Source organism: Peromyscus maniculatus, chromosome 5 (genome assembly GCF_049852395.1).
Source record: "Peromyscus maniculatus bairdii isolate BWxNUB_F1_BW_parent chromosome 5, HU_Pman_BW_mat_3.1, whole genome shotgun sequence".
In the NCBI taxonomy this organism is placed as follows: Eukaryota; Metazoa; Chordata; class Mammalia; order Rodentia; family Cricetidae; genus Peromyscus; species Peromyscus maniculatus.
Genome location: NC_134856.1, coordinates 30,917,390 through 32,000,020, shown reverse-complemented (window position 1 = coordinate 32,000,020; position 1,082,631 = coordinate 30,917,390). Strand labels below are relative to the sequence as shown.

The 1,082,631-nt window shown below is 40.0% G+C and overlaps 4 protein-coding genes, 2 non-coding genes and 5 pseudogenes across 17 annotated transcripts; 7 read left to right on the top strand and 4 right to left on the bottom strand.

Moving 5' to 3' along the window:
* Window positions 1-26,255: 26,255 nt before the first annotated feature.
* On the top strand, window positions 26,256-32,846 carry Hmox1 (heme oxygenase 1). The gene is made up of 5 exons (XM_042277516.2): window positions 26,256-26,413; window positions 28,138-28,258; window positions 29,314-29,805; window positions 31,039-31,138; window positions 32,152-32,846. The coding sequence occupies exons 1-5, from the start codon at window positions 26,391-26,393 to the stop codon at window positions 32,283-32,285; spliced, it is 870 nt and encodes a 289-aa protein (XP_042133450.1). The 5' UTR covers window positions 26,256-26,390; the 3' UTR covers window positions 32,286-32,846.
* A 5,691-nt stretch (window positions 32,847-38,537) lies between these two features.
* Mcm5 (minichromosome maintenance complex component 5) lies at window positions 38,538-59,984 on the top strand. The gene is made up of 16 exons (XM_006974952.4): window positions 38,538-38,929; window positions 39,075-39,201; window positions 39,282-39,410; window positions 44,766-44,938; window positions 46,762-46,917; window positions 48,424-48,590; window positions 49,610-49,781; window positions 50,894-51,005; window positions 52,556-52,699; window positions 52,997-53,062; window positions 53,303-53,479; window positions 54,778-54,890; window positions 56,157-56,285; window positions 57,219-57,361; window positions 58,579-58,706; window positions 59,510-59,984. Exons 1-16 carry the CDS (start codon window positions 38,763-38,765, stop codon window positions 59,609-59,611), a joined length of 2,205 nt encoding a protein of 734 aa, XP_006975014.1. The 5' UTR covers window positions 38,538-38,762; the 3' UTR covers window positions 59,612-59,984.
* An 18,901-nt stretch (window positions 59,985-78,885) lies between these two features.
* Rasd2 (RASD family member 2) lies at window positions 78,886-154,999 on the top strand. Of its 2 annotated transcripts, none has more exons than XM_076571987.1 (3): window positions 78,886-78,961; window positions 148,880-149,159; window positions 152,382-154,999. In XM_076571987.1, the coding sequence occupies exons 2-3, from the start codon at window positions 148,889-148,891 to the stop codon at window positions 152,909-152,911; spliced, it is 801 nt and encodes a 266-aa protein (XP_076428102.1). In that variant the 5' UTR covers window positions 78,886-78,961; window positions 148,880-148,888; the 3' UTR covers window positions 152,912-154,999. The 2 variants fall into 2 exon arrangements, with proteins under 2 accessions (XP_076428102.1, XP_006975015.1); XM_006974953.4 differs by lacking the exon at window positions 78,886-78,961 and adding an exon at window positions 143,147-144,089.
* An 88,755-nt stretch (window positions 155,000-243,754) lies between these two features.
* On the top strand, window positions 243,755-243,880 carry LOC121829900 (small nucleolar RNA SNORA24). Its single transcript, XR_006072953.1, has one exon. It is a non-coding gene; the product is annotated as a small nucleolar RNA SNORA24 (small nucleolar RNA).
* A 21,213-nt stretch (window positions 243,881-265,093) lies between these two features.
* On the top strand, window positions 265,094-265,730 carry LOC143273153 (E3 ubiquitin-protein ligase makorin-1 pseudogene; annotated as a pseudogene).
* A 122,411-nt stretch (window positions 265,731-388,141) lies between these two features.
* LOC102915664 (protein S100-A11 pseudogene) lies at window positions 388,142-388,563 on the bottom strand (annotated as a pseudogene).
* A 1,481-nt stretch (window positions 388,564-390,044) lies between these two features.
* On the bottom strand, window positions 390,045-390,419 carry LOC121829677 (dynein light chain Tctex-type 3 pseudogene; annotated as a pseudogene).
* Window positions 390,420-420,670: 30,251 nt separating this feature from the next.
* On the top strand, window positions 420,671-892,420 carry Iqcm (IQ motif containing M). Of its 11 annotated transcripts, none has more exons than XM_042277514.2 (14): window positions 420,671-421,028; window positions 431,013-431,149; window positions 536,765-536,842; window positions 543,292-543,374; window positions 545,306-545,570; window positions 588,786-588,876; window positions 592,701-592,780; window positions 647,300-647,415; window positions 667,509-667,564; window positions 691,327-691,522; window positions 709,639-709,783; window positions 715,927-716,061; window positions 832,233-832,394; window positions 892,094-892,420. In XM_042277514.2, exons 3-14 carry the CDS (start codon window positions 536,806-536,808, stop codon window positions 892,195-892,197), a joined length of 1,470 nt encoding a protein of 489 aa, XP_042133448.1. In that variant the 5' UTR covers window positions 420,671-421,028; window positions 431,013-431,149; window positions 536,765-536,805; the 3' UTR covers window positions 892,198-892,420. The 11 variants fall into 11 exon arrangements, with proteins under 11 accessions (XP_042133448.1, XP_076428096.1, XP_076428093.1 ...); XM_076571981.1 differs by having other exon boundaries at window positions 420,677-420,771; window positions 431,043-431,149; XM_076571978.1 differs by having other exon boundaries at window positions 420,677-420,771.
* On the bottom strand, window positions 431,017-431,218 carry LOC121829941 (small nucleolar RNA U3; annotated as a pseudogene).
* Window positions 892,421-902,141: 9,721 nt separating the features above from the next.
* Window positions 902,142-986,072, top strand: LOC143273515 (non-histone chromosomal protein HMG-14 pseudogene; annotated as a pseudogene).
* On the bottom strand, window positions 967,983-968,089 carry LOC121829946 (U6 spliceosomal RNA). The gene has a single exon (XR_006072985.1). It is a non-coding gene; the product is annotated as a U6 spliceosomal RNA (small nuclear RNA).
* Window positions 986,073-1,082,631: the final 96,559 nt, after the last annotated feature.

Genomic DNA, 1,082,631 nt, shown 5'->3' with positions numbered 1-1,082,631 from the left:
TGCTCTTAACCGCTGAGCCATCTCTCCAGCCCTAGGGCACATTCTTGCACCCTGGTCCCACCCCTAACAAGGGGAAATAAAATGGACTGTGGAGAGTGTTATGGGTAGCTGTGTAGCTAGAGTTTTCCTGCCTTGCCCACAGTCAGGACAAATCTTTGTCACCCGCTCAGACCCAACCAAGTAAACACAGAGACTTATATTGTTTACAAACTGTATGGCCATGGCAGGCTTTTTGCTAACTGTTCTTATATCTTAAATTAATCCATTTCTATAAATCTATACCTCGCCACGTGACTCGTGGCTTACCAGCATCTTCACATGCTGCTTGTCATGGTGGCGGCTGACAGTGCCCCTTCTGCCTTCCTGTTCTTTCTTTTTCTCCTCTCTGTTAGTCCTGCCTATACTTCCTGCCTGGCCACTGGCCAATCAGTGTTTTATTTATTGACCAATCAGAGCAATTTGACATACAGACCGTCCCACAGCATAGCTGTTCCTACTGGATGTAGCCCTTACCAGAGCTTTGGGAAATTGCATTTAAAGATAAGTGAGGTTGGTGAGGCTAGCTAGGTCAAGGTCCAGTTTTTGCCTCACTTCAAGAAGGAACACTGGGAGCTAGAGAGATGGCTCAGTGGTTAAGAACACTGGCTGTTCTTCTGGAGGACCCAGGTTCAATTCCCAGCACCCACATGGCAGCTCACAACTGTCTGTAACTCCAGTTCCAGGGAATCTAGCACCCTCACAAAAACATACATTCAGGCAAGACACCAATGCACATGAAATAAAAACAAATCATTTTTAAAATTTTTTTAAAGAAGGAACTCTGAGGGCATTGGGCTGGTATGTTCTAAATTCTGGGCCTGGGCCTGTGCATAAGGCTGCATTCCTGTGCACTTTTTTTTTTTTTTTTTTTTTGGTTTTTCGAGACAGGGTTTCTCTGCGTAGTTTTGCGCCTTTCCTGGAGCTCACTTGGTAGCCCAGGCTGGCCTCGAACTCACAGAGATCCGCCTGCCTCTGCCTCCCCAGTGCTGGGATTAAAGGTGTGCGCCACCACCGCCCGGCTGCACTTTTGTATTTTTGTCTGTATGATATTTCAATATGTTGAGCAGTTACTGTTTCTCCCTTTTGCAATTCAGTAATCAAACTGGGTCCAATATTACCACAGAGACACTCCACCTGCCTAGCCTCCATCTGTGCAGCCCTGCTGCCTGAGGCAGAACCCCTGACCCAAAAGGACAGGAAGTGAGAATAACCAGGCTCACTGGGCTACAGGCTCTGAGACGCTCTTGCCAACCTTAACTCCAGCCTCGTGAACATGCTCATTCATGAACCCCTAGGCCCACACTGTCCTTGAAGGCTTTGCTCCGGCTCTGCAAACTGCTGAGCCTATGCCTTTCACTGTCTTGCTTTACTGATATTATCTCTGTTATCCCCTCCTGGTACCCATGCCCTCACCCCTCCTCTGTCACTGCTGTGCCAAGAGCCCTACCCCTCGTCCACCAGCTAGCTACAGGTCAAGAGCAGACACCTGTGTTTTCTCTTGTATTACACAAAGTGCAATGACTTGGAGGAGACTGGAGCTGAGGATCAGGGATGCATTCCTGCCTCTGCTCTTCTCTCAGGCTCCTCCTCGACCAGCCTTGGCCCGTGTGCCATGCTGCCACCGTAGATGTGGCACACAGGCACGCAAGCCTGCACACCCTCCAGTCTCAGCACAAGAAGAGGGTATTCGTGAGATCTGAGGTTAAATTTCCAAGATTTGACTTTTTTAAAGATTTATTTTATTTATGTATGTGGATGTGTGCCTTTGTAAGTTCATGCTCACTATGTGTGCAGGTGCCCATAGAGGCCAGAGGGAATTAAAACTCCTGGAACTGGATTTGCAGGAGGTTGTGAACCACTGGTGTGGGTGCTAGGAGCTGAACCTGTAAGAGCAACAAATACTTTTAACCTCTGAGCCACCTTTCCAGCCTAAAGGCTGAATTTTAAAAATTCATTTATTTTTTATGTGTATGGGTGTCTTTGCCTGCTGTAGGTCTGTGCATTACTTACATATAGTGCCCATGGAGGCCAGAAGAGGGCTGGTCTTCTGGAACTGGAGTTATAGATGTTAGTGAGCTACCATGTGGTTGCTGGGAATCCAACCCCGGTCCTCTAGAAGAGCAGTCAGTGTTCTTAACTGTTGAGCCATCTCTCCAGCCTCTGTAATTTTTAAACAGTTTTTTAAATTATTGTCATTACATTAGATGCACACACACACACACACACACACACACACACACACACACACACACACACACCTGAGTGCACATATGCTTAAGTGAGCATGTGGAGGTCAGAGAGGAAGGCTTAGGAGTTGGTCCTCTCTGTTCACCATGTGGGTACTGAGATCAAACTCAGGATTTCAGGCCTAGTATCTACAGGCTAAGCCATCTCACATGCCTGGCCATTGTTTGGGGTTTTGTTTGTTTGTTTATTTTGTTGTTGGTTTTGTTGTTTGTTGTTGTTTTGTTGTTTTCCTTTTTTGAAACAGGGTCTCCTGTAGCAAAAGCTGACCTCAAATTGACTGTGTAGGGACAGGCAGTGGTGATGCATGCCTTTAATCCCAGCACTCGGGAGGCAGAGGCAGGCAGAGCTCTGAGTTCAAGGCTAGCCTGGTCTACAAAGTGAGTTCCAGGCCAACTAATTGACTGTGTAGCTGAAGCTGAGCTACACTCTTGACCCTTCCTCCTCTACCTCCTAAGTTGAGGTCACAGACATACCACCTTGCTGGGCTGAGGCCAGAACTTCCCCTGCACAAAAGGAACAAGAAAGTGAGTGGCATTGCATGAGCTATCACGAAGCAGGCAAAGCAGTGGGAACTGGCTCAGCATGTCCAGGGCAGCTACTGGACGACACGGAACCAAATCTCCCCAAGTTGTGAATTACGCTGTCAGATCTGGAAACTCAAGAAGGGAAGAGCTAAAGCCTATACCAGGAAAGGGGCAATGACCACACCATCCCTGTGCACCCTGGAAGAAGGGCAGCAGAGCAGAGAGCCAGAAAGGAAGCCAGGCGTGGTGGCATACATCTTAATCCCAACTCTCAGGAGGCAAAGGCGGGTGGATCTTGGTGAGTTCAAGGTCAGTCTGATCCTCAAAGCGAGTTCCAGGACATTGAAAGCTGCACAGAGAAACCCTGTCTTGGAAATTCAAAACAAAAACAAACAGAACCAGAAAGGAGGAAAAGAGAGAAGAGACAAGAGAGCACCAGTGAGCCGGGACCAGGCAGAGCCCGCAGGCTCTGAGATGAGCTGTGGATGGGAGAGAAGATCAAAGCCAAACAGAAAAATATCTAAGGTGCCATGTCACTTTGTCCTTTAAGTGGCTTGCTGTCAACCCTCTCAGTGTCCCCAGATGTACTGCCTACAAATATTTGTCAAGAGCGGCACTTTGTGGAACTGGAGAAGGGTGACAGTTCATTTCTGAGTCAGCACAGCACAGAACAGGAAGCCCTGTGAAGGATTGGGGTACTGGGGCTCTATGGTGAAAGCAGAAGTTGCCCTCCCCTCTCCAGACCTCCAGACCTCCTGGAGGACTTGCATAGACACTGGGCACTGACCTCCCAAGATGGGAACCTCCATGCAGTCAGGATGCTCTTTTTTGGGAGGAGGGGGTTTCAAGACAGGTTTTCTCTGTCATGGAACTCCCTTTGTAGATCAGGCTGGCCTCAAACTCACAGAGATCTGCCTGCCTCTGCCTCCCAAGTGCTAGGACTAAAGGCATGTACCGCCACACCTGGCTGCCAGGATGCTCTTTTAAAAATATATTTTATTGGTATGTATATATGTGTATGTGTGTATATGTATAGATAGGTGCTTGTGAGCATAGTGTATGTTTGAAAAGGCAATTGATTGCCTGGAGCTGGAGTTACAGGTGGTTGTGAACCACCTGATGTGGGACCTGGGTGATATGAACCAAATTATGTCTTCTGGGAGTGCAGCATGCCTTCCTTTAAAAAAAATAATTTATTTAACTTTATTTTATATGCATTGGTGTGAGAGTGTCAGATTCTCTAGAACTGGAGTTACAGACAGTTGTGAGCTGCCATGTGGGTGCTGGGAATTGAACCTGGGTCCTCTGGAAGAGCAGCCAGTGCTCTTAACCTCTGAGCCATTTCTCCAGTCTGCAAGGTGACTTCTTGTAATGACTGAGCTCTCTCTCTCTCTCTCTCTCTCTCTCTCTTATTTATTTATTATGTATACAGTGTTCTGTCTGCATATATGGCTGCAGGCCAGAAGAGGGCACCAGATCTCATTACAGATGGTTGTGAGCCACCATGTGGTTGCTGGGAATTGAACTCAGGACCTCTGGAAAAGCAGCCAGTGCTCTTTTTTTTTTTTTTTTTTTTTTTTTTTGTTTTAAACAGTTGTATTGAGGTAGAATGACATAAAAAATTAGAATATCTTTAAAACAAATAACTTGGCAGCCGGGCGGTGGTGGCACACGCCTTTAATCCCAGCACTCGGGAGGCAGAGCCAGGCGGATCTCTGTGAGTTCGAGGCCAACCTGGGCTACCAAGTGAGTTCCAGGAAAAGGCGAAAAGCTACACAGAGAAACCCTATCTCGAAAAACCAAAAAAAAAAAAAAAAAACCAAAAAAAAAAAAAACAAATAACTTGGCAAATTTTGATACATAGATACATTTGACATTTGTGAGACATCATCTTAGCCAATATAGTAGACATTGTTGTCATTCGCCAAAGTAACCTTGTGTCCTTCTCTAGTCCTTCCTCACCCCAATCCATCTTCTGCTGACCCCCACACTCCACTATTGAATTTTGAGGGACTTCTGGATAGAAGTCTTTTTTTTTTTTAATGCCCAATGTCGTTTATTGAAGGAGGGAAGAGGTCTTAAATACAGGCTTACAGCACAATGGGAGAACCCCAGAGGGCAGAAGTTCGCTACTGATGTTTTACAATCTTGCATCTAAGCTGTTAACGCCCATTATGCAGACTACACAGACAAGGAACTTCCCTTAAGCATTCAGGAGGGTGGAACCTGGCAGGGAGCAGCCAGTACTGTTAACCACTGAGACATCTCTCCAGCCCCTGAGCTATCTCTTAAACCCCCAGGATGCACATCTGACCATGTTTAATTTTAAAATTGCATTTATTTATTTATTTATTTATTTATTTATTTATTTATTTATTTATTTATTTATTTATTATTACTCACTTACTTACTTACTCATGTGTATGTGTGCATGCCTGCTACAGGAGGCCAGAGGACACTTTCCAGGACTCAGGTCTCTCCTTCTGCTGTGAGGATCCCAGGGATCCAATCCAGGTTATTGTAAGTCATCAGGCTTGGCAGTGGGAACTTTAACTAACTGGGCCATCTCACTGGCCTTAACCATGTTTTATAACACCTAGTCTTCAAACCTCAACAAAATCAAATCTTTTACCCAAGTTAAAGACTCAAGTTCTGTCCTGGCCAAAACTTCTGGGTCTGGCTCCTGTAACACCCAGAACACAGGCCGTTTTCCTCACACAAGCCTCAAAGTCCTGTGCCCCCACCTTATGGCCTCTGTACAAGACATTTGTTGTTCCCTGTAGAACATGCCCCTCCCACAAATTATCTCACCTGTCCGGTGTGTCATCTCCTCCAGTCCAGTCATTCCTAACCTGCTGACCAGACATTCACCCATCGTGGAATTCTCTGTAGTTACAATAGCAAGATGAACGGAAGGATCATAAGATGGCTTGTGTGACTCATCGTGGCTCTGTGCCACCATCCCTGAACCTATTGTCCATAGGAAAACAAGTTGGAGGCCCATTGTGAAGAGGAGGAGGTGGTAGTTGGGAGCAGCGCCTGTCCTCTTACCAAGTACTTCACACTCACAGACTCACCTCCCATGCAGGGAAGAGGGCTGTGGACAGTCTAAAATGTGAAGACATGGGTAAGAGAGAGAATGAGCTCCCTGTGTTTGTCATGGACCTGGGTTGGCCTGCTGAGACTTAGGGCCCTGGGAGTCAAGGAGCCTGATTACTGCTCTGCTGGTTTTTAATGCAGGGAAACTGCAGGTCCAAACATGTCCCCTGAGAAGCACAGAACCCACCCTCACAGCAAAACTATCTTCTCAGGAGCAACCAGAGATCGGCCTCTGCCTTGACTGGCAGCTGGCAGAGATTCACAGTCATAGGCTGGCATAGCACAACAGCCAACCTTGGAATCATAAGCCTAGGTCTTATTGGCACACTCCAATGTCAAGGCATTTACCATCTACCTGGGAGTCTTTCTCCCAGAAACCACCAACTCTGCCCACAAACTAAACCATAAAGGTCGGTTGATGTGATGTTTAGTGGTGTCCATAGGGTTCTGGTGTGGGCTTCTGGGAAAGCTCTAAAGATGGACAGTATGATTATGTGTTTTACCACGAGTTTCCTTTATTTTACTTATTCCTGTGTGTACCTGTTCCTGTATGTGTTCTTACGTGTATACATGTATATGCATGTGTCTCTAGAGACCAGAAGTCAATGTCTAGTGTCTTATCTAATCACTCTACATCTTATTTTTCAGGATAGGGCTTCTCACTAAACCTGTAGCTGGCCAATGGGGCTGACCTGGCTAGCCAGTGAGCTCCAGCCATCCTCCTGTTTCTGACTCCCAGCACTGGCTTTAAAGACATTTTTGTGTTTAGATTTATTTATTCTATCTTATAAGTATGAGTGTTCTGCCTATGGGGATTATATATATCACATGTGTGCCTGGTGCCCACAAGAGGCCAGAAAAAGTTATCGAATCCTGTGGAGCTGGAGTTACAGAAGGTTATGAGCCACCATATGGGTGCTGGGAATCAAACCCAGGGCCACTGGAGGAGCAACAAGGGCTGTAGACCACTGAGCCACCTCTCCAGCCAGCTGGCACTGGCTTTTTACAAGGGTTTGGAATCCAAACCTATGTCCCCACGCTTGCCCAGCGAGTGAGTACCTTACGACCAAAGCCATCTCCCCTGACTCTTTACCATAGTTTCCTAATGCACAAGCTGCATGAGTTGTAACAGGCTGAGACGAGGTCTCACGTTGTCACCTTGGCTGGTCTGCAGCCCACAGAGATCGGCCTGCCTCTGTTTCCTGAGGGCTGGGATTAAAGGGTACTGCTACTAGGCTGACAGAGACTGGGGGTGTGGCTTGGAAGAGGAGTGCTTACCCTGCTTTCAGGAGGGAGAGGCAAAGCCCTGGGGTCCATCCCCAGCACCATGGGCAGTGGGCAAAGAGCACTAAGCCAGTGAAGGCCTACCCCACCTCTTCTGTCCTGCTTCACCTCCTGTGCTGTGGTCTAGTGTGCTGTGTTCTGGGAACAAATTCAGGGAAGTCACTGTCCTTGACTCTGTAATTGATTGATCCATCAGATGATTAACTGATTTATTGATGGAAACCTGTAGAGCCCCTGTCCCCATGAAGGCCATCCGGGATGCCGACCCCCTGGGGATTGGCCCTGATGACCCGCCTGACCTCTTGAATGACAACAGCACAGGATGATGTAAGGTCAGTCTCTACTGGCCTTTGGGGGTCAGATGACAGAGTAGCACATGCTGAAGAAGAGCGAGATGGTAGGAGTCGTTATAACTGAAGCCACCACCACTCCAGGACCATACCCCATGGACACAGCCAATTAGAGGGCACAAGGCATAGGCTAGCCCAGAGCTTCTACCAGCCCAGACTATGCCAAGTCATTTAGAGGGTTTCTGTCTTCCTCTCTCTTTTCTTCTCTTTCTTTTTCTCCTTCTTTCTTTCTTTCTCTCTTTCTTTCTTTTTCTTTTTTTTTTTTTTTTGTTGTTGTTGTTTGTTTTTTGAGACAGGGCTTTTTTATGTAGCCCTGGCTGAACTGGAACTAGCTTTGGACACCAGGCTGGCCTAGAACTAATAGAGATCTGCTTGCCTCTGCCTTCCAAGTGTTGGGATTAAAGGCATTCACCACCACCCAGCTTGTTTTTTTTTTTTTTCTTTAGTTCAATCTATTGTATATGTTATATGAGAGACTTCTAATTTTTTTTATTAGAAATTGTAAGGGGGGACTAGGGATGTAGCCCTGGCTTTGATAGAGGCAGATGGATCAGAAACTCAAGGTCATCCTTGGCTATCTAGGGAGTTTAAGGCCAGCCTGGGCTTTATGAGACTTTGGCAAGAGTCTGTTGGAGCATGTGAGCTCCATCAGGCCATAAAAAATAAATCATTCTGGTCTATTTTCAGTGTGATGTACATTTACAGTTCATCAATGAATAACAGAGAAGCAGGAGGCACTGGGCCCCTGTCATCCTCATCTAGTGCTGATATTGCTTGCTTAGGTTGGAGATGAAAAGTTACAGTCAAGCCGGGCAGTGGTGGTGCACGCTTTTAATCCCAACACTCGGGAGCTAGAGCCAGGCGGATCTTTGTTGAGTTCAAGGCCAGCCTGGGCTACAGAGTGAGATCCAGGACAGGCACCAAAACTACACAGAGAAACCCTGTCTTGAGAAAACAAACCAACAAACAAACAAAACCAGAAGAAAAGTTACAGTCAGTTACATGACTAAGTTCACTAGGAGGAAAGGGGGGAACTGGACCCCCAAGAGGATGGGGGATTTGAGGTGGAGGCTATGCCAGGTGAGTGGGAGAGACTGTCACTCTCTAGAATATCAGCCTGTTGAAAAAAGAGGGTAGAGTTGCTTGTGATTTAGGACTATAAGAGCCACTGTTTGTGCGAAAGTGGTGCCAGCCATTTGCCTTTTCTTCAGGTTGATGTTCAGCTTTGCAAAGGTGAAAAATAAACTGCTTTGGTTTTGCCGCTCTGTCTCCAGCACTCAACTTTTGGAGGGGGTTGGGGGGGCTTGAGACAGGGTTTCTCTGTGTAACAGTCCTGGCTGTCCTGAAACTCACTCTGTAGTCCAGGCTGACTTCGAACTCACTGAGACCCACCTGCCTCTGCCTCCCAAGTGCTGAGATTAAAGGCGTGCTCTGCCACCACCAACCGGCTGCAAAGTTGAAAAATCTGCTACTTTGGTTTGCCGCTCTGAGTCAGCATCACTCACTTAAAAAAAATTTTTTTTTGTTTATTTCATGCATGATTGCTCTATCTGAATGTTCAACTTTATGCCAGAAGAGGACATCAGATCCAACTATGGATGATTGTGAGCCACCATGTGGTTACTGGGAATTGAACTCAGGTCCTCTGGAAGAGCAGCCAGTTCTCTTAATGGCATCTCTCCAGCCCCTCCAGCACTCATCTTATGAAGTGGGGATTACTGTTTTTCATAAGGCTACAGTCCCTGCACACCAGCACCTGTCACATGGCCTGTCCTCCCTTAGGGCCCCTGAATTCTAATCTAATATTCTTGTATCACTGATCAGTTTGATGAACAAGCAACTTCCCCAAGGTCACACAGATAGTAAGTAACTCATTTGGGATCAGAAAGATCTAGAATCTCTGGGGGTACCCAGCACACACTCAAGTCCTCCAAAAATCTCCCAGGAACCTCTGCTGTTGGGCACTAAGGTGGGCACAGCTGTGCAGGGAAGCCACCTAGGACACCGGAGGGGACAGCCCCAGGCCTCTCAGAGCACGGTGGTGATACTGCATAGTTGATACCTCTCACCCCATCACATGACATCATCCACACCACTTGGGTTTGATCCTGGCCCAGGTTCTGCCCCCAGCTCTCTGAGCCTCATGTCCCATCTGTAAACAGTGTGTTTATAGTGGGAAGAACTGAAATATCCCCACCCAGGTTGCCTGCCCAAACTGTGGGAGCTGAATTGCGTCTGTGGAAGGGAAAGCAGATGGGCTGGTGAGGCTGAGGAAGAAAGAGGAAGTGCAGAGAGGAGGAAGGGGTGGTGACGCAGCACTGAGGGGAAGAGCAGGCTGTGTCTGTGCCCATCAGGGGCTGTCTCCAGAGGGCTTAGGGCTCTGGGCTGCTGAAGCTGCTGCTGACCCCAAGCAAAGCCTTGGTTTTGAGTTCTGGCAACATAAAGGAAGAAGAGGGGCCGGCAAGATGGCTCCCGGAGCAAGGGCACCTGGCACCAAGCCTGACATGAGTTCAGTCCCCAGAACCCACATGGAAGAAGGGAACCAACTCCAAGTTTTCCTCTGACCTCCACATGCATAAATGTAAAATAAGGAGAGGAGAGGAAGTCATGTTTAATCCCACAGTTTATTACTAAAGGATTCAAAGCCAGGTCTCGGGTTGGTTTTTCTTCTGTTGTGTTTTCTGCTTGGCTGGTTGGTTGGTTGGTTGGTTGGTTGGTTGGTTGGTTGAGACAAGATCCAGCTGTTTAGTCACGCCACTCATCGCTCTCATCTCCTCCTCCAGGAGCCTTCACTATGTCCTTCACACCCACGAAGGCCTGGGCCTGAGTCTCGTGAGCAGCAGAGTTTGACTGAGGATGCAGGTGAACACTAGTGTGCTCATCACAGGCAGCTAGCTGTGTCTAGTTTAGTTAGCCCCCTCTGCCTCCAGCTCAGGGCCCACATGCCTGATGAAAACTGACTCAGCACTTCCAGTAGCCTCTAACTGCCCATAGCTCCTCAGGCAGAGGTGGAACTTCCTGAGTCCCTCCCCAGTGGTGCTGGGATCTTGGGCTGGTTTGGCCTTGTGCAAATCATGTTCCAGCTACTGTGAGTCTACATGTGCAACTGAATTGTAATGCACAGCAAAGACTATTCTTCCACAGACATCCACTCCCTCTGGCTCTAACAATCTTTCCAACCCTTCTTATGAGATGAGTCCTGGGATTGGGGGAAGGGCATCCCATTTAGACCTGAGCATTACATAGTCTCTTATTCTCTGCTCATTAACCTGTTCATAGTTCCTGTGTTAATCTCCATCTCCTGCAAAAAGAAGCTTCTCTGATGAGAGTTGAGTGATGCACTAATCTATGGTTATAAGGATAAGAAATTAAGAGGTAGGCTGAGGGTGGTGGCAAAAGCCTTCGCTCCTAGGACTCCCAAGGAAGGTGGATCTTACCCACTGAGCCAACTCCTCCTGAGCCCACCAGGCATCACTTTCACAGCAAGTGGGTCTAAAATGTTTTTGTTTTGTTTTGTTTTCTCTACCAGAGATGGAACATGGAGCTTTGTGCATGCTTTAAAAAGTACGACTTAAAATTTTTATGTAAAAGCCAAGGATAGGATTAAGTGGAAAGAAACGTCTTGTTGAGCAGTCTTTTGTTTTGTTTTGTTTTCAGCTTACACAAAGCCATTGGTTAACAGAAAATAATTTGAGAAGCCTTTTTCACAGACAGCAATCATAACGACCCTCCTTCCATCAGGTGCTGTCAGAGGGGTCCAGGGGTCTTGGTCCTGTTTCCTCCTGTGGCCCGGTGTTTGATATGCACGGCAGTGATGCCCAGCTCTTTGCACCTCTGGGCCACATCCTGGGCAGCCACATGGCTGCATACAGAGAAGACTCATCTGTCAGCCTTTACCTTCATTCCACCAGTCATTCGGCTGTTTCTGAATGTCATCTCCAGACTCCTCCCTGATGAGCAGGGGTTTGGGGTTTTTTGGTTTTTGTTCTTTTGAGACAGGGTTTCTCTGTGTAGCCCTGGCTCTCCAGGAACTCACTTTGTGAACTAGGCTGGCCTCGAACTCAGAGATCCGCCTCCAAGTACTGGAATTAAAAAGGGGAGTGACGGAGAGGCCTGGTAGTGCACGCCTTTAATCCCAGCTCTCAGAGGCAGAGGCAGGTGGACCTCTGTCAGTTCGGGGACAGCCCGGGGTACAGAGTGAGTTCCAGGGTAGCCAGAGCTACACAGAAAAATCCTGTCTAGGAAAAACAAAACAAAACAGCAAACAAAAAAAGGCGTGCGCCATCACGCTCGGCCTGTTGATTTCAAGACTAGCAAGTGTGTGTGGAACTGCAGCTGGTTCCCACGCTTCTGAGGCTCTAAGCAGGGTCCCTAGACAACTTCTCCTACACAAGCTTCCAGGGCTCAGAGAGGGGTGGAGGAGGGGCCAGGGTGCAAAGTGAGCCGGCTGCTCCGGGAGCAGCAGCCTGAGCCGACCCCTGCCCTCACTCTGCAGTCCTCAACAATCCATTAGGACTGAGCAATCCAATCTGGGGCTAAGCCTTTTCTGCTGAGTCAAGGTCCGGGACAGCGTGGTGCTGAGTCACGGTCCCGGGCAGCGCGTTGCTGCTGCTGAGTCACGGTCCCGAGGTCTGTTTTCACTGAGTCATGGTTTGAGCTGCCCGGGATTGAGCCCCTAGAGGCGGAGTCCTGGCAGGAAGGAGAGCGGACGTGCTGGCCTAGCACGGCTGCAGGGCTGCCAGGGCCACCTCGGTTCAGGCTCAGATCCGGCAGTTGGAGGCGGGAGCTATGGAGGGACACAAAGCAAACAGCTGGCTTGTGTTTTTGAGACACATCAAGGTGACAAAGCAGAGGTAAAGGAGATCACAGAGGACAGAAACGGCAAAGCCATCCCTCGAATGCACAGGATTTGGGTGCAGTCTGCGCTTATATAACGTGTGTATGTAGAATTTAAAAGAACAGTTCCCTAGTGTTGTGAATTGAACCCAGGGCTTCAGACACACTGTTACGTACTCTACCATCCTTCTGCACTGACATCCCGGAGCTTTACAGTTAGAGTCAGTGCTGAGGACACAGGTCCGTTGGCAGAGTGCTTGCACAGTAAGCAAACCTTGGGTTTGATCAGCACCCACCACCACTTGTGGTGATACAGCCCTGTAATCCCAGGACTCAGAGGATGGTAGCAAAGTCCCTCTCCTGTGGTTACATGAGACCTTGCCTTTAAATTAATAAATCAGTTTGAAACAACAATCCCCAAGTATGCTTTTTTTTTCTTTCCCAACACAGGGTTTCTCTGTGTAGCTTTGCCTATCCTGGAACTCACTCTGTGGACCAGGCTGGCCTAAAACTCACACAGATCAACCTGTCTCTGCCTCCTGAGTGCTGGGATTAAAGGAGTGTGCCACCACCACCCAGCCAAGTACGCCATTTTTGCATTCTAAAAATGTTTTAAATTGTATTTATTACTGTGTGTGTGTGTGGGTGAGAGTGAGAGAGTGAGAGAGAGAGAGAGAGAGAGAGAGAGAGAGAGAGAGAGAGAGGTGGAGGGCACTCAGTGAAGGTCAGAGGACAGTTTTGTTGAGTCAGTTATCTCCCTCTAATTTTCAAGGGTTCCAGAGGTTGAACTTGGGCGGTCAGGATTGCAGTTACACCCCTGAGCCAGCCTCCCAGCCCCTTGACGCAATTATTTTGTGCTAAAGGCTAAAAAAAAAAAAAGAAAGAAAGAAAGATTGGCTCTCACTATGTAGCCCTTACTGTCCTGGAACTCAATTATCTCTGCCTCCTGAGCACTGGGCTTAAAGATGTTCACCACTATTAATAAATAAATAAAATGCTTAGTTGAGGGGCTGGAGAGATGGCTCAGAGGTTAAGAGCACTGATTGCTCTTCCAGAGGACCCGGGTTCAATTCCCAGCATCCACATGACAGCTCACAACTGTCTGTAACTCCAAGATCTGATACCCCCACAGACATACATGCAGGCAAAACACCAGTTCATGTAAAAAATAAAAATAATTTAAAAAAAAAAAGCTTAGCTGAAAAAAGACTAAGGTGCCAGGAGGTGGTGGCGCATGTCTTTAATCCTGGCACTTGGGAGGCAGAGGCAGGAGGATCTCTGTGAGTATAAGGCCAACCTAGTCTACAAAGCAAGTTCCAGGACAAACAGGGCTACATAAAGAAATCCTGTTTTGTCTAAACAAAACTATACACACACACACACACACACACACACACACACACACACACACACACACAAACAGTAACAAAGACAGGAAATTCAGCCTTCATGCGGAGGAAACCACCCACAGGCCAGGAGGAAATCAGTGGCCTCCTGGAAGTGAGGAAGCAGAGCCAAGCAGATTCTATCATCTGTCTTTTCTGGTATACGGACCCTCTCTTCCTGGTGTTCCTTCACCCAGCTTACCCATAGCCTCGTTGCCTTATGATGGAGTCCCTAACCCCTTAGCATAACTCACATAAAAGTGCGTGGCTCCAAATGGTTCTTCTTTTGTTTTTTGTTTTTTCTCAAGACAGGGTTTCTCTGTGTAGCTCTGGCTGTCCTAGAACTCTCTTTGTAGACCAGGCTGGCCTCAAACTTACAGAGATCTGCCTGCCTCTGCTTCCCAAGAGCTGGGATTAAAAATATGTACCAACTGCCCAGCCAAAGAGTTCTTGCCTCTACTTTCTTGAGTGCTCCTGCATTACACACTACTTCTCCCTGTTAATCTGCCGCATCCTTTAACTCACAGACCGGAATAAGAGCTCTGTACCTAAAGCACTTTGCCTCCACTTACAATATAATGAACCAGCCAGGCAGTGGTGGCCCACGCCTTTAATCCCAGCACTCGGGAGGCAGAGGCAGGCGGATCTCTGTGAGTTCAAGGCCAGTCTGGGCTACAGAGTGAGTTCCAAGAAAGGCACAAAGCTACACAGAGAAACCCTGTCCCGGGGGGAAGGTTGGGATAACAAACAATATAATGAACCATATCAGTTGACTTTCCTGTTGTTTGCAATTGTACAGTAGTGCAAAGAAATTGTCACCTAGGCATAACTTAGTAAAGAATTTAAGGGTCTGCAGTTTACTCTTTGGTGAGGGTAAATTCTTACTGAATGAAGTATGTCAACACAGGATATGGTTTTTGTGCTTAAAAGCCCACCCTGAGAAAGGCTCAGGGCTATGCTGGGATCCTAAGCACCCAGCATGTGAACTGGCTGGTTAATAAATCCATGTGTGAGTAGTTTTCTCTGGAGGATACTTGGATACTTCATAACTGGGGGAGGTCAGAAGACAACCTTGTGGAATTGGCTCTCTCCCTTCATCTGTACATGGGTTCCAGGGATCCAACTCAGGCTGTCAGGGTTGCTTGGCTTCCTCTTTATCCATTGAGCCATCTTGCCAAATAAACAAAGGAAAGGAGACATAGGAAGCTGGTACTCACAGCTTGTGGTAGAGGACAGGGTTTGTCAGATGCTAGTGACTTTCCCATCCTAGTGCAGAACCCTCTGGAAATTTCTAGATTAGAGAAAAACTGGGACTGAATGGTGGAAGGAGAACTGGTTCTCCCTGGCCATGTGTCACAGTGGACACTTCCCCTCCTCTTCCTCTGAGCCATGCCCAGTTCTGAGCTTCTCACAGACACTCCCGACCCAGCCTCCCCCACACTGAGTGGATGCTATTTTTAATTCTCATTTTGTCAAATGAGGAATGAAGGCTCAGGAGGTTCAAGTGTGCAGTTACTCGTCAGGACCCTGCTTTGAGCTGCACACCCTGCTCGAAGTTGGTTTCGCTAGTGTTTGCATTGTCCTAGGAGTTCCTCCTTCATGCAGTCAAGAGAAGCCAAGACTTGGAGCCACAGCCAGGTTCCACATGGCTACACAGTCCTTGTGGTCTAGGGGTCCAAACAGCAGACCCCCAGCCTGTCTGATGCTGAGGGAGGCTGGGTGATGTCTAGAAAGGGCATGGCTCTATCTACACCCTCAGTGTTTAGGCTCAGTGGGTTGCTCTGAAGAGGAACATGCAGGATGCCAGGCACACCTGGCTCCACATTTCAGGTGAGTGTGTGGCCTCCAGGTAGCAGTTGAGCCCAACTTTCTAAGCCTCCTACATTAAGTATGCAGACAATTCCTGTGTGGTGCCACCAAGCTCTGACTCAGGCACGTGATGCCTGTGTCATCTTGCTGCTCAATATTGGGTTGCTTATAGCTAGGTGGGGTGGGGTGTCTGGAGCACTGGGATCTGAAGCGCAGGCCCCCTAAAGTGACTGGGGATAGGAAAAAGCAGGGAAGCCTTGCTTCATGGAGCTATAACTGAACTGTAACAAACTTTACACATGTACAAAGTGTGGTGAGTTCAGGCCCCATAATTTTCAAAACCATCCCCACTGCCAAGGTTCTAAGCATATTTATCACTCCTAAGGGTTTTCTCACCTTGGTGAGCCCGGCTTTCTACCAGGTAGTATATCTGATTAATTTACTTGACATTTTCTAAATTTTTTTTTTTTTTGGTTTTTTTGAGACAGGGTTTCTCTGTGTAGCTTTGTGCCTTTCCTGGAGCTCACTTGGTAGCCCAGGCTGGCCTCGAACTCACAGAGATCCGCCTGCCTCTGCCTCCCGAGTGCTGGGATTAAAGGCGTGCGCCACCACGCCCGGCTGAAATTTTTATATTAGCTTAACACATGTTTTATTTTATATATATATAGTGTTAACTTATATTAGTTATATATTTTTATACATGTTCTTATGTAAATGGAATTACACGGCAAGTGCCTTTTTGGGTTTTTGACCCAGGGTCTGTGTAGCCCTAGCTGTCCTGAAAACTGAAGTATAGACCAGGCTGGCCTTGAACACACTGAGATCTGCCTGACTCTGTGTCCAGAGTGCTCGGATTAAAGGCAACACCTTTACACCAGCACACCTTTTTGTCTTTATTCAGCATAGCTATTTTGAAGACTTGGGTGTTGAAGCATAAATCAGTAGTCCCTTCCTGTTTATTGTGTTCATGTTTACATGACAATCTGTTTATCCAGTCACCTGCTGAGGGATATATAGGTTATCTCAGTTTGAGACTATGACAAATAAAGATACCATGAATGTCCCTAAACAATCTCCAAAATCTAAGTCCTTGCTTGGGCAGTAGGTGTACATTTCATGCTTGAAGAAACTCCAACAGAGTGGTTTGGTCTAGGAACTTTTCCCCTTTGCCTCCTACGCTCTCTGGCTGGAAATAAAACAACAACAAAAAGATAAGTGAAACTGTACCTGGGGAAGCAGGGCTTTAGTCCCTCCCAGCACTCAGGAGGCAGAGGACTTGATTCCCAGCACCCACATGGCAGTTTACAATAATCTGTGACTGCAGTTCTAGGGAATCTAATACCCTCTTCTGGTCTCCTTGGCCACCAGGTGCTCATGTGGTAAACGGACATACCTGCAAGCAAAGCACTTATACACCTAAAATAAAATAATTAAAATAAAAGACACCTTAGGGAGCTTTCTCTAGGGTTGGAAAGATCTAATATTTGTATTCATTACGATGATGCTAGGCCTGCTTTGGGGCAGGTGAGGGAGATGAAAGCACAGAGCTTTTGGGGACCTTATTATCTTCAGTTCAAAATAATCATGTGCTAACACAGCATGTTATTAGGGCAACATTCTAATCACCACAATGCAAGAGTTTTCAGTATTAATAGGAGTCATTCATCTTCTTAATTAAGCCCTTCTTGTAAGTGTAGAGTGATCTCACTGTGGGCTGAATTTGCATTTTGGTGTCTCTTCTTATTCCTAGTGGGTATATGGGTGGTAACTTGGATATTTGTACACTGTATGAAGATGTATTGCTGTAACTGGTGTAATAAAAAGCTCAACTGCCAATAGCTGGGCAGAAGAGCATAGGCGTGACTCCTGGGCAGAGAGAGGACTCTGGGAAGAAGAAAGGCAGATTTGCCATCCAGACATGGAGAGGAAACAGGAGGTGTAAGATACGAGAGCAGTGATGCCACATGCAGAATGTAGATTAACATAAATGGGTTAATTTAATTTAATTTAATTTAATTTATAAGAACTAGTGGGACAAGTGTAAGCTAAGGTCAAGCTGTCATAATTAATAATCAGTCTTTGTGTTGTTATTTTGAGCTGGCTGTCCCAAGGAAAAAGCTTCCTACATATGATGCCCAACTTGGGCCACATACATCCACATAAGGCCTGAAAAAGCCAAAAAAAGTTCCAAACACAGAAGATGCTCCTTTCCAGCGGCGAACACAGTCTCTCTGGTAGGTGCAGTGGCATACAGAGGCACAGTTCTTTTCAGAGGCCCTGCTATGAAACTGAGCACTTGAACAGCTGGCACTGGGTACAAATACCTGCCCCAGGTGGACACAACAAATTGCCAGAGTTGGCGGTGGGTAAATTCGGCCCCAGGGCCAGTACTCACCAGCATGAGGCTAGGTTCTCATGGAACTGAGGGGGCCAGAGCCAGCTACCACAGCCTCGTGGCAGTAACCTAGCAGTTTAAAGTTTGGCTCACACAGTCAGGGAACACTGCAGAGGAGCAGAAAAGCCAGGTCCAGACACAGAAAAACTCTAAGAAGGTACAAATGCTTTAAAAGGTGCTTAGGTGCTGAAGAAAGAAAGAAAGTGGATATAGAAAGTGGTAAAAAATAGTTTAAAAAAATAAAGTCTTTAAAGAGAAAGAAAAGTAATATAAAAAAGAATAAGCCACATAAAGATGGGAAATACACAGGGTATCTGGATCCTGTATGGTGTTTTGTTGACTTTGAATTTTTTAAATGCTAGTGAACAAAAAATGACAGCTACTGAGAGATACTGGATTATGGAAACTGCTGAATTAAACCAGCCTGTACATTTAAAGATGTCTTGACTTCAGAATGTAAGTCAGGAAATATATTGCATTGGGGGAGAGGTTATACCTTGAAACAAAAAGTTAATGGATTTATCCAAAATTAATAAGGATCAGATTTGACTGGGGGAGACCACCTGAGGATCTTGGCTGTAGACATGAGGGAGAAAGCCAGGAAAGACTATAGGACAGGTAACGTGTATACTGATCTCTCTGCACGAGAACAGCTCTGAGACTGGATGAGACATGGTAAATTTTGTTGGCTAAGTCCTCATGACTTTTTTTTTTTTGAGACAGGATTTCTCTGTGTAGCTTTGCGCCTTTCCTGGAACTCACTCTGTAGTCCAGGCTGGCCTCGAACTCACAGAGACCCGCCTGCCTCTGACTCCCAAGTGCTGGGATTAAAGGTGTGCACCACCACCGCCCAGCATTTTTTTCTTTATTTTTTTCTCATGACTTATTATTACATGCCATTCTTTCATATAACATAGATAAAGATTTATATTACAGTTTGGTTATGCAGTCCAAGTCGACTTATAAAGTTGACAGATGCCTTTTACCTGCTAAAACATAAAACAAAAAATCATCTTTAGTGTCTAGAGAGATGGTTCTGCATTTAAGAGCACTGGCTGCTCTTCCAGAGGACCCTGGTTCAGTTCCAAGCACCCACACGGCAGCTCACAACTGTCTATATAGTTCCAGTTCCAGAAGCTCTAATACCTTCACACCAATGCATATAAAATAAATAAGTTAAATAAGCAATAAAAAATTATTTTAAAAACTCGCCTTTAGTTGACTTTTACACACTGCACATTCCATACTTGTATTAATACATACACACACACATACACACACACACACACACACACACACACACACACACACACACACACACACATATATATATAGATAGATATTACCTTTAAAAGTTTATGTGTTTTAGCCGGGCGTGGTGGCGCGCGCCTTTAATCCCAGCACTCGGGAGGCTGAGCCAGGCGGATCTTTGTGAGTTCGAGGCCAGCCTGGGCTACCAAGTGAGCTCCAGGAAAAGGCGCAAAGCTACACAGAGAAACCCTGTCTCGAAAAAACCAAAAAAAAAAAAAAAAGTTTATGTGTTTTAATGCCTTTAATACCAGCACTCAGGAGGCAGAAGCAGGCGGATCTCTGTGAGTTCGAGGCCAGCCTTGTCTACAGATCAAGTTCCAGGACAGGCTCCGAAGCTACACAGAGAAACCCTGTCTTGAAAAAAAAAAAGTTTCTGTTTTCAGGGGGAAAAAAAGGACCAGACACTAATACTGACAAGTAAGCCAGGTGATCAAGCCTCTCAGAATGCCTCTGTTGCAGTTTCCTTAAAATTCTGCATCCAAAACAACTTCAAAGCTGCTAATTGGGATGGTTCAGCCTCACAGACTACCTCTAGCCAGGACTTCAGATAAGCCCTACAATTTCCCATCACAGAGAGACTAAATAAAAAAATAACAGCTAGCTCTCCCAGGACTTTATTATTATCCCAATTTTCTCAGGGTCCCCTAAAGATGTCATTATCCAGGCCGGAGAGATGGCTCAGAGGTTAAGAGCACTGGCTGTTCTTCCAGAGGTTCTAAGTTCAAATCCCAACAACCACATGGTGGCTTCCAACCATCTGTAATGAGCTCTGGTGCCCTCTTCTGGCCTTCAGGGATACATTCAGGTAGAACACTCTATACATAATAAATAAATAGATTAAAAAAAAAAAAAGATGTCATTATCCCCAGACAACAGGAAGAAATCTAGAGAACACAACACCCACATTCTCAAGAGTTGAGGTAGGTGGTTTCTGGTAATTTGGTGAATGTTTGTCATTGTTTAGCATGAGGTTAGTTACAAGTTATTATTGGTCATAGTCAGGGGAAAAAACTAAACACAGGAGGTTAGAATCAAGGATCTCATTCTGAAAAGAAAAAGGGGCATAAACGAATGGTAGAAAAAGAAGGGTAGATTATTGAATCTACTTTTAAATTAAAAAACAACTGTTAATCTCAAATACTTTACACTGGCATGGATTTTTGTATATTGATAAATATTTAAGGTTATTTTTGTTATACTGTATATATGTTTCTACTCTTTTTTAAAATATTATACCTATGTGGGGCTGGAGAGATGGCTCAGAGGTTAAGAGCACTGATTGATCTTCCAGAGGTCCTGAGTTCAATTCCCAGCAACCACATGGTGGCTCACAACCATCTGTAGTGAGATCTGGTGCCCTCTTCTGGCATGTAGGTGTACATGTAAGCAGAACACTGTAGGCATTATAAAAATAAACCTTTAAAAAAAAGAATGCACACATTTATAAAAAAAACATTATACCTATGCAACTCATTTTAAAATGTAAAGTTCTATTCCTTAAAGGTTATTATTACAAACTATTTAGGATAATTTAAAAATATATGTTAGTAGTTAGTCATCTATAACAATCAAACTTGTAGTCATGTAGGTACATTTTCAAGGTTTAACAGATATGTTTTAGATAGATAAATGGTCTTCAAACCATCTATCTACAGAGACCTACAGAAGATGGCATTTAAGTTGTTTTAATAACATAAGGCTTTTCATGATGAGATAAGCTTGCTCCTGATAGCACCAATCTACTTCAGAGAAGATGGTGGGCATCAGGGGAACTCCATATGGAGTTTACTTTCTTTGTGGCAAAAGTTAGCCACTGGGCAAAGAAACTGCCCTTGCCTCAACTGCTGACAGTATGCTATCTAAACTGGATGAGCAGGACACAAAAGAAGGCAACTGCTGAACTTTGCCAAGACAAGGCAGGACAGTCCTTCAAAATTTCTGTATCACATGCTTCACAGAAAAGTCTGTCAGATATTTTAGGCCTGTAGGCTGAAGATGGATGCCCCAACATTGCAGAGGAAACTTGGGTGACTGTCCATGAAGCCAGCTGTCTTTGTCATTTCTATAGTCTTAGAAGTTGTTTGCTCTGCACTTCCTGTTTACTCAAATAATATTTTATCCTTCTTGGGTCTCTGATGGGGATTGAAGACTAGATATACAGTTTTCCTTGTTACCAAATTCGGAAAAAAGAACTTATGTAAAAGATGTAGTTAGTAAGGTTGAAAACATAAAAGTTTAAGTTGTTTTTCTAAAAAGATGTTTTAAGGTCTAAAAGATATTTTTAGGATGGCAATATAAGTTATGATAGAGAATGGTTTAGCTATAAAACTTTGGACTCATCAAGATAAGATAGATAATTAAGTAATTTCTCCAAATTTGCCAAATACAAATGGATTGGACATTGTAAATGTAATCCTTACTTGATAATAGTTTTTATTGTATATAGTTTTACTGTGTTACAGTTAAAACCTTCCCTTTTAATTTAGACAAAAAGGAGGAAATGTTTTGGGATATTTGTACACCATATGGAGATGTATTGCTTGTGATTTGTGATAAAAAGCTAGGCAGGAGAGTATAGGCGGGACTTCTGGGCAGAGAACTCTGGAAAGAAGAAAGGTGGATTCGCCATCAAGACATGGAGAGGAAACAGGAGGTACAAGATGGAAAAGAGCTTATGCCTTGTGGCAGAATGTAGGTTAGTATAAATAGGTTAACTTAAGTTATAAGAGCTAGGGGGACAAGTGTAAGCTCAGGTCGAGTTTTCATAATTAACAAGTCTTCATGTTATTTGTGAGCTGGCAGTCCTGACACAAAAGCTTGCTACAGTAACTCTTACATCTTTGGTGAACTGATTGTTCTTCCCACTTCCACTTCTGGAGTGCTGGTTTACAGGCCTGGGCAAAAGTGGTATTCTAGGGGAGGCTAGCAATCCTGAAAATAACAGTCTTGCTGGTTCAGGGCTGGAAGGTACTCCTCTGAGTCTGGAATACTTGATGTGGGTGGCAGTGAACAGAGTGAGAATCCTCTGCAAGAGAGGTGGGCTTGGCTAGATCTCCAAGGAACAGGTGTCCCCAGATAAAGGCCTTGCACTTCACCCCAGGGGCAGCAGGGAGCCATTGACAGGTGTTGAGCAGGGGTGGGCAGCTCCCTCTGTTACCATCTCTGTGATGTCCTGGGGCAGAAGAAAGACAAAGTGGGGATGAAGAGGAGGTCCGCTTCTCTGATCCAGCTGTCCACCTGCTGTCTATGTGAGCGTTTGACATGGGGCTACGTGGACAGCTGTTTCATGAGCAATGCTCTTTTTCTGTCCTCCATCTGTGGCAGCATAGATCTGTCTGCCCGTCAGAGGGTCTCTACCTTACTTATGGACCCTCCTGTCATTGGAATTCCATGTCTTGGTATCAGGCTATTGGGAGTTTTTCTGGCTTCGGGCTGTCTGCCCTGTATATCCTGTATACTAAGCTGAAGAGCCCCACTAGAGTCCCTCCTGGTCTGTCTCAGGCACGTCAATATGCGCTCTGTGAGGATTCTTGCTTGAAGATACCCACACAGATCCCCTCACTGTCATCTTACTGGGGCAAAAGACACAAAGAACTCCATCCCTGGCCCAACACTCCAGCCCCTGCTGGAGCCTGGACTTTGTTTTCCACATCGGCCTGAAAGCAGAACCCAACCCGGACTCCCCCTCCCGCTCCCCCTCCCGCTCCCCCTTCCGCTCCCCCTCCCGCCCAGAATGCTGAGTTGCAGTTTCCTCATTGCTTTACAGCTGCTTTTATGCTGTGTCATGGTTGGGAGGGGGGGTTTCACACAAAGGGAAGGCAGATTTTGCTGAGTCACCCTCAGCTTCCCTCTGAATAGTTAGTTGGTACAAAGGGCAGCTTTAGCCTCAGGCAGGAGGAAATGAGAGTTCTAGCAAGGTACAGAAGCCTCTTGTTTGGTTCTAAATTGTAAAGCCCTGTCTGAAACACTTCAAACTGCGCCACTGCAGGAGCCTGTGAAATCGGCTGGGGGAGGGGGGGTGTGGGTAAGGCTGGGCACTCCTGTAGCAGGAGTTCCCCAACTTTCTAGCTTCCTGAGGCTGACTGTGCATGTCAGCTTGCGGCTGTGTCCCCCATCTTTATAGGAGGTGGGACAGCATTTTCCTGTCCTCTTCCCCCTTTCCTCATTCCTAAACTGTGTATGGACCCATCATGCACTTTGTAATGACCCTGGATCCTGAAGGATGGTGCAGGACAGTCTCACATCTGCCTTCGGAACTTCATTGTGGTCTTGATGTCAGAGTGTAGACATCTTTGAGGGGTGGGTATTCATCTAGCCACTGCAGCAGGAAGAAGGGCATGGATTGGGTTTTTTTGGGTGCATGAGGCAAAGGAAGTCAGGAAGCTGAGTCAGTGTTGGCATGGTTGGGGGGCAGGGGCTGGGAGGGACCAGAACAGCCTGGTCTGGTTGCTTCTGTCCCCAAATTCTGAGTGGCCGATCTTCTAGCTACATCTGGGGTTCCCAGAGAACAAGTCAGGCCCCAGGAGTCAGAACCTCAGGGTAAACAAGATTGTGTTGCTAATGGGGCCACAGCCTGGGTCAGTGCCTCCTGCTTTGAGTGCCCCAACTCCCCATGTTGAAAAGGAGATTCATGTTGTTTCACTTTCTGCAGTCCTTGGAATAACAGAAAAATAACAGAATAATCTCTATATCTACAGAGTTTTCATTATTCTCCCCCAAAACTCCTGGACCCTCCATGACAGGGCTTCAGGTGGGGTGGTCAGGAGGGAGACCTGGCTTCCTCTTACCAGGGCTAGAATTCTGGTTCTGCTGTCAATATAGCTGAGTGACAAGGAAATCCCTTGACTTCACTGTTCCTCATGAGACTCAAGCAGACAGAAGGGAGATGCGAACAGCTGGACAGACCTGTGGGCTGCTGTTGGAATGAACCGAGCTTCTGCACTCAGAAAGTACTTCATTTGTGATCACAGCTTGGTTTCACCCTTTCTAGCAGCTTGGTGCCATGACAGCCAAACAGCATCCCCATTCCCTCAGGAGCCTTTGTTCATCCTCCTTCTTACAGTTAATATTAACCATCTGACACGTGCCAGTCACAGGTCCAGCCCAAAGTGGACAGAGTCCCTGCTCACCTGCTTTCCACCCTCCCTGGGGAAGATGGCCCTCTCCAGAACACCTACAGAAGCACCCGCTGGTTGGCAGTAGTCATAGCCACTTGTCCTGTCTACATCATTCGCAGGCAGGAGATATGCCACCTGCTCTCCAGGGACTGTGGAGTCCTCCAGTCACAGTGAATTCACATCCTATCTTAAGCCTCTGTCCTGGTCTGTAAAGTGGAGTTCTCGAGAGCGTGCAGTAGGTCTGCAGTTCCTGGGGCTGCTCTTCTGTTGTCACTGCTCACAGTGGCACAAGTGACAACAGGTTCTTGGGCACATGCAGGTGAGGCTTGGCCATCCCTTTCCCTCTATGGGGGAGTCCACCCTTGGCAGGCAGTTGCCAACATTCATTCGTCTTTTTTTCAGAGCTGATAACTTGCAACCACTATTTCTAAATGATATCCTTAAAGATAGAAGAAACAAACAAAGAACGGAATCCTTGTTAACATCAGAAGTCAGTTTTCGGCTGGAGAGGAAGGTGGCTCAGAGGCTGACAGGACTTGCTGCTTTTCCAGAGGACCTGCATCTGGTTCCCAGCACCCACATGGCCAACTCACTACCTCCTTAACTCTAGTTCCTGGAGATCCCACGGCCTCGTCTGCCCTTCTCAAGCATTTGTGTGCATGTGGATGAATGCATTATACTTGGGTCCAAACACACACATAAAATACTTTTTTTTCTTTTGAGGCAGGGGTCCTCCGTGTAGTCCTGGCTGTCCTGGAACTCACTGTAGACAAGGCAGGCCTCCAACTCACAGAGATCTGCCTGCTTCTGCCTCCTGAGTGATGGGTCTAAAGGCATGAGCCACTATTGCCTAGCAATAAATATTTTTTAAAGAAGTCATTTTTAACCCAAAACAGGACAACTAGAACTCTGAGTGCTTTGAGGAACCACTCAGTACTGAGGGGGCCACATCATCAGGAATTCAGGTGATTGTCCAAGCCCTACACTGCTAAGCCTCAGTGGGTATCTGTGATGATGGATGTGTCCTGAGACACACTCGTAGGCATCAGGAAGTCATGGTGTAGACCAGGTTCTAGAACAGTGCCGAGGAGGCAGCCAGACACTCAGGTGCTGCTCTCCATGAGACCCTAGGCAGCACACTTCATCCTCTGGCTCAGTTTCCCCACCTGTGAAATTTGAGCCATCTACCCAGCACTATGATGTATAGGGATGAACCATGGAAAAGTCAGTCTCAGCAGGTGCCAGCAAACCAAGCAGGACTGAGTGTCCATAAGAGAGATGAGAAAACCAGCTGTCCTCCGAGTTCTGGGAAGACAGATTCAGGGAGACTCAGGACCCTGTGGGTCAGTCCCTAGGGTTGCCCACCAGCATCTCACCTTGACAAACATTGTCTCTTAGTTCTGGAACCTTCTAGATTGTTTGTTTTTTCTGAGACAGGGTTTCTCTGTGTAGCTTTGCGCCTTTCCTAGAACTTACTCTGTAGCCCAGGCTGGCCTCGAACTCACAGAGATCCGACTGCCTCTGCCTCCCCAGTGCTGGGATTAAAGGCGTGTAACACCACAGCCCGGCCCCTTCTAGATACTTGAGGGGCTACTCCTGTCCTGTCACTGAGAAGAGGATTCTAGAAAGAATCCAAATTCTGCCCAGAGGCAACTTGCATTCAGAGTTCCTTTTTTTTTTTTTTTTTTTAAACCTTTTTTTTTTTTTCAAAGATCCTGGGGCAGTGCTTGCCAGGGTCATATGACTTATCCCCTTGCAGACCAGGCCAGCCCGCCCGCCCGCCCGGGGGCAGGGTGTTGCAACAGGAGCTCAGCTGGGCGGCCGCCACGTGACCCGCTTACTTAAAAGGCCAGTTCGGGCAGCTGCTCACAGTCCTGCTTCCTCCAGAGTTTCCGCAGACAGCCATTGAGTGGAGCCATCCGAAGCGGAGCCATCCGAAGCACATCCCGGAGCCTAAAGCAGACAGAATCAGCCTGAGCCAGCCCAGCCCGGTGATGGAGCACTCACAGCCCGACAGGCAAGCAGCTGCGTGGGGACGGGAAGTGTGGCGATCCTCGTGCCCTGTTCAGCCAGGGAATGCTGTGGGGTCACGGGACGAGTTACCGCCCAGTCTACCTGTAGCCATGGGCAGCTGGAGGGAGATGATGTGATTCACCCCCTCTGGCACCCTGTGGGATGGGAGTGTCCTTGTGGTATCCCGGTTTGACGGCTGGTGAGCACACTGCGGAGTCCTAGATCCTGGATTTTATGCTTGGCTCTCCCGGTGGCGCGGAGTGCTCACTTGTCAGGATGGACATACCCTTGGCTGTGCAGTTTTCAACCTTACAGGAGAATTGCAAGACAGCAATAGCAGAGCTCGAGGGTGTTTAGGCTGTTTTTTTTTGGGGGGGGGGTGTTTTTTGAGAGAGAGGGTCTTAGCTGTCTTGGAGCTCGATATGTAGACCAGGCTGGCTACTCAGATTGGCTTCCCTTTGCCTTCTGAGTGCTTGGGACTAAAGGTGCTCCACCATACTTGACTTTTCTTTCTCCTTTTTTTTCTTTTTCTTTTCTTTTCTTTTTTTTTTTTTTTTTGAGACAGAGTTTCCAGGCTATCCTGGAACTTAACTTTGTAGACCAGGCTGGCCTCAAACTCATAGAGACCTGCCTGCCTCTGCCTCCCAAGTGCTGGGATTAAAGATGTGCGCCACCACCACCACTATGTTTTATTTATTGTGCATATAGAGTGGCTACATATGTGCCATACTAAACATGTAGAGGTCAGAGGACAACTTGAGGGGATCACTTTTCTCCTTCTACCATATGAGTTCCAAGGAAGGGGGGTTATCAGGCATGGTGGCAAGTGCCTTTACTGGCAGAGCTAGCTCACGCTGTCTACCTCTAACTCCTGTTCTTTTAGTGTTAAGGATTGGACTTAGGACTTCAAACATTCCAGACAAGCACTCTACCACTAAGGTGCAACATCACCCCTTTTTTTTATTTAAAGGCGGTGTCTTAACTAAGTCCTCCAGGCTGGCCTGGATCTCTCAATCCCCCTGCTACAGAACTCCTTTGACTGCTTAATGCAGACACTTTGAGTGTAATCTGGGTGTGTGTGCAGGGTTGACTTTCCTTCCTATGTAGCCCTGATGGTCCTGAAATTTACCATGTAAACAGACCAGTCTTCAAATTCACAGAGACACCCCGCGGGCCCCGTCTCTGCTCCTGAGTGCTGGGAGTAAAGGCTGGTTATGAAATTTGTAATAGAAACTTTTTGAAAGAAACCTTCACATTAGCTCTAAAAGCTTATCAAGGTATCTACCCTTAGCCAGGAGTGGTGGCGCACGCCTTTAATCCCAGCACTGAGGAGGCAGAGGCAGACAGATCTCTGAGTTCGAGGCCAGCCTGGTCTGCAGAGTGAGTTCCAGAACAGCCAGGACTACACTGTCTTGAAAACCAAAATAAAATAAAATAAGATAAATCAACCCTTGAGCATGGTCCTCGGACTGGTGTGACTCCTCGGTGGTCAGGCCGTACTTTCCCTCGCCTTCACTGGGAATTATTAGGGTAGGAATTCTCCCTGTGGCTTGGGACTATATCCCATAGTATTTAATGACTGGTGATTATTTGCATGGTTAAGGCCATGGCTTGGCCTAGTAAAGACATTGGACCTATTCTGTAGGTCCAACATGTGAAGATGAGGCCCCAACATTCTTGGTTTAGCTTGAAAAGCCACCCCACTGACTCTCCTCCCTTCCTCCACAGCATGCCCAAGGATCTGTCTGAGGCCTTAAAGGAGGCCACTAAGGAGGTGCACACCCAGGCAGAGAATGCTGAGTTCATGAGGAACTTTCAGAAGGGCCAGGTGACCAGGGAAGGCTTTAAGGTATGTGACATGTAGGTTGGCCAGGGCATTGGGGAGGGTGTAGCAGGTATGCCCAGGGCTCATGCTAATAATTTAATGGAGCGGTTGGAGCCAAGGATGATGAGGGCTTGTCTAAGGAAGTCATCCTACTAATTTTGACACTAGCTCAGAGAAGAGAGGAGAGGGTCACAAAGCAAGTTCTTGGCCTGCTATGTGATGCTGACAGAGGAGCCTGGACAGCAGGATGGTGAACACTAACTCTGTGTTGGTAACTTTAAACTCGTCTCAACCTTACGAGTAGATAAGGGGGAAGCCCAGAGAGGTTAAGAGGCCAAACAGTCAGCTTAGGTGGAAATGACCAAAACCAAACAGATGGCCTAATTTCAGAACATGTACTCTTGACCTGGTTAACCCAGGGCATTGCTGGGTTGGATAGGTTCTCTCCCACTGACCTACAATCCTAGTCCTTGGGTTATTGGACAGGGTCTCACTACATAGTTCAGGAACTCTGAATGCTCCTGAGTCAGTCTCCTGAGTATTTGGACCATAGGCGTGTACCACCACACCCAGATCTTTTGACTCAATTTCATTTTGCTTCTGAAGGCAAGGAGAAGTTTGCCTTAGCCTTGCAATGTCCTGTCCTCACGGTGAAATTGTCTAGCTCATTTAACTTCCCAAGCTCGTCTGAGAAATGGGGTTTTGACAGAGGGGCTTTCTTTATTGTGTACCCAGCATACACAATAGACTGGTTTTGCTGTTTCCTGGCACAGTGGAATTGATGTCAGTAGAAAATACCAGATATGGCTTGATGGTGATGATGCACACCTCTAATCCCAGGACTCAGGAAGCAGAGGCAGGCAGATCTCAATGAGTTTGAGGTCATCCTGGTCTACAGAGAGAGACTAGGACAGCCAGGACTACACAGAGAAACCCTGTCTCGAGAAACCAAAAAGAGAAGACAAAGAAAGACACCAGATACACAGTGGAGAACACTGAACTGGGTGGAGAGGGGACTTCCAGAAGGCAGTCATGTAGGGGTCTTCTAGGAACCTGAGAAACTGGCTTTGATTTTTCAGCTGGTGATGGCCTCCCTGTACCACATCTATGTGGCCCTGGAGGAGGAGATAGAACGCAATAAGCAGAACCCAGTCTACGCCCCGCTCTACTTCCCTGAGGAGCTGCACCGAAGGACTGCCCTCGAGCAGGACATGGCCTTTTGGTACGGTCCCCACTGGCAGAAGACCATCCCCTACACACCGGCCACACAGCACTATGTGAAGCACCTCCACGAGGTGGGGCGCACTCATCCTGAGCTGCTGGTGGCCCACACGTACACCCGTTACCTGGGTGACCTCTCAGGGGGCCAGGTCCTGAAGAAGATTGCGCAGAAAGCCCTGGACCTGCCCAGCTCTGGTGAAGGCCTGGCATTTTTCACCTTCCCCAACATCGACAGCCCTACCAAGTTCAAACAGCTCTACCGTGCTCGCATGAATACTCTGGAGATGACACCTGAGGTCAAGCACAGGGTGACAGAGGAGGCTAAGACCGCATTCCTGCTCAACATCGAGGTGAGCTTCACCACTCCTCCAAGCCACACTACTGTTATGGGAGGGAGGGTCCCGGAGTCACAGTTAAATACAAGGTTTTCAGAGGCTGAAGTACTTCAGGTGGCATTTGCTTTTGGAGATTTTCTATACAGCCACAGAGGTATATCACAACTTTCTGAAAATGCCTCAATACAAGGAGGAGGAAAATGTGGGTCTTGTAATGATTTTATTTTATTTTTTTAATGTTCATTGATGTTTTGCCTGTATATATGTCTGTGAGGATGTCAGATCCCCTGGAGCTGGAGTTACAGACAGTTGTGACCTGCCATGTGGGTACTGGGAATTGAACTGGGTCCTCTGGAATAGCAACTGGTGCTCTTAACCTCTGAACCATCTCTCCAGCCCCTAGCTAGGAAAGTGGGTTTTGAGCAAGGCCCTGAAAGATAGAGCTGTAGGGGTATAGTGTCCTGTTGATTGGGATGCTCTGGTGCTTAGGGTTCTAATTCATGACCTCCTGGCTCCCCACTTTCAGTCTGGGATTCCTTAAAAGGTCCACCAGGCAAGCACCTGTTAGAATTATCCTTTCAAATCTCTAAATCCAACCACATCTAGACCACCCATGTCCTTCTGAGGATATGAAGCTGGGGGTGGGGTGGCACATGCCTTTGGGAAGCAGAAACAGGTAGATCTCTGAATGAGGTCAGCCTGGTCTATAGAACGAGTTCCAGAACAGTTAAGGCTACACAAGGAAACCCTGTCTGAAACAAACAAAAAGACTCAGCCCAGTGGAGAGCTGGATCTCCATCCTGACTCTTAGTCAGTCTCAAGCAAGCCCTATTCCAGGAGCTGTGCTTTCCTCACCTGCAGAAGCAGTCTGAGGCTCTCCATGGCATACCCCTTAGCAAGGATGAGAGATAGCAGGTTGTATGCTGCTCAGCGACCACACAGTCATGTGTTGTTTCAGAGGAGGCAAAATGGCTCTCCTAATGGGCATACATAAAATCCTGAACCCGATTTAGGACAGCTGTTTTAACTGGGGACCAGGTGGAGGCACAGACACATTAGGAAAGCACAGGCAAGGAAGCTAACTAAACCTGACTTATCTCTCATAAGGCAGGTGGAAGACACACGGGTGTGTGATAGTTTTCTTAAGTTGTGTCATTTCCACAATATTTCATAACATGCTTCAAGCTCTGCCTTCAGCTGGGGTCACCACTGGGTCTCATTAACATGGCAATATGTCTTATTTTCTAGCTGTTTGAGGAACTTCAGGTACTGCTGACACAGGACCACAAGGACCAAAGCCCCTCACAGATGGAGTGGCTTCGCCATCGGCCTGGTAGCCTGGTGCAAGGTAAAGGTGCCCTCTTGCCTCTGGCTCTTCATGGCAGGAACATGGCTGTCTCTGGGATTTTTTTTTATTCTCCTCTTTTCTGAATGTTTTAAATTAGAAATAGGGTACAGACAAAAGGACCAAGGGTCATTCTGTAATGTGTGACTGGGTGAGCTGTAAGGCTTTTCTACCTCAGTTTCCCCACATTGGGAAATCAGGTGGTTGGGTTGTAGTATATTGGCTGAGGTGTACAGAAATCCCTTAGAAGTCACTGGCACAGAAATCCTTTCATTTAGGACCATCTCCCCAAGCTTTTTTTTTTGAGGCAGTCATATTGTGTTACCTAGACTGGCCTCAAACCCTGGGATCAAACAATCCTCTTGTCTCATTCACAAATAGCTGGGATTGTAAGTGTTTCCTTTTTCAGATCCACTAAAGGCTCCTGGAAGGGGCACATATGAGGCAGGGCTTTGGGGACCTATTTTCAGTGCTGACCCTCCAGGGGACACTAGGAAGACATCTGGACCTTGGGTGCCAGCCCCTCTCTCCTGTGCCTTAGCTGGAGCCATAGTAAGACTTCCAAAAAAGGCCAGTGACACAAAATGTGCCTTCCCTGAGTCTGTCACCCCTGGGACAGTGTGTGGCACAGGGAGTGGGTGACCAGAGGATGGGCAGGGCAGGTTACATGAAGCTGTCTTTCTTGCTCGATGCCATCCTAACCCACTTTTTGCCTAAGGCTTTCCCACCTGGGACAGGATCCCATGGCCCTGTCGCTAGAAGCATTTCTGGTGGCTGAAATGTGACCAGTCCTGATGGGAGTTAGCTACCTGGTTGGGTCAGGGGACTTTTCCCTTGATAGGACATGGTTGAGCAGGGAGGAATGAAGAGCTTGGAAGGTGTTCAAGCAGTGGCTAGCAGACACTGTGCTCTAACAGAAACGTGTCCTTGGACAGACGCTGGGTCTCCTTCACTCTGTACTTTCATGTCATATAGCCCAGGCTGCATGTGTTTGACCTTTCCTCTTTCTCTTTCAGACCCTACCCCTGCAGAGACACCCAGAGGGAAGCCTCAGATCAGCACTAGCTCATCCCAGGCACCACTCCTCCGATGGGTCCTCACTCTTAGTTTTCTGATGGCAACAGTGGCAGTGGCAATTTATGCCATGTAAATCAAATATGCTGTGAACTCTATCCATGAAGGGCCTTCTCTCTGTTGGGGAGAATCTTGCCTGGCTCTCTTCTCTGGGGCCTCTAAGAAGCTTTTGGGGCTCCTAGCCAGCCCCCACCCCGTGTCCTCTTTCTCTCTGCAATGAAGGGAGACGCTTGACACATTTTCCCCTCACCAAAATCACATCCAGCCAGTGGCCTGAACTTTGAAACCAGCAGCCCCAAGTCCTGCAGCAGAGCCCAAAAGCCGTGGCCTGAAGGGCAGCTGTTATGAGCCTGGTGCCCTTGGTTGTTGGCATCCATGTTAACTGCCATGACTGCTTTTCTCTGGTGTTATGGCCACTTTGATATCAGTGTGTAGAGATGTTCTGTCTTGTGTTTCTGTCTCATCCAGTTCCCCAGTTCCACCTGAATGGTGGTATTTTGTTGTGTTGTTGTTGTTGTTTTTTTTTTTTTCTAACAAAGTTGGGCTGTCTTGAGGGGTGGGTGGGGAAGAGGTATTTAATAGTTGTAACCTTGGTCTCCAACTTCTGTGTGAAATAATAAATGACATCTAACAGTCACTGGAAGTGTCTTCATTTCTCTGCTGTTCGTGAAATGGGCCTCTCTTTGTCTCTTCAGTACCTGGCAGGAGGCAGCTGATGGTGGCATTGGGAGCTGTGATGTTGGCTGCTTTGACATCTTGGAAGTGAGCTTTAAGCAGTTGGGCAGATCATACTGACAGTGGGGTGGGGGTATGTGTTTGTGTGTGTGCAGGATGCTTGTGTGTGTGCATGTGGAGGCCAGAGGTCAATCTTGGGTTTTTGGGTGTTTTTTAAAGATTTATTTATGATGTATACAGTGTTCTGCCTATGTACATGCAGAACACAAGAAGAGGGCACCAGAACTCATACAGATGGTTGTGAGCCACCATATGATTGCTGGGAATTGAACTCAGGACCTCTGGAAGAGCAACCAGTGCTCTTAACCTCTGAGCCATCTTGCCAGCCCCAATCTTGGATTTTTAAGGAGTAACTATAGCAATAGGAAAAAGATCCAGCATGAACTGAGTCCCCACCTTTCTTTTCAGTGGTGGGAATTAAGTCCAGAGCTTTGTTCATATTAGGCAAGACTCACTGAGCTACATCCTCAACTTCTACTTGTGCAGTGGTGAGTGAGTGTTTTACATTCCCGTGCATGTGGTGCTGAGACCAGATCCAGGACCCTGCACATGCCAATTTAATGCTATCCTCCTAAGCCACAATCTCAGCTTGCCCTGGGCCCTTTAATGGTAGGTGGAGATGGACTAGAAGGGGGTTAAGATACTGAACGGAGTTAAGGAAGTGAGAATCACAAAGGTTAGACGTCTTGAGACCAGCTATATCTGCCAGCAGGCAATTATCAAAGTTAGAATTCTATCTTCTTACAGAGACTAGGCAACAGGTCCTATCCTCAGGGGCTGGATGAAGCAAACAGTGACCATGATTTTGTCACCTTCAGTTTTCTCTGGCTAGAGATACGGCTTTGAGCCATTTCAAATATTAATGGTTATTCAAGTCTTTATAGATAGACACAAAGCAGGGACAGGCAAGAAAGCAGCCCAGCCACCCTCACCTGTCTGGATCTGGCTCCCGTCTCTTGCCAACTGGTCAAGGGTTTCAACATAGGGTGCTGGAGAGTTTTTGGCTCAGTTCCTAGTACCCACACTGTGGCTCCCAAACCATCCATTACAGGGGTTTGTTGTCTTTCTTGAAAACTGTGGCTGCCTTTTAAGCAATGGCTGTCCTAATCAGCAACTGCAACTCCACTGCTACCAGCAGGGAGATGGGCTACAACACCTGCAGCCTGGGGGATTCTGTCCCCTCGGGCACTGACTCTTTCGAAGCTAGAAGGGAACTCATTTAAATCTCTGTCCCTCTAAAGAACTCAAGGTTTAAAGGCTGAGGTGGCATTCTGCTCCTCAGGGAGGCTGAAGAGCAAATAGCCTTCTCTCCTTGCTCAGCTTCTCCACCTGGCTCCTCCCTACCTCTTTCTGTCAGCTCGTTGCTGACTCAGCCTCCTGACCAAAGGTTAATTTTATTTAATCAAACAAATGTAACACATCTTTGCATCATTAAACAAATGTTCCAAAGCATAAACAAAAGTAACACACCTTAAAACAATATTTTACCACAGGGGCTCTCACACCTCCTGATGCACAAAAAATCATGCAGGCAAAACACTGTAATATAGATAAAATAAAACAAATATCTTAAAATTAAAACAAACAGTTGGGTGATGGTGGTGCACTCCTTTAATTCCAGCACGCAGGAGGCAGAGACAGGTAGACCTCTGTGAGCTGGAGGCCAGCCTGGTCTACATAGCTAGTTCCAAGAGTCTTGAAAAACAAAAAAGCAAAACAAACAAAAAAGAAAATCTTTTGATAAGGAAATGAGTAGACCAACACATTCTTCTCTCCTCCCACGTTAGTGAGTGTAGGTTCACTCTACAGGTGACTAGAGCAGCTCAACTCCAAAGGCCCCAAGTTGCCTGTCTAACTAATCTGAAGCACTTATGCCCTCATTTGGCTCTCCTTAAGTGCATCTGTCCATTTATTTTTTCTTTTCTTTTAAGATTTATTTCTTTATATTATTTTTATTTTTGTTTCTCTGTAGTACTGGCTGTACTGGAACTCACTCTGTAGACCAGTGATCTCTGGAATTCACAGAGATCAGCCTGCCTCTGCCTCCCAAGTGCTGGAATTAAAGGTGTGTGCACCACCTGGCAATTTATTCATTTTAAAAGATATATTTATCTTGTATAATATTAGAGGGACCAGCCTTAATATTATATATCCCAGGGGCTCAGGAGAGAGAACTACTAACGGCGAGGACTATTTTTGGGAAAGAGAATCTCAGCACACCGAGCTCTTTATTGCTTTAATTCCTCTGGGATAGCATCCTCTATACACAGCTTCAGTTCTGTTCTCGTGTCTAGCTCCTTTCTTGCCTGATTTCTCTCTATATCTATCTACTGCTCCCTCTAAGTTTTATCTTAATTCTCTTATCTTAATTCTGCCTCAGCTAGGTCCTTTTCATCTTGTTCTTACCCAGCTGGCTCTTCTTCATCTTCCATCTCGTTCCTCTAGTACTCTCTTCTAGCCCTCCAATCTAGTTCTTCCCCATCTCAGTTTGTTCCTCTCAAATTCTTACTCATCTAATTCTTCCATTCTCTTTTCTCTTCTCCATCCTCTCGTGCCCTGGGAGTCCCGGTATATATACACTTACAAGCAGTAATCCCTTGGCAGTGCAAAGCCAGGCTTCCAGGGTCAAACGGAGGGCTGATAAGAATCACATAGAGGGGTAATAACCATTAATTATCATTTGCAACCCCAAAGGGAAGTGACCAATGGGGAAATGAATTAACTAAAGACTAAACTCAGGTAATATCTAAGAAGAGGGTAGAAAATGTTAAAAATCTGTAAGTGACTATGTCAATGGGAGAAAATAAAACTGCCTTCTTTTTTCCTGTGGCTCCTATCTGTTCAAGCTATCTGCTGTTTTTTTCTGCAGGGTGGGGGAAAGTGTGCTTGGTCGCTAGGCAACCTGTGTACAGCTAGATGCCTCTGGCGATAGTTATAGGGAGATCTGGAACTAGAGGTAAGATTTGGGAAAGGAGGAAGTTAGGCTTAATTAGCACATCCACCAGGCCTTCTCAAACAGGTAGCCTGGATGCTTAAGTCTGTTCTTAGAGATTACAGAGGTATCTCTGATAAGGTCCTTTCCTCCATCTGGGGATGGTCCTGGCTGGATGCTGCCAATGATGATAATTACAGGGAGGCTTGAACTGGGGTTCCAGCTGAGCATAGCCGTTAGCCCAGAAGGTTATCTAAATATTCCTAGATAGTGGTTAGGTAAGGAGTTAGCAGTCTATAAAGTTAGTAAGGCTGTAAAAAAGGAGGGTCCAAGCTAAATTGTGTAAAGCTATTACTTAACGTCCACCTGACCTAGGTGATGTCTCCTTGTGGAATTTACCTTAAATCAGGAGACTTGCATGTGGACTGTTATTAATGATAGTCCTTGAAAGTGGCCAAGGGAGATATCTGATTCAGGAGAAAGCCTTTCCTGAAGCTGTTCTCCAAATACCTGGAATGTGTATGTCCAAAGAGTGATCAGTCCACACTGTTAGCCCTTCTTAGGAAAAAATCAACTGGGAAAACTATGAAGGCACACATGATTTTCATAACAGAATACAGCTGATATATAACAAGCCAAATAACACCAGAAACTCCTTGGAATTTGGCTTCCTCTGGAGGAAATCCTTGATTCCTCCAGGTAGTGACTTTGCCATAACCAGCTGAGTTCTTATGATATATCCCCGTGGCCTGCAGCATATTTATATTTATGTGTATGAATGTTTTGCCTGCATCTACATATGTTCACTACATGTATGTCTGGTGCTTGTAGAAGTCAGAAGAGGGCATCAGATCCCCTGGAGTTAGAGTTACAAATGGTTGTAAGCCACCATATATGTTGGGAATTGAACCCAGATTATCTGCAAGAGCAGCCAGTGCTCCTAATTGCTGAGCCTTCTCTCCAGTACTGAACTTGCTGACTCTGCATCACTCTGACTCTTCCTAAATTTCTTTTCTGTGCAGCATGTCAAGTATTCCATCTGCACCCGAGGGAGGCCCCAGCCAACCATGTGGAATTACATTTCTGCAGTTGGTGATAACTGTTGAGAACAGACTCAGAGCTTAGATTTTGGTCAAAAAGAGAATAAAGTACTTAAAATAGAATATGCTAAATCTCTTGGCACACAGGGATGACCACGAAATGTTGAGAAAGCCAAGTCTTAGATTCACTTGATTTTTTTTTTTTATAAACTGCAAAAATGCCCATACTTTATTCTCTGCAAATACACATTTGAGTGGCTGTGCACGGAACAGGTTTCCACCTGTTCATGTGGACAGTAGAACTCAACCAAGGAGAAATTATACAGCTAGTGTTGCTGTGCCAAATTTCCATTTGGAATTTGGGCGTGAATTTCAAATGCTTTAAGCATTGCCAAAGAGTTAAAAACTTTCTAACATCATCATTCACCTGGATCTGGATGAAAGGAAACACCTTTGGCATCTCAGGTTTGGTACCATCTGGCTGTAGGGCAGGTTAGGTGTCAGAAACTGACCTGTACCAAGAGCTGCCTAGGACAGCACTCTGGCACCTCCTGCTGGGCTGGGACAAGAGGACACCTCTCAGGCATACTACTTTCTCCCAGTAGCTCTAAAAGGGGTGCTTTTTCTCATACAGTATCTACATATTTAGCTTTTTAAAAATTTACTTAATTTTATGTGCATTGGTGTTTTGTCTGTGTGAAGGAACTGGAACTGTAGATATAAACAGCTGTGAGCTGCCATGTGAGTGCTGGGAATTGAACCCAGGTACTCTGGAAGAACAACTGCTGAGCCATCTCCCCAGCACCTCTTTCTCCTTTTAAGGCAGTTTCGTTCAGTCTCCTGAGTGCTAGAACAAATCACCACACTCAGTGGCATGGAGTGGGGTTAAGAAAGTCTACCCTTTATTTATGTGTGTCTGTGTACACCTGTGGGAGCCTTACGCGTACCCAGTTAGTAAGCGCTCGTGCCTGCAGAGAACATCTCATCTCCTGGAACTGGAGTTACAGGCCTGTGAGATGCCCGATATGGGTGCTGGGAACAGAACCCTGGTCCTCTGCGAGAGCAGCACGCTCTTTACACCGCCGAGCCATTGCTACAGTTCATTTTTTTTTAAACTTAAAAAAGAAATACATACATACAAATATCATGTACATGTTCCCAGAGGCCAGAGAGGACGCTGGGGCCCTGGAGCTGGAGTTACAGGCAGTTGTGAGCCCTGACTTGGGTGCTGGGAACCGAGACTGGGTCCTCTGCAAGAACAGCAAGCGGGGCTCATCATTGAGCCATCTCCCCATCCCCATCTTTTCACTTGAGACAAGGGCTCCCTAAGTCGCCCAGGCTGGCCTTGAACTTGCGATCCTCTTGTATCGGGGCTGACAGACCTGCGCTACCAGGTTCAGCTTCCTCGCAAGACCTAGAAGACTTAAGAAGCGAGCACAAAGCCCCCGTGACGCTCCGCCATCTTTGCACGGCTCGGCTCGGGCCGCAGCGGCAGCTTCCTTCTTCCTCAGAATTTTCGCGCCAAAACATCCCGCTCACAAAATGGAGGCCGGAAGGAGGTGGCGCGTGACGTCACCAAGAATCACAGCCAATCGTTTTGGGAACCCGTCCGGGGGGCGGGACTCGCCGGGCGCAGAGCGGCCCAATAGCGGGCCGCGCGGCCGGGCCAGCCAATGGGAGTGCAGACGCCGCGGCGGACGAACGCCCAGGCCGGTTTTTCCCGCGAAAGCCGGCCGCGTCTGGGAGGGCGCGGGGCGCTGTGCGCGGGCGGTGAGGGCGCCGAGCACGGTCCGGGAGGCCAGGGAGACGAGCCGCCACCCAGCGCTGTCCGCACCCCGGTGCAGTCATGTCGGGCTTCGACGACCCCGGCATCTTCTACAGCGACAGCTTCGGGGGCGACCCGGGTGCCGACGAGGGCCAGGCCCGCAAGTCGCAGCTGCAGAGGCGCTTCAAGGAGTTCTTACGGCAGTACCGCGTGGGCACCGACCGCACGGGCTTCACCTTCAAGTACAGGTGGGACGCCGTGGCTGGGCAGCCCTCCGCGGGGCCGGAGGGTGGAGGCGTCCAGTGAGGCGGGGGCGGGGGCGGCGATGCCGAGTGAGGGCCGAGGCCGGGTGCGTGCCGACTGCCCGTTCTCACGGCCCCCTGACCGCGGCAGGGATGAACTCAAGCGGCATTACAACCTGGGGGAATACTGGGTCGAGGTGGAGATGGAGGACCTGGCCAGCTTTGACGAGGAACTGGCCGACCACCTGTACAAACAGCCGGCCGAGCACCTGCAGCTGGTGAGTAGCACCCGTGTCAGAGTCTCCTGAAGCCTGGCCCTCTCCCATCGCCAGCAGCTTATGCCTTTCCTCTTCTTCAGCTTGAGGAAGCTGCCAAGGAGGTGGCTGACGAGGTGACCCGGCCGCGGCCTGCAGGTGAGGAGCTGCTGCAGGACATCCAAGTCATGCTTAAGTCAGATGCCAGCCCATCTAGCATTCGGATTCTGAAGGTGAGTCCGTTGAGTGGCAAATCAGGGTGGCATGGCCGCTGTGTGGTGCAGAAGGCTTCTGAGACAGGTAGCCTGGGGCACCAGATGTGTGACCCTGAGCAAGACACTTGACTTAAGTAAGCCTGTAAAATTACCTCAGTAGATCGATGTCCTAAAGGAAGGCAGAGTTGGATCTTGGAGAAACAGCAGTGACTTCCTATCCATTGGGGTGACTGAAAAACCAGTAAACACCATCTGTAACTGGGAGGCAGAGACAGGCAGATCTCTGAGGCCAGCCTGGTCTGCATAGTGAGACCCTGTCTCAAAAAAAAAAAAAAAAAAAAAAAAAGACCAAAGAAATGGGGGACACTGGCTGGCCATTGCTGAGAGGGGTGGAGAGTTGATAAAGAATACTTTTGAGGAAGTAATGTTGGAGCTGAAGCTGAATAATGTGTAGCCAGCCAGGTCAAAACCTGGAAGGACATTCCACCAGGCTCAAGGGACAGGTACAGAGGCACTGGGGTGACAGTGGCAGCCTGTTTGGAGGAATGGAAAGAAAGCAGTGCAGCTGGAGCCCCTGAGCTTGAATGTTGGTAAAAGAAGAGATGGGCATGTACATGTGTGTGGAGAGCACAGGATAACTTGGGAGTCCACATCTCTTCCACATATGTGAGTTCCTGGAATTGAACTCAGGTACTTAGGTTTGGAGGCAAGCAATTGCCTTTACTTGCTGAGATATCTCACTGGCCCTGGTTCTGTTTTCTTTTTATGAGGCTGGGGATTAAACCCTGGGCCTTCTGTGTCAGCCAGAGCACTCTTGAACACCAGCCCTAGACCCCGATGCCTGAGTTCAAAAGATCCTTAGCTGCTATGTAGAAGAGGATTGATAATGTAGGCAGAAATGGAAGGAGGACATGAGAGTCATTGCTGTTCTGTCTTAGGATTGTTGAGAATCAAAAGAACAGTGCGTGTGGCAGTGCTTTGAGAGTAGTGTGGTGACGTCCAGCTGTCACCAGTCACTTGCTGTCACCTACCATTGTGCACTATACCCAAAAGGCTGTACTTAACTTCATTTTGCTTGAAACTGTAGAGCTCTGTCCTTTGGAGTCCCTGTCAAGTTGTTCTTGGTTAGCAGGACAGCGTATCTTCTGCAAACAGCTCTAAGTCCTCTATGCAGTCTCTGGTGTTGATTTCTTGAGTCTCACGGTCTAGAACTGAACTGCATCTTAGGTTCTGCCTGTGTGATGGTGGCATTGCATTTGAGTAGGGGGTTGCTGTTTCACAGGAAAGACAAGCTTGTCCCTCTTCCAGGGACAAGGCCACACACCTCTCCCACTCTGGGGAAGTACTGCGAATACTATAGAGCAGCAGTTCTCAACCCGTGGGTTGCAACCCCTTTGGAGGTCACACATCAGATACCCTGTATGTCAGATATTCACATTACAACTCCTAACAGTAGCAAAATTAAGGTTATGAAGTAGCAACGGAGATAATTTTGTGGTTGGGGGGGGGGTTGTCACCAAAACATGAGAAACTGTATTAAAGGGTTGTAGCATTGCAAAGGTGGAGAACCAGTGCTCTAGAGAGATTACCCTGTTAGGGATGGCTGAGACCTGGGGCTTCTTTTCCTCTGTGGTATTAGGGCTGGGATACCTGCACCCCTGTAATTTTTCAAAAAATTTGTGTATGGATTGTTTAAGGGTTCTAATGTCTGGGTAGGACTTTGTGGCTCTAGAGGTGGCCACCCTCTCCTGTGTTTCTCCTTCGAACAGTTTTGGAAGGAGGGCCCAGTATGAATCTAGTCCCTTTGTTCCAGAAAAGCTTGGAATGGAAAGATGGAGAAAGGAACTTTGCTTGTTAATTGTTTTAGATTTATTTACTTTATATGTGTGAGTTTTTTGCCTGTGTGAACTGTGTAAAATTATGTGTGTTGCCCATGGAGGTCAGAAGTTCCTCTGGAACTGGAATTATGGATAGTTGTGAGTTACCATATGGGTGCTGGAAACCAAACTTGGGACCACTGGAAGGACAGCCAATACTCTTAATTAACTGCTGAGTCCACTCGCCCATTGTGAAAGACTTACCACATGCAGAAGTGCATAGAGAAAAGTATAATGAGCTCCATATACTGTTACTAAGATTGAGTATTAATATTTTGTCTTGTTTCCTGCTTTTTCCTGTTTATTTCTGAAGATTTTCTTTTTCTTTTTCTTTCTTTCTTTTTTTTTTTTTTGGTTTTTCGAGACAGGGTTTCTCTGTGTAGCTTTGCACCTTTCCTGGAACTCACTTGGTAGCCCAGGCTGGCCTTGAACTCACAGAGATCCGCCTGGCTCTGCCTCCCAAGTGCTGGGATTAAAGGCGTGCACCACCACCACCTGGCAATTTCTGAAGAATTTTAAGCTGAATATTGTGTATGCCTTTAATTCTAGCGTTTGATAGGCCAAAGGCAGGATTACATATTTTCTGCCATTCTGGGCTGTATAGTAAGGTCTTATATTGTAAAACAAATAACCCAAAATAAACTTAAAGAAAAAAATGAATTTTTTTTAAGTCAAGTTTCAGTACATTTTAAAAGACTAGTATGTCACAGAATATGTTGATAATCACAGGATGATTAAATGAGAAGTTAGCAAAGAAAATGCTATTTGAATATCCTCTGGAATATCCTAATATGGTTGAAAACTAAGCAACATGCTTTTTTATTTTATGTGCATTGATGTTTTGTCTGCATGTATATCTGTGGGAGGGTGTTGGATCCCCTGGAACTGGAGTTACAGACAGTTGTGAGCTGCCATGTGGGTGCTGGGAATTGAACCTGCGTCCTCTGGAAAAGCAGCCAGTGAGTGCTCTTAACAGCTGAGCCATCTCTCCAGCAACCAAAAATTACACATGGCATTTTATCCACATATACTTAAATATGCAATTTTTATTATATTTGTTTATTTTTGTGTGTTGCAATGTTGTGGTCAAAGGATAACATGAGGCAATCTGTTCTCTTCTTCATGAGGGTCCTGGGGATTGATCTCAGGAAGTCAGGCTTGGTGGCAAGTGCCTTCACCTGTTGAGTCATCTTGTTAGCACTCGCCCCCAGTGTGGAACTTTTAAAAGGGTTCCTTACATGCTTAGTAAAATAAACCAGGAGTCCATGACATTATTGAATGTGTAGTCCTAGATTCAATTTCATAGCTTGTGTTTCAGGAAGGACCAAATATTGTATTAAGCCGCTATGGATCTTAAGTCTCTTATTCCAGAACAACCTTCCTTGCACTTGTGAATGGAATTCCTTCTCAGTCAGTAGCTTGTGGAAGAAGTTGGGCTGGTTGTTCTGTAGAAGGACATGTGACCTTGTAGATTTATCCTGTGGCCTGCTTGGCTGTATTGAAGCACATCTGTATTATTTTGAACCTGGATGTTGGTTCAAAGGTCTAGTTGCCTTCTAGTTTGACATACTGAGCAGAAATGTTCATGGGTGATGTGCTACATCCTATCACTGGCATTCCCGTAGCCTCTTCATAGGTTAAGAGCCCCAGTTTTGTGCGTGTGTCCATTCTCTTATCTAACCCCAGCTGCCCTGACGTGGAGAAACGGTGGGGAGACTGTCCTAGTCCTGTAGACTCTGGTGAGGCTGCCACAGAAAGCACAGAAGGTGGGATAGTGTCTCACTGCAGAGTGTAAAGATCTACAATTTAAATCTAAAGAGAATAGGATGAGAGTCCCTTGGTATTTGTCATCCAGCTTAATGACTAGTAACAGGCCAAGCTTTCTGTCTCTAGAAGGCTGTGGAGTTCTTTTTTTTTTGTTGTTTTTCAAGACAGGGTTTCTTTGTGTAGCTCTGGCTGTCCTGGAACTCACTCTGTAAACCAGGCTGGGCTCAAACTCACAGAGATCCACCTGCCTCTGCCTCCGAAGGGCCGTGGAGCTCTTAAAACAGGTCTGATCATAATGTCATTTCATCTGAAACTGTTAGCAATATATATCCCTGAAAGATAAGGATTTTTGTTATTGTTGTTTTTGGTTTTTTTTTTTTTTTTTTTTTGAGACAGGGTCTCACTGTGTAGCTCTGGCTGTCTTGGAACTCACTATGTAGACCAGTCTGGCTTTGAATTCAGAGACCTACCTGCCTCTGTCTCCTACCTGATGGTATCAAAGGTGTGTGCCACCATGCCCAGCTCAAGAAATCATTTTTTAAGGCATGACTAGAAGGCCCAACACGAATATATTCTAACAGACAGTTTACCTATTGGACTATTTTAAAACAATGGACCCAGGAAATTGGAATTTGCTCAGGAATCTCATACTGGGAAAAGAAAAGCTTGGACCAGCATTGCAAACTCTCCTCTCCGGGAAAGAGGCTTACATTATAGGAACAGTGGTGGGCCAGTGGTGGGTGGGACCACACATCTTGGTCAAGACTGCTTACATGGGCATAACCCTGGCTCTCTATTTAAACTGATCTCATTTCAGGAAGGTGGGGTTCCACTCTTACCTCTTTGTTCCTTTTTCCAGTGTGGTGTTATTGAGTAAATCTCCCTTTTCTGTTTTTTACTATTAATTTCGCTATTTTAATTGTCTATTTTAGGAGGGGTAGCTAAACCTGACAACTTGGTATATATGTGTGACCCTAAGTTTGGTAACATGACCATAGTAACATCACACTATTTATGAGTTCGAGGTCAGCCTGTTCTACAGAGCGAGTTCCAGGACAGGCTCCAAAACGACACAGGGAAATCCTGGCTTGAAAAAAAAAATTGGTGTTAGTACTCAATGAGGTGCAGTCATTAAGATGGGAATTCAGTGTTAGTACTCAGTGAGGTGCAGTCATTAAGATGTGAACTCAGGCTGGGCGGTGGTGGCGCACGCCTTTAATCCCAGCACTCGGGAGGCAGAGGCAGGCGGATCTTTGTGAGTTCGAGGCCAGCCTGGGCTACCAAGTGAGTTCTAGGAAAGGCGCAAAGCTACACAGAGAAACCCTGTCTCGAAAAACCAAAAAAAAAAAAAAAGATGTGAACTCAGTACTCAGTGAGGTGCAGTCATTAAGATGGGCACTCTCGGCTGACAAGGTCCATAGGTTCTGCTGACAGAATCTGAACTGGAACCTGGGGCTCTGTCCGTGTTTGTCCCCTGTGGCACAGCACAGGAAGTTCCTGTCAGCTGGGGCTCGGTCTTGTGGTTTTGTCTCCCCAGCCTCCTGCCATTGTTCTGCAGGCCCCTGGAAGTGAGGGCCTGTGCCCCAGGCTCCTGACATTAGGTGGGTGCCCTGCAAAGTCTGAGCTAAACTATGAGCCATGGCTGTGTCACCTCCTCCCGGACTTGTCCATGTCATTCCTCAGCACTGGTTCTCTTTAATCATCAAGCCTTCCTGTGTCTCTGTTACAGTCAGACATGATGTCACATCTGGTGAAGATCCCTGGCATCATCATCTCGGCCTCTGCAGTTCGTGCCAAAGCTACCCGTATCTCCATTCAGTGCCGCAGCTGCCACAACACTCTCACCAATATTGCTATGCGCCCAGGTCTAGAGGGCTATTCCCTTCCCAGGAAGTGCAATATGTGAGTGTATAACCAGAAGGGGCTCTGGGGAACTTGACCTGAATCACTTCAGGTTAAAAAGCAGACAGCCCTGGCAGGTGCTGCCTGTAGCTGCTTCTTACAGGACTTCTGTGAAGGGCTGGGTAGCACTATATCCTTGGTCAGACAGGAGCTATGAACCAGGCATGGTGCTCTTTTTTTTAAATTTGTTTTTATTTTATGTATTTTATTTTATTGGTGTTTTGATATGGGTGTCAGGTCCCCTGGAACTGTAGTTACAGACAGGTGTGAGCTGCCATGTGGGTGCTAGGAATTGAACCCAGGTCCTCTGGAAGAGCAGTCAGTCCTCTTAACCACTGAGCCACCTCTCGACCTCGGCACAGTGTTCTTTCATGTGGTTGCCCCACCTTGATGTCCACACAGCCTATGTGGGAGACCCAAGGTTGGGGAGTCCAGAGGATTGAGCCTATATGGAATCTTGAGGGGAGGGGGTTCCTCTGTGTAGCCTTTGTTATTCTGCAGCTGACCTTGAACTCAGAAATCTGCCTGCATCTGCTTCCTGAGTGTTGGGTGGCATGTGCTACTTCCTCCCGCCCATATGGAATCTTCTAAAGCAAACTAGACCCAGTGTACCCACTGTACTGCCTGAGAAATGGCTGTACAACTTACAATAATACAGCTTAGCGTATTGTTTCACTACAGTGGTAGAATGCATGGCCTTTCATTTCAGTTAGCAGAACTTAAAATACTGTATGATTTTTTTTTTTTTCTCGAGACAGGGTTTCTCTGTAGCTTTGGTGCCTGCCTGGGATCTTGCTCTGTAGATCAGGCTGGCCTTGAACTCACAGAAATCCGCCTGGCTCTGCCTCCCGAGTGCTGGGATTAAAGGCGTGTGCCATCACTGCCCGGCCTGTATGATTCTTAATAGTAGATGTTTGCTGACTACTATTTAATGAACCCTACTTGCATCCTGGCTGCTTTTGGCTTTCTCTTCTGGTTTCTTCTCAGCTTCCACGTTGCTTGAGGCATACTGGCCTTGTCCTAGGCTGTTGCCTCTCCTCACCTGCAGCCACAGAGTAGCTTCTCCCTCTCCCCATGTCCCACCTTCACTGCTCCTCAGTCTGTTTTCCTATCCAGGAGCAGGGGAGCTTAGCCCTTCCATAGGCTGCCTTGCATCTAGTTTCTCTGTCTTCTCTGCCTAATGGTCTTCCCTCAGGCTGCCACATTGTTCCTGTCTCTTCTTCAGGCTCCTTACATGTCCTCTCACCGAAAGTGCCTTCCTGATCCTGTGCTTGCATTTGGTACATACATGACTGCTCACACTCTGACCTGTTTATTTGTATTGCATGCCATTATACTATGCAGATAGTTTTCAATCCTGATGGGGACTTAGCTTCACAGACCAGGGACTTTTGGTTCACTGCTGTGTCTCCTCACCTATATTTGTTGAGTAGACTTATTGTATAGGCCTCAGAGTCTGCACCCTCAGAATGGTCTAGAGGTGATCTTTTCTCACTGGAAAAGATCCTGGACTGTGGATGGGGTTTAGTAAGGGATTTGATGATATAGCTCCTCTTTCACATGTGGGGACACTGAGACCTCATGAGGGAACTATGAGTGTGACTGCCACCTCAGTGTGCCATGGAGAAGCCAAGACTCCTGAAATTCTGACTTTGGATATAGCATCCTGCCATCATGGAAACTGTCCTTCCAGGCCTTTTCCCAAACTTATCCCGGCTCTGCCTTATATTGCTGCTGCATCCCAAAGCTGATTTCTTTGAATAGAGGAGCCCTGCCTTTGGGTTCTCAGGGTAGCTCTGGTGACTACTTCTTCCCCTGCCCAGGGATCAGGCTGGGCGCCCAAAGTGCCCATTGGACCCATACTTCATCATGCCTGACAAGTGCAAGTGTGTGGACTTCCAGACCCTGAAACTGCAGGAGCTGCCTGATGCAGTGCCTCATGGTGAGATGCCCAGGCACATGCAGCTTTACTGTGACAGGTAAGTTGGCGGGGGCCACTCAGGTGCAGCGTAGAGATCATCTGGAGCAGAGTGCAGGGTGGAGCTTTTGTGTCTGATGCTTCTCATTGACTTTGTCATCTCTTGTCTCCCAAAATCCACAAGGCATGTCTACCCATATTTTACATGGGAACTGTAACTGAGTGAGGTCAAATGACTTTGTGAGAGGAACCGAGGTTGGGTCCTTTCAGTACACAGCAGGATAACCAGCAGCAGTGCTAGCTCTTGCTCAGCCTGCTGTCCTACCCAGGCTTCCTGTTAAGAATCTGCCTGTGGGTTTTGTTGAGTAGTTATAAAATGACCCGGGGTAAGGTTTACAGGTCCCTGAGTGCTTATCCTGGGCTCATACACCTGAGGTCGAGTGCAGATATAAAGCTTTCTGGGGAGCAATGGACCCACAGTTGACAGTTTTATTGCTGGCAAGAATGTGCAGACTCAGAATCTTGGGAAAGGTACACCTTAAGCCTCAATTTTTTTTTTTTTTTTTTTTTTTAAATCAGTAAAATGGGGGTCTGGACTATCTCATACTGCCTGAAATGAATGTCACGAGTTTAACACAATTCCTTAACTGTATTTACTAGAGTATTCTCTGAGTATCAAAGGGATTGAGAATCAAGGTGTGGAATATGTAGGAGGTTAATAGGACAGACAGTATGGGTGGTAGGAATAGTCCTGTGAAGCTGTGATTTGATAGTGTATAGGAACCCCCCCCCCCCACACACACACACAGGATATCTCTGTGTGTAGCCCTGGCTGTACTGGAACCTGTCAGTAGACCAGGCTGGCCTTGAACCCACAGAGATCCAGGTGGATCTCTGCCTCTGCGTCCCAAGTGCTGGGATTAAAGGCAAGAGCCACCACTGTCCACACCTTTGTTTTTCTTACCTTGCTTGATTCCCAACAGTTGAGATAAGTCAGATTAAGTATCATCTCTTCAAGCTCAGAGAGGCATAGTGACTTCTCTTGAGTTCACAGAGCTACTCTCTGGTCCTTTAAGCCACACTGGTTCTCGGGAAATGTGGAGACTAGTAATCACTTACCATCTTGTTTTTAAAAGAGGTGACTAAAAATTTAGAGGCAGATTGACTTGGTTGAGTTCGGGGAGTGTGTCAGAGGAAGAAATGGAAAGTGGCTCTTGCAAGGAGCCGGGGAGGGTGTGAGGAGAGACTGTCCCCTAAGGAGGCAAAAATGAGACACCAAGTAAGCCTAGCCACAGATAAAATGGAGCTAGGGCTTCTAAAGGCTGGGCTCCACTGGCACAACATGTGGCCTGAGTTCAGTGAGAGTCAGCCCAGCAGCATCATAAACACTGTATTCACCATCCAGACAGATGTGGGTGGGTAGCAGAGTGGGGAAAGTCCCTTCCTCTAGGCCTGTGAGGATTGAGCCAACTTGATAGTGATGCCTGGGGTGGAAATGCTAAGCTGACCACACTGTCACCCCTGGATTTCACTTGCTTTTCTTTATCCTTTCCTGCACTTTTCTCAGGTACCTGTGTGACAAGGTTGTTCCTGGGAACAGAGTCACCATCATGGGCATCTATTCCATCAAGAAGTTTGGATTGAACTCTAGCAAGGGCCGGGACAGGGTGGGTGTGGGCATCCGGAGTTCCTATATCCGGGTCCTGGGCATCCAGGTGGACACAGATGGCTCTGGTGAGTTGCTCAAACCATTAGGATGTACTTTTCTTTTTCGTGGTAGGGCTGAAACCCAGAGCCTGGTACATACCAGGCAAATATTCTACCACTGAGCTATATTCCTAATCCCAGGGTGTTTATTTTTATAGTAAACAAAACAAACAAAAACAACAACAAACAAAAAAACCCATTAACCAAAATGTCCACATATGTGTTGGTATAGTTGTGGCTCCTGCTTTAGGGTTGTTGCCTAAGTGCATCTTTGAGTTGCATGACTCAATGCAGTAAATGTGATGTGTGTGCTGTGCTGCATCTCCGTAGCTAGAGAGGAAAGAAGTGAACGAGGGTTGAACAGTCAGGATGTAGTTGAAGAAAGAGCCCCTAAGGGACAGTATCTGACACTGAACTGCTTGAGTCCATTGAGGTACTGAAAAGGAGCTAGAGCGTTGTCAGAAGGCTTCCTCTTATCAGGTGTGTCAGCACTGGCTTTGAAGGATGGAGGTGTTGTGGAGAAGGGCCTTTTAAGCAAGAGGAGAGCTGGTGGGAACTCAGGCCTTGTGGGAGTTGAAGTAACTGGGTCTCCAGTAGGAGTTGGATTGAAATGGCAGGGGCCAAGTAAATAGCCTCTACTCTCACATGGAGTGGAGAGCTCATGTTTACACCCTGGGGCAGTGGGAGCCACCTGGGCTAGAGTGATGGAGTTCTGAGATGTTTTCTCTATGTATCCCTGACTGTCCTGGAACTCACACTGTAGACTAGGAAACCTAGTGCTAGGATTAAAGATGGGTACCACCACTGCCCACTCATGATCTGGCCTTCTGATTGTTTAGAACCTTCTCTTCCTCACTGGACCCTTGAGATTTAGAAGACGGGGATAGTTCTGTGCCCCAACTTTCCAGAGTGAGACTGCCCTCCTGGTGCTGAGGGCCCTGTGTGAGTGTGTTGAGGTGGTGAGGAGGTTCCTGATCTAGGGCTAGGCCCAGCAGTAGGCTGGAGGAGATGCCTTTTGCTCACTATGCACCTGTCTGCCTTTCTAGGCCGCAGCTTTGCTGGGTCTGTCAGCCCACAGGAAGAGGAGGAATTTCGTCGCCTGGCTGCCCTCCCCAACATCTATGAGCTCATCTCCAAGAGCATTTCGCCCTCCATATTTGGGGGCATGGATATGAAGAAGGCTATAGCCTGCCTGCTCTTTGGGGGATCCCGGAAGAGGTGAGGGGCCTGGGAGGAGGGTATTGATGACAGGGCTGCTGCAGGAGAACATCTGTGTTGAGGACCTGGTGCTCTTTCATGTCTCCCAGGTTCCCTAGCCTGCTGGCATGAGGCCACAGTGGGAAAACATTGGGCTAGGACCAAGGATTTGATCTCTGCTCTAGACTGTGTGGCTTTGAGTGAGAGATACTACATTGAAACAAAGTTTCTGTGTATGAATAAGACATGTGAAACATCTGACACTTAGAAGGTGTCATATATCCTTTTTTTTGTTTTTTCTTTTTTCAAACAATTTTTTAAAATGTTTTTTTCTCATAGTCAGGCTGCCCTTGAATCTCATGATCCACCTGACTCAGTCTCCCAGATTCTAAGATCCAGGTTTCCTGTGTCCTTTTAAAACTCTAAAATAATAGAGCTGCAGACAGTAGCAGCAATGAGAGTGTACTAGTGGATATTGTTTAATACACCTTTTGTATGTATTTATTATGTATATAGTGTTCTGCCTGCAGATATGCCTGCAGGCCAGAAGAGAACAACAGATCTCATTATAGATGGTTGTGAGCCATCATGTGATTGCTGGGAATTGAGCTCACGACCTCTGGAAGAGCAGCCAGTGCTCTTAACCGCTGAGCCATCTCTCCAGCCCTCAAAGCATTCTTGTAAGTGCTTAATGTGTCCTGAACCAAGCCATGTCCTCTCAGCCTCTAAGGATGTTACTGTTATGTCCATTTCATAGATGAGGAAACTGAGGCACAGAGAATGAAGGGTTTGCTCCAGGTACCATGTTGGGCTGGATCCTGCCCTGTAGGTCTATTCTCTGCAGTGTGCATAGCCCTCTGTGCCATTTTCTTTATCTCTCTGCCTGGGAAATAAGCCTTGCCCTCCAGTGTCAGGCTAAGACAGAACTGGGTGTGAACATGTTTCTGGGCCAAACTGTCATTTCCACCTGTTCTGAGACTCTTAGATGACCAACCCACACAAAGCCAGGGGTGGTGATGTATAACTGTAATCCTAAAATCTGGAAGACTGAGGTGGGAAGATTGTGAGTTCAAGGACAGCCCTCAAATAGATTCTTTCTTACTCTTTGTCTTCCACCTGCCTCTTGTGGTTAGGCTCCCTGATGGACTCACTCGCCGGGGTGACATCAACCTGCTGATGTTGGGGGACCCTGGCACAGCCAAGTCGCAGCTTCTGAAGTTTGTGGAGAAATGCTCTCCCATTGGGGTAAGTGGCTGGGGACAACTTTCTCCCTGGCTTGGATGTCCCAGCAGGGAAGAAGGCTGGACATCCATGAGATCTTGCTCAACCAGGACCTCTTCCTCATGAATATCTTGACTGTTGTCAGGATGGCAGAGGGGGTGTGAAAAGGGGCAACAGGTGTGTAGGTTAGGGGTGGGTGGTAAGAGCTTTGGACTGAGTCAGGCCTAGTTTGTTTCTCAGCCTGGCAGTAGTCATGTGGACTTCAGAGAGGTAGCCTAGACCCCCTGAGCCTGTCTCTTTGCTAAATAATGAGAACGTTAATGCTGATGATAATAGCTGGTATAAAGAAGGGCCGGATGCTTCCTGAAGTGCCTGCCAAGGTTTTACTTATTTAACTGTCTCCTCATGAGTGCTGCCACCCATGTTACGCATTAGAGGTAGGAATGAGCAATAGTGTCTTGCTCAAATCCCACTGCTGGGGAACTTAAGAACAAAGTTCAAGCCAATGTGTCCAATGACCCAGGTGCCCTGGGTCTGGGAGGATCAGGGTAAGGCTTGATGTGATGACTGGTCAGTGGTCTGAAGTGGGAGGTGGTGGTTTTAGATGGAGAGGAGGTGTGGTAAACTTAGGGCACCATCCCATAGAAGTACTATGGCCTGAAATGTGAGCTCTGTCATTTAAATCTTGTAGTAGTCATATTTAGGAAGTAAGAATAGGTGAAAATAACTTGTATATCTGTCTAATTACAGTTCAATGTAAATAGGTATAACAAGAAATCCATGGGAGTCTGCTTAAAGGGTAAAAGAAATTAATTAGGAAAGAAAACTCACCAAACAGAATAGGAGAATCTACACAGGGTCCTGGAAGGCTGAGGTTCTGTCCCACTCTGTTCTGCCGCCAGAGTCAATCCGCACCATCCAAGCCCACGAGGGAGAGAAGAGAGGCTTGTATGTGCCTCTCTAGTCCAAAGGGTAGCCCCGAGGCCACGCCCCAGGGGCTGGTACTTCAAGGTCATAGGGTAGAACATATATCCACTACAAATAGGTTTTTTTTCAGTGTAGATGGAACCCAAAATCTTGTGCATGCCAGGCAAGCACTTTATTACACTAAACTGCATCCCAGGCCTACTATAAACAAGTACTTGGCATTCTCTTTATTACAGTCTGATCTGAGTATGTCTCACTTATAATACAAGCATCTCGGATAGGTCCTGTATTTAAAGGGGTCTGTAGCATGTAGCATACAAGTCTTCACAGATGATGGACTCAGGGTAGAGGCAACCTGTGAGCCGGGAGTTCCCAGCCTCGAGGCCAGCTTGAAATATGTCCTTCCTTTTCTGGGTCTAAATGCTTATGCTGTAGTTCAGGTGAAGCATTTTCCTTCTAAAGAGACTCATAAGCTAGGCTGAGGCCCAGGATGGCCTCTTTCCTTTCAGAAGAAAGAATCTTCAGTTGGGCCTTGAGTTCTGTGCTATATAGCCAGCTTTACAGTGTGATGTGGAGAAGTCAGCCCTGTGGGCTCTTGACCTTTGGGGCTAGCACTAGGTGCTAACACCTCTCCTCTCTTTACCAAGGTGTACACATCTGGAAAAGGTAGCAGTGCTGCTGGCTTGACTGCCTCAGTGATACGGGACCCCTCATCCCGAAACTTCATCATGGAAGGTGGAGCCATGGTTCTGGCCGATGGTGGGGTTGTCTGTATTGATGAGTTTGACAAGGTGAGTCTTCTAGTTACAGGACTGAGGTATGGCCTCAGGTGTGCTAGCACACACTACTTCTGAGAGACTTGTATGTGTTCTTGTGCCCATTATTCTGGGGTAACTTAGGATAAGTTGCTTTACCTCTCTGAGATACTCTGGAAATTGGAGAGAGTGAAAGCCAAGCTCATGTGATTGTCTACAATTGGCTGACTGACCTAACGTCTGTACTATGGAATGGTAGCAGTTCCTAGTTATTCTCCTACCACTCTCCACTGTCTGGGTAAGGGTTCTGATAGACATGTCTTTCCAATGTAGATGCGGGAAGATGACCGTGTGGCAATCCATGAAGCCATGGAGCAGCAGACTATCTCCATTGCCAAGGTGAGTAGCCCTTCCATCCTTCATCAATTCAGCCTGGTGGTCTTCAGGCTGCTCTGATGGATATACAGAGTTCTGTTTGCCTAGGACTGTGCTAGCAGCAGCAGGCCTGGGAAACGCATGCACATATGCATGTAGTGTATGCATATGGGTGTATGTATGTGTATGATCATGTATGAAGAAGGAGAGTCCTGTCCCAGGATTGTTGATTATCTCTTCCCTATATTCCCCTTTCCGTCTCAGGCTGGGATCACTACCACCTTGAACTCTCGCTGCTCTGTTCTGGCTGCAGCCAACTCAGTGTTTGGCCGATGGGATGAGACAAAGGGGGAGGATAATATTGACTTCATGCCTACCATCTTGTCCCGATTTGACATGATTTTCATCGTCAAGGATGAGCACAATGAGGAGAGGGACATGGTATGTCTTGGGCTGGGCTGATGATGGCTCCAGTGGTTTCATGGTCCTGGGGTTGAACAAGAGATTTTGCCAGGGAAATGCTGGTGCTCAGATAGGCTATGAATGGGAAGCACATGAAATGACTGTTAGTGGCTTGCAGAGTACTGGAGAGGAACCTGGAGTCCTGTGACCTACTTCTGCCTCAAGGGAGATGCTGTGTGATTTTAAGCAAGAAGTTACCACTGAGCTTTAACTCCCTACCCTGTTAGTAAATTGCTGAAAGAAAATAGTTAATGGAATTTGGTAAGGTCATAGGTTTAGTGTGCAAGTGGAATTTAGTAAGGCCATAGGTTTAGTGTGCAAGTGGAATGGATTGTTGGCCCAACTATGTCTGTTTCTGTTTCATTCTCAGGCAGTTACTCTGTGATGGTGTCTTAGGTTTTCTGTTGCTGTGAAGAGACACCATGACCACAACAACTCTTATAAAGGAAGACATTTAATTGTGGGGGCTTACAGTTGAGAAGTTTAGTCCATGGTCATGATGGGAAGCAAGGCAGCATTCAGGCAGGTGTAGTGCTAGAGAAGGAGCTGAGGGTTCTACATCTTGACTCACAGGCAACAGGGAGCGATCTGAGACACCTAAGTGTGCCTTGGTCATATATGAGAACTCAAAGCCTTCCTCTGCAGTGCAACACTTCTTAATAGTGTCACTCCCTTTGGGGGCCATTTTCTTTCAAACCACCACACATGGTAAAGGGTGTCCAGGCTGAGGGGTTCAGGCCTGTACTTTCAGTGGAGGCTAAGATACAGGAGAATTGCAAGTTCAAGTCCAGCTTGGGCAACTTAGACCCATATCTCAAAATAAGCAAAGTAAAAAAACAACTGGGGGGTTTTGTTCAGTGGCAGAGTAAGGGGTCCTTAGCGTGTAAGGGGTCCTGGCTCAATCCAATGTATCAGTAGAATCAGTAAACGTACTCAGCTTATTAGCTGGTGATTTAACTGTCCCTAAAGGAAGAGGAAGCCTTTTCCAGTAGTTCTAGTAGAAGTCCCAGGATGGACTCCCATTGGCTTGGGTATGTCCAGTGTTCCACTGCCAAGACAGGATTTCTGTGTGTAGTCCTGGCTATCCTGGAATTCACTGTGGACTGGCTTAGCATCAAACTCAGAGACCCATTGCCCAGCTCCATGTCCATCCTTAAGTAGGTACTTGCCCACAGTAGACAGGCCACAGGGACTGGAGCAGAAGCACTCAACACATCATTATTTCTGCCCTGTCTGCTCAACCTGTGGGCTGACCCAGGATTCCCTCTGCTCCTTAGATGCTGGCCAAACATGTGATCACTCTGCATGTGAGCGCACTGACACAGACACAGGCTGTGGAGGGTGAGATCGACCTAGCCAAAATGAAGAAGTTCATTGCCTACTGCCGAGCGTGAGTGCTGGAGAAGACCCTGTGGGGTGACATCATGGGCTTCGTGGGTGAGGGGCGCAGACTTGTTCTGCTCCTTACCTAGGATTACCTGGCAGCTATGTTCTGAACTTTGTTCTGCTCTCATCTACCACTGTGACCCACTCCATGAGTGTAAGGTTATTTGTTTCAAAGTTATCGTTGTGGAGCCCACAACAATGGGCAGGTTGCCCAAGCTTTCTGATCCTCAAGTCTCCCAAGGTTGATATTTTATTTTATTTTTTAAATATTTATTTATTATGTATATAGTGTACCGCCTGCATGTATCCTTGCAGGCCAGAAAAGGGCACCAGATCTCATAGATGGTTGTGAACCACCATGTGGTTGTTGGGAATTGATCTCAGGACCTCTGGAAGAGCAACCAGTGCTCAACCTCTGTGCCATCTCTCCAGCCCCTGGTTGATGTTTTATAAGGACTGCTCAAGATGATTAAATTCTTGGCATCTCCCTGAACTCAGGATTACATCTCACTGCTCAGGATTACAGCTGTAACTGTCATCAGAACCATGCATATGATTTCTTCTTTCCTAAGCATGGTTCTCTTTTTTTGGTATATAAATGACCTGTAGCTCTGTTCTAGAAAGCTGAGGTGGAAGGTTAGATATCTTGTCTGAGGCCGTATGTAGGAAGTAGTGGGAACAGACCAGTGTACCTACCCCAAAGGTTGTATGCTCTTAACCTCGTTCAGATTCTCAGTGTTTGTTGTCTTTGAAAGGCCTAGGCCCTAAAGACAGGGCACTGGTTGATCATAGCAGCTGAGTGGGCTCCCAGTTCATACACCTCTGCCAGAGAGAGTGGGCCTCATAGCCTGGTGGTTCCTGTGTGTTTGAGCTTTGGGAAGCCTTGGGGGGACATCTTCAGTTTTCTTATCTTAAATCAGGGAGGTGGAGAGGAGGAGCTGGAGACTGCTGAGAAGTGTGCTCCCTGGTGGGCCTCCTGCTGCTGTGAAGCCTCAGTGCTGAAGGAATGTATACCTGGTGGCTAGACTGTAATCAGCAGCAGGAAGAGGAGTTTTCAGCACATCTGCTCAGACTCCTGACCAGCTTTCTCAGAGAGATGCCATGTAGATCTCTTGACACCTGCTCATAGCCAGGCCAAGTTTCCCTGTCTTTCAAATGGCTTGCCAGCAGGAAACTGATGTGGGGACATTCATGTCTGCAAGCCAAACAGAGGCCTGGGGACAGGGAGATTCCTTCATGGTCTCACTAGAGTTCACTCTGCAATCTGCAGAAGATGTGGCCCTCGGCTGTCGGCAGAGGCAGCAGAGAAGCTGAAGAACCGCTATATCATCATGCGGAGTGGGGCCCGCCAGCATGAGAGGGACAGCGATCGCCGTTCCAGCATCCCCATCACTGTGCGGTGAGCAAGTGGGCCTCATCTCACAGAGTAGGGCCAGTTGGCCACTGCCACCCTCATAATCCAGGCCCAGGGTGGGTGGACAAGGGGGCCTCTGGGAGTGTGTGCTCTGGCCTCCTAATTATCTATCTGTCTTTGTTTGAGTCTGGGGGTGACTGGGTGGGCCTCACTTCTATAGTTTACCTGGCTTCCCTCTCTGAGAGGCAGATTGAAGTGAGGGGAGGACCCTGTCCTGGGAGGTAAGCAGGGCCTCTGTTCTAGCCTCTGGCCAACTGTGTAACTACAAGGAAATTGATCTTCACTAGGTCTCAACTTTTTTTTATATTTGTCCCACTAGGGTAGTGCATTTGTAGACAAAATACTGAATAAGAGCTAGGGTCTACCTAAGTTGAATCTTGCCTCTAGCATTGATTAGTTACAAGTAGATTTGGCTGTGTATAATGAAACCCAAAGAGTAGCTTACATTGGAAATTTATTTTCATTATGAAACTTTGGGGAATAGGTAGTTTATAGTGGTTTTTCAGAGCTGTCAGGCTGGGTTCCATTATGTCCATCATTGCCAACCTTTCAGTCCCATATGGTTCCTGAAGTTCCAGCTGTCATTTCCATGTTTGGATATCAAGAGAGGCAGAAGGACATGCTTTTTAAAGGACACTTCTGACATTGTCATATGATGCATGGATTTAGATCTCATTGGCCACGTTTTGGTCACATAGACACACCTTGACCAAAGAGGCAGAAAATATCCTTTACTAGGCAGCATGTGCTGGAATAAAAATTGGGTTCCAGTTCTAAGAATATAGGGTAATAGATAATGGGCATAGCAGTATCCAGCAATCTCCCCTAAAGTTCTAACTACCTTGACCATGCTGCTTCCTGGAAGATCAGGGGAGGAAAAGTGGACTGAGGCCTTTGAGTATTCTCTCGTTCCAACAGGCAGTTGGAGGCTATTGTGCGCATCGCCGAGGCCCTTAGTAAGATGAAACTGCAGCCTTTTGCCACTGAGGCCGATGTGGAGGAGGCTCTGAGGTTATTCCAGGTGTCTACATTGGATGCTGCTTTGTCTGGCAATCTGTCAGGTGAGTAAGTGCTAGACTGTAGTCTTGACCGTAGGGTAGAGATTCAGTTAGCTGGTGGCCTGCAGGGTGCTACCTGGATATGGTTTTGATAATAGCCTTGTCCCTACTTCTCCCTTGGCTATTTTCACTATTATGGGATCTACTCCCTAGACTTCTTGAGCTAGTTCATTAAAAGTAATTGTAGGCCTGTCACTAGTGAAGAATGGCTGTCTCCCTTCTATGTTGAGCTCAGAATTGTTGTCAAGTTTCCCAGTCCGTGGCCTCATTTTTCTTACAGCCACATTTGGGACACCAGGCTGTCAGTCCTTCCCATCGTGGAGATGAGACGTACACAGAGCTTCCGTGGTGCCTCAGTCACCTGTCTTAGTGGAACACAGACACAGGCCTGTTGGCCCCTGAGCCCTGATGTCTGCTGCCTGCTTTCAGCCAGTCTTCTGAGACTGGTGATATGCAGGCCTCTTCATAGTTAGGTCCACCCCGATGCAGCAGGGATTCTGGCTTAGCATTTGCTAGTCACTGTCTAGGTGCCAGAGCTATAAGCAAGCTGTTCCTGTCCTACCCATTCCATAGGCTTTCTTACCTTTCTTGGTGAGATACAGTGAGGAGGTAGGTATAGGTGGTGAAAGGAATGGGGGAATTGGTGACACCTGGGCCAGGTATGTTGGAGAAGGAGTGATCAGAACTTCTCATGAATGGCACCTCCCAGATTTGGACCCCAGTGGGCCCTGCCTTCCCTCCCTTCTTGCTCTGTAACTCAAAACTTCCACTGCACGTGATGGTGCAGAGGCAGGAAGATCTTTGAGTTTTGAGGCCATCCAGGGCTATACAATGAGACCTTTCCTCAAAAATAAATAAACCCAATCAAACAAAACTCTGCTTCTGTCAGAGCTTTTTTGTGGCTAATCCTGTTGCCTCAGTGTGTGTGGCCCATAGGGCCTCATGGTACCTGGCTCTCAATTATTATGGTGGCTTTCTCTCTGCCACCTGGTGCTGATGGCGTCTGTTGCATTCCCCTCTGCCTAGAGCACTCTTCACCATATTTCTTGGTTCTCACTTCCCTGGTGAGGCCCCCACTGTCACCTGATGCACTGTTCTGTCTTTAATTTTCTCTCTGAGGCCTGGTTCAGGCCACTCTACTTAAAGGCTCTTATTTCTCTGGCCTGCCCAGTATGGATGAACTGGGGTTTCTAATACCCAACTCTATTGCACTCTCACAGGGGTGGAGGGCTTCACTACCCAGGAAGACCAAGAGATGTTGAGCCGCATTGAGAAGCAACTCAAGCGCCGCTTTGCCATTGGCTCCCAGGTGTCTGAACACAGTATCCTTCAGGACTTCACCAAGCAGGTGAGCCTTCCTAAGCATGGGAGGCCTGTAAGCCATGCCTAGTATATAGAGGGTGTTCTGCTGGTTCCCTTGGTCTGTATTCTGTGCTCAACAGTGGGGTGCTGGAGTGGGGGGTGTTTGAGTCACCATTCCTTCCCTAGAAACTGCTACAGTTGGGGTTGACTATTTATATATCCCATGAAGTGGGAAAGGTAGAAGCCGGGTCTGGAGAAACCACTATCTAATTTCCCCATCTCTTAGTCTTTCCCTTATTGCTTGGCTCCTTAAAGGGTAGGGAGCCAAGAACCAGATGAATGAGCCTTGTAGCCCATTGGGCAGAGGGCTACTGATCCCATGCAGAGGAGATACTGTTTTTGGATTCCAGGAAGAACCTGTACCCTTTAAAATCATGAGAATAGCCCTGGTTCTTGGCTTCCTTCCCATTTTGCTCCTGGAAATAATTTACACAGTAGCTGGTACTGGACCTGCCCTATAGGTGAAAAGATCAGCATTTACTTAGACTGGGGCTGGAGTAGGTTTGGTTTCTAGGGTCTCGGGGACTTAAGTGCTAGCTCACTTAATTGCTATATGACCTGTTTTTTCCTCTGTAAAATGAGATAATTCCTAATACTGGTTACGTAAAGTTGATGTAGGACTTGCCTGGTACACAGGAGGCATTACGAAGGATAGGCCCTTCTGAAGTCAAGGGAGAATGAAGGTAGAAGCTTTTTTTCTGTTGTAAAGTTGTCTATGAGCAAGGGGGTTCATGGGCTCCCTTGGGTCCTGATGATTTACCCCTGTATCTCTTCTACTCCCTCTTACAGAAGTATCCAGAGCACGCCATCCGGAAGGTGCTGCAGCTCATGCTGCGCAGGGGTGAGGTCCAACACCGCATGCAGCGCAAGGTGCTCTACCGCCTCAAGTGAGCCCGCCGCCCGCCCACCAACCCTCAGACCTGAATGCTGCTGCTCAGTCGTTGTTCTTGCACTTCTGCCCACCTCCATCAGGAGGAGGATGTCCTGCCTCACCGCCTCTGACTGCGCTCTGCGGTGCATCTGCAGCCCCTGGAAATGTGCTTGGTCTGTTGGCCTTATATACTCTGTTTGGGTGTCTGAAGGCTTTGCTGTAGGTACCTAGTCTCTGTCCTGCCTCCTCAGTAAGATAGGTCTGGAGCAGGAACAGGCTCTGTATAGGTAGACAGGTCTATACATTGGCTCCTGGACTGCCTGACTGCCAAGCTTCTTCATGTGTTCAGAGGAAATAAATTAAGTCTTCGGCTGCTAACAGCAGTGGAGTCAATGTGACTGTGGTTCTGTGTGAAGTGTGGCAGTTGACTCGGCTTTCTCCAGCAGCGCCTGATGTGAGAACTGAATCATTCACTAAGCCTATCTGTGCCTCAGTTTCTTAATCTGCAAACAAATTTAACATTGCCTCACAGGGTTGGACTTTAGCTCAGTGAGTGAGTGACTCAGTGAAAAACCTAAGTAGGCTGCAGTGTAGAAAGCCTCCAGTGATGTTTAGGGTTTTATTTATAGCAAAGTGGGCTGGCTAGGTGAGTTTCTGAGCCCTCCATGCTGTGTATCCCTGGGAAGGAACCAGACTTCAGGATTTATCAGTAACAGCTGGGAGGACCCGACCCAACCCCAGCATAGGAGGAAGCACTGGGAAAGCATTGTTAGAGGAAGATGCCTCAGCACTTGAATTATCAAAATGCCACAGAGTTTTGTTATGCTTTTAGAAATCTAGAATTCACAAAATTAAGGAAAGGTGAATGAAATAAAGGATCTGTTATATAAAGTGTGTTTATAAATGGGAATCATCAGATGAATTGAGCAGTGCTGAAGAAACACTTGAGTCGCTGACAGTAAGCCACTGTAGGAGTGAAGCTGCAGAAAACAGGTAGTGCAAACAAGCCTTCTCATAGTGTGTCCTGTGCTGAAATCACTGCTGCTTGAGGTATTTGCCTCTTTTGTATGCCTCCTGGAAATGTGCTTGCTCCTGACTTGTGTTCTGAGTCAGGATTGATCTGCAAACTTGGAACCGAGTGCGCTTGTCTGGAAGGCGGGCTTGGTGAGAGCATTTTATCAGGGATACTTGAGGCCTTGAGTAGAATGCATGGACATGTTGGCCTGCAGAAGTGGTTGGTTGAGTGGAAAACACCAGTATGGTACCCATTTCTTAGTAGACCATTCCTGGCAAGGCACAGTACTAAGGGATAAGCTTGACTTGCAGGGAATCAGGGAGCGCTTAGGGAGTGTGGAGCATTATGAGGAAAAGTGGCCAGGAAAAGTCCTAGGGATTGGGAGTTAGTTGGTTTCTGGATCCTAACCCTTAGTTCTCCAAGACACTGGCCTGAGCTGATGTGGCCAAGCAACTGTAGCCCTGCACATATGGCCAGGATAGTCTGAACCTCCACTGTCCCCACCTCTTTTCTTCCCATGTTCCCATGATCCTCTGTGTAGTACTTGAAGCGGTGCTCTGATGACTTAGCCAAGGAGAGCATCGGCCCTGCTCCCTGCTGTGCTAAAAGGGGCTGGCTTTCATTGCTTCTGCCAGTAGCCTGATTTTCATCTTTTCTTACGTTGGCATGCTTGGGCCTCCTGGTGATATAGACATTGCCCAAGATACCGACATTTCATATTCCTGGTTGATCTTTCAGCTTAAATATTTGTCCTTAGCCATATGTGGTGATTCCCCTGCAGACTTTACAGAAGGCAGGGAAAAACAATCCACGAAGAGACAAGAATGGAACTTGGCTCAGCTTGATTTTTATTGTAACAGGGGCTGGACCAATACTGTCTGGCCCAGATATTTTATTTTAGTCATATTTAAGCACAGCACAATTTTGAAAAGAAGTATTCAGATAACAACCCAGTGCACAACAATTAAGACATGTTTACATTGAGATTCCTTACAAAGTACATCTGATTTCTTTCATAAGAATGGGTACTGTTGACTCAGTACCCAAGATTGAGAGTCTAGGGAGTTCGTCTGAGGTAAACATAATGCCTGTGGGTGTTAAGATTGGCCTGGCCCTAAAATAATGTAGAAGTCACCTAGGTTGTTTTAAAGCACAAGTGACCTCATAAGAGTGGGCTTTATGCTGAGCAGTGATGCAGGTCTTTGATCCCAGCACTTGGGAGATAGGGGCAGGCAGATCTATGAGTTTGAGGCCAGCCTACAAAGTGAGTTCCAGGATAGTCAAGACTTAATACAGAGAAACCCTGTCTTAAAGAAAGAAAAATTAAGGATGGGTTTTATAGTCTAAAAAAATGCTCAGATTTAGGGGGGAGAAGTCTGGGATAAGTGAAAACAAATTCTGGGAGATATGTTAGAGCCTGTCTCATCAGACAGCAAAGGATCACCAGGTTGTAAAATTACCTCATTCCTGGCATTCCAGGAAGAGCGGCTGTGATCCTCACTCCATTGAAGAGGTAAGCTGTGTGTTTAACTTTCCTGGCTTCTCCAGTGCTTAGCTGTGTGCACAAGGCCTTTTTGCCCTTTACAGTTGTATATTCATGTCATGTAGTGACAGGGTTGGTATGAACACAGATGAGATGGTCTGTTATACTCTGGGCTCTCCTGCATCTGTCATCACATACCTGTCTGACCCAAACTGCATGTAGGAGAGGGATCTCCTGTGATTTACACCTTGAGGGGGGATGTGGATCTCCTGCCCGAATTCTAAGCAGCTGTTAATGACAGAAGCTGTTGGGGATCAGACACTGGTCCCTGTAGCCACTATGAAAATGTTTGTACCCATGCTTAAAATGCAGTTACAGTGACAATTATCAGGCTAGGCATGGAAGCTAACATCCCTGTAATGCCAGCACTTGGAGGCCAGAGAATCAAGAATTCAGGGTCATCCTTAGCTTCAGTGTTAAAGGTTACAAGTTGGGGTACAGGAGGCTGGCCCTGTCTAAAAAATAATGTATATAATAATACTAGTGAAAATATTTTAGAAAAACATTTACAAGTACCAGAATAAAACCCATTTTTTAAAAAGTTTTTATTTATTTATTACGTAAACAGTGTTCTGTTTGCATGTGTCCCTGCAGGCCAGAAGAGGGAGCCAGATCTCATTACAGATGGTTGTGAGCCACCAACTCAGAACAAATCTCTCACCTGCCAGTCCCCCAGTCGCTCAGACCCAACAGAGTAAACACAGAGACATATTGTTTACAAACTATATGGCCGCAGCAGGCTTCTTGTTATTTAGTTCTTATATCTTAAATTAATCTATAAGTTGCCATGTGGCTTGTGGCTTACCGGTATCTTAACATCTCATGGCGGTGGCTGGCAGTGTCTCTGCCTCAGCCTTCCACTTCCCACAGTTCTCTCTGCTAGTCCTGCCTATACTTCTTGCTGGCTACTGGCCAATCCACATCAATGTGGGTGCTGGGAATTGAACTCAGGACCTCTGGAAGAACAGCCAGTGTTCTTAACCTCTGAGTCATCTCTCCACCCCCATTCTCTTTTTTTAAATTAAATTTTTAATTGATTTTTTTTTTTTTAATTTCACATTATGCACCCCAATCCCACCTATTGCCCAGCCCCTTCACATCTGCCCTCCACCCCTGCAACCTCCCTCAAAAAGAGAAAAAATCTGACTGACCCCTCTGGGTACAACCTATTCTTCCAGTTCTGTGCATGTACCATTCGGCCTTTGTCTCTCCCACCTCTATCTTTCATCATAGTAACATTGGAATTGGAAGTCGCCATGTGACACATGGTATACCGTTTTGCCCAAACAACTTGCAAAGGTTCATTGCAATGAGTCATTGGTCTGGTTCGAGGCCTCTGGCTTCTGCCACACCAATACTAGACACTCACCAAGACTCTTCTTGGTTATCCTACTGTTGCCCTGAGTTGTGGCCTCAGGTGGCAGTGCAGACCTCTCAAATCAGGCTGTTTTTCACCACTAGGATTTCCAGTTCTGCCGCTCTTCACAGTGCACAAACTGCTTTGCTACTCTTTCTCCTTTCTACCACTCTCTTAAACAACAACGACCAGGTGGTGGTGCACACCTTTAATCCCAGCACTTGGGAGGCAGAGCCAGGCAGATCTCTGAGTTCGAGGCCAGCTTGTACTACCAAGTGAGTTCCAGGAAAGGTGCAAAGCTACACAGAGAAACCCTGTCTCAAAAAAACAAAACAAGGGGACTGGAGATGGCTGAGAGGTTAAGAGCACCAGCTTCTCTTCCAGAGGTCCTGAGTTCAGTTCCAGCACCCACATGGTGGCTCACAACCATCTGTAATGAGATCTGGCACCCTCTTCTGTATACATAATAAATAAATCTTTAAACAAAACAAACAAAGGCATTTCAAAAATGCAAAAAATAGGCTGAAAGAGAAGTTTCCTCAGCCTCAGAGTACTGGGATGATGGTAGGAGATGAATAGTCCACAGGGTATTTTTATGGTTTTAGATGCATAATTTGTGTGTGTGTGTGTGTGTGTGTGTGTCCTGAATGCCATGGCACATGGGTGAAGCTCAGACAACAACTACTTGAAGTCTGTTCTCTCCTTCCATGTTTATATGGGTTCCGGGGAAAGAACTCTGGTCTTTGGGTATCGATTGCAAGCACCTTTACCTACTGAACCACACAGGTCCTTATGTTTAAACATGAACAGTGCCAGGTTGGTATTTATTGGACCAAGGGTTGCAGCTCAGTGGTTGAAAGCTTGCCTGGCATGTGAGAGGCCAGGGTTCTGTCCCTAGCACCACATAAAACATGGTGTGGTTCAAGAGGGTATTAAGGTGGTTGTCAATGAAATCAGAAGTGAGGGTTTTTCTTTTACTTAAAATATAAAGCAGCAAGGCATAGTGATGGTGTAAGTGCACGTACCCAGAGCCAGTTGACCTGGGTTCAAATTGTAACTCAGCTGCTTATTGTTACCTATTCCAGCCTTAATTTCCTGTTAAGAAATAGGGGTGATGTGAGCATCTTTTCTAAGGATGAGGCAAGGGCACTGGGTGAGGCAGGCTCTCCTGGGGACTGATGAGCTGTCCTGACAGCAACAAATTTTGGAGAGTTATGGAACTAAGTTCCATGCAACAGGCAGTTTAGGATTCTTTTTTTTTTTTTTTTTTTTCCTGAGACAGGGTTTCTCTGTGTAGCTCACTTGGTAGCCCAGGCTGGCCTCAAACTCACAGAGATCCGCCTGCCTCTGCCTCCTGAGTGCTGGGATTAAAGGCGTGCGCCACCAACATCCGGCCTTTAGGATTCTTATGATTGTTTCCCAGTTCTTAGATTGAGAAGTTCAAGAACAGCCATGAGGGCAGGTTAGTATTACCACTGTCTTAGGATTCTATTGCTGTGAAGAGACACTATTGACCATGGCAACTCTCATAAGGAAAACATCTAATTGGGGTGGCTCGCTTATAGTTCAGAGGTTCAGTCCTTCATCATTGTGGGAAGCATGGCAGCATTCAGGCAACAGGAAGTTGACTGAATCACTGGGCAGTATCATGAGCATAGGAAGCTTCAATGCCTTCCCACCCACCCCCAGTGACACTCCTGCAAGGCCATACCCACTCCAACAAAGTCACACCTCCTAATAGTGCCACTCTGAGATTATAGGAGCCAGTTACATTCAAACGACCATAAGCACCTTCCCCAGAGTCCAGCAAAGGGTGATGTGGACAAGTTGGAGTGGACTGTAAGGCAGAGGGTGGACAGGTATGGTGCAGCTATGGTTTGCCAGATCAGATGTGCACTGACAGAAGCTGAAAGTATGGTTGACTGGGTTGGTGTCTGAAATCTCACCTGTAGTGTAGCATCTGTCTTCATGTCATCAGTTCCTGGTGTGTGTGTGTGTGTGTGTGTGTCCATGTTAACATAACTTTTTTAAAGGTAGAGTTTCACTACATATCCTGGCTGATCTGAAACCTGCTTATGTAGACCAGGCTTGTAGTGGGTAGCCATTCCAGCTTGGTTCTGGAAGTTCCAACCCCCATTGAGACTCTGGCAACTGTCACGCCTACGAGGCGGGGCGAGGGGAGGCGCCGGGGGACCGAGAGCTGGGGAAGGTGTAACGCAGTCCAGCGGTGTTCTCCGGAGCTCTGCACAGTCAATCTGCACCGGTCAGCATCCCGGCACCGAGAGAGCGCCCAGAGAGAGCGCTGACCCATCCAGCTCTCGGGTCCCCAGGCGCCTCCCCTCGTGGGGACCTGTACATGGAAGCTGTGTGTCCCAGGGAGACACTCCATTTCTGAAGATACATGCAGAGCTTCTCAACATTGGCATACTGGGTTGGGTGCTTTGAAGCAGCCAGTGAAACCTCTTATCTGTCTCTAGCCTTGCTCCCTTTTTTCTCTTTTAGTTTACTTTTTTCTTTTCTTTTCTTTTCTTTTCTTTTCTTTTCTTTTTTTTTTTTTTTTGAGGCAGTCTGACTAGACCTGGCTGTACTGGAACTTTCTAGGTAGACCCAAATCTACAAAGACCTGTCTGCTTGTGCCTTCTGAGTGTTGGGATGTACTATGCCTGATGGCCCCCTTTTCAGACTCCCCTAACAGGACATTTTGTTGAAAGTGGATTCTCTTGACTCTGTCAGGGGTGTTAGAAGGATGGTGTCCACAAGGCGGCGACAGAGTACAGGCATGGCCCAATTTGGCTTGCTCCAAGGCTCTGCTGCAGCCTCCCTGGGGCCTCAGCTAGAATCCAGCCTTGGGAATCCAGATGCTTCCCTGATGGGTCTCAGCAACCTAGAGGTCCCTGGAATTCACTACTGGCTTTGTGATCACGGGCTTTGTCATGCACTGGGATATACCTGACATACTGTTGTTACTATTAACCACCGTAGACCTAAGGAAATAGGTATCCCATCACAGAACAGGAAACAGGCACAGTAAGGTTAAGTTCACAGCACTGAATGAAACTGGCATCCAAACAAAGGGCACCTGTTCTCCAAGTTGGCTGACTACCTTTGAGAATCCCAGGCTTAGTACAGTCTTAATGATCTTAGAGGCTTAGAGACAATTTAGGAATTTTTGTTCAAATCAAGTTTAACATAAATTGCAAAATATTTGATTTATATGCATACACATATGTACACATATAGTAATACATGGATGAAAAAACAAAAGTAGAGACCCACCTTACTTCTTTCCAGGCACCCCCAAATCCCTAGTTTTTGGAGGTGACTTAGTTTCTTGGATATCTTGACATAGACCCATAGAGTCTTAGAACTGGGCACAATGTCTAAAGCCTGGGCACCTGGCCCCAGATGGATGTGGAGCCCAGCCCTTGAATTCCAGCAGGTGCCATGGACAAGACCTGGTGATCATCACCTCTACCCATGACATGTTAGGGTGGCATCCTCTAGTAATAGAGGCTGAGCTATGTCTGGCCTTAAGACTTTAGTTGCCTCTCTTACTCCTTTCTCCAGGGTTCCCTCATTTTAGAGAGGCCCAGCTGATCCTGCAAGATCCATTTTTGTTTTGCCTCAAGAGAGGAGAATGAAGTATCCAGAGCTATGGGGATGCTGTAAGCAGACTTTCCCATGAGGGTGCCCTGGGAAGGAGGGTTCAGAACTGATGGGACCCCATGGGAAGGCTCTAAGATCTGGGCAGCTCCTCTCTGAGGTTATCATAACTCCAGCAGGTTGCTTTCTGTCTTGCCTCAGCTGCAGTTTGCCCTTATTGTTCCCATCTAAAAGGAGCACTGTGGTGGAGAGGGCTCTGCTAAGTATCCTGCCTCTGGGCCCAGCACAGACCAAACCCTTAATGTCTAGCCATTAATCTTTCTCCAGAACCTACAGTCCCTTAATCTGGGCCCACTAAAGACTGCATATCTAGTGATCTAGTGACTAGCTCTGGCCAATGACTGCGTGGCAGCCTGTAAAAAGTGTACCATTTCTCTAGCTTCTTTTCCTCCTCAGCAACCAGAGACATTCCAGGTAGGAATGTCTTTCTAGGTTCCTAGAAAGGACAACATGAGCAGAACCCTGTCTTTACCCCTGCAATAAGCCTTAGTTTTATGTTGCTGAGATAATGGGTTTTTTGTTACTTAGCTTAATCTCATCCAGCCTGACTGATACTGATCAGAAATGGGAAATTTGTCAATATTTCTGAACTTTTGATTCCCTAGACTATTGCAATAATCAAAAGACATGTTTGTGATGGAATAGTTTATTTTTTGTTACCTACACTTGCACATCCTGGTATTCTGTCCAAGGATGGGTTTGATTTCTGGTACAGTGCCTTTCCAGGGAGAGAATATGGTATCTGTCTGTCCACTTGCCTGTCCATGCATGCATGCATGCATCCATCCATCTGCTCATCAGTCTACATCATGGGGCTAATACTTCCTACACTGGGAGTTTAGGGTTAAATGTGTCAATGCTGGGCCCAGGGCATTTTCTCTCAGGTGTCTTAGTACTACTGATACTTTTAGTTCATTCATCTTTACTTGCCTGGCTGGCATGTGTGTCCTGGATATTGATGATAACAGAGAACAAAGCAGGGGAGAAAGATCCAGAGAGGATGTCAGTGTTGCCACCCAGAGCCTTGTGAATCCAAGACAGTGAAACTCCATGAATGCTCGCACTGTGGGTTCTTGGTGGCCCTGTGCTTTGAGATGCAGCCAAGGGGCTGGCAGGGAGTGGGGGTGGCAGACTGCATTATATAAGTCTGCAGCCTGAGAGCCAGGGTACTGTTTTGACAGTTCTGTTCGCAGCCCCCACATGGACATGCTCCTTAGCTGCAGAGCAGGGCGGGGAAGGGAACATCATGGGAGTAACATCATGGGAGTCTGGAAGCGTCTTTCAGACTCCAGTGCTAAACCTGGCAGCTCTCTAGCCCGGGCCCAGGCCATCTGCTCAGTCCCTTGCTCAAGCCCAGCCTGTCTGGCCTCCTCTGGCTGAGTCAAGGAGGGGCTAGAGGAGAGTAGAAGAGGAGCTGGCAGGGCTTCTTGAGAAGAGAGATGGCAAAGGGAGTCCAAACTTAGGAGGGAGGGAAGGACAGGACTGCGGGGGCAGTGCCTCTGCGGATGGTCCTCATTCTAGCTCCCCTGACATTTATCTTTATGAGGAAGGGCCTGTGAAGGTGCAGTTCTATGGGTATGGGGTGGGGTGGGGTGCTCCTTGATCTTGGAGTTGAGCAGACCTGGGAAGAATCAGATTGCTATCCTGGGTTGCAAAAGGAGAGACTAGTAGCTTGAAATGGCGGCTACTCATTGCCATTGTTTCCTGGGAGTTGGCTTGGCACAGCCTAGCTGGGACCTCTGTCTCTGCAGTTATCAGGCCATGGTCTCCTAGGAAAGCTAGGTTGAATAAGGACTATTTCCCATCTCCCCCACATGGCTACTGGTACCTAGAGAGAGCATGTCATTTGGTCAGATATACAATCCTTAGGACCAGAAAATGAATGAAAGCTTTTGGGCTTCTTGAGCGACACCACACTTCCTTTTGGGGCCCTCACTTTAGTGTGGAGACCCCTACAGCATCATTTATTCTACTTCTGTCCTGCCTTTCTGTGGGGTGGACCTGCAAGGGATGGAGTGGTGGCCAAAGAAGTCTTCCTGTGAGCTTTTCCACCAGCAGTGGCAGGCCTGGGCACATTTGGTGCAAAGAGCTGAGGGCATTTTTTCTTTGGCCCACCTCATCCCTTTTGTCTGCCCCTTTCTGCAAGGCATGGGCCAGTAACTATAGCCTGTGGTGACTCTTCTTGGCTCTGGTCTGGACAGCTCTGGTCTGGATCACTGCTCAGCAAGTCATAGAAGTGCTTCCTCCTGGTCACTATACTTCCTTGTGAGTAAGTTGTTCTTTTTTCTTTTTTTTTTGGATTTTTCGAGACAGTTTCTCTGTGTAGTTTTGCGCCTTTCCTGGAGCTCACTTGGTAGCCCAGGCTGGCCTCAAACTCACAGAGATCCGCCTGGCTCTGCCTCCCGAGTGCTGGGATTAAAGGCGTGCGCTACCACCATCTGGCCAAGTAAGTTGTTCTTTAGTGACTAGAATCTGGCAGTAGAGGAGCACTGTAGAGGGATTGGGGAAGAGATAAAACATCTTGAGAGCTGGCATCAGGCCCTGTTCCCTCTCTGCTCTTAAACTTGCTGAGGTGAGCATCCTCTGCCCACAGCAGCCATGTGAGGGAGATGGGAAATAGTCTTTCAATCCAGCTTTCTTAGGAGATTGTAGCCTGATAACAGCAGAGAGAGAGGTCCCTTCTAGGCTGTACTGAGCCAACTCCCAAGAACCAAGGGCAGTATTTGCCACTTCAAGCTACTAGGACATTTGCTATGCAGCCATAGAGGCCTCTATATCACTGCCTCCTAAGGGTCACCTGTCCTCTCCTCCTGCTTCTCGTTGCCCTAAGACCTGATCAAGACTTACAAGCTCAAGTTCTAGGCTACTTTTTGGCTGAGGAACTGACCTTGGATGTGTCATCTTGCCATCTCTGGGTCCATTTTCTTTTTGAGTAGAACAGTCTACTGAATAATAATGCTTTTCCCAATGCCCAGCTCTTTAGAATATGCAAAGCCCTTTTCTCCTATTATTCTGCCTTGATCTTGACTACTCTGAGAGGCACTGATGACAGGTCTGTACATCTCAAATGGCAGATGAACAGTCTGAGGCCCCAATATGAGAGATGGTGTGACAGGGGACTTGTAGTGGGGTCTCTATGATAGTTGTAGGGCAGCATGAGGATTGTGACCACATTGAGAATAAGTAAGGTTAGCCTCTGTCTATATGCAGGCCATATAGCCACACCCTTCACTCTGGGTGCTTGCCTGGAAAACTTCTTGACTACTTTTCCAAGATTCCTGTGCAGCTAACATCCTGGATAGCATGTAAATCATGCAGATGCTCTCACACAGGCAGGACTTTAAAATTGATGAGATTTGTGGAGAGAGAATCAGGGAACCAGAGCATCATGTGGTGGGGACAGGAGTAGCCCTGAAAGTAGCAGCCATCATACTGGCTTCCCAGTGCCACAACTTTCCTGTGGCAGTTGGAGCCTCTTATGGCAGCCCAGGTCTGTTTGGGGCCATTGATACTAAAAGCATAGCCACTTAACATCTTGTTCAACTGGCCAGAATGGACTTAGTTGACTCCCTGAATGCTGACTGAAGTACCCTCTTCTTAGGGTGTGACAAGATAACTGGAAATTACAAGATGCAACCAGAATAACCCCTTCTTCTCTCCCCCAGCCAAGAAAGTGGTGCTTCATTCTGCATCACCTTTGCTTGGGTCAGTCATTTCTCTTGGACTGGTCAGAACATTTAGTAGAGAGATGAGTCACAACAGTGGACTGATCAAGTCTAGATCACTTATAATTATTGTGGGCAGACAAGGAAGGGCTTGTCCCTAGAGTAATGAATGTATGAGAAATCTTGGGGTATATGTGAGGCATTAACTGACAGACTGATTGACATCATCACCCTACAGGAGGGAATGACTAATAGACACGGCAGGGTTCATTGCTGTCACTGAGCCTGAGGACAAGGGATTGTTATAGCAGGTGGTGTCCCTGCCAGCATGAGAGCATCACTGCTCCCCAAAGCTGCACCCAGGCAGGATGAAGAGCTGCTCCTCTCCACCTCAGCCATGCTTTGGGTGGGGAGGGACACAGGCTCAGAAGGAAGGAGGAACTTGAATGTAGGGAAAAAGAGAGCTTGGTCTAGGCCTCCCAGGGTTGTTGGGACCTGAATCCAGGCAGCACTGGGTTGTCAGCCAGGGCCTCTGTCTCAGAACCTCTGAGCTTACACCTGCAGGCTGAATGAGGGTGACCTCAGAAGACCCCAGTGGAGCCTCAGGACAACGTGTATGAAGTGCCTATGCTTGTGCTTGGCCTAGGCAGGCTCCTCCTGGAGACAGCAGGTTAATTCCTAGGGAAGGGAAGAAGTCTGCGGGTGGTGAGTCTTTCAGATTATGCAGAACAACTTTACTGTTGCCATGGTGACCAAACACTGTGAGTGGGGCTTATTTTGGAACTTGGTCTACACAGCCATGGCTTTGTCCCTGGCCGTGTCTCTGGCACCCCTGCTGTAGCTTTTATCCCGTGAGCCTGTCCCCTGATGGCTAGGCACAGCAGTATGAGCTGGATGCAGCCCTGTCAGACAACGGTCCTCTCGATCCCTCCCACTAGCCTCCCAGCGTGGCCCCTCTCTTGGGCTGGAGGTATGATGTGATGCCTGTAGTCTATTCCTACCCCTAGCATAGGCCCGCTGGCCCACCTTTTGGGCTTTTCTTCTTGAGAGTAGGAGAAGGGCTTGGCTACCCCCCGTTTCCTGTGCATACATCAGGAAGCAGTGTGTGAATAAGATGAAAAGGAGGGATGTGATGGCTAATTTTATGCCAACTTGACACAATCTAAGAGTTATTGGGAACAGAGAGAGCCTCAATTGAGAAAATGCCTCCATAAGATCTGGCTTTAAGGCATTTTCTTAATTAGTGATTGATGAGGGAGGGCCCAGCCCACTGTGGGTGGTGTCATCTCTGGGCTGGTGGTCCTGGGTTCTATAAGAAAGCAGGCTGATGCCGGGCGGTGGTGGCGCATGCCTTTAATCCCAGCACTCGGGAGGCAGAGCCAGGTGGATCTCTGTGAGTTCGAGGCCAGCCTGGGCTACCAAGTGAGTTCCAGGAGAGGCACAAAGCTACACAGAGAAACCCTGTCTCGAAAAACCAAAAAAAAAAAAAAAAAAAAAAAAGAAAAAAAAAGAAAAAAGAAAGCAGGCTGAGCAAACCATAGGCAACAAGCCAATAAGTAGCACCCCTCCATGGTCTCTGCATCAGCTCCTGCCTCCAGGTTCCTGCCCTGCTTGAGTTCCTGTCCTCACTGCTTTTGAATAAGAACTGTGAGAGAAATAAGCCCTTTCCTCTCCAGGTTGCTTTTGGTCATGGCGTTTTGTCACTTATCATAGTATTCCTGACTAAGACAAGGGAAGACAGTCGTCTTGGTTACCTTTTTCATGCTGTGACAAAATACCTAGCGAAAGCAGCGTGATGAAGGAAGGCTTGGTTTTTGCTCACAGTTCCACGGTACAGTTTGTTACAATGGGGCAGCCTTGACAGCAGGAGCTTGAGGCAGATGGTCACATGACACCTGCAGTCAGAGAGAGAGTTGAATGTTCAAGGTCTCCATTTTAATCAACTCTGCACTTCAAGTCCATGCAATGATACAACCTATACTAGGGTATGTCTTCCCACCTCAACTACCCAATTTGGAAACTCCTTCACAGACCTGTCCAGAGGCTTGTCTCTTGGTTAGAATCTTAGTGATGCCAGATACTGTCGTGTGGACAACATTAACCATTGCAAAAGGGGAGGCTTACCTGGAACTGCCCATAGCTACGTGCCACAGGCAGTTTTTCACATCTGTCCAAAGTCCTAATTCCTCCAGACAGTGTTTCTGAAATGGTGATAATACAGTGTGGAATGGGGCTCTGGCATGCTCCTGAACCTCATGTCATGTCAGGAGGACTTAAATTGGTGGTAATGGTATTTGCAGAAAATCCCAGGAGCAGTGGGGGCCTTAGCTTGGAGACAGAGGCCTGAGCCACAGCAGTGGCCTTAGGGACTGGGAGGCTAACCAAGGCCTTTTGGGGAAGCATGAGGAAGGGGGCTGCACACCAGCAAGATGCTCTCCCAGACCCTGGCTCCTGCATGAGATATGGGAACCTGAGACGCCTTATTCCCAGTGAGCTTCAGTGACTGTGGCCCAGGACTGACTGGGATATTTCAAAAATGCTACTGCCACAGGGCCAGAGGGAAGATGTAACTATGTCCCCCTGGCACTGGACATGGCCAGACCTACTGTGTGACACAGAACCTTACAGTCCACTCAGGCCCTGTGGGAGTGGCCTACTTCAAGCACAGAGTACTATTAGAGTATAGAATCTCATGCCTCAGTGGAGACAGCCACACTGAGCTCACCTTGTTTGTGGGTATCTCTTCATTGTCTAGGTGTCCCCAGAGCCTGGCATTGAGCAGGAGCCAGAAGCAGTGGCTCAGGGCCTGTGTCAAAGGGCCCGGGAAAGGGAGTGGGCTTGTGCAGAAGATGGCAGTGTCTGAAGAGGTGAGGACAGGGATCAAACTGCTCATTATGCAGGTAGGATAGCTCGGGGACAAAGCCACTGCCTTGAAATATCCATGGGGCAGCATGTGAAAGTTCTGTGGCCCAGGGGCGCTCAGCCCAGGAAGGCCAGTCCCCAGCAGCAGACCATGATGCCTTGCTGGCTGTCCATAGTGTCTGTGGTACTGGGCTGAGGCTGTTCGTGTGGTGGAGGAAGCCATGCCACCAGCGTTAACCATACTCTACCACCACTGATGCTGACATCTTGGCAAGTTACTAAGCCTCTTGGTGCCTCAAGTGCTGCATTTGTGAAATGGGGATAGAGATGGCACTTAAATGAGATGATGCTATAAAAGATACCCAGAGTGGAGAGATGGCTCAGAGGTTAAGAGTACTGACTGTTCTTCCAGAGGTTCTGAGTTCAATTCCCAGCAACCACATGGTGGCTCACAACCATCTATAATGAGATCTGGTGCCCTCTTCTGGCCTGCAGGCAGACATGCAGACAGGACACTATACAATAAATCTTTGAAAAAAAAAAGATACCCAGAGTTCCTGGCGAGCAACACAGGGTACCATCCCATCTGTGCTGGCATTAGTGCTGTGGGTTAGAACTAGTTAGAGGTAGAGGACAGAAGAGAGGGAAGAGTTGGAGAGAAGGGAGAAGAGGTTAGGGGAGGCTGACAGATGGAAAGCTGACAGAGAGGGGTAGAAGGCCATGGATCCAGGTTTCAAGGCATGTGACTGGAAGGCATGGAGACAGAGAGGTCATGTTTCATGTATCTGGACTCAGTGATGAAGAGATAGTCCTGGAACTCCAAAGGACAAAGCACTTCTGGCTGTGCTCCAGAGCCTGCTGTTTGGGTGACATAATTCTGTGTCCAGTGCATTTGGCCATGCTTGGAAAATGTTTGGTATTAGTCATGGTTCATCCCACTGAAGAGCTCCAGACCCTATAGCTGAGGTGGACTTGGGGAGCCCCTCTTGAGTACCTGAATGCATGTAGGTGGGGAGGTGTGGGGAATTGCCAGGCTGGCATGGGTGGTCATTGTGCTAGAGACAGGCAGGTAGGCTTCATAGTGACAGCAGCCCCACCAGTACCAAGTATAAGGAGAGACGGAGCAATCATCAGTCATTGCAACCGTTCCTTTCAGATGGGCATGTCTGGGGCAACCCAGGGAACATACTCCCTCCCGGCTCCTTTGCAGTGGGAGTCCCCATGTGACGGCCTTCTGCCAATGAGATGGAAGCAGGGGCTCCGTAGATAGACTGCTTTACTAGGAGGGGCTGGATTGTCTGTGTGAGAACCTCAACCCAGGGGTTATGTTGGCCTTGCCCCCCAAGACCACTACTTTTTGGTGCTGTGACCATCCTGAGCCTCGGCTGGCTTTTCAGTGAGGCTAATAGCAGCTACTTCTGCTGCAGACCCTATTCTGTTCCACAGCCCTTTTGGGCTTTGGGGGCAGCAGGGAAGGTTACAGAGCTGTGACAGATTTATGTGGTGGAGCTTGGGAGATGTTCTGGGCACTCCTAGAATAAGATGGGACACCCAGAAACCTGGAGTGACCACTCAGACGGCCACTCAACCACATCTCAGCACCCAATATGAGTCTGTCGCCAGCTCTGATCCTGAGTTCTTCCTCAACAAGGATGTCTCTGGTGTCTCCATGCTTCCACTGCCTGGCACCCTGCAAGCACCAGCTTACACATTGACCCATGTATGAATTCTAAGGGTCCACTCAGCAAATACTTCTTCATGCCTGGCTCTTCAAACAACCACCACCACCACCACCACCACCACCACCACCACCACCACCACCACCACCACCACAACAACAACAACAACAACAACAACAATAAACAACCAATCAAGCAGCTGAAGAAACGACTGAGCAGTTAAGAGCACTTGTTGCTCTTGCAGGGGACTCAGGTTAGGTTCTCAGCACCAACATGGTGGCTCACAATTCTCCATAATTCCAGTTTCAGAAGAAAGCTGCCTTCTGACCTCTGTGGACCAGACATGCATTTAGTGCATAAACACACACATGTAGGCAGAACACTCATACACACAAGTACATCTTAAAAATTAAAAAGTAAAAACTAGGCAAAACTAAGGCCAGCAAGATGACTCACCAGAGAAGGGCACTTGCCCCCAAGCCTAAGCCTAATGACCTGGCATTGATCTGGGAACCCACATGGTGGAAGTGGAGAACTGACTCCTACAAATTGTCTTCTGATTTTGGCATGTGCACCACAGCAGGCATGTAATTCTGCACACACACACACACACACACACACACACACACACACACACACACACACACCATTAAAACAATTGTAATAACATCAACAAAAAGATTAAAAACAACAACAAAACCTGGCAGAATGGCCAGGGGAGGTACCCCAAATTCTGCTTTGGGAGCATATCTGAGCAGAATAGGAAGTGATTTTTTTGAGCAAAGGGAAGCAGCAGCCTGTGAGGGAGGCAGGATACAGGGGGAAGGAAAGATCACCTGCTGTCCTCCCACAGAAGGGGCCCTTTATAAGGACCTGGCTGGAACAGTTTACCACCTGCATTCATCACCAACAAACCCCAGTGTCTGGATGTGGGGCCAAAAGGAAGCCTCTGGTTTGATTTTAGAGCTCAGTCTCACGCCGGCAGCACATAAGATCTTGTTTTCGGCCCAGTCACTGTGTTGAGTACTCAGGGTGCTCAGATCTGTATAGATGAATGGCTAATGGGGATAGATGACTCCACAGCCTAGAGTGCAGGACAGACACAGGACTGTCTAAGCAGAATGCCACCTGTGGACACTGGGGGGAATATCCAGGGTAGCTGAGGAGAGAGGCTGTTGCTCCAGGAAGCTTGAAGCTCCAGGAACTGAGAACCTTCCTGGACTCTGCCCTGGAACATTCTGGATTGTTTTGTCCTTGATTCACCAGCCCACAGCAATTCCTGTTCAGCTTGAAACAGGAGGCTGAAAGCAAGGGTGTGTTGGAGGGTTAGCATGGGACCTCCAGGGCTGCTCCGGGCGGGCTTGCAATCTACCCCTTGTTGGCTGTTGACCTGTGTCAAATTTCAGTCCTCCCTTAACCACAGAACCATCTTTCTAGATCTTTGATTGTGTTTTTGGAGACAGGGTTTTGCATTGTAGTCCAGGGTGGCCTTGAATTCATTATGTAGTCCAGGCTGGCTTAGAAATTATGACAGCCCTCCTTCCTGAGTGTTCTTTGTGCTGGGATTATAGGTATGTGTCATCAAGCCTGACATTAAAATATTTATTGTGGGAGGTTTCAAACATAAGGAAAGGCAGAAAGATAGAGGAAGGAACTCTATGGAGTTATCATTCAGTTTGGCTATCCCTCTATGTTCATCCTTCCCTTGTTCCCAAACAACTAGGCATTTCAGGTACACTGGGCCTTGAGTGCTCTCTGAGCAGGCTCTGAGTGTGGAAGAAATCTGGATGAAGAGTGAGGCTCATGGCAGTGTGTGAATGAAAGGACCACAGCAGGGCTATGTGAGGGATAGAGGAGAGGAAACATAGCATTCTCTGTAGCCTGGGGGTGTTCTGGCTGCTGAGAAAAAAGATTGGGTTTGGGTCCCAGGTTGCAAGGCCCTTGGTCATGTGAAGCTTTGGGTGAGTCACTTAATGGAGAGAACTGTGTGCTTCCATAGCTGCATATTCTCAGGAGTTGAGTGTTCCCAGGTGAGCTGTGTGTTCCCTATAGCTGCATGCTTCCAGGATCCATGTGCTCCCAGGTAAGCTATGTACTACTGGGATCTGTGTGTCTTCCACAGCTGTGGGCTCTCCATAGCTGCATGCTACCATGTGAGCTGCGTGCTTCCTGTGGCTTCATGCTCTCAGGAGCTGAGTGCTCCCAGGTGAGCTATGTGGTCCCCATAGCTGTGTGCTCCCTGTAGGGTGTGCTCCTCATATCTCTATGCTCCCAGGTGAGCTGCATGTTCCCAATAGCTTCATGCTCCCAGGAACTATCTAAGCTCAGATTTGTTTTCCTCATCAGCAGAATAAGGATAATGCAGTCCGCCTCCTGGGATGCTGGTAGAATTAAATGAGGAAATTTAAAGAGAACCAGCCCACGGGTGGATTCCCGTCAGCAGTGTACTTGTGGGTGACCTCATTCAACCTTCTGAATCCCAGTTTTCTGATATGTAAATTAAGGGAAGGAACTTCTGGTGAAGCTGTTAGGAGAGTGAAAAGGACAGCCCCTGGACCCCTTCATACCTGATGGACCTGGGGAAGAAGTGCCCTTGATCACAAGTTCACTGCCCACCCCCATCTATCCTCTGCTCGGTTTCCACCTTGGTGTCTTCCCACTGCTCACCCTGAGGATTGGCCCTTTCACCTCATGGAAGCATCACACCTATGCCTGGGATGAAGGACCGTGCCTCGATGTTGTGTGCTAGGGTCTTAGACAATTGGCCCAGCCATGTCTTCTGAACATCTTCAGACACAACTGTGTTCCTAGGCTCTGTTCCCAGATAAGTCCAGATGAGAAACTGGCCTGAGTCCCAAACCAGCATTCCCTCTTCCTCTAGGTGGAAGTGCTGCATATGTTGTAGGGGCTTCTACCCTCCATCCACCTTACCATCCGGTAAACACAATGGATGCTTAGCTAGCTGAACTTGACAAGTGAATAAATGAATAAATAAACGACACCCCCATGAAGGAAAGATCAAATGAGGAGGTTTTGGAAGTCATTATCCTCTCTTCCCCAAAATGCCCCTCTCACCCTCACATTACCTTCTAGAAGTTCACCTGGCCAGATCATTGTCCATTTTGGACCAACAATAGACAAATCCATCCTTCCCCTCACCTGAAGCCCACCTGCATCCCCAGGATGCTGTAATGGGGCCTTGACAACCATAAATTTTAAACTGAAGCAAAAAGTATCCACCACTGTTTGAGAAGAACCAGCTGAGATGGTTGCCAGAGCAACAGAAATATTGAAGTCAAACTTTGTGGGTCTCAGTGTGGAGACAGAATCTGTGATGGTTTGAATGAAAATGGCCACCATAGGGTCGCAGTGAGTGGCACAATTAGGAGGTGTGGCCTTGTTGGAAGAAGCATGTTACTGGGGGGGCTTTGGGGTTTCTAGTGCTCAAGCCAGGCTCAGTGTAGCTCTCTTTTCCTGCTGCCTGCCAATCCGGATTTAGAACTCTCAGCTACCTCACCCGTACCATGTCTGCCTGCACACCAGCATGCTGCCTGCCATGATGTCAGTTAACTAAACCTCTGAATCTGTAAGTAAGCCCCAGTTAAATGCCTTCCTTTATACAAGTTGCCATGACCATGGCGTCTCTTCATAGCAATAGAAACCCTAACTAAGAAAGAAGCTGGTATCAGGGACCGGGATATTGCTGTGATAGACCTGAGCATGTTTTTATTTGGAGGAATATGGGACATTTAGGGACTTTGGACTAGAAGAGCGGTTGGATGCTTTAAGTGAGGTTTAATGGGCCATCCTAGTAAGAACATAGAAGACAGTGGTACTGACGATGATTTGAACTGTGGGGGCCTGGAACAAGAGGTTTCAGAGGAGAATATTAGTATGTTAGACCATTCTTGTGGTATTTTGGTGAAGAGTGTTGTTGGTTTCTGCCCTTATCTAAAAACTGCCTGAGGCTAAATTGAAGAGTTATGGATTAACAGCTTTGGCAGAGGGGATTTCCAGACAGCTTAGTATTGACTGAGTTGCTTGGCTATTAGTGGCCACACTTATGCAGATCTATACTAAAAATGAGCAATCTGAGAAAGGAAAAATACAAAATGTACAGTTTAAGGAGAAAAGGGGCACCAGGAAGTGTAAATAGATTAAGGAAAAACCTGATGCTAAGTGGAATAATTCATTTCAGAATGAAAGTCCACCCAGCTAAGCTTCCAACTTGTGAAAAGGAATTAAAGAAAAACTTAGGGCCAGGCGTGGTGGTGCACACCTTTAATCCCAGCATTGGGGAGGTCAAGGCAGGCAGATTTTAGAGTTCAAGGTCAGCCAGGCCTACAGAACAAGTTCAAGGACAGCCAAGCTTAGGCAGTGAAGGAAACCATCAACAAGAGAAAGCTGGTGAAAATGTATTGGAGGCCGGCGGTGGTGGCACATGCCTTTAATCCCAGCACTCAGGAGGCAGAGCCAGGCGGATCTCTGTGAGTTCGAGGCCAGCCTGGTCTACAGAATGAGCTCCAGGACAGGCACCAAAACTACACAGAGAAACCCTGTCTCGAAAAACCAAAAGAAAAAAAAAAAAAAAGAAAAAAAAAGGTATTTGAATGAGGGGGCCATGTTCCAGTCCTAGCAAACAGCAGAACCTGGCAGCTTCAGCCACATGGTTCTGGCTTTAGAGTCAAGGATACAAGAAAGTGGTTATGGAATTTCCCTTTGAGACTAAGAAAAGCCGCTAAGGCCAGGCATAAGTCAGGGGTATCCCTGTATGGAGGCCTAGAGAGGCCATGTGTGAAGGTAAAACCTGGATTGCCTTGGAGAATCCAAGATGTTGGAGATGCCAGAGCCATGGGATACCTGTTAAAGAGATACATTATGTGTGGAACCAGCCCAGAAGAGAAAAGTGTGTTGCAGTCAACAAAGCTGAAAGGAGTTGGAGATCTGAAGAGCATTTTGACATTAGACATGGAGATGCAGAGTTTGGAGTTTGTCCAGCTGGTTTCTGGTCTTGCTTTTGTCTAAGTATTTCCTCACTATGATCCCTTTCATCCCTTTTGGAATGGTAATATATACTCTGTGCCACTGTATGTTGGAAGTATGTGATCTGCTTTTTGATTTTTATTTTTACAGGGGAGTACAGTTAGATTGCCATGAGTCTCAGAAGAGACTTTTAAACAGGGTTGAGACTGATAGACTATGGGGACTTTTAAAGTTGGACTGAATGCATTTCTGAGTTATGATATGGCTACCAGCCTATTGGAATCAGGGAGTGGAATTGTGGTGGTGTGGATGAAAATGGCCCCCATAGGCTCACAGGGAGTGGCACTATGGGGAGGTGTGGCCTTGTTGGAGGAAGTGTGCCACTGGGGTGGGCTCGCTTTGAGGTTTCTAGTGCCCAAGCCAGGCTCAGTGTCACTCTCTCTTTTTGCTGCCAGCCAATCTGGATATAGAATTCTCAGCTACCTCTCCAGCACCACGTCTGTCTGCATGCTACCATGATGTTAATGGACTAAACTTCTGAACCTGTAAGCCAGCAATCCTGGGCAAATCACAGCTGGCCAACCTCCCTGCAGATGTCAGATCCCTAGTCCAGATGTGGAGACCAGGTTCCATGGGCCAATGATCAGAGATCTGGTCCCTTGCTATGTCTGAGTGCTGTCCCTTCAGGCAGGACAGTGAAGACACAGATGACAGACAAACAAAGACCACTGGAGACAGAGACAGGCAGAGCTGAACACAGAGAACGAGAGAGAGAGAGAGAGAGAGAGAGAGAGAGAGAGAGAGAGAGAGAGAGAGAGAGAGAGAAGAGAGAAGAGAGAAGAGAAAGGAGAGAGGAGAGAGGAGAGAGAGAGAATGGAAAGGGTGAGATTTAAAGACTGAATCAGAAAGAGGCACAGGGGAGAGAGGGATGATGATGGAAGGGCAGACCCAGAGAAAGCCAGGCCTTGAAGAAGGTTGGCCCCCACATGGGTTGTCATCTCCCCCACCTCTTCCTTATTGTCTCACTGCAACCCATATCATCCTAGACCCAGAAACACCTGCCTGAGGTTGGGAGGCTGCATAAGGAATTACAGGCAAGTGCCACAGTACCCAGCTGTTTAAGTGAGTGCTGAGCATTTGAACTCAGGTCCTGTGTTTGCAAGACAAGCACTTTAATGACTGAGCCATCTCCCCAGGTCTAGACTGATTTTTTTAAGGCCTCTGAGAAGATGGTCATAGTGTTGGGAAGCTGACCAGCTATGTGCAAAGAGCATGCCCTTCCCACAAAACAGCTGCAACACAGGATAACACAGGGACTTGGAGTGAGGAGACCCGGGGGACACTGTAGTGTTCAGATGGGTGAGCAGGCATTCTCAGTCTGGGCTTGAACTGCCCCCAACCCCAGCTCTCCATCTACCAGTGGTTCCAGTGACATATTTACTACCTTACACTGTAATCAGAAATCTCCCACGAGCCAGGCTGTGGCGGCGCATGCCTTTAATTCCAGCACTCAGGGGAGACAGAGGCAGGTGGATCTCTGTGAATTCAAGGCAGCCTGGTCTATAGGTCTACACAGAGAAACTCTACTCTTGAAAAACCAAAAATAAAAAAGAAAGAAAGAAAGAAAGAAAGAAAGAAAGAAAGAAAGAAAGAAAGAAAGAAAGAAAGAAAGAAAGAAAGAAAAGAAATATCTCACAACTATGTTGTGGTGGGTATTACCTCCAGGTTTTCAGAGCTGCTTCCTGGCCCTTCCAGTTGCCTACACTCCTTGCCTGGTGGCCTCTTCTATCTTCAGAGTCACCAATGGCTGATGGGAGCCTTATATTCATCTTTCTGTGACCTCTTCTGCCTCCCCTTATGCTGCAGAGCCTTGTGATGACACTGGGCCCCCTGGATATGCCAGGAAGTTCTTTTAATCATTTGACTGATTTATTCTGTGATAGTGATCGAATCCAGGGTTTCAAAATGTTAGGTAAGTGCTCTGTCACTGAGCCACACACTTAGTCTCAATTGCCATTCTTTGTTGTTTGCTTTTGATAGTCCACCTGTTGCCCAGGCTGGCTTGGAACTTGCTGTGTAGCCAGTGACCTTCTGCTGCTCATTCTTTTCCCTCTACTCCCAAGTACTGGGATTACAGGCATGTGACCAACCGGCTTATTCAAGCACATGGTGATGAATTGCAGAGTAGCAGATGTGTGTGCGCAACCTGGGCACACTGATCTTCTCTTTATGAGCCCCACTCCCTCTCTGAAAATTGAGGCAGTGAGTGCAAGGATCTTGCAGGACATAGGCTGCTGCGCCTATCCCCTCTGGCAGGGCAGTGGCTCCAGCTTGCTCTTCAGTTTCCCAGATGAGTGGCACCCAAAGGCTCACATGGCATATAGCATGTCAGTCACGTTGACATCTCTCTGCCCCCTCCGCCCAGCTTGTCACTGTATGTGAGTAGGATGCTGGGTGGGTGCTAGGTACCAGCGGGGGCAGCTCCTAGGAGATGTGTGTTGATAAGCACAGTTCCCAAGATCATTGCCCTTCCTGGACCTAGAAGAGACCAGGCAGATCCCCTCTGGGGCAAGGCTGCCAAGTCCCAGCTTTGAGGAATTTAACAAGTGTAGGATGGATGCTGGGCACTTTGCATGCAATGAAAGCTGCAGCTTCCAAGGCCTCTTCAAGTTCATTCTCTGTGCTGAGCTGCCTTCAGCTGTCAGCCTCCCAGGGCACAGAGTAGGATTCAATTAGCAGCTTCCAGGGAGCTTCAGGAATGTCCCCACGGAGGGAGTTCCCCCGGAGTCTCCTGGCCTATATAGCCACATACTCTCCCTCTATTCTCAGCAGCAATCTAGGGAGAAGCACAGGGCACTCAGTGAGGTAGGCAACTGGTCTGGGGTCACATGGTGAGGAGGGAGTAGGTCTGTGTGCTTCCCAAGCTTGGCACGTCCCATGTTGCACTGCAGGAACACAGCTCTGGTAGAGACCAGAGTCCCCGAGGGTCAGATGTGCAGAGGGGAGGCACTGTAGACCCAAAGAAGGTTCTCAGGGGGCACTGGCCACAGCAAGCAGGACAACTCCTTCCCTAGGCATCACTCATCACTGAGTCTCATAGGACCAGTGACCACCCTGCACTGCAGGCTTCCTGGGAATTTGCTCTCTGAACCTTGGGGAGAAATTCCCTTCAAGGAGAAAGGCCACACCAATGTCCTGACCCAAACTCCTCAATCCTGTGGTGAAACCCCAGATCACAGAAAAAGCAAGGTTTGGAAGGAGGAAATAACATGGGAATGTACATGGGTTCTTGTGCACACAGCCGCACATCTCTCTCTAGTAGCCCCCATAGCATTTTGTAGGATAGGAATAATGACTCCTCATATACATGAATAAATAGACTCAGAGTGGTTAAGGAAGATGCCTAGGCTTGCACAGCAGGTGGGTGGCAGAGCTAGACAGGGTCATGTCTTTCACTGGCCCTGGAGTATGAAGATTTGGTAAGGCCAGCTAGCTTGCCCCAGGGTCCTCTGCCTCTACTTCCTGAGTCTATGACTAGGGGTGGGGTCCTGTGCCTGCTTGGCTTTTAGGTGGGTTCTGGTCTCCTTGCTTGTGTTGCATGAACTCTGCCCACTGAGCCCCTTCTGGCAGTATTTCATGGTGCTTGTTACTGCCGAGCAGAAACTTGATTTCAGGCTTGGGGAACTGAATGCCCTCTTGGAGCCTTTGCTCCTCTGGTTACCATGGTGATGGTGAGAGCTGGCCTTTGCCCTAGCATGATGCTAGACTTTTTTGTCCTATTTGTATTCACAGAAGACTGTAAGGTAAGGCCCTGGCCTTTGCAGGGCTGGGGATGGGACCCGGAGCATTAGCATGCTCTGCATGCACTCTAGCCTGAGCTGCACCCATCAAAGAAGACTCTGAGGGTGGGAAGGAATAAATCACTTGCCTCACGTGGTTAAAACTGAAGGTGAGGCTCCATGGGCTGGAACAGTTAGCCCACAGTTCAACTTCTGCAGCTCTCAGCCTCTGCTAGCAGGTGACAGGTCAGGAGGAAACTTGGATTTAGGGTGGCTAGGTTCTGTGTCTTCAGGCTGAAGCTAATAAGGGTGGAGCAGGGAGCATGGCAGGAAGGAGGCCTGAGTCGGCCTCCCATGATCCCTGCCACATGATCGAGGGGCCTTGCATTCCTCATGGACTCACCAGCACCATCATAGCTCCTTAGTGCGTGGGGAGGAGTGGAGAGACAGTCAGGTTGAAACCATGGGGTCGATGTCCAGGGATGATGCTGTGGCCTGTGTGGAGACCCTTAGCTGTGGGGCAGGTTGTGTGCAGCCCAGGCATGGAAAGCAGCTGTGTTCAGACCCTATTTTTCCTGCTGCCTGTCATGACAGTGAGTGAAGGAAAGGCCAGGTGAGGAGTAGGAGAGGGATGGCAGAAGTGCCTACCTAGCATGAGCTCCATCTCTCTGGCTCCCTAGGTCTCTCATGTAGAGATGAAAGGGCTCTGTGGTGAACACTCACTCCACTATGGTATTGTTCAGGTGGTGTGAGACAGGTCCCCAAGCTGCACTGTGTGCCCATGGATCCTTGGATTGATTCTATTGTTTTTGTTTTTTGAGACATAGTCTCACTTTGTATCACAGGCTGATCATAAACTCTGGATCCTTCTGACTGAGTTGTCCATGTGCTGGAACTATAGCAGTGTGCCACATCCAATCACTGATTAAAACCATAAAAGTGGAGTTGGGGAGACAGTTCAGTCAGTGCATGAAAACCGAGTTTAATAGGTCTAGATTAAAAGCAGGGTGTGGTGGCATGTGCCTGTAAACCCAGTGCTGGGGAGGCAGAGCCAGACAGGTCCCTGGGCTCACTGGTCAGCCAGTTTCATTGAATAGGAGAGTTTCAGGCAAAAGTGTGAAATCCTATCTCAAAAACATAAACTGGAAGTCAGACTTAGTGGCATATGACTTTATGAGTTCAGGGCCAGCCTGGTCTATATATAGAGTTCCAGGCCATTCAGGGATATACAGTGAGACCCTGTCTCAAAAACAAACAAACAAACAAACAAACAAACAAACAAACAAACTCACAAGATACAGATTAAGGAAGACACCTGACTTTCACATAAACATGCACATACCCACTCACATGAACACAAAAAGACCTTTGCACATGAACATGAGCAAGCTTGAGCACACACAGACCCACCCACACCAAATCTCCCTCCACACATACTCTGACAACCCAGTGGCCACTGTAAGATCTATCTTGGTTCTGAAAGTGCCCAACCATGGACAGATGGTACATTTTACATCTAGAGAACCTCGTGATACTGGGTGTTGCTGTTCGGTGTGCTTACCTTTAGTAGGTGCTTTGCCACTTCATAATTCTAAAGTGTCTTCCAAGCATCATGTTCTCACAGTATCATCCTTGTAAGGAAGGATGAATGGGGCCAGACAGCATTGTGTGCGTGGGGAGTATGTAAGAACTTTTTAAAGAAGCAGACATGGCACTGGCCAGAATTGGGACACAGGATTGTTGCTGCTGGGCAGGTTGGGAAAGGATTTGGGAAAGTAAAATAATGGTAAATGGTTTAAAGTATTTCTAACTCCTGTGCTGGGCACTGTGATATACTGTCTTGCATACGAGTTCTGTCAGTGAGAACAAAGTCACCAGTGTCAAGGAGGCTAAGTGACCCTCAGCCACAGAACGGACTGTCAGACCTCAGTCGATCCATGACCTTTAGGCCTTCAGTGTTGTTGTTTCTCAAGAGTTCCCAGGCCACCAGCTGAACCTCAAACAGGGCTTGGGCATCCACTCTGAGTAGAAGTTGCTGTGGTGCTGACAAGTGCTGACTAGCCTTGAGCCAAAGATCCCTCCAACTAGCAGCCCCCCTTTACCCTCTTCTGGCCTTTGCAAGTGTGTAGACATACACTCACACAAGTAAAATAAGAATAAATCTTTAAAAAATTGTTTCACTTTGTTTTTATGTGTATGAGTGGGTGTTTTTTTTATTTTATTTTATTTTATTTTTTGCCTGCCTGCCTGCATGTCTATGCACCATGTGTGCACAGTGCCCATGGCAGCTAGGAGAGGGTATTGGATTTCCTGAGCCTGGAGTTATAGATCATTGTAAGCCACCATGTGGGTGTAGTAGGTAGCTGTTCCAGCTTTGACCTGGAAGCACTACCCCTAGTGAGGCTTCTGGTAACTGCCATGTCTGCCTATGACGTGCCCCTAGGGTGGGGCTGAGTCAGCAGCCCTTAAGACCTGAGATCCGAATGTGTTGGCTCTCTTGGTTCCTGGTGATTCTGGATGCTGGAAGACAGACTGAGTCAGAGTTCTCCAGAGAACCCCACTGGACTACACCTCACCTCTCCTGGATCCTGTAACCAACCCCTTTACTGGCTGTAAGTTATCCTAAAATAAACCTCCTTTTTAAATACATGGAGTTGCCTTGACAAATCCCCACATTATGTGGGGGCTGGGAATTGAACCCTGGGTCCTCTGCAAGAGCAGCCAGTACTCTTAACGTTTTTTATTAGCACACTATGATTATTTATGGACCCAGTTGGGGTATTTCAGCATTCCTTTTGTTGTTTTACTTTCTTGAGGCAGAGTCTTACTACGTAGCCCAGTCTGGCCTTCAACTTCTGGCAGTCCTCCTGCCTTAGCCTCCTGAGTGCTGAAATTACAGGGCACATTCCAGACTGTTTTATGAGTTTCCATGGCCAGTGTTCATTAGGCCAATTTGTTCAGCAGCCTTCCCCAGGGTTGAATTTTGTTGGTCGTGTCCCTCACCTGAGAGGCCTCCTGGGCTCTGGGTTGGCTTTGGGAGGCCCCATGTGATGATGGAGCCCTGCTGACCTGCCGGTCCTCCCACTGGTCTCACCCAGAGCTGGGAACCTGTGATGCTGGGACTCTGCTATGAGGAGCAGGCTCAAGACAGACCTCAGAAACAGGAGGGTGGCAAGGACAGAGCTCCCAGGCCCAGTTGCTGCCCAGATATGTCCATACGCCTTGGTTCTGAGCTCCTCCTCATTCTTCATACTGCTGGGTCACAAGTCTGGAAGGCCTCTAGTCCCCAGAGCTCTGGGTGTACCACTAGAACCCTGGCTTAGCCACGCACCAGCTGGGCATCCTTGGGAAGTGGTTTAGCCTCTCTGGACCTCAGTTTCCTTATTTGTAAAGTGGGGTTATTTCCAAGGCTGAAATGACATTATCTGTCCAGAGCCCAGCATGTGGAATCTTTACCATAAATGAGTCCTCGCTGTTTTCTGATTGGGGCCACACATGGGGTTCTATTGGTCTGCCTCTGCTGGACTGCAGCACAGGAATGGGAAAGGTGGGAACGCCACCCCGTGGACTCAGGGAAGCCGGAGTTTGGCATTTACAGGCAGCAACTCCCAGAAGGGCAAGGAGACATCTAGGAGATGACATGAGTTGAGAGCCAGAACAGCCCCTCTAGACCACAGACATGGTTTTCCAAGATGGATGGACCAATGTGGATAGAACAGCATCTCCCTCAGCACAACTCTGATATGGGGTGATGAAAGCAAGACCCAGAGAGGCCAAGTGACTTGAACAGCAGCTAGTCTAGTGTGGGGGAGCAGCCCTACCTTTACCTGGGTGCTCTTGAGGAGTGAGGGATGAGATTTAGATAGAAGGATGGAGGGGAGAGAAACACAGGATAGCATCAGGAGGGCCTGGGTCCTTATCCATTGGCCCAGAACTTTATTCAAAAGAGCTTTTTGTAATAATGCCAAAGGGCAAGGAAAAAGACCTCTCCCTTGCTAGATACAACCAAGAGTAGACCCTTCCAAATACCTGGTACCCAGGCCCATGGTTCAATCATCCTCTTATGCTGTCCTGCTGGGTAAAGCATGCTCAGATCTCACTAGGAAACCTCTGTGGGATCCCACAGGTCCCTCTTCTTAATATTTTAAAAAATTCCCCATTAAGAGCTTGCAAGTAGCTGTAACAACCACAGCAATCCCACAGCTGCCACACCTCCCAGTGAAGGAGTAGAGGATGATAAAGATGGTATGTCCTTTTGTAATGGGTCTAAGGTGTCTATAGAACTCTTAGCTGCACCAAGCCCTTTGTTAAATCAATAAACTCCTGATACAAGTGCATCAGATAAATCCAACTCCAGATGCAACTGCATCAAACTTAAAGGCTCCCTTAGCTTCACCAAGCATTAACAGGTTAACATAATTCTAATATTAATATTACTATACATAATTACAATTCTTTCAAACTTACATCCAAAAGCAAACTCTTAATAGAACCATTAACATTTTAAAAACTTCAGTAAAATTCCAAAAGCAATTTTTTAGTAAAACTCTTTATACTTGAAAGCAATCTCTTAATATAACCATTTTTATTTCTTGCTAACAAAACATAGAATAAACTTCTGAAGCATCCTCTTCAAACTTAAATAATCCCTTAACTTCACCAAACATTAACAGGTTAACATAATTCTAACAAATATTACTATACATAATTACAATTCCTATAAAGCTACATACAAAAGCAATACTCTCAATATAACTATTAACACTTTAAAAACTTTAGCAAACATCCAAAAACAATTTCTTAATAGAGCTACATAAAACATAGGGCACATTAACATAACTTACCATTAATCCACTCAAGGATAAGAAAATATATTTTTAATTAAATTAAATAGACTGAGGATTATTAACTCCCTCTTTATAATTTTTTAAACTGAATCTTGAGCCTAGTTAGAAAAAACCCAACTCCTCCATTTAAACAGTTGTATTTTTTAACACAAAACCAGTTCCATAAGCAGTTCCATAAACAGTTCCATTTTTTAACACAAAAGAGTTCGTGAATAGAGTCTATATGCATAAGTAAATTCAAAATTGTCCCATTGCAATGGAATCACTCCTGTCCATCTCATTTCTTATGTCTGAAAAGTTAAAAAACACAGTTCTATCACCAGTCTTAAAGTTCCAGAAAGTTTTCTGATATCAGTCTTAAAGTTCTTCTGAGCACTCAAAATCAGGGCCTGGCTCATCAGCTGCCCATAAGTCTGCTATAGTTGTCAGAGTCGTAATGACTCTAAAGCAAATAGCTCTAAATATGAGGAGTCCCATAACCAAAACTTTTTTCAGTTCAAGCAAGCCTCCTTGAAACTTTCAATCTCTGCTACAGCTGCGCTTTGTTTGCAGGCCATAGCCTTCTCATAAGGCCATTTTTACTCCAGGACAAAAGCCATTAGCTGGCTGGGGCAGAGTCCTTTCAAAAGAGACTTTCTTACAGCCAGCAGATAGAAACGGTGTGGCTTTTGGCTCTTGGCTTTCACATCTGTAGCTAGAGTTTTCCTGCCTTGCTCACAGTCAGGACAAATCTCTGTCACCCGCCAGTCCCCCAGTTCTCAGACCCAACCAAATAAACACAGAGACTTATATTGCTTACAAACTGTATGGCCGTGGCAGGCTTCTTGCTAACTGTTCTTATATCTTAAATTAACCCATTTCTATAAATCTATACCTTGCCACGTGGCTGGTGGCTTACCGGCGTCTTTACATGCTGCTTGTCCTGGCGGTGGCTGCAGTGTCTCTCTGCCTCAGCCTTCTGATTCCCAGAATTCTCCTCTCTCCTTGTCCCACCTACTTCCTGCCTGGCCACTGGCCAATCAGTGTTTTATTTATTGACCAATCAGAGCAATACAGACATACAGACCATCCCACAGCACACATCCCTGTCTGTCTGTGCTTCCTGTAACTGGCTGTTCCCAGGACCCCTGTGTCCTGAGGTCTTGAGGGCTTTCAATTGCCTCATGCCACATGGACTCAAGAGGCCACACCCTGCATGAGCTGCTGTTCTCAGCACCCAGGTCCAAGAGGAAACCTAGCCATGGTCAGTCATAGCCACTGCACCCTGGCTGTGTTACCTGCTCTGGTGGTGGTCCTCGAGTCCTATGCTCTGCCAAATGCTGCCTCAGGCTCCCTGGTGTTCCCTGAATGCACTCAGATTCAAAATGCCTGTCCCCTGGCCCTCTTGGTGTGTGCCCCAAGTGCATCTTTCTATGGAGGCTTTGTCTCTCACACAGCTGCCATGGTACTCTCACTGCCTGCACTCTCACTGTCCAGCTACCCACTTGGCTCTCCACCTCTCCCACAGTGTCTCTGCCAGGCTCCAGCCTCCAGGGACTGTGGCTTCAGGAGACAGACCTGCTGGGGTGCCAAGTCTTTGCTGTACTCTAAGCCTCTGCCTGCTGTTTGCCTCTCTTGAAGGGCGGTGTCTCCACTCCTCACCTTGGCTTTTTCATGGCAGAAAGCTTGCAGACTATCGATGCTCACACTGCCTTTCAGGCATCTGTCACCTGCACTATGCTGATGCCCCCTGGCTGCTGTGGCTTGCGCTGACTCTGGTGTTCACCATTGTTGACAGCTTCTGGAGCTTCTGAAGCCACTCAGACTGCCAAGTTCGCAGTTTACTAGGTCCTGGATGCTGCCCTGTGCACCTCAGGTCCCATCCATGCTCAGGGGTGAAAACTACTCTACTCTAAATTTCTATTATACCTAAGTCTTATTTTACGTTAATATACCTAAGCCTACACAATACCGTTATGCCTAAAGCTCATTCTATCCTAATATACCTAAGCTAACATAATTCTATGACTTACTTATACTATCATTTTAAACCTAATTTTAGTAGAGATTTGAGAGAGAAGAGAAGAGGAGAAACTTAGACAAAGAGATATGCAATGAGCCTCAATTGGGCATCTTTTAGTCACTTTATTTTCACTCCTGAGAATAAAATACCATTGCCTTCATTTTTCAATTTCTCATTGGTATGCCTCCTTATATCCACAATGCCCCTTCTCTCCTTTCACCAAGTCCTTGTTCATGGCACCATTTGTGGGGGAGCAGCCCCTACTTTTACCTGGGCACTCTTGAGGAGTGAGGGATGAGAGATTTAGATAGAAGGATAGAGGGAAGAGAAACAGAAACACAGGATAGCCTTGGGAGGGACTGGATCCTTATCTACTGGCCCTGAACTTTATTCAAAAGGGCCTTTTATAACAATGTAAGGGGCAAGGTAAAAGACCTCCCCTTTGCTAGATACAGCCAAGTATAGACCCTTCTAAACACCTGGTACCCAGGGCTCGTGGTCCAATCATCCTCTTATGCAGTCCTGCTGGATAAAGCTCAGTTCTCACTAGGAAATCTCTGTGGGCTCCCACAGTCTAGACTCCCAACACTTTCTTCCCCAAGAATGTGTTTCCACCATGGCTTTCTCTGTGGGATGATTAGATGTAAGCCACTTCATTCTCTTGGTTGTATAGAGCCTCTACCTCTGGCCATTTTCCCAGACCCATTAGGGAATGGGAAAGGGTAGGGAATCCTCTGAAGAAGAGGTCTCAGTGGGGCTCTGTGGTTGTGTCCTTTCTTCTGGGCCTTTGCTTCGTCCCGAGCTACACAACAGGCAGGTGACTCGACCACTTCATTCCACAGATGTCCAGGAAGCAACTGCTGATGCTGGATAGAGCCAGGCCCTATAGGTCACTCCAGGCAGTGCCACCATATGCTCTTAGTGTTCAGCACCATAATAGGTTTGATGACAATATGCACTTTTTTTTTTTTTGGTTTTTCAAGACAGGGTTTCTCTGTGTAGCTTTGCGCCTTTCCTGGAACTCACTTGGTAGCCCAGGCTGGCCTCAAACTCACCGAGATCCGCCTGCCTCTGCCTCCCGAGTGCTGGGATTAAAGGCGTGCGCCACCACCGCTCGGCCGACAATATGCACTTAACAGCAGAGAAAAATCAAGGCTGAAATGAAGAAAGTGTAGCTAGCTCAGACCCCTGGCTGGTAAAGCAGCAGTGCAAACATGCTTGAAGTTAGTGCTTGAAGCCCACAGGAGTCCTGCTGGAGTCCACATAATGGATGCACTTAAAGCATAGTCACACAAACCCAGTATCCTCAGTACCATCCTGAGAGGTAAGGTGAGGAGGGATCCCTCTATCGGAGGCAGTAAGGACACATTTCTTGCCCAAAGTTATCTGGACATTAGTGACTGGGACAGGGCTTAATCCCACAGGCTTTTGGGACCATGCTCCTCCAAGGGCTCCTTCCCACAGTACTCAAGTTCCATGCCCTGAGCATCCAGGAGGAGTGTTGAGTGGAAGATGGTGGCCGCATGTGTCCTCAGCTTGGGAGGTGCACAAAGGCCAGGTGGGGAAGGGACATGGCTGAGATACTCTCACAAGTCAGCATTGACATTCTCCTCTTCAATCTCATGTTGGGCCCTAGTCTAGACTCTGACAAAGTCAGAGGATGGATGAGAGGAAGAGGACGAAGAACAGGATGAGAGAGAGAGACAGAGAGAGACACAGAGGGAGACACAGAGACCTTCTTCTCCCCTCCTCCACCTTCCCAGCTCTGGACTGGGTTGTTGTAGAATATTATTTTAAGGTGTGCTGCTTTTGTTTATGTTGCATTTGTTTTAACTCTGTGAAGCTGTGTTACTGTGCCTGTCTAAAACACCTGATGATGGTCTAATAAAGAGCTGAATGGCCGACGGTGAGGCAGGAGGGAGAAATAGGTGGGGTTGACAGGCAGAGAGGATAAATAGAAGGAGAAATCTGGAAGGAAAGGAGTAACCAGACAAGGAGGAGGACTTTGCAAAAGAGTGAAAAGCAAACAACAACACTGGACCTCCCTTCTTCTGAGGTTGGGGACTTGGTGAATTATGTGTCGGAGGACCTGACAAAGGGCCTGGGCACAGCTAGAGAATGTCCCCTGGGCATGGAGGTATGAGGCTGCACTCTCAGCACTTGGGAGGTAGAGGCAGGAAGATCAGGAGTTCAAGATCAGCTTGGCATGCATGAGACTATCTTAGAAAAGAAAGGGAAGAGAGGGAAATCTGGAAGCAGTTCCACAGATGCCAACCCCTGGAGCGGAGAGGCCCTGTCTGCACAGTGCTGAGGTGCGGAGCTCCGGGGCTGTGCAGTGTCACACACACACACACACACACACACACACACACACACACACACACATCTTCCATCCCTCGACTGCACCACAGCTCCTCAATCCCCCCCCCCCCCCCAGCATGACCTGGCTTTGAGGCCCAGAGTCCTGCAGGGCTCGGTGGCCCCCATGGCTCTGCTGTTGGCGCTCACTCAGCCACAGGGCTTCTGGTGTTAGCATTTGAATGAAATAAATGAAGACATGACTGCTCCGAGGTATGGTTGGAGATTTAATTGAAGATCTTTTGTCATCAAAATAAAACTTTTTAAGCCATCAATGCAGTAAACTAAACCATAAACACAGTCCATAGGGAGACTGGGAACGTTTTTGATCCTTTTTTTCCCAAAGATAATACAGGCAATCATTGAACAGTGAGGGTGAAAGAACAACATGTGAATTCAAACCTCAGATGACAACTTTTTAAAAAAGATTTATTTATTTATTTATTTATTTATTTATTTATTTATTTATTTATTTAATGTATGAGTGCTATATCTGCATATACACCTTTATGCCAGAAGAGACATGAGATCCCACCATAGATGGTTGTGAGCCACCATATGGTTGCTGGGAATTGAACTCAGGACCTCTGGAAGAACAGCCAGTGCTCTTAACCACTGAACCATCTCTTCAGTCTCAGATGCTTTTTTTTAATAGCTCATCATTACAGAATAGCAAGTTTCTTAAGACTCTGTTTGTCCAAGTAGCCAAAGCTTAATGAAGTTAGCAGAGACAAAGAGGCTAGTCATAGATTTTTAAGTCATCCTTGTTAACCTGAGGAGACCTTGGTAATTTATAAACCGTATTTATCAAATATCTAGAAGTCTGGTGTTGAAAGGTTAGCAGAGACATAAGCAGTTAGACATAAGTCAGTTTCTGTTAACCTGAGTATACTTTTATAACCCTAGGAATTTATCATCACATCAAAACCCATCCTAACCCATAACAGTTTGGAGGCCTGCTGTTGTCGCCTCAGTCTGAGAGGGAGATATAGTCATAAGCAGAGAGCTCAGTAGGACTGAGAAGTTTATAAGTGCTGCCTTAGTTCATACCAATCAAGATGGTGGAGAAGTCATAAGGCATGGAGCCTTTAATCTTAGTAAAGATGGCTGCCAGCCACATGTTGCTTCCATCCTAATGAGGTCATTAGCCAAGATGGAGGCAAGTCATGTGATTGCTTCCCCTGCACCCCCCCCCAACCCCCAGGGTTTTTCTGTGTTACAACTCCGGCTGTCCTGGAACTCTCTCTGTAGACCAGGCTGGCCTAGAACTCAGAGATCCACCTGCCTCTGCCTCCCGAGTGCTGGGATTAAAGCTGTGTGCCACCACCACCCAATTGTGTGATTGCTCTTTTAAATATCTATTTTTCTAGTAGGTTTATTTTTAAATGTTACATATACAGTATATTCTAAACAAGAATTGAACCATATATATATATATATATATATATATATATATATATATATAATGTTGTAGCAAATTAAGATTACCTATGTATAGATTTTTAACTATAATAATTTGTTACTGTTTTAGGTTAAATTTTATTACAGATTTTTTTTTTAAACCATGTCCAATGAACTCACAAAATCTGGGATAGTTTACAGCATAGTCTTAAAAGATTTTTTAAAATTTTTATTTATTTATTTATTTTAAAGCAGAGAGCAAAGAAATTGTAGAGATTCTTAAGAGTGGAAAGTATAAAAGCCTTAGAGATGAGAGACTTTGGGATTGGGGAGCAGTGAAAGTTTAGGTAAAAGAGACTTGGGGATCACTTGTTTGTGTGGCAGCAGGAGTTGTCATCATATGAGAGAATATGAAAATCTGGTGTGCCATCTTTGGCCGTTGACCTGTAGTGAAGCCAAGCTGTTTGCAATAAGTCAGCAAGGCTTTAACAAAATATCTGAGTCTGTGGAAGAAATTGAGTCTGAGAGACTGAGGGAAGCCCTGGGGCTTGTGGGGTGTGTGGAGGTGGGGAGGTGGGAGGGCATGGAGGAGCCTGGGACTCCAGGAGGAGCTGTGAAACAGGAGGGACAGGGTGGCGGAGGCTCAGAAGGGCTTCAGGAAGAGACTGAGCTGGCAGGTCTGAGGGGAGGAGAAACTCCAGGAAGGAGCTGAGAACAAAGGCAGCAGAGGGGGGGGGTAAGTGTCATGTGACATGAATTCAATCTGGGGTGTCCCCAAGCAGACTAAGAGACTTGCCATAGAGAAATGTCCCAAATCTCAGAGGAGGCATCCCGTTCCAAGTGGCAGGGGCCAGGAGGGTGAGAGGAGCCTTCTGAAGTACCAGTATGGCTTTTGTAATAATAGTAGACAAAGCAGGCGGCTCCGGTGACACCCAGTAGAGGAGGAGAGGAGAGAGCAGCTGAAGAGATGGATTGGGAAAAGGGAGAGGGTAACTGTCTTTAGTAGACAGATGCTCATGTGGGTGTAACAAGTGCCCAGGAGGCATAGTAGGCTGTAGGAGGCAGAGAGGCACTTATGGAGTAGATGAGGAGAGATGAATGGTTAGAAAGCAGCTGAAGAGGCGGACTGCAGAATTTGGAATCAAATTTGGTAGGTGGCAGAAGCCAGCAGAAACAAATGATCCATACATACCTCAGAGTCAATTCAGCAGCTTGGTTTGGAGACGTCAAGTCCCTTGTGGGGAGTTCATATATGCTACTCCTGTGGTTTTGGCATCAGATGAATGAAAAAATGAAGACATGATGCTCCCAAGGTGTGGGTTGAGGAGGTTTATTGTAGAGAGGAGAGAGAGCACAGCCAGAGGCATCTGGAAGGGTCCAGACCGAATAGGGTCAGCAGACTGAACCAGGCCATGAGAGGAGAGGAGGGGATGGGGGGAGGAAAAAAGCCAGGGACCAAGAGTACTAAGAGACCATGAGAACATGCAGCCAAAATGGCTGGGTTATATGGGGAAGAGAAGCTAAGGGAGATGAAGCTCAGGCTGGAGTAGGGGTGGGGTATGCCAGCCAGGATGACTTTGTAAGAGGTACTTCTAAGTAGACCCTGAGGGAGACTGGCTGCCTGAGTCCACACTGGTGTATTAAATAGGCACCTCAAGCTTCTGCCTGAGTTTGAGATCTAACAGCATTAGTTTGCCCCTGAGGGGCTCCTCCCATGACTGTCCATTGCACATCCTGGATGGAGGGATTTTTTCTGTTCTTTGGGGTCCTTTAGGGGACTTGCAAAGCACACTCAAGGGCTTGTGCTCTGGGCCCATCGCTGACTCCGGGACTAGTCGCCATCCCTCCCTGTTGTCACCCCAGCCTTGCTGCTTCTTTCCCGTGGTCCTCTCATGCATTGGACACCTGCCCTGAGCCTGATCTTCAGGAAGCTTCCAGAAGGAGCTGCTCCACCTGAAATGGCAGGCTGAGGTCAAGGCTGTCACACTGAGACGGCATTTCCCTGGCAACCTTAGGCACCACCAGTATGTCACCTCACTGGACAGAGGACACAGAGGCCCAGGGGGAAGAGCTGTTTTGCTATAGCCCATGCATTGAGTCAGAGGGTCAAGGAACCCAGGGACTTGGCTGTCCCCTACCTGATATGCAAAGCATTTATTGAGCACCTACAACACAGACAGCACTGTGGTGCCTGGCTCCCAGTTTTGCAGGACTCTTAAAGATGGGAAGTTCTTGGTATATGTGTTTGAAGGTAGCCAGGGGACACCTCCTCGCTGATCTATAACTCAGCAGAAGGCTTCCAGAGTTCTGGGCAGGCACCACTGAGCTTCCAGCCCATATTGTCTTCTCTTTCTCACACTGAGCCCCCAGCCATTGTGGCTTTCCTAACCTTTCCCCATCTCTCTCCAGCCTGTACCCCCCCTCTTCTCCCTCTGTCTTGTCTCATAAATTCTTCCCCCTAGGGTTCTTGCCAAGGCGCTGAGTAAACAGGAAGGGACATGGGGATAAATTAGGAGGCTCTGGAAGGTTCCTGAGTCTGGATACCATCACTGATGAATGGCAGCTCTACTCTGGGAGTCAGAGCTATACCTGCCAGCAAGGGAGGACTGTGGGGTGGGGTCAGCTATGTGACCAGGAAGCCCCTCCTTCCCCGCAGATTGGGGATGAGGAGGCTGGGTTCTGCTGTGACCCCACCACTGTCCCTCTTACCTCTGAGCCTCAGTTTCCTATTCTATGGCAGGGGGACCAGGACCGGGTGGCTGGGGTGCCCATGGACCTTTCACCAAAGTCTCTAAGAGCTTCTCCGATAGTGGCACCCTGCTAACCTCTAGCTTTTTGGTCCCTCAGGTCTCAGTCACAGCCTCAGGGTACCTGAGGTGGGAAGACCTGGTGGCTGGGGCGTGAGAAGGCCAACATCTGGAGGCCTCAAGCTGCTCTGGCTCTCCAGGTGACTGCTGGGCTCTAGCAGAGGCTTTCAGTCAAGTGACTGAATAGGCTGCGGAGTTTTGGGAAATAGTCACAAATAAGTGTGTGATGGAAGGAGAGAAGAAAGGGCAGAGGACAGAGGGGTTGGGGCCAGAGGGCTTGGCTGCATGCAGCACCTCTATGCATGTGTACATGCGTGTGTATATGTGTGTGTGTGTATATGTGTGTGTGTCTGTATGTGTCTATGTGTGTACGTGTGCGTGTGTGTATGTGTGCACGTGTGTGCGTGTGTGTATGTGTGCACGTGTGTGCGTGTGTGTGTGTGTGTGTGTGTGTGTGTGTGTGTGTGCTTCTGTGCCTGTGCCTGCCCCTGTGACTGTTGTTTACTCAGCATTATCACACTTACAAACCATCCTGTGATTGTATGTCCCTTGAGGAGATGCTGGGATGTCTGGATGTGGCTGCGGGTACCAGCTCAGGAGTGAGGAAGCAACCAGAGCCTCTGTGAGTGCTGTAGGGCCCTGGTCTAGAGGTCCAAAGACCGACCCAAACTCCTTGGTAAGTTGCTGAGGAAGCTGTAGCCCTCCTCAGGCACATGAGCCTGCAGGGGAACAGCAGCAGCAGCCGCCACCTCATCGCTGTCTCTGTGTGGCACGTCCTGGATCTGTGTTCTATGAAGGTTCTATTCAATTTTGAGATGTGGACACGGAGGCCTGCATCCCAGGTGGCACACTTGAGTCAGCTCTGAAAGCCTTGCTTGGACCTGGATCCACACTGGCCCCTGGGGTAAGAAACCTCTAACCACAGTGACAGACAGCTGTCAGGCCTGGTGTGCTGCCTGCCTCCTGGAGGCTGCAAGCCTGGGCTACTCTCTGGGGCTCTCAGCATTCTCGGACCAGGAATTCCAAGTTTGAAACTTGTACTCCAGGACAGCAAATGTCAGAACAGGAGGAACACTGCCAGCTACAGAGGGAGGAACCAAGATGCTGGGTCCAAACCTCCCATCTCGGGGCCCCTGGAACCCCAGAGCTGTCAGCCATATTGTCCTTGCTAGCACAGGCTGCCAGCTGCTCAGGACATGGGCTTGAGCCCACCAGGCCCTGAGGCCCCTGTTCCCCCTGTGTGGTGATGGCAGGCCGTCTTCTGCGATCAGAAACTCATCTTCTCTCTGTGCTCCCTAACCCTGTCCCTGGACAACCTGACTGTATCTGAAGAGAAGGGAGGGGCTGGGGCAGTGGGCGGGAAGTGGAGTCTGGCTTGGTGACATTAATGAGGATAGTTGTAAAGCTCTGAGCAAACCCAGACCTGGTGCAGGCCCTGAAGGCCCAGCCTGCCCACCCATTGCTGTGTGGAGAGGCAGAGGGTCCATCCAGGCCTGGAGCCAACTGGCAGCATTGTCCTAGAAGTGGTGATTAGGTTGAGCAATGCTTTCCAACTTGTAAAAACCAGCAGCTTCAGGCAGGCCTTGCCTTGAGTGACTCCATCTTACAGCACTCCATTCTGAGTCATCAGGCTCCATTCAAAATACACATTCTGAGGTAGCATGGCTACATCTTGCCAGCACAAGTGAACAGCTTCTATCTGCCTGGAGCAAACTTGAGCTACACACCAAACATGAGTCTACACAAATGACCTCCTAGTATTGATGAACTTGTCAGACTAAGTCAGGAGCACATGTGTGTTATTGTATGAAATTTACTGTGTGTCTGAGAATTAATATTAGTGACTAAGATTAGAATAAAAGAACCTCTGGTGGTCAATGGCCGTGTCTGTTGAGTTAAATCTATAGTGCTTGGTGCTGAAGAAATGGCTGAGCTCTTAAGAGCATGTACTCCCCTCGCAGGGAAGTTTGGTTCCCAGAACCCATGTTGGGCAATTCACAACTGCCTGTAACTAGCAGCTCTAGGAAGATCCAACACCTCTGACCTCTGAGGGCATCTGCGTTTTGTGCACATATTCTGTACCCCCACACACATACAACACACACAAGTAAATAAATAAATCTTTTTTTTTTTTTTGATACAGAGTTTCTCTGTGTAGCTCTGGCTTTCCTGGAACTTGCTCTATAGACCAGGCTGGCCTTGAACTCAGAGATCTGCCTGCCTCTGCATCCCAATGCTGGGATTAAGGGTGTGAGCCACCACATCCATCTAAACATAAAATAAATCTTTAAAAAATAGTACTTGGTGAATTAAAACCAACAAAATTGAGGTAGTGTATGAATTTATTATTCAGTAAATTCTGACACTGTGGAAAAACATAAAAGTGCTCAGGACACCAGCACAGCACCAAGAGGACTTGTTGGTGCTGACTTTGCAAGGAGCCAAGGCTGGGTGCTGAGGTAGGAAGAGGAGCTAGGCTCAATCCCATCCACAGGGAGTCAAGGGTCTAGAACAGGCATGCATGCGTGGGTAAGAACGGAGGTGATAGAGAGGCAGCTGGGGAGGCTTCAGGACTTGGGGTGCCCATCTCTGTAGGAGATGCCCCTTCTTGAAGTGGAAATCAGATGGACTGCTTTCCAGTCTCCCCATCCTGCCCTTCAGGTGGCTTTGCCTTCTCTCCTCATCCTCTCCCTCATCCCCTCCTTCATCCTTTTCCTTTTCCCCACTCCTCCCCTTCCTCCCTTTTCTCTGCTCCTTCCTTCTCCTTCCTCCTCCCACTCCCCTCTCCTGCTCCTCCTCTATCTTTCCTATCTCTCCTCTGCCCTCTCTGGCTAATCTACCTTCTTTTAGTTCCTCAAACACAAGAAGTTTCCTCCTCTAGACCTTTGCCCTGACAATACCTACTTCTTTGAAGTCGTACAACATGCATTTTGCACTCCTGCAGGCTGCTAATGAGATGCCACCTCCTCTGGGAGGCCATCCAGGACTGCTACACCCCCAAGGGCCCTGTCTTGATCTTGGTGCACATTTTTCAGTGTACAAAGCTCTTCTCAGTTTACCACCAGGGCTTCAGTTGTCCATGTAACTTTCATTGCTCTCTTCCATTAGCCTGCAGCATAGCACCTAGCTGAAGCCATATGGTACTCAATAAATATTTGTGACTGTGAGCAAACATTTATTGAGTGAGTATATTAAGGTGATGATGGCTGACTTGGCCCTAGAAGGTTGAGTAGGGCCTTTAAAAAATGTTTGACTTACAGCAACAGAAAGCCAGCCACCAGTAGCTTGCGGATCTGCTGTTTACTTAGCAATGTTTCTGTATGTACATTGTAGACTATGCAGCTCCACAATGTACTTAGTGTCTGTGGTTCTTTTTTTTTTTTTTTTTTTTTAAAGATTTATTTATTTATTTATTTATTTATTATACAGCATGTATGACTGCAGGCCAGAAGAGGGCACCAGATCTCATTACAGATGGTTGTGAGCCACCATGTGGTTGCTGGGAATTGAACTCAGGACCTCTGGAAGAACAGTCAGTGCTCTTAACCTCTGAGCCATCTCTCCAGCCCGTGTCTGTGGTTCTTGCAGACCTTCAGCATGCTGTCATTTGTCTTCAAGCTTGCCACGTCATGGTCACAAGATGGCTCCCATAGCTTCAGCCATCATAGTCATATAACAGTGTCTAAGATAGGAAGAGAGGTAAGGAAACAAAAGGACCCTTTTGAAGCCTTTTGAATTCATTGGATTCTAGGAAAGCCTTGACTATGAAGTACACCTCCCAGTGAGATCTTTTTATATTATTGTACATGGCTACCCACTAACAAGATTTGTTTTATATTGTTGTAACTCTAACTAGATATATGCTCACTCAAGACTAATGAATGGCAAAGGACAGAGGCTACCACGACCACCTAGGACCAGTTGACAGTCATCTTCTGGGCTGGATGCAGTTCTACTTAGAAGAATTTGGGAGGGCCTGGCTGCTTGCCTCCTCTTGGCAAGGTGGGAGGGCAGGACCACCTGTTCCAATCTCTAGGGCTGTCTTCCTCCTAGTTACCACACAGAAGGGAGGGTAAGTGATGCTCAAGGTCACATAGGAAACTGGGGCTCTCCTGGGGCACCCCATGTGGCCTTAACCGCTCTCATCCTTCATGCTTCGTGGCATGCTTCCCATGAGATGTTCTATTCTCCAAGGGCAGGGACCATATGCCTACCCACCAGTCTCTCTTCAGCACCCAGAATAGAGCTCAGCACTATTGAGTGAATGAATGAGTGAATGAATGAACAGGTCTCAAGGTGTGTAATAGGCACAACCTTGCCCTGGTTTATCTGCTTGTTAATTACTACAAATCTGAAGTCCTGGGGACCTCTGTTGGTTAAGGTCAACAACAATGAGGATCAACTGTATGTGGGTAGAACTACAAACTGGAGGAGCAGGCAGAAAGGGGGTACAGGCAGCCCCAGGGCAGAGACCCTGGGAAGACACCCCATCTCTCAGTCAGAGCTATCTGGACATGAGCTGGCCTCTTCAGGCAAGCTGGGGCAGCCTTGGGGCATGCACAGACACAAGCACCACAAACCACAAGTCCCTGGAATCAAAGACCCTGACACACTCTGCTTCTAACAGACTATCTTAAGAGCACTAACTAACAGCACCCATGGGACTCCTGGTTCCCATAACTGGAGAAACAGAGTCACAGAGAAGGGAAGCAACTTGCTTGTGGGTCACACAGTGAGTTGATGGTGAATGTTGGCTTTCAACACAGACATTAGGCTCTTCCCTCTACTCTGAGATCACATTGGCTTTCCAGTCCCTTGGTGGTGGAAGACTGTGACTGGGGATTTTGATTCTAGTTTTGCCTAAGTCTTTCCTCTCAAGTTCTAACTCAGATCTGGCTCAGGGATTCCAAGATGTTCTTGCTGTGACTTCCAAAGCATTTGATATCACATTTGATTGGTGACAAGCCAGCCTGGCCCTTGAGATCTGTGTTAAACTTGGCTTAATGACAACTTTCCCAGTTGTTTTGATCTCATATTTTAGTTCAGGCCTGTTTCTCCATTGTGGGCTGGCCACCCTCTTGGTGCCACAGTCAGGGAGTTACATCTGGGGAAACACTTGCCCCCTGAAGGTCCTGCCCAGTTCCCTCTGAGCAGCCCCCTGAGGAGCTGGAGCTCCCTGTAGGTTCTCCACTCCCAGAGGCCAACATGGTTGGAGGTCAGCTGCTCTGCTGATGAGAATAAGGAGGGAGGGAAGAACGGTGGGAGAGGCTGGCACATGGTGGTCTTAGCCCCTGTATTCTGTCTCTAGACCTAACAGAGGCCTGGAGGGGTTGTTACCACTCCAGGCTTCTGGTGAGAGGATGCTCTGGGCTCCCAGATAACAGATAGGAAAATGGAGCTTCAGGAACCTTCTGTAGCTACCATGGTGCTGGTTGTTTTATGGATGAGGTATTTTCACCCATTATCCTGTCTCAAGGATACCATGTTTTCCTACGATCTCTAAAGCAACTGGGCTCTGTGTGTGTGTGATTGCTTCCCCAGCTTGCCTTCCCAAGACATCACCATGATCCTACCTTGTCAGAACACAGTCCAAGAATGGAGTCCTGTGAGGAAATGTCTGAGTGCTTGTGAGAAAACTCCAAGAAACCAAAGGCAAGAGTCTTGTGATATCAGTTTCTTCAATACAGAATTGTTCTTGGATTGTGCTTTCGTGCCCAGGGTATCATATAAGAGTAAGTTTACTTCAGATTATTCATCACAACTGGCTATTGTTATTTGTTTATATGCCTCTATGGAAAAACATGTTTTTGTGGCCTGTGGCTTGCCCACCATGTGAGGCTTGCTCGCCACACACGCTTGCCTTTGTGTTTGGACACTTGATTCATGTGTCTTCTCTCTCTCTCTCTCTCTCTCTCTCTCTCTCTCTCTCTCTCTCTCTCTCTCTCTCGCTTTCTCTTTTTGAGACAGGGTTTATCTGTGTAGCTTTGTGCCTTTCCTGGAACTCACTCTGTAGCCCAGGCTTACCTCGAACTCACAGAGATCCTCCTGCCTCTGTCTCCCAAGTGCTAGGATTAAAGGAGTGCGCCACTGCCACCACCACCCGGCTCATGTGTCTCCTCTTTTTTTTTTTTTTTTAAAGACTTGTTTATTTATTTTGTATGAGTGCTCTATCTGCATGTATACCTTTATGCCAGAAGAAAGCATGAGATCCCACTATAGATGGTTGTGAGCCACCATGTGGTTGCTGGGAATTGAGCTCAGGACCTCTGGAAGAGCAGCCAGTGCTCTTCACCTCTGAGCCATCTCTCCAGCCTCATGTGACTCCTCTTAACCTTGAGCATATATTGTCTGATGTTCTGAATAAAGTTGGCTATTGCATGAGATTTTAGTCTACTTCATTTATTGACTCCATTCTCCCAGATTCTACTGTCTCTAGAGTACTAAACACTGCCTCATTCTTTCTCTCTCTGCTACAAGCTGCAAAAATATATAAAGTAGGATTTCAGCTGATTATGACAAAGCTAATACCTGGAAGAAGCCAAGGGTCTTCCAGAGGTCAATCTGAGGCTCAAGGAACCTTGGTGATATTTGGCTTTTGATTATTAGCTGTTTCCTGCTGAGTTTCTTGTGTGCTATTGTAGCTTTTCCATCATTTATTGGGCACCATTTCCTCTCTACTAATATTCAGATAACCTTCTGTGCTGACAGCTATGCACAGCCAGAACCCCAGTTCAAGCCTCCCTGTAATTATCATTATTGGCAGCATCCAGCCAGGACCATTTCCAGATGGAGGAAAGTACCTTATCAGAGATGCCTCTGTACTCTCTAAGAACAGACTTAAGCATCCAAGGCCAAACAAAACAACACCTGTCTCCAAGGTCAGTAGGATAGCTCTATTTGTGTAATTTAGGGTGAGACCCTCCTTCCTTACAGCCTTACTAATAGACTTCTAATTTCTTACCTAACCACTTCTAGGAATGTAGATTGAGCACATAAATTCCCTTCTTGATATACTAACAGATTATTAGATCTCTAGTGAACTCCTCCTCTACCACTCCCCTTTTGTGTTGTAAAAGAAAGCCTGGTGGTCACTGCCTGAGGAAAACTCTTGCCTGCCTTTATGACCTCGTAAGAGTTCAAGCCTGGTGACCTTGCTCTGCGAGAGGATTGCTATTGGTTGGGTTTATAACTGGATTCCTGAGAGAATTAGGGAGACCTGAGAGAATAAGGAGAACTGAGAGGTAGAAGGAGAGAGAGAAGGATTTTTGAAGAGAGAAATTGAAGACTAGACAGAGAAGAGACAAAAGGACAGAAGAACTAGATGAGTAAGAACTAGAGAAGAACGAACTAGATGGGAAGAACTAGATTGTAGGGCTAAAAGAGAGTACCAGAGGAACAACATGGAAGATGAAGAGACAGATAGGGAAGAACAAGATGAGGAAGAACAAAATGAGAGAGAAGGAGATGGGAGAGTAGCTGATATGGGAAAGAACTAGATGGATGAGAACCTAGATGGGACAGAACTAAGATGGAGGAATTAAGATAGAACTTAGAGGGGACAGCAGATAAATGTAGAGAGAAATCAGGCTAAAGATGACCTAAATATGAGAGCAGAATAGAAGCTTGTAGAGAGAGAACTGACACAGAATAATAAAGTGTGTGGACTAAGGAGTTCCGTGTACATAGATTCATTTCTTTTCTTTTTTCTTTTTTTCTTTTTTTTTTTTTTTGGTTTTTCGAGACAGGGTTTCTCTGTGTAGCTTTGCGCCTTTCCTGGAGCTCAATTGGTAGACCAGGCTGGCCTCGAACTCACAGAGATCCGCCTGGCTCTGCCTCCCGAGTGCTGGGATTAAAGGCGTGCGCCACCAACGCCCGGTGATTCATTTCTTTTCATCCAAGATTAAAGTATCAGCTGGTTGTAGATCCTTCCCGGACCCTGGGAGGGGACTATTGAGGGGCTGGACCTCCAAAGTCCCCAAATCTATTTCTCTCTCTCTCTCTCTCTCTCTCTCTCTCTCTCTCTCTCTCTCTCTCTCTCTCTCTGCCAGTTCCAAAAGAACACAAAGGGACCCTGGTCTCCCTAATGGGAGAGAGTCCAAAAGACTGAGGATCAGGCCTATCAGGACAGAGAGAATGCCCATGTCCTCCTACTCTCATGGAGCTGGCCCAACAGTCCCCTGCCTCTTAGTGAATCTGCTTCAAGCTTCATTCATTCATTCATGGCTCACCTCTGCCTTCTTCCATCTGGGACTGTGCCCCAACTCTAAAGCATTATATAACTGCTTTCATTATTACCCTGGGTGACCTAAAAAGGCAAGTTTTCATGACACTGCGGCCCCTCTTCATCCCATCCTTCCCCACTTATCCCCTGCCTTGGTGGCTTCCTTCCTGCCTTTATGCTTAGGAGTCAAGGTGTCCCATGTTTCCTGCACTGGCCCAGCCTGCCTGGGGTCCCATGTGGCCCCTTGAGTCTGGCAGGCACAGATGCAGACCCTGCTGTTCTTTGAATCCACATGAGTGTGTAGACCTGGTAGTGGGAAGCCTGTCACCACCAAGGAGGCTCTTTTGCAAATATGCTATTGAGAGAAACCGAGATGACAGAGCTGTGCAGTAACAGCTCAGCGGTTCCAAGCTCTTGCTGCTCTCGCAGGGGACTCCAAGTTTGTTTCCCAGTACACATCTGGGTTGCTCACAACTGCCTGTAACTTCAACTCCAGGGGATTGGATGCCCTCTTCTGGTCTCATTGGGCACCTGCACTCACACGCTCATAGCCACACACATATATACATAAATAACAATAGTAGCATAATCTTCTTTAAAAAACATGAAATTAGGAATATTCCAGAATTGCTGGAGACCTGACTCCAGTTCTCATTGGGAAAAATTCAGTGAAGCCAACATTAGTGAAATCAAGGTTATCTAGGGCTTAAAGTCCCTTAAAATGATAAAGTTCTGAAGCCAAAATAACTGGAAATATTTCATGACACCACTCATTCATTCATTCACTCACACTGCTGTTTCCAGGTTCCTGTCAGGTACCAGAATGGGAATGAGGGATAAAATGGCATGAAACCTGGCCAGTGCCTGCCCCTGGGCCTCGCCTCTGACACAGGAGACAGGACAGGACAGGTGGGTGTCTGTGGTATCCTGAGATCTTCCCTGCAGAGTCTGTTGAACTGTATGCGTACTTTTCTGCGCACACTCCACAGGTCAGGCACCTGGAACACAGAGATATGATATTCCTGGCCCAGGCCACACAGCTGGCAGAGGAAGATGCGGGGAGGCAGGCAGCCAACTTGAGTCCGTGCTTCTGACCTCAGCTCTCAGAATGCAAGCAGGGCTATGAATAAGTGGTTTAGAGCTGCCAAGATGGCTTCGCATGTAGAGGTGTTGGCCTCCAAACTTCAAGACCCGTGTTTAATCACTGAGACCCACGTGGCATAGAATCTTGCAAGATGTCCTCTGCCTTCCACACATGCCCTGTGGAGATCTACGTGGGGTCTACACAGGAACTCATAATGAGAAAATAAATGTAATAAAAATTTGAAAGTACTTGAATGTACAATTGTAAATTGGGATGATATAGACTACATTTTAGGAGTTCTAGGAGAGGAGAGGAGCCAGAGAAAGGCATCTTTGAGGAAGTGATGTCTCATGGAGACTCAGTGTGAGAAGATATGAACCAGTCAGAATCAGAGAAAGGGCACTGCCCAGGAAAGGGCCTGTGCAAAGGCCCCAGGGCAGATGTATGCAGCCCAGAGAGGACATTAAAGCAGTGCAGCAAAGGTGGGGGAGGGGCGGGATGGGGGAGGAGAGGGGTGGGGTGGGAGGGCTCTGAAGTTAATGAAGTTCAGAGATGATGGAGCTGGAGCCACAGGCACCAGAGTCTAGATTGTCCCCACAGGGTGGGGACAGGTTGGATTTATGTCTAGAGGGTAGATGTGGCTTTCCTGGAGCTAGCAGGCCTGAACTTCTCCTCAAACTGAAGGTCTACTATGACTGACCTGGCCCATGTGCCTGGGGAAGGCCAGACACCCCTGGGAGGTGTGATGCCTCGAGCCTTTGCTAGCTCTGTATCCCAAGTGAGCCCTGCTCTGGCCAGGCAGCTGCCACACTCTGAAGCAACAGGCAGAGAGACTTAAACTGGGTCTTGGCTCTTAGGTCCTCTGGGGCGGAACACTGGCAGGACCTCACCTTTGAGGACATTCACTGGGGGTCCAGAGAAGCTCAGGGCTTAAGGTATCTCCCAGCTGCTCTCTCCTGCTGCTGTAATCAGGTTTATCCATCACACCCCCTGGGGCGGCTGCCTGCTGGCAGCAAGGCCACTGCAGACTCACGTCATCTATATTTCATCAGCCGAGGGAGGAGACAGCCAGAAGAGCTGGCCACCAACCACTCTTCCAGTCAGGTGTCCTTGGAGGCTCTGGGGTCTGGCAGGAGGGCTCAGCAAATGGCGGTGGTCGTGGTGATGTCTCTGCCTGGCTCCTGACACTGTGTGTGCAAAGACACAACCTAACCCTCTCAGTGACCCACCAGGGTCCATCTCCTCCCCACTCTATGGAACAGGAAATCGAGGCACAGAGTGGTAAGTGGCCCACCCCAGGCTCAGGCAGGACGTGACTGAGATAAAATACATCTCTCAGGCCCATTGTCCTCAATTGGACTTGGGTGTGGATCCAAGAGCCTTCACTTGTTAGCCAGCAGCCTGAGGTTACGCTTTTAGCAAGTCTCAGTTTCCTCCTCTGTACAATAGCTGCCTCACAGCCGTACCAGGAGCCAGGGGCAGGCTCAAATATCACTACCCTTCAAGTCCTATTTAAAACTGCAGTCGCCGGGAGTGGGGTGGCGGGGGGTGGGGGTAGGGTGGGGTGGGGTGTGGCACACACCTTTAATCCCAGGACTTGGGAGGCAGAGGCAGGCAGACCTCTGTGAGTTCAAGGCCAGCCTGGGCTACAGAGTGAGTTCCAGGAAAGGTGCAAAGCTACACAGAGCTACCCTGTCTCCAAAAACCAAAATAAATAAATAAATAAATAAATAAATAAATAAATAAATAAATTGCAGTCACCACTTCCCCTACCCTGCTGCATGTCAAATGGCCTCAGCTCCCTGCAGGGTCACCTCTGCCTCTGCCCGCACCCAGGAAAGTGGCAAACAGGACTCTTGCTTATTTTAAGTCTTTTTTGTTTGTTTGTTTGTTTTTCAAGACAGGGTTTCTCTGTGTAGCTTTGCGCCTTCTTCCTGGAACTCACTTTGGAGACCAGGCTGGCCTTGAACTCACAGAGATCCTCCTGGCTCTGCCTCCCGAGTGCTGGGAATAAAGGGTGCGCTGCCACCACCACCCGGCTTTCTTAACAGGGACACAGCTATCTAGAGCACAGTTCATGTCTTCTTGGGGGATGGATCCTTGAAGGAGTTCTTGTTCCCCTTGCAGGACCCGGGCTGAGGGTCAGCTGTCAGGGTTGGCCTAGCAAGGCAGTCTAGGAGGTAGGAAGTGAAGCCATGCCCTAGAACAGTGGTTCTCAACCTATGGATCTCGACCTCTTTGGGGGTCATATGTCAGACGTTTACATTACTATTCATAACAGTAAAATTACAGTTATGAAGTAACAACAAAAATGATTTTATGATTAGGGGTCTGTAAGAATTGTATCAAGCATTGGGAAGGTTGAGAACCACTCATCTAGAAGGATGGGAGGGCTTTCGGGGTGGGGTTGCCTCCTAGACCCTTGCAGTCCGCTGTAGAGAGCTGCGTGCAGCCGGGCCACAAAGATAGCGCTGGCTTCCGCCTTCCACTCTCCCGACGGTGAGTGCTCTCTGTGATAAAGAACTCCTTATTTGGCTAAGGCTAAGGATTTGGCTTGCTTCCGCGTACCTGGACCTATCCGAGGTACCCACGTGGAAGATTGGGGTTGGCTGCCCAAAAGCTATTTAGGTTGTGGCTTGGCTTTCCCCGGGGTCAGAAGATTGTTTCAAGGTTCCTGAATAAACTGCTTGGAGAAGAGCCTGGTGTTGCGTCTTCCTTGCTGGTCGAGGCAGACGTGACAGTCCGCCAGTCTGGGACAGCCACATCTTGAGTTCTCCCAGCCAGCTGTTTCCCCTCTTCCACAGGGGCTGTAGCCTCAGGCTATCCAGGCTGTCTAAGCCATCCCACACCAGCAGCTTCTCACAAAGCTGTGGATACAGGAGAGGAGGTCAGTTTACCCCTGGTCTTAAACTTCTGGGCACTATGGCTCTGACAGGTTTCCATTCTCTGACCAGGGAAGCAGCCTGGAAAGAAAAGGCAACTGCTTAAGTCAAGGCTGCTCTTCTCTCCCTATTTCAAGGATTAAGAGTGTCTGTACCCTTTCCATCCCTGCATCCCCACCACCTCCAGACCCCAGACTGTAGCCCAGCATCCTTGCCAGATAGAGGTTGCACTCTCTCCCCTCAGTGTCATTTCAGCTGTGATTCCTGTCTCAGGTGTGACCCCTTTCCAGATGTGATCCCTGCCCAGGTGTGGTTCCTGCCCCAGGTGTGATTCCTGTCCCAGGTGTGACCTATGACCAGGTATGATTCCTGTCCAGATGTGATCCCTTCCTAGCTATGAACTCTATCTTAGGTTTGGTACCTGCCCTGAGTGTGATCTCTTGAAGATTTGATCATTGTTCTTTGTGACCTCTGTCTCAGGTGTCACTTCTGCCCTAGGTGTATTTCTTGCCCCAGGTGTGCTTTCTGCTCCAGGTATTATCTGCTGTAATCACTTCTAAGTATTCTGTGGCCTCTGGGCCTACACATGACCCTTCTACTTCTACTGTGATTCTATTCCCATGAAGCTTTGTGGGTCCTCCCTGCCGCTGGGAGGGCATATTTACTCATAGGTGTTGGTATTGTAGGCTAGGATCATCTCTGAGTTAAGGAACATGGAAGCTTTTTTGGAAGAAGGTAAAGTGATAGGCAGTCCTCTATTTGCTCCCCCAAAGTCCCATGACTAAACTCTCCTGAGCCCTAGTTTTGTTCTTATACAGGATGATGAGGCTGGGAAAGACCCTTCTTCAACCAGCTCATGGAGAAGACGGGGGACTATGGTCCCTGGGGAGGGCTAACTTGTCTGCAAGGAGTCTAGAGAAAAGACTTGTCCTCTTGGCTTCCTGACCAGCACCTGTGTGGAGGAGATGCTGTCTTGGCCCTTTAGCTGACACCAGATTCCACCTCACACCTCACCAGTGAATTGATCTATCACATTGTCCCTGGAGGTTCCAATCCTCAATGTAGCCATAGCTTCTTTCTGCTAAAGTCTAGATCTGGTTTCTATGCCTCCCTCACACTGGCACCATACACACTCTTAAGTCTCTTCTAGTTCAGAAACTGCTGGCTAAAGAGTAGGCCACTCCAACATCCCCAGACACCTGGCCCACCCCCTCCTCCCTGCTTCCCAGGGAGTCCTCCCCTCACCAACCTGAACAAGGGAGAAGATACATTCTAGGAACTGAAGGACAGCTGGTCCTATGACAATGCCTGGCAGAGGTCAGGCTCTCACTTGAGGACACCATGTGATGGAGTAGGGGATGTTCTATATCCAGAGAGATCATGCAGAATGAAGAGGAAGCTGGAGGGAGGTCAAGGCCAGGAAGCAGGTGACCACAGGAGTTACCAAAGGCTTTTTTTTTTTTTTTTTTGGTTTTTCGAGACAGGGTTTCTCTGTGTAGCTTTGCGCCTTTCCTGGAGCTCACTCTGTAGCCCAGGCTGGCCTCGAACTCACAGAGATCCGCCTGGCTCTGCCTCCCGAGTGCTGGGATTAAAGGCGTGCGCCACCACCGCCCGGCCCAAAGGCTTTTAAGTAGAGGACAGATGTGAGCATAGGGCACTGGTGGCCTCAGAGCACTGTTGCTACTGCAGGGAGAGGAGATGGCGTGCTGAGTGAGGGATTTCAGATGTTATAGGGTTTGAACCAAGATGGTAACTCATAGACTAGGGGACAAGACTGAGCCCATCTATGGGCCAGGTGTGAGATGGAGTTCACCCCTTTAGAGAGGATGCCCCTTCTTCCTCCAGGGACTGTCTTCTGGCTGTTACCCTTAGTACTCTGTTTTATATTTACAATTTTACTCTGGAAGAAAAGAATATCACCACTTCACTTAATTATTCGAGCATGCCTGCTTAACCCATGGTGTTGCTTCTCTTTTTCCTTTGTATCCAAGTTCCACATCTGGGCACCATATGTAGGAGTCTGTCAGAGTCCAGCTCCAACCTGCTGAAGGGTTCATAGGGGGACGAGAGAGGAATGAGGAAGTAGAAAGATAGAAAGATATGATAAGAAAGACAGAGACACAGGATAGCTTTGGGAGAGGCCTGGGTTAATACCCAGTCACATCAAGGTTTATTCCAAAGGGCTTTTTATACAATGCCAAGGAGTGAGGCAAAAGACCTCAGAGCTCCAAGACTGCCCAGTTTCTGAGTTACTTAGTGGGAGCTGGCAGCCCTCTGTTGGCAAATGAAACCAAGACAGAGCCCTGGCTGCTTGGTGCATGGCCTCCTCATCAGTTAGGCACCGCCCCCTCATCAGTTAGCTAGGAGTAGAGTTTAGGTCACCTTCATGCAGTCAGGCTTTGGAAAGTTTCTGAGTAGACAGTACTACAATGGCCATTTTATAGATGAGGGGACTGAGGTACAGAGATGGTGTAAGTAACACCATAGAGATTCAAGTGCAGATTCTTGATTCAAGCCCAGGCTTTGAGTTCCATGGACTTCATTCATCTTTACCTTCAAGGCTCAGTTTCAGTCTGGAGCATGATAGGTGCTCTGCCAGCTTGCTGAGCAAGAGCTGGGGAATAATGACACTTATTTTATGGGCTCATTATGAAAATTAAGCTGGGCAGTGGTTGCACATGCCTTTAATCCCAGCACTTGGGAGGCAGAGCCAGGCAGATCTCTATGAGTTTGAGGCCAGCCTGGTCTACAAAGTGAGTTCCAGGAAAGGTGCAAAGCTACACAGAGAAACCCTGTCTCGAAAAAAGCCAAAAAAAAAAAAAAAAAAGGAAAGAAAGAAAATTAAATTAGTGACTATGAGTGAAGACATTTGGCATAGAACCTGAAGGTGAGCAGAGTTGAGTACACACTGGCTAATTCATTCATGGATCCATCCACTCACACCCCCTCCTGCTTTGTGGACTGGAAACTGTTTGGACCTGCATAGCACAGACAGCCTGGGGTGCTCCCTTTCTCCCTCCCTCCTCTTCCCCCTCCTCTCTCTCTAATTCCCTCCTCCCCATGTGAAGTATCTGCAAGCTCTATCCACCAAGGTTGATCTAAGTTCTCTGAGTGGCTTCTTTAGACTGGCCCCTTTCCCTCTGTGGCCCCTGCTAGTCGTGATGTGCTGCTGGGATTTCAGGGTTCCCCTCTCCTGCACTGCCCACATTGACCCTGTTCCTACAGGCCTTCCTGCTCAGCCTGGAGGCTCAGGTCTGGAGAACTGTCCATCTCAGCTGAAGCCACCTTTCTGCTCACTGCCCACCCTTCATTCTTTCCCCACTTCCTAATGTATGATGTTTTGGGAGCACTGGAATGTTGGTCTGGACACATCCAGGCAGAGCCACAGGTGCTGTGTGTCTCGGGGAAGTGACCTCATCTCTCTAAGCCACATTTCTGTGTGTTAGAATTGTGGTGCATGACTGGCAGATCAAGATCCAGTTCTCCAGCCTGATATGGCTCCAGGGGTGTTGCTTGATTCTAATGGCTCCCTTGGGGGAGGGGGTGAGAAGGTGCAGTGTCAATGACACAGACACTGGGAGTCAGTTGAAGGTAAACAACAAACTTGTTTATTTAATAATGAGGAAGGCCTTATATACCCTCCTCCCAGCACCCAGTCTGTGTTGCAATCTGGTGGCATTGCATGGTCATCCCTCATTGGCTGGGCATGATCAGGAACTCTGACAATCCCTGTTGCTAGGCCTTCAGGCAGACTCCAGTTTGGCTCTTCAAAAAGTACATTATGTGCATGCCTTGATAACTGGTCTGAGCCAATTTCCTTGACCCTATGGGCCCTACTACACAGGGGAATGTCAGAACAGAAATAGTCTCACTCTGTATTCCAGACTGGACTGGAACTCACAATGATCTTGCCTCTGCTTCCCTGGTACTGGGATTACAGGTCTGAATTACTACACTATGCTCCTGAAAGGGAGTTTAAGGAGCCAGGACCTTCCACACTGCTTTGAGTTGTACCAGTTCCCAAATAGCAGGGTGAACAGAGGTGCCTTGTCTCAGGGGAGCTCAGAGCTTTGTTATCCTCCCCTGAGCCTGTGACACTCTTGGCAAGGAAGGGCCCTTCCTCTTAAACCTTCCGGCCTTCTGCCCACGTGGGGTCTCTGTGGAGGACTATGGTACCAGATTGGGGGACTCAGGGGTGCAGAGATGGGGCCAGAGAATAAGAAAGGAGTGAACCCCACTGGGGCATGGGGTGAAAGGTAATGAGCAGCACCTGGGCAGTGTGGTCACAGACTCTGACAGCCTTCCCAGTCTGAGATCACCAATCGAAGAGTGGTGGGTTTCTGAATGTAGATTGTTGTGGTGTCATTTACACAGCAAATTTCATGTTTGTGGGCATACAAATCGATGTGTAAATGCACGGGTGTATGTGTTCCTTGCCTGGGTTTCTGAGACGGGGTCTCTCACGGAACCTGGAGCTCAGTGTTCAGCTAGGTAGGCATCAAGCCTCAAGGACCCTTGTCTCTACCTCCTCAGTGCTGGGGTTACTGGGTGTGGTGGTTTGAAAGAAAATGGTCCTTATAGGGAGTGTGGCCTTGTTGGAGGAAGTGTGTCACTGTGGGGGCAGGCTTTGGGGTTTCTAGTGCTTAAGCTTCACTCAGCGTGACACTCAGACTATTTTTTATTGCTTGCATATAGCAATAGAAAATAGCATAGCAGCTTCTTCTTCAGCACCATGTCTGCCTGCACCCTGACATTCTACTTGCCATGATGATAATGGAATAAACCTCTGAAACTGTAAGCCACCATCTCAATTAAATGTTTCCTTGTAAGAGCTGCCATGGCCATGGTGTCTCTTACCAGCACGAGAAACCCTTCGATACTGGGAGACCAGGTGTGTGTTGCGTCTGCGTCCTATGTGGGCGCTGGGGACTGAACTTTCACGCTTGTGCACAGGCATTTTACCTACTGAGACGTCTCCTAGTCCCCACATTTGTGGGTTTTAAGGATTGCACATAGTCACGTTGGCCAGTCACAGTCTAGGCCCCTCGGTCCTTTTGCACTCAGATGCTCACCATCTGGCCCAGGCTGATTTTGTGAGGCTGCGTCATGGGGCTCATGCTTTGCTCATGTTCTGTTCTTACACTGAATGGACTATGCTAGCCATGTCTCTGCTGCTATAATAGACACTCAGGATGATCAGCTTGCAAACAAAAAAGGTTTAGGTCAACTCACAGTGTTGTAGGTTTCAGTCTGAAGCAGGTCACCCTCATTGCTTTGGGCTGATGGTGGCACGCCATGGCAGAAGCACATGGAAGTTTGTTGACTGTTAGATGGCTGGGAAGCAGAAAATAGAAGTCTAGTATTTCAGTCTCCTCATATTCCCATGACCACTTCTTCCCACCAGGCCCCACCTCCTAAAGGTCCCACTACCTCCCCTAAGAACAGGGCTGGGGATCAGGCCTTGAACAGTAAACCTCAGGGACACTCCAGAGCCAAGCTGTGGTGTGAACTATAGCTTCTCACAGGTTGCCTCAGCTGTGTGATGTTTGCATCTTGGTTAGAAGCATTCTCCAAGCTTCAGGTTAGAGCCTTCAACTTTGTTTTTGTGGGAATGGACCCATAGCCCGCACGTAGGAAGTACTTTCCTCAGGCCAAGGGAGGTGGACTGCCAGGTGGGACTCTACAGCACCAGGTATTTGCTTGCAGCCACAGGGAGATGGGTCCTCTGAGGCATTGAATAGCCAGAAACCTGCAAAGCGGTAGGCAGTGGGGGCAAGTCCCACAAAGGAGAAGGCTGCCAGACGGTCCTCACTGATGGTGTTTTGTGCCTTGGGGCTCTGTCTCACTATCACCATGCATGTTGGAGGACAGCTCTCCAGGGAATATCTCATCTCAACCCCTCTATCAGACAGGCACTGATCTGAGAGCTCAGCTTTCCATCCTGGCTGCCTTCCACTCCCTCACCTCTCCACCCCCATGGTCCAGGCTCCTCTCTCCTGGTGATGACTCACACTCTGCTGACTCCACTCAGCCCATCAGCTGCTCTCCACTGCAGCTGGAGGAGCTGCTGTCTCGATTATTTATTGAAATTGGCAAACACAAGGTTCTGAATTTAATAGGTACAAAAGGGTGGCCAGAGGAAAAATCCCCTTCTCACCTCCTTCCCCAGCTTCCCTGTAAAGGGCTGATTCTATGCATATGTGAATATGCAGATATATAGAATCTCTCCTTTCTAGGTGTTTTGCACAAATGTTAGCCCTTAGCTACAAGAAATACCAGACGCGATTGATTTATAAGGAGGAAAGGTTGAGCTGGTGCACACCTGTAATCTCAGAACTGGGGAGATTGAGGCAGGAAGATTGAGAGTTCCAGACAAGCCTGGGCTGGGCTACATTACAAGACAACATAAAAAACAAGAACAAAAGATAAAGACACAAAAAAGGAGGAATTTTTGGGGCTCATGATTTTAGAGGTCAGTGACCTTGTGGCTTAGAGTTTGTGGTGTGGCACCTCGTCATGGTGGGAAGATTTGGTGGAGTTAAGTCTGCTCCATTCATGGCTGAAAATAAAAGTGAGAAGAGATCAGAGTCCTATTATTCCTTTGATGGTGCATTTTTAATGACCTAAGGCTTCCCCTAGGACCCACCTCTTCAGGGTTCCATGCCTTTCTCATAGCACCACAGACTGAGGATCCAGCCTTTAACACATGGCCTTTGAGAGGACATTCCCAGTGTAAACTCAAGCAGTGGCCAACAAGAACTTCCATTTGTGGTTGGGAAGATGTCTCAGTGAGGAAGATCACGTGCACAAACATAATGGGGCCTTGAGTTTAGATCCCCAGCACCCAGCCATATATACCTCTGACTGCAGTGCAGGAGGATTGCTGGGCTTTGCCAGCCAGTCTAGCTGAAATGATGAGCCCAGGGCGCGCGCTCTCTCTCTCTCTCTCTCTCTCTCTCTCTCTCTCTCTCTCTCTCTCTCTCTCTCTCTCTCTCTCTCATGAACGTAGTACAATTTTGCTTCAGTTATTATGTCTTGATGTCTGTTCTCTTTCAAAGCAGAGACTCCCATCCACAAACAGGAATGCCAAGGCCTCTCTGGAGAGGAGCCTCCTGTCCAGACCAGTGGTGGGGGACATAGCAGTGTCTCACCGGGTGGCCAATGTTCCCCATTAGGCAGCCTGGGCCTCCCAAACAGGGTTGCCTTGGGAGGAAGCCCTTGAAATGAGCAGTGCCTCTGCCTGGTTGTTTTCCTTCCAATCTGCAGGATTCCTCTCATCTTCCCTAGAGCTTTTCTAAAACTCCAGAAGCTTCCTCCGTTCCTGAGCCCTGACTTCCGGCTCCAGGCTCCCCAGCGCCAGCCAGCCCCCAATGAGTCAAGCCCTATCCCCCTTCCCTCCCTTCCTCCTCCTCTCTTCAACACACAGCCCCGTGTGCTGCCGGGAGTTCCTCTCTGATTCCCTGAAATCAGGGTGCCTACGATGGATTGTGGGACCACAAGTGTCTCTCATCACTGCCCAGTCACTCTTCTTCAGGAGAGACACTTCTCCAACAACCAAAGAAGTCTCTTCCGTAGGTTCTCCCTCTCTGACATGCTAGACTCACACTCCTGCCTCACAGTGGCACAGTTAGTTTGCTGATCTTACGGCCATGTGTGGGAGGGATTGTCCGGGTGCTCTAGGAGCGGTACTGGAGTAGGTTTAGTGTCCAGCCTATGGAGTATCATTTCTGGTGACCTAATTGCCCTGTGTCAGTGATTGATATAAGAGTGACTATGTGACCTGGCTCTGGTCATTGAGATAGAAACAAAACATTTCCTTCTTCATTGAAGAGAAGGGTACTCTTGAAGAATGTAGTCTTTATGTGGAAGAGATATGAGGACTTGATATCCAGATCTGTGGCATCCATTTCGTGATGTGAGGCAAAGACCTTGAGAAGTCAAAAGACAGAGTGGCAGGGTGGGGAGAGCTGGTTCCTTTGCCCTCCAGAAGTCTCACATGTCCTTATAGTTGATCAGTCAAGGTGGTCAGGTAGATACCATACCCTTCACTACTGACCAGATGTGGGTGCCGCACCCCTTCTGCTGCTGACCAGATGTGGGTGCCGTGTTCCTTCTACTGACCAGATATGGGTGCCGTGCCCCTTCTGCTACTGACCAGATGTGGGTGCCATGTTCCTTCTACTGACCAGATGTGGGTGCCATGTTCCTTCTACTGACCAGATGTGGGTGCCATGTTCCTTCTACTGACCAGATGTGGGTGCCGCGCCCCTTCTGCTGCTGACCAGATGTGGGTGCCGCGCCCCTCCGTTACTGACCGTGGGCCTAGAGCAAAGCCACTTCCACTGTTCCTGTCCTCCCTCCATGAGAGGTTGTGGGACACCAGGGACATCTTACAACAGTGACTCACAAGCCCCTAAAGCCCCAGAGACTTTTTGAACTTCGATTGGTGACAGGAACTGGTGGATGGGTCCACGCTGAATCGGAGCTGAGTGCAGGTGACTCAGCTCAGATGAGACGGTCCCAGTGCCTTTGTTAGCTCCTCTTCCCCATTTGTCAGCCACCCTTCATCGTGCCCCAGTTTCAGGGTATATTTTTAGAGGAAATAAACTCTCACAGCCCAGAATTACACAATTCCTCCAGGAGCTTGGCATCACCTGCTAAGGGAGCGAGCCACCAAACAGGCACGTGGAGACCCTGGCCAGTTCCCTGGCAGCCAGGAAGGCTGCCGACTCAGAGGGGCAAGCAGATGGGCCCACTAGGGAAACAGTCCACTTTTCCAGAAAGCACCATTTCACCAGCTACAGTCTCAAGAGAGAGCACTGTGGTCCAAGATCCGGGGCGTGTGAGTCTTCTCTGCAGACGTAGGATTCAGTCCACCCCTCCCTATAACTAAACACCAGTAACACTCCTGCCCCATGGTACAGCTAGCAGCTTAAAGGTCCTCCCACAGTTTTGAATCCTCCTGGGCTTCGGAGGGCACAGAGGGGCCCTGTATCTGGGGCTCCCACTCCAGTGACATGGGGTGGCATGTCCAGCACGTCTGTGGCTCTGTTCTTATCCCTAGAGGTAAGTGCCTCATTCTACCTGCCTGTCATTACCCACACAAGCGAGGACTCAGGGAATGTTTGTTTTACTTGCCCAAGGGCTAATTTGCACTGGTTGTCTGACAGTTCTTATAGTATTTGACTTTAAACATTCTCCACAAATTCTTAAAATATTCAGAACAACTGTTGAGAGGAGTGAAGCAAGCCCTCCCTTGCTCGGAACAATTCCATATACTCTATCTGGGCTCTGTGCTGTTTCTTACATGGAAGCAGCTTCTCATTAGCTCTAGGGTGGGACTTTCCCCAGAAAGGAGATCTTCAGCAACCGATTTGCAGGATGGTCAGGGCACGTGCCATCAAGTACCCACTTGGCTCCTGGTTGCGTCGGTGAGTGGTTCTTGTTTGTGGCTTGAGTCTGCTGGAGCATGAGGGCTTGGCAGAGGCAGATGCTTTGTGCTCTGCATCAGGACTTCTGTGACAGGACCCTCTTCAGTGAGTTCCTGAGTTAAAACTGATGCCGCTAGCCTGTAGCAATGTTGTCTTCCTTGCAATCATACAGCTTTTATTTATTTATTTACTTTTTAAAGATTTATTTTATTTTAGACTCTGTATGTATGCAGGTGTCTGCAAGGGGGCACATGCACCTGGGTGCAGTATCTCTGGAGGCCAGAAGAGGGCATCAGATGTCCTGGAGCTGCAGTTACAGGCAGTTGTAAGCCACCTGATGTAGGTGCTAGAACCAAACTTGAGTCCTCTGAGAGAGCAGGAAGTGGTCTTAACTTCTGAATCACCTCTCTGGCATGTGCCTTATTTTAAAAACTTTCCCCCATTAATCATTTAGAAGACACACGTCTTCCTGGATATACATCCACTTGAGAAATTGTGGAGCAACTGCTGAGTGCTGCAGTCAATTCCTTCAGTCTCCGCCTTGGTGTCTTGCACATAGCTGATGTCCTAGCAGTCAATGGTCCCAGGGTGACACTGCAGCACAGGGCTGGGGATGTAGCTTTGTGGGTGCAGTGCCTGCCTAGAGGGCCGAGACCTGGATTCCATCCCCAGCACTAAATAAACATGGTGTGGTGGCACACATCTGCTACCCCAGCACTGGGAGCAGTGGCAAAGGAAAGCTCAGTGTCATTATAGGCAACATAGAGAGTTCAAGCCAGCCTGGGCTACAGAAGACCCTGTCTCAAAAAAAAAAAAAATATAATGAAGGGGTGGAAGTACAAGGAGGAGCATAAAGCATGGAGGGGCAGAGAACAGGGGCAATATTACTTCGCTACTTCAGGGAGAGTGGCTGTTTTAAAAGGCACAGTGAGGATGTGAGTAGGGCCAAAAGGGTGCTCCAGGTGGAAAGGGCAGCCAGGAGAAGGCCTGGGCATGAGTGACAGGTGATGTGTCAGTGGGCAGCTGGGACAGCAGTTCCTTAGCAGAACCAGCAAGCAGGGTCAAGGGAGGAGAAAGAGCATGGGAGGGAGGCCAGACACGGCAGGTCCACTGGGGCACCTGGAGGAGCACTTGGGTGTGTGACCCCACCTGGTTTCTGTTTTTAAAGGGGCACACCAACTCCTCTATCAGGGATTTCTGAGTCTATTCCGCCAGCTGGGACTGCTACCGTCGTACAACTGGGAAACATTGTGGCCAAGTGGTGACTGATGGACAGGGACAGGCTTCGTAGGATTTGTTGGTGACTTGAATGCATAGAACAAGGATGAGATCAGAGTCAAGGGTAATTATGGATTCCCTGCTTGGACCTTGGGGTCAGCCACTCACAGTGCTGGTCTGGTTGGGAAGGTGACAAGGCCAGGCTAGATGTCTCCAGTATATAGTGGCTTAGAATGATCAACAACAAATACCGATGGAGTGAGGAGAGATAGCAAGATCGTTCCCTGAGCAGGGGAACCCTAACTCTGTCAGCTGGTCCCATCAGGGAGAGCCCACAGGGCTCCACTTGGCAGCAGGTGTTATGGAAGGAGCGACTTGGCATGCAGGACTCAGGCGCTTGGGCATCCCCGCAGGTTAGAGATGGGTGGCTTACAAACCACCACAGCTAGAAAAAGCCAAAGAAATTTGGGGGAGACTCAAGACAGCATTGCCAATGAACCTTACACACATGTAATGGGTTTCATTATAACACATTTATACATGCCTATAATGTATTTTATCACATTCACCCCCATTATTCTCTCTTGTTCCCCCACCCCACAGGTCCCTTTCCTCTTGGAAGCTAAATTCTCTCTCATTCTCTCTCTCTCTCTCTCTCTCTCTCTCTCTCTCTCTCTCTCTCTCTCTCTCTCTCTCTCTCTCTCTCTGTGTTTCAATAGGTTTGCATGAGTGAGAGGTTATTTACAGTATCCTGGGTACCTTACCAGAGGATATATCACTGAAGGAAATGTCTCTTCCTTTGAGTTTCAGTCTTGAGCGGCTGACTGGCTGATAAGGTATGGGCAGATGTCTTTGATTTACTTAGCATCTTCACTAATGGTCAATAAACAGTCAGCAATTCCTATTTCCAATAAGCAGCAAACTCCCTGCCCGTGAGAGCTTCAAAAGTCCCCATGCACAGCCCAGTCTCTAACCCTGCAGCACACACGGGTTTCCCCAGTGTTTGGGAGGCAGAGTGGGACTCCCACCTTTAGGATAGCCAGGGATGCTGCTGGTGGCTTCCCTTGTTATGGTCTTGTCTTATACCAAGATGGTAGATGCCAACCAACCACACATCCTCTGTGTCATTAGCAAGGGCCATGTGGTCCTGTCTTGGGTGGAATTGTACTCTAGCTATGTGGTAGCAAACGTAACTAAAATTATTCCAGTTTCTCCTCTTCTCCCTCACATCCAACCACAGAGAGCCGTTACCCCAACACCTGTCGCTGGAATAGTTCCCCACACTGCCTGCCACTTCTTGCTCACAGTCCCACTGACTCTGATGCCCCTTGATGCAGCATGGAAAGGAAAAGTTATGGGAACACAGAAGGGAGGGGAGCCCCTCCCCAAGAAGCACGCAAGCCTCTTGCCAGCAGAGAAGCAGTTATCAGCTGTTTAAGGTCCTTCTCCTTTCCCAGCTGTAAGCCTGTAGTTCTAGACCTGTCACCAGAAACCCCATTTATAGGGAAGGGCCATGTACTAAGCCTTCTGTAACTCTGATGTCTCCTGGCTTTACCTTATAAAGTATATAATTCTATCAAAGGCATCTCCAGAGCCATCCTATAATCTCACTTATCAAAAGAAGGACTGACAAGATGGCCCAGTGGGTAAAGGTGTTTACCATCAAGCCTGATGCCCAGAGTTGGAATTCCAGGATCTCACATCATGGAAGTAAAGAACCAACCCCTGCAAGTTGTCTTTTGACCTCAATATATATGCAGTCCCAAATAAATAAATGTAATGACCGAATGAATGAACGATAGGAAAAGGGGAAAAAGGTTTTCTCAGTAACCTTTTGAGATATAATGTGAGAGCCACCAAAATAGTATATACAGTGTACTGGCTAGTTTTATGTCAGCTGGACACAGGCTAGAGTCACTGGAGAAGGAGTCTCAATTGAGAAAATGCCTCCATAAGATTGGGCTGTAGGCAGGTCTGTAGGGCATTTTCTTAATTAGTGATTGATATGGGAGGGTCCAGCCCATTGTGGGTGGGGCCACCGGACGGGTGATAAGAAAATAGGCCAAGCAAGCTGTGAAGAGCAAGCACCTCCCCATGGCTTCTGTGTCAGCTCCTGCCCTGACTTCCTTCCTTGATGGGCTATGATGTGAAGTGTAATCCAAATAAACCCTTTCCCCCACAACTTGCTTTTGGTCATGGTGTTTCATCACAGCAATAGTAACCCTGACTAGGACATAGAGCTAAAGCTGAGATGTTCAGTTGAGGCTCCTCCTTGAAGAACCTGTACCCATGCGTGTGTGTCCCTTTCTCCTGACTCTCATGCTTAAGCCTGTGATAAATAGCTTTAGTAAAATCTCTAGCTCTGCCTCTCACTGGCTAGCCTGAAATTATTCTTCTCGTCAAAGGCATAAATCCTCATGTGCCCACGTGGAGGCCTCTACAGAGTCAGGAGAACGTCTCAGGTTGCTGAGAATGACATTGTAGGACTATGTTGATACCCCTTACTTGTCAAACTTCTTCCAAGTCTGATCCCTTACCTTCAGCCCCCTAGGCCACTTTTATTTTACATTTCTTCTTTTTTAATCACAAAATGCCACAAAAGGCCTGTACCAGGTTTGATCTATGTTAGAGTACAGCTTTATTGTCTTTGCTTTGAGGATCTCTCATATGGGTCTCAGGCTGTCCTTGGACTTGTTATGCTGTCTAGGATAAGTCCTCCTGATCCTCTTGCCTGCATCTTCTGAATGCTGGGATCACAGGAGTGTATTACTGCACTTGGGCACACTTGGCTTTTCCCAGTGCTAGGGATCAAACCTGGGGCTTCAGGCAAACACTCGACCAAATGAATTATATCTTAGGCCATTGTTTCAAAAATTATTTTTAAAATGGTGTGTGTGTGTGTGTGTGTGTGTGTGTGTGTGTGTGTGTGTGTGTGTGTGTATGTATGTACACATGAGTGTGCATGCCTGAAGTGTCCAGAGGCACTGAACCCCCTGCAGTTAGAGTTACAGGTGGTTGTTAGCTGTCTGACCTAAATACTGGGAACCAATTCAGGTCCTCTGGAAGAGCATTATGAACTTTTAACCAATGAACCACCTCTCCAGCTCTGTAGGCCACTTTCATTTAAAATTTTTAATTACAAAAGGCCACAAAGGGCCTGTACCCTGCATTAGTGTGCATGTGTGAGAGTGGCCGACCTTATTAAGTTTTTACACTTGGTCCCTCTATCAACCTGATTACTGATGGTCATTTTCTTTATCTACCTATGGTCTTCCCTTCTTCTTTCATACCCACACCCCATGAAGGGATATGAGCTCAAGTGGAGAAAGGGAGCAGAGAGGAGGCCATTTTCATCATAGAAACACAAGTGGCTTGATGATGGTGATGATGGTCATAATGGTTGGTAGTGATGAGAGTGATGATTGTGATAATGATGATGGTGATGGTACTGATGATGGTCATAATGGTTGGTAGTGATGAGAGTGATGATTGTGATAATGATGATGCTGATGATGGTGGTGATGATTGTCTTAGTTAAGGTTTCTATTGTTGTGTAACCACCCTGGCCATCCTGGAACTCACTCTGTAGACCAGGATGGCCTCCCATGGCAACTTTCATAAAGGAAAACATTTAATTGGGGCTGTCTTACAGTTCAGAGCTTAAGTCCATTATCATCATGGCGGGACATGGCAGCGTGTAGGCAGATATGGTGAAGGAGCTGAGAGTCCTACATCTTGATCTGCAGGCAGCAGAAGGAGACTACCACACTAGGCCCAGCTTGAGCATATCATACCTCAAAGCCTACCTCCACAGTGAAATACTTCCTCCATCAAGGCCACACCTGCTCCAATAAGACCACACCTCCTAATAGTGCCACTCCCTATAGGCCAAGCATTCAAACATGAGTCTATGAGGACCATACTTATTTAAGCATCCACAATGATGATGGTGATGGTAGTAATAATGGTGGTAGCAGTGATGGTGATGAGAATGATGATTGTGATGATAATGGTGGTAATGATGTGATGATGGTGTAATGATGATGGTGATGATAATGCTGGTGGTGGTGATGGGGAAGAGAGCTGTGATTGCGATGATGATGATGATGATGATGGTGATGATAGTGACCACTGAATCATCATTACCAGCAGCAGCAGCAGCAGCATCTCTGGCCCTCCACCACACCCTCCTAGGTGGCACCTCTCTTTTCTCCCATTTCCCAGATGAAGGAACAGAGGCTCTGAGAGTGGAGACCACATATTCTGTTCCAGGGCTTGGGCTGACACTCTGTCCTTGAACACAATGACAAGAAGTATCTCCAAGTGCCTACCAGCACCTGAGCATCCACAGGAGTTGGTATTTATTTATTTTTGTTTTTTATAGACAGGGTTTCTCTACAGTGCCCTGATGTCCTGGAGCTCATTGTGTAGACTAGGCTGGCCTTCAACTCACAGAGACCTGCCTGCCTTTGCCTCCTGAGTACTGGGATTAAAGGCACGTGCCACCATGTCTGGCCTGGGAGCTGGTCTTTACGGATGGCCTTCTCTGGGGCTTAGGGAGGGCACTGTGACAATACTGTCCACTTCTTCCCTTCCATGTCCTTCCATCCTCCTTTTCCTTTCCTCTCCTACGTGAAGCCATATGCAGGCAGCAGGGACACCAGCAGACAGCAGAGTCCAGTGAAGCTGCCCGGTTGGGGTGAGGGTTCCTAGCCCTCCTGCAGTGTTCTTGTCTGGGCTAAAGCAAGGTGGAGCCAGTGGGGGCAGAAGGAACCGTTTCCAATGAGAGGCTGCACCTCTCCAGTTGGGCTTCCCGTTATGTGTGGGGAATGTAAAACTCAGTGTTGCTATGGAAACTGCCATCTCCTGCTCCCTCTGCCATTCTCTGAGAAGTTTCTGTGTGTGCGTGGGGTTGGAGACTCTCCTCCTGCTGGGTGCTGGTATGCAGAGGGCATCTGGTATGAGGGCCCTAATCCTGGAGAGGTTGTAGAGTTTGCTGCTGAGGGAAGGTGAGGTCAGGTGCAGCCCTGGGTTGGGGCTGTATCTCTGGAAGAGTCCTGGTGGTCACACACCCAGAAAGGTAAATGTGGTCCGATGGGCCACTAGGGAAAGCTTGGGCCTTACATTGGCTGAGCCCCCAGGCCTGAACCAGATCAGTGCACTTGCCCAAGCCTTAGTTTCTTTCAGTTGGGCATGTGAACATGCCCAGTGACAGCAACCTCTCAGAGGTGCCTGAAACCATGACTTTTGCATTTCTGGCTCTGCCCGGTGTCTCTATAGCAACCAATTAAGGGGTTCTTTCTCCTTCCTCTCCATCCCCTGATCCCATGCAGGTAGGCAGTTGAGTGCACTCCATGGATGAAGGACAAAGGACGGAAAGGAGAAAGGCGCTCAAAGTCTGCTGGCTGGCGTTGGCCCTCAGTCCTGCTCAGTGCCCCTTCCTCTTATCGCTGGCTGCATCTAGTGATGCCCTTGATCTGCAAGCAACGTGACCACAGGCCTCTGCCTTCTGGGCTCGTGCTGAGCCATAACACCACTCCATACTCATTAGTGGTCTGGCTTGTGGTAGAGAGAACTCTTTCTGTGTTTAGCGTCAAATCAGCACAAAGTGCTTTACTTCCTCTGGGGGAGAGATGAGGGCAGGGTGAAGAGCACCCCTTAGCCCCGTGGGTGACACCCAGCACCCAGCACCCAGCCTTCCCAGGTGATTGGAGAGCTCTTTCTGGGGCAGAAGGAGGAAGACTAATTTTAACTTGGCAGGGATGTTTTTAGCTTGTGTGTTTTCCTGGCCAGGGCAAGGATGTCAGGTGCTCCTTGGTCCACTGTATCGGGACAGAAGGAATCTGGGAGTGATGTTGCCTCCATCAGAGAGCCCTTGTAGATCCCAGATGGGTCAGGATGCTAAGAAGGATGCAGTGGCCAGTCTTTCCTCAGGAAAACTGTGACTTCTCCCTCAGATCTAGAGAAGGGCTTCTTGAGGGTGGGAGGCTGGGGCTGGCTACATCAACAGATGAAATCTGAGCATTGGAGGCCTGGTTTCTAGACCAGCCCAAGGATTTGCTGCATGGCTTTTAAGCAAGTCATGTCTGTCTCTGGGCTGCCATACCTGTTCCAGGGGGACAACCAGAGTCTTGCCCACTTTTCACAGACTCAAAGCATGCTGGAGGACTCTTTGGATATAGCAAAGCAGGAAAGGGTCCACAAAGAGTAGTTAAAGGGTCTCATCTTGCCTACCTGATAAGGAAAAGCAAGGGATTGGGCTTCAAGCCCAACATGGTGGTACACATCTTTGATCCCTGCACCTGGGTGGTGGAGGCAGGAGGATCAGGAGTTCAAGGCTAGCCTCAGCCACATAATGAATTTGAGGCTCTAGATCTGTTTTGTGTGCCATGCAGTGCCTGGTCTGTGGGGGGGCTGTTCACGCTCATTTATGAATGGCCCATCAGCACAGCTCCCACTGGGAGTCTGGAGAAAATTAGCCTGGGAGGACCATGGGAAATCAGCTAATTGATCTCTAGGCAGCAGAGTGGCTCTGGAAAGTCTCCGGGGTTGGTGATTAGAGACAGTTCCTAGGGATAAATGAGAAGAAGATGAAGACAGATTTCTCTGAGGGTGGTGGGAGGTTGTTCGGGTCTGGTGACTGCAGTGAATCTGGGAACTAAATGGCAGTGCTGAAATGTTTGGCCTTTGCTGAGATAATAAAGACAGGATGGGAACCTGCCTTTGGAGGCAGTGACGTGGGTTCAGATCTCAGTTCTACTCCTAACAGCTGTGTGATCCTGGGATGGTTCCTTTTCATCTCTGGTCTCAGTTGGTTCTCCTATGAACTTGGGATAAAACAGTGCTTCCCTGGCCCAGAATTCACCTGTGTCCACATATGCTGCAGACAGTTCTAGCCCAGAGCCTGGGTAAACAGTAAGCGTCTAATGGGTAAATTCTGACAATTGTTAGGAGTGTAAGCTGCTTGGCCCTGAGCTACTCGGAGTCTTTTCATCTTCACACCACTCCTAGGAGAGATGCTGTTGTCATTCTCACCATCAAAACTGGAAACTGAGGTTCATCTAGATTCAGCAGTGTGCCCAAAGTCACTCTGGAAAGTTTCAGTAATCAGAGTGGAATCTGGTTCTGCTGTCTTCCAAGCCAGCATCTGCTGTGGCTGCTCACATCATCCCTCCCACCATGCCTTCAGTACCTGGTCCAGAGAGGGTAAATTCATAGTCAATGGCACAGACTGCCAGACAATTCAGGTTGACTCCAAAGCCTTAGGTTTGCTTTCCACTGCTCCACCCTGGCCTGACCACGGTTGACACTCAGGGCAGGTAGACTGCCTGGGGGTAGATGAGCTGAGAGGAGGCCTTTCTACTTGTTTGTAGCCCTGAGGGCTCACAGCTCACTGGGATGCATGCACAATGGACCTGTGTGTAAAACTGCTGGGACTGCTCTTGGTAATCCCCGGCTGAGGCTGGAAGCCTAGGGTTCTGGTTACAAGGGGCAGGGAACACATGGACACGTGTGCTGAGTAAATTTGGCTTCCCCAATCCCGGATCAGCTATGAAGAGTAACTAATTCTCCAGCCCTGTCCTTTTCTAGCCTTCTCAGGTTTTGTTACTTTTGGCCCAGGAACATTGAAGGAGTTGACATCCAGGGTAGGTTACACTCAGACTGATTCCTTCACTCGGAAGTGAGTTGCATTCTAAAGGTCATCTCATAAAAGGAGTTGCTGGATCAATGCACTACCACGTCAGCTTGATTGCTGAGTTGATACCCAGAACCTGGCAGGACAGCTCTTCAGAGGAGGTGGTTATTTGCCCTTGCTAGGTGACAGGCCACTTGTCTTTTATGGATTTAGTGAAGACTGCTCTCAAGGCAGTCTGTCTAAGTAAGAGCCATTGTGGGAAGATGGGCTAGCATGAAGGTTTCTTGGAGATAAGAGGAAGTAGAGAGGTTTGTAGGTCATTAGTGTTTGCTTTTTTTAAAAAAAAAAAAAAAATTTCACTTTATTTTATGTGCATTGGTGTGAAGGTGTCAGATCCCCCAGAACTGGAGTTACAGACAGTTGTAAGCTGCCATGTGGGTGCTGGGGATTGAACCCGGGTCCTCTGGATGAACAGTCAGTGCTCTTAACCACTGAACCATCTCTCCAGCCCCACTAGTGTTTGCTTTTTGAGGCAGGGTTTCATACAGTCCCGGCTGGCCTCAAGTTTGATATGTAGTCATGGTTACCCTTGAATTTCTGATCTTCCTGCCTATACCTCCCAAGTTCTGGAATTACTGGTGTGTGCTACCATACCCAATTTATGTGGTGCTGGGGATGGCACTCAGCATGCTAGGCAGGCATTCTACTGATAGAGCAAACCCCCCCCCCCAACGTCATCTGTTCTTTCTTTCATTTGGGACCAGGGTTCATATTCTTATAGGCCTGGGCAATTCAAGAGCCATAGGGACAGATCTTGGTTAGTGTGGGAGTAGGTACTGTCATCCTGAGGCAGCGTGGCAATTAGAGTGGAGGGTACTGTGTCAGGGACCAACAGGCTGGGCTTCATGGAAAGCTGCAGAAGCTGGCTCCAACTTGGGAAATGTAAGCCTGATCAGTTGGAAGGCTTGCCTGTGCTTGCCATCTGTTGAAGAAGGGTCACAGACACACCACCTGGCTTCTGAGGGGTGAGGGGATAGCATCTGGGAGACAGGCTAGTTCCTCTGGGAGATGCTTGGCTAGACTCAGTCATAATTTATTCAACAGTCTTAGACACCTGTACCTGAGGCCGGTGCCGGCCTTGGCCATCAGCCAGAACTCAGTTCTGGATGCACATGCCTGTCTGTTTATCTGACCTGGTGATGTGGGATGTGGGACAAAGGCCATCCAGAGAGAACAAGGGAACTACTTTGAGCTGCTTGGGTGAAGGTTGGAAGGGGGAGTCTGGCTTGAGCCCCAGGCATACCAGTATGGCCCAGCACGCACTGCCTGATGCAGAAAGGACAGTAGTGACCTTGAATCCAGCACCTGTACTGTCCCAGGAAATCCTCTCTGCAAGCCTTCTAGTGGTCTCAGGACAGACTCACTCCACCGGGCTCCTGACATACCCATTCATGCTGAATCTGCACACCTGCACCTTCAGGATGTGCTGGGGTTGGAGACTACTGCATTCTGCCAATCTAAGTGAGGATCAGATCCACCGAGTAGTATGTCTGAAAAACACAGCTGGCATCTGAGGACATGCACCACCTCTTCATCTGCTCACAGCCATAATTTCAGTATTGTCACTCTGATCCTGCAATATCAGAAACATGGTTATTAGGTGGCCAGAGGAGGGTTTCCAGCCTTGGCGGGTAAGCAAGAAGCCACTCCATGCTCCTATAGTGGTTAGAAGAGCACAAGCTTCTTTGGTCATTTGAGCTACAGGTCTGAGTGCACACTCAGGTGCCCAGGGGCAGCTTTGAACACGCTAGTCTAATGACAGTTTGTTTACCAGTTTTTTTTTTGTTTTTTTGTTTTTTTGGTATTTGTCTAAAGGTTGACTAGTAAGCTAAGAACTCGGCATTTGGCACAGTGGAACCTGATGCTCTTTCCTTATCACATCCGGCTTCCTTTTCTTGTGTGGCAACTCCCTCTTAGCTCAGCTACTCTCATTTTCCTAATGATAACAACCTTTGTGCACTCTTGAGCACACACACACACACACACACACACACACACACACACACACACACGCTACACACACACACACACACACACACACACACGCTCACACACTCACATGTGCACACATGTACATGTAAAAGGCCAGAGGTAAACATCAAGTGTCTTCCTCAATTGCTCTCCATCTTATTTTTTGAGGCTGGAAGAGTCTCTCACTGGAAGCTTGGGCTCACTGATTCAGCTAGCCTGGTTGGCTAGCAGGTCTAGGGATCTGTCTGTCTGTCTCTACCTCTCCAGCCTTGGGATTATGAGTGTGCATCATCAGACTGGTTTTTCTACATAGTTTCAATGAATCAGAACTCAGGTGCTATGCTTGGAAGACAAGCACTTTCCCGACAGAGCCACATCCATGCCCTCTCCTTTTTTTTTTTTTTTTTGTTTTTTTTTTTTTTTTTTTTTTTTTTTTTGTGGGTAGGTCCTGAGCTAGGCATCTTTTGGGCAGGATCTCAACAAATAGTGACAACAGATCTAATGAGATCAGCATTATTTTCATTTAGCAGGTGGGGAAACAGCTCAGAGAGGCTTCTGTGTATGTATGTGTATACTTAGAGTTGTATCAGCAGGAGGCGATGGTGCCAAGATCCACTGCCAGGTGGTCTGTCCCCAGTGCCTGGGAGAGCAGCCCTCAGCTCTGCTGCACCACATCTCTCCCACTCCGGCTCCTATCCCACATCAGGACCATGCACTTCAAGGTTGATGGGAGTGCAGGTGAGCTGTGCATGTGTCCAGGGCAGTCCACACCAAGCTGGTGGGTCCCGCATCTGCATTAGGCTTCCCGTGGCTGTGCTGACTGCAGCTCCATTATGATCCTTAATTATGAGGTAACAGCAGTTCCTGCACAGAAAGAGGAAAGTGGCATTGCCAGCATCTAGATGGCCCCTGGCAGGCGTGGGCTTCATCTGGTCTTTATGTAAGAGTTGCCCCGATTCCCAGCTTGCCTTTGGGGCAGACATTTGAACGCTTGTTTTGTGTTTATGATACAAGGGGGAAAGAAATTAAGGGCTCCCAATGGAAAGGAGGAAGAGCAAGAGAAGCCAGGAGCACCTCCAGGGCCCGTAGAGCTCCATGGGAAAAGAACAGGCTCTGGACTAGTTTCAAGATAAAGAGGAGCAGGTGGCTTCCCAGGGCATTAGAGGCTGAGGCAGGATTCCATGGCAGTGGGGACTAGGGGAGTCCCCTCTGTGACATCTGTGAGAATGCAGGGCCTGGCATGAGTGTGTAGCTCAAGCTCCGTGAGCCTCTGCTCTCAGAGTCCTGTTGTAATCATAGGGAAACCAAGGTCTATGGAGGTTTAAAGACTTAGCCAGTACCAGCTGTTCACATATATTGACCTGGCTTGGAATGGCTTGGAGTGCATTCTACCTGGGGGCTCTCCACATCTGACCCAGCTCCTGAAACATCCTTGATGAGCCAGATGCTGGAGAGACACAGCAATTTAAATACCACCCCCCCCCCCAGATGCAGCTCCTGAACTCATTGTCTTACTGAGTCCAACATCTGGTTATTCTAGAACTTTCCCCAGGTTCCTCGAACCTGAACTGGAGAAGGCCTTAATGAGGTCTTAGGCTCATGACCAAGGCCCATGACACATAGGGAGTACCAGGTAGGCTCAGAAATCTTAGGGAGATTATACAAAGAAATAAAGGAAGAAAAAGAAGAAGGGAAGACTGAGTTCTAGTCCTATCTTTGCCCTGCTTGTGATGTGACCGTAGTTAAGCAGGGCCTGGCCAGGCCTTAATTTTCCCATCTGTGAGAAGATCCGTTCTGTGGCTTTGCAATTTTTCTTATCCTCTTGCCTCAGTCTCCCACACATTAGGGTCTCAGGCATACAACCCCACACCTGGCAAAAGCCCCGGTCTCTGCCCCGGGGAGGGCCGGGCCCTCCACCTCCAGTTCTTACTTTCTGACCTACTCCAGTGTTGTTTGTGTTTCTGTGGCTGGTAAATGAACGACTCTGTACGGAAAGAGAAGACATCTCCCACAGGATAAAGTGGCCCTGTTCTTTGTTAGAGAGGCAAGTCATGGCTAGGCCCATGCCCAGGTTGAGGCATATGGGCCATGTGGGCTGTGGTTACTGATTTCCACAAATTCATTCATCCCCTCATTCATCTACTTTTTATTAACTGTTCAACTGTCTTCTCATTCTCTCTCCCAGGTCATTCACCCAGGTGCTCACCCATCAAGCTGGAGGCAGGTGCTAAGATACTGGGTAGGTGTGATGAGACTGGGGAGGAGCAGGGAGCAGGCCCTGAGCTCCTCTGAGACGACACAGACCTCATGCAGCCCCTCACCTCTGACTCTGTGCAGGCCTAATGGATTCATTTCACCCCAGTGAGCAACATATCTGTGGACTGGTCTTACCACCATTGCAGAAATGTGTCACTTCTAGGGCAGGGTGGAGGCCACCAGCTTTCGAGGGACTGTCCCCAACCCCGGCCGGTTGTTCCTGTGAGGTGGGAGGCCAGCTCCCACCTTTCCAAGGGTTCTTATGAGGAGGAAAAAGGGATAAGAAAATATTAGAAAGAAAAGATAGCGAAGAGGAGAAAGACAAAAACACAGGATAGATTCGGGAGGACCTGGGTCAATACCCAATGGCCTTTTCTGTTCATTCAAAAGACATTCTTATAACAAAGCCAAGGGGTGTGGCAAAAGACCTCCCCCTTGCTAGATCAAAGCATACCACACAGTCAAGTGCAGACCCTTTCAAACACCTGGTAACCACGCCTGTGGTCAAATCATCCCCTTATGCAGCCCTGCTGGGTAAAACAAGCTCGGATCCTGGGACCTTGAGTAATTTCTCACTAGGAAACCTCTGTGGGTCTCTAAACTGTGGCAAACAGGGTGCCTCCTGTTGCCCCCATCACATATCCCCACCCTCTGCACTGGGCTGCTCTCTTGCTGTGCTTTGGAAGGTGGTGAGAATCAACACAAGAATCACCCCAGGCTCTTGTAGCCTCGAGCAGGTCTCACATCTCTACTCAGAACACAAGCTAAGAATATTCTAGAAGACAAGCAGACCACCCCCCCCACACACACACACAGGCCTTGTGTAACTTCTTGAAAGTCCAGCCAGGATGCTTGCCGAGTGTGTATGGCCAAAGAAGATTACAGGGCTCATTAGGGTGTTGTAAGCAGGGATGAGCCAAGAGGCTGAGGACACCCCAGACTCTTCTAAGGCACAGCTGACACAAAACATTAGCAACTTGGTGCCAAAAATAAGGTTGGTGCTGGGAGAGCACTACAGAGCAACATGTGGCAGCTTCTAGAGCCCACCCAGAGGCACTCAGCACCATCACTCTCCCTACAGGTGAAACTGTGCTATGGTTAGGTGAACTTGTCCCTGTTACAGATACTGTGGTGCCAATAGAAGCCCAGACAGATGGCTATTAGTCAGTTTTACTCTAACGAAGTGCCCGAGGTCATGAACTTATGAAAGGAGAAGGTTTAGCTCAGAGTTTTGGAGGGTATAGTCCAAGACTGGTGGATTGGTGGTTTGAGTTCTCCAGCAAAGGCGGGGTACCCAGCAAAGGCGGGGTACAGTGGCAAGAATGCCCAGCAGAGCAAAACACCTACAACACAAGCCGGGAAGTACAGAACGAGTTCCAGCCATGAATATGGTCCCCTTCAGGACCACACTAACCATAATCTAAGGACATCCTGTAATGTCCCACCTCCCACAGCCATACCACATCCTGGTAGTGCTACCCTGGGACCAAGCCTTCAACACATAGGCCTCTGGGGAATTTCAGTGCCCAAGCCACAGAACAAGCCACCGCCTTGACTTGGCAGCTTCAAACACCAATGTTTTCCGAGTTTCCTCCACTTTGTGGTGGACAAGGTAAGCTACTGCTGTACACCATCACGGCTGAGCACACATGTAACTGTGTTCAGCTGCCGGCTGGAAGGTTTGGGAAGGTCTTCTCCCTGAGTCATTTCTCACGATGTGGTCTTTCCTTCCAGTAGGGCAGGCTTTGCTTGTATTCGCCAGTGTGGCTAGATTCAAGGACCCCAGGTCTCTCAGCCTCAGCCTCGTTCCTCCTATGTCTACTGGCCAATGCAAGGCCAGCAGCCTCCAGGGCTCCAGGCAGCGGAAATCAGCTCCAGCTCTCTACCAGAGAAGCCACCGGTGGCCATATATACAGATAACTTTCCATAGGAAGTGATGGGATTGGGGACCGAGGCTGGGACAGACATGTGGATTGCCCCAAAGCCAAGTGGGCTCAGCCCCAGAGCAGCATGCTTAGTCAGTGTGGTCCGCCCTGCTTCGACATGGCCTTGGGGCAGAGAGACCTCTGTATGCTGTACACCACAGGGAGCCTGGTGCCAATGAGAAAGGAATGGCCTCCTGGAAGGTAGCGAGGCTTTGTCTAGGTCTGGCTGGGTTTCAGCTCTAAGGTCAGAAGGGTTACTTGCATTGAGCATTTACTGTACTCTGAGTTCTGTGCACTGGGCACATCTGCCCTTGCTTTCCGTGGAGCCTTACCTTCTAGTCTCTGTTTCCCAGTCAACGTGGAAGAGTTTTGCTTTTACAAACAGGCCACTCTTTCTGTCCCAACTTTACATGTTCTGTCCTCTGTCTCTAGTCTTGTGAACCCCAAGGTCTCTCTGGCCTCTTTTAGATCCCAGGCTCTCTATCATCTTTGTTAGATGGTGGATCCTAGATAGAGTTGGAATACATCTCTTGAGCTACTGTTTGGTTGCTAGCCCAGCAGTCTTTGCTTGTTACAGACTGAATGATGAAATGAATGAGTGATTCCCATCCCAGCCCATTGGACAGATGAAATCATTTAGGCTTACAGAGAACTAGCTTACCTATGGCAAGGCAGGGTGAGAAGCAGAGGCTGGATTTGAACCTAGAGATGTTTGATGGTCTAGTTTGTACCTTTCCTGACTCTCAAGGGTAAAAGCAAGGGCTGGAAATAGTGATGGGGAGCCCAAGGCTTCTTTTTGTGCCATTACTCATGGGCAATGATACTAGAAGTGGGGTGAGCCTGGGGCTGCCCACTGAGGCACCCAGTGACTGAGATGTCCCATTGTCTCTGGAACTGAGGGCTTATGGACACCTGGTCTGCAAACAAGAGGGGCGGTCAACAGCCCACCTGGCTAGCAATGTTTGCAGGGATAGACTAGTTTTCAGGTCATAAAAACTGTCTGGTTACAGGGGTCTGGGAAAGACTCCAAGGCAGAACCAGGCTATGTGGCTCCCAAGAGCCACATGGACACCAGCACCTGTATCAGAGTGCTCGTTTGGAGTCTCAGAGAGACACTGAGACTCAGTCCTACCAGATATTGTTGAGGGACCTCAGGCTGCTTACTTCACCTCTTGGAGCTTCAGTCTCCTTGGATGAAAAATTGAGATTATCAGACTCTCCTCATGAGTGAGTTAATGTGCACACTGTGTTTAGAACAAAGGCTCTCTTAGCTTTGAGTTCAGCACAATGGAAGAAATCAAGAAATATCAAGCTAGAAGCTTCATGTTCTTCCCTGCTATAAAGTCACACTTGCCTCAGCTCTAATCTGCTTGTTTCCCTGGGCTTTGAGGAGGAAGGAGACACACAAAATGCTCTTCCTAAAGGGCAAGGATTAAGCAAGTCATGTTTCATTTGTTTCTCCATCTGGACCATTCTAGGTCAAGGTCTGGGAGCCTGAAAAATGCCAAGAGAGAAGTGGAAGTGCCAAGGGCTAGGGATACAATGATGCCAATGATGGAGGTGAGAATGATGGTAGTGGAGGTGATGGAGGTGATAAAGGTGATGGTGGTGGTGGAGGTGATTGAGGTGATAAAGGTGATGGTGGTGGTGGAGATGAGGGATTTATGGAAGGTGGAGGGGGTGGTGGCAATGATAAAGGTGATGGTGGTGTTGATGGTGAAGATGAAGGAGATGATGATGATGGGGAGATGATGAGAATTGTGGTGATGGTGGTGATGATGATGATGATGGAGGTGCTGATGAGGAGATGATCATAAAGGAGATGAAGGTAATGATGATAGAGATGATGATAAAGAATAAGATGTAGATAATGGAGGTGATGATGGAGAAGATGGGGATGGTAAAGATTATAAAGATGCTGATGAAGGAGAACATAGTGATGATTATAGAGATGCTGATGGAGAAGAAAATGGAAGTAATGAAGGGGATGGAGATGATGAAGGTATTGATGGAGGAAGAGATAATGGAGATGATGAGGTGATGATTATGCAGATGGGGATGGAGGAGAGGATAGAGGTGATGGAGGTGAAGATGATAGAGAGGATGATGTTGATGGGGGTGGATGGATGAAAGGAAGGGAGAATGAGAGGCCTCTTAGATCATGTTCAGACAGATCTTAGCTGTGAACAGTGTCATAAAAAAGATCCAGTAACTAGTTCAAAGACCTGGACATGTTTTTGGTACAGGCTTGGTCTCTTATTAGTCAGGTCACTTTAGGAACTGTTGCACATCTCTGAGCATCAGTTCTGTCGCTTACAAGAGGTAACAAACCCTGCCCAGACAGCTACATGGAGTTTCCACAGGGGTCCTGTGTAGGTCTCTTTACAGCAGCTGTTTTAGAGCTCAGCAAAGCAGATGATCACTCAGTGCAGGCTGTCAGTTCCTTGCCCAGGTGTCCTAGGGCAAAGGGCTGTCTCTCAGCCTCAGTTTCTTCCTCTACAAGTGAAGCTAGTAATACCCTTCCCACATAGAGTTGTGGCCTGACTAGAAAAGGTTCATGCAGGGCTGAGAAGATGGCTCCACGGTAATGTGCTTGCTGCACAGGTAGGAGGTTCTGAATTTGGTCCCCAGCATTCACACAGAAAGCCACACACGGTGGTGTGAGCCTGTAACCCCACCACTAGAAGGTGGACGGTTGGATCCTGGGGTTTGCTGGTCAGTCTGTTTAGCCATTTGGTGAGCTCCAGGTTCAATGAAGGACCCAAAGATCTAACTTTTCCATGGTCGTGGTGAATGTGAGACAGGGTCTCATTTAGCCCAAGTGGTCCAGGAGCTGGTTGAAGCCTGGATAACCTTGAACTACTGACAGGCTTATGTGCCAGTGCCCTGGTTTGGGAGGTGCTGGGAAATCAAACCCAGGTCCTTTGTTGGGCTAGGCTGGTACTCTACCCACAGAGTTACATTGAAAATTTAAGGTAGAGTCATCTGACTTAGATTCCTGGCATTTGCAAATGCATGTAACCATGCACACTTATGCACACTCATGCACATATATGCATATACAACACACACACACACACACACACACACACACACACACACACACACACACATGCATACACACATTTATGTAGATACAGGGACCAACCCAGTGTCTGAAAAGAAGAGAGCCTCCATGCACAGTCCTTGTGGTGATTTAAATTCTCTAGGCCACTCCATTTACTCAATCATCTTGGCCCTTTCTGGTGTCATGATCAAACCTCTCTGGCCCCACAAGTCTGTCCTGTTGCATGTTGAGGAAAGAATAAGGGTGCAAGGAGTTGCCCTATATGGTGATGCTGGTTGCTTACTGCTAGGGACATTCAGTTGAGGAAGCTGGCTTGTGTCCCCCTAAAAGCTTTGAACCTCAATGTAGTGCTGCCTCTGCCCAACACAGGGCCTTTCTCTGCCTTGCACAGACGTTACATAGGGGCTGGAAGACATCTGTGTAGTGTGCAGTGCAAGTCATGAAGACCAAGATGGGGCCTTGGTGCCTGTGGTCCAACATGCCTGCCTGATGGAGGAGGAAGCTTACAGCTGTCCTCTTCCTCATGCTTACAAATAACAGATACTCTCTGCTTTCAAGATGAGGTGTGTGACAGATCATCATCTGTATGGACAGTGACTCCAGACACCAGGCATTCTGACAATAAGCTTAGGGAGGACACTGCACTGTCCCTATGTGTTTCAGGAACAAGTAACAGAAGTTCAGAGAGCAAAGGTGTGCCCCAAAGTAAGAGATGCCATAATCAGAGCTCCTCAGCACACAGGGAGGAAACGTTGGCCCCTATCAGCAGCCCTGCATGCGAAGGCCAGGAACCATACATCAGCAGCCCAGGCAAGAAGCAGTATGTGCTCTGGGAAATGAAGACCAGAGAGGTTAAGTAGCTGACTCAAGGGGTACAGAGCAACATTGTCTTGCTGGGCTTCTGATAAGTTGGAGTTTGTAGGGACCACGAGGCTTGTGGGGGCTAAGACAGTTCCTGAAAGGAGAGCCAAAAGAGTGTATACAGGAATATATATATCAATTTATTAATGGGTGCTATGGAAAAACAGACTGACAGATACAGGATAAGGTAGACCCAGTTGCAGAGTGTTGTTGTTTTTTTTTTTTTTTTTTTTTGTTTTTTTTTTTTTTTTTTTTGGTTTTCCGAGACAGGGTTTCTCTTGTGTAGCTTTGCGCCTTTCCTGGAGAGTGTTGTTGTTTTAAAAAAATAATAAGCGGCCGGGCGTTGGTGGCGCACGCCTTTAATCCCAGCACTCGGGAGGCAGAGCCAGGCGGATCTCTGTGAGTTCGAGGCCAGCCTGGGCTACCAAGTGAGCTCCAGGAAAGGCGCAAAGCTACGCAGAGAAACCCTGTCTCGAAAAACCAAAAAAAAAAAAAAAATAATAAGCGGCGTTGTTACTTGGCAAAAAGGTCATAAGACACGACAAAACCCAGTATCAGAGCTTTATTAGGAAAAGCAGGGGGTGGACAAAAGAACCAGGCCTGGGGAAGAAGCATGTGCAGAGGAGAGAGAGAGAGAGAGAGAGAGAGAGAGAGAGAGAGAGAGAGAGAGAGAGAGAGAGAGAGAGGATGCACCCCATCCTCAGTGTTAAGCAGTCGCATACCCAGAAAAAAACCACGCCTCTATCAGGCTAGATACCACAGGTCATTGGTGGAGCGAATTCTCACAACAGGTTCCTATGCAGTCAGTTGGAATAGAGGAGAGGGCACATGGTTTTCCTGCTGATCCCTGGTGCAGGGCACTCCTGTATTGTTTATACCCTGGGAATGTGTGAAGGATCTATGAGGCCAAGCACAGCCAGTCCACCAACCAGCTGCTCTCTGCCTTGACAGCATCTGACCCAGGGCTCTGGTCACCAATCCATCTACTTTTGCCCAAGTTCAAAACTGATCCATGTGCCTAGCCATGGCTGTCCAGCAGGAATACTGTGCATTCAGTAGGAAGTAGCATTGTGCTGGGAGCCATCCCTGCCTTCTGAGGTTAGGTCTCATCGGCATGTGATGAACTCAGTCTTTACAGAACAGGAAGGCTGGGCCAGGTGACTTCTAAGGCACCACAATTCTGCCTGATCAGAGGTTCTCAGGCTGGGGCATATCCAAGACCCCAGGATGGCAGGAACCTCACACCAGGCAGGTGAGTGGGGCTGGATTTTGCATCTCCGGCAAGCCCCAGCTGGTCCTTGAGAAAGGCTGCTCCAGCAAGCCTGGCTGTGCTGGTTGTGGGCTGGGATCACTGGGGTTTCTGCCCAGTGCTGGAGCATTTAAATTAGCTGTGGAGCTGGCACCTAGATCTGCTTCATTTTTAAGTACCCAGGGTTAGGAACCAGTGTTCTAGAAAACCAGCCAGGGCCCGTGTGTGAGTGCACATTTGGTCAATGACTTGTTTCTCTTGGGGACATTTATCTTGGCTCCTAGCTCAGTCTCTTGTTGGCTACCAGGTAGAACAGCTTCCCCCAGTTTCCCTTTCTGTAAGGACGTTGGGAGGACACAATGGAACTGCCTCTCTGTGTTCTCCTCCCTTTGTCTCCAAGGAGAACGCATGTGTTCAGTTGAGTACAATTCGATAAGCATTAAAACAAACAAACAAACAAACAAACAAAAAAACCCACGATGGTGCCAGGCATGGTGATGCATGCCTTTAATCCAAGTACTCAGGAGACAGAGACAGGAGGCTCTCTGTGAGATTGAGCCCAGCCTGATTTACAAAGTGAGTTCTAGGACAACTAGGGCTACACAGAGAAACCTTGACTTGAAAACAAAAACAAACAAACCAAATCAACCAGCCAAACAACAAAAGACCCATGATAACAAGATGAATCAGGATCCATCCTCACTCCAAGGTGCTCACATGCATACAGCATGTGTGTGTGTGTGTGTGTGTGTGTGTGTGTGTGTGTGTGTGTGTGTGTGTGTGTGTGTATGTGAGTGGGGGATGAGGCATGTGTCCAAAATGTGTGGTAAGATGAGACAAGGTCTCTAAGGAAGTCATCTTGGTTCAGTCCACTCTACAGTTTATTTTAATCCAATCCTATGAGGTCACTACTATTCTAATATCGACTCCATGGACAAAGAAGTGAGATTTAAAGAACCAGGCTTCACTAAGTGTGGTGGTGCATACCTTTAGTCCCAGCACTTATGAAGCAGAGGCAGGGGGATCTCTGTGAGTTCTAGGCTAGCTAGGACTTCATAGAGAGACTTTGTCTCCAAAAAACCAAAGACCTTTCCCTGAAGAAAAGAATCAGGCATTGATGGGGGCGAGGCTAAGAGGACCAGCAGGTTCACACCACCAGCAATACTGGGAGAAAGCTGCATGGGAGAAACAGTTCAGAAGTCTGTTTTGAAGGATGTGTAGAGTTCAACCTTGAAAAAGTGTTGCTAGAGGTGGTGGGGACCCTCATCCACAAAGCTTGGAGTAGTGATAACCTGTGTCCTTAGGAACCTGGAAGTGATGTGATTTGCTTTGTGAGCCAGGCTGAGAGGCTTAGATTTTATATCTCAGGTAATGGGAGCTCTTGAAAATCCTTCAGCAAGGGTGGCATTTTAAGAAAAGGCTTTAGCACGGCCCACAGAATCAACTAAGGGCTCATAGGGGCTCACAGAGACTGAAGTGGCAATCATGGAGCCTGCATGGGTCTGTGCTAGGACATGCTGTGGATGTTTAGCTTGGGGTGTTTGTGGGACTCCCAACAGTGGGAGTGGGGGTGTCTTTGACTCTTTTGTCTGCTCTTGGGATCCTTTTCCTGCTACTGGGTTGCCTTGCCCAGCCTTGATGTGAGGGTTTGTGCCTGGTCTTATCGAGTCTTGTTAAATGCACGTTTGGTCGATATCCCTGGGAGGCCTGTTCTTTTCTGAAAGGAAACAGAGGAGGGAAGATGTGTGTGGGGAGCATGGAGGAATGGAGGGAGGGAGGCTGTGGCTGGAATGTATTGTATGAGAGAAGAATAAATAAATACATTTTAAAAATGTTATGTGTTCAAAAAGAAGAAAGAAAAGGTTTTAGAGATCATGGTTATGGGAAAGAGGGAGCTGCAGGGCATATAATGGGAGGGAGGATGCTTTGGTGGCAAGTGGTCCATCTGGAGATACCTGTGTGTAGGGAAGGGTAAGAAATTGGGTACACGTGGGTGGGGTTCCATGGTTCCATGAAGTGTCCCCGGATGTGGAGTTCTTCTGTTGACTGAGCTGTTTTTTTTTTTTTTTTTTTTTTTTTTTAAATCAGGCTGAAACAGGGCCAGGTGGGTCCACAGGGCTACCCAGCAACACATGCACTGCTAGCAGCACACTGGGATCTGGTCAGTGGTCACAGAGGACTTGGCTGATAGCCCGAGTGTTGGGTTCCTGTGCCAGCTTTGAGCTGGCCACTTGCCACACTCCCAGGATGAGGGTGGAGAGCTGGCCTGGTGGCCTGAGTCCTCCTGGCTCCAGCCTTCCAGCTGAAGCATGTCACTCTGCCTGCCTCCCACTGCCAAGCTGTGCGTCAAGGCTGGTGCAAACCCTCCGGGCTGAAGCCAGTTCCTAGAAGTCAAGTCTGGTTTGGGAAAGGGCACAGGGCTAGGATCTTGCCACTTGCCTGTGACTGGTGACCTTGGACATGTTCCTTAGCCACTCTGAAACCTAGACTGGGACCAAACGGGCTGACCAGCCACCTCTCCCAGCCCTCCTCTCCCCAGAACCTGTTGCATTTTCCCTCACACAGTATCCCTGGGGAGCGTCAAGATGGTTTAAGGTTGGATGGAACAAGCCATTACCTATGTTTTAAAGTCCAAGGCCAGGTTAACAGTTTTTAATCACTCTATGAACTTGGCAGTATTGATGCCCATTTTAAAAATGACACATGTACGGCCAGAGTCTTCCACGACTGGTCCAGGATGGAACATTTGGATGGTGAGAGCTAGGACTGGAGCAGAGATCTCTCACCCAGTCCCTCTGCCGAGCACACAAACAGTCCCTGAAGGAGGCTGTGCCACAACGGAGCCACCCCCAGGCTCTGGAATCAAAGGGTAGACAGTACCTACCCTTTCCCGGTCCACACAGAGAATTCAGCAGAAGAAAGTGCTTTGGCCTAATGAACTTCCATCTCTTCCAGGCCTCACTCGCCTCCCTGCGTGGAGGCAGACTCCAGCTGGAGTTCAGAAGCCTTGCTTTGTTTTCCGGCTTGTTTTATACTAACCTTCTATTTATGGCCTGGGACACGGGCTTCCCATGTAAGGCAATGACATTAATGAGACTCTGAAAAATGTGTTGGGGGTAGCGGGTCTGGGAGTAAAGAAAACATTAAGAAGTATGTGGTCTGTGGAAACAAGAACGCCTGGTGTCTGGCCTGGCTCAAAGCACTCCCTAGCATTGCATGCCCTGGCTCTGTCCCGGATAGGCAGGGCCAGTGTCCCACGACACCGTAGGCCAGGGGAGGTCTCCCTGGACAGTGTCCTCTGAGCTGCATCCATTGAGCAAGGTGAGTCAGGGCCCCTCGTGGCTGCACGTGTGCCACCCATGTGCTCCGCAGGCCAAGAGCCCGCAAAGGAAGCGGCGGCCTGGCTTGGGCTCCCGGCGAACCGAGGTGGGCATCTGAGGGTGTATGGGGGTGGTTCACCGAGGGCAAGGCTGGGGGGGTCAGGGGCAGGTTCCCACGGCCTGGTCTGGCGTGCGGACGAGTGCGTGCGCAGTGTCAGCCTCCTAGGCCCGTGCCGTGCGGCCTTCCGGTCACGGTGCGTGCAGCCGAAGCCTCGGGACATCCCCCCGCAGCCCCAGCCCCACGCGCCGGGGCACGCGCGTAGCCCTAGATTGCCGCGGCCCAGAGACCAGGGCGGAGTGGGGGCGGAGCCTGGCCTCGGGACCATCCGCTGATTGGCCACTTGTGGCGGGGGCGGGGCGCAGGAGGCCAGACGCCAGCGCTGGGCAGGTGGGCTCAGGACGCGTCGCGCGAGAGGGCCCCAGGCAGGCGCAGGAGGTACCATCCGGAGCCAGAGCTTGGGCTATAAGGGAAGACCCCGAGAGCTCGCCCCGACGCGAACAGCCGCGTTCGCCTGCGGGAGAGGGCGAGGGAGGAGCCAGCCCTAAGAAACTTCTCCTCCCTCGGGGAGAGGAGGTGCAGTGTCGAACCGTGCGGGCTTCGGGAGAACTTGGAGCTGCTGAGCCTTAGGGTGGCGTTCAAGGCCCCCTCCTACACGCGCGCTGAGCTGAGCTAGCGGCGCCTGGCGAGGAGCAAGCAGCGGTCCTTTCCACGAGGGTCGAGCTGCAGGACCGCAAGCAGCTCGGAAGGCCACTGCCGGGTGCGCAGCCCCTCTGCCCTGCCTACGGCCACCCACTTGAGGGCTGGAGAAGGAGGCAACATAAGGGACCAGGCGGGTTCTCAGGTTGGTCGACACCTCCAGAGGACCCTCTGAGTCTCCGGGGTCCGTTCCTTCATTCCCGGAGTCGTCCTCCTCTCACCCGCCCGTCCCCCCAGAGCGGAGCTCTAGGCGGGGACACCCCCGTATTGGACGTCCCCAAACCTCCGTGCACCTGGCTCAACCGGAGTCCCCGGTGTCGGGGCAGGGCAGGGCCGCCGGCGGCGAGCCGGAGCCAGCCCAGCGCCCTGGCCCCGCCGAGCCCTCGGAGCCCACCCATGGGGCTCCGCGTACCTCCTCGCCCGGCCGTACTCAGCCCAGCTCCGAGCGCTGCGCGCAAGAGGATCCGTACTCAGTGACCCTGGAACCCCCGCAGACGCCGGGAGACTCGGGGGCAGGAGCGGCAGGCGGTTCCCCGCTTCTCCAGGAGCTCTCAGGCAGCCCTCCAAGCCGTGCTCGGGGCCAGGCCCGCTGTTCCCAGGTAAGGGAGACACCCCAGTGGAACGGGGGAGCTAGTTAGGTGGAGTGGGGAAACCGGCTAGGCAGAGGAACGCAAGCTGGGTGACGCTGGCTGTTCATGACAGGGAAACTTAAACGGAACCTACTACCTGTCCCGATGCTTTACCCACGTAGAGAGTTAAGCTCACAAGAGGCCTAGCCTACATCAGGTGGTTTCTAGCCTCTTGCATAGCCCAGGGAACAGGGTTTATAGAGCTCTTGTGTGCTCCATTTGTTTCTGGGAGCTTTTGTTTAGATCAAGAGCCAGTCCATTTTAAAAGGAGGCAACAGAGGCACTCACCTTCCCTAGACTTAACCTTTGCAGGACCCGCCCTGGAGGAAGAAAGATCAGGACTCACCTGCCTCGAGTGCCCTGAGCTTTGGAGCGTTTCCTTTCAAGATACCCTTGCCATAAGGGCTTCCTGTAGTCAACTGGCCAGTGTGTGTGGACCTCTGACAGGCCACAGTTTCCTGCCCATCCCTGCAACCAGTCCCACGAGAATGAGGAAGGGACCTTCTGGGAGCTAGGACAAGGTCTGGAGCCATGGCCTGCTTTGGAGCATCTAATTCAGGTTTCCCCTAAGCCCCAGAGGGACAAGATGGGGTCCCCACAAGTCCTCCACTGGGCTGGGAGCAGCCAGGTGGCCCACGGCTACTCAGAGAGACTGCCCCAAAGAAAAGAGCCCTGTGTTGATTGGAAAGGCTTCTGGGTACCTGACCAGGCTGGGTTTGTTTCTACCTGATGTTTAGGAGGGGTGAGCAGACCAATTCACTCAGAGTTGCTGGGCTGGCACAAAGCAGAATTAGTTAGCCAGAAGCAGATTCCCCTTGCTCTCTGCCGTCCTGAGCTTCCCAGGATGGGAAGGGTGGCTTTGCAAAGCCCCTGGGACTCACCAGAGTGTGGGGGAAAAGCCAGGACTACAGTGTGTGTCCCAAGAGGCTGCGGTTGTGCAGGCTGGTGGTGTGGTGAGCCTGGTCTGGGGGCATGTGCAGCCGGCTGGTGTGGTGAACCTGGTCTGGGGGCATGTGCAGCTGGGTGGTGTGGTGAACTTGGTCTGAGGTGCACCCAGGGAACTCATTTAGACTCATCCAGTCGTCCTTACCCATCTGACCTGCCCAGCTTCCGTCAAGCCCTGGGGCAGACCTAGGGAAGGTAAATGGCCCACAGTTTGCACTGCCTGGGAGCTGGCTGGCAGGGTATGCAGAGTCCTGGGCAGAGTGCCCATCCCAGCTGCCTGGAGGGAGAGAGGAAGAGGGACGTAACAGGAGTCACAGGGTCATTCCCTGCCCAGTGCCACCTAGGGCTTCACTGAGTCAGAGCTGTTTGAAGAAGACTCCAGTTTAGGCCGCTAGAGGGGTGGTGGTGGCTTTTTGTAGAGGTAAGAGGTCAGGTTTTACAGCCGAGGAGCCCACTTGTAATCCCAGCCAGGCACCTGCTGTGTGGATTCAACCTTTCTGAGAACCAGAGTCCCCGTCTGTCCTCTGGAAGGCTCCTCATTGGAACAAGGCAGCTCCTGCGTGACAGATGCCTGCTGGTGGTGGGTGCTGTCCCTGGGGGACGACGACTCCACTCCCAGTACCCTGCTTACATTCAGGTCCCTATCCTTACATACAGTTTCCGACTTCTCTAGGCCACCAGGAGGGGCTGCTGGGAAGGAGGGCCTGCTCTGTGCTGCCTGTCCTGCACTTTGGGGGGCCACCTCCCATCATACATGTGCTTTTCTGCCCAGGTCACTGGGGACTGTGGCAGCTGCCCACTGGTGAAATTCTGGTCCTAAGGCCCTTATGTCCCCCCTTGAAGGCATACCTAAAGCAGACTGTGAGTCTGTGCTTTGGGGCTGCAGCACTATGCACACAGAAGGTGCTCAATAAATGACCCCTGAATGAGAGAAATTGCAGCTGCCTCTACCATCAGCCTCACCCACCCTCTCACTCCCTTCCCCGTAACCTCACTCTGGGGTTTGGGATCTGCCCATTCCCACCGTTGTTGGGTTAGCCTGGCTGGAAACAGAGCGACGGGCAGGCAGCAGGGGAGACTCTGTCCTCAGGGCCTTAGGGCTTCCTTCAGGGCCTCCTGGAGGGTGGAGTCAGAGGCCCTGTCACCTGGCTTCTAGGTATCTGGGTGTCTCACATAGCCCCACGTGGCTCAGGCCATGTGAAAAGCCTAGGTCTGTCACAGATAGCCTTGGGTCCTCCTCTGTCTCCACCCCTCTCTGATCCCCTGTCTTTAATTTATGACGCCCTGCCCTGCCCTCTCCCTTGGCTTCCTCTTTCAGACTCTCCTGGCTCCACTTCCTTCATGCCTCCTCTCTCACGCCTTCCTTTCTGCCTGCCTGCCGCCCTGACCCCCTGCTTTCAGTCATTGTGTATTGTGAGGTCTGGATTAGAAGATGGGGCAAGGAGGCTGTGGAGGCAGACTGCATCCCTGGTGACTGCTGGCTCACGCCTTCCCCTCCCATTTAGAGAGGGGGGCTCCATCAACAGCCGTCCTCCCTGCAGAAGGACTGGGGTGGGTGCCTCCGGGGAGCAAAGCCACACTTGGGGACCTTCAGCGGGGCTGGGGTGGGGTGGGATCCTTATCAGCACAGCCAGCGGCCAGGCAGGTAGACTGGGTGAAGGGAGGAGGTCTGCTAGCCAGAGTGGGGCTGGGGGACAGGAGTGAGAGGGTGGGTGAGGCTGATGGTAGAGGCAGCTGCAATTTCTCTCATTCAGGGGTCATTTATTGAGCACCTTCTGTGTGCATAGTGCTGCAGCCCCAAAGCACAGACTCACAGTCTGCTTTAGGTATGCCTTCAAGGGGGGACATAAGGGCCTTAGGACCAGAATTTCACCAGTGGGCAGCTGCCACAGTCCCCAGTGACCTGGGCAGAAAAGCACATGTATGATGGGAGGTGGCCCCCAAAGTGCAGGATAGTAGCCCGGGGCAGGCCCCCCTTCCCAGCACCTTGGCTTCTCTGTGCCTCAGTATCCTCATCATCTACCTTCTCAGTCACTGAGGATTGGAGCAGATGTGTGCCTGGCACTCACAGCACTGTGACATATATCAACTGCAGAGCAAATGTCATTGGTATTATTATTCTATATTTAGCCTACACTTGGCACATGCCTTGGCTTGGCCCAGGAGTGACGGTTCCAGGGCTAGGCCTGGGTCCACATTGTGCTGAGCTGGCCAATTGTGCGTGTGTCTGCCATTCATTCTTGGAGGTCATGTTGCAGACTGTGAGCTGGGAGAATTTACACCATGGAAATTGATGAATGATACCAAACAAGCTTTTTTGTTTGTTTGTTGTTTTTAATTTTTGTTTTAGGAGACAGGGTTTCTTCGTGTAGCCCTTGCAGTCTTGGAACTAGCTCTGTAGACCAGACCAGGGTGGCCTGGAACTCACAGACATCCACCTCCAAGCAGGGCTTTTAGGAAAGTGGAGGACCTCAGGCAGGCAGGCAGGCATGAGCAGAGTGGGTGCATGCCTGGAGACTTGTACCCAGGAGGATGTCACTTAGCCCTGGTGGCCATCTCAGACCATGGCCCCCTGATAGTCTCATCATGAGGCTGTGGGCAGAGCTTCAGTGTGTGCCGCGCACACACAGGCAGCAGAGCCTGCTCTGAACAGATGCATTTCAAGAAGACGCCCCTTGTGTGGGGATTCAGCCCCTCCTTGCTTACTCAAGCTGTGTTTTGTGCAATGCTCAGCCTACACAACCAGTGGTGGCCAGCCAGGAGCACAGTGTTTCTCTGCAGGCCTGTGTCGACGTGCAGTTCTGGGGTTAGTTAGCTGTGCTTTGTATGTGTGAGGTGCGAGGGAAGGACCAAAGCCTTTAGAGGTGGCATTTGGGATGGACTCTGCGACTAGAGGAGAAGAGTGTTCTGGGGAGAAGTTGTGGTAGCAAAGGTGTGGAGGCAGAGCTCAGTGTAACCTGGGCCTGGGGGACCCTAGCGTGCTGCGCCGGCAGAAGAAGGGGGCGCAGAGAACGGCCCCTTGGTAACCTTGTTGGAGCAGAAGTATGCGTAGGTCCACCGAGATCACAAGCCCGAGTCTTTTTAAAATCTTTTCCACGAGACTAAGAAGCTCCCATAGAAAGTTTCGGGTTTTCCTCCAGAACCTCAGTCCCTGGAGTCATGAGGCTTGAGCCTCCTCCCTTCATTCAAGCTCAGGTTGCTCAGAGGCAAAAGTTACTGAAGCCAGTGGTGGGCCGTGTGTGAGAAGGAGCCCACGTTGATGCAAATCTTGGGTCCAGGGTGTATCCCGGGAGGTGACTAGGGGATTGGCAGGAAAGTGGCCTGCACTTTGCTCCTTGTTAGAGCTACAGAGCCATTGGAACCCTTTGCTTAAGAAATGTAGGTTGTCAGCTGAGCCATATGCGGGGAGACGCTGGATCCAGGCAGTTGTGGCATAAGGAGTGGGCGCTGTAAGAGAAGGCTGCCCCCTGGTGGTAGCTGCGCCTTGGGACTTTCCGCCGTGTGGAGCCCTGTGCCATAGTTGATTTGTGTGGGAGAGAGAGGCTCCGAGGTGAAGCTTCCTGCCCAGTGAGCAGCAAAGCTGTGGCCCTGTGGTTGGTCCTGTGCTCAAACATGTGAGGATGATAAGAGAGCAAGTTGAGAAGAGGACTAAAAAGATCAGAGGTTGTGGATGAATGAACAAACGGGGGGGGGGGGGGGGGGGCGGGCGGTGCGGCTCCAACCCTGAGCTCCCTCAGGAAGCCCGGCCAGTGGCTTCTATTTTACACTAGAGAGCAGGCCATGAGCCCCCTGACACCGCCTCGCTTCTGCCGCAGCCCCGAGCCATGATGAAGACCTTGTCCAGTGGGAACTGCACGCTCAGCGTGCCTGCCAAGAACTCCTACCGAATGGTGGTGCTGGGCGCCTCGCGCGTGGGCAAGAGCTCCATCGTTTCCCGGTTTCTCAATGGCCGCTTCGAGGACCAGTACACGCCCACCATCGAGGATTTTCATCGAAAGGTGTACAACATCCACGGGGACATGTACCAGCTGGACATCCTGGACACCTCTGGCAACCACCCATTCCCTGCCATGCGCAGGCTGTCCATCCTCACGGGTAAGGCGACCGAGGGCACAGGACAGCTGGTCTGCACTTCGGTTTAGGGAAGTTGCTTCTTGCCAGACATGTGGGGGTGGGGCCCACAGCACCATCTGCCTATGGCTGCCCTGACACTTCAGTGATTGACACTCTGTAACAGCCATGGGCCTGGCCCTTGCATAGAGCTTGGCATGTGTTTACCTTTTACAGCTAGCCTATGGGACAAGTGTTTGCTGCCATTTTACAAGGGGGAAACTGAGGCAGAGAGGTTAAGTGCCTTCGCCCAGGTGGAGGCACAGCTCATGATTGCTGAGGGACCTACCCTGTGGCCTGTCTTCCCTGCTGGGAGCAGCATCTCGAGCAGGGCAGGAGCGAGGGCCACCAGGAGCTTTCTGGGCTGTCGTGGTTGTTCCTTGAAGGCAGTCTTCAGTTGATGATGTCTCTAGTGTGACCACTGTGGGCTCCAGCCATGCCTTGAGCTGCATCCCTGGACAGAGACAGGAGCAGGGAGCCCCAGGAAAACAACCCTCGAGGACTGGGGCAATAACTCAGGAAAGTTGCTGTTTAAGAACAAGGACCAGCACTTGACCCCCAGCGCCCACACCAAAGCTGGGTACGGTGGTGAGTGCCTGCCGTTCCAGCACTGGGGAGGCAGAGACGGCGGGTCCATGGGCCTTGCTGGCCAGCCAGCCTAGCCTGATCAGCAATCCTAGATCAGTGAAAGACTCCCAGAAAATAAGGTGGATGGTGCCACAGGAGCAACACACAATGCCCATCAACATGTGCACACAGACACAGATGCAAAAATGACAATTGGTGAAACATTCCCACGGAGAGCCCCACACACTGCCCCCTTTCTTCCCACTCGGGCTATTTTAGATCCCTGTGCTAGGCTGCCTTCTGGCCATGGAACTCCCTCTTCGGGTCACCTTTTCTGTCCCAGACTGCTCATGGGGCCCCCTCCATCCCAGATTTTGAGAGGGAGCATCTTGCTTAAGGAACCCAAGGTGGGCCTGGGTTCAAATCCTGAGCCTGCCTCTGTAGCATAGTGGTGTCATTGTCAGGGTCTTTGTGACTTTGCTCCACATGTGGCTTTGAAGACAGGAGGGTGTAGGGCAGCTCCTTGGAATAGGTGAGTGTCGTGTGGGAGAGCTCTTCCTATGTGGGAGGGGATTGGATGCCTCCCCTGGTAGAAATGTGCATGCGTCAATGTTAATTTTCAGTTACACAAGAGGTACAAAGGCACACTTTCCATCAGATAACGCTTATTGGGTACACGTCCCCCACCCCGGCCTCTGACTTACAGGTGGCCACGGAAACCCCTGCCAGCCCCAGTGCGTTGGCGCTCCTTCTGCACCCTCTGAAGCAGCGCTTTGCCCTGTTTCCTGTGTACTGCATTCCAAGCACGTCTATCTGTTGCTTTGCTTGCTCACCAGCCCAGGCAAGGCCTCATTTTCCAGCCTGGTTCTGGGTACAAGAGATGCTCAGGGCTGCCCATTCCCACCAGCTTCTCCTGCAGCTGTTGGCCTGCTGGCCGGGCCGCGCTCCAATGCCCGGCATTTGCAGTCTCAAATTTGGACACTTGGAGGCTGCGAGCCCTCAGGGGCAAGGCTTGGCAGCAGGAGCCAGAGCAGCTGGCAGTTGAGGCCCCCGTGTTATTCTTCATCCCAGCCCTTCGCTCACCTCACTAGAGACCGGGGTTTGCAGGCGGGTGGGCTAGACTAGGGTGCTGTGCTTCTGAGCCCTACCCACTAGCTCATGCTGGGTGTGTGTTGTCACTGTAGGAGACCAAAATGTGCTCGTAGAGGCCAGAGAGGAGGCAACAGTCACAAGCTATGATGCTCTGCTGGACCCAGTGGCTGGTCTGCAAATCAGGGACCTCAGACCCACACTCAGGGCTGAAAGCTGAGGGGAAAGGTAAAGACGGAAAGGTCTTGGAGGATGAAATTGTTACTCTGTGGCGATTGACCTTGAACTGCAGCTGGAGGCTGCTTCACATACCTGTGACCCTCCCAGGGGGGTTCCCTAATCGCTGTCAGACTTAAGGCCCCATTAGTGTGTTGCAGTGGATGAAGTGTAGTGGGTAGCCATTCCAGCTTTGATCTGGAAGTTCCAACCCCCATTGAGGCTTCGGTAACCGTCACGCCTACAAGGCAGGCCAAGAGAGGACCCTGAAGACCCGAGATCCGGATGTGCCGGCTCTCTTGGTTCCTGGACCCTGGACACTGGAGGTAGACCAAGCAGGGTTGTCCAGAGAACACTGCTGGACAGTGCTACACCTTTCCCAGACCCTGTAACCTATCCCTTCACTTGTAAGTTACCCCACAAAATAAACCTCCCTTTTAACTATATGGAGTGGCCTTAATAATTTCACCAATAATGTAGTGTGGGCCACGATCTCTTACTTATTGATGGTTTACCCTAGAATCAGAGTATATCCTATGTGCCAGGCATAGTCCAGGTGAGGGACAAATCGGGTCACAGATTTGGCCCAGCCACATTTGAGTTGTGTGACCTTGGGCAGGTTGTTTGCCTTTTCTGAGCTTCAGCTGGCTCACCCATAACAGAAAAATAATAAAATCTTCCCCGTGGAGGTACTACGGAGTGCCAAGGAGACAGCAGGTGTGCACAGTGCTCTGCTCCCAGCAGGTGCCTGTTCTCATGAGCATTACTGATGCCTGACAAGGCTGAGTGTGTGCCACCCCACATGCATTGACTCTAATCACCCTCCTGCAAGGCAGCTTCATTCACATGATGTGGGCGGGGAAATCCAGGAGCTCAGAGATTAAACAGACCCTTCAAGGTCACACAGTTTCTAAGTTGAGGTAAGATACAAACCCAGACCCCCTTCACCAACGTCCTCTGCCACACAGAGACACCAGTGCTTGCCGAATTCCTACTGTGGGGCAAGGTACTGGAGCCAGCTTTTGCTGTGGCTGAGTAAGGCCAGTCATACCTCCATGTGCACAGGAGCTCTCTGAGTTATTGTGTAACTCCACACGATGGCTGGCCCTGCACAGTCCTGTAAGGAGACAGGAGGAGGACTGGTCATATCTGAGTCTGGCTAGGTGTGCCGCACATACCTGCAAGCCCTCTGAGCCTTGACTCTCTTCCCAGCAGATGCCCTGAAGAGCCTCCCCATCAGGGTTTGCAGGATTCCTAAGTGGCAGCTGATGGGACCCGTGCTGAGGGGTACCAGGGCAGCCTGTCAGTTGATTGCCTGCCTTGTTCCCTCCACAGGAGATGTCTTCATCCTGGTGTTCAGCCTGGATAGCCGAGAGTCCTTCGACGAGGTCAAGCGCCTCCAGAAGCAGATCCTGGAGGTCAAGTCCTGCCTGAAGAATAAGACCAAGGAGGCAGCAGAGCTGCCCATGGTGATCTGTGGGAACAAGAATGACCACAGTGAGCTATGCCGCCAGGTCACTGCCATGGAGGCCGAGCTGCTGGTGTCTGGGGATGAAAACTGCGCCTACTTCGAGGTGTCGGCCAAGAAGAACACGAACGTGAACGAGATGTTCTATGTACTGTTCAGCATGGCCAAGCTGCCCCACGAGATGAGCCCTGCCCTGCACCATAAGATCTCCGTGCAGTACGGTGACGCCTTCCATCCCCGGCCCTTCTGCATGCGCCGCACCAAGGTGGCAGGTGCCTATGGCATGGTCTCACCCTTTGCCCGCCGCCCCAGTGTCAACAGTGACCTCAAGTACATCAAGGCCAAGGTCCTACGGGAGGGCCAGGCCCGAGAGAGGGACAAATGCAGCATCCAGTGAGAGGCAGGGACATTGGGGAGGGGACTTGGGCAGTGCCTTAAGGGAGGTGGCTGAGGATTCCCACTGCCCACTTCCCACGGGGGCCCTAGGCATGTAAGCTGTGCTCGCTCTCCTGATTCCTAGCCACCTCCTGTGAGTCCTTATGTCTGTGGCTCCTTTGTGGTAGGACAGACACGTTTGGGGACGTCAGCCCTCAAGCTGAGACAAGCTTTCAGTATTGTTAGAGTAGGAGGAATGCAGAAGGACCACGAGTCTCGCGTCAACACAAGTCACAGGACGAGAACATCCCAGCCAGATGTCCCAGCCAGATTCCCTGGTGGCCTCTGCCCCCTCTGCGTCGTCTCTATGCTTCTGGAGAAATGGCCCTCCTGGGTCTTCAACTCCTGCCCTCTGGCCCAGCTGTGTACACCACCCCTCCAGTTTAGCTGCTGGCCACCGTGACATTGAGCTGAGGGCGAGAGAGGGAGAGGGAGAGAATGTGTGTGTGTGAGAGAAGAGAGTGTGTGTGTGAGAAAGAGTGTGTGTGTGAGAGAGAAGAGAGAGAGTGTGTGTGTGTGTGAGAGTGTGTGTGAGAGAAGAGAGTGTGTGTGTGAGAGAAGAGAGAGAGAGAGAGAGAGAGAGAGAGAGAGAGAGAGAGAGAGAGTGTGTGTGTGTGTGTGTGTATGAGAGAGAGAGAGAGAGAGAGAGAGAGAGAGGTGTCCATGTCCCTCAGACCACTGCCTCCTGGCTCCTCTCCCAGACTCCTCCATATGACATTGCTCTTTGTTTTGAAGTTGTTTTCTGTTCTGTTTGCAGTAGACATGAAGTCCTTGTATGGTAAGAGCCCAGTGACCTGCCTTTGGCCGGGCTCCCCAGTTCACACCCGTTGCTTTAGCTGGGGTCCCCTTCCTCCATGCTTCCAGGCAGGCTGTGCAGCTAGATCCTGCCCTGTGTTCAGCGGCTTACAAAAGAGCCCACAGTGCCATGGTCACAGAGGTAAGGGTGTCTCCCCTGCCCTCAGGAGAGGATGACTGGGCCTTGGGGACAGTGACTCTCTAACCCCCCCACATGCCTAGCTAGATCAGGACAGCTCTGCCTGGATCCAGCTTGCTTCTGCTGCAGTTCCTCAAGCACCTGCTGAACACCCACTGGATACTGGGTTCCTTGTGTGCTAGGTAACAGAGAGTGACAAGTCTGTGTGTCCCCAGCTCTGGCCTCTGCCCACCTGTGGTGCCCCTTCTACTCACAGCTCTTGGAGGAAGTGGAACAGCCGAGAGCCCAAGCCGAGCTTACGTAGACTGGCAGGAAGACTTCTGGGTCTTTCCTTAGTGCTCAGGCTATGCGAGGTACTTCTGTCCCCAACATAGGTGTGGCAGTGAGGGATGAATTGTGACCCTGAAAACCAAAGGCCCTGCTCAGCTCGTAATACACATGTTGCTTTAGTACTGAGGCTGGCCCGTTGAGACGCTCAGTGGGTAAAGGCGCCTGCTGCTGTCTGAGCCGTTCAATCTGAGTTCGATCCCTGGAATCACATGGTGGAGGGAAAGAACTAACTTCTGTAAGGCATTCTTTGAGTTACATGTTCTTCATGGTACCCACATACACACAAAGTAATGAAGCTAATGGTTACTAAAAACCGTAGGAATCTTCTAGTGCATTCCCTCAAGGCCCAGGAAGCAGGAGTGACCAGCCCCAGGTCACATACTGCAAGCTGGGCCAGCCACGGGCCTTCCACGCACACCGTGCTTCACCTCTCTTCCTGGAGCTCCCAGTGGCAGGGATTTGACCATGTTACACACCCCTCCCCCAGTGATCACAGGTTACCCATGGATGCTGTGTACATCGTCATCCTTAATGCACCTCAATTTCAGCTCTGCACACCAACCCCCAGGCCTGGTCCTGTGTCTTCACATCAACACCTGCTGCTCAGCACAACTGCCCAGTACCTGCTTCTGTCCTGCAGTAAACACCCCCCGCCCCCTGCCCACCAGCCCCAACCCTGAGAGTATACCAGGTACTTGTCCAGGCAGGTGTATGGCTTGGTCCCACCCGGTCCACTGCCTGGACCTCTGTGTACACTATCAATTAAAGTTGGTTTGTTAGCAACCATGCCCTTGATGTTTGTTTTCTGTGTTTCTATGGGAGGGGCTTTTCCCTAGGCCAGGGTCTCCACTGTCTTCAAGTTCGAATTTGGAAGAATGAAACCCAATTAAGGAGATTGGTCCTGGACCTGCTATGGTGTGTGCTCTGAGTGGTCATTAGCAGTGATGTCTCCAGGGGTTATTGACCAGTGTCTGCAAAAATTGTTGATTATCCAGACTGCCTGAGGATCCAGGCATTGTGGCATATGCCTATTGTCCTGGCTATTTGAGACTGTGGCAGGAGGATTGCTAGACTGACTAGTCTGGCAATGTGAATCTGCTGTTTCTAAATAATGAAAAAGAGGATTGCTCCAGGTCTCTGCTGGGAGGGACAGAGATGCTGGTCAGCATCTTCCAAGACGCAGGACACACTCCATAGGATTGGTGGGCAGTGTCACCCAGAAGGCCAGCTTGGGGCAGGGCCAGCACCTGTCAATGTGTGGCTTTCTGAATGGCAAGAACAGTGAGTCTTTGTGAAGTGAGAAGGGATGGGATGTGGTTGGGACGGCACCTGGAGGCACAGATGCCCGATCCTGAATGACCCATGAGCGGTGTTTTGTGTGCCTGAGCGCCCCTCTCTGGGCAGAGGGAAGGGCAGGGAGGTGGCTGCTGCGCACTCACCTCAAGCACATTCTTGGCCATTTCCATTTTCTGTGGCCCGTATGTTCTGTAATGATTTGGGCCCAGAGCTCAGCTGCTTGCCCAATAGACATGTGAATGAAGGTTCTGGACCATGGTTGCTTGACCCCTGCATGGATGAGGACGGAATTTTGTGTCTGGGAGAATGGTTTTCAGCCTGACAGGTGAGCACAGCAGGGGGCCAGAGCCTGAAGGTGGAGATCAGAGACTAGGGCAAGGGCTCGGGCCACAGGGCCAGGAACCCAGCGAGGAGCCACAATCCCCAGAGAGACACTTGTGAGCGAAGCAGGTTGGGCTGTGCTGGGGTGTGGGGAGTGTCTTGCCTACTTGCCTGGGTCCAGCTCCTCCAGCCCTTGCCCACACTTCACACGGTTCTGAGTGTGGCACAAGCCCCCCTGAGCACTTTCTAGGTCATGTCTTTTGTCAAATGAGACATGGAAGCGACCACTCCCTGGTGCTATAGTCACTGTCTCTGCTATCCCATAGGAGAGCTAGATAAGAAAGAGGTGCTGTGCCTTGAGTGTCCTGTCCCGTGTGTCCCATTAAAGCTCGCCCATTGCCACCATTGCATATCCTCCATGTGGGACTTTGGGCAAATCCCATCTCCACAAACACCATCTACAAACAGGTGGTGGGCAGGGACCAGCTGGGCCAGATGTGCACAGAACAGCGCTCCAAGCCCTGATTCTGCAAACATTCCCATTGCATAACCAGAACCTGCTAGCTCCATGCCCCACTTCCCTCCTCCCTCTTCCTACCCATGCTCCCTCCTCCCTCTTCTTTCACTCCTCCCTGCTCCCAGTTCTGGCACTAGAATGAGGTTAACAGTGAGGAAGATGTCTTCAGTCTATGACAGGGTAACGGTCAGGAGGCTGCCCCTCCTGGAGAGACTGAGGCTGGCCTGAGAACTTCATGCCAGTTAAGTCCCATGATCTCTAAAATGAATCCTGAGAATCAGGTTTTGGAGAAACCTGTACCCTGAACAGCGAGTACTTGTCTGTTCCACCTCCTTGAACCTGTCATTCAGGAGAAAATCCAGTCTGTGTCATGGCCTGGTGGAGGCTGATGAGAGCCTGCCTGCAGAGGCTGCTGGGAGTTGGGAGGGGAAGGGATCTGACGGTTGCTGAAGACCTACTGTTCACTAAGCACATGCTGACCTCTGACCTGTGTTCTCTCATTGGATCTTCCTGGCAAAGCAGCATAGAAGGACTGGATCCCTTCCTGATAGTTGAACAGAGAGGTAGGGTTGCTTGCATGATGTTATACAGCAAATAAGCAGGAAAACTGGGTTCATATAACCTGATTTCAAAGCGATTTGTTCTTCAGGACTTCTGTAACTGGGTGGCTGAGGGTCTGCTGTCGGGAGATGGAAGGGTTGGCAGGTGGCATCAGAGAGGTGACGCACCTGGTCAGGTAGTGCCGAGGCTCCTTCCGTCCTAGGCTCCCCATGTCCATGACCTTGTCACTATTTGTGAGGCAGAAGCCACATTCAGGTTCTGCTGGGGCACCAGGGAAGAGAACACAGGAGTCACATGCCTGCACATCACCTGGGGACTCATACATCACTGCAAGCCCTTGTTGGGAAGGTCTTTGTCAAAAGCTTCAAACTCTGGTGACATTCACTGTGGAGCAGGAAAGAGCCCTAGGTGGCCTGCCTGCCATGGCCCAGTGCCATAGACCCAGACCCAGGACACTGTACACAGTCTGAATTCCAGTAAGATCTCAGCTCCACCATCACACAGTAGACCCTGTCCTCTGCGACTTAAAAAACTACTATCATATATGTGGGAACGTGTGCCACAGCCCATGTGTGAGGGGTCAGAGGACAAAACAACTTGGTGGATTGGTTCTTTCCTTCTACTTTTGCGTGGGTTCTGGAGATTGGTTGCAGGCCATAACACATGTGTGGCAAGCACCTTTACGGGCTGAGCCATTTCACTGGCCCTCCTTATTGTGGTTGCAGGTGTGTATGTACCCGTGTGTGGAGGCCTACAGACCACATAGGTTGTCAGGTGCGGCCTTAGTCAGGGTTGTTGTGTGAAGAGACACCATGAACATGGCAACTCTTAAAAAGGAAACATTTGATTGTGGTTGCTTGCTTACAGTTCAGAGGTTCAGTCCATGATGGTGGGGAGCATGGCGGCACCAGGCAGCTGTGGTGCTGGAGCTGAGAGTGCTTACATCTTGACTCAGAGGCAACAGGAAGTCGACTGACTGTCACACTGAGTGAAGCTTGAGAAAAAGACCTCAAAGCCTGTCCCTACAGTGACACACTTCCAACAGAAGGTGTGGCCCAGATTAAAAATGTGCCCTACAGCCTCAACATCTGGATTAAAGGCATGGGTCTTCCAGCTTCCTCCAAGAAGACCACACTTCCTCCAACAAGTTCACACCTAATCGTGTCACTTCCTTTGAGCTTATGGAGACCACATACATTTGAACTACCACAGGAACCATCCCCCTTATTTTTAAGTCAAAGTCTCTCACTGGCCTGGAGATCTCCACATGGGCTAGGCTTGGCTGGCCAGTGAGCCTCAGGAAATCTGTCTCCACTTCCCAGTGCTAGAATTACAAGTATGTGCAACCACACTTTTACTTGGGTTCTAGGGATCCAACTCAGAGCCTCGTGCTTAAATGGCATGCTTTACTGACAGCCATCTTCCCAGCCTCTACATAGATTTAAAAAAACTGCATGGAAATACTATGATAGCCTTGTTCCTCTCAAGTTTGCATGGGTGCGGTTGCTGCTCTTTTTTCTCTGTAGTGTCTTCATGACTCAGTTTCCAACTTTGTAAAGTAGGCAGATTATATTGTCATGCCTCTGGATGATTATGTTGGTTGAAAGAATTAATACTTGTAAAAGGCTTAGTTCAGTGCTGGTGGTGAGACTAGAGCCCAGCTAGGTGGCCAGTGATTCCAACAGGACCCACACCTGACCAGCATTGGCTCTAGGTGGCCATGCACGTGTTGCTGTCTTTGAACTTTTGTTTCTTCCTGAAGGGACTAGCTTCAATCAAAGGACCAATGAGAAGGTTTGGGAAGTCAAGCTGGGCAGGGGCTTCAAGAATGCCCTGCCATCCAAGGCCACAGGCTTTCTGCTGTGGTGGTGGGTGGCTAAGGTGCCTATTTAATGTTTCAAAGTGGACACTGGCCACTAGGTTCTCTCAGAACACAAGCACCTGTTGCAGAGTCCTGGCTCCTCTTAACACTTCTCCCCCTGCCCCCACCCTCTCCAACCCAAGCTTAGTCCCCTTCCTCCAGCTTCTCTTCCTATATACTTCAGCCATTTGGCTATTTGCTCTCTTGGTGCTGCTGTTGGCCTCTTGGTCTCCTCTTTGCCACCCCCCCCCCAGGAGCGGTCAAGTCCTTACTTTTTTATTCATCTGGTGCCGAAACCACAGGAGTAGCATATTTGAGCTCCCCACAAGGGACTTGGCCTCTCCAGACCAAGCTGCTGATTTGACTCTCCTAATGTATGTACAGATCATTTGTTTCTGCTGGCTTCTGCCACTCACCAAATTTGACTCCAAATTCTAGAGTCCGCCTCTTCGTCTGCTTCTTCCCTCCACCTGCTCTAACCATTCCTCTCTCCTTGTCTGCGTGTCTCTCTGGCTCTGGGCCGGTTTGCCCACCTGCTGTGCTCCACTTGGGCATCTCTCTACCACACACTTACCTCCCTCTATTGGAACCTTCCCTTTCCCCACAGCCTCTCCCAGTCTGCTCTTCAGCTGCTTTCTCCTGGCCTCCTCCACTGGGTAAGTGTCACCCTGGGACTGCTGCTTTGATACCAGTGTGCCAGGATGCTCCTTTTGCCCTACTGGGCACCTGCCACTTGGACACCTGTCCTCTGTGATTTCTCTATGACAAGTCTCTCAGTCTGCTCAGGATTGAAATTCTTGTCACATGACACTTACTCGCTCTGCTCCTTTTGTTCCTAGCTCCCTCCTGGAGCATCTTTGCCTCTCTATAGGAGCTGTCTGCTAAGTCCTGCAGCTTCCTTTATGCCCTCCTGGGCCTCTGCAATATTGGAATCCTTCCTGGGCAGACAAATTCTTAACTGCAACCCTCTTCTGGGTCTCTCAGCTCCCTCTTGGGGCTGATAGGAACTCCCTCCAGCGGAGTTCATTTTGTGACCCTTTCTCCTTTTCTCCTTAGACTAAATTTCCTCCACAGACTCAGAGATTCTGTTAAAGCTTTGCTGTCTTACTGCAAACGGCTTGGCCTCAGTACAGCTCAATGGCCAAAGATAGCACACCGGATTTTCAAATTCTCTCATGTGGTAACAACTCCTGCAGCCGCACAAACAAATGATCCCCAAGTCTCTTTCATCTAAACTTTCTCTACTGTACACCCCCAAAGTCTCATCTCCAAGGCTTTTCTACTTTCTACTCTTAAGAATCCTTTATCTCTACAATTTTTTTTTGCTCTATGCTCTAAAACAACAACAAAAACAACAAAACAAAAACAAGAACAAACCAACTCTTAAGACTATGCTATCAAGTATCTCAGGATTTGTGAGTTCATTGGTTATAGTTAAAAAAATTTGTAACAAAATTTAACCTAAAACCTGTAACAAAAGGTTGATAATTAAAAATATCTATACATAGGTAATATTAATTTGCTACAATATTTATATATGTGATTTAGTTCTTGTTTATTAAAATAGATATTTTTAAATAGCATCCATGTGGCTCACCTCCATCTTGGCTGGTGATCTCATCAGGATGGACCATGTCGCTGGCAGACAACTTTACCAAGGTTACAAGAGAGTAATAATAATGTTTACTGACTTAGAGATGTATGTCTTTGCTAACTGTTCAACAGCAGGCTTCTGAAAAATTTAAATAAGGAACAACATATGTTTGATGAGAAAGACATATTTAATAATTACGGTTTGTGAGTTCCTAAGGTCTGCTCAGACTAACAGTAACTGACTTGAGGATGTGTGTCTAGCCTCTTGGCTTTTGCTAAACTTTGGCTGCTTGGAGAAGTGAACATATACACTCACTCATCCCTCACCCAGAAGCCAGCTTCAGTTGATAGACAGTCACAATGAAAATTTAGTTTTCTCCTAAGGAGTCTCACCAGGGAAACAAACTATGCTTATGTGTAGGCCTTGTGCTCAGCAGTAGATGGTCAACAGAAAATGAACTTAGCTGAGGCCAGGCCAGCCTGGTCTACAAAGTGAGTTCCAGGACAGACAGGACTGTTGCACAGAGAAACTCTGTCTTGAACCCCCCTCCCCCCAAAAAAAAAGAAAGAAAGAAAGAAAATGAACTCAGTGGCATCTTTGCAGGTTCCTTGTCTCATTTTTTTTTTTTTTTTTTTTTTTTTGGTTTTTTGAGGCAGGGTTTCTCTGTGTAACAGTCCTGGCTGCCCTGAAACTCACTTTGTGGACCAGGCTGGCCTTGAACTTACTGAGTTCCGCCTGCCTCTGCCTCCTGAGTGCTGGGATTAAAGCTGTGCTGCCACCACCACTACCTGGCTTTTCTTTCTTTTTTAAAAAAATTTACATCATTTTAAATTTTTATTTTAATTTTTAAATCCCCACTCTTTTCTTTACCCTACAGGTTCTTTGCATATAGATTATGGCTTTTGGTTTTTGTTTTTATGGGATTTCTGAGTGCAAACTAGTGGATCTCTGTGTCTGTAACTGTTTCTTGTTCCTTTTCTTGGGCTCTTCCTTCTGTATATTTATATTATCCTATTCCAAGGTATTTGTTTTTGTTCTATCTTATTTTATTATTATTCCTTAGAATAATATTTATATTTTATATTTATAGAATGTTTATATTCTAATGACAGACAGAAAAGGGGGTGGATCTAGATGAGAGGGGAGTGGGGGAGGAACTGGGAGGAGTAGAGGGGGAGATAACACAGTCAGGATAAAAATAATATATTTTCAGCTGGGTGGTGGTAACATACAGACGCATGCCTGTAACCCAGCACTCGGGAGGCAGAGGCAGGCAGAGCTCTGTGAGTTTGAGGCCAGCCTGGTTTACAAAGTAAGTTTCAGGACAGCCAGAGCTTTTACACAGAGAAACCTGTCTCAAAAAACCCAATATGTATATTTTTTCAATAAATAAAAATAATTTTAAAACTAAATAAGTAATAAACATTTAAAAATGCTATAGACTTCAATAATTAACCTATTAATTGCATGTAACTATTTATTGTCATACAGCTTACTTATATATATTTTGATTTTACAAGATGTTATCTTTTGAAGTAAAAACATTTGGAGGCAAGATTTTTGAAGAAAGAATTACACAACTGATTTCAGTCATCTAGACCCACAATTAAAGCTCAAGATTTTGTCATCTTTCTCTTCAATGTGTGTGTGTGTGTGTGTGTGTGTGTGTGTGTGTGTGTGTGTGTAGAGAAATGAAATTAGCCCATATCTATCACCTTCCACAAAAAAACTAACTTCAACTGATCAAGGACCTAGATGTGAAACCTGAAACTCTGGAAGAAAACATAGGCAGTACCCTACCATGAGTTAAAAATGGACTTTATGAATAGGATTTCTTTTGTCCAAGAATTAAGTCTATCTATTGACAAGTGGAAAATTTAAAACTTAAAAGCTCCTAGATAGCTAAAGAAACAATCACTTAGGTTAAGTGGAAGCCCATAGACTAGGAGAGAATCTTTGCCAGCTGTACATCTAGCAGAGGACTGATATTCAGAATATACAAAGAGCTAAAAAGTAAAAACAATCATATAAAACAAAGAAACAAACAAACCCAAATAGATCATTCAAAAAGTTGTTGTGATCTGAACAGAGAGTTCTCAAAAGAAGAGATAAAAATGGCTAAGAAATGTGTTTAAAATTTTCATTATCACTGGTAATTAGAGAAATGCAAATCAGAACAACTTTGAGATTTCATCTCACTCCATTCAGAATTGTAAAGGTCAATGGAATAACTGACAAACATTTGTAGGCAGAAGTTTCTGTTTTGCAAGCTGCTCCCAATTACCAACATGGAGACTTAATATGAATTATAAATACTTGGCCAATAGCTCGGGCTTGTTACTAGCTAACTCTTATATTTTAAATTAACCCATATTTTTAATCTATGCTTTGCCATGTGTCTTGGTAGCTTTTCTCAGTACAGTATGCCCATCTTGTTTCTCTCTGCATCAGTTCGCCACTCCTGACTCTGCCTTTCTTCCCATCATTTTCAGTTTGGCTTTCCCACCTAACTTTATCCTGTTCAGCTATTGGCCAGTCAGCTTCTTTATTAAATCAACCACATAGTTTAAAGGAACATCCCACATTTCCCCCTTTTTGTCTAATTTTGGGGTTCTCCCTCATTGGAAGCTCCTACCTCCAAATCCACATATGAGTATATGACCTGGAGTAACTACAGAAACCAGGAAAGTAGAAAGGGACCATCATGGGGAAGGGGAGCAATGGACAGAGGAGTAGCAGGGTTTAAGTGATCTGAAGGGGAAAATGTACCCATTTTAATTGTGGGGAGTGAGATAAATATAGAAGGAGATCAGAGGGTAAAATAACAGTAAGGATGCCTGGAAAAGTCATAAGATATTGTACTATTAGTTATCTGCCTGAAAATACCTATAGTGCATATAAGCCTGTGTATGTATAAGCTATATAGTTATAGTTAAATGAAAATTTCCCATTTAAGCTGACAGTGTTCTCCCCAAGAGCCATAGACTATCTAAAAAAAAAAAAACCCAACAACAACAACAACAAAAAAACCCCAATCCTATTACCAGGCATGAAAAGCGCTCTTTTGTGTTGTTGGTCAGGGTTGTCCAATAGACTTCCAAAATATTATAGGCTATTGCTGTTGCCTTGATTGTTACTCAGAGGTGGAAGTAAGTCTCTATTGCACTCTGAACACAGGTCCTAGAGAACCCAAACTGGATACAACCTGAATGCTCCCTCCCTGAGCACTAGCTTTCATGGCATCAGAAGGCACCATATAATCTTACAAAGGAGCAAAGCAACCAATAATCCTACTTAGCTGTGCTGATCAGTTCTATGTCAACTCCACACAAGCCAGAGTCATCAGAGAGGATAGAGTCTCAGCTGAGAAAATGCCTCTCTATAGTCAGGCTTCAGGAAGGGCTGTAGGGAATTTTCATAATTAGTGATTGATGTGGGAGGGTCCAGCCCATTGTGGGTGGGTTCTCCCCTGGGCTGGTGGTCCTGGGTGCTATAAGAAAGCAGGATTAGTGTCTTAGTTAGGGTTTCTATTACTGTGATGAAACACCATGACCAAAAAGCAAGTTGGGGAGGAAAGGATTTATTTGGATTACACTTCAGCATTTGTGTTCATCATTGAAGGAATTCAGGACAGGAACTCAAATAAGGCAGGATCCCAGAGGCAGGAGCTGATGTAGAGGCTATAGATGAGGCCATAGTCATCTTTCCTCTGATGACTCTAGCTTGTGTCAAGTTGACACACAAAACCACCCAGTACACTGAGAAATCCAGTAAGCAGGACCCCTCCTTGGCCTCTGCATCAGCTCCTGCTTTCAGGTTCCTGCCCTGACTTAACTTCGAAGATTAACAGTGATATGAAAGTGTAAGTCAAATAAACCCTTTCCTCCCCAAGTTGTTTTGGTCATGGTGTTTCATCATAGCAATAGTAACCCTAACTAAGACACCATATCATCTATGATGCCTATGAAACACAATAATGACCAGCATGGCATGATAATCCTAAAGGTGCAATAATGGTACATATACCTTGTTAGTAACCAATAGGTCTCTGAACTTGCATATATGACACATACACATGCCCACATGAACACATATATATACATATGAACACACATACACATATAAACATATGAAACAACTATATATTGTAACATATATCATTAAATGGTCTTATTAAATAAAAAACCCAAAGCCAAGTATTGGGGTGAATGCTGAAAGATCAGAGAAGCAGAACAAGTCACAGCTAACCTCACCTCACCAATTTCTTTGCCTATCTTGTTTTCAACAAACTGGAAGCCTCTGAGTCCTTACCTGAATGGATCTCAGCTGAACTGCTGCTAAAAGCCTAAAAGCTTAAAAGCCTCTAGTTACTGGTCCTCACACCTTATATATCTTTCTACTTCCTGCCATCACTTCCTGGGATTAAAGGTATGTGTCACCATGCCTGGCTCTATTTACAGCGTTGCCTTGAACCCACAGCGATCCAGACGGATCTATGCTTCTGGAATGCTAGGATGAAGGCGTGTGCTACCACTGCCTAACCTCTATGTTTAATATAGTGGTTGTTCTGTTCTCTGACCCGCAGATAAATTATTGGGGTGCACAATATGTGAACATATGATCACATGTACCTATGAATCTATACATGTACATAATAATGCATACATATGTGTTTTAGTGCATTTTCGTGACCTGTGATATTGTCTCTCAAGGCCACACTAATTGATTGCAGTTTACAGAGGAAACTGTTCCATTCTCTTTTTGTGTTTTCCTGGGCAGTTATAATCGAAAGTGGCTCCATACATTGTAGAAAGGAGGATATGAAGGAAGAATAGACTTCTCCAGTGTCCAAAGACAGGTATGTGGTGATATTGGGTTCCCCAATATATTGTGCACCTTAATAAACTTATTTGGGGTCAGAGAATAGAACAACCACTAGATAGACATAGAGGCCAGAAAATGATGGCACACACACCTTAAATCCTAGCACACCAGAGGCAGAGATCCATCTGGATCTCTGTGAGTTCAAAGCCACACTAGAAACAGCCAGGCATGGTGACACACGCCTTTAATCCCAGAAGTGATGGCAGGAAGCAGAAAGGTATATAAGGTGTGAGGACCAGGAACTAGAGTCTTGTTAAGCTTTTAGGCTTTTGAGCAGCAGTTCAGCTGAGATCCATCTAGATGGGGACTCAGAGGCTGCCAGTTCGAGGAAACAAGAACAGCTGAGAAACTGGCGAGGGGAGGTGGCTGTGGCTTGTTCTGCTTCTCTGATCTTCCAGCTTTAACACCAATACCTGGCTCTGGGTTTGATTTTATTAATGAGACCTTTTAAGATTTGTGTTACACAGGTATATCTTCCTCCACTTCTCTTATACTCTTCTCCTTTTATTTTTAAATTTTTCTTCTCCTGCATCCCTTTTCCTTCTTTATGGTTAAGTCATTAGTCCACAGATATTGATATTTCTTAGTATTTTGGGGTTGTGCATACACACACACACACACACACACACACACACACACACACACACACACACACACACACACTGGGGTTGGGGCAGGTGAAACATATACATTGTGACAGGCAAAGGAAGATTAGTAAAAACCACAAGGCAAGAATACCCTGGAGAGGAAAACCTGAAGGAACCCAGAATGAATGCAAACCAAGTAGAGGTATTCTTCCTCACTTGGACACCAGATAGGTCTGTGGGAAGAAGTAAAGGGAGGAGGTTATATACTGGAGATGGTTGATCCTAGGTTGTGCAAAGGGGAACATGGTTAGACGAAACACCACCAATGCATGAGTGTGTGTGCCTTGCTCAAGCAATGGAGCCCTATTGAGCACACCTGGAGTTGCCTAACCTCTTACCTTCAGGTGAAAATCTCTTTCAGCTGTTACCCACAGGCCTGCCCCATGCAGGAGAGCCCTCAGGTTACCTGGCCTCAGATTACTTTTGGAAGTTTTCAGAAGTCTCTGTTTCATTATCATGCTTGCTTTGAGTCTACACTATGGAAAGTAAGGCTCTGTGTTAGAATAACTTGCCACTCCCCTAGCCACACGACCACGCATGTGCTGCCCAGTAGCCAGGCAAGATGCTTAGTCACCCTAGGGCCTTACATCCTACATAATCCGTGTGCTGCGTGATCACAAAGTCTATGTGCATGCGTGGCATAGCTACATAAACCCATATGCACCTGAGCGGGGGACACCAATAAAAGCAGGTTCCACCTATTCCTTCTCTCTCTTCCTGCATAGTCATTCCATGGGCCTATGCACATATTTTCTATTCCTTCCCTTAATAAACTCTTATAGTGGGTTTTGTTGTGCTTGTGGCTTCTCTCACACAGTAAACAGTGCCACTTAATAAATAAATAACACTGGTGCTGAGATGAAGATGTGCCCAGGATCCTATACCAACGTTTGCTATACCTACAACTACCCACTTTTCCATTTGCCTGGCTGCCAGAATGCTTTTGCATAACACTGGCTGCTTTGACTGGTGAGTTTTCCCTTTACCAGCCAGTGTAAACAGTTCCCTGGACCCTTGGGAACAACCATTGATTGTCCGGCATTTCTCTGGTGTCCTTGGGACTGGGGGAGCCTTCATTGGCTATGGTTGGCTTCCATTGAAGGCTTAAATCTTTAGCCATTTCCCATGACTGTGGTCTGAGATATCATTCTCGTTATTGGACCCTCATCCTCAGGCTCCTTATGCCCTGACTCTCATTCTCTTGCTTGACAAAGCATTGAATGACTTGTGCCAATTGCTGATCCTCGCTTGATCTTGGGGATGCCTGAGATTGTAGCCTTTGGATCACGGTTTTTTTTTTTTTTCCTCCTCTCTGCCACAGCCATGGGAAACAAGGCTTCCAACCCCATCAGTCCTACCTCTCCTTTAGGATGTCTTCTAGAAATTCTTAATCTTCTCAACTTAATGCCTTACTTAAAAACCTCTAAACTTGCCCACCTGTGCACTAAAAAAATGGCCTAAATCCCTTACATAACAATAAAAAGGGCCACCTAGTGGCTTGGTGGACCCCAATATTTTATGGGAATTATCTAACTTCTGCCAGTGAATGGGCAAATGGAAAGAGTTACCTTATATCCAGGCTTTTTCTATCTAAGCTCTAACCCTCCCTTCTTGACTCCTTCTCTCCTGCCATGTGCTCCTAGCTATGCAACCTGAACCTGAGGAATCTCTGACTCCTGCTCTGGACCCTGCAAATGAACCTCCACCTATCCGACCTCCCACCCCCGCTCCTTGGGCGTCTGCCCCTTTGGCTCCTGCTCTAACCCTGTCCTGCTCTCCGATATAGGGCCGCTTCAACTGTCCAACTCAGGCTCCCATGTCCACTCCTCCTGTCACACGTTCTCGAGCTGCTAAGGGACCCAACTCCAGCCATGCCAACCCAGCGACCATTTTCCCTTTGTGAGAGGTTGCTGGGGTGGGTGGACTGGTTAAGGTTCACATCCCTTTCTCCCTCATGGAACTTTCTCAGATAGAAAAAAAACTGGGTTCTTATACCTCTAATTCTTCCCCAATCTTACAGTTTCACCTTTCAATATATATACATATATATATATAACTTATTTATATATATAACTTATTTATATCACACACACACACACACACACACACACACACACACACATATATATATATATAAAATACTTGCTAATAATCTACTTCCTGAGGAGTGCAGATTCAGAACAGGCTAGAATATATGCAGATGAGGTTCATCAAACTAACGCTGCCCATCCACCTAGGGCTGAAGCAGTTCCCAATCAGGACCCATGTTGGCATTGCAATACCCCAGGTGGCTCTCTAGCTAGGGATCAGTTTATAACCTGCCTCCTGGCAGGTCTTTGTAAGGCTGCCCTCAAACCAGTAAACTGTGAAAAGCTTAAAAACATAATTCAAGATAAGGAAGACAATCTGTCTCATTTTTTAGAATGGCTTACAAAGGCTCTCTTACAATATACTAGTCTGGAGCCTGAAAGCCCAGAGGGCAGACAGCTCTTCTTGACCTGTTTCATCTTGCAGAGCTTCTCTGATATTAGGTCTAAACTTAAGCCTCTGGAGAGGCCACAGGCAGAAGTCTTAGCAGTGGCATTTAAGGTGTACCATAGGGGAGATGAGAAAGCCCGTAAACTGAACTGCCAAATGCTGGCACACACTGTCTGTCTGGCTGCCCAAAGGCCTCCAGGTCCCTGTTGTAAATGTGGTAGAGAAGGCCACTGGGCTTGTGCCTGCCCTGCCCCATGTGGGCCACCATCTGGGCCTTGTCCAAAGTGCCACCAAGAGGGACACTGGTTGGTTGACACCTTGGGCAGATACCACACTAAGTAGCTGTCTTGGAACCTGCTTGGGCTTCTATTGTTCTATGCAGAGGAGTCAGCCTCACATCTGAATCATCATTGTTGGCAAATTTGGTGAGTCAAGTAAGATTTCTTAAATGGAGAAATTAGTTAAAAGAGAATTTTTTTAAAACATTTTTTCAATGGAGGGAATTTGGTCTCTGTTTGATAACACATTAGGCAGTCTGAAAATGGAACAATTAAATGAGAGGATAATTAATGCACTCCCCTCTACTAAACAGGAGATGCTGTCCTTTCTGGGAATAGCTGGCTTCTTACGGTCCTGAGTTCTATCTTTTTCTCTCCTTGCTCACCCCTTATATGAGGCAGCTCTGGGATCCCTTCATGAATCCCTCCTTCACTCCATTACTAAACCCTTCCAGAAGCTCCAACAGGCTCTCCTCCAGGCCCTAGCACTTCATCTCCCAGATCTCACTTGTCCCTTCTCCATATATGTAACAGGAAGAGAGGGATATGCCCTTGAGACCCCAAGGCACCAGCTGGGACCCTCCTTTGCACCTGTAGTAGACCTGTCCAAAAAACAAAACAAAACAAAACAAAAAAAAAAACTAGAAATTATCACTCAGGGGTGGACACCTTGCATTCATGCTTTAGCAGCTGCTGAGCTCCTTATTTGGGAATCAAAGAAACTTGACATCTCACTTCTCATGGCAGCGGCAGCTGGCAGTGTCTGCTCACTCAGCCTTCCACCTCCCAGCATTCTCCTCTCTGCTGATTCTGCCTATACTATACTTCTTTCCTGGCTACTGACCAATCAGTGTTTTATTTGTCAATCAATCAGAGCAACACATTCACAGCATGCAGAAAGACATCCTAAGCAATAACCTGTCCCATCTCTTATCTTATAAACGCTTACAAACTTTACCTCCTTCCTGGGTTCTTTCTCTCCAGGTGGCATTACTGGAAGATGCCACACTTTCTTTCCAGACTTGCCCACCCCTTAATATTTCAAGCCTCCCCCATCAACCTAATGCTGACTACTCTCCATCTCATTCTTGCACCGAAACCCTAGGGGAACTATTGCCCCATCCTTCACACACACAGGAGGGCACATTGCCTCAGGGCACTTATGCCTGGTCTACACATGGCAGCTCCTTTTTACAGAAGGGGACCCATAAAGCAGGCTATGCCATAGTGTCAGATACTGAGATGATAGAAGCACAGGCATTACCCGCACACACCACTAACCAACAAGCTGAGCTGACAGCTCTCACTCATGCCTTCCAATTGGAGAGAGGCCCTCTGACTCCACAGGCAGAAGTGTTAGCAGTGGCATTCCCTAAATGTTTACACAGACTCCAGATATGCTTTCCATATCCTCCTGTCCCATGCTGCTATCTGGAAAGAGCGTGGGCTCCTTACAGCAAAGGGAGGATCCATATCTAACTCAGGCCAAATCATGGCCATGCTAAAAGCCTCCTATCTCCCCAAGGCTATAGGAATTGTCCACTGCTAGTCTCATCAGATAACAGCTCCATCATCTCTAAGGGAAATAACTGGGCTGACCAGGCAGCTATGACAGTGGCCCTCCATGGCCCAGACTCACCCCACTCACTGCAGGGAATCCATACAGTACAACCCACACCCTCACAGGCAGCTGCTGACACTAGGCACATTCTGTCCCATTACACCAGCTCTTTCACCCTAATAGTCTCATCCTGTCTCAATTCATAAAAGCCCACCTGCAGCCTACTTCTGAGGACTTACAGCTCTTAAGAACTATTACTGCCTCCTGTGAAATCAGATCCCAATTTCAAATATCAGAGCCAACCTTTTCCCACCCACCAGGCTAAAGGTTCCCTTCCAGGGACTGACTGGCAGCTCGACTTTTCCATATGCCCACTGTCAGATGAATTAAATCTTTTCTTTTGATGGTGGACTCATTTTCAAATTGGGTGGAGGCATATCCAGCTTCTAATAAGTGGGCTCAGACAGTTGCAGATCTCCTTCTCCTAGAAATTATTGCCTGGCTTGGGATCCCTGCCTCTCTCCAGTCTGACAATGGTCTGGAATTCACCTCCAAGATTTTCCAGACACTAGCTAAGACTTTTAATATTCCTTGGCATTTTCATATCCCATACTGTCCTCAGTCCTCAGGGAAGGTGGAGCATACCAACCAGTCTTTAAAATCCATTCTTACTACGATGTCACAGGAACTTCACCTTGACTGAGTAAAATTATTGTCTCTATCTCTTTTTAGGCTCCAAGTCCCTCCCAAGCGGCCTGTTTCAATCTCCCCATTTTAACTGATGTACGGGAGACCAGCTCTAACACCGGGCCTCCTATCCAAACCTTCACCTCTCCCTGCTCACCTCATAACTACTCCACTCTGTCATCTTCGTTCTCTCCCGTGGAATTTTGCTGACCATTCCTTACCTCAACCATGTGATAACCCATATCCACCTCAAATACACATTGGGGATCAGGTCCTTCTTTCCCCTCCAGACCAGCACCCCATACCCCTTTCCCCTAAATGACAGGGACCCTTCAAGGTAATTCTTGTAACCCCCACAGCTGCTAATCTCGAATTCTCTCCCCACTGGATTCACCTGTCTCACCTGAAGCCTTTTTTATCTTATCCTCACCCCAGGAGAATTCCTCCTCATACACAGTGACACAGACAGGGCCATGCTCTCTCAAGTTCCAGAGGTTTCATCCTACAACCATACTCAATTCCAATATGTTTTTCTTTCTGATTCCCTCTCTGACTTTTCCTGTCTCTACTGACCATATTCTGCTTAATCAATTTCCCTCTGTGGCTTTAATAACATATTCAAACTTCTAATTAATCACTCAGCTAATTGTTACAGGACCACCATAGAGCTGGAGGCCAAGGAACATCAAATATACCCAGGTGTTAAGGAACAGTAACAGTCCAGAGGTATTCACACCCCTAGACTCAAAAAAGTCTGGACTCTGCAAAAACAAAAACAAAAACAAAAACTGACTTTAATATAGCAATCTATTACTGTTAAATTCCCTCAGTAACCCATCACCTGCATCTCCTGGGTGCTAAATAATAAAGGAAACAGGCACATTAAGGTTTGTCTCAGGTGAAGATAAAAAGTCTAATTGATAATAATAAAAAGTTAAAAGCATGTTCCAGATTTCTCTCTCTCTTACTAACACTAACCAATAAAATTCTGATAGCAGAGTACTAAACATTATAATATCATGGCTACCAGCTCAAGATTTTAAATTCCCAGTGGCTGCTTCTTTATATGTTTAAAAATTCTTCTGAGCTCCAGAGCCAGTTTGAATCCATCTGGACAGCACCTTGTCAGACCCAAACAGTCAGATCCAAGCAGCGACAGATGATTCCACAGAGCCCGAAGCAGCAGAAGTCGATGGATGATTCCCAAAGCAGCAGAGGACAGTCAACAACCTGAGGATGTCCAGCTACCTTAAAAGCCCCCTTCCCTACCCCCAAAAGTTAACCAATGCCCACCGAGTCAGCTGGAAGCAGTTTTGGGAGACACAGTGCCCCCATTCCCGTTCACCCACCATTTTTTTTATAAGAATAAAGAGTCTGGAATAGTAGAATTCCTAGCCACTCCCCCAGCTACATGACAATGCATATGCTGTCTAGTAGCCAGGCAAGATGCTTAGTCATCCTAGGGCCTTACGTCCTAAGTAACCCATGTGCTGCATGATCACGTAATCTGCACACAGTGTGATCACATAATCTATGCTCATGTGTGGCATAGCTACATAAACCCATATGCACATGTGTGGGGGGACACCTATAAAAGCAGGTTCCACCTATTCCTTCTCTCTCTTCCTGCACAGTCATTCCGTAGGCCTATGCACATCTTTTTCTATTCCCTTCCCTTAATAAACTCTTACAGTGGGTTCTGTTGTGCCTTGTGGCTTCTCTTGCATGGTAAACAGTGCTGCTTAGTAAATAACACTCTGCTTTGTTCTGGAATGTTTTTCTAAGGAGTAGACATCACTATTTAGTTGTCCTGGTGACCAAAGCTTTTTACTACCAAAGAACTTCTCTGAGGATGTTTACTGGGAATTTTGTCTTGTTTGCTTTGAGGTCTGTATTTTGTGGTGATTCTACTGCATAGATTACTGGAGTGGCATCAGTCTGTCTTGCTTTAGGGTGTGCAAGAATGTGACATTAGAATCTACAATACAAGCAGCAGCCATCCCCCTTCCATAGATACCTACAGACAACCTATAGTGAGACATTGTCTGAGTCTGTTGGAGGATATTTGATCACACTGTGAACCCCAAGATTGCATTACTTAAATAAAATTAATCATAGGCCAAGAGGCAAAGCAAGCAACCAATTGACTGGAAGTAACCATAGAGAGTGAGGGGAAGTTGGGAGGTTGGGGAGAGAGAGGCACAGGAAGTAGAAGGAGGAGGAGTTTTTGTTTGTTTGTTTTTTTTTTCCCCTCAGATGGGATAGGCGAAAACTCTTGGGGATGATGGTGGAAAAGGAAGGTCAGCTAGCTGCTTTCTCTGCCTCTCTGTGCTAGCAGGTTTTTCACCCCAGCATCTGGCTCCCGAGTCTTTATTGGTAACATAAAAAGACAGAAACTTAGAACATTTGTCTCCCTACATGGAGGCGGCCGAGGTGGCAGCAGGCTGCAAAAGCTTCCCCAGCTCACTGCATCAGCACTGAGGCAGTGACAGGGTCAGGTGCCACTGCTGTCCTGCAGATCAAAAACAACACGAGTCTCTAGCCAAGAGCGCCTCTCATCTTGGGAAATAACTTTACATCATTGTGGGTATTCGTGGCCACATGTCCTGCTCCCTGCTCCTGCCTCCCCCTTGCCTTGGGATCAGTGAGAAACCACTTCCAACCTGAGAAATGTGTAGGAAGAAACTCTCAGTTCTGCCTCTCTTCAGAGACCCTGGCATGCTGCTGTTTATCTGTCTGTCTCTTCATAGCACCAATAACTCACTTAGTAAATCCTCCCACAGTCTGTCTCAGCGCCCCTCTTTTTTCCGTGTATTTGTTCCACTCTTTGCATGCAGTGCCTACAGAGGCCAGAAGAGAGCACCAGATCCATCGCAAAAGGAATTACAGACATTTTTTTTGAGCCACTGTGTGGCAAGAGCCACAAGTGCTCTTAACCACTGAGTCACCTTCCCAGCCTCCTCAGTGCTTGTTCTGAACCCCATCTGAGGCCTTTCAACTCCTGCTCTTAACCACTGAGTCACCTCCCCAGCCTCCTCAGTGCTTGTTCTGACCCCATCTGAGGCCTTTCAACTCCTGCCCCAGTGATGTCTAGTTTTATATAAAGTTCTGAATTTTCCCTTTGGACTTCAGTGGTTCATGAAAAGTAACTAACAAACTATCAACTATTCTCACTGGTAGTTCCTCGTGTGTGTGTGTGTGTGTGTGTGTGTGTGTGTGTGTGTGTGTGTGTGTGTGCATGTGTGCATGTATGTATGTGTGTGTGAGTATGTGTGTGTGCGTGTGTGCATGTGCACAAACTACCAACTATTCTCATTAGTGGTTTCTCCTGTGTGTGTGTGTGTGTGTGTGTGTGTGTGTGTGTGTGTGTGTGTGTGTTGGTTTTGCCAGACACGGTTTCTCTGTGTAGTTCTGGCTGTTCTGGAACTCACTCTGTAGATCAGGCTGGTTTCTGCCTCCTGAGTGCTGAGATTTAAGGCATGTGCCACCACATCTGGCTGGCTTCTCCTGTCTTAATAGTTATGGGATGGACTGAAAGTCCTCTGTCCTGGCCTGATGTATATGTGTCTTTCAGTCCCTTGTTTTGACTAAAAACCTGGAGTTCAGATTTAGACAACCTGACTAGCAAAGAAGGAAAGCCATGGCTGTGGCATCTACACCAGCTGTTGAAGAATGCTGCTCTGAGGCTAGCGTCTCTCTTTCATCAAAAGGGCTTGTTGCTGTTGAACCTGTCAGAACTGGGCGTTTCCAGGTTCTTGCTTATTTAAAGAATTGAAAAAGGAGCCAGACATGGTGTGGTACATATTTAATCCCAGCACTGGGGAGGCAGATCTTTGTGAATTTGAAGCCAGCCTGTTCTATAAAGTGAGTTCCAGGACAGCCAGGGTTACATAGTGAGACCGTGGTCTAAAAAACAAAATAAAGAATTGAAAAAGCACACAAATCTCAAAACAGTAAGAAGTTTTATTTAAAGAGACCGTGTAGGAGGAACTGCAGAGGAGCAGTGGGCTGGTTGAGCTAGGTGCCCAAGAGCCTCTGTTGTCTGAGGTTTCCTTTAGTCCAGGCCAGGAGGATGAGTGGGTTAGGTATGTGGATGGTTCTCTGTTTTGATTGAGAGACTTGTGTTATACAAACCTTTCCCAGGATACATTTTATTTTAATTATATGCATGTCCAATTGTGTATATACAAAAGGAAGTAAATTGGCCATTTTTCCTCCTAAAAGTTCACTCAGAGGAAATAGTTTGCGTTACTGCACGTGGACCTAAGTCAGTTCAGGCTGGATTGAGCCCATGCCTGTAGCTCACAGATAAGTTCAGGGAAATAGTTGAATGGGAACTAACCACAGAAGGGGAGTTAGCAAAGGGCCTCTAGGGGTGAAGTGACCTGTTGCCTTGTTTGGAGCAGAGTGTATGAGCATTTTTCATGTAGGTGGGGCCAGGGGTTGCTAAGTGCGTTGTTAAGAAAGGGTGTGTGTATAGCCAAAGTAAAAAGTATGTATTAGATCCATACTGGACCCCCAACACGGCACTGCTGCGGACAATGTCCTAAATGATAGTCTGGGCCCAGTCCAGGCAGGGCTCTGACTGGGTAAACAGAAGAATTGGTATCAGGTAGGCAGAAATGTAAATAGCATTCTTCAGGAATCTTGTGAGGCGGTTCCTCTTTGCCCGGAAAGCAATTCCTTCCCTTTTCCACCCACAATGGCCAGCTACCTTGCCAAAGAGCACCTCATTCCTGATTAACCCAAATAGCTGCAACAGATCAAAGGCCCCATGCTCTTCTGGCTGCTCTGGCCCATACTCCTTCTCTGGTGTTGCTCCCTGACCCCACGACACTGACAGGGCTTTCCTGCCAAGAGATGGCCTGGCACTTTGTTTCCCCAAATAGACTGTCTTGCTATGGAGTGGTCCACCTGCTTCAGATTGACTTGATTGCCTGGTATATGGTATGTATTGCTACCATGTGGCCCACCTCACTGACAGTTGGACACATGTAGAGGAGTTGCAGAAATCCCATCTGGCTGTTTGGTGTGGATAGATCCGTTGTAGTGTTTGAATCCAGTGGATTCAATTACAATTTAGATTAAATGAATTTGTTCTTATTGTTAACATAAGGATGAGAGCCTTAGAGACAGACAGCATGCCGTGCAGAAGGGGCGTTAAGGTAAGGTTTTAAGGCAGACATCAGATAGTATTACAACTATCCATGGAATGCACAGCAGGGCAGGAACTGTCTTACTTCCCTCAGCTGTTTCTGACTTTTCTGCTATATAGCAATAAAAAGACCATTTCTTCCCTTCCCACAGAGACGGCAAGTTTGACAGAAGTAACGGAGTGGTTTATTTCTCACAGCCCACTGTCCTATTACTTCACCTGCAGGCCCCTAGGACCACCGAGGCCGTCCAGAGCAAAGGTCAAGGGATCATCAGGGATGCCCAGCTCCATATCAAGTTTCTTTAGTCATTACTGGCAGCCTGTGTAAAATATTACTCAGGTTTGAGCACCTGATGACTAGGATAGAGCGGTTCATTTCTGGGCAGGCAGTGACACCAGCAGGTTAGGGCCGGATGTCACCTCCGCTCATCTCTAGTGTTCTAGGGTCTAGAATATGGTTGTGGTCTCTTCTGCTGACTATTATGTCCTGTGATCTTATGTATGAGTGGTAAGCCCTAACAAAATTCTTTTTGTGTGGAGGGCAGCAATGTTGCTAGAGAAAAGCAGATCAATCTTTAAACTCGAGGCTACAGTGGAGAACTGAGTAGGTTGTAACTGAAAGGAGCCAAATCCCAGCTATTTTTAGCTTACCATTGTTCAGTCATGACAGTCTGAGAATCTTTCATCACCATGTTCAATGTATGGCTCAGCTCCACGCTAAAGGCACAAGTCTGCCCTTTCTGCGTGGTGTGGAAGGCACCTTGATGGGAGGGATGGGGGATGCAGCTTCTATGCCCTCTTCAGTAGACCAGATCTTCATCATCCTTGGCTGTATCTTTGGTGACAGATTGTGGAGGGCAACCTAAATCCACATCCCTATAGAGCCTCACTGGTAGCCACTTGCCTGTCTGTACCCACGTGTCTTGGGATAGTCCAATTCTAGCATGAGAGCTGGGTCTTCCCTTAAAGCCTATTATCGCCATATTCTGGTCTTTCAGGGGGGAGATCACACCTTACGAATAGCTGACAGTCCTCATAAGCCTTCCTCTCAGTGTCCTGGGGTAACTATTGATCTCTACCCATTTCATGTCCTGAGGGCCTAGGTCAGGGTGATCCCAGTCTAAAATCTAATTCCTTCAAGAATTTCTGTTGATCAGATTCCATTGAGGGCTCTCTTGTCCCATGTCTAGCTAAGGAGTGTGATGATAGAGCTTATCTGCTATCCTATAATTCGGAACCATCTCTGCCAAGTACTTCTCTAGTCAGTATGTGAGTGTTTCCTGCTGAAAGACTACACTTCCCAGCTTCCCTTGCGGCTAGGCGAGGAAGGGAGGGACTATGGGAGGGAATACAGGTTGCAGCCAACTTCTTCAGTGCGGATTTTCTCTCCTCCACTAGTTTGGCATGTATTGCCTTTCCATCCACGTGGGTAAGGTGTGAGAGGACTACCTTGCCATGTCAAATACAGTCCTGCCTGAAGGTAACACTCGCCTCTCTCTGCCCTTTCTGTCTTCGTCAATCTGCCCGTAATAATCTAACAGCGGAGGCAGGGACAGAAGCTACTGTTGGTAGCCCGAGGAGTGCCATTCGATCTTTCAGGGATATCCAGATTCCTGACTTCATTACAGAAAAGAATTCCAGGATGAACCTGTGAGAAGCAGAGTTAGAAGAGAGATTTTAAATAGAGTTTAAGCATGAGGGTTAAGAAATAAGCAGGCATTCAGGGAAAATAAGATATTCCCGAGAGTGTGATTGTTAGGAGTCTTTGCAAATGATATGTAGGATATTGTGGATTTAAAGTTACATTGATTAAAGGGTGAAATTTCAAACAAAATTTAAAGATGAAACAAGGTTTAAAATATAAGTTTAAAGATTAAGTAAGACAATACAAGCTGGTCTATATATTGCTTTTATCTTAGAGAATTTCCTTCTGTAAGTAAACTATAAAGTGGTTTTACAAAGTGTATTGTTTAGGTTTAGGGATGAGAGGGGATTACTGACATGGGAAAACTCAAATTTACACACATTTTGGCCCTAAGTGTGTATAGCTGTTATTTTTAACATCCTTGTTTGAGATATGTTTAGGAATGCATGCATTATTCCTGTAGCCAATTTTGACTTCATTAGTGGTGTTTCAAGTTTCTTGATTCTTTGAGAGGAAAGTCAAACTAGATCCGAGGATGAAGGGTCTCTTTCCCTTCCCATGTTCCTATCAGTTTTCTGCGTTTTTTTGTTTGTTTGTTTTTTTGTTTTAGTTTTTTTAAATCTTGCCTCAGTCTCAGCATGACCTAGATAGCAGAATATGAGTTTGGATTCCTGATATGGGAGAACACCCAATGAGCCTTGAAGGACTGCCCCAAAGCTTTGTTGTGTATCTCATGTTGTCCACAGTTTCCTATAATGTGGATAGCTGTTTTTTATTTCATCCTGGTTTCTGACTCAGGTGAACAACCCGGTAAACACAGGCAGGTCTCAGTCTTGCTCACAGAACCTGAACAGTATGGCTAATGAAGTCACAGTCCTGAAACCCCTCTCCATAGGAATTGTCAGTGAGTTTCTCAACTGCAAGTATCTGTTTAGAACAACAAACACGTCTTCTCAGTTCTTCCTTCTTTTGTTTCTCCACTTCCCCTGTTCTTAGAGACTTACTGCTCCAGTCTCCACCATTCTTGTAGATTTGCCCAGAAGCATGGGCAGTTTTAGATGGCCCTGAGCTCAAATCATGCTTTATAAAACAAAACAACTAGGAAATCAAGGCAGTGAATTGGAAGTGAGCTTTTTACTGTAGGATAGATACCTAGCGCCTACAAAAACTCTCCAGTAAGTTTAGGATGACTTTTCCTTTCTTGTGGTATTAGGTTTGATCCCCCCATTCCTAACCACCTTTTTGAGGTGTAGAGAAAAATCACTTGTGCTGACTAGTTTTATGTCAATCTTTACACAAGCTAGAGTTATCTGAAAGGCAGGAACCTCAACTGAGAAAATGCCTCTGTAAGATCCTGCTGTAAGGCATTTTTTAATTAGTGATTGATGGTGGAGAGACCAGCCCATTGTGGGTGGTGCTATTTCTGGGATGGTGGTCCTGAGTTCTATAAGAAAGCAGACTGGGCAAGCCATGAAGAACAAGCCAGTAAGCAGCTCCCCTCCATGGTGTCTGCATCAGCTCCTGACTCCAGGTTCCTGTCTTATTTGAGTTCCTGTCCTGACTTATATAGTGAACAGTGATGTGTTAATCTAAGGAAAATAAACCCTCCCCTCCTCAAGTTGCTTTGGTCATGGTGTTTCATTATAGAATAGTAACCCTGACTAGGACATCACTCATTGGCTTTCTTTTATCCAATTAATTAATCTTCTTTTCATTCCTCATCACTACTTAATTTAATAGGTAACTGACAAAGCTCCTATTGGATTTTATTAGCTCCTCTCAGAGAAACCTAGTGTGATCCAAAAAACTGAATTCCCCTAAATATGTGATGGCTCTCTGTTACCAAAATACCTTTATCTAGATTCACATTCTCTGGTAAGACCTGTCCTATGCTCCCACCACTACTTTGTTATTAATATTCTCCAGCAGGGCGATGGTGGCACATGGCTTTAATTCCAGCACTTGGAATGCAGAGGCAGGCCCACCTTGTCTACAGAGCTAGTTCCAGGACAGCTAGGGCTATAAAGAGAAACCCTGTCTTGAAAAACAAACAAATAAAATTTCTCCATCTGGGCTAGCTGTTATAATTTTTAAATTTTTATATTATTATTTTTTATAATGTGTGTGTGTGTGTATATATGTGTGTGCACATGCATGATCATGTATGCCTAAGCACATTTGTGGAGGACAACATTGTGGAACCTGTTCCCTCTTTCCATCCTTACATGGGCTTAGGGCAGTCATTCTCAACCTGTGGGTCACAACCCCTTTGGGGGCTAATGACTCAGAAAACACAGATATTTATATTATGCCCTCAGAAAACACAGATATTTATATTATGGTTCATACAGTAGCAAAATTACAGTTATGAAGTAGCAACAAAAATAATTTTATGGTTGGGGGTCACCACAACATGAGGAACTGTATTAAAGGGTTGCAGCATCAGGAAGATTGAGAACTATTGGTTTAGGGGACCAAACTCAGGCTTGCAAGAACAAGTGCTTTTCCCTGCCGAGCTGTGCCAGTCACCATTACTTTAATAATTGGCACGACCCAGAAGCCCAGCCTAGCTCATCATCACTGGCAGCTTGTCAGCTATTTTGATTTCAAGTCACATTTGTGTCTTGCCCTGTTCTATGACTTGTGGCTTAAACCCTCATTTATTGTAACCCCCTTTCTTACAGTGGTTTGGCTTTGCTCCTTCTGATTGGCCTTCCCTGCTTTTCAACTGGGCAGACATTCCAGAGACCTTTTGTCACATCCTTTCTGGAGTCTCAGCGGGAGAACCCTGGGATCCCTTCAGCAAAGAAGTGTCCTCAGATGGCCTCCTGGCCTACTAGAAGGCTTTGTCAGTTCCAGAGTCCCGGAAGGATCCTGATGTCCTGGTGTGTTTGTTCTAGGATTCCTTATCTGGAAGTTCCCGTTTAGTTTGCTGCCACCTCCTGGTCAAAGGTGCCAGTTGCACTGGAAAGCATGTTGAGGATCTAGGGTTTTTTGTTTGTTTTGCTTTGGTATTTTTAGGTCTTTATATCTTTGATAATTTACTCCAAGTGCCTTTTGAGCTCTTAGTCAACACCTGTCTGACTGTCACCTTGCCTCACCTCAAACTCTTTGTGTGAGATTATAACCAAGTAATGTGCAGGGGCTGTGACTGTAGTGTTTATATGAGCTGGGTTGAAGGGATGTTTAAATTTATGGTGGGAAAAACAAAACAAAACCCAACAAAACTGTGGAGGAATTTGTAACATGAACAATTCTATAAAAATAAGTCAGAGACTTGTGAATTTCAATAAATAAAGAAGAAAGAGAGACTTGAAAAACATGTTAGTATAAGGTCTCTATCTACCTATGTTACCATGTCAATAATTCAACCTCACCACGCTGCATTTCAAATAATTCTCCAAAGCTACCTGTTTCCAATTTGTATATATATTTAGCCTGTTCCTGGGGCTGTAACAAAGTCCCTTTTGTGTGACCAGTTGAAGCTTCAAGTCATTTTGAAGTGCAGGTGAACATCTGTTTATTTTTGTGGTGTGTCCTCATGTTGTAGAAGAGAATGAGCAAGCACACCCCTCCATCTTTTTAGAAGGGCCTTGATACCATCACGAAAGTCAGACAGTCAAGACTTACTAAAAGCTGTTACTGTTGTGAGTTTGGGTTGTGATGTCACCATTCAGGTCATAACAGTCTATTAGTAGTGTGAAAAGGTAAGCCCACCCTGAGGATGTCAACATACTGCCTACTGGTTTTGAAAAGTAAATCTAGGTTTGACTCAGTTCTTTATGATTGCATTATTCCCTAAGATATATTTTAAGTAGGTGACAAACTGAAAGCATCAAGTATTATTTTAGGCTTTAAAAATGTGGAATGAAAGCCATGTATATGGCACATGCCTTTAATGCCAGCACCCAGGAAGCAGAATCAGGCAGATCTCTGTGAGTTTGAGGCCAGCCTGGTCTATATAGAGAGTTCCAGGATAGCCAAGACTACGCAGATAAACCCTATCTTGAAAAATGAAAATAAAAACAAACAAACAAAAAAAAACCAAAGTGGGATATAAAATAACACAACTGGTGCTGTTTTATTATTGATTTATTGACCTGGGGAGTAAACTGAGGTCCTCACATTCTAGGCAAGTGCTCTCCTAATGGCTACATCCTTGTCACCCCCTTTACTTTATATTTTGAGGCAAAGGCTCACTAAATTGCCCAGGCTGGCCTTGAAGTTATGATGATCCAGGCAGGCTTTGAACTTGTGAATCTCCTGCTACATCCTTCTGACTAGTTGGGATTATAATCCTGTGCCAGCAGGCCTAGTGTGACACTGTATTTCTGATGTTGTTTGTTTTTTTAAATAATATAGCAAATAAATTATGGTGATATTTTGTTTGTGATCTAACAAATAAAGTTTGCCCAAAGAGCAGAATTCAAAGCTAAGCCACTAGATAGCCATAGAGGCCAGGCAGTGATGGTGCACACCTTTAATCCCAGCACTTGGGAGGCAGAGGCAGATGGATCTCTGTTAGTTCAAGGCCAGCCTTGATTGATCCAGTCTAAACAAGAAACAGAGCCAGGCAATAGTGGCACAACCTTTGATCCCAGCCCTTGGGAACTCACGTCTTTAATCCCAGCACTAGGGAGGTGGACACAGGAAATGATATGGCTGGATGGAGAGAGGAATATAAGGTGGGAAGAGACAGGAAGGAGCTCATGCTGAGTAGTCATAGAGGTAAGAAGTCTTCCTAGTGGCTGGCTGCTCTGCTTCTCTGATCTTTCGGCTTTCACTCCAGGTTTTTATTATTAAGACCAATTAGAATTTGTGCTACAATAAACTTTCAATTAAGCTTTCATTTATATTATATTTAAGCATTGTGCTGTGAAATCACTGCTGTCTGTGTTTATACGACAGGTTTACTCGTCATCTGAGTATTCATGTCTATCTCTGCATTATTGTATTTAGATAAACTTCAAGATACCAGAAAAAAAAACCCTGCCGTTTTGGTATTGGTATTCCTCAGCTGATTTTCACATTTATTTATTGTGTGTGCATGTGTGTGTGTCAGAGGACAACTTTCAGGAGGCAGGTCTCCTCCACCATGAGGGTTCTAGGGGGTGGAACTCAGGTCAGGCTTGATGGTAAGCACCTTTCCCCACAGAGCCATCTTTCAGATCCTTTCTTGATAGGAAAGGTCATTTACTCCTCTGAGTAGAGCTCTTGACTTCCTAACTAAATATGTGACTTTTGGAAAGTTGTTTAACCTTTCTGAGCCTCAGATGTCAATCGTAACATTGGGAGAATTAAGGGCTGGAGAGATGACTCAGCCTAACGTATGAGCATGTATTGCTCTTCCAGAGGATCTGAGTTCAACTGGCCTGTAACTCTAACTCCGGGAGTTCTGACACCTCCTGCCCCTTTGGCATATGTACACATAATTTTAACTAAATAAAACTAGAGAACTAAGTTGGAGGTTTTTAAGAATTCAATAATTGTGTGCATTTAGCATTTAGTATTTAATACTTCAGTAAAAGATAGTTAGAGAAAATTAGCTTTATCCGAGTCCTTTTATCCATGTGAAAACAAAGGCATGAATGTAAGTCACTCCTGCTTAACTTAGGTACTTTGAGTCTTAGTTATTATAACTGTAAAATAGAATGTGGTGATTCTAGTAATTAGATTTATTTGACACATAGTTTATGGATTTTAAAATTTAATATTGTGAATTTTGAGTCATTTGGCTTTTGTTTTTCATATCTTATAAGAGTAAAATATTTCACCTGAAATGAAAATCACAAATATACTAGAAATCTCACAGCTTTTGAAACTACAGGTTTCACAGGAGTTCCATGTTGATGGGTAATACACTTTGTTTTCCTTAGATCTTTAATACTTTCCAGGATTTCTTGATATAAATGCAGATTGATGAACCCAGTCTCAGAGAGTTTGGAGCCCATATATTATAACTCACTGGGTTCTGAAAACAACAACAACAACAACAACAACAACATTTGCATTGTTTCTAGTTGTCTCATTAACTATAGTTTGATCACCGATGCTGGAAAGATGGCTTCGTCGATAAGAGCACCTGCTGTTCTTCTGGAGGGCCCTGGTTCAATTTCCACCATTCACATAATGGCTCATAACCAGCTGTAACTCCGTTTAGCGCCCTCTTCTGTCCTCCACAGTTATAGACACAAATGGGTGTTCAGAGATACATGGAGTGTGAATTCTAATTGGTTTAATGATAAAAACCTAGAGTCAGATATCAGGGTGAAAGCTGAAAGATCAGAGAAGCAGAGCAGCCATCCAGTAGAAAGACTTCTTACCTCTACGAATCCTAAGACTGAAAGGGTCAAGCTTCTGTCTGAACCCTGCCTTATCACATCCTCTCTCCACCCATCCATATCACTTCCTATTTCCTTCTCCCAAGTGCTGGGATCAAAGGCATGAGATCCCAAGTGCTGAGATTAAAGGTGTGTGTGACCACTGCCTGGCCTCTAGTAGCTAGCTCTTCACTCTGATCTCCAGACAAACAAAATATCACCACATTTTCCCCTTGTTGTCTAAAATAAAAAGGGTTATAACCAATACAAGAAAAACAAAAAGTAAAATAATTATATACAATATATTCAGTCAATAAATAAATAAACAATGTCTAATCCATTAACAATTGACAAATTAACATAAAATACTCCATATCTGTCCTATCCTGATGAGCCCAAAATGTTGTACCTAATTCACTTTCTATCCTAACTTGAATTACCAAAACTATCTTTTAATATCTCTCAACCTTACACACTTTACACCTTTTTAGTGAATTTCTTTTCTGTATCTAGTAACAAGGAAAACTATAACTATAACTATAAAGTTTTCAACTCCATCAGAGACCTAGAAGGAAATAATATTACCTGAATAAACAGGAAGTGCAAGCAAGTGACTTCCAAAAAATGTGAGAAATGACAGAAACAGCTGACTACCTAGACAGTCATTCAAGGCTCCTTTGCAAAGTTGGGGCATCTATTTTCACCCTACAAGCCTAGAATATCTGACAGACTTATCTGTGAAGCAGAATTTTCTGAAGGGCTTTCCTGCCTTGTCTTGACAAAGTTCAGCAGTCCTTTCTTTTGTGTCCTGCTTGTTTTGTTTGGACAGCATACTGTCAGTAGTTGAGGCAAGGGCATTTACCTGCCCAGTGGCTAATTTTTGCCACAAAGAAAGTAAGCTCCATATGGAGTTACTTCAGTGCCCATCATCTTCTCTGAAGTAGATTGGTGCTGTCAGGAGCAGACATATCTCATTGTCATAAAAAATGAACATATGTTATTAAACACCTTAAATTTAATATTCTGTAGATCGCTGAAGTGTTTGAAGATGACCTATCTATCTAAAATATAGCTCTGTTTGACCTTGATAACACACCTAACATGACTACAAGTTTGACTGAGGTGACTAACTACTAACTTGCATTTCTTTTCCTAAGTAGTTGGTAATAATAACTTTCAAGGACTAGCAATTTGTATTACACTGTTAAATGAGATGTATAAGTACAATACATTGAACAAGATTAGAAATGTATGTATAGCATGTTCTAAGAAAAATAATGTCAGCTTTGTATCAATATAAAAATTGATACATATCATATGTAAACTATTTAAGACTATTAGTTGCCTTTTTAGTTTATCCTATCATATCTATACCCCCTTTTTTTTTCCTCAGAGGAGATTCAATAATCTACCACTTCATCCCATCATTTCTATATCCCCCTAAATCTAATCTCCTTTGTTCAGCATTTTTTCCTATTACCAATAACAACTTGTAACCAACCTCCTAAACAATGACAAATATCCATGACCCATTGAACGACCAAAAACCTTTCACCCCACCTCTTGGGAATGTAGGTGTCATGTTCTTAAATTTACTTCCTGCTCTCTGGGGGTGATGGCATCTTTAGGGGATCCTGAAAAGGAAAATTTGGGTTAATTGTGAAGTCTTCAGAGAGGTAGCTGTATCATTTGTTGTCCAGTCTCTGTGTAATGGAAAAGTGCAGGGCTTGTCTCAAGTCCTGGCTAAAGTAGTCTGTGAAGCTGGATCATTTCATCTAGCTAACTCAAAATTGTCCTGAGCAGTTTGTAGACCAAAGCTGATCTTTGGGCGTGTTTGTCAGCTTAGAGGCATTATCGTAGTGCAGGTGGAATTGTCATTGTGGGGCCCCATCCTCCTTTTGGAGACTTCAAAGGTGGTCATGGTTCACTGCAGAAAACTTAAACATTTTAAATGTCATAAGCAGCAGATCTCAAAGAGGTTAAAGAATCAATATTTGTTATGTACATTCAGAGTACAAAAACTTAATTCCTAGTTACCTCATAGAGACTCAAACCTGAAATCATTTACAGGAAGCTAGATGAAGCCTTTTTCTAGAATTAGTTAGTACTCTATATGACCATTAATATCATGAAAAAGCCATATATATATGTGTGTGTGTGTGTGTGTGTGTGTATATCTTTTAAGTGTTGGGATAATATTTATATCATAAGAAAAATGTTAAAGAGTCAAATAAAATCAAAGGAATGTGCGGTTAGTGGCAATAAATAGCCCCTAAATTTTGGTATTTCTTCTGTCCCATATCAGGTGGCTCTTTGAAATCAGACAGGGATTTTGGATTTTACGTTAACAAGCATGCTTGGGTTTAGAGAAGGAGAGAGCCACATTCCAACTCCAAAGTCAGCTTTAATTTTCAATTGAACTGGGACTACAAAAAGACTATTTGCATTGTATGTCTTTATAGAACTGTAGAAACAAACATTTGGGAACATTTATGAAATTTTACCTTGTTGAAATGTGATATATCAATATGCCAATTTACTCTTTTTCTTGGGACTTTTTTTTTCTGGATGATTTGTTCTTTTCTTCACATGTCACATTTGTCCAGTGGTCTTCAGATTCCTTACCTGGATGGCTTTGTGGTTTTTCCTGAAATTTTTATTCTTTCTTCTATAGCTATTCTATCATCCATAGCAGTATGGTTTGTTATAATAGGCATTAGGTTCTTTAAATGCTCTGGGAAGGAGTTTCCTCCATGATGAAAGGAAATGACTGAACAAAATTTGACATGGGGGTGTGTGAGAGGACCCTCAAAATGTTTCCCAATTGCAAAGGGTTACCTTGTCTGTCCCATTTTGATCTACATTCATTAGTCCAGTATCTGCCTTTGCCATACCTTCTGCATACTCCAAAAAGGAGGGGCATTCTGTTGGGATTATTCATAGAAAAAAACATTGTTTACAGGAATGCCCTGTTTACAGTCCCTTTTTAGGTGATTGTGTTTGCCACAATTGAAACACCTGACATTTCAATTTTTCTTCAAACCTCTGGAAATCACCTCTCCTATCCAACTATCATCATGGTTATGAGATTCAGTATTGACTGTGTGTCGTATCCATTCCTCTAGGGATGCTGATCTTGCCTTTAACAGACTAATTACCCTTTTTCATTGTGCATTATCATTTTCAAAAGCCAAAGATTCTAATTTTCCTAGCTTCTGAATTTGGTACCATTCTATTTACAGCTGAAGTCAATCTTGTAAGAAATCAGTGAAGGTTTCCTTTGGGCCCTGTATAACTTTAGTAAATGACTCAGTTTTCTTTCCTACTTTTTCAGTTCTGTCCCAAGCATTCAAGGCTGCTGCATGGCATAAAGCCAGGGTATGGTCATCATACAGAGATTGCATTTGTACATTAGCATACTCTCCCTCTCCAAGAAGTTGGTCTTGGGAGATTTCCATACCTCTAGCCCTACTTCATTGTTCAATGGTCTTAGCCTCATCTTTTCACCAGGTTCTCCACTGTAATTGAGGACCAGGCTCCAAGACTGCTGTAACCAAGTCTCTCCAGTCTTTAGGAATAATTCTATTACAAGTTGACCACAGGTTTAACATCTCCTTCACAAAAGGTGAATGTATGCCATATGAGATGATCACTTCCTCATCCAACATTGGCAGAAGAGTCCAGTCAGTTTTTAAATAGCCTTGGGAATATGTATCATTTGGCATTTCCTGTAAGGTTACTGGATAAATTACACTTGGTTGTTTGAAAACCTTAGGCTGTAGATGAATTTCTAAATGGTCTTACTAAATAAAAAAAAAACAGAGTCAGATATAGGGGTGAAAACCTGAGGGATCAGGGCAATAGGGAGAGCCACAGCTAACCTCACCTCATCAACGCTGCAGCTTCCAAATGCGAGTTACTTTCTGTCTACCCACTCTGGTATGCCTTACTGTTCTGCCATCTGATTTGCTCTCTCTGTTCAGCTACATCACTTCCTCTTCCTGCCCAACTCTGTCACTTCCTGTCTGTCTATATAGGCCTCTAGACCCCCATGGTTAACTAGTGTTGGAATTTAAGGCATGTGCCATTACACCTGATTGTTTCTGGTGTAGCCTTGAACTCACAGAGATCCAGGCAGATTCCTTCCTGCCAAGTGATAGGATTAAAGGCATGTGCTACCATTGCCCGACTTCTTTGTTTACTTATAATGGCTGTTCCTATTCCTCTGATCTCCTGGCAAGCTTTTTTTTATTAAGCACAAATAAAATACCACCACATTAGGCTGTTCCTCTCTAACCTTATAACACAATGCTGAGATTGGTTCTCCTTTAAATTCCTTTGTCTGGGTCTGAATATCTCTATGATCTGTTTTAACAAGTTTTTCTAAAACTTGTATCTTGGCACTCATATTAACCAACTTTTTTAGTGATAACACAAAAATGATAAAACTGATAATATTTATAATTGACATTACATAAATCCCATCTAAATTAATTATCCTCTCATTTAATTGTTCCATTTCCATTCCATCCAGCGTATTATCATATGGAGACCTAACTCTCTCCATTGTAATAGTGTTTCCCACTTTTTTAATGTGGGAAAAACTCTCTTTTAACTAATTTCTCCCTTTAATAATTCCAAGTTGTCTCACCAAATCTGCCAGTGATGACAATTCAGATGATGGTGAAATGTGGGGCTGACTGCTCTGCATAGAACAGTAGAAGCCCAAGTGGTTTTCAAGTCAGCTACTTGGTGTGGCAGCAGCCCAAGGAGGGGTCTAGGAGAAGCCGAAGAGCCAGCTGTCTGATAGGGGATGTGCAAAAGCGGCCGGCTAACTCCTATCGCATTTGGAGCCCAAGGCCTATGGAATTTGCTGCAGAGAGGCTGCAACAGAAAAATCTCCAAAGCAAGGAAAATTTAGCTGGTTTTCCAGCTAAGTGACTCTGGCCTTGTGTGGCTCTGGCCTGTGCCAGTGGCTGCAAAGCCACAGGCAAGCAGCGTTTTTGTCAATTCATGCTTCAAAAGTTGGACGCCGGATGTAGTGCGAATTCTAATTGCTCTTAATGATAAAAACCTGGAGTCAGATATCAGGGTGAGAGCTGAAAGATAGAGAAGCAGAGCAGCCAGCCACTAAAAAGACTTCTTACCTCTAGAATTCCTCAGACTGAAAGGGCCCAACTCCTGTCTCCACCTTGCCTTATCACTTCCTCTCTCTGCCCAGCCATATCACTTCCTGTTTCATCCTCCCAAGTGCTAGGATTAAAGGTATGTGCCTCCCAAGAACTGTGGTCAAAGGCATGAGATCCCAAGTGCTGGCATTAAAGGTGTGTGCCACCCTGCTTGGCCTCTAGTGGTTAGCTCTACACTCTGATCTCTAGGCAAACTTTATTTGTTAGAGCACAAACAAAGTATCACCACCACACATATGTGTGTGTAAAACATACAGTAAAAAAATCTATTTTGCTCAGGAATTACAATTTTTATTTTTATCAAATATTGGTCACTCAGTGATGCATTTACCTAAGGATTATCCTCTGAGATAAGCATCCCAGTGTACTTTAAATTAAAGTGTATATGATTAGGGGATCTGGAAGAGTATTGAAAATGCCATTTATATTTATGTAAGATGAATTTCCACTTATGTCAAATAGACTGAATAGACAGCAGTCTTCCCTGGGCCTTCTTGTCTGATGTGTAGACTCAAGTGCAGTGAGAAGTGGTGGTAGGTGCTCGTGGGCAGGGCAGGGTAGTTGCTGGGGTCCCTTTTTGGCTTTCAGTGAGATGTTTTGTGTCTGGTAAATGGGTTTTTATTATATGATCCCCAAACTACTTAAAGATAATAATTCAAGCCCCAGTAACCAACTATGGATGAGAAAAACTGATTCTGCTAGATTCTGTCTTAGTTGGCCATAATTTAAGTAAAAGCTAAGACTGTCTACTCAGATCTGACAGGAAGTCTATTTCCTAAAGTAAAAGTAACCACAAATGGCCTGGAGACAGGGCTCCAGGGTAAAGCAATGCTGTGCAAGGGTGAGGATATGAGTCTCTTAAAAATCTCTTTTTCAGAATCTCTTAAAAAGCTGGGCATGGGGATGTACCATGTTTACCCCACGGATGTTGGGAGGGGCAAATGGAACAGGATCTCTGGGGCTTACTGGATATCAGCCTAGTTAGGTTCTGTGAGAGATTCTGTCTCGTAGGAATAAGACAGAAAATGATAAAGCAAGACCTGATCTCTTCCTCTGCTTTTGTGTGCATGTGCACCTCATACATGTTCACATATGTGTCTGCTAACACACACACACACACACACACACACACACACACACACACACACACACACACACACGATTATAAAGACTATGTGAAATTAAATTTATATGTAGCCTATCCATTTTTTGGGAAGTATCTTTTGGTCTTTCATAGATTTATAACATGAAACCATCAAATAGCAAACCATTTTAAAATGAAATTTTTTTAAAAGTTTTTTTCCTGTGAAGTTAAGGGAGACAGTTTTAAAAGATTGTTGTATTACAGTCCATTAAATGTCACACACCGCATGCCACTAGCCAACTCAAATATTTTTGTGCACTCCAGATCACATTTCTTTTTTTTTTTTTTTTTTGAGAAAGAGTTTCTCTGTGTAGTTTTGGAGCCTGTCCTGGATCTTGCTCTGTAGACCAGGCTGGCCTTGAACTCACAGAGATCCGCCTGCCTCTGCCTCCTGAGTGTTGGGATTAAAGGCGTGTGCCACTGCCACCTGGCCCAGATCACATTTCTCTACTCTTTTTTTTTGAAAAGTATATTGCAGGGAGAAAAGATCATCCTGCAAAGTAAATAGGTCTTCAGCCCCAATAATAAGCAAATGATTTTGGAAGGTTAATGCTTCACTTGTTAAAATGCCATGTGTCACAAATAACCCAAAGCTCACAGACCTCTAAGTCACAGAAATCCTCCTGCCTCCACCGTTTGGGTGCTAGGATTAAAGTTTTGTGCCATTACACCCCATATAGAGATTGCACATGCTAATAACCCTTTCTCTAGGTCTTGAGACAGACCATATTAAGATAAGCTGCTTAGAAATAAGTGTTTTGCTCCTTTATATCTGCTCAAAAAAAAAAATCTCCTTTTTAACTGGCTTCACTGAGACTTTCTTCCCTGGTGACTCTAGAGTGTGTCAAGTTAACACTTAAAGCCAACCATGACTGTAATTAAACAACAACAATGAAGGGAAGCCCACTAAATGCTTTTATTTCTTTCTGCTGACAAACCTGATGATCTGAATACACATTGTAGGAGAGAACTGTTGTCCTCTGAGTGCCACATGCATGCCTCACCCAAATTAATTAAATAAATGTTTAAAAAATTAATAAGGAGGAGTTGGAGAGATGACTGAGCACTTAGGAGGACCAGGGTTCAATTCCTATCACCCACATGGCACCTCACAAATGTTTGTAACTCTAGCTCTAGGGGATTCAACACTCTTACACAGAAATATGTGCAGGAAAACACCAATTCATATAAAATAAAAATAAATAAATCATAAAAAAGAGATGGAAATTCTACTTTAAAAAAAGAGAATAAAAATCAGTACACCAGGGATGGTAGACTTATGTCTGGGTTCTTGACATTAATGAGCAGCAGAAACGATGCAATTCCCTTTGTCTGGTGGCTTGACACTGTGAGAAATATGTTTGTTTTATGTTACTGGCAACTAACACTGGTGCCCCAGCTAACTTGGCTTCTGCTAAATTCTCTGCTCCTGTAAATCCCCCTGCATCTGATGAGCAAGATGCCAGGATGTGGATTTTGCCTTTAAAAACCACATGCTCTGGACACTGGCTACACCTGGGTCCCTGAATACCTGAATGTAGTTCCAGCCAGATGGATTAAAGACTTTCAAATGGGTATAAACTGTGTCTGAGTCGTCATTTCTGGTGGGTTCCCTGTAACAATAGCTCATTGGCCAGAGCAAGTAGAAAGAACTGAAAAAAGATTTTTATGCTTTTAAGTGCTTGCCTGCATGCGTGCTTGTGTGCGTGCGTGCGTGCGTGCGTGCGTGCGTGCGTGCGTGCGTGTGTGTGTGTGTGTGTGTGTGTGTGTGTGTGTGTGTGTGTATTGCTGTGGTTTGACCCCAAGGCCTTGTGCAGGTTAGGCAGATATTCTGCCACTTAGTAACACCATTTGCTACCTTAAGAGGTTTGCCTAATTAAATAAGTGAATGAATGAATAAATAAATAAATAAATGACCACATAGGCATAAAGCTGAAAATATTTATTATCTTGTCATTTACAGAAAAATCTTGCCAACTCTTGCATATAATACAAAGTGATGCCATCTTAGGAAAATTGAGATAAAGGCTTTACTAAGGAAAGGGCATTTAGGTCAGCATTTAATGCTTTTGAAATTTATTATAGGTGGCCTTGTAAAGCTTTTCCTGTAGAGGAACATGAATTTTATCTTTAAATCCAATCCCCTTTCATTGTAGTTCAGTTTATTACATTCTATTGTTAAAAGGTTATGAAAGGTACTGGGGTCATGGTATGAATGAGACAGGGTCTCAGTATAGTTGAAAACTACTCAGGGAGTCATCGATCCATGCAATACATCAATGAAGATAAGGGCCTGTATACATAAGATTGCATACATGCATGTGCATTTGTGGTATTAGAGATGGAGCCCAGAGTCTCTAGAATACCAACCAAGTGCTATGTCACTGAAATATGGAGCCAGCACTTAAATTTTTATATTTATCTACCTTTTTCTAGGGAGGGTTGGTTAGTAGATAGTTGAAAATGTGTTCTTGGAATTCAAGAGTAGAGGAGAAGGGAATGAACATGGAGCAACCACTTTCTATAATGTAGTTTATTTATTTATCATCCCCAAAGGTAGATACTGTTTTGTAGCTTCTACTTGATGTTATATTCCAGCCATATGCTTCTTACAGGGAAAATGTTAGTATTCTGATGCCACCCTGTGGCACTACCCTATGCCCTGACACAGAAGCCTATTCTTAAGGGAAAACTGCCCCCTCCTCTCTCTTCTTCTCTCTTCTGCTTTCCTCCCCTCCCCCTCCCCCTCCCTCTCTCTTCCTCTCTGCCCCCTCCCGGTCTCCCTCTTGCTGTCTTTCTGCCTCTTAATCTCTTTATCTTATAATAAACCATTTATCTTATAATAAACCATTTTCATGCAGATGCAGCTTCTAGGTTGTGTATCTCCACCCACTGCCCAGCCACCATGCCCACATGGGCTGGGCTGCCTGCCAGCCTGCTGCTGCATCTGGGGGTCCAGACGCATAAAATTCCTAACATAAGTCAGGGCTGAAATTACTATCTTTGTAACTGGTGATAGCAGACTAGAAGAGGCTACAGTAAAGAGAAAAAGGTCAAACATAAAGCCCGAGGGAGGAACGGCAAACTCTGAAAGTCAGGATCAGAGTATATAAAGATAAATAAAAGAGAGTACTTTCATGAGGGCTTAGAACTTTTGGAAACTCCCAAGATGAAGGAATTGGACTGGGACAGCAGGAAACAAATGGCTCTTTACAGTTTTGTTCAATTTGGTAGTCAATAGTCATGCATGGGTGTTTTAATTAAGAGTAAATAAAACATTTACAGTTCAGGATTCCTTTATAATTGTATTAGTTACATTGAAATTGCTCAAAAGTCATATTTTACTAGAGTCCACCACATTCAACAGCTCAAGGTGTGAAACATTCCATGTGTGCAGAGAGTTGTTGGGAGATGGTTTTGGAAGCACCAATAATGCAGATGGTGGAACCCTCATGTTCCCTGCACACTTCCCTCGCAATGTTCATGTACTTCTAGTTTTAATGCCAACTTGACTCAAGCTAAAGTCATCTGAGAGGAGGAAACCTTAACCGAGAAAATGCCTCCATAAGATCGGCTGTATGCGGGCTTGTAGGGCATTTTTTAAATTACGGATTGACTGGGGAGGGTCCAAAACATTGCCAGTGTGGCCACCCATGGGCTATTAGTTCTGGGTTCTCTGAGAAAGCAGGCTGAGCAAGCCAGGGGAAGCAAACCAGCAAACAGCATCCTCCACGGCCTCTGCATCAGCTCCTGCCTCCAGGTTCCTACCCTGCTAACAGAAACTATTGGGGTCCAGTCTCAATAGTCTCCTTCCCAGGGGTCCAGAAGAGATGCTACCAACAGTGAGAATAATCTGAGGGAATGAATCTAAGTATACTGAGTGCTACACTCCATTCACTTTATTCCTCTGAGACAAGATTCTATCTACACAGCTTCAATTCTGTGCTCATACTTAGCTCTTCTCTGTCCCTCTCCTCCTGTACTCTTGTGAGGCCAAAATGAGCCATCTTAGAAATAAGCCCAAAATGCTTTCACCCTAAAATTAAGGCCTAAGATTTCTCCTTTTAGGAATAGGCCATTAGTTAATGAAACCAGTCAGTTCAGATTCCAGAAACCAGGAAGTGTAAAAGTACAGAGTCACAAGATAGTCACGAGGTAATGCCTGCCAGACTATGGAATGTCCTCTCCCTGGTTTCCAGGGTAACTGACCACAGAAATGCCCCCACCTGAGGGCAGCCAATGAGAAATGGTGGTGGGTAACCACTCCCTTAGAAGTAATTTCTAGAAGTCCCTAGAAGGGAGCCAATCAGAATTGTACCTGTACTAGCACCCCTAAATGATGTGATTTTTCTCTTTAAAAACTGAGCTTGCAGATAGGTGGGCGCTTCCTCCAGCCTCCACTGCGTTGGATGTATTGGACGAAGTCCCTGCCTAGGCTTGTATATCCAGAATTAAACCTTGCTTTTGCATTCCGGCATGCTCGTCTTTGGTGGTCTCTCTGGGGGTCACGATCTGGGCACAACACTCTCCTAACTCAAATAGGTTCTTTTCCATTTCCATCCTCATCTTCATCTTCATTTTTCTCCATCCTCATCCTTCCTGGTCCTCTTCCCATGACCGGTCTCCAACCTTGCAAACAAGCTGTAACTTACTTATGACACCATGCCAGACTTCCACTCTGCCAGGACAGGGTGACTGCTCAGAGCTGGGAAGCCTGCCTCATAGCTTCATTGTACCTGGTATGCAAAAATCCCTTTTGTTCTGAGTCAGTTGCTGGAGGGTCTAAGCTTAATTTGCATAAGAAACAAAGCTTTGCACCTAATATCTGCCTGGCCTAGGTGGTGTCTCCATATGGATATTTACTTTAATTCAGGAGACCAGGTGGTCTGAAATGCTTTGTCCTTGGATATTAGCCAAAGAAGATATCTGATTCTAATGCTAAAAAAGAAAAGCAGAAGGCCTGGAGGCAGGAAACCTTGCCTATGTGATTGTATCCAATTACCTAAATAGTATATGCCAAAAGAATGATCAAGCTACACTGTTTAGTAGTTTCTTTTCTTTTTTTTTTCTTTTTGGTTTTTCAAGACAGGATTTCTCTGTGTAGTCTTGCACCTTTCCTGGAACTCACTCTGTAGCCCAGGCTGGCTTTGAACTCACAGAGATCTGCCTGCCTCTGCCTCTCAAGGCCTGTGATTAAAGGCATGCACCACCCTAGATGTAACCAACAATCTTATTAAATAAGAAATACAGAAACAATGTAAAAGAGAAAGCCGAGAGGTCAGAGCTCAGAGCTAAAATCTCACCCTTCCTCCTGCGGTGTCCCAGCTTCCCGAAAAGAGAGCTATATCCTGTCTGTTTGTCTTTTTATAGTATTTTGTTCTGCCTCCTCATTGGTTGTAAACCCAAACATGTGACTGCCTCATCACTGTCTGAATGTACAGCCACCTAGGTCTTAAAGGCATATGTCTCCAATGCTGGCTGTATCCCTGAACACACAGAGATCTATGGGATTAAAGGCGTGTGCCACCACCACCACACTCTTGCTATGGCTCTAATAGCTCTGACCCCCGGGCAACTTTATTTATTAACATACAATCAAAATCACATTTCAGTATAATTAGATTACCACCACACACCACCACCACCTGGCTCTGTTTAGTAGTTCTTAGGAAAAAGAATCAATTGGGAAAATTATGATGAAGTGCACATGAAATTCATAGCAGGAAACAGCTGATACATTAAAAGTTAAATAACAACAAATACTCCTCAAGATTTGGCTTTTTCTCTGGAAGAATTCCTTGATTCTTCCAGGTATAGCATTATCATATTCAGCTGAATTCTTACTACATTTCTATGGCTCATAGCATCCTGTTTGAATTCTTGTCCTGGCTTCCTGTCATGATGAACTGTGATGTGGAAGCATAAGCCAAATGAGTCCTTTCCTCCCTAGGTTTCTTTGGTCATGGTGTTTCATCACAGCAATAGTAACCCTAAGACAGCGTGGTTGATTTTGTCTTTCCAGCTTGTACTTGCTGAATCTTTTTAAAATTTGTGTTTAATTATATATACAAGTGTGTCTGTGTGGGCATATGTACATGTAAATGCAGTTGCTCTAGGGTCAGAGGAGGGTGAACTGTTCATCTAATTATTCTTTATCAGTAGAGTCAGATATCAGGGTAAAAACCTGAATGATTAGAGAAGCAGCGGAGAAGTGATCTGCTCACTCTTTCTCCTTCCTTAATCCAAAAACTTCACCCTACTACTTCCTGTGTCTCTCAATATGTCCTTGTTCCTGCAAAGTCTCTATGGCTAATTTTGCTCAGCTAGTTGTTAGCTCCACCCTCTGATTCAGAATAAACTTTATTGCCAGTCTCAGGAATGTCAGAGTGTGATCAAAATATCCCACAACTTTTTCCCCCTTTTTTTGTCTAAATAAAAATGGAAAGTTTTAACTCTAACACAGTAAACTATATGCAATCAGAACAATTACTAGGTAAGAATTACATTCGCAATATCCAGTCCATTTGCATTTGGCAAATTCAGAGAAACTGCTCCATTATCCATCCTATCTCGGTGAGCCCAATGTTTGCACCTAATTCACTTTCCTTTTGGTTTTTTAAGACAGGGTTTCTCTGTGTAGCTTTGCACCTTCCCTGGAACTCACTCTGTAGCCCAGGTTGGCCTCGAACTCACAGAGATCTGCCTGCCTCTGCCTCCTGAGTGCTGGGATTAAAGGCATTCACCACCACCACCACCACCACCACCACCACCACCACCACCACCACCACCACCACCCGGCCCTAATTTACTTTCTATCCTAACTTGTTTTACCAACCCACCACTCTCTTTTTAGACCTCAAAACATTTTTCTTAGATAAACAATTTAAGCTTTTATGCCTTTCAACCTTATATTCTTGTCACCTCTTTTGTGAGTTTCTTTTTTGAATTTGGTAACAAGGAAAACTGTAACTTTAACTATATGGTTATAGTTAGTGACCATCAGAGACCTGAGGAGGATATCATATTACTTGAGTAAGCAGAAAGTACAAAGCAAGCAACTTCCTAAACTAAGAAATAACAGAGACATTTGGCTGTCTGGACAGTCACCCAAGGTTCCTCTACAACATTGGGGCATCCATCTTTGGCCTACAGGCCTAAAATTTCTGACAGACTTTTCTGTGAAGCAGGAGTTTTGAAGGACTGGCCTACTTTGTTTTGGCAAAATTTGGCAGTCACTTTCTTTTGTGTTCTGCTTCTCCAATCTGGACAGCATCTGCCAGCAGTTGAGGCAAGGGAAGTTTCCTGCCATGAAGAAAGCAAACTCCATGTGGAGGTTCTTCAATGTCCATCATCCTTTTTTTTTTTTTAAGTAAATTGGTGCTGTAAGGAGCAGATGTTTTTCACTGCTGTGAAAAGCTTATGTTATTAAAACATCTTAAATGTCATATTCTGTAGATCTCTGAAGTGTTTGAAGACCATCTATATAAAATATATCTTTGTTTGACCTTAAAAACATACCCAACTATAGATGTAACTAACCGTCTTATTAAATAAGAAACACAGAAACAATGTAAAGGAGAAAGCCGAGAGGTCAGAGCTCAGAGCTAAAATCTCACCCTTCCACCTGTGGTGTCCCAGCTTCCCGAAAGAGAGCTACTTCCTGTCTGTAAATCGATTTTCCAGTCATTCTGCCTTCTCATTGGTTGTAAACCCAAACACGTGACTGCCTCGTCACTGTCTGAATGTACAGCCCCCTAGGTCTTAAAGGTATATGTCTCCAATGCTGGCTGTATCCCTGAACACACAGAGATCTATGGGATTAAAGGCGTGTGCCACCACCACCACACTCTTGCTATGGCTCTAATAGCTCTGACCCCCGGACAACTTTATTTATTAACATACAATCAAAATCACATTTCAGTACAATTAGATTACCACCACATTTCCCCTTTTCTATTTTAATAAAAAGAAAAAAAGCAAAAGGTTAAACTAACAAAAGAAAAACTATATATAAAAATACAATAACTATATACAATATATACAAGTAATAAATACCTAAACAGGTATTTGACAAATCAGAGAAAATAATTCCATTATCTATCCTATTTTGGTAAATCCAAGATGTATCTAATGCACTTTCTATCCTAATTAATTTTCAACTATAACTAACTAATCTTCAACCATAACTAACTAATCTTCAACTCCCTCAGAGACCCAAGAAGGGAATAATATTAGCTAACAAAAATAAAAACAGGAAGTGCATGCAAGCAACTTCCAAAAAATTTGTGAGTTGACAGAAACAGCCAGCTGCCTGGGCAGTCACCTGAGGTTTCTCCGCAGTGTTGGGGCATCATTTTCAGCCTATATGCTTAGTGTATCTGACAGACTCATTTGTGAAGTAGGATGTACACAAGGTCAACAGTTCAACCTCACATTGGGTGAGGGCATTCCACGTACCAGAAACACCTGAATTCCACTAGTGTCCTGTCATGATTCAGGATTTTAAATTCTGGAAATTGTTGACAGTTTTTAAATTCAGCTGTCCATTCTTCTTGGCTGTGTGTGTATATATGGCTTCATCTCAGCATCCCCTTCTTCTCCACATCCCTCTATTAAATGCCAGTCTACTTTTGAGAGGCATGAACTTTCAGCTGCTGTTCCATTGCATAACAGAAGCCATCGGCCCTCTGCCTGTTAAGCTGCCTTCGAAGAAAAGGGCACCGTACCTTTTCCGGATGCGAAGGCCACTTCAGGGATGGGGCCATATTGTCCTGGCCTCAGAAGATGCCTTTTGATAAAGCCATAACCACACTTGTTTTGGCAAGAATCAGTAGTCCCTTGTTTCGTGTTCTGTCTGTCCATTTTGTCCTGTTGATTCGAGGATACTTTGTTGTCAAGTGGCTAACTTTTGCCACAATGAAAGTTGGCTCCATATGCAGTTTCTTCAATGCCCATATTTTCTCTGAAGTAGATTGGTACTGCCAGGAGCTGACATGTCTCAAAAAAGAAAAATTTTATAATTTATTAAAACATTTTAAATGCCATATTCTGTAGATCTCTGAAGGGTTTGAAGATGACCTGTCTAAAACATCTCTGCTCAATTTTAAAACATATCTAATATGGCTACAAGCTCTATTGTAATGTCTAACTACTAACTTTCATTTCTTTATATCCTAATAGTTGATAATACTAACATTCAAGGATCAGAAATTTGCATTACATTGTTAAATGAATGGTATAAATACAATTAGAAATATACATATAGCATTTTCTAACAATATCAGTTTCAAATTTGTATACAATATAAAACAATCCAATCCAATGTAAAGTATTTAAAATTAGTAATTGTCTTTTTCTTTTCTTTCTTTCTTTTTCTTTTTTTAAACAAGAACCTTAAATCTAATCTCCTTTGCTTAGCCTTTTTCCTAACCCTTGACAATAACTTATAACCAACCCCCCTAAACACTGAAAATTATCCCAGACCCAAAACCCATTAAAAAGACCAAAAAACCACCCGCCCCATGCCACCTCTTTGGGAATGTGGGCGTCGTATTCTTAAAATTGCTTCCTGCTGGGTATGGGTGAAATTTTCTTTATCCTGAAAGAAAAATTTTAGGTTAATTGTCAAATTCTAGGAGAGGTAACTATATCCTTCATTATCCAGTCTGTGTATAATGCCAAAGTTCAGGGTTTATCTCAAGTCCTTATTCAAGTAGTCTTTGAGACTGGATCATTTCAGCTAGTCATCTCAAAATTGCTCTGAGCACCTTATAGTTCAAAGCTGATCTATGGATGATGTTTGTCAGCTTAATGATATTATTATTGTCCACGTGGAATTGTTGTTGTTGTGGGGCCCCATCTTCTTCCTGGAGACTTCAGTTGATGTTAGGCCTGGCCATGATTTCCTGCAGAAAACTGATAAGAGACTCGAACACAAAAACATATATATGCAGCTAGCCTTTTTTCTAGAATTAGTTAGTACTCTATATGACCATTCATACCTTAACAAAGTTTAAAATGTATATATATATATTAATCTTGTAAATTTTGATACAAAATTTATACTTTGAGAAAAGTTTAAAGAATCAGAATAGAATCAAAGAGTTGAGATTAGTCTATTAATAGAATTAATACTAATAATTCTATTAATAGAATAGTCCCTTAATTAATTTTGCTTTTGTCCTGTACCATAGCAGAAAATGGCTCTTTTATTCTGGCATGATACAGGGAGTTTGCATTTTCCTTTTAACAACATGCTTGATTTTAAAGAAGGAGAGAGCCATTCTGCAACTCCAAAGTCAGCTTTAAATTTTAATTGAACTGGGACTATTAGAAGACCAATAGTGTTAAATCTTTAGAGAAAAGCAAAAACAAACATTTAGGAAGACATAAAATTTTTTAGATAATATATACCCATTCATCGTTTCACTCTGTTTCTTGGGATAGATGATTTGTCCATTTTCTTCAGTTGTCTCATTTGTCCAGTGTTCTTCAAATTCCTTAACCTTCATTCTCCTAAAAGACAAAAACAAAAACCTTTCCCCAAGACTAATTTTGGGGATGTTTCCTTTTGACAAGTTATTATCTGATTAAATGAAAAGGCATGTGTTATTGATACAAGTTAGTTTAAATTGGATGATCATGCTGGTTGATGAACTATTACCTCCTCTAATTAAGAGGTTTCTCTTGTTCAAATCGAACCTTTATCAATTTTGATGGTACCCACAGCTTATCTTCTCCTGTAGAAACAAAAGCAAAACCTCGTCCCCAATGTAATACATACCCTGGTTTCCATTCTGAGGTCAGCACATCCTTAAAGTATATAGGCTGATTTAATTCTGTAGTTTTTTTCTATTATCCAATGTCTCTCTGCAGCTGTTGTTCCTTTCTCATTGGCATTCAGAAAATTCAAAGTTAGAAGAGCATTATGCAGTCTATTTCTGGGAGTTTTTGTTACCCATTTCTGTTTATTTAACATATCCTTTAGAGTTCTGTTTGATCTTTCTATAACTGCTTGACCTGTAGGATTATGTGGTATGCCTGTAATATGCTTTATATTGTAATAAGCAAAAAACTGTATCATTTTAACAGAGACATATGATGGAGCATTGTCAGTTTTGATTCGTGCAGGTATACCCATGATGGCCATAACTTCTAGCAAATGAGTGATTACAGAATCAGCTTTTTCAGAACTCAAAGCAGTTGCCCATTGAAATCCTGAATAAGTATCGATGGTGTGGTGTACATATTTCAATTTTCCAAATTCTGCAAAGTGAAACACGTCCATCTGCCAGATTTCATTTCTCTGAGTACCCTTTGGGTTATATCCTGCTGGTAATGGCGTTTGATTGTAGAAGAAACAAGTAGGACATTTCTTTACTATTTCTTTGGCTTGTTGCCAGGTTATGGAAAAATCCTTTTTTAAACCTTTACTATTGACATGATGTTTTTAATGAAATTCTGAGGCCTCCAGCACATTTCCTATCAATAATTTATCAATCTCATCATTGCCTTGTGCTAGAGGGCCTGGCAGACCAGTATGGGATAGAATGTGAGTTATATATAAAAGATGATTCCTTTTCCTGATTGTATCTTGTAATTGAATAAATAGTGAAGTTAATTCTGAAGCATCAGGGATAAATTCTGCAGTCTCAATATGTAACACCACTCTTTCAGCATACTGAGAGTCAGTTACTATGTTGAGAGGTTCTGAAAAATCCATTAGAATCCAACAGAATAGCATACAATTCTGATTTTTGAACTGAATTTTACAGACTTTGAACCACTTTACTTAAATTTTCTGATTTGTAACCTGCCTTTCCTTCTTTGTTGGCATCTGTATAAAATGTACGAACTCCAGATATTGGTTTTTGCCGTACAATTCGAGTCAAGATCCAATCAGCTGTCTTTATAAGATCAATTCTATTGCTTTTGGGATATTTGCTGTTAATTTCTCCCAAAAAATTACTGCAAGCTCTTTGCCAAGGTTCACTTTCTGTCCATAATTTTTCAATGTCCTTCTTAGTTAATGGTACGACAATTTCTGCTGGGTCTATGCCTGCTAATTGACGAAGTCTCAATTTTCCTTTGTAAATCAAGTCAGAGATTTTTTCCACATAAGTTTTTAATTTTTTATTTGGTTTATTTGGTAAAAATATCCATTACAATATAATATCTTCCCTCTGCATTAATATTCCAGTAGGAGAATGCCTAGAAGGTAAAATAACTAAAATGCAATCCAGCTTTGGATCAATACGATCCACGTGTCCTTCATGCACTTTCTTTTCTACCAAGGCCAATTCTTTCTCAGTTTCAGGTGATAATTCTCTTGGACTATCTAAGTCCTTGTCACCTTCTAAGGTTTTGAACAAATTAGTCAGGTCATCATTTTTTACCCCAACAATAGTTCATAGATGAGAAATGTCTCCCAATAATCTTTGAAAGTCATTAAGAGTCTATAGTCTATCTCTCCTAATTTGCACCATTGGGGTCTAATTTTTTGTAGCTCTATTTTATATCCTAAATAATTAATAGAATCTCCTCTTTGTATCTTTTCAGGAGCAATTTGTAATCCCCAGCAAGGCAAAATTTTCTTTCATCAAACATTCTTTCTAAAGTATCTGCATTTGAGCAGCTAGTAAAATATCATCCATATAATGATAAATTATAGATTTAGGAAATTTTTTACGTATCACTTCCAATGGCTGTTGTACAAAGTATTGGCACAGAGTTGGGCTATTCAACATTCCCTGTGGGAGGACCCTCCATTGAAATCTTTTAACCGGTTGAGAATTATTATAAGTAGGCACTGTAAAAGCAAATCTTTCTCTGTCTTTTTCTTGTAAGGGTATTGAAAAGAAACAGTCTTTTAAATCAATAACTATGAGAGGCCATCCTTTTGGTAATAGAGTAGGCAAAGGCATCCCAGATTGCAGAGAGCCCACTGGCTGAATTACTTTGTTAATTGCTCTAAGGTCTGTTACCATTCTCCATTTACCAGATTTCTTTTTAATAACAAATACAGGAGAATTCCAAGGGCTGGTTGATTCTTCAATATGCTGAGCATTTAACTGTTCTTCTACCAGCTCTTCTAAAGCCTGGAGTTTCTCTGTTGTTAAAGGCCATTGCTGGACCCATACAGGCTTGTCTGTTAACCATTTTAAAGGTAGAGCTGTTGGTGTCTTTGGAAGATCATCAGTTATTGTGCCCTGTTCTTGTATAATATGGATGGCTGGTGACCACTCATTAGAGCAATATCTTCTAATATTTCTCTCAGTAACATGTGTTAGTTTATGATTTGTTTCTGAGATTGGAGGGATGTTAATCTGAGTATTCCATTGTTGCAACAAGTCTCGACCCCACAGGTTTATAGTTATGTTAGCCACATATGGTTTTAATTTTCCTCTCTGTCCTTCTGGACCTATACATTCGAGCCATCTTGCACTCTGTTTCACCTGAGATAATGTCCCAATTCCTAACAGTTGAACGTTTACCTCCTGAAGAGGCCAAGTTGGATGCCAAAATTCTGGTGCAATTATGATAACGTCCACACCTGTGTCTACCAGACCAGACAACAAAACACCATTTATTTTTATTGTTAATTTTGGTCTTTGTTCATTAACAAAAGTTTGCCAAAAAATTTTCTATATGTTTTCTCCTGAATTTTCTATTCTCTCTGTTTCATCATCCTGACGAGCATGATTTATTCCAATAGGTATTTGGTTATTTAATCGCTCAGAGCAGGGATTTCCTCTATGGCTGCAGGAAAGGTTTGAACTGGATTTGCAACGGGGGCCTGCATGAGGCCCCTCTGGGAGTTTCCCGAAGACTGAGGCAAAGGATTACCCTGTCTGTCCTTTGTTGATCTACATTCGTTGGTCCAGTGTTTTCCCTTACCACACCTTCTGCATACTCCAGAAGGAAGGGGCATTCTGTTGCCATTGTTACTTGAAGAAACATTGTTTCTGGGAATGACCTGTCTACAGTCCCTTTTCAAATGTCCTTGCTTTCCACATCCAAAACATCTAACATTTCTCAAACCTTTTGAAATTGCTTCTCCTACCAACATATCATCATGCTCATCAGCTTCAACATTAACTGTGTCTCTAATCCAATCTTCCAAAGGTGCAGATCTTGCCCTTAATGGCCTGATTATTCTTTTGCATGCTGCATTCGCATTCTCAAAGGCCACAGATTCAATTATTGCCTTACTAGCTCCTGAATCCGAGACCATTCTCTTTACTGCTGAAACCAGTCTTTGTAAAAAATCTGTAAAAGACTCTTTTGGGCCTTGCATCACCTTTGTAAATGATTCAGATTTTTTTCATGGTTCCTCAACTCTGTCCCATGCATTCAAGGCTGCCGTTTGACATAAAATTAGGGTTTGGACATCATATAAACATTGTGTTTGTACTGAAGCATATTGGCCTTCTCCAATAAGCTGATCCTGGCAAACTTGTATTCCTTTATCCCTCCATTGTTTTTCTATGTTTTTAGCCTCATCCTTAAACCAGATCAGAAACTGAAGTCTCTGGTTGTGTTCCAGAACACCTTGTGCAAGGTCCCACCAGTTTTGTGGTATAATCCTATTATATGTTGACCAATATTTAACATTTGCTTTACATATGGGGAATGCATGCCATAAGATACTATTGCCTCCTTAAACCTTTTAAAATCCATCAGTTCAATTGGAGCCCAAATATTTTGTGTAGCCATTTGATCAGGCATCTGCTGTACGGTTACAGGATAAATTAAGGGTGACTGTGTAAAAACAGGCTTTCTTTCTGTAACCTTATGATCCAAACTTGAACCAACTTCACTGTTAATTTCTTCTGTCTGAATTTTTTACAGGTTTAACAAGTTCTTCTAAAGCTGTTATCCTGGCACTTACATTGACTATCTTTTTAAATATTAAAATGTGGATTAGTATAGTGATAAGCTGCATAATTCCACCAATACTAATATTATATAGTTGTTCCATTATCAGACTGCCTAAAATTTTGAACAAAACCCAATTTTCTTCCAATGTACACATAAAACCCATTTGTTTTTTAATGTGGAAAAAATTCTCTTTTAGATAGTTTCCTTTAAAACATCTGATATGTTATGACTTACCAAATCTGCGTAGAACAGTAGAAATCCGAGGGGATTTTCAAAGCAGCCACCTAGTGTCCCAGGTGTAAATCCAGAGAGAGAGAGAGAGAGAGAGAGAGAGAGAGAGAGAGAGAGAGAGAGAGAAAAGAGAGAACACACAAGAAAGCGTAGCCGGCTAAAGCTTAAATCCAGCCACGTGTTCCCTCTTGTGCCGAGTCAAGGCTTGGGTCTGGCTTCCTTAAGCTCTGACCACGTGCATTGGCTTTACAGGCAGGGCCCTGTTCGGCAGGGCAGGTCAGAGTTGTTTGTAGCACCAGCTTGAAGCAAGCTGCTCACAGACCTAGGCCCGGGCTAGAAGCTGCCACCTGGACTAGGAAGTCGGCAGCTCAGACTAGGAAGCTGGCAGCTCGGACTAGGAAGCCGGCAGCTCGGACTAGGACGCCGGCCGCTTCCTGCCGCTTCCTCCGCCGCCTGCCGCCGCCTGCCGCCCTTGTGGGAAAGCGGACCTGCTGTCAAGCCAAGTGGTTTTTAATGGATTCTTGTCACGTTGGGCGCCAGATATAGATGTAACTAACCGTCTTATTAAATAAGAAACACAGAAACAATGTAAAGGAGAAAGCCGAGAGGTCAGAGCTCAGAGCTAAAATCTCACCCTTCCTCCTGCGGTGTCCCAGCTTCCCGAAAGAGAGCTACTTCCTGTCTCTAAATCGATTTTCCAGTCATTCTGCCTTTTCATTGGTTGTAAACCCAAACACGTGACTGCCTCGTCACTGTCTGAATGCACAGCCCCCTAGGTCTTAAAGGTATATGTCTCCAGTGCTGGCTGTATCCCTGAACACACAGAGATCTATGGGATTAAAGGCGTGTGCCACCACCACCACCACACTCTTGCTATGGCTCTAATAGCTCTGACCCCCGGACAACTTTATTTATTAACATACAATCAAAATCACATTTCAGTACAATTAGATTACCACCACACCCAACATGGCCACAAATTTGATTGTTATATGACTAACAACTAGCCTGTATTTCTTAATTATCCTAAATAGTTTGCAATAATAATTTTCAAGGACTAGAAATTTACATTACATTGCTAAATCAGTATAGGTATAATACTTCAAACAAGTATAGAAACATGTATATAGTATAACAAAAATAACCTTAAATTTGTATCAATATATGAAAATCTATACCAATGTAAAATATTCAAGACTAGTAGTTGCTTTTATAGTTTAAAAGTAGATCCAATAATCTGCACTTTTATCCTATCATTTCTATATTCCCCTTTTTCTTCTCAGAATGAGATTTCTGAATCTAATCTCTGTTGCTTAGTTTCCTCCCTGACTATGACCAGCAACAACTAACCTCCCTAAATGATGACAAACTTTCATAATCCACAGAATGACCAAAAACCACCCACCCCTCGTCTTGGGAATATGACCATCATGTTTTCTAGACTACTTCCTGGTGTTTGAGGGGTGACAGCATCTATAGGGGACTGTGAAAATATTGAGATAGTAATCAAATCTTGGGGAAACTAGATGAAACATTTGCTGTCCAGCCTCTGTGTCATGGGAAAGTGCAGGGCTCCCGCGGGCCGCAGGAATATATCATAAGAACTCAGCTGGTTATGGCAAAGTCACTACCTGGAGGAATCAGGGAATTCCTCCAGAGGAAACCAAATCCCAAGGAGTTTTTGGTGTTACTTGGCTTGTTATATATCAGCTGTCTTCTGTTATGAAAATCATGTGTGCCTTCATAGTTTTTCCAATTGACTTTCCCCTAAGAAGGACTAACAGTGTAGACTGATCACTCTCTGGACATACACATTCCAGGTATTTGGAGAACATCCTCAGGAAAGGCTTTCTCTGGAATCAGATTATCTATCTCCCTTGGCCACTTTCAAAGACTACAGGAAACACCACCCAGGTGGGCGCCCATTGTTAGTCCCAGGTGGACTAACAATGGTAACAGCCCACGTGCAAGTCTCCTGACTTATGGTAAATTCCACAAGGGGACACCGCCTAGGAGAGGTGGATGTTAATAGCTTTACACAATTTAGCTCGGACCCTCCCTTTTATATACCGGGACTTCCAGGGCACAAGAGGGGAAGAGAAAAGAGAATGGAAGAACTAGATGGGTAAGAACTTGAGAGGAACAAACTGAGATGGGGAAGAAGTAGATTGAAGGGCTACAGGAGAATACTAGAGGAATGAGATGGAAGATGAGAAAGAGCCAGATGGGGAAGAACAAGATGAAGTAGAACGAGAAGAGGAGAGAGGAGACGGGAGGGGAGATGTTATGGGAAGGAACAAAGTGGATGAGAACCTAGAAGGGGCAGAACTAGATGAAGAAATTAAGATAGAACCTAGAGGGGATCACAGACAAGTGTAGAGAGAAATCAGGCTAAAGATGACCTAAATATGAGAGCAGAATATAAGCTTGTAGCTGTCACAGAATAATAAAGTATATGGACTAAGGAGTTCCGTGTACATAGATTCATTTCTTTTCATCAAAGATTAATTGTCAGCTGGTTGTAGATTCTTCCCGGACCCTGGGAGGGGACTATCGAGGGGCTGGACCCCCATAGTCCCCGATACAGGGCTTATCTGAAGTTCTGGCTGGAGTAGTGTATGAGGCTGGACTCTCTCAGCTAGCAGCTTCAAAGCTGTCTTGAGCGGTTTGTAGTACAAAACTAATCTCTGGGTTATGTTTTCCGCTTAACAGTGTTACCACAATACAGTGGAATCATCCTTGTGGGGCCCCATCATCTTTTTGGAGACTTCAAAGGTTGCTGTTAGGAATGCTTATGGTTCACTGCAGAAAACTTAAACATTTTAGATGTCATAGTCAGCAGAACTTAGAGAGTAAAGGACCACAATTTGTTAAAGATACATCCAGGGTACACAAACTTAATTCCTAGGTACCTGCTTCAGACTCAAACCCAAAGTCACCTATAGGAAGCAGGGTGAAATTTATTTCTAGAATTAGTTAGTACTCTATATGACCATTAATATCATGACAGAAAGTTCATATATATATATATATATATATATATATATATATATATAAAATCTTATAAAAATGATATAATATTTATATCTTAAGAAAAAATTTAAAGAGTCAAAATAAAATCAAAGGATTATGAGATTAGTGATAATAGAATAGTCCCTTAATTTTGTTTTTTCTTCTGTTCTATAACAGGTGACTCTTCTGACATGAGACAGATTTAGAATTTTCTTTTAACAAGCATGCTTAGGTTCACAGAAGGAGAGAGCCATGCTCCAAATCCAAAACCAGATTTAATTTTCAATTGAATTGGGACTAGAAAAAGACTGTTTGTCTTATATGTGTGTAGAGACCAGCAATATTATTATTATTGTCCACTTGTAATTGTTGTTGTGGGGCCCCATCATCTTTTTGGAGACTTCAAATTTGATGTTAGGCCTGGCCGTGATTTCCTGCAAAAAACTGATAGGGACTCAAACACAAAGACATGTATAGGTAGCTAACTGAAGCCTTTTTTTCTAGATTTAGTTAGTACTCTATATGACCATTAATATCTTAACAAAGTTTAAAAAATATATATTAATCTTGTAAATTTTGGTATAAACTTCATACTTTAAGAAAAGTTTAAAGAATCAGAATAGAATCAAAGAGTTGAAATTAGTAATAGAATAGTCCCTTAATTAATTTGGCTTTTCTCCTGTCCCATATCAGAAGATGGCTCTTTCTTCTGGCATGATACAGGGAGTTTGCATTTTCCTTTTAACAACATGCTTGGGTTTAAAGAAAGAGAGAACCATTCTCCAACTCCAAATCCAGCTTTAATGTTTAATTGAACTGGAACTACAAGAAGACCATTTGTGTTAAGTGTCTTTAGAGAAGAGTAGAAACAAACATTTAGGAAGACTTATGAAATTGTATAGATGATATACCAATAGGCCATTCTATTATTTTTCTTTGGACATTTTTTCCTAGATGATTTTTCCTTTTCCTTCAGATGTCTCATTTGTCCAGTGTTCTTCAGATTCCTCAGCTTTCATTCTCCTGAAAGACAAAAACAAAAATCTTTCCCCATGACTATCTTTGGGGAGGTTCCCTTTTGGCAAGTTATATCTGATTAAATGAAAAGGCATGTGTTAATTGTATAAGTTTAAATTGGATGTTCATGCTGGTTGATGAACTATCACCTCTTCTAATAAAGAGGTCTCTCTTGTTCAAATCGAACCGTTATCAATTTTGATGGTATCCACAGCTTTTCTTCTGTAGAAACAAAAGCAAAACCTCATCACCAATGTAACACATATCCTGGTTTTCATTCTGAAGTCAGCACCTCCTTAAAGTATATAGGCTGATTTAATTCTGCAGTTTTTTTTATTATCCAGTGTCTCTCTGCAGCTGTTGTTCCTTTCTCATTAGCATTGAGAAAATTCAAATAGAGCATTATGCAGTCTATTTCTGGGTTTTTTTTGTTACCCTTTCTGTTTAATTAGCATATCCTTTAGAGTTTGATTTGATCTTTCTAGAACTGCTTGGCCTGTAGGATTATGTGGTATACCTGTAATATGCTTTATATTATAATAAACAAAAAACTGTTTCATTTTAACAGAGACATATGATGGAGCACTGTCAGTTTTAATTTGTGAAGGAATACCCATGATGGCCATAACTTCTAGCAAATGAGTGATTACAGAATCAGCTTTTTCAGAACTCAAAGCAGTTGGCCATTGAAATCCTGAATAAGTATCAATGGTATGGTATACATATTTCAATTTTTCCAAATTCTGCAAAGTGAAACACGTCCATCTGCCAGATTTCATTCCTCTGAGCATCCTTTGGGTTACATCCTGCTGGTAATGGGGTTTGATTGTAGAAGGAACAAGTAGGACATTTCCTTACAATTTCCTTGGCTTGTTGCCAGGTTATAGAAAAATCCTTTTTTAAACCTTTACTATTGACATGATGTTTTTAATGAAATTCTGAGGCCTTCAGCACATTTCCTATCAATAATTTATCAATCTCATCATTACCTTGTTAGAGGTCCTGCCAGACCCGTATGGAATTGGATGTGAGTTATATATAAGGGATGCTTTCTATTCCTGATTATATCTTGTAACTGAATAAATAACAAAGTTAATTCTGATTCATCAGGGATAAATTTTGCAGTCTCAATATGTAATGCCATTCTTTCAGCATACTGAGAGTCAGTAACTATGTTGAGAGGTTCTGAAAAATCCATTAATACCAACAGAATAGCATACAGTTATGATTTTTGAACCAAATTATAAGGACTTTGGACCACTTAAATTTTCTGATTTGTAACCTGCCTTTCCTTGTTTGTTGGCATCTGTGTAAAATGTATGAGCTTCAGATATGGGTGTTTCCCATACAATGTGAGGCAAAACCCAATCAGCTCTCTTTGTAAGTTCAGTTCCATCGCTTTTGGGATATTTACTGTTAATTTCTCCCAAAAAATTACTGCAAGCTCTTTGCCAAGGTTCACTTTCTGTCCATAATTTTTCAATGTCCTCCTTAGTTAATGGTACGACAATTTCTGCTCGTCTATTCCTGCTAATTGACGAAGTCTCAATTTTCCTTTCAAAATCAAGTCAGAGATTTTTTTTCCACGTAGGTTTTAAATTTTTTATTCTGTTTATTTGGTAGAAATATCCATTACAATATAATATCTTGCCTCTGCATTAATATTCCTGTAGGAGAATGCCTAGAAGGTAAAATAAGCAAAATGCAATCCAGCTTTGGATCAACATGATCCATGTGTCCTTCCTGTACTTTCTTTTCTACCAAGGCCAATTCTTTCTCAGTTTCAGGTGATAATTCTCTTGGACTATTTAAGTCCTTGTCACCTTCTAAGGTTTTGAACAAATTAGTTAGTTCATCATTTTTTACCCCAACAATAGTTCATAGATGAGAAATGTCTCCCAATAATCTTTGAAAGTCATTAAGAGTCCGTAATCAATCTCTCCTAATTTGTACCTTTTGGGGTCTAATTTTTTGTAGCTCTATTTTATATCCTAAATAATTAATAGAATCTCCTCTTTGTATCTTTTCAAGAGCAATTTGTAATCCCCAACAAGGCATTTTTTTTTTTTTTTACTTCTTCAAACATTCTAAAGTATCTGCATTTGAGCAGCTAGTAAAATATCATCCATATAATGATAAATTATAGATTTAGGAAAGTTTTTATGTATCACTTCCAATGGCTGTTGTACAAAATATTGGCACAGAGTTGGGCTATTCAACATTCCCTGTGGGAGGACTCTCCATTGAAATCTTTTAACCGGTTGAGAATTATTATAAGTAGGCACTGTAAAAGCAAATCTTTCTCTGTCTTTTTCTTGTAAGGGTTTTGAAAAGAAACAGTCTTTTAAATCAATAACTATAAGAGGCCATCCTTTAGGTAACAGAGTAGGCAAAGGAATTCCAGATTGTAGAGATCCCATTGGCTGAATTACTTTGTTAATTCCTCTAAGGTCTGTTACTATTCTCCATTTACCAGATTTTTTTTTTAAGTAACAAATACAGGAGAATTCCAAGGGCTGGTTGATTCTTCAATATGCTGAGCATTTAACTGTTCCTTTACCAGCTTTTCTAAAGCCTGGAGTTTCTCTGTTGTTAAAGGCCATTGCTGGACCCATACAGGCTTGTCTGTTAACCATTTTAAAGTAGAGCTGTTGGTGTCTTTGGAAGATCATCAGTTGTTGTACCCTGTTCTTGTATAATATGGATGGCTGGTGACCACTCATTAGAATAATATCTTCTAATATTTCTCTTAGAAACATGTACTAGTTTATGATTTGTTTCTGAGATTGGAGGGATGTTAATCTGAGTATTCCAGTATTGCTGTGACAGATCTCATCCCCATAAATTCATAGCTATGTTAAGCCACATATGGTTTTAATTTTCCTCTCTGTCCTTCTGGACCTATACATTCAAGCCATCTTGCACTCTGTTTCACTCGAGATAATGTTCCAATTCCTAACAGTTGAACGTTTACCTCCTGAAGAGGCCAAGTTGGATGCTAAAATTCTGGTGCAATTATGGTCACTTCAGCACCCGTGTCTACTAGACCAGACAGCAAAACACCATTTATTTTTATTGTTAATTTTGGTCTTTGTTCATTTATAGAAGTTTGCCAAAAAATTTGCTTTATGGTTTTTCCTGAATTTTCTATTCTCTCTGCCTCAGCTGTTGTATCACCCTGAGCAGCCTGGTTTATTTCAATAGGCATTTGGTTATTTAATTGCTCTGAGTAGGGGTTTCTTCTATGATGGCAGGGAATGTCTGAACTGGATTTGCTGTGGGGGCCTCCCTGAGGCCCCTCTCTGATTTTCCCAAGGACCAAGACAAAGGATTATCTTGTCTGTCCCTTGTTGGTCTTCATTCATTGGTCCAGTGTTTTCCCTTACCATACCTTCTGCATACTCCACAAGGAAGGGGCATTCTGTTGCCACCGCTTTTTGAAGAAACATTGTTTCTAGGAATGACCTGTATACATTCCCTTTTAAAATATCCTTGCTTTCCACATCCAAAACATCTGACATTCCTCAAACCTTTTGTAATTGCTTCTCCTATCCACATATCATCATGGTCATGAGCCTCAATATTAATTGTGTTTCTGATCCAATCCTCCAAGGGTACAAATCTTGCCTTTAATATCCTGATTATTCTCTTGCATGCTGCATTCACATTCTCAAAAGCCAAAGGTTCAATTTATTATCTGGGTAGCTTCTGAATTTGGGACCTTTCTATTTACTGCTGAAGACAGTCTTTGTAAGAAATCTATGAAGGATTCTTTCGGGCCCTGTATTACTTTTGTGTATGACTCAATTTTCTTTCCTGCTTCCTCAATTCTGTCCCATGCATTCATGGCTGCCATTTGACATAGAATTAAGGTTTGGTTATCATATAAACATTGTCTTTGTATTTCAGCATATTGACCTTCTCCAAGAAGCTGATCCTGGGAAATTTCCACACCTCTAGCTCTCCATTGACTTTCTATGGTCTTAGCCTCATCTTGATACCACATGTGCCACTGGAGCTGTTCTCCAGGTTACGGGACAACAGCTACCAGTTCTTTCCAGTCTTGAGGGATAATCCTATTACAAGTTGACCATGAGTTTAAGATTTGTTTTACAAATGGGAAATGCAGGCCATAAGAGACTATAGCCTCCTTAAATCTTAAATCTAACATTTCAACTGGAGTCTAGTTAGTTTGTACCTGCCTTTGATCAGGTAGCTGCTGTATGGTTACCAGATAAATTAAGTTTGATTGTTTGAAAACAGGCTTTCTTTCTGTAACCTTATAATTCAATCCTGAAATAATTTTACCCTTAAATTCTTCTGTCTGAGTCTGAATTTCTCTATAATTCATTTTAACAGGTTTTTCTAGAGCTTTTAGTCTGGCGCTTAAATTGACTATCTTTTTAAATTGTAAAATAAGGATAAGTAAATTAATTATATGCATAATTGTTGTTACACACATCCTATCAACATTGGTCCTCTCATGTAATTGTTCCATTTTCAGACTGCCTAATGTTTTATCAAACAAAGACCAATTTCCTTCTATTGTACAGCTATTACTCATTTTTTTATGTGGAAAAAATTTTCTCTTTTAAGTGGTTTTTCCCTTTAAGGTATCTGATATCTTAATTGACTTACCAAGCCTGCATAGAACAGTAGAAATCTATGGGAATTTCAAAACAGCTACTTAGTATGGTTGCAGAGAGAGAGAGAGAGAGAGAGAGAGAGAGAGAGAGAGAGAGAGAGAGAGAGAAGAGAGAGTCTACTCTCCACCAAGAGAAGAGAAAAAGGCTACGTGCCACATGCTCCGGCTTGAGCCAATTCGGGCTTCCTTAAGCTTCAACCATGTGAGTTAGCGATCTGGCTGCAAGCAACTCCAGCTGCAGCTGCAGCTGCAGGCAACCACTTGTAGCTATGGTTATGTGCAGCTCTGACCATGTGCAGCCAGATAGTTAGCTCCAGCCGGGCCTGGGGTGTGGTGGTAATCTAATTGTACTGAAATGTGATTTTGATTGTATGTTAATAAATAAAGTTGCCCGGGGGTCAGAGCTATTAGAGCCATAGCAAGAGTGTGGTGGTGGTGGTGGCACATGCCTTTAATCCCATAGATCTCTGTGTGTTCAGGGATACAGCCAGCATTGGAGACATATGCCTTTAAGACCTAGGGGGCTGTACATTCAGACAGTGATGAGGCAGTCACATGTTTGGGTTTACAACCAATGAGAAGGCAGAACAAAATACTATAAAAAGATGAACAGACAGGATATAGGTCTCTTTCGGGAAGCTGGGACACCGCAGGAGGAAGGGTGAGATTTTAGCTCTGAGCTCTGACCTCTCGGCTTTCTCTTTTACATTGTTTCTGTATTTCTTATTTAATAAGATTGTTGGTTACATCTACATCTGGCACCCAACGTGACAGGAATCCATTAAAAACTGCTTGGCTTGGCGGCAGGTCCGCTTTCCCGCAAGGGTGGCAGACCGGGCGGTCGGCTTCCTAGTCCAAGCGGTTAGCTTCCTAGTCTGAGCGGCGGCTTCCTAGTCTGAGTGGCAGCTTCTGAGTCCAAGCAGTGGCTTCCTAGCCTGGGTCTAGGTCTGTTTGACCTCAGGCTGGACTATCTGTGAGCTACTTGCTTAAAGCCGGTGCTACAAACAACTCAGACCTGCCCTGCCGAACAGGGCCCTGCCTGTAAAGCCAACGCACGTGGTTGGAGCTTAAGGAAGCCAGACCCAAGCCTTGACTCGGCACAAGAGTGAACACGTGGCTGGATTTAAGCTTTAGCCAGCTACGCTTTCTTGTGCATTCTCTCTCTCTCTCTCTCTCTCTCTCTCTGGATTTACACCTTGGACACTAGGTGGCTGTTTTGAAAATCCCCTCGGATTTCTACTGTTCTACGCAGATTTGGTAAGTCATAACATATCAGATGTTTTAAAGGAAACTATTTAAAAGAGAATTTTTTTCCACATTAAAAAAAATGGGTTTTATGTGTACATTGGAAGAAAATTGGGTTTTGTTCGAAATTTTAGGCAGTCTGACAATGGAACAACTATATGAGAAGATTAGTATTGGTGGAATTATGCAGTTTATCACTATGCTAATCCTCATTTTAATATTTAAAGAGATAGTCAATTTAAGTGCCAGGATAACAGCTTTAGAAGAACTTGTTAAACCTGTAAAAAATTCAGACAGAAGAAATTAACAGTGAAGTTGGTTCAAGTTTGGATCATAAGGTTACAGAAAGAAAGCCTGTTTTCACACAGTCACCCTTAATTTATCCTGTAACCGTACAGCAGATGCCTGATCAAATGGCTACACAAAATATTTGGGCTCCAATTGAACTGATGGATTTTAAAAGGTTTAAGGAGGCAATAGTATCTTATGGCATGCATTCCCCATATGTAAAGCAAATGTTAAATATTGGTCAACATATAATAGGATTATACCACAAAACTGGTGGGACCTTGCACAAGGTGTTCTGGAACACAACCAGAGACTTCAGTTTCTGATCTGGTTTAAGGATGAGGCTAAAAACATAGAAAAACAATGGAGGGATAAAGGAATACAAGTTTGCCAGGATCAGCTTATTGGAGAAGGCCAATATGCTTCAGTACAAACACAATGTTTATATGATGTCCAAACCCTAATTTTATGTCAAACGGCAGCCTTGAATGCATGGGACAGAGTTGAGGAACCATGAAAAAAATCTGAGTCATTTACAAAGGTGATGCAAGGCCCAAAAGAGTCTTTTACAGATTTTTTACAAAGACTGGTTTCAGCAGTAAAGAGAATGGTCTCGGATTCAGGAGCTAGTAAGGCAATAATTGAATCTGTGGCCTTTGAGAATGCGAATGCAGCATGCAAAAGAATAATCAGGCCATTAAGGGCAAGATCTGCACCTTTGGAAGATTGGATTAGAGACACAGTTAATGTTGAAGCTGATGAGCATGATGATATGTTGGTAGGAGAAGCAATTTCAAAAGGTTTGAGAAATGTTAGATGTTTTGGATGTGGAAAGCAAGGACATTTGAAAAGGGACTGTAGACAGGTCATTCCCAGAAACAATGTTTCTTCAAGTAACAATGGCAACAGAATGCCCCTTCCTTCTGGAGTATGCAGAAGGTGTGGTAAGGGAAAACACTGGACCAACGAATGTAGATCAACAAAGGACAGACAGGGTAATCCTTTGCCTCAGTCTTCGGGAAACTCCCAGAGGGGCCTCATGCAGGCCCCCGTTGCAAATCCAGTTCAAACCTTTCCTGCAGCCATAGAGGAAATCCCTGCTCTGAGCGATTAAATAACCAAATACCTATTGGAATAAATCATGCTCGTCAGGATGATGAAACAGAGAGAATAGAAAATTCAGGAGAAAACATATAGAAAATTTTTTGGCAAACTTTTGTTAATGAACAAAGACCAAAATTAACAATAAAAATAAATGGTGTTTTGTTGTCTGGTCTGGTAGACACAGGTGTGGACGTTATCATAATTGCACCAGAATTTTGGCATCCAACTTGGCTTCTTCAGGAGGTAAACGTTCAACTGTTAGGAATTGGAACATTATCTCAGGTGAAACAGAGTGCAAGATGGCTCGAATGTATAGGTCCAGAAGGACAGAGAGGAAAATTAAAACCATATGTGGCTAACATAACTATAAACCTGTGGGGTCGAGACTTGTTGCAACAATGGAATACTCAGATTAACATCCCTCCAATCTCAGAAACAAATCATAAACTAACACATGTTACTGAGAGAAATATTAGAAGATATTGCTCTAATGAGTGGTCACCAGCCATCCATATTATACAAGAACAGGGCACAATAACTGATGATCTTCCAAAGACACCAACAGCTCTACTTTAAAATGGTTAACAGACAAGCCTGTATGGGTCCAGCAATGGCCTTTAACAACAGAGAAACTCCAGGCTTTAGAAAAGCTGGTAAAGGAACAGTTAAATGCTCAGCATATTGAAGAATCAACCAGCCCTTGGAATTCTCCTGTATTTGTTATTAAAAAGAAATCTGGTAAATGGAGAATGGTAACAGACCTTAGAGCAATTAACAAAGTAATTCAGCCAGTGGGCTCTCTGCAATCTGGGATGCCTTTGCCTACTCTATTACCAAAAGGATGGCCTCTCATAGTTATTGATTTAAAAGACTGTTTCTTTTCAATAACCTTACAAGAAAAAGACAGAGAAAGATTTGCTTTTACAGTGCCTACTTATAATAATTCTCAACCGGTTAAAAGATTTCAATGGAGGGTCCTCCCACAGGGAATGTTGAATAGCCCAACTCTGTGCCAATACTTTGTACAACAGCCATTGGAAGTGATATGTAAAAAATTTCCTAAATCTATAATTTATCATTATATGGATGATATTTTACTAGCTGCTCAAATGCAGATACTTTAGAAAGAATGTTTGATGAAAGAAAATTTTGCCTTGCTGGGGATTACAAATTGCTCCTGAAAAGATACAAAGAGGAGATTCTATTAATTATTTAGGATATAAAATAGAGCTACAAAAAATTAGACCCCAATGGTGCAAATTAGGAGAGATAGACTATAGACTCTTAATGACTTTCAAAGATTATTGGGAGACATTTCTCATCTATGAACTATTGTTGGGGTAAAAAATGATGACCTGACTAATTTGTTCAAAACCTTAGAAGGTGACAAGGACTTAGATAGTCCAAGAGAATTATCACCTGAAACTGAGAAAGAATTGGCCTTGGTAGAAAAGAAAGTGCATGAAGGACACGTGAATCGTATTGATCCAAAGCTGGATTGCATTTTAGTTATTTTACCTTCTAGGCATTCTCCTACTGGAATATTAATGCAGAGGGAAGATATTATATTGTAATGGATATTTTTACCAAATAAACCAAATAAAAAATTAAAAACTTATGTGGAAAAAATCTCTGACTTGATTTACAAAGGAAAATTGAGACTTCGTCAATTAGCAGGCATAGACCCAGCAGAAATTGTCGTACCATTAACTAAGAAGGACATTGAAAAATTATGGACAGAAAGTGAACCTTGGCAAAGAGCTTGCAGTAATTTTTTGGGAGAAATTAACAGCAAATATCCCAAAAGCAATAGAATTGATCTTATAAAGAGAGCTGATTGGATCTTGACTCGAATTGTACGGCAAAAACCCATATCTGAAGTTCATACATTTTTTTTTTTTTTTTTTTGGTTTTTTGAGACAGGGTTTCTCTGTGTAGCTTTGCGTCTTTCCTGGAGCTCACTTGGTAGCCCAGGCTGGCCTCAAACTCACAGAGATCCGCCTGGCTCTGCCTCCCGAGTGCTGGGATTAAAGGCGTGCACCACCAACGCCCGGCTCAGCTCATACATTTTATACAGATGCCAACAAACAAGGAAAGGCAGGTTACAAATCAGAAAATTTAAGGAAAGTGGTTCAAAGTCCGTATAATTCAGTTCAAAAATCAGAATTGTATGCTATTCTGTTTGTATTAATGGATTTTTCAGAACCTCTCAACATAGTAACTGACTCTCAGTATGCTGAAAGAGTGGTGTTACATATTGAGACTGCAAAATTTATTCCTGATGCTTCAGAATTAACTTCACTATTTATTCAATTACAAGATACAATCAGGAAAAGGAATCATCTTTTATATATAATTCACATTCTATCCCATACTGGTCTGCCAGGCCCTCTAGCACAAGGCAATGATGAGATTGATAAATTATTGATAGGAAATGTGCTGGAGGCCTCAGAATTTCATTAAAAACATCATGTCAATAGTAAAGGTTTAAAAAAGGATTTTTCCATAACCTGGCAACAAGCCAAAGAAATAGTAAAGAAATGTCCTACTTGTTTCTTCTACAATCAAACGCCATTACCAGCAGGATATAACCCAAAGGGTACTCAGAGAAATGAAATCTGGCAGATGGACGTGTTTCACTTTGCAGAATTTGGAAAATTGAAATATGTACACCACACCATCGATACTTATTCAGGATTTCAATGGGCAACTGCTTTGAGTTCTGAAAAAGCTGATTCTGTAATCACTCATTTGCTAGAAGTTATGGCCATCATGGGTATACCTGCACAAATCAAAACTGACAATGCTCCATCATATGTCTCTGTTAAAATGATACAGTTTTTTGCTTATTACAATATAAAGCATATTACAGGCATACCACATAATCCTACAGGTCAAGCAGTTATAGAAAGATCAAACAGAACTCTAAAGGATATGTTAAATAAACAGAAATGGGTAACAAAAACCCCCAGAAAAAGTTGCATAATGCTCTTCTAACTTTGAATTTTCTGAATGCCAATGAGAAAGGAACAACAGCTGCAGAGAGACATTGGATAATAGAAAAAAACTACAGAATTAAATCAGCCTATATACTTTAAGGATGTGCTGACCTCAGAATGGAAATCTGGGTATGTATTACATTGGGGACGAGGTTTTGCTTTTGTTTCTACAGGAGAAGATAAGCTGTGGGTACCATCAAAATTGATAAAGGTTCGATTTGAACAAGAGAGACCTCTTAATTAGAGGAGGTGATAGTTCATCAACCAGCATGAACATCCAATTTAAGCTAACTTGTACTAGTAACACATGACTTTTCATTTAATCAGATAATAATTTGCCAGAAAGGAACATCCCCAAAATAAGTCTTGGGGAAAGGTTTTTGTTTTTGTCTTTTAGAGAATGAAGGTTAAGGAATCTGAAGAACACTGGACAAATGAGACAACTGAAGAAAAGGGACAAATCATCTATCCCAAGAAACAGAGTGAAACGGTGTATGGGTATACATTATCTAAAAAATTTTATGTCTTTCTAAATGTTTGTTTCTGCTTTTCTCTAAAGATTTAACACTATTTGTCTTCTAATAGTCCCAGTTCAATTAAAATTTAAAGCTGACTTTGGAGTTGGAGAATGGCTCTCTCCTTCTTTAAACTCAAGCATGTTGTTAAAAGGAAAATGCAAACTCCCTGTATCATGCCAGAATAAAAGAGCCATCTTCTACTATGGTACAGGACAAAAGCAAAATTAATTAAGGGACTATTCTATTACTAATCTCAACTCTTTGATTCTATTCTGATTCTTTAAACTTTTCTTAAAGTATAAATTTTATATCAAAATTTACAAGATTAATATATATATATACATTTTAAACTTCGTTAAGATATAAATGGTCATATAGAGTACTAACTAATTCTAGAAAAAAGGCTAGCTGCATATATATGTCTTTGTGTTCGAGTCTCTTATCAGTTTTCTGCAGGAAATCACGGCCAGGCCTAACATCAACTGAAGTCTCCAGGAAGAAGATGGGGCCCCACAACAACAACAATTCCCCGTGGACAACAATAATATCATTAAGCTGACAAACATCATCCACAGATCAGCTTTGAACTACAAGGTGCTCAGAGCAATTTTGAGATGACTAGCTGAGATGATCCAGTCTCAAAGACTACTTGAATAAGGACTTGAGATAAACCCTGAACTTTGGCATTTATACACAGACTGGATAATGAAGGATATAGTTACCTTTCCTAGAATTTGACAATTAACCTAAAATTTTTCTTTCAGGATAAAGAAAACTTCGCCCATACCCAGCAGGAAACAATTTTAAGAATACGACGCCCACATTCCCAAAGAGGTGGCATGGGGCGGGTGGTTTTTTGGTCTTTTTAATGGGTTTTGGGTCAGGGATAATTTTCAGTGTTTAGGGGGGTTGGTTACAAGTTGTTGTCAAGGGTTAGGAAAAAGGCTGAGCAAAGGAGATTAGATTTAAGGTTCTTGTTTTAAAAAAAAAAAGGAAGAAAAAAAAGAAAGAAAAGAAAAGAAAAAGACAATTACTAGTTTTAAATACTTTACATTGGATTGGATTGTTTTATATTGTATCCAAATTTGAAATTGATATTGTTAGAAAATGCTATATGTATATTTCTAATTGTATTCATACCATTCATTTAACAATGTAATGCAAATTTCTGATGTTTGAATGTTATTATTACCAACTATTAGGATATAAAGAAATGAAAGTTAGTAGTAAGACATTGCAATAGAACTTGTAGTCATATTAGATATGTTTTAAAAATTGAGCAGAGATGTTTTAGACAGGTCATCTTCAAACCCTTCAGAGATCTACAGAATATGGCATTTAAAATGTTTTAATAAATTATAAAATTTTTCTTTTTTGAGACATGTCGGCTCCTGGCAGTACCAATCTACTTCAGAGAAAATACGGACATTGAAGAAACTGCATATGGAGTCAACTTTCATTGTGGCAAAAGTTAGCCACTGGACAACAAAGAATCCTCGAATCAACAGGACAAAATGGACAGACAGGACACGAAACAAAGGACTACTTATTCTTGCCAAAACAAGTGTGGTTATGGCTTTATCAAAAGGCATCTTCTGAGGCCAGGACAATATGGCCCCATCCCTGAAGTGGCCTTCGCATCCGGAAAAGGTACGGTGCCCTTTTCTTTGAAGGCAGCTTAACAGGCAGAGGGCCGATGGCTTCTGTTGTGCAATGGAACAGCAGCTGAAAGCTCATACCTCTCGATAGTAGACTGGCATTTAATAGAGGTATGTGGAGAAGAAGGGGATGCTGAGATGAAGCCATATATACACAGCCAAGAAGAATGGACAGCTGAATTCAAAAACTGTCAACAATTTCCAGAATTTAAAATCCTGAATCATGACAGGACACTAGTGGAATTCAGGTGTTTCTGGTACGTGGAATGCTCTCACCCAATGTGAGGTTGAACTGTTGACCTTGTGTACATCCTACTTCACAAATGAGTCTGTCAGATACACTAAGCCTATAGGCTGAAGATGATGCCCCAACACTGCGGACAAACCTCAGGTGACTGCCCAGGCAGCTGACTGTTTCTGTCAACTCACAAATTTTTTGGAAGTTGCTTGCATGCACTTCCTGTTTTTAGTTTTGTTAGCTAATATTATTCCCTTCTTGGGTCTCTGAGGGAGTTGAAGATTAGTTAGTTATGGTTGAAGATTAGTTAGTTATAGTTGAAAATTAATTAGGATAGAAAGTGCATTAGATACATCTTGGATTTACCAAAATAGGATAGATAATGGAATTATTTTCTCTGATTTGTCAAATACCTGTTTAGGCATTTATTACTTGTATATATTGTATATAGTTATTGTAATTTTGTATATAGTTTTTCTTTTATTAGTTATAACCTTTTGCTTTTTTTTCTTTTTATTAAAATAGAAGAGGGGAAATGTGGTGGTAATCTATTTGTACTGAAATGTGATTTTGATTGTATGTTAATAAATAAAGTTGTCCGGGGGTCAGAGCTATTAGAGCCATAGCAAGAGTGTGGTGGTGGTGGTGGTGGTGGCACACGCCTTTAATTCCATAGATCTCTGTGTGTTCAGGGATACAGCCAGCATTGGAAACATGCCTTTAAGACCTAGGGGGCTGTACATTCAGACAGTGACGAGGCAGTCACATGTTTGGGTTTACAACCAATGAGAAGGCAGAACAAAATACTATAAAAAGACAAACAGACAGGATATAGCTCTCTTTCAGGAAGCTGGGACACCGCAGGAGGAAGGGTGAGATTTTAGCTCTGAGCTCTGACCTCTCGGCTTTCTCTTTTACATTGTTTCTGTATTTCTTATTTAATAAGATTGTTGGTTACATGTACACTGGGGCCTGTAACCCCTGGCAGAGCTGGGGTCTGTAAGGCCACCAGTGGTTTTTAAATGAATTCTTGACATGGGGGTACCAAATGTAGACGAAATTCTAAACGGTCTCATTAAATAAGAAACACAGAGTTAAAAGCCCAAGAGATCAGAGCACGAGTGAATAGCCTTTAGCTTACTACTCACTGCTGTTACTTACCCAGAGAGAGAGAGCTTCTAATATCTAACTTGTCTTTTTATTACCTTTCTCTTCTGCCTTCTCATTGGCTCTAAACCCAGCCACATGATTTCCTCATCACTGCCTGTCTATACAGACCTCCAGGTCTTTATGGTTGGTACTGAGATTAAAATTTCATGTCACTGCTTGGCTGTGTGCTTGCCTACACATGTGATCAAATTAAGGGCATGTGCCACCACCACCAGACTTCTGCTTAATGGCTTGCTCTTATCTCTGATCCCAGGCGACTTTATTTATTAACATACAAATAAAATCACATTTCAGCACAAATAAAGTATCACCATACTATTGGCTCTCCTAATCAAGAGGTCTCTCCTGTTCAAATCTAATCTTTATCAATTTTTATGGTATCCATAGCTTTTCTTTTTTCATGGAAACAAAAGCAAACCCTCTTCCCCAACATAATACATATCCTGGTTTCCATTCTGAAGTCAACACAGCTTTAAAATATATAGCTTTTTTTAATTCAGCAGTTTTTTTTCTGTTATGCAACATCTCTCTGTGCAGCCATTGTTTCCTTTTCATTAGCATTTAAAAATTCAAAGTTAATAAAGCGCCATGTAATCTATCTCTGGGGGCTGAATTTTCACTGTTTCACACAACAGTTTGCAGACAATTGGTGAAGAAAGAGTTAACAAATGACTTTGGTACTGAAGGTGGTTTTGATAGTTCCCTGGGGCTCATTGGAAATGTAGTGCAGTTGTCTGCAGCATGGCAGTGCCCAGATATGGGTGTGTGAGAGCACTTGGCTATCTCTCTGGGCTGCAGCAGGCCTGCCTAGTGGTAGAGACAGCAGCTGGGAGGTGAAAACTTCTCCTGTTGCAAGGTAGAAGTGTAAGGCACCTGTGTTTGGTGAGAATGGAGAGGAGCGTCACAAACCTTGGTTTTCTCATGTCAGCTCCTTGTCTGCTGTCCTGGCCAGTATGGGTTGACCCTGGCCACACAGGGTGCAGTTTATGGGCTGCAGGATTCTGAGATGCTGAGAGTCCTGGTAAGGTCTAGGGCCCACTTCTGTGTGGCATGGGTGCCAGAGGGTGTCTGTGTCAGCTGCCTTCTTTGGAGTTGGAGATGGGCACTTGCTTCTAAAAGGCGTTTTGCCTGTGTCAATTCTGTGAAGCACAGGCACCCTAGTGGCCATTAGCTCATGCATCTGCATTTTATACTCTTGGTTGTCTGCCTGTGGTTTTGATGATTTCTTGTGTCCCCAAGTAGATTAGAGTTTTCTCTCTGAGTCCAACACATGCAGGTAACTTGGATGCACTCCTATTAATGGAAATTGTTGAAGATGGCTGCCCAATTTGGAATTCTGGAGAAGAAAAGTTTAGGAGTTAAAATGGCAAATTCCACTTAGGCTTTTAAAAAAATTAGAAATAGACATCATCTCTTGTATATAACACAGCAGATCCCATATAGGTCTACCTGGCCCTCTAGCACAAGGTAATGATGAAATTGATCAGTTATTGGTGGTAAATGTGCTAGAAGCCTCAGAATTTCATAAGAAGCACGATGTTAATAGTTACAGTTAATAGTTCTACTTTTTCTTAGTATAACCAAACTCCACTACCTATAGGAAGTAACCCAAAAAGTACTCAAAGAAATGAAATTTGGCACATGGATGTGTTTCATTTTGTGGAGTTTGGAAAATTTAAGTAGGAATAGGAAGCGATTGCTTTTGGCTTTAGAGAAATGTGGACTCGTAGAGGCTCTTAATTCCACCTTATACGCTTATCAGCTTGTAAGATACAAAACTATTGATGAGTCTAAGAAAGCTTATGCTACCCTCAGTAAAGAAGTCATTGATGCTTTGGAGCAGAAGATAATTATGTACTTGGATTTTGTGAAAAAAGGTATCATAAAATTAGCTTCTAAACTTACTCTTTGTGTGTTTCCTTCTTACAGTCATGCTGGGGGAGGTCTCTGTAGTTGTGAAGCAAAAGAGTCTCAGATAAACAGTCTTTATCAGTTATTATTTTTGTGTGGGAGGATGGTGGTGTGTGTGTGTGTGTGTGTGCATGCACATGTGTGTGCTGGCTTGTGCTGTCCCTCTGGAGGCCAAAGGTTGATGTGGGGAGACAGGAGCCCTAATTTACTGCTGGTGGGAATGTGGATGACTGTGATGATGACAGCAACAACAATAACAACAACAACAAACGACAACAACAGCAAATGGAACTTGCTGTGATCCAGCTTTTCCACTCCTGGGTATAGACCCCAAATAAATGTTTAGTTTTACTTTTTTATTGGATAAGGATATGAAACATTTTTTCCCAGAATTTTAGTTGTTTTTATATTTTATTTTTTTTTTTTGAGAACTGGCTGTTCTACTCATTTGTCCATGAAAAAGATTGTTTCCCTCTGATTTCTTTCTCTTCTACTTCATTATTACCATTCAGAAAAGCTCATGATTTGTGGATGTTGTTCTTGTATTGTTATTTTGCTGAACATCTTTATCAGGTCTAAGAGTTTTCTGGTGGATCTTGGCTTCTTTCTCTAGGTGAACCTTTGTCTCACTGCTGTCCTGATGTTAGAGGAAGTGAGTTCAGTTATACTCTGTTCAACATAGATAGTGATAGGTTTCTTGTATATGTAGCCTTTATAATGTTGGGTAGGCTACTTAATAGTTTCTCCAGAGCTTTTATCTTGAAGGGATGTTGAACTTTGTTGAAGCCTTTTCTATATTGAGTGACATGATTATGTGGTTTCTGTTCCTATTTTGTGCTGTCTTTCTCTTAACTTCTTTTTTATAGCAGTTCATACAATGAGTAGTATGCAAAGCCTTGTCTCTGAGGTTTAGAAAGTGAGTCAATCATGTGCAAACAGAAGACTTAAGTGCCATTCTTTGCTGAAGAGGACTATGGAGAGTAATGTACAGTACAACTCTTATCTTGGTCTTTGCTTTTACATTTTGTGTGGGTCTTTCAGCATTCTTACTTCTGAAAATGACAGTTAAGAGCCTTGATGCCCACCTTCATTAATCTCAGCACTTGGGAGGCAGAGGTAGGTAGATTTCTGTGAGTTTGAGGCCAGCCTGGTCTACAGAGTGAATTCCAGGACAGCCAGGGCTACAGAGAGAAACCCTGTCTCAAGAAACAAACAAACAAACAAAAAAAACCCCAAAAAACAAACCAAAACAAAAAAAACAAAAGAAAGAAGAAGTACAGCATCTTATCTTAAATACAATGTACAGAGGTAAAATAGGGTAGAGTCAGCAGAAAGCTAATCCAGCAATGTTGCACAAAGGAACACAGGATATCTCACATGTGCCACAGACTGAGACTTGAGACTAATAACTCCAGTCTCTTCATGGGGGAAAGATTAGGTTCTCATAAACTAAAACCTTCACTCCTTCAAGGCCCTGGCCCCAGCTCCAGAGTGGACCTTGCCAGGTCTGCCAATAGGCAAAGACATGGAACTAGTGTTCCCTTAGTCCTTTCATCAGGACCTCCCTCAGTCTTCATGAGAAAGCCTTGGATCAGCCTGTCTCCCAACAGCTCCTCTCTGCCCTGAGGATTCCTGCAAGCACTCAGTAGTGCAGGACACCCCATAAGCTCTTCAGATTTTGGAAATATTTGAATTTTGGACTTTTAGAACAGGGAGGCTCAACCTGTAGATTTTATGTTAGAAATAAGTTTGAACATTTTAGCAAAATTTTAAAAGTATTCCTGTATTAGGGTTATTATTGCTGTGAAGAGACACCATGATTACAGCAACTCTTATAAATAAAAAACATTTAATTGAGGGGGCATGCTTACAGTTTCAGATGGTCAGTTCATCTTCATCATGGAGGGGAGCATGACAGCATGCAGGCAGATGTGGTGCTGGAGCTGAGCACCCTACATCTTGACTCAGAAGCAACAAGAAGTTGACTGACTGTCATACACCGAGGGAAGCTTCAACAAAAGAGACCTCAAAGTCTGCCCCTATAGTGAAACCGTTCCTCTAACAAGGCCACACCTAATAGTGCCATTCCCTTTGAGGGGCATTGTCCTTCAAACCACAATTCCATTTAGTTCAAGTATTTTAAATTATTATTATTTTAAAAACACATGCCTTTCAAAGTGGAACTCTTACAGGGTCGTAAATGTAATTTCACATGTTATGAAAGCCTTAAATACAGCCATGGTCATGACAGGTAAATTTAGGACTGAGAGGTGGCTCAGTCAGTGAAATGTCTGTCTTGCAAACACAAGGACCTGAGCCAGATCCCACAGACAGTAAGCCGGGCATGGTAATGCTTGTAGAAGCACTGTGGGGGCAGACAGGCATTCACTGGGGTTCACTGGCTAACCAGACTGGTCTTCTTGGTGAGTTCAAGGCCAGTGACACCCTGTCTCAAAAAATAAGATGGACAGAGCCTGAGGAACAAGCTCTGCCTGAAGAGCTGCTCTATCTGTCTCCAGATCATTTGCAGCCCTGTGAGTGGCAGTGTATGGACTTCTCTCATGTTAATAGGTGAAACTCCTGAAGTGTTTTAAACACAACAAAATAAACAATATAAGCAAAATGGTTCATGCTATTAACACAGTAATTTCACAATTAACAGAAGTTGCCACTACCTAGCAATTCCTTATAATGTTGAATTTATTTTCTTTATGCAGTTCAAAAGTTCTTAAAACCCAAAATTGTAAAACATTTTGGTTATGAATTCCATTATGAGAATAATATTGTGGATAAAGATAAGTCTTTACCTGGGGGTGAGTATATATTAATACACAGTCAGTGCTGGCTTGGAAAGAAAGAAATGATATATTGGAAGTTTATCATCGTTGAGGTGCATGTCATCTGTAGGTAAACCATTGAGATGACTGGTTAAATTTAGTGCATTTTAATTTGGGAAGTGGCCCAGTTTTTTTGCAAAAGTTCAGACATACGGATGAAGTCAAAGCTGCTGTTTGCCTCTACCCTCCTCCTCTGTTTCCCTCTAGAAGTATGCTCTTTTATCAGTCTAGCACAATGATCAGTCTATATAAAATTCTTTTAATTTTTTTTTTCCATCACAGGCAATTTATTTTGTTCTATTCATTCACAGTTAATACAGAAAATACTTGGAAACATTTCCATATTATATTTGACACAGAAATCATCAAATAGAAGTATACAATGTTGACAGGAGGTTGTACATTTATAATTTATAACCCCAAATGTATTTATAAATTAGAAATGGAAAGATCTACAAATGAAATTATGAAGGTTCACCAAAGTCATTTAATCTGTCAGTTCTCATTCATTTTTATGTCTTAATAATATTCTCTTGTATGAATAAGCCACATTTTATTTCTCTCCAGTATTTGATAGCTATTTGAGTTGTTTTAACTTTTTTACTATTAGCAACACACTGCTGTAAACCTTCATGTATATGTTTCATAGGTGCACATTTTCAGTAGTTTGAGGTTATATTCCTAAGGGTAGAATTGTTGAGTAACAAAGTAACAATGTTTTGCATTTTGACCAACCACCAGACTGTTTTGCCAAAGTGGCACACCATTTTACAATCTCACCAAATCCTTGTTTTTTAAGGCTCTGATTTTTGTACAAAAGCATTCAATCATTCTGTCAGACCAAACCAGGAAAAGTAAGCTATAGTTCAGAGCTGTTCTATTCCATTTACTATGCAAAACCAATCTTGGCGTTTGCAACTCTCAGCCCTTTTGAGTATTCTTGCAGTGTTCACTTTTTCCTCCACCACTTTTTTTTTCTTCTTTTTTTCTGGTTTATTTCTATCTATTACAAATGTATAAAAAATCCTCCATCAACACTGCTGATAGCAGCAGAACTTTGAGAAATATACCTTTGGTTTGCCTCAGAAAAGGAACACATATTGTACTGTAAAGTTTATAAAAGTGGCACAAAACATTGTAATAATGTTACAATACCAGTTTTAAGAGTTTAGTGACTAATGGGGAGCCGATGGGATACATGCAGAACTGTGAAAGTGATCTCACTTAGCCAGCTGTACACGTAGACTGTAATTCTACATTCAGATCATTTCTGAACTAAGACTATCATCTCAGTTTATCTGTTGAGGTCAACCAGGAAACCCTAGAATATACCTTGATTTTTGCAAAAGAACAAAATAGGGGGAGGGGTTTCTTCAGCATTTCAGTCCACGAGTAACAGTATCCTAACAGGCAAAGTGTTCTCTCACTGTCAACATAGAATGAACTGCTGCTGGAGGCCAACTTGGGCTTTAATTTGCATTAGCACTTACATGCATAGTAGTCCAAGTTGTTGACCTCATGACTTTAAAAAGTAACTCTAAAAAAGTAAAATGGCCCTTCTTGGAAGACTAAAGAAAGACATCCAGCCACAGTTGTAAAAAGTCTCATCAAAACAATATACCCTTTTATGAATTACGCCTCAATTTAAAAAAAAAAGTAGCCCCAAATAAGAAGCAGCTCTGAAAAAGAAAATATAACTTAAGATATTTGAAAAAAACAAGGTGAATACAGGTTCAAAAGTAATTAAGATATATTTTCTTAAGGCTATCTAGAATTAGGCTTTAAAGAATTCTACCATTTCAAGTTTTACTACTAGTTACTAGATACCTATTTACAAACAAGATGTTCACCTTTTTTGTTCCTTTATCAAGAGAAAAATCTACCTTCAGACTATGAGGGTGGTGATGGGGAGGGACTAGAAAACAAGATTCAAACAATCCCATGCAAATATCACATTTTTCAAATGGAAGAACTCCAAACTGCACTAGAAGATCCAATCACTAAGACACTTTCCATTGAAATGATTTAAGTACAACTACATGGCACCAAGGTTTAGGCCTAATATAGGCCTGACAACCAAGTCCTTCTTTTCTGGAAGAAAGGCCTCAAAAGTCCCACTCAATTCTGTATAACAATACTTCAAAGATCAATTAGGTTTTCCTTTCCTTAATATTTTTGTTTTTGACTTCTAATCCTAAAGACTAGATTAAAATTTAGCTCATTTCCCAGAAGGCATTGCTTCCCTTTGCTCTATGAAAGAGTCCACCAAGACCTCTTCCTCAAAACCATCTAGCCCCCAGCCTCCAGTCTTTGCTTGTGATGCATCTTTCTCAACATCCTAAAAAGGTAATGTAGGTAAAATATGCTCATAAACATTAAAACTAGTTGTTAGAAAGACGTAACTAGCTTTATAATTTAAGTTTTAAAGCATAAATACTTGCAGCTTAATCTGCACTGACAATGATTGTCGAAGCCTAGAATTCAACATTTACAAATTCTCATTCACACACACAAAACACACTATTATCACACAACTTGTGTCTTGAGAGAATCTTATGCTTTTTAAATCTTTAAATCTTAAGTCAATCCCAAATTCAACCAACTTTTCCGAGTTCTGGTAGTTACCTGGACCACTGAGGCATTGCCACAAGACTTCTTCTCTTTTGAAACATCCTTTTTCTCTAGATATTAGGATAGCTACACCAGCTTGTTTCTTCTGTGGTGTATGTTGGTGTGGGATTATCTATTGCTTGATTTTTCATGGATGTATTTAGCTTCTTTGGGTTGAATTTTCCCTTCTAGTGCTTTCTGTAGGGCTGGGTTTGTAGACAGGTATTGATTAAATCTGGTTTTATCCTGGAATATTTTGTTTACTCCGCCTATGGTGATTAAGAGTTTTGCTGGGTATAATAGTCTGGGTTGGCATCCGTGGTCTCTTAGTGTCTGCATGAGATTTGTCCATGATCTTCTAGCTTTCATAGTCTCTATTGAGTAGTCTGGTGTTATTCTGATGGGTTTACCTTTATATGTTACTTGGTCTTTTTCCTTTGCGGCTCTTAATATTTTTTCTTTGTTCTGTGTGTTTAGTGTTTTGATTATTATGTGGCGAGGGGACTTTTTTTTTGGATCCAGCCTATTCGGTGTTCTGTAAGCTTCTTGTATCTTCATATGTATTTCTTTCTTTAGGTTAGGAAAGTTTTCTTCTATAATTTTGTTGAATATATTTTCTGTGCCTTTGAGTTGGTATTCTTCTCCTTCTTCTATCCCTATTATTCTTAGGTTTGGTCTTTTCATGGTGTCCCAAATTTCCTGGACGTTTTGTGTTATGACTTTTTTGTCTTTAGTGTTTTCTTTGACTGACGAATCTATTTTCTCTATCATGTCTTCAGTGTCAGAGATTCTCTGTTCCATCTCTTGCAATCGGTTTGTTATGCTTGTTTCTGTAGTTCCTGTTCGTTTTGTCAGGATTTCTATTTCCAGCATTCCCTCAGCATGTGTTTTCTTTATTGTCTCAAATTCATTTTTCAGATCTTGGAATGTTTCTTTCATCTGTTTAATTGCTTTTTCTTGGCTTGATTTGATTTCTTCCCATTTTTTGTTCGTTTTTTCTTCCATTTCTTTAAGGGAGTTTTTAATTTCCTCTCTAATGGAGTTTTTCATTTCCTCTTTAAGGGAAGTTTTTATTTCCTCTTTAAGAGAGTTTTTCATTTCCTCTTTAAGGAAAGTTTTTATTTCCTCTTTAAGGTAGTTTTTCATTTCCTCTTTAAGGAAAGTTTTTATTTCCTCATTGAGGGAATGTTTTATTTCTTCTTTAAGGGCCTCTATCAGCTTCTTAAAGTCATTTTTAGGGTTGATCTCTTCTGTTTCTTCTGTCATGGTATGTTTAGGTCTTGCAGGTGTAGAATCACTAGGTTCTGATGTTGCCATATAGGTCTTTATGTTGTTGCCTGTATTTTTGCACTGGCGTCTACTCATCTTTTCCTCTGTGCGGTGCAGGTGGTGTCTGTGTCTGAGAGTGCCTCTCTTGTTCTAATTTTTAGTCTTGGTTTAGTAGGGGTTCTTGGTTAAATTGGTGCTATTGGGCTGTTTCTTCAGGGACAGCTGATTTCAGTCGGTGAATTATATACTTATGATTCTTGTGATCTGGTTTGGTGACTGGGTAGCGCCTTCTTCTGTGTTCCCAGGTCACGTTTTGTTCATTTGTCAACTCCTCAGCTGATCTTGTTTCTTCAGACTTCAAACTGTAGGCATCTGAATCCTCTCCCAGATGGGTTTCAGCTGAGCAGGGTAGTCTCACCAACACCTCCAAGTTGTTGGGTTTCACAGGATCAGCAGCTGGGCCCTGCGTTGTCCCCAGACAGAGTGTCCAGACTCGCCCTGGTTCTGACCCACGGAGATAGCCTCTTGTTGGGGCTAGGGGCGTCCCCGTTCCAAGCTGTGTCCGCCCCTCTCCGTCCCCGGGCCTGTCCACCCCTGTGGCCCACCGGCACAGGCCCACCTGCGTCCACTTGTCTCTACCGCTGGGCCTGTATGTCCCTGTCAGCTGCCGCTGGGTCTGTCTACCTCTGCGGGCGGCCAGTGGGCCTGTATGTCTCTGCCAGCTGCCGCCGCAAGCCTACCTACCTCTGCTTGTCACTGCTGCCGGGCCCATCCACCTCTGCAAACTGCCACAGGGCCTGTATGTCTCTGCCGGTTGCCGCTGGGCCTGTATGTCCCTGTTGGCCACTGCCACTGGGCCCTTCCACCTCCGCAAGTCGCCGACCTGCGTCTGCCTGTCTCTGTCGCGTGGCCTGTTCACTTTTGTGGGCCGCTGCCAGGCCTGAATGTCTCTGTCGGCCGCCCCCGCCGGTCCTGTCCACCTCCGTCTGCTTATCTTTGCCGCAGGGCCTGTACACCTCTGTGGGCCGCCGCTGGGCCTGAATGTCTCTGCCAGCTGCCGCTGGGCCTAAATGTCCCTGTCAGCCACTGCCGCTGGACCCGTCTACCTCTGCGGGCCGCTGCCACAGGCCTACCTGCATCTGCTTGTCTCCGCCCTAAAATTCTTTTAATTTTATACAGAGTTCATATCCAAGTGTGTATACCTACTCCAGTCTGGTTGGCCAGTGAACCCCAGTGAGTGCCTGTCTGCCCCCACAGTGCTTCTACAAGCGTTACCGTGCCCAGCTTACTGTCTGTGGGATCTGATTCAGGTCCTGTGCTTGCAAGACAGACACCTCACTGACTGAGCCATCTCCCCAGGCCTAAATATATTTTTTATGACCATGGTCATATTTAAAGCTTTCAAAAATTGTGAAGTTACATTTATGACCCAAAGCATGTTGTTAAAAGGAAAATGCAAACTCTCTGTATTATGCCAGAAGAAAGAACCATCTTCTGATATGGGACAGGAGAAAACAAAAAAATTAAGGGACTATTCCATTGCTACTAATCTCAACTCTTTGATTCTATTAACTTTTTTTTTTTTTTTTTTTTTAAAAAGATTTATTTATTTATTATGTATACAGAAGAGGGCGCCAGATCTCATTACAGATGGTTGTGAGCCACCATGTGGTTGCTGGGAATTGAACTCAGGACCTCTGGAAGAGCAGTCGGTGCTCTTAACCACTGAGCCATCTCTCCAGCCCTCTATTAACTTTTTTTAAAGTATGAATTTTATATCAAAATTTATAAGATTAATATACATTTCGAACTTTTGTTATGATACTAATGGTCATGTAGAGTACCAACTAACTCTAGAAAAAAGGCTTCAGTTAGCTGCCTATACATGTTTTTGTGTTTGAGTCTCTATCATTTTCTGCAGGAAATCACGGCCAGGTCTAACATTGAATTTGAAGTCTCCAGAAAGATGATGGGGCCCCGCAACAACAATTCCATGTGGACAATAATAATATCACTAAGCTGACAAACATTACCTACAGATCAGCTTTGGATTACAAATTGCTCAGAGCAATTTTGAGATGACTAGCTGAGATGATCAGTTTCAAAGACTACTTGAACAAGGACTTGAGATAAGCCCTGAACTTTGGCATTATGCAGAGACTGGACAACAAATGATATAGCTACCTTTCCTAGAATTTGACAATTAACCCAAAATTTTTCTTTTCAGAATAAAGATGCCTTCACCCATAACCAGCGGGAAGCAATTTTATGAACATGATGCCCACATTCCCAAAGCGGTGGTGTGGGGGAAGGTGGTTTTTGGTCTTTCAATGGGTTTCGGGTCTGGGATAATTTTTATTGTTTAGGAGGGTTGGTTACAAGTTATTGTTGTTAATTGTTAAGAAAAGGGCTAAGCAAAGATTAGATTTAAGGTTTTTGTTTAAAAAAAGATATATAGAAATGATAGAATAGAGGATAGATTATTGAATCTACTCTGAAAAGTAAAGAGAATATATAGATAAAAAGATAGATTATTGAATCTACTTTTAAAAGACAATTACTAGTTTTAAATACTTTGCAATGGATTGGATTTTTGTGTATTGTATACAAATTATATATATATTGAGATTGAGATTATTAGAAAATGCTATATGTATATTTCTAATTGTACTTATACAGTTCATTTAACAATGTAATGCAATTTGCCAATCCTTGAATGTTATTACCAACTATTAGGATATAAAGAAATGAAAGTTAGTAGTTAGACATTACAATAGAAATTGTAGTCATATTAGGTATGTTTTCAAGGTCAAGCAGATATATTTTAGATAGGTCATCTTCAAATGCTTCAGAGATCTACAGAATATGGTACTTAAAATGTTTTAATAACTTAGATTTTTTTCTTTTTTTTTTAATGACTATGAGACATGTCAGCTCCTGGCAGCACCAATCTACTTCAAAGAAGATATGCATTGAAGAAACTGCATATGGAGTTAACTTTCATTGTGGCAAAAGTTAGCCACTGGACAACAAAGTGTCCTCGAATCGACTGCTGACAAACAGGACAAAATGGACAGACAAGACATGAAACAAAGGACTACTGATCCTTGCCAAGACAAGTGTGGTTGTAGCTTTAGCAACAGGCATCCTCTGAGGGCAGGACAATATGGCACCATCGCTGAAGTGATTTGCAATCTGAAAAAGGTACAGTGCCCCTTTCTTTGAAGGCAGCTGAACAGGCAGTGGACCGATGGCTTCTGGTATACAGTGGAACAGTAGCTGAAATAGTTATTCTTGAAAGAGTAACTAGGCTAACAGAGTCTAACCTCTCAATGGTAGACTGGCATTTAATAAAAGAGATAAAGCTACCCACAAGCTGAGAAGAAAGGTATGCGGAGAAGAATGGGATGCCGAGATGAAGCCACCCACAAGCCAAGAGAAATGTACAGCTGAATTCCAAAAACACCAACAATTTCCAGAACTTAAAATCCTGAATCATGACAGGACATTGATGGAATTCAGGTTTATCTGGTACATGGAGTGCTCTCACCCAATGTGAGGTTGAACTGTTGGCCTTGTGTACATCCTACTTCACATATAAGTCTGTCAGATATGCTAAGCCTATAGGCTGAAGATGGTGCCCCAACACTGCGGAGAAACCTTGGGTGACTGTCCAGGCAGCTGGCTGTTTTTGTCAACTCACATTTTTTTTTTTTTTTGGAAGCCTCTTGCTTGTACTTCCTGTTTTATTAGGTAATATTATTTCCTTCTTGGGTCTCTGAGGGAGTTGAAGATTAGATAGTTATGGTATAGTAATTTAGTTGAAAATTAATAGTTATAGATTTCCTTGTTAAGAATTTCAGAAAAGAAACTCACTAAAGGGGTGTAAGTGTATAAAATTGAAAGACATTATAAAATAGTTCTCTGTTAGTAATATAAGATAGAATAGAAAGTATATCAGGTATATTTTAGACTTACTAAAATAGGATAGATAATGGAATACTTTCTTTGAGTTTGTCAAATGCAAATGGACTAGACATTGTATAGGTATTTATTGATTGTATATATTGTATATAGTTAGTGTACTTATTGTATATAGTTTTTCTTATATTAGTTGTAACTTTTTTTCCTTTTTCCTTTTTATTAGAATAGAAAGGGGAAATATGGTGATATTTTATTTGTGCTGAAATGTGATTTTATTTGTATGTTAATAAATAAAGTTGCCTGGAGATCAGAGGTCAAAGCGAGCCATAAGCAGAGTCAGGCAGTGGTAGCACATTCCCTTAATCTGATCACATGGCAGGCAGAGTCTCTGTGTGGTCAAGGACATAGCCAAGGTGACACGAGCCTTTAATCCCAGTACCAAACATAGAGACCTGGAGGTCTGTATAGACAGGCAGTGATGAGGAAATCATGTGGTTAAGCTTAGAGCCAATGAGAAGGCAGAACAGGAAGACAGTAAAAGCGAAGGTTAGGCAGGAAGAGGTCTCTGTCTCGGGGAAGCTACGTGGTGGGAAGCTAAGCTAAGCTAGTCGTGGCTCTGGCTCTGATCTCTTTGGCTATTAACTCTGGCTCTGTGCTCCCTATTTCATAAGACTGTTTAGAAATTCGTCTACATTCCACTTTGAAAGGTGTGTTTTTAAAAATAATAATAATGTAAAATATTTGAAGTAAATGGAATATTTTTAAAATTTTCTGAAAGTATTCAAATTTATTTCTAACATAAAATCTACAGGTTGAGCCTCCCTAATCGCAAAGTCCAAAATTCAAATATCGCCTACATCTGAAGGTGTTTGAGAGCCGTCATGATGCAACAAGTGGGAAGTGTCTGCATCTGAGGCCATGTGACGAGTCAGTCAGAACGCAAGCACACCACAAATACGGCACAAAAGGACCCTCAGCCTGTGCTGTAAGGTAGATATGAAACAGGGAATCTGAATAGGGCAATTCAATGTATATTATTTTGTTATCATTTTATGAAATGACAAAGTTGCTATTAGTAAAATTATTATTTTAAGCTTTTTATTTGATAGAATCAATGGTGTAATTTTAAAGGATTCTTACAAGTTTATTTTTTAATTTGTTTTGCCTGTGGGTTTGTCATTTTTATTTGCTTTGATTGTGATACTAAACTGACCACTGTCATAGTGTTGTTGGAGAAATGTTTGGAAGAAAGTTACATTAAACATAAGCCTGGTCATTTGACCATATGAATGAGTATGAGCCTGGACATGGTCGGTTTTCTTTTTTAAAAACATTTTTTTTCTTTTTAGAGTATTTATTCTCTTTTTTGTGTATGAATGTTTTGCTTGCATACATGTCTGAGTATCACATATGTCTCTAGTGCCCTTGGAAGTCAGAAGAGAGTGACAGATTCCCTGGAGTTATGGATGGTTGTGAGCTGACATGTGGGTGTTGGGAACTGAACCTGGGTCCTCTGAAAGAGCAGTTAGTACTCTTAACCACTGCGACATCTCTCCAGCCCCAGATGTTTCTTTTTAAAAAATCCCAGTTGTATGTTTCAGAATTAAGAAGGTTATGTAACCTTTGGAGATGAAAAGTTAAAGTTTAGTATTTTTAAAAAAATTATCTTAGCTGGGCGGTGGTGGCGCACGCCTTTAATCCCAGCACTCGGGAGGCAGAGCCAGGCGAATCTCCGTGAGTTCGAGGCCAGCCTGGTCTCCAAAGAGAGTTCCAGGAAAGGCGCAAAGCTACACAGAGAAACCCTGTCTCGAAAAAACAAAAACAAAAACAAAAACAAAAAATACAAAAACAAAAACAAAAACCAAAAAACAAAAAATTATCTTAATTTTTTTAGTTCCAGCTGTTTCTTAGGCTGCTTTGTTTGTATTTAATATTTGTATTTTTTTTAACTGCAGTCACTTGCAGCCTGTGCCTCAATCCCTCGAGGAGCTTCCATTACACAGTGTAATTAAATGGACATAAATTGCTGTCTGTGGTTTTTGTTTGTTTTTGTTCCTTTCTCAACATGTTAGTGAGGGAGATGGCAGCTTGGAAAACAGCAGATGTGTAATGGAAGATGCAGATAATTCACAGAAGGGACAAAGACTAATTGGTTGGATGATTTTTTTTTTACTCTTCTGTTTTCGAATGTGAAAGGTAATTCTAGGGGTACATGCCAGTTAAAATCTCAAGTATAGATCAGTTTCCTGCACTTACTAGCCATATTTCATCTAATATTTGTAGCAAATGGTTGTTATTTTATTTTTTTATTTTTAATTTTGGTTTTTTGAGACAGCATTTCTCTGTGAAATCCTGGCTGTCCTAGAACTCACTGTGTAGACCAGCCTGGTCTTGATCTCAGAGATCCATCTGCTTCTGCTTCCTGAGTGCTGGGATTAAAGGTGTGTGCCACCACTGCCCAGCTTTTTTTAGGATTTTATTTATGGCAATAGCAGAAGTTTTCCCACCTTGTCTTTATCATGCTATGTTTTATTTTATTTTTATTGTGGTGCTGAGGATTATACTTACGGCCAAGTACCTGCTAGTCGCCAGCCCTGTCACTGTGCTACAATCCCAGCTCCCAAAGCCGGGCCTTACTGTGTAGCCAGACTGACTCAAACTTGAGCTGCTCCTGTCACAGGCCCGCCAGGGTTAGGACTGCAGATGCACGTTGCGGTGCCCACACAGTGAGTGCTGTGACTGCAGGTGTGTGCTGTGCCCACACAGTGAGTGCTGTGACTGCAGGTGTGTGCTGTGTCCACACAGTGAGTGCTGTGACTGCAGGTGTGTGCTGTGTCCACACAGTGAGTGCTGTGACTGCAGGTGTGTGCTGCTGTCCACACAGTGAGTGCTGTGACTGCAGGTGTGCACTGTGTCCACACAGTGAGTGCTGTGACTGCAGGTGTGTGCTGTCCACACAGTGAGTGCTGTGACTGCAGGTGTGTGCTGTGTCCACACAGTGAGTGCTGTGACTGCAGGTGTGTGCTGCTGTCCACACAGTGAGTGCTGTGACTGCAGGTGTGCGCTGTGTTCACACAGTGAGTGCTGTGACTGCAGGTGTGCGCTGTGTTCACACAGTGAGTGCTGTGACTGCAGGTGTGTGCTGTGACCACACAGTGAGTGCTGTGACTGCAGGTGTGTGCTGTGCCCACACAGTGAGTGCTGTGACTGCAGGTGTGTGCGGTGTCCACACAGTGAGTGCTGTGACTGCAGGTGTGTGCGGTGTCCTCACAGTGAGTGCTGTGACTGCAGGTGTGTGCTGTGTTCACACAGTGAGTGCTGTGACTGCAGGTGTGCGCTGTGTCTACACAGTGAGTGCTGTGACTGCAGGTGTGCGCTGTGTTCACACAGTGAGTGCTGTGACTGCAGGTGTGCGCTGTGTCCACACAGTGAGTGCTGTGACTGCAGGTGTGCGCTGTGTCCACACAGTGAGTGCTGTGACTGCAGGTATGTGCTGCTGTCCACACAGTGAGTGCTGTGACTGCAGGTATGTGCTGCTGTCCACACAGTGAGTGCTGTGACTGCAGGTGTGTGCTGTGTCCACACAGTGAGTGCTGTGACTACAGGTGTGTGCGGTGTCCTCACAGTGAGTGCTGTGACTGCAGGTGTGTGCTGTGCCCACACAGTGAGTGCTGTGACTGCAGGTGTGTTCTGCTGTCCACATAGTAGTGCTGTGACTGCAGGTGTGTGCTGCTGTGCCCACATTGTATTTGAACTGTGTATGTTCCTGTCTGGCTTTCCACTGGTCTATACATCCTTGAGGAGGATGGATCTTTCTTCTTTGTATCTTTTCTCTGAGTTACAGTTTCTTTACCAATGGTTGCTCATTTTACCAGACCAATGAATGGAAGAAGTCATGTCTTAATTATTAATACATTTAGTTTACACGTGGTCTCTCCTCTCCACATTCTTGAGAATCTCAGTGTTTAAAGAAAAAAAGACTTGTATTTGTCTGCCACATTGTCCTTATAGGTTGTGAATGAAAAGTGTCCTATTTAAGCAGTGTCTCCTAAGTCTTGATTTTTTTATAACAATAATCAAGTAATTATTTAGAAATATGTGATATTAACACACACACACACACATATATATTTTATAATTAACTTAATTTCACATATCAGCCACGGATTCCCCCATCCTCCCTCCTCCCACTCCCCAGTCCTCCCCCCAATGCACCCCCCATTCCCACCTCCTCCAAGGCAAGGTCTCCCCTGGGGAGTCAGCCCAGCCTGGTAGACTCAGCTGAGGCAGGTCCAGTCCCCTCCTCCCTACACTAAGGCTCAGCAAAGTGTCCCAGCATAGGACCCAGGCTCCAAAAAGCTGGCCCATGCATCATGGACAGGTCCCACTGAGCCTTGATTTTTATATCATCTCGATGTCATTTTAACTTTAAGTTGAGATATTCTGGTTTAGATTTAGTTTAATTTTGTTGAGTTTCTGTTTCCCTTTAACTAAGATTATAGGACCTTCTTAAGAACCAACAGTCTTTTCACTGTAATTATGTGAGACTATGTGCATGCATACCCTACATCTACAACAGATGATGAAGTGATGTTGTCATGTGTTCTGTCTCAGGAACGCTTACCTGTATCGACACATTCCACTTTTGAGGATGAGATCCTGTCTGTCAGTTTGGGGTCAGAGGATAAGTGTTGAAGCACTTTAAAAAAAAATCAGCTTTCGGCATATTTTACTTTGCACAGTGCCTTTTTCATGGGACTATACACATTTAAATGAAAATGAATTAAGATTTTAAAGGAAAAGGACATTATTAGCATCTTAATTTCTTCCAGAGTGGGAAATTTTCTCAGCTTCTCTTTTTAGATGTCTGAAGTTTTACCTTGTAGCCCATCATATGCTAGGAAAAATCTATGCATTTATTTACACATTAGCAGGTGAAATCCAGACTTTTCTCTGGTTCAGGTTGGCAAACTGATGACTACCTTTGCAGCACACTGCCACCTGGTGGTGAACATGGTAGCTGCAGGAAGTAGGGTAACTAGACAACTGAAAGCCACATGCTTGGGAACTCAATTCAGTCATTTATTTAAATTTTAAAAGACGTTTTCTCTCTGGCCTTGAGTTTGCTTTGTAGACCAGGCCTGCCTCTGTCTCCTGAGTGCTGGGACTAAAGGCATGTGTTATCACAGCAGGCCACATGCCTGGAGTTTTGACGACCTTTTCACTCAGGTAACTTGAGTCAGACCTTTCAGGAACTTTAGCAGAGGATCATGTCTGCACCCCCAGGTGACGGAAAGGTCCATGTTTATTCAGGGATTAGTTCTGTACTTGCACTTTGCTTGAGCTGCTAAACATGTAGAATCATGATTTAAAGTGGGATATTCTTGTGTACCACTAAAAGACCAGCCTTAATAATATACTTCCCAGGGGCTCAGAAGAGAAACTATGAATGGCGAGATTTATTTTCGGGAAAAGAATCTCAGCACATTGAGCTCTTTGTCCATTTACTTTAACCCTCTCTCAGTCTCTAGCTTTACAGTTACATACCCAAACAATCACAGTCCTTCCCCTCCAGCCAGGTCACCAGGCCTGAATTCCTGCAAGGTCATAAAGGCAGGTAAAAATTTCCTCAGGCAGTGACCATCAGGCTTTCTTTACTACCTGAAAATGGAGTGGTTAAGGCAGGAGGTCAGCTGAGAGCTGATATCAGTTAGTATACCAAAAAGGGAATTTATGTGCTCAATCTACATTCCTAGAAGAGGTTAGGTAAGAAGTTAGGAGTCTATAATGTTAGTAAGGCTGTATAAGAAAGGAGGGTCTCACCCTAAATTGCATAAGAAATAAAGCTATCCTTTCTCACCTAGGAGACAGGTGCTGTTTCGTTTGGCCTTGGATGCTTAAGTCTGTTCTTAGAGAGTACAGAGGCATCTCTGATAAGGTACTTTCATCCCTCTGGGGATGCTAATGACAGCAATTACAGGGAGGCTTGACCTGCCTGTGCATAGCTGTCAGCACAGACGGTTATCTGAATATTCCATTAGTAGACAAGAAATGGTGCCCAATAAATGATGGAAAAGTTACAATAGCACATGAGAAACTCATAGCAGGAAACAGCTAATAATTAAATGCCAAATATCACCATGGCTCCTTGAGCATCAACTTGAGCTCTGGAAGGCCCTTGGCTTTGTTATAATCAGCTGAAATTCTACTTTACATATTTTTGTGGCTTGTAGCAGGATATGTAAATTTCACTTTTTTTTTTTTTTTTTGTTTTTTGAGACAGGGTTTCTCTGTGTAGCCCTGGCTGTCCTGGACTTCACTCTGTAGACCAGGCTGGCCCCAAACTCAGTGAAATCAGCCTGCCTCTGCCTCCCAAGTGCTGGGATTAAAGGCATAAGCCACCACAGCCCAGCTGCACATGGGCTTTTAGACAGAAATAAAAATGTAAATCCAGAATAATTCTTGAAATATTGAGGCCATCTAACTAGAGGTTGCTTCAAAATCTGATGTCTCTACTGGAGGCAAATACTATTTCCCTCTCCCTCTCCTCTCCTCCTCCTCTTCTCTTCTTCCTCTTTTCTCTCTTCCGCTCTATCTATATAGCACCCATCTTTATAGCTTAAGCACCCGGGCTTCTTCACCTCTGTTGTATTCATGTGAGCCTCTTGATGCTGTGGTTAAAGAACCAACACTATTTGTTTGCTGCAGTAAAGCAATCTTATCATTTACATGTATGGATTTTTAGTAGAGGGGTTTCATAGATGATGAGCATGGGAGAAGAAACAAAAGTTCTTTTTCCATGTTGCTGATTCTTGCTTGTAGTTTTAGGGGACCAGTGAGTAACATCCTTGACTTTTCTTCCCAACCTTGTAAGTAGTTGAGAAATGAGAAAATAAATAAGTAAAGATCAGCTTGTCTTTAATTTCCTACTGAGAAAAGTCATGACAGACCTCTCTATAGGTCTGTGACCAAGTGGACATTTCACACTTCACCTCTGAGTTAAAGAAACGGTGTCCTTGTTCCAGCACAGACTCTCTGCTCAGAGAAAGAGGCTGCCCTGTGACATAGGACCTGGAAGAGAACATTAGATCCTCCAAGGGGGCTTGGTTCTGAAAAAGATTGAGGAAAATGGCAGAGACAGTCAGCCTGGCTGCAGGGTAAGGGGTCAGTCAGCTTTGCTGCTTGTCTAGGAAGCTGTAAGCAAGGGGTAGGTAAAAGCCCAGAGTGTAGTTCCTGCTTCTCCTAGAGAAATTTGCTTTCCTCCCCAGGAAGTATGAAAAAGGAAGGACCCGGTATCCTCCCAACACCTATGAAGTTATTTGAGGTTTTAATTAAATGTTGTAAGGCAGGGAAATCCTGCACTTTCATTGAACTGAAATCTGGTCAATAATTATTTCAATTTGTTGTCTCTGGAGACGTTGTTTTCAGCTTCCGGAGGAATGAGTGTTTTTGGTTAAGCATTCCTTGTAATAGCTAGAAAGCATGCATGTTATAGTTATGGCAGGGATAGGTTTTACTTGAAAAGATGGTTTGAGGGCACATAAACTGTTGAGATTTTGAAAGTTTCAGAACTGACATTTCAGATTATCGTGGTATTTAAAATAGGGTTCTAAAGCTGAGCTTTTATTTCATCTACCAAGTGGGATTAATAACATCACTTTCCAAAGTACTATGATGGGACTGAATGAGTTAATCTTGCAAAAATATAAATAAAGGCTCAGGAGGGCTTGTCTACTGGGGTCCTTGCTTGAAGCCTTCATTTTTGGCAGAAGGGAAGTCCTTGTTCCCATGGCCTGGAAGTAGGTTCTCTTCTTTCCTCCTTGACATCCTCAGTGGTTTTAAGATATTTCCATGTACCTTTGGGACTTGCCTGCTGTGGCAACCTCCCGTTCTAGCCAGTGAAGAGCAGATTCTTGTTTATTGGCAAAGCTGTCACCATTTAATTGATATTGGTTTCTTTTTTTCTGTGTTTTTTTTTTTTTGAGATGGGATTTCTCTGTATAACCTTGGCTGTCCTGGAACTCAGAGATCCACCTGCCTCTGCCTTCTAGGTGGTACAATTAAAGGCATGCACCACCACCACCAGGCTTGGTATTGGATTTTAACTTGCACAAGTAACCTTTTTAACTCTGATGAAGCTACAGGAATGCCATGTTATTGGGCATGCTTCTCTAAACTATCATGAAGCTCTTTCAGTGCTTATAATATAGTGTATAGCTGCCTATATATAGTATAGTGCACAGCTGCCTATAGAACAGAGTACAGTGTCTATATCAGCATCTCCTTCCATTGGGATAACTTTTTTAGTGGCATCATTGTTTTGCTTTGTTTTGCCTTGTTTTTCCCTACCTGAAATCTGAGAGGTTATAATTATATTACTTTCCTCCATTTCCTGGGAAATTCTTGATATTGCTTTTAATGCTTAAATGTTCTAACTCAAGGTGTTCCTGTGAGGTTCTCTTTATTCTGAGTCATGAGTTTGCCATGAATTTGAGGCCAGCCTGGGCTGTATAGTGAAACTCTGTTACAAACCAAACCAAACCTAAAGCAAAACAAAACAGTAATGAAATTTTGTAGGGAGCCAAAATAGTCTTACTTTTTTAAAGATGTATTTTGTTTTGCATCTACAGTTAAATTGTGGTTGCCTTAAATACATTTCTACCTCCAAAAGTGCCTCACATATGTATGCATATATTTTTCAATATGTATTCATGTGAACATACTTTTAGCCATATGAAAAAATGATTACATTGTAAACTAAGTAGATGTCTCAGATAACAAGATGCTTCTTGAGGACTAGTTCAGGCTCCACTACTTAAGGTCTATCTCAGTATCAGCAAGGGGTAGGACACATCAGGACATGTGAGAATAGCAGACACCCTGTATAGTTGCTTAAGGTTTCATTTAAGTGCTCCATCACCAATAGGTTTGTTCTGTCAGATGTTTCAGACTGTCTTTTTCTGGTCAGGAGTGTTGTAGGAGATGTCCTTACCATAAACCTCTTGTGATAATGAGCCAGTAATGTGGGCAGGTAATCACTTCAGCAAAGGCCATAGGGACTCTGTGGGCTGAGGGTGACAGCTACCATGTAATGTGCAAAACATGTACTAATTTTTTTATTATAAATTAAAAAAAAATGACCAGGGCATAATTTGAAAACTGAAACTAGAAATTATGAAGATTGCTATTTTTCCCCTCAATAATATTTAGTTTATGTTATAATTACTAATTTTTAAAACAATGAGTTATATGGGCTTTGTTTTGGGCTTTGTTTTGATATTGTTTTTCTGATAAAACATTATGGTATAGTAAAAAGAAATCCTTTATATGACTTTTATAGCTTGATTGTGCCCACACAAATTATTGAAATTTTTGTAATTTTTTGTTTGTTGGGGTAAGGTCTTACACTGTAGCCCAGGCTGGCTTTGAGTTTGTGGTAACCCACTTGCCTCAGCTTCCTGAGTGCTTGGATTACGGGTGCGGCCAGCAGAACTGGCTTTCCATGAGCCAATCTAGCTCTCTGATGTTCATACCATGTTTAGAAGCTCTAATTGTGTTTTGTGGCCATGTTATTTTCTCTTCCTTGTCAAAGATCTGATTTCTAGATTTTCAGATATGAAGTGGTGTTGCTGATGGTTGAAATCAGTGGTTCTTAACTTTCCTAATGCTGCAACACTGTAATACAGTTCTTCATGTTATGGTGACCCTCAACCATAAAACTGTTTTTGTTGCTACTTCATAACTGTAATTTTGCTACTGCTAAATCATAATTTAAATGTCTAATATGTAGGATGTATTTTCATTGTTACAAAGTGAACATAATTAAAGCATAGAGATTAATCACAAAACAATATGCAATTATATATTGTGAAATATTTATTTCTAGTTACAAATAAATTAACTTTTTTCTTGCAGCATTGGTGTAGCAATGGGTAACAGTCTTCACGTAACAACAGCAAACTACGTAGCTACATGTTGTGACAGTATGGGTTAAAATCAAGAGTCACTGTGGAGCCTGAGCTTGCTTCTTTCTCACCAGATCAGAAATTCTCGGGACAGCCTTTGCAAGAGCACAGTGAAGATCCTCTTCCACAACAAGTCTACCTTTGTATTAGACTCGATAACCAGCAAGCTGAATAACCCTGTTTCACAAAGATATGTTGTTGGAAGAGGAAGAGAAGGCACAACACAGCCTCAGACAGAATGGGATATGACTGCTAACACTTGATTCAGAATCTTCTAATTGGCATCGCAGAGAAATAAGTTTTCACTGCATTGCTGTGGAATAGTCCTTTACACTGTGTGAATATATGTTACTGTGATTGGTTTAATAAAGAAGCTGAAACCGGGCAGTGGTGGCACACACCTTTAATCCCAGCACTAGGAGGTAGAGGCAGGTGGATCTCTGTGAGTTTAAGGCTAGCCTGGACTACAGAGTGAGTTCTAGGAAAGGCGCAAAGCTACACAGAGAAACCCTGTCTCCAAGAATAAAAACAAAAACAAAAACAAAACAAAAAAAAAAAAGAAGAAGAAGAAAAAAAAAAAGAAGCTGACTGGCCAATAGATGAATAGAATAAGGTTATGCAGGAGAGCCAGACTGGGAGAATGCTGGGAGGAAGAAGGATGGAGTCTGGAGTTGCCAGCCAGATGCAGAGGGAGCAGGAGATGAATGTGCCATGTTAATAAAGGCACTGCCACATGGCAGAGTGTAAATAAAAAAATATGGGTTAACTTAAAACATAAGAGCTAGTTAGTAGTAAGCTTGAGCTATTGACTGAGCATTTATAATTAATATAAGACTCTCTTGTGGTTATTTGGGAAGCAACTGCCAGGACAGGAAAACTCTGACTGCAAATGGTAGTCAATGTCCATGGCAACGTGCATCCACATAAAGCCTGAAAAAACTTAACAAAAAAAAAAAAGGTTCTAAACACACAAAAATGGAGCCAGACTCAATTTCCTACTCTGGTGTCTCTTATGTTGGCTGTGGTACAGAGACACATCTCCTAGCAGCTGCCAATATGCCATGAGCTAAGTCACAAGGAGGCTTCCCACAGTCTCTCACATGGGCCATGGTGGAGAGAGGTGTCTCCCAGCTGCACATTTTGTGATGGGTTTAGGGTTTTTTGTTTTTGTTTTTGTTTTTAAATCGAGACAGGGTTTCTCTGTGTAGCTTTGCGCCTTACCTAGAACTCGCTTTGGAGACCAGGCTGGCCTCGAACTCACAGAGATCCACCTGGCTCTGCCTCCCAAGTGCTGGGATTAAAGGCGTGCGCCACCACCGCCCAGCGGGTGTAGGGTTTTGCTAATGCAGACCAAAAAGGTTACAGATATGCAGTAAAGATAGATTCATATGGAAAAGCCTCTAAATTGGTTACAGTGAGTTTAAAAGTATACATAGGCTTGGGAGAGAAAAGAGAAGGTATAAACAGTCATGAAAAACAAATATATAGTTTTAAAATAATAAAATGAAATCTTTAAAAAGAGAGTAAAGTAATATAAAAGAAAAAAGCCACACAAAGATGAAAAATACACCGAGTCCAGATCCTATATGTTATTGTGTTGTCTTTAATTTTTTTGCCTGCTAAGAGACACTGGATTATGAAAGATGATAGATTAAACCAACCTATATATTTAAAAAATATCTTGACTTCAAAATTTAAGTCAAAAGGTGTGCTACTTTGGGGGAGAGGTTTTGCTTTTATTTCCACAGGAAATGAGAAGCTGTGGATTCATTTTGGGTTAAAGAAAATCAGGTTTGATCAAGGAAGATTCCCTGAAAATTCTGACTACAAACATAAAGAAATAAACCTACAGACTACAAACACATGATGTGAATATATATATATATATATATATATATATATATATATACACACATATATATATATATTTTTGGCTGATGTGTGTACAATATATAGTCTATACTTGTATTAAAACAAAAATATATGCTACCTTTAAAAGTTTATATATTTTTCCAAATAAGGAGACCAAACACCAATGAAAATTGATGGCCCAGGCAATCCAGCATTTCAAAATGCCTCTGTTACAATCTCCTCAGAATTTTGCATCTAGAACAGCTTCAAGGCTGTTGGCTGAGATGATACAGCCTCACAGAATACTCCTGTCAGGACTTGAGCATAATCCTAAATTTTCTCAGGGTCCCCCAAAGATAAAACACCCCAAAACATCAGGAAGCAGTTTAGAGAACTATACCCACAATCCCAAAAGATGTGTTATGGATATTAATTATCATTTAAGGAGGTGGTTGGTTATAAATTGTTATTGGTCATAGTCAAGAAAAAAGCTAAACAAAGGAGTTAAATTCAAATATTTCTTCCTTAAAGAAAAAAGGGGGATAGGATATTGAAATGATAGGATAAAAGGGTAGATTATTGAATCTACTTTATTCCTAAAAACACGTATTAATCTCAAAATATTTTACATCGGTATGGATTTTAGCTTATTGTTACAAGGTTTAAGTTATTTCTTTTATACCGTATATATGTTTCTACTCTTGTTTGGGGTATTGTGCTTATGCAACTCATTTAAAAATATAATATATAATTAAGCAATACAAATTAATAGTCATCTATAATAGTCAAACTTATAGTCATGTTAGGTATGTTTTCAAGGTCATACACAGATATATTTAGATAGGTAGATGGTCTTCAAACACTTAAAGACCTATAGAATATCCATTTAATATATTTAATAACCTAAGGCTTTTCATGACAGTGAGACAAGTCTGCTCCTGGCAGCACCAATCTACTTTAGAGAAGATGATGGTCATCAAAGAAACTCAGTATGGAGTTTGTTTTCTTTATGGCAAAAGCTAGCCATGTGGCCAAAGAAACTGCCCTTGCCAGCCATGTGGCCAAAGAAACTGCCCTTGCCTCAATTGCTGACAGTTACTGTCTAAATTGGACCAGCAGGACATAAAAAAAGGCAACTGCCAAACTTTGCCAAGACAAGGTAGGACAATCCATCAAAGCTCCCTGCTTCTCAGAAAAGTCTGTTAGATATTCTAAGCCTACAGGCCGAAGATGGATGCCCCAATGTTACAAAAGAACCTAGGGTGGTTGTTCAGGCAGCCAGATGTCTCTGTCATTAGGTAACATTTTAATCTTCTGGGGTCTTTGATGGAGTTGAAGACTAGATAGCTATAATTATAGTTTTCCTTAGTTATGATAAAAAGATAAATTAGGTATAAAACTTTAGACTCACCTGCCTCTGACTCCCAAGTGCTAGGATTAAAGGCATTTGCCACCATCGCTTTGTGAGTTGGAGGCCAGCCTGGTCTACAGAGTGAGATCCAGGAAAGGTGCAAAGCTACACAGAGAAACCCTGTCTCAAAAAACGAAATCAAAACCAAAAACAAACAAAAAAAGCAAAAAAAAAAAACCAAAAACCAAAAAACAAAAAACAAAAAAACACCAAAAAACTTTAGACTCACAAAGATAGAATAGATAACTGAATATTTTCTCTAATTTTGCCAAATACAAATAGGATGGATACTGTAACTGTAACTCTTACTCAATAACTATTTTTGTTGTATATAATTTTGCTATGTTAAAGTTAAAGCCTCCTTTATTATTTAGACAAAAAGGGGAAAATGCTGTGGAATATTCCTTTATACTGTGTGAATATATGTCGATCTGATTGGTTTACTAAAGAAGCTAACTGGCCAATAGCTGAACAGAATAAGGTTTGGCAGGAGAGCCAGACTGGGAGAATGCTGGGAGGAAGAAGGGTAGAGTCTGGAGTTGCCAACCAGATACAGAGGGAGCAGGAGATGAATGTGCCATGCTAATAAAGGTACCACCATGTGGCAGAGCATAAATAAGGAATATGGGTTAACTTAAGATGTAAGAGCTAGTTAGTAATAAGCCTGAGCTATTGAAGGATCATTTATAATTAATATAAGACTCTTTTGTGTTTATTTGGGAAGCAGCCACTGGGATGGGAAACCTCTGCCTACACTGCATTACTGTTAACAAGTTTAACAAACTCTTCTTGTGCTGTCTCAGAAACATCTTTGACTTTGACTGTGAGTGATATTTTGGCAAATGGGGTATAAGTGGGGTATCAGAAAGATTTTGAAAATATGATGAAATTTCATATGTAAGCATGTGCAAGTGCTCTCTCACAGAAATCACTGTAATCATTTTGTGGGGTTCAAAATCATGTTCTTCAAAGAAAGCAGATAAGATAAACAACATGTAAATTTTTTTTTCATTCTTTTTTTTGGTTGCAAAACCAAATCATTCATTTGGAATGATTGAATCTTTTCAGACAAATCAAGGTACATTGCATTTGGTCTTTGAAGTGATAAATTTAACTCATTCAAGATGTCAATGATGTCCACCAAGTAAGCTGTTTTTCACTATTCACTTACAATTTTTATTTATTCTTCTCTCATAAATACATCCTGACTGCAACCTCCCCTCCCTTCACTCCTTCCAGCTGTCCTCCACCTCCCCACTCCCCCAGATCCATTGTTCCTCCATTTCCCTTCAGAAAAGAGCAGACCTCCCAGTGATATTAACCAAACATGGCATTTAACATGATGCAATAAGACTAGGTACCTCTCATCACATCAAGGCTGGACAAGGCAACCCAGTAAGAGAAAAAGGGTCCTAAGAGCAGGCAAGAGTCAGCAACACCCCTGTTCCCACTGTTAGGAACCCCACAAAAACCTCAAGCTAAACTACCGTAGCATGTATGTAGAAGACCTATTGAAGACCATGCAGGCTCTCTGATTGTTACTTCAATCTCTGTGAGCTCCTATGAGCTTTGCTTAGTTGATTCTATGGTCCGTATTCTGTTGTCCTCAACTCCTCTGGCTCCTACAGTCCCTTCTCCCCTTCTTCCATAGCACTTTTATTGCTGAAAAGTGCTTCAAACTGAGGTCTTGCTTTCTGATTAAAAAGGTTTTGAGTTCATCATGAAGCTCAAGAACACATTTTAAACTCTTCTTCTGGACAATCATCTCACTTAAGTGTGAAATAGCAGAGCTTTGTTCATGAATCCAACTTGTTACACAGTCAAGAAAACAGTTGACTGTTTAAAGTGCTCATCTTTACAAAACTGACAATTTATGATGCTTTTCATTACTTCTTGTAACTCTTGTGGCATTATCTTCATTGCTAACATTTGCCGATGGATCATACAATGAGTTCCAATGACTTGTGGAGACCCATTCAGTACCAAACATTGAAATCTAGATCGACATCCTAGCATAGTTAAAGCACCAGCTGTGCAAACACCACAACTTTCCCCGAGACATCTACTCATTCAGATGAACCAACCGTGTCAAATATACACACAAAAAAGAGGTTTGCACAAAGGAAACTCATCTTTAAAATCATCATTATTAATTTACCTCACATAAATTAGTAACTGTGAACAACTTGCAATATCTGTAGATTCATCATGCTGGATACTAAATATTGGAGTGGAGCAGATTTAATTTCCTGAATTATCTGACCGAGAATATCAGCAGACATGCCATCCATTCTTCTGTCGACTGTCATTAAATAAGGAAAATGCTCTCAATTGTGTAACAAATTCATCTCTGATCATAACTCCAACACTGTCACTGGTGGCTGGCAACAGCAAATCCTCAGCAATGGTGTGAGGTTTCCTAGCTCTGGTGATTCTGAGTGCCTCCAAATATGAAGCTTCAATGGCTGATACATTTTGTTTCTGGTACTTGCCACCAGTGTCAAGTCTGCGTTCTTGAGTCCCTCAGCTTTGTTTCTAAAATAATTGGTATCCTTGCCATCAAAGCTGTGATGCTTGCTATCAAAATCATATTTAGTTTGTTTCATAGATCCGGCTGGTAGAACTTCACAACAAAATCTTACATTGTGGTTTCTCAATTCCCCTTGTAATTATTGAGGTAAAACTATACTGTAATAATTCTCACTATATTTTATTTTCTTACTGTTCCTCTCTATGATCCATTGTCATGGATTTTTTAAAAATGAAAATAACATATAGCAGTAGCTTTAATAATACGAAAGATGATACATGGTATAGTTCAGTCAATACAGTTCATTAAAGTTTCCTATGATTTACCATTGTGTTTTTTCTTCATACCTGTTAATACCACAAGGGGGCAGTACTCACATCAACAACAGCTGACTGACTATAAAAGACCGATCAGCATCCAGATTAAGTTCCCATGGTACAGATATTTATTTTGTACCACTTGATGATTTTATAGTACATGGTTTTGCATTTACCCAGTAATTATAGTTCATGAAATGTTGTTTTACCTCCAATACTGCTGCTTTCAACATAGCTGCTGCTCTCTACACATGTAGACTGGTCTACATAAGTAAATTATGGTGCCAGCCCTGTCACATATTTGTTGGGGGTATATGTGATGTGTTTGGCATGATGATGTCATCACTCAGAGTACTTGTATGTGGGCATATCTAAATGTGGGTAGGCCTGCCTGGAGACAAATAGAGGAGTGGCACCTCAATTTCTAAGACCAATGGAAATATTTATTTTCTCATGGTCTTAGGAGACCCCTTAGGGGTCGCAACCCACAGGTTGAGAACCCTTGCTTTGATTCATAGACATCCTTTTTGTCAACACCAGAAAGTCTTATAGTATTCTTTGTTAGAATTGTGATTTCAGTTTGCTCACATGCCTTCACTGAAAGACTGAGAAAGGAGGCAGAGGTCGCAGCTGATGTTGAACATACAGAAAGCTCTGGGTCATTATTAACTTTATAACATTGGTTCATCAGGAAATATTAACACCCCCCCCCCCAGTGCTGGGAACTAAGCTGAGGACCTTCACACATACATAGTGCTGTGCCACTGAGTTACATCCCAGAACCCTTCAGTAAATATTTCTCACTATGAACTTTGCAGTCCAGTGGTCTGGAATAATCAGATGAATGGATAATGAAGGTCCCATCTACTGAACATCCACTAGGGGGCCACATCTGTCAATGTACTGTGCTTTGTTATTTTCTGATTTTCAGCACAAACTAGAAAGAAACACCAAGATACTGTCTTTATACATCTTAAAACAACAAATATAAACTGCATATTAATTTCATCTCTAGTAAACAAAACAGGTCTCTGTTTCCTCTGGTTTTGCTTTTTAAGTCATGATCACTTTAGAACCTGGGAACATTCTTGACATATATTTTTAGGATTATAACTTTTTATGGTGCTGGGATTTGAACCCAGAGCCTCACTCATACTAAGCTGTGCCCCTGAGCTATGTCCCTGTAACTTTGCTTTGAATCATGATTATTGCATCCCATGCTCTCTTCAGAACCAGTTTTATAGAAGGGAGGTTAATACAATGAGTTCCAGTGTTAATCTCCTAAAGGCCTCTGACACTGGAGGTAGTCAGTGTAGTCAGCCCTTCCCAAGTCTCTTTATGCACTGTTTCCCCCAGCAATGTGAGAGAAAGGAAAATGTGTGCAGTCTTGGTTTTTTACAATGTGATGTTCTAAAAGTATTTTAGCTCGTCTTCCTCAAGATTTCATGTATTTCTGCATTATGCCATTGGTCCTTTAACCATTGAAGGTGATGGCTTATTTCAATTTTTCCCCTTTTATCTTTTGTTTTTTACAGGTATATTGTGTTGGATTTGCTGGTAGGTTTGTTTGTTCTCTGTTTGGGTTTGTTACACCCATGGGTTGGTTTTATCCTCTAGTTTAACACAGTTGCTAGTCACTGTCTCTTCACCATTTCTCTATATTCTTAATTTTCACTCTTCCTTGTTTTCTATATTTTGTCTCTCCACACTTCACTCTACATACTTTCCTCTGTTAACATGTTTTAAAATGTGTTTATCTATGTGTATGTAGGAGCAAGTGCAGGCCTCATGTACCATAGCACACATAACGATGAATAGACATGTGAGGTCAGAAGACAATTCTTGGGACTTGGGAATCAGTTCTTTCCCTGCCAGTTTTTTTTTTATTCCTGTGTAAGTTGCAATTAAATTTATTCATTGATGTCATCATTTGTGTTGGCATTTTTCTGCTTTGGAAAATCTGTTTGGTGTTTCTCTTTGTTTCTGTTCCCTGGTCAAGTGTTTAAGCACGGTATCTGTATTTGAGCATGGTGAACATCTCTGTTTTACAGCCTGAGTTTGATAGTTGTTGATTTATTTTTTAAATTTCTTTTTTTTCTTTTTTGTTCCTTTACAGTTTCCCTTCCCTCTACTCCTCCCAGTTCCTCCCCACCTACTTTCCCACCAGATCTTCTCTCCTTCTGTCTCTCATTTGAAAAGAACAGGCTTTTAAGAGATAGCAACCAAATCCGACAAAATAAAATAAGATAAAAACTATAATATCAAAGTTGGACAAGACAAGCCAATAAAAAAGAAAAGTGCCCCAAGAAAATGCACAAGAACCAGAGACTCACTCATTTACATGTTCAGGTGTCCCATAAAAGTACTAACTGAAAGCTATAGTATATGTGCAGAGGACCTGGTGCAGACCCATGTGCTTGCAACTTTAGTCTCTGGGAGTTCATGTGAGACCAGCTTAGTTGATTCAGTGGGCCATGGTCTCCTGGTGTCCTTTATCCCCTTTGTCTCCCCCAACTCCTTCCACTCCTTTCACAGAGTTCCCTGAGCTGTGAGGAGAAGGATTTGATGGAGGCATCTCAATTAGAGCTGTGTGTTCCAAGGTTTTTCTCTGCATTATGTCTGGCTGTGCTGTGGGTCTCTGTATTTGTTCTCATCTGATGCAGGGGAAGCCTCTTTGATGATGGCTGAATAAACTGCATATCTATGAGTACAGAAGAATATCCTTAGGAGTCATTTTATTGTTACTTTTTTTGATAGACCAGTAGAATTTGGTTTTTACCATAGGTCTCTGGGCTTTCTAGACTCTGATTCTTGGCCACCCAAGCAGCATTTGGTATGGGTTCCCTCTCATGGAGTGGGCCTTAAGTCAAATCAGATATTGGTTGGTTACTCCCACAAAGTTTCCTCTTCTTGCAGGAAGGACAGATCGTAGGTCAAAGATTTTGTGGTTAGGATGGTGTTTGCTTTTCTCTTTTGATTCTCCTTCCTGTGTTATAGACACTAGAACATGGTGGTGAAGGTTCTATGTAGTTACCAGCTTGACCTCTCCATATTCAATGAGTTTTGTGGATGTTGTCTTTAGCAATGGGGCTTTGTTGTCATTTTGTGGAGAGCTACCTATTGACTTGGCAATAGCCTGGGTTGTTTGAGGATTTCTATGGGACACTTTTGGCCAACAACTTAATGGGATAAAATCCAGTCCCAGTACTGGAAGCTTTGTTTGGTGATAAGATGGACAATCTTTTGGGATTTGGCTTGCAGGTATTTTATTGAGTATTTTTGCATATATGTTCATAAGGGAAATTGGTCTGTAATTCTTTCTCTTTGTTGGGTCTTTTTTTTTTTAAAGATTTATTTATTTATTATGTATACAGAAGAGGGCGCCAGATCTCATTACAGATGGTTGTGAGCCACCATGTGGTTGCTGGGAATTGAACTCATGACCTCTGGAAGAGCAGTCGGTGCTCTTAACCTCTGAGCCATCTCTCCAGCCCCTCTTTGTTGGGTCTTTATGTGGTTTGGGTATTAGGGTAACTGTCGGCTCATAAAACAAATTGGACAATGTTCCTTCTGTTTCTATTTTGTGGAATAATTTGAGCAGTATTGGCATTAACTCTTTTTTGAAAGTCTGGCAGAATTCTGTGCTAAAACCATCTGGCCTTGGGCTTTCTTTGGTTGGGAGACCAAATGATGGTTTCTATTTCACCAGGGATTAGAGATCTGTTTAAATTAATCATCTGATCTTGATTTAGCTTTGGTAAGAGATAATTTTTGAGAAAATTATCCATTTCTTTCATATTTTCCAATTTGGTAGAGTATAGGTTTTTAAATTATATCCTTATGATTCTCTGGATTTCCTTGGTGTATGTTGTTATGTTCATGTTTTTGTTTCTAATTTTGTTAATTTGGATATTTTCTCTCCACCTTTTAATTAATTTGGATAAGGGTTTGTTGATCTTACTGATTTTCTCAAAGAACCAATTCTTTGTTTCATTGATTTGTTGTATTGTTCTCTTTGTCTTTTTTTTTTTTAAATTGATTTCAGTCCTGAGTTTATTTCTTGCCGTCTACTCCATTTGGGTATGATTTCTCCTTTTTGTTCTAGAACTTTCAGGTGTACTATTAAGTGGAGATCTCTCCAGTTTTTTTTTTCTTTTGGTCATTTAAATTTGGGTATGATGCGTATTCATTTTCATCCACTTCTAGAAAGTTTTTGATTTCTCTCTCTCTCTCTCTCTCTCTCTCTCTCTCTCTCTCTCTCTCTCTCTCCCTCCCTCCCTCCCTCCCTCCCTCCCTCTCCTCCTCCTCCTCCTCCTCCTCCTTCTCTCTCTCTCTCTCTCTCTCTTGACCCATTTTCCATTTAGTAGAGAGTTGTTCAGTTTCCATGAGTTTGTAAACTTTCTGTTGTTGTTGAAATCCAGTTGTTGTCCATGGTAATCTGAGAGGATGCGGAGAGTTATTTCAATCATCTTATAACTGTTGAGATTTGCTTTTTGTCTGAGTATGTTGTCGATTTTGGTGAAAGTTCCATGAGGTGCAGAGAATGTGTATTTTTTGTGTTTGGGTAAAATGTTCTGTAAATATCTGTTAGGTCCATTTATTTGGTTTATAATTTCTATTAGCTCCTGTATTTTTCTGCTTAATTTTGTCTGAATGACTTGTATACTGGTGATAGTGGGGTATTGAAATCTCTCACTATTAGTGTATGAGGGTTAATATGTGATTTAAGCTGTAGTAGTATTTTTTATTTTTATTTTTTACAAACATGTGTATCATTGTGTTTGGGGAATAGATTTTAAGAATTGAAATGTCATCTTGGTAGATTTTTCCTTTGATGAGTATGTAGTGGCCTTCCCTATATGTGATGATTAGTTTTGTTTTGAAGTTTATTTTGTTAGATATTTAAATGGTTACACCAGCTTGTTTCTTATGTTCATTTGCTTGGAATATCCTTTCCCAACCCTTTATCCTGAGGTAATATCTATCTTGTCTATTATATCTATAATGATGTTGAAGTTTTTTTGTTTTTTGTTTTTTTGGATGCAGCAAACAGATGGGGTTTATTTTCATATCCATTCTATTATTCTGTGTCCTTTTTTTTTCTTTTTCTTTTTTTAATTTTCAAGATAGGGTTTCTTTGTGTAGTCTTGGCTGTCCTGGAACTAGCTCTGTAAACCAGCTTTGCCTTGAACTCACAGAGGCCTGCCTGCCTCTGCATCCTGAGTGCTGGGATTAAAGGCCTATGCCACCTCTCCCCCGACCCCCAGGCTAATCTGTGTCTTTTTTTTTGGTGAATTGAGAGCATTGATATTAAGAGATATCAATGACCAATGTTTGTTGATTCCTGTTATTTTATTGTTATTATTAGTGGTGATGGTGATGGTGATGATGATGATGATGGTGATGGTGATGGTGTGTGTGTGTGTGTGTATGTGTATTCCTTTGGTTTTGGTGGTCTGGGATTATTGATTTCCTGTGTTTTCATGGTTGTAGCTGACTTCCTTAGGTTAGAATTTTTCTGCTGGCATCCTCTGTAGAGTTGGCTTTATAGAAAACTATTGCTTAAATTTGGTTTTATCATGGAATATCTTAATTTCTCAATCTATGGTGATGGAAAGTTTTGCTGGTTATAGTATTCTAAACTGACATCTGTGTTCTCTTAGAGTTTTTAGAACATCCATGCAGGCCCTTTTGGCTTTTAGAGTCTCCATTGAGAAGTCAGGTGTAATTCTAATAGGACTGCCTTTATATGTTATTTGGTATTTTCCCCTTGCAGCTTTTAATATTTTTTCTTTGTTCTGTATGTGTAGTATATTGATTATGTGTCAAGGGGTGTAGTTGGATCTTTATGTCTGGACCTCCAGCTCTCCAATAATGACACAGAGACTTATTATTAATTATGAGAGCTTGGCCATAGCTTAGGCTTGTTACTGACTAGCTCTTGCAACTTAACCCATTTCTTTTTTTTTAAATAAATGAAATACTATTTTAATGTTTTAATTTTTTCTGTGACAAAACAGGAGTAAAATACAAGTGACACCATGAGAGATCAGGTCTGTAAAAGGTGTCCATCCATTGTATCATTAGAAAACAATTCATTTTATCTTCTTTTTTATTATTAAGAAATTTTATATTCATTTTACATACCAACCACAGATCTCCCTCTCCTCCCTCCTGCTACCCCAAACCTTTCACCTCAACCCACCTGCCATTCCCATTTCCTCCAAGGCAAGGTCTCCCATGGGGAGTCAGCAGAGCCTGGTACATTCAGTTCAGGCAGGTGTAAGCCCCCCACCACAGCAAGGCTGTGTAAGGTGTCCTGCCATAGGCGCTGGGCTCCAAATAGCCTGATCATGCACCAGGAATGGATACTGATCCCACTGCCAGGGGGCTCCTCAAACAGTTCAAGCTAAACAACTCTCTCACCTATGCAGAGGGTCTAGATCAGTTTCATGGGGGCTCCTCAGCTATTGGTCCACAGTTCATTAGTTTCCACTAGTTTGATCTGGTTGTCTCTGTATGTTTCCTCATCATGATCTTGATGTCCCTTGCTCATAGAATCCCTCTTCTCTCTCTTGGTTGTGGATCTCTCCATCTGCTTCCATCAATTACTAGATGAAGGCTCCCCAGTTTTCTCATGGAGATCTCACCTGTTTCTCCTTAGCAGGGCAATCCATATGTCCCTCTTAGGGTCCTCATTGTTAGCTTGCTTCTATGGAGCTGTGGATTGTAGTCTGGTTATCATTTGCTTTACATCTAATACACACTTATAAGTGAGTACATACTATGTTTGTCCTTCTGAGTCTGGGTTACCTCACTCAGGATGATGTTTTCTAGTTTTGTCTATTTGCCTGCAAACCTCATGATGTCATTTGTGGGCCCCGGCCCCCAACTGTGAGTGGCTGCCGCCTTGCTTGCCGACCTTGACCAGATGTCCTCCCTATTCAGATTCCCTGCTGGTTTCCTTCTCACCTAAGGATCACCTGAGAGATCACCAGAGGTTCATTGTTCCTGTATCCTGCATTTGGTGTAAACAACTTAGATGCAAGTATGTAGAACATTCGGTAACAGGCAGTGAACTTCTGCCCTCCAGGGATCCTCTATTGTGTTATAAGCCTGTATTCAAGGTTTCCTCCCTCTTTAATAAATGGCATTTGGCATTCGGCATTTCAGCCATGGCAAATAAAGCGCTGTCTCTTGTCTCTATTTTTAATCTACAGCCCCTCACTCAGACATGGTGAACAGGTATTGGTAACGTGGGCGTTACCGCTACAGTCATTGTTTTTTACTGCTGAGTAGTACTCAATTGTGTATCTGTGCCATATTCTTTATCCATTCTTTAGTTGAGGGGCATCTAGGTTGTTTCCAGGTTCTGGCTATTATGAATAATGCTGCTATGAACATAGTTGAGCAAATGTCCTTGTGGTAAGACTGAGCATTCCTTGGGTATATGCCCAGGAGTGGTGTAGCTGGGTCTTGAGGTAGATTGATCCACAATTTTCTGAGAAATGCTATACTGACTTCCAAAGTGGCCGCACAAGTTTGCAATTCCACCAACAGTGGAGAAGTGTTCCCCTTGCTCCACATCTTCTCCAACATAAAGTGTCATCAATGATTTTGATCATAGCCATTCTGACAGGTGTAAGATGGTATCTCAGAGTCAATTTGATTTGCATTTTCCTGATGACTAAAGATGTTGAGCAATTCCTTAAGTATCTTTTGGCCATTTGAAATTCTTCTGTTAAGAATTTCTGTTTAGCTCTGTAGCCCATTTTTTAATGTATTGTTCAGTATTTTAATATCTAGTTCAAGAAACTAGAACTTCTAGTTTCTTGAATTCTTTATATATTTTGGAGATCAGCCCTCTGTCAGATGTGGTGTGGTGAAGATCCTTTCCCATCCTGTAGGCTGTTGTTTCATCTTATTGACCATGTATTTTGCCCCACAAAAGCTTATCAGTTTGAGGAGGTCCCACTTATTAATTGTTGCTCTCAGTTGTCTGTGCCACTGGTGTTATATTTAGGAAGTGATCTCCTGTGCCAATGTGTTCAAGGTTACTTCCTACTTTCTCTTGTATCAGGTTCAGTATAACTGGATTTATGTTGAGGTCTTTGATCCATTTGGACTTGAGTTTTGTGCATGGTGATATATATGAATCTATGTGCAATCTTCTACATGTTGACATCCAGTTATGCCAGAACCATTTGTTGAAGATGCTTTCTTTTTTCTTTTGTACAGTTTTGGTTTCTTTGTCAAAAATCAGGTGTTCATAGGTGTGTGGATTGCCAGGTCTTCAATTCAATTCTATTGATCCACATGTCAGATTTTATGCCCATACCAAGCTGTTTTTATTACTATAGCTCTATAGTAGAGCTTGAAGTCAGCTACCAGAGAACTCCCCTTTAGTCACTCCCCTTTTGGCTTGTAATTGGAAGCTGACATTTATTGCTCTATCTGTGGATCCTTATCAGCTCTCTCTGAGACCCTGAAAACTTCAAGACTACGGTTGCTTTGCCAAAGAATTACTGCATATGTATATATACTGCTTCCCACACAGCACTTGGAAATTGATTGAGAAGAACAAAGACAAGGAGAGAGGTAGAAAGAACTAGGTAGAATGATGAGCGAACAGCAGAAGGGACTGAGAGGAGCTAAGTATGAGAACAGAAAAGAAGCTGTGTAGATAGAATTGATTTAGAAGAAAAAAATGAATGGACTAACGAACTCTGTGTGCTTAGATTCATTGAATATTCCCCAGATTAGAATCCTCAGCTGGTTGTTAGACTCTTCCACAGACCCTGAGAGAAAACAATAAAGGCTGGACCTATTATTGTTTTTGGTAATAGTCCTCACAGGCTCATAGAAAGTGGCACTTTTAGGAGGCCTTATTGGAGAAAGTGTGTCACTGGAGTGGGCTTTGAGATTCAGAAGCTCAAATCAGACCTAGTAGTTTATTGTCTCTTCCTGCTGCCTTCAGATCTGGATGTAGAACTCTCAGCTACTTCTCCAGCACCCATGTCTACTTGCATGCCACCATGCTTTCCCATCATGATGACAATGGACTAAATCTCTGAAGTGTAAGTCAGCTCCCAATTAAATGTTTTCTTTTATTAGAGTTGCCATGGTCATAGTGTCTATTCACAGCAATAGAAACCCTAAGACAGTGGATTTCTCCTCCTTCTCTCAACACTTTCTTATAAACATTTTCATACAAAGACATTGGAAGAATTGTAAATACCCATAAACCTGCTGCCTCGATCTTGCAATTAACATTTTAATATATTTGCTTTAGTCAGATACCTTTATCTCCCCATTTCTTCAACAGTTTGTTAGTTCCTTTTATATTTTTATATTTTAAGCCTGTCACAAATAAGCATTTGTAAAAACCAGAGTTCTGTAGTGTTTATAAACTGAGTGAATTTAGAGTATGGCTAAGTGAACTTGATTGTGGACATTTGGAAAAGAGCATTACTAGGAAATAAAATATTGTCACCTTACTTGTTGAGCAACACACTTTTCTTAAAGTTTTTATGAGAATAAGACAAGGGATGTGTGAAACCTCAGTAAAAATCCTCCACTCTATCCCCTACAGACAAAGAGAAGCTTAAACCAGGATTCCTAAGTGTAGATAAGAACTTAGACCCCTTTTTCCCAGGCGGCTGTATCAGCTACAGGGACTTAAAAAAACACAGAGTCAGGATATTCGACCGTCTGACAGAAGCTAAGTGATCATAAAACATCCCAAACTCTCCGAACCCCCGAGACAGCTCATAAAACTCCTAGACACAGTTGCTGAACAAACGAGAAATAAAGATAACATGAAAAGGGAACTGATACGAACCAAAGGAAGGGAGGCGGGTTGTGGGAAATGAATTATGTGGTCTGTGCCTTTAAGAACTAGCCTCACAAAGAAAGGGGCTCGCTCCTTCCAACCTCCAAGCTGGTGTTAGAGATTTGGAACGAGCCCCCCTGCCGAGGCTTGTAAACTTAATTAGAATAAACCTTGCTTTTGCATTCTGTACCTAAAGTCTCCCGATGGCTTCTTTGGGGATGTGATCTGGGCATAACAGGATGTTTCTCTGATGACAAACAGAAACCAATCTGGTCACAGGAGATGGCCAGTTCAGGCTACTTATCCACTATTGGTAGGGTTTAAGCTGGGGTCCTCCCCACAGATTCCTGTGAGATTCACCCTACCCTGAAATGAGCACCCAAGCAGCCCCCTTCAGAACTTTCCCCCTCTGTCCCCCCTCAACCTGATTGCTCATATTTCCATCCCCTCCTGCCCTCAGTCCACTCACAAAATCTCTTCTACTTATCTTTCCCAGGGAGATCTGGGTGTCCCCCCATGAACTCTCTTCATTACTTAGTCTCTCTGAGTCTGTGGGTTGTTATCCTTTATTTTACAGCTAATGTCCACTTATAAGTAAGTACATACCATGTTTGTCTTTATCGGTCTGAGTTACCTCACTCATCCTGCAATTGTTGGAGGCAGATTCAGAGACCCACAGCCAAACATTAGGTGGTGCTCAGGAATCCAGTAGAGGAGGAAAAAGGAGTGTAGGAGCCAGAGGGGTCCAGGACATCATGGGAAGGCTCACACAATCAACTAACCTGGGCTCATAGGGGCTCAGAGAGACTGAACTGACAACCAGGGAGCCTTCATGGGACTGACCTAGGCACTATGCATATATGTTATGGTTATGTATCTTGATCCTCTTGTGGGACTACTAACAGCAGGAACAAGGATGTCTCTGACTCTTTTGCTGACTTTTGAGACCCTACTTCTCATACTGGGTTGCCTTACACAGCCTTACTACATGGGGAGGTGCTTAGTCTTACTGCAATGCTGTGTTTTATTGATGATCATAGGAGATCTGCCCTTTCCTGGATGGAGATGGAAGAAGAAGGGATTGGGGGGTGGGGGAATGGGGGAGAGTCACTGGGAGGGGAAGGTGGGGGAGGCGTGGCTGGGGTGTAAAATAAATAGATGAATTAAATAAAAGAAAAAGAAAATAAAACACAATGCCATATAAAATTTTAGAGAGAGGTAGAGATAATTGCTTAAGCCCAAATATTTTATCAAATAGTTTTGATACATCAACAAAATTCTGGAATTCACTACTACTTTTTCAGCTCCAAGTTTTACATGTGAGGAGAACACAGAGTGGGCAAAAGCATGCTACCCTAGCAACCTTCATCCCATCAATATTGTAAAATTTCCTTCCTTCCTTCCTTCCTTCCTTCCTTCCTTCCTTCCTTCCTTCCTTCCTTCCTTCCTTCCTTCCTTCTTTCTTTCTTTCTTTCTTTCTTTCTTTCTTTCTTTCTTTCTTTCGGTTTTTTATAAAAAGGTTTCTCTGTGTAGTTTTGGTGCCTGTCCTGGATCTCACTCTGTAGACCAGGCTGGCCTCAAACTTATAGAGATCCGCCTGGCTCTGCCTCCCCAGTGCTGGGATTAAAGGCATGCGCCACCCCTGCTCAGCCTATTAAATTCTTAACAACCACTCAAGCATAAAAAAGAAAAGCAAACAAACAAAAAAACCCAAAAGCAACAAGATAAGGAATGTTGCAGTTGCCAATCTTTTATGTCATTGATGGATTGATTTTGTTCTCATGGTGCGGTCCCCATTCTGCTAGACATTTAATATGTGAAGGAAGAGGCTAATCCCAGATCATGAAACCATGCAGTGATCCTGAAACATCCTCTAAGAGAAATCGGTGTCTTAAATTAGGAGAAGTGATATTTTGTTTTTAATGTAGAATTGAAAAAGATACAACATGAATCTAGTCCAAGCTGTTTAACAAAATAGTTCTAGTTTTCCTGAACTTCACCTAAGAGTATAACATGTGGACAAGATAATCGTTAATCCGTCAATTCAGGTGCCATTTAATAGTAACATTCACATGATGAAGGGGTTGTCCTTTGACTGTTCGGTTACACTTTCAGTGGCAATGTTGGTGTTGTACAACCGTCACTCCTGTCCATTTCACGAACTTTTCACTGTCCCATGTAGATTTTCTGTACCCTTTAAGCAGTAGCCCCGCCCCCGTCTTTCTCTCTTCTGTCTTGTTCCCAGCTTCACCTTCTCTCTGAATTTATACCTACTAGGTAACATTAAGTACTGGTCCCTTTGGATCTGACTTTACTCTGGATGTTTTCAAGTCCATATTGCAGCATGTATCAGCATCCCTTTCCTTTTAAAGACTGAATACAATGACTTTGCTCTTTACTCATTAACTTGTTGACAGGCATTTTAGGTTTTAGGTTGTTTCCTCCTTTTTGTCATTGTGGAGGATGCTCTGTGGGTGCTGACATCCACGAACCGAGTCTCGGCTTTCAGTTTGCAGGAAATAACTCAGAAGTAGAATTTCTGGATCCAATGATAGTTCTGGTTCAGTGCTTTTTAGGGATACCACATTTTTCCACAGTAGCTGTATAATTTTATATTTTCAATAGCACATGTAAGTGCTCCAGATTCTCCACATTTTCATCGTTTTTTTTTTTTTTAATTTATGTTTTACAAATATAGCAGTAGAAAAGAGTGTGAAGTGCCATCGTAATCAAGTCCTGTTTGATGGCATGGATACTTTTCAGGATTATGGAACATTTTTCTCAGATTCTCATATAATTTAAATTGTTGATGAATTGAGTGTACTGGTTCAATAGTGTGTCCGTTTTTCTTTTTGAGGAAAAAGAGAGTTCAGAATTATCTGAAATTTGTAGTTCTAATGAATTTAAGGGCTTAGAGTTTCTGTTTTATTATTTTTCTTTTATTGAAAATAGATTTTTTTCATACATTACATTCTGATTATAGTTTCCCCTCCCTCAACTCCTCTGAGATTCTCCTCCCCTCCTCTCCCATTTGAATCTACCTCCTTTCTGTCTCTCATTCAAAAACAAACAGGCATCTAAAGGACAATAATAAAATAAGCATAAGATAAACCAAAACCAAACACGTTGGAACAGGACAAAACAAACAGATGAAAAATAGCCAAAGAAAAAGCACAAGAAACAAATACAGTTACAGAGACACACATGTTCACCCACACAGCAATTCCATAAAACACAAAGTCTGTAAGGCAACATCAGGAGCAGGAGCGGCAGCGGCGGCTGTGGGTGGCAGCGGCCCCCCTCACCCCTGTCCCCACAGTCGCTGCCCTGTCCCCAGGGGTCGGCGGAGGGGGCGGCGGCAGCGACGGCAGCGGCGGCGGCTGGACGAAACAGGTCACCTGCAGATATTTTATGCATGGGGTTTGTAAGGAAGGGGATAACTGTCGATACTCTCATGACCTCTCTGACAGTCCATATGGTGTAGCGTGCAAGTATTTTCAAAGAGGGTACTGTGTTTATGGAGACCGCTGCAGATAGGAACACAGCAAGCCACTGAACAGGAAGAAGTGACTGCTACAGATCTGAGTGCGAAACCGTCCCTTGCCGCTTCAAGTCTCTCATTTCGGGTCCGGAAATGAATCCAGGCAAAGCTGAGTCAAGAAACCCAAACTTTGCAACTGTAGGAGCAGGTTCAGAGGACTGGGTGAATACCACTGAGTTTGTCCCCGGGCACCCTGCTGTGGCCGTAGTAAGTACGTGAGGACCCTGTAAAATGCAGTCAGAGGACTAATGACAGGCCACAGTGAACTCAGTTTCAGTTCTACTGTTTCTAGTGTTTGAGTTTAACCAACTGTCAACACTTTAGAGTGGGTTATTTAAGGTTTACAGATGAAGTAAAAGACATTTTTTGAACTCCAATAAAGTGAATTCATGTTTTTTTAAAAAAAGGACCTGTAAGGTTAACAAAATAAAAATAAGCTTTAATCGTAGCACTTAGGAGGCAGAGACAAGTGGATTTCTGTGGGTTAGAGGGCTGGCCTGGTCTACAGAGTGAGTTCCAGGACAGCCAGGGCTACATAGAGTGACCCTTTCTTGAATACACACACACACACACACACACACACACACACACACACACACACACACACACATACATATATACAATTAAAAATAAATAAATAAATTCTCTGACTAAACAGTATGAGGCAAGGAACCTCCAGAGATACCTCTGAGCTCTTTTTGTGTTGGCCGTCTATTGCTGGGCTCCTTAAGAGTGGTTTGTTTCCCCAGTGAGACTGTTGGAGGAAACTACTTTTTCATTTGCCAATGGTTATCAATTGGACATAGTTTCTGGGTTAGGGATGAAGGCGTGTGTCCATTTCTCCTCTCAGCACTGGGACCCATCTAAGGCAGACTCCAGCAGGCCCTGCGCATATTGCCAGTCTCTGTGGGTTTGTATGTGCATTGGTCCTGCTGTGTTTAGAAGGCCTGTTTTCTTGGTGTCCTCCATCACCTCTGGCTCTTACAATCTTTTTGTCTGTCTTCTGAAATGTTCCCTGAACCGAAGGAAAGGGAATTGATGGAGACATCTCATTTAGGACTGAGTATTCCAAGGTGTCTCATTCTTTAAACATGGCCTGGCTGTGGGTCTCTGTATTTGCTCCCATCTGCTCTAGGAGGAAGCTTCTCTGACGATGACTGAGCAGGGTATATGCATTAGGGTGTCATCAGGAGTCTTTTTTTTCTATGTTCCTTTAGCAGAACAGTAACATTTGGTTCTCTCCCAGGCCCACATTTCTCCTACTTAACATCTAATATCAGTTTTACGAAACAGCTTTCTCCTGCTCTGTTCTTTTGGGCTTCTTTATTTTTCTTGTTGATACTCTTCCCAAAAGAATATCTTCTGGTCTGGAGCCAGGGTTCTTCGTCTCTGGCTCACAAGTGTACAGAGTTGTTATAGGTCATCTGACTGCATTATTATTATTTTTTTTTTACCCATTATTCTTCATTCTTCTACCTTTTGTTCGAAACTGTCTTATCATCACCCCAACTTTATTGTTCTCTGCTTCTATTTACATTTCCCTCTTCTGAGTTTTAGAATCATCTTACTAATATCTACAAAATAACTTGGGATTGTTTTGACTCCATGTTGGGAAGAAATATCTTTTCAATACTGAATCTTTTTTCAAAAATAGATCTTTTAAAAATGATTTATTTATTTTTATTTTTTGAGCATTGATTGGTGTTTTGTCTACATGTATGTTTGTGTGAGGGTGTCAGATACCCTGGAACTGGAGTTACAGACAGCTGTGAGCTGCTGGGAATTGAACCTGGATCCTCTGGGAGGGCAGTCAATGCTCTTAACTGCTGAGCCATCTCAGGATCACTGAGTGTAGCTGTAAGTTTTTCTGGTTCCACCTGGCCCCACAGTCCCATCCAGCCTCATGGTCCTGCAGCCACTTACAAAATAATCACTCAGAGGCTTAATATTAATTACAAATTATACAGAGGATTGATCTCCACAGTATATAAAGAACTCAAGAAACTAGACATCAAAATACTGAACAGTCCAATTAAAACATGGGCTAAAGAGCTAAATAGAGAATTCACAGAACCAGAAATACAAATGGCTGAAAGACATTTAAAGAAATGCTCAACATCCTTAATCATCAGAGAAATGCAAATCAAAACGACTCTGAGATACCACCTTACACCTGTCAGAATGGCTACGGTCAAAAACACCAATGACAACCAATGTTGGAGAGGATGTGGAGCAAAGGGAACACTCCTCCACTGTTGGTGGGAATGTAAACTTGTACAACCACTGTGGAAATCAGTATGGCGGTTTCTCAGAAAATTAGGAATTGAACTACCTCAAGACCCAGCCATCCCACTCTTGGGCATATACCCAAGGAATGCTGATTCATACCATAAAGATACATGCTCAGCTATGTTCATAGCAGCACTATTTGTAATAGCCAGAACCTGGAAACAACCTAGATGCCCGTTAACGGAAGAATGGATGAAAAAAATGTGGTACATATACACAATGGAGTACTACTCAGCAGAGAAAAACAATGAAAGCATGAAATTTGCAGGCAAATGGATGGAACTAGAAAAAATCATCCTGAGTGAGGTAACCCAAACCCAGAAAGACAGTCATGGTATGTACTCACTCATAAGTGGATTCTAGATATAAAATAAAGAACAATCAGACCACAACCCATAGAACCATGGAGGCTATATATATAGCATGGAGGTCCCTAGGACGACTGTGGCTTATAATAAGTTTCGGTTTTACTCAATTATTGAAAAAAATAGCCAAACGAATGGAAACACATGAACTATGAACCAAAGGCTGAGGGGCCCCTAGCTGGATCAGGCCCTCTGAATAGGTTTGACAGTTGATTGGCTTCATCAGTTTGGGAGGCAACTAGGCAGTGGGACCAAGTCCTGTGCTCATTGCATGAGTTGGCTGTTTGAAACCTGGAGCTTATGCAGGGACACTTAGCTCAGTCTGGGAGGAAGGGACTGGACCTGCCTGGACTGAGTCTACCAGTTTATTCGCAGTCCTCGGTGGAGGACTTGTCCTGGAGGAGGTGGGAATGGGGGGTGGGCTGGGAGTAAGGGGAGGGAGTGGGGGGGGGAGAATAGAGGATCCTGTGGCTGATACATAGAACTGAATGGTATTGTAAAATACAATAAATAAAATTAAAAAAAAAATCAAGTTTAAAAAAAAAAAACATCGCTTTGTGTCAAGTCAGCATGCTACCCATTTCGTTTTCTTTTTGCTAGTCCTCCTGCAGGACCATGACTCATTATGTTTTTCCAGAACTAACAATATGTTACTAAGTTTCAATTTTCTTATTCTGGTCTACATATAGGTAATTGGATGGCCTTTGTATGCTAATTTTGTATCATGCCACTTTTCTACAATTGATTTTTAGTTGTAGGGATTATTTTTTTCTGTTACTTCAACTTTAATATATAGGTAAATTTGTTATCTTCAAATAAAGAGAATTTTGTATCTCTCTTCCCAATACGTATATCTTTCATTTTCTTTTACTGTCTTAGGGCCTGTATAAAGCCTGGCAATGAATGATTCTGATTTTTAGTTGTTGAGCTTTTCAGCCTTTTAAAAAGTTACTTCTGGTTTATACTTAAAAAAAAGGTCTTATGCTATTTCAATAATAAATTTTATATTTTCCTTAAATACTTTTTGTTTCTATTTTCCTTCATTGAAAACTTTATCCATATAGAATTTATGATGTAAAATAGATTATAAAACTGCATTTTCTGTATGTACTCAGGCTTTTTGGTTGCTATTTGAAGGGATATATTATTCTACAAGTCATTTTTGCAGGTGTTTGGACTTCTTTTAGGCATTTCTAATCTGGTCAATTACTGTATCGGTCCTTCAATATCTCATCTTTAATTACTATTATCATATTATATATACACTAGAATAGATTTTAGGTTAGCTTTCCTTTATCCATTATGTTTTGCAGAATTATCCTGGTTATTTTTGTACACTATTTTTCCCATGTGAACTTTAGATATGGCTTGAGTAGTTCAGAATTGTTAGAATATTTTAATGATACTGTATTAAATTTATGTGTACTCCTGTAAAAGATATTGTGACTTTCTAGTTCTTTAAGTCTTTTTTCTTTTAAACTTTCAGGTCTTAAATAATTGAAAAGGTTTAATGATCAGATCTTGCACATCTAAAGACGTTTCTGTGGTAAAATGTTTTGATGCATTTTCTAATTACTCTTTTAGAAGTAAGAACTACAAATTTCCAGCTATTCATTACTTTGGCTCTCTCATTTTAATCATTTTTCTTGTTGACAAACACTTTTTAAAAAAACAAATTTTATTTTTTAATATTTATTTTATGAATATTTGTGCTTGCTTGCATGTATGTTTGTGCACTGTGTCTGAGCCTGGTGTCATGGAAGTCAGAAGGAGTCAGATTCCCTGTAACTGGAGTTACTGATGGTTGTAAGCTGCCATGTGAATGCTGGGAACTGAACTTGAACCCTCCACAAGACTAGCCAGTGCTTTTAACTCAATAGCCATCTCTTCAGCCTCTACAGAAACTCTTTTACTCAGTTCTGTTTGGTCTTCCAAGCACACAATCATGTTTGGAATAATTTGGTTCTTCTTTTCTGACTTATATGCTCTATGACTCCCCCTCTCCATAGCCTTAGTTATTACATTATGCACAGAAAAATACTGAAGAGCAGTTCATTGGAACTGGAGGCATAGGCTTTATTATGTTGACAAATGTGTGTTCTATACACAATTGTTTTATTAGAGGTTTCAGTTTAATATGAGGTGTTAAAGTCTATAAAACTTTTCGACATAACTTTAGAGAATTGAGCTGAGTGTGATCGCATAACACCTTTAATCCCAGCTCTTGGGAGGCAGAAGCAGGTGAATCTCTGTGAGTTCATGAGTTCAAGGATAGCCTGGTCTACATAGGAGTTTCAGGACAGTAAGACCCTATCTCAACAACAACAACAACAACAACAACCCCAACAAGAAAAACAACTACACACACAAAACCAAAACCCAAACAAAAAAATCAAACAACAGAAATCTTTGAAGAATACTAAGTAACAAGGTATACCTATTAATATATTTGATGAAATTAAAATTGGAAAAGATTCTTTAAAAATGAATTATGATCTTATGTTTTATAGCTGAATAAAAATCTAAAGTTGCTTTAAAGAGGTACACTTGAATTTGGAAAACATACTTTTCTGTAACTTATATGTCATCTGTCTAGAACAGAAAAAATGTAAAGAAACACTACACACAACCTTATCCTCAGCTGAAATTATATTTTGGCTTTTCAATTTTTATCTATATGCTTTAGAAAATAGTTTATGTACAAATTCTTTCCAAGGTAAGAGTATTTGTGGTGAAACTCTAGGCATCTTTTGATGTTTTGTTCCTTTCTGCTCCCTTCATAGCTATCTCAACTCTTTTATTGCAGTAGCATAAATATGCTTTACAGGTTTCACAGTTCCCCAAAGTCATATTAGAATCCAAATAAAATTGTGCCAATACAACAGTAATAAGATCTTGAAACAGTAATATATCATAGCAAAGCTAAAAATGTTTCCTTTAGACTGTTGAGACCTGTCTACATCCTAGTGATAAAGGAAGTAGATAAAATAATGGCTTTGGAGTCTTTGAGAGTGATTTGCTGGCATTAGGAACTTTGGACATTACACTTACAAAGTACGTTTTCAGGCTTTAGAAGAGAAATCCTGTCTTAGGTATGGAGTATCTAGGACAAATTTGGTGGATGTAAGAGGGTTGCCAGATAGGGATAGGCAAGCAGGTGAGGGGGGTCTAGATAGGGTCAACTTAGAAGGTGACCACGAAGACAGAAGTAAAGGAAACAACAGTGTGTGAATAGAAAGGACTCTGAGGTGGAACATGGCTCCCCGAGAAGGACCATGCCCATGTATAAACATACCAATGTAATTCCATGGAGGCTTTGCACATAGGACCATGGGTTCAGTTTATTTTGGTTACTTATTAGCTTTTACCTTAAGAAAGTTACTTCACTTTTTCAAGTCTTGCTTTTCATGTATTAGGATGAGGAAAAGAATGCTTAATACTAAGTGCATTGTAAAGATGAGCTGATGATATGCTAGGGCCTGGTACCAAGTGAGCACTTGACAATGTTAATTTTCTTTCTCATTTCTGAGTAACCTTCTTGTCCTTCCCCAAATCCCAGGAGTTAAAGGAGGCAAATGCAGAGTTTGATTGCTTTGCCATTTGCATGTTAAGTATGGCCTCTCTGTGGCCTACATTCTGATAGAAACAAACTGGGTTGATGCCTTCTCAAGGACTGTTCCAAGAACATAGCTGGGTTCAGTAAATGAAGCACATGGTGATTTTATAGGTGCTCAGGCTCACTGCCTCATTCTCCTCCACCCCATGTCCAAGATCCTCATGGGTCAACAATACCATTTCCCCCTTGCTTCTATTATCTTAGAACATATCAGTTGCATACCCTTGAGTCCTTCATGCTTGCTTCAGTTCTCTGTGCACAGCCAATTTTGATATCTTCGCTGCTTTCCAGTTTACTAGACTTGGGGCAGCACAATGTTAAGTATCATTCTGAAGAGGCCCATGGGTTCTAGAGCACTGTATTCTCACCAGTCACTTTCTCTTAGAGACATGTACCAGAGAATGCTCTTGAACAGTGTAAGATGTAAATAAAGGACCAAGAAGCTAATAGCACTTCTTCTTGTACAGGCCCTGGGTTTGGTTCCCAGCACCCACTTGGTGACTCACAACTGTCTATAACTCTGGTTCCAAGGGAATCTGATGTCCTCTTCTGACCTCCAAGGATACCAGGCATGCACATGATACATATAGATAGATACATATAGGCAAATCACCTCTGTATATAATAAATAATACATTAAAAAGAAACCTCTGTGTTAATCACTAGAGCTTTTCTCTCACCAATATGAGTCTTAGTCTAACTATGAGAATAATATATCCTGTGTAATTATCACCAGAGATTTGAGTAGTAGATAGTTTTTGGACCAGTTCTTTTAAAAATGTACCTTGCAGAACTGACTTTTACTGGGGACAAAATTGCCTTCCTGTCACTACAGACTGCAGGGTGAAGACACAGAATAGGGACATAATAGGTGCTGAATACATGGAATCTTCTAGTCTTAGAGAAATCCTATCGCTGAAAGAGAACATAATTAATTTCCAGATAACATGAAGCACTGTGTGCAAGTCCTTGTTGGCATATTTAATTAATGATGTTATTTTATTTCATTTTCTTATGTAGGCTAACAGGGATGATTGTAGGTGGGATCTAAACCCAGAAAACACAGTATCTTTCTTTATGACTTGATGTCTGTCCCTTGGCTGGAGGGTACTGGGCTTTTCCTCCTTCATTTCTGTCACAAGCCTGTACAGTTGCTAAGCTCTGGGCATCTGAGGACTTTTCCCCACTTACATCAAAATACACAAATGCACACATCTGAAGCTTCACTCTCTCCAGGCCATTCTCATTACTTCATTGAAATTGGCTAATAAGATAAATGGTAGACATACCATTTGTTTAATAAAACAAAATTCAGGCTAACATATTCTTGAGAAAAGATTGAGACTCCTTTCCCATCTTCAGAAATTCAAGCACACTCACTGTTTTCTTAAGACTGCATAAACTCAAAGGAGTGAGCTGTCTATCAAGACATGAAGTCATAGGAAGGGGCGATGGTGGTCTCCTGACAGTGAAGGGAAAAAGTAGGGGTGATGTTCTCACTCATTACAGTTGTTCATGGACTTGCTTCGGAATCTAGTGAGTCTCTAAGTACTGACAGCTCCCACATTCACAAAGGGTTGCAGGCCACTCTGGTGAGTCATTTGGAACCCTTCCAACTTCTTGCCTGTGAGTCCTGTGCTCACTTGGAGTTAGATATTTTTTTTCTGGGCACCATACACAATTGATTTCATTAAATCTTCTCACTAGCCTTGGGAGATGTCATATTTTATCTTGTTATTAAATATAAGGAAACTGAGATTCAAGGCAGGTTAAGTAACCCCAAATAGGAGGATATGATTAGAGAACAAAACTGGAGTTCACTTCCCTTGATGTATGCTGAGGTTGAGAGGCCAAACCATGAGAAAGTAGCAATAAGTACAGACAAAATTAGATCCAAATTCCAATAGCCAGGCTGCCCTGGAACATGTGGCATCCCTATCTGTCTTCTGTGGGATGGCATAGAGGCCACACCCTTCTCCTGGACAGTAGCTATGTGCTACAGCAAAGGTTGTCTGCATGTGGTGAGGGTGTAAGCACCTTTCTCACTCTGACCCATGTGGATATGCAAGGGGCAAAAAGGGTCCCTGCATCATTGTGGAGAAGTTAAAGTTCAGTTAAAAGAAAGGCATTGTCTCTTTTTACTAGAACACCACCTTAGTTGGACAAGAGGGTGCTTTACATCCCAAAGAAGATAATGCTGGGTAAGGTTCATGAACACTTGAACCAAGGATAGTGAGGACTACGCCAACTTTAAACAAGAGGCAGAAATTATCTCATCGACTCCATTCTTCTGAATGCATGGGCTCCTGGAGATGTGACCTTCTTCTCACTCTATGACCAATGCTTCTTGCCCTAAACAAGTCACCTGTAGAGGAACCGAAGATAGTCAGATGACAAGGGTAGTGGTGGTGTGACAAACAGGTGACCCTGTCTTCCAACACCGGGTTCCTCTTCAGTTGCCTTGAACTTCATCTTGGTTTAGAGAAGTATAGAGGATAGTAACATCCAAGTGATTGGAGGCTCTGGAAAGGGGCAGTGACTTCTCTGTCTCTCTTGTCTCTCTGCCTTGTCTTAGATAAATAGACAAGAGAGGCTTGAATCCTGAAAATAACACTGATAGCAACATTGGGAATCCAGGAAGGCACAATCATATGGAAACTAAACACACTGTACAAAGTATTGTGGAATATTAGTTGAAGATGTGTTACATTCATTTATGCTGTAGAATATTTGTTTAATGATGCAAAGGTGTGTTGCATTCTTTTATGTTGCATTTGTTTAACTCAGTGAAGCTGTGTTTCTTTACCTGTCTAAAACATCTGATTGTTATAATAAAGAGCTGAGCAGCCAATAGCTAGGCAGGAGAGGGATAGGCAGGGCTGCCAAGCAGAGAGAATAAATGGGAGAGAGAGATGAGGGAGGATCGAGAAAAGGAGGAGAGAGGATGTTAGGGGCCAGCCACTCAGCCACCCAGCCAGCTATGGAGTAAGAAGTAAGGAAAGGTAAATAGAACAGAGAAAGGTAAAAGCCCAGAGGCAAAAGGTAGATGGCATAATTTAAGTTAAGAAAATCTGGCTAGAAACAAGCCAATCTAAGGTCGGGCATTCATAAGTAAGAATAAATATCTGTGTATCTATTTGGGAGCTGGGTGACAGGCCCACACAAAGTAAAAGAGTAAAAAATCCAACTAAAATAAAGTGCTTCAATATACACTTTAATTGCATACTTCAATTGTTAATGTTTCACAGATCTACTTTATTATTAGCAACTTTGGGAATTTTTGCAGAAAACATTTAAGTTTTTCTTTTTAAATTTTTATTTTATGTGTTTTGATGGCTTGTGTGTCTGTGTACTGTGTGTGTGCTTGGTGGCCAGAAGAGGGTTTCAAGTCCCCTGGAATTGGAGTTAAAAATTGTTGAGCGACACCATGTGAGTACTAGGAATTGAATTTGATTCCTCTGGACGAGCAGCCAGTGCTCTTAACTGCTGAGCCATTTCTCAAGCTCCAGGAAAGAAAAAAGAAAAGAAAAAATGTTTAAATTTACATTTTAGCCTTCAAGAAATTCAGGATGTCCAAATTCTTGAAACAACTTATATATGATAAATGTACCTTAAATGAATGACCTTATAAAATCTCAACTACTACTTGGAAACCAACACACAGAAATTAAGGAAAGAATCCTTTTTAGGAAGTTGGTGACTCTTTCAGAAGACATTCAAATCTTTATCACTAAATGCTCTTTGTTCTCAGCAAGGGTTTTAGGATTCTGTACTTTGAGCCCAAAGGAAAAGTCCTTCTGGATCCTTATATCTCTGCCTTTTGATAGATACTCAAGTGTTGCTGTTTTTGTGTTTGAACTGAAATAACATCTGCCTGCTGCCTAGTTTCTGGGCCCTTTCAACACCCCCTGCCTCAGTCAAGAATAAACCATCCTCAGAGATTCCCTCTTATCTAAGTGATATCCCTTCTGGGCATCAGATGGAGCCTTTACATTATGTTTTGGTGGAACAGGTGGGGGGAGCAGCTGGTGTGAGAAATGAGCAGCCTGGCACCAGTGTAAATGAGAAAAGTGTGTGAGAGAGAGCGTGAGTGTGTGTGTGTGTGTGTGTGTGTGTGTGTGTGTGTGTGTGTGTGTAAGAAGAGAGCAAGTGCTACAGCACGATAATTTACCCAAGGAAATTTAAAAGTAACTGCCTGTTTCAGGGCTAACAGTACAGTTACTGTGCCAGGTAAAGTGTCAGAAAGTCCCAGACATCATGAACACCAGAAAAGCTGTTGGATTAGTATACAAAATGGTTTGCGATGGATTTCAAAGGCACATTGTGGCATTCCTTTTTTTTTTTTTAAAGCTGTTTCTTTTAGTTATAATTCCATTTTGGTCTTTATTTTTGTGACTCTCATCTGCTTCAGGTAGGTAAAACAAAACCCAGGCTCTGGAGATAAAGACTAAGAAGAAGAACCCATTCTTAAGGAATTTACTAACTTTCCTTAGATGGAAGGACAAGACAAAGTAACATTTCTTTGTGTCAGATTTCAATTATTAATAAATTATTATAACATTTGTCTGCTGCACCAACATTGAGTAGAGTTATGGAACTTAAGCCTTTCAACTTTTGCTTCAAATGTTCCTTGACACTAAATACCTTTTTCAGAAATGTCTATTATTCTATGATTATATATTTATTTATTTTTTGAGAACATTTTTTTCAAACACTATAATTTGATCAGTTTTTCCTCCCTCATTTCCTCCCAGATTTCCCCCACCTCCCAGCCATCCAACTCCATTTCTTCTTCTTCTTCTTCTTCTTCTTCTTCTTCTTCTTCTTCTTCTTCTTCTTCTTCTTCTTCTTCTTCTTCTTCTTCTTCTTCATCTTTTTAACAAACAAACAGGCAAATAACAAACTAACCAGAATAAAACAAAACAAACAAAAAAGAACAAAGTAAAAACATAAGAAACACATAATCCACCCTAAGCGCCCCCTCACCACAACACACATATCCCATAAAAACCTCAAAATCATAAACCATAATATACAAGCAAAAGACCAGAAAGGTAAAAATTGCCCAAATAAACCAATATGAGACAAAAAATGCACAAAAATCATATTGAGTTAGTTTTGTGTTGGCCATGTACTGCTGCATGGGGCCTGCCTTAAGCATGGTTTGTGAGACTCCACTGGAGAAAATGAAACTTTCTTTTGTGAGCAGTTATCAGCTGGAGAATGGTTCTTGGTTAGGGATGGGAGATCATGTCCACTTCCCATCTCAGAGCTGGGACCCCTTTTGGCTTGGACCTGTACAGGACTGTTTATGTTGCCACAGTCTCTGTGAGTTCATCAGTCCTCTTGTGTCTGGAAGACACTGTTTCCTTCATAACTTCTATTCCCTCTGGTTCTTAAAATTTTTCTGCCTCCTCTTCCACATAGTTCTCTGAGTCATGAGGGGAGGATTTTGAGGGAGACATTCTATTTAGTACTAAGTGTTTCAAGATTGCTCATTCACTGTACATTGTCCAGCTATGGGTCTCTGTATTAGTTCCCATCCACTGCAGGAGGAAGCTTCTCTGAGCAAGGTACTATCTATGAATATAGCAGAATGTTGTTAGGAGTAAATTTTTTACTATGTTCCTTTAGCAGAACATTTGTATTTGGTTTTCCCCTAGGTCCATGGTCCAGCTAGTCTTAAGTTCTTGACCACCAGAGCAGTGTTAGGCATAGGTTTCATCTCCTGGAGTGGACCTTAAATCCAATCAGATAGTGGTTGGTTACTCTCACAAATTTTGTGCCACCATTGATCCAGCATATCATGCAGTCAGGTCTCCATTGTAGATCAAAGGGTTTGTAGCTGGGTCAGTGTTTACCTTTCTCCTCTGGTAGCAGTGTGTAGAGTACCTTCCAGTAACATGAATACTAGTCAGTAGGGGTGAACACTCCAGTTAGGTACCAACTTGATTTCTATGTGTTCAATGAGTTATGTGAATACTGTCTTCATCAGTAGGACCTGATCATCAGATTGCAGAGAGCAAACAATAGCCTTGGGAACAGGATGAGTTGTTTGGGGTTTTCCATGGAGCTCCGTTGGCCAACAACTCAATTAGGTGTGATTCATTCCTAGCACTGGAGGTTTTCTTTGGTAGAATAAGATGTCTAGTTGGGGCTTTGTTTCCCTCATTACTTGGTGACTCCATTTAGATTTCTTTCATATATGAATATATTCTAAGATGCTTCTATTGTATTAGGCTCCATATGACCCCTCAGATGGTCCTTAGTGTTGTCTGTCCCTCTCATATTCCTTTCCTCATCCCTCTTTTCATAGATATAATTCTGAACTGTTTTATTAATTAAGAAACACAGAGCCAAATGCAGAGTTAAAAGCCCAAGAGGTCAGAGCAGTAGCTAAGAGCTAAACAACCTTTTTTTTTTTTTTTTTTTTTTTTGGTTTTTCGAGACAGGGTTTCTCTGTGTAGCTTTGCGCCTTTCCTGGGACTCACTTGGTAGTCCAGGCTGGCCTCGAACTCACAGAGATCCGCCTGGCTCTGCCTCCCGAGTGCTGGGATTAAAGGCATGCGCCACCACCGCCCGGCTAAAAAACCTTTCTTATCCTTCGCTGCCACTGCCGTCCTTTTCCTCAGAAAGAGTCCTACTTCCTGTGTACCTGTCTTTTTATTGACTTTCTGTTCTGCCTTCTCATTGGTTGTAAACCCAACCACATGACCTCCTCATCACTGACTGTCTGTACAGACCCCCAGGTCTTCTATGGTTGGTATTGAGATTAAAGGCGTGTGTCTCCATGCTGGTGGTGTCCTGGAACACACAGAGATCTGCTTGTCTTGTAATAGGGATTAAAGGTGTACACCACAACTGCCTGGCTTCTGCTATGGCTTGCTATTAGCTCTGACCTCCAGGCAACTTTATTTATTAACATACAAATAAAATTACATTTCAGCACAAATAAAGTATCACCATACTTTTCTCTCCTTCTCTCTGTTTAACCCTTCTGTTCTGCTCTTCTTGTCTTTCTGTAACTATATATCCTATTTCCCCTTCTTTGGGAGATCTGTCCTTACCCCCTAGACCATTACTTTATATCTAACCTCTGTGGTTACATGGATTGTGGCATGCCTATCAAAGTTTTGAAAGCTAACCCTAGGATGATATATATAATTAGACATTATAGATTTTAATTTTTATATTTTCATTGTGTGACTGTTTCTATTTCATTATTTAAACTTGATTAAGTAATTTGACTAGATAATATATGAATAATAATTTATGAATTTGTAGGATTTGTGATTGTGAATTTGAAGTCTCATGTTTCATTCTATATTCTTTAGCTGTAACAGAATTGATTGGATAATTTATTATAGTCAGAAATGTATTTGGCCTTTTTCTGGAGGCTGAGAACACAAACAGCATAGCACTGCCATTTGGCCAGGGTCTTTGTGCTGTGTTAAATCATGCAGAAAGGAGAAAAGAGTGAGATTAGAACTGTAAAAAGGAGCCACTGTGGCTTCTGTAACCATCTATTCTCACATAATCAACACACTCAGATGATGACATTAAACCCTTTAAGAGAACAAGTGCTCAGGCTGCAAAAAATATATGAACTAGGAATTCAGCTGATTATGACAAAACTGTACCTGAAAGAGGTAAGAACTCTTTCAGAGTTGAGGCCAAAGCTCAAGGAGTCTTGGTGATTCTGGGTTTTGATTATTAGCCATTTCCTGCTATGAATTTCTCAGGTGCTATTGCAGCTTTTCCATCATTCATTGGGCACAATTTCCCCATACAATTAAAGTATTTGTGTAACTTTCTCCAACTATGCTACAATAGACACAGTCAAAATCCCTAATTCCAGGCCTTTCTATAATTATGTCATTAGCAGCATCTGGCCAGGACCATCACTGGATGGACAAAAGTATCTTATCTGAGATACCTCACAGATTCTCTAAAAATAGACTTAAGCATCCAGACTATCTGTTTGAGAAGTCCTCGAGGATGTGCTAATTAACTTTCTCTTTTCCAAAGTCTTATCTCTAGTTTTAGATCCACCCTCAACAATTAACTCAGAACTAATTTCACTTACAGGAAAATCTAGCTGTGGCAGAAGTTGCCTAGCCAAGTTGCCTAGTGAAGGAGCACACTTCCTTTGCCCTGCCAGAAAATGGCAGGAGCAGAGACAGCTTGGAGAGATAAGGGCCAAAGGGATAAAAGGCAGCTTTATTTTCAGAACAAGAGGATGAAGAAGTAGAAAGAGAATGGAAGAACTAGATAGGTAGGAACTGGAGGGGAATGAATTGAGATGGCCAGAACTAGATTGGAGGACTAGAAGAGAGAACTAGAAGGACGAGATGGAAAATGAGGAAGAATAAGATGAAGAAGAACAAGATGAGAGAGAAGGAAATGGGAGAGGAGCTAAGATGGGAAAGAACTAGATGGATCAGAGCTTAGATAGGGCAGAACTAGATGAAGGAATTAAAATAGCACTTAGAGGATACAGCAGATAAATGTAAAGAGAAATCCAGCAAGGAAGGAGCAAGGCATGAGCGCAGAACAGAAGCTGTGTAGAGAGAGAACTGACTCAGAAGAAAAAAGTGAGTGGACTAAGAGTTTTGCATATGTAGATTTATTAGAGTATCCCTCAAATTAATCCACCACTGGTAGCATCTATTCTGGGACTCTGGGAGCAGTCCATCGAGTGGCTAGACCCCAATAGCTTTTGATAGACAAGCCCTCATAACCAGTCACCTATTACTAGGCACAACTCCCACACTGTTACATTGGCATGAAGTTTCTAACACACTCTGAGGAATCACAGACCATTCTATATCCTTCATTTCCCCTCTGCTGGCCTGCTCTTGCTCCCTGGAGGTACCCTATACCTTTGCTCTGATAGTCCAGTGAATATTAGGGAATATTCATCACATAAGCAAACCACACAGTGCATTTTCTGCTTTTGCAAACACAAATAATAAGATACAAATTTCACACTCCTTTACTTTTCATCCCATAATTAGCACCCAGGGAATTCATTTTAGCAGCTGCATAGGATTTCAGTGTAATATTGTACTGTATTTATTTAAGCAATTCTTATTGATGGACATTTAGGTTCTTTTCTGTCTTTCCAGTGACATATATCATTGTGCATACATCATTTGGTAAGTGTTTGTGTGTGTTGTAGAATGAATTTCTTAAGTGGAATTTTGAGTCAAAGGTTATTCACTTGTGTTTTATATACATAATATATTCAAGTCTGTATAGTCAAATTATGTAATAGTCAAATTGTTGTACTGTATCATAATGTTACTTAGTAATACCTAAATATCTGTTCCCTCAAAGCTTTGCCCAAAAGACTATATTATCTTCAGTTTTTCTTATTTTGCTGATTTGGTAGGTAGACAGTGTTAATTCTTAGTAATTTAATTTGTATTTATTATGAGGAAGGCTAATTGTCGTTTCATATGTTTGAGACTTACATCAGCACAGTAAACTGGATTAAATCAGTGCTGACCTGGTGTGTTATTGTTTGGAGGTCAGAAGCCCTTTTCACATTTCCTTTTCTATAAACTGTTCATATTTTTTATTTGTAACTTCATTAATTTATTTCATTTTTACATGTATGGGTGTTTTGCCTGCATGCATATTTGTGCACCATATGTGTGCCTGTACCCGTGGAGGACATTCAAGGGCATCTAGAAGAGGGGTCAGAATTCTTGAGACTTGAATTCCAGACAGTTGTGAGTTGTCATGTGGGTGCTGGGAATCAAACCCAGGTCCTCTGCGAGAGTAGCCAGAGCTATTAACCACAGAGCCATCTCTCAACCCGCTGAACCATTCATACTTATTTCTAGCTTTGCTTCAGAGTTATTCATTGGTCAATACTTAATATGGATAGTAGGATTCAGTCCCAGTCTAAAATGTGTTTGTCCATCATAGCTAGATGTGTTGGCTCCCATGGAGTTGGAGTCGCAGGCAGTTGTAAGCTGCCCAACATGGGTGCTGGGAACCAAGCTCAGGTTCTTTGCAAGAACAGTAAGTGTTGTTGATCTCTGAATCCCCTTTACAGCTCCTGACACAGGCATTTTATCCAGTTTATTGATTCCTTTTAACCATATCTATGGCACTTTGTTTTCATATGGAATTTTATATATAGTTGAATTTACCAATCTTCCCTTTTCTGTTATTTATCTAGCCTTCATGTTCATGTGTTCGTTTAGAAAGGGGTTCTTACTTAAAAACCATAAAATAATTCTCTTTCATACTTCATAGTTTTTTGTTTGACAGGGTTTTTCTGTGTAGCTGTGACTGTCTTGGAACTTATTTTGTAGACCAGGCCGGCCTTGAACTAGGAGATCTGCCTGCCTCTGCTTCCTGAGTGCTGGGATTTAAAGGCAGGTACCATCACTGCCTGGCTTATACTTTATAGTTTTATTTTTAACATTTAAATATTTAAGCCTCCTGAATTTGTTTGTTATAAGAATGATATTATTGCAAAATGAGCTTTACTAACCACTATATTCATCTGAAAATAATAAATAAATGTACAGCAGTGATGTAGTAGACAAAACTGAGGTTTGTATCTTTCTTCCATGAGTTCAGGATTTGTGAAATCCGTGAAGATGGATTGCTGCTCCATGGATCTCAGTTCGCACTCTGAGGACTCTCTGCTCTGAGCCCACTGCATGGTCCAAGATGGTTATGGGTGCTGTAGCCAAACTGAATTCTCACTGGCGCGCAAGGAGAGGTGGAGGAGGCAGAGGCTTATGTTTTAAGGCTGTTTCTTGGAAATGTTCATACCAGTTTTTGTATATTCTATTGACTAGTAGTTGGGTTCCACAGACATGGTGAACTAAGGGAGGTAGGGAGTGAGCCCAGGAACCTGACTGAAAATCAGACTCCATGACAGAGGAAAAAGGGTGCATGGAATTGAGTGGTAATTGATAATCTGTGCCACAGACTCCAGTCTCTCTCATTTTTTAGGTGCTTGTATATTTTTTCCCAACAGTATTTATGGTAATATTTTATTTGTACTGAAATGTGATTTTATTTGTATGTTAATAAATAAAGTTGCCTGGGGGGGTCAGAGCTAATAGCAACCCATAGCAGAGTTGGGTGTTCGTGGCACATGCCTTTAATCCCAGAACTTGGTAGGCAGAGCTGTGTGGTCAAGGATACAGCCAGCATTGGAGACACACGCCTTTAATCTCAATACCATAGAAGACCTGGAGGGCTGTACATATAGGCAGTGACGAGGCAGTCATGTGGTTGGGTTTACAACCAATGAGAAGGCAGAACAGAAAGACTATATAAAGACAAACACACAGGAAGTAGCTTTCTTACGGAGAGGTCTCTTGGCTTAAGAGGCTAGCTGCAGCAGGCAGGTAAGGCTCTTAGCTCTGATCTCTTGGCTTTCTTCTTTGCATTGGTTCTGTGTTTCTTATTTAATAAGACGGTTGGTTACAAGTATTAACTGATTCTATTTCATTCACTTATCTGAAATGCTATTTATTAATTTTTTGTAAATGTTGGGTTTATTTTTAGATACCTTATTTTATAATATTGCTTTGAATCTATTATCTCATGTTATCAGAGAATACCGTTTCTACTTATTTTTCTCTTTTTATTTGCTGTTTTTCAGGGCTCATTATCAGGCTTTCCTGACCCTCCCCCTTCCTCCTCCACCTCTTCCTACCCCTCTTGCTCTGTCCTTTCCTCCATCCTTCCCTCACTTTTCATTTTCTACCTCACCTTGCCCCGCCCCATCCCACCCCTTCCCTCCCTCCTTCCCTCCCTCCCTCCCTCCCTCCCTCCCTCCCTCCTCTCCTCCCTCCCTCCCTACCTCTCTTTCTCCCTCCCTCCTCTCCTCCCTCTCTCCCTTCCTCCCTGCTTCCCTTCCCAATGTTGTAGTTCTTGGATATTTGAAAGAAGGAATTACATCTCTCTGGGATATACAAGTGATTTTGTTTTTTATTTTTGTTTTGAGACTGTGTCCAGGCTGGTCTTGAATTCTCAGTGCTCCTACTGCATCCTCCTTAGCTTAGAAGTGTATGCCACCATGCTTAGACTTTCAAAAATGTACAAAAATATCTTTTAAGGCGTGTTTTCAAATTCACTTCAGCTTTCCTCATCTAGAAAAGGAGAATTTAAAAGTTCCACTGTTATGTATTTTTGCACATTTCTTCTTGATTATGAGACTGGTGCAGGCCTGCTCTACCAAGAGGGCTACACACATTTCTTCTTGAGATTCCTGTATCTTTACTTAATGAATGTGGATTATTGGTTACTTTGTGCTCAGACAAATATTAGTTTCAGATAGTCAGTGTGGAATATATCCTTTACTATGATAAAATATTCTCATTGTTTTAGATAAGTAGTTTGGCCTTGAGTTCAAGTATATCTGGCAATTAAGATCATGATTACTTTTTTTTACGTATACATATGCACGTTCCTGGCACATTTTTGCCCATTATTTATTTCACTCAACTGATGTCAGACTTTTTTCTCTCTTTGTCTATATCTCCCCCATTTGTCTCATTTTCTCTCTCTCTCTCTCTGTGTATGTGTGTGTGTGTGTGTGTGTGTGTGAAATGTATTTATTTATTAGTTATATTAGTTCCTTTTTTCTTGTGATGAATACCAGGACCAAAAGCAATGCAAGGGAGAATTTATTTTGTCTTATGGTCCCAAAGGGAAACTATAGAGAGGAAGGCATGGCAGCTGGGCCAAGTAGGAAGCTGAGAGATCACAGGAAGCAGATCAAACAGGAAGTGGCATAAGGCTATGGCTCTCAACGTTGACTGCCCCATGATGTACTTCCTCCACAAGACTGCTTGCACTGCCTAAAAGTTCCATTACCTCCCTGAACTGTGGCACCAACTTGGCACCAAGTGTTCAAGGACATAAGCCTTCGGGGGCTGTTTGTCTTTCAGACCACCTCACTGGTTCTGTTTATTATTTTACTTACTGTTTGTGTAGCTTAAAAACTCATAGGTGAATGAATGAATGAGTGAGTGAAAACATAGCTACTAGAGTAAGGCTAACAACTGAACTATCACATACCCGCAGGGAGCAGAAAACCAATTTTCTCCAATAGACTGACTCTGGGTATATCCACCCCTCCAGGACAGGCCTCAGGTTCGGCAGTAGTTCACCAACATATAATGGACTCCACAGGTTTTTTGTGTGTGCTTTTATTTGGTTACAGTTTTTTTTTTTTCTTTTGGGGCATGGTTTTATTTTTATTTTTTTTTGGTTTTTGTTTTGTTGTATTGAGTTTTTATTTCTTTTTTGAGAAAGAACTTGAAATTGGGTTGGTAGGGAGAGGGATAAGATCTGGAAGGACTTAGAGGAGGGAAATAATGTAATCAATAATATTTAAAAATTGTTTTAAATAATAAAAATAATATAATTAAAAAAAGAAAAAACTCTCACAAATAACCTGCTTTTGCTTGGCTCTTAAATATTTTTTTTTTATAGTTTGAAAGATTGATATTTTGTTTGATTGGTTTTAGTTTTATTGAAACTTTATTAAAGTGTGTGTGTGTGTGTGTGTGTGTGTGTGTGTGTGTGTGTGTGTGTGTGGCCAAACGCTGGAGATTGAACCTGAGACAATGCACATGCTAGGCATTTCAGTCTTCTGGTGTGCCTCACCTCTTACCTGTTTATTTTTTTAGGAAATAATTCTTGATACCATAAAATAAGTAGTGGCAAAATAAGTATATATACTCATTTCCACTTCCTGTGTTGACCTGTACCCCACCACTTGGTTTTTGTTGTTTATAATCTTTTTCTAAGTGTTTCATACATCTGTTTTAATAGTGCCTTTTGTTCTATGATTTACCTATCCGTGGTTCTACCATCTGTAATTCCACTTTCTGTGCTTTACTGTAGCCAAAAAATGAAGACAGAAACATCAACTGGAAAATTCCATATGTAATTTTTAAGTTTCGAGCTGTGTGGTATTGAGTAGTATATTCAACTATCATGCTGTCTTTCTTTGCCCCACCAGGATGTGGATCATCCCTTTGCCTGTCACATCCTAGCAGTGTGTGCATTGTCACTTAGTAGCTGTGCTGTTGTCCTTTCGATTAACACACCACAGTGCTTGTAACCAAGTAATTATCATTTTACTCAAGCATGGCTCCAAATTCAAGAGTTCTGGTGTTGTTAGTTCATATATGCCAAAGAAAATCTGTAAAGTGGAAAGGTGAATATTTCTATTTAACAAAGAAGAAATATCTTGTGCTGAGGTTGCCAAGTTTAGCAAATTCATCCATAAAATTATAAAGAAAGCAGAAAAAAACTTAGTTTTTCTGTCGGACATTCAGCTCTGAAGGTTACTATCACAGCGCATTAATGTTTAGTTAAGATGGAATAGGCACTCCATTTGGAGTGGAAAACATGGGCAGAAAGTGTGTTCTAACTGAATACACATATAAGAAAACACGGACTGCCCCAAGTGCAGGCTGGACTACTAGCCACGCTTCCGGCATCCACTGGCAGACTTTGGCTACATCTCCCAAGATAAATATGGACTGGTATACTTGACTAACTTGATTTAAATGATCTCTTTTGACTTCTGGCTGTCAGCACGAATGTAAGCACCACTTTCAACTTCCTTGGTCATTTAATTCTGGGCTGAATGACTGAAGCCCACGTTCTCTTTCAGTTCATTTTCACTGCCTGCTTTCTTTCCATTACTCAGTTGGTCGCACTGTTCTCTAACAGTATCTTCCAGAAAGACTCAGGAAGAAATATATTCCTTAACTTGGCTTTCTGAAAGTCCAGGAATTAACAAAAATTTTATATTTGAGTCTTTTTTTTTAAATTGGGGGGTTAAATCATTGGATTGCTATAAAATTATAACTGTTATTGAATAATATGACTATATATATGTAAGAGCTTTGGAAATTCTTACAGCTTTTCTGGGCAGTACAAGTGTTAGAGGTATCTTTTGTTCTAACATGGTCCTTGATTTTGGTTCTTGAAACACAGCATTAAAACTTCCTGGGCAAGTTAGGCATGGTGGTGCATGCCTTTAATCCCAGCAAATCCTTGTGTTGTGGTAATCTTTCTGAAATAAGCATCCAACACTGATGAGAATGGAAGAGAGGAGATGCCACTGGTGGACTGAAGCCAGAATAGCTTCTGAGAGGCTTTGTTCCCAGGTCCAGTTTGTATTCTCATTTTATACTCTAACACCACAAGGTGGGGCAAGCAAGCAGGATTTTACAGAAGGGCAAATGGCAGTCAGCAGGTTGTTACGGGCAACAAACCCATTGTTTCAGCTATTTTTCCCAGTCATTCTGTTTCAGGTAACAAGTGAAGCCGTGCTTGCCAAATAGACAGTACAAGCAGTGCTTTAAATAAGTCACTAAATAAACAATAAACCAATACATCTTAAATCAGTACCCAATAATTGGTCTTTTTTTTTTTTTTTTTTTTTTTTAACCTTATTCTCTTTCTCTTGAACTACAGGATTCAGAAAGCTTCAGGGTTGGTGAATTTATCACATGCTGGATGAGCTGGGTATTCTTTCCCACTCCATGGGGACAGAAGATGCCAGGCTCAGGATCCTCCCACAAAGACTTGTTCTCTAAAAAAAAAATTATGTTCTCATTTCTTTTTTCTTTTTCTTTCTTTCTTTTTTTTTTTTTTTAGAATTCTGTACAATATACTTTCATCAGATTATTTTCCTTCCACAACTCCTCCCAGATTCTCCTCATCTCCTTGCCTACCCAGCTTTATGTTATTTCTCTTTCTCAGAAACAAAAAGAAAAATCCAAACCCAAAACAAAACAAGAGCACAAAATTACATGAAGTCTGATTTATGTCAGCCAGATACATACTCTCGAGCACAGGACCTGCCCTGCAGTATGACATCTCTCTTCTAGCAACTATCAATTTCAAATAGTTAGGGTGGGGCTTTCTCCTCTTCCTCTTCCTCTTTTGTATGTTGGAATTTGCCCAGACCTCATTCTATGTGATTTTTTTTTTTTTTAAAGCAAGGTCTCACAATGCAGCCCTGGCTGGCCCGGAACTCACTTTGTAGACCAGATTGGCCTTGAACTATAGAGATCTTCCTGGCTTTGCCTCCCAAGTGCTGGGATTAAAGGTGTATGTCACCTTACCTAGGCCTACGTCACTGTTTCTTGGTTGTTTATATGTAGCCACAGAACCAATTTTGTCCAAGCTTACATAATTGAAAATCCAAGGAACAAATAAAGACTTATAAGAATTCAAAGTAAGGATGTAATATATCTCTTATTGATATATTATATATTTCTAAATATTTCTTACTAAGTATTCCTCTGACTTAATAGAGTTGTCTCTGGGGTATGGTATAGCATCTTCCTTCAAGATTAAATAAAACCTTTCATATTAGAAGAAAACTTGTTAAGACACAAGATATCAGAAAGGAGGTGAAACAACAAGATGTTCCAAGTGGAGAGTGGGGGTGTGGGGAATGTGGGGTGGGGAGATTGGGTGGGGAGGTGTTGAACAGTCCACCATGCAGGGAGCACCTTAAGCTTAGATAGGAAGTCCCTGCAACTGACCAGATACGCTATGCCCCTCCCCTCCAAGCGTACATAAAGTTGTAAGGACTGCTTTATAGCTTTCAAAAAGTCTTATGTCTTTGCTTTGAATTCTTACTTTACAGAAGTCTTTATGGGTTCTTTGATATTTTATAGATGTTATTGAGAGTGTTGGTCACAGTCTTCATTGGATTTGTGGAATATTTATCAAATATTTATCAAGATATCTTATTGAGATTACTTAGTCAAAACCATCTTTTTTATACTCTGTCAAGGAAGCTCTCAACACGTGTGTTTTATACACTGAAGTTGCTCACTTTGTCTGGAAAGATGTGCTTATGTTTCCTGGCTACTTTGAGGTAGTTAACCCCACTGTTTTCTTCTGTTCCTTTCATGGTTGACCAGGGAATTTGACACTAAAATGTAGCAAAATGAAATATTCAGGAGAAATTAGAATCTGAAGTTCCTGATTCCTTTATCAGCTAGTTGTGTGATTCTTTTTTTTTTTAATTGTGCCTTACTTCCTTAACTGTGAATGGAAGTATAATAATACAAACTTATAAAGTCATTTAAGTAACTATAAAATATAGTGATACATGCAAAATGCTCAGAAGAGGAAAGGAAAAAAAGGGAGTTGAGTTTGACAAGATTTAAAAAGTAGCTGTAGAATGAATGCTTTCCTTTTCTATTCAGACTCTTTGTGCCTGTCTACTCTCCGGCTTGCTTCTTCTCTGGAGCACTGTAAAACATTTGCATTTTGGTTGAGAAGTTAGTTTGAACATTTCCTTCTAGCCTGTTTGGACTGACAGCCTTCAGCTCTGTTGCTAAGCAGCATTTTAGGTGCTCAGAAGAGAGTAAGCAACTCTTCAATTACTGTACCTCTTAGGATCTCAAGTCTCTTCTGTTCCTCTGGTCCCTTTCTCGAGCATCTTCTTAACAACCTACTTTACTTTCTTGCTAACACAGATACAAAATATAAATAAACAGATCTCATTTAGTAGAATAATTTTTATGACTGTTCAAAAAAGGGATTTTTAGGAAAAATGTTCTCATATAGCATTCATAGCATTCATAGGTGCTAAAAACTGCAATAAGAGTTGTAATTTCTTGTTCTAGAAATAGCTTAATCAAGTTTGCTTATTTGTATTTTCTAACTTTCTATAATACATACAGATAATTTTTGTAAAATACTGTTAAATCAAAGGAAAACTGGATTGCAATTTTTGTCCTCTACAAAAAATTATGTAATTTAAGTATTTTTCAGTCTGAATGCAGAATACAACAAAATTGAGTTTTCAGCAAATCCTCTCTTTGCTTCTTTCTCTGTCTGTCTCTGTTTCTGTCACTCTCTGTCTCTCTAGCAGGATTTCACCTGCATAGCCCATGCTGAACTTGAACTCATTTTGTGATTCAGATTGTTCTTAATTCATAATTATCTTCTTCCCTTGTCTCCTGAATTCTTGGATTGCAGGTGTATATCACTACATCAATTTTTTTTTTGCTTGGGGCCCAGAAAAATGTAACCAAGAAGTTGAGGGTTAAGATATTGCATCCAATTCAAACTTACAACTTTAAAAAGCAGTAGCAATTGTTGTTCTAGTCAGGGACCGTTGCACTGATTTGAGAGCGTTACTGTTCTGGGGAAAATGGGTGAATTTCTTGAGACAGATCAGTATTTGAATATTAACTTTATCATTTTCATAGTTTTGTAACTTGAGGTCAGCTGTCTGTCTTAGCTTCTTCATCTCTAAAGTATGAAGAACATTTAATTCTCATATAAGTAGAATTGTTTCTTGATTTCCTGATAGGCAGTTATTAGCATAAAATGCAATTGATTTTTATGTTGATTTGTATCCAGCAACTTACTGAATCATTAATATAATCTTTTAATTCTATGGACTATAAGATTCTGGGTCATTGGGCTGTTAACCGATTGCTAAAGCCAGGGCTTTTAGTACTAAGTCGAACAGAAGTGGAGGAGTTTGTGAGTTGGAATTCTTGCTTTGTTCTGAGTCAAAAGTCTTTCAGTTTTCCTCCATTGATTATGGAATCGAGGAGATAGATACTTTTCATGGAGACAGGGACAGGGGCCTTTCAAGTGAGCAGTTCTGATTGAGATACTGATTCATGTCTTGGTTTTAGTTCTGCCTTGGTAGGAGACAGACATGCCAGAAATGTTCCAGCCAGAGACATTGGTATTTACCAGAACCCCCAATCAAGCACTGGGATGGAGAGGCCATAAACATATCTGGGGTGGGCCAGCTCACTCATACCCAGTTTCTGCTATGAGACCTATGAAAAGTCTCTAGACTGGTGTCTGGAGAGCCCCTGTCTCTGGCACGCACTCCTGCTACATGTGAGAATTGCTTGTTTGCTTTCTCTTTCATTCCCACATAACCTACTGTGGTAATCTGAAAGAGAATGGCACCCATGGGCTCATACATTTGTGTGTTTGGTCCTGGTTGTGGACTATTTAGGGAGGACCAGGAGGTGTGGCCTTGTTCGAGGAGGTATGTCACTAGGAGTGGGCTTTGAGGTTTCAAAAAGCCTCGCCAGGCCCTGTGTCTCTCTCTGCTTGGTGTCTGCAGATTGGATGTGGGCTCCAGTGCCATGCCTGCCTGCTGCCATGCTTCCCACCATGAAGATCATGGACCTAACTCTCAAAAACTGTAAGCAAGCCCCAAATTTAAATGTTTCATTTTATAAGTTGCCTTGGTCATGGTATTTTTTCACAGCAATAGAACAGTAACTAAGACACCTATAATAAACTCCCTTTTCAAACTCATTTCCTTTGGGTCTGTAAAATTCATTCTTTGTGAGAGGAGGATCCACCGCCACTGACTCAGTGGAAGCTTTGTGTGACTGTGAGGTACTGGCATATTCAACTCCTGTTAAGCTCACCTGAGCCTACAAAACCTTCACTGCACTCAGGGCCAACTCTTTCCAGTTTTAACATTAGGTGTGCACTTCTTATAAATTTATTATGCTCTTCCGTTCCTGGTGCTGTGTACCAGTAGTGGAAAGAGCAGCATGAGCAGTCTCAGGAATGCTGTCAAGATCGATGGTTGTTCCATGGTTGTAAGGATACTGTCTTGTTTCCTTGTATTTAACATCCTTATAGGACAGAAGTTTGACCATACTCTTGTGTCCTCTGCCAACCAGGCTTTGAATCATCTTCACAACCAGGTGGAGAGTTTTTCTAATCTGTGTTGTGTTTTCCTTTTGATCACAGACGTTTCTTCACATTTGTTATGAGTGGCATGGGAAGCCAAGCAGTTCTCTTGTCCCTTCTCTCCCTTACCTGTCTTGCTGGTCTCAAAACATGAGAAAATCATGAGGGGAACTTGCCCATCACAAGTGACAGCAAGGGCCCCCTTCCTTCTTTCCAGGTGAACTAAGTACAAAGGGCACAAAGGCAAATTCCTTGATCTTGACCTCTCTGTCCTTGTGAGCTGGTTTCTTGTGAAAGTCGGAATGTGAATATCCTACCACAGTCTACCTATTTTCTGCCAGGATAACTTATTTTATTGTTTCCTTAAAGCACTTTTTTTTGTGCTGGAAAGATGGCTTAATTATTAAAGTGTTTGCAGTACAAGCATGAGTTTGGATGCTGTGGTGGTTTGAATAGGAATGGCCTCCATTCCTGTTCATTCATTCATTCCCATGGCCTCATGTGGTTGAATGCTTAGCCGACGTGAAGTGGCACTATAGGAGGTGTGGCCTTGTTGGTTTTGAGGTTTCATGTGCTGAAGCTATGCCCAGTGTGGCGCAGTCTCCTTCTGCTGCCTGTGGATCCAGATGTAGAACTCTCAGCTCCTTCTCCAACACCATGTCTGCCTGCATGCCACCATTACTTCTTTCCATGATGGTAATGGACTAAACCTCTGAAGTGTAAGTGAGCCCCAATTAAATGTTTCTCTTTATAAAAGGTGCTGTGGTAATGGAGTGTCTTCACCGCAATAGAAACCCTAACTAAGACAGAAGTCTTTAAATCCATAGGAAATGCTGGGTGAACATGGAAGTCCACCTGGAAATCCAGAAACAGAAGGGGATTTCCAGAGCAGGCAGGCTCAATAGACTAGCCATATTGATGTGCACTGGATTTGATTGGGAGACCTTGCCTAATGAATAAGGCAGAAGAGTGATTAAAGATGATTTCCAACAGTTACGTTGGACCTCCACATGTATACACCCTCATGTGCATATGCAGCCACACATGTGCACTAGCACATGCAAAAATGCATGCACACATGCAGAAAAAGAATACCTTTTTACTCCCTCTCCCTGCCCGAGCATAGCTGTGCATCTGGCTGAGCTAGTTTCCCCTTGGCCACTGGTCTCATCATCATAGTCCTGGTTAAACTTCCGCATTTCAAAAACCACAGTAGATTATGACTGTGGATTTTTCAGGATGAATTGGTTACTAGTGAGTTTAATTTATTTGTGCTTCTCTATTATCTTCAACTTCCACATAGAAATAATATTTTTCCAGTTAGGTAGAAAAGTTATTGAAAAGAAAGGATGATTATCAACTTGCCCTGAAGAGTTCCAGTTATCTTTATTTAAACATTTGAACTCATACTCAGTTTAACATCTTAACATAGAAAATCGACACCCCGCCTGCCTCCTGAGACATCAACGTGTTATACCACGCAGTGTTGGGAGGAAGCAACTCTCCAGAGAGTACAGGTTGGAGGTTACTCAAGCTTGGTTTGATTTATGTGAGGTGAGATCACTGCTCCATCTGAGGGTTCTTCACAGTCCAGAATGTTCAGAGATGCAGAACTTGCTCCAAATGCAACTCAAGTCTGTGTGCTGTGACCCAGCAATCACATATCCCAAGAGGGGCTCTGGATATATTTTGAGAAGCCAGTTGGTATTAATTAATATGACTATTTTCTTGTCAGCTGCTTTTGACACTTCATAAAATTATTCATTAGTTTTCCTTCAATTCTCTTTCCAATGTTTGCACTAATTTAACTTGGAATTGTTATAATTGTTGCCACATTTTCTTTGTAGCTAAATCTTAATCATTAAACCCAAGGACCTATGCAGTTCAAATACCTGTGTTGGACAATGTTTAATATGCCTCTCAGGTACAGCAGATGCTGATTACCCAGAATTCTATTTTTACCTGTTCCTTTTAAATCTCTGAGAGCCAACCTACCTTGTGGTAGAATGTTCAGCCTTAAGATGGATGGAGTGTTGAGATGTCAGCCGTGGTTAAAGTTGCTTTCCTCAGAAAATAATATTCCTCCTCTACCAAGGCTACTTAGCTGTTTACAATATGTTTTGCTTTAGACTTCACTATTTTTTGGTGCTAAGGATTAAACTTCAATTTTAATTATACAAGGAAGTAATATACTTAACATTTTAATATGAATGGTCCTTAAATTATCTTACAAGGAAAACCCCCAAATAACAAGTTAGCGCTTCCAGGTAACAGGTGAAACACATTAACAGGTTTACTGAGTTGTTCTGTGTCTACATGAAGAGGATTGCCTGCCAAGCAGTATTGCAATGGGATGTCGTTCTTCTAAGTTTGTATCTGGCACAGAAGAAGGCTTCATTCTTTTAGATAAATGGATGCTGGAGTGAGAGTAGTGATTTGTGAGAAGGTAGGAGTTTTTAAGCTAGTCTTTGTATGTTAGGATGGGGAAACAGATTGTCTTTTATAATTAAATCAGATGCTTACTTAACACACAGGTCAAACTTGTGGTCATTAAAAGCACTGTTAGAAACCTGACTACCCACATATAAGACATCTACAGATAGATCTCATGAAATTTTTAGAGTCCTAACAGGTGGGCTAGAAAGAAGGGAGTAGAAGTGTGTAGTGGGGTGAGAAACGTGCCCAAGAGCACAGAGCTGACAGCAAACCTGAGATGTGACACTGAAGGTCCTGTTCACCCCACCACACTGTGAAGAGGGAAACAGATTTGGGGCATGTGATGGTTTGGATCTTGAATGTTTCCTACAGGTCCATGTGTTAAAGTTTTGGTTACCAGGGTAGCCCACAGAGAGGTGGTGGAACTGTTAGTAGGTGTAGCCTAGAGGAAGGGCTTTCAGTTCTTGAAGATGTGGCTTGAAGGGAGCTGTGGACTGCAGTTCCTCTTCCCACTTTTGTTCCTGGCCATGAAGTGAGTGGGTTTGCTCCACCATGTGCCCCTTGTCAGCATACCCCAGCTCACAAGCAATGGGGCCAAGCAATCACAGACCTGAGCCTCTAAAACACAGACAAAAAAAACCCCTTCTTTTTCATCAGTTGATTGCCTCAGATGCTTTATTATAGGCATAGAATGCTGATTAACAAACAGAATCAGAGAAGCAGCTTGTAAGGTCAACCATCCTTTATGGCACCTGCCTATTCTCTCCTTTTTAGTTGTAGGTCTATTCTCCAAAACCGAGTTGTTAATTCAGAGACTCCTCTGAATCCTGGTGTCTTAGTTACGGTTTCTATTGCTGTGAAGAGACACTATGACCATGGCAACTCTTACAAGGAAAACATGTAATTGGGGTGGCTGGTTTACAGCTCAGAGGTTCAGTCGATTATCATCATGATGGGGAGCATGGTGGCCTACAGGCAGACATGGTGCTAGCTACTTCGTGACCAGAAGGCAACAGGAAGTTGACTGAGACACTGGGCAGTATTTTAAGCATAGGAAACCCCAAAGCCCGCCCCCACAGTGACACACTTCCTCTAACAAGGCCATACCCACTCCAACACAGCCACATCTCCATTATAATAGTGCCACTCCCTATGAGCTTATGGGGGCCATTTTTATTCAAACTACCACACCTGGAATGGAGGAAATCACAGGACATATATGATGACTGGATATGAATGTCCCGAGAGGAAAACACCCATGGAGACTCAGTCTCTGCCCACACTCCGGCTAGCCTCTGGCTTCACTTATACTTAATGGTTTGTCCATCCATTACAAACTGAATTAGTTGCTAAAAGTTTTTCAGTCTTATTTTAGTTGTTTAAATATGTAACATTGTATTGTTTTGGTAATATTTTCTTCCTCTTAGGGTAGATAGATATAGTAGACACTGGAAATTGAAAGAAGCCTGTGAATAGAAGTGAGAAGATTTGGGACAGTGAATCAGGTGGCAGACGATCTGGAAGCTTCTTACAGACACAGATGGCTGATATAAACTGTTGTGGCAGGGAGTTTCTGCCAGACATCCCATGGCGTTTATTACTAAATGTGGGCTCAGTAAACTTTTAAAAACATACTGTGCATGTAAAATCATGTAAAATACTGAGAGTGCAAAATCTTCTTGTTTCAGTGATACCTAATCTTCCCCTTCTGCTTATAAATAATTTAAAATTTCAGTTACACAGTTTTATCTTTTATGAACATTTTGAGGGATCACTAGGAAAAGTGAAGGTTTGAATATTTGGTGGCTCCTGTTTCTCAGATAAGTTCATTTGAACTTTCTTTTTTTAGTCAAAAATACCATAAAGGACAGTTAAGAAATATAAAACTAATGCAAAAACTGGAATACAATGAAAAGATACTTTGCCACAAGGTGTGGTCTGAATAAAAAAGCATTAAAGTTGAGGCAGGTGCTAAACTTAGTACTAAAGTGTAACCGTTGATTTTATACTGTAGGAAGCAATCATAACGAGGGAATGCTTGTATCTTCAAACTGTAGCACAATGTAGTAAAACTAGGCAACTTTGCAGGTGGAAGCAGGGATTTTATGGAACATTAAAACTATTTCAGTCCTGGAAGTCTCAGCTGTAGCACTTGGTAATTGAAATATAAGCTGTTTTACTTTTGCATACACAACCGAATACTTACAGTTTTATACATTTTCAAATGGTGTCAAATTTTTATCTTTGTACCATAAAAGGCACATGAAAGATATAACTGCATTAACACTGTGGTGGTTTGAATGAAAATGGCCCCCATGGGCCCATAGGGACTGGCACTATTAGAAGGTGTGACCTTGTTGGAGTAGGTGTGATCTTGTTAGAGGAACTGTGTCACTGAGGTGGACTTTGAGGTCTCAGAAGCTCAAGCCAGGCTTAGTGGCTCACTTTCTCTTCCTACTGCTTGCTGATCAAGATGTAGAATTCTCAGCTACCTCTTTAGCACCATTTCTGCCTGCTTGCTGCCTCTGAATTATAAGCCAGCCTGTCTTACTTTGGGTTTTATTGCTGTGAAGAGACACCATGACCACAGGAACTCTTTTTTTTATTTGTTTATTCTGTCTTTCACACCATGTAGCTTGATCCCATTCATTTCCCTGTCCCTTTGCATCTACCTTCTGCCCCTGCATATCCCCCAAATGAAACAAAATTTAAGAGAAAAAAGGAAAGAGAAAATAAAGGGAAAAACTTAAAAATCTCTTCATGAAAGCTGCAGTTTTACACAGTGAGTCACACCCTAAATCCTTTTGTCCATATATATTTACTTGCAAGTGTTCATTGCAAAGAGTCATTGATCTGGTTCAAGGCCTCTAGTTTCTACTACACTATCGATGGTGGCCACGCACTTGGGTTCCTCCTGGATATCCTGCTGTTGGCCTCTGTTGTGGAGATCCTGCAGCTTTGGGTCTGCAGGTCAGGTCCCTTCATGTGCTCCAGCAGATAGATGGGGTGGATGCTGCAGTGGGCCAAGTCATATCCTTGGGTCTGGGCCTGAGCAGCTGTAGGATTGGTCTACCAGATGTGAAAAGGGGACAACTCTCCCATGCTTACAACTTTGGGGCTGACACTCATCCACCCCTGCACCAACAGGGTTGGCTCTCCCACTCTTATGATCACAGGGCCAGTTCTCCCACCTGCCCCAGATGTTGATGGTCTTCGGGGAGGAGGAGGGCAATTCTTCCCTGCCCACACCACCACAAGACAGATGAGTAATGGGGACAGCTCTACCATGCTCACAGTTTTGCTCTTGTGCTAACAAGGTTGGCTCTATTGTGCTTCCTTGGCAAAGTGTAAGGTCTGCTGTTGTTGTCTCTTTTTATTATTTACAGTGGCTTCCCTTTAAGCAACTGCTGTCCTAATCAGCAACTGCAACTCCCCCATACTCAAAGGCCGCAGCCTGAGGGAATTCTGTTTCCTCAGGCACCAGCTCTTTCAAAGCTATTATGGGAAACTTTATCTAGATCTCTATCTCTGTAAAGAACTCACATTTCAAAGCTTGAGGTGGAATTCTGCTCACTCAGAGAGGCTGAATAGCAAGTAGCTCACCTTCTCCCTTTGCTGGAGTCTTCCAAAAAACCCTCATCCTTCTGCTCAGCCCCCACTTAAGAACCCTTGCTACACATTGTTCCTCCCTACCACTTCTTGTCACTTGCTGACTCAGACTCCTGCTCACAGGTTAGTTTTATTTAATCAAACAAATGTAACACATCTTTGCATTGTTAACAAGAGCAATAGAAAGAATACAACACACTTTAAATAATATTTCACAACAGCCTGCCCTCCTGTGCTGCGGCTGGTGGGGACCAGGGATAATTCTCTCACTCTATGATCGCTCAGCCATCTCTCCCACCAGCCACAGGCCATGCCACCACGAGACTCTCCCAGTTTCACAGCTCCAGGATGACTCACCCCCATCTGAGCTAACGGAGTTGGCTCTATTGTGCTGCCCTGACAAAGTACAGGGCCTGCTCTCCCAAGCTTTGCAGTTTGGACCATGTCAACTCTTTTTTTTTTTTCATTTTTATTTATTTATTTATTTATTTATTATTCTATTATCAGCTTGATACACTACAAATTCTTACCCTAATAGTGAAATGTTTCACTGAGGCTTGCCCAGTGATTGAGTAAAACCAAAACTTACTATAAGCCATAGTCATCCTAGGGTCCCCCCTATTATGTAGCCTCCCTGGTTCTGGGGGTTGCAGTGTGATTGTTCTTTGCTTTATGTCTAGTATCCACTTATGAATGAGTACATACCATGTTTGTCCTTCTGGGTTTGGGTTACCTCACTCAGGATGATATTTTCTAGTTCCATCCATTTGCCTGCAAATTTCATGATGTTATTGTTTTTCTCTGCTGAGTAGTACTCCATTATGTATATGTACCACATTTTCTTAATCCATTCTTCATTTAAGGGGCATCTAGGTTGTTTCCAGGTTCTGGCTATTAAGAATTGTGCTGCTATGAATATAGTTGAGCATGTATCTTTGTGGTATGGTTGAGCATTCCCAGGGAACTATGATCAAGAACACTAATGACAGTCTATGTTGGAGAGGATGCAGAGCAAAGGGAACACTCCTCCACTGTTGGTGGGAGTGTAAACTTGTATAACCACTGTGGAAATCAATATAGAGGTTTCTCAGAAAATTGGGAATCAATTTACCTCAAGACCCAGCTGCTGTGGATATTGCTCTATATAAGTAAAACACCGATGGCCAGTGACCAGGCAGGAAGTAGGTTGCCAGGCAGGAAGTAGGTGGGACAAGGAGAGAGGAGAATTCTGGGAAGCGGGAGGTTGAGGAGAGACATTGCAGCCACCATCAGGAGAAGCAGCATGTAAAGACGCCGGTAAGCCACCAGCCACGTGGCAAGGTATAGATTTATAGAAATGGGTTAATTTAAGATATAAAAACAGTTAACAAGAAGCCTGCCACGGCCATACAGTTTATAAGTGATATAAGCGTCTGAGTGATTATTTTATACGTGGATTGTGGGACTGCGGGGCTTGGGGAACCTGGAGAGAAGCCCTCCAGCAACACCCAGCCATACCACTCTTGGGCATATACCCAAGGAATGGCAACTCTTATAAAAGAAAACATTTAACTGGAGCTAGCTTACCGTTCAGAGGTTTGGTCCATTATTGTCAAGGCTGGAATTATGGTGGCATGCAGGCAGAAATGGTGCTGGAGAGGTAGCTGAAAGTTCTACACCCATATCTGCAGGCAGAAGGAAGACACAGTGAGCCACTAAGCCTACTTGAACTTCTGAAACCTCAAAGCCCATCCCCTAATGACATACTTCCTTTAACAAGGCCACACCTCATAATAATGTCATTCCTATGTGCCTATGGAGGCCACTTGTTTTCAAACCACCACACAGTCCCAATTAAGTGTTTTATTAATAAAAGTTGCTGTGGTCATGGTGTGTATTCCCAGCAATAGAAACTCTAAGACAAACATCTTCATTTCACTTAATAATTTTATTACTTACTATGCACGATTATGGAATACATTATTGTAGTTCAACAGATCTATTCAATAAATAATGAGAAATAAAGCACTTATAACATATAGCTCTTTAAACTTAAAAAATGAATAACAAATAGTAATTGTATATATTTATGAGGTAAAATATTATATTCAATATGTGTATACAGTGTGTACTGATCCAGACAGGGTAATATTTCTATATCTTTATCATTACTTTGTGTTTGTAGCTTGTAGTGGGTTATTGGCCTTACATACTTTATTGTGTTGAAGAATACTACTACTATCATTAATTACTATATTTGTGCTTTGGTCCCATCTTTCCCATTCATCCTAGCCTCTAGTAATTACTATTTACACTGTTAATGTTTTCAGTGCCCACATATGATGGAGAACATCAAGTATTGTCTGTTTCGAGACAGTGTTTCTCTATGTAGTTTTGGTGCCTGTCCTCGAGCTTGCTCTGTAGACCAGGCTGGCCTCAAACTCACAGAGATCCACCTGGCTCTGCCTCCCGAGTGCTGGGATTAAAGGCATGGGCCACCACCACCCAGCCTCTCCAGTTTCTTCTAATTTGCAACAAATGATAGGTTTCCATTTATTTTTATGGCCAAATAATATTCTATTATGTAAATACCATTTTTAATTTCTGTGTTCATGTGATGATAAGCAGCTTTGTTAATTCCATATTTACCTATTATGAGTAGTATTGCAACAACATGGGCATCCAGATGAACAGTTTTACTTTAAAGATGAAATTAAACTTCAGACAGGCAGATGACTTGCTGGGGTGAAAATAAGTGATAAACAACACAGCTGGTACTCAATCTTGCTTCCATTGTGAATCTTAACAATAATTATAATGGAGAGCACACAGTAGGATTCGTTTTGTTTCATGATATCATATAGAATTGCAGAAGGGGGATAGGGGACAGAGAGAATATGAATGGATTTTCCTAAAATTGTAGGCTTGGGAAATGAATATTTGGTGGGACAACGGCAAAATATAGCCCAGTCTTCAATTAACCAATCTTCACAGACCTGAGAGTAATAGGAGCCAAGGCCAGTGAAGAGGAAGCCAGGTGTGGGTATACTTTTGGGAGTTTTAGGGAGGTAGTCAGAATTCCACCAGAGACACTGATAGAGCCTCAACTCCATCTGGATGTTAAAGAATGATATGATTCAATTCTAAAAAGTTTGCTGTTTCTCAGTCCTCACTAGCAGAGATGATTTTGCAAAGTCAGATCTTCTCATTAGTTATTTTACTCTACTCCAGTATCTGTTTATCTGGAATACCATGTAGATGTTCACATTATAAGGAAGGGAGGCAGGCAGGGAGCGATGGAGGAAGGGAAAGGGGAAAGAAAGAGAGGGGATACCCATTCAGAGAAAATTACCCTGACCTCTAGATTATTTTGATGAGATTTAAGTGCCTGGATCCAATGTTCTTGAGACTCAGTCCCATTCCTCAGTTTGGTCCTCAAAGGATGTATTCAGGGGTAGGAAAGATGGCTCAGCAGTTAGGGGCACTGGTTCAATTCCTGGCAGCCAAATGATGGCTTACAATGGTCTGTAATTCCACTCCTGGGGATCTGATTCCATCTTCTGGCCTCCCTGGGCACCAGGCATATACATGGTGCACATATATACATGCAGATAAAACACATTTATTAATTTTATTTTTATCAAATTTATTTTTATACATCTGGAATTTTATTTATAACATTTATAATTTTATTTATAAAAGAGATGTATTTAATAAATTCTTCTTTTGTAAGCTAAATTGTACTGCTTAGTATTTAAAATAGACATTTTAGCCAGGTGTGGTGGCACACAACTTTAATCCTAGCAATTGGGAGGCAGAGGCAGGCAGATCTCTGAGTTCAAGGTCAGTTTGGTCTACAGAGTGAATTCTAGCACAGCCAGCTACACAGAGAAATCCTGTCTCAAAAAAATCAATAAGAAAAAAAAGACATTTTAGACCCATATTCGGCATCTCACATAGTATAGAAGAACCCTAGTATATGAGATAGGAAACCTAAGGCTGACCTTTATGTTGTTCGAATCTTAGATGGTCTTTTAATAAAAAATCCAGAGCCAGATATCATGTTTTTTTATTAAACCTTTCTCTGCCTTGTCATATTCCTTCCTGGGATTAAAGGTGTGTGTGCTTCCCAAGCAAAGGCTTGAGATCTCAAGTGCTGGGATGAAAGGTGTGTGCCACCACTGCCTGGCTCTGTTTCTCTCCTACACTGGATCAATTTCATGTAGTCCAGTGTGGCCTTGAACTCACAGAGATCCAGACAGATCTCTACCTCCTGAGTGATAGGATTAAAGGTGTGTACCACCATTGCCTCACCTCTATGTCTAATTTAGTGGCTGGCTCTGTCCTCTGATCCTCAGGCAAGTTTATTAGGGTACCACATTTCCCTTATTTAATCTAAAATAATAAAGGAAGATTATAACTAATATAAGAAAAACTATATACAATAAGTACAATAAGTATATATAATATATACAGTCAAGAATTACATTAACAGTATTCAGTCCATTAAAATTTGACAAATTCATACAAAAACTCCATTGTTTATCCTATCTTGGTGAGACCAAAATGTTGCACTTTTATCCTAACTTGTACTACCAACAGAAAACTATCTTTTGATGTCTTTCAAACTTATATACTTTACACCTCTTTAGTGAGTTTCTGTTCTGAATTTGTTGACAAGGAAAACTATAACCATAACTATCTAATCTTCAACTCCCTCAGAGACCTGAGAGGGAAATAATATTACTTAAGTAAGCAGGAAGTGCAAACAAGCCACTTCCAAAAAAATGTGAGAAATGACAGAAAACAGCTGGCTGCCTGGACAGTCACTCAAGGTTCCTCTGCAATATTGAAGCATCCATTTTCAGCCTACAGGCTTAGCATATCTGACAGACTCATCTGTGAAGCAGGATTTTTTGAAGGGCTGTCCTACTTCGTCTTGGCAAAGTTCACCAGTCCTTTCTTTTGTGTCTTGCCTGACCATTTTGGACAGCATACTGTCAGCAGTTGAAGGAAGGGCACTTTCTTGGCCAGTGGCTAACTTTTGCTACAAAGAAATTAAACTCCTTGAGGATTTTCTTCAATGCCCACATCATCTTCTCTGAAGTAGATTGCTGCTGCCAGGAGCAGATATGTCTCATTATTATAAAAAAAAAAAAACAACCTGTGTTATTAAAACATCTTAGGTGCCATATTCCATAGATCCGTGAAGTGTTTGAAGATGACCTGTATATCTAAAATATATCTTTTTGACCTTGAAAACATACCTAACATGACTACAAGTTTGGTTGTAATAACTAACTACTAACTTGTATTTTTTATATCCTAATTTGTTGGTAATAATAACTTTCAAGGACTAGTATTTACATTACATTGTTAAATGAACTGTATAGGTACAATGTCTTGAACAAGATTAAAAATATATGTACAGTATTTTCTAACAAAATCAATCTCAAATTTGTATCAATATACATAATTTGTATGCAATATATAAAAATCAATCCAATGTAAATTTTGAAAACTAGTAGCTGCTTTTTAAAAGTAGATTTCAATAATTTACCTTTTTTTTAAAATTTTTTTTATTTTACTTTACAATACCATTCAGTTCTACATATCAGCCACCGGTTCCCCTATCTCCCCCCTCCCACTCCCACCCCTTACTCCCAGCCCACCCCCCATTCCCACCTCCTCCAGGGCAAGTCCTCACCCAGGACTGCGATCAACCTGGTAGAGTAAGTCCAGGGAGGTCCATATGAAGTTGAGTATTTTTCTTTCCAAGTCTGTGAAGAATTGTGTTGGGATTCTGATGGGGATTGCATTGAATCTGTAGATTGCTTTTGGTAAGATTGCCATTTTTACTATGTTAATCCTACCTATCTATGAGCATGGGAGATCCTTCCATTTTCTGATATCTTCTTCAATTTCTTTCTTTAGAGATTTAAAGTTCTTGTCAAAAAGGTCCTTCACATGTTTAGTTAGTGTTATCCCAAGGTATTTTATATTATTTGTGGCTATTGTAAAGGGTGATGTTTCTCTGACTTCTTTCTCAGCCCTTTTATCATTTGTGTATAGGAGGGCTACTGATTTTTTTGAGTTGATCTTGTATCCTGCCACTTTACTGAAGGAGATTATCAGCTGTAGGAGTTCCCTGGTAGAGCTTTTGGGGTCACTTATGTATACTATCATATCATCTGCAAATAGTGAAAGTTTGACTTCTTCCTTGCCAATTTGTATCCCTTTGATCTCCTTTTGTTGTCTTATTGCTCTAGCTAGAACTTCTAGTACTATATTGAATAAATATGGGGAGAGTGGACAGCCTTGTCTTGTTCCTGAATTTAGTGGTATCACTTTGAGTTTCTCTTCATTTAATTTGATGTTTGCTGTTGGCTTGCTTTTATTGTGTTTAGAAATGTTCCTTGTATTCCTGATCTTTCTAAGACCTTTATCATGAAGGGGTGTTGGATTTTGTCAAAGGCTTTTTCAGCATCTAAGGAGATGATCATGTGTTTTTTTTCTTTCAGTTTGTTTATATGGTATATTACATTGACTGATTTTCATATGTTGAACCATCCTTGCATCCCTGGGATGAATCCTACTTCGTTGTGATGGATAATTGTTTGGATGTATTCTTGGATTCGGTTTGCCAGTATTTTGTTGAGTATTTTTGCATCAATGTTCATGAGGGAGATCGGTCTGTAGTTCTCTTTCTTTGTTGCATCTTTGTGTGATTTGGGTATCAGGGTAATTGTAGCCTCATAAAAAGAGTTTGGTAGTGTTCCTTCTGTTTCTATTGTGTGAAACACTTTGAAGAGTATTGGTATTAGTGCTTCTTTGAAAGTCTGGTAGAATTCTGCACTGAAACCATCTGGTCCTGGGCTTTTTTTGGTTGGGAGACTTTTGATGACTGTTTCTATTTCTTTAGGGGTTATTGGTCTATTTAAATGGTTTATCTGGTCTTGATTTAATTTTGGTATATGGTATTTATCCAGAAAATTGTCCATTTCTTCCTGGTTGTCCATTTTTGTGGAGTACAGGTTTTTGAAGTATGATCTGATGATTCTGTGGATTTCCTCATTGTCTGTTGTTATGTCTCCCTTTTCATTTCTGATTTTGTGAGTTTGGGTGCTCTCTCTTTGCCTTTTGGTTAATTTGGCTAGTGGTTTGTCTATCTTGTTGATTTTTTCAAAGAACCAACTCTTTGTTTCATTGATTTTTTTGTATTGTTCTCTTGTTTTCTATTTCGTTGATTTCAGCCTTCAATTTGATTATTTCCTGGCGTCTATTTCTCCTGGGTGAGTTTGTTTCTTTTTGTTCTAGAGCTTTCAGTTGTGCTGTTAATTCATTAGTATGGGATTGTTCCATCTTCTTTATGTGTGCATTTAGAGCTATGAATTTTCCTCTTAACACTGCTTTCATAGTGTCCCATAAGTTTGGGTATGTTGTACTTTCATTTTTGTTGAATTCTAAGAAATCTTTAATTTCTTTCTTTATTTCTTCCTTGACCCATTGATGTTTCAGGTGGGCATTATTCAGTTTCCATTAGTTTGTGGGTTTTCTATAATTTTTGTTGTTGTTGAGATCTAACTTTAAGGCATGGTGGTCTGATAAGATACAGGAGGTTATTCCAATTTTTTTGTATCTGTTGAGATTTGTTTTGTGGCCAAGCATGCGGTAAATTTTGAGAAGGTTCCACGGGGTGCTGAGAAGAAGGTATATTCTTTTGTGTTAGGATGGAATGTTCTGTAGATATCTATTAAGTCCATTTGAGTCATAACATCTGTTAGGTCCTTTATTTCTTTGTTAAGTTTCAGTCTGGTAGATCTGTCTTTTGGTGAGAGTGGTGTGTTAAAATCTCCCACTACTAATGTGTGGGGTTTGATGTGCATTTTAAATTTTAGTAGTGTTTCTTTTATGAATGTGGGTGCTTTTGTATTTGGAGCATAAATGTTTAGAATGGAGACTTCTTCTTGGTGGATTTTCCCCGTGATAAATATGTAATGTCCATCCTGATCTCTTTTGATTGATTTTAGATTGAAGTCTATTTTATTAGATATTAGGATAGCTACACCAGCTTGTTTCTTAGGTCCATTTGCTTGGAAAGCCTTTTCCCAGCCCTTTACTCGGAGGTAGTATCTGTCTTTGAAGTTAAGGTGTGTTTCTTGTATGCAGCAGATGGATGGGTCCTGTTTTCTTATCCATTCTGTTAGCCTGTGTCTTTTTATAGGTGAGTTGAGACCATTGATATTGATGGATATTAATGACCAGTGATTGTTAATTCCTGTTATTTTTTGTGGTTGTGTTGTGTTGTCCTTCTTTGGTGTATGTTGGTGTGGGATTATCTATTGCTTGATTTTTCATGGATGTGTTTAGCTTCTTTGGGTTGGATTTTCCCTTCTAGTGCTTTTTGTAGGGCTGGGTTTATGGACAGGTATTGATTAAATCTGGTTTTGTCCTGAAATATTTTGTTTACTCTGCCTATGGTGATTGAGAGTTTTGCTGGGTATAATAGTCTGGGTTGGCATCTGTGGTCTCTTAGTGTCTGCATAATATATGTCCATGATCTTCTAGCTTTCATAGTCTCTATTGAGAAGTCTGGTGTTATTCTGATGGGTTTGCCTTTATATGTTACTTGGTCTTTTTCCTTTGCGGCTCTTAATATTTTTTCTTTGTTCTGTGTGTTTAGTGTTTTGATTATTATGTGGCGAGGGGAGGTTTTTTTTTGGATCCAGCCTATTCGGTGTTCTGTAAGCTTCTTGTATCTTCATAGGTATTTCTTTCTTTAGGTTAGGAAAGTTTTCTTCTATGATTTTGTTGAATATATTTTCTGTGCCTTTGAGTTGGTATTCTTCTCCTTCTTCTATCCCTATTATTCTTAGGTCTGGTCTTTTCATGGTGTCCCAAATTACCTGGACATTTTGTGTTATGACTTTTTTGTCTTTAGTGTTTTCTTTGACTGACGAAACTATTTTCTCTATCGTGTCTTCAGTGTCAGAGATTCTCTGTTCCATCTCTTGCAATCAGTTGGTTATGCTTGTTTCTGTAGTTCCTGTTTGTTTAGTCAGGATTTCTATTTCCAGCATTTCCTCAGTATGTGTTTTCTTTATTGTCTCAAATTCATTTTTCAGATCTTGGAATGTTTCTTTCATCTGTTTAATTGCTTTTTCTTGGCTTTCTTTGATTTCTTCCCATTTTTTGTTTGTTTTTTCTTCCATTTTTTTAAGGGAGTTTTTTTACTTCCTCTTTAATGGAGTTTTTCATTTCCTCTTTAAGGGAAGTTTTTATTTCCTCTTTAATGGAGTTTTTCATTTCCTCTTTAAGGAAAGTTTTATTTCCTCTTTAAGGGACTGTTTTATTTCTTCTTTGAGGGCCTCTATCATCTTCTTAAAGTCATTTTTAGGGTTGATTTCTTCTGTTTCTTCTGTCTTGGTATGTTCAGGTCTTGCAGGTATAGAATCATTATGTTCTGATGTTGCCATATAGGTCTTTATGTTGTTGCCTGTATTTTTGCACTGGCGTCTACTCATATCTTCCTCTGTGCGGTGCAGGTGGTGTCTGTGTCTGGCAGTGCCTCTCTTGTTCTAATTTTTTTCTTGGTTCAGTAGGAGTTCTTGGTTAAATTGGTGCTATTGGGCTGTTTCTTCAGGAGCAGCTGATCTCAGTCGGTGAAGTATATACTTATGATTCTGGTGATCTGGTTTGGTGGCTGGGCAGCACCTTCTTCTGAGTTCCCAGGTCACGTTTTGTTCATTCATCAACTCCTTGGCTGATCTTGTTTCTTCAGACTTCAAACTGTAGGGATCTGAAACCTCTCCCGGATGGATTTCAGCTGAGTGGGGTAGTCTCACCAACACCTCCAAGTTATTGGGTTTCGCAGGATCAGCAGCTGGGCCCTGGGTTGTCCTCAGACGGAGTGTTCAGATTCGTTCTGGTTCCTTCCCACAGAGATAGCTTCTTCCCCAGGTGTTGGGGTTAGAGACGTCCCTGTTCCAAGCTTTTGATTAAGAGTTTCTTTTCAGTAGCTCTGTTTCTGGTCTTTATTGCCACTGTGTTTTGGCCGCCGCCTGCTGTACCTGCCTGCCTCTGCACCGGGCCTGCCTACCACTGCTGGTCCAGTCTACCTCTGCCGACCGCCGCCACGGGCCTACCTGTGTCTGCTTGTCTCCGCTGCCGCTGCCGGGCCTGTATGTCCCTGCCGGCCGCTGCCGGGCCTCTATGGCAAATAGGAATTTAAAGGACATTTGGATGCATAATAGTAGTTATTAATAGATTATGTTCAACCATGTAAAATATAACCCTAGACTCAAATATCTTTACAAAGAGATAAGTTCAATTGAGAACAGATCCACTTACACTTATACTAATTGTTTTACTAATTTGGGGAAGGGGCACAGGTACCCAACTCACTTCAAGAAATAACCTTGATTCAAAACCAAGGGAGAATTATTGTTTACTCTCATCATCATGGACATAAAAACCCAAACAAATTATTGTCAAGCTGAACCAAGCAGTGTCTTTAAAATAACTATCTATTATTTATAAAAAAATAATAATAATGTAAAAATGAACAGTAAGAGTTAAAAAAAACACACTTGCTAATATTTATCCTATCCATAACTTGTTTTAAACTAGGAGCATAATGCTATAAAGGAGACATCATTAACCTGAAAGGATATGTACTCAAAGCTCAGAGTCCATCTTAGATTTCTTCATAGAGAGTCAGAAGCATTGCCTTCAAAGTTAGGCAAGAAACAATAATGTATTTATCACTGGTTCTTCTTGCCTTTGTACTGAAAGCTTGACCAGCCCAGTAAAATAACGATTTAAGAATAGGAAAGGAGTAAGCACAAGTATTTCCTACTTTGTGTACAATATTATTATGGGGGGAGGCTGAAAAACTCTAAGAAAATCTGTAGACAATTTCTAAGAAAGTTTAGCAGATTTCCAATGTTGAGAAAATGGAGCAACATATTAAATCTGTAGTATTCTTAATTATAAGTAACAATTAAAAATGGAGTTTTGTGACCAGGTATAGTGGTGCACATCTTTGATCCCAGCATTCAAGAGACAAAATCAGGCAGTTCTCTATGAATTCAAGGGCAGCCTGGTGTACAGAGTGAGTCACAAGTCAGCCAGGATTAAATTAGTGAAATTCTGTAGATAGGAAGGAAGGGAGGGAGGGAGGGAGGGAGGGAGGGAGGGAGGGGGGAGGAAGGGTGAGAGGGACAGAGAGAGGGGGGATGGAGGAACGGAGAGTGGGAAGGAGGGAGGGAGGGAGGGAGGGGAAGACTTCCATTTATAATAACAGTAAAAACTGTAAAATATAAAGAAATTGCATTTTTTTGGTTGTCAGCCTAGCCTTTAATGGCTGAGCCATTTCTCCATCGAGAAACAGTATTTTTAAAAGATGTTTTAAAATGCATGTGTATGAGAGCAAGTACATGCTATATGTGTGCAGGTGCCCAGAGGCCAGAGAGGGCATCAGATCCTCTAGAGTTGGAGTTCTTTGCAGTTTTGAGCCACCCTACAGGGGCTCTCTGAATTGAACTTGGGCCCTCTGGAAGGGCAGCAAGCATTTTTAACCAGTGAGCCATCTCTCCTGCCCTTAGAGATGGTATTTTTAAAGTTGGGTAACACTGGCCTGGTTGGGGGAGGGGAGGTAATTATAGACATAATCTGCAGATTGAGAAGCTGTCCAAAATAAAGGAAGAAAAACATGGATCCTTGAGCAGGAGTTAGTCTATAAAGATTATCATTTTGCTCACCTTTATACATAAAGTCTATATAATTCCAAACAAAATCTCAACAGAGATCCTGTAGAATTTGAAAATTTGAGCCTAAAATGTATTTGAAAAAAACCACTGGAACAGTGAATGCTGAACATTGGAGGCCTCTGCTGATGGGAGACAAAAGCCTACAAGGCCTTGTGTCACAAGTCAGGAGGCTGAGGAAGAAACTGACCATCTTGGAAATTCACCACCTTTACTGCCCAGCAATGGCACCTCTACCTCTCTGTCTGTCTAACTTCTAGTCTCTAAATATTAAGACTCTTTTTCAAAAAACGAGCAAAACTATGAAGAATATACTGGGTTTGGGGACACACTAGTAGTGCCATCTACTCAGTAGGTTGAAAAGGATTACTGGAGCTTAAAGGTTTGAGACCAGCCTGGGCAACAGAATAAGACCCAACTGAAATTAAAAGAAAGAAAGAAAGAAAGAAAGAAAGAAAGAAAGAAAGAAAGAAAGAAAGAAAGAAAGAGAGAGAGGAAACACTTATATTGATAACTGAATTTTTTAATTGTGATCAATTTTTTTAACAGCATGTTCAAAATGAAATATGGCAAATATAAGCACCAAGGAGTGGTATCAGAATTGAACAAACACTCAGAAATATCAGAAAAAAACAGTGTAAAGATATGCCAAGAATATGAAGAGAAAGAAATTCAAACAGATGTATTAAGCAAGTGAAAAGATTCATCCCAACCAGTAATCTACAAAATGTAAATTAATACCATGCCATGATGCCATGTCATGCTCATCCAGTCAGAAATAAACTTCAACAAAAAACTTTCAACAGTGCCAAGAGCCAACCAGAATCTGAAACTTATAAACTGTTGGTGGAGTTATAAATTAGCGTAATGGTGGGGAAACTGGTCATTATCTAATAACACTGAAGATACACATTTAGGTCTCCACCAACCTACTAAGAACAGGAGATTTAGACACTCTCGTGGTGTTAACCAAAGAGACCTGGGTGTGTCGATCTTTGCCCTGCTATTTCTAAGAGTAAAATACTAAACAGAATCACATCTGTCAACAAAAAAAGAGAATGAAAATGTATAGCTAAACTATGGGACATTGTTTTGTTATATAGTTTTCTATGCTTTTCTATATTTGCAATATTACTCTTTTCCAAATTAGCAAGGAGGTACAAACAGTAAGAACATCTGAAAATGAAATTTCTTAATATTTCAAATCCATGAACTATGTTTGAAAAGTAATTGAAAAAATCCTTAGCCAATAATTCACAAACAGCCCAAAGGCATCAGAATGAACTGTTTGTACATGGCACCCATGTCTTCAGACTTTTGTAACATGATAAAATGATAGATCTGGAAAAGATACAGTGTCCCAACTTCAACAATAACTCTTTGTCATTAAAAGGAAGAAAGAAAAAGAAATAGGAACAAGTAAAAAACAAAAATAAGGATAACAGAGACCCAGACTCCAGCCAGTAGCATGTTAGACAGCAAGTGTGGTAGTTAGTTCTGAGGGTCACCACGACAGGATTTAGAAGCACCTGGGACACGAACCTCAGGGGATATTTGAAGTAGATATTTACAAGGAGGTTTAGCTGAAGAGAGAAGACCTCAACATGGGTGGCAATATCCCATATGCTGACGGCCCAGACCAAATAAAAAGCAGAAAAAAGCTGAACATTCATCTCTTTGCAATGCGATCAGCCACCTCACATTACCATTGCCACATCTTCCTATTAAGATCAATCCACATGAGTCTATTAAATGGGTAGCAGAATTCATTAAGATATAAGTTGAGGAAATATACTCATGAATACAGAACAGAGTAGACAGCTTAAGTCATCCTCTGATCTGACCAGGAGCAAACCCACCTCACAGGCAGGAACAGGGAGAATGAACCTTCTCCCTCCCTTATAATAGGTCACAAACAATGGCAGGAAGCACCGACTCCTTCAGGCCCTATAGCCCAAGGCCATGGGTGGAGCAAAGACCACTACATCTTCTACCAGGACAAACTGTATTGCTCTTTAACTATGAACCAAAATTAACTCTACCTTCTTTAAGTGGCTTTTGCTGGGTAGTCTGTCCAAACAATGAGGAAAGTAGCTAAAACAGCCCCTATAAATGAGGCTAACCTTTCTTCCTTGAGGCCCATTATAAAGCAACAGTTAGCTACAGGCAGTACTAGCTTCACTGGAACTAAACAAAGACAAAAGGAAATAAGATAAGTTCTGTAATATGGTAATGCATTTAGTGAATGGAGCAAGCAGTCAAACTAACCTAATGTTAAGAGAGAATGACAAAGAAGTAGTTTTGTAAATATGGGGATTAATATTCTACAACAAAAGGGAATTGTTTTGTAATTGCTAAATAAAAACCATAGTTCACAGTCCTTCGTGTGAGGAACAGTATTTTAAAAATTGATGATTTTTCATGATTCAACCAGTGGCAAAAAAAAAAAAAAAAAAATACTCTTGTGCCCAGATCATAACCCCCAGAGAGACCACCAAAGACAAGCATGCCAGAATGCAAAAGTAAGGTTTAATTCTGGATATCCAAAAGCAATACAAGCCTAGGCAGGGACTTCGTCCAACACATCCAACTCAGTGGAGGCTGGAGGAAGTGCCCACCTATCCGCAAGCTCAGTTTTTAAAGGGAAAAATCACAAGGTTAGGGCTGCTAGTACGGGTACAATTCTGATTGGCTTGCTTCTAGGGACTTCTAGAAATTACTTCTAGTTGTCCGCCACCATTTCTCATTGGCTGCCCTCAGGTGGGGGCATTTCTGTGGTCAGTTACCCTGCAAACCAGGGAGAGGACATTCCATAGTCTGGCGGCGGGCATTACCTCGTGAATATCTTGTGACTCTGTACTTTTACACTTCCTGGTTTCTGGAATCTGGACTGACTGGTTTTAGTAACTCATGGCCTATTCCCAAAAGGAGAAATCTTAGGCCTTAGTTTTAGGGTGAAAGCATTTTGGTCTTATTTCTAAGATGGCTCATTTTGGTCTCACAATACAATGATAAAAGACACACAGAGAGAAAGGACCTGGGTTCTCTCTTTATGTGTATGAAGGAGATGGGTACATAGGTGAGGGGCACACGAATGTGGAGACCAGAGTCTGTGCCCCTTAAGCACGGGGTGACAAGCACGGGCCACTTGCCCAGCTTTTTATGTGGTACAGCAGACTGAACTCAGGCCCTCACACATGCACTGCAGTCACCTGTGTTCCTGACTGAGCTAACGCCCATCCCCAAGGATCTGGATAGTCTACAGTCCATCTCTATGATGTCAGGGAAGGCAAAGCCACCCAACAGCCAACTGCATGCCTACAGGATAGTGAGTCTCACCTGCTCTGGCTGACGAGTTGGGAGTAGAATTCAATTTAGAGGGACATCAAACTGACCATTAAATATTATATATCATTGTAATCTGAAAGTCAATCACAGTACTGCAGTAGAAATAGGAAAGCTGTCCCAACCATTTGTCCAGGTGCCCTCCATGCTGGCTCCATGGTAGGTCAAATTCCATCTCCACCATTTAAAGGAAGAGATGTATATCAGAAATTCTTATAATCAACAAGTCATTTGTAAAATAATGTTTCTGGGAAAAATAATTCTAAAATCCAATTTACAAGGAAATTTCTTAAGTCGTTTCTCATATATAAAGGTCCTCACCCAGAATTTGGTGGCTACCTGAACCTTGTAATAGAGAAAATAAAATAAAGATTCAGATGTGAAACATGGGAGACACAGATGAAAAAATTTAATTCTCATGACAGCAGCTGATAAACCTTACATGGGATTTATATGAGAAACTGCAGAACATCCTTTTAAGGAGGTATTTTTTAAATAAACTATATCCTATTCTGCTCAGAATAATTCTCTCAAATTTCTGTCAGCTCTCAAATAAGAACCTTCCCATAAAAAGATTACTAAAAAATTGTTTAAAGAAATCTCTTACAAGGAAAAAAAGTTACTATAAATTAAGTACTTAGGAAAGTAAACTTTTCATTGTACAATAAGGTGTTTTACCTTAAATTATACACCCACGTTTTAAAGCAAAGATCACCATTAATGCTTTTAAAACAACTAATGCTTCACAGAAAAATACATAATCTCAGAAACATCTACCCAGGAGTCACATTCTCTTTGTATTTTCCTTGGGTTTTCTTAACAATTTTGTTAATGTTTGCATAAATGCAGGACCTTACTTTCAGGAAAGCAAATGTTTATGATGCTTCATAGTTGAGAGTATGCTGAACAAAAAGCATGCATGTGGTTCTGAGGCACCTGAGTGCTAAACATGTAAGCATTCCAAGGTCAACATCATACATGCACTCATTCAAACCAGTTAATGCTAGGGCCTCTCTGTTCTCCACCTTTTTAACTGAGGAACAGTCTATTTTCACTTTTGAGGTAGAGTGGTAAAGTGCTGAAGTGTGCAGAGGTATCATGGAGCCTCCATCTCAATGACACCTGTTCTGGCTGTCTTAAGGAGCAAGAGCAGGTCACTGAAAACCCCAAACACATGACATACTCTGGACTGTTGTTTTCCACCTGAGATTTAGAGCAGCTGCCTTGACCAAGAAGTGTGACTTCATAGTACAACCATTTTGGGTCTTCACATCAGTAACTCTATCTGCTAGGCCTGATTTTGCTAGTCCAGTAAGCTACTGGTGTATGTGCATACACAAACTATCAAGACTTCTTGACGCTTAGCATGGCCACAATGGACATGTTGAATTTAGAAGTATTAAATCACCTCCAGATCCAACCATCACTCCAAAGCTCAATTACAAGAAACTCAAACAACAAAACACTCAAAACATTTTTAATTGCTTATTTTATCACCTAATACATGTGCTTACTTACCCGAAGCTAAATGTTTTTATAAAGGGTGCATTATTATGTCATTGTTTATCTGTAATTTATAAGTACTGATGTCAGCACTACACACACTTGGTCTCAAATGGCACCTATGCCCAATAGACCACCCTCTCTATTTTTCCTGGATCCCACTTCTTGACTGGCTGAACACGGAGCTGCATAGCTACACAACATCTCCAGATACTTACTCATCTACTAACACAAACCAGAGTGTTCCAAAAGGTGAACACTTGCTACTTGTGGTGAGCATATTAAAGAATGATTTACTGAGTAATAAAACATCCTTGTCCCTTCCTGTGCATAAAGTATATGAAGTAGTCAAAAAAAAAAAAAAAAGGAAAGAAAAAAACACAGAGAAACTTAGTAAACGGCTGAAAGTAACAAGGAAATTATAAAGAGAAAATTGTATAAGTAGGATTCAAAAGGAATAAAGTTTCTAAACTCCAAGGAAAAATTATATTTCTTCCTTAGGTTCACAAACCTTGGTGGTTGAACACAAAAAACAAACCCTTGGCTTAGAACAGCCATAAATATGTGACTGCTGTGAGACAAAGTCCTGTGGACAACCAGCCAGCCAGTAAGTTCCAAATAGGCCAGGAAAAGAGACACTTTTAATAAACTTATAATACTTTCATCTATAGATCTTGCTGGCATTACATATACATGCTAAATAACAATTTCTATACATACTTCTAAAACTCACCACCCTACTTAGAAACTGTAGATACCTCTGAAGTCCATAAATACCTTTTAAAAACAGAAAATAGGGTCAATAGATAAGTATGATTTTGTGAATACATAAACACAATTTCCTAACCAGCCCTGAAATATAAATGCCCACCAAATGGAAATTAGATATCTAAAAAGGTATATAACTTGTCACACATTTCTTTAGGTTTAGTCACAGAAACCTAACCTGTGGTATAAATGCTTGAAAGTCCACATTCTAATGTATTCAGACTTTTCTCTCAATATGTCAAAATTATGACAAGAAGATACCAATCATTTTTCATTTGGAAGAGCGGTGGTGCAGGTTCCTGGCCCTGACCCCTGACTGCTTTCATCCTAGAAAGATTAGTATTATGCTTAGCATGTGCAGCCCTGAGTTTCATTCTGAACACAAACAAGAGAGAGAAATGGAGAAAAGAGACAGAGGGGGGGAGGAGGGAGGAAGGGAGAGGAAAAGAGAAAGAGGAAATATGCCAGGAAACACGAGAGCAGCCGTGAAGTGGGGGTTGCATTGCTATTCTCTGCAGGACAGAGCAAAGATACAGACGGAAGCTGCCACCATCAGGATGCAATTCAGCTTAAAGAGAAGGATTTGTGAAACCAAATGGTCAGTGTGTATTTGTGTGTGTGTGTGTGTGTGTGTGTGTGTGTGTGTGTGTGTGTGTGTGTCTGTGTCTGTGTGTGTGTCTGTGTGTGTGTGTCTGTGTGTGTCTGTGTTTGTGTGTTAGGGAATCTATTGCTGTGAAGAGACACCATGACCACAGCAACTCTTAAAAAAACATTTAATTGTGATGGTTCGCTTCCAGGTCAGAGGTTTAGTCCATTTTCATGATGGCTAGAAGCATGGTGGCATACAGGCAGACATGGTGCTGGAGAAGGAACTGAAAGTTCTTACATCTTGACTCACAGGCAACAGGAATTGGTCTAAGACACTTGTAGCTAGAGTTTTCCTGTCTTGCCCACAGTAAGGACAAATCTCTGTCACCCAGCCAGTCCCACAGCCGCTCAGACCCAACCAAATAAACACAGAGACTTATATTACTTACAAACTATATGGCTGTGGCAAGGCTTCTTGCTAACTGTTCTTAGAGCTTAAATTAACCCATTTTCATAAATCTATACCTTGCCATGTGGCTCATGGCTTACCGGCACCTTCACATGCTGCTTGTCATGGCGGCGGCTGGCAGTGTCTCCCTCCGCCTTCCTATTCTCTCAGTTCTCCTCTCTGTTAGTCCTGCCTATACTTCCTGCCTGGCCATGCCACCGGTCAATCAGTGTTTTATTTATTGACCAGTCAGAGCAATTTGACATACAGACCATCCCACAGCAGACACTGGGCATACATTAGCATATATGAGACCTCAAAACAACCTCCACAGTGACACACCCTCCAAGACCACACCTATTTCAGCAAGGCCACACTTCCTAATAGTGCCACTCCCTTTGGGAGCCATTTTCTTTCAAACCACCACAGTGTCTTTTCATTCATTTTTAATATCAGACTAATGGATCAAACAATTTATTACACACACACACACACACACACACACACACGTAAAAATAAATCTTTTTAAAGAAAAGAATATGGCTTAAAATTCAACACTTGGCTTTGAGTACTATATAGACAGCATCATGCATATATTTCATACCAATCCTTGCCATTCTACATTGCTCCCCCCCCAAAATTATTTTACTTTCTTATTGTGTTAAAACACATATAACATGAATTTTGTCTTTTTAAGTATTTGAAGTAGGTGTTTCAGTAGCATTAATTACATCTAAAGTATTATTATTCAGCTATCATCATATCAGTACATAAAACTTCCAACACCCTGTGCTGTGGTTCGATTCTGGAATGTCTCCTATGGGCTTGTATGTTCAAACTCTTGGTCCCAGCTAGGGATGGGTCTTGACATGAAGCCTAGCTGGAAGAAGTGAATTACTAGGGCAGACTTCATTTCCTGTGCTTTCTGCTTCCTCAACTGCACATCAAATGTGATGAGCCATTACAATTTATGAGAAAAAGTAACTAATATAAAAAGTAACTAATACAGAAGAAAAGTAACTAATATAGAAGAAAAGTAACTAATATAGAAGAAAAGTAAGTAATACAAAAGTAACTAATACAGAACTAAGATAGCCCAATTGGAAATTGTATCTATTAAGAAACAAGTTCCCAATCCCACCCATGGAGCTTCTATTTGCTTCTGAAACTATGGATTTGCCTATTCTAATATTTTATGTAAGTGCAATCATACAATATATTCCTTTCTGTGCCTCATTTATTTCACTTCAATGTGTAGCATATATCAGAACTTCATCCCACTTCACAACTGAATAAAATTCTGTAGTGTATAGACATCACACTTCTTCTGACATTCTCCATTAGTCTTCTGTTGGTGCTTGCTCCTTGTTGTCGCCTTCTGACTATTACAAGTAATACTTGGTGTACAAGTATCCATTTGAGTTCCTGTTTTCAGTTCTTCAGGTTTCTAGATTTGCATGAAATGATGGGACGCATGGGAGTTGTGGCTTTAACTCTTTTGAGGAACCTACAGACTTTATCAGAACCTGCATGCCAGAGGTTGGTTTGTTGCTGTGTGTGTGTGTGTGTGTGTGTGTGTGTGTGTGTGTGTGTACATGCGCACACATGTATGTTTAAGTCTCAGAGTAGCCATGAAAAGGGAGTAAGGAACTGGCCCGTGTCTCAAGAGGCTAGGCTTCATAAACTTTAATCTTGTCATTTGTCCCCTGACTTTGATAAACAGGCTGCAAGATGGCCCCCATTCTAACACTGGTTTTGTTGTTTTGTTTTCTTCTTCTATTTCAAATCATGAGTGATTAAGAGCATATTTCTTCACTTAGTTCACTAACTCACATTATTTTCATTTTCCATGGAAGGCCTGTGGGAAAACATTATTTTGGTTGGATAGAAGGAAACATGTCCAGAGCCTATTATTAGTTGCCCTCCATGTATGCTGGGAATTACTTTTTGCTCCCCAAAATACCCAGCACATTCCACCTCAGCAGACTGTGGTTGTGCTTTCCAGTCTTTTCCCTCCTCTGATGAGTTTTCCCATGTCATTTCCCAGAGCAATTGCAGATGGATTGTCTCATTCAGTGCTGTGGTTTTGCTTTGCCCATAGGAAGAATTCGTGTTGCATCAATCTTTTGTCTTAAATTTTCAGAAATAATTCTACATTGTGTACAATATAATGGTTGTTAGGAACATGAATTGCATGTGACTGCGATGAATGGTACCTTGAATGGCAGTTTTTAAAACTGTACTGGATAATGCAACTTTTCAGTTCATTACATGTCTTCAGTTTATATATAGTCAGACAACTGAGCCCATAGAGAACAAAAGCCTCATGAGAAGGCATATTATCTTGTCATTGTTGACATACTTAGCCCACAGTGACCTCTTATTAATGAATGGCTAGTAGGCCCAAGATTGGGGAGTCAAAATTAATGGTAATTGTAATAAACAGCATTTTAGTGCAACACGTTTAAACATAAAAACCAGTGCAAAAATATCTGTAAAAAACAACATCATTTTTTTAAAATAACGGTGGTATTTGTCTTACTGATTTTTCTTGTTTTATCTGGCCCCATTATGGCTCAGCACAGCATTGATGAGTAGGAAGGTGTCCCTCATAAGAAAATAAAAACAGAATCACTGTCACATTTATATGGCTCCATTGATCTACTTTCTCAAATCTTTCAACTATGAGGACCACAGAACCTTGGGGAAACTGTACCAGCAAATGTTTACTCTATGTGGCCTCCATCTTTTTGACAAATGATCTGCTGGTGCCTCCTGATCTTTTAGGGTCTTCCACTTAGGTACATCAGCTGGACCTGTTAGCTCCCCCCAAAAAAGTTCCAACTATGCACATTCCTATCCTTCATGGAGCCTCAAAGCAAGAAAAATCTGTCCGGGGGGGGGGGGGGGAGAAAAGCTTAATATCAAACTTAATTTTTATTTAATATTAGTATATTTTGATTTTCAATATATTTAAGTATCAAGTGCCATTGATTCTTCATAATAGAACTTTTGGTTGCTAATGTGGCATTTTCTGGAATAAGTAGAAAATGTCAAAAACCAGTTTCAAGATGTCACATTAAACCTAGAGAGAGAGAAAAGGGAGAGAAAGAGAAAAGTGAGTCATATAATCTCAAAATAAGGTTACATATAACCATCAGGCCAATGACATTTATTTTACTAATACAGAGAATGTACCAAAGGAGATTCAAAATTATCTGTGCAATTAGCTACTAGATACATAGTCAAGACTAGAACTGTATCTATTTATTGTCATTCTACCAGACAAAGTCAACAAGGCTTACTTAACCTTTGCTCTGGATTTTGACATTTATAGCTGAATATTTAAAAATTCAGAAGCCACTGAGACATAATATCTTAATCTTTTGGAACTTCCCACACAGTCATCATAAATAATTGATTTATCCAACTATTGAGGATGGATGAAAACTTGAAACCTTGGCCTAGAGAGTGAAATTTCAAATAATTCATAAATAAATTTAGGAAGAGTCCATAGAAAAAGAAACTGGGAAAGCTGAGAAAAACAGGCAGTGCATGAGTCTGCAACAATCCTTTTTTTTAATTTTATAAACTTTATTATCAAAAATTGCAAATAAAAAAACACTGCCACACACCAAAATTGACCATACCCAAAGTCTATACATCTCAATAAACTTTGATACAGTTTGAAGAGTGATTCTGAGGATGTCAAGCTTCACATGGGATTTTACACTCTATCAAATGTATTTTTATATGCTTGTCTATCACCAAAAGACCCTCTTAAAAACAACATTTAAACAGGTTAGAAAACTTAGTCAACTAACCTCAGTCATCAGGCTCTCATCAATATTTGCCTAGAAAGGCAAATGGACTTTCTGACAAGTATAACTTGTGCCAAAGGGAAGCCTAGCTTTAGACATTTTACCCAGCTTCTCATCATATGAAATATAAACTGAAAATTAAATAACTCAAAGTTAAATTTAAGTACCAGTAGCTTAGAAAATCCATTACAGTTCAGTACAATCTGTGTAGGGAAAAGCAAACTGAGCAGACCCAATTTGCTAATTTGGTATTTTGGAAAACTGAACAAAAATGTCAACAGCTAGTTTCTAGATGTCACAGCAAGCCTGGAAATATAGCTTAGCAGTTCATCCAATTATAAATACTTGAGTTCGTCTTTGGTGGGCAGGTGTTCCTAATCAGTGGTTGTGAGGTTGTGAGGTGAACTGCAGGGCGATGTTTCAGCAATGAAGTGACAGAGAGGCTGAGGCAAAATTACTTTTCATTTCATCTTTCATTTAAAGCATAAATGGTAAAAGATGAGTCAATGACTACTCCTTCACAATCAATGTTTTCCAAACTGCATTCTAATATGAAAAAATTATAAGGTTAAGTCTAGTAGACTTTAAGTGAACCAAAGCACTGGAGAAAATGAAAATGAAAATAACTTCATATACAGCTGACGTGTAGATTAATTTTTATTCAAATAAAATATTCCTGGAATCTTACTCCCAAATACTCAGTTCATAAATCACACATAGAAATACCCGAGTGGTATTTTCTGATAGTATTGGTCATGGTTATATAAAACAGGGTAGCATCATTAACAAAATATAGAAATGCTTGAACAGAAGGCATTCTATTATTTTTCCTTCTTTGGATGAAAGCCACTCTCCATATCCATGGTTTCCACGTTCATGAATTCAGTCAACCTCAGTTTTCTATCTATATTAAATATATACATATTTTTCTTATCATTCATTGAATAATTATAATTACTTATTTACAATGTATTACATAGCATGATTAATCTATAGCTAATTTAAAGTAAATCATGCATGACATAATGATATTTTAGCCAATGAAAAATGGCATAGATAACATTAGTTCCATATGACTTCCAAAAATCTGAAAATGTTCTATTGCCTATTGATGCCATTGTGTCATATCATATGACACATTATTTATGTTTAGAGTGGTACCAGAGCAAACAATCCTACTGTGCTGCCCATCATATAAAAACAGCATACATCCAATCATGCACAGCACCTACCACTTGATAAATTACTTAGTTGCTAGTTTATGTATTTACTATCATGCTCCAGTATGCTCTTTAAAAAAAAAAGGTGTGGAGTAGTGGTGGCCCACACCTTTAATCCCAGCACTCTAGAGACAGAAGCAGGTGGATCTCTGAGTTTGAGACCAACCTAGTCTACAAAGCAAGTTCGGGGAGAGCCAGAGCTACATAGAGAAACCCTGTCTCGAAAAACAAAAGAAAGTAAGGCCATTGACATAGGTCAGCAGGTAAAGGCTATTTGCCTGACAACTTAAGTTCCATCCCTGGGACCCACATGGTAGAAGATGGGAACTGATCCCCTGAAGTAGTCTTCCAACCTCCACAGATACACAAAGTTACCCACTTTCCCACACACAAAATACATATACAAATAAATAAATAAATAAATATAAAAAAACCACCGTGTTATACTGACATCTTCATGTGTCTTACATTTTTTGATCTTTTGATTACATCATTTTAACTTGTGTTTGACTTTATCTTCTGCTGTTTTGTTCATCATTTCCCCTAAGCACACAAAGTCCACCACTAATGTTTCCACTAAGAGGGACGCATCAAGCTATTGACCCAGAAGTGAAACCAAAGTAACTGAGGACTATAAAGGCAGGTGTCAACAATTCTCACCAAGCAGGTCTAGCCCACATTGTATCTAAAATCTTGACAAACAAGAACAAAGGGACAGAAGCTACTGGAATCTGCTGAATGGAAAGCAAGAAGACTAACAACATTTTAGGACGGATCTTTATCAGAAATGAAGAACATTTAGCAACACAGATTGAAGACTAAACATTGATGAGTCTCCCTCTATGCACTGTGATGATTGTGGACAAAAAGAAGGAGTGTGATAGTGGAGGAAAAGGCTAGATGATATTGAATCCACTTTTAGCTCCAGTCATTTCAGTCACTCGAAGGTCACTTTTCATTATGTCATGTCAAAATAATCAATGACTGTAGATATAACCAATCGTCTTATTAAAATAAGAAACAAAGAACTAATGTACAAGAGAAAGCCGAGAGATCAGAGCTCAGAGCTAAAATCTTACCTCCTGCAATGTTTCTACCTCCCAAGAGCTACTGTCTTAAGAGTCTTTCTGTTCTGCCTTTTCATTGGTTGTAAACCCAAACACATGACTGCCTCATCACTGCCTGTAAGTACAGCCCTCCAGGTCTTAAAGGTGTATGTCTCCAATGCTGGCTGTATCCCTGAACACACAGAGATCTACCTAGCTCTTCTACCAAGTGCTGGGATTAAAGGCGTGTGCCGCCGCCGCCGCCGCCGCCGCCGCCGCCGCCGCCGCCGCCGCCGCCTTGGCAGCCACGCTCTTGCTATGGCTCTAATAGCTCTGACCCCTTGACAAATTTATTTATTAACATACAATGAAAATCACATTTCAGTACAAATAAAATACCACCATATTTCCCCTCTTCTATTTTAATAAAAAGAAAAAAGGCAAAAAGTTATAACTAACAAAAGAAAAACTATATACAAAAGTACAATAACTATATACAATATATACAAGTAACAAATACCTCAACGATGTCTAGTCCATTTGTATTTGACAAATCAGAGAAAATAATTCCTTTATCTATCCTATTTTAGTAAGTCCAAAATGTATCTAATTCACTTTCTATCCTAATTAATCTTCAACTATAACTAACTAACCTTCAACTATAACTAACTAAACTTCAACTACCTCAGAGACACAAGAAGGAAATAATATTAGCTAACAAAAATAAAAACAGGAAGGGCATGCAAGCAACTTCCAAAAAATTTGTGAGTTGACAGAAACAGCCAGCTCCCTGGACAGTCACCTGAGGTTTCTCCACAGTGTTGGGGCATCATCTTCAGTCTATAGGCTTAGAGTATCTGACAGACTCATTTGTGAAGTAGGATGTACACAAGGTCAACAGTTCAACCTCACATTGGGTGAGAGCAGTCCATGTACCAGAAACACCTGAATTCCACTAGTGTCATATCATGATTCAGGATTTTAAATTCTGGAAATTGTTGATGGTTTTTTAATTCAGCTGTCCATTCTTCTTGGCTGTGTATATATGGCTTCATCTCAGCATCCCCTCCTTCTCCACATCCCTCTATTAAATGCTAGTCTACTATTGAGAGGCGTGAGCTTTCAGCTGCTGTTCCATTGCACAACAGAAGCCATCGGCCCACTGCCTGTTCAGCTGCCTTTGAAGAAAAGGGCACTGTACCTTTTCCGGATTGCAAAGGCCACTTCAGGGATGGTGCCATATGTACTGGCCTCAGAATTGCCTTTTGATAAAGCCATAACCACACTTGTTTTGGCAAGAATCAGTAGTCCTTTGTTTCATGTCCTGTCTGTCCATTTTGTCCTGTTGATTCGAGGATACTTTGTTGTCCAGTGGCTAACTTTTGCCACAATGAAAGTTAACTCCATATGCAGTTTCTTCAATGCCCATATTTTCTCTGAGGTAGATTGGTACTGCCAGGAGCCGACATGTCTCAAAAAAGAAAAATTTCTAAGTTATTAAAACATTTTAAATGCCATACTCTGTAGATCTCTGAAGGGTTTGAAGACCTGTCTGAAATATATCTGCTCAATTTTTAAAACATATCTAATATGACTACAAGTTCTATTGTAATGTCTAACTACTAACTTTCATTACTTTATATCATAATAGTTGGTAATAATGTAAAGTATTTAAAACTAGTAATTGTCTTTTTCTTTTCTTTTCTTTTCTTTTTTTAAACAAGAACCTTAAATCTAATCTCTTTTGCTTAGCCTTTTTTCTAACCCTTGACAACAACTTGTAACCAACCCCCCTAAACAAGGAAAATTATCCCAGACCCAAAACCCATTAAAAAGAACAAAAAACCACCTGCCCCATACCACCTCTTTGGGAATGTGGGCATCGTATTCTTAAAATTGTTTCCTGCTGGGTATGGGCGAAGTTATCTTTATCCTGAAAGAGAAATTTTAGGTTAATTGTCAAATTCTAGGAAAGGTAACTATATCCTTCATTATCCAGTCTGTGTATAATGCCAAAGTTCAGGGTTTATCTCAAGTCCTTATTCAAGTAGTCTTTGAGACTGGATCATCTCAGCTAGTCATCTCAAAATTGCTCTGAGCACCTTGTAGTTCAAAGCTGATCTGTAGATGATGTATGTCAGCTTAATGATATTATTGTTGTCCACGTGCAATTGTTGTTGTTGTGGGGCCCCATCTTCTTCCTGGAGACTTCAGTTGATGTTAGGCCTGGCTGTGATTTCCTGCAGAAAACTGATAAGAGACTTGAACACAAAGACATACATATGCAGCTAATTGAAGCCTTTTTTCTAGAATTAGTTAGTACTCCATATGACCATTCATATCTTAACAAAGTTTAAAATGTATATATAGATACATATATTAATCTTCTAAATTTTGATATAAAATTTATACTTTAAGAAAAGTTTAAAGAATCAGAATAAAATCAAAGAGTTGAGATTAGTAACAGAATAGTCCCTTAATTAATTTGGCTTTTCTCCTGTCCCATAGCAGAAGATGGCTCTTTTATTCTGGCATGATACAGGGAGTTTTCATTTTCCTTTTAACAACATGCTTGAGTTTAAAGAAGGAGGGAGCCATTCTCCAAATCCAAAGTCAGCTTTAAATTTTAATTGAACTGGGACTTTTAAAAGACCAACATGTTAAATCTTCAGAGAAAAGCAGAAACAAACATTTAGGAAGACAAAATTTTTTAGATAATATATACCCATACACCGTTTCACTCTGTTTCCTGGGATAGATGATTTGTCCCTTTTCTTCAGTTGTCTCATTTGTCCTGTGTTCTTCAGATTCCTTAACCTTCATTCTCCTAAAAGACAAAACAAAATCCTTTCCCCAAGACTAATTTTGGGGATGTTCCTTTTTGGCAAGTTATTATCTGATTAAATGAAAAGGCATGTGTTACTGGTACAAGTTGGTTTAAATTGGATGTTCATGCTGGTTGATGAACTATCACCTCCTCTAATTAAGAGGTTTCTCTTGTTCAAATCAAACCTTTATCAATTTTGATGGTACCCACAGCTTATCTTCTCCTGTAGAAACAAAAGCAAAACCTCGTCCCCAACATAACACATATCCTGATTTCCATTCTGAGGTCAGCACATCCTTAAAGTATATAGGCTGATTTAATTATGTAGTTTTTTCTATTACCCAATGTCTCTCTGCAGCTGTTGTTCCTTTCTCATTGGCACTGAGAAAATTCAAAGTTAATAGAGCATTATGCAGTCTATTTCTGGGGGCTTTTGTTACCCCTATCTGTTTTTTTAGCATATCATCTAGAGTTCTGTTTGATCTTTCTATATCCTGTAGGATTATGTGGTATACCTGTAATATGCTTTATATTATAATAAGCAAAAAACTGTTTCATTTTAACAGAGACATATGATGGAGCATTGTTAGTTTTGATTTGTGCAGGTATACCCATGATGGCCATAATTTCTAGCAAATGAGTGATTACAGAATCAGCTTTTTCAGAACTCAAAGCAGTTGCCCATTGAAAGCCTGAATAAGTATCGATGGTGTGGTGTACATTTTTCAATTTTCCAAATTCTGCAAAGTGAAACACGTCCATCTGCCAGATTTCATTCCTCTGAGTACTCTTTGGGTTACATCCTGCTGGTAATGGTGGTTGATTGTAGAAGGAACAAGTAGGACATTTCTTTACTATTTGTTTTTGGCTTGTTGCCAGGTGATGGAAAAATCCTTTTTTAAACCTTTACTATTGACAGGATGTTTTTTTATGAAATTCTGAGGCCTCCAGCACGTTTCCTATGAATAATTTATCAATCTCTAGCCTTGTGCTAGAGGGCCTGGCAGACCAGTATGGGATCGAATGTGAGTTATATATAAAGGATGACTCCTTTTCCTGATTGTATCTTGTAATTGAATAAATAGTGAAGTTAATTCTGAAGCATCAGGGATAAACTCTGCAGTCTCAATATGTAATACCACTCTTTCAGCATACTGAGAGTCAGTTACTATGTTGAGAGGTTCTGAAAAATCCATTAATAGCAACAGAATAGCATACAATTCTGATTTTTGAACTGAATTATAAGGACTTTGAACCACTTTACTTAAATTTTCTGATTTGTAACCTGCCTTTCCTTGTTTGTTGGCATCTGTATAAAATGTACGAACTCCAGATATGGGTTTTTTTCCGCACAATTTGAGGCAAGATCCAATCAGCTCTCTTTATAAGATCAATTCTGTTGCTTTTGGGATATCTGCTGTTAATTTCTCCCAAAAAATTACTGTAAGCTGTTTGCCAAGGTTCACTTTCTGTCCATAATTTTTCAATGTCCTCCTTAGTTAAAGGTATGACAATTTCTGCTGGGTCTATTCCCGCTAATTGACGAAGTCTCAATTTTCCTTTCCAAATCAAGTCAGAGATTTTTTTCCCCATAAGTTTTTAATTTTTTATTTGGTTTATTTGGTAAATATATCCATTCCAATATGATATCTTCCCTCTGCATTAATATTCCAGTAGGAGAATGCCTAGAAGGTAAAATAACCAAAATGCAATCCAGCTTTGGATCAATATGATCCACATGCCCTTCATGTACTTTCTTTTCTACCAAGGCCAATTCTTTCTCAGCTTCAGGTCTAAATTCTCTTGGACTATTTAAGTCCTTGTCACCTTCTAAGGTTTTGAACAAATTACTCAGTTCATCATTTTTTACCCCAACAATAGTTCCTAGATGAGAAATATCTCCAAATAATCTTTGAAAGTCATTAAGAGTCTGTAGTCTATCTCTCCTAATTTGGACTTTTTGGGGTGTAATTTTTTTGTAGCTCTATTTTATATCCTAAATAATTAATAGAATCTCCTCTTTGTATCTTTTCAGGAGCAATTAGTAATCCCCAGCAAGGCAAAATTTTCTTTACTTCTTCAAACATTCTTTCTAAAGTATCTGCATTTCAATCAGCTAGTAAAATATCATCCATATAATGATAAATTTTACATTTAGGAAATTTTTTACGTATCACTTCCAATGGCTGTTGTACAAAATATTGGCACAGGGTTGGGCTATTCAACATTCCCTATGGGAAGACCCTCCATTGAAATCTTTTAACCGGTTGACAATTATTATAAGTAGGCACTCTGAAAGCAAATCTTTCCCTGTCTTTTTCTTGTAAGGGTATTGAAAAGAAACAGTCTTTTAAATCAATAACTATGAGAGGCCATCCTTTTGGTAACAAAGTAGGCAAAGGCATCCCAGATTGTAGAGAGCCCATTGACTGAATTACTTTGTTAATTGCTCTAAGGTCTGTTACCATTCTCCATTTACCAGATTTCTTTTTAATAACAAATACAGGGGAATTCCAAGGGCTGGTTGATTCTTCAATATGCTGAGCATTTAACTGTTCTTCTACCAGCTCTTCTAAAGCCTGGAGTTTCTAGGTTAGAAACGGCCATTGCTGAACCCATACAGGCTTTGTCTGTTAACCATTTTAAAGGTAGAGCTGTTGGTGTCTTTGGAAGATCATCAGTTGTTGTGCCCTGTTCTTGTATAATATGGATGGCTGGTGACCACTCAAAATAATGCCTTCTAATAGTTCTCTTAGAAACATGTGATAGTTTATGATTTGTTTCTGAGATTGGAGGGATGTTAATCTGAGTATTCCATTGTTGCAACAAGTCTCGACCCTACAGGTTCATAGCTATGTTAGCCACATATGCTTTTAATTTTCTTCTCTGTCCTTCTGGACCTATACATTCAAGCCATCTTGCACTCTGTTTCACCTGAGATAATGTCCCAATTCCTAACAGTTGAACGATTACCTCCTGAAGAGGCCAAGTTGGATGCCAAAATTCTGGTGCAATTATGATAACGTCCGCACCTGTGTCTACCAGACCAGACAACAAAACACCATTTATTTTTATCGTTAAATTTGGTCTCTGTTCATTCATAGAAGTTTGCCAAAAAAATTTCTTTATGTTTTCTCCTGAATTTTCTGTTCTCTCTGTTTCATCATCCTGACCAGCATGATTTATTCCAATAGGCATTTGGTTATTTAATTGCTCTGGGCAGGGATTTCCTCTATGGTTGCAGGAAAGGTTTGAACTGGATTTGCTGTGGGGGCCTGCATGAGGGCCCTCTGGGAGTTTCCCGAAGACTGAGGCAAAGGATTACCCCGTCTGTCCTTTGTTAATCTACATTCATTGGTCCAGTGTTTTCCCTTACCACAGCTTCTGCATACTCCAGAAGGAGGAGGCATTCTGTTGCCATTGTTCCTTGAAGAAACATTGTTTCTAGGAATGACCTATTTACAGTCCCTTTTCAAATGTCCTTGCTTTCCACATCCAAAACATCTAACATTCCTCAAACCTTTTGAAATTGCTTCTCCTTCCCATATATCATCATGCTCATGAGCCTCAACATTAACTGTGTCTCTAATCCAATCTTCCAAAGGTGCAGATCTTGCCTTTAATGGCCTGCTTATTTTTTGCATGCTGCATTTGCATTCTCAAAGGCCAAAGATTCAATTATTATCTTACTAGCTTCTGAATCCAAGACCATTCTCTTTACTGCTGAAGCCAGTCTTTGTAAAAAATCTGTGAAAGATTCTTTTAGGCCTTGCATAACCTTTGTAAATGACTCAGTTTTTTTCCTGGTTCCTCAACTCTCTCCCATGCATTCAAGGCTGCTGTTCGACATAAAATTAGGGTTTGGACATCATATAAACATTGTTTGTACTGAAGCATATTGGCCTTCTCCAATAAGCTGATCCTGGCAAACTTGTATTCCTTTATCCCTCAATTGTTTTTCTGTTTTTAGCTTCATCCTTGAACCAAGTTAAAAATTGAAGCCTCTGGCTGGGTTCCAGAACAGCTTGTACCAGCTCCCACCAGTCCTGTGGTACAATCCTATTATATGTTGACCAAGAGTTTAACATTTGCTTTACATATGGGGAATGCATGCCATAAGATACTATTGCCTCCTTAAACCTTTTTAAATCCAACATTTCAATTGGAGCCCAAATATTTTGTGTAGTCATTTGATCAGGCAATTGCTATATGGTTACAGGATAAATTAAGGGTGACTGTGTCAAAACAGGCTTTCTTTCTGTAACCTTATGATCCAAACTTGAAACAACTTCACTGTTAATTTCTTCTGTCTGAATTTTTACAGGTTTAACAAGTTTTTCTAAAGCTGTCATCCTGGCACTTAAATTGACAATCTTTTTAAATTGTAAAATGAGGATTAGCATAGTGATAAACTGCATAATTCCAACAATACTAATCTTCTCATATAGTTGTTCCATTGTCAGACTGCCTAAAATTTCAAACAAAACACAATTTTCTTCCAATGAACACATAAAGCCCATTTTTTAATGTGGAAAAAATTTCTCTTTTAAATAGTTTCCTTTAAAATATCTGATATGTTGTGACTTACCAAATCTGTGTAGAACAGTAGAAATCCGAGGGAATTTCAAGACAGCCACCTAGTGTCCTAGGTGCGAATCCAGAGAGAGAGAGAAAGAGAGAGAGAGAGAGAGAGAGAGAGAGAGAGAGAGAGAGAGAGAGAGTAGCTGGCTAAAGCTTAAATCCAGCCACGTGTTCCCTCTTGATCCTAGTCAAGGCTTGGCTCTGGCTCCCTTAAGCTCCCACCATGTGCGTTGGCTCTACAGGCAGGGGCCCTGTTCAGCAGGGCAGGCCTGAGTTGTTTGTAGCACCGGCTTTAAGCAAGCAGCTTATGGTTAGTCCGGCCTGAGGCCAAGCAGACCTGGGGCGGAATTACGGAGCCAGCTGCTCGGACTAGGGAGCCAGTTGCCCAGGCTAGGGAGCCGGCTGCCCTTGCAGGAAACCAGACCTGCCACCAAGCCAAGCAGTTTTTAATGGATTCTTGTCACGTTGGGTGCCAGATGTAGATGTAAGCAACCGTCTTTTTAAAATGAGAAACACAGAGCCAATGTCAAAGAGAAAGCTGAGAGGTCAGAGCTCAGTGCTAAACTCTTACCTCCTGCAATGTTTCTACCTCCCGAAAAAGAGCTACTTCCTGTGTGTCTGTCTTTAAATAGTCTTTCTGTTCTGCCTTCTCATTGATTGTAAACCCAAACACATCACTGCCTGTAAGTACAGCCCTCCAGGTCTTAAAGGCATATGTCTCCAATGCTGGCTGTATCCCTGAACACACAGAGATCTACCTAGCTCTTCTACCAAGTGCTGGGATTAAAGGCATGTGCCACCACTACCACCACCACGCTCTTGCTATGGCTCTAATAGCTCTGACCCCCGGGCAACTTTATTTATTAACATACAATGAAAATCACATTTCAGTACAAATAAAATACCACCATAAATGACTCTGCAAGGGCTGACATAAAGGCAGCTGAAGAATTTTTATAGTTTAAAGAAGCTGTGAAGACCTTTGTGAAGACCAGAACAAATCTTAAGTCTGGATACAAGCTCCCTGTTCTAGAAAGAGATGTTTAAAGGACTTTATTACATAAGGACTCTTGGTCAGTGTTACCAGAGAAATCAGGGTTCCTTCTTTGGATTCTTGTTCCCATTAATCAAAGGATTTAGAAACAGAGACAGAGGGAATCAAGGACAATTTTATCTAGATTTGACAGGAAAACAACTGGGAAGGTAAAGTGCACGTGTTGGAATCTGCCAGGAGAAGAGAGAAGGAAAAGGGCCATGCCTTGAAGACAGCAAGCAGGTTCAATTATGGGGAACAGCAACTGCCGAGCAGCAGAGAAGCAGCTGAGGGTGTGCTCCACAGAAAAAAGGAAAGCATGCCCAAGATTTTGCCAAAATCTGAAAAAAAAAATGCATAGAAGAAAAAGGAAAAGTTATGATTTTTCTGAGGAACTCAGAAGAGTGTGCAGACCACTATGCTACATGATGGAAGCTCAGAGAGTAACTGCACTGAGGGGGATTCTGGGAAAGACACTGTTTCATTGCAAGGATAATTAGTCCTACCCTCTCCTTAGCTTGTCTTCAGGTGACTCAGATTTAGGGTGCAGAGGTGAATTCCTGGCAAAGTGATTGAAAGGTCCAGAGAGAGTGAGATAGGAACCAGATATCAAGAACAACCTTCAAAAGCCCACCCTTAGTGGCCTATTACTACCAACCAGGCCCCACTTCTTTATTTTTCTTATTTTGAAAATAGATTTTTTCCATACAATATATTCTGGTGATGGTTTCCCCTTCTCTACCCCATTCTTCCCTCTCCCTCCCCATATGATCCTCCCATTCCAGCCTCCCACATACCTCACCCATCCATAACTATTTTATTTCCCTTTCCTAGGGAGGTGCATTATAAAATGAATTGCTAAATGGTTTTATTATTAAAAAAAAAACAAACTTGGAGCCAGGTGTTGGGGTGAATGCTGCAAGATTAGGGAAGCAGAACAAGCCACAGCCAACCTCACCTCACCAACTCCTCAGCCAATTCTGTTTCCTCAGATTGAATGCCTCTGAGCCCTCACCTAGAAGGGATCTCAGCTGAACTGCTGAACTGCTTAACAGCCTAAAAGCTTAAAAGTCTCTGGTTCCTGGTCCTCATGCCTTATATACCTTTCTGCTCCCTGCCATCACTTCCTGGGATTAAAGGTGTGTCTTTCCCAAGCAAGATATGAGATCTCAAGTCTTGGGATTAAAGGTGTGTTCCACCACTGCCTGGCTCTGTTTCCTACTGTGGCCTTGAACTCACAGTGATCACGGAAGGATCTCTGCCTCCCAAGTGATAGGATTAAAGGCTTGTGTCATCACAGTCTGGTCTCTGTATCTAATCTAGTGGCTGGCTCTGTCCTCTGATCCCCAAATAAATTTTATTAGGGGACACAAAATATCACCACTATCCATCCTTCTCCCTTAGTCCATTACTCTATCTACCTAACCTCTTTGGTTATACAGACTGTAACTTGCTTATCAATGAATTAACAGGTAACATCCATATATAAGTGAATACATACCATATTCATCTTTCTGGATCTGGGTTACCTTATTCAGGATGATTTTTTTTCTAGTTCCATCAATTTAACTGAGGATTTCATGATTTTAATTTTTTTAATGGCTGAACATCCATTGTGTAAATGTACATTTTCTTTATCCATTCATCTGTTGAGGGATACCTATATTGTTTCTAAGTTCAGGCTATTATAAATAGAGAAGCAATGAACATGGTTAAGGACATTTCTCTGTGGTAGGATGGAGCATCCTTTGGGTATATGCCTAAGAGTGATACAGCTGGATCTTTGAGGTAGATCTATTCCCATCTTCCTGAGAGATTGCTACACTGATTTCCATAGTAGCTGTACAAGTTTTCAGTCTCACCAGCAATGGAGAAGTGTTCCCCTTGCTCCACATCCTTGACAGCATGAGCTGCCATTTGTTTTATTGATATTGATCATTCTGACTGCTATAAGATGAAATCTCAAAGTAGTTTTGATTTGTATTTCCCTGATGGCTAAGAATATTGAACATTTTGTTGTTTCTCAGCCACTGAATTTTCTCTTTGAGAATTCCTGTTTAGAACTGTACCCCATTTTTAATTAGGTTGTTTATTTTCTTCATGTCCAAACACTCTTAATCTAATACTGCTACCTATAATATATATTTACTAAGACTGAAAATAATGGAGGATAATTAAAGTTAGAAATTCCTTAGACTAGGCGTTAACAAGCAATTTCCCTAGCAAGTATTTGACTATTCATTCTCTGCCACAGGTAAATTTCATTAGTCTCTGACATTCATAGGTAAGTAAGCCCAGTCTTTTCTCCATTCTACTAGGACATCAGTCTAGACTTACATGTGTGTGGGTACAGGCAGATAAAATAAATGGAAAAAGCCAAATAACTTCATAAATAGTTTCCTCAAATACATGATTTTTTCAGTCTTGCATTTCCAAAACTTTCATCTTATTTAAAGTTACTATTCAATAAAATAAGTATAAGTGAGTAAGTGAGTAGACAATGAGGAATGGAGACTGCTTTGGTCTTTTATCAAATCAGTTTGAGATGGTGAGTCCTGAGAACACTACCAAACTCTTTTTATGAGGCCACAATTACCCTGATACCCAAACCACACAAAGATGCAACAAAGAAACAGAACTACAGACCAATCTCCCCCATGAACATTGATCCAAAAATACTCAACAAAATATTGGCAAACCGAATCCAAGAATACATCAAAACAATCATCCATTACGACCAAGTAGGATTCATCCCAGGGATGCAAGGATGGTTCAACATACCATAATCAGTCAATGTAATACACCATATAAACAAACTGAAAGAAAAAAACCCACATGATCATCTCCTTAGATGCTGAAAAAGCCTTTGACAAAATCCAACACCCCTTCATGATAAAGGTCTTAGAAAGATCAGGAATACAAGGAACATTTCTAAACATAATAAAGGCAATTTATAGCAAGCCAACAGCAAACATCAAATTAAATGAAGAGAAACTCAAAGTGATACCACTAAATTCCGGAACAAGAAAAGGCTGTCCACTCTCCCCATATTTATTCAATATAGTACTAGAAGTTCTAGCTAGAGCAATAAGACAACAAAAGGAGATCAAAGGGATACAAATTGGCAAGGAAGAAGTCAAACTTTCACTATTTGCAGATGATATGATAGTATACATAAGTGACCCCAAAAACTCTACCAGGGAACTCCTACAGCTGATAAATTCCTTAAGTTAAGTGGCAGGATACAAGATCAACTCAAAAAAATCAGTAGCCCTCCTATACACAAATGATAAAAGGGCTGAGAAAGAAGTCAGAGAAACATCACCCTTTACAATAGCCACAAATAATATAAAATACCTTGGGATAACACTAACTAAACATGTGAAGGACCTTTTTGACAAGAACTTTAAATCTCTAAGGAAAGAAATTGAAGAAGATATCAGAAAATGGTAAGATCTCCCATGCTCATAGATAGGTAGGATTAACATAGTAAAAATGGCAATCTTACCAAAAGAAATCTACAGATTCAATGCAATCCCCATCAGAATCCCAACACAATTCTTCACAGACTTGGAAAGAAAAATCCTCAACTTCATATGGAAAAACAAAAGACCCAGGATAGCTAAAAGAATCCTATACAATAAAGCAACCTTTGGAGGCATCACTATCCCTGACCTCAAACTCTACTATAGAGCTATAGTAATAAAAACAGCTTGGTACTGGTATAAAAACTGACATACAGACCAATGGAATCGAATTGAAGACCCTGACATTAATCCATGCACATATGAACACCTGGTTTTTGACAAAGGAGCCAAAACTATACAATGGAAAAAAGAAAGTATCTTCAACAAATGGTGCTGGCATAACTGGATGTCAATATGTAAAAGATTACCAATAGATCCATATCTGTCACCATGCACAAAACTCAAGTCCAAGTGGATCAAAGACCTGAACATAAAGCCAGTTACACTAAACTTAATAGAAGAGAAAGTAGGAAACACTCTTGAACGCATTGGCACCGGAGAACATTTCCTAAATAAAACACCAACAGCACAGACCCTGAGCACAACAATTAATAAATGGGACCTCTTGAATCTGAGAAGCTTTTGCAGGGCAAAAGACACAGTCAATAAGACAAAAAGACAGCCAACAGAATGGGAAAAGATCTTCACCAACCCCACATCTGACAGAGGATTGATCTCCACAGTATATAAAGAACTCAAGAAACTAGACATCAAAATACTGAACAGTCCAATTAAAACATGGGCTAAAGAGCTAAACAGAGAATTCACAAAACAAGAATCACAAATGGCTGAAAGACATTTAAAGAAATGCTCAACATCCTTAATCATCAGAGAAATGCAAATCAAAACGACTCTTAGATACCACCTTACACCTGTCAGAATGGCTACGGTCAAAAACACCAATGACAGTCAATGTTGGAGAGGATGTGGAGCAAAGGGAACACTCCTCCACTGTTGGTGGGAATGTAAACTTGTATAACCACTGTGGAAATCAGTATGGCGGTTTCTCAGAAAATTAGGAATTGAACTACCTCAAGACCCAGCCATCCAACTCTTGGGCATATATCCAAGGAATGCTGATTCATACCATAAAGATACATGCTCAGCTATGTTCATAGCAGCACTATTTGTAATAGCCAGAACCTGGAAACAACCTAGATGCCCGTTAATGGAAGAATGGATGAAAAAAATGTGGTACATATACACAATGGAGTACTATTCAGCAGAGAAAAACAATGAAAGCATGAAATTTGCAGGCAAATGGATGGAACTAGAAAAAATCATCCTGAGTGAGGTAACCCAAACCCAGAAAGACAGTCATGGTATGTACTCACTCATAAGTGGATTCTAGATATAAAATAAAGAACAATCAGACCACAACCCATAGAACCATGGAGGCTATATATATAGCATGGAGGTCCCTAGGATGACTGTGGCTTATAATAAATTTCGGTTTTACTCAATTATTGAAAAAAAATAGCCAAACGAATGGAAACACATGAACTATGAACCAAAGGCTGAGGGGCTCCCAGCTGGATCAGGCCCTCTGAATAGTTAAGACAGTTGATTGGCTTGATCTGTTTGGGAGGCAACTAGACAGTGTGAACGAGTCCAGTGCTCATTGCATGAGTTGGCTGTTTGAAATCTGGAGCTTCTGCAGGGATGCTTGGCTCAGTCTGGGAGGAGGGGACTGGTCCTGCCTGGACTTAGTCTACCAGTCTACCAGGTTGATCTCAGTTCTTGGGGGAGGCTTTGCCCTGGAGGAGGTGGGAATGGGGGGTGAGCTGGAGGGAGGGGAGGGAGTGGGAGGGGGGAGAACAGGGGAACCCGTGGCTGATATGTAGAACTGAATGGTATTGTAAAATAAAGTAAAATAAAAAAAAGATTAATTAGAATTATGCTTCAGCACGGGTAAAAAAAAAATTCTATTTGCTATAGAGAATCATGTGCGTATATGCGGATATGGCATTATTCAAATCTCTATATGACACAATTTTTATTGATTATCGTATTTATTATTTATATATTAAACTAAAGATTATACATATTGCTTATGAGAGGGATTTAGCCTGGGGGATTAGTTTAAATTCTGAACCCTTTAACATTTGGAACTTCTTAGACCAAGTATGTAAGGGTGAGTACAAGTAGGGTGCTCGTTCAGTGCCAGTTTACCTGTTCTTTTAAACATATAGAGCTTGTCAAAGTTATATGAGCTGGCTAATCCTATTAGCACAAGTGAGTTGGGGTCTAGAAAAAAGATCTTATGCACAAAATCTCAAGGTGAGTGTGTAGGAAATTTGAGATTTATACTGTCCTGAAGGAAAGTTGGGTTCCTTCTACATCTTTACTGGGCAATGAATGCTGATTCCAAACCTGTTTTGAAAAATAAGCAATTATAGCCTTTTATTGTTATTACTTTTTGATATTGAGGCATGTGATATAGGACTGTAGGAGAATTGACCAGGTAAATATAAATACTACAGTGCCTATTATGTACTGTTACGTAGCTTGTATACTGCACACCACTAGGGGGGCACCATCCACATGGGTTACAGAGTGATGATACCTCTTTGGATTTGTACCACATGATGGCATGTGATACTGTAGATAGGAATGTCTAGGTTCTGAAGAAACAAAGAAACCATTCTAATGGGGCTACACTCACTTTACAGTTAGCTAATGATGATGATGATGATAATAATAAATTGCAATGTTGGTCCGAGTTTTAGGATTCCTACTAGCAATACAGAGTGTGAGGCATGTTCAGGGTACATCCTGTAACATTCATAGTTTTTATTTGTTATCCCCACTTTGTTTTATTATGTAAAAGTGAGAAATGTATTTCAGACTAGGAAAACCTCTTAGCCTCCAAATTTTAATCGGGCATTGGCTATAGTATTAAAGAAACTTTTTGTAAAGGAAAGACAAGATTTGACGATTACCTTATGGAAGAATTCTTGCAAGGCAACAGAAGAAGGGAGCAAATGTTCTCTCAAAGTATTGCAGACTTTTTTCTTGTTTAATTATTATTTTTCCTTAGCTTAATGCAATTTAGAGTTCTAGTAATTAAAGGTAAATGGTACATACGGTGCATATGATTATCTGTTTACTTGTGATGTTAGCTTTGGGAATTGTGAGCATACTAATAAGATGGAATTTCATTAACAAACACTTTATAGACACTAAGAGTAACAGAAGTGTTTTCCCATTGTTTATTTCTGGCCAGTATCATGTCTATTTTATTTTATGTTCTGAATGCAAAACTGCAGTATTTTGTATTTCCCTGACCCATTCATTCTTCTGTGCTTGTTTCTATGCTTTTCTTTTCTTTTCTCCCCAAGACAGGGTTTCTCTATGTAGCATTGCAGCCTGTCCTGGATCTCACTCTGTAGCCCAGGCTGGCCTCAAACTCACAGACATCCTCCTGCCTCTGCCTCCCGAGTGTTCCGATTAAAGGTGTGTACCACCACTGCCCGGCTGTTTCTATGTTTTTCAACTGCTGTTTTCTTTTCTTTCCCCAGGAGAATTTTTTTTTCTTCGAATCCCTTTCTTCCCAGCAGTATCCATTCTCCCTGCTGGAGGTCAGTTCCTTTTCTATCAAAGTCATTTCAGTCATTGTTCTTCATGGCTCTGAAAGGAATAAATAAGAGCTGGTCTTGAATTATTATTTCCCTTTGAAGCAAGGAGAATGCAGAATATATTAAAATTCACTTTAATTTAATAAACTTCCTCCAAATACATTCAGTTTTTCTATTGCCATTAAAATTTTTATTTACACTGTCACTTTTACTTTATAATAGATTATGAAAACTTTGAACATTTTACATGATATGCACACATGCCACTTTTCTTTTTTGGACTCACTTTTATATAAATAATGTCTGTAACTGTGGCAAAATTTCTGATATTTCAAAAACAAAAGTGTTACTGAAATATTTCTATTCAGTGAAGAAAAGCTAAAAAAAAAAAAGTCAACATTTTCTCCTTGGAGTTAAAAAACTATTGCATAGATTCCCAGGGAATTCTTGGAGTTTCTCTTAAACACCACACTCCTATGCATCTGTGCATAGGTTCCTCAACTTATGTCTTGAAGGCTAAATTGCTAGACCTCTGACACATTTCCCTAGAATAACCATAAATGGTGGAGAGTGGTTATATCTCTTTAGAGACTCTGGCATTTTCATGTTGGTATGTATCATCATGCCTAATTTCTATGACCAGGTTGCTTAAATGAGTTGGACATCCTGTGATAGTTAACAGGGCGAGATGAGGGGGATCTGTTGTAGGGCATGACCTTGAACTTAAATGTGAAGTGGGTGTGAAGGAAGCGTAGTCACAGTGAAGCTAGAATGTGAAGGGAGTGTGAAGGAAGGTGTCACAGTGAAGCTAGAATGTGAAGGGAGTGTGAAGGAAGGTGTCACAGTGAAGCTAGAATGTGAAGGGAGTGTGAAGGAAGGTGTCACAGTGAAGTCAGAATGTGAAGGGAGTGTGAAGGGGTGGGGTATGAAGGAAGGGAGTCACAGTGAAGCTAGAATGTGAAGGGAGTGTGAAGGAAGTGTAGTCACAGTGAAGCTAGAATGTGAAGGGAGTGTGAAGGAAGGTGTCACAGTGAAGCTAGAATGTGAAGCTAGAATGTGAAGGGGTGGAGTGTGAAGGAAGGGTGTCACAGTGAAGTTAGTTGGCCACAGCAGATGTATATAAATGCAGCAGACTTTAGTTTAGTTGCTAATCAATCCAGAGCACAAAACACGCCTTTGCTCTGGAAGAGCAGAACCAAACCAAACCAAACCAGAGCCATACCTGAACCTCTGTTTGTAGCAGAAATGAGAAGAAGGACTAATGTGACTGGGCCATGGGTTCTTAGGCACACTAGAAGCAAGCACGGCAGTTAACTCACAGTTTAACAGACGTGCCGAGGAGTTCTCTGAGCAACACACCGCTACTTTCAACACTGACACTAATGCCCTTAGTTTCTTCTCCTAGTCAAACTAAACTATGGAACTAAAGGATACAGAGATTTACTGTCTCTAACAGAAATCCAAGAAGGTAGGAAGTGCAGACATATCATGTCTTCTTCATTCTTCGGCCTACCTGTTTTCCAAGTCTGACCCCATACTCCCTACCCTGGTCTTATTTACCTCATGGTACTCTAGAATTTGGGTTAAGGACATCCTTTCCCTATTCCTCTTTCTTTCTCTATTACACATTTCTGCTGTATTGATTATCTTTTCTACCCACATCTGAATACTGTTCCCGGAGTCAACTGCATTGGAGCTCTTCATTTCTATTTTGCGTAAATTGGGCGGTGGTGAACACAACACATTATTTATGAATCAAAGTGTATTTTGTTTCCCTCTGGGTCTGAGGCAAATAATACTCAAAGCTTTTTAAGTTGTTATAACAGCAGTACTCAGGATTCCTGTGTTTGTGAAACTGGCTTTGGTCTACTGGCATTCAGCCTTGACTCCTAACCTAAATTCTGTAGCTCTGATTTTTAAGTTTGCTCTTCACTAGAAAGTTGAATTCCAGAGTCCCTTCATTCTGTTTAAAATGAAATCTCAAAAAACCAATAATTAAAATAAACTGTTATTTTTCGTTTAATCTTTTATGAAAGGATCAATAGTATATTATTGGTGAGTTATTCATATCTTGTTCAAGATGTTAAAATGCTGGGAAAGTGGCAGCAAGATCAATATCTTTATTTTTACTTCACTGACTTGGTTGGAGGAGATTTCAAGATCAGTTTATCTCAAGTAATATGTGGTAAGAGGAGGACTCATGCCATGAGAGCTAGATGGCAGCTTAGGATCCAAGGCAGATCTAGACATTTGGGCAATAGGTGTTTGTTGATTTTGGGTTACGTTACTTCACCAGTGCCTACACCCATGTCCCCACTGTCCAATGGTGTTTCTTATGCTCTGTTCCTCTCTGTTCTGATGCCTTCTGCTTACTCAAATTCAGCTTTCACATATTCCTCTATCCTGTACTCTTCTATAAACCTTTCTTGGCCTTTTCTGATATTTATCTATATATCTCTAACTATGTATAAATTTATAGATACATATAATATATAACAAGTTTTAAATTCCAAAGTAGCAGTTGATTTTTTTTTGCATATCAAAAAGTTTATTGTAGACTACTGATTAGACTGTGGATTGGCTTCTGTGAGCCAAGCGTCACCTTGGTCCAATCATCAAAGGCTACCCTAACTTTGCAATGGGCTGCCTTAGGCTTGTCACTATACATAATCTGTAAGCTTGGAGCAGTTTCTGTTTGAAGAGGCTGCTGGCAATGTGGGCACAATGAGTCACTGTTTTGTAGAATCTCTAATTTCTTATTTATATATACATATTTAAACGTCTAACCTAAAGACCCCTGCTGTTTACAGCAATGACTTACAAGTACATGATTCTGATGTACTTCAACAAATTATATTCAGTAGAATTTCGGTGTTAAGTGAATTTTATTGTATTTCATTAGCTTGAAAACTGATAATTTCTCTAAGTAGTTTGTCTGTCAGGACATATGATCCCCAACAGCAATCAGTCATTTCTGTGGTAAGAGATCTTGGAGTTTTAGAGCTATGTCCACCCAACCCCATTCTCTTGGGATGTGAAAGAGATGGTGAAGGACTTCTGCACGTTACCATCCAGGATTTTGTACTGTGTTTTAAGTTAATAGTTGGAGTCAGTCACATTTCCATTGATGGACAATTAACTGTCAAAATGTATACTCATGTTAGGAAGAAAAGGTGTGATCAGCTCAGTATGATGAACTTTTCCTTAGAAGCAGGCATAGAAGTAGAGGTAATCACACAGGAAGAATCTGTGGAGATTTTCACACATGAATTTAGTGATGGCTCTTTAGGATGCAAGTTGTTTAATTATAATGCAATTAAATTTCTAGAAGTAAATACTTCATAGTTCTTACTATCATATTTTCCCTGTCCAACCTTAATAAACTTGCTGGCTACTGGCAGCTGTGATAACGTGGTGAATATGGGTTGTTCAGTAAGTAATCAAAAAACTTATATTATGCAGAATTTATTCTATGATCACAACTTAATTAAGTGATCCATAAACAGAGAAACACTTCAGAATTCAGGAAAAAAAAACAACTCACTGTAAAAAATGCCAATCTGTCTAGGAATAATTCATAAGAGCAATGAGCAAGTAACACTGAATGTTAAGGAAAATACAATATCACAATTTGCAGAATGTAGCCGAAACAGGGCTCAGAGATCCATTTCCTTTTTTGGTTTTAAAATTTATTTCTAGTTTTCAAGACAGGGTTTCTCTGTGTAGCCCTGGCTGTCCTGAAACTCGCTCTGCACACCAGGCTGGCCTCATCTCAGAGATCTACCTGCCTCTACTTCCCGTGTGCCACCATGGCTAGAGCCCATTTACATTTTTAAATGGTTATAATAGAAGAGTTCTTTCAATTCAGTGATCTGGGCTTCTACCATCAGAAGTCAGAGAAAGAAGAACCCAATATAAATGTAAAGAAATAATAAAGGCCAGAAATAAATGAAATTAAAATCAGACAAACATATAAAGTCAATAAAAACCCCAAAGCTGGTTCTTTGGAAATACAAATAATGGTTATAAACATCTGACTAGACTCACCAAGACAAATATAAGAAGTCAACCAGTGTCAAGACTGAGAGAGGAATCAGTGCAGACACTGCTGAGTGAGAACAGTGCATGTTTACCAGCTTTATGTCACCATATACAGCGGTGTTCTCAACCTTTCTGCGACTGTGACCCTTTAATACAGTTCCTCTTGGTCTGGGGACCTCCAGCTATAAAATTATTTCATTACTACATCATAACTGTAATTTAGCTAATTGTGAATCATAATGTAAACATCTGATATGCAGTCTATCTGATATATGACCCCCAAAGGGTAAAAACTGCTGGTTTAGGTGAAGCAGACAAATCCTTGAAAGATTACCAAATTACCAAATGAACCAAAAGATAATTAAAATGATTAGTATCTATTAAAGCACTCGAATTCATAAATTGAAATTTCATTAAAAACTCTATAAAACATAAAAAGAAACACACTCAACTTTACAAAAACTACTTCTAGAAAAAAAGGCCAAACCCACAACACAGAGCTTATTATATTAACAAGTTTCAAAACCAGATATTACAGAAAAGGAAAGTACAGATCAATATGACTTATGAGGTAGACATACAAATCCTTAACAAAATATAAAGAAACACGAGGTTAGGCATGTAATGCATCAAATGATGTTTATACTGGAAATATTAATTCTATTTACACCCAATTGAAGCAAATAAGGCATTATAAAACCTGCTGGAGGCAAATTTATTAGCTTTAAATTGCCTATTTTTAAATATATATGTGTCTTTGTTAAACATTAGTTTTCATAACATAATTCTTGTAGTTTACTTCTACAAGAAGTTTGATATATACTCAGGATGAATTTTCTCTCATTTAATTTTTTTAAAACCTTCCCATTAGCATTGATATTAAACTCAATTGAAAAGCAGTTTCATAGCATAAGAAAACAGAATAATGGAAAAGAGGTCACTATTTGCTTTTCGGTTCTGGAATACATTTTTGGCTAAAGCCACACTCTGAACCAGTACACATCTTTTGAAAATTCAAAGTGTAATTGCTTGATCATAGTATAAAATGTAAGTTATGCAAACAAGCAAAAATATAGAATAATGTAACCCAAATCTCATGTGAGGAGAAAATGGTAATCAAGTTCTTTGTGTTGTAATTTAATAGGAGCTATGCCAGGGCAAGTGTTCCAGACCAAATCAATTGCTTGTGAGTTGTGACTCTGAGCAACACGGACTCAGGATGTTGACCATGAGAGTAAGACTCCCGAGTCCCACTTTCTCTCTATAGAGAATGTGGAAACCAGGTTAGACTTCCCCATGGTTCCTTCCAGCTGTGTCTACGAATCCATGCCTGATGGTGTGGAGATAAAGATTAAGTCCACGCTGAGCAGAAGGTGGCAGTGTTGCTGAAGAAAATGCCTGGGTTTTAATCCTATTAAAGCAGGTGGATTGTTATACATCGTGTCTCTACCTTGATATAATTAGTACTGTGGCAAATTAGAGACAAGCCACTAATTTAGCAGGATTATGATATCTGGATACAACAGGTACATGTTTTCTGGAGACCGATAACATCATTATCTATGACACTGCTTTACTGTGAAACGAGACGGAATCAAATGTGAGCACAGAAGGCACACACAAATGCAGCGGGCCTGCTAAGTCCCACACTTCCAGGCACGTCGTAATTAGTACTGTGTGTTAGTTCAGGTGGTTTTGAAACGGTTTGCCTGTCTACTAGTAAGTGACAGCTTCCTTATATTATGTACTTGCAGCAATTCGTCATGGATATTTTTAGCGAGGCAAAGTTTTTCATTTGTGTTTTCCAACTTCTTGAGGTGAAGGAGCATTCAAGCATATATATTTTAATGGACTCTAGACAGCTTATCTTTAATACACTGTAATAAAATTTAACAATTTGGTCTTTTTTCCTGTATCTTAAAATTATCTAAGTCCAGGTGTGGTAGCTACCACCTTTATTCTCAGCACATGGAAGGCAGAGGTGGGCTGACTTCTGTGATTGAAGGCCAGTCTGAGCTACATAGAGTTTGAGGGCATGCAGGACTACATAGTAAAATCCTGTCTCCAAGCAAACAAACAAACAAACAAACAATCTTAGCAGGATTAAGTACTTAAAGTGGGGTTAAATCTTACATTTAAATGCACATTGTATGTAGCAGAACATACTAGAATATGATAATTTGATAGCTGATTGTAAGGGCAATTTTTCTTAAGGGCAAGATTTTCCTAAAGCTGCAAAAAAAGTAATGTCTTATTTGTATCAAACCTCAGGGTCCTTCGTGTTCTTAGGTTAGGTATACCCTGGTCCTAATCTCTTTGGGCTTCTGTGATGGAAATCTGGATATTAGGATGTTTATAAATCCACATTTATTTCTCATATTCTGGAGGCTGGGAAGGCCAAACTCAAGGTGCCCACAGGTGAGGTGTCTGTTGAGGCCTTACTTTCCTCATTCATGCTCAGCACCTTCTGTGCCCTTCCGCAAAGGGTAAGGGAGTGCCCTCGAGTCTCCTTTTTATGGTGACTCTACTCCTGTGTTCCAATCTACTCCTAAAAGCCTCAATTTCTCATCCCATCACCTTAAGGTTTCACTTCATGAATTTACAGGAGGCACAAACATTTAGATCAGCACAATTAGTTTTATGGTGATATACTTTCCTCTGAGCAGTTCTGGGAATATAAGATAACACACACACACACACACACACACACACACACACACACACAAACTCCAGATTAAGTTGTCTCTTTGGCTCTCTGGAATGATCAAAGATAATGGCTATGCCAATCATAAAGCATGCACATTGTATATGAATGCTTATGCTCTTACAACCCTCTTGCATTGTTTGGAGTGGTGCCATCTCCATGAAGCTTATAGGAACTTGGCAGAATCTGTGCAGAGGATGTGTAGGGGCCCCTCCAACTTGAAGGTCAAGCTTCCTTTCCTCTCACCACTTGGCTCTACTCTCTGCAGGGCTCCATTTACTTCTCAGTTGCCCTGGCTCTTCTAGAGGGAGCACTATTGTTCCATCTTAGATAACACCTTGTTTCCTCCTCTGTGAAGAGGACTCTACATTTTGGTATTCGTTTATAGAATCACTCTATATTTAAATTACATATTCTCCTATCTGTGTAACTTCCTATTTTGTTCTATTTGTTTCATTCAAACAAGCATCAATGATGAATGAAAATGGCCCTCATTGACAAATGTACTGTAATGCTTGGTCCCCAGTTGGAGGAACTATTAAGAGGTGTGGCCTTGTTGGAGGATGTGTATCACTGGGGGTGGGCTTCGATGTTTTGAAAGCCCACACTATTTCCAGTTAGCTCTCTTGCTTGTGGATCAAATGTAAACTCTCAGCACCATGGCTGCCTGATTGCTTCCATTTGCCCTACCATGGTGGCCATGGACTCACTTTGAAACTGTAAGCCCCAGGTATTTTTTCTTCTATATATTGCCTCGATCATGATGTCCTCACAGACATAAGACATTAGCTGAGATACCTTCCTTAAGGCTTCCCATTTTGGCTGGTGGCACTTGACTGCTGAGTCCTTGCTATAGTGTAGATGAACAGTCTTATTAAATAAGAAACACAGAGCCAATTGCAAAGTTAAAAGCCCAAGAGGTCAGAGCAGTAGCTGAGAGCTGAGACTAAAATTGCCTTTCATACCCTTAGCTGCTACTGTTGTCCTTCCCCTCCTAAAGAGGCCTACTTCCTGTCTGTCTGTCCTTTTATTGACTTTCTGTTCTGCCTTCTCATTGGTTGTAAACCCAATCATATGACCTCCTCATCACTGCCTGTCTGTACAGACCTTCAGGTCTTCTATGGTTGGTATTGAGATTAAAGGCATGTGTCTCCATGCTGGCTGTCCTTGAACACACAGAGATCTGCCTACCTCTGCCTCCCAAGTGCTGGGATTAAAGGCGTGCGCCACCAGCTTCTGCTATGGCTTGCTATTAGCTCGGACCCCAGGAAACTTTATTTATTAACATAAAAATAAAATCACATTTCAGTACAAATAAAATATCACCATATTTCCCCTTTTCTATTTTAATAAAAAGAAAAAAGGAAAAAAGTTATAACTAATATAAGAAAAATATATACAAAAGTGCAATAACTATATACCATATATACAAGCAATAATACCTAAACAATGTCTAGTTCATGTGCATTTGACAAATTCAGAGAAAATAATTCCATTATCTATCTTATTTGGTAAGTCCAAAATGTACCTGATTCACTTTCTATCCTAACTTATATTACTAACAGAACTATCTTATAATGTTTTTCAAATTTATACACTTACACCTCTTTAGTGAGTTTCTTTTCTGAAATTCTTAACAAGGAAAACTATAACTATAACTAACTAATCTTCAACTCCTTCAGAGACCCAAGAAAAAAATAATATCACCTAATAAAAAAAATAAAAACAGGAAGTGCATGCAAGCAGCTTCCAAAAAAAAAAATGTGAGTTGGCAGAAACAGCCAGTTGCCTGGACAGTCACCTGAGGTTTCTCCGCAGTGTTGGGGCATCATCTTCAGCCTATAGGCTTAGCATATCTGATAGACTCATTTGTGAAGTAGGATGTACACAAGGTCAATAGTTCAACCTCACATTGGGTGAGAGCAGTCCATGAACCAGAAACACCTGAATTCCATTAGTGACATGTCATGATTCAGGATTTTAAATTCTGTAAATTGTTGATTTTTTTTAATTCAGCTGTCCATTCTTCTTGGTTGTGTGTATGTGTGTGTGTGTGTGTGTGTGTGTGTGTGTGTGTGTGTGTGTGTGTCTTCATCTTGGCATCCCATTCGTCTCCACATTCCACTATTAAATGCCAGTCTACTATTGAGATGTGTGAGCTTAGTTACTCTTCAAGAATAACTGTTTCAGCTGCTGTTCCACTGCACATCAGAAGCCATCGGCCCACTGCCTGTTTAGCTGCCTTCGAAGAAAAGGGCACTGTAACTTTTCTGGATTGTGAAAGCCACTTCAGGGATGGTGCCATATTGTCCTGGCCTCAGAAGACACCTTTTGATAAAGCCATAACCACACTTGTTTTGGTAAGAATCAATAGTCCTTTGTTTCGTGTCCTGTCTGTGCTGTTTGTCAGCAGTTGATTTGAGGATACTTTGTTGTCCAGTGGCTAACTTTTGCCACAGTGAAAGTTAACTCCATATGCAGTTTCTTCAGTGCCAGACATTCTACAGGACACAGAGAGAAATAACTGAAAGACTCTAAGCCTGTGGGTTGAAGACAGATGCCCCAACTTTACAGAAGAACTTCGGATGACTGTCCAGGCTGCCAGCTGTGTCTGTCTACCCTGCAAGACTCCTGAAAATTGCTTGCATTGTTCTCCCATTTCTTAGGTAGTAGTATATCCTTTTGAGGTCTTTGATGTAGTTGAAGACTAGAGATAGTTATAATTTTCCTTAGTTATGATAAAAGATAAGTTAGATATGAAACCTTAGACTCACAAATATAAGATAGATAGGATATCTTCTTTAATTTTGCCAAATAGACTAGTTATTGTAAATGGACTAGATATTATAACTATAATTCTTGCTTGATTTTTTTTGTTATATGTAATTCTACTATGTGAAAGTTAAAATCTTTCTTTTTGAGAAAAAGAAAAGGGGAAGTGCTGTGGGATGTTCTGTATGTCAAATGTGTTGCTCTGGTTGGTTAATAAATAAAACACCGATTGGCCAGTAGCCAGGCAGGAAGTATAGGCAGGACAAGCAGAGAAGAGAATTCTGGGAAGTGGAAGGCTGAGGCAGAGAGGCACTGCCAGCCGCCACCATGACAAGGGAGATGTAAGTTACCGGTAAGCCATGAGCCACATGGCAAAGTATAGATTAATAGAAATGGGTTAATTTAAAATAGAATAAGTAGATAACAAGAAGCCTGTCACAGCCATACAGTCTGTAAGCAATATAAGTCTCTGTGTTTACTTGGTTGGGTCTGAAAAGCTGTGGGACTGGCGGGTGAGAGAGATTTGTCCTGACTGTGAGCCAGGCAGGACCAGAAAAACTCCAGCTGCACTATTGTGTTATTTGTCACCTCAAGGTGGTTTTTTCTTCTGACAGTTAATGCCCATAATGATTTTCATGCTGATTGCACATTGCCAACTTGCTTAGTGCCTCCAGCTCTCTTCCGCCACTCTCTCTGTGATGACATTCTGATCCTGGTTACCACTCTCCTGCCCCTCCCTACATGCTCCCTACTTCTTATTTAATTCACAGCACTCACTGCCTTCTAATAACTACACATTGTTCTTACAGATTTTGTTGTTGCTTGTCTTTCTCCATCAGGATACAGACCCCATGAGGGCAGGACACTGTCCTTTTTGTCCATGTCTCCATTTTCAATGACTATAAAGCACTGTTAGAAGGAGAATTTACAGTGACTGCTGAATGAAGATGAGTGTGCATTTGCTCAAGGGTGTTTCCAAATGGTTAGAAAATTTTTTATTTTTTATGCAGTTTCTTCAAAATATCAGAAGAAATGCACATGCAGTAAAGACTATGACACATTTAAGGCATGATAGAAGTTTAAAAAATATTTCAGAAATATTCCTTGTATTACTAGTGCAACCAAGGCTGGGGATATAGTTGAGTTGCAGAGTGATTGTTTAGGATATACATGTCACTACATTACTTCTCCAGTACCACAAAACAGAACAATACAACAAAGCAATAACCAAAATCCTGCTGCCCAGAACAATTAATGAAAAATTAGAGAAAACTATGAGGCAGTTGAATTGAATTTCATAGCTTGCTGTTACTTTTTTTGATTTCTTAATTTTTGTTTTATTTTAATTATTTCAATTGTAACATTACTTATGGGTTAGTCCAAGATATGTATATAATTGTGTGATGATAAAATTAGGACTTTTATCATTTCCTTAAACTTTTGTTTTAATTTTCAGCCAACATGTAGTAATCATACATATTTATAAAGTATATACAGTATATTATTTCAGTTACATAAACAGGCATACTTACATGTTAAAGTGTAACATTAATACAAGTACAGAATGTTTACTGATTAAATCACAGCAATTAATATATGCAGTTTCTTATCATTACTTCAGGTTTGTACCATTGTAATTCTTTCTTTCAATTATTCTTTTTTAACATTCTTATTATTATTCTTTGTGTCTTTCACATCATGCATCTCCATCCCATCCATTTTTCCATCCCTTCATATTCGACCTCTGCCCTTGCAACCTTCCTCCCAAAATAAAATAAAATAAAATTTAAGAGAAAAAAAAGAAATAACAAAATAAAATGAACAAAAAGGAAAAAATCAACTTTATCATGGAAGCTGTAGTGTGACGCAGTGAGTCACACAGTTTACCCTTTTATCCATATGTTTTTACTTGCAAGTGTTCATTGCAAAGAGTCACTGGTCTGGTTCAAGGCCTTTGGCTTCTGCTACACTATGCTGGGCCCTCACTGGAGCTCCTCCTGGTTATCCTGTTGTTGCCCTGTGTCATGGAGATCCTGCAGCTTTGGGTATGCAGGACAGGTCCCTTCTTGTGTTCCAGCAGAAAACAGATGGATGGATATTGGGGTGGACCAACTCATAACCCTGATTCTGGGCCTGATAATTGCAAGGTTAGTCAGCCGGCCAGCTTTCCCTTGTCCTCATCACCAGGGTGAACTCTCCTGCATTGCCCTGGCTAGTTCATCCCTTGCAGGGATGAGCAAGGGGCGGGGCCAGTTCTCTGAGTTGGGGTGTATTTCGGGGATACTAGGGTTCCTTCAGTTGTAAACTTTCTGGAGCATAGAGCTGAGGCAGGAAGATGCAGGACCCAGGGAAAGATTGCTAATGAACAAGCAAAGCTAAAGCTGGTGGTAATGGCACAGTTGTCTGCTTTCATACAAGTCCCGGGTTGATAGGTCCACAGCTACAAAAAGAAATCCGAGAAAAGCTTTCCTATTAGAGAAAGGACCTTTCTGGGAAAACAGTAAAGCTGAACTGTGTCTGAAGCAGTCGTTCTGCCGACGCTGTCTGGGGAAAGAGCCCAGCCAGGGCAGAACAGAACTATCCAGGAGTAAAGCTTTCTTTTCTATCCGAGAAAGCACCTCTTTGAGAAAAGCTTTGTTTCAACTGACTCCCGATGAGAAGAGGGAGTGTAGCCCTGAGGGGTGATTGCCTCTGGCATACGCTCTGTCCTTGAGCACCCAGACAAGCAAACACAACCCACTGGGGGACTGGGCCAGGTAAAGGCCTGACAAGGCAAAAAACCTGTCCTAATGGGAGTTTAGAAATGACAAAAACCTCCCTTGTTAGATTTTCAGTCTGTACACAAACCACACAGACCCTGAAAACAGAAATGGACAAAAAACCCCTACTTTCAGTAGCAGGGAAAGCCGCCACTGTAGTGTCAGAAACTGTTTCTGGGGTAGAGGGGGTAAATTGAGACCCAACTGGGAACTGTCTGGGAGAAAGACTCTGAAGAAACAGAGAAGGGACATAATCCTCCCCAGAAAAATATATGACCTGAAAAAGCTGCTAGAATTTGAGGCAGATTCGGTGGGAGAAAAAAAGCCCCTACCTCCAAAGGCAGCTAGCAGAGGTACAGAGCTGCAGACAGATACCTGAAGCTCTGCATCTGGGAGGGGCGGGGGAACAAGCAAAATGAGAATAAAATCAGTGGGAGAAAATCTCTCTGAAAGAGCTATGGAAAAGCTGTTTTAAATGTTTTTCACTGACTGGCTAAGGCAAACACAAGCTCCAAGGAAAGTTGCTATCAGGAATGCCTACCTCAATGCGTGCTAACGAGGCAGGTGCAGTTTTGATTTGGGGGCCAAGTGTCAAATGAAAAAGAGACACCTGTTAAAGCCTGCTGAGGAGAGACCAGAAATCTCCCAATGTGCCATAGCTGAAAATGTAAAATGCTTGTTGAAATCTCCTGTTGCAAAAGCAAAAGACTTTGTTCAAACCTCCCAGGCAAGAATTTGTAAGCAAGTCTGGTAAGAGAACCAGTTGACTCTCAGACCCAAAAAGAACTATGGAAAATGACTGATATAAGGGAAATGATAGAAGGGACTGATATTATTATGGACTGATATAAGGGAAATGAATTCTGGGAAAGGTAGTTTTTCCGCTAAAGATGGCGACATTGCCCTGAAACACTTTTGTCAGTTCGAAAATACGTTCATGGTAAAATACAGCTTCTAAAAGAATAAGGAGGAAAACCATCTAAGAGATTAAGTGTCAGTTCCATTGAAAAATTGAAAGGATACGGAACTAGGTGCTTCGTGGTTTTGGGCTCTGTTGGTAAAATGCCTTATTTACCCTAAAAGCTGTGCAAAGTTTTTACGGTAGTTGGATGACAAAAAGCTACCTTTAAGAGAAAACAAGCCACTTTAAAATCCTTAAGAAAGCAAGAGAAAGCAGTTCATTCACTGAATGTTGTCTTAGATATGAAGAAACTTATGTTGAAATTAAAAAAGTTCTTTGCCTTTTGAATAAACTGCCTGCAATGAGTAATTTCTTTGCAAATCTAATAAGGAGACAGGGAAACAGGCATTCAAAAAGAAATGACTGCTTTATAGATGGGAAACAAACTTCAGAAAATCTAGCTGTCTTACAAAAGAGTTGCTTCACCTGAAAGCTCCTTATAAAAAATCAATGCTAAATATTACAGCTGCTAATAACATCAGGAGTTAAAGCTAATGAAATGAAAATACTAAATCCTGAAAATGCTTTTTCTCAAAGTAAGCTAATGAAGGATACGTTTCATGAAAGAATATCTATGTTCTTGACTCCTTTGAATAGTAACAGTTTTGGGAAAATATTGGAACTAACAACAATCAAGTCAAATTGTTTCAACAAATTCAAGACGCTATTCACAAAAGAAAGCTGCCATGCTTTGTGGGCCATATTAGAGCTCACTCTAATTTTCCTAGTCCCTTATCTGAGGGTAGTGCAATTGCTGAGCATTATCCCAAGTGGAAATGGCTCAACAGTCACATGATCTTCATCAAAATAGCAAAAGTTTAAGAAAGCAATTCAGCCGGGTGGTGGTGGCGCACGCCTTTAATCCCAGCACTCGGGAGGCAGAGCCAGGCGGATCTCTGTGAGTTCGAGGCCAGCCTGGGCTACCAAGTGAGCTCCAGGAAAGGCGCAAAGCTACACAGAGAAACCCTGTCTCGAAAAACCAAAAAAAAAAAAAAAAAAAAAAAAAAGAAAGCAATTCAATCTTACCAAAGAAGCAGCTTGTCAAATAGTTAAATGATGTGGGGTATGTCCAAAATATTTTTCTATCCCTCACTTAGGAGTAAACCTTCAACGTCTTCTTCCCAATCATCTATGTCAAATGGATGTTACGCATATTGCAGAATTGGGCAAATTAAGATATGTACATGTGACCATTGACACTTATTCAGGATTTTTAATGGCCAGTGCACAACCCGGGGGAAGCTACAAAACATTTAATTATGCACTGCTTGAAGTGTTTTTTTGTATATGGATATACCAAAAATTATTAAAACTGATAATGGTTCTGGATATAGTAGTAAGGCATTTCAACAATTTTGTACCCAATGGGAAATCGTACATAAAACAGGCATTCCTTGTAATACTCAGGGACAAGGTATTGTGGAAAGGGCTCATAGCAGTCTTAAAATACAACTTCAAAAAATAAATATAAAAAAGGAAGACATTTACCCTCAATTGCCACATAATGCATTAAATCATGCTCTTTTTGTTCTGAACTTTTTGAATGTGGATGTCTATGAACAGTCTGCCGCAGATAGATTTTAGCACAGTGGCACCCAAGCGACTTTTGCTCAAGTGAAATGGAAAGATCCCTGCTCGGGATTATGGAAGGGTCCTGATCCTGTTTTATTATGGGGTTGAGGACATGTTTGTGTTTTTTCACAAGAGGAGAATGAAGCTCGGTGGTTACCGGAGCATTTGGTAAGGAGCATGGAACTAAGGAAGGTCAGCTCCAATGACGTTCCTATAAAGGAACCAGAATGAAAGTGGCTCAATTAGTATTTCTGAGGTTTTGTCACTGGTTAATGCAAACAGTGAGGAAATAGAGTTCGGAGCTGTGCCACTTTTGGCTTTACTAGCTCCTTTAGAAAAATACTTTATATCACCTAATAGCTGTGCAGTTTTTGGTGAAGAGCTTTACAGCAGCTAAATATGGTAATTTCACCCTCAGTGTGAAGTGAAGTTTTTAGGTAGAACAAACCAAAAGTACTGCTGTAATAGAAACGTTTGTCTGAATTGAAGCACTTAGGGGAGCTATTATGAATTTGGGTGAAGGGACAGCCTCTAGTTAAAAACCGCTTACTGCTGACAGTGCATCTCTGCCAGTTCCAGAATGGCTGAGAGCACTTGGCAACTTTGGGATGTGGCTTTGTCTGGAGAATGTTACAGTCCCTTAGCAACAAGTATCACAACTCAACACTCACTAAATCCCAGTGTTGTTATAACAAAGCTGAATATAAACTCTAAACTTTAGAAATGATGTACATACTTCCTGTCTAGTTAAGAGAATCTTTCTATTAGAGATAGTGATAATAATTGAGAGTAAGAAGCAGAAAAATATAAAAACAAGATATGTGTTTGTAAAAATTCTGTCTTGTTAGATCTCTGTGTTAAGAAATCTTTAGGTGTTTGTCAAGTTAAATATATGCTAATAATAGCCCTATATAAGTTTGTAAATTAGATCTATAGAGTTCCTTTAAGAATATAAGCTTGCAAGAAATATCTAAGGTAGTCTTAAGACATGTAGTAATAAGCTTGTAAGAAGTAAAGATACTAGTTGTTAATGTAAGTTTAAATAAGAAATAAGATAAGAAGTATATAAGAAGTAATAAGAAATATATTTCCTGAAGTAGATCTATAGTTTTCTTAAGGAGTATACATAAGTAAATGTTAATAGGTTATATGTGAGTTTGTAAAATGTAAATGTTGAATGTGAGTCTCAATGCTTTGCAAGGCATAAATGTTATATGTGAGTTTGTAAAGTGTAAATGTTAAGTGTGAGTCTATTCTTAATGTATATGGTGAAAGAACCTGAGACACATAAGGTAGTGTCCTAGTAGAGTGCAAAGTAGGCAGTCTGAATGGTTTCAAAAGCTCCAGAAGCCACTTAAGAAGCTAAGAATGGCAGACACCAGAACCAGCACAACAAGGCATCCGCAGCTGAGATCCGTGGAAAATCGATGCAACACAGAAAAACCTGAGCTAACATCAAAAATGGTACGGTTTAAAATATTACTGTAACTAAAAATGTCTCCAGCTTGAGAATGAAAGTTGGAGATATGCTTGTTTTAACTAAAATTGTTAACTGCAAAAAGTTTTGGTTGTAAAACGTCTCTTCATATTTGGTAGTTGACGTCTGATATCAGAATTTACTTATTTGGAACTTAACAAATTCAGATAAAACTTTAAAAATGTTTTATGGATTTCTTCAAATTTGAAAGGCTTTATTATTTATATTTTGAAATGAAATGAACAATAGAGATTTCATTGCAATGGGACAATTTTGAGTTTATTTATAGTAATGACCTAGGAACTGTTTGCTGGAATTGGGTTAAAAATGGAACTGTTTAAATGAAGAAATTTATTTCTACCTAGAATCAAGATGCAGTTTTGTGTATGCATATATGCTTTATTAATTGGTGATTCATGAATTGTTTTGTGGAACTGTTATGCAAAAATGGAATTACATACAGAGCTGGTTTTGTGTTACAAATGGAACTGTTTAAATGAAAAAAGTTTGGGTTTTCTAACTAGGCTTAAAATTTTGCTTAAAAAATTATAAAGAAAAGGGAGAGTTAATATTCCTTAGTCTAATTTCAAAAATTGTTTGAGTGGATTAATGTCATGTTTTGTTAGTAAGAAATGCAAATGGGGTATACTAAGACTACTTTTAAAGTGTAAAGAGTTTTACTAAGAAACTGCTTTTGGATGTTTTGCTAAAAGTTTTCAAAGTATTAATGGTTAGATTGAGAATATTGCTTTTCAATATGGGTTTGTAGGAATTGTATAAGTTTGGGTTTTTTCTAACTAGGTTTGAGATTTTGTTTAAAAAATTATAAAGAAAAGGAGGAGTTATGAGTGAATTAAGGTTGAATGTATGTTTGCAGAAATTATGTTTAACCTATTGGTATTAATGCACCCTGGTTTTGTGGAGTTAAGGAAATATTTAAGTTTGATGTGAATACATCGAAGTTTTTCCTATGTTCTGTTAGCAAGAAAATTCAAATGATTAAGAGTTAAAATTGTAAGACTGAGAAAATTGACTATATATATATATATATATATATATATATATATATATATATATATATAATATATCACCATATATGCTAATTCAAATGGTTTTGTTAAGAGTTTGCTTTGAGTTGTAAGATTGTGAGAATTGTGACTATGTATAGCAATATTTATGTTAACATTGTTAATGGTAATGATGAAGCTAAGGAATTCTTTAAGTTTGCGATTGCGTTAAGTTTTTGGTTTAGAAAGGGCCTGATGCAGCTAAAGACTGCTGTATGTACCTTGGATCTAATTCAAAAAAGAAATGCCATCTTTATCATCCTCTACTCCCTTCTGGGAGTTGTAACAGTTATGGAGATTGCTGCAAGCCATTAATAATGAGTTATTTTTTATATATTAAGAAGGGGGGACCTGTGGGAGCCCGTTTTCAGGTTCCTTGTGGCTTTACCCAGCAGGTCCAAATAGAGAGGATGATTAGGACCACGGGCTTGAGTGCAGGTGTCTGAGATGGTCTGCACTTGGTTGTGCTGGGGGGAGGTCTTTTGCTCCACCCCTTGATGTCTCTATAAATACCCTGAGGCAGAGACAGTCAGGGCCCATTGGAAAAGGTTCCAGGCCCTCTCGAGGCTATCCTTTATTTTCTTCCTGTTTATCTCCACAAGATTCTCTGCAATAAATCCTTCTATCTAATATTTCCTGCTGCCCACACTCAAGAAAACTCTGGGAAGCAGTGGTGTTGGTGGGTAAATGCCCCACACTGAGAGAGTTGAAGATTAGATAGTTATAGTTTTCTTTGTTAAGAAATTTCAGAAAAGAAACTCCCTAAGAGCTATAAAGTATTTAAGCTTGAAAGACATCAAAAGATAGTTTTCTGTTTGTAATTCTGTTGGAATAGAAAGTGAATTAGGTACATTTTGGACTCACCAAAATAGGATAGAGAATGGAATATTTTCACTGAATTTGTCAAATGCAAATGGACTAGATATTGTTGATGTATTTATTGCTTATATATATTGTATATAGTTATTGTACTTACTGTATACAATTTTTCTTATATTAGTTATAATTTTTTTATTTTAGACAAAAAGGGGAAATGGGGTGATGTATTGTGTCCCCCAATGTACTGTGTCCTCCAATAAAAATTGCCTAGAGATCAGAGGAAAAGGCCAGCCACTATATAGAAGTCAGGCAATGGCAGCACATGCCTTTAATCCTATCACTTGGGAGGCAGGGATCTCTCTGGATCTCTGTGAGTTCAAGGCCACACTGGAGAACAGAGCCAAGGGTGGTGACACACACACACCTTTAATCCCATCACTAACCATAGAAGTCTGGAGGTCTGTACAGACAGACAAGAAGTAACAGAGCTGGGCAGGAAGAGGAAGTGATATAGCTGGGCTGAGAGAGCCAATGAGAGGACAGAACAGAAAGACATATAGGCGTGGATATACAGGAAGTAGCTTGCTTTGGAGACTGAGGTGTCGGTGAGGTGAGGTTAGCTTGTGGCTTTCCCTATTCCTCTGATCTCTCTCAGGCTTTAACCCCAATTTCTGGCTCCACGTTTTTTATTTAATAAGTCCATTTAGAAATTCTGCTACAAGATATGTTCACCAACAACAGAGAATGTTGACTACTAAGGAAGGTTGATATGGCTCATGGGCAGGGCTGAGCTAGAATGCTACCATTAACAGAACTAGACAACTAACTGGTTGATTGGGTAAAGAACAGTGGTGTTGTGTCCAGGTTAGTGAAAGGATAATGTTCATTAACCAAAGCTAGCATACTGTTTTTCTGGTGCAAGATGGTTGCTTTTCGTTGGAAGAGGAATAAATGCTGAATTTGATGTACTTTTAGGTGTGCACCAGAGAGCATATTTCTAGTAGGCCATGAATGTCACCTTTTCAAGTTTATGAATGTTGTTATATAAGCCATAGAAGGTGAGGAATGATGTCTGAAGTCTTTTGTTCTTCACCTTTCATGTCTTCCAAGCCCTAGTAAAATGCTGAGCACATCATAGGTATTTGTGGTGATATTTTGTTTGTTCTCTAACAAATAAAGCTTTCCTCGAGATCAGAGAGCAGAGCTAGCCTTAGTTAACCATAGAAGCCAGGCAGTGGTGGCACACACCTTTAATACCAGCATTTGGGATCTCATGCCTTTGATCCCAGTACTTGGGAGGCACACACCTTTAATCCCAGAAGTTGGGAGGTACAGACCGGAAGTGATATGGCTGGGCAGAGAGAGGAATATAAGGTGGGAGGAGACAGGAGCCCCCTTTCAGGTGAGGAGTTGGTGAGGTAAGAGGTGGCTGTGGCTTGCTCTTTTGTCTCTCTGATCTTTCAGCATTTACTCTGATATCTGGCTCTGGGTTTTCATTCTTAAAGAACAATTAGGATTCCCACTACAGGTGTTCCATAGATATGTATTGGCTGATAAATAAATAGATGAAAATATTTATTATGGTAGCCAGGTTCCGAGTGAGAAAGTATGGTTTAATCCTAAAATTGCTGATTAAAAAGCCTCCAAGTTGCAAGCATGAGGGATCTTATCAGATCCTTAGCACCCATTTAAAAAAAACAACAAAAACAGCAAGACACACTGTCGCATACTTGTAATCCCAGAGCTAGGAAAGCAGAAACAACAGGATTACTGGGTACTATTTGCCAGCCATCTAGCTAAATTGTATGAAAGCCTATTTAAAAATATAATGTGCAGAATAATTGATGCAAACACTTCGACCTCTACACACCTGCTTGCATTTATGTATGTGCATGCATGCACATGAACACACACACACAGAGACACACACAGACACACACAGTATCTAAAATTTCCTTCCATCTGGAAGAATGAAATTCCCTCAGTTGAATCCTTTGGATTACTATGACAGATATGGCTATTATCATGTAGATATTGACAGCTAGTAACATGTAATGATGTCTAGGTGAGTGGGTGGAATACACTAAAGGATCAGGCTATTATTAGTTAACATATTCTTTATTTAATTAGATCCTTAGGAAAGAGCTACAGTTTAATATTTCAGTATACTCCAGAAGGATGTGCAATCCTTAAAAAGTAAATAATACAGAAATAAAAAGAAAGGGTAAATGGGTTTTGAAGGGAGAAAACAAGGAAAAGGCTTGGAAATCTGCGTCAGTGACTGCTCAGTACACTAGTGATTCTGGGTTCATGGGACGTGAAGCGGGGCTGGAAGGAAGGTAGGAAGGGTTGTGCTGGGCAGACAGAACCAAGAGGCATTCACCACAGAGAATGAACAGGGTGATTTACAGTGTCATCTGTCTTCAGTTAAGAATAGTTGAAAGTGCAGCATCATTTACAGTGGAAAGGCTATGAGGCTTGGAGTCAGGTGACCTAGCTGCCCCTCTTACTGCTACAAGAGACAGTCATGTGACCTCACAGCACCTCTGTGAGGCAAGCTGGCATGATGGAGAGATGGTGGAGATACTGAAAACCTTGATTAAATCTTGGCACTTTTCTTTTTTTAAAAAAGAAAGCTGTGTACCCTTAGAGAACTTACTTAAATTTACTGATCTTAGTTTCCAAACTGAAAATATCATTGTCTTGCATTTTCTAAAAGGATACATGTCTCGACAGATTTAAAGCAGCCAGCAGATACCAAGATCTCACTTCATATCCATCCTCCCCTTGATATTCCAAATTTGTGAACAAGAGAGCTAGCCTAGGTGCATTGCACCTCCACCCTCTATGCTTCTTTCAAGAAATGATTCTATGAATCCTTGAAATCCTTCCTCCCACTTTCATGCCAAAAAGTTTTCAGGAATCATAAATTAATGCAGCCAGGAAAATGAGTCAAATAACTGATTTCCTTCTCTTCCCTCATTTAACACGTGTGTGGTCCCTTTATCCTCCCCTTCCTTTCCCTGCACTTTAGATACTGCCAAAGAAAAGAAAATTCAGACTTTACTCAGGACCACTGAGGCACGGACAGGGCCCATAGCAGTGGGATTTTGCAGTAGAGAGAATGAGGTTAACCTTGAACAAACATGAAAGTGGGTATTTATAGCCGAGGAGCAGGAAGGGAGTCAGTGACTAGAAAGTCACTAGGAGGAAACACCAAGGCTTCAGCAGGGTTCTCACGGGGACGGACGAGAAGAGGGTTAAGGCCAAAGTTGGGGGTGGGAGAGCTGGCAGAGGTGAGAAACCAGTGTTTGCATTTCAAGGTTTCCTTATAAGCCAGGGCATTTTTGTTCAAACTAGATTTTGTAAGATGGACCTCAGAAAAGGTTCAGGAGCCTGACTGATGTTTGATCAAGCAAAGAACCTTTGTCAATGTGCTAAAGGCAGATGGCAATTGTGCCTTTCACAATGGGCTAAATGTGAAAATAAGACTCCACCATAGATGTTAGCAAGACAAAAAAGCAAACCACATTTCCTTTGGAGATGATGATTGAGAATTTATGTCCCGGGGTGTGTGTGGGAACTCTTAGTATCTCTTGAGGAAGAAATGGTTCATGTAGAAATCTACACAAATGCAGGTGTCAGGGACCTGCTGAATCCAGTCATGGGGTACCTGCCAGGAAGAGGCACTCAGAGATTGCTTGGTATGGTGAAGCAGAAATTTTCTACAAAGTTCCTGAAGCCAGAACTGATCTTTTCAGGATGCTCTTCTCATTGCCCAGTTTTGACTCTTGAATCCCAGCTATTGAGACAAAGAATGACCTGGGACTCACAGCTGCCTCTGATTTTAGGCTTATTGTGCCTAAATATCTGGGGCTTCCTTATCTTTAATTTTATGAGTTTGTCTGTATTCTGTCTTTGATGAGCTCTGCATCTGGGGCTTCTTATTATCTTTAGTTTTTCTTGCACATACTCTTTGGCTTTCCTCTTCTTACTTGAACAGAATTATGGGTGTACTAACGTTCAACTTTGGTCCATCTCAGAGAATACTCTAATGGGAATACCCTTTATTGGTAGGAGTGGTTCTCCCTTGCTCTTTGTTCTAAGGGTTGGCCTTTGGTAGCATTTGGGATCTCCCTTAAATCTCTAGGTTGCTTTAATGTGTTCTGGGTGATGTCCACTGGAGATGATAACAAGCTCCAGCTCATAATACTGAGATGAAGTACGCTGCCCTCTTTCTCTCCATATTAGTTTGCTGTTTTACTGAGGGAACAATGACTTCCAGGTTCATACTAGAGAATCAAAAAGTGAACATAGTTTTCTACTACAATTTAATAATTCTCTGTTTCAGTCAATCAATTAGAAAATCACATGAGAAGGCTAACAAATGAGATTTGATATGATAATTGTATACTGACTGAATGTAAGAAGAACCACAGACCACGCTCCAACATTTCTATAGTCTTGATTTTGGGATCAAAGTTTTTATTGATGAAGACAAAGTTTTTCTTTACAGAGGGCTCACCTGTGTAAAGTAGTCAAAAGCCAACTCTTAAAGAAGTTGTATAAAATATTCTGTCATCCCTTTTACTAATTTCTTATTGATAATAATGGCACCTATTGCTATTATGAGATATTTTCATAAATTTGATTATTTCTGAATACAGAACTGATATGAATGACCCCAGGGAATGAAGTAAAGAATTCATACTGAGATGGGTTTTATAGAATGAGGTAGAAGAACAGAAAGTGAGAGAAGACATACTGAAGTAATGGTGTAGGCCACCAGTTTGAAATGGAGCTGATACCTCAGAAATACATGGAGGAAAAGGTGTTAGGCAAGGACCAGAGATTCCAACTAGGTAAAGAATTTTACACATTGAGCAAGCTGACACATAGATGTTTCAACCATTCAGGGATGAGATTAATATATCAGAGAGGATAAATAAGAAGTCCTATGTTATATCAATACTTTGCTTTAGGAGTGTTGAATGATGGAGTATACAGAGCTGACTCTCAAACTTTTGCACACCTATTTAAGGGACTTGAACTTTATCAGAGGGCAGCTGAGACATAATAATATAGGCTTTCATATAGGCAGGGCCAGCCATTGCTTTTAGGATCGTGTTTGTAAATGCTTGCTATGAAAGTGATAAATTGCTAGCCAAAAGAACAGTAAGAGGCTATTTCATCAATCCATTTGACAGATAAGGAGTGGCTTGTCTCAGGTTGGAGTGATGTTTATGAGAAAGAGACTGGATCCATAAAATATTTCTGTGATGGAATTCATGAGCTTTGATGACTCACTGTGGTACCAAGGGTTAGAGGAACATGAACTACTTTTGGAATTTTATAATATCAGATATAATATTAGAGATAGAGAAAGGTAGATAGGTAGATGATAGATTGAAATATAGATAGATGATAGATAGATAGAAAGATAGAGAATGGAATGGAGTGATGGCAGTGCTGATACAGTGTGAGGAGAAGCTATAAAACATTAATATAGCTAGGTAGCTCTGTACTTCTGGAGAGACTGGGGCTGGAGGTGGAGATTTGAAGTTTTCTGATGAAATAAGTTAGATCATGATGGAAGAGGAGGTATTGTGATTAGAGAAGACTTTACATAAAAACATGGGAACTGAAAGACGTGAGCATAACTGGTTAGAAGACATAGAAAAATAATCAGAGAGATTAAAACAAAAGTAGCAGGAGGTAGTGAGTCTCTGGAAAGTAATGGAAAATGTGAATAATAGCAACACACACCATAGAAATTCAAAAAGGGTGAAGAGTGAGAAGAAACCGTTCCAGTTAGTTTTAGCTGTCACCTTGATGCAGCCTAGAGCCCTCCGTGAAAGCAGTTTTCTTCAGGGATTGCTCTGATCGCTTGTGCATGTCTGTGGGGGACAGTATTGACTGTTAACTGATTTAGAAGGGCTCAGCAACATACCCCATGGTTTGTGATATAATTCTTGGTTGAGAAGTAAGATATTTTGTTAGAAGAAAGGCTGTGTGGAAGAGCAAGTGAGTTGCCTTAAGTTCCTACCTCAATTTCCTCAGTGATGGACCATGATCTAGAAATATAGGCCAAATACACCCTTTCTTCATGATGTTTTTGGTAACAGTTATTATCATAGCAACAGAAAGGATGCTAGAACAAAAAGAGCTGGATTTAGCTGTGAGAAGGTGACATTATCTCAGTTATAGCCATCCTAGGGGTGTTGAGATATAAACTAAGGAATTTCTTTGTAATTCGCCAAATGTAGATGAATTTCTAAACAGTCATATTAAATAAGAAACACAGAGCCAAATACAGAGTTAAAGCCAAAGAGATCAGAGCAAGAGCCAGCTAGCTTTAACTTACCACCAGCAGTAGCTTCCCCCGAGAGAGCCTTTCTTCCTGTGTGACTTGTGTTTTTATTGCTCTCCTGTTCTGCCTTCTCATTGGCTGGCTCTAAGTCCAGCCACATTACTTCCTCATCACTGCCTGTCTATACAGACCTCCAGGTCTCTATGGTTGGTACTGAGATTAAAGGTTCCTGTCACCATGATTGGCTGTGTCCTTGACCACACAGAGACTCTGCGTGCTATGTGATCAGATTAAGGGCGTGTGCTACCACCGCCAGACTTCTGCTTAATGGCTATATGACCTCTGATCTCCAGGTCAACTTTATTTATTAACATACAAATAAAATCACATTTCAGCACAATTAAAATATCATCACATTTCCCCCTATTATTCTAATAAAAAGAAAAAAGGAAAAAATATAATTAATATAAGAAAAACTATATACAATAAGTACAATAACTATATACACTATATACAAGCAATAAATGCCTCAAATGTCTAGTCCATTTGCATTTGACAAACTCAGAAAAAATACTTCATTGTCTATCCTATTTTGGTAAGTCCAAAATATACCTGATTCACTTTCTATCCTAACTTATATTACTAACAGAAAGTTAAAGCATATTAGCTACTTGCCTCATTTCTGGGACAGAATACCTGGAAGAAGCAACATAAGTCAGGCAAGGTTCTTTGGTTCACAGTTTCAGGGTGAAGTAGTTTATAATGTTGAAATCATGGCAGCCAGAGTGTGGGCCGCTGGTCACATTGCATCCGCAGTCAGGAGACAGAGGCAGGTGAACACTTGTGCTGAACTTGCTTTGTTTTTCAGTTGGTCTAATAGTGTTTCTTTCCACTTCAATTAAGTCCTTCACAGATAACCAGAGGCTTAGCCCCTTCATGAGTCCAGATCCTGTCAAACTGAAACTAAATACTAACTATTGCATGGAGGAAAAGCAGATAGTGAAGACAGAATTTGCATTTGAGAATTTGGTGACAAAATAGGTGCAGATTAATAAAAAAGAGGTACTACATTGAAAGTCATCACTAGGTATAAGTACCTAGAAGGCTGTAACTGTGTAGAGTTATGAGACAATCTGGTAAACACAGTCACAGGAAACCCCTTCTAAGCTCATGTCTCCTTGGGTTTTATGTAATTCTTATGACTTAGCATACATTCATTTGATCTAAATGAGTTTACCTGAAAGTTGTAGTATTATGCTGGCTAGTTTCATGTCAACTTGACACAAATCTAGAGTCAAGGGGGGAACCTCAATTGAGAAAATATCTCTATACAGTCTGGCTATAAGGCATTTTATTAATTAGTGATTGATGGAGGAGGGCCCAGCCCATGGCGGGTAGTGCCATCTGTGGCCTGGTGGTTCTGAGTTCTATATGAAAGCAGGCTGAGCAAACCAAGAGGAGCAAGCCAGTTAGCAACACCCCTCCATGGCCTCCGTATCAGCTCTTGCCTCTAGGTTCCTGACCTGCATGAGTTCCTGCCTTTACTTTCTTCAGCAATGGACTGTCACCTGAAAGTGTAAGCTGAAACAAACCCTTCCCTCCCAAATAGCTTTGGTCATGGTGTTCCATCATAGTAATGATAACCCTAACTAATACAGGTATCTAGCAACTCTGTATTTGTTTGTTTTGTTTTATTGAGATAAGATCTTGCTATGTGACCTTTGTTGGCCTAGAACTTGCTATGTGGACCAGGCTGGCCTCAAACCTCCAGAGATCTTATTGCCTCTGCCTTCAAAGTGCTGGACTTACAGGTAGGAGTCAGCATGCCTGGTTTACTGACATTATTTTAAAGATAATTAAAGTTAACCATTTCCCTCATTCACTGCAAACTCATGTGTGTGTGTGTGTGTGTGTGTGTGTGTGTGTGTGTGTGTGTGTGTGTGTATGCACAAGCATGTGCTCATGAACACAAGATCATGTGTGTAGAGGGTAGAGCTTGATGTCAGATGTCTTTCTTGTCATTCTCTACCTCATTTTTTGGGAGAAGTCTCTTACTGAACCTGGAACTTACTCATTGGTTAGTCTGAATGGCCGGCAAGCCTCAGGGGTCCTTCTGTGTCTGCCTTCCCAGCGTTGGGATTGCAGATATGTCACTATACCTGGTTATTTACTGGGTTGGGGAGAACGGAACACGGATTATCATACTTACACAGCCAGCGTTTTACCAACTGAGCCATTCCAAACCTTTCCTTTTTTAAATGCAGAGTTGATCTGTGATGATAACTCATGTCCTGTGCCAGGCACAGGTTATAACACCCCCTTTTCTAGCCAGCTGTTGTCAAGTCTTCTCCAGTTGTTTGATATTTGTGGTAGTTTGAATGTAACTGGCCCCCAGAATCTCATAGAGAGTGGCACTATTGGGAGGTGTGGCTTTGCTGGAATGGGTGTGGCCTTATTGGAGGAAGTGTGTCACTGTGGGGGCGGGCTTTGAGGTTTCCTATGCTCAGAATACTGCCCAATGTCTCAGCCGACTTCCTGTTGCCTACAAGATAGAGGACTCTCAGCTACCTCTCCACTCCACTACCCGTCTGCCTGCATGCTGCCATGCTTGCCACCATGCAGATAATGGACTGAACTACTGTAAGTGAGCCACCCCAATTAAAATGTTTTCCTTAGAAGAGTTGCTATGGTCATGGTGTCTCTTCACAGAAATAAAAATCCTAACTAAGACAATACTCCATGGGAATGTGTGTTTCTGTATGGGACAGTCAGATGTACCTAGTCCCTTCAATTGCTCATCAATTTGAGTCACAGCCAGACCCATAGCCTTCTGTGGAATTACTGCCCTCATTTCTTTGGTAAGTGATGTGTTAACAATGAAGAATATTTTCAAGTTATTGTTTTAATAGACCTTTACCCTCAGGCTCAAATAAATCATGACTTCATCACACAGGTTAGAAGACAAGTTTAGACTTAATGGGGGATCACAACTAAATCAAGTACAATACTTGGAAAATTTACCTCCTTTTAATGTCATATTTCTTTCTAAATGGCTGTGATGAGTGGCTTTTATAGAAGGCTCATGAAAGTAGTAGAGTATTTAAAAAAGTTAAGACTTTATGACAGGCTTCAAAAATATCTGAAAGTCAGTATATATGCTCAAGCTTAATAGTTCCATATCATAATACCCATAATAGATTTCAAAAACCTTTCTTGGCAATTAAAAAATTAACTAGTGCTAAAGAGAGATCAAAAGAACTTAAAGCCAAATGAAATGTGTCAAGATTATGAAGTAGAAGTTGAAAATGAGTATGTGGGCTGATGAATAAGGGCAGCCTCTTTATTTAAAGCTATCTAGAGTTTAGACAATGTGAAATTTTTGAAGAGGCTGCTTCCCTCCTTCGGCAACCAGGTAAAATAGTTCTGCTCACAGTGGTTACAGATGTGCCTCCTTCTGCTGTGGCAAGGTGACCTCCAAAACCATGGAAGATAGGGTAAAGCTTGATAAAATACGGACCGAGGGAATCTGCTTTCAGTGCTTACAAACCCCCTTTCCTGGTTCTCCCTGACGTGTTCTCTTAGACTTTTTCCTGGCAATTTAACCTGCTTAGTCCTCTCCCCAGAAAAATGATTGGATAAGGGCAATTCATAGCTTACACAGAATTTATCCATCTTGTATTTCTTTTTAAAGGAATTTATGTTTGAAACTTGGTTTCTAATTTTCGTGTGATAACAAGGATTTGTTTCATGTTAGATTCCCAAGCATTAATCAATTTTGGGAAAGGCATTTGGAGTTTCTTCACACCCGTGGATACACCATGTGGAAAGCAGCATGGTGGTGTTTGTTATTCCAGAGTCTTGCACATGCCAGGCAAATGCTCTGTCCTGGGAACTAACACCCTCAGCCCCTACAAGCCCAGCCTTCACTAAGAAGATGAAGGCAGCACCATGCGTTTTGGTGTGCATGAAATAAGCTGCATGTCCAGGGAGAACTGAGTCTGTTTACTTTCATCTGCTCAGCTTCCTATTTAACCATGACTCATGAAAACTAGTATACTAGTCAGCTTTCTGTCACCAAAATCCCTGAGTTTTGGAGCTCTCAGCCCATAGTCAGTTGGTACCATTGTATGGGGTCTTTTGCTATACAGCACATCCTGATAGACTGTGGTGGGGGAAGCTGCTTACCTTATGGCAGTTCAATGTATAAAGACAAAAAGAGACATGATGTCACAATACCCATATAAGGGCACGCCCTCCCATGACCTATGATCCTCTACTAGACCTCATTTCTTAAAGGTTCTGTTACATCCTCCTTTGCAGCTTGGGCACCATAGCCATCATGAATGACAGAAACAATTTGGAGCAGGAAGTTCATGACTAACCCTGTCTGTTTTAGAGGAATCAGCTAGTCATTGATGTCCTTCACCCTGGGAAGGCAACAGTACCAAAGACAGAAATTTGGGAAAAGCTAGCCAAAATGTACAAAACCATGCTAGATGTCATCTTTTGTTCCGATCAGAACCCACTTCGGTGGCGGCAAAACAACTGGCCTGGCATGATCCATGAGTCTCTAGATTATGCAAAGCAGAAGGAGCCCAAACACGGACTTGCAAGACATGGCCTCTGAGAAGAAAAAGAGCTCCCTGAAATGGTGAAGGGAACTCCAGCATAGAAGGAGGAAGGCCAGGGGACGGCAAAGGCCAATGGTGGTGCTACCCAAAGCCAAAGGAGTGGACCTGTGGTGACTTGATCTGCTACGATGTGCAGACAATTTCCGAGAGGACAAATAAGCTAAAAGCTTATGTGAAGAAAAAAAAAAAAAAAAAAAGGATCGTTACCCTTCCACCAGCACTATATACTGGGGACCAAGTCTTAACAGGCGTTTTGGGAGATTTTCCAGGTACAAATGATATCATAACAACCCTCAGATTCACCAATGACACATTAATTGTTAAAGCCAGCAAATATTTATTTTCCCATGCTTTTGCATGTCTTGGCGGTACCATTTGGTTCAGGCAAACATGGTCTATTCACTTCCTGACTTTGAGCCTCTCCTTAGGAAATCACCTTGTGGGCTCGCTTGTCCACGGCAGGCATCCTCCTTCCGGTCTGCTCTTCTCAAAGCCATTTGATTTCGGATAAACTCATTCATGTATGTGTTGGTTACTTTTTGTCAGCTTGACACAAGCTAAGGTCATCTGGGACGAGGAACCACAATTCAGAAAATGCCTCCATCAGATTGGCCTGATCTTGATCGATGACTGATGTGGGAGGGCCCAGTCCACTGTGAGTGGTTCCATCCAAGGGCGGGGTGGTCCTGGGTTCTGCAAAAAGCCAGCTGAGTGAGTCAGCACCAACAGTCCTCGAGGACATCTGTGCTTCAGTTCTGTCCCCAGGCTCCTGCCTTGAGTTTCTTTTTATGAGGGACTGTAAACTGTGAAGTAAACAAACCCCTTCCTCCAGAACCTGCTTTTGGTCCTGGCGTTTATCACAGCAACAGAAAGCGAAGTGGAATGATGGTTTTAACTGCCCTTTCCACATCTCTCTGTCCCCTGCTTCTGTCAAGGGCTTTCTCCTTTGACTCACGGCAGAAACTGTGGCATTATTCTTGATTCCTGACTTTTCCTCATGCTTTCATCCCCAGGATTATCAGATTCTTTAAATTCATAGGAAATGTGTATTTCTCCATCCTCTCATCCTCTTTGCTTCATTTCAGTCACTCACCATTTCTAGCCTGTAGTTCTCTCTTTTATCCCAACCTGGCTTAGCACAAGAGTGCGAGTGACCTTTCCAAACCTGAAACTAGTTAGAATTAGTGTCTTTGACACGTTTCACTGGGTGCCACTATAAACTCCCAGAGTTAAATTCTGGAGCCAGATATAATTGATCCTGTAGACTACTCTTTTCAACCTACTTTTGAATCTCCACTTATAGTTCACACTCAGAAATACTAATCTCTTCACTTCGTACAAAATAGGATGCTCCTTCATGCCTCCGCACTTAGGCTTGGAATGTTCCTTTTGCCTGGAATGTTCTTTTGATCTTTTATCCTTCCCTAACTAATGAAAAAGTTCCTGTTTTGGTTTTTGCTTTCCTTTGGGTAGTTTGTGCCTTTTTTTTTTTTTTTGATACCTCCAGTGTAATGTTGGTTTGTGGAGCCATCTTTCCATTGCACTATCAACTACAAGCTCCTTGATGGCAACTGTGCATATTTTCCCATGTCTCTTTTTGTTTCCTGTATCATGCTTACATATATATGCACACACAGTAGGAGAATGTATGAATTAATTAAAAAATTTAAAACATGTTTTTCTCTTTTTTAATATTTTTTTCTTTGTGGACACTGTTAATAGGTTGACTTCAGTAATTTATAAAAATTAGTTATTCTTCTCTCATACATACAATACAACTCAACCATGGTTTCCCCTCCCTGCATCCCTCCCAGTGCCTGTGTCCTGTGTCCCCTGTGTTGTGCCCCCATTTCCCTCAGAAAAGAGCAGACCTCCCAGAGGACATCAAATGAACACAACACAACAAGATACAAAAAGACCAGACACAAACACTCATGAAAAGGTTGGATGAGGCAATTTCTTGAGGTCCTATTTATTAATTGCTGATCTTAATGCCTGTGCTATTGGTGTTCTGTTCAGGAAGTTGCCTCCTGTGCCAATACCTTCAAGGCTGTCTCCCACTTTCCCTTCTATCAGGTTCAGTGTCGCTGGACTTATGATGAGGTCTTTGATCTAATTGGACTTGAGTTTTGTGCAGGTTGATAGATATGGATCCATTTGCTTTCCTCTGTATGCTGACATCCAGTGATGCCAGTACCATTTGTTGAAGATGCTTTCTTTTCTCCATTGTATAGTTTTGACTCCTTTATTGAAAATCAAGTGTCCATAGGTGTGTGAATTTATGTCTTGTTCAACAATTTGATTCCATTGATCTATGTGTCTGTTTATATGCCAATAACATGCTGTTTTTTTTTTAATTACTATAGCTCTGTAGTAGAGCTTGAGGTCAGAGATGGTGATATATCCAGAAGTTCTTTAATTGTACTGGATAGTTTTAGCTATCCTAGATTTTTTTTTGTTTTTCCATATGAAGTTGAGCATTGTTCTTTCAAGGTCTGTGAAGAATTGTGTTGGAATTTTGATGGGGATTGAATTGAATCTGTAGATTGTTTTTTGTAAGATGGCCATTTTTACTATGTTAATCCTACAGATCCACAAGCATCTTTCCATCTCCTCATCTTCTGGCATCCTCTCCAGTTTGCCAGTGTTTTATTGAGTATTTTTGCACCAATCTTGATAAAGGAAATTGGTTTGTAATTCTCTTTCTTTGTTGGGTCTTTATGTGGTTTGGGTATCAGGGTAACTGGCCTCACAAAACGAACTTGGCTTCTGTTCTGATTTTGTTGAAACTGGGGAATAGATACAACTTGTTTGTACTGGAGATCCAGCTCCAAAGCTGCTCAGAGACTGGTGCCTGTATTGGAATTTCATCCCCACCCCACCTATCTTCTAAGTAGAGCTGCTCATTTAGAAGTCAGAGTTCTGAGCCCAAGTGGATCAAAGACCTAAAATTAATACAGTCACACTGAACCTGATAGAAGAGAAAGTGGGAAATAACCTTGAGCTTTGGACACAAGAAACAACTTCCTGAACAGAACACAGTAGCATAAGCACTAAGATCAACAATTAATAAATGGGACCTCATGAACCAGAAAGGCTCCTGTGGGGCAAAGGACACTGTCAATTAGGCAAAACAGCAGCCTACAGAATGGGAAAAGCTCTTTACCAACCCCACATCTGACAGAGGATTGATCTCCAAAATATAGAGAGAACTCAAGGAACTAGACATCAAAAAAACAAATAGCCCAATTAAAAAATGGGGTACAGATCTTAACAGAGTGTTCTCAGTAGAAGAATCTCAAATGGCTAAGAGACACTAATAAATTGTTCAGCATTCTTAGCCATCAGGAAAATGCAAATCAAAACAACTCTGAGAATCCATTTTACACCTGTCAGAATAGCTAAAATCAAAAACACTAATGACAGCTTATGCTGGAGAGGATGTGGAACAAGGGAAACACTCCTCCATTGCTGGTGGGAGTACAAACTTGTACAGCTACTTCGGAAATCAATATGGCAGTTTCTCAGAAAATTGGCAATCAATCTACCCCAAGACCCAGCTATACCACCCTTAGGTATATACCCAAAGGATGCTCAATCATACCACAAGGACACTTGCTCAGCTATGTTCATAGTAGCATTATTCGTAATAGCCATTACCTGGAAACAACCTAGATGCTTCTCACCTGAAGAATGGGTAAAGAAAACGTGGTACATTTATGCAGCTGTTAAAAACAATGAAATCATGAAATTTGCAGGCAAATGGATGTAACCAGAAAAAAAAATCATCCTTTGTAAGGTAACCCAGACCCAGACAGACAAACATGGCATGTACTAACTAATAAGTGGATATTAGCTGTAAAGTAAAGAATAACCATGTTATAATCCACAGACCCAGAGAGGCTAAGTAACAAGGAGGGCTTAAAGAGTGACATATGGATTTCCCTGGGAACAGGAAATAGAAGAGATTTCCTGGGTAGAGTGGGGGCCGGTGGGGATCGGAACATAGGGGGTGTGGATGGAGGGGGAAAGTAATGAAAGAAATGTCTTGATGGGGGAACATTTTGGGGTCAGGTAGGAATCTGGTACAAGGGAAACTCCCACAAATCTATAAGGATGACCTCAGCTAAGACTCCTAGCAATAGTGGATAGGTAGCTTGAACTGGCCATCTCCCATAATCAGATTGGTAACTATCCCAATTGTCATCAGAGAGCCTTTATCCAGTGACTGATGGAAACAGATGCAGAGATCTACAGCCAAGCACTAGCCCAAACTGGGGGAATCCTGTTGAAGAGAGGGAGGAAGGATTGTATGAGCCAGGGGAATCAAGGTCAACACAAGGGAACCCACAGAAACAACTAACCTGGACTCATAGGAGCTCATAGACTCTGGACTGACAGCTAGAGAGTCTGCATGAGACAGACCTAGGCCCGCTACATATGTGTGACAGTTGTGTAGCTTGATCTACTTGTGGGACTCCTAGTGGTAGAAACAGGGTCTGGCCCTAATGCTTTGGCTGGCTTCCAGGAATCTCTTACTCATACTGGGTTGCTTTGTTCAGGCTTAATACAAGGGGGCCTGTTGTAGAATATTATTTTAAGATGTGTTGCAGTTGTTTATACTGTGGAACATTTGTTTTAATGATGCAAAGATGTGTTGCATTCTTTTATGTAGTATTTGTTGAAACTGATTCTTTGCCTGTCTAAAACACCTCATGGTCTAATAAAGAGCTGAATGGCCAATAGCAAGGCAGGAGAAAGGATAGGTGGGGGTGGCAGGCAGAAAGAAGAAATAGGAGGAGAAATCTGGAGGAAAGAGAAGGAGGAGGACACTAGGGACCAGCCATCTCGCCAGCTACAGAGTAAGAGTGAAAGTAAGATATACAGAAGTAAGAAAAAAAAAAGCCTAGAGGCGAAAGGTAGACAGGATAAGTTAGGGAAAGCTGGCAAGAAACAAGTCAAGCTAAGGCCCATCATTTATAATTAAGAATAAGCCTCTGTGTGTGATTTATTTGGGAGCTGGGTGGCAGGCCCCCCCCCAAAAAAAAGAGTAAAAACAACAACAGGGAGGAGCTTAGTCTTACCTCAACTTGACTTGTTGATATCCATGGGAGGCCTCTCCCTCTCTAAACAGAAAGAGAGGAGGAGTGGATTTGGTGGGGGGAGGAGCTGGGGAGAGGGAATGGGAGGAGAGGAGGGGGGAACTGCAGTTGGGATGTAAAAGAAATGAATAAATTTAATTAATATTAATTAAAAAAATCAAAGGTTTTTTGTTTTTTTTTTGCTTTTGGCCAGGGTAGAACAAAGGACTTTTCCTTCTGTGAGTCAAGGATGAGAGTTCTCTTTCAGGTTCCTGCCCCTAAGTCTGTATGACTTCTAACTCCTGTCCTCGTCAGTTTGACACAGGAGGAGTCTCAGGCCCACAGAGGTAACAGCTAAATGTAAAGGATCCACCTCGCACTTGTGGTTTTAGGTAGCACGCATGCACCATGTGTGGATTTGGTGGCCAGCCATCAGAGAGGTGCTTTCTCACGGCCAGTGTCAGCTCTCATGACAGAAACATGTTTAGAGCAGTTTAGAGTGATAAAAAAGCCCCAATACAATTCAAACACCCTTGAACTGGCCATTCTTAGCTAGCGGCTCTCTGATCATTTCAGGAATACAAAAGAGAGCAGAAAACTTCCAAAAATGCTCCCATTACAAAAAGACACAGACATTTATAAGATTATTCCCGAGACTGATTATATATTTTTTTGAAAATTTACTTTGATTCAAAGCTATTTCATATCCACTTCTTCCTTATTTCTAATGCGAGAGCTTGGATTCCTAAGTCCCTGGCCTCATTCTGAGAAGCAGTCTGCCCATATGGGGTGGCACGTGTCAAGTTGCTATGTTCTGGGTTGGAAGGCTCATGGAGAAAGCCATTGCACTATTTTCTGTGGGGATTACAGAAATAATTGTCACTGGTTTTGTATCTTTAAATTAGAAGTTCCTTGTGGTGGTGGGCTATTCTTTTAGCAGCATGTTTCTACTTACTGAAAAGCATTGCCGAACACAATATACCCACTTTGCTATGTAAATAAAGACATTGTTGTTTGAATAATGCAGTACAGGGGATGCCTCTTCTAGAAGGCTTATCTGTCAATCTATGTTTAGTCGCCTTTTCAGCCCACCCATTGTAATTACTGCTTTTCAGTCTTCGAGAATAGGGATCTAGGAAGGGGATTTGTTACAACTGGGTTATTTAAATGGAATTTTCCAAATATACAGTATCTCCTCCTCAGACCACAAGTTCACTCCCCCATTCTTTCCTGCTTGCTTTAGAAGCCCTTGGCAGGCTATTATTATGAACTGAAGGGCAGGTTTCGAGCACCCTCTGTTTATGAAATGGTGAGGGCTATCAGTAAGCTGCATGCATTTCCAATTGTTGCTCTTTGTTCTAATTTTGCTTTGAATTGTGCTAAATTTAAGAGTGTGAATTCTTCCAGGGGATGAGTTGGCAAATGCTGACTATTAGGTCTGTTGCATGTCATCTGGCCTTTTTATAATCCGAGTTTGCACGGACACTATTTAATATGATAATTTGATGAGTATCCTATCTAAAGATTTTATTAAATATGTCATCTAGACTGTTTTGAGGTTCTAAGGGTGTAACCAAGGACCTTGTGCATGCTAGGCAATCATTCTTTACAGAGCCACACCTATAGCTTTATTTTACTTTTTAAAAGATGTCAAAATACTAAATACAAAGGAAAACATTACCATGAAAGGATGGTGGACATTTATGATCTTCAGTAAGAGGGTATATATTTTTGCAATAACCTTTCCTTTGCTCTCAGAGCTTGTGGCTCAGAAACAGATATTTAGAGTCTACAAGTGAAGGCCTGTGTCACACCAGTACAGATTTCTCTGTAGTTTCTTACTTAAGGGAACTGGCAATGTATCTATCATATTGTGGTAAATTTGTAAGGAAACAGAAGCACTGGAGACAGCTTTTCTTGCTTTATAAATGGTTCCTTCCCACTCCTCTTAAATGGTGCAAACTTTACATGGTTCCTAATCCAGTTAGGAATTCCTTTTTATCCAGTATTTTCCCTCGCAAACTCTTCCTTCTCAGCACTTACCTGCAGTTCCCACCTCCTGCCTGTGTTGTAAATTTCTGATTAGTTTCCACTCCTACTTCAGAATGACATTGATGAGCTCACGATGACACTGGGAGCATTTCCCGAACTCATGCCTTTTAAATGTTACATCATCTCGTTTTGTTGACCTTTCCCCTGGCTTTATATTTCCTTGTAGGAAGTATAACAGTAATAATGATCAACAAAATTATTAATGGATACAATTGTAAATTATGGAATATACTATTAATATTATTATCATTTTAATTCTCAGTGCTGGAAATTGCTAGCTGTCTTTTTATTTTAAAGTCAATTTTCTCCATCTTTTTATAAAAACTTTTATTTATTTTTCTCTCATATAATACATTAGCTGACCTTAGCTTCCCCTCCCTTCCCTTCTCCCAGTTTCCCCCAACCTCTTCTCTCCTCCAGATCTACTCCCATTCTGTCTGTCCCCAGAAAAGAACAGGCCTTCCATCTTCCTTAATGGCTATTCTCTTTGTTGTCTACCATTGGAATTTTCCGGTTAACTTAGCCTGGAAAATTCTGAGTCATTTTCACTTCTTGCTTCCTTTCTCTTTCTCCTTGTTTAGTCCGTTAACAAATCTCTCTTGTCTTCCCATGTGGTGTCTTCCTCCTCACCCTTTCTTCCTCATCGCCGCCCTCCACTCTTCATTATTACCTATTCTGTAGCCTTTTAGTTTTCTTCTTTCCTCTGCTGAAGAAACTCTGAAGTGAATTAGATATTGTTAACCTAACTAGTGCACAGAGAGGTTTATCTACAGATTAAGTTCATCTGGGACTGGTACAGCCCTGCAACAATATGTGTACCACAGCAAACTTGTGTGTGTGTGTGTGTGTGTGTGTGTGTGTGTATGTGTGTGTGTGTCCATTCAGTGAAAATATGCACACCACAATAAACTATGTTGTATATTCAAAAAAAAAAAAAAAGAGGTTGAGGATGAAGGTGCTTTTAAAGGTAAAGCTAGAGAAACTTCTATGAGCACTGATGCCCTGGTTGGCATGAGCCTGTCGCTAGTGGAGGTGCTGTTGGATGCTGGCTAGATGTCTGTGTCATTGTATCTGGTTTGCTGTAGTCCACCATTATAGAATCGTGCATATGTGTGAGGAATGACAGACATGGGGAGTGTGGAGTGTGAAGGAAGTTCTTTTTTATAGAAAGTCTCTGACAAAGTGTTCCTCTCAGACTGAATCCTCTCAGATGGGTGGGTTTTCCACTCTAACTCTTTCTGGACTCTAGTTTGCGTAGGTCTGGCAAGAATGATTTCATCTTGATATCAGTAACTTCCACACTTGTCTGAAACAGCCGTCTTTTACAGGTGGCTAAAATTTTTGAGCCTCATGGTTTATATTTAATAGTACTTCTTGCTGCTCCCTTCTGACTGCTGTACTTCAGCTAAAACATGCCATGACTATTCCTTACATTTTAAATGTCTTTTATTTAACTCCTAAATGCACTTAATTCTTCTACTGTACCAGGCTTTTTCTTTTGGGCCACCAAACAGCTCCCAAATCATGACATAGAGACTTATTAGTTTTGAAGTACCTACCTTAGGTACTTGTTTCTGACTAGCTCTTTTAACTTAAATTAATCTGTTTCTCTTTACCTTGTGCCTCGGGGCTTTTACTTTTTCCCCTTCTGTATATGTTACTTTCACTGTCTCTCATGTCTGGCTAGTGGATACCTGGATTCTGGCCCTGGGTATCTCCCTATTCTCTCCTTCCCCTCTTGTTCCTCTTCTCAAGCCTAGATTTCTCCTCCTATTTATTCTCTCTGCCTACCAGTCCTGCCTATCCTTTCTCCGTGTAGCTATTGGGTATTCAGCTTTATATTAGAACAATCAGGTGCCTTAGGCAGGCAAGATAAAACACATGCAACACGTCTTTACATCATTAAACAAATGCAGCACAAATAAAACTAACACACCTTTGCACAGTAAAAGTAATATTTCAGCATAAACAAAAATTACACATTTTCCCTAGTTAAAATAATATTTCACAACATTCTACCTTTATTTTTTTCCTCTTTGCTATTAAAGAAAAAACAAAACAAAGCAAAACTAAAACAAAAGTAAGAACTCTGCACCCATGAATGAAGCCCTTTACATGGGGAAGGCATTGTGTAGGTCCTAGAGATATACAAACAATTCAGTTGCATCTCCCTGCAGGCCCACATAATCAGAACTAACATGTAAACTATTATGCTAATATGATAAAAGACATAGTCAAGTTCTGTTTAAAGAGTTTTGGCCTGTAGAGAGTTAATAACCAATATTTGTAGTTTCAGAAAGAGTCCTACTTAGAATATGACCATTCAGCTGAACTCTAGAACCAAAGTGGAAGAAAGATCATTCCAAACAGAGGAACAACATACATCTATGAGAGACCATGATACAATCTGGACATTGGTTGGTGTAAAAAGCTAGATCTAAATGGAGATGAGACAAAAAGACAGGTGTGTAGATGATAGAGCTTCTTGTATTCTCTCATCCTTGGTTAGATGATGGGACAGCTTCAGAACATTTACGTAAGAATTAACAGTCTTATTTGTAATTCAGTTTGTTCTCACCTCCACCGTGTATGTGAATATGTGTGTGTCTATCTATCAGAAAGAGTCTCATATAGCTCAGGTTGGCCTCAAATTATGTAGTCAGAGATGTCCTTGAACTTGTGCTCTCCTTGCCTCTACCTCCTAAGTGCTGGAATTATTGGCATCCACCATCATGCCTGGTTGATATGGTGCTGGGGATTGAACTGAAGCTTTTGGTATACTAAGCAAGTGCTGTCAACTGAGCTACACCCCCAAACCTTCATTTGTAATTTAGAAAATGCTGTGCTGGCTCCTGCTTTCAGGAGGCCAACAGGATTCCATAGCAGAGGCTCTGAGAAAACAAAGAGGAGAGGCAGTTAGGATTCATAGGACTAGGAGACTCATTGGGTCCTTGGTATAATGGAGATGAAGGACTTGAAACAAGCATCTTGATGTTATTGTATGAGACACTACAGGAGAACATGCGTTCACTGTGGAAAGGGAAAACAGGATAGAATTTTAATCCTGAAGAAGAGACATCTTTTTCTTCTATTGCAATTAAATCCCCCAATTTCAACACACTTACTCAGATTTGTCAATGGATTAGGCAAATCTAAAAATAGAGCTGCTCACACAGCAGCCTAGCCTGAGCTAGCCACCCTTCTGTGGTGGGGCTCAGAGTCAGGAATTATCACAGGGAAAGCATAGTAAGGCATGAGACAGCAAAGTGCAAAGTTAGGCAGAGCAGGGAAGGAAATTACAGTCCCTGAGCATCTCTTTCTGTACCAGGCACTGACTAGCCTAGGCGCCTCTTACGATGACCTAGGATTGTGACTGAGGAGGGTCTTTAGGAAGACAGTTGGAAGAAATAATTTTTTAAGATATGCACAATTACTACCAAGCAAATCTTTCCAAAAGTACCCTAAATTTCTCCATAATATTTGAAATAGGCCTATGTAACTGTCAAATCACAGAGGCAAAATTGGTAAATCAAATGCTTTTATTTGACCCCAGAAATTCTTAGATGCTTTTCAAAGAATGTTTCCTGAAAGTACAGATGTTCTATGTGACTGTTGGTAATTATGCTGATGAGGAACTATTTTGCTAGGTTATTTTAGTACATCTGGCAAATTTATTTTGTTCTCTTTTTATTCTTATGGGCTATAAATGACACAGCACAAGTGACTCTAAGATATGTGTTGTATTTACTTTTCAAAATCTTCCTTTACTAACATCACTAGAATATTTTGAGAATTTAAAAATGATGAAAAAATTGGTTTGGCAGTTTCCAGCAAGTGAGCTATTAATCATCTTGGTATATATTGAAAAGACTTCTCGACTTCTGTTTGTTTGAACAAATACAAGTCTGTGCTGTGCTCACACTATACTGAGGTCACTCTAGCTCTGCGTTGCTCTGCTTTATCAGAACATACCAGCTGTTTTAAAATAAAACTGCTTAAGGAATTGACTTGCTATGTATTAAATTTTAAATTAATTATAACTCCAGTCTACCCTTTAAATGTATTAGTTTACTTCATGTTTTGCCTCTTGATTTTGAATATGTGATTAGATTCTTATGGATTTTCTCATGAAAACTGTTTATAATTTTTATTAAAATAATATATTGTGTTTCTGTGAGATCTTGTGATGAGTTGAGTCATGAACAGACCTTTTTTTTGTACACATACCTTATGCCCAGAGATTGTAATAAACACAAAGTGATGCACATACTTAAAAGATTTGATTTTGTTTCCAAATTAACAATTTAAAAACATGGCTTTCAGAATTTACTCTCTGAGGAAATGCCTTTTTACTTGATAAGCAATGAAACTTTTAAAATAGATCTTTCATATAGAATTTTAATTATTTACATTTTGATGAGTTGCTTTTGGGAATAAATATTTTATAGTAAAGAAACACAAGCTGACTTTAATGGATCTGAAGCTACTTAATTGCACAGCCAAGGGCCTAAGGATTTTGTTTGTTTGTTTGTTTTATTTTTTTTCTGGTGAAATATTTAATGCACTGCCATTGTTCTCTTCATTGTTGGGTTTACTGTGACCTAAATAAGGAAGTCTTTTGTGATTTTACCCTTTAATTTAATTAGTTAATGATTTTGTAGTCAGGAGATTGCTGGAGACAGCAAATTTATTGATACTGTAAATCAACCCCTGGGTGTAACTTCATGCCGCTTGTTTCATTGTGGGTGGATGCAGAGGCCATTTAGAGTATGGCAAATGCTAATACTGTTAAAAGGAAAAGCTTCCCTGGCTTAGGTCTAGTTTGAAGAAAATAATAAAAATAAAAAATTTAAAAAAAAGTTGAGATAGTTAATTTTGGTTGCCAGCTTGACTGGGCTGAGAACTGCCTTGCCAGTGAGGTGCACTTCTGGGCGTGTCTTTCATGGATTTTTCCACTGACGCCTAGAATATGAAGATTTGGACTTTCAGTGGATCCGTACTTTGATTGGATGGGTCATATAGCACCACTGGCAGGTGGTAAAAGTGGTTGGTGGTCCTCTGGAAGAAGAAGGTCACTGCAGGCATATGTGGTCCATTGTGTTTTGCCCTGGACTTTCCTGTGATCCCCCCCCCCCCCCCCCGTCTTCCTGGCCTGTTATGTTGTGAATTACACTGCTTCACCCTCCCTGCCATCATGGAATGACACCCCTGCCACCAGGAGCCAGTGAACCTTCCTTCCCTTAAGGTGTTCCTGTCTGGTGCTTGTCACAGTGGTGAGAAGAACAACTAACACAGCGATCGACCAGGTGAAGTTCCATAGAGGACCAAGAATATTCTGATAGTGTCTAAACACAGGTGATGACCACATTACATTTTATTTAATTATGTGATGGTATGGGGTGGTTCAAACTGATACTAATGTAATTCTTTAACTCAGGAAACAGGGCTAGGAATATCTTTATCTGAAAGATAATGAGCTACTGCAATCTTCTGTTGGTGCTGACATTTAGTTTCTTGACCATATGGTTAACTCTTGAACTCTAACCTCGACTTTGCTCCTTTGCATCTTTGAAAACATTTTTAGATTTTAACAACACGATGAGTATTTCTGCCGAAACAGTGTTTCAAACCTTTTTTCCCCCATCATAACCTTCATTAAAAATGTCACAGAATATTAATAAATTAAAATTATATTTTGCTGGAACATATATTTTCTTTTTTCTTCTTATCCTTTTACTTTTTTTATGCCATGCTGAAGATCAAAACCGGAGCCCTGTAGGTGAATGGTAGGTGTGAGTTCTACCCTTGAGTTAAACCATTAATTAATTTCAGAATATATGTCTTTAGATTCAAACTTTATGACTAGCAACAAAAGGATTCAGAGGGAATGAGGCTAATTATACAAACAATTTAAAATTGGACATTACAAATAAAAATTATTGTTTATCTGAAATCAACAAATTTTTGTGTTTTTTAAAGGCAAAGTAAGGTGAAATCAATGATAAACAGACAAAAGTAGTTACAAAGAATAAACTGGTGGCTGTGTTTATTGTTTTCCTTTCTTTAAATTCTTCCCTTGATTCTTCTGAATATTCTTTAACTAAGGACAACTGAAAACCCAAAGGAATGGAATAATGAGCTAAAACATGACAGTGGTTTTCTGCAACACTCATCCCTTGGAAATAGTGAAAGAAACATGGTAAGTACATGCTGGTTACCAAGTTTACTGTGTAGAGAGAATTCCTAGGCTGCAGTTCTGGGAGGGGGCATCCAGAAGCCTCTCTTGAATTGAGATGTAGCTGAGAGTCACAGATGACTAAAAGGGTTGGAATCAGAAAAACAGTGAATATGAACAGGAACAGAGACAGATTCAGAAGTGTGTCATGGCTTCCTCCTATTTGAACTGGATACCAACAGAATATGTACATGAGAAAAGTAGTCAAGACCAGGAAAAGACTAGTTAAGAGGCTCCAAGGAAACAGTCTGCATATGGTACAGGCTAAGAATTGTTCTTCCTTCTATTACAGCACAGACAGCCTTGCAGTCCTCAAGGGGCACAGAATAAACACCAGGGCCTTTTCTTGAGAATGGGGAGATGTCAGCCCTGAGGAGAGGTTAACAAACTTTCTGCTCAAAGGTCCAGGTGATAAACATTTTAGCCTTTTGTGTGTGATGGCTTTGGTTGTTTCTCTTCACCTTCCTTCCTTCCAGACCCCCAGATGACACATATGCCCCTCCTAAAAACTAAAAGCCATACTTAGTTCTTGGGTAATATGAAGAAATAATTTGTGATCTGTGTTTGGTCCATGGTTATAGTTTGCTAACTCTTAGAGATTGTTCTAATCTTACCTAAAAAATATTTAAAAGGAAATATAAAAGTATCATATAATTTCCTAGCAATTCAACTTTATGTAAAACAATGTTATAGTTATTTAAAGGAATACAATAACATAAAGCATCCAAGAAAGAAAATTTATGTTTTTCATCAGTTAAATATTTCTAGGCATACACAGAAACAGGAAATTTCAGCCTTAAGGTGAGAAAAGTTGGTTACTAAAATTGACTCAGAAAGCTGGGCGTGGTGGTGCAAGCTTGTAGTCCCGGAGCTCAAGCGAAGGAGGTAGGAATATTCCAAGATCAGCTTGTACAACAAAGCAAGACAAAACAACTAAAACCAAAAAACTAAAACAAAACAAGAAATCCTAGAATTAAACAAAGCAAAAACAAATAAATAAACAAAAAGCAAGTCAGAAATGATCAAGATTATAGAATTAGCAGACAAGGTTATTAAAATGCTATGACCATGTTGAGCACAACTAAGGAGTTACATAAAACGATGCTACCTATGTAGGAATTTAAAAGATAAAATGACTTAAATTTGTATATAAGAAAAATAAAATATCTAAGATAAAAAGTACTATGTGGGATCAACAGATTAGAATCTGTAGGAAAAAAACTGGTGAATTTGAAGACATAGCAATAGAAACTAGCCAACATGACAGAAAACTAGGCTAACCTCACTCCCAATCTACATCATCAAAGTCAAAAGACAGATGACATGGAGTCAACACTGCGTAGATGGTGAGGCTGGAGGGGCAGGGGCAGGAGCGACGGCTCAGGAGGAAAATGCTTACTGTGCAATAATGAGCACTTGCGCTGGGGTCCCAGAACCCATGTGTATTTCTAGTTTTTGTGGCATGTACTTGTAATCTCAGGCTGGGAGCCAGAGCCCAGGAAGATGCTAAGGTCTTGCTGGTCGGGAAGTCCATGCAACTGGAGAGCTCAAGCTTCATTAAGAGACTCTGTCAAATAAGATACAGAACCACAGACATGACACTGAGCTCAGGCTTCAACAGGTGCATGAACAGGTCCACTCACATATGTGCTCACAAATGCATACTCCACACAAACACACTTCATGTCATGTCATAAGTGGATATGTTTAATATTTTAAATGATCATTCAGTATAACTGACCACATTCATAGGACAAAAATAAAAACCACAAGACTATCTTAGTAGACATGGAAAACTGTATTTAACTAAAACCTCACACCCACACTTGACGCAAACTCTTGGAAAACTAGAGATGTAACTTCCTCAAGTTGATAAAGGCATTTATAAGATACCACAGATAGTAACATAGTTATTGGTAGAAACTGAGTGCTTCAGTTTTTATCAGGAATCTAACAAAGATGTGCATGTTCATGTTCACTGTTTTCTTGATGCGCTATTGAATGGGCAGAATTAATAACCCAACTTAAGCTTCAAGAGCAGTAAGCAACAAACAATTGTGCTTTTAGTACTAACAAAAAATTAGACTGAAATGGAAAAAAATGACCATTTCTAATATTACAAACAAGAAATACTTAGTGATAAATACTGCAAAATACATTCAAGTGACATTGGTAGAACATCAGGTGGGGAATGTAAAGAACCATTATAAAAATGGAGAGTTATGTTCATGGGTGAAAAGATTCAAAGTTGAAGATGCCACGTCTCTTCAAATAAATTCAATATAATCTCATTGAAAATTTCAATTGTTTTCTCTCATAAATTGATAAAGAAGTAAAAAGAGAACTCTTACAACAGTCAAAGCAACTTATCAAAATTTCACAGACTAATGATAAATGTACAGTAATAAAGACAGTGGGATAATGGTATAGACCTACACAAACAGATCTTTCCCTCACATATGTGGTTGTTATGGTTTGGATCTGGAATGTTCTCCAAAGGCACAGAATTCAAGGCATGGGCTTCAGATTAGTATCACTGGTAGAAACACTTAGTAAGTGGGGCCTTATAATAGACTTTAGGTCATCAAGAGAATGACTTTAAAAGGGCTTGTGGGAACTTGGTCTCTTCTTCTGTTTTCCAGTCAACATGAATTGAATAGCTTTCACTGTTTATAATGACTCAAGTTGAAACAACCAAAAGCCAAATAGGAGAATTAATAAGCAAACTAGTATATTCATACAATGAAATATTTGTCAGCAATAAAATACCTTAAAAATGCAGAGCCTTACTTTATAGTTCAAGCTGGCTTCAAACTCACTCATTATATAACTCAAGTTGGTCTAGAACTCATGACAACCCTCCTGTCTCAGTCTCTTAAAGACTAGATTACAGGTATGAGCCATCATGCCCATTCTCAGCAATAAATACTGATATATTCAAAGTGGTTGGACTTTTAGAATGAGTATGTGTTAAGCAGAAATTCAAATAAAAGAGTACCAATATGATTTCATTGACATAAAACTCTAGTGAATGCAAATTAATCTTTAGTGACCAAAACAAATCAACCATTGCCTTGCTACTGTAAGGAGACACAGGGGAGGATTATCTAGTGATATAGAAAAAATTTTAGGCAATAGACATGTTCATCATTTCGCTCTAGTACTCATATACATTATTAAGTACATAGAGTTGTAAATATTTATTTAATTTTATACTTGAGAATATATGGTGTTTACACTCAATAAAGGAAATGACTATAAATATTTTGAGGCTAATTCATTCATACTATATAGAAATAATCTGTTTAACATAAACAAAAGATAAAAGTAGCCAACTTGTATAACCAGTATTCAAATAATCTCAATACAATCCTATTTCTGTGCTCTATCTTAATGTACTCATCTATTTTTATAAAATTGCATATCATACCTTGAGAAGAGTAGACACACCTACAATATTGCAGTGTTTGCACTGAAAATTTTATAAATGTACATATATGTAACCTGGCATTTTTAGAAAGAACATTTGATTACCAAGTGAAAATAAAAATCCATGTCTCCTTAGACTCATATTCAAATATACACACTATTCAAATAGCTCCAACTGAAGAATGAATAAACTGATAGTGATATATTTGGGCAAGGGTATGTTGTATGTGTGTGTGTGTGTGTGTAGTGCTGAGCATTGAAATGAGTGAATGCATGTAACAACATGTGTGAATCTCAAAATTATTCTGGTAAGTGAAAGAAGTCAGGCATATTGTATTACATACTGTGCACTTCTGTGTATATGAAAATGGCCTAGTGGCTGGTGAAGGTCAGAGGGCAGGATCTGGGGATTGATTGCAAAGGGACAAATGGGAATTTAGGAAGGTACTGGAGATTAATAGCATCATTGTGGTGGTAACACTGCTGTGTGTATTTGTCAACTCATATCCAGTTATTCAATTAAAATGGTGAATTTAATTGTGTATAGGTTAGACAACAACAAAACAGACAAAAACAGAACACCAAGTCTATATTTAAAGGAAGTTAGTATATATTCATGGGGTGGGAAAAAAAAGCTAAGGTCCAGTATTTGAATAAAATGAAAACAAGGCAGTGACGCTAATCTAACGTCTTCCATGTGTTAAAATTGCATTTAGTATATCTAAGTGTCCATGTAGACTGGATTATAGGTTTTAAATATATTTTTAGAAAGGAACTAAAATGTAAGTTGACCTTGATGTAGTATGGAAGCCCATTCTTGTGTTCTTCTTGCACGCTGTTCATCTCTTCTCGTAGTTGTAGTAATTCATAGTTGGGCCACGGAGTATGTTACTCCACTAGAAGAGCAATGAAATATATTTATTCTCCTATTTGCCATTAATACATCCTTAGGCAATGAGAATCTATTGTTGAGCAGAGCTGTACAGAAAGGAAGGAGAGTATGGGCATTCTCTAGGACAATGGTTCTCAATCTGTGGGTTTTGACCCCTTTGACAAACCTTTATCTCCAAAAATATTTATATTAAGTTTTATAACAGTGGCAAAATTACAGTTATAAAGTAGTAAATAATTTTATGGTTGAGGTGGGGAGTCACCGCAACAGAGGAACTGTGTGAAATCGTCAGAGCATTGGAATGGTTGAGAACCACTGCTCTAAAAAGATCACTGTGGCTCGCATATGCTCTTCACCTCGGATTTAAGAAGCTTTGTATGCAAAATGATTGTTTTGGAAGAGCACTGAAGAATAATGTCAGACAATCTTATTTCAAAGACTCATATTCTGGTAGTTAGAATCAAACAATTTGATACTATCTTGATTAGAATTGTATTACACCATTTAAGGGTTTTACAACTCACCAGGTAATATAATGTACTTTCAACTTTATTTTAAAGATATATACAATTACTTGCAAACCCATAGGACTATTGTAGGAACAGTTTTCATCAGTGAAATCAGCAGAATTCTGAGACAGAACTGTTACAAGTAGCCTTGGCATATTGGTAAAGACAATTCTTTAAATATTTGAGAGTAACCTGGATATCATCTTAGGTTTTCTTTGGATGTGTTTTAAGATTAGAAGCTGCAATTTTGAATAAGCTATTTATCAGATATAGGTACTTTACATTCAAGGTGGGTCTCCTCTAGAAGCAGAGAAAGAATGTAGAAGTGGAAGGAGTAAAGGTCAAGGTTAGGTGGTGACAAACACTTTCTCTTTAAATCTTCCACTGTCATTCTTGGGTCTCCATCAATATCCTAAGGAGGGAAAGTCCAGCGAAGACCGCAGAAATGTGAATAGCAGGTGTAAGATTGTAGTGTTGTTTAGAAAATGCAAAAAAAAATATATATATATTTTACTAACATAAATATTGGTCTGTCAAGTTAGACAGGGACAGGAGATGAGTCCTGAAGATAGACAATGGCCACGACACACAGGACTTTTCAAGATAAAGGCTAATTCATTTTTCCTTTTCTTCTTTTCTGAGTTAGATGACAGAGCACTCGGTGCTAAGCTTCTGAAGAAATGCAAAGCAAGTGTGAATAGGGTGGTAAGAATGCATGGTCCATAGACATGGAGATGAAGACAGTCACTTTTATATTTAAGTGAATAATAGAAAATGAAATAGTGGAGTAAAACTTGAATTTTGTTGAACACCACCTCTATAATATCACCACAGTACCAAATTGCCTTTCAGATTAAAATATAGTAATATCTTAAACATGAATGAGTTCCCATGTGCTTGGCCTGCTTTTCAAAAACCCTTCAGAATATAGACACATCCAACCACACATCTCAACCTGAGCTATTAGTGCCTGAAAGTTGTATCCTTTTCTATATTCTAGCCCTTGTAGATATATCTGTCCAGAGTCCCCAGATGTTACCCTGATTGCCCCTCATCTTACAGATGTTCTGGGCAGGATGTTTATCAGCAGGTTCAGCATCATGCAATGAGGATTAGAACTGAGTCTTAGCTTCCACTAGTTTTAAAGTTCTGGGGACTCAGAGAAGTTCTTATAAACCCAGCTGATAATTACTGAGTCTTTGCACTATGCCTTGGATTGGGCTTTACCTCCTCTCCACATCAAGCCAGCTGTTTTGTATATCACCTCCCATGAGGATTAGACCTGATGCTCTGATCGCAAAACTACTTCTCTCTATTCTTGTTATTATTCCCTAACCTGGACACAACTTCCTTTTTCTTCCTATGCTATAGATCTTACATGGGTTTACAGCCAATGAGAAGGCAGAACAGAAAGGCAATAAAAAGACAGGACACAGGAAGAAGGTCTCTCTCTCAAGGGAAAGATAGCAGCAAGTGGTAAGATAAGGTGGTCTTAACTCTTGGCTACTGCTCAGTCTTTGGGCTTTTAACTCTTTATTTGGTTCTGTGTTTCTTATTTAATAAGACCATTTAGAATTACATCTACACTGAATGGTCCTCAGTGCTCTGCCTGTGGGTTGGCAGAATTGAGAACATGAGAGGCAAGACATTCTGAGTGGCTCTTACATTCCAAGGACACAGTGGAAAGACAGTAGAAATGGAAAATCACCTGGAAGGTTGTGAGAAGGAAGTTGAGGAAAGATGAAATGAAGATCTGCTAAATCAGCAAATCAGGATTCAGAGATAGGCACACTGTAGCTGGAGAGTTTTCTCTCCAGGTCCGCCAAGCCCCAGCAGTCTGACAGCCCACTTATAAAACAAACACACAGACGCTTACATTATTTTAACTGTTTGGACTAATGGCTCAAGCTTCTAGCTATCTAGTTCTTACATCTTAAATTAACCCATTTCTATAAATCTATACCTTGCCACATGGCTTGTGGCTTACCAGTATCTTCACATGCTGCTTGCCATGGTGGCAGCTGGCAGTGTCTCCCCCCACCTTTCTGTTCTCTCAGTTCTCCTTTGTTAGTCTCGCCTATACTTCCTGCCTGGCCACTGGCCAATCAGTGTTTTATTTATTGACCAATCAGAGCACACACAGACCATCCCACAGCAGCACACTGTAATCAAATCTATTGCAAACAGTGGCTTAAAGCTGGAGTCATCTATGAAGCAGCCAGGAGTAATTATCCCTAAAATCATAAAATGAAAATGAGGACATGACTGTTCCAGGTATAGTTGAGAAGGGTTTTGTTGTAGATATGAGTTGAGAGAACAGCCAGAGGCATCTGGAAGAGTCCAGATTGAACTGGACAGTGAGGGGAGAGAGGTCAGGGAAAGCAAGAGAGGAGGAGAAGAGAGGAGAGAGGCAAGCAGGCAAAGAGAGGAGCTGTGGACTTAGAGGCCAAGAGAGAGTGCATGGCTACGGTGTCAAGATTATACAGGAGCTGCTGCTGCTGGAGGGGTGTAGAGTAGGGGGCAGTGTGAGAAGTGCTGGGAGGAGCCATAGGTACTCAGTGAAACTTGTCCCAGTTTCCTGGGACCTGATGAACATCAGGTTGGTAGATGAGATGTTAATATCACCTTTGATATTTGGTCTTCCCAAATATCCATTTATTAATTCCTGGCTCTACTCCTGTTCTAGTCATTCATTCTTGAAATAGTCAAGAAACCTTTGACTAGTCCATAAACATTGCCCCTCATATCCAGAAAAATCTTATTATCCCCATGAATTTTATTCTTTCTCCAAGTATCAAAGTTACAGCAAATATTGCCTTACTGTGGAGGACTGATTTCCATATTTATTAGACAAACATATATCTGAACATCTCTCCCTCTCCCTCCTTCCCTCCCTCCCTCCTCTCTCTCTCTCTCTCTCTCTCTCTCTCTCTCTCTCTCTCTCTCTCTCTCTCTCTCTCTGTATGTATGCTTTTGTACATACTGTGGAGGCCAGAGTGTAACCTCAGGTGTCATTCTTTAGGGCTGCTCACCTTCTAAATTTTAGATAGGCTCTCCCATGAGCAGCACTAGGAGACAAGTGCACACCACAGCCTTTTCACGGGGCATCTGGGGCTCAAATGCAGATTCATATGCTTGCATGATATTTTACTGACTGAGCAATGTTCCCAGCTCTATATAACTTTTTGTTTTATAGCAAGGGAAGATGATCTTTAACCAGAACATCAAGTAGCACGCTCAGGAGGTATGATTTGTTTATTTTAAAATGAGGCTTCAAAAACAATAATCAAAAACAGCCTTAACTGCACAGATAGTTTGGTCACTGTTATAATCTCCAGAGGCACAAGAGCCAGCAGCATAAAGCCACATAAAAGTAATGCCAAAGGATCCCGCTCCCTTTTTTACATTAAAAAATGACACTTTTATTTCTGCTGGCAGGAGTAGGCTGTATGTTGTGGTGGGTGTGGTTGGTTTAGTGCCCATGTGGATAGGGGAGGAGGTGCCTTGTGAAGACTTGGTGGCTGGGAAGGAAATGGGAGGGTTAGATGTGCTCTGGGAAGCCTTTTGAGGAAGAACTGATGGCATGCTATAGCTAAGCCACCAGTAAAGTTGAGAAACTCTTAGAAATCTAGTTGCTCATCATTGTTGAGATCCAGTCTCTTCATCATGTGGTCAAGGACACCAGAATCCTGGATTTTTGTGACATCAGCCAGCTCTGTGCTCATGAAGCCGAGGAACTCAGTTTTGGAGAGTGAGTAGTTGTTCCTATCCTTCCCACTGTACTTTTAGAAACAGCAGTGAGGGACTTGATGTATCATTCAGTCTCTGTAGGCCTGGACATTTTTGCCAAGTTGGTGAGGAGTGAGGCCCAGCTGAGACTGTGGCTGATGGCAGGAGGGACAGGAGTGGTTAACAAAGAATTTCTAATGTGCCAATGCTATAGATCACTTCATTCAACTCATTATTTGGCAAATATTAACTGTGTACGTGGTGCTCATACAAGAATCTGTCTTAAAATTGTTGCCATTAATAGTAAGCTTTCCTTTCCCCAACAAATTCAATGAATCATGCTTCCAGTTCTCACATGGATTGGGTGTCAGTGATGGTATTCAAAATTGATATCATTTTCAAGGTTAAATGGCAGACCGACTTTGCATTTGGTGCATTTGGTGACTTTGCATTTGTACCCTAATTTTTTCTTTGATTTTCTTAATAAATTTAGCTATATTTCATAAGCCCTGAGATATCAGATACCTGCCACTGATTGTTCACTTTTAGTGTATATTTTACTCCACTCAGCCTCAACTCCACAAAAGTATTTTAAGTTATTCACACAGGATTGTAACTAAAGCAATGATAGAAGATATTACTTGTAGAGCTAAGGCTGCTAATAAGGCCTTTAAGTAAGAGATGCATATTTTATGTGTTTCACTTTGTCAAAAGGAACTCAAAAACTTACATCTATAATTCTGTCATCAATAAGTGCTTTCCTTTTGATTAGTTTTCTGTGGAGGCCCAGACTATTTTCCTTTTACTTGTTCTTCTTCAAACATAGCCACTAGTTTCCCAAGTGAACAGCTGCCAAAAGAAATTGAGCACTTGAACAGCACGTGGAGAGCTGCTGTGCCTGGCAGGGAAACATGCAGACCACATATTCAGCAGATACCTGTTCCTCCTGGAATGAGTGGACTGTGAGGCTATTATCTGAGTCATATACTCTTGATCACATGTTTATCTAATACTCAATGAGGAAATCTGGGTTATCAGATTTAATTTGACTTCAAGTGTAAATGCAAGAAATAAGACTTTTAAAAAATGGATTTACCATTTCTCAGGAAAACTAAACAGACTAGTCAGTGTTGCTACTATAACATGGAGGGGGCAGGTCAACATTACTGTCCATTAAACATTACATACAGTTCAATCAAGGGAAAAGATGAAAATAAACTGGGAAAATATTAGCTAACTCATACAATTTTCTCTGCATTTACCCTTGCAGACTATTGTGCGCATATTTATCCCTGTTAGGTTTTCTAGTTTAAAGATAATGTATTATCTAAATAGATTCCCCCATTGGTATATAATGCTAGTGAAAGGCTTGTATAAGATTCTTTTCTTATGTTAGTTCATATTTCTTCATAACTTTGGGCTAACATTTACATCTTTAAGTGGTGCTTTATATAATATGACATAATCTGACAATTTTCTATTCATTAGACTTTTGCTTACAATATTCATTTTTTTGTTGATAGTTTTGAAGCACATTGCACACTTGTCATCTAGTACATTAAAAAGTAATATTACTTTTTTTTAGAAAGAATACACTCACAAATATAAGTTAATAGCTTTAGTCCAACATATTTTGTTGGTTACAAGACAATTTGTGATTTCAAAATCATTAATGATGCAATTCATAGTATGGTTCTCCTATCTTATAGCACAGGTTCCATCAGATGGAACCAAAACATGAGCTGACCATGTGAAACCTATATGCACTCTTGTAGAGCACTGTACAGGTCACATTGTATTTAAAAGCTTTTCCCAAATTAACCCAATTGTTCCACTGTTTGCAGTCCTCTAGTTGATGGTATTTGGACTGTAATTCTCATCTAAGTCTCTATCAACATACTCTTTGACTATATCATGTGTTTCATCAGCATTGAAGTTGACTTCATCACAGGGATGGTGGCATTCTTCCATGGTGCCTTTGGTCACAGAATTTTTTAAAAGTGCTTACCATGTGTCAAGAAATATTCTTTGTGTTGGTATTACATTGAATGATATTGTACATGGCCCTCTAATATATTCTAAAGAAGAAGATAGATGTTGATTACATAACAATTACATAAATCAATGTAAAATTGTAACTGACAGAGAGGTAAAAAGTTGTCATTATTATAATAGGCAATTTTGGTCTTGTCAGGGATGGTAGACATGATAAACAGTCTTTAATTAAGCTAGGAAAGGAGGGAAGTTTGTTTTCAACAGAAGAGTAGTTTGTTTGAAGACTCCTGGTGGGAAAGAACATGGAAAAATGAAGGAATTAGAAGAGAGAAGCTAGAATACAGGAAATATGAGGTAGGCACTCTGTCTTCATTTAAAGAGAACCATTGATGTGTCTACTAGTAATGTTCAACAAGATGGGTGTTTTATGTTGAACAGTTTTGTGGCTGTTGTGGAGGACTGGGTTGGAGAGGGTGGTCAGAGTACCAGTGGATAGGGCATTTAGGAAGTTCTTGTCCTCATGACTGATCAGAGTATCAAGGCATTTGGTGGCTGTGGTGAAATGGGAAGGAGTGGAAATATGCCAAGAGATACCAAAAACTTTAAATAGCCATAGCTTTTGTGATTGAGTCAGGAAGACAAGAAATTATTTAAAGATGCTTCTGACGCATCATGCTTTTGTGGTTGGATGAAGTATAGTAACACAGAAAACAAGAAACTTAAGATTTTGGCAGGGAAAGTCTTATGCTAATTTTTGACATACTGAGTTTGAGTTATTTTTAAAAGAAATTATTAAAAGTTATTTCCAAAAGAAAAAAAAATAACAAATAAAGTAGATATGCTGGTGAAATTGACAACTGGTTTTATTTGTACTGAAATGTGATTTTAATTGTATGTTAATAAATAAAGTTGCCTGGGGGTCAGAGCTATTAGAGCCATAGCAAGAGCATGGCAGTGGTGGGGTACGCTTATAATCCCAGCACTTGGTAGGCAGAGCTAGGTAAGTCTCTGTGTGTTCAGGGATACAGCCAGCATTGGAGACATACACCTTTAAGACCTGGAGCGCTCTACAGGTAGTGATGAGGCAGTCACGTGTTTGGGTTTATAACCAATGAGATGGCAGAACAGAAAGACTATATAAAGACAAACACACAGGAAGTAGCTCTCTTTCAGAGAGGTAGGACCACTGCAGGAGGAAGGGTGAGATTTTAGCTCTGAGCTCTGACCTCTTGGCTTTCTCTTTTACATTGGTTCTGTGTTTCTTATTTAATAAGACAGTTGGTTACAGCTACATTTGGTGCCCAACGTGACAAGAATCCATTAAAAACTGCTTGGCTTGGCAGCAGGTCTGGTTTCCTGGTTTCCTGCAAGGGCGGCCTGCTCCCTAGCCTGGGCCCAGGTCGACTAGGACTCAGGCCGGACTAACCATTAGCTACTTACTTAAAGCCAATACTACAAACAACTCAGGCCTGCCCTGCCGAACAGGGCCCCTGCCTGTAAAGCCAACGCACGTGGTCGGAGCTTAAGGAAGCCAAAGCCAAGCCTTGATTCAGCTCAAGAGAAAACACGTGGCTGGATTTAAGCTTTAGCCGGCAATGCATTCTTGCGTTCTCTCTCTTCTCTCTTCTCTCTCTCTCTCTCTCTCTCTCTCTCTCTCTCTCTCTCTCTCTCCCTCCCTCTCTCTCTTTCTCTCTCCCTCTCTCTCCCCCTTTCCCTCTCCCTCTCCCTCACTCTCTCTCTTTCTCTTTCTGGATTCACACCTCGGACACTAGGTGGCTGTTTTGAAATTCCCTCAGATTTCTACTGTTCTACGCAGACTTGGTAAGTCACAACATATCAGATATTTTAAAGGAAACTACTTAAAAGAGAATTTTTTTCCACATTAAAAAAAAAGGGTTTTATGTGTACATTGGAAGAAAATTGGGCTTTGTTTGAAATTTTAGGCAGTCTGACAATGGAACAATTATATGAGAAGATTAATATTGATTGAATTATGCAGTTTATTACTATGCTTATCCTCATTTTACTATTTAAAAAGATAATCAATTTAAGTGCCAGGATGACAGCTTTAGAAAAACTTGTTAAACCTGTAAAAATTCAGACAGAAGAAATTAACAGTGAAGTTGTTTCAAGTTTGGATCATAAGGTTACAGAAAGAAAGCCTGTTTTCACACAATCACCCTTAATTTATCCTGTAACCATACAGCAGTTACCTAATCAAATGACTATACAAAATATTTGGGCTCCAATTGAAATGTTAGATTTATGAAGTTTTAAGGAGGCAATAGTATCTTATGGCATGTATTCCCCATATGTAAAGCAAATGATAAACTTTTGGTCAACATATAATAGAATTGTACCACAGGACTGGTGGGAGCTGGTACAAGCTGTTCTGGAACCCAGACAGAGGTTACAGTGGCTAACTTGGTTCAATGATGAGGCTAAAAACACAGAAAAACAATTGAGGGATAAAGGAATACAAGTTTGCCAGGATCAGCTTATTGGAGAAAGCCAATATGCTTCAGTACAAACACAATGTTTATATGATGTCCAAACTCTAATTTTATGTCAAACGGCAGCCTTGAATGCATGGGACAGAGATGAGGAACCAGGAAAAAAAAAAACTGAGTCATTTACAAAGGTTATACAAGGCCCAAAAGAATCTTTCACAGATTTTTTTTTTTTTTTACAAAGACTGGCTTCAGCAGTAAAGAGAATGATCTTGGATTCAGAAGCTAGTAAGATAATAATTGAATCTTTGGCCTTTGAGAATGCGAATGCAGCATGCAAAAGAATAATCAGGCCATTAAAGGCAAGATCTGCACCTTTGAAAGATTGGATTAGAGACATGGTTAATGTTGAGGCTCATGACCATGATGATAAGTGGGTAGGAGAAGCAATTTCAAAAGGTTTGAGGAATGTTAGATGTTTTGGATGTGGAAAGCAAGAACATTTGAAAAGGGACTGTAAACAGGTCATTCCTAGAAACAATGTTTCTTCAAGGATCAATGGCAACAGAATGCCCATTCCATCTGAAGTATGCAGAAGGTGTGGTAAGGGAAAACACTGGACCAACGAATGTAGATCAACAAGGGACAGACAGGGTAATCCTTTGCCTCAGTCTTCAGGAAACTCCCAGAGGGGCCTCATGCAGACCCCCACAGCAAATCCAGTTCAAACCTTTCCTGCAACCATAGAGGAAATCCCTACTCAGAGCAATTAAATAACCAAATGCCTATTGGAATAAATCATGCTGGTCAGGATGATGAAACAGAGAGAATAGAAAATTCAGGAGAAAACATGAAGAATTTTTTTTTGGCAAACTTCTATTAATGAACAAAGACCAAAATTAATGATAAAAATAAATGGTGTTTTGTTGTCTGGTCTGGTAGACACAGGTGCGGACATTATCATAATTGCACCAGAATTTTGGCATCCAACTTGGCCTCTTCAGGAGGTAAACGTTCAACTGTTAGGAATTGGGATATTATCTCGGGTGAAACAGAGTGCAAGATGGCTTGAATGTATAGGTCCAGAAGGACAGAGAGGAAAATTAAAACCATATATGGCTAACATAGCTATGTCCCTGTGGGGTTGAGACTTGTTGCAATAATGGAATACTCAGATTAACATCCCTCCAAACTAAAAAACAAGTCATAAACTATCACATGTTTCTAAGAGAACTATTAGAAGATATTATTCTAATGAGTGGTCACCAGCCATCCATATTATACAAGAACAGGGCACAACAACTGAAGATCTTCCAAAGACACCAACAGCTCTACCTTTAAAATGGTTAACAGACAAGCCTGTATGGGTTCAGCAATGGCCCTTAACAACAGAGAAACTCCAGGCTTTAGAAGAGCTGGTAGAAGAACAGTTAAATGCTCAGCATATTGAAGAATCAACCAGCCCTTGGAATTCTCTTGTATTTGTTATTAAAAAGAAATCTGGTAAATGGAGAATGGTAACAGACCTTAGAGCAATTAACAAAGTAATTCAGCCAATGGGATCTCTACAATCTGGAATTCCTTTGCCTACTCTGTTACCAAAAGGATGGCCTCTGATAGTTATTGATTTAAAAGATTGTTTCTTTTCAATACCCTTACAAGAAAAAGACATAGAAAGATTTGCTTTTACAGTGCCTACTTATAATAATTCTCAACCGGTTAAAAGATTTCAATGGAGGGTCCTCCCACAGGGAATGTTGAATAGCCCAACTCTGTGCCAATATTTTGTACAACAGCCATTGGAAGTGATACGTAAAATATTTCCTAAATGTATAATTTATCATTATATGGATGATATTTTACTAGCTGACTCAAATGCAGGTACTTTAGAAAGAATGTTTGAAGAAGTAAAGAAAATTTTGACTTGCTGGGGATTACAAATTGCTCCTGAAAAGATACAAAGAGGAGATTCTATTAATTATTTAGGATATAAAATAGAGCTACAAAAATTAGACCCCAAAAGGTGCAAATTAGGAGAGATAGACTACAGACTCTTAATGACTTTCAAAGATTATTTGGGGATATTTCTCATCTATGAACTATTGTTCGGGTAAAAAATGATGAACTGAATAATTTGTTCAAAACCTTAGAAGGTGATAAGGACTTAAATAGTCAAAGAGAATTGTCACCTCAAGCTGAGAGAGAATTGGCCTTGGTACAAAAGAAAGTACATGAAGGGCACGTGGATCGTATAGATCCAAAGCTGGATTGCATTTTGGTTATTTTACTTTCTAGGCATTCTCCTACTGGAATATTAATGCAGAGGGAAGATATTATGTTGGAATGGATATTTTTACCAAATAAACCAAATAAAAAATTAAAAACTTATGTGGAAAAGATCTCTGACTTGATTTGGAAAGAAAAATTGAGACTTTGTCAATTAGCAGGAATAGACCCAGCAGAAATTGTCATACCTTTAACTAAGGAGGACATTGAAAAATTATGGACAGAAAGTGAACCTTTGCAAAAAACTTGCAAGTAATTTTTTTGTTGAAATTAACAGCAAATATCCCAAAAGTGATAGAATTGATCTTATAAAGAGAGCTGATTGGATCTTGCCTCGAATTGTACAGGAAAAACCCATATCTGGAGTTCGTACATTTTATACAGATGCCAACAAACAAGGAAAGGCAGGTAACAAATCAGAAAATTTAAGTAAAGTGGTTCAAAGTCCTTATAATTCAGTTCAAAAATCAGAATTGTATGCTATTTTGTTGGTATTAATGGATTTTTCAGAACCTCTCAACATAGTAACTGACTCTCAGTATGCTGAAAGAGTGGTGTTACATATTGAGACTGCAGAATTTATCCCTGATGCTTCAGAATTAACTTCACTATTCATTCAATTACAAAATACAATCAGGAAAAGGAGTCATCCTTCATATATAACTCACATTCGATACCATACTGGTCTGCCAGGCCCTCTAGCACAAGGCAATGATGAGATTGATAAATTATTCATAGGAAATGTGCTGGAGGCCTCAGAATTTCATTAAAAACATCATGTCAATAGTAAAGGTTTAAAAAAGGATTTTTCCATAACCTGGCAACAAGCCAAAGAAATAGTAAAGAAATGTCCTACTTGTTCCTTCTACAATCAAACACCATTATCTGCAGGATGTAACCCAAAGGGTACTCAGAGGAATGAAATCTGGTAGATGGACGTGTTTCACTTTGCAGAATTTGGAAAATTGAAATATATACACCATACCATTGATACTTATTCAGGATTTCAATGGGCAACTGCTTTGAGTTCTGAAAAAGCTGATTCTGTAATCACTCATTTGCTAGAAGTTATGGCCATCGTGGGTATTGCTTCACAAATCAAAACTAACAATGCTCCATCATATGTCTCTGTTAAAATGAAACAGTTTTTTGCTTATTATAATATAAAGCATATTACAGATATACCACATAATCCTACAGGTTATAGAAAGATCAAACAGAACTCTAAAGGATATGCTAAATAAACAGAAAGGGGTAACAAAAAATCCCCAGAAATAGACCGCATAATACTCTATTAACTTTGAATTTTCTCAGTGCCAATGAGAAAGGAACAACAGCTGCAGAGAGATATTGCACAATAGAAAAAACTACAGAATTAAATCAGCCTATATACTTTAAGGATGTGCTTACCTCAGAATGGAAACCAGGATATGTGTTATGTTGGGGACAAGCTTTTGCTTTTGTTTGTACAGGAGAAGATAAGTTGTGAGTACCATCAAAATTGATAAAGGTTTGATTTGAACAAGAGAAACCTCTTAATTAGAGGAGGTGATAGTTCATCAACCAGCATGAACATCCAATTTAAACTAACTTATACCAGTAACACATGCCTTTTCATTTAATCACATAATAACTTCCCAAAAAGGAACCTTCCCAAAATTAGTCTTGGGGAAAGGTTTTTTGTTTTTGTCGTTTAGGAAAATGAAGGTTAAGGAATCTGAAGAACACAAGACAAATGAGACAACTGAAGAAAAGGCACAAATCATCTATCCCATGAAACAGAGTGAAACGGTGCATGGGTATGTATTATCTAAAAAATTTTATGTCTTCCTAAGTGTTTGTTTCTGCTTTTCTCTAAAGATTTAACACTATTGGTCTTCTAATAGTCCCAGTTCAATTAAAATTTGAAGCTGATTTTGGAGTTGGAGAATGGCTCTCTCCTTCTTTAAACTCAAGCATGTTGATAAAAGGAAAATGCAAACTCCCTGTATCATGCCAGAAGAAAAGAGCCATCTTCTGCTATGGGACAGGAGAAAAGCCAAATTAATTAAGGGACTATTCTATTACTAATCTCAACTCTTTGATTCTATTCTGATTCTTTAAACTTTTCTTAAAGTATAAATTTTATATCAAAATTTACAAGATTATTATATAGATATATAGATATAAATATATATTTTAAACTTTGTTAAGATATGAGTGGTCATATAGAGTACTAACTAATTATAGAAAAAAGGCTTCATTTAGCTGCATATATATGTCTTTGTGTTTGAGTCTCTTATCAGTTTTCTGCAGGAAATCACAGCCAGGCCTAACATCAACTGAAGTCTCCAGGAAGAAGATGAGGCCCCACAACAACAACAATTCCATGTGGACAATAATAATGTCACTAAGCTGACAAACATCATGTACAGATCAACTTTGAACTACAAGGTGCTCAGAGCAATTTTGAGATGACTAGCTGAGATGACCCAGTCTCAAAGACAACTTGAATAAGGACTTGAGATAAACCCTGAACTTTGGCATTATACACAGACTGGATAATGAAGGATATAGTTACCTTTCCTAGAATTTGACAATTAACCTAAAATTTCTCTTTCAGGATAAAGATAACTTCGCCCATACCCAGCAGGAAGCAATTTTAAGAATACGACGCCCACATTCCCAAAGAGGTGGTGTGGGGCGCATGGTTTTTTTGGTCTTTTTAATGGGTTTTGGGTCTGGGATAATTTGCATTGTTTAGGGGGGTTGGTTACAAGTTGTTGTCAAGGGTTAGGAAAAAGGCTAAGCAAAGGAAATTAGATTTAAGGTTCTTGTTTAAAAAAAAGAAAGAAAGAAAAGAAAAGAAAAGAGGAAAAAAACAATTACTAGTTTTAAATACTTTACATTGGGTTGTATTGTTTTATATTGTATACAAATTTGAAATTGATATTGTTAGAAAATGCTATATGTATATTTCTAATTGTATTCATACCATTCATTTAACAATGTAATGCAATTTTCTGATCCTTGAATGTTATTATTACCAACTATTACGATATAAAAAACCAAAAGTTAGCAGTTAGACATTACAATAGAACTTGTAGTCATATTATATATATTTTAAAAATTGAGCAGATATATTTTAGATAGATAGGTCATCTTCAAACCCTTCAGAGATCTACAGAATATGGCATTTAAAATGTTTTAATAACTTAGAAATTTTTCTTTTTTGAGACATGTTCGCTCCTGGCAGTACCAATCTACTTCAGAGAAAATATGGGCATTAAAGAAACTGCATATGGAGTTAACTTTCGTTGGGGCAAAAGTTAGCCACTGGACAACAAAGTATCCTCAAATCAAGAGGACAAAATTGACAGACAGGACACGAAACAAAGGACTAGTGATTCTTGCCAAAACAAGTGTGGTTATGGCTTTATCAAAAGGCATCTTTTGAAGCCAGGACAATATGGCACCATCCCTGAAGTGGCCTTCGCAATCCGGAAAAGGTACAGTGCTTTTTTCTTTGAGGCAGCTGAACAGGCAGTGGGCCGATGGCTTCTGATGTACAATGGAACAGAAGCTGAAACAATTATTCTTGAAGAGTAACTAAGCTCATGCCTCTCAATAGTAGACTGGCATTTAATAGAGGGATGTGGAGAAGGAGGGGATGCTGAGATGAAGCCATATATACACAGCCAAGAAGAATGGACAGCTGAATTAAAAAACCATCAACAATTTCCAGAATTTAAAATCCTGAATCATGACATGACACTAGTGGAATTCAGGTGTTTCTGGTACATGGACTGCTCTCACCCAATGTGAGGTTGAACTATTGACCTTGTGTACATCCTACTTCACAAATGAGTCTGTCAGATACGCTAAGGCTATAGGCTGTAGATGATTCCCCAACACTCCGAAGAAACCTCAGGTGACTGTCTAGGCAGCTGGCTGTTTTTGTCAACTCACAATTTTTTTGGAAGTTGCTTTTGTGCACTTCCTGTTTTTATTTTTGTTAGCTAATATTATTTCCTTCTTGGGTCTCTGAGGGAGTTGAAGGTTAGTTAGTTATAGTTGAAGATTAATTAGGATAGAAAGTGAATTAGATACATTTTGGACTTACCAAAATAGGATAGATAATGGAATTATTTTCTCTGATTTGTCAAATAGAAATGGACTAGACATCGTTTAGGTATTTATTACTTGTATATATTGTATATAGTTATTGTACTTTTGTATATAGTTTTTCTTTTGTTAGTTATAACCTTTTTCTTTTTTCTTTTTATTAAAATAGAAAAGGGGAAATATGGTGGTATTTTATTTGTACTGAAATGTGATTTTAATTGTATGTTAATAAATAAAGTTGCCCGGGGTCAGAGCTATTAGAGCCATCGCAAGAGTGTGGTGGTGGTGGTGGCGTACGCTTATAATCCTAGTACTTGGTAGGCAGAGCTAGGTAAGTCTCTGTGTGTTCAGGGATATAGCCAGCATTGGAGACATACACCTTTAAGACCTGGAGGGCTGTACTTACAGGCAGTGATGAGGCAGTCATGTGTTGGGTTTACAACCAATGAGAAGGCAGAACAGAAAGACTATATAAAGACAAACACACAGGAAGTAGCTCTCTTTCAGAGAGGTAGGACCACTACAGGAGGAAGGGTAAGGTTTTAGCTCTGAGCTCTGACCTCTTGGCTTTCTCTTTTACATTGGTTCTGTGTTTCTTATTTAATAAGACAGTTGGTTACATCTACAGCTGGATGTGTGAGCCTGGAATTCAGAGTAGATATCATATCTTCACTGGATATGAAAGACGTCATGACATATTGGTGTATTTTCGTCAAGGAAGAGAGTCAAGATAAGAGATGGTTTAGGTTGAGATTTGAGGAAATCTAACACTTAATGAACAGGTAGAAGGCAGAAAATAAATGGATATTATTTTAAGGTATGTTACTTTTGTTTATGTTGCAATTGTTTAACTCTGTGAGGCTGGGTTACTGAGCCTGTGTAAAACACCTGATGATCTAATAAATAATTGGGCAATAGCAAGGCAGGGAAAAGGATAGGCAGGGCTGGCAGTCAGAGAGAATAAATAGGGGGAGAAATCTGGGAGGAAGAGATCTAAGATCTAGGAGTCAGAGAAGGAGGAGATCTCCGGGGCCAGCCACCTAGCTACACAGCTAGCCATGGAGTAAGAGTAAGATACAGAAGTAAGAGATCGGTTGGGATTGCAATGCACTGTGAAACTGTTGTCTATCACCAGCCTTAGCAACTGTACCTCCCGTGATGCCTTGATAGTTTTTGTTGTGATATTATGAATTTTTAACTTCCCATAGCTTTGAATTAGAAGTGTTTTAAATGCTCTAAGTGTCAATATTCATGCTTCTGCTTGATTTTACTTGAATAAAATACTTTTGGGGATCAAAAAAAAAAAAAGCTTAAAAAAAAAAAAAAAAAAAGAGATCGGGAAAATCTCAGAGACAATAGATAGACAGGATCACTTCAGTTAAGGAAAGCTGGCAAGAAACTAAGTCAAGCTAAGGATGGACGTTCATAAGTAAGAATAAGCCTCAGTGTGTTATTTATTTGGGAGCTGGGTGACGGGCTCCCAAAAAAGAAAAAGTACAATAAGACCTATTAAATGTCAGGCAGGGCAAGAGAGGCCACTGGTTGGAGGAAATGCTGTCATTGTATTTATGGATACAAATTGTACAGATGGTCTTAACTGAATCTGTTTTGTTAGAATCATAGGAGTAATGAGTGATGAATGAGATGAAGACTGGGCTGTCATTGACTAAGTTTGTGACCTCTTTGGTGAAGTTATCCAAGGATAGGTAGGAGGCATTGCATGTCAAGTGAAGTGGAATGAAGCATTAATAACAGATTTGGCTTTGTGATAAAGGAGTGTGAATATAGCATTGTGAGATATTTTAAAGGAATACAAGCCTAAAGAAAAGCATCAGAAAGATGAGGCATGGCTTACATAACTATTAAAATTAGTAACATAGATCCATATTCATTGCAAGTGATAAATTTCTAAGATATATTTTTAAGAATAACACTTCTATCTATATTTCTATTTCCAAATAAATTTGTATATGAATATTTCTGTGTAGGTCGATATTTAGATTATGTCCAAACCTTTTTTGTCCCTTTTTTACAATCACTTTTGCAATAAACACTAATAGTCATATATGGGTTTTAAGATTTATTTTTATCTAAGAATTATATGCATGTGTATCTGAATGTGGGTATGTCTGTGTGAATGCTGGATGCTGTGAAGGTCAGAAGAGAGTGTTGGTTCTCCTGGGGTTTGAGCTACAGGTGGCTATGGGCTGCTTGATGTGGGCACTAGGAACTCCCTTGGGTCCTCTGAAAGAGCTGGGAACTGTTCTGCCAGCCCCGTCATTATACTCTTGTAAACACAGATAGACATATAGATATGCGCAGTTCTCAGAAATAGAATTTGACTACTAGTTTTTCACTTAGAAAAATTGAAAGTAATGTCACTTTGTCCTTCAGAAGAACAGTTTCAGTTTACATACACCAACAAATGGGGGCATTTTTCCCTATGTTCAGTGCTGGCCAAATATCACTGAATGAAGAACTATCTGTCAATTTCAAGTTTTATTTATTTAAATTTGATTGAATTTAGACATTTTGCACATATGCAAATTATGTTTGTGCTTCTCTCTGCATGTACATATAAGTATAAGTGCACATAGAGGTCAGGAGTTAATACTTGGTGCCTTCCGAAATCCCTTTCTGCCTCATTTTTTTTTTTTTTTTTTTGAGAAAAAGTCTTACTATATTGTCTTAGCTGGCCTGGAACTAAGTATGTAGTACAGATAGCCTCGGACTCACAGAGATTTGCCTACCTCTGCCTCCTGAGTGCTGGAATTAAAGACATGTGCCACTGTGAGAGCCAAAGTTACATTTTAAGTTTAAATTACTATACCTTGTAGATGTAACCAATCGTCTTATTAAAATAAGAAACACAGAGCCAATGTAAAAGAGAAAGCCGAGAGGTCAGAGCTCAGAGATAAAATCTTACCTCCTGCAGTGCTCCTAACTTCCCCGCGAGAGCTACTTCCTGTTTGTCTGTGTTTAAATAGTCTTTCTGTTCTGCCTTCTCATTGGTTCTAAACCCAACCACATGACTGCCTCATCACTGCCTGTAAGTACCGCCCTCCAGGTCTTAAAGGCATATGTCTCCAATACTGGCTGTATCCCTGAACACACAGAAATCTACCTAGCTCTTCTAACCATCACGCTCTTGCTATGGCTCTAATAGCTCTGACCCCATGGCAACTTTATTTATTAACATAAAATTAAAATCACATTTCAGTACAAATAAAATATCACCATATTTCCCCTTTTCTATTTTAATAAAAAAAAGGCAAAAGGTTATAACTAACAAAAGAAAACTATACACAAAAGTACAATAACTATATACAATATATACAAGTAATAAATACCTAAACGATGTCTAGTCCATTTGTATTTGACAAATCAGAGAAAATAATTCCCTTATCTATCCTATTTTAGTAAGTCCAAAATGTATCTAATTCACTTTCTATCCTAATTAATCTTCAACTATAACTAACTAATCTTCAACTCCCTCAGAGACCCAAGAAGGAAATAATATTAGCTAACAAAAATAAAAACAGGAAGTACACAAAAGCAACTTCCAAAAATTTTGTGAGTCGACAGAAACAGCCAGCTGCCTGGACAGTCACCTGAGGTTTCTCCGCAGTGTTGGGGCATCATCTTCAGCCTATAGGCTTATCGTATCTGACAGACTCATTTGTGAAGTAGGTTGTACACAAGGTCAACAGTTCAACCTCACATTGGGTGAGAGCAGTCCATGTACCAGAAACACCTGAATTCTACTAGTGTCATGTCATGATTCAGGATTTTAAATTCTGGAAATTGTTGACGGTTTTTGAATTCAGCTGTCCATTCTTCTTGGCTGTGTATATATGGCTTCATCTCAGCATCCCCTTCTTCTCCACATCCCTCTATTAAATGCCAGTCTTTCTAAAAAATCTGTGAAAGATTCTTTTGGGCCTTGCATAACCTTTGTGAATGGCTCAGGTTTTTTTCCTGGTTCCTGAACTCTGTCCCATGCATTCAAGGCTGCCATTCGACATAAAATTAGGGTTTGAACATCATATAAACATTGTGTTTGTATTGAAGCATATTGGCCTTCTCCAATAAACTGATCCTGACAAACTTGTATTCCTTTATCCCTCCATTGTTTTTCTACGTTTCTAGCTTCCTCCTTAAACCACGTTAGAAATTGAAGTCTCTGGCTGGGTTCCAGAACAGCTTGTGCAAGGTCCCGCCAGTCCTGTGGTATAATCCTATTATATATTGACCAAGAGTTTAACATTTGCTTTACATATGGGGAATGCATGCCATAAGATACTATTGCCTCCTTAAACCTTTTAAAATCCATCAGTTCAATTGGAGCCCAAATATTTTGTGTAGCCATTTGATCAGGCATCTGCTGTACGGTTACAGGATAAATTAAGGGTGACTGTGTGAAAACAGGCTTTCTTTCTGTAACCTTATGATCCAAACTTGAACCAACTTCACTGTTAATTTCTTCTGTCTGAATTTTTACAGGTTTAACAGGTTTTTCTAAAGCTGTTATCCTGGCACTTAAATCGACTATCTTTTTAAATAGTAAAATGAGAATAAGCATGGTGATAAACTGCATAATTCCCATAATACTAATCTTTTCATATAGTTGTTCCATCGTCAGACTGCCTAAAATTTCAAACAAAACCCAATTTTCTTCCAATGTACACAGGAAACCCATTTTTTTTAATGGGGAAAAAAATTGTCTTTTAAATAGTTTCCTTTATGACTTACCAAATCTGCGTAGAACAGTAGAAATCCGAGCGAATTTCAAAAGAGCCACCTAGTGTCCTAGGTGTGAATCCAGAGAGAGAGAGAGAGAGAGAGAGAGAGAGAGAGAGAGAGAGAGAGAGAGAGAGAAACAGAGAGACAGAGAGAAAGCAAAAGCGAAAGTGAAAGTGAAAGCGTAGCTGGCTAAAGCTTAAATCCAGCCACTTGTTCCCTCTTGAGCCGAGTCGAGTCAAGGCTTGGCTTTACAGGCAGGGCCCGGCAGGCCTGAGTTGTTTGTAGCACTGGCTTTAAGCAAGCAGCTCACAGTCCGGCCTGAGCCCAAGCAGACCTGGGCCGGGGCTAGGGAGCCGGCTGCTCCGGCTAGGGAACCGGCCCCAAGCAATTTTTAATGGATTCTTGTCACATTGGGCGCCAGATGTAGATGTAACCAATCGTCTTATTAAAATAAGAAACACAGAGCCAATGTAAAAGAGAAAGCCGAGAGGTCAGAGCTCAGAGATAAAATCTTACCTCCTGCAGTGCTCCTAACTTCCGAGAGAGAGAGAGAGAGAGAGAGAGAGAGAGAGAGAGAGAGAGAGCGAGAGAGAGCTTCTTCCTGTTTGTCTGTGTTTAAATAGTCTTTCTGTTCTGCCTTCTCATTGGTTCTAAACCCAACCACATGACTGCCTCATCACTGCCTGTAAGTACCGCCCTCCAGGTCTTAAAGGCATATGTCTCCAATACTGGCTGTATCCCTGAACACACAGAAATCTACCTAGCTCTTCTAACCATCACGCTCTTGCTATGGCTCTAATAGCTCTGACCCCATGGCAACTTTATTTATTAACATAAAATTAAAATCACATTTCAGTACAAATAAAATATCACCATAATACCTAAGAGATCCATGAAACAAAATGCCTGTGATCTGCAAGCCCCTTGTGTGAGGACAGATAGATAGTTCCTGAAATGCTGGGGGCCATTGTTTATGAAAGACAAAAAGCACTGGGGTTCTGTCTATCTCTATGATGTCTCTCTCTATCATGATGTCTCTTTCATTGCTTTCCCCTTCCCACCCTGTTCCAGCTCATCCATCCAATTCCCTGATGTTCTCATCCCCCATCCTCTACCCTCCATTGCCCATCTCATCCCCAGCTTACTCATGGAGAGTTTATTTATTTCCCCTTCCTAGGGCAGTCCATGGTCCTTCCCTCTTTGGGTCTTCCCTGTTAGTTGGCTTCTCTGGAGTTGTGGGTTGTTGCATGATTACCCTTTGCTTTATATCTAGTATCCACTTATGAATGGGTACATACCATGTTTGTCCTTCTGAATCTGGGGGATAGAGAGAAACCTGGAAGTTGCCAGAAATCTCCAAGGATGACCCCAGCCTGGGCTACTAGCAATAGTGGAGAGGGTGCTTGAATTGAACTGTCTTGCCCCAGAGATCACACGGGTGAATACCCTAACTGTCATCACAGAGCTTTTCTCCAATGATTGATGGAAGCAGATGCAGAGATCCCCAGCTAATCATTAGACAGAGCTCCAGGAGTCCAGTCAAAGAGAGAGAAGAGGGATTCTATGAGCAAATGCATCAGGATCATAATGGGGAAACCTGCAGGGATGACCAAACCAAACTAGAGGGAACTCATGAGACTTGGATCAATGGCTGTGGAACCTGCATGGGACTGGACTAGGCCCTCTGCATGGTGAGACAATTGTGCAACTTCATCTGCTTGGGAGGCCCCCTGGAGGTAGGATCAGAATCCATGTCTAGTGCATGAGCAGACTTTTTGAAGTCTGTGATGGGACACCTTGTGCAGTCTTGAGGCATGGGGAAGGGCTTGGACCTGCCTCTACTGGATGTGCCTACCCATGGGAGGCCTTACCTTCTTGTGGGTAGGAGAGGTGGGTGGGTTGGGAGGAGGGAAGAGGGGCATCTTTTATTGGTGTGTAAAATGAATGAAAAACATTTCTTGATTAAAAAAATGAGAAAAAAAGATAAAAGCCACAGGTTTTTCATTCCCCTAAACAAGTTGGTTTGGCCCAATTGCACTGGATGTGCTTGATAATATGTGGAGGTACGTCAGGATGTTTGCTTGTTCCTGATTGGATCTAGTGGGAAATGAAATGAACTATGGGTTTCCCATCTTAAGCCACTACAAACTGTGATTCTGGGCCATTTCCCAAGGACCTGTATATGGACTTGGCTAGATCCCACCTACTAGGCCAGAATTTAATTAAAGCTTGCTTCAAATTTGGATTTCAACTGTGGTAGTAGTCTTATTCTCCATCAGTGGAATTAACACCACCATGCCTGGTTCCACTATTTTTGGGACAGGGTGTCTCACTGAACCTGGAACTTAACAATTTAGGTAGATAGACTGGTCAGAAGCTCCAGGGATCCTCTTGCCAAGTGCTGGGTTTACAGATGTGTGCAGCAACATCTGCCTTTTATCTGGGTTCTGGGGATTGAACTCACTTCTTCATGTGTTTGTGTGATAAGTTCTTTACTGATTGAGATATCTCCCTAGTCATATGTATGTTTCTTCATAAGTGTGGTATTTTTTCATAGTCTCTCTCTCTCTCTCTCTCTCTCTCTCTCTCTCTCACACACACACACACACACACATACACACACACACACATTGCAGTTTGGTGGTGTTAGGTTATGGGATTTGTATATTATCTTTCTTTGTAATTATTTTAATGCATTATTTTGGGTAAATTATGGTTTTATTTAACCTTTATGTTTGATAATTTGAGGTAGAATCCATTTTACCAGAAAGAATGAGTTAACAAGACAACATGTATATTTCCAAATGACCAGGCAGTTTTGCCAAAGTAATTTATTTACTAATTTATCTGACTAATTTTAAAGTGACATTTAATTGAACAGTATGGGTCACTTCTGGACTGTTTCTTTAAACTAATCAAATTCACTTTATTATAATGTTTTCATATTTTGTGGCTCTAAATCTGGTGAAGACATTTAATCTACTTTCTTCCTTCATTTGTTTTTTCATTATACAACATGCCTTTGTCAATTCCTTCACTACAGGAGTTGTTTAGAGCCTTCTCTATCCCATGCAAATCTTGGGATTTTATAAGAATGTTGATAGCATGAAAAGCATTTGGGAACAGGAATGTCTTCATGGTGGAGAAGATACAGGGGCATCTAGAGAATTTCCATTTGTTATTTTTCATGTGTCATTTTGAGGCATATCTGAAGAAGGTATTTCAGCATTATTCCAGGCTTAGCTGTTTTGACAAGTCCCTCCCTCAAGGTCTTCCTGCACGAGTGCTAGATGAAGAGACATGAGGTGGGGAAAACAATCTGTGTGACTAGGAGATTTAGAAATGTAGTCAGACATTTATTTTTTAATTAATAATTCTTCTCAACACAAAAGTCATAACACAAATTGTCTAAGCAATCTGGAACACTATGAAAAGACCAAACCTAAGAATAATAGGGAGAGAGGAAGGAGAAGAATACCAACTCAAAGGCACAGAAAATATATTCAGCAAGATCATAGAAGAAAACTTTTCCAACTTAAAGAAGGAAATGCCTATGAAGATACAAGAAACCTAAAGAACACCAAACAGACTAGACCCCCCAAAAAGTCCCCTCGCTACATAATAATTAAACAACTAAAGGTACAGAATAAAGAATATTAAGAGCAGCAAAAGAAAAAGGCCAAGTGCCTTATAAAGGCAAACCCATCAGAATAACACCCAATTTCTCAATGGAGATTTTGAAAGCCAGAAGGACCTGGACAGATGTAATGCAGATGCTAAGAGACCATGGAAGCCACCCTAGACAAATATACCCAGCAAAACTTTCGATCATCATAGACGGAGTGAACAAGATATTCCAAGACAAAACCAGGCTTAAACAATACATATCCATAAACCCAGCCCTACAGAAAGCACTAGAAGGAAAATTCCAACCTAAGGAAGTCAGATACACCCATGAAAATACAGGCAATAGATAACACCACAGCAGTAAACCCCAAAGAAGAGAAGTACGCACACACTACCACCAAAAGATAACAGGAATGAACAATTACTGGTCATTAATATCCCTTAATATCAATGGACTTATTTTACCCATAAAAAGACACAGGCTATCAGAATGGATATGAAAGCAAGACCCATCTTTCTGCTGCTTACAAAAAAACACACCTCAAGCCGGGCGGTGGTGGCGCACGCCTTTAATCCCAGCACTTGGAAGGCAGAGGCAGGTGGATCTCTGTGAGTTTGAGGCCAGCCTGGGCTACCAAGTGAGTTCCAGGAAAGGCACAAAGCTACACAGAGAAACCCTGTCTCGGAAAACCAAAACCAAAAAAAAAAAAAAAAAAAGAAACACACCTCAAATTAAAAGATAGACACTACCTAAGAATAAAAGGCTGGGAAAAGTCTTTCCAGTCAAATGGTCTTAAGAAGCAAGCTGGTATAGCCATCCTAATATCCAGCAAAATAGACTTTAAACTAAAATCAATCAAAAGAGATCAAGAAGGGCATTACATACTCATTACAGGAAAGATCCACCAAGATGAAGTTTCAATTCTGAACATTTATGCCCCAAACACAAGGGTACCCACATATGTGAAAGAAATATTTCTAAGGCTTAAATCACATATAAAACCCCACACATTAATAGTGGGAGACTTCAACACCCCACCCTCACCACTGGGACAGATCTGCCAAATCAAAACTTAACAGAGAAATAAAGGACTTAACTGATGGTATGATTCAAATGGACTTAATAGATATCTACAGAACATTCCATCCTAACAAAAAGAATATACCTTCTACTCAGATCCCCATGGGACATTTTCTAAAATCAACCACATACTTGGCCACAAAGCAAATCTTGACAGATACAAAAAAATTGGAATAGCTTCCTGTGTTCTATCAGACCACCATGGTTTAAATTTAGATTTGAACAATAACAAAAACTATAGAAAGCCTACAATCTCATGGAAACTGAATAATGCTCAACTGAATCACCAATGGGTCAAAGAAGAAATAAAGGAAGAAATTAAAGAGTTCCTAGAGATCAATGAAAATGAATATACCACATACCCAAACTTATGTGGGCTTTTAGTGCTATGAATTTTCCTCTTAGCACTGCTTTCATAGTGTCCCATAAGTTTGGGTATGTGGGACACTATGAAAGCAGTGCTAAGAGGGAAATTCATAGCACTAAATGCCCACATAAAGAAGTTGGAGAAATCTCACACTAGTGACTTAACAGCACACCTGAAAGCTCTAGAACAAGAAGAAGCAAAGTCATCTAGGAGGAATAGATGCCAGGAAATAATCAAATTGAGAGTTGAAATCAATGTAATAGAAACAAAGAGAACAATACAAAGAATCAATGAAACAAAGAGTTTGTTCTTTGAGAATATCAACAAGATAGACAAGCCCTTATCCAAACTAACCAAAAGGCAGAGGAGAGAGCATCCAAATTAGCAAAATCAGAAATGAAAAGGGAGACCTAAGTTAAATCAAGACTAAATAAACTATTTAAATAGTCCAATAACCCCTAAGGAAATAGAATCAGTCATTAAAAGTCTCCCAACCAAAAAAAGCCCAGGACTAGATGGTTTCAGTGCAGAATTCTACCAGATATTCAAAGAAGAGTTAATACCAATACTCTTTAAATTGTTCCACACAATAGAAACAGAAGGAACATTACCAAACTCCTTCTTTGAGGCTACAATTACCCTGATTCACAAGCCAAACAAAGATGCAACAAAGAAAGAGAACTATAGACTAATCTCCCTCATGAACATTGATGCAAAAATACTCAATAATATACTGGCAAACAGACTCCAGGAACACATCAAAACAATTATCCACCATGATCAAGTAGGTTTCGTCCCAGGGATGCAAGGGTGGTTCAACATGTAGAAGTCTGTCATTGTAATACACCATATAAACAAACTGAAAGAAGAAAACCACATGATCATCTCACTAGATGCTGAAAAGGCATTTGACAAAATCCAACACCCCTTCATGATAAAGGTCTTGGAGAGATCAGGAATACAGGGAACATACCTAAACATAATAAAGGCAATTTACAGCAAGCCAACAGCCAACATCAATGGAGAGAAACTCAAAACGATTTCGCTAAAATCAGGAACAAGACAAGGCTGTCTGCTCTCCCCATCCTTATTCAATATATTTCTTGAAGTTCTAGCCAGAGCAATAAGACAACATAAGGAGATCAAGTAGATACGAATGGGAAAGGAAGAAGTCAAGCTTTCACTATTTGCAGATGACATGATAGTATGATTTAAGTATGATATAAGTGACCCAAATATTCAACTAAGGAATTCATACAGCTTATAAACACTTTCAGCAATGTAGCAGGATACAAGATTAACAACAACAACAAAAAAGTAGCCCTACTATATACAATTGACAAATAGGCTGAAAAGGAAATCAGAGATACATCACCCTTTACAATAGCCATAAATGATATAAAATACCTTGGGGTAACTCTAACTAAGCAAGCAAAGGACCTGTATGACAAGAACTTTAAGTCCCTGAAAAAAGAATTTGAAGTTGTCAGAAAATGGAAAGATCTCCCATGCTCATGGATAGGTAGGATTAACATAGTAAAAATGGCAATCTTACCAAAAGCAATCTACAGATTTAATGCAATCCCTATCAAAATCCCAGCACAATTCTTCACAGACCTGGAAAGAACAATACACAACTTCATATGGAAAAATGAAGAACCCAGGAGAGGCAAAAGAATCCTGTACAATAAAACAACCTCAGGAGGCATCACGATCCCTGACTTCAAGCTCTACTATAGAGATACAGTAATAAAAACAGCTTGGTACTGGCATAAAAACTGACATGTGGACCAATGGAATCGAATTGAAGATCCTAACATTAATCTGCACGCCTATGAATGTATGCTTTTCAACAAAGAAGCCAAAACTGTATAATGGAAAAAAGAAAGCATCTTCAACAAATGGTGTTGGCATAACTGGATGTCAACATGTAGAAGGCTGCAAATAGATTCATATCTGTCACTGTGCACAAAACTTAAATTCAAGTGGATCAAAGAACTCAACATAAGTCCAGTTACTGTGAACCTGATAAAAGAGAAAGTAGGAAGTAGTCTTGAACGCATAGGCACCGGACATCACTTCCTAAATATAATACCAGTAGCACAGACACTGAAACAATTAATAAATGGGACCTCTTGAAACTGAGAAGCTTTTGTAGAGCAAATGACACGGTCAATAAGACAAAGTGACAGCCTACAGAATGGGAAAAGATCTTCACCAACTCCACATCTGACAGAGGACTGATATCCACAATATATAAAGAACTCATGAAATTAGACATAAAAATGTCCAATAGTCCAATTCTCAACAGAGGAACCTCAAATGGCTGAAAGACATTTAAGGAATTGCTCAACATCCCTAATCATCAGGGAAATGCAAATCAAAATGACTCTGAGATACCACCTTACACCTGTCAGAATGGCTAAGATCAAAAACACTGAAGACAGCTTATGCTGGAGAGGATGTGGAGCAAGGGGAACACTCCCCCACTGTTGGTGGGAATGCAAATTTGCACAGGCACTTTGGAAATCAATATGGCGCTTTCTTAGAAAATTGGGAATCAATCTCCCTCAGGACCCAGCTGTACCACTCTTGGGCATATACCCAAGGAATGCTCAATCACACCACAAGGGCACATGCTCAGCTATGTTCATAGCAGCATTGTTTGTAATAGGCAGAACCTGGAAGCAACTTAGATGCCCTTCAACTGAAGAATGGAAAAAGAAAATATGGTACATATACACAATGGAGTACTACTCAGCAGAGAAAAACAATGACATCATGAGGTTTGCAGGCAAATGGATGGATCTAGAAAAAAAATTATCCTGAGTGAGGTAACCCAGATTCAGAAAGACAAACATGTTATGTACTCACTTATAGGTGGATGCTAGATGTAAAGCAAAGGATGACCAGACTGCAACTCACAATTCCCGGGAGGCTACCTAGTAAAGAGGACCCTAAGAAAGACACAGGTATCACCCAACAACAGAGAAATGGAGGAGATCTACATGAGCAAACTGGATGTGTGTGTGTGTGTGGGGTAATGAAGGGCAAGCGTCGGGGGAAAGAGAGCTTAGGAGAGTGGGACATCCCAGCTGGATCAACAACAGAGAGTGAGAACAAGGAAAAAGATACCATGATAAATGAAGACCCCATGGGAATAGGAAGAAGCAAAGTGCTAGAGACATCCCCAGAAATCTACAAAGATACCTCCACAATAGACTACTGGCAATGGTAGAGAGAATGCCCGAACTGACCTACTCTGATGATAGGATGGCCGAATACCTTGTCATGATAGAACTTTTATCCAGTGACTGATGGAAGTAGATGCAGAGATCCATGGCCAAGGCCCAGGTGGAGCTCCAGGAGTCCAGTGGGCATGAGAGAGAAGGGATTATATGAGCAAGATATATTGAGAGCATGATTGCAAAAAGCACAGGAACAAATAGCCAAACTAGTGGAAGCACATGAACTATGAACCAATAGCTGAGGAGCCCCCATGGCACTGGATCAGGCCCTCTGGATAAGTGAGACAGTCAATTAGCTTGAACTGTTTAGGAGACCTCCAGGCAGTGGGACTGCGACCTGTCCTTAGTGCATGAGCTGGCTTTTTGGAACCTAGGGCCTATGCTGAGACACTTTGCTCAGCCTTGGTGAAGGGAGGAGGGGACTGAACCTGCCTCAAATGAATGTACCAGCCTGAACTGAATCTCCAGGGGAGTCCTTGCCTTGGAAGAAGTGGGAATGGGGGGTCGATTGGGAGGAGGGGGGAGGGGAGGAGGAGGGAGGACAGGGGAACCAGTGGCTGATGTGTGTGTGTGTGTGTGTGTGTGTGTGTGTGTGTGTGTGTGTGTGTGTGTGTGTGTGTGTGTGTTTCTCTTCTTTCAGTTTTGCTGGTGTGAGATTATTTCCTGTGTTTTCATGGGTATAATTAGCCTCCTTGGGTTGGAGTTTCCCTTCTAGCTCCCTTTGTAGGGCTGGATTTTTAGATAGATATTTGTAAATGGATGTTTGCTGTCCTGACCTCCCAGTCCCAAATAACTGACTCAGAAGCTGAATATGAATTAGAAATGCTCAGCTGATAGCTCAGGTTTGTTACTAGCTAACTCTTATACTTAAGCTAACACATAATTCTTATCTATGTTTAGCCATGTGGCTTGGTACCTTTCCTCAGTACAGCATTTTCTTCATGCTTCTCTGTTTGCTGATGATTCTTTCACTCTGCCCTTCTTCATCCTATCATTCTCAGTTTGGCTTTCCTGCCTAACTTTATCCTGTTCAGCTATTGGACAGTCAACTTGTTTATTAAACCATTCACAGTGTACAAAAGGATTTTCCAAAGCAGAAATTGCTTAAATTTGAGTTCATTGTGGAATATTTTATTTTCTCCATTTATCGTGATTGGAAGTTTTCCTGGGCATAGTAGTCTAGGCTGGCATCTGTGGTCTCTTAGATTCTGCAGCACATCTGTCTAGGCCCTTCTGACTTTCAGTCTCCATTGAGAAGTCAGGTGTAATTCTAATAGGTCTGCCTTTATATGTTACTTGGTCTTTTTCCATTTCAGCTTTTAATATTCTTTCTTTTTTTTCCTGTATCTTTAGTGTGTTGGTTATTATATTTCTTTTCTGGCCCAATCTATTTGGTGTTCTGTATGTGTCTTGTACCCTTATAGGCACATCCTTCTTTAGGTTAGAAAACATTCTTCTGTGATTTTGTTAAAAACATTTCCTGGGCTTTTGAGCTGGTATTCTTCTCCTTCCTCTATTCCTATTATTCTTAAGTTTGGTCTCTTCATAGTGTCTCAGATTTCCTGGACGTTTGTGTTGGGAATTTTTTAGTTTTAACATTTTCTTTGACTGATGTGTCCACTTTTTAAATTATATCATCCATACCTGAGGTTCTTCCATCTGTGTATTGTGTTGGTAAAACTTGTCTTTGTAGTTCCTAATTGCATTACTAAAATTTTCATTTTCAGAATTTCTTCATTATATGATTTCCTTGTCACTTTTATTTCTATCTTCTGGTCTTGAATAGTTTTATTCATTTTCTTCAACTGCTCTTTTTTTTTTTTTTTTGCTTTTTTTGAGGGATTTATTCATTTCCTCCAGTTGTTTTTTTTTTTTTTTTTGTTTTTTGAGACAGGGTTTCTCTGTGCAGCTTTACGCCTTTCCTGGAACTCACTCTCTAGCACAGGCTGGTCTTGAACTCACAGAGACTTGCTTGCCTCTGCCTCCCAAGTGCTGGGATTAAAGGCGTGCACCAACACCACCCCACTTTCCTAGATTTCTTAAGGGATTTATTCATTTCCCCTTTAAGGACCTCTGTCATCGTCATCATCTTCATCTAGTTGGTCTTAAAGTCTATGTTTTGGGCTTCAGCTTCTCTGGACTAGCCAGGGCTTGCTATAGTGGGACGGCTGGGCTCTGGGACAGCTGGGCTCTGGGGGTGACATGTTGCTTGCAGTGTTACCAAGTTCTTATATTGGTGTCTAGGTATCTGGGTTTGGGGTGATTAGAGGTCTGATTTCTGGGTGTATTTGTTGGGTGGGTGTTTTATTCCCTGGTTTCTTTTTCCTCTCTATATTTTCAGAGAAAGTTTTAGCTGTGTGTTGTCTATTTTACTGCTTGACTGGTATGTTCACAGGGAATGCTTCTTGGTCATGGAGGGTTGCAGAAATGGAGGCCAGGGAGAGATGGTCTGTTTTTGTGCTAGGCATGATCCTGACTGTTGGTTCTGAAGAAACAGAGAGAGTGGAGAAGATTGGTGGGAAGCCTTCCTGGTCATCTGACAGGTATAGCCTGTGGTTGAGCAGGGGGTGTCTGCCTGAGTTGAGGGCTGGTACATATCCAGCAAGGTGGGAAAGGAAGGCCAGATGCTAAGTATTTGCTTTTAAGGATTAGACTGACACAAAAGATTCTGGTTATTAGGAGCCAGAGCTTCTAAAGTTTATATCATGAAAGCTAGTGTAGCAATAGAAGCACTCATAGAAAAAATGGTAGAATTCTAACAAAGATGAAACTGGGTGCTAGTTGACTACCTGTTTCTTTGAATCCAGAGGTTACTCGACTTCTCCAAGGCTGAAATGCAGTTATACACTTCCTAAGGGTTGGTCATGTATGGAATGATAGTCCCATACAATTCTCCTATCTCATGATATCATTGCCATCTTAGGTTGTGTAAGTACACTCCATCATGCTCACACAAAGAAGAAATTACCCAAAGATGTATTTCCTAGAACATATCCCTGGTGTTAAAAAACAAGACTGTCCTTGGATACCGTGGCAATTCAGATAAGAATGACTTAGTCCCCAGCTGATGAGCTGTCAGGGCAGAATTAGTAGGTGTGGCCTTGTTCATGTAGGTGTGGTCTTGTTGGAGGAGGTGTGTCACTGGGAGTGGACTTTCAGCTTTCAGAAGCCCATGCCAAACCCAGGGTCTCTTACTCTCTAAGGATCAGGATGTAGCACTCAGTAACTTCTCCAGCACCATGCTTGCCTGAAGCCATGGTGCCTGGCATGATGATAATAGACTAAGTCTCTCAAACTGTAAGCAAGCTCTTAATTAAATTGTTTCTTTTGTAAGAATTGCCTTAGTCATGGTATCCTTCACAGCAATAGAACAGTGGCTAAGACAGACACCATACCTTTTATTTAGTTAGTATTCTTCAAAAACAATTTTACTTATCTGAAACCAGGCTTTAAATTGTACTCCTTACTACCCTTATAGCAGACTCTTCATTAGTCAAAGATGATATCCATTTATATCCCTTTATATACACATTATTTTTGTTTTACAAAGGGCATAAGGAATTTAAATGAAGAGCTTTGGGAAAGCAATATTTTCATCTGTGAAAAGGCTTGAGATTTATAGATGAATAGGTCCAGAAATTCATAGACCTAAATAATTTTTTTAATTGGGGATAAATAGCTGTTCAGATACAGGAGACCCAACTGACAAAATGTCAAACATAGTTGAACAGGTTGTCATTTTTTTCTTTCAGAAGATATGCATAATAAACCTGGTATTACAGAATTGGAGGTATTTGGCATCATGTTGTAGAGCTTGGAGTTCTAGTGATGGACACTGTAAAGAGTGGTTCTTTCTTGGTGGTTTTATGGCAGTGGACATAGATAAATTAGAATTAAAACAGTGACAATAGTGGCAGAAAGAGTAAAAAAAAAAACAAAGGCAAATTTGAACAGAAACATTTCTACTAATGAGTTTTTTAGGACTTGAAATTACCAAAATCTGGCCTGTAAAGGTAAACATAGATTAGAGAAGCTTTGATCACTTGTGGGAACTCTGGAAGGGTTTTTATACTTCTGGGTAGTGTATATCTGCAAAAACTACATTGCTCATAGACAATAACCATTACATTTTAGCAAATTTTATCCTTAAAAGCAGGTTGTGGGAGCTCTTTCACTCTGTGACTCCCTGACAGCAACAGGAAGAAGTAGGGTCTGTATAGTTGTCAGTCTAGAAGCCCTATCCTTCACTTTATACTAACATTTGATCTATCTTAGCACTCTTGTCTGAGTCCAAGTGGCCTCTGGCCATCTTTTAGTGCCAACATGGGCTTTGTGGTGGTTTGAAAGAAAATGGTCCCTGTAGGGAGTGGTATTATTAGAACATATGGCTTTGTTGGAGTAGATGTGGCCTTGTTCAAGGAAGTGTGTCCCGGTGGGGGTGGGCTCTGAAGTCTCCTATGCTCAAGTTACACCCAGTGTGAAACACAGTTCACTTTCTGTTGACTGTAGTTAGAGATGTAGGACTTTCAGCTCCTTCTCTAGCACCATATCATCATACTTCCATGATGATAATGGACTAAATTTCTGAAACTGTAAGCTAGCCCAAATTAAATAAGAATTGCCATGGTCATAATGTCTCTTCACAGCAATAGAAACCCTAACTGAGACAGAAGTTGATACTAGGGACTGTGATATTGTTGTGATAGGCCTGACCATGCTTTTGTTTGGAGGAATTTGGACTTTGGGATATTTAGGTTAGGAAAGCAGTGGAATGCTTTAAGCACTGCTTAATGGGCCTTACTAGTAGGGATAAGGAAGGCAGTGGTACTGAGGGCTGTTTGAACTGTGGAGGGTCTAGCTCAAGAGATTTCAGAGGAGGAGAATTTTAGTACCTTTCTAGAGATGATTCTTGTGATATTTTGGTGAAGAATGTGGCTGCTTTTTGCCCTTGTCCAAAGAGTCTGCCTGAGGTTAAAGTGAAGAGATTTGGATTAATTCCATTGGCAGAGGAAATGTCAAAGTAGCTTAGTATAGACTCTGTAGTGGGGTTATTAGTTTTAACTCTAATGAAGATTTATAATGAAGAAGAGCAAGTTGAGCAAGTAAAAATATACAATTTGAGGAGAAAAAGAGCATCAGGGAGTGAAATGGAGCTAAGACTTATGCTCAAGGAGATAAACAGATTAAGAAATGGAATAAAGGAAGTGGTGACCTCAGGGCAAGATCCTACCCATCTTTGCTTCCAACTTGTAAAAAAGGAATTAAAGGACAGATTATGTCAGGGTGTGCTAGTGCATATCTTTAATCCCAGTACTCAGAAGGCAAAGGGTGGCAGATCTCTGAGTTTGAGGCCAGTCTGGCTTACAGATCGAGTTTCAGGATATCTAAGCCTAGGAGGTAAAGGAAACCATAAAAAAACAGAAAGCTGGTGAAGATGTAATTGAACAAGGGGGCCATGTTCCATCCCCAGGAAGCAGCGGAACTTGGCAGCTTTAAACACATGTTTCTGGATTTAGAGTCAAATATAGAAAGGGGTTATGGAATCTTCCTCTGACTTAAGAAGTGACTGAAGAAAGCTGCTGGAGCCAGGCATGTGTAAGGGGTATCATTGCATAAAGGCCTAGAGAGGCCACTGAGTGAAGCTGTGAAGTTGAAGCCTTGATTGCCCTAGACCTCCAAAATGTTGGAGATGACAGAGCCATGGGATACCTGCTGAGGAAAGCTGCTAATAAGAAGTAGAACCAACCCAAGAGAAACAAGTGTGTTTTAGTCAACAAAGCTGAACAGAGTTGGAGATCTGAAGATCACTTTGACATCAGACATTGATATGCAGTTTGGAGTTTGCCCAACTCGTTGTTTGGTCTAACTTTGGTCCAGTATTTTCTCACCATGCTCCCTTTCCTCAATTTTAGAATGGTGATGTATATTCTATGCCATTATAAGTTGGATGTATGTGATCTGCTTTTCATTTTGGTTTTCAAGAGGATTACAGTTAAGAGTTTGCATGAATCCCAGAAGAGACTTTGAACTTTAGACTTTTAAATAAGTTTGAAACTGTTATAGACTATGGGGACTTTTGAAGTTGGACTGAATGTATTTTTGAGTTATAATATTATTACAATTAATATATTAGGAAAATTTCTTGGTTTATTTCCTCTAAAATGCTTCTAAATATAGATTTATAACTGCATGCAGTAGGACAAGTGGAACCCCACTACATTTTTCTACAGATAGAAAATGAAAATAACAATTACGTAATTGGATTACTTGTTCAAAGCATTAGTCAGTACTAGTGAGCTGGAGCAATATTGGAATAAATAGAAAAACAATCATGTTCAAGTGAAATGACAAATATAAAGATCTATTTGGTACACCAATAAATAAGTGCCTCACAGATAATTTGAAGACATGAGAAGAATTATGTCGCCTTCAGCACAGTTGTATAGCATCTTAATAAATCACAGTTGTACTTGTTTGGGTCAATTCAGAGACAAGAACCAGATCTTGTGTGAATTACATATGACTTAGTTTTGTACTTGGCACAAATGATCCTCTAGTAAAGTATATCCATTTAATTTAAATATGCTTGGAGCTTCAACCAAGCAGTAATGTATTATTTTGGAATGTGTGAATGATCACAGCTTGAAGTGTTATCACATTATATCCTATGAGTTGTACTCAAAGTATCTTTCCCTTTAATGTACAGGACTTTTGAGATTGCTCAACTGAACATAAGTCAGGGCTATAGATAGTAAGTAAATATATTCACTTACTTATTATACTCTCATGGCTCTCTACAAAATAATCTATAACAGAATTCTAAATTAGCTTTGATATTATAACATTGTTTTAATTTGGTAATTCAAATTTGTTGGCACAAATGACAAAGAAACCTTATAGTCTAGTTATGTGCAAGGAATAATCATGTATAAAATAATTGATAATCTTCCTTGATAATTTTCTCTTTAAGTAAACAGTAAGTTAGATAGTGAAACATGGAAGCAAGAAAGCCATGCCTGCATATAAAGAAGTTTCCTACCTAAAGGAGGAAAAAGGCCTCAGAGGAACAAACAGTATGGAGAAACAGTATTTTATGACCAGATGTACTGGGCTGGAATGACATCAGCTTATTGTGAGAGTGAAGAAAAGGATCAAGAAATCAATGCATGTCCTCCTATCTATATAAACAGAAATTGAACATGCATACACCCACATTGGATAAATATGTCCACAGCTTCATGTTAATTACAGTTTAAGACTCATTTTCTAGAAGGTAGCAACAGCAAAAAAACAGATCCACAGCCTTACTTGCATGATGAACTAAGCTATCTCCTACGATGTTTTTGTAAACTAGTCAGTTAATAAATAGTGGCTGCTGGGAAAATTGGGAAAAATGCTCTGATGCAAAAAAATTAGAGCATCTTTTTACTGTTTTTTAAAGAAATTCTTTCACAATTAAAAAAATTGAGATTAATATAATATATCATTTTCCCTTCCCTTTCCTTTTTCTAGTCCCTTCATTGTATACTCCTTGCTCTTTTTCAAATTCATGGCCTCTTTTTAATTGTTGTTACGTCTATCTATCTATCTATCTATCTATCTATCTATCTATCTATCTATCTATCTATCTATCTATCTATCATCTATCTATTCTTAAATATAATGAGTCCTGCCAGCCAGCTGCCAATTATTATAAAAACTTGGTCTATAGCTTAGGCTTGTTTTTAACTAGCTCTTATAACTTTTTTCCTTTTATTTTATTTTACAATACCATTCAGTTCTACATATCAGCCACAGATTCCCTTGTTCTCCCCCCTCCTGCCCCCCTCTCCTTCCCCCCATCCCACCCCCCATTCCCACCTCCTCCAGGGCAAAGCCTCCCCCGAGGACTGAGATCGACCTGGTAGACTCAGTCCAGGCAGGTCCAGTCCCCTCTTCCCAGACTGAGTGGGAGTGGAGAGACGGTGGTGTGGCTCCATGAAGAGCTAGGAGGAGGAGTGGGGGTAGAGATGATTAATGGACATTGTATAGAATAAGTTCATTGTATATGAATAAATTCTCAAATAATAACAATGTTATGTCATTTTTTAAAAGGTAGAAAAAACCCTCTCTTCTTCGTAGATCTGTGGGTGGTCTTCATACCACATCCCACCATAACCTGACCCTGGTGAAACCACAGATTTGGTCCCTCAGAGCAGGAGCTCCCCTTCCCCACTCTTTGGCTACGGAATACAACTGGACTAGAACCTCTGGTTCTAGGCTAACTGCGGAGCAGGATAGGGAATTTACAGATTCGGTAACACGTGACACTCCTCGACGTCATAGTGGGAAGGATTCTTCTCCAAGCAAACCTTCTGGTGGTTGTCCAGGAATCTTGCCAGGCCCTGCAGCTCACCCCGGCAGGAGGTCTTGGCCCTCAGGGGTACGCTACAGCAAGGGGTCTATATCCCCCACAGGAAAGCAGGCCTGTGAGTCCACAGTGCTGTGAGGAGACAGAAGAGGGAGAGTAATGGGGCCTGGCAGGGCCACCATGGCTGGGAGAGTGCTCTGGGGGTGCAGCTAGGGATCAAGGAGGGCGTGGCGGGCGCGGCTGGCTGGCGTGGCTGGGGTGGCTCCACAGGCAGTACAGAGGCTTGAAGTTTCTCTAGAGCAGGAGGTGAGCCTGAGTCTGAAGCTAAGGTGAGCATGGTCCTGGGATTTTGGGCTCCTCTTGGGTGAGGGTAGGAGAGCATTTGAAAAAATGCATATTTACATTTCCCAGATAATAGCATTTTACACAGGACTATGCACATAAAAAGTCTGGACAGCATTCCAGTGTAATAGAAAATAGAATGTGTGGATATTTCAGTTTTTTTTCTCTCCTGTGCATTCTTGTATATACTAACTAGACAGATAGTCTCTGATTGATCTAGGTACTCACACTCACACCCGACATGTGGGTGGTGCTTGAGGCTGAAATAGTAGGTTGTATGCTGTGGTCCCAGGAGTTCTCACACCTTCATATCCTGCATGACCGCGCCATTGCTAACTGATTCTGAACACGCACTTTCCTCCGTGTTTCTGTAGATAGGCCTGGTTTCGCCTAAGTCTGCAGTGAGGAGGCATTGAAAACAGCGAAGACAACTCTGTAATAAAACCCTGCAGCAAAGCAGTTGAGTGGGGGATGAGACTGTGGTTTGTTTTGTTTGTTTGAGCAATATTGGTGATGTTTAGGGACCAGAAAGAGGTTTTAAAGGCCTCAATCCTAAAATGATCCCATGTTAATTATGAAATTCCAGTTTGAGTGCTTTAGTTTCTATGTAGGAAGTTGAATGACGTTATTTTTTCCATTTCAAATAATGCAGGTTGGTGAGCACTGGTGTGAACAATAGTCAGTTTCCAGGGATTACCAGTGCATTTAGTATCCAGTCTTTATATGGAATATGTGGGATACCATAGTATAGATATTACTTAGATCTGTCTTGCATGTTAGTAAACTGAAGTTCAGAGGAAGTAATTTGCCAAGGTCACACAGCTATTGATGACAGAACCCAGACTTGATCTTAATAGACCTAGTCACTGTCCAGTGTTTTCCCTCTTAGCTACAACTCAATGTGGTTGCTCAAAAATGGCTTCAAAATGATTTTGCTAAATCTGCAGAAGAGATAATACTCAGAACAGTCGCTTTCAATGATAAGAATCCAACATGTGAAGAATTATTTTTTCCTCATCATCTTCAAAGGATTAGCCATTTTGTTTTCTTTACTGGTTTACCTCATTACCTTTCAGAATCACAACCCTGTAGGAAGCAAATCCTATATTTATGCAGAAGGAATTTGTGCTCTGTCAGCTATTTATTGCCTTTCTTTTTTCTTTTTTTCCTAAGGCAACAGATCTTTAGAAACAGTGAAGGTCTGGATAATAAGTTTTCTAGACTTTACAGACCTATGATTTCTGATATAGGACTTTGCTATTTTTGTATCTTTGTTTGGAAATGGACACTTTTTGAAGAAAGAGAGATTTATTTAGTTTAACTATAAACTGATCCATATAGCATGGTGTTGGTATTTATAGTGTGGTCTCCTTGGCTGTATCATAACATTGTAGGGAAGCAGAAAAGAAAATTCCTAGAGGGACCATGGACATGGTTTGCGCGACCAAACAACTATCACTAAGTAACTGAATCTTGTGAGAACTACATCACCTCTCTTGGGAGTGTGCGCTATTAGTTAATTACCTTTTGTGCCTCACTCTGTGTAGATCCAACATGTCAGCACTTGGTCCACTGGGTATCAGGACTCCATCCCATGAGCCTGTTGGGGACAAACCATGGCCAAACCATCACTGACGACCCTAGACAATATGTAAATGAATGGTGTATGGCTGATTCATAGGAACAGAGACAAGTAGATTTGACTCACTGACTTGATGCTCATTTGCCAGTTTCCTGTTTAGACTTTGCAGTCATTCTGGATCATGAAAAATTTGGTCATCGTAATGGCTAGTACATATTATAGCACACGCTCTGTGTCAGAGCCTATGCAAACATAATGCACATGAGCAGACCTGGGGCTTTGGAGATTTCATTAGTAAATATTGTATTCTACTAATTGGTCAGAACTAGGTTTGAAGTGTGCCACTACTATTTTATTTTGACTTCATTGCTCACTGAAACACATGGAAACTTATCTTTTACCAGCTTTGTTATCTATAATTGCTTTTCGAATCTTCAGTTTTTTATTGAAGTTCTTGCATGTTTAAATTTAAATAAAAATCATGATTATTTATTTTTCCTGTGATGCTAAGCATGTATTAACTTATATAAGACCATGGCTTCCACTACCATGGCTGTTTATAATTAGGAACATGAAAAACCTAATGGCTCTGAAGAATACTCAAGAACAGTATCCAAGAATTCAGAAGCTAAGGCTACTTTACTGAAAAGGACGAAGACAAAAGGCCACTCTGGGCATCTAAGAAGCTTTTCAATTTTTTTCTTTTCAAGTGTGCAGGTGCCAGCTGAAAAAACCAGAGCAGACCGAAGGCTGTAATTCCAGGCACACACTGAAGTGCTTATAAGGTTCTTTGATAATTTCTAAAAGGGCTGTCAGGTCCTAGTCCTGGTGACTATAGTGGTAATTATGACGCAAATATTGGAAGGCATCAGGAAAAACCCTGCACATACTCAGATATATTTTCTTTTGAGTTAATGTTTTAACTCAATCAGAAAAGAAATTTAGCCATATTGTATAAAATGTAGCGAGAAGGGACAGTTATTATTTTACAGGATTCTCATAGGAAAAATGGTACCATAATTACATAGAACCAAGCATTAGTTTGAACATTATGACATTTCTGCTCTGGAATGTATACAAAATTATTGTACTTTATTTTCTTGTAGGTTATGCAGGTATTAATGTAGAAGCTGATATTAATGGAGTCATTTTTTGCTCACATCATTAGCTCACTAAAGTCAAGATAATTTCTTGTGACCCTAAAAATACAATACCAGAGAATGCTAGAGACAAAGGAAACTTAAGAGATTATTTACAAGAGGATTTCTCATCAGCAGCACTATTATTACCTTAGACTAGATCACTCATCGTGGAAGATGGTGGTGCAGGATGGAGACAAGCGCATTGGGGACAATCCCCTGTGCTGTGGACATCTAGCAGTGTCCATGATCTCTGCACACGGAGCTCCATCAGTGTTGACTATAGCTCACTTATATTGAAGTGTAGCCAATAATAAAAATGTCTTTGTGTGTTGAAAAAATGCTACTCAAAGGATGGGGTGGTGGGAGTCACCTTTATTTAGAAACCTCTGGCTTGGTACAATTTGTTTGCTATAACAATGTTAACCCTTTACCTCTGTTTCAAGTATTAAGAAGTTTATTTTTCACTTGGTAGCATAGTCTAGTATACTGGAAGTAAGAGAGGACAAAGAATAAAGCTATAAATATAATTCAAAGCCTCCTTATTTTATTATCTTATATTATGGTCCTTTTTATTCTTTCTTTTTGTAAGACTTTCAGATTGTACCATAGATCAATGGCACTAAGAAAATCACTAAACAAATTATTTAATTTGACTGCACACACACACACACACACACACACGCACATGCATGCACACACGTACGCATGCAAGCATGCACACATACATTGACTCACACAGTGAGACAGGGTCTTGCTGTATAACCAGGCTGGTCTTGAACTCTTTAGCTCAAATACTCTTACTGAAGTACCCAACGCTAGGACTATAGGTATGTGCTACTCTGTCATGCTAGTTTGTTTATTTACAAGACTTTTGCAATGAAGCAAACTGCGTGGATTCTGACAGAAGCACTTAATCTTTCCAATGTCCTGTGACAGAGTTTACTGGTCAACCTCTGGTCCCCGTTTTGAAAAACCAGTATATAGACAAGCACTGTCTTAGCATGAGCTCCTTTCTAAGTCTGCATCTATGCTTGATTCTCTACTAGGAACACATTCTCTCCAGACTCTGTTTTCTCTCTGGCATATTCACAAAACAGACTATATTACCCCCTTCCTTAAATTCATTTTACATAAATAATTCTATTCAAATATCTCAAAATGCATGTTTGATTCTTTTAAAAAAATGTCCTAGTAAGAGAGATATTTTGAGACTATGTTTTTGATGGCAATATAATTCTACCACGCAATGATAAATTCCATGTATTCTTATTGTGTAACAGAGTTTTCCTGGGAGACACAACACATGCACACACTCACATGCACACACAATGCACATGGACATGTACACACTTCTGCTCATCTAAGAGAACCCATGAGATATCAAAGTAAGACCTCACCAATGTCCATTTTGGTGAATCAACTGCAGTTCCACAGGTCACTTTTCTTTCCCTGTAGTTGTTTATTCCTTTTTTTTTTTTTTTTTTTTTGGTTTTTCGAGACAGGGTTTCTCTGTGCAGCTTTGCGCCTTTCCTGGAACTCACTTGGTAGCCCAGGCTGGCCTCGAACTCACAGAGATCCACCTGGCTCTGCCTCCCGAGTGCTGGGATTAAAGGCGTGCACCACCACCACCTGGTTGTTTATTCCTTTTTATACTGCGGGGGTGGGAGGGTCTCTCAAAAATCTCCAAGTATTTCTTCTCGCAAACATGGGACTTTTTATTTACTTCCTGAGTCACAATGAGCTTCTCCTTCTCTCCTAGAGGGAATATTCCAATTTGGAGGAAAATGCCAAACAGCAATGAGTGTGTGTGTGTGTGTGTGTGTGTGTGTGTGTGTGTGTGTGTGTATTGGGTGGGAATGGGGATACTTTTAGAGTGTTCAAAGACAAAGGCAGGCAAGAAAGAACTTGGAGTCTCCTACAATGTGAAGAAATTCACTGATTTGGAGGATAGACTTCAATGGGGAAACATGGCCTTGGAAGAGCAAAGCAGAACACAGATGATGGACCACAGTATGCTAAACTAAGTAATTTTGATTTTTATACCAAGGATAATAGGAAGCTAGGGTATAAACCGATCAGATATTACCAATAAGAAATCTATTTCCACAACCGTGTGGTGTCGAGTCTTTGTTTCCTAACTGTTCTTCAAAGTGACATGTGGTGGTGGAAGGGATAGAATGACAATAAACAAAAAACAAAACCAAAATGACCCGTGAGAGAAGACTTAACTCAGAAGAACAAGGCATTGTTACTTTCTAAATGTGTTTGTGGGATTATGCTTTGCCAAACATACATATCAGTTTCAAGTGTTAATTTCATACAAGAGGATATTTGATTGAGAAACTAACAGTCAGGAAAAGAATGTAGGAGTATGACCAGAACTTTCAGGCAAGAGAGAAAAGAAAGTTTCTAAATTCAACTTAGCTGGTGACCAAATTAACTTCTATTAGCATTTGAATAAATAACCTTAGCCCTAACTAGAGCATGCACATTTGGAAAACAGTCTCAGTTTTAGAGAAAGCTGCTACTGCTTCTGCTGATAGAACAATCTGTCCCTATTATGACGTCCTGCTACCTCGATGAAATAGAAAGATTGCAAGCTGTACGACCGGGAAACCAACCAAGTCAAGCTGTCCCGACTTGTCTAGTTTAGCCTTTGAATTGTCACTTACCCAGAAACTGGGATATGTTTAACACAGGAGGAGGCCTACATTGCTGCCCCCAAAATGTAGGACACTTATTACTTTTTCCAGATTTAATTAAACATATGATTGTTGTGTGCAATATAAAGAGTTTGTGGCCAATATGAATTAGAGGATGACTAAAATAATATAATGGCATTCTTTGATGTAAAACCAGAGTTCACATGAAACAGTGGGATCTGACAATAGTGCCTGTCACTGCTCAACTTTTAGAAAGTAAATCTTAAGGTTTGGCTTCTTTTCCTGTCCCTTCATACAGAAGAACAATAAGTTCAGAAAAATTATTGACAGTAAATTCAACTTAGTACTTCCTGTGAAGGTATTGGGCAAAATTTATTTCATATCATGAAGAAATAAGAATCTATTATTTTGTTCATATTACCTCCCAGACTGAAAAGCGGGCCATTTTTTTTTATTGTAAGTTAGAAAAATTATTCTTTCCAGGATTGTTTTTGGACATGTATACAGTTAAAGTGTTATTCAAAAGATTTAAAAATAAATGTTAAGTATTTGGCATAATATTTTGAGATGCTTAGTTAAACTCAAAGGACTTCTGTGAATTTCCACATTAAAATATCAAATTCTTTTCAAATGAGGCTTTGGAGAAATTATCTTGTTCACATTGGCTTTGGTAATAATTCCTTTCATTCAGTATGCTTTATTTTTTTAAGGTACTAATTTTGATTCTGAGAAAATTAAGAAAGGCAGTGTGATAAAGGCAATTTTCCTTTTATGCAAAATATAAATTCTTACTGATTTTTTGCCTCAATTTTGCTTTCCAAGTGTGATGTTTTTTGTCTCTCCAAACATTCATATTTTGCTTTCCTTCTTTGGAGAGGAATCGGTAGTCAGCTCATGATTGGAACTTTCAGCAATGTTAGTTCTTTCTGCACTATTTCTTGAAAATAATAGGGAAAATTTCTGCATATGAAATAGAACAAAGAGATTGCAAGCTAGAAATACTACAATAATTTACAGTGCATCAGAGAAAGAGGAGGAGGACTGGCCGTGGAAGAGCATGCCACTTAATGCTGACAAATGTCCACAGAGAGAGTACTGAGCAGAAGAAGGATTACTCTGATGGACAGTGAATGTTTAGAATTAACTATGATCTCCAGAGAAAGGTGTATGCATTTTAGTTGAAGATCTGATTCATTATTTATGCTATGTCTTTTTTAAAAAATTCCTACTAAATAGTTTCTGTATCCTACAGCTGTTTTTGAATTCAAAATTACTGTACTTATTATACACTATTATACAATCATATTACATTTTGTTATGTACATTAAAGCCAAAGGATGACTTGCAGGAGTTTGTTCTCCCCTGCATTTGTGTGTGTGCCAGGGATAAAACTCAGGTCATCGGGCTTGGCCATAGATGCCTGTATTTGATGAGCCATTTCCCAGCTCCAGTTGCCTGTTTATAAGAGAAAAATTTCCAGTGCCAGTCCTATCTATTACCACCACGAACATTAAATATGAATAATTCAGGCAGACTGACAGTAGTTAAAGACCCCAGGAGTTTCCTAAACTGAAATATTTTAGTAGTCTTCCATTTCTGCTGCCCTAGTAGACTGGGATTATTGATTCTCAGGTTCTATTGTTAGTTAACTTTTTTCCTATGTTGAGGACTGTTTGCTTTTTGTCATTCTCATTTAGCTAACTAACTCATGGGTACTTAGGATGGTCCACCATAAGTGTCAGATTTGGCTCATTCTTTATTTCTCAAACTTCTCACATTTTGTGCAGTGAGTGTGAACTAGCCCCATTTGTATTTTGAACTTGATTCTTACCCCTTTTAGTACCATCCTCACTCCAGTTGAATATGAAGGCAGAGTAAAAGGAGTGTGTCTTCATGGAGATTGTCCTCAGTTGAGTGCAGAAATTTTACTGACGTGCTCACAGGAGTTACTTCTCTAATGACAGGAGAGCTTTACCCTCTGTCAACACTGCAGGAAGCTACAGGTACAAGAAAGTCCTTCAGGATTGTCTCCAACTGAAGCATGTAAGCCAGGTGTCTGTATCAGCCAGGTGTCACTTGTTCATACCTCCTGGGTGGGGCTTTGACCCTGGTTGAGGCAGTTCTCCATGGCAGGCTTTAATCAGCGATACAGCATTAAGCCAAGAGTCAGTGATAGTCTCAGAAACTGAGTGGGTGCATTGGCCTTGAAAAGGGCATCTGGACACTGCAGTTGTTTGTTTTTTATTTTTTGGAGATTTATAGGCATCATTAGCATGTAGTGTTCCCATCTTTTACCCACTAGGGCTGTCAGACAGGGTAACAATTCTAAATAATTCTTTGGGATCTTGGTTGAAAATCATTGGTGATCACTGGGTTAGAAGACTGCTTATATCTACTATGGCTTTAGTGTTTGTGAACAAATAAGTGTGTTGTGGGTTAGAATACCACCTGGTCAAAGTTTGGAAAGATCTAGCAAGCAAATCTGTTGTAACACAAATAATACTGGCTTAATACAAGTAGTTATATGGAACTACTACTCCAAGGTGCATGAAGGATATTTAGAATGTTACTTATTGCCTTGTAGAAGAACTGACCAGTTTATATTCTCATTAGCAATCTAACAACCATGTGCTTTTACTTCAATGCCTACTAATTCGAATCTCTGTAAATTTAATTGATATTGTGGATGAGGCCCAGGAAGACAGGTATAGAACTGGGGCTTGTGTGACCCAGACTGTGCCGCTGGGCCTATTTTTATCCAAGTTTCTCTAATGTTTCTAATAAATGACAGCACAGGAGAGAGCTGGACACCGTATCCATAATTCACATTTAAGAAAAACTAGAGCACTTAAAAGAGAGAAGAACATGGAAATACTTTAAGTTTTGACTGTGCAACTTAAATTCTCTTGGAGATAACCTTTGTATTCCAATGTAATGAATTTAGATTAGTTCAACTCAGTCCTTTTAATATCTACTAACAGTTCAAAAAGGAATACCTGCTGTTAACTTAGCCCTGTTCCCAAGGCCAGCTGGTGATGGCTTTGGCAACTTCCCAGGAGAAAGAGTGAGCATGGAAACTAAAATAGCAAACCATTTTTCAGGGTGTGTGCTTCCAGAACAGGACTGAAAATCTGAAAAATTAATTGTAAAGTACCCAACTATTCCGTATGTTCCAAAGGACCTGCCGTGGTCCACAAAATTTGTGGTTAACTTCAGCATCTCTTACTTTGCTTTAGTTTCTTTTTATTATTATTATAATTTGTTCAGTAAATAATGTGTCATGATATTTTGGTATTTGTAGATGTCATGGTATTTTCTTCATTTTTAGAAACAGCCAATTTAATAGAACATGTTAGATACTGAGCTACCCATATTTCTTCAAACAGAAACCAACCTATGTAATGATTTATAATTTATAAAAACCAGGTCATGTATTTTGTATTTTGATAATAAAATAACCATGTTAACTTTAATGTGTTCTTTCAACTTCTCACTTTTTATAAAAAGATATTATTTTTAGTTATGTGTATGTGCTGTGTCCTCATGTGTGCATGTGAGTGCAGGTGTCTGTGGAGGCCAGGGGACCTTAGATTGCCTGGGGCTACAGTTGCAGATAGTTGTGAGCTATGTGGCCAATGTGAGTCCTGCGAAAGGAACCCAGGTCTTCTGTAAGAGCAGTGTGTGCTCTTAACCATTGAGCAACCTCTCCAATCCTTCTCATGGATTTTGGATATACTTTTCTGGTTTTTAAAGATAGCATTATAAAAATTGGGGTAAATAAGTTGTATTATGCTATAAAGTTATTTTGTACTCCATTTCAATACAGCAGTAATACATCAAGAACAGTGTTCTAAATACTGGTACACTGTTCTTCCTAAGCAAGTGGATAGTATTTCTTAATACTGAAACAACATAATTTGATCAATGCATAAGTTTCTTAAAAGCCATCATTTTTTAAAATAGCTTTAGGTAAATAACTGCACACAACTAATTGTTACAAAATTATTTCCTTAGATACATCCCTAATGCTGAAGTTGCTATGTTTGAAAGCACACAGATTTTGAATTTGATACAGCTTGCCAGATTCTTTTTCAGAAAATTTGTGCCAATTTGCACTCTTTAATAATGATGTGAAGGTACCAACTACATCCTCTTAGCTAGGCATCAATAGCCATATTAATATTTGACAAACAGGTGAAAATTTCATGTTGTTTTGTTATCTTTTGATCATTAGTGAGATTGAAAATATTTTCCTTGGTGAACATTTACATTATTTTGTAAATATTGGTCTTTTGATAGTTTTAAAAACTGAATTGTTCATTTTTAATAAAAATAGATTCAAAAGTATGTGGTAGTGATTAAATATATTAACCCTTAGACTTACTTACTACAAATTTGTTTTCTGGACTTTTATTTTATTTCTGATATATTTTCTAGTGTTAAAGTTGTAATTTAAAATATCCAATTTTTAAATATTTTCTTGTATGATTTCTGAGCTTTAAGCAACCTTAGACTAATCCTAATATAAAAATATTCTGATTAAAAATGCTTTCTTTTTTTCTTTTTCTTTTCTCAAATATAAAGCCTTTCATATTGGGCTTCCTCTCTCCCAAGGGGAAAGAAGAAAGATCACCAATGGCCGAAGACTGTTGCAGCACAGTCACAGGAAGAGCTTGCTTTGTGCTTAGAGAGACCACCACACCTCATCCTCCTGATTTTAGGTATGCTACATGTTCACAGAAGTTCCTTTGCTGATGAGCTATAGAGATGGTCTTTGAAAGTACAGTCTTTGGTACCAGACATTTGTTCACAAACTTCTATTTTCGTAGTGGGTTTCTTGTGCAGAATAATAGGAAGGCTGGTGTGTGTGTGTGTGTAGGTTAGTTTTTGTCTACTTGACATAGAGCTACCTAGGAACTTCAGTTGAGGAACTGCTTTTATCAAATTTGTCTGTGGGAGCAGTTTTATGGGAGGACCTAGCCCATTGTGGGTGGGGTCATACCCCAGGGCAGGTGGTGTCCTGGGTTTGTATAAGAAGAAAAACTGAACAAGCAATGGGAAGCAAGCCAGTAAGCAGCATTTCTCCACTGGTCTCTGCTTCAAGCCCTACCTTGGATTTCATTGATGATGGACTGTAGTCTGTAGACCAAATCAACCCTTTTCTCTTCAAATTGCATTTGGTCATGGCGTTTATCACAACCAGAGGGAAGCAAACTAGGAGAGTGTCCTTCCAAATGAAGGTTATTGTCCCAATTATATTTACCACCCTGATTATTTGCAGTTATTCTTTTATCTTGTACTTAGATCTTCATTACTTTTAGGTGTTTCTCGGTTTTTAAAAACTATACATTGTAGCAGGAATCTTAAAGGTTCTTATTAATAAAATCAAACCTGAGGCGAGTTATTGGGGTCCATGCTGGTAGATCAGAGAGACAGAACAAGCCACAGCTATCTTACCTCGCCGGCTCCTCAGCTGGTCTTGTCTCCTCAGACTGGAGGCCTCTGAGTCCTCATCCGGAATGGGTCTCAGCTGAATTATTCCACAAAAGCCTGAAGCTTAACCAGGCCAAATGCTTAACCAGTCAAAATACTTCTAGTTTCTGGTCCTCACGCCTTATATTTCTGTTTTCTACCACCACTCCCTGGGATTAAAGGCTGGCTTTCTGGGATTAAAGGTGTATGTCACCATGCTTGGCTATTTCCAATGTGGCCTTGAACTCACAGAGATCCAGAGGGATTTCTATCTCTGGAATGCTAGGATTAAAGGTGTGAGTGCCACCATTTTCTAGCCTTTGTATTTAGTGGCTGTCTGTTCTCTGACCCCAGATAAATTTATTAGAGTACACAATATTTTGGGGAAAACAATACCACCACAATACATTAATATTTGTTTGTAATGAATGAAAAGAAAGTTTAATAATTTAGCTTCTGTGGGAGCAATGGCAGTGTTTATTGCTAATCTAGCATCTGGACTCACCTGTGGGTAGACCCTTCTCTGCATAGTGCCTTTGACTGTGAGCCACTGCTAGGCTCCCTGCTTGGTATTTTCTGCTTGTAATGTGAGAAAATTCCACAATACTTTAACCCATGGTTCTAGAAGCTGCAAAATGAGAGTACTAGTGGATAATCAATGTACTTGTTGTGTCTGATACAGTACCTTCTATCATCATTAGATGCTGTTTTTCAGTGGACTAATTTCTTACCCAGCAGTTAGCAAAGCTCCACAATTGTCATTCTGGCCTGTCTTCAGCACCCCAGGTTGTCAAGGAGTGTGGGATGCTGGCCTGCTCTGTCTCTGCTCTTTGTCCTCTGAAATGGAGCCATTATTATCTGTTTTATTAGAGAGTTAGTAACCAATGCTATAAAATTTCTTGCATAATATGTCTTGGACTCCTTGCCTACATTAACACACATAATAAAGAGAAGAAAGATGTAAAAACCCGTATTTCATAGGTAAACACAAGACCAAAACGGAAACAAACAAGAACAAACTCAGTGACTTTGGGTCACATACGACTCGCCTCAAGCTTTGCCACAGAAAGGCTCTTTTCTGGTTGGGGTTGATTTGTGTCTTAAAGGCAGGGTGTAAACTATGTGGCTCAGGCTAAACTTGAACTTTTGGTTCTCCTGCCTGTTTCCTCAATGCTGAGTTTACTATTGTATGTTACTCTTGCCCACTCTCCAGAAAAGATCTTACGTCAGGATTTCAATTCAGGCGTTTTAGTTTATATAACTTTTAAGCTACTGAAAAATTTCAATTCTAATCTCCTATGTAATTGACCTTTTGTTCTAAGGAAAAAAATCTATTTAAATATTTAAAAGGTACTTTCTCTTCACTTTCACTCCAATTTCAATAGCCAAGCTGCAAGTTTGGTAAATAGACCCTGACATCTCGTTAGATCACCTCACTCCCTCTATTTTGTGTTCTTTAAGAGTTTTGTAGTATTTATTCCTGGTTGAGCTCTGAGAAGCCTGAGAAGTTATCATCATCTTGTGTCACTTTCACTTTCTTGGAAAGCTTTGTGGCCACCAGGCGTTCCCATCAGTGAGATCAACGCAGAACTTGTAGGCAAAAGAGGCTGGCTAGAGAAATCCACCCTGACCCTGGAGCCCAGAATTAGGGAAAGATGGCTCAGATAAAGCCAGTGAGAGAAACACAGTTTAGCTCAGATCAGAGCCATCTCTGCCCCTGTCCAACTGACTTGTGAAATCAACCAATCACAAAGCAGGACAGCAGAATCCTGGCCCTAGGGTTCAGGACTAGAGAAAGAAACACAGCCTGTGTTTGGGACCTGGGCCAGAGAAATGAACCAAGGAAACATGCCCTGACTCTGAAACCAGTACCAAAGAAACTCTCTTGGCCCCTAGAATCAGAGTCAGTGAATGAAATGTGCCCTGGCTTTAGAGGTAGTATCAAAAAGCCAAGAAAGGCCAGTGAAAGAAATATGGTTTGGCCCTGAAATCAGGGCCATCTATGCTCCTTGCTCACAAAACTGGCCAATCCCTGGACAGAAAATAAACTAACCAGTTGACTCCGCCCCCTAGACATCTTATATAAACCACCCTACCGGGTCAGTTGTGAGCTGTTCTCTCCACCCTGGTAGAGGCAGCTACTCTCCTGGACTCCTCCTTCCCAAATAAACCTCTTTCTCAAAAGAGCATTGGGTGAAGACCTTCATTGACTGGTGAACAGAAGAATCTTGCTGGGATGTCCTATAGTGGACTGAGTGAGAAAGAGCTGCTAACACTGAGCCAGAGACTGAGGCTCTCCAGGAGAGGAGCAGGATTGTTGTCTCCTGCGGAGAGACCATCTCCCATCATACCAGGTATATCCTGACTTTCCCGAAGAGTCAGGATAACCCTTCCTTGCTGAAGCAGTTCCAGGCCTGACTCTCTCAAGAAATCAGAGAACCTTCCTTTCCAAGGTTGGGCTGTTTCTTTGCAGTCCCAGCCATCACAGCTGTGCTAAACAGCTCCAGGTGTCCAGGACACCTTCAGGGCAGAGCTCTTGTTCTAAGTAGCTGGAGGTATCCAGGATACCTCACCCTCTAGGGTTGAACTGTCTCCTTGCAGTTTCAGCCATCAATTTACTTACATTTTGGTGCCGAAACCTGGGACACCAAACCCAGAGTTTTTGCAGTTTACTTACAGAGCTCAGGAACATCTCCAACTTCTTTCAACCCCAATGATTTTCCTTCTTGCTGCGTTACCCCTTTGGCATGAAAACTCTAACTGCAAGAAATGGCCAGATTTAAGAGATAAAGTAATTACTAAAAAGGTGAATATCTAGGGGCTTCATTTGGTTCCCCTCAGATTTCTAGCCACCTTTTCATGTCTAGAAAAATCTCTAAGACATCGAAGCCCTGCATTCCCCAGTTTTCTATCTACTAGTCTACAATGTTTACAACTTTTGTACCAAATTCTAGTTTCTAGTGTCCAGAAGAACCATCATATTTACACACACACACACACACACACACCACCTTTCTCTCTCTCTCAGAGGTCCCAGCTCTTGAAATCATTTTTTGAGGATGATATAATGTTGAAAAGCTGTAAGTTGTGAGTGTTGGTGAATTATGATCAAGGTCATGGGAAGCACATTGCTTTTTCTAGTGGCTGCATGATTATCAGGCTTTGATTATAAATCTGTACCCGCTGAAAATGCAGTTAACTGATCTTGGTGATTTTGATTTATTAGCCTTGCAGTGGACATGGTTGTCCATTTGTTGGTGTGTGTTTTTTACCTCAGTGGCTGGGGAGCTTTATCTTGAGGCATAACCTAAGGTTGGTTTAGCTATGTCATATTTCACAGGAAGCATCTGGTCAGAGCTTTTTTTCCTGACATTTCTATGTGATATTATATTGTCTTTAATATAGAGAGGATACCTAATTTTAATTTAAGAGTACCTCCCTGCACAAACAGTATTGTGGTTTCATAGAACTCTGGAAATACAATAGAGACATGAGAATTGCTAGTGAGCAATCAGCTTCATTTAGGTGTTCATAAGTTAAAAAGTTTAGATAAAGGACATCGAATAAATAGTGACTGAAAAGATGTATTCTGTTGGATAAGCTTTTCTTCAAGATAGGTCAATGATTCCAATAAATTTTATTAAAAATTATTCTTAATTTTAATTTTACAGAAGAACCTTTCAGCATTTCTCTGATTCAAAGAAACTTCTTGAAAGGCTCTTACTTGAATGAGAGCTGAATGAATGTGGGCTTCAAGTGACAAGATTTACAATAAATTCCAGGGTTAAATTGACCACTGAGCAGCCGTGTGTTAACCCAAGCTTTCCTTTTTTTCTGTCTTATTGTAACTTGAAGCTTCATGCATCAGTAGGAGCTCTGATCTTGGGTCCTAGTAGCACTGTTTTTCAGACTCCACAGTATTGTCATCTTAGACTGGACAATTCTTGATTCTGGGGCTATTCTGTGTATTTTGGTGGGGTTAGCGCCATCTCTGGCCTGTGGCCACTATGTGATAGTAGGGCTGCCCGCATTGTGAAATGTCTCCAGGGGCAGGGGAGACAGTTCAGCATGTGAAGTGCTTCCAATGTAAGCGTGAGGACAGCTGTTTGTATTTGCCAGAATCCGTGCAAAAGTCAGATGGGCGTGGCTGTCTGTAATCCTGGTATCCTGGAGGATTTGCAGGGGGTCCCTGGAACAAGGCTGATTAATCAGACTAGTTGAAGTGGCAAGCTTTTGCTTCAGTGAGAGGCTCTACCTCAATATATAAGGAATAGAAGAATTGAGGGAGACACACACGCGCACACACGCACGCGCGCACGCGTCTCCACCACCCCCAAATATACTGGGAATGGGTGTTTAGGAGGTAGTGATGGTAAATGCACTCTTGAGTAATGAAAGATACAATTTTTTTGTGGTGTGTGTATAATAGGAATCATTTTTTAAAAAATGACAAAGTTGTGTTCACAGAGTTTGTTTTGATTGAAATGTATTCTTTTTTTAGTTGTTTTTTGATTTTTGTAAAGACATGAATATAACCCTGACAGATTTTACTACAATTTTTTTCTCTGAGACAAGGTTTCTCTGTGTATCCCTGGCTGTCCTGGAACTCACTCTGTAGCCCAGGCTGGCCTCGAACTCAGAGATCCACCTGCCTCTGCCTCCTGAGTGCTGGGATTAAAGGCGTGTGCCACCACCGCCCAGCTACAAATTATTCTTAATTTTTAGTTATACAGAGGAATTTCTCCACACATATATGTAGTAGCAGCAAGACAATTATTGAAAGAAAGTATCTGAAGAAAAGACACACACACACACACACACACACACACACACACACACACTGTAAGATATGAGAATGTTGTCAATTAGTTTGGAATTCTGTGTTTCACATGAAGGGAAGAAAATAAGGTAAGAGTAAAAACACTTTACAGTGAAGGGTTCTAATACACCTCATTGTCTGTATGAATCAAAGGCTGATGTCCTGTTTTAAGTACCATTGCATCTTCCTGCACTCTGAATTATAAACTACCTCCATGAAGTTCTGCAAGTTGATTTACTTATTTGATCCTCTTAAGATCTTACTTCTAAGAGTTGAAGGCCCTTTCTGTATTAAATATCTTCACTGTTTGTGCTGACATAATGACTAGTGTCAGCAGAGACTCGTCCTGCTTGGGGAGGCATCTTCTGAAGAGAATAAGATCATACTAGCTTCAAAGAACTAGACATTTCATTTTCTTTTTAAAATCAACTCCATCACTTAATCATGCTTAGATACAGCTTTTCAGAGTTCCCTTGAACACAGAAATATTAAATATCTTGAGACTAAAATTGCCATCAGAAAAACCTGTGATTTTAATTGTATATGATTCATATTCCAGTATAGTAATATATAGGATTTTTATCAGCATTATACATTTCTTACTCTTGATGACCTCTGTTCTTTGGGTCAAATGCTAATGCTGGACTCAAGAGATAGATCACATAAATTATTCTATAAAATTATTCTTAAATTTTCCTAAGGGTTCTGGAATAGAGGTGAATGGTTGTTTTTGTGATAATCATTTTAATCTAATCACCTTGGGAACCTGGTTGATATTTGCCATTTATAATGAAAAAACTGTTATGAATTCTACAAACATACTAAAAATGATGAGCTTATTGTTTTGGAACAATAAAGTGTAAAGATAGCATTGTTCCCTCCATGAGATAAATGCCCTATCCCTTTGATTGAAGTAATTATCTTGGTATAAAGACTGCTTTGTTTTTTGAAAATACAGTGCAAACAATTCTGGTGATGAGAGATTGTATTTTCTTGAGCTGCTTCTAGCATAGCATGACTAACTTCATGTTTTCAAGGGGAGAGCATTAGTTGTAGACATCCAACATGATTTTTAGTATGGCACTAGCTGTAGAAATGGTCATTTACAGTGTAATTACCTGACCAATATCTGATGGGAATTTGTGCTTTAATGTTTTTCTTTGGAATGTCTTACAATTTTAAAACACATTTCTTCATGTCTGAGAAGTTTGGCCAGTGAGCATAAGGTTTTATTTTGATAAGTATTAAAGAACCTGTTTTTAAAAAATGTGGGTGACAGGAACTCACACTGAGGTCCTCATGGTTCTGTGACAAGTAAGCACTTTGCCAGCCGAATCATCTTCCCTGACCAGAAAATGATCAATTAAGAATTCATTTGGGTTATAGATACCACAACTAAGCCTTGCCCGCCCCCCCTCCAGGATTTCTCTGTGTAGCCCTGGCTGTTCTGGAACTCACTCTGCAGATCAGGCTGTCCCCAAACTCATAGACCCACCCGTCTCTGCCTCCCTAGTGCATCAGCACACCTGACAAAGAAGCCTCTCTGGTGCAATAACTTTTAATTCCTCACTCCCTTTCCAAGCGAATTTCAAAGACTCGGATTAGATGTACTGTTTTAATGCAGTGAAGAAGTGCTAAATATTTATTTTAATGCAGTGAAATGTTTATTAGAAGCCACGTGTAGCCTCAAATTTCTTAAAAAATGTTTATATCGTTGAGATATTAATGTAGTTGACTGACAATCAGAGTTAAATTTTTAATTAAAAAATGCAAGGGACAGTGGCTTTAATTATTGCCAGACACCTGGTAATTATTGTCACCTGGGGAGGGCAGAATTTGTAATTAGCTAGAGCAGAGGATCTGCCTCACTTTAGGTCAGAAAGAAAGGCAAATAAAATTACTTGGGAAGCAGAGGCAGGCGGATATCTGTGAACTCAAGCACTGCCTGGTCTATATAGTGAGTTCAAGGACAACCCGGACTTTATAGGGAGACCTAATCTTAAAACAAAACAAAACCCACCAAACCCAAGCCACTCCCTCCCCAAATAAACCCAACCCAACTCAACACAAACCAAACCAAACCATGAGGCAGACAGAGGCTGGAGAGATAAATCCATGGTTAAGCAACCACTGCTGCTCTTGCAGAAACATGGTCTGGGTTCACTTCCAGCACCTATGTGGCAACTTCCAACCATCTGTAACTCTGGTTCCTGCGGATCTTATGTCCTCCTCTGGCCTCTCCAGGGTCCTGCACTACGATGAATGCACACACACTTAGGCACAGATATATACACATAAAATAAATAAACATATTAAAAAAGAAAGGCAAACAATAAACCATTTCTCATCTCTTCATTTAATACATGTAATCAGCCAGGGAAAAAAATTACACAAAAAAGTTGTTGTAACTACTAATCAATTTTTACCAACAGTACTATTTAAACCATTTAATTATAAACCTTAGAAGAATGTTTAGATGATGTGTAGCTAAATTTTAAGAAGACACTGAAAATATTTGAGGAATAGGTGTTTTAGAAAAGAGAAAGGAGAAAGGGAAGGGGAATTGTCTAGAAGGTGGAGTTGCTGAGAGATTGAAATCTAGTGTGACTCTTGTAGAGGCTCCTTTACATCTGTGTCTTATATGCATCTTTGCAATATAAAATCGCATCATACATTTCTGGTGACCTTTCTCATGCTCCAGTTAAGAGTTAAAAGCATGTAGTTAATCTTAAAAGACTACCTGTAAGGTCACTTCCACATGACAAAGGATTTAGCCCTGTCATAGTGATATTTGATGTTTAAGGATGGCTCTTGAGAATTTGGCACAAAGTTAAAAGAAGCATTTGAATTTATCAGTTCACCCAGAGGAGTGTTAAACCATACTCTGACTTCTGAAGTCTGTTTCAAAGTCAAATGCTTTCCTTTGACAGTGCTTTGCTGCTCACTTACAGAACTGGAAAAGGGCATTCAGCCTCTACTAGAGTTAGGAGCAGAGGCCACCAACAGGGGTAATTTAAGGGCCCTTCAGAAGGCTTTTCTATCAAAACATATCAGCCTGAATGAAGCCTACTTAGTTCTTTTTGCTTTCTTGAGCTGATTGAAATTCTGCCTATTGCACATTCACTTACATTACAGTGTCCTCTTTAAAAATATATATTCCAGGGAGGGTTAAATAGTCTATTAATCAATCATTCAGTGTACAGTGTGACTTAGTTTAATTAAATTGCTTTTCTCTAGGTAATGGAAGTTTTTATGAGGGTCAAAATGAGAGAAAAGGGAAGTAATTTTGTCCCTGGGGCAAGCCTGAGCAGAGTGCCAGAATGGGCTCACTTTTGTCATCTGAAGGGCAGTGTGAGGGCACCGGACACCTGGGATCAGGAAGAGAAGATACAGAACTACAAAAGGAAAGAGAAAAAAATGAGGAAATGTTAAAATGTCCAAATATTAAAGACTCTGGGTTAAGTTACTGAATACTCCGCAGAAACAGTTTTTTATTTAGGTTATTTTACTAACTCCGACTGTCCTAGAATAGCACTCAAAACTGCATATAGATGTTATCCACCTGTATCCACTTGTTGCTTTGAGCATTTATGGTGGATATTTATTTTATTTAATATTGATTTCATTCTGATGGGTGCTTTTAGCTGCGTGCGCGCGCGCGCACACACACACACACACACACTTCTGGGTTAGGGCATGGAAGAGTATGTAGTTTAAGATTAAATCTGTGTGTTGAGCTTAGGTTGTAAAGGCTGATTACATGGGGGATTCAAGGCATAGTAAGGTTGGTTACATTATTCCCTTCAAAACAGGTTAAGTTTAAATAGCTGAGCACACAGCAGGACCCCAGATTGGATACATAGTTTTAAATGATCTCAAGACATATTATTAACTAGCTTGCCAGGTCCAGAAGATTAGTCTCTTTGAAGGCAAGAGGTATTTTCAAAAGAAGGTGTCACCACACTCTTCAGCAGTGCTTATCTGCTGTTCCATAATGTCTGCTCCGTCCCACTTACGTCTGCCTTCTCCAGTTCCACTAAACAGCGAAATGCTTGCTCATGGTTTCCTGGCCATTCTTCTTTTGTAGTTTATCCACTTTCTTTTGTTCTATATTTTCTTCCTTTACTTTAGGTTTATTTGATTGTGATTTGGGAGAGGGAAATGTGAGTGTACTGATTCTGATATTCTCACTCAGGAGTAAGTAGCATGCATTTAAAATGTTACACCACTTAAAAATATCATTGTTTGTTTGTTTGTTTGTTTGTTTGTTCGAGACAGGGTTTCTCTGTGCAGCCCTGGCTGTCCTGGAACCTGGAACTTTAGAAAAGTCTGGCTTCAAACTCACAGAGATCCTCCTGCCTCCCAAGTGCTGGGATTAAAGGTGTGTGCCACCACTACTCAGCCACCACCACTGTCCAGCTTAAAGAAAGTCGAGTAGCAGAAACTTAGGTTTAAGTGTCTGGTTAGTTTATTGTTTCTTCCTCGTTATCTCTTATGGGAGTCTGTCATGAGTGAAACACTGGACAGACCCAGTAAATTCTTAATGAATGGGTAATTTTGAAACCTACAAACATGTACCATAGCTGAATGTGTTATAGCAGAATGTGTAGTTTTGTTGTGGCAAATTTGTATTCTGGCAAAAGTAAAACAACTAAACCCAAACCCATCCATATTTAAAAGAAAGTATGGTTTGAATAAAATGGCCCTCATAGGCCCATAGGGAGTGGCACTATTGGAGATGTGGCCTCGTTGGAGGAAGTGTGCCATTAGGGGACATGCTTTGAGGTCGCAAATGCTCAACCCAGGTCCAGTGTGGCACTCACTTCCTGCTGCCTGCAGATCCAGATGTGGAACTCTCAGATCCTTCTCCAGCACCATGTCTGCCTGCATGCTGCCATGGTTCCTGCCATGATAATAATGGACTAATGTAGCTGGAAGTTTCTCTGGTCCCACCTGGCCCATGGTCCCACAGCTGCCTATAAAGTAATCATTCAGAGGCTTCTATTAATTATGAACTGGATGGCCTGTGGCTCAAGCTTCTTGCAAGCCAGCTCTTATAACTTAACCCATTTCTATTAATCCGTAAGTTGCCACATGGCCGTGACATTACCAGTCTGCTGGCATCTTGCTGCTCCTTGAACGGTGGCTGGTGTCTCTCCTTCCTCTCCTTTCTTCTCTCCATTTATCTGTTTAGATTTCCTGCCAGCCTCTAAGCTACCTTGTCATAGGCCAATACAGCTTTATTTATCAACCCATCAGAGCAACACATATTCACAGCATACAGAAAGACATCCCACAACACTTCCCCTTTTTTGTCTAAAAAAAAGGAAGGTTTTAACTTTAACATGTAAAATTACATATAATAGAACAGTTATCAAGCAGGAGTTACAGTTAAAATGTCTAGTCTATTTGTATTTGGCAAAATTAAAGAAAATATTATCTACCCTATATTTGTGAGTCTAAGGTTTTATATCTAATTTATCTTCTATCATAACCAAGCAAAATTATAACTAGTCAACTATATCAAAGTCCCCAGAAGGATATAATATTACCTAAGTAAACAGGAAGTACATTGTAAATGAATTCCAAAAATCTAGAATGACAGAGACAGCTGGCTACCTGATGAGTCACTCAAAGTTCCTCTGTAACATTGGGACATCCATCTTCAGCCTACGGCCTAGAGTCTCTGGCAGACTTTTTAGTGAAGCAGGAAAATTGAAGGATTATCTTGCCTATTGGCAGAGTTCATCATTTGCTTCTCCCTGTGTTCTGCAGAATGTTTGACAGTCTTCTCTGTGAAGTAGGAACCTTAAGAACCATCTTGCCCTGTTTTGGCAAAATTTAGTGGTCACTTTTCCATGGTTCCTGCTAGTATAATCTATACAGCGTATTGTCAAACAGTTCAGGGAAGAGCAGTTTCTTGCCCTCATGGTCGGTCTTTGGTTCTTGTCTGATTTTGTAGTTACAAAGCAGGAAAGGACATAGGAAGTGAGATAAAAGCAGGTGGCATTAGAAGAAGGGACAATAGATGGGCCAAACTAAAGGACTAACAAAAGGGAAGAAGGGTACCTGAGGATGAAGAGTCAAAATTAAACTTTCCCATCACCCTGCTCTTGCTGCCTTTGGTTTTAAAAGAAAAGCTTAGGATGGGTGTGACACTTAAAACTTCAGATTGAGAAAAAAACAAAAAAACAAAACAAAACAAAACAAAACAAAAAAAAAAAAAACAAATCCCAGACCTTGGGAATTCTGTGGATTCCTTGTTTTCCTCTGTCAGAAGGTAGCTTATATTATCTAAACCAGTGGAATGCTATGTAAACAAGCAAATGAATTCAAACCTCTCAATATTTTTTAATTAGGTAATCAAAAATGCCACCAAGAGGTTTGTGCTGACCTTATATATAGTGACTGTGGAATTTAATGTTTCAAAGTCATAGGTGTATATAGTTGAGGACATAGACAAGTTTTATCTATTTTCAACGTAGTTCAGTGTGTGTGACATTGCTCCAGTACTGAAATACATGGGGCTCAGGGAAGAGCCTGCTTTGGCATCAGGATGGGAAAGTTCTGAAAGCCTTTGGTTCCTCTACACACTTTGGAGGCCAGTTGGAGCATCATTCTAATCTTGCAGCATCACTTGTGTTTTCCATGACTACATTCGAGTGTTTATACAGTTATGGTGCTATGTATAAACACTCCAAGTAACAAAAAAAGATAGCTGGAGATGAATCAACATCACAAGTGGAGATTACTTATGTGTTAAAATGTTCTGCTGTTTGAAACATATCAGTAATGTACTTCAGGGAAAATTTAACAGAAAAATTATTTTTAAAAAATCTACATCTTTCACCCAAGAATGGATATATCACTTTGTAGTGATGAGCTGGGATAAACATGTGACTTTATGAATATTACAATTCTTAATTATAATGCCTTGCAAATTAATATCATATAATATCATGTGTTCCTGTATGAAATATTTGTATTTGATTTTAATCTTGCTGAATTACATTGCAATTGTATAAATAGTCTTACACTATCAAAAAATAGGTTTCAAATGCATATTTCATTTATACATATGGTAAAATTTCTCAAGTAAAATAAAATACTGCTAATCTTTCCATTGAATCTAAATATGGGCTCCCTTCTGATATAATTAATGTAATCCATACTGTTCAGTAGAGAACAGAAATGTTAAGTCAAACATAAAAAAGTGGCTAAGAGTACTTCATTATCAAACCAGTTCTGCAATTTCCACAGACTTATGGGAAATGTTATTCACCTCCCAGGGAAAACTTTGGCAGAAAGCTAGGTTTTGCTTGGCACCCTCTTTCCATCAGTTTGGTCTCTGGTTTGTTTGTTCTCAGTGTCAATTGTATACACACATTTTCTTCACATGTTGAAGAAAATGAATTTCAGTTCTCAACCCTTATTTATTTATTTTCCAGTATTTGATCTCTGTGTTTAGCTTACAATTTAGAATTAATGTGTGATAGCTTAAATATATGCTATTTGCTGTTATATAGGATTTAGAGTTTTGCTGCTCTTTCTATGATAGGCTCTTTATCTAGGCTTCACTGTAGTATAAAATAGGGATGTATACACAGAAAGGTTATGGTTTTGTACAGTGAACTTTTTAGAATTTTCAGTCATTCAGAAGCATAGCTATACAATATATATTAACTAATTTCAGGGTAAAATGATAAAGAGAACCAGAAAAAGGAAGATGGACAAAAGCAAAGAAAGGTAGTCATAAAATTTATCAATAAACAGCATTACCTACAAAATGATTAATTTTTAATAAAATATGAAGAATACATGACACTGTTGATGCTTCTATTGAAATTTTGTACCTAAATAAAATTATTTGCACTTTATATTACTTTTCTTTTTAATGACATACGGTTTGAATTTTCTAAAACAAACATTGCTGTAAAATTAGGTCAATGATCTAACATATAAGTGGGGATTTGTATAAATTAATATTTGTCTTTATGTTTGTATTGAGGATAATTTAAAATAAACACTAAAATTAAGTGATTAAATTAACTGTATCATCCCTAGATTTTATTTCCACAACAAAATCTGTCTTGGGTGTCTATTAATTTGGTACCAGATGGAAGTGGATATGCACATGGGTGTATGTTTTACCTTGATAGTGGCCTGACCCTGAGTAGTCTCCAAATAGGACTTAGAGTTAATGAGCAGTTCTAGTTCATTATCACCTTTGTTATTAAGAATTTGGCTTATGTTCTAGGGAGAATTTCATCTTTAATTATGCAAGAATTCTCTTCTTAGCCTTTAACTCTTAACTTAAGGACCAGGTCACTATTGCTTAATTACCATCTCAAGTTATCTCATGAGTTCTTAAACTCACCAAGCACGTCAGGGTTTCTTGCATCAGAAAACATGCATTGAATTTATCTTCTTATTGTACTGGATTCATAGTAGAAGTTGTATGCGTGTGATTTCATTCTTAAGACTGTAATTAAAGCAACATTTATTTTCTGTATTCTTCAGGTTTCTCAGGGATATAGACCTGATAAAAGACCCACAGATATAAAAGATTTATTATAGGAATTGATTCTCACTATTCTGGAGGTTAACAAAAAGCAGAGACTTAAGAATGTCAAAGATGTGTATTTTAGTCCAAGGTCATGAGGACTGTGCAGGGAAACAGACAGTTGAAAGCCTGAGAATGGGCTAAGAGAGGAGCTGCTGGTGAAATTCAGAGTCCAAAGGCCTAAGGACTCAGAGATCTGATGTCTGAAGGCAGGAACAATGCATAGCCCAGTCAAGAAGAGAAGTAATGGAAGGGAAAAAGCATGAGCAATGGACAGTGACATGTATGAGAATGCCATAGTAAAACTTATTTGTATGCTAAGTTTAAAAAGTTGAAAACATTAGAAAAAAGCATGAATTTGCTTTTCCTCCACCTTTTTGTTTTACTTGAGCCCTCTACAAATTGAATAATGTCTACTCACTTTAGCGAGCATAAATCTTCTTTACTCAATTTACTGATCCATAGCTTCGTGTCTTCTGGAAACACCCTCATGTAACATTTCATTATATAACTTGCCTCCTCTTAGCCCTGTCATGAGGATGCCTGTATTTAAATCATTACCCCTTCCTTCCAAATATAGTAATATATTGGAGATGGTGGTAGACAGTTGAAAAGAACTATGCATTTATGTTTGCCTTCTATGTGGTTTAAAAATATCTATAACCTGTGGTCTGGTTAGATAATTATTATTTTTACTATAAAAATAAACCACCAAAACTTAAAAGATTAGGTGATCAGTCTACAATCATAAGAGTGAGCAAATGTAGAGACAATATTTGAATCTAGGTCTTTCTAATTCCAAAAATCTTGCTGCTAACCTAGTAACATATGCCAACCCATTGAAAACCAGTGGATCCCAAATTCTATAAATAAATAGTACTTGGTTCTGCGGACAAAGTGATGAGTAAAAATAGATACATTTCCTCTTTTTATTATATTTATAGTCTTATTGGAGATAATTGATGGTTTTAAAATATTCATAATACTGAAAATACAGCCAGAACAAATGCATTCAAGGACAGAAAACAGCTCCACGTGTCCAAGTAGTGTTAACTGAAGAAGCCTTACCAGAGATAGGAAGGACACACAGGAATTAACTAAGCACCATGATGGAGGGGTACTCCAGAGAGAAAAGCAAGTGGAAGATCTTCTGGAAGGAGAAAGCATGGTGTTTTGGACATTGAAACTGAAGACAGTAGAAATGAAGTTTAGTTAGCGATGAAGCAGAAATCAAGTCAGTTTGAAGAGTTGGGAAGACATACTAGCTACAGCTGGGTAACACTGTAATAACCAAACATTCATAACTGGCCTTTCAACTTTTTTGAAAACTATTCATTATAAGAACAGTACTAAGACAGGAAGAATTTAGACTCTGCCATGATTAAATTTGTGATCAGTAGAGATGAGTTTTTTTTTTTTTTTATGTACTTCATCTCTTCAATGATCATCAAAGATAGGGCAGACATTTTCATTACAGACTTCTGCTGAACATGCTTATCAAAGAGTCAATGACCATCAAAGATGGGATAGACATTTACATTACAGATTTCTGTTGAACATGCTTACTAAAGAGTCAATGACCATCAAAGGTGGGATAGACATTTTCATTACAGACTTTTGTTGAATGTGCTTACTAAAGAGCCACAGTTGGTTTGGTTCTCTCTGTAGTTGCAACTTGCCAACACTTTTGTGATGTTTTCAGATTGTCAGTTGAGATACTGTGTGCAAATATCCTTTGTAGAACTGTAAAGCACTATAGATTAGGCAGCTTTATAAGCTGTAGCTTAGTATTTAATGTTAATCCAATATAATTATTCTTAACACAGTCTTAAGGAACATACACACACACACACACACACACACACACACACACACACACACACACACACAGAGTTTTTCTGACATCTCAAATTCTTTTTTTTTTTAAAAGATTTATTTATTTATTATGTATACAGAAGAGGGTGCCAGATCTCATTACAGATGGTTGTGAGCCACCATGTGGTTGCTGGGAATTGAACTCAGACCTCTAGAAAAACAGTCAATGCTCTTAACCTCTGGAAAGCACAGATTAATTTCTTGGTGGTTGAACCAAAAAGACAATAGTGAGGGCCATAATCTGTGTAATAAAAATGTATCTTTTATTTGTTGATCTTGGGATTGAGGCCTATGCCTGCAAGATTTCAAGGATGTAGAATTTACTAGAAGAAATGATATTTACATATAAGGCACATACCAAAGGGAGTAAGAAGCAACCGTAGATTGCTAGTATTTGAAGGTATCCCTGAGGCTTAGGTTTGGGCCTGTCAGACTGCCATGGATTTAGTAAAAGCTTATATTGTAGAACATTATTTTAAGGTGTGTTACTTTTGTTTATGCTCTGGAATATTTGTTTAATGATGCAAGGATGTGTTTGATTAAATAAAATTCACCTGTAGTCAGGAGGCTGAGTCAGCAACCAGTTGACAGGAAGTGATAGGGAGGAGCCAGGTGGAGAAGGGGAGTGAGGAGGAGCGCAAAGGCTTTTCAGAGGACACAGCAAGGAGAGGAGGTGAGCTACTTGCTCTTCAACCTCTCTGAGGAACAGAATTCCACCTTAACCTTTGAATCTTGAGTTCTTTAGAGGGACAGAGATTTACTTAAGTTCCCTTCTAGCTTTGAAAGAGTGGGTGCCTGCGGGAACAGAACCCGTCAGGCTGTGGCTCTTGCGGCCTGACTTCTGCTGTTAGCAGCAGAGTTGCAGTTGCTGATTCGGACAGCCAAAGCTTAAAGGGCAGAAACAATTACAAAAAAGACAACAGGCTCTTTAGACTTGTTGATAATGTTTGTTTTGTTTTGCCCTGGAATGTTTGATAAGCACTGCATGAATACATGCTTACTGATTTCTATACAGTTTCCATTCTAGTGCATAGGGAAGACACAGACACAGTGTGTTAGCTGCTGTTGGTGCTCCCTAGGTCACGTGTGAAGCAGGCATTCAGGTGGTGGGTGTCAGGACGGACACTGTTAAGTCACTGTCATTCAAGTGGTCAACAAAGTGTTATTGGCTAAAAGAGGTTGAAAATAGGCAGTAGCTGCAGCGATGACATCCGTCTCTACAATGCCTGACGCAGTGTCTAAGTGCGTAATAAATAGATATTTAAAGAACAAATAGGTGAACTGCAGGTGGCTCAGGGGCTAGGGTTATTCAGAAAAACAAACTAAAATGCAAAGGAGGCTTGCACCTGCAGTACAAGTGGGGTTTTTGCTTTGCAGAATGCACTAAGAGTGTATTAGGCTCAGGAACAAGTAGCCAGACTGATTCACATAGAATTGCTCCTCTGGGGTTCTCAGTTCTTCAAGATTGGGAGTCTTTTTTCAGAGCTGGACTTGTAGTTGGGTGATAAGTGGATGAAGGTTTAGGAGTTAGAGGAGTGAAGGATTTTCAGGCTGAATTAGTGCTGTTTGTTCCTCCCTCTCTCCTCTTCCTCTCCTTCTTCCACTCCCCCCCATAAGCTCTACAAAGGGCAGTAAGTAGCACTGAGTCTAAGCAAGAGTTCTGTCATCTTATTACATAGTGTGTTACACAGAATGTTTGGGTTAACACCTAGGGTTTTTTGTTTGTTTGTTTGGTTTGGTCTTGTTTTTTTTTTCCTCTTCTGACAGATTTTATCAGTGAAAAATGTGGTAGTTTCTAATAGAAACAGTATGTATTTTGAGCACATAGGAACCAGATAGTCCAACTTGAAAGAATATTAGTATTGCAGTGGCTTTACAAAGCCTACATCTTGATCTGTATATAAATGTGGCTATTTATTCTGGGGCAGTTTCTGGTGAGCCACCTTACACACAATATTAGTGCTTGTTGAATGATTCAGGGCTTTCAAAGTATCCTTTCATTATCTAACAGGTATCCTTATAAGAGTGAGGTTAGGCACAGTGATACAAGTCTATAATACTCAAGAAACCAAGGAAGAAGTATTGTGACTTCAAGGCCAGTCTAGGTTAAGCTGTGAAACCTTGTCACACAAACCCTAGGGGAGAAAAGGAGCCACGTGAGGTAGGAAGCATGGTTCACATTTGATAGCTAGGGGAAGTAAGGCAGGAAGACAACAAATTCTGTACAAGCAGTGAGAAAGTGATCTAGAGTTTGAACTCAAACTCTGTATCCTAATACACCTTTAAATATACCACCTGCTCTCATTATAGCATGTGCATTTGTATATAAAAAACAATGTGTATAGACAGATTTTTATATACTTCACCAGAAAAGTCTAAAACTCATGTCCTACTGACTTGGGCTTCTTGTTTCTTGTACTGATTTTTCCTCATCAGCACCTGTCCTTTTAATATACTTTCTGTGATACCAGATAGAGAATGACATGCCAACCATTTTTAGTCCATGTGATTTGGATATGTCTCTAGTGTGTATGAAATTCAAGTTTAACTAAGGAGAATATTGCTTTTTTTTAAAATTTGGTCCAAAATGATTGGTCATAGATCTACTGTGCTCCAAGCCAAGACCTTCTGAGCTAATAATTATTTGTAGACCTTTGTTAAAAGTAAAGCTATGAGAATAAATCAGAAGTGTGGGAAACCATCTTTTTATCATCCATAGGGATCTTATAGGGATGATGCCAATTTAAAGGTGACAAATGCTGAGAAAGAGAGAAACTAACGCTTTATGAATTATTCAGGCCTTAGATCTATACATGCCTGAAGCAAGTTGTACTTTGGACTTTTAAATTGCATGAGGCTATTAATCTTCCTGTTTACAAAGCATCACTTTTTGAAGCATGCTATAGGGAGAGATCTCAATGCAGATTTCTTTCTGTGGAAGGTACACAATACAAACTTTGTACGTGGTGAATATTAAACAAGAGATGAAAGTTAAATATCACCAACTGCCAAATCACACATCTCCAGAATGATTGGAATGACTCTGACAGTGTGTGTGGACTAAGGCAACAGTGATATAAGAATGACTGATACAAGGGACCTTATTGATTTCATAAAGGTTTCTTTTACAGGCAGTACCTTTCTCTCTCTCTTTCTTTCTTTCTTTCTTTCTTTCTTTCTTTCTTTCTTTCTTTCTTTCTTTCTTTCTTTCTTTCTTTCTTCCTTTTTTTCTTCTTTCTTTTTATTTTTTAATGACACAGGGTTTCCTTGGCTATCCTGGAACTCACTGTATATATCAGGCTGGCCTCAATCTCAGAGGTCTGCCTGACTCTACCTTCCAAGTACTGGAGTACTGGGATTAAAGAAGAGGTGCTCCACCACCACCTGGAAGCCACAATTTTTTTTTTGGACAGGGTTTCTTTGTGTAGCCTTGGCTGTCCTTGAACTAGAACCAGGCTGGCCTTGAACTCATAGAGATCTGCTTACTTCTGCCTCCTGAGTGCTGGGATTAAAGGCATGTGATACCACTGTCTAGCAAGTGAATTTTTTAATGAATAAGTTTAGTGTACAAGTTGATACACTAACCATGTAAAGCTGGTTGAATGTGCAGAGGATACTCCTGCTGGGTACTGAGAGGAGCCTGTGGAGTGCATAGAATGTTTATCATAGAGGAGAAGGCCCAGATGCATTTGTCCATCTTCATTCCTTTCCCCACAGAAAAGTCAGAGAGACAAAAAACATCAAAAATTCACATGGTCTTTCCTAACCATCTATAATGTTTGGTTACAGTAAAGAGTTTTCTAGGGGAAAATGCAGTTAGTAAATTCTGATTTAATCACACATGTAGATAAATGAGTAATGTGACAAAGGACATTTTCATTGGTGATAAATATAAATTTACTAGTCATTTAGTAGTTTTTAAAAAGATGTCTAAATATAGCCCGACATTTTGAGGTGTTTAAAAATGCCTACATGATCAGGATGTTAAGATGATGCACCTGAGAATTTTTCACATGGACTGAAGTCAGCTTACCTATATCCTTGTTTAAGAAGTGAAGCCAAAAGATGATTATTATCAGGATGTAGCAAGGAGTGTAATTTTTGTTGCATCTACAGTAACATATTTAAGGAACAATTTGGAATTCTATAGATAAATTTTATAAGGCATATTTAATTGTTGGGAGTTTTTGGTAATATATGCAGAAATTCTTGTAAAGTCTATAGGATCTTAATGATACAGAAAAACTAATTTGATCAAGTAGTTCTCTACATTTAATTGACTGCTTTTAAGGTATAGTTTTTGTGTCCTTCTGAGCAATTTTATTTTGTGGGTGAAAATTACTTCATTCTCAGGGCAAATATACTCTCACCTACTTTTCTTTTGATGCTAGAATTATCTTTCGTTGCATATCATTTTCAGTCCCCTAAATAAGGACAAAAATTTATCTCTCCATTTCTGGATGTTGGCTTCATGTTATTCTCTTTTCTAATTATTATATGAGGTAATTAGATAGCATGACTTAGCCTGTGTGAGTCACACAAAGGTCCTTGTTCTCACAGATAAGCAGCAGGGAAACTAGGAATATTAGACTCAGAGTTGTTTCTTCAGAGGAAAAGATATCTCACCTGTTTTCTGCCCAGGAGGCTGGGAATGGATGTGGTGACAACCTGGTGAATTTGTGGTACTTGTATGGCCAGGCCACACCTGGATCCCCCCCCCCCCACCGACTCTTTTGTTTATCTCAGTCATCCTTCCCAGACCCTTATTTTGAACATTGTTTCTCAGTCAACAGAATTCATCTTTGTGTGAATTGTCGCAAGTACTTTACAAATGGGAGTATAGGTGTTTAATAGCCTGGTAACACTATGTGTATGGCCAGATAGTTCACTTCTGGTTCCCCCAAACTCTTATGTTTATCTCATTCACCCTCCCTAGACCCTTATCATGAACATTGTGTCTCAGACAATATATAGAACCCATGTTTATAGAACAGGTCCTATGTTCTTTCTAAAGAGTTTCAACGTAAACATGTCTTAAACTTGTACATGTTGTACTTGTTATAATATGGGATTAAGTTAATTATCACCAGGAAACTTTGTTTTCAAATTGCAATGTTCTTAAATATGCCTGAAATAAAGTACTCAAGGTCAGACTCCTGAAGTTTGTAACAAAGCAGCTACTGAGTCCTGTAGAGCTGGCTTTCCTTCTTGCCTCTTGTGGATCAATACTCTGCTGGCCATGGTGTTTGCAGAGACCCCCACAATTCTATTTCTTTTTATTTAGTAATAAAATTGTAATCATCTTCCAACTTCTCTCTGATTGCACTGTGTACAGCTACTACCTTTTTCAAATCTCACTTTCTCAAGTAAGTGCTTAGTCATTCTTTGTGCTGCTTCTTTTCTTCCCATGCTTATCACCCCATTAGGTATCAGCATCCCCACTTTGGAGATGCTGTGTTGTAGCAGCTGTATACTGACTTCCCATGTACTAAGCCAAATGGTCATTTTGCTGCTATTTGAAGAATTTATCCCTGTTAATCACATATTCCTTTTTGAAATACTCTTGTCCACTGTTTTTATGCTGTTCTGATGATATGTTTTCAGTCTTTTTTTCTAAAATAATAATGATTTTATTCTAATAAAATGTTTTATAAAAATGATGCACACCAACTTTATGTAGTTATTAATAGCATTCATTATTAAATGAACCAATGTTACAGATGGGTTAGAGTCAAGTGAGTAAATGATGTAAAGATGAAAATAGCTCCTTCAAAAAGGATTATACTATATGTTAATTGAGACAGATGACCCACAGTTTTAGCTGAAGACTTAAGAGAACACTTTTTGCACATTTCTAGACATCTTTGGATTTTTCTGCAGACTCTTTCTATTCCACTGCTCTGTTTCTGGATATTCCACTTCCCTCATGGCCTAAAAATTGTCTCCAAGTAGGCTGGTCCCATTTTCAGGCTAACTTTTTTTTTTTTTTTAGTAGCAAATGATTTATTGGTTCAATTGTCAGTCATGGAACTCCTTGATAACAATATAAATGGGTAGATATTTCACCAGAAACTGGCTTGGAGATACTAATTTCAATTACCGTGAAACATTATTTAGGAACAAATGTCTAAGGAGCTCCCATTATAAGTGTTAGACAGTGAAATCAGCATTATGTGTATCTGATCAGCTACGCAAAGCTCATTAATTTTTCTTTTGACAGTAGATAGTAGAAATCCCAAAGTACAGGTGAGCAACTACTATTGAAAAGTTCTGTTTTTTCATGCAGCATTATAATTGGACCTCTCGAGTCCTGGAAGGAGGATATGGGGAGAGAGAAGGATCCTGGAAATAACAGTGTGACTCTTTTATTACTTATTATTATTTATTAGGGAAAGCTTGTATCCATCCTGAGAATGTGTCTACTAGCACTAAAAGATATCTAAACCGTCTAATTGTGGGCATATTAATAAAATTGAGCTGTCAGTCTGATCGAGGGAGGGATCCTCTGGCTTGGTGAGTGGGGAAAGGGAGACTCCAATGCCTAGAGGTGGGATTAGAGGTTTGGAAAATTTTACATGAAGCTGTGATAGTCTTTAGAAAGGAAGATCCTCAGTGGTAGGCTATAGATAAGTTTTGATAAAGTGAGACAAAGCCTGGCTATTGGGGTGAAATACCTGGTGTAAACAGGACAAAATTTGTTGAGTATCTGGAGATGATAATGAAGAGGTGGGTTGTAAAATGAGGGTATCTCGTAGTGTGTGAGAGGGATCCAGGTGTGTGTGAGAGGGATCCAGGTGTGTGTGCGAGGGATCCAGGTGTGTGTGAGAGGGATCCAGGTATTCATGAGAGGAACCCAGGTGTGTGTGAGAGGGATCCAGGTGTGTGTGAGAGGGATCCAGGTGTGTGTGCGAGGGATCCAGGTGTTCGTGAGAGGGATCCAGGTGTGCATGAGCTTCCAAGAGCTGCTGCTCTAGCTGCCTCATCAGCTCAGTCACTTACCTTGCAAATAATGGAATTGTTCATTTGGTGTGATCGACAGGGGACAATTCCTATGGCTGTGGGAAGATGAGAGGCCTCTAATAGGGCCATGATTTGGTCTACATTAGTTCTGGATCCTCCTTTTGTTGTTAATAGCCCCTGTTCTTTCCAGATAACTGCATGTGACAAGAGAATATGGAAAGCATATTTGGAATCTGTATATAGGTTTAGGGATTGTACCTTTACTAATTGACAGGCATGGGTTAGAGCTATGAATTCTGTCTGCTGATTTGTGGTGAGGGCTGGAGGAGTCCGTGCTTCAGTCACTATAGTGTCTGAGATGATGGCATATGCTGCTTTATGTACTCCTTCATATAGGAAGGAGCTGCCATCTATATGTCATGTAACATTGGTCTGATGTAGTGCTCCTTCCTGTACATGTCATAGGATAAGGTAATAACTCTCTGGGGTCTCGATGCATGAGTGTGATGGGGAGTATTCCAGGACTGGTCAGGGAAGAAGACTTGAAATGTTAAAAAGTGGACATAGTTGAAAAGTCAGTATTGTGTCCTCTACCAATGCTACCTGAAGGGAGAAAACTCAGGAAGGAAGTAATGTTTGAAGGCTCTTGTATGTGAAAAGGTGTGAGAAGTGGTGAGAAGAAGGGAGAGTAATGGGTGACCCAAAGGTTAACTTCTTTGATTCATGAATAAGAAGTTCAGCTGCAGCCAGAGCTCACAGACAAGGTACCCAACCTAGATAGTCTTGTCTAGGTTTTTTAAAGCATGAAACAGGTATAAAGGAAGGTCCCGGGTGGTGACCCAGGACCCCAAGAACATACCTCTCCTTTTCAGTAACATATATAGAGAAGGGACAAGTTAAGTCTGGAAGGTGTAGGGATGGAGCCTGGAGGAGGGCTTGTTGAAGCTTATGTAGGCTATATAAGCTTGGTAATGGGCTAGAAGAGTTTCATGTGAGGGGCCAAGGACTGCTCTATATAGGGGATGAGCAAGAAGAGAGAAGGAAGGAATCCAAAGCATAAGAAGCCTGTGGTGATATTTTATTTGTGCTGAAATGTGATGATACTTTATTTATGCTTTAATAAATAGAGTTTTCCTGGAGATCAGAGGAAATAGCAAGCCATTTTATATAAACAAAGAAGTTGGGCAATGGTAACACACACCCTTAATCCTATCACTTGGCAGGCAGGATCTCTGTGTGTTCAAGGCCACTGGGAACAGAGCCAGGTATGTTGGCATATGCCTTAAATTCCAAAACTTGTTAATGTGGAGGTCTAGATGGATAATAATTGAGTCTTTGGCTCCTGAGAATGCAAATGTAGCATGCAAAAGAATAATTAGGCCACTAAAGGCAAGATCAACACCCCTAGAAGATTGGATCAGGGACACAATTAATATTGAGTCTCATGACCATGATGATATGTGGATAGGAGAGGGTGATTTCAAAAGCTTTGAGGAAGAATACTAATGTCAGATATTCTAATTGTGGTATAAAAGGTTATTTGAAAAGGGAGTATAAACAGGGCATTCCTAGAAACAATATTTATTCAAGGAACAATGGCAACAGAATGCCCTTCCCTTCTGGAGTATGCAGAAGGTGTAGTAAGGGTAAACATTGGACCAATGAAAGTAGATCAACAAGGGACAGACAAGGTAATCCTTTGCCTCTGCCATTGGGAAACTCCCAGAGGTTCCTCATGCAGGCCCCCACAGCAAATTCAGTCCAGACCTTTCCTGCCATCATAGAGGAAACCCCTTCTCAGAGCAATTAAATAACCAAAAGCCTATTGGAATAAACCAGGGTGCTCAGGGTGATAGAACAGCTGTAGTGGAGAGAACAGGAAATTCATGAGAAACCATAAAGTGATTTTTTTGACAAACTTCTATAAATGAACAAAGACCAAAGTTAAAAATCTGAATAAATGACGTTTTCTTGGAAGGTTTAGTAGACAAAGGTGCAGATGTGACAATAATTGCACCATAATTTTGGCATCCTAATTGGCCTCTTCAGGAGGTAAATGTTCAGCTGTTATGGACTGAAACATTATCTCAAGTGTAACAGAGCAAAAGATGGCTTGAATGTATAGGTCCAGAAGGACAGAGAGGAAAATTAAAGCCATATGTAGCTAATATAGCTATGAATTTATGGGGCTATGATCTATTACAACAATGGAATACTCAGATTAACATTCCTCCAACCTCAGAAACAAACCATTAACTAAGGCATGTTTCTGAGAAAAATATTAGGAAGTATTATTCTAAAGAACAGTCACCAGCCATCCATATTATACAAGAACAGGGCACAACAACTGATGATCTTTTAGACACCAACAGCTCTACCTTAAAATGGATTCATCAGTGGCCTTGAACACACAACAAAACTGCAGGCTTTAGAAGAGCTGGTACAAGAGCATTTAAATGCTTAGCATATTAAAGAATCAACCAGCCCTTGGAATTCTCCTGTATTTGTTATTAAAAAGAAATCTGGTAAATGGAGAATGGTAACAGATCTAAGAGCAATTAACATAGTAATTCAGCCAACAGGTTCCCTACAATCTGGAATTACTTTGCCTATTCTGTTACCTAAATGGTAGCCTCTTGTAGTTATCAATTTAAAAGACTGTTTCTTTTCAGTACCCTTACAAGAAAAAGTCAAAGAAAGATTTGCCTTCATGGTACCTACTTATCATAATTCTCAACTGGTTAAAAGATATTAATGGAGGGTTCTCCCACAGGGAATGTTGAATAGACAAACCCTGTCCCAATATGTTGTATGACAGCCATTTGAAGTAATATGGAAATAATTTCCTAAGTCTATAATTTATAATTACATGGTCAATATTTTACTAGCTGATTCAAATGCAGATAATTTAGAAAGAATCTTTGAAGAAGTAAAGAAAATTTTCCTTGTTGGGGATTACAAATTGCTCCTGAAAATATACAAAGAGGAGATTCTATTAATTATTTAGGATATAATAGGTCTACAAAAAATTAGACCCCAAAAGGTGCAAATTCAGAGGGATCGATTATGGTCTCTTAATGACTTTCAAAGATTATTTGTAGACATTTCCCATTTGCGAATTGTTGTTGGGGTAAAAAATGATGAACTGAGTAATTTGTCAAAACCTTAGAAGGTGACAAGGACTTAAATAGTCCAAGATAATTATCAGCCAAAGCTGAGAGAGAATTGGCTTTGGTGGTAAAGAAAGTACACAAAGGACATGTAAATCGTGTGGATTCAAAGCTTGATTGCATTTTGGTTATTTTACCCTCTAAGCATTCTTATACAGGAATTTTAATACAGAGGGAAGATGCTATATTGGAATGGATATTTTTACCAAATAAACAGAGTAAAAAATTAAAAATTTATGTGGAAAAGATCTCTGACTTGATTTTAAAAGGAAAATTGAGACTTCGTCAATTAGCAGGAGTAGACCCACCAGAAATTGTAGTACCTTTAACTAAGGAGACATCAACAAATTATGGGTAGAAAGTGAACCTTGGCAAAGAGCTTGTAGTAAATTTTTGCAAGAGATGAACAGCAAATATCCCAAAAGTGATAGAATTTAACTTATAAAGAGAGCTTATTGGATTCTGCCTCATATTGTATGGGAAACACCCATATCTGGAACCCACACATTTTATATAGATGCAAACAAATAAGGAAAGGCAGAATACAAGTCAGAAAATGTAAGCAAAATGGTTCGAAGTCCTTATAATTCAGTTCAAAAATCAGAATTGTATGCTATTCTGTTGGTATTAATGGATTTTTTGCAACCTCTCAACTTAGTTACTGACTCTCAGTATGCTGATAAGATAGATTTCTGTTGGTAATACTGTCAGGGATGCTGCCCTCACTCTGGCACATGTGCACCTTGGGGTCTTGTGTCTTACATCATCAGGGGCACTGGTGACTATTTATGCATGGCATGGTCATACAACCTGTGCCTTAAAAAGCCAGACGCAGACTCCACCCTCCCTCTGTACCCTGCTCTGCTCTGTTCCCACCATCTCTCTCTCTCCAGGCCTGGCTCTCCTCTCTCCTATCCCCTCCGTCCTTCTAATAAAGCTCTCTGTAACTCTAGTAGTGGTGGCCATGGCTCATGACTTTTCCTCTGGTAACCAGTGCCACCAACATCGCTGTTTACCTATCATTTGGTGACGTGACTCAGATAGGAAATTCCACTCAAGCCAAGAGGGACAGACGGCTCCAGGGCAGCAGGACATCCCACCATCCCAGGATGCCTGTCTACCTGGAAAGGCTCCCTTTCCTACCTTCCCCCCCAAGAGCCAACCAATGCCCACCAAGTCATCTGGAAGCAGTTTTTCTGGGAGAAATGACACCCCTTTTCCTATTCACTCACTTTTTTATAATAAGCAAAAAGTCTGGAATGTTAGAATCCCGCCCTCACTCCAGCACATGCACAGCCTGGGGTCTTACATCTTATCTCATCAGGAAACACTGGCTGGCTACTACATACTCGTGGTGTGGTCATGCAATCTGTGCCTTAAAAAGCTGGATGCAGACTCCACCCCCTCTCTCTCTGCTCAGCTCCCACCATCTCTCTCTCTCTCTCTCTCTCTCTCTCTCTCTCTCTCTCTCTGTCTCTCTGTCTCTGTCTCTGTCTCTCTCTCTCTCTCTCTCTCTCTCTCTCTCTCTCTCTCTCTCTCTCCAGGCCTGGTTCTCCTCTCTCTTTCCTTCTAATAAAGCTCTCTGTAACTCTAGTAGTTGTGGCCATGGCTCATGACTTTTCCACTGTTAACCAGTACCGCCACCAGCACTGTTTACCTATCAAATAAAAGATAGGATAGAAAGTGAATTAGGTACATTTTGGACTCACCAAAATAGGATAGATAATGGAATATAATTTTTAAAATTTTTTATTAGACAAAAAAGGGGAAGTATTGTGATATTTTATTTGTGCTTTAATAAATAAAGCTTTCCTGGAGATCACAAGAAATAGCAAGCCATTTTAAGTAAACAAAGAAGAATGGTAGCACATGCCCTTAATCCTATCACTTGGTAGGCAGGATCTCTGTGTGTCCAAGGCCATACTGGAAACAGCCAGGTGTGGTAGCACATGCCTTAAATTCCAAACTAGTTAACCATGGAGGTCTGGAGGTTTGTATAGACAGATAAGAAACTGACAAAGCTGTGTAGGAATAGGAAGTGATGAATGGAAAGAGCAAATCAGATGGCAGAACAGGAAGGTATATTGACATGGGTAGCCAGGAAGTAACTTGCATTTGGAAGCTGCAGAGTTGGTGAGGTAAGGTTGGCTGGTGGCTTTCCCTTTTTTCTGATCTCTCTAAGGCTTTCACCCCTATATTTGGCTCCATGGTTTTTATTTAATAAGACTGTTTAGAAATTCATCTATAGAAGCCTGCCATTCATAGGAAAGATAGGATTTCATCCTTTGTAATAGGGACTGTGAGTTACTGGATTAAGTGTTTTCTATCTAGGGTAATATCCTTATGAGTTGGAGTAATGGCTAATCCTAGATATGTAGCTTGAGGAGTGGACAGCTGGATCTTAGTGGGTGAGACCCTGTATCCCCAACTGGACAGAAAGTTTGATAAGGTAGAGGTGTCTGCCTGGCTAATCTGTAGGGATGGACTGCAAAAGAGAAGATCACTTACATATTATATGAGTTTGGATTTAGAAAGAGACAAAGAGAGTAAGTCAAAGGCTAAAGCCTGGCCAAATAAATGTGGGCTGTCACAGAATCCTGGGGTACGATGATCTAAGTGAGTTGGCTAGAGATTTGGGTATCTGGGTCAGTCCAAGTAAAGGCAAAGATATTTTGTGACTGGGGGTCCAGGGGAATAGAAAAGAAGGCATCCTTAAGGTCAAGGACAGAGAAATGGGAGGTTTCTCGGGATAGTGGAGACGAGAATAGAAGGATTGGGTACTATAGGGTGAAGGAGAACTACTGCTGAATTAATAAGTTGGAAGTCCTAAACCAAGTGGTAGGCTCCATGGGTTCTTTTTTTACTGCTAGTATAGGAGTATTAAAGGAAGAGGAGGTAAGATGCAGAAGATTCTTAAGAGATCAGAAATAAGGGGCTTAGGTTCCCCTAAGGCTTTGGAGAGAGAGATAGTTGATATTTGGACCTTGTTATATATTTGGTCAGACTTTGTAGTTGGATGATGACAGGGGTTGATATGGCTACAGAAGGGTTTTGGGTGTTCCATACCTGGGGATCTACCTGGGCAACTGGTAGAAAAAAAGGGGTGTCAGGTGTGGTTTGAAGGAGGAGAGTAATGGATGGTGAGCCTGATGTTAGTCAGATGGAGGGAGCAAAGGAAATAGAGGCTCCCATTTAGGTTAGAAGGTCCCTTCCTAGCAAGAGGACAGGACAAGTTGTTACTAGGAAAGAATGAACGAGGGGTCCAGGCTCCTGATCAGGGACTGCCCTAGCCCTCACTGGGTAGGTGTTTGATGGAGTTCACGTGCATGGGCCCTAGCCTGATCCCAGACTTACCTATGCTCTTTTGAGAGGAGATTGTTGGTAAGAATCATATAAACATCATGAAAAGTAAGGTCAAAGGATTGGGTAATATTCTAGGATTCTTTAATAAAAGTGGAAGAATTGTCAGTATAGGACCCTAATCTATTTTCTACTTGAGAGAGTTCAGATACTGAGAAGGGGACATTTACTCTGACTAAACTGCTGTGGATATCATTCTATATAAATAAAACACTGATGGCCAGTGACCAGGCAGGAAGTAGGTTGCCAGGCAGGAAGTAGGTGGGACAAGGAGAGAGGAGAATTCTGGGAAGTGGAAGGCTGAGGGGGGAGACACTGCAGCCACCGCCAGGATAAGCAGCATGTGAAGACGCCGGTAAGCCACCAGCCACGTGGCAAGGTATAGATTTATAGAAATGGGTTAATTTAAGATAAAAGAACATTTAGCAAGAAGCCTGCCACGGCCATACAGTTTGTAAGCAATATAAGTCTCTGTGTTTACTTGGTTGGGTCTGAGCAGCTGTGGGACTGGCGGGTGACAAAGGTTTGTCCTGACTGTGGGCAAGGCAGGAAAACTCTAGCTACACTAAACCATCCACCCCAGCAACCTCTCACAAAGGGAGAACTGGGGCTGGTTTAGATCAGGGAGGTACAGGAGTCCCAAGGCAGAACAAGAATGAGTAGTGGGAGGACTATGGACTGTCAGTGGGCTGAAAGTGGGTGCCAGCAGAGCTGGCCTAGTTGACTTGTCACTGAGGAGGGAGAAAGGGGCACTGAAGGGACCAGAGGAAAGGGAGCTGTGGGCTTTGGTCTATAAGAGGGAGGCTCATTAGCTGGATCAAAGAAAATAGATTCATCCTGTTCTGACTTCATAGCTAGCAGGAGCTGGATGAGAGAACAGGAGGCACAGAAAGAAGGCTTGGAGTGAAGGTAAGAGAAAGCTTTAACATAGAGGGTCTCTTTCTGTTTCCCTGATTGCTCACAGTTGTAAAGATCCCGAATAATATTGGGATCTAGTGTGCCGTTATGTGCCCATTTAGACTGGTTATCTGGGGGATATTGAGGTCAAACTTTATTGCAAAGGTGAACAAATTTAAGGCCTTTCAAATCAGGTGGCAGGTGTAAAGGCTTGAGATTTTCTAGGAGGCATCCCAAATGAGAATGGGAGGGTATGGAGTGCAGTGTTCCCATGGATGAGAGGCAAGGGAAAGGTCACTGTAGCCTGTAGTCATGTGCATCCTCTGGACTCATGGAGGACCGAATGGGGACAAAGCCATTCAGAAGGTTGTCACCCAACTCAATGCAGGTCCAGTGCAGCAATCTTAGCCTGGCTAAGCCAGTGGAGAGACTCAGGTGCCTGGTACCAGATCTTCTGTAGAAGTGAGAAGCTCTAGGGGGAGGGACTCATTCAGATGAAAGGGCTGGAAAAAGGGAGACTTTTGTGGCTCCTTATTGTGGGAAGACAGGAAGAGAACACAGGAAAGGATGCTACAACCTAATTGGGCCTAAGGAAACTGCCTGATTGAAGCTCTAAGGGTGGGGGAGCATAGTCAGGTGAAGAGGGCCAGCCATAACCTTAAAGATGGTGGCTGGGGGTACCTGATCGGGGAATGTCTTTCTGTATGCTGTGAATGTGTTGCTCTGATTGGTTGATAAATAAAATGCTGATTGGCCAGTAGCCAGGCAGGAAGTATAGATGGGATAAGCAGATAAGGAGAATTGTGGAAAGAGGAAGGCTGGGTCAGGAGATGCCAGCTCTCCATCTAGGGAGCAGCATGTAACAGCACACAGGTAAAGCCACAGAAAATGTGGCAACATAATAGATTAACAAAAATGGGCTGAGTTTAAGTGTAAGATTTAATCAGTGGTAGGCCTGAGCTAATGGCCAAGCAGTTTTAATTTATATAAGCCTCTGTGTGTTTACTTGGGACTGCATGGCCATGGGAGCTGGGCAGGACCAGAAAAACTTCAGCTACAGGTACCTCCATTTCCAAGAGTACTAGAGGAGTGCCAGACACTCAGTAGTCACTTCCTCAGACCCAGGAAAACGTTTACACTGACCAAAGGGGGAACTCACTTAATTGCCATTGTTGGATGGAATGCTGAGCAATTGGTGAGCCTAAAGTTGGGCCCATTGCAGATGGACTGGAGATAAAGGATAGGGTCCCAATGTGGCTCAGACCACAAGGGGAGAGCACAGGGACCAAGGGAGTCTGTCTCAGTTTCAGCACCAAAATGTGTGGCAACTCTTGGGGAAAAGATATCTTGAATGCTTGGGGGAGTCACGTGATACCTTGAGCTGCTAGGGCAGCTCTGGTAGCTGGAGTTGCAATGGGACAGCTTAGCTCTGGAGGGAAAGGTATCCATCCTTACTGTTCAGGGGATTCAAGCGATACCTGGAGTTAGGGTGTTGTGGGGGATGATCTCCCTGCAGCATATAGCAATCCTGTTCCTCTCCTGCAGAGCTGCTACAGCTGAGCTTCGCTCAGCCCCCATTTAAGGGGGCTTCCCAGCAGAGCTCGACTTCTTCAGCACAAGATGTTGCTTCTTTTGTTTTACTCTGCTAAAGGGAAACCCGAGCAGAAATGTAGCAATCTCCTATGGCTCTGGCAAAAAGTTGTTACTTTTACTGCTCCACCTTGCTCAGTTCCCTAAGGGACATCTTAGCCAGGTTCTTAGTGCTGGTGAATGAAGATCTTCACACCCAAGACTCTTTTGAGATAGTGATTTATTTTGGAAGGAGGAGTCCAGGATAGTGGCTGCCTCTACCAGGATGGGAAAGAACAGCCAACACCTAAACAGGCCTGGTGGTTCATATAGGATTTCTTTGGGGTGGAATGTCTCCAGGGAGAAGATTTTCTGTCCAAAAATTGGTTAGTTTTTTTTTTCTTTTCTGCTCAAGGATTGGTCAGTTTTGTTGGTCATGGCCAGAGATGGTCCTGATTTCAGAGCCAAACTATGTTTCTTTCACTGGCCTATTTTAGCTTTTTGGTTCTAATTCTAAGGCCAGGGCATATTTCTTTCATTGGCTCTGATTCCAGGGACAAAGTGTGTTTCATTGGCACTGGTTTCAGAGTCAGGGCTTGTTTCTTCAGTTCTGAGTTCAGGGATAAAGTGTTTCTTCCTCTGACTTGGGTCCCAGATCTAGGCTGTATTTCTTTCACTGGTTCTGGGCTCCAGGGTCAGGGTGGGTTTCTTTAACTGGTCCCCTTTCCCTACATATTGTCCAAAACAAATCTGAGCAGGAACTGGTACATGATGTCCACAGGGAGGGTGAGGAGAGTGTGAAGTGCTCTCAGGTTGCTCTGGACCTCCTCCTCCAGGTTAGGGTAAAACCGTACCAGGCTGACTTCTTTCTGAGTCTTCTGTCTCAGGGTTCACCAGTCCTTTGTTGCATAATTTCTAAATCTTGAAATGGTTATGTGTTTGGTTTAGTAGTTCACTTGTTTCAAATACAGAGCAAATTCAGTATTTGTAATTAAACCTCAGAGTTGGAAATCCTAAATGTTATGGTATGATTTTGTGGTGTAAAATAATACAATTAGTTTAAAGCAGTGTATTTCCAGGTTAGGTTACATGTCGTGTCCATGGTGTCTGGGGTGGGGGTAGTCACTCTTTTCACAGTTATTTAATTATGTTTGAAATCTTTGTGATAAGGTTCATTGAAGAATATGGGGAGAGCTTTGTTTTCAGACTGATCTACCAAACAATGTCATCAAAAACATGTCCTTCTGCCCACAAGTCTAATGTCCAAAGTTTGAGCAGCATGGGTTCCTTTTCTTTATAGCTTGGACAATGATGGTATTTCTAGATTGTTTTTCTTGTGAGAAACACTATTCAACAACAGCTTTTTTTCCTTTTAGTGTTTCATACTGTCATATTTAATTTTGTCTCTTTCTTATCATGCTGACATAGAATTAATGTCTTAAAGCTATCAAATATCTTGTTCAAGATAAGGATTTTCTATTTTGGGTACATAATACTTTTCATCTTTCAAGTTCATTTGCATTTGTATGTTTTATATTTCCTGCTGCCAGAAACATCAATTAGATTTTTTAGTTTTTCACTCTTGTACAATAATGAGGTGAAATTAAATACAAATTCAAATATCTGCACAACCAGCATATTGTAAAGGCTCTACTAAAATTGATCTGTTGTCTGATAGGCAATGACAGTTCAGTGCTTACAAATTAATATAAGTCAGTACATATTTGCAGGATGTTCAATATCAAATACATATTTGGAAATTCAATACCAAAGTATTTAAATAAACTAGGAAGTATAGGTACTATAACATAGATTCATAAACCCACCATTTGAATAGCTGTATAACTTATTTCTTTCTCTGAGTGAGTTGCCAACTCATTTGTATTGGCTATAACTGATTCATTTCCTAGTTTTGAGTTCCCAAACCTATAATAATTTCATGTATAAATTCATTTATTTGAGTAACTTTCTTCAAAGTTATTGAGGATCATTTACTTTGTAGTTATTTGGTCATTTTAGCACCATTTTTGAGAGGCTTGACTTTTATTGAACTAATTTCATTCTTGTCAAAACTGAGTTGGGAATAATTTTATATTTCTGTATAAGTACACTGGTATTTATGTCTAAATCAATACCATATAGTGATGGTCATCATAGCTATATAATGAGTCTTGAAACTGGGTAGATTCTTTTCTCCAAATTTTCCTCATACAGTACTTTTTTTTTTTTTTGATATAGTATATCCCGATTATGGTTTCTTCTCCTCCTACCCCTACCAGTCCCCACCCCATCCAGACCCACCTCCTTTTTGTCTCTTTTTAGAAAACAAATAGGCATCTAAGGGATAACAATAGGATCAGATACAATAAAATATAATAAGATACTGGGGATGTCTTTCTGTATGCTGTAAATGTGTTGCTCTGATTTCATTGATAAATAAAATGCTGATTGGCCAGTAGCCAGGCAGGAAGTATAGTATAGGTGGGGTAAGCACAGAGGAGAATTCTGGGAAGAGGAAGGCTGAGTCAGGAGATGCTGCCAGCTGCTGCCATAAGAAGCAAGATGTAAAGATACCAGTAAGCCACAAGCCACGTGGCAAGGTATGGATTTATAGAAATGGGTTAATTTAAGATGTAAGATCTAGCTAGCAAGAAGCCTGAGCCATTAGGCATACAGTTTGTAATTAATATAAACCTCTGTGTGTTTAATTGGACTTGAGCTGTTGCAAGACTGGCGGGTGAGAGAGATTTGTCCTGGCCATAGACTAGGTGGGATACAGAAAAACTCCAGTTACAATAAGATGAAACAAAAACTAACACATTGGGATTAGACAAAACTAACAAACAAAAGGAAAGAGCCTGAGAAAAGGCACAAGAAACAGACAGATATAGATGCAGGGATTCATTTGCACATTTAGGAATCCCATAAAAACATAAGACCAGAAGCCACAGCATTTAAACAAAGAACCAGTAGTTTAAAGGGGAAAAAGAAAGATAGAAAAAGAAAAACAAGCCCTGACACGATGCTATGAGACTAGGAACCTCAGAGGATGCTGTTGAGTTCATTTTCTGTTGATTATCTACTGCTGGGCATGGGCCCTACCCTTAAGAGTGGTTTGTTTTCCCAGTGAGACTCCCTTGGAGAAAATGAAATTTTCATTTGCAAGTAGCTATCAATTGCAGCTAGACTCTGGACTGGGATGGGGGCATGTGTTCACTTCACCTTTCAGCTCTAGAACCCATCTGGTACAGACCAATGCAGACCCTATGCATGGTGTCTAAGCCTTTGTGTGTTGGTCCTGTTGATTTAGAAGGCCTTGTTTCCTTGGTATTCTCCATTTCCTCTGGCTTTTCCACCTCCTCTTCCATGGGGTTCCTTGAGCCCTGAGGGGAGGGACTTGGTGTCGACATCCCTTTTAGGGCTGAGGTCTCTCACTCACTGCCTAGTATCTGGTTATGGGTCTCGTATTTGTTTCCATCTGCTGCAGAAGGAAACTTCTCTGATGATGGCTGAGCAAGGCGTATGATCTACGAATATAGCAGAAACTCATTAGGAGTCATTTTACGGCTACCTTCCTTTAGCAACAAAGTAGTATTTGGTTTTACCCTAGGTCCTTGGGCTAGCTATTCTCAGGTTGGGTAGTGGTTACATTTATGTGGAGTGAAGTGGGCCTTATGATAAAGTAGACATTGGTTGGTGACTCCCACAAGCTTTGTGCTGCGGTTGCATAGCATATAGTGCAGGCAGAACACTGATCCAAGGATTTCTCCTGGGTTGGTATTTATGTTTCTTTGTGGGGAGTGGCAGAATATCTTTTGATATCAAGAACACTGTCCAAAGCGTGTAAAAGCTCCAGGTAGGCACCAGCTTGACTCCTTTGTGTTCAATGAGTTGTGTAGGTGTTGTCTTCAGTGATGAGCTCTTGCTGTTGTTTGTGGAGAGCAACCTGTAGTCTTGGCAACAGCCTGGGATGTTTGGAGTTCCTCATGGGATCCCTTTGACCAACAACTCAATTATATGTAACTCATTACCAGTACTGGAAGTTTCATTTGATGACAAGAGTCTCTGTCTCCCCCTTTACTTGGTGATTTCATTTAGATTACCATAATATATGTATATATTTTAGGAAGCTTCTACTGTATTAAGTTTCCACAGTAACCCTCAAATGGCTCTTAATTTTAGTTGTCTTTCCCTGTATTTCCTACATTATCCATCTCTTCTCTCTCCCTGCTTACTTTATCTTCCTGTTCTGTTTCCCCCAACCCATCTATTCATAGCTATCTATTTTATTTCCCCTTCCTCAGGAGATCTCTCTCCCCTAATTCTTTACTATTTACCCAACATCAGTAATTTTATAGATTGTAACTTGCTTATCATTGATTTAACAGCTAGTATCCACATGTAAGTTAATACGTACCATATTTGTCTTTCTAGGTATGGGTTACCTCACTCAGGGTGACTTTCTTCTAGTTCCATCCATTCACCTGAAAATTTCATGATTTAATCTTTAATGGCTGATAATATTCCATTGTATAAATGTACCACATTTTATCTACTCATCTGTTGAGTGACATCTATGTTGTTTTTAATTTCTGGCTATTAAGAATAGAGCAGCAATGAACATGATTATGTCTGTTTATGGTAAGATGAAGTATCTTTTGGGCACATGTGGGAATGTGAATGTAATTGGCCCCCATAAGCTCATAGGAAGTGGCACTATTTTGGAGGTGTGGCCCAGTTGAAGTAGATGTGGTCTTTTTGAAGGGAGTGTGTCACTGTGGGGCAAGCTTTGAGGTCTCTTTTGCTTAAGCTTGACTCAGTGTTACAGTTGACTTCCAGTTGCCTTATAATCAAGATGTAGACAGCATCATGTCTGCCTGCTATGATGATAATGTACTGAACCTCTGAAATTATTAGTGAGCCACTCCAATTAAATGTTTTTCCTTATAAGAATTGTGGTCATGGTGTTTCTTCACAGCAATACAAATCCCAACTATGACAGTATATGTCAAAGAGTTGTATAGCTGGATCTTGAAGTAGACTCATCCCATCATTCTGAGAAACCACCATACTTTCCATAGTGGATATACAAGGGTTTTTTTTTGTCCCACCAGCAATGATACTCCATATTTTTGCCAGCATGAGCTGTCACTTGTTTAATTAATCTTAACCATTCTATCAGGGATAAGGTGGAATACCAAAGCAATTTTTATTTGCTTTCCCTAATGACTGAACACTTCTTTAGTGATTCTCAATCATCTGAGTTTTCCTTATTGAGAATTCTTTGTTTATATCGTATCCCATTTTTTAAATTGGGTTATTTTGTTTTCTTGATATCTCATGTTTTAAATTCTTCACATATTTTAGATATTCATTTTCTATTGGATGTATAGTTGGTAAAAATCTTTTCCCAATCTGTAGGCTGCTGCTTACATCCAAATGATGGTGTCCTTTGCCATACAGAAGCTTCTCAGTTTTGTGAGGTTCTGTTTCTTAATTGTTGATCTTAGTGCCTGTGTTAATGGTTTTCTGTTCAGAAAGTCATCTCCTGTGCCAATGAGTTCAAGGCTGTTCCTTCTTTGTCTTCTAATCACATTTATTATATCTGGTTTTATGTTGAACTCTTTGACCTATTTGGTGTTGAGTTTTGTGTAAGGTGATAAGTATGGTTCTATTTGGATTCTTCTTCATGTAGACATCCAGTTTGACCAGTACCATTTGTTGAAGGTACTATCTTTTCCCCAGTGTGTATTTCTGGCTTCTTTATAAAAAAAAATCATGTGTCCATAATTATGGGGATTTATGTCTTAATCTTCAGTTTGAGTCTGTTGATATACATGTCTTTTATGTGCCAATGTCTTACTGTTATTACTATAGCTCTGTAGTACAACTTGAAATTGGGGAAGGTGACACCTCCAGCTGGTCTTTTATTTTTCAGGATTGCTTTAACTATTCTGTTTAATTAATTAATTTTTGGTTTGTGTTTCCATATGAAGCTGATCAAGATCTGTGAAAAATTTCATTGGGATTTTGATGGAGATTAAATTGAATCTGTAAATTGCTTTTGGCAGGATGGTCATTTTTACTATATTAATCTTATCTATCCATGAGCATGGGAAATCTTTCCATCTTCTGATATTCTTCAATTTCTTTTTTTCAGAGACTTGAAGTTTTTGTCATACAAGTCTTTCACTTGTTTGGTACAAGTTACCTGAAGACATTTTATATTCCTTGAGGTAATTGGGAAGGTATTATTTCCCTGATTTCTTTCTCAATCTGCTTGTCATTTGTATATATGGGGGCTACTGATTTTTGTGAGTAAATTTTTTTTATCTCGCTATTTTGCTGAAAGTATTTATCAACTGAGGGAGTTTCCTTGTGGAATTTTCAGTTTATATATATTCAGATATCATCTATAAATGGCTTCTTCCATTCCAATTTATGTGCCTTTGATCTCAGTTAATTGTTTCACTACTCTAGGTAAGAATTCAAGTACTATATTGAATAGATATGGGGAGAGTGGACAAATTGTTTTGCCCCTCTTAGTGGAATTGCTTTGAGTTTCTCTCCATTTCAGTTGATGTTGGCTATGGGCTTGCTCTAAACTCCATTTATTATGTTGAGGTATGTTCCTTGTATCCCTAATTTCTCCAAAACTTTTATAATGAAGGGGAGTTGAATTTTGTTAAAGGCCTTTTCTGTATCTAGTGAGATGATTATATGTTTTTGGTCTTTCAGTTTGTTTATATGGTAGATCATTACATTTATCTATTTATATATGTTGAACAATCCTTGAATCTTTGGCATAAAGACTACTTAGTCATGGTAGATGATTTTCTTGATATGTTCTTGGATTTGGTTTGCAATTATTATTTGAAAAATTTTGCATCTGTGTTCACAAGGGAAATTAGTCTGTAATTCTCTTTTTTTGTTGGGCCTTTTTATGGTTTGAGTATCAGGGTAACTGGCTTCATAAAATGAATTGGACAATGTTACCTCTGTCTCTATTTTGTGGAATAATTTGAGGAGCATTGGTGTTGACTCTTCTTTGAGAGTCTGGTATAATCCTGCCTTAACACCATCTGGTAATTTTTTTATTGTCAAGAGTGTAATTATTGCTTCTATTTTGGTAGGGGTTACAGGCCTGTTTAAATTGCCTATCTGATCATTATTTGACTTAGCAAGTGTATGTATAGAGAACATTATTCATTTCTTTTAGATTTTCCAATTTGGTGGAGCACAGGTTTTTAAAGTATATTCTATGATTCTCTGGATTTCCTCCATGTTTGTTATGTCCCCCTTTTCATCTCTAATTTTGTTAATTTGATCTTTCTCCTTACCTTATAATTAGTTTGGCTAATGGTTTGAAAATCTTACTGATTTTCTCAAATAACCAACTCTTTGTTTCATTGATTCTTTATATTATTTTTTTAATCTATTTTATTGATCCCAGCACTGAGTTTGATTATTTCTTGCCATTTACTCCTTTTGGGTATTATTTATTCTTCTGTTTTAGAGCTTTTAAATGTGCTGTTAAGTTACTCATATGAGATCTCTCTAAATTTTTTCATGTAGGCACTTGGTGCTATGAATTTGCCTTTAGAACCATCATAATTATTTTCCCCAAGTTTAGGTTTAGGTACGTTGTGCATTTGTTTTCATTCAGTTCTAGAAAGTCTTTAATTTCTTTCTTGACCCATTTTTTTTGTTCAGTATTGAGTTTCAAGGTTCCATGAGTTTGTAAGTTTTCTGCTACTGATATCTAACTTTAGTCAGTGGTGGTCAGATAGGATGCAGGCTGTTATTTCAATTTTCTTATATCTGTTGAGACTTGCTTTGTGTCTGAGTATGTGTTTAATTTTAGAGAAAGTTCCATGAGGGGCTGAGAAGAAGTATATTCTTTTGAGTTTAGATGAAATGTTCTGTAAGTAACTGTTAGGACCATTTGGTTTATAACATCAGTTTGCTCCAGCTTTTGTCTGTTTAGTTTTTGTCAGGATGACCAGTGGGATATTGAAATCTCCCACAATTAGCATGTAAGAGTCAGTATGTGATTGAAGCTTCATAGTGTTTCTTTTATGAACTCAGATGCACTTGTGTTTGGTGTATAGATGTTAATAATTGCAATGTCCTCTTGATGTATTTTTCCTTTGATGAGTATACAGTGTCCCTCTCTATATCTTCTAATTAGTTTTGGTTTAAAGTCTATTTTGTCAGTTATTAAAATGGCTATACCAGCTTGCTTCTTAGGTCTATTTGCTTGGAATATCTCTTTTCCTCCTTTACCCCAATGATACCTTTTCTTCCTTTATCTTTGAGGTTAAGATGTGTTTCTTGGATACAGCAGAAGCATTGATCCCATTTTCACATCCATTCTGTTAATCTGTGTCTTTTATTGGGTAATTGAACCCATTGATGTCAAGAGATGTTTATGAGCAGTGTTTATTGATTACTGTTATGTTGGTGGTGGTGGTGGTAGTGGTGAGTGTGTGTTTCTGTGTGTGTTGTGTGTGTATATGTTTTCCCTATTTTGATTTGCTGGTCTGGGTTTTCTGTGTGTGATTAACCACTTTACTTTGGAGTTTTCCTTCTAGAAAGTTCTGTAGAGCTGGATTTGTATATAGTATTGCTTAAATTTAGCTTTATATGGAATGCCATATTTTCTCCATCTATTTTGATTGAAAGTTTTGCTGGGTATAGTAGTCTAGGCTGGCATCTGTGGTCTCTTAGAGTCTGCAGAGCATCTGTGCAGGCCCTTCTGGCTTTTGGAGTCTCTGTGGGGAAGTCAGGTGTTATTCTAATAGATCTGCCTTTATATGTTACATGTTCTTTTTTCCTTGCAGCTTTTAATTTTTTTATTTGTTCTGTACATTTAGTCTTTTGATTATTTTGTACCAATGGAAATTTCTTTTCTGGTGTTTAAGCATATGTGATCAGACTCTTTGGTGTATGAATACCATATAGCTTTTGGTGTTCTGTTTGCTACTTGTGCGTGGATAAGTGTGTCCTTCCATAGGGAAATTAAGGAAATTTTCTTCTATGATTTTGTTGACAATATTTTCAATGCTTTTTAAGTTTGATTTCTTCTTCATCTATTCCTAGTATCCTTAGATTTTATCTTTTCATAGAGTGCTAACTTTTCTGAATGTTTGATTTAATTTTTCTTGGAGCAAGATACTCACTTGTCCTGTTACATCTTCAATGCCTGAGGTTCTCTCTTCCATTTCTTGTATTCTGTTGGTGAGGCTTGCCTCTGAGGTTCTTGTTCAAATTCCTAAACTTTTCAATTCCAGATCTACCTGTTTATTTTCTTTATTGATTCTCTTTCCACTTTCAGAATTTGAACTGTTTCATTTATCTTCTTCTACTCTTTGTGATTTCATAGCTTTCATAAGGGATTTTTTAGTTTCCTCTTTAAGGACTTTTATTATATTCATAAAAGATGTTTGAAAGGCCTCTTTCTTTTGGTTCAGCTATGTTGCAATACTCAGAGCCTACAGTGGTGTGGTTGCTGGCCTCTATTGGAGACTTACTGTCCTGGCTGCTATTGATTGTGGCTTTTTATCATAATTTTTTTTTTTTTTTTGATTTTTTGAGACAGGCTTTCTCTGTGTAGCTTTGTGCCTTTCCTGGAACTCACTCTGTAGCTCACAAAGATCTGCCTGGCTCTGCCTCCCAAGTGCTGGGATTAAAGGAATGAGCAACCACCGCCCAGCTTAACATAATTTTTTAATTGATTCTTTCAGAATTTCACATCATGCACCCCAATTTTACTCATGTTCCATTCCCCTTGTATCTGCCTTCCACCCTTGTAATCTCACTTCACAAGAAAATAAATACATCTCACCAACCCCTCTGGGCAGCCCCAACCTGCTCCTCTGTCAATCACAGCCCTTTCTCACACCCGTCACAGCTGTTGTACTTGCGTCACTTTGCTCCTCTGCCCTTCTCCTCTGTCCATCACATACTCGTTTGTTGTAGTGGCATTAGGTACGTGGTATAGTCACACAGTATGCCCTTTTGCCTAAACAGCTTTCATTGCTGAGTCATCGGTCTGCTTCAAGGCCTCTGGCTTCACCATTGACCCCCATGGAGACTCCTCTTAGATATCCCGCAGTTGCCAGAGTCATGGAGGTCCTATGCCCATGGTTCTGCGGGAGAGTGAAGATCTGAAGCGCCCCCCACCCCCCATCTGCTTTGCGATTCTACTAGATTCTCTGGCAAGGATGGGTGTCCCAGATACTGAGACTGGTTCCCAGGGAATGCATGCTGGAGTTTGGGGTAGAGATAAAGGGGTGAATTGGGGGGAGGAAGGTTGGAGAAGATAAGTGTAATCCACTGGAGTGGAGGCAGAGAGGGAGGGGAGACAACAGCAGGTGGTCTGCTACAGAACTGGGGATGAGGTCGGGAGGAGCAGGGGAAATGCAAGTTGAAGGAGAGGAAGAGCTTCTCCAACTTTTCCACAACATTTCCTTCAGTGATTCTAAATCCCTTCTGTTTTTATGTAAATTTTAGCAGAATTACATCTGTTCATGCAGGCTTTCTTAGCAAGTAATTTCATAACAATTGTGCTGTTTGTGAATTTAGTATTTTGAATAAAATTTGCCCCATAGGCTTATATATTTGAATGTTTAGTTATCAGGGAACAGCACTGCTTGAGAAGGACTAGGAGATAGGTCTTGCTGGAGGAAGTGTGGCCTTGGAGGAAGTGTGTCACTGGGAGTAGGATGTTCAGGTTTCAAAAGCCAAAGCTAGGCCTAGTATTGTTCTCTTCCTGTGGATCCAGATCTACATCAGCTGCTTCTCCAGCACAATGTCTGCCTCTGTGCCATCATGCTTCCTGTGGCAATGATAATGGACTAACCCTCTGAAACTGAGCAAGCCCCCAATTAAATGCTTCCTTTTATAAGAATTACCATTGTCATGGTGTCTTCACAGCAACAACATTCACTAAGACAAGGGATAATTGACAAGTAAATCTTCTATTACATGACAATGATCTATCACTCCATTTATTCAGATCCTTGACTTCTTTTATCAACCCAGTATAATCAGTCCTATGTATCTTTTGTTATATTTACATCTATTTATTTAGCTTGTTTTTGAGTGATTATAAATTTTGTTGTATTTTAATTTTTGGTGTTTGTAGTTTTATCACTAAATTATAGATATTCATTTCTTGATCTTGTATAATGTGATCTTTCTAATTTAGTTTGTAGCTCTAGGAAAGTTTTGTAGCTATGTTAGAATAGTTCTTTGGACATAGCTCGTCAACTATAAATAGTTTTATGTCTTTCTTCCCCATCTGTATATCCTCAGTTTTTATACATTGTCTGATTGTTGTGGATGGAATTTCTATTTATCATTTGAGAAGGGTGACAGAATAGAAATTATTGACAAATTTTTCCAATGTAGGGAGAAACATTATATTCACCATTAGTCATGTTAATTACATACTTTTCATATGTGCCCTATATCAAATTGAAAGGATTCTCTATTCCTCTATTTTTAGTTTTTCTTTATTATGAATGTGTATTGAATTTTGTCATTTTTTTGGTGTGTCAGTTGATAAGAGCATGCATTTTTCTACTTTAGTTTGTAAATATAGTGAATCTAGTTGCTTGATTTTTGAACATTAATTCATCATTGGATCTCCGGAGAAAGTGTCCTTGGTCAGGTCTTATAGTCTGGAAATACTTCCTAAATTCCATTTACTATTATGCTAAGAGTTTCTGTGTATATTCTTGGGGACTATGGTGCTTTTTTGATATTGTTGTTTATTATTACAGCTGACTGTTTTCTGGTTTGGTAAACAAATGTTGCATATTAATGCTGACTTTTAAAAATACTCATTAGCATTTTTCAGTGAAACCAATAAGTCTGAAAATTTCTTTTCCTTGATTGATTTATAAATAGTCATATTCTTATAACTGATAATTTCTTATGAATTGTCTTGTTTTATGATTTCATATATGTATGGAATTGCTCTTAGTATTTCCTTATTATTTTTTATGCCTTTAGGACCTGTATACTTGTTTTACTTGTTTTGTTTTTTATTATTATTATAATTTTTTATTTGTTTTTTTTTGAGATAGTGTTTCTCTATGTAGCCCTATCTGTCTTGGAACTTGCTCTGTTGACCAGAACTCACAGAGATTCATCTGCCTCTGTCTCCTATGTGCTGGGATAAAAGACGTGCACCCCAACACTTAGCATATCTTCTCTCTTTTTAAGTTTATTCTTTATACTTGTCAGTTCTATTAATCTCAAAGAACCAGCACTTTACTTTTGTCTTTTGCCTTTTTTCTAGAGTGTAAGGTAGAAACACAGATTCCCACTATCTGTATCTGTCTCTCTTTTCTCCCCACTTTCTTTGTGATAGGTTCTAACTCTGTGGGTCAGGTTCTGGAGTGCTGGGACTGTAGATATGTAGCAGCAGGGAAGTCCTCTTTTCTAAAATAGGGATCAGTGCTTTACCTCTCCCTCCCACAGTTCTTCAGTGAGTCAGATACAGCTTTTTGGGGGGAGGGGGTTAAAATGTTTTAATTGTTTGAGGATTTCATACACAGATATAATATGTTGTGATCAAATCTACTCTTCATCCTCTTCATTCTGATTTTCCCATATCCTCCCGCATTCACCACCCCCTCAACATCACGTGCTCTTTTTAAAAATTCACTGAGTCCACTTTGTGCTGACAGTGTGTACATGAGTATAAGGCTATCAACTTGGATTGGTAGGATTAACATAGTAAAAATGGCCATCATACCAAAAGCAATCTCCAGATTCAATGAAATCCTCATTAAAATTCCAACACAATGCTTTACAGACATATTCAGCTTCATATGGAAAAACAAAAAACCCAGGATACTAAAACAATCATGTACAATAAAGGAACTTCCAGAGTTATCACCATCCCTGATTTCAAGCTCTGCTACAAGGCAATAGTAATAAAAAACACATGCTAGTGGCATAAAAACAGACAGGTTATCAGTGGAATCGAATTGAAGACCCCAACATAAATCCACACACCTATGATTTTTTGATAAAGAAACCAGAAATACACAATGGAAAAAAAGATAGCATCTTCTACAAATGGTGCTGATCTAACTGGATGTCAGCATGTAGAAAATTGCAAATAGATCCATATCTATCACTCTGCACAAAATTCAAGTCCAAGTGAAATAAAGACCCCATGCATCTTAATATGCATATATTCACATTATCTATAGCTTTAACTTAGTGCATTACAGTTGTACATATTTGTGGGATTTGGGATGATAATTGAGATAATTAGCATTTAGTTCCTTAAACACTTACTGTTTTTTTTTTTTTTGTTGTTGTTGTTGTCTCCTAGCTCATTGAAATATGCAATTAGTTTTTGTTAATTATAGTCACTCTTACCTGGGTGGCCGTGGTGCATACCTTTAATCCCAGCACTGGTGAGGCAGATCTCTGGGTTAGAAGCCAGCCTGGTCTACATAGGAAGTTCCAGGACAGCCAAAGCTATGGAGAAAAAAAACCTGTCTCAAATACCAAAAAAATAAATAAATAAAAATAAGAAAAAATATTTATCTTTTAAAAATTATAGTCACTCTGTTGTGGTTTTCAATAATATACTATACTATATTAAATATACTATATTAAATCACACTTTACAAACCTTTTATAGCATTCCCATTCTCCTACCCCTATTCTGTGTCCTAATTCCATGATGTCAACTTATTTTTTGCTTCTGCATAAAAATGAGACTATGAGTTTTTCTTTCTGTACCTGTGTTATATCACTTACATACTGCCATCTAATTCCATGTACTTTATAACAAATGATAGGATTTCATTCTTTCTTGAGTGGTTCCATATCTTGGTAATTACTAATAATGTTGTAATAAATTTTGGAGTGCAGTTAACTACTCACCATATTTGTTTTCTTTCTTTGGATGTATACTTAGTAATATCTAGATAATACTGTGGTTGTATTTCTAAATTTTATTTTGAGGAATCTATATTGTTTTAAATAATGGCTTTACTAATTTAAATTCCTTCCAATAGCATATAATTTTTATAATAAACTTACATTTTAATTAATACCTCTTTATGTACTGGAATTTTCCCAGGGGTCTGCCCTGAGAAATTCTTTCCCAGAGTCCTGGGGAAGATGATGTGTCCATGTGGGATTATCTGAGGGAAAAGAATCTATGTACACCAAAGCTCTTTCATCTGTTTACTTTATTTCTCTAAGATAAAATTCTATCTACACAGCTCCAGCTCTGTCCTCACACTCAGCTCTTCTCTGTGCCCACTTTTCCTGTCCTCTCATAGTCCCAACTAAGCTCCTGTGCTTTCAACCTCATCTTCGTCCTCTGTTCCTTTGTCCTCCGTCTTTCCATCCTTACTCTTTACTCCTGGCTCTGAGAAACTCTGCTCTCTTCTCTTCTCTCCAGCTATGCAGCTCTGCCTGCCCAGGAATTCTGCTCCAGTCCTTACTGCGCCTGGTTTTGCAAAAAGTCCTATTGTTTTAAATCAATAACTCTGCAATACTAGCCACAAGGTCTGAAGGCAAGGGATAATCTGAGCTTCATTTGCACAAGAAACAAACCTATGCATCTATAGTTTGCCTGTCTCCTAGGCTCTGCAGGGGTGTCACCTCATGGATCAGAAGTAGGTCTGAAAAGCTTAACTGTATGCCCTATGGCCTAGTAGTATATGAGCACACAAGAATTTCATAACAGAAGACAGCTGATATATATTAAAAGCTAAACAACCCCAAATATTCCTTGAAGGACTCCTTCCTTTTTCATTGGTAGTGTTTTGAAATTTTTTTCATGTATATTTTGGTGACTTACATATCTTGTTGGGGAAAATAGCTTCAGAATATTTGACTAATGGGATTTTCTATATTAATTTTTATTTTTGCTATTGCTTATGTTCTCTATACATCCAAGACATTAATTTAATTCCTTTTAAATGAATGGTTTGTGAACAGTTTTCCTGTTCTATAGGGTTTCTCTTCACTCTGTTCATAATTCCTTAAGTTGTGTAGAACTTTCTTAGTTTAGTATACTCCTGTTTGTGTATTTCTACATTTTTTGTCTTCTGTGTTTTATGTAAGAACATACCCCCCCCCACCAGTATCCTGAAATAGGTTATATTGTGTTTTCTTCAGTGTTTCATAGTTTAAGGTCTTGTATTTAAGGACTTGATCCATTTTGAGTTGGTTTTTGCATATGGAAAGCTAGAGGGATCTACTTCAGTTCTGCCGTTCCCATCATCATTACTGAAGAAAGTATCATTTTCCCCATATTTGTTCTTGTCAGTGTTTCTGAAACCCAGTTAAGGGTTTATTTTTGGGTTCTCTCTGTTGTTCTGTTGGTCCATGTGCCCATTTTTTTTTAATGCCAAGACTATGACATTTTGATTCTTACAGCTTTGTAGCACGTTTTGAAGTCTGTTGTGGTGATGATTCCATCTTTGTTATTTTTGTTCAAGATTGTTCTGCTTATTTGGGAGCTGTAATGTTTAATATTGGTTGTCAGTTTGCTGGAATTATATTCACCATGGAAACAAATCTTTCAGCATACCCAAGGAAGTTTCTAGATGGAGTTAATTGAGGTAGGAAGACTTGCCCTAAATGTGGATCATACCATTTTAGTTGATAAAGTTCTGGAGTGAATAAAGAGTAGAGTGAGCTGATCACCAGGATCTATTTCTTTTTGCCTCCTGGCTGTAGATGTCATGAGATCAACTGCCTCAGACTTCTGCCATGAGTGAATGAACCCTCAAACCACAGGCCAAAATTGCTAGTTTATTCCCACGACAATTAGACAGCAATGAAGCTGTCAGACACATGAAACTGTCCAACAATGAGTGAGAAATGCAAACCTCCTCTGTCACAGCATCTTAACTTGCTACATTGGAAAGAACTCATATGCGTATGTGTCCAAACCCTTTTAAATGTATACTTTCCTCCTTGGAAAGATAGAAAATTGCAAATATTTTGCTTCATCTTTCTGAGTATAGTTTTTTTTAAAGGGAGTAAAAGCTTTTTATTTTATTCCAAAGCTTGTCACTGCTTCAGGTTTGAAAGTTGAGGAGGTGACATATATTATACAGTTAGCCAACTTGTTCAGCTAATTATATTCTTACTATATTTGAACAAAGTGAGAAGAAAAACCTACTTAAATATCTCATAGATTTTTTTTCTCCCTTAACTACTTTCTAGGTATAATAAGAAATCTGGTGCAGCTTCTGTGATCTAACAGTACAATTTTTTTGGCGTGTGTGTGTGTGTGTGTGTGTGTGTGTGTGTGTGTGTGTGTGTATAGTTTTATGATTCTCTAAAGATCCAGCAGTTGCCTGCCAAGGACCCTTGTGCTGCCCCACATGGCTTGCAGACATAGATCTGTGCTGTTGTGAATTACCACCAAGGGAGTGGCCAATGTAGTGACTAGGAACTGTTCCAAGTGCTGAGAGTACGTGGCTGAGTGCCAACCATGGAACATCTGTTATCACCCCTAGAAGTTCTGGGGGTGTCTCAGAGCAAGGGATCATTGGAAAGGAAGAAGAGAGCTTCTGGGCAGAGAGAGAGGGTAATCAGGTCATGTGACATAAAAGCAGGTATGTTATTGGAGAGAGGAGTATGAGGATAGGCAATAGCAGGATGAGGATCAATAAATACAAAGCATATCTGAATATTTCATAATGAGATTTATTACTTTTGTCTGATAATTTAGAAAATAAAAAGGGGACTGAGTGATGGCTCAGCAGTTAAAAGTATTTGTGCTCTTGCAGAGGACCCAGATTTGGTTACTGGCACTCACGTAGGGGCTCACAGGTGCCCATTAATTCTAGTTCTGAGGAACCTGGTGCCCTCTTTTGGCCTCTGTGGGTATTAGGCACAGACATGCGTGCAGGCAAAAACTCATTCATATGTAATAAATCTTTAGAAATCTTTTGAAAAGAACAAAAACAGTATTGAAAAAGGGAAATGGTTATTTGTGTTTACATTGCACATATAATTGTATTAAAACAACATCACTGTGGCATTAGAGGAGTCTTACATTTCAATACTGACTGGATATTTTAAAAAAGATCTTGAGATGAGATTTTAGTTTGTATCTCTCCCCATTTTTAACACATACTAAGAACATGAGAAAATGGAAAATGCAATGCCTACAAAAATAATCTTAAAAACAGAAAGAATATTATTTACCAGTTACTCACCTTAGGCCAAGAGAAAATAGAAAGTTGTTATTTAGCTTGTATAAATCATCTGTTCTATAATATAAAGTGTTTGAATGAGGAACCCAACCAGAAATCTAGAATAACTAAACCTACAGATCATAACACAGAGACTTGTTAGAGTAAACAGTATTCACTTTAGAAGCTACAGCAAAGTGGAATGAATGATTCAGTATTTGTATAGTGTGTGTTCAGTCCTGATAAAGTCTGAAACCTCAGTTAGTGTGCTGGTGAGCTCAGATAGTCACATTAATATTGCTACAAATTGGCACTTTAGAAAGTTGGGATGATAACTGCATTCCAAATCTTTAATTACATGGTTGGATAACTAGCAAAATCCCCCATGTAAAGGGAAATCAGTACCAGGGATAGGGTTGAGGGAGTATGGACATAATGCCAATTAACCATTTTGGTCAGTGATGTTAAGCTAATGCCTGAATCCTCATTCTAACTTTTAATATGCTCAGCCTCAGCCATTTGCATGAACTCTTCTCTTTTCCCTCCACCTCTGGTAGGAGTGCTAATGATCAGTAAAGTAGCTGAGAAGAATTAGTAAGTGGCTATTAAATGATGGCATAGCAGTTTTATCCTACAACTGGATGTAGAAAGAAATGTGAATTAAGTCTCAGTCATATTAGCATCCTATTGTGCCAGATTTGAAGGGATCATTAGAGAAGTCAGTTTGAACAGGGAGCTTGTTGCCTATGGGAGATCCCATGTCACTCTTACTTAGCAATGGCCATTAGTTACTTTTTCATAAAGGGGTGTAAGCCCTATGCCCATTTACATTTTCCCTTCCTAGCCTAAAGATTCTCAGTGTCTTAGTTTTCTATATTGTATGCTTTAAAAAGTCTTTTAAAGATCTCACCAGTTGTATTTTAAACAAATTTGATTAAGAGAGATGGTTATTTTTAAAACACTCAGAATATAAGATTCTTTTAGATATTATTTGATTTAAAATAGTAATAAAAAGGATGATAGCATTGAAAAAGACCAATGTTAACTGGTATTATGTGGTTTTTCTTTTTGTTTCTCACACTTCAGTTGGACTCCATGCTATTAAAACCCCAAGCTGGTGATTGTTTATCTATCTACTTTTCTTTTCCTTATGTTTTGTTTTTATGTTCTTGTGGTAATACCTACTGTTTTCATTATTTTGCATATTTCTCTTTCTCCAGAATGACGAATGTATATGCATTAATATATAAAACATATTTAATAGCAGAGGAGTATAAGCACATTTTGTATGTTGTCCTTCCCCCTCCCATCTGTGGGGTATTATTATTTTTTCTTTTAATAAAAATTTATTATTTAAGAATTTCATGCAGTATGTTTATTATAATTTTTCCTGTCCTCCAACTCCTCCCAGATCTCCCCTTCTCCCTTTATACCCAACTTTATGTTTCTTCTTCGCTTAAAAAAAAACAACCTCATCAAAACAAAAGGGCACTCAAAAACATCGAGTCCATTTTGTGTTGGTTAACTACTCCTGAGTATGGAGCCTTCCCTGGAGTGTAGTTGATACACCCAGTATTACTCCATTGAAAAAAATTGATCTTCCTTCTCCCAGAAGCTATCATTTGTGAAATGCTTCTTGGTTAGGGGTTGGGCTTTTGTCTGTCCTGAGTAATGCATCTTTCAAACCTCAACAGCTTCTTTTCTCAGTAATTATCATAGAGACCTACAACTGGACAATGTTCAGAAAGCTAGACTTTGGAGTGACCAACCCTGAATGGGATGTCCTCTTCATATCCTCCCTCAAGATTTAGGGACATTTGCATAAGGGGGATGGAAAGATTTTTAAGAGCCAGAGGTGTGGACAGTTTTAGGGAAACTGCATTTTCCCTGAGATACAACAAGGCAGATGCATATATGAACTCATAAAGACTATGATAGCTGGGGGTAGGTTGGGGGAACGACTGGGTGGTGGGAGGAGGAAAGAGAGGGGAATCTGTGGTTGGTGTGTAAAATGAATAGAAAATCTCTTAATAACAAAAAAAGGGAGAAAAGATTATGATAGCAAGTATGCTATCTTTTCTATCAATATTAGGTTTTCAACATTTTCTAGCCATTGAACATTTTAAAAAGGCATACAAGCCCTGCAGAATACTCCATTTAAATTGTTTATAGATATATGTTTATAAATAATCCCATAATGGACATATTAGCATACAAATATACATATTTGAATCTGTGCTTATTTCCTTGTATAGATTCCTTGAAAGATTAATGGATCAAAAGATATGATTATTTCCTAGAGCTTAGAATGTCTCTTTAAAAGGTCAGGTGATTGTATATTTAATTGCATATTTAATCGGACCAAATGCTCAGACAGATGGAATGTGGTTCTTAGGCACAAAGATTTAAGGCATTGAATTGGGAAACAGGGTCATCATACTAAAGAAGTACCATTCTATTGTGCCAGGCCACAGAAGTTTTAGATCAGGATAGATTTAAAGGATGAAATCGATACAACACATGAATACAGAACAAAGTGGAGCCACTGTTTCTTTGTCCACCAGGGAGAGAGGGTGAAACTCTGGAAAAGGTCACCAAGCCATGACATCAGGGAGCCTTCCACCATACAAAACAGGGAATATAACCCTTCTCTTCTGGTTCTTACAGAGTCACATATCTTCAGAGAAGACCACACTCATCAGGCCAACCTGCTCCATTCATTAGACCAAATGGCAGAATTCCCACCTTTCCCCCTTTTTGTCTAAAATAAAAAGTGTTGCTGATCCTAACAGCTCCCTCAGGGGAGGGAGGGAGAAGAGGCTGCAGCATCAATGACACAGACACCCAATGTCAGTTGAAGGCAAACAACAAACTCCTTTATTTAATAATGGGTGTGGCCCTATATACCCTCCTTTCAGCACCCAGCCTGTGTCACAATCTGGTGGCATTGTATGGTCATCCCTCATTGGCTGGACATGATTAGGAACTCTGACAGCACCTGTTTCTAGGTCCTCAGGCAGACTCTGCAAGTTTAGGAACTCGGACAGTGGCCAAGAACTATGACAGTACCTGTTGCTAGGCCCTCAGGCAGACTTCAGGTTGTCTCATAAGGAAATATGTTATGTGTATGCCTTGGCAACTGGTTTGAGCCAATTTCTTTGATCCTATGTGCCTGTCCTACTACAAAAAGAAAGGATTTAATCCTAACCTAGTAAAAAACTATATACAATAAAAACTATTAGCATATATTTTCCAGAAAGAAGGAAAGGTAATAATGTTAACAAAAATTGAAACTACATGCAACAAGAACAATTACCAAGTAAGGAATAAATCCTAGATGTCCAGACTATAGGTAATTGGCAATTTTTATAGCAATTACTCCAATAGTTTTCCTTTCCTGAAGAATCTGATTTGTACCTAATATGTCCTTGGCTAAGATTCAGGAGGATTGTAACTATAACTATTGAGTCGTCAACCTCATCAAAGATCCAAGAAAGAAAATAATACTACCTAAGTAAGCAAGAAGTACAAGCAAGCAACTTCCAAAAAATGCAGGGAATGACAGAAACAGCTGGCTGCCTGGATAGTCACCGAAGGTTCCTCTGCAATGTTGGGGCACCCAACTTTGGCTTATAGGCCCAGATTATCTGACAGACCTTTTTCAGAAGCAGGGAATTTTGAAAGACTGTCCCACCCTGTCTTGGCAAAGCTCAGCAATTGCTTTTCTTTGTGTCCTTATAGTCCAGATTGGACAGCAGTTGAGGCAAGGGCAGTTTCTTACCCAATAGGCCAGTTTTGCCAAGAAGAAAACAAACCCCATATGGAGTGTCTTTGGTGCCCATCATCATCTCAGGAGTATATTGATGCTGCCAGGAGCAGATGTCTCACATCAAAAGATTTCTAGGTTATTAAAACATTTTAAATGTCATATTCTGTAGGTCTTTGAAGTATTTGAAGATGGCCAATCTATCTGAAATATATCTCTGTATGACGTTGGACTAACTAACAATGGATATTAGTTTGACAAACATGGGTAACTATTAGCTTAAGGACTGAAGTTTCACATTATAACATTAAACAAGCCTCTGAGACTGAAACTGTTCCCTGAGACAGAGCCTGCCAGCACTCGACTGGATTAAGAGGCCAGTTGGCAGACAGACCTCCTGCAGACAGGTCAGACTGCCACCATCTACCACACGCTAAGACTGCATCTACTCCCTGAGACAGAGCCCACTAGTGCCAGTTGGACTAAGAGCTGCTCCCTAAGACAAAAAGTCCATCAGTATCAACTAGACCAACAGCTCCCACTGGGTCAAGAGTATCAGTCAGACCAAGAGAGGCTCCCTCAGACACAGACACCTTTTGCACCAAGTGGAGAAAGAGATGGGCAGACACCGGTGCAAAAATACAATCAACAACATAAAAACCAATATGGCTCCATCAGAACCTACATCAGCAAGACCTGAACAACCCAACACAGAAGAAATCTACCATAAAAAAGAAGATATTAGAGATCTTAAAAGAAGAAATGAAAAATTCCCTTAAAGAAATTGAGGAAAAGTCAAACAAAAAATGGGAAGAAATCAGTAAATCACTTGAAAGCCAAGAGAAAGCAATTAAACAAATGAGGGAAACAGTTCATGATTTCAAAACTGAAATGGAGTCAATAAAGAATACACAAACTGAGGTAATGCTGGAAGTGGAAAATCTGAGTAAACAAACAGGAACTACAGATGCAAGTATAACCAACAGAATGCAAGAGATGGAAGAGCAGATCTCTGGTGCTGAAGATATGGTAGAAGAAATAGATTCACCAAAGAAAATACTAAAGCCAAAAAAGTCATGACCCAAAATGTCCAGGGAATTTGGGACACCACGAAAAGACCAAACCTAAGAATAATAGGGATAGAAAAAGGAGAAGAATACCAACTCAAAGGCACAGAAAATATATTCAACAAAATCATAGAAGAAAACTTTCCCAACCTAAAGAAGGAAATGCCTATAAAGATACAAGAAGGTTACAGAACACCAAATAGACTGGATAAAAAAAAATCCCCTTGCCACATAATAATCAAACCACTAAACATACAGAATAAAGAAAAAATATTAAGAGCTGCAAAGGAAAAAGGTCAAGTAACATATAAAGGCAGACCCATAAGAATAACACCTGACTTCTCAATGGAGACTCTAAAAGCCTGAAGGTCCTGGACAGACATTATGCAGATACTAAGAGACCGTGGATGCCAACCCAGACTAGTATACCCAGCAAAACTCTCAATCAACATAGACGGAGTAAACAAAATATTCCATGATAAAACCATATTTAAACAATATCTCTCCACAAATCCAGCCCTACAGAAAGCACTTGAAGGAAAAATCCACCCTAAGGAAGTTAGATACAACTATGAAAACACAGGCAATAGATAGTTCCATACCAACAAATACCAAAGAAGGGAAACATACAACACTACCACCAAAAAATAACAGGAATTAACAATAACTGGTCATTAGTATCTATCAATATCAATGGTCTCAATTCACCTATAAAAAGACACAGGCTAACAGAATGGATATGAAAACAAGATCCATCCATTTGCTGCATACAAGAAACACACCTCAACTTCAAAGACAGACACCACCTCAGAATAAAAGGCTGGGAAAAGACTTTCCAATCAAATGGATTTAAGAAGCAAGCTGGTATAGCTATCCTAATATCTAATAAAATAGACTTCAAACTAAAATCAATTGAAAGAGATAGGGAGGGACACTACTTATTTATCACAGGGAAAATCCAACAAGATGAAATCTCATTCTGAATATTTATGCCCCAAATACAAGGGCACCGACATTTGTAAAAGAAACATTACTAAAGCTTAAATCGCACATCAAACCCCATACACTAGTAGTGGGAGACTTCAACACCCCACTCTCACCAACGGACAGGTCTGCCAGACAGAAACTTAACAGAGAAATAAGGGAACTAACAGACATTATTACTCAAATAGACTTAATAGATATCTGCCCTGGCCAGTAGGGCTTCAACAGGTTCTCAACCACCCTAAGGACGGAATGATAGGGACAGGAGATACAAAGGAAATACACCAAGGCAAGATTCTGATCAAGGTGCAACTTTATTTTTCTCCAGGAGGGTTTATATAGTTCATGCAGGGTAGAGGGAGCAAGAAGCTGTTATCTGCATAGGGTGGGGCAAGCTAACAGGATGTTTATGTAGGATGTTTACAGGGTGAAAGGGTCAAGGGCTCTGACTCAATGTCCTGTTGCTAGGCAACCTGACTGTAAGATGATCGAGTTCCCTGTCTTATCGGTGGTCTGTATTTTTCCACTAATTAGAGATTCTGTTCTTGTCCCTGATAGATATCTACAGAATATTCCACCCTAACACAAAAGAATATACCTTCTTTTCAGCACCTCATGGAACCTTCTCCAAAATCAACCACATGCTTGGTCACAAAGCAAATCTAAACAGATACAAAAAATTGAAATAATCTTCTGTGTCTTATCAGACCACTAATGCTTAAAGTTAGATTTCAACAACAACTAAAACTACAGAAATCCTACAACCTCATGGAAACAGAATAATGCCCAATTGAATCACCACCGGGTCAAGGAAGAAATAAAGAAATTAATGATTTCCTAGAATTCAATGAAAACAAATGTACAACATACCCAAACTTATGGGACACCATGAAAGCAGTGCTAAGAGGAAAATTCATAGCTCTAAATGCCCACATAAGGAAGCTGGAGAAATCTCACACTAGTGACTTAACAGCACAACTGAAAGCTCAAGAACAAGAAGAAGCAAACTCACCCAGGAGAAACAGATGCTAGAAAATAATCAAATTGAGGGCTGAAATCAGTCAAATAGAAACAAAGAGAACAATACAAAGAATCAATGAAACAAAGAGTTGGTTCTTTGAGAAAATCAACAAGATAGATAGTCTCTTATCCAAATTAACCAAAAAGCAGAGAGAGAACATCCAAATTAACAAAATCAGAAATGAAAAGAGGACATAACAACAGACAATGAGGAAATACAGAAAATCATCAGGTCATACTTCAAAAACCTGTACTCCACAAAATTGGAAGATCTGAAGGAAATGGGCGATTTTCTGGATAGGTACCCCATACCAAAGTTAAATCAAGACCAGATAAACTATTTAAATAGTCCAATAACCCCTAAGGAAATAGAAACGGTCATTAAAAGTCTCCCAACCAAAAAAAGAAAAGCCCAGGACCAGATGGTTTCAGCGCAGAATTCTACCAGATTTTCAAAGAAGAGTTAACACCAATACTCTTCAAATTGTTCCACACCATAGAAACAGAAGGAACATTACCAAATTCTTTGTATGAGGCTACAGTTACCCTGATACCCAAACCACACAAAGATGCAACAAAGAAAGAGAATTACAGACCAATCTCCCTCAGGAGCATTGATGCAAAAATACTCAATAAAATACTGGCTAACAGAATCCAGGAACACATAAAAAAAATATCCACCATGACCAAGTAGGCTTTATCCCAGGGATGCTAGGATGGTTCAACATAAGAAAATCTGTCAAGGTAATACACCATATAAACAAACTCAAAGAAAAAAACCACGTGATCATCTCACTGGATGCTGAAAAAGCCTTTGACAAAATCCAACACCCCTTCATGATAAAGGTTCTAGAGAGATCAGGAATACATGGAACATACCTAAACATAATAAAGGCAATTTACAGCAAGCTGACAGCCAACATCAAATTAAATGGAGAGAAACTCAAAATGATTTCACTAAAATCAGGAACAAGACAAGGCTGTCCACTCTCCCCATACTTATTCAATATAGTACTAGAAGTTCTAGCTAGAGCAATAAGACAACAAAAGGAGATCAAAGGGATACAAATTGGAAAGGAAGAAGTCAAACTTTCCGATTTGATATGATATTTGATATGATTTGATGTGACAATATGATAGTATACATAAGTGACCCCCAAAATTCTACCAGGGAACTTCTACAGCTGATAAACTCCTTCAGTAAGGTGGCAGGATACAAGATTAACTCAAAAAATCAGTAGCCCTCTTATATACAAATGAAAAAGGGGCTGAGAAAGAAATCAGAGAAACATCACCCTTTACAATAGCCATGAATAATATAAAATACCTTGGGGTAACTCTAACTAGGCAAGTGAAAGACCTGTCCGATAAGAACTTTAAGTCTCTGAAGAAAGAAATTGAAGATATCATAAAAAGGAAAGATCTCCCATGCTCACGGATAGGTAGAATCAACATAGTAAAAATGGCAATCTTAACAAAAGCAATCTACAGATTCAATGCAATCCCCATCAAAATACCAATACAATTCTTCACAGACTTGGAAAGAACAATACTTAACTTTATATGGGAAAACAAAAAACCTAGGATAGCTAAAATAATCCTGTATAATAAAGCAACCTCTGGAAGCATCATGATCTCTGACCTCAAGCTCTACTATAGCACTATAGTAATAAAAATAGCTTGGTACTGGCATAAAAGCTGACATGTGGACCAATGGAATCAAATTGAAGACACTGACATTAATCCACACACCTATAAACATATGATTTTCAACAAAGAAGCCAAAACTGTACCATGAAAAAAAGAAAGCATCTTCAACAAATGGTGCTGGCATAACTGGATGTCACCATGCCACCATGCAGAATATTGCAAATAGATCTGTTGCCATGCACAAAACTCAAGTCCAAGTGGATCAAAGATCTCAACATAAATCCAGTTACACTGAACTTGATAGAAGAGAAAGTAGAAAGTAGTCTGGAACAAAGTGGCACAGGAGACCATTTCCTAAATATAACACCAGTAGCACAGACACTGAAAGCGACAATAAATGGGACCTCCTGAAAATGAGAAGCTTTTGTAGAGCAAAGGACATGGTCAATAAGACAAAACGACAGCCTACAGAATGGGAAAAGATCTTCACCAACTCCACATCTAACAGAAGGCTGATCTCCAAAATATATAAAGAACTCAAAAAGCTAGACATCAAACTACTGAACAATCCAATTAAAAAATGGGCTACAGAGCTTAACAGAGAATTCTCAACAGAAGAATCTCCAATGGCTGAAAGGTATTTAAGGAATTGCTCAACATCCTTAGTCATCAGGGAAATGTAAATCAAAACAACCATCTTACACCTGTCAGAATGGCTAAGATCAAAAACACTGAAGACAGCTTATGTTGGAGAGGATGTGGAGCAAGGGGAACACTCCTCCACTGTTGGTGGGAATGCAAACTTGTACAGCCACTCTGGAAATCAGTATGGCAGTTTCTCAGAAAATTGGGAATAAGTCTTCCTCAAGACACAGTTATACCACTCTTGGGCATATACCCAAGAAATGCTCAATCTTACCACAAGGACACATGTTCAACTATGTTCATATCAGCATTATTCGTGATAGCAAGAACCTGGAAATAACTTCCTGCATGAATGGAGTTTTATTATACTTGGAACAAGTAGGAAATTTTCTTATAATTTCCTTGGCTTGCTGCCAAGTGATGTAAAAAAAAAATCCCTTTTCAAACCCTTGCTATTGACATGGTGTTTTTTATGAAATTCTGAGGCCTCCAGCACATTTCCTTTCGTGATATTTTATTTGTATTAAAATGTTATTTGTATGTTAATAAATAAAGTTGCCCAGGGGTCAGAGCTATTAGCAAGCCATAGGAAAGCTGGGCCATGGTAGTGTACACTTGTAATCCCAGCACTTGGTAGGCAGAGCTAGATAGATCTCTGTGTGTTCAGGGATACAGCCAGCATTGGAGCCACACGCCTTTAATCACAATACCAACCATAGAAAATCTGGAGGTCTGTACAGACAGGCAGTGATGAGGTGGTCATGTGGTTGGGTTTACAACCAATGAGAAGGCAGAACCGAAAGTCTTCATAAAGACTTTAACACAGGAAGTAGCTCTCTTTTGGAGAGGTAGGACCACCGCAGGAGGAAGGGTAAGGTTTTAGCTCTTAGCTCTGACCTCTTGGCTTTCTTCTTTGCATTGGTTCTGTGTTTCTTATTTAATAAGACAGTTGGTAACATCTACATTTCCTACTAATAACTGATCAATTTTATCATTACCTTGTGCTAGGTACACCTGTATGAGATCTGACATGTGTTATATATATATGGGATGATTCCTATTTCTCACTGTTTCCTGTAATTGTATAAATAGTGAAATTAATTCTGATCAGTAATAAGTTCAGTAGTTTCAATGTGTAAAACAACTCTTTCTGCATATTGAGAGTCAATAACTATAATAAGAGATTCTGTAAAATCCATCAATACCATGAGAATAGCATATAATTCTGACTTTTGAGCAGAATAATAAGAGTTTTGAACCACTTTACTTAAATTTCCTGATTTGTAATCTGCCTTTCCTGATTTATTCACATCAGTATAGAATGTAGGTGCTCCAATTATTGGCATTCCCCATACAATGTTAGGAAGGACCCAACTGGTTCTTTTTATGAATTGAAGTCTTTTGCTGTGAGATATCTGTTGTTAATCTCTCCCAAAAAGTTACTCCAAGTTCTTTGCCAATTTTTATTTTCTGCCCACAAAGAGGAAATTTCAGCATTAGTTATAAAGTACTACAATTTCTGTTGGGTCCATTGGTGTCAATTGATGATGTCTTAATTTTCCTTTCAGAATCAACTCAGAAAGCTTTTCCACATATGTCTTTAATTTTTCACTCTGTGTGGTAGAAATATCCATTCTAATAATCTTCCTTCTGCCTTAAAATCCCTGTAAGAGGGTAATATAGCCAGAATGTAATCATGCTCTAAATCTAAATAATCCACATGTGCATCCTGTAACTTTTTTTCCATCAAAGCAAGTTCTCTCTCAGCTTCCACTGATAATTCTCTGGGACTTTATAAGTCCCTGTCACCTTTTAAAGTTTGAAACAAATTACTCAGTTTTTGAGTTGTTATTCCAATAGTATACCATAGATGGGAATGTCTCCTAGCAATCTTTGTAAGTTATTGAGTCTGCAATTACTCTCTTAATTTGTACCTTTGGGGTTAAATTTTTTGTAGACCTATTGTATATTCTAAATAGCTAATATAATCTCCTCTTTGTATTTTTTTCAGGAGAAATTTGTAATCCCCAGAAAGGCAAAATTTTCTTTACTTCTTCAAACATTTTTCTAAAGTGTCTGTATTTGAATCAGCTAATAAGATATTGTCCATATAATAGTAAATTATAGATTGAGGAAATTGTACATGAACTATTTCTAATGGTTGTTATATAAAATATTGGCACAGAGTGGGGCTGTTTAGCATCCCTTATGGGAGAACTTTCCATTGATGTCTTTTAACAGGCTGAGAATTATAAGTAGGCACTGTGAAGGCAAATTTTTCCTTATCCTTTTCTTGTAGTTGTATAGTGAAGAAACAATATTTTAAATCAATAACCATAATAGGCCATCCTTTAGGTAACAGAGAGGTCACAGAAATTCCAGGCTGTAGAGAGCCCATTGGCTAAATTACTTTATAGCTCTCAAATCTGTCAGCATTCTCCATTTTCCAGATTTCTTTTTAATAACAAATACAGGAGAATTCCAAGGGCTGGTTGATTCTTCAATGTGTTAAGCATTTAGCAGCTCCTATACCAGCTGTTTTAAGGCCTGTAATTTTTCTGATGTCAAAAACCATTATTCTACCCAGACAGTTAACTATTCATTCATTTATTTATTTATTTATTTATTTATTTATTTATTTATTTATTTATTTATTTATTTATTTATTTATTTTCAGTTAACCATTTTAAAGGTAGGGTTGTTGGTAATTCTAAAAGATCAACAGCTGTGGCACCCTGTTTTTGTGCAACCTGAGTGGTCAGTGATTGTTCTTTATAATATCTTTTAATACTTTTCCTAGAAACATATGATGGTTTATAATTTATTTCTGAGATTGGAGAAATGTTAATCTTGGTATTTCATTGCTGTAACAAATCACAGACCCATAAGTTCATTGCTATATTAGCCATATATGGCTTCAATTTTCCTCTCTGCCCTTCTGGCCCTAAACATTCAACCCATCTTGTACTTTGTTTAACCTGAGATAAAGTTCCAATCCCTAAAAAACTGAAGTCTACCTCCTAAAGAGACCAATTTGAATGCCTTGATTCTGGTGTAATTATAGTTACACCTGCTCCTGTGTCTAGAAGACCTTCAATTAAAAGGTCATTTATTTGTACCCTTAGCCTTGGTCTTTGATCATTTATTGAAGTGTGCCAAAATATTCATTTTATGATTTTTCCTGGAACTTTTGTTCCACCTTCTAAAGCTACTGTATCATCCAGAGAAGTATGTTTTTTTTTTTCCATAGGGATTAGGTCCTTTAATTGCTCTGGGGAGGAGTGACAGGGAATGACTGAACCAAGTTCTCCATGGAGGCCTGTGAGAGGTCCTTCAAGGCATTTCCTGAGGGTAAAGGGTTGCCTTGCTTGTCCCTTGTTGATCTGCATTCATTGATCCAGTGTTGGCTGTAGCTAGAGTTTTCCTGCCTTGTCCACAGTCAGGACAAATCTTTGTCACCGGCCAGTCCCACTGCCACTCAGACCCAACCAAGTAAACACAGAGACTTATATTGTTTACAAACTGTATGGCCAGCCGTGGCAGGCGTCTTGCTAACTGTTCTTATATCTTAAATTAATCCATTTCTATAAATCTATACCTTGACACGTGGCTGGTGGCTTACCGGCATCTTCACATGCTGCTGGTCATGGCGGCAGCTGGCAGTGTCTCCTGCCTCAGTTTTCTGCTTCCCAGAATTCTCCTCTCTCCTTGTTCCACCTACTTCCTGCCTGGCCACTGGCCAATCAGTGTTTTATTTATTGACCAATAAGAGCAATTTGACATACATACCATCCCACAGCAGTTGGCCTTTGACACATCTTCTGCATAGTCCAAAAGCTTGGGGCCTTCTGTTTGAGTTATTCCTAGAAGAAACATTGTTTCTAGGAATGCTCTGCCTACTATTTCTTCTGAGATGACCTTGTTTACCACAACTAAAACATTTGACATTTTGATTTTTCCTTATGCCTTTGGAAATCACCTCTCCTACCCAATCATCATAGTCAAGAGACTCAATATTGACCATGTGTTGGATCCATTCTTTTATGGGTGCTGATCTGATTTTTAAAGGCCCAATTATCCTTTTGCATTATAATTTAGCATTTTCAAAAGCCAAAGATTGAATCAATACTCATCTAGATTCTGGGTCTGATATCATTCTATTTATAGCTGAAGTCAATCTTTGCAAAAATTCAGTGAAGGGTTCTTTTGGGTCTTATATAACTTTAGTATATGTCTTGGTCCTCTTTTCAGATTCTTGAATCTTGTCCCAAGCATTTAAGGCAGTTATATGGCACAGAGAAAAGGTGTGTTCATCATATGTAGCCTGACTGTTTATGTCAGCATACCTGCCTTCACCAAGAATTTGATTCTAGGGAAATCTTCTCTCAACCACCTGCTTTATTCCAGCTGAGGACCATATTCCAGTTCTGCTGTGACTAATTGTTTCCAGTCCTTTGGAATAATTTTGTTCTGAGAGGACCATGTATTCAACATCTACCTCACATATGCTGAATGCATACCATAGGAAACTATTGCTTCCTTACTATTCTTTAAGTGTAACATTTGTATAGAATCCCATTCTGTATATCTTTGGTGATACTTGTCACTTTATTGCCTTTCATAAATGATAACAGGATAAATCATGGATGGTGTAGTAATAACCTTAGTCCATTCTTCAGTAATTCTATAAGGTAATGGTGTAGTTGGTTCTTCTCTGAATTCTTCTGTCTGTGTCTGAATGCTTTTATTATCAGTTCTAATATTTTTTTCTAAGGTTTGGAATTTATCAGTAGTTGCCTCTTGTAGGGTTTATATCTCCTGAGTAGTAAGCTGGTTTAAAGCTCACATATTATCAGTTACCTTTTTGTTCTCCTCAATTGTAAATATCTCTAAAGTTTGTAGTTTGTCAACTTTATCCTGTTTTATCCTCTTTGGTGTATATCAGTAAGTCTTGCATATTATATTCCAAGACCTGTAGCCTTTCAACCAATTTCTCAATTTTCAAGGTCTGCATTTTTTCAGTAAATTTCACATTTTCAGAACTGTTATCAAACTACGTTTTTAAGGGATGAGATATGAATTTCCAGACCAATAACAATTATAACTGAAATTATATTGATCCCAGGTAGGTTATTTATCTCTTCAGTAAATTCTTCTACCATCTCGTCCAGAGTAGCAATGAGCAGAGCAATCCCCTGCATTGTGATATTCACAGCTATTGACCTAGGAAAGGTTTAAAGATTGTTCTCTCCCTTTATCCTTTTACCCCTTTCTTCCCTTTTTAAAATTAATTAATTACTTGTTATTTATTTGTTTATTATTTACCTTTTAAGAGTTAACTTACTGCAGGTCAGATCCTTGAATAATTGTGGTAGATTTAATTTGATGTTTGACCAGCAGATGGAGCAGGTGTGCCAAGGTGACTCAGGCTCAGCATTCTGAGTGAATGCTCAAAGTAGGTGAACCAGCTGGTGAATGAATGCTTCTGTTTCAGCCCTTGAGTGAATGCACAAAGCAGCTGGCCCAGACCTGTATGGTTGGGGAGGGGAATGTGGAGTGATGCTCTGGCATGGGGATCATGAGGGTTGAGCATGGGAGCGGTGGTGTCAGAAACTGCTGGCCCATAGGACAGCTCTGCTCCCAGTGGCTGGGCTCATGAGGATGACCCTGGGTGGGCTGGTGCAGAGTGGTGGCACATAGCTCAAACTGGAAGCTGAATCTGTGTGCCTCAGGCAGAACCAGAGGAAACAGGGAAAGCAGCACCTGTATTGGCTACAATCACTTGTAGGTGCAGCAGCCGTGTGCATCTGGAGCACATTATCTGGAGCCATTATCTGGAGCAGGGATTTAAAAAAATGGAGTTTGGGAGTGCAGCTGGCTGTACAGGGTTTTGGGCTAGCCAGATTACTTCAGGCAGAATTTATTTGGGGTGTCAGTAGCAGAAGGAGCCCTTTCCTGGAGAAGCAGGAATGCAAGTCAGGGGATCACACCCTGTAAAATTTGGCTACAGCTACAGCCAGTGCATGCATCCAAGGATTTTTAAATCAGCTAGGTTCAGGACCTAGGGAGCTGCAGGACTTTTTTGGTGACAAGTGCCCAGGTAGAAAGCTCTGGTGTAGTTGGCCCAAGGAAAGTCCTGAACTCAGTGGGAGGCTACACAGGCTGGCCAGGCCATGAACACAGCCATTGGGTTAGCCCCATATTGGGTGCCAAATATTGTAGCAGACCATAGAAATTTTGGATCAGGACAGATTTCTTAAAGGATAAAATTGATACAACATACTCACAGATACAGAATAAAGTGCCATGGCAGCTTCTTCATCCATCACAGAGAAGTCGGGGAAAGTCCGAACAAAGTCACCCATCTGTGGCATCAGGAAGCCCACCACCACCCAAAAAGTGGAGAGTGACCCTCCTCCTCAGTTTCTTAAAGGGTCACATATCTTCCTAGAAGACCATGCCCATTGTGCCAACCTGCTCAATTCCATTGGTCATTAGACTGAATGGCAGAATCCCCACACCATTCTTTCCCTTTTAATCAAAATTTTATAATATGGGGTTGGGGATTTAGCTCAGTGGTAGAGCACTTGCCTAGCAAGTGCAAGGCCCTGGGTTCGGTCCTCTATTCAAAAAAAAAAATTTTATAACACTATCCCTGATTAGAACAAAGAATCCTTTAGCACCATCTATTTTAAAAGAAGATAATAAAATATATTGTCACCACAAGCATCTTCAAGCACAGGAATACATGCTTGTTTTATCCATTGGAGTCTGTATATCACTGAATGTGATACTCCTTTCAGTGAGTGCTAGAAATCATACATACCCTTAGCATCTGCACTGTGGTCTTTATTAGACTAGAAGATAGTTCTGAGCAGACACATTCAAAGCTTTGGTGAAAAGAAGCTGAAACCAAGTAAATGACCAATAAGAAAATAAAGATGATGAAGAAATTATATCAGTCTCTAAGTCTTATCTCTCAGATAAGATAAAGAGCCATATTTCAAAATGTGTTGTAGAATATTTCAGAGACAACACAATATAATTTAATAAACCTATCATAATAAGAGGAAATTTAAAAAGATAGTGTCATTTTTTGTAACATACCTATTTTAAGATAGTCTTTGTTTTATTCTTTTGTCTTAATATTATTTGTAGCCCGTGATAAACAATATTGCATTTGACTAAGGCGGTTATTTAAGTAGTAGAATTACAATAAAAATATATGTATGTTGTAGACAAGTTTCTAAATGGTCTTATTAAATAAAAAACAGGGAGCCAAATATAGGGGTAAAAACCTTAGAGAGATCAGGGAAATAGGAATAGCCACCAGCCAACCTTACCTCACCAGCTCTGCCCATTCCAAATGTGAGCTACTTCCTGTATACCCATGCCTTTATATGCTTTGTTTTTCTGCCTTCTCATTGGCTCTTAGCCCAGTTACCTCACTTCCTTGCCACTGCCTGTCTGTACAGACCTCCAGATCTCTATGGTTGGTACTGGGATTAAAGGCATGTGTCACCATGCTTGGCTCTTTTCCCTAGTATGGCCTTGAACACACAGAGACCCTGCCTGCTAGATGATTGGATTAAGGGTGTGTGCTGCCTGACTTTGTTTACTTAATATGGCTGGCCTCTTCCCACTGATCTCCATGCAAGCTTTATTTATCAAAGCACAAATAAAAATATCACTACATTTCCCCTTCTTGTCTAATAAAAATAAAAGAAATTTTAACAGTTATAACTAAAATAAGAAAAACTATATACAATAAGTACAATAACTATATACAATATATAAGCAATAAATACATCAGCAATGTCTAGTCCATTTGCATTTGACAAGTTCAGAGAAAATATTCCATTATGTATTCTATTTTGGTGAGTCTAAAATGTACCGAATTCACTTTCTATCCTAACTTATATTACCAACAGAAAACTATCTTATGATGTCTTTTAAACTTATACACTTAACACCTCTTAGTGAGTTTCTTTTCTGAATTTCATAACAAGGAAAATTGTAACTACAACTATCTAATCTTCAACTCTCTCAGAGACTTGAGAAGGAAATAATATTACCTAGTAAAACAGGAAGTGCAAACAAGCAACTTCCAAAAAAAATGTGAGTTAACAGAAACAGCCAGCTGCCTGGACAGTCACCCAAGGTTTTTCTGCACATTGTGGCATCATTTTTAGCCTACAGGCTTAGCATAACTGACAGACTCATTTGTGAAGTAGGATATACGCAAGGCCTACAGCTTGACCTCACAATTCAGTGTGAGTATTACATGTACCAGATAAACTTGAATTCCACTAGTGTCCTGTCATGATTCAGGATTTTAAATTCTGCAAATTATTGGTATTTTTGGAATTCAGCTGCCCATTCTTCTCAGCTTGTGGGTGGCTTCATCTTGGCATCCCATTCTTCTTGGTTTGTGGGTGGCTTCATCTACTTTACTAAATGCCAGTCTACCGTTGAGAGGTTAGACTTCATTAGCCTAGTTATTCTTTCAAGAATAATTGTTTCAGCTAGTATTCCACTGCACATCAGAAACCATCAGTCCACTGCCTGTTCAGCTGCCTTCAAAAGGAGGGACCCTGTACCCTTTCTGGATTGCAAAGCTACTTAAGCAATGATGCCATATTGTCCTGGCCTCAGAGGACTCATGTTGCCCAAACTGCAGCCATACTTGTCTTGGCAAGGATTGGTAGTCCTTTGTTCTGTGTCTTGTTTGTCCATTTTGGATACTGTCAGCAGTCAATTCGAGGGCAATTTGTTGCCCAGTGGCTAACTTTTGCCACAATGAAAGATAACTCTATATGCATTTTCTTCAATGCCCATCATCTTCTCTGAAGTAGATTGGTGCTTCCAGGAGCAAACATGTTTCATAGTCATAAAAAAAATCTAAGTTATTAAAACATTTTAAATGCCATATTCTGTAGATCTCTGAAGGGTTTGAAGATGACCTATCTAAAATATATCTCTGCTTGACCTTGAAAACATACCTAATATGTTTACAAGTTCCATTGTACTGTCTAACTACTAACTTTGATTACTTTCTGTCCTAATAGTTGGTAATAATAACATTCAAAGATTAGCAAGTTGCATTACATTGTTAAATGAACTGTATAGGTATAATATCCTGAAGAAGATTAGAAATATGTACAGCATTTTCTAACAATATCAATCTCAATATATATAATTTTATACAATATACAATAATCCAATCCAATGTAAAGTATTTAAAACTAGTAGTTGTCTTTTAAAAGTAGAATCAATAATCTACCTTTTTTATCTATATCATGTCTATATTCTCTTTTTTTCTTTTCAGAGTAGATTCAATAACCTACCCTTTATTCTACCATTTCTATGTGTCTTTTTTCAGAGTATATTTAATAATCTACCTCTTAACTATATCCTCTTTTTTCTTTTCTTTTTTTTTCCAAACAAGAACCTTAAATCTAATCTCCTTTGTTTATCCCTTTTCTTCAACATTAAAAACAACAACCTATAACCAACCCCTCTAAACAATGACAACTATTCCACACCCAAAACCCATTGAGAGACCAAAAGCCACCCTCCCGACCTCTTGTGAATATGGATGTTATGTTCTTAAAATTACTTCCTGCCGTTTGTGGGTGAAGGCATCTTTAGGGGATCCTGAAAATAATTTTTTTTGTTTAATTGTCAAGTTCCACAGTGGTAGCTGTATCACTTATTGTCTAGTCTCTGCATAATGCAAAAGTACAGGGCTTATCTCAAGTCCTTGCTCAAATAGTCTGTGAGGCTGGAGCATCTCAGCTAGCCATCTTGAAATTGTCCTGAGCAGTTTGTAGTCCAAAGCTGATCTTTTGGTGATGCTTGTCAGCTTAGTAGGATTATTATTGTCCACGTGGATTCATCATTGTGGGCTCCATCATCTTTCTGGAAACTCCAAATTCACTGTTAGGCCTGGTCATTATTCCCTGTAGAAAACTAATAGAGACTCCAACACAAAAACATGTATAAGCAGCTAAATGAAACCTTCTTTCTAGGATTAGTTAGCACTCTATATGACCATTAATATCATAACAATTACTTTGTCAATTGCTCTAAGGTCTGTTACCACTCTCCATTTACCAGATTTCTTTTTAATAACAAATACAGGAGAATTCCAAGGGCTGGTTGATTCTTCAATATGTTGAGCATTTAACTGCTCTTGTACCAGCTCTTCTAAAGCCTGAAGTTTTACTGTGTGTTCAAGGCCACTGATGAATCCATACAAGCTTGTCTGTTAACCATTTCAAAGGTAGAGCTGTTGGTGTCTTTAAAAGATTATCAGTTGTTGTGCCCTGTTCTTATACAATCTGGATGGCTAGAGTCTGTTCTTTATCATAATACCTCCAAATATTTCTCTTTGAAACATGTTAGTTGATGGTTTGTTTCTGAGGTTGGAGGAATGTTAATCTGAGTATTCCATTGTTTTAATAGATTATGGCCCCATAAATTCATTACTATAGTAGCTACATATGGCTTTAATTTTCCTCTCTGTCCTTCTGGACCTATACATTCAAGCCATCTTTTGCTCTTTTCTCTTGAGATAATGCTCCAATCCCTCACAGCTGAACATTTACCTCCTGAAGAGACCAATATGGATGACAAAATTATGGTGCAATTATTGTAACATCTGCACCTGTGTCTAATAAACCTTCCAAGAGAATGTCATTTATTCATATTTTTAATTTTGGTCTTTGTTCATTTATAGAAGTTTGCCAAAAAATTTGCTTTATGGTTTCTCCTGAATTTCCTATTCTCTCTGCTACAGCTGTTTTATCACCCCAAGCAGCCTGGTTTATTCCAATAGGCAATTGGTTATTTAATTGCTTTAAGAAGGGGTTTCCTCTATGATGCCAGGAAATGTCTGAACTGAATTTGCCGTGGGGCTCTGCATGAGTCACCTCTGGGAGTTTCCCAATGGCAGAGGCAAAGGATTACCATGTCTGTCCCTTGTTGATCTACTTTCATTGGTCCGATGTTTATTCTTACCACACCTTCTGCATATTCCAGAAGGGAAGGGCATTCTGTTGCCATTGCTCCTGGAATAAACATTCTTTCTAGTAATGCCCTGTTTACACTCCCTTTTCAAATGACCTTGTTTACCACAACTAAAACATCTGGCATTATTTTTCCTCAAAGCTTTTAAAATCACCTCTCCTATCCATATCTCATTATGGTCATGTGACTCAATATTAATTGTGTCCCTGATCCAATTCTCCAAGGGTACAAATCTTGCCTTTAATGGCCTGATTATTCTTTTGCATGCTGCACTCCTGTTCTTAAAAGCCAAAGATTCAATTATTATCTGTCTGGCTTCTGAATTTGGTATCATTCTATTTACTGCTGATGACAACCTTTGTATGAAATCCATGAAGGATTCTCTGGGGTCCTGTATAACTTTTATAAATGATTCAATTTTCTTTCCTGCTTTCGCAATTCTATCCCATGCATTCATGGTTGCCATGTGGCATAGAGCTAAGGTTTGGTTATCATATAAACGTTGTCTTTGTATATCAGTGTATTCTCCTTTTCCAAGAAGCTGATCCTGGGAAATTTCTACACCTCTAGTCCTACATTGTTGTTCTATTGTTTTAGCCTCCTCTTTGAACCATGTTCTTCATTGTAATTGTGCCCTGGCTTCTTAGATAGCTGTAACTAATTCTTTCCAGTCCTGTGGGAAAATTCTATTACAAGTTGACCACGAGTTTAATATCTGCTTTGGATATGGAGTATGCATTCCATGTGAGACTATAACTTCTTTAAATCTCTTTAAATCTGACGTTTCCACTAGAGTCCAATTAGCTTGTACAAGCCCTTGAGCAGGTAATTGCTGTAAGGTTACCAGATAAAGTTTTATTGTTTGAAAACAGGCTGTCTCTCTGTAACCATATAATTCAATCCTGAAATCATTTCACCTTTAAATTCTTCGGTCTAGGTCTGAATTTCTGTATAATTCAATTTAAAAGATTTTTCTAAAGTCAATACTGAGTTTGGTTCACCTTTAAATTCTCCTGTCTGGGTCTGAATTTTTCTATGATTCATTTTAACAGTTTTTTCTAAAGTTTTTATCTTGTCACTTAAGTTGACCAACCTTTTTAATAATAAAATAAAGATGATTAAACAAATAATATTCATAATTGATGTTACATGCATCCCATCAACATTAATTATCCTCTAATTTAATTGTTTCATTTTCAGACTGCCTAATGTGTTATCAAACATAGACAAAATTCCTTCCTTTGTAAAAATGTTACCCATTTTTTAATGTGGAAAAAATTCTGTCTTAACTAATTTCACTCTTTAAGATATCTTAATTGATTTACCAAATCTGTTGACCATGTAGAACAGTAGAAGTCCAAGGGAATTTCAAAGCAGCTACCTAGTGTGGTGGCAGTCTGAGCTAGAAATTCAGAGACAGAGGGAAAGAGAGAGAGAGAGAGAGAGAGAGAGAGAGAGAGAGAGAGACAGACAGACAGACAGACAGACAGACAGACAGACAGCCTACTAACAGGAGAATAAAAAATCTAAAGAAATTCTGGCCACATACTCTGGCCTGAGCCGTGCAACTGGAAACCAGGGGTTCTATAAGCCCACAAGCAGTCCAGCCACGTGTAGCTCCAGCTGCTTGCCGCTCCAGCCATGTGCAGTGTTCAGCTCCATTGGAGCTGAGGCCAGAAAAGCCACAGCCAAGTGACTTTTTTTTTTTATGAATTCCTGCCCCACAGTTGGACATCAGTATGTGTATGTATTTCCCCTGAAAGTGCTTGATCTAAATGTAATAGCTCAGATAGCTCAAATTATCCATATATACATAGACTCAGATGGAGCAAAGAATTTAAAACTTCTACTGGACAAGTTACATAAAGTATCCAAAAGGCTAAGGTTTGTCAGCTGTTGTGTTTATAACACTTAGCACCAGGTAACACCATGGAGGATTCGCATATCTACAGCCTAATTTAGGAATGTGATTCAGTGGTTGAACCTCAAGAGCATTGCCCCAATGATCCCTGACTCTATGTAAGTGTTCCTGTTGCTGAGTGACCTTGCCCTGATGAAGGGTGGGGAAAGCATTGGGATGATCCTATTATAGACAGCAATGTCACATGCTGGATTCTGGTTCTGCATGCTGGAACTCTTGGCAACAAATAGTCAAGTTCCTGAGGTATGTGTCGGCTGCTCAGAAAATAGATTCTAAATAGAATTTTAGTTTAACTTTATAACATACTATCCAATTTTTTGGTTTTTTATTAATTTTTTCCATTTATTGTACATCCTGACCCCAGTTCACCCCTTCTCTCCTCCTGTTCCCTCCCCCCAACTTCCCCCCTGACCCTCCTGTTCCCCTCTCATGGGTGTCAACAAAGCATAACACATCAAGTTGAGGCAGGACCAAGCTCTTCCCCCTGCATTAAGGCTATACAAAGCCAACCATCATACAGAATAGGTTCCTAATGTTAGGAGCCCCACAAACAGACCAAGCTACACAACTGTCACAAACATGTAAAGGGCCTAGGTCAGTCCCACGTAGGCTCCCTAGCTGTCCGTCTAGAGTCCAGGAGTTCCCAAAAGCCCAGGTCAGCTGTGTCTGTGTGTTCCCCCTGTCATGACCTTGACCCCCCTTGGCTTGTACAATCCCTCCTCCCTCTCTTCAACAGGACTCCCTGAGCTTGGCCCAATGCTTGACTGTGGATCTCTCTACATCTGCTTCCATCAGTTACTGGATGAAGGCTCTCTGATGACAATTAGGGTAGTCACCAATTGGGAAATGGAAATAGAAGAGATCTCCTGGGTAAACTGGGAGCATAGAGAGGGAATGGGAATATGAGGGATCAGGTTTGGCGGGTTGGGAGCAGGATGGAGGGGGGAGAGCAATGAAAGAGCTGTCTTGATGTGTGGGGTGGGGGTGGAGGTATTTGGGGGTTAGGGAGAAACCTGGTGTCAGGGAAACTCTCAGGAATCCAAAGGATCACCCCAGCTAAGTCTCCTAGTGGAGAGGGTACTTGAACTGGCCAACTCCTGTAATCAGATTGATGACTACAGTAATTGTCCAAAAAATATTTAAAGAGATACAGTGATATCATTAATCTCTCTCTCTTTACTCTTTTAGATTTTCTTTAATATATTATACTTAAAGCAATCCGAAGACATGATAAAAAAAATCTGCTGATTCTTTTTAAATGTGGTTTATCTATTAAACTTAAAACTTTAGAGTGTTAATAAAATTCCATACAGGCTGGAAGTGATTTTCTTTGAGAGAAAATACTAATTGTCTCATTAATTTTAGACACTTTTTTCTAGGCCCCATGTAACTTATGTTAGTCCATATATGTAAGTTAAAAATGCGTAAGCTACAGAAGATAGTATTATCTGTCTATCTCTATCTATCATCATCATCACCTATCTATCATCTGTATATCTATCTATTTATCTATTATTTGTCATCTATTTTAGGAATGTGTTCTATTGCTATCTATAGCTCCTTTTGCATTCCTATTATTTTTCAAAAGAATATTTGCACACAGGTTACTAGTTCTCCCTAAACAGCTTGATTTTGTTACCTTAATGATAAAAATTAATGATCATCCATGATGATAACACAGTTCAGATTACTACTTGATATTCTGAATTACAGAACTGAAAATTATCCAGCATAATTAGTGGTGAGAAGATAGTCTTTAAGTTATATCCTTGAAATTGTTTGAGATGAGGAAGTATCTCCTAGGTCTGGTGACCAGCATCATGCACAGGTGAAATGTGCTATTTACAGTTTCTTTTAGAAGTGGTTTTGTAGTAACAGGAGATGAATATGAGAAGGATAAGCCAAATAAAATATAATCACATACTCTTGCACTTCAGACTCAGGGAATATCACAGAAGAGGGCTGGAAAGATTGTAAGGGCCAGAGAAGGAGGAAGTCTTCAGTGAGATTGTATCTCATAGAAAATGGCTGCCTACACAAGATCCTAACAATGACATTATCAACAGACATGCTAATGTAGAAAGTGAAATGTCATGGGATCCCACCCCCAAGATAAAGGACTATGGCCAACTAGTGACTGCTGAGAGAGGGACAATTGTTCTTCCTCAGAATGAGCCTCCTAACTGGTGATCCAATATGAGGTGTTGAGCCCTGAAATCATATACACACAACAAAAATAGACTCAACAGGTTACATTTATATATTTGTACTTCTCTACATTTTTGTAATAATTTGTAATAAAAATAAAATACTATATATTTGTAATAATAGTAATCAAAGGAAAAGAGGTCATCAATTTGAAAGAGCATGAGAAAAGGACATGGAAGAGGTTGGAGAGAGGAAATAGAAGGGAGGAAGTGATCTAATTATATTTTAATTAAAACATTTATATATAATGAAATAATTTAAAAATGTATATTGTGATTTATGCTGATGTGAAAGCAGGAAACAATCTTTCATGGAAATTGAAATATTACATTAGAGAGAAAATTTTCAGTAAAATCATAAAAATGTGTCTGTCAAGTTTTCTTAAGCAAGATGTTATTATGTTGAATACTGTTTGATAATGCTGTCTAAAGTATGCGTTAGTCAATGAAGATCTTTATGATAGTCAATATAAAATGTATAAATTGTCATTATGGTAATAGGTGATTTTGACTGATTAAAATCCTTTTATTATATTTGTTCTCCCCCTATTTTCTCTTTAAAATGTTATGGGTAATGTATACTAGGTTTAGAAAGAAATATAAAATAAACAAGTAAAACAAAAAATATTGAAGAGCTGTTATTATAATTTATTTTTACCTTTTCTAGCACAAATGTCATATTAGTAAAGTCATTAGGTAAACATAATGTGGTTAGCACTAGGTAAAGGAGAAGTCCAAGTATCACTTTGAGATTCAACGTTAACTACGTTAACTACGTTCTTCCTATGAATGTAGAAGGAACAGTAGCAAGTGACACTGAATTTCACCAAACAGGAAGTTATAGTCATTGAACTTCTTAACATACAAACCTGAGAACCAGTTCCTGTACCTATGGGGACCCAGGAAAAGTCCTATTTCATCAACCGTTTTTGTAATGTTATTTTGTAACTGTCATTACAGTTCTGTCAGTTGTGGGGTGATGGTTGCAAAGTAAATGTTCAGTCAGTGTTTAGTAAATTATGGAAAACGAGCACAGGTTGAGCATTTATAATCTAAAAGTTTGTTCAAAATGATCAGAATTCAATAGTGACTATGTGACAACACAAGTGGAAAATTACATTCCATGAAATTTTATTTCATGCGCAGAATTACATACACACACACAAATACTGTGTAAGATACTCCTAGGCTTTGTGGACAAGGATTTTATTATTATTATTATTATTATTATTATTATTATTATCATTATTATTGATTTTTCGAGACAGGGGACAGGGTTTCTCTGTGTAGCTTTGAGCCTTTTCTGGATCTGTAGACCAGGCTGGCCTTGAACTCACAGAGATCCACCTGCCTGTCTCCCGAGTGCTGGGATTAAAGGCATGTGCCACCACCACCCAGCTGTGGAGAAGGATTTTATAACACCTACTGATTTATTGCTCAGCCTTGGGTCTCATCTCCAATATATCTTCTTATGTATATGCTAATATTCCAGAATCTTCAAAGAATCTAGAATTCTTTTTGTTCCAAGCATTTGGGTTACCAGCTATTCAACCTATGCTGAGAAGCAGCAGAGCTCCGTGCTTGCTTTCATCTCATCTTCAAAATGCCTTCATTTCTGATTCACCATTTTAGTTTCACATAGATTTAATGTTGGTTGGTGTCTGCCTCCTCTCTCTTAAATGTCACTACTATTGCTTCTGGAGAGCACTTCATCCTAGAGCTGAAGATCATCCGGGAGAGTCTGTCTGTTGCACTCACTTATCTGATTCAGGGTTACCTTGCCCATAAGATGCGTGTGTGTTAGTCACATGCTAGATTTTGCAAAGATATTTCCTGAAGAAGCAGAGTTTTGATATGTTTTTATACATTTTAAGTGACTTTGATGTGATTTAAAGAAGAAAACATTCTATGTGTGCTGCAGCTGTAGTGTGGGTCTGTCCTTGAGTTTCAGTGTTAGTGGCTGACCCAAGTATCAACCCCTGGGCCTGCTTACTGATCCTTCTTGATTCCTGATTTCTTCAACATTGGATCTGAAACAAGTGTTGGAACAGTTGCTTTTGAGTTCACCAGTAGTTACAGTAATAAAAACTTCAATGTAATTTTTAAGATAAATAATCCAAAGTATAGCGCTCTCTCTCTCTCTCTCTCCTCTCTCTCTCTCTCTCTCTCTCTCCTCTCTCTCTCTCTCACACACACACACACCTGTCTATCATCTCTCTATCTCTCTATCATCTATCTATATCTATCTATCTATCTATCTATCTATCTATCTATCTATCTATCTATCTATCTATCTATCTATCTACTATCTATCTATCTACTATCTATCTATCTATCTAATCTATCTATCTATCTATCTATCTATCTATCTATCTATCTATCTATCTATCTATCTATCTATCTCTATCATCTATCTATCTATGGTTTGAGGTTTGTTACTTTTGATTACAAAACTGCTGGAGCCCATCTGAGTTTCCTGGTGGCTTTGCCCAGCAGGTCTGCATAAAGAGGATGATTGGACTGAGTATCCCATTGTTTGGAAGGGTCTACATTTGACTGTATTGAGCAAGGGGGAGGTCTTTTGCTCCTCCCCTTGGCATTATAATAAAAAGCCCTTTGGAATAAAGTTCAGGGCTGGTGGATTAGGATCCAGGCCCTCCGAGGCTATCCTGTGTTTCCTGTCTTTCCTCTTGTCATCTAGGTATCTGTTTCCAGCTAATATTTCTCACTTCTTCCTACTCAGGAGTGCCCTGGGTCGTAAAAGTGGTGGCTGATCTGCCACACAAAACTACTTGTTGTAGGAGGTCAGGCTAGTTTGATGTCTGTAGTTCAGGTTCCCATTATAAGGGGTGTACACAGCATCCTCAACTCAAATCTAAATTTATCTTGTGACCCAAGCCCTGGATTTTAGCACTGTTTATATGGCAAATTTGACTGTCTTTTCCTCTCAGAAATTGTATCTTATTCTTGAAAACCAGGGTACCACCAGAGCAATCAAATAAGTTCTATTCCCATTGCATTTTAATCTCATTGCAAATCCCTTACATTCTTCAGGCACTTGTGACTTTCTGTGGTCATTTCTGTCCACTTGTCCTTTGGTGAGAAACAGCAGGCTAAGTGGTTGTTTGAGTTTTGAATGGTTGGCTCTGGGATGTTTCCTGACACTGCCACTCTTTGACCTTGGGCAAATAATTTCCTATGTCTTTGAAAAGTTGAGATGATCTACTACTATAAAATGAGGAGCTTCAATAGAAGAATAAAGGGTTTAGCATAGTAATAGCTACACTGATGACTTTATAGCAAGACAATCTCATTTTACAAGGATTAATGAGTTTCTTATGCAGTGGTTTAGAGCAGAACCCTAACCCTAACTTCAGTAATTTGTACTTCTGATAGCATCTTTATTTTATTTAGGAACCTTGTAGAAAATTTTGCTCTTTGCATATTTGTGTACACTATCGATTTAGTATGCTCATTTATTTATTTATTTTGTTTTGTTTTGTTTTTTTTTTCCAGAGCTGAGGATCGAACCCAGGGCCTTGTGCTTGCTAGGCAAGCACTCTACCACTGAGCTAAATCCCCAACCCCAAGTATGCACATTTAGTAACCAAGTTATTGAATCAGCTTAGGTGCCCATCAATAGAAGACTAAATAAAGAAAACATGACACATACATATGCACAAATGGCATGTTTTCACTCATAAAACTTAAGTATGTCATTTGTAGGAAAATGAAAGTAGAGACTATCATATTAAGTTAATCAAACCAGACTCAGAATGCCAAATAACACATTCCTTTTATCAAAAACATCTAAATTGAATATCTGTCTCTATCATCTATCTATCTATCTATCTATCTATCTATCTATCTATCTATCTATCTATCTATCTATCTATCTATCTTCTATCAATCTATCCATCAATCTATCATTATCTATCTACCTTCCTTCCTTCCTTCCTTCCTTCCTTCCTTCCTTCCTTCCTTCCTTCCTTCCTTCCTCCCTCCCTCCCTCCCTCCCTCCCTCCCTCCCTCCCTTCCTTCCTTCCTTCCTTCCTTCCTTCCTTCCTTCCTTCCTTTCATCAATCATCTGTCATCTCTGTAACAACTATAATGAAAGAAAAAGAGGTTACCATTTTGCAAGTGGAGGACATGGGAGGGGCAAAAGGGAGGAAATGGATGAGGGAAGTGATGGAATTATATTTTAACTAAAATAAAAATATTTTAAAATTTAAAATGTATTAAAAATAAAATAAAAATATTAAAAGACATGAAATTAGAAGGGATCCATTGGAGAGCAGGAAAGAGATTGTAAGAGGCTACACAAGCAAAGGAGGGGAATACAATGTGTGTGTGTGAAAAAGTCATAATGAAGCCTACTTCATACAACTAATACAAGCTAATAAAAAGAAATACAACACTCAATGACCATCGCTAATGTCTAATTTCCAAACTGGGATCTGGCATCTACTTGTCTGTCTTTTTAGCTAATAGCTTAGTATCCCGGTTAGGCTTTCTTTCTAATGTCATATAAACTATACTATGCCATCATAAGAGTCAGCATAATGTCCTCTCCATGTTATTGCTTTCTGATGATGACAGTGATGATGATGAAGCATAAAACAAGAAGCCATATGTTTTTGGGATGAAGGCCAATATCAGATGGAGTGTAGTTTGATTTTAACCACATTTGCTGCATGTACACCTTAGCCTTTAATTCCTTTAGAGTTATAGAAGATGGTCTTGGTTGTCTGTGTGCCTCGTCTAAACATGTATTTAAGTGTAAGATTTTGCAAATTCTATTACTACAGAATCCTTTATGTCAAGGGACAAATATCTCTAGGAATCTCTATTGAGAGTAATTTAGGAAAGTGATTTAAATAAACATTTAGGGATTTGTCTATTTAAGGTGGTAAAAGTCTGTGGAGAACCTTATCCCTGAATTACTGAATAGGCTTTTGATAAATTAATCTGGAGTAGAAATTATTTCTTTCAAGTCCATGGTGTGAAACCTCTAAGTTGCTAAGTAACAAGGCTGTTGAATGTAACTTCTCTCCTGGAGCTAGGTGCTTCATAGAAAAGGCCAGAGGAGCAGGACTGCAGCATCAAGACACCATTAAAACAGTGTGGAGCATCTGCAGCCCTTGTCATAAGTGGCCCTGTTTCAGGGAAGGGCTGCATAAGGAAAAGTACCTTATCAGCCTGCTCTGTACTCTCTTATCTGCTTCACATTGTGGCCTAGGTCACAGCAGTCCTTGCCCAAAGAGTATGGATTAGTAGTTGTTCTCATGTATTTTGGGAGTTTTAGGAACAGCATATCACTTTCCTGTTGCTGTGATCAATTATCTGATAAGAAGCAATTTAAATGAGGAAGGACTTATTTGACCCATGGATTGAGCCATGATGGAGAAGGCATGGCAGCAGTCTGCTTGCTTCCATCTGGATAGGTCAGGCAGCAGAGAAGAGAAACCATGTGGGCACCCAGCAAGCTTTCAATTCCCACCTTTTCATAAAGTTCTGGCACCCAAGTTATGAATTGGTATCATCAACATTCAGGGCAAGTCTGGCTCCTGAGTTTATTTTATCTGGAAATGTCCTCACAACAATACTTAAAGCTTTTCCTCTTTGATTTCTTAATCCAATGAGGCAAATTTAGACATTCTTTCAGGTAGCTTAATTTACATAAATCTTTGTCTGGAACCACAGCCAACTAAGGAATGTTGAGTACAGGAGAAATAGTCTTCTCCAGGTAAGAGCACACTAATTAGTTATCCAATACCAGATGATCAGCCCTTAAAACATACATGCAAGTAATATTATACGGACTGAGAAGGTTTTTTCTTTGTGTGTGTGTGTATGTGTGTATGTGTGTGTGTGTGTGTGTGTGTGTGTGTGTGTATGTGTATGTGTATATATATATATGTGTGTGTATATATATATATATATATATATATATATATATATATATATATATATATATATTTGTAACAACAGTTAATGACAAAAAGAGGCCATGAATTTGAAAGAGAGCAAGGAGGAATGTATAGGAGGGTTTGGAGGGAGGAAAGGGGGAAATATGTTGTATAATCTCAAAAAATTAAAATAAATAATTAAAAAAAGATGCTAATACTGTTTCTTTTTGTTCTTTCTTCATTCTAATAAGCAATGTCGTCAATGCCTTGATATATTTTCTTCCATTAAAATAAAATACTTCACTGAATATAGTTTGAGAGTTCTGTTGGGGAAGATATCTCCAAGGAAAAGTTCTGGGAAGAGTTTAGACCCAGATTGTTATTTATTTATGGAGTGCTCAGGTCCTCATGAACGCTGTGCATGTGCTCTGCCACTGCACTATATCCCAGTCCTTCAACTGGCATTTATTATTTCTGTGCTGAGAATTGAACCCAAGGCCTGTGTATGATGTGCAAGTGCTCTTCTACTAAGCTACATTCCTAGCTGTGCTAGGATTATATTTTGATTGATTTCACAATATTTATTAATGTTTTAACATATCATAAATATGTCAAATTTAAGTAAATAAATATATGTATATAAAACATAAATTAATAGATTAAATTTATTGGTAGCTTTATATACATCTATTTAGTAAAAATTAAATAAACTAATGCATATTTCATTCCTGAAAATTGACTCTTTAAATTGAAACCGGGACCTAGACCCTAATGGGTAATTGAATATAGTGTTCTTCTCTGGAGGATGGCTGGCTCTGCTTTTTGAATGACTATCTTGATTTCTGTTAATGAGCTATTTAAATGTAAAAAGAACAATTAATTCACTCTCAGCCTTCTACTATATTATTTTAATCTTACATAAATAGTTCTTAATAAAAGCATTCTATTCTAAGTTGATTGCATTTTAGGCAATCCCAGCTTCTACTTAGGAAAATACTTGAAGAACTAGCATATCTAGTTGCCTGCTGCTGCTGTTCCCAGGCCTCTCCTATTAGCGCATTCTGAGCTTTTTGTCACCCCATTCTGTTTTTTTCTTCTCTGTAGGGCTCACAAGGCCTTCACGCTTCCCTTGGTGTTGGCCCTCATCACTGTCCAGCCTTACTTGTGTCTGTTTGCATTCAGCTTGTAGCTGCTTGTTTGTGCCTTGCCCTCTCTCTCCTTCCCTTCTCTTCTTGCTTCCTGTCTTCTGGTCACTAGAACTTAGAAGACTGTGCACCTCATTACTGTTGGGGAAGAACCAGACTTTGTTTCTGTTGACTGCTCCTGCTGTGCCATTTAATGGAGTTTTTTCTACTCTGAGCAGTTTTGTTTATTAGTTTCTTTTTTCTTCAGAATTAATATTTTTTGCTTTGTACTTATCAGAGTTATTAGAGTTGTTTTGTTTTTGTAAATACACCCAATTTGCTACTTGATATTGCTTTATGTGTGTTCTACAGGTCTGATGTCTTTGTATGTGCTTGCCTAACTCCCAGTTCTAATTATTTAAAAATTTCCATTATGAACTGCATTTTTAAATTTAAATTTTATTTTTAGAATTTTGTACATGAGTATTTACATTATCTCTACCCTTCTCCTCCCCTCTAACTCCTTGTGTTTCCAACTCCCTTTCAAATCCATTACTTATTCTTCAATTATTGTTACATATGTATATGTATGTATTCATGAAATATATATTTGCACACACACATATCTTGCTGAATCCATTTGGTGGCGTTTGTATGTAGATATTTTTAGGGCTTGAGGGTTGACTTCATCCCTGGAGAAAACTGATCCTCCCTCTCTTAGCAGCTTTTAATTGCTCATAGCTCTTCATCTAGAGGTAAGACCTTAAGGGATTTCCCCCATCCATATTAGCAGGGAAGCTGGTATTGTCATTGTTCAGGTCTTTTCTTGTCATATACAGAAGAGACTGTCTCACAGCAGACATCTGGTTCTCTGTTCTGATGGTTTTTCTGCCCCCATTTCCACAGTGACCCCATGAGTGGGTCATGTTGTAGATGAGTCAGTTGGGGTTGGATATTCACTGAAATTTGACCAGCTGTGGATTTCTAATGGTCTCTGTTCCCTACAAAAACAGCTTCGCTGATGAGGAATGAGAGCTACATTTGACTGTGGGTATAAGGGTACTTATTTAGAATGCGGTTAGAAATTATACTATTTTAGGCACCACGGATTAAAGACAGATATCTGCACAGAAACGACAGACAGCCTACAAACTCATGGAACCTCAACAACCCACCACTGAATGAAAAAGGGGTCAAGATAGAAATGTAGAAATTACAGACTTTCTAGAATTGAATAAAAACAAATGCACAACACACCTAAACTTGGGAAAAACAAGGTAGTTCTAAGAGGCAAGTTCATAGCACTAAGTGCCTACCTAAAAAGTTGGAGAGATCTCATATTAGAAACATAATAGCACACCTGAAAGCTCTAGAACAAAAAGAAGAAATCACATACAAAAGACATAAATAGCAAGAAATAATCAAATTCAGGGCTGAAATCAATAAAATAGAAACAAGGAAACAAACTAAACAAAGAATCAATGAAGCAAAGTGTTTTTTGAAAATATCAGGCTGACAAACTCTTATCCACTTCAAAAGACAGAGAGACAAGAGCCAAACTAACAAAATCAGAAATAAAAAGGGGGACATAACAGATACTCAGGAAGTACAGAGAATCATAAGGACATACTTTAAAAACCTGTACTCCACCAAATTGGAAAATCTAAAAGAAACGGATAATTTTCACAAAACATAGCAATTACCAAAGTTAAACCAAGATCAGATAAATCAATTTAAGCAAACTTTATAACTACTAGCAAAATAGAAGCAGTCATTAAAACTCTCCCAACTTAAAAAATTCAGGCTTTAGTGCAGAATTCTATCAGGCTTTCAAAGAAGAATTAAGGCTAATACTCCTCAAATTATTCTACAAAATAGAAATAGAAGGAACATTACCCAGTTCATTTCATGAGGCCACAGGTACCTTGATACCTAAACCACATAAAGATCCAGCAAAGACAGAATTACACATTTCCCTTATGGACAAAGATGCACACATTCTCAATGAGGTACTTGCACTGAAGATGTATTTCTTACATTTATATGTCTCTGAGGTCTGCCTACCAGCTATTACCATCTTCCTGTTGATAGACTAACTTTTTTCAGAACGTTACACTGTGGGGATCGTAGTGGCCTTTCTAGGATGGGTTATTTCATTGTTTGTATAACTTTATGTATTGGTGGCTTATTTTTCTTTAAAACCTAATATTCCATCCTACTGAAAGACATCTTGTTTGTTTCTGTGTTAATAATTAAGAATGAAACTACTGTAAAGAATCATGTTTGCATGGAAATGAGTTTCCAACTCTTGAACTAAATACTGAGTATGTTCATTGGACTATGTGGTAAGAGTGTTTAGTTTTGTGAAAATCTGCAGAACTGTCTTCTAAAGTGTCTGTACATTTTGCATTCCTACCAGCTGCAAAAGGGAGTTCCTACCAGTCCATGTCTTTTCTCAGTGTTTGACGCCACCAGGGTTCTAGATTTTGCCTATTCCAATAGATTCGTAGTGGGATTTCATCATTATTTTAATTTGCATTTCCATGATGCAAATTACCATTAAAGTATGAAGCATCTTTTTAGATGCTTAGTTTTCATTTGTATGTCTTCTTCATTTAAGGTCTATGTTAAAAGTTATTCATTTTTAATTAAAAAATTAAATCTCTTAATTTTACATGTGTGGGTAATTTGCTTACATGTTCTTTGTGTGTACAGTATCCAAAAAGGTCAGAAGAGGATGTTGCATTCCCCGGGAGGGAGTTATAGATGGTTTTGAACTGCCCTGTGGATGCTGGGAATTAAACCCTGTTCTTCTGGAAAGCAGCCAGTGCTCTTAACCACTGAGCCATCTCTGCGGCACTCTTGCCCATATTTTTAATTGGCATGTTTTTTAAGTAGTGCATGGTTTTTGAATATTTTGCATAACAGATGTTTATCAGAGAGACAGTTTAAAATATGTTTTCATTTTGTGGCTTGTCTCCTCATCCTCTTAGAAAATGTTATTTTACAGACAAAAATTTAATTTTAATGAAGGCCAGTTTCTTAGTTATTCCTTTTCATAGATACTACTTTTGGTGTTATGTCTGAAAAAAGTCATTATCCAAAAAATGTGATTTGGGTTTTATCTTATCTAAAAGGAATTTGGAATTTGGATACTGTAGATAGCATAAAGTCTTTATGGAGACATTTTTTCCTTTGTATTTTCCTGCCCAGTTGTTGCAGTGCATTGGATAAAAGTTTATTTTCTACTGGAATGGCTTTATTACATGGTTGAAGATTAGCAGATTATAGTCATGAGGGACAATTTCTCTGTTGACATATATATGCATATATATCAATCAATATATATTCAAGAAAGTGTAGTTTCATCTATATTAAATATCCCTCATGTTCATAAAATTGTCTTCTGTCAGATGCACCCTGTTGCGGATTGCCTGTCTCTTCTCTCTATGAGAATTCAAGTCATTTATTTATTCATTTTTCTTCAAAGACAGTGATTTGCAGTCAATGCCAAAGTATTGGAGATGCATTGGTGAAGCTGGAATCCCTAAATACCAGTGCCTATAGACCTTGTAATCTGGGGTGTGAGTATATAAGCTAAGATTAAAACTCATAAATTAACCCCTAATTATCACTAACTTTTTGTCTCGTGATTTTTATTCACTGAACTGTCCTAATGAGGCAGATTCTCCTCTAAATAATTATTAACTTTCATTTAATTAAAAAATTGTGTGCCTGTGTGTGGATATATGTGCATTAGCATATGTCTGTAGAGGTGAGAGTATTCATCTCCGAGGGACTGGAGTTAGAGGTGGATGTAAATTGCTCGATATAGGTCTAGGAACATAACTTTGATCCTCTGAAAGAGCAATATGAACTCTTACCTGCTCATTCATCTCTCTAGTCCCCCAAGCAATTATTAAAAAAAAAAATAACCCACAAGCTTCTTGTGTCTCCACTATTTTCTATACCCAGAGTCAGAGGCACTCTAGAGTTACCTGCATTTCTGCAGGCTAGGAAGGAAGAGAGTGTAGAGTATTACCTGGATGTTTATGTGGACCAGCAGGTACCTCATACTTATTTGGCCCACAATCTTGTAGCTAGAACTTCAGCAAACCTCAAGAGTTCCTAATAAAGGTAGTCTACCATGGGCTCCAGGTTAAGAGGAAGCAAGTCTGGCCAGAGGTATAGACTGAACTGTGCTCTAGTCCAGTGAAAGCCCCACAGATCCTTGGGAGCACAGATGCTGAGGTTCTTCAGAATAGTCCTGACTTGGGACAGTTATCCAGGGCTGTACCACTCTGTGCTGACTTGCCGCCAGGAGTGGACTGCCTGGGAAAGGGGTGTGGTTTTGAACAAGGTAACTCCCTGGAGAGTGTGATTCTGAGGAATGTCACAGCTGAAGGTTGTACTCTGTGCAGATCCAGAATCAGCAAACAATTTCTCTGAGGCTTGCATCATGCTTCTCAGTATCCACTAGGAGTATAGATGTTAGGTTCACACAAAGACAAAAATTCTGAAAAGAGACAGCAAGACAGAGAGAGCACACATGAGAGACAAAGATCATACGTGACTTTTTCTTTATTTTCCATGCTTACTGTGAAGTGTGATGTGGATTTATTTTTATTCTTATTGCTTGGCTTCTGGAGTGTACTTTCAGTCTGAGATTCACATAATTTTTGATACCGACAGGTCAAATATTGTTTTTCTTCTATTTCCCGAAACATCCTCTACATACACACTGGAGTCATTCAGTCTTTATGTCTTTTATTTGTTATTTCTTTGTAGCGGTAACGCCCCCGTCACCGCTAACCGTTCACCACGTCTGAGCGAAGGGCTGCGGATTAAAAAATAGAGACAAGAGACAGCGAGTCATTCGTACGTTTGGATGTCGAATGCCGTTTATTGAAAGAGGGGAGAAACCTTAAATACGTACAGGCTTACAGCACAAATGGAGGAACCCCCGGAGGGCAGAAGTTCGCTGTCAATGGTCTACATTCCAGACCCAATGTTTCTATATTCTTGCATCTAAGTAGTTAACGCCCAAAATGCAGGATACACAACAAGGAACTTCCCTCAAGCATTCAGAAGGGTGGATACCGGCAGGGAATCCGAATAGGGAGGACACAAGGAACTTCCCTTAAGCCTTCAGAAGGGTGGATACTGGCAGGGAATCCGAATAGGGAGGAATTCTGATCAAGGTCAAGCAAGCAAGGCCGCAGCCACTCCCAGTCGGGGGCCAGGGCCCATGGCGCCCACAGTTCCCCCCTTTTTATTAAATGAGCTTCTGACTTAGGTTGCGTGGGACCAGCAGACCACCTTACCCGTCATAGAGACACTTGCCCAGGCCACACAAATGCTCTGTCTTAGGTTGGTGGCAGCCGCCCAAGCATTACCCGTCTCTGAATACTCATTATCATACAGACTCAACCATGTGAGCTGTAGAGTGACTGCTGCCAAAGATCTCAAAGTGGCACTGGGCTTGCAATCTGTGCGACACAGAAAAGACCAACAGAAGTCCGAACCCACCCATAGCCAGGAGGCTAAAGGCAATTGAACCACTCCCTTCTAGAACGAGCCTTGCTGTAAAAAGGAGTCCTTGTAAGGTGGTATCCCATAAGCAAATGGAACTTGAGTTTTAATAATTTTTTTACAACTTACAAAGCCAATTATAATGTATAAAAGTGGAATTAAATTTGTCATGCCCAATAAGAAGAAAGATTAACTAACTGTGGTAGCTACTTTTGCTGCCAGGGTCTCCATTGTGCTAGCTGTAGTAACCAATTATGAAATAGCAATCCCAGAAACAATAGCAGCAGTGACCACCACTGCTAAAACAGCAACAACGGCAACAGCGATGTCAGAGTCTCTTCTGGAGCGTGTGAACATCATCTGTGTCTAGCTGCCACGGTCCACTGGCATGGACACGGCTCCAGGAACACGAACCACCAAGGCCCATTTTTCTTGATCCCAGCACTACTTAGGCTGGCAGGTCTGCAAGAGAACAACTGAGAAACAAAGAAAATAGAAAACAAAAACAGCAAACAAGGAGTAGAACTAATGGCCTCAATAATGGCCACATTCAGGCTCACAAATTTTGAGGTATCTTCAAAAAAGGCTAGATGAATTTCAGGAGGCAAATAAATGTTGCACAGAGCCATTCCTGAAAAGTAGGTACTACACCAGCTTGAGGGGGGTTGCAAAATGCGAAAAAGGCTTAGCTGGCATGCTACTGTTAGCAAATGAAGTTCATTGACCTTCAGAGTTATCCTTAATCTCCAAGGTGTGGTACATTCTCAATGTTTTTTGAAAAAAGTTACCATACATTACCTTCTGAGGAATCCAACCACATGGCTACAGTTCCTAGGCTTAGAATAATGTTTGCCAAGGCTGGCCGTATTGGGCTCTCAATCCCCATCGGCATCAGAAGGGGAGAGTTTTTTACGAAGGCCCAATAGGTCTCTGCCATGTTGGGATTCAGCAGCAGCCACAGGGCGCACACAGCGTTCAGGAACCCAGAGAGGAACTTCATTGTCCTGTGGAAAGACACAAACAGATCCCCGGGCCCACACCAACACCGGATCGGGTCCCCTCCAAGTGCCAGTAGAAAGATCTTTCCATTGCACCAGAGGATGATTTGCAACAGGAGCCCTCCAGTGCTTATCTGCAGCAGATACTCCAGCAGAATCCACCGATAAAAAATTTAAAATATATAAAACAAGGGAAAGAATAGAATGTGGAGAGGAAAGATGAGCCCCTAGCTCCCCCTTTTTTACTTTAGCAATATAAGTTTTTAAGGTACGATGGCAGCGTTCTACTATAGCCTGCCCTTGAGGATTATAAGGAATACCAGTCTTATTAACAATAGAAAAATCTTGGCAGAATTTTGAAAATCCCGTACTACTATAGGCGGGACCATTATCAGTTTTTATGCATTTTGGCACTCCCATGTAAGCAAAAGCATGAAAACAATGATTTTTTACATCCTTAACCTTTTCCCCTGAATGGACAGAAGCAAAAATTAGAGAAGAATATGTATCAATAGACACATGGACATATTGTAATTTTCCAAAGGAAGGCACGTGTGTGACGTCCATCTGCCACACATGATTAGGTAAAAGTCCTCGAGGATTGACTCCCAAATGAGGAACAGGTAAAAATTCCACACAAATAGGGCATGATTTAACTATCTGGATGGCTTGTTCCTGGGTTATGCCTGTATGATAACGGAGAGATCCAGCATTAAGATGATAACGCTGATGCAACTGAGTAGCCTTATCAAAGGCAGAACAGACTAATGTGACAGCCATACGAGTAATGGCGTCAGCCCTCTGATTACCTTCACTTAGAGGTCCAGGCAATTGAGTATGAGCTCTAATGTGGCCCACATAAAGGTTATGTGAGCGAGACCATATAAGTCCTTGTACTTGCAATAAGTATTCATGAATGGAAGAAATGGATGGTATGTAGGCTGTTGTTTCCAAAGGCATAATGGCATGTGCCACATATTGACTATCAGTATAAATATTTACACTCTCATCAGAAAACATCTGTAAAGCAAGCAACAGCGCCTGTACCTCTGCCACCTGGGCAGAAGTGCCCTGGACTTTTATTCTCTTTACTATGTTACCAGAAACCACCACAGCAAAACCACATGAAGTGCCATCAGTAAATATCGCATGGGCCTGAGGAATAGGAGTCATTTGTACTATCTTGGGAAATATAACAGGATGCAATTTAAAAAATTGACACACATCATTGGAGGGGTAGTGAGTATCAAACTGACCCTGCATGGAGCATGTCAATATGGCTCAATCATTATCATTAGCTTGTAACCATGTTACTTGAGACTGGGTGTATGGGGTCACCACAATATCTGGCTCTTTACCAAAAGTTTGAACACTGATCTTGATTCCTTTAAATATAATCTGAGCGACAGCCTGTGGATAAGGAGTGATGATTTTTGCTGGAGAAGCTGGGGAATGTACCCATAAAATAGGACCTGTTTGCCAAAACACTCCAGTAGGTGAATGAGTAAAACAAAATATCAAATACAATAAGGGAGAATTAAGATCTATATACTGTACGTGAGCCTGTTCCAGGGCCTCTTGCACACGTTGTAGGCCTACACATCCTTCAGCTGTTAATTTACGGGGAGATGAAGGGTCAGGGTCACCCTTTAAGACATCATACAAGGGGCGAAGCTGACCTGTTGGAATTTTTAAAGTGGGCCGAAGCCATTGAATATCTCCTAGAAAGGTTTGGAAATCATTAAGTGTGCGTAGCTGATCCATACGCAGAGTAATCTTTTGTGGGCGTATGCCCGTGCGTAACAATTCATGACCTAAATAATGATAGGGAAAAGATACCTGTACCTTTTCTGGGGCTATCTGTAAATTAGCCAAACTAAGAACCTCTTGTAAATAAGAAAAGGCATCAAAAACAAGTTTTTTATCTTTAGCAGCCATTAATATATCATCCATATAGTGAATTACATAAACACCTGGAAAAGCTTTTCGAACTGGAGCTAGGGCCAAAGACACATAAATTTGACATATAGTAGGGCTATTGGCCATTCCTTGAGGCAATACCACCCACTGATATCTCTGATAAGGTTCCTTAAGATTTTCTGAAGGAACACTGAAAGCAAAGCGAGGACTGTCCTCGGGATGCAAAGGAATGGTGAAGAATCCCTCAAGTCAACCACAATTAAATGCCAATGCTTAGGAATTGCCACAGGGGCAGGCAGGCCAGGCTGTGTTGCTCCCATGAGAAGCATGGTTTTATTTACAGCTCTAAGATCCTGTAACAGCCTCCATTTTCCTGATTTCTTTTTAATAACAAATATAGGTGAGTTCCAAGGTGAAGTGGAAGGAATGATATGTCCAGCATCTAACTGCTCCTTAACCAATGCATACGCAGCCTCCAATTTTTCCTTAGTAAGGGGCCACTGCTCCACCCATACAGGGTCATCACTATTCTAAGTGACTTTTATCGGTTATATTATTGAAGGCTGTTGTGCAGTGACCCATATGGAAAAGACCCTAATCCTCTAGTATCCCCAGGATCCCTAGTGACACAGTTTTTGTCTGCCGCAGGGAGCAGGTCTCCTTGCAACATTTTCCCTAAGCCTTTGCCCGGGCAGTAGCCCTGACTCTTTAGCAACTGTTGTACAGGCTGTGTAGTAAACATTGTTCTCATACCATTTAACACATCCCGTCCCCACAAGTTCACTGGAATGTCAGGTAGCACAAATGGTTGAAAAGTTCCTGCATGACCTTCCTCATCGTTCCAATTTAAAGGTAGCCTGTTCTGTAATGACATCTGAGCTGTGCCGATACCTTGTAGGTTAGAGGTAGAATTTTTAAGGGGTCAATTGGGATCTCAGGATTCTTGTGAAATTATAGATATATCCAGCACCAGAATCCAATAATCTTCCAATCTCAATCCCACATAATTTTATTTTTAATTTAGGCTGTTTATCATTGATAACTGTTTGTCAAAACACCTTTTTTCTTGTACTTCCAAAGCCTCCAGTTCTAAATATCAGCACCATTTTGAATTTAAAATATGAAAGCAATAATAATTGAGCAATTTTATCACCAGCTTTTGTTTTTATGGTCCTTTTTACTTATGCCAATTATAAAAGCATTAAATACAATCTCTATAGGATTTGAAAAGGTAAACTTTAGGTAATACTCTTTAGTAGTATTTTATAAAATCTTAAAAAGAGGATTCTTTTTTATAGATCCCAAATAACACATTAGCACAAATAGCCAATTATTAACAATGTGGACCAAACAATTTACCTGCATTTTATTTACTGGAAAATTAATTTTGTAACCTCTTTATCAGTAAGAGATTATCATTTATGGGTTTATCTTAGCAACATTATTTAATAAGCTAACAACCCAAACCATTTCAGGTGTTATATTTTTTATAGAATTAAACCAAGAATTTCTAGAAAGCAACTTAAATTGTAGAGCCAAATTTTCAGTAATGATCAACAGACAAGAGCACACCTAATATATAGTTCAAAATTATGAATTTTGTTCCTCTAGTTTATCTACCATGAGGATCAAACATTCATCCAAACATTTATTAACACAATCAAAAGAACAGAACATCCTTTATTTAAACAGCATTGACTTAGCATTCAATGTCCTGACCGAAACCATTTTTTACCAGAAGTTAGGCCCAGTTAAAATTTTAGTGCTAGTCCCTTCCCGGCCTCAGCTCGCTTGGCGAGAGCCGCCGAGGCTGCAGCTTAGCTTTGCTCTGCCCACTGCTCAGGCTCTATTGCCAGCGCCTGCCTGGGCCGCACTCCATCACGGCTCTGCCTCCCACCGGGCGTGTATCTGTCCGCCCGCTGCTTCGGGCTATCTCATGCACACCTTTGTCCGCCACAGCCGCTGGGCGCGCCCCGCACACACAAACTCATGTTTAAACTTTCTACTCCCATGAAGGGACTACCTAATAACGAGTTATTCCCACCATAAGGGAAAACAGAAAAACATTTCCCACGAGGGGATCCTAAATATTGAATTATTCCCACTCTGAGGGAAAAATAAAAAACATTTGAGCCAAAATTAAGCAAACAGACAGCAAAACTTTAAGCTCTGGGCTTACTTGCTGTTCAGCCAGCAGCAGAGGCCTACCTGCTGATTCTTTGTAATTCAGATGCTGCCGCTCTGCACTGGCGGGAAGAAAAAACTCAAAAGAGTTTTCAGCTATCCTGAAAACTCTACAACTGGAAAAAGTCTTTACGTCCTCCATTACCACTGGGAAGAGGCTTCTCTCTTTCCTTTATCTTTCCTCTACAGGGCCCCAATCTTTAGGCCTAGTTTCAAAAATTTTTCCCCTTTTTCTAACGGGAAATTTCATTTCCTTCCCTCTTCTCTATTGGGAAGATTTCCTTTTTCATTTAAAATCTTTAGCTGTCTTGCCCTTACTTAACTTTGGTGCCTTCCTGCTTCAACAGTCCAATTAACTGACTGTGAGCTAATTGCACCCATATCAATCCACTCTTACCTGTAAAATGCCGGCCGGCCTTCCAAGAGTGTCCGTCAGCTGGTCCTTCTTTCTCGGATCTCGGTAGGAACCTCCATTTGTAGCGGTAACGCCAGCATTACCAATACCCGTTTACCATGTCTGAGCGAAGGGCTGCGGATTAAAAAATAGAGACAAGAGACAGCGGGTCATTCGTACGATTGGATGTCGAATGCCGTTTATTGAAAGAGGGGAGAAACCTTAAATACGTACAGGCTTACAGCACAAATGGAGGAACCCCCGGAGGGCAGAAGTTCGCTGTCAATGGTCTACATTCCAGACCCAATGTTTCTATATTCTTGCATCTAAGTAGTTAACGCCCAAAATGCAGGATACACAACAAGGAACTTCCCTCAAGCATTCAGAAGGGTGGATACCGGCAGGGAATCCGAATAGGGAGGACACAAGGAACTTCCCTTAAGCCTTCAGAAGGGTGGATACTGGCAGGGAATCCGAATAGGGAGGAATTCTGATCAAGGTCAAGCAAGCAAGGCCGCAGCCACTCCCAGTCGGGGGCCAGGGCCCATGGCGCCCACATTTCTTCTTTCCTTTTCTCTATCTTTTTGTTGGTAAATCCTCAGTGCTATCTTCTAATTCTTAATCTAGTCCAATCTAGACTTCATTCTGTACATTGAGCTTATAATTTTTCCAAATAACATATTTCTGTTTTGAAGCTCTGATTTGTTCTTTTTTATATCTCTATTTTACTTATGATGGCTTCTTTTCATATTTGATGTTCTTTTTAAATGGAATATTATTTACTCCTCTCCCTCATGGTAGAGTGTAACTTATTTTAAACTTCTTTTCATACCCTTTTATTGTTTCTATTTCCTATGGAATGGTAATTCATTCCAATTGTTGATATTATTGGCTAATTTTTCCAGTGTTGGTTTTGGACACGTTTTGTAATTTTAAAGTTATCTTATAGCCTCCTGGTTTACATAGACTAGGAAGTTTTATTGTGTTTGTATATCGTATTTATTTCTATGCTCATGTTCTGATTCACATTGTGGCTCCCAGGAGGCTTTCCAGTTCAGATCCAGTCTTCCCTTGGTTCTTCCTGCTCCTGCCCCTGCAGTGTTGGAAATGATGCAATCCTGTTCCTGAGCCAGGCACTGGCATGGCTCCTTGGTGTGAACACATTTCTGTTCCTCCTTCTCCAAATACAGAACTTTGGATGAACCCATGCCTCTGGCAGCAGGTAGAAGTTGCATTTTCTATTTCTTATTGGCCGCTTGTTTGTAGCAGAGCCAGGTCCTGCTCCCTGCCTTTTTGGGGGGATCATACTGAGTTATGGGTATCTCAGTGGTACTGAATCCCCAGGTCTCCTCTGCCTCCTTCTGAGAGTTGGGACACTGCATGTACAACTTCATCCCTGCCACAGCTCTGTCTTTGCTTCCTATTCAGGGCTCCTTTTTGTGGACAGAAAGTACATCTCCAGCTCATCCCACTCCATAAGGAAAACTTGTCCCTCAGTTCCATTCTTTTGCTCTAATCTTTTATAGAATCTTCATTTAACTATGGGATTAAAATAGAATTTATTGTCATATATCATGCAAGCCATGATCTCTGAATTCTGTTCCTGTCTGATTATGTTGGTCTTTATGGCCTCTGGCCTCCTGTTTCCTTCTTAATGTTTTCTGCTCTTCCTGTGCTAGCCACACTTTCCTGAGTCTGTTGCTTGTCTTGATTCTCAGAGAATGTATATTATCTCTATCTTAAAAAACTAATGTCCATAATTTTCATCTCTTACATGGAAAGAGATTGTACTTAATTTTCATGTAGTCATTTATTTGGTCTGACAGCAGCACTTTGGGTTATAAGGATCATCATCATCATCATGATCTATATTTTACAGGATAAAGGATTTTGTTTAAAAGAGTAAGTAATATTCTGAGTTATCTCAGTCAAAAATGTCTCACAGGACTCAGGCCTCTTGGGTTTTCAGAACAATGATGTCCTGGTACAATTCACTCATTGGTTGTGCAAAGCTCAAGACCGTGACTGGAAACTGAGAAGCCCTGTCCTTGAGCCAACACTGACGAGCACAAACTCTTACTTTTCACCATGATGCAATATTATCTCTATTACAACAATGTGGGGAAAAAGGTCAACTCAGTCAGTAGGAAGAAGACAAGGCATGAAAGATGTCCTGGAGGGGGAATACAATTTCCTGCAAGAATTTTGTTTGTTTGTTTGTTTGTTTGTTTGTTTAATTAATTTCAGGAATTGTGATTTATCAGGAGTCAAGAGACCTCAATTCTGCTTCTAGTTCATCCACAAAGCCAGTGCTCAGTGGAAATCATTTATACCCATAATGCATTTTTCTCACCTATATGAAGGGGGCTCAAAGACAACACTTAAGATTCTTGCCGTCTTAAAATTATATTACTTGAAACTGCTACTTAAATATGAACTCTCCAACATCAATCAGAATTTTTTCAAGGTCTTTGAATATAAAGAAACTTCAGAGTAGGAGGAAGGGGTAGACTATGATTTGTTTCAATTTCTTGGACTAGATATTCAACTTCAGCATTTCCAAGTACAGTACAATTCTTTTCAAGCAATTTAATAGCTTTGACCTTTAATTTGTTGTCATTAATTTTATAGTATTTCATTGTTGTTTTGAACTATTTGCAAAATATCCCAAACACGTCAATAGGGAACTATTTTGTAAAGTGAGTTTTTACTTTTTATTATTATTTATAAAATGTTAATGGCTTCTATTTTAGGCATGTGCAATTAACAGCCAAATATACTTTTATAGTAGCACCATTTTCATCTATCTATAAAAATTACACAAAAACATGCACAACATGTCTTAGTTATCATGTATTGATTTGGGAATCTTTATGAGATATTTTCAACCATACCTCATGTGGCATAATGCTCCATAGATGAGGGCTTATTAGCTTTATGTTGTTGTTCCTGGACACATGTTCCTACCTATAGTTTTCTTATCAAGAGTCTTTTAATTAAAAATTAAAATATAATTGTATCTTTCCTCCAATCCCTTTCACTCCTCATTTCTTCCTCTCAAATTCATGGACTCCTGTTCTTTGTTAGTGTTACACACATGCACACATATATATTCATAAATATCTAAATACAACCTGCACAGTCTTTACAGTGTTACTTGAATATGTATATGTTTTCAAACTGATGATTTATCTTACCCAACTTCTTAAATAAAATGTGTAAGACATACTTATAATACTTGAATATTTTACTCAAGGAAAGCTTAACTCTTCCTTTTATGAGAATTTTGGGTAAGAAAGATATAGTAAAATGTGAATCTTTCTGAAGCCAGTTGTGTGTATGTTTACTGATCACTTTGGACCAAAGTACTTAACTTTGTTTCTCATTTGTATAATTATGATCTTCCCACCAAGATACTATATTAGTCACTTTATGAAAATGTATGACAGGTTACATGGAGGTTTTAGTAGTAGTTAGATTTCTAAAGACGTATTAGGAGCTCTTGGGAAATTTAGAAGAATGCAAAACTTCAGAGCAACAGTGTGTGTGTGTGTGTGTGTGTGTGTGTGTGTGTGTGCGCGCGCTCGCGCGTGCGCGCACACGCGCACAGATGTGCACATGTTATAGTGTGCAGGTAGAGGCCAGAAGGCAACCTTAAGTGTTGGTTCTCACCTTCTGTCTTGTTTGAGACATGGTCCCTACTGTTTTTCCACTTTGTCTTCTAGGACAGAGAACTTGAGAACATGTCTGGGATTCTATCGTCTCCACTTCTCATCTCCTTATTGGAGCTTTGGGTTTACAAACACTTGCCCTACATGATCAGACTTTAAGTGATTAAGAACTCACACAACCCACCCCCCCAAAGGGATTTGAACTCAGGTCTTTACATTTGTTCAGCAGGTACTCTACTTGCTGACCTATCTTCCCAGCAGAGTCTCTGCCTTCTGTGGAGTAGTATTACATGTCTAGCTATGTACACAATCAATGGAAGACATAAAGAAAAATTCAAAATCTAGAATTTGTCCTGGTGGGGATTACAGGGTAGCTCTGATTCTTCTGGCTTTTCGTAAAGCTCTGTACTTCATATTTCTTTTGAAGGATAATCAGGTGATGATAAATTGTTTATGATGACTAGAGGTTATTTTCAAAGTTTTTATGTGTCACTTTCAGTGTTAGTAAGTACTTTTCATTGATAAATGAGATATTGGAAAAGTACATACTATTTCCAAGGGTTTGATTAATGAATAATACTTACAAAGTATTGGAAACCAGCACTGCATACATGCCAAAAATTACTAGAATATGGAAGCTGTTATGTGACCTCATCTGAGACACTAACACCTCTCCTCAGAGGTTGCAATGCATAATGTTGAACTTTCTATCAACTAAAGCATAAATCATATCCTTTCAATGCTGACTTACTTTCTTCAAGATTATACATGAGAACCAATTGTCTTTGTATATAATAGTCCAGTGTCATGGCTGCAAGTTTTTCCATTGTGTATACAATATGCAGATTATTTATTCTTGTGTTGGTGGACATTTGAGTTGTTTCTATTATTTTGATTTTATGTAGTGCTACTGTGATCTTTCTTACATGTATCTTTTGGTGAATGGTATTAACCTTTAAGGAGAATTAAAAGGGCTAGTTTATTGGTAGAGATTTAGTTTTTGGAAGATTTTTACAATTAGTTTAGCAAAGATAACCAGTTAGTACTCCAATAGGTAATAAGTGAATGTTTGAGTTGATCTATGTCTCTGTCAACATTTGGTACTTTTAAAGAGTCATTTATTTGGGTATGTGATTGTGGCTTTTAGCCTTATTTTCCTAATAACAAATGAATTTTGAATATCATTTCACCTACCTATTTTCCATTTGGAAATCTTCCTTGCAAATTGATTTTTTTTTTGATTTGTAAAGTATTTTTAGATGTTTGTGTTTTTAATTTTAGATTATGTAAAGACTAAATTTAAATGTTTCAACTCCCTGGAGTAGCTGATCCTTTTACTCAAGTATGCTCCATCTGACAGCGATTACATCCTTTTATTCTCTGGAAGTCATTCTACTTAGCCATGGTGGTGGAGTGATAGTCTGATCTCACCAACCCAGCCATAATCTGCCACTGCTAGGTAATGTTTGATTATCAGAGAGATAGAGCTAGGATACCAGGATAAATGGGGAGGAAGGTTGTAGGAGGAGATCTTCATGATTGGCTTGAGATGGGAGCAGACAGGAGGGGGAGGCCTAGTCAGGTGGTCTGCTCCAGATTTGGTGGTGGGTTCCAAGGAGAGGAGAGGAGGTGAAGGGCTGCAGGAGGCTGCCTGCTTCTCTGGCTGGAGGAGCCTGTGGGTTCCCAGGGAACACCCGATGGAGTCGAGGGGTGGGATAATAGAGTGAGTGGGTGGATGGAAGTTTAGAGGGGAAGATCTGTGTGATCCACTGGAGCTGGGGTAGGGTCAGAGCAGAGGTTGAAGCAGGTGTTCTGCTTCAGAGCTGAGAATGATGATGGGAGGTTGGATTTGGAGGAGTGGATGGAGAGGTCAAGATCTGCAGTTAGTCTACCTGCTTCCTTGACTGGAATCCAGTTTCCTAGTAACCATTATAATAAGGCAGGGACTAAAAAAGGATTATAATTTAATCAAGCAGAAAGCTGCAAATAATTATAAAGTATAATGTGAGAGGTTTAAAAAGTTCTCAGTTTAACACCTTTTTTTTGAAAAAATTGAGAACTTAAATAAAACCAAAAAAAATCAATAATAAATCACTTTTGTGCTTTAAAGATTTAAATATTTTGTGACAGAATGGAAATATTGGAAACATTTTAATGTGTTATTGCTTGACCATCATTGAATTGTCGACAACAACTATCTTATGAAAGAATTAAGCAGAACTTCTCTGGGCCTGGAGTGTAGTGGCTAAAGATAAACTGGAGGAGGGGAGGAGGTGCATCCTGGGGAGGCTCCAAGCTCACATCAGAAGAGCCAGGTGGTCACCTGCTGTCTCCATTGTCTTCCGAGAATTAATGTAAATATAGATGAAATTCCTGTTTGTCAAATATTGGTCTCTTTAAAATCTTCTGTTTGTTTTTTTATATGAGGAACTAGGGCTCAGGTAGGCTAAGTGGCTTGGCAAAGATCATGTACTTTGGCATTGGAAGGGTTGAGACTGAATTTGAATTTGCAGGGATCACAGAGCTCCTGGATTGTGATGATCTGTGTTGGGGGATGGGAAGCCTAAGGACTCAAATATTTTTCCTTCCTATCTCTTGGTTCTGCATAACCTAGTAACCTGAGCTAGTGAATCAGAGAACAATGTCTGCATGGGGAAATAAGTGCTATTCTATGTGTTTGCCATGTGGTGCATAGGCCCCCTTGGACTCCTGTCTTATATGACATTCAAGGTCAGAAGTTATTTATTTTTTTCCTTTTATTTTATTTTACAATACCATTCAGTTCTACATATCAGCCACAGATTCCCTTGTTCTCCCCCCTTCTGTCCCCCTCCCCTTCGCCCCAGTCCATCCCCCATTCCCACCTCCTCCAGGGCAAAGCCTCCCCCAGGACTGAGATCAACCTGGTAGACTCAATCAATCCAGGCACGTCCAGTCCCCTCCTCCCAGACTGAGCCAAGTGTCCCTGCATAAAGCCCCAGGTTTCAAACAGCCAACTCATGCACTGAGCATAGGACCTGGTACCACTGCCTAGATGCCTCCCAAACAGATCAAGCCAATCAACTGTCTCACCTATTCAGAGGGCCTAATCCAGTTGGGGGCCCCTCAACCATTGGTTCATAGTTCATGTGTTTACATTCATTTGGCTATTTGTCCCTGTGCTTTATCCAACCTTGGTTTCAACAATTCTCGCGCATACAAACCCTCCTCTTTTTCGCTAATTAGACTCCCGGAGCTCCCCCCCCCCCCCCGGGGCCTGGCCGTGGATCTCTGTATCCAGATCCCTCAGTCATTGGATGGGGTTTCTTTTTTTTTTTTTTTTTTGCTCTGATTGGTATTTTATTTCTCTTTTACAGGTTCCACATAATAGACAAAGGTTTTTTGATAACATATTGTTATCTTTGCTGGAGATGATCATATGATCATTTTAAACAACACAAATGTGTACATACATGAGACTGTGGTTTCTGCAGCCTATAAACACCTCTTTGGGTTTAAAAAGGGAAAAAGCAGTATGCTGACAATTCAACCGTAACTCTTAGAAAAACACCGATTTCCTTACCAAACAGGAGCGCCCTGTATATGGACCTATCACCCAAGAGAGCAATGAGTCAAGTCAGGGGAAACCGAGCGCAGCTCCCCACACCAGCTCAGAAGACCTCCCCCACCCAGCACCTCCTCAAGGTGCTCCTAGCTTCACCACAGAAAGGTAGCAGTCACCCCCAGAGAAGACAGGAGCAGCAAATAACCCCGACAACTTGAGTGTCCTCCAGTGCTTCACACCCACCATCAGGAACTCCATGCAAGCATGCGTACCATTCTCAGTATGCTGTGCATTGGTCTGATATTTTAGTGTGAGTAGAACACACTTTTTCTTTAAGATAGCTGCTTTTTCCTTATTCTTACTCTTATCAAATAGCATTGCTTATATCCTTTCTGGTGAAATACTTTGTTATCCCAGGCACCTAAATCAATTAGGAAGACCTGGTTCCCTTTCTTGAGATGTGAATGGATGGGGTTTCTAGCACAACTATTAGGGTGTTTGGCCATCCCATAACCAGAGTAGGTCAGTTCGGGCTGTCTCTCGACCATTGCCAGCAGTCTATTGTGGGGGTATCTTTGTGGATTTCTGTGGGCCTCTCTAGTACTTTGTTTCTTCCTTTTCTCATGTGGTCTTCATTTACCATGGTCTCCTATTCCTTGTTCTCCCTCTCTGTTCTTGATCCAGCTGGGATCTCCCGCTCCCACAGGCTCTCTTTCCCTCGACCCTCGCCCTTCATTACTCCCACTCATGTCCAGGCTGTTCATGTAGATCTCAGCCATTTCTCTGTCATTGGGCGATCCTCATGTCTTTCTCGGAAAACAATATGGCGCTTTCTTAGAAAATTGGGAATCAATCTCCCCCAAGATCCAGCTATACCACTCTTGGGCATATACCCAAGGAATGCTCAATCATACCACAAGAGCACTTGCTCAGCTATGTTCATATCAGCATTGTTTGTAATAGCCAAAACCTGGAAACAACCTAGATGCTCTTCAACTGAAGAATGGATAAATAAAATGTGGCACACATACATAATGGAATACTACTCAGCAAAGAAAAACAGTGACATCATGAGGTTTGCAAGCAAATGGATGGATCTAGAAAAAAATCATCCTGAGTGAGGTAACCCAGACTCACAAAGACAAATATGGTATGTAATCACTCATAGGAGGATACTAGATGTGGAACAAGGAGGACTGGACTGCTACTCACACTACCAGGGAGGCTACCTGGAAAACAGGACCTCAAGGTCAGAAGTTTATATCATATCTTCTCTCTATGTCATTTTGGTTCTCTGGCAAATTAGGTTCATAATATTTAATCTTCTTATCATCTAGTGTACTTTTGTCTACTTTATGTGCCTAATATTTCCTAGCAATATTGGCCCCAGCTGGAAGCTGTTCAGTTTCTTTCCTTGTCTTTTCTTAGCCCTGTGGGTTGTAGCTATCAGATAGTCAGTTTAGAGGAACCAGAGACTTGGCAGTGAAGTCAGGAAACACGTGTGGAAGATGAGCAGTCTAAGGTTCTTTCTGGTATTTGTTACTGTTCTCTGTATAGTGAGAAGATACTTGTCAGAGATACTCAGGGAAGAAAGGGTTTATCTTTGCTTGCAATCTAAGGAAATAGTGCACAATAGCGCAGAAGGCATATTGGTGAGAATCATTCCAGCAGCAGCCACAGAAGCCAGCAGTGGCTGGTTACATTGTATCCAGTCAGCAAGCACAGGGATGACAACCGGGTCTCCTTTCTTTCTGTTCTATCTGGTGTCCCAGTTCATAGCATGGTGCTGCTGACATGCAGGGTGAATCTTGCTTCTCAAAATTCTCTGGTAAACTTCTCAAAGACTTTCCCAGACCTGTGTCTTCTGAGTGGTTCCAGATCTAGTCCAGGATAGACCACACTTGTGTTTTTTTTTTTTGTTTGTTTTTTGTTTTTTGTTTTTTGTTTTTTGTTTTTTCGAGACAGGGTTTCTCTGCGTAGCTTTTGCGCCTTTCCTGGAGCTCACTTGGTAGCCCAGGCTGGCCTCGAACTCACAGAGATCCGCCTGGCTCTGCCTCCCGAGTGCTGGGATTAAAGGCGTGCGCCACCACCGCCCGGCCTAGACCACACTTGTTAACTGGAAGAAGAAAATGTAGCAGAGAATGGGAAGAGTGGCCAGGACAGCCCATGGCGAGATTCCTCAGGCGCTATGCCCTGAGAGGTAGTGGTGAGGGTTATGACTCAGGGGTTGGGGGGGGGGGATGGGGCCTGGCCTGCTCGACTTCCTTTAAGTCTTGCTTCAAAGCTTCTGAGACACAGGACAGTGTACAAAAAAGAGCCAGGCAGTCTTGACCACATAGTTGATTTCTGGTGTTTGGAACCAACTGTTTATTTTTCATTCCAAAAATATAGAAGAATAATACACTAATATAGTTTTAGAATCTGAGGGGCCTTTAAAGGTATTCTATCCCAATAATTTCTCACTTAAATGAGGAAAATGAAGCTGAAACAAGTCAAACACACCCACTGACTTAGTTCCAGAGTTGTAAAGTTTTGGGATTGCAGCCCCAAGCTTCTCATCCATATTTACTCAGTTTTATGAGATGAATGATTTCAGGACAAAGGTCAAGTCTTTAATGCAATCAGAAGCTGTAGAAAAGAAACCATGTGGTCCATAGTGGAGAAGAGGAATGGATGCTATGAGAAGGGCGAACCGAGACAGGCTAAGAGTGGCTGAGTTGGGAAGCTGTTGCATTAGTTCAGGGGTGAAGTGATTCTGTTTGGAAGAGGGAAGATGGTGAACGGCAGCTGTATTTTGAGGTTGATAGCCCAGATTGATGGATTGAATGTGCAAATAGAAACAAGATGATTTGATGCCTGTGACTCCAGGAACATGTAGATGTAGGTAAAGTGCCTGAGAGCTAAGTGTAGAGGTAAAAGTAAGACTGAAGGCTTGGAGACTTGAGATGGAGGGACAGTGGGGAGAAAGTTAGGGTTGAAAGAAAGACTTCTTCATTTGTTCTTGTATCAACTGCTGAACTACCTCCTTCAGATTCCTAAAATGTGATCTAGACCACATAGCAGTTCTTTGCTCGAAATACTTTCTTAAAAATGATACTTTATTAGTCGTCTTTCTGTTGCTTTGCTAAGATTTCCAAGATACTGATGGTCAATATGTAATGAGGAAAGTTTTATTTTAGCTCATGGATTCAGTTTTCTTCATAAATTGCTCAACTCTGTCTTTTTTGCCTATGGTGTCACAGTACATTAAGCCTGGAATATATGATACAGGATGCTTGCACACCTCATGGCAACTGGTAGGAAGGTGCCTCCTGTCCCAGTATTTTCTATGTCTTAGTGTCCAAATAGCCTCTCACTAGGAAATTTCACCACCTTCTGGCACTTTCATAGGCTATAGACCAAGGGTTTAGTATATAGGTCTATGGGAAACATGTAGACTTTGTATAGTAGATTCCATGACCAACTATATCAGTCTTCTACTTTATGAAGAGAAAGTAGGAAATAAGTTCCAATTATGTTTGCTTTTTATCATACAAGAATAGGCTTACAGATCCTAAACATTCCTGTTACTCAGTTTGGAAAGCCAGTTTGGAAAGTTTCATCTACTTGGAGTGAGAGGGTAAATGGATGTGTGCATCTAAGGATAAAGTAGGTGTGAGAGGGAGGGGCATCCCTGTCAGGCATGCTGGTGTATACGTACTCAATCTACAACCATTTATTATTACTTCTGTGTTCTGGGTAGTGTTCTGCATAATGGGAGTATTGCAGGGAAGGAAATAAAGTTCCTGAATTTCTGAAAGCTACATTCTAGAACACTGATTACTTAAATACCATGAAAAAACAACAACAACAACAACCCCCAAACAAAAGCAAATAATTCCTTGCCTGTTTTAGCAACAGAAAATTAGGTCCTTCTCTCCAATCAGGCACACAGTTCATACCCTGTACCCACGTACATTCTCAACTTGTATTTTCTGTGCTCTGTCTTTTGTACGGCCATATTCTCTGATTCTTTCAGGTTACATAGTCTGCTATCTCAGGACCAATATTCAGAGCAGGATTGTATCAGCTTGCATCTTGTTCTGATTAGCTGATACCATCATGCTTTCACAGTTACTACTGCTCCAGCCTTCCAGATGTCTCTTGAACCTTCTTCTATCTCATCCTCAGTCCTTGATGCTGTCAATATTTGAAAACTAACCACCCTCCCAGGTCCATAACACTGCTTCTTTATGACACCTGGCAAATACTTCTGTTATTTATTTATTTATTTATTTATTTATTTATTTATTTATTTATTTTGGCTTTTTCTTCCAAAATCGATGATGACAAACCTCTTGCACAGGAAGGCAATAGACATAGACCTGGGGAAACTTGGATTCTCACAACTGTCTGTGAGGTACTTCATGTGGACAGGGACCACATTTCCTAATGCCTGTGTTGTTGTGTAAGTCTCTCAGCAGTTCTGCCATCTGCAGCTGCCTCCCACCATCTCCTGGCTCAGCCTTCCCCCATATTCTTTGGTTTTGTGGGGGCACTGTCATGAAAGTACCCCACAGGAAGCTTAGCAGGTTTTTGCATTAAAAGGACAGTGGCACATCTTTCTTGCCAGCCCATTTGCTACGGCATGTCACTCCTGGCACACTGATTAAGGGGCAGCAGCAATTAGCAGTGGAGAAGTCCATTGCTATAGAGGAAAAAATAAGGAAACGACAGAGCATGAAGCAGCTTCATTTTTCTCTTATATTGAAATATGAGAAGACAAGCACTGCTTGGTGATTGCCAAGGGTGGGGCTATGTTTTGATTCACTAAGATCTGCTTGCAGGACTAGGCAGACCAGCAGCATGCTCTGTGTTCTTGCCTACAGTATAATGCGGAGAATTTGAGAAATACTTCCCCTAGATGATTGGATTTTAAAGGTGTGGCTGCTGTGGTTTCTTCCTCTGGGTAGAAGCCAAGGAAAAATTTTATACCTTTTATCTGAGAGCATGTGACTATAGTCATGACTTCCGTAGGGCAAAGTTTATGCTTATTCCAATAATCTCACAACTGTTTAACAAGTTCTGAGCACTTCTTCACAGCATGTTGGTTGCATCAGCCTACTGAACAACTATATTTAGAGTTTAGAGCAAGGGCTCTGTGGGGCCCTGCAAAGCATATAGTATTCTTGTTTATAATGGAGCAGCCACCGAGTGCACAGGAGTTGGCATCAGTGGGAGTGGCTCTGTAGCTGTAGAGACATTTGCTGCATTGTGCACAGTGCTTTGGAAAGGTGTGTGGTGTTAAATGTAGGAAGAAGGGCTCAGCTCGGGACACGCATTAGTCAGTCTGTTCTCGAGCATCTCTAGGATTGGAAAACTAGACTAGGAACTACTGGGGCCAGGTTCAAGGCAGGGGTCACTTCCAACTAACAAACATTTAGGTAAACTTCTAAAGTGAAGTTCCTAGGTTCTGCTCTAGACTGGTATGCTTCCTAAACCTCCCCGGGTGATTTTGACAGTCATCCAGTCATCGAACATTAAGTATAATTTCCAATATTTTAAGCATAGTTTTGCTTTCAGGCTGTGTGCAGTCTGTTGGGGTCACAGGACTTTTAGAGACACCACTCCTGTTTTCAGCCCCTTACACAGCATAGACAGCATAACTACATAAAGCAGAGGTAAGAGCCTGAGACTAGACAAATCATGAAGGAGATTGTAGCTAGAGTTTTCCTGCCTGGCCCACAGTCAGGACAAATCTGTCTCACCCGCCAGTCCCACAGCCGCTCAGACCCAACCAAGTAAACACAGAGACTTATATTGCTTACAAACTGTATGGCCATGGCAGGCTTCTTGCTAACCATTCTTATATCTTAACCCATTTCTATAAATCTATACCTTGCCACGTGGCTCGTGGCTTACCAGCATCTTCACATGCAGCTTGTCATGGTGGCAGCTGGCAGTGTCTCTGACTCAGCCTTCTACTTCCCAGAATTCTTCTCCTCCTTGTCCCGCCTACTGCCTGCCTACTGGCCAATCAGTGTTTTATTTACTAACCAATCAGAGCAACACATTTGCCATGCAGAACATCCCACAGCAGGAGATGGGAAGAGAAGAGGCATTTTAAGTTGCAGATTAATACAAATGGAGGCTCAGAGCTGGAGTATGTAAGGTATAGGCCATGTATGAACTGGGTAGTAATAAGAAAGTAAAGAAATTAGGTGAGCTCTCACAGGATCTTAGGCTCAAGTATTTGAATTTGAGTTCTTTATGTCACAAAATAGCTGTTTATCTGGACAATTTGTTTCATTTCTCTGCCTACCAAATGTGGAACAGTAGTTCGAGCAGGGCTGTAGATGAAATGTTTGAGGCAAGCTCAATTTATAAAGAAAAGTGGTTCATTTAACTCACAGCTTCACGGGTGCAAGAGCACAGTGCCAGCTTTGCTCCAGCTCTGGGGGTGGGGGGATGCTCTTGGCTGAACTCCTCATGGTGGGAATGCATGAGAAAGTGAGAGATCATGGCTCAGAAACAGGAAGCCAGAGAGGCTAGAGTACTGCTGTGGCCTCTTCTGATTGCATACTTCTGTCGACTGAAAGACCTTTCACTCTGTCCTCTTAAGTTTTTTACATGATCATTGCCACACTATGGGCTGTGCAACCAACACATGAACCTTTGGGAATAAATTTAAAGATGTCTAAACCCTCACAAAGGTTGTTTGGAACCACTAAGGTAGAACATATACAGACACTCCCTAAATTAGAGTCCTACCATTCAAAGAGGGGACACTGAAAGTTCAGATCAGAGGAATAAAATGTCAAAGTGTTAGATATTTATTTTATTTATTTATGAATAAAAGAAGTAGCTAAAATGAATTACCATCACATCTTTATCATTCATGTAACAGCAGAGCTCACCATTCATAAAGGATCACCCTACCTGACCATTATGGCAACTGTAGAAGCCATACCTGAAGGAGCAGAAGGTGAGTACCATGTTTTCCTAATTCATGTATAGAGCAAGACACTCTCAATGCTTTGAAGAGTCTTTTCCTCTTATTTAATTATTCCCAGAACAAGCCATGTGTTAGCATGACTTATGACAGCTATGAGGCCATTCACTGCTTGAAACATGTCCTGGGGAAACTAAGTGTGCCATGACTAACAACTGATCATTTTTAACTGTTTAGAAAGTGACTTTTTGTACATGGGCATTTATATTGAAACATTTTGGTTTTTACCTGTTAGATATATGTTTATTTTAGCCAAAGATTATGTCCTTTAAAATAAAACTCTGTAGGAGCTTAGATGTAGAAAACCAGAGTTTGCACTATTCTTACTGAAAGAGGAGGAGTCCCATGGCTCATGAAGTTAAAGAAGTACAGACTTAAGGCCACTGCTTGAATTGGGATCCAACGGACTATGTCACTTCTCTGGAGACATTTCTATCTTAAACCTTTCTACAGTAATGCAATTTAAAGCTTTGACTCTTTAAAGGAAAATTCTTACATGGTGAGCAGATTAGTAGTAGTTTATGCTGCTCTCTTATAGTATATTTTCTACTAAATGTCATGGAGTTTGTTTATAAATTGCACTATAGTAGCTAGAGAACAGGTGCATTTAGTATTGCATTGGAGAAGTTTGGCACTGAACAGAGCAGAGTACTTAGTGGGTATATGCAGAATCAAGTCCCACTGTGCCTAAGGGTTTTATACATTTTTTGTTCGTTTTTTACTTTTTGAGACAGCATCTTGCTGTGTTGTCCAGGCTGGCCTCAAACTCTTTTTTGCCTCGGGTTCTCAAATGCTGGGATTACAGGTGTGTGTCAACATGCTTAGCTTGAGAGTGTCTTTCCCAAATCCTGAGAAATCAGTCACACAGACCATCAGGTATTTTCTTGGACTGTACATGCAAGATGGTCTCACCCATGTGATCATTATTAATCTTTATCTTCTTAGCAAATTTTTGCAAAGGCCTTCTGGAAAATAAAGTCTTTGATTAGGAAGTGGTGAAACCTTCTGAATGCAGCAAGTTACATACTATGGTTTTGAAAAATACATGCTTTCAAGTCCCTAGGTGCCCTGGCCAGTGGGGTCTTCAACAGGGACCCAAAGGGAAGGCCGGCAAATGAAAGGGACAAGAGACACAAAGAATGAGAGCAAGACAGGACGTCTGATCAAGCTCCAAAATTTTATTTTACTCTCAAGGCATATATAGGTAGGCAAAGGGGGTTGCGAGTAGGAAGGGACTTAATTATGGGGCTTGCAAGCAGGAAGGGACTTAGTAATGGGGGCTGCAAGCAGGAAGGGACTTAATTATGGGCTGTTTGGCCAGCAGGAAATGTTGCTCTGAAGGTTATCTATCTACTCTTGTCTAACTGCCTAATTGCCTAACTGCAGCTCATTCACCTGATATCTGAGAAGAGGTTCTGGTATCTGTGGGAAGAGGTTCTGGTGCTATGGAGACTTAAGCAAGGCCTAGATCTAAGAAAAGAGGAGAGAAACCCAAATATGGCAGCATATATGTCAAGGGTTGCTTAGGCTTACGGCTCCCATCACCTAGGGCTTTTTGGACACCTAAGAGGCTTATCCTGTGTTATAATTGAGAGATGGCTCATTCTCTGTCATAGGTTCCATGACTAGATTTTCTTATTGTTGCTCAGCTTAGAGGCTTACTGGAGTAACTCAGCAGAACCACTAAAGCAGTAAGAGAAACATCACACTTTTAGCATTCAACCCAGTCTGTACAATGAATGAGACTTTTTAAAGATTAATGTATGAAATTATTTTATGTGACTCTAAACCTTTGGAATCAGAGGAGCACATATATTCCTTTCTTTGGAAATATTATTTGCATTCATGTTTCAGGTCAGTTTATTGTGATAATTTCAAACTCTAAAATATAGTTTATTATAAAATCTTGTTATTGCTTAAAATAATGTGTTACTTATTTTTGGGTTTTTAGTAACACAGAGAATCTCAAAGGTGACCTTTTATTATTTACTCATTAATTTTAGATAAAATATCTATAACTAAGCAGATGATTTAAACTAAATTAGAAGATTGTTCATCTTTTTGCTATTGACAAAATAAGAATTGATTAATGAAATTAAGTATGCAAACATGGGCAGGAAAATTTTTGTATGATGACAATAATAAGTAATAACAGCAATAATAACTGCCTAATAGGAAAACTTATACATTGGGTCTTACAGCTAAATGTTCTGTGATAATATCTAAATCAACTTCCTTAACAGCTATCTGGGACATATTATCCTTGTTTTACCAATAAGAAAACCAAAGTTTGAAAAAATAAAATAAGGTTCAGGTTCAGGAGCAAATTGAATTAAAACATAGCAGGAATGTGGCTTCTTCAAAGTTACTCTGTATGTGGTAGGTCTGTGTTTACAAATGTAATGAAGTATAGATATCTTAATATAGAAGGAACAACAATGACAACTTCATAATTTCAGTTATTATGTGCACTTAGATATACAAAAACTTCATGTTTATATCCTCACCCTTTTGTATCAAAGAAGTAGGAAGCTCAAACTGGACAGACCCTTACTGTTAGAGTTGTTTAATTGTTCAAATATTTACTCACTTGTTGAGCATAGACCTACTCTTGGAACTGTTAAGAATAAAGAAATAACTCTAGTACAACTTTCCCCTTTGTGTTAAGATCTGAATTCTCTTATGCTGCCATGGGAATTTAATCCTTCAAAGCTAAATTCAGTTAGTACAGAAATAAGAATAGCCGACTCAGCACCTTTGATGACAACAAGGGCCACCTTGAAGTCAGTGTGTATTTGCAGAAGACCTCAGCTCTTTCGGCAGGCCATGGAAGTCTTGGATCAGGACAGCTTTATTAAGGGATGAAATCGATAGAACACACTCATGAATACAGAACCAGGGAGAGATGGAGAAAGAACAAACAAGGCCACCAAGCCCTGGTGTCAAGAAGCCTTTCAGAGTTCAAAAAGGGAAGCGCGACTCTCCTCCACAGATTGTTAAAGGGTCACGTATTTTCAGAGATGACCATGCTAATTGGGCCTACCCGTTCCATTCCATTGGTCGTTACACCAAATGGCAGAATTCCCACAATACTAAGAAAAGCCACCTCAGGATCCATGGGAAATTGGTGCATCATGGCCTTGGTTGTCCGCTCTGCTGCTTTATTATCAAATAGGCCTTGTTCCATTGAGGAATCTCAAGACCTCATCATGGGGATATGCAGTGGCAAGACTCCAGAGTGCAGATCTGCTTGCTAATACCAAGAAGACTGTTAGGGTGGCCAGAGTAAATGTGGGCTTCTCCACAGTTTGAAGGAGATGCGTGGCACTATTGGGCATGAAAAGACCAGGTATGCTGAGGTCAACAAAGAGCACAGATAGGAATAAAATGATATCTTGAGAATTTAACTTCTCTGTCAAAAGCTATTTTTAAGTTTCAAGGGTCTCAGCTGGAATGCCTGTGTGTTAAGTGCCAACAAAGGTGCAGGATTAGGGGCCAAGAATCAAGTCGGTAATGTGTACTCTAGGAGCATGAACAGCCTCAGAGAAGTCTGTGGTACTCATAGGGAGTGTGTGGCATCAAGGGAAGTAGCAGATTTGGAGAAAAGAGCAGCAAGTGGCACAGGAGGCCAGGGCCCCTTGTGGCTTCATTGGACCCCAGGCCTCTGTAGCTCAGAGATTTGTCTTTGACTGATCACTGGATTATCTCTAAAGTGTTGGCTGGAATGAACACATTAGTTTATACAAGGCCACATTTTCAGCAAAAACTAGTGAATTAATTATGTTGTCATGCAACTGGCAGGTGACAGTTTTTATTATCAGTCAAGGTATACCACCTTCTCATGGTTCACAGTTTCTCTGTCCTCTTACTGATACAGATGTGGAACCTTACAATTTGAATTATGAGTTAAGTTGCTGGGAGCATTCTTATTCAAATTTCTTAGGATATGTTTTCATTTTCTGTAAATGTCTGGAAGTAAAATAGGTCACAGGATAAATATATTTTAATTTTATAAAAATTTCCATACCTCTTGTGTGTTGTTTATCCCATTTATCCATAGCTTTGGAAACTATGGAAATTCAGCTACCAAGAAGAAGATAATTGAAGCAGGAAAGGATTGTTAGAATGAGAAAAAGGACAAGTCTTGAAGCCACACTGGAAACTGCAGCTCAGTGCCATTCCTTCAGGAAGAAAGTGCTTGGCTAGAGAACCCCTTGAAGTGGAAGTTTATCTTAGTTACAATTTCATGCAACTGACAGTTTTGCATTCTGAAGTCTATGTGGGGACAGTGAGTGCTCTTAGGGCTCTGGATTGGGACATAAGAGTTTGCTCTGTCTGCACCAGCTATACACAGTTCTCCAGGAACATGTGCATGAATCTCAAGCATTTTTTTTATTGAAAAGAGAAAAATGCTACCAGTGATGGTCCTGAGATGTACATAGACACCTTGGATGCAGGACTGGGACTCTGGGTCTGGTCACGATTCAACAGCACCTCCATAGATAGCAGGGAGGGAGGGAGAACAGGGAGCGAGGAGCAGGTGGTGGCCTTCAGGATTGTTGGGGACAACTTTTGTGCTGCTTATTCCACCAGAATGGCTTTAGTTGCTTCCTATCCAACCCAGTACTTTGAAGAGAGACTACAGTCTGGTTGTCCCTCTCCTGTATTTCTAAGGTCTCTCTGGGGTCCAATCCTCAGAACTTGATTATATGAGCTCCTGGTGGCCTATGACTACACATAGTAAATAGCAGCATGGTGTTTTGGGCATGCATGCAGGGACAGTTTTGTTTTTTCTCTAATTCTAAAACACACTGTTATTAATATAAAATGTACATGCCATGAAATGCAGGAACCTTATGTATACATTCATGAGTTAGTACAATCATAAAACCCATGTTCCCATGAGGGTACCATCATTTCAGATATTTCTTTCATGTCCCTCCTTAGGGACTTCTCACTCAGTCTGCTCCAACAGAAGATTCATTATTGTTTTGTTCCTACCATAGATTATACTCTCTATTCTAGAACTTCATATAAGGGGAGACATGTGATATGTTCTATTCCTGTAGGTTACTTTAACTTGGCATGCTGTTTTTGAGATCCACCCCCATGCTGTGCATGTTAATAATTTAGTTCTTTTCTTTTTGATGGCTAACAGTTTTATCACATGAGTATAAGACAGTTTGTTTCTCCAGTCTCTTACTGATACATATGTGAGCCCTTTCTAATTTGACTTAGGAGCAAGCTACTTTAAGCAATCTTATTTAAATCTCTTATGAGTATGTTTTCATTTTCTGTAGTACATACTTGGAAGTAAAATTCCTAAATCACAGAATAAATGCACTTTTAATTTTATAAACATTTCATACCTTTTCCAAGCCACTTCTTCCATTTTGCGTTTGTGTTTCCACCAGTAACACACAAGGGTGCCAGTGTCCTCACAGCCCCACCACCATTTCATGTTGTGCATCTTTTTAGTTTTACTAATTCAGGTGGTGTGAAGGCATCTCATATGTTTTCACTTTGAATAGAGAAAATTGTTTAAAATTGCTTAAAATCTGAGTGGATGTAAAGAAGAGAGAGGAAACCTCGATTTTAAGACTTATGGAGGAGATAGAATTGTATGGGGAGCCCACTGGACAGATGGAAAGCAAATTTGGATAGGTGGTACTTTTCAATTTATGGAGTCCGAGTAAAGAGGAGGAAGCTGGGAAATACTTAATACCGGAATCAGCTATTTCTAAAGGTCATATTTAAGAATGGCCTCTTGGACTAGGATACATGAGAATGGCGTACACGATGTACATGTCAGAGAGCTTGTATGTAGCTTTGGTTAAAGGAAATCATGAAATTTAGAAAAATAGAAATGAGTTAAGAGCTACAATTACAGCATTATAGACCATTAGGTATGAATCTTTCTTATTTCCATGCTAGTCCTACAGATTTATTGAGGCATTTTATGTTGTAATCAATAAGTTATAATTTAAATATACTCAAAGAAATATATAATTATATTCATTAGTCAACAGGGTAAGAGTTAATACTTTTTATGCCCCAAATATATTTTAATATTTTTTGTAAGATGATATTCAAAGAATTTTCAAAGCTGATAAATATTTCAATTTGGGTTTTCTTTGGTTTTTCAGGGATTTCATATTTAAGATCACTTATTTCATTATCCTGAACATTATAAGTTTGTAGAACCACTTTGACCATCCTTCTCTAAGACCCCTTAAAACTCACAACTATCATCTGTCTTCACCACCTTGATTAAAGAAGCATAAGTAATTACTTTAACCAGTGCCTGGGAGGCTGAGGCAGGAGGATTGCAAATTCTGAGCCTGTCTGAGATCTTGTCTCAGAAACCAAACAGATAAAACAAAGACTTTTATTTTTAAAAATTGCTTTTGTTTCTATTTTAGGTTCTGTATTAGAAGCCACCCAGCAAGACTTTTTGCAAGAAGCAAAATCTCTTATTGCTCAACATTACAAGAGAATAAATGAGGTAGTGCTTTGCATTATTTAACGTGTTTTATTCAGAAAAACGAATAAGTGCTTTTGAATACTGTACTGGCTAGCACAAAGGATTTCATGGTTATTAATATGTTATAGGCTCTGAGTCCTGAAGAGAATGGCACCTTCAGTAGCTTTTATAAAAACTGATTCAGATGACATATAAAAGTAAGATCTTTTTACTTATTCAAATTATTTGATGTTATGAATGTATTTAGTCTGCACATTTGATATAATTTTAATGGTGTTAACACTTATTTGGATTTATTATCTTAAATATCCCTTTAACACTGTTTAGACAAAACTAAAATAAAAATTCATGGATGCATGTCCCCTGTCCCCTCAGCATGACATGAGTGCCTTGTCTTCTCCTGTCATTTTGCATTAGAGCTCTCTTGCCAGCCCATGGCCCTGGAGGGCCGACTGTCTCTTCTCAACCTTGCATCCCCAAAACAAGAACTGTGCTGCTTCAGCAGGTGTTTGCCAGTGGCAAACAGTTGTGGGGGTGCAGGAAGGGGGCAGGGGAAAGGGTGACACAGACAGACAAGGCCACAGCTTGGAGGAAAGGCTTCTCAGAGCAGATGGGAAGACCAGACACCATTGTGGCACACAGGGGAGGCAAGGGGATCTTCAGGATGGTTTACTGTGTGCCTGCTCTCTTTTCAAATTGAGTTTTAAACAGAATTTTAATGGTGCTCCTTTTATTGGAAATAAGATTGTGCTTTTAGCTGATGTTTCTTTTGATGAACTTTTTGCTGAGGATGACCATAGTTAGTTAGCCATATAAATAATATTATTTACAAATAATGCTAATTTTTCTCTAAAAATTTAAATTATTTTTAGTTATATTTTCTTTAGAGTAGCAGGCAAGGTATATATGATGAATGTGTTTAGGGTTAGTCACGTACCTTGGAAATCTGACCTGCTTTAAGAAGTATATGCAATTTTGACAGCCAATATTTCCCTATTATTTTATCTGGCAAAACAATACTTATCACCAAAATCTTATTGATATCTTGAGTTGGTAACAGTCAGAACTGACAACAATTCGAATTTTTGTAACCTATCTGTCTGTAGGGCAGATACTGTATGGACAACCACATTTTGGAGATCTGGAGCTGTATTAGTTTTCCACCACAAATGTTGGTCAAAACTAAGAAACAAGGGATTAAACACATGAAAAATTATATCCTGTTATCAATATGGTTTTCATGAAAGCATACCTCCATATGTGTTGAGTGATTTCCAGGGTTGCAGGGAAAGGTTTGGGAATTTTATTGGCAATTAAGAGTTCTCAAAAGTGGTTAAAAAGAATTAAATTTGAAAATTATTTTAAAATACACTTTACTCTGAGCCTATTTTTTTTACTTTTGAGATTATAATTTAATTATAACATTTCTCCTTTCCCTTCTTGCCTTTGAAACCCTTCCTTCCGTATGCTTTTCCCTGCTCCTCTTCAAATTCAGTCTCTTTTCTTTTTTCTTTTCTTTTTTTCTCTTCTTTCCTTTTCTCCTCTTCCCTTTCCTCCTCCTCCTTGTTATTGCAGGCATATATGTACTGACATCTATATTCCTAAATATAGCCTGTTCAGTCTGCATAATGCTGCTTGTATGTATGTTTTCAGGGCTCACCATTTATGTGCTTGCATTTTAAAATATCTCTTTTGAGGTGGAAGTTGCTATTTTGCAATTCACTTTTCCTTTGAAGTGGATTGTAACATTCATGCTTGGGAATGGCTTTAGAGCGTGGGCTCAACTAATAACTGCCATGCATATTGCAGTAAATGTCTTCTATAGCAAGACACTTTGGAAAATGCAGTCAGTGAAGACATGATTTTATCTTGACAAAATTTACTCACAAAATTTACTATGCAATTGTATTAAATAATGAATATTAAAATTTTATTTTTTGTTTTATTTATAGAATAAGCCTCAAGTTACTTCTATAAATGTTTTTAAAAATAAACACCAAAAGCCAAAAACTGGCAGGTTCATACCTTTTGAGATTAAGAAAAGTGAAATCCTTGATATAGTTCAAGAACATCGGATGGTACTCAGAAGCATTAACTATCCCAAAGACACTTCCAAATGCCCACCTTCAGAGGAAGACTCAGAGCAAATTTCCTCATCGAAGCCACATGTTTTGAATTTAAAAGAGAAGTACCAGCCTGAAGATCCTTTACAAAAAGGTAAGCTTTCGATGGAGGCACTAAAGTCAGAAAACAACACATGGAACTATTTACTCTTTGTTAACTTGAAATGAGGTTGCCTGCTTCAGACAACATCTAGAACTTTATATTTAGCGATGAAAGCTGAAGAGAATGACCAGAGGCACTTTGAACCTTCAGTCCACCAGAAACTGTGACAAGAGCATCCTGATGGGGAAGGAGAACTTGGGAACCAGAACTGGCTCATGCATTTTCTAACAGCAGCATTTTTTTCTAGTATAGATCATCCAAGAATGTTTATTTCCCTGATACTAATCAGCTTTAGTTCCAGTGAGAGGGATGGCTATGGCAGGTAGCCTCTTCTAAGGATGTTTCCCCAGATCCTAAACAGAATTCCCAGGCTGTAGAGTTTTCTGTAAGGCAAATGTTGTTAAAATTTATTCTCCATTAGAAGCACAGTAAGGTGGAAGACTCAGTTCCTTTTAAACAGAGTTGATACTGTTTTCTTCATAATAACAGCTTAAATAAATGACCTCACAGAAATTTCTGGTTACAGTAGTGAAAGCCTCCTGGTAACTTAGGTATTTCTAAAATACTTGCTAAGTCATTCATATATTTGCAGCTTTTTCATTCAACAAAAATGGTCTTTTCTTATCCCACTGCATAGCAAAGTTTATGGAAACACTAAGGTGTAATTAATTAAGAAGCAACAAATTAAGGAGTAACAAGTTCGGGCCAGAATGAGAGTTCACCAGCACAGATATCACTAGAAATAGGTTTTAAGATGTTTCTTTAGAGGTAGGTTGGGAGAGAATCCATATTGAAGAGTAGGAGCAAAATGTATCAATCCCCAGGAGGGTGAAAGATCATAATATATGTTAGGAAATGAAGTTGGGAGGAGAGATGGGACAGATTTTAAGGCACCTAATAAATAGCATAGAGTTTGAACCTATGCTTTGTAAAAGCTACTAATGATTCTAAAGCCATGGTGAGGCATAACTAGATATTTCTGTTAAAAAAATAAATAAAACTGGAAACAGAGAGCCCATGGGGAAAATAACAGCATGAGGAGGCTGCCTGAGGACTCGTCCCACTACCAGACCTGGATGGAACTCTGCCTCCCAAATTCTAGGATTAAAGGCATGTGCTACCATTGCCTGACTTTTATGTTTAATATAGTGGCTGACTTTTTCCTCTGATCCTCAGATAAACTTTATTAGGGTGCACAGTATATTGGGGAACACACTATATCAGCACAAATGAAGGCTTTGGCCCTGCTTCCTAGTAACTTGTATGCTGCATTATCTGGAGGGAATGAAAGCTATGTCCTCACTTGGTAGAGGATGAAGCCCTTAGGACTTCACCACTCCTCAAAATCCCCACACCTTGATAATTAGATCTTAGGTTCAAATGTAACTTTTGGAGGCATACAAACATTCAAATCATATTAGGGGAAATTTAGATAGTAGGTGGGTGGGGAAAGGAAGGAAGCTAAAAAATTCACTTTTAGATCTGCTAAGTAGGCATACATACTGAGATAGCCATTAGGAAGTTGGGAAAGGAAATATGGTACTTAAGAGAATAGTAAATGAAGACTGAATATTAAAATCTCCCTCTGTGTAGGTCATTAATGTACTGAAATTGCATGATCCACGCACTTGGTAAATACATTTATTTATTATTTAATGTATAAGTAGATTAAAATTTATACTAGTTCTGATCTAGAAGTTCACACTTGATGTATGTAATTTGTATGATCTTTGCTGAAGTAAGGTATATAAACATGAGAATATAGCATGAATGATACTATAAATAGAAGCAAGCTTTGCTGCTTTGAAATCAATAGAAGAATATCACATCAGATTGGGCAGTCAGACATGTATTTCAGGAACTTTAAAGTGTCTGGTAAATTCTGAGAGATATTTGTTAATACAAGAAAGAAGGACCATCCTATCTAGCATGCCAGATGCTAGATAGCATGAAAATGAGTGGGTAGTCTTCAAGGGAAGTGGAATCTGACGACTAGGGGGTCGAGAAATGACACTAGATATTGATGAACATTAAACTTTAACCTGACAGTAGAGGAATAATCCAAATACTTTTAAGAAAAACTGTAGCTGGAATGTTTACAGCCAGCAGAGAAAGGGAGGTGCGCATTTTCTAGGAGATGAGTAAGGAGAGATTGCTTCAGTTACCGTTGGATGACTTCAATTAAGAGGGTAGCACCCGGAGGTTAGAAGTAAGAGGAAAGATTCTCCAGGTATCAGAAGGTAGAGTGACCTAGTAGTCAACAACAAAACAGAGAATCAGAAAGAGGGCAAGTGCGACTTCTCTAGTGATTTCTACTGAGGCAGCATGAAGCCATTTAGGGAGTCAGTATGTAGTAATTTAGAAGGCCAGGAGCACATCTTATGTGATGGTAGACCCACTACCAGGGATAAGTAGATCATGTGCTCCTGAGTATTGTAGCTTCAGGTAAAGAAACTCAGAAATAGTATTAAAAATGTTAGTGGTTCTGTCTGCCTTTAAAAGTTAATATAAAAAAGAGGCATTGAACTAAGAAAAATACTGCCTTATTTGCAATGACAAATCAAAGGTTGAACCTTTGGTTTTGATCTAAATCTCCAACAAGAATTATCATTGCAGAAAAAAATCTACTAAGGACGTGTCTTTCACAACCTACCCCATTATATTAGATAACCCCAAGGCAGTCACCATTGAGAGACTATACCAAGGGGTAAGAAAACAAAGTATGCTTTAGAACTATGAATACAAAGAGACTTTGAATGTGGTTATTGGCATGTAGAATTAATTGGAAGCAAATAGATCAGAAACACCAATTTTAAAAGAAAACTCCTTTACTGAAGAAATTATGAGCCTAGGTTTAGTTGAGTGTTCAAAAAGTAAAATAACATGCAGGAAGTAAGCTGAACTACTTGTGTAGCCTCCAGAAAGGTTAACAGAAAAAGGTGACTGGGGGGCCAGTTCAAAACGTCTCAGTGAGTAGAGAGTGACCCCTGGAAAAAACTTCCCACCACAGGCCAGAAGAGACTTCGAAGCAACTCCACAGCAGGCTCTGCTCCTTCTGTGGACCAGTGGCCGCCATATCTTCTTTCCCTGTTGCTGATGGAGTTTCCCTGTGGTCTGTCACATGCTGTGTGCTTTATCGGGAAGATGGTGATAACTTTTGCACTTGTTCTCATATCACTAGACCACCGGGACCAAAAATCAATCTGACAGAAATGCTAAGGTTGGATTCAGAGCTGAACGCCATGCCTCTGAGAACTCTAGGTTGTTTCCTTGTGTATAGTTAGAATTTTCCTGCCTTGCCCACAGTCAGGACAAATCTCTATCACCCGCCAGTTCCACAGCCACTCAGACCCGACCAAGTAAACACAGAGACTTATATTGCTTACAAACTGTATGGCCATGGCAGGCTTCTTGCTAACTGTTCTTATAGCTTAAATTAATCCATTTCCATAAATCTACACCTTGCCACGTGGCTTGTGGCTTACCAGCGCCTTCACATGCTTCTTGTCATGGCGGTGGCTGGCAGTGTCTCCTTCTGTCTTCCTGTTTCCTCCTTTCTCCTCTCTGTTAGTCCCGCCTATACTTCCTGCCTGGCCACTGGCCAATCAGTATTTTATTTATTGACCAATCAGAGCATTTGACATACAGACCATCCCACAGCACTTGTGGAAAGTACTTTCTTTCAGGGACCAAGAATTAATGGGTATTTGATGTCAGAAGGCCAGACTGGAAGAGACTGGTAGATACTCACTAGATAATATCTTTTTCTGCCTTAGTACTCATCTGAAATAAATTTCTTCAATTTCTTGAAGTTAGATGGTGCTGTATGACAGTTGGAACTCAAGGGATAATGCTAGAGATGATGTATACCCATAAAAGTCTGTGTTCTCCCAGGAGGCTCCCTACCTTTTCAAGCATGAGAACTCCCTTTAAATTTTCTTACAGTTGTTTTCCTTATGTGAGTATAGTAATAGGAATTTAAATATCTGTTGATTAGCAACACTTTGTTCAGAGATTCAGCATATATACAAAAGTCAGTGCAAAGACTATATAGGTGAGAAAAACTGGACCTGAATTATATTCTTATAACACTATCACACCAGGTGGAAAAATAAATACTGGTTAAATAATCAGGTGCAGAATGAGAGAGTGTAACAATTGAGTAAGACTGAACAGAAAGTGATATTTGAGCTAAGGTGTAAGAAATGAGCATGAATAATTCAGATCAGCAGGAGGATGCACAGGCAATGGAGCACACCCAAAGGCTTTTGAATGGAAAACAAGCCAAAATCGAAACCAAACAAAGCTGATACAGCTACAGTTTCAACAGTGAGCTGGAGAAGTAAGCTAGAGCTTTACTGACACAGGATCTTGTAGCTGGTGATATGCCTGCAAATTATTAGCAACTGTCTCTGAGGTGAGGAGGAAGGAAGCCCCATGTTTTGTAGCATTTGTTGATGTCCATGACAGAAATACTCCAGTGTGTTCTCACTCATGAGAGGAGATGTAAAGAGATGTGTATGGTCGGTTCTCCTGAGCAGATAGGAGCTGGCTTTAGCCTACCACTGTACATAGGTTGTTGTGTCAAATACTTTACACATACCACCTGAAGTTTGATTGCTTCACTTCTTGTTCTAGTCATCCCAGATACTGTTGTGGTGCCTGGATTCTCTTACAGGCTTAAGAATCCTACCTGGCTTAGGATACCCATGATCTCAGTTTAGCACCAACATTTGGCAACCAGGGAGTGGTATTGGAGTTGATGAGGGAATGTTTTCTCCTTTCTTCTCTAGAGCAGAGGGATGCTGACAATATTCCACAAGTTTCTCAGATGGTTAATCACCCATATTTCTTACAAAATGATTAACTCATGAAAGACTCATATTCGCTCTCTCACTATTCTTATTTCCCCTCTTTGTTCCTATTTCCAAAGACCACTACATTAAAATGTTGCCTCAAAATTATCCTAGTGGCAGAATTGTCAGTGTTTGTTGAGAGATGAGATGTAGGTGTGTGAGGAAAACAGATATTCAAGAATGAACTTTTGGCTCTTGTTATGCTTAACTGGAAGATGAGAATTTCCACTTCTTGAGACACAGCTACAGGCATGTATTTTTTTTAATTTTATGAGATTTTGATAAAAGTACATTATTTCTTCCTTGCCTTTCCTCCCTCCAAGATCTCCCATGCAAACCCTTCCTTATTCTCTTTCAAATTCATGCCGGCCTTTTAAAATTCTTGTTAAGTGTGTGTGTGTCCTGAAATACATAAATACAACCTGCTTTGTCTGTGCTTTGTTACTGTATGTATGTTTTCAGGGCTGGCCATTTGGTGTGGATAACATTGGTGCACTCTTCCCTGGGGACTGTTTCTTCCACTCTCGGCATTCCATAGTTGCCTATAAAGCTTCTTCCCTTCCATGTTAGAAAGTCTACTGTGTCACCCTTCAGATCATGTTCTGGTAGTCATGTTGGTGAGACTTTATGTGTGTAGCTTCTGTCATTACATGGATACAGTCTCACAGCACACTTCCTGTTCCTCTGGCTCTTACAATCTTCCTGCCCCATATTCTGCAATGATCACTATGCCTTAGGTGCAGGAGTTGTGTTGTAGATGTCTATATCAGCTGAGACTGGGCTCCACAACTCTGCATTTTGATTGGTCATTGTTTTCTGTAATGATCTCTTTATGTTGTAAAGAGACGTTTCCTGGATGAAAGGTGAAAACTATATACTGTGGATATAAGGACACATATTTATAGTATAGTTATGGATTTGCTGAATATGATTATTAGTCAAATGGTAGTTATAGGTTCTTCAAGATCCATGACTTCACTAGCTCTGAGTTGGCTAGATTTTCTGGTGCCAGGCATGATTTTCTCTTATTGAACAGGGTCTGAGGTCCAGTTAGAGAGATGTTGGTTACTACCAAGGTGTACAAGCCACTACTGCACCCTTAGAGTGATTAATTGTGTTATGCTGGTTGTTGTTGTGGTTCATAGGTATGCGTAGAAACTGTCAGTTGCCTCCCTAACTTTAGAAATTTTCATGGTATCATTTAGTATCATAAAAGTTAGTCTTCAGGGAGGAGGCTTTCAAGTCATGTCTAGCATGGGTTGAGTCCTCTGGACCCTGTGTGGGCATGTAGTTTTTAATGGGCAGAAACCACGAGTTAGAATTTGAATATGGTAGGTATAAGGAGGCATTTAGACAGCCAAGTCATGATGTCAAGTAGTTTTTTTCCCTTAAGTGTGGAATCATAGGGAAGATTGGATCTATTAATATATTTCCTAGTTTGCCTCTGTTGCCGAGATAAAGCACCCTGACTAAAAAGGATATATTTGGCTTATACTTCCAGGTCAAGCCATTACTGGGGACAGTCAGGTCTGGAACTTAAACAGAATTAGTGAGGGCTGTTGGCTAGCTTGCTCACAAGCTTATGTTCCTTTAGCTTTCTTGTACAGCCAAGGACCATCTGCCCAGAAAACGACATCACCCACATGAACTGGGTCCTTCGTACATAAATTAGGAAATCAAAACAAGCCCTCAAATAGGTCCACCTGTTAAAGGCAATATTCAATTGAGACCCTTTTTTTGTAGGTGATTCTAGGCTGTATCAAGTTGACAGTTAAATTAGGTAAAAACCAATATTGTGCAAAAGAAATATGAGCCAGCAGTCAATACTGAAAATCTTTTAGGAGCCACTTAAAATATTTAAAACAAGTTAAAATTATTTTAATAATATACTTTATATATCTACAATATTATTTCAATAGTTAATACAGAAATTATTGAGGTACTTTTTATTCATACTAGGTGCCATTCATAAAAAGCAAGTTTTAGAAACTAAATTCCTAGTGCAATAGCTAAAATTTGACCTTTGAGGAGGAGTAACTAGGCAGAGGGATTCAAGCTAATGAATGAAACAAAAGCGGTAATAACAGAACTTGAGACTGCATGTTCCCTCTCTTGCTCTGTCTCTCATGCATTTTCCTTTGCCCATTTGCCTTTCTGTCATGGCCTCCCAGAGCAAGCAGTTCCCACCAGATCCCAGCCCTTCCATCTTGAGCTTCTTAGCATCTAGAGCTGAAAAAAATCCCAGGTCATAATTAACTGCTCAGTTGTGATGGCTAGTATTCACTGTCAACTGGAGAGGATCTGGAATCACACTGTGAGAGGTTCTTGAGATTAAGTGGGCGTACCTGGGGTGATTCACTCAGTCTGATAAAGTGGCTAGGGTTTCACTGTTTCCCGGGCTTTGATCCTGGAGCACACAGGAAGCAGGAAGCGGGCTAGGCACAGGAGCCCTCACCAGTCTCCTCTCGACTGGATACAATGTGACTGCTGCTCCAAACCTCATCACCTTGGCTTCCCCACTTAGATGAACCCTCCAACTTGAGCCAAAGTAAAACCTTCTGTCCTCAAGTTTATTTTATTACCAGGTTATTTTTATCACAACACCAAGAAAATTAAGACACCAATAATAAAGACTCTGCTAAAGCAGCACAAAATAGACTATGACAATTTTCAAAAAAATATTTTATTTACAGCAACCTTCAAATTTGACTAGACAGATTTTGTGTGGTCAATATCTAAATTTAGCATTTACTTATCAAAAGAAAAATATAGAGGTTGTTACAATCATAGACTTTGAGAAGATCATGTAGGGAATAAATGAAGGTGTGGGGGGGAAATCTAAGGACTGAGCCCCAGGGATTTCTAGCGCTGAGAGAGTAAGAAGAGGAGTTGCAAGCAAAGGGGCAGGAAATGAGGTGCTGTGAGGGAATTGAGAGGGCATGAGGTATATTATTCCTTTTCTACAGGGGAGGAACAAGGCCTTAGACAGGGTCAAGAATAGATGACCAAGTGTCCTAGGAGAGAGACAAGGGCTTGGGTATTGATATAGCTAGATTGGCAGGTTAGGGGAAATGAATGTCAAAATGAGTTCTTCACTTGAAGATAGCATAGGACCAGAAGTAACAGAATTTAGAGGAACCAGGAGGGGGTCAATCTGGCAGAGGCATAGTCTGGTGGAGTATGGATGTGAATTGATTGTGTTAAGTTTTATTTTCATAGGAAAGAGACACAATATGAAAGTATCTATGCAGAGACTGACTCTATACACCCAGAGCATGAGGGATGATGGAAAGAGTAAGCAAGAGCTGCTGAACAGCTGTGTCCCTAAGTAAGAGTTAGGAAGGAAGTCGAGGGACGCTGTGCCTCCACAGTAAGTTAGTGAGCACTAATTTACCAATGGAAGTCTCGAGATATTTAGGGCACAGTGCAGAGTTTATGGCTGTGGTTTGAGGAAAGATGATAGATGATGAATCTGTGGAGCTTGAGATAAAATGTTAAGAGTAACAAAGTTAGTTGTGAGTGTCTGGTAGAGAGTAACTCATTACAGCAATGGTCTCTGGGGAGATATTTCTTTCTGGCAGTTCATTTGTACACATGAGATTAGGAGTGGAGCGTGTGAGGAGGGAGGGGCTCTCCAGGGAATCTCATTACAGGCTCTGTGGAAGTCAGAGCCACCTGACTGGGAGCCTTTGTATGTGTCCTGCCAGCTAGCACTGATCTTAGAACTGATGTGTGAATTAAAATTGCAATTCATTTGCCAAGGTCCTTATCTCAAAAATCATACATTAGGTCTGTACCTTGGATCCATTTCTTAAACGTATTTCTGATCTTCATTTCAGGGTGACTGGAAATGTAATCAAAGATATCAGTAGCATTAATTTCAGATCTTGATTAAAGTTTGGGCGGTTAGAAAGAGAAAATCTGTTTTAGTACTTGTACTCTACTCAGGCTGACAAATTTGATTGCATTTTCTTCTGAAAATGGCGTATCTATGTGAGAACATGCTAAACATTTCCTTGAATTTGATCCAAAGATATCAACTTCTAAAAATGCTGTGACAATTATCATATCAAATAGCTTTAGCAAATATGTTCTTTATGCTTGACTTTTTTCTTAATAGAGTAAAATAAGGAAAAATATGGACTGAATTTCTCTTGAAGTTTATAGATTCTACAGTACTGATTAACCAATTTCAATTGTCATTCTTCCAACAACTTATGACTCTGGATTATTATAAATAGAATTCTGAATGATAGATTATCAAATTAATGAATGTTAAAAATTAGAGAACACATGAGGAAATCAGTTTTGTAGTACATATTAAATACCACTTTATACTCATTATAAAGCATATAGTGTACATGTTCATGTTCATGCTTTTCTTTGAGAATAAAGGTATATAACTTTACTTTGGAGTTAAATTTTATAGCAGTCTTTAACTGAACTTTGTGAGATTTAATGATGTTTATCAACAGAGCACATACATCTATGGTTAATATTAGTGTTTAACTAGTCTGAAAAGGAGCTGTGTGTGCGGGGGCGGGGGAAGAGAAATTGTTTTGTTTTTGAGGTGTATATGTGTGGTTAGCTGTAAATGTGTAGACATGTGTGAGCATGTATGTCTTCTTTGGTTACCAAGTCACAAATCATTTCCTTTTCATATATATATATACTGAAAGCATATGCACTTGAATAGTGTTATAAAGTGCTGTATATGTAGGAAGCAATAGAGAAATCTCTAAGGAAAATGACTTTGCTTTGTGCTTATTTCTTTGGCCATGGTTACAACAACTTATCAAACTGTTTTGATCAATTATGTTTATAAAATATCCCATTCTGTATTTTAATGACTTCGAGAACACATGTGATGGTAGCAAATGTGTTAAAATTGCTTTTTATACTTATTTCTACAAAATTATTTGGAAGGATTTAAGTCTGGGATCCATGACAATTTATAGGAAAATAGAACTAGGATATTTTTTCAGGTGGAAAATTATATTGAATTTAGCATCACAAAGTAATTTGATCTTTGAAGCTTTCAAACTTGGAACAATTTTTCTGTGCATAGAGGCAGTCCCTTGTTGCTGACTTTCCAATGAAGAGGGGAACTCTGGATACCTTTGGGAGATAGTCACACCAAGAACTGTGCCTCTGCTTTTCCTTCTCAGTTTGGTTTGTTGTTTCTTCTCATTTTTAATTGTGAAACTTCCTTCCTCCCTCCCTCCCTCCCTCCCTCCCTCCCTCCCTCCCTCCCTCCCTCCCTCCCTCCCTTCCTCCCTCCCTCCCTCCCTCCCCCTCCCTCTCTCCCTCCCTCCCCCTCTCCCTCTCTCCCTCTCTCCCTCTCTCCCTCTCTCTCCCTCTCCCTCTCTCCCTCTCTCCCTCTCCCTCCCCCTCCCTCCCTCCCTCCCTCCCTCCCTCCCTCCCTCTCTCTCTCTCTCTCTCTCTCTCTCTCTCTCTCTCTCTCTCTCTCTCTCTTTCTTTTTCTTATTTTGTATTAGAAAGAACCCATGAAGAATTCTTAGAATTAATGACTGAATGAAACCACATAGCTTCATGACACATCCACATCTGGGTCAGAGGTCCTGCATCTCTGTGCTCTTCCTCTTCATGGCTTCATAACACATCCACATCTGGGTCACAGGGCCTGCATCTCTGTGCTCTTCCTCTTCACACTATGTCTTTGAAACAGATGAGTGCAGGGTGAGGACTCTGATAAAATAGGAGGTTCATTGCCTTTTCTGTAATAGGGCTTCCTATGTGAAAACTTTTGATATTGTTACAGTATCTACACTGTTATAAGAATTTAGAAAAAATCTATTATTTTTTAAACAATCTTCCTTCTAGTAATTCTAATTTTATTAGCTCAGAAAATCCCAGAACAAAGTGACTTGCAAATTGTCTGATTACACATGTTCCATATTTTTCACAGGTTGGGAAGAGTTAAGAACATTGTCAAATGTTACAAGGGGTTAAGGTCACATCACGAGTTTTATATATGAGTAATTAATACCAGCTCTTCCAAGGAGGTAAAATGATAACTTCTTAGATGTGGTTTCTTATTTGCAGTAACAACCTTCTTTAGTGAACATATATATTGCTTGAGACTTCCAAGTACACTTTAGTTCTGTTAACAACATAATAAACACTCCTCCTTTTTGCATCCGGCATTCGAGATCCACGTGTGAAACTCAGGCACACCCAGTGATTCACTATTCCTTGGCCAGAGCGATAGATTGAATGATCAAGCTCATCAACAAGGGTAAATGAGCCTGAAGGAGAAAAGCTAAGAGCTAAGGCCATTGTTTAGTAATCTGGACCTAATGCTGCTAAAATAAGCCTTGCCTGGCCACTGTAGCTTGTGAAAAGCACGGATTGCTCCTCCTGAGAAAGCAGTGACAGTGCTCGCAGCATCCCTGTGCTGACATCCCACCTACAGCGTAGAAGTATTTCCTTTGTGTTTAAACTGATTTAGTTTTGTGTTGATTATTTTTTAATATCTGTGAAGGATGGTGGCCTCACTGGCTCCTTGGTTTTGGGAGATGGCTTCCAGAATTGGGAGAGACTAAATTTCTACTGTTTATCTCATACTAATACAGTGTAGTTTCAAAAGTAAACTTCAGTTCTAGATTTGATTTTTCTAGCATATTTTTCTTGTCAGGATGATGGTAGAACCATGATCAATAGGCCAACGGTTTCAGCCTTTAGTTCCCCAATCATGTTTTGTACTCTAGCTGTATTGAGCACCTGCATGGGGTGATGAGGACCATAGAATTTTAGGTTAGCAGGAATGGCCTCTTTTCCTTAAAAGTGTAGACAATAAGGGTGGTGGTGGAAGGAGGTAGTAATCTAAATTATGATAAGTAACATCATCTCCCCCCTGCCCCCCAAATTTGGAACCAATTGAATTGGGGCATAGAGAGCTTAAAATGTTTGCTTGATTATAGAAAAGGCTGAGAGAGTGTGTGACTTAGACAAGTGCTCTGTGATTTGTCCACTGCCTCCTTGATGTAGGCTTATTGGGCTTACAGTCTCACTGACAGTCCATGTGTTTGTCTGTTGGACCACAGTCCTCTCTTTCCTTTTCTTTGTAGCAAGAGAAGGTATATAAATAGGCATTTGCTCCAGGTTGTATAAATTCTTATTAAAGACCATCATACAAAAAGTAGCTACTTGCAGGCACTGGAGATTTGGCTGTTGTTGTGGGTTACATAACATTTGAGGAGTTTGGAAGAGGAGCGTCCATAAACTGGTTGTTAGGGTAATTAAATCTTTCACTGAGTGACAGAAAAATTTCCTCCAGGCCATGCTGGGTACTTTGGGACATTGAAAATAATGTATGCCATAAAACACTTTTCTCAGTGATTTATATGTAGCCTAGAAACCCATAATCATTCTGTCCTACTATGTGGAATTCTGTCGGCCACACCCATTGACGTTTATATTTCTTTAACTTCTTACACACAAATCTCATAATTAAATGCTAATTGGTAAACCAAGCAATGATAACATTTAATGTTTGAGGCTGAACTTATTTTTTAGTTATCTATGCAGAATGTTTTAGTGAGAATTTTGTATGTTTAAATAAAAATAAGCAGGGCTAAATTGACTTTTCTTTTTAATTAATTTAATTAATTTTTGAAGTTAGCATAGTACATTAGGCAAATATCAAAATAATAGATATCATTATGGTGTGCTCATACAGTGTTCTGTTTCTACTAATTTTGGTATGGAGTTCTAAGACAGAGTGGAAAAAATCAAAGCGTGTTTCTTGGATTCCCTCTTCTCTGCAGTACAGAGTAATTAAGCTTTCTCCTTTCCATGTAATCCAAACAGCATGGCCAGACCACTGGTGCTCATAGATGAAGGTCTGACCATTAAGACACCTTCACCAGAGCCTGCAGACAGGAGCTGCTTCAGGGGAATGCGTTGTATGAGACACATAACCTCAAGCAAGCCATTTTATGAGACGGGATCAAATAGTTTAGCACCTATTGTGTTAAATAGAAGTGTTCTTGAATATATAAGAATATGTGATTTAGCTTCTAATCTTATATTTTAGGAGACATTCAGTAGAAAATAGTGCTGTTATTAAGTAGTTAATTATTTTTTGCTAGTCATCATTATTATTGGCAAGCCCTGGCTAGCCAGTATGTATATACACTTCCTCCTCCTTCCTCCTGATGAGGTTGCTGATTTAAACACTGATACACTTAGTTTATAACAGAATATAGTAGAGTGAGTTTTTTTTTTTCAGGCTAAGCATACCTTAAAAGGAAAAGAAAAACCCTTTCTGCTAGTGCTGTGTAGCAGAGTGTTGATAGATCAAGCAGCAGATTCTGCTTTGAGAAGTAGCTTCATGTTCTGTCCATCAACCATCTTCTAAAAAAAATGGATGAGGAAGGTACTCAGTGCCATTTGGAAGGAGTATTAGGTATTGTAGATGAACAGTTTTATTAAATAAGAAACACAAAACCAATTGCAGAGTTAAAAGCCCAAGAGGTCAGAGCAGTAGCTGAGAGCTGAGCTTACCCTTCGCTGCAGCTGCTGTTCTTCCTCTCAGCAAGAACACTACTTCCTGTGTATCTGTCTTTTTATAGACTTTCTGTTCTGCCTTCTCATTGGTTGTAAACTCAACCACATGACCTTCTTGTCACTGCCCATCTATACAGACCTCCAGGTCTTCTATGGTTGGTATTGAGATTAAAGGGGTGAGTCTCCATGCTAGTGGTATCCTTGAACACACAGAGATCTGTGTGTCATATGATTGGGATTTAAGGGTGTGTGCTACCACTGCCAGACTTCTGCTATGGCTTGCTATCAGCTCTGACCCCCAGGCAACTTTGTTTATTAACATACAAATAAAATCACATTTCAGTACAAATAAAATATCACCATATTTCCCCTTTTCTATTTTAATAAAAGGAAAAAAGTTATAACTAATATAAGGAAAACTATATATAAAAGTACAATAACTATATACCACATATACAAGCAATAACTACCTAAACAATGTCTAGTCCATTTGTATTTGACAAATTCAGAGAAAATAATTCCATTATCTATCCTATTTTGGTAAGTCCAAAATGTACCTGATTCACTTTCTATCCTAACTAATCTTCAACTATAGCTAACTAATCTTCAGCTCCCTCAGAGACCCAAGAAAGAAATAATATTACCTAATAAAAAATAAAAACAGAAAGTGCATGTAAGCAGCTTCCAAAAAAAAATGTGAGGTGACAGAAACAACCAGCTGCCTGGACAGTCACCTGAGGTTTCTCTACAACTTGGGGTATCATCTTAGCGTATCTGACAGACTCACTTGTGAAGTAGGATGTACACAAGGTCAACAGTTCAACCTCACATTGGGTGAGAGCAGTCCATGTACCAGAAACACCTGAATTCCACTAGTGTCCTGTCATGATTCAGGATTTTTTTTTTTTTGGTTTTTCGAGACAGGGTTTCTCTGTGTAGCTTTGCACCTTTCCTGGAACTCACTTGGTAGCCCAGGCTGGCCTCGAACTCACAGAGATCCGCCTGCCTCTGCCTCCCAAGTGCTGGGATTAAAGGCGTGTGCCACCACCGCCCGGCTTATGATTCAGGATTTTAATTCTGGAAATTGTTGATAATTTTTTTTGTTTGTTTTGGTTTTTTTTTTAATTCAGCTGTCCATTCTTCTTGGCTGTGTGTGTGTGGCTTCATCTCAGCATCCCGTTCTTCTCCACATCCCTCTATTAAATGCCATTTTACTATTGAGAGGTGTGAGCTTAGTTACTCTTCAAGAATAACTGTTTCAGCTGCGGTTCCACTGCACATCAGAAGCCATTGGCCCACTGCCTGTTCAGCTGCCTTCAAAGAAAAGGGCACTGTACCTTTTCCAGATTGCAAAGGCCACTTCATGGATGGTGCCATATTGTCCCGGCCTCAGAAGATGCCTTTTGATAAAGCCACAACCACACTTGTCTTGGCAAGAATCGGTAGTCCTTTGTTTCGTGTTCTCTCTGTCCTGTTTGTCAGCAGTTGATTTGAGGATACTTTGTTGTCCAGTGGCTAACTTTTGCCACAATGAAAGTTAACTCCATATGCAGTTTCTTCAATGCTCATATTTTCTCTGAAGTAGATTGGTACTGCCAGGAGCCGACATGTCTCATAGTCATAACAAAAAAGAAAAATTTTCTAAGTTATTAAAACATTTTAAATGCCATATTCTGCAGATCTCTGAAGGGTTTGAAGATGACCTGTCTATCTAAAATATATCTGCTCAATCTTGAAAATATACCTAATATGACTACAAGTTCTATTGTAATGTCTAACTACTAACTTTCCTTTCTTTTTATCCTAATAGTTGGTAATAATAACATTCAAGAATCAGCAAATTGCATTACATTGTTAAATGAATGGTATAAGTACAATATCTTGAACAAAATTAGAAATATACATATACATTTTCTAACAATATCAATTTCAATATATATGATTTGTATACAATATAAAAAATCCAATCCAATGTAAAGTATTTAAAACTAGTAATTGTCTTAAAAAAAAAAAACCAGGAACCTTAAATCTAATCTTCTTTGCTTAGCCCTTTTCCTAACCCTTAACAACAACTTGTAACAAAGCCTTCTTAAAAGTGAAAATTATCCCAGACCCAAAACCCATTAAAGGACCAAAAAAAACCACCCGCCCCACACCACCTCTTTGGGAATGTGGGCATCGTATTCTTAAAATTGCTTCCTGCTGGGTATGGGCGAAGGTATCTTTATTCTGAAAAGAAAAAGTTTGGGTTAATTGTCAAATTCTAGGAAAGGTAGCTATAACCTTTGTTGTCCAGTTTGAGCATAATGTCAAAGTTCAGGACTTATTGCAAGTCCTTATTCAAGTAGTCTTTGAAACTGGATCATCTCATCTAGCCATCTCAAAATTGCTCTGAGCAGTTTGTAGCCCAAAGTTGATCTATAGATGATGTTTGTCAGCTTAGTGATATTATTATTGTCCACGTGGAATTGTTGTTGTTGTGGGGCCTCATCTTCTTCCTGGAGACTTCAGTTCATGTTAGGCCTGGCCATGATTTCTTGCAGAAAACTGATAAGAGACTCGAACACAAAGACATGTCTAGGCAACTAATTGAAGCCTTTTTTCTAGAATTAGTTAGTACTCTATATGACCATTAATATCTTAACAAAGTTTAATATATATATAAATCTTGTAAATTTTGATATAAAATTCATGCTTTAAGAAAAGTTTAAGCCAGGCGGTGGTGGCGCATGCCTTTAATCCCAGCACTTGGGAGGCAGAGCCAGGCGGATCTCTGTGAGTTCGAGGCCAGCCTGGGCTACCAAGTGAGTTCCAGGAGAGGCGCAAAGCTACACAGAGAAACCCTATCTCGAAAAACCAAAAAAAAAAAAAAAAAAAAGAAAAAAGAAAAAAAAAAGAAAAGTTTAAACAATCAGAATAGAATCAAAGAATTGAGATTAGTAGTAATAGAAAAGTCCCTTAATTAATTTGGTTTTTCTCCTATCCCATATCAGAAGATGGCTCTTTTCTTCTGGCATGATACAGGGAGTTTGCATTTTCCTTTTAACAACATGCTTGAGTTAAAGAAGGAGAGAGCCATTCTCCAACTCCAAAGTCAGCTTCAAATTTTAATTGAACTGGGACTACAAGAAGACCAATAGTGTTAAATTTCTTTAGAGAAGAGCAGAAACAAACATTTAGGAAGACTTATGAAATTTTATAAATGATATACCAATAGGCCATCTTGCTCTTTTTCCTGGGACAGATGATTTGTCCTTTTTCTTCCGTTGTCTCATTTGTCCAGTGTTCTTCAGATTCCTTAGCCTTCATTCTCCTAAAAGACAAAAACAAAAACCTTTCCCCAAGACTAATTTTGGGGAGGTTCCCTTTTGGCAAGTTATTATCTGATTAAATGAAAAGGCATGTGTTATTGGTACAAGTTAGTTTAAATTGGATGTTCATGCTGGTTGATGAACTATCACCACTTCTAATTAAGAGGTCTCTCTTGTTCAAATCCAACCTTTATCAATTTTGATGATATCCATAGCTTATCTTCTCCCGTAGAAACAAAAGCAAAATCTCATCCCCAAGGTAACACATATCCTGGTTTCCATTCTGAGGTCAGCACATCCTTAAAGTATATAGGCTGATTTAATTCTGTAGTTTTTTCTATTATCCAATGTCTCTCTGCAGCTGTTGTTCCTTTCTCATTGGCATTGAGAAAATTAAAAAAAAAAAAAAAAAAAAAAAAAAGACCAAGGGCACATGAAAAGACTTTGCCCCAAGGAGACAACCAACAAAGCTCCAAGAACAATGACGGCCTGATATGCTCTGGGGGGAGTGACCCTCCAGGCTCAATCACACCAAAAACAATCCAGACTCTGTCCTTGATCAAACAAACATCAGGGGGCTTCCACATCCCTGTCAGTCAGACATGCACCTTCTTTCTTGGAAGAGAAAGAGAGAGTAAAGTAACAATGACCACAATAAATCACACCCCCCCCCAAAAAAAACAAAAAGCAAAACAAACAAACAAACAAAAAAGTTAATAGAGCATTATGCAGTATATTTCTGGGGGGTTTGTTACCACTTTCTGTTTATTTAGCATATCCTTTAGAGTTCTGTTTGATCTTTCTATAACTGCTTGGCCTGTAGGATTATGTGGTATACCTGTAATATGCTTTATATTGTAATAAGCAAAAGAGTTTCATTTTAACAGAGACATATGATGGAGCATTGTCAGTTTTAATTTGTGCAGGTATTCCCATGATGGCCATAACTTCTAGCAAATGAGTGATTACAGAATCAGCTTTTTCAGAACTCAAAGCAGTTGGCCATTGAAATCCTGAATAAGTATCAATGGTGTGGTGTACATATTTCAATTTTCCAAATTCTGCAAAGTGAAACACATCCATCTGCCAGATTTCTTTCCTCTGAGTACCCTTTGGGTTACATCCTGCTGGTAATGGCATCTGATTGTAAAAGGAACAAGTAGGACATTTCCTTATAATTTCCTTGGCTTGTTGCCAGGTTATGGAAAAATCCTTTTTTAAACCTTTACTGTTGACATGATGTTTTTTATGAAATTCTGAGGACTCTAGCACATTTCCTATCAATAATTTATCAATCTCATCATTACCTTGTGCTAGAGGGCCTGGCAGACCAGTATGGGATGGGATGTGAGTTACATATAAAGGATGACTTCTTTTCCTGATTGTATCTTGTAACTGATTAAATAGTGAAGTTAATTCTGATGCATCAGGGATAAATTCTGCAGTTTCAATATGTAATACCATTCTTTCAGCATACTGAGAGTCAGTAACTATGTTGAGAGGTTCTGAAAAAATCCATTTATACCAGCAGAATAGCATACAATTCTGATTTTTGAACTGAAGTATAAGGACTTTGAACCACTTTCCTTAAATTTTCTGATTTGTAACCTGCCTTTCCTTGTTTGTTGGCATCTGTATAAAATGTATGAACTCCAGATATGGGTTTTTCCTGTACAATTCCAGGCAAAATCCAATCAGCTCTTGTTATAAGCTCACTTTTGGGATATTTGCTGTTAATTTCTCCCAAAAAATTACTGCAAGCTCTTTGCGAAGGTTCACTTTCTGTCCATAATTTTTCAATATCCTCCTTAGTTAAAGGTACAACAATTTCTGCTGGGTCTATTCCTGCTAATTGACAAAGTCTCAATTTTCCTTTTAAAATCAAGTCAGAGATCTTTTCCACATAAGTTTTTAATCTTTTATTCGGTTTATTTGGTAAAAATATTCATTCCAATATAATACCTTCCCTCTGCATTAGTATTCCTGTAGGAGAATGCCTAGAAGGTAAAATAACCAAAATGCAATCCAGCTTCAGATCAATACGATCCACGTATTCTTCATGTACTTTCTTTTCTACCAAGGCCAATTCTCTCTCAGCTTCAGGTGATAATTCTCTTCGACTATTTAAGTCCTTGTCACCTTCTAAGGTTTTGAACAAATTATTCAGTTCATCACTTTTTACCCCAACAATAGTTTGTAGATGAGAAATGTCTCCAAATAATCTTTGAAAGTCATTAAGAGTCTGTAGTCGATCTCTCCTAATTTGCACCTTTTGGGGTCTAATTTTTTTGTACTTCTATTTTATATCCTAAATGATTAATAGAATCTCCTCTTTGTATCTTTTCAGAAGTAATTTATAATCCCCAGCAAGGCAAAATTTTCTTTACTTCTTCAAACATTCTTTCTAAAGTATCTGCATTTGAGTCAGCTAGTAAAATATCATCCATATAATGATAAATTATAGATTTTGGAAATATTTTATGTATCACTTCCAATGGCTGTTGTACAAAATATTGGCACAGGGTTGGGCTGTTCAACATTCCCTGTGGGAGGACCCTCCATTGAAATCTTTTAACCGGTTGAGAATTATTGTAAGTAGGCACCATGAAGGCAAATCTTTCTCTATCTTTTTCTTGTAAGGGTATTGAAAAGAAACAGTCTTTTAAATTGATAACTATGAGAGGCCATCCTTTTGGTAACAGAGTAGGCAAAGGAATTCTAGATTGTAGAGAGCCCATTGGCTGGATTACTTTGTTAATTGCTCTAAGGTCTGTTACCATTCTCCATTTATCAGATTTCTTTTTAATAACAAATACAGGAGAATTCCAAGGGCTGGTTGATTCTTCAATATGCTGAGTATTTAACTGTTCTTCTACCAGCTCTTCTAAAGCCTGGAGTTTCTCTGTTGTTAAAGACCATTGATGAACCCATACAGGCTTGTCTGTTAACCATTTTAAAGGCAGAGCTGTTGGTGTTTTTGGAAGATCATCAGTTGTTGTGCCCTGTTCTTGTATAATATGGATGGCTGGTGACTGCTGTGGGATGTTCTGTATGTCCTGTGGGAGCCTGTTCTTGGGTTCCTTGTGGCTTTACCCAGCAGGTCCGCATAGAGGATGATTAGGATCACAAGCCTGAGTGCAGGTGTCTGAGATGGTCTGTACTTGGCTGTGCTGGGGAATGGTCTATATGTCAAGTTGCTCTGATTGGTCAATGAATAAAACCTGATTGGCCATGGCTAGGCAGGAAGTATAGGCAGGACTAACAGAGAGGAGAAATTAAAGAACAGGAAGGCAGAAGGAGTCACTGCCAGCCACCGCCAGGACAAGGAAGATGTAAAGTACGGGTAAGCCACGAGCCACATGGCAAGGTATAGATTTATGGAAATGGATTAATTTAAGATATAAGAACAGTTAGCAAGAAGCCTGCCACGTCCATACATTTTATAAGCAATATAAGTCTCTGTGTTTACTTGGTTGCGTCTGAGTGGCTGTGGGACTGGCGGGTGACAAAGATTTGTCCTGACTGTGGGCCAGGCAGGAAAACTCAAGCTACAGGTGACCACTCATTAGAATAATATCTTCTAATATTTCTCTCAGAAACATGTGCTACTTCCTGTGTATCTGTCTTTTTATAGACTTTCTGTTCTGCCTTTTCATTGGTTGTAAACCCAACCACCTGACCTCCCTGTCACTGTCCATCTATACAGACCTCCAGGTCTTCTATGGTTGGTATTGAGATTAAAGACATGAGTCTCCATGCTGGTGGTATCCGTGAACACAGAGATCTGTCTGTCATGTGACTGGGATTAAGGTCATGTGCTACCACTGCCAGACTTCTGCTATGGCTTGCTATCAGCTCTGACCCCCAGGCAACTTTATTTATTAACAAACAAATAAAATCACATTTCAGTACAAATAAAACATCACCATAAGGTATCCTTGTTAATTGTAGCTCCAAGGATTCTTCCACAAGATTAGTTCACCTACACTGATCCTGTATTTCCTGCTATGAAGTCATCCTTTTGGACTCAGGGACCTGACCCATCTTCTTTGTATTCATGCTCCAGTGGCTAATTAGCAGAATGATAGTCCCACTGAGAAGCTGATATTCTAGAAATTATTACTGAATAGAAGTAAAGGTAGTGTGTTTTTAATATATTCACCAGTGTAACAGAATGCCTTAAAATCAACTTAAAGTAGAAAAGACATATAGTTCAGAGGTTAAGCCACAGTGGCTGTTTCAGGGGTTAACTCACCCACTGTGTCTGGCTCCCTTGTTTTGTGGGCCTTGTGTTTATTCAGGGACATGTGGAAGAAGAATTCATGAAACAGAGATGTTCTCTGCAAGGCTGTCAAAACACAGGGTGATAAGAAGTAGCTGGACAAAAAATTATTCAACAAAGACCTCAGTGTAGTTCCATCCTCCAACTGGAACCTTCCTTCCAAAGTTCCATCACCTCCCAGTGGCCCATTTGAATCTCGACTCCATCAGTGCGTTAAAGCATTGATTAGAGCAGAACTCATATAATCCCATTATGTTCCCTCATATCCACATCAAAACTCGTGCTTTACCATCTTTTAGGCAGTTCATAATTCAATCAAGATGGCAATAATTATTATCACACACATAGGGAGGTGGGGGAAGGGAGGAGAAGAGAGAGAGAGATCCTGAGTTTCATGTTAGACTGTATATTACAGTCACTACACAGACTAAAGAGATGCATTTTGATCACTGTCCGGTATTAAACAGTTGTTGTCTGATCTAATGTGGTTATTAATTTCTTTGCACCTCGTGGATGTTTCCAAAATGATTCTATTTCAGCATGTGTTTTCTGGAATTTCTTCTGAATACTGAGAAACCAGGATCCAAGGACTTATCAGTGCCTGATAATGTGAGACACTGATCATCCCTGGTTTGAGCTGGCACAGTTGTGAAGCAGTCCATTGTAAAATTCTTCTGGTTTTGGTCCCAGTGTTCTTAATGAATCAAAACATTGTTTTGGACATTGTGTGTGTGTGTGTGTGTGTGTGTGTGTGTGTGTGTGTGTGTGTGTGTATTCTCTTTTTCTGAAGCCCAATGAATGTTTTAACTTTATTTAGTGATGATGGGTCAGAAAAGCATCTTATATAGTGACTGTCTACAACACAGTGTTATTACCACACATTTGAAAGATACTCATGAGTACTTCTAATGTGACCAAGTTAATGGAAGATTTCTACCATTAGAAATGCAGAGAGGTGCAGCAGAGAGGTGATGCAGAGAGGTGCAGCAGAGAGGTGATGCAGAGAGGTGATGCAGAGAGGTGCAGCAAAGAGGTGCAGCAGAGAGGTGATGCAGAGAGGTGCAGCAGAGAGGTGATGCAGAGAGGTGATGCAGAGAGGTGCAGCAAAGAGGTGCAGCAGAGAGGTGATGCAGAGAGGTGCAGCAGAGAGGTGATGCAGAGAGTTGATGCAGAGCCATGCAGCAGAGCAAGCCCCTTCCTTCTGCCCCTGCCTTGGACTGTCACTCGTGAGCTGATATAAGCCCTTCTCCCTAAGTTGTTTTGGTTATGGTACTTATAACTTCAACAGAAGCCGAACTAGGACGCCATGTGCTACCCAAATGCTGCAAAGTGTGCATATTACTACTTGTGCTTTGTAGATAAGAAAGATGAGATGTTTCCCGAACTGAGAGGTGTTCACGCTCTCACTCATGGTAAAACACAGAACCAGGATTTGAGGTCTTCTTGTGTTTAAAGCTTTCTGTGCTCCACCCTTGCCAATGGGGCTGAGTACTTATGGGTGCTTGGGCTGAGGGTCTTCCATGTGCTTTGGAGTCAGGAAGTAGCAAGGAGCTCTTTTCCTAAATCATGATGTGATGTTGAGGACTTGCTTTCATTCTTAGCTTGCCCCAGAAAACTGATCTAATGCTTGCTGCTTGGAGGCTGTTTTATTTTTTATAAAGAAGATAAGCTTTTGAGAGAGATGTGCAGCGAAAATGATGTCATTCTTAGGTAACATGAAAACTATGCACACAGTCCCTTCTGTGCTACAGCACTTGAACTTTTGTAGTTCTTCCAAGGATGATGTTCCCAAGTAGCAGAGTCATTTTCAGTAGGTTCTCATAGCGGTGGCCTGCTGATCTGGAGAATGCACGGCAGGGGGTCTGATGGCTGGAAAGACTCTAGGTTGGTAGTGAGTGTTGGACCCTGCTACTGTTCCCTCTTTAAGCCACAAAAAAGAGGATGAATTTGAGAAATTTTACCAGAAAAGACATAAAAAGATGTGTGTCTCTGTGTGTGAGGGTTGTGGGTTACGGTTCTATGGATTGGAGAGATCACGAAATCTCAGGAAACCTATTTATTTTTGCTAGTAAAAGTGAGAAAAGAGCTGGTGTTTTACAGCTGTTTTAAAGGGTAGAATATTAGCTTTGGGATGAAGTCTGACAATTTGTTTTTCTCCTTTATTGTAAAAATGGTGGCTTTTTTTCCTTGTATCCCCGAGAGTCTTCTGTCAGTACAGCATTTGTTCATGGGAGCATGGACTGTTTCCTTGGATGGGAGGAGCAGCAGGGATGTGGTGAAGATTGATGTTTCTGAAAAGAAGGTGAGGGTGCAGTTTCCTTGCTAGCCAAACAGTAATGACCTGCCCTAAGTGGCCATAAAGGTTGTTTTGGTGTTCCTGGTCGGGGTTCTGGGTGGAACTGCTCTGAGTTACTAGAACTTAGGAAAGATAGTCTATGTTTAAAATTCTAGAACTCACTGCTAGGCCTTGGGTTTAAATGCCCAGGGCATTGCTTGCCTGATCTTTAACTTTCAAATAGATCTTTTGTCTTGTTTAAAGGCAAAATAGGGAGGACCTCTGGAACGCAGGTTTGTTCTGATCTGCTACAGCTGATTTTCTTTGTGAGACTAACTATATTTAGATAGTTTATTAGATAGTTTATGGCATTTGCAATAGAATCAAGTGAGTAACTTTTCTAGTCATTTATTTTCTTTAGAAATATACTAGTCTAGATCATTATACTTTGATCAATCTTTCTGGAATAAACTCAAATTATTGCTTTTTTATTAATTATAATAATTTCATTTGTAGCAGTTATAAGAAATTGTATGTTTTTGTGGCTGGCCATTGACTTATTTTCTTAAATATTGAGTGAATATAATACTTATTTTTGCATTTGTAGCCATGAAATAAATATTCATTTCAGGAGAAAAAACAAACAAAAACAAACAAACAAAAAAACCCAGTTTCTTCTATGGCTGTAGAAGAGGAGGAGAAATAAGTCCTGGAATGTAAATGTTCAGACCAGGGTGGCGTGCTACACATGCATGATAATAAAAGTCTAGTGAACTATGTGGCACTTTATAACATCTTTGCACCTGCTTGGAAGGAACCTGAGATTTAGGGACCAAATATCAAACATTAAAGTCTGTTTTTCCTTCTTGTATGATTCTGGCCAAATTATTCATTATATTGGATGTTCAGTTTCATATTTTCTCAAATTGAAGTGATTGTTTAATACCTGCTGATTATATTGCTACAAGAACCAAATGAGATCTGCATGAAAACACAGTGTAATAATAAGATACTGGACATGTTACTGATGACTCCTTGGGGATAGCTGAGCACATATGTGCTGTGCAGAAAAGCCCATGGCTTTCTATCCATGGAACTCTGTTGTGAAAAGAGAATTGTCTTAGAAATATACATGGGCTTTGTGAGCGCCTTTCTTTGCTCCTGTGCCCCCTGGGTGGAGAATCTAAAGATCAGTAGAGAATGTTTACTCAGAACCTGTCTGAAAACTAATCTTTTAGCGTTTATGCAACCCATGTTTAGAATACATGAGACCAAATATACCACAGAGCTTTGGCCCTTAGTGGATCTCGTAGCTTTAGCATGTTAATAAAAGCTGAACCACTTAATAAATATCTTAGGGAACAACTGCAACAAATGTTTTTGCCTTCAAGTTTCTTGGGAAATAGGATTTTCCACAGAAGCATCTTAATTAAGAGTAGGACCAAGTTCTGGCCTCTATTTGAAAAATCTTAGTTCTGATCCTGCCAAGAGTTTTGTCACTGGAGGCCAGTGAGGCAGATTCCTGTTCTGTCTGGTTGTTGATACCATTGGCAAGTCTGTGTGGAGATAAAAACAGAAAGAGTGCTAAATCCATCCGAGGACAAACTGCATATCATGGTTTGTTGAGCATCCTTTGTCCTCTCATGGAGACTCATTTCAGGTGTGGAAAATATCACTCCTGATGTGAGAAAAGAATGTGTGTCAAGTTATTTGAGGTGTTTTACCTAAAACAAACAATGGTATGAAATGTGAGGAAAGCTGAGTTATTGGGAAAATGACAGTGAAATAATCATTACAAATAGCTGTTTACCTCACTTGAAAATGATACTAATAAAAAATTTGCATTTCTTTAAATCCTTTTTGTTAGTGATAATATCCCTTCCTCTATTTCTTAAAAGGCAATTATCACATAAAATGGTTTATGATAGAAGTGTTACTGCTTCCCTGGCATTCTGCATACAAGATTTTTATAGGGATACTTATCTTTTCCCCCTAATTACCTGACATTATGTTTACATTGTAACAAAATCCAGTAGAGGTGGCACTTAAATCTCTAAGTTCTTGTATATGGTAAGAAGCAATTTTACAGTTTTTCTTCTCTACTTTTTTTTTTTCCGAAACAATTCAAATGCATTAAAGGTATCGAAGCATAACTTGGGAAGTTTCAAAGAAGAAGATAACATTTGATTTTGGGGGTAGGCAGCCTTACAATAACTTGCCCAGGATCAGAAGACCCTTTAATGAGCCTAGCACCACTATTAGTTTGAATAAAAAAAAATTCCCAATTGTATGAGAGCAATGACAAAAGCATGGTGAGGCAGCAGCATCTGCCAGCAGTAACTGTGATGTGGACTGTGGTGCGGTACGGTGATGCAGACTGTGGTGCAGTGACAGTGACTGGTGTGGTTATGGTGACGCAGACTGTGGTGCGGTGACGGTGACGGTGACGGTGATGGTGACGGTGACGCGGACTGTGGTGACAGTGACGGTGACGCGGACTGTGGTGCAGTGGGTTCCCTAACAAGTGACCATCTGTGAGAACCAGCAATAAAATAGGGAGCAAGGGCAATGAAGTGACTGTTCTGGCTCAAGATGAAAATGTGTATCTGCAAATCTTCTGCCAAGAAGAGCCAGTGGACGTGTCCGATGTTTCCCAGCATTTATACCTCTGATAGTCATTTATTTGCTAAGCATCCTCACAAGGTCTGTGCAGAGATTGGTATCCCACCCTATTTACAAAATAAGACACAACTCCAGCTGTCACTACAGGCAGAAGACAAACAACCTGGACTTGTATGGAAAAGAACCTTATTAGCTGCTAAGCATCCAAACTGAGCTTCACTTACCAAGTCCCTCAAAGTCCCTTGGAGAGGTGGAAGGAACCAGGCAGATGGTGCTATAGGTGAGACACATGAGCTTGGATACCCAACTGATTGCAAAGTAAGGTTGCTTTCATCTAAGGAGAGATTACTATCCAGCTTGGGGGTCACAGATACCCTACCTCAAGCATCCAGGTTTGGTTATTGCATCCTTAAGAAGCTAATTCAAACAGACAAATTAGTAGTAAAAAAAGCAGAAAAAGGAGATTTAGTCAATGGAAAGAGGCTCGAAGAGATTGCTGGCAGATCAGCCCCCTCAAATTCATCTTTCAGGTCTTGAATTTAGGTTAAAGTTCAAAAAAAAAAAAAAAAAAAAAAAAGAGCCAGGAATGTGCACATCTGAGCAGTCCAGACCAAAGTATGAACCCATCCAGCCACTATTGGCTCACTGGTGCTGTGAGGACGTTTGACACATTGTTAAACTGAAAGCTCTTCCAGAGACATGCCTCTCTCTGAATGGCAGCCCCTTCCTCCTTCCAGCATCAGATTCCTGGGGAAATAGCAATTTATTTGGATCCATTTCACTATGGTGACAGTCAGATGAAGAGACACAGGTGTCCTTTTAAAATCTGCCAGGCTGGGTGCCTCTTTCCTTGAGGTCATTTGCTACTGACACAGCCCAAGCAAAGACCTGGACACAGAGCAAAGGACCAGAAACTTTACAACTGGCACACCTAGTATGACTGTGAGGGGTAAACAGCATCCATGTGGACAGGCTCTTCTAATATTAAGGAACTCAAGAAATTGTAATATGCTTGAATTCTATACACAAATATACTTCTTCTCTTTGTAGGAAATGAGAATTGAGGCTTATTAGGGTTAAGTATATATCTAAAATCACCAATATGTTGCACAGAAGACACCACAATTTAGTCTGTATTTCATACTCTAATACTGTTTCCATTAGATGGCCTTGTATGATTGATAAATAATTTTCTGGCATGTTGGTTCCACATTTTATTGAGGGCTTTTTTCATTATTTTACTCATGTCTGTCTCTATTTTAGAAAATGGCTACTTTTTTGTTCATTTGTTGCTGCATTTTGGTTCTGTTTGCCTATGGTGTTCCTACATATTTTCTTTTTTTTTTTTTTTTTTTTTTTTTTGGTTAGAAAAATCTTTTTTATTTCTAATGGTCCATAGCTTGCACAAAATTCTAGGAAAGAGAGTTAAAACAATGAAGTTGTCTATTATCTTAGATTTGCAGTTACAGAGAAAAAAGTATACATTGAACACAATTTCGTCTAACCATCCCAGCTGTATTTACTAATGAAAAAGCAGAAGTTAAGGGACACTCAGAGAATTGCCATACAGGGTCATGGCCTTACTAATGGTAAACAAGACCAGAACCAATGTTTTTGTACATGAAATTCTGTGTTCCTATTATTGCACTGTATTACCTTCTCAAAGAAAGAACATGTTCAAGGATTTTAGTAGAAAGTGCCTTTACATTATGTGTTTTGAAGTTCAATTTGGTAGTAATGCCTCTGCTTCCCATGAGTAGGGCTGTATCTAGACATCACAGTGATAGCTGAATTATTAATCTTTTAAGTCATGGGTAATAAATTAGCAGGTGGCCAAAATGTATGAAATATCTGCATGTTCAATGGGAGAGATAACACCTACAGGAAATTAGAGAAAGCTCAGCCATCTAGACACATTCTAATTTACTGTTTTTATGTAGGATTATGTGGCCCTGGAACTGTGTCTGCATCTGTGTCTAGTCCTAATTGCTGCCACTTTGTCATACTTGATCTGGCTTAGATAGTTCTTATATCCTTAAGTATGATTTTTGTCACATGGGTTTTCAGAGCTACATGTACTATGAAGTGTCAGCCATGTTCTCTCTTCACACTAAGGGAGGGGATGAAGGTGATTCGGTGATTGTTTCAAGTTCACAAAGCTAGCTGGGCACATCAGCTGTGATTAAAATCAGATTGCCATGTTCTCAGTCCACTTCTTCCTTTTTTTGTCTTGAAGAATTAAAAAAAAAAAACAAAAACGAAAAAGAATACATGGGGGACTGGTTATGGGCACACACCTCTGATGGAGGCATTAGAAAAAAAAATGTCAGTTTTAAACAACAAACAACATCACATTATAGGCCTCCTTACCTATGTAGCTGTGTGGTGGCTACACGAGTGTGTGGGTTCATGAGGGTCCGTGGAATGAAGACACAGAGGCATCTTAAGAATGAATCTAGCCTATCATGGCTGCAGGGGGGTCCAGCCTCCAAGGACTGAAGCCTCTTCCCTTTGCCTAGGCCATATTTATTTACTCCTTTTTACAGTTTAGATTCTTAATTTCCATACCTTCAAAGCAACCCAAAAGGAGCTCCCAGAGACCAAATGCCAGGTGCAAATTGCTTGATTTATCAGGTACCATGGTTTTCTGGGTTTCCTGGACCAAGTTTTGCATAGGCCTTTGATCCTTGGGGGACTCTCTGATCCTTGACTCTCAGACAAGCTTCACATAGGGAGATAAGAGGAACAAAAGGTGTGGCTAAACAAAGGAAGGAGTAGGACTAGGTGCTGCTCTCTGGAGCCAGGCCAGGAGATCAGCAGGAAGGCCACTACAAACAACATCACATTATAGGCCTCCTTACCTTTTGTTTTGTTTCATTTTCACTGGTTTTAGAGGCCCATTTTCATATTTTACGCTGCTATAATTTTGATCTTATTAGAAAATTCCTCAGTTCTTCTCTTTGCCTATGTTATTAGGTTTCTGCAGAACCATAGAATTAATGCATTTATACATGGAACTGGCTTCCATCACTAGCTACGGATGTGGAGAAAATCCTCCTATACTCTGTCTGTAAGATGAAGAGGTGGAAAGCATGTTATATACCTGAGCAGGAAGGCCTGGAAACGTGGTCCAGTTGGTGACAGTCTATTTCGGTAGTGGGAACATGTAGAAAGGAGGCCTGCTTACCTTATGGTCCCTGGAAATCAAAGTGAGAGAGAGAACACCATCCCAAATCCCCTTTTAGGATGTGTCCCCAATAACCTAACTTCTTTCTACAAACTTTCCCCCTTGTCCAAGCCTCTGCCACCTCTGAATAGCACCATAGGATGGTGCTGAGTCTTTTAACATATGGGACTGTGGGGTGGACTTCTACACATGACCTTAGCCAAAAGACTAAGAAGAGATGTAGGGTTCCACTTCTAAGTGCGAATGTTTCTCAGCCTACTCTTTCAAATGGTAATTTCTTCTGGAAATTACCTCATAGCCATATACAGAAATAACGTCCCACCATGGGCTTAGGCCAAGTGGTTCAACATATGGACTTTTGTGGGGTACTTCTAAACAATAGCATTTTGCTAACTCAGGTTCTAACTCATTGGTCACATATGGAGGTGCTCATCCTGAGGGCTGAGTGAGATGATAGCTGATTGAATATGAAACCCTTATTTGTATTTTTACTGTAGGTTCTGATTACAGTGTGTATTTTGTGCTCATTTCATAATATGTGAGATTTATTAGTAAGGTAAAATATGAATGTAATTTCTAGCTAAGGTGTGTATGTGTGTGACTTGCTCAAGTTTTTATGTAGTGATGACAGTGTATAAAATAGCTTTTTTAAAAGTTAGAAACTTCTACTTTAGTTTTTTGGACTTTTCATCTCTTTGTTACTCATTTAAGGCATTGTGCAGAGAGGGAAGGTATGGGGGAGTAGAACAGTATCATACAGAAAAGGCTCTAGGGAATTGTCTTCATACGCTAATGTTTTTAGAAACTTTGGTACTCTAGAACTGATTATTAGGTTAGTTTTCCCTTTAACAGAAATAATTTTCTATTTGTCATTCACAAATATATTCATAACTGTTACTTTAAAGTTTTTATTAAGTAAATATTTTATATAAGATGTATTTATCTTATTTTGTTGATAGCCCCACTTGCATAATTAGGCTTTGAGATACTGTTTATACCATGCATCTCTTCTCTTTTTTTTAGATATTATAACACTCATAGAGTTGTGCTTATTTTGATCTATTCTTCTACCCTGTCCTAGCCAGTTGACTCCTAAATATGCCCCCATGAAAAATGTTGATTTTAATGTGAATTTATTTTGAGAAATTTCTGTTAATTTTATGAGGTTATTTGGTACAATTTCAGCCCTTGGGGACTGCTGTAAATCTGAGTCAGACAGTCTCATATAAGTAGGCAAATTAAATCAGACCATTCTTGATAATATTGCATTAATGTTTCATAGTAATGTACTTCTATCATTACAGTAAGTAAATTGAATGATTTCTCTGTTGCTGCTAAGCATTTAATTATGCGAGCACTTAAAGACAAAATTGCAAATGGAAAATGTAATAGAGACCATTTTTCCTTAGCAAGTTAGAATTCACAGCATGCCATGCTAGCATTCTGTCTTGACTGGCTTTGTTAGGTTCATTTTGTGTCAGGCCAGTCCGTCTGCACGTGGGCCTTTTGAAATGATTTTGAATCCCTGTTGAAATTCCTCTGTGAAGTGCAGAGGCCTTGTGCTCCACTCACTGCTGCTGTCAGCTGGTTAACTTCATGAGTCAGTATTTGTGTTTCTCTAAGTGCTGGATGCCTCTGGTGGAAAACACGCTCTTCTCCTTCTAGTAATGAATTGTCATTGTTCACATACCCAGTGCTGTGAGCGTGCGTTCCTTCTACTGTGAAGGAGAAGTTCTAAACTGTCGGAGGGAAGACTTTCAGATACTGACATCTCACTCAGAGCGAGCCAGGAAACCCACGGCTCCTTTGCACCCGCGTTTGTTTGGCTCCCTTCTGCCCTCTCATTGCACTTTCGGAAACCTTTCACATTTCATCGCGTGAAACACACCAGACGCTTGAACTCCAGGTGGCGTGAAGTTGGAAAGGAAGGACAGGAACAGCATGAAATCTGCAGTGAGTGCTTGTTTTGTGCTAGGTGTTTTATTCTAGATATGTCTCAAGTGAAACTCTTTTTCGTGAGCCCTCACATGTTTATCATTAGTCATTTGTTTTCTGTTTGATGTTTGGCAGCTGGGCAGAGTGGTAGAGCGTGGAAAAGACATGCAATACTTTGGTGGTCAGATGCCAAGCTACTATAGGAAAGCATCTTACTGTGTAAAGTGCGGGTACACAGGGAGAATGTGGGGCATCCGAGGTGTGCTATTGTCTTACTAAAACTCATGAAAAATGTTTGTTATTTGTAAGTGTTGGTGAAAATACCAGTTTTAATGAATGTCAGCTTGTAGATGTATGTTATTTCTTGTTTAAATTTACTTTAGCACATTAAAATGCAATAGTCATGGAAATACATACATAGAAATCCAATGTTTATACCAGATCAAATCAGGTGGCAAATTGGGCTTTTTGCTTTGTTGTGCAAGAGCATATGGGTAAGTTGTAAGGCTAGAAAAGAATCATAGTATTTTAGTTTCTTTTAATTATATAATCTTATCTACAGGGATAAAGGTTTATATTTAACTTTATAAGAACAGTAATCACATGCATCAATGTGTCTGTAAAATGTAAGTAAGATTTTGATGAAATTGAATTGATTCTGGACAAAGTTCTGAATGTTAATGGGACAGAAATTCCCATCTGACTGTTTTCTATTCTTGCAGTGTCTTTTTTAGTGATATAGGTTGGCTTCTTTTTCTTTAATTTTGGCACCCACATATAGCAAATAGCTGTGAAACATTTCAAACCTCAAAGTGACACTAAAACTGTGAAGTATGAAATGGAAGTGCCAGAGCGTGTGAGACACATCGCACAGCATCGCACAGCAATCCAACATGTGCATGCGAGAGAGTCAGCAATAGGATGCATTGTGATGAACGCTACAGAAATTAAGTGAAAACAGCCTGAGTTTGCAAACTCTTCCTCAATTCTTTAAAATTAGCACTTCCTATGTTTACCAGCCCTGCCCTTCTCCCCTCTGAATATCTTCTGTGGGGAACAAAATTATAAATATTTCCCTTGTCTGTCAGGTTACTAAGTAGCTATGATGAAGGGTGGTGGTATCTTGGATTATCCACAGATGCTTCATCTCCTTCACACCTACCAACACAAGTGTATTAGATCTGGTTGTCACATTAACAAACAATCTGTCACCCACGACTGATGTTTGCTCCTTTCTGAGTTTCGCTTTCCACACACTATTCCAACAGGGGTAGAATAAACTATTTGACCTCTTAATTATTATTTATTTTTTTCTTTCATTGAAAATAGGTTTTTCATACAATATAATCTGATTATGGTTTTCCCTCCTCTACTCTTCCCAGTGCTTCCCCTTTCTCCTCCCATCCACATCTACACCCTTCTGTCCCTCCTCAGAAAACAAACAGGCACATAAGCTATAATAACAAAATACAATAAGATAAATCAAAAACAAACAAATCAGAATATGACAAAACAACCAAATAAGAAAAAGTGCCAAGGAAAAAGCACAAGCAAATCAAATAGATGCAGAGAAATACATGTTTGCACAAACAGGAATTCCATAAAAACTTAAAGCCAGAAGCCATAATATATATACAAAGATCTTGTATGGCTAATCACCAAAACCAAAACCAAGAAACAACAAGCACACTAAAAAATGAAATCCCCCCAACAGTATCATGAGACGAAGAACCTCCAAAGGTGCTGCTTAGTTTGTTTCATGTTGGCATCTACTGCTGGGCATGTGGCCTACCCTTTAGAGTGGCTCTTTCCCCAGTGAGACTCCCTTGGAGAAAACGAAATATTCGTTTGCGGGTGGCTATCAATTGAGGATAGCCTGTGGGTTAGAGATGGGGGCATATGTGCACTTTTCCTTTCAGCTCTAGGATCCCATCCGGTTCCTACCATGCAGGCCTTGTGCATATTACCTCAGCTGCTGTGAGTTCATATGTGCCCCAGCCCTGTTGTAGCTGGAAGGCCTTGATTCACTGATGTCCTCCATCCCCTCTATACCCTTCCTGCTTCCTGTTCTGCAGGGAGGGGTTTGATAAAGACATCCCTTTTAAGGTTAAATGTTCCACAATCTCTAACTCTCTGAATATCAATCATCTAGCTGTGGGTCTCTGTATTTGCTCTTATTTGTTGCAAGATGAAGCTTCTCTGGTGATGAATGAGCAAGACATGGATTTATGCATATAGCAGAATGCTAGTGTCATTTTATGGCTATGTTATTTTAGTAGAACAGTAGTAATTGGTTTTGTTCTAGGTCCACAGCATATCAAGTCTCAGGTTCTTGGTCACCTAAGCAGTGTTGGGTGTAGGTTCCTTCTCATGGAGTAGGCCTTAAGTCAAATCAGATCTTGGTTGATTACTCCCACAGGTTTTGTGTTACAGGTCACTCTTTGTAAATTGAGATATTGTTTTTGCTCTTTTGGGGGGCCTGCCACCCAGCTCCCAAATGAATCACACATGGAGGCTTATTCTTAATTATAAATGCCTGGCCTTAGCTTGGCTTGTTTCTAGCCAGCTTTTCTTTTTCTTTCTTTCTTTCTTTTTTTTTTTGTGGTTTTTTCGAGACAGGGTTTCTCTGTGTAGCTTTGTGCCTTTCCTGGAGCTCACTTGGTAGCCCAGGCTGGCCTCAAACTCACAGAGATCCACCTGGCTCTGCCTCCCAAGTGCTGGGATCAAAGGTGTGCGCCACCACGCCCGGCTCTAGCCAGCTTTTCTTAAATCATCCAGTCTACTTTTTGCCTTTCTTTTTTTCTCTACACCTTTTCTTTCCTTCTTACTCCATGTCTGGCTATTTAGCTGGGTGGCTGGGTAGCTGGCCCCTGAAGTCCTCCTCCTTCCTCTCTCATTCCTAGATCTTCTCCCAGATTTCTCCTTCTATTAATTCTTTCTGCCTGCTAGCCCCACCTATCCTTTCTCCTGCCTTGTCATTGGCTGTTCAGCTCTTTATTAGATCATCAGGTGTTTTAGACAGACACAGTAACACAGCTTCACAGAGTTAAACAAATGCAACATAAACAAAAGTCACACATCTTAAAATAATATTTCCCAACACTGACAGGTTCATAGCTAGGTGGGTGTTTACCTTTCTTCTTTGGTAACATGCAGAATACCTTTCAGTACCATGAATACTCTCGTTCATAGGGCTGAAGGCTTTAGTAGGTACCAGCTCAACTTCTCTGTGTTCAATGAGTTGTGTAGCTATTGTCTTCAGCAACAGACCCTACTGTCATTATACAGTCTGGGTTGTTTGGGGTTCCTACAGGACCTCTTTGGGGAAGATCTTGATTATATGTAGCTCATTACTGGTACTGGAAGCTTCATTTGGTGATGAGAGCTGCCCATTTGGGGCTCTATCCTCCCCATTATCGAGACTTCATTTAGATTGCTTTCATATATGTATATATTTTAGGAAGCTTCTACTATATTAGGTTTCCTTATGACCGCCCCCCCCATGGCCCTTGGTTTTAGCTACCCCTCTCTGTATTCCCTCCCCTCCCCTGTTTGATCCTCCCATTCTAGTTCTCTACCACTCTTGTCTATCATCGATCTATAACTGTGTATAACTATTTTCTTTTGCCTTCCTAGGGAGATCCATCCCTCCTCCCTAGTCCCAGATAGTATATCCTGATTATGGTTGACCTACCATCCTCTACACTTCCCAGTTCTCCCCGCCTCCCTTCCCATCCAGATCCATTCCTTTTCCGTTTCTCAAGAGAAAAAAAAAAGGCTTCTAAGGGGTAATAATAAAATAAAATATAAGGCAAAACAAAAATTGTCACATTGAAGTTGGGCAAAACAAACCAACAGAAGGAAAAGAGCCCAAGAGAAGGGGCAACAACCAGTGACCAGAAGCTGCACACTCAGGAATCCCATAGAAACATAAACCCATAGCTATTTATATATATATATGAAGGTGTTATCTTCATTGATAGGGCTTTTTGTCCATCTTGGCAACAGCCTGGGTTGTTTGAGGATTCCCATGGGACCCCCTTCCTTTGACTTTTTAAATGCAACTGTGAGCTTGTTTTAGAGTGTTTCTCTATTTTTCTGGTCCTGAGATTCAATTGTATATGTATCATTTGGGGAGATATGTTAAAAGGGATTTGGGGTTATGTGTATATATGTATATATACATACGTTTATATATAAATGTATATATATATATGTATGTATATATGCAGAGGATCTGATGCAGATCCATGCAGGCTTTATGCTGCCTCAGTCTTTGTAAGTTCATATGAGCTTTGATTATATTGATTTAGCGGGCCTTGTTTTCTTGGTGGCCTCCATCCCCTCTGCTTCTTAATCTCTTTCTGCCTCCTCTTTTTGAGAAGATAGATTTGATAAAGACATCCTGCCTAGGGCTGAGTGTTCCAAGGCTTCTTACTCTGTATGATGTCTGGCTGTGGGACTCTGTGTTTGTTCCCATCTGCTGCAGGAGGAAGTTTCTCTGGCGATGGCTGAGCAAGACTCTGATCTATGAGTACAACATAAGGAGTCATTTTATGGTTACATTTTTTTTAGAATAGTAGTTTTTGGGTTTGCTACAGATATCTAGGCTGCCTAGTCCTTGTTCTTGGTCACTTAAGCAGTGTTGGACATTAGTTCCCTCTGTGGAGTGGGCTGTATGTCCTGTGTCACATTGCACTAGTGTCTCTTGCAGGCAGGACCACATTGTAGATCAAAGGGTTGGTAGTTGGGCTAGTTTCTTTTTTGGTAGTGCGCAGAGTACCTTCCTTTACCAAAGATGCTAGAATGTAGGGATGAAGGCTTTACGTAGGTAGGCACCAGCTTGTAGGTGTTATCTTCATTGATAGGGCTTTTTGTCCATCTTGGCAACAGCCTGGGTTGTTTGAGGATTCCCATGGGACCCCCTTCCTTTGACTTTTTAAATGCAACTGTGAGCTTGTTTTAGAGTGTTTCTCTATTTTTTCTGGTCCTGAGATTCAATTGTATATGTATCATTTGGGGAGATATGTTAAGAGGGATTTGGGGTTATGAATAAGTGTCCTGTTTTCCCAACTTCAAACATTATGGGAAGAAAACATGAATCCCTGCAGGCTAACCAGTGATGTTCTTAGCAAATATATAGAAGTGATGTCAAGTGGAACAGGATATGACAAATTTTATTTTCTGAATCAGCAGAAAGCAAAAGCAACAAAACCACAGTAGGCCTCTAATTACCAAGTTTATGAATCATTTCACACACCCCCACCTAATTTGTAGTGCTCAGATGTATCAGCTACTAATTTTCAGAATATGAAAACTGGTACTCAGGGTATACAGAAAGGGCAAGTGGCTCCCCAAGCTGGTGGTCAAGCAGCTGACTGTAACACTTAACCGGTGCTAAGGCTCCTTACCTATGCCAGGACTTGGTGTATTTAGTGATCTGAGAGAAGTTCACAACAAAGGAGTTGGTACCACAGGGGCCAGTGAGTACATAACAGTGAGCTAAGAAACTCATGCTGTAATGTTCCACCTGCAATGCAAAAGTAACTGTTCCATCACTGTGAAGACACACCACGACCAAGGCAACTCTTATAAAACTGTTTATAAAAATGTTTAAACTGGAAGCACAGTCAGAAAGAGCAGGTTAACTCCAGTCACCCTGCTTTTCCTCCATCTATGTCATCTGTGAAAGGAAGGCATGATTTGCTGATATTAAGCTGTATGTTTTTTGTGTGTATGTGGGTATGTCTATTTTATCTATTCCTAACAGAAATATAATGTTTTGGGATTAGAGGCAAACTTTTAAATTATTTAGAGAATCTCTATCAGTTTCCTCAGGCTTCCATCCTCCTTGGGGCGATGAATCGGGTGGATCTTACTCACACATGCAAAGGAGTCAATGCCATAGAAGAACAACTGTGGAATTATGAATCCTGGGAACTAGGGTGCTTGGCACACTTGCTTCTCTTCAACTGAATGTACTGGGGTAAGAGATGAGCAAGTGTTTCGTAAACATAAGCAAATCTAGTTTATGGAAGGAGATGTAACAAAGGGCCCCATGTGTATTATTTGTGGAAGGAAGATAAATATCTGGAAGGTTCTTCTAAATCTTGCTTGAGTCTCTTGTCTTTGACTTCCATGGCTTGTCGATCATTGTGGCATCTTTAATCTAGATGCTAGGATTCCTTCCTCTAACAACAGTGATAACAATGTATGAAAGCACGATACTCAACACAGTCTGCTAGACCCCTATCTTAATTAATTGAAGACAGAGACAGACATGGGGGTTGTTTACTAGGGGTGCACACTATGGCTCTTTCCCCAGGGACCTCAGTACATGAGAGCAGAGGCTCAGATCTGGGTAACTGAACTGTAGCCATATTTGTTGCTGTTAGAGAGGGTGGTGCTGGGAAGATCAATTTATGCTCATTTCCTCTGGGAAGTTGTGTTAAGCTTTTGACTGTGATGTATACTTGATAAAGATCCAGCTCTCTCACTAAGGGATACTTGCTCTCTCAATTACAAAGTTAAAGAATACGTTTCATTCTCTATCTTGTGCTCTTAAGATAATGAAAATAGTTTTCTTGCACTCCAGTTGGAGTCACCCAATTATATGTGATTAATTTTATTGGCCAGAACAAAGGAGTTATAAACCTAAGGTTATTTCCTGTATTCCTAGCAGCTACCAGATTGCCTATCACACCATAGTCATTCAGCAACTAAGTTGAATACTGAATGAGTAACTGGAGATGTATAAAAACAATTCCTGTCCTCAGGAAACCACCAAAGTTCACAGTCTAGTGGTAAACTGGCATTCTGTATAACACACATGTGCTAGAAATTCCAACAGTAGAAAATCACATGACATCCACCCAGCCCACACACTAGAATGTGAAATGTCAGTAAATCACAATCTGTCATTCTTGACTAATGAATCTGTCTATAAAATTTGTAACATTTTTTAAGTTCTAAATTTTATTATAATTACTTCATATGAAATGGAATACAATTTAAGTAGTGGGTCTTGAAAAGAGAGCAATATGAAAGACTACTTTATAGTCTGTATATAAGGTCTCATTTTTTACACAAAAAAGATCTGATTTAACTAATAGCAAACATTTTCAAAAAATTCTCTAAAGAGAAGAGACCTCAAAATTGTTGCAACTCCCTCATCTTCATCACATGACATCCTGAAAGGTGACACTTGAGATGGTGAGCACAGCCTCATTCATTACATCCTGTTCCTAAATAACTCCAACTGATTTTAGAAAACTAAGTCCCAGTACCGTATTGATTCAGTTGAAATCTTTATGCTGTTTTTACAGTATAAATGGGAGCTCCTTTTGGGGGATTGGGGAGGAATAAATATTCTTTACAAAGGTCAGGGGAGAAGAGTCTTTTCCCTTTTGAAGGAGGTTGAAGTATGTATGTGTGTGGTATCTGGAGTATTGGGGAAAATGAAAGCAGTTAATCTATGTCACTGGCAGACATAAATAATAGGAAGACAACATAACTGAATAAGTTTTAAATATTTTATTTATTGATTCTTATAGTAAATGTTTAACAAATGTGTAAAGTTTTATAATGAGATGTGCAGACAATTCAAAGTAAAGAATTCCCAGTCAACACCATTAAAAAGCTTCTATTAATAAAGGGAAAGTGGGCCAGTAACTGGTGACTCCAAGTTAGATACAGAACAGATTGCATCTTGTGAGTGGAGTCTTGAAATGTGAATGACTAACAACAGGAGAAAATATTTCAGGCATTTCTTCAATCAGTATTTTCATAGAACACCTGAAAGTTCAAGTAGAGAAAACAGAACAAATGCTGAATATCATCTTAGGGCAGGGCCAGAATCTGCATCTTGGTGAAGTCCCACATGTCTCTGGTAGCCTTCAGGTCCCAGTTTCATTGGACTTTGAATGAACAATGTGCAGAGAAAATATCTTGACCCATGTAGGATAGTTGGTTAAGTGGGAGCTCCCTAAAGCTGATCTTTCACTTCTGCAAGGTGAAAGACCGAATCAGAAGCAAAACAAAAAAACAAAACAGCCCCAGCAACAACAACTACAACAACTATACACACACACACACACACACACACACACACACACACACACACACACACAACTTTCTTGTAGAAGGTAAAAAAGAAGCTATTGTTTTCACCTTAACTCCTAGAGAGACAGAAAATTCTAGAATTTATAGCCACAAATAACCTTACTTAGGATTGAATTACAATTCATAGTATCAATATCTTAAAAACCTCTAATGTGAGAAATTAAAGTTAGCATACTTGAGAATGCTATCAGCTGCCTACAGGAAGCAAACACAGATACTTTTACAGGGATATATCTTATATATATACCCCTTGCATCTTGCCTCCAGCACATGTATTTAAATTTCTACAAAATATGTAAATAATTCTCAATCTTGGGGAATATTTGTTTGTGAATAGTTTCTATTTGTGTAGAATATGAATTTACAATGTAAGAAATTAAAACTCATGAGGAAGTAAACCATCAGGAGTGAGACTGAGTTACCTCTCCTGATTAGAAGTACATTCATAAAGATCATAGAAATATAAATTATCAGGTAAAGGATAAAAATAACTGAGATCAATGTATATAAAAATAAAAATGTATAGACAGGTGGTTGTGGCAAATGCCCTTAATCCCAGCATTTGAGAGGCAGAGGCAGGCAGATCTTTGTGAGTTGGAGGCCAGCCTGGTCTACAGAGTGAGTTCTAAGATAGCCAGGGCTTCACAGAGAAACCCTGTCTTGGGAAAAATATTATGAACATATGAATGAGCTAATGACTATCGATGTAGTTGAGAAGATCTGATGAAGAACCAAGGAAACCTGTAGGAGTTTAAGTAGTATATTATTGAAAGCCTATCATAGGAAATATTTAAATGGAGCATAGAGGTAGAGAAGAAATGTGAACGATGGAACCCTAGAGAATGAATTCATTTGTTTTAGTAGAAATAAGCAGACTTTTCTAGCTGGGAAACTAACTAGAGAATGGTAGAAAGTATATTAGAAGAGGCAATGACCACTGCTTCATGCATACCCAATTCCGTGTGTGGAGCAGGAAAACCAAGTGAAGATGGAATAGTACTGGGACAAGCAAGACACAGTGAGAGACCACAGATGATGTGCAGCATGGTATGGGAGCTGGCTTGGCTCTCATATGCCAATTTTGGCACTGTGAACATAGAAAAGGATAGTCATACAAATTGCAAAAAGGAGCTAATATGTCCACAGCAATATTCAAAATGAGAGGAAAGAGGAAGGATGTCTTTTCTCCTCACCAAGGAAGCTAGCTTATAAATAATTGCATAATAGATTACAAGGCAATGTTACTAGTGGGTGATTTAGGCAAGAGTTACCAGTAGATACCTAAGTCTCATTTAAAAAGACATTTTCAGTGCATTTCAGTGATCTAGAATTATACAAAATCTGTGCTCTGTTTACTGTGAAATTATTTTAGAAAACAATACAATGATAATTTCGAATTCCAGAATTTAAAAAATAAATGTTTATGGAAGGCATGGAGGGTAGAGGGTAGCATGGTTGTAGGTGGGAACCCAACTGAGGAAGCTCTTATGGTTCCAGATAGTGCATGGTAAAGGCCTGTAGGAGGAAATATAAAGTGGAAAGGGTGGATAGTGTTTAATGAATGATTGCATAAGTGAGGGGATTGAAAGGGAAGTGATTGAGATGCTTTCCCAGGTGGATAGTACTATTGTTAATTCTGAGAAGACCATGCTGATTGAAACGAAGATAGTTGATTACTCAAAATTGGAACTTAAGAATTGTGTATACAAGATAAATAAACCTATGAGCCAAACCCACCTAGGCGATACATATAGCCACAGTAGTTGGACCATATCATTGAAGTGAAGGGTTAGAAAGTTGGCAAAGGGAGAAAGAGTGTGTGGGGGAACACAGCCAATGGCTAGAGATACTCAAGACAAAATGAGGTCCTGAAAGAGACAGGTAAAAAGAAATCAGAATGAAGGACATTGACTGGGTAGGGGACCAATTTCAGGTGACTGAATATTTGATTCCAGCTAACCTCTGAGGGGAGCAGGGCAAATTTATTGGCCACTCTCATGTCCTTTGTGCCTTCCACCTGATTTTATTTTAAATTACCAAATGGTCCCCACTACTCCTCCATTTTCATTTCTAGCCTCCCCATCTCCTCTCTTCTAATTATTTCAGTCAGATGATTCATAGTTCATGTTACAAAACTGAAACAAAGTTTTATAACATTGGTTTAAAGGCAAGATTTTGCATAAAGAAACATTTGCAAACTCACGAGTGTTATCACCTGGCTGATGCCCATTACTCGTCTTAATATGGACCAATCACAAACACTTTGACATCTGCATTCTTTAATTGCCATCAACCTCTTCTGTAATCTTTACTGAAATTTAAAGGTAAAACTGCTTGTATTTTGTGTAGCTAGAGTTTTTCTGGTTCTGCCTGGCCCACAGTCAGGACAAATCTCTCTCACCCGCCAGTCCTGCAGCTGCTCAGACCCAACCAAGTAAACACACAGAGACTTGTATTGCTTACAAACTGTATGGCCATGGAAGACTTCTTGTTATCTAGTTCTTCTATCTTAAATTAACCCATTTCTATTAGTCTATACTTTGCCACATGGCTCATGGCTTACTGGTACCTTACATCTTGCTTGTCATGGCGACGGCTGGCAATGTCTCTCTAACTCAGCCTTCCACTTCCCAGAATTATTCTCTCTCCTTGTCCCGCCTATACTTCCTGCCTGGCTACTGGCCAATCAGTGTCTTATTTATTAACCAATCAGAGCAACACATTTAACATACAGAACATCCCTCAGCAATTTTGTAGCTTGGAAGCAGTCTTACTTACATGATTGAGTTAAAAAAAATACTACTGAGGACCAAGCTACACAACTGTAACATATAGGCAGAGTGCCTAGGTCAGTCTCATGCAGACTCCCTGGTTGTCTGTTCAGTCTCTGTGAGTCCCTATGAGCCCAGGTTAGTTGATTCTGTGAGTTTTCTTGTGGTGCCCTTGACTCCTCTTTTACAGGCCTCTGGGAACCTACTCCTCATACTGGGTCGCCTTGCCCAACCTTAATATATGGGGAGGTGCTTAGTCTTACTGCACCTTGATATGCCATGTTTTGTTGATATTCATAGGAGACCTGCCCTTTCCTAAACAGAAACAGAGGAGGAGTGGATGGCAGGGAAGATGGGGAGGGACTGGGAGAAGAAGAGGGAGGGAAACTGCCACCAGGATGTAAAATAAATAAGTAAATTAATAAATTTGTTTTTAAAAAAGGATACTATAGAGGACTTTCACTTTAGAACTTATACAGGTTATGCCCTGTAGTTCTGGAGATTGCTACTTCTCTTCGAGAATAAGCATAGTACTTTGCAAAAAAAAAAAAAAATCACTATTCTGTGGCTTACAAGAGGTAATTCCTAGGTCAAGTCTAACCACTCAGTACTCCTAGAATACTACAAAGAATAATAGTAACACTGTGTTTTCAGTTTCTCCTCAAACTTACTATTCTGTGTCACACTGAACTATATAGTTCAGTCCAGTATGTTCCATTCTGTGTTGACATTAAGACTCGAGCTAGGTGTGACTTTTTCTAAAGAACAGGCTTTATGCTATGAGCACCACATGCCTCTGTATCTTTCAGTATATCCGTGCTGGGAGATAAAAAGTGCTGGACAAGCCTGACTTAGTGTGTTTGTCTTTTGTCTAACTATATTAAATGAAGAGACTTTTGTCTTCATGAACTAATGACTTGCTAACTTATTTTAAAACAGCAGAGCTTCCCATATAAACTAAGTTTTATGAAAATAAAGATGTTAATGGTAACACACACAGAAGTCCTTTACATTCATGGGCTTGTGCTATGTTGTTGCAGGCATTTTTCTGATATGTCCTTTTTTGATATATGTTTTTCATTTGTGGTTTACTTTTTAGCCCTAAATTTTAGTAGTTATAAAAGATCAGAGTAGGATAGGGGTAAAAAAAAAACTATTCAAATGTGTTTTATGAGTAACTTTGTGTTAGTAATTTTTAAAAGAATATGTTGTCTTTTATTAAAAAAGTCTGTAATTTGCAATTAAATTTGAAAAGTACATTTAGAACTTGGAAATCATAGTAGTGTACAATCAATGCTTTTTTGTTAATTCCAGAACAAGTTAAACTGGGTAAAATAATAACCGATATTGAATCTGTAAGTAAGAAAATGGAGAAAGAAAAGCAGCTGCGCCTCAAGAAGCCCAGGTAATGTGGAATGATTTAACCTAGACAATAGAGGGGTGGGGAGAGAGGGAGAGAAAAGAGATTTTCTTCTTGGCCAATATTCTCTCACCAACTCAGTGGTTTCTCAAGCCCATTAACACCCTGTGCATACGGCTAATTTATCTTTCTGCTCTAGTCCCAAAGCATATCAATTATCAAAATTTTAGTTTTCAGTTCAATTAACTTTTGAACTGGAGGATGTCTGAGTAGCTAAGCAAACCATCTGGGTTTTACAGTGCATAAGCTCAAATCCAATTTGTGTCTTTCTTGAGAAAAATGCCATATTTTATGATAATATTACATAAGTTTGGAATTTTAATAACTCCTTTGCAGCAATTATGGAGCAGAATAAGTTATAATTTTCCCTTTAAAATCTAATAATTAAAGGTTAGTCTTTCTCTAACAGAAGGTGAGGATGATTCCACAGAACATAGTTGGAATGCAAGGATTTGGAACATTGCTTCTGCTCTCCAAAGTGTCTGGAGATGGGTCAGCTACTCTTCTGGATTATTCTACAGTATCATACCATCTTCAAGTTGACTTTACAAGGATGTGCATGAGGGTTGGCCCTAAGCCTTCGGATAAAACCTCTGACTGCCCCTAAGCACATATTTTTGAGAACTTGTAGAAAGTAGATACTTCTCTGTTAAAACAGCTTTTTGGTGACTTTTTTTTTTCAGCACTTCATTAGCACAGCATGTTAAGAAATTGATGCAATTGTACAAATAATAGATATTGGAGGAGATACTATTTTGCTTTAAAGAATATCTTGGCATCCAAAATCTGTGTCACAAATTGTGCTTAGTACTAACAGATCTTTGTCCGGTGTAGCCATTTTCTTGGGTTAAATTTATTACAAGTCTTAGATTTGAACAGGTGGAAGGTATGCACAGATTCAGGGAAAGAAGTTTGGTTTAATTTATGATAAGGGAAGAAATGATTGTATTGAAAGATTAATTTTTCCCCTTTCTATCTTGACCAAATTTAACTCAAGACTCAGGTTAGCTTAACTAAGTCATGGCTGTGGAAAGACTACTTAATAAAGCAGTTACGTAGTTTAGAATATCCAGTGAGCTTTTAATAACTAGAAAAATTAACTGAATTCATTTAAAAATTCTTCTTTCTTTATATGAAGCTTATAATCCAAAGAATACTAACAGCGATTTAAGGACAAGTGGGGCACTTGTTAATGATAAATCTGAGCAGAAATAAAGTCTTTCATTATGTTTTCTTTCTCAGTAGAGTTAACAGTTTCTCAGGGAATTGTTTCTTCTACAATCGGGGGAAGGTAAAGGTCTCCTAATACCCCTAGTTTCAATTTTGAATGAAAACATACCCTGTTTAATGAGGAAGATCAACACTATTTGAAATTAAGAGCAGGTACATGCACTCCAATGACAGCCTAAGGCCTGGGAAGCCTGAACTTCAACCCACTTGGGCTGCCTTGTCTTTATTTATAGCTAGTTTATGGTGGTAACTTGTTCCTATGTTAGCAATTAGCTTCATTTCATTAATGTGGGAGTGTGATGGGAATGCAAAGGAAAAGACAAGTGAGCGTTTGGGGACATGATGAGTCAGGTTCTTTGAAAACCTGCGTTTTATGTAGTACATTTTTTTTTTAAAGCATCCAGTTGAATTTTTTATTGAAATCTGGCTCTCCATATAATACAGAGAAGAAGAGGCTGTAGGCAGCAGAAAGAAGAGAATAGAATCAGCCAGGCAATCAGGTAGAGGATTGCTAACAGGCTTTCAGACTAGAGTCTGGGAGGGTTTCTATACAGGTCACATAGAGGCCTATGGGAGAGTTTTTTTTTCTCTCCTATATTTCCTTTCAAGGTCCCTTGGGAGGCACTTATGGGTAAGGTGATACACATTTTTAGGTATATTATAAAAATATTGACTGAAGAAACAAAAATAATTGGCTAAAAATAAGGAATATGAAAGAATTTCATAAGTGTATGATGTTTGCCTTTGTCCACATTTTTTTATTTTTGGCATGCAAACAGCAGACAAAATGGAATGCTTCCATATTTTCACATTTAGCTTAAGACCATAATGTTCTATACTGTATCTTCAAATTTTAAATTAAAGACTATTGTGCATAAGAATCCTGGTCTCAGGACAATAATGGTGGATGTGGGTACATTCTATATGTTACTTTCCAATATATTATATTTGAGAATCTATACTTAGTTCTTCTGATCAGTCCAATGACAGAACAAAGGTGAAGTGCTGCATAGCATAGCAACCCTCCTTATCTCTTTCTTCACTTCACCTCAAAAGTGCCAGGATATTAGCATGCATTCCACTGTGTTGAAACATCTCAGGGTTTTTGCTCAATGGTTTTCAAATGTTTTGCTAAAAGGGATCAATTGTAAATTTGTCACAATTTTCATTAGTAGGAGATTGTTGAAAAATATTTGTCCTAATTTGAAGATTAAGTAATACTTAGCTGTGGTCCACATACTAGAAAGTAAAGCAAACTGTCCAATAAGTGCATTTTGCCTCGGCTTTAGTAGGATGTAAATGAATTCTAGAATTTCAAATGGAGTTACTCCAGTTCTTGACCAAATCCATGGATATGTCATATGCATGACAGAGAGATGAGATGGGTTCATCTTATAACTTATTTACTCTTTATTTAATGCCTACACCCTGTCTGATATCAAGCTCTGATCAGGATGGTCATAGCCTCTTCCCCCATACATGCTAATTTTTTTCTTAGGAAAACATTTTAAGTACTAAAAACCTCTGTAGCACTTATATAACATCCAGATAGCAATGTCATCTCTAGGCATTTATACCTAGAACAGGTGAATAGGTGCACAGATGAGAATGCTCAAAGGTTTTCAAAATAGCAAAAAAGTATGAGCACCCCAAATATCCATTAGAAGACTGATAAAGCATCAGTATATTCAATCCATATAGTATAATGTTAAATGACAGTCCAGTATAACAACATACATCTATATGTTAGTGAAGATGTCCATAATACAATATTAAGTACTTAGAAAGTTTGTTTGCATTTATATGCAAATAAACATTGAAAAGATATGGAATATTATTATGCAGTTAATCATGGCAAATGAAGTTAGAATAAAATAGTGTAATATAATTACTGAAGCCCCACTACATGACTTCAAGTCATGGCTCCATCAATTTCTAGTTGGGATAATCTGACCTACATAACCCTATGCATTTTAGTTCCCGCGTGTATAAAATGAGTACATTAATAGTAGAAGCAGTAGCAGATGCTTGTTGGGAGGATTAAATCAGGTAGGACATATAGAAGGCTTTGAGTAGTTCCTAGACTATGAGAAACTCTAGGTTTGCAATAATTAGCAAAATATCAGAGTGATGGTATTAGAGAAGATTTTTCTTTTCTTTACTTTTCTTTGGTTATTTACATTTTCTAAACTGTCTATATGCCCCTTGGCTCTAGATCCAACAGATGTGTTTGAATCTCAATAAGTGATATTAGGGAAATTATACTATTTAAAATCCCCTATCAAACAATGAAAAATAGATAAGATGCTTATTTTCTAGACTTTTGTTAGGTGAGGATTGCTCAGAAAGGAGATGTTCCTACATTTTGTCCACACTAAGAACTAGCAAAGTTTACTGTTATTCTTTCAATAATATTTTCTCTACAGGACACTGAAGATACCACAGGTCTAGTCCTGTTGTCAGGAGTATGTGGGAGCATGTGAGGCTAGCATTTAATCCTGTAATGTTAGACTTGGGGGTCGATTACAAAACAGGGAAGACCGAATCACTCAAGTTGTAACTCTGTGTTTTGAAAACAGAATGTTGGAATCCTTCCATTCCCATGTTGGCTTGAATTTACAAAATCTGACCTCTTCTCTGGGACATCTGAGAGGACCTGGTGAGTTTCCCTAGGCTAATACAGGCAGGCAGCAGTAATGATTTTCATGATGTAAATCAGAGTCAGTACTAAGCAAAGTCACTTGTATATATTATTTCATTTTAAAAACTGTCGAAAGATAAAAAGATTTGGGGGACATCTATTGAAAACTAATTTTTGTTACTTTATTTAAAGTTGAGAAGTTGGATCTTTAAAAAATGTGTGTAAATATAGAATGTTGTGGGAAACTGTGAAGATAAATTCTTAGAATTCAAAAGGGTTTTGAGTAATAATTCTTCTAAGTTACTGTTTTTAAAATATATAAAATTCCTTCAAAAGAAGCTACATATGGTATTTTAAAGTCCTTTAAATATAGTCAGAAAGCTTGGAACTTACAGACTATTTTGGAGACCTAGGAGGGGTTTTGACTTAAGGAAACCATGTTGTAGTTTTCCTTCTTTGTAACTTGTTACTCATATTATTAATCTTCACGCTATTATTTTCTTCTCCTACATGTGCAAAGACTATCTGGACAAAGGCTCAGCCATTGTCTGTTTAATGCTGCACAAAAGATAGAAAAAGACCATTTAAAAGTGTTTGTTGAGAGACTCCCAGCTACAGATTATTGTGAAACTGAGTGGAAAAGAGCAGAATTGCAAACACTCGTGATATTTTCAAGATTTGCTTAAAGTTGCTCTAATACAAAAATATTCTTTTAAAATACCTGAAATATATACTAAAGGAACCACAGCCTCATGACAACACAAGACTCTGTCCGTTTCACAGCCCCTGCCCCATAGCAGCCCATCACTCATGTTGAGTGAATGGATGGATGATGAAGACAAATTAAAAGGAGACAGCACCCGAAGGGAGCAGCTGAGAAGTGTATCTGTGTGTCACTTCACTCTAGAGAGGGTAGTAAGGCACAGGACAGTTGTATCAGTGCCCAAAGGAAAAAGAATTTGGGGAATAAAATACTTGACACTATATTTAAATGTTTTTAAAAACATTGTGACTGTTAGTGGATTGAAGTGGTGGTGTCATTAAGCCAACTAAAATGTGTTGCAGTGTTATGCCTTAAAACCAGACTCACCAGCACATTGTCAGTTTCATTTCAGAGATCTCTCAACACTCACCCTTCAGCAGAGTAGAAAGCTGCATATTCTGAAAGCATAAAAATGGTAATAAATCCATCATTTCTGAGTGCTATAGGCTTTCTGTTCCTTTCTCTTTTAAAATGAAATGTATCTCCAATATGAGTTGATATGTAACCACTGTTTTAACATGTGGAGTTTTGTTGAATTTGGTTTTGTTTTTAGCTAAACCATTATTTTTTAATTGGAAATTTTTTTTCTAAAACAGAAATGTCTAAAGGCTTGAGACAAGCAATTTATTTTCTAAAATAAAATGTGAAAAAATGTTGATTTCTGTTCTAAAATAATTTATATACATTCATTGCATTACATCTTTGTTGAAAAACTAAATATTTTTAAAATGCCTTTAAAGTTCATTTTAATGATGTTTTCTAAAAATCTGTCTGACACGGGCTCCTACTCTATTTGCTGAAATGTGTCTCCAGTAATCACAGAAGCACTCACTGAAGCTGATTAAATAACAATGTTACTTAAGCAGTCAAAGAGCATGGGTGTGTCCTCAGAAGTGCACTCATTTTCTATCACCTTAAACATTTCAAAAATATCAATAAATCATCACTTTTAGTGGAAGAGAAAAGAAAGAACACTAGATCATAGGAATCAAGACCAATCCCGATTTCCATCGATTTATTGAAATTTAAATGGATGACTAGGGTATCACTCCTTGAAGTCTCATGTTTTAAAATGGTGTAGCAGAGTGCTTGCTAGTGTTAATATTGGTGTTCTGATTCTCCTAGCTTCTAAGTGGAAGCCTTATCCAAATTACTGAAACACTTGGTGACTGTTTCTTCATGGGAGATATGTGGAGGCTAATAATAACACCAAACTGAGAATGATTAGTGCATGCTTGTTGAGGTGTGTGGCACAATCTGATGCTCACCAAAACGGAGCTGTAGTTACCAGTAACAGTTTCAAGTGAAGGAACGCAAAGGCACACTAGGAGCAAACTCCTGGTTTGCAAAGAGGTGCCTCAGCACCTATCCCACAAGAGAAGCCGTCTTCTAGTGCCACCTCCACAGTGTGATCACTGTGGCCTTTCATAGAGACGCCTGTCTCTGCTGCTGTCATGGGAGTCATCTTGCTCAAGACCTTCAACCTGCCCTTTTGCCTTCCTGCTTCAGTACATTCAATAAATCACTTCTAATTTGATATTCCAGCAAACACCCTCTCACTGGTGATTTCCAAACTGTTTCTTACCTTTCTGAGTCACAGGGAATAGAACCATGGTATGGACTTTTATTTAGAAAGGTGTTCTTTTTTTTAAATTTATTTAACTTTATTTTATGTTAAATTTATGCATTGGTGTGAAGGTATCAGATCCCCTGGAACTGGAGTTACAAACAGTTGTAAGCTACAATGTAGGTGCCAGGAATTGAACCCAGGTCCTCTGGAAGAACAGCCTCAAGAAAGATGTTCTTAACAGACAGTTTCAAAAGAAACTCTGGAAGGAGGGAGTTTAGTCAAAGAAAACCACATTGTCCTAAGTGACAAATTCTGTGGCCTGATGATGTTCCCTTCGACTCTGTGGACTTTAAGTTTCATGTGTTGTCTTCAAAGAAAGGATGAAGTTACTGTTTAGGAAAGGAGTAGATTGTTAAACAGTTTCCTTTATCTGTGGCTGGTTCCTAGTTTTTCTACAGACAGTTAACAATAGAAGGACAGTGATTTCCCCCAAGTTCACAGTCTTGAGACCCTCAGGGAAGATCACTGAGTATCCCCTACAGTTCTGTCTGATACAGCCTCCACCAGGTGTGGGCTTGCAATGCTGAGGAATGCTAAAGCCTACGGTCAGTAACTCCATGTCTCTCATCTGACCTCACTACCACCTCTCTCACTCTGGAATCTGTTCACTGTGCTGCTGGAACTCACACTGAATGTCAAAAACAATCAAAAAGTCTTTTACCGTCTTAAAATATTCCCTTCACTGTCGAGGCCTAACTGAAGACTGTTGTGAAAACATTTCTGCTTTGGCTCTCTAAAGTGGTGCCATTTCTTTCTCCCGTCCTTAACACATGACTCTAAGGGTGGAGACACAGTGTCCTCACTAATCCTCATCACTGTTGCTCCCAGACCATTTCCCCCTCCTTTCTAAAATTTTCAGCTTTGGCTCTCATGTCATCCAGTGGCATTCTCCATTAGCTTGATTCCTGTAGTAATTATTGTTTGTGCTCATCTTCTCATATCTTAACTTTAAACCTAGGACCCTTGTTAATCTCTCTAATGCTTGTCATAATTCTTGGCAATTTTGCTATAGATAAATAAAGTCTTTAATTCCTTAGCTTCTCAACTCTTTTAGCTCTTTTCCTCTAGTGGTTTTTGCCTTCCATCCATCATCCCATATATGCTCTTTCATGTTAATCGTAAAGAGAGCTGGATAGCACCTCCAGTATTCTACTTTGAACAATGCTACTGATAATGCATGGCACTTTATAAAGTCCAACAACTTTAAAAAATTAGTTCTCTCCCTGCACTAACTTCACCAGTGATTTCATCCAGCTTGTGATTTCCCTCACCAGCATATTTATATGGCCCCCAGACTCCAGTTTACATATTTTGTAAATCAGTTGTACCATTTATTTATTTTGTAACTCAATTAGGACATATACTATAATTTATTAGAATAATTTTACACACATGGAGCTCAAATATTTTCTTTCATTTTGAATTGAAAATTGTCCTGTAAAGAATATAGCTTTGAGGGTTTTTTTTTTATTTGTTTCTTTCTTTTTCTACCCAAAGACTAAAATACTGGTTAAATATTAAAAGATAATTAGAATTTGGGCTGGTTTATCAGGAAATCCCAAAAATAAGTTCACAAACCTAAGGAAGCCAGATTCCATAGGGGCCTCATGTTCTTTAGAGGCGTTGGTTTTCATGGCTCACATTTCTTCCTATTTGCCTAGAGTTTCTACTTAATAACCATGATAATAGTCTTAGCTGGAGTCATCCTTGGGGGTTCCTGGGGGTTTCCCCAGCACCACATTTTTCCCTAACCCCATGATGGCTCCCTCTGTCAAGATAATTCCTTCTGCCAAGATATTGCTCTCCCTCTCCACCCCTCCTCCAACTCAACCATCTCAACCCCTCATGTTCCCATCCCCAACCTCCTATCCACTCCCCCTACCTCCCCCTCCCAGTTTACCTAGGAGATCTTAACTATTTCCCCTTCTTGGGGCAATCTATGCATGTCCCTCTTAGGGTCCTCCTTGTTACCCAGCTTCTCTGGGGCTGTGAATTGTAGCCAGGTTATCCTTTGCTTTGTGTCTAATATCTACTTATGAGTAAGTACATACTATGTTTGTCTTTCTGGGTCTGAGTTACCTCACTCAGGATGATTTTATTTTCATAGTTCCATCCATTTGCCTACAAGTTTCATAATGTCATTTTTTTTTTACAGCTGAGTATTACTCCATTGTGTAAATGTACCACATTTTCTTTATCCATTCTACAGTTGAGGGATATCTAGGTTGTTTCTAGGTTCTGGCTATTACGAATAATGTTGCTATGAACATAGTTGAGCAAGTGTCCTTGTGGTATGGTGGAACATCTTTTGGTATATGCCCAAGAGTAATATCGCTGGGTCTTGGGGTAAGTTGATTCCCAGCTTTTTTAGAAACTACTATACTGATTTCCAGAGTGGCTGTATAAGATTGCACTCCGACCAGCAGTGGAAGAGTGTTCCCCTTATTCCACATCCTCTCCAACATAAGCTGTCATCAGTGTTTTTGATCTTAGCCATTCTGATAGTGTAAGATGGTATCTCAGAGTCGTTTTGATTTGCATTTCCCTGATGGCTAAGGATGTTGAGCAATTCCTTAAGTGTCTTTTGGCCATTTGAGATTCTTCTGTTGAGAATTCTGTACTCCATGTTTCATTGGATTATTTGGTATTTTGATGTCTAGTTTTTTTAGTTCTTTATATATTTTCGAGATCAGCCCTCTGTCAGATGTGGGGTTGGTGAAGATCTTTTCCCATTCTGTAGGCTGCCATTTTGTCTTATTGACCCTGTCCTTTACCTTACAGGAGCTTCTCAGTTTCAGGAGGTCCCATTTATTAATTGTTGCTCTCAGTGTCTATGCTACTGGTATTATATTTAGGAAGTGGTCTCATATGCCAATGCATTCAAAGCTACTTCCCATTTTCTCTTCTATCAGGTTCAGTGTGACTGAATTTTTATTGAGGTCTTTGATCCATTTGGACTTGAGTTTTGTACATGGCAATAGATATGGATCTATTTGCAGTCTTCTACATGTTGATATCCAGTGATGCCAGCACCATTTGTTGAAGATGCTTTCTTTTTTCCATTGTACAATTTTGGCTTCTTTGTCAAAAATCAGGTATTCATAGATGTGTAGATTGATGTCAGGGTCTTCAATTCAATTCCATTGATCCACGTGTTGGTTTTTATGCCAATACCAAGTTGTTTTTGTTACTATAGCTCTATAGTAGAACTTGAACTCAGGAATGGTGATGCCTCCAGAGGTTTCTTTATTGTACAGGATTGTTGTAGCTATCCTATTCTGGTTTTTTGTCATACAGGTCTTTCATTTGTTTGGTTAGTTACCCCAAGATATTTTATGATATTTGTGGCTATTGTAAAGGGTGATGTTTCTCTAATTTCTTTGTCAGCCCATTTATCATTTGGATATAGGAGGGCTACTGATTTTTTTTTTAAAGTGGAGAAGGTGCCTGAACTACCTTTCCCCTGTAACCAGATTGGTGACTACCCTAATTGTCATCATAGAACCTACATCCAGTAACTGATGGAAGCAGATGTAGAGACCCACAGCTGAGCACTGTGCTGAGCTCCTTGAGTTCAGTTGAAGAGGGGTAGGGGGGATTATATGAGCAATGAGGGTGGGGGTGGGGTGGGGGTGGGGTTAAGATCCTGATGGGAAAAACCACAGAGACAGCTGACCTGAGCTAGTGGAGCCCACAGACTCTGCACTGACAGATGGGGAGCCTGCATGGGACCAAACTAGGCCTCTGAATGTCGGTGACAGTTGTGTGGCTTCATCTGTTTGTGGGGCCCCTGGCAATGGGACCAGAATTTATCCTGGGTACATGAACTGGCTTTTTAGAGTCCATTCCCTATGGTGGGATACCTTGCTCAGCCTTGATGCATGGGGGAGGGGCTTGGTCCTGCCCCAACTTGGTATGCCAGCCTGTGTTGTCTTCCCAAGAGAGGTCTTACCCCCTATGAGGAGTGGGGTGGATGAGAGAGGGTGAGTGGGAGGATGGGAGAGGGGGGAACTGTGGTTGATATGTAAAATGAAAAAAAAATTTAAATAAAAACTATGATAATAGGAAGCCCAGCCACATCTTTCCCATTCTCTCTTTTTGATTAGTTCTCTCTCAGTCCACCAACATATGTTTGAAGGTGCATATGTGTGGATGTTTTCTAGGTATGAATATATATGGCATGATTTTCTTATCAGCATGGTCGAATCTTCTTCCAATAAGATGAATGACATTTTGTTAGGACAATAAAGTATTAGGCTCATGGAATCTCAAAGAATATCTCATAATGAATTGTGTTAGCAGCAAAAATAATTTCAAATAGTCAAAACTCTTCTCATTATATGTTTATATTATATTCAGGTAAATAACAAATTTGCATATTTCATTTTTATAATACATACAGCCTTATTAAGAATGCTTAGAAAATAACCACATTTTCCATTAATGCTCTGCTTTCTCATAACCATGATTACCAACTTGTTTTATTTTCTTAGAATTTTGCTGTTCAATCTTTTAAAAATCTGTAGCAACACAAATTCAAACGTTTCCTGTAGCTAGAGTTTTCCTGCCTTGCCCACAGTCAGGACAAATCTTTGTCACGCGCCAGTCCCACAGCCGCTCAGACCCAACCAAGTAAACACAGAGACTTATATTGCTTACAAACTGTATGGCCGTGGCAGGCTTCTTGCTCACCATTCTTATATCTTAAATTTATCCATTTCCAAAAATCTATACCTTGCCATTTGGCTCGTGGCTTACCGGCATCTTCACATGCTGTTTGTCCTGGCGGCGGCTGGCAGTGACTCCTTCTGCCTTCTTGTTCTTTCTTTTCTCCTCTCTGTTAGTCCCGCCTATACTTCCTGCCTAGCCACTGGCCAATCAGTGTTTTATTTATTGACCAACCAGAGCAACACATTTGCCATACAGAATATCCCACAGCAGTTTCCTATAGTTAAGTCTAATATTATTTGATTAATTGCATAAAATAGCCATTTCATTTTCTTCCAATGTTAATAACATTATCTCCCATCTACCCCTACTTGCCAAAAGGTGTCCTTCATCTACCCCTGCTGCATGCCCTTCTGGAGTAGTCCATATCAGAGAAGAGACATCACATTGTTTGTCCCAGCCTTCCCATAGGGTATAAAGACAGCAAAGAGAATGGATGAATCAGGGGTTCTCTACTCATTTTAGAAGTACAAAATAGATAAAAATAACCATTCTTGATAGGCTTAACTTTATATCAGTGTCTACTATATAACCGCAGGTGGATTGAGAGATACATGAAGCTTATCTGAATACATTCAGTCATTGCTGTAGCCCTGTTAATTCTATGACTTCTCACTTCCAGAATTTTATGTAACCATCAAATGTCTTCTTATTTTCAATCATTGGTATAATTTTAATTATTACCATACACTAAGATGTCTGACAAAAGTGAAATTTAATATGTTTTAGATATTTTGTTATTCTTCGGTATAATGACTTTTCAAAATATTAATGAAAGGGTAGATGTTTAAAACAAAAAATTTATTTTTAATATGATAGTATAATTTTTCACATTATATATATACATATACACATATGTGAACACACACACATACATACACACACACACACACACACACACATATATATATATAATTTGCTTCTTGGGTTTTCTGCATGCTCAATCCTAACTTTTCCAATTTTTCCTATGAGAAGCTAAGAATCATTAAGCTTGTGACCAGCCTAAGTCATGTAAATGTCACTTTATGTTTAGTATGTGTGAATGTGTGTACGTATATATGGTGCTATAGAAAAAACCCCAGGGCCTCACCATGCTGCACAGCTACTCTACTACTGAAGTACACCCCAGTCCTAGTATCATAGTTCTGATTCCAGTTTCCATATTTATTCCCTTTTACTATACCAATTTACATACATTCATGTTGTCTGATATGTATTTAAGACAGCTATGCTATTTAATTATTATACTATCAGTATATAGTAAAGCAAACTGTTTTTCAGAATAGGAAGGGGATGTAAGCATTTTGTAGAGCACGCAACATTATGAACTAATTGGTAATATACATATGCCTGGGGTTTTGACAATTTTTGTCTTTGTACCATTATATACTATATTTCTTATTTCTTTGCATATTTTTAAAGTGAACTTTTTCATTCAGTCTCACAAATATCAATATGGTTATTGTGTGTTGTACAGCTTTGAAATGTGATTTAGAAATTAGTTTGTGTTGCTCTTTTAACATGTAATAATTTAATATGAAAAATACTTTTCTGGCATGAATTCCCATGGCTCTCCTTAATAGGCACTTGATAAAAGTAAGAGTTTGTTATCTGAAAAGAGATCTTGCCTCTTCCTCTCCATGAAAATGTGAGAAAATATTTCTAATGTGCCAGATTGTAAGCAATCAAAGGCGTCCGTGCTGGGAGGGAAGCATGCTGTGACATCAGGGCTCAGCAAGTCTTTCAGGGACATGTGAGAGGTAAGAGAGACAGTTTCAGAGCATTACAGTAACAGCCATGTCTCCATCAAGACTGCTTTCTGCTCATCTTATATCTGCCATACAGGGAGAACCAACAGGGCTCAGGTAATTGCAGATAGTCTAATTTCTGAAATTCCAAGGGAGACAGTACATAGTCAATAAATATTAATAGTTTTGAGTAGATTTCATGTGTTTGTTATTTTAAATAGTTTTAGACACATCATTTTAAAATTATAGGTGGAGAACTCATTCATACATCCTATAGCAACACTAAGAGAGAACACCCTTAGACCCATAATGTACAATACAAGAAAAATTGTATTTTCCTAGTGCATTAAAAAAGTGAAGAGGAGCCGGGCGGTGGTGGCGCACGCCTTTAATCCCAGCACTCGGGAGGCAGAGGCAGGTGGATCTCTGTGAGTTCGAGGCCAGCCTGGTCTCCAAAGCGAGTTCCAGGAAAGGCGCAAAGCTACACAGAGAAACCCTGTCTCGAAAAAGAAAAAAAAAAAAAGTGAAGAGGAGGTGAAATAAAATTTAAAGATACTTTATTTAATGTGGCTAAATATATCATTTCTATATATAATCAATATGAAAAGTCATTAGTAATACATTTCATATGCCTTTTTTCTCATGAAGCTTTTGAAATCTGGTAGATAGGGAAGTTTACCACATATTTCAATTTTGGATACACTTTATGTGTTTAAAAAATCCACAGCTTGTAGTGTTTGAACACAGCTTTTGGCTGTGTGTGTCAAGAGACCTTGACCACTTTTCTGTATTTCATGACACTTGGTATATAGCAAATGTACAACAATATTTAAAAAGAATGAAGATAAGGAAGACAAAGGCCAAAGAACATTGGAATGAAACTGTGTGCTCCCCTGATGACAGGTAAAGTGCCCCCTGACTTCATGTTTATCCAATCTTCAGTGTGAATTAACATATTAGGGATTTAACATATTTATGTTTATTTTTTTTATATTTTATAAATTGACCTACAAAAATGTAGTATTTTTTTTTCAGTTACAACTTAGTGGAAAAAAACTAGAATCAAAGAGTAGGAGGTTCTTGGCACCAAGATTATAGCCAAGGGCAATTATGTTAAATTGCTTAGCATGCTGTGGAATTAATTGCCCATGATCTTAAGCATAAATACTTAATTTATAAAGCAGCCTCTAAGCATGCAGGTCCACATTTGGATACATGAACATTTTGGTGAATAAGTGGCAGTCACATATCCAATCTGAAAACTTAATACCCCATCACTTCAGGTCTCCTTAGCACCCCTCTGCTTGGGCCGTCGCCCAGAGAACTGTCAAACAGAAGGGTATACAGTTTGTTCTTCCTTGTCCTACAGACACATTCACACAGACCCAGCATAACGAACACGTAAAACTGTGAAACGTGCAGGACACACACACACACACACACACACACACACACACACGCGCGCGCGCGCGCGCGCGCGCGTGCGCGCGCAGGTACCTGAGGATGGAGGCTGGTTTCATGGGCATATGACCTCGCCCTTGGAAATGATCTAATACTCTGTGACCTTGAAATTCTTAATAACTTTATAAATTGGTTTTCAAATTGGTGCTGTGTGCTTGAGTCTGCTGTGATGATGGGGCGTGCTTTGGAGGCTTGCGGCCTGGCTTCCAGTTGTCCTACCTCCTGCCACCCCACACCCATTTTACAGGGCAGGTTCTTGACAGTCTGCTCTTGGATTCTACCAAGTAGTGTCACTAACACTTCCCTAGTGTGGAGTGTGGGTGCCAAAGCAAGGAAGGCTTAGGATGGGTGTGGAGTCTGAGTAGCTGTGATAAACATGACAGGTGGACACCCCTGAATCAAAATGTTTTCTCCATTTATTTATTTTTCTTAAATAATTCACCATTTTCATTTTGTGGACTCTGCAAGTTATGTAGCTGGCTGGCCCAGGATGATGTGAGGAATGATGATAAAAATCAACCCTGTGATAGCACTGCACAGGTCCTATTATAGTGTTTCGTGTGCTACTCAGCAGCCTCTCCATCCCCACCCCTCTTCCCTGTTAGAGCGTTCTGCCGCATCCCTCAGAGATGACTGCTAACATTAGCACTGTGATGCTAGCTTCCTTGCTTTCCTGTCCACCTTCATCACAGGGAGCAGTGGAGACGCGTCATTTGTTGTGTTGTGTATGGCTTTTCTGTGCCACTCTTGCTGCAGACCATACCCGTGTCTACACACTGCTGGCGCTGGGTGTCATGGTGCAGGCACACTTTTGGACTGTCATGGACATACCCACTTTGTGCTGGGTGTGTGGAAAGGCTCCTTTCTCTGAGGTACATACTGAAGAGAGATTTTGTGACTCTGGGAGTTGAAGTCTTCAACTCCTCAATAATGCCTAGCCACCCAGCTAGGTTGTACTGATCTGTGCTCCACCTGCAGACAGTACTTCCCTGTTGTGATTGGTTCTTTAAACTCTTACCTCAGACCTATGAGTTGGAATACGGGCATTTCTTTAAAATTTGGCTTTGCTTTCCTGGAAATGAAGTTGAATATTAGTGTTTTTTTTTTTCTTATACTACTTGGCTATCTTAATAGTTTTTTAAAGTCCCATTCAATTTTATCTACTTTTTCTTTGGCTTTGTCCTGTTTCTGAGTTGTAGTGGTTCTTTATAAAATATTCTAAACTGTATTTTGTCAGTTGAAAAATTCTCCTGTTCTTTATTATTTATCTTTACAAACATTTAATGTTTTTCACAAATAGAAACTTAATTTATCAATGAGTTCTTTATAGACCCATTTCTTTTTTAATGTTGTTTGTTAAACATTAAAATTTTTTCTTCAAGCACAGAATTAATGCCCAGTTTTCATATTTAAGTTGTTTAGGTTCCTTAGAGTTGAATTTGGGCAAAAGTAAGCAAAATATTCAGTTTCATTCTTTCTTGTTCTTCTTCCTTAATAATCATAGAAATCTTTACTGACATGTCCTCTGACTTCAGGACCACCTCTACCACACACGGGTTTCTGTAAATGCGTGTCTATTTCTGTTCTTGTATTGTTTCTCTGTTGAGCTTGTCTGACCTGATAAGCGCAACATTACTCACTGCTGTTTTTATAAAAAAAAAAAAAAAAAGAGTCTGGACAGACTGTGCTCTTCATTTCTCAACTTTACTGTGTTTTCTGAGGTGATTTTTAGTGAGTATCATAGAGTGCCTTGAATTGTCTGCTAAGAGAATTGATATCCTTCAGTTTGAAGACTTTAATTGTATTTCAGTATTTTGTTAACTGTCTTTAACTTGCTATATTTTGTGTTATTTTGTTTCTTTCCTGTTTGCTATCATTGTTCTTCTAATCCCTTAGAAGGTTTTATTGTTTCAGGTTGTCCACATCCATCAATCCTATTTTCAATATCCTCTCCCCTTTTTTCATTTCTGAAAATGCTTTTATTTTCTTGGTTTACTTCTCTCCTGAACTTACCAACTCAGATAATTATCTTTAATGTTTTATTGTATTTTGCTTTTATTAAAAATTGGTTCTTTTTATGGTAGTGGCCAACTTTTATCCCTTTCTCAATCTGTTACACAGTGTGCCTGGCCAGCTTGTCTGTTATTAACTTGTGTCAGCACTTCTCATCTGTTTTGTTCCTAGTAATAAGTTTTGCCTCTGACATATTGTCACACACTGAATCCTCTTCCACTGTTGGTTTTCTGCAGTATTTTGTATGCATTAACTGCTAGCTAGTTTTTAATTATTACTCAATTTGAATGTATTGAGCTTTTCTAGGCCCGGCCATTTGAGGAAAGCTTGGGTGTGAATAGCTAGTGAATAAGGGGGCTCCTTTAATGACATGGTTTGTGAATGTACAGAGCTGTTTTGCCTTTATTTCCCCAGCTGCATTATTTCCACACCGAGAGACAATTCACTTCGTTGGATACCCACCCTCCCTTCTACCTCATCTGGAGGCTGAGTGCTGAGAATATTTGTGAAGACCTTTCAGCTTCACCATTCAAAATTCTTAAGATCCCCTAAAATAGCAAGAGTGATTCTATTGTCTATAAAATAAGGATCCTATCCCCATTTCCCCAGATAAAGCTGATTCTTACTTACACTGTGGCCAGTCATTTTCTCCAAGATTAGCAACTGTGAGCATCTGTGGCAGCCTTTTGCTCACACTCCCACTTTACTCCGATACCTGCTAGGAAGAGGTTTACCCCTTATATAATATGCTAGGAGGGTCTATGTTTCCTAGTTTCATTTAAATAATTTGCAATGTGGTATTTATTGGTTATTAATTATTTTTGAGAAGTGAAAGAGGTAAAGACTTCATTTTATTCCAAATTTTATGAATCAGAATGTATAATATTATTTTGATATATTGAAACAAATAACAAGAAGTTAATCTCCCTGAAAGAATTAGAATTCAAGTATGTGAATCCTTGGCATAAAGCATTATTATCACTCTGTACTTTTATGCTAAGTGATATTCTTAGAATTTCATCAACACTTGCTTATAAGATACAAGATGCAAACTAACATTTCAGTAGAGTACATTCTTCCAGCTGCTGAAATAAACTACCCCCATGTGGTTTAATAATAACAGAAGTCTATTGTCTTATAGTCCTAGAGCAGTGTTTATCAACCTGTGAGTCATGGCTTCTTTGGGTTTTCAACAATTCTTTCATGGGGGTCACATATCAGATATCTTACATACCAGATATTTACATTATGATTTATAACAGTAACAAAATTACAGTTATGAAGAGGCAATGAAAATGATTTTATGTTTGGGGGTCACTACAACATGAGGAACTGTATTAAAGGGTCACAGCATTAGGATGATTGAGAACCATTGCCCTAGAGGATGGATCCCTGGACCAAAGGTGCTGGCAGAGCTGTGCTCCCTTCATAGCCATTGGGAGAGGATCCTTCCCTGTCTTTTTTAAACTGGAGGAATTGCTCCATCTGTACCTCTGACATCACAGCAGCATCTTTCTGTGTGACTACATTTCTCTTCTTTCTGTGAAGATGCAGGCAGACTAAGTTAGGGACCCTCACTACTTTAGTATTATCTCATCTTGATTAGCCAATCATACCTGCAATGATCCTATTTTCAAATACACTCACATTCTCAGGTATTAGGGACTAGAACTCAATTTAACCCACAAAATAAGGCCTGTTTGGTGGAGAATGAATTAGCTAGTTGTTTTAACTTCAATTTTTTAAAATCAGATAAACAAGCCTTGTGAAACAACTCTTTGAAAGCATAATCACTGTTCATTTTATCAAAGCTATCCTTATTTTAATTTTGTTTAAATTTATAAGTTTCTTAAGTTGAATGAAAAGTATTTGGAGGCCTTTTTTTGCTCCTGTATCAGGATGTTCAGATGCCGGAGTTTCTCAGTTGCCTGTTTGATGGACAGATTGACAGTTGTGCAAGCACACACAAGCCTTTGTTATACAGCCCAGAAAATGGCGACACAGGAATAATGCTTTGAATTAGTTTGTCAATGAATAAAAGTTTAAGTTCTCAAGGGCTTGATGATTATAATGGAGTACTTATTTTTGCATAACAAGGGAAAAATTATTTTGATAAATTACCCTTTTAAAGTCATAGAGTTCAGATATATTTTTTAATTTTTTTTGAGAATTTATATAAGAATCATTTTCACTCCTACCTCTCTTTCAAATCTTCCAATGTTCTCTTATCCCTCTCAAAATTTATGACCTCTGCTTCTACAGTTAATATTGTTACTTACATACATATAAGCATGTAACTAAGTAGATTATATACCTACCTACATACATATACACACACACATATAACTCAATAGATATCCCATTTTAGTGTTGTTTGTATGTACATGTGTTTAGGGCTAAGCACTTGGGGTTGGAAAGTTTATCAGGGGCTCATCCCCAGAGAAAACTGATTTAAAATAAATCACTAAAGAACTACAAAAACAGTTGAGCAGCTCCTGGCCAGATAAGTACCAAATCCAAATTGGGATGCAGTGTCTTGAAAAAGCCTGTGAGTGAGGAGAATAGGCTGAGGACCTATGTTAGTGATTTTTACAAAGGACAATCTAGATTTAAGCTGAGGTAAGAAGCTAAGCAGAATGAAAGTGGCCCCTTCTCTAGAGAATGATGGGATTAGCTACTTTTTATACTTTAACTCTATTTGTAAAGAATACCTTGCTGCTTATCTGAATCAGGAGTTGTGGCCACTTACAATGCCTTTCATGGACTCCTGTAACTGCCTAGAATGGTCAGGGAACTTCACATTTTAACATAGTTTAAGATGGTTTCCAACTGTTAATGCCCCCAGGCTGCTGTCAAAAGGAAATGCAAACTCTATTTTACCACAGGGGATTATGTAAATTATTTTTAAAGAGTGGTGGCATTTGAGTAACTAAAAAGTTAACCATATAAGGAAACAGTACAAAAGTTGTAAGAATCAGCCAAAAAATATATATTATTGACAGTCTTATCCAAATTCAGATATTTTCTAATGACTGGATTCAGATATTAAAGAAGTTATGCTTAGTGTGCTTAATGAAATAAATGATAATTTGAAAATAGATACATAGAACATGAAATTATAAAAAGTGAGACCAATTTGAAATAAAACTAGTAGAATTTCTAGAAATAAAAGTTTGATAGTTATTGCTAAATAGGCACCTCAGTGTAGGAACTCTACTAGAGGGAGAATTCCAATATTGGAGAGGAGAGGAGAGGAGAGGAGAGGAGAGGAGAGGAAAAGAGAAAGGAGGGGGAAGAGGGGGGGGGAGGAGAGAGGAGGGGAGGAGAGGGGAAAGGAGAGAAGAGGAAAAGAGAGAGGAGAGGAGGGGAGGGAAGGAGAGAAGGGGAAGGATAAGAGAGGAAAGGGAGAGGAGGGGAGGGGAGAGGAGGAGGGGAGGGGAAGAGAGAGAGAACAGGAGAGGAAAAGAGAGGAGGAGGGGAAAGAGAGGAGAGGAGGGGAGGGAAGTGGAGAAGAGGAAAAGAGAGAGGACAGGAGAGGATCCAAAAAGGGAGAAGAACCAAGAGGCCAAGAGAGAGGCCAAGAGAAAGACCAAGAGAGCACTAGTCAAAATGGCTAGGTGTTATAGGAGAAGAGAAGTGAAGCCGGGGTATGGAGAGGTTTGAGTAGGGGGCAGGAGTGAGAAATGCTGAAAAGAGGTAGGACTCTGTAACAGGTACTTGCCAAAGATGCTGAGAGATGCTGGGAGAACCTAGAGGCCAGCATCCACTTTAACATGTTAAATAGACACCTCCGCTAGCCATCTATTCGAAGTTTCTTTGAGACCTAGCAATTATATTGTCAGTGAACATATTTGGGAGCATTCTAGGAAGAAAGGACTATAACGAGTAGGAAAGTGATGTAGATGCAACCCAGAATGGTGAGCGGGAAGGCGCGGCAGTGAGGGTAAGAGTGAGAAGCCAGAACCATGACAGGTTCCCACAAGTCCCAGAGCACAGCCCAGGAAGCAGACAGCAGCCCTCCAAGGGTGTGACGAAGTGATTGTTAAAGAAATGATACTGAGAATAGTTTATGAAAAATATCACTGCTTAGACTAAGGATGTCCAATTAATTTTAAGTTTAGTTTATAAAAATACATGGCTTGAGAAACCAAAAGAGAGAAAAAAATTAAAGCCTCAAAAGGAGGGGTAGAGATGAGGGTGGAGGAGGGAGGGAGGAGGAGAGAGAGGGAAGGAAGGGTGGGAGGGAGGGAGGGAGGAAGAAACAGGTTTCATAACAATAATGGCTGAGAAATCTGTGTGCTTAATAGACTAACTGTTGATTGAAAAATATGTACATTTGATAACATCTTTGGGGAAGTTAAAAAACAAATAGGTAAGTGAAAATTGAGAGTAATCAATGAACAGTGATTTTTAGTATAAGCTGAGATATAAATGAAAAGGTAGATTCAAAAAGGCACAGATATCCATCAGAGTTAAATAAACTGTTAATAAATAGTAGTAGAAAAAAATGTCTACTGGGTATAGGGTATCAATGCGAAATACAAGCAAAATAAAACAAAACATAAGAAAAAAAACACCGACCCACAGTTCTCAACTTAAAAAGAATCAGGGACAGTTTACTTTGTAGCCAAATTTGAGTGACAGTGCCCGAGGAATTTAGGTTTCTCCCAGTTCTGTGTTCCTCTGTGGATGCAATTTCACGAACTTTTGTAGCTTTACAGAACACAGCTATTCATAAATCAAGTTTAAAGTAACTGGTGGGTGCGTCAGAGAGGTGGTGCCGTGAGGTACAAAGGTAGGTTTTCCACAGGCCTCAGATGCCGTCTGGTGATTGTTCTCAGCCTTTGGGTTGGTGCAAGCCAATGGTATGCTAAGTTACAGATTCTAAACATTTTATCCCCCTTTTTTATTAATTTTTTCATACAATATATTCTGATCATATTTTTCTCTTCCCACAACTCCTTCCCAATCCTTCCCACCTCCAAAAAGTTTTATGTGTTAGTCACAGGATGCTAGTTTGAACCGAGAAGGTGGATAAGCACTGCTTTTCAGGGCGTTAAAGTGAGCCCTAGCCTCTGGGCATACAACATCCCAGTGTGTTCACATCACTGCAGTTCTAATCAGCCAGTCAGTCTTTGTGGCTGCAGCTTCTTCTTACCTTTCCAGAATTAAATTCCTATTGACAAGGATCCTATAGTACTTTAATTTATATTCTTTCTAATAAATTATGAATTATAATCACTACTAGCTATTTTAATTATATATATATATGGTGGTATATGCCTTTAATCCCAATATGAAGTAGGCAAAGGCAAGCTAATGTCTGTGAGTTTGAGGCTAACCTGGTCTACACGTCAAGTTCTAGGCCAACCAGGGCTACCTTGTGAACTCGTGCTTTTTTTTTTTAAGGATGATGATTATTTATATCCCAAATGCAGTTTCCCCTCCCTCCCCTCCTCCAATTCAGTCTCTGTCACCTCCCCTCTGACCCTATGCACACTCCTCTGTTTCACATTATAGGATATTTTAATTCATGAAAAGTCTTTCAATATGTATTTTAAATATTTAGAGTGTTATTTTCAAATCTAATTTTCAAGATAGTGAAAAGTGAAAAAAACTAGCATAGTTAAGGCATTAAAAATAATTGAGAGTGTAGAGTGAGAGTGCAAAGTGTGAGAGTGCAAAGTGTGAGGGTGCAGAGTGTGAGGGTGCAGAGTGTGAGGGTGCAGAGTATGAGTGTACAGAGTGAGAGTGTGCAGAGTGTGAGTGTGCAGAGTGTGAGGGTGCAGAGTATGAGTGTACAGAGTGAGAGTGTGCAGAGTGTGAGGGTGCAGAGTGTGAGTGTGCAGAGTATGAGTGTACAGAGTGAGAGTGTGCAGAGTGTGAGTGTGCAGATTGTGAGTGTGCAGAGTGTGAGGGTGCAGAGTGTGAGTGTGCAGAGTATGAGTGTACAGAGTGAGAGTGTGCAGAGTGTGAGTGCAGAGTGTAAGGGTGCAGAGTGTGAGGGTGCAGAGTGTGAGGGTGCAGAGTGTGAGGGTGCAGAGTGTGAGGATGCAGTGTGAATGTAGAGTGTGAGTGTGCAGAGTGTGAGTGTGCAGAGTGTGAGTGTGCAGAGTGTGAGTATACAGAGTGAGAGTGTGCAGAGTGTGAGTGTGCAGAGTGTGAGGGTGCAGAGTGTGAGTGTGCAGAGTGTGAGTGTGCAGAGTGTGAGTGTAGAGTGTGGGAGTGCAGAGTGTGAGGGTGCAGAGTGTGGGGGTGCAGAGTGTGAGGGTGCAGAGTGTGGGGGTGCAGAGTGAGAGTGTGCAGAGTGTGAGTGTGCAGAGTGAGAGTGTGCAGAGTGTGAGTGTGCAGAGTATGAGTGTGCAGAGTGTGAGTGTGCAGAGTATGAGTGTGCAGAGTGTGAAGGTGCAGAGTGTGAGGGTGTAGAGTGTGAGGGTGCAGAGTGAGAATGTAGAGTGTGAGGGTGCAGAGTGTGAGTGTAGAGTGTGAGGGTGCAGAGTGTGAGTGTAAGTGTGAGGGTGCAGAGTGTGGGGGTGCGGAGTGTGAGGGTGCAGAGTGTGAGTGTGCAGAGTGTGAGGGTGCAGAGTGTGAGGGTGCAGAGTGTGAGTGTAGAGTGTGAGGGTGCAGAGTGTGGGGGTGCAGAGTGTGAGGGTGCAGAGTGTGAGGGTGCAGAGTGTGAGTGTGCAGTGTGAGGGTGCAGAATGTGAATGTAGAGTGTGAGGGTGCAGAGTATGAGTGTGCAGAGTGTGAGTGTAGAGTGTGAGTGTGCAGAGTGTGAGTGTAGAGTGTGAGTGTGCAGAGTGTGAGGGTGCATATGTCATATGCACAGACTGGGATAAAGAAATCAATCCTGTTACAATGGCAGTTTCAGGCTTTTCAGGTCTTGTTGGGGTCTCTGCAGCTCTCCAGTGCTGAGGGTGCTCCTAATCCATGGACTGCACTTACTCTAGCAGAGACCTGAGAACATCTTGCATATGTACAGATGGACGAACAAGAATGCTTGCAGTGGTACAGTCTATAATTACCCCAGACTGGAAACAATACAACTTATAAATCCATTCATCTAACTGGGGAGTTCACAGCAAAAAGCACACAGCCTGCATTGACATGCATCAGTTTTATAATATAACATACATTTGCATACAGGCAAAGCACAAAGCTGGTTTTGGTAGATCAGGTTCAAATAAAAATGTAAAACTAAGATTTTCTCTTTTAGGGCCATTTGCAAATATGTAAAAGGGTGAGAAATGTTTACAAGAGTCATAAAAATGGTTCATTTGGCAGGAAAGAAAATTCTTTGGAGAGTGAGGATTCTGTGGCACTGTTTTGGGCCCTCTCTGTTAAACTCAGATACACATGTAGTTTTGTATGGTTTGGGGGGGGGTCATTTTATAGTAGTAGGTTTTAAAAATAACACATTTCACTAATGAAAGCAATGCTGACACCTATTCCCATTTGGGGGCAGGAAGTTGTAGAGTAACCCACTGGTCCAGCCAGCCCTGAACCTTTAAGTTTCCCCTGAAACGTGATGTTCAGTATCCACATGGAACTGTTTTAGACAAACTAGAAAGGATGGTCATTGTGCATCATCTAGAGTGCTGTAAAGTTATGACAGGAAATATATTTACAGTAAAACTCTGTCTTAAACCAGGAGTTAGAGAACCATCCCAGTTCATGAGAGACATTTATTTGGAGTTTGTTCTTATAGCCTTAAGGAAAACAGCAGTATTACATAAACCTTTAGGTTTCATGAGGAATCCCCCACATCCCAGTCATTTCTTGCCAGAATATCCTTCTGGATAGCATGAGAAACTTCTGGATTCTGACATGTGTGCCAATAAACTTCCTAATACTATAATGGAATGCCTGATACAATAAATTTAAGAGGAAAATGAATTTTGGTCCATCATTTTGGAGATTTCAGTCTATGGGTGGACCTGCCTGTTTTACTGTAGGCCTACTGTGGGAGATAAGAACGTCAGGATAGGGATGTGGTAAGGAAAATCCCCTTACTTCACAGGAAGGCCTCACCCCTTGAAGGCTCTACCATCTCCCAGTAGGCCAACAAAAGCTCCCTAGGAACTAAGACTAACTAAAACATAGACCTTTGCTGGGCCAAATTATAGTAACTAGGTTCTCTCATACCTCCCCGTATTGATAAAACAATGCACTTAGGCTATAGAGATCCTAAAAGAGGGTATAGATGCCCTGAGAATATGGGACTCTGTGCCCTAGCTCCTTGTTTACTATTGTCTTCCACTTAGGGCCAGAAATTGCCCAGTGCCCTGATGTCTACCTGAACTGTCTCCTTACCTGTCATGCTGCCCTGACATCCCAAGAGGGCATTGGTTCCCAGTGAGCATCCCACACTGTGTGGCACCACAAATGGCTGAGAGTTTCTTTCATTCTTTCTGTTAGACTATGTACTTCTCAATGCCTGGGGCTCTGTCTTGTTCCTCTAATAATATAAACACTTAACCTGACGCCTAGTAAGCATTCATTATTTAGCTACACCTCACAAATATAGAATAAATACATGCAGTAGTTGTAGACAGTAAATTCATGTACTGAGCAGAACTTCTGGGTGTTACAATTAGTTTGTCTTAGAGAAAACCACATCTTGTTTTTATTCTTATATCTAAAAAAAGAAGTAGTAAGTATTTGACTGAATGTAGCTTTAGTAAATAATGTTTTGATTTAAAGTATTTTGAACAAAAATGTCAAGAAAATGCTCAGCATTGGTCTATAGACAAACGATACTATTAATGCCTTAGAACCAAACTACTTCAGGACAGTGATAGGTTCTATGTAAACTCTGCTGAGTAATTAATAACCATGGTTAATATTTCCAATTAAAAATACTGAACAATTTTCTCTGTCTAATACATATGTCAAAGAATGATGCAAATATCATGGGCCAGTAAATATTTTTTACTCTATCTTTATATCTGAAGAGAATTATCTATTATTGTACCCTACCTCACAGGAAAGCTAAAGGCAGTCATTCTTTGAATTTAATACTCTGGAATGGTATTCTAGTGTTCCAAATGTGTTTTAAACCAATGAGAATCTCTGTAGTCTTTGGATGGTTGAGCTTTGAGGACCTTCGAATTTTCCTGCGTAGTCGGTGGGATGCATGTGTAGTGCAGATAGATGATGGCAGCGACTGTTGACATTACAGAATGGCCCTTTTTTTTGCTGAAGGGGAAAAAATCTTTTTGCTGTTCCTGACTGCTTTGCACAAGGTAAAAATATTGTTTTGCTGTTGAATTGGAATTAATTTATAGCAACTATTCAGATAATACATTCAGCTGCCCAGCAATGGGTACAAAGTGGATTTCTTATTTCATGGTCTTCATTCTATCAGTTTGTGCTGTGTCCACTGGGAACTATAATGCATACATGTGTGCCATCCTTTTGAAGTGTGTCACACATATGAATCTCTAAGCATAAGGTCCCGAGTCAACGCCAGCAAATACACTGCAGTTCTCTTGCTCAAAAATGAAGAGAGCCATGGTGGTTTGCCTGGAAAGTCACTGGGGCTGGCAGTCCTTCAAAGTGCCATTTATTAAATGTCATGTTAATTCCTTGTGCCGTCAGCCCTGTAAAGCAAATCTCTGTGCAGTCACTTTCTGGAGTTTTTATGTCTCTACTTACTTTCTGGAAAATTAATTTTTAATATGCATAGAGGATTTAAATATATCACCAGATAGACAAATACTAATTTGTTTAGTTAATGGATTTGTAGTAAAACTGAACTTGGTTTAAGAAGTTAATAAGCAAAGGCTTATTCCTTAATTTATTGTTTCTTTTTAAAGGAAATGTCCAGAACTGATTTACAATTCTTATTTTTAAATCCAAGGTAATTTTTTGGCATACATTTTAAAAACTGGAATTAATAATTCATTGTCATTGTAAATTCTAAGTATGCCATATATCTCTCAAGCTTATCTGAATTAAGGGGTAGAAACCCAAAGCCTGTATAGGAGGACAATTCCAGTGCCCTAAGCTGTTCTGTTTCTGGTTTTCTTGTTTGTGACTTAAATTACTCTACAGGGAAATTTTGGAGGGGAAACAAAGCAAAAAAATTTAGATAAGAGAGGGAGGGAGGGAGGGAGGGAGGGAGGGAAGGGAAGGAAGGGAGGAAGGAAGGAAGGAAGGAAGGAAGGAAGGAAGGAAAGGAGGAAGGAAGGAAGGGAGGGAGGGAGGGAGGGAGGGAGGGAGGGAAGGAGGGAGGAAGGGAAGAGAGGCCTCTGCAGACATTCTGATACAGGGCTGGAGAAACCCCAGGAGCGACTGAGGGGATGAAACAAGGGAGCATGCAAACCGCCTGAGTCCAGCTTAGGTGGCCACTGGGATCTTGGGTAGCAAATGTGTCTCACAGATGGTGCCCACAAAGGCTCTCATTGTGTTATAAAACACAAGACAAAGCCAGGCGGTGGTGGCGCACGTCTTTAATCCCAGCACTTGGGAAGCAGAGCCAGGCGGATCTTTGAGAGTTTGAGGCCAACCTGGTCTACAGAGCGAGATCTGGGAAAGGCGCAAAGCTACACAGAAAGACCCTGTCTCAAAAAAACAAAACAAAACAAAACAAAACAAAAACCAACACACACACACACACACACACACACACACACACACACACACACACACACGATGATTTATTTCTTATTTATTTACAAAAAAGAGTACATAGACTTTAAAAAGAACTTTCATGTTTTCCATGGTTTTAAGAGCCTCTGAGTCATTCTCTTCCAGTGATGTCTGAATGACAGGTTTCCTACAACTCATCTCTAGAGCATGAACTTTAAAAATTGGTATTCACATCCTTCCAATTTCTAATGTTTCTGAGATATACATAAGTAAAAACACATGAGGGTTTTGTGTGATTGTTAAACTATAGATATTGTGAAAATCAGTTTCCATGAGTATTAAATGTGGAGAAAACCACCAATTGGTTAAATAAAATGACAGTTGCTTTATTTTATGCTTCTAGTTATAATTCTTCCCTGTTTCCCACTATTTGGTTTTATCAGAGTTAAACTCTTGAGTATCAGTGAAGATGAAAACACCTATTTTTGGAAGTGTGCATCAAAAGGTTGTTTAAAGCTTTTTATTATATTCTTGGCTCCATCAGATTTTCTTGGTAGCAAGCAAAGCAAGCAAGAGCCATAACCAAGAAAATAAGATAGCCGTTATATACAATTCAAATGGGCTAGGAAATCCCTCCTTCATATATTTCTCGTTGTAAATTTGACAACCAGATCAGGTTATTTATAAATTGTGAAGTAAACACAACATTTAAAATTCAATTTTGAAATCTAGAATGTTTGCCAGGAAAAAAAAAAAGAAAGAAACCCAAGAGCTTATCCCCAGAAAATTGACTTGGCTGCTGCAATTTCTAAGCACTCTAATTTATTGTGTGAATTATTTATTCTAAATGTATACTTATGATTAACAAGCCTTAAACCTTTCAGGAAGTGACTCAGATTTGACTCGGCAATGGACCATGAGTAGTGTGCTGTGCCTTTGTGAAGGCACTGAGAGATGTAGAACACTGAACTTTTCGTTATTAGCTCCTTAGAATATGATTTACAATCACTGGAACACTGAGATGCCCAGATCTCAAGTCACTATCCAGGCAGCTTTGTAAATAGATATCAAGACAGAGAACATTTCTGTCATCTCAGAAAGCTCCTCTGTTCCTTCCCAGCCTCATTCCACCTTCCACCTCTAGAGGAGATTCCTGAGCGGTGTGACTGTGGTGATCATATTCAACTGACTGGACATTGTAATCCCTGCCCGTTTGAGCATGTCAGAATTGAAATCATACAATTTGTTCTTTAGTTTAATGTAGTTGCTGGATTCATCCATGTTCTTGACCATATCAGTGAATTATTTATGAGTAGTCTGTCTATACCACAGTATTTAATTATATCCTCTTGTTTATGGATATCTGTATTATTTTTAGCTCTTTGCTAATGTAAGTAAGTAAAGCTGTCATTGTCATTTGTACAAATAGTTTTGTCATATGTTTTTGTTTTATCAGGAGAATACCTGGATGTGAGATTTCTGGATTATAGCACAGACACACACTTCCTTAGGAAATAAGACTTTTCCACAGTGATGGTCCCATGGCTGTTTTTATCACCCATGTATGTGCATTTCAGTTGCTTCACATTTCTCTGATGTTTTAATGCTGCCAGTCTTGCTTACTTTAATGGTTTCAGTGGGGTGACCACCACTGAGGTTTCAAGTTTCAGTTTTCACATAGTTATTCATATTTAAAAATATATCTATGTGTCTATAAGCACATGTATGCAGATGCCCTCAGTATCAAAAAAGGGCACTGGATCCCTTGGAGCTAGATTTATAGGAGTTGTTGGCCACTTGATCTTTGTGCTTAGAACTGAATTCAGGTCCTCTGCAAGAGCAGTAAGCATGTACCCTTAACTGCTGAACTCTAGCGTCTCTATTTCCATCATTATTCCTGGTAACTAATGAGTATACTGCTTTACATGCATCTTTTCCATCTGTCTACCTTCTTTTTATGAAAAAAATATGTATTGTGTGGTATATGCATGTGTGTGCACACACATGAGTGTACATGCTTTTGTGCATGCATGCCTATGTATGTGCATGGTGCATGCATGCTTGTGTGAGTGTATACATGTGTGTCTGTATGCATACGTGTGTATACGGTGCATGAATGTTTGTGTGAGTATATGTACTTGCAGAGGATGTTGGGTGTCCTTCTGCTGCTTGACTCTCTGCCTTCCTCTTTTGAGATAGAGCTCTCACTGAATCTGCAGCGAGGCTGGGGGGTGGAGGCCAGCAAGCTCCTTTCATTTTTCTTTGTGCTCCTTGACAGTAAAGGGGCCTCAGGCCTACTCTGTATGTCCAGCACCCAGCTTTCTACATGAGCACTGGGAACCATGCTCAGGGCTCCATGCTTGTCAGACATGCGCTCCTACCCACAGAGCAGTCTCTTCAGTTGTCTTCTTCTGTGGGGTTTGTCTTTTGTCAACGTTTAAAATGGGATGACTTGCCTGGATGGTACTGAGTCCCAGGAACCTGCATGTGTTCTAAGTCCTTCGTCGTGCACTGTGTTTACAACAGCCAGTAGGTTCTACTCTTTCTTACCATCTCCTATGTGCAGGTTTTATTTATGATAAAGTCCAATTTTTCAATTCTTATTTTATGGCTTATGCCTTCTGTGTCCTCTGTAAAAACCTTTGCCTGCCTGAGGTTGTGAAAATCTCCATTTTTTCATGGTAGCTTGGTTGAGTTAGCTTCCATATTTTTCTTTATGTCTAATCTTTAATTGATTTCTGTGTATGCTTTAAGATGCTATCATACATTGAAGTGACTTTTTCTTTAATTAATCACTTCTATAATTTTGTCTTTGATATTACATGTGCAAGCTGAATTCAGGAATCTATATCATGCTGCTCTATTGGTTTGTCTACATATCCTTTCCCTAATCCACATTATCTTAACCTGTAGCTTGAAAAATGTGAGGTCATGTGTGTCCTTCAATTTTCCCCTTTTGTGTTTTTTTCAGCTTTTTTTCTTATGCTTCTCCAAGTTTAACTTATCATTCAATTGATAGTTTAAACATCTCCTGCAGTTCTAGCTAGGAATACCTTGAATCCATGTGGGAATAGAATAACAACATTAAGATTGTCTTCAGACATGAATCTGGTGTACTTTTTGCAGTGTCTGTATTAAAACAGATTTCTTTCGACTATTTTGCCCCTCTCTGCCAGTAGTTAGGATCCACACACCTTCTCAGAAGTAATTCCCCTCAGGTCTTGCCATCAGTTAAGAGGAAGAGCTACTTCTTTTGTTAGGCTTCTGACAATTCTGCACTGCCTAATTAGGTCACAGTTGATCTTTCAATTTATCTTCATTTATTTGGGTCCTTTATAGTCGCTCAGCAATATTTTCTATTTTGGTTGTAAAATTCTTATATGTTATTCATTAAATTTATTCTTAATACTTTAAATTTTGAAATGACTGCAATCTATATTAGGTAGGGTTCTCTGGAGGAGAGGGAGAGAGAGAGGGAAGGAAGGAGGGAGAGAAAGAGAGAAAGAGAGAGGGGGAATGGGGTAAGGAATGAATGAGAATAAAAGTGAATCAGTTTTCTTCAGGAATGAGCCCCCTGATATATAATCTCAAGGCAGTCATCCCTAACACATGTATTAAATGGACTGAGTAGTGTGTGTGTACCTAAATGTAGAAGAAGGGCTCATGACATGCAACAGGGAAAGGATGTGTGAAAATGATGAAATTCAATACTCATATATGAAGTTCTCAAGAAAATTTATAAATGTGAAATGTTTGTAAAAGTTTTACATATTTGTTATATATTTCTTTAAAATATTTGAACATACCTATAGTCATGAGAGTTTTTCTAGAATATTCCCTGCAGCAGCCAACAATAGATTTGTACTTCAGCAGTATCTATATTGGAGAAAGACTTTTAGATTTTTCTGCTCCACCTTTAACAAGGTAGAATCTATATACATGCATCCTAGAAGTGGATTTTTTTCAGGTCCAACTGCCCATCTCTTCATCAGCGCTATTGTGAGCTCCAGGGAAAGTGAGAGAATGGGAACACATGCTGCTAGTGCCTAGGGCTTCTGACATGTCTGCAACTCAGTTAAGTCGCAATTGTTTTTTTCTTGATCCTCAGACTTCACACCTACATTCTGATTGCTTTCTGTAGGGATAGTCCTTTCTCTATGTTCTGACCAATGTGAGATAGTTTTTGGTTCCCTCCTTCTTTGGAGAATATTGAAATACTATGCAATTCAGCCGGGCGGTGGTGGCGCACGCCTTTAATCCCATCACTCGGGAGGCAGAGCCAGGTGGATCTCTGTGAGTTCGAGGCCAGCCTGGCCTACCAAGTGAGTTCCAGGAAAGGCGCAAAGCTACATAGAGAAACCCTGTCTCGAAAAACCAAAAAAAAAAAAAAAGAAATACTATGCAATTCAAAAAACAATTTTAATTGAAGAATCTATATGTACACAAGACTTAAGAGAGTAAAACACTAAATCCACATAATCTCATCATCTAGCCTCAACCATTATGAACTCAGAACCAGTTTTATTTAATTCATGTATCTACCCAATTCCCTTACTACTCATAAATTTACTTATTTGAAGTAAATTCTTCAAAATCCACCTATAAATATCTTTCAACTTGTATTATAAAAGATAGAGTCTCTTTTAAAAATCTATCCAAAATGTAATCAAATGTTAATAATAATTAATTGTTATCAGTAATTGATATCCATTAGCTGTTTAATGCTTCATGCCTTACTTGAGAGAGATCATTCAGGTACAGGCGACTTTGATAAATTTATTTTAATCTTTCAAAAGGTTGAAAACATTTTGCATAACAGAGTTGAAGGCAAAGAAATATTGGCTGGTCTTGTTTTGATTACTTTGAAGACTGTTGAACATTCAGGGTGCTGAGCTGAGTGTGTACAGACAATCTTATGCACTAGTTGTGCCTCATAATAAACTTACATTTGTGGCTGAATTATTAGACATGTAAAAACAATTCCACAATTCAAAGTAATGATTTGTCTTTTGTCCCAGTGATGAAGACTTGGTTCTCAGCCTCCATAACCATGCCTGTTAATGAATCATGATAAGTTCAATTACTACAAGATGTAATTTTCTTAATATTGAAAAAACTTTCAGTGTTAGTGTGTAATCAGATTATTTGTGATCCTGTAGTCACATTTCTTTGCATTTGTATATGATTTGTGAGTAGAAAGAAAAAGATGGTGATGTCACAATTTGACCCTGAACCTTGGCTGCACTTTGGGAAGGGTACTGACAGCTCTTAGCAAAGGAAATGTGAAGAGAGGGGTAATGCCATTGGAGGAAAGGTTCTCACGTGGACATAGTGGTCCAGAAAAGTAGTAAGGTAGTTTGAGAAGGAAACTTGACTTTGATTCCTAAAAGTTCTCCTAAGATAACTCATATTCTGTTTCTTTAATGAATGAATTTTTTAAAAATGTGAAATATTTTAATAGTACAGTCAATGCTCAATTATTGGTAATAATGGAAGCAGAACCCACATCTACCTAAGTTCCATAGATAAAGCCTAAAGTGTTAATGTATAGAACTGACATCATCCTTTCAGAACTTGGTCTTCTATTTATAGCAAATAGAAACTCTGATTTATGTTTCACATTTGATTTTTATTCGACAAAAGCACTGAAGAGGAAGGACAGGCAGAAATGCTTAATTCTTCAACAAATAGTTGTAAATGTTAATCAGGATAGAGTTTGTGCCTTCGCTCATTTAACTAACCTTGCTTGTGTATTGTTTGCTTTGACTTTACAAACTTATACCTTGTGAGCCTTAGTAATTTCAGAAAATTTTAATTGGCTTCAGTATTATGGAATGACTATATGGACAGAAATATAGCTAAAATTCTATTCTGTGATTATCTTTTTATTTTTAATCTCTATTTTTCCTTCTTTAATGTATTCCTTTAGTGAGCTTTTAGTAAAGATAATAATGCTTTAATGATCTTCAGTCTCTGACAAGCAAATTCTCAAAGCAGATGGAAATAACAAACTCAAGCTTCCTTAGGAAATTAGATTCTTATTTTTGTTTTCTAAATGGGGATCAGCTCATTACAGATTTTGCACAATAATTCAAGCTCATGAATAACCCGTGAATAAACAAAAAAACCTAGATTTGCATTGAAAACTTTTGTAGATAATTTTGTTTCCTAAAGCTTAATCATCCTGATACATTACAAAACAAACACATCCTTATATGTTAGAACTCCTGGAAAGCCAAATGTGTAGGTCACATTCCTTATAATGTACTAGGCATTCCCTTTGTGATGGAGCCTATGTGGAAAGTCCATCCTTTACCCTGGTTTCTGGATTCTAGATTTCTCAGTGTGGAGATTATCAGTCAGCTTCAGAGAATGTTAGAGAGGTCACTTACTCTTTCAGCCAATATACCCTGCTTCTATTAGTTCACTTAGTGTTTAAATTGTTACAATACTAAGACATGAGATTATCAGATTGTTTCCATGTGATATTGACACCAACCTGGACAGAGTTGGAAAACCAAACAGGTCCAACTCTCTTGTGTCTAACTCACGTGTTATCTCAGGGTTATGGGCTGTTTCCCAATTTGTCCTCTGGAGCTCAGGCTGAAACTCCTAGTTTTATAGGTAAGTTATAGTGTAGGTTGTATGACCACCAGTATGAAAAAACCAATTATAACTTTCCCCAGAAGATGGCTGCATATGAGACAGGTATTTAAGGCTGCATCAGCTCCACAATAAGCCCATTCATAACAAAAGAGGACAGTGGATTATAGAAAAAAATTTGACTAAATCAAAAGTCAAATATGTTGGCAACTTTTAATATGTGGCACATTGTTAAGTGTGTATATGTGTCACAGCCAGAGGTTGATACTGAGATGTCATCTATAATCACTTTTCCACCTTCTCCACCTTGTTTCTTGAGACACAGTCTCTCATTGTGCCTAGAGATTAATGTTTTGGCTAACTTGGTTCACTAGTGAGCCACCAATGTATGCTGGTCTCCGCATCCCGATACCAGAGATATAGATGTGTGGGGCCATGCCTGGCCTTTATGTGTGTTCTGGATATCTGAACTCAGGTACTCAAGCTTTTTCTGGAAGCAATTTGCTCACTGAACAATTGCTCATCTAGTCTTCAATTTTTTTGTCTATACATTTTTTGTTCATATTTAAAAAACAGTAAGATTTTTATGTCACTATTACATTATAAAATACCTTATAAGTATAATTTTAGTCATTGACAAATAATGTAATGTATGTTGTACTAAAATTCACTCAAGAAATCTCCAACTTATTTTTAGTTTTTGTTTGTATATATGTCATAGTTCCAAAGATTACGCTAGGTTGGGTAATTAGCTAGAAGACAGGAGATTCCATATATAGTTGTAGACCTGATTACTATTCATTGCAACAGTAAATACAAAGGAAAGCATATGTGGGATGAAGTCTAGAGAATCCAAAAACAAGCTTCTAATAGATGTTTCCCTGTTAGGTCACATAGAATCCATTTAATTCCTCCAGCAGTGAGTCATAGTAATGTATGTGAAGCACTGTATTCTTGGGGAACTCACCAGAAGCTCAGCACCTAAGATTTTTATGTATATATTTATTCCATTCATTTATGCTTTCACCACACTTCCATCTGTAGCTGGAGTTTTCTCTGGTCCCACCCAGGTTGGTAGCCACTCAGACTCAAATAAACACACAGATGCTTATATTATTTAAACTGTTTGGCTTAATGGCTCAGGCTTCTTGCTATCTAGATCTTACATCTTAAATTAATCCATTTCTATTAGTCTATAAGTTGCCACGTGGCTGGTGGCTTACCAGTATCTTAACATCTTCTCATGGCAGCGTCTGGCAGCGTCTCCTTGACTCAGCCTTCCACTTTTCCCCCTTCTCCTCTCTCTTTGTCCCACCTATACTTCCTGTCTGGCCACTGGCCAATCAGCACTTTATTTATCAACCAATCAGAGCAACACATTCAGAGCATACAGAACATCCCACAGCACTTCCCCTTTTTTTTTTTCAAAAAGGAAGGTTTTAACTTTCACATAGTAAAATTACATATAACTAAACTATTATCAAGAAAGAGTTATAATTATAATATCTAGTCTATTTATATTTGGCAAAATTAAAGAAGATATCCTATCTATCCCATATTTGTGAGTCAAAAATTTCATATCTAACTTATCTTTTTTCATAACTAAGGAAAATTATAACTATCTAGTCTTCAACTACATCAAAGACCTCAGAAGGATATAATATTACCTGAGAAATGGGAGAAGGATGCAACCAACTTTCGGGAGTCTTGCGAGAGCAGACAGAGACAGCTGGCAGCCTGGACAGTCATTCAAAGTTCCTTTGTAAAGTTGGGGCATCTGTCTTCAGCCCACAGGCTGAGAGTCTTTCAGTCACTTCTCTCTATGTCCTGTAGAATGTCTAGCAGTTTCCTCTGCGAAATAGGAACCTGAAGGACCATTTTGCCAAGCAAAGAAGTTCAGTGGTCACCTTCCTATGGGTCCTGCATGTCCAGTCGATCAAGCAGTCCAGGCAAGAACAGTTTTTTGCCCAAATGGCTATTTTTGCCAAGAAGAAGATAAACTCCATATAGAGTGTCTTTGATGCCCATCCTCCTCTCTGAAGTAAATGGGTGCTGCCAGGAGCAGACATGTCTTAGTGTCTAGAAAGTCTAATTTTTAAAACATTTTAAATGCTGTATTCTGTAGGTCTTTGAAGTGTTTGAAGATTACCTATCTATCTGAAATGTATCTATATATACCTAGAGAACTTAACTAACATGGCTACAAGATTGACTATCATAAAAGACTAATTATTAATCTGTATTTTTAATTATCCATTACAATCTAAATGAGTTACATAAATATAATACCTCAAACAAGAGTAGAAATATATGTACAGTATCACAAAATTAACTTTAAATTTGTATCAATAAACTAAAATCTACAGCATGTAAAACATTTCTAAACAAGTAGTTGCTCTTTAAAAGTAGGTTCCATTAATCTACCCTTTCATCCTATCATCCATCCATGCATCTGTCCATCTCCACACATTCTGTGAAGATAATACAGGCTCCATCTTAGGGTAAGGCTACCATCTTAGACCATCTGTTATACTCAGTTCCAGGAAGGACCTCAGAAATGTGCCATGACAACTTGAAGACATACAGGGCAGTGTGTTCCTGCAGACATTCTGTCTGTGGTTTTTAGCCCTTGAAGATAGCTCGATAATCCTGCTGAGTAGTCCAGATAATACTGTACAGTGGGTTGTGGTTTCTTACCAAAAGCACAATCCAATAGTTTCAAATGTGGCTTTGTGCCAAAAGTCTAGACCAATAGTTTCAAAAAAACACCTTGCCCCATATCCCTTCTACCCAATCCCAAACATGTAATTCCCGGCTTATGGTTTTTCCCTATAAAAACTTCCTATACCTGGGCTTATGGCCGCTTACACATTTCCTTCCATCTGCCATGAGGTGGCCCAGGTTGAACCTGACAATATAAGGACCCTTATGTGATTGCATCAGAAACCAGCTCCTTGGTGGTCTCTGGAGATTTTGAGAAACGGGTGCAATTCATGCATCCACTTATCCATGTATGTATTCATCCATGCATGTATCTATCCACCCACCCATCTATCCATCCATCCACCCACCCACCTACCCATCCATCCATCCATCCATCCATCCATCCATCCATCCATCCATCCATCCATCCATCCATCCATCCACACATCCACACATCCATGCATCCACTCATCCAAACATCTGTCTGTGTATCTGCCTATGCCTGTACATGTGGAATTCAGAAGATATCTTTTGGGAGTCTAGATTCTGCTTCTATTATGTGGGTTCTGGAGGTTGAACTCAGGTCCTCAGGTTTGTTAGCAAGTGCCTTTACCTGCTGAGTCATTCTACTAGCCCTCTATTTACCCAATAATTTATTGGAGTTTAATTACATAGACCTCATCTTCTTAGAGTATACCAGTATTTGAGATCTCTGGAAGGAAAGTAGATGTTCAGCATAAATTCTATAATTTGCATACTAATCTGAGAGATGGCTTACTCATTTGGGGAAGTTTACATTAGTGGAGAAAGTGTTTACCTGCCACATTCCCAGATACCAGCCACAGGTCCACCTCATACAGATTTTCCTGAGAACTGCTCTCTCAGGCTAGTTTAGGTTATGTTATTTTCTGTATAATCATTAAAAACAAACTGACCAGGGTGGTGCACACCTGTAATCCAAGCACAGAGGAAGCTGTAGCAAGATATTTGTTGTGAAGTTGAGGCCAGCCTGGGATACAATGTTAAGATCCTGTTTTATAAAACAAACAAAAGTAAAAATAAATAATGCTATACTAAACACTTCCATTAATCTTTCTTCACATTTCAGATGTGGTGGTTTGAATAAGACTGCTCCCAATAGACTCAGAAGTTTGGATGCTTATTTACCAGGTGGTGACATTAAGTATGTTAACAAGGTGTGGCTTTGCTGGAAAAAAAGTATCCTTGGGGAGAGCAGCAAACTTTTAAAGTTTCAAAAGCACTGTGTACTTCTCAGTGCACTCTGGAAGTTCCTTCTGCCTGCTGCCCCAATTCCCTGTCATGATGACTCTAAGCCCCCGGAGCCATGAGCCTAATAAACACTTCCTTCTGTGAGCTGCCTTGGTCATGGTGCTTTATCACAGCAATAGAAAAGTAATTAACACAGAAGCTTATCTCTTCATTAAATAATCCAGCAAATGGCATTTTATTAAAATATGGACATTTTGAAAAAGACTTTGATTACTGGCAAATTACTTTCCTCAATGTCTAGTCCTGTTTTCATCTGATATATATGTATAACATTGAAAACCTGAATTTTGACTAAAGTAAAATCAGAGGGTCCAAACAGATCAAGCTAATCAACTGTCTCACTTATCCAGAGGGCCTGATCCAGTTGGGGGCTCCTCAGCCATTGGTTCATAGTTCATGTGTTTCCATTCGTTTGGCTATTTATCCCTGTGCTTTTTCCAACCTTGGCCTCAACAATTCTCGCTCATATAAACCCTGGTCTTTCTCACCAATTGGACTCCTGGAGCTCCACCTGGGGCCTGGCCATGGATCTCTGCATCTGGTTCCCTCTGTCAGTCATTGGATGAGGTTTCTAGCATGACAATTAGGGTGTTTGTCCATCCTATCACCAGAGTAGGTCAGTTTGGGCTGTCTCTTGACCATTAGCTTAATCTGTTTGGGAGGCATCCAGACAGTGGGACCGGGTCCTGTCCTCAGTGCAAGTGCTGGCTGTTTGGAACCTGGGGCTTATACAGGGACACTTGGCTCAGCCTGGAAGGAGGAGACTGGACCTGCCTGGACTGAATCTACCAGGTTGAACTCAATCCTCAGGGGAGTCTTTGCCATGGAGGAGGAGATGGGAATGGGGGGTGGGCTGGAGGGAAGGCGGAGCTGGGGGTGGGGAGAACAAGGGAATCCATGGCTGATATGTAAAATTAAATTATAAGATAAAATTTAAAAAAAAGTTCAGAGGGTCCAAATACCAATGTATAATGAATTTGGAGGCATTAAATTTACTATGATTATCATTATATGTGTGTGTGTGTGTGTGTGTGTGTGTGTGTGTGTGTGTGTATGTGCATGATGTGTGTGTGCATGATGTGTGTGTGTGCATGTGCACATGTGCCATGGCATACATGTGGAGGCCAGATGACAACTTCTTGGAGTCCGTTAACCCCTTCTTACTTTATGTGGGTTATAGAGGTCAAACTTCAGTGGCAGGTGTCTGTATGTACTAAGCAGTTTTACTAACCTAAATTAAGTTTTAAAAAATTAAAATTGCATCAGGCTAACTAAAAACTAGTTGCTGCTGTCTCCAGAGTAATGAAGGGAACTACTGATGACACTGAATTATAGCCACAGTTCAGTTTCCCCAATCTCTCTCTCTCTCTCTCTCTCTCTCTCTCTCTCTCTCTTGCCTAAAAACCAGTGAATTGACTTGTGTCTGTCATGCTTGCATATATCATCTAGCTCTCTAAAAGAAATTTGATTAAACTGGATGTGCTAGCACACAGCTTTTGGGCAGCTGAGGAAGGAGGAACATGGGTTTGAGGCTGGGTTGTGTATACAGATAGTGAGATCCTGTCTCAATAGAAAAATCAAAACCAAAAGCAATTAAAAAACCCACTTGCTAATAGAGGAATAATTAAGCATCTCTTCTGTCGCAGGCATGGCAATCGTGGGCTTCAACAGATGCTGGTCACAGCCCTGGTCTTAGAGATTGCTGCCAGCATGAGCTGTATGTGTCATAGTGACTTCTGGCAAAGATAAGAAACGAGGTGTTTGCAGATTGCATGCACTTCAGATGGGTCTACAGGGAACTTGCCCTTGAGTGCTGTCTTGCAGGAATCCTCTCTTGAGGAATCTTCACTTCCTAAGCCCTGGAGTTCTCTAAGCCATTCTGCCAACAGGCTGTCCCCTCCTTTCTGGGAAGGGACGGCAACTTCCGAGTCTTGAATGATTTTGTCCCAGCCTCAAGCACCCAAAGTTGTATCATTGATGGTAATTTTAAGGAAAATGTTTATTTTTATCTTTATTTGTTCAAAAAAAGTTTCACCAAAATGAATTTCCTGCTTTGCAAGTATAAACTATCCTTTTTAGAAAAAGAGCAAAATTTAGTTTTTACTGTAATGCTTCACAAGAAGCAAATGTTCGCATTCTGTGCTGTCTCCAGAGCTTGATTTTGTCTATAATTTTAACTTAATTTTTCTTCACAATATGTGGCTATATTTTTAATGTATTTTTCTAAGCTTCCAATTAGATATGGTTTATTGCAGAAAATTGATACAGATTGATTCAATATTGCAGAAAATTGAACACTATCAACCCCACCACCAAATAAATACTGACAGTTACCTGATATTTCACTACCCTGGAATGATTGCTGTTGACTTTAGATATATTTTATCCTACCTTCTGTTTTCAAGGTATAGTTTTTTTCCTAGTTAAACCTCACAGCTCCATAGGACACTTAGGGGTTGTTCCATAGCACAGTGAGAGGCTTCCTGGAGGGGAATGGAGTGCTCCAGCAAAGGAGACAAGTGCAGTTGTGCAGGTGTGGGTTCATGTGGTCCCTGGAAGAAGACCCATCACCTTAAGAATGTCTTTAGCCTTCTAGAAGCTGGGGGACTCAGCCTATTCACAGCCTGAGAGACTGAGCCACCTTCCCTTAGCCAAGAGTATTTTTATTGTTCTCCAAGTTTACACTTAAGCAAGTTGATTTCCATATCCTCAAAACAACCTGCCTGGGTCTCCAAAAGGACAATGCCAAATGCAAACACTCAAGTAATGTCACAGTTTGTTGGATGGTTCCCAAACAAGTTTTGCATTATGCTTTGTAGCCTTGGGAAACTCTCAGACAAGTTCACACAGAGGACATAAGAGAAACAAAAGGTGGATAAAGGCTGCTGCTCCCACTCTGGAGCTAGACCAGGTGTAGCCCAGGGGGTATTCTCCCACAGACAAGTCATTCAGTCCTATGAAAATGGAAATAGCCATTTATTGTTCTTGGATAATCTTTATTGGATATCTGTGTACAGGCTTCCAATGAAATTAGGTGTTCACCCATGGCAGTCCACTGGATTTGAGCTTTTGGTAAACATAGCCCAGGAAGCCACTTGAAAGCTCACAGACCTTTTATAGTGGGTTGAGTTCAAGCTTATGTTTTAGAATATAATGATTGGGTTCTTGGGAAAGTCTACTATGCAGATGAGGCTGCGAGCAGGAAGTAGGCAGCTCCAGCCTTTAAGTCTGCCCGTGGAATGCATGGGAACACATGATCCTTTAAGAGTCAATTGCACTATAAGAAGAATTCTGCTTCTCTTCTGCCAGAATTTCAGGGTCTTCCATCCTTAATTTTGATTCCTGTCTTAGTCTTCAGAGGATTATGTGGGTTTTCAAACAAAAAGCAAGATTTTCTCAGCAGATTTGAGAATTTTCCCCTTTGGCCTTTAAACACTGAAGAAAAGTTACTTATAAAGCTTCTGTTTTGCAACTTTTCTTTATTTAGAAAATCCTGTTGTTGGTCTATTATTTATTGATTCTTTTGTTGGGTCGGTCCCAAAATGAATTTGAGAATATCTGAGTTTTACACCTTTGCACATGTTTTCCTTTTTCAAATCTGTACAAAATATTCTTTATTCTTATAGTTTAAATTTTCATTCCTCTAATTTTGTAGGATATAATTATAAACAAATGTATTTTCAGTTAGTATCACCCAAACTTTAAAAAAAAAAAAAAACCTATTTGCTAGAAGATTCTGATCATTTTTCAATTCAGGAATTTATTTCTGATAAGGATTCACAACATGCCCCCACGGTTGGGCATGTTCGTGAATACCCAGCGGGACCTAGTCACTTCCACCTAGTCATTTCCAGGTCAAAATGTCTGGCGTGACTAGCACCTGGTGGCGTTGCGTTGGTTGCGTGGTTGCGTAAAGCGCAGCGCAACCATGTGATCTATGCACATGTGTGGAATAGCCACATGGGCCTGTGTGTGCAGGCGCGGCCCAGCCTTTCTAAGTCGGTGCCATGATTTCCTGTCCCACTTCACTCACATGTCTTTCCGCAGGCCTGTGCACATCTGTCCCTCTCCCTTATCTTAATAAAACTCTTGTTAGTGGAATCTGTCGTGTTTCATGACGTTTCCTTGCAGGGTAAGAGTGCCGCCAAAACCAACAATTACCTAATGTTACTTGATGTGGGGTTCATTACAGACAGAGTTACTTATTTTTGTCTTCACTAAGCTCTAATGCCTCCTCTCCTTTTCATCTTTGAATGCTCATCATCTGCATTCCAGGGGTGCTTCCCAAATCTAGTCATTTGGTATTCTGTGCTCTCAAACACATTCTCACTGATTCCAAACTACATTTGAAGTCTCCCATTTACATTTTTATTTCTTTGTATTTCTTGTCTTACAAAAAGTGCTCATTTCTAATTTTATTTTTCTAACAATTCTTACTAGTTTTGATAGTCTTATTTTTTCTTTACTTATTGTTTTTTATAATGAGAATACCAAACATTTTACTAAAAATTTGACCCTGGGTTTACCAGAATATTTTTTGGAGGAGGCAGTTAAGAGCACTGACTGCTTTCCAGAGGACCCAGCACCCACATGGCAACTCACAACCATCTACAATTCCAGTCCTAGGGGATCTGATGTTCTTTTCTAGGACCCAAGGGCACTAGGTATGCATGTGGTACATAGACATATATGCAGGCAAAACAATGATAGAGATAAAATAATAAAATAAAAGGTTAAAAATATTTTAACCGAAAAATATTTTTTCGATTTAAGTTCCTTTCCTAGAATTTTATTTGAGACCATATTTGTCTCCTGTGGTTGCTATAACAAATGATCAGACATTTATAACACACACTATCCATCTGGACTACACTCAGACAATGGTATCACACTTGCTATGTCAATTCTGTCATGACTGTTTTCTGAATATAATCTTAGAGGCAAGAAAAATGAAATCAGCTTCACTGGACTTAGCATGTTTATAGTTCTGGTTCCTTCTTGCAACTCTAATGGTGAATCTATTTTGTTGCTCTTTCTGGTTTATGGATGATAGCTGCATTCCTGTTACAATCCCTGTCCCAGTCACTTTGATGTACTTGTGGCTTCCATCATTAGACTGTTCCTCTTGGGCTCTCATATATCCCTTGGCTTTGTAAAAACACCTGTAATTACATTCAATGCCCACCAGGATAACCCCAGGTTATCTTTCTTCTCTAGATCCTTAGTATAATCACATCTGAGAAATCTCTTATGACATAGAAGGGAACATTTACAGGGTTCAGGATGTCAGTGTCTTCAGAGGCTCTGTTGAATCAGTCATTGGTCTTTTTCTGTGTCTGTCAGGTAGACATCAAATTCATATCCAGGTTTATACAACATCCTGTCAGTCATCTGTGAAATGGGCACAGCATTGGTATCCATGACTGTTAGGGTTAGTGTTAGATTAGATCAGGAAGTGTGTTGTGAATTGCTTTGCAAATTGAATTTTCAGTACACATTTAGTCACATTACCATGGATATAGGCCTGCAGAGAGAGAAGGAGCTTTATTCCAAGTGAGTGATTGCAGTACAGCATGTGATTTTTTCCCTCAGCTTTACCGTTTACCTCAGGTATATCAATTACCCGCTCCTGGTAGTTGATGGGCACCAATGTGTTATTCTCTACTGTCCCCAATACTTTTCAGATATACACCTAGAACACTCTGGCTCTGCTGAGGTAAGATCTTCCTCACTCTGTTTCTTCATTCTTATCATTATCTACTTAGGGCATGAAAAATTATAATCCTCCTGCATTGCCACCAAACCTGCCAGTTCCAGTTCTGCAATGAGCTTTTCCCTTCCACTAGGGTGGTAGCATACTTTCTTCAGAGTCAGGGTTGCATTCCTAGAGTTGTGGATTCCAAGTAGATTTTGATGGAGTGAGCAGAGAGAGATTTTTCATTTTCTTACTTTCTGTTAGGAGGTATTAAGCCTTTTTTCACTATCTTTCAGATTGAGAATGAAGATTATTTTAATGTATACATGAATGACTTTCTTTGATTGAGAATGGAGATTATCTTAATATGTATATGAATAACTCTTCTTCTTTTTTTTTCCTTTTATTTTATTTTACAATACTATTCAGTTCTACATATCAGCCATGGGTTCCCCTGTTCTCCCCCCTCCCACTCCCTCCCCTTACTCCTAGGCCACCCCCCATTCCCACCTCCTCCAGGGCAAAGCCTCCCCTGAGGACTGCTATCAACCTGGTAGACTCAGTCCAGGCAGGTCCAGTCCCTTCCTCCCAGACTGAGCCAAGTGTCCCTGCATAAGCTCCAGGTTTCAAACAGCCAACTCATGCAATGAGCACAGGACTTGGTCCCACTGCCTAGTTGCCTCCCAAACAGATCAAGCCAATCAGCTGTCTCACCTATTCAGAGGGCCTGATCCAGCTGGGGGCCCCTCAGCCTTTGGTTCATAGTTCATGTGTTTCCATTCGTTTGATTATTTTTTTTTCAATAATTGAGTAAAACCGAAATTTATTGTAAGCCACAGTCATCCTAGGGACCTCCATGCTATATATATAGCCTCCATGGTTCTATGGGTTTTGGTCTGATTGTTCTTTATTTTATATCTAGAATCCACTTATGAGTGAGTACATACCACGACTGTCTTTCTGGGTTTGGGTTACCTCACTCAGGATGATTTTTTTCTAGTTCCATCCATTTGTTTGCAAATTTCATGCTTTCATTGTTTTTCTCTGCTGAGTAGTACTCCATTGTGTATATGTACCACATTTTTTTCATCCATTCTTCTGTTGATGGGCATCTAAGTTGTTTTCAGGTTCTGGCTATTACAAATAGTGCTGCTATGAACATAGCTGAGCATGTATCTTTATGGTATGAATCAGCATTCCTTGGGTATATGCCCAAGAGTGGGATGGCTGGGTCTTGAGGTAGTTCAATTCCTAATTTTCTGAGAAACCGCCATACTGATTTCCACAGTGGTTTTACAAGTTTACATTCCCACCAACAGTGGAGGAGTATTCCCTTTGCTCCACATCCTCTCCAACATTGACTGTCATTGGTGTTTTTGATCGTAGCCATTCTGACAGGTGTAAGGTGGTATCTCAGAGTTGTTTTGATTTTCATTTCTCTGATGATTAAGGATGTTGAGCATTTCTTTAAATGTCTTTCAGCCATTTGTGATTCTTGTTTTGTGAATTCTCTGTTTAGCTCTTTAGCCCATTTTTTAATTGGACTGTTCAGTATTTTGATGTCTAGTTTCTTGAGTTCTTTATATACTGTGGAGATCAATCCTCTGTCAGATGTGGGGTTGGTGAAGATCTTTTCCCATTCTTTTGGCTGTTTTTTTTGTCTTATTGACTGTGTCTTTTGCCCTGCAAAAGCTTCTCAATTTCGAGAGGTGCCATTTATTAATTGTTGTGCTCAGGGTCTGTGCTGTTGGTATTTTATTTAGGAAATGGTCTCCAGTGCCAATGCATTCAAGAGTGCTTCCTACTTTCTTTTTTGTTAAGTTTAGTGTAACTGGATTTATGTTCAGGTCTTTGATCCACTTGGACTTGAGTTTTGTGCATGGTGACAGATATGGATCTATTTGTAATCTTTTATATATTGACATCCAATTATGCCAGCACCATTTGTTGAAGATACTTTCTTTTTTCCATTGTATAGTTTTGGCTCCTTTGTCAAAAACCAGGTGTTCATATGTGCATGGATTAATGTCAGGGTCTTCAATTCGATTCCATTGGTCCGTATGTCGGTTTTTATACCAGCACCAAGCTGTTTTTATTACTATAGCTCTATAGTAGAGTTTGAGGTCAGGGATGGTGATGCCTCCAAAGGTTGCTTTATCGTATAGGATTCTTTTAGCTATCCTGGGTCTTTTGTTTTTCTATATGAAGTTGAGTATTTTTCTTTCCAAGTCTGTGAAGAATTGTGTTGGGATTTTGATGGGGATTGCATTGAATCTGTAGATTGCTTTTGGTAAGATTGCCATTTTTACTATGTTAATCCTACCTATCCATGAGCATGGGAGATCTTTCCATTTTCTGATATCTTCTTCAATTTCTTTCTTTAGAGATTTAAAGTTCTTGTCAAAAAGGTCCTTCACTTGTTTAGTTAGTGTTATCCCAAGGTATTTTATATTATTTGTGGCTATTGTAAAGGGTGATGTTTCTCTGACTTCTTTCTCGGCCCTTTTATCATTTGTGTATAGGAGGGCTACTGATTTTTTTGAGTTGATCTTGTATCCTGCCACTTTACTGAAGGAGTTTATCAGCTGTAGGAGTTTCCCTGGTAGAGTTTTTGGGGCGACATATGTATACTATCATATCATCTGCAAATAGTGAAAGTTTGACTTCTTCCTTGCCAATTTGTATCCCTTTGATCTCCTTCTTTTGTCTTACTGCTCTAGGTAGAACTTCTAGTACTATATTGAATAAATATGGGGAGAGTGGACAGCCTTGTCTTGTTCCTGAATTTAGTGGTATCGCTTTGAGTTTCTCTCCATTTAATTTGATGTTTGCTGTTGGCTTGCTGTAAATTGCCTTTATTATGTTTAGAAATGTTCCCTGTATTCCTGATCTTTCTAAGACCTTTATCATGAAGGGGTGTTGGATTTTGTCAAAGGCTTTTTCAGCATCTAATGAGTTGATCATGTGTTTTTTTTTTTCTTTCAGTTTGTTTATATGGTGTATTACATTGACTGATTATGGTATGTTGAACTATCCTTGCATCCCTGGGATGATTCCTACATGGTCGTGATGGATAATTGTTTTGATGTATTCTTGGATTCGGTTTGCCAATATTTTGTTGAGTATTTTTGCATCAATGTTCATGGGTGAGATTGGTCTGTAGTTCTCTTTCTTTGTTGCATCTTTGTGTGGTTTGGGTATCAGGGAAATTGTAGCCTCATAAAAAGAGTTTGGTAGTGTTCCTTCTGTTTCTATTGTGTAGAACACTTTGAAGAGTATTGGTATTAGTTCTTTGAACGTCTGGTAGAATCCTGCACTAAAACTATCTGGTCCCAGGCTTTTTTTGCTTGGGAGACTTTTGATGACTGTTTCTATTTCTTTAGGGGTTATTGGTCTATTTAAATGGTTTATCTGGTCTTGATTTAATTTTGGTATGTGGCATTTATCCAGAAAATTGTCCATTTCTTCCTGGTTTTCCACTTTTGTGGAGTACAGGTTTTTGAAGTATGATCTGATGAGTCTCTGGATTTCCTCGTTGTCTGTTGTTATGTCTCCCTTTTCATTTCTGATTTTGTTAATTTGGGTACTCTCTCTTTGCCTTTTGGTTAATTTGGCTAGGGGTTTGTCTATCTTGTTGATTTTTTCAAAGAACCAACTCTTTGTTTCATTGATTTTTTGTATTATTCTCTTGTTTTCTATTTCGTTGATTTCAGCCCTCAATTTGATTATTTCCTGGCATCTATTTCTCCTGGGTGAGTTTGTTTCTTTTTGTTCTAGAGCTTTCAGTTGTGCTGTTAATTCATTGGTATGGGATTGCTCCATCTTCTTTATGTGTGCATTTAGAGCTATGAATTTTCCTCTTAGCACTGCTTTCATAGTGTCCCATAATTTTGGGTATGTTTCACTTTCATTTTCATTGAATTCTAGGAAATCTTTAATTTCTTTATTTCTTCCTTGACCTATTGATGTTTCAGGTGGGCATTATTCAGTTTCCATGAGTTTGTGGGTTTTCTATAATTTTTGTTTTTGTTGAGGTCTAACTTTAAGGCATGGTGGTCTGATAAGATACAGGAGGTTATTCCAATTTTTTTGTATCTGTTGAGATTTGTTTTGTGTCTAAGCATTTGGTCAGTTTTTGAGAAGGTTCCATGGGGTGCTGAGAAGAAGGTATATTCTTTTGTGTTAGGATGGAATGTTCTGTAGATATCTATCAAGTCCATTTGAGTCATAACATCTGTTAGGTCCTTTATTTATTTGTTAAGTTTCAGTCTGGTATATCTGTCTTTTGGTGAGAGTGGTGTGTTAAAATCTTCCACTACTAGCCGGGCGGTGGTGGCGCACGCCTTTAATCCCAGCACTTGGGAGGCAGAGCCAGGAGGATCTTTGTGAGTTTGAGGCCAGCCTGGGCTACCAAGTGAGTTCCAGGAAAGGCGCAAAGCTACACAGAGAAAGCCTGTCTCAAAAAAACACAAAATAAATAAATAAATAAATAAATAAATAAATAAATAAATAAATAAATAAAATCTTCCACTACTAATGTGTGGGGTATGATGTGTGTTTTAAACTTTAGTAGTGTTTCTTTTATGAATGTGAGTGCTTTTGTATTTGGAACATAAATGTTTAGAATCGAGACTTCATCTTGGTGGATTTTTCCTGTGATAAAAATATAATGTCCATCCTGATCGCTTTTGATTGATTTTAGTTTGAAGTCTATTTTATTAGATATTAGGATAGCTACACCAGCTTGTTTCTTAGGTCCATTTGCTTGGAAAGCCTTTTCCCAGCCCTTTACTAGGAGGTAGTGTCTGTCTTTGAAGTTAAGGTGTGTTTCTTGTATGCAGCAGATGGATGGGTCCTGTTTTCTTATCCATTCTGTTAGCCTGTGTCTTTTTATAGGTGAGTTGAGACCATTGATATTGATGGATATTAATGACCAGTGATTGTTAATTCCTGTTATTTTTTGTGGTTGTGTTTGTGTTGTCCTTCTTTGGTGTATGTTGGTGTGGGATTATCTATTGCTTGATTTTTCATGGATATGTTTAGCTTCTTTGGGTTGGATTTTCCCTTCTAGTGCTTTCTGTAGGGCTGGGTTTGTGGACAGGTATTGATTAAATCTGGTTTTATCCTGGAATATTTTGTTTATTCCGCCTATGGTGATTGAGAGTTTTGCTGGGTATAATAGTCTGGGTTGGCATCCGTGTTCTCTTAGTGTCTACATAAGATTTGTCCATGATCTTCTAGCTTTCATAGTCTCTATTGGGAAGTCTGGTGTTATTCTGATGGATTTGCCTTTATATGTTACTTGGTCTTTTTCCTTTGCGGCTCTTAATATTTTTTCTTTGTTCTGTGTGTTTAGTGTTTTGATTATTATATGGCGAGGGGACTTTTTTTTGGATCCAGCCTATTCGGTGTTCTGTAAGCTTCTTGTATCTTCATAGGTATTTCTTTCTTTAGGTTAGGAAAGTTTTCTTCTATGATTTTGTTGAATATATTTTCTGTGCCTTTGAGTTGGTTTTCTTCTCCTTCTTCTATCCCTATTATTCTTAGGTTTGGTCTTTTCATGGTGTCCCAAATTTCTTGGACGCTTTGTGTTACAACTTTTTTGTCTTTAGTGTTTTCTTTGACTGACGAATCTATTTTCTCTATTGTGTCTTCAGTGTCAGAGATTCTCTGTTCCATCTCTTGCAATCGGTTGGTTATGCTTGTTTCTGTAGTTCCTGTTCATTTAGTCAGGATTTCTATTTCCAGCATTCCCTCAGCATGTGTTTTCTTTATTGTCTCAAATTCATTTTTCAGATCTTGGAATGTTTCTTTCATCTGTTTAATTGCTTTTTCTTGGCTTTCTTTGATTTCTTCCCATTTTGTGTTTGTTTTTCTTCCATTTCTTTTAGGGAGTTTTTCATTTCCTCTTTAAGGGAAGTTTTTATTTCCTCTTTAATGGACTTTTTCATTTCCTCTTTAAGGGAAGTTTTTATTTCCTCTTTAAGGGAATGTTTTATTTCTTCTTTAAGGGCCTCTATCATCTTCTTAAAGTCATTTTTAGGATTGATTTCTTCTGTTTCTTCTGTCTTGGTATGTTCAGGTCTTGCAGGTGTAGAATTATTAGGTTCTGATGTTCCCATATAGGTCTTTATGTTGTTGCCTGTATTTTTGCACTGGCATCTACTCATCTCTTCCTCTGCTTGGTGCAGGTGGTGTCTGTGTCTGAGAGTGCCTCTCTTGTTCTAATTTGTAGTCTTGGTTCAGTAGGAGTTCTTGGTTAAATTGGTGCTGTTGGGCTGTTTCTTCAGGAGCAGCTGATCTCAGTCAGTGAAGTATATACTTATGATTCTGGTGATCTGGTTTGGTGGCTGGGCAGCACCTTCTGTGTTCCCAGGTCACATTTTGTTCATTTGTCAACTCCTCAGCTGATCTTGTTTCTTCAGACTTCAAACTGTAGGGATCTGAATCCTCTCCCGGATGGATTTCAGCTGAGCGGGGTAGTCTCACCAACAGCTCCAAGTTGTTGGGTTTCACAGGATCAGCAGCTGGGCCCTGGGTTGGCCTCAGACGGAGTGTTCAGATTCGTTCTGTTTCTGTCCCACGGAGAGAGCTTCTTCCCCAGGTGTTGGGGTTAGAGGCGTCCCTGTTCCAAGCTTTTGATTAAGAGTTTGTTTTCACTAGCTCTTCAGCTGGTAATAGCTCTGTTTCTGGTCTTTATTGAGACTGTGTTTTGGCCGCCTGCTGCTGGGACTGCCTGCCTCCGCACTGGGCCTGCCTGCCTCTGCTGGACCAGTCTACCTCTGCCGGCCACTGCCACGGGCCTACCTGCCTTTGCTTGTCACCACTGCTGTGCCTGTCTACCTCTGCGGGCCACCGCTGGGCCTCTATGTCTCTGCTGGCCTACCTGCCTCTGCCTCTGAATGACTCTTCTTGATTTATTTACATTTATCTTAATTAAAGGAAGAATTCTCTTCTGCCAATTGGTGGTGAATGATTGGAATTTATGTGTTGTGACCATGAGAGTTTCCAGCTTTTCCATTTTCCCTGTGGCATTTTATTTGGTTGTAAGGGCTTGCCCCATGGGTGAAGCAGATAGAACCAGAAATCATCATTCTTTCTGAACATTTTAAATTCATGGAAAGCTTGGATGCATCTGCCAAATTCGTTGAAATATTTGGGAATTCAGAAAGAAAGGCAGCTGAGAGGCCACTGTTCTGCACTGTGTCCTTTCATACTCAGAAGCAAGTTCCCATGCGCTTTTCGAACTTGTGCTGCTAGGCTTGTGCACTGGCTTTCCATCTGTAAAACAGTTATATTTAGAGGACATACACAGATTAGTCTTTTGAAATAGACTAATGACCCCCAAACATGGTGCCATCAAGTGCTGAATATTTTTGGCTAATGAGAAAGCAGAGGAGGCAGAAAGGTCTTTCTGACCCTCCTCTGTAATGACTTTTATCCCCAATGCAGGTTATAGAAACTGCAATTTCTCTCTCTTGAAGCAAGCTATTAAAACACAGAGGGGCCGGGCAGTGGTGGCGCACACCTTTAATCTCAGCACTCCGGAGGTAGAGGCAGGTGGATCTCTGTGAGTTTGAGGCCAGCCTGGACTACAGAGTGAGTTCCAGGAAAGGCGCAAAGCTACACAGAGAAACCCTGTCTCAAAAAAACAAAACAACAACAACAAAAAAAAAAAACCAAAAAAAAAAAAACAAAACAAAAACCACAGGAGGGTTGCCCCTTGGATCACATGTCCCCTTTGTTCTTAGCCCTTCCATGACAGAACAGACCTCTCTAAGCTTCCCTCCTAGTCTGTGACTGTTCCACCATTCCACCATGGTTAATGTTAATTTTAAATAGGAGGAGATTTAGAATCCTGGGCCAATGTTACTACTCCTGTTTCAAACTAACATTAATTAAAGTTATCATTGCTGTGATAAAATATACTTGATTAGAAGCAGCTAAAGCAAGACGGGTTAATTTTGTCCTAGAGTGTGAAGGTACAGTCTGTATGATGGGGAAGGTGTGGCAGTGAGGGCAACTTCAGCTTTGGTGGCAGGAGTATGAGGCGGCTGGCCACACTGTTTTACAAGGTCAGGGAGATGAATTCTGGTGTTTTGCTGATGTCCTCCTCATTCCTTTCTGCTTCTGCCTGGCACCTCCTTCTATGGCATGGCATTGCCCACATCCAGAATGAATCTCCTCAGTTAAACCACGCTGGAGACACTTTCACAGACCCCTGGAGAGGTGCTCCTTGGTCATACCAGATCCAGTCAAGTTGAAAATCACAATTAACCATCGTAAGACTTAAGTGTAAAATGTGTTTTCTGAGGCTCTTAAGGTTTGTCTCATGTAAAGCTTTGATAAATGTACAGGATTTTCTCTTATTAATCAGTTTTTATAGGTGTGTCAGGCATGAACTTCATAATACTGAGGAAACTATTGCTTTTTTTCTTCCACACATATCTTTATTTTTCTTGAATCGATTTCAGAACAGTTCATTTTAAGCAAACAAAAGAAGGTAGTTTTAGTCATGTTAGAATGTATACATTGTTCATTTTGTTTTATAAAATAATACATATGAATTAATTTAAATGGACTTTTTAGTTATTTATTCTAAAATTCAACTAATATAGCAGATAGAATTCAGCTACCCAAGCAACTTTTTTAGGTTTGATTATTCAAATGATTAAGATGCTATTTGTCAACTCTAGCTTACCATCCCTTTTAATTATATAGATAATCAAACTAAGAACTGCTAATTCTCTCTCCTAACTATTAATTGTTTGTAATTACCTACAGATTAAAACTGCATGTGTAATTAACTCTAAGAATTAATTGATACAAAAGGATTGGTAGAAGGGAAACAGAATGAGCTTAGCATTAAAGAGGCTCTGGGGACCCAGGACCACTAAACTCATTTGGTTCTGTCATGTCCCAATAAAGATGTATTGGCTTTTCACTGGGGCATCCTGCTCTGTCATAGGCAGCTGCATGGGCTGTCATTTCAAAGCATTTAGTCTCTTTGTTGAGTGAAACCTTGTATATGAAGTTAGAATTGCAGTTGTCTTTTGCCAACACCCAGATGAACTGAGCAATGCAGGGGTGGGTGCTAGCTAATTCTTTTCCTTGGCCCTCTGCTTCCTCCTCTCATTCTCTCATGCATTGGTGACATCTCCGGGTACACAGCTTACCAGTTTTCTGTGAATCATTTGAGTAATTTAAATTTCTACAATAACTGTACTTATTAGGTTTTAGAAACATCTTCCACCTATGTAAATAATTGACTCATGTTAAGCACATAAATTGGAATAAAAATGGAAAAATTAAATAAAAAGCCCTTTCCACTTTAGTTTAGAAACTATTGCCATTATAAATATCAAGATATTAGACACCGAGGAAAGATGATCTGGTGGAAACATTTTGTCCCAAGAAAAGGCAGCACTTTAGAATCTAATGATAAAGCATTTCTGTTCCCTGGTGGGTTTGTATTGCATGGGGTCTTTCACTTTTGCTTTGCTGGTTGGAATCCAAACTAGTGCCAAATTAGTGCCGGAATCTAGGAAGAATGCAAAGCATTTTTAATTGTGCCTAGATAAGGCAGTGAGCTGTGCCAAAGACAGCGGAATAATGTGAACTTGCAGTATGATAACATCTTTTTAAAAAGCCTAAAATAAGACTCAAAGAAAAGCAAAATCAGGAAGATATCAGTATGAGGAGTTCTCTAGCACTTGTCTTTAATGTTCAGGAATTACAGCTTTTTCTGAACTCCTTATGTGTCTCTTTCCAAAATATGGTATTTCCCAAGATATTTAAATTCCTGAGTGTTTGTTTCTGTCCTGTTGGCTAATATCTGGGATTACTGATAAATATTTTAATTATCCCACCTATTAATGTGGAGCCTGCTCCTGCGAAGCCTGTACACACACACACACACACACACACACACACACACACACACACACACACACCCTAGATTCTAAGTCTTTATTTCTCTGTGGCATCATCTTAGAAGGTTATTGACTCTGATGAGTTTCTGATAATTTAGTCTGATATATGACTCTGGTTTTCTTTAAACTATAAGCTTATAACTTTGGGCTGACTTTGTGGAATAAACTGGAATTTGTTGCTTGTCACCTTGTGTGCTGGCTTCTGAGGGGGAGTCATTAGCATACATCAGTGTGTGAATGATTGCCTTGAAGATTTTAGTAGAGGCTTTACTGCTTCCTGGAGTGGAAAAGTTATAGCTATATTTTCTAGTGTGATACCTACATACTGGAGGAAATAATACATGGCCTTCTCAACTGCACAAGTCTGTCTGGTGGGTAAACAGGATAAAATGAAATTGCTCCGAATTCTCCTTTAGAAATAAATTGTGAGGTATTAGTTCCATACGGGCCTTTGATCCATTGGTGGTCAGGAAGATCCCCTGCTTTGCCCATATAATTTAATTTATTGAGACCAATTCTGTATTTTTTTGAATTTTCCTTTTATGTTTTCTTGTTTTAGTATGTAGTAATTGTATAGATTAATGAATTTTTTTAAACACAGGACTATTTTCTTTCTTTTTTATTTAAACTTCTTTTTATTTTGCATACCATCCCCAGTTCTCCCTCCTTTCTCCCACCTCCCCTCCACCTTCCCCCCATCCCACTACCCATCCACTCCTCAGATAAGGCCTCTCTTGGGTAGTCAACAAAGTCTGGCATACCAAGTTGAGACAGGGCCTAGCCCATCCCCACTTCATCAAGGCTGAGCAAGGTGTCCCACTATAGGGAATGGGTTCCTGAAAGTCAGTTCATGCACCAGGGATAAATTCTGGTCCCCTTTCCAGGGGCCCACAAACAGATCAAGCCTCACAACTGTCCCCCACATTCAGAGGTACTAGTTCGGTCCCATGCAGGTTTCCCAGCTGTCAGTCCAGAGTCTGTGAGCTTCCACCAGCTCGGTCAGCGGTCTCTGTGGTTTCCCCATTGATCTTGACCCCCTTGCTAATATGATCCCTCCTTCTCTCTTCAGTTGTTCTCCAGGAGCTGGGCCCAGTGCTCGGCTGTGGATCTCTGCATCTGCTTCCACCAGTCACTGGATGCAGGTTCTATTATGACAATTAGGGAAGTCACCAATCTGAGTATAGGGGGAAGTAAGTTCAGGCACCCTCTCCATTGCTGCTAGGAATCTCAGCTGGAGTCATTCTTGTGGAAATTAATGGGTTTCTTTAAAACCTTTACACACAGGCACACCACACACACACACGCACACGCGCGCACGCACACGCACGCGCACACACACACACACACACACACACACACACACACACGGTTTTAATCATGGTCACACCCTCAGTTACCCCTCTCTCCAGCACTCTCCTCTTCACATACCTTCCAGTGCCCCCTCCCCACTCACACTCTCCTGACTCCTATACTGCGATACTGCGTATGAAAACTGATACACGACCATCCTCTGCTCCATATAGTTTTTCTTAAATGACACAGTATCATTCTTCTTTATGGTTGACTGAAACTCAATTGTGAATACTCCACATTTTATTTATCTATTTATATATTGATTGACACCTATACTGGTTCTGTAACCTAGCTGTTATGATTAGTACAGCAAAAAAATATGGTTATACAGGTATCTCTGTAGTAAGCTGATTTTGTTTTTTGGGGGGAAATATACTAGGAGTATTATAGCTGTATCATATAAAAATTCTATTTTAATTATTTGAGGAATGCCCACATTGAGTTCTATTCTGACTGGACTAACTTACATTCCTACCATTAATGGGTTGTCTTTACCCAACCTGGCATCTTTAGCATCACTTCTTATTTTCTGTTTTCTTCATGATAACCATTCTGACTGGCATGAGATGGAATCTCTATGTAGTTTTAATTTTCATTATCTTACGACTCAAGATTCTAGACATTTTTTCATGTATCCATTGGCCTGCTGCCCTTCCTTTGAAGTGTTTTTTTTTCAGATAATTTGTCCATTTATTGAGTTTATTATTATTCTTTTGGTGCTTTTTTAAAAACTTCTTATACACTCTGGGTATTAAATAACTGTTGGATGAGTATCTAGCAAAGATTTCTCTCCCATTCTGTAGGCTGTCATTCAACTCCATAGTTGCTTTTACTGCAAGATACTTTTAAGTTTAATATAAACCCCCTTGCCATTTTGTTGATGTTAGTTTCTCAGCTATGAATGTGCAGTGTTCAGAAAAATCTCAGCCTCTGCTGGTATCTTGAGGTGGTTCATAGCTTCTAATTTTATATCCTTTGAACTGTTTTGTACAGGGGAGACAGGAGTCTGGTCACCTTCTTGTGCAAGTGGATGTGCCATTTTCCAAGTACCACTTGCCCAGGAGGCTTTTATCCAATATATGTTTTGGCACCTTTGTCAAGAATCAAAATGCTGTTGCTGTGTGGGCTGAGGCCAAATTTGATTCACCAGTGTTCACATAGCTACTTTACTTGTATTCTAATGAGCCAGAAACATGGGCCCATGCCAACTAAGATATTGTTCTCATCCCAGAAAAGTTTACGAACTGAAATCAGAGATTGGAAAGAGTTGTACAGTTCTCTGCAACAAGGCTTCTTAAATTTTTGGACTTGCAACCCCCTTTTGCCTCAGAAACTGTGCCCCCAAGTACAGAGAGATCTACAAAACAGGCATGCAGATCAAATGTTTACTGATAAATCAAAAGGAAGTCTATTTTAAAACACTTCTTTGGTATATATGTAACTTTACCATGAAAGATGAAGGCAAATTTTCATAATAATGACATAGATGTGCTTGCTTACTTTATAAAAAGAATTAAACCTTGGCTGAATATATGAAACTATATGACAGAGAATATCTTCATCTTTTTTCAGAGTTTATTGATTTTCTTTTTCTTTTTTTTGTTTTTGTTTTTGTTTTTGTTTTTTTGTTTGTTTGTTTTTTTGTCAAGACAGGGTTTCTCTGTATAGTTTTGGTGCCTGTTCTGGAACTCACTCTGTAGCCCAGGCCAGCCTCAAACTCCTAGAGATCCAACTGGCTCTGTCTTCCAAGTGCTGGGATTAAAGGCATGTGCCACCGCTGCCCGGCTAATAATTTATTTATCTTTATTTTATTTGCATTGGTGCTTTTGCCTGCATTTATGTCTATGTAAGGGTGTCAAATCTTGAAGTTACAGACAGTTGTTAGCTGCCATGTGGTTGCTGGGAATTGAACCCACGTCCTCTGGAAGAGCAGTCAGTGCTCTTAACTACTGAGCCATGTCTCCAGCACTTTATTGATATTTTTATACTCATCAATGCTGAGAATGTTGCATCACATAAATTGTGTAATGCAAAATTGCAGTAGTATGTTTAGAGCCATGCCAGAAATTGTTGGAAACTGTTCCTACTCCAAGCTAACGGTTATTTAATGTATATTAAAAATGATGCTCAAGCCAGTAACTCAAACAGTACTTTTAAAAATCAAATTCTAATATAATACAATCTAAGATAAAGTAACTCATAACTTTGATGCGGAGGATTGAAGTCTCTGCTTTTTTAATTAAGAGAAGAAAAGTTTGTATTGTAAAAGAACTACGGTTGACAGCATACAGTCACCTGGAATCGGAGCATGCATGTGTATGCAGGAACGAAGCTGTGGTGGAGGTGCACAGTACAACATGGACACCGATTCATTGATTTTGAATTAATTTTAGGTTGTCATACATTCTGAAACTTTTTACTGTTGCCATTTTTTTCCTGCCACCCAGATTCAAGTATATAATCACATGGGTCCACCATACAGAATTTAAGATGCTGGGAAACAGACATGCAAGCTTTCATTGTGGACCTCTAGTGAGGAAAGGGGGGTAGAATAGGAATTGTGGGATATTGCTTTGAATGCATTAAGAAACCTTCACAAGGAAGCTGGAGAGATGACTCTGGTTAAGAGCACTGGCTGTTCTTCCAGGAGACCTGGTTTTATTTATAGCACCCACATGGTGGCTGCCAACCATCTGTAACTCCACTTCCTGAGAATCTGACACCCTCTTTGGGCACCCATAGACAATGGATGTACATGATGTACAGGCATACATTAATGGAAAACACCTATATAAATAAAATAAAAATAAATATTCAAAAAAGAAAGCTAACAAAAAATGTAAGGACTTGCCAAACCTCTGATTGGTTCTATGCAACCCTGTCTCTCCCAAGGGCCTATAAAAGTCCCAATTAAAGTAAAAGGTATATGACCTTTTCCTGGTCAACATTTTTTGTTCTTTTAATCTAATCAGTTCTCTGTAAGCTGCTTCTTAGTGAAATTTGCTTCCACTACAAATTTTCCTGACCCTCCCCGCAAATTTCCTGTGTATAGAGTCAAGAATGAAATATATGATTTATTGTATTCCCCTTTTAAAGAGGTTTTAAACTTTTTGATAGATACCAAACAGACAATTATATAAAAAATAAAATGTGCATGGGTATTATTATATCTCTGCAATAACATTTACCCTTTTATGACTTAAACTTACATTTTTGCCCCCTATAAGACATTCAGCCTATGATTCCATAAATAAACTGGAGCAACTAAATAAAACAATTACTTCTGAAGTCTCAAAATTCTTGTGTAATACATCATAGATGACTATTGAACTGATATTTTTAGAAGAGAATTTGAGTAAATATTAAGAAAGTTGGAAATATGATACCATTTGGTTTTCTTGAATGACAAGATTGAACTAATCTCTTTAAAAAAAATAGTAGGTAGTTTTGAGAAAAAAATCATCAGGTGAGTCTCAAATCTCCCATCATTTATTCAAAGACAAGATTGCAGCCGAAATCCCATGGAAGAACTGAGGGCCTCTTCTGGCTGTTTCTTCTCTCATTAATATTCACCTTAGCACTGTTAACAGTTTCATTTACTTTACAGTTTTAAAACTTAGTCCTTAATCATAATTTTCTGGATTTTTCTTTTAATGCACTTGCATTCCTTTTCTTTTTATATGTGCCATTCACAAATAGGATTTTGCTTTGTCTTCCTTTTAAAAAGAAAGTCAGTGTTCTTGGGAGAAATGAGTGATGAAAATGAACCCATTAACCTTCTAGTGGGCACAGTGCATGCAATAAAACCACGAAGCTTTGCTGTGAAGGAGCCAGTTCATTCCTGTCTTTTTCTGTGAGCGCCATCGCTTCTTCATCTCTCTCTGATGAGATGACAAGATGTGATTTTAACACAGAAAAGTGAGCCCATAAAAGTGATTTGTTTTCCTCTTTGTATCATTAAGCAATATGATCAGTGTGTACTCTTCTTAGATAAATATTATTTCAACCTCTATCCACATTTCCAGCAGAGAAGATGCTTTATGACTGGCGAAGCTTTGCATGGAGGAGGTCTTCTCATCCACCTCATGAATCTACTCAGAGCTTAGCTGGATCATCAGGAATATTTAAGGATTATTATATGGTAAGTATTTTTAAATATGGACATAGAGTTTACTTGTTTTTTCCCCAGCAAAATATTGGGTCAATTTTGATTTTAAAAAAACATGAAATTTTAATGTGGACCTATTTTATTCCTAAACTCCCCATTGAAATTCATCTTTTTAGCCAAGTGTGAAGGTTCATGCCTGCAATCCTAGCACCCGCGAGTCTAAAACAGGAGAATGCCTGTGCATTTGAGGCCAGGCTAGGCATCAGTTTTGAGATACTGTCTCAAAATAAAAAACAACCTTACACACACACATACACAAGTTTTCTCCCCTAGAAGCAAAACTTGAGCACGTTTATCATGTTTTGTGTAAAATTTACTAATTACCTTGACCCACAGTACTGCATTATGTTTTATTTGAAAGACTCTTGCCATATGGTTTCCACATTTTGTGATTGCACAGCTACTGTTTTTGTTTTTAAATTGTATCAAGAAGTCAAATAGAGACTGAGGATGATGACATCTGTTCGAAGTACGATAATTGAAAGACTGAGACAATCCAAATGCAGTTTCCTGACGACCTACTTATGGCTTTTAGAATAAAGGCTCTAATTCAGAGTATGTGAACCTCTGATCTGACAGTCTGGGTCTTCTATCAGAGCAAGTCCTCAGATGCAGCTGTGCGAATACCACAAGAAATTCATGTTTAAACATCTTTAGTACCAATTATTTTTTTCTTTTTTTATTTAAAAGTTTTTTTTTCATTTTACATACCAACCACAGTTCCCCCTCCCACCCCTCCTACCATTCACCCCCAACCTTCCACCTACTCTCTCCCCCATCCACTCCCCAGAGAGGAAAAGGCCTTGCATGGGGAGTCAATAAAGTCTGGCATATCAAGTTGAGGCATGACCAAGCCCCTCCCCCCGTATCAAGGCTCCAAAAACGGGATGGGCTCCAAAAAGCTAATTCATGCGCTAGGGATAATTTCTGGTCCCAATGCCAGGAGCCCCACAAACTGCCCAAGCCACACAACTGTCACCCACGTTCAGAGGCCTAGTTCAGCCCCGTGTAGCTCCCCAGCTGTCAATCTGGAGTCAGTGAGCTCCCACTATCTCTGGTCAGCTGTCTCTGTGGGTTTCCCCATCATGACCTTGACCCCTTTGCTCATATAATCCCTCCTCCTTTTCTTCGACTGGACTCCAGGAGCACTACCCAGTCCTTAGTTGTGGATCTCTGCATCTGATTTCATCAGTTACTGGGTGAAGGTTCTATGATGACAATTAGGGTAATCATCGATCTGTTTATAGGGGAAGGCCAATTCAGGCACCCTCTCCACTATTGCCTGGAGTCTTAGCTGATGTCATCCTTGTGGGTTCCTGGGAATTTCCCTAGCACCAGTTTCTCCTTAACCCCATAATGGCTCCCTCTATCAAGATATCTCTTTCCTTGCTCTCCTTCTCTGTCCCACCCCAACTCGACCATTCCATTTCCTCATGTTCTTATGTTCTTTTGCTACCTCCCCTTACCCGCACCACCCCCAGCACTCCCAATTTACTCAGGAGATCTTATCTATTTCCCCTTTCTAAGGGGACCCATGCATGTCTCTCTTAGGGTCCTCCTTGTTACCTATCTTCTCTGGGGTTGTGGATTGTTGCCAGTTATCCTTTGCTGTATGTCAAATATCTACTTATGAGTGAGTAAATATTGTGTTTGTCTTTCTGGGTCTGGGTTACTTCACTCAGAATGTTTTTTTTTCTAGTTCCATCAATTTGCTTATAAATTTCATGATATCATTGTTTTTTTTTAATAGCTGAGTAATACTCCATTGTGTGAATGTGCCACATTTTCTTTATCCATTCTTCAGTTAAGGGGTATCTAGGTTGTTTCCAGGTTCTGGCTATTATAAATAATGCTGCTATGAACATAGTTGAGCCAGTATTCTTGTGGTATGAATGTGCATCCTTTGAGTATATGCCCAAGAGTGGTATTGCTGGATCATGAAATAGGTTGATTTCCAATTTTCTGAAAAACCAACATACTGATTTCCAAAGTGGCTGTACAAGTTTGCACTCCCACCAGCAATGGAGGAGTGTTCCCCTTACTCAACATTCTCTCCAGCATAGACTGTCATCAGTGTTTTTGATCTTAGCCATTCTGATAGTGTAAGATGGTATCTCAGAGTTGTTTTAATTTGCATTTCTTGATGGCTAAGGATGTTGAACATTTCTTTAAGTGTCTTTTGGCCATTTGAGATTCTTCTGTTGAAAATTCTCTCTTTAGATCTGTATCCCATTTTTTAATTAGATTAATTGGTTTCTTGAGTTCTTTAGGTATTTTGGAGATCAGCCCTCTATCAGATGTAGGATTGGTGAAGATCTTTTCCCATTCTCTAGGCTACTATTGTGTCTTATTGATAGTGTCCTTTGGCTTACAAAAACTTCTTAGTTTCATGAGGTTCCATTTATTAATTGTTGCTCTCAGTGTCTGTGCCACTGGTGTTACATTTAGGAAGTGGTCTCCTGTGCCGATGCATTCAAGGCTACTTCCCACTTTCTCTTCTCTTAGGTTCAGGCTAACAAAGTAGTAAAGTGCTATACGTAGAGCTTAGTGGACCCTTCTGGTAGAAGTTCAGAAAACTAAACTGTTTTTAGAAATGTGGATGTATGCATGAGATTTCAAAGGGGAATGAAGACTCTACTAGGGACATCCATGTTCTGACAATGCATCAATGCATCTGTCTACATTCTGCTCTTGTGTTGAAAAGTTGATTCTGAATTAAAAATTAACAAACTTATTTGTTTAGCAAAGGAAATTTCGAAGCATTCCAGCATTCCAGTTGCATTGTGGTTATTTCTCACTGATTTTGGCAGGTTTACTCTGGGGCAGAACAGAAAGTTGTGGAAAATGTTCATGTTGGTAAGGAAAAGTGTGAATTTATTTGGAGTTGTAGACATGATTGCTGCAAACAAATTAGCACCATGAGAAATGCTTCAGCCTTTAATGTGCTCACCACATAAGCATGGGGACCTGCGTTTGGATGTCCCATCACCCACGTAAAAGCCGGGCATGATGGTTGGCATCTGTAACCCCAGCTCTGGAGGGTGAGGGATGGGAACATGGAACCTGGTGGCTAGCTACTCCAGCAAGTCTGTGAGCTCTAAGTTCAGAGATTTTAATACCAAAAATAGTGACTGAGGAAGACACCCAATGTCAACCTGTGTCCTCTATACATATGTGTATACATATATACCTGTAAGCACATGTGTGCACAGGAACACATACACATACCCCCTCATACACAAAGAGATTAATGCCGTTAGAGAGAAACTATAGTTTAAAGCACCATGGAAAAGAAAGAGAGCCTTAAGGCTTCACCAGGTTGTAAAGCAGAAAACCCCAGTAAAAAAAATAAAATAATAAAATAATTCATTTGCAAGGAAAGTACTTGAAGAAAAAGAGACTCTACTGTAAAAATGGCCACCTAGGATAGTATTTGACCAGCTTCTGCCATGGCCACACATAGAAGCTACACCTCAGAAGACAGAGCTGTAGGATCGGAGTCACCCAACCCATGCTCCGCATGGAGTTTCTGGGTTTAGTGTTTAACCTTTTGGGTTTCCATTTGCTCTGGTCCAGTCATTCCTTCCTATAACCCATCTCCCTCTGTGAAATGGGAATATTTATTCTAGCCACTATGCCTTGGAGGTATACAGCTTTGCTTCTGGTACTGCAGGGGCCCTCATTTCTGACTACCCTCAGTCTCAGAACTTTTGAATAGCACTGCAACTGTAATGCTATAAGCATCCTTGAAGTTGTATAAATGGACTTTTCAGTGTGGGATAGCCATGAGCCCATGAGGGTGAGGATGGGCATGTGGTTTGGATATTGAGGTGCCTCACAGAGGCTCAGATGTTTGAACACTTAGTCCCACTGGAGACACTGTTTCTGGAGATTATGGGACCGTTAGGAGGGAGCTCGTTGGGAAGTGGATCGTTGAGGTGGTCCTATAGGGTGTGCCTCTGCCTGGGCTTCAGACCTGGTTTGCTCTGCCCCCCGACCGCCACAGCAGTGCAGTCAGTGGTATCCCATGCCTGCCGGTGCAGCCCGCGGCCTCCCGTGCCTGCCGGTGCAGCCCTCCCGTGCCTGCTGGTGCAGCCCGCGGCCTCCCGTGCCTGCCGGTGCAGCCCTCCTGTGCCTGCTGGTGCAGCTATGACTCATTCTCACTGCCATTCTTTCCTGTCACAGGGACTGCACTTTCCATGATACAAATCTGTTTTTTATAAGGAACTTCTTTCCGTTTTTTTTTTTTTATTACAGTGATGTTAAAAGTAACCAATAACCATTATTTAAAAAAAAATCATTAATTATAGTACATGTTTATACTATTGTTGATAGCTAATAGGATGTACATTTCAATGCTTATATATCCTTATAAAATAATATCAGTAGACAGCTCTTTTCATTGTATTCTGTGAAAGACTAAAGGGTGAACTGCCACTTCTAACTTCTCTGCTCACCCTATTTTAAACAACAGTTTAGAGACTACTCCTAGCTGTGTAAAGCACCTTAAAAATTTTTGGGTGAGAAACACCTCTGTCAAGATAATATCATACTCGATTGAAGAGTGCTTAGTCTGCAGAACAGTGTTTGTTTGTTACTGAGGAGCATGAGAGGCTTGTGACCATGGCTGTGATATAGTAGCTGGTGCTTCTGAATGACACACCTGTTTAAGGTGTTTGAAGTCCAATGAACTAGAGAAAATGTGAGTAATTGTATGCTTTTGTATAAGTGTTAGAGGTAACTGGGGCAGTGTCTCATATTGACATACAAACTGCATGCTGCGTGTGTGTGTGTGTGTGTGTGTGTGTGTGTGTGTGTGTGTGTGTGTGACTGAGATGGGCGTTTGAGAGTTAAGCTTTCAGATTTGTTTCTGGCTTTTTCAGTTTTCACCATAGAAGTCTAAACGACTTCATTTTGAGTAAGGATTCTCCTATCCTACAAAGAACTAACATTCCATGTAGAGATAAAAGAACAAGTTCTAAGTTTATTTCATGTTTTAAGTAAAATCATTACACAATTGTTTTATCTAATTAAAAAAGTATGTCCTAAAGTTTCCTGTTTTGACCGTACACTGTCACACCCACTTCTGTATCACTGCTGCCACCGTCTATCTTCAGAACATTTTTGTTATCTCAAACCATACAACTCTATCCCTGTTAAATGCTGATTCTTCCATAGCTCCTTCCCTGAGCTCCCAGATGCCGATACTTGGCTTGCTGCCTCTGTGACTGATCACCATAGGTGATCAAATTCTGATCAAATAATCAGAATCTTACAGTATGGTTTCTTTCTTTAGTATGGTTTATTTCACCTAGCACAATGTCTTATAAGATCATTCTGGATTGCATCGTGTGCCAGAACGTACTTTCTTTATTAGGCTTCATAGTATCCCATGTCAGCATGGGCATCCATCAATTGAGACTTGAGTAGATTTTACCCTTTGAATATTCTGAATAATGTCACTGTGAACATCAGGGTTCACATGTTGCTGAATCTCTACTTTTGTTCCTTTGGAGTATGTGCCCAGAATGGAGACTCACATTATATTCCTACATTTAATTGTTTAAAGAATCATCTTAACTGTTTTCCCAGCATGGCGATACCACTTTAGTTCCCACTAGTAATGTCTTGGAATCCAGCTTGTCCATAGTATCACCACACTTTCTATATCTTCTGTGTTTTACATCCTGATGGTGTTTAGTAAACCATACTGATGTCAAATGGTTTCATCAGTTGAGAATACAAAAGGTGCTGGGCGGTGGCGGCGCACGCCTTTAATCCCAGCACTCCAGAGGCAAGAGGCAGGCGGATCTCTGTGAGTTTGAGGCCAGCCTGGTCTACAGAGCAAGATCCAGGAAAGGCGCGAAGCTACACAGAGAAACACTGTCTCTAAAAACCAAAAAAAAAAAAAAAAAAAAAAAAAAAAAAAAAATACAAAAGGGAACAGGAAAACAGAATAAAGGTGGCTGCATTGTTAAAGTAGAGTGGAGACAAAGACATTAAAACTCAGCTTTTTGGGCTGGAGAGATGGCTCAGCGGTTAAGAGTACTGACTGCCTTTCCAAAGGTCCTGAGTTCAATACCCAGAAACCACATGGTGGCTTACAACCATCCGTAATGAGATCTGGTGCCCTCTTGTGGCCTGCAGCCATATATGCAGACAGTATACTGTGTACACAATAAATAAATAAATCTTTAAAAAACAACAACTCGGCTTTTCATTTTGTTGTGGGGAGAAGTGAATATAACATATTTTGCTTTGGAATATTTTGTAGACACATTTCAGTCTCTCAGCATTTCAAACTGACATTGTCATCTACAAATATATTGGATCATATTCATAGTCATCCGGGATACATGTGACACATGGGCTGCAGATCAGGTGTATAGCTACAAACTGACCGCTGCAGTAAACCTTACTTGGTTTAAACAAGCAAGTCTTTGTGGCTATGCTGCCTTTAGGTTATAAGAACACTATCCTTTCTAAAGGTAAAATATTTCTATAAAACACATTTGTTTTTTACTTCTAATTTAAAAGTTCAATAATGATGTATAACATTTGTACTTAACACAGCTAATATAGTAATATCTAATTGTTTTAAACAATGACACATAGATTCTTAAAACTTCTTCGTAAAGTGTAAATAAGACCCTGTATCCTTGAGGAATAGCTAATTGGGTTACATCTTCTTGCCTCTGAAAAATGAAGATACTTATGGCCTTAATTATCTTGAAATATAATATTATCTAAAATAAATGAAACCTGTGGATATTGTACCTCATGCAAACATAAAAATGTAAAATTACTTTATAATCAGATGTGTAAGACTACTGTCTCCAATTTCTCCCTTCGATTTCATGTTATAACTGAGAATATATGGAGCAGTTTTAGAGAGTGTGGATCTGGGTGCTATGGTTACAATAGGCAAAGCAAACAAAGCAGATCTTTGGTATTTATCAGTATCTAGAAATGTGATGTTTAATGGATGTATCTATAGCATTGTTTCTGTTGTATGAGTGCTTGACTATATGTGTATATACATACCACTTGAATGGCCAGTGTCATTATGAAGCTCAGAGGAGGGCTGTGGGTCCCTTGGAACAGAAGTTACAGATGATTGTGAGCTGCCATGTGGGTGTTGAGAACTGAAATGGGTTCTTTTGCAAAAGCAGTATGTGCTCCTAACCAGGTATCTCTCCTCCCCCCAATAACATTCTTCAAAATGGTCAGAATTAAATATCAACAGAAGTTCCTAGCTAATCACTGGAGACAGAAGACAGTGAGGGAACATATTTATTCATTGTCAGTCATGGTTGATTTGTTGATACATGCTGTTGCAGTAGCTCTAGTGTTCGAAAACTCTCTCTGAAAGAAATTGATTCATTTTGTGATCCCTTGGAATGATGGAATGGCAGTGTGAGTGTGCCTTAGAAAAAAGGTGTCAAGAAATGAAGATGAGGTGCACATATGGCCATTATAGGGCCATGAGGCCCTCCAGCAACTCCATGTCCTAGGGACAAGAAGAAACCCATTGTTGAAAGGAATACCCTTGACATTAGCTTGGAAGTAGAGGATTAAAAGCAAATGGGACTTGATCTCATAATTGGTTGCATTAGAATAATTTCCTATTTTTTATATTTTAATGTATTATGTGCATACATGTACACATGTGTACATGTATGTGTGGAGACCAGAGATTGACACTGTATCTAGACCTCACATTTTAGATAAATTATCTGGCCAGCAAGCTCCAGGGATCCTCCTGGCTCTGCCTCCTCAGCACTGAGATTATATGGTGCTGTGCCCTCCTGTGTTTTACATGGATGCCAAGGATTGAGTGAGGTCTTCATTCTCACACAGCAAACATTTTACCCGCTGAGCCAGATCCCCAGCCCTCTGTTTTCTCTTTTAAGAAGATATCCTGTGCCTTCCACACTTGGATTTCCAGTCATCTCTTCCAACCTCCCAAGAGGAGTATAGCCTATATGGAAGGGCAGAAACGAAAAGGCTTGCTGTGCTTTTTGTTTTTATTAAGATACTTAGAGCTTACAGTGTTTCACAAACAGAAACACTCATTGATTTTACTGAAACAGACTTTTTTTTTTAGAAATGTGAAAAGAAATTTTAAACTCAAGTTGTTTATATCAAGTAAATTTTGACCACAGATTGGATATTCACAAATGAAATTTCTTTTAGTTTACTTTGGAAAATGTTTTGGAGGCTTTCAGTAAAAATGAGTATTGCAAGAATCTAAACATTTTTTTTATTTTAACTTGGCAATTTTAAAGTCTATTTGTAATTTTTTACCTGTGTACATTGTAAGAAGACCATGAACATTTCACTCGAATGAAGTTTCTTATATATAAAAGTTGTGAATACACTTTAAAAACAGTATTTTTACTTTTTTGAGAATTTAATCATTTATACAATGTATTTTGGTGATATCCATCTTCTCCAACTTCCCCATTTTTCTACCACTCACTCAACCTCATATTCCTCCTCAACCCCTGGTAAGTTAAGTTTGTGTTGGCAGAGCACTCCTGGGCCCGAGGCTGCCCTAGAGAATGACTGATATTTGAGCTGGGGAGGGACTTCGTGCCTACCACTGCTTCTTCATGCTGGGAATTCCTCTGGCTTGAGCTTGTGCATGTCTATACATGCTGTCAAAGTCATGGTGAGTTCACATGTAGATCTACCCTATATGTCTAGGAAACACCATTTTCTTGAGGTCATCTGCTCCCTCTGGCTCTTACAGCCTTTCTAACTCCTCTCCCACAGAGATCTCAGAGCTGTAAATTGAGATCCTTTATGGTATTACAGGAGTGAGCTGAACACCCAACCAAAAAGGAATCTTAGTATATGATTTTTACTTTTTTATTATAAAAGGTCATTGGTGTTTCACTTTCTGTAGTCATTCCACACCAGTTTATTTTCTGTGGAAACTAATACATCCAACCAGATTTCTCAATAATAATTGGCCTGTTGTTCTGAAATGCCCTCAGGTGGGAAAGACATTTGAGGAGCATGAGGCTTCTGGGTGCTAGTAATGACATTGGCAGTGTTTCTACTTATGTGGCTGCCAGTGAAATTATGCCATTATTATTATTGTGTTGATAAGCTAGAATGTGGTTGTTTCCGCATTGGGATGAAGGCATTGGAAGCTGTGTACAGAGAACATTTATTAGGTGAAGGAAAGGAACAGGCTGTGCATTCCCTGGGGAATCCCCGCCTTCCCCCACCTCCTGGGAAGCTAGGTACACTTGTTCTCCAGTAAAGGAACATTAACTAAATTTCTTAAAAAGTAATGAAAGAGAACAAACTGTAAAAAGGCAGCCAAAAAAGGCAAACATCTGTTACTGAGCATGTCTCACTTGACTTCCTTTTAATGTTCTTAGGAATAAATTTATGAACTAGGGAAGGTTTGGCACTAATTAGCTTGTTTTCATCAAACAAATGCACCAGACATGGATGTTGAATATGAATGAAAACTTCAGTAGTAGTAGTGAGCAGATAAAGTGCTGGTGGCCAGGGCGAAAGCTGCAGGCTTTTGGTTTATGGCAGTGAGCTGTGTGTTGATTTAAATGGTTATGTTTTACTTTTTATGGTGGTCAGGAAAACAATATTTAAAAAGTTGTGTATTCAGTAAACAATGGACGGATTAGGGAAAGACCTTTCTTCAGTCATGCACCTGCAGGCTCCTGAGATGATAGAGTGACTGGAACTGTAAAAGGGCTGAGGTTTGTAGCACAGACAGAGCAGCAGTGCTAAGTGTGGCTTTCAGTAGTCACACAGATACACGTGAGTTGGCATATAAAAACTTCAGGCCAAAAATGTTCAGGAATTCAGAAAATTTTAGTTTTAGAAGTGCACGAAAGTAAGTGGCTCAGAAAATGTGAGTCAATTGTGCTCATGTTTGCAGCATGGTGTGAAGACGCTCTCAGCTGGGGTGGGGGCAGGGGCCAGCACACTGGTCTGGGGTAACTGGAGCAGACCAAGTAAGACACCAGAAATCAGATGACTTGCTTTGTTCTCACATGTGATGACAAAATGTGTTGGTTTTCTGAGCTTTTCAGACTTCAGATGAGAAAATGTTTACTTGTTATTGGTAATAGTGGTAAAAGGAGTTGATGAAGGATGGATAAAATAAGACACACTCCACATATGTAACACTCATGTACACATATATGCACATATATACCCCTGCATACACACAAGCACTCCTCTGTATTTACACACACCTGTACACACATGCACACGTGAATATACACAAATACATATACATAACCCTCACATCACATACATACATATATATGTACATGTACACATATGCACATACATATACATGTATACTCTTTACATATATACACATGTACACATGCATTATATATATGTAACTCCCACATACATATGCACAGTGCACACATGCAAACATATATGCATATATACTCCCTGCATAAATACACACATGCCCATATATATATATATATAAATGCCTGCATCATGCACATACACATACACATATAAAAAGCATGTATACATACATATACATATACAGACATGTTCACAAACTTCTACATATATGCACATGTACTCACATCTGCATATATACACATAAAACATATATACATACACACATATACACACAGACAAACACGTGTATGCATACACATTGAAAAGCACAGCTATGACACTATTACCAGGAAGAAGAAAATGAGAAGAAAAACTGGTTTAAGGATGTCACAAATATTTTGCTGAAAACATCTTTTTTCCATACTGGCTAAAAAACCGCAAACATTCCTGCGTGTTTGACATCAGAAGTGGACTTGCATCCCTCTTTTGTGGAGTCGGCGAGCATTCTCCTTTCGTCGGGTGGTCCTCTCTCGGCCACGTGTCCCATTTTCTGACATCATCTAGTTATCATTAGAGTGTCTGGGGCTTACCATGGGGCGTGCTGCTGGAGCTCTCACATCTGACCCAGGAGCACAGTTTCCAAATCTTGAGCCTTAGAAAATCCTGATTGCACAGATTAGGCCGCAGTGAGGGTAGCTGGGCACAGGACTGCAGTCTGTTTGTTACGGTCAACAGCCCGAGTGGTGTTGGAAAGAAAGCAGCGCTTAGGTACAGGACTCAGTCTCAGGGACACCGGTGTTACTCTTCCATCAGTCATGAAGGAGAACTTTTGTTGTTGTTTTTCGAGGCAGGGTTTCTCTGTGTAGCCCTGGCTGTCCTGGAACTCACTCTGTAGACCAGACTAACCTTGAACTCAGAGATCTGCCTGGCTCTGCTTCCGAAGTGCTGGGATTAAAGGCGTGTACCACCATGCATGGCATGAAAGATAACTTTTAACTTCAAATTAGTTTAAGGCTTTGTTTCATGTTTGTTCCTACACTTATTATCATATATTTGTCAATGTTTTTAAAGCCTTCTGACACTTGCCTTTTATCATATGTTAAGATAATTTTGTACACTAGGCTTTCAATGCATATATTTTGAAGAAAATTCAAGTGAGCCAAAAATAAGGGATGTGTTTATTATAATGATACTTTATAACCTTATTTTCTTTCAAAAACACTTCCTAAATATCTTTCATAGGAATATGTTCTATTTCCTGTTGGAAATCAACAGCAGCAGTATTGCATTTATAAATGGAACTCAATTAAGACATTTTTTTTAAATCAATGCAGCATTTTAATGGAATGTGGCACACACTATTTAGGATTAAGTTTCAGTGGGTATTTCTTGTTTCTCAGAAGAAGAAATTGGTGTACCCTGACGTATTTTATATGTTACTTTGTTATATATTGTTGAGTCAACATTTAAAGAAGTTTTGGTTTTGGATTTTTTGAAGATATTCACTGCTTCAGTTCAGAAACAAAAATCAGAAAAGAAAAACAAATGAATAACCAAGTAGAGAAGGCAATCATATGTGAAACACCAGAGAGTACTGTAACTAGATTGCAGTAAGGATGTGATGAATGATGGCTGTTGTTAATGTCATTAATTTGCTGAAGGATTTAAGTCCTTTTGTAGAGAATTTAGCATGGCGGATAAAAATATCTAGTATGACATATGTAAGTAAAGATATCAGAATTAATAATTCATTAAGATCCACAATTTGATAGATGGTAAATATACCAGAAATTTAGCTGTGCTCTAAATGCATATTTTGTCATCAAATAAGAGATGATTTTATTGTTGGTCATTCATTCAAGTGACTCCATGAAATGAGAGCAGACCAGAAGTCATGGATACAGCTGATGCAGAAGGTCCTGGGATGGAGCACACTGGATCAAGTGCTCACGGAACTTTTATGGTCTTATCATAAAAGAAGAGCACACTTTGGTGAAAACAGTGATGTGGTAGAAAGGCTGGGGGCATGGAACATGGTGGAGATGCTCTCAAAGCAGCATGTCACCCTGCAGTCCTCTTTCTGCTGCTTCTCTTTAAATAAATACATTTTGGGATATCTTAAAGAGTAAAAATATCCTTCTCAGGCCTTCTACTCTCTGTGTGGTCCATGTGTCCCCAGCACTGTTAGCATATGGAAATGTATTAGAAATATAGACTTTCCAATCCCAAACCCAGATTTTTTGAAGTAGGATATATGTAGAGATTTATCAACATTTTGGCGTTTGAGACACATTTTAAAAGAAGATTTTCTGCGATGTTAGTTTTGTGAGATATTGAGACAGTGGTGATGCACACAGGCTGAGCTTCCCTGACAGACACTGAAATGTACTATTCTATTATGATTTAGTTAAGAGGTAGAATAGGAATGTATTTTCATTTGAAAGTTGGTGAGTGGGGTAATCTCTCATCAAATGTATCAATCCACATTATTAGATAAAGAAATACAATTATAGTGAGTATCAAAGTTTGTTTGGAAAATATGCTAGTTGGTTTGATATAGTAGAGTTTTCATTCATGAGTTATTTGGGACAGAGTCAAGAAGTTGATATATCCATACAGGTAAGCATGTCTTTGTCTTGGAATCAAAGCCATAGTGATTTATAAGCATGTTAAAATTAAAAGAGCCCTCTTCCAGATTATTTACTATCAGTATCCTCCAAAGTAATATCAAATAAGCTAGCGTATCCTTTGCCCAGTCCATATAATTTCCAGTTTGAAATTCCAGGGTGGCTCAGTCCTGGAGACTTCTAAATGAAGCAAAGATGGAAAAAATAAAATTACTCAATACAGATCAATTTAAAATTTAACACGAATTCTATCACTGTCCTTTTCATGATGTTCTGACTTATTCTTATAAATTAAACTTAGGTTAGAAAGGAAAGCTAAAGCTATTTCTTTTTGCAGATGACAGCATACTGTACCAAAAAATCCCCTGGGGGCCACCCAAAACCCTTGGCTCCGATAAATACCTCCAATAATGACCAAGATACAAAATTAACATACAAACATCAGTTGCTTTTATGGACAACAACAAACTTGCTGAGAAATAAACCAGAAAGAATATCCAATCCACAGTAGCTTCACCTTGTACGAAAATCAATTTCAAACTGGATCCCACACCTTAATTTAAAATTGGCATCACTGAAACTGCTAAAGGAAAACATAGGGGGAAAACTTTAGGACATAGCTATAGGCAACAAATTTCTGAAAAAATCACAATAGGAAAGGAAACAGAATCGACAGATGGGATTGCATGAAATTAAAAACCTTCTGTACAGCAAAGAAACCGCTAAACAAATCAACAGCCTACAGAATAGGGGAAAAATCTTTTCCAGCAAGACCTCAGGCCAAGGTTAATATTAATATCTATAATATATAAAGGGCTTCAGAATTCAACATCAGGGGAACAAATCTGCCAATCAATAAAGAGCCAATGATCTGGAGAGGTTGATCAGTAGGTGCTAGAATAGCATTCTGGTACGTTACTAGTGTACAGTATGCTGTCTGTAGGTAATGATAAAAAACTGTATATTTCAAGAAGCTAGGAGAAAGGATTTTGAGTATTATACACTAAAATACTGATAGATGTGTGAGGAAATAGACACATTTTCTCTTACTTAAAGATTAAATAGTACATCCAAGTGTTGAATCATCATGTAGCATTCCACAGATATATGCAGTTCTTATGTTTTATGTATCAGTTAAAAATAACTACAGTTTAGAAAAATCAAGAGTAACAAATTAACTTAAGGTTGTAAAAAAAATTAAAAGATACTAGAAACAAAAGAGGAAGACAAGACTCTAGGGGCTAGAGCACCAGGAGTGGCCCCAGGATGTCTGTATTTGTTACTTTTTTTACTTTAGAAAGTTAGACATGTTAGAAGCAACTTTAGGGGGGAAGGCTTTATTTTGGCTCACAGATTCAGAGAGTTCCATCTCTTTTGGCCGGGAAGGTATGGCAGAGCACAGTAGTTCACATCATGGACTGGCAGAGAACCAAGAAAGGACCAAGTTAGGGTATAGCTGCAGTGACGTATTCAGTGACCTATGTCTTCCAAAAAGGTCACATTCTCCTCCTACCTTTTTCTGTTTCACTGATACCATCCAATTATGAATCCATCAAGGAACCAGCTCCATTCATTAGGTCAGAACCTTTCCCAATCATATCATCTCTGGTTCCTGAAGCCCATCAAAGACAGACTCGGAAATATACCTTTATATTCTCCTAGGCATTTCTCAATTCAATCAGGTTTACAATCAAAATTAACTCTCACAAGCTTTCAGAGAGACAGGCTCCAAACTCATAAATCACCGTTTTGTTGCCTTTAACTAGAACGAAATTCTGTTGTTTTTCTATCAGCTCAGTCATACATTAAAAATATAATTCAGTTTTATGTTTTTAGAATTATTTTTGTATGGTGCTAAGATTTGTTATCACATACACGTTTCCAGAACTGGCAGTCCCCTTACCTTTTCACACATAACTAAGTGCTTCAGAAGGCCTCAGTTGGGAAGCAGTCACCTCTTTCTCCCTTCGGCCTTTGTACCTAAGTGCTGTGTTTAGAACCTGTGCTAGCAAGCTGTAGCTCCGGGGTAGAGTGGAAACCCTAGGCTCAGTCTCCAGAATGGAAAAATAAACAAGCAAAAATATCCATGTAAAGGGTAATTCCTATAGTTTTGTTCTTCAGAGAGGTGAAAGCGATGCTTTGCTGAGTCATCTTGTATAATTTCCCCTGTTCTGAAAGACAAATGGCTCCTGTTATCTCTTTGGCGATTCTGCTTTTTTGGAAAGATACAAAAAGGAAATGCTGCAACTCAGACCACCTTTCGTATGGATGCTGGATTAGTTCTCTGAGCAGGTTTTCTGTGGCAGCCTATCAGCTTGAGTACTACAGCCCGCTGAAGATGCCTGTATGCTTTCAAAGCTCTTCTGTTGTTTGTGTTCATTCTGGGACACATTTATTTATAATTTTTTCTTCTTTTTTTCATTTTACATACCAATCCCCCTCCCTCCCCTGCTAATACCCCCACCTCCTCCTACCCCACCCCCCATCCACTCCTCAGAGAGGGTAAGGCCTCCCTTGGGGGGTCAACAGAGTCTGGCACACTAAGTTGAGGCAGGACCAAGCCCCTCTCCACTGTGTCAAGGCTGAGCAAGGTGTCCCACCCTAGGGAATGTGTTCCCCAAAGCCATTTCATGTACTGGGGATAAGTCCTGGAACCACTGCCGAGCGCTCTCCAAACAGATCTAGCCACATAACTGTCACCTACATTTAGAAGGCCTAGTTCAGTCCCATGCATGCTCCCCAGCTGATAGGCCAGAGTCCATGAGCGCCCACCAGCTTGGGTCAGCTGTCTCTGTGGTGTGCCCCATCATGATCTTGACCTCACTTGCTCCTCTGATCCCTTCTTCCTCTTCAACTGAAGTCTAGGAGCTCAGCTCAGTCTTGGTTGTGGATCACTGCATCTGTCCCCATCATCTACTGGATGTAGGTTCTATGATGACAATTGGGGTAGTCACTAAACTAATAATAGGGAAAGGTAAGTTCAGGCACCCTCTCCATTATTGCTAGGAGTCTTAGTTGGTGTCCAGCCTGGCAGGAAAGCGTCTCAGTTGATTTCACATGTTTTGATGTGTTACTTCTAACATCACATGTATATGTTAGAAATGATCTCCTTTTACAGTTGCCTCTTTGAAGACTGATCGTTTTACCTTGAATGATATGTTTATATATCATGTTCTTTATGTACTCTATCAGGGACACATGACTGTTTAAAACTACAGGAATTCCTTATGACATAGAGAGTACCCCTTTAATCACATCGGGGGGGGGGTGCTAGGGAATAGCATGTCAGTTTTAGAGTGCCTTTTTATAGCAAATATATTTCAGAAATTCATGGCAGTAGAGTGAAATAGCAATCTGTCTAGCAGTAACATTCAAAATGAAAGGCTCGAGAAGTTCTATAGTTAATCAGTGTAAGAGTTTAATTATTATACTATGAGGATCTGTCAGAAAGGGGAAAAAAACAAATTTGGAAAGAGGATGGGGATTGATGGGTTAGACAGCCGTTTTTCTAAAAAGAAGCCTGAGGTGTAATAATATTGTGTAAATTCCAGAAGTGAGTACCCAGTTAATTCTGATATTTGAGAGAGTATGTGGGGGAATGAGTCTGGGAAGTGATGTGAGATAAATCTATTCAGGTTGTTACAAAAACTTTGAAAATTGTGTCAGGAGAGTTTTATTAGTAGCTTATACATTCTTCAGCCAAATGTTTCAGAACAGAAAAGCTGTTTCTAGGCAGAAAGAAGGAACTTAGGGAGTTTGGAAGAAGCAGGAGGCAGCTGTGCAAAGAAGAAGCATTTCAAGTGAAAATGGAGTTGAAATATCAAGGTAGCGTAGACTTGAGAACTGAATGTAGAAGTCTGTGGAAGACGAAAGCTTAGGGGAGAACCTTTGAAAACAAAAACTGCATCCCATTTGCAAAAACAAACCGCAGCGAACAACAAATGCATAGGAAATGAAAACAAACCCCAAGTCTTTTCCAGTAGGTTGGGAAGGAGGAAGAGGGCACTGATGGAGGAAGTGGCTCCAGGGAGTCCACAGAAAGGAAAGGGCAAGACCGAGAAGGCCTCCAGAGGGTCCTCACATCAGACACTCGGCATGGGGAACTTGCGGTTTGATTAGTCTGACAAAAAAGAACATGATAGCACTTTAAGTAGTACCCTCACCTAAGGACAGGGTATCCCAAGCCAAAAACAGCTCCTGTAAAAATATGGAACACAAAGATTAAAACTTAAGTCTCATGAACCATTAGTAACTTTGTAGCCATGAATACCTGTCTTGGGGCATCCTGAAGGCAACAGTGAAAACCCTCGTTTTGTGGTTTAGTATCACTTAAGTGTTGTCCATGAATTTAAAAATTATACTATTATTTTTGGAGAAGCTGTTTACTTTGAAAAAGAATGTATGATCCAGAGATTCTGAAAGAACCAATCTGTTTTCAAGGTTCTTGTTTTTTAATGTAACTGTACAAAAAAAAAAAGCATTTTAGTTCTTAGAAATGAATACCATGAGAGATCGTGAACACATACAACTAAGACTGCATCTGAGATAAATGTATTACAAAATGCAGTTCAGCTTTGTAAGTAACAGCTATGATTTTAAACAAACACCTTAGGTCTTAAAACTGAGCATTTTTTGCAGCACAAATGCAATATCTTTACATTTCATCTTTATGTTGCCTTCTGTATTTTCTGAGAATTTATATAAGATATGTTTTGGCTTCAGTAAATGTGAAGAAAAAAGACACATTTTCCAGGTGATGTGCATATGCCATATTATCACATACCACAAAAACTTCCATTAACTGACTTCATCAAATCTGACAGAGACAACAACGACCACCCATGCACCATTTTTTTCATTCAGTTATCAGAATGACTTCAAATTCCTTATCCCTATTTTTTTCAAAAGGTATTTTGTACAAAGTGACCATCATGGAAGATTATAAAGTGGATGAAATGGATCAGCTTCACCTTTGGCTCACATTGATCAGAGAGGCAATGGCCAGTTATTTGGAGCTATCTACTCTTGTCATGGATTAATATTAAAGGAACGTATAAGAAAACTCCGTATTAAACATGGTTGTGAAATCATTGAGAGTGATGCAAACACTTTATACCAAGCTTGTTTTGAATGACATATGGAAGACATTTTTCACTGAATATAAGTCTTACTGGACTGTTTTCCTGGGTGTTTTTACATTAGTCTTTTAGGGTTATCGTCACAGAACACAACAATGTATATGGCTTAACCAGGAGAATTAATTATCTCATAATTCTGGAGGCTGAAAGTCCAAGCTTAGGATGCCAGCAAAAGGATTTCTTTCTCTTAGTTTGAGAGTCTTTGCCTCTTTGGCCTTCTGCCATCAGAGGATCTTATTCTGGTGTCTCTTCCTCTTCTTAGGAGGTCATCAGTCCTGTTGCAGGGCCTCACCTCACTCTTCTCTAGAAACCTTTGCTAAAAACGCAAACACACTGGGGTTGGGACTTCAGCTGAGGAGAGTGTATTTTAGTCTGTAAGTCTTTGACAGCTAGGAATCTGATAACCAATTCTGATAGACACACCAAGTAATATCAGCAAATAGTCCACAGCCTCCTTCTGCTTATATTTTCCCACTAACCTAATTTAAAGTTATTTTTATTTTTTCATAGATGGTGTTATTTTGTAAAATGTTACATCAGTTCTTTTGTAAGGCACAGCCAAATAAATTCTTATCTATAAAAAATTTATAAAAACACTTGCTCACTAGAATTATTAATAGGAGTTATATATCTGTGTGCAAAAAGATACTGAAGAAGATTTAGCAATCTGAGCATACCTACACATTCATATGGATATTTTAGTTTATGATGTATATTATGAATATAAATATATACCAATATTATAAAGATTTATTCTCCATTTGAAAATATATCAGAACACCAAATTTTATAGGTAGTCAAGTTATATTTATTTATTTATTTATTAAGAGATTTTCTATTCATTTTCATATCAACCCCGGCTTCCCCTGTCCTCCCTCCTCCTACCCCCTAACCTTCCCCCCAACCCATCCCCCATTCCCACCTCCTCCAAGGCAAGGTCTCCCCTGGGGAGTCAGCAGAGCCTGGTCCAAGCCCCTCCTCCCTGCACCAAGTGTCTCAGCCTAGGCACTAGGTTCCAAAAAACCAGCTCATGCATTAAGGACAGGTCCCGGTCTCACTGCCTGGGGGCCCCCTAAACAGTTTAAACTAAACAACTGTCTCACTTATCCAGAGGGCCTAGTCCAGTACCATGCATTTCTACTAGTTTGGCTAGTTGTCTCTGTACTTTTTCCAGTCATGGTCTTGATATCTCTTGCTCATTGAATCCCTCCTCTCTCTCATCGATTGGACTTTTGGAGCTCCGCTTGGGGCTTGGTCGTGGATCTCTGCATCTGCTTCCATCAGTTACTGGATGAGGGTTCTATTTAGACAGGGTGTTCAGCCATCTGATCACCAGTGTAGGTCAGCTCAGGCACCCTCTCGAACATCGCCAGTAGTCTATAGTGGAGTCATCTTTGTGAATTCCTGGGGACCTCTCTAGCACTCTGCTTCTTCCTATTCCCATGGTGTCTTTATTTATCATGGTATCTCTTTTCTTGTTCTCCCACTCTGTTCCTGATCCAGCTAGGACCTCCTGCTCCCCTAAGCTCTGTTTCCCCTGACCCTTGCCCTCCATTACCCCCACCCCCACCCCCAGTTTGCTCATGTAGAATCTTATCCATTTCGATGTCTCTGGGCAATCCCTGTGTCTTTCCTAGCGTCTTCTTTACTAGCTAGCCTCCCTAGAGCTGTGAGTTGCAGTCTGGTTATCCTTTACTTTACATTTGGTATCCACTTATGAGGGAGTACATACCATTTTTGTATTTCTGAGTCTAGGCTACCTCACTCAGGATGATATTTTCCAGTTCTATCCCTTTGCCTGCAAACCTCATGATGTCATTGTTTTTCTCTGCTGCGTAGTACTCCATTGTATATATGTACCACATTTTCTTTATCCATTCTTCAGTTGAAGGGCATCTAGGTTGTTTCCAGATTCTGGCTATTACAAATAATGCTGCTTAACTCTTTTCAGAAATCCTATAAGAAGAAAGAACTACCTACCAAGCCAGACCAGAAGCCAAGCAAAAGGTAGATCTTTTATACAACAGAAAAAAAAATATATAAATCAATGTGTTTATTTTTGTTGTTGACAATATACCTACTGACTTTAATACTGAAGTATATGGAAACATAGGTTGTTGAGAACTCAAATGTATGTGTTACATGCATGTGAGTATGTGAATCTATGTGTATGTATGCTGAGGCCAGAGTAGGATGTTGGGTGACTCTATTGCTAATCAACTTATTATTTTGAGACAAAGCTTCACATTGAACCAGAACCTCACTATTTTAGCTAGACTGGCTGGCCAGGGAGCTCTCACCTGTTTCTGTGTGTGTTTCTGTGCCACAATGCTGGCATGTGACTTTTTATATGTGTGCTGAGGATTTGAAATCAGGTCCTTTTGCTTGCAGGGCAAATTTTCTGGAAAGGTAAGATTTCAGATGTGTGTGTGTGTGTGTGTGTGTGTGTGTGTGTGTGTGTGCGTGCGTGCGTGCGTGTGTGTGTGTGTGTGTGTGTGTGTGTGTGTGTGTGTGAATATACAGGGGATACATTCATTTATTAGCATTATTGGAGAATCTGGGGTCATGGAGTCAATGGAAACTGATTATGGAAAAGGAAAGAGTTCAAAGGAGGAGTTCTGCATCTGAATACAAACTCTTCTCAAATACTTCACTGGCCCCTGATCTGTACACATGCAATACAAACCATGGGGTCCAGTCAAAAGCAACAACTTGCACCATTAATTTTTAGTTGGCTTAATTGGTTATATTAAAAGGAGAGAATCAGAGCTGAGAGATTGCTTGGTAGTCATCATGATTATGTACTGCTTTTAAGAGAATATTGGTTCAGTTCCTAACACCTACATCAGGTGGATCACAACTGCCTATAACTTCAGCTCCAGGGGATCTGACGCCCTCTTCTGGCCTCCACGGGTAACAGCTCACATGTGTACAATCCCTTCCTTATACACATATTTAAAAATAAAAATATTCAAAAAAATATTCTGGATATTGGGATAGTAGATTAGTGTATCTTAAGGCAAATTTTGTGCATAAGAAGACATTCATAGAGCCAGGCCTCTCCAATGTAGAAAGAAAAGTTATTAAAATAATGAAGAAAATTCTAGATTTAAAAGATTTAAAGACAAACCATCAATTAATTTGACCAGTGGAGATATACATAAAACCATATCCAACAGCTACAGAAAACACATTCTTTGTTAAAAAAAAAAAACAAGTAATGTGCATTATAAAAATCAAACAGAAAATATGAAATTTAAGATTAATAATAACAAATACACAAGTTAGTTCTTTGAAAAGATGAATGAAATGTATTTTTTTAATTTTTTTAATTTTTCACATTTTATTTTTCAAAAAGAGAGAACACACAAATTAATGACATCAGGGATGAAAGAAAGGGCATCATTCTACATGAAAAGGAAAATAAGGCAGTGTGTACAACATTTCATGACAAATACATTCAACTACGAGACAAGAATTAAATTTTGTAAGGAAAAAGTATGATAAAATTGACACAAGAGAAATAGAAGATCTAAACAACCCATGTCTGTTAAGTGGATGCTATTTCAATTTCCCATTAACTTGGTTTAAAAATAATAAACGTTTGGGCTGGAGAGATAGCTCAGAGGGTAAGAGCACCAACTGCTCTTCCAGAGGTCCTGAGTTCAATTCCCAGCACCCACATGGTGGCTCACAACCACCTGTAATGAGATCTGGTGCCCTCTTCTGTATAGATAATAAATAAATAAATAAATAAATAAATAAATAATTCTTTAAAAAATAATAAACTTTAACTGTCACAGTGAGTTATTTCCCAAGTACATGAATTTTTCTCACAAATATTCTTTAGCTGGTTAGTTTGATTGTGAAACCCTTTTTCCTCATAGGTGTTACTAAATTAAAATTATTCTAACTCTAAGATTCTAATAAGGAGCTACACATTCTCAGATATTATCATTTTTGTAGCTGTTTGCCTAGAACTAGTCAGCTAATACAAATTCTAAACATTTCCTCATATAAGCTGCCATTTGATAGAGCAATGGTTCTCAACTTGTGGGTTGTGATCCCCACAGGGGTTGCATATCAGATCTTTATATTGTGATTCATAACAACAGCAAAAAATAGTTATGAAATAGCAATGAAATAAGTTTATGGTTGGGTTCACCACAACATGTGGACCTGTATTAATGGGTTGCTGCATGAGGAAGTCTGCGAACCTCTGAGGTATAAAACACAGTGACAGTGTTGTGGGGACTCTGGTCGCGGTTTTGCTGGCTTTTCTTACATATTTTATAGGATGTTGACTGAAGGGGACTTTGGATATAGCTTCCACCATTCTGTTTGCTAATGAAGAAAACCAAGAGTTAAAAAGGTTAGGGACTTTTACAGGGTCATGAAGGGAATCAGAGTCTGTGAGTAGATGAGTCTCTTAAAGTTCCTGGTAATGCTGTTTTTAAATGTCATTTGTATCTTAAATCTTAAGTCTTTCTGATGATTTTGAAAGCTACCAAATAGACTGTAGTGATTTTAAAAAATAATATTGGAACTGAGTCATGGAGACACACCAAAAGATCAAACAATGTAAAACAGAAGCAAACATGTTTGCATATGCACAGTCACACACACACACACACACACACACACACACACACACACACACACACACACACACACACCACACTCACAGAGACATGTGTTAAATATATTTAATTTAACCAGCATCAAAGTCCTATAATTATTTCAAATCCTGAATTTTTTAATCATGAAAATTTCAAATCCACATACTAGGACCCTAACCAGGCTTAGAGGTTTTATTCTACTAAGGACTTTCCTGTGTATTTTCAGTAAGCAGTTTCCTTTCAGCATACATGAGTTGGAGAACATTATAACCTTCCAATAGAGGCCAGCTGAGTTCAAAAAAGTATTTGTCTGTCTCAAGTGTAAAAATATGTCACATGTGTATTACTACTGCCATCATCCAGTAAAGAGCAGTGTCTGTTGCCCCTACCTTCTTAAATATAGAGAAAAAGATATTTATAAATATCTACAAACTTCGCTGGAACCCTCTACAGTTGGCACAGAGGACGGGTTTATGCACTCACTTTGACGTATTTTGTAAGGAGACGTCACTTGGCTGTGAGGAGGTGGGAGTGAGGAAACTAAGCAAACAGAAAGCATGACTGCAGCACTTGGGAATCCCTGCGATGTGGTACCCACTCCTGCCTAGCAGAGTGGATGGGATCCTCTGTCTTATATGCCATGAAGGCAGTCCTGTTTGTTATGTCCTTTCAATGATCAAAATCATGAAAGGCACATCTTCATGTTGCTGCTGTTGTTTATATTCCTGTTTTTTCTTTCAACTTCAATGACTTCACTATCCAGAAAGGGAATAAAAAAAGGTGCTGTATTGCTTAGGAATATGTGTACAGTTGTACAAAATATCCATGGGCATTTTCATCATCAGCATTGTTAAAGAGCTGAAATCCCACACATGTAGGGTAAATTAACTAGGCTGTAAAGTCTGCACAGTCCATATTTCATCTGATTTTGGCATTCATATGTGTGTATATACATATATATATATATGTATATATGCACATATATACTTATATCCAATATTTATGCAAAATACATTTCATATATGAGATTTTATGAAGTTAAAATGTTTAATATGTAAATAGAAGTCTTTATGTCTTTAAATATATATGTCTGTGTGTATCTATGTGTGTATGTGCATATGTGTGCAGATACTTGCAGAAGCCAGAGGAGGACATCAGATCCCATGAAGCTGTAGTTACAGATGGTTGTAAGTCGCTTGACATGGATGCTGGACACTCAAATTCAGTCCTCTGAAGAACAGCAACTGTTTTTAACTTCTGAGCCATTTCCCTTTTTGTTTTTTCTTTCTTTCTTTCTTTTTTTTTTTTTTTTGTTTTGGTTTTTCAAGACAGGGTTTTTCTGCGTAGCTTTGCGCCTTTCCTGGAGCTCACTTGGTAGCCCAGGCTGGCCTCGAACTTACAGAGATCCGCCTGGCTCTGCCTCCCGAGTGCTGAGATTAAAGGCGTGAGCCACCACCACCCGGCCATTTCCCTTTTTCTTAATATTTAAAAAATTTTTATAGAATACATTTTGGCTCTGTTTTCTCCTCCCCCATCTTCTCCTCCATTTTTCCCACCCTCCTTCCCAGATAATTTATACTTTTTCTCTCTCTTACAAAATTAAAACAAAACAAAAATCCACAAAAATGAAAAATCAAAGCAAACAAACAAAAATCCAGTAATACAAAACATGCCCAAACAAAACAAAAGTTAAAGCTTGCATTCAAAAGAAAAAAGAGGAGTTTGTTTTGTATTGTTCAACTTCTAGACGTGGGGACTGTCCTATACCCTCTAGTGTTGTCGATATTCCTAGTGACGTTTTATTAGAGAACATTGATTTTCCCTTTGCTAGCAGGTATCAAGCACAGATAGCTTCTTGATTGGGGTGGGACCCCATATGCACTTTTCCAACTCAGTGCTGGGACCCAAGTGGGACTCCATGTCCATCCCTGACCCCAGTGCTAGGACCCGAGTGGGACCCCATATCCCACCCCCTGGTCCCAGTGCTGGGACCCAAGTGGGACCCCATGTCCACCCCACAACCCCAGAGCTGGGACCCCATGCCCATCCCCAACCCCAGTGCTGGGACCCCATGTCCACTCCCGACCCCAGTGCTGGGATCCAAGTGGGACCCCATGTCTACCCCTGACCCCAGTGCTGGGACCCCATGTCCACCCCTGACCCCAGTGCTGGGACCCCATGTCCACCCCAGACCCCAGTGCTGGGACCCATCTTGCTTGAACCTGGGCAGGTCTTGAGCATGCTGACATGGTCTCTGTGAATTTGTATGTTCTGTTGTATCTGGAAGACATTGTGTCCTCATCCATCACCTATGGCTCTCTCTTCTTCCACAGAATTCCTGGAGCTTTGAGGGGATGTGTTTGATGAAGACATCTTTATTTCTTTAGCATTTCAATTTAAATTATAATCTTTGAAAGCTTTGTAAGCTCTTTGTAAGTTTCAGAAGACTGGAAAATTAATAAGATTAAGTTATGTTTGAGAAATCCTAAACCATTTTTAAGGAAAAAGAAAAAACGTTTTGAAGAAAACCACCAATCAGTTTCAGTTCAGTTAGAATTGGCTAATTAATATTTTGGGGCTTTATTTTATTTTTGAACTGAAGTAAGTAATGTTAAATTTCTGAACCAGGGAAAATTAAACAGGTGTCATTTTTTTTAATTTTTATTTTTAGAAAATGAAGTATGTGCATGAATTTCATATATGTGTATACATACATCTATAATTTAAAAAAAATTTATACTGACACTGAAGTGAAATATTCTTTCTGAGGATACCATTTGAAATGTCTTAGTTGCTCTAGGCACAATCTGTTTTCTACTTATTCTTATACTTAAAAGCATAAGTTGTCTAGCTGTAAGTCAAAGTGCTTAGATGGAGTTGGTCCTCCAGCTTTGCTGCCTGTAACTTGCCTTTCTCTGGGGCTTCTTCCACTTCCTGCCTGCAGTTCTTCTTGGCAGGTATCTAGTGGTTCTGGAATTTTCCCCTCTTGGGATCTCTAGCACAACCAGGTTTCACTTTCACAGCTTCACTCAGTGGCCTATCACGGCTCTTGCTTCTCATGGCCTTTACCTAGAGACTCCCTTGCCACTCAGTGCATCAATACAGTGGCTCTCTGAAACCATGGAAAGGATACCATGATCCCTTATCTTTCTAAACTCAAAAACTAGCACCACATGGATGACAATGTCAGGATGACTTACCAGCTTGACATGGACCTGGCTCCTTGAACCACATTAGCATGAGCTGTTGTTGATCACAGCTGCCTTCCAGGAGCAGAAATGCTCTCTTTTGTAAGTTGGAAGCTTGGTGGGTAGGATCATGCCCTGAGAAAACACTTTATTCCAGTGCAGATCAGTCCTCTCCTTAGTGACACTAATCTCCTTAACAACTGTAGCCTCTCTTCTAACACCGCCTTGGCTGAGCCATTAAGCTTGTGGTGTCCTTTTTCTCTCCAGATGTTTTGTGTTTTTTCTATACCATTGTAGACCTACATAAGAGTGATGCTAATAACCACACAACAGAGCCATTATCGGGCTGTCCTGAAAACTCCACCTAAGTTGCTTGTAAAGAGCCTCAGACAAATTCTTAGGACATGGGCAGAAAGCAGCCACATTTGTTACCAAAATATCACAGGAATGGTAGGTCTCTAGCCCAGCTACCAGTACTATTCCTTTCTGAAGTCTGCTGAGCAAGGCTCCTGCACTCTGCAGTGCTCCTGGTGCTATCTCCCAGGCTCCTACAGGTTTAGTTGTTTTTCTAGCACAGCCACTGAAACCTTCTACAATCCTCTAAAAACCAGCATGGTCAGGCCTGTCACAGAAATAGCCCTTTCTTTTCTACTGAATTTTGCATTACTTACTTTTCTATCACTGTGATAAAGCACCATGACTAAGGCAATTTATAGAAGAAAGGGTTTGTTTGGGCTTACTGTTCCAAAAGGATAAAAATCCGTCACCGTCAGGGAGGGGAAGCATGGCAGCAGGCAGGTATATTACAGGAGCAGTAAGCTCAGTAAGCTGAAAGTGCGCATCTTAAACTTCAAGCATGAAGCAGAAATAGCACACCAGAGATGGTGAAAGTCAACTTTCAAGTTTCAGCTATGTCAGTGTGCAGGAATGGTGGCAGTGTGTGGTGAAGCAAGCTGTTCACCTTTCAGCAGTTGAGGAGCAAAAGAAAGAAGAGGAAGAAGGAAGATGATGTAGTCACTGAAATCTCAAGGGCACACCTCAAAATGACCCAAAGCCTCACTAGATCTCACCATTTAAAGTTCTCATCACCTTCCAATAGCATGCTACTAGAGACAGAGCCTTTCCTGCTTTGACCTTGGGGTCATTCCAGTTACGAACTATAGCAACAGAACAGAACCTGCTGAGGATATACTTGAAATCTCCAAGGACTTCAAGTACCAGCATTTGAGTGGCAGCTTACTTGACTCATACTGCTCTGGTTTTCACACGTTTTTCAATATTAAATTGGTACTTATGTCACCTGGACCACACCGACCTCTTTTCCTGCTCCATTTCCCCTTTCTCCTCCTCCTGTATATATTAATTGTACAAACTAATGGTCTTCATTGTGACATTGAACTTCTTGATACAACATGTTACTGATTTTCTCTTGTCAAATCCCTCAGCCTAGCTAAATAATTATGTATGTAAAGGAGTCTGTAACATTTTTAATAGAATGGTAGTTAACACTGCCTTTAAAAAATTGAGACATGATTTGCCCAACTGGAATTTATAAAGCTTTGAGTTGTATGGATGTACATTCTTTGTCTCTGCTCAGCAAAGACTCATGTGACTCAAGTAGTGACTTCAGGATGCTTTCTTTACATTTTCAACCCTTGCAACTGTCTCTGCTTGGTTACAATGACTTTCTATAGTTTCTTTTCACCTGGCTAGAAAAGCAGCTGGCTTCCAGGACCTTTAATTCATTTCCTACTCTCACCACAAGTCTGGTTATTTCTAAGAAAGTGAAACAAAATAAAAATAACAATCCCACAAAAGAAACACCTTAAACAACAGCAATGCTGTGGACGAATCCACAGCTTCTGGGACATGGTCAATCGTAGAGAGATCATGCCGGACTCCATATTAATGGAGCTGCAGAAACCTACATGGCCCGCACCGAAAAGGACACCACCATACAGTGGAGGAGCAGGCATCCCCATGGTTAAAAACGACCTTGGAAAGTGTGATGTTTATGAAGCAGCACTGGGTTTCAGACATGATTTCACTAGCTATAACACAATAGAGTGAGGTATAGTCTTACACTTTAGAGACCTGTTCATGAAGCTGATGTTCATGAAGCTGATGTTCATAAAGCTGATGGCTTTAGGGGCCAACTTCTTGGGGGAGGTAGCTTGTATTAAAAAAGAAAACACACCTTGATCCTTTTTCAAATAGTTTATCCTTACTCTATTCTGTCATCTATCCCTTTACCTGTTAACAAAGGAAAACAGTTGTCCTCAGTGTATCTGGGAGTAGAAGCAATATATACCTAGAGATAATTATAAGATAGTTATAATTATGTTACTGCAATGGTGGGAGAAAAGTAGTTGTGATTAGTGTTAATTATCAAAATGAACGAATCTAGAATCATCTGGAAAAGAGGCCTCTGGCCGTATCTGTGTGGGTTATCTTGATTGCATTAGTGGAGGCTGGAAGACTTGCCCATTGTGTACCCTTACCTGGCTGGGATCCTGAAAAACATTAGTGGAGACAGTGACCTGAATAGCAGCATGCATCTATCTGATTGTGGATATGACTCGAGCAGGTCCTTTAAGCCTTTGATGCCTTAGTTTTCTCACCATGATGGACTGTCCCTTCATCTGGGTTAAAATAAGACCTTTCTCCCTTCAGTTACCTTTGTCAGAGTGTTTTATCACAGCAACAGGAAAGGAGAATTAGACAGCATTAAATCTCTAACATGCCATCAGAAAAAGAGCATGAGGATGGATGTGGTATGCCTGTGTTCTGTATTCACCAGGTATCCTCAGGACTATAGCCACAGCTTGCACCTTGTACCCTAAGTAAATAGCCACATGAACAAACAGATATGTCTTCAGTACCACAATCAAATTTCAGATCCTATCTCCACTCTTATAATGATTTTTATGCTATTCCAGCTATATATAGTTCTTTTGTAATTAATCAACTAATTTAAATTTCACATACAGGTACTGTATTTGCCTAATTTCCTTCTATATTTCTTCAACTCCCCTATTTGAAAATTTATTCTCAAATTTATCATCTCTTTTTCTTTAATTATTACTGTTATACTGTTACACATACACACACACACACACACACATATGAATGAATATATAAATACAACCTACTGATTCCATTTAGTGACGTTCATGTGTATGTTTTTAAGACTGTGCACTTGGTATTGGAAAGCCACCTAGAGGGGAAGACATTCTCACATTGTCAGCAGACATTGATTCTCGGTAGCTCTTCACATATGGTGGAGCCTTGTGAGATTTCCTTCTTCCATGTTGTCTTGTCACTGCTTTTTTTTGTTTTTCTATTTTCAGGTGTTGTTTAGGGAACCACATTGTTTTGAGTTCATGGGTGCAGATTCTTTGGCGTACACAGATGACCCAATCCCACAGCAAATGTGGTTCTGTGGCTCTTATAATCTTTCCACCCTTCTTCTTTAGTGGCTCCTGAACTGTAGGTGTAGTGGTTTGTTATATATGTATCAAGTACGTTGACCACCCCATGATTAGGAGTTCTCTGCCTTATGATCCATTGTGGATTTCTGTAACTATCTGCAAAAAGAATTTTCTTTGATGAGCTACACTTATCTATGGGTATAAGAATAAGTGCTGAAAATGCAGTTAGAGATTATGCTGGTTTGGGAAAGTGTTCTCCTCAAGGCTCCGTGGACTGACCAGACACGAATCCCCTGCTATTGATCAGCCTTCGGTCCACTAGACAAGCTATTGGTTACTGCCTAGACATAAATGACCACTTTACATCTTTGGAAATACCTTTTCATTCTGGTCATTTTGTGGTTTATAGGTGTCATAGCTGGTAGGACTATTGCTTACTTTTCTCTTTTCATAGTGTGAATATGTAACCTTCTAGCATCATGAAAGCCAATTCTCAGGGAGGAGGCTTCTGGTTATAGCCAGTATGATTCTCCTAAGTCTTGTGTCTTAAGTGGCATGGTGTCTTCAGCAAGACAGTCTTAACTTCAACTCCTGGTAGGAAACAAAGGACAGCGCCATTTGTAGCTAGTCTTCTCTGCCAAGCCCTGGCAGTCTGACAGCCCACTTATAAAATAAACACATGGACACTTATATTATTTAAACTGTTTGGCCTAATGGCTCAGGCTTCTTGCTATCTACTTCTTCTATCTTAAATCAACCATTTTCTATTAATCTATAAGTAGCCACATGGCTTGTGGCTTACCGGTACCTTACATCTCGCTTGTCATGGCGGCGGCTGGCAGGACTCTCTGACTCAGCCTTTCACTCCAGAATTTTCTTTTCTGCTTGTCCCACCTATACTTCCTGCCTGGCTACTGGCCAATCAGCATTTTATTTACATAGAGCGATATCCACAGCAGTACACATTGAAAGTAGAAACTGCTTCTTGGCTATCTTCATGGAGAAATTCTATAAATGTGTCTCAAATTAAAAATAGTTGTGTCCTGTTTCCCAGACTTCTTTTCTGTGTTCCTTCTCTCAGTTTGTATCTATATTATCCATCTAGTTACCCCAAGATCAACTAGCCACTCTATATTTGCCCATTGAAATGTTTGTGGTTATCAAATTGATTAGATTAAGAAAGGCCTAGGGATTAGTGAGGTGCACATTTGAATGTGCCTAGGAGGATTAAGCTAAGGGGGAATGCATGCCCTGAATGTGATAGAGCCACACCATGGGCTAGGACCAGAGGCTGACTGGATAGGGGAAAGCAGAAAGTCAGCCAAACATAGTATTTTCCTTTCTCTGTTTCTTATTCATTTAAGACATGAGGAGGTATAAATCACAGCCACAGTTACTTCTGCTGCCATGACTTCCCCACCGTAGTGAGCTGTGAGCTTAGTCTAGTTTCACTTCAGTTGCTGTGATAAAATACCCAACTAAAAGCAAATGCAATATAGAGGGAAAAGGGTTTGTTTTAGCTCACAATTCCTGGTTGTATCTCATCATAGAAGAAAATTCATAGGCAAGAACCTGAAAGAGCTGCTCACATTACATTCACTATCAAGAGCAGTGAGAAATGAAATGTAGACATGCTCACCTGCTTATTTGCTTGCTTGCTCTCAGCTAGCTTTCCCTTTTAATATCCTTTTCAGGACCTCCCTCCTAGGGAATGGTGCTAACTATACAGGGCTGCCTTCCTACATCAGTTAACAATCAAGAAAGCCCCCTAACAGTCATGTCCACAGGTCAGCCTTGTCTTGATACTTTCTCAACTGAGATTCTCTTCCCAGTGGTTTCCAGGCTGTGTCAAATTGAAAGTTCAAACTAAGTAGCACAGAGTCAACATTAATCCTTCTTCTTATAAGTTATCCATATCTGGTATTTTGTCACAGTGAGGAGAAAGTAACTAATACACCCACCTTGTTCCCAAAGATTGTATATGAACCTTGAAAATTGCTTTCCTGAAGACATGTTAAAAGTCATTTCTTGGTCTATTAGTCTAGTAAACATAAAGCAAAATAAATAGTTGGAATTCAATAAAGCAAATGAATTTAGGATGATATTTCCTTCTCTATTTTTGCTCTACCTAATACTGGACACCCTTGCTTTGTGTAAATTCTCATTCATCATCAGTCTAATAACAGACTTGGATATTAAACTTACAGGACTATGCCTTGCAAATTTTATTTTTCCATTTTTCTAAAGTGAAGACATTTGGTGTTCTTTGGAATTCTCACATCATATTCCTTATCCAATTTCTCAAAACAAACAAATCAGCAGATCAGTGTAGACAACTGCTCTTGTTAGGCCAGGATGTGTAACCACTGAAGGGAAGCTTCAGTCTGTGGTGTTTGAAAGAGAATGGCCACCTAAGGGAGTGACACTATTAGGAGATATGGCCTTGTTGGTGGAAGTGTGCCAAGTTGAGGGTGGACTTTGAGGTCTCTTTTGTTCAAGCTTTCCCTCAGTGCCACGCTGAGACCATTTCCTGTTGACTTCTGGTCAAGATGAGCCAGCAGTACGTCTGCCTGCATGTCACCATGCTTCCTGCCACGAAGATAATGGACTGAATCTCTCTGTAAGCTGCCACACCAATTAAATGTTTTCTTTATAAGAGTTGCTGTGGTCATGGTGTCTCTTCATAGCAATAAAAACCCTAAGACACACTCCTTCCTTTTCAGCATAGTAGAATCAGTCTAGCATGAGCTATTTCACTTCCAGTAAACACGCAGACATTGAGTAATAAGCTAGAAGATACATTAACTATATTGGGCACTTACCCTCCTGTCCTCTGCCAGGCTAATCTGGGCTCTTAACATGACTTAGTTACTTTATCTGATGTCAGTCTGGTCAGTAGAGAGAACTAGAATAAACCACCTTGATGGCACCCCACTAACATGAGCTTGTTTAGCCAGTTTGGAGTAGCTAGAAGAGGGCTGTGTCTTCCAGAAAAACTTCTGTCTCCGAATTCACACTTACCTCCAAGCCTTGTTCTGGTCTGCACTTTCAGGCTTTGAGGCTCATTTTCCTCAGGATTGTCATCTAGCCAAAGAACTAAGTTTAGGGCAAATGAAACCATTCTGTGGTCAGTTTGACCTATGTCCTCATCCTTGTTTCTAGTTCCTTTGTCTTGAGAATGCCTGCTTGCCCATACCATCAATAGTTACTGATGTCTTGTTTACATCTATTGTCAAAAGTTTCAGCTTTCTCTTAAGAGTGAAGTCTGGGTTTTCACTTCCTGTATTCATTCTTCCATGGTTCTGCTCAATAGAGAGTACATCCAAGCAGGAGCAGGATCAAGCTGTGGACCATTGTAGCACAGATCTCAGTATTAACAGTGTTTGCCATGCAAGCAGCACTCTGATTCCAAATCTATCTTATCAGATTAGGAGAAGCATCGAACTGTTAGGTGAGACAAAGAGAACACAAAATAGCTGCAGAATCTATGAAAACTGAGAAGAGCCTGTTGACTGCAGCTAGTTGCAGGTTGAAATGGAACCTTCTGCTTTCTCTCTTGGAGACAAGATGGCCTGGTGTACAGCCTCTTCCTTGTGTACAAAACAGAAATATTTCCAGTAATGTCTGCTGAAGGATACAGCAGTGAGTACAGAAACTACTGGCCCTGTGAAAAGCACAGATGGCTGGCTGGGCTGCAGGGCTATGATTCTTGTCTAGAATCAGAAGGGAACTGTCTGAGGAGGAACAGGCAATGAAAGAAAGGATACAGTAACATCCTCCCGTTTTTGTTGTTGTTCTTTAATTCTTTACACACATCCTGACCACAGTCCCCTATCTCCACTCCTCCCAGTCCCCCTACCATACTCTCCCCCCAGATCCACCCCTCCTCTGTTTCCCTTCAAAAAAATAAGAGCAGGTCTCACCTTTAAAATACAGCAGTATGTCAACAGCATGATATGGAAGAAAGCAGTCCTAAGGGTGGGAAAGCAGCCTTGCAATGGCTTTTCTTTACAAGGGCTTATAAGAAGTTCTGATAGAGGTCAGAGGCCCGAGGAAGGAGCTTCTCAATGCCACAGCGATGCTCAGGGAGTATCTGCACTTCCTGCTTTTCTACTGCCCTTTGGTTTATTACTGCTGTCTGTTTCTTGAAGGTTATTTGTTTGTTGGGATCAGAGTCCATTGATGTATGTCTCATTGGGAACAGAATGTCAAAATTTTAACACTTAATTGTTAAGGGAATTCATTACTGGTACTCCACCTCCAAGAACAATGGAATGCATCATCAGGAGTCGGACCCTCAACAGCCCTACATCTGAGTAGGGACCCGAGAGATGGAGGGAGTCAGTAGAGTTCAGCCAGAACTGACTAAAGTTTGGGTTGGGACCAGAGGGTTCCCATAAGAGACATAAACCACCATGACAAGGGGAAGAGCAGAAAGATTCCCCGGGTTCTCTATTCAGAGACAAGCTTGGAAAAAAAAATAGAACCTGGTGACTGTGCTTTTGAAAAATGACTCCTGTAGCCCCTTAGGCTCTAACACTATAGTCATTCCAGAGATCTTCCAGGATAACTCTAGACTGACCAACAAGTAAACCATGTAGGCACAAAAAGGATTGTCAGATGTTTCTTGTAGACCGATTTCTAAATGGTCTTATTAAATAAAAAACATGGAGCCAAATATAGGGGTGAAAGCCTTAGATCAGGGAAATAGCGAAAGGCACCAGCCAACCTTACCTCGCCAACTCTGCGGCTTCCAAATGCACCAACTTCCTGTCTACCCAGGCTTTATATGCCTTGCTCTTCTGCCCTCTCATTGGCTCTCTTAACCCAGCTATCTCACTTCCTTTTCCTACACAGCTCTGTCACTTTCTGTCTGTCTGTACAGACCTCCAGGTCTCTATGGTTGGTACTGGGATTAAGGGCGTGTGCTGCCTGACTTCTTGTTTACTTAAAATGGCTGGGCTTTCCCCCCTGATCTCTAGGCAAGCTTTATTTATTAACTCAGAAATAAAATATCACCACATTTCAGCACAAATAAAATATTACCACAGTCTCCATTATAAAGAACATTTCCAGAAACCAGGACCTTGCATACAAAGCTGGAATCAATTTGAAATGAACCGACCAATATTCCCTTTCTGTACTAGCCTATGTGCTGCAAAAGTGCTCTAATTCATAAGCTGTGCTCCTCCAGACTGCTTCTCTGTGCTAAGGTGGAAGAAATGATTGTAGTGCTTGAAATGAATTTGCAATTAAAAATTGCTCTTGCTGGGCGGTGGTGGCACACGCCTTTAATTCCAGCACTCAGGAGGCAGAGCCAGGCAGATCTCTGTGAGTTCAAGGCCAGCCTGGTCTCCAGAGAGAGTTCCAGGAGAAGCACAAAGCTATACAGAGAAACCCTGTCTTGAAAAAGCAAAAAAAAAAAAAATTGCTCTTTTATTTTAAGGAAAAACTACTGTTGAAAATCTAATCTGACCAGCAGTAGCAGCAGTAATAATAACAAGCCCTAATGATGGGCTGGGAAATTCTTTTTGACTTGCCTCTTCCTTACCTCTTCTTCTGTCTTTGGTTGCCTTCAGCCATTTACTGTCCGAAATGTTCTAGAAATCTATTTATAAATAAAAAAAAGTACCCTGCCCAGAAATTCAGACATTCTTTGAGACCTTAAATTGATTATCAGCCTCCATCTTTTAATATGGCCATGATAAAACAGACTATAGACCTATGAGTGGCCAGGAATAGAATGGCACTTTGGGGGAGTCACAGGGGAGAAGTTGGGACCCAGGGCAGCATTATAAATAGTAATGGTGACAAAGGACAGAAGAAAGCACACCCCATTCTGATGTTTTAACATACTTTTTAGATTTTGCCTAAATTAAAGTAACATTATCTTCTACTTTAGGAAGATTGTGTCTCATTTTAGAAAGTCCCAGGAACCTCCTCTGATTTCTGAAGTGAGCAGGTTTTGATGGCATGAAGTACTCAACCCTTGGAGAGATCTGGAAATGGATAATATGGAGAGAGAATATTTCTTTTCTTAAAAGTCAGGTTGAATTCAATGCACTGTTTTCCTACTAAGTAGACTTTATTTAGGCAATTAAGTAGGACACTAACTTGTTTGGCTCTCTCCCAGGTTGCTTTCAAATCTCACATTTCAAGCACGAGGCACCACATGTTTGTACTTCAAGACTGCACATTCAGGAAATGAAAGCCCTCAACACAGCTTGGTAGCAGAAGATCCAAATCAAAGTAAATTGTGTAAATTATAACTCAATTTCAAAGCATTTGGACAAAGCAGGCATGCTAGTCTAATCAGGAAACTTGTGATATTTGCTTTATGATAATGCAGGTTGGAAGAGGAATTGATGGAATGCATCACCAATCTCTCAATGTATTTCTGAATTTGGCAACCTAGACTGGTTTTGTCATGTGTTTGCTGCTTAAAAAGTATTTGACTTTAAAACAGCTAAAATAAATACACTTTAATCACTTTCAACCTATGAGCAGATGGTCAAACAGTGCTTTTTCTAAATGGGGCATACATAGTACTTGCATATCAGCCAAAACTGGTTGATAGCAATATCTAAACCAACCTCTAAAGCTGATTTAGTGTTTAATATATTATTGTATCAGCATTAGTAGTTGAAAGAAAATTCCCCATTCAATTGTTTGTCAATCTCAGGGTCTATAATGCTTAGACACAATTAACTTACTAATTAATTTCTTGTATTTTTTCTCACCTGTAATTTTATCTAATTGTTTCTTCTGTCTCTGAAACCCATTTGACTTGATACTTTGTCAACTTCAAGTGGAAAACCCAAACGCAGTCATGGCTCTTTTGTCTTCCCACTTTCTTATAGTGAGGTTAGATTATGGGACATGCACAGACAAACAAGGTAGTCTCTCATGGTAAAATCTGGTTTATGTATAGTCTCTAATTACTCATATTTTTACTGTTGTAAGGATAGTTATAGAGACTTTTTGGTGGCCAAGAATCTCCATGAAAAGTGACATTTCTCCCTTTATCACAATTTTGATAAGACATGGTAAACATTTTTATTTGGAGGGTAAACCAAGGCTGGTTTCTATGGATTCCTTTGACCTCTGTGTACCTGGCAGTCACAAGACAGTGTCCATATATCATCGCTCTTCTCCTTGGATCCTGACTAAACATTCTGTAACAGAACATGTAGGTGTGGTGTGGCTGCATCTTTCATGCGCTACAAGCACAGACAATCAAATGAAAAGGGCAGTGCTAACCTTTCTATTGGCAATCATGGTTTTGCTCCCTGTGATTTTTATCACAGAGCAGGAGGGCATTGATTTTGTTTTTGTGAGGTTAGAAAGTCACCATATTTTTCTCAGAAGTCAGAATAGTAAGTTACTTTGAGAAAAGTATTTTAAGAATTAAAGGAGAAATTGCAAAGTTAAAGCTTAAAAAAAGTGAGTTGCTAATCCTGTCAAATATGTAACTAATTATATTTTTTCCTTGAAAATATACATTGTATGCTGGTCTATCTCAAAAATCTGAGCAAAATTAAAAAAACTAAAAACATCCAATTTTCCTTTACAACCCAATGTTTTCTTTGCAGTCTGCACATTAATGGAATATTTGCACCAGTTTTTGTAGAAGATGAGTCAGAATTGTGCAAGGTGGGCGTTTCTTCTCTTGAAGAGTCCAATCCACCTGTGGTTAGGAACACTGCTAATACACTGCAGTAACATTTTGGCATGTTGCTTCCTACTTTTATTTATGTGCATTTTAAACAAAAGTTTACAAGAATTAATATATGTAGTTTAATATCTTTATTCTCCAAATTTTGAAATTATAAGACTTTTATTATTATATAATCGACAATGGTTTTGTGACTTTATCATTTATTGATTTAATCTAACAACTTACTTAGATATTTATAAAATCATTTATTATAGATGAAGCCATGGTGGATATTTTCATGCATGTGGCCTTTTCCGTAATTTTCAGAAAGGGTAGTGACTAGTTTTTATTCTCTTAATAGCAAGTTATTTTCTTGAATAGCCCACGCAGTCAAGAATAATGTTGACATTATTTCTTTAATAAAACTTTTTTTTAATTGAAAATAGATTCTTCTCTCATACAATACAACCTAACTACAGTTTCCACTCACTCCAATTCTCCCAGTTCCCTCCCATCTCCCCCAGATCCACTTCCTCTCTGTTTCTCTTGAGAAAAGAGAAGGCCTCCAAGAGACAACAACTAAACACCACAAAGCAAGATAGAAGACAAGGCCAAGCCCTCATATTGAGGCTAGACTTAGCAACCCAACAGGAGGAAAGAATCTCAATAGCAGGCCAAAGAGTCAGAGATATACCCGCTCCAACAGTCAGGATTCCCCCAGAATGCCAAGCTAAAAGCCGTAGCGTATATTATGCAGGCCTCATGCTTGACCCTGCAGTCTCTGTAAGTTCATGTGAGCCTTGCTCAGTTGAGGCTGTTGGACATGTCCTTCTGCTTCACCCTTCTGACTCCTACAGTCTTTCTGCCCCCTCACCTGCACTATCCATCATCTCTGAATGGGGGACCCGATGGAAACCTCCGATTTAGACTTTCTCTGCCAAATGTTTGGCTGTGGGTCTCTGCAACCACTCCCAACTGCTGTCGGAGGAAGCCTCTCTGATGCGACTAGACAAGGCACAGATAGGCAGGACATCATTAGGAGTCATTTAACTGTTTTTTGTTTGTTTGTTTGTTTGCATTTGTTGTTGTTGTTTGTTTGCTTGCTTTTTGGATAGTTATGTTTGGTTGTACCCTAGGTCTCTGGTCTGTGCAGTCTCTGGTTCCTGGTCATCAAGGACAGTGTAGAGCATGGACTTCCTCTGGTGGGGTGGGCCTCAAGTTAAACCAAACACCGCTTGGTCACTCCAACAAGTTCTGCACCACCATTGCCCTAACACATCTTGCCCACAGGACAGATTGTAGGTCAAAGGTTTTGTGACTGGGTTGGTGTTCACGTTTCTCTTTCATAGCCTGCAGAATACCTTCCTACACCAAAGAGACTAGAATCTTTAATAAAACCTTTAATGAAATTTGTATAGTGTTTCCTTTATAATTTTGAAAATGAAAACAATGGTGCCATATTATTTCTAACAAAGTTGTTGTTGAAACATTTTCCCTTATGTTTCTCATAAAATTTTTGAAAACCATCTTCACGTTTTAATTAATGACAATAAAAACTTTATTTGAGAACATGATAAGATATTCAAGGCATGCCGGGCGGTGGTGGCGCACGCCTTTAATCCCAGCACTCGGGAGGCAGAGCCAGGAGGATCTCTGTGAGTTCGAGGCCAGCCTGGGCTACCAAGTGAGCTCCAGGAAAGGCGCAAAGCTACGCAGAGAAACCCTGTCTCGAAAAACCAAAAAAAAAAAAAAAAAAAAAAAAGATATTCAAGGCAGTCTGGTTTGTGATCACTCACAAAGTCATTACTCCTAAATCAGGATATATAGTGAGACAGTGTGGAGTATATTTGGTTTTATGAGGATATGATATCATTTCTTAGAGATACATTTTTTAATTGAGTTATGCACACTTTTATGAAGACAGATTTGGATACTAGAAACTTTAAAAATAGCTATTAATTTTTCATTCAGGAAATGAGTCTAAGTCTGAGCTTTGTGAAAGGAGGCAGCCAACATTTTTTTTTGCCTGTGTGCATGCTCTTCTTGCCTTGTGTTAGGTGGATAGCAGCTAATTGAATAACTGAAGTTTGAATTTATATACAGGGTTATAAAAATTAGCACTAAATGAGTTAAAACAATTATTTTTTGGACTCAGTGATAGCTTACAGAAAAGAGTTTGGAATTTCAATTATTTTAGGGATATTTGTCTGCTTTGTAGATGAAGATTCATTCACAAGGCACAGTTTGGCACACATAATCTTGTTCAGCAGCTGATGCTTTAATACTGCTTTATTAGACCAATGTTATTAATATATGAAGAACAAGGAATGCAGTAAACACAGAAAGACATGTGCTGAGACATGTTACATCACGTGACAATGAGTAAGGCATCGGTAACTTCCTTCCAGAAGACTCATCTGTCCTTTAGTGTCCCATTAATTTTTTAATACAGAATTTTAGGGTAGTGTACAAGGCAGTGGGTTTAGCATGTCACTTTTGTATGGATACGCCATTGTTCTTTGTTCTCGTTCACTCCTGTCTCCACAGTCTTTTGCTGCACCCTTTCCCTCTCCAGCTGGGCTGGATATTGGTTGTAGTATTAAGGCCACTCCCCATAGTTAAAGGGGAGGCTTATTTTGTGGGGTAACTTACAAGTGAAGGGATAGGTTACAGGGTCTGGGAAAGGTGTAGTGCAGTCCAGCGGTGTTCTCTGGAGAACTCTGCTCAGTCTACCTCCAGCATCCAGGGTCCAGGAACCAAGAGAGCCGGCACATCAGGATCTCAGGTCTTAAGGGCTCCTGTCTCGGCACCTCCTCATAGGTGTGACAGTTACTGGAAGCCTCAATGGGGGTAGTACTTCCAGGTCAAAGCTGGAACAGCTACCCACTACACCTCTTCCTCAGTTAATTCTAGCTCTCCTATACCCTGGGCTGGCCTCAAACTTGTTATGCAGCCCAGGCTAGCCTTGAAGTCCTGCTTCTCCTACTTCCTAAATTCTAAGATTATAGGCAGTGACACCACACTCAGCTATGATTCTTATTAAAATTTAGAAATATTAATCCAATGAGCTCAATAAAGGTATTTTTACATATTTAACTTATTTTACAGATAAAGTAGTTAGCATGTATTCTTAATTTCTATTAACACATATACATATGTATGTATATATAGTGAATTTGTAACTTACAATGTATACAAAGTTTCATTAGGGATCTGTTTTCTTCAACACTGACAGATTCGCTGGCCACGTTTCTGTGTCACTCAGAGGCTCTTCATTGTAGTGCATACAAGTGAAGGCAATTAACAAGTTATTCGTAGCCATTCAAAGAGATTTCTCAAAATTTGCTAGGAAATAAGTAGGAATTATAAATTAATGATCATCATGATGGTCTTGGATTAAGAAGCTTTGCTTCTGGACGAGAAGCCATCCTGACATCCTGGTGACTCCTTCTGTTCCATCTAGCAGATGCATGGCTGTGACAGCAGCTTAAGCCTGTACTCATAAGTCCTTTCTTTCTGTAATAAATTGTTTAGAAAATACAGTCTTCATAAATCTTTCATACTTCCCATGTTCATTTCAGAAAACATAATTGATGACATGTGTGCATGAATTATCCCACATGTTATAGCACATGTGGGAAAATGTGAGGGACAGGCAGAAGCAGAATCTTGGTGAATAAGATGAGTGGTATCAGGTATGCTCAGCAGGAATTTTCAATAACCACAGTTTCTGTATGTTAATTCCATAGGGATGTAGCCATTCAACACTTGGAACTAAGAAATATCATTGATCCCCAGGGGCAGTGACAAACTTCATGACTTTCATAATGTCACCCCAGGAAGGGCTTGTAGCTTCTTTCAAAGTGGAATAAAATGTAGCTCAGGGATAAATGACAGTAAATGTCAGGGATACCGAATATGGCAAAAGTCAGTCATAAAAAGGAGGGAAATGATTTACAAGCATTAATAAAGTAAATGTTTTTTTAGTATCAGAAACTTTTTGCTATCTAGGGATATTATATTAAAGGCATGAAATAGGTCCTTCTGCCAAATTAAGAGCAGACGGTACTTGAAAATCAACTTGTTGGTGTAACAGAAAGGATTTCACAATGAATTTTACTCTTTCTTTTTCTTTTCTTTTTTTCTTTTTTTTTTTTTTTTCTTCGAGACAGGGTTTCTCTGTGTAGCTTTGCGCCTTTCCTGGAGCTCACTTGGTAGACCAGGCTGGCCTCGAACTCACAGAGATCTGCCTGGCTCTGCCTCCCGAGTGCTGGGATTAAAGGTGTGCACCACCACCGCCCGGCAACTCTTTCTTTTTATCCAACCTGTGTGACATTTGTGATTGGTTTTTCAGTGTTGGGGATCAATTTCAGGACCATATGCATGCTAGAAAAGCACTCTTGTTTAGTTAAATTCTCTACCCCTGTGTAACATTTTATAGCCATGAATTTGTAAGCCTTTACCTATTTTATTATTGTCCTCATCAAAATTCATCTGTCACAATTTAGTATATTCTTTTAGCTTCTTTTCAGATCCTTTATTTGTAAGAATAGTTCAAGTTTTTTCTAGCAAGTCCTCTATAAATTATTCTATCTCATTTTTCTCTGCTTTAAATGCTAGTTATTATCTAACCATTACTAACCAATGTGTGTGTATTTAGGCCCTGAGGTAAAAATTTTCTTTTTAGTTGTTAAAAAAATCACTTCCAACATTTTTTAAAATGTTTACATTTCTTAAAAAAAATCATTTTGAGAACACCATACATGAGCTCAACAGCTATATTACTACTGCCCTTCCCTCCCCAACTCCTACTGTGACCCACCTCTCCCTCCTGAATCATGATCTCTTCTTTAATTATTACTGCTGCATGTATATACATGTGTTTATACATCTACATATGTAGGAATATTTGTGTGTGTGTGCGGATCACTTGGATTGGACAAATTATGTAGGAGCTTGTTCCTGGAGGACACTGCTTCCTCTTGTCTCTGAAGCCACTGACCTCCTCTAACTCTTCATCTAGAGGTGGAGCCTTGAGGAATTTTTCTTGTTCACACAGGCAGGTCAGTTAGTGTTGCCATTATGCTTGTTTTGCTCAGGTGCCCATGTTTTTGGGTTTCATGAGTGTATTTTCCTAATTATGTCTAGGAGACGATATCTAGTAGCAGGTGTGCCTTGGGCCTCTGGCTCTGAAATTCTTACTCTCAGAATTCATTGACTGACTGGAGTTCCTCATCTAGAATTAAGGCATGGCAACTCATGTTTTCGTTATCCAGGTCTTGTTTATGCAACCATACTGTTGATAGTTCATGGGTGTGGTTGCCCTGCCATGGGGAGAAGACACTATCTACCAGCTCGTGTCCTGGTCCTCTGGCTCTTAAAATCTATGGATTATCTACATTCTAATTTTTTTCTAAAGAATTATCTGTAAATGAAGTTGAAATTCATATTCCAGAATGACGTGATACTGATATTCCTGTGACATCCAAGACAGTGCAAATTAGAAGATAACACAGCCTTCATGACAAACTGTAGAAGAAAATAGAAAAGACATATGAGATTCCTTGCTATCTGCTGGCAACTAAGCTTTGATGGCTGTGCAGATATCAAAATCAGACTCTCAGTTCTTCAGATACCAAGGGAAGAGAAATAATAACACATATAAAACAAAACAAAAGAGACTTGCTCAAGAACCCACTTAATGCAGAAATAAAAACAGGCCAGAAGAAAATAAAGGTAAACGACAGTTTGAGTCAGAGATTTACTCTGAGAACTAAGAAAAGTGGGTGTGAAATTCTGAGGCCTGCGGACTGGAGAAGAGGTAGTAGATATGGTGGGTGGCCGGCCCTGTGAATCTCCTTTAGGTATGTGCCCAGGAGACATACAATAGTTCTGCTTTTTAGTTTCTATATGCTAAGAATTTTCAAGAGAAGTAGACTCTGAGAGACTTTGAGAAACCAGTTACCATGTTAAAAATAAATCATATGTATGATTTTTGTAGATACAAAGTTACCAAGGCTGCATACTCGTACTACACACATGCTCATGGCAGAGAACTGGCATTTTCTTCTGTGTTTATTGTCAATGCTGCAGGGTTATTCCCGTTAGCACTGAAGGCTGATTGAAGTCTCCAGTATGATCCCTCTCTGGCCTCTCCTGTAACCCATGACCCACTCTGCTTGCCACACTGCTGCCCCCTCAGGTCTAGGACCAGAAGTAATTTTTTGATGATGCTGGGTTGGCACATAAGTGACAAATGACAGCATATTTAGAGTAGAACTGAGGGACATGAAAATTATTTGGACTAACCTTTCCTCTTTGTATAACTGTGGGTGAGTTTGAAAGATACACTTTCTTTTGGATTTTCTTCCTTTGAAAGTTTAATGTTATACATGGTATATTGATTCTAGCATTTTCAGCCTTCTTTGGGAACTTTATCAGCATGGTTAAGTGAGATGTTATATTCAATTCTATGTTCATTTCTTATTTCTATACATTTGTCATTGAAGGCTGACCTAATAGTAAAGGCCTGTAATCCCAACTTCTCTAGAGGCTGGTGCAGAAAGTTCATGAGTTCAATACCTACAAAGGATACAGTGAGTTCAAAGGCACTTTGAAGAACCTAGTAAGACTGTGTTTCAAATTAAAAAGATATAAAAGAGCTAGAGATGTAGCTCAGTGGTAGAGTGCTTGTGCAGGAGGCCCTGGCTTCAATCCTCAGTACTAAGGTGTGTGTGTGTGTGTGTGTGTGTGTGTGTGTGTGTGTGTGTGTGTGTGTATGTGTGTGTGTGCATTCATCATCTAAAGAATTTAAGTCTGTAGATATGTTTATTTTTCTAGTTATCACTAAGAAGTTTTAATATTTTATTTTTAGGGCAAAGGCTGTTCCAAAGTCTGATAAATTAGATAGTAAAGTTAAAAGAATTGGACCACACATAGAAATTTACCAACTGTTCCAGGAAAGAAACAAACTCATATTTACTAAAAGAATTGTTAAACTGATTACTATCACACAAGCATTTATCAGGGGATGGCTTGAACGCAAAAGACTTCAAAGACTAAAGACTAAGGTAAGAGGTACCTTGCATATAAGATGTCTGTCTCTACATTTTCTTATGTAGATTCAATTATAAAATTTTGAATAGTCTGCCTGGAAATAGCTGTGTAATTTTCTAACAAAGTTCTATCTACACATTTTTGATTAATGAAATGAATAATTTGCACTGGGAATAGTTTTTTTTTTCTTCTGAGAAATTGAACATTGAACAAAATACTAGGCTAACCCATAGCTTGGAAGTTCTGGAACCAGAGCAAACTGTCTTTTTGTTTTTTGCTATTTATTTTCTAGTTAGAATAACTGGATACTTCTTGCTTTCCAAGATCCTGGGTATTCTTGTAGTTGGTCAAATGTTTCCTTTTGAAAATAACTGTGGGCAACCCTTCCCTTCCCTCAACAACCACCTTGGCCACTTTTAGAAACAGCAACCCCAACTTTCAGAATAAACCACAAGGATCTCTTTTGGCTGCTCAAATGCAAGAAAAGCCCAAATGGATGCCTCTTGATAAAACTGTGAGAACATAAGAAATGTCCTCCTCTTGAAGGCTAAAGCTTGGGAAACTATGAAGAATGAAGTAAATAAGAAAGAAGAGCACACATTTCTAAGTAGCCCTCTGGAAGGGACCTACAGTTGTGTCCCCTCTGGAAGGGACCTACAGTTGTGTCTTCTCTGGAAGGGACCTACGGTTGTGTTCCCTCTGGAAGGGACCTATGGTTGTGTCCGCTGAGCATCTATGTGTCAGAACACAGCTGTCTGCTTGTTCGTAAGTATAAGTGTATACATTATATTATCATTATATATGATAACATATGTTATTATATATCATTCTGATATTAAATCTAATTTACTTATAAAAAGTAAACTCTTTTTATACTTAACCCATAACTAATATTTTAGGCAACTGCTGTATCTGTTTTATAAGAGAAGAAATCCAGGCTCAGATATGTTAAATCGAGTACTCCGAATTGAGTCAAAGATGATGAATACCTGTTTGACACCAAAGACTATGCTTATTCTGCATATCCTGTCACCTACTTGAACTGCTTTGGGCAAGACTGTTTCTGAATCCAATAAAGCTGTATCATAGACCTTTCTCTGTAGCTCAGACCCAGGTATTATGTTGCCTACTTAAAATTTCCATAATTAGGTCATACTTCTTATAGCCTGAAACCAACTCATTCTCTAACTTTCCCAGGTACTTTCTCTCTTGCACTACCTATGTTCAACATCAACCGTGCAGGTCACTGCCTAGTTTTGTCTGCATTTTTGACATTTTTATTGCTGTACCCAATTGCTATGAGTTTCACATATTTTTTTATATTTTCTTTTCCTCTGCTTCCCCCCTCAGATTTTATTTTAATCTGCTCTCACATAAATAAGTATAGTGGATTTCCAGCTGATTTCCTTGACTTTTTCTCATTTAGTCCTCTGTAGTATATGCCATATTTATAAACTCTTATCACTTTTCCCTACTTCTCATGGTCTTATGCTGCTTTACACTGACTGGACATGAAGTGTGAACTTCCTGACATGAACATATGACCTCCTGTCTATGACTTCTGTCCAGATCACACATGGTGCTCCTTTGCATATTCTTTAGAAATTAGTAAACTCCAAGATTTGATTGTACAGTTATCTTGTGGTTTTGATTACTTTTAATCTTAGCCAGGAAAACTCTATCTGCTGCTTCTTTTTTATAAACTCCAAGTTACTGAGGCAACCAGCCCTCCAATTCTTGTCCACAGTGCAGATAGACAACCAATCCTCCCGTTTCCTGGTTCATAGTGCAGAGAGACAACCAACCCTCCCATTCCTGGTCCATAGTGTGGATAGGCAACCAACCTTCCCATTCCATGGTCCATGGTGCAGACAGACAAACAACCCTCCCATTCCCTGGTCCACAGTACAGAGAGGCAACCAATCCTTCTGTTCCCTGGTCACAGTGCAGACAGACAACCAACTCTCCTGTTCCCTGGTCCAGAGTACGGAGAGGCAACTAATCCTCCTGTTCCCTGGTCCACAGGACAGAGCTGCTGTCTGCACTCTTCTGTCCAGTTCTCTACATTATAATATTCTATGCTGTGTACACATCTGCATTGGCTGTGCAATGCTTAGTGTTGTCAAGTGGACAGGATGTAGAATCACCATGAAAGCAAATCTCTGGGCATGACAGTGAGTAATTATCTAGATTGAGGTGGGAAAAGCTGCCCTGAATGGAGGCTATTGGTGAAATTATTAAGGCCACTCCACATAGTTAAAAGGGAGGTTTATTTTGTGGTGATATTTTATTTGTACTGAAATGTGATTTTAATTGTATGTTAATAAATAAAGTTCCCCTGGGGTCAGAGCTATTAGAGCCATAGCAAGAGCATGGTGTTTAGAAGAGCTAGGTAGGTTTCTGTGTGTTCAGGGATACAGCCAGTATTGGAGACATACGCCTTTAAGACCTGGAGGGCGGTACTTACAGGCAGTGATGAGGCAGTCATGTGTTTGGGTTTACAACCAATGAGAAGGCAGAACAGAAAGACTATTTAAAGACAGACAAACAGGAAGTAGCTCTCGGGGAAGCTAGGAGCACTGCAGGAGGTAAGATTTTAGCTCTGAGCTCTGACCTCTCGGCTTTCTCTTTTACATTGGCTCTGTGTTTCTTATTTTAATACGACGATTGGATACATCTACAGGGTAACTCACAAATGAAGGGACAGGTAACGGGATCTGGGAAAGGTGTGGTGCAGTCCAGCAGTGTTCTCTGGAGAACTCTGCTCGGTCTACCGCCAGTGTCTGGGGTCCAGGAACCAAGAGAACCAGCGCATCCGGATCTTGGGTCTTCAGGGTCCTATCTCAGCCCTGCCTTGTAGGCGTGACAGTTACTGAAGCCTCAATGGGAGTTGGAACTTCCAGATCAAAGCTGGAATGGCTACCCACTACACTGCACATTTATGGGCTGAATCCTAGCCTGGATAAAAAGGAGAAAGCCGGCTGAGCACTTGCATTCATTTCCCTCCTTTGTGACTATAGACAGACTGACCAGCCTCTACCTGGTACAATTGTTATATCTCCCCTGCCATCATGGACTCTGTCTCCTGGGACTTGATAATAATAATGATAATAATACTAAATACCCTTCCTTGCATAGTTTTGTCAGTTATTTGGTCATAGCCAAGAGACAACCAACTAACACAGGCAATACAGTTTTGTGGCTGAGTTGAAAGTATGTAGTTTCTATTTTTGTGTTCATATCACCACATACTACCTTGCCATACCATAATGAGTCTCTATCATTTCAACTATATTATCTGCTATTTTTCATGTTCATTATCTCTTCATGTGCTTAAATTTTTATTTGGGTTAGATTATAACACCTGATATGTTTGTTGCTATTTTTAAATATATAAAAATGTTTAACCTATGGTCTTTGCTCAATAAGTAACCATGAAATGAGTAAGTTGATTCAATAAAACATTATTTTAGAAGTTTACCATGGTACCCTAATGATGCACAACTTTAGCGTTTTGTGTGCACAGTTTTTTATCTTATATGATTTAATTGTATTATTTCCAGCTGTCAAAAAGAACCATAGTCATAGCCGGGCGGTGGTGGCGCACGCCTTTAATCCCAGCACTCGGGAGGCAGAGGCAGGCGGATCTCTGTGAGTTCGAGGCCAGCCTGGACTACCAAGTGAGTCCCAGGAAAGGCGCAAAGCTACACAGAGAAACCCTGTCTCGAAAAACCAAAAAAAAAAAAAAAAAAAAAAAAGAACCATAGTCATTCATAACCTCTGGAACAAAAATGGGTCCAGAAGTTTAGCAACATTGTAACTAAGATGAGGTTTAAAAGAAGAGGCTGGTGTGGAGAATGTTGAATTTCTCTGTGGCAGTAGAGTCTGAGATGAAAACAGTGGGAAGTACCTTTTGGGGATCAGAGCCAGTAGAAAGAAGATTGTGGACTTTTGTTTGGTTATAAATTCTGTTACAGATCACTTCTCGGCCTTTTGGCTAAGATAAAGTATAAATTCTGGTACGGTCATCGATTATTTTTTGTTCCACCCCTGGCCTGGCATTTGTGAATTAGATGGCCTTTTTGTTGATATGGTTAAAATTGTTCTGCCTACTGACAAAAGGTAGAAGGACAGGCTTATAGTACAATAAGTGATGCACCAGGATCATGCCTCCATGAGAGGTTGATGCTGGTGGAATCTGTGGTAGAAATTCTGCTCTAGAGGCTGCACAGCAAATCACTGGGTAATGGATGGAACTATGGTAATCCCTCCACTGGGAGACTTCCAAAGTCTTGTTGCTTGGCTTGTACTTCAGAGCTCTTTGCTGTGGACAGTGTCTACAGTGACTGTTCTGTTTTCACTATTGCTTTTTGAAATCCTCCTAGTCTGGGTATGTTTGGAAATAATGAAGCAATGTTCAACTATCTTAGCAGTCATAAATCAAAAGATCATGAAGATTGTAATATTGAACTACCAGCATAATTTCTACCAATCAAGAAGTTCTTTTCTTTTAAAAATCTGCTTGTTTTGGTATAATAGTCGTAAAAATTTTAGTGACACAAACAATATTTTCCTGAATATAATATCTCTAAAATTTTATTTAATATCAATATTTTAGTTATAATTTAAATAATTTTGTACCTTAGGAAATGTTGGTCAAAATTTTAGGTTTAGGTTAAGAAGTATTTACAATCTTAAAAATCCAAATTTAAAGTTATTATAGCAATGTACCACACATAGGTCAATGGTCTTTAATATTTTGGAGCTTACAAAAATCCTTTGAAAGTCTGATAGAATATTAATCACCTCTCATTGTCCTATGTCAAAATCCATAGCAGCCACAAAGTCTGTTGTTCACCCTATTCAGGGCTCTCGCGTTGACTTTCTGTAGAATAGTTTGTTATACAAGCGGTTTCTAGGTACCTGGAGAACTTTCATTTACTTAATAATGTATCCTCTTTTATTTAATATTTTTAATTGAGGTAAAATTACATCAATTAAATAATATATATTTTTGAATGTAATAATAGTCATTAAATATTGGGTTTAATTTCCTGGTATATGATTTCATAGAACACTCATGCCAGTTGAAAGTACAGATTACTTTGAAAAGTCTTTGGTACTATGTGAATACTTAATTTCACAAAGCCAGTCATTTAAGCCAAATGGCTGTGTCTGGTATAGGGGTTGGGCAGTGCCAGTATACTGATATGTAGAGAGTTCTATTTTGTCAGACGGCTGTGGAGGCACAAGGAAAGACTACACCAATGGCCTTGGGTGAGGTGGAACATTGTGGGGCTGGTAGATATGGTGATATTTTATTTATGCTCTGACAAATAAAGCTTGCTTGGGGATCAGAGGACAAAGCTAGCCACTACATTAAACATAATGGTCATGCAGTGGTAGTACATGCCTTTAATCCTAGCATTCGGGAGGGAGAGATTCATCTGGATCTCTGTGAGTTCAAGGCCACACTAGGAACAGAGCCAGGTGTGGTGGCACATGCCTTTAATCCCAGCACTAGTTAACCATAGAGGTCTGGAGATCTGTACAGACAGACAGGAAGTGATCAAGCTGAGCAGAAAGAAGCAGTGATGTAGCTGGGTGGAGAGAGGAAATAAGATGGCAGGGCACAGAATGATATATAAGGCGTGAGTATACAGAAAGTAGCTCTCTTGGGCTGAGGATTTCCTAGTGGTAAGAACTTGTGGCTGGCTTGTTCTATTTGTCTGATCTTTCAGCTTTTACCCCAATATCTAGCTCTGGGTTTTCTATTAATAAGACCACTTAGCAATTCATGTTACAGAGTCTTGGGCAGTAGAATTGGAGGAACCTAAAGATATTAGGCACATTAAGAGGGTTCTAAAAAGTCATGTTAAAAACCATATTATTAATCCATATTATTAATCAAGGCTTATAGCATGTAATTTGTGACATTAAGTAGATCAGTGACAAGACATATTAGATTAGAATGTGGGCTGTTCTGAATAGTGTGTTGGGGCAGAGGGTGACAAAAGAGAGGAATATGGTTTAGTATGCTTTTTCAGTAGCCTGGTGCATGGTGAGGATGGTTTGAGATATAGAGAAGTATCAGTAGACAGCACTTGTGGTTGACTGGATGAAGAAAATGTTGAGGGAGGAGTCAATAGATTACCACCTTTCTGCTTTGAGTATCCTAGTAGATGTTTGAACAGTACAGAATTTTTGATAGTTTCAAGTAAGAGAGTAGGGAGGAAAGAAAAGGAAGTAGGATACAGATTTCAATACTGTCTTAGAGTTTCTGTTGCTGTGAAGAGACACCATGACCATGACAACTCTTATAAAGGAAAACATTGAATTGAGGTGGAGGCTTACAATTCAGAAGTTCAATCCATTATCATCATGGCAGGAAGCATGGCAGTGTGAAGGCAAACATGGTGCTGGCAGCATCTTGATCAGAAGGCAATAGGAAGGACTGTGTCACTGGGTGGTGTCTTGAGCATAGGGAACCTAAAGGCCACCCCACACAGTGACACACCTCTCCAACAAGGCCATACCCACTCCAACATGGCCACACCTCCCCCCAGGACCCTGGGTTCCATATCCTGGTCTACATCAGAAGACTTCTGCTTTACCCAGGGTCCTGGCCCAATCTTGGAACCTCAGAGATGACACTGCCCACTATCTGCTAACACTCATTAAAGCCCACCCAGCAACCCCAGGCTGCACCCCTCCTCTGGGCTCCACACTTGGGCCCACAGCCCTGGCAGCCTTAGGGGAGGCAATGTGGTCCTAGGAACCCCATGTAAGACAGCACCCACCACCCACAAAACCCCTTTAACCCTGCCCAACAATTCCAGATTGTACACACACACACACACACACACACACACACACACACACACACACACCACACCCCTGACTCTGGCCTACAACATCAGAAGAAAACTTCTACATTACCAGAGGCCTGGCCAGATCTAGGGACTTCAGGTCCCCAAATCCCTAGGGGGAACACTATTGGACCTGAAGACATGCTAGTCACCAGAACCCTTGGTCATTTAGGCCAGATGACCAGAGAAGAAAGAGAAATCTAGAAACAAAACACCCATCTAACAAAGGCAAAATGTAAGAATCAATACCTAGACCTATAATCATTCTGAATCCAGATGCCTAAACACCAGTGCAAGACACAATAATAGAAAGGGAAATATGGCATGACCAGAGCCCAGCTATCCCACAATTTAGACCTTAAAAATGACTTTATGAAGATGATAGAGGTCCTTAAAGAGGATATGAAAAAGTCTCTTAAAGAAATTGAGGAAAAGACAAAAAATTAGAAGAAATCAATAAATCTCTAAAAGAAAACCAAGAAAAAGCAGATGAAGGAAACTACTCAAGACCTTAAAATGGAAATAGAAGCAATAAAGAAAGCACAAACAGAAGGAATCCTGGAAATGGAAGATCTAGGTAAACCAACAGGAACTACAGATGCAAGCATCATCAACAGAATACAAGAGATGGAAGAGAGGATCTCAGGTACTGAAGACACGATAGAGGAAATAGATTCATTAGTCAAAGAAAATGTTAAATCTAAAAAATACCTAACACAAAAGTTCCATGAAATTTTGGACACTATGTAAAGACTAAGGATAAGAATAATAGAAATAGAAGAAGGAGAAGAAACCAAGCTCAAAACCCCAGAGAACATATTTAACAAAATCATAAAAGAAAATTTTTGCCAACCTAAAGAAGAACATGCCTATAAAGGTACAAGAAGCTTACAGAATATCAAATAGATTGAATCAGAAAAGAAAATCCTCAACGCATAATAATCAAAACACTAAACAAACAGAACAAAGAAAATATTAAAACTGCAAGGGAAAAAGGCCAAGTAACATATAAAGGCAGACCTATTAAAATCACACCCAACTTCTCAATGAAGACACTAAAATCCAGAAAGGCCTGGACAGATGTCTTGCAGAATCTAAGACAGCCCAGTGTACCACACCCAGCAAAACTGCCAGTTACCATAGATGAAGAAAACAAGATATTTCATGACAAAGTCAAATTTAAACAAGATTATTCACAAATCATGTAGGGAAAGGAGGCCAACCAAAAAAACCCACCCTGGCCCTGAAACCAGAACTAGTGAAAGAAACACACCCTGGATCTGAGACCCAGTGAAAGAAACACTTTATCCCTAAACCTAGAACCTAAGAAACATTCTCTAACTCTGAAAACAGTGCCAAAGAAACACACTATGTCTCTAGAATCAGAGCTAGTGAAAGAAATATGCCTTGGCCTTAGAATTAAAGCCAAAAAGCTTAAAAGAGCCAGTGAAAGAAACACAGTTTGACCCTGAAATCACAGCCATTTCTACCCCAGACCAACGAAACTAACCAACCCCTGAGCAGGAAAACTAACCAATTCCTGAGCAGAAAATCTTCTCCCTGGAGAAACTCCACCTTATATAAACCCCTCTGCCAGCTGGGCGGAGGTGGCACACCTTTAATCCCAGCACTCAGGAAGCAGAGGCAGGAGGATCTCTTTGAGTTTGATGCCAGCCTGGTCTACATAGTGAGATCCAGGACAGGCACCAAAACTACACAGAAAAAAAAATCCTGTCTCGAAAAACCAAAAAAAAGAAAGGAAGGAAGGAAGGAAGGAAGGAAGGAAGGAAGAAAGAAAGAAAAGAGAGAGAGAGAGAGAGAGAGAGAGAGAGAGAGAGAGAGAGAGAGAAGAGAGGGAGGGAGGGAGGGAGGAAGGGAGGGAGGGAGGGAGGGAGGGAGGAAGGAAGGAAGGAAGGAAGGAAGGAAGGAAGGAAGGAAGGAAGAAAGGAAGAAAGGAAGAAAAAATAAGCCCCTATGCCTGTTCAGTTGTAGGCTGTGCTTTCCTACCCTGGAAGAGGCAGCCACTTTCCTGGACTCTTCCTTCCCAAATAAATCTCTTTCTCAAAAGAGTCTTGGGTAAAGATCTTCGATTACTGGCACAGAACAGAAGAACTTTGCAGAGATGTCCCTTAGAGGGACTGAGCAGGAAAAAGTAGCAACTTTTCCCTGGAGCCAGAGGAGATTGCTACATTTCTTCAGGGGTTTCTCCTTTAGCAGAGGGAGGGAAGCAGAAGAAGCAACATCTTGGGCCAGAGAGAAGAAGTGAGGCTCTGTTAGGAAGCCCCTTAAGGGGCTTGGTGGAGCAAAGCTCAGCTATAAGGGCTCTGTCTAAGAGAGAACAGGATTGCTGTACCCGACAGGAAGACCATCCCTTACCACACCACAGCTTCAAGTATCCCCTGACTTCCCAAACAGTCAGGATACCTTTCCTCCAGACCTGGACACTCACTTACAAACCCAGCTCTATAGAAGGTGCTAGAAGGAAAATTCCAACACCAGGAAGTTAACTACACCCACAAAACCACAGGCAATAGATAATCTCACAGTAGCAAACCCCAAAGAAGGGAAACACACACACACACACACACACACACACACACACACACACACTCACACTACTACCAGCAACAACAAAATAACAGGAATTAAGAATCATTGGTCATTAATAACCCTCAATATCAATGGACTCAACTTGTCAATAAATAGGTACAGGCTAACAGATTAGATACCAAAACAGGATCTGTTATTCTTCTGCATACAAGAAACACCTCACAACATCAAAGACAGACATTCCCTAAGAGTAATGGGTTAGAAAAAGATTTTCAAATCCAGTGGACCTAAGAAGCAAGCTGGTGCAGCTATCCTAATATCTAACAAAATAGACTTACAATCAAAATTAATCAAAAGTGATAGAGAGGACATTTCATATTCATCAAAGATAAAATCCATCAAGATGATGTCCCAATTCTGAACATCTGTGCTCCAAATACAGGAGCATCCACATTTGTAAAGGAAAAATTACTAAAGCTAAAATCTCACATAGAACGGCACACAATAATGGTGGGAGACTTTAACACCCCACTCTCACCAGTGGACAGGTCATCTAGACAGAAACTAAACAGAGAATAGAACTAACAGATGCTATGACTCAAATGGACCTAACAGATATCTATAGAACATTTCACCCAAACACAAAAGAATATACCTTCTTCTCAGCACCACATAGAACCTTCTCCAAAACTGACCACATACTGTTGACCAGAAAGTAAGTCTCAAAAGATACAAAAAAATAATTGAAATATCCCCATGTATTTTAGCAGACCATGCTGGATTAAAGCTGGATTTCAACAATAAGAGAAACAACAGTCTACAAACTCATGGAAACTGAACAACTCTCTACTGAGTTACCACTGGGTTGAGGAAGAAATAAAGAAATTAAAGACTTCCTAGAATCCAATGAAAATGCATGCACAACATACCCAAACTTACAGGACACAATGAAAGCAGTGCTAAGAGGAAAGTTCATAGCACTAGGTACCTTCATGAAGAATTTGGGGAGATCTCATACTAGCTACTTAACTTAATAGCACACCTGGAAGCTCTAGAACAAAAAGAAACAGAAACACCTAAGAAGAGTAGATGGTACAAAGTAATCAAACTGAGGACTGAGATGGAAAAATAGAAACAGAACAATATGGAAAAAAAAACAGTGAAACAGGTTGATTATTTGAGAAAATCAACAAAATAGATAAACCCTTATCCAAACTAACAAAAGGCAGAGAAAGAATATACAAATCAACAAAATCAGAAACTAAAGGGGGGGCATAGCAACAGACTCCCTGGAAATCCAGAGAATCATTAGGTCATACTTAAAAAACTTGTACTCCACAAAATTGGAAAATCTAAAACAAACAAACAAACAAACAAACAAACAAACAAACAAACAAAAAACCGGACTTATCACCTACCAAAGTTAAATCAAGATGAGATAAACAATTTAAATTGACCTATGTCTCCTAACAAAATAGAAGCAGTAATTAAAAGTCTTCTAATCAAAAGAGCCCAGTGCCAGGTGATTTTTAACTCAGAATTCTACCAGACTTTTAAAGAAGTGCTAATACCATCACCATTCAAATCATTCTACAAAGTATAAACAATAGGAACACTGCCAAATTTTTTTCTATGAGGTCACAGTTACCCTGATACCCAAACCACACAAAGACTCAACAAAGAAAGAGAATTACAGACCAATTTCACCCATGAACACTGACACAAAAATACTTAATAAAATACTGGCAAACAGAATCAAAGAACACATCAAAAAGATCATCCACTATGACAGAGTAGGCTTCATCCTAGAGATGCAAGGATGGTTCAACATATAAAAATCTATCAATGTAATCTACCATATAAACAAACTGAAAGAAAAAAAACCGCATGATCATCTCATTAGATGCTGAAAAAACCTTTGACAAAATTCAACACCCCTTTAATGATAAAAGTCTTGGGAAGATCAGAGATACAAGGGACATACCTAAACACAATAAAAGCAATACACAGCAAGCTTGTTGCCAACATCAAATTACAATGAGAGAAATTCAAAGCAAATGCACAAAAATCAGGAATGAGGCAAGTTTGCCCACTCTCTCCATATCTATTCAATATAGTATTTGAAGTTCCAGCTACAACAATAAGACAAAGGAAATCAAGGGGATACAAATTCAAAATAAAGAAGTCAAAGAATCATTATTCACAGATTAGATATGATAGTATATATATAACAGACCCCAAAAACTCTACCAGGGAACTCCTACAGCTGGTAAATACTTTTAGTCAAGTGACTGGATACAAGATTAACTAAAAAAAAGTCAGTAGCCATCTTATATACAAATCATAAACAGGCTGAGAAAAAAATCAGAGAATCAACACTCTGTATAATAGCCTCAAATAATATAAACTATCTTGATGTAACTCTAAGCAATTGAAAGACATGTCTGGAAAGAACTTTAAAACTTTGAAGAAAGAAGTTGAAGAAGATTTTAGAACATGGAAAATCTCCTATGATCATGTATCAGTAAGATTAACATAGTGAAAATGTCCATTTTACCAAAAACAATCTACAGATTCAATGCAATCTCCACTATAATTCTAACATAATTCTTTACAGACCTTGAAAGAACAATACTCATCTTTGTATGGAACAACAAAAAATCCAGGATAGCTAAAACAATCCTGTAAAATAAAAGAACTTTCAAAGGTATTACCATCCCTAATTTCAAGCTCTACTACAGTGTTATAGTAATAAAAAGAGCATGATAATGGCATAAAAAGAGACAGGTGGATCAATGGAATCAAATTGAAGCCCCAGACATAATCCATATACCTATGGACACCTGATTTTTAACAAAGAAGTCAAAGTTATACAATGGAGAAAAGAAAGCATCTTTAACAAATGGTGCTAATCTAACTGGATATTGGCGTATAGAAGAATACAAATAGATCCATATCTATCACTCTGAACAAAACTCAAGTTGAAGTGAATCAAAACAACTCTGAGATTATCAAAACAACTCTGAGATTCCATTTTATACCTGTCAGAATGGCTAAGAGAAAAAAACCACAAGTGATAACTCATGCTGGAAAGGATGTGGAGTAAGGGGAACACTCCTCCATTGCTGATGGAAGTGCAAACTTGTACAACCACTATGGAAGTTGACCTGGCGATTTCTCAGAAAACTGGGAATCAGTCTACCACAAGACCTTGCTATACCACTCTCGGGCATATATCCAAAGGATCTTCATTCCTACCTCAAGGACACTTGCTCAACTATGTTCATAGCAGCTTTATTCACAATAGCCAGAACCTGGAAACAACTTAGATATCCCCCAACTAAGGAATGGATGAAGAAAATATGGTACATTTAAACAATGGAGTATTAGTCAGCTGTTGAAGGACACCATGAAATTTGAAGACAAATGGATGGAACAAGAAAAAATCATCCTGAGTGAGGTAACTCAGAACCAGAAAGATAAATATGGTATGTACTCACTCATACTAGTAGATAGTAGCTGTGAAGTAAAGTATAACTATGCTAGAATCCACAGATCCAGGGAGACTAGGTAACAAGGAGGTTTCATTGGTAGGGGGCACCCAGATCTCCCTGGGAAGGGGAAATTGAAGAGATTTCATGAGTGGACTGAGGGTAGGTGGGAATGGGAACATAAGTTGTTATGTTGAGGATGGTGTAGAGGGGTAGAGTACTGAATGTGACTACTAGAAACTGGGGAGCAGGGTGCAGTTTGGGGTCAGATAAAAACATGGCTCAAGGGAATCTCCCAAGAATCTACAAAGATGACTCCAGCTAAGACTCTGAGCAATAGTGGATAAATAGCCTGAACTGGCCATACTGTGACCAGATTGGTGCCTAGTCCAATTGTCATCCTAGAGGCTGAATCCAGCAACTAATGGAAACAGATGCAGACCCACAGGCAAACATTAGATGGAGTTTAGGGAATCCTGCTGAAGAGAGGGAGGAAGGATTGTAGGAGCCAGAGGGGTCAAGGACACCACAAGAAAACTCAGAATCAACTAACCTGGGCTCGCAGGGGCTCACAGAGACTGAACCAACAACCAGGGAGCCTGCATGGGACTGACCTAGGCCCTCTGCATATATGTTACAGTTGTGTAACTTGGTCCTCTTGTAGGACTCCTAACAGTGAGAAAAGGGGCTGTTTTTGACTTTTTTTTACTGGCTTGTGGGACCCTGTTCTTCATATTGGGTTGCCTTGCCCAGCCTTAATAATACATGGGGATGTGCTTAGTCTTACTGCACTTTGATATGCCATGTTTGGTAATATTCACAGGAGACCTGTCCATAGGAGTGGAGGGTGGGAACAGAGTGGGGATGAGGGGGACAGACTGGGAAGAGAGGAGGGAGGGGAATCTACAGCCAGGATATAAAATAAATGAATAAATAAATAAATAAATAAATAAATGAGTAAATATTTTTTTAAAAAGTCACACCTCCTAATAATGTCACTCTTCATGAACTTATTGGGGTCAATTATGTTAAAACTACCACAAGCACTGAGTTTGAAATACCTGTGAGAAATGTTTTAGATAGTTAGAAGTTCAGTGGGAATGTGGATCTAGAGCTCAGAAAAGAGATTGGGCCATTGAAGAGAAATATCCATCCTTTCATCTTAAATTCTTCTCAAAGTTCCTCCCCATAAAAGTTGCTTATTTTCTAAATTATTCTTGTCCTGTCTCTTCTCCCACTGAGTGTCGTTCCTTTGCTTCAGTCAAGTCAAGGATCCTTGCCTCCATATCAAGCAGCCAAGTCAAGGCTCCTTGCCTCCATATCAAGCAGCTGCCCTGTTGGATCCAATGAAACACTCTGGAATTGTCCCCATGCCACTTAAAGTACTTAACTGTTTCAGCCTTGAAATCATATACACATTAACAACAAAACTACCATACTTGTATTTCTCTCTCTCTCTCTCTCTCTCTCTCTCTCTCTCTCTCTCTCTCTCTCTCTCTCTCTCTCTCTCTCTCTTTGTGTGTGTGTGAAATGTAACAATAATTGTGGGGCGTTTACCCACCACCCCCACAGTTCCCCAGAGTTTTCTTGAGTGCAATCAGCAGGAAATATTAGATAGAAGGATTTATTGTGGAGAATATCGCCGAGATAAACAGATAGAAAATAAAGGATAGCCTCGAGAGGGCCTGGAACCTATTCCAACGGGCCCGGACTGTCTCTGCCCCAGGGTTTTTATAGAGATGCCAAGGGGTGGAGCAAAAGAGCTTCTACCCCAGCACAGCCAAGTGCAGACCATCTCAGACACCTGCACTCAGGCCCGTGGTCCTAATCATCCTCTATTCGGACCTGCTGGGTAAAGCCACGAGGAACCCGAGAACGGGCTCCCACAAATAATAAAGCAAAAGATACTAGCAATTTAATGGAATACTATTCAGCAGTAAAAAACAATGACATCATGAAATTTGCAGACAAATGGATAAAACTAGAAAATATACTGAGTGAGGTAACCCAGACTCAGAAGTACAAACATGGTATATACTTACTCATTAGTGAATACTAGATGAAAGGCAAAGGATAACCACACTACAACCCACAGCTCCAGAGAGGCTAGCTAGCAAGGAGAACCCCCAAGAGGGATGCATGGATCACCCTGGGAAGGGGAAATGGACGAGATCTCCATGAGTAGACATGGGGAGAGGGGGGCAATGGAGGGTAGGGCTGGCAGATAAGAACATAAGGGAAAGGGATGGTCCAGCTGGAACAAGGATGGAGTAGAAAAGTAATGAAAGAGATACCATGATAGAGGGAAACATCATGGGGATAGGGAGAAACTTGGTACTAGGGAAGTTCCCAGAAATCCACAAGGATGACTCCACCTTAGACTACTAGCTATAGTGGAGAGGGTGCCTGAACTAGCCTACCCCATAATCAGATTAGTAAATTCCCTAACTGTCATCATAGAGCCTTCACCCAATAACTGATGGAAGCAGATGTAAAGATCTACAGCCAAGCACCAGGCCGAGCTCCAGGAGTCCAGTCAAAAAGAGAGAAGTGGGATTCTATAAGCAAGGGGCATCAAGATCATGATGGGGAAACATACAGAGACAACCAAACCAAACTAGTGCGAACTCATGAACTGTGGACCAATAGCTGTGGAGCCTCTATGGGACTGGACTAGGCCCTCTGCATAGGCCAGACAGTTATATAGCTTGATCTGCTTAAGGGACTCCCTGGCAGTGGGATCATGAATTCATCCCTAGGGCATAAGTGGGCTTTTTGGAGCCCACTGCCTATGGTGGGACATCTTACACAGCCTTGGTCCAGGGGGAGGGGCTTGGTCCTGCCTAAACTGAGTCTATTTGGTTATGCTGACTTCCCATATGAGACCTTGCCTTGGCGGAGGTGGGAAGGGGATCTGTAGTTGGTATATAAAATGAATAGAAAGTTTCTTTTTTTTTTCTTTTTTCTTTTGGTTTTTCGAGACAGGGTTTCTCTGTGTAGCTTTGCGCCTTTCCTGGGACTCACTTGGTAGCCCAGGCTGGCCTCGAACTCACAGAGATCCGTCTGGCTCTGCCTCCCGAGTGCTGGGATTAAAGGTGTGTGCCACCACCGCCCGGCAGAAAATTTCTTAATAAAAAAGAAAAGAAACAATTTGAAAGGAAGTGAGGGGGTAAGGGGTGAGTTGGAGAGTAAGGACATGATAATGGGCAGAAGTGATATAGTTATATGTTAAGTAAATATATTTAAAATAAACTTTCACATTAAAAAAGAACTTGAATGTTATTTGGAATACTCCATGAATTTATCAGTACTAAACCAAAAACCTTTGCCACAGTCATTCCTAGCAACATTACAGTCTACTGACATAACCTAGCCTCTTTCTTTGAGTTTCTGTGATCAAGCATGTTCTTATTTTCTTATGTCTCTGGTTACTGCTTTAGTGTTTATGCAATAGACTTTCTATTTTCCTTTGACTGCGACCTGTCTCAATATTTCTTTTACAGGATTCTCTCCTTAGTATACATAGTTTCTGGAACAATGTCATCTATTCCCATGACTCTAGTTACCATAAAAATAATGATTCTAAAATTTATGGGAGTGAGCAGGCTATTCAGAAGGCACATTTGGCTGAGAGACTGATTCAGAATATTTAGGAAAAAGTTCACCTGACCCCAATGTGCCATTATAAATTTCTACTTATTTATTTAAAAAAATGTGCATTAGGCTCCAATAAGTTGCAGGAATGTTCTGGACCTTGCAGACAGTTTAATGGATTTCTAAGATTCCTATTATTCAGAAATTGCATTCTACTAGAAGGACAATAACCTAATAAACAGTTATGAGGTAGATACCAAATTGAGGGAAGAGTGTCTTCTTTGTCTCTGCAGGGCTAAAGTAACACTTACTGACTGGGAAAATGGATATCCAAATCACAACTGCTGTTTCTTATATTTGTTAACTTGCATATTTAAGTGTGTGCTTATATGTACGAACTTATGGCAACTATTTACAATATTCTTTCTTATTTCATTTTATTATTTTGTATTTTATTTCATGGAGTTAGTCATGTTTTCTTTCTTACTTTATGTGGCTTCCTAATAAAGACTCTTTCGATATTGCCATATGTCAGAGTTTAGTAGAATTCTTAGGGCCTATCATATCATTTTCTGAGTGTTGAATAAAACCAACACAAACGCATTTATTAAGTTAGGTACTATGGTTAAGAAACTATCCTAGCATTTAACATTCTTTTACAAAGTTCTGAGCAGCACAGAGAATAGTAAAAAAGCAAATAAGACTGTACCACAGCTGGAACAGGATAAATGGGCAGTAAACAGGGAAGGGTCTGCTCTTGCTAATAAGCAGAGGGAATACATCCCACTAAGTGTCACTGTGCTGAAAGAAGACATGACAGAATCAAACAAAAGACAGACTGAAATGCATCCTGGAAGATAGTGTGGATTTGCCTATTAAGTAAATAAGAATTGGGAAATATCAATAATTTTTGATGACTTTTGTATTACAATCTGTATTTTTTTATATATTCTGTTTTAGTTACTTTTTTCAGTATTACCAAATACTTGACAAAAAGCAAAGTAAAGCAGGAGGATTTACTTTGGCTTACAGTTCAGAGAAGTACAGTCTGTCACAGCAGGAAAGGCATCCTAGTTCACTTTCCTTTAAAATAGCTAGAACAAAAGCAACTTGTGAAGTAGGTGTTATCTTCTTTACACAGTGTGATTCCACTCTGTCACTGTAGGAAGGCAGAGAAGGAGCTCCAGGAACTGAAGCAGGAGCCCTGGAGTTATGCTTACGGGCTTGCTCACCATGTCCTGTTCAGCTTGGTTTCTAAGACCATACAGCACCACTTGCCCAGAGCTGGCACCACTTCTTGTAGGCTGGGACCTGCTGCGTAATAGTTAGTCAAGAACATGGCCCCAAGGACTTGTCTATAGGCAATGTAATGGGAGCGTTTTCTCAGTTGCGGCTTCCTGTTCCCAGGTGAATCTAGCTTGTGTCACAGTAATGGAAAAACTTACTGGCACAAAAGTATTTTGATGGGAATAGCTGTTAGTGCACAGAGGACAGTGGTGGAATGCATATTTCTATGCAGAAGACTTTCAAGAATGGCCTTTATCTAAGCATTCACTCTAGATGCACAGATAGGTATAAATAATAGAAATGCATGAACCACATTATGATATTTTTTGCTTTTCATAGGCTTTGTATCATGGACCAAATTTAAAAGCAGTTATCATGATGTATCAGTTCTTAATCTACCGTATTAGACATCGACTTGGTCTTTGGAGGACAAGACAGGTTATAAACTTTGGAGAGTTAGAGGAATGGATGGACAGGAAAAAATGTAAGTATTGCAGTCTCTTCTTGTTTGGTGCTAAGATTAGAATGAAGTTTTAGCCAATGAAAAGACCTTTTATCTACTCCTAGCAATGGAAGAAAACTATATTTAAAATTTCTATTTGCATTTTAAGGTTGTATTTTCTATGTGCTTGGATTCACTCATTAGGACTTCAGTTTCTAAACAATAGAATCCCCATTTAGCTACACAAAGTGTAAAAGGATATTTAAAGGGAAAGTGTTGGAAATACAGGAGAAGAATCAGATTCCACAGAGGATATAAATCTAGGCTGCTCCAGAGACCTAAGGGTCATAAAATAAGGAAAAAGTGTCTATTATTTCCTAAAGAAGAGAAACAGACCAGCCCCATTACACACACACACACACACACACACACACACACACACACACACACACACACACATGATGTATGTGTGTATCTATATCTATCTATCTATCTATCTATCTATCTATCTATCTATCTATCTATCTCTCTATCTTCTATCTACTTATCTGTCTGTTTATCTACCTACCTGTCTATCTATCTACCAACCTGTCTGTCTATCTATCTATCATCTATCTATCTATCTATCTATCTATCTATCTATCTATCTATCTATCTATCTATCTACCTACCTATCTACCCATCCATCCATCATCCATCCATCCATCCATCCATCTACCTACCTCTCTCTCTTTCTAATACACACACACACACACACACACACACACACACACACACACATATATATATATATATATATATATATATATATATATATATATATATATATTATTGAGACAGGGTCTCATTTGTCCACACAGACTTTGAACTCTCTATGTAGCTAAGAATGACATTGAACTCCAGCTTTTCATCCCTCTATCTTCCAAGTTCTGGGATTATAAGTGTACATCACCATATCACCATCCTGTTTTTACACAGTATTGGAGAACTTAGAGTTTTATGTATGCTAGGCAAACACTATACCAACAAAATGGCACATTCAGCCCGAGATACTTTTTTTTTAAAATTCAGATTTCCAAGAGGTTTCAAATGAATGATTTAGTCTGAGCCATAAGTCAGATAGTTTGAAGTGGCCATGGAAGGTCTTGAGAGTTATGATGTGGCTCTCTGCCCTTTGGGGGAAACATGGGTCATTCCTGAAATGAATATAAAATTGTAATACTAGATGAACATTAATGCACACTGAGCAGATTAAGTTACACATTACTTCAAGATGTTGGGAATTCTCCTCATAAAACAAAGACAAATTTTGTCATTGGCTTTCTATTTTTATTTGATCAGTTGAGTGTTGTTTAAGTAGTATGTATCACTAGACCAATTTCTTGAAGAATGAAAATGAATGACACAAGTAAATTATACTTATTTGGAGTCACTTTATGCTTTTATGGGGATCAATGTGTTACATTTTGATAGTTTCAGCCAGCTGTAAAATGTTTATTTTATAGTTGGGATTTCACATTCATAAATGCTGCATAAGGTGGGGCCTGTATTTCAATGAATGTTCACTGTTTAACATGTGCCTAGTGTATCAGAACGGCAAAAAGTATTTGTTCAAATGACAATTTTCATTAAGTTTATATACCAAGAGGTATTTTTAAATGAGTTATACTTGTTCCATTTCTGTTGCTACTGATTAAAGAAAGAAGAAACCAAATAGAGAAAAAGACACTGAGACAATTCAGAACTTGGTTGTATGTAGGTCTTGAGGATTCAGCTCAGGTGATCTAGTTTAACAGCCTGATTTTCAGAAAGTTGGATGAGGCATGTGTATAACTCTCAAGGTTTCCCCCAAACAGCCAGTACAGCAAAAGGTCCAACAGATGGAAAGCTACAAATGAGAAAGGGAGAGAAAGCATGTGGAAGACAATGGCAGGGGCAGTCAGGACCTGCTTGCAGTTAGGGAGCTCCTGGAACTTAGTTTACATGCTTGAGGGAAGAAGGGCGAAAAGGGATCCCAACTACTTGCACCCCAGTTTCACAACTGTCATGAGCACACTGCCCACTAGTAAATAATTCAATAAGATATCCTTAATAGTCTTCTGTGAATAGTTTTGCATTCCATTATGCTTTGAAGGACAGATTTTCTAATTTTTATCACATTGTATATTAGCACTTTTGGTTACTGTACCAACTAGCTTTTCTCTCACCCATTTTATTTTATTATTTTACTTACTTTATTGTATTTTTCAAGGTCTGATCATTTGCTACTCTTGTAGACTTCTTTTTGACTGGACTCAGCAGTAGAAGCTCTCAGTGAGGACAGCCTATGTCTTTTGGCAGTCTGTTCCTAGCATTTTCTTTGACTTCCTTCATTCTCTTGGCCAATAATCTAGCATATTTTACAGCCTCTTCTTTTCCTATGTGTTGCCTCTTTGGACGAGTACATCAATGTTTGGGTTGCAGGGCACATGGAGAAAGAGGACACTGAATTTTTGATGCTTTGGTCCTGGGCTTCTTACTTAACCTTTTTAAAGGGGTTTCTGACAACATCCTGGGAGACACCATCTCCTTTAGAGATATTGAAAAGCTTTTGGATTCTGCTGGCTCTTTGGGGCCCTAACAACTGAGGCACAGTAGTATCAGTTTGTCCAGAAGTATCTTTCTTTGCTTTCCCCCCCTTAATAACCAAGTTGAGGACATTCAGATTGGCATCCACAATGCATCTGCAAACAGAGTTATACTTCCTCTTTTCACTTCTCCTTGGTCTTTAACAAGAATGACCCTTATTCAACAGTGGGCCCACTCCACTGTGGGGTCAAGACACCTTACTTCATGGGAAAACCATGTTTGTTGTTCCCACCGTTGATTCAGAATACAACTCTTCTACTCTTTATCCAGACCACCAGCAGCTACTTCTGTGACCATTCCTAGGAAGCATGGGAAAGAGTCTATTTTAGCACCCAGCCACTAAATTCCTAATCACATCATTTTCAAAATGTTCCCATTGTGTTACTTAGTCTTGTCTTCGTACTCCAAATTTTGTCACTATGCTATTCTTTTTTAGTTTTATAGTAGCTTATTTATTTTAGTTTTATTCCTACTCCCATGATTTCTCCTCTTGATTTATAATTACAGATTTCAAATTATTGTACCTTAAACTTTTTTTTGTTTGTTTTTTTAGTTTGGAAAGACACAGGATAGATAGATGCATATGCACCCCCAACTCCTCAAATGTGGTATTTGTTTTTTCAGACTGGTGGTTTCTAGTTGATAAGGTTATTGAGTAAGAGTCTTTAAAGTCTCTGAATTGCATGTAATTGTTTCTTGGTTTGATTCCTGGTCAGGTTGGGAAGGCACTGGAAGCTTACACACAGAGAACCATGGTGCAGTTTATGAAGATATATCACTGTGGTTAGACTGACATGAGGCAAAGACAGAATAGAGGCATTCAGTTAGACAGATGGTGCTCTGTCCAACATAGGATCTGAGCAGTAGAATAGACTTAGCTAAGGGAATAATTTAAAGAATTATGAATAGCATTCATTTACATTATGCCTAGAGTACACATAATTTGCAAGGTATTTTTTGTCATGTTTCTTATAGAATTCTCTCCTTTTTCTGTACAATGATTGCTAATTGATATTTGGCAAATAGCTGTGTACCTTTTAAAATATGTTTCAATAATTTCAAACTGTACTAATTTTCATAATTTCCATTATATTTTCACTGAAACTGGCTAACTAGCTTAGTTCATTAATTCTGCTGGTGATCTACTGAATGCTTGTATTGTACACTAAGCATTGCATAATCACAGAGATATGATATTAATAGGAAAGACATCTAAAGATGATTGAGAGAAAAATAATGAAAGTACATGAATTTTTATAAGGAAAATACATTTATTTAAAAAACAAAGCACATTCTTTGTGTCTTAGTTTTAAGTTTCTCTAGAATCAAATCCTGAGAAAAGCATTCAAGTATAACTAACTTATTTGGAAGTAAATTCCCCAAATACTGTTAATGGCATAGAGAAATGCAGCAGGGACAGGGTGCAAGTTAAAGAAAATAAATTATCATGAGAACTCATGAGAATAATGGTACCAACTTTCTTAATAGCTAGATTTTCCAGTTGCTCCTCCCTGTCACCCCAGCCAGAGGTTGAGGGTCACTCCTCAGGGGTCTTAAGTCCATGGGACTTCTGGCTTGTTGCCCAGGTGTCAGACAGATTATAGATCTGTGCTAGAAGGAATGTTAAGGTAGTGGAATGTAGATGCTGGCACTTCTGAGTCAAAATGCCCAAGAAACAGAAGGGCTTTGAGTTCTGCTCTACAATGTGATGTGAATAGGCCCAAAATACAGCAGCTTTAGTTTGTAGATTTGAAAACAGAGAAAAACACATACCTGTATCAAATATTAATTTGTATATGTTTTTGATAGCTTTAAAGATTTGGCATAGCCATTTGTATTTAGGTAGGAATTTCTTGAGGGGCTTTTTTTTTTCTCACTGTGAAGTCAATGAGCAGAGTGTAGACATTGCTCCTAATTCTATTTCTGAATGAGAAATTCAAAGTATAATAGAAATCCAAGTGGTCAGAGTGTGTATTGAAAGCTGAAAAGAAGTGAATTTAAAGGGAGTAGTAATGATTCCTGACACATCAGGAATCAGGAACCTGGGATTCCTGTCATTGCTGCTGACAGTGTGGACAAAAAGGGAATATTGATGGACTGTTTGTGGGCATGTAAATTAGCAGACCCATTATGAGAACAGTATGAAGATTCCAAAAAAAAAAAAAGCTAGTCTGGTGTTACAAACCTATAATGGATAGAGCAAGGGGTTTGCAAGCTCAAAGCCAGCCTAGGCAGTTTAGTGACCCCTGTCTCAAAATAGAAATAAAAAGAGCTGTGGTGGTGATATGTAGTAGTGGAACCCGTGCCTTTTATGCATGATGCCCTAGGTTCAGGTATGTTAAACAATTTTTCAAAAGAAAGAAAAGAAAAACAAATATTATGTGATCCAGCTGAGCCACCCTGAGTGTGTATTCAAGGGAGTAAAAGCAACACCTCAAAGAGACATTTGCATGTATCATCACACCTGCATTCATCATCACCATAGTCATAATAGTGAAGACATAGAGCCAGCTTAAGTGCCTATCAACAGATACATGGGTAACGAGAACACTTTATATATCCACACTTGCAGTATCTGCCATAATATAATGAACGTTAACGGTGGGTAGGGTGTTATTTATTTACTGATGTCATTTACTGGGCACGAGAAATAAACTATGAGGCACAACAAAACCCATTTTGAGAGTTTATTAAGGAAGGGAGAAAGATGGGTGTGAGTAGGTCTATGGGAGAGAATTTGAGGAGAAAGCAGGAAACAGGTAGAGTCTGCTTTTAAAGGTCACCTTGAGCATTCGTACAGGGGCTTAGGTAGCTGCGACAAGCATGCAAATATATTACGTGACCAAGCTGCACACAGATTACAGATTACAGAGGACATAAGGCCCTGGCGTAGTGACTAAGCATTTTGCCTGACTGCTGCCAGGTCACGTGTGGTCATCTGACTCCAGAAGCAGCTAGGAGAGTGTTGGGAATATTAACATAGGAGATCTTATGCTAAATGAAATAAGCCACACACAGAAAGACAAATGCCACATATCGTCCCTTATATATGAATATTTTAAAAATTGACATGAACATTGAATAGCAACTATTAGTAGTTGGGAAGGGACATGGGAGGTAGGATTTGAATGGTGTATGCTGTGTGCATGCATTGGATTATCACACTGAGCCCATTAATGTATATAATGAATACATTTTAATAAAAATAAAATATCCCAAGTTATAGCTTATGATGAAGGTTGGGTGTTGATATATGTAAGGTCTGTGATCACTTGTCATGAAAGAGATAGAACACCCACTCTGCCTCTTGACCTCCATGGGGAGCCAGACTGAATGTTGACACTGTGGAAATGGGTGAGAAGGAGAAGCCCTGCCTCTTGCCCCTTGCTGAAAGGCTGCCTCCAGCCTGGCTTCTAGAGCCTGGAAGACTCATCCACAGATGTGATGATGAACCTGGAGTTACAGTTGCTTCCAGCTGGGACGGACTTTCCAGGTGACTTGTCTTTGGTAAATTATTTGTAAAAGAAACTGTGCTCTTTTACCTTTTTGGCTTTTAGTCTATGAAACCATGTTTGCCAAGAGAGAAGACTGGCAAGGGTTAGAGAGGAGTGAGCTGATGAAGTACTTCAACGACTGTGGTCACTTCCCCACACAGAGCCAGATCGACGAGTACTGGGACCTGTTCCATAGACGTGAGTACGGCCGCTCCCGTTCCTCACCCATCCTCTTTCCTTTCCTCTCTCCTCCTTCTTTCCCCTCTCACTTTATTTATCATTTAGTCGTGTATATTCACTGCACATTGCATTTTATATAAGAAGGACAGTTTCAAGCACTCATAAATTGTATGTTGAGTCTATTCCCCCTTGTCCCTTACCGTCTATTGGTACCATAAAGTCCTTTCCCTCAAATGTGTTTGTATCTGGACTTAATCCATAGGAGGAAAGGCAGGTTAAAAGAAATTAAAGTTGTTTTGTAATTGGAGAGCAGAAAGATGATTTTAACTTTTACTTTAAAATACATATTTTGGTATGCCAAAAAGTTACATCCAGCTAAGTACATTAATCACTTTTTCAGTTGATATGACAAATACTTGAGAACAATGATTTAAAAGGAATGATTTGGTTCATAGCTTCAGAAGGTTCAAACACATAATGAAAAGGAAGTGAGAGGAGGAGGAAACAGGACAGATTCTACAGCAGGGTGCTGTGCACTAGGACATGCCTCAAGCAATGTATTTCTGGAAATTTCCAGAACCTTCCAGAATAGCACTGTCTGCAAGGGCCAAAGCCTTCAACAATGAGACTATTGGGGACATTTCATTTATAATGAAACTATACAGAATATATTTAATCCACAAAATTTAAAAATTGCTACTAACATTTTTCTCTTGGATAGTCAGATTTGATACTAATGAACACAGTCAGGTTTACATTCATAAACATAGTAAGCTAAAGCATTTTACACTTGGAAAATAATTTCTTACTGGGTGTATAGATCAGTGGTTCAGAGCTTGCCTAGTATATGCAAGGTCAGGAGTATAGCCCCCAGCAATGCCAGAAATGGAAAATAATTGTGTTCCAAATAGTAAACAGATGAAAGGGTAAAATTATCTAATAGTATTTAATAATATATATGAAACAACATTTTTCTTCTCTAAAAACTAGTAAGAGGAAAAATCATCACAAGTGTGAGAAATCTTAATGAATTAAATTTTTTTCAGATTTTTTTTCTTTCCTAGGCTTATTGAAGTCTAATGAACAAAAACATTTGAGATGTATAATGTGGTGTGGTATGCCACACATTGATGGCCAAAACCATGAGCCAGTATATCTGCCATTACCCATAGCTCCCTTCTGAGTACATTTGTATGTGTGTGGGAGGGGAAGGTAAAGTATATTACTTACTTAAGAAAGTCTTAAGTAAGCCATATAATAGTACTAATTTCTTTTTGTCCTTCTTATTTTTAAATTAAATATTAATCAACAAATAAATGAGATTATGCAGTATTTTTTTTTCAGCATCTTATTTGCTGCATTTAGTGCAATGTCCTCCAGTTTCATGTATGTTTTCAAAGTGACAAAATTTCCTTTAAATGGTGAGTACTATACCCTTGTTCCTGTAGACTGCATGTCTTTATTCATGCCTCTGCTGATGGACACTCAAGATGATTCCATGGCTTGAATGTCTATTTAGGACATTTCCACAGCAAGCATATAGGTAGTTCTTTGCCGTGATGATCTAATGACCTTGCTCAGAATTACAATAGTTCTGGTTGAACTTTTTTTCTTTATAGCATTTCTGTATTGTTTTCTATAGTGGCGATAGCAACCTACATTTCTACTCACAGTGTTCAAATATTCCTCCTTCCCATATCTCTACCATTTTTCTCTTGTTTTGCTGGAAAGAGCCATCAGCCTATATAGCATGCATGTGGTAGTATCTCAGTGTGGTTTTGATTTGTATTTCTCTGTCTGGTCATTAGTAATGTTGAGAATTTTTTCTTATTTTGCTGTTGGTTATTTGGAGTTTGGAGTTGTTCTTTTTTTTTTTTTTTTTTTTTTTTGACAATGTTTTGGTCCTTGTCCATTTTTAATTGAATTTTTTTGTGGGTTTTAGTTGACTAAGTTTTAGGATTTTCCCCTGTCACAGACAGTTTATCAGTATTGACCCCCATTCTGCTGGCTGCCTTTGGTTCTATTTTTCTGTTGTTCTTGTTTTTCCCATGTGTCAGCTCTTTAATTTGTTGTAGTCTTACTACTTTGTATTTTGTTGTTTGCTTTTGTGGTAATGTTCAAAACATCCTAGCCAATCACATGCAAGAGTGCTTTGTCCCCAGGTAATCTACTAGGAATTTCATGGTTTGAGATCTTGTGTAATCCATTTCTAGTGGATGTTTTATAATTAGACAACACAGGCACAACTTGATTCCTTTATCTGCAGGTATCCAGTTTCCCCAGCACTACTTGTTGGAGATCCCACCCTTCTCTCATTGTATTCTCAGCATCGTTGTTAAAGATCAGTTGCCTACAAATGTGTAGGTTTGGTCCTGACTCTGTTCTGTCTCATGAGTTTATATATGCTTTGTGGTTGTTCCACACTCCTGTGAAAACTACAGACTTATAATAATTCAAAGTCAGGGAGCAAAATGTCTCTGGTCCTGTTTTTCTTTCTTCAAATTGGTCATTAGGCATTTTTTTTATAGTCTCATGAAAATTTAAGATATTTTTTTTCTAAAATGACATTTTAAGATTCAAAGTAACTAAGGTAATTTCATCTTGTCCTGATTCCACTTTGTGATAGTGTAGACACTTCTTAGCCCTCTGTTCCTCCCCAACAGCCACATTTGTCTTGGCAACATACTTGGCATTGTCTGTGGCCATGACCATATGCCAGATGTATTAACCAAAATAATATTTGTACAAGCTAAACATAAGTCAAAATAACTGATAAAGGTATACATAAAAATAATTGTCATGTTGTATGTGAAATAGCTACTATGTTCTGTCAAAACAGATATTTCAAAGTTACTCTGATCCTCATCAAAGATTGATATAATTGTGGTCTGTGTGGTCTTTTGGCTTTTAAAAATGCTGAGTTCATGCTGAAGAGATGGTTCAATGGGTAAGAGCATTAACGCTCTTCCAGATAACCTGGGTTCAATTTCTGGTACCCACGTGGCAGTTTATAACTGTCTGTAACTCCAGTTCCAGGGCATCTAGCAGCCTCACACAGGTATATATGCAGACAAAACTCAATACATATAAAAAAAATGAGCTTTAGCATCAAGAGTTTCCTGGGGTGCTAGCCTACTCTTGGCTACCTGCTTAAAAACATGACCCTAATTTGACCTTTTTATGTATGATGGTCTGTAACTTTGTAACCTACACTGGAACAGTTTCAAAAAGAGTTCATTAAATGTGAGGGTAATTTGGGCAGTGTGAATGTATTTATATTAATTCTTCCAATCTCTAAATGCAAAATGACTCTGCGTTTATTTGTGCTTACTATTTCTTTCATTAATATCTTTCTGTTCTCAATGTAAAGATATTTCACTTTCTTGGTTCAACTTATTGCCAAGTGTTTTACTTTTCTGACACCATTATAAATAGAATTATTTTCTTAATTTATTTTTCTGATTTTTTCTTTGTGTAAAGAATTGCAGTTTATGTTTTTTGTATGTTAGCATTTCTTTGTACATTTGAGTGCTGTGGCTTTCTGACATGTTTAATGACAATGTATCCATAATTAAATCCAGGAAAAGCAACATTTTAGGAAGTATTTTTTGATAAAGGAAAAGTAGTCACAAAAGTTGGGTGGTATCTGAATGACAATTTTGAATCATGATTGTATTTTTAAATGTCTCTTCCTTTGCTCTTCAGGAGCATTCACCAGTTTTCTTTACCTCTGCACTTTGGCCACTCCTGTCACTACACATAGAATCATTTTCTCAGCTTTATGACTATTTGCTCACCTCTTGTCAGAGGCATCTGAATCACTTTGAATTTCAGTGTCCATGATTAGGTTAGTTGTTTGAGTTTTTAAACATGACAAAACACTGAATATAGAAGATGTAGAAAATATCATAATATATAAAATTTCCAATAAATTGCAGTTGTTAACATGTAAAATCTATCTTACTATACTCCACTGTGCATGAAACATTATTTTTATGAAAATCTATATTTTCTACATGTTATATAAACATCTGGGTTTTTTTGCTTTTCAGTGCTCCTCTTTCCAAACTATACATTTAATCACATTATTTATGCATGAATAATATTTATGCATGTCATATGAGTATTCTGAAATATATTTACTGTTGTATATTTAAGTTGTTTTGATTTTGCTTTAAAGTAGTTTGATTTTAAAAATTAAATGTAGCAAGACAATTATTTCAGAAATGAACAGGTGTTAGTATTCAAAGCCTAAGATTTCCAACTTAATAGTTCCACAGGGTGGTTTTTCCCTGATTACTTAGGGGTGTACTACAGTGGGGTGAATTTAGAGCTTGTTTCTGGTATTGAACCATTGATATTTACTTTCTCGTTCTACAACTCAGTAGCTATTTGTCTTTAGGAGGCTATTTTTATACTTATTTTTTCTTCTCCTCTACAAAAGTCAGAAGTTGTATTGTTGAGAGGCTTAAATGAAATTATTCATGTGAAATATTTAATATTTGACTATAAGTGCTCAATAAGCATTTGCTGTTATTATTTGTTAATTATAGTTATTTAAGGTTTTTAATTTTCTTTTTGCCTTGAAGATGTTTAAATCTTGAACCTTATTTAATTGTATATTGACTCATTTCATTGAGATTTTAGCCAGTTGGCTTTTACACATATCACTTCTCTTGATATCAAAAGACTTTTCTGCTTATCTGGCAGATGAGGACAAGGGCTGAAAGAAACTTCTGAATTCACTGGTAGGGATGAAGGCTTAACCGGAGTTTCTTCAATCTAAGATTAAAGTTGATGTTGATTTCAGTTTGTTTTGTGAAGATACTTCAAAATTAGTGTTATGAAAACACAATTCTATGAGTAAGAGAAAGACTTCTAGGCTCCAGACCTAGCTCGGTGGTGGAGTGTTGCCTAGCATACATGAGGCCCTGGGTCCTAACTGAGAAGTGCAAAACCCAAAATAAAATGATGCCCTGCCCTCCTCAACAGCTTTCAGTAACACCAACAGCTTTGCTTTTACCTTGTACAAACCAGCTTCAGTGAGTTTTGTAATAAGGTAATTTTTTTTTTTATAAATTATGAGTCTGTTAAAATTCTTATTTTTAATAAATAAATAAAATTTAAATAAAAAGAAAACATAATTAAGGAACACGTTTTTATTTCAATCCCCGAGGTTAGGGAATTTTATGCGCATTTGAGGGTGTGTATGCATGTGTCTATGAGATGTATTCGGGGCCAGAGAAGTGTATGTCTTCTTGAGCCATCACCTCTCACTGAACTTGAAGTTCGCTGTCTTTTGGTTAGGTTGGCTGACAAGGAAGTCCTTGTGCTTCTCTTCTCCTGCCCCCTCAGAGCTGGCAGTATGGGCGCACACAGTCACATCTTGCTTTTTGTGTGATGTCAGCTCAGGTCTTCATGCTTGTCTGAAAATTATTCTTACAAGATGGGCAAACTTTCTCTTCTAGAAAACAGCGTGATGATTTTGCATCTAATTATTTTTCTCTGTCCTCTAAAAATTCTTTTGATACACACAATGCTTTTATTTAAAGTGAAGTAAGTACTGGTGGTAATGATGGAAAGAAAACAAAATCGTGGAGAGGTAATAGACTTTTTTGTCACTGACTCCACTTTCAAGAGATTCTGATTGTGTTAAGTTTAGATTGTCAGTCATCTTCATTCATACTGACTCCTTTGAGTGTGGATGAAAGCTCAATATATGAAACTACACTGCTTTTGATCCAATAGAGTATTTAATCTAATTCACAAGCAGTTAATTCAGCTGATTAACTTCTAGTGTGTAATATCAAGTAGGTCAGATTCCTGAAAGTCTTTGCATCTTTAGGTATTTTTAACTTTGTTTCATTCCTTATTCTTATTACTATGGTAACAAAGGAATTGTAACTGAGGACATGGTTTTAATCTGAGAAATTTTCTCTGGAGAATGAAATGTGCTTGGGCACAATGAAGTATTGTGCATATTGAAAGGTGTAGATCATGCAAACATGGAACCCTTAACTCACTTAAATCCCAACAAATGGAAAGAATGACATCAGACTGTGAAAGAAAAACACTGCTGCATGGTACTGTGTTCTCTGTCCTCCCAACAGCCTGGTTTCCAGGGGTTTGAACTTGGAAGGCTTTCCAGTGTCTTTCCACCAGGTGAGGAGAACTTTTAGTTCATTTGCTAGACCTAAATTTTATTCATAAAGTTGATCAGAATACTCAATAGTAACATCAAGACTATAGTCAGGGGAGAGGACTAGACAAACATTTAAATCAGAAATATGAAAGGTACTTACATATTCTTTATCCCAAAGATAAAGTGCTTGAAGAGACTGTGCCCCAAGGTAGGATGTGAGCTATTTTCATATTCCCTGGTTAGACAGAGGTGGATTGTGTCTGCCTCATGGCTTCCTGCTCTTCATCCAAAGCCACTACACCTGCATTTTCTGCTACTTTTTCAAAATAGAGTTTTATATTGTAAGAGGGAAACATGATGGTTTAATTTCTCCACTATCTACACGAACAGGTACTCTAACAAAGAAAATTTAATAATGTAGAAAGAGAATTGAGAAGATTACTAGTCTGCAGAGCCACCTCTCAGCCCCTTGACATGATTTTTAAAAGTAGATTCTGGAATATATGAAATGTGAGACTAGCAAATACTGACGGTGAAAGAATGTAGAAGAACTGAAGGCTAACTTGGGACAAAACTATTATTAAGATAACTTTAGACAGAAATACATAGTCTGTGTGGCTGGCTTCTTTACTAACAGTGAATGTGGGGGGCACTTGTGCTTTAGCACGTGTCTCCACTTTGTGCAGTTTGTCAGTATTTTACTAACAGACAGCATTCCAGTGTGTGGCTATGCCATATCTTATTTACTTAGCCCTTGGGTTAATAGCTTTCTGGGCTGCTTCCCCCTTTCTGCTATTAGGTACTGTGAACATCTTTTGGGGGGCTTTTATTTACATTTTTCTAATAATGAGTAATAGCACACATCTTTTCATATTCTCAGTAGATACTTCTATTGAAAATATTAAAATTTCATATATATTGTTTCAATGAAGAACTTTGTTTTCTTGTATTATTTGTGTTTTTCTATTCTGATAAAATATCTCCTCTGTCAGATACATCATTTTCTTATGATGTTAGCTACTTGGATCTATCTATCTGTCTGTCTGTCTATCTAGTATTGTGACTTTCAACTTCCTTTTTACATTTATTTTATTTGTTGATAATGTCATATGAGTACATCATTTACATAATTTTCATCCTTTCCTACCCCTTCCCACTCATCCCATGTCTCTCCACTTCCTCTTAGTCATAACTTCTATTTTTATTTAAAAGGTTTTTTTTTTATTTTACCAACCATAGTTCCCCCTCTCTTCCCTCTCTCCCCTCACTCCCTCCAATGTCCCCCCACCTCACCCCACCCTCTCCTCAGAGAGGATAAGGCCTCTCATCGGGAGTCAACAAAGTCTGGCATATCAAGTTGAGGCATCTTCTTTAAATATTATTACACATACTCATCTGTTCATACACACATATGTATATATAAATGTACATAATACACATGTGTGAATTCACACACATACATACACACACACACATATATATATATATATATATATATATATATACAGTCCATTTAGTGTTGCTTTGAAGAAAAAAGTCTTAAAATTTTCATTAATTTTAATCATTTCACTCCTCTATAATAGTTATTTGAATGCTTAATAAATTTTGCCCACCACAAATAACAGATATTTTCCCTAGAAGTATAGTTGTTCACACTGAGTGTTTGGTCTGCAAACCATTTTCTTTCAACCTGTCGGCATGTTTGAATATACAGAGCATAGATTTGGGTTTGGTGATTTTTACCCTTCCTTCCTCCCTGTGTTGTTCCATGCCTGCTGCCTTTTGCCCTGTGCATAAATAGTTCAGTGAATAATTACAGTTACACCATAAACTTTAAAATGTTATTTAAAAACACTTCAGTAGTTCAGTAGAGATTGCAATGTGCAGCTTAATTTATAACAACAGTTACATTTATATTAAAAGATACCTGTTAAAACATAGAGACTTTGTTCCATGTCATGTCTTTATAATACCATTATGATCACATGGACTACATGTGTGAAAATATATACCTAGCAAACTTTTACAGTTATGTTCTTTTGCAATAATGCATTTTGTAGTAGTTGAGAGAAAGAATGTGCAAACATGTTTCAAGGAGCTTATATTTATTATAACTTGCTGCTTCATTTCTCCTCCTTCCTCTGGATATGAACTACCATCTGGTGTCTTCCTTGGCAGGGCTGCTACCGCCAGGTTCTTTGAATCTTTATAAGCCTGGAGATGCCTTTGTTATTTTCATCTTCGAAGAGTAATTTTGCTGCATATAGAATTATTGGATACAAATTTTAGTTTTCAATAAGTATTCTGGGTACATCATTAGCACCTTCCAATTATCTTATTTTGTTCTCTGTATACAAGAAAATGATATGCTTTTCCTTCTGTTTTCATGACTGAGTTTCACCTCTATCCATCAGCAGTTCGGTCACTGTAAAAGTGTGGTATATGTCTTCATATACTTTGAGTTCAAATTTAAGGTTCATTTGATCTTTCTTTTTTATCTTACTATGCTTGGTAAGTTTTCCACAGAAAGGTTTTTTTTTTTTTTTTTTTGGTCCCTTCTTTCCTCTGCCCATCTGCAGCTCTTATTGACCACCTCCTGGTCCATTTAAGCATGTTACAAAGGTATAAGCTCCCTCTTTATTTTTAAAATCATTTTTTCTCTTTAAATTAGCGCATGTTTGTCTATCTTCAGACTATTTCTTTGGTCTGTCTTTAAAATTGCAGATGATGTTGTGTGATCATCACTCATGTTGTGATCTTGTCATGTGCCTATTGTGTCTTCATCTACAATGTGTCTGGATGATTTCCCTCTGTTTATTTATCTTGATAATCACTTTTTGATTGTCACCATATTTTCTATATGTTTTACATTAATAATCTGAATGTCTGTCTTAGTAGCTTCTTTCAAGTCTATACTAAACCTAATATCTAAATATAAACTGTTAACTACCAGTTAATATTACTCACAGCCTGTTTCCTAGTGAGCTATGTGTTCCTATTTCTCTGCATGTCTCAGTTTATGCTGTTGTTAATATTGAATACTTGACATTTTAGATACAGTGTTATCATGGGTATGAATTCTTGCTCATTTCTAAGGCTTTATTTGTTTAGACTTGATAGGTGGAAACGGATCCAAGGGACTCCTATGCTTACTGGTTGTTCACTCGTCTGATTATTATTTAAAGGTGTGTGTGTGTGTGTGTGTGTGTGTGTGTGTGTGTGTGTGTGTGTGTGAGAGAGAGAGAGAGAGAGAGAGAGAGAGAGAGAGAGAGAGAGAGAGAGAGAGAGAGAGAGAGAGATAGTTAGATATGGGGGGACATAAAGAGGCCAAAGAAGGATAACAGATCCCCAGCAGCTGTAGTTACAGCTAATTGTGTGCTAACTGGCATGGGTGCTGGGAACTGAACTCTGATCCTCTGAAAGAGCAGCAAGCTTTCTTAACAAAGTAACCATGTCTCCAGCCTCTGATTTTGTTATTTTAGTTCTTCTTTTTGTGGTTTGTTCCTTTATTTTGTTTTGAGTGACTTTTCAAAGAGTCACTATCACTCACAACCAATGGTTAGGCAGAATAGTCACTCAGATACTTTGCATTCACAAGGTTTCTGTGTTCTGCTTACAGACCTATGTGAGGAGTGGGGCTCAGATGCCTGTCAGCCCCGTGTTTGGCTTTTCTGGTACTCTTGAGTAGTTCTGAGTCGTTTGATTTCTCTGACAGCTTTGGATGACTTTCTATAGGTTTTTCATTTCCAGAGTTTTCCTATTCATGACAGATTTCTGGTTGATCTTAGCTCAGGCTGCTCTTCAGGATAACAGAGCTGTAACTTTTCTGTGTGTTTCTTACACTGCTTGTTATTTGTAGTATCAATGCCAATGACTGCCAGTTCTCACCTCTTCAAATCAATTTGGTTTCATATGATAGCTGGCTAGGAAAGAAAATCATTCTTGTTTTAGCACTTTAGTATCTGTCCAGGTATTTGTACATGTGTCAGAAACCAGAAATTTAGCAGATATACTTTTCTTTAAAAAGATAGAATTGGGAGAGTGGAGGTAGGCAAATGAGTAGAACACTTAGCACATAAATGAAGTAGCAAAGATGATTTAGACAGGTGGCAGCAGTTAGGAAAATCTGCCTCCTCTCCTAATAACTAAGCAGTGAGAATATTCCTTCTGCCACACTCATGTCACCAGTAAGCGGAGTTGCGTGAACTGTCTGATGTGAGATTTTGAGGGATTTGGTATATTTACAACATATAACACCGGGTCACTGGGGAAGAGTTTGATGTTACCTCATCCACTGATGGATCTAACCCAAAGTCCTGTGGGTCTTTGTGTATCAGGATGCCAATTCTCTGCTGTTAGGCACCTCTAGGGCTTTCCACCATGAGAGAACATAACAGTGAAAAGAAATGCCTGTGAATATGTTAAGTGAATGCTTCTCTTAGTTGTTTATGTACTGTGTGTTTGTGTATGTGTGCATGCATGTCTGTATGTTTATATATGTATGCATTTGCATGTAGTTTGAATGTGTTTTTGTATGTGACTGTGTTTCTGTGAGTGTACATATATAGGGGCCCAAAAGTTGAAGTTGGATGTCTTGCCCTAACACTCTGTACCTTATATGTTGAGACTGTCTTGCTGAACAGAGCTCACCATTTCAGCTAGACGAGCTGCCCCAGGTCTCCAGGATCTGCCCGTCTCCATCCTCCCCATGCTGCAGCTGCAGATGTGTGTGTGCAGTTGCATCTGGATTTATGCAGAAGCTGAGATCTGAACTTTGGTCCTCATGCTTGTGAAATAAACAGTGTACCATTTTCCAAGTACTGCAGAATTTATTTTTTGATGAAATTGTTATTTATGAATATGTTCTAGAAATTTCCTTTCAGCAATAGAGGGATAGTCACCTGTAACTGGACAAATGCCATACCCTCCCTAAGTTTTATTCATAAATGTGCTGAGTGTGAAGATGATATAGGTATTATTATGGCTTCAGTTTGGAGATTAGAGAAATTATAGAGTAGCTAGAGCTGGAGTTAATCTTTGCAAGAGAGTTACAAAGTGGAAAACAAACACAAAGGTCTGACAATAGGGAAGGACACTGCGACTTAGAATTCTCTTGGCAGCTGGTACCTTCCGAGGAGAATGTGTGTGTGTTTGCTGGGTGAGCAGGTGGAGAGGGCACAATGTTACTGAAATTTCTGGTAAAAAAAAATCCTGGTCATTTACTGGGACAAAATTGATGGTACTTGCTTTTCCCTCCAGGGAGGACGGTAGTTTGGAATTACTTATTCAACCTAATATCATCTGTCTACTGAAAAAATAAATGCTTCCAAATGTATAATCCAAATAAAATTTCAGTTATCAATCAGTCATGTTCCAGTAGGAGCTATTTAAACATTTTCCCTTAAAGCTGTGCAACCCTAGAGAAACGAGACACCAGACCCCTGGGAGTAAAGAAGAGCCCTAAATATGTCTGACATCACTTTGCTTTAGCTCTAACTATTGCAGCCATGTCTAGGAATCATCAAGGACAAGGATGATTCTACCACTTTCCTGTCCTACCTGGCAGTCATGTGAATTGCTGCTACAATTAATATGTTATCCTAATTAGCCACTCTGTATTTTGTAAAGCTTCGAGTCTTTCATTATTTGGGTTGAAATATTGGAACCATTATTACACAGCTGCACAGAGAATCTGATTAAATTTTGTTTAATCAATTGTTCTTCTTAAACTTGTCTGTTTCCTCTAAGTAGAAAGTGACCATCTGTAAGAAACAGCAGGGACACCAAGGGTAGAGAATGTTGTAATATCAATAACGATACAATCAATTCTATACAGCCAGTTCAGGGCAAGGGAATCCACTAACATGTCTCTGTTTTCGATGCTCAAGTGTCTGAAATACCCAGATCATAAACCCTCTGGTGAGAATAGCTTTGCAATACAAGGTTCTGACATAATATAAAATATTTCATCACAATCTCTTAAAATTTTTATATAGCATAATTAACTCAATATTTTACATTAAAAATCCCTTATCTTGATTAGAATCTAACAATGAAGTGAAAACTTTCAAAGTCTTTAAAACAGTGTTTAACTTTTTTTTTTTTTTTGGTTTTTATTTGTTTTACATTGCAACCACAGTTTCCCCTCTCTCCTCTTCTCCCATTCCCTCCCACCACATCCCCTCTGCCACTACCCACAGAATCCACTCCTCCTCTGTTTCTGTTCAGAAAGGGACAGGCTTCCCATGGGTGTCAACAAAGCATGGCATATCAAGTTGAGGTAAGACTAAGTAAGCATCTCCCCTTGAATTAAGGCTTGGTAAGGTGATCCAGTGTGAGGAATCGGTTCCCAAAAGCCCTGCCAAAGCATCAGGGACAGGCCCCATTTCCACTGCTAGGAGTCCTACAAGTAGATCAAACTATACAACTGTCACACATAGGTAGAGTGTCTGGGACGGTCCCAATGTGGGCTCCTTAGCTGTTGGTCCAGTGTTTGTGAGCTCCTATGGGCCCAGGTCAGTTGTCTCTGTGGGTTGCCTTGTAATGACATTGACCTCCCCCCCTGACTCACAGAATCCTATTTCCTTCTCTTTAACAGGATTCCTGAAGCTTGGCCCAGTGCTTGGCTGTGGATCCCTGCATCTGCTTGCATCATTTACTGGATGAAGGCTCTCTGATGACAGTTAGGGTATTCACTAACCTGATTACTGGAGATGGCCAGTTCAGACTATCTATCCCCTATTGCTTGGAGTCTTAGCTGGGGTCATCCTTATAGATTCCTGGGAGTTTACCTTGAACCAGGATTCTGCTTGACCCCAAAATGCCACCCCTAATCAAGGCAACTCTTTCATTACTCTCTCCCTCTTTCTAACCCCCCAAACCAATCCCTCATGTTCCCATCCCTTCCAGCCCCAAGTCTACCCAGGAGATCTCTTTTATTTCAACTTCCCAGAGTAATCCATACTTCCCTCTTTGGGTCTTCCTTGTAACCTAACCTCGCTAGGGCTGTGGATTGTAGCATGGTTATCCTTTACTTTATAGCTAATATTCATGTATGAGTGAGTATAGAGCATGTTTGTCTCTTTGAGTCTGGATTACCTACTCAGAATTATTTTTTTCTAGTTTCATTAATTTGCCTTCAAATTTCCTGGTATCCTTGTTTTTAACATTGCATAAATGTACCACATTTTCTTTATCCATTCCTCAGTTGACAGACATCTAGGTTGTTTCCAGGTTCTGGCTACTATGAATAAAGCTGCTATGAGCATAGTTGAGCAAGTGGCCTTGTGGTAGGATTGAGAATCCTTTGGATATATGCTCAAGAGTGGTATAGCTGGATCTTGAGATTCATTGATTCCCAATTTTCTGAGAAACCACCATATTGATTCCCAAAGTAACTGTACAAGTTTGCACTCCTGCTATCAATGGAGGAGAGTTCCCTTTTGTTCCACATCCTCTCCAGCATAGGCTGTCATTAGTGTTCATGATCTTAGCCATTCTGACAGGTGCAAGATGGAATCTCAGAGTTGTTTTGATTTGCATTTCCCTGATGGCTAAGGATATTGAACAATTCTTTAAGTGTATTCCAGCCATTTGAGATTCTTCTGTTGAGAATTGTCTGTTTAGATCTGTATGCCATTTTTTACTTGGATCATTTGGGTTTTTGATGTCTAGTTTCTTGAATTCCTTATATATTTTGGAGATCAGCCCTTTGTCAGATGTGGGGTTGGTAAAAATCTCTCATTCTGTAGGCTGCCATTTTGTCTTATTGACAGTATTCTTTGCCTCACAAAAGCTTCTCAATTTTAAGAGGTCCCATTTATTAATTGTTTATCTCAGTATCTGTGCTCCTGGTGTTATATTGAGGAAGTGGTCTCCTGTGCCAATAAATTTAAGGCTACACTCCACTTTCTCTTCTATCAGGTTCAGTGTATGTTGATATTTGTTGAGGTCTTTGATCCACTTGGACTTGAATTTTGTGCATGGTGATAGATCCATTTGGATTCTTCTACATACTGACATCCAGTTATGCCAGCACCATTTGTTGAAGATGCTTTCTTTTTTCCATTGTATAATTTTGGCTTCTTTATCAAATATCAGGTGTTCATAGATGTATGGATTTATGTCTGGGCCTTTGATTCAATTACATTGATCCACCTGTCTGTTTTTATGCCAATACCATGAGGTTTTTATTACTATAGCTCTGTAGTAGAGCTTGAAATCAAGGATGGTGACACCTCTGAAAGTTCCTTTAATGTATAGGATTGTTTTAGCTATCCTGGGATTTTTGTTTTTTCATTTGAAGTTGAGTATTGTTCTTTACTCCTCAAATTGTTCCACACAATAGAAAGAGAAGGAACATTGCCAAATTCTTTTTAAGAGGCTATAGTCAACCTGATACCCAAACCAAAGACTCAGCAAAACAAGAGAATTACAAAAAAAAAAAATCACTCATGAACATTGATGCACAAATACTCAATAAAATACTTGCGAACTGAATCCAAGGACACATCAAAAAGATCATCCACCATGATCAAATAGAATTCATCCCAGAGATGCAGGCATGGTTCAATATACAAAAATCTTTCAATGTAATACACCATATAAACAAACTGAAAGAAAACGACCCAACATGATTATCTTGTTAGATGCTGAATAGCCCTTTGAAAAAAATCCAATACCCCTTTATGATAAAGGTCTTGGAGAGACGAAGGACACAAAAAACATGCTTAAACATAATAAAAGCAATATATAGCAAGCTGATAGTCAACATCAAATTAAATGTAAAGAAACTCAAAGAAATTATACTAAAATCAGGAACTAGACAAGGCTATCCACTCTCTCCATATCTATTCAATATAGTACTTGAAGTTCAAGGCAGAACAATAAGACAACAAAAGGAGTTCAAGTAGATATAAATTGGAAAGAAATAGTCAAAGTATCACTATTTGCAAATAATAGTATACATAAGCAACCCCAAAAATTCCAGCAGGGAACTCCTACAGCTGATAAACACCTTTAGTCAAGTGGCTGCATGCAAGATTAACTGAAAAAGTCAGTAGCCCTCCTATGTACAAATGATAAACAGGCTGAGAAAGAAGTCAGGAAAACAGCACCCTTCACAATAGCCACAAATAATATAAAACATCTTGGGGTAACTAACCAAGCAAGTAAAGGACCTGTATGACAAGAACTTTAAGTCTTTGAAGAAAGAAATTGGAGAATATATTAGAATATTATATATAATATTAGAATATCAGACAGGAAGACCTCCCATTCTCATGGATTGGTAGGATTAACATAGCAAAATAGCTATCTTACCAAAAGCAATATACAGATTCAATGCAATCCCTATCAAAATTCCAATATAATTCTTTGTAGACCTGAAAGAACAGTATTTAGCTTTTTAAAGTCACAACAAATTTATATTTCTCATGCAGTCCACATCACTTTTAGCAATGAACATTTTTCTGATGCAGGCTTTTAAAGGGATTTATGCTTTGCTCGCTAGAGCATCATGAACCTCCTAGGATGTAAAGTGGATCATGTGCTATATGCATTATTAGTGGTACTGAAATGAATGCAATGCATTGCATTTGTGAAACCTATTGGAATTGGCCAGCTCAGTGCCATACTGGCCAACTGTTAATGACAAAGGCTTATTTCCTCCAAGTTTACCTCTAGAGCTGTAGTAGGGCCATAGGAGTATCATGTAGCATATTGATTTTCAAAATTTATAACTGTTTGCTCATTGAAATTAACATGGAGATGCTGTTACAATATAAATTTCACATGTCATTCTGGCTTCTGTAGAAATATTTATAGGGGAAGCTTCTATGGGGCATAGAGTTTTGGGCATTGACATAAATCGCTCATGCTTCTATCCTAAAAATGTTGAGTTTTTCTTCTTTAGAAATATTCTTGTCAATGATTACCCATCTACAAATTGTGAAGTACTTTTAGTATGAGCATAGAACATTGTTTTAGCTGACAGTCTTCAATGATTGGATATAGAAGAATCAATTTTCATATTCATCTGTCTTCTATTGAGGTTAGCACAGATATACACATAAATATGCTTATTTGTGTAGGATATGCATTACATAATTCTAAAACCTTTCCATATTAAAGACATATCTTAGAACATCTTCCATTTTTGTGTGTATAATTTACATTATTAATTTGAAAAAGCATACAATTAGGTATATACAAACCACTTATTGGATATATTCTTTAGTATTGTGATTTACATGTAAAAATGTAAAAATAAACATTTAACAAGCAGATCCTAATGAAGACATCACATATTAATTACTCTTAAAATTAGTTTTAAAGTGATACCAAAAATATTTGACTGTAAGGAAGTTAAGACCTCTAGATTTTTTTAAAGAAAGAAAGAAATTTGAATCTATTAAAAGATGCCCCCTATACTATTACTTTCACTCACTGAAATTCTAGGAGAAAAAGTGCTGGAACCTTCTCTGCCAGGTACAATGAACTTCTTGCCTTTTAAAATTCTGTATAAATGCAAGAATTATTCTTTCCAGTTTCATTAAAAATGTAGGAATTGATTTATTTTGAGATAAAATCTTTCTACTTATTACATGATCTCTGTGACTTTCCTTTAAATTTTAATAAGTTTTCTTAATCTTTTCTCCCTAAAGATTTTCTAATACTTTGCAGATTGATCTCTAATTACCTTAATGTTTTGTTGCTGTAGAAATATGAAAGAGGACCTGGTCTCCTCTAGTGTTCCTCTGACTGGGCGCTGGGTAGGCAACAGATGGAATCTGAAGTTTCCTCTCTTTGTGTAACATACACAGAAAACTGTTTTCATCAGGCTCTCCAGTTCATTCTGTCACATGGACAATGCAGTCCAGGTACTTAAGCCCAAGTCTACTCCTCTGACATCAGCTCCCACTTTCTGTCTTGCTTCCTGTATTCAAGTCAGGCTAACAACTTTACTTTTTAAAATAACAAATTCTTTGCACTTTTGTGAGAGTTTGACTCACATTTTGACTTCAATACCAATTGCTCACAGGAATCTTTCTTGACTTTCATTACTGAAACAGCCCATCATATACCCCTGCTCTTCTTCCTTGCTCCATCTTTTAAATAGTTGTTGTCTTTCATTCTGATAGATGACAAGTGTAGCATGAATCTTAAAGAGTCTTTATTAATAAAATAAACCCAGAGCCAAGTATTGGGGTGAACACTGGAAGATCAGAGAGACAGAATAAGCCATAGCTAACTTCACCTGGCCAACTTCTCAGCTGATCTTGTTTCCTCAGACTGGAAGTCTCTGTGTCCTCATATCCGAATGGCTATCAGCTGAACTGTGCTGCTCAAAACCTAAAAGCTTAACCAGCCAAATGTTTCTTGTTTCTGGTCTTCACGCCTTATATACCTTTTTGTTTTCTACCATCACTCCCTGGGATTTAAGGCTCGCTTTCTGGGATTAAAGGCATGAGTCACCATGCCTGGCTGTTTCCAATGTGGCCTTGAACTCACAGAGATCCAGAGGGATTTCTACCTCTGAAATGCTAGGATTAAAGATGTGAGTGCCCTCATTTTCTAGCCTTTATATCTAGTGGCTGTTCTGTCTCTGACCCCAGATAAGTTTATTAGGGTGCACAATATTTTGGGCAACACAATACCACCACAGACAAGTTTATTTGTTTAATGTCAGCCCTGTCCACTAGCTTGTTAATTACCATTCTGCAGAGGCCAGTCTTGTTCTCTGCTATAAATAGTTCATTAGAGAAGAATCTTATATGGAGAATGGAGAAGAGAGAATGTGTCACCAATGATAAGAGAATGAAGAGCACGTGACAGTTTTAATATAAGAAGCATGACAATAAACGTCTCTTTACTTTCCTCTAAAATTCGTGGTGCAAGAAAAAATGTAAAAGTAGCCTATGCCTCTGTGCAGTGAGAGTCAAAACTGGATAGTCTGGTCATCTTTTTTTCTTGTCTTGAGACATGCCTGTTAGAAGCTTGAAGCACTTGTACAGTATTTGTCCAGGTGATACCTTCTTTCCAGGTGTTTTGTTTGGTTATTGCAGGGAGTGATTTTAAGCAAGAAGATATTCAGGTATTTAGATCCAGTTAGAAAAACAGACAAATAAGCCTGTAAATTATTCAATGAATTTGTATCTACTTGTCATATTATTCTCTCTCTCTCTGTCTCTCCCTCTCTCTCTGCCTCTCCTTCCCTGCCTCCCTCCCTCCCTACACACACACACACACACACACACACACACACACACTCACACTCATTTGCAGTTATGCAGTTATATACTTTAACATCATAATCTATAATTTATTTTAAAGTCTAAGAATCTGCAGGTTGAGAATATTGGTACCAGTTTTCCAACTCTTGTCTGCTTCATTTCATGTTACATATTTAACTCTCACATTTCTATTTTGGGGAGTGGTACAGTCATATTTTGGGGAATGTATGTGCAAAGATATTTTAGAAATACTTTTTTAATATAAGCTCTCACACTTGATTCATGCAGTTAATATAACTTGACACTATTGGAACTGATGTGAAACTATTGTACTCAAGAGCAGCAATGATGAAATAAGCTATAGTCTTTGTAGCAACAAGATGAATATTTGTCATATGATAAGATTTTACAGAGAATTATTTTCTCTTTGTTTATATGTAATAACATGAGTAATGTCATCTCTTCAGAAGTAGCATAGGTTTTCCTCTCAAGGATCTGTACAATATGTCAGTTACATGTATAACAACTGGTGGGGAGAGATGGTAATAGGCGAAACATTTGAGGAGAAGAAACCTTTCTCTATTTCTCTAAACTACATATAAATCAACCTGAAACTAGGTAAAGTGATGTGATATTTATTACATTCTATAGCCTTGACAAAAATACCATCACTAAGACAACTTGTAGAGAAAAGCATTAATTTGGGGATTCATGATTCCACAGGGTTGGGGTTCATGGTCATCATGGTGGGGAGCATGGCAGGAGGCAGGGAGGCATGGCAGTCTCTGAGAGCTTGCATCTTGAGACAACCATTAGGCAAAGAGATGAGGGAAGATTAGGAATAGTGTGCATTTTGACCTCAGAATCTACCCCCAGTGACATACCTCCTACCACAAGGACACACGTCATAATTATTTCCAAACAGTTTCACTGACTGGGGATGAAACATGCAGACATAAATGTGGTGGTATTGTGTTCCCCAAAATATTGTGTACTCTAATAAATTTATCTGGGGTCAGAGAACAGACAGCCACTAAATACAAAGGCTACAAAATGATGGCACTCACACCTTTAATCCTAGCATTCCAGAGATAGAGATGCCTCTGGATCTCTGTGAGTTCAAGGCCACATTGGAAATAGCCAAGCTTGGTGACACACACCTTTAATCCCAGAAAGCCAGCCTTTAATCCCAGGGAGTGGTGGTAGAAAGCAGAAAGATATATAAGGCGTGAGGACCAGAAACTAGAAGCATTTGGCTGGTTAAGCATTTGGCTGGTTAAGCTTTCAGGCTTTGGAGCAACACAGTTCAGCTGAGATTCATTCCGGATGAGGACTTAGAGGCTTCCAGTCTGAGGAAACAGGACCAGCTGAGGAACTGGCAAGGTGAGATAGCTGTGGCTTGTTCTGTCTCTCTGATCTTCCATTATTCACCCCAATAACTGGCCTTGGGTTTGATTTTATTAATAAGGACTTTTAAGATTCATGCTACACATGAACCTATGGGGACCATTCCCATTCACACCACCACAGCCACTGTCCTCGTTTCCTTCTCTCCCTCCTTCTGCCCCCATCTTTTTCCTTTCTCATTTTTTACTGAACAAATATTAATGAGCCTTCTTTAAATGTGTTAATTCCCACAGGTACATAGGCATACACTAATGAATGAATGATATAAATGTTCACAACTTACTTCAAAAGGAAAGAAGACATTTACTAGATGCAACACTGAAGTAAATCTATGATTTTACTTTCATCAAAATATTGGAGGGCATTGGGAGAGGGGAGCAAAACAGAAACCTAGTACAGTGGAAACTCCCCGGAATCTATGAGGGCGACCCTAGTGAGGATCCCTAGTAATGGAGGATACAGAGTCTGAACTAGCCATCTTCTGTAACCAGGTAAGACTTCCAGTGGTGGGACTGGAACACCAACCCAGCAACAAAACCCTTGACCTACAATCTGTCCTGTCTGCAGGATGTACTGGGGCAATGGTGGCACAGAACTTTGGGAGAGGCCCAAGCCATGAGAGGGAGCCCATGCCTGACACTGTCTAAATGACCAGGAGCTGGAGGCTGTATAGCTCAGAGACCTAGGGCAAGAGCCAACATAACTAGCCAAAACAAAACAAAACAAAACAAAAACTCAATGAAATATCTCTGATGATGTTCTGCTATACTTAGAGATTGATGCCTAGTATAGTCATCATCAGAAAGGTTGCTTTCAGCAGCTAATGGGAGTAGATGCAGACCGCCAGCCAAACAGTAGGCAGAGAGAGAACCCAGCTTGGAGGTCCTTTCCATCGGAGCTTTGGAACCCCACAGAAGAGAGGAGGAAGAATTGTGGGAACCAGTGAGGTAGAGGATACTAGGGAGCATGCCCTGAATCAACTCAGTGGTGTTCATGTGGGCTCACAGAGGCCGAAGTGGCAATCACTAAGCCTGCATGGCCCTGCATTAGATCCTCTGCATATACATTGTGGTTATTTAGCTTGGTGTTTTCAGGGGACTCCTGACAGTGGGAGTGGGGGTGTCTCTGATCTTTTGCCTGCTCTTGGGACTCTTTTTCTCCTACTGGGTTCCCTTGCCCAGCCTTAATGTGAAGGTTTGTGCCTGGTCTTATTATTTATTTATTTATTTATTTATTTATTTATTTATTTATTTATTTATTTATTTATTTATTTGCTGTGTTTGGTTGATGTCCTTGGGAGGCCTGCTCTTTTCTTGGTGGGAGAGAGGGAAGGTATGTGGGGTAAATGGGAGGAGTGGAGGGAGGGGAAGCTGTGGTCATGATGTCCTGTATGAAGGAAGAATAAATAAACATTTAAAAATGGATGTTTAAGTGAATAAAAGAAACTTACAAATAATTTCTTAAATATAAGCTGACAGCTGACAGTTTTTTAATTTTATAATTTAATTTAATTTTACTTATCAGCCACGGATTCTCTTGTTCTCCTCACTCCTGCACCCCCTCCCCCCAGCCCACTCCACATTCCCATCTCCTCCAGGGCAAAGATTCCCCTGGGGATTGAGTTCAACCTGGTAGATTCAGTCCAGGCAGGTCCAGTCCCCTCCTCCCAGGCTGTGCCAAGTGGCCCTGTATAAGCCCCAGGTTCCAAACAGCCAGCTCATGTACTGAGGACAGGTCCTGGTCCCACTGCCTGGATGCCTTCCAAACATATCAAGCTAATCAACTGTCTCACTTATCCAATGGGTCTGATCCAGTTGGGGGCCCCTCAGCTATTGGTTCATAGTTCATGTGTTTCCATTCGTTTGGCTATTTGTTCCTGTGCTTTTTCCAATCTTGGTCTCAACAATTCTCGCTCATACAAACCCTCCTCTTTCTCGCCAATTGGACTCCTGGAGCTCCACCTGGGGCCTGGCCGTGGATCTCTGCATCTGGTTCCCTCAGTCATTGCATGGGGTTTTTAGCACGATAGTTAGGGTATTTGGCCATCCTATCACCAGAGTAGGTCAGTTTGGGCTGTCTCTCGACCATTGCCAGTAGTCTATTGTGGAGGTATCTTTGTGGATTTCTGTGGACCTCTCTAGCACTTGGCTTCTTCCTATTCTCATGTGGTCTTCGTTTATCATGGTCTCTTGTTCCTTGTTCTCCCTCTCTGTTCTTGATCCAGATAGATAAGCCCTTATCCAAATTAACCAAAAGACACACAGAGCATCCAAATTAACAAAATCAGAAATGAAAAGGAGACATAACACCAGACAATGAGGAAATCCAGAGAATCATCAGGCCATATCTCAAAAACCTCTGCTCCACAAAATTGGAAAATCTAAAAGAAATGGATAATTTTCTGGATAGGTACCACATACCTAAGTTAAATCAAGACCAGATAAACTATTTAAATAGTCCAATAACCCCTAAGGAAATAGAAATCAGTTATTAAACGTCTCCCAACAAAAAAAGCCCAGGACCAGATGGTTTCAGCACAGAATTCTACCAGATCTTCAAAGAAGAGTTAATACCAATACTCGTTAAATTGTTCCACACAATAGAAACAGAAGGAACATTACCAAACTCTTTCTATGAGGCTACAATTACCCTGATTTCTAAACCAAACAAGAATACAACAAAGAAAGAGAATTACAGACTGATCTCCCTCATGAACATTAATGCAAAAATACTCAATAAAATACTGGCAAACAGACTCCAAGAACACATCAAAACAATTATCCACCATGATCAAGTAGGCTTCATCCCAGGGATGCAAGGGTGGTTCAACATATGAAAGTCTGTTAATGTAATATACCACATATAAACAGACTCAAAGAAAAAAAACCACATGATCATCTCACTAGATGCAGAAAAGGCATTTGACAAAATCCAACACCACTTCATGATAAAGGTCTTGGAGCAATCAGGAATACAGGGAACATACTTAAATATAATAAAGGCAATTTACAGCAAGCCAACATCCAACATCAAATTAAATGGAGAGAAACTCAAAGTGATTCCACTAAAATCAGGAAGAAGGCAAGGCTGTCCACTCTCCCCATACTTATTCAATATAGTACTTGAAGTTCTAGCCAGAGCAATAAGACAACATAAGGAGATTAAGGGGATACAAATGGGAAAGGAAGAAGTCAAGCTTTCCCTATTTGCAGATGACATGATAGTATATTTGAGTGACCCCAAAGATTCAACCAAGGAACTGATACAGCTTATAAACACCTTCAGCAACATAGCAGGATACAAGATCAACTCAAAAAAATCAGTAGCCCTCCCATATACAATTGACAAACAGGCTGAAAAGGAAATCAGAGATACATCACCCTTTACAATAGCCACAAATGACATAAAATACCTTGGGGTAACACTAATCAAGCAAGTGAAGGACCTATATGACAAGAACTTTAAGCTGCCAGTTTTTAAAACTTATTATAGTAACAGGATTAGGCCCCACAGGAGAGACTACATACCGGTTACCATTCTGTCTTATTTTAATAATCAAATAATAACCCTTTTTAGTATTAAAACATTTTCTTACTAAATAGCTCATTCCTGCTAACTCATGTCAGACACACCTGCTATTGATTACTGACTATACAACATACCTCATTAACAAAAATGGTCATCAAACACTATGTTTTTTGGCCGCATTGGCTTTGCCTGGCAGCAGGGTCAGTTCCTCTCTTACCCTGTATGTGAATCCTAATCTGGTTTAATGTCTTCCTCCAACTCTCCTTTTAGTTGGCTGAATCATGAAGTTGGTCCTGTCACTGCAGAGTAGTGTTTGAATATGTCTGTGCACACATACTTGGTGTATAGAGACGATGTAGCTTCAAACCTTGAGAACTTTCATTAGTTGTTTTTTGATGGGATTTGGGGGCCCGCCACCCAGCTCCCAAATGAATCACACTTGGAGGCTTATTCTTGATTATAAATGCCCAGCCTTAGCTGGGCTTGTTTCTTGCCAGCTTTTCTTAAGTTAAATTATCTCATCTGCATTTTGCCTCTGGGCTTTTTCCTTCCTGTACTTCTGTATATCTTACTTTTACTCTTATTCTATGGCTGGTGGTGTAGCTGGGTGGTTGGTCCCTAGCATCCTCCTCTCCTTGTTCTCTTGCTCTTTCTTCTTTTCCTTCCAGATTTCTCTTGCTATCTATTCTCTCTGCTTGCCAGCCCCACCTATCCTTTCTCCTGACTCACTATTGGCCATTCAGCTCTTTATTAGATCATCAGGTATTTTAGACAGATAAAGTAACACAGCTTCACAGAGTTAAACACACGCAACATAAAAGAATGCAACACATCTTTGCACATTAAACAAATATTCCACAGTATAAACAAATGTAACACACCTTAAAATAATATTCTACAGCATGTCTAAATAAAAAGAAAAGTTTTTAACTTTAACATAGTCAAACTATATACTACAAAACAGTTATCAAGTAAGAATTACATTTACAATATCCTGTCCATTTGTAGTTATCATATTCAGAGAAAATAATACATTATCTTAGTGAATCTAAAATTTTACACCTAATTTACTTTCTATCATAACTAAGGAAAACTGAAACTATTTTTATCTAGTTTTTATCTCCAACAAAGACCCAGAAGGACGTTATATTATCTAGCAACAGGGACATTTGGCTGCCTGAACTGTCACCTGAAGTTCTTCTGCAATGTTGAGGCATCCATCTTCAGTCTACGGGCCCAGAATATCTGGAAAACTTTTCAGTGAAGCAGGAAATTTGAAGAACTGTCCCACCTACATTGGCAAAGTTCTTCAGTCACTTTCCTCCATATCCTGCAGAATGTCTGGCAGTTTCTTCTGTGAAGCAGGAACCTGAAGGACTATCCTGCCTTGTTTTGGCAGAGCTCGGCAGTCACTTTCCTGTAGGTACTGCATGTCCAGTTTCTACAACATATTGTCAAGCAGTCCAGGCAAGAGCAGTTTCTTGCCCAAATGGTTAGCCTTGCCACATTGAAAGCAAAACTCCAAAAGGAGTTTTTCTGATGCACATTATCCCTGGAGTAAATTGGTGCTGCTAGGAGCAGATGTGTCTCATTGTCATGAAAAGCCCTAAGTTAACAAAATTTTAAATGCAATGATCTGTAGGTCTTTGCTGTGATTGAAAAACCATTTGTATATCTAAAATATATTTCTATATGTTCTTGAAAACATATCTAACATATCTACAAATTTAATTGTTATAGATGACTACTAACCTATGTTTCTAGATTATCCATAATAGTTAAGAATAGCTTTCAAAAACTAGAATTTTACCTTATATTTTCAATGAAGTGCATAGGTAGAATACCTTAAGCAAGAGTAGAAAGATATATATAACATGTAACAAAAATAACCTTGAATTTGTATCAATATACAAAAATCCTTTTTAAAAAGTAGAAATATATATATATATATATATATATATAATGTTATAACAAAAATGACCTTAAATTTCATCAATATACAAAAGTCTATACCAATACAAAATATTTGAGATTAATAGTTGCTTTTTAGTTTAAAGTAGATTTAATAATGTACTCTTTTATCTTATCATTCCTGTATTCCCCTAATGTATAACAAAGATTCATGATGCATCAATTAACCAAAGAGTATCCACCCCACCTTTTGGGACTGTGGATGTACTTTTCTCCAGACTGTTTCCTGTTGTCTGTGGATAAAGCATCATCAGAGTCCCCGAGAGAAAATTTTGAGATAATGACCAAGTCCTGGGAAGACCAGCTATAACCTTTGCTGATAGATATCACCTGTCAAGTTTCATGAGATCTCCCTAATCCATATTAACCTTGATCAAACCTGATCCATATTAACCTGGAATGAATTCACAGCTTCTTGTTTCCTGTGGAAGCAAAAGCAAAACCTCTTTCCCAAAGTAACACTTTTTTTTTTTTAAGTTAAGGCATCCCTAAAGTATCTAGGTTGATTTAATTTAGCAGTCCAGTTCACAATCCTACATTTCTTACCAGCTGTTGTTTGCTAGTCAGTATTCAAAAAACTCAAAATCAACACAGGACTATACAGGACCCAGACTCTCTGTGTGTTTCCCATCTCTATGTGGCTTATTATTTTTTGTTATTTTACTTCTCTCTTTAAAGACTTTATTATTTTAAAATATTTTTTCTATAACTGTCCATACACTTTTTCATCCTTTCTTTTATTAAGAGATTTTCTATTCATTTTACATAACCACAGATTCCCCTGTCCTCGCTCATCCTGCCCCCCAGCACTCCCCCAACCCATCCCCCATTCCCATGTCCTTCAAGGCAAGGTCTCCCATGGGGAGTCAGCAGAACATGGTACATTCAATTGAGGTAGGTCCAAGCCCCTTGTCCCTGCACCAAGGCTCTGCAAAGTATCTCACCTTAGGCACTAGGCTCCAAAAAGCCAGCTCATGTACTAGAGACAGGTCCCGATCCCACTGCCTGGGGGCCCCCCAAACAGTTCAAGCCAAATAACTGCCTCACATATCCAGAGGCCCTAGTCCTTTCTTCCTTAAGCCTATACACAGAGTGAAACACTCTAGAATCTTTTTGTAGGTTTTTTTTCCATCTGGACCTCTTTTACTGTGACTGCATGAGCAAACTTCAGACTACTAAGCAACACCTGGATAAAGCATGATCCTAATCAGTCTTATCAATAAAAACCAGGAGTCACATATCAGGGTAGTAACATGAAAGATTAAAGAAGCAGAGGGGCATTTACCAGGGGCTTTTTTCTTCTCCAGATCCTCAGACAGAAAGTGCTGGGATCTTGTCTCTGCCCTACCTTATCCCTTTCTTTCTCTGCCTCCTGAGTGCTGTGATTATAGGCATGAACCCCCCAAGTGCTAGGATTAAAGGAGTGAGCCTCCGAAGTGCTCGGATTAAAGGCATAAATCACCACCGTCTGGTCTCTATAGTTAACTAGTGGCTAGTTCTGCCCTCTAATCTCCAGGCAAGTTTTATTTGTCAGAACATAAAATATCACACAACATTCCCCCCTTTTTTTTTGTCTAAATAAAAAGCAAAGATTTTAACTAACATAAGAAAACTATATACAATAAACAATGACTATATACAAATATATACAGGCAATAATTATATTAACAATGTCTAGTTCGTTAGCATTTGACAAATTCAGAGAAAATACTCCATTATTTATCCTGTCTTGATGAGTCCAAAGTGTTGTACCTAATTCACTTTCTATCCTAACTTGCATTACCAACCCCAAACTATCTCCCCCCCCCCCCCCCCCCCCGCTTATAAGAGTTTATTAGAAATACAGGGATAGAGAGTGCACAGGCCTGTAGGAGAGACACATGCGTGGAGAAGAGAGGAGAGAAGAGAGAACTGGGAATATGGCGCTATGCTTTAAAAACTGGCTGGGGGCGTGGCCAGGACACGTCACTACACGCATGTGCGTAGATCACATGGTCACGTAGTGCGCTTACGTAGCCATGTAACGTCACGGATTCTGGTCACGCGAGATGCCTTGGCCGGAACTTGCTAGGCGGAGGTGTCCGGCCTGACCGGAATTGGCTAGGCGGAAGTGTCCGCCTGGTAAATGCGACCGTTGGGGGGGGGGGAGGCGTTTTTTTAAAAAAAGAAAAAATTGTGGTTGACTGGTTACGGGGGCGACGTTTCTCTCAAAGACTGCTTCCAGCTGAATAGTGGGCGTTGGTTGGCTCTTGGGGGGGTGGTGAGGGGTATCTTATGAAGTCCAGGAATGATGGTGGAGGTCCTGGAATGACGTTCTGCCGTCTCCTGGTTCTGCGGCTGTCCATCTATGCTGCTGCTGGGGACCTCCTGTGCCGTGGCTGGGGACCTCCCGTTTAACAAGATACTGTTGACATAGAGAGAGCTTAGAGAGAAAGAATCATTATTATTTCATTTTGGAGTTGGCATTTGTCTGAGGTAGATTTGGCCTGCCCAGATAGAGACATGTAACATTTACCTGAGGTAGATCTGGTCTTAGTACTCTGCTTAATTTCTATCTGAGACAAGCCTCATTAGAGGTAGTTCATTTAAGGCACCTGTTTTCCTTAGACAAGCCTTGCTGGAGGTAGTTTATTTAAGGCACCTGTTTCCCTTATTAGGTTAACACTTAGGAAACACAGGTGATCAGTTGCTGAGTATTGAACAATGATAAATGGTTGTATTACATTATTCCTTACCGCCTGGATATTTTTGATGGTCCTTTTTGCCTCCGGCTCTGTGTGGCCCTGGTTGGGAAAGGGAGGGGTGATACCTTATTCCTCTGGAATTGGCGACAAGGCAGTGGATCCTGATGTCCTCTGGAGCTTGAGAATGAGAGGCCCTGTTTGTTTCACTGTATCTGAAGAGAGATTTTTCTGGGATGGAGGTGAGATAAAAGGTTTTAGGTGAGACAGGTGGACCCAGTGAGGAAAGCCCTCGAGTTTAGCAGCTGTGGGGGTTACAAGAATTACTTTGAAGGGTCCCTGCCACTTAGGGGAAAGAGGTAAAGGGCGCTGGCCTGGAGGAAAGAGAAGAACCTGATCCCCAATGTGTATTGGAGATGGGCAAGGATTGTCACACTGCTGAGGCAGTGAACAGTCTGCATAGCTCCATAGAATAGACCTTAGGTGACATAAAAGAGGAGTTAACAGTCTATCTGGAACAGTTGGAGGCTTGGAAAAAAGACCTGGTGTTAGAACTGGTCTGAGGAGATATTTAACTTTTCCTGATGGTGGGCATATGGGTAAGATTGAGCTGTAGCCCTGGGGAGGTGGGAAGCCTCCAGCATGGCCATTATATGGCCTGAGTTAGACACGGATCCTCCTTTTGCTGTGAGAAGTCCACGCTCCCTCCAAATAGCAGCGTGGGACAGGAGGATATGAAAAGCATATTTGGAGTCTGTAGAGTTAGTGGCTAGGAGAAGAAGTAAGAGAGCTGCTGGCGTGTCTGGGAGGAGGCAAATGTGTGGAGTGAAAAGAAATGGATGCTCCTACCTTAGCTAGGAGATCCTTCCCCATTAAAGGTACAGGGCAACTTAGCACCACTAAGAATGTATGTGTGAGAGGGATGCCTCTGAAAATACAATTAAATGGCGGTGTCTGCTGAGGTAGATAAGGCTGTCCCCTGTACCTGACAATAAAGGAGAGGTGGCATCCCAAAACTCCCAGGACTGAGTCAATGGCTCTGGTGTCCAGAAGGAAAGAAACGGATCGCTTCCCTGCTGCGTTCTGGGTTCCCTGTCATGTCTGTAGCCAAGCCTAGGTCTGTTGGAGGTCTTAGCTTGATGTACCCATGCATCTTGGTGCCTGGGGGCAGTCAGCTGACTCTGTCTTTCTAGGCGGCACTTTTAACAAGGCTGTTGATGGCCTGGCAGGGCATTCGGTAGCCCGTGGCCTTTTCCTCATTTAAAACAGGGACCCAACAGCTTTTGGAAGTCAGCGAGTGCCAGCACTTGGCAATTTTGTTTTTGGGCTTTTATCTCTTCCCTGGCACACCTTAAATGCCATAGGTGACTCTTTTGCCTGCGGGGTCAGGAGCCTTGCTCTCCAGATGCTTAAGTTTTAGTCAGGTAGGTCTGGGGAACAAGAGACAGATTTTCGTCCTTATCCTGAATTATTTACTGGTTTTAGGGCAGCCTTACGGAGGCCTGTCAGGAGACAGGTAATAAACCTATCTCTGGCTAGTCAGCCACTCTGGGTGTTGGAGTCCCAGTGTGGCTCCCGGTCAGGAACCGCCTCGGCTCCTGGGGGGTGTGAAAGGTTAGTTTGATGAATTTCGTCTGCATGAGTCCTAGCCTGCTCCCATACCCGCCTGCGCTCCTCTGGGAGTAAATTATTAGAAAGTATCATATATATATATATGAAAGGTGAGACTATAAAATTGAGTTATATATTGAAATTGTTTAATAAAGGAAGCAGAATTAGACGTATAAGAACCCAGCTTACTTTCTATCTGAGAGAGTTCTGCTAGAGAGAATGGAACATGAACTTTAATCAGTCCATCCACACCCGCCACCTCTCGCAAAGGGAGAACAGTGGAAGGTTCTGGATGGCTGGAATCAGCCGATTTAGCAGCTCGAGAGTGGGTGGTAGGGGGAATGAAGTTTGGAGCCAGGGCAGGGCCTTTGGAAGCAGCCGCTGCAGAGGAAGAAACAGCTTTAGAAGAGGAAGAGTCTGGAGCGGAAGGAACGGTTGTTCTAGGAGTTGGAGCCGGAGGTCATATAGGTAGAGGTTCATTAGTAGGGTCTAAAGTTAGAGATTCCGGAGTCAGAGAATCCTCCAGTTCAGGCATAGCTAACATCATATGAGCAGGAGAGAAGGAAACGAGAAGAGACAGTTTAGCATTGAGAAAGAAGAAATCAACTCTTTCCATTTGCCTGAATGCCGACAGTGATTGGATAGCTCCCGTGAAATATCAGGATCTAAGGAGCTGCTCGGCGGCTCTTTGTTATTTTTTCAACAAGACAGCCTAACGAAGAGGAAGGACTAACAGGGTTGGAAGCCTTGTTTCCCATGTCTGCAGCGGAGGCAGAAAAATAAAAAATAAAAAATAAACGTGATCCGGAGCCAAGGCCCCAGGAGTCCCCAAGGCCAAGGGCGGATACCGGGCGCAGGCTGCTCCTTGGCTCATCAGCCACAGAAGCAGGGGCCCCCTCCACAGTGAGGAAAGGATTCCCCGGGAATCCAGACAGCGTTTGCCCCTTCGTCAAGGCTCCCAGGACGCACCAACGGTCGTGGCCCTAACTCGAGAAATATCTCAGGCTGCAGACGTGGGAGATGGCTAGAAAAGTTAGGCCTGCGATAGGGGCCGACCGTAGCCAATGAAGAACGTGGTCGGGGGGTTCCCCGGTCTCAAGAACACGTGTGAGGCGCCGGACAATCAACGGTCATTCTCACAGATTCAGGAAACCGTTTACGCTGGCTGATAAATGGGGGACTCACCAATCAAAGAAAGCGGTGTTGGATGCAATTTGGATGCAGTTCAGGCGAATGGAGAGCGGTCTGTTGCGTACGGAGCAGATTCCCCGGTTCGCGGGTTTCCAGGCGCAGAGCACCCGGGAGCGCCCGCTCGGTTTTGGCACCAAAATGTTAGTTATTTAGCTGCGTTGTGTTCTTACCCTGCAAGGAAACGTCACGAAACACGACAGAATCCGCTTATAAGAGTTTATTAGAAATACAGGGATAGAGAGTGCACAGGCCTGTAGGAGAGACACGTGCGTGGAGAAGAGAGGAGAGAAGAGAGACCAAACTATCTTTTTATGTCTCTCAATCTTATACACTTTATACTGCTTTAGTGAGTTTCTTTTCTGAGTCTGGTAACAAGGAAAACTATATAACTATTTAGTCTTCAACTCCATTGAGACCTGAGAAGGATATAATTACCTGAGTAAACAGGAAGTGCAGAGCAAACAATTTCCAAACTTAAGAAATTACAAAATCAGCTGGCTGTCTGGACATTCACCCAGGGTTCCTTTGTAATGTTGGAGCACCCATCTTTGGCCTGCAGAATATCTGACAGACATTTATGTGAAGCAGGATTTTTAAAGGACTGTCTCACCTTGTCTTGACAAAGTTTGGCAGTCACTTTCTTTTCTGACCTGCTTGTCCCATTTGGACAGCAACTGTCATCAGTTGAGGCAAGGCCATTTTCTTGACCAATGTTTGTCTTGCTACCAATAAAGTAAACTCCATATTGAGTTTCTTCAATGCCCATCATCTTCTCTGAAGTAGATGGTGCTGCCAGGAACGACATGTCTCATTTTTAAAAAAAAAAAGAAAAGAAAAAAAGAAACTTATGTTATTAAAGCATCTTAATGCCATTTTCTGTAGGTCTCTGAAGTGTTTGAAGACCACCTGTCCATCTAAAATATGTTTGACTTAGAAAACATACCTAATATGACTGCAGTTTGATTGTAATAGTTGCCTAACTACTAATCTGCATTTCTTTATTAACCTAAATAGCTTGTAATAATAACTTTTGCCAGGTGGTGTTGGCACACGCCTTTAATCCCAGCACTTGGGAGGCAGAAGAAGTTGGGTCTCTGTGAGTTTGAGGCCAGCCCGGGCTACAGAATGAGTTCCAGGACAGGCTCCAGTGCTACACAGAGAAACTCTTGTCTTGAAAAACCAAAAGCAAACAAACAAACAAAAAACCAAAAAAACAACAAAAAACTTTCAAGGACTAGAAATTTACATTATATTGTTAAATGAGCTGTATGGGTGAATACCTTGACCAAGAGTAGAAATGTATGTACAGTATTTTCTAACAAAAATAACCTTAAATTTGTATCAATATACAAAAATCCTTATCAATGTAAAATATTTAAGACTAGTAGTTGCTTTTTTGGTTTAAAAGTATAGATTCAGTAATCTACCTTTTAATCCTATGATTTCTATAACATATATGCAGTATAACAAAAATTACCTCAAATTTGTATCAATATAGAAAGTCCAAGCCCTTGTAAAATACTGGACCAATAGTTGCCACAAGGGACTTTTACTTAGCATCCCATTTTTGATTAGCACTGCCAGCTGAGCAGCAGCACCTCTTAAAGGAGCCATGTCCTTTTTCTCTTATTTTTTATTTCAGCTTTCTCGGGACCTACATGGAAATTTGGCACATGTCGGTATGCCAAAATGTTGGCTGTTTTTGCTCTTTTGGCTCTTTTGATCTTTGCTCTTTTTCCACTGTGGGGTGTTTACCCACCACCCCCACAGCTTCCCAGAGTTTTCTTGAGTGCGATCAGCAGGAAATATTAGATAGAAGGATTTATAGTGGAGCATCTTGCGGAGATAAACAGGTAGAAAATAAAGGATAGCCTCGAGAAGGCCTGGAACCTATTCCAACGGGCCCCGACTATCTCTGGCCCAGGGTTTTTATAGAGACGCCAAGGGGTGGAGCAAAAGACCTCTTCCCCCAGCACAGCCAAGTGCAGACCATCTCAGACACTTGCACTCAGGCCCATGGTCCTGATCATCCTCTATTCGGACCTGCTGGGTAAAGCCACGAGGAACCCGAGAACGGGCTCCCACACTCCACACCCCCATTTCTCCTTCTATTTATTCTCCCTGCCTGCCAGCCCCACCTATCCTTTCTCCTGCCTTGCTATTGGCCATTCAGCCCTTTATTAGACCATCAGGTATTTTATACAGGCACAGTAGCACAGCTTCACAGAGTTAAACAAATGCAGCACATCATTAAACAAATGTTCTATAGCATAAACAAATGTAACACATCTTAAAATAATATTCTAACTGCAGCGAACAACTCAGCGCAAGAGCAATCCCACATCCTTTGGAGGTTAGCAAGCAAAACTAGTACTGTGTGACATCTGAGGCCATCCTCAATACCATCAAAGGGACACAGCTCACATCTACTGCACGCCAAGTGTTTCATATCTCATACTTTGATAAGAAGGAATCATGGATGTGCTACACCAGCATCTCTACAGCAAGGGAACAGCTTTTTTCCTGCTGTAATTGTGTTTGTCTAAAGAGGAAAGAAGACTGAGCATCTAGCTCTCTCTGTCACTAGTGGACACAACAGTTTCAGAATTTTTCTTCCCCCATTGATTTTAGAGGAAAGTAAGAGGGTTTTGTTGTTGTTGTTGTTTATTTGTTTGTTTGTTTGTTTTGCCACCGGAATTCCTCAGGCTTCTTTCTAATTAATCTGGTTAAATCATTCTTTCTCCCATGACCCAGTTCTTCAGAGCTTTCTGAAGTGACAAGATAACCTTTTTTTACTCACCTTTCCCAAATTTCACACAATTATATATTTTTTATACTTGATAAAATAATGACATGTACATAATATTTTCTTGTCTTTTGGGAGATAAGTAACTTTACAAAACCTTTTTATGCTTTAACTCAAAGGACTCATTAGTGATGACTGATAGAATGTCAAGCCTGGAAGACTTGGGGTTCTAGGTGCCACCTCATCTCAGAACGTTGAGTATTCCATTGAAAAGCATGGTAATCTTTGTTAACTTGACTAGAGGTTTGTTGATTTCATTAATCTTAAAAAAAAAACACAACTCATTTTATTGATTCTTTGCATTGTCTTATTTATTTCTATTTCACTAATTTCATCCCTCATTTGGATGTTCTTTTTTTTTCCTGCCTATCCTACTTTGTTCCTGTTGTTTCTTCTAACTTTTAAAGACTCTCAGGTACATTATTAATTTGAGATCACTCTTTTTTTTTTTGAATAGGTACATCGTGCTGTAAATTTTTATATTAGCATCACTTTCATTGTGTCCCAAGGGTTTTGATACAATGTATTTTCACTTTCATTTAATTCTAGGAAGTTTTAAGTTTCGTTCTCGATTTCCTCCTTGACCAGGTTATGATTCTGTAGTGTGTACTTTAATTTCCATGAACTTGTGTCCTTTCTGTGGTTTCTATTGCTGTTGATATCCAGCTTTATTCTGTTGTGTTCAGATAGAGCACAATTTCAGTTTTCATCTATTTTTTAAGATTTGCTTGGTGGCTTAATATGTGGTCAGTTTTAGAGAAGATTCCCCAGGCTTTTGAGCACAATGTCCATTCATTAGTGTTTGGGTAGAATATCTGTTCAGTTCACTTGATTTGTGATGGCATTTAAGTCCAGAGTTTCTCTGTTTACTTATTTTCTGGATTATCTGTCTCTTGATGAGAGTGGGGTATTAAAGTCACCCACTATCTCTGTGTTGAGATCAAGCTGTGATTTTTAGATCTAGCTGCATAACCTTGAGCAAGCTCTCTTTTAAATTTTACTCCTCTATAAATCATAATGACACAAACTGAAATTGTTGAATATCTTAGATCAGGCTGCTGTGACAAAATATCATACCCTGGTAAGAGGAAACAGTTCTTCCTCCTCTGCCTTTTTCTTGTTTGTTGTCTTCCTCTTCTTTGGCTTTAACACACACACACACACACACACACACACACACACACACACACACACACGAGAGAGAGAGAGAGAGAGAGAGAGAGAGAGAGAGAGAGAGAGAGAGAGAGAGAGAGGAGAGAGAGAGAACATTTTGCTCTTTCTTAGAAGGATATCGCCGGGCGGTGGTGGCGCATGCCTTTAATCCCAGCACTCGGGATACAGAGACAGGCAGATCTCTGTGAGTTCGAGGCCAGCCTGGGCTACCGAGTGAGTTCCAGGAAAAGGCGAATAGCTACACAGAGAATCCCTGTCTCGAAAAGCAAAACAAAACAAAACAAAACAAAAAAAAAAAAGAAGAAGGATATATGTTCATCAATGATCCATTTTTATAACCTCATCAAAGCTAATTAAAATTCAAATGTCTCAGGTACCCAAACCCTCTTAATTGTCTTTGTGTGCCAATGTATGAGTATAAATAATGAGAGGCACAAGCATTTAATTTGTGGTAACAGGGTACATATTATGTACAAAACAGCACATCTATAGTACTTAAGTGTTAATCACTTTCCATTCTTTTTAAAATGTTTTGAGATTGTAATATAATTGCAACATTTCTCCTATTTCCTCCCTACAGACTCTCCCATATATCCCTCCCTCCTTGCTCTCTTTCAAATTCATGGCCTCTTTGTATTAATTAATTGTTTATTAATCCTTAAATATGACCTACTCAGTCTCTATAATGTTACTAGTGTTTTCACGTTTTCATTTGATATTGGATAACCAATTGGTGAACTCTTCCCTGGAGAAGACCATTTCTCCCACTCTCAGCAACACTTAGTCGCCTGTAGTTCCTTGTGTGGGGTTGAGGCCATCTGGGCTTTCCCTGTCCATTTTGGCATGTGTATTAGTGTCATCCTTGTTCAGCTCAAGTTTGGCTATCATATATGTTTATCACATAATAAACATTAAAAGAAATAATATTAGGAATTAAACAGCTATCAGTTACTCCTAAAATATAAGTACCACTTAATTGCATCCTTGAGAATATCTTGCTTTGTTGTGGTTCATAGCCTTTATAGCTGGGAAAGACTATTGATTATGTTTGTCCTTTGGAAGCTTGCACAATACCTTTGGATTATACAAGAACTAGATCAGTTCAAACTTGATTCCCCCAGGTCTGTGTCTAAAGTGTGTTGTGTCTTCAGCAATAAGGTATTACTCCCAAGTTCTGGGATACAACCAAGAGCAACAGCAATAGCCTATACTGCTTTTGGAATCTCTTATATTCCACAAACCAACAGCTGGGGGGATGTTTCCTATGCCTGGTACTATTTTTATTTTATAGACACAAGTATTCGTATGTAGTACATATGTATTTTTAAATGAACATAAAATAATACGATTCCTTATGGCTTTAAAAAACATCCTTAATGTTATTTATCATTCCTCCCTCCATTCCCCTTTCCTGTTAAAATCCTCTATCAGTCTCACTCATTGACTTATTAGTAGCACATGTGTCTACTAATCCCCTTCTTGAGCTCCTTCTTCACCCTTTTTTGGTCCCTTCTAGTTTCCTGGTTTCTGTGCTTACTGTATATACACTCACATCTAAAGGTTCATATCTAACTGCATTCTAAAAACTTATCCTTATACTTATCACCTACAGTCAAAGAAGCTTCTCTTGCAGCAGATGGAGACTATTACAGAAATCCTGGTCAAAATACAGAAAAAAAGCTGACAGTAATGTTCCTAACCCCAACCGATACATGTGCAACACAGTCCTATACCTCGGGCACAGAGGAGCGATTGTTAGAGCCAGATGACCACTTTTCACCTGTGAGATAATGTCTTCTGTATATGTCAGGAAGCTACATCCATGAAATCTTAACAATATGTTAAGACCTGTATAATGATAATACCAGTTGAAATGCTAACACAGATTAGAGAAATATTACAAAGCTCATCCCCCTAGATGAAGAGCCATACAAAATTAATGGCTGCTGAGAGATAGAGAATCTGTCTTCTCCATGGATGATCCTTCAGTAAGTTATCCAATTTCAGTTGCTTAAGCCTAAACACAAAGATATATGAACAACACCAAATGGACTCACCAAGTTTTATGTATATATACATATGAATACATATGTATATATTATGGAATATATATATATATATGTATATATATATATATATATATATATATTAGTGTGCATGCATGTGTGGATGTGTGTATATGTACCAATAAAAAATAAAGAAGATGAGGTCATGAATTTGAGGGGTTGGTGACATGAGGGAAGGATTTGGAATGGAGGAGGTAGAAATGATGTAAATACAGTTAGTACTCATATATGAAATTCCCCAAAAAAATCTTTAAAAAGATTTCAGAGAGAAAAATACCATAAATTCATATAGATATGTAGCACATAAAACAAACAAATATAATAAAAAAAGTAAAATGATATGGGAGTAAATTCTCATCTTTTACACCCTACTGAAATCTTTTTCTTCATTGTTGCTTGATTGAAATACATTGTTGCAATGTGTTTGGGTTTCTAAGAGTTTACACTTAGCATATCTTAATTTTTGTCTTAATATTATTTCTATTTAATATTGATAAGTCCTCTGGAGGCCTCCTTTTGACAACCTATGTTCCCTTTGGCTGTGAAATCCATGTACCTTAACTGATAGTGATTATGTGTCAACCTAGTTCTCAGAGTCATGATGCTAATATTCATTTTAATATCCCAAAAGGCTCTTAGTATTCATCAAATATTTGATTAACATGGTCTAATAAAGCTTATAGTATGCAGAAACATGGGGATTAACACCACTATGATTTTTAGTTCTATCTCTCTCATTAACTCTGTGAGTTGCTTCTCTAAAATAATTAAAACCTATAATTGAATACACTAGAATAACTTTAGAAAATTAGTTTAATTATTTCAGTACTTCCATTTGGAAATACTACATTATTTATTACAACTGCATGCATAAATGTACCCCTTCTGTCTCTCATTTTATTTTATACTTATTCTTTGAGAGTGGATATTTGTTTTGTATGCTTGTGTTGTTCTTACAGGAGTTACTAATGGCTCTAAACTGTGTTGACAAGAATAATATAAAGATGGTTTAGTCACTATAAATAAGATGAACATAGTAATTGTAGAATTCTCATTCACTTTCAAAAATTGACTCACTATACTAACAACCATTCAGTTCTCTCTTCTCAATGAATGTTTGTCTATATTTTAAATTATTTTATAATCTTCATCAGCAAAATATAAGATGTGGATTCCTATTTTTAAAAACTTTTCTCTTTGGATGAAAAATACTAACTTACTTCCTCCTCTAATTATGAGCTGTAGGGTTCACTGGTGAGTTAGAGTATGTTTGGGACACACACAGCTCATTATCTGCATTAACTCTGAGCTGGGCATGGCATCTGGGGCAAGGCTGAGCTATTTATAGAGCAGAAAATAACTAGAGATCTTTTATGGACTGAGAAATGGAAACCTAAACAAGATATGTTAAATATATATTATATCTCCCTTGTTTATATTCACACAGCTACTCAAGCAATCATGATGTAGAAAGCTGGGGTTGTCTTTATTAAATCTATTTCAGTTTGGCTTTATGAGATAAAAGTTATTCAGAACACCAAATGACTGTAGTGACTTCATATTTTTTGAAGCACATATTTATGAGAAACAGCAAGGGCCTCAGTGGAAATTGCACAATTAATATTGTAGGAGGTCTAGGGTTCACCCAGTCAGCAGTAATATGAGTCAGTTGGGTCATAAGTCACAAGAATACTTGGATTTCATAATTGGAAGCCTTACCTCCAACTTAGCAGAATGACTCTGTGGACAGTACAGAATCCAATGAAAATACTCAAACCGTTTAAAAGAGAAATAAGTTAAATCTAATATAAAAGGTCAAGGGCCCTCCATTTGTGAATTCTCTCAAGTTAGGCTAAATAAATATCTGTAATAAGGGGTTTAAAAAATACCACTGCCACAATCCACAGAGCCAGGTTTCTTAACTCAGCATCTGAAATAAAATCTGCATGACTAGCTGTTGAAATGGTATTCTATTTTGCTGAATCTCCGCTTTCTAAGGCATTTCTCACCTTCCTTTGGTGTTTCCTGTCCCTGGTCTTATACTGCTGCCACAGCCACCAGAGACTGTACTTCCACTTTCAAAGGAGTTATCTTAGAAAGTAGACAACTTGATTCACTTTCTCACTAGTGGGAGCTCATGGTTCCCTGGAAACTAGTTGGTTGGCTTGTCAGTAGCATACAATGTGTGACCTACGTGTTACATGGCTGTAAAGTCTCGGCAATGGGGAACTATGTCCAACATTCTGCTAAGCCTCCTACAACCTAGGACCTAGCATATACCTGGCATGAAAAGCTAGGCAATAAATGCTGATTGGATAAATGAGTGAAAATCAAGAGCGTTATGTATGCCTTGAGAGATACTGTGGTCAGACCATGGTATTTTGTAACAAAATGTATTTTTCATCAACTCTTTTTTGTTTGTTTGTTTGTTTGTTTGTTTGTTTTTGAGACAGGGTTTCTCTGTGTAGCTTTGTGCCTTTCCTGGAACTCACTTTGGAGACCAGGCTGGCCTTGAACCCACAGAGATGCGCCTGCCTCTGCCTCCCAAGTGCTGGGATTAAAGGCGTGCGCCACCACCGCCCGGCTCATCAACTCTTTTTGAATACACATTTGTATTTGGGTACTACATTAGCCCCTCAAGACAGAAAAAGAGGACAGACATTGTTTCTCTACTGTAGACTATGAGATCTAGAACAAGGAAGGGTATCATGTTGTGAGAGCATAGAGAAGTGTCACCAGATCCAAACTGGAGATCTCATAAAATGTACTTCTGAATCAAAGTAGTCTATTAAATTGATATGTGAAGAAAGAATGGGATTTACCTTAGAGTGGGCTAGAGAAAGAAAGTTTAATTGACATGCCAGAATGAAGTAGAGGAAGACAGCAAGGATTACCCTCTTTGTGGTACCGTGGGTCATGTCTGCTGGCTGGGCTTTTCCCATAACCTATGACAGGATATTTCAGATATGGACCCAAAGCTTTAAATTAAAATTGTACTTTGATTTTAAACAAAGTATGGCTTTAGCAATTTGTTTTCATGGAATAGACTATATAGAGGAACAAATAATGTTTTTTATACAGATGAAATTTGACAGATACTATGATATGTAATTGATGGGGTTTACTCTCATCCATGATGAGGACATGTACTACCTAGCATAATGTGATGAGGAAGAGAGGACACTTCTGTGGCACTATTCCAAAAGACCACAACTGTGGTTTCACAATGAAGAAAAACACAAGTAAATACTCAGGGACATTCTATAAAATCATTGACCAACAACCCTTAACATTGTCAGTCATGGAAACCAAGTAACGACTGAGAAGCTGTTAAAAACTAGACAATGTAGAAAAAGACACAATGGTTTGTTTTAAAATGATTTATTACAGGACATGTACTACCATGTACATATAGTACATGTACAAACATGTAAACAACGTTTGATCCTAGAACAACAACAACAGCAAATCAATGGAAACACTGGCAAATTTTGAATGAAATCTAGAATGTAGGCATTGGTAAAACCCTGATGTTGGTGTCTTAGTTTAACAAACAAATTGTGCTGCTGGAAGAGTCAAGCGAAAGACTGGACTAAGTGGGGTGTGTGCAGCATCTGCACTACCTGTATGGATTTTATATGATCTGAGGTAATTCTAAAATCAAAATGGTTGTTTTCACAGCCCAGAAATAATCCATGGGAATACCTAGGAGACTTTCAGTAATAATTTTAATATTTCTAACCTAAATATATAAATTCCATATTATACCAAAAGTCCTTTATATTTTATTTGTGTGATTTTTTTTGCCTGCATGCACTTTGGATCCCCTGGAACTGTAGTTACAGATGGTCGTGAGCCCATGTAGGTGCTATGAATTGAAGGCAGGACCTCTGCAAGAGCAACAAGTGCTCTTAACCTCTGAGCCATCTCTCTGGCACCATAAAGTCCTTTATATTTTTAAGAAAAAGATAGATAACTGGCTAGAATAATAGGTCAATGATACTGTAAGAAATTTATCAGAAAAGAGAATTCAGACAACTAATGAATGTTCACCTACACTAGGTGTCAAGGTTATGGGACTAGAGATGTGACTTAGTGGTTGAGTGCACACTGCTCTCACAGAGGTGCTGAGTTCAGTTTCCAGCACTTATGTCAGGTAGCTTAAAACCACCTGTAACTTCAGACCCAGAAGATCTGAGAATGTCTTTTGGCCTGTATGTACACCTGTATGCACATGGCATGGACACAGACACAGACATAGACACACACACACACACACACACACACACACACACACACACCACCACCACCACCACCAACAACAACAACAACAACAATAGTAACATTATATGTCTTTCACTTTTTTTTCGGTTTTTCAAGACAGGGTTTCTCTGTGTAGTCTTGGCTGTTCTGGAATTCACTCTGTAGACCAAGCTGGTCTCTAACTCACAGATTCACCTGCCTCTAACTCTGAGTGCTGGGATTAAAGGCATGCATCAACACTGCCCAACTACTTATTATCTTCTTAAAAATTAAAAATAATGGCAATATGTGGCTCTGGTGGGCATTCTAAGAATGTGTAATTATCATTGATTTCTGATAGAAGTTTTGTTATATTCTTACTGGAAATCATGTTGGCGATATGTTATAATATGATGCACATTTTCCTTGTGAGCAGACTCCTGAAAAATGATTCATAAAATGAGAAGTTAATATGAAATAAGGATAGCTATTGCAGCATTTTCAGAGTAGAAAAAATATTGAAGCACAAGTTATAAATATAAGACTGATGAAGAAGTGAGATATTATCAATACCACGGATTCAAAAGAAATCATATGAACAAATTAGAACTAAGGTTGGAGATTTCCAGATATTACTAAAAAGGAAAGGGAGTTACAATGATGAACATGTTTGGATTTTTTATATTGAAGGATCTCTTCTCTCTCTCTCTCTCTCTCTCTCTCTCTCTCTCTCTCTCTCTCTCTCTCTCTCTGTGTGTGTGTGTGTGTATGTGTGTTTAGGCAGATAGATCTTGCATATTATAGTGACAGTCTCAAGAGGATGTAATTAGCACATATATTTTACTTTTCTCTACTGGTGATCAGACTTTATCAGATCTTTCTTCTTTGTCTTGGAATTGTATTATTATCTTATATCTCTTGGTTTTTCCAGTTCTTTTTCAGATAATAAAATAATCCAGAACAATCTAATACCAACCAATTAGTCAATTGAAATCTCTGCCTTAGCTTTAGTGAGACCCTGGGTGCTGTAGCAGCAGCCAAGATGAGGGTAAGAAAGGGAGCATTCAGAAGGCATGCAGAGGCTGAACAGATGTTTATTTTCTTTATTTTCCCTTCCTCATTGTCTTGTTGCTTTTGATTTTTCAAGTGTTACCACAGAGAAGGCAGAAGAGAGGTAGTCAGCCAATGGTGGGTGTGATCGGGAGCTTCTTCTTGGTTCTTCTATTCTGTGTCATGACATATATCTAATTGCTGTAGCAGTTTCTTCGGGGGAAGCTGTCCATAGAGTCTTCAACAGCATGCCTAGTCTCAGAACCTTGGTACTATGACTCTTTGGATTCCAAATTTGCATGATATAAGGATGCTCTTTTTCTCAGGATTTTAAGGATAATTTTACTTAACCTCTTTACGAAACATAAATCTTGGGTCATTTCTTTCAGTCAAGAACTTCCAAAAGGGATCCTTTCAATATCACCTTAGCCTGCTTACAGTTAATATCACTTTGCCATTTTGTCCACCCTTCTGTCCTTATTCTGATATCAGAGGCATTTCTGCAGCTTTTATTTTTAGCATGTAGTCTTCTAAAGTCCTGCAGTGATGTCTCACTGTCTCCAAGAATTCTATTTCACATTGTGAGCCTAGCCTTTTACGACTGAGCCATCTTTCCAGTGCTCCAAGAATTCTTTTGTGCATGAAGTAGGTGAAGTGCTGCTTGGGCTGATCAGTTTCCTTTGGTGAAAAAGCACAAATAACATGGCAGGATCTCCTTGTGAAAGGCTCCCTCACCTCCTCAAGGGTTTTCATGCTGTGCTTTCTTCTCTTGTTGTTGGATTACTGAGAGGGTGATAATGTCTTCCTTATTGGGAAGTGAAAGAGCTGATTCCTCTGCTGCATCTAAATTAGCCATCATGCTGTAGGACAGAATGGGGACATGTGGGGGTGGGTGGGTAAGGGTCATAGGCCCAACTGTAATTGTTCCTCCCCAAGAAAGTCATATGAAGGTTGTGTCCAGGACTCTTTTTTAAACTCTTCAGAATATTTTGGTACTTTCATTAATTAGATCCTACTTAGACCTTTCATCTTTCAAAGTACAGGGATAACCTTATTTATCATGCTGTTATGAACACATGCACACATGATAGTATGAATATAGAAAAAAGTAACAGCTAGGTACTTATATTGGTTTTTGGTTAGTGAAAAATGATGGGGGGATAACAAGAGAAAAGAGAAAGTGAAGAAATGCAACCATATATAATATTAGTGGAGTGTTCTGTTCCCTTTTGAATGTGTGGTAATGTATAGATTGAGAGAGGAAGGAGATGTCAACAGCAAAATGTTTATAGTGATTTTTTTTCAGGATAGTGGGATGGCTTACATTGCTTCTTGGCATGATTCTTTATGACAGGATTTCAGAAAGAATTTCAAGTGTATTTTTATATGATTCAGTAAAAACTATAGAGCCATACATTTTATTAATTAAATTTGTCCTTTGGCCATTTCATACATGTATATAATGCATTCCAATTGCCCTCGTTCCCACTCTTATCCGTCTTTCTCCTCTGTCTGTCTCCTCTCCTCTTCCCTACTAATGTCTTCCTTAAATTCATTTCTTTTTGTAATCTACTGAGTTTCATCAGGGTTATCTCTGTGACTGTAGGTTTGGAACCATACCTGAGAATCTGGGAGCTCACCAGTGGGTATACAGTATCAATCTATCAGTAGCAAAAACTCAACAGGACCAATGCAAGTAACTATACTTGCTGTGAGTTCATGGTTACAGTGTCCTGCTTGGATGATATTTTATAGCTCTTCTTGTGACTCATATTTTTTCTATCCTTTCTCCCACAGTGCTCCCTAAATCTTAGAGTGAGTAGTTTAAATGTCTTGTTTAGGGATGAGCTCTCAGCTGTCTTAATCTTAGACTTTTGGGGAGCCATGAATATCTGCATTCAGTACTTTTCACTGCACAGAGAGGTTTCTCTGATTATTGTTAACATTTGTCTGTTGTTGTAAATGGGGATATTTAGAGGTTAATTTGATGCTGTGTCTGTATAGCTAAATATCAGTAGTTCCTTTTTGGCCTATGACCTCCCCATGCATGGATTTTGACCAGGTTTATAGTACTACAGTATTGGAGCTTGGGTTCCCTCCTGTGTAGCAGACCTCAAATCCAAACTGGATGATGATTGGGTACCCTTACATCTAACAGTAATGCCACTATTACAAATATGGACATATCTTACCTGTCAGTTTGGCATTATAATTCTTGAGGTTTAGAGTCCACAGAGTCCATAGCATCCTGAACAGCACATTCTGGCAATTTGAAAGCTAGCAATTTCAAATGATTCCTGATCAGTTCCAACTTGATTTATGAATATTCTGCAACCTAGCTGTGTGGTATTTCAAGTGATAGATTCTTATCATTTAGTTCTAGAAGGCAATAGAGTAGAAGTCAAGATGCTGTGTTATTTGGGGCCCCTTGAATCTCTTTGATCAATACCTTTGGTGGAGGTGTCCTACACCTGGCACTGAGATTTTGCTTCATGTCCTTCTGTTTCTAGGAGCAGCAACATCCATGCAGGGCATCCACCTTCAAATTCTTTTAAATACACTTTTCAGGTTTATGGAATTGGAGACTTTTTCATACTCCCTTGGTTTAGATGATCAACCTCCCCAACTCCCTCGTTTCCTCCAGCCTCCTATTCCCTCTTCGTTTAACCTTCTCCACAGCTAGTGTTTCTTTTCTCTTTTTACCTGTGTTCTACTACACCCCCTCCTTACCACATTCCCCACATTCCAATGATCTCTTTCTACTTTTCTGGCTCTGAAGTTACTCAAAGTTGAACATACAAAACTAGAGTCAATGCCAGAATCTGCAATTCGAGAGACACCACATTGTGCCTACCTTGTGGTGCCAGGGTGACTTTACTCAGTATAATTCTTACTATTTCTGCAGATATACATGCAAATTTCATTCTCTCTACAATTTGATAAAATTACATGGTATATATACACAACATTTTCTTACCCATTCATCAATTAATGGACTCTGAGGTTTATTCTACTTCCTTGCTATTGTGATTAGAGCAGAAATGAATGTGGCCATTCAAGGTCTCTGGAGTAGGATATATTTCTTTGAGTATATGTTTAGGAGAGGAATATCTGGATCATGTGGTAATTTAACAAATGATTTTTGAACCTTCAGACTTATTTACAAAATGGCTGCAGTAGTTTACATATCCACAATAGTGGAGCATCCCTTTCCCTGCGTCTCTGTCAGCATTTTGTTGTCATTTGTACTCTTGTTAATGACCATTCTGAATAGGGTGATATATATATATATATTTGTTTTTCGAGACAGGGTTTCTCTGTGTAGTTTTGGTGCCTGTCCTGGATCTTGCTCTGTAGATCAGGCTGACCTTGAAGTCACAGAGGTCCACCTGGCTCTGCCTCCCAAGTGCTAGGATTAAAGGCATGCGCCACCACCGCCTGGCTAAAAATCTTTTTTTTTTTTTTTGTCTTTTTTTGAGACAGGGTTTTTCTGTGTAGCTTTGGTGGCGTTCCTGGAACACACTCTGTAGCCTAGGCTGGCCTCAAACTCACAAAGATCTGTCTGCCTCTGCCTGAGATGTAGTCTTAAGGTAGTTTTAATCTCCATTTCTTTGATGGCTAAGAATGTTGAACGCCTTTTGAAGTATTTAATAGCCATTTACAGTACTTCCCTTGAGAACCCTGTTTAGTTCCATAGTCCGTTGTTTGTTTTCTTGTTTAGTTTTTTTTATAATTCCTTGTATATTGTAAGTGCTAATCTTCAGTCAGATTAATGGATGGAAGAGAATCTCCACAAAAGCAGTAGTTTTACCCAGATGTAAAGCCTATGAACCACACCAATGATATCTCCAAGGATATGATAGTGACAATTGCATCTTGGAGACAGGTAATCAAGGCCATGTAATTAGAGTTAAGGCCCACGTAACAGGAGGAAATGGAGGCTGTGTACTGTAAACTTGGCTTCACCCATGGCTGGTGAGGTTGTGGACCCTAGAAGACAGCCTAGACTGCCACTTCTAAACCAGTAACTGGTTTCTAAAAACTTATTCACTTACGCACAGAGAAATTAAGTTCTCAACTCTCACCACAGCATATGAAAACTAATACAGAAATCCACCACTGGTAAAAATGTAGAGAACTAGCCATGGGGTGCCAAGCCCCAACCTTTACAGCACACCCTACTACCTAAGATTCAGGCAACATGGTAGAAAAGGGGGCTGAATGATTGTAAGAGCCAGAGGACCAGGATGTTGGCTGTGAGATCCGACAGAGTGTCTTTTATATCCAACAGAGAAGATGCACACATGAAATCTCAAGAATGTGCTCACTTAAACAAGACCTACATAATGATAACAACAGTTAACATGTCGGTGACGGGGAAGTTGCATAAGAGCCCAGCCCTAGAAGAAGACAATTAATGGCTGCTGATAGATGGAGAATCAGTTTTCTTCAGGGATGAGCCCCTTAATAGAATGTTCAGTCTCAAGTGCTCAGTCTTATACACACGTGAGCAACACTAGGTGGACTCAGCAGGTTGTGTGTGTGTGTGTGTGTGTGTGTGTGTGTGTGTGTGTGTGTGCAACAATAATAATTAAGGAAGAGGTCCATGGAGTTGAGAGAAAGTGGAGAGGGCTTGAGAGGAGTTGGAAGGGAGAGGGTAGGGTAGAAATGTAAATGCTGTACAGATGTTGGAAATTCTTAGATTAAATTAAAGCAACAACAAAAACACAAGCCAGAGAAAGCCACAAGGTGGGGGTGGGGGAAAACGTGATATAAACTCACATTAGAGTATTAAAGAATAAAATGCCATGTTTTATAAAAAATGGATTTAATAGGTAAGTAATCTTCATCTTCAATTTATATGAGCTAAATGTACAATGACATGGTACTCATGTTTTCTGTCATGTGTGAAACCTCTAATAAATGACATGAAAATCAAAGGGGCTATTAGGAAAGATAAAGAAGTTTAGGAGTATGTGGAGATGATAGAGGAAAGGGTAGCCATAGGTCAATTTGATCAAAGTGTGTTATGAGTATGTATGAATATGTTGCAAATATGGTATGTGTATGTGTGACTATGTTGCAATAAAACCCATTATTTTACACAGCTAAGATATGCTGGCAGAAAGGCCAAAATGTTATAAAACATGGTATAATAAGTACTTACATATAAATAAATATAATAAATGGTAGAAAATGATTTTCTCCATTTCAGTTTCACAGGTTTCCATTTGTCAGTTTTTGTTCTTATTTCTTGGAACCATCAAAGTCCCATTCAGAAAGTCTTTACTTATTTCCATATGTTGAAGTACACTCCTTATTTTTCTTTGAGCAGTTTCAGAAAATCTGGTCCTATGATGAGATCCTTGACTCATTTAGAGTTGAGTTTTGTGCAGGATTAGAGATAATAATTAAGTTTTTCTTAATTATTATTGTTAGCCCCATTCTTTTTTTAAACAAGTTTTTGAAGGTTTTTTTATTTTATGTATATGAGTGCTCTACCTTTATGCCAGAAGAAGGCATCAGATCCCACTATAGATGGTTGTGAGCCACCATGTGGTTGCTGGGAATCTAACACCTGACCTCTGGAAGAGTAGCTAATGCTCTTAACTGCTGAGCCATCTCTACAGCCCAGTTAACCCCATTCTTAATGGAGTGTTTTGACAATGGAGCTTTATTCTGTGCCATTATGTGTTAGAAGTATGTAACTTGCTTTTAATTTATAATTAAATGACTTGGGGTTTTTAAAGTGTTGAAATATTTTGGAGTAATAGGGACTTTTGTTGGGCTATATTTTGCATTATGAGATTCACATGAGATTGGGGGGAGGGTGGAAGGATATGGCTTCAAGTATTATTCATATATTAGATTGACAAGGGGTAGAGTTGTAATGGTTGGCTTTAATTGTCAATATGACATAAACTAGAATCCTCTGCAATGGAAGTTTCAATGATGGATCATCTAAGTTATGTTAACCCCTGGGCACCTCTGTAGGGTAGTAACTTGATGGTATTAATTGAGGTGTGAAGATGCACCCACTGTGGGTGGTACATACTTCTAACATAAACACACAGGTTAAACATTTCCATGCCAATGCCTAAGAATAAGAATTTAACAAATTAACAATCAAACTTAGCAAAACTAGGTCATTATCTCTAATCTTGCACAGAACTAAGCAAGGAATTCTGAATGGCATAAGAGGGAGAAAGCAAGCTGAGCAGTAATCCAGTGTTCTCTGCCCTTGGCTGTATGTGATGTGATAATTTCTAGGAAACCATTGCTATGACCTCCCTGATTGGTGGACTATACACTAGAACAGTGATCTGAAAGAATCCTCTTCCCTGTAGGTTGCATTTCTCAGAATGCCAATGGAAAAGGAAGCCAAGACAACTGGTATTCCTTCAAAAATACCTAAGATTGTGGATTCTTATACTTTACAACAGAACATTTTTTTTTTTTTGGTGTTTTTGAGACAGGGTTTCACTGTATAGTTTTGGTGCCTGTCCTGGATCTCGCTCTGTAGACCAGGCTGGCCTCGAACTCTGGCTCTGTCTCCCGAGTGCTGGGATTAAAGGCACGTGCCACCACTGCCCAGCCCATAACATTTTTTTGCATTAACATGTGGTCTACTGTGGTGATATTGTGTTCCCCAAAATATTGTGCACTCTAGTAAACTTATCTGGTGTCAGAGAACAGAACAGCCACAATATTATAAATATAGAGGTTAGGCAGTGGTAGCACACGCCTTTAATCCTAGCATTCCAGAGGCAGAGATCCATCTGGATCTCTGTGAGTTCAGGGCCACACTGGAAACAGCCAGGTGTGGTAACAAGAGCCTTTAACCCCAGGAAGTGATGGCAGAAAGCAGAAAGGAATATAAGGCATGAGGACCAGGAACAAGTACTGGTTAAGCTTTTAGGCTTTCAAGCAGCAGTTCAGCTGAGATCTATTTGAATGAGGACTCAGAGGCTTCCAGTTTGAGGAAACAGGATGAGCTGAGGAACTGGCGAGGTGAGGTGGCTGTGACTTGTTCTGCTTCTCTGATCTTCCAGTGTTGACCCCAGTGCCTGGCTCCAGGTTTGTTTTATTAACAAGACCCTCTAACAATTCATGCCACGGTCTACCATTTTATCAAAAATTTTTCCCTAAAAGCTTTATAGATTTAATTTAATTTCTCTTTCTCATTTCCTATTTGGTAGAAAAATTCTGTAGTCACCTTTACTTTGATTTCCCTTTGTCTTGAACTTCTTTAGTTTAGATGATTAAGAGACTGCCTTTGGGAGGTAAAAACGCCTGTTCAGGCATGCATTTTTGCATTAATTTTCCTAGCTTTCCTAAGAGCTTTGGGGAATGGATTAAGCTATTCTATATGTCAGAAAATATACTTTCATTACTCACTTAACGTTAGTTCTTTTTAGGAGATGTCCTTTGTATATTAATTTTATGGCTCTTTTGCTTATTTGCTTGGCATTTTCTCATTTGTTTTCTAAATAAATTCTAATTTTCTGTAATGCCAGTTTTTCTATCCATTCCTCCAGGAGCATATAAAATGTCTGTTTTGCAATTGTATTTCTTTCATTTTCTTTTCCTCAGTTTGCAAGTTTTTCTTTTTCTTCTCAGCCTGTTATGCCACCATTTTATTACTCATTTTTGAGCTTAAAATTCAATTTGTAAATTTTATTGTGAGCATTAAGTTGATATACTTACAATTTTACTTGTCTTAAATTATTTTGGTGAAAACATCTTTATCTACACATACACACACAAACACAATTTAAAAATTGTCCATTGATGTGAGAAGCAAACCCAAGGCTGTTAATCGGACATAGATTTTTCAGATGAAATATTGTCTAGATTGTGGCTATGAAGATATACCTTACCAAATCTTGACATTTTTGACTGATGGACATAAATCTATATAATTGTGACCTGTCAGCCTCAGGTGAACTGGCAGTGAGCTAAAGTTATAGGAAGACCAAGTAGGCATACTTTCTTATAGAGAAATTTCTTCCTTATTAGTAGAACTGTTGTGTTGAGAATTGCTTCTGGATAATGTGTCTTCTTTTGGCTGTCAGCCTTATGTCCCAGTCATCCTTCCTAGGACTTTTGATGTTCCTCTCACTTGTTGGTGCCCTTACCTCATGTGCAGTCTCTCTGAGCCACTGATGTTGGAGCAGCAAACAGAAGTCTAGGTGAGCCACTCCATATCAGTCTCTGCTGCCTTTGACTCCAGTGTTACTCACCAGAGTTAAGTAGTTTGATTCTGGCTTACTGCTCCTCGTTTATGGTTATTCTGGGCTTTTACAGCAGGAGAATTTGAGAATTGCCTTTTATTTCTTATCTTAAATGTGATTTGAATTACTTTTGTATAATTTACTGAAACTTTTTTTGCATTGATGGACCTTTAAATTGTTGGTAAGATTTTTCTGCATTTTAATTGTGTTTCTTCAATATATATAGCTTATTTAGTAAGAATATAGAGCAGGGCTGGGGAGATAACTTAGTGGATAAAAGCCCTTTGAGTTTAAAATGTGAGGACTGGATTTTGGATACCCAGAACCCACATAAAAGCTAGGCAGGTATGGTGACTACTTGTTATCCCAGCACATGGACTGGAAATCCTCAGGACAAGCTAGCTGGCTAGGTAGACTAGTTGGAATTTGAAAGCACTGGTTTCAGTCAAGAGGCCCTTCATCAAAAATAAAATCAAGAGTGATTGAGGTAAACACGTGTTTTCAACTTTGGGCCTGCAAATGTGTGTGTATATGTATGCATACGCGTTCATGTGCTCCCTTCCCATGTGTGTACCCTTATATACAAATGTGCTTGCATACAGGTGATCATGTACACACACACACACACACACACACACACACACACACACACACACATACACACACAAAAAAAACATAAAAGAAATAAAACAAAAGGAAAATGGAACCATGAATAGGTAAGTCATACCTATTACTCATTATACCAGGACCTTTTTTTTTTCTATTACCTACATAGCTGCAATAAATCTTGCATTTTCTGATTGCAACACTTCACCCTCCTGATTAGGTTTTGCTGTAATCATGTAAGTTGATTCTATTCATCAAACACTGAATATTCATCATGTTTTAGACATTGAGGATACCAAGAAAAATTTTCAAAATGCTTTCTTCAGGACAGCTAGAGTCTAAATGGCTGAAATGGTTCTTAACACAGGGAAATTAGATTACTTACTCATCCACTGGGGAAAATCTTTCTACAGATTCTTAAGGAAGACACTTAGAGGACCTGATTGGAAGCAAGGAAAGGTCTGATGGAAACACCGAAGCTTTCCTGTTGGCTCAGTCAGGGAGAGCTGGGGAAAGTCACTGAAGGAGAATTAACAGAGCAGCAATACTGAAACTTGATTCCATGCTAAATAATCAGAACAGAGTCTGGTCTTCCCAGGGTGGAGAAGCATGCCTTCTGCATCTCTCAAGACTCTGAGAAGCACTATTTATAAGGGAGGGAGTCCAGAGAGAGCACTGGGACTTTGTTTAGGATTTTAGTCCAGTTGGGGCTTGTGTATCTTGGCTATATTCTTCTACTCATCTTACAGAGAAGTAGTAGCAAAAAAGGAACCGATATTGATTTGATTTGAATTTTCTCTCTGACCTTTGCTGGGCTCCATTCTTTCTCCCTAAATATCCATGTGCCATCTGCTAAAAAACCTGTCCCGGAATTTTCTTTTTGCGATTGATGTCAATGTTTCTATGGTTTCTGGAATTAAAACTTAAAACAAAAGAAATAGGCACCTTTTGCTTGCTTTGGTCTTTTGGTGCTTTTGCAAGTTTGTATGGCTTCAAAGAGTTCTGCTTGTCTGCTCTTATTGTGGGGAATATGTCCAAGACCACCAGTTGACACCTAAACATTTAGAGTTCCAAACCCTATTAACATCATGATTTTGTTCATTTGAGAATAGAAAATAATTTCCTAATTAAAAAGAAAACCTCAAATCAGGATTCAGGAACTTGTAAATATGGCCTTTTTTCTTCCTTTCATAAAAAATTCTTTTTTCTCTGTGAGAATTTTATGTATGCCTACAACGAAATATGATCGTATTGACCTCTTGTTTCTGCCCTCAAACTTCTGCCATAATCCCCGCAACTTGTTTTCTTTTATAGTAACTCACTAAGTCCAGTTCATGGAGACCATGCTGTGTGGGTGTGGTGGCCATCCACTGAAACATGTGGAATCCTACCAGCGGCCACACCCTCAAGGAAGAGTGGTCCTTCCTCTTTGTGCTGGATAGTTTTATGTCTACTTGACACAAACTAGAGTCATTTTGGAAAGGGAATCTCAAATGAGAAAATGCCCACCAGATTGGCTTGTGGGAAAGCCTGTGGTGAATTTTCTTGGTGGTTGATTGATGTAAAAGGGCCCAGTTCACTGTATGGAGGGCCACCCCAGGGCTGCTGGTTCTGGTTTTATTAGAAAATGCACAGGGGGGATGGGCAGGGAAAGGGGAAGGAGGGAGAACAGGGACTGGTATGTAAAATGAAAAAAAAAAAACTTTTTCAAAAAATAAATCAATTAAAATAAAAGAAAGAAAACATACCAAGCAAGTCATGAGGGGCGAGCCAGTAAGTAGCATTCCTCATGGCTTCTGCTTCAGTTCCTGCTTCCGGGTTCCGTTCCTTAGTTTCTGCCTGACTTCTTGGATGATGAACTACTACTGTAAGAAAAAATTACCACTTTCCTCCCCAAGTTCCTGATGGTCACAGCGTTTCATCACAGCAATGGAAACTGTCACTAAGACATTCCCCTAGCAGCTACCCACTGCCAACAGCTCCTCAGTAAGGGTGGCCCTGGAAGAGTACCTCCTCCAATATATGCTGGTAATTCACATCACCCTTCCCATTCTCTGTCTTTTATACTCTGTCTTCTCTTCCTTGTTCTCTAAGCTTTGACAGGATCAGGTGGAGTAATAAAGATGTCCTGTTTAAGGATGAGCACTCACAGACTTTTGTTCTCAGCATTTTGACTAGAGACCAGTTTTATCCTTGGGCCTATGATCTCCTAGCCATGGGTTTTTGACCAGAATTACAGTACCAGGCAAGAAATTCACTAACATTAAATCCAATCAGAAAGCAATTAGTTGCCCCACGATAATCTTGCCACTGTTGCACCCGTGGCTGCACTTTTCTGGTAGGTTGATAAGGTAGCAAGGAGGGTCAAGTGCTGACTATGACCATTGTCCCCTTTTCTCTCTAGCAGCCTGCATACCGCCTTACAGCACTCCGAAAGCAGCCAGCAGAAAGTCAGTTTCCCAGTAAATTTAAGGCTAATTTCTCTATGTTTTGCAGACAATATTTATGTTCTCTCCAGCAAATCGGGTCTCATTATGTAGTTAGGATGCATGACCAAGGGCAATGTCAATAGCCTGCATTGTTCTGGAGACCTCTGGATCCTCATTGTCCAAACACTCACAGGGAGGTCTCCCATGTCTTGTACTGGGATTTTTGTTTAATAACCCATGTCTTCTGGGAGTGGCATTATCCACCCATGTAGGGTGCCTCTTTCTGAACTCTTTTTTAAAGTTATATTTTGAAATTAGTTTGCTGACTAGTTGGTTTCCATGGGGATTTTTCATACATTCTTAGTTTTTTTTTTGTTTTTTTTTTAACTAAAAGAGCTGACGATTTTATTTTCACATTTCACAATATCAGTGAAAGCTGCACTTTTTTTTTGCCCCACTTCTCTCTTCGGAAGGGGAAGCCTTCCTGTCATGCAGCTAGAAAATACTCAGGCTCAGCACCATCATCTCCTGGTGAAACAGAACAAGAAGTACAAAAGTGATAAAGAGCCTTTCTGCTCTTATCTGTCTGGCCGAGTCATGCCAGGCCGAGTGGGCACCATCATAGGTCGAGCAGGAGGTCTCATCATTGGAGGCCCAGGCATCATGGGCATGTGGCCTCCCATGGGTGGCCTCATTCCAGGAGCAGGTCCCACGGGCATCATCCCAGGAGGAGGAGGGCCCATCATCGAGGAGGGCCCATCATCGGCATCATGGGAGGACCTCCCATGTGGGGTGCAGGCATCATGCCAGGCCGAGGAGGACCCGGGAGACTGGGGGGAGGTGGAATCATGGCCCCTGCAGGAGGAGGAGCAGAGAATGGAGCTGGAGGTATCTTTCCTTGTTGAAATGCAGCCGTTGTTTTGTCAATCAGGCTCTGGGCCTGCTCTTCCATCCATTTCTGGTAGTAGTCTTTCACATTCTCTTTGTGTTTCCGACCACTGCAGTGTGTCTTTCTCACAGATGGAGAATCATGGGTCAGGTACGTATCACAGTAGTCACAATAAAACTTCGGCATGTTGCTCTGCAGGCTGTTGGCTGCCCGGTTCCGCGCCGCCGGGAAATGACGCACACCACATTCTTAGTTTTTATTAACTGCACAACTGTCTTTCCTCTCCCCTATCTTGCAGCTCCTGTTTCTGCTAAAAAATTAGGCACTGGAAGAGGTAAACAACAGAGAGAATAGAATACTGATACCAATATATATTGCCATTTTCCTATATTCTAAAGTTATCCCTATAGATAAAATCAAACAAACATACCAAATTAATTTGATTTATAATAAGCATATGCAAACAATTTGTCATTATTTTCTAAACAGTATACCAACTATTTAGATGGTATTTACTTCATATTTGTTATTAAAAGTAGCTTAGAGATGATTTAAAATATACAGTAGAATTTGTGTAGGTTATATGCAAATACTTCACCATATTATACAAGGGACTTGAACATCTGTAGATTTTGGTGTCTGAAGCAAGCAGGAGACCTGGAGTCAGTTCCTCACAGTATCAAAGGGAAACAATGCCAGTACAATTATACTGTAATAAAAGATACAGGGATGTGTCCACTTTCTCAAAACACTGTATTGCACTGAACTCATCTGTACTAACTGCTTTTGTTGTTGCTTTGACAAAATACCCCATAAGAAGCAATGTAAGAAAGGAAACACATATTTTTTTATACTTTGAGGGCAGTTTGTCATGGTGATGAAGCCGTAGTGGTAGGAACAGGAGGCAGCTGGCCACTTTATAGCCTTAGCAGCCATAGTTAGAAAGCAGAGGTGATGACTGCTGGTGCCCAGCTCGCTCTGTTTTTAATTCAGTCTAGTACTTCAACCCATGGAACGGTGCCATCCACATGCAGTGTGACTCCTCCCCATTGTGTTGTCTTTCTAGAAGCATCATCACAGACGCACCAGAGGAGTCCATGGCCATTAAATATCACATCATCCTTTCTATGGTGATTGGTGTGATATAATATGTGAGGTGAGATGAAGTGAGGTAAAAAATGTACTGCTTATGACAAAGTGTTAGGTATCTGCTAACCTTCTGATGTTATTAGGAGAGCCATCTGCTTCAGGACATCCTGTACCATTGGCTGGTAGAGTGTATCAATAGGTAAAAGTCAAGAACAGAAATGTTGGTATTTGAAGATCCTTGATTTAGAAGGGTATAGAAGTTTGAATGTAATTGGCCCCATAAGCACATACATAGGAAGTAGCATGATTAGGAGGTGTGGCTTGGCTGGAGTAGGTGTGGCCTTGTTGGAGGAAGTATGTCAATATGAGGGTGGGCTTGGTCTCCTTTGATCAGGCTCAGTATGACACTCAGTTCACTTCCTGTTGACTGAGGTTCAAGATGTAGAACTCTCAGCTCCTCTAATACTATGTCTGCCTGCATGCTGCCATGTCCCACCTTGATGATAACAGACTAAACCTCTGAAACTGTAAGCCACCTCAACTGAATGAGTTGCCATGGTCATGGTGTCTCTTCATAGCAATAGAAACCCTAACTACGACACCTAGATTGAAGAATTGCATCTTTAATGTCCAGGATGTTCAGTTCACTTATAGAATGTGTCAGAGGAAGGAATAACGATCTTAATGTAATGGACAGCAGAGATTTTCTCAGTAGTAGAAGGATGCATTAAGAATTGATCAGATCAAAGTAAATGATGGTTTATGCCAGAGTTAGGATGGGAAGATTCTTGACACAATAAAAAGGTATAAAGAAAATGGATTTTTAAATTATTAAAACTCATAAGAAGGATATATAGTTATACATTTATTCATATATAATATGTCAATATTATTAAATTATCACAAATATAATAATAAAAGAAGAAGAGGCTATTGATTTGAGAGTGAGGAAGGGAAAATGGGAAGGGCTAGAGGGAGGAAGTGATGTAATTATATTTTAATTATAATGAATTAAAATGAATGCATTATTTTTTTTTTTAGCATAGTTTTATCCTTTGGTTTTCTCATTCCAAATATAACCACATTGCATTCTCTCACCCATATGATAATAGTCCATCTTAGAAAACATATTACAAATACATCTGGTTTCAAGCCACTTCCTTCCTTCAAAAACAAACTCCATTCCCATTGAGTGCTTGGCCTCCTCCAAGATGACCCACTGCCCGGGTTTGTCTGGGGAAGAGCAGTGTCTATCCCAGGATGCATAATTTCCAGTTCTAACCCAGAGAAAGTTTTAGGCAAGTGAGGAAAGTTGGTCATACTACCAGGCACAGTTTATATTTTCCTGCATGCACATGTATAAATGATTTGTTGTTTTCTTTTTTCCTTTTATTTTAAATAGACTTTTTTTCTCATATAATATATCCTGATTACAGTTTCCCTTTCCTCTACTCACCCCGCCCAGTACCTTCTCACCTCCTCTCCCATCTGGATCCACCCCCTTTCTGTCTTTCATTAGAAAAAAAAACCAGACTTCTAAGGGATAATAATAAATGAAGTGAAATAAAATATAAGGTAAAACAAAAACTAACACATCAGACTAGGACAGGTCAAACATACAGAAGGAAAAGAGCCCGAGAAAAGGCAGGAGAAACAGAGATACAGAGACCCACTCCTTTGAATACTTCCTCCAAGAAGGCCACACCTCCTAATCCCTCTCAAGTAGTGCCACTCCTTAATGACCAAACATTCAAATATATGAGCCTATGGGGGCCATTCTTATTCAAACCACCACATTCCATTCTCTGGCTCCCATAGGCTTGAAGCTGTATTATAATGCAAAAATGCATCCAGTCCAACTTCAAAAGTCCCTATAATCTATTACAGTCTCAACATTGTTTAAAAGTCCAAAGTTCAAGATCTCCTTGGAGACTCATGGCAATCTGTTAACTATAATCCCTATAAAAATGAAAATGAAAAGCAGGTCACTTACTTCCAACATACAATGGCAGTGAATATAAGCATAGTGAGGAAATACTAGACCAAAGCAAGACTTAAAAAAAACCAGTGAGTCAAACTCCAAACTCTGCGTCTCCACATTGGACATCAAAGGGCTCTTCAGATCCCCAACTCCTTTCAGCTTTGTTGACTGCAACACAATTCTTGCTCTTGAGCTGGTTCCACTCCCTGTTAGCAGTTCTCTTTGAGAGGTATCTCATGACTCGGGCATATTTAACATCTTGGGTTCTCCAAGGCAATCCAGGCTTCACCTTCACAGCTTCACATAGTGGCCTTTCTAGCTTCCATTCAGGGACACCTTGACACATGCCTAGCCCTATCAGCTTTCCTGAGCCACAGAGGGAGACTCCACAACCCCTTTCTTGTACCCTTTAATCTAAAGCCACATAGCTGAAACTGCCAGATTCTGTTGCTTGCTGAGCCTGGAACATCTTCACCAGCTTTCTGTTTTCAATGGCTTCCTTCACTGCCTCAGCTTGGCTATCCTGGAACTTGCTCTGTAGATCAGGCTGGCCTCAACTCAGAGATCCACTTGCCTCTGCCTCCCCAGTGCTGAGATTAAAGGCCTGTGCCACCTCCTCTGGCTCTAAGCTGTTCTTTAACTCCTTTTCACAAATTGGAAGCTTAGCTGGGTGGGTTCTTGCCCTGAGGTCAGCACTCCCTTTATTCCATTTAGCACCAGGCTTTTCTTTAATCTATCTCCTTGAGCACTGGACTTCACTCCATTACACTTACTGGGTACCCATTTTCTTCTCAAACTGTACATTTTATATTTTTCCTCTTTCAGCTTGTTCCTTTGCATTATAGATCTGCATAGGACTGACCAATAGTAACTACATGACTCAGTGAATACTAGGCTGTTTTGAAAATCCCCTCTGCCAAAGCCATTAATGCAAAACTCTTCAATTTAGCCTCAGGCAGACTTTCTAGGCAAGGGCAAAAAGAAACCATGTTCTTTACCAAAATATCATAAGAATGATTTCTAGGACACATAATAATATTCTTTCATTCTGAAATTTTTTGATCTGGGCCTCCACATTTCAAATTGCCCTCACCACCACTATCCTCCATGTTCCTACTAGGATGACCCATTAACCCCCACTTAAAGTGTTCAATTGCTTTCCTAGTCCAAAAAATCCCAGAGTCCACATTACTCCAAACAAAAGCATGGTCAGGATTGTCACAACAATACCTCAATCCCTAGTACCAACTTCTCTCTTAGTCATTTTTCTATTGCTGTGAATAGACACCATGACAACAGCAACTCTTATAAAGAAAAATATTTATTTAGGGCTGGCTTACAGATTCAGGGGTTTAGTCCATTATTGTCATGGCAGGAATCATGGCTGTATGCAGGCAGAGATGGTGCTGGGAAGGAGCTGAGAGTTCTACATCTGTATCTGCAGGCAGTAGGAGACAAAAATACTGGGCCTGGCTTGAGCATTTAACTCCAGAGTCCACCCCTAGTGACACACCTCCTCTAACAAGACCATACCTACCTGCAAAAGGCCACACCTCCTAATCCCCCTCAAGTATTGCCACTCCCTAATGACCAAACATTAAAATATAGGAGCCTATGGAGGACATTCCTATGGAAACCACCACACAGGGTTGGGATAACTATGTGCTTTTTTGTTATTGATAGGACCTTACACACCCAAGTATTTTTCACTTCTGGGGTGAAGTGGTATAAATGATTTAAAAAATAAGATGGCTGCTTCTGTACTTCTGATTATGTTGTTAGAATATTGGCAGATAATAAATGGTTTTGAGGTTATGTGTGTTCTTTAATATGTATACTTTCCATGGCTTTATCATATTCCCTAAAGTATTGCCATGTACTTCTAGAATGAAGATCCTTTATGCTCCCTATTTATGTGGAAGTGTGAGCTTTTATTTGGTACATTCCAGAAGATCCCAGTTTCCTCAGAACTTAAGGGTTGTTTAAGGTTGGTGAATTATCCTTTTTTCTTAGTCAATTTCTTCAACTCTGCTGGAAATTTGATACCAGCATCTTCATTAGAAGATCACATAATCTTTATGTTTTCAGTTCAAATCTATTCCCAGGTATGTGTAATAACCATATTTGAACTATATATAATTGACTTGGTGTCCTTTGCATTCAGGAATCCACTGCTGAAATGCTCATATAGGTTTGCAGCTCTATATTACACACTTCCATCTGTCAGAACAGATCATCTGCTCATGTCTCCTGTCTGTGAATTTATACTTTTTTCATTTTAAATAAGCACTTATCACAATAGCTATAGCTTTTACATTTTAAGATTCCATGGCAAAGCTACTGCAAATTTATTTTGGGATCATATAGTTAAGGCACTGTGGAAATCACCATGGAAGTTCTCCAACAAAAGCACAAATATATCTACCTTATGATGCAGCCTTGTAACTCCTGAATGTTGAACTGAGAGACTCCAAGTCAACATAGCAGTAACTGCTGGCAGTGTGTTTACAGAGTTATTTACTATAGCTCAGTTATGGAGTTATCCTGGGCAACTGTTAATAGAAGAGTAAGTAAAAAATGTGGTATACACACATATTAGAAGTGCACAAAATTATGTCATTTGCAAAAAAAATGGATGCAGCTAGAGAGTATCATAGTAAATAAATTCATACTCAGAAAGACAAAATATCATTTTTCTCATTTGTCGATACCAGATTTTACACACACACACACACACACACACACACACACACACACACACACACGTCATAAAAATAGAAACAAACGATTTGGGAAAGGAAGGGAGATTTATGGTAGGCTGTGACAGAAGATGGGAGGAACTATGGGCCATATTAATGTATATTATATGTTTGTGTGGAAATGTCCTTAAGAAACATACAACAATGTACAATGACTATATGACAGTTTTTAGAGAGAGGCCAAAAAGTGTTTTGGAAAAAAAAAATACTGAACCAAATCGGTTTTATATGAATTACAAGCTTACAATTGGTTCCCTACCTCCCCCAGGAATGTTAGAAGGTTTGCTCAGTTTTGGCCATTGCCTTGGGTCAGCTGGGAAATAGCTACAATCTCAGGATGAATTATGCAAGGTTATTGAATGACGAAGGGTGAGACAGAAGAATCTTTAAGTCTTGAAGCAATTTCTGAGGCATTTTTTTTTTTTACTCTCCTGGCTCTAATACTGAGATAAAAATGACATGTCTCCGTAAATAGAAATGACTCCTCATGACTTTGATCTGTTTCTACTTCCTGCCTTCCTTACTATAGATAATGGAGAGCAGACATCTTGGATTTATTCTGGAGCCATCACTTTAATTATCATCATATTATGTAACAAAAAGTTAGAATTTTTATCATGCCATCTTAAATTTTTATTTCTTGACTGTGGAGTATACATCTGGAAAAATATAGGTAGCAATTTTTGCTTTGCTGAGGTAAACTGTGAATCTCCTGCCTCTGAAGAGTAATCAGCTAGATTTGAAATATTGCTGTGTCACTCTGGTTTTACAATCTATTTGATTAGCCAATAAATATAGACTCACTATCTTTCCACATTAGTTACCACCTTTGCATTCATTTTTCGTAAGGCAAATTACTTTTTTCTAATATTTTGATGGAAAATATTGTTTCCTTGAGGTAATTAAAGAGACAAAATAAAAATGAGGTGACTATATTTTGTTTGTTTTTGGAAAAAGTAGCAGATATACAAATGTATGTATTTTGACTTCTAGAGCAATGTATGGTACTCAGATGAGCATTTTGGCCAAACACTCAACTGTGTTCTAGTCATTCACCATTTTGAGCTGCAGGGCATCCTGGAAGTACCTCCCTACTGCAGTTTCCTCCAGGGCGTTGGCCCTAGCATGGTCTCCTCGATTTCTATGCAAACCTTGATGAATCTCGGTGCCTGCTACCCCAGAGTTGCTGAGGTCTCTTACCCCAAAAGGCAGCTTTCTTATTGTCCTGCCAGTCAGCTCAAGCTTGGCTATTTTCCATGGTAAATGTGACCTACAGGAGAAATGAAATTCTGGCCACACTGTAGGAGAGGTGATGGTGACTCCCATGTTGACTCCCAGATATGGTCCTAGCACTTCCCCCTTCACAGGCAGTTCCAATGCCCCCTGCAGCACTTGCCCACCCTCTATGCTGTCCCTTCCTCCCTCTCTCCTCTCTTCCCCTTCTTTCTGCCATCTCTCCCTTCTCGATGATCTTACCTTCTCTCCTTTTTTTTATTTCATTGATCTCAACCAGATAACTCAGAATAATCTTCTAGTTTACATTTTCCCACTTAACAGATCTGTACAGTCTCCTTTTGTCCAGTAATGTAGTATGTTATGATATTTGAAGGATCATTGTCTTCCATACAGACCTTGCAGGGTTTGTAATGCCTAGTGTAGCTAGAGTTTTCCGGCCTTGCCCACAGTCAGGACAAATCTCTGTCACCCGCCAGTCCCATAGCCACTCAGACCCAACCAAGTAAACACAGAGACTTATATTGCTTACAAACTGTATGGCCGTGGCAGGCTTCTTGTTAACTGTTCTTATATCTTAAAGTAACGCATTTCTACAAATCTATACCTTGCCACGTGGCTCGTGGCTTACCAGCATCTCCACATGCTGCTTGTCCTGGCAGTGGCTGGCAGCGTCTCCTTCTGCCTTCCTGTTCTTTTATTTCTCCTCTGTTAGTCCCGCCTATACTTCCTGCCTAGCCACGACCAATCAGGTTTTATTTATTGACCAATCAGAGCAACTTGACATACAGACCATCCCCCACTACAGCCAAGTGCAGACCATCTCAGACACCTGCACTCAGGCCCATGGTCCTAATCATCCTCTATGCAAACCTGCTGGGTAATGCCACAAGGAACCCAAGAAGGGCTCCCACAGGACATACATTAACATCCCACAGCAGCCTAGTGTCTACCTTACAGCAAGTGTGTGGCTGTTATTCTGAGGACCCAGAACCTACCAGTTCTCCTTTGTCATCTCCCCTCCCCTGCTTCTTGGCCTCTTCATGCTTCTCAGTCTGACTCGCCATCTACAGAGCACTTGCTGGACCATTTTTCAAAAGTATTCTCTGTATGAGAGCCTGTATAAGATTAATTGTTAAATGGTCTTATTAATAAAAAAAAAACTCAGAGCCGGATATTGGGGTAAAAACTGAGAGAACAGAAAAGCAGAAAGAAGCCAGCCATGTTCTTACTGCTTGGAGATCCTCAGCCAAAGGACCTACTTCCTATATACCCACGCCTATGTGCCTTTCTGTTCTGCATCTCTCTTCCCTTCTCTTCCCAGCTACATCACTTCCTGTCCGTCTGTACAGACCTCTAGACCTCTACAGTTAGTGCTAGGATTAAAGGCATGTGTCACCATGCCTGGCTCTGTTTCCCAGTATGGCTTTAAACTCACAGAGATCCAGATGGATCTCTGCCTCCCAAATGCCAGGATTAAAGGCATGTGCTACTATTGCCTGACTTCTATGTTTAATATAGTGGCTAGCTTTTTCCTCTGATCCTCAGATAAGCTTTATTAGGGTGCATGATATATTGAGGGATACAATATATTACCACAAGCCTGCAGATGGGAACTTCTTATGAGCAGGACTTCACGAATATGTTAATTTCACACAGTAAAGTGTCTTCTCTTTTCCTGCTATGATGAATCAACCATACTCTGGAATCATGTAAGTTATGAGTTATCTGTAGCCCATTTTTGGAACAAATCAGTAAAGCTGATTTTCTACCAACTTAGAATAGACCTACATTTTGGTGTCAAAGATTTTGATCAGTCATGACAAGCAAAATGATGTTTGAAGAGGTTATTTCTCAAGCTTTCCTTGAAATCTCTAGCCAAGGTGCTTTTATCATCCCCAATTACCTTTTCTAACCACTGTGCCTTGAGGCTTCATCCTTTAGCAGAAAGCTTATCCAGCCATTCTGTGTTCATTTTGTACCTTAGAGTAGCATTGATGTCTTCCCAGGTGCTTAACATCTGAAACAATCTTACTCTGTTATTCTGTTGCACTTTGGTAATTGAACTTTCTCTCTCTCTCTCTCTCTCTCTCTCTCTCTCTCTCTCTCTCTCTCTCTCTCTCTCTCTCTCTCACACACACACACACACACACACACACACACACACACACACACATTCCCTTTTTCCTCTCCCCCTTTCTGTCTCTCTCTCTCCCTTCTGCTCCTTCTCCCAGTCTTTCTCCTCCTCCTCTTCCTCTTCCATACTGGCTGGTTTTGTGTTAGCTTGACACAGTCATCAGAGAGGAGGGAGCATCAATTGAGAAATGCTTCCATAAGATCCAGCTATAGGGCATTTTCTCAATTAGTGATTGATGGGGAGGGCCCAGCCCATTTTGGATGGAACCATCCCTGGGTTCGTGGTTCTAGATTTTATAAGAGAGCAGGCTGAGAAAGCCATGGGAAGCAAAGCAGTAAGCAGCACCCTTCTGTGGCCTCTAACATCAGTTCCTGCCTCCAGGTTCTAGCCCTGTTTGAGTTCCTGTCCTGACTTCTTCCAGTGAACTATGATCTGTAAGTATAAGCCTAATAAACTCTTTCTTTCCTAATTTGCTTTTTTGTCATGGAGTTTTGTTGCAGCAATAGAAATGGTAGTTAAGACACCCTCCCTTTCCTCTCTCCTACTTTCCACTTGGGAACAGATGTTTTAAAAGTCCTTTGTTATACTTTGTTAATGTCATAAACTTTTGACTAAAATTGCCTCCATTTTAAATCCTGGCTAAGACATTTAGTGTCCTGGGCCTGTCTGACTTAACTTCTCTGAATCCCAATATTCTCCCCTACAACCTGAGTTTGTGTAAAGTTTAAATGAATTGAGTGCTTAGGTTCATGTTTACTTCATATATGATCTCTGCATTAGGTATTCTTTTCCAATAATTGTCTTTGTGTCCCTGTAGCCCACAAGCCATTAAAAAGCAATGACAGTACCCATATCTACAGCAGCAGAGATTGGTTGTTCTAGATCAAGTATTTAACAGTTATGCACTTGGATTTTAAGATATTTTCTCATATTTCTATATTCTTTCTGTGAATGGCACCATCATTTCTTTCTCCTCTGATAGTTGTTAGATAGGAACCATCTGTTCCTTCTGACATCATTTTTAGTTCCACCTCTAGAAAACAAAACTCTTATAATAGACCATGTATGGATTCTTTGTTTTGACTGTGTTCCAATTATATTGGTTTTATAATGTGATGCCCAAGACACATGTGGTGGTTTCAATGAGAATGATCCCCATAGACTCATGTGTTTGAATACTTGGACCACGGTTGGTGGAACTGTTTGTGAAGATTAGGAGGCGTGGCCTTGTGGAAGGAGGTGTGTCACTGGGGGCTGTTTGTGAGGTTTCAAAAGTTTGGCACCATTTCTAGAGCACCTTCTCTTTGCTTTGCAGATTGAGATAGAAGATTTCAGTTGGTCATCCTGTCAGGCCTCTGCTCTCCATTAGGGACTCTGACTCTTTGAAACTGTAAACCCAATTAAATGCTTTCTTTTTTACATTGCCTAGGTCATGGTGTTTTGTCACAGCAATAGAAAAGTAACTAGTAAAGCTCACATATCAGTTGACAATCCTTCTGAACTTAGCACCTTCCCATGTTTACAATGTGCTTTAGAATAACATCTATGTCTTGATTCTTAGCTGACAAGTTGTTCAGTGGCTGCTTTGCCCACTCATGTTTACCATTTTCCTCCAGTCCTTGACATGCCTTCTACCCTTCAAGCATGCCAAACTTCTTCTCTCATAAGGTCTACCTTTTGTTTGTGAGCGGAGTGCTAAAGACTTCCCCTTTTTTGGTTCTGGACTGAGGTTTTGTAACTTTTTTATGTTCCAAAAATGATGACATCACCCAAATGCCCAAGGACTCTGCTGGTGTCTTTGAAACCGTGAAAATTGAAGTCTTAGTTTTTGTTTTTGTTCCTTAATCAGGGTTCTCATTTTTTTTTTTTTTTGAGCATTGAAAGTACAAGCTCATTAGCTACTTGAGGGTATTCAAATTACTAAAGGCAATAAAAGATCAGTGCTTTAAATGACATTCATACCCATACAGTTGCATTGAGGCTGATTCCTGGCTTGCTGCTGGTTACTTTTCTTTGTATTTCCTTATTTGTTACAGAGACTTGTTGCAATTGTTGTAAATGTTTATATCTACTTATTAGAGTGATTGCTTTGCATTTATGTCTCAGTGGTGGGCATACTGTAACTCACACAAAATGCTAGCTGTTAGAAGCTACTGCTGGGCCCAAGTTAATTAAAAATACAGAGGAGGCTGAGTCTGACTGTGGGTGTAGTATCGATCTGTGTTTGGACAGAAGTTTTTATTTGTTGAAGTGAAAGTGCAGAAAGAAAAATCCCCTAAAAAGTAAAATGAAAACAAAACAAAACAAAGAAAGAAACAAAAACCGAAGCAGAGCAAAACACAATAAAACAACTATAAGGAAGGCATTGTATCTGGAAGAGGCCCCAGGCTTAAACCATGGTAGCTAGTTTTTACATCACAAAGTAGATGATTTGTGTTTGATTATGAGCCTCTTTTTCAAAAATTTATATACTAAGCTCTGGGTAGAAAATCATTTTCCTGGCATTTCCGAATTTTTCTTCCCTGTGGTCATTCCTTGTACTTTCACTTGATCTTCCTCTCTTCTGTGCGAGGTAGTGGAGCAGCAGCCACAGGATTAGAATTCACTTATACTCTGTCCTTCACGCTTGCTAAATGGTTCAAGGTCCATAGCAAGGTGAATTTTCATCTGCCTATGTACACATCAGAGACTATAGAGATCTCCCAAAGGTAAACACATAGTTTGCTGGAAGTTGTCAACATCACTTTCCTTCTCTTATGGTAGAAAGAGGGACAAGTCATAAGGCTGCTCAGCACAAAAACACAAAGCCATTCATTTTTAATGACATATTTAGAAAATATAAGCTCTAAGACAAGCTAAATAAACTTAAATTGAACTAATTTGAATATCTGAGTATATTAGTATATATTCAATGACCACATTTTAATTTAACTTCATTGACACTCATTTTTTCTTTACTAAGAAATTTTTTATTCATTTTACATACCAAGCACAGATTCCCCCTCTTACCTCCTTCTGCCCCTCCAGCCTTCCAACCTCAATATACCCCCCCCATTCCTTCCTACAAGAAGGTAAGGCCTCCTATGGGGAGTCAGCAGAGTCTGGTACATTCAGTAGAGGCAGGTCCAAGCCCCTTCCCCTGCCTCAAGGTTGTTAGAGGTGTCCCAGTTTGGTAGTGGGCTCCAAAAAGCCAGCTCAAGCACCAAGGATGGATCCTGATGTTACTGCCAAGGGGCCCCTTAAGCAGATCAAGCTACATAACTGTCTCGCTTATGCAGAGGGCTTACTCTAGTCTTGTGGAAACTCCACAGCTGTTGGTCTAAAGTTCATGAGTTCCCACTAGTTTGGTTTGGTTGTCTCTGTAGGTTTCCCCATCATGATCTTGATGCCCCTTTCTCATAGAATACCTCTTCTCTCTCTTTGACTGGACTCCTGGAGCTCAGCCTGGTGTTTGGCTGTGGATCCCTGCATCTGCTTCCATCAGTTACTAGAGATGACAGTTAGGGTATTCACCAACCTGATTACTGGGGTAAGCCAATTCAAGCACCCTCTCTACTACTGATAGTAGTCTAATCTGGGGGCATCCTTGTGGATTCATGGGAACTCTCCTAGCACCTGATTTCTCCCTACCCCCATGATGTTTCCCTCTATCATGATGTCTCTCATTGCTCTCCCACTCCATCTCTGTTCCAGCTCAACCATCTCTGGAGCTTTGGGTTGTAGTCTACTTATCCTTTGCTTTACATCTAGTATCTACTTATGAGTGAGTACATACCATGTTTGTCCCTCTGAGTCTGGGTTACCTCACTCAGGATGATGTTTTCTAGTTCCATCCATTTGCCTGCAGATTTCATAATATCATTACTGGTATTAGCTCTTCTTTGAAATTCTGGTAGAATTCTGCACTGAAACCATCAGGTCCTGAGCTTTTTTGTTGTTATTGTTAGGAGACTTTTAATGACTGTTTCTATTTCTTTAGGGGTTATAGATCTATTTAAATTGTTTATCTGGTCTTGATTTAGTTTTGGTATGTGGTATTTATTCAGAAAATTGTCCATTTCCTTTAGATTTTTCAATTTGATGGAGTACAGGTTTTTGAAGTATGACCTAATGATTTCCTGGATTTCTTCATTTTCTGTTCTTATATCTCCCTTTTCATTTCTGATTTTGTTAATTTGGATGTTCTCTCTTTGCCTTTTGGTTAGTTTGGATAAGGGCTTGTCTATCTTTTTGATTTTCTCAAAGAACCAACTCTGTTTCATTGATTCTTTGTATTCTCTTTGTTTCTATTTTATTGATTTCAGTTCTCAATTTGATTATTTCCTGGAGTCTGTTCTTTCTGGATAAGTTTGCTTCTTTGTGTTCTAGAACTTTTAGGTGTGCTGTTAAGTCACTAGTATGAGATTTCTTTATCTTCTTTATGTGGGCATTTAGTGCTATGAATTTTCCTCTTAGAACTGCTTTAGTAGCATTCCATATGTTTGGGTATATTGTACATTCATTTTCATTGAATTCTAGGAAGTCTTTAATTTCTTACTTTATTTCTTCCTTGAACCATTGGTGATTAGGTTGAGCATTATTTAGTTTCCATGTGATTGTTGGCTTTCTGTAATTTTTGTTGTTGTTGAAATCTAACTTTAAACCATAGTGGTCCAATAAAATACAGGAGGTTATTCCAATATTTTTTTGTATTTTGTTGAGATTTGCTTTGTGACCAAATATGCAATTGATTTTAGAGAAGGTTCCATGGGGTGTTGAGAAGAAATTATATTCTTTTTTGTTAGGGTGGAATGTTCTGTAGATATCTATTAAGTCCATTTGAGTAGATCCCTTATTTCTCTGTTAAATTTCTGTCTGGAAGATCTGTCCATTGGTGAGAATGGGGTATTGAAGTCTCCTACTATTAATGAGTGGGGTTTGTTGTGTGATTTAAGCTTTAGTAATGTTTCTTTTATGTATGTAGGTGCCCCTGTATTTGGGGCATAAATGTTCAGAATTGAGACTTCATCTTGATGGATTTTTCCTTTGATGACTGTGTAATATGCTTCCTGATATCTTTTGATTGATTTTAGTTTGAAGTATATTTTGTTAGATATTAGGATAGCTACACCAGCTTGCTTCTTAAGTCCATTTGTTTAGAAAGTCTTTTACTCTGTGGTAGTGTCTGTCTTTGAAGTTGAGGTGTGTTTCTTATATGCAGCAGAAGGTTGGATCTTGATTTCATATCCATTCTGTTAGTCTGTGTCTTTTTATAAGTGAATCGAGTCCATTTATATTGAGGGATATTAATGACCTGTGATTGTTAATTTTTATTATCTTATGTAGTGTGAGTGTATTTCACTTCTTTGGGATTTGCTGCTATGGGGTTATCTGTTGCCTGTGTTTTTGTGGGTGAATCTGACTTCCTTAGGTTGGAGTTTTCCTTCTAGTGCTTTCTATAGGGCTGGATTTGTGGATAAGTATTGTTTAAATCTGGTTTTGTCTTGGAATGTCTTGTTCACTCTGTCTATGGTGATTGAAAGTTTTGCTGGGCATAGTAGTCTGGGCTGGCATCTGTGGTCTCCTAGTGTTTGCATACATCTGTCCAGGGCCTTCTACCTTTCAGAGTCTCCATTGAGAAGTTTGGTGTTATTCTGATGGTTCTGCCTTTATAAGTCACTTGACCATTTTCTGTTGTTGCTCTTAATATTCTTTCTTTATTCTGTATGTTTAGTGGTTTAATTATTATGTGGCGAGGGAACTTTTTTTCTTGGGGGCGGTCTAGTATATTTGGTGTTTTATAAGCTTCTTGTATCTTTATAGGTATTTCCTTCTTTAAGTTGGGGAAGTTTCCTTCCATGATTTTGTTGAATATATTTTCTGTGCCTTTGAGTTGGTATTCTTCTCCTTCTTCTTTCCCTATTATTCTTAGATTTGGCCTTTTCATGGTGTCCCAGATTTCCTGGATGTTTTGTATTATGACTTTTTTTGCCTTTGGTGTTTTCTTTGACTGACAAATCTATTTCCTCTATTGTATTCTCTATGCCAGAGATTCTCTCTTCCATCTCTTGTATTCTGTTGGTTATGCTTGCATCTGTAGTTCCTGATTGTTTACTCAGATTTTCTATTTCCAGGATTCCCTCAGTTTGTGTCTTTATCATTGCTTCTATTTCAATTTTCAGGTCTTGGACTGTTTCCTTCACATGTTTAATTGCTTTTTCTTGGTCTTCTTGGCGTTCTTTAATGGATTTATTGATTTCTTCCAATTTTTTGTTTGTCTTTTCCTCAATTTTTTAAGGACATTTTTCATTTCCTCTTTAAAGACCTCTTTCATCTTCATAAAGTTATTTTTAAGGTTGCTTTCTTCTGCTTCTTCTACATTGTGATGTTCGGGTCTTGCTGTTGTAGAACCACTAGGTTCTGGTGATGCCATATTGCTCTTTATGTTGTTGTATGTATTTTTGCACTGGCATATACCTATCTCTTCCTCCAATAGATGCAAGAAGTGCCTGTATCTGAGCGAGCTGCTTTTGGTCCAATCTGTGATTGCTGTGTCTGTGTCTCAGAGGGCCACTCTTGGTCCAGTCTTAGCTCTTGGTCCAATTAGAGCTGGTGGGTTCTGTGTCTTGGGGAGCTGCTCTTGTACCAATCTAAGCGGGCTGATTCTGTGTCTCAGGGAGCTGCTCATGGTTCTATCAGGGCTCATGGTCCATTCAGAGCTGGTGGATTTTGTGTCTTAGGAAGTGGCTGTGGTTGCAGGGAGATGGGTAGGTTTTGGGTAGGGCATAGGTCTTGAAGATAGCAATGTCCAATGGGGGGGTTTTGGTGGGGGAGTCTTCCCTGATGGCCAGCAACTGTGCCAGCAATGGGTGGGGGTTCCTGGGGACTGGTTGTGTCCTAGGGCCTAGGGCCTAGGGGCCATAAATATATATGTTTTAAAAAGAGTGCTTGCAGTTCTTCCAGGTAACCTGTTCTCAACACCAATATGGGTCATCTCACAACTTTTGAAACTCTAGCTTTAGGAGATCCAGTGCTTTCTTCTGGCCTCCCCGAGCACCTGGGCACACATGTCATTTACACACACACACACACACACACACACACACACACACACACACACACAGATTATTTTTTAATGATAATTAACCCCATAATGAAATATCACCTCATCCACTTCATTTGCATCAGAGAATATGGAGTAGCCTTGGGAAGGATGAACCTGAGTGTGGTGATTTAAATAAATATGGCCTCCATAGGTCTATAGGGAGTGGCACCATTAGGAAGTATAGCCTCCTTCAAATAGATGTGGCCTTGTTGGAAGAAGTGTGTCACCGGGGACAGGCTTGGCGGCCTCACATGCTCAAGTCATGCCCAGTGTGGCATTCTTTTCCAGCTGCCTCTGGATCCAAATGTAGAACTCTAAGCTACCTCTTCAGCACCATGTCTTCCTGCATGCCACCATGCTTCTTGCCATGATGATAATGGACTAATCTGCTGAACTGTAATCCAGCCCCAATTCAATGTTTTCCGTTATAAGAGTTACTATTGTCATGGTGTCTCTTCACAGCAATAAAACCCTAACAAAGACTCTGAGCTAATATATCTTCTTAGTGTCTGTCACCCTTGTGTTTCCTTATGGAATATGGTCCAATGGGTGGGATCACCAGCAGTTCATTCATAATAGGCAACCATTCATTATCACAGGACACTATGATATATATTTTAAGGATAATGGCATCTTTCCTATGAATAATTACAAGAAGGTGACATTGCAGTAATGAATAGTGTTATTCTGGTTATGGAACAGAGGTGCTTTCTAGGTGTGCTACCTGGAAGAAGAAATAAGAGTTCTAAAAGACTGTGTTAGACTACTAAAATGTATTGTAATGTAGCAAGAAGCTTGATGACTTTAAAAGCTGGTCATATATTTATTGAAATGCAAATAAAAAATAAAAAGATAAAGACTAGCTGAGGACAAATTATGAATTGATTCCAGAATATTTTACAAGTTTGACTGATTTGGCTCATGGCATGTTTCTAAATTTTTTCCTTAAGTTCTATTTTTTCTTTTCTTTTTCTTTCTTCCATCTTTCCTTCCTTCCTTCCTTCCTTCCTTCCTTCCTTCCTTCCTTCCTTCCTTCCTTCCTTCTCCTTCCCTCCCTCCCTCCCTCCCTCCCTCCCTCCCTCCCTCCCTCCCTTCCTTCCTTCCTTCTTCCTTTCTTGATATAGAGTCCCATGTAGCCTATTTGGGTTCCAAACTTAGTATGTATATGATGATGTTTTTGAACATGATTCTCTTGCCAGTACCTCCCAACTGCTTGGATTTTTGAACATGCATTGCCTATTCTGACTAGAATTTTTATCTTAAAGATTTTACTTTATTGTGAAGCAGAGTACTATTCTTATGGACAATAAACCATATTTTAAGTACAAGGTATGAGATATTTTAAAAAAATATTCCTAAGCATATCCCATTAAATTTATATAGTGATAAAAGATTTTTGTTGTCATTATTTTGAAATTTAATAAAGAATGACACTTGGTTAATGCTTAGCACATATATAGATCCATCATGTGTCCCTGTAAATACTTTACTTATATATATTTATTTGTATAGATGGTAATTAAAATTTAGAGTATTTTAAAATAATAGCTGATTTTCTTCAGGACTTTCAGTTTTATATTTTAACTTTTTATTAATCATGCAACATATTTCAACTGTTTATTATTATTTCACTTTATTTATTAATTTTCCATACCTACATATAGTATTCATTGAACTAGTATCAGTAAAATATTGAATTGGGAATATCTACTCTAACATTGGATTTTTAAAACATAAATGTGGATGTTTATACTTAACCAAGAAAAAAAATTTGATCATCTTTAGCTTGTATTTTTAATTTGAGACAATTCCTTCTTAATATATTTGCTATATTTTATAGGATTCAAGTAGAATGAAGAGGATCCTGTTATATGTTTATGTGTATACATATATATTTATATACATATACATTTAATTACTGATGTATCCTTAGCTCCTAAAGCATGACATCAAAGCAGGTCAATTTCTTAAACAACAGTATTTCATTCAGTACCTTGGTGGTTGTAATTAACGTTTCTGTTTAGTTCTAATTATAGTTTTTGTATCACAGCCATTATGCTAATGGTGTTATTCAGTATTATGTGAGATTGCATTCATTATCACTGGTGAATTAAACCTTTATTAAAGAAAAATTCCCGCAGGCCTCATTCTGGAGTTAAGTAATTATTCATTTGGTTTTATCCTAGCAATTAGCTTATATACTGTAGCACTCATTATTGAGTTTCTATACCTCACTGAATGAGATTAACCCACCATGGTAAATAAATGCCTAACAGTTCCCAAGCTCACAATGTGTTGCTTTTTAAGCATATTATTATGTAACAAAATAAGGAATCAGAATGCTTTGAAGCAGCATGCTGGCTTCCAACAAATAACGTGCTTGCTGGGAAGACCATGCTGGACATTTTGTATTTAATTCAGAATCTGAAAAAACAATTACAGTTGAAGTTCTCCAATGCTGAATTCACCTTTGTGGGTGTATGTTTTACTTTGTTTAATTCAGTACCATTACTTGCCTGCTAGTTGAGTTATACTGCTATGCCCATTTGGTTGATAGCAGGCTATTTCAATAGCACTGCTTCTAAATAGAATATCCAATTGAATCTCCATTCCAAATGTATGAGCATAGATGGGTTCATGGGCCATTCATTATAAGTCATTAAAATTTATTGGTTTATAGCTTTAGTAGCTGTATTTGAGACTATTGCTTGCTTTTACAGTTATTCATGTCAATAGAATGTCTACATTCTCACTATCCTATACACAAGGTCACTTACGTTTTCAGGGTTCCATGTTTGTTATCTACTGATGTTGCCTTTTGAGATAAAGAAACTGTAATTGTCTTAGTCAGGGTTTCTATTGCTGTGAAGAGACGCCATAACCACAGCAACTCCTATAAAAGACAACATTTAATTGTGGATGGCTTACTGTTTCAGAGGTTCAGTCCATTTCTTCATGGTGGGAAGTAAGGCAGCATTCAGGCAGACATGGTGCTAAAGAGTTCTGCATCTTGATCCACAAGCAGCAGAGTGACTATGAGTCACACTAGGCATAGCTTGAGTATATGAGATCTCCAACCCACCCCGACAGTGACACACTTCCTCCAAAAAGGCCATACCTACTCCAAGACCAACCTCCAAATAGTGCCACTCCCTATAATCCAAGCATCCAAACACATGAGTCTATAGGGACCATTCCTTTTCAAACTACTACAATAATCAACTTTTCTCTTAGGTATTGCCTGAATCAACTTATTCTGCCTCCTTTATTATTTTTTTTCTAGAGTTAACTTAGATTTTACTTAAAGTGCAAAATGGAGACTTTGGGGTCATATCTATTCCATCCAAGTAGAATGTTGTTACCTTCTTAATATAGCCTAAAGTCTGTGAGTATGACCTCAAACACATCATGGAGATTATCATATTAACCAGTTTTAATTATTAATACCTAGAAAGATGGTAGTGCTAATGTTATATAATATGTTCATGTTCTTGACAAGAAATTTATATGAAAATATACTTAGAATATTCAAAATTATTTGTAGCTATTGTGAAGGGTGTTGTTTTCCCAATTTCTTTCTCGGCCTATTTATTTACCATTTGTATATAAACTGATATTTTTTTTTTAGTTAATCTTTTATCTAGCCACTTTGCTAAAGGAGTTCCCTGGAAGAATTTTGGGGTTGCTTACGTATAGTATAATATCATCTGCAAATAGAAATACTTTGACTTCTTTATTTCCAACTTGTATCCCCTCTATCTCCTTTAGTGTCTTATTGCTCTAGCTAGAACTTCAAGTACTATATTGAATCTATCTATCTATCTATCTATCTATCTATCTATCTATCTATCTATCTATCTATCTATCTATCATCTATCTATCTATCTATGAGAGACAGAGAGAGTGCATTGTCTTGTTCCTGATTTTAGTGGAACTGTTTTGAGTTTCTTCCATTTAATTTGATGTTGGCTATTGGCTTGCTGTATATTGCTATTATAATGTCTAGGTATGTTTCTTATATCCCTGATCTCTCCAAGACTTTATCATGAAGGGGTGTTGTCTTTTGTCAAGGCTTTTTAGCATCTAATGAGATGATCCTTTGTTTTTTTTCACTCAGTTTGGTTTATATGGTGGATTACATTGACAGATTTCGTATGTTGATCCACCCCTGTATCTCTGGGATGAAGCCCACACTTGATCATGGTGGATGCTCTTTTTGATATGTTCTTGGACTCAGTTTTTGACTACTTTATTGAGTATTTGTGCATCAATGTTCATGAAAGAAACTGGTGTATAATTCTCTTTTTTTGTTGAGTCTTTTGTTGGGTACCAGTGTCACTGTGGCCTCCAAAATGAATTTGGCAATGTTCCTTCTTTTTCTTTTTTGTGGAATAATTTGAGGAGTATTGGTGTTAGCTCTTCCTTGAAGATCTGGTAGAATTCTGTGCTGGAACCATTTAGCCCTAGTGTCTCTCTCTCTCTCTCATCTATCTATTGGTTGGGAGACTTTTAATGAAAGCTTTTATTTCCTTGGGGGGTATAGGTCTATTTTAATTGTTTATCTTATCTTAATTTAACTTTGGTAAGTGGTATCTATTGAGTAAATTTGTCCATTTCTATTAGATTTTTCAATTTTGTGGAGTACAAGTTTTTGAAGTATGACCTAGTGATTCCCTGGATTTCCTAGGAATCTGTTGTTATGTCCCTCTTTTCTTTTCTTATTTTGTTAATTTGAATATTCTCTCTCTGCCTTTTAGTTCTTCTGTATAATAATTTATCTACTTTTTTTTTATTTTCTCAAAGAACCAACTCTTTTTTTCATAGATTCTTTGTATTATTCTCTTTGTTTCTATTTCATTGATTTCAGTCCTGAGTTTCTTTCCTGCCTTTTACTCCTCTTGGGTGTGTCTGCTTCTTATTGTTCTAGAGCTTTCAGGTGTGCTGTTAAGTTGCTAGTATGAAATTTCTCCAGCTATGAAGGCACTTAGTGCTATGAACTTTTTTCTTATCACTACTTTTATTGTGTCCCATAAGTTTGGGTACATTGTGCATTCATTTTCATTCAATTCTAGTAGAGAGTTATTCAGTTTCCATGAGTTTGTAACCTTTCTGTTGTTCTTAAATCCAACTTTAATCCATGATGTTCTGATAGGATATAGGGGGTTATTTCACTATTTATTTTTTATATCTGTTGAGACTTGCTTTGTGACAGAGTATGTGGTCAATTTTTGGAGAAGTTTCCATGAGGTGCTTAGAAGAAGGTATATTCTTTTGTGTTTGGGTGAAATATTCTGTAGATATCTGTAAGATCAATTTGAGTCATAATGGCTGTTAGTTCCATATTTCTCTGTTTAGTTTCTGTCTGGATGAACTTTCCATTGGTGAGAGTGGGGTATTGAAGTCTTCCACTGTTAATATGTAGGCTATGTCTTAAGCTTTAGTCATGTTTCTTTTACAAATGTGGGTGTCCTTGCATTTGGGGCATAGATGTTCGTATTTGAGATATCATCTTGGTGGATTTTTCCTTTGATGAATGTGAACTCACTCTATAAACCATGCTGGCCTCAAATTCATAGATATCTTCCTGCTCTGCTTCCTGAGTGCTGGGATTAAAGGCCTGTACCACCACTGCCCAGCTTTTCATATCTTTTGATTAATTTTGGTTTGAAGTCTATTTTCTTAGATATTAAAGTAGCTACACCAGCTTGCTTCTTGGGTCCATTTGTTTGGAAAATCATTTTCTAACCCTTTACTCTGAGGCAATGTCTATCTTTGATGTTGAGGTGTGTTTCTTATATGCAGCACAAGGATGGATTCTGTTCTCATATCCATTCTTTTAGCCTGTGTCTTTTTACTGGTGATTTGAGTCCATTGATATTAGGAGATATTAATGACCACTGATTGTTCCACTTATTATGCTGTTGTTAGTGGATGTATGTGCATGTGTGTGTGTGTGTGTGTGTGTGTGTGTTTCCATTTTTTCAATTTTGCTAGTGTGAGAGTATCTATTGCCTGTGTTTTTGTGAGTGTAGTTAACTTCCCCAGTTTGATGTTTTCCTTATAGTAACTTCTGTAGGGCTTGGCTTGTAGATAGATATTGTTTAAATTTGACTTTGTCATGAAATATCTTGTTTTCCCCATCAGTGGTTATTGACAGTTTTGCTGGGTATAGTAGTCTCGGCTGGTGTCTGTGGTCTCTTAGAGTCTTCAAGCCATCTATCTGTCTAGGCCCTTCTGGCTTTTAGAGTCTCCTTTGAGAAATCAGGTGTAATTCTTATAGGTCTGCTTTTATGTGTTACACGACCCTTTTCCCTTGAAGCTTTTAATATTCTTTCTTTGTTCTGTATATTTAGTGTTTTGATTATTATGTGGTGAGGGCACTTTCTTTTCTGATCCAATCTGTTTAGTGTTCTGTAAGCACTTGTATCTTTATAGGCATGCCCTTCTTTAGGTTAGGGAAATTTTCTAATGATTTTGTTAAATATATTTTCTGGATTTTTGATCTAGGATTCTTCTCATCCTTTTATTCCTATTACTCTTAGGTTTGGTGTTTTCATCATGTTCCAGATATTCTGTATATTTTGCATTAGGAGTTTTTTAGCTCTAATATTTTCTTTGACTGAAGAATCTATTTCTTCTATTGTATCTTCAACACCTGATATTCTCTATTCCATCTCTTGTATTCTGTTGGTGATGCTTACATCTGTAAATATTGTTCACTTACCCAGATTGTCCAGTTCCTGAATTCTGTCACTTTGTGTTTTCTTTATTGCTTGTGTTTCGATTTTCATATCTTAAATAGTTTCTTTCACCTGTTTTCCCCCTTGGCTTTCTTGGCATTCGTTAAGGGATTTGTTGGTTTTCTGTTTTGTCCCCACCCACTCACCCCCACCCCCAATTTCTCTGAGGGAGTTTTTTATCTCCTCTTTAAGGACCTCTATCATGATCATAAAATTGGTTTTAAGATCATTTTCTTTAAAAACAAAAAGATCATTTTCTTATGCTTCCACCATGTTAGAATATTCAGGGCTTACTGTAGTGGGATGGCTGGACTCTGGTGGTGACATATTGCCCTGGCTGCTGTTGTTTTTGTCCTTAAAGTTACATTTCAGGCATTTGGATTTGGAGTGTTTATAGGTCTGGGTGCAAATTTCTGGATTGTCTTTTTTGGGTGTTTTCTTCTTTAGTTTCTGTTTCCTCTCTGTTTTTCTGGATTTCATGGTCTGGGATTGAGTAGAGGGTCTCTGCCCACATGGGAGGGTTGGACTTCTGATGACCTGGATGTTCTCTGGTCCAGCAGGAGGTTGCTGCCCAAGTTTGGGGCTGAATTTCTGCGTATGTATGTATGTGGCTTCTGATCTGGTTAGGGGTCCTCTGAGGTTCAACCTGGTCTCTGATGGGGTAGAAGGCTTCTGCCTGGTTTTCAGGGAATTGTGCTGGTCTCTGGGGTTCAGGATTCTGTCCTGGCCTCTGATGAGGTGGAAGACTTCCACCAGAAGTATGGGCCTAGATATCGTGATGAGGAGAGGATGAGCAGTTGGAGTTATGCTGGATGAGGTAGGCAGGGTGGTTTGAAGTATTACCTGGGGTCCAAGATGCTAGCCTGGCCTCTGGAAGTGGAGATAACGCTCCCTGATTCTTGGCTCTGTAAGTTAAAATTGGCATCACCTTGTGAATTTTATTCTACCTGTTCCCCAGGGTCCTCTATGTGGAAATAATAAAAGGATCCATGTCTCAGAGTTCATAGGAGAATCCAATGAGCTCATATGTACTAAGCCCTTAGAATATCAAATAAATACCCCAGTGGCAGAGCTTTATAATATTATTATGTAAAATGTAGTGACGTGTTTCAAGTATAATTTAGGCCATATGGGAGAATTAGTATCTCATAGCAGATCTTTAAGCACTGTATACTGCAACATTGGGAAGAAAATATGAAAATGTCCCATTCATTTTATTACGTTTCTATCTACTAGAGTCAATATGACCAGTTGTTGGTTTGTAAACTAATCAGATATGACTTTTATTTCTGAAACACCAAAAGTTTTCTAATCCTGCTGTGATATTTATTTCTAGAAACACTTGCCTGACTATTGATCAGAGTGAGACTGAATGATTCTTGACTTCTAATGAAATGGAATTGTCATTTGACCCTATCAAAGTTTTCATCCTATTGACTCTTACTACCATTAGTATTTATTAAATGCAAATTTTATAAGGAATTTATAATTTAAAATTTACCAGGGAGGAAATATTCCTTCATTAGAGGTGATTGCACTTTATTTGAAATGAAATTAATAAGCATAGACGATTCGAGTCCTGCATCATCATTAATCTACATATGCAAGTAAATCACATTAATATTTGTGTTCTGGGTCCTCTGGTGGACACAAAATTGTAGTGGATTGGAGTTTGCCTCATAGTGGCCAGGAAGCCAAAAGAAAGGAAAAGAAAAGATCCAAGGGTCCTAAAGTCACTTTTTTTTTTCATTATTTTCTTCTATTGAAAATAATTTTTTTTCATACAATAAATTCTGATTATGGTTTCCTCTACTCATACTCTAGTTCCCCTCCACATCCCCTCCCAATTTTTTTCATACAATATATTTTGATCACAGCTGCCCTTCCCCACTTCCTCCCAGATCCTCCCACCCACCAAACTCCATGCCCTTTCTTTTTTCTTCCTTCCTTTCTTTCTTTTTTCTTTCTCTCATTTTTCTTTCTGTCTTTAGAAAGCAAACTGCAAATGACAGAAAATCCCCACAAACAAACCAGAATAAAAAGGGAGAAAAAGAACCCCCCAAACACTCCATGAAAAAACATAAAGTTGAAGAACATAACATGCAAGCAAAAGATCAGTAAGACACACACACACACCAAACCAAACCAAACTAACAAAAGAAAAAATACTCAAGAAAACCCCAAACAAGGCAAGCAATACAAGAAAAAAAGTCTACACAAGTACCATGTGTTCTTTTTGTGTTGGCCATCTACTGCTGGGCATGAGGTATGCCCTTAAATGTGGTTAATATACCCGATGATATTCCATTGCAGAAAATTAATTTTTCTTTGTCAATTGGTTGTGAATTTCAGATAGCTTCTTGGTTAGGGGTGGGATATTGTCAACTTCCTCCTCTCATTACTGGGACCCTGTCTGGCTTGGACCTGTGCAGGCCTGTGCATGCTGCCACTGTCTATGTGAGTTTGTGTTTGTGTTGGTCCTCTTGTGTCTAGAAGACACTGTTTCCTTGGTATCATACATCCTCTCTAGCTCTTACAATTTTTCTACCTCTTCTTCTATGTAGTGATCTTAGCACTGAGGGGTGGGATTTGATGAAAACATCACATTTTGGACTGAATGTTCCAAAACCTTCCAGTCTCTGCATATTGTCCAATTGCAGGTCTCTGTGTTAGTTCCCATTTATTACAAAAGGAAGCTTCTCTGATGATGGCTGAGTGAGGTACTGATCTATGGGTATGACAGAGTGTTGTTAGGAGTCACTTTATTTCTATGTTCCTTTAGCAGAACAATAATATTTGATTTTCCCCAAGGCCCATGGCCTATCCAGTCTAAGGCTTATGTCCACTCAAATAGCATCAGGCATAGGTTCCATCTCATGGAAAGGACCTGAAATCCAATCTGATAGCAGGTGGTTATTACCACAATATTTGTGCTACTATTGCACCAGCATAGCATACAGGCAGGTCACCATTGTAGACTGCAGAGTTTGTAGCCGGGTTGGTGGTTACCTGTCTACCCTAGTGGCAAGCAAAGTACCTTTCAGTGCTATGAACACTAGTCAGTAGGGGTGAAGGCTCTAGTTAGGCACCAGCTTGACTTCTTCATGTTCAATTATATATAGGTGTTGTCTTCAGCATTACCATCAGTTTGTGCAGAGCAGCCAATAGCCTTGTTTCATGATTTTCCGAGGGCCCCTTTGGCCAACAATTTGATTAGATGTAACTCATTACTGGCACTGGAGGTTTTACTGGGTGGCAAGAGGTGTCTAGTTAGGACATTCTCTCCCCTATTGCTTGGTGACTCCTTTATACATGCATATATTCTAGGAAGCTTTTGCAGTAGTAGGTTTCCATGTAATCTCTCAAGTAGCCCTTAGCCTCAGTTGTTCCACCCAATATTCTTTTTTTTAACCACATCATCTCCCCCACTTCCTATTTAATCCTCCTGCCTCTCTATAACTATATATTCTACTTCCCCTTCCTTTATGGATCCTCTTATCCCTACCAGTCTCTTACATGATAACTAACCTTTGTGGTTATTCAGATTGTAGCATGTCTATAAAAGCCTTAAAAGCTAACATCCACACATAAGAAAAAAAAATACAGTATTTGTCTTTTGGGATCTGGGTTATCTCACCCAAGATAAGATTTTACAGATCCATCCTGAAAATTTCATTTTTTTAAACATCCAAATAATATACACTATGTAAATGTACCACATTTTCATTATTTATTCATCAGTTGGTAGACATCTAGACTATTTTCAATTATTTTGCTATTATGAATAGAACAGAAATGAACATAGATGAGCAAGTATCTCTGTAGTAGGATGTGGAGTCCTTTGAGTATATTCCTAAGAGTGGTATAGATAGATCTTGAGGTATATCTATTCACAGCTTCCTGAGAAACTACCACATTGATTTCCATAGTGGTTGTATAAGATTGTATTACTACCAACAGTAGATAAGTGTTCCCCTTTGTCCATATCCTCACTAGCATGACTATGACTATGATCAATAATGAGACTTCCTTGTTTAGTTCATGCCTCTTAGATATTCCATCAGTACCCAATAGTGCCTGAGCTGGGACCAAGTCTTTTGGTAAGTTGTTCTTTGGTGGAAATGTGAAATCCAAAGTATAATGACATTAATATGTTATTTCTGGTGATGACCAAAACTGATTATCTGTAAGGAGTTTGTCATTCTCAGTATATTCCTAGGTTTCTCTGTTATGGAGTCTCTTGTGTAAAAGACTTGTGCCTCTGTTATGTCCTCGGATCCCTAGGGGAGGTACAGAGCTACTTCATTATTCTCTGCTATTTTGTTTACTATTAAATTTCTCAAGAATGTCTCTCGGTAGTCTAAAGCTGGCAGTTTTTAGAGATGTCAAGCATGTTATATTCCCTCCAGGACCCACAAAGCTAGGACATGGTTGTGTCATATGGGAGATCAATGGGGAAAAATTCCTTTTCTCTATGTATCATTATATCCTGTCACTTGATATCAAGGCTGACAAGTTTTCCCATCTATCATAATAACTTACAGCTCTATGTTATAGAGAAGTACTATACTAGAGAATGGGTGCTATGATTTCTATGATTTAGAAGTCCGTGGGACATACATGTAACAATGTCCAGTGTCTTGTACCAGCCATTACTTAGGCAAGAAAGGCAGGTCTTTTGCATATCAGCCAGGCCTGGTCCCTACCTCATCTAAAGACCTATGAAATTCTTGTTGACATATCTGCAGTGGCACAGCCTTTTGTGTTCTTTCAACATGTGTCATTGACTTTTCATACACTTGTGCTTCTCTCTCTCTTTCTGAAATAATAATAATAATAATAATAATAATAATAATAATGAATAGCTGATCTTACTGGATATTAGACACTATTCCAAGTAACTTATAAATGTGCACTTGCCTAATTGTCCCCAAACAACCCCATAAGCATTAATATTCTTCCAATTTAAACGATTTAGTATTTTATGTATCTAAGGGATTGCCTGAATATATGTCTATCCACCACATTCATGCCTAGTACCCATAAAGGCCAAAAAGTGTCAGATTCCCTGATACTGGGATTGTGAACAGTTGTGAGCTGACATGGTGGGTTCTTTGAATCAAACATGTATGATCTGGAGAAGCAGACAACAATCTTAACCACTGAACCATCTCTCTAGCCTTCCATTCTTGCCATTTTAGTAGACAGCGACATATGCTAAAGAAATTCACCAAACCACACATTTGCAGGCTTCTGATCTTTCAGGTCTGGAGACGCCAAAGTGCTCCACATCTTATCTCATTCTAAGTAATTCCATCCTTTCAAGAACCTTCAGAGGTTTGCACCATCTGACATAAGATTCATTCCTCACCATGGAGATATTTTTGTTAATATACCACTCTGTTAAATGAGGAAAACTAGACAGACATGGCAAAAGGCTTTAGAAGGTGACTTTAAGTCTAGAGAAGTCAGCCAAGATCAACAAACTAATCCTAGATGGGACTAAAATATACAAAATGCTTTCTACATAAAAAAATTTATTTTGGGGGACAGGAAGGAGCTTGGTTCTGGTATGAATTTAAGATGGAGTGTGTGGTTTGCACATAAGGACCCAGTCTAGAAGCCAGTGCTCTGAATTCCAGTGTGATCACAGGATGATGCTGGTGTTAGGAGCAAGTATGCTCCTTTGGTCAATAATATAGTGAGGAATAGCACCCTGAGGTAGGTAGGGGTAACTGAATTATCTCTGAATAATGCTATAGACAAGCATAAAGGGCAAATGAATATCATAAAGATGTGTGATTCTGCCTTTTACCTAAAAAGAAATAAGCAAGTTTAACTTTTTATATAAAAAGCTATTCCTTTGAGAGTAAAACTTTTCCTTCAAAGCCACATGATTAAGGACTTGCTAAAAGGTCCCATTTAGTGGATCTCCTGGGGTAATTTTCATGTTTTATTTCTGAACATTTACAAAGAACTAAGTGTGTTTATTTATCCAGATATGCTGAACATCTGGTGTGGCAACTGTAATCATTCTTCTATATTCATTATGATTTTAATTTTGATTCCCTACTATCATATTTCAAATACAGTATTTGCTTTAATGTACATAATCAAAATGTTATTGGCACCTTAAACAGAACAATGGGTTCATTTTAAAGGGGGAAAAACCTTATATGTTTAATGTTGAGATTGCAGTTACAATAATGTACTCCTTAGAGACTTGTAATTTAGCTATCATGATTTCATAACTGATTTTTTTCTTAGTCCTCCAGGATTAAGAATGAGATTTCTATGGTAATTCGGGATTCTGAAAGTGTTCCTCTTTGCTGTAAATGGATAGCAAATAGCTTGTTATTTCAGATTAGACCTCAGTGTTGTAAGGAGGAAAAGCACACTACTTAAATAAAAATAGACTAGTTTCAGGGCACTGCAATATATTCAGAGTCTGTAAAACCACAACCTCTTGATTGCTAGTGTTAGCAAAAGCTTGTTCTTTAATTACCTATATTGCATCCGGCTTCTGTTCCCTTCCAAAACCCAATTATGGCTAATAGCTGCAGTAAGATGTACTTGTTTATAGCAGCTCATTGTGGATTTCTCTATTTGATCATCATTTGTCTTCATGACTTAAAGCGTTAGCTTCAAATTGTTATCAGGCACCCTGAGTTTAGCAGTCTTCACCTTGTGTGTGTGTATAAGTGCATTTCTAATGTGACTTGAATGTCTTTTTTATTTTTCCTAATTAGAGGCTAGTCTATAAATGATGGAAATCATGCTATTTCTGTAAGTTCCAACAGCTTCTCAATGCAGTGATTCGAGCACCTCACATGAAAAGGATATTTGAAATCTGTAGCAGAGGGATGGGCGACTTATTTACCCCTTCCTCCTACAAAGCCATTTTCTCCCAGTGTGGTGTTCATTGCCTAATCATTTCGGCAGCTCAGACTCGTAGATTCTCCTGCCGAGACAAGCAGCCTGCCTCCTAGAGTTGAATCCAGAATAATTCAGCAGTCTAATTTCGGATTTAATTTTGCTGCTCTCCAACTGTGGTATAAACCCAGCTCTGAGAATTGAATGTGTGGCACTTTGCCTCAGTTGAAAATACTTATGTCTTTATTCTCATTCTTACGAGTCATTGTTCCCATGATAACTAATGGGATCCTAGTGGAGAAAAGATGAAAAGGCACATGTGAAATAAACGAGAGAAGGCAGAAATTCAAGCAGTAGTAAGCATTCCCATTGCTTTATTGAAACTCAACTTCAGTGTTCTGTTCATAGGGGTTGGAGCTGTAGAGACAGGAAGAAAGGGATGGTTTCCATTGGCATCTGTTCCCCTAATACTTCTTCCTTTCCCTCCTATGTTTTTAGATGGCCACAGAAACACCCACCTCCAGTGGGATGAAGACTGCCCTGCACAGTGATTTTTCATTAGTTTGACCTTAATAATATGGTCATTATTCTGTTTTTGGTCTCTGAAGAAGGTCCTTCATTTCATTGGCCATGCAGCTTATGAGAACCTTCCCACTCAGCATATGCTCACCTGGGCTCATGCTGGAAGAACTAAGACCCAGGCAGTGCACCAGAGCTGGCAAATCATGAACTTTACTTAGCATGGATATAAAGTACCAATATATTAGCAAGGTATTGATTCATCAATAATTTGATAGATATATTCAAATATTTAGGGGCACAGGAGAGATGGTTCAGTGGGTAAATGGCTTACTGTACAGCACGAGAATCTGAGGTTGCATCCCAGGCACTCACATGAAGCTGGATGGGCATCTGTAACTGATTCTGAGAGGCAGAGAGAGGCAGACTCAGGAGGCTTGCTGGCCAGCTAGTCTAGCAGAAACTTTAGCTTCAGGCTCAGTGATAGATCCTGTCTCAAAAATAAGATGAAGACAGCCAGATGGTATGCAGAGAGTGAGAGACCTTGGAACACTTAGCCCTAAATGGCATGTCTCCATCAAATTCAAATCTCCCCTCAGAGTTTGGAAATCCAGTGAAAGGGGAGCTAGAAAGAGTTTGAGTTAGAGGGGATGGAGGACACCAAGGAAACAGGCCTTCTAAATACAGCATGACCAAAGCACATATTAACTAACTGATTTTGAGGCAGCATGCACAGGGGCCATGCTAGATAGGGTTCTAGAGAATGAGAAGTAGACACATGCTCTATCCCTAACTCAGAAGCAATCTCCAATAGATAAACACTTCCAAATGAAAATTTAGTTTTCTGCAAGGGAAACTTACTGGCAAGCCAAACTATTCTCAAAGACAGGCTGCATGCCCAGCAGTAGATGCCAACAGAAAATGAACTCAAGGGCATCTTTGGAGGTTCCTTGTCTCACAATGTCAAGTCAGGGCTTTTTCTTTTTTTCCCCCTTTTTTATTTTAAATTTTATCTTTTTATTATTTATTTATTTATACCCTAACAAGTAATTTGTATATATGTTTCTTGTGCCTTTTCTTGGGCTCCTTTCTTTCAGGGCTTTTTTTTTTATTCAGATGTGTTTGTTTTTGTTTTATTTTATTATATTTTATTATTATCCCTTAGATGTCTGTTTTCTAACAAGATATATAATGGGTGTGGATCTGGATGGGAGGGGAGATGGAGAAGAACTGGGAGGAGTAAGGGGAAGAGAAAATGTAAGCAGAATATATTGTATGAAAAAAAATCTATTTTCAATAAAAGAAAAAATAAGAAAAAGAATAAAGAGGACAATTCTTGAAGTTGACTACTGGCCTCCACAGATACACATACACACATGTTGGAGGTCATGGAAATATACAACAGATGGCTATTGTTTGAATCTTAGATTGCCTTTTAATAAAAAACCCAGAGCCAGATATCAGGATGAAAGCTGATAGATCAGAGAAGCAGAACAGCCAGTGACTAGTTCTTACCTCTATGAAATCCTCAGCATAAAAAGTGAGTTCCTGTTTCCTTGTGCCTTATATACCTTTCTCCGCCCAGACATCACTTCCAGGGATTAAAGGCATGTGTGCTTCCCGGTAATGGGATTAAAGGTGTGGGCTACCACTGCCTGGCTCTGTTTATCTCCTGTAGCCCAGTGTGGCCTTGAACTCACAAAAATCCAGAGGGTTCTTTGCCTCCCAAATGATAGGATTAAAGGGGTGTGCCACTACTGCCTGACCTCTATGTCTAATCTAGTGGTTGGCTTTGTCCCCTGATCCACAGGCAACTTTGCTAGGGTACACAATGTATCACCACAGATGGCAATTGATAGTTCAGGTGTTGACCCACCAGATGAATTATTCTCTGATGGGGAGCCCCACTTGGCAAAGACCATGGGTTTACAGACTGTGAATGACTGGTTGCTTCTGTCTGTAATTGTTTTATGTGCCACTACATTTCTTCCCTAAAAACAGCTATGGGTATTTTCCCCGCTGCTTGTGTGCTTATCTTGAGAATATAGTTCATCTACTGGGCACACATATAGCTGTGGATAGTCAGAAAGATGATTTCTGCTTAAGCTGTACAATTTTGATGAATAGAAATAATACTAAGATATTTTCATAGTTCAGATTGACATAGGAAAATGACAGTGTTCTCAGCTACAAAAACAGCTTTTTCAAATTCAAAGTAGACTAGTTACCCCTGAAAAATATGCACAAGGGCAAGTTCCCAGGTATCTGTTTGTTGAACCAAAGTCAGGATGATAGTATTAAGACATAACTCCCTGCAGCAATTGACTTTCTGCATGTACTCCTAATCTCAGTTTACAATACAAGGCTCAAGGTTCAGTCAACTAACTTTTATTGTTTAAGTCCTGAATTTCAATGTCACTCTCTGTCTGGGAACCCTGACCACTTAGAGCTACATGCCTGCTTTACTTACCATGCCCAGTCAGAGTGCTCTCCCTAGCCTGATAGAAACCGTGTGACTTATCATGTGTTATTAGAATAGGACAGACCCTGTATATGTAACTCATAATTGTCCAGAGTTTTACTGTTGAAGGAGGTGTGTATAGCAAGAGCTATGTAGAGAGAGCAATATAAAGAGATGTGTAGAGCTATGTAGAGAGAGCTATGTAGAGAGCTGTGTAGAGATGGAGCAGTAGCTGTGCAAAGATGTACATAAGAAGAGATGTGTAGAAGAGAGATGTATATAGAAGAGATATGTGGAAGAGGGATGTGTGTAGAGAGATGTGGAGCTTTGTGAAAAAGAGATGTAACTGTGTAGAAGGTAGATGTAGCTGGGGAGAGAGATGTAACTGTGAAAAGAGTTATGACTGTGTGTAGAGATGTATGTCTGTGCAGGAGAGACATATATGTATGTAAAGCACTGGGGGAAATACAGCTGTTTTTAGGGAAGAAATGTAGTGGCACATGAAAACAATTACAGACAGAAGCAACTAGTCATTCAGTCTGTAACCCAACGGTCTTTGCCAAGTGGGGCTTCCCATCAGAAAATAATTCATCTGATGGGCCAATACCTGAAATATCAATTGACATTTTCTGTATATTCCCATGGCCTCTCTCTCTCTCTCTCTCTCTCTCTCTCTCTCTCTCTCTCTCTCTCTCTCTCTCTCTCTCTCAAACAAACACACACACACACACACACACACACACACACACACACACACACACATACTCACACACAATGCATGTGGCCACACACATGGATAAAATTTATTGTCAGAATCTACTTTTCCTAAAGAGCTGATGATGCATATGTAGCAAATAGACTATTAAATTACCTGATTCTTAAAGAGTAGGACTATTACTTCTATGCTTTTTAATATTTTGTTTTAAGATAAGACTGTTTACTTCTTAGTGGTTCTTGAGTTTCTATATTTTCTCTTTGGTTTAGATTTGGTCTGTTAATTAGTTCTAAGGGAATCCACACATATATTTTTATCCCTTGCCACAAACCATTTATGATATATAAGGGCCCTACTTTTACTCCTAAATTGCTTCAGTCTTTAATCTCCTAGCACTTGTTTGATAGTGAAATAAGGAACTAGTAGGTTATAGCAAGACAAGATAGTTATTGAGCCTAAAATCCAGAGAAATCTGGAGCATAGGTAAATGGCACATTACATCATTCCAAAAGACATCCTATCCTGAAGAACCTGAATCTAATATTTAATATGTTCTAGCTAAGATACAAGAAGATTGTAACTATAACTGCTAGTCTTAAATCCCATCAAAGACCTGAGAAGGAATATAATAATACCCGAGAAACAGAAGGACACAAGCAACTTTTGGGAGTCTTGCAAAAGTAGACAGAGACGGCTGGCAGCCTGGACAGTCATCTAAAGTTTCTCAGCATCATTGGTACATTCAAATTGGCTACAGGCCTAGTGTATCTGTCAGACCATTTTACTGTCAGCAGTTGGGGCAAGGGCAGTTCTTTGCCCAGTAGGCCATTTTCTGCCAAGATGAAGACAAACTTCCAAATGGAAATGTTTTAGAAGCCCAGTATTCTCTCGTGGTCAGATCAGTGCTGCCAGGAGCAATTGTGTCTCATGTCAACAAAATTCTGAATTATCAAAACATTTAAATGCTATATTCTCTAGGTATATTAAGTGTTTGAGGATTACCTATCCATCTGACATATGTTTCTGTAAGTCTAGAGAACCTAACTAACATAACTGTACAGATGACAAACATAGGTGACTATAAATCTATAAGTCTTATCTACCTAGATAACCTAAGGACTAAGGCTTCATGTAAACAGGGTAAACAGTTTGTAAGCAAATGTACAGTAAAAGGACAGTGACCTCAAACTTGTGACAATACACAAAATAGCTAAAGCAGAAGTAGAAATGTATAGTGCAATATGCAATATAACAATAATCCTGAATATATATCAATATACCAAATATCCTAAGCAGAGGTAGAACATATATACAGTATGACAAATATAATTTTACATCTGTATCAAAATACAAATATTTCAAGTAAGAGTAGAAATATATGCACATTACAACAAATATGATTCTGTATTTGTATCAATATACAAATTATCTGAAATAATATAAAAATAGTTTATATTTGTATCAATATATAAGAATCCATAACTGTAATTTACCTAGGGCTGATATTTTACTAAATTAGTTTACTGTATATACAATAATCTACCTTAATATCTTATACCTATCCATTCCCCTTTTATTCTTTTCATAAGGCTAATACCAAGTCCAATGTTTTCTTCCACCCCAACCCTATAAACATTATCCAAAACCCTGAGAAACATGAAACATTTGGGGGGAAAGGAACTTCTCTTTGTTAGAATTGCTTCCTGCTGTTTAGTGGGTGATGGTATCTCTGTGGGGTCCTGTAAGAAAGCTCAGATAGTTAAGTCTCAGTTGGATTAACTAAGTAGATTAACTTAGTAGATTCTATAGCCAGTCTTGGAGTAATGGGTATGGTTGTCTGAGATTCTGGCTAGAAGTGTAGTATGATGAATCATCTTATTATGGATTTATCTTGGAAAGTTTTCAGTCCAAGGTTGATCATTGAGTAATGTTTATGAATACTATGGCATCATTCTGGATTGGGTAGAGTTGTTGATGTGGGGCCCCATCTTCCTTCTGGATACTTCAGGGATTGCTATTGGGAAAGACTTATTTTTTACTGTGGAAAACTTGCACATTATTAATTTCAAAGTGCAAAGTTTGGAATTAAAGATGGCATGACATGTAAGAAAGGATTCCAAGAAATCAAGAATAAGCATGGAGAGAAATAGAATCTTGATGACAATGGTCCCTTTTTATTGGTTTTCTTCTGTCCCACATCAGATGGTTCTTCTGATATGAGACAGAATCTCTTAACTTTTTTTTTTAGCAATATGCTTGGATTTAGAAAAGGAGGGAGCCAAATTCTACCTCCAAAGTCAGTTTGATATATAATTGAATCAGAACCACAACTCTTCTAGAGTTAAAGAGATAGATGTTAGGCAATGAGATATTATCCTGTGTAGATTGGTACCAATAGATTCTTTCTTTCTGCTGTAGACATCTGGATATCCAATGTCTTATAATTTCTGGAAAATGGGTATTTCTATTATCCTATAAAGACAAAAACAGAACTCTGCCCCAACCATTGTTTGTTAATTTTTTCTTACAATTTGTAGAGATGTCACATCAGTGGATGAACTTTTACTTTTCCACAATAAGGGGTTTCTCCTTTTTGATTAGAATTTTTATTATTTTTGTTGGTACCCATAGCTTTTCTTCTCCTATATAAACAAAGCAAAACCCCCTCCCCAACAAAGGACGTATTCTGGTTTCTATTCTGAGGTCAACACATCTTTGAAATAGACCAATTGGTTTAGCTCAGGAGTTTTGTCTGTCATCCAATGCCTCTCCACAGCTGTTGTTCCTTTCTCATCAGCACTGAGAAAATTCAAGGTTAATAAAGCATTATGCAATCTATTTCTAGAAGTCATTGTTACCTGTTGCTGTTTATTTAGTATATCCTTTAAAGTTTGATTGGATCTTTCTATGACTGCTTGGTCTGTGGGATTGTGTGATATACCTGTAATAAGCTTTATATTGTAATAAGCAAAGAACTGTCTCATTTTATTGGAGACATATGCTGGGGCATTGTCTGTCTCAATTTGTACAGGTATTCCCATGATGGTCATAACCTCTAATAGGTGTTTAATCACAGAATCAGCCTTTTTAGAACTCATAGGAGTTGCCCACTGAAATCCTGAATAGGTGTCAATGGTATGTTTCTGCAAAATGAAACACATCCATCTGCCAAATTTCATTTCTTTTTATACCTTTTGGATTGCTCCATGCAGATAATGGAGTTTGGTTATAGAAGGAACAAGTAGGGCATTTTTTTTTTTACAATATCCTTGGCTTGTTGCCAAGTGATAGAGAAATCCTTCTTCAAACCTTTGCTGTTTATATAGTGTTTGTTATTAATTGTTCAGTCTCATCATTACCTTGTGCTAGAGGTCCTGGCAGACCCAGGTGTATGGGATCTGATACATGTTATATATATATAGGATGTTCCCTATTTCTGATGATTTCCTGCAATTGTATGAATAATGAAGTTAATTCTGTATTATCAGGAATAAATTCAGCAGTTTCAATATGTAAAACAACTCTCTCTGATTGAGAGTCAGTGACTATATTGAGGGATTCTATGAAGTCAACTAGTACCATAAGAATGGCATACAGTTCTACTTTTTATACAGAGTTGTATGGACTTTGAACCACTTTACTTAAGTCTCCTGATTTGTATCCTGCTTTTCCTGATTTATTTGCATCAGTATAGAATGTGAGGACTCCAGAAATTAGCTTTTGTTGTACAATGTGAGGAAGGACCCATTTAGTCTTCTTTATGAATTCTATTCTCTTGCTTTTGGGATAATGATTGTTAATCTCTCCCAAAAAGTCACTGTAGACTCTCTGCCAATATTCATTATCTTTCCATAGCAAGGAAATTTCCTCATTAAAGATACTACAATTTCTGCTGGGTCCATTCCTGTCAACTGGCAAAGTCTTAATTTTCCTTTTTGAATCAAATCAGAGATATTTTCTATATGTCTTTAACTTCTTACTTGGTTTATGTGGTAGAAATATCCATTCCAATATAATATCTTCCCTCTGCATCAAAATACCTATAGGGTAATGTCTGGAAGGGAGTATGACTAGAATGCATTTAAGTTCTGGATTTACATGATCCACATGCACTTCTTGTATTGTCTTTTCTACTAGAGCCAATTCCTTCTCAGCTTTTGCTGATAATTCTTTTGGACTATTTAATTCTTTGTCCCCTTTTAGAGTATTAGCCAAATTTTGTAGCCCATCTTTAGGTATTCCCATGATACCCAGTAAGTTGGAAATGCTTCCTAACAACTTTTGAAAATCATTAAGAGTTTACAATCAATCTCTCCGTACTTCTTAATTGTACCTTTTGGGGTCTGATTTTTTTGTAGCTCTGTCTTATATCCTAAGTAATTAATATAATCTCTTTTTATTTTGTTCAGGAGCAATTTGTAGTCCCCAGTGAAACAAAACTTTTTTTTTATTTCTTCAAACATGCTTTCTAATGCACCTAACTTTGGGTCAGCTAATAAGATATAATCCATACAATGATAAATTATGTATTGTGGAAGCTTCACATGAATTATCTCCAGTGGTTTTTGCACAAAATATTGGAACAAGGTAGGGCTGTTGTTTAACATTCCCTGTGGGAAGACCTTCCATTGATATCTCTTGACTGCCTGGGAATTGTTATAATTAGGTATTGTGTTTTTCTCTGTCATTTTCTTGTAAAGGTATGGTAAAGAAACAGTCTTTTAAGTCAATAACTATTATAGGCCATTCTTTGGGTAGCAGAGAGGGTAAGGGTATACCAGGCTGTAGGAATCCCATAGGCTGAATTACTTTATTAATAGTGCTCAGACCTGTCAGCATTCTTCAATTACTGGACTTTTTTAAAATAACCAATGCAGGAGAATTCAAGGGCTGGTAGATTCTTCAATATGTTGATCATTTAACTGCTCTTAAACCAGCTGTTCTAAAGCTTGTAGCTTCTCTTTTGTCAAAGGCCATTGTCCAACCCAGATAGGTTTATTAGTTATCAAATTGAAAGGTAAGGCTGTTGGTACTTCTGAGAGTTCAACAGCAGTTGTGGTCTGTTTATCTACAGCCTGAACAATTGGAGACTGTTCATAATATTATGTTATAGTATTATTCCTAGAAACATGCATTGGTCTGTATTCCCTTTCTAACATTGTAAGAATTTTAATGTGGTAATTCCACTATTGTAACAGATCTTAGCCCCAAAGATTCACTGCTACATTTGTCACATATGGCTTTAACCTTCCTTCAGGTACTTCTGGCCCTATGCATCCAACCCATCTCAAAATTTTTTTTTATCTGAGATAGGATTCCAATCCCTAGAAATTGGACATCTACCTCTTGAGGCCAATTTGGATGCCATGATTTTGGTGTAATTATACTCACTTCCACACCTGTGTCTACCTGGCCCTCTGAACCATGCCATTAATTCGAATTCTAAGCTTTGTTCTTTTAGGAAGTCTGCCAAAGTATTCATTTTATTGTATTCTTTGGAACTTTTGATTCATCTATCAGAGCTGTTCTATCATCCAGTGCAGTATTGCTCTTTACATTAGACACTGGGTTATTTAATTGTACCGAAGAGGAATTTCCTCCACAGTGGCTGGAAATGTTTGGACCACATTTGATTTGGGGGCCTGAAAGAGGCCCCTTGAGGTGTTTCCCACTGGTAAAGGGTTACCTCATATATCTATTATTGATCTGCACTCATTGGTTCAATGTCAGCCTTTGTCACATCTTCTACATAATCCAGAAGTTTGGGGTCTCCCACTTGGGTTATTTCTAGAAGGAATATTACTTCTAGGAGCACCCCATGTACAGTTTTTACTTATATGACCTGGTGTGCCACATTTAAAACACTTTGCCAAGATGTGAAGGCCCACTTCCACCCCTACCCTCACCTCCACCATTAGCTATGAGCTAAGCTATCCTGTTCCTGTGCCTTCCACCTTTGGACTGAGGACTGTGTCCCTGATGCTGGGAGTCTGTAAGTATGTCCTCCTCCAGGTGTTTCTATCTGACACTTTGCCACCATGATGAAAATGTGATGCTTGTAAAATGTACTTCTATGTAAAAAAATGGAGCAGTTGGGAGGAGTTGGCCACTGAATAATATTTTTTGGGGGGAACTAGGGATGGAGCACAGGACTGCAGACCCACCTAGCACATGCTTCTCTACCAACTACACCCACAGCCCTCAAATCATTTAATTTAGTCAAAAACATCCATCTTTCTTTCTTTATTTTATACTTTTTGAAGTTTTTCTCATTGCATTTTCTGAACAACACTGTGTGAACTTTCCTCTATTTCCTCAAGATAATACAATATGTTGAGCTCATATTTGTTATCAATTTAACTAATATCTCCTGTCAATTTGCCATGGACCACTAAAAACAATCTGTTTTTTATTTCTGCCAATTCATTTTATCATAGAGTCTGATAATCTGTTTTTCCTTTTCTTTCCACATAGCATTTTAGAAAAATCTTTAAAGCCTCATTAAAAAGGAGAGATAACAGGTCTCTAATTTTCTTTATCCTTTAAGCTCGTTATCCTCTGGAAGAAATTAAATACAGCACAGTGGCCCCCACACATTTATAAATCATTTAAGCCTATCTTTACTCATGCAATTAATCTTGCTCTTTTGGAGGAAACCCAATGGGAAATGCTTGAGTTGCTTTAATATTTCTAAGAAATAATATGCAGAATCAAAACTATGAAATTCTGATGTTTTCAGCAAACATACTAGTACATTATGAAACTATTACTTTTCTCCCAATCTCAAATTGTGAGACAACCTGGTTGACAAATGTTTACTGCCTTAGAAAGCTGCTAAAAGTGATAGGTTTATCTTATAGAAAAGGTATACTTTTTACATATTCATAAAAATCTTTTCCTTTATCTGGACAGTGAAGGAAGATAACATAAATATAGGCATGCAGCCTTTATCAGTTCCACTATTAACCAAGGTTCACCATTGTTGGAGACAGCAATATTTCTGGCTAAACTATGACCCATTGAGAATTTAGCATTATCAGGGATTATCGTGAACTTTCTGGTCTTCAAGTTATATATTTAGAAGTTTAAATATTTAAATTTTTCTAGTTTGTAAAAATTCTTTACATTCTATTTTTTAATGTATGCTTTCCTTTATCATTCTTCCTAAGCATTCCCCATTTGATAAAATGTCATGTGATTTTTAAGAAACATTTTCAAGTATTCTGAAATATGTACTTTTCCTATAAGCTCTGTGGTTCAGTGATTAACAAGTTTCTGTCCTTAGGTTATATTATTCTTAGGCTTTTATTTGGATTCAATTTTGTTGGCTATATTTTGGCAAAATGTATTTTGATATGTTGTATTGTGTTCTTAGAAGAGATTGTGAGTGCTCTATTTCCTTCCAAAAGGGTTGAGTTTTTTGGTTTTTTGTTTGTTTGTTTGTTTGTTTGTATTGTCAGGTACATAAAATTTTTTAGTTATCATATTTTCTCAGAATTTCATATGTGTTACTCAAGGGAATCTAGAGATGAGTATTTTTATATGTCAGAAATGATTTGGGGGCTGGGGAGATAGCTCAGTAATACAAAATCAGAGTATCCAATACATTAACGGGAGGTAGAGGCAGGAGAGACCCTGAAAGCTGGAGCTAGCAGGTGGTATAGAGCTGTGAATAAGAAAAAACATTTTCTCAAACTAGGACCAATATCCAAAGATGCCCTCTGAACTCTTCAAGAATAATGTGCCATGCAGGCCCATATTTAACACATACAGAGGCATACATTCGCAAACACGTCTTATACATACATAACAGTGATTTTATTTGTTTATAGTATTCTTTTGTCATTTTAGCACCTGTAAAATATAGAGGTGGTATCATTTTTATTTCTGGTATAAGTAACCTGGGATTTCTTTCAATTTTTTTCTTTTATTGAAAATATTTTTCATATAATTTCATATAAATGTTTCATATATTTTCCCATATAAAGTATTCTGATAATAGTTTCTCTTTTTTGTACTCCTCTCAGTTCTCCCCCACCCACCTCCCCTTCTGATCTACCCCCTTTCTGTCTTTCATTAGAAAAACAAGGCTTCTGAGGGACAAGAATAAAATAAAATAAGACAGAAAAAAAACTAACACATTCGAGTAGGAAAAAACCCAAACAAATAGAAACGAAAGAACCCAAGAAAAGGCACAAGAAGCAGATAGAGATGCAGAGACCCATTCGTTCACACATTCAGGAATCCCATAAAAATATTAAAATGGAAGCCAAAACATATACACAAGGACCTGTAAAAAGAGAAAACTATAAATAAAATTGAATTAAAAATTGAAAAAAAAAAAAGCCTTGACAGGCCATTGTGATGAGTCAATGTCCTCCAGAGATGATGTTGAGTTAATTTTCTGTTGTATATCTACTGCTGGGCATTCAATCTACCATTAAGAGTAGTTTTTTCCAGTGAGAGTCCCTTGGAAAAAAATAATTTTCATCTGCAAGTAGTTATCAACTGGATGTTGTTTCTGGCTTAGGGATGGGGTCATGTGTCTACTTCTTTCAGCTCTAAGACCCCCATCTATCGCAGACCCATGCAAGCCCTGTACAGACTACTGAAGTATCTGTGAGTTCTTATGTGCATTGATCCTGTTGTTTTGAAGGGCTTTATTTCCCTGGTATCCTCCATCCCCTCTGGCTATTACATTCTTTCTACCTCCTATTCCACACGGTTCCCTGAGCCCTGAGGGGAGGGATTTGATGGAGATATCCTATTTAGGCCTGAGTATTCCTAAGTTTCTCACTCTGCGTTTTGTCTGGCTATGGGTCCCTGTATTTGTTCTCATCTGCTACAGAAGGAAGCTTCTCTGATGATAGCTGAGCAAGACACTGATCTATGACTATAGCAGTATGTCACTGGAGTCATTTAATTGCTATGTTCTTTTAGTAGAACAGTAGTATTTGGTTTTGTTCTAGGTTCATGGCCTATCTAATCTCAGGTTCATGGCCACCCAAGCAGTGTCAGGTATGGGTTCCATCTTGTGGAGTAGGTTTTAAGTCAAGTCAGATATTGGGTGGATACTCCCATAATCTTCCTGCCACCATTGCACTAGTGTATCTTACAGGCAAGACGGCATTGTAAATCAAAGTGTTTGTAACTGGTTTGGTATTTATATATCTGTTTTGGTAGCTTGCAGTGTACCTTTTTGTAACAAAAAAAGTAGAACATAGGGATGAAGACTCTATGAAGGCACCAGCTTGACTTCTCCATAATCAATTAGTTTTATAGATGTCTTCAGCAATGAGGACTTGCTCTCAGTTTTGGAGAGCAACCTATATTCTTGGCAACAGCATGAGCTGTTTAGAGATTCCCATGGGAACCCTTTAGCCAACAACTCAATTAGATATAACCTATTTCTGTTACAGGAATCTTCATGTGATGACAGGAGATGGCTGGTTAAGACTCTGCATCCCCCATTATTTGGTTATTTCATTTAGATTGCCTTCATATGTGCATATATTTTAGGAAACTTCTACTGTATTAGATTTCCATACTACCCCTCAAATGGCCCTTAATTTTGGTTTCCTCTCCCACTATCCCCCTTCTTTTCCCTCTCCCCTCCCTACTTTATCTTCCTATTCCCCTCCCATTCATAAATATCCTATTTTCTCTTACTAATGAGATCTATGTGTTCCCCCAGTCTCTTACTCTGCCGATAGTCCCCTATTCTAAACCTACCCTCTGTGGTTGTATGGATTGTAGCTTGGTTATCATTGACTTAACAGCTAATATTCACATATGAGCAAATGCATACCATATTTGTATTTCTGGGTCTGTGTTGCCTCACTCAGGATGATTTTCTTTAGTTCCTTCTATTTACCTGTGAATTTCTTTTTTCAAATGGCTGAGTAATATTTCACCTTATAAGTGTACCACATTTTCTTATCCATTGATGGGCATTTAGATTGTTTCCAATTTCTAACTATTATGAATAGAACAGCAATGAACATGGTTGAGCAAATGAATCTGTGGTAAGATGAAGTGTCCTTTGAGTATATGCCCAAAAGTGATAGAGCTATATCTTGAGGTAGATTGATTCCTATCTTCCTGAGCAACTGTGTATTCTGATTTCCATAGTGGCTGTACTGGTTTGTAGTCCCACCACCAATGGACGACTCTTCTCACTTCACATCCTTGCCAGCATGAACTGTCACTTGTTTTATTGCTCATTGCCATTCCCATTCTGATGGGCTAAAGATAAACATCTTATAGAAGTTTTAATTCTCATTTCCCTGATGACTACAGATGTTGAACATTTAAGTGTTTCTCAGCCATTTGAATTTTCTCTTTGCGAATTCTGTTTGGATCTGTACCACATTTTTTAATCAGATTATTTGTTTTCTTTATATCTGGTTTTTGATTACATTATTTATTTTGAACAGCAGTTCTCTATTGAATGTGTAGTTGGTAAAAATCTTTCCCCCTTACTCTTCTCTTCCCTGTGGTTGAGATGTAATATATGAGAGGAGAATATATAAAAAAGGAAAAGAAAAAATTTCCCATTCTGTAGACTGTAACTTTATTTCCCATTCTGTAGGTTCCAATTCTGTCTGAATGATGGTGTCCTTCTCCATGGAGAAGTTTTCAATTGCATGAGGTCCCATTTATTAGTTATTGATCTTAGTTTCTGTGCTATCCTTGTTCTGTTCAGAAAGTCTCTCCTGTACCAATGTGTTCAAGACTATTTCCCACTTTCTCCTCTATCAGAATCAGTGTATCTGCTTTTATGTTGAGGTCTTTCATTTGTTTGGAGTTGAGTTTTGTGCAGGATGATAAGTATGGATCTATTTGGATCCTTTTACATGTAGCATTCAATATGACCAGCACCGTTTTTTGAAGATGCTATCTTGTTTTCCAGTGTGTGTTTCTTCCTTTCTTTCTTTTTCTTTCTTTCTTTCTTTTTCTTTCTTTCTTTCTTTCTTTCTTTCTTTCTTTCTTTCTTTCTTTCTTTCTTTCTTTCTTTCTTTCTTTCTTTCTTTCTTTCTTTTTTTTTTTTTGGTTTTTCGAGACAGGGTTTCTCTGTGTAGCTTTGCGCCTTTCCTGGGACTCACTTGGTAGCCCAGGCTGGCCTTGAACTCACAGAGATCCGCCTGGCTCTGCCTCCCGAGTGCTGGGATTAAAGGCGTGCGCCACCACCGCCCGGCAAGTGTGTGTGTTTCTTTATTAAAAGTCAGTCATCCACAGGTGTCCAAGGATTTATTTCTGCATCTTCAAATTGATTTCATTGATCAATGTGTCTGTTTTGTGCCAATATTGAGATGTTTTTATAACTATAGCTTTGTATGGGTTATGATACCTTCAACAGTTCTATTATTGTTCAGGATTATTTTATCCATGCTATTTGTATGTGTGTGTGTGTGTGTGTGTGTGTGTGTGTGTGTGTGTGTGCCCATATTATGTTGAAAATTGTCTTTTCAAGATCTATGAAAAAATTGTGTTGAAATTTTGATGAGAATTGCCTTGAATCTGTAGATTACTTTTGGTAGGATGGCCATTTTTACTATGTTAATACTACTGATCCATGAACATGGGAGATCTTTCCATCTTCTGATATCTTCTTCAATTTCTTTTTTCAAAGACTTGAAGTTCTTGTCATACAGGTCTTTCACTTGCTTGGTTAGAGTTATTACAAGATTTTATATTGTTTGAGGCTATTGTAAAGGGTATTGACTCTCTGGTTTCTTTATCAGCCATTTGTATCATTTGTATATAGGAGGGCTACTGATTTTTTTTTTTGAGTTAATTTAGTATCCTGCTACTTTGCTGAAAGTGTTTATCAGTTTTAGGTGTTGCCCAGTGGAATTTTTAGAGTCACTTATTTATAATGTCATATTATCTACAAATAAAGATACTTTGACTTTTTTCTTTTCAATTTGTGTTCCCTTGATCACCTTCAGTTGTCTTTTTGCCTAGCTAAGACTTCAAGTACTATGTTGAATAGATATATAGAGGGTGGACAATCTTGTCTTATTCCTGGTTTTAGTGGAATTGCCTTGAGTTTCTCTTCATTTAAGATATTGTTGGCTATAGGATTGCTTTATAAACTGCCTTTATTATGTTGTGGCATGTCCCTTTTATCTATAATCTCTCCAGGACTTTTATCATGAAGGGGTATTGGATTTTGTTAAAGGCCTTTTCTGCATCTAATGAGATGATCATGTGATTTTGTCTTTAAGTTTGTTTATATGGTGACTGCATTTATCTATTTAGGTATGTGGAACCATCTCTGTGTCTCTGGGATGAGGCCTACTTGATCATAGTGTGTTATTTTTTTTAATGTGTTCTTGGATTTAGTTTGCAAGTATTTCACTGAGCATTTGCATCCATGTTAATAAGGGAAATTGGTTTGCAATCCTCTTTCTTTTCTAGGTCTTTATATAGTTTGAGTATCAGTGTAACTGTGACCTTGTAAAACAAATTGAACAGTGTCCCCTCTGTTTCTATTTTATGGAATAATTTAAGGAGTGTTGTATATTTTGTTTGTGTTCTGACAAATAAAGCTTGCCTGGAGATCAGAGGGCAGAGCTAGCCACTAGTTGACCATAGGGGCCAGAAAGTGGTGGTATACACCTTTAATCCTAGTACTTGGGAGGAGGAAGAAGGAAGGTCAGGAGTTCAAGAACATCTAGGCTACATGATATTGAACCAGTCTAAAAGAGAAACAGAGCCCAATGGTGGTGGTTCATGTCTTTAACCCCAGCATGGAGATGGAGACAGGAATATATCTCTAGTCCCCCTAATACCCCATATGGTCTGAGGATCCAGAGATGTAAGAAGTCTCTAGTGGCTGCTGATCTGCTTCTCTGATCTTTCAGCTTTCACCCTCAATGTATGACTCCACCTATCTTTATTCCACAATAGTTAGAAAGGATGAAGAGTGATATTTCAATTTTCTTGTATCTGTCGGGGCTTGTTTTATGTCTGTAGTGTTCAATTTGGAGTAAGTTCTATTCGGGGCTGAGAAGTATGGTGATATTGTCTTCCCCAAAATATTGTGCACCATAATAAACTTATCTGGGGTCAGAGAACAGAACAGATACTAGATATAGAAGCCAGAAAATGGTGGCACACACACCTTTAATTCTAACATTCTGGAGGCAGAGATCCATCTGGATCTCTCTGAGTTCAAAGCCACACTGGAAACAGCCAGGCATGGTGACACATGCCTTTAATCCCAGGAAGTGATGGCAGGAAGCAGAAAGGTATATAAGGTGTGAGGACCAGGAGCTAGAGTCTTGTTAAGCTTTTAGGCTTTTAGCAGCAATTTGGCTGAGATTCATTCGGGTGAGGACTCAGAGGCTTCCAGTCTGTGGAAACAGGATCAGCTGAGGAATTGGCAAGGTGAGGTGGCCATGGCTTGTTCTGTCTCTCTGATTTTCCAGCATTTGTTTTTATTAATAAGACCTTTAGAGATTCGTGCTACAGAGAAGGGTATATTCTTCTGGGTGAGGGTGAAATGCTCTGTAAACATCTGTTAGGATCATTTGCTTTATGTTTGTTGGCTGTAGTATTTCTCTGTTTAGTTTTTGTCTGGATGACCTGTCTATTGGCAGAAGGGAATATTGACGTCTTCCACTATTAGTGCTTGAGGGTCAGTATGTGACTTAGCATAGTTGTGTTTCTTTTATGAACTTGGGTGCCCCTGTGTTTGTTATGTAGATATTAAGAATTGCAGTGTCCTCTTGGTGAATTTTTCCTTTGATGAGTATGTACAGTCCTTCCCCATCTCTTCTGTTTTGGTTTGAAGTCTATTTTGTCAGACATTAAAATGGTACCAGCTTGCTTTACTTTGTCTATTTACTTTGAATGTTTCTTTTCACCCTTTTACTCTGAGATGATGCCTATCCTTGATGTTAAGGTGTGTTCTTGGATGCAGCAGAAAGATGGATACTGTTTCATGCCAATTTTGTTAGTCTGTGTCTTTTTATTTATTTATTTATTTTTAGAGAATTGAGAGTGTTGATGTTAAAAGTTATCAATGAGAAGTGTTTATTGATTTCTGTTATTTTTGTTGTTGTTGTGGTGGTGGTGGTAGAGGTGGTGGTGGTGGGGTGTATGTGTCTTTCCCCACTTGATTTGCTAGTCTGACATTATTTATTCCTGTGTTTTCTTGGGTGTGGCTAACCTCTTTAGGTTGGAGTTCTCTTTCTGGTATCTTCTGTAGGGCTGGTTTTGTTGACATATTGCTTAAATTTTCTTTAATCATGGAATGTCTTATTTCTCCATCTATTCTGAATGAAAATTTAGCTGGTATAGAAGTCTGGGCTGGCATCTGTGGTCTCTTAGATTCTATAGAACATCTGTTCTGGCTTTTGGCATCTCCATACAGAAGTTAGATTATTACTTGATCTTTTTCTCTCGTGGCTTTTTAATATTCTTTGTTATGTATGTTTAGTGTTTTAATTATTATGTGCTTAGGGGAATTGCTTCTCTGGTCCAGTCTATTTGGTGTTCTGTATGCTTCTTGTACCTTGATAGGCATATCCTTCTTTCGTTTAGGGAAACTTACTTCTATGACTTTGTTGAAAATGTTTTCTATGCCTTTAGCCTGCGTTTCTTTTCCCTCCTCTATTCTCATCACTCTTAAATTTGTTCTTTTCCAAGTGTCCAAGATTTCCTGGATGTTTTGTTCTAGGAATTTTTTTAGACTTAACATTTTCTTGGACCAAGGCATTCATTTCTTTTCTACTATGTCTTTAATGCCTGAGATTCTTTTTTCCATCTCTTATATTCTGCTGGTGAGGCTTTCTTCTGACATTTCTGTTTGAGTTCCTAAATGTTTCATTTCCAGATTCCCCTCAATTTTTTTGTTTGTTTTTTTTCATTCTGTTTCTACTTTCAGGTCTCAACATCTTTAATTTATTTCCTCCCACCATTTGTTTGTGTTTTCATAGATTTCTTTAAGTGACTTATTCATTTCCTCTTTAAGGACCGCTAACACATCCATAAAGGCTACATAAAGGTCTTCTTGTGCTTCAGCTATGTTGGAATACCCAGGGCCCTAGTGAAGACCTATTGTCTTGGCTGTTATTGATTGTGTTTTTGTACTGGCATCTAGGAATCTGGGTTTGGGAAGATTGTGATTCTAGGTGCTGTTATCTGGTCATTCTTTTTGGAGTGGGTGTTTTGTTTCTTGGTTTCTGTTGCCCTCTCTGGTTCTTAGGAGAGTATGATAGTTATGTGTTTCCTGGTGTTAAAGGGCCCCAAAACAGCTTGACCACACAGCAGCCATGACAGGCTTAGGGGCCTAGACACAGCTTCTGTGACAGGCTTACGGGCAGGCAACACCCAGATCCAGGAAAAGCCTAAGCTTATACCACCCAGGGTATCAGCTTAAGTACCTGGCATCCCAAACATTCCAACCATTAGATAAGGTGGTCAGATGTCCTTGAGTCTAGCATACACCTATTTTTTTTTTTGTTTTACAGATACCCCTAGACAATTGTCAGCTAATCAGGGTCCTGGACCCTGGAAATCCCCTCACCCCAACCTCTGCTATGATAAAAACTCTGTTCCACCTGAGTTCATGGCTCTCTGATCTCACCACTGTGTTGGACAGACAGAGGGACCAAGCTCTGGAGCTTGAAATAAAGGCTCTTTGCTTTTACATGTGGGATTCAGTCTCTGTGGTGGTCTTTTGGGGGTCCCCGCAATCTAGGCATAACATTGGTAGGTAATTCTTCTGTACATGTGGAACACTGGGGGTTCTGGGTAAAATGTATTCCCAAGTATTGGGAACTGACATTTAGGAAATAGGCTGGGGTCCAGTTTGAGTGGGTCCACAAGGAGGGAGGGGAGGAAAGTGAGGTGTTCCATCAGGATCTGCCTAGTCCCTGAGAATGGGATGTAGAGTGAAGAGAGGCCACAATAGATAGTGTGCCACACTGCTGGGATGAGACTGGGGGATTAGATATGGAGGGGAGGAAGGAGAGTGAGGACTTCAAGCTCTCTTACCTGCTCTGCTGGCTTGCTTGCTTCTCTGGCAAATTTGGCTGGTGGGTTCAGGGAATGTCTGTTGGAGTTGGGGGTTGGATACCAGGATGAGTAGGCAGGAAGGTTGGAGGGAAAGATTTGCATGATCAGCTGGAAGTGAGGACAGAGTAATGAGAGGCCATAGCAGGTGGTCTGCTACAGAGTTGGAGGTGAGGCTTGGGGGACTGGATTTAGAGGAGAGGAGAAAGAGGGGAAGATTGGTAGTTAGCCTACCTGCATCCCTAGTTGCCCTGTTCTTCAGGTTCCTCAGGAATGCCTGGTGGAGTTAGGGCTGGATGAAGAGATGGGGGTGGGGGGGAGGGAAGATGGAGAAGATTTGTGTGATCCCCTGGAAATGGGGCAGGCAGGGAGGGAGGCTGCAGATGGTGGTCTGTTACAGAGCTGTGGGTGAGACTGGGAGACTGGATTTAGGGAAGAAGAGGGAGAGATGAAGATCTGCAGTTAGCCTACCTGTTTCCCTGGCCAGTTGTTTGTGAAGTCATCTGGGTTTCCTAAGAATGCTAGCTTTATCCCTTAGCTGTTTACCCTAATCCTTAAAGTCAGGATTTTTTTTTGTATGTGTGAGCTTGACTAGACCATTATCTTTGACTATCTTCCAAATAGTGATATGTGTTGCTTCAAAGAACTTTCTGGATATATTATTATTAGTAGTATTTATTTTATTTTCAAAAGCCATTCATTTTTAATGACATATTTAGAAAATATAAGCTCTAAGACAAGCTAAATAAACTTAAATTTAACTAATTTGAATATCTGAGTATATTAGTATATATTAAATGACCACATTTTAATTTAACTTCATTGACACTCATTTTTTCTTTATTAAGAAATTTTTTATTCATTTTACATACCAACCACAGATCCCCCTCTCCTCCCTCCTCCTTCTCCCCCCAGTCTTCCCCGCAACCCATTTCCCATTCCCCTCCTCCAAAAAAGTAAGGCCTCCCATGCGGAGTCAGCAAAAAATAGCACATGCACCAGGGATAGATCATGATCTCACTGCCAGAGGTTCCCTTAAACAGACCAAGCTTCACAGAGGGCCTAGTCCAGTCCCATGCAGGCTCCACAGCTATTGGTCTAAAGTTCATGAGTTCCCACTAGCTTGGTTTGGTTGTCTCTATAGATTTTTCCATCATAATCTTGATGCCCCTTGCTCATAGAATCTCTCTTCCCTCTCTTTAACTGGACTTCTGGAGCTCAGCCTAGTGCTTGGCTATGGGTCTCTGCCTCTGCTTCCCTTAGTTACTGAATGATGACTCTATGATGACACCTAGGGTATTCACCAATCTCATTACTGGGAAAGAATCTCAAATGGCTAAAGACATTTAAGAAATTGCTCAACATCCTTTGTCATCAGGGAAATGCAAATCAAAACAACTCTGAGATACCATCTTACACTTGTCAGAATAGCTAAGATCAAAAACACTGATGACAGCTTATGTTGGAGAGGATGTGGAGAAAGGGGAACATTCCTTCACTGTTGGTGAAAACTTGTGCAGCCACTTTGGAAATCAGTATGGCGGTTTCTCAGAAAATTGAGAATCAATCTACCTCAGGAGCCAATGATACCACTTTTGGGCATAGACCCAAGGAATGCTCAATCATGCCACAAGGACACTTGCTCAACTCTGTTCATAGCAGCATTATTCTGGATCATATTTATGTCCATACTTGACTTTAAGCAAAAAGGATTATCAAGGGAATTCAAGTTCATGGTTATAGTACTTGCCCAGCCTGCACAAAGAAGAGCTGGTTCAATACACAGTACCTAAACAAACAAACAAAGTCAAAGGCAAGCAAAAAACCAAAAACCATCCTAGTTACCCCCATGAGTTTAATTTCAGCCTCTATACAAGAGCTCTGACCATTCTTGATGATCATGTATTCCATGGGATCAAAGATTTTTTAGTCAACCAGCACAACTGTGGGCATTACCAATGGTTTCAATAAGAAGCTCTATCTATCTATCTATCTATCTATCTATCTATCTATCTATCTATCTATCATCTACCTTCCTACCTATAATCTATATATCCATTTATTTGATTCTGCCTGTATCAGTGGGACACTAATGATATAGATTTTCTAACAACCTTTTAATTTCTTAATTAAGTGGGAAGATCAAGGAAAGTGATAGACAAAAAGCTTTGATTGCCTCAGATGATTAGTAGAATTATGGGCATTATTGACTCTGCTAATAAAAAGTCAGAGAAAGTGAGGGGTGCAGATAAATTGTATTAGAGGAATCTAAACCATGAAGAGACTGTTGGGAGAAGTAAGGAAGTTAAAGGTTCTGCTACTGAGCATGCCCGAGGAAGCGAGGAATAGGTACTTGATAGACCCCAGACCTAGGGTACTACCTTCTCAGGTGGGCGCCCCAAGAACCCAGACTCTGATCCAGTTGATGCAAACAGCAAGAGGTTTATTGATGCAGCTATACATTCGGGCTACTCTCCTCCCAAGAGCAAGAGTTGCGCCCTACTGCAGCCACATAGGTACTTTTAAAGGAAAAAAACCCATACAAAGTCATAAGATTACAATTCCCATGCAGTTTTTTTCTGATTCACAAGATCATGGCCTAATCACAGGGTAGGTACAATCATGTCCATATGCACATTTTTCCCGGAACCTCAAGGAGGGGGGTATCAGGGCGGGAGTGAAGATTACACAAAAGTTACAGTGGTCTTTCCTGGAACACTTGCAATTATCCTAGTCACAGGTGAGCAACATATCTTAACAGAAATCTCCATACATTGTGGTAAGGGTGGTTGAGTAATGTCTGAGTCAGTCTGCCCTTGGAACTAGCTTTTTAGTTACTCATTCTCCTAGGGGCTTGGGAGGTATAAGCCTGAAGGGTTAGGGTCTTTCAGTACTAAAAGTAGAGTTGGGTTTTTTTGCTGTGTAGAAGCCAAACCTTCATTGTTGGAACTGCACCTTTCTTTCACTTAAGCTGAGGAGATTGCTAAGCAAAGAGATTCAGTTTGGAGACAAGGTCTCTGAATTCAGGCTGGCTTAGCACTTACCATGTATCCCAGACTGGGCTCAACCTTGTGATATTTTTACCCTAGCCTCCTAAGTGCTAGATTCCAAGCAAAGTTGGAAGTGCAGCTTGCTTTCTTTTTCTTGCTTATAATAAAAACAAAAACCATGTTGAGGAAAGCTGTAACTATAGAACCAAGACAAATGACGTGTGAAATGTTTAGCCTATCCAGACTGTTACAAATCTAAAAGAGATTCACTTTTTGTAAAGAATGTTCTAGAGGGAAAGCTGAAAGGCTGGCTGGATAATGTTTTGCAAATACCCTGGGGAAAAAATTTTTTTAATGGGAAAGGCTGTCAAAAGGCTCAGTGAAGAGAATAAATGTGTGAGTTATAGGCCTCTTTCCTCATCTTTGCAGAAGCAAGAGAAGGAAAAGGATTATACAGTAGATATTATGGAGGGATCTCTAAACTGGTAGAGTGAGTTCCCATGGTGTATGTTGGAAAAACATATGACAATTTCATACAAAAACATTGCTAACCTGGACCCAAATGCTCACAGAGCCTATGAAATAAAACCGTAGCCACTACATGGAATACCCAGGCTGACTTGTGTCTTGCATTTAAAAAAGAAAAAAAAAAGGCTTAGAAGATAAAACAGAACCATAGGGGATAATTCCCAGCCTGGCATTTGAAATGTCTTGGGCATGAGACATCAATGTTCTTCCCATTTTTACCTAATACTTATTATTCTGTCTTTTACCTGTCATGTCTCTGTTTTGGGGAACAGGTAGCTTCTTCTTGAATCACATAGGTCCTGAGGTAAAGATAACTTCTGTCTCAAGATGGATTATACTGAGGATTTCCCTGAGGTAAAGAGAACTTGTGTCTTAGGATGGGTTCTTCTGAGGACTTCTTTCACATCCAATTTAGATTCAGTTCTAACTCTTTTCATTTAGGCCTGAATTACATTGTTTCTGTAATTTATTCTTCAAAATTATTGGAGACAGTATGAATTTTCATAAATGTTATATTGCATTTTGACAGATTTAGGGTTGTGATACACAAAGAGAAATGCCTTTATTTATATTGTCTTTAAAGATATTGCCTATCACTATCTCCTAATGAATCAAAGCCAAAAATGGGACATTTGGGTATTTTGTTCTGTTGTTTCCTTTGTTATTGTTGTTTGAATTTTTAAGACAGAGTCTTCTCATAAACCCAAGTTGACTTTGATTTTACTGTGTACCTCAGAGCCTTGCCTCAGTCCCTGAGTAATTACTGAAATTGAAGGTGTGCTCTTTCTGGACACTTGTTAACTAAATTTTTCTCCTGGCTAATTGAAATGCACTAAACCTAGTTTTAGAAGTAATTCAGTATTATCTTCTTTTTTTTTTTTATAATCATTAAGCAGATTCAAGACATTCAGAAACACTCAGTTCAGATAAATCTAGAAAATAAAATTGAAAGCTAGAGGATGGCTCTTTTCTGAAGATTGGGGTATATTATTAAAAAATAAACATAATCCATTTTGTATTTAGAGAAAGTTACTATCTTGGATTCATTTTTTTATTAGAATCAATATTATTTTTCCTTTTTTAACCTAGAGTTAATCAAAAGCACATGAAAAGTTAGTTGCATCTCTTTTATACACAAGGACACACACACACACACACACACATATACACACACTTACAGAGTCATACAGACACAGACATACACATACTCACATATACACACTTACACATTCACATTCACATATACACACACTCCCCATACACTCATATCCTTTCACAGACACAAACACTGACACACATATACCCACACACTTACACATATACGCACCCCACACACACTCATACCCCCACAGACACACTGAAATACATACCTTCACTTTCACACACATACACACACTCACGTACACACCCCATACACTCACACCACACATACTTATGCCCCCCCCCGAGATACACATACAGGCACACAAACACATACATGTTGGTTGTTTTTACTCTTTTGAGGGGCCCACCACCCAGCTCCCAAATGAATCGCACATAGAGGCTTATTCCTTCTTATAAATGCCTGGACATAGCTTGGCTTGTTTATAGCCAGCTTTTCTTAATTTTAAATTATCCCATCTACCTTTTGCTTCTGGGCTTTTCCCTTTTCTTACTTCTGTATGTCTTACTGTATGGCTGGCTGTGTGGCTGTGTGGCTGTGTGGCTGGCCCCTAGCATCCTCCTCTCCTTGCTTTCTTGGTCTTTCTTCTTCTCCTCCCAGATTTCTCCTTCTATATGTTCTCTCTGCCTGCCAGCCCCATCTATCCTTTCTCCTGACTCACTATTGGCCATTCAGCTCTTTATTAGACCATCAGATGTTTTAGACAGGCACAGTAACACAGCTTCACAGAGTTAAACAAATACAACATAAAAGAATACAACACATCTTTGCACCATTAAACAAATGTTCCATAGCATAAACAAATGTAACACATCTTAAAATAATATTGTACAACATTCCCCCCTTTTTTATCTAAATGAAAAGAAAGGTTTTAATTTTAGCATAGTTAAACAATACACAACAAAACAATTATCAAGTAAGAATTACATTTACATACTCTGTCCATTTGTAGTTAGCATATTCAGAGAAAACAATGTATTATCTATTCTATCTTAGTAAATCTAAAGTTTTACAGCTAACTTACTTTTTATCATAACTAAGGAAAGCTGCAACTGTAACTATCTAGTCTTCAACTCCATCAAAGTACCAGAAGGATACAATATTATCTGACAACAGAGACATATGGTTGTCTGGACAGTCACCCAAAGTTCCTCTACAACATTGGGGCACCATCTTCAGCCTACAGGCCTGGAGTATCTGGCAGACTTTCTAGTGAAGCAGGAAATTTGAAAGACTGTCCCACCTATATTGGCAAAGGTCTTTGGTCACTTTCCTCTCTGTCTTGCAAAATGTCTGGCGGTTTCTTCCATGAAACAGGAACCTTGAAGAATTGTCCTGTCTCATTTTGGCAAAGTTCAGCAGTCACTTTCCTATGGGTCCTACATGTCCAGTTTATATAGCATATTGTCAAGCAATCAAGGCAAAAGCAGTTTCTTGCTCAAATGGCTAATCTTGCCACAATGAAAGCAACTCCTATGGAGTTTCTTTGATGCCCACCATCCTTTTATGAAGTAAATTGTTGCTGCCTGCAGCAGATGTGTCTCATTGTCATGAAAAGCCCCAAGTTAACAAAACATTTTAAATGACATATTCTATAGATCTTTGAAGTGAAGACCATTTAACAATCTAAAATATACTTATGTAACCTAGAAAACATACCTGATGTGACTACAAGTTTGATTATTAAACATTCACTACTAACCTTATTTCTTATTTATACATTGTATTTTTAAATGAACTGAATAAGCACAATACCCCAAACAAGAGATATACAGTGTAACAAAATTAACTTTTAATTTGTATCAATATACCAAAATCATACCAATGCAAAATATCCAAGATTAATAGTTGTCTTTTTATCCTATATTCCTATATTCCCCTAAATATAACAAACATCCATTACCCACTAAATAGCCCAAAGCCTCCCACAACCCAACTCTTGGGAATGCAGATGTCATTTTCCTAGAATGCTTCCTGTTGTCTGTGGGCAAAGGCATCTTTAGGGGTTCCTGAGAAAATCTGAGATAATGGCCAAGTCTTGGGAAAACCAGCAATAACCTTTGTTGATAGATATCACCTGTCAACTTTCAGGAGGTCTCCCTTGATCAAACCTGATCTATATTAACCTGAAATAAATCCACAGCATCTTGTTTCCTGTAGAAATAAAAGCAAAAACCTCTTCTCCAAAGCATTTTTAACTTCCATTTGACAAATACATTTTTTGACTTTTTTTAAAGTTAAGGCATTCCTAAAGTATATAGGCTGGTTTATTTCAACAGTCCCTTTTTCAATTCCAGGTCTCTTAACAGCTGTTGTCTGTTTATCAACATTCAAAAAATTCAAAATCAACACAATACTATATAGGACCAAGACTCCCCACATACTTGTCATTATTACAGAGCTATTTATTTTTTATTATTTTACTTCTCTCTTTAAAGACTTTATTTTTTGAAGTATATATTTCTCTCTATGACTCTCCATACTGTTGTGGGTTTTTTTTTCCCCCTTAAGCCTAAGAACATTGTAAAACACACTGGAACTTGTTTAGAGGTTTTTCTGTCTGGACCTTTCTTACTGTATATCTCTAGTTTTTTGGGTTTTTTTTTTTTTGACCATGTGAGCAAACTTTAATATGCTAAGGTATAGCTGAGTCCTCTGCTCAGCTCTGTCAGCTATCTCTGCCTGCTTCTAGGTTCTTGAGAGCCAAGCCTAAAGCTATTGGCCCTGTCAGAGGTGCATAACCAGGAACTGTGCTCAACCTTTCTTGTAGTGATATATTGTGTACCCTAATAAAATTTGCCTGAATATCAGAGAACAGAACAAGCCACTAGAGTAAACAGAGATCCATCTAGATTTCTGTGAGTTCAAAGCCACTCTGACTACATGAGATTGACTCAGTCTAGAAGAAAAAACAGAGCCAGTTAGTGGTGATACACACCTTTAATTCCAGTACTGGTAAGCACACATGCCTTTAATTCCAGGAAGTGATGCCTGGGTGGAGAAAGTTATATAAGGTGTGAAGAGACAGGAACTAAAGGCTTTTCAGCAGAAGCGTTCCTTTCAGTTAGAGGGTTTTTTTGTTTTTTTTTTTGTTTTTTTTTTTTTGTTTTTTTTTTGGCTGGAGCCTTCGGGGGTATACTCAGAGGATTTCAGTCAGAGGATTTGTGGAATTGGTGAGGTGAGATGTGGCAGTGGCTTGTTCCTTTGTCTGTCTGATCTTTTGGCGTTTCCCCCAATATCTGGTATTGGGTTTTTTATTTTAAGACCTTTTGGACCATGTCACACTTCCTAGCTGTAGGAAGCCAGTGCCTGCACTGCCACATGCATTTTTTACTCGGTTTACCATTTCTATTTAGTGCTGCCCTGATGGCTGAACAGCAGTGCCTCTTAAAGGAGCTGCTTTTCTTTTTTCTTTTTCTTTTTAGCTTTCCCAGGTCCTACATGGAAATATGAGCCTGCATTGCAATGCCAAAATATTGTTTTCTTACTCTTTATTCTTTGGCTCTTTGGGGGGGGGGGCTGCCACCCAGCTCCCAAATAAATCACACAGGGACTCTTACTCTTTATTATAAAAGCCCGGCCTTAGTTTGGCTTCTTTCTAGCCAGCTTTTCTTAAATTATCCTGTCTATCTTTTGCCTCTGGGCTTTTACCTTTCTCTATTCTGTATATCTTTCTTTACTTCTTACTCCATGGCTTGCTGTATAGCTGGGTGGCTGGCCCCTGATGTTCTCCTTTTCTTGCTCCTTGTTTCTCTTTCTTTCTCTTTTTCCTCTTCTATTTATTCTCTCTGCCTTCCATCCCTTCCTATCCTTTCTCCTGCCTTGCTATTGGCACTTCAGCTCTTTATTAGACCAATCAGATGTTTTAGATGGGCACAGTAACACACCTTACCAGAGTTAAAGACATGCAACATAAAAGAATGCAACACATTTTTGCATCATTAGACAAATGTTCCACACACATGTGCACATTTTCCTTAACAGGCTGATGTAACTGTTGAGGATAGCTATATCTCTGTTTATTCCATCATACAGGTTTTGCTCTGGTACTAAAATAGCATGAGAAACTAATATTGAAAATATTAAACTATATGCAATTGCAGTTTCCCTGAGAATATGCATTTTGAAATTGACAATAGTATTAATGACTAAAGAAGATTGATTAAATTTCTCCCTTATCCTTTAGGGTATGTATACACAAAATTTAATATGTCTATGTATACACATACATCTAAATGGAATTGATTTTGTGATAAGTAAAGCAAGAGAACTGCCTAATTCAAATTTAATTTATCAATAACAGTATTTACAACTGAATTGGAAGGGTTTTACTTCCAATGTAGGAAGTAAATTTATTGCACACTCTTTCCAAGCAAAGTAAAATGCAATTTCTTGTGAATCCTGTATGATGGGCCCAGTGAAAGCTGCTACTGTGTGCTTACATTTTTTTTTTTGTTACTATATTGTTGTCATGATTTTGAAATCATGAGACTAAAATGAGAGGAACATCAAGTCATGTGAATGGCTTTAATCTGAACATCCTGGGACACTGAATTAAGAGAAAGGGAAGAGCATGTCATTAAACTGGAGCATTTAAGATTAATCATAGTATTATTGTGGTGTTTTGAATAGGAATGGCCCCCATAGGCTCAAGTGTGTGAATGTTTGGCCCATAGGGAGTGGCACTATTATGAGGTGTGACCTTGTTGGAGTAGGTATAGACTTGTTGGAGGAAGTGTATCACTGTGGAGGTGGACTTTGAGGTCTCAAATGCTCATGCTATGCCCAGTGTGACACAGTTTCCTGCTGCCTGTGGATCAAAATGTAGAACTCTTAGCACCTTCTCCAGTACCACATCTGCCTGCACATCACCATATCCTGCCATGATGATAATGGACTAAACCTCTGAATCTTCAGACTGACATCTCAGTGATGGTGCCGCTCCAGCTCAGGGAATGTTGGACAATACTGAGGTAGTATGCTTGTGCATCTCATGTGAAGCCACTTTCTGGGGTTCTAGAAGAAACTGTCTGTGGAGTGATGCCACACTGTGAAGCCCAAAGTGCACTGTGGAATAGAGGAGGAGAATGGTGAGGAAACTGTCCTACCTGGCTGGTGACTTTGCATTAGGTACCTTTTTAGAGACACCCCAGAACCTTCACTGACCTCTGAGGTTGATGCTAAAATGATCCCATGTGGAGGGAGCCCTGGCCTTGCAGGAAAGACAATGAAAGCAGGACTTGGAGCTGTAAGGTAGCAGGCTGACATTTGGTTCTCTGCCTACTAACAAATCTGCATTCTTAATTATGTGAAACTTTCTTGTGCTTATTTACCCCCACCGATGAAAGGGATTTTTAACAAAAAAAGAAAAATAAGAGGAAAGGAAAGAAGCAAAACATGATAAGGCATTCCATGAGGGTTTTCTTAAATATTTCTTTTCTTAAAAAAAAATCTAATTAGAATTTTGCCAGAATAAATATTAACTAACTTCAAAATTAAAAAGTCTAATTAAAATCTAATTATATAATTTCTCCCCTCCTCTTTCCTAACCCTCCCATAGCTGATCCTCCCTACCAATTCAAAGCCTCCTCTTCTTTTAGCCACTGATGTTACGTATGCATATGAATGAATCAACATATAACCCAACAACTTGATGGGTCTCAATCGTGTTGCCTGCCTGTTTATGTTTCTAGGACTGACCGTCCAGTATCAGTTAGCTACTCAGAAGGCTCATTACCCCTACACTGCCAAGCACTGATTCTCCCTCTCTATCCTGTAACTTTTCATCAAGGGGTGGAAACCTGTGAGATTTCTTCTGTCTGCCTTGGGATGTTGACTGTTGTTGGACTTGTTCAGGTCTGCTTTAGGCAGCCAAGTTGTTGAGATTTTATGGGTGTGCCTATGACATCTAGAAGGCACCATCTCACAGCATGCTTTCTTGTTCTCTGGTTCTTGCAATCTTCCCGCCTTGTTCCCTGAGTCTTGGGTGTAGTAGTATTGTACATTTGTCAACTGGGGCCAGACATTCCACAGTCAGTTGTTCTCTGTATTTTGATTAGTTGTAGATTTCTGTAATGATCTGCTGCTGTAAAAAGAAGCTTCTTTGGTGAAGGATGACATTTCACTTAACTGTGGGTGTACAGATAAGTAATTAGGATGTAATTAGGCATTATAATATTTTAGAAAAGTGGCTGTAATAGCTCATCTTCTAAGACCCATAACCTCACTAGCTATGTGTAGTTTTCTAGGGTTACAGTACCAGGCATAGTGTTCCTCCTATTAAGTGTGCCTTGAGCTCATTAGAGAGCTGTTGGTTACTGCCACCATGTTAGTACCACTATCGTACCTTTAGCAATATCAGATCACCGTTGTGGTTCATAAACATCAGAGATGAGTAGGACTGCTGATTACTTTCCTCCCTTAGTAGCTTGCATGCCACCTTTTGTATTGCAAAAGCTAGTCTTAGCGGAGGAGGCTTTGAGGTCAGTTTCAGCTCCAACCCTCTGAATTCTATGTCCAAACTGGTGTCTTCAGCAATAGTGACTTATCGTCAAGTTCTGGGAGGCAACCAAGGGCAATAGCAATAGACAATACTGTTTTAGGGGTTTCTTGGAGTCCTCTGACCAACTAATTAGGAGAAGGATTTTTAGCCTAGTACTAGGTTTTTGTTAGATAATCTATGGCTCTTAGGGGAAGTATTTTTGACCTCAAGTGATGTAATTTCATTTTAAAACTATATATACACACATATTCTTATATGTACCATTTGTAATTTTTAGATAAATATAAAATAAAGATTTCCTATGTCTTTTTCCAATGTCTTAAAAAATTCTCTCTCCTTCCCTTTACTCTTCTGTATTATCCTTCTTCACCTCTTCCCAATTAAATCTCCTCCCCTTTTAGTTTCTCAGAAGCCATTAAGATTTAGGACAGTGACTTGGATAATTCAGATACGTTTTGATTTCCGTTTCCACTTCCTGATGTACTTCTGAATACAGGTCATGCTTAGTTGACAAGGGTTCCTTTGCTATAATATGACACTTACATGGAGTAAGATATGGACACGTTCTGTAATTTCTGGGAGCCTGTTTCTTCATGTGTATGGAAATAGGACATCCTTAGGGATGTGTTTTGAAAATGTGATGTGGTACTATCTTGAAGAACTTGAGGGCAATTTTTGCTCTACTACAAGTGTGAAGAAAAGGAATCTTGGTGTATCTGTTTTCTTTTTAAGTTGGTGTAGAGATGCTAGTTCTTCCTTCTTCATTGCCAGTTTATAAAACTTTGTTGATTTAACATTTTGTCAGAATTACTGTTAAATGGCAATTAAAAAATTAAAAATGTTCATCTGTGTTATGGAATGTAGAGTGTAATGCAGTTCATGACTTATTTTAATTTTTGTTTAGCTTTGGCAATCACTGCTTTAAAATGATAGTATCTGAGCCCAATATTGGCAAATCCCTTACTTCATACATTTTTGTCAGGACTGTATGAGCTATATGACTTTTGTTAAAGTAATGGTTACCACTAAAATTGTTAAGTAGTTTTTAGTTTTCATCTTTTATAGAATATATGTAAGACATATAAAATGTGTAAAACTTAAAAAAAAACAATTCTCTCTTCTTTTTTACAGATAGCCAAGGAAAATACTCTGAAGTAATCAAAAAGTCCAACGCAATTGAGCTGTTATTTACACTCTACCCTCCTCTAGGTGCCAAAGTGAACATTGGCACAAGACTCCGGTCCACGTGGCTGAGACCCATAGTGGATGGAGAAGAAGGCTATAAGTATATCGGTAAGATGTTAGCTTCATCTTCTAAAGAGAAGGAAGAAACACTGCCTCATCTTCTAGAGCATCTTCTTTACTTCCTAGGTATTATGTCTACAGGTCTAAAAGTGTGTATTTTGTGCTTTTGTGCCCTCACTAGTATAGTGGAATCATAGTGTGCTGAACTATTTCTGGATGGTGGACGTTTGTGTTGTTTTCATGTTGGATTATTCATGTAAAGCCTCTGTGGACATCCATGAGCAGTACTACCAAAAGACATGAACATTCCTTGGCCGCAGTGGTTCTGTGAGGATCTTGCCATTCCATTTCCCCCACCAATAGGGATATGAAAACTGTTGTTTCCACAGCTGTATTACCACTTCCTATGATCAGTGTTTCTATGTTTAGCAAGCCTAGCAAGTATTTATCTAACGGTATCCCTTTATGGCTCCAATTTGCATTTTCAAAGTAACTAATCGTATTTGATATCTTTGTATTTGCAATTTTAACTTTTATTTGGTGAAGTCTGTTCAAGTACTTTGGCCATTTTCATTTTGTTTTGATTATTGTTAAGCTTTAGAGCTCTGTTGATATTTCTGGACACAGATCCTGCATCACATACATGTTTTGAATGCAGGTTTTAGCTTCTCTTAAATTGTACCTTTTGAAAAGATTTTTTATTTGGTGAAGTCCAATGGACTTCTTGTATTTCTTTATGGCTATGCTTTTTCTGTAATTTTCAGGAAATACTGGCTGAACTTGTGGTTGCAAAGATGTTCTTTTATAAAAAGTTCAGCTTTAAGATTTATATTTTAGTATATAATTGGTTTTTAATAATTTTTTGTATGTAACTCAATGTATACATTAAAATTTTAAATTTCATTTTATGTCTAAATTTCCAACAGTATTTACTGAAAAATCTGTCCTATGAATTAACTTTACCTATTGGTTCAAGCCAAATAAACAAAGTGTATAGTTGGCAACCATGTGAATGAAAATGTGATTGGTATCATTAGTTACAAAAGAAATGAACATTAGAACTATAGTGAAGGAATGCTGCTTATTTATTGAAAAGGATAAAATACTTTTGATATTAAAAACTATCTGTGTGAAGTTTGACAAGGATGTGGAGTGTATACTGCTGGTGAAAATGCAAGATGGTTGAATCACCTTGGAAATATTTTCAGACTTTCTTATTATGTTTATTATGTTCTATCCACTAAATTTAGCCATCCTCTCCTAGGTGGTTACTGAAGATAAATGAAATAATTTTTATATGTAACTGAAAATAAAAATTTTAAAAGTTGTTTCTTTATATTTTGATATTATAATTACATCATTTCACCTTTTCTTTCCCCCTCAAAACTTCCAATGTAGCCCCCTTGTTGTTTTCAAATTAATGGCCCTTTTTCTTTAATTGTTGTTATATGTATATATGTATATATATATATATGTATATATATATATATATATAATTTTTATACAAAACCTATATGTATGTATGGATGTATATAACAGCATCATTCATAGTTTGTAAGATCTGAAAACAACATAAATGGCTTTTAATTGGTGAATGGATAAGCAAAATTACATGTAGCTATATAATGATACTCAAAAATAAATAGAAATAAACTATTACTAAGCAAAACGACGTGGACGAATCTCAGATACATCATGATAAACAAAGGAGCCAGATTCAGAGCCATGTGTTGTGTGGCTCTGCTGAAGTGACAGTTGAGAAGAGGAGAAACAATCCAATAGAACCAGGCTTGTGACTAGTTGAGCTGAAGGTTTTTGTCTGAGTTCCAGGGCAAAGAAGCTGCACAAGGGATTCTTAGAGCCGTGGACCAGTTCTGTGTCTTGATTAGCATATTTGTTAAGTGTGTATACAAGTGTCATACAATATGTCAAAATTCATAAAACTACATACTGTACTGCATACACATTTAAAAAAATACATAAAGTATAAAGAGAGTGTTTTCAGTGGTCCCCAGTTCTGTTAAAGGCATTAGGGAATTGTACACCAATCCAAAATGGGGTATTAACATTTCTAAATGGCTAATATTAGAAGGCTGGCCATCCCACATGTTAGCAGGGACATGCAACCACTGGAAAACCACCATTCTTCTGGTGCAAAATTGAATTGTGGTACAGTCTTCGAAAAAAGTTTTTCACTCTCTCAAAAAGAATAAACATACATTGTACCATTCAGCATAAACAGACACTGCTGTTGACCTAAGAGGGGAGACTCAAATGACCAACTACAGGTGGATGGAAGAAATATGTTCTGATATATTGATGTACAATAAAAACAAAAGAAAAACCAAAAATCCTTAAAACTAGTGAAATACATGAAAATGTATAAATGACATAATTCTGATGGATGAATGAAGCCAGACAAAAGGGGCTAGATGTTACATAAATCTGATTATATTCAATTCGAGAAAATGTAGAGCAACCCATAGCAACCAAAGGAGGTTGATAGTTTTGTAGGAAAGTGTGTTAGTGTTAGGAGCAAGAGGTAATGGATTAAACAATTAAGGGTGAGGGAAATGCCTAGAATTTTGATGTGTAATGTTTTCATGGACAAACTGTCAAAACCCATCACATTGTACATTGTAAATGTACGTCATTATTGCTTAACATCTATACCTAAGTAAAGTTATCAAGGGAAATAAGAAGGTATATGTAAACAACAAAAATATTAAACTTTTATTTTGGTAATATTTTTTAAAAGATCCATTTCTTTGTAAGTATTAAAACTTGTATATTAAACTTTGCATATAAGGTGAGTGTCGGTCTGGAGGTTGTGGCTCAGCAGTAGAGTACCCACTGTATGTGCCATAATTTCAACGCCCATCACTGCTAAATAAATTAGAGTCACAGAGTGACATGTCACTGGAATTCCATTGGGCTGGTGTATAGAAAAGCAAATTAATGTGCTCAGCTCAGTGGTACTCTAGAGGAAGAAGAGGGAAAGACATTTTTTTAGATGAAAAGAGGCATTTAATTTGAAGGTTTATGGTCCTATAAATTAGTCAACACTCTGGTTGCTATTTATCTTATCTTGTAATTTTCTACCTAAGATTACTAGAACTTGACCTGTTTTAGGCTAAAGATTTGTTTTTAGTGTTTAGAGCCAGTTTTCTGATATTTTGTCACAATAAACAAAAAGGAAATATGGCTGATGCCCTAGGTTGAGGACTCTTTCATCATGAGTTTCTAGGCTGACTTTTTCCTTCAACCTTTTTGGGAAAATGACCAGAGCCTTGCATCATTTTGATCATAGTTGTTATGAATTTGACAAGAGAATTGAAGTATTTCCCTTAAAAGAGATCAATTTCTGAATCTGAGTAACTCCTTAACTGTAAACACTTGAGGAGAGCTAGCTTTGGGAGTCTGTGTTGTGCTCCCATGTTAATGCTTGAGGGTGTAAGCACTCATGTTTATTGCTTTGACTCCGTAGATTTGGAGATGTGCCATCAGCAGGACCAAGGAACAGTTACTAGAGATTCGAAAGCTTTAGCTTAAGTGGCTAACAGATTACTGTTAGGACTATGCCTCCCTTGAGATTCTCCTTTCTCATCTGTATTTTTAACACCATAATTTATAATCTAGCAGTGTTTTAGTGTAATGACTGCTGAATATGTCCTTCATAATTATAATTTGCTTAATTTTCACATATAATTTCTTCTAATGGTAATTTTATAGTCTTAGACTATGTAGAAAACAGTCTTCAATTTTTAAGAATATGAATCTAAGTAAGCATATTTAGAAAGGCTGTTTAGTGAAGCTCCCCTTTTAAAAATGCCTCTGTTATTTTTCCTTATAAGCCACCTGCCCTTCAACAACCTGACCCTCTGCCTCCCCTCCCTCCCCCTCTTTCTCACACTCACCGTCAAACTTCTTGTCCTAAATTAAGTTTTTTTGTTTGTCCTTGGTTAGCTTTCAATATGGAAGGTATAGATTATACTAAAGAATATATTAGCCCTATAATTAACGGAGTTTTAATGGGAGTTGCCTTAAAGGAATATATGAGCCATTATATTTCATGGAAACCATTTTGGGAATACAAATAGGTGATTATATATACCTTTCTCAAGGCAATGGCCATTTTAATGAAATCATATTATTGTATTACTATAAGTTTTCTTTCTAATTAGTTCAAACCATGGATAATGAACGAAGATTTTAAGTTCTACTTCTTGAAAGTATGTAATTTACAATATTTCACATAATGAATTCTACTTACCATTATAACACGCAGGATATCTAAATGATATGGTCAGTACTAACACCTGCTTTGTCACCCATTTTATTTTACCTATTTTTCTGTTTATTTATTTATTTATTTTTGTTTTTCAAGATAGGGTTTCTCTCTGTAGTTTTTGGTGCCTGTCCTGGAACTCGCTCTGTAGACCAGGCTGGCCTCAAATTCACAGAGATCCACCTGGCTCTGCCTCCTGAGTGCTGGGATTAAAGGCATGCGCCACCACTGCCCAGCTCTTGTCACCCATTTTAAAAGTACATGTTGGGGAAGATAGAAAGGGGAGTAGGAAGGGGAATGCAGAATCAAAATATATTGTGTACATGTATGAAATTGTCAAAGAAGAAAGAAAATAATGCCCAAAACAAAATTAACAAAGCATCTTTGCAAAGCATTCAACTTGTTTCAGTGTCTCTAGGTATAATTTGACATTTATTAACCAAATAAGAGTCTATCCCATTTTAAAGGCTGTCATTCTTGACAGTGAAGTTTGATATTTGATTATCTTTTCTCAGAGTTTTCTATCTGACTACATAAGTATCAAAACTTTTTTCTTATACTCTTTTTTTGAAGACATGGCTTTTAAAATATGCATAAAGTAGAGCCTCTCAAAGACCATTAAGACTCTTCCGAAACATGGTGTTCAAGTACCCTTCAGATGCTCTACTCATAATACTCAGTTCATTTGGATCTCTCTCTAAATGCTTTTCATATTTTCTCATGCCTTACATGTAATTGAGTTTGGAATAAGATCATTATTAATACACTTCTATTTTATTTTTATAGTAACTAGAAGTTGTACTAGTTACCTTTATAATTTTGGACCTTGTAGAGGATTCTAAATGTACATCCCAACAAGTTCTTCTCATGTGATTATGTAATCTGTGTGCATTTGATTTTTTTAATTTTGCTATCCTTATTCATTCTCTTTAAATGCACTCATTTATTACTCTTATCAAAGCTAAGATGAAATTTGAGAACATTCTTTTGAAGTGACCTAAAGGATTATTATAAAATTTTAAAATTTTGATTTTAATGAACGTATACATTTAAATTTATATCATTTATTTTTGCTTAAGTATCAAAAATGACCTATTAAAATTTAGAAATGTCATGGTGATCACATACAATATAAGTTTGACTGAAAGAGAATAATGTAGTCACTAAAAATATATTTTAGACTAAATCAGCCTTGAAATGTTGTTTAGACACCAGTTCATCTTCTGTATCAACCATGCTTCCTGCAGACTCCACTGTAATGTTTTCTGACTGTCTGATTTACTGTGTTAGTAGTAAGGTATGGATGTGTTTACACAGTAAGTACAATTGCTGATATGTTTGTGTTCAGTTGTTAACCTCTCAGCACACAGGGGAACTCACCTCAGCCAGCCTCAAGCACAATGGAAACAAATACTGTGCTGCTCTTTGGCTAAAGTGTCCATCTACACTCAAGCTTTTCAGAATTCTTTAGAGTGATTAATTATTTTTCCTCACTTAGTGAGACAAATATATTCTATGTGGAGCCCATTTTTTCCTTGGACTTTAATGACAAAATCAGAGATGTATGTCCTACCCTCAGTCAAGTCAACCTAAGCAGGTGGTAGTATATGAGAAAGAAGACCAGGTTTTTTCAGGTTTGTAAGATAAAGGAAATGCGAGCCCCAGAGTACCATGGATTTGCCTCTCACTACTTTATTGATCCACTTTCAAAATAGAAATTGAAGGATGTTTATTGTAACTTCTATATCTGTTTAAGAACTATGTGATTAGCAGTAAAGTTTGAAAACTAACTTTATCTCAATCCCCACTCTAATCTAAAGCCAACCACACAGCAGACAGTCCTGTTTTTGATCCAAGGTTAGACAGAGTGTTTCTGTATAAAGAAATTCACAAAATCTTGGATCTACATCCAGACATTATAAAAATGATGGATGCCCTGTTTTCAATATCTGAAGTGAAAATACTAAGTTCAATTCACTGTCTACTTACTAAAAGGAAGTTGTTAGAATGTAGTCTCTCTGAGAAAAGCTGCCATTTGACCTTCTATGTGGTTTGAAATGAGACCTCTGTGAGGAATTTCTAAGTATTTATGATTTTGTGTAGTCTTCTCATACTGCACGAAGAATGGACTATATTACCAACAGTTACCAACGTTTCATGGCTGTGTTACCAACAGCTAGTTACCAACCTCTCATCCTGTGTTACCAACCTCTTTTGGCTCTGTTACCAATCTCTCATGGCTGTGTTACCAACAGTCTACAGTAGAAGTGACCATTGATCACTTCTGAAGCTAAACTCTAAGAGATGTTTTGGCCTATGCTTTGCTCTCTCTTAGATAAATTGCTCTGAGAAAAACATGGTTGCCCATCTAGCAGTTCTGTTGAAGATGGGCTGAACTCTGCCTAGAGATTATTAGACAATTCTATACACCCCTGGTCCTTTGGAACTGGAAGCTCCCATGCAAGCATGGTTGCAACCTCCTGAGATCCTACTCCCTAGCCCAGAACCACACTGGATCCTTATTTCCCAAGAACTATATGAGGTATATAACATACATACTACTTTAGAGCAATTTGCTGTGAGGCACTAGGTAGCTAATAGTGGTAAGGTGAAAGTTACTGAATGGATAATTGATAAATGGTAAAATGAGTTTTAAACTGGTTCTGACGCTATTTGGATGTAGCAATCATGACTGATTAAATAAGTTTAGAAGGATCTTCTGCCTTCTCTAGAAGCTTGTGACCAGTGCTGCAGGAAGCTGTAAATGTGGGAACTGTTTTATGAAATTTTTCTTGTTTGTTCCTACTCCTGCATGACTTCCCTAGCAAGGAGTCATTTTAAGACAGAAGTTTTCATGCAACCTGATAATTTGTGATATAATGTATAATACTAAGCATGATTTTTAGGATTTACATGCCCATGCCCTTAGTCTATTCAGTCATTTAAAATACAATTTATGGTTATATTTATAGTCATAAATATATGTGGATATAGATATTCATATATGAGGTATTCATAAATAATTAAAGTCTTTATATTTTTATAATTTAGGCCATTCCTATGTGGAAGGGTATTTTATGTAATGAATTTGGGCTTTTAAGACTCCAGGAAAGAACTTCAAAATTTTATAGGTTTTTTTCAAAATTTTATAAAACCAGTTACTTGAAGCCACAGATAGAGCCTCATTCAACTGTGGTGATATTTTATTTGTGCTGAAATGTGATATTTTATTTGTATGCTAATAAATAAAGTTTGCCCAGAGATCAGAGGTCACATAGTGAGCCATAAACAGAAGTCAGTCTGTGGTAGCATATGCCCTTAATCTGATCACATGGCAGGCAGAGTCTCTGTGTGGTCAAGGACACAGCCAAGCATGGTGATACATGCCTTTAATCCCAGTACCAACCATAGAGACCTGGAGATCTGTATACACAGGCAGTGATGAGGAAGTGATATGGCTGGGCTTAGAGCCAATGAGAAGGCAGAACAGGAAGACAATAAAAGTGCAGGTTAGACAGGAAGAAGCTTTCTCTGAGGAAGCTATGACATGGCAGTAAGCTAAGGCTAGTCATGGCTATTCGCTATTTCTCTGATCTCTTCAGCTATTGCCCCTGTATTTGACTCTGTGTTTCTTATTTAATAAGACTGTTTAGAAATTTGTCTACATTTGTCAAGCCCCACATCAGGCGCTATTTGTAGCTGAAGTTTTCCTGGTCTTGCCTGGCTCTCACAGCCCTGCAGGCACTTGGATCCACCTAAACACACAGAGTTAATTAAAACTGCTCAGCCATTAGCTTAGACTTATTATTGACTAGCTCTTATACTTAAAGTAAACCATAATTCTTATTTATATTTAACCACGTGGTGGTAACTTTTCTCAGTTCTGCCTTCACATCTTGCTTCCTCTGTGTCTGGCTGGAGACTCCTGACTCTTCTCAGAATTCTCTTCTCTGCTTGTCCCACCTATACTTCCTGTCTGGCTACTGGCCAATCAGCATTTTATTTATTAACCAATCAGAGCAACACATTCACAGCATACAGAGCAATATCTACAGCAAAACGCATTAAATAAAACATTTTGTCCATGTATAAAAAGAAATTGGGATCTATGCTTAAGTGAGTATAAACAAAATTTTCTCACAAAAGGATGGAGCAGAAATTTTGAATTTTTTTTTTTAGGATATAGATGTTTCTTGTCATATAGAGCTATTTTTTTCCATTAGACAAAAATTGCACCCTAGATCTCTAGCCCAGAAGCCATTTTAGCTACTCAATTATTATGACCACAAATAAAACATATTCAAATTTTTAATATGACAGAGGTACATTCTGGAGTGATCACTGTGCCTAAAATAAACAGATGAATATAACACTTATACATACACACTGATAAATCTTGGAGTTTAGTTTAATACTCATGAATACATGTTCATAATATCTTTAAGTCAAATTGAGCTTTTGAGCAGGAGTAAATACAATTGGCAACCTTTTCAGTTCTTTGTATCTACTATGATTATTGTGATGGTTAATTTCATTTGTCAACCTAGCTGACTTAAGGAATGCTAAGGTAGTTGATAAAACATTTCTGAGTGTATCTATTACAGATTTTGAAGCAGATATTAGTATTTGAGATAGTAGACTAAAAAAAGAAAGGCTTTCTCACTGGTGTAGTGAGTTCTGAGCAAACTCTCAAAAGCATGAATATAACAAAAGGATGGAAGAAAGACATTACTTTTTTTCTGAAATGGGACATGTGTTGTCTTCTACCTTTTGCAATGATGCTCTTCATTTTTGTGTCTTTGTATAGACCAGAACTTATATCATCAGCCACAAGCTCTTGAACATTTGATTCACACTGGAACATATATCATTGGCTCCTCTGTTTCTGAGATCATAAAGTATGTTGTTAAATCACAACTGGCTTTTCTGGACCTTCAGCCCACAAAAGTGAGACCTCTCAGTCTCATAACAGATCCTTCATATTCTCTCTCACTTTTACTTCCACTCTGCCTCTGTCTCTTTTGTCCTACCATCTCTCTCTGCCTTAAAAGGGATATCTATATCTATATAAAAACAATATATAATATATATAAATATATAAATACTGTTTCTGTACCTCTTGAGGGCATTTGCTAATTCAGTTGACATTGGAGATGTACTTAGATTTATAATTAAAGTGATATATTTAAAGTTATCTTTGTTCACTTCTTACATGACTCAGCTGTGTATATTATGTACGTTTTCTCATTTCATTTTTATTATGCATATGATATATGCTATTATCAAATTATTATTTTAATGAGAGTGACACCATATCATTTTGAAGTTAAGTTGCTTTAGAACATGTAGTTATTGGGTATACAATAAGATTTCAGTTAAGACATTTGGCTTTAGACCAAGATTTATCACTTCAAATTGCAAGAAATATGGGAATTAATTTTTGTTGACACAGTCTTAAACCACCAAGAAACTAAATTATGATTTATTAGCTTATTTAAAATATAGTGAAGTTGCTAATTGTAGCTGTGGACACCTGAATCTTAGTTCTTAGGAGACAGAGGCAAGAGGATTACGATGTCAAGGCCAGCCTGAGCTACATAGCAAGTCTTGAGCTGAAGCTATTACTCATGGGAAATGCTTGTCTAGCCTGTGAAAGGAGCTGTTTCAATCTCTACAATACAAAAAAAAGGGTGATGTGGTATAGTGATTTATCTTAGCATACTATATGATGTATTGATCTAATAGATGAACCATTGTTTCATAAGCATTTTCCTATTAAAATTCTTTTGTTTGTTTTCCCTAAATCCCTTCTAGGACCACTATACTATATAGCTATAATAGAGGAGGGCACAGTTCTTTTTTGGGGGGGTGAGGATGGAGACAGGATTTCTCTGTATTGTTTGGTGCCTGTCCTGGATCTTGCTCTGTAGACCAGGCTGGCCTCAAACTCACAGAGATCTACTTAGCTTTGCCTCCTGAGTGCTGGGATTAAAGGCGTGCACCACCACTACCCAGCTTGAGGGCTTAGTACTTTAGCACTTAAACTTTTTTATTTAATAAGTGAAAGTTAACTATTATGGAGAGAAAAATTAAAAATTAGATATGAGTATTATATTCACTCCATAAACATTTATTGACTACACGTGTTTAGTACTCTATAACAACCATGATAAAGGTGCTTTAGCAAATAAAGTATTTTCATCTATGTGTTTCTGGGAAAGTGATAAATGACACAATTAACTACATTAAATTATATGAAGAAAACAACCACATACTAAATGATCTGTGGCCCTGCTAAACAGAAAGGCTTTACAGGAGAGAGGAACAGGGCCATGATTTTGAGGCTGTGGTCATATACAATAGCAAGACCATCTATGCTTGTTGGAGGAGAGTGTCCTCCACTCAGACACATAACCAACCCTTCCTTTGAAGCAATGCTAGTAGTTCAGAATGTTGCCTTAGTTTACTAAGGAATGAGTCCTGCTTCATTATACAGTGATCACATCTAATTTCTTACATATTGATATTTCTATGTATAAATGCATTATAAAGGCAGGATACAGAAATTTTGTTCAAGGATTAAGGTGGAAAAATATGACTAGGATGTAAATTCTGTATTATACATGCTTCTAATATTTTTTAATAAGTTGTTTGTTTGTTTTTAAGATTTATTTATTTATTATGTATACAGAAGAGGGCACCAGATCTCATTACAGATGGTTGTGAGCCACCATGTGGTTGCTGGGAATTGAACTCAGGACCTCTGGAAGAGCATTAGGTGCTCTTAAACTCTGAGCCATCTCTCCAGCCCCCTGCTTCTAATATTTTTGGCTTAGTTTCTTCAGAAATTTTATATAACTATAGAATATTCAAGTCTTGGAAGGTCTATTGCATATTATTTTGCCCAGTTCTCCATTCTCATAGAAAGCTAGTTAGCAGGCATTAGGAGAGTATTTTAATTAAGGATCTCAAGGCACAGAGGCTATGTGGCTTGTACAAGATTCAGGTTCAGTTCATATTTGGCCTAATACTCCTGTCCCCTAGTTCCCCCAAACTTCTTGCCCTTCATGCAAAGTGGTTTAACTGGACAAAATATATGCAACATTTGCTATGGATGAGCCTGTCTTTATCTTTTTGTTTTGATCAAGTGTTAGTGTTGATGGCATTTTTTTTTGTCTTTTGCATATTCTCTGAAGCAAAAATTGCAAGAATTCCCTGCTCCCTTCTGTCTTGGCAAACAGAGTCGGGCAAAAACTGTGGGCTGAGGCCTTTTAACACTGCAAATTCTCTCACTGTGTGTGGGTACAATGGATCCCAATTTGGGAAAAATCTCTGAACACTAATTTACTTATTTATTTATTTATGTGTCCTTCAAATTTTGCTCCACACATCTATTTTAATCTCATTTCTTCTCTTTTCCAACTATGCACATTACCAGAAGGAAATAGTATTTCCTCTTGGATTCCCATATAAAACAAAACCTGATTCTTATTACATGTAACCTTTAACTAGAAATCATTTCATATTGCTAGGAGAGAATGATAATTCCCCTTCCCCCAAGACTGCAGCATAATAAAGTAAAAATGTTTTCACAATACTTTGGAATTTTTATAATTGTCCTCTTTATTGTTTGACTGTCAGTTAAATTGGAACATTTGATAATTGCAGGGAGCTGATAAGACTTTCTGTTACAGGGATGTCATTATGTTAATCTCAGTTCAAATATAGTTTGCCTGAGTCCTGTTTTGATTATATAATATGAGAATAAATTAACCTATTAAATAAGCTTACCTGGAGGGCATAGATATTTTAAATGTATTTAAAGTTAACAGTAATTTAAACAGTTTGGTAAATCTTCTATTAAAACCATAGCTGTTTTTCCTCCCTAAAGCCTTTAAAATTTAGAGCATAGACATTTAGATATCCACACACACACACATTTTTAGATCTAAAAAATCAAACAATATATATGGATTATTTATATTTTATTGTTTGCTTATCCTGAAAAGATAATAATGAATTTTTAAGAATGTAGGGACTCCCAGTTTCATTTTATAAGCAAACATCTGGATACCAGAATTTTTTAATAAATCAACTGCCAACTGCTTCTATACAACACAATTTTACTTGAAAATGTAAGCTCTCTTTATCTTTTGTTTAAAATAATATGTCTTCCAACAACTGTAACTCTGCTCCCTTTATTTATGAGAGTAAACATTCATTGACCATGACCATCTCATGATCTATTTTGATATATTTATATCACAGTTGCATACTCTCTGTTTCTAAAGGTATGGCCTGCATTCTATTTTTAGAATAAGTTTGGCAAATATGTGCAAAACATAAATATTCAATATCAACTTAATTTGAACTTAATTTTATAGGAGTTTAAAATCTTTATTCACTTAATAGTTATTTCATAAATATCATGAAATACACATTATGTAAGTATATTATGGTCTGTGTATCAGGAACCTATAAGCCATTTAGAGACATGAATCAAAAAAGATCAACAAAATAGCAAATTAATTCTTCTTTTTAGCCTATATGCAAGTTGACTTCCAGGATGTCTAAACTAAAACAAATGTGAAGTGTGGAATATTATTCTGGCATTATCAAACTGTTCTACATGATTTTGCATATTAACAATCTGTCTAATAGTCATCTATTAAAATTTTTAGGCAGAGGGAAAAGTATGGAGGAAATGAGAGGAGACGCATTTTATAGTAGATACTGGTGCTTCAGTATGCATTGCCACAGGTATACACGCAGACAAAGCCATTTACTTCTACTGCTTTAAAATAGTTGATACATAATTTGCAGCCTATGAGTTTCACAGTTACACAATCATTTCCAGGTAAAACACATGTTCCTTCCATGTGCTCACTGCTAAGGAAAAGCTGATAATTGTGGCCTCAGTTCCTGGTATTAACTGAGGCCAACTGTAGTTCTTTTATGTACACCATCAACATCTGGTTACTAAAGTAGACCCCTTCCCAAGACACTATACAATTAGGGGAAAAGTTATGACTCCCATGTATCAACTGGAAAATCCTGTGATTTTTACTGGCTCCATTTAGGTGGCCTTATTTAAAATTTAGAAACCCAGTGTGTCAGGTGTCTCATTATAAAAGACCACGATATGGTTACTTGCATAGTTGATGATTCCTGCATATATTAAATAGGTATGATATGTTTATTAATGATTTTAAGCTATGATGACTAATAACACTTTAGAAGAGAAGATGGGATTAGTTTCCCCCCATGATCAAATTTTATTTGTTTAAATTTATTTCATTTTATGTACCAACAACTGTTACCCCTCCCTCCTCTTTTTCTATCCCTCCAACCTCCCTTCATCCCATCCCCAACTCACTCCTCATAGGGGGTAAGGCCTAGTTTTTAAGGCTAACACCAATGTCCAATTTTGTGATTTTTACCAGTTTTCTTAAGAAAAATATAATTACTTCTTACAAATGCTTAAAGTTAAGGAGAATAAGGAAGAGTCTTAGTGGGATGGGGAGTGCGGGTGTGTGTGTGTGTGTGTGTGTGTGTGTGTGTGTGTGTGATGGGACGCCTTGATGCAGCAGGGGAGCTTGGTCCTGCCTCAATGTGATATGACTTGCTTTGTTGACTCCCTTGGAAGGCCTGACTCTTTCTGAATGGAGGAGGAATGGATGAGAGGGAGAAGATGGGAGGTAGAGGGAGGGAATAGGAAGAGAAGAGGGAGGGGAAGCTATAGTTTATATTTAAAATAATGAAAAAATTAATAAAAAATATAAGAATAAGAAAATCACTCATTTACTCAACAAATATTTACTGAATACTTCAGAGCAGCAACAAAATGATGGCCAGCAAATAGCTGCCAATGACGCGGTGTTGTATTTTCTTATGCTTTTCTTTTTATACACAATTACCATCAAATATAGATTTTAAAATCAGCTTTTCTGATTATAAAGTAATACATGGCCATTGTGGGATAACCTTAAAAATTCAAAATACAACTAAGTAAAATTACAAAAGTATTTAAATATCTACCTTATAGAAATCTCTTTGTTATTTGTTTATTTCATTAATTATACAATGGAGTAATTCATTATACATGCATATATACATATTTACACATATATGTGTATTTAACGTGTCTAATTATACTTATTGCTATCATAGTTGATCCAGGAATATTTATGTCTGGATGGATCATGTTAATAAGAAACAATGGACAGATCCTCTTACCTTTGGGAAGGCTTTGTAGTGTTTCTTGATTGAATGATTGAGCCATTTGGGTTATTCAGTGTGACTCTAACAAATTCGGAAGAGTATCACTTACAATTCTCTATCAGGAAAATGGCTAAACTGCCTCTCTACACTCCCTTCCTTTTGTTCAAAGGAAACAAAATTAGTAATTCCTAGCAATGTCTCCAGCTATATAAATACTTTGGCCACTTAAGGAATCTCTTGAAGACCAGACCAATCCTTAGGTTACTATGTCTATCTATGTTCATGTGCCATAATTCAAAAAATAAATATGAAAATCAGGAATGCTTTTGTAACATCTGTCACCCGACCCTGCACCCATGAAGACTGAACAGCTAGTAATCAGGGAAATCGCTAGAGAGGAAACAGTAAAAAACATGTCTCCCACACAGAACACTTGATCACACACTTTCAATATTAATTTTCAGACTTGAATCTAGTGCAGTTTTATCTAATAATCTGTGATGTGCTCATCAAAATTAACTATGCCTCTAATTTAGTCATACTAAAAGATCATTAAATTTCAATGGAGCAAAATGAGGTAACACCTAGAAATAATTTTGGGAGGACTAGTCCCAGAACAGCCAGGCCACTGGCATAAAAGCAAGCCATGGGTCTGATTGACACGGAATCAAAGCCCATGTGCAAGGAATTGAGCACACTGAACTCCACAAAGTCCCTCCCCAAGTTCTAGGGAGAGTCAAAAGGATCTTAGGAATCATCAGGATGGCAAAACATTTCTCTAAATGTGAGTTGAGGGACATAGCATAAGAACAGAGCTGAAGCCCCTAGTGAGGGGCAAATTCAGGTCAGGCTATGCAAATTCTTTAACAACCATTTATCCAATGGGGTCCTTGAGTGTGGGCTCTAAGCTGAATAAAAAAATATACATGCAAGTTTTCCATACTTGAGTTTAGTTTTGATTAGGCTCTCCATCTGCTAAGTATATCTAAAACTTGAAAATTATGTAAGTCCTCACATAGCCTTAAAAGTCTGTTCTTTTACAAAACTAGACAGTATATGAAAATCTTGGGTCACCCCCCCCCCCGCCTGTATAAATCCCTCAGCTAAGTTATATGCACGTTTTATTATAGTAGTTTTCAGCATAAGGTTAGGGTGATGGACCAATAAGTAAGACTGCTTTCTGCACATGCATTAGAACCTGAATTAAGATCCCCAGGACCAGTGTCCTGGCATTGCCATACACGCCTGTAATGCCAGTGCTATGGGAGCAGAGGTAGGAGAATAGCTGAAGTCTGCTGGCAAACCAGCCCAGCTGAAAGTGGAGAACTCCTGATTCAGAGAGAGACCCTTCCTCAAGTGAATAAAGTTCAGAGTGGTAGAGAAAGGTCCTGCTGTGTCTTCCACATATGCACATACAGTTATATGTGCCTGCATACACAGGGACATACCTGCATACAACCACACACACACACACACACACACACACACACACACACACACACACACACACAAATTCAAAACATAAAGGAAAGCTATCCTCCAGTCTTTATTAACACTTTATATGTTTATACATGCCAGAACAGAATACACTACTAATATTTTTAATTTTAAATGCTTACATTTTTAATTGTAATATTTTTATTTATTATTTGAGAATCTCATACATGCATACAATATATTTTGATCATTTTCATTCACCATTTTCCCCTCTAACTCTTCCCAGATCTTGTCCCATAACCCTTTCTTAATTTCATGGGTTTTTTTTTCTTATTTTTCATAGTTCATTGAGTCTAATTATTACTGCCTTATGCCCATTGGTGTGGGGCATTCCACCAGAGTGCATCCATAAATAAGTTAAAATCTTTCTTCCACAACATCTATCAAGTGCCAACAGCAACTTAGTTTGGATAGGGTGGCTCATGTGCCTCCACCTCCAACCATGCTGGAATACATACTGGCTTTATCTTGTGCAAGTTTAGTGCAGGCAACCACAGCTGCTTTGAGTTAATGAGTATAGAACACTGCCATGTCCAGATTACACTGTTTTGAAACTAGTGAATTGAAATAAAAAAAATGATTTTGAGAATTTTATTCATGCATACATGTATGCAATGAAATATGACCACATTTCCCCTTGTTTCCCCTCTAACACTGTCCACATTCACTATAACCTGCTCCATTTCAACATCATGACTCTTGATAATTCACTAAGAACAGTCTGTGCTGCCATGTGTACATGGGTACAGGGCACGGGAAACTTACCCGTTGGCTCCCTTTTTATTTTCCTGACTGTGGTAAGAATTTAGGAAAAGATATAAGGTGGCCATTGTTATTTGGTTGGAAACTTTCAAGAAAATATTCTGCCAGTTGCAAATCTCAGAAGCCAAAAAGCAGAGTAACCATCTAATGTTCTGCCTTAATTCCTGCTGTCTTTATTGTAAATATTTAAATTCACTTTTTGATGGACTCATGGAAGTATGAACAGTGTCTGAAATGATCATATCAATAATACTGATACAACTAATTTCACAGTAGAAAACTAGTTTCAAGAATCATGTCTGGCGTAAAATTTCACACCAGGTTCATAGCAGACATTTTTTTAATTAGTGGTATTATTACGAAGAGTCATAAACAGGAAACCGTGATTTAGCTTTCTTTGCACCAATAACTACAATGTAATTTTTCTAGGCAACCTCAAAACTTAATCTGTTCAAGTCTGTCCTATGCATGATTATAAGAAGATATAACAAGGTAGCATTCTAATTGGGGTATACATTTCTTTCCCATATAACTGACATCTTAGAAGTCATACAAAATGAGGATATTTTCAATAAAGAAATGCTGCAAAGTATAAATAGAAAAATAACAATTCTCAAAGAGAATACATACAATCTACTCCCACCAAAAACAAACTCAATGACTGACTTTTCATTAAACTCCACCTCCTGATAGTCCACTCATCTATGAGCTCATCAATAGAATGATCTATTGGTAAATTAGAGCCTTAATGATTCGTCATCTTTCATTAGTGCTATCAGCTAGTCACCAAGTCTTCAGCACATGAGCCCTTGGAGGACACTATATATTTCAACCATTAAAAAAAAATTCCTCCATGAAATACAAAGCAGAGGATTTTTTTTCTTGCTCTAGAAATTCTGGAATTCCCATTCTCCTCTGTGCTTCATATTGCCTTTCACATCTCTTTTAAATTGATATCACTTAAAGGAATAGTTTCTAAAGTTGCCAAAAGGATGAACCATTGTGTAAAATAAAATCTTAGAACTACTGTTTGATTTTTTTCTTTGATCTTGTATTTTAAAATTTGTACTTTAATGGGTTTCTCTAATTTGCTTCTATGTTCATCTATACATGGATCAACACACATGAACAGGCAGTTCATGCCAATAGAGGCACACAACATGGTAAAGAATGCTGGGTTGGAGGGCAGAACTCATAACACTATTTCATTAAAATTAATATTTGATATACTGATTATTCTATAAATATGTGGAAATTTTAGGGCTGTTAATGTAGAAGGAGTCATTTGTTTTAGGCTATTTAGAGATTGTTAATTTTTCATGTATAGGGAATAATGACAAAAATAGTTATGTAATGGAACAAGGTCTACAAAATATAGAAATTCTCATAGGAACTCTTAGAAAGGGAAACAGGAAAGATGAAATAGGATGTATTGCATTTTTGTCCTAAGGGGCACGGTGGTCATATGCAGAATGATTGGTCATTATTTCATAGGTATATGACTCTGTGCACTTCCCCAGTCTTTGATCTCACATTTCCAAAAATAGCTCTTCCCTTCTAAAGAGACCGAAGTGAATATGCCCTGAATCAGAGGCTGAAATTCAGGCTCCTGTATTACTATATATTTGAAAAGCTGTCATGGTAAAAGTAAATGCTTTTCTTTTGAGCTTGTTTGGGCTATCAGTTTGGGAGAAAACTATCTTTCATGAAGTATATCCAGTAGAATCTGTTTATTGCTTTGATGATATTCAGAATGCAATGGAACTTCATATCTTTCAGCAGTTGGATACAATAAAGACAATGTTAAATTTAGTCATTAATTGTTTTTCATCCCCCTCTTAGGAAAACTTTCATTATAAGTTAGGAGTAGATAAGGTCAGACAGGGTTTTACATACAAAAAAAATCAAAATTATTTCTCATGGGATCTGTCATCTTAAATAAATGTGCACTGGCTCTCAAGCAAGAGACTGCATGAATATGAGACCTAGACATGTTTTTATAACATGCCCAGAGGAAATTCTTTGTTATGGCTTCACTGAACACTCGTTAATTTTGTAACTGAAGAAGGGAGTTGATAGCAATTTTGCACCTATCTGCTGATGTATGAAATGTTTAGTCACTTTCAGGTAAGAAATTCTCACATGTCAACATTTCACTGAATTTAACAAAACTACTCAGCTTCTCTAAGAAGAATTTAATGTTTAATAATCACAAGTATCAAAATTCGCCATTAGTTAATGAAATTGATTTAAAAATACAGCTATGCAAATAAACTGTTATTTAGTTTTAAGTATATCTCAAAAACTTAGAGGGATATGGAGGAAATTATACATACACTAACCTATTTTGTCCAAATAGGGCCCTTAAATTTTATTTTATGTGCTATTCTGCACCTCCATTTTACTTCTTCACCCTTCCTTAAGAAGGTCTGGATAAACACATGCAAAGGACACTTAGGAAATGTATCAGAGTAGCCATGGCAGGTGAGCAGTAGATCCCTGTACCCACACTTTTCCACCTGCTCAGCCAGAGCTCCATCTATACTGCAAGTTTAAACCTGGTCCCATTTCCCTGGAGCAGGTTTCCTCCTTCAGTCATGTGTCACTTCTCGTTGGGTTTTCTCATAAATGAAAAGTCAAGTTGATTGCAACATCCCCTCATCTTCACATCTCTTTTCAATTTACATTGCCTAAAGAAATAGTTTTTAAATTGCCAAAAGGATGAACCATTGTGTAAAATAAAACCTTAGAACTACTGTTTGGTTTTAATCTTTGATCTTGTATTTTGAAATTTGTACTTTAATGGGTTTCTCTAGTTTGCTTCTTTGTTCATCTATACATGGATCAATACACATAAACGGGGATTCATGTTAATAGGGGTGCACAACAAACATGGTAAAGAACACTGGATTGGAGGACAGAGTTCAAGCTGCTCTGTACTTAGGCCAGTCATACCCTCCAGACTTGCACAGCATCCCATTTCTGTCACCTCCTCCTGCCCTTGCTACTATGAACTTTGTCACTTTGCCTGGTCCTGTCTCAGCACAGGTTCTGTTTGTTGGTTTTTTTTTTTGTTTGTTTGTTTTTCTCAGTAACGTCCTGCTTTACCTTTGGAATGAAAATTCTTTCATAATCAGGAACTAAATCTAATAGCCTCAGGGTATGAAGCATTATACTTGCTTATTATATTCAGTAACTGTTTTCTGTTCTTGTGATTCTTTTTCAGATATTTTTTAACATACTTAGCACAGTACATTATAATTTAGATGTATGAATGGCTGCCTTCCATATGATACAATGATCTATAGGAAGTGGGAGCTGTTTCTTGTTAAGCTTTGCATCTTCAGTGCCTCACACACTGCTAGTGCATCATCAGTGTTCAGTAAATAGTTAGGTTAAGTGAATAAAACCCTGGATTGCTATGGTTTTCACTAATGCAAATGAATGTGGATTTAAGTTTGATCTGAGTACATTCAAAAAAATGTTTAGAACATAAATGTAAAATCAGAGGCTTATAGGGAAGTGCCTGGGTACTTACCAGTCGGCTTTTCTATGGCCAAAAACTGTTTTAAGCATATTCTGTTCTAATATAATACTGGGGAAAAACTCTCATTGGCCTTATTTTTAACTTTTGAAGAATTTCTTAGACTCAAATTGATGTGAGGTATTATTCTTTCTTTCTGCAGAGCTCAAACATGTAAGCATTAGGTCATCATGTGCACTATAGAGCCACCCTCATGTTTTCTGTAAGATTCAGGGAAGGACACTAAATAATTTTAGCTATCCATGAACTCAGTAAGTTAATTTTATATTAAGAGGTATAAAATATATAAAAAAAATATAAAATAAGATGGTTGAGCTTAATACCATAGTCCCTTTCTTTTGATAGAAGATAAATTCCAAGGCACCCAGTAAATTCCTGAAGCTGCAGGCAGTAATAAACTATATACAAGTACTACAGGACTGTCACAGTCTTATAGCGATGCAGACTTCTCATTAACTATAGAGGATGTAGTACATACAGCATAGATATACATACAGACAAAGGATAATTCATGACTAGATGGAACTTAGAGAGAGTCTAAATGCTATTTTGTCGTACTACTCTGAACAGTATGAAATTTAAAGATTATAGATAGTTTATTTCTGGAATTTTCCATTATTTTTGGACAGTGATTAACAATGAGAAAGCAAAACTGTTGTGGAATATTATTTTAAGATGTGTTATATTTGTTTATGCTAGGGAACATTGGTTTAATGATGCAAAGTTATGTTATATTCATCTATGTTGCATTTGTTTAACTCTGTGAAGCTGTGTTACTTTGCCTGTCTCAAACACATGATTGGTCTAATAAAGAGCCGAATGTCTAATAGCAAAGCAGGAGAAAGGATAGGTGGGAGTAGCAGGCAGAGAGAATAGAAGAGGAAGAGAAATCTGGGAAGAGAAGATCAAGGAAAGAGAAAAGGAGGAGAGGAGGAATCCACCTAGCCAAACACCCAATGTGGAATAAGAAGGAAAGAAAAGATATACAGAAATAAAAAAAGGTAGAAGCCCAGAACCAAAAGGTAGATCAGATAATTTAAAATTAAGAAAAGCTGGCAAGAAACAAGCCAAGCTAAGGCTGGTCATTTATAAGAAAGAATATGTCTCTTTGTATGATTTATTTGGGAGCTGGGTTGTGGGTCCCCCAACAACACAAAACAATGGATGTTAAAGCCATGAGTAAGAGTTGAGTAGTTTATTTTGTGTAGTTAGTTGAGATCTTACAACAGAGCAACCTGGACTCAACTAATAGTCACTAACAGTCATATCTTAGACATATTCTTTGCTTTCTTTAGCATCATGGTTTTTGAAACCTTTAAAATGAAAAATTTGAAAAGGAAACTTGTAATTACTAATGTAAGATGTCTAAGTAGCATTGTGTAGGACCTGGTTTAAGCACATGGAATAGTGGACAGATGTGGTGACAGTCCTGGCTATGCAGATGCTGAACTCCAGCCTGGGAACTCCAGGCCAACCCTGACTACATAGCAAAGCCCTATCTGTCTTACCAAAATGGTGAGGAGGAGGCTATCCATGTGATTTTGCTTCTTAGTAAACACTACTATTTTAAGTTAATTTTTCATTTCAAAAGAATCTAAAATGTCTTATTCCTTTTATGTTCCTAAAGTGTGTTTTGAAAGTCAGGCTTTCTTTTGAATTCCACTGACCATCAGTGCAAAAAAAAAAAAAAATACATCACTAGTCACTAAGGAGCTGTCAGTGACTTACTCAGAAGTGTTGTCTTGATAAACATTTGACTGTGGAGACGGGGTGCTGTGGCACTACTATGTCAAGTCATTATATGTCAGAGTTATTTAATATAGAAGTTATATCACTATTGGTGAAATTATTAAGGCCACTCCACATAGTTAAAAGGAAGATTTATTTAGTGGGTAACTTACAAATGAAGGGATAGGTAGGTTGTGGGGTCTGGAGAAGATGTATAGCAGTCCAGCAGTGTTCTCTGGAGCTCTGCTGGGTCAACCTCCACCATCTAGGGTCCAAGAACAGAGAGAGCACACACGCGCGCTCGCCCACCCAGATCTCAGGTCTCTGAAGCTTCAATGGGGTTGGAACTTCCAGATTTAAGCTGGAATGGCTACCCACTACATATCACTATGTATAAAATAAAGTATTTAAAGAAGATTAAAATTTTTTTATTAGCTTAGAGAGAATTAGTCTTCTTTATGGTATTGTTTTTCAAACAAAATTTACTTCTGTTGTTTCGTTTCTCTATTTCTTCCTCATCTCTTTACCTCTCTTGTACCTTCCTTCCCATTTTCTTGTCACATGTGACTTCTTGTGTCCCACCTACCTTCCTCAAGTCCTCTTGACGCTCTGGTGGTCCCCTATATAGTTTTAAAGCTAACAAAGCTGATCATAAGGTAAATTAGTCACAAGAGCTGAGTTAATTGGATTAGAGGATATCTTTATTTTTCTCCAGATATAATATCTGATTTTTGTTCTGACATTATCAAAATGAGATTATTTCTTTCAGCCTCTTTTAAAATTGCAGATAAATATCCATCCCCATATATGTTAGTCAATATGAAAGTCACCTAAAAAGGCTTGACACATAGTGAATACTCAAAAAAATTAGGTACAATTGGCTGTTTTTTACTGACAGATTTTTAGCCTTTATCCATGACCACAGTATGTATAAAAATACAAACATATTTTGAACTATTAAACAATTATTTTTCTCCAGCAGAACTTTAATGAAGACAAATCTGTATTTTGTTTTAAAATACTCTAAAATATTAATCATTTTAAACTGACATTTAAAAAACATATTGCAGGAAACTGCTACTAAAGAATATTGAAAGTGAAATATTTAGGATATATAAAATTTATAAATTTAATGAGATCTTGCAAAAGAAGTTCTACTCTGTAATTGGTGATTCTAATGAACCTCAGCTTCTTTGACAAGACCATTATGGTAAACAGGATGCCTGTATCCCTGACAACAGGGAAGACTACTTTTAGCATTTGGAAATATCCTAAGATAATTAATTACATTTTACTTCTTTCCCCCTGACCCCACATAATTCAGAGCAACAAAAATTAGACCTTTGCTCATTTGTTCACAAGTGTATTTTGCAAAGTTCTAATTTAAAAATTAAAACCCAGTTAAGTGAAAAAAATCCACCCTGTTAAAGATCGGAAAAGAGGTCCTTGGGTTACATAAACCACTGGCCAGATGCAAGACAGTTTCCTTAAGACAATCAGTTAAAGCCATAACATTTTGTCTGCATTAGACATCATTAGATAAAGATAGAAGTCTGACTTTTCACTAATTTTAACCTAAATGTCATTGAAAATAGCTCTCCTTAAGGTAAAGTTACATGAGCAATTTTCCTACTAAAAAGAATATGACAGTGTGATTGCCATTGTTAAGATATTTGGTCCTGGATTCCAGTACCTAAAATTACAATTTTTCCATTACAAACCTGTGGATTATGCATTGCAAAATGAAAATATCATATGTAAATAAGCATAATATGAAAAATTAATGTACATATATAACATACATACATAATATACAGATATATAAGTATTTTTTTATTTTCTAGAACAAGCTCCTGTCAAGAATATGTTAGTAATAATAGCTAAAATTGTGATTTAGAAAGATGTCAGGGTGCAAAGAGTAGCAGTGGGTGCCCATAAACTACTGGTGCTATCCCCACCAGAGGTCCTGGTGTGCCTGCCACAAGATGAGCTGTGAGGAGGGCCGGGCAATGGGAAAGTGGAGCCAAGAGTTTCACCACTGCCCATTGCTCCTGACACTGCTCGTTGTAGAACACGTCCATGTTTTAGAGAAGCATGGAGGGTCTCCCTAAAAAGGATCGAGCAGTAAGGGGACGGGGCACTTCAGCATCCTGGATGTTTGGATTCAGACTGTCTCCAAACCTTTCTTCACATTACCTTTCACAGAGGCCAGAGGCTGGCACCCAGGAACTGGCATTCTAGGCAGTTCTGAGCCACCACATGGGTACTGAGAACTGAGTTCTTTACTAGAGCAGTGAGCGCTCAACCTCTGAGCCTGTCTACAGGCCATGAAGTAGTATTTCTATGGGTGTTTACAGTTATTTCTTCCAGTTTTCTATTTTCTCATGTTATTTTCTTTCTCTTCTGGACATGCAGATTTTGCAGATAGGAGACCCAAAAGGAATGGGATAATCCTTTTCATTCTAAGGCATGCCTTTTCATTTCAAGGTGGAAAGTTTTTATAAATTCCCGGAATAGTTGCTTTTTTATAATGGGAAAAATCACCAAATAATTTTATTTTCAATATTGTTCAAATAACTCTTGCTATGTAAAATATGAACTAATATCCTTATTCTCCCATTAAACATGTTTTTCTGCTCTCTTAATCCAAGTGCATTTTTGTTATTAATGACTTCATACATATTTTTCCCCAAAAGTTTGCTGGACAGCTATGGATTTAGGCATACTTTTCTGTGTTTCCTTATCTTTGGAGACTACAATTTTTCTTTTATATACTCCAAACGCTTTCCTGTCTATGGCAGCTAATAGCACAGCCTTTTTTCTTCCATATCTGATTTGGTGGTTTCCTTGGGCTTGCCCCCCCACCCCGTGCTTTGTTGTTTTGTGGAGATGAACAGCAGCTCCTTGCACATACTTCTTAACTGCCCTTCTCCTGTGTTCACATGTGGGACCTCATCTCCATGTTGCTGCCTCCTGAGTACTTCCATATTTTTAGTAAAATGTATTCTACCTTTCATTTCAACTCTCGGGGTATCTATTCATTTAATAAACAGCTAACAGCCAAGAAATCTTATTTATTTACTTTATAATTTTTTTCAGGAAATATTATTTTAGTACAGTTTAAAAATAGAATTTTTTTATATACTCAAAGTCTGGGGCCATCTTAATTGATGCGTGCTTTGATAAAGGGTGTTTCATCATCATGCTGGTGGAGTTTTGTGTTGTTTAGATGAGAAGATGTGGTGGTTTATGGAGTCCCCAGTGCTCTGACTTGAGCAGTGGTCAAGTGTTTCAGAGACCGAGGATCATCTCACTGCTTTATAGTTGAGGATCTTTAGGGCAGAAAAGTGAGTCTTTCTCACCCTCTCTCATTATATCTTTCTTTCCATTTTGCTTAACAAAGTATCTAGCAGCTTAATAAATGTTAGCCACTTAATAAATGTCTTCAGAGTATTTGATAATTTAAATAAATACTCATCTGACTGTTTCTCCATATTCAAATTTCTCTCTTTTGTCAGCAGCATTTACTTCCTTTCTTACTCATCTTTAATTCTGCCTTAATGTTGTGGATATTTAACAATGAAAAACTCAAAATGTTTAATTCTTCTCTAATCCATTATCTGTGATATCCGCTACCTAATCAATATTCTACCTCCAGCTGGATTCACACATGTGAAGACATTATGAATGATGTTTTTTTTTTTTTTTTTTTTTTTTTTTTTTTTTTTGGTTTTTCGAGACAGGGTTTCTCTGTGTAGCTTTGTGCCTCTCCTGGAACTCACTTGGTAGCCCAGGCTGGCCTCGAACTCACAGAGATCCACCTGGCTCTGCCTCCCGAGTGCTGGGATTAAAGGCGTGCGCCACCACCGCCCGGCATGAATGATGTTTTATGCACTCAGTTTTGTCTGCTGCCTCCTTGAACTCCTCAGTTTACCTTGATCATCCCTATTCTGCTCCTGTTTTCATGATGATGCTACCACCAACCATGGCATACGTATTCATACACTGAGTGAAAAGATCCACGTAGGAACTGATCACTAATTAGCAATGCATTTCCCAGAGTCAAAAATTGGACTAAACTTTGAAGAAAAAAATAGATTTTCTGAGGCTGAAAATTAGACTGGGAGTTCAGACTCATGGCAAATGGTTATTGCTCTCAAACTTAGGACCTTCACAATGGACAATTGAAAATTCTTTTAACTAAAATATCAGGATGGTGTAACCATGATGATCCTGTCTGGAATTCAGCCTTGTTTTGGGGGATTCACTGTTTTGAAAAATGTTTGATAAATTTATAGCAGAAGAGAAAATACTTCTGCCAGCAATGTAAGTGCTTTGAACATAATTTGTATTCCTGCTGTTACATGCAGAAACTTGTGCCAGAGGGGAGAAAAGAAAAAAGAAATTTTGTTTGGAAAGAAACCAGCAATCTGAAAAGGTGGTTTTAATCTATAAATATCTCTCTCAGGAGAATTGAACAACCAACTAAATTCAGTCTCAAGAAATAAACTGCTTAAGATAATCAAAATATTCCACTCACTTAAAATGTTTACTGGATATATTTTTGATGCATGTTCAGGTAAAAATGGCACCTGAGGATTATGATAAGTTATTTAATAAGTGAAATATATAAAATGCAGTACGTTTTGTGTCATAAAATACCAATACTGTATTGAAATGGAAATATTATGAGACAGAGCTGAAAGACCTTTATTAACATGCTGGCTCATCCATTTACTAGGCACATGCCCTTGGAAGGCCTAACTTTCCTCTTTATAATAAAGTAAACTACTAAGAATGCATGAGGTTTAAGTACCTTTTTGTTGTGTGTTCATGTAAAAAATGCTTTGTAAATTGTCAAGTATCATACAAATAAACAAATCATTTCTTTAAAATAATCATATGATATGGAGTACTTCTAAAAGAGAAAAAATTATTCATTACTAAGTAATGTGTATAGCTATTTTTACACAAAGTAAAGCTTTATTAGACAATTACTAGATTCAGTTTATGATATGTTGGTGTCCATGTAATTGTTTCATGATGCAAAGGACCATTACCCACTGAGCTTGAATAAGTACCTTCGAGTCAGTGGTTCTCTTCTCTCTTATTGTGAAAACAAAGTCCATTTAGAAACAATATGGAAATTCCTAAAAAATAATTGGAGCTACTTTATGATCCAGCAGTTCCACCACTGGGTACTTATCCAAAAGCATGGCAATCAGTATTCCCCTATGAATGAAAATATTAGCATTTCTATGTTCATTGCTGCACAGTTTGCAATAGCCAAGATGTGGAAACAACTTAAATGTCTATCTATGAATGAATGGGTACAGAAAATATGTGTACAAACAGTGGGATCATATTCAGCTTCAATAAAGAACTAAATTCTGCACTGCTGGACAATATGAATATAACTTAAGGACATGATGTTGAGTGAAATGTAACAGAAAGACAAATATCTCACGAGTCCACCTATATTAATTTTGAAAATGATTAAGTCTGTAGAACAAAAAAAATGGAATGATGGTTTCCCAGGGGCAGATGAAACCTAGTAACTGGGGATTGCCAATCAACAGGCAGGTAAAAAGGTGACCACATGAGAATGCTAACCTCTAGAGAGCGTGCTTTGTACATTTAGCCAATAGTAGCAAAATGTATACTTAGAGTTTTGTTCCAAGGGTAAGCTCCACAGGAAATGTTCATACCACAATATTAAAAGCTGAAAATTATCCTTATAAGCAGATATGCAAAGAGCAACAGGTTATAATTTTAAGTGATTCAACAATCTCACTACTGGGTACTTACCCAAATAATTGCAATTAACATTTTTATGAATTTAATTAGCATTTCTATACTGCCTGTTTTCTTTTATGTTGCTTTCATAGAACAAGATATAATATATAATACATATGTTACAATTCACATATCTAATATATATATGCATTCCATGAAATATGTATATATGTGTGTGTGTGTTAGTGAGAGATAAATTAGAAACTCATAATAATGATACCATATAATTTTTAAGAGGTTTTTAGGGATAGCCACAGCACTTTTATTAAGCTAATAATTGTTAAATCAAATTGGCCATGCAGTAGTCCAAGTATTTGTTGTAGTATTTTAATTTTTCTATAGTTAAAAAATATTCATAATTATACATTGTAAAACTATCTGTCCTTTCATCTCCTCTGTCTCTTCCTCCTCTGTCCTTTCTTTTTTTTTTTTTTTTTAATATATCAAGACTGGGTCTCCCATTGTCTTCTCTTACTAGCTCAGCACTCACCAAGTAGTCCACAGGAGCCTTGAACTTATGACAACCCTCTTGTCTTAACCTTGTAAAGTCTGGAATTATAGGCATGAGTCATATTCTTGGTTTTAAAATTATTAACAGCATATAATGCAACAAAAGTCAACATTTTTAAAGAACTAATTCCATATTTTAAATTTGTGACATGGTAATCTATTCTGTTGGAAGTATGAAATCAGATTCAGAAGGCCAATTTGAAAAATTAAAGTTTGAGTTTTATGTGTATAGCAAAGACTGAAGAAAAACATGCTAGTGTTTCCAGAGACACCAGGAGTTTTAAAAGATGCAATATGTCTAGTCATTTTCCTCTGCTGGGAATAGAGAACAGGTCTTAATACTAATTATAACAACTAGCATTTGCATAGTACTTTATTGTTCCCAAAATACTTTCCTGTCTCCTGGTGGATATGGCTGGAGGTAATTGAAATGAGCTACTTAGAATAATTTAACATTCTTTCTCATTCTTTGGCAGAGAACAGACAACCCCATGACAGGTAGGTTGTATAATTCCCCAGGGGTTAAAGAGAAGTGATATATAACCCTTTGGGATCCCTTTCAGTTTGTACTTTTATATTCCCTATTCTTTGTTATACAAAACTAACTATGTTTAAAGAAAGCATTAAATCCAGGATATTCATACATAACCACTCTCAGAAGAGCAGCACTTAATTAAACCTCAAGTTGGTTAAAATACATTTTTTTTTGGCCTGGAAGCTATATTCAGAAAATTCTATTTCTATAATACAGTTAGCTTCATCTCAGTTTAAAAACACATACAACACTCCTAATATTCTGAATATACGACACCCTAATGCTCTGGATAGGGATCACCCCAAAGCTCTTTATATACAGCACCCCTAATGCTCTGGATATGCAGCACCCCTAAAGTTCTGTATATACAGCACCCCAAATGCTCTGATATGCAGCACCTCTGGGTTTGGAGGCAGGTCAGCCCTTTTGTACTGTCAGTGAAAACAGGATTTTTTTCTTAGTTGCCATGTGTTTCTGGCAGGAATGTGTGATGAACACAAATGTCAGCTGGAGATATGTTTATGTGTGTTACTTTGAGACATCTTTCTTCATTGAAATTGGCCTCTCAAGTTCTCACATTTCAGTGGAACACTCTTAGATGTCTATTTGTGGACATGTACACTTTCTACTTTCTTTCAGCTAGGTTTAGTTGATAGTCTTTTCTTCCCAAATGTTTTCAGTTTCAGTAAAATCACAAGCCAACCCAGAGAGCATTATTTTACTTATGTTCAGTGATGTGGACCTCGACACAGTATAACTGCACACCTGTACAGTCAGGAAAATTTTCTATAAATATGCAATTCTTCAGACATAAATTAATAACTAGGTATTCATATAAGTACATTTAAAAATGAGGTTACATAAACTATTTATAGTCAATCTATCAGATTATCTCTTCAGAATGTGTGATGTAATTACTACCATGGAAGATAGACCATATGAGTATTGTGTCAATTCGCAAGTATGTGGGATTGGATTTGGCTGAATGGAACCAAGGCATCTATCTAGAAGGACTCCCACATTGGCAGTTACCTTGGAGGCATTGAACGTGAACCCCAACTCAAGGGAGATCAAGACATCAATTTATGCTAGAAAAGAAAATGAGGGAAAATTCCAGAACTCTCCATAGTTCCAAGATTCCAGAAGCAGCGGTGACAGAAATGTGAGAAGCCGCCTGCACCAGGCCTGGTGCAAGACAGAACCAGATGCTGCCTGGAAACTATTGATGTTTTCAAGGTAAAGATCTCTAAAAGAAAAGAATGGAACAATCACAAACCCAAAAGCAAGATAGAAGCAAAAGCAGAGATCCACAGACTAAAAATTTGAAGAGTGAGTTTGAATGACAAGGAGGATGCAGCAAACGAAGTCAAGGATGTCACAAAAAGAAAAACAAGGCAACAACAAGCCATGTAAACCCTTACAACAGGACCAGATTGAAAGGTCTTCAGCTGTGCTCCTCAAGATCAGGGTATCTCTCGAAATACGTTACCATGTAAATAATCTAGAAAACTTAGAGTGAGAAAGTCAAACACAGGAAGAGGTTACACTGGAGTATGTTAAACAGGACTTGTATCGGGCACACCGGAAGCAAAATGTATTCTGAGAAGAGAGTAGCAAAATACATTTGTGATTCTCCCTCTTCACTTGGAAACCATTGGCTAGCACTGCCAGGTTTGTCCTCATTGTGTTCACTTGGCACTAGCACACAGGCGAGGAAGTTAGCGCAGGAGCCATGAGGGAGACTTCCAAGGGAGGGGAGAGACAATTCAGGTGTAAAATGGTGAGAGGGGAAATATGGAGCAGGAGGAGTTAAGTTAGGCTAAGGGTGGGGTAGCTGGTTGCAGGAGGGAATATGGGGACAGAGGAACAACACCCAGGACCTTTCAGAACATCATACAGAAACACACACACACACACACACACAATCAGGTGTCAGTGCTCTACTAGATGACAAATTTGAAAATTGGTAGCAGGAGTTGTTGCTTATTTCCTATAGACCTGTCAACATTTCTGGCTATTGCCAATGCTGTTGGTTTTCCTCCAGAACTTGGATGGTAAGGCCCTATTGCCCAAGACACCACATACTTGAACATGGAGAAATCAAATGGGTATGACCTGAAAGATCCGTCCCTACTGGATAGCTGCCATAGTGCTGGAAGGTTCTACAAATGCTACTACAGGAGAAAAGTAATTGTCAGTCTCACCCAACTATGAACCCTGCCAGCCATAGTAACAACCAGCATGGCAAGGCATGCCCACTGGTACAATAGTGGCACCAACATATCAGAATAACCAGCCTATGTTTGGAATGTTTTAAATTTTTTATGCTCCTCCTCCTCCTCCTCCTCCTCCTCCTCCTCCTCCTCCCTCCTCCTCCTCCTGCCTTCTTTTGCCAGGTCTACTGGCATCTCAGTCTTTCCGCCAGGGATTGGTCTTTTCCCAGAAATGCATCCTCTAGGAAGTGTTGCGGTGCAGGCCCATTGACAGAAGATGTTCTCTGTCCTTCTTTTAAGATTATATTATTTTGGTCTCAAATGATAGTTAAGCTGGATATTTAATTCTTTGTTGCAACTATTTTTCTTATGACCAATAAAAAGATGGGTCTGAGCCAGGCCTGAGATGGGTCTGAGCCAAGCCTGGTGGTACAGGCTTATAGTCTCAGCTACTAGGGAAGCTGAGTCAGGAGACCCTCAAGTTCGAGTCCTACATGGACTATAGAGTGAATTCAAGGCCAATCAGAGAAACCAAGTGATACTTTGTCATAAAATGAAAAATAAAGATTAGTTTGTGGACAGCTCAGTGGTAGAGGGCTTGCCCAGCGTGGAAACAAGAGGTTGGTCTCCTCTTGTTCTCGGTTTTTTCATAGACTTCATTTTTCTCACTTAACTCTTTGAAAATCTCTCTTGATCACTGGTTTTCTACATCTTAACAAAGTGTTGTTCACATGTGTATCTGTTTTTTATTTAGACCCCCAAATCTTTAGTTTCAGTGTTTTCATATTTCTAAATTTTTGCTCATTTTTCTTTAGAACTTTTCATCTTTCCTATTAGACTCATCCTCTTTTTTTCCATTCCATTTGTATCAGGATATGGGGGGGCATATGTATATGTAGGTTTCTGTGCTTGTTGGCACATATGTGGGTGTGCAGGTGTATGTGCATGCATGTGTGTAAAGGCCAGAGGTCAGTCTTGGCTGTTGTTATACAAGATGCTATCCACCTTCTTCTTTTGGCTAGGCTGGCTGGCTAGCAAGCCCCAGGAATCCAGCTGCCTCAGTCTCCCCGCTGGGATTCTAATCCTGCACCACTATGTCTGGCTCTTTTATGGACTTCAGGGGATGGAGTTTTGGGCCTCATGCTTGTACATGCCTAGTGAGCCTTCCTTTTTAAAGGTCCCAGTTGGGTTATTTTTGAGGATGGTCATTCTCTTCATCTCATAATTTATCTTCTATATTTTCTATTTTAATTTTTCACCTACTTCTTATATTTTACTTATTCATCAGCAATAAATAAGCTGCCATTAAGTGAAAGCTTATTATTTCATTCATTATATTTCTGACTTCTAGAAACTTTATTTCATTTACTCTTGATATTTTAGTAGGATCTTATTATTTGTTCATGTCTTCAATCTCCTCATATTTCTTTGATGTTTACTTGAGTTCCATTGTAGTGTATCATTTACAATTTAGATGGTTTTATTATGCTTTCATTGATGGCTCCTTCTTTCCTGGAGCATTGTCTATATTTTGAATTATGAGTTTGTAAAATGATCAGAAAATATTTGTTGTGAATTTTCTACAAGTTTGAGGTCTCTTTTTAAAATGGAACCGCTATAAATTTGTTTTATGACACCTCTGAAACTATAAATATTAATCTATATCCTTGAGGTGTGAACTATACAATGGTTTCAGCTAGTCAGTGAAGATATTTGGGGGAGGTGTGGTTCTGCCTTGTGTTCCATTTGTGTCAGATGTATTTCTATGTTGTTTCTTTTCTTTCATAGAAAAAAAATATATTCATCTAGTCCATTTTTTACCAAGATTAGAACCAAAAAAAAACATGACAAGGAAATCCTAGTTATGACCTGCTGCTTTTATAGGTTCAGTTTGTATTCTGTGCTCCATTTATATTGGGAAGAGATTACAGATGAACTTTAACCCCCAGGAGCAGAGCTGTACAGGTATTCCCATTTGTGTCTCCATATCCATTTTCATGGCTTGAATAGTAGGCAATGGAGTCTATAGATTATGACTGACATGTGTTTTTTGCTTCTGTTCTCCCTTTCCACAAGAATTCAGTATTATAATAAAACATATGTACAAATTATTCTTCAAGGCCATCTTAGCTATTCTTCTACTGCTGTGATAAAACACAATGACCAAGGCAATTTATAAAAGAAAGGGTTTACTTTGGGATTTATAGTTTCAGAGGCAAGTGGGAATGGTGCTGGAGCAGTAGCTAAAAGCTTGCATCTCGATCCATAAGCATGAAGGAGAGAGGGGGAAGAGATGGAGGGAGGGCAAGGGAGGGATCTACCTGGGAAGGGTTTGGACTCTTGAAACCTCGAAGTCTACCCTCAGTGACACACCTCCTCAAACAAGGCCACACTTCTTATGACTTGTCAAATATTTTCACCCACAGGGACCAAGTATTCAAATATGAAAGCTTGAGGGAGTACTCTCATTTAAACCATACAGAGACTACACTTAAATCAGTCCTCTGATATGAGCTTCTTTTAAAGACATTTAACCCTGCCTTTTGATAACTTCTTTTTATGAGATTTTATTCTGATTTATTTAATTATGGATATGTGAGTATTTTGTGGAGATGCACATGAGAGTCATTTTTGCAGAAACCAGCAGATCCATCAGATCCCCTGGAGATTCATAGGGGTTTGTTAGTCTCCTGACATGGCTGCTGGGCCTGAACTGGGGTCCTCCACAAGACAGCAAGGGTTCTTACCTACTGAGCCATCTCTCCAGACCTCTGATCACTCCCTCACTGTATTTAATCTTACATGTCCAGTCCAAGTTTTGATTGTAGCTTGTAAGTTTTCACAACACAATTGACTGTCATTTTTTGTATCATAGCAGTATTTTGAAGTTTGAGCTTACATGTCAAATTTATTGTTCCAAGGAGACTATTTTGAAAGAGAAAGGTTAAAATGAACTATGCCAGATTTTTAAGAAATTACCATATTTGTACACATATCCTAATGAAAATAATTTTGCTAAATTTTTCACAATAAGAAATATAATAAGTTGAGAATTATAAATGCTGAAAGGCTACTTCCTAATAACATTTGCTTTATACTTTATACAGTTATTTGACACATTTAATACCAATGAATTGAAAGTGAAATTAGAAAATATTCCAAGACAAATGGAACTTGTGTTCTGTAACTAAGTGGTGCTTAGAGAGAAGGTTTTTAATGTTTAATGTGCAAATGTCTATCTTATAAATGACTAAGGAATATCTTATAGTATAAACCTGGACTTCTTTCAATTAAAGAGAAAACTATTCCCAAAGCAAGGAGAAGTAATGTAATAGTAAAGATCAGAGAAGTGAATAAAATAAAAATAGAAAAACAAGAGAAACAAGCAAAAACCTTCTGTTCTTTGAATATATCAGTGGAAGCTAGGACTCTAGAAAGAATGAAATAAAGAGTTGGTGGAGAGATAAGACTGAATGAGGCCATCATCATAGTCCTTACAGAAACCAATAAGAGAATGCTGTCAATGATGTATGGAAACAAACCAGGACTTAAAGTTGGCCAAGCCCACCCCTGGTGACCTACTTCTTCCAGCAAGGCTCCACTCTGCCTGAGCAGCACCAACTGTTTAAATAAACGAGCCTGTATTAGGCATTTCACATCCAGACAACAACAGGAGGTATAGGTCATAAAAGTTCAAGAGAAACCGTGGTGGGGGCTGGCTCTTAAGGAAACGATTAGAAGGGAAATAATAAAGAGAGTGATAGAATAAATATGACATGCAGGATGGGGGAAATTAGATGGGGGTGGGGAAGAAGGAGGAACGTAAACAAAATGTGTACGGAATGCCATAATAAAACTCCTTACTTTGTATGCTACTTAATAAACCAATGAGCATAATATTCTTATTTTCTATGATCATCATTTTAAGATAAACAGAAAACTTAAACAGTAAAGGTACATTTTTACAGAGGAATTCCAGCAAATAAATAAAAGAAATTTCTCATCTTGTAACCCTTAAAAATGCAGTCAGGTTGGGTTACAGTGGTGCACATAACCACCTTCATCTGTGCATCTTCACAAAATACTCACATATCCATAATTAAATAAATTAGAATAAAATCTCATAAAAAGAAGTTATCAAAAGGCAGGGTTAAATGTCTTTAAAAGAAGCTCATATCAGAGGACTGATTTAAGTGTAGTCCCTGTATGGTTTAAATCTTTAATCCCAACACTTGAGAGGCAAAGGCAGTGGATCTCTGTGAGTTCAATGCCAGCCTGGTCTACAGAGTGAGTTCCAGGACAGCCAGGGCTACACAGAGAGACCTTGTCTCCAAAAAAAAAAAAAAAAAAAAAAAAAGAAAACACCAAAGAAAATGCATTCAGTTAAATATCACTTTTAAAAATTGAACCAAGTAGGCAAAAGACTGGTTATTTCATAGTAAAGGAGCTAGCTCATTTGTCACCACATACTATGTTCTGAATGTTTGTGTTACCCCAAAATTAGTGTGCTGAAATCCTAAACCTAGGATGATTACATAAAATGTCGGGGACTTTTGAAAGTGGCTGGGTCATGAAGATGCAGTTGATGAATGGATTTTTCCCAAAAGAACAGGTTTGCTCCTGCTACTATATAAGGACTCAGAAGAAGCCATGGAGGAACTAGAGTCAGACCTCTGGAGATAGTCTGCTGGTGTCTTGATTGTGGACTTCATAGACTCCAGAATGGAGAAATCCTGATTGTTTTTTAGCTACTGAGTCCATAGTATTCTGCTGAAACACACAAGCAGATTGACACCATCCAAACCAACACCAATTTTCGTGTTACCGAGAGCACAGCTATGTCCCCACTTCATGTACTGTGCCCTCTTGCCACTCTTAGAGTTACACAAGAGGACATTAAACTGGAAACTATTCAGGTAATAACTTGTGTTGGAAGTGCCATCTTACCTTAGGACTAGTTCAGTTTCTTTGGACAACATTTTTGAAAGGTGGGAAGGAGCATTGTTTTACATTAAGGAACTTAATGTAAAAATAACCAAATGTAAGAAGTAGACTTTAAATGGATCCTAATTTTCTCTGTTGTATTTTACCTTTATTAGTTTGTGTGTGTATGTGAGTGTGTATGTGTCCACAGAGGCCAGTACACAGCATTAGATCCCTGGAACAGGTATTAACTGGTGCTCCCAAGCTGTCCACATAGATGCTGGGAACCAACCTGGTATTCCACAAGAGCTTCAGGCACTCTTAACCACTGAGAAATCTCTCTAGAAGTCTAGATCCTAATCTTTGTAACACTTAAGAAAAAATCCAATAATTACAAAAAATTAAAGTATGACTTGGCTTCAGATAACATCAAGAGGGATTTACTATTTTTGTTATGTATGACCATGATATTTGTAGTGTACAAGATATGAATGTTTTATTATTTTATTAGTGTGTAGCTTTTGTGTTCTACATTAACAGGCTGAATCTGTGGATATAGAAGGATGCCCAATGTCTCCCTTTACTGTGGTCTACATTAGTCCTTAAAGACAAGGTTCCTTAGGAACTGGAAGCTTACACTTTCAGCTAGGCTAACTCAACAGGTCCACCTGCCTCCACCCCAAAACACTGGAGTTATTGACACACAGAGACATGCCCAGCTTTTTTACAGAGGCCCTGGGAATTTTAATTAAGGTTCTCATGATTGTGCAGCAAGTACTCTTTGATCCAGCTATGGAGTCCAACACGCATGTTTTAAAAGCACATTAACATAGGCTGACATGAGTGACATGAGGTTCAGAAACATTTCTAACGTACTTCAGCAATAAGATCCCAACTACATGAGGAATAAATGGAGTTTGTTGTTAAGTTTCCCATTTTTGTTCCTGGAAGTGTTTATAATTCAATTTCTATTAAATATGTGGGCCTGTGAGCCCTCCCCACTTCCATTTCTCCTGTCTCCTCTTGTATCCAGTGAAGGATGACACATTTGGAGTTCCCAATTATTCAGCCTGGAGGTGACATCATAGTGATAATAAATTACAAATGAACAGAGTCATATTTCTCATCTTATTTTGTACAAGATGGAGCATTAACTAATCCATTCATGCAGGACATTCCATGTCTTATTAATCTTTTCTTTAGAAGTGATGAGAAGCCTGTGCAGGTTTTTAGTAAGAGATGTTCAAATTTGGGACCTGAGAGCTTACTCTTTTCCCCAGGAAAGTGAGTTATAAGAGGGTAAGCAAACAGGATGCAGGCAACATACTTCAGTCCATAGTTTATTCATTCAAATGTATTTATTGAGTACTTACTATGTAATAGGTATGGTTCTAAGTGCCACATTAATGCAACAGTTGGTGTGGCTGAGCATTTGAATTAGAGCTGTCATGGAGAAAATGAAAAGGCGTGGATTTATTTGAAAGATATTTTGAGGGTAAAATTAAAAAGAAAGCACTTGACAATTGTCAAACTTAACTTGGATTTTGAACTAGAAATATAGAATGAAATATCTACAGTGACAAAGACAAAATTTGTATGGAAAAAAATCATTAGGTAGATTTTGAATACTCTAGACTTGAGAGATTTATCAAGTCAAGTCTTTGGATCTGGACCTTGGCAGGGAAGTCTTGGCTTCTGAGAGTTCCTGACCCAAGCTTTGTTGCCCCTATTTTTTTTTTTCTGACTCATCCTGTCACAGTTGTCTGATCCTTCTCCCCTATTATTCTGGCACAAGTGAGTGGTGACTATCACCTCTTCATTATGCTTGATTGGTCTTCAGCTGTCTGTTTTCCCATGATGCCTTTGAGGGATAGCATGCTAACTTACTCTAGTTAGGCAGAATCTGACCCTTGGTAGGCATTTGATTGCAGATACGCTTAGAAGGAGGGTTTGAGAGTCAGATTAAGACCGTTTCAGGAATAAGCCCAGACACACAGCTAGTGCTGCAGCCCAGGGCTCTCATCATACTCTCCCTAAACTACCTTAGGAGGAACGGCAGTAGCAGATCCAGTTTCTCACCCCTCTCTCTCTCATCTCATCCTTTAAACAGAGGAATTCAAAGTGTATACTGTAAAAAAATCTTAGGAATGTATAAGCAGTTTGTTCAATTAAGGTGATAAACAGTGGCAGAAATACCATATACACACCTGACTCAGAGGAAATATACAATGCCTATTTTCGAGCCAACCAAACATGGAGCACATCCTGGGGAGAGAACACTTCAAGGCCTCCTTCCTGTGTTTAAGAGTTGAGAAACTGTGAGAGCTTAGGAATTCAGCCTCTCTTTGGTTTTGTTCCATCCGTAGTGCCAACTTTTCAAAGTGTATTTAATGTTAATGATTATAACCATGAATTTAGGGAGAAATTGTTCTTTCAAATTTAGCGTTCAGTTTTGTAGCTGAATATTCAACATGTCCAAAATATTTGTGGTAGATTTAATGTCAAATTTATGTCATTTTTGGTTTGTTGAATATACCAGAATATTATACATCTTATAATAGCATCACTTGGTGTGATTTAAAATTCCAGTGTCCCTGAATCTATCATGTCCAGGGAGAGCCACTGAGGTATCCATTATTCACATATGACTTCAAACCTTATTTAATTATCACTTATTAGTTTTGTTTTGTTTTTGTTTTTGTTTTGCTAAGATCAAGTACAATACCAAGCATTAGTTAATGACTAGGTGTGTTCTAAAGTTTCTAGATTTATGAGCAAGTCAAAATGTATTGACCAAGCATTTTGTCCCAGTTGGTTATCATTACATTTTTATTCATAGTGTCTTCACATAGGAAAGAAAGCAAGTGCTGATGTAACCAGACTTCTGTTGACTAGGACATAACCCTAGGGGTTCAAGAAATACATGCTAAATATTCTATCAGCCCTGGAACAGGTGAGGGATTCCATCTATTTTTAATGCTGTTGGGATATTTTATGTGTTCATGAGTATTGAAGCTTTAGTAAAAATTTCTTCTCTCTTTCTGCTCAAGGATGTTATCAGTAATGTCAAAATAAGACTAAAAATAAAACTCAAGTTGCAGTTTTTACATGCTGCTCAAAACTAGATGCACTAACCATTACAAAAACCAATGAATTTAAATGTTATTATTCTGATGTATCAGAGCCTGAGGGGGATTCTGCCTTTGGTATCACTGAAACTTAATGTGAACAATATCCCTTAAAACAATCACATAATAGGGCCTTTATTGTTGCTTCATTAGCACCCAGAGGCCGTTTTTGGAAAAGATTATCCCCTTCTATTCAGCAGGAGGCTTCTCTTTTCTTCTCCCTGACATTGTGTTTTCATCCGAGAAGATTACTATGAGCTATCAGATGCCAAATACAACATGAGCTTTTTATCTAAGTTCTGTAGGGGGGGAAAAATGACCTGGGAAAGTACCCATCCTATAACTAGAAAGACTTTAGGGTATAAATTAGAATTATAATATGCCCTAGTGTTATATTGAAATGGGGACCTGGTGCCAATTTTATTATAATTGGTTTACAGAATCAATGGAAACACCACTTTCACTCACTAAATTACTATACATTCCTAAATTTTGGAAGAGAAATCTACACAGATGCAGAATCTAAATAGAACAAAGCCAAGTAAAGAGTTGGCAACATTTCAAGAGCTAGGACAGTGGCAGCAAATAGATTGTGTAATTCAGCCATTTCCCCAACTGCACCCAAGAAGGATTTTTATCATATGAATCCACTAATTCATTTATTCAAGGACTTATTGAGCATCTACTATATGGCATTGTGTGTTATATAAACATGAGGAACGTTGGGATCTAAGCACCCCCAAATCCTTGGCAGCAATTAATTTATATTCTAATAATAACAACACACTTACACATACATACACACGCACATGCACACACACACACACACACACACACACACACACGCACGCACACGTACTCACACACATGCTATGTGTGGGAGGGAAGGGGCCAGAAGGCAGGTAGATGCCCCAAAGACACACAGTGCTTCAATTTAAATGGAATAATATATTAGTCATAGTTCTGTTACTATAACAAAACACCTAAGAAAAATACTCTTAAAGCAGTAAAGGTTTATTTTGGTTTGCATTCTTAGAGGTCAAAGTCCAAAATCAAGTGGTTGATTGTTTTCAAACTCTAATAGTGTATGTAATAAAACTCACTTCACTGAACCTAGAAGCAAAAGAAGAAAGACAGTGTAGTTTCCATAGTCTCCTTCAAGTGTACACTTCCCAAGACACAGGGATTCCACTTGGCACATCTAAAAGTTCCACTTCTATAACTCTGCTCTGGAGACTGAGCTTGTAACATAGTTCTCTGGGGGACACTGTCCAAACGCAAATAACCAGGAACACTGCACTCAGGAGGTGGCATTTGGGCATTAGGATATGTACTTCAATGGTAGAGCACTTGCTTTAGCATATGTGAGGCCCTGGGTTCAAGTTCTAGCATGAAAACAGGGAGGAAAAGAAATAGGGAAGGAGAAGACTAATGGAGAAGAGGAAGAAGAAGTCAAGGAAAAGAGAGGGGGCAGAAGGAATGGAGGGAGAAAGGAAGGGAAGGTGGCAACATTGAACAAGCACCTGAAGGATAATGGAAAAGGATAAAGTGATAATTGAGAAGTTTTAAGACTGAACAGCAAAGTCAAAAGCCTTTAGCAGAGCCTGTCTGGAGTGTTTCAAGAGCAGTAGGGGAGCCTGTGAGGTCAGAACAAATAAATGAGGTGCAAGGGTTAGTGATAAGATTGAGAAGTTACCTGTGTCGGGGGTATTGACATAACCAAGAAGTAATCTGTGGGGGGGGGCATGTGTTTTTAATGATTTGGGGATTTGGGAAGACATATGGGAATCTTAGTGGAGCGTCATGATCTGGCCTGCAGTCCCAGCACTTGGGAGGCGAGGCAGAAGGACTGGATTCTTGGCCAGCCTGAGCTACATAACAAAAAGAAAAAAGAAAAGAAATTTTAAGAAAAGGTATAACTCACACAGGTTGTTGTATAGAAAATAAACAAAAGGGGATGGGGTGAAGAGGCAGAAACTGGGGTGATCAGAGGTGTGCGGGTGCTTGCTTCCCTGGTACATGCCTGAGGACTTAGCTATTTGGAAGACTGAGGCTCAAGAGTGCTCAGGACCAGTCTAGGCAGCACAGAGAAACCCAAGCTCAATCAATCAAACAAGCAAGAAATGAGGGGAAAAGAGCTATTTTAATAATCCAGACAGGTGCCAATAAGTGCTTAAAAGATCAGGAGCAAAGTTCACATGGCAATGATGACGAGTGTCCGTATTCTTAATATATTTAGAAGACAGAGCCAGCGGGACATACTGTTAGATTGAAGGTGGTTATACAAAAGGAGCTAAAGCCTAATTTAAGTCTGAAGAGTGGATGATGAGCTTCACTGAGTTAAAAGAGAAAGGGAAATGTAAATGAAGAGAAATCTGGGAGAAATTGGAGTTCGGTTTTAGAGGTGTGAATCTGAAGATTGGAAGACTATTCATGGAAGCAGACATTGCAAGGTACCTGGACATCAAGTGTGGACATGAATGAAGATGCTTCCTTCTGACTGAATCTAATAACATAATTGATAAGAATGGTCACAGTGGAACAGACAAGCCGATTGCAGACTGTGGAGCCATGTACCTGAGGTTAGGGTTAGGGGATATGTTTGACCTTCTTTCCCTCTTTGTCTTTGGTCATAGGGTCTCTCAGCCTTCTTTTCTTTGCATATTTGTTTGTTCTGATAATACTCAGTTTTTTTCCATCCCAGGACACATGGCTTTAGCAGCCATTTCAGGCAGAATATAAAATCAAGGCATTTAAACTTCCCTGCAAACAGCTCATCCACCTTCTCCTCCTGAGAGAGAGTCTGGTTAGGTAGTTTATGTTATTTGGTGTCTTCTCCCTGGTCTAAATATTGGACTGGACAAGGATTTGCAACATTGATGTCACAGGATCCTTCATCCACTTGGTTAGAAGCAGAATCTTCATTAAGATAGATTTGTTTTCCTCACTACATATAGCTCTGCAGCCTTGCATTCTCATTTAAGGCAATAGATTGAATATCTCAGAGCCACCCAAACCAGCTACTGATCTGGGTTTGGGACTTTGCATTCATATTTTAGCACTAGATAACTAAAGAACTTGCTAAAACAATATATTCCAACACACAGTAAAGAGAATTTTTCATCACTCAGTATTTTGTTGGCTCATTTTCTTGGACATCTCCAGGCCCTTATCTGGAAGTCCTTATCTTTGGCCTGCTTCTGGAAAGACAGGTGGGATTGTGTATATTTCTATTTTCATGGGCTAACTGTCTCTAGTATGTTGCTATTGGGTGTAGAATTGATAAAAAATGTCTAAAAACATAAAATCTTTTTGATGAATGTAGCACATCACTAGTATGGTCCCCATTTTTCTAATACATGGTAGATCCTAAATACCTGTTTCCCATCAAATATGGTGTTGAAGGTTACATCTAAATTAGACACATAAATCTGATATGCATTTAAAATTTGCTGGCACAGGCTACACACTAGGTAGTCAAAATTGTCCTCAGACTCTGTATAGCCCAGGCAGGCCTCCTTGAACTCTCAGCTTTCTGGTAATGAGATGACAAGCATAAGCCACCTTCCCAGATTAAACACATGACTTTTAAAGAAACCTGACTATGTGAGGACAGCAAACAAGCATGAAAACACACGAGTTCCCTCATCTCAGAATATGATTACAGGCCAGAGGAAAGAAGCCTGGATATCTGTACAGAATCAATTCAGAGAGGGGAGGATATTGGGTTTTGATTTGTCTAGAAACCCTGTGATTATCATTCCAGGTGAGACTGGAAAGGCAGAAATGTGCCAGGCAAGCCAAGTCTTTTGGGGACCTCATTGACAAAGTTCAAATGATTTTGATTACCACAGCTAAGTGAAAACCTTCTGTTTCCAATTGGAGCTATTATCTTGATACAAAACTCTTCATGTACCTAAAGTTCTAGCATTGAATAAAATTTCATTTCTTCTTGAACATCAATTGATTTAATCTTATCACCTTGGGCCAATGTGCCAAAATATATGTTAAAAGGAAATTTTACTAAGATAATTAAAGCAATGATTTGTTTTTGCTGCAATATAAAGCTTAATGTATTCTGAGGAAAGAAGAGATTATAAAATATTATCATAAACTTTAATTAGACCCAGAAACTTAATGTGGCTGATTTGTGTGTTTAAAAAGCAGAGACTGGAATAAACTAGTGTAATGGTAGCATTTTTATATCAGATTGCAAAGACTCCTTTTTAATTTTTTTAAACCATTCTACTTTCCCTTTGTTTAAAGTAAATAACTTTGGGATTCTAAATAAAGACTTTGAATAGACATAAGATTTAGAGCCTTTTAAAAAGCATAACTATCTGTTGCTTCTTTCTGTGATATCAGGTTATATTATAAAACAGTAACTGGAGAGAATTCATAAAGTACTTTTAGTTGTATTTTATCACATAAAATGTATTTTGTATCTCCCTTACTATATAAATGTTAATCTGGCTTCGTGTTTGAGTCAGAGTAATCTTAAGTGCTGAGGGCCAGTGAGTGCCCTTTGTGAACAGCATGGAGAGCTGTGGGCAGTGCCCGTCCGTCATCTGTTCCTGCACATTGTCATCTCAGCTGGGCAGTCCTGGCTATACTACAGCAGGCCATTGTTTGTGGAGAAAGCTGATATTAGGAGGAGATGTGATAAGAATGCCTTAAAAAAGATAATTGAATACTATCTGGTTTTTGGCACTAGCCTCTTGTATCTCTCTGTATTTTATCACTCTCGAGTCCTTTATTCAGTCTTTTTATAAAATCCCATTATTTAAAAATTGAGGGCAGAGTGGTGGCTTGTAAGGAGCTTAATATATTAATCTGGTGCTCAGTGATAAGCCTTTATTCTCTATTATTCAACAAACCCCATTTTATTGAAAATATGGGAAAATCTGCAGAAAATAATGAAATATAAATTATTATCCCAGGGTTCACTTCAAACACTTTCCTATTTATACAGTAATTTTTTACATATGGTAAGGACATTTTAAATGCATTGCTAATGTTTTAAGGGGTGGAATGAGCATGTTTGTATTAAATGCTGCTCGTTCTGATGTTGTTTAGATGGTTCCTCTTTATAGCATGGTTATAATATTTCCAAATCAGACAAATGGATGGGGAGATGCATGGTAATAAGTAAAGTCTTAATTGTAGAATCTAGACTTTTATCCACGCTTTACTATGTTTAAAAACTTCATAATAAATCACTGGAAGCAGAAAATGCTCAGATATTTCCATGCTGGCCTTATCAAAGAATATGGAATAACTTCTCTTTTTAAAACCAAGTGATTGTTGATAACATTTCAATAATCTTATGGCATTTAATTCTGTTTTGTTTTTGAGAAAATGCTCTACTTCCAATCTGAACTTGAGAAAACATGAACTTGGAAAAGGAATGGATGAGTTAAATTACAATATGTGGAAAAACACAACCCATAACAGGGATGTAGTAATGGAAATATAGTCATATTTATGTGAAAGGTCTGGAAAGACACCAAGAAGCAAAAAACACCCGCTCTTCTTTCTACAGGAATACATAAAATTAACATGCGAAGCTCACTTAGCTTTAATTTTTAATTTTACAAAACTTTCTAACCCCTACTCCCAAATGGGCACAAAGCTAACTTGCATTAATATGGAGCTTCTCCTGTGTGAGTCTTCTAGGTCTAGAGTAGAACCTAGGTTCTACTTCTCTGGTCTAGCTTTGGTGGGGATTTGCACAGAGTTTGTGATCCCTCTGTTTCCTCCCCTCCTGCTGCAGGGAAGAGGATGAAAGTAGAAACATCAGATGGCTGTAGGCGCCCAGCTATGTAGTAGCACAAATACCAGCTGAATGTATTTTTGGTCAGGTACAAAGAAACAAATGGCTGTTGGTTTTCCCAAATGTTGTTTACCCTCCTGATATTCTTCCCAAAACCATCATGTATAAATATGTACTGTATTTACTTCAGTGTACAGCTGAGCACAAACTAAGCAAGGTTCTCGGGCACTGATGTTTATTCTTCACTATGAAGTTACTGAGGTTTTTTTTTTTTTTTAAATGAATGGATCTGAGACTACCTTAGTGGCTACTTCTGGGATAGATCTTGCTAAAACTAGATTATCTAGAAATAGAGTGATGAGAGAGAGAGGCGAAGAGAGAGATGGGAGAATAAAACTAGTTCATTCCCTTGATAATGGCATTACTATATTCATTAAGATGGTTTCTGCATGATCTAACTACCTCTTAATAGTCCATTTCCTAATATCAGCATAGATTTCAGCATGCCCTTTTGGAATCCCAGAAAACTGAAGTGCATGTGAAAACAAAACTAATATCTGACAGCATCATAGTCTCTGAAAACCATCAGCCACTAGAACTTCTACCAGGAAGCCATGACACAATTTATGTAACAAAGGCATTATCAGTCAATGTCTGGTATAGAAACAGAATACATTAAAAAGTTGAGGAAGGCCGGGCGGTGGTGGCACATGCCTTTAATCCCAGCACTCGGGAGGCAGAGCCAGGCGGATCTCTGTGAGTTCGAGGCCAGCCTGGGCTACAGAGCGAGATCCAGGAAAGGCACAAAGCTACACAGAGAAACCCTGTCTCGAAAAACCAAAAGAAAAAAAATGTTGAGGAAATATTTAATATACTTAAAACAGTGTTGCAGGCCTGATTGAACTGAATTCTGGGGGTTTTAGGAATGATTTAGAACAGTGAAGTCTTAATCATGACTACGAAGAAACAGCGAGAGAGAGATATACAGAGACAGACAGAGAGACAGAGAGATAGACAGAGAGAGAGAGAGAGAGAGAGAGAGAGAGAGAGAGAGAGAGAGAGAGAGAGAGAGCACAAAATGGGGCATGTGGGAGGTATTCCCTTCAAAGGCCCAATCACCTACCTCCTATAACTCAGACCCAACACCTGTGCCCAACCCTCCCAATAATGTCACTAAACTATGGTCCCATCCAAGGATTTAAGCTGTTGATGAAATCGGAGCTCTGGCACATAATTCATTCAGTTCCCAATCATCTTTCAAAGAATTTCAGAGGGCTAGAATATAATTAATGTGGGAAAAATATGTGACTATGGGATTGGTTTCATTAAAGTTGTGTTGGTGAGAAGAAAAATTGAAGTTGGGACAGGCAAACTTAAGGTAAAATACCTACTGTACCAGAAACCACTTGCATTCATATCTCCTTTATGCTGTTTAATGTCTGGGTGACCCTAACATTTTAATAACCTCTCTGTTCTACAGATTTTGTATTGTTTTATGATATTGCCTTATAAAATTCTTAGACGTTTATACGGACCTGAATGCCCAAAGGTTTAGCAAATAAATCTGGAGTTTCTTTTACACTAAAATTCAGGACCTATTTTATTTTAAACCATTATGAAACTTACAAGTAGCAGAATCTATGACTCTGTAACCAATAGAATGTTTAAGGTTATAAAACAAAAAGCAAATTCAATGGATAGAAAAATAAACATAACAAAGCTTCCAAATAATCAGGGAATATTTATCTGAAAATGTAAATACTATTCAATATAGAAAGATGTTAAACCTGTTACCTCTGCCTTCCTCACTTGTAAATAGGGAAAATCACTTGTTTCTGAGAGAATGAAAATGTATGGTACATAGTGAGCCTTAATAAAGGTTAGCTATCATTGTTAGAATGATGCCATGATAATTAACCATCTGATCATATTTCAAGCTCTGTGATAGAGATCAACTAACCAACAGTGGCAAATATGGTACTCAGAAGTCACAAAAGAAAGTTACCTCCATAGTCATTCTTTGGTAGTTAACTTTGATGAGTAACCCTCAAAGAAAATTTAAGATCATTTTAAAAATTAGTTTTAAGTGAAAGGCAACACAATATAGTTTTCAATGATTAAACAATTGAATAACAGTGTGTGCACTGAATATATGCTTGTGTACCACAGGAAATTTCAGCTCAAAGTGGATCAGGTATAAAACGGTGATTCCACAGGATGATAATGGAACACAAAACTCATATTTCTGGTGATACTGATGTAAACAAGTCTGCTTTACTCACATGCATATGAAAATATGGTACAATGCAGCAGATGGTAAACAATCCTAAATAATGTTGATAAATGATGACATTAATGGCTTATGCAGTTATGGTTTTGTATTTTTTTTATCTTAGAGTGCATTTCTACTTACAAAATAATTTACTGTACCTATATTCTCTGTATACCAGCAACAGCCATATACACACATCTAAATGTCTATGTATATATTACAGAATTTCCTTACTGTATCAAGAGGCCACAGTGGATGTTTGGCCTTTATCTAGGTTGTGTAAGTTCACTCTGTCCTTGTTTCCACAAGGATGCAACTCTAGGTGGAAATCTGTTCATTTTCTCAACTTTACCTATGTGGAAACTGAGGCATAAGATTTAAGTAGTGGAGTGATGCATAAAATTGGGCACTGTGAGTTGGAGTTGGTACTCATAAAAGCATGCAATGTTGTGTTACTAACTCAAACTCTAGGGTAATGTTGACTTGGGGTTTCTTCTACCACTTCCATTATATTTATATATGAAACTTACAGGAACAAAGTCAATGACCATTTTAGGTTATAAAACAATGATAAAAACATAACAAGTTCTAAATAATCAAGATGTATTTGTCTGAAAATATAAGTAATATTGAATAATAGTTTGATGTGCAGTTATGGGTCTTGTCATTCTATAGTCCTTCTGAACCTTAGTCATTATCTATACAAGGAAACCGTCAAGCATGAGTAATTAGAAAGTTGGGAATTTTTAACCTCTAAAATTCAAGGACGTGGGAGTAAATTGATTTGCATCTAAAAGTTAACCATGAAAGACAAAAAAAATGTCTTTCTAGAAACTTGTGTGAAAGAGGTGTTGAGGAGAGAAGGCTTCTGGGTGTTTACATTTTTCAATAGCATCAAAGAATAGCAAAAGACTATGACAAAGGAGACAATTTTGGCATTTGGATGAAAAGGTTTTTAGCAGATGGCATATGTGGATGAACTAGATGAGAATGACAGGTTCATGGACTTCATATTGTGAAGTGCTGGGGAAAAAGAAATAAATGAAAACTGTTTCAAAGAGAGCTTCAAATAAGTGCAAAAATATTGAGCATCAACAAGACCGCTAAAGATGACTTTACAAAATAATTTTTATCACTTATGTGTATATGTTAGAATTCTTTATCATTAATTTAGAACTATATTCATCATTAGCTTATACTATACTTAAGACATCACATGGATCTCCAATGTATAATTGGGTAAATTATAAGAATTATGGCCATTAATCCTTTTTTATTATTTAACTTGATGAACTTGGTGTTGAAATTCCTTTATCCTTGATACAAGAGTACATTTTTCCTTTTTCTTTCCTGGTAAGAGAATGATGTCATAAAGATGAGTATCTTAGTTTTGTTCTGGTGCTATATATAAAATACCCTGACAAAAAGCAACTTCGGGGAGAAAGTTTTTTTTTTTTTAAACACTTATAGTCTAGGTTACAGTTCATCATTGTGAGGAAGTCATGGTAGCAGGAGCTGGAGACAGCTGATCACACTGTGTCCATAGTCATAAAAGGAATGAATGCAGGGAGGAATGAATTTATAAATATGTGCCACTCAGTCTTCTGTATCTTTTTCATTCAATCCCAAACTGAATGGTGCAGCCCACATTCAGGGTATATCTTCCCATCTCAACTAGCCAGCCCTATTAAGAAAAATCTGTACAGTCATGCTCAAAGGCCAAGCTAATCAAGACAATTCCTCACTGAGATACCCTTCCTATGAGAGTCTAGACTGTGCCAAATACAATCAAAACTAAACAACACTGGGAGCATCAAAAACACTGAAGTTTGTGTCTCTTTGAATAACATCATGATGCTAAGTTACAGTATGTCCTTAATTTTGAAATAATAATTATCAGTTTTATTCAAAATGTTCTGCTCAAGACAAGATATGCCAGAAAAACAAGCAAAAATGGATAGAACCACAGTATATATCAAATTCACAGAGTAGATCTAAATAAATACTATCTAAATAAGCAAGTAACCATATTTGAACTCACATTAAAGTATGTAAATTCTTTTATTCAGATAATGTCCAAATCAGATAAATTTGGACTTCTAAGAATATTAGAATATGTCCACTGTAGTGACATGTTTGTTGGCATTGTCCTTTACTATTTGTTGGTTAAGACTAATTACAATTCTTTTCTGAATGCTGGAAGAATTCACCAGACTTTAGCACTGTGGATATCACTCTGTATGCCGTGAATGTGTTTCTCTGATTGATAAATAAAATGTTGATTGGCCAGTAGCCAGGCAGGAAGCATAGTATAGGCAGGATGGGCAGAGAAAAGAATTCTAGGAAGTAGAAGGCTGAGTCAGGAGATGCTGCCAGCCACCACCACGAGAAGCAAGATGTAAAGATGCTGGTAAGCCACGAGCCACGTGGCAAGGTATAGATTTATAGAAATAGGTTAATTTAAGATGTAAGAACTAGCTAGCAAGAAGCCTGCACCATTAGGCCATACAGTTTTAATTAGTATAAGCCTCTGTGTGTTTACTTGGGTCTGAGTGGCTGTGGGCCCAAGCAGGACTGGAGAAAACTCCAGCTACAGACTTATACAGGGGGACAGGGAGTACACGGTAGTGTATTATGTCCCTAAAACTACAGGGACAGTCATTCTTAGAAGCATGAGGTACTAACTGTCAGTATCAGACATAGAACAGAGCCTAGTTCATGAGCATAGTTCTACTATTCTGTTTCCAAGATGGAGTTATTCACCAATAGATTGTGCTGTAGCCAGGCCATTCATTTCTGTGCTTCATTAAGAAAGCAAAAAATGCTTGAGTTCCAATCTGAGCATTAACCTACATGACTTGTCTGTTAGAAGTCAAAGAATAAACATTGAGAAGTAGGAAATAGCTCAGGACTGAGATACACCTAAGCTGTGCTTCCACCTCTGGGGGAGAGCTCCTGTTAAATGAAGTACTCATTGGTAAAGATGTGCAGATTCTCCTGTCCAGACCAAAGATGCTCAGAGACAGCCTTGGTCTTCTTTATTGGTCTTGGTCTTTATATTTTTCCACAACACATTAGAGGGGCATGGGCAGAGCTAATGTTACTGTTAGTTGCTTTCTCAGGCATGGGACAAGTGTCAATACTGCAGATCATTTTAGTGGTAGGAACTGGTCCCACATTGGCTTACATGTGACTCCAGAATAATATCTAAGAGTAATTTACAACTGTGAGCATAGGTTTTTGTTTGTTTGTTTGTTTGTTTTGAAACATGGTTTCTCTGTGTAGTTTTGGTGCCTGTCCTGGATCTCACTCTGTAGACCAGGATGGCCTTGAACTCACAGAGATCCACCTGGCTCTGCCTCCTGAGTGCTGGGATTGAAGACATGTGTCACCACCACCTGACTGTGAGCATAGTGTTTATCCTATGATTATACCTTTCCAAGTTTCTCTGTCAACCTGTCAACGATGAATTTGTTTTAAAGAGATTGTGTAACATTCTACCAAATGTGCTTACTTGGAAGCTTTGATTGATCTATTCCAAAGTTTGGAAGAAATAAATTTGGTGAACTCTGCTATCTCATATTTAATATCCACATAAGAAGGGAATATGTGACAATGACAACAGAAAGACCAGGCTGAACATTTGTCCTCTTAGAAACACCCAATGGATACACCTAACTAACTTATCTAAACGGAGTTAACAAAATGGAAGTTTGAAATCCTCAGATTTATGTTGATCTGCGTCTTGAAAACTAATAGGAGTAGATTACTATATATTTCAATTTTCTGAGTGTAAGACTCAATTTTAGTGTTCATTTGTGGATGAATAGATAAGAAATGTCATATATTACATGATAGGATATTATTCTGCTCCTTAAAAATAGTGACACACTCTCATGTGCAATGGCATGGATAGTATACCGAGAGGGCATTAAATTAAATAAGTCAAACACAGAAAAGCAAATAGTGTGTAATATCATTCATATGTGGATTATAAAAAGATTGATCTCATTTAATTTCAGAGTGGAATATTAGCTACCAGTGGCTGAGAAAGGTATGAGGGAGTGGAAGTTGGGAAAAAAAACACAGTTGTACAGGAAAAAGCAAGTTCTGTTATCACTATAGTCATTCTTTGATTTGATTGTAAGACAATATGTAGATACATTAAAACATTACATTATAGCCCTTAAATATATTTGGTAATTATTAGTGAGTCAAACCCAGAAAGGAACATTTTTGATCTGAGAAAGGCTGTCTTCCGTCTCAGCCTCCCTAGTGCTGGTATAGCAGAGTTTACCACTGTACCCAGCTTGAAAAACTATTTTCTTTAACAGAATATACAACAAACATGTTGAAGTAAATCATCAGGGTTGTATTAATTCAATAGATTTAAAGGCTCTAAAATATAACTAAACAAGGCAACTAAACATGTGTTTGCTTTAGGCCCCCTTATGTGAATCTTATGTATTTGTTTGGGATTTTATGACTTACATGAATGAGCTCAGAGGAATTTATCTTTTACACTGACTCTGAAGCCTTCAATTTTTTTGGCTTGTACTTCCTTCTCATCCTGTTTCAGCTTCAAAAGAAGAAATATGCTGAAAAATCATTTGAAATTGGGAACATTGAAGCGGCTCTTGTCACTCACCTCCCTAGTCCTTGCTTCAGAGCCTCCCCACTCAGCCATGGCAGAGAATGAAATACAGCTAATGGAAATGGCCTCTTGTGTAAACCTTGCCCAAGAGTTCTCAGTGAGAGTTGATTTCTTATAATTTGACCTGAAAGATCCAAAGAAAATTTCTACCAACATGGAATTGCTTGGAAATTCTTTGGCTTAATAGTAAAAAGATTGGAGAAAAGTTAAAATCTAGAGTCAGGTATCTATCAAAGGATATACAAAGTTCATGCCACTCTGTTCTAGGAATAAAAGAATACTACATTGATATTTATGTTGCATAGTTTATTATATCAATACATTTAATGAACACATATGATAGTACCAATTACTGTGGTAAGTGATTGATAAAATTCAACTAATCTATATAAATAAATAGAAAAGTAATAATTTTGAACTTCATTTTAGAGAGCTATATACCACAGGAGCAGAGAGACAATCAGAAGAAAAAATAAATAAGATATGACAAGCTTTATAAAACTTTCTATGTAAACATAATATGAATCGTTAAGATTGAACTGAAGGAGAATTTCATTTTTAAAGGCAGGAGTTTAATACAATGAATGAGGTAGAGTAGAAAATAGTTGGATATTGTAATCACAAAATAGGTCAAAGATGTAGAGACATTCACAAAGCAAAAGTACAAGTGTTTTCACGTTTGTGCTGAGGTGTTCACAACCCCTAGCAGAGGGGAAACACAATGAGATAAGAGTTTCCAGAGCAGTCAAGTTAAAATAAGGGGAAGAAAACCATATCTGCCATTGTCAGGATATGAGTAAAGTCCTGTCCACATGGCTGTAAGGCTCCACAGATCTCACAACTTTAGAAAGCCAGTCAGCAAAAATGTTTAATGTTAAATATGTACACATATGTTTGACTCTTAACTTGATCATGCAAGTCTATGACATGAAAAGCAAACGTGACCATTTCAGCATTATTTCTTGCTGGAACATCCTGTTGGGGGCAAGGTAAATATTAATGTATAAGAGGGAACTATGTTCCATCCATATTACAGAATATTTATATGCAACAAAGTAATTGAAAAGAGCTGCACCGGTTGGCTTAGGGAAGTTCCAAGAAATCTTCTTGAAGAATGGAAACTATTCATTCTATATCATCTCTTTAATTCCTATTTTAAATTAAAAATAGATTAGCATTTTTATTTTAAAGATAGTTCATTTGTGAATATACAAAATTGTAGAAAAAAAGAAAGCAAACTCCACATTCATGCATAGTCCTCCTCCCAAGGTAACCAGTATTAGTATTCTAGTTTATAGACTTGAGGTGGGCTGGGGTCAAAGAGAGGAGGTCTAACACAGGGCTTCACGCTAGCTTAGAACTTACTATGCACTCTAGTTCAGCCTCAAATTAATGGTGATATTTCTGCCTCAGCCTCCCAGTGCTGCGATTCCAGTTGTGAACCACCTTGCTCAGGGTGGTTCAGACTTAAAATGTGGACACAAAAAAAAAACAAGTATTGTCTTATATATGATATTTTTGTAAATTGTTATCTTTCATGTAAGTTGTAAAGGTACCCCCTTCATAAGAATAAAGCTGTCTAAACAGGATTTGAACAGTGACAGCACTGATAGACATGGTAACAGGGAAGGGACAATTTTACAGTGCCTCACCCCTAGAAAAAGAAGTACAGACAACTTACTCTTCAAAAAGAGTAAATAAGTAATGAATGAGCCCCCCATCTGGTTATCCAATGCTAAGTGATCAGCCTGAGGTCATGTACATACAAGTATCACTAGTCACACATCAGTGCATTGTGTTTATTTATTTATTCATATATATGTATGCAACAACAATAATCATAAAAAGTACTCTTCTGTGTGCTACCCTCTCTGCTCTGTAATCTGTGTTACCTACCGTTGCAATGCCTGCCATGGTCCCTGAAGTTGAGTGCTGTCATCTGTGTTGATTTTTTTCTAACTTGAGTCAATTCTGGTCAGTTAGTCCTCTCAGAATCCTCTGACTTCCTCTTGAGATTTCACAGCCACATTGGATTTCCTCTTATCATGTGGGGATCAGTTTGTTCCATAAGACAGCAGAAGCCCAGCTTGATACTGTCCACAATCTGGTTTTTCTAAGAAGTCTGCCCCCAAGCTTCCCTACTCCTAGATCATCCTAATGACATGAACTCACTTTTTCTTTCCCCAGCCCAGGAAGAAGGGGAGAGGGAGTCTGGCCCACTCTCAGCGCCCAGCAGTGTCTCTTTTGTTCTTCACTGGTCTGCTCTTCAAGTCTTGTTTCCTTTAAGTTGGACAGAGTTCTCATGTCATCACACTCTTTTCCTTACCATATGGCCCCATGTGCTAAGTTCTCCAGACTCTCACTTCTTAGATCCCCCAAATGCCACTCATTGTGAATGAAGCTATGCCCTTCCAAGTGGAATGCTTACTTTTATAAGTTATTTTTCCTTTGTCTTTTAAAATTTCCTTCTTGAGATGCACTTGTCTTTGTTTCGGAATTTTTCTGCTTGGAGGAAGTGCACGTGCAGATGTCACAGAATTATCCACCTCATTTCAAAGATGAATTAAGGTTCATTTAAGTATCTATATGGTTTTCAGTTTTGCAAATTTAAAACCTCAAGATCAAAATATGTATTAGCTGCATCTAATTTGTCATTGTTAAAATTGGTAAACATCGGAAAGAAGGTGATTTCTATTCAGTCATCCTTTAGGAAGCCACTGTCATTCCGTAAGTAGCACAATCAGGAATTGGAGGCAGTTAGAAATGGGAGACATACTTTTAATATTTCACAATAATATGCACAGAACTACATGTGCACACATATCTGCAAATAAAAATACATATGCAGGAGTATGTATATGGTCTACTTGGAAGCAGTCCCAATAACCTTAGTAATTCTTATGGATTCTCAAGACATCTCATTTCACACATGCTAATGAATGCATCAGTCCAGAATGCAACATAGAACCCCAAGTTCTCTGTTCTCACCTACCCGACCCCTGTCTCCTGGATGTCATGCAGAAGCTTAGGGGGCCTAAGCTCGCTGCCTTTGCTGCCTCTGTTGCCACTTTCACCTGCCAAGGTCATGCTCCAGTGACTCACATGGACCAAAGTCAACCCAGTGAAGGGAGAAGGCCCTCTCCTATCTTTGCACCACCGTCACCCTATCGAGTTTGTTGAGGTACTTGTCTTCTGTAACATCATGGGGGAGAATGAACTTTTTAACTTCTTTCCATTTTCCCACTGAAGCCTTCTCACCATAAAGTAGTGCCCCCGATCTCCCTATGTGTGGGATGAGAAGAAAATGGATACGAACATAAAGAAACAATCCAAATTATGGAGACACCATCCAGAGTGCATAAGAGCCACAAATACCAAGTGCTGTCTTCACTATTCTCTTGCTGATTCTCTTGGTACATTTTCCACCCAAAGAGGCTTCTTGGCATTTTTGCAGTCATGTCCTTTGAGTATGCTCCATTGCTGCCCATGGCACCTGCTTCTCTGAAATCTGATGACACATTCACCAAAGTTAAGCCTGGACATTTGAGCCTTAAAAAAAACTAACATAATTAATTAATTAGATCTTTATGCATTGCCTCTGACCATCTTCTAATGGGGAAGACCACATTGCTACATTAGGTACTACTTTCATTTGTTTTTGCTAAATCTTGTGAAAACATGATTGTAGAATTTTACTTTCTGTTTGTCTTTGGTCTAGGAAACAAACCAAGAACTATAATGACCCCAGATAATATCCCTTAACATGAACTTTGAAAACTCAGGCCCAATAGATAGTCCATAACCTACATATGTCAAGTATTTTGGAACATAAGCTCAGAGTTTTATTTCTTTCCAAGTCACTTGATAAAGATTTATAAAGTAGTAAAATGAAGTGCTCAATGCTGTAGAATAATATGTATACCAGGATGGGTCAAGGAATTTGCATGATGAAGATAGAATTGTGAATATCTAATTCGTAGATGATTTAGGAAAAACAGCAGGCAGAGTAATTTTTAATCCAAGAGAAAGAAAACATAATATCACATTTCTAAAGTACAATTTAAATGATAAACACTGCAATACTATTTATTCTATAATATTTTTACAACTAGACATTGTTGTGGGATGTTCTGTATGGCAAATATGTTAATAAATAAAATACTGATTGGCCAGTAGCCAGACAGGAAGTATAGGCAGGACTAACAGAGAGGAGAATAGAGAGAACAGGAAGGCAGAGGGAGACACTGCCAGCTGCCACCAGGACATGCAGCATGTGAAGATGCCAGTAAGCCATGAGCCACCTGGCAAGGTATAGATTTATAGAAATGGATTAATTTAAGATGTAAGAACTAGATAGCAAGAAGCCTGAGCCATTAGGCCAAACAGTTTGAATAATATAAGTGTCTCAGTCATTATTTTATACGTGGGTTGTGGGACTGCGGGGGCTTGGTGGGACCTGGAGAGAAGCCCTCCAGCTACAAGACATCCTTTAACTTATTGAAGAATAAACAGAAAATCTAATTGCTGATTATTTCTTAATTATATACAATAGGAATGACTTTTTATATGTTCTACTCTAGAAACTTAAAATTATTATTATTTTCATATAAATAATATATTTGTTGAAAATATACATACAAAGAAAAATATAAAGCTAAATTCTTATCACACAAATTACTTTAGTATTAATAGTTTACACTTTGCTATGTGTATGATTTTGTAAAACTGGTGTTGTATTATAGATACTGCCATGTAACCCTCCTTCTTCTTTGCAAATCCAGGAACAAATCTGAGATTTCATGAAATAGGCCTCAATGACATATTTCAGTGATCTTGGTTGAAACTGATTTCTTCATTTCTTCTTCGAGCCAAACAGATTTTAAATTTGGGGTATTTGAGGGCTACACAAGTGACCTGGACTGAGACATCAAGCCAGGGGTTAGCTGTAGAGATAGGGTCTGTCTGCTCAGAACATAGGAAACAGGAAGTGTTCTCTGTTGCCACCTGGTCTTGAAGTTTTTCTTTTTTTCTCCATTTTGTTCAGCTTCCCTATCCCATTCCTTCTCCTCCCTTTTTCATTTCAGATGATATGCTCTTCTGAGGTGCCCCTCTGGGGTGGTCCTAGGTGGGAAACTGTCCTCCTGTCCATGTTCCCCTCATATACAGTAATTCAGATATCCAGGGCTTTCTAGAAAAACCTGAGCTAAAGCTTGGCCTTACCCCTCAGACTCCTGCTGATGTGACTGATTTCACCCTGGCTTTGACTGCACTCTTTCCCATCTGCCAACTTAGCGAGGGAGTTAAAATTCACTTAATATTTTATTCAGAATTTGACTGTTTTTAATCAGAAAGATTATTTTGTGAATTTCTTCTGCCATATGACACAAATGAAGGTCAAGAATATTTACTTTGAAGATTAAAACTATGTCATGTGTATTTATATGGGGAAGTGGTGCTTTATTTAACTTAAATGTTTATGAACAGCACATTGACTGTCAGTGAAATTTCTTTTAAAAGCTTATAATGTCATACTACAGAGCCAGGCGGTGGTGGCGCATGCCTTTAATCCCAGCACTCGGGAGGCAGAACCAGGCAGATCTCTGTGAGTTCAAGGCCAGCCTGGGCTACCAAGTGAGTTCCAGGAAAGGCACAAAGCTACACAGAGAAACCCTGCCTCAAAAAACCAAAAAAAAAAAAAAAATCATACTACAGACAATAATACTTAAACTGTATTTTGAATGCTTGCTAAGCATGAATTATATCTTCTTTTTAATTAATAGATTCCATAGTCATCATTTGATTTATAGAAATATCAAGGGAAAAGTACAATGTCCCATATTCAATGATACATGTTTGGCACTGCATATTGTTAAAATATTCACAATAGGAAACATTTTATATTAAGATCACATCTAAAATACATGCTCAACTCAGGTTCAGTGTGTTAAATTAGGACCCTGGTGAGTATAGCTGTTTTCCTATGACCACAGTGGGAGTGATCACTAAAATTTACTATTTTATAAATTCTCCAAAGGTGGTCACACTTGTTTATTTCTAGAATAAATTTTATTATGATATTTAAGGCACATACAGCACAGTGTTGTGGGCTACATGTAGGTAGTAAAGCGGTAACTATGGCGGAGCAAATTAATACACCCGGCACCTCATAGACATACTCATTTTTCACTTACTTTTTGTTTTTGACAAAACAGCTAAAATCTACTCATTTGGCAGGAATCCCAAATGCAGTGCAATTTTATTAATTACTGCTCTCATGCTGCACATTATCTCTTCACAGTTCTTTATTGTTCATTTCTCCTGTTTGTAACCAGGGAGCTATACCCGCCTATTGCCCATGCCCACAATCCTTGTGTCCAGACTCATTTCTATTTATATTTGAACTTAAAAAAATTCCACATATAACTAAGATCATTTCATGTAGTTCAACGTCCTCCAGTTTCTGTATTTCTTGTAGCATGATGTGACAAATATCAGGATCTCCTTGTCAAAGGTTTAACATTCTGCTGTATAGATTGTTCATCTGTCTGCTTGTTGGACACCTATGCTTATATCTTAGCCATTGTGAATAGTGCTGCAGTGAAAAATAAAACTGGAGATATCTGTATAACATGGTCAATTCAATCATTCATTGGTTATTTGCACAGAAGAGGGATTGCTGCATCATAGGACAGCTTTGTTTTTAATATCCTTAGGAATTACTGTTCTGTTTTACAAAATGGCTGCAGCAATTCATATTCCTGCCATGAGTATTCAAATTGTCCTGTATCCACATCCTCACCAACATTTTTCTCTTTTAGCCTTTTTAGACTTTTTGGTCCTAGCTGCTTCTCTGTGGAGGAGCAATGATCTCAGAGCTTTGCTTCTCATCTCTGGGGGTCAGTGACAATGACCATCTTTCCACATATGTGTGCTCCACTTGTCTTCTTTTTGGAGTAACACCTTTTCAGATCCTTTGCTGTCATTGTTTAATTTCATTTTGCTTGTGTGAGTCCTGAACTTTTGTCTAGTCCTGAACTAATGTCAGTGGATCTGTACATGAACACATGTGAAGTTGTTCATAGCCTGTATGCAACACAGAGTGTCCTCAAAACTAATGGATTTATGATGGTTGGTTTTTTTAAACAATAACTATAGTACCTGAATAACAAGGCTGCATAAATCTATATGTGGATTATTGCTACGTATAATGGTGACTTCAGTAAATATATGACTTTCATCTTTATTTCAGAATGTCACCTTACAGATAAACATGGACTAGATATGGGCACTGTATGCAGTAGTGACTTACAATGATTAAATATTTGAAATAATATTATACTATCAATTTTAACATCTTTGTTCTTGTGATTGAGCAAATGTTACATCTAAATTATTTCAAGTATTCTATATATCAATGAAACGCAGTTCCTGACATCATTTCTTTCAACACATTTTTAAAGATTTATTCTTATTTATGTTTATGTATGTATGTGTGACTGTATGCCACTATGTGAGGGCACCTAGAGAGGCCTCTGGATCCCCAGGGCAGTGGATCCCCAGGAGCTGGAATTACCAGCCACTGTGAGTCACCTGACTTGGGTGCTGGGAAATGAACTTCGGTCCTCTGGAAGAGCAGCAGTGCTCTTAACCACTGACTGACCTCTCCAGCCCCTTCTCTCAGCTCTTTGGTCCAACAGTGACTTTGGCCAACAAGTCAGTTGGCAAGATATAAAAGGTGATACAATAAAAATGAAGGAAAGATGTCAAGTTCAATTTTTTGGCATGCTTTAGCACAACCAAAATTCACTTCCTGTAATATACTAGGATTTTGAAAACCATCATGTATTCCATTGTGTTAATTGATTGAATATTTATTAATGTAATCATATATTTTGTATTATAGTGAGTGGACATCCAATACTCAAGAGAGCTAATATCCAGACTGCTGGCAGGTTGGTGGCTAACTCCATAAGAGAAAGGAAAATGAGACAATTTTATAAATCATAAGAAGTGGAATAAAGTTTTCAACACAGCACTCCTTTAAATGGTTGAACCGATCTCCTCAGAAATGCATATTAGTAATGACCAAAGAATGATTTGCTATCAACAAGGATAAAAGACAAACATCTTTGCATATGCAAAATGGGACATTGACAAGTTAGTCCATTATTTATAAGTGTGTTTAGATGAGTACTCTTTGTCTTCTTAATTAAACATCTACTAATCATAATGAAGCTGTATAGTGTCACTTACTGCTTTCATTGGACTGAAATCTGTTTCTGCTCCACTGCTAGTAATTGTTATAAACTTTAAAATTCTCATTTTCAAAATTCTCAGTTCTAATGTTTAAGATTTATAATTCATCATTTTTTATTCTTTAAAAATTCTGTCAGTGTGATTTTGCTAAAATGAAACATTTCAAATAGTTTGTTTTTCAGAATGTATATCATCACTTAAGTTTTTTGACTTGTTTCAGAAAATGGTGTCTAAATCATATACCATTAATCATATACCATTTTTCCATACTCACTGTCTTTCCCTGCCCTCATTGCTCATTCTAAAAGGAAGAGCTGACATCCAAGATGCTATATATCTGATATTCCTTACCCTTTGTGCTGCAAGAATTTAAAGCGTAGTGGCCACAGCATCAGTTCCTTAAGAATCTTGAGTTTTATCCATATGTCCATCCTTAGATTTATACTTAACTTAATAAAGGGGATTAGAGAAGCAAAGTAGGCACAGTTGTGGACAAGCAGAATCTACCTGCAGCACAGACATAGACGTGAGTAATCATGGGTGGCAGGCATTTGGGGTTTTCAACTTTCTTAACATTGACATATTACTTCTATAATATCCTTTTCACTCTCATAATGTAGTTTACTGTAGGAATCCACATGGAAGTCATGGGAATGAACTATGAAAGTCTATGTCTCAGTAAACCATAGCCAAGGTAGACTATAAGCCATGAGGAAGACTAACCAGAAAATTTTAGCTCCTACATCTGACAAGGAAGAAAATAGTGGTTACTAGCTAAAGCATAGTTTATGTATGAAATTAAATTACATATTCTCCTAACAGTTGTAATGAAGTTCACTTTTGTATGAAAGATATTCATTATTTGTGTATTGAAAACAGGAATGCACAAACACAAGAGAAAAATGTAAACATGACTTAAATCTCAGTATGGCAAGAGCCCATCAAACTGCTTCTGGCTATGGGGTTGACAGATAACACATTGGCTGCTATTCCAAAACATTAGGAGAAAGACAATATGCAATGATCATTAAAGGTTCTTATGGACCCGAAAAACAAGATCTTCTAATAAGCATTACATAATCTCTTTAGTAAATAAATGGCAATATGTATAGGAGGTAATTCATATAAAATCATATTAAAGGTACTTTACAAAAATAAAACAAAATTTAATTATGACTATAGTATTGGGGGTAGAAAATAGAAATATTTTTGAAAAATGATTTCTATTGTCTCTGTCTCCTACTTTTGACTATCATTGGTTTTCAGCAAACTAAAGTAGGGCTTCTGAATGTTTTTTAGAAGAATAGGCCTACATTAAGTCCCCTGACAATATGTCTCTCCAGAACTGTGGAAGACAGTGTAAGGTCAGGAAAAGAAGCCTTCACTTTTCAATAGTCAGATTCTATATAAAAATTGGCACTTAGTGCTCATCAAAGAAAAAGAAATATTGGATCTGCTCTAAATGTCCATTGTGTTTTAGAGCCAACTACCTGATGGAAGTCATCACTTATATGCAAATGAACTGTCAATGGCTTGCCACAGTTGGCAGTCACTGGACTGTGAAGGGTACGTCTTAATAAGAACTGAAGCTCTTCACATACTTTGATTTACTGGAAATAAAATGGAAAAGTCCTTTGAGACTACAAAGGACACTTGTTTCAGATAAAACGTCTAGACAGTAGCAATATATTTATGGCTTTTATTATAGCAGAACTGCAAATTAAAACAGAGTGGTGAGAAAGTCCCTGTGACCCAGCTAAATTCTAAAGCACTGCTCTGGCTAGAGTAATATGATCTTTAAAATAGCTAATCCAACTAAACAAGAGCCCTTTAAGGAACAGGGGTCAGACATGCAAGGTCAAGATTTGGTTTCTTACATCTTTTAAAATTGTTTACATCTTATTTTTTATAGTTTTTATATTTTTATATTATCTGAAAAGAACCTGTATCTTTATTAATTATTTCAGCTATTAAAACAGTTGAACATTCAGTTTCTGTGAACCTGAAACATGTATCACAACTCAAACAATTCCAGTGTAAGAGAATTATTCCTTTTCTTTCCAGCATCACTTACAAAGCACAGATACAAGTGGAATGCTTAATTCTCTGTAACTACTTACATTATGTTGTTCATAGTAATATTATATCCATAAAGTGTTTTCACCTATAGTTCTCCCTAATTATGGAACATTTATAGATAGATCAACCTTTTATTGGTTCATTCATCATTCAAGGCTTGCTAAGTTTTTTAAATCCTAAATGTCCTGCTGTTTCAGGCTCATTTTATCATCTAGTGTGAATTAGTACAAGCTTTGAGCTAAGCAGTCTCTCTGGGTTCAGGCCTGTCTCTCCTACAGTCATTCTTTAAAGCGGTTACTGCAGTCTTCGTGTCCAGGCACGATGGACAGAATGTGGGGAAAACATACCTGTTTCCTCATCACTTCAACTGGAACTTGGAATGTATCATACCTGATAGCATTTTACTGGAGAGAGAATTAACCAGTCATCAGGCTCCATCTGAAATCAAGGGCAGGAAGGGATGTCATTTGTCTTTGCTTCGAGGAAGCCCACTGTGCAGAATTCTGGATGTAGACAATAACAATGTAGACAAAGGATGTAGATACTGCATTCTCCCTTAGCCTAGAGAACAAGGGATATTACTAATGGTTTCACTTGAGTTATTATTGTTATTATTATTTATAATATCATCATAAAGTTATCCAAAGAATTGTCATTTCTAGATTCAACTTTTTTTTTGTTAATTTTCTTATACCAATCACCAAAATCTTGAAAACATCAATTTTAAAGGAAGTCACTTTTCTTTTTATTGCTTAGGTAGCTACTTGTAGAAATTGAAATACAGAACTTTGGCCTGTATTTTTACATCTTACATTTTCATTATTCAATAAAATCATTACAAATAAACAATTTTAGCTATATTTTGATTAGAACTTTTCTTTTTAAATATAAAACTATAAAGTTCCATTTTAGAAACTAATATTGGAAACTAATACTTCTAGAACAATGGAAAGGGAATTGTATATCTCCAAGCTTTTCTGTATAAGTAACCAAAAACAGGTTGATTGAAGGGTATTCTAATGGAAAGAGCACAAAGAAATTAAAATATTTACCATAGCCTGAGAAAAAGAAATTCCAAATAATCAAAATTCAAATAGATTTGTTAAAATTTTTTAGCAAATTTGTTCTGGCTTTAACCTGATTCTTTCAAGCCTGCTGGTTCTTAATGACTTAGTTCCTTAAACTTCAAGTTAAATAAATACCATACTGGAATTAAAAATAATAAAAAGAACTTGTTTCTAATGTTTTCTGAGAAGTCTCTGCACATTTTATTTGATTTCCACATTGTTAAACACGCATTTTAAGAATATCAATAAAACAAATAGTATCAACAAGCCACAGACTATTGAGACCACGTTATAGACACACTAAAATCTATTATGGAGATTGGCTATCTGTTGACAGAAAGTGAGGAAGGTGTTTGTACCCCTGTGACCCCCATGGACACATCACCTCTAAGTGATCCTGAGGTTGATAATTGTGCCGTGGCTTTTTGATTGAGATTTCTGGTGTTTCTGAGGCAATTCTGGGATGTTGTTCTGGTGCTTTATTTATTTTGTAACTTTAACTGTTTTTTTTTTTTTGCCTGACATTTGACTCAAATATGCATTTTGCATCAATAGAGGTAGTGTCTTAGTTAGAATTTCTATTACTGTGAAGAGAAACCATGAACATGTCAACTCTTATAAAGGAAAACATTTTGTTTGGGGCTGGTTTACAGTTCAGAGATTTAGACCATTATCATCATGGTAGGAAACATGGTGGCATGTAGGCAGACATGATGCTGGAGAGGTAGCTGGGAGTTCTGCATCTGGGTTGGCAGATGAACAGGTGTGTGTGTGTGTGTGTGTGAGAGAGAGAGAGAGAGAGAGAGAGAGAGAGAGAGAGAGAGAGAGAGAGAGAGAGAGAGAGAGAGAGAGAGAAACATTGGGCATGGCTTGAGCATTTGAAACCTCAAAGCCCACCCCCAGTGACACACTTCCACCAATAAGGCCACACCTAGTCCAACAAGGCTGCCACACCTCCTAATAGTGCCACTTCCTATGAGCCTCTGGGGGCCATTTTCATTAAAACAACCACAAGTTGCATTACTTTATCTTCTTCAACTGGGAATCCTGGTCTGTATATCTTCTTTTTTACCCTTCTTTATTCTTTTCCTCCCCACTTAAGCTCTCCATGTTTACAAGTAATTCTAGTCAGCGAAGGCTCTACCTATTAACACACAAAAAAATCTACATTTTTCAAACAATGCTCTCTGTAGGTAGGAATGTCAGCTGTGAGATGTTCTGACGTATCACACTGTCTCATAGTTCTAGTTCCATTTTCCTCTTGCTTGCAGCTTTGTCTTATTTGAAAGCTTGTTTGATGTTCTGAGTAGTATTCCTATAAGTAAGTCTCTGCAGAGGAGAAGATGAAGGTATCAGAAAAGTAATTATTTTTATAGATGATTGATAAGCATTTGAAACTATGAAAACTTGACAGTTGTTCGTAATCCACAAAAAATAAAAGAATGCAATAGGAAGAGGTCTATCAATTGAATTTCTCTACAAATTGACAACATTTGTATTAAAGGCTAAAAGATTATAAATTGCATACAATTTCAATGATAATACAGTGGTTAGTCTGGAAGTTAAATCTCTTGAAGAGTTAGATGACAAATGAACATGTATTGGGATTTTATAACAAATGAAATATGATTATAAGGAAAACAGATTGCCTTATACATATATAGCATCTGAGAACTTTCATCATAAATCAAGTTGCTTGGTTACAATGCAAAGGTGTTTGAAAATCATGTTTGGATCATTACTGGTGGCTAAAATTCTTAAATTGGTAATTTGATAAAAGTATGCCTGTTTATGAACCTCATTCTTTTATAATAAAGCCTATGAAAACATAAACTTGAGTATTGTATAGAAACAAATACTAACACAGCTGTCATCTATCAACTCCAAGACTCTCATCATACAAGCAGATGCTGAGGCTGAGAAGGGAAAGAAATCAGCTGCAGTTTAGTGCCAGAGCTGGGATTTGGCAATAGAATTTCAGGTACCAATTCAGCCTTCATTGTCTTATGATATATCCTTTCCATGGAAGGATTCCAACACATCCTCAAGTAACCATTCAGACTCTGGGGTTCCAGGAAAGACTCCCAATTTCCTTCATGACCGTCCTTCCCACATGAAAAGATCTTTCTGCCATTTTCTTTCCCTCCTTCTTTGCCTTAGATTTGTCAGTTTGCTCAGCTGAGTGGGTTCGAGTTGCTAATGGACCCTAGTGCTTCTTTCAAGGCTTGCTGTGTCATTGTGAGTAACTCCAGGAGCTTCAGACATCATCAGTCCACTTGATAAGTATCCTGATAACCTTCATGTTACAGATTGACTGCTAGAGTCACAAACACAAAAATATAAGCTGCATTTTGTGCATCTCCTATAACTTTTGTTAGGTGACCCTTTTCGAATGCATCTGAGGGTAAGCCAGCAACTAATTGTATATTATGAGGTTTATATAAGAAAATATTGTCTAACCTTGTATTCTAGCATAGTTGAAACAAAATTATATAAATAATTGCAAAGACATATGTGTATATATGTGTGCATATGTATGTGAAATAATTTCATATATACATTTGATATTTTGGGATAACACAAACCAATGAAATACACAGTCCTTTATCCACCAAACACCCTTCACAGCCTCTATTCATCACTGTTCTACATGTAGGTCAACTTTTTACAGCTTACATGCATGGGAGAGAACATGTTTGCCAGGTTTTTGTTTGTTTGTTTGTTTGTTTTTAGTTTGATCTTCTTTACAAAGCATGAAATCCTTGAGTCCCATCTGATTTGCAACAATTGATAAGATTTCAATCTCCTTTGTGATTGATTAATGCTCCATTGTGTATATGCACTATATTAACTGTCCAGTCATCTCCTGAGGGGCATTTTAATGATTCCACTTCTTAACTGCAATAAGTGTGGACTTCTTTTGGTTGTGCTGATTCTGTTTCCTTTTCCTGCATGTCTGGAAGCATGGTATCAGGGTCTATATTTGTTTTCAGGGTAGTTTCATTGTTGTTAGTGGTATAGGAGGAGCTACTGTGCTGTTCTCCATATGGCTGTCCTCGCTTAAATTCCCACTCAGTTGTCTCATATATATACATATACATATCACTGGGAAAAGAAGGTTTCTGAGAGGAAAGACTATGATACACACATGTCTAACACACGCTTTTGGGGGGTGCTTCTTAATAGAGAAATTTAAACCAGATTGATTAAGAAAGCAGAGTAGGCTAACATGGGTTTATCAAGAATTGAAAAACTTTCATTTTTGATCCTGTAGTAAACACTGGAAATTTATAAATGGTAGCAGGACACAAGCAGCAGGCTCAGATGATATTTTATCTAAATTGGAACTATCACAGGAGTAAAAGAACTAAAATTAAGAGTTTGTTGTATTGGTGGGCCTACAATAATCTATAATATTTTTAAAGATTATAAACATTTGAAAAATAACATATTTATTGGATGTATAATACTATTTAAAATGTTTTATTGGTATTTCAACATTAAACATAATGAAAGCCAAAATATTATTCCAGTGTTGTAGAAGGTGGAAGAATTTTGTTTTTCTCATCTATTGCCAGGGATATAGCTGACAAGATCAACAAGATCAACAAGGTCTATATGCATTTAATGTATATATATAAGAAATAACATATTGATTACAGTAGAGCCTCAGCAATGGAGAAACCCCCGTGTCCAGGGACCCTGTATTTTATGCTAAGCTGATGAAATAAGTGGATAGTTGTAGACAAACATGATTGTACAAATGGGTGGAGCTTACTAACAGTGTCTGGGGGACCACAGTAAGGGTCCTCTGTCCAGGGTCTTCTCCAGTTCTCTGGGTAGCATTTCTTCTCCCTGAGTATGTGAAAAGACACCTCAAGAATGAAGGCCTTATCACCCCATTTCAAGAGAGCACATTGAAGGTTTGACCTTCTTGCTCTTATAGATTTCTTACTTGCCAGAGTATCATATTTTGAGACATCATGTTTGAACCTGGGCAGAATAAATACACACTTTAAAATCATATGCTTTAACAAATTACTAAGTTATACCTATAGGTGTTGAGTATAATAGATTGAACCCAGGACTTTGTACATGTGAGGCAAGCAGGCAAGAATACACACCATTGTGTATTCTCTAATTATGGCTTTTTAAGAAAAGTTACATTAATTTTTTTAATTGAGAATTTCATACACAAGCACTGTGTCTACATAACTCCTACTCTTCCTTTTTCCCAACTTTTCTCAAGCCCCCAGAATCACGATCTCCTATTTGATTGTTATTGTTATTTATACACACATACACAAGTGCACGTATGTGCGTGTGCATGTGTGTGTGAGTATGTGTGTTTGCATAGATGTATATACAACCTACTAAGCCCATTTAGCATGGTTCATATGGCTGTATGTCCGGGGCTAACTACCCCTCCCTCTCAGCATCCACTGACCGCCCGTAGCTCTTCATCTAGGGGTGGGGCCTTGTGCGATTTGTCCGCTCTCAGCTGGGTTGTATAGTGAGCAACACAGCTGCCTTACATTTTTGATATTTCCCCAAAAGATTATTTTTACATAAATTTGCTCATGTTTTTCTAATTTGCACTTTGTTTAATATATTTAAAATAGTGATACTTATAACTAGACTTTTAAAATATATAACATTGTTGTAAATTGAAAAAATATTCTGTGTGTGTACAAAAAAATGCTGGTAAACTCAGAATAAATTCTGTCAAGTAAAGGACATTTTTCATTGCAAATTATTTTATATACAGTTATATGTAAGTACTTTAACTTAAATAGTTTCGGGTTTTAATTTAACCTCCATTTATAGCCGATTCTTAAAGAAATAGAAATTTATTACTTATCATTTCTTTGTTTAGAAGTAGGGGTGGGGTGGTGGGGCAAAGGAAAACTTTTAAGATTTGGTTCTCTCCTTCTACTATGTAGGTCCCAGGAATCAAACTCAGGTCGCCAGGTGTGGTGGCAAATGCCTTTACACACAGAGCCATTGTGCTGGCCCTTCTTTAACAGTATGTTAAATGTAGCTGCTATAGTTTGAATGAGTCCCCAGGGTCACACATAGGGAGGTTCTCTGGACCCTTAGGGAATGGGAGCTAGGAGATGTGTAAGCCTCACTGCAAATGGGCCCTTGCTCTATCTAGCCTTCTGGCTCTGGCGAGTGGTTGATTATACCACGTGGTCCTCCCATGTTTTGTCACCATTCCAATGAGGCCCAAAGCAATAAGAATCCCTGATCCTGGACTTCAACCTTCCAAACTCAGCCAAAGCAGACTTTCCTTTTTCTAAATTAATTGTCTCAGGCATTTAAATTTAGTGATGGATATCCAGCCAGTATAAAATACATCTCGTTAAGTATTGGAAAGCTAATCACAGAGTTCCTACCAGGCAGTATACTTCAAAGCAAGATGATAGAACTTCAGAATTAAATCTTGCATGATACATTCAGCTGGACTTGGATCTTCAGTCTTTGTGGTAAGCACCATTATTTGCTGCTATCTTTCCAGTCTTAAAGGCATCTTATCAATTGTATACATTATCATCTTTGGACTTGGCCTTCTATTAGAAATTTTATTATTGCTTTTATTGATTTAAATTAGTCTTTATTTTAACTGAATGTGGATGCTGTTTATAGACTTCAAAGATGCTAAATAGAGTCCCTTCACATTTTAAAAGGATATTTTTATGGTTTGTGGATGAAATATTCTGAAAGGCTTGGTTCATAGCAGTAGAGTTTATCATTGAGAGGTGACTGGATTGTTATTAGTCAGTGGACTAATCTATTGCTATATTTATGATTTGAGGGCATTATGGGAGTTGAAGCACAGTGGTTAGGGCTCTGACTTGGAGGAAGGTCACTGATAATGTAGCTCTGATGGGTTTTATCCCAGGAAACTTCCTGTGTCTTCCTCTGCTTCCTGGCTTCCATGATGTGAGCAGCTCTACTCCACCATGCTTTCTCTGCTGTGACGTTTTGCCATGTCTTGGGCCCAGAACAGTGGAGCCAGCCAGCCATTGGAATACATCATTGGAAACTAGGAAACCAAAATAAATTTTGCCTCCTTTTAAGTTTATATCAGATGTGTTGTTGTAGCTTCAAAAGGCAAGACTAACAGTTACCAAGCACAGCATGGCTTGCTAATTCTGCAGCCACTCTACATGAATAGAGGCTTACACAGAGAGATGAATGCACTGCAGGGCATGAAGCTAAGTTTCTCATTTCCTGAGAAGTTAGAAATACACAAAGCGAGAGTACAGAAATGAAGTCTCATAATAGTACATAATTTTAACCCAAAGGGGCACAATCCTCATAAGTCTATAATGATACAAATAATTCAATAACAGATGCAAAGGGCACAACAATGTTACAAAATAGGTATTAATTATGAGCCACTATGTAAGAACATTCAGACTATACATTACTGCTGCCTACTCAGCCCTCACTCCCCATGCATTTTCAAATACAGCTTTCTTATTGATCCCAGAAATGTCATCAATTCTAGGGGCTCTGTGCATCTCATTAACAAAAGGCTGCATGTTCCAGCAGGGACAACAAGATCAGATACATTCCTCCCTGCACCTGGCCAGAAGCCAGGTGAAGTTTGCTCTCCTTGTTGCAGTTGTTGTCATGCATTTCATTAAATTAGTGAATGATCTTCATGCCAACCTCAAAAGGTAGGTGTCACCTTGCATTCCATAAGAAGTGCTGTGAAAACAGAGATGGACAATTAACCTTTAACCTGTTAACCTTTTATGTTGAATGAAACTCTTCATTGGGCAGACATCCTACACTGGTACATGAAACATGGTAAAAGCTGGAAGGATGCAGTGGATGGCTACTGTCTTAATCTGGCTTATTTTCAATTCAGCTATGAAAATTAATACTTTGGTAAGTGGTGAGAAATCTGGGGTAGATACTGACCATATTGGTAGCTGGGACAATTGGTTTAAGCCAGAACTGCTTCAAGCACACCAGAATGTATTATCACCTCGCTAGGAATTGGAGGCTGAGTCAGTTCCCCAGATGAATTTCTTGTCCTTTTGAAAATGTTAATTCCTTTAGCAAGCAACATACCTTTTTGAATTTGTCATAGTCATTGCCTGGATTTATTTCCTTATAAAGTTATTTTATTGAGAAATACCTTTGTACTATTCTTCTATACAAATAGAGGAAATGTCATCATTTTATATTTTTGAGGCTAGATGAAGAAAAGAGACTTTAATTACTGTCAGCTGCTAACAAATCGATAATTCCCCTTCCCAACTAAGATTTAGATTGTTGTTTCCATCTAGTTCCATGGTTAGTCATATGCTATTCTTCATAGGTTTTAGATAAAACTAAGTTCTCAAATGAGGCTCAGTCCTCAACCAATCACTTCTTTCTGAGATTATCCAATCGGCAAACCCTTCCTCCCTTCCTTCCTTTCTTCCTTAAGTATTGCCAGAATAACAACCCCAGTCTTTTTTTGTTTGTTTGTTTTTGTTTTTGTTTTTTTGTTTTCCGAGACAGGGTTTCTCTGTGTAGCTTTACGCCTTTCCTGGGACTCACTTGGTAGCCCAGGCTGGCCTTGAGCTCACAGAGATCTGCTTGGCTCTGCCTCCCGAGTGCTGGGATTAAAAGCGTGTGCCACCACCACCCGGCACACAACCCCAGTCTTAATCAAAGTCCTCTCATAGGACCAGTAAGATGGCTCCCTGGGTAAAGTGCTTATTGTACATGCCTGTCCACCTGAGGTCAACCCTTGGAACCTATGTAAAGGTAGACAAAGAGTCCCTACTCCACAATGTTGTCCTTTGACATGTGCATCATGGCACACTCATCATATACATAGTAATAAAGATAAAAAATCCTTTATATATCCTTTCTTCTTACTGAGGTTGCCCACCATGCTCTGTGACATTCGTTTCTCTTGCTGACTTAAGTATATCACTTTACAATTAGCTATAATTCTATCTGACAACTTGAGTTTTGAGCAATGGCACAGGCATTCTAAGACTTTATTTATTTGCAGGCAGAATTATGTTCCCCCCTAACATGTTTCCTATTGGAAAGAGGGTCATTACAGATGGAATTAGTTAAGATGGTATCCCTTATTCCAATATGACAAGTATCTTCATAAGAAGACCGTGTCTTGTGCACAGGTACAAGACAAATCTCATGCTAAGATGGGAACATATTAAAGGGTCAATTCACAAGCTCAGAAATAATTGGTGCTCTCAGAAGCTGGAAGAGATGAGGAAGGATCCCTCTGAGGGTTGTCAGGCAGTATGGCCCTCGACACACCTTGATTTCAGACTCACCTTTCCAGGCCTAGGAGATAATCAACTGCTGTTTAAAGCACCCAGTTTCTGCTGTTGTGCTAGTGCACTAAGGCATCCTGCTTTATAGCTTCTTCTCCTTGTAATTATTTGCATTCAGATAGAGCCTAAGGTCTTGCACATTCTGGACAAGCACTCTACCACTAGTTGTACCCAGAAGCCATTCTAATTTCTGTTGCTATAGCAATCATTAGCGTTTTCTGTTTTGTTTGGTTATTTTTACTTTATTAATTTAGCACATTAAGCATACATTCTGCTTTTGATGTGATATATTGACTTTGTCCCTTGTTACCTTATTGAGCTTTATCTGAGTCTTGATTGTTTGAAGATGATTATATGTAACTTTATATATACAAATGGTGTCTTTCTTCTGTATCAATTATTAGACATTCACTTAATTTTTTAATGCTTGCTTGTGCAAGAACTTCAGTAGCATGATGAATACTGAGTGTTGAGTGATAGTGGGTAGTACTGGCTTATTCCTGAGGGATTGAAATGTTTTCTGTTTCATTGTACAAACATATTTTTTTCTTTGATAAAGCTTCATTTTTCACTTTGTGAACTGCATCAGAGCATTTCTAATGGTGAGCCATTTGTCAGTTTTGTGAAGAATCCTCATCAAGACTGAAGCATTAGATTTACAAAAGTTGGGTTCAGAAGATCAGTGATGCAGTCCGGTGGTAGACACTTTGCTTGCCGCTTGTTTCCCAGCTCTGAAGTAAAGGAGAGCACCCATGCTCATGCAGGCAATCCTGTTTAAACACAGTGTAAACACGGAGGGAGAAAGGAGAGGAGGGTGGAAAGGGGAAGGGGAGGAACAAGAGATTCAGTGCGAGTAGAAAGTATGACAAGACAGGATAATAGCAGGAGAAGGGAGGAGAGGGGGATCTGTGGTTGGCATATAAAATGAATAGAAAATTTCTTAATAAAAAAGATTAAGTTGGTGCTTACCATAACCACTTTCTATAAGATAAAACAGGGGTTGATAGGCCACTCAAATAACCAGTCCTGTATGTACGTCTTACTCTGTTTTATCTAGTTCCAAAACTGGACTAATGGTGTTAGCAAACTATCTATCTTTGATCAATCACAGACCTTGTATTTCACCCACAGAGATGCTTAGTCCTAAACGGAGCTACTGAACTGTGCTTTTTCTGCAACATACAGACTGGAGCTTTATCCAGTTTCAGTTGGAACTCCAAGTATTCCATTTGCCTATTAGGACTTCATATTCTTCCCTGAACTTTGTACCCCTCAAGAGTCACCAGTGACTTTTTTTTTCAAAGGCAGGAGACACATAGCTACAGCTTGTGATTTCTGGATTCTTGTTCTATTTGTGGTCCATAAGACTTTTTTTTTAGTTTAAGAGCACCTATTTTTATTAATTTTATATTTATACAATCATTATTATCCACATGTAAATAAATATTCTGTAATTTCCTTGTGCTTCAACCAAAGTGCGAAGTGTACCATGTGAAGTCACAGAACCATGTGGACCTCAACACATTTTTCCTAATGAAAGCTTAGGATTTGCTTTTACGGCTGAACATAAAGGATCTAAACATTTCATTCTCTAAATCTCTTTGTAGAAAAAGATAGCTTAAAAGTAATACTGAAACTTCTTTTACTTTGTATCAGATATCTATAAAAGATGAAACTCCAGCAAATAAGAATTTGAAAAATAAGCTTTTAAGTTCTTAGAAATTTTCAATAAAATCTGTGCTGGCAAGACAATAATACCTTGTACCTTTCAGATGCCTGTCAGCAAAGCCAAGACAGTAAGTGTTGGTAGGGATTTGGAGAAAAGTGAATACCAGAGTATCATGACTGTTGATAGTGTAGCTCTTATAGAAAACAGCATAAAGCTGCCTTGAAGACTGATAGATCCTCACACTGGGTATGTATTGAAAGGAAGTGAAATGAAATTATCATCTCAAGAAGTTACCCACACTCCTGTGTTCATTCCAGCATTGTTCAATAGGCACTGATGGATACAAGTGGGTGAACAACTTGTAATGCATGCACACACATACACATACTTGTCACATATCATTATGGAAAATATTCAGTCATGAAAGAGGAAATTCTGTCACCATCAGGGTGGATTAGCATGGAGGCCATGTACTAGGTGAAAAATACTGAACACAGACAAATGCTACATAGTCTTGCTTAGACATGGAATCATAAAAGCTGATCAGAAACAGAAAGAGAAAAGTAGTGATCTGCAGTGAGAGGTAATGTGTGCATGCTTGAAATTTGTTAAGAAGGTAGGTCTTTAATATTTTCAACACACATGGTAACCATACAACTTGATGAATATGTTAGCTAAAACATGGTGGTTATTTGTGTGTGTGTGTGTGTGTGTGTGTGTATGTGTGTGTGTGTGTGTGTGTGTGTGTGTGTGTGTGTGAGAGAGAGAGAGAGAGAGAGAGAGAGAGAGAGATTGTATATTTGAATGTATAGGTATTTTTGACAATTAAACTTGACTAAAGCAAGAAGTAGCAACAATACAAAATGCTGACAAGGGATGAGAACAAATGGATTACTTAAATACTTCTGGTGGGAATTTATGATGGTACATCAAATCTGGGAAATGATTCACATTTTCCTAAAAACTGAGCAGGCAATATTCATAGTAGCTTTATTACTACTACTTCATAGGAATGATTTTAGTGGCTTAACTAGTACTAACTCAAACACTGTGAAATCAAAGTGGGAATGGCTTAAGAAACTGTGGTGTGTCCATACAATGAAATATCATCCAGCATGCACAAAGAACAAACTATTGCTACAACCCAAAACTAGATACACAGTGTGTTACTCTATTTGTAGGTAGACATGAATAAAGTATTGGTGATTTCAGGGGTTAAGGAGAGGATGAATGGGAAGATTATGAGAGTAACCATCAAACAGCCAAACAAAGGAGTCTTGTGGTGATGTTCCATATGGTGACCACATCAATACCATTATTTTGGTTATGATATTAGGATATAGTTTTGCATGATGTTACTATCATAGGGGACTGGGTAACATTTCTATTGAATGACGTTACATTACAAATTTGTAGAACTGTAAATATAATTTACAAACATAATTGCAAACATAATTATCTAAAATTTAAAAATATATTTCAGAAAAAAAAAATTTGTTAATGACATACATCATTGCTCCCAGAAAGGGAAAGAGATGTTCAACAATTAAAAAGGCTGTTACAAGTACAATAGTAATAGTATGTGTTAAGTAATCACTATCAAGTCCTGGCAGGTTGGAGTCTTGGTTCTCAAAGTCTCTTTGTGAACATATCCTTTTGATAAGAATGAAGAACCTATCTGAGGCACAGTCAGTCCAAGACTTAACCAGAAGAGAGATTGAGGCATTCCTGACTGTGCAAAAGCATTTCCTCTAGCAATGAGCTTTGCCATATGGGAAACATGATTCTCCATGTAGTACAAGCTAATATTAGAAATAAGATTTAGGATCCATCTAGCTAAAATACTCTTTCATGGTAGTTCATCCTCCTGCCTCCATTACCATTACCTGCTTTGTCCTACACTTTCCTCTTGGTTTCTCAAACTACTGAGAACATACGTATCCTCCCTCAGGAAGCAGAACTTGTTCCCTGGCAAATTCAGAGTTCTGTGCAAACCAAACAAAAGTAAAATCCACAGAGAATCATGGGACCAAAAGTCTCAATTTGCTTTAATCACACTTTTGGTTCTTTTTAGGTCTTTTAGCAGATGGACTTGGGTTTATTTGGGGGATCATTGAAATCCCAAAAAGATGGGTGCCATTGGGATAGAGTTATCCACAGGGACATAGCTTAGAGTAAAACAAATGTCTTACTTCCTAGGAACTGAAAATGTCAACAGGATAAGCTTAAAAATCAATCTGCTCTTTCACAGAAAGGATCAGAGAAAGTGTAAAGCGATCACAGATGCTCAGTTTTCAGAGCAGACATGGTGTGGTACGAAAGAAGAAAGAACACTCCTACCAGCTATCAACATTCCTTCTTGTCTTAGGCTGGGGAAGCAGCTATATTTTTTCAGTAGAAGACTAAGGTATATTCCTCAAGGTAAAATGGAGACTTGTTTTGGGAAGAGATTAAAAAAAAATACCACACTATTAATAGAAGCAATATCAAACATGCATGGAGAGCTTGCCATATCTGAAAGTGAGCCAAGTGATTGGTAAAACTTCGCCTTATTTGATCCTTACAGTACTCTGTGGGTGCTGGAGAGAGACAGAGATGGTGTGGCACCAAGAAGGGTGCTGGAAAAGAAAACAATAGAATGATATGTTGAGAAGTTGCCATGTTATCGAGCGCATGCTATCGCCTTCTCGTAGATATACTATGGGTGAGTTGGAAGGCTAGTAAATGTGAGTATGAAGGTTAAATATAATTTGCTATATGTGGTTTTCTAAGTAATCATGTTGCCTTAGCCCAGGGTTTCTTACCTTTAGTCCTAGTGATATTTTTGGTCAGATAAATTCTGTGGTTGAAATCCAGAAATGTCTCCAAACTTTGCCAGGGAGTAAAATAAGTCACTCCCACTGGAGAATTTGCTAGGATTAACCCCTTTCAGCAACTAGCATAAATAGGTTAAAGTTAAGCATGTATGGCTTATTGGATGCAACAATTTGGTTGATTTAGAATGTGAAGCAGATGCCACTCTTACACAATAGGAATTACCATGCACTTCTTGTTACTACATTCAAGAAAGCAACTTTGCGTCAAGAATATTTCCTACAACTATTGGAGCTCTCTCTCTGTCTCTCGGTCTCTCCCTCCCTCCCTCTCTCTCTCTCTCTCTCTCCCTCTCCCTCTCCCTCTCTCTCCTCTCTCTCTCACACACACATACATACACACACACACACACACACACACACACACACACACACACACACAAATTCACCAACATCAATACATCAGGACTATATACTCAGTATATGAGAGCAAGTAAAGATATGTAGCAGAAGAAGAGTTTATGAGGCTATAGTAGTTTTAATAGTTAAAGTAAAATCTAAATGGATCAGAGCATAGTTGGACAAAATCATTTGAAAGACCAAAAGAGTCCCAAGCCACCAAGATGAAAATGTTGCTTGGCTGAATATACAGGTTATTTGTTATGATCTGACTGAGCATTTGTATGTTTGAATACTTGTTTCCTGAGGTGATAAGATGGTTTAGGGGGTTATAGAGCTCTCAGGTGATGAGTCTAAGTTGGTGGAATTTGGTCATAAGGTAGTGCTTCATGGTGATATCCACTTCTAGGTCAAGCTCTACTAGCCCATGTCATGTGAAGACACCTAGACAGTATATCCCTAGCACCACAGGAACACTCTCGTCACCATGCTTTCCTTGTCATAACAATTGAAGGATCTGAAATCCTGAGCCAAACTGCAACCATCCTCCATGGAATTGCTTCCGTCAGATACTTTATCACATACGTCATATGACAAGTAACTATCTAGAGGAATGACATGCCACAACCTTCAGAGTTGTGTGGGAATTTGTGCACCACAAAAACATGAAAGAAGAATAATGTTGGAAGTGCTAACCATCTTGAGAAAGAAGGCTTGGCCCTAGAAGAAAGGCCATCAATCGCAGGCTTGTTAAATAAGCTGTCGCCAGAGAGTGAATGAGTGATACATGAGGCCTCTTAACATAATTCCATCTGGGTGTTCAGTCGGTCAGTAAGTATTTATGGAGTTTCTTACCATGTACCAGGCATTCTTTGACACCCAAGAAATATAACATTAAATGATAAAAACATCTGCTTTCGATTGACATTCTAGGGTGGAAGAGAGACATTTTTTAAATGACAAGGTAAGCAAATATATCACCTGATGAGGTGTTTGACAAAAAATAAAAGTGAAATAAACAAAGGTTTTTAGATGAATGATCACATTCAAATTTATCATCCTCTGTGAGAAAGTGGTACTTTAATTTGAGACAAGTAGGATGAGAAAAAGTAAACAGGCTAATGGAAGAAAAGCAAAGCTGGAAAATGTAACAAGCGAAGTCCCCGAGGCACGGGCTGGCTTGGAAGACTGAGGATGACAAGAAGGAGTAGAGAAAGTGCTTTGAGAAAGGGCAGAGGGTGTGGCCAGATGGAGTCTCCAAATAAACTATTCAGGAACCTGCAGGCCATGTTTATGTTTTTGAATTTTGATTTGAATGAATGGAGAGCAATGAGGAAGTGCCCACCCCAAGAAGGCCACGAAAGGACATTTGATTTGAAAGGATCACTTACATTGGCATTTAGAATTTTGGCTTGGAAGGAAAGAAAGAGATGAAGCATGTAGCACATTAAACAGACACCACAGAACCCAGGGAGGACAATGGCCAGTGGATTTGTTGAGCAGCCGTAGACCTGCTGTAGTGCTAAGGAGGCAGATGCTAGAGCTGCTGTCCCATTAAAGCTTGCTGACAAATTCGATTTAGAGTATGATGAAAATGGGTACCAAGAGGGCTCTGAGAAGTTCGGCTAGAGTGCTGATTCTAAAAGTGGCTTTTCCAACCAACTGATAGGTGTACTGACATGGTGTATGCAGTGGGGATCAGCTAAGCCTTGGGAGTAAAGCTCAGACATGGATGCCATTAGATACCAGGGGACAGAATTGTTGATGAGAATTGCACTTTTATAACTTGAGATGGATATACAACTTTGGGGCCTCTTACATACTGATAAATATTAAGCTATTAGATTTTTATGAGATTGCCCAGGATAAAATTACAGACAAGGAACCAGAGTTATGGCATGTCTTAGACCACACCAAAATACATAGGTCAAGACATGAACAAAATTAAAGAGCAGTTTGTAGTGGCTCACCTGTGATATAGAATCTGCAAAGCTGAGCAAACGCATTGACAAGAGTTTAAGTTCAGCCCAGGGTGCATAATGAAAGCAACAAAAGCATCAAAACAGAAAGGACTCATAAAAATGTATTAAAGAAACTCACAGAGTGAACCCAGTGGAAAACATGAATTCAAGGGCTCAGGGTGCTCAGTTGTTAAGGACATATAGCATTCTTTCATAGGACCCAACTTTGACTCCCAGCACCCACATCAGGTGACAGACAACCACCTGTTAAGTCCAGCTCCAGGGAATCCCACACCTCTGGCTTCTGTGGGTACTTAAACTCACCTACACATACCCACACAGACACATAGACATGCTCATAGTTAAAAATAATAAATAATCCATTTAAAAAAGGAATTCACAACTTCATATAAAAATATAAAAGTATGCCACCTAGTAGGCTTAATTAAAGATGGAAGGCTATCATTTCATAATTATAAGAGCAGAAAACTATCAAGGCAATAATCTTCAGTGATTGGTATTTTAGTTTTACTGCAGGTATTATTAATTTTAAATTAACCAATTGGGATTTCAATATCAGGCATGCAAGCATCTAAATATAGAAAAAATTATATACATATGTATATATATAATGTGTGTATGTCATGCTCTTCATGTATATGTATATATATAATGTGTGTATGTTATGCTCGTCATGCAGCATTTGTCGTGCAAACAGAGGCATATATTTAATTTTGCAGAATTCTTTTAGCACTATTTCAAAACTCTTATAGGTACAGAAACCAGTCACATATATTATGTAAAATCAGTTTGACTTGTTCAGCAAGAGCAAATAAATAATCAATCAAGAAATAAAACACCCCTTACCACCTGCCGTAAGTATACTGATAGCTGTGACTCAAACCCTATAGCTGTGGTACAATGAAACTAGGTGCCTTTAACTCAAACCATAGGGAATTGGCTGCTGAGTTGTCTTTGCACATGGCCTCTTCTCAGGCTCTCTGCCCTCTCAGTGCCAGTCCAATGTCGCCTTGAGGACAAGATTTCAGAATGATTCCTGCTGTGGGATGTTCTGCATGTCCTGTGGGAGCCCGTTCTTGGGTTCCTCGTGGCTTTACCCAGCAGGTCCGCATAGAGGATGATTAGGACCACGGGCCTGAGTGCAGGTGTCTGAGATGGTCTGCACTTGGCTGTGCTGGGGGATGGTCTGTATGTCAAATTGCTCTGATTGGTCAATAAATAGGCGGGACTAACAGAGAGGAGAAATAAAAGAACAGGAAGGCAGAAGGAGTCACTGCCAGCCACTGCCAGGACAAGCAGCATGTGAAAATGCCAGTAAGCCACGAGCTGCGTGGCAGGGTATAGATTTGTAGAAATGGATTAATTTAAGCTATAAGAACAGTCAGCAAGAAGCCTGCCACGGCCATACAGTTTGTAAGCAATATAAGTCTCTGTGTTTACTTGGTTGGGTCTGAGTGGCTGTGGGACTGGTGGGTGATAAAGATTTGTCCTGACTGTGGGCAAGGCAGGAAAACTCTAGCTACAGATTCCTACTCTTGCCATATGGTGCTTGTAACTAACATTTTGAAAAAACTCACTTGGTTATTTTAACAGAATCCTAAGTATTTTGTATTGTTTTAGGTAGCCGCTGGGAACTTTCACCAATATTATAATAAATTTAGCTTGTAAAATATTAACATACTTATCATAGTGGATCACTAATTTCAGAATGACCTGTAACATGAATTGCTAAACAGTCTTATTAATAAAAAACTCAGAACCAGATATTGGGGTGAAAGCTGAAATATCAGAGAAACAGAACAAGCCAGCCACATTCTTACCTCTACAAAATTATCAACCTCAAGAGAGAGACTTCCTGTTTACTCACACCTTATATACCTTTCTGTGCCCTGCCATCTTCCCTCCTTCCTAGTGCTGGGATTAAAGGTTTATGCCACCATGCCTAGCTCTGTTTCCAGTGTGGCCTTGAACTCACAGAGATCCGGATGGCCTTCTGAATGCTAGGATTAAAGGTGTGTGTTACCACTGCCTGACCTCTATGTTTAATACAGTGGCTGACTTTGTCCTCTGATCCCAAGGCAAGCTTTATTGGGGTAAACAATATATTTCCCCTTTTTTGTCTAAAATAATAAAAGAAGGTTATAACTAATATAAGAAAAACTATATATAATAAGTACAATAACTATATACAAAATATACAGGCCATAAATACATCAATAATGTCTAGTCCGTTTTCATTAGACAAATTCTATGAAAATACTCCATTATCTATCCTTTTTTGGTAAGTCCAAAATATACCTAAATTTACTTTCTATCCTAACTTGTATTACCAACTGAAAACTGTCTTTTAATGTCTTTCAAACTTATACACTTTACACCTCTTTAGTGAGTTTCTATTCTGAATTTTTTAACAAGGAAAACTATAACTGTCTATCGTCAACTCCCTCAGAGACCCAAGAAGGAAATAATATTAACTGAGTAAGGAGGAAGTACAAACAAGCAACTTCTAAAAAATATGAGAAATAACAGAAACAGCTGGCTGCCTGGACAGTCACTCAAGGTTCCTTTGTAATGTTGGGGCATCATCTCCGGCCTACAGGCCTAGCATATCTGACAGACTAATCTGAGAAGCAGGATTTTTCTAAAGAGTCTTCCTACCTTGTCTTAGCAAAGATCAGCAGTCCTTTGTTTTATGTCTTGCTTGTCCATTTTGGACAGCATACAGTCAGCAGTCCAGGCAAGGGCACTTTTTTGCCCAGTGGCTAACTTTTACCACAAAGAAAGTAAAGTCCATATGGAGTTTCTTCAATGCCCATCATCTTTTCTTAAGTATATTGGTGCTGCCAGGAGCAGACATGTCTCATTGTCATTAAAAAAAAAAAGAAAAAAAGAAAAAGAAAAAATCTGTTATTAAAATATCTTAAATGCTATATTCTGTAGATCTCTGAAGTGTTTGAAGATGACCTGTATATCTAAGATATATTTCTGTTTGATCTTGAAAACATACCTAACTTAACTACAAGTTTGATTGTAATGACTAACTACTAACTTTCATATTTTTATATCCTAATTAGTTGGTAATAATACTTTCAAGGACTAGCAATTTGCATAACATTGTTAAATGAACTGTATAGGTACAATAGCTTGAACAAGATTAGAAATATATGTACAATATTTTCTAACAAAATAAATCTCAAATTTGTATCAATATACAAAATTTATATACAATATACAAAAATCCAATCCAATGTAAAATATTTAAACCTAGTAGTTGCCTTTTAAAAGTAGATTCAATAATCTACCTTTTTATCTCATCAATGACCTAATCATGTCAAAGAAAATATATGTAAAATTAACAGAATAATTCATATAACTGATGCCTTTCATTGAGAATTTATGGAATATAATGATTGTGCTAAAAGCTTTATGTATTTCACTGTTGCTTACAACATCCTATGAGTTAGGTTATTGCCATCACATTAGAAGAGGTAAGGCAATTGTGATTAACTTACAAGAACTATGAGGGATTGGGATTGAGTCAGCTGTCCCCAAAGCCTCTGCTTCTCTCTATGCATGCTGCCTTCCTTAGTGTCACAACCTGCTCATCCTCGGCTTCATCTGATTAACTTTATCCCTTGTAAGTATCCAGTGAGATTCTTTTATTCCAGGAGAGAGGGACCAAAATTCTGATAAATTCAATCTTCAAATAGAATTTTAATTGACTCTGAAGGAATATGAATAATTTAAAGGACCCTGTGTGAGGTATTGTAAAGGAAGTGGGAAGGAAGATGGAATGGCTGTGATGAGCAGTATCTTCCAATGATCTCTTCCTTCCAGGGAAGAGTGACTTAACGGCACCTTGCTGGGGTGGAGATGTGATGAGCATTTATTTGCTGAATTTGCCTGATTCTCCAGAACCTGTATATAATTAGAAGGCACCAGCATTCTCCACAGCAGGCCAGACACATCATGTCCTAATGCACCTTCTCAACAGGAAAACAAATTGCTAGAAATACTGTGGCTGAAAATAGAAGGTAGCTTGGAATCATGTTCCTTTCCTCTCTTGCTAAAAGTGCCTAGGCTCCAAGTTACTGTGGATTAATCCTGCGCTTTTAACTTCTCTACTGGAGACAACAAAAGCATGAAATTCTCTGCTTCAATTCACAATGTTTATATTTATAAAAGGGAAATTGCTAGAGAATTTTCATCTTACAATTAACTATTCCTGGAGGACACTTTTGTTTCTTGATATCCAAATTTTCATAAGTAATATTTTGTGTTCAACAATATTTTCTAATGTGCTTTTTCTATGGGAAGTACATAATTGTCTTAATATACAATGATGAAGAAAAGAAGAAAAATGTATTTTAATTGGAGTAAAGAAAACACAACTGAACTAAAGTGATATTATTGTAATAATGACATATTTCTCTTTATATCTGGTTATATCTCTCCCTATTTTAACTCAGTGACAAAATGAATCTTGGGAATGAGGGTTTTATACAAAAATGCAAAAATCTAATGATTGTTAAACAATGAAACTTTTAAAAATACATTGTGTTTCTGTATATTCGTGTGTGTGTGTGTGTGTGTGTGTGTGTGTGTGTGTGTGTGTGTGTGTGCAAGCCAGAGTTTACACTTGGGTATCATTCCTGAGGAACCATCCAGGTTTTTGTTTGTTTGGTACAAGATCTCTTACTGACATGGAGTTCACCAATTAGGTTTGACCTAGATCTCAAGTGTTTCTGCCTCATCAATGATGTGCACGCAGCATTTAGATGGGTTTGTGCCTTGAGACTGAACTGTTTCCTCAGCTCTCCAAAAGACTGTGAAATCACAAGCATGGCAAATTAAGGCAGGTTTTGTTGACTGTTTTTCAGACTATGTCTTTTTAAGTTCACTCAGTGTTTTTTTTTTAATTTTATTTATTTAATTAATTTACTCATTTTTATATCCTGACTGCAGTTTCCCCTCCCTTCTCTCCTCCCATCCCCGCCTCTGCCTCCCCTCTATCTCCCCCACCCCACATACATACTCAATCTACTCCTGCCCTGTTTCTTTAAGAAAGGGTCAGGTCTCCAGTGAGTACCAACAAAACATGGCATATCAAGTTGCTGTAAAACTAAGCACCTCCTCTTGTATTAAGGCTGAGAAAGGCAGTCCATTATAAGGAATAGGATCTCAATAACTAGCCAAAACTTTAAGGACAGGCTCTGCTTCTATTGTTAGGAGTTCTAAAAGTAGAACAAGGTACACAACTGTCACATACATGCAGAGGGCCTAAGTTGGTCCCATGCAGACTCCCTGGTTGTTGGTTCAGACTCTATGAGTTCCTATGATCCAAGTTAGATGTTTCTGTGGGTTTTCTGGTGATGTCCTTGATCCCTCCAGCTCCTACAATCCTTCCTCCATCTCTTCACCTAGATTCCGCAAACTTGGCATAATGCTTGACTATTGGTCTCTGCATCTGTTTCCATCTAATGACAAGTGGAGCAGTCACCAATCTCATCACAGGAAATGGCCAGTTCAGTCTATGTATTCACTATTGCTAAGAGTCTTAGCTGGGGTCGTCCTTATAGATTCATGGGAGTTTCCCTCACAACAGGTTTCTATCTGCCCCTACCCCCCTTTCCAGTCATCTCTTTCAGTACTCTCCTTTCCATCTACCACCCAACCTGATCCCTCTAGTTCCCATGCCTACTCACCCCTAGTCCACCCAGGAGATACCCAAGGATGCTCAATCATACCACAAGGACACTTGCTCAACTGTGTTCATAGCAACTTTATTAGTTATAGCCAGAACCTGGAAACAACTTAGATGCCCCTCAACTGAAAAATGTATAAAGAAAATGTGGTACCTTTACACAATGAAGCTGTTAAACACTCAGCAGTTAAAAACAATGACATCAGGAAATTGGAAGATGAATGGATAGAACTAGAAAAAATCATCCTCAATGGAATAATTCATTCAGTGTTTTAAACAGAACTTTAGTGCTCTAAAGTACTGTAGTTTTTTGTAGTCTGTAGATGACTGCTTCCTATCGAAATTTACAATTCCATAAACATTCACCCTCTCCTTCTGCTCCTCCAGATCCAATCCCCCAGTTTCATCCCCAGCTCTGTAGCAGAATACCTGCTATGGTCTCCCTTTCCCCTGACCCCACCCCCAAAGGATCACAAAGATCCTCTCCCCCAACCTTCCTTCCCCAGCTCATCCCAGTATCCCAGCCTCAACACCAGCAGACATTAGCTAAGAATGTCTTCGCCACACCAGCTGAGCAGAACAGACACAGGTAAGCTCGCTGAACTCTCACCACTCCCCCCTCCCCTCCAAACCCAACCCCCAGTCTCACCCCTGTCTCTGCAGCAGAACACCTCCGCTGTCTTCCTTCCCTCTGCCCACACTCCTGTTGCTCCCACAGACCTTCCCCTCCTCCCCTCCTCTCTCCACATGTTGCTTCATCCCATCCCCAAACTCCAGCAGGCTCTTCCCTCTAACCCACCAACCACTCCTGCCAGGGCAGCAGGCAGGCTGTCTGTAGATCTTCCCTTCTTGTTTTTTAGAAACAACACTAGTGCTATAGCAGACCTTCTGGGGTGACCTCTCCACACTGTCTCCACCATTTCAAGGAGACAAAATAAGCAGGTCGTGATTGAATAGTCAGATTCTTCCCTCCTATGAACTCCTTCAGACTCCAACCTATCCTCATTCCTACATGTCAGCTCCCAATACCCCAAAGCACATTTTAACTAGAATCTCCAGTTTCCACAACTACGGGGTCCAAAGAAAATTTTCTACTAGGCAACACACAGCCATCATACTCTGAAAATCCAGAGAGGAAACAGGAACCAATGAACAAAATACCCACATAACAAAGACAAATCCAGACCTATACTCATCCCAAACCCAGATGCCAGGATGGCAGCATAAAAACATAACAGTCAGGGAAACATTCCTCCACTAGAGCACAGCTACCCTATCACAGCAGGCCCTGGATATTCCAACATAGCTGAAGCACAAGAAAAAGACCTTAAAACTGACTATATAAAGATGATAGATGTTCTCAAGAAGGAAATGAATAAATCTCTTAAAGAAATTCAGTGAGACACAAATAATTAGAGGAAATCAATAATTCCCTTAAAGAAATCCAGGAAAACACGAACAGTGGAAGGAAACAAATAAAACTGTTCAAGACCTGAAAATGGAAATAGAATTAATAAAGAAAATAAACAGTGGGAATTCTGGAAATGAAAAATTTAGAAATCTGAATAGGAACTATAAAGGCAAGCTTCACCAACAGAATATAAGAGATAGATGAAAGAATCTCAGGCATGGAAGCTATGATAGAAGAAATGGATACACCAGTCAAAGAAAATGTTAAATTTAAAAAACTCCTAACACAAAACGTCCAGGAAATCTGAGACACAATGAAAAGACCAAACCTAAGATTAATAGGAATAGAGGAAGGAGAAGAAACCCAGCTCAAAAACCCAAATAACATATTTAACAAAATAATAGAAGAAAAATTTCCCAACCTAAATAAGGACACACCTATAAAAGTACAAAAAGAGCTCCAAATAGATTGGAATATGAAAGTCCCCTCACCACATAACAATCAAAACACCAAACATAGAGAATATATGAATATTAGAAGCTGTAAGGGAACAGGACCAAGTAACATATAAAGGCAGACCTATTAGAATTATACATCTGACTTCTGTATGGAGATGCCAAACACCAAAAAGCCTGAACAGATGTGCTGCAGACTGTGAGAGACAGCAGACGCCAGCTCAGGCTACTGTATCCAGCGAAACTTTTAATCCCCATAGATGGAGAAAATAAAACATTCTATAATAAAGCCAAATTTAAAAAATGTCTGTCTACAAATGCATCCCAGCAGAAGATACTATAAGGAAAACTCTAACCTAAGAAGGTTAACTACACCCATGAAAACACAGGGAATAAATAATCTCCAACTAGAAAAGTCAAAAGAGGGGAAGCAAGCCCCCTCCGCCAACAAATTAACAGGAATCAGCAATCACTGGTCATGGATATTTCTCCATATAAATGGTCTCAATTCCACAATAAAAAGATACAGATTAATAGAATGGATGCCAAAACAGAATCCATTCTTCTGCTGCATACAAGAAACACACATCAACATCAAGGATAGACATTACCTCAGGGTAAAGCATTGGGAAATTTTCCAAGCAAATGGACTTAGAAACAAGCTGGTGTAGTCATTTTAATATCTAACAAAATAAAATTCAAATGAAAATTAATCCAATGAGATAGAGAAGGACATGATCTGTTTATCAAAGGAAAAATTCATCAAGATGACATTTTAATTCTTAACATCTATGTACCAAACACAAGGGTGCCTATGTTTGTAAAAGAAACACTATTATAGCTTAAATCACATATGGACACTTACACAATGGTAGTGAGAGATTCCAATACCTCACTCTCATCAATGGACAGGCCATCCAGACAAAAACTAAACACAGAAATACTAAAGCTAATAGACATAAAACAAATAGAACTAACAGACATTTACAAAACATTCTACCCAAACACAAGAATATTCTTTCTTCTCAGCACCCCATGGAACTTTCTCCAAAACTGATCACATACAAGGTTACAAAGCAAGTCTCAACAGATATAAGAAAATTGAAATAACTCCTGCATCCTATCAGATCACCATGGTTTAAAGCAGGATATCAACAATAACAGAAACAACAGAAAGCCTATGAACTCATGGAAACTGAACAACTCTCTATTGAATGAAAACTCAAGACAGAAATAAGAAAGAAATCAAAGACTTTCTAGAAGTGAATGAAAATGAGTGCACATCATGCCCAGACTCATGGAACACAATGAAGGTCTTTGGTTCTAAGACACAAGTTTATAGCTCTAGCACCTACATAAAAAACTGGAGAGAGCTCATGCTAGCAACTTAACAGCACACCCAAAAACTCCAAAACAAAAAGAAGTAATCACACCTAAGAGGAGTAGATGGCAAGAAATAATCAAACTCAGGGCTGAAATCAATAAAATAGAAACAAAGAGAGTATTACAAAGGATCAATTAAACAAAAAGTTAGTTGAGAAAATCAACAAGATAGACAAACCCTTATCCAAACTAACTAAAAGACACAGAGAATGTCCAAATTAACAAAATAAAAATGAGAAGAGGGATATAACAACAGATACTGAGGGAATCTTGAGAATCATAAGGACATAATTTAGAAATTTATACTTCATTAAATTGGGAAATCTAAAAAAAATGATAATTTTCTCAATAGGTACTACTTACCAAACTTACATCAAGAGCAGATAAACAATTTAAGTAGACCTATAACTCCTAGTGAAATAAAAGCCACCATTAAAAGTCTCCCCCACCCTAAAAAAATCCCAGGGCCAGATAATGATTGAACATAATTTCTACCAGGCTTTCAAAGAGTTAATGCCAATACATTTCAAATTATTCTACAAAATAGAAAGAGAAAGAATGTTGCCCAATTCATTTTTTTGAGGCCACAGTTACCCAAACCACATAAAGACCCAGAAAAGAAAGAAAATTACAGACCAGTTTCCCTTATGAAAATAGATGCAAAAATACTTAATAAAATACTTGCAAATTGAATTCAAGAACATGTAGCACAAATCTTAACAGGTCTTATTAATAAAATCAAACCTGGAGCCAGGTATTGGGGTGAATGCTAGAAGATCAGGGAAGCAGAACAAGCCACAGCCACCTCACCTCGCCAGTTCCTCAGCTGGCCTTGTTTCCTCAGACTGGAAACCTCTGAGTCCTCATCCAAATGGATCTCAGCTGAACTGCTACTCACAGCCTGAAAGCTTAACCAGGCTCTAGTTCCTCGTCTTCACGCCTTAAATATCTTTCTGCTTCCTGCCATCATTTCCTGGGATTAAAGGCTCTTGTTACCATGCCTGGCTGTTTCCAGTGTGGCCTTGAACTCACAGAGATCCAGACAGATCTCTGCCTCTGGAATGCTAGGACTAAAGGCGTGTGCTACCACTGCCTAACCTCTATGTTTAGTATTGTAGCAGTTCTGTTCTCTGACCCCAAATAAATTTATTATTGTGCACAATATTTTGGGGAACACAATATCACCACAAGAACATGTCAGAAAAATCGCCTACTATGATCTACATTACTCCAGAGATGCAGGGACAGTTCCACCTATGTAAATAGATAAATGTAGTCCACCATATAAACAAAAGCCACAGGATTCTCTCATTAGATAGAGAAAAGGCCTTTGACAAAATCCAACACCCCTTCAGGATAAAAGTCTTGGAGAAATTAGGGATTGCTGTGGGATGGTCTGTATGTCAAATCTGTTGCTCTGATTGGTCAATAAATAAAACACTGATTGGCCAGTGGCCAGGAAGGAGGAAGTATAGGCGGGACAAGGAGGAGAATAATTCTGGGAAGTGGAAGGCTGAGTCAGAGAAACTGCCAGCCGCCACCATGACAAGCCGCATGTGAAGACACTGGTAAGCCACAAGCCACGTGGCAAGGTATAGATTTATGGAAATGGATTAATTTAAGCTATAAGAACAGCAAGAAGCCTGCCACGGCCATACAGTTTGTAAGCAATATAAGTCTCTGTGTTTACTTGGTTGGGTCTGAGCGGCTATGGAACTGGCGGGTAACAAAGATTTGTCCTGACTGTGGGCAAGGCAAGAAAACTCTAGCTACAAGGGATAAAAGGGACACATCTCACCAATCAAGGAAGTTTACAAGCCCATAGCCAACGTAACCTTAAATAGAGAGAATCTCAAAGCAATTCCACTAAAATCAGGAATGACACATGGTTTTCCACACTCTCCAAACCTATTCAATATAGTACTTGAGGTCTTGGAGCAAAAAGACAACTGAAGGAGATCAAGGGGATACAAATTGGAAAGGATGAAGTCAAAGTATTGCTATTTGCAGATGATATGATAGCATGCACAAGTGACCCTAAAATTTCCACTGGAGAACTCCTACAACTGATAATCACCTTCCTCAAAGTAGCTAGATACAAAATTTTCTCACAAAAATCAGTAGTCCTCCTATATATAAATGACAATCAGACTGAGAAAGAAATCAGGGAAACAATACCTTTCACAATAGCCTCAAATAATACAAAATGTCTTGAGGCACCTCTAACCAAGCAAGTAAAAGACTTATATGATAAAAAGTTCAAGTCTTTGAAGAATATATCAGAAGATGGAAAGATCTCCCATGCTCATTGATCAGTAGGATTAACATAGTAAAAATGGCCATCCAGAAAATAGCTATGTATAGATTCAATGAAATCCCCATGAAAATTACAACACAATTCTTCACAGGCCTGGAAATGATTTTTCCTTAACTTCATATAGAAAACAAAACACCTAAGATAGCTAAGACAATCCTGGATTTACTACAGAGCTATGTTCATAAAAAAACTACATATTATAGGCATTTAAAATATACAGTTTGATCAATGGAATTAATTGAAAACTAAAATGTAAATCCACACATTTATGGATACCTGATGTTTGATAAAGAAGCCAGAAATACATACTGGAAAAAAGACAGCATCTTAGAAAAAAAATGGTGCTGGTCAAACTGGAAGTGTGCATGAAGAGGAATTAAAATAGATCAGTTGTAGGGGACCAGCCCTCACTATTATTTACCCCAGGAACTCTTGAGGATTAAGGGATAAGAGACTAGTTAGACATAGTGAGGAGAGAGAAAACACAGGATAGACTCAGGTGTGCCTGGATCCTTATCCACCAGCCCAGAACTTCATTCCAAAGGTCTATTTATAACAATGCCAAGGGGTGGAGCAAAAGACCTCCCCCTTGCTAGTTACAGTCACCTGATACCCAGGCCCATGGTCCAATTAATCTCTTATGCAGTGCTGCTGGGTACAGCCAATAGGAAACCTAGTGGGCTCCAACAGTCCATACTCATCACACTGCAGAAAAAAGTTCAAATGGTCATATTCCTCAACATAAAACCAGGTACACTGAACCTAAGAGAAAAGAAAGTCAGGAATAACCTTGAAAGCATTGGGATAAACCTTACCCTGCACTATCACTTCTGTCCTTCTTAGCAAGTGAGCTACTTCCTGTCTTTTTTTTTTTTTTTTTTTTTTTTGAGAGAGAGGGTTTCTCTGTGTAGCTTTGCACCTTTCCTGGATCTCACTCTGTAGACCAGGCTGGCCTCAAACTTACAAAGATCCGCCTGGCTCTCCCTCCCAAGTGCTGGGATTAAAGGAGTGTGCCACCACCGCCCAGCCTGTCTGTCTTTTTTATAGACTTTCTATTCTGCCTTCTCATTGGTTGTAAACCCAACCACATGACTTTCTTGTCACTGCCTGTCTGTACAGACCTCCAGGTCTTCTATGGTTTGTATTGAGATTAAAGGTGTGTGTCTCCATGCTGGCTGTATCCTTAAACACACAGAGATCCGCTTAGCTCTGCCTCCCAAGAGCTGGGATTAAAGGCGTGCACTACCACCACCCAGCTTCTGCTATGGCTTGCTATTAGCTCTGACCCCCAGGCAACTTTATTTATTAACATACAAATAAAATCACATTTCAGTACAATTAAAATATCACCATATAACAGAGTTTTAATATCCAAAACATACAAAGAACTCAAGAAACTAGATTTCAAAAATCCATTAATACAATTTAAAATGGGGTACAGATCTAAACAGAGCATTCTCAAAACAGAAAACTCAAATGGCTGAGAAACTTGTAAAGAAATGTTCAACATCTATAGCCTTCAGGGAAATGCAAGTCAAAACTACTTTTGAGATTCCATCTTACCCCTGTCAGAAGACTAAGATCAATAACACAAGTGACAGTTCAGGCTATGAAATTAGAGAACATTCATACATTGCTGGTAGGAGCACAAACTTGAATAGCCTCTATGGAAATTGATATGGCAGTTCCTCAGAAAGTTGGGAATCAATTTACCTCAAGATCCAGCTTTACCACTCTTGGGCTTATATTCAAAGGATATTCCATTCTACCACAAAGGTACTTGCTCAACTATGTTCACTGCTGTTCTATTCATAATAGTCAGGAATTGGAAACAACTTAGATGTCCCTCAACAGAAGAATGGATAAAGAAAATTCAGTACAATTATACAATGGATTATTACTCAGCTCTTTAAAATAGTGACATTGTGAAATTTGTAGGCAAATGGGTGGAACTAGAAAAAAGTAATCCTGGGAGAGGTAACCCAGACCCAGAAAGATAAATATTAGGTATGAATTCCCTTATATGTGGATATTAGCCATTAAGTTAATGATAACCAAGCTACAATTCATAGACCCTGAGAAGTTAGGTGTGGAGGAAGGGCATGGGGACACATGGATCTCCCTGGAAGGGAGAAATAGAATAGATTTTATGGGTGGAGTGGGGGCAAGTTGGGATGGGAAAGGGAGGATGAGGTAGGGATGGGGAGGAGATATAGGGGTGAGGGAAAGAATTCAGGGAAAAACAGCTTGAATTGAGAGCCATTTGAGGGTTGAAACCTCCCATTTTGCAGTGGAAACTTCCTAAAATATATGAAGTTGATCCTAATGAGGCTGCCTAATAGCGGGGTATATGGAGTCTCAACTGGCCATCTCTTGTCACTAATCAAGGCTTCCATTAGCACGACTGGGTTGTACTCAATTGAGTTGTTGGCTGAGGGGCTCCCATGGAAATCCCCAAACAATCCAGATGATTGCTAAGATAATGGGTTGCTTTCTGCATACTGACAGTGAGGCCCTGATGTGAGGACAACACCCACACAACTCACTGAAGATGGAGAAGTCAAGCTGGTGCCTACATAGAGCCTTCACCACTATAGTATAGTCTCTGTGGTGTGGGAAGGTACTTTGAGGCTACAAAAAGAGAAACACAAACACCAAACCAGCAACAAAACCTATGACCTAGGATCTGTCCTACCTGCAAGATATGCTAGGGCAATGGTGGGCACAGAACTTGTGAGAGTAGCCAACCAATTTGTCTTAAGGCCCACTCCATAAGAAGGAACCCATAGGCCTAGGCTAAAACCAAAGCTACTGGTTAAAAAAGAGGTTCAATAAAAGCATTTCTAACAATATTCTGCTATATTCTTAGATCATTGCCTTATTCAGTCATCATCAGAGAAGCTTCATCCAACAGCAGATGGGAACAGATACAGAGACCCACAGCCAGACATCATGAAGAGAGAATCTAAATGGGATGTCTCTAACAAATCCCTCCCCCAGAGCTCAGGGAGCACCACGGAAGAGGAGGTGGAAAGAGTGTAAGAGCCAGAGGGGTGGAGGACACCAGGAGAAGAGGCCTCTGGAATGAGCCAAGCAAGCCTCACGTGAACTCAGGAGACTGACGCAGCAAGCACAGGGTGGACACGGGTCTGCACCGGGTCCTTTGTGTATCAGCTTAGTGTTTTTACTGGGATCCAGAGTGCGTGAATGAGTGGGTCCGGGTCCTGTGTGTGTGTATCAGCTTAGTGTTTTTACCGGGCTCCAGAGTGCCTGAATGAGTGGGTCTCTGATTCTTGTGCTTGCCTTTGGTGCTAGGTTGCCTTGTCTCAATGTGATGGTTTTTGCTTTATCTTATTATATTTTATTTTGTCATGTTTGGTTGTTATCTCTTAGAAACTTGTTTTTTTTTTTCTAATGAGAGACAGAAAGGGAGTAAATCTGGAGAGGAGGTGGTAGGGATCTGGGAAGAGTAGAGGGAGGGGAAACTGTTGTCAGGATATAGTATATGAGAAAAGAATCTATTTTCAATAAAAAGAAAAATAAATCCCATAAATGAAGCAAATTATCATCTATTGGAATGTATGTAGCAATCAAGTCATTAATAGATATGGATTAACTTACCCTTTACGTCCACAGATCAAAACACATGGAATGTGTGCATGGTCACATTACTATGAAGCTAATAATCCAGCAGAAAAAGATACACAATGAAAATGTAACAAAATCAAACATTACATAGTGCTTAAAAGTAATACATGCAATAGAAAAAAACTACCCAAATGTGGATTATGGGGGGACATTATTCATTTTGTTTCAAAGATGACAGCAAGTATACTTAGGGTAAGATATTTATTTCTTGAGTATTTGATAGGAGAGCATTCTAACACATGGGAATCCAGGTCAAACAACTTGTGAAGGCAAAAGCATGCTAGTGAGTCTGGACACAATGAGGGGGCCTAGAAAACCAGAGCACTACACCAGGGAAGACAGAGGGAGCAGGCAGTGAGATAATTGTGTGATGGGATGAAGACAGACCGTGGAGTCTTGTTGAGAACGGGGTGCTGCACTTGAGTGACATGCATGGCATTGCAGGATATTAAGCAGGGAGGAGGGGCATGATACAACTTCCCTTTTTAGAGTATCACTGTAGGTGCTCTGGAGAGCATGAATTCTGGGAGAATAATGGAGAGCTGGGGTGATAAGAGAGAGAGTTAACAGAGTAGCAGATAGAGCATGATGTGGCTGCATGGGAGTATCTAGTCAGCACACTGAAGAGTGAGCATTGTGACACCCTATGAGGTTAAATTTTTATGCAAACAAAATATATATGTGGAACCAAAATAAGACCAAAATGCTCTCACCCCAAAACTAAAGGCCTAAGACTGCTCCTTTTAGCTATAGGCCATAAGTTACTGGAACAGGCCAGAAGTTACTGAGACCAGTCAGTTCAGATTCCAGAAACCAGGAAGTGTAAAAGTACAGAGCCACAAGATAGTCACAAGGTAATGCCTGCCAGACTATGGAATGTCCTCTCCCTGGTTTCCAGGGTAACAGAAATGCCCCCACCTGAGGGCAGCCAATGAGAAATGGTGGCGGGCAACCACTCCCTTAGAAGTAATTTCTAGAAGTCCCTAGAAGCGAGCCAATCAGAATTGTACCTGTACTAGCACCCCTAAATGATGTAACCTTGTGACTTTTCCCTTTAAAAACTGAGCTTGCAGACAGGTGGGCGCTTCCTCCAGCCTCCACTGCGTTGGATGTATTGGACGAAGTCCCTGCCTAGGCTTGTATTGCTTTTGGATATCCAGAATTAAACCTTGCTTTTGCATTCCAGCATGCTCGTCTTTGGTGGTCTCCCTGGGGGTCACGATCTGGGCACAACATATACACATGAGATAATTTTTTAAATACTGTGTAACACAATAAAACATGAAATGAAACTGGCTTTGTGTGTTATGTGTGTGGTAGGTTGGGAGGTAAATGAGTAAACATTTCATGTTCACTGATTTCAGATCTCAGCTCTATCATTAACTGGCTGAATGCTTGGGGTCAATAACATTGCCTCCCTGAACCTCATTTTCTCTCGATATAAAATATTGAGTTTAGCTCAGCTTATCTCTTAAATTCTTGCTGTATTAAATGTTCTACAATGCACAGTCTAAATTAATTCAAATGACAGATATTTATTGATTGTAGCCTATAAGTAACACATGGAGCTTATGGTTTTTATTAAAAATTTGTAGAAATAATGGATATCTCAAGAATAAGAGCATTTGCCAGGGACATTTTCATGCAGAAGGCATACACATCTAAACAAATTTTACTAGCTTTTCAGACCACTATATGGTTATATAAAAATAACATTTTAGAATGTTACAGAGTTTTGGTATTTTTTCCAATGTATGAGATGATATCAATGTAATTCATCTGTGGCATGGTTCCTAAGAATAGCACATCACAGACTTTGAACTTGATTTTATACATCATAAACATTTCATTGAAACTAGAATAAGTATGTTCATCTCAAAACAGCTTCAGAATTCAATTGTTTCATGAAATATGTTTATATCCACTACTCACTAATCCATTGACTGTATATTGAAATTATACAACTTAAAAATTATTTCTAAAATTTTCCTTTGAAGGAAAAATGTCCATTACTTCTAGATTTAACATGTAACATGGTAACAATATAAAGCACTTAGTATTACTTAACCTATAAAACAACTTAACTTAACAATAGAGTAAGTGTTCTACATTTTATGAACAGAAAATAACTCTTAACTTTATAAAGTATCTTATTACATACCAATATTAATATTTACTGGTTCCAAAGGTGACCACATCTCAGTTTTTAACTCTATTCTAATTTCATTAGTATTGACTGTATTTCATAATGAGTTTCTTGGGATGACTTTGCATGTGGATTTAAGAAACTCAGTGTCTCACACCTTTGCAAGATGTTGAGAACATCCTCACTGGCTCAGTGCCACATGTGGATTCCCCATGCATTTTGTCAACTGCTTTTATTTTACAAGAGAGAAAGCTACTGGAGGAAATCAGTAACTTTAATCTGTTCTCTATTTCTCCATATCTAGTTCTTAGAAAACGATAAATGCCTAATTTGTACTTGAAAAGATGTTTCTTATTAATGCTAATATACTTTCTAATGAGCATGTTAGACAATTCGTAATGAGTGAAATTTAAATTTGCGATCTGAGTTTTTAAAATCTCTTAAACTGGCCACCCACTGAGCAGCATGACCAGATAGCTAAGTGCATGCATTGTAGCTATAGTCCCAGAGGTCTAGCATTTCTGGAAAGAGCTTTGAATCTCTGGATAAAGATACACAATTGCTAGATGTGGCGGCTCATGTGATAACACCAAACTGAGGCAGGAGGTTTCTTGTGGGCTGCAAGAATATATTATAGAGACTCAGCTGTGTATTAAAGCTATACCTTGACCAGCCAAGGGTCTGTCAAAAGGCAAACCATTTATTATGAATATTTGGTGTTATCCAGCTTTTAATATTTCAGCTGTCTTCTGCTATGAATTCTTGTGTACCTAAATATTTCCAGACTGTTTGGCAAACAGCTCAGCTCCTCAGACCTGCTGAATGTCTAAGTAGCTCCTCCCACCCCCCATGCTGAGCCTAGGAGACAAGCTGGCTAGAAATGCATAGCTTTGTTTCTTGTGCAAATAAAACTCAGACCATCCCCTTCCTCCATGCCTAGGGGCATGACAGAGAGAATGACTGAGGACAATAGGGCGTTTTACATAACCAGGTGCAGTGACAGACACAGAACTGCATGGCCTGAGAGAAGAGAAGAGGGAAGGGTAAGGCAGAAACAGAGGACACAGAACCACGTGGCCAGAGAAAAGAGAGGAAGACAGCGGTTCAGTAGTGGGTAAAGCAGATCTTTTGTAGAGTTTATCAGGGCCAGGAGTAAGGAGGTAGGAAGGATATAGATGGAGGACGAAAGGATAGAGGTGGAAGATCAGGTCAAAAGCATGGGAGTTTCCTAAACTATGAGGACAGGATAACTGGGCACAGAGAGGAGCTGTATGTAAGGACAGGGCTGAAACTGTGTACATAGAATTGGCTTAGAAGAATAAAGTGAATGGACTAAAGAACTCAGTCTATCTAGATTCATCCTGTGCCTCTGGTAGTATCCCTTCTGGGTGCCCTGGGATAGTATAATATTAAGACTGGTCCTTAATATTATACAAAAGAGGATCATTAGGAGTTCTACGTCAGGACCATCTTTGACTGTAGAATAACACCATGTCTTAGAAAAAAAATAACAACAAAACAAGAAAAATCAGCTATTGAATAGCAAATGTATTTATGCTGCTGTTGCTGTGTGTGTGTGTGTGTGTGTGTGTGTATGTATTTAGGGTAATACATGATGTTGTTTAGGGAAACTGTTCTGATATTTGACAATACAGCAATTTAGTGTTTTATTGTAGTGAAAAAAAATTTTAACATTGCCATCTTATTTTTAACTAGCTCAAAACTCCCAATTATAGTATACAAAATGCAAACACTTGCTTTTGTTTTTATGAACATATTCAAATACACAAGCCTCTTGTAGCAAGCACATACTCCAGTTACTAGGGAGGAATAATCACTCTTGATTCAGACTTGGTATAACACTCATTTATTCACACAGTAAGATTACAAGCAATATTCATCCTGTCTTCCAAATGGAAGCAGGAGTACCTCTCCAGGTGTACAGGTCCGGACTTGCCACGTCTGTTCCTCTGGATCTTGGGTCAGCCTTCCTCAGGTCAGCCACGTCTGCACTGGGGACAGGATCTCATGTCTCTGGCAGAGATGAGTCTTCTCACGCGAGGGCCAGACGAGCTCTGTTGGTCGGGTCTGAGGCTTCATCTTTTATATTCTTTCCTGGCTAGGTTTCTAGTCTTATCCCTACTTCAACACATAGCTTAGAGCTTATCACTACTTCATTTGTGGTTTACTTACCTCATTCTATTGCTTATCATTCCTGACTAGGGTTGTTCACCCTAGGCCTTACATGTGCTCCTTATCCTCCAATTTTAATTTTTTTAGGGTATGGCATTTAAAAATCCTCTGTTTCATTTAGATAAAATATAAGAATACTAGTCATCATATATGTATATGAAGCTACTATATATTTCAACACTTAATCTCCTGGCTTGTTCATCTGGAGATTTTAAAGGCTGGTGATATATCACTAACAAACGCTCATTTTATCTTACTGAAATTCTGATTTTTTTTCATTAAAAATAGGCACTGGAGAGATGGCTCAGAGGTTAAAAGCACTGGTTGCTCTTCCAGATGTGACCGTATTCTTATAATGCTTTGAAAAACCAGAGAGATATTCCAAATCTTTGTTACTAAAGAGTTGTAGTCAGTACTTTTCTCAAAATACCTGTTAAGTCTTTACTGGTACAATTTAAATAAATCTTCTCCTCGTTTCTCTTACATCTTTACTTTCTCTTTTTTTAAAAAAACAAAACAAAACAAAACAAAACAAAACAAAAAACACAACTCAATGACTTTGTCCTTAACAGCCTGTATCACTATAACAATCAAGTTTCTGTGAATCTGAGGAGAATCTGAAGTCCTCACTTCCTTGAGCTAGGATTTTGCTTCCTCAATGTGCCAGAGTTTTATCTTGCTAAACTCCTTGGTATGAATAGATGTCATTTTCTACTCCTTTGTCCTCCTGCACAAACCTCTCCAACCCTTAGTATGATGTCAGATCCCTCAGATACTATTTCTCCAGAAGGACTGGTTATTTGAGTGGCCTATCAACCTCTATCTTTTAGAAAGCGGTTATGGTGAGCACTGACCTAATCTTTTTTATTAAGAGATTTTCTATTCATTTTATATACCAACCACAGATCCCCCTGTCCTCCCTCCTCCTGCTCCCTAGCCTTACCCCCCAACCCACCCCCATTCCCACCTCCACCAAGACAAGGTCTCCCATGGGGAGTCAGCAGAGCCTGGTACCTTCAGTTGAGACAGGTCCAAGACCCTCCCCCCTGCACCAAGGCTGCACAAGGTGTCCCACCATAGTACTGTGCTCCAAAAAGCCCTCTCATGCACCATGGATGGATCCCAATCCCACAGCCAAGGGGCCCCCAAACGGTTCAAGCTAAACAACAACCAACCTAATCTTTATCACGACTTACCTTAATTTACACGTAGAGATGACGTGAATCCATGACTGAGAGTCACTATAATTTAAAAGTGTAATTGTACTTTTTTGAATATAGTGTCATCAGAGCCTCAAATCCCAGATTTTCCATGATTTCCTTTAATAAACACTTCCTAGGAAACTTCCAGTCTTAGTACTCTGGGGGTTCCTGGGGCACTGCAAGGCTTTCTCATCTGAAGCACTGTGAAGACCTAGACTTAACTTTACAGGCTCTATCTTAGGGAAAGGGCCACCATCTCAGACCACCTGCTGTATTCAGTTCCAGGATGGATACAGAGCAGTATCCTCCTGCAGACATCCTGTCTGCTATTTATACTAGAAAGAAAAGCTTAACAAGATCCAGATACTCCTGCAGACATCCTGTCTGTGGTTTATGGCTCTTGAAGATATCTAGATAATTCTGCTGAGCAGTCCAGATAATCCTGTTCAGCAGATTGTGGTTCCCCGCCAAAAGTCTAACCCAATGGTTTCAAATGTAGTTTCATGCCCAAAGTCTAGACCAATAGTTTCAAAAAATCACCTTGCCCCTTCTGCCCAATCCCAAGTTGCCAATTCCTAGCTTGTAGTTTTTCCATATAAAAACTCTCTATATCTAGGCTCGTGACCGCTGCCACATTTCCTTCCATCTGCCTTGCAGTGGCCCATGTTGAACCTGAACCTGAATAAAAAGACCCTTATGTGCTTGAATCAGAAACCGGCTCCTTGGTGGTCTCTGGGGGTTTCATGAAACGGGTACAACAGCACAGGAGTTAGAACAGAGAAGGAAAGGGTCTCCTTTCTTTTCTTAGCTTTCCTCTTGAGTTCACTCTGAATAAACATGCTTCCTTCTCTGAAAGAGCAGTGCTGGGCATACCCTGCCCTTTAGAAAAAATCAAACGCATACTTTCTGGTATGTTTTCTCATGTTTGTTCTGTAATTCTTGTCTTTTCAAGTATTTTAATGCTTCATGTTGAATATTCACAAACTTCTTTCAGTTTCAACCTACACACACCATGCAGGGGTCAAGGGATCAGTCTTCCTGAAAAAAGAATGTTTTCATCAGAACTGGGTATCATGAATAGTTCTGGCAATGTGGTCTGCTCTTCCCCAAACCTAGCTTACTAAGCAACTGGATGGAAGCCCTATCAGAAGCCAAGACAAGTACTGAGCTCTTTTTATGGCATTTTCTCTGAGGGGACTGTGTTAATTAGAAAAGAAATGCCCCCCCCCCCCCAGTAGTCATCTACTCACTGTAGCCGGAATCTTAAAAGTTCTTATTAATAAAAGCAAACTTGGAGCCAGGTATTGGGGTGAATGCTGGAAGATCAGAGAAGCAGAACAAACCACAGCTTCCTCACCTTGTCAATTCCTCAGCTGATCCTGTTTCCTCAGACTGGAAGCCTCTGTGTCCTCATCCAAATGGATCTCAGCTGAACTGTTGCTCAAAAGCCTAAAAGCTTAACCAGCCTCGCTCCTGGTTTTTGTGCCTTATATACCTTTCTGCTTTCTGTCCTCACTTCCTGAGATTAAAGGCGTGTGTCACCATGCCTGGCTGTTTCCAGTGTGGCCTTGAACTCACAGAGATCCAGGCAGATCTCTGCCTCTAGAATGCTAGGATTAAAGGTGTGAGTGCCACCATTTCCTGGCCTCTATGTCTGCCTAGTGGCTCTTCTGTTCTCTGACCCCAGATAATTTTGTTAGGGTGCATGATATATTGGGGAACACAATACCACCACATTTCCCAATTTGTCTAAAATTAAAAAAGCTTATAACTAATACAAGAAAAACTGTATCCAATAAGTATATGCAATATATACAGTCCAGAATTACATTAACAATGTCTAGTCCATTAACATTTGACAGATTCAGATAAAAACTCATATATATATATATATATATATATATATATATATATATATATCCAGTCCAGCAACATTTGATAAACTCAGACAAAAATTTCATTACTTATCCTATTTAAAACAAGTGGTTCCTTTTTAAAAAGTAAATTTAATAATTGACCTTTTTATCTTATATCCATATTCTCTCTTTTTTCTTTTCATAATAGATTCAATAATCTACCTTTTGTCATTTTTATATCTTCCCCTTTTTCTTTTTAGAGTAAATTCAATGATCTACCCATTTATCCTATTATTTCTTTATCTTTTTTCTCAGAGTAGATTCAATGATCTTCCTCATATCTATATTCTCTTTTTTCTTTTTTAAACAAAAACTCTGAATCTAATCTCCTTGATCAGCTTTTTTTTTTGACCATTAACAATTAACAACTTGTAACCAACCATCATAAACAATGACAATATCAATAACTTATAAAACAACCAAAACTTCCCATCCCACATCTTGGGAATGTGGACGTTGTTTTCTTAAAATTACTTCCTGCTTTCTGTGGGTGAAGGCATCTTTAGGGAATCCTGAAAAGAAAATTTTGGGGGTTAATTATAAAGTCCTGAGAGAGTTAGCTGTATCATTTGTCCAGTCTCTACATAATGGGAAAGTTCAGGGCTGTCTCAAGTCCTTGCTCGAGTAGTCATGAATTTGAATCATCTCAGCTAGCCATCTTGAAATTATCCTGAGCAGTTTGTAGTCCAAAGCCAATCTTTCCATGGTGTTATTCAGCTTAATGGCTTTACCATAGTCCATGTGGAATCATCTTTGTGGGGTCCCATCATCCTTTTGAAGATTTCGAAGTTGCTGTTAGGCATGGTCATGGTTCCCTGCTGATTTTATTTATTATTTGTTTGTTTGTTTGTTTGGTTTTGTGCCTCCTCTGTGGTGTGGAGCAATCACAGTCTGATAAATGTCTGTCTCTCAGAACCATGAACCTTCTTCCCTAGAAGTGAATATCTTCACAGCATTTTCTTCCCACCATTTGTCTTGCCAAACTTTTCTAAACTGGCCTTTGCCGATGCTTTCTTGTAACACGATGGTCCTGGAAATTCTTCTCTGAACGAGCAGCAGTAAACCCTTCATCCCAGGTAGCAGATTCACCGTGGCCACCAACACGATGAGAAGCAGCCAGCAACTCGTAGCAGCAGCGCTGCCTCCATGGCTCGGCCACAGCCACAGCTTCTTCTTAGCAAGCCTCCCAGGGCCTCAAACTCAGGATCTTCCTGCCTCTCCCTCCTTCAGCAAATCCTACCAGCATGCTCCACCACAACCAACTGAGAGTAGGTCATGTCTGAGCAGGGGGTGAGGGGGGGCACGGAAAGGCCACAGGCAAGTGGCTTTTTTGTGAACTTGTACCACGAATATTGGGCTCCACATGTAGCAAGAATCTTAAAAGGTCTTATTAATAAAAACAACCCACTGTGCTATTGTTTATACTGTAAGGAGGGCTCTAGTGGTTTCTACCTATACTCTCCATTTTTGTCCTCTGGTTTTTAGGTGTTACTGACTTAAGGCAACTTTCTGGATAAGAGAAGTGTTCCTTGGTTCTAAGATACCATGGCTCATAAACAAACTAGGATAAAAATTTTTGTAAATTCAAGAATTTATGTAAGTTTCAAGGAACTGTTAGTATAATAAATAAATTGGGCAAGAAAATGAAAATGTTGCCCTGGTGCAATAGTTCAGTGAGTAAGAGCAGCAAGCTAAGGGAGAATGTTTCCATAGTCAGACAAGAAAATTCCTCAGTATTTGCAGTAAAGCCTCAACACACACCATTGTGTGCCAATGAATAAAAAAATGGGTGCTGGCTGCATCTACCGTGGTCAGTTGTGCAGAAAACAACGTTACTTTTGTCAAAAATTAAGAGCACTCAGTCTTGTTATTTCCTCTATGTGATGGTTGGTTATAATTTCCAATACAAGGAAGCTAGCAAGATGATTGGCATAGCTAGTTATGACCCATCCTATTCCACTTTTCCTAGACTTCAGATGACTTTTGTCATTTTCTCCTGCACTACACATGTCATCTCTTACTTGGCCATCATTTGAGCTAACCCAAGTGATTTTCTCAGGAGGGTAGCTCAGACTTTTAGATGTGAGGGTACAGAGCTTAATTAAAGCTCTAGGGATCAAGCTATTAATGTTTCAGTTAATTGTCCACAAGGTAAGAAATATGAAAATACTAAGGACAACTGTGAATGTATTTCTTGGGTTCTAGAGACATCGTCTAGATATGCTCTTTTGTGGCTACATCATATCCTCATGCCAGCCAGAGCCGATGCCACTGACAGTCTGCTGACACCTTTCTTCAGTTGCTAGTCTATTGAAACAATGAGATCAAAATAATCCAATAGTAGCTTTACAGTGTTTTTCTGTGAGCATACCCTACCTCGAGCATCCAGACCCAATTTTTGTGAGTCTGCTCCTTGATTCCAGACTATGGATTTTACTTTTCAATGCTTTTATCATATAACGGCTGTATCAAAATACAATGCACACCTTAAAGAACATGCCTGCAGCCTTGCAGGACACCACATTTAACCTGACATCACAGCTACATCTTCAAGCAACTATTTTAGTTGCTTCTTGTTTGGACACTTTCAGATAATGTGGTATGTTAGGCATGGACAATTGTTCACTGTCACACCTCTTCCACAGAATTAGTCCAAGGTAATGTTGCCTAGGGTCTCTGGATGATGAATCTGATTTTTTTTTATAAATTCTTGCAGTGTAGTGCTGACCAGGGCAGTGAAAATAAGAAAGATAGATTAATTCTCAGTTACTGTCAATATCCTGAGTCTTTGCTCCTTCCAGGAAGAACAGTTCAGTGTGACCACTTTTCCACCAATTCATTCCTTGCTTTCTATTAGGTTTTTGTGACCAGTGACAATCCACTTATGAAGGGGCAAGGTTTCTTTTGGTCCACAGTTTTGGAGATTTCAGTGTACCACCCATTGACTATGGTGGTAATCTAATTGTACTGAAATATTATTTTGATTGTATGTTAATAAATAAAGTTGTCTGGGGGTCAGAGCTATTAGAGCCATAGCAAGAGTGTGGCGGTGGTGGCACACGCCTTTAATCCCATAGATATCTGTGTGTTCAGGGTCAGAGCTATTAGAGCCATAGCAAGAGTGTGGCGGTGGTGGCACACGCCTTTAATCCCATAAGATCTCTGTGTGTTCAGGGATACAGTCAGCATTGGAGACATATGCCTTTAAGACCTAGGGGGCTGTACATTCAGACAGTGACGAGACAGTCATGTGTTTGGGTTTACAACCAATGAGAAGGCTGAACAACATACTATAAAAAAACGAACCGACAGGAAGTAGGTCTCTTTTCGCGAAGCTGGGACAGCAGGAGGAAGGGTGAGATTTTAGCTCTGAGCTCTGACTTCTCGGCTCTCTCTTTTACATTGTTTCTGTGTTTCTTATTTAATAAGACGGTTGGTTACATCTACATCTGGCGCCCAACGTGACAAGAATCCATTAAAAACTGCTTGGTTTGGCGGCAGGTCCGCTTTCCCACAAGGGCGGCAGGCGGCCCGCGGCGGCGGCGGCGGCACGCGGCGGCCGGCGGCGATCGGCTTCTTAGTCCGAGCACGGCTTCTTAGCCTGGGTCTAGTTCTGCTTGACCTCAGGCTGGACTATCGGTGAGATGCTTGCTTAAATCCTGCTTGCTTAAAGCCGGTGCTACAAACAACTCAGACCTGCCCTGCCGAACAGGGCCCTGCCTGTAAAGCCAACGCACGTGGTCGGAGCTTAAGGAAGTCAGACCCAAGCCTTGACTCGGCACAAGAGGGAACACGTGGCTGCATTTAAACTTTAGCCAGCTACTTTCTTGTTCTCTCTCTCTCTCTCTCTCTCTCTCTCTCTCTCTCTCTCTCTCTTTCTCTCTTTCTCTTTGGATTTACACCTGGGACACTAGGTGGCTGCTTTGAAAATCCCCTCGGATTTCTACTGTTCTACGCAGATTTGGTAAGTCATAATATATCAGATATTTTAAAGGAAACTATCTAAAAGAGAATTTTTTTCCACATTAAAAAACAAATGAGTTTTATGTGTACATTGGAAGAAAATTGGTTTTTGTTCGAAATTTTAGGCAGTCTGGCAATGGAACAACTATATAATATTAGTATTGGTGGAATTATGCACCTTATCACTATAATAATCCACATTTTAATATTTAAAAAGATAGTCAATTTAAGTGCCAGGATAACAGCTTTAGAAGAACTTGTTAAACCTGTAAAAATTCAGACAGAAGAAATTAACAGTGAAGTTGTTTCAAGTCGGGATCATAAGGTTGCAGAAAGAAAGCCTGTTTTCACACAGTCACCCTTAATTTATCCTGTAACCGTACAGCAGATGCCTGATCAAATGGCTACACAAAATACTTGGGCTCCAATTGAAATGTTGGATTTAAAAAGGTTTAAGGAGGCAATAGTATCTTATGGCATGCATTCCTCATATGTAAAGCAAATGTTAAACACTTGGTCAACATATAATAGGATAGTACCACAGGACTGGCGGGACCTTGCACAAGGTGTTCTGGAACCCAGCCAGAGACTTCAATTTCTGACTTGGTTTAAGGAGGAGGCTAAAAACATAGAAAAACAATGGAGGGATAAAGGAATACAAGTTTGCCAGGATCAGCTTATGGGCGAAGGCCAATATGCTTCAGCACAAACACAATGTTTATATGATGTCCAAACCCTAATTTTATGTCGAACGGCAGCCTTGAATGCATGGGACAGAGTTGAGGAACCAGGAAAAAAATCTGAGTCATTTACAAAGGTGATGCAAGGCCCAAAAGAATCTTTTACAGATTTTTTTACAAAGACTGGCTTCAGCAGTAAAGAGAATGGTCTCGGATTCAGAAGCTAGTAAGGCAATAATTGAATCTTTGGCCTTTGAGAATGCGAATGCAGCATGCAAAAGAATAATCAGGCCATTAAGGGCAAGATCTGCACCTATGGAAGATTGGATTAGAGAAACAATTAATGTTGAAGCTGATGAGCATGATGATACATGGGTAGGAGAAGTAATTTCAAAAGGTTTGAGGAGTGTTAGATGTTTTGGATGTGGAAAGCAAGGACATTTGAAAAGGGACTGTAGACAGGTCATTCCCAGAAACAATGTTTCTTCAAGGAACAATGGCAACAGAATGCCCCTTCCTTCTGGAGTATGCAGAAGGTGTGGTAAGGGAAAACACTGGACCAACGAATGTAGATCAACAAAGGACAGACAGGGTAATCCTTTGCCTCAGTCTTCGGGAAACTCCCAGAGGGGCCTCAGGCAGGCCCCCAGTGCAAATCCAGTTCAAACCTTTCCTGCAGCCATAGAGGAAATGCCTGCTCTGGAGAGCGATTAAATAACCAAATGCCTATTGGAATAAATCATGCTGGTCAGGATGATGAAACAGAGAGAATAGAAAATTCAGGAGAAAACATAAAGAAAATTTTTTGGCAAACTTCTATTAATGAACAAAGACCAAAATTAACAATAAAAATAAATGGTGTTTTGTTGTCTGGTCTGGTAGACACAGGTGCGGACGTTACCATAATTGCACCAGAATTTTGGCATCCAACTTGGCCTCTTCAGGAGGTAAACGTTCAACTGTTAGGAATTGGGACATTATCTCAGGTGAAACAGAGTGCAAGATGGCTCGAATGTATAGGTCCAGAAGGACAGAGAGGAAAATTAAAACCATATGTGGCTAACATAACTATGAACCTGTGGGCTCGAGACTTGTTGCAACAATGGAATACTCAGATTAACATCCCTCCAATCTCAGAAACAAATCATAAACTAGCACATGTTACTGAGAGAAATATTAGAAGATATTGTTCTAATGAGTGGTCACCAGCCATCCATATTATACAAGAACAGGGCACAATAACTGATGATCTTCCAAAGACACCAACAGCTCTACCTTTAAAATGGTTAACAGACAAGCCTGTATGGGTCCAGCAATGGCCTTTAACAACAGAGAAACTCCAGGCTTTAGAAGAGCTGGTAGAAGAACAGTTAAATGCTCAGCATATTGAAGAATCAACCAGCCCTTGGAATTCTCCTGTATTTGTTATTAAAAAGAAATCTGGTAAATGGAGAATGGTAACAGACCTTAGAGCAATTAACAAAGTAATTCAGCCAATGGGCTCTCTACAATCTGGGATGTCTTTGCCTACTCTGTTACCAAAAGGATGGCCTCTCATAGTTATTGATTTAAAAGACTGTTTCTTTTCAATACCCTTACAAGAAAAAGACAGAGAAAGATTTGCTTTTACAGTGCCTACTTATAATAATTCTCAACCGGTTAAAAGATTTCAATGGAGGGTCCTCCCTCAGGGAATGTTGAATAGCCCAACTCTGTGCCAATATTTTGTACAGCAACCATTGGAAGTGATACGTAAAAAATTTCCTAAATCTATAATTTATCATTATATGCATGATATTTTACTAGCTGACTCAAATGCAGATACTTTAGAAATAATATTTGAAGAAGTAAAGAAAATTTTGCCTTGCTGGGGATTACAAATTGCTCCTGAAAAGATACAAAGAGGAGATTCTATTAATTATTTAGGATATAAAATAGAGTTACAAAAAATTAGACCCCAAAAGGTGCAAATTCGGAGAGATAGACTACAGACTCTTAATGACTTTCAAAGATTATTTGGAGATATTTCTCATCTACGAACTATTGTTGGGGTAAAAAATGATGAACTGACTAATTTGTTCAAAACCTTAGAAGGTGACAAGGACTTAAATAGTCCAAGAGAATTATCACCTGAAGCTGAGAAAGAATTAGCCTTGGTAGAAAAGAAAGTGCATGAAGGACACGTGAATCGTATTGATCCAAAGCTGGATTGCATTTTGGTTATTTTACCTTCTAGGCATTCTCCTACTGGAATATTAATGCAGAGGGAAGATATTATATTGGAATGGATATTTTTACCAAATAAACCAAATAAAAAATTAAAAACTTATGTGGAAAAAATCTCTGACTTGATTTACAAAGGAAAACTGAGACTTCGTCAATTAGCAGGCATAGACCCAGCAGAAATTGTCGTACCATTAACTAAGGAGGACATTGAAAAATTATGGACAGAAAGTGAACCTTGGCAAAGAGCTTGCAGTAATTTTTTGGGAGAAATTAACAGCAAATATCCCAAAAGCAATAGAATTGATCTTATAAAGAGAGCTGATTGGATCTTGCCTCGAATTGTACGGCAAAAACCCATATCTGGAGTTCGTACATTTTATACAGATGCCAACAAAGAAGGAAAGGCAGGTTACAAATCAGAAAATTTAAGTAAAGTGGTTCAAAGTCCGTATAATTCAGTTCAAAAATCAGAATTGTATGCTATTCTGTTGGTATTAATGGATTTTTCAGAACCTCTCAACATAGTAACTGACTCTCAGTATGCTGAAAGAGTGGTGTTACATATTGAGACTGCAGAATTTATCCCTGATGCTTCAGAATTAACTTCACTATTTATTCAATTACAAAATACAATCAGGAAAAGGAATCATCCTTTATATAAAACTCACATTCGATCCCATACTGGTCTGCCAGGCCCTCTAGCACAAGGCAATGATGAGATTGATAAATTATTGATAGGAAATGTGCTGGAGGCCTCAGAATTTCATAAAAAACATCACGTCAATAGTAAAGGTTTAAAAAAGGATTTTTCTATAACCTGGCAACAAGCCAAAGAAATAGTAAAGAAATGTCCTACTTGTTCCTTCTACAATCAAACGCCATTACCAGCAGGATGTAACCCAAAGGGTACTCAGAGAAATGAAATCTGGCAGATGGACGTGTTTCACTTTGCAGAATTTGGAAAATTGAAATATGTACACCACACTATCGATACTTATTCAGGATTTCAATGGGCAACTGCTTTGAGTTCTGAAAAAGCTGATTCTGTAATCACTCATTTGCTAGAAGTTATGGCCATCATGGGTATACCTGCACAAATCAAAACTGACAATGCTCCATCATATGTCTCTGTTAAAATGAAACAGTTTTTTGCTTATTACAATATAAAGCATATTACAGGCATACCACATAATCCTACAGGTCAAGCAGTTATAGAAAGATCAAACAGAACTCTAAAGGATATGCTAAATAAACAGAAATGGGTAACAAAAACCCCCAGAAATAGACTGCATAATGCTCTTCTAACTTTGAATTTTCTGAATGCCAATGAGAAAGGAACAACAGCTGCAGAGAGACATTGGATAATAGAAAAAACTACAGAATTAAATCAGCCTATATACTTTAAGGATGTGCTGACCTCAGAATGGAAACCAGGATATGTATTACATTGGGGATGAGGTTTTGCTTTTGTTTCTACAGGAGAAGATAAGCTGTGGGTACCATCAAAATTGATAAAGGTTTGATTTGCACAAGAGAGACCTCTTAATTAGAGGAGGTGATAGTTCATCAACCAGCATGAACATCCAATTTAAACTAACTGGTATCAATAACACATGCCTTTTCATTTAATCAGATAATAACTTGTCAAAAGGAAACATCCCCAAAATTAGTCTTGGGGAAAGGTTTTTGTTTTTGTCTTTTAGGAGAATGAAGGTTAAGGAATGTGAAGAACACTGGACAAATGAGACAACTGAAGAAAAGGGACAAATCATCTATCCCAAGAAACAGAGTGAAACGGTGTATGGGTATATATCATCTAAAAAATTTTTATGTCTTCCTAAATGTTTGTTTCTGCTTTTCTCTAAAGATTTAACACTATTGGTTTTCTAATAGTCCCAGTTCAATTAAAATTTAAAGCTGACTTTGGAGTTGGAGAATGGCTCTCTCCTTCTTTAAAATCAAGCATGTTGTTAAAAGGAAAATGCAAACTCCCTGTATCATGTCAGAATAAGAGCCATCTTCTGCTATGGTACAGGACAAAAGCAAAATTAATTAAGGGACTATTCTATTACTAATCTCAACTCTTTTGATTCTATTCTGATTCTTTAAACTTTTCTTAAAGTATAAATTTTATATCAAAATTTACAAGATTAATATATATATACATTTTAAACTTTGTTAAGATATGAATGGTCACATAGAGTACTAACTAATTCTAGAAAAAAGGCTAGCTGCATATATATGTTTTTGTGTTCGAGTCTCTTATCAGTTTTCTGCAGGAAATCACGGCCAGGCCTAACATCAACTGAAGTCTCCAGAAGGAAGATGGGGCCCCACAACAACAACAATTCCACGTGGACAATAATAATATCATTAAGCTGACAAACATCATCCACAGATCAGCTTTGAACTACAAGGTGCTCAGAGCAATTTTGAGATGACTAGCTGAGATGATCCAGTCTCAAAGACTACTTGAATAAGGACTTGAGATAAACCTTGAACTTTGGCATTATACACAGACTGGATAATGAAGGATATAGTTACCTCTCTTAGAATTTGACAATTAACCTAAAATTTTTCTTTCAGGATAAAGAAAATTTCGCCCATACCCAGCAGGAAGCAATTTTAAGAATATGACGCCCACATTCCCAAAGAGGTGGTGTGGGGTGGGTGGTTTTTTGGTCTTTTTAATGGGTTTTGGGTCTGGGATAATTTTCAGTATTTAGGGGGGTTGGTTACAAGTTATTGTCAAGGGTTAGGAAAAAGGCTAAGCAAAGGAGATTAGATTTAAGGTCCTTGTTTAAAAAAAAAAGAAAAGAAAGAAAGAAAAGAAAAAGACAATTACTAATTTTAAATACTTTACATTGGATTGGATTGTTTTATATTGTATACAAATTTGAAATTGATATTGTTAGAAAATGCTATATGTATATTTCTAATTGTATTTATACCATTCATTTAACAATGTAATGCAAATTTTTGATCCTTGAATGTTATTATTATCAACTATTAGGATATAAAGAAATGAAAGCTAGTAGTTAGACATTATCGTAGAACTTGTAGTCATATTAGATATGTTTTAAAAATTGAGCAGAGATGTTTTAGACAGGTCATCTTCAAACCCTTCAGAGATCTACAGAATATAGCATTTACAATGTTTTAATAACTTAGAAAATTTTTCTTTTTTGAGACATGTCGGCTCCTGGCAGTACCAATCTACTTTAGAGAAAATATGGGCATTGAAGAAACTGCATATGGAGTCAACTTTCATTCTGGCAAAAGTTAGCCACTGGACAACAAAGTATCCTCGAATCAACAGGACAAAATGGACAGACAGATCACGAAACAAGGGACTACTGATTCTTGCCAAAACAAGTGTGGTTATGGCTTTATCAAAAGGCATCTTCTGAGGCCAGGACAATATGGCCCCATCCCTGAATTGGCCTTCGCATCCGGAAAAGGTACGGTGCCCTTTTCTTCGAAGGCAGCTTAACAGGCAGAGGGCTGATGGATTCTGTTGTATAATGGAACATCAGCTGAAAGCTCATGCCTCTCAAAAGTAGACTGGCATTTAATAGAGGGATGTGGAGAAGAAGGGGATGCTGAGATGAAGCCATATATACACAGCCAAGAAGAATGGACAGCTGAATTAAAAAACTGTCAACAATTTCCAGAATTTAAAATCCTGAATCATGACAGGACACTAGTGGAATTCAGGTGTTTCTGGTACGTGGACTGCTCTCACCCAATGTGAGGTTGAACTGTTGACCTTGTGTACATCCTCCTTCACAAATGAGTCTGTCAGATACACTAAGCCTATAGGCTGAAGATGATGCCCCAACACTGCGGAGAAACCTCAGGTGACTGCCCAGGCAGCTGGCTGTTTCTGTCAACTCACAAAAATTTTTTGGAAGTTGCTTGCATGCACTTCCTGTTTTTATTTTTGTTAGCTAATATTATTCCCTTCTTGGGTCTCTGAGGGAGTTGAAGTTTAGTTAGTTATGGTTGAAGATTAGTTAGTTATAGTTGAAAATTAATTAGGATAGAAAGTGCATTGGATACATCTTGGATTTACCAAAATAGGATAGATAATGGAATTATTTTCTCTGATTTGTCAAATACCTGTTTAGGTATTTATTACTTGTATATATTGTATATAGTTATTGTACTTTTGTATATAGTTTTTCTTTTGTTAGTTATAACCTTTTGCTTTTTTCCTTTTTATTAAAATAGAAAAGGGGAAATATGGTGGTAATCTAATTGTACTGAAATATTATTTTGATTGTATGTTAATAAATAAAGTTGTCTGGGGGTCAGAGCTATTAGAGCCATAGCAAGAGTGTGGCGGTGGTGGCACACGCCTTTAATCCCATAGATATCTGTGTGTTCAGGGTCAGAGCTATTAGAGTCATAGCAAGAGTGTGGCGGTGGTGGCACACGCCTTTAATCCCATAAGATCTCTGTGTGTTCAGGGATACAGTCAGCATTGGAGACATATGCCTTTAAGACCTAGGGGGCTGTACATTCAGACAGTGACGAGGCAGTCATGTGTTTGGGTTTACAACCAATGAGAAGGCTGAACAACATACTATAAAAAAACGAACCGACAGGAAGTAGGTCTCTTTTCGCGAAGCTGGGACAGCAGGAGGAAGGGTGAGATTTTAGCTCTGAGCTCTGACTTCTCGGCTCTCTCTTTTACATTGTTTCTGTGTTTCTTATTTAATAAGACGGTGGGTTACATCTACAATTGACCCTGTTGCTTTGGGGCTTGTGGCAAGGTAGCATGTCACAGTAAGAAGCATAGGGTTGAGCAAAACTGCTTGTCTCAAGGGACATAAAGAAAGAGGAAGTGATCACAGTCCTAAAGTTCTCCTTAAGGGTATCTCCCAGTGAATTAAAACTTCCCACCTGGCACCCTTCTTACAGAATCCAACAATAGCATGGTGAGCTGAGGACCAAACCTTTAACACATGGACCTTTGGGGACATTCCTCTTCTAACTATCCTCTCAGGGAAAATACTATAATGAAAGCTCAGTACTTGTAGCTTCTGATAGGGCTTCTATTCAGCTGCTTTGTAACCAGGTTTGGGAAAGAGCAGACTAGGTTGCCAGAACTATTCATGATGCCCTGTTCTGATAGAGCTGTTATTTTCATAGACCTGTTATATAAATGTTGAAATGACCAGTTTTCTGGCATCCAAAAGAAATATCATCCTGCCTACCTGCTACCCTGAGACTTCTCTTTACAGATTCTGTTCAGAAGTCATAGTTGGGAAATTCAGAGATCAGAGATCGTTAGATTAACCACAGGTCCAGCCACAGACATCTTTAGATATCTGTGTCTCTGGATTTCCATCATTCTTCACAAAACTCCTTTGGGCAACCAGACAACCGAACCATTCAATACTGTATGGGTCCATCCTAATCTCACAATGTTGATGAAAGGTGTATAAAGCTTTCCCACTGGAATATTGTCTTTAGCTGTTGTTAATCTAAGCAGCCCTTAGGTGGGCTTTACTGCTCTGGTGCATTTACTGCCAGTTTTGTTTCTTATAAACATATGGGTCTAACTCATTTGTAAAACAATACTAGTTTTGTTCCTACCTTCTGGTCATAGGTAATCTTCAGCAAGCCACATTTGTTACTAAAAGGCACCTGTTCACATGACTTACATTTGTCTTATAATCAGATTAAAAACCATCTCAAATGTGCCATTTCTATTGTCTGACAAGTTGCTGCTATGTCCATCAATATTATGGTCTGATAGGTCAGATGACAACTGATTCATTATAGAGAACTTCAGTTAGATAACCACTCTACTGAGGCATCTTGGGCATGTGAAGATTACTTCTCAAACATAACAAAAAAAAAAATTACCTTACTCCCAAAATCTAGAAAAATTTACAATTTTAATTAGATGGTTTGCTAGCAAATGACAACTTTCTGCACCACGAGTCCTCTTCTGAATAATATGGAGTCTTCCGTGCCTTTTGGCCAGATAGCAGAGTTGATGGTGTTGCAGTCTGTGTCTGCTTCAGGACCCCTTTCCCCCAGTTCTAAGTGCCTTGATAAATGGGTTGGTGAAAATTGTGGAACATATGTGCTGTCTCCAGAATCTAAAGTGTAAATTATGTAAAGGTGGTCGCATGGCATAAGGCAATTATTCTTAGCCCTCAGATAGAGTCAAGAATGGATCCTGTGGCACACGCCAGGTGACTAAAGATCACTTCAGAACCCTTTCCATCACAGAGCTAAAAATTATACTTGCCTGCTCAATAGTCACATGTTTCCAAAAGCCATGTTGGTGATTCCAACATTTCTCAGCAGCTATATTTGGCTTCAAGACTACTGTTGACAGACATTTTTAGTGGTTGACTATCATCTATCACCATTCATCTATGTTTAATGTGAAAATTGGTGAACATGATCAAATTATGACCAGAAGCACTTCTTACCCTGCTTCATTTATAATATTTGAAGTGGGCACTGATCTCGGGCATACTACCATAAATTTGTTCTTGTTTGTTAATGACTCTGGTTGGGTCTAAGAGCTTTATTTTTCCTGTAGTTGGGCTTTCTCTCTCTTTTTTTCCTGTGTATCGCTATGCTTGTCAGTGTGCAGGTTAGATAACTGATCCCTGCAATCTCTAAGCTGTTGATGGTCTCCACACTAGTTCATCTCTGAGCAGGTTTGTGAAATTCATTTGTCAGTAATCTTCCAGTACCCCGCAGTGCACTATGGGGACATTTGAGTCATCTAGGTTAGGGATTTTAAACTTTTCTCCACTCCAGCTCTCTTCCTACCTCTTAAACAATCCTGAGCATATGGATATACAACATAAGTATATAAATCAAATGTTTACTGATAAAAATTCATAAGGTTTTTTTGAAACAATTTTTGATGTATATAAAAATTCACCCCGTTTTAAAGGCTAAAACAATGAGGTAGATGTGCTTATTTTTACAGAAAGAGTTAAATCTTGACTAAATGGTTGATACTGCAAAATAAGGAAGATATAACATTTTTACAGTTGCTTAGTGCTTTGATTTTTATAATCATTAATGCTAAGAATGCCTCTTCATATGAATACATAGTAAAAAATGGCTCAAGTATATTTAGGACGATTTCAGAAAACTTTGGAGATACTTTTGTAACCATAAACCAAAATTCACTGAATGATTATTAAATTAAAGTCAAGTTATCAACCCAAATAAAAATTTTTAAAATGAAACATTCTAACCCAATCCAAATCTATACCAACTTAACATATTTTGAGGAATGATGTAAAGAAATATTAAAAGTCTTTGTTTTTCATAATTAAACCATTAAGCTTCTGTAAGAACAGAAAACTTTGTGTCTTCATTAGAACACTATAATTTGCAACGTATAACACTATCAAGTCTGAACTGAGGCCTCTCAAGCAGAATTTGTTGACTGGAGGTGTGACAGCATGCAGGGCACAAAACTGTATACCGAAATAGAGGCTGCAGTGAAGTCATGTAATGCAACACGGGAAAGAACTCCCAGACACACCTCAGATATATTATGTGTTTTGAATTAATTTTTGTTCATTGGATATTCAGAAAATTTTACTTTTGTTAAATATTTCACAAACCACCACGTTCAGTTCCATGATCCTATATGGGATCGCCACCCACAGTTAAAGTCACTGTGCTCTGGATACAAGCCTTGGCTACAACTATGTCTACAACAATCTTTACGACAGAGCTTCTCTGGTAAATGTCTTCATGTCCCTTTGTAAGAGGAAGAGAGTGTATGTGCTTATTATGATACACACTGCCTTTCCTTAAGTCAGTGATCTTTGTGTTCAGATTACTAAGGTTTAAAGGCAGAAGCAGATGGATGTCCCAGACCAGAAAACGAATTTACCATTTCTCCCCTTTACTCCCCTTCAGAATTGATCATGTTTCATGCTGTTGTTATTATTCAACTTCTTCTTACTGTACAATATTATGGGAGGTCAGAAATCATGTCTTTATTATCTACTCTTAAATTTTCAGCAACTAGGTCCAGTTTCTGGGACATATAGGAACTGAATAAATACCTGTTTGTAATAGGTTTTTTTTTAGCTCATTAAAATGATAGTTGTATGACATTATATTTTATAGAAACTTTTCTTGATTACTCCTGTTTCACCATCACCTAGTGTTGTGTTTTATATGGAGAAGACACTTGATTAGTGTTAATTGACTTAAGAGGTGAAGACCTTCCATTGGCAATTGTAAGAAACACTACATATTACCAACTCTAATGGAAGGTACCTAATGAGGATCACTACTATAGACGTGTTTGTGCTCAGGGTTTAAAAGTCATTTTCAAGTCACCAATGTTATCTTTCTTCATAATTGCATGTTCAATGTAATGACATACAGGGAAAATGTTATATATTGTTATATATCATTAACTCCAAAATACAGAAATACCTGTTTAATAATATCTGTAGATATTGCTCTACTTAGTTGGGGCAAATAAATAATTTACATACTCAAAACTTGAAAAAAAGTGATAGATTCCTATAAAAGCAATGAAATCATTACCATCCCAAGATTCAGTGTATTTTAAAATAAGGGTTGAAGAGGCATCCTCAGGGAATTTTCTTTGCAGAAAAGGCAAAGAATCCCCCCTATAAACTTTTCACTCCATAGAAGTAAATGTTAAACAGCTTCATGGCTGGAAAAAATATTCTCCTTCCACTAGCTAAATATTTCCCTGTGACTTGGATCATCTTTCCCAAAATCTGTTATGACATCCTCTTGGGATGCAGCTCAGTGGTGCCTCTGCCCCTGCTTCTCCCTTCCCTCTGAGTTGCTTGTGTCCTTTAGTCTCCCACACCAGGAGACATATGGCCTGTTTCATCTGAAGACAATTCTTATCATGCAATTGAGAGACCAGGACCTTGACTACAGGTCATCTAGTGGGAAATGACACTTTTGAAAATACGAGTAAGTATCATGTTACAGGGTTATTTTTGAAATTTGAGGAGAGGAAACAAGTATGGTTGCTGGGATAAGTTTTCAGGTTTTTGCTGTGCTGTATTCATTTCATCAGAAAGCAAATAATTCTGAGAAAGTTCTAGAACAGTAACATGGGCAACATCAGAAACAAAAGCCATTTCAACATGATTGACAAAGTTCTAACACTTTCATATTTGGTGACTATAATGAATGAGGGAGTTGGTGTTCCTGAACTTAATGAAGTGTGTGTCCACTGGAAAGATGTCGGTTCTTTCTTTCTTTTCGTTTTACTATATTTTGCATAAGGCAAAGATCCCAGCAGCCTAACTGAGCAGCGTGCCTGCGGTCACAGACAGCAGAGTCCTTTTGCTAATGTCACACTGATTCTGGAGTCAGTCTGAGTTTAATGGAGATCTGCACGAAAACCTGATTCACATTTGCTGAATTTTCTATGAATTTCTGAAAAGCTGCCAGGTCTGGTATCAGTGGAAGAACTGTATGTTAAAAATAAAACACTATCTTTTATGAACACTGAACCAACCAAACACTTGTGTATTTTTTCCTAATTTTGGATTAAATGCTCAGAGGGGGGAAAACAAATGGCATGCTTTTTCTGTGTTTAAGTACTGTTAATTTTCTTCATGAAAATTCGTAGAAGCATGTAGAATCTCTCCAGTACTTACACAAGGCTTTTTATTTATTTTTTTTTTTTATTTTTTTTTTTTGGTTTTTCGAGACAGGGTTTCTTTGTGTAGCTTTGCGCCTTTCCTGGAACTCACTTGGTAGACCAGGCTGGCCTCGAACTCACAGAGATTCGCCTGCCTCTGCCTCCCGAGTGCTGGGATTAAAGGCGTGCGCCACCACCGCCCGGCTACAAGGCTTTTTAAAATAAGATTCACCTTATCTAAAGATATTTAGAGTAAACATTCACACACATAAATTAGAATAATATAAATCTACAGAAAATATTACATTTCAGTTTGATGTTTATATTTATATTTTATTTTAAGTAATTAAAACCTTCCTGAGTTCCATATTATAATGATTAGTCTGTACTTGATTGAAAATTGGTTCTTCTCCCATACAATGCGTCCTGGCCACAGTTTCCCCTCTCCATACCTCTCAGCTCTTCCCACCAACCTCTCCTCTACTCCAGATCCACTTCTTCCCAGTTTCCCTTAAGAAAGGAGCAGGCTTCAAGAGACAACACCCAAACATGACAAAACAAGACACAATAAGACAAGGGAAAACCCTCATATCGAGGCTGGACCAGGTAACCCAATTTGAGGAAGAATTCCAAGAGCAAGCATGTTCTTTCTTATATTTCGAGTCCTACTGCCCTCTAAAAGCATTTAGGCAAATACCCAATAGCCTATGGTTTGCCTTGAATTTGGTAAATTAATAATTTCAGAAAGTAATCCACTTGTCTGCAGAGAGTAGGACAGTAGAAATTGCTAGTGAGAAATAATTACTTTTAAAACATTGCTTCTATATTTGCCTTTTGTTCTCTTTCTTACACACGCACACACACACACACACACACGTCTTTGAAGACACTAATTAGTACACTAGTCTATTTTCCTTTTCACCTGAAGTCATTATGTGTCCACTTACATATATGAATGCTCATCATGATTAATTTATGTAGATATGAACAATACAATCACAAGTTGATTTCCCATGACTCCTCCTCCTCGAATGCACACATTCAAACAGACTTGTATGTCCTTGTGTTTTATGCTGATGTGCTGTGGTGTGAGATGGCCTGTACAATTTTTTTCCTGCTCTAATTTTAACATCAACACCTGCTTGCATGTTTGCAGATCTCTGGCACTACATTTAACATGTATATTGGCAATATAGAATAGAGGAGGAGGAAGGTAATAGTGACTGGAAAGATGGCTTCTAATTTATTAAGAAATCAATTAACTCATTTATCTTCCAATGTAAAACCATCATGAAATCACATATGTTTCCTTCTTAGATATATTCATTTTCTTTGAACAATGCTTATGTTGTTTTGTATGCTGTTGGCTAATTGCACAAGTAGAAGCAGTCTAGCTAATTTAAAATCTTATTTAGAATTCTATTTCTAAATACATAATATTCTTGCCATATAAAAAGCTTTTATCAACACATTGAATAAGTAGAGCTGAAACAGATTTAATTTAAAATTTTTGCATGTCCAAAAAATTATATGTTACACTTAAGAGATTCACATGGCATGTTTACATTATATTTAAAAGTTCATTGAAAATTAAAAATACTAAGCTTAAAGTATTTCTTTTTAATCTAAAATTATGCCTCAGAAATTCTACTAAAGGAAAATGTTTTACATTTATGTTATTACAGATGAAAACTCACAAACTATTTTCTAGGAAGATTGAGGAGCCAAGGATGGATCCTCTAGCATAAACTACCAGAGAAAAATATTTGAATCCAAATGATTTTTTTTTGCATTAAGAAGGAGCAAAGATGTGATTGTCATGTACTTCTATACCATATATATGGTATATATACTATATACTATATATTATACATAACATAATAATACTTGTGCACACCAATGGAAGCATAAAACAATCTCCAAAGACCTTTCTGCAAGATAAAATTCTCCTCATGATTATACATTTCAGAAAGATATTCAGGCTCTCAAAGATATAACATCACTGCTTAATTGAAACCCACACCATACTTGCAATGCAAATCAGTGACACACTTATTTGAAGTTCATGTTGGTTTGCCTTCTGAGTACCTTTCCCCAAATAATAGTTTGGAATCTTATAGTCTACAAGTGTGATCCATTTCAATATACATACCCAAATATGCTTGATCTCTGATCCTGAAATTGATAAGTTAAATAAAATACTCTGTGTTTCGGGAACAGAACCAAATATATATATATATATATATATATATATATATATATATATATATATATATATATATATGAAAGAGGGAAAAAAGATTGCTATTTGGTACAAGATACTAGGTATAGGAAAAGCTTATTTTGGTATTCTTACAGTTATTGTTTGATTTTGGGCTATAGACTATTCTTAATCTCTCATTCTCTCTCTGTCTTCGTGTGTGTGTGTGTGTGTGTGTGTGTGTGTGTGTATGTGTGTGTGTGTATGCTTGTCTCTGTCAGATCTATATCTCTGATCCCATCTCTCTCTGTTGGAGACCAAAACCTGATCTTATACATACTTAACTAAACTCTACTTTGGACTGTATCCAATGCTCTATCATAGACTTTCAGTACACGGAGTGCTATAGAATTATCTCATGTAACTTAGTTCCTATTAAGTTATATCCCATTTTGTGTTCTTCAAGGAAATAATAAATGAATACCTGAAAAGTATTTTACCACCTGTCACTACATATGTGGTATTTCTTCAACTGTCGAATACACATTAGTTACCAATAATACAATGAAACTCTGATACTAATTAGGGGGAGTTTATTTAGAAGATACGGTTCAAAGGACGAGATCCATAAGACTTTCCCTTAACTTTAGAGATCAGTTGTAAGTCTTAGGTTGCCCACTGAATCAGATTCATTAATTGTAAATAGAGGTTCCCATTATCTCCTCTTCAGGCTTGGTAATTTACTTGGTATCAGCAAACAGAACTCAAGGAGAATTTTACAACAGGCATCCAGTTAGATCAATAGGCACTTAAGTTCAGGACCAAAAGTGTCTGAGGGCAATATCTATCCTTGTTATATTGGGATATAGCAGCTTCCAGCCATAGATATGGTCACCAACCCACTGTTGATAAACTCAATCTCTAATCTTCCTCTTATCCTAAGAAGTTAAGGACAGGGCTGAAAATGGCAAGTATCTATCTGAGCTTGATTTTTTTTTCTGATTACCAGAAGAGGTTCATAAACTGCCCTGTTTAAGGCAGGAGCATCTATTATGCCCTCCTCTGTACTCCTCAGTATACCTCCAAGTTTTCTTTAAATCCCTCTTGTATTCTCTAAATGTAGAATAAATCCAAAGTGATTCTTGTAAAAAATAAAAATAATAAAATTTAGATGAACCCGGTGTATGCATCTGTAAGACTAGCATTCAAGAGACCACGGCAGGAGGATCATGAGTTCAAAGTCAATTTGAGGAATAAATATAGCTAGGCACAATCTAAATAAATAAATACCACTAAGTAAGGGCAAATTAAACAAATGCATTTTCTTATAATAATTTTATCTTTTTTTTCCAGAGCTGAGGACCGAACCCAGGGCCTTGAGCTTGCTAGGCAACTGTTCTACCACTGAGGCAAATCCCCAACCCCTGTAATAATTTTAAAGCATTATGTAAATGTGTGTGTATATATGTATGTATGTAATTTTCTTAACCTCATTTGTAACACCATATCAGAATAAAAATACAAAGACTAGAATTAGTTCAAAGCATAAATGATGCTTTTGAAGGACTATACTTTTCTCAATTTATAATTAACTAATTAATGTTCCATATAAATCTATAGAGGCATTTTCAGCAGAAGTTATCCAGATCTCATTTTTTTTTAAAAGCTACCCTTATATTATATTACAGCAACAAAATTCTGTTGTATTTATCAGAAGTTCAGTTTTCTGGAATAATGTAACACCAGGAGTTATTATTGCTTTGTTAAGGGTGTGGCATTTGTCTCCAGTCAAAGACTAAGTAAAGTTACCCTGGTCTCTAGTAAAGGCTTTGCTGTGTTGCAAACCTGCCTTTACTCCTTCTAACTTCATCTCCACCAAGGTTTTTAATTTGCATAAATGTAAGTTAATAAAAATTCAATTTCAAATTATGTATCAGTAGCTGATGTTAATTACATTAATTATTACCAGTTAAATCAAGTTTCTGCATCTGTACTGTTTTGAGTAACACCAAGTTCACCAACAAAGTGGCACAATGTCAGCATTTGGGGCAACTTTGTATCAGCCCTTAAACTCCCTTCTTATTTTACCTTACACTGCTCTCTCTAATAGTAATGGACAAACTTTCAAAGAAATTACAACATATGTAGCAAAGTTAAATGATAAACAGTTATTAGGGGATATTTCTTTAAATGTTTTAAGTATAGAAAACACATGATCGTTTGATCATGATCTTTAATAATATGCGCCTTATGTTTATATCAACAGGACTTATAAAAATAAACATTTGGTGTCTAGAGAGGAAAAGTATGTTATACAATTGAAATTTGGTACAAATGGGGAAAGAAAAGGACTTCTACCTTGCAATGTTCTGCAACACAGGAAAGGGAACTTCCAATCCCTTTGTCTGAGGCCAATAATTCTGATCCAAAAAAGTAACTGAAGACTAATCTCACTTAGAAATATAGATGAACATTCCTAAATAAAGCATTAGAACATAGAAGTCAGCAGTACACTGGAAGAATAATTCACTATGGCCAAGTGGGATTCCATCCAGGATACAAAAACTGATTCAATATTTTAAAATGCATTAATAATATCTAGCATATTAATAAGTCAAAGGAGGAAAAAACAAATGATGTCTTCAACATATGTTGATATGACATTTGAAAATTTAATTACCCATTGCTGATTCAAAAAGAAAACATCTTTAAAAATAAGAAGAGATAGAAGTTTCATTTACATGAAAAATTCTGTATTTCAATTAAAAGATTTATGGTGAAGAGGGAGACACTGAATCCAAGAAATGCAACACGGGTTCCCAACTGCTATTGCAAATGTTCAAGACTAATGAAATGTGGGGGGCATTGGTACAACATGGGAGATGTCAGTACCTTATTTGTCCCATGGCATATACTAAGCACCTTCTAAGGGCCAGCCATGCTTCTTATGACACAGTGGCAAGAGGGTGACTTGGCTAGACTCTTGAGGTTTACACGCAAGTGGGTCAAATGCAGACGGCATTATGGCCACCTATCTGGAAGGGGAAAACACAACAGAGCAGAGTTGTCTTTTTCAAACGTAGCTGGGTATCAGTGTTCACTGATATCTGAGTTAACAATCAATTACTAAAGATTATTGAATTAAAATCATTTTAGTGAAAAAAGTTAAAAACACCACATAAGTTTTGATTAATAAACATAAAACGCCTCTTTCAAGGAAATGATTATAATGTTTAATCTCCATTGTTGATTGGATTGGGTCAGTGAGGGAACCTTTGGTATGCTGTCAGAGTTTCTGGAGAGAATTAACTAAGAGGAAGCCCTGTCTGTCTCAACACGGGTAGCACAGATCCAGAGAACGTGAGTAGAGATGGAATTAAAAGAGGAAAGAAGAAAGCAAGCCAAGTGGCAGTCAGCATTGCTTTTTGATTGTTTTAACAATATTTTTCAAGTTTTTAGATATGTGTACTGTATTTGCATAATTTCCCCTCCTTCTTATCCTCATTTCTCCTTCCACATCCCATGTCCTCCCTCATCCTCATATTCATTCCTCTTTTTAAAATTATTATTGTTTTACAGTCACACACATACACACACACACTTAAATACATAAATACAATCTGCTGAGTCTATTTATTGCTGTTAATATATATTATATTATATTATGTTATGTTATCTTTGTTATGTTATATTAATTATATTAATTATATTATATATTATATTATATTATATTATATTATATTATATTATATTATATTATATTATATTATACTATATCAATTATATTTATTATATTATATTATATCTAATTAGGGCTGTCCACTGGGTATTGGATAGCCAATTAGGGAGCTCATCTCTGGGAAAGACTGATTCTCCCACTTTTATTAGACATTAGTTGCCAGTAGCTCTTCTATATCTAGCAGTATTACCTTATATCTGCTTACAATATATGGACATGTAAACAAGCAACCTGGTGTTCTTGATGCCACAGCCAGTGAACAGCCCCTACCCCCATGGCAAACTATATCCTAAAACTCTGAGCCTAAATAAGTCCTTCACCTCTTAAGATGCTTCTATGTGTTTGGGTAAAGCAAGGAGAAAAGTATTTAACAGAACAATGTGAGACATGAGAACAAATGTTTGAGTGGGGAAAACAGCCAGAGTTATATCCGAAGTCCTAATATTGTCATTGTATACATTCTTAAATATTCCTACAATACGTGAAACCACAATAGGAATCAAAACATATTTCTTAAAAGAGTTTCTAAATGTTATTTAGGTCTGTAAATATCTGTGGCTAGGTTGAGAAAAATACTTAAAAGAAAGAATAATCAGAAGAAAATATCCACTTCAGATTTTAAATCTTTTCTATGGATCTACAATAATTAAAACAATGACCCAGAAGAGGAATAGATAGGGGCTGGAGAGATGGCTCAGTGGTTAAGAGTACGGGCTCCTCTTTCAGAGGACCCAGCTCATAGACCAAGCATGAACATGGAAGCTCACAATAGTAATTCAAGTTCTAGGGATCCATTACTCTCTAATGGATCCATGTGCACTGCAATCATGTGGTACACATATACATGCAGGCAAACACTCATACATATATAACTGCTAAAATACAGCCAACAGAGTTAATTAACCAGGGCTCACAGGGGCTCACAGAGACTAAACTGGCAATCACAGAGCCTGCATGGGGCTGAGCTAGGTCCTCTGCAAATATGTTATGGTTGTTTAGCTTTGTATTCTTGTTGAGACACCAACAAGTGGGAGTCGCGGTGTCTCTGACTCTTTTGCCTGCTGTTGGGACCCCTTTGCTCCTACTGGGTTGTCTTGTCTTGTCCAGCCTTGACATGAGGGTTTGTGCCTGGTCTTATTGTATCTTGTTATGCCATGTCTGGTTGATAGCCCTTGGAGATCTGCTCTTTACTGAAAAGAAACAAAGAAGGAGAAGACCAAGGGGAGAGGGAGACAGGAGAGGAGTGGAGGGAGAGGAAACTGTGGTTGGGATGTATTGTGTGAAAGAAGAATAGATTAAAAATAAAAAAATTTAAGAAGTAAAAGGAGAAATAATCCAATGATGGAAAATAATTAATAAAGATGTCAAAATATTTGTTGTCATTTACTATAAGATAAAGACAGCATGTCAAACCACTGTGGAAATGATGATTATTCAACCACTGATAGTCATTTAACATAAAATTAGGATACTTATAACTATAATGGATTCCAGGTAAAGGTTTAAATGTTTTTTTTTAATGCAGGCCTTTAATCCCAGCACTTGGGAGGCAGAGACAGGTGGATCTCTGTGAGTTTGAGGCCAGCCAGGTCTACAGAGTGAGATCCAGGACAGGCACCAAAAGTACATAGAGAAACCCTGTCTCGAAAAAACAAAAAACAAAAAACAAAAAAAAAATGCAACCACAAATGCCTTTGGGTGAAACTCACTGATATAATGAAAATTTTGACCTAGGAAACATCTTTCCCTAAACACCCAAGTCATAAAAAAAGGATAAACCACTTTCTAAACTTGGATAGGAATGTATTCTTTCATGATATTAAAATCTTTCTTAGCAATTATCAAATTCACAATGCATTGTTACCAACTGGACTCACCAAGTCGTACAGTGGACCCTTTGAACTTATTTCTCCTTTAGTATCTCCCCACTTCTGTTGCCTACTCTGAGACCAACTAATATACACTTTTCTTCTATGAGTTCAACAGTTTCGTACTTCACATATAGGTGAGATTACATGTATTTGTCCTTCTGTGCTTTGCTACCTTAATGTCCTCCATGCTGTGGTAAATGACAGAGTTTCTGTCCTTTTATGGTAATGATAGCCTTCAGTAAAAGGATATCTTATACATTAAAATGAACAAAGACACACAACTTACAAACACCTACTCCAAATAAAACATGTTTAGTTTCACTAAACAAAAATTAAATAACCAAGAGTTGTAATTTTTTTACCTCCCTTTGGAAAGAGTAAAAATGACATTAACTACTATGAGTAGTGCTGGGATTCTCACTTTCGCTGTTTAGGTTATACATTAATTTAACATAAACATCTGGATAAAAACTGCAACATACATGAATGTGCAAATATCAATGTATCATTCTTATGAATATGTGCTACAATTCAGTGTATATATGCTTGAATATAAAAATGTGCAAATTTTCTTTCAAAGACAGAAATTTGAAAAATATTAAATTTTCATCATTAGGGATTGTGAATAAATTTTGCTACAATCAATATTGCAAAGTAGTATGTGGTGGCTAAAAATAATGAGGTCTTTACAGCCTGTTTTCGAAAATGTACACAACAAACTGCTGAATGAAAGGTGACAATTTACTCTCTCCTGTCTGATTACGCTGCTGTTCAGAGGAAGGGACATGTAGGGAGGAGAGAGTATACGTCTTCATTTATAGCCATCTCTAATGGGTCATGTTTCCTAATTTCTTTTACTTCTTTATTATTAAGGATGGTTAATTGTTAAATAAAATTATTCATATCAATCAATGGTGCACTGTAAGGCTTTGGTTCATGTATTAATTAAGTAATGTTTAAATCATAATCTAAAATCTCTAAGAAGGAATAAAATGTAGTAAATCCCTTATTATTATTATTATTATTATTATTGTTGTTGTTATAATACAAATACCTCAGAGATTTAATGGTTCTTTTTTGAGAATGAATCCAACTATTGAACTCTGTTTTCCAACTATCTTTGAGAAAAGGGTTTTTTATTTTTCCATATATAGTGGAGTACTGAATTTCTAACAAAAGTTAACTTTATGAACAAGTTAATAATGCACATTTTGAATTATTTATATGCACCTGAAGCTTTAAGACAGAGAGGGCAGCTCCATGTTTCTCTCCCTTTCAGAACATAATCCTCCCTCTGACTGTGGTCTTCTCCATATTAATGAGGTCTACAGAGCAGAAAAGATGTTAGTTAGATTTCAGGTCTTGAGTATTGCTGGGTGCTCTTATCTGTCACCTTCCACAGGCAGATCAGAGAAGAAAAGTGGATTCAGCTGACCAAAGTTTACTCATTCTTGGATTTGACCGTGACCTAGCAGAGGAAAGGACATACTTAGGGGCATTTGCAAGAAGAATTTTTAATTAAAAATGTCTTAAGTGGAAAGACACTTCTCACTGTAACCCCAAATCCTCCTCCAACTCTTTAGAGACAGTTTTGGTGTTTGGGAAAGATCCGAGATTTAATTCTGAAGTCCATTTCTGGTCTTGGTTCCTGTTCTGTTTACAAGTTGTCACCTGAATAGTTCTTTGTTGAAGCTTGGGCTGGAAATGAGATGGGCTGCAGGGAAGAGTGGTGGGCTGTGGTAGCTCAGAGTTTATTTTGCTGAGTTTCCACAGCGGACGTGAACCCCAGTGATGACAGCAACAGAAGTGGGCACAGCTGTCTCTGCTTCTTTATAGTTTTCCTGCCCTGCCCTGAGCCTCACTGGGGCTCTCAATGGACCAGAAGGGCACCCAGGTCAACCACAGGTTCCTGTAAACAATTTGCCTTCCCTCTAACTACCACTATGAGTATGTGTGATAAGCCACAAGATGTCTTTTGTCTAAACTGTGGCTCAAATCCATCAGGTTGTGCTTTGTCTGTGTGCTGGACAGCTATCAGAAAAAAGGATTTTAAAAAATGTTTTCTAAATATTCAAATAGATCATTCATCACCATTCTGTCAACTATTTGGCACATCAGTTGACTCCTGTGTGACAGGTGTACATGGCTTTGAGTTATTTCCCTTCTAAACTTGTTGCCAGCACTTTGATAGACTAAGAACCATTATACCATGTCTCATCCATTCCCTGTATTTAAAAAACTCATTCTTCTTAGGGGAATGACCCTGTGTTCTACAGGCTGGAAGGAAAAGTGTACACTGTGCTTCAAAAATGGTCAAAATTTAGTAAAGACTGGCAGACAAAAAGGAAGCTAAACAGACTTAAGCATCGTGCATGGCTTAGCATTTTGCTATGTAACTTCTTTTTGTTTTTAGACTGGGAAGCTAACCCCTTGGTGGAATAGTGTCCTTTTAAGGTGAAAAAGGAGAACCCAGGCCAGATGGCAGAAATGCTATTTTTGTAGCAATGTTGTGGCCACACAGGACCCATGGCACTCTGACTCAACGCCTCCACCTTCGGATAAATATTCAAATATTGCAATGACTCCTTAAAGTGTATCTTGGGTGGCCTGAGAGCCTTAAGTGACAATATTGTGATGTACAGTAACACTTGCTTGATCAAATTTCCTCTTTTCTTACCATTTCCTTACCTGGAAAAGTGACTTGTTTTAGTGCAGAGATCACTATGTGGATAAATCTCGAAGAAAAGAATGATATGGCTGAGGCTCATATGTGCTTCATTTCTGATTACTGAAGATTCCCCTAGAATATTGAAACTTTTATATTGAAACAGAACCTACCAGGAAATGAGAATAGGCTCACTGGAAGAGTAACAAGCACACCTCCAGAATGGAGGTACACGTAACTTTCTAGGGCCATAGTTGACTTTTACAAACAGCCACTGAAACAACAAAGTGTGACATCTAGAAGTCAGAATCCCAAAATCAAGGTGCTAGCAGGTATGCTTTCTCCAGATCATTGTCTCCTTGGCTCATCTCTTGTGTGTGTGTTTGTGTGTGTGTGTGTGTGTGTGTGTGTGTGTGTGTGTGTGTGTGTGTGTGTGTGTGCTTCTGGTGTCTCTATCAGAATATTAATCTTCTGCTTATGTCTCCCTCCATTTTAACACCTTCATTTTAATGCACTCATCTCTTTAAAACACCTAATTTCCAAACACAGTTACATATTGTGGGTTGTGACTTCAGCATATGAATCTGGGGACTGGAGCACTTCAATAAAGAACAGGCATAGGGCACTTTAATAAAGAACAGTGGAAAGTATGTACCAATAAAATTAATTTAAATAGAACACAGGGAGGACATAGTAACATCCAGGGACACTAAAGAGATGGAAGCTGATGACTGAGAAGGAAGTTCCTTGATTGGCAGTAATAATGGTTCCTCCACTAGTTGTGAACCTGGGGAAATTCTCCCCTTCTTGGAATCATGGTAGTTCTTTTATTAAGATAAAAATGGACACAGAAACAAGCTACTATCATATGAAATCTAAAATCTACAGAAGTAGATATTGTTAAAAATGTAATATAAAATTAAAGCATTTTTGTAGCCTAAACTTCTCAAGAAAATTCCCTGAAGTAGGTAAAAGTTGAAGAAATATTTTGTAGAAAGAAGAAAGTCAGTAGAAAAAAAAATGCATTGTCCATGGAGAATAGTCTGTATTTCTAGAAACTATAGTTTGTTGAGTGAAGGAAGATTAAACTCTCATTATCTGGATTTGTTTTTTAGTGCTAGGGATTGAACCCAGGGCATCATGTATGCTAGATAAACAATTTTGCCTATAAATCCCCATCCCATGATTTCATTATTTGAAATCAGCAGCTTAAAAAAAGAGCAACAAAGAAAATCACAAAATTGTAAGGAACATTTACTGTATCTTTTATTTGTTTTAAAATAAATATCACAGTACAACATTTATACGAATGTATGAAAGCATGCAGAGCAAGCAGACTGTATCTGTTTATTTAATGTTTAGAAACTTCTACATTTCAACAGAAATGATATCCCATTTTTTTCTGAAGGCATTTAAGACTCATTTTCCCCCAGTGGTGGGTTTTGTTGTTTATTTGTTGGTTTGGCTTTTTAAAAATTAAATATATTTAAATCCCAGCACTCGGGAGGCAGAGCCAGGCAGATCTCTGTGAGTTCAAGGCCAGCCTGATCTACAGAGCAAGATCCAGGACAGGAACCAAAAATACACAGAGAAACCCTGTCTTGCAAAAAAATTATTTAGAGTGTGTGTGTGTGTGTGTGTTTGTGTGTGTGTGATGCTGTGCACATGGGAGTGAGAGGACAACCTGTCCTTATCTCCTTCCACCATGTGGTACCTGGGGATTAAACTCAAGTGGCAGGCAGCCTTGGCAGGAGGTGGCTTTAACAACCAAGATGTCTTTCTAGACCTGGTTGGTTTTATTTTAATATAAGTCTCATGATGTAGCCAGGCTGGCCTTAAACTCACAATTTTATTGGCCCCACATTCCAAATGCTGGTATTATAGGTGTTTACCACCACATCGGGCTGAGAAGTATTTCTTAGGAACAAACTTCCTCTCTTTGGTCATGGTGGGCTTAGATAATCTTTTACTAGTTTGTGTATCTACTAAAGTATGGATTCTAGATGAAAGAGAACAAGCATCCTGGATTGACAAAAAACCCTTGTTTCCTGTCTTTTGGAACTTGCTTGCCAGAGGCCTCTACTGGCCCATGCCTGATGATGTTTCTCAACTTTTTCTTTCTTTTTAATCTTAGGCTTTTAGACGGTTGACTAGCTTTGTTACATGGCTCTGACACTCCCATGTGTGCCTTTAAAAAGGGAGAAAACATCTGCTTAGTCAGCTACAGAGTCCTAAAAATTACTAGATAAAGTTTCATGTTTTTAAACAGTTAAAGAGAATATATGCAGTTAGAAGGATGATATTTTAAATAACATAAGTAATTTACATGCAGCCCCTGGCATATGACAGGAACTCAATAAATGGTCATTGACTTATAATGATAGTCTAACTAAAACAGTAAAATTTTAAGGCCATGTAATTCCAAGTTGGTACTTTCACTATTTTCTTCTTAGAATTGTGTAGGGGAGAGAAACAACAACCAAACTATGCCCATTGGGATGCTATTGTAATACACCAGGCATGATCCAATTATGATCAGGCCAATGACTGAAAAATACAGAAAGAAGGATATAAGACATTGAAAATTAGAAATATCAGTAGACAAATATCAAAAGAAAGATCCAGCCTTACAGTATTTTACAATACCATTCAGTTCTACATATCAGCCACGGGTTCCCCTATTCTCCCCCCTCCCACCCCTTCCCCTTACCCCCAGCCTATCCCCTATTCCCACCTCTTCCAGGACAAGTCCTCCCCCGAGGACTGCGATCAACCTGGTAGACTCAGTCCAGACAGGTCCAGTCCCTTCCTCCCAGACTGAGCCAAGTGTCCCTGCATAAGCTCCAGGTTTCAAACAGCCAACTCATGCAATGAGCACAGGACTTGGTCCCACTGCCTAGTTGCCTCCCAAACAGATCAAGCCAATCAACTGTCTCACCTATTCAGAGGGCCTGATCCAGCTGGGGGCCCCTCAACTTTTGGTTGATAGTTCATGTGTTTCCATTCATTAGGCTATTTTTTTTCAATAATTGAGTAAAACCAAAATTTATTATAAGCCACAGTCGTCCTAGGGACCTCCATGCTATATATATAGCCTCTATGGTTCTATGGGTTGTGATCTGATTGTTCTTTATTTTATATCTAGAATCCACTTATGAGTGAGTACATACCATGACTGTCTTTCTGGGTTTGGGTTACCTCACTCAGGATGATTTTTTCTAGTTCCATCCATTTGCCTGCAAATTTCATTCTTTCATTGTTTTTCTCTGCTGAGTAGTACTCCATTGTGTATATGTACCACATTTTTTTCATCCATTCTTCCGTTGATGGGCATCTAGGTTGTTTCCAGGTTCTGGCTATTACAAATAGTGCTGCTATGAACATAGCTGAGCATGTATCAGCATTCCTTGGGTATATGCCCAAGAGTGGGATGGCTGGGTCTTGAGGTAGTTCGATTCCTAATTTTCTGAGAAACCTCCATACTGATTTCCACAGTGGGTGTACAAGTTTACATTCCCACCAACAGTGGAGCAGTGTTCCCTTTGCTCCACATCCTCTCCAACATTGTTTGTCATTGGTGTTTTTGATCGTAGCCGTTCTAACAAGTGTAAGGTGGTATCTCAGAGTCGTTTTGATTTGCATTTCTCTGATGATTAAGGATGTTGAGCATTTCTTTAAATGTCTTTCAGCCATTTGTAGTTCTTGTTTTGTGAATTCTCTGTTTAGCTCTTTAGCCCATTTTTTAATTGGACTGTTCAGTATTTTGATGCCTAGTTACTTGAGTTCTTTATATATTGTGGAGATCAATCCTTTGTCAGATGTGGGGTTGGTGAAGATGTTTTTCCATTTTGTTGGCTGTCTTTTTGTCTTATTGACTGTGTCTTTTGCCCTGCAAAAGCTTCTCAGTTTTGAGAGGTCCCATTTATTAATTGTTGTGCTCAGGGTCTGTGCTGTTGGTGTTTTATTTAGGAAATGGTCTCCAGTGCCAATGTGTTCAAGAGTGCTTCCTACTTTCTTTTCTATTAAGTTTAGTGTAACTGGATTTATGTTTAGGTCTTTGATCCACTTGGACTTGAGTTTTGTGCATGGTGACAGATATGGATCTATTTGTAATCTTTTACATATTGAGATCCAGTTATGCCAGCACCATTTGTTGAAGATACTTTCTTTTTTCCATTGTATAGTTTTGGCTCCTTTGTCAGAAAACCAAGTGTTCATATGTGCATGGATTAATGTCAGGGTCTTCAATTCAATTCCATTGGTCCGTATGTCGGTTTTTATACCAGTACCAAGCTGTTTTTATTACTATAGCTCTATAGTAGAGTTTGAGGTCAGGGATTGTGATGCCTCTAAAGGTTGCTTTATCGTATAGGATTATTTTAGCTATCCTGGGTCTTTTGTTTTGCCATATAAAGTTGAGTACTTTTCTTTCCAAGTCTGTGAAGAATTGTGTTGGGATTTTGATGGGGATTGCATTGAATCTGTAGATTGCTTTTGGTAAGATTGCCATTTTTACTATGTTAATCCTACCTATCCATGAGCATGGGAGATCCTTCCATTTTCTGATATATCTTCAATTTCTTTCTTTAGAGATTTAAAGTTCTTGTCAAAAAGGTCCTTCACTTGTTTAGTTAGTGTTATCCCAAGGTATTTTATATTATTTGTGGCTATTGTAAAGGGTGATGTTTCTCTGACTTCTTTCTCAGCCCTTTTATCATTTGTGTATAGGAGGGCTACTGATTTTTTTGAGTTGATCTTGTATCCTGCCACTTTACTGAAGGAGTTTATCAGCTGTAGGAGTTGCCTGGTAGAGTTTTTGGGGTGACATATGTATACTATCATATCATCTGCAAATAGTGAAAGTTTGACTTCTTCCTTTCCAATTTGTATCCCTTTGATCTCCTTCTTTTGTCTTATTGCTTTAGCTAGAACTTCTAGTACTATATTGAATAAATATAGGGAGAGTGGACAGCCTTGTCTTGTTCCTGAATTTAGTGGTATCGCTTTGAGTTTCTCTCCATTTAATTTGATGTTTGCTGTTGGCTTGCTATAAATTGCTTTTATTATGTTTAGAAATGTTCCTTGTATTCCTGATCTTTCTAAGACCTTTATCATGAAGGGGTGTTGGATTTTGTCAAAGGCTTTTTCAGCATCTAAGGAGATGATCATGTGGTTTTTTTCTTTCAGTTTGTTTATATGGTGTATTACATTGACTGATTTTCGTATGTTGAACCATCCTTGCATCACTGGGATGAATCCTACTTGGTCGTGATGGATGATTGTTTTGATGTATTCTTGGATGGATTCGGTTTGCCAATATTTTATTGAGTATTTTTGCATCAATGTTCATGAGGGAGATTGGTCTGTAGTTCTCTTTCTTTGTTGCGTCTTTATGTGGTTTGGGTATCAGGGTAATTGTAGCCTCATAAAAAGAGTTTGGTAGTGTTCCTTCTGTTTCTATTGTGTGGAACACTTTGAAGAGGATTGGTATTAGTTCTTCTTTGAAAGTCTGGTAGAATTCTGCACTGAAACCATCTGGTCCTGGGCTTTTTTTGGTTGGGAGACTTTTGATGACTGTTTCTATTTCTTTAGGGGTTATTGGTCTATTTAAATGGTTTATCTGGTCTTGATTTAATTTTGGTATGTGGTATTTATCCAGAAAATTGTTCATTTCTTCTTGGTTTTCCATTTTTGTGGAGTACAGGTTTTTGAAGTATGATCTGAGGATTCTCTGGATTTCCTCGTTGTCTGTTGTTATGTCTCCCTTTTCATTTCTGATTTTGTGAATTTGGGTGCTCTCTCTTTGCCTTTTGGTTAATTTGGCTAGGGGTTTGTCTATCTTGTTGATTTTTTCAAAGAACCAACTCTTTGTTTCATTGATTTTTTGTATTGTTCTCTTGTTTTCTATTTCATTGATTTCAGCCCTCAATTTGATTATTTCCTGGTGTTTATTTCTCCTGGGTGAGTTTGTTTCTTTTTGTTCTAGAGCTTTCAGTTTTGCTGTTAATTCTTTGGTATGGGATTGCTCCATCTTCTTTATGTGTGCATTTACAGCTATGAATTTTCCTCTTAGCATTGCTTTCATAGTATCCCATAAGTTTGGGTATGTTGTACTTTCATTTTCATTGAATTCTAGGAAATCTGTAATTTCTTTCTTTATTTCTTCCTTGACCCATTGATGTTTCAGGTGGGCATTATTCAGTTTCCATGAGTTTGTGGGTTTTCTATAATTTTTGTTGTTGTTGAGGTCTAACTTTAAGGCATGGTGGTCTAATAAGATACAGGAGGTTATTCCAATTTTTTTGTATCTGTTGAGATTTGTTTTGTGGCCAAGCATGTGGTCATTTTTTGAGAAGGTTCCATGGGGTGCTGAGAAGAAGGTATATTCTTTTGTGTTAGGATGAAATATTCTGTAGATATCTATTAGGTCCATTTGAGTCATAACCTCTGTTAGGTCCTTTATTTCTTTGTTAAGTTTCAGTCTGGTAGATCTATCTTTTGGTGAGAGTGGTGTGTTAAAATCTCCCACTACTAATGTGTGGGATTTGATGTGCGTTTTAAACTTTAGTAGTGTTTCTTTTATGAATGTGGGTGCTTTCATATTTGGAGCATAAATGTTTAGAATCAAGACTTCATCTTGGTGGATTTTTCCCGTGATAAATATGTAATGTCCATCCTGATCTCTTTTGATTGATTTTAGTTTGAAGTCTATTTTATTAGATATTAGGATAGCTACACCAGCTTGTTTCTTAGGTCCATTTGCTTGGAAAGCCTTTTCCTAGCCCTTTACTCGGAGGTAGTGTCTGTCTTTGAAGTTAAGGTGTGTTTCTTGTATGCAGCAGATGGATGGGTCCTGTTTTCTTATCCATTCTGTTTGCCTGTGTCTTTTTATAGGTGAGTTAAGACCATTGATATTGATGGATATTAATGACCAGTGATTGTTAATTCCTGATATTTTTTGTGGTTATGTTGTGTTGTCCTTCTGTGGTGTATGTTGGTGTGGGATTATCTATTGCTTGATTTTTCATGGATGTGTTTAGCTTCTTTGGGTTGAATTTTCCCTTCTAGTGCTTTCTGTAGGGCTGGGTTTGTGGACAGGTATTGATTAAATCTGGTTTTATCCTGGAATATTTTGTTTACTCTGCCTATGGTGATTGAGAGTTTTGCTGGGTATAATAGTCTGGGTTGGCATCCGTGGTCTCTTAGTGTCTGCATGAGATTTGTCCATGATCTTCTAGCTTTCATAGTCTCTATTGAGTAGTCTGGTGTTATTCTGATGGGTTTGCCTTTATATGTTACTTGGTCTTTTTCCTTTGCGGCTCTTAATATTTTGTTTTTTGTTTTTTGTTTTGTTTTTTTTTTTGTTTTGTTTTGTTTTGTTTTTCGAGACAGGGTTTCTCTGTGTAGCTTTGCGCCTTTCCTGAGACTCACTTGGTAGTCCAGGCTGGCCTTGAACTCACAGAGATCCGCCTGCCTCTGCCTCCCGAGTGCTGGGATTAAAGGCGTGCGCCACCACTGCCCGGCTTACAGCTCTTAATATTTTTTCTTTGTTCTGTGTGTTTAGTGTTTTGATTATTATGTGGCGAGGGGACTTTCTTTTTGGATCCAGCCTATTCGGTGTTCTGTAAGCTTCTTGTATCTTCATAGGTATTTCTTTCTTTAGGTTAGGAAAGTTTTCTTCTATGATTTTGTTGAATATATTTTCTGTGCCTTTGAGTTGGTATTCTTCTCCTTCTTTTATCCCTATTATTCTTAGGTTTGGTCTTTTCATGGTGTCCCAAATTTCCTGGACAGTTTGTGTTACGACTTTTTTGTCTTTAGTGTTTTCTTTGACTGACGAATCTATTTTCAAAAATATGGAATGTTTCACGAATTTGCATGTCATCCTTGCGCAGGGGCCATACTAATCTTCTCTGTATCGTTCCAATTTTAGTATATGTGCTGCCGAAGCGAGCACTAGAGTAATAATTTTTACTCTTAGAACTTTTTGTGGAATTCTGCCCAAATTTTCTTTCTCTCAATTTGACTCTCCATTACCCCTAGTTAAATCCCAGCAAGCCACACAATAGAGGTCACAGTACTTTGTTCTCCACACTCAGCTTTTTCCATCTCTCCCTGTCGCCTCCAATAGAGGTGTCTTTCTGAATACTTTGATACTTTCACTCATATAATACTCCCTTATTTCTACTTCTGCATCTCTATGAACACTTTGGAAATGGACTCAGAGTAGCTCCCTAGATCTTACTATAAAATAGGTGTGGTATAGTATTAGAAAAGCCTGACTTCTAGTCTCCTTGTTGAAATATCCTCACCACATTACAGAATATCTCTCACCAGAGATAGACTCCACACCCCTATCCTCTGGATTTGGGCTGGTCTTAGACTTGCTCTGGTCTGTAAATGTGAAAGAAATGATAGTGTGAAAATTCCCCTTTTCAGTGTCAATAGCAAGTTGCCAATTGTGATTCAGAATTCTGACTAGTCAACACATGGGCAGTTCACACATGAACAGTGTCAGCTCACTGCAGACCTGGACCCAGATGAACCAGCTATTAAACAGAGAACATGTGACTGACTCACAGACTCACAAGCTGAATGAAACCATATTGAGGTGATGGTTCAGTGTGTATCAAAAGCTCAACAGAAAAATGGGATATTTGTGAAGTTAACTTCCATTTATTTCCATGGGAGTATCTACAATACTTTGAATCAAGTCTCATATCAGTGCATTTCTGCTTAAAGGATGGATGATACAGTAGTAACCTACAAGTATTTCAAAGTCCTTATGATGTAAATAACTTAAGAAACTAGACATCAAAATAATGAAAAATTCAGTTAAAAATGGGCTATAGAGCTAAACAGAGAATTCTCAAAGGGAGAATTTCAAATGGCCGAAAGACATTTAAGGAATTGCTCACTGTCCTTAGTCATCAGGGAGAAGCAAATCAAAACAACTCTGAGATACCATCTTACACCTGTCAGAATGGCTGAGATCAAAAGCACTGCCGATAGCTTATGTTGGAGATGATGTGGAGCAAGAGGAACACTCCTCCACTGTTGGTGAGAGTGCAAATTTGTACAGCCACTTTGGAAAGTGTGGTGGTTTCTTAGAAAATTGGGAATCAATCTTCCTCAAGACCCAGCTATACCACTCTTGGGCATATACCCAAGAAATGCTCAGTCATACCACAGAGACACATGCTCCACTATGTTCATAGCAGCATTATTCATAACAGCCAGAACCTGGAAACAACCTAGATGCCCCTCAACTGAAGAGTGGATTAAGAAAATGTGGTACATATACACAATGGAGTACTACTCAGCATAGAAAAATGACGTTATGAAATTTACAGGCAAATTAATGGAACTAAAAAATATCATTCTGAGTAAAGTAACTCAGATGCAGAAGGACAAACATGGTATGTATTCACTCATAAGTGGATACTAGAAGTAAAGCAAAGGATAATCAGACAACAACCCATAACTCCAGAGAAGCTAGCTAACAAGGAAGATCCAAAGAGGGATGCATGGATCACCCTGGGGAGGGGAAATAGATGAGATTTCCATGAGTGAACTGGAGGTGAGGGGTGGGCAACGCAAGGTTGGAGATGAGGGATGAGAACATAAGGGAATGGGATGGTTGAGTTCGAACAGGGATGAAGTGGGAAAGCAATAAGAGATACCATGATGGAGGGAGAAATCATGGGGATAGAGAGAAACCCAGTGCTAGGGAAGTTGCCAGGAATCCCCAAGGATGACCCCAACTTGGACTACTAGAAATAGTGGAGAGGGTGCCTGAACTGAACTGGCTTGCCCCAGTGATCAGATTTGTGAATACCCTGTCATCACAGAGCTTTTCTCCAGCAACTGATGGAAGCAGATGCAGAGATCCATGGCCAAACACCAGGCAGAGCTCCAGGAGTCCAGTAAGAGAGAGAGAGAGAGGAGGAGGGATTCTATGAGCAAGTGCATAAAGATCATGATGGGAAAACCTGCAGAGACGACCAAACCAAACTAGTGGGAACTCATGAAAGTTGGATCAACAGCTGTAGAGCCTGCATGGGACTGGACTAGGCCCTCTGCATGGTGAGACAATTGTGCAGCTTGATCTGCTTGGGGGGTCCTCTGGCAGTAGAATCAGAATCCATGTCTAGTACATGAGGGGGCTTTTTGGAGCCCACTATCCATAATGGGACACCTCCTGCAGCCTTGAGGCAGGGGGAAGGGCTTGGACTTGCCTCTACTGGATGTGCCTCCCCATGGGAGGCCTTGCTTTCCTGTGGGGTGATGTGGGGGGTAAGGGTGGGGGCGGGAGGAGGGAAGAGGGGGATCTTCGACTGGTATGTAAAATGAATGAAATTTTTTTTCTTAATAAAAAAAGAAAATATACTCACATCTAGATTCTTTATTAATGGCCTTTGCACAAGTCCAAAACAGAAAGTTCAGAAGGTGTGTTATTTTCATTTAACATCACCCTTTCTTTTATCTCCTGTGGGTTAAGATATGAAAAGGATCTGGCAGGGAACAAGATCCAGAAAAATGTTCATTTTCTTGATGCTGTCAAGGAGAGCACACTGGCTTGGTGCCATTGCTGCTTTAGGGTCACAGCCAACCTGGGAATGAACAGCTGTTGTTATTCAGAAAAATTCAGACAATATTTTGGAAGACTTTATTCAGGAAAAAATTAAGAAGAAAATGGAGAAAAACAAACTAAATGAAAACATTTTCCAAAAGGAATGCTGTATGTTTTGGGAAATGTTCAATATACCTTGTATGTAATATAATCTAGAAGAGTGAAGATCATAATGTGCCTAGTAAGACATTTATAAAGCACAAGGATGTAATGAGAGTGTGGGATTTGGAGTCAAGGGAAGCAGGTGTGGTGGCCAAAGCAATAGTCCTTCCTCTGTGCCTTAATGCATACAGAAGGGAACGGCTTCCAGCTGTTTATGGATGTTTAGCACATACTATTTCCAAACACGTTTGTGCTTAGTATATACATATTTGCTCATGGATGCAATGTCATGCATCTTAGTTTTTCATTGTGCCCTCATATCCTTGAAGCAGTAGTTCTCAAGGGACTGTGTTCTGGTTTCAGGCAGCTCAGAGAACAGAACAAGTGGGCAGCTGTCAACAATTAATCTTGACATTCAAGAGACTTGAACATGTTTAAGATAATTCTACATTTCTCACTATTTAATTTAGAGTATTATTTGTATTTCAAATGATATTCTGCTAATATAAAATATCTTCTTGTTGTCAAAATGCCTGATGTATGTATGATAACTCAATGTTAATTTCTACTATTTTAAGTACTGAAAAGGATAGCATATAAGCAAAAATTTTATGAACTTCTTAATAGTTTTTAAGATGAAAATGAAAACAGATGAAAAATATTCAAGGCCTCTGCTATAAAGAGAGTTGAGTTGCATATTATATTCACTTTGTAGACTGAGAATTAAAGTAATTAAAAATGAATTTGTTTGATGGATGACTTCTTGTATGCTGGTTTAGAATAACAAAATTTCAACTCAAAGTTCCTTTTACATTTTAATTTAATTTTTCCCCAATGAGCTATATGTTTGAAAAATCATTGCTCAAGTTTAAAATACAATAAAACACTTTTTTTGTTTTTTATTAGCATGTATTAATAGTACAAATTAATGGGTTTGTTATGAAAAGTATTCTTCCCAGTGTAGTTCTCTGAATTTTAACAAGGTATTGAGTCATGTAACTATTACCCAAATCAGAATAAAAATAGTTTCTTTACTTCAAAAAAAATGCCCCTATGCTAATGCCCAGTGGTTCTTTAGTCTGTTTTGTGTTGCAGTAACTAAATAACTGACACTGGATAATCTGCAAAGCAAGGAGGTTTGTTTGGGCTTTCAACTGGAAGCTGGAACACCCAAGCTGAAGAAACCATATCTGATAAAGGCCTCAGTGTCACATGGTAAGTGTGATTTTAGGCTGATGTGGATCTGAAAACTCTTTCAGGGGAGATGATGTGCATGCTTATAATAGTACTTACAAGTACTAATCTCATCCCAGGATATATAAATACTCCCAAGAAAGTACTGTTTCTTTCTGAAGAGTGGTACCCTCAATGAATTAATCACTTCTGAAAGATCCTACTCCATACCCTGAAGTGAAATAATCCTTTTGTACACTGTGAAAGTTTTGCTTTCATTGGTTTAGTAAAGAGCCAACTGGTCAATAGCTAGGCAGAAAGAGGTTAGGCAGAAGAGCCATGCTGAGAGAACACTGGGAAGAAGGAGGGCAGAGTTGCAAGTCAGACATAAAGGAAGCAAGACATGAACATGCTGTGCTGGAAAAGGGTACTACCAAGCGATAGAGAATAGATAAGAAATATGGGGTAATTTAAGTTGAAAGAGCTAGTTAATTACAAGCCTAAGCTATCAGCTGAGCACTAATAAATAATAACTCTCTGTGTGGTTATTTGGGACCCAGCAGTTTCAACAAAAATCCTCACCTACAAATGGTGCCCAACAAAGTGCACTTACAAGCACATAAGGCCTAAGAAAGCTGTTTAAAAAAAGTTTGAAAAACAAAGCCAAATGTGGCTTTGGCTTCCTAGTTTCATGTCTCTCATGCCACCTGCAGTACCAAGACATGTCTTCTAGCCACTTCCTGAAGGCTTGAGTTGCCAGTGTGAGCCCCACCAGTACACCATGAGCTAAGCTGTGTGGCGGCTTAAGACTTTGCTCATGCAGACAGAAAAGGATACAGATATACAGTAAAGACAGATTCAGATGGGGGGGGAAGCAAACCTCTAAACTGGTTACAGTGTGTTTAAAAATGTACATAGGCTTGTGAGAGAAAAGAGAAAGAGTAGGGACAGTCATAGAGAAATAGTTTTAAAACAATAAAGTCTTTAAAGGAAGAATAAAATAGCTCTAGCACCTAGGCCAGGGGCACAACCCATGCCCCTCACCCCCACACATTGCTTTCCCAGTTGCAGGTCAGAAGGGAAGATTCCTGTGGGCAGAGCTCCCCACCAACACCCTCCATTGAATGCTGCAATCTACAAGACCCACTACCTCTCCCAACCATATCCATCCCCCTGTGACCTCAGCAGCTCTGTGAGACACAGAATTCACCAGCTCCAATCGGACCAAGAATGCTGATTGGACCAAGAATAGCCCCCTGAGACACAGACACAGTAAGCACAAATTGGTAAGAATACTTTTCTCAGACACAGAAACCTCTTGCACTGACTGGAGGAAGAGATGGGTAGACACCAATGCAAAAATACATACAACACAAAGAGCAATATGGCACCACTAAAACCTAGTAGTTCTTCAACAGCAAGACCTGAACATCACAACATAGAAGATGCAAAAGAAAGCAACCTTAAAAATAACTTTATGAAGATGATAGAAGCCTTTAAAGAGGAAATGAAAAAAATACCCTTAAAGAAATTGAGGAAAAGACAAACAAAAAATTGGAAGAAATCAATAAATCCATTAAAGAAAATAAGGACCAAGAAAAAGAAATCAAAGAGGTAAAGGAAACAGTTCAAGACCTGAAAATTGAAACAGAAGCAATGAAGAAGACACAAATCAAGGGAATGTAGAAAATGGAAAATCTGAGTAAATGAACAGGAACTATAGATGCAAGCATAACCAACAGAATGCAAGAGATAGAAGAAAGAATTTCTGGCATGGAGGATATGATAGAGGAAATAGATTCTTCAGTAAAAGAAACACTAAAGTGAAATAAATCATAACACAAAACATCTAGGAAATCTGGGGGACCCTTAAAAGGCCAAACCTAAGAATAATAGGAACAGAAGAAGGAGAAGAATACCAAATGAAAGGCCCAAAAAATATTCAACAAAATCATAGAAGAAAACTTTCCCAACCTAAAAAAGGAAATGACTATAAAAATCGAAGCTAACAGAACACTAAAATAGAATAGACCCCACAAAAAGTCCCCTTGCCACATAATAACCAAAGTCCCCTTGCCACATAATAACCAAACCACTAAACATACAGAATAAAGAAAGAATATTAAGAGCAGCAAAGGAAAATGGCCAAGTGACTTATAAAGGCAGACCCACCAGAATAACATATGATTTCTCAATGGACACTCTGAAAGCAAGAAGGTCATATCTATATCTAATCTACATCTACATCTACATCTACATCTACATCTACATCTACATCTACATCTATCTATCTATCTTTCTATCTATCTATCTATCTATCTATCTATCTATCTATCTACACAGAGAGAGGGAGAGAGAGAGATATCATGGATGCCAGCCCAGACTACTATATCCAGCAAAACTTTCAATCACCATAGATGGAGTACATAAGATATTCCAAGACAAAAACAGATTTAAACAATACCTATCTGTGGTGGTATTGTGTTCCCCAAAATATTGTGTACCTTAATAAACTTATCTGGGGTCAGAGAACAGAAAAGACACTAGATACTTAGGATAGGCAGTGATAGCACACGCCTTTAATCCTAGCATTTCAGAGACAGAAATCTCTCTGGATCTTTGTGAGTTCAAGGCCACATTGGAAACAGCCAGGCATGGTGACTCACGCCTTTAATCCCAGAAAGCGAGGCTTTAATCCTAGGGAATGACGGTAGAAAGCAGAAAGGTATATAAGGCGTGAGGATCAGAAACTAGAAGCATTTGGCTGGTTAAGCATTTAGTTGGTTAAGCTTCAGGCTTTCGAGCAGCAGTTCAGCTGAGAGCCATTGGGATGAGGAGACAGAAGCTTCCAGTCTGAAGAAACAGGACCAGCTGAGGAATTGGCAAGGTGAGATAACTGTGGCTTATTCTGTCTCTCTGATCTACCAGCATTGACCCCAATAACTGGCCTCGGGTTTGACTTTATTAATAAGAACTTTTAAGATTCCTGCTACACCTATCCACAAATCCAGCCCTACAGAAAGCACCAGAAGAAAAACGCCAACCTAAGGAAGTTAGAGGAACCTGGGAAAACAAAGGCAATAGATAACTCCACAGCAGCAAATACCATAGAAGGGAAATACACACCCACTACCAAGATAACAGGAATTAACAATCACTCGTCATTAATATCCCTTAATAAAATGGACTCAATTTGCCTATAAAAAGACACAGACTAACAGAATGGATACTAAAACAGGATCCATCTTTCTTCTGCATATAAAAAACATATGTCAACCTCAAAGACAGACACACTTCAGAGTAAAAGGCTGGGAAAAGACTTTCCAATCAAATGGACTTAAGAAGCAAGCTCATGTATCTATCCTAATATCTAACAAAATAGACTTCAAACAGAAGTCAATCAAAAGAGATCGGGCAAGACATTGCATATTCATCATAGGAAAAAATCCATCAAATGAAGTCTCATTTCTCAACATTTATGCCCCAAATACAAGGGCACCCACATATGTAAAAGAAACATTAATAAAGCTTAAATTACACATCAAATCCCACACACTAATAGTCGGAGATTTCAACACCACCACTCTCACCAACAGACACGTCTACCAGAAAGAAACTTAACAAAAAAAAAATAGGTGATCTAACAGATTTTATGTGTAGACAAATTTCTAAACAGTCTTATTAAATAAGAAACACAGAGCCAAATACAGAGATAATAGCCAAAGAGATCAAAGAACTAGCGAAGAAGAGCCATGACTACCTTATCTTATCACCTCACCACCATTGCTTCCCCGGAGAGAGCTTCTTCTGTGTGACTTGTGTGTTTATTGCTTTCCTGTTCTACTTTCTCATTGGCTCTAAGCCCAGGCACATGACTTCCTTGTCACTGCCTGTCTATAGAGACCTCCAGGTTTCTATGGTTGGTACTGGGATTAAAGGCTTGTGTCACCACACTTGGTTGTGTCCTTGACCACACAGAGACTTTGCCTGCCATGTGATCAGATTAAGGGCATGGGCTACCACCACCTGACTTCTGTTCCTGGCTTGCTATCACCTCTGATCTCCGGCAAACTTTATTATCATACAAATAAAATCACATTTCAGCACAATTAAAATATCACCACAGTTATGATTCAAATGTATTTAATAGATATGTACAGAACATTCTACCCTAACATGAAAGAATATACCTTCTTCTCAGCACCCATGGAACCTTCTCTAAAATCGACCACATTCTCAGTCATAAAGCAAATCTCAACAAATACAAAGAAAAAAAAAGCCCAGCACCAGATAATTTCAGTGAAGAATTCTATCAGAATTTCAAAGAAGAGCTAGTACCAATATTCTTCAAATTGTTCCACACAATAGAAACAGAAGAAACATTGCCAAACTCTTTTTATGAGGCTACAGTTACCTTGATACCAAAACCACACAAATATTCAACTAAGAAAGAGAATTACAGATCAATCTCTTACATGAACATTGATGAAAAATACTCAATAAAATACTGGCAAATCCAAGGACACATAAAAAATTATCCACCATGATCAAGTAGGTGTCATTCCAGAGATGCAAGGATGGTTCGATTTACAAAACTCTGTCAGTGTAATACATCATACAAACAAACTGAAAGAAAAAAACTACATGATCATCTCATTAGATGCTAAAAAAGCCTTCCACAAAATCCAACACACCTTCATTATAAAGATCTTAGAGAGATCAGGAATACCAAGAACATACCTGCTGTGGATAATGCTTTTGTACATTGGTTTAATAAAACGCTGGTTGGCCAGTAGCCAGGCAAGATGTATAGGTGGCATAAGCAGACAAGGAGAATTCTGGGAAGAGGAAGCCTGAGTCAGGAGATACCAGCCCACTGTCTAGGGAGCAGCATGTAATGGCACACAGGTAAAGCCATGGAACACATGGCAACATATAGATGAACAGAAATGGGCTGAGTTTAAGTGTAAGAGCTAGTCAATAGTAAGCCTGAGCTAATAGCTGAGCAGTTTTAATTAATATAAGCCTCTGTGTGTTACTTGGGTCTGAGCGTCTGCAGACTGGACTGGACACAGGAAAACTTCAACTACAAATGATGCCCAATTTCCACCTAAAACCTGAGAACGCTTTAAAAAAGGATTCTAAAATGGAGCCAAGAACACCTTCCAAGTTGTGTCTCTCATGTGAGTCATGATACAGAGACACCTTGGCATGGGGGCTTGAGCTACTCTATGGCAGGTTTGTGGTGTGTGGGTTTGACCTGTAGCATGGCAGTTTCCCACCACAGAATACTGAGGCATTTCCAAGCTGCACATTATGCTGCATGGTAGATTTAGCCTTTCCTAATACAGACAAAAAAAAGAGGTTTCTGGGGTACACGCTGCTTTGATAGAAGCATAGAGCCAGTGCCTCCCAGAGCCTGTGGAGAGCATGGCTCCCAGAGCTTGCAGTGAATTATCTCTGTCATGTTGAAAAACTGATATGGGTGGAGGCAGAAGCAGTACTGACAGTTTAAAGCAATAGATCCACAATAAGGCAGATTCAGATGGAATAAGACTTTAAATGGTTTACAATGTGTGTAAAAATGTATATATGCTTGGAAGAGAAAAGAAAATAAATATAGACCATTATATAAAGGAATAGTTTTAAAAAATAAAGTCTTTAAAGAGGCAGTAAAGGTAATATAAAGAATAAGCCACATAAAGATTGATATTACACAAAGAGTCTGGATTATATTGTCTTTGGGATTTTTAACTGCAGAGAGTCATTTGATTGTAATTGCTGCTGAGTTAAATCAATACGTGTATTTTAAAGGTATCTTGATTTCAGAAGTTATGTCTAAGGATATGTTGCTTTGGAAAAGAAATTTTCTGCTTTTGTTTCCACAGAAGATGAGAACCTGTGGATTGCTTCCAGGCTAATAAAGTTTGACCAGCCAAGACCCCCTAAAAGGTCTCCAATGATATCATGGCCCAGATCATCCAACATCCAAATAATGCAACTGGTGCAGACAATGCAGCCTTACATACGACTCCAGTCAGGACTTGACCATAATTCTTAATTTTCTAAGGATCCCTATAAGACTACCAGCACCCCCTATCACCAGGAAGTAGCCTAGAACACTATGCCCACATTCCTGGCCCCCAAAAATGGATCAGGGAAGTTTGTCTTTATTTAGGTTGTTGTTTACAAATTGTTAATGGTCATAGTCAATCTCTTCCTAAAAGAAGAAAGGGGATATGATATGGAAATATAAGATATAGATATGATGGAATAAAGGGTGGATTGTTGAACCTACTTTTAAAGAGCAACTTGCTTAAAATGTTTTACCTTGGTATGGATTTTAGTTTATTGATACAAATTTAAAGTTAATTTTGTTATACTGTATATATGTGTATATATGTGTGTGTGTGTGTGTGTGTGTGTATGTGTGTGTGTGTGTATTTCTATTTCTGTTTAAGGTATTATATTTATGTAACTCATTTAAATTGTAATGGATAATTAAGAAATACAGATTAATAGTCATCTATGATAATCAAACTTATAGTCATGTTAGTTAAGTTTTCTAGGTATACATAGATATATTTCAATTAGGTAGGTAATCTTCAAATACTTCAAAGACCTACAGAAAATGGCATTTAAAAACTTAGACTTTCTGGACAGTGAGACACATCTACTCCTGGCAGCACCAATTTATTTCAAAGAGAAAGATGAGCATCTAAGACACTCAGAGTTTACATTCTTCTTGGCAAACATAGTCATTTGGGCAAGAAACTGTTCTTGCCTGGACTGCTTGACAAAATGTCATATAAACTGGGCATGCAGGACCCAAAGAAAGATGACCACTGAACTGTGCAAGGTGAGATGGTCCTTTAGGTTCCTGCTTCACAGAAGAAACTGCCAGACATTCTACAGGACACAGAGAAAAAAGCGACTGAGAGACTAGGCCTAAGGGCTGAGGATGGATGTTCCAATGTTACAGAGGAACTTACAGGCAGCTGTCTCTGTCATTCTAGATGTTTGGGGGTTGCTTATAATGCATTTTCTATTTACTTAGGTAATATTATATCCTTCTGAGGTCTTTGATATAGTTGAAGACTAGATAGTTATAATTATAATTTTCCTTAGTTATGATAAAAGATAAGTTAAATATGAAACCTTAGACTCAAAAATATAAGATAAATAGAATATTTTGTTTGAATTTGACAAATATAAATAGACTAGATATTCTAACTGTAATTCTTGCTAGATAACTGTTTTGTTATATAGAATTTTACTATGTTAAAGTTAAAACTTTGCTTTTTAATTAAACAGAAAAGGGGAAATGCTGTGGAATAATGCTTTTGTATACTGGCTTAATAAAATGCTGATTGACCAGTAGTCAGGCAGGAAGTATAGGCAGGATAAGCAGACAAGGAGAATTCTGGGAAGAGGAAGGCTGAGTTAGGAGATGCCAGCCTGCTGTCCAGGGAGCAGCATGTAATGGCACACAGGTAAAGCCACAGATGACGTGGTGACATATAGATTAATACAAGTGGGCTGAGTTTAAGTGTAAGAGGTAGTCAGTAGTTTCCTGAGCTAATGGCCTAGCAGTTTTAATTAACATAAACCTCTGTGTGTTTACCTGAGTCTGAGTGGCTGCAGACGAGGTGGGACACAGGGAAACTGCAACTGCACGTACTTAAACATAACAGGCAATTTACAGCAAGCCAGCAGCCAACATCAAATTAAATGGAGAGAATCTCAAAGCGATTCCATCAAAATCAGGAACAACACAGAGCCACTCACTCTCCCCATATCTATTCAATATAGTACTTGAAGTTCTAGCCAGAGCAATGAAACAACATAAAGAGATCAAGGGGATACACATTGGAAAGGAAGAAGTCAAACTTTCACTATTTGCAGATGATATGATAGTATACGTAAGTATCCCAAAAATTCTACCAGGGAACTCCTACAGCTGATAAAAACCTTCAGTAATATGGCAGGATGCAAGATTCACTCAAAAAAAAAAAAAAAGCTTACTTATATACTAATGATAAATGGGCTGAAAAAGAAATCAGAAAAACATAACCCTTTACAATAGCCACAAACAATATATAATACCTTGGGGTAACTCTAACTAAGCAAGTGAAAGATCTGAATGACAAGAACTTTAAGTATTTGAAGAAAGAAATTGAAGGAGATATCAGAAAATGGAAAGATCTCCCATGTTCATGGATAGGTAGAACCAACATAATAAAAATGGCAATCTTACCAAAAGCAATCTACAGATTCAATTCAATCTTCATCAAAATCCCAACACAATTCTTCAAAGACCTGGAAAGAACAATGCTCAAATTCATATGGAAAAACGAAAAATCCAGGAAAGCTACAACAATCATGTACAATAAAGCAACTTCTGGAGGCATCACCATCCCTGATCTCAAGATCTACTATAGAGCTATAGTAATGAAAACAGCTTGGTATTGGCATAAAAACCAATGTGTGGGTCAATGAAATTGAATTGAAGACCCTGACATTAATCCTCACACCTATGAACACCTAATTTTTGACAAAAAAAAAAAAAGCCAAAAATGTACAATGGAAAAAAGAAAGCATCTTCAACAAACGGTGCTGGCCTAACTGGATGTCAACATGGAGAAGAATGCAAATAGATCCATATCTATGGCCATGCACAAAATTCAAGTTCAAGTGGATCAAAGACCTCAACATAAATCCAGTTACACTGAACCTGATAGAAGAGGAAGTAGGAAGTAACATTGAACACATTCACATAGGAGACCACTTCCTAAATACAACACCAGTAGCACAGATGCTGAGAGCAACAATTAATAACTGGGACCTTCTGAAACTGAGAAGCTTCTGTAAGGCAAAGTGCACAGTAAATAAGACAAAATGGCAGCCTACAGAATGGTAAAATATCTTCACCAACCCCACATCTGAAAGAGGGATGTTCTCCAAAATATATAAAGAACTCAAGAAATTAGACATCAAAACACCAAACAATCCAATTAAAAAAATGGGCCACAGAGCTAAACAGAGAATTCTCCACAGAAGAATCTCAAATGGCTGAAAGACATTTAAGGAATTGCTCAACATCCTTAGTCATCAGGGAAATGTAATTCAAAATGACTCCGAGATATCATCTTACACTTACCAGAATGGCTGAGATCAAAAATACTGATGACAGCTTATGTTGGAGAGGATGTATAGCAAGGAGAATACTCCTTCACTGTTGATGGGAATGAAAACTTATACAGTCACTTTGGAAACCAGTATGGAGATTTCTCAGAAAATTGGGAATCAATCTACCTTAAGACCCAATGATAACATTCTTGGGCATATGCCTAAGAAATGCTCAATCACACCACAAGGACACTTGCTCAACTATGTTCATAGCAGTATTATTCATAATAGCCAAAACCTGGAAACAACCTACATGCTCCTCAATTGAAGAATGGATAAAGAAAATGTAGTACATATACACAACGGAGTACTATTTAGCAGTAAAAAACAATGACATCATGACATTTGCAGGCAAATAGATGGAACTAGAAAATGTCATCCTGAGTATTGTAACCCAGACTCAGAAGGACAAACATGGTATCTATTCAGTCATAAGTGGATACTAGGTGTAACTCAAAGGAAACCAGACTACAACCCACAGCTCCAGAGAAGCTAGCTAACAGGGAAGACACTAAGAGGGACACATGAATCTCCCTGGGAAGGGGAAGTAGATGAGATCTCCTGAGTAAACTGGGGACAATTTGGGGCAATAGAGGGTAGGAGATGGGGGATGAGGACATACGGGAATGGAATGATTGAGCTGAAACAGGAACAGAGTGAGAGACCAATGAAAGATGTCTCTTGATAGAGGGAGTATCATGGGGATAGGGAGAAACCTGGTACTATGGAAGTTCCTAGGAATCCCCAAGGATGACTCCAGCTTAGACTACTAGCAATAGTGGAGAGGGTATCTGAGCTGGCCTTACCAAGTAATCAGATTTGTGAATATCCTAACTGTCATCATAGAGCTTTCATCCAGTAACTGATGGAAGCAGATGTAAGATCCACAGCCAAATAACAGGGTGAGCTCCAGGTGTCCAGTGGAAGAGAGGAAAGGATTCTATGAACAAGGGGCATCAAGACCATGATGGAGAAATCTACAGGGACAACTGAACCAAACTAGTGGGAATTCATTACTTTAGACCACAAGCTGTGTAGCTGCATGGGACTGGACTAGACCGTCTGTGTAAGTGATACTATTGTGTAGCTTGGTCTCTTTAAGGGGCCCCTGGAAGTGGATCAGGATCTGTCTCTGGTACATGGGCTGACTTTTTGGAGCCAATTACCTATGGTGGGACACCTTGCACCCCCTTCATACAGGGAGAGAGGCTTGGACCTGCCTCAACTGAATGTACCAGGCTCTGCTGACTCCCCATGGGAGGCCATACCTTTTCAGAGGGGATAGGGGATGGTTTGAAGGGGGTAAATCTGGGGGGGGAAGCAGGAGGAGGGATGAGAAGGGAATCTGTGATTCATATGTAAAATGAATAAAACAATTATTAATAAAGAAAAGTAGAACAACTAAAAAATTTTTAAAAAGAAAGAATAAAATAATATAAAAGGGAAAAACCACATAGCTATGAAAAATTCATGAAAAGTTTGGATCCTGTATGTTATTGTGTTGTCCTTTAATTTTTTTGAATTCTAATGAGCAAACAACAGCTGCTAAGAGACATTGGATTGTGAAGGCTACTGGATTAAACCAACCTATATATTTTGAAAATATATTGACTTCAAAATGGAATTCAAAATGTGTGTTGCTTTGGAGAAGAGGTTATGCTTTTGTTCTCACAAAAAACAAAAGGCTATGGATTTATCCAGGTTTGAAGAACATCATGTTTGTTTGAGGAAGACCCCTTGAAAATCCTGGCTACAGACATAAAGAAACAAACCTAGAAAAACTACCAGACATGTGACGTATATTTGACCTACTCAAACATAAAAGAAGAAATTATTTTTTTGCTAACTTGTATACAACACATAGTCTATCCTCATATTAATGCAGATACGTATGTTACCTCTTAAAGTTTATGTATTTTCAGAGCAAGAAGACCAGACACCTGTAGCATGAATCTTAACAGTTCTTAGTAATAAGATGAAACCCGGGGCCAGTTATTGGGGTGAATACTGGAAGATCAGAGAGACAGAAGGAGCCACAGCTAGCCTCACCTGGCCAACTTCTCAGCTGGTCCTATTTTCTCAGACTGGAAGCCTCTGTGTCCTCATATCCGAATGGCTCTCAGCTGAATTGCTGCTCAAAAGCCTGAATGCTTAACCAGCCAAATGCTTAACCAGGCCAAATGCTTCTAGTTTCTGGTCCTCAGGCCTTATATACCTTTCTGCTTTCTACCATCACTCCCTGGGATTAAAGGCTTGTTTTCTAGGATTAAAGGCGTGATGAGTCACCATGCCTGTCTGTATCCTTGAACACATGGCTTTCCACCTCTGGAATGCTAGGATTAAAGGCATGTGCTATCCTCTATGGATATCTGCCTCTATGGATACTGCCTATCCTCTATGTTTAATATTGTAGCTGCTCTGTCTCTGACCCCAGATAAGTTTATTAGCATGAACAATATTTGGGGGAATACAATACCACAGACACCAATACAAATGGATGGCCCAAGTGATCCATTATCTTCGAGCTCCTCTGCTGCCTTTTCCTCAGAGCTCTGCATCCAGAACAGCTTCAAGACTACTGGCCAAGATGGTCCAGCCTCACAGACTAATCCAGCCATGACTTGACCATAATTTTAAGTTTTCTCAGGGTCCCCCAGTGATGCCAGTGCCCTAGACAATGGGAAGCAGTCTAGAGAAATGGGTTATGGATGTTTGTCATCATTTAAGGGCAGTTGATTACAAGTTATTATAAGTTATTATATTATTACAAGTTATTGCCATGGTCAGGAGAAAATCTAAGCAAAGTAGTTAAATTCAAAAATCTCTTTCTAAAGGAAAAAAGAAAGATACAATAAAGAAATGATGAGATAAAAGGATAATTTATTTAATCTACTTTAATCCAAAAAGCAACTATTAATCCCAAAATATTTTACATTGGTATGGATTTTAGTTTACTGACACAAATTTAGAGTTATTTTTGTCATACCGTATGTATATTTCTACTCTTGTTTTGTATATTGTGCTTATGCAGCTCATTTAAAAATGTAATGTATAAGCCGGGCGGTGGTGGCGCATGCCTTTAATCCCAGCACTTGGGAGGCAGAGGCAGGCGAATCTCTGTGAGTTCGAGGCCAGCCTGGGCTACCAAGTGAGTTCCAGGAAAGGCACAAAGCTACACAGAGAAACCCTGTCTCGAAAAACCAAAAAAATTTTTAAAAAAAATTAAAAAAAAAATGTAATGTATAATTAAGAAATACAGGTTAGTAGTTAGTCACCTATAATAATCAAATTTGTAGTCAAATTAGGTATGTTTTCAAGGTTAAGCAAATATATTTAGATAGATAGGTGATCTTCAAAGACCTGCAGAATATGGCATTTAAAATGTTTTAATAGCATAAGGCTTTTCTTGACGGTGAGACATGTCTACTTCTGGCAGCATCAATTTACTTCAGAGAAGATGATGGGCATTAAAGAAGCTCCATATGGAGTTTGCTTTCACTGTGGCAAAAACTTTGCCATTGGGCAAAGAAACTGCTCTTGCCTCAGTTGCTGAGAGTTACTGTCCAAACTGGACCAGCAGAATGCAAAAGAAAACAACTGCCAAATTTGCCAAGACAAAGTAGGACAGTCTTTCAAAGTTCCCTGCTTCTCAGAAATGCTGTCAGCTATACTAGGCCTATAGGCAAAAGATAGATGCCCTAGTGATACAGAGTAGCTTTGGGTAACTGTCCAGGCAGCCAGATGTCCCTGGTCATCAGGTAATATTACATCCTTCTGGAGTCTTTGATGGAGTTAAAGACTAAATAGTTAAACTTACAGTTTTACTTAGTTATGAAAAAAATAAACTCACAAAGATAAGATAGATAATAGAATATTTTCTCTAAATGTGCCAAATATTAATGAACTGGATATTGTAACTGTAATTCTTACTTGATAACTGTTTTGTTCTAAATAATTTTACTATGTTAAAAATAAGACCTTCCTTTTTTTTCCTTTTATTTTATTTTACAATATCATTCAGTTCTACATATCAGTCACTGTATTCCCCTGTTCTCCCCCCTCCTACCCTCCTCCCCTTCCCCCCAGACCAGCCCCCATTCCCACCTCCTCCAGGGCAAAGCCTCCCCCGAGGACTGTGATCAACCTGGTAGACTCAGTCCAGGCAGGTCCAGTCCCCTCCTCCCACACTGAGCCAAGTGTCCCTGCATAAGCCCCAGGTTTCAAACAGCCAACTCATGCAATGAGCACAGGACCCGGTACCATTGCCTAGATGCCTCCCAAACAGATCAAGCAAATCAACTAAGACCTTCCTTTTTAATTAGACAAAAGGGAGGAAATACTATGGGACGATCTTTTTTGTACACTGTGAGTATTTGTTGCTCTCATTGGTTTAATAAAGAGCCAGCTGGCCAATAGTGAGGCAGAAAGAGGTTAGGCAGGAGAGCCAGACTGAGAGAATACTGGGAAGAAGGAGGGCAGAGTTGCCAGCCAGACATAGAGGCAGCAAGAGATGAACATGCTGTGCTGAAAAAACGGATCACCACGTGGTAGAGTGCAGAGGATCACAGCAGTTCAAGGAGTGGCAAAGGCGGAGCCCAAGCGGCGCTAGGCGGGGCTGTCGGCCAAGCCCGCCCCAGCCAAGGTGGACGCGAAGCCAAAGAAGGCCGTGGGAAAGGATAAATCATCAGACAAAAAAGTGCAAACAAAAGGGAAGAGGGGAGCAGGGGCCAAACAGGCAGAGGTGGCTGACCATCAAACCACAGATGTGCCTGCAGAACACGGAGAGGCTGAGAACCAGAGTCCAGCCTCTGAAGTAGAAGAGAAAGAAGCCAAGTCCAACTAACCATCCACCGTGTCTGTCAGTGTACCCGCCTCCCTTCTTGTACAACCCAGAGGAATATTTTATCAACTATTTTGTAAATGCGAGTTTTTTAGTAGCTCTAGAAACATTTTTAAAAGGTGGGAGGAGGTCCCACCTCATCCCATTTTTTAAGTGTAAATGATTTTTTAAAGAGGTTAAATCACTTGCTGGTTGTTTATTTTTTGGTACAACCAGAAAATAGCAGTATACTGAATCAGGAGAGGCTGTGACTGTCTCGGGGGTCACCATAACATTCCGTAGAGGGGACCTAGTTTTATATCCTACAACACAAAGCATACTAAATGGTAATTTGGAGTCTTGGTTGTGCATTTGTGTCTGGAATATTTTCAGTTATTTCTGGTCTCGTGTTTCTAGTAGAACTGTATCCTAAAAAAACCACTCCTCGGTCCTTTCCCTGTCAGAACTGTCTCTGGTCACAGCAGTCCATTTTCCTAACAATTGTGATAATGTGCTATGAAAGACTGAAATTTTTTTTTTTTTTTGGTTTTTTTTTTCTAGACAGGGTTTCTCTGTGTAGCTTTGCGCCTTTCCTGGAGCTCACTTGGTAGCCCAGGCTGGCCTCAAACTCACAGAGATCCGCCTGGCTCTGCCTCCCGAGTGCTGGGATTAAAGGCGTGCGCCACCAATGCCCGGCTGAAATTTTGAATATGTACTGTATGTGGCATAAAATTGTAAGTCAGTGGAATTAAGGATTGTGAGCATTTGATTGTTATGTGAGATCTTAGAGAAAACTTGCCAAGCTTAGGATGGAACATCACTGGAATAAGTTCAAAGAGAAGCAACACATGGCTCTTTGGGGGTACGTGAACACAATGTATGACTCTTATAGAGTTTGAGTCCATGTTTTAGGATTGAAATGTCTGTGTACTCAACCAATAAAGTCTCAGTTATGAAAGAGTAAAAAAAAAAAAAAGAAGAAATGTGGGTTAATTTAAGTTGAAAGAGCTAGTTAGTAACAAGCCTAAGACATCAGCTGAGCTTATATAATTAACAATAAGTCTCTGTGTGGTTATTTGGGGGAAGTGGCAGTCCCCTTCCCCCCCAAAAAAACTCCATCTACAATATCCCTCAGTATTGTCACATTGGAAACCAATCCACTAGTCCTATGACTCTTTGGGCCCAAATTATATCAAAACTATAGAGGTGGATCACATAGGATGTATCTTCTTAAACTGTTTACCCAGCATAGTGCAGCTGAGAGTCTGCTCCTCTTTATCGTGAGTATGATTCTATTCCGGAATGCCTTGTTACATGTTTTCACATTCACTCGTTGAAGGATATTTTGCCTGTTTCCAATTTGAGGTCTTTACTCACAGCAAGCATATAAACATCTCTGTACAGATTCAGAAATGTCTATAAGTTTTCAGTTCTTTGGAATAAATATCTCAAAATGAAATTTCTGCATTCTCTAGAACCTTAAGAGAGTGGCTGACTGTTTTCAGAGTGGCTGTAACATTTTTAATCCTCAAAAGCATTTTATAAAGATCTAACTTCTCCTGTTTTCTCTAGCTTTTGGTGATAGTAGTGCTTTGTTCTAGTAGCAAACCAGATGTGTGGTCACATTTCAGCATGCCTTTGCTTTAGGATCTCCAGGATGCAGAACATACTCTAATGTATCTGTTTCATGTGTGCATCTTCGGTGAAGTCTTGAGTCACTTCTACCCGTTTTGAAAACTGAGTGGGTTTTTTTTTGTTGTTGTTGAGATCTTAGTTGTTTGCATACTCAGAATGCAAATAATATCCCACACATGAGACTGACATATTTTTCCCAGTCTATAGCTTACCTTTTCTTTTCTTTTTTCTTTTCTTTTTTTTTTTTTTTTTTTTTTTTTTTTTTTTTTTTTTTTTTGAGACAGGGTTTCTCTGTGTAATTTTGGTGCCTATCCTGGATCTTGCTCTGTAGACCAGGCTGGCCTTGAACTCACAGAGATCCACCTGCCTCTGTCTCCCGAGTGCTGGGATTAAAGGTGTGTACCACCACTGCCTGGCTTGTAGCTTACCTTTTCATTCTCTCAAAAATATGGCTAGGTTTTGCAACTTGATAAAGTCTGTTCATTCGGTTTTTTTTTTTTCTTGGACTACTTATATTTCTGCTATCAGGCTTGAGAAAGCTTGTTTAACCTACACAAATAATTTTCTTCTAAAAATATCTTCATTTGGCTGGGGAGATAGCTCAGCCAAAGGCTTACAACCAAAATATCAAGAGTTTGGTTCCCAGAACCAATGCCAAAGCCTACCCTACCCCAGCTTCCAAGTCAAAAATAATAAGAATGAAAATATTGTCATGTTTGACATTTACATCTTTGATCTACTATATATTCATTTCATATATGGTTGAGGTTGAAATCCTCTTATTTTTCCTTTGACATACAACTCTCTTGAGTCACTCTTATTGAAAAAGACTATTGTATCAACAAACTTCCTTTGTAATTAACTCATCATCTGTGTGCACATCCCTTCTGTTCTACTTATCTGAGTATCATCCACTTATGTTAATAACTACTTAGTTTTTATTATAACTCTGAAAATTGAGTAGTGTGGTTTTTCTCATTTTCTACAGTGTATTTCTATCTGTACAATCATATTGTATGGAGAGAAGTTTTATGTCTTTAAAACACCTTTTGATTTTTCCTTTTTTATTGCACTGTATGGGACTTCTGGTTTAATAGTGATGTGACTTGTAGCAACAGAAATTCTTTCCTTTTGGGGTAAAGCAGCAGAAATTGTGACAATGTGCTCTATGCCCACTATCAAGTTGTAAAAGTTCCCTTGAATCCTGATTTTCTGAAAGTTTATCACGAAAAACTTGGAATGTTGCCAAGTGTGTTTTCTTAATCTGTGCTCATGTTCTTTTTTCTTCCAGATAATGCTTTTTTGAAATAGTTTTGCTATCCTAAGATTTTTTTTATCCTTTTTATTTCTGGATTTTGTTTACATTTTTAAGAAGAGTTTTATTTCTATGTTAGTGAGAGATATTGGTCTACAATGTTCCTTCCTTGCGTTATCTTTATCTAATTTTCCCAGGGCAATGCAGACCCTCGCAAAAGGAACTGTGAGCTGTTTTGTTTGCTTCTGTTTCCTGTTACCATGAACCCATGATGAATCTTCTTTTGCTTTTTCTTCAAATGTTTGCTAGACTTCTCTAGAGAAATCAGCAGGACTCTGTTTTGGAGGATTTTAAATTTTTAATTCAACTTCTCGATAGGCATAAGGCTATTTGGTTTATTTAAGTATAAGGCTGTGTGTCATTTAACAAGTATGAGTAGAGTTCACATTTCATTTTATTTTCAAGTGTTTTTCAGAAACAATCCATTTTCCTGTTGTTCTGTATCTATTGACACAAATCTTAAACTTTTTGAATTATATGTCAAGTCCTTGAGACTATATATTAAATGTCTCTTTTCATTCAGATGACTTTAAGGAATCTATTTGAAGTTCCAAGTTCAATAACTTCTTACCTTTCATTTCCACTTTCCTGTTGAGAACACACAACAAATTTGAAATTTGAAGTGCAAATACCTTTAAGTTCTAAGTACCTCTGCTGCTCATTTCTGCCTTTTATTTCTTTGATGAGACTTCTCTTATTCATTTTAATAATATTTGGCTTTTCAGATAATTCTTATAAAAGTTGCTTTAAAGTTTTGGTTAAATATCTGAACCTCTGTGCTACCTCAGCATTGGCATTTGTTTATTGTCTACACGAATGGTTGTGCACTGCTGCTCCATAAGCTATGCAGCTTTTGACAAGAGCTTGGTGTTATGCATGTTATATGATGATTCTCTGGATGTTGCTTATGTTATGTCTCTGAGAGATGTTCATATTTCCTTTCCAGCAGTCAGTTGACCTCATTGCTTTCAGGTTGTAATCCTGACAAAGCTCACAGGAGTATGGGGTCTCAGGTGACTTTCTCTCTATCTTGTTGTGTTCTATGTGTTTATATGCAATATCATCATGACTTCTGAGTGGTGGTGATCTTGTCATTTTTCAAAACAGATATTATGCTTCTTCCTTAAAGCCATAAACATGCACTTTGCAGTTCATGATGACTCTAGTTCCTCTCCTGACTGCTTCCTGTCTGTCATTTCCCTGGCTTCTTGCTGGCATGGAGATCCATTCTTCAGTTAACACAGGAAGCTGGAACTCTAGGTTCCTCTCATACACTTTTTGTGCAACCCTCCCCATTTGCTGAGCTATGCTGAAATAAGAAAATAGGAAAGAAAACGTAGAAACAGCAGGTGCTTACCCACAAAGACCCCTCCGAGTGGAAAGGAAGGTTCCCCTTGCACACTAGGTTAGGCTCCTGTGGGTCCCTTTACCACCACTGTCTGCTGCAGCCACTGTCCTTACTACCAGCACTGGGTTGACCTTAGAATGGGGAAGGGTGGAGAAGAAGGAGAGAAAAAGGAAAAGTTAAGAGAATAATTCTGCCATTGTCTGAGTGTGAGAAGACCTCTTCTCATCTCCCTAGACAAAACCCAAGGCTGTGTCTGGACTTCTCCCAAACTTTGAGAATTGCTACTTCTGAATTTTGGGCTGCAGCAACACAGGTCTGTAAATAACACAGGAAAAATGGAGAAATCGACTGGTGATTCAGTGACAATTAAAATTCTACCCTTCTCTCCTCCTTCTGCTGCTGTTTGTTACAAGAATCTTCAGATGCTTGCTCATGTATTCTGCCCATATCTTATAGAGTCAATGGAAGAGACATACTCCATCTTACCTGGAACCAGAACCACAGTGAATCACTAAAAAAAAAAATTTGTAACCTCTAGAGAGATGAGATGATAATGTCTGGGATATACAGAGCAGGTATTGGGAAAATGCATTACTCAGACCTTGTGCCATGGTTCACTACTGTGGCTTCTGTCTCTGTGGCCTTTGCTTCTTACTGATGTCATTGAGTCAGAGAAGCTGCCTTGGCCTCAACCAGAAGTTAATTCTTTCCTTCATTTCCTATAGTAGTAACCACTACCCTTAAGTTCTATTTTGAATATTCAGGTAAAGTCATACAAAAAGTTAATGATAAAAAAGGAAATGGTAAAGAAAACTATTGACTATGCAGCCCTTACAGAAGAACCACTGAGTTATATACATGTCCAACCTGAGGCCTTGCAGGCCACATGTGCCTTACTGCAGCTGAGGATAGCTATGAATATGGTCCAACACAAAATCATAAGATGACTTTAATATTATGAAAAGGTTTTGGTGATTGTTTTGTAACTCAATTGCATGGTTCTTGAGTATGAATGTTTTGGAGGACCATATCACCTGGATTTGCCCAGACATTGACTGTTCTGAGAAGACTGAGTGAGCTCCAAGGTGGTGGTTATCACCAGCCTAGATTTGCATACTAGGCAGCCTTTTACTAAGCTTCTAGCTTGCATTTGTATCTGTGGATGGGAGCATGTCTTCTGGAGAGCTGACCCTCAATTGCAATGGGATTTTCCCCATTCTCGAAAATGCTAATTCACTTAGTTCAAGTATTATGAAAAGGATATCAATGACTTTCCAGGAACCCCACCAGTTACTGCCTTCAGATGCCCTCCAAATGCAATGCTAGTAACCCACGTGGGAGGTTTGACAGTGTAAATATGAACCTAGCACTGAGGATCATGAGTTTAGGTCAGCCTGAACTACAAAGCAAGACCTAGAAAAAAAGACCAAAAATAATAACAAAAATACAAACACAATATCTTTGTCCGTTTGAAGGTTTAAATATTAACTGTTGGGTCTTTATTTTAGTTGAAAGTAAACTCCTCACAAAGCCTACCCTTGATCTAAATCTGTTTTCTTGAGCACCATAAATCAATTCTAACATCTCCTCTACATGACAGCATGTCTGATCAGGAAACATTTTTCAATATTTCTTAGAATCGTCTCTTTTCCAGGTAAGCTTTCTCTTCATTTGTTTTTCTTAAGAAGATGCTAAAATTCACGTCAAGACAGAAATACCATCCTTGCTAGCTCATTTTGCAGCAGATGTTGTCTGGGAAGTACATCTAACTTGTTAGTACATTTTCCAGAACATACCTGTCTGAGTGTGTCTGTCTATCTGTGTATGTCTGTGTGTGTGTGTGTGTGTGTGTGTGTGTGTGTGTGTGTGTGTGCCTATGACTTCTCCTAAACTTAGATCTCTGAGGAAACCTCACAACTTTGATAACCAGTATTCCACAACAGTGTCTACAAAAACAAATGGAATTGTGTGGAGAAATAAAGAAGATTATTTTTACTATGACACGTTCAACATTTTTCTGTAATGGGTTGTAAAGGCAGAATCCCGTTCCTGTCCACACACTGACTCCTTCACTGGCCTTACTTCTTCACCATTTTATACCTCAGAGTATACCATTTCACTGTTATGACCCCTCATCTCTCTGCCCTCTGCCATCTTCTCTCCAACTGCCACCTCATCAGTGTCTCTGATCACATGTGTATATAATTAGAAACAAGGATTAGCCCCTGACATCACTGATGGCAAAGTCAATAAGCTACATTGCTGGGGCTGCCTAGTCATATCTTTTCTTTCAGGAAGGTGTGATCTTGTTTGAGCTCATTGGTCATTGACTTCTGATTATCCTGTTGCAAAAGCATTTACCTTCCCAGTAATTATGCAATTATTGCACCCACCTGACTAAACTATCAGGGTGAATTTCAATGTGAAAGGTGCACTATAAGATCTGATATTACCCATTTTAGGAATACCACTGGTTGTAATTTCACAGAAAGTGAATATCAAGCAATTGAAAGTGGATAAAAGAAATAAATGATTAGGAAGATTTATTAAGTAAAGGAACCCTCTAAATAAGGAAAAATGTGCTTTGACAAAAATGTAATAGGCTATATCAGAACCTCCCAATAAATATCAATTTCCTACTCTCAAACAGCTACAGTATAAGTTCAGGAGGTTTTTTTTTTTTTTTTTTTTTTTTTCAGGGAGCTATGACTATGTTATGTGTTTCCCCAACAGTAAAAGGGAGAGAAAAGTCCGTTTTGGTGCATTAGTTAGCATACATCTGCGTTTAGTGATGAAGAATGTTTAGGATGTCTGATGTGATATGTGAGGTGAACCCAGAGGGATTATTTAACTATGGTGCCTGGCCAGAGACAACAGAGCTAATGACCAGTGGGAAATAACTGTTTGATTCATGTCCCAGGGTCTATGGAAAAAGTTATGTTGAAGAAACTTGCATTTATTATAAGGGACCTTTTTAGCCACAACTCAATGATTCTATTTCTTCCCTGTGTTTTCTTATTAACATGGCAGCAACTTATTTCAGCTGCCTCACTCCTGATCGTATACCCAGAGAACTCCACGCTGTACCACAGAGATAAGCATCCTGTTTTTATTGCTACTCTATAACTACAACAAGGAGATAAAACAAACCTAAATGTCCAACAAGAGATGAGTGGAGAGTGAAAATCTGGTCCACAGGCAAAACAAAGTATTATCTAGTTCCAATGAAAAATAAAATCACCAAATGTACAGGAATCATAGATGGATGCATAATCAATGTATAAAATTAATTGAGGTTCCCCAATCTCAGAGAGAAAGAAAAACCTATATATGCCCCCTATATGCAAATCCTACCCTATAATGTATATGTGTATATAAGTAAACAAATGTACTTGTGAGTACAGTGTAACATTTAGAAAGAAGAGAAAAACGTTAATAAAAGAAGACAAAATGCTTACAGAAGTGTTCACATATGAAGTGTAGTTTATATGGATACTTACAGTGTTCTCTCAAGATATAACACATTCTCAATGCAACAGAAGCTGTTGGATGAAGAGTGTCTACCTGTGACTCCATGGGGAGTTGCTACCTTAATGAGAGAACTGAACTTTAAATTATGTTTTTCATTGACTATTTCTGTAGGAAGTAGTTCTTCGTAGGTAATACTAAGCTTATGTATTTTATCCTTTAAACAAGAATTTTAGATATTCAAATTATAGAGTGTGAACTTTGTTAGAAATATGCTTAAAATGTCATAACTGAGAATTCCTGGGAATACAGATTTATTGTTCTTAAATCTCAAAGAGTGATGTGTCAGGAATTTGAAAACATGGAGAAAGTTGTCTGTTACTTTTTCTACCGTATGTTATAATTCTAAACTATGTCATTGTTGATGAATAAATGTACTGTTTTTAATATAAAAATAAAATCATGAAAGTTGCTGGAAAGAGATTCAGTGTCTCAGAAAAAAAGGAAAGACAATCAATCACAAGGGAAGAGAGAAAGTAGAGATGATAAATGGGTGCTCTCTTCTCGGAGAGTTTCCTCATTCACCTCGCGTGCAGGCATGCTTTCTATATCGACAGCAGAGGTGACAGAGCTCAGGCTGGTTCTGAGTGTGGTTTGGAGAACGTTATCTTTAAAAATGCAGCTTACCATTACAAAGCATTGAGCAAGTTCAGTAGAACAGTAACTTCAACTCAAAATTCTAAAATAATAAACTGCCAAATCCCCATGTAATAATTAGCAGTCACATCAGTCTCTGATATGAAAGTATTACCTTCTAATTTCTTGAAGCCAGTCTTCAGTTGTGCTTAGGATACTCTCCAAACTACCTACAACCCCCCTGTCTCTCCTGGAATCCTGAGATCTGATCATCAACTAAAGTCTAATCTGGTCTCAGTTAGTTACTAAGACTTTAAGTCCCACCTGGCAAGCTTTGCCCTTCTGCTTTCAGCCCCCTGTGTGATCAAGGGCAAAACACTGGACCTTTCTCTTTTTAATTGTCTTACTCTTAGCTTTTCCAGTTTTCTTGCCATGTGCTCCTAGTCCTGCACACGGTCCCGCACGCGGTCCTGTGGGTGAGCTCTGCTGTGTGTGTCTTTGCTCTCGGTGTTGATTTACTCTCTTTTCCCCTCTGTGTTCCAGCAGACATAATCTAATCTGTGTTATGTGACAAGACCAATTAGTCTCGCCCACTCGGCAGCCTTCTGTCCCTCCCCCTCAGCTGCTCTCCTCTTGGCACTCCACCTCTTTTAGGAAGTAAAGCTGGGAGCCAAATTTCCAAGCAGAATTCATTAGATGAATATGCAGGTCCAGATTGCAGAAATGTGCTCGGATCCTCCATGGAACTCAGACTCAAGACTTCTGACTTGTCTCAGGTTTTGTATCTGTCAGGAGATTTCCAGCCACAAAACTTCTTCACCAGCTAGAAAGATGTATGGGCAAGATTAGGGGAAACAGAAGGTCCAGAATCAGGCTAAGTAAAATACAAGTAATATGCAAGCAGGTACTACCATTCTTTTCTTGATTATGCAAAATTACTGAATTTGCCTTTTGCAACCAGAAATCTGCTGATGTGACAGATGTAGGTGGCCTGTAGGGTCCAGGTGATGGATGGACAAGGCAAGTCTTTCATAATTCATACTTGCACTGTGGTTAAGTCAGTCACCCCAAATCAGAACAGGACCCCCCAGGACAAAACACAGAAACACAGAACAGCAGGTGGCATGCAGTTTTGATCAGCACTATTATTACATGGCCAGATTGGAGCCACCAAAGCTGGGTACAGAAGGTACCAGGAAAACCTGGCCCATCTGAATATTGTGAGATCAAAGACAGAAAAAGCTTAAGGTTGTTTCATTTAGTTTCTGCTATCAGAAGAAATTTTATATTTATTTATATACATCATTGTTTTCAATATAAATGACTTCTAAAGGAAAAAATGAATGTTCTGTAGTAATTGATATAGTAATTGATTGATGGCTGATAGGCTAAAGGTCAAAGCTAATACTTATACATACAATCTCACATTATCTGACAGAGAGGTCAGAAGTAGTTATCTATGGGACAATAGCCAAAGTAGACCATGGACTATTTTTTATGAACATTAATAAATATAAAAAATATAAAAAAACAACATTTATCTGTATTCATTAGGGACCATGTTGGCCCCTGCCACATTAGAATCACAGGTAGCTCCAAATTTTCCCTAAATTCATAAGTACATAACAAGAAAGAAAGAGGTAGAAGGAGCCAGAAAATAAATACTTATTTAATCAATAAAATATTTTTAAATCTCTTGGATTTGAGCTCCCAAATAAATGATATTTTGTGCATGTCAGTTTGCTCTCACACTGTAAATTTGAACTGTGGAGTTCCTTGTCATCTGTTGTCAAGACACCACTAATAACAAATTCTGTTGTATTTAATGAAGCTTCTCAGACCCCATCCTATGGCATAAAAACCAACCCAATTACAAACCCTTTGACATCCAATGGTGTCTTGCCTACAGGATATGCTAGTGTAATGGTGGTGCAAAGCTTGTACAAGTAACCAACCTACATCTAATGACTTAATGCCCACTCCATGAGATGGAAGCCATACCCAACAATACTTGGGTAACTAAGAACCAGAGACTAGACAGCTCAGGGACCTAGAGTAAAACCAAATAATTCTGGTCTTAAAAAGAATGTAGCAATAAAATGACTCCTAAAGACATCCTGCTATACTCATAGATGAGAGCATTCCTCAGCCATCATCAGAGAAGCACCCTCCTGCAGCAGATGGGAACATACAGAGGGACCCAGAGATAGGCAATGAACAGAGAGCGAGAGACCTTGGAAAATTCAGGGCTAAACAGGACATCATCAAATCCTTCTCCTCAGTGCTCAGGAAACTCTGCAGAATAGGAGGTGGAAAGAATGTAATAGCCAGGGGAGATGGAGGACACCAGGGAAACAAGGTCCTCCAAAATACAGGATCAATGCACATATGAACTCATAGATACTGCAGTAGTCTGTAGAGGGCCTGCATGGGTCTGCGATAGATGGGGTCTCAGAACTGAAAAGTGAAGTGGACACATAACCCAATCCCTAATTCAGAAGCAATCATCAATTAATAACCACTTGTAAATGAAGATTTGGTTTTCTTCAAGGGAGTCTCACTTGTTTCCCCGAGGAAACAAACTACTCTAAAGGGTAGACTGAGTGTCTAGCAACAGATGGCCAACAAAAAATGAATTCATTGGCATCTTTGGAAGATCCTTGTCTCATAATGTTGTGTCAGGCTTTTTTTTTATTTTAATTTTATTTTATTTATATATTGTTTCTTTTCTTTTTGCCTTACAGGTCCTTTGCATATATATTATGGCTTCCAGTCTTGTGTTTTTATGAGACTCCTGAAGGTGCAACTGATTGGGTTTCTGAATCTGTATCTATTTCTTGTGCCTTTTCTTGGGCCCTTTTCCTTTTGTTTGTTTGAGTTGTCCTAGTCCACTGTGTTAGTTTTTGTTTTACCTTATGATATTATATTTTATTTCATTTATTATTATCTCTTAGAAGTCTGTTTCTAATGAAAGACAGAAAGCAGGTGGATCCAGATGGGGGGGGTGGGTGGGAAGTAACTTGGGCAGGGGGAGTAAAGGAAGGGGAAACTGTAATGAAAATACATTATATGAGGAAAAATCCATTTTAAATCAAAGGAAAAAGGAAAACAACTCATGTATACACATGTATGCATGTATGTAGGAAAATATAAACTGTGTCTGGTAGTATGACCAACTTTCCTCACTTGCTTAAAACTTTCTCTGTGTTAGAACTGGAAATTATGTGTCCTGGGTTAGATAGTGCTCTGCCCCAGGCAAAACCAGGCAGAGGGTCACCTGGTTGGAGGAGGCCAAGCACTCAATGAGAATGGGGTTTGTTTTTTGAAGGAAGGAAGTAGCTGGAAATCAGATGCATTTGTAATATGTTTCCTAAGTAGGTAAAAAAATGCAGTGTGTCAGGTTCAGAATGAGGAAACCAAAGAAAATAACTATATCTAAAAAAGAAAAAGAAAATATTCATTTTAATTCATTATAATTAAAATATAATTACATCACTTCCCCCTTCCCTTTCCTCGCTCTAGCCCCTCCCATGTACCCCTCCTCACTCCCAAATTAATAACCTCTTTTTCTTTAATTATTATATTTGTTATTATTTAATAATATTGCCATATTATATATGAACAAATATACAGCCATATATACTTCTTATATATGAACAAATTGGCTTATATAAAAGGAATTTAAATATCCATTTTCATTATTAATTTTTATTGTGTCAAGAATCTTTCCATCCTAACTCTGGCATAAACCATCATTTACATTGATCTGATCAATACTTAATGCATCCTTCTACTACTGAGAAAATCTCTGCTGTCCATTGTATTAGGATCCTTATTCCTTCCTCTGACACATTCTTTAAGTGAATAGACTGAACATTCTGGATATTAAATATGGGATTCTTCAATCTAGGTATCTTAGGGTTTCTATTGCTGTGAAGAGACACCATGACTATGACAATTCTTATAAAGGAAAACATTTAATTGGGAATGGCTTACAGTTTCAGAAGTTTAGTCCATTATCTTCATGGCAGTGTGCAGGCAAACATGATACTGGAAAAGGATCTGAGAGTTCTGTATCTTGGTCTGTAGGCAGCAAAAGGAGTCTGTGTCCCATACTGGATGTAGCTTTAGCATAAGGACCTCAAAGTCTACCCCCACATTGACACACTTCTTCCAACAAGGCCATACCTATTCCAAAATAGTCACACCTCCTAATAGTGCCGTTCCCTATAAACCAAGCATTCCAACACATGAGTCTATGGGAGGTTATTCCTATTCAAACCACATTCCACTCCATGACCCCCACAGGCTTGTGGCCATTTAGTTCAACTTCAAAAGTTCCTATAGTCAGTCTATCACAGTCTCTCAACAATGCTTAAAAGTCCACAGTTCAGCCAGGCTGTGGTGGTGGCTTGCATTTTTAATCACAGTACTTGGGAGCCAGAAGCAAGCAGATCTCTGTGTGTTTGAGGCCAGCCTGGTCTATAGAGCAAGTTCCAGGATAGTCAAAGCTACACAGAAAAAAAACCTGTCCAAAATGAGAAAGAGAGAGAGAGAGAGAGAGAGAGAGAGAGAGAGAGAGAGAGAGAGAGAGAGAAGAAAAAGTCAACAATTCAAAGTCTCTTCTGAGTTTCATGTAATCCCCCATAAAATCAAAATCAAAAAACACATACTGCCAACATATATATTACCAAACCAAAATGGGTGAAAGGGAGAATAGTAAGGAAACACTGGACCAATGCAAGACTAAAAAACCAGCTGGAAAAACTACAAACTCTGTATCTCCATGTCAGATATCAAAACACTTTTCAGATCTCCAACACTTTTCAGGTTTGTTTACTGCAACACACTTTTTCCTCTTGGGCTGGTTCCACTCCCTGTAAATAGCATTCTTTGGCAGATATCCCATGTCTTTGGCATCTCCAACATCTGGGGTCTCCAAGATAGTCCAGGCTTCAGCTTTACAGTGTAGACGAATTTCTAAACAGTCTTATTAAATAAGAAACACAGAGCCAAATACAGGGGTGCAAGCCTTAGAAATCCGAGCAATATCCACCAACTAACCTTAGCTTACCACCTCGCCGTAGTTTCCCAAAAGAGCCTCTTCCTGTCTAGCCTGTGCCTTTATTGCCTTGCTGTTTTGCCTTCTCATTGGCTCTTAACCCAGCCACCTCATTTCCTCGTCAATGTCTATACAGACCTCCAGGTCTCTATGATTGATACTGGGATTAAAGGTGTGTGTCACCACACTTGGCTGTGTTCTTGAACACACAGAGACTCTGCCTGCCATGTGATCGGATTAAGGGTGTATGCTACGACTGCCTGACTTCTGTTTATGGCTGACTATGACCTCAGATCTCCAGGCAAACTTTCTTTATTAACATACAAATAAATTATCACCACATTACAGCTTCATGCAATAGTGTGTCTGGGTCCCCATGAAGAGACACCCTGCCACACACTTGACCTCAGCATCTTTCCTTAGTCATGGAGGGAGATTCCATGACCCCTTCACTCTAAAGTCAAAACCACATGGCCAGAGCTGCCAAATTCTGCTGGTTACTGGGGTTGGAACATGGTCCCCCTTATTCAATGACATCTTCACAGACTTTCTGGTTTTGATGGTTTCCTTCACTGCCTAAGCTTGGCTGTGCTGAAACTTGATCTGTAGACCAGAATGGCCTCAACTCAAAGGTCTACCAGCCTCTGCCTTCTGAGTACTGGGATTAAAGGCATGCACAATACATCAACCTAAACTGTTCTTTAATTCCTTTTCACAAGTTGGAAGCTTAGCCGGGTGGGGTCTTGCCCTGAGGTCACCACTCCCTTTATTCAATATCTTAAACTATTTATCCCCTTGAACACAGGACTTAGCTCCATTCCACTTCCTGGTGCTCCTTTTCTCCATCTGTACAGTTTGTATTTTTCTTTGCTCAGCTTGCTTCTTTTCATTATAAATCTTCTGTAGAGTTAACACTAATAACTACACTACAGAGCCTATACTGGGCTGTTTTGAGATTTCAGCCATATTCTTCACCAAAATATCACAAGAATGATTTCTAGACAGCATACTAAAACCTCTTGAGCCAGGGCCCCACAGATTATTAAATCACACACAGCACCATTGTCTTCCATAGTTCTACTAGCATGGCTCATTAAGCAATGCTTAAAGCATTCTACTGCTTTCCTAACCCAAACTACCAACATCCAAATTCCTCCAGACAAGAGGTCATGCCCATCACAGCAATACCCCTAGTCTCTGGTATCAACTTCTGTCCTAGTTAGGGTTTCTATTGCTGTGAAGAGACACCATGACCATGGCAACTCTTATAAAGGAAAAAATTTAACTGGGGCTGGCTTACAATTTCACAGACTTAGTCTATTATTTTCATGATGGTGTGCAGGCAGACATAGTGCTGGAGAAGGAGCTGATAATTCTACATCTTGATCTGCAGGCAGCAGAAAAATACTGTGTGCTATACTGGGAGTAGTTTGAGCATAAGAGACCTCAAAGCCTGCCTCCACAGTGACACACTTTACCCAACAAGGCCACGCATCCTAATAGTAGCACTCCTTATGCACCAAGTACTCAAACACATGCTGTGGGATATTTTCTCACACTGTGTGAAAGGCACCTTCTGATTGGCTCAACAAAGAGCTGAATGGCCAATATCTAGGCAGGAGAAGACAGGCAGGACTTCCAAAGAGAGAAAGGAACTCTGGGGGGGTATCTGAGGTGTGGGGAATTCACCATCAAGATGCAGAACATAGATTAATATAAACCAGATAATTTAAGTTGTAAGAGCTAGTTGGGAACAAGCTTAAACTAAGACCAAGCTTTCATAATTAATAAGAAGATTATTTGGGAGATGGCAGTCCAAAGAAAGTCTGACTACAGTGTATGGAGGCCATACCTATTCAAATCACCATACTAGGTCCTGACTTGAAACTCGGCCCTCAAAAGCAACACAAAAGCAGGGCCCTGCAGCACAACCACAGCTGATTAGAATCTGTGAGTCCCAGAAGGGCACTGACACACCGTGCCCGTCAGAAGGAAGGCAATGAGGGGGACAGAAGGACCCCCAAATAGTACAGATCTAATATTAGGTCTGTTATTTGAGCCATGACATCCTTAATTTGATACTGTTAAAACTCTTCTGGGGGAGCATTGGTTAGAATTGTGAAAAGTAACAGTATCAAGGTTAATGTGACTTAAATACAGCTTTCATAGATGAGCATTTTATTTACTGCATGACAATGTTACATTCAGAGGTTCCTTCACTGACATTTTTTGGGGGGAGCAGGGAAGCCAGAAAGAAGATGGCAGAAAGAATTAGTGTGAAATCAAAGGAGGAATGAAGGAAGGACAAGAAAGGGAGGGAAAGATGGAAGGGAGCAGTTGAGAGTAAGAGTGGACCACTGGGGAGAAGAATAGGGATGGCAGGGAGAGGAGAGATGATGTGTGGCATGAATGTGGTCACAGTGTGTTGTATACAGTATGCTACAGTCAAAGAATTTAAAAGGTGATAATGATACATAAAAATAACAAAAACAAGTGATACCTTAAAAAATAAAAATGTACACATAACTGAGTTCCTGCTTCCTTTGGAATTTCAATGCTTTGGTGAGTTATGGGAAACACTGTTATCTTGCACTTGAGGACTTAGGATTCTATTTAGACATCACATATATATAAAACCACTGAGCAATTTTTGGACATTGAAGTTGTTTGTAGTATTTTGTTCTTACAAATAACACTGTGGTGAATACATACAGACAGCCTTATAGACAGTCATATTTTATCACTTGATTAACTGTAGTGGAATTTCTTCTTGAGATCTAAGTATCGACCTCTATTGAAGTATTTCCTCCAGGAAGCTGGTTGGCCTCTGAACTTTTGTCTTATGTGTTTTTCTACTCATTTTTATCTCTGTAGTCTGATAAGGAAATTTGATTGTTTTGATTTTCAGTTTTTTTTTTTTTTTTTTTTTTTTTTTTGGTTTTTCGAGACAGGGTTTCTCTGTGTAGCTTTGCGCCTTTCCTGGAGCTCACTTGGTAGCCCAGGCTGGCCTCGAACTCACAGAGATCCGCCTGGCTCTGCCTCCCGAGTGCTGGGATTAAAGGCGTGCGCCACCAACGCCCAGCTTGATTTTCAGTTTTTAACCAGTAATAATAAGTATTTTAATGCCTTTCTTTTCATTATATTTTATATGTATGTTTTCTCTTATGTCTCTTGGTATTTTCCTACCAAAGCCTTTGTCTTTTTCCTGTATATTTGTGCATTTCTTATAAACTTAATCAACCTCTCCTGTTCTTCAGGTATGTTACACTTTTCCTTTTTCCATCCAAATTTATTGGCTGTATTATATAAAAAGAACAATGGTTGACACTTTGTAAGTGTTTTGGTACCACTATTGTTTTTAACTTTTTAAGTAGTTCCTTTAGCAGTAAGAGATATGGTACGATTATTTTCATTTTACTCTGAATGAAACTGGGGTTAAGTGGTAAGAGAATGCCCCTAAATTATTCAGCAACTTGAAGACATGCCAAATTCATTATCTGCAGTTAGATTCTTAAATCAGTCTCTTTAAATTCTTCAGTGTTACTCTGTATTACTTCCTATGACAGAATGCTCAATAGCATTAAAAGCCTAATCTATTGTCCACATTTTTTGCTACTGTTGTTGTTGACTAGAGAAAGTATTTATCAAACCGAGGGAAGTACAATGTAGTGTAAGACTCAAGCTATAACCAATTGTTATGCCAAAGTCTGGGATCTTTGCTTGATAGATGAAACCAGCTTGCAACCGCACTACAGAATATGAGGTAAATACTCTGATGCCGCTTGTCTTCCCCATCATTCCTAGGTGCTCTTATTGGCTGATCCCAATGAAAACCAAGGAACCCATTGATGGGGTTCATTGACTTACGCATTCATGGAGCAGGTGGAAAATGGACTTGAAGGGCCAAGGAGATTTCTAGCAGACTTATTCAGGACACACAGTAGGTCCAGAAAATGATACATACTAGGAGCAGAACAAGAGGCAGACGATAGCTTTGAGAGAAAGAGAATTTCAAGCCTTCGTTATCTTCTAACATTGTCTGTGTACTTCACTGTTCAGGCAGGAAAGTGAATTATCTGTCATCCCCTTCCTTTCTTTACCAATGATACTTAACACATAATCAGCAGTGTTGAGTACCTTCACATACGCTCTGTCAGGTATCTGGGAGGCAGTATTCAACTGACAACTGAGGCTTGGAAGTTGTTTTCCTCAGTGTTCCATAATTATAAATTGTAGTTTCTGCTCTACATTATAATATCTATGCTACTTTGCAATCAATTAAATTGCCAAGCCACATGTTGACTTTATAATTCTATCTTTGCTTCCCTGTGAGCAGTGATTTGTTGATTTGTCTAAAACAAATAAACAAAAAATTTAAACCTGCTGCTCTTTGCTTAACTCCACTGATAACTTTTATAATAAGATAAAACTTACAAGTCTCCTTAAGGCATATGAAACTTGCCTTGGTATGAGAACACTATTTTATTGATTTGACTTTATTCATTTTAAATATCTGTGGGTGGGTGTGCATGCGTGCCTGTCTGTCTGTCTCTGTCTACACACACACACACACACACACACACACACACACACACACACACACACACACACACACACCACATTGTGTAATATTGATTAAGACTGATCATTAGAAGCCAGGCGGTGGTGGCACATGCCTTTCATTCCAACACTCCAAAGGCAGAGGCAGGCAGACCTCTGAGTTTGAGGCCAGTCTGGTCTACAGAGTGAGTTCCAGGACAGCCAGAGCTCCACAGAGAAATCCCATCTCAAAAGACAAAAAGACTGATCATTCAGTTCTCAAACACACTGTTATTAAGATTTTTGGTGGAGCTATTGTACCCATTTCGAGAAACCCCCAGAGACCACCAAGGAGCCGGTTTCTGAAGACGAGTCCTTTTTATTGTCAGGTTCGAACCTTGGCCACCTCATGGCAGATGGAGGGAAATGCCATGCTGGCAGCGGGCCCAGGGGTAGAGAGTTTTTATAGGAAATACTATAAGCCAGAAATTACATGCTTTGGCAACTTGGGATTGGGTAGAAGTGATATGAGGCAAGGTGAGTTTTTTGAAAGAATTAGTCTAGACTTTGGGCACTAAACCACATTTGAAACTATTGAGTTGGACTTTTTGATGGAGAACCACAACTTGCTGAGCAGGATTATCTGGATATCTTCAAGGGTCATAATCCACAGACAGAATGTCCACTGGAGCATACTGTCCTGTGTCTGTTCAAGTTGTCATGGCACATTCCTGGGGTCCTTTCTGGAACTGAGTACAGCAGGTGGTCTAAGATGGTGGCCCTCCCCTAAGATGGAGTCTGTATTGTCTTCACAGAGCTAGAGATTGAACCTGTGTTCCAGCAGTGGGCTACACCCCAAACCACATTGGATTATTCTGGGCCTCTTTTACTCATAATGGCTTTGCCCAAATGTTTAATCTGCCTCAATTTCTGTCTTGAACTGTTAGCTCAAATAGTGTTTCCTTGGTGCTCTTTTCCTCAGTTTCTCCCCAGAACCCAGAAAAGATTTGTTCTTTGTGGTACATGGTTTTGTGTTTGTGTGTGTGTGTGTGTGTGTGTGTGTGTGTGTGTGTGTGTACTATTAGTTTATTTTGTAATTACAAAGGAATGCACATGATCACACATGATACTTCTTTAACTTACAAATCCAACTAAACCTATGGTCATTGAGAATAACTTAAGTGGTGGAGCAAAGGGGCTCAGCTGTGGATATGCTCATGTTTGAGGTCGTCTGTGGATACCTAAGGTCAAAGGCTGTGTTGGTCTTCTAGTCAGGTGGATGGTGATGGCTGTTTGAAAGTAGCTCAGGAATAAATGTTCTACTGAAATACAATCATTATTTCTAACAAAATTGCATTATCTTATATTTTTATATCTATAAACACAATAAATATAATTTCTCTCATTATTTCAAAGTAGCAAAATTAATTGCTGCAGACATCAGCTAGGTAGTAGCAGTAAGAAAATCAGAAACATGAGAAAATGTGGTGATGTCAGGACTTAGAACTATAAGTTTTAACAACAGTAACAAAACAAAGCAAAATAATAACAGCACATACGTACTAAGATGAACCCAAAATTTGGCTTTTAAATATCATCACTTTTTATGGAAAAAGTAAATTTACAAATTGTATTTTAGTTTGAGTCTGACTTTGATTTAAATACTTGGCAAAACCATAAATAACACTTTAACGATACCTTTGCTGCTTTATCATGAACCTACATGCATTGAAACTTTACATAGTTCCAGGTTCCTGGCAGGTGCTGGGCCTTTGAGTATACACATGAACACTGATACCGATAGCAACAATTAGTTTCTAAAGCTTGTAAAATTGGCAGAAAAGTCAATTTCTAGATAGAGTACTGTGTGGTGAGGACAACAACATGATGTGCTTTCCAGAGAGCCTGAGAACAGAGGAGGAGGAGAGAGAGACCCTAAAGATTCAGGACCTAACAAAGACCAGGAACACTTTTTTTAAAATCTGTATTTCTATGCTATTTGGTTTTATTTTGACATTTTCTCTTGATACATTAAAGATGAATTATATAATGTACTTAAAAAGATTCAGTGTCTGTATCATATTGATGTTTACTCTAGGTGGATTAAAGGGTTAAACATTAAAATGTTAGATAGTGGTTTTTTGTTTGTTTGTTTGTTTGTTTATTTGTTTTTTATACCCAGGAAATCACATATTGTATCAGCATTATTATTTGGTTGCACACAGTACTTTAAAAAATAATTTTCATTCAAGGTTATATGTGCAGTCTTTAAAGTCTCACAGTATAATATTAGTTTTTCAGAAACTAATACTGCCATTTTGTGTCCATATATATCACAGTTATCAGACTTTTAAAGAACATATTCAGGGCACATGTTCAGTCAATGACACTGGACTTTCTTTTTGTAAATTTGTTATTTCAGAATGTTGAAGCCAGAGAGAGTTAAATTTAAATCTTAATTTACTGACCATTGACTTTGTCTATTTCCTTGTATAAGTGATCTGCCTTGTAGAGGCAATCTCCCAAGGAGGCATCCATCTTTGGCACCATCTGTTTTCCTGGTGGGAAACTGCATTCCTGCGGTGTGAGAGGACTCACTGCTCACGGATTGCACTTTTGAGAACAGACTTCCTGTCTGGAAGAAAAGGCACCACAAGCATCCTGTTGGGTATAAACACCTATGACCTAGGTCAGACCTTCAGAGTGCCTCTCAGTTGCCATAGGAACTCCCTTCCAACTTCAGTGTTCTTCACCGTCTTATGCTCTGACTCCAGATTAGGTGTTGTTTTAGACAGCTCACATTCCACTTGACTTCTCTTGTCTCATACAGAAATGTGTTGTAATGAGTCCACCAGTGTCTCTCCTTTTTATATCCATTGCCATGATTTCTATCAGAAAAGCTTGGGAACTCCACTATGGTGATATCTTTCCCAAATCTTTTCTCTGCTACAGAGTCTTCATGCTCCCTGGGTTCATAAACTATTGTTCATTTCTGTCTCCATTGGAAGAATATTCACATGTTTGAATCCACAAAGAATTCTACTCCGAACTGTAAATTTTATTTTTCCTGCCTTGTACATTGTTGTAATTAAAAGTCACACTTAGTAATGAGAAATAACAATATCTATGTTTTCTAGGTACTAAGGAAAGCTACTACTAAAAACTGAGCATGATGCTAAGTGTTTTCTGGGCATTATTTCAGTCCTAAACCATCTGTGTCTACCTATACTTGTCATTCACATTTAACAGTTATTGAGGATTTAAGAGATTATATAATTTCCCCCAAAGCAACATAGATATTTATAAACATATAATATTGCCTAATAATTATGACATGATCAATATGAATGACTGGAACAAATGACTAGAAAAAAAAAAAACAGTGCTATTAGAATTCTAGAGTAAATTGGGCCAGCAGAGGAAGTCGTCTTAAAATTGTACCAATAAGGGCTGTGTTTGGAATGCAAAACCAAGAAGTGTTTAGACTTCCCATTTAGAACAAAAACATGAGAAGCCAACTAGTAGTCAAATCCCCAACAGAGAGTGAATGAAAACAGATGTGCCCCCGCCCAAGGAGGGGCTTGGGCAGAAAGGCGATGAGCTGTGTTCTCTAATGGAGTTATGCTTGGCGATCTTGGAGCTGGGGGAGGGGTGGTAAACACAGTACATTTTGGTTTAAGGATATTAAACAGAAAGTATGAATTAGCTACTAACTACAAAAGTTTGGAGAACATTTAGAAAGCCTTAATGTAAAAACGATCTGAACAAAGTCAGTGGCCAGAAGAAACAGAGATGTACTAGTAAGGGACAATGAGAACTGGATGTGGACTGTCAGATCGTAGGGGGTTAGAAAAATGAAGAGTCGAAGATTCACTCCATAGAACACAGGGCTACTAGATAAATTAATTCAGATGCATGCCTTCACTTTACAATGATGGAAGCAGCGGTTGAGAATGAACACCCTGACCAAGAGCCTTCAGAACTGCTGCAGCATGCCTTCCTCAGCATGTCCCAATACTCTCTGCACTGTCTTACACTCTGTATTTATGGACAATTTCCTTTAAGTTTCTAAAATGATGAAATGAAGATACAGAATTGACACTGTTGCTCACTTTCTATATCACCCACTGGTAAGCTTGACCTCTACAGTATTCCTCAGAATGACTGTTCTTCCAACAGTGCCCATTGCAATGCCTCATCACATTCAAGAATTAGAAACATCTAGACTAAAATTTATCTCAGCTGCAACTTGCCAGAGCAATCAAAGTATGTTCTGGAAAAATATATTTTGAAACATGTATTTAGATGTAATGTTTTAAAATTTGGGGAGTTGGCAAGAAGCAGATTAGCTTCTTATGTCTGTAGTGCTTATGAACATGAAGGAAATGGTAGATAGTCATATTATATCAGTTTTTAAGTAAACAGAATAGAATTGTGGTTCCCCAATAACTCATCAATAGAGAAGAAAAAGCTGTGTGAGATTTGGTGTTCTAGAATTTTCTGAGCACCGAATGGTAGAAGTGAAATATTTCCCCACCCCTCCCCAAACATATACTCCTCACAAACCGGGACTATCTATGGGAGAGTTATGACTGGCAAAGCGATTGGTAGAGTGTTGTGGATGACTCCAAGTATATAATTCAGAATGTTTGTCCTAAAGGAATTTGGAGTTTATTTCTTTCCATTTACTAGGAAGGCAATAAAGGAGAAAGTTGTGATTTAAGAATCTGAACAAAGAATGAAGCAGAAGACAAAAATGTGTTTTCCTATGAGCAGGTAACTTTGAAATTTCTCTTCCTTTTGGTGAAAACCATGCTCATTCTTACAAGATTTTTAAAAGTGAACAAGGAGTCCAATAGTTGACATCTTCCTACCATTAAAAAACTACTTCTGTGGAATTTCATCAGCCTCTTACTTGCTAAGAATGGAGGGCTACGAGGCCTCTGCCGCTTTCTTAAGTAAGGCACTAGAGCAGCTGAGGCAGCTATGGGAAAGAGCAACCTACAGCAAGGACTCATTTGAGCTAGGTGCTAACATTAAGTAAGAGATGAATTTATTACTGAACTTCTCTTGTACATCTACTTAAGTTTTCATGGTAAACTCTCACATGTACATACTCACACACAGTTTGTGGGTTATGATCTCTGGGCTTAGTCATGTAAAGCGAAGTGAAAATGGGTGGGCTGGTTGGGAAAGAAAAATGCTGACACCTTAAGATACACAGAAGCAAAATATGTCAGTGTGAAAAAGGAGCGGGCAGGGTGCAAAGATTCTCGGAATGCTTTCTGTGAGGCTTCAGGAAGCTCTCTCTAGATTCACAATGATGTTTCTGTCTTGTCAGCGTTTTTCCTTTGTTGGTGTTGGACTTTATGACATATCTAAGAATAATAAATAATTTATAAGTTGCAATAATGGCCTGAAACATTTCTGGCAGATTTAAAAAATTCTTTTCCAATAACTCATTTGATAAAGTCTTCAGTTCCTTTCTCTAGAATAGTTCACACAGCAATGCTTTGTTTTAAGGATTGTCTATCAATGGATAGCAGAGCATTCATTATGCATCCAAGTCTGCTTTTTTATGGATCATTTTCTTGCTTCCTTTTATTTTTCCCCTTTAAATGGCATATTTTTTTCTGGATGTAATCTGATTCTTTGGGATATAAAAACAAAATCATTCAAGGGAAAAATAAACACTTAAGTTTCTCAAGGGAAATGACAGTTTTTCATAACAACCAGCACACTTGCAACATAATTATTAAATTATATTTTTATAAGTCACCTATACATCCCATATATGAGCACATGTAGTGGGTTGACTGCTATACTCTGAAAAATGGGACAGGGAGGGCACAATAGTATCACCGTACATATTCCTAAGGAATAACATTATCCTTTTTGTTCTTATTGACAACTTCCTGAGTACATATACTTAAACAGCTGTCCTGGCCATTTTCCAAAATTAATGCAGTGTGTAACTTTTCTCCTTTGTTCCCTTTTGCAGGTTTTATGGGTAATCTCAAAGTAGGGGGTCGGGTCTCAGAAATGGTTCTTTATTCCTGCAAACTTAGCCTGCTGTCCTTAATGATTAAGGTCATGCTCGCATTACACCCTCATCACATCCAAGGCTGCAGAATATGTTTCTAAAAGCAGAATGCAAGGTGTTCTACATGATTCATTTTTCTGTTCTTTCCTGGACATCTTAGTAAATAAAGATTGAATTCACAAACTGGGAAGCTGCTGTTTGGCTACAGACCCAGAATTTTGCATACGTAAAGTAACTAGTCATTCTTATGAATGAAACGGGTAGGGAAGACATGAAGAGAGACAAAAGAAATGAATACTAAAGAGTAGGAATTCCAGTGATCACAGAGACGTGAGGGAGTTAAAGGATCACTCTCAAAGATGAAGGAATTTATGAAAAGAATTGAGCAAGTGGACAGCATCTTTCCAGAGACACCCATGGAGTTCTTCTGAGCTCAGAGTGCATTCCAGTCATAGTCAGTTCTTACTAATTTCACTCTGGGGATAAAATAGACACATCAAAAGTCTAACCTTTCAGAGAAGGTAATATAGCATTCTCCTCTTCATTCTCAGCAGGCAGTGTTTCTATTCTGGACATTTTCTAAACCAGCATCTGAATCTTAAGGCACAGCTTTGGACCTACAGTCTAATTCCTCAATTCAAAGAATGGCATTTATTGAAATAGTTGCTTTTCATATATGCAAACAAAGTTAGCATTCTATGTCTATTAATAAACTTTCAAGCTCTTGGGAGCCACTGGCAACCAGGAGATGACAGCAATATCCAAGTGGTTAGCTGAAGTGACCTAGAGGACCTTTCAGTGGTTTAGGATCAGGGGAAATTACTGCAAGTTGCATTATTGGAATCAGGGAGACAAATGCTAAAAGTAAGGACTTACAAACAATACAGATTCTGTGATTTTTGTTTCTTCCTTTGTCTAAAGACATAATCATCAATACAAGAATAAGACCCACCTCACTGAGTACTGCCTTTAAGAAAACAGTAAGCTTGCTAGTCTGTTTTCAATGGATAACTAATGTTTATAGGCCAACTGAATAAAGCTTACTCATGGGTGATACATTTTCTCACTTTGGGATGACATTTCTCGGTTCCTGAACAGATCTTATTAGCTTGCTGATTTTAATCTACGTTTTTGAAAAATGAAAGTCTTTGCTTCAGAGTTCCTTCAGTTGATTTATGTCCCATCATGTTGCTCTCTCATAGTCCCAGCATAGTAGTATCTGGTTTGGGGCTTGATCAGCAGCACAGGCTCCTTTTACTTCTTAGTCAAATCTACAAGGATTTGTGGTGAGTGTTAAATCTCTAGCAAATGGTATGGCTACAAGGTTGTCTTCAAACAAAATAAGACACTCTTTATTAAGTAACTTTGACAGAGAGGTAGGCTACTGGATTTTCTGTCCCTTAAGGTACTAACACTTGTGTTTATCAACTGTGACCATTATCCAACCAAAGTTCACTGAGGTTTGAGAGGAGCCTCTGGAAATGGAGTATAAATTCCTTTCTGTGCCCCACATTCCTAGTTCACAAACAAATATCTATTTACACTGTAAGCTATGGAGAACAAAGCTGGAGATAGGTTAATATAGCATCATCAAGTTTTTACCTACATTCTAATTCCAAATTCCTCATTGCTGCAGTTGAGGACTGAAGAATCAGCAAAGGAAATTTGGGCCGAAAAGTAGTGTTATAATATCTATATGAAAAAAAAGGCACAGCATTTTCAGATTACTTTTCAAGTGAAATATTTTAAATGGTTTTGATGGACCAATATAGATGAATGATTATACAATGCATATTTCCTGTGCTTTCTCAGAGGCTATTTAGGAGAATACAACAGAGATGAATCTCACTTTAGGTACTGGAATGCTTTTAAGACTCATTGCCCAAGTTTTTGAATGTAGGAATTGTACAATAAAAGCCAAAATATGGACTGTCAGCAGAGGGACAGTGTCCATCGGTTTAGGTAGACTGTGAAGTGATTTTAAATTTCAATAGTTTCACACAAGGTGAAATACCATAGGAAAAAAAAAAAGAAACCTTGTAGATTCTGAGCAATGTAGACTTCTGCCCAGAGATCATAATGAAGGTGAAGCCAAGCAGTGACTGGTCTTCAATCTTCCATAGCACTACAACTTGGTGCTGGTTAATGATGTTAAAATGAGATTCTTGAAGCTGTCCATCAGCCTCTGAAACATCACCACAATTAAGTTTCAAGGCTGTACTCCATAGATCACTTGATCAAAGATTATGGTTGAAAAGGTCTCATTGATATGAGTGGCATAAGTCATCCAGATGCCCCTCAAAGATGCCACCTTAAATATCACCCTTTGATTAACTCGGACAGAAATATATCAACTGGAAGGAGGGAGAGTCCCTTCTGAAGGCCTACTGAAAAGTAGGGCATGCTTTTGTTGGAAGGGAGCTTTTTAAGAATAAATCCCAAAACATAATAGTAGAGCAAAACAAAGACAAAGGCACAGTGCTGGATAAGGCAAGCAAGGGACCAGGAGAAAAAAAGAAGGAAGTGCTGAGAGCTGTAGGAATTCACAGCTCTTTCCATCATGCTTTGCTGCAGCCTCCTGCAGATGGCTCAGGCTCAGGGAAGCTTGGGACATAGACTTTGCTCAGGTGTCACCTAATTCAAATCGTCAGGCTAGAGTGAGTAGAAAAGACCTTACCTCCTTCTCACAGAAGGAGGCAATATCATGAAGAAAACCTTGGAAATAGAGCCTGCAATTTGCTTCACTAGCATTTTCTTAAGAAAACAAATAAACAAACAATAAGACTTTGAGAGATTCATTTTCCTTACCTGAGCCCCAGTTTCTACTTGTAAGAATGGCAAAATACCCATGCCACATCTTGTGTGTTAATAAATATAAGTGGACTTTGAAAAATTACAGTATAAGGGAAATTAAAAGCTTTTCTCTATTGTTCTTCTAAAGGAATGTAGCAACAGAATGAGTCCTAAGGATGTTCTGCTGTACTTATAGAACAGTGTCTTGCTCATCCACCATCAGAGAATCTTCCTCCTGCAGTAGATGGGAACAAACACAGAGACCCACAGCTGGACAATGTGCACAGATTAAGAGACCTTGGAGCACTCAGTCCGGAATGGGATGTCTCCATAAAATTTCTCCCCTCAGGGCACAGAGAACTCTGCAGAAGAGGAAAAAGAAAGATTGTAAGAGCCGGAGGAAATGAATGACACCAAGAAAACAAGGCCTTCTAGACACTACAGGACTGATTTAACACATGAACTCACAGATTGTGGCAGCACAGGTCTAAGCCAGGTGGAGTCCCAGTGCTGAGAGGAGAAGTGGACACAAGCTGCCATCCCTAACCCAGCAGCTGTCTCCAGTCGATGACTGCTCACAAAGGAAAGATAGACCCCAACAGAGTCTCACTGGGCATACAAAGTAAACTTAAGGGCAGGCCCATGCCCAGCAATGGGTGCCAACACAAAAAGAACTCAATTGTATTTTTGGAGATTTTGTTTGTTTGTTTGTTTGTTTTGTTGTTTGTATATTTGTTTTACCTCACGATGTGTCTGTATTGTGGTTTCTTATTTGTTTCTACGGGTTTTTCTGTGTGCACAAATGTGTATGTTTCAGGGTCTGTGTGTGCTTCTTGTGCTTTTTCTTTTTTCTTTTTTTTTTTTTTGTTTTTTTTTGAGACAGGGTTTCTTTGTGTAGCTTTGCGCCTTTCCTGGAACTCACTTGGTAGACCAGGCTGGCCTCGAACTCACAGAGATCCGCCTGCCTCTGCCTCCCGAGTGCTGGGATTAAAGGCGTGCGCCGCCGCCGCCACCACCACCCGGCTCTCTTTTTTCTTTTTTTGTTTGTTTGTTTTGTCCTATTCTGGCTTGCTTGTTTTTATTCTACCTTATCTTATTTCATTATTATTTTTTAGATGCCTATTTTTATTCTAATGACAGAGTGAATGAAAGGGTATAGATTTGAGGGCGTGGGGATGTGGCAAGGATCTTGGAAAGGCTAGGGGAAGGGAAACTGTAATCAGAATATATTGAATGAATATTTAAAAGTAAAAGGAAAATAATAAATTACAAATAATACAATTTGAAAAAATCAGTTTTATACTAAGAATCAATTGACTCATAAAGCTCTTGTTGGTATCATATTAACTACATGTTGGAGATACCGGGGAGAATTATTACGACATAAGTTGACTTTCAGCTTTACAGATTCCCTTAAAATTAGTCATTTCTTTTTTGTCTTCAGCTTGGGTTGACACCTTTAGGTATAATACTGTGGGAGTCTCTCTGGAGCACTGGGACTCTGTATCTGAAATTGCCAGCACCTGCCACCAGATGGCAGTGTGTAGCAAGTAAACACCAGGTGCTTTATGCTCAGGTGGGAGAGTCTGGTGCTTTTTAACTGACGATGTTTGTACACGTGTTTTTCTAAGTATTTTAAACAAAATAAGAAAAATAAAATATTACTGAATCTAATGTACAAGCAGTCAGCTCACTGACTTATGTAAGTGCTTCTGTCTACCATTTTGCTATTAGAGAGAGTGAATCTTTCTATGGTAACTCAGTTCACAGTGCTGAGGGAATCTCAAATTTTATTAAAAATAATGATATGCCTTCCAGGGAGCCATGAGTGACCATAAATGGGCTTTGTACTGTATAGATTTTGTGGGATTTTTAAAGAGATTTTAGAGGAAATTTTTTGTCTGTGCCTAAGGGTTGCTGTTGACACTGTGCAGCAGTAAGAGGAATGTAGGTTCTATTGCAGCGGTCTTCAATAATGTTATGAATTTTCTGTGGAGTGGTAGGACTTGTGCGACCAGCCTGAATGGAGAACTATCCAACATGGCAGTAGCCTTCCAAATCTCTTTCCAGTTTCCCGCAACCTTTGACTATCTCATATATCCTTTTTTACGTTCTTCTGAGGGTGCCTTGTTCTCTTAAGTAAATTCTAGTATTCTTCTAGTCCTCCTTTTCAACCTAAACACCAAAAAAAGAAATTGCAAAAAATCTACCAGGTGAATGGTGTAACAAAGGATTCTCAGAATTAGCCCTCTCCCCCAGTCTGTAAGGGGCAAACTAAGTAATTGCAAGTAACAACCTAGAAACACAAAATCCAAGTTGTTGGAGCTTCAAGGTCAGGAAATGGCAGTTAAATCTTAGAGTTATTAGAAATCCACTTTTTCACATTGTCAAAACCCACCAATACTAAATGGGAACCAGCTTTTTAAAAATTATTTGATGGACAGGTTTCTCCTACCTCACTGAGTACTGTCCCCTCTGAGTACTGTCCCCTCTGACTGAGTACCGTCCCCTCTGACTGAGTACTGTCCCCTCTGACTGAGTACCATCCCCTCTGAGTACTGTCCCCTCTGAGTATTGTCCCCTCTGAGCATCGTCCCCTCTGACTGAGTACTGTCCCCTCTGAGCATCGTCCCCTCTGACTGAGTACCGTCCCCTCTGACTGAGTACCGTCCCCTCTGACTGAGTACCGTCCCCTCTGACTGAGTACTGTCCCCTCTGACTGAGTACCATCCCCTCTGACTGAGTAACGTCCCCTCTGACTGCGTAACATCCCCTCTGACTAAGTACTGTCCCCTCTGACTAAGTACTGTCCCCTCTGACTGAGTACCGTCCCCTCTGACTGAGTACCGTCCTCTCTGACTGAGTACTGTCCCCTCTGACTAAGTACTGTTCCCTCTGACTGAGTACCGTCCCCTCTGACTGAGTAACGTCCCCTCTGACTGAGCACCGTCCCCCTATGGCAGCCTACTCTGTATGGCTTATTATCTTTGATATATAATCTTATGATTTAGTATCAGTTAAGTATAATTAATGCATTTCTTGGAGTTAGAAAGATATTTTGGTGGCTCAGAGTACTCCATTGCTCTTGCAGAGGACTCAAGTTTGGTTCCCAGCACCACTACTGCCTGCAACTCCAGCTCCAGAAGATTCCATATCTTCTGGCCTCTGCAGGTACCTACACTCAGGAGCACCCCCTCCCAAATACACATGATTGAAAGTACATTAAATACTTTTTAAACGAGTATATTTCCTGCAAGTCAAGGAAGCTTGTTTAACTCACCAAGACTTCAAATCCAGTTTGCATTTCTTAAATAAGAAAGAACATGGAACAACATGGAACCATTCCTTTGGTTTTTTTGAAAAACTCAGTTTTTATATAGCAAAATGTTTCCCCAGTTCAAGCGTAGTCCATATCCCAACTCTCATCAGGAATGATTATCTATCTATCTATCTATCTATCTATCTATCTATCTATGTATTTATTATTTATCTATCTATCTATCTATCTATCTATCTATCTATCTATCTATCTATCTATCTATCTATCTATCTGCAGAGGCCCAGAATGATCTCCGTTGAAGTTCTGTAGGTCTAAATTGGATCATGTGGCTACTCTGAAGATGGGGGTCGGTGGGGGAAATAGTGGAGTGAGTATCAAAGCCTTTATTAAAGTAGACAAGAAGCAAGGGGCTAGGAAAGGGCCAGGGTGGCCAGCGGTCTCTGCAGGATGACCTCTTCCATTTCATAAAACCCTTGGCTTTCAGCAGAGCACATGGATTCCCAGAATGAGAGCATTTCCAACTTCTCTTGTAGCTCCCAGTGGCTTTCTGGCAATTCCTGTAAGAAGGTACACATTTAAATACATGTATACACCATCAGGAAAATATATTATACATTATTATAGACATATTATTTGTATTAATGAAATGCATGCGTTCATAGTCAGGAAACGCTGCACTGTCCGTCTTTTACTTAAATCGGGCTCTTCCTTCTACTATCTCAATTTGATGTGACTAGAAAAACCATCTTGAATTATAACCTGGTATCCAAAAGGGAAGCTGCTTTTAGTGGGCTAACCAGATAAGAGGAGTCTGGGGTGGGGCCACAGTGGAGGCAATCATACCATCCTTTGACCATTTGCCAAAATTTTATATTGCTGAAAAATAAACTTCTATTTTGTTGAGGTGGGTTGATTTGTGTTCCTTCCAGTATCTCAATGCATATAACAAATTACTTTATTTGGAAAGAGTCTTGAGATGTTATTTATATTAAGCATCTTGGGATGAAAACATTCTGAGTTTTTCAGGGACAAGACCTAATCCAATGACAACTATTCATATAGGAGACAGATAGAGAGGAGTTACACAGACAGACGGAGGGGACTCAGAACACAGACAGGGCATGTAGTGATGGGAAAGGAGGCAGAGGCGGGAGAAGGTTCTCAGAAATTGTGGGAAGTTGGGAAAAAATCCCTATGTCTCTAAAGGGATTTCTGTGAAGACAGCTCGTTTTTACCTTATTTGTTGTTTGTTTATATGGTAATAGCTCAGGCAGGCCTCAAGTTCATGATCTGTCCTCTATATCTGTTTGCTGAGTGTAGGATGACAAGCATGGACTAGCATGCCCAGCCTGATAACAGGTTTATGACCCCCAAAACTGAGAGGATAAACACCTGTGTTCACCAAATTTGTGATTACTTCATACGGCAGCATTAGGAGATATACACTTGCTTATGGTGCGGGGCCTTTTTAAAAAATGTTTTGCCATTCATAAAGACACCTAAGTAACAGTTTTCCAACTGTATTACAATCTTGAAAGCAAATCTGCACCTTAAGATTACTTATGCACCCCACATATCTGGACAGTTTTTAGTGGCACTACATTCACATTGCTAGCAACTCATGAGGGAATTGGTATTTAACAGAGACTGTCTCAAATAAAGCTTGGAAGAATTTCAAGAACTATTACTATTAATTATCATTACCACATTGCCAAGTATGGGTGCTGAAGCAAAGGATGGGTAAAAGTAAAAGAAAACCTGCAGAGACGAATACAAATTTTGGATATGCTAATGTGCTGATGTCTATGGCAAGGGTTAGTTTATGTTGTGAATGAAGCAGACGCTTCCCTCCCCACTGCCAGTACTAAGTAAAAACCCAGCAGGCTGTCTGCTTATTTACATTTCACCTGCCTTCTAAGTTAATTGTTTTTCCTCGATCTTCTGTAATGACAGCTTGTGGTTTACTGCACCTGAATATGAATAGGAATTTTGGTTGTTGTTTTCATCAGATCATTTAGGCAGATATAGAAATACCCAAATTAAGTTGCCTGGTTTCCTGAAGAAATGAGAAGTAGAGAGTTCTGCTGACTTGCTGGTCTTTGATGAAAACTTTAAAGTATTTATCTTTGATTGAAAGCTTATTTTGATGGTGCTTCAGACACTCTGCAGCAGCTATAGAAAGTTAAGCAGGGTGAATGGAAGTCCAAGTTACTGAGTCCAAGCATAATTTTTATTTCCACTAACATGGCCACTTGGTTCATGGGCTCATCGGGAAATGAAATGTACGGCTGGAGAAAGAGGTTGACAGTTCATAAAATGGGTCATCTTACTTACTTGATTATTGAATTGCATTGCTGAAGTCACCTTTTGATGAGCAGTTACATGCGAATCAAATATCTTCACATCCTTTGCCCATTTGGGGAGATCTACCCATACTTCTTCTCCAAACGTCCTTCTCAACGACTTTCCTATCACTGTCCTTCCAAGTTCCTTACCATCAAGTCAATCTATTGGCTAAAGCCCATGAGTCATTGAATAGCACATTAGGCCATTTCTCTTTCCAAGAAAAATGCATGATCAATAATGCAGCTGTCCATTTCTGAGTGGCACCTGCAGAGCATGCAGAATCTAGTATAAACTGGGTTCTAGTCTTCTCTTCCTCATAATTTCTAGAGATAGAGAAGAAGCCACATGGCAGAGAAAGTGTTATGTTAAAAATTATGTATATATCTCTCCCTTGAGAACTTCTTTGTGATTGCATTGGATATAACATGTGAGGTTCTGATGAAAGTCTCAATCAACTTTTAAATTGCAAAGAGACTTGAGTTTGGCCATCGGGCTAATGAGTGCCATATACTATCTCTAAGTTTAATTTGAAAAGTCTTGTGTTTAAGTCTAGATAAACTTCTATAAAAGAGGACACTAGAAAATACGCTTTCAAGAAAAGAGAAATTGAAAGGGTTAAACCTATTAAGAAGTGGCATGGAAACTAATAACAAACAAGAGATTGCTTGATGCTAGGCCAGTCCTACATGGCCCAAGATGGCTTATTGGAGGGGTTGAAACTTGTCTCAGTCTTAACAGTCTTTGTCTAGTGCCAAGTTGGTCCTAAGGAGGACTCTTCAGGGAGCACATTCATTCTTGAAGGCATTGGGAACTCATATAACACCCTGAAACAGGCTCATTATTTCCCCAAAGCAATTCTGCCGCCCACCTAAAAGTCTTTCATACAGAATCCCACAGTTTAAACTAATTACCTTCTGCATTATTTAGCTTAATGTACATCATTAAAGTCAGTTTTCTTCTTTAGTGTTGTGGAGAATTCAAATAATAATGCCTTGTATTTGTAAAGAACTTAATTTACAACCCCCCCCCCATTCATTATGATGCTGGATTCTTTTTTTAAAAAGTGTATATATGAAGGTTCCAGTGTGTGCAGTAATTATACAGCAAGTCTTACAAGAGCAAGGGCAGACTCTGTCAGACTCCTGTTACTCCCCATGTCTAGTGCAGAGCTCAGGAAAAGGAATGCAATCATTTGCAAGGGCCAACTCATTTAATCCACAAAACAGAAGCGGGTGCAACCACGCTCCTCACTCCACAGCTGACAGAAGCTAGGCTGTCAGTCATCATACAACAGGCCATTGTGGGACTTGGCTCTTCCCCTTAAATCACACCTCTGTGGTGTGAATGGAGAAATGTGATAAGATAGTGAGTTAGTACAAAACAGGAGCACGGCGGCATAGAGAGAGTAGACACTTCCTGGTCTAGCAGAACCAACCAGGCTGCCCCATGGTTTTCCTCTGTACCATCTTTGCTTCTTTCTGCTTATTCATCTATAACACACTGTTGTGTCTTCAGATGCTCTGCCCACCTGTCACTCTCTTTGCTATTTGATGCCATCATTCCTCCTAAACTCATCACAGCCCGGTTTCCATACACTGGCTTGTTGCTCTAGGGAGCTGGTGCTAGCTGTCAGTGTGCCTCAGAGACCTCTCTGTGAGGAATAACATTCCTAATTCTCTTCCCAGAGACAGAGCAGGGCTTCTTGAACTCTCTCCACTGTGGTCCCTTTTCAAGAGAGGTTTTTGTTTTTTCTTTTGTTTTGTTTTTGTTTTTAGCAGAATCCCAAGGCTAGTGGTTTGAATAAGACTCTCTCATAGCTTCAGGTATTTGGACACTTGATCCACAGATGCAGTTCATGATGATGTTTGAGGAAATTATGGAACATTTAGGAGGTATAGCCTTGCAAAGGAGTTAAGCCACTGGGGTTGGTTTTTGAGTGTTTGTAGCCTTCCGTCCCTTTAATTTGCTTTTTTTCTCTGGAGTGCCAATAGAATGTGACCTGTCAGCTTCCTGCTCCAGCTGCCTGCCACCATGTGTAGTCCCTGCTATTATGGACTCTTATCTCTCTGAAACTGGAAGCCTAGACACACTCTTGTATGAATTGTTTTTGGTTATGGCATCTTATTACAGCAGCAAAATTAACCAATATATGAGTATATAGGTATATAAAATAGGAATGCAAATCAAATTGATAATAAATAATGAAGGAATTTTCCTAAACCATTGTCCTAGATTAGCAGGAATATTCTAGAGACACAGCCCGGGGTTCACAGAACCCAAGCTAGTCTCCAGAAGAGAGACTGAGGTCCCACACAAGCAACACCTTCTTGTTCTCTTCCATCCTGAATCTATGAAACACCTGATGATAAAGACAATTCAAGGCCACGAAAGTCAAGAGACTAAGATAAGAAGGCAGATTATTGACCTCCAGTTGCCAGAAGTGGGAGTCATTTATCCCTCTAGGCCTTGGAGATCAGATCTGAGAGTAATTCAAATGGTATAAGTGTTCAAACCTGTCTCCATGCATTTACTTCTCCTTTTGTTTTTGGTTTTTCAAGACAGGGCTTCTCTGTGTAGCTTTGCACTTTTCCTGGAACTCACTCTGTAGTCCAGGCTGGCCTCGAACTCATAGAGATCCGCCTGCCTCTGCCTCCCTAGTGCTAGGTTTAAAGGCGTGCGCCGCCGCCGCCGCCGCCGCCGCCGCCGCCGCCGCCGCCGCCACCGCCACCACCACCACCCAGCTGCTTTTACTTCTTGCCTCTTGTAAAATGTGAACTGTTCCATGACCCTAAAGGTACCAGGTCCCAGATCCACTGAATTCCACTTCTTATGTTCTCAGTGCTTCTGCTTCTCCAACCTGTGTTCTCTACTCTTTGCTTCACTCCCCTTTTCTCCTTAATCCTTTTCCCCTTCTCTCTTCTTCTTTTAGGTTACGCTTACCAACATATAAACAAACGGCACCATCTCTGATCTAAACTATAAAACAAATAAACCCCACTTGATCCTATATGCACCTCTGTCCTCTATTCATTTATTTCCCCTTTATAGCAAAAATCTTCCACAGGGATGTTTATAGTTACTTTATGTCTGTCCTCCTGTGTCTTGCCTCATATCTGCTTTCCACAATCCAACCCCCAGGACTCCACTGCAATGACTTATATCTGACTGTGGTCAATTTTGCCACCAGAAGCAGAATACAGGATGTAGAGTGAAGGACAGAGAAGGCTTATCTCACCCGGAATGACAGCCTCTCTTCTGGAATCCCTATGGTCTGAGATGTTCTCTCCATGGCAGACTGGCTGGGAAGCAATGGTGAGTATTTTTAACATCTCCCATACTGCCAAGTTCAAAGGCCAGTTCTCAACCCATTGCAACCTTGACACAGTTGCTCACTTTGTCTTCTTGTGGCCTTTGGATGGCAACACTCTCCTAGTTTTTCTTCTCCCCTACAGTCTTCTATGTCTTCCTTTACTAGCTGCCCTCTGGTGAACTGAAGCACTGGCCTGTTTCTTCTCCTTGGTCTAGTCTCCTTTCTTTTCTCTTTCCAGCACCTATGCACAATCTCAGGGTTGGCACTAACGTTTGCAAAGAAGTGGGAGTTCTAAAGAAAGGGGAGTTACAGTATTTCCCCTTAGATAATGCCAATTACTGTTGAAAGTTTCATGGTTTTTCAACACTCATATAGAACCAATTCCATGTTGTGGAAAAATGGAGAAAAAGCCAGATCAATGTTCCCTGTTTCTTACTTACTGACAATAGTGCTGTCAACCTACACATATTTGGTAGGCAGGAATAAGTTTGAAAACTCTAGACTAGCTCTTTAAAATTTATACCTTGGTATATTTCTCTCAGACCTTTTATATGTAAGAATTTTCATTTTTCTGGGAAGTTTTGTTTTTCAAGGGAAGTTGCATCCAGGACTGCAAGAAGGTAAAAGGTATATCACTTTTGCATGAAATTTTCTGGTGAGGAAACATCAATTATGCAATTTCAGATTAATTTTTACAACAAATAATATATATTTATATTTAACTTGGCATTAATTAGTAAACATAAGAAGGGCCTTAAGAAGTCTTCACATTCCAAGGAATATCCAGATATTGGAATAACTTTGATTTTATTCATAATTTTCTAAACGTTTTTCAGGGATGCAGTCTTGTCACAAATTAAACTTTATTATCTATTACCCATATTTTGAGGCATGTGTAAATTATCTCCTAAACTGTCAAAAGATAGAAAGACAGGAAGAGGACAAAGAGATGGTAATCTCAGAGTAGGATAAGCAGACCTGATGAGCTGGGGCCTTTGGTTCAGGTTCAGGGCTAGGGAATGTGTAACTCCCTCTACTGAATGCACTAACTCAGGTGGATGGCCAGATCTCTCTGGAAGGGATGTGCAGCACAGGGGAAGACAACAATCTCTGGGCACTCTGGCCTGGAAGCAAAAATATCAGAGATGAGATGAGGCCGAGCATGTCTTCTCTTGGTGAGACATCAAGGTGACAAAGACGACCTGCATTTGAGTGTGAGAGAAAGGCTGCCTCAGGAGGTGATGGAGCATGGATTATGGAGGAACAGGTTGTTGGTCTTGGATACCGGCCTGGCTACTTATCAAGTGTTGGCAGTGAGTCTGCTAGTTAACCTCTCAGTCTCTCTCTTTGCTTTATCTGTAAAAGTGGGAGTAATAACAGCAGCTACTTAGTAGGGCTGGTAAGAAGATTAATTAATTAATTAATACAGAATTCTTAATATTGGTGATGCTGATGTTTTGGGATAGACAATATCTTGATGGGATGAAGAGAAGTCAGTGTGTAATGTGTATTATATAATATTTATCAACTTTTCTATCTCTGGCCTTATAGTTAGATTAGCAGCATCCCCATCATTTATGGCAAACAGATTCACCCGTGTGTGTGTGTGTGTGTGTGTGTGTGTGTGTGTGTGTGTGTATCTGTCTATCTGTATGTATATCTATCTATCTATCTGTCTCTCTGTCGGTCTATTTATATATATGTATATATAAGGAATAAAGATGGGATAGATGTATATTAATTGTTAATAAGTGGAAAAAATAAGTTATTGGTCTTGCTCAGTCTGGGATGACTCATCCCTAGCCGGCTTGAGGCCCAGCCAAGTAAAAAAGTTACTTTCTGAGAGCCAGCCTGGGTCTGCCTAAGCTGGAAAGGTGACTCAGAGGTTAAGAGCACTGGCTGTTCTTCCAGAGGTCCTGAGTTCAATCCCCAGCAACCACATGGTGGCTCACAACCATCTGTAATGAGATCTGGTGCCCTCTTCTGACATGTAGATAGACTAATAAATAAATCTTAAAAATAAAAGAGAAGAAAAGAAAAGAAAATAAAAGAGAAGAAAAGAAGAGAAAAGAAAAGAAAAGAAAAGAAAAGAAAAAAGAGAAGAAAAGAAAAGAGCCTTAGTAATAACAGCTGAAACATGATCTGGAGATGACCTGGACCAATGAGAGGCAGCCATGTCACACCAGCAGATGCATATTCATCAGACCTCCCCCCAGGGTGGGGTGGAGGGTGTATAAGGCTTGCCTCTTCCTGAATAAAATGAGCTGCTTGTTTCGACATTCTCCCAGAATCTGTGTGGTTTGACTCTGCGCCTGCTTGGCCCTCGCCCCCAAAGGGAACAACAGCAAGGACCCTGCTACATCTGGTGCTGAAACCCGGGAAATTTGGTACTTGAACAGGGTCTGTTTGTCTCCCTTTACTCATGTGCAGCGCTGGTTGAGAAGCCCCCTTGAGCGGTATATTTCGGTGAGTAGGCCCCTCTACGTTGTGTAAATTTGGTCCCTTCAGCAGGTAAATGCTGGGACCCGGACTTTCTTCTTTCTGTTTGTCTTGTTTGTGAGTCTGTCTGTACAGTAAGGTGGCATGTACTTTTGTTCAGACTTGCCTGGTGTTTCCATATAAGGGCTGGTCCCTCAGGAAACAACAGCCACCATCTGAGTATTTTTAGTTGTATATGTGTATATGTATGTATGTATGTATGTATGTATGTATGTATGTATGTATGTGTTTGTGAATGCATGTGTATGCTTGTGGGTTGTGATGCCTGGAAAGATGGATCAGTAGTTAATAGTGATTGCTCCATAGATCTTTTCAGAGAACATGTGGGAACCTGATCTGTGGCTAAGAATTCTGTTCCTGGCCAAAAAAAAAAGGGAAGTGGCCTCAGGAGTAACTCTCCAATGGTTTGTTATGCCAATTTTGTTTACTATAATTGCTGGCCTAAAGTCGTCATCTACTGAGGCCCCCAATAAGCACTACCAGAAACAATGTAACACTAACTTATCTTTTGCCTTCTTTCTATCTATGACTGTTATTTCCTCTGCCTCTGCTGGCAAGGAGAGGCATGAGAATAGACATAAAGTGAAGGAAAGGGATGGACAGAGAGGAAATGCTTGCCACAGCATCTAAGCCTACACTGGTATCCCCTCTCTCTGTTCCCCCCATGCCTCCAGCAGCTACCCCCCCCCCACTGCTGTATCCACAGGGTGATTTGCCTGGATGTCTGCCTGCCGAGATGCTGCTCCACATACCTCCCAGCCTATTCCACCTATGATGCCACACCATGGCATTTCCAGTTAATGTGGGCCCCAAAGTGGCCAACCAGCCATGGATACCTACCCCTCTTGCAGACCTGTCTTTGGTCCGTAAGGCTGCTAATGAATCAGGTCCTGACTCACCATATTTTGAGCAAGTCCTACCGCAATGGGCAATGCATTTACAGACTTGTTATGACTGGCACCATGTGATGAAGGCTCTGCTGGAGCCTGTGGTCTTCCTTAATTGGCGAGCTGCCTCTGATGACCAGGCCGAGGCTCAGGCTTGTTTTAACATACAGTACAACATCACTGTTTTCTAGAGGTACTCACGGGCCAATAACCATATGTCACACAAGCCCAAATTGGACAACACACTTATTTACTTGTCTTGGGAGACACCATTACCCTTGGTACATTGAAGGGATCCCACCACCCTTCTGTGGTAACACTCTGTTCCCCTATTAACCAGGGTGTGAGGATATGCTTGCATTTTCCCCCAGAATACAACCACACCGATATGGGTACCTTCCAGAGATGTGCGTCTGGCAATAGACCAAGAGACTTTAGACAAAAAAAAAAAAAAAAAAAAAAAAAAAAAGCTTCAGAGGGGTAATGTATGATTTTCCCTGTTGCTGTGGCATTAGTGAAGGTCATGTCATCAATGGCATGTGACCCAAGATATTAAGCAATGCCTCACCCCCTACAGGGTCGATTATACACCACCAGAAAGACTTCGATTGGCACAATAAAAATGACTGGGGTCCCATCCATGTCCTTGAGATTGAAATTTTTGACTGATCCTTCTCTTGTTTAAATATCTTCTGCAACAGGTTCATCAACAGAAGGTGGCCACAAAGGCAACCCTATAGGGTTTTGGTTTTTTTTTGTTTTTTTTGTTTTTTTTTTTTTTGCTCTCAGATACCTAGATTATTGGCTCACTGAGATACAGAAGGCTACTGCCTGAAGCCCACCACATGCTAGTAGTCAATGACAGAAAAGAGCTTGTTTGGCAAGCCAATCTAAAACAGGCACAGTCCATTATGCTCAGCCCTCCTGGGGTCAACAAGGTTAGGGCAATGCACCCTAACTCCCACTGAACATGTCCTATAAAATAATTAAAAGGGTGGATATGTGGGATGACTCATCCCTAGCCAGCTTGAGGCCCAGCCAAGTAAAAAAGATACTTTCTGAGAACCAGCCTGAGTCTGCCTAAGAGTTTTAGCAATAACAGCTGAAACATGATCTGGAGATGACCTGGACCAATGAGAGGCCAGCAGATGCATATCCATCAGACCTCCCCCAAGGGTGGGGTGGAGGGTATATGAGGTTTGCCTCTTCCTGAATAAACTGAGCTTGTTGTTTCATCATTCTCCCAGAGTCTGTATAGTTTGACTCTGCGCCTATTTGGCCCCCACCCCCAAAGGTAACAACAGCAAGGACCCTGCTACAACTCAGTCTGTGAATTCCAGAACCAAAAACTATAACTCAAGTGGAAGATACTGTTTCATGGATCAACACTACATGGTTCAGCAGCTTCATGACATCGGTGATGTGAACCCATTTTCACCAAGTTGACTTTTTTTTCAACTTCCCTAGAACCCAGAGAGGTTGTACTGAGTGGTTGTGGTTCTTCAACATCATTTCCCACTTAATTTTCAGAGCACTGTGGACTATTATTATAATACAGGCAAACTTTTGAAAATTAAAACAATAGTGTGAGGCATTTCAAGTAAATATATAAACAGAATTTGTAGCTTGAAGTTTTCCTGTGTCCTGCCTGTTCCTACAGCCACTCAGACCCAAGTAAATACACAGAGGCTTATATTAATTACAAACTGTACGGCTATGGCCTATGGCTCAAACTGCTTGCTAGCTAGCGCTTATAACTAAACTCAGCCCATTTCTATTAATCTGTATGTGACCACATGTTCTGTGGCTTCACCTGTGTGCCATTACATGCCACTCACTGGACGGCAGGATGGCGTCTCCCCTGCCTCTCCTTTCTCCTTTCACTGTCTTCCTTGGGTTTTCCCACCTGGCTCCATCCTGCCCTGCCATAGGCCAAATAGCTTTATTTATCAACCAATCAGAGCATCACATATGCACAGTGATAATTCTAGAACTGTTTGTCATGTATCTAGGCAGTCCTATATGCCTAGAAAAATAGCAATTGGCATTAATTTTATTCTAACTCCAGTGTGGAGTAAAACTAATATGCTGGCATGAACCTATGGCTGTACTGTTTGTTTTAATACAAAAATATTTTAAATTACTATTTTAACTTTAGATATTGTGGATAGAATTTTGATTTATAACTTGTGTTAAGTCATACTATGACATTTCAAGTAATAAAGGCATATCTTGCATAGTACTCTTTCCCTAGTAAGAAAAGAATATTCATTTTAAGTAGTTTGGTGGCAACTAATTGTGCAGAATTGATGTTATAGTCAAAATAAGCAATTCAGTTGTGATGTGGTTGATCAGGACTTGTCATCCATGTGAGGACTCAGAGTAACTCTGTTCTGGCATTTCTATGAGTCTCCATGTAATCCCACAGACTTATCATCACCAGTCTCACACATTTCAGTGACATCTAGTGAGCATATCCTAGGTGCCTAACAGTGTACTAACCACTTCATGAATATTACTGAATTTATACCTCATAGCTACCTAAGCGATAAACATTTCAGTATTTTCACTGAGAAATTTTTAGCTCAAAGACATTATCTATCTTTGTTCCATGTTAATAACTGTGAAGTTGTAGAAATTATTCTGAATCAAGAATTTCAAAGGTGACAAATGCCGCCAGAGCACCAACCAAGTTTTATAAGACAAACATTAAAAGCTTCCTCTTTAAAAAAAACAAAAACAAAAACAGGGCTTCTCTGTGTATCAGCCCTGGCTGTCCTGGAACTCACTTTGTCAACCAGGCTGGCTTCGAACTCACAAAGATCTGCCTGCATCTGCCTCCTGAGTGCTGGGATTAAAGGTGTGTGCCACCACTACCCAGCAAAATAAATTTCCTTTTTTTATACCAAGTTGACTTATTATAATTATGACAGACACAGTAGTAACATATTTATATAAAACCAACAATATGTCAAGAATACATATGTATAATGATATGCATATATAATTGTGTAATATAAATACAGCTATAAATTTATATAATTAGATATAAGAATATACAGCACATATATCTCAATATATGCATACCATCATACAAGCAATTATAAAAAAATTATCTTTCTTCATATATAATTTTGTATGTAAGTATTTACATGTAGATTGAAGTTGTAATTTACTGGTAGAAATGTGTTTAGCATACATAAAGTCCTAGCTTCATTATCCATAGGGAAAAACCATAATATACATATATTATGTATATGTGTGCATATATGTAGTACATATATATGAGTATGTATATATATATATATATATAAAATTGCTTACAAGTTGTATAGAAGCAAGCATGATAATTATATGAAATTACCTCTAGCCTAAAAGACAAAAGGATAGTGAAAGTAGAAATAAGAGTTAACATCAATATGTATGATTAAGAGCCAAGCATTGGAGTACTTTCCTTGTAGAACTTACTGCCTGTCGGGGACCAGTCCAACTACTGAACAGTTCTTGAAGGGAGGAGTGAGGATTAAGAAATAATAGATATGAAAAATATAGACATAGATGAAGAAAAAGACAGAGACACAGGATAGATTTGGGAGTGCTCTGGGTCAATACCACCGTCACCTCGAGTTTATTCCTAATGGGCTTTTTATACACCAGCAAGGGGTGAGACAAAAGGCCTCCCCCTTTCGAGGTTAAGGTACAAAGTACAAACAAGTGTAGACCCTTCTTTAATTTGCAAAACACCTGGTAACCATGACTTATGGCAAAGATCTTGTAATTAGGCCTTGAATCATAACCACGCCTTTGGCCAAAACGGCCTATTATATAGCCTTGTAGGGCAAAGCAACCTTGGACTCTCTGACTCTGAGTCAAGATAGACAAAGACCATACTATGGAATCTCTGTGGGCCTCCACAATCGTCTAGCAAAAGAACAAGGCAGCATAGGAAACAGCAGCAGTGGTGAGGAAGATGCCATTTTCAGGTATGTGAGTCATTTAACTCTTCCTGTTCTGCTGTTCTCCTTTCCTTCTCCATGACACCCGTGTTATTTACCCTTCTCTTGAAATGTTCCCCGTGAATCCTCACTAATTATCTGCCTTCTAAGGGTACTCCAATTTAAATATAGATATCAAAAAAATTTAAAGCTAGCACCCACATGTGAGCAATAACACCTGGTGATTTCTGGGTCTTAGTTCAGAATAAAGGTATGGGTATGAGGAGAGATAACTAAAACTAAAAATATTTGAAAATGTTATATGGAAATCTACTACTGTAGAATCTATATATATATATATATATATATATATATATATATATATATATATACACATATAAGCCCTCTAAGTTCTTATCTTTCTATCCATATATAGGAGATATAGATGATATAGGTAGATACAAATATAGATAGATAGAGATGTAGATACAGGAGAAGTTCAAATGGGGTTACCCTACAATAGTGTAATAATGCCTCTTTCAGACAAAATAGGCATCAAAAGAAGCCCAGTGCCAAGTATAGGTTACTTCTTTCAGAGTTATTTGTCAATGATGTCCTATAGACCTCCCACAACATTATAGCCTATTACCAATGGTGTTAGTTACCCTCCCAAACTTGATGGTAAGACCCTATTGCTCAATACACCACATATTTGAGACAAAGGGCATGGAGAAAAGAAGCCATTACTCACCAAGAAGCTTCATTCCTATTGGCTAGCTTTCATAGTGCTGGAAGTTTCCCTGTGCAACATTGTGCGAGATGGAGATGTGTCACCAATAGTCTTATCTATCTGTGAACTTTGGAGTTACAATAATAATGGGACTGGGAAGATGTGCCTACTGGTGCAATAGTAGTAGAGATGCTAGAGAAGTAACCAACTACTTTATTGCTGGATTTACAGCCCACTCCATATTGTAGAAATCATGCCTAGCAATATTAACTAGGTCAAAACCTGTTTCTGGCTAGGTAACAGAGCAATTTATTTAATGAATATAATAATAAACTGCACACTAAGTTCTTAACTTCCATGCATAGATTAGCTCACCTCTTAACCTTCATCAGAGAAACTTCTTTTTGCAACAAATAGCAATCAATACAGAGACCCACAAATGGTCAAAGTGCAGAGAAAAAGATTGTGATTTCTCAACTATAAATGACACATCTATATCACATCCCTTCTCTGTAATGTTCAGAGATATCTCAGAACAGGGGATGGAAAGAATAAAAGAGCCATATGTACAATGAAGCAGTATTTGCTGAACATGAGCTCACAGTGGCTGAACAGGACATGTATAAGATCAAGCCAGTCAAAATCCCAGCATGTATGGGAAGGGGGCTCATAAAGTTTGACCTCTGTCTGAGGAAGTATTGGTCATGTCTGCTGTGAGAAGAAACGTCCGTTTTCTTCAGGGATGCAGCCCCTGAAAGGCTGCCCATCCTCCAGCAGAAGGTTCTATACTCATATGCATAGACACAGCACTAAGAAGACTCAGTAGGTTGAATAAAATAAGGAAGCATAAGAAGTTAGAAGGGTTAGGAGGTAAACATGGGTCCTGGTGGAGAACTAGACGGGGAAGTGGGAAGTATATGGATATAGGAATCTCAAATAAAAAAAAACTAGATTATAAACAGACATGTTGAGAAGGGTAGAATTTGTGATAGATTTTGATATATGGTAATCCTCTTCATCTGTTAATTTACAAGGAATTTCTTGTAAATTATGTCTACAATGTTATTATAGTTCATAATCCATTTTTTTTAAGTTGGTAAACATAGTTTATTACTGTCCCTGTCGTGAGGATAGCTGATGCTTGAAAGGTCCACACATACACATGCCTTACTGCAGGATCATTTGTATTTTACATCACCATGTTACCTTTATTAGATTCACAGGCATTTTGAATATGAGAAAAATATACAATATGGTATACTGTTTGTAAAGAGTCAAAACTTTTCTACTGTCATGATGTGATGATTAGCTTTAATTGTCAACTTGACACAATCTACAATCACCTGGAGAGTATCAATGAAGGATTGTCTAGATCAGATTGGCCTACAGACAAGTCTGTAAGAGATTACCTGTATTACATAAACTGAGGAGGGAATATCCTCCTACTGTGACTGCACTATTCTCTAGAAAGGGGATCCTGCACTGTAGGAAGGGAGAAAGGAAATTAAGCACAAGTGTATGTGAATTCATCCTCTCACTGCTCTTGACTGCAATTGAAATGTGACTAGCTGCTTAGAGTTCTGCCATCTTATCTTCCTTGCAATGATGGACTATAACCTGGAATTATGAGCCAAATAATCCGTTTTCCTCACCTCCCTACACATATCTACACAGTAAAAATCCCAAATCAATCTTTTCAGCTAAATTTGCTTAAGACTGTCACTAATTTAAGGAAGGGTATGATTGGGCACTAACATTAGAACCAAGCTTCACTTGCAGTTATAATTAAGTAGAGTGTGCAAAGATCCTATTTCACAGTTATCTCTCTGTGGTTTGATTAGGGTTAAGTAAAGAGTCACTCTATTATTTTATAGACAGGTGTTAAAGCCACGATATTGATTGAAAAATATTTGGATTCTGGTAAACAAAATGAAAACTGGATTTAAAATCAAAATTAAGTTATTATTCTTAGAGAATCAATTACATCTGGAAGCTAAAGAAAAAAGAAAACCAAACAAACAGAAATGAATGTAACCAAAGGGAGAAAAGGGAAAAATACAGACTTGCAAACCAACATATACATTTCTATACTGTAATGTGGAACCCCAATTAGGATCACCTAAATGTCAGTTCTATTAAATATTTCACTTCTGGTCATTATAATCCACTGCTAATAAGTTCATTCGATATAAAGAAAGGAAAAAGAGAATGACCTGCTAGAACCTGATATAGTCTCTGTGAGAAAAGGAATGTAATGTTGCATGAATATTCATGAGTTCAGCTTTACTAATTATAATCCTACCTATATAGAGTAACAGGCTTAACATACACTCATTTAGGTGTTGTACCTTATACTTGGTGTTCTGTACCCTATAAATTTTTGAAAATTATAAATAGATGTCTGAATTAATGATAAAATTCATTTAAAAGACCTTCATTAATATGCTAGTTTCAGAATTTGAGCTCCTGACTCAAAGGGGGGGGGGGGCATAACACTGAAAAGGAATCTTTGCTCATCTTTTGTTTAAGAATGTTAATGTGGCCGGGCGGTGGTGGCGCACGCCTTTAATCCCAGCACTCGGGAGGCAGAGGCAGGCGGATCTCTGTGAGTTCAAGGCCAGCCTGGGCTACCAAGTGAGTTCCAGGAAAGGCGCAAAGCTACACAAGAGAAACCCTGTCTCGAAAAACAAAAAACAAACAAACAAACAAAGAATGTTAATGTGTACAATTTTATTGGAAATTCATCCAGTGGCATTATCAGATGATTTGAAGGTCTTACTATATTATTTCAATGATCTCATGGCTAACATCAAAACTAAATTGTATCATACTACTTGGGAAAGAAGATTGACTGAGGCTGGATCATGCAAGGAGAATGAAATAAACAAACAAAAGGAACCTGAAGAATGCCAATATGGATAGAGAATGCAGTGAGATGACACAGGATGTCAGCTTTGCGGAGAGATGTAGTCAGCTGTCCAGCAGTAGCTAAAAGCAAGGAATGTTCTCAGTGAGGAAAGTACTTCTTTTTTTTATTTTTTATTAATTTTATTAATTTTACATACTAATCAAAGATCATCCTCTCTTCCCTACTCCTGGCCCCCTAGACTTCTCCCTCACACCACCCCATTCCCTCCTCCAAAAAGGTAAGGCCAACCATGGAGAGACAACAGAGCCTGGTATATTCAGTTGAGGCAAGTCTAAGCCCCTCCCCCTGTATCAAGGCCATAGGTAATGGCCTCCAAAGAGCCAGCTCATGCACCAGGGATGAATTCCTGATCCTACTGCTAGGGGGCCCCTTAAGTAGATCAAACTACACAACTTTCTTGCTTATGCAGAGGGCCTAGTCCAGTCCCATGAAGGCTCACAGCTGTTGATCTAAAGTTCATGAGTTCATACTAGCTTGGTTTGGTTGTCTCTGAAGGTTTCCCCATCATAATCTTGATGTACCTTGCTCATCAAAGCCCTCTTCCCTCTCTTCCACTGGACTCCTGGAGCTCAGCCCTGTGCTTGGCTATGGATCTCTGAATCTGCTTCCATCAGTAACTAGATGGAGTCTCTATGATGAGAGTTAGGGTATTCATCAATCTGATTACCAGGGTAAGCCAGTTCAGGCACCCTCTCCACTATTACTAGTAGTCTAAGCTGGAGTCATCCTTGTGGATTCCTGGAACTTCCCTAGTACCAGGTTTCTCACTATTCCCATGAAGTCTCTCCATCATGGTATCTTTCATTGCTTTCCCACCCTGGCCTTGTTCCAGCTCAAACCTCTGATTCCCTTATGTTTTCATCCCCCATCTCCTACCCTCTATTCCTCCCTTTATCCCCAGTTTATTCATGGAGATCTCATCTCTTTCCCATTCCCAAGGTGATCTATGTGTACCTCTTAGAATTCTCCTTGTTAGCTAGCTTCTCTGGAGCTGTGGGTTGTAGCCTGGATATTTTTTACTTATCATCTAGTATTGACTTACGAATGAGTACATACCATGTTTGTCTTTCTGAGTCTGGGTTATCTCACTCAGAATGATATTTCCTAGTTTCATCTATTTGCCTGCAAATTTCATGTCATTGTTTTTATTGTTGAGTAGTACTCCATTGTGTATATGTACCACATTTTCTTTATCCATTCTTCAGTTGAAGGGCATCTAGATTGTTTGCAGGTTCTGGCTATTATGAATAATGCTGCTATGAACATAGTTGAGCAAATGTCCTTATGGTATGGTTGAGCATTGCTTGGGCATATGCCCAAGAGTGGTATCATTGGATCTTGAGGTAGTTTGATTCTTACTTTTCTGAAAAACCACCATACTAATTTCCAAAGTGGTTGTACCAGTTTGCATCCCCACCAACAGTGGGGGAGTATTCCCCTTGCTCCATATCATCTCCCACATTAGCTGTCATCAGTACTTTTGATCTCAGCCATTTTGCCAGGTGTAAAATGGTTTCTCAGAGTCGTTTTGATTTGCATTTCCCTGATGACTAAGGATGTTGAGCAATTCCTTAAATGTCTTTCAGCCATTTGAGATTCTTCTGTGGAGAATTCTCTGTTTAGCTCTGTGGCCCATTTTTTAAATTGGATTGTTTGGTGTTTTGATGTCTAATTTCTTGAGTTCTTTATATATTTTGAAGAACATCCCTCTGTCAGATGTGGGGTTGGTGAAGATATTTTACCATTCTGTAGGCTGTCATTTTGTCTTATTTACTGTGTACTTTGCCTTACAGAAGCTTCTCAGTTTCAGAAGGTCCCAGTTATTAATTGTTGCTCTCAGCATCTGTGCTACTGGTGTTGTATTTAGGAAGTGGTCTCCTATGTGAATGTGTTCAATGTTACTTCCTACTTCCTCTTCTATCAGGTTCAGTGTAACTGGATTTATGTTGAGATCTTTGATCCACTTGAACTTGAATTTTGTGCATGGCCATAGATATGGATCTATTTGCAGTATTCTACATGTTGACATTCACTTATGCTAACAGCATTTGTTGAACATGCTTTCTTTTTTCCATTGTACATTTTTGGCTTCTTTGTCAAAAATCAGATGTTCATAATTGTGTGGATTAATGCCAGGGTCTTCAATTCAATTCCCTTGGTCCACCTGTCAGTTTTATGTCAATACCAAGCTGTTTTATTACTATAGCTTTATAGTAGAGCTTGAGGTCAGGGATAGTGATGCCTCCAGAAGTTGCTATATTATACAGTATAGCTGTATATTTGTAGCTATCCTGGGTTTTCTTTTTTCCTTGTGAAGTTGAGTAATTTTCTTTCCAGGTCTTTGAAGAATTGTGTTGGGATTTGGTTGGGGATTGCATTGAATCTTTAGATTGCTTTTGGCAAGATTTCCATTGTTACTATGTTAATCCTACCTATCCATGAGCATGGAAAATCTTTCCATTTTCTGATATCTTTAATTTCTTTCTTCAAGAACTTAAAGTTCTTGTCATACAGGTCTATCACTTGCTTAGTAAGAGTTACCCAAAGGTATTTTATACTATTTGTGGCTATTGTGAAGAGTGAAGTTTCTCTGATTTCTTTCTCAGCCCATTTATCATTTATATATAGGATAGGTAATGATTTTTTTTTTAGTTAGTCTTGTATCCCAAACACATTACTGGAGTTGTTTATCAGCTGTAGGAGTTTCCCAGAAGAATTTTTGGGATCACTTATGTATACTATCATATCATCTGTAAATAACAAAAGTTTGACTTCTTCCTTTCCAACTTGTATCTCCTTGTTCTACTTTTGTTATCTTATTGCTCTAGCTAGAACTTCGAGTACTACATTGAATAGATATTGGGAGAGTGGATAGTCTTGTCTTGTTCCTGATTTTAGTGGAATCACTTTGAGTTTCTCTCCCTTTAATTTGATGTTGGCTATTGGCTTACTGTAAATTGCATTTATTATGTATAGCTATGTTCCTTGTATTCTTGATCTCTCTGTTTTGGATTTCATGGAAAGCCTTTTCAGCACCTAATGAGATTATTATGTGGTTTTTTTCTTTCAGTTTGTTTATATGATGTATTACATCGACAGATTTCTGTATATTGAACTATCCTTGCATCTCTTGGATGAAGCCTACTTGATCATGGTGGATGATTTTTTTTTATGTGTTCTTGGATTGGGTTTGCTAGTATTTTATTGACTATTTTTGCATCAATGTTTATGCAGAAGACTGATATGTAATTCTCTTTCTTAGCTGAATCTTTGTATGTTTTGGGTGTCAGGGTAACTGTAGCCTCATAAAAAGAGTTTGGCAATGCTCCTTCTGTTTCTTTTGTGTGGGACAGTTTGAAGAGTATTAGTATTAGCTCTTCTTTGAAATTCTGGTAGAATTCTGTGCTAAAACCATCTGGTGCTGTGCTTTTTTCTTCTGCTTGGGAGACTTTTAATGACTGTTTCTATTTCTTTAGGGGTTATAGATCTATTTAAATTGTTTACCTGGTCCTGATTTAATTTTGGTATGTGGTACCTATCCAGAAAATTGTCTATTTCTTTTTAATTTTCTAATTTTTTTTAGAGTACAGGTTTTCAAAGTATGACCTGATGACTCTCTGGATTTCCTCATTGTCTGTTGTTATGTCTCCCTTTTCATTTCTGATTTTATTAATCAGAAATCTGATTTTCTTAATTTGGATGTTCTCTCTCTGCCTTTTGGTTAATTTGGATAGGGGCTTGTCTATCTTGTTGGTTTTCTCAAATAACCAACTCTTTGTTTTATTGATTCTTTGTATTGTTCTCTTTGTTTCTATTTTATTGATTTCAGCCCTCAATTTGATTATTTCCTGGCATCTATTTCTCCTGGGTGAGTTTGATTCTTTTTGTTCTAGAGCTTTCAGGTGTGCTGTAAGTCACTAGTGTGAGATTTCTCCAACTTCTTTATGTGGGCATTTGGTGATATGAATTTTCTTATTAGCACTGATTTCATAGTGTCCCATAAGTTTGGATATGTTGTACATTCATTTTCATTGAATTCTAGGAAGTCTTTAATTTTTTTCTTTATTTCTTCCTATACCTATTGGTGATTCAGTCGAGCATTGTTTAGTTTCCATGATATTGTAGGCTTTCTATAATTTTTGTTGTTGTTGAAATCTAACTTTAAGCCATGGTGGTCTGATAAAATGTATGAGGTTATTCCATTTCTTTTGTATTTGTTGGGATTTTCTTTGTGATTGTGTATGTGGTCAATTTTAGAGAAGGTTCCATGGGGTGCTGAGAAGAAGGTATATTCTTTTGTGTTAGAGTGGATTGTTCTATAGATATCTATTAAGTCCATTTGAGTCATAACATGTGTTAGATTTTTTATTTCTCTTAAGTTTCTATCTGACAGAAATGTCTATTGGTGAGAGTGGGACGTTGAAGTCTCCCGCTTTTAATGTGTGGGGTTTGATGTGCAATTTAAGCTTTAGTATTGTTTCTTTTACTTATGTGGGTGCCCTTGTATTTGGGGTATAAATGTTCAGAATTGAGATTTCATCTTGGTGCATTTTTCCTGTGAGGAATATGGTATGTCCTTCACGATCTCTTCTGATTGATTTAAGTTTGAAGTCTATTTTGTTAGACTTGCTTCTTAAGTCTATTTGATTGGAAAGTCCATTTGATTTTCCCTGCCTTTTACCCTGAGGTAGTGTCTGCATTTGAAATTAAGTGTGTTTCTTGTATGCAGCAGAAGGAAGGATTCTGTTTTTATATCCATTCTGTTAGCCTGTGTCAATAGGTGAATTGAGTTCATTGATATTAAGGGATATTAATGACTAGTGGTTGATAATTCCTGTTATCTTTTGGTGGTAGTATGTGTGTATTTCCCTTCTTTGGGAATTGCTGCTGTGGGATTATCTATTGCCTGTGTTTTTGTGAGTGCATCTGACTTCCTTAGGTTGGAGTTTCCTTCTAGTGCTTTCGTAGGGCTGGATTTGTGGATATGTATTGTTTAAATATGGTTTTGTCTTAGAATATCTTCTGCACTCCATCTATGGTGGTTGAAAGTTTTGCTGGATATAGTAGTCTGTGCTGGAATCTGGTCTCTTAGTGTCTTCATTATGTCTGTCCAGGACCTTCTGGTTTTCAGAATCTCCATTGAAAAGTTAGGTGTTATTCTGATGGGTTTGCCTTTATAGGTCATTTGGCCTTTTCTTTTGCTGCTCTTAATAATCTTTCTTTATTCTGCATGTTTAGCTGTTTGATTATTATGTGGTGAGGGGACTTTTTGGGTAGTGTAGTCCATTTGGTGTTCTGTAAGTTTCTTGATCTTCATAGGCATGTCCTTCTTTAAGTTGGAAAAGTTTTCCTCTATGATTTTGTTGAATATATTTTCTGTGCCTTGAGTTGCTGTTCTTCTCATTTTTTCATCCCTATTATTCTTTGGTTCAGCCTTTTCATGGTGTTCCAGATTTCCTGGATGTTTTGTGTTATGATGAACCTTTAGTTAGTTATTTATCTAATAATTCTCTATTGTATCCTCTATGTCAGAGATTCTCTCTTCCACCTCTTGTATTGGTTATGTTTGCATCTGCAGTTCCTGTTTGTTTACTCAGATTTTCTATTTCCAGCATTCCCTCAGTTTGTGTCTTCTTCATTGCTTCTATTTCAATTTTCAGGTCTTGAACTGTTTTCTTCACTTGTTCAATTGCTTTTTCTTTTCTTTTCTTTTTTTTTCTTGGCTTTCTTTAATGGATTTATTGATTTCTTCCAATTTTTTGTTTGTCTTTTTCCTCATTTTTTTTTTTTGGAGACAGGGTTTCTCTGTGTTTTTTTGGTGCCTGTCCTGGATCTCACTCTGTAGACCAGGCTGGCCTTGAACTCACAGAGATCCACCTGTCTCTGCCTCCTTCATTTCCTCTTTAAAGACCTCTATCATCTTCATAAAGTTATTTTTAAGGTTGCTTTCTTCTGCTTCTTCTACATTGTGGTGTTCAGGTCTTACTGTCATAGAACCACTAGGTTCTGGTGGTGCCATATTGCTCTTTGTGTTGTTGTATGTATTTTTGCATTGGCATCTACCCATCTCTTCCTCCAATAAGTGCAAGAGGTGTCTATGTCTGAGGGAGCTGCTCTTGGTCCAATCTGTGCTTGCTGTGTCTGTCTCCAGGGACCACTCTTGGTCCAATTGGAGCTCTTAGTCTAATTGGAGTTGGTGGATTCTGTGTCTCAGGGAGCCGCCCTTGGTCCTGTCAGATCTGGCAGATTCTGTGTCTCAGAGAGCTGCTGATGTTTCAGGAGGATGGGTGGGTTTAGGGTAAAAAGAAGGTCTTACAGATTGCAGGGTCCAATGGGGGTTTTTGGTGGGGGAGCCTGCCCCCAGGAGTCTTCCCTATTGGTCAGAAACTAGGGAAATGATTGGTGGGGCTGGTGGGCACAGGTTGTGCCCCAGGGCCTAGGTACTAGAGGCAGGACTCTCTGGGTGGGAGAAGCATCACTCGCCTCTTGGCCCAGTCATAGCTGGTGAATTCTTTGTCTCAGGTAGCCACTGAGGTCACAGGGGGATGGGTGGGTTTGGGATAGTGAGTGGGTCTTATAGATTGCAGGGTCTGATGGGGCATGTTAGTGGGGGGATGTGCCAGCAGGAGTCTTCCCTGCTGGCCTGCAACTGAGGCAGTGAATGGGGAGGGGCACAGATTATACCCCATGGCCTCACAAAACTACTTCTTAAAATAGTTCAGTTGTTTGTAAATTAGCTGCCTTTTATTTCTTTATACTTCTCTTTATTAGGTTGTAGGTAATGATGATGTCTTTCATATCTTGCTATAGTCTATGTTTGATCATTTATAATTTTTAATGTGCAATAGTTTAAAAAGTGAATAAATTTGACCTTGTGGGGTTTTTTTTTTTGGGGGGGGGGTTCAAGTTTCTTTGTGCAGTTTGTTTTGCGCCTTTTCTGGAACTCACTCTGTAGCCCAGGCTGGCCTTGAACTCACAAAGATCCACCTGACTATGCCTCCTGAGTGCTGGGATTAAAGGCGTGTGCCACCACCGCCCAGCTAGCTGACCTAGCATTTTTCACACTATTCATAAGATAGCAAGTACACACTGAACATTCTATCCCAAGTTCTAGACCAACAATTAGCCTTCCATTTCACATCAGTATTACCCAGTGTTCCGACATGTCAGGCTTCTTGGGAATTTTTCATGAGAATCTGAGAAAGAACGAGGAGAGTTCTGCTTTTATTGGGGGGAAGCATCCTGAAGCAAAGGTTGGGGAAGTATCTTGTGACCCAGGCTGGTTAGTATATCTAATGGAAGCTTCAGGAAAATATCATTTCAAACAACCATCTGCTCATGCAAGTATTAAGCTTTCAGGGGACGAACCTTTAGTTAGTTAGTTATCTAATTCATTTAATTATTTGGTTGTTTGTTTTCTTACACAATTTCACCCTGTAGTCTAGCCTGGCCTAAAACTCAGAATCCTCCAGCCCCAGCCTCTTGAGTGCTGGGATATGTGCCTGGCTAACGATTGATTCATTCATTTGGCTGGGCCATCCTTACTAAAATCTTTGCACCCAACATGCTTCTTTCTAAGTCTTACTGGTAGTTTTCAAAATTAACATAAAATGCAAACATAAGATAGATTTTTTTTAAGCAAAAAGGGTGAATGGATAAAGAGAATGTGTGGAAATTTTACTACTGGGGTCAAACTGAGGTCAGTAGTTGAATTCCACATAAAAAAGGAAGAGAAAGGGCACAGGATTGAGGTAAGACTGGAGACTGTGCCAACCTCAGAGAGGTTTTGGACCACTGGCTGTTTGGGGAGCCTCCCCATAGATGCTAGTTTTTGAATACTAAAAAGGAACTAATTTCTTCTCGGACACCGAGGCTAAGAAAAACTTTGAGTGTTTTTCTCTAGTGGTTTGGAAGGTGAATTAAAAACTCCACTTCAGATGTAGACAGAAAATATTAAGCTGCTTTTTTTCTAATTATATTAGCAATATATAGATAGCATGAGAATCTCTACTCAGACACTCAATTTTGAGAAGCAAAACAGGTTAGAATACAGCTAAAGATCGTAAGGAATTTCCCCTATGCTTACACATTTCTTTTCAATAAGTTCACTGTTTCACTTAAAAGTGACTAAAAATTTAACGAACTGAATGTGGTCATGATGCTGTCAACTTCAAAGGCAATTTTAGGTGCAAGCAGTGTAATAACAAGGTTTATTAATGCATAAATGAAGAGTGATGCCCAGGGTACAAACATGGATTCTTGTTTCTCAGAGTAAGTATTCTCCAAATACTGTCTGAGAGCTTCCAAAATGTGTCTAAGGGATCTCCAAATGGTATGTGAGGCATCTACATTTATAGAGTTAAAAACAACAACAACAACAAGAAAGGGAGCAAGATAACAGCAAACTAGTTGTGAAGTGCATTGGCTGGTAGTGACAGCACAAGTCCCCTGGGTGGCTCACTGTCTGAGATGCCGTCCATGTAAGAACTGTATGAGCAGGGACAGGTATTCTCCTTGTTTTCTTATCCTAATGATGTCAGTGGGTCTACAAAGAAGTCAGCACATTTAAAGATTAAATTAGCCAAGTTGTGAGGTTCTAGAACCAGGAAGGCTTTATTCTGTGTCGCTCAATGTCCCAGGGACTGGAAGGACTCAGCAATCACTCTCTCACTGCATCTTAAATATAGTTAGTGAGAAAAGAAAAAGTCTACAGAGAAATAGGTTTTTATTTTTTTGGCAACTAAGTAGCCCATACTTTTCAAATACACACTTCATATCAGGCTATGCTGTAGTGGGCATTTGTCCCACCTATGGCCTTGGGGTACCAGCCCCTAGGGCATGACCTCTTAGCTAAACAGCCTTTCTTCCTCCTCTGTTTAATCAGTCGTTTTATTACCTCTGTGGGGGTGGATAAATACATTTCTCAGCGAATAATCCCTGAAGGTTACAAAACAACAGTGTTGCCCTAAAATGTGCTTGAAGCCCAAGGCCAATGCCAAAGTGAATGGTAAAGGAGACAGCACACTTAACCATCAGTACACTAATGCTCAGTCATGGTCAGGAAAGCCCTACAAAGACAGGGAGCATGTGACAAAATGAGGAAAGTGTGGTACCCATGGAAAAGCACCAGAACCTAGCCATTGAGGGAAGGAAATGGGAGCTAATTTTCACTGATTGAACCTTGAGCCAAGAATGTTTCCTATTCTAACCCATGATATAGTGACTAAAATAGTGATCACTGGAGCATTTTCTTTTTCTTAGGCACCAAGCTAATTGTACCTAGTTTCACTGAATCTTAACTGCAGCCACCCCACTTTACCATGTGAAGAATCCTAGTTTACAGAATATAAGCACCTTATCTGTGGCTATGTAAAAATGACAAAGGAAGGGTTTGCTCTACAGTCACTTTGAACTCAAAGTGACATTTCTAAATAGTGTCTTCCTAAATGGCTAAGAACTAAAGCCACAAGTAAGAGATGAACCCAGGAATTAGTGGCAGAGACAAAAACTGTTCTTCAAAGCAAACAAGATATACTTTAGCTTAGATGACGTTATCCTGCAGATTTTCTATGCAACCTGTCAATGTCAGGCATCAATATTCTGCTTTCCTTAGCACATGAATTCTGGTATCCTAATCAGTCATAATCCTCATTTGCTTCCAGAAGGACCTCAGTGTGGAGACAACTCTAGCACATTTGCATTGGATTGATTCCCAGGTAACACATCCAACCTCACTTGTCACCCACAGCATGCATCTGCAGGATGTCTGGCCAGGTTTACAGTCCAACTTTGAATGTAGAAGAGCTTTGCTTTTCTCTCTGAGCCATTTTTTTTTTCCTGATTTCTATGGGGAAGGAACCCATGCTTTTGGCCTTATTAGTACCACACTAACTGAGTGCATTGACCCAGATAAACATTGTCTGTCTGATGTGCTTTAAGAATAATCAATATTCAGGACTATGGACTTTACTCTCAGCCATCAGTGAGGGAATCAAAGATTGGAACAAGCACAATGCCAGGCAGTCCTATGCTCTCTCCACATCATTCCCATTTCCCTTTGGCCTCTACTGAGTAATTTGCTTGCTGTGGTTTTAAAATTTGAGTAGTGCTTTGGTTAAACTAAGGTTAAAATTAGTTTGCATTTGCTGCCCACATAGCAACTGAAGGCTGGCAATTCATCCTTGGAGGATGCTGCACAGCGAGAAAAGGCAGTGCAGAAAATGTCGGAGGGAACTGGGGAGTGGAAAATATTCATGGTGATAATTTCAAAAATTATAGCTCATTCTATGGAAACACACGAACACACACATTCATAAATGCTTGAATGCTCATATGCATACATGCACACATTCACACACATCCATACGATATTCTGTCCAAATAGAAAAAAACTGGGCTGGGAAGGTGGGGGTTTAAACTTACAGGGAAAATTGAAGGGAAAAACAAATGCTGTATAAAAATGCTGGTACTATGGCAGCAATTGGGAGCACATGCACAAGGAGCAAGGAAGAGTAGGGCCAGTTTTCTTAGGAAAAAAACACTGTAGTTACAGATTTTCCATGAGTGATAGCATATCTAGATTCTAGCTTATTCATCTTGGATATGACAACAATGCTGTCTTTATTCTTGCAATGTGAGATATGTGCTCCATTTCTTATACTCGTGAGGACTTACGTACAATCTAAGCAAAATTAGTTTGCTTCCAGTTAACCTGCTTTGTTCATCATTCAAAAGATCTTGCTTTCAAGGTCTTCATTTTGACTTAATGAAAACATTGAGCTTAAAAGAATAACGTGAAAAACCGAAAATATAGAGAACACCCAAAGACATCTGCTTCCTGTGGAATGTCTATGCATATGGCCGGGGTAACAACTGAGAATATTTTGGTCAAGGTAAGTGCTTAATGCCTTTTCTTTTTAGAGGGGATGTGCTTCGTTTTGCTTAGAAATGTACAATATGAAAACTTAAATGAGTTTATGACTTTTAAGCTCACAGAGCTGAAATGCAACAAAGAATTATGAAAGGAAGAAATCATCAGAGATTTTAAACTGCTCAGTGAGTCTGACTGCAGAGGCCCAGTTAACAGCAGCTGAATGGATTTTGATAGTCATTTTCACTTAATGTGAAATTTGGGTCTATTGAAGCTATTCATCAGGTAGGAGATAATAAGATATGGCTCTATGATTGTTACATTGTTGATCATAAAGAAGCTGAGAAACAAATAGCTATTTGACAAGGTTGCTTTTTCTTGCCACATTACACCACACTGGTCTCAACTAAAGTACTGTAGCTCACTACTGCAGGGTTTAAAATATTAACTGTAACACAACCCCCCATCAGTATTTTTTTGCAGTTAATACTTTAACCAGAAAGTTTCAGTACCCCCTGAAGTTCCTCCAGTTGTTATGGTGGTAAATTTAGAAGCTCTAGTCTCTGTGTGTTTGAGAGAGAAAGCACTTCTGTTTCATAACAGAAACACTAGCTAAGGAATGGTCAACCTATGTACAGAGTCACCACTGGACACAACACTGTCCCCTCACTACCAGATGAAAATAACTAAAGCTACTGTTACATGCTGAAAATGGATACAGCATACAGTTGATGTGAGAGAGAAGGCTGAATTTGTCAAAATAATGTGACATATCATGATTAAGTAAACTTCAGGCCACCAACCAGGTTTATAGGAAGGCTCTTCATGCTGTAAATGACAGACACTGGGACCTTGGAGAGGGAAGGGAGGTAATTTTTTTCAACCCTTATGTTAGTTAGCTTTCTAAAACAACAACAAAATACTGGACATTGAACTACTCGTTTTGGAAGCATCAGTCCATTTTGATCGACCCTGTTGCTTTAGGCCTGTGGGTAAGTAACACATCATGGCAGGTGTGTGGTTGAGGAATCCTGTTCACTCCATGGCCAGGAAAACAAGAGAGGAAAGTGAAGGCACTAGGATCCAAATATCCTCTTTGGAGGTATGCTACCAAAGATCAGAAGACCTCCTGCTAGACCGCACCTCTGGAGGTAGCCAACACCTCTCAGGAGTGCCAGACTAGGCTCAAAGGCTTTAACAAATGAGCACATTTAAGGTTCAAACTGTAGAAACCCCTGTGTTTCGATATTCCTATAGCCTGGAAAGGCAGTTTGGCCTTTTGTCATGGTGCAAGATATAGCAGCAATATTGGAGCTTGAAGTCATTCTTAATAAACAGATATTCAAAGTAGTAGTAGTTCCGTAGCTTGGCGGGTAGGCTAGGCATACAGTCCATGCATTAAGTATCATTGCATTTATCTTAATAAAAACTTAACAAGAAACAGAATGGATACAACTGAAGACTTTTGTTTTTATCTAACAAAAAATTCACCAATAGACAATTTAAGACTGGTTTGCTTACTCAAAGATCTTGTTAGAAATCCTATTTCTTCAAATCTCCTTTGATCTTTTTGGTTGCAGTATGGCTTTCAAACTTATGAAACATCAGAGTTTTGTTCCAGAAGGAAGGAGGAGGATGGTAAAATAGCAAAGGATAGTGAAGGACAGTGTCCTCCTGGTGGGCTGTTAGCTCTTCAAATGGGAAGGAAAAACTGCACCTTTGCCTTTATGAACCCATGCTACTTCTTGTTCATTGGACTATGCCACAGGTATGTAACCTATAGTGGAGATGTAATCTGAGGAATTAAAGATATAACTAATGTTTATTATATGCAGTAAAAAAAAAGTAGGCTGAAATTGGTGTTGAATTAAATGAACATAAAAAATATAAAGATGGAGAAGTCTGACTTTGAGAATATCAAAGACCAGCTTATCAAGGGCCACCCATAATTTGTAATCTCATGAAGATATGACACTCATTTTGTTTAATGCAGACAAAACATGAACTGGACCTGGTGCTACTCAGATAGGTAATGAACAACAATACTGTACGAACAGAGAACTCAGCAACAACAGCTTTCCTTTTTATAATTTAGAAATGCTTTTCCATCCCTGACTTATCAATACATCCTCAACTGCTCTTCTGGCATTCAAATCACATGGCATGAGTGCTCCACAAGATGCTACGGAACGTGAGTGACAACAGAGGTTCCACTTTGAGCATGCCTCACTGCAGTAATGTTGGTCAGTGAAGGTGCCTGAAAGCCTACAGTAACATCATTGGTCTAGAAACTGAAAAGATCATTCTACTACATCTGAAGAAGCATGAGTACATCCTGTCACAGAGTTGGATACAGAAGATTGCAGGGTTGGTGTAATTATATTTCTTCAGGTGGGAAAAGCTTCACCTTATATGTGGGGAGAGACAGTTGTGTTGCAAACAATCAGAGAATTCATAAAACAGTGTTTTCCATCATGCAGTTGTCAAAAATTCTACTTCTTCAAACCTTTGATAAACGCACCAGAATTTCCTTGAATATTGTTAGAAATGCAAACACTGGTACTGGGTCATAATGTAGGGAAAGCCATCTAAGAGACCAGAGAGTTCTGACTTCAGGTATGAATTTAAAGAGGGACTCCTAAGGAAGAAGAATAGGCCACCCCATTGGAGTAAATATAATTCTGAGCATAGAACAATTGAAAAGAAACATACACAAGAAAAGTTATCTGTCCTTACCCATTTAACTAAGGAAAACATAACTTTTCGAGGTGGGTTCTACTTCTCCTTTTACCAGGATGGACTGGAGTTAAACAGCAGTGGAAGCTCTGGGCCCTGAGTCACCATGAGATGCCACCAGAGGAACCACCTAACAAACCCAATCTTTCCTCGTTGCCCTCCAAGTGTAGCGATACTTACCTTCCACACTCTATCTGCCTGCGAACTCAGAATCTCTTTACTTGTCTCCTCTCTTCCTTAAACATTGAGCTTGCTTGATTTGATAAGATGTTATATATACCTAGGTCTACTCATGCCTTTGATTTACTTGTCTGTGAGTATGTGTGTCTGTTAATAAAAATTTATTCTTAATTCATCTTTTGTAAGGAAAGGAACTTTCTTTCTCTACAGATCCCCCAGTTTGTAGAAAGAAACCATGGTAATATTCTGCACAAAAGTTGCTTTAGCCTATCTAAAGATTTTTACTAAATGAAACATTGCCAGTGTATTAGATATATTGCCATGTTATCAACAAAATTGCTCCCTCTGTTTAGGTATTTTTTTCCAGTTGAGTCACCAATACAGATGAGTTTGTGAGTTTGTATCTATGTGCTAAGCATGCAAATAGAGTAAGAAGCTATATAGTATATTATCTGGTTTTTATTTCATTGTACTCCTTATTAATAAATGTCCTAGATTTTGAAATTAACCTTATGTTAATGGAGCTGAGGAAATGATCACGTACTGCTAAAACCACAGTATGTTAGACACTAATAAAATAACTTTGAACATTATGGAAAAGGAGGCTTAGTTTTCTGCTCATCCCCACTTTGTAGGTAATAGAAAATGGAACAAAATGTCAATAACAATTATGCTGAACTATAGCAAAGAGAGGCAACATATCATTATCCATCTGCAATAAAATTATCATTTGGGAAGACTTCTACAATGGGGTATGTGTCCATCTTTCTGTTCATTCTAGTCACGGACAAGAAGTCTTATGCATTCTTAAGTACTTGGAATTTGCTGTCAAAGAGCTTTTCCTGATTAAGCAAATAATTTCATGTGCTTTAAATATTAAATGGTAAATTTAGAAGATTTGATATTCTTTCTCTTAGTAATGAAATAGCTCAGTGGCATTCTGTCCAACAAAATACAGTTGGATTATTCCATTCATGGATTGGTTTTGTTTCCTAGACCAGTGTCTTAAATTTTAATTCCTTCTTAACATTATTTCTTTTGTTTATACCAAGAAATTTGGATTTCATGCCAATTTCAAGGAAAATCAAATAAAAGGTTGATGTGACCACAATATGAAGGAGGATGAAACCTGAAACAAATAGATGAATGACTCTTGCTTAAATGTCCCATCTGTAGGAGAGACCTACAGGGAACATAATTTGTATAGGGAAGTTCTACTATTGCCACTATCTTGCATTTCTAATACTATGGCAGTCTGGGTACCCCAAACAGCTGTGCTGAAAAGATAGCTAATAATTACATCAAAATTTTACAGTTAATATACAGATGAGGCAACAAAAGAAAACAAAAGGTTGAAATGAACAGAGATCAACATGAAGCAAGAATGAAAATTTTGAGATGTGAGTCATGCCTAAGCCATGCCAGTGACATCTGTGAGAAGCCCCAGGTAGAAATTAGTTGCTTAAAAGAGTTGAATTTCAGTGGATACAGGACAAAGGAATTCTTTTGCATAAAGACAGTTGGTGGTGTCTGCTGCATAAAGATGGCTGACAGTGTTCTGTAGGTCATGATGCCCTACATCAAGGGCCAGCAAAGAACCCTCCAAACTTGACCTCATTGCCAGAAGTTATTATAATATGAGAGGCTGTACCACAAGTGGGTACAAACTCAGGGATAGGGACCCCAGATTCATGATGTATTTTCCTACAACAAGGAGAAGCATATTTAAGTTCTTCTTTGTAGGAAACAACTTCAAACTTGATATCAAAGAACTCTAACAAAAACATACAAGGAACACAAGTTCAGAGTTAAAAAGCACAAAACAAATCAAGGCCCTCCATGTGTGAGGGCCAGCAAACATTGTAGAAAGTGGCTTTAAGAGTGGAATGACTCAATTACATACCAGAAAGAAAAGACTGAGTATGATTAATAGATATTAGTGAATAAAAAGCAAGTGTAAATACATAAATAAAAATAATGACATATGAAAAATTTCAAAAATAATTGTCAGAAAGTATTTTTGTGTATAAAAACAATACTTACAATTTAAAACTCAATAGATAATTATATATTCAACTCAGATGAAAAGAGAATTGAGGAATTGGATGAAGTTAGAAGTTGTCTGAAAAAATAACAAGAAAGATGTATTAGCTGCCAAAAAGAACTAATAAAGAGAATAGGAAAATGAAACTGTACAGAAAATCTTCCTCATTTATGGGAAGATGAAAAGGAATGAATAGAATAAGAAGAGTCAGAATAAGCTCAGGAAGCAATTATAACAACACAAGTGGTAGAAATTAGTCACTAAAAGAGGATTGCCAATTAGACCTTGATAGATTTTAAGATATAAAAATATCAAACAGTTGAAGAAAAATATAAAAAGATTACAAGAAGAAAATACCAGAAGTAAATAATCATATAAATAACAGAAAAAACAATAGAAACAAATATAAACATTTAACAGTAAAAAAGACCATTATATAATTAATTATAAATTTAATATCAGGGAGATACAAAGATATACAAATAATTTAAAAGTTTATAAATATAAAATGCCGAAATATTTCAAGTTGGATGCTGAACATTTTAGGATTATGTATCTTCATAAGTATTGTTATACTAGGTATACAACATAACTGATCACATTTTAAAAACAGAATTACTATTTAATAGTTGATGATGTTGACCTTTTTAGGAAAAAAAACAATATTCAGGGGCCAGCAAGGTGGCTCAACAATTAAAGATGCTTGCTGCAAAACAAAGAAGTGAGTTACACATGTCTGATATACTGTGGCACGCAGTAAGCATTCTGATTCCAAATGGAAGGACAACAGGAAAAAATCAACCAAACACCACCCCCACCCCGCTTCCGGCACACACCACCCCTGCAATGGCCTCATCTGGCTACAGCAGCCTTTGGCAGGCCAATGTTTCCAGGTCTACCCATATCACACATGGCCTGTTCCTTGAGCAGACTCTACACAGCGCTTGCAGCTTTCCTCATCAAATTCTCGTGCTTCTGGCACCTCCAAAATCCTGGGGTGTCTACTGCAGCTTGGGTGTCACTTTCAATGCTCCACCGAGCCCACTCTGGGGCTTCTTGCAGGGAATTTGACATTGCTCTGAGTTGTCTGGCCTCAGCAGATTTCGGGAACCTTGGGGCAAGCCCACATAAACCCACAACGTGCCTGCAAACAAGCAACATGTGGGCAATGCTGCTTCCTGGCTGCATTTTTACCAAAGCTGCCTCTTGAATACCTGCCGGCTGAATCTGGGGAAACATGTTTTAAAAACAATATTCCCATAAGAAGCTCTGCCAATGTGAACCAATATGGCCAGAGCAGGACACAGGTAAGTTACTTTTAGGCCTCCAGTCCACTATAAAGAGAAGGCAGCCAAGAAGGAAATTATTTTGGGTTTTTGTTTGTTTGTTTTATTTTTCATTTTTATTGAGTCAATATATTTTTTAATTCATACCTTTTCTCTTTGATTTTATGGGAAGCAGTCAAGGAGACTCTACAATAATTTGTTTCAAAATATCTTGAGTTAGGAAACCAAATTCAGGGCTGGAGAAATGGCTCAGTGGTAAAGCTCCTGCAAGTTTGATGATCAGAGTTCAAATCCCAGAACTCTCATTAAAAAGCCAGGTGGGATTATGGGTGGGCATAGAGGCCTGTTTGAAATGTCAGGGCATGGCAGGTAGGGACAGGGACTCTTCAAGAGAAACTGGCTAGCTAGCTGACTTGGAAAGTTCCAGATTCAGTAAGAGATCATGCCTCAGTAAAGAGAATGAGGAAAGCATATATAACATGTACATAAATTTACACAACATCCCCACACACACACACACACACACACACACATACCATGTACAGAGACTGAGAAAAAAAAGAAAGCAAATTCAAAAATCCATTCCTAGTCCCACACTGGAGCAAGTGGAAACACTGGCTAGATTTCCACTACTGACCCAAACTCCAGCTTTCACATGTTTCTTTGCTTTATTTTAAACCTTTACCACAGCATTGTGAAGTCTTTCAGAATTGAGCACTAACACCTTCTTCAGCCCAGAGGCTTTTCTCATTCTCTTGATCATCCTAAAGTCAGTTCCCATGGTTTGGAGGTTTTGGTAAAAGCAGGGATCCAGTTCTTACACCAATTCTGCATCAGTTGTCTATTGCTGTACAACAAAGCACTTCCCCTTAATGACTCCAGCAGCAGCTGCAATTGGCTTTACTCACAAATCTGAATATTTGACAGGACGCAGTACAGGCAGCTCACCTCTCATCACACTGCTAGAGACAGAAGATCTAGGATCCTTCCTGCTGGAACATCGCTGCTGTCTGCTACGTTTTCGGTTAGAGCTTCCCAAAGGATGCTGAAACTGGCCTAGTATTTAATGAATCAAAAGCATCAGCTGGCCTTTCTCTTACGGCACAGTTCTAGAAACTGATGCAGCGTGTTTCGTGGGCTGAGTATTCGTGGAGTAGAGTTGTAGAGATGGAACAGGCACCCCGACCTCAGTGGAATTATTACAGGGATTGGGGTTCATGATTACTTCTTTCAGTCTACAACTGTCAAATATCTGTGCCTTTCCTTTTAATCCTCACATTATCCTTTCCTCATTTCACAGTTATTCCTGAATTCAGTTGTCTAGCTCTTACCAATCCTCAACTACACTGAAAGTTACCCTTCACCTGATTATCAACAATCCCCATGTACATTAAAAATATAAGCTCATGATTTTACTGTCTTTTTAAATTATTTTTATTTTTTGTTAAAAATAGATTTTTTTTCATACAATACATTCTAATTGTGGTTGCCTCTTCTTCAACTTCTCCCAGATCCTCCTTACCTCCCTACCCACTCAAATCCATATCATTTCTTGCTCTCTCTCATTAGCAAACAAACAGGATTTAAAATAATATTTATTTATTTATTTATTTATTTATTTATTTATTTATTTATTTATTTATTTATATCATCTCTCCCTTCCTTTTCCTCCCTTTAAGCTGTACCATGTACCCCTCCTTGTGACACACAGCTTTGTGGTAACCAAGAGCTCTCTAATAAGACTTAAGATCCACTCAACAAGAGGGACATCACTCCTGGTACTGGAACCCTAGCCAGTGATCCAGAGGATGAGAACTTACAGCTGCTTCCTCCTTACTAAAGTAGCATAACCCCTAACTGCATTCTAAGTATTTGTTCTTATACCCACAGATTTTACTGTACTTACAACAAAATCAGCTTAGAGTTGGATTGCTTGGCCTTTTCCTTTCTTACTACTTTTGAGATCAAAATGTTTACAAATAACAGCATTCCTTCAGATCTGCAGTTGGCTCAGCACAGTCAAGCCTCAGCACGGTCTTCTTTGTAGCTCTAGGTTTTTGTGGAACGTAGGCTTGGTCTGCCCACCATAGCCACTTATTTCCTACTAATGCTGCTTCCCCTGGGTATCCAGAGCATGCCTGACCTTCTTCTACATGGTCTAGTGCTTGCTGCATGCCTTGCAGGACATCTGCTGGGTTTCTAAATGCTCACCATGTTTGCCAGAGCACTGTCAGCAAAGACAGAGATTGGGCCAGAAATCTCTTTCCATGTGTGGTTTTGACTCTTTTGTTGGGATCTCAGCCATGCTGCGAAATTAATTTTTCCTTAACAACTCTCCTTACCAATGACATGACTCCAAGTTGCATTGACTCTTCTTCCTTATTTCTCTAAGGAGTCATTCTCTTTGTAACTTTGGCTATGGTTCATAAATGATACCAAAGCCCTTGAAAGTTTTTACAGGTACAGAACAGAGTAAAATCAAGTTAGAAAAACTCAGTTTTAGTTACTCTAACTCTAAATTTTACCAAACATTATTTTCAACCTGATTTCTGAAAGACAGGCTGATATTTAATAATTCCATTGTCTATTCCTGCCTGTCAAATTATTTTTGTTTGCATGCTAGCTAAGCAGTCAAATTTAATTACAACTTCCAAATTGTCATGAATAGCTTTGATTGAATTCTAATGCCTTTGACTTCAAAATTGCTGTCTTTTAACTATAGAGGCTAATACAAGTTAGTGGTTCTTTTGACTGATACTCGCTAGTGCAGTCCAGGAGGAGGCTCACAGACTATCAAGAAACTTATCTCTTGAATATTCAATAAGAACTTCTAAATCAATTGGAGTTAATCATGGGTTTGGGGGCCTCATTAATGACAGAAGAGGTACATATATACTTCCTTTATCTTACATATACTAAATAATTGTTTGTTCACTTATATATTTTACTATAATGGCCACTTACAGAAATATATTCACTGATGACAAATGTCCCAGAATAAAAGTACAGCATGTTATACAGAAGAAATGGTGTTTGCTTCAGCCTTTATTTAACACAGATTCTTTGTTTCTAAAACATGTTATTGTTAATTGAAAGGAAAAGCTGAAAAGCCAATTATTAGAAGGAAGAAGGTACAATATATCAGTGTACCTACTGCCTTTAACAAGAAACAGTTTTAATCATGAAACAAAGTGGCATATTCAGTTACTTCTGTGACTCATTCAGAATAGTTACAACTTGCAAATCATTCACCATATTTTTATTGTACAAACCAGCCTGGTGTTGTGAGACAATCAACAGAAAACATCAGACCCTAACCCTGTAGACTGTCAATTCAAGGCCGTTATTTTGTTATATAAAAGAATTAACTCTCTCTGTTTTGAACTTTGAAATGTACTTCAAAATATCCACTATTCATTTTAGAAGTGGATAATTACTTGTGAAATATTTTAATTAATTTATGATTTATTTTGTGGTAACTAACAAGGTATCACTTAAATTTTCTATTCTTTCTCTTTCATTTGGATTTTCATGACAGAAAAATCATGTAAAATAGCAATAAGAAGATAATGTAAAATAACAGTAAATACCACACTAATAATGTTACTGTTATATCACAAGGTTCTCCTTATATGCCATGATAGGAAATATATTCAAGCTGGGTGCAGTGGCACATGCCTTTAATGCCAGTACTTGAGAGGCAGGGGCAGGTGGATCTCTAAGTTTGAGGCCAATCTGGTCTACAGAGTGAGTTCCAGGATAGTAGTATAGCCATTACTACATGGAGAAACCCTGCAGAAAAAAAAAAGGAACATGTTTACCAAATTGAATGTTTATATTAAAATAATTCCCATGTGTCATTAATAATTTGTTACCTATTTTATAAGCTAAGACAAGGTCATTCTTTACTGAAAGACAAAAACTTTTGAAGTCTTCAAAGATACTAAAATAAACACCAAACTTGTAGCTAGTATGTTAGTTCAGGTTCTACAGAGAGACAGATAAACTGCATAGAGAGATAGGTAGAAAGATAAAATAAATAAAGAATATATTATATATGTATATGATAGATTATAGATTGATGATAGATGATAGACAAGTAATAGATTGATAAATTAAAGAATAATGATAGACAGATGGTACATGATAAATAAATAGATGATAGATACATAGATATTTTTTAGGAAAATTGACTCAGGAAAAGAGTCATAGTAAGCTGTCTGTAGGCTTTAGATTTCTGGATGTTGGTGGCATGGCTCAGTCCAAAGTCAAGAGCCTGGGAACCAGGGAAGCCAATGTTGAAGGCCTGAGGACCTATGGGGGACCTAGTGACCTGCTACAGTCAAAAGTGACCAGCTTTGACTTTTAATGTTCAAGGATAGGAGAGGATACACCAGCTCCTAGAGAAAGATAAAAAGCCACATTGTACTCTCTGCTCTTGTTCTCTATGGGCCTTGCTGATTAGAAGGTGCTCAGCTAAGCTGAGGGTAGAGCTACCTCACCCAAACTGTAGGGGTCACTCACAAATTTCTGCAGAAACTCAATCATATATTGACCCCATAGTAATACTCTGGTGCATTATTAGCTATTCCCTAGTCTAATCAAGTTGCCACCTAAAATCAGCAGCATTTTCAAAGCTCATCTGTTTTCTGTATTCTACTATTTTGTAGTTCTAAGTTTTCCTGTGTCCTACCCAGTCCACAGCTGCTCAGACCCAAGTAAACACACAGAGGCTTATATTAATTAAAACTGCTCAGTCATTAGCTCAGGTTTCCTACTGACTAGCTCTTACACTTAAACTCAGCCCATTTTTTTTTCATCTATATGTTTCCATGTGTTCTGGGGCTTTACCTGTGTGCCATTACATGGGGCAGGCTGGTGTCTCCTGACTCAGCCTTCCTCTTCCCACAATTCTCCTTGTCTGCTTATCCCGCCTATACTTCCTGCCTGGCTGCTGGCCCATCAGCATTTTATTAAAACAGTGTACAAAATCATTATCCCACAGAACTATTTAAACCTCCAAGAAAACTCAAATGGACATTTTCTTTAGAAGTTTATCCAAAATTAACAGAGTATTCAATTTCAAGCATAGAAAATAATAATATAAATGTAATTAGGCAAAATTTATCCATATGAAAATGATATAACCTCCCCTTTTTCAGATTTAGAGATGTTTTATTAGTTCAAAGACTAATTTGCACTATTGTTTGTTTTGAATTACGTTCAGTGGTCAGAGCAGTTCCCAATAGTTCCTCACTCACAGAAGACTATTTTAACCGTCCATCTTTAGGTCACAGCTTCAGAGGCAAATTTTGAATTCTTGAAATCTGGCCATTTCTATCCACTTTTGCCTGATTAATATTCTATCATGGAAACAGCACATTTTGTCAAGATATTTATCACATGATGGACATTTGGGTTTGGGGTGAGCATATATTATTGTGGGGACATGGGGAAGTTAGAGGTAAAAGAGGGAAGATTGGAAATAATGTAAATGCAATATTATGTATGAAATTCTTAAAAAACTTTCAATAAAAATCTAATCATTTATAACAAAATTGTAAGTAATATGACTCTGCAGCTTAAACATAATTCAATGATCACTCTTCCCCATTTTAAGACAAGAGTCTTGCTATGTAGTCCAGGTTGGCCTTGAATTCATGATGCTCCCGCCTTAGTCTTGTGAGTGCATGGGATTAAATGTGCACCATCATGCCCGATTCCACTGATTACCCACCATCTTTGCCCCATGATGATTTAGGAGGACTGTCTAGAGACCACTGTAAGTATTATTTTATAAATACTTGGCCGATTTCTAATTAATGGAGTGTATTTGTTGCACACCAGGCCACATCTTTTGGCAAGAATAATGCTAAAGTTGAATAAGAAAGACAAAATGAAATAGGACAATGAAAATGTACTTGAAAACTCTCTGTGATGGAAGAAGATACCACATTTCAATATAAAACAAAGAAACACATGCTTATGGTGTAGGTCTTTTACTTCTTTTGCACACCTAGTAAGCCACAGATCCACAGGAAATGCAGGCTTTAGCAGCTCAGGCTCCTTTTAGTTCTCACAAGGTCTGAGTCTGTGTGGAGAAGGCTGAGCCCTAGCTTGAACTCAGGGACATTTCTTTTTGGCTTTCTTTATTTTCTGATAATTTTCCTTCACATTTCAGGGTGCCATCTCTGCTCTTAGAGTGCTTAATATGCTCAATATGCACATTAATTCTCTTGGCAAGAATCTTGCTCTTTCTTGTTTACAACAATGCCAACAGCATGCTAAGTGGAGTGCAAATTCTACTCTTTCAGCTCTGCATTGTTAACATTATAGTACATTCCTGTCTGAATATTACCCATTCCCTGATATATGTCAACAAGAACATCTTTCTTACAGATTCACTGGTATGTGGCCAGAGGAACAAGTCTTCATTTTCTAAAGGCCCAGAGGGAGAACATAGATGGGCCTCCTTGCCTCCTTTCCTTTATGTTGGTCATTTCACTGGAAGATGGTGGCTCCAATATAAATACTGATCCCCTTTCTGTATATATCACAAAATTTATTATTTTTGAGATATGTTCTCATCATGTGTGTGGTGATATTTTGAAAAAATAAAATTTGCCTGAGGATCAGAGGAAAGAACAAGCCACTAGATTAAACATAGAGGTCAGGCAGTAGTGACACACAGCTTTAAATCTAGCACTCCAGAGGCAGAGATCTGTCTGGATCTTTATGAGTTTAAGGCCACACTGGGCTATATGAGATTAAACCAGTCTAAAAGAGAAACAGAGCCAGGCAATGGTGGCATACACCTTTAATTCCAGCACTTGGGATCACACATCTTTAATCCCAGCACTAGGAAGGTTGAGACAGGAAGTGATATGGTTGGGCAGAGAAAGGAATATAAGGCAGAAGGAGACAGGAACTCTTGCTCTTTCAGGCTGAGGAGCTGGTGAGGTAAGAAGTGGTGACTGCAGCTTGCTCTGCTTCTCTGATTTTCAGCTTTCATCCTGGTATCTGGCTCCAGGGTTTTATAATATGACCATTTAGGATCCATGCAACATGTGTGTGTTAGTTTTCTTAAATATATATCTAGGGATAGAATGAGTAACACAGTAACTACATTTAACTCTACAGAACTGTGGGATTATTTCCCATGCTCTTTCATATTTATGATGTCTTTTTTAATTATTATTATTCACACACACACACACACACACACACACACACACACACACACACACGTATGTCTTTCAGTGATTGTTAAGTAGAATCTTGTATCTTAATGTGGTTTTGACTATAATCTATTTTATTGACTTTGTTCTTATAAGTTGGTCTCCTTGGGGACCACTACTATGAGATTAATCATTGGGAGAGGTATTATATTATCTTGATTTTCATATTGCTTCTGTTTTTTTGATAGGGCCTAGGCATCTGAAGTTACATTTGGGGTTGTATTTTCATATGAGTTTTCATCCCACCCAGTAAGTTCTAAAATGGAAAAGTAGGCTGGGTGGCTTGTGAGAGTGCCAGAGGGTGAGGCCTTCAGGTAGCCAGTTCTCTTACATGGTTCCCCCTGGGGCAACTGGGCACTTGGTAGCTAGGTCACAGGTCTAAGTGCATGGAGCCATGTGAGGGGCTCCTCTTACTGGTGCAAGTGCCTAGTGAAAAGGTTCAAAGTGTAGAGTAAGCTGCATTTATTATTTATCTAATGTTGAACATTCTTCATATATTTATAGATCCTGCTTAATTTTTTAGGTGAATCCATTCATATACTTTACCCATTGTTTAGTAGATAGCTATTTATCAATTAATTGTTCAGCTATAAGAGTTCTTTATATATACATGTTCTTGATCATTATCAATTGAATGGTTTACAAAGACTCTTTTACACCTTATAGGCTGTGGTTCACTTTCTTAATAATGCCTTTTGATGCACAGAGTTTTTAGTTTTATGAAAGAAAGTCGTCCACATTTACTTTTATTTATGAACTTGGTGTCATATTTAATAAAGTGTTTAGGATTAACTTACACTTTCCTTCTAAAAGTTACACACTTTTAGTTCTTATATTTAAGTGTTTGATCCACTTTGAATTGTCTTCCTTTTTTCAATATTGTACTTATTTTTTCTTGAATTATTTTGGTTGTTTTCTTCTCTTGTTCACTGCCAATAATTGAAAGTTTATTCTGTTCTAAAATCCTCCTGACTGAATAATCTTTGAGGTATGTGGGCATCAACACCAAAATAGTCAAATCAAGCACAGCTACATTAACAGCTTAAAGCATTTTGAGTCTTCTTGGAATAATACAGTTGCAATGTGTGAGATCTGAGTCACATTCTTTAGCATAGACACATTTTAACGCAATTAGGAAATACTCCCTCCCTGCCCGCTCTCTTTCACCACTGTGTCCTCTCCCTTAACTCCTTTATCTCCACCAGGACTTACAGTGGTCTTAGTTTGCTTTAAAGGTTGCCTTAATTAAGAACACATTAAAATTGCAAAAACAAAACAAAACCCCTTAAAACTTATGGTCACAGAGTCCTGTAATCAGTATTAAAACGTGCTTTCTCCTGTGAGCAGAAGAAACGGAAGTATGTTTAACAAAAGTTTCAGTGCCTTTTGGGAATGACTTGAGAATTCTGTAGATTTCCCTAGCTAGGGCTTATTAAAGGTACTTCAGGGATGGTGCTCGGGCACGTGAGACTGAAACTCTCTACAGTCCGTTTTCATCTCATGGTGATCATGTGAAGGGCTTTCCGCATGGAAAAACCCTTTAAACAAATGATACCCTGAAAGCCTCTTCAACACAAAACTGCTTTCTGGTCCTCGACTCCTACCAGGATGCATGCCATATTTCTCATTTGCTTTTCAAAGGAGTGGTCTTGGATTAAAGCAACTTAAAAAGATTTTCTATTTAATAATTGTTTTAATAATGACTCCTGCTTTAAAATGTAATAGAACATAGATGCCTCTTGAGAGCTGGAAATCCATCATAGTTCAAGATTAAAATCTAACCTGGGTGGTGCATGCCTCTAATTCTAGCACTATAAGGAGACAGAAGCCTGCAGATCTCTGAGTCTACAGACTGCGTTCCAGAGCAACGAGAGCTACACAGAGAAATAGTGTCTTGAAAAACAAAACAAAATAAAAAAGCTAGCCGGGCGGTGGTGGTGCATGCCTTTAATCCCAGCACTCAGGAGACAGAGGCAGATGGATCTCTGTGAGTTCGAGACCAGCCTGGTCTCCAAAGCGAGTTCCAGGAAAAGCGCAAAGCTACACAGAGAAACCCTGTCTCAAAAAAACCAAAAAAAAAAAAAAAAAAAAAGCTAACCAAACCGAACAACCAAACAAAAGTATTAAAATCTAAAATCTAACATTTTAACATTATTTGATATTTAAAAATGTAGCTAAGTATTTGGCTGAAAAGTCTTTTTCAGATAGTATTGGGAGTCCTTAGTCTCCCATTGTTATTTTTCCAATTTTAGCTAACAAAACCCTAAAATATTCTAGAAACAGTATCTTTCCCACAATTCTACGTTAAAAATTCACTGTTTCTCATTGTATAAAATACCTACTGTATCTTAATATTGTTTGTGAATTTTGGAAATTCCCATTTGGCTCCAGGCCATGGACAGTTCTTCCAGTGTTGTTCTGTGAGTGGAAGCTCTGGGCATTGATTCACTGGAGGGCAATTTCTCTCCATATCAGTTTTAACCATTGCAGACACATTTATTACTGAATATTTATAAATTACACAAATATTGTTGAGTGGTCATTCTCAATGTTCTCCCAATACTTTCAGAATCATTTGATACATTACCTCTTATGGAGTGAGTCCAGTGGCAAAGGAAAGTCTGTACAAATATCCTCCTTTTAATAGATCTTGTTTGAAGGAAAGGAGTCATCTAAATTTAAATGTGCTATACTGGAGATATCTATAGAATATGTTTGGCCGGGTGGTGGTGGTGCATGCCTTTAATCCTAGCACTCAAGAGGAAGAGGCAGCAGGAGCTCTGTGAGTTCGAGGCCAGTCTGGTCTACAAAATGAGTTCCAGGACAGGCTCCAAAGCTACATAGAGAAACCCTATCTCAAAACAACAACAACAACAAAGAATATATGTTTGGATTGGCTCATCTATCAATGAAAATCAGTGTGATTACACATGATTAATATTTAAACTGATAGGAGGGAAGGTTGATAACCAGTCTCTCTTGGAGATGGGAAAGACACTGCATTAGTTCTGGGTTCTCTAATATAAAAGAACTGATAAAATTAATATATGCACATACACATGCATATATGTTCATTAGAATCCTGGAATATATACATATGCACACACATACACACACACAGTTTATTAGAGTGGTTTATAAATTGTGCTCTGAGTAGACCAACAATGGATATTTCCTGACTGAAAGGCCCCTTGGCCTGGTAGTTGTTTTGTCCACAAGACTGGGTGTCTCAACAGTCCCAGTTTGTTGCTAGAGTCCCAGGGAAGTCCTAGACAGCTGCCAGCTTTCAGTTTACATTGGAATCGTGAAGAGTAGGTCCTAATGCCAGTGATGGACTGCCTTGGTAACAGGATAAATGAATTTGCCAGTGAGGATAAGCTGTCAAAAAGCTGTCCTTCTATGTTCTTTAATGTGGGCTACGATCAGAAAGTGTGGCCCAGATTTATAATGGATCTTCTGACCCCAGATGATCTGGATTTAGGGTAAGTCTTCCACCTTAAATAATCCAACTAAGAAAAATCCCTCACAGATGTGCCCAGCTGCTTGAGTTTTAATGAATTCCAGATGTATTCAAGTTGACAACCAAGATTAACCAATAGACACCAACATGTAAGTAGTGGAGAGAAAAAGGGGAGCCAGATGCCAGGTGGAAAAATAAGTGTTGAAATGAAGGCAGAACAGTAGGAATGTGAAATCTCCCAATAGTCTGAAAAGAGGAAATGGAAAAATGGCTCAAATATTTAGAAATTCAAATGGAAGTATGTAGTACAACACCGACAGTTGCCATCAGACTTTCAAAGATTAGACTGCTGGTGAAATCTGCCTGAATTGCTCAGAGCAAATTAAAGACGTAGATTCTGAGCATGTACACCAAGTGAGGAAGCATGGAGAAGAGCACAGGAAGCTGATAGGAAAAGATGGGTGCTGGGTTTATTTGGTTGTTTGCTTAGGGTATAAGAAATTTGACTACAGCTATGGAATTTGCTGTGGGATGGTCTGCATGTTAAATGCTCTGATTGGTCAATAAATAAAACACTGATTGGCCAGTGGCCAGGCAGGAAGTATAGGCGGGACTAACAGAGAGGAGAATTGAGAGAACAGGAAGGCAGAGAGAGACACTACCAGCCGCCACCATGACACGCAGCATGTGAAGATGCCGGTAAGCCACAAGCCACGTGGGAAGGTATAGATTTATAGAAATGGATTAATTTAAGATGTAAGAACTAGATAACTAGAAGCCTGAGCCATTAGGCCAAACAGTTTAAATAATATAAACGTCTGTGTGTTTATTTTATAAGTGGGGCTGTCGGACTGCCGGGGCTTGGTGGGACCTGGAGAGAAAAACCCCAGCTACAGGAATTTAAGATAGAAAGAGAGCAGAAAAAAGGAATATTCAGAGAAGTACACCTTTGAATAGTATAGGCAAAGAAGGGATTGTCATAAGACTTGAAAGGAAGAAGATCTCTCTCTCCAGTCCTGAGAAAAGTCTGTGAAAATGGTTGAGGCTTCCTAAAATTTGTTGAGAAGAAGAAGAGCAGAGGGAGTTTCACTGTGACAGTCTCTGAGATGATCTGCTGAGAATGCCGAATCAGGGGCTAGAGTCTGTTTAGGAGACACCAAACAAGAGAGATAAATTCCAGTGCACACCACAGCCAACCTGAAAACAAGGCTAATATTATTTTAGGATATCAGTCACCAACTTAGGGGATTTTTCATTCTAAAAACATTATGGTAAAGACAACAATGATGGCAATCAGGATTGCAGAAAAGCTAACAGATGCTAAACCTGTGAAAATTCTGAAGAAATTCTGAATTTCCAAATGGTCACTAGATTCTTCAAACCAATTGAGTTGCTAGATCTTGTACTTTCATTTTCTAAAAGTACATGCTAAATAAACCCTTTGTTTTCATGAATATCCAACATCAGGTATTTTGTTATAGTAACAGAGAACAGACTCCTACAGCTGCTCAATATTTACATTCAGAAACTTAGTGCAGAATCAAACATTTGATGCCTCTGAAATTCCTTGGAATCTGGGTTTTATTGAATAACCAGAGCTTACACATTATAGGAGTTGGTTCACAGCAGTTAGTATGAGTGTTACTCACTCCCACACATACTTTATTTCCTTGTGAAAGGAGATATGTTGACCAAAATGAAAAATTGCAACCAAACTGTAATATTTTATTACACTATTCTATGCAAATGGCATAGTATATAATGAGTGTTTGGCACATGTGCATTTACAACATATTGCAGGTAAGTTTCATTGAAAAAATGAAGAAATATATTTTTTTCTCTCCAAATGTACCTTGGTTGACATTAAGCACACTGAAAAGGTCTACACAGCACTAGACTATGAAAAGATGCCAAAGGAACTCTGAGGTAGGAGAAATGACTCCCACCAAAAGAGCTAGAGAAGGTCTGGAGAGTTGCTCAGCTCCATTCAAAATGAGCCTCAGAAAAAGTAAGTTTTATAGATTGGATCTGAATGTCCCTGGAGGCTGATTTCTTAGAAGCTTGGCCCTCAGCTGTTGGTATTATTGACAAAAGTAGAAATATTAGGAGGACCTAGTTGGAGGACGTATGTTGTGAGTGTGATCCACCTCTTCTCTGTCTCTGTCACTTCCTTGTATGTCATGAGTGTGACCCGCTTTTTCTCTGTCTCTTGCCCATGCAGGGTGCGCTGTTGGTGTCATCACCCACTCCACTGCTGATGCTTTGTTTGACCATAGTCATTTAAAACACAGAGCCCAGTGACCACCACCTGAAACCTCTGGAGTCATGAGCCAAACTGCAGGTTTCTATAGATGACTTTTTTAAGTATTCTGACTATTATGTTGTATTCCATCTGATAGACAAGATGAAGCTACTATAGACAGAAAACACATTAATAAGAAAAGAATAAAATAAGACAGAATACTATACCCATTTGAGGAAGAAGTTTATACATAAATCTTAACAAATATATGTCTTAATAAAAGCCTCAAGTAAATATTCCAAATAGCATCTGAGTTACAAATTAAAAACAGTTTTCTTCTCATGGCTTTCTCCTCAATAAGCATCCTACTAAAGACAAATAGGGCCCTATAGCTACAAAACATGTGTTTGATTCCATGCAGAGGGTAGGATAAATCTGATCACGATAATGCTGACTTCATATTTCAATCTTGGCCTTGTCTTCTTGAGGAGCTGAACACTCAGAAAATATCTTGGATGAATAAATGAATTATGGGAGAAGGAATGATTAGAGCTTGTGGTGTGCAGGGAACAATAAGAGAGATTTCCTTAGAGATATATTATAACATGCTCTACATTGTGGCCCTGTGAAATCTCTTCAAGACCCGCTTTGGGTATCTGTAGGTCTGCCATGGGAAAATAGAAGCTGCTTGAAACATGAAGCATAGAAAGTCCCTGATAGAGGGAGAGCAGTCAATAAATAGTTTTAAGGGTTCAGATACCCATCTTAAGGTAAAAATATTTCTCATTTTCTTTTCAGTTCTTTGAATTTGTCATAAGTGTATCCAGAAATGCAACAGTTGTTCAACTTTTAAAGATTCAATATATTACCCACAAGACAGAAAATATATTTGTGTAAGCAAATAAAATGAAGACTATAATATAGATAAAAGCTTTGTACAGATTTCAAGGCTATGAAGAAGCCAAATAATGAGAATTAAAGTTACCGGGTCAGTTCAATCAATATAAAGTACTTACATCCATATAATTTGGACTCTCAAATCACTACCGGTTTAAATAATTCAAACTAGTCAGTATAGCAATAAATGTTAAAGGATAGACTCATTCTATTATGAAGTCTTAAATTGCCCATTATAATTTTAAGTCTGAGTGATACTCCACAAGCTAAGCAAAAGCGGGTGGTTCTAGAGACTTGACAAAATCATGAACAGTTGACCAGTTAACTCCACAAGGCAAATCAAGGAAACAAGCAATTTTATCTTTTTTTTTATATGAATTTAAATCACATATTAATTCAGTCAGTCTGTTTCTAACCAGATGTCCTGTCTGTTTATCATGGTCAAACCTGACCCTTCTGTCCATAGCTTAATTCTCCGGCATAATGGCATTGAGTCTTTGAGAGAGTGGGGCAGTATGACAGACTGGATGGTATCTGTGTTCCTGTCACAGTTATATTCCTCTTTCTCTGTCCAGTAGCAACTGCTTTTTCAAACTTAATGTTTCTCTTCACCATTGATTCTCATTCATTTGAATAAATATTTCTTCAAACTCTTATGGTCCAGGGAACTCAGGGTGGTGCTGATGGATGCAATGACGAAATGAGGAAGGGGATCTGCAACGAGTGAATAAAAGAACTCCCCTGGAAGTGATGATGATGATACATGGAGGAAGAAGCTGATCTCTAAAATGCATTTTCATATAAAGTGTGCAAGATCAATTATATTTGTCAGTCTTACTCTGTGCATCTCAGGGTGGACACAAAGAGCCTTTTGTAAATTCTGCCCAGCACCTCTTTTCCTTTGTAGTAGGATCTGTATCACCCTGAAAATTCTTCCGTGTTTATAAATAGTCTAATCTGGGGTGTGTAGACCAATCACACAGTCACACGAGGCACCAAAGTTCTTGTACAATGTCCAAACTTTTAGTGAATTCACTTGGCCTGCTGTCAGCAGCTGACATTGGATATCAAGCTTTTGGCAAGAGCCAGCATGAAGTCATCTCTCCCACCTTCACTTGACCTCAGCCAGGGGCTGTGGAACTCAGCTGCAGTGTTTCATAATACATCAAGGCGCATCAATCCCATGCTAGCCCTGCTTCTGTTTTTGCAGAGCTTAACCAATAAAGCAAGCAAGCAAAGCTTAGTTATGGAAAGCATTGTTTTCAAACCATTCCCATACTTATGTTTTCTAAACAATATGTTTTTACTTGGGGAAGAAAAAAAAGCAGCAGCCAATATCTGATCTAAAATCCAACATTAAACAGTTTTAAGTAATTTTATCTAGGTCAATTGTTCTTTTTAATTTGTATATACCAGTCTTTATCAGAGGCCAGGTCAAAATTATACAGAATGAAATGAAAGTAAATATTCATTGTTTATATCTATTCTGGTATGCTAAAGAAGTGGAATATACTAATAAGACACCTGTAAAATTTCAGGTTTAGTAAAATGCACCTGAAATAGGAATCTAACTGATATATCTGAAGACTTGATAATTGAATACTCTATCATTATATGTCATCACAAGTGTAAAATTCAAGAATAAGCTTAGAAATATTAGCACTGAAACCAAACTTGAAAGAAGTTGAGATGAATTTAAGCTAAAGAAAAAGTAAGTAAAAAGCAAAACTCCAAAGAAATCTACCCTAACAATTGGATCTAGATCTGTGAAGTCTTCATCTTTGGAAATAATCAAAGATGAAGCCATATTTACTGGGATCCTGCCTCCATGGATAGGTCATTTTGCTTGACTTGGCTAGTGAAAGTCAGGTCATTGGTCATATATTAAATGCTTCATGTATTAAATGCTTTGGAGGGCTGTGTAAAGGGTTTCAGGAGCCTTTGTGGTAGTAAAGATCATTGACTGGCTCACAACATTTGGTGGTTTTTCACTAGAACAATACACCTTGCCACAGCCACAGGGAGGCATTCGTGTTTGAGGCTAGGAGGAAGGACTTTCTTCCTTCTCTTGGTATGTATGTGTCAGCATTCTGAAAGTTGTTCCCCTCTCAGAGATGACCAAGTTTTGTTTCATCCATTAAACCTGGGGTAAAGAACAACCCTGCAAATTTTGTCAAAAGTAGTGATGTATTGCTTCTGAGAAATTCAAATCACTACAAATTTGGGAGCCAACAAAGTAATGTCTAACTATGCAATGAGCTCACAGCATCGTGTGCTTGTTCTTTACGTGAGCTGCATTCTATATGCATGGGGAAGAGCCAAGCATGAGTTCATTGAAGAGGTGGTGAGATGCTTCTGCTTAACTCTCTGGCTTCCAGGAATTCAACCAGATCCAGCATCATCATAGACCCACTTAGAATACCCATAGATACTAAACAACTTTACACACAGTCCTTGTAATGATGGACAGTTAATGCATGGGGAACAGTGTGCACATCAACTGAGAATGCTGATAGACTAGCACTCCCAAGTACAGCAGCATCTTATCATCCACAGTGGCTGAACCTATCTAGGTTATGATGTCTGGCTAACCTCCATGAATTTAAGAATGTTACAGAACCTGTCATGACATCTCTCTTGAGTAAGCTGTCTGTAATATGTGTTTTACATGTAATGGTGACAAGAGCACTTTAAATGAGAAGTTGGTTGATGAGAAGGGTAAGAATTTTCTGTGACTTTGTATGGAAGCATTTGGCATATGAAAAGACAACTAGTTCAAAACATTTTAGGCCTCCTTTTTCATATGTCTAAAATAGTTCTAGGTCACAGAAGAAAGACAGTATGCATAAAGAGGGGAATTCATGTCCAATGCAATGTTTAAACAATATGTTCATTGTTTTAATTAAATAGTCACACCTGTTTAAGAATGAAATGTAGTCAAATATGTCTGTAATTCTTATTGTAAAAGCTTTTCAACTTCCAGAAAAGTATGAGATATGCTGAGAATTCACAGAGAGTGTTCAACGGGGATTTGTAATGAAGAAGGACAGGGAGGATCACATGAAGACAGACGGAGATGGCAAGGAGAGAGTAGCTGCTCAAGTGAGAGTGGTGCCATGACCATAATGTACCCTCCTGTCCCTTCCTCCATGTTTTCGCCTCATATCTAAGAGTGCCAGATAAAATATGGAAAGACTAGCTAAATTTGCATTTCGGATAAACAATGAATAATTTTGTTCATTGATTTTCATTGAAAATATTTATTCGTTGGAAAATCTTGTTTATCTGAAATTCAAATTTAACTGTTATCCTGTGTTTTCATTTGCTACATCTGCCAACCCTGCTGATCCAGCCCATCCCACCCCATAATTTAAAAGCACTGAAAAGAATTGTAATTAATAGCAGTGTCCCAGGAAAACATAGACAAATGAGTCAGGTTGGTGTTGATGCCCCTGGCTGGTAAGAGGCTCAGTTTCATTGATGCCATTCCTTCTTTGTCCTGTGTCTTTCTGCCTACTCCTCCTAATCCCACACTCCCTCACTGTCAGAGCAGTGACTGCTCTTTCTTTAACTAATGGTTCACACACCAGATTAAGTGGTTGAACCACTTATCTAGAGAACTGCCATGGGTAAGGACCTCTACCTTTCACCTAGAGGGCACATGTCCTTCAATGGAAGAGATAAGACTTAATCTTTGGGTTTTTAGCTCATTTTGCTCTTTAGAAGAATATTGGACAAGCATTCATGTTAACTTTTCCTCCTGGTTAGGCTTACCAAGTTATACAAATGAGTGCTTTGGGTGTTAAGTAGAACCATGAGATAAAAGTGAAAACATTGCTGTGGTTGCTGCTTCCACACATTTCTGGTTTCAAAAAAAAATGAATTCAAATGTGCATTGCCTTGGGCAGACTTGATGCAATGTCTACAGGAAAAGAGAAGGACTGAGCCTTCCATATTGTTGTATAAGGCTGGAACTCTTACACCAACAAACCCAGGGTTGATTGATGACAGTCATGGAAATGTGTCAAGTTTAACAGCTTTCAAACACTATTTTACAAATTGCACATATTTTCTTTCCCATGTAAAGATTTAAATTGGCAATAAATTATGTCTGTTTTAGTCTGAGTGAATTATATAAATAACTTCTATGGAATACAAAATTTCTCACTAACACATCAAGTGTTACAACACATTTTATCTTTGCTACATAGATCATATTTAGAACATAGAATACACCTAGAATGCAAACTGTAAAGCAACTGTCAAAACTAAGCACATACTAGGAAACTGAGAAGCATTTCTCTAAAGTTTGGAATCAAAGCCTCCCAAGTAACAAGACAAAATACCACATGTCTGCTATTAAAGTAAGAAAATAGGCCAATGATTAATATTTCCTCCCAACTACACAGCCCAGGTTAGCCTAGAACAACTCATTGCATTCTTCAGTCAGACACCTCATTGCAGGGATTATAGTTGTGTACCATTATGCCTAGCTCAAACAAAATTTCTACAACATATTCCAAATGAAAATAGTCACTTTAGACTACAGTAGTGTGTAAGTATATACATACATTTATTATGGCTTGGAATCTATCCTGCATAGTGTATGTTCAAAAGCAATTTCACTTAACTTTCAGTAATCACTTAGCTTGATATGAATCTATTCTCATTTGTAAGTGTAATCCAAATGTGCCCAGAAACTACTTTTTCCCCCCCATACTGTTAACAAAGACTGGTGTTTCTCATTATAGTTCAACTTAAATTTAGATATGATTTCACTTGGCTCCTAACTGTAAAATTACATAATTATTTACTTTATAATGTCTCATAGACTTTTACTTGGACACCATGAATGCTAAAAACATAAATTGGGCATACAATATTTATTGCTTATGTTGAACTTTTCATCGTCTTTTTAAAATTGATTTCAGATTCTCTTAATGGAGACTTGTAATGTTTTAGTGAAATGATCAATGAGGATATCTCAGAAAGTTGCACATATCTGAAATTATTTATGTGTCAGAGCCAAATGAGATTAAAATATATAAATGGTAGCCATAGAGGTCAAAGGACAGAGGGAAAAAGAGGAGGGTTTTTTTTTCTAGTTCGGAAGAGTTTTTATGACCCCACAGTAAGAGCTGAAACAAAAAAGCTTAGCTTGGCTTTTTTGTTTGGATTTTCCCTTCCAAGTTTTAAAATAAAACAAAACAAAAACAAAAGAACCAGGAATCTCAAAGAATGGATGAAAGCTAAGCTAGAACTGGCACTCATGTTTGTCTTTGATTACCTACAGGAAGGGAATTGGGAGTAATTCCTAGTTACCTGTGGAAAAGGTGTAACAGATAGACAGACACACACACATCTGTAAAAGCTCATTCTACTGAAGTCACAGCATTCTACACTCTTAAGTCAACTTTCATTTTAATATACCTCCCCAAAAGAAAGAATTTGTCATGGGATATCTGAGGGAAAAAATATCTATGTACACTATGCTCTTATGTCTGTTAACTTTATTCCTCTAAGACAAAATTCTATTTATACAGCTATAGCTCTGTCAGGCATTCAGGGCAGGAGTAAATCTAGATAAACCAAGCTCTTTGTCTGTCTACTTTATTTCTCTGGGATAAAATCCTGTCTACATAGCTTCAGTTCCGTCCCCACACTCAGTTCCTCTTTGTCCCCTCTTTTACTGTCCCTTCATAGTCCTGCTAACGACTAAGCTCTTTTCCTCTGTTTCTTAGCCCTCCATCTCTACTTGCTCTCTGCTCCTGGCTCTGATGAACTCTATAAGAGTTCTGTCTTACCATCTACAAAACCTCTGTGTTCTTCCCTTCTCCCTGGTCATGCCCTTCTGTCTGCCTCTACAGAAAACGCCTGTTCGTTCCTACCCTGGCCATGCAGTTGGTTCTCTGCCTCCTCAGGAATGTTGCTCCACCCTACCTTCCACCTTGATATGTAAAAACCTCCTTTGTTCTCAGTCAATTGCTCTGGAGAGCCACTAGGTCTCAAGGCAAGGGGATGATCTGAGCTTCATTTGCACAAGAAACAACGCTATGCATCTACCACCTGCTTGGCTTTGCCTAAGTGACCTTATCCAAGTACTGGCCTGAGCAGGAATTTCACACACACATTCTATGGGAATTGTGAGCACAAGAAATTCATAACAAGGCACAGCTGAATATTAAGCTGTGTAACACCAAATAGTCCATGCTAGATGGCTTCCCACTTGACTGACCCTTGGCCTGGTCAGGGTATAGCTTTAATACACAGCTGGACTCCTTATAACATTCTTATGACTCGTCACAGTACGTGGTGCACAGACACACAGGTGCACAACATACATGGTGTGTGGCCATACATGGTGCACAGACAGACGTGGTTCATAAACATAACAGGAAACAAAAAATAGGTAATGTATTTTTTAAAAATGTTGATTAATCCTTTTTGGAGAATGTTTATATGTAACTAATAAAGGCCTCAAATACTTTGACATGACAAACTATAAAACTAATGAAGTAGGGCCGGGCGGTGGTGGCGCACACCTTTAATCCCAGCACTCGGGAGGCAGAGGCAGGTGGATCTCTGTGAGTTCGAGGCCAGCCTAGGCTACCAAGTGAGTCCCAGGAAAGGCGCAAAGCTACACAGAGAAACCCTGTCTCGAAAAAAAAAAAAAAAACTAATGAAGTTGAAGAAATAAATTTCACTGACAAAGATTTTCTGCAGTATAAATAATTGAAGAAAAAGATATTATGCACATAACTGAAGAGTAGATAGACACTTCGGAAGAATACCAGTTAAAAAAGAATATGACTGTTGGCACCAGTCCAGGTTTTGTTATAAGAAATGAATGAAATTTGAGAAATAACTACTATTTCAGACTTCTAACTCCAAAGCCTGTTCATTAAGTGGAAGATATAGAGAGGTCCATAATTTACAGGACATGTGCAGTTAATGAAAGGGTTCTGTCTGGTTTAAAGTAGTTCCAATAATCTGTCCTTCTGCATGTCCATGTAAGAATTTCTTATCCTCATTCATAATAGATAGGAGGCCAGTTAACATTTAACTGGCACAGGGTTAAAAAGAACTTTACAAATATAAAATATGATGTAAGTGCCATAGAATCCATTACTTCATATTCAGTCTTCAAGCAACAATTAATGAACAATGTGGCATTATAGAAGAGACTTACTAATGAAAATATAATTTAACTTTCCTATAGCTTTAGAATAGTCCAGAAGATTACATAGTTATTTGAAGTCAAATTTAATTTTAATCTATACATTATTAATGCTATTTTATTGCTTGACTTTGGATATATACATATATAAGGTTTTACATATAAATGGATAAAACCTCTCATTTCCTGTATGAGGTAATGGTTTTATTCTAAGATTCATATATTTATTGCCTCATGACAAAACACTTATCATGGACATCTATGATGCATACTATGAGTGATTTGCAATAGACCCTGCCTTTTTTGTTTGAAGATTCAAAAAAAATAATCACTAGTATTTGCAAAATCAGATTTTGGGGGAAATGATAGAAGGGATCCAGGAAGCTGGTGAAGCCGCAGGCTTCTGGGGCATGTCCCAAGCCTCTCACTTAAATGAGGCAGAGACAATAGTTGTTAGCCAGTGCAAAGACCTGTTTCGTGGTGTTTGGACAGATGAGATCGGCTTCCACAGCTACAAATGCTTTTTGAGAAACAAAAGCAGCAGAAAGCAGATGCAAAGAGCTCCAATGATTTTCACGTTCTCTGAACTCCCAAGTGTCTGTAGGCAGATGAGGTAAAGGTGAATTTCAAGAATGAGTCTCTTGAGCCTTGCTGTCTTTCGAGTGAACCAAACAGATTTCAAGATGTGTGGGCTTCATCATTTACAACAGAAAGCTGTGTTCATCAGGTCTAAAAACCAAATGTTTAATGGATTATATTCTACACTGTGTGTGTATTGGTTGTTATATAGATTTCAGATAGTAGTAATGACAGTAATTTTGTTAGAATTTAGTTGGTTCTGCTGCTGAATTAAGTCTCAATTTAGAAAACTCACCAATTAGGTTTAAGCCACCATTCTAGAAGTTTGCAAAAGAAGAAAAGAAAACATTTTGTTTAAAAAGCCTAGGCTATTTCTGCAGTTTGACCAAAGTGATTGCAGAATTACTGGGTCATTCTATCTTTTCCACTTTCAAAAAGAATTCATGAATATCTACTTGTACTGGCCACTGTGTAAAAAAAGAAGATGAGTTGGTGCTGCACTGGAATGGTTACAGTTGAACAGCTAGTGAGACAGGTTGATATATAGTGATGAATTTTCTGTCACAACCTGAAAAACCGGGTAGATTAAGGTAAGTTAAATGAATGAGTTTCAAACACTGTGAGACAGAAAGGATGCTCCCCAAAGAAAGTATAGAAATGTATATTTTCAGGCTGGAGAAATTATGTAGTACACATAAATCATGTGATTGTAATATAAAAGATATATGAGAGACAGGCAGAAAATATAGAGAGCAGAGATGAGATCAAGAAGGCATTTATGTGTAATAACAATTAGTTTGAACTCTTATAAAGGCATTAAGGAGACACCAAAGAATAGTTGTTGAGTGAGTGAATGAATTAATATGTAGGCAAGGGAGACATCCTTAATGCATCTCCAAAGAGTAATCAAATCATTGGTAGTTTTATATTCTGGTATATCTAATATGTGTTTATATAATGATTATATATATATATATATATATATAATTATACATAAATATCTATATGAGGAGAAGGGCACTGTGGCTACAGTCACCAATGGCAAGTCCTGACTCAATAAATTCTTGCTGATAGAATGTATAAATAAACATCTTAAGCAGGAAAATGATGAGAATAAGGAAATTATGTCTCATATTGTGGAACAGAAAGCAACATGGAGAGATAAACAGTTGGGAACGATTAGCATCTTCAGGTAATTATTTGGAGAATGACTGATGAGTTAGAAGGCCTGAGGTCTTGCTAGCCTCTCAATCATACCGTACTTCTTAACATCATCTAGGTGATGGTTCAACATCCTTCCTGTCAAAATTTGTCATTAAAAAAATTTAAAGATACACCTATTCTGAGCAGTAGTGATCTATATGCAATTGTATGTTCATTGGGACACTGGGAGAATTACCTGGGTTGAGCTTTTCTTCATATACTGAAGAGACTAAACAAAAATGTCCAGCTAAGTTTAGATGGAAGGCTATGTTCTAGACTACTGCTCATGGTGACTATAGTTAACAGTAATATGTTGTGCATCTCAAAACTGCTGAAGGAATAGAATCTATGTATTCCCACTACAAAGAAATGATAAGTTTGCACAAAGATAGAAATTCTAACCAGTGTGGTTTTATTCATTATGTCGTGTATACATGCACTAAAACATCAAGTTGTACCTATAAATATAGTTGTCAAATAAAAATTTGAAATGTTTAAAAGAAGGTTATCAATGGCAAGTCAAAACTCTTTAAAAAGTTTCCAAATTCCCACTTAAGTATGTAATTCATCATGCTATCTTTTTTGAAGTTCCAATTGTATTACTTAAATTATTATTTCCTGGGCATGCTTTTGTGGGAAATTCTTTCATTCCTATTATTGCATTACTTTGTTTCTAATTGAAAGTGTCTGATTTGTTTTTGAGATTGGTAAAGTTCTGACAGATGGAAAAATGAAAATCATCACCAGAAGCTAAATTAATTTATTAATATTCACATTAAGCTGCAAATTGTCATTGCTGTAGAGTAAAGGTCATGTAAGCTGGCAGGAACTGATTTCAGGACTAAGAAGAAAACTATCAAAGGAGCCTAATTCTAAAACAAGCTCATAAATCTGAAGAACAAGGTTGCTGTTGTTTTTTTAAGTAACTGCAAGTAAGAAGGGACAAGGAGGAGGGGAACACCGAAAACTGTAGACAGAAGCAAGCACAAAGTGCTTAAGGAGGTGCTTTCATGAACAAATGAAAATGTGTTGCCAAGGCACGTTCACACAGATGAGGAGGAATAAAACAGTGCCTCAGCAGAAAAATCCACCCGAATGAATTGATATTTAATTATGAAAAATGCAAATCCCCAGGGCTATGACTAGCAAACTGATGATTCTAGACCTGAGAAGATGAAAGATGAATTTGCTCATCTCGAGGACCAGAGGAGAGAGCACCACTGTTTATAATTCCAAGTGGCGTTGCATGTGATTGCACTGTCTTGGTCATTGGGAAGTCCAATACAGCTACCTTCTGTTGCTGGTGAAGTCTGAGTCCTGAAGATAAAGCAACGTTGATCTTGCTTCTGTGATCTTCAAGAGTTTGATACTGTAACTCAATCCATTAAAATGCATGTGTCTTCCTGATCTGCATGCTCAATGAGGATGCTTTGAACTGTCAGCATATTTAGATACAAGAATGCATACTATCACAGTAACACTGTCTTACCTTCTCTGCAGTTGCCCAATGACATCCTACAGTTTAACTCATGAACCCTATACAGATGATTGTAGGCTGTAAATTTCTATATGACTTTTTTTTTTATGTAACTCAATGTTCTTTTTGGATGTTTGGGAAGACAGGTCCCTTTTGCTCTGGAATCATATTTCTGTCAATACAGCTTTGCCTACTCTCTGACCTCTCAACCTGATCTTCCTCAGACATCAGCACTTTTTTCTAGTGGCAACAGGTGGTAGTGATGGAGCAGGGCTGTTCAGATTCAGAACTGGATGAATTTGAGAGTTCTTTTCTCTCTAGCTGAATATTTGGGAGCTGTTTTTTACAGTTATGAAGGAATTTTCCTTCTTGGCCCCCACTCACGAACATTTTCCCCAGCGTCTGTGAGCCTTTCTTTGTTTCTAGGATCGCTGAACTGAAACCAGTGGAGTGTCAGAACTCAGCCCATATGTTCATTAGTAGTGAATCTGTAATTAATTTCTATGGTTTAAAGTTAATGAGACTGTGTGTGTATGAATGTGGACATGCTGTGTTTATGGGTTTTAAATGGTAGTTAATTGTTTTTCTACATTTTGCCTACACTGACCATGAAGGTACTTCTTTCTGTTTGGCTATTTATCAGTCCATAAACATTCTGTGTAAACCTATATATGTAGTCTACATATTTTTTATATGTAGACTCACTTTTGTGATACCTTGTTTTTTGAGGTGAGAATAATTTATTGAAATCTTAGTAAAACTCATTAGCCTATTTTACAGAGTTTTTTTTTTTACATCATTACGAGTTAAAAACTGTGAACTAGTTGTATAATATTAGATATTATTTAGGAGGGCTGTTATACATTTTTAGGTGAATAATCTCTGATAGGAAAGCAACAAAACAAAAGATTAAAAGCACTACACAGGTGTAAGACTGATTTACATGTGAGTATATACAAACATATTCTGTAAAATATGTATCAAGTGTCTCCTCTATTTTATAACAATGATCATGCCCTATAAATTTAAAAAGAAAATAAAACCAAAAGACACTCTGAATACAAATACTTCAGAAAATTAATGCTTGTTATTTCTCTGTATTTTTACAAATGTATACAGTAAAATAAAAGTGAATTAACTCACCTGTAAACACTTGTTGAGGGCAGATTATTTACAAAACAACATGACATATTCAGTAACAATGAACACATGGTCTGGGAAAACCAGAAATCAGACAGCATCAGTCCTTGTGGCAGGAATAAATACTGCTATCAGAGAAGACATGCACATCATATAGAAGTAATGCCCCATTTTCCATTAGAGTTTAGAATTTTCTAGAACATTTGTGTTCAAAGGTTAAACAAAAAACAACTAATGCATGTATTGTCACAAATTCTAGACTCCTCAGATATTAGCAGTTTAATCGAATACTACAGATTTTAGTTAATTGTTTAGTCAAAAGTTGAAATAGATGAGGTTTTATTGTTTTCTTGCAATTAAGAGGATGGGATTAAGATCACTGAGTACTCTCCAGCAGGATTGTGGGATCACTATGTACCCTTGGGTCTGAGTATGAGATCATTGCTTACTATGTCTGTGTCTGAGAAGATCATTTAGACTATATTCTCCAGTGTCCACATATTTTCAGCAGTTTCTGATATATAGGTTTGTGAAAAATGTTAAAAGAAATAAATAATTCCAAATAATTTATCACAATTCTTGCCAAATAAGATGAAATGAATATTATTAGCTTCATTAACATCTATATTATTGTTAGCTTGGTGTTAAGTTCCTTATAAGTTGTAATTATTGTAGCTGTCATTTTGTGGTCCAGAAACACAGTCTCATTTTCAAAGAGAAAAGAGAGCCACACAGAGAAACACTGGGGAAGAAGTGTTATTTCCTTGAAGCCAAGGTAGACTAAGGGAAATGCCTGCAGGAAGTGCCTCACACTGCTCCAGTGGCCTTGGGAGAGGTGAGAGTTGAGCTACTTGCATTTAGTGCAGCATCTGCCAGGGGCCTGTACTATGCTGTATTGGACCACTCTGGGCTCTAGTGCTGGATAAAGTTTTGTGACTGAGGCTACTTTACTGCAGCAAGATAAATCCAATCTCGAATGGCCAAATAACACATCATCATGACAGCATACGCTCAGGGAGTCAGGAGGTCTGCAGGAGTTTGGAATTACAGAAGATCAATGAGGTTCTTGTTTGCTAGTTGAGATGAAGACCTGACACCCTCACTTCAACGTCCACATCAGTGAGCTTTCTCTCTGTAACAAATAAGTGAAATAACAAACTTCTAAGGACAAGAGGCATGTTCTAGCTCCTGAGTTTGAAAGGCTTAAGTGCATGGCTGACTCGATCTTTTCCTTTCAGCCTCTGCTGTGTCAGGTGGAGTGAATCCATGGAAGATCATCAAAAGACAGGGAGAGGAGGGCTGAAGTCCCATAATTTCTTTCTAAAAGCTCGTCCAGAGTGGCATGATGACTTCACACTAGACCTGACCTCTTAATGATTTTCATAATTTCTCAACAGAAAGAACCAAGCTGGAGACCAAGACTTTATTTTTAAAACATTTCACTGGTTTTATTCAGTTATTATTTAAAATAATGTGTTTAATTATGGTATTTTCACACCCTTATCATTTAATTTTCTCATACTCAACTCCTCCATTAGCATCCATTTTTCTTCCTCTGCCCTTCTGGCCCTTCTCCCTCTTCCCTAGTCCTTTTCACTCCTCTAGACAGGACTAAGACTTTAATCCATGGACCACTGATGACAGTCCAAACTGTAGCATCATCCCAGAAGAATGGGTGGAGTGTCTACCTGCTTCTAATTAACAAGAGGCAATCTTTAGTCAGTATAGCACCTGCTGCACAAGCATGAAGACCTGTGTTCAGGTCATGAAGACCTGAAAAACTGGGCATGGTTGCATATACTAGTAATTTCAGAAATGAAGACATGGAGACAAGTAGATACCTAGGACTCACTGGGCAATCAGCCTTGCCTAAATGGTGAGTTCCAGGCCAGTGAGAGACTCTGTCTCAAAAGACACAGTTGTCTGTGGAACAATACCTGAGGCTGACTTTGTCTGCTCAGACATTCTTTCTCCTACTTTCATACAGATATGCACATACACAAAAGAAAATTATTTTAAAAATAAAAATCAGATAGTACATTTCCCATACTGTTAGTTTTTCACTTAGAAGAAAATCTGAATTCTTGGTGTGGTCAAAAGTAGCCTGACCTTATCTCCCTTTCTTGACTCATGGTCAAAATTTTCCCTTTGCTGACTGCATTTCATACAGACTCATCTCTTTGAAACCCCTTGATTAGACCACAGGAGTGTCATAATGCAAGGTCTCTACAATCGCTATGACTCCTTCATATGTTTTATTGAAATGCACATGGTTGGCTGTTTCTCATCCTTCAGATCTCCATTTAAGTTTCAGCTCTCGGTGAATTCATTCTCAAGGCATTTCTCTCTCTTCATTCTCTACTCATTTACCTTTAAATATCTGAATTGTTATCTTCCACATCCCCATTTGAGAATCTAAACTCCATGGGGTCAAGTGTCTCAATGGATGAGTTAAGACATATCCATGTGTCTAAAACAATAAAACAAAGTACCTATTCATCCATAAATACTTGCTTAATTAATGAAGAAAAGAGAGTTTGTGTGTTTCTTTATCAGTCTTAAATTCTAGTAGCAATGTAAATTCTCAGACTCTTTGTCAATCTAACAAAATGAGAAAAAATTGTAAGGAGAAATATTAGAGTATAGTTGTACTGTCTCACAAAATTTTATGTCTGTCTGAAACCAGTGAATATAACTTCATTTGGAAATAGGTCTTTGCAAGCCAAGTATTATAGTGGTTTAGCATTCTTTCACCAGGTCGCTGCTTATATTATAATCTTTAAGTGAATATAGTAGAAAAAACTAATGTAAAATAATTTAGCTCCTTGTATCCATTGACCACAAAAATTGCAGCCTTAAGGAAAAATTTCCAAAGCATTACAATCCCTCTTCTAAGTTATCCTCTCCTCAAGTTAAGATCCTCTTCTCATGGGGCTGTAGAGATAGCTTGGTTATTAAGAGTGATTGCTGCTCTTGCAGAAGAGACAAGTTTGGCTCTCAGCACCCTCATTGGGCAGTCCACAGCTGCCTGTTGCTCCAGCTGAGGGGATCCAAGACAAAGAAGCCCTCTTCTCATCTTCACAAACAACTATTGAATGCCTGTCTTGTGTGGCTGCTGGGAATCATACTCTGATCCTCATGGTTGCCAGCCAGTGCTCTTGACAACTGGTCCATCTGTCCATTCTCTTTAAAAGGCTTTTTTGTTCAGGTGAGAAAGCTGACCCTGGCCCTCATAGACTGCAGCACTCGGAAGTGTAGGCCTTGCACGTTTCCTGGGCAGCCAGAAGATGGGGGGCAGGCTCCGCCCCTTGTCTGCCATGCCAGTGAGAGTTGCCCTCCTTCGCCACCTCTCACTGCTTGTGGCAAGTGGAAGAGCTCGCACTGAGGTCATGAAAGCCGGACTGCTGGCCCTGCCCCTCACCAGCTGCAGCACTAGGAGAGCAGGCCTGCACCTGGGCAGCACAGTAGAGCTGACCGTGTTGAAGAGGGCTCAGGTGAGCCAGCCAGGAGACTGTGAGAGCAGAACTGGATCTGCACTTTGCATGGGGTGAGCTAGCCAGGGCAGGGCTAGAGAGCTCGCCCTGATGATGAGGATGAAGTAGAGCTGTCAGGCTGACACAGCTACTATACAGGCCTGGAACCAGGGATATGAGTTGGCAATCACAACATCCACCTATCTACTATCTCCTGGAACACATGAAAGACCCAGTCCTGCAGATCCAAAGTGACGGGATCTCCACAACATGGGGCAACAACAGGATGTCCAGGAGGAGTCCCAGTGAGGGCTTAGCAGTAGTCAGAGGTCTTAAACCAGATCATCATTCATCGCAGTGAATACTTGCAAGTAAAGATGTATGGACTGAGGGGGATCTTGATTATTCTTCGGGTGTTATTATAATTATGTACATATAATATAAAATAATGTAGTGTGTGTGTGTGTGTGTGTGTGTGTGTGTGTGTGTGTGTGTGTGTGTCTATACTTCTCTCATATGACTTGTTAAGATTAAACTCCTGTACATTTGTTGGTAAGGGTATGGTATAAACATTTTTAAAGATCTTGATAGACATTTTTAGAATTCATTCCATAAAACTGTACCAGGTTAAATTATTACTTCCAGCAACTGAGGGACTTTTTCACAATATACATATGAACACTAAATGCTATTTTTCCTTTATTTTTTTTTTGTCAACTTGATAGTTTTAAAATATCCAATTTGCATTTCTTTATTATATATGAGATTGAATATGCTGTTTTTTTCCTGTTATTTTCTGTGAGCAACAAGAGAAATGGTAAGATGTAGAACATCAAACTGAAACAAAAAGAAAACTAGATAATATTTAATTCTTAAAAATCCATGTAACTTCCATATATCTATCAATCAGTTTAGGCAAATACTATTAATATGACAAATACCTTCTTACATAGTTACATATAAAGTCAATATACTGAAGAAATTTAAAATATGAACTGAAGTTTTGAATTGTAACACTTCCTAGCAGCAAATATGATCAAATAAAATTTGCAAATCAGTATGTTAGTTTCTAAAAAGAAAACTAGAAAACTGAGAGTGAAAGTATATATAAAGTTAACATATTTGAGTGGAGAAATAATTTTAATTAAGAAGAAATAAGCCTGAGAAAATATCTCCTGAGTTGGGTTACAGAGCATTTATTTAGAGGGCATGGGAGCAAGGAATACAAACTTCACTTAGATTTAAGACATGTCTTACTAGGCCACAGAAAACCTGACTCCCAAGGCTGGCAGCTGGTGTGAAGGAGCGAGACTCTGGACTGCCGAGAAAGGTAGCTTGAGTAGCTGAGATACAAAATAACTGAGAATGGTAACCGGTCACAGTTAACTAATGACCCTATGGGGATAAATACCAAGGCAGACTTTTGTCTGTACTCAGCGACCCTCAGGAGGGCACAGGCATTGCCTGGATGAAATCTGCTGGTATGGCAGAAGTTGGGATTTGGAGGTCTGTCAGGAAAGAGAACTCACTGACTTGGACAAGCTGAGAGTGATAAGTAGCTTACTCAGTTCAACTCAGAAGGAAAAAAATTCCAGAAAAAAATTCTTAAAACCATAAGAAAAAATAGGAATATATGTTGCTAAATCTCCTGAGAATTGAGCTCTGAAAGAAACACATTGAGCTATACATTTCAATTATGCTGAGAAATTATGCATGTACACACATACATGCACACACACACACACACACACGCATGCATGCACATGCACACACAGAGTAACTAAGTGGGTATTCAGTATATGGAAATTATATCAGGAGCTTGGACACTTCTGAATATGCTATAAGATTCTCATGTTATTGTTTCTCAGCTACCCATTTTTCCTCCTGACTTCTTCACACAGAATAATTTCATAATGTTGAATGCTATTACCTTTTATTCTCTTCTATCTGCTCTGGTGAATGTACTAGAATACATTGTGGACATTTCAGTCCTGAGAGGGGAGATGTTAGATTAACAATTTACAAGAGAGAGAGAGAGAGAGAGAGAGAGAGAGAGAGAGAGAGAGAGAGAGAGAGAGAGAGAGAGAGAGAGAAAGCTCTGCAGAAAATGCTGTAAACAGCATTCTGCCCCGATGTCCCTGTTGTTTTCCTGGTTTCATGGGCATCTTTGCTAACACAAATCACAAAACAAGTAGAAGACACTAGCTGTGTGACAGAACAATAATTTCTAGATGGCAGCTGTGCCCCCGACACTCATTAGATCAGCAGCCCCTGAATACACCTATGCATGCCTACTGGGGGACTCGGGTTGTTTCCACAAACTGGATGCTTAGAGTGTGGCTGCAGACAACTTTCCGCTCCTCCTCCTCCTCCTCCTCTTCCTTCTTCTTATCCCTTTTCTGCAAGAACAATAGATTAGAGTATTAAATAATAGATTTACTATTATTTATTACTAGCTACTAGTGAATTATTCCAGCACATCAAAAGAAAATAGGGCACCCTTTCTGCTCCGTACAGAAATCAGAACCAAAATTTGGTCACTATGGTGATTTCTCCTTGCTTGGAAATTACTAGTAAAACTGTATGATGATTACTGAATGATGATTCTCATAATCTTAATTAAACAATTTTTAGTCAGCAATAGTAACGAAGGCAGAACTTGTGGTTTGGTTTGTGATTAGCTCTTGTAATATTTCTGTGGGTGAGTATTGTCTTAATTTTACAGATAGATAAAAAAAATTAAAATCTGGGGATAACAGAGAAGTTTCTTGTTTCTGAGATCTCAGAGGTAGAAATGTCCCTGTATCTACGTCCTGGATTTGGTTGCTCTCATACCAAAGTCGCTGATCTTTTTATCATACTATGATTGATTGTTTATTTCTCTTTACTATTTCTTGCATCTTTGCTATGAGGATCTCCCATTCTCTACACACCCAGCTTCCTGTCGAACAGTTTTTCATCTCCAAAGTCATGTTGTCTGAACTAGTCTCTGCACATAACTCACTGCATTTCTCAGACCCAAAAGTGCTTTGATATCCATGGCTCCACCATGTCACTGTCACTGGTGGATTGCCTTATGCACAGTAGTGCTCAATGCTTTTTGTTACTGAAAGAATTTTCTCAAGTACTCTTGTCAAAGGCTAACTTGTACAATGTTTGCCCATGGTGCTGAGTTTGTTCTACTCATTTAACACCTGTAAAGTCTTTCAAAGCAGACTCACAACTGTCAAGTCCTACACTCACCATTACTTTGTATAAATAGCAACGTTTCAGAATTTGTAAGCAGTTTTAATCATTTTTTTCTTTTCCTTATGACCTGTAAGTGAGTTTGTCATCACAATATTCTGGAGGATAAATTTTCAGTCACAAATGCAGGTTCTGTAGTTACATACCGATAATATCTTCCATCACCATGACAGAATGCCTGAGGTAGGAAACTAGAAGAAAAGAATGGTTCACAGCTTCAGAGAAGTGTGCTCTTGAGCTACTGGCTCTACTGCTGTCACCACAGAGGGGGCGTCCATCATGACAAGAAGGACACTGTAGAGAGGCTTGCTATCGCAAGCCTTTTAATGACCAGAGAGCAGGTAGAGAGACAGCAGGGACTGGGTCTCAAGATCCCCTTAGAAGGTCATACCTCTAAATTATATCTACGAGTTACTATCCTAAAACTTCCACCAGCTCCATATAGCAAGCTGGGGACCAATCCCTCCACACATGGGTCATTGGGAGACATTAAAGATCTGAATAATAGCAACAGCTTAGATCAAATCCTGGTCTTGGTGCCTATTTATCTTATGACTTTAGGTAAATCACTTTTCTGTGC

What these genes read in the sequence shown, in the direction of transcription:
- Rasd2 (XM_076571987.1), top strand. Translation starts at nt 148,889, where the DNA reads ATGATGAAGACCTTGTCCAGTGGGAACTGCACGCTCAGCGTGCCTGCC. An exon ending in CAGGCTGTCCATCCTCACGG is followed by an intron (nt 149,160 to 152,381) that starts GTAAGGCGACCG and finishes TTCCCTCCACAG; the next exon opens with GAGATGTCTTCATCCTGGTG.
- Mcm5 (XM_006974952.4), top strand. Translation starts at nt 38,763, where the DNA reads ATGTCGGGCTTCGACGACCCCGGCATCTTCTACAGCGACAGCTTCGGG. An exon ending in GGCTTCACCTTCAAGTACAG is followed by an intron (nt 38,930 to 39,074) that starts GTGGGACGCCGT and finishes TGACCGCGGCAG; the next exon opens with GGATGAACTCAAGCGGCATT. An exon ending in TTTGTCTGGCAATCTGTCAG is followed by an intron (nt 57,362 to 58,578) that starts GTGAGTAAGTGC and finishes GCACTCTCACAG; the next exon opens with GGGTGGAGGGCTTCACTACC.
- Hmox1 (XM_042277516.2), top strand. Translation starts at nt 26,391, where the DNA reads ATGGAGCACTCACAGCCCGACAG. An exon ending in CATTCCTGCTCAACATCGAG is followed by an intron (nt 29,806 to 31,038) that starts GTGAGCTTCACC and finishes CTTATTTTCTAG; the next exon opens with CTGTTTGAGGAACTTCAGGT. An exon ending in GCCTGGTAGCCTGGTGCAAG is followed by an intron (nt 31,139 to 32,151) that starts GTAAAGGTGCCC and finishes TTTCTCTTTCAG; the next exon opens with ACCCTACCCCTGCAGAGACA.
- Iqcm (XM_042277514.2), top strand. Translation starts at nt 536,806, where the DNA reads ATGGCAACTGTAGAAGCCATACCTGAAGGAGCAGAAG. An exon ending in GGGACATCTGAGAGGACCTG is followed by an intron (nt 592,781 to 647,299) that starts GTGAGTTTCCCT and finishes CCACATTTCCAG; the next exon opens with CAGAGAAGATGCTTTATGAC. An exon ending in ATGGATGGACAGGAAAAAAT is followed by an intron (nt 709,784 to 715,926) that starts GTAAGTATTGCA and finishes TTTGGCTTTTAG; the next exon opens with TCTATGAAACCATGTTTGCC.